Source organism: Capricornis sumatraensis, chromosome X, assembly GCF_032405125.1.
Source record: "Capricornis sumatraensis isolate serow.1 chromosome X, serow.2, whole genome shotgun sequence".
In the NCBI taxonomy this organism is placed as follows: domain Eukaryota; kingdom Metazoa; phylum Chordata; class Mammalia; order Artiodactyla; family Bovidae; genus Capricornis; species Capricornis sumatraensis.
Window position 1 is genome coordinate 107,030,711 of NC_091092.1, and position 1,153,433 is coordinate 108,184,143.

General features: G+C 37.8%; 4 protein-coding genes, 1 non-coding gene and 4 pseudogenes across 5 annotated transcripts; 3 read left to right on the plus strand and 6 right to left on the minus strand.

Annotated features, from left to right (window-relative positions):
- The first annotated feature begins 13,273 nt into the window (after positions 1-13,273).
- On the plus strand, positions 13,274-13,370 carry LOC138072057 (U6 spliceosomal RNA; annotated as a pseudogene).
- A 206,836-nt stretch (positions 13,371-220,206) lies between these two features.
- On the minus strand, positions 220,207-724,442 carry CFAP47 (cilia and flagella associated protein 47). The gene is made up of 66 exons (XM_068963234.1): positions 724,251-724,442; positions 719,924-720,075; positions 716,200-716,315; positions 709,855-709,993; positions 707,433-707,661; positions 706,830-706,990; positions 704,525-704,646; positions 702,081-702,316; positions 688,317-688,506; positions 687,392-687,605; positions 682,022-682,174; positions 681,294-681,480; positions 681,097-681,193; positions 676,555-676,771; positions 676,021-676,262; positions 670,833-670,963; positions 666,470-666,592; positions 665,021-665,152; positions 661,273-661,350; positions 655,737-655,881; positions 649,821-649,915; positions 622,799-622,940; positions 611,314-611,408; positions 606,884-607,043; positions 600,872-601,067; positions 592,801-593,010; positions 557,951-558,051; positions 557,090-557,221; positions 553,954-554,079; positions 551,844-552,072; positions 543,835-544,056; positions 528,608-528,689; positions 525,456-525,584; positions 518,839-519,031; positions 499,975-500,072; positions 499,328-499,444; positions 492,621-492,755; positions 487,790-487,905; positions 476,692-476,842; positions 473,433-473,521; positions 460,675-460,761; positions 448,172-448,242; positions 446,767-446,912; positions 436,842-436,953; positions 435,266-435,492; positions 430,702-430,830; positions 409,383-409,407; positions 392,955-393,151; positions 392,009-392,152; positions 391,252-391,425; positions 384,464-384,575; positions 359,372-359,512; positions 348,252-348,349; positions 339,836-340,011; positions 338,185-338,292; positions 336,288-336,396; positions 332,296-332,400; positions 326,600-326,756; positions 322,725-322,823; positions 280,255-280,414; positions 278,219-278,313; positions 274,595-274,747; positions 261,145-261,316; positions 255,810-255,971; positions 228,575-228,734; positions 220,207-220,419 (listed from the first exon to the last, which is right to left on the minus strand). Exons 1-66 carry the CDS (start codon positions 724,440-724,442, stop codon positions 220,207-220,209), a joined length of 9,606 nt encoding a protein of 3,201 aa, XP_068819335.1.
- TRNAW-CCA (transfer RNA tryptophan (anticodon CCA)) lies at positions 378,382-378,454 on the minus strand. The gene has a single exon. It is a non-coding gene; the product is annotated as a tRNA-Trp (tRNA).
- Positions 536,840-540,213, minus strand: LOC138071028 (ras-related protein Rab-11A pseudogene; annotated as a pseudogene).
- A 43,840-nt stretch (positions 724,443-768,282) lies between the features above and the next one.
- LOC138070716 (histone-lysine N-methyltransferase SETMAR-like) lies at positions 768,283-769,289 on the plus strand (annotated as a pseudogene).
- A 47,002-nt stretch (positions 769,290-816,291) lies between these two features.
- LOC138071842 (melanoma-associated antigen B16-like) lies at positions 816,292-817,254 on the minus strand. Its single transcript, XM_068963235.1, has one exon. The coding sequence runs from the start codon at positions 817,252-817,254 to the stop codon at positions 816,292-816,294; it is 963 nt and encodes a 320-aa protein (XP_068819336.1).
- A 28,166-nt stretch (positions 817,255-845,420) lies between these two features.
- On the plus strand, positions 845,421-846,530 carry LOC138071440 (protein farnesyltransferase/geranylgeranyltransferase type-1 subunit alpha pseudogene; annotated as a pseudogene).
- A 7,012-nt stretch (positions 846,531-853,542) lies between these two features.
- On the minus strand, positions 853,543-854,646 carry LOC138071843 (melanoma-associated antigen B16-like). The gene is made up of 2 exons (XM_068963236.1): positions 854,340-854,646; positions 853,543-854,255 (listed from the first exon to the last, which is right to left on the minus strand). Exons 1-2 carry the CDS (start codon positions 854,644-854,646, stop codon positions 853,543-853,545), a joined length of 1,020 nt encoding a protein of 339 aa, XP_068819337.1.
- Positions 854,647-990,452: 135,806 nt separating this feature from the next.
- LOC138071844 (melanoma-associated antigen B16-like) lies at positions 990,453-991,520 on the minus strand. Its single transcript, XM_068963237.1, has one exon. The coding sequence runs from the start codon at positions 991,518-991,520 to the stop codon at positions 990,453-990,455; it is 1,068 nt and encodes a 355-aa protein (XP_068819338.1).
- Between the last annotated feature and the right edge of the window lie 161,913 nt (positions 991,521-1,153,433).

The window sequence follows — 1,153,433 nt, forward strand, 5'->3', positions numbered from 1 at the left end:
CAGCTCTATGAAATCCAAGGAAAGTTGGCACAGGAGTAGCGGCTGCTGCAGGAACTTCACCTGGCCTTGAATCGGGCATTAAGGCGCCCTCTGGCCCTGGTGGAGCACTGTGGGGCAGGCACGTCATCAACCAGTATGGGGAAGGGGGTAGGTCACCCCCATCCAAATCCTGCAGAATTTCTTTTTTATCATTAGTCGATTTTTGTGCCATTAATATTGTTCCTTTCTCTTTCTTGATACAGAATCTCGTCCAAGGAGGGGGTTCTTGAGCCAACTCTAGCCATGAGTCAATATATAGAAATTGATCTGGATGTCCAGACTTTCTGATGACTATGGCATAAACTAATTTTACTGCGTGTAAGTCCACGGTGCCCTCTGGTGGCCATCCTAATCCCATAGAGGGCCATTTGACCTTACAGAGTAAGCAGAGGTGGTTGGTTAGGCATTATCTTTACCCCATCAGTTCAGTTCAGTCGCTCAGTCATGTCCAACTCTGAGACCCCATGAACCGCAGCATGCCAGGCCTCCCTGTCCATCAGCAACTCCTGGAGTCCACCCAAACCCATGTCCATCGAGTTGGTGATGCCATCCAACCATCTCATCCTCTGTCGTCCCCTTCTCCTCCTGCCCTCAATCTTTCCCAGCATCAGGGTCTTTTCAAATGAGTCAGCTCTTCGCATCAGGTGGCCAAAGTATTGGAGTTTCAGCTTTAGCATCAGTCCTTCCAATGAACACCCAGGACTGATCTCCTTTAGGATGGACTGATTGGATCTCCTTGCAGTCCAAGGGACTCTCAAGAGTCTTCTCCAACACCACAGTTCAAAAGCATCAATTCTTTTGGCTCTCAGCCTTCTTTATGGTCCAACTCTCACATCCATATAGGTGAAGGTGAAGTCGCTCAGTCGTGTCCGACTCTTTGCGACCCCGTGGACGGTAACCTACTAGGCTTCTCTGTCCATGGGATTCTCCAGGCAAGAATACTGGAGTGGATTGCCATTTCCTTCTCCAGGGGATCTTCCCAACCCAGGGATCGAACCCAGGTCTCCCGCATTGGAGGCAGACGCTTTAACCTCTGAGCCACCAGGGAAGCCCCACATCCATATATGACCACTGGAAAAACCACAGCCTTGCCTAGATGGACCTTTGTTGGCAAAGTAATGTGGGTCTGCTTCATCCCATAGTCTCCTCCAAATCCTTTCTTAAAAATTTTAGTCATGCACTCCAATACAGTTGCCTTAGATTCACTTCCCCCTATCTTGCTTACCTTCTCGAATCTTCTTCTTTCTTTGCTTTTCGTTCTGTCTACAAAGTTCTCGGTACCCTATGTACTTCTGATATTTCCACCCAATGAAATGCTTTAATTGCCATTCCGTCTCCTTCCTAATTGGGGTGAGAAGAGCCTTACCTGCCAGATCCCAGAGGGAAAAGGGGGATCAGCATGTCTTCATGTACCAATGGGCACAGCTGAACCAGAACACCACATGGTACAGGACTATTTCTCCCTTAACTTTTAAAGTCCATTCTGCCTTGGTGGGCTTGATTGGGTATGGATGAAAACACAGATGGATTAAATATCCCAAGTCCCATGCCGTCTCCAGAAAAGCCAATCCTGAAGAAAATCAGTCCTGAATATGCATGGGAAGGACTGATGCTGAAACTCCAACACTTTGGCCACCTGATGCAGAGAACTGACTCATTTGAAAAGATCCTGATGCTGGGAAAGATGGAAGGCAGGAGGAGAAGGGGATGACAGAGGATGAAATGGTTGGATGGCATCACGACTCAATGAACAAGACTTTGAGTAAACTCCAGGAGTTGGTGATGGACAGGGAGCCTGGCGTGCTGCAGTCCATGAGATTGCAAAGAGTTGGATACAACTGAGCGACTGAACTGAACTTGTCATTGGCTTTTAATTCAGTCTCTAAGAAGCCATTGTAAACTGAGCAAAGACAATTCATTTGTACCTGATTATTACATTGTTTGGGTAAACATTGGTGAACTCCAATAGTGAGAGACAGAACAGTTTCTCTAGGTCTCCTCTCCTAAGACCTCACCACTAAATTGCTATGGTTAAAATCATAAATAATATTCTGTTATACAAACAACATTTATGAGAAAGTAAGCATAACTTGGTCCTTTTAGGTATTCAGTAAACACTTTGCTTCAAGTTTCTACATAAGATAGAAACAACTCCTCTAAAAGCGGCTGCACTCAAGAACCAGACATAATCACAGACCTGGAGGCCAGTCTAAAAGGTATAGGATCCTGGCTTCTCTAGACCTCTTATCCCAATTCATGCAAAGGCAGAAATACAGATATTATTTCTAGCCAATCCACACATATTGAAACCACTCAAGCCAGAAATTATGATCATTCCTTATATTATACTAATTAATAAGCCATCTGGTGCTGATCAGAGATGAAGACAGTTGAAGGGCCCGGCAGAGCCTGAAATTTCTGAATATTGACTCTGAAATGCTAAGTAACAAGGCCCAGTAGTGAATACTCTTGAATTGAGGCCTCAAATGCTCACGAGTGATCTCCAAGGTGTAGACCAAAAACTAACACACACAAATACATGCAGACAAAATACATAATACACAAGACATATTTTAAAATAAATTATAGACCATACAAGAAATTTTCTTATAGCATCTAAGTCCAAACTGCTAAAAGAGAACTAATCTCTACTTTAAGGAATAAGCCCAGGGAGCCTGCTCTTCTTGAAAGATAGAGGGTGTCTGTAGTTGTTCATTTGGCTAATCAGGTCCTAGCCTCTGAGCCCTGGTCATCTCTTGAAAGAATCAAAAGGTGAGAGACAGACAGCAAATTATTATCTGTTAGTACAGCATATTGCTGATCTAGAGCCCCTGGCATTTAATTCTGAAAACAGTGGGAATATTTTCAATATTCATTAGCTCCGCCACAACACTCAGTGGCTTTTACAGAAATTGTTATTTTACTGGCTCTGCAATTGGATGGTAAAGCTCATACAACTGGGAATTGGGCAAGCTAGGGTGGGTCCTGAGACTCAGCTCTATTTCATGTGTCTCATTTAGGTTCCAGGTTGGGGAAAGCTTTCTCATGCTCTAAGTGTGAGAGGGCAAACAGAAACACATGAGGCCTTCTAGGGTCTAGCTTTGGAAATGACTCTCATTCATATTTGTCTACACATGGTAGGACAAAGCAAGTCAGCAGGTCAAGCTGAAAGTCAAGGGCCAGGGAGGGGCACCCTGCCCACAGTGAGGCCACTGTAAGGCGGTAGGCAAGGAGGGCTGTAACATTTCGAGTCTGCCCTTTAGCTGTCATAGTCTCTCCACAAACCCAAACATACTCCTGCCTTTCACTGAATTAATGATTCCCCCTTTATATTTACAACTACTAAAACATCATTGACAAAAAAGTAAAGAGATTTTTTTAAATGTTTGGTACTGTTTTCCATTTTACGTACAAACAAGCCTGCGGCACCTCTCAGAACCTGATTCAGATTTTGTTCTACAAAAATGTTAATTATTCATTCATTTGACAATTAAATACAGAGCACCTAATATATACAGAACATCAATTGAGGCAGTGTGAGAAGTGCAAAGATGGTTCGGATGTACATTCTTTCTCAATGATCTTGAGGGTTTGGGGTTGATGCTGGGAGCTTTGCATGGGAGTAGCGTCAAGTATGGAAATACAATGGAGGTTTTAAAACCATCAGTTTGGGGCTCAAGCAACCCAAGATTTGTGTCTCAGCCCCACCATTTCAGGCAAGCTATTTACCCTCTTCCTGTCTTAGTTTTGTTGTTGCTGTTTAGTCACTTAGTCATGTCTGACTCTGCAACCCCATGGACTGAAGCCCACCAAGCTTCTCTGTTCACAGGACTTCCCAGGCAAGAATACTGGAGTGGGTTGCCATTTCCTTTTAGTTTTAGCCACTGACAAATAAATAAGAATATTTACTTCACAGATAAAGTTTTGAAAATATATAATTTATGCCTGCCACTGATAAGTGCCTATTAATAGCCATAAAAGACAACAAGGTTAGTTGGACCAGACTGGGCATCACTTTCCTGCCAGGGAGCTCTAAATGTATTTCTTCCTCCATTCTGCTGTCCCAGCACTCCTGTGCTAATTTCTGTTCATGTTCAACAGCACGGACAAGCTTTGTAATAACAATCTGTAAAACCCAAACCATAGGAAGACAGATCTTTCTCAGGGTTGTGCCCTGTAATGCAACTAATTATTAAAAATTCTCAATTACTTTTCTGAAGAAATGATGATGCAGATCCTAGCTGGAATAGAACTAGAAAACCTGGGATAGAACATTTATTTCACCATCCAGATCCTGTGCTAGTGATTCATAGCACAGTCCAATTGGTTGGAAAACCACAGAAGCAATGTGGTCCAGAATGACAAGCAATTGAGTTTCTAGAATCTCACTGACTGAGAAAACATATTTTCGATATGCATTAACCAGGAGACAGGGCCACTACAAAATAAAACAAATAAGCAGGCAGCTCATGTGACTTTAGGCTGAGTTTTCACAAGCATTACTCCCTCTTTATGTTGGAGTTTGGTCCCTAGTGAACCCCTTTAGGGGCAATGGTCAGTCTCTGCCTTCCCCACCCTGTGAAGGAAGTAAGAGGCTGGAACAGTTACTAACAAGGACGTTGGTATCATCAGGATTATGAAAGGGATGGGATGGGAAAAAAAGCTGGGGTGGGGGGAAGTCTCAGAGATTGAGCAGGGTGAGCGCAGGAGAGTGGATGATGGGCGCTGTATACAATGTTCAAAAAGAGCATTTTTTTTTAATGTATATAAATTTTTCCTCCAAAACTGGCACCCAAATTATTTTAAAAAATCTGTACTTGAGAAATAGTTTAATAATATCAATTGTGTAAATACACACATAGTACATAATATTCTAAAACTTTAGTCTCTGTCATTTTGAAGGGCTTATCCCCTAGTCCAGCAGATACCATAGAGACATTTCCATTTAGCAGACACTGTACCCTTTAATAAATCAACACATATTTTAAAAAAATTGGCACCTCCCTAACAAGTAGGGTACCATTAATCCACAAACTCTCTCCCTTTCTACCATGAGACCCTAATCCAAGTCACTATAATCTGTTGCCTGAATTGATATAAAAGCCTCCTAACTGGCTTCCCTAGTTCCATTCTTGCCAATTTGTGCAGCAAGCTGGTGTGCTCTTTTTAATGCATGAATCAGACAATACTTAAAGCCATCCAATGGCTTCTTTTCACACTCAGAATAAAATCCAAACACCTGACTAGTTTTGCATGATCTGGCCTCTTAATATCTCTCTTGTTTATTCCCTATCACCTGAGCTGCACCACAAATTTCTACCTGAGATTATTTGCACTTCCATTCCCTTTTAAAAGGACAGATTGTCCCATGATTTCTCCATGGCTCATCCCCTCATTCCTTTCAAATTTCTACTCAAAGACCACTACATGAAGACCACTGTTTCAATAAGAGTTTTCTTGCCTACTCAATGTAGATTATCCTGTCCCATCCCAAGTAGACATTGTTTTTACATGATCCTTTTTTAAAGCATGCCATCATTCTCTGGAATGAGCTTGCCCATTCCTTTGCTTACTTGTTTCTTTTCTACCATTTCCACTAGAATATTAACTCCATGATATAAAGGGCTTTGTCTCTATCACTATTTTATTCTCAGCACATGGCTATCATAGCAACTTGTTGAATATATGAATTATGTAGACTTGAATGGGGAATGATTTCCACTTAAGTCTAAAACTAATTTATGTTTGGTTAAAACAAATCACTTTCCATTATTCTGCTGATCTAATGATTATTTTTCTTACTTCTCATATCTCAAAATGTGTTAGCTAAATCTGAAATCGGGAAAAGGAAGAAAAATGATACATGAGTCTACATTCATAAGAAACAATGAGAAGACCTAGAAAACAGTAAGAACTGGAGAGTACAGAGAAGGGGAAAGAGAGAGAAAACCTGCTGATAACTTTTATGTTTCCATTTGCCATCAATAGGTGCCATGAAGTGAAGTGAAGTGAAAGTAGCTCAGTTGTGTCCGACTCTTCGTGACCCCATGGACTGTAAAATTATAGTCCATGGAATTCTCTAGGCCAGAATACTGAAATGAGTAGCCTTCCCCTTCTCCAGGAGATCTTCCTCACCCAGGAATGGAACCAGGGTCTCCTGCATTGCAGGCAGATTCTTTACCAACTGGGCTATGAGGGAAGCCCCAGCTGCCATGAAAAGGTTTGCCAAATAACAGTGTCATAAGTTAAGATCTTTGAGCTAGAAAGTAATGCAGCCTGCTTGTGAAACTCAGGGTATTTGACTAGAGCAAAAGTATTCTAATTTTGTCTACATCTTTGAAAAATAAATTTGTTAAAGCAAGGTGTGGTATAATAAAGAATATATCTGGTTCATCCTCTACCACTCACCCTTGCCCTTCCTGGCATAGAACTTCAAAAATCCTTGAAATTTCCATAGTTATAGGATTGTCTCTGTTATCTTAATGAGGTGACTCATGGTGGGCCCCTAGGTAGCTTCAGGATGGGGGCTGGTCACCAGAAAGACCAACAATCAGGTGGTTAGACTGTTGGAACTTTGGGCTAATTCAACCTCTGGGGAACGTAGTGGGTTGCAGATTGAGTTCAGTCTTGTAGCTAATGATTTAATCAATCTGGCTGAGGTAATGAAACCCCAATAAAACATTGGGAGGTGAAAGCTAAGAGGAATTTCTTGGCTGGTGAACACACTGATATGCAGGGTATGGGGTGGAGGGTCATGAGCCCTTACTCCATAGTTAGAGGATACGGAAATTCTGCATTCTAGACTCTTCCAAACCATGTCCTATATATGCCCTTTTTAATAAAAATATGACCATTAAAACAGAGCTTTCAGAGAGCTCTGAGTTGTTCTAGTCAATTATTGAACCTGAGCAAGTCAGGGGAATCCTCAAATTTATAGCTCATTTTTCAAAAATGGGGTGGCCCCTGAGAATTGCTTGCTGGTGCCTGAATTAAGGATAATCTTGTGGAGGACTGAACCCTTAAGTCTGTGAAGTCTAATGGTAACTCCAGGTAGCTAGTATTAGAATTGCATTGCAGTACCCCTGCTTAGGGTAGAAATAGAGCACAAAAGCTTCAGTTTTCTCTTAGACATATAAGATGAAAAAAGTATATTATCAGACATAATTTACTTATTAAATAATTCCCATTCAGCTTTAGAGACACCAAAAGTCTAGCAAGTGATGTCTTCGAAGATTCAGAATCAGGGCTACCTTCTTAAATAGTAAAAAGTACCCTGCCAGCTAGACTCTAATCTTGCCCTAAATAGGGACCAAAGGAAATAGCATAAGGGTTTTCACAGCTATGCACACACATGGCACTTCTCTAATTTTTTTTATTCTAATTTTATTTTTTTTTATTTCTCTAATTTTATTTTTTTAATGTACAGAAAACATCATGCAAGTGATTTCTATCTCATAAAACCTTTGGTTGCTGCCATTAAATTGTCTGGTAAATACCCATGAAACAGTTGAGGACTGGAAAACATCCATGCAGAGGGCTCACTCCATCCAAGTTTTGTGCAAGTTGGGCTTTATAAGATATAATCAACTCTTGGCTATTGCTTTGTACCCCAATATTAGTTCCCCAAAGCCACAGAATCTCCCTGAGAGCTACATCTGTAGACTTTTTACTTACCGGCTAGCCTGGACACATTCAGCAGATCAAACAGACAGGCATTTCTTACTTCCCCTTAGTCAGGTCCCAATCAGAGTTAAAGGAGGATTTAGTTCCTTAAGAAATTATTTCTACTGAGAGAGCCACTCACTATTTTTGCTTTAGTTTTTAAACTGAGTAGACTGGGAGCTTCCCTAGTGGCCCAGTGGTAAAAGAACCTACCTGCCAAAGCAGGAGTCACAGGTTCAGTCCCTGGTCCAGGAAGTTCCCACATGCCACAGAGCAACTAAGCCAGGGCATCACAACTGCTGAGCCTGTGCTCTGGAACCTGGGAACAGCAACTACTGAAGCTAACATGCCCTAGAGTCTTTTTTTTTTTTTAATGTACAGAACTCACATTAATGTTGCTCATTAATGTACATTTAATGTTGCTCTGCAACAAGAGAAGCCACGGCAATGAACAGCATGTATATTGCAACTAGAGAAAAGCCCATGAAAAAACGAAGGTCCAGCACATCCATAAATAAATAAAATGAAATTATTTTTAAAAATTAGCAGATTGGATCAATAGAGTAGTTGAACCAACGGGCTGGAATTATCAATTTAAAAAGATAATAGCATTTCAGGAAAACAACTGTCATAGAATTAATTAATCTTGAACAAAATTGGGCAGTGTCAATTTAGAATTCAGTCCTTCCTGTATTCCCTTTTCACTGTTTTCTCAACTCTCAAGTTTTAAGACTTGAGGCTCCAAACACCCTCCCCCCCCAAATAATTTATGCTCTGAACCCATAATTTTTCCCTTTGCCCTCTTCACTTATTCATACCCTGGTGGAATTTGTGGCTATTTCTCACTAACTGAGAGAGAGAGAGAAAAAAAAAAAAAAAAGCAAAAAACACCTTCCTGATGTACTAAAGGGCTTCCCTGGTGGCTCAGCTGGTAAAGAATCCACCTGCAATGCAGGAGACCCGAGTTCAATTCCTGGGTCGGGAAGATCCACTGGAGAAGGGATAGGCTACGCACTCCAGTATTCTTGGGCTTCCCTGGTGGTTCAGCTGGTAAAGAATCCGCCTGCAATGAGGAAGACCTGGGTTTGATCCCTGGGTTGGGAAGATCCCCTGGAGAGGGGAAAGGCTACCCATTCCAGTATTCTGGCCTGGAGAATTCCATGGACTGTATAGTCCATGGGGTCGCAAAGAGTCAGACATGACTGAGCAAGATGTACTAAATGACAAGAAAGTGCTTATTACACATCAGAAAAAGCTTTTAAACTAGAAGCCACATTTTGGGATAAGGAGAGAGAGGGGAGGGACTTTGTGAGGTTATATCCTTTAAGTCAGAATTTATCAAATAGCATGCATCAAAATTGCTTGCTTTACAGCAGATTCCTGGGTTGCACTCCCAGACTCTATGATATAGTAGGTCTGGGTTAAGTTCAGAGAATCCACATTTCCAATAAGCCCTGAGGTGAGGCAGATGTAGCTAATCCAGTGAGCACACGTTGAGAACCACTGCTTTAAATTAACCTGGGGGGTGAGTGGGGCTCAAAAGGGAGGGGATATATGTATACATATAGCTAATTCAGGGTTTCCCTAGTGGATCAGACATAAAGCATCTGCCTGCAATGCAGAAGACTTGGGTTCCATCCCTGGTTGGGAAGATCTCATGGAGGAGGGAATGGCAACCCTCTCCAGCATTCTTGCCTGGAGAATTCCATGGACACAGGACCCTAGCGGGTTACAATCCATGGGGTTCCAAAGAGTAGGACACGACTGAGTGACTGCCACACACATAGCTGATTCACCTTGCTGTACAGCAGAAACTAACACAACATTGTAACACAAATATACTCCAATATTTAAATAATAGAGCAAATAAAATAAATATTTTAAAAGCAAATCTAAAAAAAATTTAATTAACCTGCTGACTGCATAATCTGTCTAAGCATTCTAATGCAAATAGGAACAATAATCTGAAATTTTCTATCCAAACTTTCTAGTCAAAATTTGGGAGTTTGTTATAACAGTTTGAGCTGCTATTGGGAGAAGAGTACTACATTGGGTTAAGATCTGTATTTGATGTCTGCTCAGCTACTCACTGGGAGTAGTGTCATGAAAATGCTCTTTTAAATCTCCAAGGCTCTCTTCTGTATTTGAATAATCAGAAAACAAATCCAGGCATTCAACTTCATTGTGGGGCTCAAAAAACAAAACACATATGAAGCTGCCAGGTAAACTATCAAGTGTCCTACACATGGTATATGGTTGGCCCTCCTCATCTCTGCATGGAGAAACCGTGGGAGAGAGGGCCAGCTAGGCTATACCACTTTACGTATGGGACTTGAGAATGTGTGCATTTCAGGATCTTCAGGGGTCCTGAAAGCAGTTTTAGCAGATACTAAGGGATGATTATGGAGAAGGAAATGGCAACCCACTCCAGTGTTCTTGCCTGGAGAATCCCAGGGACGGGGGAGCCTGGTGGGCTGCCGTTTATGGGGTCGCACAGAGTCGGACATGACTGAAGCGACTTAGCAGCAGCAGCAAGGGATGGTTATAATGGTCCTAAAGTAAGTGGCTGCCCCAAGTAGCTATCAAGAATGAAATGACAGGGACTTCCCAGGTGGTTCTGTGGCTAAGACTCTGCACTCCCAATGCAGGGGGCTGGGGTTTGATCCCTGGTCAAGGACTATCCCACATGCTGCAACTAAGAGTTCATATGCTGCAACAAAAGATTCGAGTGCTGCAACCAAGACCCTGCACAGGCAAAATTAAAAAAAAAAAGAAATTACAAAGGTTCAAGCCCTGTTTTCTGAAAATTAGAGCTACTTGTGCTCCCTGTGTCATTCACACTCTTTTCTTTCTTAAGTGTACAAGAAACACTGTACTAAGCTTTGACAGGAGGCTTTTGATGCCCAGGGGAGCCTCATGCACAGCACAGATCTTTGTAAAACAGAGAGAAACTCTCTGACATCCAAGAGGAGCCCTAGTCCCTGTCATGGAAAATCTGTAAGAACACCTGTACAATCTTTATTAGTGTCAGTGTGTTCAGAAAGAATCAGAACAGAGCTGCATGAAAATAAGTCACTGAACATATGCAATTCCATTTTTTCACCTCATCCCTCCTGTGGCACTTAAAGACTGTTTTGATGGATATTTAAATTCTCATTTTGTTAACTGAGGTCTATACTAATTGCCCAAGACTCATTTCCCAGTAGTACCGTGTTGCTACATTCCATTATCACAAAGTTTAACTGAATTATTAAAAGAACATTCTAAGTTTGTTTCTGAAAAATAAATAAATAATTGGGGAAGAGGGAGAGAATTCCCTGTGATGATAGCACACACTGCTATACATTCCATTCGTTAGACTCCAAATCCCATGCTTACAGTCTCTATACCACCAACTCCTGAAAACAGGCAGCCTTCAAGGGATATAGCTCCAGATCCTGGACCATCTGAGAGGAGCCATCGTATGTCCCCACAATAATTCTCTAATGCTAGAGCTAAGGGCTTCTCAGGTGGCTCAGTGGTAAAGAATCCACCTGCCAATGGAGGAGGCTCAGGTCCAATCCCTGGGTCAGGAAGATCCCCTGGAGGAGGAAATGGCAAACCACTCCAGTAGTCTTGTCTGGAAAATTGCATGAGCAGAGGATCCTGGTGGGCTATAAGTACATGGGGTTGCAAGGAGTTGGACAGTACTCATGCTGCTTAGCTAGAGTTAAGGCAGAAACAAGTGGTGTCTCTGCAAAGGACAATTTCATCCCCTTGGAAGCAGTTCTTGCTGGAAGCAGCCCTTGTAGAAAGTAGAATTGCACATAAAGAGATGTGTGTTTTTTTTTTTTTTCTCTCTCATCCAGTGAGGTCCCTAACACTAAAGATTTTTCTTTCCCTAACATAGGAGTGAGTGAACACTCAGGTGCTGAATAAAGGGATACAAGATTCCATACAGAGCTGAAAAGAACTGAGGTGGGGTAGTGAACTCAGATCATGTGATGCCAGGGCCCCACCCACCTGTTGACACAACAAATGAGATTGTAGGTCCTAAAGGGACAAACTGTGAGACAAACTAAGACAAACTGTGGTGCTGGAGAAGACTCCTGAGAGTCCCTTGGACTGCAAGGAGATCCAACCAGTCCATCCTAAAGGAAATCAACCCTGAATATTCACAGGAAGGACTGATGCTGAAGCTCCAATGCTTTGGCCACCTGATGCAAAGAGCTGACTCATTTGAAAAGACCCTGATGCTGGGAAAGATTGAAGGCAGAAGGGGATGACAGAGGATGAGATGGTTGGATGGCATCACTGACTCAATTGACATGAGTTTGAGCAAGCTCCGGGAGATGGTGAAGGACTGGGAAGCCTAGCATGCTGCAGTCTGTGGGGTCACAAAGAGTCAGACATGACTGAGCGACTGAACAACAACAAAAAGAAAGAAAGAGACAAGAGTAGAGCCATTTTGGAAAAGGACCAGGGAAGGGCCTTGGGCAAAACAGGTCGTGTAAGCTAAAGAACAAAGGCCCTGGGCATCTGAGTCCCAGAAACAACCTGGCTGGCAGGAAGAAAAAAATAATGTTTATCTCTGTTACACTAAGGAGTATACCTTGCTGCCAGAAGACTAGAAGCTCAACTATAAATTTTAACCATATCAGTTTCTGGGTTATCTTGCAGAAAATTATCATGCATTTCTTTCCCCTCACAGAAGCACTCCCTATAGAGTCTCCTATTGCTGATCAAAGAAGCTTGACAATTTCTGGAAATTATCAGTGATCATGAGACAGCCTTCCCTTTTGTCATAAAAGCAAGTTGTCCCTTCTACTCCGGGAGCTGGCTCTTTTCCTTCTCCCTTGTGCACAAGCTGTCTCTTCTAATAAAAAGCTTTGCTTGCCTAAGGGTCATGTAGAAGCGATATTCATTTCCATGGTATTACTGTCCAAGAAGAATCTGGAAAGGGCCTGGTATCTCCAACAGGCATAGGGAAAGCTCAGAAAATACGGGAGGAAGGGGAGGAGAAAGCTACAATTTCACTTACATATTTCCTCATCAGAACTTCATCTTGCCTTCTGGGATTCCCATGCTATAGCTCCAAGAATGTCTCTCATCAGAAAGGGGCAACCCAAAGCCACCAAGGACAATCAATGAAGGCCCTTGAGAATGTGACCATATTTGGAAATAGGGTCTTTGCTGACATTCAATTTAAGGTGGGTCATCAAAGTGGGCCCTAATCCACTATGATTGTGTCCTTAAAAAAAAAAAAAAGAAACACATAATTGAACAGAGATAGACACAGAAAAAGGAAGAACATCATGTAAACATTAAGGGAGAGGTTAGGGTCATGGATCTACCAGCTAAGGAATGCCAAAGACTGTCAGCAAACCAACAGAAGCAAGAAGACAGGCATAAGATGGCTTTGTCCTCGCAGCCCCCAGAAGGAACCTTGCTAACACCTTGATCTTGGGCTTAAAGTTTCCAGAATTGTGAGAAAATAAATATTTGCTGTTTAAGCCACACAGTTAGATACTTTGTTATAGCAGGTATAAGAAAGGAATACAATGATTGCAACTAGGATTGCCCATGCACCCTTGGTCAGCCCATACACTAACACTGGAACGATACAGACATGAATAGCATGGCCCCTGCACAAGGATGACACACAAGTTCAGGGAGTGTTCTATATTTTGGAGAATGAGCTGGAAGATTAGGTTTGATATACATACACTACCATGTGTAAAATAGATAGTAGGAACCTGTGGAATAGCACAGGAAGCTCAGCTCAGTGCTCTGTGATGACCTAGAGGGGAGGGGAGGGAAGGGAGGCTCAAGGAGGGATATATGTATACTTACAGCTGATTCACACTGTCGGTACTGCAGAAACTAACACAGCACTATAAAGCATTATCCTACAGTTAAAAATAAAAGAGACTAGGATTGGTCTAGATATCAGCAGAATTGTCAAGTAACTCTATTCATCCTGGACTTTCTTTATCAGCCCGATTTCCCGTTTGAGGTACCAATGTCCCAGAGCTAACCCCTCTGTTCTCAGTTTGACAGCACCCTTCTGCTGTTTCAAGATTCATTTGCGAACTCTTTCTGGTTATAACACATGTTAGAAGATATTCAGGGAATGCAGTCTTTATACTGTGAGTTCATTCATTAAGTTAACAAATGGGTTGCATGCATCTACTATTTAAAAGTCATTCTTCCAGGTGCTGGGCATGTGTCACTGAACAGGAAAAAAAAAAAAAAAATCCCTGTCCTCACAAGAGTTTATATTCTAGTGGATTTATAATCTGGACTAGAACTCAATCCCCAAATCCTTATTTTACACCAAAAAGTGAAATGTGTTTATTCTCAAAAAGAATAAATTCTAATTAAATCCATTTTCTCAAAGTACCTTACAGGAAACCTCCCTCAGAATCTCTTAACATGCTTGTCCAAATAAAGATTATTGGGCTTAACAGTAGGCCCACTCAGTTAAACTCTAGAGGGTGGGGATGTAGTAATTTTAACATTCTTAGCATGAATGTCCCCTAATCTTAGTCCTTTTTCTAGACTAAGGAGAAGGAGGTAGAGGTCTGAGATCTCAAAGGGAATGAAGCTAATTCACAGGGAGATGGAATGAGTTCACGTTTCATAAACAAATGTTTACTGGGCATCCAAAGACAATGGGACACAGAGAGGACACCAATCAAATGGCTTTACTAGGTCTCTCACTGTCTATCACTTTATTATAGTTTTCTATAACTGTGGGCTTCCCAGGTGGCTCAGTGGCAAATGCAGATTTGATCTCTGAGTTAGGAAGATACCCTGGAGGAGGAAATGGCAACCCACTCCAGTATTCTTGCCTGGGAAATCCCATGGACAGAAGAGCCTGGTGGGCTACAGTCCACGGGGTCACAAAGAGTTGGACACAACTGAGCACATAAGTCTAGGTGATAGCTCCTTCCTAAAATAGCATCAGATTCCTGGGTTATGGGGTCAGTACTACAAGACTGCTACCCTCCCACCCCTAACGCAGAAGCCAGTTCCAAACCCAGGTTATCGCCTGTGCTTCTGACTGACTGGCTATAGATCCGAGATTCCAACGACTCCCTCCTTCCTTGGGCCCAATTAATTTGCTAGAATGGGTCACAGAACTTAGAGAAATAGCTTACTTACTAGATCACTGGTTTATTATATGAGGATGTAACTCAGGAACAGCCAGATGGACCACATGCAGAGAGAAAAGTGTATGGAATGGGACACGAAGCTTCCAGGCTCTTTTCAGGTGCGCTGCTCACTCTCCCCACATCTCCAAGTGTTTACCAAGTTGGAAGCTCTCCTAATGCCGTCCTTTTTGGTTTTGATACAGGCTTCAGTAGAGAGGCAGCAGTGATTAAGTCACGGGCCCCTGGTGATTGATTCAGCCCAGTCAGGAAGTCAAGGGGTGGGACTGAAAGTTCCAACCCTCTATTCATAGTTGGTTCCTCTGGCAACCAGCCCCCATTCTAAAGGTGCTTTCACACCGTTACCATTAACCGAAGAACTCCAGCAGTTGGTGATGGACAGGGAGGCCTGGCGTGCTGCGATTCATGGGGTCCCAAAGAGTCTGACACGACTGAGCAACTGAGCAACTGAACTGAACTGAACTGAGTAGCCTGTGGAAAGAAGCTCATTTTGAATAACAAGGCACCCATTTCACCTTTATGATTCTGAAGTGGTTTCAGTCACTGAGAACAGAAGACCAACTATTATCATGTTGATGTATGGCAAAACCAATACAATATTGTAAAGTAAAAAAAAAAAATAATCAAATAAAATATGGAAAACAACAACAACAACAAAAAGACACTCTCATTACTTTTATTGTTCAGGCAATCCCAAGGGGTTTAGGAGCTCTGAGTCAGGAACCACCATGGAGACCAAATATGCATTTCTCCCAGATCACAGCATTAAAAAAAAAAAAAAAATCTAAAGGTCCTGCTTGCTGTTTAAAATAAAATCTTACAGAAATTAGGCAAATCAGAAATCACCAAGCTTGTGCCTGAAATGTCAGAGCTAATTTAAATGAAAGACTGGCAACATCTGGTGCGACAGTTAACTCTTTTTCAGTTTCAATATCCCTGTCTGCCCTTTATGCTACAAAAAATTTAAGCATGCCCTGGACGAGGACAGTGTCAAAGATTTCAGCTAAACCTTTGTCCACTGAAAGGCAAAAATACAATAAAATATTTTCTTGCTTGTTAATGGTTTATAATGGTAAGTACAGAGTTTTCAGAGGGGACGTCCTTGGTAGTCCAGTGGTTGAGACTTCTCGCTTCCCCTGCAGGGGGCACCAGCTCGATACCTGGGAGGGACTGGCATGCCATGCCACCATCAGGGACTTGGTGGCCTTATTTTCATGCATATTCTCTACAATTAGGGTTTCCCCGCTAGTTCATCCGTAAAGAATTTGCCTGTCAATGCAGGAGACCTGGGTTCAATTCTTGGATGGTGAAGATCTCCTGGAAAAGGAAATGGCAACCTTGCAACTGCCACACCAGTATTCTTGCCTGGGAAATCCCATGGACCCAGGAGTCCATGGGGTTGCAAAGAGTCTGAGCTACTATCACGTTCATTTTCTTTCACTTTTCTCCATGATTAAGTAGAAAAGTGACTAGGTATGGGAAAACAAGAGTTTTAATCCTTCAACCAGAAATCAGGTAATAAGTAGGATTGTTGTTGTGTTAATGTTTCAGTCTTGTCTGATACTTTTGCCACCCCAGGGACTATAGCCCGCCAGGCTCCTCTGTCCATGAGATTTTCCAGACAAGAATACTGAAGTGGGTTAACATTTCCTTCTCCACGGGATCTTACCAACCCAGGGATCCAACCTCCTTTTCCTGCATTGTTAGGTAGATTCCTTACTGTTGAGTCACCAGGGAAGCCCAAACAGGTGGGATCAGTTCAGTTCAGTTGCTCAGTCGTGTCTGACTCTGCGACCCCATGGACTGCAAGTAAACTACAGTCTTAAGGATGGTATATTCATTTCCAACTCTGAATTTCCTCAGCTCCAAATCTGGCTGTTGTTGATGGTGGTGGGGCCGGTTCCCTAGCTACATGGGGAGGCTCTGTGCTCATTATGTTGCTGCCTCTACTTCCTCCTTGCACAGATGATGAACCTGTTAAAGGCACTAACTGGGTAAACCCTAAATTCAATTCAGTAAAAAATGACAGAGTCTAACTCAGTGGTTATCTGGCCTTGTGGTCTCTGACCCTGTCACCCCAGGCCCCTCAGACAGAGAAGTGGGTTTATTTCCCTCCCTCCTCTGGAAAGTGGCTGATGTGTGACTATACGTGGTACACCCCAGCTTTACCTTAGAAGCCAGAAAAATATCCTGGGAGGAAATTCATAAAGCCACTGGACAGTAAAATAATTACATCATAACTTCTTTCCTCTTTTCTTCCTTTCTTGTTCCCATCAGTCAGTGCTGAATGAGGAATTTATAAAAGTGAAGGGCCTGGGCATTCAGAGTGTTATAGCATGTGAGGCAGCATGTAGGAGTCAAGACTTATTGTTTTTATATGGGTGCTCCTGAAGGTAGGTGCCAGCTGTCACCTCCCGTCCTCTGGTCCAGCAAAGTTGAAAAGGTGCCTGATTAGAGGGAAAGCTCATTTGGAGCAATCTGGGCACATTCCTGAGTGACTGATGGCAGGATTCCTGTTGGGAAGCAATTTTCCATGGACCACTCACATTTCTGCATGTGTTTTGAGTAGAGGCACTGAGAGATTTTGCTCTAGACTCTTTTCAAGGATGTTTGTATAAGCAAAAAGCCTTAGATGAGAGAGATAGTGTCTCATTCCTTGGTCAGAAGACAGATTTGTCAACTCTCCAGGACCATAGCGATAATGGGTAGGTCTGTCAGCAAGCTCCTGTAAAGGATTTAGGTTCCTTACACTCAGGGTTCCTCAGTTGTGACACAAACTCTCTATGCACAGTCTCTGTGGGAATGTTCCACACCAAACCTGTGAGACTTGAGGGACAAGGGGAACAGATGCAAATATAAAGCTCATGCTGCCTGCTGTGTTCTGAGTAATAAAGACCTTTGTCTCTGACCTTGGATTACGGTGTCTCCTGCCAGCATCCATTAAATGTGGCAGACTAACTCCTTAGCTTGCGAGCAGGGTAGAATTGCAAACTAGTGATAGCTATTGACAAATATCTCCCCTGTGGTTGCTCTTAAAACTATGGTGCAATCTGTCCTCGAAAAATTATTTGAAGGATATGCAGCCCCAGTGAACGTGCCAGAGCACGTTTCCCAATCTTCCACCTGGAAATAGATCCAGTGATTGAGGGATCTGGCTGTTTAGACAGTCTTTAGTTTGCCTGTATGTGTTTTCCTCCTGCCAGCATCTTTCTCATACTCTCTGATGTAATCATTGAATTTCATATAGACTATTTTACGAAAGTAAGGTACACTGTCTATACATTCTCTCTGATTTGTTAGTCCTTAAAACTAACCATAAGGTTTGGGGGTGATTATATCAATATCCTGTAATCTAATGCAATGTAATCCCATTAGCACTGTCTGCTTTCATAGCTCCATGTGTCCCTGAATTTAATTTGCCCATGGTCGTACACATGCACAGGAATAACTGTAATGTATTGCTTTCAGTAGGTGATTTAAATGATATAGACATGTCTTTGTCCTCCTAGTTCCTTGGTTCCTGATGTGTGAACGTGTGAAACAGGACTTGAGACACTGAAACGGTTTAGGTAGGAAACAAATGCACCAGAGACATGAAATTGTGAAACACGAAGTGGGTTCTCCCTCTAATTTCAAGGTAGGTTGTTTCTCAAACTGAGCAGAATCCTGAGGGGTCATTCCAAGTGGAAAGGACTATCTGTGTCCCCTGCCTCTTATTTGTAGAAAAGTTGAAGTCTTTCAGCTCCCCTGAGGCACAAAAGAGTACATTCAAGCAGTCAGTTATTAGCACAATAGAGTCACAGAATTTTAGGTTCCTTCCTAAAGGACATAGGCAACAGTGTCTGATGCACATTGCTGAGTTGTTTTACAGACATGTATAACTGCCACCAGAGGGAAAAAAGCTAACTGCATGATGACCAGACTGTAGCCATGACATAAGCTGCTCCATCTCGAGCTGCACTAAATCTATGGCTAGCACGATTCCAACAACTGGCCTCAAAGGAATGGGATTAACATTAGTGCTCATAATAATCTATATCTTTGTAGGCATCAAAATAATTGTGGCTTATTCTCTGGGCAACGTATTTTGTCAGCAAGGAGATGCTATGGATCCATGTCGACATCTTCCATTCAAAGTTCTTGATGACCTTTCTCAGCCTAAAGCAGCTACAGATCAGCCTTTGGCCCTGATCCCATAGAAATGGAATGATGTCTGACAGTGGGGATCTGTAAGCAGCTTCTAAAAGCTAACAGTAAATAGACTCCATCAAGCTATATTTTAACTTAACTCTACACCAGGTACCCCCACGCTTCACTGGTCCAGTCCAAGCATACCTCTCAAATCTTTTGATCACACAATGCTTTGTCTAAGCTGTTGTCTCTTTCTTAGACTGAAGAAGTAGGAATGAAGAATACGTTCTTAATGGATGAGCAGATCTTTTCCCCAGCTTCCCCCTCAGTAACTCCATGAGCAGACTATGTGAACAAGATAGCACATAAAGAAAGATAACAAAAAGTCAACAAGTGTGCACACAATGGAAGATGGCAAAGAATATAAACTCCTACTTCAATGACTAACTGCAACTAGCTTCCCTTTAAAAGTGTTTATGGCCAAGTAGAATCTTAAGAGTTGGTTCCAGGACATGAGTCTGCCTTCTCCCCAGGTTGCCCACCTCCTGGATAAAGTAAGTTTTCCTTTTCCAACCAACATTTGTCTCTCAAGTACTGGCTTTCAAGTGGCAGCTGAATCTGAGTTTGGTAACATTTCAATGACCATGGTCAAGTGAATTAATCTTTCAGGGCATATCTGCTTATTTGAAGGAGATGGATTAAACTATTTTAAGAATAACTCTAAAGTTTTATGAAATTAAACCTTTTTTTGTTGCTAAGTACTATCATTAATATATTGACAATTCTTCAGAAAGAGTGTTTTAGATTAAATTCTGATATTCATAATCTTTCCATTGGCAATCAATCTATAATGAAGATAACATAAAACAAAAGATTTTGACAAATGGCCATAAACACAAACTCATATGATAAAAGATATCCCTAGCTTCTTCATGGCTATTAGATTCTGATTTTTAAGTAGTTCCTTGAAGTGCCCTATTACATCTAATAGGTGATGTAAGTTACTTCTTTGATGATGAGATACTTCCTTAAAGAGTTGTTGTTCAGTCACACCGTTGAGTCCGACACTTTGCGACCCTATGGACTACAGCATGCCAGGCCTCCCCGTCCCTTACCATCTCCTGAAGTTTGCCCAGGTTCATGTCCCTTAAAGGGGAGAATACTATTAACTTCTCTATCATTGATTAAAACAGACAATAACTTTACAAAGTTACAATAGAAGTTAAATAATTTTATAGATAGGTCTCATTCAGCTTTTTTAATGATTAATGACAAATTATTCCAGACAGAGTAAAGGCAGATCTGTGTAGGTTTTGCTTCAGAGTCTGTCTCTGGCACTAATTCTGTGATGCTCCAAACTCCCCAGGTATTTGGCTTGTGCCACTAGCCCAGCACCGACAATGCCTCTTACTTTGAATGCATCTGTCCCTTTTCCTACAATTCAAAATGTACTACCTTTCCCAATAGTTCACGTCCTAGATCACTGACAACCAAAATTATTGTCTGTGAAGCTATGCTGCTGGCCCCAAGTCACTGTTTTCTGTTCATGGTCAGCTTTCATTTCCACCACTTTTGGTCAGAGGTTTTCTATTTTCTGATAAGGGGCTAATTTGTACTCCATTGTATATAATCATGCTATCTTGCTTTATTTTGTTCTCCTTCCCTTCCTCTCTTATTAAAAAGAACTTCCAATCTATAAACTATAATCAATACACAGTTACAAAAAGAAGAGTTTCTAAGGGCTGAACCCAAAATGAGTTAGTATGTCAGTGTAATTTCTGATAGAATTCAACCTACTACAATTTGTATACATTTGAATTAATGTTTTGCTTTTGTTACCATTTTAAAGTATTTTAATACTGCATTAAATATAGAATTCAATCACGTTTTTATAGAATTCTCAATACAAAATGCAGAATCCAGGCAGCAAAGCACTGATATTACTCTTTTCCTACCCTTCTAATGTGTTTCAGAGTCAAAATGGTTCCTTCCTAAAACAATGCCTTACAGCCAAGCGAGGGGCATACTGATGTGGTCAACTGAAAATGCAATTTTGCCAAAGAGAATAGCAATCTGATCTAGGTAACATTTATAAATCAGAGTTTGTTGTTTCATTTTTTTGCCCGGCAGCTGTGTTTTGCTTAATGGTAGGGACTGACAGAACCCAGATAATTTTGTAGATGAAATCAAGGGGCAAATGAATTAAAGACCACTCCACTGCAATGTTAAAGAAAAACAAAAAGTGTTGGAAAAACAATGATATGTAAATAGGAAAATGCATAGTAGTTTTATAAGAAATACTTAAAGGTGAAAACTAGCCTCTATATGATAACTTCAGAGCAAATACTGAAAATGACCAATTGCTTTTTTTTTTTTCTTTCATAAACAATTTTCCAGCAGAAAAATTTTAGCTCAACAATGAGTTAGGAAATCTGAAGTCTAGTCTCATTTAATTACTGATTTCTATATTACCCTGTAATGGCTATTAATTTCAGCACTTCGATTTCTGCATTTAAAAAACAAAACAAAGTAGGATGAGACAACATTTATAATGAACCTAGAAAAGGCTGAGTTTTAGATATATTCTCTCATTTAATTCTCACAATAATCTCAATAGGAATACATTGTATCTCTATTTTTCAGATATGAAAACTGAGGTTGCAATATGTTAATTTGTCCATATTAATAGTCATTAAGAGCTCCATCTAGAGACCAAACTGAAGCCTTTCTGACTGTATGATAGATGCTTACTGCATATGTATATAAAGCTCCTTAGAAAACTTCTTGACAGACACATGAACTTTGAATTAATGCATATGAGATTATCATTGCTTGAAATATATTACAAACTGGGGAGAACTCTATCTCAAAAAAGAGAGAATCTAATTATATAGGAAACAATCATCTGGTGGAGAATAAAAGAAAAAAAACAGTCTTTTCATATATTTGATATAAATTAATAAACACTAAATATTTTTTATCATGATAGAAAACAGAGAAGGTAAAATCACCAATATCAGGGAAAAAAAGACAGCAATATATACCTTAAAAGCATTAAAAACATAAAAGAGATATTGATAATAATGTAAATTGGTGTTCAGTTCAGTTCAGTTCAGTTCAGTCGCTCAGTCGTGTCTGACTCTTTGCAACCCCATGAATCGCAGCACGCCAGGCCTCCCTGTCCATCACCAACTCCCGGAGTTCACTCAGACTCACGTCTATCGAGTCAGTGATGCCATCCAGCCATCTCATCCTCTATCGTCCCCTTCTCCTCCTGCCCCCAATCCCTCCCAGCATCAGTCTTTTCCAATGAGTCAACTTAATTGGTGTAGCCACTGTGGAAAACAGTATTGAGGGTTTTCAAGAAAACTAAAAACAGAACCATCACAGGACTTCCTTGGTGGTCCAGTGGATCATGGAGAAAGCAAGGGAATTCAAGAAAAACATCTAATTCTGCTTCATTGACTATAGTAAAGCCTTTGACTGTGTGGATCACAACAAACTGGAAAATTCTTAAAGAGATGGGAGCAGCAGACCACCTTACCTATATGTGGGTCAAGAAGCAACAGAACTGTACATGGAACAATGGGCTAGTTCAAAACTGGGAAAGGAGTATGACAAGGCTGTATACTGTCATCCTGTTTATTTAACTTATATGCAGAGTACATCATGTGAAGTGCTGGCTGGATGAATCCTGGCAAGCTCGAATCAAGATTGCTGGGAGAAATATCAATAACCTCAGATATGTAGATAGTATCACTCAAATGGTAGAAAGTAAAGAGGAACTAGTAAGTCTCTCGATGAGGGTAAAAGAGGAGAGTAAAAAAGCTCTCCTGAAACTCAACATTCAGAAAACTAATACCATGATATCCACTTCCATCATTTCATAGCATATAGAAGGGGAAAAAGGGGCATGGCATATAGAAGGGGAAGTAGTGACAGATTTTCTTTTCTTGGGCTCCAAATCACTGCAGATGGTACTGCAGGCATGAAATTAAAAGACACTTGTTCTTTGGAAGCAAAACTATGAGAAAGCTATAGGAGTATGTGCTCAGTCGTGTCTGACACTTTGCAACTCCATGCACTGTATAGCCAGCCAGGTTCCTCTGTCTATGGAATTTTCCAGGCAAGAACACTAGAGTGGGTTGTCATTTACTACTCCAGGAGATCTTCCTGACCCATGGATAAAACTAACGTCTCCTGCACTGGCAGGCAGGTTCCTTACCACTGCACCACCTGGGAAGCCCATGACAAACTTAGTGTATTAAAAAGCAGAGATGTCACTTTGCTGACAAAAGTCCATATAGTCAAAACTCTGTTTTTTCTAATAGTCATGAACAGATGTGAGAGTCAGACCATAAAGAAGGCTGAATGTTCAAGAATTGATGCTTTTGAATGGTGGTGCTGGAGAATATTGTTGAGAGTCCCTTGGACTGCAAGGAGAGCAAACCAGTCAATCCAATTTCCTAAAGGAAATCAACCCTGAATATTCATTGGAACGACTGATGTTGAAGCTGAAGTTCCAATACTTTGGCCACCTTATGTGAAGAACCAACTCATTGGAAAAGATCCTGATGCTGAGAAAGATTGCAGGCAAAAGGAGAAGGGGGGAACAGAGGATGAGATGGTTAGATATAATCACTGACTCAATGGACATGAATTTGAGCAAACTTCAGGAGATAGTGAAGGACAGATGAGCCTGGTGTGTTACAGTCTATTGGGTCTCAAAACATTGGACATGACTTAGAGATTGAACAACAAATGGTCCCTCAATAAAACTGAAACTCACTGATTTTACATATTGTGTGTGTTTTCTTTCAGTCAACAATTTACTGCCCCAAACAAAACACTTTAGCTGATGAAAAATCAAGTGTTTTCTCTACCATAATATCAACTTTATTTTCCTTCTGTTAGGTAATTAGAATAGGAAAAAGGAGTCCAGAATTAGAGTCCAGGTAATTAGAGTCCAGGTAATTAGAGTCCAGGTAATTAGAGTCCAGGTAATTAGAATAGGAAAAAGGAGTCCAGAATGGCAGTGGCTAAAAGACAAGGAAGGGAAAAGCCCTTGAAAATAGAACAAAGGAAGGTCGGATGACCTGAGTGAGAACCTCAGGTAAAACAAACAGCACTCCTGGCTAGCCCAATTTACATAGGGCAGGCCCGGGGGAGGAGAAAAAACATAAAATGAGGAGCCAAAGGGCTGGGGGCCACTTTCCCACTCTCGCGCTCTCGCTCTCTTCTCTCTCTCTTCTATGCTCTCATGCCTCGAGGATGTATTTTCCTTTATTTTCTAAATAAAACTGAGCTGTACCACTGGTCTATCCGAGAGCTGGTCTGTCACTTCAAATTTTTGTTGTGACGAGACAGAACCGAGGAAATTACACACTCCCCCAACACTTCAACCATCTAAAGCAAATATCAGTGTGCCCTTTTCTAATTAAGTAGAAAAGGAAATCATGTAAGTTCTTGTGACCTTTTCTGCTTAATAAGTATCAGTTTTATCATATTTTGCAAAGAGGTATTTTCTTTCTTCCTGAAACTCCAATTTCTTTTCTATCCTCCTTTTATCCACTGAATATTGTTTAATTTGTAGAAATCAAATAGATGAAATAGCCACATAATACCAGTTCTATATCTATCCTTTTCTTTTCCTTCTGGAGGATGCTGTTTCACTTTCTTCAAATACATACAACATACTGTTTTAGACTTCTCCTGGGCCTCAACCACACACTTCCATAAACACTGTTACTTTTTTTTTAAAAAAATAAGAGCAACACTTTTTTTGTTCAGACTAAAATCTTTGAAATCAGATTTACTTATTACCTAAGCAATTATTTTAATCTACATTCTCACTGTGAATTATAATAATGGAAATTGATAACAAAGGGGGGCAGCATTTGTCACCCCAAAATATGTCTCTTTGTCATAAGAATTATTTTATGTTGATTGTTTTTAAGAAACAGTAGGCATAGGGAAAGCTCTGGAACTGAATGGAAGTTTTCCTTTTTAAGGGACATTTACATTTATAAGGGAAATCTCTGCTTGTAAGGGTGTGTTCTTCTCTGTACCAGGAAGAGAAGGGGGAGTACAAATCTCTATAAACACTTATCAATGGAGAAGGCTACAGATTAAATCTGCAAAAACACCTTACCCTTGTTTACTGTGGCAAATAGATGGGGAAACAGTGGAAACAATGGCTGACTTTATTTGGGGGGGTCCAAAATCACTGTAGATGGTGACTGTAGCCATGAAATTAAAAGATGCTTACTCCTTGAAAGAAAATTTATGAACAACCTAGACAGCATATTAAAAAGCAGAGACATGGCTTTGTGAACAAAGGTCCATCTAGTCAAGGCTATGGTTTTTCCATTGGTCATGTATGGATGTGAGAGTTGGACTATAAAGAAGGCTGAGCACGAAGAATTGATGCTTTTGAATTGTGGTGTGGAGAAGACTCTTGAGAGTCCCTTGGACTGCAAGGAGATCCAGCCAGTCCAGCCTAAAGGAGATCAGTCCTGGGTGTTCACTGGAAGGACTGATGTTGAAGCTGAAACTCCAGTACTTTGGCCACTTGATGTGAAGAGCTGACTCATTGGAAAAGACCCTGATGCTGGGAAAGATTGAGGTCAGGAGAAGAAGGGGACAACAGAGGATGAGATGGTTGGATGGCATCACCGACTCAATGGACATGGGTTTGGGTAGACTCCTGCAGTTGGTGATGGATAGGGAGGCCTGGCGTGCTGTGGTTCATGGGGTCACAAAGAGTCAGACACGACTGAGCAACTGAACTGAACTGAACTGTGCCTTTGTTACTAATCTCCCATAACTTCCCACCTCCCCACCTCCCCAGCTTTTTTTTTCTTTAGCTGGAGATGTTATTGAAGGTGGTTTTATTTAAACAGCTTAGCCTGTATGGGAGAATTACTCCATTTTCCTGTGTATCTCCCATGTATACAGGAGGTATAAGTGAAAGTGAAAGTGTTAGTTGCTCAGTTGTGTTAGTTGGTCAGTCATGTTTGACTCTTGTGATCCCATGGACTGTAGCCCACCCACCAGGCTCCTCTGTCCATGGAATTCTCCAGGCAAGAATACTAGAGTGGGTCGCCATGCCCTTCTCCAGAGGATCTTCCCAACCCAGGGATCAAACCCAGGTCTCCTGCATTAAAGGCAGATTCTTTACCATCTGAACCACCAGGAAAGCCCATATAAGATGTATAAATGTTAATTAAGTTTGTTTGTCCTTCTCCTGTTAATCTTTTATTATTTGGGAGGCAGATCTCAGCCAGGAAGTACGAAGAGTAAAGGGAAAATTATTTTTCTTTCCCCACAAAAATTACACAGTAAAATTCTGAAGCAAGATGCATATAAATGTAGTAAAACAAACCAAAGATGAAACAAACCAGAGATTGTTTCTTTATTGCATTCTATAGTAATCCAGGAGTCAAAGCATTCAAACAGATCCCTATAAAGATATTTAATAAATGCTGCAAAATAAAAATCACATTTTATGGCAAGACAAGAACAATTTAAACATAAAAATTTTTCTCTGCCCTTTGGACTTGTCGAATACAAATTGGCACTTGCCATCTACCTTTACAAGGATTAAGTCATGAGCTGCTGTACCTGCTAACCTTTAACATCCCCAAAAGGAGTTCAGGGCAGAGACCAGGAATGTGGCACTCTGTGCTCTGGGAAAAACTGGCAGAACAGTCTTCAGAGAGTGAAGTTATTTTCAAGAGAAGATTTGATGAACCCAATTCTTGTATCTCCTCTTATCTAGGAAAGCACTAAAATCCTTTATGGTGATAGTTACTCTTCATGACTTGCAGAAACGTTCTAGAAAAGTATGTACTTGATTGCATGTATTCCCCCTTCACTAATATCACATATATACTGACCTTCCCCCTACCTCTTTGGAGCAGTTTCTCAGCACTATCTAAAATGCTGTATCCCAGGGTACAGCCATCATTTTACCCCCAATAAAACTTAACTCATGATTCTCATGTTGTAAATTTCTTTTTCAGTCAAGAGCCTCCTCTCTCCCCTCTACTGTGCATTGTATTCTGCATTATGTGTTGACCAAACTTCTCTCATCGGCAGAAATACTTGCTTAATTATAAAAAGCAATATTCTCCTAGTATCAACAAGACAACTCCTTACAAGATGACATTCATTCCTCTGTGATGTTGTAGGGGCCACAGTGTGGCTTAGATCTGGATTATGTAATCTGTCATTTAATGTACAAGCCTGTATCTCCACAAACAAAAGTATATAACTGTGCCTGGCGTTCTGACAAGTGGAACAGTTCTCAGAGCTTTCTGAGATGCTGTTCCTGCATTATAATCCTCAATTTGGCTAGAAAAAAGTGTCCATTTCTTTCTTAGACTGATCAATTAATTTTTCACCAACACAACTCACCTTTACATTATTGTTAATCTTGTCCACATCATGTCAACAATCCTTTATTAATTTCCTGGGGGTGCTAACCAAAGGACATCACCTAGCATGTAGCCTGCCTCTCAATTCTGCCCTGGCACAGCCCTTTCTCTCCACCTTACTAGCAAAATAACCTTGCAGCCACTTTTGTCCTCTTAACATCAGCCAAAGGTTTTAGATTTTAGCCAGAGAGGAATCGTTAAAAAAAGAAATGACAGGACCCAAAGAGTCACCTCGTGCTAAAATCAAGACTTAATACCTAAGCTAACTGCAATCACAACTGATCCTAAGTGGACAGTCGGGAATTTTCCGATCAGCACCAATGAGGTAACCCACTTAATAAGACTCCTTTTTCCCCAGTGGAAGATGAGCTAATCAGAAATAATTTTATTGTTGTTGTTTATGACTTGCCTTTAAATACCTCTCCCTTTCAGCAGCCCTTTAGAGTTTCCTGCTACCGGCTAGAGGAGATGCTGCCCAATTCACGAATTATTCAGTAAATTCAGTTCAGTTCAGTCGCTCAGTCATGTCTGACTCTTTGCGACCCCATGGACTGCAGCATGCCAGGCTTCCCTGTCCATCATCAATTCCCAGAGCTTACTCAAACTCAAGTCTATAAAGTTGGTGATGCCATCCAACCATCTCATCCTCAGTTCATAAATCTTTTAAATTTATTCAGTTCAATATGTGTGTTTTTTTCCAAACATTTTTGGTGGCAGCATCAGGATCCTAAGTGAACTTCTGATGGCATTCAGGAACAATGAGAAACAGGCATGGTACCTGAGAACCCCTTCTGAGTTCCCTGTTTTTCTTGCTGTTTCTGAGGGCTGTAGGTAAGTTTCTCTTAATTCTAAGCTCCGCTGTCTTTGCATTGAGCACACAATCTAAATTAGCTTCCGGTCCAGGGCTTGGTGAGTCAGCTTGCTGACTCAGGGTTCCACCTGGAAGCCAAGTCCCTTGGCCTTCATTCAGTCTGCAGTTAATTAACCGCTTTCCCCACTGGAATCTCTTTCCCCATTTCCAGTCTATAGCCCCTATTTACTGGTGTCTGCTGGTTTTGTCCATGTTAGGAATTGCTGGTAGCATGTACAGCCTTCTACTGTCCAGAACATGGTAACATTTCCTTAATTACTGCTGGTGTGTTAAGGTGCACATACTTGTTTGTCTTGCTTTGTGTAGATAAAGGGTACCTAAAAGAGATTCCTTGGTGGCTCAAATGGTAAACATATCTGCCTGCAATGTGGGAGATCTAGGTTCAATCCCTGGGTTGGGAAGATCCCCTGGAGGAGAGCATGGCAACCCCCTCCAGTATTCTTGCCTGGAGAATCCCTAGGGACAGAGAAGCCTGGTGGGCTATAGTCCATGGAGTTACAAAGAGTCAGGCACAACTGAGTGACTAAGCAAAAGAGATGAGATCTTTCATTTCTAAAGAGTCAAGTGCACTACCTAGGGCATGCTTGCTTATTTTATATCTAAGAAGTACAGTCTCAGAAGCTGTAAATATCTACAAAATAACAAAATATGATTGACAACAACCTAGAATTACAATGACCATGATGGAGAATGTTCCAATTAGACAAGTTCATTTCACAAGTATATTTGGAAATAAGGGTTCTAAAAGTAAACAAACATGATGAGATATCTATTTTAATTGGCCTGCAGGAACCTCCAGAAGGCTTCAAAATTCCAAAATAGCTTCAGTGAAAGTTTCATTGCCAAAGACTATTCAAAAAAATTAAAGGTAAAGACATTGTTGTTGTTTTAGTCACTAAGTCACGTCTGACTCTTTGAGACCCCCTGGACTGTAGCCCACCAGGCTCCTCTGTCCACGGGATTTTCCAGGCAAGAATACTGGAGTGGGTTGCATTTTCCTCCTCCAAGGGATCTTTCCTACCCAGGGATCAAACCTGAGTATCCTGCATTGGCGGGGGATTCTTTACCACTGAGCCACCAGGGAAGCCTGGAGATAAAGGTACTTAAAAGACTGTGAGATGGACCTAGTCCCTACTAGTCCCCCTCCTCTCCTTTATTTGAGTACTTGTTCTAGTCATCCTCTGTTTTAATCATCTTTCCATTCTGAAGAGACTACAAGATTATAAACAAGAATCTTCCTGGAAGCTGCATCCCCCCTCATCCCACCCAAGTACAAAACCAAGCAGTTGATAATTAGGAAAACAGAATCACGGACCCAGTGTCTGATGCACACTACTGACAAGTGGGGATTTGGAAGCAGCTCTTTACAGGAAACCATTCTCAGCAGGAAGCCCCTTTTTGTAATTTCGCAAAGCAATATTTTAACTTTCAAACCGGCATCCCATGCTCTCCTCATCTTCACTTCTAGCACACTTTTCAAATGTTTTAATCACACAATACCTTGCCTAACTTGTTAGTTCTTTCCATAGATCAATGAAGGAGAAATGAAGAATAGTAATTAACAGATGACTGGATCTTTTCCCTAGACTTCCCCTTCAGTAATCTTGCCAACAAACTGTGTGGAAAAGGTAACATCTAAAGAAAGATCATGAGGAGTTGACAAGCCTGCACACAGTGGGGGATGGAGACGTCTCTGACCCTTGCCCTCAATGATTAACTGAGATTACTCTTCCAATTTCTTTTTAAAAGTTTCATGGCCAAGCAGAATCTTCGGAGGTGGTTTTGGGGGGATGCTGAGTTTACCATCTTCCCAGATTGCTGGCATTCTGATCAGAGGCACTGTTCCTTCTACTATTTGTGAGTATAGATTTTGTAAGTTGAAGGCAGTGGGACCCCCATTTGATAACATGGCAAGTTAATGGCCTTTCCAACACCCGTGTATCTACCTCTCAAGGAATGTCCGTGTATAGGCCCTTCCTCAAGTTTAGCGATGGTTAAATTACAATTAACAAAAACCCTGTATCTGCAGAGGGAATCCTGGGAAACTGGCAGAAACCAGAGAAAGGTGAGAATTTTTACCAGAGTCATCACTGTCTGTAGTGCCTGTTTAGAGAAGAAAATAAAATTTCACAACGTCTCCTCCTTTTCAAATCCAGAGCTGTTGCTTACTGATCCTTTCTTTCACAAGGATGCCTAGTGTCTTCTTGCTTTACATCCTTAGTACCTGGCTTGGCTCTCTGCTCACCAGGGAGATGCATGCAGGCTGCATTCCTCCTTTGGGTTATCTTCAGCAGTGACTGTAGATCTTGGGAAGGTAACAGCTTTTGCACCTGCCTTGGGGACACCACTTAAGTCCAAGAAGATTTTGAATATTGCCAGAAATATTCATTGCTTATCTAGGCTGAAACCTAACAGTATTTAAAAGGATTTAATAACTTTATAATCAGAAATTTAGCCAAACTGGAAGCTGATATTCATGGTCTGATAGCAAAAGACAATTTTTAGGCCAACTCCTCTCAGCTAAATGTAACCAGAGGGAAGCATTTCAACACAGGTGGATGGATGCATCAGTCCTTTAACCTCCAGGCTACAACCCAATTTTTTGATGAATTGAGAGCAACTGCCCTTCTCTTACAAATTTTTGCAAAACTGAAAATATAGCTCTAGAGGATTGCAGGAAAAAGAAAAGGAGGGAGGGGATTTTTAAAAAATACTAACTGCTACAGAAGCACCCTTGTCCCAAAATCTATCTAGTTTAAGCAAAATTTGTAAATGAAAACTGTAAGATCTCTGTTTATGTTTGTCTATATGCTTATGTATATCTGTATATGTGTGTGTGTGCGTGCTGTAGATGTATTTACCTACCCCTGAATGGTACTGGTAAAATTAATTTGTAAAAGAGCTCTATTTAACTGATTTGAAGAAACAAGCATTTTTATAGGCTTATTTTTCAAACTAACCCAAATACTTTTCAAGTTTATATGATCTGGGATAATCTTCAGTAAATAAAAGCTACTTTAAATTTGTTAGTTTCATTAAAATAAGTCTATCTTTAGAATTACCAACATTGAATATCATACAAGTATATAACTTTTTATTTGCCCTGGGATTATTAGTCAAACGAGTTCATATTACCGCTTACAGACTTTGTTGGTCTAAAAAAATACCCTAGGATGATGACTGAATTTGTCTAATGTCTCATGAAGTTTTTGTTAGTGGTCTAAACATAATTGTTGAAAATAAGTTAATTAAATGGATGTGAGATTAAAGTTTCTACGTGAACTTTTAAAATAGCTTTCAAGTATCTTTTTGGAAACTTGAATATTAAAATTTTGCTAAGTTAAATTAAATGATGGATAGTCATTGAATGGGCTTCCCAGGTGCTGGAGTGGTAAAGAATCCACCTACTAAGGCAGAAGATGCAAGAGATGTAGGTTTGATCTCTGGATCAGGTAGACCCTTGGAGAAGGAGATGGCAATCCACTCCAGTATTCTTGCCTGGGAAATCCCATAGACAGCAGAGCCTGGGGAGCTAGTTCATGAGGTTGCAAAGAGTCGGACATGACTTATCAATTAAACAACAACAAAGTCATTGAATAGGTACATCATTTCCAAATGAGATAAAATACTGAAACATTAATCACTGAACATAGGTTTATCTACTTTTTGCTTCCTTTTACAGAAGAATTAAAGATATTTGGGTATATTAACAAGTATATTTATGCCTCATTAAGGCATGTTTCTAGAAAGTATAAAAAAATACTTATAAATCTGCCAATCCATAGAATGCTAATGTAAAAGAGAGTTCATAATTGGTTCCTCTTAGTTTTTGTAAATAATCCAGATCTTCTCCAATATTTTGAATCATCAGGTTTCTTACTTTCACCAATAAAATGGATATGAAATGGCATCTCATTTTAGTACTGATTTGTGATTCCTTGTTCACACTCGTGGCTGACTTCTTTTACACAAATTTCCTCCTATGTGCTTCTTCCTCTGTGAAGTACCTGTTCATGTCTTTAGAAATTCCATTGGGTTATTCATTCTTTTCTTCATATAAGAAAAATTTACACTGAAAAAGTTAAAGACACTTCAAAGAAAGAGGAAAGCTCTTAAGGTCAAATAAAAATCTCAGTTTCAGAGAATAAATAGCTTCTTCACCTTCAGTAGTTGATGGCCAAGTGATGCTATACTGGTCTATGATTTACAGATTAATTCCAAACTAATTTAGAATGAGTTTTTTTCCCCAAAGAATTTATTTTTTGGGGACATTCCTGGAAGAAATATTGATTATTACAACCACTTTGGAAGACAGGTGACAATATCTTGCAAAGATGAATATTCATATATTCTATGGACTAGCAATTTCCCTGCTAATCATATACCCCAAGGAAACTTTTGTACACATACAACACCGCCACCATGAGGTATAAACAGGAATGCCCACTGAAGCTCTCATAGTTGTAAAAATCTGAAAACACCTACCAGTAGGAAAATGGATAAATAGTAACATAGAAATCATTGAATAGCAGCTGCATGCAATAAGGTGAATGTTAGCAGTACAATTTTGAATTAAAAGAAAACTAATGCCATAAATGTCATGTTGCAAGATAATAGTTTGGTATAATAACTGATTTATCTGTCATTTCTGACAATTCCTTTTATTCGAACTGCACCATCCTTCCTCATTAAAACAAGACTAGGAGGCTGAGACATTCCATGTTCCTTGCCCAAGAGGAATGGCAACAGAGCCAAATGCTGAGGCAAGATTTAAATTGTTTCACTACCATCAATTAGGTTTTGAATATCAAAACAAATCTCTACAAGAATCAAAAAGTACATTTACTCTTAAACAATAGTTTGGAAAAAGAAGAAGAAAGTTATCTAAAATATTATCAACCACAACAGAAATTTAACACCTAATGGTGACTAGCTAAAACCATCCTTTTTAAAGCAAGGAATAGAAAACCACGTCCTTGATCATTACTATATTTCAATATCCTATTTTCAGTTCTGGGGAATGCAGAGAGAAAACAGAAGCATAAGGGTGGAAAGGAAGAAAGAAAATTGACTTTTCTGCATAAGATCCGACAGGCAGTACGCTGAGATGAAGCCTCTTATCAGCCTGAAATCCTGAGTGACCTTACTGAGACAGCATCCCTGCCAGTCCATATCGAGCATTATGTGTGAATGAGAAATAAACTTTTGCTACTTTTAGTCTGAGATTCAGGGGTTATTTGTTTCTAATTTCTCCAAATTGATCAGGTGTTTTCAGTTCAACCTTTGCTGCTTTACAGCTAAGCTGGACAGAGGTACATTGGTTGTCTATAATCTTTTATGCCTGAAATAGTTTGCAGCATATATCTGAACATGAATAGAAAGCATGAGAAGACAAATTTTCCTGGACACTAAACAAAGCTAACTCAATCTGCGAAAGAGAGAGAGTCAGAGAAGAGTACAGTAGTGTTAGACCATGTGGATCTCTTAGTTGGGAGGCAGAGGTTGAGATTTTCCTTCTTCCTTTGCAGGAGAGAGATGGTATGGTTAGAAAATAGAGACTGGCTTAAAAGATTCAGAAAGCAGACAGCACTCAGAGGAGAAATGGCAACAGAAAGGATCTGGGCTGATGCCTACCGCACTCAGAATCTTCCTCATGGGATAGCATCTGTGAGTTTCCCAATAAGGGGCTGTAGAAGGACAGAGAAGTGACAATGGTCTGTAATGGACCTTGTGACTGAGACAAAGAGGACGCAGAGTTGGTGGATGAACTTACAGAGCCTAGAGACCATGGCAGGACTGCCAGCGACCAAAGATGAGTCAAGTCCCACTCCTACCTCCACCCCTGGAGGAAATCTACATGTAGATCTTCTGGCAATCCACATGTGGGAGGTTTTGTTTTTTTTTTTTAAATGTCACTACTTTATATAAACCTTTGAATGTATTTGTCACCCCAAGAGAAAGGAAGGCTATGCAAAAACCTTTAGTTGTTTGAGTTAAATTTGACTGGACTAAGAATATTCTATAATGGTCATTACTGAATTAAATTTTTTGCCTTCATGGTGAATGGGTACTCAGAATGAAGGCTGGACATTTGGGAGTTGGATTTCTCAACATGGTCAATTTGAGATGCCTAATAAACCTCAAAGTAGATGAAGCTGGATATCAGTACAGAGGTTTAGGGTAGATATACTTGTTTGGGAGTTTTCAGATATAGATAGGCATTTAAAGTTAGGGACCTGGGGGTTAGATCATATAGAGGGTAAACACAGAAAGTAGAAATCTGAGAGGTGAACTCTGAGTCATCCCAACATTTAGAAATTAAGATGAGGTTGTTTTTCCAATGAGTGAGACAAAAACAGCAGCAAATGAAGTAGTGGGATAAAGCACAACGGTGTGGTGTCCTGGCTACCAAATAAAGTTTCAAGGAGGTGGTGATGAGCAATGTCAAATATTACAAGAGGAAAGATGGCGACTGAATAATGGCCATTGGATTTGGCAATGTGGACATAATAGATGACCTGGCAAGTGTAGTTTTGTGAGCGCTAGAAATGAGAGAACTGTCTCATTTGGTCTTGTTAGGATAAGGTAATTGCTCTCTTTATGTGTTTTTTCTTTGGAAGTTTTGTTGATGACTTGCCAGAGAATATGCTCCTTGATGAGGAAGTTACTCATTCAAATATGTCTGCAAACACTGCATACTGCACGTCACTTGAGAGACTACTGAAAACAAATGAGAAAATTAAAAGACCTAAGAAATAGAGAGAGCCTGTTTATCTCTATTTCACCTAGAAATTTCTAAACTTACATCCCATAAAATTCATACATATGCATGCATGTGTATAAGGCCCACAGTCTCTTACCTGAAACCCTTTTGGTCAGATAAAACTTAAAAATCAAAATATTTCAGATTTCAGAAAAACAAATGGACAGTGCCTATTTTAGGTAGTTCTGCCAGCAAGGAATCAAACACATCGACTGTTTTGCTTTGTGGCAAGTTATGCTCAGAGATAGAGATTGTCTTTACTGACATTTTATTTAATACAGGTTCACTATGGGAATCATAATAATTTCACAAGCCAATGGCATGTACGATAAAGTCTATTAATGAGTCAGTAAAGAAATAAAACTCCAAAAAGGGAACCCTCCTACACTGTTGGTGGCAATGTAAATTGGTGCAGATACTAAGGAAAACAGTATAGAGATTACTCAAAAAACTAAAAATAGAGTTGTTATATGATCCAGCAATCCCACTCCTGGGCATATACCAAGACAAAACTACAATTTGAAAAGATACATACACCCTTATGTTCAAAGCAGCAAAATTCACAAACAACCTAGATGTCCATCAATGATGGATGGATAAAGAAGATGTGGTGCATATATATATAATGGAATAATGAAATAATGCCATTTGCAGGACATGTGTGGACCCAGAGATGATCATATTATATCAGTCAGAAAAAGACAAATACCATATGATATCACTTATATGTGTAAACTAAAATACGACACAAATCAACATATCTACAAAACAAAAAAGACTCACAGAGAATAGACTTGTGGTTGCTAAGGGGGAGAGGGGCAGGGAAGGAAAGACTGGGAGTTGGGGGTTAGCAGATGTGAACTACTATTAGCATGGAGAAACAAGGTCCTATTGTATAGCACAGTGAACTATGTTCAATATCCTGTGACAAATCATAATGGAAAAGAATATGAAAACTAAATAGTACTCTAGTCCAGTGACAGATTAATCACACAATTGTCCCAGGAAAGGAGAGATGAAAGGAATAAAGTTCAAATTTAGTTGGAGGTGTACCTCTATATGAGTTGGTACTTGAGAGAGACAGCTTCACCAACCAAGAGCTGGCTTCCAGCGGCTAGTTGAAAAACAAAAAAACCCTATGATTAGAGCATGTTGCTGGGAAATGGTGGCACTGGTGTTGGCTGTTGGCAGGAAAGATGATTCTTCCCAGGGGCCACTGCATGGCTTTCAGCACTGTCAGTAAAAGAGTCATCTTTACCATCACAGAAGCTAATGTCCCAACACTTTCAGAGAACTAGATGAGCGAAGGGTAGCTTTGCCCAGACTGAAACTGTCTGGTTGTCCTCACAAACACTGATACTTATAGTCTAAATACCCACTCACTACTGTTGCTTCTTGTTTCTACTAATAAGCGAAGGAGATAAAAGCAAAAATAAAGGAGATAAAAGCAAAAATAAACAAATGGGACCTAATTAAACTTCAAAGCTTTTGCACAGCAAAGGAAACCATCAGCAAAATGAAAAGACAATCTACCTAATGGGAGAAAATACTTGCAAATGATATGATCAATAAAGGGTTAACATCCGACATATATAAACAGTTCATCCAGCTCAACATGAAAAAAACAAACAACCTGATTGAAAACAGAAAGAAGAACTGAACAGACATTTTCCACAGAGGAAATGCAGATGGCCAACAGACACATGAAAAGATGCACAATATCATTAATCATCAGGGAAATGCAAATCAAAACCACAATGAAATATTGTCTCACACTTGTCAGAATCGCTATCATCAGAAAGCAAATACAAATGTTGGAGAGAAAAGGAACTCTCTTATACTGTTGGTGGGAATATAAATTGGTGCATTCACTGTGGAAAACAGTATGGAGGTTTCGCAGAAAGCAAAAATAGAACTACCATATGACTCAACAATTCCACTCCTGGGTATACATATAAAAAAAACACACTATTTTGAAAAGATTCATGTACCCAATGTTCACAGCAGCATTATTTACAATTGTCACAATACAGAAGCAACCTAAGAGTCCGTGAACAGATGAAGGGATATAGAATGAAAAAGGAATGAAAATTTGCCGTTTGCAGAAACACGGATGAACTTGAATGGCATTACACTAAGTGAAATAAGTCAGAGAAAGATAAATACTGTATGATATCACTTATATGTGGAATCTAAAAAACTGGTGAATATAACAAAAAAGAAGCAAACTCCTACTCCTAACTAGTGGTTACCAGTGAGGAGAGGGAGGGGGAGGGGCAATATAGAAGTAGGGGATAAAGAGGTACAAATTATTAGATACAAATAGGCTATAGGGATATATTGTACAGCGCAGGGAATATAGCCAATATACCCAATATTATAAATGGAATATAACCTTTAAATTTTGTGAATCACTATATTGTATACCTCTAACTTACACAATATTGTGTAGCAACTATACTTCAACTGAAAAAAATAAAATCTGACATCAACAGTTTCCTCAAAAGAAGAAGGTGCAGAAATACCATATTAAAAAGTAAAATGATGCCAAACCACTTTGAGAAATGTTTTCACCAACCACATGCTGTATAGGTTAATTATGTGTTTCAAAGCTATGCATTGAATTATATCTGGAGGTGGGTATTGACTGATGAGTGAACACCTCTGAAAGGCCATTTGTATGGTTCCATTGTCACTGTTCGTATTGTTCTCTCTTCTCTCTCTCAGGCTGCAGCACATTTTGTCATTCTTTGAAGATGTGGCAGCTTCATGAAGACAATCTACTGAACTGTCTGAATCACATCTTGTCTTTGCTAGAGAATATGAGAAAAGGAGCAGATAGCTAAGAACCATTTGCAAGAGACATGCACTATATACATTAGGTTGATAAAGTGATGAGCAGCTTGAGGGAAGAATAGCACATTTGTCAGCCTCCTTGGTTCTGCAGAATGCCAGCGGTATCCAGAATTGGTGCTGAGCAGGAAGATGAGGGGAGTGGGTGGAGGAAGAGAGAGAGAGTTACTCTCCCTGAAGCCCTCAGGATACACAAGAGGACTTTGGCTTGGCAAGACATCCTCCCAATGAATTCTTTTTTAAATCTTTAGTCTCTTTTAGTCTTTAATCTCTTCACTGGTACATTCATACATTTTTCTTTGAGAGAAATGTTAGTTTGCTTCAACTTTTCTTGCTTAATATTACAAGATGAACATTTTCATCCATGTGATTAAAGAACACAATTTTTAACACCTCTAAAATGTTTTTCATAATTATGTATACAAGTTATTTGATCAATCCTAATTATTAAAAAGTGTAGGTTGTTCCCAAATATTGTGCTCTTAAAAAATACTGCTATCTTGAACTCCTGGCATGTACATATTAGTGAACATTTATTTCCTGAGGACAAATATCTTTGAGGCTTAAGGGTTCAATATTACAAAACATTTTAAGCCTTTTGATTTAAATAGCAAAGTTACCATTCATAAAATTGTTATAATTTGTTTCAGGCTGCCACTGTATGATTGGGTGCTTTCATCTCACCCTCGGGAATGGTATTTTTATTCGATTAAATAAAGGTGTAAAGAATATCTTGTTGAGTAGTAATTTATATTTTTTGGCTATTTGAATTATTTTACATTTACCAGAAACTCCATTTCTTTTTTTTTTTAATTGAGGTATAACTGACATATAACATTATATATTGGTTTCAGGTATAACAACATAATGATTATGTTATCTTAGCAACTTTCAAATATGCAATATATTATTATTAACTATAGTTACCATACTGTAAGGTACATCTTGAGGACTTATTTATAACTGGAAATTTGTACCTTTTTACTTCCTTCACCCATTTTGCCCACCCCCACCCCTCTTTGGCAACCACCCCAACTGATCCTTAACATTATTCTAGGAGATCACCTTCAAGGTTGTATTTTAGTAGGTGTTTACTAGAAAATTTCTATCATTCATTTTGGGTTTGCTTGAGAGTCAAGAATTTTAAACACAGAGGCTAGATCAAAAACCTTCAGACAACAGCTGTTGACAGCTTGTTTCCCCAGCTAGTTGAGCTGGGTTGTGGGAAAACCTTGGTTTCTTGGAGCAGGAGACGTGGTTCAAGAACTCAGTCCCCAGTGTACTAGACCTGGTTAACTGGGACAAAATACCAGCCCTTGCTGAGACAGGCTTCTTGTCTATAAAGTGAGAGTGTTTCCCACACCTATCTCACAGAACTATGGAGAAATCCACAAAATAATATGAAAGAAAAGCATATGTACAAGGTAAAGCACTACATACTCATTAACATTTATTTTAAAGTTTGCTGTAAAGCAGGACAAAGATTTGACCAGGACACAGACCTAAGGTTTCCAGAAAAAATGAGGAATTGTATTTAGACAGTAATAGTGTTTATTTTGGAGAAGGCAATGGCGGCCCACTCCAGTACTCTTGCCTGGAAAATCCCATGGATGGAGGAGCCTGGTGGGCTGCAGTCCATGGGGTCGCTAAGAGTCAGACACGACTGAGCAACTTCACTTTCACTCTTCACTTTCATGCATTGGAGAAGGACATGGCAACCCACTCCAGTGTTCTTGCCTGGAGAATCCCAGGGACGGGGGAGCCTGGTGGGCTGCCATATATGGGGCCGCACAGAGTCAGACACAACTGAAGCGACTTAGCAGCAGCAGTGTTTATCTGGTGCTTCTGTGGTGACTCAGTGTTAAAGTATCCCCTGCAATACAGAACAGCAGAAGATGCGTGTTCAATCCCTAGGTTGGGAAGATCCCCTGGAGGAGGAAACAGTAATCCATTCCAGTATTCTTACCTGGGAAATCCCATGCACAGAGGAGTCTGGTGGGCTACATCCACGGGGTCACAAAGACTCAGGTGGCTAAGCAGGAGCACAAGTGCTTCTCTTGTAACTTTTATATCACCACTTCCCATCCTCAAAGACAAATTAGTAACCTTCTCCATGTACTATATTCATTCTCTTTGCTCATACTCTTCTAGATATTTCCTCCATCCTTGTGGAAACAGTACCTGACTTCTTGTAACTCATTGTCTAGACATCTGAATGACTTTCTTCGGTTCTTGATTTTGTAATACAGTCGGTACAATGTAATTGATAGGATCTCAAAAAAAAAACCAGTCTATTAATTATGATATGTTTTAACCTTAATACTTCTTATCTAGGGATGCATGTCCTCCCTGAGAATGTGACAGATACAAGATTCTAAATACTAGCCAGTGCTCATTTTGGCCAGGCCCAGCTCACCAGGGCTGGTGACACTGTTTCTATCTACATCATAGAACTTAGTTACATCTGTCATATATTTATGTGCTCATATTTATGTAGTCTTGGCCAAGCTCGGAAGTTGTGGAAGCTCAACAGTGTGTCTTATTCTTTCTTTTTCTCCATTATACTAATTCAGCCTTCTGAAGGAAGGATGCACCTGGAAATTTCCTAGAGAAATGGCCCCAAGACTAGACCTATAAGGTAGAGGAATTGGAGTCATCTTAGCAGGAGAAGTGAGAGAGCCCAGAGTGCACAGGGAAGGTGACAGAGAGAGCCACCAGGATGTTAGAGGGGACCAGGCCATTCTCTGGATCTGACCATGAGAAAGAGCAGGAACACAGGGTGTCTCATGACTGGGAATGTTATCCCTGATCCATTACTTCAGGTGGTGTCTGTCAGTCCCTTTACTGTGAAGGTATCTTTTCCCTTTTTATTAATATGTATCTTGCATGGAGATACTTTGAGACTAGGCAAACCACCCATTTCTGGTTGTACTTTTGTCTACTAATTTTAGCATCCTATGATAGATAATTCCCTGGTGTTTGTCTACTTGAGATTTTTAATTTCCATCATTTGATTTATTAACTGAAAATCTACATGAAAGAGCTACCCCTCTCCCCTGTTTATCAGACATGGTTTGTTTTTTAAAAGGGTGAAAAATTGAACTGCATCAAAATATTAGTATTTTTACAAGCTGGTCTTTCTATATTAAGTGTTTTGTAATAACTCACTCTCTTTGATTTCAACACAGTGATAGTATGTGTGTGTGTGTTGGGGGGAGATGTGGTGTATACATGTGCCTTAGACACAAAGGCCCATTTGTTCCCTTGGAAGACAGAAGAAATTCATGCCACAGGTTTGACATATCCAAGGGGAGTATAACACAGCAATGCAGACCTCCTGTTGGGTGACATCACACAACACAGTGAGAGAAACAAGCCCAGCATATCTTATCCCAACACAGTCAGCAGGTAAAACCAAAAAAAAAAAAAGAAAGAAAGAAACAGCTTTTTGGAAAAAAATAACAAAAATAATATAATAAAGAAAATAAATCTATAAAAAAATAAATAAAAAACAAAATAACATGGAATAAAGTAAACTATAGGTTTTCAAAAAAAATTATTCTCTAATATCACTTAAATTTCATCTCCAAAGTAATGAATGACATTTAATCTAGGCTTTTCTTCCAAAAGTACCCATATTCCCAAAGTATGAATTCATTTCACAGAATCATACTCTAATTGTCTAGGCCAAGGAGTCTTAAATGACCTTCAAATTTGAAATGAATTACCTTTGCTTCATTAAAAAGAGTAGCATTATGGGGCTTGATATTTACCCTTGGTTTGTTAAAAAAAAAAAAAAAAAACTACACATTTTCTTTTGGTACAAATTACCTTAATATGAAGAAATTGCAATCTGAGCCAGAAAATTTTATCACCTATCCAAAAGGGCAGCAAAATTATATGAAAATCTTTTCCTTGCCAAGATAACTGAGTACATTAAAAAATTTTGCTACTGTGTTATTTTTCCAAAGGCATTAGCCCTTCTCAAAGTATTTCTCCAGATGTCGAAACAAGTAATTGACTTGATCCATTCAGATAAATCTACTATCAAATGTGAAAACAAACCCAGCAAGTCTGATTAATGGCATCAATTTTTTCAAAGTGCTTTGAACTTGCTCTAATAGGTAAATACTTGGCTGCAGATACTGTAGACTGGCTACTCAAAAGCTTTTTATAATTCCTCTCCCTTGCTGTCCTCTACTAAAGAGACTGGCAAGCTCAATAAGTCACTGGTTCAGACACCTTTGTAGCCAAGGTAGCCAGATGAGACATAGTTCTAGTGGTTAGCAAGACATATGTAAAGTCCTTCAGAAAAGGGAGGAAAGGAGGACTTTTCTGGTGGTCCAGTGGATGAGAGTCCAACTGCCAATGCAGGAGACCTGGGTTCGATCCCTTAGTCGGGAAGATCCCCTCAAGAAGGAAACGGCAATCCACTCCAGTATTTTTGGCTGGAAAATCCCGTGGATGGAGGAGCCTGGCAGGCTACAGTCCATGGGGTCACAGAGTTGAACACGATTAAGCGACTTCACTTTCCTTCCTGTCCTTTTATGTGTTGAAACCACTGTTTCCAGATTTTTTTAAGAGAATTATATTCTTAGAGATACATATGTATAATGAATTTCCCAGAAATAGGATAAAAAATAAATAGATTCCACAGGAAATCTGGCTGTTCATAATAATGCTTTTAGACTTTGGGTTATGAGGGGAAAAGCCCCAATAATTCTTAGTACAGAAAAATGATGCTGATGCTTTTTAGTTCTGATTTAGTTCCTCCAGGAAGAAAAAAAAAAAAAGTCAATACATCTAAATGCAAATTACGGAAATCACATTTTCCCTCAAATGTATCCCATAGGAGATAATGCCCACTCTCAAGTATTTAAATTACCAGAAAACTTTTTCTATTCCCTCTTGGTACTTTCACCTAGGGGAAACTTGAGTGGATGGATGGAAGATAATTAAATTCCCTTACAAGCAGACAAAACCACAATTTAATGCACTGAAAGATATGAAAGGAAGAGGGTGCCCAAGATCAAAGAATAGGAAGACCCTGAGCTCACTTCTTGCCATGGGCATATCAAAATTATACCTCTTTTCACAATTGTTAATGAGAAAGATCAGAAACCTAAAAGATCTTCTACAACTAAAGATACAAAGAAGGAACCACAATGAGATGGGTAGGAGGGGTGGAGACATGATATAGTCAAGATCCATATTTCTGGGTGGGCAAACCACAAACAGGAGGATAATTACAAATACGTAGGTTCTCCCCAAGAAGGAAGGGGTCTGAGCCCCATCTGGGCTCCCTAGTCTGGGGGTCCTGAACCAAGAAGATGAGCCTCCAGGATGTTTGGCTTCAAAGGCCAGTGGGGCTTACTTTTGGGAGAGCCAGAGAGTTGTGGGAAATAGAAACCCCGCTTTTAAATGGCACACACAGAATCTGCTCCAGGATTCAGAGCAGAAACAGTCATTTGAAAGGAGTCTGGGTCAGACCCAACTGCAGACCCTCTTGGAGAGAAGGAGGTGATTGGAGCTTACTACCTAGGGACACAGACACGGGGGGCAGCCATTTGGGGAAGCTTGCTATACCACAAGGACACTGGAAAGTTTCATTTTGGAAATTTCTCTCTAGCTTATTAGTACTGGCACCAGAAGCACCCACCAGCCTTTGGCACCGGTACTGGGATGCGTCAGGCCAAGCAACTAACTAGGGGGACAGAGCCCACCCACCAGCAGGTTGGCTGCATTAAGAACCCCCTGAGCCCTCAGGCACCTGAGGACACGGCCTTGTCAACCAGAGGACCCAGGACTAAGTCCCACATATCAGTGTACCAGCACCAACCTTAGGACCCCCCAGAGCCTTGGCCACACCCACCTGACTGCAGACACACTGACTCTGGGACACCCAGGGTCCTGTGGCTAGAGACCACAGGACCAGGCTGCACCCACTGATGGGCCAGCAGTAGTCCCAGAACTGACCTCACCCACTAGTATGCAGGCACCAGCCCCAAGATCACCACAGCCTCACAGCTGACTGTGTCCGGACCTAGCCCACTCATTAGCAAACCGGCACCAGCCCAGGGGTTCCCTGAACTCTAGCCATGCTTATCTCCAGCTCCTGGCCAGGTCATTCAGGAGCCCTAGTCTTGCAATCACTCAGCCTGGTGATTTGAAATGCTTTCCCAATGTAAATTGGTATGTAATAGGGCTCAATATGAAGTATAATCATACCTATTCTTGAACATTCAAATTTTGATCTATATTTCATCATCTCTATGCTTTTTATTTATAAGAGTTTAGTAGTTCATACCTGCACATAAACCATTTTTAATTTGACCAACTCAAACCAGGATAAATCAGGAATTAAATAAATGCCTGTTTGCTACTGATTTCAGTCAGAATTTTTGGTCTGAAAAAGCTAAAACCAACTTTGAGTCACTTAAGCAGGAAAAGAAGTTTTAGAAAGCATAGACTCAGCAAGAAGGATAAAGAATCAGGTTCAGAAACAGTAGGAACTGGTTGGAATAGGTAAGATCATATCACAGCAATAATAATCTTAAAATGCTGAGGCTGGTACAGACTGTGTTGCTACTAAGTACCCACTGTTACTACCTCAGGAATCACCAGGCCCTTATAAATGGATTTCATCACTCCTGAGTACTCTCATATCTCCTGCCTCTACTTCCTAAACAAGAAAGGTATTCAGACACTGATTATTTTTTAAGTTTAAATAACTGTTCAATTAGTGATTCAATTAATTTTCAAATTTTTCCAACAAATATGATTCAAATTCAGATTGTTAAAGGAAAATATCTGTGTATATATTTATTGCATATAAAATGTTTATTGCATATATTTGAGGAATGAAAGCAATCACAGGAAATAAAGGATTGATTTCATAATCCTTTAATAACTTAGTAACATTTTATCAAGTAAATATTTCAGATTCTACAAAAAACATTTCAGCCACTTTAATATTATAGAGAAACTGAAATGACCTTTGACTCAGACAATTGATTTAGAGAGGAACAGTATCTACCAGATGAATTTCTTAGATGTCTTCCTTTATTCTGTTTTAACTTTAACATTTTTAATTTAAACAAAATATTTTCTTCTAGTTGACTAAACAATAATACCCCTAAGCAGGCAAGAGAGGAACACAGAATGTTTGCATTCTTGCTAGCAACAAGAACCAGTTCAAATTCTGTACACATTTGAAATAGAAATAAAATGGACTACATTGGTTAAGAATATATCAGTGGATGTTTTTGTAAGTATGTAGTAGGGGTAAGGCACTTCCATAATTACTAGAGGAAATGAAAATTTGAGAAAACTCTCAAAATTGCAAATGCACATATCCTTGGAATCAGCAATTTCACATTTAGGAATTTATTCTGAAGATATACTTGCATGCATTCATGGGAAATGGTACATATACAAGATTATTCCTACAGCATAGCTTGTAACAGCAATCTGGTAATGAAAGTGAAAGTGAAAGTTGCTCAGTCGTGCCCTACTCTTTGCAACACCATGGAATTCTCTGGGCCAGAATACTGGAGTGGGTAGCCAATTCTCTTCTCCTGGGGATCTTCCCAACCGAGGGATTGAACCAAGATCTCCCATATTGCAAGCAGATTCTTTATCAGCTGAGCTATCAAGGAAGCCCAAGAATACTGGAGTGGGTATTCTTGTGGAGTGCCTATCCATTCTCCAGGGGATTTTCCCAACCAAGGAAAATAATCGGGGTCTCCTGTATTGCAGGCGGACTCTACCAGCTGAGCTACCAGGGAAGCCCAATCTGGTAATAAAAGTTCATAAATAAGGGACTGACTGTAAATGACTGCACATTAACAGAAGAAAATATTACTGAAAAGAATGAACAAAGTCTGAGAAACTTTGTTTCTCAGAAACCATAATTTAATGCAACTGACTCAACTTCATTCCTTTTTATGGCTGCATTCAGTTCAGTTCAGTTGCTCAGTCATGTCCGACTCTTTGCGACTTCATGGACTGCAGAATGGCAGGCCTCCCTGTCCATCACCAAATCCCAGAGTTTATCCAAACTCATGTCCATTGAGTCGATGATGCCATCCAATCATCTCATCCTCTTTCATCCCCTTCTCCTGCCTTCAATCTTTCCCAGCATCAGGGTCTTCTCAGATGAGTCAGTTCTTCGCATCAGGTGGCCAAAGTATTGGAATTTCAGCTTCAACATCAGTCCTTCCAATGAACACTCAGGATTGATCTCCTTTAGGATGGACTGGTTGGATCTCCTTGCAGTCCAAGGGACCCTCAAAAGTCTTTTCCAACACCACAGTTCAAAAGCATCAATTCTTTGGTGCTCAGCTTTCTTTATAGTCCAACTCTCACATCCATACATGACTACTGGAAAAACCATAGCTTTGACTAGATGGACCTTTGTTGACAAAGCCATCACTCTGCTTTTTAATATGCTGTCTAGGTTGGTCATAACTTTTCTTCCAAGGAGTAAGCGTCTTTTAATTTCATGGCTGCAGTCACCATCTGCAGTGATTTGGAGCCCCCAAAAATAATATTCCATTTTATATATGTACCACATGTTCTTTATCCATTCATCTGTCAATGGACATCTAGGCTGCTTCCATGTCCTGGCTATTGCAAATAGTGGTGCAGTGAACACTGGGATACGTGTATTCCTGGGTTAGGAAGATCCCCTGGAGGAGAGCGTGGCAACCCACTCCAGTATTCTTGCCTGGAGAATAGCAAGGACAGAGGAGCCTGGAGGGCTACAGTCCATGGGGTTGCAAAGAGCGGGACACGACTGAGTGACTCAGCACTGCACAGCACAGTGGGAATCTGCTGTATAGCACAAGGAGCTCAGCTCAGTGCTCTGTGATGACCCTGATGGGGGAATGGGGATGTGGGAGAGAGGCTCAAGAGGGAGTGGATGTATGTATGCATATGTTGACTCACAGTGTTGTACAGCAGAAACTAAGACAACATTGTAAAGCAATTATATTTCAAATAAAAATAATAAAGTTTCAAAAAATAAATAAAGGAAACAATCTCCAACTTGGTTTAGATGAAAAAGGAAATATCCATAAAATGGAGGGGTAATATATGGATACACTATATATGAGTCTATAAAGATACACATGTGTATCATATTGTGTGTGATATTTATTTTTATTTATTTATCCATCCACCCACCCACCCTTCCACCCATTCATCCCCTGGTATAAGTCTAAGAAATGTACAGCATTCACTGCTTTTGATGACAGAGGATAATTTTAGAGTCATGTGACTAGGAACAGGGTAGAAGTAAAAACCTTGGTTATAAACCTATTTTTTAAGTTATAAGTAATTTGTAATCTGCTACCTATCTCACGAGAGAAATTAAAACATCTATAAATTAGTGGAAAACTTCAAGTCTGACACGATGGAACAAGTTACTATTAATATCTCTTCACAAAATCATAATGCACAACACTGCATACTCTACTGGAAGAGGTTAACATCAGCGTTTGCCTCGTGGGTGCAAACAATCCCCTTGGTTCTCTAATAGATCCTATTTTCTATCCACTTGATATCGGCATTGCTGTCCACTGTTGCACTTAAATCTCGCCGACATCATTAACATCAGTAATAACATCAGCAATAGCCGGCAACAAAGCGAACACCTGGGAGTTTGTTTGGAGCAGCCCAGCTCAGGAAAAGAAGGCAGAGGAATTCCTTGTACAGGTCGAACTTTCTATCAAAGGGGGATGCAATATAATGAGGAATGAATGAAACCTGGGGCAACATCATTAATCAGAGGAGTTATCAGATGGCCTCCCCAGCTCCTCATGATCAGCTCCGACAGAAAAACACACATATTGTAGAGGAAACACTGGTAAAAATGCTGCATGACCCTTGTCTCAATGTATTCGGGATATAACATGAAGCCAGAAAATATGAATGTTAACTCAGAAGTCATTGCAAGTGATGTGGGAGAGGACTCCACTTAGGCTATTAAGTAGATGGCAAAGTGACCCATGTGACAATGACACAGAAAGGACTAACTCCAGGGGAGAAGACTGATGAAAGGATTACTTTAAAATATGTCTATCTCTTTTTTTATAAACTAATATGTCAAACTTCATAAAATGATTTACTTGTCCTAAATATACACTTTGTTAAATTACACTTCTTTTTTCTTGCTTTTCTGACCTGTTATCATAATAACATACATTCCATACCAATCCCATGGTCCACTGAATGAACAGAATATTGAAATTCTCTGCAAAGGAATGCTCATCAAAAATATTTGAAATATGAAATTCTGAAATCAAGTAATACCAAATGAAGTCCCCCCCCTTTTTTTTTTCTGTGAATGAGTGACTTAGTTACTACCTTATCTCAGTTCAGTTCAGTTGCTCAGTCATGTCCAACGCTTAGCGACCCCATGGACTGCAGCACGCCAGGTTTCCCTGTCCATCACCAACTCCTAGAACTTACTCAAACTCATGTGCTAGTCAGTGATACTATCCAACCATCTCATCCCGTCATTCCCTTCTCCTCCTGCCCTCAATCTTTCCCAGCATCAAGGTCTTTTCCAATGAGTCAGTTCTTTGCATCAGGTGGCCCAAGTATTGGAGTTTCAGCTTCAGTATCAGTTCTTCCAAAGGATATTCAGGACTGATTGCCTTCAGGATGGACTGGTTGGATCTCCTTGCAGTCCAAGGGACTCTCAAGAGTCTTCTCCAACACCACAGTTCAAAAGCATCAATTCTTTGGCACTCAGCTTTCTTTATAGTCCAACTCTCACATCTATACATGACTACTGGAAAAACCATAGCTTTGACTAGGCGGACCTTTGTTGGCAAAGTAATGCCTCTGCTTTTTAATATGCTGTCTATGTTGGTCATAACCTTCCTTCCAAGGAGTAAGCATCTCTTAATTTCATGGCTGCAGTCACCATCTGCAGTGATTGTGGAGCCCCCAGAAATAAGGCTTGTCACTGTTTCCATTGTTTCCCCATCTATTTGCCATGAAGTGATGGGACCAGATGCCATGACCTCAGTTTTCGGAATATTGAGTTTTAAGCCAACTTTTCACTCTCCTCTTTCACTTTCCACAAGAGGCTCCTTACTTCTTCTTTGCTTTCTGCCATAAGGGTGGTATCATCTGCATATCTGAGGTTATTGATATTTCTCCCGGCAATCTTGATCCAGCTTGTGCTTCTTCCAGCCAAGCATTTGGCATGATGTACTCTTCATATAAGTTAAATAAACAGGGTGACAATATACAGCCTTGAGGTACTCCTTTCCTGATTTGGCAACTGGTCTGTTGTTCCACATCTAGTTCTAACTGTTGCTTCTTGACCTGCATACAGATTTCTCAAGAGGCAGGTCAGATGGTCTGGTATTCCCATCTCTTTAAGAATTTTCCAGTTTGTTGTGATCCACACAGGCAAAGGCTTTGGCGCAGTCAATAAAGCAGAAGTAGAGGCTTTTCTGGAACTCTTGCTTTTTCAAAGATCCAACGAATGTTGGCAATTTGACTACCTTATCTAAAATCTTGCAATATGGTTTTAGATTATTTAGTTTAAAAAAAGAAAAGAAATAAAACTTAAGAATAGAAAGAAAAATGGAGAACTTGAGATCAGAAAATCTATGGTGAATTGAAAAGTATACTGGCAAATAGAAAATATGGACAACAAAGTTTTAAGCATCTTGGGTCAAGAGCTTGTAACTATGTTCATATAATAAAATTTGATCTTCAGTAAATATAATCTGTTCACTATTGCAATGAACTTACTACATCAGGGTTGTAGAAGTGGCATGTGGCTATACCATGAAATCACATCTGAGTGACACCAAATAGAATATCAAAAACTGACAATGGTTTCCCTCCTTTCTTCCTTTTCTCTTTTTTCCTTCTCTTCCTCCTTCATTTTTTCCCCGTTTCTTCTTTTTTACATTTCCACTCTGAAGTACAAGCTAGGCTAGTTTGTACACCATGATTTGTGCAAGTTGTTTCTGGCAAGCCTGAATTAACCACCAGTCCAATTCCAATTCACTTCAGTGGTGTTTTATCAAGCCTGGATACCCTGACACCCTCCAGGAATGTGTCTTGATGGACCAGTCCTTGATCAAACTTTGAATAGAAGAAGTATATACCTATGCAGCACATGAGTGCTCTAATGAGGCCATGTGTAGCATGCTATGGAATGATAAGAAAGGAGGCAATTGATTGCACATGGGGCAATTTGGGAGACTTCCTCTAAAAGGTAATGTTTGATCTTGTAAGTAACAGTAAATAGGAATTTGCCAGACACACAAGATGGTGAGGCAGGGCATTTCATACAGAAGGGAATAAGAAGAAATATGGTCAGTCCAGTCAATAGCAACAGATTACTTGATTTTGAATTTTTTTTTTTCTTTTAGGAAATATTTCTTGATGTGAATTTCTAAAGCCAGAGTCTAATGCTACTTCAGCCCTGCTGGTGTGAAGTGAGTTCATGTTGAGAGCACATTCAAATAATGCCAGCCTTGGCCTGAAAGGACACGAAAGAGCTGTTGATCATCTATCTTATAAAGTGGTCCACAGGGGGCTATTGATGCCAAGGTGGCCTAGACTCCCTCAAAGTGATCAAGGAAGGCTCTGAAAATGTTAGTGGATTATAATGACAAGATGTTGGGGAAGCCTCCTGAAAACAGCCATTCATAAATGTATGTGTTCTAATTTGGGAGATTTCTCAAAAATCTGAAATGGCTTGCTCTCAGAATATCCAAAAGCTTGTGCAGGACACTATTTGAGGCATTCAAATATTTCTCTGCATATCCAACAATATTGATGAAAACTCTTTTAACCATTTCTGGAGTTTTCTTTGGGGATTGAGGAAGAGATAGTGCTTGTATTGGTATTAGATGTTTTCTTTTCCCTAGATTATTGCCATCCCCATGGGAATATAATTCCCAGGGTGCATGTACTTGAGTTTATTTGCTGTATAAATCCATTTTTATATCCTTTTGGTTGTCTAAGCTGTATTTCTCTATAAATACAGGTTGTGATTCTATTCACAGAACAGGTGTAGAGGTATGTACATTGCAAAGGAAATGAATTCCTATATTTTATTTACATTATTGATCTGAAACTTGAAAACTGTAACTTAGAAATGACTTGATCCCAAATCACCTTCATGTGATGAGATTCAAATACACTGAAGCTGTAGAATTTTATAGCTAAAGACATATTAGAGATGGTTTACTTCAGTTTCCTCATATTGAATATAGGAGACTTAAGTCAGATAAGTCCATGGCTTGCTCCTGATTCCTCAGTTAATGCAAATATCCTGGAATTAGAATATCAGTTTCCAGATTTCCAGCACTGCGTTCTTTTCTTTGCTCTACTGTGGATACTCCTATATGCCTACCTTTTCATTAAATATAATCATAAAATTAGAGGCTTTGAGGGACCCTCAAGGATCATTTAGTGCCTTTGTTCTCTGAGTGGATAGAACTATTGTGTTCTGCCCAGATTTTAAACTATTAATTTCTGGAGAAACTGACATATGGTAAATTAGAGTATTCTTCAAATGTCATCCACAAATTCTCATCTTTCTCTTTAAATAAATGAAAGTGAGTTTCATTCCTAAGTGGGATATTATTGTATCTTGGCACAAGCATTCTTTTGTATTACAGAAAAATGCAATGGAAAATGGGATATAATTTGTCAGCAACATATCCATTCTAAAATTTAAAAGAAGAAAGAAAACCCTCATTGCTGTCTTTGAAAGAGCAGTCTCATTAAAAGATGCTTATGAATTGTCTCAGTTGCCAAGGATTCACTTAATCCTACTGAGTCATTACGTGGTATAAGTTTTCTTTTTTTTTTTTTTTCTCCCCCTCCCTGGGATTTTTGCTGTGAAAATCAGCCTAGATATAATTCTGAAAAAAGAAAGAAAGAAAGAAAGAAAAGAAACTGGCTACTCAGTGATCTGGTACCCTGGTGCCATCACTTCCCAATATTCTGTAAGTCAACTAACAAATATCAGGCTTCCCCAGTAGCTCAGCAGTAAAGAATCTGCCTCCCAATGCAGAAGACATGGGTTCGATCACTGGGTCAAGAGGATCCCTTGGAGGAGGATATGGCAACCCACTTCAGTATTCTTGCCTGGGAAATCCCATGGACAGAGGAGCCTGGCGGGCTACAGTCCACAGGGTTGCAAAGAGTTGGACATGAATGAAGCGCACAGCATGTGTAACTGATAAAAGCACCAGAAGCAATTTTACTTATAAAATCAGTCATTCACCAGGTAACCCCAAGGTCCACTGGAATTAAATTTGGTCCGTTGTACACAGGCAGCATTGCTACATTATTCAAGGATCTACAAAGAGTAACTCCATATGGAATACTGTATAACAAATTACTTTTGCAAATTGGGCCTTGCACTCTACTATCATGCTGTCTTGGGCCACCCTACCTTACATATTTGAGGGGTTTTACAAACAGAGTGCCTGGGTCCCAATCCCTGCTCTGTCACATGCTAACTGGGCAACTTCTAATTTTCAGTTTCCTTATCTGTAAGATAGGAATAAGAATCCTTAGTTCATAAAGTTTTAATGAAGGTCAAATAAAATAATACTTGAAAAATACTTAAGAAAACTGTTCAGAGTATATGATGTGGAATTGGAAATGTTTAAGCACCGAATATTGATTTAGTTTGTTAGAATAAAATCATAGACTAATGATTTTGACAATATTTAACAGGAAAATGTTAGAGGAAATAATTGGTTTTGATACAAGTGCTTCTGGGAATGCAGAATACAGGGCCCTCTGTTAATACTTATTGGAAAGATAATAGAGAAGGCTGGCAAACATTTGCAAAACAATTATCATTTAATTATCATTAAGGCACAAGGTATAAACAACATTAGACATGTGCCAATTCAATATACATGTTCTTTATCTTGGCATTATAAAATTGACTTTTGGCTAAGTTTCTTGCAAATGGAAGAATCTCTCTTGTAACATTCTGTTTTCTTTTGCAGAGTTTTATTTTTATCCCTAGTATAATATAAGCTTTAACCTGAAGACTTTAATTACAAGGGGCTTCTCCTATCTGTTTTCTATAGAAAATGTCATCTGTTGAGTATGTATGACAGAAAATTGAATTTACTCAGCAAAATTGTAAAGTACACACTAGCCCTCTGATGTTTAGTTCAGTATCTATGTGTGTCCTTGGTAAATGTGGTAACACATCTGCTACATAGGTGATGTAAATTTATTTGTCCACGGGAAAGCTTTCAAAGGTTAAATTTCTCCTTTGAGGGCCTGTTTGCAGAAAGACATCTATGACACTAACACATTCATCTCAACACAAAATAGAGATTCTTTTTTCTACCACGAATGGTAAGTACAAAGCCAACGTTGACTGTGGCCCAATTATACTGTCTTTACTTGCTCTTTCTCCCACCATTTGACACCTGCTCTACGGCTGACAGAATAACAAGAGCCGAGTCACCAGGGCTCAGAACTGAGTTAACATTCCTGCTGGAACCTGGGTTTTATCTTAATCCTTGTCCTTGCCTTCCTATAGATATTGAGTCTCCCACTCCCCTTAGATTTGGGGGCCATATATACTCTTGCTACTCCCTTACTAAGTGCTGGTGTCCTGACCAGAAACCCAAGCTCACGGCTGGTGTCCATCACCTGCTGAGAGTTCTCCGAGTTCCACTGTCTGCTAGGCTGTCTGCATCTCTAAAGAAGATTTTCCCCAAGACTCCCTGGGCACTTGCCAATCGAAGAAATGACAACCAAACACCAGCTATTGTTAGATTGTGCCTTGATCACATCCCACAGTGAATAATAGTAAATGTAAAATCCTGCAGTTTGAATTAGGGTTCTGGTGTGGCTTTTCCCTTTGAGTGTAAGGCTTATCCTAGGTAATGGCATCAAGACAGAGGCTGTCGGGTTAGTAACTGGTTAGCCCTGGGAACAGAAAGGTAAAGAGAATTTCAAGTGGAGAGGAAATTTCTACACTCTCTGTTTTTAACAATGTTGAACTTTATCTGAACCTTGTGCTCCTGATGGTTAAAGAAATCTCTCCCATTTATATTCAAGGAAATGCTTCACAACAGAGAAATACACATCCCCAAATGACTTAGAAAAGACTCACAACATTCCCTGAGATTCCCTTTATTTTTCTAAGACAAGTACAGACTCAGACTTTCCAAATTCTTATTCTTCATCTCATAAAAGATGAACTAAACTAGGACTTCCCTCGTGGTTCAGTGGCTAAGACTCTGCACTCCCAATGCAGGGGGCCTGGGTTTGATCCCTGATCAGGGAACTAGATCCCATATGCTGCAGCTAAGACCCAGTGCAGCCAAATATATAAACATTAAAGAAAGAAAAAGAAAAAGATGAGCTAAACTGATTTTTCCTACTAATTAGAATAAAATGCTTGTTAACGAGACTTGGGTTAAGCTTCTCTACTTCCCCAGGTCCCTGAACTTTAACCCATCCTCAGCTTGAGCTAACATACAACCCCCTCCTGTGTACAGAATAGCTTCAAGGTAAAATATTCTCTGGTCCAATGCCCAATTTCCTTTTTCATGAAACTTCCCCACTCCTCTTTATTTCTGGCCTTGTTTGTGTGCGTGCTAAGTTCCTTCATTTGTGTCTGACTCTTTGTGACCCTATGAACTGTAGTCTGCTAGGCTCCTCTGTCCATGGAATTTCCCAGGCAAGAATACTGGAGTAGATTGCCATTTCCTCCTGCAGGGGATCTTCCTGACCCAGGGATCGAACTTGAGTCTCTTACATCTCCTGCACTGGCAGGCGGGTTCTTTACCAATAATGCCACCTGGGAAGCCCTTGGTTATTCATCATCATAAAAGAAAAACCCTGTGTGCTTAAGCCTTGAGCGGCTTCTAGAGCTCACGATGAACACATTCTCCCTATTGCAATAGTCTATTCCCTCTTGCATGATCCCTTTCTTTATTTGAGTGTATTCCAGATCAAGAAATTACCTTAGTATAGGTTTTTCATTTGACTCTTTATTGGTTTGCCTTTTGGATGGGGAGGTGGGCATGAAGGGTGCATAGGGCGTGGTTGGAAAAATAATGGAAGACAGAAGCAATGGAGGAAATTCGCAGGTCTGGTGTGTATGTTTTCATAGACAATCCTCCACTTATGGGAATGACAGGTGAAGAGAGAGCAGAGTCAAAAGAAGGTGTTCCAGAGATTGAGGTAGAAGCTGGCTGTGGATCTCTTAGTTACAGATGGGGTTCTGCACTCAGATATGTGACTGTCAGGCCAAGTGCACCCCTGGAGGTAGGGGCTGCCTGCAAACACATCCCCTTCTCATCATTCCTTCCCTGTAGAGCTCACGTGTAAATCTTCTCCAGGCTGACTTGCTGGGCAAAAATATTTCCTATCAAATCAGCAGTAGCCAGAGGAGAGAAAAGGCAATGAATTTTAGAAGAAGCTGATGAAGGAAATTTCAGCAAAGGTCAGAGGTGTACCTAAGGACTGTTTTTAAAAAAATTCCAGTGACTCCTGGAATTTATAGTAGTATTTTGAAATTTAGTTTTATCTGTTCCTTTTCACCTATTGGGGAGAATCTTATCTGAATAGACCATTTTCTATGAACACTATAATCACATTCTATTCTCATCATTCCTTTGACTATGTTCACATTGTAAAGACTTGACTTTGACAGTGCACTGACAGTGCCCCAGGCACTGCCCGTGTGTCCTATTCAATCTCCACAGTAAATGAAGCATCAGGGAGACATGATTATTTCCTTTTACAGATGAGGAAACTGAGACTCAGAAAAGTTAATTGCAGGAGATTCTGGAGCTAGAAGGCAATGGAGCAGAAACTTAATCTTCTAGGTAATTATACCTGACTCAAAATATCCTTCTCTTTCTGTTATACCATAATGCTTCACCATATATCTAAATATATTCTCATCTTCAGTTTACACAAAAGATCTAATTTTTGTTTTTTTTTTCTCCTTCTCCATATCTACATAAATACCAGTAGTTTAAAGCCATGTGTTACTTAACCATTTTAGGAAGACTATTCACATACTTTGTTTCACTAGTATTTCTTACCAGCTCAGTGAAATAGACCAAATCATATTATTTTCTCCATTATAGGTTAATTATTTGAAATTCAAACTGAATAAGGAACTTTTCTAAAGTGAAAGAGCACCTAAAATGGCAGCATCTAGACCTGTATTATCTGGGAAGATGGTAAAACTATTGTCATTTTTTAAAATTTACTCTTTAATTTTTTTTTTTAACTGGAGGATAACTGATTTACAATATTGTGGTTTCTGCCATACATCAACATGAATCATCCACAGGTATACATATATTCCCTCCCTCCTGAACCCCACTCCCATCTCCCACCCCATCCCACCATTCTAGGTCATCACCGAACACTGGGTTGAGCTCCCTGTGTCACACAGCAAATTTCCTCTTAGTATCTACTTTACATATGGTAATGATGCCAAAGAATGCTCAAACTACCACATAACTGCACTCATCTCACACACTAGCAAAGTATTGCTCAAAATTCTCCACGCCAGACTTCAGCAATACATGAACCGTGAACTTCCAGATGTTCAAGCTGGTTTTAGAAAAGGCAAAGGAACCAGAGATCAAATTGGCAACATCTGCTGGATCATCGAAAAAGCAAGAGTTTCAGAAAAACATATATTTCTGCTTTGTTGAATATGCTAAAGCCTTTAAATTCTGAAAGAGATGGGAATATCAGACCACCTGACCTGCCTTTTGAGAAATGTGTATGCAGGTCAGGAAGCAACAGTTAGAACTGGACATGGAACAACAGACTGGTTCCAAATAGGAAAAGGAGTACATCAAGGCTGTATATTGTCACCCTGCTTATTGAACTTATATGCACAGTACATCATGAGAAAGGTTGGGCTGGATAAGCACAAGCTGGAATCAAGATTGCTGGGAGAAATATCAATAACCTCAGATATGCAGATGACACCACCCTTATGATAGAAAGTGAAGAAGAACTAAAGAGCCTCTTGATGAAAGTGAAAGTGAAGTCATTCAGTTGTGTCCGACTCTTTGTGACCCCATGGACTATAGCCTACCAAGCTCCTCTGTCCATGGGATTTTCTAGGCAATAGTACTGGAGTGGATTGCCATTTCCTTCTCCAGGGGATCTTCCCGACCCAGGGATCGAACCCAGGTCTCCCGCATTGTAGTCAGACGCTTTACTGTCTGAGCCACCAGGGAAGTCAAAGAGGAGAGTGAAAATGTTGGCTTAAAGCTCAACATTCAGAAAACTAAGATCATGGCATCCGGTCCCATCACTTCATGGCAAATAGATGAGGAAAGTGGCTGACTTTCTTTTTTGGGGCTTCAAAATTACTACAGATGGTGACTATAGCCATGAAATTAAGACACTTGCTCCTTGGAAGAAAAGTTATGATCAACCTAGACAGCATATTAAAAAGCAGAGACATTACTTTGCCAACAAAGGTCCATCTAGTCAAGGCTATGGTTTTTCCAGTAGTCATGTATGGATGTGAGAGTTGGGCTATAAAGAAGGCTGAGCACTGAAGAATTGATGCTTTTGAACTGTGGTGTTGGAGAAGACTCTTGAGAGTCCCTTGGACTGCAAGGAGATCCAACTAGTCCATCCTATTGGCTATCAGTCCTGGGTGTTCATTGGAGGGACTGATGTTGAAGCTGAAACTCCAATACTTTGGCCACCTGATGTGAAGATCTGACTCATTGAAAAAGACCCTGATGCTGGGAAAGATTGAAGGCAGGAAGAGAAGGGGACGACAGAGGATGAGATGGCTGGACAGCATCACCAACTCAATGGACATGAGTTTGGGTAGACTGTGGGAGTTGGTGATGGACAGGGAGGCCTGGCGTGCTGCAGTCCATGGGTCCGCAAAGAGTCGGACATGACTGAGTGACTAAACTGAATTGAACTGAATGATGCATATCTTTCCATGCTTTACTCTCAATTCGTCCCCCCCTCTCCTTCCCCCACTGTGTCCACAAGTCTGTTCTCTATGTCTGCGTCTCCCTTGCTGCCCTGCAATTAGGTTCATCAGTACCATCTTTCTAGATCCCATACACATGTGTTAACATACAATAGTTGTCCTTCTTTTTCTAACTTACTTGACTCTTTATAATAGGCTGTAGTTTGAGTTTGTCTTCATTTTTAAATAAACTTTATTGTGAAATGTAACAAATACATATGAAATACATAAAACATCAAAGTATAGTTTCATGGAACACTGGAAGTGGACATCTGTATAATTATTCCATTTACCTATTCATCACGACCCCTCCCTCATGCTCCCAAATTCCCTACTGGAATAAAGCCTTTCCTGACTTTTATGGCAATAAATTGCTTTGTTTGTTGCTATAAAAATGAAGCTTGTCAAACTTTGTGGTCAATATTTGAAGTATTCTATGTGTGAGTGAAAATTATGTTCATCATGTTATTGGGTGAAGGAATGCACATGTGTGCACACACACACACAACCATTAAGCTATGTTTGTTAATGGTATTCCAATCTTCTATACTCTGATTTTTTGTGTGATAATTACCAAAAGAGGTGTATATTAAAATATCCCACAGTGATTGCTGAGTTTATCCATTTCTCATTATAATTTTGCATCTTTTACATCTATCTGCCCATATATCTAATTTTTAAAATTTTCTCAGTGAATCAGGTTTTCATCTTTATGAACTGACTCTGTTTATCTCCTGTAAATTTTTTTGGCCTTAGCTAATTTACAGTAGGGTCAGTTCATAACCATGTGTTCTTGATTTTTTAAAAATTTCCCTTTTATTCCCACTCTGCTCAGAATCAAGATGACTTTTCTGCACTCTCTGGGTATGAACTTAATTCTGGTTTACTTTAACACTAAGGTTGCAACCCTCTGGAATCCTGGACTTTCCTGCTTGGTCAGGTCCTGGGTCCTTATTTCTGTATCCCTCCATTCTCCCTTCCCTTGAGGGGAAGCAGAGTACATTATCCCAAAATGTCCCACTTTGGAAGGGGTACTGTTTGGCGCTGAAGACAATTGAGATCCAGCAAACTCATGCAAAATTGTTTATTTTTCCCTTAATTGCCAAAAAGAATAACCTCAGATATGCAGATGACACCACCCTTATGGCAGAAAGCAAAGAGGACTAAAGAGTCTCTTGATGAAAGTGAAAAAGGAGAGAGAAACAGCCGGCTTAAAACTCAACATTTAAAAAACTAAGATCATGGCATCTGGTCCCATTATTTTTCTGGGCTCCAAAATCACTGCAGCCATGAAATTAAGAGACACTTGCTCCTTGAAAGAAAAGCTATAACAAACCTAGACAGCATATTAAAAAGAAGAGACATTACTTTGCCAACAAAGGTCTGCATAGTCAAACCTATGGGTTTTCCAATAGTCACATATGGATGCAAGAGTTGGACCATAAAGAAGGCTAAGCACCGAAGAATTGATGCTTTTGAACTGTAGTGTTGGAGAAGACTTGAGAGTCCCTTGGACTGCGAGGAGATCCAACCAGTCAATCCTAAAGAAAATCAATCCTGAATATTCATTGGAAGGACTGATGCTTAAGCTCCAATATTTTTGGTCATCTGATGTGAAGAGCTGACTCATTAGAAAAGACCATGATGCTGAAAAAGATTGAAGGCAAGAGGAGAAGGGGACAACAGAGGATACCATCACTAACCGGTTGGATGTTTGGATGGCATCACCGACTTGATGCACATGAGTTGGAACAAGTTCCAGGAGATGGTGATGGACAGGGAAGCCTGGCGTTCTGCAGTCCATGGGGTCACAAAGAGCTGGACAGGATTGAGCAACTGAACAACTGGGAAGAGAGCCATTACCAGCAACAAATTTTTACATAAGAAAGGCTTTTCTACAAGGCAAGGCAAACATTTGTTTAACAAATACTCACTCTTCCCACCTTCCTATGAAGTGTCTTCCTCCCCTTTGAAGCTCTGGACCCCTACCCTCCTCTCCTAAGCTTGAAAAGAATCGAAAGTGAAAATTGCACAGTCATGTCCGACTCTTTGGGACCCCACAGACTACACAGTCCATGGAATTCTCCAGGCCAGAATACTGGAGTGGATATAGTGTTTCCCTTCTCTAGGGGATCTTCCCAACCTAGTGATCGAACCCAGGTTTCCCACATTGCAGGTAGATTCTTTACCAGCTGAGCCACAAGGGAAGCCCCCATCCTAAGTTTAGGATGGCATATAGGCCTCAATGGTCTGACTGCGGTTTGAGTGTTCATGTCTTTGTGAGGCTCCTGCGTGCATGCAATTAAGTTTGGTTTTCTCTCCTGTTTAACTAGTTTAAGGGAAAAACAATCAAGTTGTAATCCCTCATCCCTACTCAAGCCAGAGAATCTAACTCTCCAAACAAAGGAAGCTCAAAGTCTTTGGACGTGAGGGAGAGGGAGGTGAGATTGTGTGTTCTTTTTTCTGTTAAGCTACTTGGGTTCTCATTTCAGCGTAAAACTTTGACCTGGGCTTCTTCCATAGTCTTGCTCTTTGATGCTATTAAAGTGTTATTTTAAGACTTTTATACAAAGTTTTGAGCTGTTTCCAGTGGAAGAATTCATCTAAATAATTTAGCCTACCATTACCAGAAACTAAAATTCAACAGATATAGTATTTCAGCATGCAACAAACAAACAAAAATGCCTGCTTTTCCATGGAAGTTTAAGAACTCAGAAAAAATGTTCTAGACATTCAAAGATTTTGATTGTAAGAGGTGGGCTCTTTGTATCGAGGAAATAATTAGAAACAAAATTTCATGTCAACTCAGATAACCTCTCCACAAAACTACAAGAGAAAGAGAACAGTTTTATTATTAAATAAGCAATAAGTCAGACGGCACTGTGCATCCCAGAGATAAGCTCAAGTGATTATAAAGACAGAAATCTCACCATCTTATATAGCCCATCAGATATAGGCATTACATAAATGTCGTTAGGGTAAATGATAACTAATCCCCAAGAAATAGGACATGTAGTGCCAGTTTATACATAAAATTTATCCTTAATTTACTTGGTAATTGAGGTGGCCATCTGTATTAGCTGATTGCTTTTATCCAAATAAATAATAGAACTCGTATCTATGTAACAGGTAAGTATCATAAGTTGGCATCAAATGCCTAGGCCAAACTCTCAGCGAGACTAGAAGACGGGGTGATATCTTTCTTAATGTTTCTATTTCAATGAAATGTCTGTAGGCCTTTAAAAAATATCTTTCTGGGTTGTAAAATTGGCAGGAGGATTATTGAGCTTTTCAAAAGCCTTATATACATCTTGAAGAGCAGAAAAAAATATATATATATAAGTTTTCTAAAGGATATATTTTAAGAAAAGGCATTGGAAAGTTTCTTTCCTTTTTTATACCACGGAAAATTAATTTTTTCCTTATTTTGGGTGTGTCTACTGTAACATTTGAAAAAAAGAATTTTTTCCTGGTTTCTAAAATATCTGCTTTGAATACAGACAGGTAAGCCCCAAAGCACTGAACAGTAGGTTCAGAAGAATCCATAATGTTGAAAGAGTTGGTCTTTCCTATCCTAGGAATATAACTCCTTGGAACAGAAGACCACTGGGAAAGGAGTGTCACTGCTGTAGGTCCAAAAGATGCCACTAGATGGAGCCAGAGTTCCCAATTTGAGATGAAATAGGATCTCAGACATGATTGATTCCTTTTGGTACTTAGAACTCCAAGAGTGCAACATGCCAGCATCTACAGCCTCAGAGTAGAAATGGCCATAGGGCATGTGTAATTGTGGAGAAATTCTGAGACTGTCCCAAGTTGCACTCCCAAGCTTCTTGCAGTCTAGGATGGTTATCTGAGAATATTGAAGGTTTTAAACCACAAAAGATTTCTGGTAAACCTAAAAGGTATATGGAGATAGTCTGAGGAACACTCAGTGGATGTGAAGGGACTCAGTGTTTTAGATGAGGAACACGATGTATGCTCCTTGTAGCTCTGGTATCGGACAGCATGTCTTCAGGGACTTATGACAAATTCAAAAGCATCTTGGCAGAGGCCATAGAGTGCAGGAAGTGATGGGGACAAAATATAAAACCTAATATGATGATATAAAGGATCCTATTGTAGGAGAGAAAAAAAAATGCTTTCCCTCTATTCTAGGTTCTTGGCTGAGACTCCCCTATAATAAAGGACAGATTAACAGGAGAAAAACAAATATAAGTTTAATAACGTGTATACCTTCTTTACATGGGAGATGCACAGGAAAACTGGATGCTATTGCAGTGAAAAGGAAAAAAAAAGAGGAATGAGTTCCTCTCTTTCCCTTTCCTGAGAATGAAGAAGACAAAGAGAACAGTGAGCAGGCTGAACATTCCTAGTTTTTTACTTTAACTGCTCCCAACTTTACATGTCTGAAACTAAGTTTGCTTTTCTGCCCCCTAACTCTGCAGGAGCTACAATTCACATTCTTTCCTTGACTCTATGCTAAATACATCCCTTATCTGCCATTTCCCCTTACAACCACCCTTTCCCTTGTAGTTACATATCAGAAAGAAGGCCGAAGAGACACCCAACTGCCAGACTCAATCATTGCATCAGGGACGCCAGTTTATGACTGTATTTGAAACAATGCAAGAGGAAGAAATCAAGATTCTGTCAACTTGGCTCCTCATCACCGACTCCTGACTGCAAGCCTTTGCCTTATATAAGCCCCTAGATGGCTCATGGCACCGTTCTTGGGGCTTGAGCCTACTGTGTTCCCCTCTCTGCTGGCTGAGAATTAAAGACACCTTTCTATTTCCTCCATACTCTGTCTCTGTATTCTTTGATTCAGCTCTGGTGGGCAGAGAAGGCCAAGATTTTGGCCAGCAGTAGTATCTCCCTCAAAAGGTTCAAGCTAGCACCTTAAATATCATCTCCAGCAAAAGGCAAAGAAAGACACTGTGGAGGAGGGGTGGGGGAGCCATTTATGAGAGGTTTTCAGGAAAAGCACAAAGAACAAGGGTAAAGTTGTTCTGCAGATGGAAGTCATTGTCTTCTCCACTGATAAAGAGTTTCTAGGAATTTAGAGTCATTTATATGGTGCAGAGTGAGATATCTTTACAAATGGAGACTTTCTTTATAAATGTCAATGTTTCTCACAGAAGTGACAACTTACACTTAAATTTCACAACTTTTCCAGTGTCTGCTTTCTTGAAAATAACCAGCTTAAAATGTCCTTATACCAAAGAGACATCTGTTGGGGGCGGCAAGTTCTGCTCTGCTATACCATCATCCACAGCATAAGTATACCAGAGGAAAAAAGATGATGAGGGTTAAAATCCATAATTTCCTCTCTAAATACTATAGACAGAAAGAAGTAGCCGAGTTTATCATAAATGTTCAGGCTTGTTTTCCTTCCTTTGCAAATCGGGAAATGGAAAATAAAGTGTGCCAAAATACAATCCAAATTATCTAAGTGTACACCAGACTTGATGATTTTAGTATTTGTAGTACCTAAGGGAGGCCTCGTTTGCATTTCCAAAGAATTTTTGTGCAATATACGCCTGCCTTAAGGACTAATACTAATGGATGGGAAGGGGTGTGAGTTAGCTTGAGACCAAACTTGGACCTTCTGAGAGACAAGGAGACCCCCAGAAGTCTTTCCTGATTTGCAAACAATGAGTTGTAATGAGACTGAGTGGAAGAGCATTGCTTAATCCATCACATCCCCAGGGCTGACACAGGAACTCAGCATAAGGAAAAACACTACGGATGGCTATGGGAAAATATCCAGAATGCCTCTATGTGACCTCTGAGTTGCTCCTGCAAGTACTAAACGACTTCTGAGAAAGGAAAAGACAGTTCCAGCTTAAGGGATAAGTGTGTTACCTGAAAGTCTGGGTTTTCCGGGAAGAAGTAAGAGTTCACATCTGAGCTAAAAAGCCCAGTAGATCCCTGGGTGAAGAGTTAAAGGTTCTGGTCACTAATTCGTCACACCAATAAGCAACTCTCCAACACCAGCTGGGTGCCCTATAGTTTAACTCAACTCTGACACTAAGTGGAGATAGTGTCAGAACCCACAGGTTAAGGGATCAGTCCTAGAAAACTAGCCCCCATTCCTGCAGATGCTGTACACAGATAGGGTTGGGAGTCCCCAGAGAAAGAGAAGCAGGCATGGCTTTCCTGACATAAGAGAAGTCACTTTTGGTCTAAGTCTTCTCTGGTGGCTCAGACAGTAAATAATCTGCCTGTAGTATAGGAGACCCAGGTTCAAACCTTGGGTCAGGAAGATCCTCTGGAGAAGGAAATGGCTACCCACTCCAGTATTCTTGCATGGGGTATTCCATGGACAGTACAGTCCATGGGATCACAGAGTTGGACACGACTGAGGGACTAACACACTTTGGTCTAAGTCATTTTGTGATCTAAGCTTGGGCACCCTTGAACAGGTCTTGTAATTAAAGATCTTAAGGGAAAAAAGGAATGTGGGAACAAAGAAAAGCAATCAAGAATCATAGTTCAGTGATAAAACAGAATTCTAGTATCTCCTCAAGGGATACACATAACAATCTGATACATATTTTTGAATTCTGCAGGAAGGAAGGCCCCCATCCAGGTGGTTGTTGTTCAGTCACTAAGTCGTGTCGGACTCTTTTCAACCTCATGAATTGTAGCACACCAGGTTATCCTGTCCTTCATTATCTCCCGGAGTTTGTTCAAAATCATGTTCATTGAGTCGGTGATGTCATCCAACCATCTCGCCCTGTGTTGTCCCTTTCTCTTGCCTTCAGTCTTTCCCAGCATCAGGGTCTTTTCCAGAGTTGGCTCTTTGCATGAGGTGGCCAAAGTATTGGAGCTTCAACTTTAGCACCACTCCTTTCAATGAATATTCAGGGTTGATTTATTTTAGGATAGACTGGTTTGATTTCCTTGCTGTCCAAGGGACTCTCAAGAGTCTTTTCCAGCATCACAGTTAGAAAGCACTAATTTTTCGGTGCTCAGCCTTCTTTATGGCCCAACTCTCACATCCGTACATGGCTACTGGAAAAACCACAGCTTTGAATACCTGGACCTTTGTCAGCAAAGTGATGTCTCTGGTTTTTAACACACTGTCTAGCTTTGTCATAGCTTTCCTTCCAAGGAGCAAGCTTCTTTTAATTTCATGGCTGCAGTCACTGTCCACAGTGATTTTGGAGGATGTTAACTACATACTGAGAGTCTGGATTAGGCAGAACTTGAAGACTGATAATGTTGACCTTTACTGACCCTTGTGACTTCAATCACCTAAAAGCCTGGGCTCTGTCAACCTTTGCCCTGGTTCTATGCTGAATTCTTCTCTGCTCAAGCCTCTGCATGAATATGTATGCACCATTCAAACCCCTTCATGAATATGCATGTAACCTTACCTTAAAAATTCCCCAATTTTGCTGGTTGGGGAGGAGACACTGCTTTGGGAAAGATCCACAGTATTCTCTTTACTTGCTGTAAGAAATCAGTCCTTCCTTTTCCTGCTCTTTGACTGGGTTTTGTCTTTTGGACTGACACCCACTAGGAAGTGAACCAGTTCTCTGGTAATCATGCCAGTGCTAAGTCTAGGTTAGCACCTGTGGTTCTGACTGACCAGCTATACATTGAAGGTTCCAATGATCTCCTCCTTGGGCTCCATTAACTTACTAGAGCAGGTCACAGAACTCAGAGAAACATTTTATTTACTGTATCACTAGTTTATTATAAAAGGATGTAACTCAGGACAGCCAGATGGAAGTGATGCACAGGGCAAAGTATGCGGAAAGGGTGGGGAGATTCCATGCTGCTCCAGAAGCAGCACTCTCCATGTCTTCATCAACCCAGAAGCTCTCTGAACTCCATCCTTTTGGAGTTTTTATGGAGGCTTTATTGCACAGGCAGGATTAATGAAATACTTAGCCATTGGTGATTGATTCAACCTCTGGTCCCTCTTCCCACAGCAGATGTCAGGGTGGTGAGACTAGAAGTTCCAATGTTTTAATCACATGATTGGTTCCCCTGGCAATCAGACTCCATTTTTAGGTGTAGTTCAAAATGAAAGTGAAAGTTGCTCAGTTGTGTCCGACTCTGTGACCCTATGGACTATGCTGTCTGTGGAATTCTCCAGGCCAGAATACTGGAGTGGATATAGCGTTTCCCTTCTCCAGGGGATCTTCCCAAGCCAGGGATTGAACCCAGGTCTCCCGTGTTGAAGGCGAAATCTTTACCAGCTGAGCCACAAGTGAAGTAGTTCAAGGGTTACCTTATTAATGTAACAGAAGACACCTTTATTGCTTTCGTCACTTAGGACATTCTAAGGGTTTTAGGAGCTTGTACCAAACAGAGACAACAACCACACATGTATTTTTTATTATAAATCACAATAGCACAGAAATGGTAGAGCATTTTTCCATGACAGCTGAAGCTCTCATTTTATCAATACTGTAGCAGCCTACTCTCTGTATTCCCTTAAAAAAGACAAAACCAAAAATATTGTAATAACCTATAACCATTAAGAAAACATGGTCAGTGATATGAAAGGTGAGGATTAGGAGGTCACTGTGGCCCTAAGAGACCTCAGGAATAGGGTCAACATAATATTGAGACAGCCTGAGTGTTGTCCTTATCTATGTTTCTTTTGAGTCAGACAGTTAACACCAAAAGAGACCACAACTCTCGCATAGAGGAGAGCATGATCAGAGATTTGTGTTTTGAAATCAGACTATTGTAAGTGCACTTTCCAAAGACAACACTCTATGCAGGCTTTCTCAAGCCTATTTAAGATTGAACACTACTGTAGAAATAAAATCTTTCAACAGAAAAAGAAAGACTGAACATTACTATTATCAGAATTAAAATTTGTTTGTGGAGGTGAGAGAAAGATGAAGCAAGTGCTGAAAGATGCAGTCTTCTGGGAGAAACAAAATGTTGACTTACAATGGAAGGAGTTGAGAATATTCCCTCTGAGTACAAGGAGTTGTAAATGGTATCCAGGATCTAGGTGACCTAGATGATTACAGTGGCCAGGGGTGTTATACTATCTCAGTCAGTCAGTTCAGTCACTCAGTTGTGTCCAACTCTTTGTGACCTCATGGACTGCAGAACGCCAGGCCTCCCTATCCATCACCAACTCCTGAAGTTTACTCAAACTCATGTCCATAGAGTCAGTGATGCCATCCAACCATTTCATCCTCTGTCGTCCCCTTCTCCTCTCGCCTTCAATCTTTCCCAGCATCAGGGTCTTTTCAAATGAGTCAGCTCTTTGCATAAGGTGGACAAAGTATTGGAGTTTCAGCTTCAGCATCAGTCCTTCCAATTAACATTCAGGACTGATTTCCTTTAGGATGGACTGGTTGGATCTCCTTGCAGTCCAAGGGACTCTCAAGAGTCTTCTCCAACACCACAGTTCAAAAACGTCAATTCTTCAATGCTCAGCTGTCTTTACAGTCCAACTCTCACATCCATACATGACCACTGCAAAAACTATAGCTTTGACTAGATGGACCTTTGTTGGCAAAGTAATATCTCTGCTTTTTAATATGCTGTCTAGGTTGATCATAACTTTTCTTCCAAGGAGTAAGTGTCTTTTAATTTCATGGCTAAAGTCACCATCTGCAGTGATTTTGGAGCTCCCAAAAATAAAGTCAGCCACTGTTTCCCCATCTATTTGCCATGAAGTGATGGGACCAGATGCCATGATCTTAGTTGTCTGAATGTTGAGCTTTAAGCCAACTTTTTCACTCTCCTCTTTTACTTTCATCAAGAGGCTCTTTAGTTCTTCTTCACTTTGTATCATAAGGGTGGTATCATCTGCATATCTGAGGTTACTGATTTTTCTCCCGGCAATCTTGATTCCAGCTTGTGCTTATCCAGCCCAACCTTTCTCATGATGTACTGTGCATATAAGTTCAATAAGCAGGGTAACAATATACAGCCTTGACATACTCCTTTTCCTATTTGGAACCAGTCTGTTGTTCCATGTCCAGTTCTAACTGTTGCTTCCTGACCTGCATACACATTTCTCAGGAGGCAGGTCAGGTGGTCTGGTATTCCCGTCTCTTTCAGAATTTTCCACAGTTTATTGTGATCCACACAGTCAAAGGCTTTAGCATAGTCAATAAAGCAGAAATAGATGTTTTTCTGTAACTCTCTTGCTTTTTTGATGATCCAGCGGATGTTGGCAATTTGATCTCTGGTTCCCGTGTCTTTTCTAAAATCAGCTTGAACATCTGGAAATTCACGGATCACGTATTGTTGAAGCCTGGCTTGGAGAATTTTGAGCATTACTTTGCTAGCGTGTGAGATGAGTGCAATTGTGCGGTAGTTTGAGCATTCTTTGGCATTGCCTTTCTTTGGGATTGGAATGAAACTGACCTTTTCCAGTCCTGTGGCCACTGCTGAGTTTTCCAAATATGCTGGCATAATGAGCACAGCAATTTCACAACATCATCTTTTAGGATTTAAAATAGCTCACCTGGAATTCCATCACCTCCACTAGCTTTGTTTGTAGTGATGCTTCCTAAGGTCCACTTGACTTCACATTCCAGGATGTCTCGCTCTAGTTGAGTTATACTATCCACAGGTTATTTAAAATTTTATACAAGAAAATGAAGAAGATACAAAAAAAAGGGAAAGATATTCCATGCTTATGGATTGAAAGAATTAATATCACTGAAATGTTCATACTATCCAAAGTAATCTATAAATTCTCCACAATCCCTATCAAAATTCCAATGGCATTATTCCCAGAACTAGAATAATTCTAACATTTGTATGGCATCACAAAAGATCCTGAATAGCCAAAGCAATCTTGAGAAAGAACAAAGCTGGAGGTTATCACACTCCTAATTTCAAACTTTAATACAAAGTGACAGCAATTAAAAAGTACAGTATTGGCATAAAAACAGACACAGAGATCAGTGTAACAGACTGGAAAGCCCAGAAATAAGTTCACACATATGTGGACAATTAATTTATGACAAAGGAGACAAGAATATACAGTAGAGAAAGGACAGCCTCTTTAATAATAAGTAGTGTTAGGAAAATTGGAGAGCTCCACGAAGAAGAATGAAACTAGATCACTACCTTACATCATACACAAAGAAATAACTTGAATGTAACATTTGAAACCATAAAATTTGGAGATGAAAACAGAGGCAGTGAATGTCATGACAATTGTCTTACCAATGTTTTTGTGGATCTGACTCCAAAGACAAGGGATATAAAGCAAAAATAAAGAAGTGAGACTATAAGTTAATATTCAACATATATAAAGAACTAATATAACTCAACAACAAAAAGACAAACAACCTGAGTAAAAAATGGGCTGAGGATCTAAGTAGACATTTTTTCCAAAAAAACACATCCAAATGGCCAACAGACACATGAAAGGATGCTCAACATCACTACTAGGGAAATGCAAATCAAAGCCACAATGAGATAACAGCACATTCCTGTTAGACTGGTAATCATAAAAAAAAAAAAAAGACAAGAAATAACAAGGGTTGGAAAGGATGTGGAAAAAGGAACTCTAGTACATTGTTGTGGGAATGGAAATTAGTATAGCCATTGTGCAAAACAGTATGGAGAATCTTCAAAAAATTAAGACTAGAACTACCACTTGATCCAGCTATTTCACTTCTGGGTATGTACATGAAGAATAAGAAAATACTAATTCAAATAGATATAGATATATGCACCATTGCCCATGTTCACTGCAGTTTTATTTACAATAGCCAAGATATGGAAACAGCCTAAATGTCCATCATTGTATGAATGGATAAAGAAGATCTGCTATATATAGAGAGAATGGAATACTACTCAGCCATAGAAAAGAATGAAATCTTGCTTGCCATTTGCGACAACATGGATGAACCTTATGGATATTGTGTTAAGTGACTAAGTAAAGTCAAATGCAGAGAGATACCATATGATTCCATTCATATGTGGAATGTAAAAAAAAAATACAAAATAAATTGTTTTTTTTGTGTTAAGTGATATAACTCACTTATACTCATAGATACAGAGAACAAACTCAGATACGGAGAACAGAGTGGTTACTAGTAGGACAGGGAGCTGGGAAGTGGCAAAATGGATAAAGTGTGTCAAATGTATGGTGATGGATGGTAATTAGACCTTTGGTGTCCATCACCTTAATAGAGTATACAGATGCCTAATTATAATGTATACCTGAAAATTATATAATATACTAATTTCACTTAAAAGAATTCTATATACATATACAGATGAATACACATACATATTTTACATGTATTATTTAAAATGTTAGTTCCACCACTAACTCAGGTTCAGATATCAATGCACAGTCTGAGCGTGGTCAGCTGGCACTCAAGGAAGAAAGTCAGACACAAGAGGCAGCTACTAAAAGTACCTTTGTTCTTTGTTTTTCACTCAACAAACTAGACTTTGCAAAGTAACATATTAAATGCCAGAAATGGAATTTTATTGGTGAAATCAGCACACTGTCTAGAATGATGTGTTTTCGTAAATGGACTCGCATAGGTGAAATAAAAAGTAATTAAGGTTTATGGATTGGCTGAATCTAGTGTTGAAGACACTGTACACCTCTGCACAGAGAGTTTTGAAGAATCTAATGAGGTTGGTAGACTTATGCTTTGGAATCGAGCCCAAGAACATTCCTCTTGCTACTCGTTTAAGAACATAAACTTGGCTGCACATTAGATGTACTTGGAATGCTTTTTAAAATCTGCAAATGCTCAAGCCACACCTCAGAATAATTAAATCAGAATCCTTGGGAAAGCAGTCTAGGCATTCAGGGTTTTTAAAGCGTCCTAGGTGATTGCCATGTACACCCAAGTTTGAGAACCACAAGTCTGAGAGGATATATAGTGATGATTACTATAATGTTTATAGATCACAGCCTCTGTAATGGTTTTGGATCTGCCTAGGGTGACACTTTCATTCTAGGAGGTAGCTGAAGTACCTAGAGGAACAGAATTCTGGACTTAATGGAACCTATATAATAGGCTGTATGAACTGTTTTATGTCTGCTTGATAATGAAGGTTTGATTACTCTATGTCTGTTATATGGAAGCATTTGTTCTAAGACTTAAGTTATCCTGACAGAAAAGTTTAAGAGGAAGCAATTATTCTTATCCAACTTTTGGGCAGCACTCTCTGTCAAAAATAAACTAAGGGTTGGGCAAAAACCAAATTGGTCTAAGTCAGATTGCAGTGGGTGCTGGGGATGTAATCTGTTACCCATCCAACCACAAGCTGTTTTGTTGCTATTCATACAGATAGTCACTATTTTAGGATATAAATTCTGGACAAAGACTTAATTACCATATTCATCAAAGGGTAGATACATTAGATAAATAACTTATCTCTAATCAGGAAAGCAATACTGTCCTAGGGTAGAGAAATATTTATTGGATATAGTCACCAACCACAGGAGGGCAAACAGGTCCCTATCTTTTTGCCTCTGTAACTGAACAAAATTTTGAACTTGATCTTTCATTTCAACTCAGTGGTAGAAAATTTAATCTTTCAAATTCAAGGTACATTCAGTTAATTTCTTGTTTTCCCTTTCCTTCTACTTGTTCTGAAGTGATCCGTGTTCCAGGGGGATTTATTAAAAAAATGGCATTTGGGATGGATGAATAGATGGATGGATAGATAGGTAGATAGATAATGTATAACTTAATATTAGAACTAAGAACCCATGCTGGCTTTGGCTGAGATTTATAATCTTAATCAATTTTAATGACTGACATCTATCAACTACCTCTGTGGCTCAAATGCCTGTATTCTCAAATGCCCACTTTACAGCAAGCTAATATGTGCTTTCATTTTCCTGTCATTTTGAGGGTTCAAAGTCTCCAGGCTACTCTTACTTGTTTTTATATCCCTCTGAAGGGAAGATACCATTTCAGATGCTCTCTGATCTACTACATTGAGGGACATGCTCTTCAACTTGCTACTCTAGATTTCAGATGATGGAGTGGCTTTGTGACTTCTCCAGGGGCCTTTTACTAACCTCTCTTTATGTTTGGGTCCCATTAACTCTGTCTAGATTTCTCACATGCACCAAACCCTGATACATAACCCTGGAATATTTAATCCACAATTTAACTCCCTTGATCAGCTCTGACAAATGCATGGGTTCTTTATCTGCCCATAGGCAGGAAACTGTTCTCACATCCTCATACAGTCTTTTGAGTTAAATGCATATAGCATAAACTCTAGGTCTGTTTACTTCAAGGCTGAGTTTCCTGGCATTCCAAAATGTCAAGTTTCCACAACTTGTGTGTTCTATGAGTTTATAATATCTACTCAGAAACTTACTCAACTTCTTCAATTCCCAGAAGAGCTAACCTTTTCCTGACTCTTGGAATGCTGGCAACCCAACTGGGTGGCATGCTGAAGATTGTTAAAAATAACAGAAAAAAGAGAAACCTTGGCTATTGTCAAAATATTGCTTCCTGCCATACCTGTATGGAGAAGGCAATGGCACCCCACTCCAGTACTCTTGCTTGGAAAATCCCATGGACAGAGGAGCCTGGTGGGCTGCAGCCCATGGGGCCGCTAAGAGTCGGACACGACTGAGTGACTTCACTTTCACTTTTCACTTTCATGCATTGGAGAAGGAAATGGCAACCCACTCCAGTGTTCTTGCCTGGAGAATCCCAGGGATGAGAGAGCCTGGTGGGCTGCCATGTATAGGGTCGCACAGAGTCGGACACGACTGAAGCGACTTAGCAGCAGCAGCAGCCATACCTGTAACAAAGACTTGTACCTTTGAATGGCTGAGATAGAAATCGGTTACAATTTATCAGAATATCTGTATTAGCTTGTGTTTAAAGTGACTTCTAATAAGAAAACCAAAGCTCTGATATATTAAGTGACATGTCTGAGATCACAGTGCTAATTAATAGCAATACTGGGAACAGAAATGTGCAGTGTTTTCCTGTTGCTGGAAGCTCTAAACTTGGACAGGAGAAACAGAAAGTGGCTTCTAGCTGTAAAAAAGCCAAAAAAAAAAAAAACAAAAAACACAACACAGATACTTCAATTAAATAGGAGACCAAAAGGAAATTCTCATGCCCTAAGATAACTATACAGTCTGACAGGTAAAAAGAAAAAGATATGCTTTTTCTTGGCAAGGACTCAGCCAATGAAAGCCCTGGATATTTGTTGACTGTGGCTCTCCCAATTTCCTTTCTCCTTCTATAAAAGCATCACCTTTCCTTGCCGGGTGAGCACTTGAACAAGGCTCACTATGGGTGCAGGCCTCAAACTGCAATTCTGTGCTGATCCTGAATAAATTCATCTTCACTGGAGAAAGATTTGGCAGTCTATTTGCTTTAGGTCAATGCAGGTAGCTCAGTATCAATGATTCACAAACATGGCTTGCACTAGAATCAACCATAGAGCTTTGGCAAAATACATACGACTCTTCTAGAGCAAGCATGCAGGTTTACCAGGCCTGGGTTAGGTCCTATGCCTCTGTATTTAAAAACAAACTCCACAGATAATTTCTATGCTTTGTAAAAGAAACAAAGCTCAAGAGCACGTGTAATACGTATCTAATCAGCCTCAAATGTTACCTTCCCCAGACATTCCTTCCAGGAGCTTCTTCCTGGTCTCTTCTAGCTCCTAAAGCTACATGTAAAAGAATGAAAATGAAATTAGAACACTCTCTAACACCATACATAAAAAGAAACTCAAAATGGATCAAGGACCTAAATCTAAAACCAGATACTGTAAAACTTCCAGAGGAAAACATAGGCAAAACACTTTGACATAAATTGCAGCAATATATTTTTGGATCCATTTCTTAGTGTAATAGAAATAAAAATAAACAAATGGAATCTAATTAAACTTAAAAGCTTTTGCACAGCAAAGGAAACCAAAACAAAAAGACAATCTACAGACTAGGAGAAAATATTTGTAAATGATGCTACCAACAAGGGATTAATTTCTAAAATATGTACACAGCTCATACAGGTTTATATCAAAAAACCAACAAACCAATCAAAAAATAGGCAGAAGACCTAAACAGACATATCTCCAAAGAAGACATACAGATAGCCAACAGGCACATCAAATGATGCTATATATTTCTGATTATTGGAGAAATACAGATGAAAACTACAATGAGGTATCACTTTACACCAGTCAGAGTGGCCATCATTAAAAAGTCTACAAATAATAAATGCTGGACAGGGTATAGAGAAAAGGGAACCCTCCTACAGCTGTTGGTGGGAATGTAAATTGGCGCAGCCACTATGGAGAATAGTAGGGAGGTTTCGTAGAAAAGTAAAAACAGAGTTGCCATATGATCCTGCAATCCCACTCCCAGGCGTATCTCCAGAGGAAACTAATTCAAAAAGATACAGATACTTCAGTGTCTACAGCAGCACTATTTATAATAGCCAAGACATGGAAGCAACCTAAATGTCCACTGTCAGATGAATGGATTAAGCAGATACACACACACACACACACATGCATACATAATGGGATATTACTCAGCCATAAGAATGAAATAATGCCACCTGCATCAACATGGATAAACCTAGAGATTATTATACCAAGTGAAGTAAGCCATACAAAGACAAATACCATATTATATGATGGTATATACCGTATTATATACCACTTATATGTGGAATGTTAATAAATGATACAAATGAACTTTTTTCCCAAAACAGAAGGAGACTCACAGATTTAGAAAACAAACTTATGGTTACCAAAGGGGATGTACAGGGTGAGGTGAGGGAAGGGGCAGGGAGATGCATTAGGAGTTTGGGATTAACATATATACACTACCATACATAAAAGAGGTAAACAACAAGGACCCACTGCATAGCACAGAAAGTGAAAGCTGCTCAGTTGTGTCCAAATCTTTGTGACCCCATGGGCTGTACAGTCCAAGGAATTCTCTGGGCCAGCTGGCATGGGTAGCCTATCCTCTCTCCAGCCGATCTTTCCGACCCAGGAATTGAACCAGGGTCTCCTGCATTGCAGGCGGATTCTTTACCAACTGAGCTATCAAGGAAGCCCCATATAGCACAGAGAACTATACTTAAAATCTTGTAATAGCCTATAATGGAAAACAATCTGAAAAAAATACATGTATGTGAATATTAATACATATATAAATATATATACATATATCCGAATCACTTTGCTGTACACTCGAAATTAACACAACATAGTACATTAACTACACTTCAATTTTAAACAAGAAAAAAAGATTGAACGGGAGGCAACTTAGGTAGACATCAGGTCTGATATAGGCACAGCTTGAGGCAGTGGTTATAACACTGTTGTGTGCTTCAGGATCATCTAAGATGCCTGTTAAAGATGCACTTAGCAGGTGCCACTTCCAAGTTGACTGAATTGCTTTATGGACACTTGATAATAGGTAATTAATAAATGAGTATATGCTAGAATCTGATCTGAAGACTGCTTTTATTATAACCTGGAAGCGAGGCTTTGGGGGCTAGTCAACTCTTACTCGTTTCAAATCTTTTGGCTGCTCTTGTGTATCTATCAAAAAGAATCAACAGATGTGTATGACCAAGTTGGTCAGGTTTAGGTAAGCACTTATTTACCGAAGTATTTGTTTCCAGTACTTGAAACACCCTTCCTTTGGAGGCAGCACACAGTCTGTTTTCTGATCCTGGCTTTGGAATACAGTCTGGCAGTGAGTAGGAAGTGAGCCTTACTCGTCTGTTGGGGTTTTGGCAGGATGGCATGTAAAAACAATGCCCAAAGTATTTCTGAGCCTGCTCAGAGAAATACCAACACTTCCACATCTACAAAATAAGCTGTGATGCATAGTTGCTAAGTGTTGAGTTTGAAAGCACTGAATTTGCTGACTGATAACTGCCTGTTTGGAGAACAGAACATACCTGCCAAGCACAATCTGCCACTCAATAATTTCCAGGGAACGCAGATGGCAAGAGTATTTGGACCTTTACAGCTCTGGTGACTGAGAGAATTTGTTTGTAGTTTAATTACTTTGCAGGTAAAACAGAGGACAGATGTAGCACACTAGGTCCATCCACAGGATGAGTTTGGGTATTGGCCCAAACCATCCTTCCTTGGCTCCTTGCATGAATCCCTGGGAACGTGGAGAAAAGATTCCAGAAACCTGTGTTGGTGAGCTCTGCAGCCTGCATTGCCAGACAAGGCTGGTGAGAACCACTAGGAGAAACACCCGTCAGGATAATTATTAGGGCAGGCTGCCCACCAATAGATTGACATCCAGCCAAAGGAAAACATGAGAGAATGGGCCGGGGTGGGGAATGGGAGAAACAGTCAGAGAAATAAAGCAGAAAAAGAACTGGAAGATGAAACTGCAAAATTAAGGTGATCCTGGCAAGACACTAAGGAAATTCTACTTTGGCCAGGAACAGCCTACCTCCTGATTCACTTTGCTGTCTGCTCGAGATCCAGAGAAGCCTAAAGATAATGGAAAAGTTCAAAAACACAAAAGAAGTGAAAGCTAAAAAGCGTGAAAAGGAAACAAAACAAAACAAAACAAAATATATTTTCTAATGGAAAAAAATGTCATCCCATTTGTGACAGATTTTATTCACAGAAGTGACAGCGACGTAACTGTCTTGTTTACATATTTACCCCTCACTACACTCTGCAAGCTTTGAATGGAGGCAGCATGTGGTATTTATTGTGGAATTTCTGGCACAAGGCATAATGTTTACAAATGGTAGGTGTTTGTTGAATGAATAATCATAGTGAAATGTTTCTGCTTAAGTGGAAGGGTGGAGGACAGCAGGAGATGAGATATGAATTCTATGGGCACATGTAATAACATTCATGTTTTAGAAATTGCATCCCTTTGTTGCCTTATTGTTTCTTTCCTCTGTCCCTTATCATTTATTTCCTTCCCTTTCCACATTTCTTTCTGTCCCTGCTCGTTCATTTCTTTCCTTCCTTTCCTTCCCTCCTGCTCTCCCTTCTGAAATTGAGGGAACTGAGGCTACAAAGGGCTAGCTGACGTTTACAATTTCCTCCATGAAGGTGACGATAGAGCTGGGGCAAAGATAATTCCTCTCATCACCCAAGCCAGGTCGCTTGTCTCCACATCACACACACGCCCTCTAGTTTAGATTTATGTACAATTGAAGAGAGCCAAGCTGTCACCATGACACTGAATGAAGCTCCTAATTACTCTCTCTGCATTGCTCTGAAATTATGACATCTACAGAAATTAGTGGCACTTCACACTCTGCTGTATTTCAGGCATAGGAAATGCTTGGCGGTGATGGCCATTAAGAGGACAGACATGAGTGATAGGAAACAAATTTTGTTAATGAGTATGTGTCAAAAAGTACAATACATGTAGATGATCTACACAATAAATGTTTTCAAAAATTGACTGCTCTGAATTTCAATTACTATCATGAGCTTTGTCACGCTTCAGCTGTATCCTCACAACACTCAAATTAAATGAAAATATGAAAAATCTGCCAGTTCATATTTGTTTGAGTATACCATTCCATAAATGTACGTGTTGTTTCTCTAGCTAAATCCATCTGTTATTTTGGTATTGTGTAGACATAGCCACAATTCTATTTTTGTATTGCCTCTGAATATTTCAGGGGGCAGAAGACTTGAATTCTCTTAGCCTCTCAGTAACCTGGAAACAATAGTAACTTAGCCATAGTTTTACTCATTAATATTAAAACTAGTAATGGACACCCTTCCACTGTTTCATGGAGGATTAAGAGAACACATTAAATGGCATTCAATGCACAGAGGAAGTTTTCCAAGGGCTAGCAAAAAACATCATTCATTTTATTTTTTAAGGGGAGTAAAATGGTGATGTTTGCCAAGAGCATAGGAAGTACTCTGAGGAATCAACCAACTACTTGCCCTCATGCATATTTTTACTTTTGCTCAGAACTAATGAGCCCTGATTCTGCATTGCACCTGAAATTCTACTGAAATTATGCTCTAGCATTGATTTTTTTTTCTCTTGCCTTTGCATCTTCTATTTAAATTTACTTTCTCATCTATGCTTTGCTTATTAGAAATTTTGCTTCAGGGGAACGGCTTTCATTTTTTTATTCTTTTACTTTTAGCAATGATTATTACTTGATGCAGTTTAATTTCAAGGATTGGAAGGGAAGAAGGCATGGACAGGTAGGGTTAATTTGGGGCCACTAGCTCATCAATCAGTTAAGTCCTTGGTGAGTAATAACCAAGAAAGCCATGACTAATAAACAAGAAACATAATACTGTTTTTGTTTGTGTGTATATGACATAGAATTATTTCAATTTTTATTGGCTATTTAAAAATATGAGAGAGACTTCCCTGGTGGTCCAGTGGTTAAGAATCTACCTTCTATGCAGGGGATGTGGATTTGATTCCTGGTCAGGGAAATAAGATCACACATGCTGCAGGGAAGCTAAGCCTGTGTGCTGCAAACTACTGAGCCTGTGTGCCACAACCACACGGAAGCCCATGAGCTGCAATGAAAGACCCTGTGTGCTGTAATGAAGACCCAGTGCAGCCAAAAGTAAATAAATAAATACAGTAAAAAAATGATAAATGAGGTTAACTTTTTTTCTAAGTACTGGAACTTTAGAATAAGTTTTATCAAAGAAAATATCTGCCCAATATCCTTCAGTTTTCTCCCTCATCTGATAGGAAGTGCTAAAACTGCTAAACCCGCCCCCCCCACCAAAAAGAGAGAGAGAGAGAGAAAAAACAAAATGAGTACTATAGAAAAAGTAGGTAGCTGAAGAACATTTACTGACATCATCTGCCTTACAAATTGTTATTACCTGAAATAAAGAGAACAAAGCAAAACTGAATCTTGAGTACTGGAAGAGATAAAAATCCACAAACCACTGTGTACCATGGCAAAGTTGAATGAGACATTGGTGAGAGGGTGGATGGAATCAGCTTGCAAGGTTTTGTTGGGTTTTGCCAGGGCTGAACATAAAGTTGTCCTGAGGGAAGCTAATGTGCCATAAATCCCTGTATCTGATTGGATTTGGAAAATTACCCCTGAGCATACATGGAGGTTTCCTTTGACTAAACAGATTTAGGGCTTGTTAATACATTTCAGTTAACCTTTTCTAATGGACATCTGGGATTACTTCAGAGATTAAACTGTGATTCCATAGATGGAAATCAACTTTTCTTTGAATGGTATACTTATCAGACTTAAATGAATTTTAGGTTAAACATTTTTCCTCTCCCAAAGTCTAAGAACTTCTGAAAATGTTTTTTCTTCTTGTTGTTTTTTCTTTATCTAACATGAGTTTGCAGCTTTTCTTTTTTAAATTAATTTTTATTGGAGTATAGTTGATTTACCATGTTGTCCTACTTTCTGCTGTACAGCAAAGTGATACACACACACACACACACACACACACACACACACACACACACACACATACACACACACATATAGATACATCTTCACTCTTTTTAGATTCTATTCCCATATAGGTTGTTACAGAGAATTGAGTAGAGTTCCCTGTGCTACCTAGGAGTTTCTTACTAGTTATCTATTTTAGATACAGCAGTGTGTGTATGTCACATGCATTGTATGTGCATTTAACACTTTATTAACTTGTGACTTTTTGGGTTTCCTATGATATGAAACAATAAAACTCATCTTAACTAAATAACTTCCTGGTTTTTTTCTTTTTTGTTTGTTTTTGGCTTTTATATAATCCTACAGTTTTAAATATTAAAGACTTTGAAGCAATTTGTTAAACCCATAGACCATGGATTTAGATGACTTTGATGCACACCCCATTTCTACCACTGACTGGAAAGGCACCATTAGGCCACCATCTTTTTCAGTTTTCTTATTTGGTAAATTGGGAGAGGGAAGTAGTATGTGGACTCTTCATTGATAGAGTTGTGAGAATTTTATCATACAAATCTTCCTTGACTCAATGGGGTTATGCTCCTATAAACCCATCAAAAGCAGAAAATATCGTAAGCTGAAAATGCATTGAATATGCCTTATCTACCAAACATCAGAGTTTACCCTAGCCTACCTTAAACATGCCCAGAACACTTACATTAGCCTACAGTTAGTCAAAATCATCTAACAGAAAGCCTATTTCATAAGAAAGTGTTACTAACTCATGTAATTTCTTGAATAATATACTGGAAGTAAAAAGAAAATGGATGTATGGGTACAGAAAGATTATGAGTGCATTGGTGATTCACCTTCATGATGGCATGGCTGACTGGGAGCTCTGGCTTGCTCCCACTGTCTGGCATCACAAGAAAGTATTGTTGGACACATTCCTAGTCTGAGAAATATATAAAAATTCAAATCTCAAGGTACAGTTTCTATCAAATGCATATAGCTTTTGCACCATCATAAAGTTAAAAGATCCTAAGCTGAACCATCATAAACTGGGACTGTCTGTACTCCAGGTGTCAAGCTCATCAGTTCAGTTCAGTTCAGTCACTCAGTCGTGTCTGACTCTTTGTGACCCCATGAATTGCAGCACGCCAGGCCTCCCTGTCCATCACCAACTCCCGGAGTTCACTCAGACTCACGTCCATCGAGTCAGTGATGCCACCCAGCCATCTCATCCTCTGTCGTCCCCTTCTCCTCCTGCCCCCAATCCCTTCTAGCATCAAAGTCTTTTCCAATGAGTCAACTCTTTGCATGAGGTGGCCAAAGTACTGGAGTTTCAGCTTTAGCATCATTCCTTCCAAAGAAATCCCAGGGCTGATCTCCTTCAGAATGGACTGGTTGGATCTCCTTGCAGTCCAAGGGACTCTCAAGAGTCTTCTCCAACACCACAGTTCAAAAGCATCAATTCTTCGGTGCTCAGCCTTCTTCACAGTCCAACTCTCACATCCATACATGACTACTGGAAAAACCATAGCCTTGACTAGACGGACCTTTGTTGGCAAAGTAATAGTAAGCAATAAAAGTCAACTACTATAATTATTATATAATTAGTATATTAAACTAATTTCTCTTCTCTCAATGACTTGATTCTTATCATACAACACAAGTGGGTATTTAGGACTGATGTCAGTGAGATGGCAGGATAGGAACTCTCAGACCTTGTTCCAACTGACTTACCAACAATATATGGCCCAAGAAAGTCTTTATGAGAAATCTGGAGACCAGTGAAGATGACTGAGTACCCCAGCAAAGGGTAAAGCCAAGAAGAGTCACATTGAAATGGGTAAGAAAAACTGTTGCATTTCACCCATGATAGCCCTTCTCCAAAGCCAGCATGGCTTGGGGTTACTGGAAGAAAACACTGAATTCAGTGTTTCTTTGGAGGGTAGAAGAGTGGAACATATACCCAGTGTTCCAGCCACTCAGGGGGCTGCCTGAGGGACTGGCTTCTGTCTCCCTTGACTAGGAGGGCTGATGGCGAGTTAGCTTACTTTTGAAGCCTGGGCACTGCTGAGAAGAAAGTAGAGCCTGGTGGCTTATTGCAGGACTAAAGCACCCAGAGATCCACAACAGACAATGGAGAGAACATGACATTATAAGACCCTAAAAAACAATGGTAAATCTGTATAGCTGGGAAATTGCATGAACAAGCAGAAGAGAAGACACAATGTCAGAAAATGCTGAGGAGGGCCCTAGAATCTAAAGCCAAGTTGACTGGTGAAGGTTTTCTATACAAAGCCAGTCCATAAAGACTAGAAAAGTTGATGTTTCTTTGTTTCCAATACCCAAATTCCAGCAAAAACCAACCAGGCATTTGAAGACACAGGGAAACATGGCTCAACTAAAATAAATAAATAAAATAAGTAAATCAATCTCCAGAAACTAATCCCAAAGAAACAGACATCTATGAATTAATCAACAAAGAATTCAAAGTAATTGTATTTTGGAAGCGCAATGAACTTCTGTCAAAAACAAAAACACAGAAAATAACATGTTGGTGAGGATGTAGAGAAATCAGAGCCCTTGTATACTGTTGATCAGAATGTAAAATGGTGCAGCAGCTATGGAAAACAACATGGCGGTTCCTGAAAAAACTAACAACAGAATTCTCATGTGATCCAGGAATCCCACTTCTAGGTATGCAGGCAGAAGAATTGGAAACAAGTTCTTAAATAGATATCTGCACACTCATATTCATTATAGCATATTCTCAATAGCCAAGAGGTGGATATCCATGAGAGATAGGAAAATGTGTCATATACACACAATGAAACATTATTCTCCCTTAAAAAAGGTGAGGATTGGGCTTCTCGGGTGGCTCAGTAGTAAAGAATCTGCCTACTGATACAGGGCACACAGGTTCATTCCTGATCCTGGAAGATCCCACATGCTGTGGAGCAACTAAGCCCATGTGCCACAACTATTGAGCCCAGGCTCTAGAGCCCGGGAGTCACAACTACTGAAGCCCATGCACTTTAGAGCCTGTGCTCCACAACAAGAGAAGCCAACTCAATGAGAAGCCCGTGCACCACAACCAGATAATAACCCCCGCCCTCCAGAACTAGAGAAAGCCCATGTGTAGCAATGAAGATCCAGCACAGCCAAACAAAAATAATTTTTTTAAGGTGAAAATCCCATCCTACGCCACAATATGGATGAACCTTATGGATACTGTGCTAAGATAAATAAGCCAGTCACAAGAGGACAATTCCTGCATGATTCTACTTACATGTGATATCCAAATTGGTTAAATTCTTAAAAAATAGAATCACAGTGGCCAAGAGCTAAGGGTATGGGGGAAAATGGAGTTGTCTTTCATTAAAATCAAGACGTTGTGCCCCAAATGGAGTTGTTCATCATAAGCCCCATGTTACCAAACCAAGACTTAACTGAATTGCTGTTTCAGCTCTCCCAAAAAAAGAATCTTAAACCAGTCACTCATGAATCACCTAATTAGTACTTGTTATATAATGTGCCTAATAGACCCCTGCCATTGTCTAAAGGAAAGTGACCTTGGAATAATGAGCCCACTTTTTTTTTTTTCCTGGTCTAGTATAACTTCCTTGATCCCACTCCTCTCTGCCTAAAAAGTCTTCCATTCTATACAGCTTCTCAGAGCTCCTTCCTATCTGCTAGACTGAAGGCTGCCTGATTTGCGAATCATTGAATGAAACCAGTAAGATCTTTAAATTTTATTCTATTGAACTTCACTTTTTAATACTTTCCATGGGTGGTTTCAGTTTTACAAAATGAAAATTTTCTACAGATCTGTTGTACAACATGCTTAGAGTTAACACTGCTGTACCTGTACTATACACTTAAAAATGGCTAACATTTTAAATTTAGTTATGTGTCTTAATACAAAAATTTTCACATTAGAGTGAGCTCTAAAAAATTAATACTCCATCTATTACCTTTTCTTCCTATGCCAGTATAGTGTCACAATTTCTCTTATTGTCTCTTCTCCTTGAACTTACCACCATCTTCATTTCCTTTGTTGTTTGAATTTTTCATTCACTGCCAAATGTTTGAGAATAATAGATTTCAAATTTCTTTAAGAAATATTTATAAGAAAAGTACACAACTCTGAAGATTCAATCAACAGATGCTGGTCTAAACCACAACTGTTTTTTCATGCTACACCAACCCAGAGTGATAATTAGCTCTGAGTAATCTACTGTTTGGAAGGAAAAAATAATTTTCTCTATTCCTTTCTAGTTTCTTTTCTGTAATAAAAGATTAATAAGAGAAAAACAAACAGAAATTTAAAAACACATATACCTGCTGTATACATGGGAAAGTGGCTTCCCTGATGGCTCAGCAGTAAAGAATTCGCCAGCAGTGTAGGAGACCAAGAGATGCAGGTTCAATCCCTGGGTCGGGAAGATCCCCTGGCAAAGGAAATGGCAATCCACTCCAGTATTCTTGCCTGAAAAATCCCATGGACTTACAGTACAAATCATTGCAAAGAGTCACAGATGACTGAGTATGGGAAAGATCAAAAAACACATGGGAAAGACAAAAAAACAAAAAACAAAAAACTGAGTCACTTCCTGAAATGGCCCAAGCCACCACCTTAAATATCACTTTCAGCTAAAGGCAAAACATGGTGGGGGTGGGGGAGCCAGTTATAGGAGGTTATCAGGCAAAGTACGTTAACCAGAGTATGTTTGTTCTGCAGATTCAAGTCACCACCTTCTGCATCAATAACAGTGTCTAGAGTTTTTGTCATTCTCCTCTTACTGGTACAGACAGAGAGACAGACACTCTTGCAAATGGAGATTTGCTTTATAAATTTAAGTTTATCTTATAAGAGGGTAACATCTACTCAGATGCCAGAGCTTCTCTTGTGTCTATTTCTCAAAAATAAGCAGCTCAAAATAATCCCCATGCCAAAGAGGCATATTTTGGGGTGGCATACTCGGCCAATAACCTCAGATATGCAGATGACACCACCTTATGGCAGAAAGTGAAAAAGAACTAAAGAGCCTCCTGATGAAAGTGAAAGAGGAGAATGAAGAAGTTAGCTTAAAGCTCAACATTCAGAAAACAAAGATCATGGCATCCAGTCCTATCACTTCATGGCAAATAGATGGGGAAACAATGGAAACAGTGACAGACTTTATTTCTTTGGGCTTCAAAATCACTGCAGATGGTGACTGTAGCCATAAAATTAAAAGACACTTACTCCTTGGAAGAAAAATAATGACCATCCTAGATAGCATATTAAAAAGCAGAGACATTACTTTGCCGACTAAGGTCCATCTAGCCAAAGCTATGGTTTTTCCAATAGTCATGTATGGATGTGAGAGTTGGACTATAAAGAAAGCTGAGCATCGAAGAATTGATGCTTTTGAACTGTGGTGTTGGAGAAGACTCTCGAGAGTCCCTTGGGCTGCAAGGAGATCCAACCAGTCCATCCTAAAGGAAATCAGTCCTGAATATTCATTGGAAGAAAGCTGAAACTCCAGTACTCTGGCCACCTGATGCGAAGAACTGACTCATTTGAAAAGACCCTGATGCAGGCAAAGATTGAAGGCAGGAGGAGAAGGGGATGGCAGAGAATGGATGGTTGGATGGCATCACCAACTCAATGGACATGAGTTTGGGTAGACTGCAGGAGTTGGTGATGGACAGGGAGGCCTGGTGTGCTGCAGTCCATGGGGTCACAAAGAGATGGACATGACTGGCGACTGAACTGATTGATACTCTGCTACCTTTCAGTATAAACCAATTCTAAAACTGTAAATGTAAAATGTAAAATGTACCTCCACAGTTAGTAAATGTAGGGGAAAAAAGTAAAGAAAACCACTAAGCTATTAAGGCATGACCTAAATAAAATTCCTTATGATTATGTAGTGGAGGTGATGGATAGATTCAAGGAGTTAGGTCTGGTAGACAGAGTGCTGAAGAACTATGGGCAGAGGTTTGTTAACACTGTATAGGAGGCAATTATCAAAACCATTTCCAAGAAAAGGAAATGCAAGAAGGCAAAGTAATTGTCTGAGGAGGCCTTACAAATAGCTGAGAAAAGAAAAGTGAAAGGTAAAGGTGAAAAGGAAGATACACCCATGTGAATGCAGAATTCCAGAGAACAGCAAGGAGAGGAAAGCCTTCTTAAGTGCATACTGCAAAGTAATAGAGAAAAACAAAGAATGGAAAAGACTAGCAAGCTTTTCAAGAAAACTGGGAGATACCAAGGGAATATTTCATTCAAAGATGGGCATAATAAAGGAAAGAAATGGAAAGGACCTAATAAAAGTAGAAGGGATTAAGTAGAGGTGGCAAGAATACACAGAAGAACTATAGAATAAAGGTCTTAATGACCCAGATAACCACGATGGTGTGATCACTTACTTAGAGCCAGACATCCTGGAGTGTGAAGTTAAGTGTGCCTTAGGAAGCATACTACGAACAAAAGTAGTAGGGTGTTGAAATTTCAGCTGAGTTATTTAAAATCCTAAAAGATGATGCTGTTAAAGTGCTGCACTCAATATGCCAGCAAATTTGGAAAACTCAGCAGTGGCCACAGGACTGGAAAATGTCAGTTTTCATTCCAATGCCAAGGAATGTTTAAACTACCATACAATTGTGCTCATTTAGCATGCTAGCAAGGTAATGCTCAAAATTCTTCAAGCTATGCTTCAACAGTATCTGAATTGAGAACTTCAAGATGTACAACCTGGATTTAGAAAAGGCAGGCAAATCAGAGATCAAATTGCCAATATCCACTGGATCACAGATAAAACAAGGGAATGTAAAAAAAAAATCTACTAATGCTTCATTGACTACACTAAAGCCTTTGACTGTATGGATCACAGCAAACTGTGGAAAATTCTTCAAGAGACGGGAATATCAGATCACCTTACCCGTCTCCTAAGAAACTTGTATGCAGGACAAGAAGGAACACTTAGAACCAGACATGGAACAATGGACTGGTTCCAAATTGGGAAAGGAGTATGTCAAGGCTGTATACTGTTGCCTGGCTTAATTTCCACACAGAGTATATTATGTGAAATGTTGTGCTGGATGAAGCAAAAGCTGAAATCAAGATTGCCAGGAGAAATACCAATAACCTCAGATATGCAGATGATACCACCCTAATGGCAGAAAGCAAAGAGGAATTAAAGAGCCTATTGATGAAGATGAAAGAGGAGAGTGAAAAGGCTGGCTTAAAATGCAACATTCAAAAAACTAAGATCATGGCATCTGGTCCCATCACTTCATGGCAAATAGATGGGAAAAATGTGGCAACAGTGACAGATTTTATTTTCTTGGGCTCCCAAATCACTGTGGATGGTGACTGCAGCCATGAAATTAAAAGACACTTGCTCCTTGGAAGAAAAGCTATGACCAACCTAGACAGCATATTAAAAAGCAGAGACATTACTTTGCTGGCAAAGGTCTGTATAGTCAAAGCTATGGTTTTTTCCATTTGTCATGTATTGATGCGAGAGTTGGACATTATGGTCCAACCTTATGGTACAACCAACTCTTCTTTATAGAAAGCTGAGCACCAAAGAATTGATGCTTTTGAACTGTGGTATTGGAGAAGACTCTTGAGAGTCCCTTGGACTGCAAGATCAAACCAGTCCATCCTAAAGGCAATCAGTCCTGAATATTCATTGGAAGGACTGATGCTGAAGCTGAAACTCCAATACTTTGGCCACCTGACGCAAAGAGTCAACTTATGGGAAAAGACCCTAATGCTAGAAAAAACTGAGGACAAGAGGATAAGGGGTTTCAGAGGATGAGATGGTTAGATAGCATCACAGACTCAATGGACTTGAGTTTGAACAAACTACGGGAAATAGTGAAGGACAGGGAATCCTGTCCTGCTGCAGGTCATGGGGTTGCAAAAAGTCAGACCTGACTTAGCAACTGATCAACAACATATTTAGTAAAAGCAAAGCTGTATCACACAAACCAAAAACCAAACCAAACCATGAACTGAATGGCCATATCCTAACATCATTTCCCCATCTGGATGGTTTATCTTTTTGCTAATTGTCTCTCCTGTCTTGTTGAAACCTGTCTTATAGATTTCCCTTATCCTTTGTGAAAAGTGGCTAAAATAGCAAAGAATGTAAATCTGACCTCTTTTTTTGTAAAGTGGAATTTCCCATTTCCATTTATAAGTTATTGCTTTGCTGGGATTATCAGTGTATTTAGCATATCACTTTACAATGACTTGTTAAAGAAAGAGCAGGCACAGGTCAATATCTGAGGCCACTTGGCAATTACTTTCATTTTTTATGTTTTAATTCTTGAGTTTCCTCTCCACACCAATTACTATATTAGAAGCAAAAGATTAAAATAAGACAAAAGAAAAAAATATATAGTCCATAGTTTTATCTTAAAGTTCCTCAGTCAATTCAGTTCGGTTCAGTTCAGTCACTCAGTCGTGTCTGACTCTTTGCGACCCCATGAATTGCAGCACGCCAGGCCTCCCTGTCCATCACCAACTCCCGGAGTTCACTCAGACTCACGTCCATCGAGTCAGTGATGCCATCCAGCCATCTCATCCTCTATCGTCCCCTTCTCCTCCTGCCCCCAGTCCCTCCCAGGATCAGAGTCTTTTCCAATGAGTTAACTCTTCGCATGAGGTGGCCAAAGTACTGGAGTGTCAGCTTCAGCAGCATTCCCTCCAAAGAAATCCCAGGGCTGATCTCCTTCAAAATGGACTGGTTGGATCTCCTTGCAGTCCAAGGGACTCTCAAGAGTCTTCTCCAACACCACAGTTCAAAAGCATCAATTCTTCAGCGCTCAGCTTTCTTCACAATTCAACTCTCACATCCATACATGACCACTGGGAAAACCATAGCCTTGACTAGATGGACCTTTGTTGGCAAAGTAATGTCTCTGCTTTTCAATATGCTATCTAGGTTAGTCATAACTTCCTTTCCAAGGAGTAAGCGTCTTTTAATTTCATGGCTAAAGTCACCATCTGCAGTGATTTTGGAACCAAAAAAAATAAAGTCTGACACTGTTTCCACTGTTTCCCCATCTATTTCCCATGAAGTGATGGGACCAGATGCCATGATCTTCATTTCCTGAATGATGAGCTTTAAGCCAACTTTTTCACTCTCCACTTTCACTTTCATCAAGAGGCTTTTTAGTTCCTCTTCACTTTCTGCCATAAGGGTGGTGTCATCTGCATATCTGAGGTTATTGATATTTCTCCTGGCAATCTTGATTCCTGCTTGTGCTTCTTCCAGTCCAGCGTTTCTCATGATGTACTCTGCATAGAAGTTAAATAAGCAGGGTGACAATATACAGCATTGATGTACTCCTTTTCCTATTTGGTAATAAGCAGGGTGACAATATACAGCCTTGATGTACTCCTTTTCCTATTTGGTAATAAGCAGGGTGACAATATACAGCCTTGATGTACTCCTTTTCCTATTTGGAACCAGTCTGTTGTTCCATGCCCAGTTCTAACTGTTGCTTCCTGACCTGCATATAGGTTTCTCAAGAGGCAGGTCAGGTGGTCTGGTATTCCCATCTCTTTCAGAATTTTCCACAGTTTATTGTGATCCACACAGTCAAAGACTTTGGCATAGTCAATAAAGCGGAAATAGATATTTTTCTGCAACTCTCTTGCTTTTTGATGATCCAGTGGATGTTGGCAATTTGATCTCTAGTTCCTGTGTCTTTTCTAAAACCATCTTGAACATCTGGAAGTTCACGGTTCACGTATTGCTGAAGCCTGGCTTGGAGAATTTTGAGCATTACTTTACTAGCATGTGAGATGAGTGCAATTGTGCAGTAGTTTGAGCATTCTTTGGCATTGCCTTTCTTTGGAATTGGAATGAAAACTGAACTTTTCCAGTCCTGTGGCCACTGCTGAGTTTTCCAAATTTGCTGGCACTAAAGTTCCTACTCAGGGATTATCTTCAAACTCCACTTGAGCAAATTTAGGCCCAAAGGGACTTGATCCACTTTGCTAACCAGTGTTACTCTAGTAGCCAGTGGTGCAGCCACGCCTCTGAGACAAGGGGCACCATGGTGTTCTCTCTGCCAGGCTCTGCTTCTCTGTGGTGGTCTCCTTCATCTTCTGTAATCCATCTTCCACAAGTTCTTCAGCCTGGCTCTCACAGCTCTTGTCTTCACAGCTTCACCATCAGAGAGGGGCTGAGCAGAGCCCACATCCCAGAGAAGCACCCTGACTCCCTGGCATATAGTCCGCCTCCACTAGGTTCCTCCACAAGGTTCCTTTGTTGCAGTTAGAGCACAAATGACTAAGCTTTGTGTCTGCTCTGAATGTTAATAAGTATTTTGTGAGATCAAAAATAAATTTGGAAGAGAATCGCCTCCCTCGGCCTAGGTTAGTTGAGCAAGACAAAAAGGTATGGATGGATTCAAATAATATCCTGTGAGGCTATTTCTCACAATTATTATTCACCCACCTATTATTACCTTTCAAAGAGAAAGTTTAAAGCAGCCCTGTTTGGAGTAAATAACTGCTTTTCCATATGGACATAATCATCTGTATATTCTTGGTGTAAAATTACTGTTGGCATCCTGCAGTTTTCTCTTCCCAAATCCACGGCTACAGTTTGCTTGTGATGTTTTATGTCTGGGCATCTCTTTGGGTCAGTTCTGTTAACTAACTTCTTCACAGGAAGAAGAAAACCATGTCCCACCCTAGCATGTGGGAGGGTTTTATCTCATGCTATACACCATTTTATATGGCATTCATTTAAATTTTCCTTCATGTAATGGACTGCGGACCTGTCTCTTCTTGTATAATGTCAGTTTGGTGCTAAAGTGAAATGTGAAGCTTTACAGGCATCTTTTCTTTTTTTTTAATATAAATTTATTTATTTTAATTGGAGGCTAATTACTTTACAATATCATTACAGGCATCTTTTCAAAAGAAATATTATCTTTGAACTCTAAAGCAAAAAAAAAAAAAATCCTTGGAAGATGTAGTAGAATGAGGAACAAATCTAGATGGTGGGAAGAAAAGAACCCTAGAAATAGCATTTTGGTTTACTTGACCAAAGGGGGATAATCCGAAAGGGTAAGCAGCAGTGTGCTGAGGCATTTGGATGATGATACTGCACATGGAAAGAGTGACTCTCCACACGACAGGTGTCTGAACAGGTCATAAAGGGCTGAGTTGGAGGTGAGAGATTGACTTTTGCATCATAGGAGCATCCTCAAGGAGCTTGTGCTGAGGAAACGAGGGCATACAGGCTGAATCTGCAAATGCCTCACAGTTTTCATGTCTTGCTCTCTAAGTATAATCTCCTGTGGCCAGTGAATCCCCATTTTCTCCCTGGTGATCACAAGTGGTTTTAGCAGTGAGGTTTGTTACTTTATTCTTGATTTTTTACAGATGGTTGTGAAAAGATGAATCATTTGTGACTGCAGTGAGGAGAATAAAACTCAAGACTTCAGTGCCTGGTTTACTGATCACTGCCCACCAAGTACAGCAGCCCCCGATGGCAGCAAGTGTCTGTGGGTCCTTACAGGGAAGCAGAGAAAACTCATTGCCTTCTCAGTCTAGTAGATGTGATGCTATCCAGCTGCCAACTACCAGGCTGCTGGTCCCTGGCTAGGGTGGAAACTGCTTGTTCCTAAGAAGCAGTTGATGAATAATAAGTCATAAGAACATCCCTGCAAATAACCTACCAATAAGTATGACCAGCAGATAAGGCTTCCTGTTGCTTTACTTACAATGAAATTTAATACTCTGTTTCTGGGGAATAAAATTGAACCAGGGCCCATCAGTTCTGGCAACTTATGCTTTTACTTGTGTCATCAAGTCTTTTTTTTTTTTTTTTTTTCCTGAAAAGGGTGTAGAACTTGAGTGGACTATCCCAAGCACCCCTGTGTTGTTAGATGACGGTTAAAATTTTTCAACAATAAAGCATTTCTACATTAATGTATGTACTTTTTAAAAAAAAGATATAATGCTATTACACACTTAATGGACTATAGTATAGTGTAAGCATAACTTTTATACGCACTAGGAAATAAAAAGAAGTTAATTTGTGCAACTCACTTTGTGATATTTGCATTATTGCAGTGATCTGGAACCAAACCTGTGATATCTCCAAGGTATGCCTATACTCTTGGATCACTAGTGATGACCTCTCTTCCTTTTCTTATATTGCCAATGTGTGGCTGCTGCTGCTTCTTTTTTCTAAAATCAGCTTCTCCAGGTAAACGAATCTTAGCTCTCTTTCTCCAGATGTGCTTGTCTCTTCAGATTTGGGGGTAGCAAGATGGCCAGTGACCTTAGTTCTTTGATGGGTCCAAGAAAAGGCATTCCAGTCTGTCCAGCTTCTTCTAAGTACAGGGATGATGACTTTCAAGCTCTTCATGTGTTTGTGCTAAAACTAGAAATGCAAATATTTTTATGTATAGATTAGGCTATCTGCATCCACAAAGTCAGATATAAAAAATATAATTTATTCTAGTTTATTCACAAAATTAAAATTCAAAGTTAAAATATTTTTAGGAAGACCGTTTTATATCCAAAGAGAACATACATGGCAGAGCTGAGATAAAACTAAGCTTGCACTAAATTTATGCTAGTATAATTGCATCTGGGTGAATTTGGTTTTCAGCAAACATTTATATACCCCAGAGTGTGTGTGAAATGATGCTGGGCTCCACCAATACAGGAAGCACAAGGATAAAACTATCAAACTCAGGGAGCTGACATTCAGTCGGAGATAGACCAGTGAATAAAGAATGTGACATGTTATGAAAAAAATATGAGCATGGTGCTATGGGAAGAATGAGGTAATCCTCAATATCAAAGTACAATTTCAGAATTAGTTTTCATATAAGTCATTTAGATTTCTGTCTTCAGCACTCCAAAATGCACTGAGTAATGGGGCTTGTCCCCTAGAGACCATGAGACTTGCAGGGTGCCAGGGACATATGTTAAAAGGAGTTCTGCACACAAATTGCATTAGCATCAGTGTTAATCCCCATTTCCCTAATCGGCTTATGGAAAGACATCTCCAATATTGACATTTCTCTACTTTATCTTCTTTTCTAAAAGCCGTATGATCTGGTTTTGACAGGCATACACATATTTAATTCTCAAGAAAACTATATATATTTGAGGTTTCAGAGTGTTAAATGATTTTTTAAAAAGCAGTATTTTTGCATTCTTGAAGAACAAAATGTGATACACAGTCTCAGAAAACAGAGAGACTTCTACAAAGAATAAGAGAATCACCTGACTGCCATCAGGACAGGCATTGCCTAGCAACCGTCTGTGATTTGCATTGATTAAGTCAGCAGGTTCCAAGGTCCCAAGGAAGAAGACCTCTGTATTATTCTTTAAAATATTTTTAATTTACAGTCAAAGTTTATACTCAATTATTTCCTTTTGCTTTTATACTGTCCTCCAGATCTAAGCATGGAATGGTATGTGTGTTTTTGCATTTTGACAACACATATAGTCCACTTGTTTATAAAAAATGCTACAACTCTGAGATAGCTCTCAGGTCATTTAATAAAACTGCCATTTCCTCCTATTATTATTTTTATTTTCCTTTTCTCACACCCTCACCTCACAGACAACATGTGCCTCATTTACAAACCACACCAGGAATACTGACTTTTCTTAGTGACTTAACAGTAGTGCCTCTTGATTTTTATACTCTCTACAAGGCTAAGGAAGACTAGAGCTTAAAAGACCTTACTGAAGTGCTTCCATAATTTAAACTGGAGTCACAACATCTTAGTTTTCATCTTTCAGGGACCACTCTTTGTTTTTTGTTTTATTGCTACATCAAAGACATGGACCAGAGATATGCACCCAAGTGGATGACTGACAAGAGTTCTTTTCAGACTAGCCGTGGTGTTCCGGACTCAATGTTCATGCCAAAGCCTAGTGAGCAGTGTTCCTCTCTTGCCCTCCTTTCTTATGGCTCTCTCATGAAAGCTGTGGAGAATTTGAGAGGACCCAAACTTATAGTTCTCAGCACACTGTATTCGCCTCTGTACATTCACAATCTGAAGTGGCCTTTAAAATGTTTATGTACCTCTGGCTTTTCCCTTTCTAAATACTCCAACATGAAACCTGAATGGCTCCCAAGGTGAGCCCTTGGCTTTGCCTTGCAAGCCCTGGCCAGCCAGCCGGTGTAGTTACAACAGGGCCTGATGCCGGCCTCTGTGAGAGGCTATGTTCAAGGCTGTCAGCTCTGAGTTCAGTCTCTCCATCCATTAGCACACGGGACACAGTTAAAGATGAGAAAACAAATCTTAACCTGTCAAGTTTCAAAGAGATGTATCTCTCTCTTCCTTTATTAAAGGGACTGGCTTAGTAACTCTGAAAATAAAAACCCTGTACTTCTAGTGCTTTATGCCTTGTCACATCACCACGTATAAAATGCATTAACCATATGATCTGTTCCTCCACTAAGGAATGAGGGCCAGTTCCCAGGCAGGGTGGCAGAAACCCTTCATTTTCCCTAGTGGGGTTCAGAATGGACCAAACTCTGCAGTGAACTCACTCCTTTTCCATGGAGATCAGAGTTGCCAATATCTGCATCTACATATGCTCTCTCGATCTTCCAGCACATACCTGAAGTTGATTTGAAGGAAGCTTAGGAATCAACATTAGCTTAAAGCCTTAGAATGTGTGGTCTCTACCTGAGTAATTTCGTTATTAAACAGTTTTTGGAAGAGAGAACACATGAAAAAAACCAGAAGCTGAATCTATCAAATGTTCACTGGGTTGTTCTAATATTTTCCTGTGAGAATAAACTAATGAATTCATGGATCACTGGTATATAAACTGCTCAAAAATCCCTTTGGTCTTCTGGAGGCCACAAAAAATGAGACCACAATGATCCACTTATTTCTTTCATTTAGCATCCACTGATCATCTAAAACATAATACTCAATGCCCTAGATATCAGAAATACAAATAGTATAAACACCTTCTTTTATATATATATAAAAAGGATATGTATGCATATGTATATGCTTAAGAAATGCATAGTCAATCAAAAACTGGCATATATTTGTCACATCAAGTTGTAGATGTCAGCTTTCTATGCAAATTAATTCCCCAGGATGGTTTAATTTCAAGTGCTCTTATTCATAAAATTATGTGTTTGGCTCTTCCCCATCCCATTCCACATTCCTAAGCTTATGTTATCTAAATCTGAAGAAGAAAAATAAGTAAAGACACCACCTTCAGTAAGAAACACACATCGCGGAAACTTAAGGGCTTGATATATTACCACAAGTGAGCTATAAAATGGACCGTTTAAGCAATTCCACACCTATCAAGCTCTGAAACATGCAACAAAAGGAGGCTATGGTGTTTTCTTGGCTTAATTATTCAAAGGATTTCTTTCACTTTCCACCTGATTTTGCATCAACAGACCCAACCAAAAATGCGAGAGAAACCTCTTTGTTCCAAAGCATATCCTCCATGGCCACTGTTTCTATTGTGACTGTTGGAACTTGTGTTAGTGAAGTAGGAGATGGACGAGCCCCAGGCTAAGCAGCTGGAGTTTGTCTCCTGTGGATAGATACTCCAAGATAAAGATAATGGTAGGACCAAGGAGGAGCTGAGTCCAGTTTGGATAAAAGATAAAGAGACCATGTATTTCTTATCCTTGAGGTCAAAGAGACCTCCCTGACTACATAGGCACAGGAAGGCTCCTCAGGGATCAAGAAGGGAGGGATATCACCCTGTAATAGGTGGTGTCAACCTTCCTATAGGCCTCTGTGCTGGACTCCATCTTGGCATGTTGGAAAGGGACCTTAGACAGGTCAGGTGTGGAAAAAGAAGTGAGATCATTGGCCAAAGGTAAAGAAAGACCTGGAAGAACTGCCCTAAATAAGTGATTTGAATTCCTTCTCCGGTGTGCACCTCCTCAGAGGGAGGACACCTACACTCTTTCTCTCCGGGTATGTATCTCTGTGTGGTTCTGTCTTAAAATAAACAGTTTCTCTGTGTGCTATCCCACTTTTTGTGTTGCGTCTCTAATAATAAACTCTGTACTTGTTTTGACAGTATTTGCTTCCTTGAGAAATTCATTTTACAATGGGGGCAAAAGCCAGGGCCACTTTGCTTCTAGCCTCTAGCCCCTGGTGGATTGGTGGCTAGGATTCCTGGTTTTCATCTAGGCTACTCAGGTTCATTTCCTGGGAAGGAAACCGAGATCTCACTTCAAGCCACCACTCACTGCTGTCTACTTCTGATAGCTCAGATTGTTGATCGGGGCCATACTGTTTAAGGCAGATTGGCAAAGAGAGATGTAAAGGGTGGAACAGTCAGTGAGAAGGATGCTGTGCTCCTACAGATGGTTTGAACTCAGAAATAATTGAGAGCTTCAGAAAGGAGGGATGAGCCTCAGAGAACATTAAAGAGAACTGACCAGTCTATCAATGCGATAAGAGGCATAAAAGATCATGTTTTTAAAAAATGACACCATACTTATGTTTCCAGTCAAGATATATTATTAAGGACTAGTTTTCCCCTTTCACATAAAAAAAAAAAAAAGTAGAAAAAAATGGCCAAAATATATGAAGAACTAGTTCTCAATGGATCATTCAATCAAAGACAGTGATTGCTGAGATTTGGAAAACAAACTGGTCAACCTAATTATCAAAGATTTAAGAGTAAATATGATTAAAAAGTGGCAACACATATCAAACGTTGGGAGGTGGGACAGGTTATGTGCCAGAAAAGTAAGGAAGCATTCAAAGACATTAAGACTGTAAAAACAGATGCAGGGTAATGTTTTAGTTTGTGGTTTTATATTACTTTGATATTTTGCTTGTTTTATTTTTGTTCTTTTCTAGACATATGCTCTGGGCTTCCCAGGCAACACAGTGTAAAGAATCCACCTGCCAATGCATGAGACATAAGAGACATGAGTTCAATCCCTGGGGTAGGTAATGGCAACCCTCTACAATATTTTTGCCTGGAAAATTCCATGTGCAGAGGAGCCTGGTAGGCTACAGTCCATGGAGTTGCAAAGAGTCAGACATGACTGAACACAAAACGCAATACAAGACACATGCTCCAAGTTTAAAGGTGAGATGGTGAGGCCCTAAACACTGTGATTTGTGGCCAAAGTTCAGTAAATCAGGACCAAGATAAATGAATTAAAAATCATATGGCTTTTATTTTTCAATTTGTTAATGTGGTGAATTAAACTGATTGATTTGCGGATATTGAAGAATCCTTACATCCCTGGGATAAAGCCCACTTGGTCATGGTGTATGATCTTTTTAATGTGTTGTTGGATTCTGATTGCTAGAATTTTGTTGAGGATTTTTGCATCTATGTTCATCAGTGATATTGGCCTGTAGTTTTGTTTTTTTGTAGTATCTTTGTCAGGTTTTGGTACTAGGGTGATGGTGGCCTCATAGAATGAGTTTGGAAGTTTACCTTCCTCTGCAATTTTTTGGAAGAGTTTGAGTAGGATCGGTGTTAGCTCTTCTCTAAATTTTTGGTAGAATTCAGCTGTGAAGCCGTCTGGACCTGGGCTTTTGTTTGCTGGAAGATTTCTGATTACAGTTTCAATTTCCGTGCTTGTGATGGGTCTGTTAAGATTTTCTATTTCTTCCTGGTTCAGTTCTGGAAAGTTGTACTTTTCTAAGACATTTCTCCAAAGAAGACATATGGATGGCTAACAAACACATGAAAAGATGCTCAACATCACTCATTATCAGATAAATGCAAATCAAAACCACAATGAGGTACCACTTCGCACCAGTCAGAATGTCTGTGATCCAAAAGTCTACAAGCAATAAATGCTGGAGAGGGTGTGGAGAAAAGGGAACCCTCCCACACTGTTGGTGGGATTGCAAACTAGTACAGCCACTATGGAGAACAGTGTGGAGATTCCTTTAAAAATTGCAAATAGATCTGCCTTATGACCCAGCAATCCCACTGCTGGGTATACACACCGAGGAAACCAGAATTGAAAGAGACACATGTACCCCAATGTTCATCGCAGCACTGTTTATAATAGCCAGGACATGGAAACAACCTAGATGTCCATCAGCAGATGAATGGATAAGAAAGCTGTGGTACATATACACAGTGGAGTATTACTCAGCCATTAAAAATAATACATTTGAATCAGTTCTAAGGAGATGGATGAAACTGGAGCCAATTATACAGAGTGAAGTAAGCCAGAAAGAAAAACACCAATACAGTATGCTAACACATATATATGGAATTTAGAAAGATGGTAATGATGACCCTGTATGCAAGACAGCAAAAAAGACACCAGATGTGTAGAGTGGACTTTTGGACTCAGAGGGAGAGGGAGAGGGTGGGATGATTTGGGAGAATGGCATTGAAACATGTATAATATCATGTAAGAAATGAATCGCCAGTCTATGTCTGATGCAGGATACAGCATCCTTGGGGCTGGTGCACGGGGATGACCCAGAGAGATGTTATGGGGAAGGAGGTGGGAGGGGGGTTCATGTTTAGGAACACATGTACACCCGTGGTGGATTCATGTCAATGTATGGCAAAACCAATACAGTATTGTAAAGTAAAATAAAGTAAAAAAAAAAACAAAAAAAAAACATATTGCCTGGTGGCAGCTGTACTTTAAAGGGGATAGTTCTCCTACAAGGGATCAAATCAAATGAGTTCCACAACAGACCAATTTTCCTTACAGAGTTGTTGAGATGTATTTCATTTTTATCTTATACTAGATCTTTAAAACCTAAATTGTTGTGAAGGAGTGACAATTGTCTACCAAGTTGAGATAGTAAATAACTCAGCTTGAATCCTCATACATCTTCAATTTTTATGTAATAGGTGTGAAAAGCATATTTCTAAGAAATAATTCTCATTTTTCTGTGTTTGGAACATTCTCTTATTATTATTAGTGACCTAAGTAAAAATAAATTCACAAGCTATTAATATTATTTCAATATTCACAAAATAAAAAAGAAAACTCCTTTAGTTTTAGCATAAACACACATACACTTCTTCCCACTAAATGTTCTCATTTTTATGACATTCATTTGCTCATATATAGCTGTGATTTCTGCCAAGCTTCTAGTGAAACAAGACATATTTATGACTAAGACTTTCAGTTTCAAAAAATTTCAACTAGATAGTTGAGAAACTTAATATCTTCCCCCTCTAAATTCACTATAATTCATGGATATATCAATGTTGAGCAAATTTGAATTTCTTGTTGTTGGCAAATTTACAATCAGTACTTATTATAGTTAGTGGATTAAAAACATCTTTAATTCTCTCTTGAGTTTGATAGAAGAGTAACTTGATTTCTTTGATCTGCTTTTGTAACTTTCCCCTTATGGTATAAGCTCATGGGGTTTTATATTATTTCTCCCAATGGAAAATATAAGACTTCCATAAATGAGACCTTGATATTTAAAATGTTTATTGCTTATTAGGTATGCAATTTGCAAATATTTTCTCCCATTCTGCAGGCTGACTTTTCATTTCATTGACTGTTCCTTTTGCTGTGCAGAAGCTTTTGAGTTTAACAGTCTCACTTGTTTATTTTCACTCCTGCTGTCTATGCTTTTGGTGTCATAGTCAAAAATTCATTGCTAAGACCAATGTCAAAGACCTTTTCCCATATATTTTCTTCTAGGAGTTTTATGATTTTGAGTCTTAAAGTCTTTTATCCACTTTCAGTTGATTTTTGTGTATCGTGTATGCATGCGTGCTAAGTTGCTTCAGTTGTGCCCAACACTTTGTGACCCCGGGGACCGTAGCCTACCAGCCTCCTCGGTCCATGGGATTCTCTAGGCAAGAGTACTGGAGTGGGTTGCCATGTCCTCCTCCAGAGGATCTTTTCCACCCAGGGATGGAACCCGCTTCTCCTGTGTTTCCAGCATTAGCAGGTGGGTTCTTTACCAGTAGTGCCACCTATGAAGCCTCTGTGGTGTATTTTAAGGGTACAATTTCATTCTTTCTCATTTTGGGTTATCTGATGAGACCTTACAAATAGCTGAGAAAAGAAGAGAAGCAAAAGGCAAAGGAGAAAAGGAAAGATATATCCATCTGAATGCAGAGTTCCAAAGAATAGCAAGGAGAAGTAAGAAAGTTTTCCTCAGTGATCAATGCAAACAAATAGAGGAGAACAACAGAATGGGAAAGACTACAGATCTCTTCAAGAAAATTAGAGATATCATGGGAACATTTCATGAAAAGATGGGCACAATAAAGGACAGAAACGGTATGGACCTAACAGAAGCAGAAAATATTAAGAAGAGGTGGCAGGAATACAAAGAAGAACAATAAAAAAAAGATCTTAATGACCCAGATAACCACACTGGTGTGATCATTCATCTAGAGCCAGACATCTTGGAGTGTGAAGTCAAGTGGGCCTGAGGGAAGCATCACTATGAACAAAGCTAGTGGAGTTGATGGAGTTCCAGCTGAGCTATTTCAAATGCTAAAAGATGCTGCTGCTAAAGTGCTGCACTCAATATGCCAGCAAATTTGGAAAACTCAGCATTGGCCACAGGACTGGAAAAGGTCAGTTTTCCAGTTTTCCAATTCCAAAGAAAGACAATGCCAAAGAAGGTCCAAACTACCATACAATTGTACTCATCTCACATGCTAGCAAAGGAATGCTGAAAATTCTTCAAGCTAGGCCTCAACAGTACATGAACCGACAACTTCCAGATGTTCAAGCTGGATTTCGAAAAGGCAGAGAAACCAGAGATCAAATTGCCAACATCCGTTGGATCATAAAAAAAAAAAAACAAGAAAGTTCCAGAAAAACATCTGGAACTACTTCTGCTTCATTGACTATACTAAAGCCTTTGACTGTGTGGATCACAACAAACTGTGGAAAATTCTTAGAGATGGGAATATCAGACCACCTGACCTGCCTCCTGAGAAATCTGTAAGCAGGTCAAGAAGCAACAGTTAGAACCTAACATGGAAATATGGATTGGTTCCAAATTGGGAAAAGACTATGTCAAGCCTGCATATCATCACCCTGGTTATTTAACTTATATGCAGACCATATCATGCTAAATGCTGGACTGGATGAAGCACAAGTTGGAATCAAGATTGCCAGGAGAAATATCAATAACCTCAGATATGCAGATGACACCACCCTTATGGCAGAAAGCAAAGAGGAACTGAAGAGCCTCTTGATGAAATTGAAAGAGGAGACTGAAAAGCTGGCTTAAAAGTCAACATTCAGAAAATGAATATCCTGGCATCCAGTCCCATCACTTCATAGCAAATAGATGGGGAAACAATGGAAACAGTGACAGACTTTATTTTCTAGGACTCCAAGATCTCTGCACATGTTGACTGTGGCCATAAAATTAAAAGACACTTGCTCCTTTTAAGAAAAGCTATGACAAACTTAGTATATTAAAAAGCAGAGATATTATTTTGCCAACAAAGGTCCATCTAGTTAAAGCTATGGTTTTTCCAGGAGTCATGTATGGATGTGAGAGTTGGACCATAAAGAAAGCTGAGTGCTGAAGAATTGATGCTGTTGACCTGTGGTGTTGAAGAAGACTCTTGAGAGTCCCTTGGGCTGAAAGGAGATCGAACCAGTCAATCCTAAAGGAAATCAGTCCTGAATATTCATTGGAAGGACTGATGCTGAAGCTGAACCTCCAACACTTTGGCCACCTGATGCAAAGAACTGATTCATCGGAAAATACCCTGATGCTGGGAAAGGCTGAAGGCAGGAGAAGAAGGGGACAACAGAGGATGAAATGGTTGGATGGAATCACTGACTTGATGGGCATGAGTTTGAGCAAGTTCCAGGAGTTGGTCATGGACAGGGAAACCTGGTGTGCTGCAGTCCATGAGATCACAAATAGTCAGACATGACTGAGTGACTGAACTTAACTGAAACCATCTTCCATACAACATTTATTAGAGAGACTATCCTTTCCCCATTGCGTATTCTTTCTTAAAACTGAGATATAGCTGACATAATACATCATATTCATTTTAGGTGTACATCAGAATGTGTCAATATTTGTACATATTATGAAATGACCACTACAATAAGTCTATTTAGCATCTGTCACTATGCATAGCTACAAAATTTTTTTTCTTGCAATGAGAATTTTAAAAATTTATTCTCTTAGCAACTTTCAAGCATACTAAACAGTATTTTTAACTACAGTCACTGTGCTGCAGTTACTTCTCCAGGATTTATTTATTATAACTGGGTAAAATGGGTGAAGGCAGAAACGGATAAAGGTGGTCAAATATATACACTTCCAGTTATAAACTTCCCATTGTGTATTCTTGGTGCATATGACAAAGCAAATACTATAATAATCTCACTTATATATGGAATCTGAAAAAAAAGTCAAACTTATAGAAAGAGAGGGCAGAAAAGTGAGTTGCCAGAGGCTAGAGGGTGACAGAAATGGAGAGATGTCAATCAAAGGTATGAACTTTCAGTTGGGAGATAAATGAGTTCTGGGCATCTAACCAACAGCATAATGACTACAGTTAATAACACTATAGTGCATATTTGAAATTCTCTAAAAGAGTGGATCTTAAATTTTCACCACATACAAAAAGTGATAACTATGTGAGGTGATAGATGTGTTAATTACCTTTACTTTGGTAATCATTTCACATGTATATATCTATCAAATTGCAACTGTATACCTTAGATATATACCATTTTAATTTGTCAATTGTATCACAATAAAACTAGAACAAAATAAAACAAAACACAGGTTGATTGCTTCGTAATGTTCCCATTTGGCAATGAGATCCAGGATTGCACTGTCACTAGATATGCAATGTATTTGAATATAAAATTTTTCTTGAATATGCATTGTCAATATACATAGATAATTTGGTTTTATTTTTGAACATGTGATGAACAGGATACTAATTCTTGGATGGTTTAGCTCACAGGTAATTCCAGAAGAGACTCTGGCAACACGCATACACTCCTATAACAGTTTCTATTAAGAAACACAAACATATCACACCTATAACCCCAAGCTTCAATCACTCCTTTGGACCCAGAAGGAAGGATGGTAGTAAAATCAATACTACTGTACTTCCACACAGGTTTTCTACCAGGCCTATAAACTCATCTGACAGCCCTAAGATCCGCCAGTATGTCCTACTTCCTGATATTTATCATGTATTTAAAAATTATTTTTATTATAAAATTAATGATCAGTGTAGAAAATTTGGAAAACCTGAAATTGGAAAGAAGAAAATAAAATAACTACAGTTCTATAATCTAAAGATAACTTTTATCATTTTGGTGTATTTTCTAGAAATATTTTTTATCTTTTTGTTTTCATTATAATATCATGAGCTCTCTTCACATCCTTAAACATTCTGTAAAAGGAATTTTTTGGTTGAATTTTTTTTTTTTTTACTGTATTTGGGTAATACAGAATTTATTTAACCACATCACTATAGTGAATCTATTTTAAACATTGTTTAATATAGTAATTTGGTACATGTGCTGCAATATAATTGTCTAGCTCACAGTAGATACATGCTTTATGCATTTTCTTTTTAAAAAATCATCTAGCCTCCTTGCCTCGACACACTATTCTATCACACTATTTTGAAAACAGTACTTAGTCACAGGGTGTTTTCATGACCTAAGCAGGTCAATCCAAGACATTTTCTGGTTTGATAGAAGATGCTAGGAGGATAGGGGAAGAAATGCTCTTTTATCTCTGGAGTTCCTAAAGCAGACAATGTGGAAATCTGCAGCTGCTTGGGTTTTTGTTTTCCTCTCTGAGGGGTAATCTATTTGAAGAGTGGTCAAGTAAAACGAGCAGAGAGAAATGATAGATGAAGTGCAGGAATGTCCTGGCATATACTGGTTCTTGCTCTCTGAAATTGGGTCCTGGGGATTTCAACTCTTCCTTCAATTTTGTGACCTTCCTTACTAGTCTTCATAGCTTTAGAAACAGCTGGTAGGAATGTTAATTGGTACAGAGATTATGGAATACAGTATGGAGATTCCTCAAAAAGCTAAAAATAGACTTTCCATTTGATCCAACAATCTGGGCATACACCCGAAAAAATGAAATCACTACTAGAAGAGATAGCTGCACTCCCATGATTTACTGCAGCATTACTCACAATATTCCAGATGTGATAATAACCTAAATGACCACTAACTGTCCACTGATGGATGAATGAATAAAGAAAACAAGACACACACATATTTATATATTACATGCAATATTATGCAGCCAAGAAAATGAAGGAAACCCTGGCATTTGTGCTGACATGTATGGGCCTGGAGAGCATTATGCTAAATAAAATAAGTCAAAACAAAAAAGACAAATACTTTATGATCTCGCTTATATGTAGGAATCTAAAATAGCTGAACTCTTAGAAACAGAGTAAAATATAGTTGCCAGGGGGCTGATGGATGCAGGAAATGAGAATATGTTGGTCAAAGGTACAAACATGCAGCTGTAAGATGAATAAGTTCTGGAGATCTAATGTACAGTAGGTTACTACATTATACACTTGAAATGCTGAGCAAATGCATTTTCAACATTCTTACCACAAAATGTGTTAATTATGTGAGGTGATGGAGGTATTAAACAACCTTATTGTGGTAATCATTTCACAATATATACATTTATCAGAGCATCATATTGTACATTTTATACTTACACAATGTTGTATGTCATTGTAGCTCAATAAAGATGGTTTTAAAAAATTCTAAAAAAGAAGATGCATGACCTCTGATGTTCTTCCTTGATATGTTCTGCTGGAAAAAACAAGTGTCAGTAAAGTTGTTGGCAAGTTCATTTTGAATCACATCTCTTGCTATCAGAAATGACTAGCTTGTATACCGTTATGAACCTAAAACTTATCTAGTGGAAAAATGAACAAGACTGTCTGCTGGGGGTTTCAAAAAAAAGTTTTCTGGGAAATTTTCCCCAGCTGAAAGTATCTTTACTGACTTCACAGGTCTGGTCATTTCTTTTTCTTTTTTTTTTTTTTTACTTTATATTATATACCTCACTATTACATTTTATTTAATAGTCATTCTGTGAGTAGTAGGCCTCAGTCTTGAATTTCATTGGTCTGTAATATCTTTCTTTATACTTAATTTTACTAAAGTTCATTGAATTTCTAAATGGATCTCCTCTGTAATATTTCTTTCTTTATCTAGTCACATACAGTCATTTTCCAAAATGGCAGCATGAATTATCATTTACATACAATATTCAATAATTTTTAGATGCTAAACATTTCATCAACCTTCATAAACAGTGTATGACTTTTAAAAGTTAAAAAGAGGATGTTATCAGTAAAATACAAACATTGACCTCTATCAACCAAGTTTTCTGGGCAAGAATCCAAAAAGTCTAGGGACATTATATCTAATAGTGAAAGTGAAAGATGCTCAGTTGTGTCCAACTCTTTGCAACTCCATGGAGTCTACAGTTCATGGAATTCTCCAGGCCAGAATACTGGAGTAGGTAGCCTTTCCCTTCTCCAGGGGATCTTTCCAACCCAGGGATCAAACCCAGGTTTCCCACATTGCAGGGGATTCTTTACCAGCTGAGCTACAAGGGAAGCCCAAGAATAATGGAGTGGGTAGCCAATCCCTTCTCCAGACGATCTTCCCAACCCAGGAATTGAACCATGGTCTCCTGCATTGCAGGCAGACTCTTAACCAACTGAGCTATCAGTAGCACTAGCCTAATCAAAGATACCTGCCTAAGAAAAGGAAATTCTATTTAGTGTCTGGTTAACAGCTAGTCCATTAATGATATTACTTCTGTTTGTGAGAACAAAGAACTTGGCAGGAGAGGAGGTAAGTTAGAGAGGCACACTGGGGCTCTGGAGGGGTCACCTTTCAACAAGGCTGTCACTCCATCTTCCCTCTTATCTGTCTACACTCAAGAGAAAGATAGGAAAGTAGTGAAGAACCTGATATAGAACAGTCACTATAAAGCTGCTGATGGATAAAGGAGTCTATGAAATATTCAGCACCAAAAACACAAGCTGAGAGAGAGAATGGGCTATTACTTCCTTATACTTCTACTCAGAGATTTTCAGACAAGAAACTATTTAAGCCAAATTGACTATAAAATTTTTTACCAGATGAAGAAAAAAATACATACACATTGTCAACTGGTTTTTATACAGTTTTCAAAGATGGAGGCAGAGCTCCCCCAAATGTAGCCCTCAACAAACGGACTCAACTACATGTGTTTTTCGAGAGAATTCCTAATGTTCTGAGCTCTGTGAGCTTGCTTTATTCAGAGCTCATGTCACTCATCTCTGTTACTTCCTTTTCCTGCATTTGAACAGGAGATTAAAACTGAACACTGCAGGCACAGTGAGTAACCAAGCAAAAAAACAACTTGAGTTACTTCAGTTCTGTCATTTAAGCCACTAGTTGGAATTTTCATGAGTATTTCATTATTTTAAACAGTGAAAATAGTGCAAACTGCAAAGTATAATGGTTTTCTTCTGTTAAGTAAATGTTTTGGCTTGCATGGGAACTATTTTGATGAACTTGAATCTTTATTATTCAAATTTAGGCTCCTAAAATGCCTTGTTCTTTACATTTGAAACAACAAAAAATCAATTCCCTAACTGAACTGATTTCATGTTTCTGGATATGATCTGATATATAAAAATTTCAATAATAAACATGTCATCTCTGTTTTTCTATTACATATCTTTTTTGTTTTATAATTATTACTGACAGTGTTTTCTGTTTTGATTACTGGGGTGTTAAAAATATCTTTTCCATGTATAAAATACATTAGACATGCCACCATCTCATCCATATCATAGCTGCTTTACTCCCTTTTATCTTTGTGGATTTTTGCACATTTCTTCCACTTCCACTCCTACCAGTTAATGTCTGCCATCTTGTCTAAACACTGATGAAAGCCAATACTTTATATTATATTGACACTGACTGACACCAGTTGTCTATGATGCCTTTTTCTTTTAATTCACAGAATTTATGTTTTAAGTCTTGTGGTTACTTGTGATAAATACAAACACTCTGATATGTTACAAACAAGTGAATGAAACAATTCCTGGGTGTGCTTATTCATTTAAACAAGTATTTACCCAACTGTACTTTCAATATTCCTCATCTGCCACTCCATCACACACTCCACCCCAAGACGCACTGAACAGGCACCAGCTGTGGTTATGTGCTATCTCCTCTGCTTATCACCTAGATGACAGCAAAGCTTGTTTCTTGTTTCACTCAGATTCTCAAGTGACAGTTTATCAGAAAGACTTTGTCTTTACCACCTATAAAAATAACACCCGTCCCTTTTATTCTTTTACCCTTTAACTCCCTTTTCTCTACGGAAGTTTCTACTATTTGTTCACTCATTTATTATAATCTCCTAATATTCTGTGAGCTCCAAAGCATGAACATTGCCTGGTGTCTTACCACCATATTTGGTAACATTGCTTAAAAAAGTGCCTGGCATTAGGAAGTACTCAATACTTCTTGAACAAGAAATGCTCTGATCTCCAAGAGGTTCTAGAAAGGAAGAAAACATGTAAAATACATTGTTATGAAACCCACCTTCTCTCCATTTTTGAGTTTGATGAGTGAGAAACTGGAACAAATATTTTTAATTAGGAATTACAAAGGTAGACAGAGTATAGGCCTCTGTGTAAGTCTGCTAGGGCTACTGTAACTAAGTACCATAAACCGAGTAGCTTAAACAACAGAGCTGTATTGTCTCGTAGTTCTAGAGACTAGAAGTCCAAGATCAAGGTATCAGCAGGGTTAGTTCCTTCTAGGGGCTGTGAGTGTGTGTCAGTCGTTCAGTTGTGTCCAACTCTGAGACCCCATGGACTGCAGCCCACCAGGCTCCTTTGTGCATGGGATTCTCCAGGCAAGAATACTGGTGTGGGTTGCCATTCCCTTCTCCAGGGGATACTTCTGACTCAGAGTTTGAATGTGGGTCTCCCTGCACTGCAGGCAGGTTCTTTACCATCTGAGCCACCAGGGAAGGGGACCATCTATTCTCAGCCTCTCCTCTAGCTTCAGGTAGTATAGGGGTAATCTGGCAATTATAGCTTATAAAAAAGCATCACCCTGATCTCTGCCTTCATCTTCATATGGCATTCTTACTGTATAGGTGTATGTCTCCAAAACCCCCTTTTTATAAGGATGCCAGTCATATTGGATTACAGCCCATCTTAATGTCTCCATCTTCACTAATCATATCTACAAAGGCCCTATTTCCAAATAAAATCCCTGAGGATTAGGACTTCAGCATATGAATTTTGGGGGAACACAATTCAATGTGTAATAGCCTTCTTGACAAATCAAAGAGAGATGGGAAGTCTACAAGGTCTCCTGGAGGACCATGGAGATACAGTACAAGATTAGAAACGGGAGGTGGCATGTTCTAGGCAGAAGGGATGATGGCCTACAACCTTCCATTTACCCTCCTAAGGGTCCTATGATTTCAAACAAATAGCAGACCATCCAAAAGCTCAAGTGATACCTCAAGAGAATACTAGTTTAGAGAAAAACTGCTGGCAGAGCCATAAATGTCTTAAAGCTAGTTCAAGGGAATGCTGCACTGGCTTTGGGGCTCAGCCAATTTTGTGAATTTCTGCTGATGGCAGGGTGAGCAGAGACAAATCCAAAGGCTGGACTGCATGAGTTATATCACTTTAGATTCCAGCATGGGACGAATATAGAGCAAGATGGAGAAAAACGCTGTCTTCTCACTGGTGACACTGGTGTTTGTGTAAACAAGGAGGATTTAACATCAATTCTAAAATGAAGAAAAAAAAAAAAGAGTCCAAGTACAGAATTTTTCTGAGTTAAAGCTGAAATGACTGAGAAAAAACACCAAAGTAACTTATCTGGAACTGAGAAGATTGTAATAGCAATAATAATAGTAATAGTAGTAATAAAAATAACAGTGTCATTGTTACTGCATCAGAGAGAACCAGATCCTGATACAGAATATGCTGTGACAGAAATTAATTTGTGGAAAGAAAGAAAAGCTATGTTTGGTTACACAAGGTCTAAATTTATGGTCTATTAAGTCTGCACCCAGCAAGTTTTCTTTAACCAAGGAGATTCTAAACGATAGAATATTGGGTGGATAACTTGCTATTGGCATACTATTATGAATAACTGGACAGATATGCAGATTTTATTGGAAAGATAAAAATTATGGTTAAAATTCTTAGTTGTTTTTGTGTGTGTGTGTGTCAATATGATCAACATTCCTTACTAATCTCTATGTGTGCTCAGTTGCTCAGTTGTGTCCAACTTTTTGTGACCCCGTGGACTGCAGACTGTCAAGCTCCTCTGTCCATGGGATTCTCTAGGCAAGAAGACTGAAGTGGGTAGCCATTCCCTTCTTCAGGAGACCGTCCCAATCCAGGGATCGAACCCATGCCTCTTATGTCTCCCGCATTGGCAGGCAGGTTCTTTACCACTGTGCCACCTGGGAAGCCCTGCTAATCTTCATTAAATATCAAATATAAATGGGTTACCTAGAGTAACATAAGAATAGGACATTTTTTTTTTCTTCTGTAGCTTAAACTCCCTCTACAATACATCCTTCTAATGGTTACTATGACCACTTGGTCACAAAGTCACTCTAGGAGATGTGACCACAGCTGCCCCCATTTCCCACCTCCTGGCCCTTGGCCTTGGTCACCATGAGCTGACTCAGGACAGTGTCAACTTGGCCTTCCTCTCCCTTGATGCCCTTTCAGGTTATGCATGGCCATTGTACCTCTCCCCCATTTAGTACTCACTTTTCCCCTTTACTGAAGTGAAAAGTAGGTTTTATTCTAGAAAGACTATGAAGGCCCTGGTTTTATAAGTTTAATGGCTCTTACAGTAACTCTTCATTTGAAGGAAAAAACAAAGGCTTCCTAAACATGTTTTGCACTATATGTATAAACACATATATATATAAACACACACATATATCTATATACATACACATATGTGTGTCTGTATATATATTTTAATATATATATTTAGGAGTATCATTCTCTCATTCTCTTTCATTCTCACTCCTTGCATCCATTCCCTTCTGTAACGATACCGTCTTTTCCTTCGGGAAGCCTAATCTGCCATCTGTGAGGATAAGGCACACAAGGGCAGCAGCAATCTCTCCTGTGGCTCCATGTCGCCTTCCCTGAGTCAATGTACTGCAGATCAGGGTCCTGAATCGTGAGCAAGTTGCCCCTCCTCTGACTGCCGAGTTGGATGCACAATATCAGGGCCACCGGAGTAAGAACCTGCCGGGGTCCAGCCCCGGTGGATCCAGGGTAATTCGGAGCGGGGACGGCATGGTGAGAGAGATATATAGATTTAGAGAGAGATAAGGAAAGAGTTTGCAGTTAAGAGAATAGAGGAGAGAAAGAGGCTGTACTCCTTGGTTTACATAGAAAGCCAATAAAGCCACGAGACAAGGGACTTGAACCGTCTATGTAGGGCCACAGGCACCCGCTTGAATAGCGGAGGGTGCCCCGCCTTGGGCTCCCTCTTGCATGGGTCTTAGAAGCCCAGGCAAATAAGCAGACATGGCTAGCCTCTATGCCCCACATGGGAATCAGCTAGAAAATAGAGTAAGAAAGAAAAAAAGACACGGGGGAACCAGTATTTCCAGGAACTGGCCCATCCTTTATTGTCCAGAAAAGCTTTTTATACTTTTGGTTATACATAAAGATCAATGGATAATACAAAATTATGCAGTATCAGCAGCCCTGACTCTTATCGAGACCAGGCTTTCTCTCTGCATACCTAGCTGTATACACAAGTCTTAGGTGATTTACATCATCTTCTGGCCAGGAGGCCTATTAGCATTTTACGGCCCTTTTCTGATAAGGGTCTGTCAACCAGAAAACTTATTTGCATTAAAAGTGTTGTTTTTGCTAAAGTCTGGTGCCACTCTCAGAAAGTACTAATTAAGGTTACATTCTTATATAGCAAGGACACGACAATTTATAACAAGGAAAGAGGAGTACAGTGATTTATAACAAAGAGAAAGTTCACTAACTCAAAAGTCTAGTGTTGCTAACATCAAAACTACTATATTCCTTTTTCTATATCCCAATTACATTGATTAATATCCTCCAGGTGCCTAAAAGATAAAGAATATGGAGGCCTGGCAGCAGTCATTGACTCAACAGTGAAACCTATCACCAATATAATTCTTAGCTCTTTAGAAAAGGCTCTATATCTTTAAGATGTTTTAAGCTGCGTGCCTCTTGCAGTTGAGGGGCTGTAAACAATCACAAGTTGTAAAAGTCTCTAACTGTCAGGCAAGTTAGAGAGCCATCAGAGGGGTTTGAGCTGAGACACTCCTTTTATATGCAGGAGACTGTTAACTGGAGCTCTAAGTTAACTCTTTCCAGAGAAAGGTGGTCAGGGATAGCCCCCTGTTATGTCAGAAGAGTGGAAAGCACAGTACAATAAAGCAGGCAGACTCTGGTTTTGGGGATAGCTGCTCAGGAAAATCCAGGGGTACCCCTGAGGCCTGATCTCAGCCTTTGCCTTTTGCCACGCCCCTTTCCTCATGACCTTTGCCACAGGCGGGATTCCCTATGCTGGCTCCCAGCAAGAACCCTCTCTGTGATTTGGTTCCTCCCTGACGGCCCCTTCCTTCTAAGCCCTGGGTCCCAGTCATTTGGCTTCTTGGCTTTTCCTAGGCTGTCATGACTACCATGAGGAATGTTTCCTCTCTCTCCTTATTCTCACTACCTTCTTATAGGAATCTGTGGGAATCAACACACTGCATCATCCCACAAAGATGTAAGACCCTCTCTTTTTAGGGTCTTTCATATGTTCTGACATTTCAAAATGAAGATTGGAACTTATGACAGTAGTTAGGATCGCTCTAAAGGAGCAGATTGTGCTTACTGGAATGATGGGCTTACTGAGGAGGTTTTATACCAATTTGTAAGGGACAGAAGATGACTATTTTGATTTTATTTTTTGTTCTTACTAAATAGAGTGAGAATTAACTTGCAAAATATTCACCTTAAGAAGAGAGTAGTCTGTTAGCAATATTTCAATGTATACGTGAATAAACAAGTAAAGGTGATTTATAAAGAAAAATGTGTACTATTCTAATCAACAGTTATTGTTATCATTCACACTGCCCTGCCACATAATTCTTTACTTAGGTATTTTCATACACCCAGACAAAATTTGGATAACATATATAATATGTACATACATATTATATATATCTTTAATATTTGCATATATTACCCACATATAGTAAATCTATCATATGTATCTACTATATACTTACTCTATATCATGCATACATACTTAATATATCATATTTATGTATTTATGTATTTTGTAATATACACCTTACATATATGCATCTTGTGTACCATGTAAAAAATGTATACATATATTATAGTTCATATATCTTAATTATTTTCATACTTGATGTGATTCTTTTTTTAACAGACAATTTTTGCCTTAGGAAATGAAAGCCAAATGAAAACATTTGGAATCTTGAAAAGACCTGTGTTAGACTCTAAAATGTTAAATGACACTATGAATTTCTAAGCTGTGTGCAAACTAAACACATTATTAGAAGTGCTAATATTCAAATGTTGTGAAAATCATGGGTGGGAGCACAAGAGAGGCCTGCGGTGTGCAGTGGAGCCCTCCTGGGGACACAGATGAAATGAGGATGCCAGAGTGGATGGTGATGTAAGTGTGGGAAGTTATCCCTGGGGTAGGATACAGATTTCTCCTCTCACTTGTCTGATGCTGCAAACAGGGCTCATTTCACCCTAACTGGAGCTTTCCTCATTATTCCTTCTCACTTGCAGACACACACAGTTTTCTGTGGTGCTCACCAGTCTAGACAGGTGTGATGTGCTAGGATGTTGAAAGGTGAAGGGGCAGAGCCCCTGAGGCTCCCTCACGAGTGTTGCAGGCAGGTGTCTTTAACTTGGTGGCTTGTTGGACCTGCCAACTGAGAGGGGTGTGTGAAAGGTAAAGTCAGCTGTCCAGCAAGAGGCTTGATGCTGGCTTCATCTTGGCCTTTATCAAGTGTGATTTTTTTTAAAGTGTGGTGGCAGGAATTCCAGAGGGAAAGATGGAGCTATGGCAAGCTGTTAGGATCTAAGATAACGCTACAGGACAAGCCTGGAGAAGCTTGTGCTGGGACCGGCCTTGGAGTCTCTGGCCACAGCTTGTGGAGGCATTGTGCTAGCTGCTATCTGTGCATTTGCACATTCTCAGTTGTGCTTGTCAACTTGTCATCCTGGGCTGCAATTACCTCTTTGCTAGTTTATTCTCTAATTCACATCACCTGTAGTACAAATCCACTTCCCACTGCACATTGTCCAGTGGCCTCTTGGTGACTCCAGCTCCTGGGGCATCACTTTCAACACTGAGAAAATGGCTTTTCTTCATTGCCTTGCCCTTTCCCCCTTCCTTCTCATCTCGATGGCCTTGTCCAGACAAATATGATCTACTTAAGGTGAAAACTGCAATCCACAGCACACCTTCTGGCCCCTTCAATATCAAAAGTGAATTATCTTTGCCTTAATCTTCCCCTATTGGTAAGGGCTAGGAGGATTAGTACAGGGCAGCCAGGCAGGACAATAAACCAAATTCTTCCACATTCCACATTTTCCTAAATGGATTACTAAAGGTATATTGCTAATCACATCATTTTGTTTATGGAAAAGAGAGAGAGAAAGAAAATCAAACTGCTGTTATCCACTACTAATTACAGATGAGAGAGGATTAAATTGGAAAGAATCTCACTGCAGGAAAATGGCAAAGGAGAAAAATAAAGACGCCTAGTATTGTTCATTTTCAACAGAGAGAACACATAAAGGAAACAGTTTAAGCCTTTCTTCAAGGGAATTTTAGAGGTAATTTGAAGGATTTTTACAATGCAATTTTTTTTTTTTTCTGTAAGAATCGAAAGTACATTTTGAGACAAAAAAACTCATGGAATGGCAAAATTTCCCCAGCATGGACAGGAGAGAAAAGGGTCTTGATAATTTCATAGCAATGGTTTCTTTACTGTGAAATCCCTGATTTTTGTCCCATTGTGGCTACCTTCTGCCTAGGATCTTCTATTCCCTTCTATTATCATAAGCTTTACACCCAAGCCATCTAAACAGGCATACTTCCCAGTGTGACTTTGAAACTTTATCGGTCAGGCTAAATGAATCTTAGCCTGCAATGTAGAATACATGTTCTCATGCCTCAGAAATGCACTGTTCATTTTCAGGTATGTCAAGGAATAAATTACTTTCCTGCTTGATGCAACATAACAATTTTGTGCCTCACTGTGATCTTTATGCCAATTGAACTTGTCTGCTAAGAAAGGTTTTGAAAGCTAACAGCCTTAGACCTCCCAATGCAGTGAATTCATATTATCCATCCCACAAACACAGTGTGACCTGCAAAACTGACCTTGGGACAGTTGCCAAGTTTTCAGTAGCACTTCAATTTCTGTAAGTATCCATTATTAAGGAATAAAATGAGCCCTCTTAATTTAAACTGTTTTAAAATGGGATAGTATAATTTTTTTTACAATTTTTTAAATTATTCTGGTACACATACCTAATGCTTGACTTGACTTGTGTCCTATAATGTGCAGTGCAGCTAGACTAAGACTTCAGTGATCCCATAATAAATAGGGAAATATAATTGTGAATATTTATAGAAATGGAAGTGTCATTTCTTTAGAGAAGTTATGGTGATCAACACTAAGGACCTTACATGGAACAACTGACCGGTTCAAAATTGAGAAAGGAGTACTTCAAGGCTGTATATTGTCACCCTGTTTATTTAAACTTATATGCAGAGCAAGCACATCATGCTAGATGAGTTACAAGCTGGAATCAAGATTGCTGGGAGAAATATCAACAGCCTCAGATATGCAGATGGTACCACTCTAACGGCAGAAAATGAAGAAGAACTAAGGGCTTCTTGATAAGGGTGAAAGAGGAGAGTGAAAAGGCCAGCTTAAAACACAACATTAAAAAACTAAGATCATAGCATCCCAGTCCCATCACTTCATGGCAAATAGAAGGGGAAAAGGTGGAAGCAGTGACATATTTCCTCTTCTTGGGCTCTAAAATCACCATGGATGGTGACTGCAGCCAGGAAATTAGATGACGATTGTTTTTTGGAAAGAAAACTATGACAAACCTAGACAGTGTATTTGCTTTTTGCAAAGACATCACAATGCTGACAAAGGTCCATATAGTCAAGGCTATGGTCTTTCCAGTAGTCATGTATGAATGTGAGAATTGGAATATAAAGAAAGCTGAGCGCTAAAGATGCTTTTGAACTGTGGTGTTGGAGGAGACTCTTGAGAGTGGCTTGGACAGCAAGAAGATCCAATCAGTCAAACCTAAAGGAAATAAGTCCTGAATATTCATTGGAAGGACTGAGGCTGAAGCTGAAGCTCCAATACTCTGGCTACCTGCTGAGAATGCAAGGTTGTTGTTGAATGAAAAAAGACAGCTGGGATTCTTGGCCTCCGGAGAAGAAGAATTTAATCTGGGGCCAGAGACAAGGCTTGATCGCTCAGAGTTTTGTGTAATAAAGTTTTATTAAAGTATATAGGGGACAGAGAAAGCTTCTGACATAGGCATCAGAAGGGGGCAGAAAGAGTACCCCCCTGCTAGTCTTCAGCTGGATGTTATATAGTCACTACAAAGTCACTTCAGTCATGTTCGACTCTGTGCGACCCCATAGACGGTAGCCCACCAGGCTCCCCTGTCCCTGGAATTCTCTGGGCAAGAACACTGGAGTGGGTTGCCATTTCCTTCTCCAATGCATGAAAGTGAAAAGTGAAAGTGAAGTCACTCAGTCGCGTCTGACTCTTAGCGACCCCATGGACTGCACCCTACCAGGCTCTTCCATCCATGGGAATTTTCCAGGCAAGAGTACTGGAGTGGGGTGCCATTGCCTTCTCCAATTATATAGTCACTAGCAGTCTGTTAATGAATGAAAGGAATGTCTTAAAACTCAGAATGGCACCAGGCCCCTCACCCATAGGATGCATTTTGGGATAATCTTGGCACCAAATGGTTCATCCTGGGCCATAAAATGATTAACCTGAGTCTTGTAGAAGGACAGATTACCATACAAATAGTTTCGTTTACATAGATTAGGGGAACAATATCTGAGTATAACATACTGGTTTGTCAAGTAGGTTCTGAGCTATTAGGCAGAACCTACTTGAAGACAGAGTTTGGGGTAAATGCATAGTATATTAGCATAGCTTAAGACAAACACTTCCATAAGAAAAATGCATTGGTTATCTCAAGGTTTGAGAATAGTTAATTTAAGGTGAAACCAGGTATCATTATGGCAACACAGTATTCTAAAAAAAACCTCCTTTTAAATTTGTATAGAGAAGGAAAAAAATATCGCTAGTTTATTTCCTCCTGCCGCTTAAGAGAGATAAAAATGTCTGACACTTGCAGGCTATTTCCTCTGTTTGGAGACCCCTGGCCTTCCTGCCTGTTACCCTCTCAAGAACAACTGACTTATTGGAAAAGACCTTGATGCTGGGAGAGATTGAAGGCAGAGGAAGAAGAGCATGACAGAGAATGAGATGGCTGGACAGCATCACCGATTCAAATGGACATGAACTTGGGCAAACTCCGGGAGATGATGGCAGAGACGGAGGCCTATTCTGCAGTCCATGGAGTCACAAAGAGTTGGACGTGACCTGGCCACTGAACAACAATAACATCAAATGGTGAGCTGAATTTTGTAGGAAAACAAGCAGAACAAGCTAAACACTAATGTGATGTTATTTTGTCTGCTAATACAGATCAGCCTGTTCCTAGTGAAACCCAGAGGTTAACTGAAAAAAGCAGTTGCAGAAAAAAAGTTCATTATAATGTAAATGATATGATTTCAGCTTAGAGGGGAAGCATAGGTAACAGAAATCTTTACATCATTTTCATACTTTATTTGAGATATTCATCTCTACTTTTCCCGAAATAAAAATGGTACTGTATCTACAGTATTGTAACTTTTGCACATAAATCTAACGGCAAAATAGCCACTAGGATTTAATTCTTTTGAGTTGGAGATCCATTGGATCATTTATTTCAAGTTAATTATTGAGCATTTACCACCCTCCACACGTGACAGGGGTTACAACTGTGATGGGATATTTACACCCTGAGCCCCAACGGAGATCACCGCTCAACAGTTTTGAGATCACACTATTTCTCCCTCTTCCAAGGCCAATAGTCATCCCAGCCTCCTTGGACTCACAGCTGCCTCCATACCAGAGCTGTGATCTGTGGCTGTGGTGGAGAATCTTCTCTTTGAGAAGAGATCTTCCTGGGGGTGAATGGGCCAGGGCTGTAACATCTCTACCCCAGAAACAAGTGACACTGCAGATCTGCCTGGCAACTTGAAATCCAAACAGCACAGTTTGGGCTTCACTTTCTCCTGAAGTTGGTTTACACGTCTGGAGGAGGTCCTAATATCCTCTTGTTCAGTCAGTCAGTCATGTCCGAGTCTTTGTGACCTCATGGACTGCAGCACGCCAGGCTTCCCTGTCCATCACCAACTCCCAGAGTTTGCTCAAATTCATGTCCATTGAGTCAGTGATGCCATCCAACCATCTCATCCTCTGTCCTCCCCTTTTCCTCCTGCCTTCAACCTTTCCCAGCATCAGGGTCTTTTCTAATGAGTCAGTTTTTCGCATCAGGTGGCCAAAGTATTGGAGTTTCAGCTTCAACATCAGTCCTTCCGATGAATATTCAGGACTGATTTCGTTTAGGATGTACTGGTTGGATCTCCTTGCAGTCCAAGGGACTCTCAAGAGTCTTCTCCAACAACATACTTCAGAAGCATTAATTCTTCGGTGCTCAGCTTTCTTTATAGTCCAAGTCTCACATCCATACATGACTACTGGAAAAACCATAGCTTTGACTTAGACAGACCTTTGCTGGCCAAGTAATGTCTCTGCTTTTTAATATGCTGTCTAGGTTGGTCATAACTTTTCTTCCAAGGAGTAAGTGTCTTTTAATTTCATGGCTATTAGATCCTTACCCCCACTTTGATTTAGGGAATATTCATGAATTGTCAAGTTCTGACTGATTCTACACTTTTGGGCTTCCCATTCTTTCCCTCAGTAAGTCAAATCTTTTCTCATGCTTATAACCAGAAATAGAGATTCCCAAGTGAGCTCTATAAGAGGTCTGCTGAACTACTTGGGGAGAGGAGAGAGCTGAGCATTTTGAACTATCCAGGTAGTGGGTGGTAACTACAGACACAAGCCCTAGTGCCAGTTGACAGCTGAGCACATGTGAGAGGCTGGAAGGGACGAGGCGCATCAAGGACACTGATGTCTCTACCTGAAAAGAGTCTGATCTTAACATCAATATCTGGCACCAGGAACAGGGATTCGCAAAACTCTGCCAGCAAGGAAAGTGCTATTGGGTCGAACAAGATGGAATTGAGAGAGGGCTCCCAGGAGGGAGCTGTGCTTACCTGAATCCATATGGAATCAGTTCTCATTTATTTCCACAGACATTCAAAGTGTCACTCATATGAGGATAGATTGCTTTCCTATACCTGTGTAGGGGGAAAAAAAAAAAAAGGAAGAAATTATCTTACGGAATCCACTTGTATGTTATAAAACGTATAGAGGAGAACATGTCATATTTTACAGAGGTATACGAAATCCATGTCTAACCACTGCCTAGTTTGAAAACTGCCTTTTAGTTAAGTTGTTCTGAATTGATTCTCACTCCTTTTCTAACTATAAAAGTGTACCTGTTTAGATAATATTTGAGCACCACATGACTCAAAGCAATCAAACATTGACCAAGTAGCATTTGGAAAATTTATTTAAAAAGTATCCTGTGTTACTAAATGATCCACACCCCCAACACATGCCTACAAAATGCTTTAATTCATTGGTTTCCAACCTGGAATCTCACATTTCCCACATAGTCCATTTTGATACTTTTTAAAACAGTAAGAGTTTTGAAGAATCTTGAAGACAGTAGGTTGAAAATATTTTAAAAGTTTTTCAGACATATGAAATGCTATTCGATTCATCCATAAGAAAATTTCATTTGCCAAGTCAAAATCATTCAAACATATGTGGTTTTATATGGCTCATCCTAAATAATTGGATTCTCTAAGAGAATCTTAGGATAGAGTCTACTTCTAGAAAGGCACAATTTATACATTTTAGGTTTTTCTGTTAAGTATCTATAAATTATCAAGAAAAACCACATTAGCAAGTCCAGTGGCATTCACACTAATTCAGAGTTTGTGTTAGAGCTCTTATGTATTTTCAAGCTGCTAAAATAATATCTGCTCATGTTTGTTTTTTCTATGATTAAAAAAATTATTATTGTTATTTATGTTTATCTATACTGAGTGATGTGCTAAATTTTTTAAGACTAAAGTTTCCTAGGAATCATGTCCCAGACATACCAAGGGTGGGGGTGTTTTAGTCAGCTCCAGCTGCTATAACAACTTAGCAAAGGCCAGTTGGCTTAAACAATAGTTTATTTTACATAGTTCTGGATGCTGTGAAGTTCAGGGGATCAAGTTCTTGGCCAAGTTGGTATTTGGTGAAAACCTATTTTATAGCTTTTAAACAAATGCCTTCTCTAACTGTGTGCTCACATGGCCTCTCCCTGGCAGGTAAAATAACTTTGAATCTCTCTCGTCCTTTTCTTATAAGGGAACTATTTCCACTGATGAGGATCCCACTCTTATGATGTAATCTAACCCTAATTATCTTTCAAAGACCCCCATCTTTGTGAACTTGTGCAGACACAAACATTCAAACCATAACAGGGTAAGGACAAGGAACTGAAATTTTTAACAGATTTCCTAAGTGAATATTAACACATTATTGACCAGAAACATATCAATATGTCTTTTCTTCCATGAATATTATTGACCAGAGTTTTAAAATATTCACTTACTTAACAAATCTCAGGCTATGGGTGTTAGTTTCTGCAAAAATCCCCCAGTCCATAATGTGTTAAGGAAGTACTTTTTACTTATTTTAATTTAAAATTTATGGCAATTGTATGTGGTGTATTCTACAACTGGAAGTTTTAAAAAAGAGTACTGAAAATTCAGCAAGACAAGAATTTGCCAAGGTCTGACAAAATTATGATTGATTTCCAATATGTGATTTCCCCTACTTGTTTCAAGCCCTTTGTGTACTTGTTAGTTTTCATCTGTCTAGAATATTTTGCATATCAGTCTAAGTCAAATAACAGTCACTTGACTGTATTAAGGCTGAGAAATATATTGGCTACCTGAAAAGAACAGTTGTGTTATTGGAAAAATAGACGTTGTTGGTCATTCTAAGTATAAGCCAAAAGTACAACACTAAGAAGTCACTGGAAAGAGTATAAAGAGAGCCATCTGAACAATCTATTCTTCATCATGATACTTTGTCAGCTAGGCATTGACTCTTGATAGGAATACCACAATTCCTTTGTTTACAAGGGCTGAAGTAACCTGAACCTGAATTTGATGACATGTAACTTAGTAGACTCATATTTATAATATGAAGTATGAATCATATTTACTTCTCTAAGTCAGAGGGTCACGATGTGGCCTTTTGTCATTGAATTCTCCCTTTCCTCAAATGCCAGGGCACTGCTAACCACATCAGTGATGCTCCTTGAAAACATCATGCCATGGTTCACCTAGTGATGCCAGCTCCTGACCTGGGAACATCAAGCTTCCCACTCGAGCTACTGAGCTGAAAAATCCTTGTTGTCTCCCTTTAACTGCACCTCAAATTGAGGCTCACTCTTCCCCCAAGATCTTACACACCATCACAGGAGAGAGAATTTTCATTTCTAGCTTCTTTGAAAGCTTATGTTATCAATGATATGCTCAGATGCTGCAGGTTAAAATCTTTAGGATTTGGGTGCTAAGTAATAAGTAGCATATCAGACACAAATTGACTCAGCCCTAATGAAAATTCTCAATGAAAATGTATGTCTGCTGTGAAGTGGTCCCACAAGATATCATGAAATTGTACAGCACAAATATCATGTTATTAGTTTGGCAATAGCAAATATGCTCTAGTATTGAATTAAGATATTTCCTAAATGTTTAATATAGCTCAGAATAACCATGAAGTAATAATTAGCATAAAGAGGCAGCAGAGGACAGTCCTCAAGAGAAAAATAGAGTTAAAATTTTGAAGTTTGAATGTTTAAAATACTATTTTTGACATATACAGGCCACCTAACAGCAGCAAAATATATATTTTTCTCAAGTACACATGAGACATTCTCTAGTACGCACAATATGTTTGGCCACAAAACTAACATCTTAAAAGGTTGAAATCATACAAAATATCTTTTCTGATTACAATTAAGTTAAACAAGAAACTAGTAACAGAAGGAAAATTGGAAAATTCACTCATAAGTGGAAATTAAACAACACACTCTTAAAAATTAGACAAAAAGAAATAACATGAAAAGCAGGAAAGTACCTGAATACACAAAAACTTATGGAATGCAGTGAAAGCAGTGCTAAAAGTGAAATTTCTAGCTGTAAAAAGAAGAAAGGTCTCAAATCCATAATTAAACTTATATTTAAAGAACTAGAAAAAGTAGAGTAAACTAAACCCAAAAGTAGCAATAGAAATGAAACAATAAATATTAGTAGGATGATAAATAGAATGCATTTTTAAAAACAGAGGAAATTAATGAAAGTAAAAACTAATTCTTTGAAAAGATCAACAAAATTAACAAAATTTTAGCTACACTGAGTAAGAAAAGGGGAGAGAAGACATAAATTACTAAAATAAAAAATGAGACTGCAGATACATTGATTTTACAGAATAAAGTGAAAGTGAAAGTCACTCAGTCCTGTCCGACTCTTTGCAACCCCATGGACTATACAGTCCATGGAATTCTCTAGACCAGAACACTGGAGTGGGTAGCTGTACCCTTCTCCGGGGGATCTTGCCAACCCAGGGATCGAAGTCAGGTCTGCTGCATTGCAGGCAGATTCTTCACCAGCTGAGCCACAAGGGACACCCTTACAGGATAAAAATAATTATAAAACAATACTATAAGAGTTTTTTTACACAGATTGATAATCTAGATTAAATGGAAAAATTCTGAGGACCACACTTACCATGGTTGAAGTATAAAGAATAGAAAAACTTGAACAGACCAATAGCTAGTAACAAAGGATGAATCACTAATGAAAACCTTACAATAAATAAAAGTCATGGAACAGAAGGCTTCAATATGAGTTCTATCAAATATTTAAAGAAGAATCAACACCAATTCTTTTCAAACTCTCCTAAAAACTAGAGAAGAGGGAATACTTCCTAACTCATTCTATTAAGATAACATTACCCTGATAACAAAGCCAATCAAAGATATGATAAGAAAATAAAGCTACAGGACTTCCCTGGTGGTACAGTGGACAAGAATATGCTTGCCAGTGTAAGGGACATAGGTTCGATCCCTGGTCCAAGAAGATTCCACATACCACAGAGCAACTGAAACCTGTGAACTACAACTACTGAGCCCATATGCCACAACTACTGGAGCCTGTGTACCTAGAGCCTGTGCTCTTCAACAAGAGAAGCCACCACAATGAGAAAACCATGCACCATGATGAAGGGTAGCTCCCGGCTCATCACAACTAGAGAAAGCCCACGCACAACAACAAAGACAACCAAATAAATACATTAATTAATTAAAAAAATAAACTACAGACCAATATCCCTTTAAGAATAATGATGCAAAAATAGTTAACCAAGTACTATCAAAAAGATTATAAGCATGAACAATTAGTATTTGTTCTGAGAATGCAAGGATGGCTCACCATACAAAATTCAATCAATGTAATACAGGTAAAAAAAAAATCACATGGTAATCTCAATAGGTTGAGAAAAAAAAAAAAAACACTTGATGCAATTTGACACCATTTCATGATTAAAAAAGAAAAATCACTCAAATAAGCAATAGAAGAAAAAACTTCTTAAGTATGATAAAGGTTATATATGAAACAAAAAAAATGATAGCTAACATTATACTTAATGGTGAGACACTGAAAAACTTTCACTTAAGATTAGGAACAAGACAAATATGTCAACTTTTGCCACTGGTATTCAACATAGAGTTGGAAGTTCTATCAACAGCAGTAGGGCAAGAAATTATAAAAGGCATGTAAGTTGTGAAGAAAGAACCAAAATTATCCCTTTTCAAGTAACATAATCTGACATGTAGAAAATCTTAAATATGTCATAAAAAGGCATGAAAGTTAATAAACAAGTTCAGTAAAGTTGTAAAATACAAAATCAAGAAACAAAAATGAGTAGTGTTTCTATATGCTAACAAACAATTTGAAAAAAATTAGAAAAATAATTCCATTTACAGTAGCATCAAAAATAATGAAATACTTGGGAATAAACAATCTAGTAAACTGAAACTTATTTGCTGAAAACTATAGAATATTTCTAAGCCTTTGACTGTGTGGATCACAATAAACTGTGGAAAATTCTGAGAGAGATGGGAATACCAGACCACCTAACCTGCCTCTTGAGAAATCTGTATGCAGGTCAGGAAGCAACAGTTAGAACTGGACATGGAACAACAGACTGGTTCCAAATAGGAAAAGGAGTACGTCAAGGCTGTATATTGTCTCCCTGCTTATTTAACTTATATGCAGAGTACATCATGAGAAACACTGGGCTGGAAGAAACCCAAGCTGGAATCAAGATTGCTGGGAGAAATATCAATAACCTCAGATATGCAGATGACACCACCCTTATGGCAGAAAGTGAAGAGGAACTAAAAAGCCTCTTGATGAAAGTGAAAGAGGAGAGTGAAAAAGTTGGCTTAAAGCTCAACATTCAGAAAATGAAGATCATGGCATCTTGTCCCATCACTTCATGGGAAATAGATGGGGAAACAGTGGACACAGTGCCAGACTTTATTTTTTTTGGTTCCAAAGTCACTGTGATGGTGACTGCAGCCATGAAATTAAAAGACGCTTACTCCTTGGAAGAAAAGTTATGACCAACCTAGATAGCATATTGAAAAGCAGAGACATTACTTTGCTGACAAAGGTCCATCTAGTCAAGGCTATGGTTTTTCTTGTGGTCATGTATGGATGTGAGAGTTGGACTGTGAAGAAGGCTGAGTGCCGAAGAATTGATGCTTTTGAACTGTGGTGTTGGAGAAGACTCTTGAGAGTCCCTTGGACTACAAGGAGATCCAACCAGTTCATTCTGAAGGAGATCAGCCCTGAGATTTCTTTGGAAGGACTGATGCTAAATCTGAAACTCCAGTACTTTGGCAACCTCATGAGAAGAGTTGACTCATTGGAAAAAACCCTGAGGCTGGGAGGGATTGGGGGTAGGAGGAGAAGGGGACGACAGAGGATGAGATGGCTGGATGGCATCACTGACTCGATGGACGTGAGTCTGAGTGAACTCCGGGTGTTGGTGATGGACAGGGAGGCCTGGCGTGCTGCAATTCATGGGGTCGCAAAGAGTCGGACACGACTGAGCAACTGAACTGAACTGAACTGAACTGATAGAATATTTCTGAAAGAAACTGAGGAAGACATAAATGTATAGAAAGACACTCTGTGTTTATGATTGGAAGACTAAATATTGTTAAGATGGTGATATGACCCAAAGAGATCTACAGATTTAACACAATTATCAAAATACTAATGATTTTTGGTAGAAACAGGAAAATTCATACTAAAATTCATATGAAATTTTAAGAGGCCATAGCTAAAATAATGTTGGTAAAGAACAAACTTGGATAACTCAAAATTTCCTAATTTCAAAACTTACAAAAAGTCTATATATTCCAAATAGCATGGTACTGCCATAAAGACAGACATATGTATTAATAGAATACAAAAGAAATTTGAGAAATAAATCCTCTCACATATCATTAAATGATTTTTGATAAGGCTTTTAAGACCATTAAGTAGGGAAAACCAAACAGTTTTTTAACCAAATGGTGCTGGGAAAATGGGATATTCACATGCAAAAAATAAAAACGAAGTGGGACTCATATGACATGCAGAAATCAACTCAAGATGGATCAAAGTAGTAAATATAAGAGTGAAAGTCATAAAACTCTTAGGAGAAAACAAGAGGAAATCTTTATGACATTGGGTTTGGTAAAGATTAACTTTAATATAACACTCAAAGCAAGCTTAAAATAAAAGTAAATTGGACTCAGTCATGGTTAACAACTATTGTGAAGCAAAGGACAGTATCAAGAGAGTGAAAAGATAACTCACAGAATGGGATAAAATGTTTGCAAGTCATATATACCTGATAAACAACTAATATCCAGAAAATATAAAGAATTTCTACAACTCACCAACAGCAACAAAAAAAGACCAACTAACAACTAGACAAAGGATTTCAACAGTCATTTCTCCAAAGAATATATAAGAAGGTTTATTAAGCACATGAAAAGATGTTAAACATCAATAATCATTAAGGAAATACAAATCAAAACTATAATGAAGTACCACCTCACACCCATTGTGATGCCTATTATCAAAAAATGAAAATTGCAAATAGTGGTAAGGTTGTAGAGAAACTGGAACTCTTAAGTGCTTATGGTAGAAATGTAAAATGATGCAACCACTATAGAAAACAGTTTGGAAGTTCCCCAAGATAATTTAATTTTAAAGTTTTTGTTTATCAAAAAATAATTTGTTAAAAACAGTAATAACAACAATATATGTGATGTGATTATATATGCATATATACACCACTAAATATATGTATATATAGTTATATATGCTCATGTGTAAGTAAAATTGATTGAGTGCAATTATACAAGTGACTGGAGGGAACGGGAATCATACAAAGGAATAGAAATCAAATAAAGTTTACTCTCAGACCACAAAGGAGTAAAACTAGAAAGCAAACAGAAAGACAGCAAGAAAATTTCCAAACACTTCGAGGTTAACCAACACATTTTTAAATAGCACATGGGTCGAACAAGAAATCTCAATAGAAATCAAAGATATTTTGAACTAAAAGAAAAAACAACTTATCAAAATATGTGGGATGCCAGGAAGGAAATTTATAGCACTGACTTCATATATTAGAAAGAAGATAGATAACAAGTCAATCATTATGTTTCCATTTTAAGACACTAGGAAAAGAATAGCAAATTAAACCCAAAGTAAGAAGAAAAGAGAAATTCAATGGTAATTAAAGAAGAAATCAAGAGAATAAAAAATTCACTAAACCAAAATCCGATCATTTAAAGGATTGATAAAATTGATAGTTACTCTGCCAAGAGAGGATACAAATTACTGTAGCAAAGATCAAAGAAAGGACATTACCACAGAACTTATGGCTCTTAAAAGAGTAATGAAAGAGTACAATGAACCACACTATGCTCATGAATTTGATAACATGGATGAACTACACCAATCCACTGAAAGACATACATGTGATGCTGTCATTTTGTGTTCTACTCTTTGCGACCCCATGGGCTGTAGTCCACTAGGCTCCTCTGTCCATGGGATTCTCCAGGCAAGAGTATTGGAGTGGGCTGCCATACCCTCCTCCAGGTGATCTTCCCGACCCAGGGATCAAATCCATGCCTATTCAGTCTCCTGCATTGGCAGGCAGGTTCATTACCACTAATGCCTCCTGGGAAACCCACACAATCTGCCAAAACTTACATAAGATGAATCAACAGTTTGAATAGGCCCACATCAAATTTAAAAATTGAATCAATAGTTAATAATATTAACCACTATTCTTCATCTTCAGGAAGAGATTCCAAAGCACTATTTTTAAATGTCTGTGATACAAACACCACAGTGAAGATGAGTATTTATGTGAGGCCAGTCAGGAACCCAGGGATTCTTCTTTAGCTTTAACAGGATTTGAGTTTGATAACTGCGTACCAACATTCCAGGCTTGATTCTCTTATGGAACTAGTTAGACAGAAAATAATAGAGGTTAAGTGGCAAAACAAACAAACAAAAGACCTTTTAAATGTCAAATAGTTAGGAGAGTGTCACACACAAGTTGAAAGCAACACTTATTATAGTCTCACCATATGAAAGAAGTTGGTAGCTCTTGAGCATCAATTATAAGAGAGTACAATTACTTTTTTTTATTGAGAGAGATTTTATCTTATTAACATTGGAAATTAATGGAGTGAACACTCAATTTATGTACTGTTCTCTATTAGCAAAGCTCCTGGCTCATCGACTCTTGTATGAGGATGGAAGCTGGAATAGAATCCTTAACGTATGGTAAATTTTAGAACCTCAAATGGAAAGAGAATTAGTTTAGCCTGCAGAGTTATATGCCACCAATTTCAACACAGGGGAGACATTTTCAAGATGGATACTTGATTGGTAACAGTATAATTCCACAAGTTAATATCTCAAGCAAGCAGGATTAATAATCCCAATGGCAACAACTGTCTATTTTGTATACTGGGCAAGCATTACAGTTTAAACAAATGCCATTTGAATGTTTTGGATCTCCTGTTTGTTTTGGAGGTCTTTCTCTCTCTCTCTCCCTTTTCTTTTTTTTTTTTTTGGCTGCAATGAGCAACATGCAGGATCTTAGTTCTCTGACCAGGACCCACACTCCCTGCAGTGGAAATAAGGAGTCTTAAGTCTTAAATCAATGGACTGCCAGGTAAGTCCTTGAATCTCCTATTTGTTTTAGAAGGACATGATTGTGACTTTAGAAATGATCATCCCATTTTCTGTTACTGATCACAGCCATTATGCCTCCCAGTTCAAAAAGATATGGCATCAGGGGCTCTCAAAGCCATTGTGAAATAGAGTAATGCCAAATAACGAGGCTTAAAAAATAATTTAAGAAGCTTGTCCTCCTCAACAAGGAGATGAAACCAGTCAATCCTAAAGGAAATCAACCCTGAATATTCATTGGAAAGACTGATGCTGAAGCTGAAGCTTTAATACTTTGGCCTAAACAAACGTTTATTCAAAGACATAAAGATGGCCAAGAGGCACATGGAAAAATGCTCAACATCAGTAATTATTACAGAAATGCAAATCAAAACCACAATCAGATGTTACCTGATACAAGTCAGAATGTCTACCATCAAAAGTCTACAAATAATTAATGCTGGAGATGATGCGCAGAAAAGGGTACATCGTTGTTGACAGGAATGTAAATTTGTCCAGCCACTGTGGTAATCAGTAGGAGGTTCCCAAAAAACCTAAAAACTAGGTGACCTATCATATGATCCTGGCATCCCACCCTGGGCATATATCCAGAAAAGATGAAAACTCTAATTTGAAAAGATAGATGCAATCCAATGTTTGTAGCAGCACTATGAATAATAGCCAAGACGTGGAAATAAGCCAAGTGCCCACCAACAGATTATTGGCTTAAGGAGATATAATGTGTATATATGTGTGTGTGTTGGTGTGTACACACACAATGAAACAGTACTCAGACATGAAAAAAATGAAATAATGCTATGTGCAGCAACATGGATGGACATAGAGAAGTAAGACAGAGAAAGACAAATGTCATATGATGTCACTTATATGTGTAACCTAAAAAAATGATACAACTGAATTTATATACAAAGCAGAAACAGACTCATAGACACAAAAAACAAATTAATAGTTAACAAAGGGGAAAGGTTGGGGAGGAATAAGTCAGGAGTATGTGGTTAATAGATACAAACTACTGTACATAGCATAGATAAACAACAAGGACCTTCTTATAGCACAGGGAATTATTTTTAACACCTCATAATAACCTATAATGGAATATAATCAGAAATAACTGAAGAATCACTATGGTGTACACCTGAAACTATCACAATATTGTAAATTAACTATACTTCAATTAAAAAAAAAAGAACTGGTCAAATATTTCTATTTTCTCCTAAGGCCTGAGGAGCTCATTCCTGGAATAGTCAGTCTGCTGGCTGTGTTGTGGAGTGCTTCAGGTATTAGCTCAATTAATCCTAACAATTATGAACGTACCTCTGTTATCATCTGTATTTTACAGCTAAGGAAACAAGGACATCAAAGTTCACACAGCTAAGAAGGGACAGAACTGTCAGAGCTTTTGAGGAAACTGAACACAGAGTAGAGGACATACATATACATATAAGTAAGTTCTGGGAATGGTGATTCCCGAGTGTAGGGTAGGTGGGGGAGACTGGCTCATGAATTCAGATGGTGTTCTGGCACTGAGACATAGACTCCCTGTGTCAACCCTAACAATGTAGAGAGGCAGAGAGTTTATAATAGATTGTCATTTGGGTTGGTAACCAGTGTTATCTTTCTACTGGTTACGTATTATTTTCTGAAAAGTAAAATTTTATTTTATTTATTTATTTATTTTTTTTCCTCATGTTTCTTTTCTTTATTGAAGTATAGTTGATGTACAATATATGTTACAGGTGTACAACATAGTGAGTGATTAATAATTTTTAAAGGTTATACTGCATTATACTGTTATTATAAAATATTGCCTATATTCCCTGTGTTGAACAACATAACCTTGTAGCTTCTTTCAGTTCAGTTCAGTTATTCTTAGTTGTGTCCGACTCTTTGCAACCCCATGGACTGCAGCACACCAGGCCTCCCTGTTCATCACCAATTCCCGGAGTTTACTCAAACTTATGTTCATTGAGTCTGTGATGCCATCCAACCATCTCATCCTCTGTAGTCCCCTTCTCCTCCTGCCTTCAAACTTTCTAAGCATCAGGATCTTTTTCAATGAGTCAGCTCTTTGCATCAGGTGGCCAAAGTATTGGAGTTTCAGCCTCAGCATCAGTCCTTCCAATGAATATTTAGGACTGATTTCCTTTAGGATGGACTGGTTGTATCTCCTTGAAGTCCAAGGGACTCTCAAGAGTCTTCTCCAACACCACAGTTCGAAAGCATCAGTTCTTCAGTGCTCAGCTTTCTTTATAGTCCAACTCTCACATCCATACATGACCACTGGAAAAACCATAGCTTTGACTATGCTTATTTATTTTATATATAATAGTTTGTACCTCTTCATTACCCACCCCTGTCTTGCCCCTCCCCCATTTCTTCTCTCCACTGGTAATCACCAGTATGTTGAAGAGTAAAATTTTAAATGTACCCCTGTGCTCAGTCATGTCTGACTGACTCTTTGAGTCCCCATGGAATGTAGCCTGCCAGGCTCCTTTGTCCACTGGATTCTCCAGGCAAGAATACTGAGGTGGGTTGCCACTTTCTACTCCAGGGGATCTTCCTGGCCCAGGGACTGAACCTACATCTCTCACATCTCCTGCATTGGCAGGTGGATTCTTTACCACTGGCACCACCTGGGAAGCCCCAAATGAACCTCTCAGAGTGCCTTATTGGAATCAGTGCTACCTTGTGGGAGAGCAGGGCAAGAAACAACATAATAAAAAAATGCAATTTATGGGAAAATACAGATATTCCTAGGAAGCCTCTATGTGCCAGATTATATGCATACTTTATTTCATTTAATCCTCAAAAATAAAAACAAAAAAGAGAAAGTTAAAAAGAAAATCTTATGAAATAAGGATAATTAGCATCACTGGGCACTTAAGAGGTTTATTTTATCCTATAAATATTATGACATTTTCCCAGTGCTAAAGTACTAACAGATGGTGGAGTTAGAATTGCTCTCTGAAAAACAAACATCAGAATGAACGACAGAACCAAAATTTCCACCAACTGATGAATGGATAAAAAATATGTGGTATATCCACATAATGGAATATTACTTGACAATTAAAAGGAATGAAGTACTGACATATGCTAAAATATGAATGAACCTTTAAAATATTATACTAAGTGAAAGAAGCCAGTGCATTCAATCAAATGTCCAGAACAGACAAATCTGTAGATACATCAAGTAGGCTCATGGCTGTCAGGGGCTATGAGAAGTGGAGAATGTGGAGGGGGTGCTAATGACCACAGTTTCTCATTGAGGTGGTAAAGATGTTCTGGAATCAGATAATTTTGATGACTGCAGAACCTTGCAGATATACTTTGAATATACAAAAAATTGCTCAATTGTCTACTTTAAAATGATGAATTTTGATACCCTATGAATTGTATCTCAATAATAAAAATGACAATGAGGTTGTGTTGGGTTGGTGATTCTAAATTTTATCTTTTCCAAATTTTCTCTAATGTGGTTAACTAACTTTCAAAATGAAAAAAAAAATCAGACACAGATCTAAAAAGAATCAGCAGCATTAATAACAGCCATATCATAAATTACCAGATTTGTTTCCAGCAAAGGGATCATTATTAGATAGGAAATGAGTTTGTGAGCAGCTGTTCTCATTATTATGGCAACCTGCAGCTGTTTTCATTATTACAGCAACCCGCAGGTCCTGACCTTCCTGAGATGCAGCACCCAATAAAACTTCCCAAATTCATGCTGAAAAAATGTATTCAGTCCCTCAAATGCCCTTGTAACAGAATCACAGTTGATAGGCCTGCTCTCCCTGAAGACATGTGCCTCATCCTCTGATCAAGCTGAGGGCAATGAGAAGAGTAAGGTGGGATATGCTTTTGACTTAGTGAGTTGAGCAATGGTGGGGCTGCGGACCCTTGAATATCATATGGCCCAGCACTGACTAGCATGGGGAACTTGGACAACTTACCTGACTTCTCTGAACCTCTATTTGCTCACCTGTTGCCTGGAGCTCAGTTGTCACAAGGACTCAGGAATACATTAGCATGCAAAGTGCTTAGCACTGTGCCAGGCCCTGAACCAGTGCTTAATGAATATGACTAGTTCAATTATGGACTTTTTTAAAAGTATGGTTGACTTATATTGCTGTGTTAGTTTCTGGTATATAGCAAAGTGATTCAGTAATAAATGTATATAATGTGCTCTTTTTCAGATTCTTTTCCATTATAGGTTATTATATAGTTCTTTGTGCTATACAGTAGATCCTTTTTACCTACTTTGTATATAGGAGTGTGTATCTGTTAAGCTCAAATTGATCCCTCCCATCTTTTTCCCTTTGGTAACCATAAGTTTGTTTTCTATGTCTGTGAGTTTGTTTCTATTTTATAAACAAACTCATTTGTATCATTTTTGATTCTACATATAAATCATATGATATTTGTCTTATGACTTACTTAGTATGATAATTTCTAGGTCCATCCATGCTGCTGCAAATGTCATTATTTCATTTTTGTGGCTGAGTAATATTCCACTGTGTAATATACATCCCACATCTTCTTTATCCATTCCTCTGTCAATGGACATTTAGGTTGCTTCCATGTCTTGGCTATTGTAAAGGGTGCTTCAGTGAACACCAGGGTGCATATACCCTTTTGAGCCATGTTTTTCTCTGAATATATGCCTAGGAGTGGGGTTGCTGGATCATGTGATAGCTCTATTTTTAACTTTTTAAAGGAACCTCCAAATTGTTTTCCATAGTGGTGGCACTGATTTACATTCTTATCATTGTAGGAGGGTTCCCTTTTCTCCACACCCTTTCCAGTTTTTACTATTTGTAGACTTCTTGATGATGGCCATTATGGTCTTTTATCATTTCTTCCATTCCTTTGACAATCGTGTATTGACTACCAACTCTATGCAGGGTGCTGGGAATACAGTAGAAAACAGAACATAAGAATCACAGCACTTCTTAGTAGGGATACACACAAAAACAAGATTTTAAAATAATATAGGTAGTATGAAAGTGAAAGTGAAAGTAGCTCAGTTGTGTCTGACTCTTTGTGACCCCATAGACTATATAGTCCATGGAATTCTCCAGGCCAGAATACTGGAGTGTGTAGCCTTTCCGTTCTCCAAGGGAATCTTCCCAACCCAGGGATTGAACCCATGTCTCCTGCATTGCAGGCGGATTCTTTACCAACTGAGCTGTCAGGGAAGCCCTAATTGGTAGTAATTAGCACTAAAAAGAAAAAAAAGCAAAGAGGGAGCCATGACATGTTAGTGTGGAGTTGATTTTGTAGTTCAGGTGGCCAGGGAAGGCCTCACGAGATGGGGCTTTGGAATAGAGACAGGATGAAAGGGATCAAGGAGCCAGGCAGGCATCAGGCAGAAGAGCATTTCAGGCAAAGCAAAAGTCAAGGTCCTGAATTTAGGAGCTTGCTTGGAATGTCTGAGGAAAAATGAGGAAGCTGCCTTGTTGACATCAGACTGAAGGGGGTACGGAAGAGTTGGGGGTCTCTTCAGGGACAAGAACTCAGGAGTTCAGACCAGAAATGAGCTTAGGCCAGGTTGGTGACAGTGGAGACGCTGATGAGTGGTCAGGTGCTGGGTGCCTGGTGAAGGCAGAGCTGACAGGGCATCCTGACGGAACAGACTGAGTGAGAGATGGTTAAAGGCCAAGGCTCTACGCTCATCTGAATCCACTACAAGCTTGGAAATAATGACCCACTCATGGCAGGCACTTCAAAAATATTGAACATTCTCAGAGTTGGAAGATTCCTTAAAGCCCTCTAGTTAAGCTGTGTTGTTAGCCCTTGATTTTTCTCATTATCAACCACTAGCTGGCTTTAGCCTAATTATACTCCATCAAATGTGAGAGGAAAGCACTGCTTCTCAAAGCAATCGATTCTACCCTTAAACAGCATGTGTGTAACCACTCAGGCATTACAAATAAATAAATACAAATAGGACTCTATGTAGGTCCATTTCACCTTTCCAGCTTTAAAAGTGTTTTTTTGTTTGTTTGTTTTTGATTTCTGTGCTGCACAGAATCAGACACAACTGAAGCGAGCACACACGCATGCTGCCATGGAATAAAAGCCTGCTTCACATTAAATACTGTCACGTGTACACGAAAATAACAAACCTTTTAAGATTTCATCCAAAGCACTGACATAAATGAAGAGGAAAGTAATGAACGTGGTGGTGGCCTGTGGAAATGCCTCCAGGGTGTTTTTCTGTTTCAGCTGGGCCAAATCGTTTTTTAGCAATTTTTAAGCCACAATAAACCAGCCAGTTATAGAGTTACCTACATATATGATAATTTAGCTATAGTTTTCCTATTCTTTTTTCCCCTAGGAGGAGAAAATATTCTAATACTTTCTTGAAATCCAAATACAGTATATATTCTGCATTTTATTGGCTACTTAGTCTTTCAAAAACTTTTGACTTTTCATAATTTATTCTTAGTAAACCAATGCAAGATACTTGTGATTAGAGTTCACTTTTAAAAGCCCAGTAATTTAAAATCCTATTATTTATCCACAATAATGCTTGTCTGTCTACTGGCATTACTCTAACAGGTCTATAGAAATTTTTAATTTCTTCTCTTTCCTAAAATGAAAATTGGAAATGTATGTATACATATCCAGTCTTCTAGCAAATTTCCACATCTTTCTAATTCTCCAGAGAACTGTAAAACTCTTTTCATAATGTCATTACATATTACTCTATGAAGCAACATTTTTTTATAGACAAATTTGATTTTTGGAGTAATTCTCACACTTAGTTCTTAGGAGCATTTTTAATCTGATAGGTTGGTGGCAGAACACTGGGAGAGGAAAGGGCAGGCTGATCACACAGGCTTTACCATTGGTGGCTCAGTGGTAAAGAATCTGCCTGCCAAAGCAGGAGATTCAGGTTTGATCCCTGATCGGGGAAGATCCCACATGCTGTGGAGCAACTAAGCCCATGCACCACAGCTACTGAGTCAGAGCTCTAGAGCCCAAGAGCCACAACTCCCCAAGTCCATGTGCTCTAGAGCCCGTGCTCCACAGCAAGAGAAGCCACTGCAACGAGAAGCCTGTGTACTGCAACGAAGAGTAGCCCTAGCTCACCACAACTAGACAAAAGCTTGCCCAACAATGAAGAACCAGCACAGCCAAAAATAATAAAACAGTGAAAAAGAAAAAGGAAACTCTATCTGGAAAGAACCAGCAAGTCCTCTAAAATCATAATCCTCCTTAACTGGGAACTATTCTCCTTGAAACACTTTACCAACTCATGGTCTGGAATTTTTCTTTAATTCATATGTTTGTTCATCAATTTTTGTTTTAAAAATCATTCTACATGGTGGACAAAAATAAAGCCTCAAGTAACCTGAGATGAGTTTTTTTTAAATGCTGTGATATATTATCATAACATCAGCCATCTCTTTTCTTATTCTACTTACTGCAGATATAATTCAGAAGTGATTTATTCTTAGCCTTCAGATTTCTTTCTCAAACCTCCATTTCCTATAGATTTAAACTGATGTGATGCTCTTCTTACGGTTTCACTCCTTTTAATTTGCTCTATTATATTTTCTACATATAATCTTGAGGCTATGAATCTTCTTTATATACAACAATAATGTTTCTTTTTAAAAAAATCAACAGATACAACTTCCTAAGTGATGTAGTAAGAAGCATTTGGGAAACGCTTTCTTTCCTCTTAAAATTCATTTATAATGCATTTGGCAGCCAGAATTGCTTTAAAACAGATGAAGCTTTCCTTCTATAATTTTAGGACAGGCATGGAAATGCATATAATCTTTAGAGAGCCAACATTTTGAGATGAAATACCCACTGAGTACAGTAAGCACATACAAACCTTTGAAAGTTGCGAACTTCCTAGGATGAGAAGATGAACAAGAAAAAAAAAAGACCTATTACCTAGACATCACTGGCTCATTTTTGCAAGAGGGTAGATAGAATTGAATCCAGCAAGGAACCAGAACCTGTGCCATCAATGTCAGGCCTATGTAACATTGCAGCTTGCATTCTGTCTCCTATTGCCAATGATCCTTCCAGCTCTACCATCTCCCACCCCTCTCCCTCATCCACTCAGTAACTCTTCTTGTCTGTTTACTTGCTATCAACTCCTGTATGTCAGCAGTTGTACTGTACTACTTTACTTTTCAAGGTACTATACTGTAAGATTAAAAATGTTTTATTTTTTGTGTTCATTTTTATGTATTATATTTGTGTGGGAGAATGCCATAGAATGCTCAAACTACCACACAATTGCACTCATCTTACACGCTAGTAAAGTAATGCTCAAAATTCTCCAAGCCAGGCTTCAACAGTACCCGAACCATGAACTTCCAGATGTTCAAGCTGGATTTAGAAAAGACAGAGGAACCAGAGATCAAATTGCCAACATCTGTTGGATCATCGAAAAAGCAAGAGAGTTCCAGAAAAACATCTACTTCTGCTTTATTGACTATGCCAAAGCCTTTGTGTGGATCACAACAAACTCTGGAAAATTCTTAAAGAGATGGGAATACCAGACCACCTGACCTGCCTCCTGAGAAATCTGTATGCAGGTCAAGAAGCAACAGTTAGACCTGGACATGAAACAACAGACTGGTTCCAAATAGGAAAATGAATACATCAAGGCTGTATATTGTCACCCTGTTTATTTCACTTATATGCAGAGTACATTATGAGAAACACTGGGCTGGATGAAGCACAAGCTGGAATCAAGATTGCTGGGAGAAATATCAATAACCTCAGATATGCAGATGACACCATCCTTATGGCAGAAAGTGAAGAAAAACTAAAAAGCCTCTTGATGAAAGTGAAAGGAGAGTGAAAAAGTTGGTTTAAAACTCAACATTCAGAAAACTAAGATCATGGCATCTGGTCCCATCACTTCATGGCAAATAGATGGGGAAACAGTGAAAACAGTGACAGACTTTATTTTTTGGGGCTCCAAAATCACTGAGATGGTGACTATAGCCATGAAATTAAAAGACATTTGCTCCTTGGAAGAAAAGTTATGACCAACCTAGACAGCATATTCAAATGCAGAGCCATTAGTTTGCCAACAAAGGTCTGTCTAGTCAAAGCTATGGTTTTTCCAGTAGTCAGGTATGGATGTGAGAGTTGGACTATAAAGAAAGCTGAACGCTGAAGAACTGATGCTTTTGAACTGTGGTGCTGCAGAAGACTGTTGAGCATCCCTTGGATTGCAAGGAGATCCAACCAGTCCATCCTAAAGGAAATCAGACCTGAATATTCATTGGAACGACTGATGCTGAAGCTGAAACTCCAATATTTAGGCCACCTGGTTGGAAGAACTGACTCATTGGAAAAGACCCTGATGCTGGGAAAGATTTGAAGGCAGGAGGAGAAGGGGACAACAGAGGATGAGAAGGTTGGATGGCATCACCGACTCAATGCACATGAGTTTGAGTAAACTCTGGGAGTTGGAGATGGACAGGGAGGCCTGGCATGCTGCAGTCCATGGGGTCACAAAGAGTTGGATATGACTGAGTGACTGAACTGAACTGTGTGAGAAATATTATAAACCTATTAAGTACTGTACTTTATAGATGACTGGTTTATCTGGGTACATACGCTAACTCTGTTGGACTTAATGAAAAAATTGGACTTACAAATGCACTTGTGGAACAGGAACTCATTTGTATGTAGGGGCCTACTGTAATAATGACTGAAAAAGTCCTTTATCATACCAGGTTCTACTATGAAGAAAAAGATGGGAGAGCTCAACACTGCCTCAAAAGGTAGGACACCCAGGAAATAGTGTCTTTTATACCTGTAGACATCTTTCTTCTGACACAATATTCCTTTTTGGAAGCCAACCACATCACACCTACCAACCCTGGGGCCACACTGCTCCTTTAGGCAGCCTCACTAGTCACACAGGCTCTAGCCATGTCCTCACCCTGGATCTCCCAGCACTAGTGTTCCCGTTCCCCTTCCATTTTGGGGGCATTGTTTTTGGAGTATAATTTCTGGCTTAAATTAAGATCCTTGATTTTCTATCCTTTCACTCAGGAACTCTCCCCTATGTCATCAACCATTTACGTCAGTGCTTTCTTCTATGGAAGGTAAAGGGGGGACAAAGGGAAAATGAGAATGACTGTGCTTTGATTTTGCCTGATTTCATGATTCTCATGCTGCCCTCATCCATCACAGGTGGCTTGAAGTATAGGTGTGGGGCTCTCTCATCCATCATTACAAGCCCTCAGTTAAGTCAAAGACCTGTTTTCCCTTTCTAGGAAATAGAATCTGAAGTTTTTGATGGGAGCATCCATAGAAAGGATTTTGGATGTGAACCACAAGAAAGCTAAAGGGATGAAGATGCATTACTTTTGTTTGGAGGTCTTCAGGTAAAATGAAAGCTGCTCTGCTGAGTCCTTCTCAGAGGTTCTTGGTGGGCCCCAGAGCCCAGGCAACATAAGGTGCCTTGAAATTAGGGGCTTGACAGTGGGTGCTGATGAATTAATTTCAACAGGGTTCCTGTGCAATGTCCTGGCCATTTGCTGTACTATCATCCACTCCAACTAGACAGTTTGTTTATGGGCCTATCTCTTCCTCCAAAGCTCCTCTCATTTCTTATGAATTTTCTTCCATTACTTCTTGTATCCCTCAATTCCTAGGAACTCCTAAAACCTGAAGCAGGAAGCCTCACCATTTCCCAGTTCTAATCCCTCAAACAGATCATTTTACTAACTATGGGTCATTATGAAAATGAAAATACACTCTCAGCATTTATCAAGTGTCTCAATAAAGTTAATGAAGTTCTTTTTTAATTTAAGAAGATACAAATTGTCTTTTCAGAAAGAGTCAGAGATTGTTTTGCTTCATGTAATGTGGCACTCTGGTGCTGCTAGAGACAGACTGTATAACATTTTCCATGAGAATAACAACCTGCTTTCTTTTTAGACAACTGGTTCTCAACCTGTCTGCTCATAGGAATCACCTGGGAATCTTAGAAAATACTGATGTCTGAGTCTCTTCTCCAGACTGAAATAATTGATCTGGAATAAGGCCAGGGTTTCGGCTTTTAAAAGCTCGAGTGTGCAGCCAAGATATACACCATTGGTCTACTCCATTTTTATCTGACTCCTCTGAATCATGGAAAAACCCTCTGTCTCATATCCTATTTAGCCTGTATTGTAAGACAAATTCTACCCTATGATACAGCTGTTATTGCTTTGATTCGATAATTCCAAACAGCAATTTTTCAATGCCTCTTTGATTTCTTACAACAGATATTCAGAGAAATGCTTGAGGGCATCAGATTTGCCTTAAGAAAAAAAAAATGCTTCAGCATTTTTTCACCTCCATGGAACAGAAGGAAGTCAAAAGATAGATATGTCTATTACCTTGTGGTGATGATTTCACTGTATAACCTGTCTCCAAACTAAAATTGTATACATTAAATATCTGCAGTTTTGTATACCAATTATACTCAAAGCTGTTTTTAAAAAATGTATCTCAGCTTATGCACCAAGAGAGTGGTCCAGAATGATTTACTTTATGCCTATTAGCAAGAAAAAATGGCTGTAGGATGGGCATTTTACATACAGAATTACAATGCTACTATTTATGAAACACCTATTAAAATTTTTTTCAAATGTTCAAAGAAGCTAAGTGGGAAATATTTTTAATATTCCAATGTCAATCTCTCCACCAAGTCTTGATTCTAAACTTCACATGTGTTCTTCTGACAGTCTCACAGATATTAAGGAAGAGAACTCCTTACATTTTTCCCTGAAGTCATGCATCATAAAAATGTCTTAGATCATATTCAAGACTCATATATAATATCACTCCTCTAATATTTGGTCCCCAGTTTGGAAATATCTGTATCTCTTAGAACCTCAGAACTACTGAGTTAGAAACTTGGCATGTGGCACTCAGCCAACTATGTTTTAATAAACCCATGATTCAGATACATACTAAAGTTGAAGCTTCACTGATATACACACTGAAGTTTGAAAATCACTGATATATTTGCACTCCTACTCCAGAGAACTTTTCAACTTGATTTGGCCAAAGAAAACTTTGGGAATTAGTTTCTGATTGTCCCAAACCAGGATCCTACAGACTTATTAAACAAACAAACACATAAACAAGAAACACTCTAAAGGAGCCAAGATCACAAGACCATTGTATGGTAAATATTTTTGACTTCCTTTATACTGTTTACTTCTTACTCACTTTACAAGTAAATAACCAAGACCTCACCCTTGTTTTTGTTTTAGTATCTGCATGGAATTCTTTTTAAAAGCCAAAAGCAAGAAGGAAGACACTCGTGACAGCCTGGTCTCTTCTGGGAGCACATATTTGTTCTCTGTCAACATGCTTAATTTCATATTCCAGATTCATTATCCTTCCTTGCCCATTAAGAAAAGCATCAAGGGATGCTTAATGCTTAAATCTGGTGAGTAATTTTCCTCCTTCCTGATGTTCATGTTGCTGTTTTCTTCTATTTCATGCAATTCCTATCACCCTGATTTCTCTTTGTGATTTTTTAAAATATTTTACCTCCTATTATTGGCACAACAAGAATCTTTCATCTTTCCAGGATTCACTGTTATATATGATCCTCTGCATGCATACACAGATTCATTAAGTATCCATATTACTTAGATTATGGAGCTTTTTATAAAACTCAAAGACTAACATTTCATTAAGGATGAGGTGAGAGGAGAATAAAATCCCAGGGAAGCAAAGGACGAGATGGGGAAGAACTGAGGAAAAAAAAAAAAAGAAAACACATACAAAGAAAGGAAAATGAAAGTAAAAGGTTGTATCACCAAGCTGGCCACAGCTTCATAAGAAAATATAGTTGTTTTCTTGATCTCATGGACCATCCTCTAAGAGGCTACATGAAGAATATGTGGGAAGAAGAAAATGAGTAGAAATTACCTAACAAAATCTTGTTTACTGTATCACACTGGTTCAAGTTTAACAGAATATTATTTTTCCAAGCCCCCAAGTGTGTTACTGAGCTCCTCCTGGTAACCACTAGAAAAGTGAAATTTACTCATCCATGATGCAAGACAGTATATAAACCAAGAAGGGGTGGGAGGCACAATAGCTTTTCTGGGTTGTAGCCTTGGGGTGTTTTAGCTGTGGTAGCTCCTGCTCTGAGACCATGGAGAGGCCTAGTATCACCCTGAGAGGCTGAGACAGCTGGCAGTGTTAGGAGATGTATCCATGAAAGTGATAGATGAGGCTCTCCAGTAAGCAGGTGGGAAAAATCTTTAAGTAGTGGTTGTGGGGTCATATAGGTCCAGGAGAATCTGGCAAAGTACGAAAACTGGTTGCCCAATTGTACTCCTCTAATCTACTGGCACTCTGAGAGTGAAGGTGAAAATCCAATCCTCATCAGCTATAATTTCCTGAAAATGTAAATACTTTTATGACTGCTGCTCCACCTGGCTTTGAAGCTGCAATAGATATTCATCATCTTCTATCCTTACTCCAGATTTCCATCATCATCTGCCAGTTCTCAGTGTCATCTGGGTTGCTTGCCTGGTAGTGTCAGGGGAAGCACACTGACTGAAACCACCCACCCTGGCCAGGCACCATAGTAACCATTTGTATGAGTTGTTTTATGACAGGAGGTCCTGGTAAGGAACACAGAACTCATAAGCCACCACCAACCAGAAGAGTTCAGGAAAGGTCAAAAGGAGATACCACATGTCTGACCACCTCCCGGAATCCTCTCTGGCATCCATCTTGGCTGAACAAGGTGTGCACCACCAGGAAGGACACTGAGTCAGAATGACTGGCTAAAGACAACCTGGAAACTAATCCCATCACCATAAAACCCAAGACTGAGCCATGTGGCAGAGCAGTTCTCCTGGGTTCCCATACCCTACTGCTCTCCACCTGGACACCTCTTCCCGTTAAAATCTCTTGCTTTGTCAGCACGTGTCTCCTCAGACAATTCATTTCCGAGTGTTAGACAAGAGCCCACTTTCAGGCCCTGAAAGGGGTCCCCTTTCCTGCAACAGTAGGGTGAACCAGAGCTTCATTTCCAAGTGGTATGTGCCATTATGGGCTTTTCACTAATTGAGCTGGTGTTGCTAAAATTGCCCCTTTATACTAATTTATTGAGATGGAAGTATCAAGAGATGCCCCTGGATTCAATGTACACTTTCCTGTGCCCCTACAATGCAGTAATATCTTTGCTCTTTACAGTAATCAAGGCATATTCCGTCACCCAGTTAAGGAACCCCTAGCTTGCTTTCCCTCTGATACCTGGAGATCTGAAGTGAAAGGTGGTAATTGCACCTTCCAATTCAGTGGAATTCTTCACGTGTCCCCATCAGTTTATTCTCCTCTGGGACTATGCATTCTTACCTGGCACACCTAAAGACTTCAGAGTAGGTCCATGAGAGTGATGATGAAATGGACCAATACTACATTCTGTATATTATTAGGGACAAAGCACCATACATTGTAGGGATGTTGCTGCTACCCATGTATCTGGTAACTCATAACTGTTCTGAGTGGGGAGTATTTTGAGGTAGAGTTCTTCAGCAAGTCCAGTGTGAGGTACAACTTGCAGTAACACTTGGGTCACATGACTTAGATCTGATGATACTAGAGGTATTCAATGTTGTTAATGATACTTCTGAAATCTATGGCCAGTTCAAAAGATGAGTTGCAGAACAGACCCCTGAAGTTCTGACAATAAGCCATATTCTACATCACAAAGAACTGTTCATCTTTAAAAAACAAAACAAAACAAAACTCAAATCAGCTCCTGCTATGCTACCAGACCCATGTAAAGACTGAGCACTTTGATACCAAGCAGCTAAGAGATCAGAGCTGCTCATCATAAACTGGGTGTTACAAATCCATTGAGTTGAAAATTGAAGCAGAGTAAGAAAATAAGGTACCTTAGGAACTGGATCCAGAATAAATCATGTGAGAAACTGATGGACAGAAACTTTATATCCCCTCAAAATCTCACATGTTGAAGCCCTAATTCAAAATGTAGTGGTAGCTTGAAATGGGGCCTTTGGGAGGTAATTAAGGTAAGATGATAGGGCTCCCATGACCTGATTAGTGCCCTTTTAAGAAGAAACACCAGAGACCTTGCTCTTTCAGTGTGTGAACATAAAGATCATGTGAGCACACAGTGAGATAGTGGCCACCTATAAGCCAAGAGAAGGCTTAAATTGAAAGCTACCTTGCTGGTACCCTGACCTTGGAATTTCCAGCCTCCAGGACCATGAGAAATAAATATCTGCTGTTTAAGCCACCCAGTCTGTGATACTGTTATGGCAACCCAAGATGACTAATAGACCAAAACAAAATACAAAAGCTTACATGTACAAAAACATAGAATGGTAGAAGCAGAAGTGATCTTTGTGAATTTATCATTTCATTTTATAGGAAACTTGCAGATTTACCCAAGATCACTAAGAGAAAGAGAGAATTCCTAACTTCCCATAGCTAACTAATGACTGAATGGGACTCAACCAAGGTAATATTTTAGTATTGTTTCCATTAAAGTGCAATTTAAAGACAGACTATGTGTATGTGTGTGAGGGAATCAACATGCAAAACTGGAGGATGAGGTAGCACATGCACATGAAAATGTGTCTATATGTGGAACAATTATGGAAAACTAGAAACTGGCAAACTTATAAAACCAAAGGTGCAACAAAGATGGTAGGATGAGCGGGGTGGGAAAAGGCATCAGGTCAGGACCTACACTGTTGAGTGGAATGTATAAGGAAGAGAAGGTCCACAGGAGTGGACCCTGGCCCTGAGGAGTAAGCATGTCAAGCCATAGTCTGGACATCCCAATCCTGGGATCCTGCATGGAGGAGTCTACTACCTCTGCCTGCTGGGAAATTGTTGAGACAGACTGGAGGCCTGAAAAAGCCTAGACTTAACTTACAAGGAGTACACGTGTGCTGGCTTGCTAATAATCAGAGTGTAGAGAGCCTTGCATTGGCCACTGTGCCTCACTGCACTTCCCAATGCAAAGGGGTGACTGTCCCAGGCTTGCTCACTGTACTCCATAGCCTGGTGTGAGATCAGGGCAAAGATTTGTTCTAGCTATGGAGAAACAGATCAGGGCACTTCAGGTGTGACCTGAGGCCATTGTAAGCATGTGCACAGGGCAGGACCACAAGAACACACAGTGGCTAAGCACTGAATCTCAGGCAGACAGGCCATGGGCAAGAGTATACTGCTTTCACAGCAATGTGCTCTGGCTCTGTGCACTCTACATTGCAGCTTAGCACTAGCATTGGGGCAGAAAGGTCCTGGGAAAAGTCTGCTACAGAACAAGCCCAGATTTCAGGCAGCAGGATTTCCATCTCAATTCCTGCAGGCACAATGCCTTAACCACCAGCCTACTCCATTTTCCCAGCCTTGCACTATATGTGGGCTGAAGAGATTAGAGAATAGGATGTGACCCTGGGCTGCTTCTGAGAGGAACTGCAAACACCTGTACAGATGGCACATACTTCCTCTCTGAATGCTTAAGCCTCACTTTCTTCAGCAATCAACTCTGTTGGGGCAGGACACCCACTCAAGGGCAATGGAGCCTGATAAAACCTGGTCCTAAGGGTTTCTACTCCAACAACTGGGCAACACTCCCTGTTCTTGACAAGGTGGTGATGGTCACTGAGCAAAGAGGAAGTCCTGCCTAACATCCAGCACAGGCTCTGGATACGACACATCAACAATACCCCTTATAAAAGGGATAACTGCCAGCATACTCTGAGGAAAGACATGGCTGGCATCCATATTAAAACTGCCCTTGCACCAAAAATAATGGACATGCAGTCTACACAAGGATGCCTCTACATAAAAACACCTCTTCAAGACCATGGTAAATAATTATTTCTCCTAAAGTCATAGAGACAGAGCAAGTTAAGTAAAATGAAAAGGAATTATTCCCATTTAAAAGAACAAGAGAAGGAACAGATAATAAAACAGACCTCATCAGTCTAGACAATGGGTTCAAAAAGGAAGTAAAAAAAATGTTAAAAGTATTAGGAAAGATTATCAATAGAAATGTAGATCACTGCAACAAGGAACTCAAAATGATAAAGATGAACCAATCAAAAATGGACAATTTAACTGTCAAGACAAAAACCAGTCTAGAAGCATCTAGAAGCAATGACCATCAGAGTAAATGACACAGAAGAATGAATAAGTGATCTGGAAGATAGAGTAACAGAAATCACCCAATCAGAAAAGCATACAGACATACAAATTTAAAAATATGAAAGCAACATATGAAACCTATGAGATAATACAAAGGCTGAAAACTTCCTAAACTAAAGAAGGAAATGAATCCAGAAACAGGAAGCAGAGAGGGTCCCAAACAAAGTGAAATGAAAGAGACCCACACCAGGACATATAATTAAAATGACAAAGCGAAAGAGAGGATTCTAAAGGCAGCAAGAAAAGGAAAACCAAGAATCAGTTACAAGGGAAACTCCACTAAGGTTATCAAATGATTTCTCTGTAGAATCCTTGCAGTCTAGAAGGGAGTGGTAAGATATATTCAAAGTGTTGAAAAGGAAAACTTTGCAACCTAGGATATCCCATTCAGCCAGTTTATCATTTAGAATAGAAGAGAGATAAATAATTTCTTAGACAAGCAAAAATTAAAAGAATTTATCAATACTAAATCGACTCTAAAAGAAATATTGAAGAATCTTCTAGAAAAGAAGCAAGAGTCTAGAGAAAATGGAAAAAAATCACAATAAGAAAGGTAAATATATAAAAGCACTGAAAATCACTTTCATAAGCCATTACATAGATTAATGTAATTCCAGACATCCTGGAATGTGAAGTCAAGTGGGCCTTAGAAAGCATCACTACGAACAAAGCTAGTGGAGGTGATGGAATTCCAGGTGAGCTATTTCAAATCCTGAAAGATGATGCTGTGAAAGTGCTGCACTCAATATGCCAGCAAATTTGGAAAACTCAGCACTGGCCACAGGACTGGAAAAGGTAACTTTTCATCCCTACCCCAAAGAAAGGCAATGCCAAAGAATGTTCAAACTACCACACAATTGCATTCATCTCACACACTAGTAAAGTGATGCTTAAAATTCTCCAAGTCAGGCTTCAGCAATACGTGAACTGTGAACTTCCAGATGTTCAAGCTGGTTTTAGAAAAGGCAGTGGAACCAGAGGTCAAATTGGCAACATCTGCTGGATCACCAAAAAGCAAGGGAGTTCCAAAAAATCATCTATCTCTGCTTTATTGACTCTGACAAAGCCTTTGACTGTGTGGATGACAATAAACTATGGAAAATTCTGAAAGAGATGGGAATACCAGAGCACCTGACCTGCCTCTGGAGAAACTTATATGCAGGTCAGGAAGCAACAGTTAGAACTGGACATGGAACAACAGACTGGAATGCAACAAAATCAGTCCTAAGAGGAAAGGTTATAGTGATACAGGCCTTCCTCAAGAGACAAGAAAAATCTCTAATAAACAACTTAACATACCACTTAAAAGTATTAGAAAAAGAATAAACAAAACCCAAATCAACAGAATGAGGGAAAGAAAGATCTGATAGGAAGTAGAGATAGAAAAAAGAAAAGATCAATAAAACCAAGAGCTGGTTCTTGAAAAAAAAAAAACAAGAACAACAAAATTAAAAACCTCTAGTCACAGTCACAGATAAGAGGGAGGACCCAAATAAACAAAGTAAAAAATGAAAGGCAAAATACTGACACCACAAAGATACAAGAGCATCATGAGAATATTATAAACAGTTACATATCAACAAACTGCATAACCCAGAAGAAACAGTCAAGTTCCTAGAAACATATAGGCTTCCAAAACCGAGTCAAGAAGCAGCAGATAATTTGAAAAAACCAGTTACTATAAGTGACATAAAGTCTGTAATATAAAATTCCCTGCAAACCAAAGTACAGCACCAGATGGCTTCACTGGGGAATTCTACCAAACATGCAAAGGACTTTGTGACCTTTTCAAACTATTCCAAAAATTGGAGGAGTGAACACTCCAAAATCACTCTATGAAACCACTATCACCCTGACACCAAAAGCAGACAAGGATGCTGTAGAAAAAGAAAATCACAGGCCAAAATCCTTGATATATGGACTTTCCAGGTGGCGCTAGTGGTAAAGAATCTGCCTGCTAGTGCAGGAGACATGAGAGATGCAGGTTCGATCCCTGGGTCGGGAAGATCTCCTGCGGGAGAGTATGGCAAGTCACTCCAGTACTCTTACCTGGAGAATCCCATAGACAGAGGAGCCTGGTGGGCTATATAGTCCATAGGATCACTAAGTCAGATGCTACTGAAGCAACTGAGCATGCACACATGCACACCCTTTGATGTATATACATCCAAGTTCAGTTCAGTTCAGTCATTCATTCATGTCCGACTCTTTGCAACCCCATGGACCGCAGCATGCCAGACCTCCCTGTCTATCATCAACTCCTGGAGTTTACTCAACTCATGTCCATTGAGTTGGTGATGCCATCCAACTTTCTCATCCTCTGTTGTCCGCTTCAGCATCAATACTTCCAATGAATATTCAGGACTGATTTCCTTTAGGATGGACTGGTTGGATCTCCTTGCACTCCAAGGGATGCTCAAGAGTCTTCTCTAACACCACAGTTCAAAAGCATCAATTCTTTGGTGCTCAGCTTTCTTTATAGTCCAACTCTCACATCCATACATGACTACTGGAAAAACCATAGCCTTGACTAGATGGACCTTTGTTGGCAAAGTAATATATCTGCTTTTTAATATACTGTCTAGGTTGGTCATAACTTTCCTTCCAAGGAGTAGGTATCTTTTAATTTCATGGCTGCAGTCACCATCTGCAGTGATTTTGGAGCCCAAAAAGATAGTTTGTCAATGTTTCCACTGTTTCCCTGTCTATTTGCCATGAAGTAATGGGACTGGATGCCATGATCTTGGTTTTCTGAATATTGAGTTGTAAACCAACTTTTTCACTCTCCTCTTTCACTTTCATCAAGAGGCTCTTTAGTTCTTCACTTTCTGCCATAAGGGTGGTGTCATCTGCATATCTGAGGTTATTGATATTTCTCCTGGCAATCTTGATTCCAGCTTGTGCTTCATCCAGCCTGGCATTTTTCATGATGTACTCTGCATATATGTTAAATAAGCAGGGTGACAATATACAGCCTTGACGTACTCCTTTTCCTATTTGGAACCAGTGTGTTGTTCCATGTCCAGTTCTAACTGTTGCTTCCTGGCCTACATCCAAAAACCTTGGTAAACCAAAGTCAACAATACATGAAAAGGATTGTACACCATGACCAAGTTGGAATCATTTCAGAGTCACAAGAATGGCTCAACACAAGCAAAATCAATGTGATATACCACATTAACAAAGGAAAAACAAAACTACATGATCATTTCAACATATTCAGAAAAACATTTTAAAATATTCAATGTCCATTAATGATAAAAAATTCTCACCACAGTGAGTATAGAGGGAACATATCTCAACACAGTGAAAACAATTTACGACAAACCCACAGTCTACGTAACACTTGATGGTGAAAAGCTGAAAGACTTCTCACTAAATTCAGAAGGAAAACAAGGATGCCCACTCACCACACCATTTCTATTTGGTATAACAGTTGAAGTCCTAGCTGTATCAACAAAATAGGAAAAAGTAAATTGTAAGCAAATTGGAAGGGAACAAGAAAAAATGTCACTATTTGCAGATGAAAAGCTATATAGAGAACCCTAAAGTCTCCACACAAAGCCTATTAGAATAAATCAATTCTGCAGGGTAGCAGGATACAAGATTAATATACAGGAATCTGTTGTATTTCTTTACACTAATAATAAAATACTGGAGAAAGCAAAAAAAAAAATCCCATTTAAAATTGCATCAAGGATTAAAATACTTAAAGAATAAACTTAACCAATGAAGTTAAAGACCTATATGCTGAAAATGATCAATATAAAACATTGATAAAGGAAACTGAAGATAAATCATAGAACCTGAAAGATATATCATGCTTTTTGATTGGAAGAATTAATATTGTTAAAATGGTCATAAAATCCAAGCAATCTACAGATTTGATGCAACCCCTATCAAAAAACCATGACATTTTTTCACAGAAGTATTAGAACAATCTTAAAATTTATATGGAACCACAAAAAGACCCAGAATTGCCAAAATAAGCCTAAGGAAAGGAACAGAAAGCTGGACACATACTCTTTCAAACCTAGGACTATACTGCAAAGCTACAGTAATCAAAACAGCATGATATTGGCACAAAAATAGATGTATAGTTCAATGGAACTTAATAGACAGCCCAGAAATAAATCCACACAGCTATGATCAATTAATCTATGACAAAGGAGGCAAGAATATACAAGGGAGAAAAGATAGTCTCTTCAAGAAGTGTTGAGAAAGACGGACAGCTACACATAAATCAATGAAATTAGAACACTCCCTGACATGATGCACAAAAATAAGCTCAAAATGACATAAAGACTTAAATATAAGACTTGACATCATAAAACTCCTAGAAGAGAACACAAGCAAAATATTCTTCAATATAAATTGTAGCAATAGTTTCTTAGATCATTCTCCCAAGGCAAGAGCAAAAAATAACCAAATGGAACCAAATCAAACTTAAAAGCTTTTGCACAGCAAAGGAAACCATCAAAAAAATACAAGAACACAACCTACAGAAAAGGAGAAAATAGTTGCAAATGATAAGACTGATGGAAGTTTAATATCCAAAAATATACAACAGCTCATAAAACTCAATGAAAAACAAACTCAATCAAAAAATGGGCAGAAGATCTAAAAAGACACTTATCCAATGAAGATAAACAGATGGACACAAGCATATGAAAAGACATTCAATATCACCAATTATTAGAGAAATGCAAATTGAAACCACAGTAAGATATCTCCTCACATAGTTCAGAAGGTCTATCAGAAAGAGTTTACAAATAACTGGAAAGGGTGTGCAGAAAAGAGAACCCTCCAACATTGTGGGTGGGAACATCAATTGGTGCAGTCACTATGGAGAACAGGATGGAGGCTCTTTAAAAAACTAAAAAGAGATCTACCATATGATTGTACAGTCCACTCTCAAGCTTATATTGGAAAAAACAAAAACTCCAAGATAGATGCATCCTAATGTTTATAGTAGCACTATTTATAGTAGTCAATACATGGAAACCAGTCAAGTACTGATCAACAGAAGACTGGATTAATAAGATATAGTATATGTATATTTTTGTTGTTGTTCTTCAGTCAAGAAGTTGTGCCTACTCTTTGTGTCCCCATGGACTACAGCAAGCCAGGCTTTCATAATGTAATATTACTCTGCCAAGCAGAATGAAATATCAGCATTTGCAGTAACATGGATGGACCGAGAAAATATTTTACTCTGTTAAGTCAAAGATGAATACTGCATGATATCACTTATATGTGCAATCTAAACAAATGATACAAATGCATCTATATACCAAACAAAAACAGACTCACAGACATAGAAAATAAACTTATGTATCCCAAAGGGAAAGCTCCAGAGGGACAAATGAGGATGGTATTAACAGATAAAAACCACTATAAATAATAGATATGCAACAAGGATTTACTATATAACACAGGAAATTAGTAGCTTGTAATAACCTAAAATGGAATATATAATCTGAGAAAATATACTACCAAATCACTTCACTGTATATACATGAAACACATGTAAATAAACTATACTTCAATGTTAAAAAAAGAAAAAAAAAACAAAGATGGATAATGTGAATCACAATCTGGAACACTCCACAAAACCAGCTATTGAGGTAAGGGCAGTATTCATAAGTCAATTTTAAATACCATCTAGTACCTCAAGACTGGTTCTAACAATGTTGCAAACTGTACAACTTACATAAAAATAAATGTTGCTTAATTCATACATATATCAAAGGTCCTTTTTGCATTAATATTAATGGGAAGTAAAAATAAAAATCAGAAGAAGAAAAAGAAAACTGATTTATTTTTAGTTCTATTATTTTTAGGTTTTGCTCTATATCATTTTAAAAATTTTTAATTGGAGTATAATTACCTTATAATATTGTGTTTGCTTCTGCCATAGATCAACATGAATAAGCCACAGGTGTATATATATGTTCCCTTCCATCTTGAACCTCCCTCCTACCTCCCACACCTCTAGGTTGTCACAGAGCACTGGATTTGAGCTGCCTGTGTCATACAGCAAATTCCCACTGGCTCTCTATTTTAACATATGGTAATATATATGTTTCCACTCTACTCTCTCAAATTGTCCCATGCTCTCCTTCCCTCACTGTGTCCACAAATCTGTTCTTTATGTCTGTGTCTCTTTTGCTGCCCTGCAAAGAGGTTCATCAGTACCATCTTTCTAGATTCCATATATATATTACTACATGATATTTGTTAGAAAACTGATTTATGTATGTTAATTGCAGCATTGTTTACAAAAACTAAGACATGGAAGCAATCTAAAAGTCCATCAACAAATAAATGGATAAAGAAGATGTGGTACATATATATCATGGAATATTACTCAGTCATTAAAAGAATGAAATAATACCATTTGCAGCAACATACATGGAACATAGTATTGCAATTACCATACTATGCAAAGTCAGTCAGACACACAGACAAATACATGATATTGCTAATTTGCAGGATCTAAAAAAGTGATACAAATGAACTCATTTACAAAACAGAAACAGACTCAAAAGACTTACAGAATAAACTTAGAGTTACCTGGGGGGAAGGGTGGGGAAGAGGAATAGAATGGGAGTTTGAGATGGACATGTAGCACACACTGCTATGTTTAAAACAGATAACCAACAAGGACCTACTGTATAGCACAGGGAACTTTGCTCAATATTCTGTAATAACCTAAATGGGAAAACAACTTGAAAAATAGATATATGTATATATATATATAACTGAATCACTCTGCTGCACACTGAAACTAGCACAGCACTATTAATCAACTACTTATTGTTATTCAGTAAGTCAGTCATGTCTGACTCTATGACCCCGTGGACTGCAGCACACCAGGCTTCCCTGTCTCGTGGTGGTTGCTCAAATTCATGCCCACTGAGTTGGTGATGTTATCTAACCATCTCATCCTCTGCCACCCCCTGCTCCTTTTGCCTTCAGTCTTTCCCAGTATCAGTCTTTTCCAATGAGTCGGCTCTTCATATCAGCTGGCCAAAGTATTGGAGCTTAAGCATCAGTCCTTCCAATGAATGTTAAGGACTGATTTCCTTTAGGACTGACTGGTTTGATTTCCTTGTTTTCCAAGGGGCTCTTGAGTGTCTTCTCCAACACCACAATTCAAAAGCATCAACTCTTCAGTGCTCAGCCTTTTTTTTTTTTTTTTTTTTTTTTTTTAGTGTTCAGCCTTCTTTATGGTCCAACTCACACATCTGTACATGACTACTGGAAAAACTATAGTTTTGACTATATGGACCTCTGTTGGCAAAGTGATGTCTCTGATTTTTAATATGCTGTCTAGGTTTGCCATGGGCTTCCCAGATGTTGCAGTGGTAAAGAATCTGCCTACAAATGCAGGAGACGCAGGTTTGATCCATGGGTCAGGAAGCTGCCCTGGAGTAGGAAGTGGCAAACCACTCTAGTATCCTTGCCCAGAAAATTACACAGGCAGAGGAGCCTAGCAGGGTACAATGTACGGAGTCACAAAGAGTCAGACATGATTGAGCACACACGCACTTGAAGGTCTGTCATATCTTTCAAGAAGAAAGTGTCTTTTAATTTCATGACTGCAGTCACCATCCACAGCAATTTTGGAGCCCAAGAAAATAAAATCTCTCACCGTTTCCACTTTTCCCCCTTCTATTTGCCAAGAAGTTATGCAACAGGATGCCATGATCTTAGTTGTTTGAATGTTGAGTTTTAAGCCAGCTTTTTCACTTTCCTCTTTCACCTGCATCAAGAGGTTCTTGAGTTCCTCTTCACTTTCTGCCATTAGATTGGTATCACCTGCATATCTGAGATTGTTGATATTTCTCCCAGCAATGTTGGTTCCAGCTTATGATTCATCAATGGTGGCATTCTGCATGATGTACTCTGCATAGAAGTTAAATAAGCAGGGTGACAGTATACAGCCTTGTCATACTCCTTTCCCAATTTTGAACTAGTCCACTGTTCCATGTCTGATTCTAACTTTCTTCTTTATGTGCATACAGGTTTCACAGGAGGCAGGTAAGTTGGTCTGGCATTCCCACCTCTTGAAGAATTTTCCACAGTTTGTTGTGATCCACACAGTCAAAGGCTTTAGTGTAGTCAACAACCCCTTCATGGATTATAGGCTTGTCAAGGTGAAGGGGCTTATGTAACTCAATGAAGCTATCAGTCATGCCATGCAGGGCCACCCAAGACAGATGGGTCACAGAGAGTTCTGACAAAATGTGGCCCACTGCAAGAGGGAATGGCAAACCACTCCAGTATTCTTGCCACGAGAACCCCATGAACAGTATTAATCAACTACATTCAAATATAAAATAAAAATTAAAAAAATAAAGATTATATAGATCTTACTCTATCAGTTCTTCATAAACATTACCCAACTTAAATTCATAACAAGCTTATAGAGTTCCATTATCCTCTTTTTATAGATTAAACTTTGTGACCTTGAAAACAATTTGTATGTCTCAGCGTTCTTGTATAAAGTTGCTAACTGCTTTATAGTTATAGAATAAAATGTCCTTATTCTTAAGAAATTTAGGCAGGAAGTCAACAGTGGAGATTTTGTTTTCATGAGCCACATAGAGTGTCACAATTCAAAAGTTATGAAATTATCACAAATCAACAAAAATCATAAAAGTTTAGCCTTTCATAAGATTCATGAATAAAGGAAAACCCATGCCACTCCTGTGGTGAAATAAATTAACTCTTCTGCCTTCATATAACAATACTGAAAGAAAACTCATGTTTTTTGCAACTGGAATACTACCAAACCTGTTGTTAATATTCCAAAAAGAATTTTTATGCTGCAGAGAAAATAAGTCTGTCGATATTGCAAATGGCTCATATTTGCAGCAATAAGAACAAAGCATTTTTTTTTAAATCTGAGTGGAATGTATTGATATCACCAGTGAGATTTATTTCAGAGGGAAAGGCTAGATCCTATTTTCCCCCACTGCTTTCATTCTGAGGGAAAATCAACTTACAGAGACAATCACAACAATGTTGGGCAAGTTTCATGTCTGAGAGGTTCATTGGGGGAGAAAATCATCCTTCTGGCTGTTGACAGATTGCATTAAGCAGTGGACTATGATACAGAACAATAACCTTCCACGGTGCACTAAGTGTGCCGCAAAGAACTGTCACGCACTGGCAATTCCCAGTGAGCCCCCGAGATGTCAATGGGATACTTGCTGAGCAGCAGATTTCCTAAATGGGTGTGTCTGTGTCAAAAAGTGTTGAAATGCCAACACTCTCTGCATGAGATTGTATCTGGCCTCCATTTTATGTGATACTTGTCACAGGGAATCATGACTGGCACACTGACTGGCCTTGCAGAAGAGACACTTTCAATGATTTCTGTCATGGCAGTCTGGATTGTTTTGGGTGGTAAATGAAAGTTTTGTGTTCTCAGTTGGGCCCCTCAATGGATGCCGTTAGGTCCCTAATCCTCTACCCTTGGTATTCACCCCAGAGTGCAAAAGGCTGCTTACTGCAAACACTTGCTCCTGGGTACAGGAAGACTCTGTCTGGAGCTTGCCCAGCCTTCATAGTGGGCAGACCAAAATGCCCAGCAGTGTTGGTACCCTCCATGAAGCAGCTTGCAGGAGTGATGGGCAAGCCAGAGGTCACTTGTGGGACTAAGCTCTGACTGTTTCCACCACTGAGTATCTTAACAAGATACCATTCATGGCTTCCTGTCTTTCTTGTCTCATTTCACTATCCCTTAAAGAGTTTCCAAGGAACACTTTTCAAATAAAAAACTTGTCTCAGGTTCTGCTTTGAGGAAACCTTATGGAAATAGTCTTGCACTGGGAAATTTTTAAGCCTGCTAGATGGGAAGATACTTCTAGGACATTAGGCCAGAGTAAATCATAATGGTTAGATACTATCACCAAATCAATGGACATGAATCTGAGCAAACTCTGGAAGATAGTGAAAGACTGGGAAGCCTGGTGTGCTACAGTCCATGAAGTCACAAAGAACTGGACACAACTTAGTGACTGAAGAACAAAATCATAATAATTTTTTTGAGTAAATGTAAATTTTGTCACTTAAGAATAAAAGATCTTACATGATGTATGTGCAGATAAAAAGGAAGAAGTTCCACCTGTTTTGGCCTACTGGCAGTGTGAACTTCACATTGTATTAGATGTAATATATATTTCTATAGTTGAACCTAGGTATTTTCAGTGTCATTTGTAGGAGCAATTTCGCCCCCCGCCCATTTTCTTGGCCTTTGCCTCTGCTTTTCCTGAGTCATGTCTTCACCTGATTCATCAATATAGACTCAGATAAAAGCAAGATCTTTACAAATCAACATTTCTTAAATCTTGAGATAACCTTTGAATAGTTTCCCTTGTTGAGTTGGGAGTAGCATATTCAAGAAAAAAGAAAAAAATGAGCTAAGAGGAAAGGAATGAATACAGATATGTGTTACAGAGGGCAGCATACCCAATGTTTGAATTCCTCAGGCCTTGCTGTCATTTCTCTTCCACCCTACTCAGTATCATTGCCATTGGTGAGTCTCAAGTCTTGTAAATTTGGATTGGTGCTTACTTCACAATGATGCCTTTATAACCCCGAGAAAAATGTCTTCAGTACTTCTTGGTGGCCAGGCAGTTCCAGGCAAAATTGTGAAACAAAAAGTATGTGCTGGAGTTCATGACCTCTCTTCGACAATTCATGATCCTCTCATTCAACTAGTCTGTCCTACTTTACCCTTACTTAGACCCACTGTCAGGAAGCAGTATGACTTCAATTATTAATAAGGCAGTTGCATAAGCTCTCCTAAGAGTATCAGAATTCTCCTTAATCATTTAATAGAAAGTTTTATATCTCATTCATGATATTTTGGACATAAGGAAGTGACTAATGGATATAGGAATGGGGAATCTTAGAAAGGATGAACTCGTAATTGCTGCTTTACCAATCATTCCTAGAATTTTACACAGCAATTTCTCCATAGAATTTATCTTTTTCATAAACCTTAAGTAAAATCATTCAACCTGCAATTTTAGCTCAAACAATTGCTATTATCTGACTACATGAACCCCTGGGTATGAAAAGTGTTGCAGGGATAACAATTTCTTTAATTTTTTTTCCATCTGTTTCTTCATTGTCTTTTAAAACTCATTTTATATTTGAGGGTTCAAATGTTGCTTTTCTGAACAGTAAAAAGCATCACAAGTGTAAAGGCATCCTTACCCCTTGGGGAGAGGACAGAATGGGACCAGTAGGTTTTCAGAGAAAGCATGTAGGAAAACCTGGTAACACATGCCTACCTCACACCATTCTACTGAAAACAGAGAAAACTGCATTGACTCCATTTCTACCTTATGAGGCCTGATGCTAACTTAATTTCAACTCAATAGAAAATAAAAATTTAGAGGTTGAAGTAGAAGGTAGAAATAAGAAAGATTATTATTTTTTTTAATTGTAGCTTGTATGGTTGTTACTTGAAATTCTTTCTTACATATGAGATTATGAGAACACACTATTTTTCAAATAATGCTAGTCATGGGAATATTATTTACTGCACCTTAATACTTAAAGCTTAATACTTGTCTTAATACTTAAAGCTCTTAAAAATGAGAAATAGTGTCAGTATGTCCAGGATTTATTCCTCTTGGAAAAAAACAGATGTAAATCATATTTTTTAAAGGAGTGTTCTTTTCTGTTTCTGTGAAAAATGCCATTGGGATTTTGACAAGGATTGCCTTGACTTCAGTTCACTTTACAAAGTATGGTCATTTTAACAACATTAATTCTTCTAACCCAAGAACATAGACTATCTTTCCATTTGTTTGTGCTTTTCATTTTTTAAATCAGTTTCTTATAGTTTATAGCATACAGATCTTGTACAACTAGGTTAAATTTATTCCTAAATATTTTATTATATTTGATGTTCTTATAAATGGAATTGCTTCCTTAATTTCCCTTTCAGATAGTTTGTTGTTAGAGTATAGAAATACAACTGATTTTTGTTTTCAATCTTTTAAAAACATTTTTGGCCATTCCATGGGCTTCCCTGGTGGCTCAAATGGTAAAGAATCTGCCTGCAATACAGGAGACCTGGGTTCTATTCCTGGGTTAGGAAGATCCCCTGGAGAAGGAAATGGTTACCCACTCCAGTATTTTTATCTGGAAAATTCCATGGGCAGAGGAGCCTGGTGGGTTACAGTCCATGGGGTTGCAAAGAGTCAGACACAACTGAGTGAATAATTCTTTCTCTTTTCTTTCACCTATGGGGAGTATGGGATCTTAGTTCCCTGACCAGGGATCTAACCTGCACCCCCTGCATTGGAAGTGTGGAGTCGTAACCACTGCACCACCAGGGAAATCCCTGCAGCTGATTTTTGCATGTATGTTGATTTGGTACCCTTCAAGTTTATTCAATTTCTTACCAGTTTAAACAATATTTTTGGTGGAGTCTTTAGGGTTTGTTGTATATAATAGATTATATCATCTGCCAGAGACAATTTTACTTCATTTTTTATTTGACTGACATTTATTTTATTTGCTTGACTAATCGCTCTGGCTAGGACTTCTGGTACTATGTTGAACAGAAGTGAGAATGGGAATTCTTGTTTTGTTCCTGACCTTAGAGAAAAAGCTTTTATTTTGTTCATTCTTGAGAATGTTGTTATGTGAGAACTTGTTACACATGGCCTTTATTTTGTTTGGGTACATTCCTTCTAGACCTAACTTGTTGAATGTTTTTAATCATGAAAGAATGTTGTGTTTTGCCAAATCCCTTTTTTGCATCTATTGTGGTGATACAATTTTATCCTGTATTCTGTTACTGTAGTGTATGACATTTATTGATTTTCATTTGTTGAAACAACCTTATACCTTAGTGATAAATCCCACTTGATCATGATGTATGATCCTCTTAGCATACTGTTGAATTATATTTGCCAGTGTATTCTGTTGAGGATTTTGATATCTATGTTTGTCAGGGATTTTGGTCTATAATTTTCTTTTCTTGTAGTGTCTTTGTCTGGTTTTGGTATCGAGGAAATGCTGGCCTTTTAAAATGAGGTTTGAAGAGGTCTTTTTCTTTTTTCTTCAGATTCTTGGACAAGTTTTAGAAGACTGTCGCTAATTCTTCAAATGTTTGGCATAATTCACCTGTGAAATGAATTTTGAATTTTACATTTTGAATTAGTAATCAGAAATCTTCCGACAAAGCGATCTCCTTATTAGTTATCGGTCTACTCCAATTCTCTCTTTCTTCAAGATTCACTGTTAGTAGGTTGTATGTTTCCAGGAATTTCTTCTAGGTTATGTAATTTGTTAGTGTAAAATTCTCCATAGTGCTCCAATGATTCTTTGTACTTTACAGGATCAGTTGTAATGTCTCCTGTTTATGACTGTGACTTAAAAAGGCTCAGTCAAGGTTCTCAGCAAAGGTTCATCAATTTTATTTACTTTTTTCAAAAAACAGCCCTTAGTTGCACTGATCTTTTCTATTATTTTTCTATTCTCTGTTTCTGCTCTAATCTTTATTATTTCTTTCTTTCTAATAAATTTTAGCTTTTTTTTTTCTTCTAGTTCTTTGAGTTTTAGATTTAGGTTATTTGAGATCTTTATTTTTTCTTCATATAAGCATTTATCACTATAAACTTGCCTTAAGAACTGCTTTTATAACATCCCTTAAGTTTTGGTATGCTGTTATTTTCATTTTTGTTTTTCCTCAAGGTATTTTTTTTAATTTCCCTTTTGATTTCTTCTTTGATCCATTGGTCATTCAGGTATATATTATTTAATTTCCACATATCTGTGGAATTTTCCAGATTTCCTCCTATTATTGACATCTAGTTTAGTATACTGTGGTTGGAAAAGATAAGTGGTATGATTTTCAAGCTTCTTGAATTTGTGAAGACTAACATATGTTGTATCCTGGAGAATATTCTATGTGTGTTTAAGAAGACTGGGTATTCTGCTGCTATTGAATGGGATGTTCTTTAATATTTGGCTCCTGGAGGCTGTTTATATTTCCTTCTACAACAAATCTTCAGTTTTAAAGAAAACCTGCTGTGTGTTAATAACCATTTCTCCATAATGTGATCAAAGTAATTTTCAGACCCCTGTGAAAAAAGGTGAAAAGACAGCTCCTCAGAATGGGAGAAAAGAATAGCAAATGAAACAACTGATAAAGGATTAGTCTCCAAAATATACAAGCAGCTCATACAGCTTAATACCAGAAAACGAACAACCCAATCAAAGAGTGGGCAGAAGATCTAAACAGACATTTCTCCAAAGAAGACATACAGATGGCTAATAAACACATGAAAAGATGCTTGACATTGCTCATTATGAGAGAAATGCAAAGCAAAACTACAATGAGGTATCACTTCATACCAGTCAGAATGGCCATCATCAAAAAATCTACAAACAGTAAATGCTCAAGAAGGTGTGGAGAAAAGGGAACACTCTTGCACTGTTGGTGGAAATGTAAACTGATACAGCCACTGTGGAGAACATTATGGAGATTCCTTAAAACATTAGGCATAAAACTCCCAAAGGACCCAATAATCTCACTATTGGTCATATACCCTGAGGAAACCATAATTGAAAAAGCAGCAGTATTTACAATAGATAGTACCTGGAAGCAATCTAGATGTCCATCGACAGATGAATGGATAAAGAAGTTGTGGAATATTATTCAGCCATAAAAAGGAAGGCATTTGAGTCAGTTCTGATAAGGTGGATGAACCTAGAGCCTATTATACAGAGGGAAGTAAGTAAAAAAGAGAAAAACAAATATTGTATATTAACACATATATATGGAATCTAGAAAGATGGTACTGATGAACCTATTTGCAGGGCAGCAGTGGAGATGCAGACATAGAGAACCAACTTGTGGACACAGTGGGAGAAGAGAAGGAGGGATGGATTGGAAGAGTAATATTGAAACATATGCATTACAATATGTAAAACAGATAGCTGGTGGGAATTTGGTGTATGACACAGGGAACCCAAAGCCAGTGTTCTGTGACAACCTAGGGGGTGGGATGGGGTGGGAGGTGGGAGGGAGGTTTAAGAGGAAGGGGACATGCATATACCTATGGCTGATTCATGTTGCTATATGGCTGAAACCAACACAATATTGTAAAGCAATTATCCTTCAATTAAAAAAAATAATAATTAAAGAAAAAGAAAAAGCTAAAAAACAAAACAAAAAAGTATCCTGCAGTGGTAACTTCAGCAAGTGCCCTAGTAACATGCAGGCTCTGATTTAGTGGTTCCAGGGGGAGGCTAAGATTCTGGGTTTGTAACAAGATGATGCTGGACCATGTCCCATACTTTGAGTAGCAACCATTTAGCCATGCTGAAGAGACACCTGTTCTGCCCAAAGCCCTAGTAGGACTCAGCTACCTTCACTTTTATTCCATTTAATTTTCTGTTTTAGCTTGGCATGAGCATGGCATGAGCAAGAGCGATTCACTTGGGGATAAAATTACGAAGCATAACTGTAGTTTTAGATATTCTGAGGCAGACTCAAGTATAATCCTTTTTTGCAAACTTTGCACAAAATTTGGGCTTTCTTCCTGTAGTCTGAATTGCCACATTTAGCTTTCTGCATTTAGCTTACTTTGGATTAATTAATACCAATGCACTCTGCCTCCTTCCTTTCTTGTTCCCTCCCAGACCTGCAAAAACTCAAATATGTGCACGCAGCACTGCACCTATACATTCTTTTGAAAATCCTACAGAGCACACTCACAAGGAGAAGCAAGTTGTAATATGTGATATCCAAACGGGATGCCCAGGTTTTTCTGATAGCTGTAGTCCTAAAGATATTCCACTGGAGAAGTTGGTTAACTGCTTCTACAAATGATCCTTCACTCTGACCTGAGTCTTTCTCCAGCTCACTGCAGTTGGCAGTAATTTGTAGTGGTGACCATGGCAGTCTTTTGATCAGTGTGGCAAAGAGGAAAAAAAAAAGAGAGAGAGAGAGAGAGAGAGATAATAGCTTTCTGCTATAGAAACAGCTCTACCATTTCCCCCACCCACACAAGAAGAGAAGTCATTTCCTTAAAACCAAGCTCATTTGCCTTAGCTTTCTCATTAGAGGCTAAGCTGGTGGCTAACAGATTCTGTGCCTCTAATAGGGTGTGTTTCCTTAAGGGACCGGCAGTACATGTGATTTTAGGAAGAGATGAGGAAGAAGAGAAGAGAGGGATGTTGTTTACAAAGGCGCCTACTACAAAGGCCATAATTAAGCAATGCTATCTGATGGGCCTCCTCTGTGCACTCTGCAAGGGGTGCCGTGAGGAATGGCGCTTTGAGGTGACATAATTGGCAGGACATACACAGCCCATAGCACTCAATTGTTATTAGAAAATGGCATTCTTAATAAACTTGTGTTTAAATGCCAGAGCCTTTTCATTTCCTGGGCATTATTAGTGTGTGCCTTACAATTACTGACAGTTAGTCAGAACACTGTTTGTGTTCTTTGCTCCCTGGGCATTTCCTAATTATGAATAATAATCCCATTAATCATGCACTTGAAATAAGTAAATTCTCCCGCAGAACATCATAATCAGCTGTATCAAAGAGCCTTCCAGGAAGCCCCCATGTGGCTCAGTTTCAGCTTCCCTGTTTGTAGCTCTCCCTGGGTCCTCTCAGGAAGTCAGGACTCAAGGGCTGTCTCCTAGCGTAGAAAGGCATCCATCATAGACAGCTTTGCAGATGAAACCACATCTTCTGAAACTACTGGTTCTTAGTCACTTATTTAGGTTTAATGACAGCCTCATGACTCATCAGATTTACCCTGCAGGTGACGACCAGGGTTTGCTGTAGGCTGACGGTGACGATTTGTTCCTTTTTCCAAAGCCTGTAAAGGACAGGTCCTTCCTTGGCAGCTACTAAGGATTCCTGGCATTTACATTGCATCCCAGCTACCACTTGGCCCTCCCTGTTTTATTTAGATGTCCTGATCTTGTCTGTAAGCATCCCACAGTCATAAAAGTATCCTCGGTCCGCTGACAAAGTGAAAGCTGTCATTAAATTTACTCCGAGGAGCCTCCCAAGCTTCAACTTTCAGTAAACAATTCTTTTCTCTAATCTCCCTCCTTTCTGTTCTTCCCTCCCTAAATTTGTGTTCACAGTTTTGAGTGTCTGACTCCCTCAATCTGTAGCATGTCTTGCTCCCAGCCATTTCTATGTGGTGCTGAAAATAACATTACCTTTCTGGTGATGTCACTGGAGTGGCAGGTCCAGAAAATACCAGTTCAATTTTTTGTAATAATACATTTCTTCTCCTCAGTATTTATTACCCAGTGCTACTGGGGGTTTTATTCCCTCTTTCATAAATAAAAAAACAGAAAAAGCAAATTGATTTCAAAATCAGAGTCAGAAGCACCAGCAGCAGCAAGTGACACAGAGGCGGTTTGCACTCACAATGAAGTGTAAGGGAAGGGAAGAAGATAAAATATTCTCAAAGTGATCATTCTATTAAATACAGTGTTTACCATGACCCTGCAGGTACCCTGCCAGGCTCTGTAATTTTTCTGTGTGGGGTGAGAAGGGAATGGGAACATATGAAGATGAAAAAGATACTGTTTTGTTAGGGAATTCACCCTTTATTTGCTCAAATAGAAGCTGAAATTAAACACAGAAGTGACTCAAGTCACACAAAGCCTCCAGTTCCATGTTTACCAGATCTACTCTTAACATTTGCACATGCTGTGAGTCCAAATGGTACCTGACTGTATAGAAGTGATTGATGAATATTTAATAAGGAATCACAAAGAACTTATTACACTTATGAAATTAATACAAAAGCTGAGGATGCAGACATTTAATGTGGTGACGAGGTGTGGGAGCCAGGGATACGCACCCCTTAGATCTCCTTTCAACAAAGAACTTGCTGTTCAGGTACAAGGGACACACTTGACTGACAGCCTCCAGTGGCAAATTAAGGTGTTAGGGAACAGGAATAGTGCCCTCATATACCATGTTGTACATAATATATAGAGATGATTTCCTCTCTGTTCTCCATCATGTGAGAACACAGTGAGGAAGTGGGCCTTCAACACACAACAGATATGCCAGAACCTTGATCTTGGACTTCAACAGTCTCCAGAGTTGTGAGAAATAAATACCCGTTGTTTAAGCCACTCAGTCTGGGTTATATTTTTTTTATAGCAGCCTGAACTGACTATGACATCTTTTGAGCTGATGCCATGGTCTTCCTGAGCAGCCCCCAGTCAAGGGCTGTACAGAGTGGGATTACTAAAGCCTGATTATTCCCTCCCATTACAAGGGTCTTCTAACAAGTCCAGCTCACCACTGGGTTGGCTGAGATGCTGTCAGATCCCTACGGTGGACTAAGACTCTCTCTACCCAGTCCTGCTCTCTCTCTTTTAAATAGATCTCTCCAGCATTATTCCACAATAGTCTTCGTGTGCTCACAGATGTCTCTCCATGTCTGCTTCCCAAAGGACTCCAATGATCCACTGTATCTGCCTAAATCTGTAACTAATTTAAAGAAAAATATAAAGGACTTAAAAATCAAAGCTAGGGATTCTATTAATAAAATGTCTACAAAATTATCTACCCCTAAATAAATTATCCTCCCTAGGAAAAGAAGGCGTGTTTCTCTGGGCAAATCACCAAGGCCACATAATGTATTTTGGAGGAGTCTCAATTGGCAACTGTGTAACAACAGGAAGGTTTGATAGAGACTGTTTCAAGGGCAGGGAGTACATTGTCACTGGAGTCACTATTACAAAAATTATAAAATCTAAAAGTTTGTTGTTTTTATCATCAGCATATGCCAGGCACTTTTTTTTTTTTTTTTACAATATAAGTGATAAAATAGTTTTCCCTGTCATGGCGGAAGGCTTCCATGCCTCCCACTGCCCACTGTGAACTCCTTAAAAAGTGAAATAGTCTTTCTTTTAATTACCTTCAAGTATGAAATCTCGAATTCTCCTTTTTCAGTCTCTTATTGTAAAACAGACAAATTTGTTCAGTTTAGTTGATCAGTCATGTCCGACTCTTTGCAACCCCATGGACTGCAGCATGCCAGGCTTCCCTGTCCATCACCAACACACTGAGCCTGCTCAAACTCATGCTCATTGAATCGGTGATGCCATCCAACCATCTCATCCTCTGTTGTCCCCTTTTCCTCCTGCTTTCAATCTTGCCCAGCATCAGGGTCTTTTCAAATGAGTCAGTTGTTCGTATCAGGTGGCCAAAGTACTGGAGTTTCAGCTTCAGCATCAGTCCTTTCAATGAACAACATTCAGGACTGATTTCCTTTAGAATTGTCTGGTTTGCTCTCCTTGTACTCCAAAGGACTCTCAAGAGTCTTCTCCAATACCACAGTTCAAAAGCATCAGTTCTTTGGCATTCATCTTTCTTAATAATCCAACTCTCACACCCATACATGACTACTGGAAAAACCATAGCTTTGACTAAACAGACTTTTGTCGGCAAAGTGATGTCTCTGCTTTTTAACATGCTGTCTAGGTTAGTCATAACTTTCCTTTCAAGGAGTAAGCGTCTTTTAATTTCATGGCTGCAGTTACCATCTGCAGTGATTTTGGAGCCCCCCCAAAATAAAATCTGACACTGTTTCCATTGTTTCCCCATCTATTTCCCATGAAGTGATGGGACCAGATGCCATGATCTTAGTTTTCTGAATGTTGAGTTTTAAGCCAACTTTTTCACTCTCCTCTTTCACTTTCAACAAAAGGCTCTTTAGTTCTTCACTTTCTGCCAAAAAGTTGGTCATCTGCATATCTGAGGTCATTGATGTTTCTCCCGGCAATCTTGATTTCAGCTTGTGCTTCATCCAGCCTGGCATTTTGCATGATGTACTCTGCATATAAGTTAAATAAGCAGGGTGACAATATACAGCCTTGACATACTCCTTTCCCTATTTGGAACCAGTCTCTTGTTCCATGTCCAGTTCTAATTGTTGCTTCTTGATCTGCATACAGATTTCCCAAGAGGCAGGTCAGGTGGTCTGGTATTCCCATCTCTTTAAGAATTTTCCACAGTTTGTTGTGGTCCACACAGTCAAAGGCTTTGGCAAAGTCAATAAAGCAGACGTAAGTGTTTTTCTGTAACTCTCTTGCTTTTTCGATGATGCAATTGATGTTGGCGATTGGATTTCTGGTTCCTTTGGCTTTTCTAAATCCAGATTGAACATCTGGAATTTCATGGTTCACATACTGTTGAAGTCTGGCTTGGAGAATTTTGAGCATTATTTTGCTACAGTGTGAGATGAGTAAAATTGTGCGGTAGTTTGAACATTCTTTGGCATTGCCTTTCTTTGGGATTGGAATGAAAACTGACCTTTTCCAGTCCTGGGGGCACTGCTGAGTTTTCCAAATTTGCTCCCATATTGGGTGCAGCACTTTCACAGCATCATCTTTTAGGATTTGAAATAGCTCAACTGGGAATTCCATCACCTCCACTAGCTTTGTTTGAAGTGATGCTTCTTAAGGCCTGCTTGACTTTGCATTCTAGGACGTATGGCCCTAGGTGAGTGATCACACCATAGTGGTTATCCAGGTCATGAAGATCTTTTTTGTATAGTTCTTCTGTGTATTCTTGCCACCTCTTCTTAATATCTTCTGCTTCTATTAGGTCCATACCATTTCTGTCCTTTATTGTGCCCATCTTTTCATGAAATATTCCCTTGTCATCTCTAATGTTCTTGAAGTGATCTCTAGTCTTTCCCATTGTATTGTTTTCTTCTATTTCTTTGCATCACTGAGGAAGGCTTTCTTATCTCTCCTTGCTATTCTTTGGAACTCTGCAATCAGAGGGATATATCTTTTCTTTTCCTCTTTGCCTTTTGTTTATCTTTTTTTCTCAGCTATTTGTAAGGCCTCCTAAGATAACCATTTTGCCTTTTTACATTTGTTTTTCTTGGGGATGGTCTTGATCACTGCCCCCTGTACAATGTCACAAACCTCTGTCCATAGTTCATCATGTACCCTGTCTATCAGATCTAATCCCTTGAATCAATTTGTCACTTCCACTGTATAATAGTAAGGAATTTGATTTAGGTTGTACCTGAATGGTCTAGTGGTTTTTCCTATTTTCTTCAATTTCAGTCTGAATTTGGCAATAAGGAGTTCATGATCTGAGCCACAGTCAGCTCCTGGTCTTGTTTTTGCTGACTGCATAGAGCTTCTCCATCTTTGGCTGCAAGGAATATAGTCAATCTGATTTTGGTATTGACCATCTGGTGATGTCCATGTGTAGAGTCATCTCTTGTGTTGTTGGAAGAGGTTGTTTGCTATGACCAGTGCATTCTCTTGGCAAAACTGTTAGCCTTTGCCCTGCTTCATTTTGTACTCCAAGGCCAAATTTGCCTGTTACTCTAGGTATCTCTTGTCTTCCTACTTTTGCATTCCAGTCTCCTGTGTTTAAAAGGACATCTTTCTTGGGTGTTAGTTATAGAAGGTCTTGTAGGTCTTCATTGAACTGTTCAACTTCAGCTTCTTCAGCATTACTGGATGGGACATAGACTTGGATTACTGTGATATTGAATGGTTTGCCTTGGAAATGAACAGATCATTCTGTCATTTTTGAGACTGCACCCATGTATCTGCATTTCAGATTCTTTTGTTGACTATGAGGGCCACTCCCTCAAAAATCTGTTATTTTTGGATATTAAATTTTTATTCTATATAAAACTCTAATATCGCATTATTTTGAAGCTCTTACAGTTAACACTGGGTTTGTGTATCTAGGGGAATGGGATGAAATAGACTGAGGTCTATTCCCCTTCTCACTCCTCCTTCCATCATTGTAGCACTTTATGCATGTGTCTATGTGTTGTGGGTCCTGGGTCTGGAATATTCCTTCTACCTTCCTCTTACATGTGTAGCTCCTACAGGTCTGGGATCAGGGAGGAAAAATCAAGGGCACAAAAAAGCTCATATGCAGCTATTGCCGGCTGAAGCCACGTGTCTCATTCTAGTTTGGTCTGATTCTGTCTGTGGTTATGGGTATGTAGGTGGTATGATTAATACTCAGGGTGGACATCAGCTTTACCCCGGAAGACTCCAGAACCAAGGACCCCTAGAGAGCAGTAGTCCATTATCTCCTGCTGGCCTCCTGCCCATACACCATACTCTCAATCCCTTCTCTGGGTTGAATATCCCAATGCTTAGCCAGTCAGTGGCTTGGGAAACCCTGGAGCTCTTCTCAGAGCTACAGGAACTGCTACTGCCTCCTTCTCCAAAGACCATGGAGAACTGAGATTGGGTGAAGATACTTTTGTATTTTCCCCCAAGTCCTTCTTATACCATGATCTCTTCAAGTCTTTAAGTCTTGCTGACCACTATAGTGAGACTCCCATCTCCAGAAATCTCTAGATCAGAAAGTGACATCAATCCTTCTCTTCACTAAGCCATAAACCTCTAGAGAACACCCATCTAACTACTCTTCCATAGACTATAATGACTCCCCTTAGGCTGTGACACCAGGACATCTGGATGAGAAAATACGAAGAGAGCACAGTCTCCCCTTCTTGCAGATGCAATCAAAATTCGAGTGAATCTCTTAGAACAGAACTATCACTGTCATCATTTAGACTTAGGAGGAGAGTCAAAAAGGCAAGGAGAAAGAAGGAGCCTTTCTTTGGACACTCTGCAGACTCCAAAAACTGTTCAGCATGATTCTCTTTCCCTTGTCTCTATGTCTTACCCAATTCTGCGATGACAAGATACACAAAACAAGTAGACCTGATTCTGTTGCCTTTAAATCCTTTGAAGAAGATGGTGTTTAGAAAAAGCCTCTCTTGAGGTTAAGCTTATTCAAAGTATTTTTTCTTTAACCAACTACTTTTCTTTGTAGCCAAGCCTAGACTAATAGGCAAAATCCCATTCAACACTTTGTTACTCCAATTTGCTATCTACAAAATGAGTGACCAAATAAAATAATCCCTAAGAGTTTCTTTCACTTCCACGACCAAGTCAGACCTCTCTTGTCAAAATCAGTATTAGGTCACTCCATTTCCTCTGAAACTAAATTTATTGACTCATCACATATATGTTGATATAGCAAATCACTACATAACTTGTTCACATATGTTTCCTCCTATTACACTGTAAATTCCACAATAGCAGCAGAATTGTTTTATTCTTGTTGTGTCTCTATCGCATAATGGATCATCAATAAATCTTGTCTGAAGTAATGCAAATTACAGGTAACTATCAGTAGTGGCTTGCGGATAAAAAAATAGCAGTGAATAAACCAATGTTTGTTATTCCTTTCTTATGAGCCTAGACCATGCCATGATTCTGGAACATTGATGGGAAATGGAAGACATGGTTCCTGACCTCATGAAACACAAAGCAACTAGGAAAAATGAAACTAAGGAATACAGGGCGGTGTCTTGGCACACAAGCTGAAGAAGTTTTCTTAGAAAATATATTAGCAAGAAAACTGTAAGACACTGATGAAAGAAACTGAAGAGTACACAGAAAGATATACCATGTTCTTGAATTGGAAGAATCAATGTTGTCAAAATGATTATACTACCCAAGGGAATCTACAGATTCAATGCAATCCCTATCAAATTACTAATGCCATTTTTACAGAACTATTAAAAAAAACAATTTTAAAATGTCTATGGAGACACAAAAGACCCCAAGTAGCCAAAGCAATCTTGAGAAGAAAACTCAAGCTGCAGGAATCAGGTCCCCTGACTTCAGACTATACTACAAAGCTACAATCATCAAAACAGTATGGAACTGGCACAAAGACAGAAATAAAGATCAATGGAACACAACAGAAAGTCCAGAGATAAACTCATACACCTATGGTCAACTAACCTACAACAAAGGAGGCAAGACTATATGATGGAAAAGGGACGTTTTCTTCAAAAAATGATGCTGGAAAAACTGGACAGCTACATGCAAAAAAAAAAAAAAAACTAGAACATTCTCTAATATCATACACACATACAACTCAAAATGGATTAAATACCTAAGTGTAAGGCTGGATACTAAAAAACTCTTACAGGAAAGAATAAGCAGAGCACTTTGACATAAATCTTAGCAATATCTCAATCTTTCCCAGAGAAATGTAAATAAAAACAAAAATACTCAAATGGTACCCAAATAAACTCAAAAGCTTTTGCACAGTAAAGGAAACCATAAATAAGACAAAAAGACAATCTATAAAATGGGAGAAAATATTTGCAAATGATGGGACCTACAAGGCATTAATCTCCAAAACTTATAAACCGCTCACACAATTAACGGAGAAGGCAATGGCAACCCACTCCAGTGTTCTTGCCTGGAGAATCCCAGGGATGGCAGAGCCTAGTGGGCTGTCGTCTATGGGGTCGCACAGAGTCGGACACAACTGAAGTGACTTAGCAGCAGCAGCAGTATGCAACTCAATAACAACAACCATCCAATCAAAAAATGGGGTGAGGAATCTAAATAAACACTTCTCCAAAGAAAACATACAGATGGCCAACACGCACATGAAAAGGTGCTCAACATGGCTAATTATGAGATAAATGTAAATGAAAACTATAGTGAGATATCATCTCACACCAGTCAGAATGGCAATCAACCAAAAGTCTACAAACAATAAATGCTGGAGACAGTGTGGAGAAAAGGGAACCCTCCTCTACTATTGGTGGGAATGTAAGTTGGTACAGCCACTATGGAGAACACTATGGAGGTTCCTTAAAAAACTACACATAGAGCTACCATATGATCCAGCAATCCCACTCCTGGGCATATATTTGGAGGAAAACATGGTTCAAAAGGATAGACTGGAGCACTATTCATAATAGCCAAGACAAGGAAGCAACCTAAATAGCAAACAACAGATGGATGGATAAAGAATATGTGTATACACCAGATGGATGTATGTTATGCATATGTATATATATATTTATATATCAGTTCAGTTCAGTCACTCAATTGTGTCTGACTCTTTGCGACCCCATGAATTGCAGCACGCCAGGCCTCCCTGTCCATCACCAACTCCCGGAATTCACTCAGACTCACATCCATCGAGTCAGTGATGCCATCCAGCCATCTCATCCTCTGTCGTCCCCTTCTCCTCCTGCTCCCAATCCCTCCCAGCATCAGAGTCTTTTTCAGTGAATCAACTCTTCGCATGAGGTGGCCAAAGTATTGGAGTTTCAGCTTCAGCATCATTCTTTCCAAAGAAATCCCAGGGCTGATCTCCTTCAGAATGGACTGGTTGGATCTCCTTGCAGTCCAAGGGACTCTCAAGAGTCTTCTCCAACACCACAGTTCAAAAGCATCAATTCTTCGGCGCTCAGCTTTCTTCACAGTCCAACTCTCACATTCATACATGACCACTGGAAAAACCATAGCCTTGACTAGATGGACCTTTGTTGGCAAAGTAATGTCTCTGCTTTTGAATATGCTCTCTAGGTTGGTCACAACTTTTCTTCCAAGGAAAAAGCGTCTTTTAATTTCATGGCTGCAGTCACGATCTGCAGTAATTTTGGAGCGCTGCCCCCCTCAAAAAACGTCTGACACTGTTTCCACTGTTTCCCCAAGTCCCTCCTGGCTCCTTTCCCACACCACCCCCCTCCAAGTGGAGACTAGAAACTGCTGGCAGAAATCCAGAGTCTCTGCGACCATGCCAGTGTAAGATGTTAACTTCCTGAATTTCTCTCCACGTTCATTGGAGCTCAGGAGCCACACTGGCAGCCAGATCTGGCTTCAGCAGCTAAGAATGTGAAGGCACCAGCCTTGGAGTCCCTGGCTGAACCCTACCATTGGGCCTGCCCCCAGTGCTAAACTGTCAGCCATGCATTTGCACACCACTGGCCTGACGCTTGTCACCAGCTTCCACTTCTGTGTGTACGCCTGGAGGGAGAGTGTACAAGGATATGGGAACACATTGACAACTAGGGCCCTGGCAGCTGCTTTTCAGTTCAGATCAGCCCCTGTCTTCTTTCATTGACTGGCAGCAATATGCCCACCTGTAGCTAGCTCCTCCAGTGGTACACTTGCATGCCACTGAGCCAAACTTCTACCATGGAACTGTACTGTCATGCACGCCCAGGGTGGTAAAAGATCAGTTGCTCAGTTGTATCTGACCCTTTGCAACCCCATGGACTATAGCCCACCAGGATGTTCTGTCCATCGGATTTCCCAGGCAAGAACACTGGAGTGGGTTGCCATTTCCTTCTCCAGAGGATCTTCCCAACCCAGGTATTGAGCCTCAGTCTCCTGCATCACAGGTAGGTTCTTTACCATCTGAGCTACCAGGGAAGCCCCAGGGTGATGGTGTGCATTCGTAGGAGAGCACGGCAACAGCCAGTGAGCCGATGGTGGACCCAGGCCCTTGCTACCTGCTCTGGCCCCAAAACTATCACTATTAATGTGTCTGCAACTGGCCCCTGTCACAACATAAGTACCTACAAATGACCTCCACAGCTGTGTGTGGACTACAGCAGCCTGAGCTACAGAGACTTCATGCCCTCTTCAGGCCACTGTCACTATACACCTCTGCACTTGGTGCCCTGCATCACTAGACCTCAGGTGACAGCATGAGCCAGCATGCTCTCACCCACAGGTGAAAGTCTTCTCTTACTGAATTCAATCTATAAAGTCTAGAGGAAGTGACTGCTGCTTCAAATGTGCAGACATCTGTACAGACTACAGAGATTACAAAGAATCAGGGAAATGTGTTAAAAATGTGTTCCAAAAGAATACAGTAAACCTCCAGTAATTGGTCCCAAAGAAATGGAGATTTGGGAATAATCCAGCAGAGATTTCAAGGTAATCATTCTACAGATGCTCAGAGAGAGACAAGAGAATATGGATAAACAATTTAATGATATCAGAAAATTATACAATAAAAAATGAGATGTTCCACAAAGAGATACAAAACATAAGAAGAATGAAATAGGAAATTTGGAGCTTAATACAATGACTGAACTGAAAAGGTCAATACAGAGCTTCAGTAGTAGACCTGGATAAGCAACACACAGTATAAGGAGGAATAAGACAGAAATTAAAATTACCCAATCAGAGGTACAAAAAGGAGAAACAATGAGAGGGAATGATGAAAGCTTATACAACTTATGAGATACAATCAAAAGAAACTGCAAGGACTATTGCAGTCCCAAAAGGAGAAGAAGGAGAAAAGGGAGTAGAAAGTTTCCTTTAAAAAAATAATGGCTAGGAAATTCCCAAACCCACAGAGAGATTTGAACAACCAACTTCATGAACCTGTGACCTCAAATTTTTGATCTGAAATGATCTTTTCCAAGACACAATAATAAAACTGTTGAAAGACAAAGAGTTTAAAAAGCAGCCAGAGGGGAAAAAAATCTCATAGAAGGGAACCCCAAATAGGCTATCAGAGGATTTCCCTAACAGAGACCTTGAAGGCCAAAAGAGAATGGGATGATATATTCAAACTTCTGAAAGAAAAAAAATGCCAACCAACGATACTTTATTCAGCAAAGTTGTCCTTCAGGACTTAAGTCCAAATAGAGACTCTTCCAAATAAACAGAAGCTGAGAATTCCTCAACACTAAATCTGCCTTATAAGAAACACTAAAGTAGTTTGAGTTGCAGCAAAAGGATGCTATTTAGTAACATGAAAACATATGAAAATGTACCATACATTGGTAAAATTAAGATACTCAGATAATGAATACCATAATACTGTAATATGGTGAAGTATTAATTAATTGTAATATAAAGGTCATTTATAATACTTTATCCTTTACCTACAGCTACAATAATGTTATCAGAGCTATAGCATAAAATAATGTAAACAGTGACAGTAAAATTTAAAAGGGGGGGGCAAAAGGATAGAGTTTTGTCTGCAAAAGGATAGAGTTTTGAAGTTAAATTGTTATCAGCATAAAACAGATTCTATATAAGTTTTATGTAAGCCTCATAGGAACTATTGACAAATAGCAAAAAGCTAAAATAGATCCCCAAAATGTACAGAGAAGGGAATCAAAGCATACAACTACAGAATAATCATCAATTTAAAAAGGAAGGCAACAGCAAAGGAAGAAAAGAAAATCAGAACTATAAAAACATTCAGGAAACAATAAGATGCATTAGCACGACTTATTAACCAAGACTCTCAATTTTAATTGACTGAATTTTCCAATCAAAAGGCACAGAGTGGCTGGATGGACAAACAAACAATTTAAGACTCATCTCTATGTTGCCTTCATTATACTCATTTCAGCTTTAAGGACACACATAGGCTCAAACTGAAGGGATGGCAAAAGGTATTCCATCAAAGCAGGTACTACAAGAGAGCAGAGGTAGCTCTACTTATATCATTCTATCATGAAAATGGGGTCAATTCAATAAGAAGATACCATAATCACAAAAAGTATGTACTGACACTGAAAACAGCTAAATACATTAAGCAAGTAGTAACAGATTCATGGGGTTGCAAAGAGACAGACGAGCAACAGTGTGTGCATGCGTGCTTGCGCGCATGTGCATGCACGCGCGTGCACACACACACATACACACACCATATCCAAAGGGAGAAATAGACAGCAATCTAACTTTAATGTTTATAGGAGAGAGAGTGATAGAGAGTGACAAAGATTGAGAAAGAGGAGAAGGAGACTAGAAGTTCAAACAACGTTGGCAATCAGTCTACCATTCCAAAAGGTGAGAAGCATGAATATGCTGATACACTGGCTGGTCCTAGTTCAGACCTTCATTTCATAAAGTTTTGAGTGTGATTTTAGTATTTAAAGATGTATAGTTTTCAGGGCTTCCCTGGTGGTCCAGAGGTAAGAATCTGCCCACCAATGCAGGGGAGATGGGTTCGATCCCTGATCCAGGAAGAACCCACATGCTGTGGAGCAACCAAGTCCATGCACCACAATTACTGAGCCCGCTCTCTAGAGCTCATGAGCCACAACTATTGAGCCCACACACTACAACTACTGAAGCCCATGTGCCCTAGGGCCCATGCTCCACAACAACAGAAGGCACCACAATGAGAAACCCACACAGCAATAAAGAGTAACCCCCACTCACTGCAACTAGGGAAAGCCTGTGGGTAGCAACACAGACCCAGAACAACCAAAAACAAATAAATATTTTAAAAGATGTGTATTTTCATACAATATACCATCTAAAAGCTATTCAGCACTTCATTTCGTGCTCAAGAAACAGAAAAAAAATAATGGGTTGGAATTTTTAGGTAGTTTTTAGCCCCTAATGTGTCACCTTCCTAAGGAATGAATGTTCAAGTGTCATTTTGACTTAATATAATGTCTTTTGTTCCTCACTCTTATACACAGAGAATGTCACCTGCTACTTCAGTAAACAAAGGATATCACAGCCATAACATCATCAGCCACTGTACCTGCCCCAATGTTGCACCCTGAAGGGCATTCAGGACAGAGAAAAATTGGATACTGGCTTTAGATAGTCAGGATGCATATCAAAGGAATAATTTTAGTGAGTCTAGACTCATGCCTCTTCTCATACATACAAAAGTACTACAATTTTGTGATTAGCAGTAATCTTTGAATGTTCAACTACACGTTGTATTTATCCCCAACAAAAACTCCTGGTCCTCCCTTATCTCTTTGAAGCAGTTTCTCAGAGCTGTCTGAGAGGCTGAATCCCAAGCTACAGTCCTCAGTAAGATCATTAAATAGAACATAACTCTCAACTTTAGGCTGTGCTTTTTTTTTTCTTTTTCAGTCAACACTATCCAAATTATTTGTTTCTCAACATAAGATATGAATTCATTATTATGTCCATCAGCATCTCAAGTAGAAAGAAATATAGGGAATCTGAGTATTAAGCAACCATTAAAAGTGCTAGATAAGCAACAGCCAGCAAAGTAAGAATGTCAGAAGTAACAGTCAGAGAAGTAAAAATGGCATGTGATGAGAAGGTAGGGGACGTAAGTTGGTTCATGTATATGAATATATGATAAGCAAGCAGAAAAAGTGCTTAGAACCTAATGCCTTGATTTCTACACTTGGTCACAGTGTAGGTGTTCATAACATCTTTCACTACTCAACTCTTATGATGCTCACAGCTGATCATGGTTGTTTACCTTTATTCCTAAAAGATGTGAGTCCGTAAAGATCCTGTCTACATTGGATTGCTATGTATTACCAATTTTGAACACCTTACATGGAAATACAAAGAAGTTCTTCAGAGAATTGCTTGAATTCCATGCTCAACACATAGCTACCTTGAACCCACTGTAAAGTAGCAACCTTACTTTCTCTTAATAATCAGGGTCAATTAGCACAAGAAATAGAGTAATATTTTGCCTGTTAATTAACTGGTATGCTGAATCCTGAACGGGTCATTTGGCAATTTCAGTTTTCACATTACCAGGAGAATTGTGGCTCTGGGGGAACTAATACTCTAAGCCAGCAGAACTCTCAATTATGTAAGGGATTAAACTACTGCCTGGTAGGTCATTGCCCTCTCCCTCCCAATGGCACCATGTTGAGTGCTCAGCATTTGTCTTTGCATTGCTGGTTATTCAGCAATGGAAGTGGAGAATCAATCATAAAACTAAGAAACAGTGATTTACCTAAGGAAAATCAGGGCAAGCCCTTTTTCTCATACTCAGGTATTCTCAAAAATAGATTATTGTTCATATCATTCATATACAGATCTGTCCCCATTGGATTTTTTTAAAAGCTTAATAAGTGTGTGCATTTTCTTTCCTATTTTATACTTCATCGGTGCCCATGGAATTTGAAGAAAAAAATCCTCTTTAAAGTTGTATAGCCAGATTATTCTATACCATCTCAAGTGTCCAGATGACATACTTTCTTCATAAAGAAAACTTAAAACTTGCCTTAAGGTTAAAAAAATAGAAACTTGTTTCAAAATATTTGCAATTTAATGGGTACAATATTGTTATTGACACAATAACTTAATAATAGCAAACAATTCCAAGGCACTTAAATCACCATCAACTCTTTATATGTAATGACTCATTTAATCCTTGTCACACCTTCAGGACGTGGGGCACAATGGGGCATACACCCATTTTACAGATGTGAAAACTAAGGCAAGATGTTTAAGGTACTTGTCAAAAGTCACAAAGCTGTAATCTGGAGAAGTGGGGGTTCAGAAGCAAGCATTTTGTTGTCCAAGTACATTGTTCTATCCTCTTAGTTATGTGTCTCATACTCAGCCCACATTGGCACTTTTCGGTAACCTCATTTTGTATTATTTTCATCATTAATCTACCTTGTAGTTTGGTATTGGATTTCTCTAGGAGAAAAAAATATCAGCACATAGTCTAAAAACTCATGGTTTAAAGATGCTGAAATCATATTTTCTATCTTTATCCTAATTTAAATCTTAACAAAAATTTTGAATTTAGGCATTGATAAGCTTAGTGTTTTGATCATTATTAGAGTTTTTTTAAAAAAATATTTTTTGACTCATATCTGAAACTGGTGAAGATGGAATAAAAGCTTTGCAACCATATCCATCACATGAGCATATGTGATTAATATGTCACTTGATACCAAGTGTTAGGTCAACCTGATATATTAAATTGGAGGGAAAATTAATAGAAGCCAAACACATGTTTGCCAATTACCAGGGGCAGCTACTGGCCTCCTGACTGCTACTCTGGGGTTACTTAGTCTTTCAATGGAATACACAGGACATTGAGCCAGGGAAAACAGATAGGAAATACATCCCCATTTTTATCAGTATTTTCCACCCCTGCCTACAGATACTTACAACATAAAGACCACACTAACAATATTAAGTGAGACCATTAGTGAAAAATTGCTTATAGTATCCTGCATCCATAGATAGTCTGAAGGAAACAGTACTGGGAATGTAGTTGGATCCATATTTTAAGGGCAAAATCTAAACGATACTTTAATTAGGCATGGAACTGAATTCTCCTGGGGTGATATTGTTTTAATCCATAAGCACGACCAAGCCCTTCTCTTCTTCTGTTAGTCAAGCAAGGAGTTTTACCTCTTTGGTGAACACAGCTGCACTAGCTCTTTAAATATCCACGCAATTAGCACAAAGAACTGTAATGGAACTAAATGGTCACAGCCAAGAAGCCACCTACACACACTTAATATTCAAAGGAAGAATACTGGCATTTAATCATGGGGATAGTCACACTTAACAATGACATTTTAAAAATTATTACTAAGAAAGAAGGAAATGTGACCAATGTATAGAAGGAAAAAGTATCATCACTGCAGTCAGAAAACATTCACAAGGACAGACAGTACAAGCTGGAGAGCTGGTATGCAAGCCATCCTCATCATGCGAAATGAAATGTTCACGTGGAATACTTACTTGATCTGGGTTGTTCCCTTTATCTACAGAAAACACAACTACCTCTTCTCTAGTGTGCCTATTTCTTTCTTCATCTTTGCTTTCTGCTCTTCTGTCTAGGAGCAGAAACTTAATTTCCCACTTTCCTTGCACCTACTCTGGATTGAATCACGTCTTCTAAAAAGATATATTCAAATCCTAACTTCCACTACCTGAGAGCTTGATCCTTTTTGGGGAATAAGATCTTCCCAATGGTAATCCAGGGAAGAAGAGTTTATAGTCGGTGAGTTGTTGTTGTTTAATGCGCATTCATATCTGACTCTTTGTGACCCTATGGACTGTAGCCCACCAGGCTCCTTCGTTCATGGGATTTCCCAGGCAAGAATACTGGAGTGGGTTGCCATCTCCTTCTCTAGGGTATCTTTCTGATCAAGGGATCAAACACGTGTCTCCTGCTTAGCAGATGGATTCTTTACCACAAAGCGAATAGGGATACTGGATGAGGGTGGGCCTTAAATCCTTCTTTCCTTATCCTGGTGTCCTTTTAAGAGTCAGAGACACAGGGAGGAGGAAGACCATCTGATGACAGAGGCTGAGATTATAGTCACGCATCCACAAGCCCGAGAACACCAAGGACTGCCGACCAACACCAGAAGGTAGGAAAAGTCAAGAGAAGATTCTTTCCTAGAGCATTGCTGTGCCAATGTCTTGGTTTTGGAATTCTAGGCCCCACAACTATGAGAAGACAAATTTCTATTGCTTTAAGTCATCCAACTTGTGGTATTTCATTACGGCAACTCTTAAGAAAACACAGCATCTATTAAATTATTCCCCTTCCTTTCCTTGTTCACCAAATCTAGTGGTGGTTTAGTTGCTAAGTCATGTCCAACTCTTGTGACCCATGGACTGTAGCCTGCCAGGCTCCTCTGTCTGTGAGATTTTGCAGGCAAGAGTAATGGAGTGGACTGTCATTTCCTTCTCCAGGGGATCTTCCCGACCCAGGAATTGAACCCAGGTCTCCTGCATTGCAGGCAGATTCTTTACAGATTGAGCTATGAGGGAAACCCAAATCCTAGTAAATTACCACAAAAACAAACTTAGACACTGTGTTCATCCATCTCAGTGTGGCTATGACCCAGGAATTCCTCACTCACTAGATTTCTTCTGACAAACCTCTAAATTTATCTCACCTCCATAACATATTTCCTCTACTACTGCTTTCATATCACTCATTGATGAATAAAGTCACAGAAGTGAATTGGCTCCAAATCAAAGCAAGGCCACGAACATAATCAGGCCCTCATTACGACTCTATATATTTTTAAAAACATATTTACCATTTTCTAATTATTGATATTGTGTTCCTTTCATAAGTTATATCAGATTTCTAACTTCAATTTGCAAGCATTCAATTCTATCTCTACCAAATGCTGCTAATTGCCTGATGATAAACATGTTTCTAATACTGACTATTTTTCTCCTGCAGTCTCCCTCATTTTCTTATCACACTAAACATTTTTTATTACTGTATATTTTGTCTGGAGATGCATATGGTCTCCTTTATTTTTTCCCATTCCAAAGGAAAAAGACTTTCTCTTTTGTAAAGGTTTCTCTTTCCTTTTCAATGAGAATGGACATCATTATTATTTTAGTCACTCATCAGAATAATTAATTTTAGAACAGTTTCTTCATCCCAGAAAGAAATCTTATAGCAATCAATACACATACTACCCTTTCCACCCATCATATGGTAATCTCCTATCCCTATGGGTTTGCCTATTCTGGACAGTTCATGTAAATGGGATTATTCAATGTGTGGTTCCTGTGACTGACTTTTGAATTATTCAAAATGTGGTTCCTGATAATGTTCTTCATAAATGGTACCATGGTACTAGAAGAGTTAGAAGGGGAAAATAAATTTTAACTCATTATTCATACCAATGAAAGTAATCAATAAAAGATCAGACCTAAAAATAACTACAACATTAAAAAAAAAAATAAAACCGGGAAAACTGATCTCTGGCAGCTTTGTGACTTTAAGATATCTTACTTACATAGGATACAAAAAGCATAAAATGTAACTGCTTCAAAATTGCAAACTTCTTTCTGCTCATTCATGAAAAGTCTTGAGAAAATTAATGGACAAAGCTGCAACCTAGAGGAAATTATTCCCTAACCACTCACTTGACAAAGGCCTAATATCCTTTGAGAGAAATATGCGTATCATTTATATTTTTCAATAATACAAACATAACAAACATCTGTGTATTTTACAGTTAAACAATAAGACAAGCGACAAACCAAAATTGGAGAAAAATTTTAAGAGACTTCAGAAAAGGACATATAGGACTGATCAGTAAGCCATGTGAAAATACTCAATATCATTAGTCACTCAGTTCAGTTCAGTTCAGTTGCTCAGTCATGTCCGACTCTGCGACCCCATGAATTGCAGCACGCCAGGCCTCCTTGTACATCACCAACTCCCGAGCTTTCATACGTTGCTAGAGACAACCACTTTTCAGTAACAATTTGTTAGTTTCTCATACCATTAAAAATACACTATTACATAACCCAGCCATTCCACTCCTAGTTATTCATCCAAGAAAAATGAAAGCATGTTTCTACATAAAATCTTTAACATAAATATTCTTAGCATTCCTATTCTTAATATCCCCAATCTGGAAACAATCCAAATGTCAATCAACAGATACATACACTACGATATATCCACATAACGAAAAATTACACAACAATAAAAAGGAATGAACTACTGATACACACAGCAACATAGGTTTCTAAAACAGGTTTACTGAAGGAAGGCACATGTGCACATGCACACACATACACTCTGCACACAAAAATGCAGACTATCTAGTTTCTCTTATGCCTTTAGAAAGGGCAAAAATAATCTACAGGTAAAGAAATCAGAGTAGGTATTAACTGAGTCAGGAGATAGGAAGGGTTGAGTATGGAAGATGGGTAAACTTTCTAGTGGAGAAGGCACTCACTCCAGTACTTTTGCCTGGAGAATCCCATGGACGGAGGAGCCTGGTAGGCTATAGTCCATGGGTTTGCTAAGAGTCAGACATGACTGAGCGACCTCACTTTCACTGTTCACTTTTGTGCACTGGAGGAGGAAATGGCAACCCACTCCAGTGTTCTTGCCTGGAGAATCCCAGGGATGGAGGAGCCTGGATGGCTGTCATCTGTGGGGTCGCACAGAGTCAGACACGACTGACACGACTTAGCAGCAGCAGCAGCAGCAGCAAACTTTCTAGGGGAATGGAAAAGTTCTATATTTTGATTAAAGTGCTGGTCAAAATGGTATATAATTTTTTTGAAATTTCATAAATTGTACCCTTAAAACAGGTGCATATACTGTATGTGAACTTTGGTAAGTTTGGTATAATAGTTGGAAGAAAATATCCATTTAGGCACAATATTATTCATTTCAACATCCCTTTCAAAAGCAAAGAAAGTGGGAAAATAGAGATGAGTTGGATTACTTTGCTAGGGCTGCTGTAACAAAGTGTCAAGAATGAAGTCACTTAAATAATAGAAATATCTTGCCTCATGGTTCTGGAAGCTGTAAGTCTGAGATCAAGGTACCAGCAGGGCTATGCTCCCTCTAACCCCGCCCTGGCTTCTAGCACTTCTCAGCTTGTGGCAGGTTAACTCCAATCTTCCCACGATGCACTCTGTGCATGCATGTCTGTGTTCACACGGTTTTCCTTTTATAAAGACACCCGGGCTTCCCAGGTGGCTCAGTGGTAAAGAATCTGCCTGCCAATGCAGGAGACGTGGGTTTGATCCCTGGCTTGGGAAGATCCTCTGGAGGAGGAAATGGCAACCCACTCCAGTATTCTTGCCTGGGAAATCCCTTGGACAGAGGAGCCTGGTGGGTTACAGTCTAAATGGTCACAAAGAGTCAGACACGGCTGAGCATGCTCACTACATTAAATTAGGGACCCATCCTATTTTAATAACAGTCCTCCTTCCAAATAAGGTCACAGTCTGAGGAACTGAGAGTTAGGACTTAAAGGGGACACACTACAACCCAAAATGTGGTTAAAATGATGCTATATCTATAAATCAGAGCAGTGTTGCTCTTTTATAAATCATATTCAGTTTTCATAAATCATATTCCCAATTATAATTCAGAATATTATCAAATACTAAGTTCTGTAGTTAAAAGAATAAACCCAGGTTAATATTTACACACATATCTATATATAGGCATAAATATTCACACATATGATGTATATATGCTTGTTTCTAGAAGTATAATTCTGTGAATAAACAGGTACCACAACACTATTATTTTGTTATTTTTGTGCTGGCACAATGATAAATTTCTTGAATGGTAAGCTAACTGTACCACAGGGATGGATTCAGTTTTCAAGTCCTTTTCTCCATTCACCATGACTTCACACGGGACGATAGATAACTGCTTCAGAGGACAGCTGGAAGTTCTTTTATCGTACAGAGATAGTCTGTATCAATAGGCTTACTGCATGAAAGAAGTTTATCCAAATGTCTCTAGGTGTGAGGAGCACGAAAGAAACATTTGATTTCAGACAGAGCACATCAACTGATGGACAATTTGTTCACTCAGTCTAAAACTTCAGATCCTATAAATGAGGTATCAAATTTCCTTAAAAAATCAATTAAATTAGCTGTCTTTTATTCATAATATTATTTCCACACAGACCAAAGAGTAGCCAAGTTTGACAGGAAAGTAGCAACTGAGACAGAAAACATCAAATAGTAAGGCTCTCTGGGCATAACTGCCATGATTTGATCCTAAAAGTACTTGAGACATCTTACATTCATATTCTGAGATATGGGGAGAAACTAATAAAAAGAAACTAAGATAATCAAACCAATACTGTAAACCAATCGTCAATCAATTAAAAATAAATATTAAAGTAAAACAAAAAAGGAAAAAAAGGTAAATTATATGTGATATAAAGAAGATATTTTTGAATGTTTTGAGAGCTCTGGGTTTATTCTTAGTGGAGAATAGGCAGTAAACTGCTTGAGTCCCCCCACCCTCTGCTAACAAAACTGAGAACAGGCCAGGATAAGATTCCTGCCAGTTCAAGATTTAGATAGGCACCTTCTGAGCTGGGAGAATGTAGATAGCATGGACACCATATTCCGCAATGAGTGAGCATACAGCCCCAGCCCCTAAACCAGTATCACTAAGTATCATTATTCAATTCACCCCAATAGCAAAGACTTGATGACAATTCACATCAAAATTGTAACTATATTTCTCTGTAACAATATAACTGTACAGAGTTTGACTGGACCTAGACCAAGAGAGTAACTGGGAACCCCTATCTGTTACTGTATTAAAGACAAGATTTTCTTGCAGAACTTACTGGGTCATCAGTTTAATTTCATTATCAGTTATACACCCATAAGACAGCGCTGTAGATATGCATGTTGTCTTAGGCAAAGTCAGACATCTAATCATTTTACTGAGAGTATTCGCCAACTCTTTCTACTAGGCCAAATCTCAGGTATGAAGAATTGATTAGCTCATTAGACGTCTCATCATAAAATGCACTTACTTTCCCCATCTGTGAAAGGAATCTCTCCTGTGTATTTAATTTTTACCTTTTCCCCATTTGTGCTCCCATTCTGTTCTCCTCTGTAGCTTGCCCCCTCTAAATACATGTGACCTATTACACAACACATGGACTCTGTTAAAATAATTGGTATGTATTTTTAAGTATTAGTGTGTGTGTACAATGAACAACTATCTTTTTAATTTTGAACATGAGGAATTTCAGGTTTCTGTGTAGATATCTGGGTAGAGGTAAAACTAAAGAACTGGACACAAGAGTTTCAAAATCAGAAGAGAGATATTAGCTACAGGTAACACTGAGGATTCATCAACTTATAAGTGACAGGCGGACATCAGGGGCGAGTGCAGGATGAGAAAAGATACATATGCATGGAACAGTGCAGTGAGTTTAAGATGTTGCTACACAGGCTCTGTGGCGAGGTACACATCCATAGTAAAATATGAAATTGATGAATTCTGCATACTTAAGACCAAAGCAGATATTACAATCTAAGATGATGGCTTATATTAGGTTTAAATAATTTATTTTCTAAGACTGCAACTGCATATTTGAAGGACATAGCATCAGCAAATTTGAAAGTTTACAGCCTAATCAAGCAAATAATTGCTTACAAAATCTATTTTGGAAAACTATTTTTCTGATGGAGAAGCTGTAAATGGATGATCAAGTGATTTTCCTAAGATTTGGGATAAATAGCAATTAAGTTAGCCCTCTGTCTTGCTTCTTCTTGGGTGATCAAAACCATCCCCAAGAAGAAGAAATGCAAAAAGGCAAAATGGTTGTCTGAGGAGGCCTTATAAATAGCTGAGAAAAGTGAAAGGCAAAGGAGAAAAGGAAAGATATATTCATCTGAATGCTAAGTTCGAGAGAATAGCAAGGAGAGATAAAGAAAACCTTCTTAAGTGATCAATGCAAAGAAATAGAGGCAAACAATTGAATGGGAAAGACTAGAGATCTCTTCAAGAAAATTAGATATGCCAAGGGAACATATCACAAAAAGATGGGCACAATAAAGGACAGAAATGGTATGGACCTAACAGAAGCAGAAGATAGTAAGAAGAGGTGGCAAGAATAAACAGAAGAATTGTACAAAAAAGATCTTTATGACCCAGATAATCAAGATGGTGTGACCACTTACCTAGAGACAGACATCCTGGAATGCAAAGTCAAGTGGGCCTTAGGAAGCATCACTATGAACAAAGCTAGTAGAGGTGATGGAATTTCAGGTGAGCTATTCTAAATTCTAAAAGATGATGCTGTGAAAGTACTGTACTCAATATGCCAGCAAATTTGGAAAACTCAGTGGCCACAGGACTGGAAAAGGTCAGTTTTCATTCCAATCCCAAAGAAAGGCAATGCCAAAGAATGTTCAAACTATCGCACAATTGCCCTCATCTCACATGCTAGCAAAGTAATGCTCAAAATTCTCCAAGCTGGGCTTCAACCATATGTGAACCGTGAACTTCCAGATGTTCAAGCTGGTTTTAGAAAAGGCAGAGGAACCAAGGTCAAATTGCCAACATCTGTTGGATCATCAAAAAACATGAGAATTTCAAAAATATCTACTTCTGCTTCACTGACTCTGCTAAAGCCTTTGACCGTGTGGATCACAACAAACTGCAGAAAATTCTTTTTATTTTATTTTCTTACTTTACAATATTGTATTGGTTTTGCCATACTTCAACATGAATCCACCACGAGTGTACATGTGTTCCCCATCTTGAAACCCCCTCCCACCTCCGTCCCCATACCATCCCTCTGGGTCATCCCAGTGCACCAGCCCCAAGCATCCTGCACCCTGCATCAAACCTAGACTGGCGATTTGTTTCTTATATGATGATATATGTGTTTCAATGCCATTCTCCCAAATCATCCCACCCTCTCCCTCTCCCACAGAGTCCAAAAGACTGTTCTATACATCTGTGTCTCTTTTGCTGTCTCGCATACAGGGTTATCATTATCATCTTTCTAAATTTCATATATATGCGTTAATATACTGTATTGGTGTTTTTCTAGGAGAGGGGAATAACAGACCACCTCATCTGCCTCCTGAAAAATCTGTATGCAGGTCAAGAAGCAACAGTTAGAACCAGACATGGAATAGCAGACTGGTTCCAAACTGGGAAAGGAGTACGTCAAGGCCGTATATTGTCACCTTGCTTATTTAACTTATATGCAGAATACATCATGCAAAATGCCAGGCTGGATGAAACACAAGCTGAAATCAAGTTTTCAGGGTGAAATATCAATAACCTTAGATATGCAGATGATACCACCCTTATGGCAGAGAATGAAGAGGAACTAAAGAGCCTCTTGATGAAAGTGAAAGAGGAGGGTGAAAAAGTTGACTTAAAACTCAACATTCAAAAAACTAAGATCATGGCATCTGGTCCGATCACTTCATGGCAAATGGTTGGGGAAACAATGGAAACAGTGATAGACTTTATTTTCTTGGGCTCCAAGATCACTGCAGGTGGTGACTGAAGCTATGAAATTAAGAGATGCTTGCTCCTTGCTAGAGATGCTATGACAAAATTAGCATATTAAAAAGTAGAGACATTACTTTGCCAACAAAGGTTCATCTAGTCAAAGCTATGGTTTTTCCAGTAGTCATATATGGATGTGAGAGTTTGACCATAAAGAAGGCTAAGCACCAAAGAATTGATGCTTGTGAACTGTGGTGTTGGAGAAGACCCTTGAGAGTTCCTTGGACTGCAAGGAGACCCAACCAGTCCATCCTAAAGGAAATCAGTCCTGAATATTCATTGGAAGGGCTGATGCTGAAGCTCCAATGCTTTGGCCACCTGATGTGAAGAACTAACTCACTGGAAAAGGCCCTGATGCTGGGAAAGATCAAAGGCAGGAGGAAAAGGGGATGACAGAGGATGAGATAATTGGATGGCCTCACTGACTCGATGGACATGAGTCTGAGCAAGCTCCAGGTGTTGGTGATGGACAGGGAAGCCTGGAGTGCTGCAGTCCATGTGGTTGCAAAGAGTAAGACAGAACTGTGTGACTGAACTGAACTCTGTCCTGCTTGTGTCTTTCCCAAGACTTGTAACGTGATCTAACTCCCTTAGTTGATTATATCATTGCTTTAAGAGTTGCAGGACTACCAGTCATTCTCTTTAATGTTAGCTCAGATAACAGATTTCATAGAAAACCAATTAATATGTCCAAACAAAAGTGTCCCACTCTTACTGCCAAATGATAAGGGTAGGGCTGGATAACATGGGGTCACGCCACTGCCACACTGACTTATTTCCTTCACTAATACACAGTCCTATCTGTAATGGAAGACTCTAATTCTATACCATGCATTCCTAGTATGCAAAGTAGTGATGTTCCCTGCCTGTTATAGGCTATTTGGCTAAGAAAACAGCACACACACACTTACATCACAACAAAACAAGACAAAAAAACAAAAAACAAACAAACGAAAACAGTGATATCAAATCCACACGGCAAATGGGCATTAAGAGCTTGCTAGCAATTTCCATACAATGAGTGGGGTTCACTCAATGCTTTTCATTAACACACTAGCTGCTGAGGCTCCCAAAAACCCTGTGGAGAACATTCCATAAAGATGACACCCTGACAAGTGTGACTTCAAGTAGATGGAATTAATGCTGGTGTCATATGTTGGCTATGTTTCCTGCTTTTCATCATAATATTAAACATTAAGGCAATATTAAACAGGTGAGTGGCTTAAAGCTGTACAGGGATTACTTGTTTCATTGAGCTTTGCTTTACTGCACTTCACAGACACCATGTTTTCTACATACTGAAGGTTTGTTACAACCCTGCACTATCAGATTAATGGTTAGCATCGGTTAACAATAAAGTACTTTTTAAATTCAGGTATGTACATTTTTAAGACATGGCTCTTTTGCAACTGAATACTGTGTAGGGTAAACATAACTTTTATGTACACTGGGAAACCACTTCCCCCCACCCCCTCAAAAAAGGGGTGTTAGTTGCTTTATTGTTTTGGTCAAACCTGCAGTATCACCAAGGCCTGCCTGTACCAAGGGCCTAGAGAAACAAAACAACTTTAGCAAGTTCCTGGCAACATAGTTAAGTAGGGATTGGGATTTCAATTGGATCCTCAAGCCAGTTTCTATTTTCAGGTTGGCAAGTTTGGACAACAGGTGTTATGTTTATCATTGTGGACAGGAGTGAGACTCCCTCATCATGCCTGGCCTCACTGCATTGTGACAGAGTATATGGAGGCCTGAGAGGGACACCGACCAGAGAGAGGGCAGACCCCTGGAGTTCTCAGTTCAGTCCAGGTCCTGACACTGAAAACTGTGTCCAGAAGAACACCCAGAACTCAACAGTTTCTATGGATACCTTACACTTGTTTCAGCAAAACTGAATCACAGAAGTAAGGAAATTATCAGTGATTCATACTGTTATCATTAGATTTTATCCCCAAGAAGAATCAGGTGTTTAGCTAAGTGAGCAATTAGAATAACTTTCAATTTATCAAAGATTTTTCTGACCAAACTTAGCTTCTTTGTTTTATGTAAAGCTGTTTTAATATTTTTTAGAACACTTTTTTTTCAGGAGTTAGCATGTGCTGTGGATAGAATATGTATCCCCACAAAATCTACCATGTGAAGACAACACGAGAAAATGGTTGTTTATGAACCAGGAAGAGGACGTTACCAGATACCCAATTTGTCAGTGACTTAATCGTGGACTTCCTAGTCTTCGGAACTGTCAGAAATAATTGTTGCTTAAGCTATGTAGTCCATGGTAGTTTTGCTTCAGAAGTCCAAATGGACAAAACAGTATATTATTTTAGCATGTTATTCCAGAGTCAGAGAGATCTTGATTCAAATCTTGGTTCCATCATATTCCACCAGTGTAGCTTTGGGCCTCATCTTTCTTTATCTAAAAGGAGATAAATGGTATCTCCCTATATGCTTCTCCCAACAATTAAAAGGTGGCTATGATCGGGTATTATTTTAACTCTAATTGATATACTCACCTCTCCCACCTCTCTGTATTGCATATAGAATCACTCAGATTATTTTACTTCTTTTAAGGTAAAACAGAAGTAAAATTTCACTAGTACCTAGCCATTGAGGTACCAGTGAAATTCATGAATTCTTCATACAATGTATGTGTTTTCTATCATAAATATCTGTATCAGAATTCTTCCAGCCACCCAGACAGAGCTGACTTTTAATGAATCAGATTAATATAGTTAATGTAAAGTTTTTAAATATATCTGCTGAGTATGGAGGATGATCAGTGACACAGGAGATAAGAGATAAGGACAGATGGGCAATGTTACATTCTGGCTGAGTGATCTTACAATGCACAGAGTGAGACAAGGATGGTTGAGGTTAAATAGGGGCACAGAACAGGACAATCCTTTGGAGAAGGACAATCAGAAAATTTTTCATTGAGAAGGTAAAGTTTGAGTTGACTCTAGAATTGCAACTCATTAGCAGGACAAGGATGAAAGACATTTCTGGCACTGGTAATTGGATTTGCAAAATCATGGTGGTAAATGATAGCATGGAGGTTTGAAAGAATGAAGAGTAGCCTGATACTTAGCAAAAGGGACATGAAGATGGATGAGGGAGTTTAAACAAGAGAGAGGGCTAAATGACACTCTATCTTGAGAACACCCTTAAGGCATTTGCTTTTATCAGTCATCATCTGTGTGAACAATAATTATCCACAGCCTCAGGCCGAGTATTCAATGGCAAAATCTGAACATACATGACAGAGAAGAAAAACACACTGAGCACTCATTATGTGTCAATCTCAAGACTAAGGACTAACACATGGTCATATTTAACTGACATAAAATGTATGAAGAATTCCATCCCCTTTCACACTGTCACAGATTAACTCACATGCAAAGATTCTGGGGTAAACAATACAAGGAGAGCTGTGACTGTTATCCTCTGCTGATGATATCAGAGCTGTTTTCAGAATATCAATTTTGGTGGCTTAAAGACTTAAACACAAGACAAGCACCATAAAACTCCGAGAAGAGAACACAGGCAAAACATTCTGTGATATAAATTATACCAATGTTTTCTTAGGTCTCCCAAGGCAATAGAAATAAAAACAAAAATAAATGAATGGGACCTACCTAATCAAACTTAAAAGCTTTTGCTCAGCAAAGGAAATCATAAACAAAATGAAAAGACAACAGAATGGAAGAAAGTATTAGTAAGTGATGCAATAGGCAAGGGCTTCATCTACAAAATACATGAACAACTCAGGAACAAAAAAATACAAACAACCCAATTGAAAAATGGGCAAAAGACGTTAACAGACATTTTTCCAAATAAGACATACAGACAGCCATAGGCACATGAAAAGATGCTTGACATCACTAATTACCAGAGAAGTGTAAATCAAAATTACATCACAATGGCCATCATATGGATGTGGAGAAAGGGAACCCTCCTACACTGTTGGTGGGAATCTAAGTTGGTAAAGCCACCATGGAAAACAGTATGGAGGTTCCTCAGGAAACTGGAAATAGAGGTATCATGTAATCTAGCAACCGTATACCTGGGCACATACGTGGACAAAACTATAATTCAACAAGATTGAACATGAACCCCTATGTTCATGGAAGCACTGTTCACAATAGCCAAAACATGGAAACAATCTAAATGTCCATTGACAGATGAATGGATAAAGAAGATGAGGTATAATGGAATATTACTTGGTCTTAAAAAAGAATGAAATAATGCCATTTGCCACAACATGAATGCAACTAGAGATTATCATACTAATCTGAAGTCAGAAATAGACAAATGCCACATGATATCATTTATATGTGGAATATAAAATATAGCACAAATGAACCTATCTAAAAAACAGAAATAGGCTCATGCATAGAGAATAGACTTGTGGTTGCCAAGGCGGCGGGGGATGGACTGGGAGTTTGGGGTTGGCAGAGGCAAACTATCATATTTAGAATGGATAAACAACATGGGCCTAATGTATAGCATGGGGAACTATATTAAATATCCTGTGAGAAACCATAATGGAGGAAAATATTAAAAATGTATATATATGTATAACTGAGTCATTTTGTTGTACAGCAGAGACTGGCACAACATTGTAAATCAGCTATACTTCAATTTAAAAAATAAATAATTTGTTGTAGTAGAGCCAGCACCATGTAAAGATATTTAAGTTTATGCCCTGATCTGTTTGGCATCCAATAAGTCATCCTCCCCTGACATATTTCCACTGTAAAACATGAAGGGATGGAACAAGTGATGTCTGCCATCATTTCCTGAAAAAAAAAAAAAAAAACAAAAACTTTTTAGCTAGATAAAGAAAGAAGACTCAAATTAACAAAATTAAAAATTAAAAATTTCCCAACCAAAAAAGTCCAGGACCAGACTGGTTTTATTGGAAAAACTTGCTTTACATTTAAATAGGTATTAATGACTACAGTTAATAAAACTGTATTATATACTTGAAATTTGCTAAGCAAGTAGGTCTTAAGTGTTCTAACTAAACCAAAAAAGAAAAATAATAACTATGTCAGTCTATGCATGTGTTAATTAAATTGATTGTGGTAAGTTTCACAATGTACATACATATAAAATTATTCTGTTGTACACCTTAAATGTATACAATTTATATGATTTGCCAATTATACTTCAATAAAGCTGGAAAAAGAATTAATGCTGATCCTTCTCAAACTTTCCCAAAAACTGAAGAGGGAACATTTCCAAACTCATTTTATGAAACCAGAATTACCCTGACACCAAAACCAGACAAATAAACCGTAAGAAAATAATGATAAGCCAATATCCCTGATGAATACTTATGCAAAATTTATCAACAAAATGCCAGCAAACTGAATTCAACAGCATATTAAAAGGATTACACACCATAACCAACGGGGATTTATCCCTGGCATGAAAATATGATTCAACATATCAAAATCAGTAAATGTGATACGCCACATTAACAAAATGAAGGATGAAATTCACATGATAATCTCAATAGATACAGAAAAAGCATATAATAAAATCCAACATTTTTATGATAAAAATAACAAATTAGGTATAGAAAGATACTACCTCAATATAACAAAGACCTTAAGTGAAAAACCCACAGCCAACATTATTCTCAGTGGTGAAAAACTGAAAGCTTTCCCTCTAAGATCTGAAACAAGGCCAGGATGCCCACTCCAGTCATTTCTATTCAACACAGTGATTCAAGTCCTAGCCAGAGACACTAGGTAAGGAGAGAAATAAATAGCATTCAAATTACAAAGAAAGAAGTAAGATTATTCCTGTTTGCAGATGATATGATAAAGAAAACCCCAAAGAGACGTTAGAACTGAAAAATGAATTCAGCAAAGTTTCAGAATACAAAATTCAAAACACAAAAGCCAATTTTGTTTCAACACACTAATAAACTGTCTGAAAAGGTAGATAGAAAAACAGTCTTATTTATAACAATATCACAATACTTCATAATAAAATTAAGGAAGTGAAGGGCTTGTACACTTAAAAAACACTGATGAAAGAAATTTAAATGACACAAAGGAATACATCCTGTGTTCATGGATTTAAAGACTTAATATTGTTAAAATATCTGTACTACCCAATGTGATTTAGAGATTTAATGCAACTCCTAGCAATATCCTTCGGAGAAGGCAATGGCACCCCACTCCAGTACTCTTGCCTGGGAAATCCCATGGACGGAGAAGCCTGGTAGGCTGCAGTCCATGGGGTCGCTACAAGTCGGACACAACTAAAGTGACTTAGCAGCAGCAGCAGCAGCAATATCCTTAATGGCATTTTTCCCCAGAAACAGAGGGAAAAAAAATTCACATGGAATCATAAAAGATCTCGAATAGCCAAAACAAATCTTGAAAAATATGACTCTACCTGGAGGGATTACATTACTGATTTCTATATATGTTATAGTGCTCTAGGCTTTCCAGGTGGTGCTAGTGGTAAAGAACCCACCTGCCAGTGCAGGAGACAGAAGAGATACAGGTTCGATCCCTGGGTCGGGAAGGACATGGCAACCCACTCCAGTATTTTTGCCTGGAGAATCTCATGCAGAGAGGAGCCGGTGGGCTATAGTCCATAGGGTGGCACAGAGTCGGACACCACTGAAGCAACTTAGCCTGCATGCAATCCTAACAGTACACTACTGAAGACATACCAATGAATGGAGCAGTATAGAGAGCCCAGAAATAAATCCATGCATACATGCTCAACAGATCTTTTGACATCTGTGTCAAAAATACACAGCAGGGAAAGACTAGTCTCTTTAACTAACGATGATGGTAAAAGCGGTTATCTGCATGCAAATGAGGAAAATTGAGACCTTCATTTACACCATATGCAAAAATCTACTCAAAATGGATTAAAGATTTAAATATAATATGTGAAGCTATGAAACTCTTAAAGAAAAACATAGGGGAAAAGATTCATGACATCAATCTAATGATATCATAAATCTAACACTAGAAGCACAGTCAGCAAGAGCAGAAATAGACAAGACAGACTACATCAAACTAAAAGCTTTTGTATAACAAATGAAACAATCAAGAGAATGAATCAAGAAAATGAAAAGCCAACTTAAGGAATGGGAAAAAATTTTTTTGTAAACCATGTATCTGATAAAGGGTTAATTTCCAAAACATATAAAGAACTCCTGTAACTCAGTAGCCAAAAAAAAAAAAAAAATCTATTAACCTAATTTTATAATGGAGCAAGAACATGAATAGACATTTCTCCAAAGAAACATACAAATGGCCAACATGTATATGAAAAGATGCTTGACCTCACTAATAAGGAAAATGCAAATCAAAACCACAATGGATATCACCCCACACCTCTTAGTATGGATGTTATCAAAAGAACAAAACACAATTGTTGGTGAGGTTGTGATCAATTGGAACACTTTCACACTGATAATGAGAATGCAAAATGGTGCAGTGAGTTTTGAAAACAATATGGATGTTCCTCAAAAAGTTCAAATTGGAAAAATCATATTAACCAGTCATCCTACTTCTGAGTATTTATCCATAGTAAATTGAAATCAGGGTCTTAAAGAGGCATTAGCACACCCATGTTTAGCCTATTACAATAGCCAATATGTAAAAATAACCTAAATGTCCATAGAGAGATTAATGAATAAAGCAAGTGTGGTATATACATACAATAGACTACCATTTAGCCTTTGAAAAGGAGGAAATTCTGTAATATGTGACAACATGGATGAACCCAGAGGGCAATTATGCTAAGTAAAATAAGCCAGTCACAGAAGGACAAATACTACATGATTTCACTTATATGAGATATGGAAAATAGCCAAATCCCAAAAAGTAAACCATAGAATTGTGGTTTCCAGGGGTTGAGTAGAGGGGTAAATGGAGTACTGATAATCAAGTTATAAAATATCAGTTTTGCAAGATGGATAATTTGTAGAGATCTGCTGAACAATATTGTACCTATATGATGATACTGTATTTCACACTTACATTTTTAAGTGTTCTTGAATTCTTATGTTAAATGTTAAGTCTTCTAACCACAATAAAACTAGCAATAAAAAGAAACCATCTTGCTGGCACCTTAATCTTGGATGGCTAGCCTTCAAAATTCTGTGAAAATGAACTTGCTGGTTAAGCCGCCCGGTCTGGTCCTCTGTTAGGGCAGCCTGAATAGACTAATACACCAGAGGAATCATTGCCACGTTGTTCCTAAGTCCCAAGGTTCCTAGTCAACTCATCGCCTTTCTGCCTTTCAGAGTGTTCTTACGCTATTTTACTGTGTCAGGTTTAGGACTTTTCATTTGAAGACTGAGGACCTAGAAGAAAGGGGTCATCTCTCTCTTGGCTGAAGCGCAGGTCATCAGGCAGAATTACACGATGATTGTAAACTGTTTCCAATTTGTAAGGGAGCCAATGAAATAGGCCTATGTTAGCTATGTGTCAGGACTAGCTGTTTCTCTTGTGACCCTCCTGTTCATAATGCTATATGCTCAGCATGAATGGGAATAAAATACACATCAGATTCAGTCCCTACATCACTGTCCTCTCTTACTTTACTCTCCAAGAATACCCACCTACAGACCCCGACCAGTTCAAACACCTAGACTTGCTTCTTTGCTAGTTCATGTATCCATGAGGATTTAAGCAGCTTTATGGCCCATCAATACTCACCTGTGCTTTTGTTATAAACTTCCATAGTGGACGCACTACAAGCCTTACATTTGCCCCCTGTGAAGTTTAATTTCAGCCTATAGATATCAGTATCTGCAAGGAGTAATATATATACTTTTTTTTTTTTAAGTTAAGTATCTCCTTCATCCACAAGACACTTTAAATCTATAAAGAACTGACCACGATGGGATGGAAGTTGCTTCCTGTGGATTTTTAAGGAGGAAGATGGATCTTTTTGTCAGGCCTGGATACTGTATTCTCTGAACTGGGAGGTTCCAACACCTTGATGCTCTCCTGATCTCCCATTAAATTGTTCTTTAATATTGACTGAAAGGAGTAGGCAGTAACACTAAGAGCTGCCCTGGTGCCTCAAGGACCCCAGACATGTTACCATCATCTGTGGGGTTGCAGGATGGGATAACAAAAGAAGATTTGGCTTTCTTCCTCTTAGCTCAATGGTATCTGAGAAAATGGACTTCTGGCTTCTCCTGTTTCCCAAGGTGGCCCTCGGTTAGTTACGTAATTTCAAGTCCAATATGCCTTATTCCCCTCATTACTTTGCTATTTTTAAATGCTCAGCTTCAAGAATATACTGGCAATTAATTGTGGCACTTCATAGACATTATTCTTAACCTCTGACCCCACAATTCATGTAATCTCTGCCCTTCCTAAAGATAATTCAGAGTGGCCAAGTTTCATGACTTGGAATTTTTAACATCTTTTTGTGAACCAGAGGAGGGTAGTTGCATTGGATGAACAGGTGAAAAGGTTTGGTGCTTACAAGTCCTTTAACAAAACACTTTTTAGATTCACAATGAGTTCTTATCTATAAACAGTTATAATTAAGAGCATACATGTTAGTTTCTTAAATGTGTTCTAGGAAGTCTAAATCCCTCTTCTGCAAACAGAATGAAAAGCTATAAAGGCACAAGTAAATTACCCCAAGTCATCTATACTTAATAATATCTAAATACCAGTGAATACTACAATGAAAAACATGAAATATTTTCTATTTGTGAAACAATATTTACACTTTCAAACTGTATTTGGAGATGAAAACGAATTCTTCCAGCTACATACAAAGAACCCGTTAATTAAAGACGACCGTTTAATTATTAGCAGTTTGCATAGTTAACCAAGGTTCATAATGTTCCAAGCTCCCCAGAAACCGCATTTTCTCACCTAAGTTGTGTGTTCCAGTCATCCTCAAAAGCCAAACTAGAAAGGACTCAGGATACCATAAAACTCAGACTTCATTGGGAGATAAGGAAACTGATGCTCTAGGTAAGTGGCTTGTCCGCAGTTATAAAACCAGTTGATCCTAGACTCAAATGCCCATTTCTTAACTTCTGGACTGTTGGTTTCAAAGCTTGGGCGTTCCCTGTGTAAAATTTGAAACTGATCTAGATACAGGGAGGGCAAGGAGAAACCAAAGAGAGAAAAAGACCACTGCAGATAGGTAGGTGGCAGGTTTAAAAAACAAAAAAGGGAACTTACATGTAGTTTCTCTCCTGCAGCTGCAAGATGATCTCCTCATCCGCCCGCCATCTTAAGAGGCTTTAACTAGGGGCGGGGTGGGGGTGGGGGGGGCCTTCGCGTATCTGTGCAGGTGGTTTCAATAACACATTAGGCTCTGAGGCTGCGTCCCTGAGGTAGCTCCTGGGAGTCGGGGTAGGGTGTAAAGAGGCTCTGATTGCCCACGTCCAGCCTCCATCAGGGACCAGCCACCAACACTAACCAACATGACATGGATGATTTTCACCTTTTAGTGGTGTATCAGAACACCTGTAGGGCATGCTAAACCACAGGCAGCGGGGTTCCCCTGCCTCAGAGTCGCTGATTTAGATTATCAGAGGTGGGACTGGAGACTATGCATTTCAAATAAGATCCCAGACAGCTGCTGATGCTGCTGGTCCCAGGGGCCATTCTGAGAGCCAAAGCTCTACAGTGGTCTCCTTTTCTATTTACAAAGTATTTTAATTTCAAAGGACTTTTAAAAACTTATTTTGGAGAATTTTAAAAAGACACCAAAATGGACACAAAATGTATAAGGAATTCTCACAAATTTATTGTGTATGGACAATCATCTGATAATGGGCCATCTAAAGGAATTCCTGGGGGCTTCCCAGGTGGCACTAGTGGTTGAGAACTCCCCTGCCAATGCAGGAGACACAAGAGACATGGTTTCGATCCCTGGGTGGGGAAGATCCCTGGAGAAGGACATGGCTACCCACTCCAGTATTCTTACCTGGAGAATTCAGTGGACAGAGGAGCCTGGTGGGCTACACATAGGGCTGCAAAGAGTTGGACATGACTAAAGCAACAGAGCATGCAATTTTTTTTTTTTAAGCAAAGGACTTCTTAACACACCACTTTATTTTTTCCTGCACTTTCTCCTGGGGACAGACATTCTCATAATTACAAAAATGTAACAAAAATTATGTTTTGTATTATTATTCTCCAGACAAGAATACAGGAGTGGGTTGCCATGCCCTCCTCTAGGGGATCTTCCCAACCCAGGGATCGAACCCAGGTCTCCCTTATTGCAGGAGAATTCTTTACCATCTGAGTCACCAGGGAAGCACCAAAATCAGACTGATTATATTCTCTGCAGCCGAAGATGGAGAAGTTCTATACAGTCAGCAAAAACAAGACCAGGAGCTGACTGTAGCTCAGATCATGAACTCCTTATTGACAAATTGAACTCCTTATCAGACTTAAATTGAAGAAAGTAGGGAAAACCACCAGGCCACTCAGGTATGACATATCAAATCCCTTGCAATTATACAGTGGAAGTGACAAATAGATTCAAGGGATTAGATCTGATAGAGTGACTGAAGAACTATGGACAGAGGTTTGTAACACTGTATGGGGGGCGGTGATCAAATCCATCCCCAAGAAGAAGAAATGCAAAAATGCAAAATGGTTGTCTGAGGAGGCCTTACAGATAGCTGAGAAAAGACAAGAAGTGAAAGGCAAAGAAGAAAAGGAAAGATACATTCATCTGAACACCGAGTTCCAAAGAATAGCAAGGAGATATAAGAAAGCCATCTTCAGTGATCAATGCAAAGAAATAGAGGAAAACAATAGAATGGGAAAGACTAGAGATCTCTTCAAGAAAATTAGAGATACCAAGGGAACATTTCATGCAAAGATGGGCACAATAAAGGACAGAAATGGTATGGACCTAATAGAAGCAGAAGATATTAAGAAGAGGTGGCAAGAATACACAGAGGAACTATACAAAAAAGATCTTAATAATCCAGATAACCATGATGGTTGATCACTCACCTAGAGCCAGACATCCTGGAATGCAAAGACAAGTGGGCCTTAGGAAGCATCACTACCAGCAAAGGTAGTGGAAGTGATGGAATTCCAGCTGAGCTATTTCAAATGCTAAAAGATGCTGCTGCTAAAGTGCTGCACTCAATATGCCAGCAAATTTGGAAAACTCAGCAGTGGCCACAGGACTGGATAAGGTCAGTTTCATTCCAATTCCAAAGAAAGGCAATGCCAAAGAACACTCAAACTACTGCACAATGGCACTCATCTCACATGCTAGTAAAGTAATGCTCAAAATTCTCCAAGCCAGGCTTCAACTGTACCTGAACCATGAACTTCCAGATGTTCAAGCTGGCTTTAGAAAGGGCAGAGGAACCAGAGATCAAATTGCCAATATCCGATGGATCATCCATAAAGCAAGAGAATTCCAGAAATACACCTATTTCTGCTTCATTGACTATGCCAAAGCCTTTGACTGTGTGGATCAGAACAAAATGTGGAAAATTATTCAAGAGATGGAAATACCAGACCACTTTACCTGCCTCCTGAGAAATCTGTATGCAGGTCAAGAAGCAACAGTTAGAACCCGAGATGGAACAATGGGCTGGTTCCAAATTGGTTAAGGAATATGTCAAGGCTGTATATTGTCACCCTGTTGTATATTGTTGTATAAAAACAGGAACTTTTTATATGAATGCTTATTTATTGTATTAGTAACATGTGTCTTGAGATAATTCTCTGTATGTTAACTTATATGCACCCTGAATATTTAATTTATATACAGAGTACATCATGGGAAATGCTGGACTGGAAGAAGCACAAGCTGGAATCAAGACTCTCAGGAGAAATATCAATAACCTCAGATATGCAGATGACACCACCCTTATGGCAGAAAGCAAAGAGGAACTAAAGAGCCTCTTGATGAAAGTGAAAGAGGAGAATGACAAAGCTGGCTTAAAACTCAACGTTCAGAAAACTAAGATCATGGCATGCAGTCCCATCACTCATGGCAAATAGATGGTGAAACAATAGAAACAGTGAGAAACTTATTTTCTTGGGCTCTAAAATCACTGCAGATGGTGACTATAGCCATGGAATTAAAACACCTGATCTTTGGAAGAAAAGCTATGACCAACCTAGACAGCATACTAAGAAGCAGAGACATTACCTTGCCAACAAATGTCCATCTAGTCAAAGCTATGGTCTTTCCAGTAGTCATGTATGGATGTGAGAGCTGGACCACAAAGAGTGCTGAGTGTCAGACTGTGGTGTTAGAGAAGACTCTCGAGAGTCCCTTGGACAACAAGGAGATCCAACCAGTGAATTCTAAAGGAAATCAGTCCTGAATATTCACTGGAAGGACTGATGTTGAAGCTGGAACTCCAATACTTTGGCCAAAAATGTGTACTACTGACTCATTGGAAAAGACCTCGATGCTGGAAAAGACTGAAGGCAGGAGGAGAAGGGGACAACAGAGAATGAGATGGTTGGATGGCATGACCGACTCGATGGAGATGAGTTTGAGCAAGCTCTGGGAGTTGGTGATGAACAGGGAAGCCTGGTGTACTGCAGTCCATCCGGTTGCAAAGAGTTGGACATGACTGAACGACTGAACTGAACTGAAGGAACTTTTTATATGAATGTTTATTTATAGTATTAGTAACATGTGTCTTGAGATAATTCTCTGTATGTTAAGATGCATATGCTGCTGCTGCTGCTAAGTCACTTCAGTCATGTCCGACTCTGTGCGACCCCATAGATGCCAGCCCACCAGGCTCCCCCGTCCCTGGGATTCTCCAGGCAAGAGTACTGGAGTGGGGTGCCATTGCCGTATACATTATGTGTTATTATACATATGCATTTATGACTCAATGCTCAGACAAAATTATAAAAACATCTATGTGTTATACAACATAAGCCCCTGATCATGGCTTATGAAGTCTTATCCTAAACTGCTAACCTTTGCAATGTTCTAACACTTATCACCTTTGAGACATAACTGATTTAGGCAGTGTTGTCATATGTGTCTCTGGCTATATGTGATGGACGTGGTGCTCTGGACATTTAGTGATTAGCACAGAACAAAGAGAAAATGTAGAAAAAGCTGTCTGAGATAAAGCTTGGAGTTCCAATACATTCTTAACACTGATTTGTGATTTTTAAAAATGTGATTCCTATTTCTTTTCTTCAAGTTTATTACATTGCAATAGTAAAGAATGGCTTTAGAGAATTTGTGAAATGACAACTATTTTTATCTAAGATCTATGAAAATATTGAATTTATGATACATTTTATTGAGATATAATTTACATATAACATTGTATAAGTTTGAGGTGTATGTGTTGATTTGCTACATTTATATATTGCAATCTGACTACTACAGTTGTGTTAGCTGACAGCTTTATCATGTCACATAATTATCATTTTGTTGTTGTTGTTGAGAACAATTAAGATCTATTCTCTTAGCACCTTTGAAGTTTATAATACTGTATTGTTGACTATAGTTACTATGCTGCATGTTCAATCTCCAGGACTTATACATCTAGTACTTGCAAGCTTGTGCCCTTATACAACATCTCCCCAATTTTCACCCTCCCAAAAACACTTGGCAACTATTATTCTACTCTCTTTTCAGTTTTTTAGATTATTATTTTATAATAAACCAGTAATTCAGTAAATAAAATATTTCTCTGAGTTCTTTGAGCTATTTTAGCAAGTTAATTGAAAGCGAGGAGGGGGTCAAAGGAACCTCTGATTTATAGCCAGGTGGTCAGAAGTACAGATGACAACTTGGACTTCAGATTGGCATTCTCAGTTGGAGGGTTGTTGAGTCCTCCAGTTTTTAGTTGATCTGTCAGAAGTACAGGTAACAAACTTGGGCTTGTGTGTGTGTCTGGAGGGTGGTCTTGTAGGACTGAGTCCTTTACCTATGGAATCTCATTCTATTGCTGGGTAGGTAGTGTCACAATTGAGTTGAATTCTTGGACACCCTACTAGATAGAATATGAGAATTGCTTGTTGGTGTGGAGAAGCATACACACACACACACACACACACACACACACACACACACACACACACTGGAGTTGGGTCTTGGTAGCTTATTTAGCCAGAGAAGGCAACGGCAACCCACTCCAGTACTCTTTCCTGGAAAATCCCATGGATGGAGGAGCCTGGTGGGCTACAGTCCATGGGGTCGCTAAGAGTCGGACATTACTGAGCGACTTCACTTTCACTGTTCACTTTTATGCATTGGAGAAGGAAATGGCAACCCACTCCAGTGTTCTTGCCTGGAGAATCCCAGGGACGGGGGAGCCTGGTGGGCTGCTGTCTATGGGGTTGCACAGAGTTGGACACGACTGAAGCAACTTAGCAGCAGCAGCAGCTTATTTGGCTGAATACACAATAGAAATGTTTACACCTGTGCACCAAATAACATGGACAGGAATGTTCTTGGCAGTTTTGTACATAAACACCAAAACTTGGGAACAACACAAATGTCCAATCACAAGTGAAAGGAAAATAATATATTCATATAATGTGATATATATATATATATATAATATGAGTCATATAATGGGATACAACTCACAAAGGGACAAATAAACTACTGATAGATGCAAAACTGTGGATGAATCTCACAGACAAAATATTATGTGAAAGAAAGCCAAACAGAAAAGTGGACAATCTATATGAGTCTATTTATATGAGGTACAGAAGAGCCACAATTCTTCCATAATAAGGAAGGCATTTGAACCCATAGTGGCCTAGAACAAGCAATGCTAAAATGTAGATTTAGTATCATCTCTTTTCATTGTGAAATGTCACTCAGTCATAGAACTCATTCAGAGAAGGCAATGGCACCCCACTCCAGTACTCTTGCCTGGAAAATCCCATGGATGGAGGAGCCTGGTGGACTGCAGTACATGCAGTCTCGAAGAGTTGGACACGGCTGGGAGACTTCACTTTCACTTTTCACTTTCATGCATTGGAGAAGGAAGTGGCAACCCACTCCAGTGTTTTTGCCTGGAGAATCCCAGGGATGGCGGAGCCTGGTGGGCTGCCGTCTATGGGGTTGCACAGAGTTGGACACGACTGAAGCGACTTAGCAGCAGCAGCAGCATATAACTCATTATCTTTTTTCTTAAACTCAGAGGTAACAACTTGAAAACAATTTATAGCCTATATTTATTTAAGTAGGCTTCCCTGGTGGCTCAGATGGTAAAGAATCTGCCTGTAGTGCACACAGCCTGGGTTCGAGCCCTGGGTAAAGAAGATCCCTTGGAGAAGGGAATGCTACCCACTCCAGTGTTCTTGCCTGAAGAAGCCCACAGACAGAGGAACCTGGCGGGCTACAGTCCATGAGGTTGCAAAGAGTCAGACACAACTGAGAGACTAATACTTTGACTTCATACGTATATGTAGTTAGCACAATTTATACAACTCCTTGTAAGCTACTGTTTAAGTAACTGCAAAGATGTATCTATTCTTGGAAGATCATAGTATAACTCTTGACAGCTTTGCTTAATAATTTTTTTTTGAAATTTACAAAAATAAATGTCATAAATATCTAATTTCATAATTGAAAAAATATATATGCCTTATGTTTAGACACATGATTGTTTCAAAGAATGATAAATAATATGCAGACCTGGAAGAAAGGTACAGCCCTGATTTCCAAACTATACTCTGGATGGGACTATTTTCTACCCAAACTGGACTATTCTACAAAGGCACACAAGGCTGGAAGGTGCTCTGGACACTGAAAAAATTCAGGCCACAAAGACATCTGCTGAGATGTTACATTTTGCTTTTGCTGAAGTTTTGCACCATCCTCTGTTGCCCCAGATACAAAATCAAATGGAATTAAATCCCAGGAATGAAGCTGAAGTCACAGGTTTTGTTTGTCTTTGGAAATCTCAGAATTCTTTTTCAGTACTGCCTTTCTGATCTCTGGACTGGAGCAAACCTTCATACTCTGGAGACAATTTTTACACCAGAGGACATGCTTAAATATCATTTTTCTTTTGGGGAGTGACTGTTTCTTAAACAGTAACCTTGACATATTATTAAATGTGTCACCTCTCCCAATTAAAATATCCTTTTATAAGCCAGGTGCTGCCCTCAGCATTGCAATGGCTGAAATAAAGTGGGATATAGAAGAAGATTTTTCACATCAGTGGAAGTGGTAGAGCCAGAAAATGAATTGAATTCCTTTTAGATGAATTTTTTATGGATCAGCAGATTTATTCAGAGTTACTTAAAAAGCAGTTAACATTCCATTAGCAACAAACTGTGATCTGTGTCAGAAATAAGACACTCTTCAGTCATTATTTTAGCACAAGAAGTCACTTCAGAAAAAAAAAAAGTGCAATTATTGAATCTCTAAAAGGCAAATAAATACTGAAGTAAAACTAGGTCATTTTTCTTATAGAATTACGAATATTATGCTTGATTCTTTGCTTCATTTAATCAAAGCATTTGTTCTATTTTTGTAAGTTTGTGATCGGGAAAGATAAAATGATTTTTTTCTTAAAGAATAGTAAAGTAGACATTTTCACACAGTTCATAGCAATGGTTTCAGGAACAAATGGTTGGAACTACTGCTTGAAGGGGTGAGAGATGCTATTTGGGGTTTCCCAAGCCTGGGTTGTAGGACAGGGGCATTTCCAAACAGGAAAAGATGCCTGGCCTCAAGTGCTGGGGAACTGTGGAGAGGCCAGCATTCAGAGGCTTATTCACGCCTTTCCTTGACAGCACAGGGTCTAAGCTCAAGCCTCTACACTTTAGAATCTCTTTTGGTATTAACCAGATGGAAGCAGACAGTTGAAAAATCCTAAAGGGGTATATGAATCATGCTGAAAGTTGGCTTCTCAGAAAACACTGAACCCCTTTTGAAATAAATGGATGACAACAATGCTGGAGAAAACGAAGTATTCATGTTATTTTTTTCTTTGAGTTATTTACATGAAGTTAGATCTCTTCTGGGAAGATAGTGTAAATGTATTTACCCCTTTTCCTCCAAGTAAGTGAAACTAAAACACATCCATATGTATATATGTATATGTGTATAAATATGTATATTACTCTGAAAGATGGAGAGAAAGCAGACGGGCTAAGAATAACCTTGGAACTCAAGGCACAACATGGCTGTGAGTTCCCAAAGAAAGTTTGCTCTCTTTAGAGAAAGGACTCAGAAAAGTTCAGCTAAGTAGACAGAAAACTTAATAGCTTCTCTACTCCAGCCAAATACTACGGAAAAAATCTGTTGCCTCAAACTCACCCTCACCAGTAAAGTCCAGTTGATTAAAACAGATGAACAACTTGAGAGTTGCGAGTTAAGTTTTATTTGGGGTAAAATGAGGACTGCAGCCCAGGAGGCAGCACCCCAGATAGCTCTGAGAGACTGCTCCAAAGAGGTAGTAGGGGAAGGTCAATATATACAGGCTTTGGTGAAGGGGGAGTTCAGTGCAAACAAATGTTTACGAGAGGTTTTCTCCTAGTCACAAGGATCTGATGTTACCATGCAGGAAGGGATTTAGTGCTTTCCTAGATATGAGGAGATGCAGGGATTGAGATCATAAAATCTATTCCTAAAAAATACGCGACTATCTAAAGACCTGTCCCACCAGATTCCCTGGAGCAGAGTGCCTCATTCCACCCTGAATTCCCTCAGGGGTTATTGAAGGTCAACAGCTATAGCAGCATGGGGTTCAGTCTTCACAGAAGCAGATAGCAAATGCCCGTGTTATTAGGTTGTTGGCAATGCTCTTGGAAAGTGCCAATTTGTAGTTAACAGCCCAAATGGGAGCCTACACATTCAGATTCACATTTGCCAGGCTGTAAGAAAGTGCCACAAACCCCCACTGGACTGGTATCAGAGAAGGCTGAATAGGGGGCAGGACTTTCATGCTCATCTCCGCTTGGTGGTAATAAGGCTCTGTCTTCAACACTGTCAGGGGAGGCCAATGGAAAGTCTGGACATCTAACCACACCTTGCAGCAACAAGGGTGGTAGAGAGATAGGACCTTCATCACCTCTGGCTCATCAGGACACCAGCAGCACAATGGAAGGATTAGTGAACTGAAAGAACAATTCTAATTCTAATCTGCATAACAGAGAAATGGAGAATTTAAAAAAAAAAAAAAAGGAAGAGAGCCTTAGGGATCTGTGAGATTATAACAAAAATCTAATATTCATGTCATCAGTGACCCAGAAAGAGAAGTGAAAAGGGATACATCTGAAAAAGTACCTGAAGAAATAATGGAGGAAAACTTACAAAATTTGGCAAAAGACATACATCAACAGTTTTTAAAAGCTGATAAAATTCTAAATAGGATAAATCCAAAGAAATGCATAACAACACACTTGAGACTCGAACTTCTAAAAAGTGAACACAGTAAAAAATCATGAAAGCAGCTCAGAGAAATGACAAATAAAATATCAACAAATTTCTTATTAGAAAATATGGAGGCAAAAAGGAAGTGACACTTTTTTTTAGTGCTGAGAGAAAAGAAATGTCAACCTAGATTCCTATGTCCAGTGGAAATATTGTTCAGAAAGGAAGCACAGACATTCTTAGACAAAGGAAAATTACTGGAATTTGTCACCTAAAGACCAATTCCAAAGATGAGAGACATTTCTCTAAACAGAAAGAACATTATAAAAACAGAAATATTGGAACATAAGAAAGGAAGAAAGAATACAATGAACAAACATATGGGTAAATGCCACAGACTTTCCTTCTTCTTTTTGGTGTTTTCTAAATTATGACTGATGTTGGAAGAAAAAAATTATAACACTCTTTGATGTGGTTTTAAACACATGTAGAGGAAATGTTTTAAAACTATATAATAAACAAGGGAGGGTAAAGGAAAGTATGGATGCTACACTTCATTTAAACTGATAAAATGATACCAGTAGACTAACAATTTTTGAGTATATAATAAGAAAGCTACCATAAAAATGTTATGCAAAGAGGTACTCTTAAAAACCCTTTAGATGAATCAGAATGGCATCTTAAAAATGTATAAGTAACCATACCAAGACAAGATTACAAACAGAGGAACATAAAATGAATTGAACAAAGATGAACTGGAAAACAATAAAATTGAAAAATAGAAAGATTAGCATTTCTCTTTTGAGAAACATGTATCATTACAGACCGTGTAGGCATCAGAAGGTTAGCAAGGGGATAAAACAAAGATATCTACATACATGCGTTTGTCAACTCAGTTGGCAAGGATGTGCAGAAACTGCAACCTTTGTGAATTCTGTTGCAATTGTAAACTGGTACAGACGCTGTGGAAAATAGTGTAGTGGTTTCTCAAAAAATTAAAAATAGGATTACCATATGTGTCAGCTATTCCACTTCCAGGTATGCACCCATTAACTGAAATCAAGACCTCAAACACATATCTGTACACCCATTTTCTTTTTCTTTTTTTAATTGAAGTATAGCTGATCTACCATGTTGTATTAGTTTCTTGTATACAGCAAAGTGATTCAGTTACACGTGAATTATTTCCATTAAGGTTTATTACAAGATGTTGAATATAGTTTCTTGTGTTACACAGTAGTACCTTGTTGTTAATCTATTTTTATATATAGTAGTGTGTATTTGTTAATCCCAAACTCCTAATTTATCTTTACCTCACCCCTTTTCCCTTGGGTAACCATAGGTATATTCTCTATGTGTATGAGTCTGTTTCTCTTTCATAGGTATGTTCATTTGTGTCGTATTTTAGATTCCACATATGTGATGTCATATGATATTTGTCTTTCTCTGTCAGACTTATTTCACTTAGTATGATAATATCTAGGTCCACCTGTGTTGCTGCAAATGGCATCATTCATTCTTTTTATGGTTGAGTAGCATTCCATTGTATACACCACATATTCTTCATCCATTCCTCTGTTGATGGACAAAGTAAGGTTGCTTTGAATTATAGTTTTATCTGGATATATGCCCAGGAGTGGGATTGCTAGATTATATGGCGACTCTATTTTTAACTTTTCAAGGATCCTCCATACTGTTTCCCATATTGGCTACATGTTGATTATGCATGTGTGCTGATTTATGTCTGACTCTTCGCAACCCCATGGACTGTAGCCCACTAGGCTCCTCTGTCCATAGGATTTCCGTGGTGAGAATACTGGAGTGGGTTGCCATTTCCTTCTCCAGGGGATCTTCCCGATCCAGGGATTGAACCCATGTCTCCTGCATCTCATGCAGTTTCTTTACCAGCTGAGCCACCCAGGAAGCCCAATTTACATTTATATTGGCTACCAATTTACATTCCAACCAACAGTGTAGGAGGGTTCCCTTTTCTCCACACCCTCTCCAACATTTGTTATTTGTAGACATTTTAATGATGGCCATTCTGACTGTGTATACCCATTTTCACAGAAGCATTATTCACAACAGTCAAAAGGTGGAAGCAACCCAAGTGTTCATTAGTGGGTAAAGGGATAAATGAGATGGGGCATATGTATACACACATACACACACAGTGGAATATTATTCAGCTATAAAAAGAAGGAAATTCTGTCATATGCTACAATAAGGATGAACACTGAGGATACTAGGCTAAGTGAAATAAGCTAGCCATAAAAGGACAAATATTGTATGATTCTGCTTATCTCAGGTCTCTAAAGTAGTCAAATTCATAGAGATAGAAAGTATAATGGTTGCCAGGGGCTGAAGAGAGGGGAGAATAGGGAGTTATTGTTTAAGGGGTATGTACTAGGAATCTGATTGAACTTTTTGGGCAACTCAATAGTTTCAGTTTGGAAAGATGAAAAGTGTTCTAGGCTAGATAGAGTTAATAGTTGAACAATGTCAATGTAGTTAATGCCACTAAACTGTAAACTTAATGGTTAAAATAGTAAACCTTGTGTATTTTACCACACAAAAATGTTAAAATGAAAGAAACGTAGTTGACTCAGATAAACAAGTAAGTTATGGTTCAGTTGGTAAAGAATCTGCCTGCAATGCAGGAAACCTAGGTTCGATCCTTGGGCTGGGAAGAGCCCCTGGAGGAGGGAATGGCTGCCCACTCGAGTGTTCTTGTCTGGAGAATTCCATGGACAGAGGACCCTGGCAGGCTATAGTCCACAGGGTCACAAAGAGTCGGACACGACTGAACAACTAACACACTTTCACATAGATTTATTTAATCTCTATATCTGGTTATATACCTCATCTCCCTTATCCCACCTTAGTCTGACCTTGGTAAATTGTGGAGACCATCAACCTTCTATATCCCTTATTCCATATGTCACTGTTACTGTGCTTTTTCTTTTAATAGATCCAGAAGGAAATCCATCTGGCAAACACACTCAGAGTAAAGAATTAGCACCTGAAGTTTAAGTATAAAGGAGAAATCTATCAGGATTTAGGTATGCTGCCAAGTCACTTCAGTCGTGTCCGGAAGCCCACCAGGCCCGTCCCTGGGATTCTCCGGGTAAGAACACTGGAGTGGGTTGCCATTTCCTTCTCCAATGAATGAAAGTGAAAAGAGAAAGTGAAGTCGCTCAGTCGTGTCCAAATCCAAGCGACCCCATGGACTGAGGCCTACCAGGCTCCTTCATCCATGGAACTCTCCAGGCAAGAGAGTACTGGAGTGGGGTGCCATTGCCTTCTCCCATCAGGATTTAGGTATAACCCAAGGAAAAACCTTATAGACAGACTTCCCCAGTGGTATGAACAAGCCAGTGAATGGTATTAGTAAGCAAGATACATCGTAGCAGCTCCAGTTTGTTTCTTTCTGCACATTTATTTTATTTTTCTACCTGAAGTTGGGCCTTACTGATGTTTTGTCTGCTGTAGACATTGCTATACTTGGCTCCGAAATTTACCTAACTGAAAGATCAAGATCAAAAGAGCTTCTCCCGTCCCAATGCCAAATTCCTAGGGAAAGAATCTGATGGCTTTTCCCAGGTGAATTTGATGCTCTTTTTGCAATAGATTGTGGGGTGATATGGGAGGATGAATATGGATACTGAGGACTTAAATCTAGAGACCAGTGATATTTGTCTTTTGAAAGAGATGAAGCTATTGGTAACAGAGAACCAAAGGCATGAGTGAAGCAGATAACTTTGGATGAGCCCCTTCTTGGGTGTGTCTCACAAATACCACTGACTGGACAGCATATGCCTGTAGTGAGGATGCCCCCACCTCTCTGTGATACATATGGCAACAGTTGCTACATAACTATTAGAGGATGGAGGATTCATCAGTTCCTGTAGTACCTCTCCTATATTCTTCCAGCACTCACTGGCTAGTACAACAGCCCTGATCCACTGCAAATTTCTGCCTAAGGGCTTTCTTTCATACACATATGAAGTAATGCCCTTAGTAAATGTCCCTATGGAGCAGCCCTTGTGTGTGCATACTCAGTTGCTCAGTCGTGTCTGACTCTTTGCTACCCCATGGACTGCAGCCCACCAGGTTCATCTATCCATGGGATTTCCCAGGTAAGAGTACTGGAGTGGGTTGCCATTTTCTTCTCTAGGAGATCTTCCCAACCCAGGGATTGAATCAACTGTCCTGTGTTTCTTGAACTGGCAGTAGATTTTTTTTTTTTTTTTTTTTACCACTGAGCCACATGGGAAACCCACAGAGTAGCCCTTAGCAATGACAAATGAGAACTGGAAAGAAAACCATGGACCCAACTACCCTCTGAGAAATAAGGAGGATAACTCTGAGGCATATTCTTCTATCCTGGACTGCAGAGAACCCCATTTGAACACAGAACAAACCTGCTAGTATTTCATCTTTTTTTCTTTGGCTTCCTCTACTTTCATATTTGGTTTCACTCACTTTCTCACTCCTCTAATGGTGCTAACTCCCAAATAGACTGCCTGTCCTAAAATACCATATAATTTTTTTTTCCTTTTGGGGATGCAACATAATACAGAAGCATAGGACATAAATTGCCAAATGCCCGTCTTCAGGGCTGGCATGATGGCAGGGAACAGGAGAGCTCAGTAGTTGGCAAAGGTTGGTAAAAGTAAGAGAGAAAGAGACAAGGAATCATGAGAAAGCTTCAGGTCTGATGTGGACCTGGCTGAGTCAGGGTGTAGAGTGTGAATATGGCTGGAACACTGAGGAAGATCTGATTTATGCAGAGAAAAGAAAAAGCAACATTGGAAAAGATGGTGCAATGTCCTCAGCCAGATCATGGAGGAAGGTCAGTAACAGACAAGCTGACTCAGACTCACCCTCTTGGAATCTAAGCAGATGGAAACACAAAGGGAGCAGGACCCTGCTGGCTGCCTGGAGATTTGGGGTTCATGTGGTCAGTGACCTGAGGTGTGTTAGGGAAACTTCTCAGCTGCAATCCAGAAGAGTGAATTAACAATTCATTAATATAGTCTTGTGTGTATGTGTGTATGTGTGCTCAGTCGCTTTAGGCATATCTGATCCTTTGCCTGCCAGGCTCCCCTGTCTGTGGGGTTCTCCAGGCAAGAACACTGTTGTGGGTTTGCCAAGCCCCCCTCCAGGGGATCTTCCTGAACTAGGGATTGAACCCATGTTTCCTGCAACTCCTGCATTGCAGGCAGATTCTTTACCCACTGAGCCACCTGGGAAGCCCCTTACATAATCTCAGTTCACTTGAATAATTGATTGTTAACCTGTCAATATAGAGAATGCTGCCTGACAAATGAAACCACTGGCTAATGTTTCACTTTAGTAAAGTATTTCTTGTAAGAGGAAAGCATTATTTCCTTGCAGATATAATTTTAGAAAGATAAGACCTTCATTTGAAAACTGGGTAAAACACAGTGTGTTAAAGCTTAACAATAGAGGGTACTTCAGAGTTTTACTCAGGAACATGTTAATTAATAAGTAAAGATATAAAGATCCAACAATCTGATATGTATTCACTGAGAATATGCTAACTCTGGCAGAGAAAAACATAAAAATTACTTATCTAATCCTAAAATGTAGAGACCAAGGCTCTTTTCAATTGACAGCTGATGAGAAAGAACCAGTTCCAATATCCTTCACTAGTTGATTGAATTGCAAAGTTTTACATAACTCTTTATAAGGCTAAGTATTTACTGAAATAGAGGGAAAAAACATAAAACTTTAGTAACTGTTTATAATCTATATAATTAAATCTCTAGAAATTCCATAGCTATTTCTACTTGAAAGTGATTGGATTTTCTTTATTAATTCTATTTCCAACACTCTAATAAAATGTGTAGTTAAAAATAACCCAGAGACACTAGGAAAAAGGTACTCTATGTTCCTTTTTTGATGTATACACTTTGGCTTTAAAAATTTCACAATCACGGATATAAAATACAAATAAGAACCAAAGAGAAGGGAATGGCTACCTACTCTCGTATTATTGCCTGGGAAATTCTATGGACCGAGGAGCCTGCATGGTTACAGTCCACAGGGTAGCAAAGAGTTGGAAACAGCCACTAAACAACAAGACAAGATAGACATTTTCATATACAAAAGACAATATAGAAAGGTGGAGTAGTTATGGAGTTGATGGTCTATATTCCAAATCATGCAGTTTCCCTCTTTGGGATAAGAAGGACTAGAGATTTTTCATGTGAAATCGAGAAAAGGAGTTGGCTTCACTGCTTAAATCCAGGGACTATGATTTCTAAAGATATGGTGAAAAAATACCGGAAAATGCTGCCTGAGGCTGCAATTTATACAGAGCAGCAGCAGGCAGTGTAACCGGAGCTGCCTGAGGCTCACTAATCAGTTCTGTATTTCTTTCATATCCCACCAGGGAGGAGGCCCAAGCCTTCATTATGAGAGCTACTTGTCAACTGAGAGCCCTAGGACATTCCTGGAAGTAGCCTCATAAGGTCTTGTCAGGGAGGAAAGAGCTGAGAGAGTGAAAGAAAGAGAAAATAATGCAAAGTAATTCAAAAAATATATACTCCCTTTAGATAAGTCCGTGATCTACCATTCTAAAATGCATGAAGAGGGACTTCCCTGGTGGTCCAGTGGTTTAGAATCCAATGTAGGGAGAACAGGTTTGATCCCTGGTCAGGGAACTAAGATCCCACATGCCATGCAGCATGGCCTAAAACTTTTTAAAAAATAAAAATTCATGAAGAGACCTAATGGTGAGAAAGACAACTAACAAGATAAACATCAGAACAGGAATTATACTCATGATGTTAATATTATTGACTATGTTGACAAATGCTATATAGTATGCATGGCTAGGATGCTAAGTCGCTTCAGTCGTGTCCGACTCTGTGCGACCCCATAGACGGAAGCCCACCAGGCTCCCCCGTCCCTGGGATTCTCCAGGCAAGAAAACTGGAATGGGTTGCCATTTCCTTCCTCCAAGGCATAAAAGTGAAAAGTGAAAGGGAAGTCGCTTAGTCGTGTCCAACTCTTAGCGACCCTATGGACGACAGCCTACCAGGCTCCTCCATCCATGGGATTTTCCAGGCAAGAGTACTGGAGTGGATGGCTAGGATACTCGGAGATAAAGTCTTATTAAAGACTGAACAAGAAAACATTAAACCAGAAGTTACATATATTTAAAATGTGAATACAAGAAAAACTAAAATATGGGAAATACCAAATATCATCAAAAGAAACAATAAAATCAAAAGACAGGATAAACTCTAAATAGAACACCATTGAAAAGACTATTACTGACTTGGAAGATAGCACTGAACACTTCATCTACCACACAATAAAGAGATATAAAAAAAGGTAAAATCAATGCACAAGCTGTAAATATCCCCACAAGATATACTGAGATCCTTTGAACTCATGCTTCAGGCCCTATGCTCTCAGGATCTCGTTCCAAAATAAAGAATGCAGGCAAGGAAGAGAAGGAATATTTGATATTAGTTGAGAATTTTCTAACATTGAAGAGAGATATAAGTATTCAAAATAAAAGCACACTTTGAGTACCAAGCAGAATAACAAGAATAAAATAACATAATAGACCCGTTGCTAGATATATAATAAAGAAATTTTCAGGAAATAAAGAATGAAAGGGGAAAAAAAACTTAGAAGCTAAATGTCAGTTTATCTTTTAGGTAAACTTGACATACAACAGATTTCTCATCAATAAGAAAGGCCCATAAAAGATGGAGTAATAGCTTCAAAGTGCTGAGGGGAAAATAATTTTGAACTTAGAATTCTATGCCCAGAGAAAGTGTAATTCCAAAGTAAGGGCAAAATGTAGACATTTCTAGAAATAAAAAGACTAAATTAACTTGCCACAAACTAACCAAACTAACCCTTACAGAGGGGTTTCCCTGGTGGCTCAGAGGGTAAAGTTTCTGCTTGCAATGTGGGAGACCTGGGTTCAATTCCTGGGTTGGGAAGATCCCCTGGAGAAGGAAATGGCAACCCACTCCAGTATTCTTGCCTGGAAAATCCCATGGATTTTTACGGTCCATGGGGTCCCAAAGAGTCAGACATGAATGAGTGATTTCACTTTACCCCTTACAATCCTTGATTTTGATTAGAAGAAAGACCCTAAATGAATGATGTGTTTTTTCCCCCTTTGCTTGTATATTTCAATGATGTGGTTTGTTTACAAGACGGTTGGATAGGACTCAAAACTTCCCTAGGTTCCTCACAATGCCTTCTTAAGCCTTTCCTTCCCAGGGTAAATGCCCTATATTGTCCAGTCTGTTCTCCAGGAACTACTCCTTGCTGTATGATTGGTCGGGTCAGTGGGGACAAGATCCATGGCTTGTATACCCCAAAGTCAGAAGTAAGATCTAGACATTTCTCTCTTTAACCAACTTTTCAGTTTATATCACTGCCTCTTCTCTCTGCTTTTTACTCTTTAAATGTTTGGTTTTTAGAGTCATTCCATGGTGCTCTTCTCTTACTGAATATTTTGTCTTAACGTGTGAACATCAGAAATACCTAAGCACACTTAAAGTGTAGAAGCTTGCATTTAGCCTCAAATAATGACCCAGAAAATGAAGGAGAGTGAACCCTGCAACTGCATTTTTAGCAATCAATTGAGACAATTAACTAAGAACCACTGCTTTTATAAGCTTTCTGTAAGCATAATCATGCTTTGCTTTTTACTTATACCAATAAGTCACAAAATTTATATCAGAATCAAACCCATGTTAAACGTTCCATACAAATATATTTACCTGCTAACTGGGCCATTTCAAAATAAATGTCCTTTATTTACCTAAACTAGGTCATTCAGATTTGAACCCATCTTCCTACCCCTTGACTCCATGTAGTCCCTGAGCTGCAATGTGTTCCCACTCACATTTGTTTACACATTTTCTATCAATCCCCAACCCACTAATCCTGAGTTCCAACCAGTGCTCACTCCTAGACATGTTATGTACTGTCACATTTTTTATACTTTGGCACATGTCCCTCCTCCTAGTCTGAGAGGTCACATTCCTCTTCTATATCTGGAGACTCCAACTCTATTAATATCCTGGTCAAATGTAATGTCTTCTGTGAAGTCTTTCCTTACTTCCCAGCCAGGTCCCCACCTCTGTTTCTATGCCAAGGTCTCAATCATAGCATTTTCCATGTGGTCTGGAAACTACCTGCTTACACCTGTCTTCCTCACCAGTCAGGGAGAACTTGCAGAAAGGTCTGATCAGCGCTCATCTATTTTTATATCTCAGAATTCAGTACAGGCCCTGCTGCTGCTGCTGCTGGTAAGTTGCTTCAGTCGTGTCCAACTCTGTGTGACCCCACAGACGGCAGCCCACTAGGTTCCTCTGTCCCTGGGATTCTCCAGGCAAGAACACTGGAGTGGGTTGCCATTTCCTTCTCCAATGCATGAAAGTGAAAAGTGAAAGTGAAGTCGCTCAGTCGTGTCCGACTCTTTGCGACTCCATGAACTGCACCCCACCAGGCTCCTCCATCCACGGGATTTTCCAGGCAAGAGTACTGGAGTGGGGTGCCATCGCCTTCTCTGGAGTACTGGACCTAGCTTGGAGCAATTATTCAGCATGTGTTTCTTAAGCAGGGCATAACCACACAAGGGAATTGGTAGATACTTGGGCTTCCCTGGTGGCTCAGAGGGTAAGGAGTCTGCCTGCAATGCAGGAGACCTGGGTTCAACCCCTGTGTTGGGAAGGTCCGCAGGAGAAGGAAATGGCAACCCACTCCAGTACTCTTGCCTGGAAAATCCCATGGATGGAGGAGCCTGGTAGGGTACAGTCCATGGGGTCGGCCAAGAATTACATGACTGAGTGACTGAGCGACTTGAACAACATTCACAGAACCTACACATTTCAAATCAGCATATGTATATTTTAAAATGTACACTGTCAACTTCATATGGAACTTTCAGGATCTCAGAAAACTTTTATATTCTATTTCTCAGGAAATTCACATATTAATGAGCAAACTGTGATCAAGAAGCTCCAAGTAAAACCTTTTAATTTTTTTTTAAGATATATTTTTAAATATGAAGCTACAAATATCAACAGCATGTTCTGTGTCCTCTAGAGATAAGAAAGAAACGTGTGGACATTGTTAGCTCTATATGTGGTTACTCCCCCTAAACCTCATGTAACTGTTCTAGTCTCTAAATTGATTTGGTGCCCTTTGACTTTTTTTAAATTGAAGTATAGTTGATTTATAATACTGTGATAGTTTTAGGTGTACAGCATAGTGATTCAATTATTTTTTCTGATTATATTCCATCATAGGTAATTATAAGTATTGAATATAGTTCCCTGAGCTATAAGGCAGGCCCTTGTTGCTTATCTATTTTATGTAGTTTGTTTTCTTTGATTCCATACTCCTCCTTTTTCCACCCTCCCTTCCCCCTTTGGTAGGCATAAGTTTGTGTTCTACGTCTGTGAGTTTGTCTTCTATGTCTATGAGTCTGTTTCTGCTTTGTATGTAATATTTTTTTTAGATTCCACATATAAGTGATACCATATAGTATGTCTTTCTCTGACTTATTTCACAAAGTAAAATATTCTCTAGGAATATCTGTGTTGCTGAAAATGGCAATATTTAATTCATTCTTATGGCTGGGTAATATTTCTTTGTGTGTGTGTATATATATACGTGTGTGTGTGTGTGTGTGTGTGTGTGTGTGTATAGCTGCTGTTGTTCAGTCTTTGCAACCCCATGGACTGCAGCACACCAGGCCTCCCTGTCCCTTACCATCTCCTGGAGTTTGCCCAAGTTCACGTCCATTGCATCGGTGATGCCATCCAGTCATCTCATCCTCTGATGTCCACTTCTCCTTTTGTTGATGCTTTGTCTTTTCCTTTTGTTGATGGTTTCCTTTGCTGCATAAAAGCTTTTAAATTTGAATACTTCTCATTTGTTTATTTACTGCATTTGCCTTGGGAGAGTGATCTAGGAAAATACTGCTATAATTTATTTCAGAGAAAATTTTGCTTATGTTTGACCTATGTTCTCCTCTAGAAGTTCTATGGTGTCAAGTCTTACATTTGGGCTTCCCAGGTGGCTCTGTGGTAAAGAATCTGCCTACCAATGCAGGGTATGCAGGAGACATGGGTTCGATTCCTGAGTTGGGAAGATCCCCAGGAGAAGAAAATGGCACTCCACTCCAGTATTCTTGCCTGGAAAATTCCATGGACAGAGAAGCCTGGCAGGCTATAGTCCATGGGAATTGCAAAAGGTTGGACACAACTGAGAATGCACACATGTTTTGTATTTAGGACTTTAAACCATTTTGAGTTTTTGTATATGGTGTGAGAAAGTGTTCTAATTTCAAGGATTTACAAGTAGCTGTCCAGCTTTTCCAACATCACTTGCTGAAGAGACTGTCTTTTCTCCATTGTATATTCTTGTCTCCATTCTCACAGGTTAATTGACCATAGGTGTGTGGGTTTGTTTCTGGGCTCTCTGGTGTATTCCATTGACCTATATATTTGTGCCAATACCATGCTGTTTTGATTACTTTTTGTTTTGTAGTCTTATCTGAAGTCTGGAAGGGTTTTACCTCTAGCTTTTTGTTCTTTTCCTTCAGGTTTGCTTTGGCAACATTGTGTCTTTTATCTTTCCATATAAGTTTTAGGATTACTTTTTCTACTACTTCTGTGAAAAATGTCATGGGTATTTTGATGGGGATTGCATTATATCTATAGTTTGCTTTAGGTAGTATGACCATTTTAACAATATTAATTTTTCCAATCCCAGAACATGGGATATCTTACCATTTCTTTGAATTATCTTCAAGTTCTTTTATCAATGTTTTATAGTTTTCAGCATATAGGTCTTTAAACTTATTGGTTATGTTTATTTTTAGATATTTTATTTTGATGTAATTTTAAACAGGATTTTTTTCAATTTCTTTTTATGGTGCTTCATTATTACTTTAAAGAAATACAACAGATTTCTGTATATCAATCTTGTATCCTACTGTAGAAATACAAAAAACCATAAGGGAATACTATAAACAATTATATGCCAACAAATTTGATAACCTAGAAGAAACAGACAAGTTTCTAGAAACATACCACCCACCAAAATTGAATCAAGAAGAAACATATTTTAAAAAAGAAGAAGAAATAGATCATTTAAATAGACTGATCACTAGATATGAAGTAGAATCTGTAATTTAAAAACTCCCTACAAACAAAAGTCCAGGACCAGATGGTTTCACAGGCAAAATTCTATCAAACATACAAAGAAGAACTTAAACTGATCCTTCTCAAAATCTTCCAAAACAAGTGAAGAGGAGGGGGCACTCCTAAAGACATTCCACAAAGCCGCCATCACCCTGACACCAAAATTAGACAAAGACACCAGCAACAAAGAAAATTACAGTCCAACATCTTTCATTAATATATAGATGTGAAAATTCCCCACAAAATATTAGCAAACTGAACCAACAAGACCAAAAAATCATATACCACAACCAAGTGCGATTCATCCCAAATTCACAAGGATGGGTCACAATATGCAAATCAATCAACGTGATACACAGCATCAACCAAAGAAAAGACAAAAACCACCTGATCAAAAAACTAAGAGGAGAGGACACTCCCAAAGACATTCTATAAAGCCACCATCACCTAAGGTCCTACTGTACAGCACAGAGAACTATTAATATATTCAATATCATGTGATAAACCATAATGGAGAAGGATATATAAAAGAATGTATATATACATATAACTGAATCACTTTGCTGTACAGCAGAAATTAACACAACATTGCAAATCAAGTATACTTCATTAAAAAAATATTGACTACGAAATGAAGAAAAAACAACTAGAGAAGTAGATGGCTAATCTTATATCCTGCTACCTTCTTGAATTCATTTATTAGTTGTAACAGTTTTTGTGTAGAGATTTTAGGATTCTCTATAATCATGCCATTTGCAAACAGTGACAACTTGACCTCTTCTCTTTCAATTTGAATACCTATTTTTTCTTTTTTTGTATGATTGCATGGCAAGAACTTCCAACACCATGTTGAATAGAAATGAGAGTGGGTGATGCCCTTTGAATTTTAAAAGCCACTGGAATTTACAACTGCTGGACTAAGAAATGATCTAAAGTATACAAAGCAACAGTTTCCTCTCCATAAATCCCCCCAACACCTTTGGATTCTTAGAATTTCATTCACTATTCCGTGTTGTCTACTTGAGTTGCTTCTGTCACATTTTCATTTGGACAAATAATAGTCTGCAATAACATTTCTATCTACAGATACCTTTACTGAAGAAGGTAACATCCAGGATTAAATCTGAAACATTTAATGTAGCATCACCATTTTAAGCATTTTTGAAATATTCACAACATGAAATAATAACATGTCTTCCAGGTTCTCATTCACACTCCCTTCTCTGCATTTAAGTATGTAAATAATCCAACAGTACAGCAGAGGTAAGGACAGACAAATAATCTATGACTCTATACTCAAAGAGACATCTTCCAAGGGCTAGAGAACAAGGACTTTTAGAAATTTATCGAATTTTAGTTTTTGTCCTTTCCAGGATGGCAAATCTGGGTATGTGAGCCTCCACTCTCCTCTTACTTCAGTAACTGCAGACAAGACACATCATAGATGTGTCTCCAGAATTCTACTTAACACCATCCAAAGGAATTATGATCAATCCACTGACAGTGGTTCCTAGAGGTCATTCCTGGCCTAGTGCAGAGATTGTCAACATTTTTACAGTATTAGAGAGTAAGTATTTTAAACTTTGCAGCATATGGCTTCTTTCCCCTTAACTTCACTATTATATTACAAAAGCAGTTACAGACAATATATAAAAAACGAGGGACTTTACTAGTTGTCCAATGGCTAAGACTCCACATTCCCAATGCAGGGGGCCCAGGCTCAATCCCTGGTTGGGAGCTAGATCTCACATGCCACAACTAAAGATCTTGCATGCTACAAAGGAGATCCCATGTGTGCAATTCAGACCTAGGGCAGCCAAGAAAAAAAAAAGAATGTGACTCCCCCCAAATTTTATTTATAGACAATGAAATTTAAATTTGATGTAATCTTCTTGTATTATTCAATACTCCTCTATTGATTTTTTCAGCCAATCAAAAATGTAAAAAGAATTATTTGCATAAAACAAGTGTAGACTAGATTTAGCTATACTATGCCAACTCTTGTTCCTAGTACAATTATTTTATTTTGCACAAAAGGAAATAGGACACACAAAGGTGACTTGTCTAAAATCACATGAATCACTTGTGGTAGAGGCAGTCATTTTGTCTCAAATTGTCTTAAAGATAGTCCATGCAAGCATGTGTGTGTGCTAAGTTGCTTCAGTCGTGTCTGACTCCTTGTGACCCTATGAACTGTAGCCCGCCAGACTCCTCTGTCCATGGGATTCTCCAGGCAAGAATACTGGAATGGGCTGCCATGCCCTCCTCCAGGCGATCTTCCCAACTCAGGGATGGAAACCATGTCTCTTATGTCTCCTGCATTGGCAGGCAGGATTTTTTTTTACCACTAGAACTACCTGGGAAGCTCAACAATGGTCCATATTTGATCTTTATTATTATATTTCCCCTCAGTGATAAGAATCAAACAACATATTCTCCTTTAAGAAAATAACCTTTTTTCTGGATCATTTTGAAATATATTTTTATTACTTTAAGACTCAATATAGGATCATATGGAGTATATATGCTTATGTGCATAGATTGATAAGTTGAAATGATTTTTCAATTTTACTACCAATGTACTCCTGTACTTTAAAGTAAACTAATTCCAATATTTGCAACCAGTTCATTTTATAACACATATAACTTCGAAATTAAGTATAAAATATTCAGAGACTAGATTTCAGTTCAGTTCAGTCACTCAGTCATTTCTGACTCTTTGCAACCCCATGGACTACAGCATGCCAGGCTTCCCTGTCCATCACCAACTCCCAGAGCTTGCTAAAACTCATGTATATCGAGTTGGTGAGGCCATCCAACCATCTCATCCTCTGTTGTCTCCTTCTCCTCCTGCCTTCAATCTTGCCCAGCATCAGGGTCTTTTCAAATGAGTCAGTTCTTCACATCAGGTGGCCAAAGTATTGGAGCATCAGTCCTTCCAATGAATATTCAGGACTGATTTCTTTTAGGATTGACTGGTTTGATCTCCTTGCATTCCAAGGGACTCTCAAGAGTCTTCTGCAACACCACAGTTTAAAAGCGTCAAATATTCAGTGCTCAGCTTTCTTTATATTCCAACTCTCACATCCATACATGACTACTGGAAAAACCATAGCTTTGACTAGACGGACCTTTGTTGGCAAAGTAATGGCTCTGCTTTTCAATATGCTATCTAGGTTGGTCATAGCTTTTCTTCCAAGGACTAAGTGTCTTTTAATTTCATAGCTGCAGTCACCATCTGCAGTGATTTTGGAGCCCCTCAAAATAAAATCTGTCATTATTTCCATTGTTTCCCCATCTATTTGCCATGAAGTGATGGGACCAGATGCCACGATCTTAGTTTTCTGAATGTTGAGTTTTAAGTCAACTTTTTCACTTTCCTCTTTCACTTTCAACAAGAGGCTCTTTAGTTCTTCACTTTCTGCCAAAAAGTTGGTCATCTGCATATCTGAGGTTATTGATGTTTCTCCCGGCAATCTTGATTTCAGCTTGTGCTTCATCCAGCCTGGCATTTTGCATGATGTACTCTGCCTATAAGTTAAATAAGCAGGGTGACAATATACAGCCTTGACGTACTCCTTTCCCAATTTAGAATCAGTCTGTTGTTCCATGTCCACTTGTAACTGTTGCTTCTTGATCTGCATACATATTTCTCAAGAGGCAGGTCAGGTGGTCTGGTATTCCTATCTCTTTAAGAATTTTCCACAGTTTGTTGTGATCCACACAGTCAAAGACTTTGGTGTATTCAATTAAGCAGATGTTTTTCCGGAACTCTCTTGCTTTTTTGATGATCCAGTGGATGTTGGCAATTTGATCTCTGGTTCCTCTGGCTTTTCTAAATTCAGCTTGAACATCTGGAAGTTCACAGTTCACTACTGTTGTAGCCTGGCTTGGAGAATTTTAAATATTATTTTACTAGTGTGTGAGATGAGTGCAATTGTGTGATAGTTTGAACATTCTTTGTTCAACAGAATTGAACATTTAGAATAGATTTAGTCAGTTTTAAAATAAAATGTAGAAGCCCTATTATATTGATATTTGAAGTAGTATTTCTTAGAAATATCTGAAAAATGAAATAACCATCATTAAAATATATTCAATTCTACTTAAGACCAAGAAATATTTTGGGAAAAACAATTTTTTTATTTCTTGTTCAACATCAAAGGCGCCCCCTTGATTGTAGAGGATACTCCTGTTCTTGTGAGTTGAGCATTTTCATAGAGAAAATTACGCCGACGAGCTGGCTTTTTGTCAAACATCTTGTTATGAGAGTCAACTTTGGCTTTTACTTTCACCGGCAGTATGGAAACTTGAGGTTTCCCATTGATCTCATACAACCAGTACATATTTGCTGTCTAGAAACAAAAAGAGGAAGAGACTTTATACACAATATCCAGGGACTCAGAAAAATGCGAGAAAATACTTATCAAATTAACAACTTCTCTCTTCTCCATGTAAGGTATGGGAAGGGCACAAAACTGAAACTGCACATGTGCATTAAGGGTACAAATCTGATAATAAATGATTAGTGTGGAAAATAAATTCAGGAATGCATTTGGCTTTATGAATTAAAAAACATTCACTAAAAAGTCACACTTGGAGGTCTGCCCTGTGGGTGAAGCCATCTATTTGGTTTGCATGAGACTATCACCTAGCATGAACTATATGTAATGGAAATAATACATTGCAAAATTTACCTAAGGGAGTTTAAATATGGCTATAGAACTAACTGGTATGATGCCAAGCTTCTGTTTTTAAGATTATGAAAGTACATCATTAATAAAACTACTTGTAATTATTGAGCATGGTGCAAACTCATTAATGAAAATAAAAATCTAAATCCAAGTCAGCACAGCTTACACAGGAATTTACTTAAAATCCTTCATTTCTTCTGTATTTTTGTACAGAATGACAATACTGAATTAGCATTTTCTGCACATTTATGCTCATGCTTAAATCTCATTGCTCTTAGAGTTTCCTGATGCTATCTGTGTTTATCCAGGACTTCTGCCTCACATAAGAATTGTATCATGTATGTTCAGAAAGCTCACTCAAGAGAAGTTCAGGTCAAGAAAATACTGTAGTCATTATCAGGGTTTAATATGTAATGTGATATCTGTCAATGAATGTTAAATTCAGGAATTTCTTGCACATCTGGAATGGTCATGTTTTAATTGAAACTGGCCCTTCTATCCAGGTTCATAGTAATTAAGTATTCAGGATCAATGAGTCTGGCTTTGTTGTTGAGCAGAACAAACCAAGAACCATACTACAACTGGGTCAGATAACATTTTACTTCATATAAGGATGTTCAATTTGAAAAACACAGCTACATTTTGGTGATTATGCATCAGTGGTTATAAATCTTTATAAGTGACTCACTTATAAACACTTATAAATGTTTATAAGTGACTCACTTCTGGGTACAAATGTATGAGCTACATGAAGGAACCTGCATCCATGCCCGAGCTTAGTGGGTACACAGGAGTGAGCTATGTGAAGGGATGTACTCTCCCATTCAGAACCTAGTTATACACATGGTAACTACATGTAAGGATCTGTTCTTTTGCCCAGCATATCTACAAGACTATCTGAAAATAATTACCTATAAATATACTTTTAAATCCTAAATGTTACTGTATACATTTCAATTAAGATTCAAGTAATTTTGCAATAAGTGATACACAGAAATCTCTTGCATTCCTATACACTGACAACCAAAGATCAGAAAGATAAATTAAGGAAAAAATCCCATTTACCATCACATCATAAAGAATAAACTATCTAGGAATAAACCTATCTAAGGAGGCAAAAGACCTATACTCAGAAAACTATATGATACCGATGAAAGAAATCAAAGAGGATACAAACAGATGGAAAGATATACCATGTTATTTGATTGGAAGAGTCAATATTGTGAAAATGACTATACTGTCCAAAGCAGTCTACAGATTCAATGCAATCAGTATCAAACTACCAAGGGCATTTTTCACTGAATTCGAACAAAAAAATTTATAATTTGTATAGACACATAAAAGACTCCAAACAGCAAAAGTAATCTTGAGAAAGAAAAATGGAGCTGGAGGAATCATGCTCTCTGAATTCAGACTATACAACAAAGCTACAGTCATCAAAACAGTATAGTAGTAGCACAAAAAACAGGAATATAGATCAATGGAACAGAATAGGAAGTCCAGAAATAAATCCACACACCTGTGGTCAATTAATTTATGACAAAGGAGGCAAGAATATACATTGGAGATAAGATAGTCTCTTCAATAAGTGGTTCTGGGAAAACTGGATAGCTTGGTGTAAAAGAAGGGAAATAGAACATTTTAACATGATGCACAAAAATACACTCAAAATGAATTACAGACCTAGATGTAAGGTCAGATACTATAAAACTCTTAGAGCAAAACACAGGCAGAACACTTTTACATAAATCAAAACAAGATCTTTTTTGATCTACCTCCTAGAGTAATAAAAATAAAAACAAAAATAAACAAATGGGGCCTGATCAAATTTACAAGCTTTTGCCCAGCAAAAGAAACTGTAAACAAAATGAAAAGACAACCCACAGAATGGGAGAAAATATTTACAAACTAAGCAGTCTACAAGGGATTAACCTCCAAAATACACAAACAGCTCATGCAGCTCATTATCAAAAACCAAACAACCCAATCAAAAAATATGCAGAAGATCTAAATAGCCATTTCTCCAAAGAAGAAAAAAGCACACGAAAAGATGCTCAACATTGCTAATAATTAGAGAAAGGCAAATCAAAACTACAGTGAGGTATCACCTTACACTGATCAGAATGCTAAGTCTTCTGTTGTGTCTGACACTTTGTGGCCCCATGGACTATGGCCTGCCAGGTTCCTCTGTCCACTGAATTTCCCAGGCAGGAACACTGGAGTGGGCTGCCATTTCCTCCTCCAGGGGATCTTTCCGAGACCAGGGATTAAACCCTGCTCTCTTACATCTCCTGCATTGGCAGGCAGGTTCTTTACCACGAGCACCACCTGGGAAGCCTATACACTGGTCAGGATGGCCATTGTCAAAATATCTACAAACATAAATACTGGAGAGGGTGTGGAGGCAAGGGAACCCTTCTATACTGTTGGTGGAAATGTAAATTGGTACATCCACTGTGGAGAACAGTGTGGCGGTTTCTTAAAAAACTAAAAGAAGAGCTAACATATGATCCAGCAATCTCATTCCTGGGCATATGCACAAAAAACACCATAATTTGAAAAGATACATGCATTCCAACATTAATTTCAGCACTATTTACAATAGTCAGAACATGGAAGCAACCTAAATGTCCATCAACAGATGAATAGATAAAGAAGACATAAAAAATGGTAAAACTGAACTTTAGAAAACAGATAGAGTGACAAATGTGCAGAATGAACTTATGGTACCAGGGGGTAAGGCAGGAAGGAGGGATAAATTGGGAGATTGGGATTGACATATACACACTACTATATATAAGATAGATAAGGTATTCCTCTACCTAGGTTTCCCCAAGAGTCATAGTTGGTAAAGAATCCGCCTGTCAATGCAGGTGACTCGGACTTGATTCCAGGGTTGGGAAGATCCCCTGGAGAAGGAAATGACAACCCACTAGAGTATTCTTACCTGGATAATTCCATGGACAGAGGAGCCTGGAGGGCTAAAGTACGTGCGGTCATAAAGAGTTGGACATGACTGAGCACAAGGGCAGTGAAAATAATATGAAAGTAAATGAATACCTTCATGTCACTAATATGTCAAAGAATCACTGTGCTCTTACATAAGAATGCCAAATTGACAATTATACTCAATTATGTTTAAATGAATTTTAAAAAACAAGTATTTTTTAAACATATGAAATTTCCACATTTAAATAATGGTTATCTAGTTTGAAAAGCAATCAACCAAAGCCAATGACCTCATGGAATAAATTCTCAAAGCTATGTTTTAAAGGGTACATTCTCATGAATGGAAACAATGTTAGCAGATGTGCTCTGTACCCACCTACATCCCTCAGAGGTTTCTATTTCATTGCTGTACAACTTTCAGTTGCCAGTATCTTCACCTCTTTGAAGTTTTTTAGAAACTTCAGAAGGCTTCTCTGCTGTCAGGGAGTTAACAATCCTTGGGAACATTCCTCAATCAATGATTGAACAGTGGCAGGTGGTGTATAAACATTCCAAACTTCCCAGCCCCCTCAAGTGTGAATATTCTAAGGTATGGGTTCCACATGATTTCCCAGAGAACTCCCATGATGTTAAATGCCAGGGGCCCTCTCTGCTAACTGCCTTGGTAAACCCACCCTTTATTGATTTCTATTCCTTCTGTGTCTCATATCCTGGCTTCTCTACATCTGTTTCCTGTGATCACATGGTAAATATGCTACATGTACTTGAATCCTTATTTTAGGATCTGCTTATGAGAAAATACAAACCAAGATACATGTATATAATACCATTTCCCACAATTTCATGATAATGGCCGATTCCCTTAAAACTAATATATATAATTTATCCCTATGCCTAGGCCTGTCTACATATAAATATTTCTTTTATACAATCCTTATATGTTTTATCTTGGGTAATTCTGAGAGTTCTCACAAGTTTGTATAAACTATTTAAGACTCATCATGTCCACCATGGAAGCTGAATGGACTGTCCACTCTGTTTGAGTTACAGTGCTTTTTGTAACACTCTGATTAAGTTAACTTAAGTCTCTCAAAGCTAGTGTTATATGCTCTGTATAATAGTGGAGAAAAGACATTTTTTACTCACTCTAAATATGGTTTAATTGAAAGGGAATTTATGAAGCTTGCTAACGTGGTTGTTGAAGTTTATATAGGGTAATATTTAACTAAACTGTTCTTAAAAATACATTTAATTTCCAATTAAAGAAGATGAAAATTATATGTTTCATATGTTACATGTATTAACTGACTTAATGTTTAAAAGTTTTAAAAAGATGATAAAGCAAATAATAATTTTCACTTAGTGAATTAACTTCTAAAATTCTTCACATTTATCATGTGAGACATCATGTTGTTATCATTAAGAGTAGGGTTTTGGAGTCAGACATTATTTGAACCATGATTTCAAAATCATTGATTTGATATATGTAATAAAATTTATGAACACCAAGGGCATTATACTGGACATAAAAAGCCAATATACAATGGGTTAAAGAGAATCTCTTCAACAAATGGTGCTGGGAAAACTGGTCAACCACTTGTAAAAGAATGAATCTAGATCTCTTTCTAACACCACACACAAAAATAACTCAAAATGGATTAAAGATCTAAACGTAAGACCAGAAACTATTAAACTCCTAGAGGAGAACATAGGCAAAACACTCTCTGACATAAATCACAGCAGGATCCTCTATGACCCATCTCCCAGAATACTGGAAATAAAAGCAAAAATAAACAAATGGGACCTAATGAAAATTAAAAGCTTCTGCACAACAAAGGAAACTATAAGCAAGGTGAAAAGACAGCCTTCTGAATGGGAGAAAATAATAGCAAATGAAGCAACTGACAAACAACTAATCTCAAAAATATACAAGCAACTTATGCAGCTCAATTCCAGAGAATTAAATGACGCAATCAAAAAATGGGCCAAAGAACTAAATAGACATTTCTCCAAAGAAGACATACAGATGGCTAACAAACACATGAAAAGATGCTCAACATCACTCATTATCAGAGAAATGCAAATCAAAACCACAATGAGGTACCATTTCACGCCAGTCAGATGTCTGCAATCCGAAAGTCTACAAGCAATAAATGCTGGAAAGGGTGTGGAGAAAAGAGAACCCTCTTACACTGTTGGTGGGAATGCAAACTAGTACAGCCACTATGGAGAACAGTGTGGAGATTTCTTTAAAAACTGGAAATAGAACTGCCTTATGACCCAGCAATCCCACTTCTGGGCATACACACTGAGGAAACCAGAATTGAAAGAGACACATGTACCCCAATGTTCATCGCAGCACTGTTTATAATAGCCAGGACATGGAAACAACCTAGATGTCCATCAGCAGATGAATGGATAAGCAAGCTGTGGTACATATACACAATGGAGAATTACTCAGCCATTAAAAAGAAAACATTTGAATCAGTTCTAATGAGGTGGATGAAACTGGAGCCGATTATACAGAGTGAAGTAAGCCAGAAAGAAAAACACCAGTACAGGATACTAACGCATATATATGGAATTTAGAAAGATGGCAACGATAACCCTGTATGCAAGACAGCAAAAGAGACACAGATATATAGAACAGTCTTTTGGACTCTGTGGGAGAGGGAGAGGGTGGGATGATTTGGGAGAATGGCATTGAAACACGTATACTATCATGTAAGAAACGAATCGCCAGTCTAGGTTCGATACAGGATACAGGATGCTCAGTTGGTAAATAATCCACCTGCAATGCAAGAGACCCTGGTTTGATTCCTGGGTTGGGCAGATCTGCTGGAAAAGGGATAGGTTACCCACTCCAGTATTTTTGGGCTTCCCTTGTGGCTCAGCTGCTAAAGAATCTGCTTGCAGTGTGGGAGACTCTGGTTCGATTCCTGGGTTGGAAAGATCCCCTGGAGAAGGGAAAGGCTACCCACTCCAGTATTCTGGCCTGGAGAATTCCATAGATTGCATAGTCCATGGGATCGCAAAGAGCCAGACATGACTGAGTGATTTTCACTTTCAAATGGATATTTAGTATGCATGGTATTAAGGAATTTTTATTAATTTTTAGATATGATAATGGTGTCATTGTCAAGATTTTTATCTTTTAGAGATCGATAGAGAATATTTGTAGGTAATAGGAAGTCTTGGATTTTCTTCAAAATAATATGGGAAGTGAGGAAGGGGGTGGAAACATACTTGAAACAGAACTGGCCTTGAGTTGATAAGAATTCATGTGGGATGATGAGTGCACAGAGAGTAAGTATTCTCTCCATTTTGGCACATATTTTAAATTCTCCATAATAGAAATAGGATCAACAGTGATTTCTTAAATCAAAATAGTGACTTCTCAATTTTCCCCATATACACTTTATCAAACTATACTACTTCACACTTAATCAAAATGTTATATTCTCAGTTGATCCCATATAAACTTATTATTTCACAGAAACCCTTCAGTTCTGCTGCTAGTGATTTAATTGTCAAGTCTGCACAGGGAAATCAGAAACAGAATTTTGTTGGTAAAACTTCCTAAGTATTAATAGTTAATTTCAGAAATATCCACCATATGTTATAAACTGAATATAATTTTATTCACAAATCTCTCTTTAAAATATCATTTTAAGAAGTAAGCACATTAACATAATAATTGTAATAAAATATTAACTCAGGAAATAGTTATGTGCAGCAAGGCTTCATATGCTTTATATTTTTATTACCTGGGCTGAAAGGGGTCTCAAAAAGATGAAAAATAAATGCTTTTCTCAAGCAATATTCAATATTTTTCTCTATTCATTAAAACAGTAACAACACATTTTTCTGCCAGTGGGGCTGCCTAATTAGTGTCTGATTCAGAAGTCTAGTAGTCACTTTGGCATCAGTGGTTGTGTCTCGAAATATGACTACAATTCCCTTGTGCCTGTGCTACTGAGAAAAGACAGTGGTAATAGCCATCTTTTCCAAAATAACTTGAATGTTACCTTTAGCCAAAAGTTAATAGTAGGACAGATGTGGGGAATTTTATGGAGAAATTCTACTTACTGAATAAATTTTCAGAGTTCTATTTACCTTAACTTTTAACAAAATGATCACTTTAACATTATTTTATATTAATGGCCAATTTCACACTATTTTGTTTCAATTCAAAATAAATTTTATTTTCTGTTTAATTTTCTTCATTTTAGACTGTAACATCTTCCTAACACCTTATCCTTTATCCTTTGAAATCAAAGGTTTCAAAATCTCTATTGGAAATCACCTAAAGTCTTTGAATAAAGAGGTGCTGTGTTCAGTTGTGTCCGACTCTTTGCAACTCCACGGACTGTAGCCTGCCAGGCTTCTTTGTCCAGGGAACTTTCCAGGCAAGAATACTGGAGCAGGTTGCCATTTCCTTTACCAGGGATCTTCCCAACCCAGGGATTTAACCTGCAACTTTTGCATCTCCTGCATTGTAGGCAGATTTTTACCTCTGAGCTACTTGGGAAACCCAAAGCCTTTGAATAGGTTATTATAGGAATTAATATGTCTATACAAATCACTTTTCAGTCATTATTTATCTCTTCCACAATTCCTCAGTGTGGAAAAGAAACGATTTCCTATTTCCATTGATGATAACAACATTTGGGTTATATTTCACATTTAAAATTTCTTTTTTGACTAAAGGGAAATTAAAATAGTAAAACAGTTGAAATATGTTGACTTTTGCAAGATAATGTTGCTGTTCTTTACCTTTGATCATTGAATGAAACGTTTTTCCGGAGGTCATTTAATGACTTTTGTGACATCAAATATCCTTGACTATTACCTTTCTAGAACTCACCTGTATTGCTAATGTTGCTTTGTATTTCCTGCTGTACATCGTGGGTATAAAACCCACAGTGATGAGAGTTCCTTTAGGAAGAAGTTCTCCAATCTGAGGTTTTACAAAAAATTCAGGATCACTGCTAGGTAGGAAGAATGCCATGTATGACTCAGGATATCTGGAACAAAAATATATTATCAACGTTTAAAACTTTATCATTACCCTGTTCTCTGTATGAAAACTGGGGATAGGGCTTGGCTTATATTCCACTACATAGGACTACACTTAAACATTAATGGTGCTATGCAGCCATGAGTCTTATACTTTTAACTTTATGGAATGCTTACAGAATAACAGTGAATGGGCATTTAAAAAATAACTGGAGTGTCATTCTCTCCAGGATGACAAAAATGGAATTTTAAAGATTTTTAAAATCATAACTTATTTCTATAGTGTACAAAGAATACAATGCTATTACTATAAAAACTGGAATAACTCAATGTCCCAAATAAAAATTCAATTATTTGTAAATAGTTCAGTTCGGTTCAGTTGCTCAGTCATGTCCAACTCTTTGCAACCCCATGAATCGCAGCATGCCAGGCCTCCCCGTCCATCACCAACTCCTGGAGTTTACTCAAACTCATGTCCATCGACTCAAACTGATGCCATCCAGCCATTTCATCCTCTGTCGTCCCCTTCTCCTCCGGCCCCCAATCCCTCCCAGCATCAGGGACTTTTCCAATGAGTCAACTCATCGCATGAGGTAGCCAAAGTACTGGAGTTTCAGCCTCAGCATCAGTCCTTCCAATGAACACCCAGGACTGGTCTCCTTTAGAATGGACTGGTTGGATCTCCTTGCAGTCCAAGGGACTCTCAAGAGTCTTCTCCAACACCACAGTTCAAAAGCATCAACTCTTCAGTGCTCAGCTTTCCTCACAGTCCAACTCTCACATCCATATATGACCACTGGAAAAACCATAACCTTGACTAGACAGACCTTTGTTGGCAAAGTAATGTCTCTGCTTTTGAATATGCTGTCTAGGTTGGTCATAACTTTCCTTCCAAGGAGTAAGCATCTTTTAATTTCATGGCTGCAGTCACCATCTGCAGTGATTCTGGAGCCCCCCAAAAATAAAGTCTGACACTGTTTCCACTGTTTCCCCATGTATTTCCCATGAAGTGATGGGACCAGATGCCATGATCTTAGTTTTCTGAATGTTGAGCTTTAAGCCAACATTTTCACTCTCCTCTTTCACTCTCATCAAGAGGCTTTTTAGTTCCTCTTCACTTTCTGCCATAAGGGTGGTGTCATCTGCATATCTGAGGTTATTGGTATTTCTCCGGGCAATCTGGATTCCAGCTTGTGTTTCTTCCAGCCCAGTGTTTCTCATGATGTACTCTGCATAGAAGTTAAATAAGCAGGGTGACAATATACAGCCTTGACTCACTCCTTTTCCTATTTGGAACCAGTCTGTTGTTCCATGTCCAGTTCTAACTGTTGCTTCCTGACTTGCATACAGGTTTCTCAAGAGCCAGGTCAGGTGGTCTGGTATTCCCATCTCTTTCAGAATTTTCCACAGTTTATTGTGATCCACACAGTCAAAGGCTTTGGCATAGTCAATAAAGCAGAAATAGATATTTTTCTGGAACTCTCTTGCTTTTCCATTATCCAGCAGATGTAGGCAATTTGATCTCTAATAACTCAATATCTAAAATGCCTGACCACAATAGCTATCATAAAGTCTTTTTTTTACTATTATTCTAATGTGATATTTGTTTACTTCTCTTCAGTTTTCTACTTGCTAAGTGAGATGCAATTACTTTATAGGTTCATTAAAAATTCTTGGGCCTGGAGATGAGCTGCTATGATCTGAAATGAACTGAGTGACATTTAAGTTACCATGTTGAAGTCAATGTAGATTAAATTTGAGATGAAGATTGTGAAAGAAGTTGAGGAACTTCTTGGCAGAGGAAAGCAGGAGGGAGACTGACTACATGGGAGGCTGTGAGAAATTGAAAATCCAAATTGACAGTAGAGATGCAGGCAGAAGGTAAAGAACAATTTCTTAGAATAGATCCAACAGTGAAACATCAAAGAAGACATGGGAAATTCAGGTTGGGACTCCGGGATCCTTTCAGTAAATATGTATTGAGTTTCACAGCAGGTGGTATGAGAGAGTGGATTATGGACAGAGATGACCTAGACTGAAATCCTAGCTGTATGTGAGAGCATGACTTCAGGCAACTTAGTCTTTTGGAACCTCCATTTTCATTCTATTAAACTGATAATCCCCATAAAGATTATTATCTTTCCTGGCATATGGAAAGTACCTGATAAGGACTAATTAATATTAACATATTGATCAATATGATTGTTACTGTTTTAAAACATTTTATTACCAATGCTAGGCAATGATGTATGATCCAACAAATAAGAAACGTATAAAACAGTCTATGCAGAAGGGTGATGTCAGCAAGATGGCAGAATAGAAAGCCCCAGATCAGTTCCATGGAGACAATGATCCAAAAAGATGCAGACCAAATTCCACTGTGAGAAATTCTGAAACCAGTTAAGAGCGTCTGCCCTCCAGATGAGTGTAAAGTCAGCTACTTGAAGCTATTAGGAAAATTCGTGGCAGGCTCTCACCACAGTCTCTCCCTCCTGAGCACAGTACCACAGGATTAGGAGGAGATTCTCAGGTCCCACTTCTCCCAGGTAAGGAAAAGAGAAGAGTAGACTAGATACCCAACATTTGGATATTGGGAGTATGGAGCTGCTGGGGGACTGACTTCTGTCTTGCCTATCTTGAAGTACTGATGAAACCTCACACACACTAGATGCATGGTAGTTTCTGAGAACACAAAAGTACTGGGCAGGGTACTGATGCTGCAGAAGTCCTTTGGTAGGGCAGACAGAAGCTGATATAACTCAGAAGGCTCTCCCTAAGTGCAGAAAAAGGAGAGTGGAACATGTACTCAAATTTCTAGCTTTTTAGTGGGCTGCTTAAGGTTCTGCTTTTTGTCTTGCTTGTCTCATGGAACTGAGAGAACCTGACAAACTACATGTCTAGAGGCTGCTGGAAAAAAAAAAATCTGGGTAATGTGCTGCTGCTTCAGAATGCTCATAGTGCAGAAGACAGACACGAGAGGGAGCAAGAGATTACAAACTTCTGAAAAAAGAAACTGGCAAGCCCCTCTAATTAGTAATCTTCATACACAAGTTCAGAAAGACACGTGAAATTGAAAGTCACTCAGTCGGGGCCAATTCTGCAAGTCCGTGGACTACACAGTCCATAGAATTCTTCAGGCCAGAATACTGGAATGGGTAACCGTTCCCTTCTCCAGGGGATCTTCCCAACCCAGGGATCGAACCCAGGTCTCCCACACTGATGGCAGATTGTTTACCAGCTGAGCCACAGGGGAAGCCCAAGAATACAGGAGTGGGTAGCCTATTCCTGTTTTAGCAGATATTCCTGACCCAAGAATTGAACCAGGGTCTCCTACATTGCAGGTGGATTCTTTACCAACTGAGCTAAGAAAGACATATTCAACAGAAAAGATTTGAAAGGCTCCCAAAGTCTCTAGTTGCACTGATTGGTAAAAATCTTTCCCTGCATTAAGCCAGTTTGTAAAGAATGGGAGAGGCAGCTATTTTTCCAAATGTGTCGATACCAACACAAAGTTAAAAAGGAAATGAAGAAACAACAAACAAAAAATACACTGTTAAAGAAAGAAAATAGATCTCCAGAAATGTACCATAAAGAAGTGGAGGTATAGAAATTACTTGGCACATTATTCAAAATAATTGTCATGAAGATGTTCAACAACATCAGGAAAACAATGCATGAACAAAAAGAGAATTTCAACAAAAAGACAGAAAATATTAAAAAGACCCAACAAATTTTGGAGCTGAGGAATGCAGAAACTGAACTGAAAAATTTACTAAGGGTTGAGGTCAATTTGATCCAGCAGAAATAATGAGAGAACTGAAAGAAAAGTCATGTGAAGAGGAGCAAAAAGAAAAGTAAATGAAGCAGAGTGAAGAAAATCTAAGGGACTTACACAACAATATCAAGAGGACTAATATACACATTATGACTCTCAGAAGGAATAGAGAGAAATAGAAGCAGAAAGCTTATTTTTAGAAATAATGGTCACAAACTTCCCAAATCTGGAGAAGAAAATGAACATCAGATTAATGAAGTACAAAAGGCTCTAAATAGGACAAAATCAAAGAACTCCACAATGAGACACATAATTAAAATGTCAACAGTTACAGATAAAAATAGAATTGGAAAACAGCAAGAGAAAACAAACTTATTACATACAGGGGAATTATTGTAAGACTTCCTACAGATTTCTCAGCAGAAACCATGCAAGCCTGAAGTGAGAGGAATGATATATTTAAAGTGGTGAAAAACAAACTGCCAACCAAAAACACTAGCAAAAAAAAGTCCTTCAGAAATGAAATAGATACTTTCCCTGACAAAGACAAGCTGAGGGCATTAATTGCCACTAGATCTGCTTTACAAGACATGCTAAAGGGAGTCCTTTAAGTTGAAATGAAAAGGGTAAATAGCAACACAAAAGCATTTGAAACTATAAAGTTCACTAGCAAAAATAAGTATAAAGAAAATACACAAAACTAAATATTGTAACAGTGGTACATAAATCACTTAGTTGTGCCATAAAAGTTAAAAAACAATTTATAAAAAAATTTAAAAGAAACTCAATATAAAATGTGTAACTTGTACATCATTAAAGAAGTGTAGAGATTTTGTATGCAACTAAAGTTGTTATCAGCTTAAAATGGATTGTTAAACTTATAAGATGCTTTATGTAAGTCCCATGGTAACCACAAAGAAAACACCTATAGAAGATACCTGAGAGAAAATGAGAAAAGAACCAAAGCATATCACTATTAAAAAAAGCAATACAACACAAAGGAAGATAGCAAGATAAGAAAAGATGCACAAAAGAGTGATAAGACATACTGAAAAAAACAAAATGGTAAGGTCTTCCGTATCACTAACTACTTTGAATATTAATAAATTAAACTCTCTTCAAAAGAGACAGTGGCTGATAGGATAAAAAAACAAGATCCAAGTATGTGCTGTCTACAAGAGACTAAATTTGGGTTTAAAGATACACATAGGCTGAAAGCTAAAGGGAAGAAAGAATATTCCATGAAAATGGTAAACAAAAGAGCATGCCTAGCCTTACTTCTATGAGGCAAAGTAGACAATAAAAAACTGTCAAGAAGACAAAGAAGGATTTTATATCAAATCAGCTTGCCAGAACAAAAAACAATTATACATATTATAGCTATATATATGCCCATCAATAGAGTATCTAAATATATAGACCAAAGATTGATAGAACTTAAGGGAGGAATAGACAGCAATAGAATGATAATAGGAGATTTCAATACCCCATTTTCAATAATGGAATATTGAATGGAATGAAAACCTAGACAGAAGATCAATAAGAGAAAAGACAGGAGCAAGGAGCAACACTATAGACAAATGATTCTAACGAATATATACAGAACATTTCACTCATTAGCAACAACATTCATATTCCTCTCAGGTACACATGGAACATTCTCAAGGACAGACTTCATGTTAGGTCACAAATCAAGTCTGAACACATTTAAGAAGATTGAAGTTTTACCAGTTGTGTTTTCCCTCCATAGTGGAATGAAACTAGATATCAATAGCAGATGGAAAACTGGAAAATACACAAATACATGGAAATTAAACAATTAAATTTAAATTTTAAAAAAGCAGTGAAATCTTGAACCAATGAACCAAGAAGACATTATAAAATATCTTGAGACAAAATGATAATACAACATTGCTTATGGAATGCAGCAAAAGTACTACTAAGATGGAAATTTATACTGATAAACACCTACATTAAAAAGAAAGAAGTCAAACAATCTAATTCTATTTCTCAAGAAACAAGGAAATGAAGAAAAACCCAACCCGAAGTTAGCAGAAAGAAGGAAATAAAGAGTAGAGCAGAAATTAAAGAGACAAAAGAAAAAAAATAGAAAAAAATAGAAAAAAATCAACTGAGTCAGAGTTTTTTGAAAATAACAAAATAAAATTAGCTACATTAAGAAAAAACATGACTGAAATGTATAAAATCATATATGAACAAGGACACACTACAATTGATGCCCCAGAAATAGAAATGACCAGAAGAGGCTGCTATAAACAATTATACATAAAATCTGTATAACCGAGAAGACACGGATAATCCCCCAGAAAAAAAGGATTTTCCAAGACAAAATCATGAATAAACAGAAAATCTGAACATATGAATATTAAGAACATTGAGTCAGTAGTCAAAATCCTCCCAACAAAGAAATGCCCAGGAACAGATGGTGAATTCTACCAAATATGTAAAGAGGAATTAACATCAATCCATCTCAAACTCTTCCAAAATATTAAAGATGAGGGAATTCTTCCAAATACTTCCAAACTTAATTTATCCTGATGTCAAAGCCTGAAAAAGACACTACAAGAAAAGAAAACTACTGGTAAATATCCCTGATGAATATAGATGCAAAAATCCTCAACAAATGCTATCAAATGGAATTCAGTGGCATGGTAATAGGATCATACACCATGTATAAATAGGATTTAACTATAGGATGTGAAGAAAGTTCCACATAAGAAAATTAATTAATATGATAAACCACTTTAACAGAATGAAGGATAAAAAAACACATGATCATCTCAAGATATGCAAGAAAAAAACTGACAAAATTTAACACCACTTTATTATAAAAACACTCAACAATTTAGGAACAGAAGAAAATTACTTCAACATAAAAAAGGCCACATATGAAAAGTCCACAGCTAATATATTCAACATTGAAAGACTAAAAGCTTTTCCTCTAAGATCATTATCTTTGATTTTATTTGTACAATGATTCCAGAAAAAAAACTTTACATAATAAGTGAATTCAGGAAAGTTGCAGGATATAAAATCAACATACAAAAATGAGTTGTGTTACTATACACTAACAACGAACTATTTGAAAAAGAGATTAAGAAAACAATCCTATTTAAAATAGCATGAAAAAGACTTTTCAAATATGACAGCAAAAGCACTGGAATCAAGAGCGAAAATAAGCAACAGGACTATATCACACTAAAAAATTTCTGCACAGCAAAGGAAAAGAAATCAACCAAATGAAAAGGTGACCTTTGGACAGGGAGAAAATATTTTCAAATCATGTATCTAATGGGGGATGTTATCTAAAATATATAAGGAACTCACAGAACTCACTAGCAAGAAAACCCACAAATAACCCTATTAAAAATGGGCAGAGGACCTCAAGAGATATTTTTTCCAAAGAAGACATACAAATGGCCAACAAGTATATGAAAAGTTCTCAATATCACTATTCATCAGGGAAATGCAAATCAAAATCACTATGGGATATCACCTCATATCTGTTAGGATTGTTACTATCACAGAGTAAAAAAATAAGTGTTAGCATGAATGTGGAATAAAGAAAACCACTTAACACTGCTGGTGGGATTTAAAATTTGGTATAGACATTACGGAAAACTTGATGAAGTTTCCTCAAAAAACTAAAATTGAATTACCATATGATCCAGCAATCCTACTTATAGGCATATATCTAAAGGAAATGAAATTAGTATCTCAAAGATGTATCTGCACCCCCATGTTATTATAGCATTAGTCATTATAGCCAAGATATGGAAATAGCCCAAGTGTCTGCCTACAGATGAATAAAGAAAATGTGGTATATGTACATAGTGAACTAATATTGAGCCATAAAAAAGATGGAACTCTTGCCATTTGGGACAACACAGATGAAGCCTAAGGAGATTACACTAAGTAAAATAAGCCAGATACAGAAAAATAAATTTTGCACGATGTCACTTAAATACAGAATCTAAAAACGTTGAACTCACAGAAGCAGAGAGTAGAACAATGGTTGCCAGGGGCTAGGGGTTAGAGGAAATAGGGAATATTGGTTAAAGGGTACAAATTTTCAGCTATATTAATAAGATAAATAGATTCTAGAGATCAAATGTATAGCATAGAGCCTATAGTTGCTAATAATGCATTGTACAGTTGAAATCTGCTAAGACAGTTATTTAGTGTTCTTACCACACACCCCAAAAGATAAACTATGTGATGTGCTGAACAGGTTAACCTGATTGGAAGAATCATTTCACAGTATATATTGTATTTATTCATCACATTGTTTACCTTAAATATATACAACATTTGTCAATCATACCTTAGTGAAGCTGGGAAAAATTTAAATATACAAAAGGTAAGCCTCTGATCAGAAAATTTCAAATCACGTTGATGACAGATAATTATAGAAATTATTCCTTTTTGTATGTGGCATTTCTTACATTATACTATCCAGTAGGGCACCTATTCTGCTTACATGTGCCAAAGTTAATGCTAGGTTTAACCTTCTAAAAGAACAGAGATTTGTGGGGACTTCCTGGTGGTTCAGTAGTTAAGACTCTGTGCTTCCAATGCAGGAGGCAAGGGTTTGATCCCTGGTTGGGGAACTAAGATCCCACATGCCATGCAGTGTCACAAAATAAATACATAATAAATAAAGTAATAGAAAATTTTAATCAGCTTTCCCAAGGCTATTAATATTGAAAATATAGCTCAGGGGTCTGACATATTCTTTAGCCTATCACCATTCAGAATGGCCTGAATCTGAGGTTTACAGGACTCCAAGCTGGGACAGGTATGTGACCAAAGATTTTCTGTTGAGTTGGGATTGGAGAAGGGGAGACAGGATCTGGGGTATCTTACTAAATGGACACTGTGCCCACTACATACTACCCATTCTTTGATGTGATTGTGTAAAGATGTGTGTGTGTGTGTGTGTGTGTGTGTGTGAGTGTGTGTCTTTGGTAAACTGGAGACACAGTGTGTGTGTCTTTGGTAAATTGGAGACAGTGATATCTAAGTAGTTGTATGAAAATTAAATAGTTACTCTGCTAAATATTTAGTAGGAATGAAGCAAATATTTACTATTGTGTATTTACTATTGTGTTTACTGTGTTGTTCTTTGTCAAGGAAAGCAAATGAATAAGAAAAATATGATGATCATGAATAATCACCATACTGGGCTCGTTACTGTCCCAGACTAAACACAGCTTTTTACTAGAAACACATTATTTTTAGTTTTTAAGATTACAAGATCATTAAGAATAATAGATAAGGTGTTCTGATACTTTGAACTCTATCATGTGTCTATCCTAACTCTTCAGAGGATGCAAAGTATTTAAAATGCAAATTTTAGGTATGAATCATCATACTTAAATTATCCCTAGACAAACTCTGGTCCTTTAAATAAGGAAAACACAAAGTGACATGTACTCCTTAAAATAGTCTTCTTTGAGCCTTTTTCTCTTTCCTCCTCTCCCGCGGGCCTTACATTTTAGAGATCATTTAATTTAGAAGATAGAATAGCCACCATCTCATTGTTTGTCACGCTCTTTGTTCTTCTCTTTTCCCTTCTCCTCATGCCCAGCAAATAAGAAAAATGTGTAGTCACCAGGGCACAGAGTCATTTCTCTTCAGAACTTAATTTACACTTGATGTGAGAGAAAAAGGAGATGTTGAGCATTGAGTTGGTTTGTGGGGAAGCTGGTCAAGTACTAAATATGATTAGGTCAGTCTGTCTCACATCACTCCCCCAAGTTTCAAGGGTCATCTGGATGACCTGAGATTTCTAATACCTACTTAGGTATAGCCCCCCAGGGATGGAACATTGAGTGGATATATTCAGGAGTATAGTACAGCACTGGGACAACTAAAACGAATTTAAAGACAGAACTGGCATGGGCTAGTTTTCAATTGTCCCCCAAAATGCTGGGAAAGATTGAAGGCAGGAGGAGAAGGGGACGACAAAGGATGAGATGGTTGGATGGCATCACTGACTTGATGGACGTGAGTTTCCAAGAGTTGGTGATGGACAGGGAAGCCTGGCATGCTGCAGTCCATGGAGTCACAAAGAGTCGGACACAACTGAGTGACTGAACTGACTGACTGGTAGTCCCTTTCACTATCCAAATCAACACAGTGATTCTCCTGTAGCCAATAGAAAGTAGCTAAATAAAGCTGCATAAATTCTAGGTCTATATCAGAAAATGCTCTGTAGTTCTTTTGGACTACACACTGTGGGAAACCAGTCACTGTGTATAAAATTCAACTACTTGAGACACACATTACATAGAGACTGCATGTAGGCACCATTAGCCAATAACAGCTGCACTAATAGATAATAAGTAGCATTAACTTCTAGTTTTGTTCACCATTTTGATGAGCTAGCTCAATCAAACCTTAAGATGGCTTTGGATATTGCCAACATGTGACTGTAGCCTCCTAAGGGAACCTCAATCATTAAGCTATAACAGAAATGTAACCCAAACCTGTAGAATTTTCTGTTAAATCTCAAAAAAAGAAAACCTCCTGTGTTCATAGTATAAGGTGTTAATTATTATATCCTCAAAACCAAAATTGAACAAAATCAAAAGCTATACATTAAAAAAATATATATATTTTGACATTTTTAGGTTTCTCAGTAACTTTAAGTCATTTACTCAGTATAAGAAGGTTGTCAGACCTCAGAACATAAGAATCAAAATGTATTTCATATTGTGAGTGCTCTTGAAAAATACAATTACTTATGATAAATGCATTCATCTACCAGGAAAATATACTGAAACCTAAAGAAGTAGGTATATTTCACATTTCTGTTGAGACTCTCTTACAACTTAATGCTTGCAGAAATATATCAGAATGAAAGATACTGGATACTTTAATTTTAAAGAAAGTATCTAAGAGAACATTTATAATGTTAATTAGAAATGAATGCAGATAACTGTAATGAAGCAGAATGGTTGTTTCTCTTTTGCTTCCTCTATACAAATACACTGCCATTATTGCCTTTTTTTTCTTGTAGAAAAATACAAGGGCATTAGGGAACAAATTTTATTGTGTTAGGGAGTGAAACATATGTCATATGTTTTCTGGTTGTATTCATAAAAAATTATGTCAAAGACCTTTAGAAATCAAGATACCCCATAAAGACACAAAAATAAACTGAAAAGTAGTCTGAAGAAACTGACTTTGCAGTTATCTTATATTTTTCCAAAGGTCAGGTCAAGGTATAAGGAAATGATCTAAATCCATTGCAAATGGATGGAGAAGAATTAACTAAATGTAGGGGAACCAAGAAAGTAAGGACTAAGCTCATAATTTTTCTTTTGAAAAGGCTAAGTGAGACATAGATATAATCCTGACCTTTTATTGTGGAAAAATATCAGGCTGAGCACATGTGTAAAATATTAACATTATTATGATCATAGTATACACAACCTAGGATGACATTATCCAAGACAGTGGAAGAATGAATCATACTGGTTTCTGAATTAAAGTGGATATTCAATAGGATATAACATGTTCCTGTTCATCCTTCCTTCTGATGGTAAACAAGGGCCTCGGCCTATGTCTCCAACTATCTAAATGAAGGCAAAGCTTACAATTAGATTTAGAGACAAAGTACATTTATGAAAATGATTTACCTTTCAATTTAGATAGTAATAATCCTGATGAAATTCTTCTAGAAAACTCACACATTTCATTTTATATCTTTATTGAGTGTTTTCCTTTATGAGTATCATCCAAAATTTTCTGATTTTTAAATTATAATATCTTATAACTAATGACTAAGTTATATAATTGTATCTGTCCAGAGCAATCACACAAGGCAATGAAGGATGGAATTTATGTTATCTTGAATTCAAATGCTATAGTTCCTGCATTTTCATTAAATTAAATGCAGGATAATATAAAAAATCAACAAGGACAGAATAGAATGGTTCAGATACTATGAACTCTATGGATTATATATTTTCCACAAACAAGAAAGAAGAAACAAAATTTTACTCATTAAAGGCCCCCCAAAAGATGTTCTTTTCATCATAGGGGACTGGAATGCAAAAGTAAGAAGTCAAGAGATACCTGGAGTAACAGGCAAGTTTGGCCTTGGATTACAAAATGAAGCATAGCAAAGCCTAACAGAGTTTTGCCAAGAGAACACACTGGTCATAGCAAACAGCCTCTTCCAATAATACAAGAGAAGACTCTACACATGGACATCACCAGATGGTCCATACAAAAATATGATTATATTCTTTGCAGCCGATGATGGAGAAATTCTATATAGTCAACAAAAACAAGACTGGGAACTGACTGTGGCTCAGATCATGAACTCCTTATTACCAAATTCAGACTTAAATTGAAGAAAGTAGGAAAACCCACTAGACCATTCAGGTATGACCTAAATAAAATCTGATATGATATACAGTAGAAGTGACAAATAGAGTCAAGGGATAAGATCTGACAGACAGAATGCCTGAAGAACTATGGACAGAGTTTAATAACATTGTCTAGGAAGTGGTGAACAAAACCTTCCCCAAGAAAAAGAAATGCAACAAGGAAAAATGGTTGTCTGAGGAGGCCTTACAAATGGCTGGGAAAAGAAGATAAGCAAAACACAAAGGAGAAAAGGAAAGATATACCTATCTGAATGCAGAGTTCCAAAGAATAGCAAGGAGAGATAAGAAAGCCTTCTTAAGTGAACAATGCAAAGAAATAGAGGAAAACAACAGAATGGGAAAGACTAGAGATCTCAAGTAGCAAAGACCTAACAGAAGCAGAAGAGATTAAGAAGAGGTGGCCAGAATCCACAAAAGAACAGTACAAAAAGGTCTTAATGACCCAGATAACCATGATGGTGTGATCAACTCACCTAGAACCAGATATCCAGGAGTGTGAAGTCAACTGAGCCTTAGGAAGCATTACTATAAATACAGCTAGTGGAGGTGATGGAATTCCAGGTGAGCTATTTCAAAGATGATGCTGTTAAAGTGTCACAATCGATATGCCAGCAAATTTGGAAGACTCAGCAGTGGCCACAAGACTGGAAAAGGTCAGTTTTTATTCCAATCCAAAGAAAGGCAATGCCAAAGAATGTTCAAACTACTACACAACTGAACTCATTTCACATGCTAGCAAGGTCATGCTCAAAATCCTTCAAGCTAGGCTTTAACAGTATGTGAACTGAGAACTTCCAGATGTACAAGCTGGATTTAGAAAAGGCAGAGGAACCAGAGATCAAATTACTAACATCCATTGGATCATAGAAAAAGCAAGGTAATTCCAGACAAATATCTACTTCTGCTTCATTGACTACACCAAAGCCTTTGACTGTGTGGATCACAATAAACTTGGAAAATTCTGAAAGAGATGGGAATATCAGACCACCTTACTTGTCTCTTAAGAAACCTGTATTCAGGTCAACAGTTAGAACCAGACATGGAAAAATGGACTGGTTCAAAATTAGGAAAGGAGTATGTCAAGGTGTTACCCTGCTTATTTAACTTATATGCAGAGTAAATCATGCAAATTGCCAGGATGGATGAAGCATAAGCTAGAATCAAGACTGCTGGGAGAAACATCAATAACCTCAGACATGCAGAAGACAACACCCTGATGGCAGAAAGTGAAGAAAAACTAAAGAGCCTCTTGATGAAGGGGAAAGAGGAGAGTGAAAAAGCTGGCTTAAAACTCAATATTCAAAAAATGAAGATCATGGCATCTGGACCCATCACTTCAAGGCAAATAGATAGGGAAAAAATGAAAATACTGATAGACTGTTTTTTCTAGGGCTCTGAAATCACTGCAGATGGTGACTGCAGCAATAGAATTAAAAGAAGCTTGCTCCTTGGAAGAAAAGCTATGACAAACCTGCTGCTGCTGCTGTTGCTAAGTCGCTTCAGTCGTGTCCAACTCTGTGCGACCCCATAGACAGTAGCCCACCAGGCTCCGCCTTCCCTGGGATTCTCCAGGCAAGAACACTGGAGTGGGTGCCATTTCCTTCTCCAGTGCATGAAAGTGAAAAGTGAAAGTGAAGTCGCTCAGTCGTGTCTGACTCTTTGCAACCCCATGGACTGCAGCCTACTAGGCTCCTCTGTCCATGGGATTTTCCAGGCAAGAGTACTGGAGTGGGTTGCTATTGCCTTCTCCGATGACAAACCTAGACTGTCTTTAAAAAGCAGAGACATTACTTTGCCTACAAAGGTCTGTAATAGTCAAAGCTATGGTTTTTTGCAGTAGTCATGTGTGGATATGAGAGTTGGATCAGAAAGAACGCGGAGTGTTGAAGAGCTGACACTTTTGAACTGTGGTGCTGGAGAAGATTCTTGACAGTCCCTTGGACAGCAAGGAGATTAAACCCGTCAGTCCTAAAGGAAATCAACCCTGAATGTTCATTGGAAGGACTGATGCTGAAGGTGAAGCTCCAATACTTTGGACACCTGATGCAAAGAGCTGACTCCATTGGAAAAGACCCTGATGCTGGGAAAGACTGAAGGCAGGAGGAGAAGGGGACAACAGAGGATGAGATGGTTGGATGGTATTATCGACTCAAGGGGCATAAATTTGAGCAAACTCCAGGAGATAGTGAAGGACAGGGAAGTCTGGGGTGCTGCCGTCCATTGAAGTCGCAAAGAAATGGACACATCTGAGCGACTGAACAACAATAACAGTAACAAACAAGAAAGAAGAAAGATAATTTAACTCACTAAAAGCTCATACAGGTTATGAAATCTGTTCACTTTCTCATATTTTTGGTAGCATCTACATTGCATCCCTTTAGTTAATTTTCACCTATTTGGGAAATGTGTTTCAGATTATGTCAAGCAGATTTGTAGTAGCAAACACCATGGACAAAGCCCAAATGTGTAGGCAAATACACAAACAAAACTGAATGAAGGAATTTTAACTTTAAACTTAAAACTTTATCAGAGTCACAGGTACCAAAGACAAATGCCAAGCAAATATCAAAAGAAAAAAAAAATAACTGGATGAATGAATATTGATTTCCTGCTCAAGAGCAGCTTTCTCAAAGTAAACCGGTATTATATTAAAATTTCCTGCCTGCCAATAAACAGATATTAATTTTTGTACTTCTGATTGCACAGGGTATATTTTAAAATTGACCAACTCAGAAAGTTTTATAGGCCAATTAGTTAAGGATAATTAATAAGTTATTAAAAGAGCAGAGCTCCAATGATGCCCATAACTGTGTTTATTTGGAGCTGATCAACTCATTAAAATTGTTTATTACAATGAACAACTTACTATGAAAAGATACCAAATATATTGATATGAGAATTTTATGTAGTACATAAGGGTACAAATAACTTTAAATAACTCTGAATGAATTTTTAAAAATGTTTTTAAAGAGTTTTAAAAGGTAACCCAAAAGAAACAGGATATAACCTATGTGCCATTAAATCCCAGAAACCTAAGAAATACACCAAGCTTCTGTTTTATCTCCAAGTGTACTTTAAAGTAAATTTACATTCAATGATAACCAAAGTGCCTGGGGGTTTTCATTCTTTCAGGGCATTTTATCAAGCATCCCTTATATATCTGGGACTGATTAGGGTAGTCTGAGTTCCTGTCTTCATTTAACTCAGACTAATAATGACAGTAGATATTATATGACAAAACTCATCATAATTAAACTCTCAAGACTAAAATTAAGTAAAACATCCTGAAAGAAACTAGGAAGAAATAAAATGTTACCTATAGGGAAGCAACAGTTCAAATGACAGCACATTTCTCCTTGGAACCAAGCAAGCCATAAGGAAGTGGTATATTTTTTCAAGAGATGAAGGAAAAGAATTCTGAATCATGAATTCTATATCAAGTAAAAGTATTCTTCCATAATAAAGGAATAATCTCAGAGTACTGGAGAAAGAAATGGCAACCCACTCCAGTGTTCTTGCCTGGAGAATCCCAGGGACGGGGGCGCCTGGTGGACTGCCGTCTATGGGGTTGCACAGAGTCGGACACGACTGAAGCAATTTAGCAGCAGTAGCAGGAGCAGCAATCTCAGATTAAGGAAAGCTAAAATAATGTGTCACTAGTGACTTAGCAGCAGCAGCAGAGCTAATTTTAAAAAGAGCTCAAGGAAGTTCCTTAACAAAAAATAAATTAGAACAGGAAGAGGCTGAGGTTTCAGGAGGAAGGAAAAACAAAGGAATGGATAAAAATAGAGGTAGGTATGGGCTTCCCTAATGGCTCAGACAGTAAAGAATCTGCCTGCAGTGCAGGAGACCTGGGTTTGATCCCTGGGTTGGGAAGATCCCCTGGAGGAGAGCATGGCAACCCACTCCAATATTCTTGTCTGGAGAACCCCCATGGACAGAGGAGCCTCAATTCAGTTCAGTTCAGTTCAGTCGCTCAGTCGTGTCCGACTGTTTGTGACCCCAAGAATCGCAGCACGCCAGGCCTACCTGTCCATCACCAACTCCCAGAGTTCACTCAGACTCACATCCATTGAGTCAGTGATGCCATCCAGCCATCTCATCCTCTGTCGTCCCCTTCTCCTCCTGCCTCCAATCCCTCCCAGCATCAGAGTCTTTTCCGATGAGTCAACTCTTCGCATGAGGTAGCCAAAGTACTGGAGTTTCAGCTTTAGCGTTATTCCCTCCAAAGAAATCCCAGGGCTGATCTCTTTCAGAATGGTCTGGTTGGATCTCCTTGCAGTCCAAGGGACTTTCAAGAGTCTTCTCCAACACCACAATTCAAAAGCATCAATTCTTCAGCACTCAGCTTTATTCACAGTCCAACTCTCACATCCATACATGACCACTGAAAGTCTGGGGGACTACAATTCCATGGGGTTGAAAGAGTCAGACACAACTGAGTGACTAAGCACAGCACAGCACATAATGGACTATCGTTCTTTTGATGAGTTTTTACAATATCTTACAACTGAAGCAAAGATTATAACATCATCATTCATGGTACTCAATTTATGTCATGATTTTACATTTAAAAATTGAGAGGAATAAAGGAACCGATATAAATGAAGTTTCTACCCTTACTGTAGCAAAATGTCTATAGCAGTAGACTGTGGTATGTTGCATATGAATATTATAAAAAGGTAATTATTAAACACAAACTATACAGTGATATGTATTTAAAAATACTATAGATAAATAACAATGGATTTTAAAATCAGTTCAATTTACCAATACAAAGGCAAGAAAAGGAAAACAGATAAAAGAAACAAAATGAACAAACAAAATGAACAATGAAATTGTAGAAATAAACCTAATATATCAATCCTTACTTTAGATGTTATTGATGTAAATGTACACCAATGGAAGTCAAGTTAATTTAAAAGGATGATGAAATTCTATGCTGTATGTAAAAACTACACTTCACCTTTAGTGATATAGGTAGACTGAAAATAAAAGTATGAAAAGCATTATACCATGAAAATATTCATTTTTATAAAAAGCAAGAGTAAAGCAGGAGTACCTATATAAATATCAGATTAAGTAGACTTCAAAGCTAATATCAGACAAAAAGAGATATATAATGACAGAGTAAATACGACAAAATGACACAAGAATCCTACATTTTCATGTACTAAATATCAGAACTTCATAAATATATGTAGCAAAAACATAATTTAAAAGAGAAATAAATAAATGCACAATTATGCCCTGGGGTTTAAATACTCCTCTCATCAATTTAGAAAACAATGGGACAGAAAATCAGTGAGGAAACAAAGGAATTAAAAAATATGATCAACCAACAGGCTGTAACAGATATGTGTAGAACACTCCAGCTGACAAAAGAATAATATCTATTCTTTTCAGTAAATATGAAATGAATTTATGGAGTATGTTCTGTGACCAGAATAGAATCAAACTAGAAGCCAATAATGGAAAGACAACAGAAATCCTCTAAAACAGTTGTAAATAAAACAGTACTCTACCAAATAACCCAGAGGTCAAATGAGGACTCTCAAAGGAAATAAAAATATACATTTAGAACCAAATGAATATGAATATACAACCGATCAAAGTTTGTGAAATGCAAGTAGTACCCACAGGGAAATTTATCACAAAAAAATATTTACAACAGAATAAAGAAAAGATCTCCAATTAGTAATCTAAACTCCCACTTCAAGAAACTAGAAAATAAAGATCAAAACAGGAGTGAACTCAGCAAGATGACTGAATAAGATGTTCCTCACCCATATCCTCCACAACAAGAATAATTTCACATCCATCCATGGACAAAAGTACCTAGGTAGGAGATTATGAAACTCTGGTTCAGTCTAAGAACGAGGGCAGCCATTTTGATAATGCAGGCCCACAACCAGGTGGCTGACTTGCTAACTGTGGCTACGGCAAACAGCTCCATACCCCGAAGGACTTAGTCATAGTTCAATTTGGCTTTGGTTATGTCATCAGTGCCATATGCCCAAGGACCTGGGAGGATGCACACATCCCTGTGTAGGGTGACAGGCATATGGAACTCAATTCTGGCTGTAGACCCTAAAGTAGCCTGTGAACCAATTCCAGCCATTCTTGGCCATGGTCCTGGAACTGTCCCTGGAGAGCACTCGTTTAGACAATTACCAGTAGACAGACAGAGAGTCTTTGTAGAAGTCCAGGAGTCCAGGGGAGAGGTCCCAGCACACCACTGGAACAAAACAAACAAAAAAATTCAAACTGGACACATTGCATAGAGTAAGCAAAACAATGTCACTTTAGGAGTGTGAGCCTTCCCCCAGAGTGCCACAGCTCAGTGCCCAGAGAGAACTTCTCAGCTTGTGATTTCTCCTATGGAGGAAAGTGAGACTGTAAATGAGTACTTCGCTGGGGAGTGGCTGGAAGAGCAAAGAATAGGGCTCTTAGAGGTCACTAAATGGACATGGCACCTACTAACTATATCACATACTGTATCCAGAAGGCCCACCAATGAGACAATGGAAACTTCTTTACTGCACTTCCCCCAGCTTGTCTATAAGTATCCCCAACACTCTGGGTACCCTACTCCCACACACCCTCATCCTGTGGCTGGTCTGAGTTCCCAAGAGCAGCAATACTGAGCCTTTGCAGATGGCTAGTGAGCATCTGTAGAAAGCAGGCCCAACTCTGAGGGGTTGTAGGAAACCATAATGTTGAATATTTAGCATTGCTTTAGGAAAAGCAAAAGGGAGGCTTGTCAGCATTAGAACTGGCTTGACAAGATCAAGAGAAGGCATACAAGCTTTAGTATTCTGCCATGAGACAAGAGGAAGAGGTGTGGAACAGGAATACATAGAGAAAAGGTCTGAGAAATCCTTGGAATCTCAAGTAGGATGGAAAGAAGGTATTTAACTCCTGAAGACAGTCAGCAAAAACTGGAGGAGGTGACTACTACTTCAAATGAGAAGACAGCAACACAATAAGTAAGGAGATTGGATCAGTAATCTACTAGCTCCGAACAAAAAAAGCCCAGGACAAGATGGTTTCATCAGTGAACTGTACCAAGTATTTTTAAAAGAATGAATGTTAATCTTTCTTAAACTTTCCAAAACAAATGGAGAGGAGGGGACACTCCTAAGCTCATTTTATGAGGTCAGAAATATCCACATGCCAATGGCAGATGAAGACATTTCAAGGAAAGAAACATTCAAGCCAATATACCTGATGAATGTGTGTGTGTGTGTGTGTGTGTGCATGCTAAGTCGCTTCAGTCATGTCCGACTCTTTGTGACCCTATGGACTGTAGCCCATCAGGCTCCTCTGTCCATGAGATTCTCCAGGCAAGAATACTGGAGAGGGCTGCCATTTCCTCCTCCAGGGACCTAATGAATATAGGTGTGAAAATTCTCGATAAAATACTAGGAAACTTAATTCAATAGTACATTAGAAGTCTCATACACCAAAATGAAGCGGGATTTATCCCTGGGATGCAAAGATAGTTCAACATATACAAATCAGTAAATGTGATACACCACATTAATATAGTGAAAGATAAAAATCATGATACTTTCAACAGCTACAGAAAAACCATTTGACAAAATTTAAAATCCTTTCATGATAAAAACTCTCAACAAAACTGACTTAGAAGGAATGTGACTCAACATAATAAAGGCCATATATGACAAGCCCACAACTAATATTATACTTAATGTTGAAAGGCTGAAAACTTTTCCTCTAAGATCAGGAACAAGACAAGGGTGCTCATTCTCACTACTTCTATTCAACATAGTACTGGAAGTCTGAGCCAGAGTAATTAAGCAAGAAAAATAAATAAAAGATATCCAAATCAGAAAGGAAGAAGTAAAACTGTCTGTTGGCTAATGACACAATTCCAGGTAGCTCTAACAGTATAGAAACTGCCTGCAACACAGGACACCTGGGTTTGACCCCTGGGTTGGGAAGATCTCCTAGAGAAGGAAATGGCAACCCACTCCAGTATTCTTGCCTGGAGAGTCCCATGGACAGAGGAGCCTGATGTGCTACAGTCCATGGGGTCACAAAGAATTGGACATGACTCCACCCAAAAATTGTTAGAATAACTGAATTCAATAAAATTGAAGGACACAAAATCCACATACAAAAATCAGTTGGCTTTCCATACAATAAGAAAACAGTGAACTATCTGAAAAAAGAAATAAAATAATTTCATTATAATAGCATCAAAAAAGTATAAAAAGAGTTATATACCATGATCAAATATGATTTATCCCAGATATGCAGGGTTGGTTCAATATTTGAAAATCAATTAATGAAATTCATCATGTCAACAGACTTAAAAAGAATAAAAAGTACATGATTATATCTATAGATACAGAAAAAGCATTTGATAAAATCCAACACCCATTAATGATAAAAACTATCAGTTAATTAGGAATAGAGGTGTACTTCCTCAACTTGCTAAAAACTGTCTACAAAAATTCTACTGTCAACATCATATTTAATGGTAAGAAACTTCTAACTTTGCCACTAAGATCACATAAGAGCAAACATGTCTCCTCCCATCACTTCTTTTCAATCTCATATGCAAATCCTTATTAATGCAGTAAAGCCAGAAAAGGAAATAAAAGATAGTTAGGTTGGGAAGAAAGACATAAATCTGTCTTTATTTGCAGCTGATAGATCATATATGTAGAAATTACCAAAGACTCTACGATAAAATCCCTGGAACTGACAGGCAATTATAGCAAGGTTGAAGGATATAAGATTAATGTACAAAATACAATTGCTTTCTGTACATTAACAATGAACAAGTGAATTTTGGAATTGAATACCAAGATCATTTATATTAGCATCTCTCAAAATGAAATACTTAGGTATAAATTTGCTAATATGTATATGATATATATGAGAAAAACTATAAAACTCTGATAAATGAAAGTAAGTAACAACTAAATAAATGGGGAAATATGTTATATTCATGAATGATTCATGAATATATTCACTAAGAATATTGTCAAGATGGCAGTCCTTCTCAATTTGACCTGTAGATTCTATGCAATCCCAAACAAAGTCCCAGGAAGTTAACTTATGAATATCAGCAAATGAATTATATAGAGATGCAAAAGACTCAGAATAGCCAGCTCAGTATTGAAGAACAAGAACCAAGTTGGAGTACTAATACTACCTGACTTGAAGACTTACAATAAAGCTATCATAATTAACATAATATGGTATTTATTAAAGAATAGACACACAGATAAATAGATCAAAATAGACAGCCCAGAAAGAAACTCTTATAAATATAGTCAACTGATCTTCGATGAAGGATCAAAGGCAATACAATGAAACAAAGATAGTATTTTCAAGAAATGGTGCTGGAATAACGACATCCACATGCAAAAAATATAATAGTCAAGACACATACTTTATAAGTCTCATAAATATTAACTTAAAATGGACCATAAACCTAAATGTAAAACAAACAAACAAACAAAAAACTATAAAACTCCAAGAAGATAATGTAAGAGAAAACTTATATGACCTGGGTATGGTGGTGTCTTATTGGATACAATAGCAGACACAGTCTCCATGAAATAAATAATAAGCTAGACTTCATTAAAAGAAGAACAATATCAAGAGAATTAGAAGACAAACACTGACTGGGGGAACATACTTGCAAAAGATAAAACTCATAATTATTATACAAAATATACAAAGAACTCTAAGAACTCAGAAGAAAACAAATAACCCAATTAAAAATGGGCAAAATATCTTATCAGATACCTTACCAAAGAAGATATAGAAAGTAAGCATTTGAAAATGTCATCAGGGAAATGCAAACTAAAACTATCTACAGTGAGGTACCACTCTACTTTCGTTAGAATGGCTGAAATCAAGAACACCAATACCACTGAGTGCCAGGAAGAATGTGGAGCAACAGGAACTCTCATTTATTACTGGTGGGGATGCAAAATGGTACAGCTACTTTGGAAGGCAGTTTGGCCATTTCTGATAAAACTAAACACACTCTTTGTGACTCCTATACAGTCCACGGAATTCTCCAGGCCAGAATAATGAAGTGGGTAGCCTTTCCCTTCTCCAGGGGATCTTCCCAAACCCAGGGATTGAACCCAGGTCTCCTGCATTGCAGGCAGATTCTTTAACAACTGAGCTATCAGGGAAGCCCACCCTTACCATAGGATCCAGCAATCATGCTCCTTGGTATTTCCAGTGATCATGTATAGATGTGAGAGTTGGACTATAAAGAAAGCTGAGCACTGAAGAATTGATGCTTTTGAACTGTGGTGTTGGAGAAGATCCTTGAGAGTCGCTTGGACTGCAAGGAGATCCAACCAGTCCATCCTAGAGGAGATCAGTCCTGAGTGTTCATTGGAAGGACTGATGCTGAAGCTGAAACTCTAATACTTCGGCCACCTGATGGGAACAGCTGACTCACTGGAAAAGACCCTGATGCTGAGAAAGATTGAAGGCAGGAGGAGAAGGGGACAACAGAGGAAAAGATGGTTAGATGGCATCACCGACTCAATAGACATGAGTTTAAGCAAGCTCTGGGAGTTGGTGATGGACAGGGAAGCCTGGTGTGCTGCGGTCCATGGGGTTGCAAAGAGTCGGACACAACCAAGTGACTGAACTGAACTGGCATACTATATAATTCCAACAACATGACATTTTGTAAAAGACTATGTAAAAAAGCTACAGAGACAATAGAAAGATCCGTGGTTTCAAAGGGTGGGGTAAGAGAGATAAATAGGGAGAGCAAAGAGGATTTTTAGGGCAGAGAAAATTCTCTGCATGATACTATAATGACATATATATGTATCATCATGTGTGTGCTCCATCACTCAGTCATGTCCAACTCATTGCGACCCCACGAATTGTAACCCATCAGGCTCCTATGCCCATGAAATTATCCAGGCAAGAATACTAGAATGGGGTGCCATGCCCTCCTCCAGGGGATCTTCTTGACCCAGGGATTGACCCTGAGTCTCCTGCATTGGGAGGTGGATTCCTTACCACTGTGCCATCAGAGAAGCCCATATATCATCATACTTTTGACCAAAGGCATAGGATGTACAACACCAAAAGTTAGTCTTATTGGAAACTACAAACTTTGGATGGTTATGATGTGTCAGTGTAGGTCTAGCTTTATTAAAAAATGTACCATTTATGTGAGTGATGTTGATAATGGGGGAGGTTACACACGTGTGGGGGCAGGGGGTGACTGAGAAATCTCTGTGCCTTCCTCTCACTTTTCTTGGAAACCTAAAACTGCATAAAAACTATTCTAAAAATCTAGTACATAATGAATGATTCTATTTATATAAAATATCCAGAAAAGGCAAGGTTACAGAGACAGAAAGCATATCAATGGTTGCCAGAGATGAGGGGTGGGAATAGGGGTTGACTGAAAAGGGGTTTGAGGGAAATTTGCAGGAAGATGGACATACTAGTGGTTAAGAACCCACCTGTCAATGCAGCAGACATAAGAGATGCGGGTTCAATCCTTGGGTCAGGAAGATCCTCTGAAGGAGGGCATAGAAACCCACTATGGTATGCCTGCCTGGAGAATCCCATGGACAGAGGAGACTGGTGGGCTACAATCCATAGGGTCACAAAGAGTTGGACAGTACTGAAGTACTAAGTTGCTTCAGTACTGTCCAACTCTTTGATCATGAACTCCTTATTGCCAGATTCAGACCTCAACCGAACAAAGTAGGGAAAACCACTAGACCATTTAGGTGCAACCTAAATCAAATCCCTTATGATTGTACAGTGGATGTGAGAAATTGATTCAAGGGATTAGATCTGATAGACAGAGTGCCTGATGAACTATGGACAGAGGTTTGTGACATTTCCAGGAGACAGGGAGCAAGACCATCCCCAAGGAAAAGAAATGCAAAAAAGCAAAATGACTGTCTGAGGAGACCTTACAAATAACTGTGAAAAGAAGAGAAGTGAAAAGCAAAGGAGAAAAGGAAAGTTATACCTGTGTGAATGCAGAGTTTCAAAGAATAGCAAAGAGAGATAAGAAAGCCTTCCTCAGTGAACAATGCAAAGAAATAGAGGAAAACAACAGAATGGGAAAGACTAGAGATCTCTTCAAGAAAATTAGAGATGCCAAGGGAACATTTCATGCAAAGATGGGCTCAATAAAGGATAGAAACGGTATAGACCTAACAGAAGCAGAAGAGATTAAGAAGAGGTGGCAAGAATACACAGAAGAACTGTATAAAAAATATCTTTATGACCCAGATAATAATGATGGTGTGATCACTCACCTAGAACCAGACACCCTGGAATGTGAAGTCAAGTGGGCCTTAGAAAGCATCACTACGAACAAAGCTAGTGGAGGTGACGGAATTCCAGTTGAGCTGTTTCAAATCCTGAAAGATGATGCTGTGAAAGTGCTGCACTCAATATGCCAGCACATTTAGAAAACTCAGCAGTGGCCACAGGACTGGAAAAGGTCAGTTTTCATTCCAGTCACTAAAAATGGCAGTCTCTAAGAATGCTCAAACTACTGCACAACAGTATTCATCTCACACACTAGTAAAGTAATGCTCAAAATTATCCAAGCCAGGCTTCAGCAATACATGAACATGAACTTCCAGATGTTCAAGCTGGTTTTAGAAAAGGCAGAGGAACCAGAGATCAAATTGACAACACCCGCTGGATCATCGAAAAAGCAAAAGAGTTCCAGAAAAACATCTATTTCTGCTTTATTGACTATGCCAAAGCCTTTGACTGTGTGGATCACAATAAACTGTGGAAAATTCTGAAAGAGATGGGAATACCAGACCACCTGACCTGCCTCTTGAGGAACCTATATGCAGGTCAGGAAACAGCAGTTAGAACTGGACATGGAACAACAGACTAGTTTCAAATAAGAAAAGGAGTATGTCAAGGCTGTATATTGTCACCCTGCTTATTTAACTTCTATGCAGAGTACATCATGAGAAACGCTGGACTGGAAGAAACACAAGCTGGAATCAAGATTGCTGGGAGACATATCAATAACCTCAGATATGCAGATGACACCACCCTTATGGAAGAAAGTGAAGAGGAACTAAAAAGCCTCTTGATGAAAGTGAAAGAGGAGAGTGAAAAAGTTAGCTTAAAGCTCAACATTCAGAAAATGAAAATCATGGCATCTGGTCCCATCACTTCATGGGAAATACATGGGGAAACAGTGGAAGCATGTCAGGCTTTATTTTTTTGGCTCCAGAATCACTGCAGATGGTGACTGCAGCCATGAAATTAAAAGACGCTTACTACTTGGAAGGAAAGTTATGACCAACCTAGATAGCATATTAAAAATCAGAGACATTACTTTGCCAAGAAAGGTCCATCTAGTCAAGGCTATGGTTTTTCCAGTGGTCATGTATGGATGTGAGAGTTGGACTGTAAGGAAAGTTGAGCACTGAAGAATTGATGCTTTTGAACTGTGGTATTGGAGAAGACTCTTGAGAGTCCCTTGGACTGTAAGGGGATCCAACCAGTCCATCCTAAAGGAGACCAGTCCTGAGTGTTCATTGGAAGGACTGATACTGAGTCTGAAACTCCAATACTTTGGCCTTCTCATGTGAAGAGTTGACTCACTGGAAAAGACCCTGATGCTGGGCGGGATTGGGGGCAGGAGGAGAAGGGGACGATAGAGGATGAGATGGCTGGATGGCATCACCGACTCGATGCACATGAGTTTGGGTGAACTTCGGGAGTTGGTGATGGACAGGCAGGTCTGGCATGCTGTGATTCATGGGGTCACAAAGAGTCGGACACTACTGAGTGACTGAACTGAACTGATGGTTTTTCCAGTAGTCATGTATTGATGTGAGAGTTGGACTATAAAGAAAGCTGAGTGCTGAAGAATTGATGCTTTTGAATCGTGGTGTTGGAGAAGACTCTTGAGGGTCCCTTGGATTGCAAGGAGATCCAACCAGTCCATCCTAAAGGAAATCAGTCCTGAACATTCATTGGAAGGAATGATGTTGAAGCTGAAACTCCAATACTTTGGCCACGTGATGCGAAGAACTGACTCATTTGAAAAGACCTTGATGCTGGAAAAGACTGAAGGTGGGAGGAGAAGGGGATGACAGAGGATGAGCTGCTTGGGTGGCATTACTGACTCAACAGGCATGAATTTGAGTAAACTCTGGGAGTTGGTGATGGACAGGTAGGCCTGGCGTGCTGCAGTCCATGGGGTTGCAAAGAGTTGGACATGACTGAGTGACTGCAGTGAAAACTGAAGGATGAGTTTGAAACCTAGAATGTGGCTATGATTGAAAATTCTGCATATTTTTTAAAAATATTGAAATGTACACTGACAATGGGTAAATTTTATGATAAGTATATCTCAAAAAAAGCTGTAAAAATATTTTTTACTTCTGAGAAAGGTAAATGTATTATTGTCATGCTGCTTATGTTATTACAAGTATAACAAAGATAGCTGTGACTAAGCAGAATAATACAGAAAATGGAATCTCAATGTAGGTTACCTAATCACCTCTACCTAGTTAAATTACTTAACAGCCCCAAACCATTAAAATTTACTGAGAAACCCATCTATCTTTGAAAAAATACATTAAAACACTCTTTGAAAAACAAATAGAAATATTATTCTAAATTTCAATATCTATTTACTTGTTCTTATTGTTCTTTGGTATTCACTTTGTAGATTTTATTTTCTAAGTTTTAAATAACAAATATGAAATATATAAAGCTTTGATTCCTAGAAGCAATACTGCTCTGACTTAACCAGAAAAAGATGACATAATAGAATTTTCCATCTTAAATTGTTTCCCAGTTCAGCATAAATTTCATTCACAAAACCAGTTACACACATATGCTTGATGTATTACCTTGTCTGACTTGTCAGCCTGAAGTCAACAGTAGATTCCTTAAATAAACCAACCCCTTCAATATCAATGACCCCATCCACATCAGGTTCAGTAGCAATCAACATCATGGGAAACGTCCAGATCCCATCTGTCATACACTCTACTTTCAGTAAAACTTGAGACCTTGAATAGAAAAAGAGATTTATAAAGGATATTGAAGGAAAACAAGCAAAGGGGATATAGCATAGCAGGTCAACATCTAAGGTGAAAATGTAAGTAAACCTGTGGTTTCAGTAAAAAAAACTGAAACTTTTAATTCTTTTAAAAAATGTAGATGGAAAAGATGTGGATAGGCTGTTTACATCTCAGGAATAATTCTGTAGGCCAGAATCCCTATTATTACCCTCCCTTTGAGGTAATTATTTCATAGGGTATCTCATTTAATCTCTAGTTACTTACTAAGAATTAGTAACATATGTAGAATTCACTCTACAAATTTTCTGTACCCAGCATAGAATATCATATTACTTAAGAATCTGAGGAGAGGATGGCAAATGGACCCAAGCGTTACACTAAAAGGTATTCCATAAGGGGATTTTCTGTTCAAACTGAAACATCATGAAAGAGTTCTTTGAACTCTTGCTTCACATAGAAAAATTATATTTTCTGTGAAAAGTTACAACGCCCCCAAAACTGACTTAAACTGAAGCTTTAAAAAATTAAATTGCAACTGATAAATATCATAAACACTTTACAATAACATGTAATTGAATGGCAATTGAATTGATGAAGACAGTAAGTATAGCCTTCTAAGCAGTTGGCTCTGAAGAAGAATGGAGACATAGGTCAGTAGCTGACGGTGAAGAATAGTTATGTGTTTGCTTGCTTCAGGTGGAAATAACTCAAACACATAGCTCTATAGTTGTAAGCCATATCATATGTCAGAATGGACCAAGAAATCACAATCTTCTTACATAAATCTTTCAGAACAGTTCTGGGATCTCTTAGCCTCTTTAAATTAGACTGTGAAATTATTCAACAATTTGGGGAACAGTTAGATAATATATTATCAAATTTGAAAGGTACAGACACTAAACCAGTTAATTCACTATTAGTAATTTCCCTCAGATATACTTCAAAGATTTCAAGAAGCAATGTGTATAAGGATGTTCAATGCTGCATTTCTTATACTACATAAAAAAAAAAAAACAAACTGGTACCAAAATTTTAACAATATCCCTTCAATACAGTGCTAGTAACAATAAAATGGAGTAGCCCTCATAAACAACAAAAGAGTCCAAAATGCAGTACTTGGGTGCAATCTCATAAACGACAGAATGATCTTCGTTCGTTTCCAAGGCAAGTCATTCAGCACCACAGTAATTCAAGTCTATGCTCCTACCACTAATGCCAAAGAAGCTAAAGCTGATCAGTTCTAGGAAGACCTAGAAGCCCTCCTAGAACTATCACCAATGAAAGATGTTCTATTCATCATTGGGGATTGAAATACAGAAGTAGCAAGTCAAGAGATACCTGGAGTAACAGGCAAATTTGGCCTTGGAGTTCAAAATGAAGCAGGGCAAAGGCTGACTGAATTCTGCCAAGAGAATCCACTGGTCAGAGCAAATACCTTTTTTCAACAACACAAGAGACAACTTTACACATAGACATCACCAAATGGTCAATACCGAAATCAAATTGATTATATTCTTTGTAGCCAAAGATGGAGAAGCTGTATACAGTCAGCAAAAACAAAACCTGGAGCTGACTGTGGCTCAGATAATCAGTTTCTCATAGCAAAAAGCAGGCTTAAACTAAAGAAAGCGGGGAAAACCACTAGGCCAGCCAGGTAAAACTTAAATCAAATCCCCTATGAACATGCAGTAGGGTGACAGATAGATTCAAGGCATTAGATTTAGTAAACAGTGTGCCTGAAGAACTATGGGTTGAGGTCTGTAATACTATACAGGAGGAAGCAAAACCATCACAAAGAAAAAGAAAAGCAAGAACGCAAAGTGGTTACCTGAGGAGGCTGAAGAAAGAAGAGAAGTAAAAAGCAAGGGAGAAAGGGAAAGGTATACCCAACTAAACACAGAGTTCCAAAGCACAGCAAGGAGAGATAAGAAGGACTTCTTTAATGAATAGTGCATAAAAATAGAGGAAAACAGAAGGGGAAAGGCTAGAGATCTCTTCAGGAAAATTGGAAATATCAAGGGAACATTTCATCCAAAGATGTGCACAATAATGGCAAAAAACACTAGAGACCTAGTAGAAGTGGAAGAGATCAAGAGGAAATGGAAAGAAAACATGGAAGAACTGCACAAAAAAGATCTCAATGAACTAGATAACCACAAAAGTATGGTAAGCTACCCAGAGCCAGAAATTCTGGAGTGTGGAGTCAAGTGGGTCATAGGAAGCACTGCTGTCAGTAAAGCTAGTGGATGTAATGCAATTTCAGCAGAGCTATTCAAAACTCTAAAATTGATGCTATCAAAGTGGTGCACTCAGTATGTCAGCAATTCTGAAAGACTCAGTAGTGGCCGCAGGACTGGAAGAGGTCAATCCTCATCCCAATTCCCAAGAAGGGTAGTACTAAAGAATGCTCAAATCATTGGACAATTGTACTCATCTCCCATGCTAGTAAGGGCATACTTAAAATCTTGCATGCTAGGCTTCAGCATTATGTGAATGAAGAACTTCCAGACATCCAAGCAGGGTTTAGAAAAGGCACAGGAACCAGAGATCAAATTGCCAACATTTGCTGGATCACAGAGAAAGCAAGGGAATTCCAGAAAACCGTCTACCTCTGTTTCATCAACTATGCCAAAGCCTTTGACTATGTGGATCATTAACAAACTGGAAAGCACTTAAAGAGATGAGAATACCAGACTATCTTACCTGTCTCCTGAGAAACCTGTATGGAGGTCAAGAAGCAACAATTAGAACCCTGTATGGAATAACTGATTGGTTCAGGATTGATAAAGGAGTACGATAGAGCTGTCTGTTGTCATCCTGTTTATTTAACTTATACACTGAGCACATTATGAGAAATGCTAGGCTGGAAACAAGATAGGTAGGAGAATCATGAACAACCTCAGATATGTGAATGATACCACTCTAACGGCAGAAGTGAAGAGGAACTAAAGAAAGTCTTGATGAGGGTGAATGAGAAGAGTGAAAAAGCTGATTTAAAACTAAATATTAAAAAAAAAACAACAACCAACTAAGATCGTGGCATCCGGCCCCATTCAGTTCAGTTCAGTAGCTCAGTCGTGTTTGACTCTTTTTGACCCCATGAACTGCAGCAAGCCAGGCCTCCCTGTCCATCACCAACTCCCAGAGTCCACCCACACCCATGTCCATTGACTCGGTGATGCCATCCAGCCATCTCATCCTCTGTTGTCCCCTTCTCCTCCTGCCCTCAATCTTTCCCAGCATCAGGGTCTTTTCCAATGAAAAAAAGAAAAAAAAAGGTCAAGGTCTTAAGGAATAATATTCTTGTTTTTACTATATTTTATTTTTTGTAAAAACACATTTAAGGTTCTGACCATTACTCTTATTATGTCAGCACTATTGTATGAAAGGATAAACATGGAAAATTACCTTGTTTTTACTGTTGTGCAACAGTGTTTTCCTTAACAAACTCATGAAAATTTTGTTGTCTTTTTTTTTTTTTACCGTGTCAATCAGGAAGAGAAGAATTAAATTTGATACTTATTTAAATTATGTAGGAACAGTATGATTTGGGTATAATTATTTTCTTGTCCTTTCTTCAAAATTTAAAGCTATTGGTTTTATTTATTTATTTTTTATCATTTAATGGTATGTCTTGCCATGAACCATCCCAAATACATATGGAAGAAGAAATGACAAAAACAAATGAGTATGTGCACATAAAATAGAATTTTAAACTACATCGGAACACCACAAGACACTCACAAAATTTTATAAATCATGAATATAAGTTGTCCTAAATTAGTTTCTCAAATATTCACCAAGAAGCTCTAAACTCACCAAATGTGGAACAAATATAAATTCACATTGGTTCTGTTGATACTCACTAATGATAACATTTTCCCCTTCTGGTTTTTGCTGGTAATTTCCCTGTCACTGAATCAACATAATACTAAGCTAAATGTGAAAAAAATACTAACAAATAAATGTTTAGTTAATAAGTTGTATCCGACTCTTTGTGATTCCATGGGCTGCAGCCCACCAGGCTCCTCTGTCCATGGAATTCTCCAGGCAAGAATACTAGAGTAGGAAAAAAAAAGAATACTAGAGTAGGTTGTCATTTCCTTCTCCAGGGGATCTTCCTGATGCAGAGATCAAACCAGTGCCTCTTGGACTGGCAGGCAGATTCTTTACCACTGAGCCACCAAGGAATCCCATAGAAAACTATGAAAAATTTTTTAAAAAGACCATAGAAAACTATGAAAATAATGGTTAATATGTACTTTCTTCTTACAAATCTGATTTTATTACTGCTTCCTGAAGGGGACCCTGCTATCTTTTAGTTATTAGACTACATTCTCATACACACATGGGTACATTGAATGCATTGTTAAATTATAGAAATGGTTAAAAGCACAAGTAATACTGTCAATTTTTTTTTTCATGGCCAGGCTGTATTTTGTGCTTATTTGCAGTTCTAATCAGTGTCTCTGCATCAAGACATAAAATCCTGTTTCAGATGTGACTTATCATACAGTATGTGTAGATGCTAAGTATCAGTTGCCTAAAAAGTAAATACAAAGACACTGGATGAGGTTTTCCAAAGGACAGATATTCAAAGCTTACTATAGTTGAAATTACTATAGTATTACTTACTATGACCCTCCTATACTTTACCTTTAGTACAATGCTATGGTTTTGAATGGTAAAACGGTAATGAGAGCAATTGCAAAGGAGGGCACTCAGCAGTTTCATCATTTGAACTGGTTCTGAGAGGTAGTATGGAGAAATACCTTGTTGCCAATGTATAGCACCAAGTCACGGATTCATGATGTGTGGTAAAACCAATACAATATTGTAAAGTAATTAACCTCCAATTAAAATAAATAAATTTATACTAAAAAAAAGTAGACAGCCCTGTTTTGCTAGTAGCATATCCTAATGACCTTGGGAAGGTCACAATTACTGAAGGATATCTCAGATTTCTAATAATTTGGACTATTCTTTTTTATCAGAATACTTTTCACAGCTGAATAGCTAGAAATAATCTATTTACCTCAATGGCAACAAAGAAGTAATGCAACTGACAAATAGAAAGATGGAAAGAAAAAGACCACATTATTTAGTTTAAAAGAGTAATAATATTGTTTAAAGAAATTAGGGTTTGAAAAAGCAGGTTTACCTCACTGGTTTCTTTGGTGTAAATATCAGACTGAAGACCAATGTTATCTGCTCTTTATTGGCATTATAAGATTTTTTGATCAAATATATAGCCACGCAGGATTCCAAACTAGCCTCTTCATCTTCAGATTCAAATTCAATGCCATATTCAAATTCACGTTTCATAGGTAAATCTAAGAAAATCAAGATTTAAATGCATTTTAATTCAACTAAATACATATAGATTGAAAATCAGTTATATGTCAGCACTAATCATGCACAGGTATTTAGAGTGAGGGAGAGGGTATATGTTATTTAGCTTTGTGTTCATAATACCTAGTGTGTTACCAGGTATATAATAGTATTCAGTATGCTCTTAAGAGTTAAATAAATGAATGGATATAAAAAATAAATTCACCCACTATCCTTAATCTCACCCTCCTTAAATTTCGGACTAATAAAATAAGAAATAGACAAGTGGAAACTAAAAATTAACATTTACTATAACATTTACTATAAACACAATATGATATGCTATATATATTAAAAGCTTATAGACATGATTTATAAAGAAAGTCACATTTAATAATTACTCAGTAAATCTTATTAATGTAAAATAATGGACTGACCCATAACCTTACAAGATCATTTTTCTTTTTTTATGTGTAAAAATAAATCTCAGACCTTCTGAATTGCTAGTTTTCATCCTGTTGACCAAATTGGCAATTGTTCCTATTGATAACCATTCTTTGTTGTAGCAAAATCAATATGTCTACATTTAATATATTGATTTGTTCTGGGGATGGGATATGGAAATGTTCCATTGGAAGCCATACTCTATATTGAGAAGCAGCATTTAAGAGTTTTAGAGTGTTTAATGGGAGATGAAATTTCATTGCATTCAAATAACATATTTTTCAAAGCAAATACTATTGAGATCTGCATCTGTTTCTGCTTAATTATTGAAGTTTTTACAGGAATGGCTGTGTCAGAATCAAGATAGGAAATGAGAAGCTAAATTTAGTTTCAGAAGCATTGAACCCCCTGTGGGGAATCTGTTACTATAGATGTCATAATTTCAATTCTAAGAAGATCCATTGGTACAAAACACAGACCTGATTATCTGCAAGGGGACAGGGGTCATGCAAGTAGGAACAATATTAGTACTTTTTACACTTTACATATTTCCCTTGTTTTAACTAGAATATAGTGATATGAACACATAAGAAAGAAAAACAGAATCAGGTGGTACAAAATCCTAACAAACTGACATTCTGCATTGTGTCTTCAAGCTAACAAAGTAGAGTCTCTGCATTTTATTTGAAAAGTCATATTATCAAGTTAAAAGCATACCTTTTGCAATGTTCCCAACTTGGAGAGGATCTGTATAGTACTTTTAAGTGTATTGGGTTGATCAGAGCTAAGTCAGTGAGACCAGTGTAAATTAGTTATCATCTGATTGTTGTATAAAATTAATTACTCATGACAAATATAGCTTGTGACTTTGAGAGAACAAATGCACACTTCTAAAAACATTTAAATAAATGTAGTTTATCTTAATATAGATTACAATTTCAAGATATAAGTCTATAGTCCTTAGGACTACTGTAATAAATTTTTTGACACAGGAGTAAAATTCTGTTTTTTGTTTGTTTTAAACACAAACTCTTAAAAAGACATTTGAACTCACAAAATTAAGGGTCAGGATAAATATACATTTGATTTCAATTGTGTTTTAATAGGTATTGAAATATTTACTAACCTCTTTTTTTCTATCTTATATAATGGTTATCACATGCTTGTTTAGAAGCACTTCCCATTTTCAATGGTTTCCCATTCTGTGAAAGTTTTCAGGAACTGCTCACTAAGAGCTGTAGATTTTGCCCCAGTTAAACTTCCTAGCTATGGAAAAATTCATAACTATGAGGCAGATAATTTTGTTTACTTATCAAATATCTAAACACACTTTAAAAACATTTTTCTTATCATCTATATTTATATTTCTTTTTTCATTTGGTCAATAATAACTGAAAACTTTCCTTGAAATGACAAGTAAGGTTCTTGTCCCCATGGAACTTATAACTGGGAGGAATGAATTGCCAATAAACTACCAGTGATACCGCGTTTTCAATGATGACTGTGAGAACGGCTACTATGGAGAAGCAGAAGAGGCTATGAGAGCTCAGGTCCTGGGAACTTGACTGCCAAGGTCCTGAGGAGGAGACCAATATACCAAAGTTAAAAATAAAGTTGATAAGGGCCTCCTGCATGTAGACAAAGAAATGCCTCTTAGGCATCAGAGCAGCATGAGGGAATTTTCCACAGCCTCTTTGGGAAAGAACTTAAGCAGGTGGAGCAAAAGGGAGTGGGATGAAATTTCCAAGAGATGAAATGGGCATAATGGGCAAGACTATGCAGGCTATGGTGATGATTTGGGACTTCTAAGAATAGTAAGAACCTATGGAATGTTTTAAATATTGAAATGATGTGCTTGTTTAATGGTAAAGTGAGCAAAAGGGGGTTCGTAGAGAAGGTAATGATGTTTCTGCAGTAGTTCAGGCCAGGTGGTGACCTGCACAAGGGTGAGAGGAAGATGGAGATTAAGCTCAAGCAATGTCCTGTGAATGAAGTGGGAACCATGGGAGCAGTCCTGACTGGTAACCAAAATCATGAGCTTCTCATTTTAGTACCATATTCATACCCTTAATATACATGCAAAATATTTAATCAAACATATTTCAGACAATTATAGAGTATGATATATCTATATATATCTATCTACTTATCATGTACTGTCTAATAAACAATAATGGTAATAATCACTTGGGTATGGCAAGTGGTCATTATATTGAATAAGAAGGGTATGCTTCCATCCTTGTGTAATTATGCAACCTAATGCTTATATCATCATGCCAATAAATCATGCAATGGCACCTATGGTCAAGGGTGCCAGATATGTGGATGAATTTTCTCAGGACAATAATTGATTTTTATTCCATGTGGAAGAATATTAGTAATTTTAAAAGACCCTTGACAAAACATAAATAGTCAAAAAGTACTGAATTGTAACCAATTTATTTGGAAAATATATTGTGAAACTGTGTATTTTATATCATTTTAATCTGTAAGAAATACACTTCATAGCAAACCCAACCAAAATGTCTCAATGAGAAGTGAATATCAAAGTATAATGAACACTGTTATTCATATTCTTTCATAAATTTCTATAGTTGTCTCTTCATTAATAATAGGCATCTACATTTGCTTGACAGGGTGTAATAATCATAGAAGGAAGGAATGGAGTACTGAACACAAATTTGAAAGAGGATAATAACAACAAGGTATTCAAAGAAAATAGAGGATATTGGATAAACCACCTAAAGCTATTTTCTTTGAACAGATAATGAAGAATGTGCCATCTGCACACTCTTATTATTTTTACAAAATTGTGTGTCTTTTTGAAGGGTTATTTAATTTACATGTTTTACTTCACTTTCATAAGGTCATTTAATAGATTAACTTAAAATAATTGCATATTCTTTTGCTACAACTGCAAGTACAGTAAACCACAGAACAAAAATTAAAGGAAGAAAGTGGCAACATAGCTAATGCTTGTCTCGCACATTTCATTTTAAACAAGAATCCAGAAATAAAAGATAAAGGAACTTTTTGTAACATAAATATTTTATCCAGCCATTTAGCAATTTAGCACCAAATTTCAGAATCTATTTAAGATTAGGTACCATATTTTTGTACTTTCTGATACAATATTATTTCATGTATTAATGAGAAAACCCAGCAAATGACATTGAAAGAATCATGTTTCCATCTCAAACTGTCATTTGTCAGTGACCGAAGATGGGTCTTCTAGTACATCACTGTCACAAAATGCCCAACCAGAGCTTTAAATGATAATAATGGTAATATCTAACACTTATGAGACACTGACTGAGAACCAGGCACTTTTAAGAATTCTATGCATTTACACTTAATCTTTAAAAAAAATCCTATGAAATAGATACTATCTCCATACTACAGTTGAAGAAACAGAGTTTATAGAGAAGTAAAATAATTTTGTCAAGGCCATATAGAAATTAAATAGAAGAACCCAAGTTGTCTGAGTAAAGATGTCACAGCTGAGGATACCAGGCCCGACAAGTGGCACAACTGCTGAGAAGATGCCATCAGCAGCAGCTTCTGGAAAGTATGCAGGCCATTATCTGTGCAAAGGAGTGTTCTGGCCCTCAGGGTAGAGGCCTGGGTCACTCAAACACTGAGTTTCTGGTCAGAAGAAGAGGAGCCAACAACAGAGATGGAAAAGGGATAACCAGCAAGATATAAGCTCAAATTTGACCACTGGATTAGGCATACTGGATAGGGCTGACAATCTTGTCAAGGGTACTCTCATTAGAGTAGTTAGGACAGAAGACTTAATGGAGTGAGTTGAGCAGAGAAAGCAAAATGAAGAGAAGCAGAGGGAAGGATCAAGTCTAGAGGCCAATGTGGGGTCATGGGAGGGCCAATGACAGGCTTCTCTGGAGCTGGTTGTGATTACAGACCAAATCCAACATAGGCATCGTCATGTAAACAACATGCAACAAGATGACTGGCCTTTGGGTAAAATGAGACCAGTGTGACAAACAAATCAGCAAATCAGGCACGAAAAAGACAGTAGATTAATCAAAGAAAGACAGCCTCAAGCTACAGTACACCTGGGATGTAAAAGGAAGTGGCATGAATTTGTTATGCAATTAAATGGCAAAACTACTCTCATAGAAAAAGTCCCACAGAGAGAAAGTCACTGAACTAATCTCCAGAGAGGCATAGAGAAGGCAGAGACCAGAATTACTTAGGAAGAATAAATACAATTATGGGGGAAATACTGCCCACAGGGTATAATTTGTAGTCTTATAGAAGCCACATTTCAAAATACTGTCTAAAAATAAAAGCAGTGTAATATCCCAGTAGGGCAACACCAATTGATTTAAGTAGTACAGGTGCATAAATCTAACATGTTGGATAGACGATTTCTTGAATTCCTTGACAACAGTCTGTGCTTTGTTAATTTTGGCGTCTCTGGGACTCAGCATAATACCTGGCAACAAAGATGTTCCTGAGATTGTTGTTGAATAAAAAAGATATGAAAGTGATCAATCTGTATTAACTCAATGGTGTTTGTGAGGAGTCAGGGTAGAAAGAGAACAGAGAGGTCCTAGTGTTTTCATTTAAATGAGGTTTGATGGTTTTATTGGACTCTCAGGGAAATAAGATAGTGATAAGTAAGAGAAAACAATAGGAAGGCAGTGGTGGGGATCCTTATTTCCTATTGATCTTGTTTACATAGAGAGGCTTTTTCATTTGCTAGAAGGGAAAGGTATAGGAGGGAAAAATATCTCGGCATCCATCTGTCTCCTTCATCATATTCTGCCCTCTGAGAGAAAACAACGTATCTGATCAGTGAATTTGGGTGAAGAAGTGAAGCCTGAGCAGACCCTTCTCTTTCTTTTCTGATACCATCAATCAGCATGCACACTTTCTCTTCCTTCTTTGTGTGTCAATTGTTTATTCCCGTACAACTGGCTAGTTTGGGGTAAATGCACTCGATTGTGGTGGAAGGTATTGACAAGCCCAAATGAATCCATAGTACCAAGTCATTTTCCAGTTCACCTTTATAATAAAGGTACCTTTTGATCTCCATCTGCCTTACTTCTACATCTACTTTTCAGATGACTAGAAATTTGGATGAAGGAATACAGGTTGTTAATTAATGATCACACCTAAAATCCCATCACAGCTTAAGCCACATAGTAAAATGCTTTAATTTCCACCTTATAATAAGGGATTTAAGAGACTATAAGAAGTACAAAATGGCATGAACAACATGACTTTTGGATTCTACTTAATGTGTTGAGTAAACTATAATCAAATGACACACATAGGTGAAAACAGCTGGTTTGCCTTTATATAAAGGCTAAAATAGTATTCAGCCTTGTGATCAGCCCCATACCTTCATAAATAAATAGGTGAGAAGGGAACAGCAAGCAGGGGGACTTTCAGAGACTTCATACAAGTTGGTTACATCTTTGGAATTGGGCAGTAAAAGGAATCCAGCAATTACCAGATGCTTTTAAGGAACTCAGACCAGAGCGAGGTCAACTGATTTATCAAATATTCAGAGAAAAGACATTAAGACATTAATATTTTTAATGTTTAAAAACATTAAAATTGAGTGTCTGTGCTTAGTTGTTCAGTCGTGTCTGACTCTTTGCGACCCCAGGCACTGTAGCTCGCCAGGCTCCTTTAGCCATGAGATTCTCCAGGCAAGAATACTGGAGTAGGTTGCCATTTCCTCCTCCAGGGGATCTTCCCAACCCAGGGATCGAACCCAGGTCTCCCACATTGCAGGAGAACTCTTTACCGTCTGAGTCACCAGGGAAGTCACTGAAGAAACCTACTTCTGTATAGCAAGACATGCTTCAGAACAGAAACAGATGTTTAAAAATTAAAATGTCTTTTGCAAGGAAAAAAAAAAAAAGATGATCTCCTTGAGTTTGGTGGTATTGAGCAGAGGAAAAGCTACTAGAAAATGATGGGAACAGGTAAGACTGCAAACCTCCCAAATAGTTATTTTCAATAGTAAGCATTATTTTTCATCATGAAAAGTAATGAAGTAGTGAAATATGAGCCACATCAAAAGGTGTATTTTCAAGAGCTATTTAAAAGAGAGACTCTTTTCCTTATATGCCTTTCGAATCTCTCAGAATGATGTTGGCAGCCTCTTTATAGACCATTCTTATCTAGGAGGGAGTGGATTTTTTTCAGGTAATAAGATCTAATCAATTTCTATTATCAGAATTATATATATATATTTAGCTTGCAACCTGACAAGGGTACAATTTAAGCAATTTAGGTGGCAAGAACATATTAAAATGAGTCCTGAATGTAAGCATTTGTTTACCTTCCTTACTTCATGTCATAGAAGCATCAACATTTTGCCTTCAACAGGATAGATTTCAAATAAAAATCAAGCTTGAAGACTAAACTATTAAAATTCACTGAAGCATAACAGGATGTCACACAAAACAATGATTTCACTTCAGAAACTGGACATTCACTGGGGAACACTTATTATAGGTTGCCTGCATGTTAAAATTGTTTTCTATTTTAGTAAGAAAGTACTCACATTTATTTATCACTGGAAATTGGAAACTGTATTACACATTTGGATTCTGTGGTTAATCTACACTAATATTCTTATCCCAACAATCAGAACTTTTTTTTTTTTTTATATTGGCTTCTGGTTGAAGAAAAGAAAGCCAATAGAATTTCATTTACTTAACAATCACTTTTTCTACATTTGTCCAATGCTACTACATGATTCACTAAAGCAAAATCTGTACCCAACTCATAATAATTTTTGGAGATAAATGGAAATGGTTCACATCAGTCTGATTTCATTATTAATACATAGTTCTTTGAAATAGAGATTAACTATACAGGTGTTATAGTGGAAAATTCCCCTGTCCTCATACAAATTTATTTCACTTTTTATAAATTTAAGCAGGCTGTGATTATGTTAGCATTTTTCAATTAAAAAATGAAAATTCAACCAAGGAGAAAAAAGTAGTAAATTAATATAATTAAAAATTAAATATCTCATTGTGCAACCTAGTGACAGTATTACTATCTCTCACTCTCATATAATTCATACTATCAATAACTGTCCAGTAAACCAAAAACAAGTTAATCTGAACTAATTTTTTTGAATCTTTGGAACTACACTGGGTACATATAACATAGACACTCATTTCATAATTCCATCTCCAGCTTTTAAAATAGTGACTGAGAAATTTTATAATGACAGTGTGTGGGGAAGATGATTCTGATATTTTTACAATCCATTCAAGAAATATTTATTATTTCTAGAGCCTCGTCTACATTTACACTTAGAATGCCTATTTGCAAATAACAGAACCCCCGTTTGAATAATCTTTTTCAGAAGATACCAAGTGTTTCATGAAGTAAAGGAAGAGTTAAGCATGACAGAGTCATGTGTTTATTGATGAGCAGACAGAGAAAGGAGACCTACAAAGAGAAGAGAAAGCAGGCCTGCAGAGAAAAGTAGAGAAATAAATACTCCCTAGCACTACATATTACAGCTTCAGCAAATGAAGGTAAACAGACTTTCTGCATTTGACCACAGAAGATTTGGGGGAGCCCAATCTCCCTTATAAGCCCACTCTGGCCAGGAGGACAGCATATGACTGAACTATGATAAGAACTTGTGGCAAGCTTGGGAAGTAGTTTCCATAAAAAAGCAGTGAAAGTTGGCAGGCTGGGCAGAGCAGACTGTCTCATAGATGCTGACCATGCTGGTAAAGTAGATGGTAAATGTAGACAAGTGGCAGGTGATCCCACTCAGGTTAATAACAAGTTAATGTCCTAGAGAAATGAGACTGGAATGACAGTAGGGGACAAATGGTGAATGTAATTCTGGATTATTTTATATAGATTGAATAACATTTTAGTAGATAAAAAACGAGGAAAACAACAGAGTAGAAAAGACTAGAGATCTCTTCAAGAAAAGTAGACATACCAAGGGAATATTTCATGCAAAGATGGGCTCAATAAAGGACAGAAATGGTAGGGACCTAACAGAAGCAGAAGATATTAAGAAGAGGTGGCAAGAATACACAGAAGAATTGTACAAAAAACATCTTCATGACCAAGATAATCACAATAGGGTGATCATTCACCTAGAGCCAGACATCCTGGAATATGAAGTCAAGTGGTTCTTAGAAAGCATCACTACGAACAAAGATAGTGGAGGTGATGGAATTCCAGGTGAGCTATTTCAAATCCTGGAAGACAATGCTGTGAAAGTGCTGTACTCAATATGCCAGCAAATTGGGAAAACTCAGCAGTGGCCATAGGACTGGAAAAGGTCAGTTTTCATTCCAATCCAAAAGAAAGGCAATGCCAAAGAATGCTTAAGCTACCACACCATTGCATTCAACTCACACGCTAGTAAAGTAATGCTCAAAATTCTCAAAGCCAGGCTTCAGCAATATGTGAACCATGAACTTCCAGGTGTTCAAGCTGGTTTTAGAAAAGGCAGAGGAACCAGAGATCAAATGGCCAACATCCACTGTATCATCGAAAAAGTGAGAGAGTTCCAGAAAAACATCTATTTCTGCTTTATTGACTATGCCAAAGCCTTTGACTCTGAGGATCACAATAAACTATGGAAAATTCTGAAAGAGATGGGAATACCAGACCACCTGACCTACCTCTCAAGAAACCTATATGCAGGTCAGGAAGCAACAGTTAGAACTGGACATGGAACAACAGACTGGTTCCAAATAGGAAAAGGAGTACGTCAAGGCTGTATATTGTCACCCTGCTTATTTAGCTTCTATGCAGAGTACATCATGAGAAACGCTGGGCTGGAAGAAACACAAGCTGGAATCAAGATTGCCAGGAGAAATATCAATAACCTCAGATATGCAGATGACACCACCCTTATGGCAGAAAGTGAAGAGGAACTAAAAAGCCTCTTGATGAAAGTGAAAGAGGAGAGTGAAAAAGTTGGCTTAAAGCTCAACATTCAGAAAATGAAGATCATGGCATCCGGTCCCATCACTTCATGGCAAATAGGTAGGGAAAAAATGGAAACAGTGACAAATTTTATTTTCTTGGGCTCCAAAATCACTGCAGATGGTGATTTCGGCCATGAAATAAAAAGACACTCCTTGGAAGAAAAGTTATGACCAACCTAGATAACATATTAAAAAGCAGAGACATTACTTTGTCAACTAAGGTCCGTCTAGTCAAGGCTATGGTTTTTCCAGTGGTCATGTATGGATGTGAGAGTTGGACTGTGAAGAAAGCTGAGTGCTGAAGAACTGATGCTTTTCAACTGTTGTGTTGGAGAAGATTCTAGAGAGTCCCTTGGACTGCAAGGAGATCCAACCAGTCCATCCTAAAGGAGACCATTCCTGGGTGTTCATTGGAAGGACTGATGCTAAAGCTGAAACTCCAGTACTTTGGCCTTCTCATGCGAAGAGTTGACTCATTGGAAAATACCCTGATGCTGGGAGGGATTAGGGGCAGGAGGAGAAGGGGATAACAGATGATGAGATGGCTGGGTGGCGTCCCTGACTCGATGGACATGAGTTTGAGTGAACTCTGGGAGTTGGTGATGGACAGAGAGGCCTGGCGTTCTGAGATTCATGGGGTCGCAAAGAGCTGGACACAACTGAGTGACTGAACTGAACTGAACTGAGATAAAAATGATCAGATACCATTCATATGAAATATGTTTTATGGCTGAAAAATGGATGAATAGTGTTAATTTTCTATGTTGCAAAGTAATATTTTATTCAGCAAGCAGTGGGTAACCACAGGGTAGGAAGTATAACAGAAGAGGGTATGATAATAAAGGGAACGTGGAAACAACTTTTTGTATACTGATTGACCACTTCATACTGCGCATTTTACCTTAAGTTAGGAAAACTCTCAGAAAGCTTTGCCCTTATAAAAGTTTTTGATTTCCTCAGGGCTTTAAAGAAAAAGCAATTAGGTTAGGCCTGAACTCAATGTGAACTGCTCAGAACCTATGATTTCATATCTAGGTTTTAAATCTAAATTATTATTATTTTTTAGAAAGCTTTAAAACATAGTCGAGCTTGGATTCATGTATCATCCCTTCCTCTGCTGCACTGTAGGACCCTGGACAAGTCATTAAACTTCTTTTACTGAGATTTCCTCACTTGTAAAAAATATAGAGATACTATGTGTTTCATAGGGTTTCTTTGACGTTAAGTTCTACAATAATGTAATGAATACAAAACATAAAACAGCATAGTTCTTAGAAGATTAAATGCTCAACTGGCATGGACAGCAATAAGGTTCTAATATGGGTTTGGGGCATGGTAGGAGGTAGAGACAGAATGACAATACTTGATATCACATAGATGGCAGAGGGAACTGGAGAAAGGGAAATGGTACTCAGGCCCCAGCAACAGGGCCAGTGCAGGTCCAGTTAAACTTGAATCCTCATCTCTTTAGGGGATTGGAGATGTTGAGCAGAGATCTAACTGGAATGCTATCCTAAAGAGTGGGGATACCAGTCTGATGGTAGGAGAGGGATGGGATCTAGGTAAATTTCCAGGCCCAGAAAAACACTCCATGTGTAATAGGTTCTCATTAAGTATTTTGGATGGAAAGATGATAGATTTTATCAGTTCACAGGAAATAAAATATGGCAGAAATTGCTAATTGTCTCCCCAATATTTACTTTCTCCCTTTTTGCTTTTCTTTGTTCTAGAATGTCTCCCAATTTAATCTGGGAGTCTGTCAAGAGACATTTCCCAGTCTCAAGGACATCTATGTGTGCCTGTATATAACTGAGACCTCACCGATGGGATACAAGTAGAAATGACATATGCATCTTCAGGTCATGGTTTTAAAAGGAACCAGCTTGTTATTTACTGAGGATGTGACTGTAGAATCGATGATGCAGATGAGGACAACTTGGTGGATGGTGGAGCAACAAGAAAAAAGGACCTGAAAGTGAAAGTCGCTCAGTCGTGTCCGACTCTTTGCAACCCCATGGACTCCAGAATACTGGAGTGGGTAGCCTTTCCCTTCTCCAAGGGATCTTCCCAACCCACGGATTGAACCCAGGTCTCCCACATTGCAGGCAGATTGCTTACCAGCTGAGCCACAAGGGAAGCCCCCAAAGGACCTGAATGCCTGGTAATCACAGGGGGCAGAGGCATTGCACTCCCTAAACCATGCCCAAGTCCACGCTCACATGTGAAAGAAAAAGATGCCTGCCTTGTTTGTCACTATTAATTGGTCTTGGTTAAAATAGCTGGTTACATTCCTAACAAGCTTCCATCACTCAAGTATGGTTGGAGGTATGAGAGGGTATATTTCAAATTTATTATATTCTAACACCATATGACTAACCTAGATAGCATCTTAAAAGGCAGAGACATTAATTTGCCAACAAAGGTCTGTCTAGTCAAGGCTATGGTTTTTCCTGTGGTCATGTATGGATGTGAGAGTTGGACTGGGAAGAAAGCTGAGTGCCGAAGAATTGATGCTTTTGAACTGTGGTGTTGGAGAAGACTCTTGAGAGTCTGTTGGATTGCAAGGAGATCCAACCAGTCCATCCTAAAGGAGACCAGTCCTGGGTGTTCATTGGAAGGACTGATGCTGAGGCTGAAACTCCAATACTTTGGCCACCTCATGTGGAGAGTTGACTCACTGGAAAAGACCCTGATTCTGGGAGGGATTGGGGACAGGAGGAAAAGGGGATGACAGAGGATGAGATGGCTGGATGGCATCACTGACTCAATGGACATGGTTTGCGTAAACTCCAGGAGTTGGTGATGGACAGGGAGGCCTGGCGTGCTGTGATTCATGGGGTCGCAAACAGTCGGACACAACTGAGCGACTGAACTGAACTGAACTGAACACCATCTGAGTGGGACTAAGTTGAGCTGAGGGACTGCTATTCATATTCATCAGAAATGTCTTTAATCATTTAAAATGAGAATTTATTACTTAGTAGAAATATTATAAAGAAGTAAAAATTATTTTACTATTGTATATCCTCTCTATACGCTTGTATACTCTCCCTTTTGTTATACCTCATTTACATTCTCTCATCATTGAAATAATTAGACACAGAGATGATAGTAGTGAGATCAAAGTAAAAAACGATAGACCAAAATAAGAAAACTAGAGAAGATATTTTGATTCTGCAAGGCATTTCATACTTAATTTTGTGGTTACTTTCCTTTATAAATAATACATAAAGATTTCTCCCCTTCATACTAATAAAATGATTGTTAAGGGAATTTCCCTTTCAATGTGAATAGGAACTTTCTACTTTATTTCATGTGGAAGATGGCCGAAAACCAAAGTTTGTATCATTGAGAGTTGATTTTGCCAGACCATCATATAACTTTTTGAAATGTCTTGTTTAAGATGCCAAATGTCAGAGGGATTATTATAAAAAATATATATTTGGGCATTGCATCTAATTTATGCCAATTTTTCTATCTCTTTAAATAAGAAATATTTTATTCAAGGTCATTCTTTCAAATTTAAAGCTACAGCCATGGCTTTAATCACATTCCATAAATCAGAAAAAAAGAATAAAGTAAGAAACTAAAGTTGAAAGAAATGAAAATTACAGTTATTACATTTTTTTCTTTCCTCACTGATGACATAACCTGAATCTATTCTTATAAATCCATTAATAACCATAACTACTGTCATTTGCAGAAAACTACTATGTAAAGAGGACAAAAATAACACTCATTTGGACACTAACTGTAAATGAGAAATAAATGGGCATCGATTTTCATGTAACTGAGTAATCAGCAATCTGAAATTTAAGGAAATTGAGTTTTTATTTATTATAATTTTTTATCCCCATGACTGTGTTCTCTTACCTCCTCTGTCTTCATAATATGCATATGATTTTCTTTTTGCAATCACTGTAAAGTCTGACAGGTCTAAGATAGGATTTTCTCCCCAAAAATCTCCATCCAGTGTGACTTCCACCTCCTCTTCTAGCCTCTTTCTGGCCTGACATTTTATGACAACTACAGGAGAGAAATACTTTCAGTTAATTTGATTAATGGGCTATTTGATTGTTCTTGAGATAGAAAAAAATGAATTATGCTATGAAAAATAGAAGTCCCTTTGGCAGACTTTGGCATGTCATTGCATCTGGTATTAACACACATATCCTCATTCAGTATCTATATACACTGACATTTTGGAAGCAACATGAATATTAAATAATATGTAAAAACAGCATGACAAGAGATAAATCTAGAAGATACACAGCAAAGTACAGAAGATTACATTAAGATGCAGAAATGTGATTCAGGGACTAGATTTTTCAGCTATTTGTAAGCTTATTATGGTAAATACCAAACTTTACTTAAATAAAAATACTACAGCAAATACTTTCAAATAATTTTTTTAAAGTCCTATAATATTTATTTTACAATACTTTTAGAATATGTCTTATTATCTCCTAAATTAAAAATATTAATTTAATTAATATTTAACTAAAAATAATAGTACATGCACCTTGAAATGTACTTAAATTATTTAAGTAAAATATTTTAATTTCCATGTGTGAATTGCTTTTAAATTTACAAAATACACTATTTAGGGGTTAAAAATAAAACTGTAATTATTTATTTTAAAATAATATTAACCATTATTACATATTAATTTAATTTACAGCATTAAACATTAAATTAATGTAACTTTATATATTTCTCTCTATATATTAAACTCCAACATTTTCTTATATAAATTTCAGATGTGTTATTGAGTCTTGTGAGTAACCAAAATATTATATCTATATATAGCTAATAATTTTATAAAGGAATGTTACTATGCTGGCACTATCTCTATAATATTATGAGGCCATGTATACTAGAGTCCATATTTCTCTAAAATATATCAAATGTTATATTTTATCAGTTCAGATGCACACAGGACAAAATGAATATGAGATAAAGAAGTGAATCATAATATTAAAAAACCTTTTGAAATATATTACTCTATGCTTTTATGACATCACTAATAACATATTTTAAAATAATTTTATTAGAATATAGTGCTTTACAATGTTGTACTAGTTCCTGCTGTACAGTAAAGAAAGATAATATGTTCATCGGAACTGCAAAACTGGATAATGTCAGCAGATTTATGTGTTTTTGCAATATGTACCACACCTACAGGAAATAAATAATTAAAATAAATTTTATTTTAGTTCTTAAATTTACAGGTTGATACTGAACATTTTGGACTTAGAATTAATTATGTGAAATGTACAACGGGGTACAAAGTTAGATGTAAATTAAGTGGGTTGAAATGGCTGAAGAAAATGTACAAGCTTTTCTGGTTATAATTAGCTTCAGTTTTAGAGCACTAAATCGGAAATTAGTGTGATCAAAGTTACAATTAGTATCATGTCACTGGTCTTGTCCTATAAGTCCTTAGGTAATTAGTGCCCTAGCAGGACCAGCATTACTAAATCACAATGGATTCACATTCCATTGTCTTTACACTGTGATAGGGAGTGCAGCCCTTTTCCAATTATCTACCTCAATGGACAGGAGCAGATTAGAATGCACAAAGATAAAAGGTGGCTCACAGTGCAACAAAAGTACCCTGGGCTTGAGAATAATCTGGGTTATAGATAAACATAGAAAAAAAGAAAAGAAACAACAAACATTGATGGTGATACAGTTGAGCAGGGAAAGCAATGGGTTATTTCCGATGTGTTCTTAGGAATGAAGAATGGATTGTACAGAGTAAATAATATTTATTTATAAAATCTTACCCATTTGTTTCTCAAGGGCATTTGTAGAGAAAAAGAATTACTAGAATAGGTTTTAGACTTTTGGTAAAATGATTTAATAACTACTATACAATCTGCTCAGAACACAGATGTTCACTTGGTTGTGCTAATATAACACAGGCTATTTACAGAACTCACATTTACTTGAAAAAAAATAATTACCAAGAGAAGTGACTTGATAGAAAATGTCTATGTTTTCGAAGTATATTTAACCTCTATTGAAGACAACGGTGCAAGAAATTTATGTTTTTATTTTCTCATAGGCTTTATTTTAGACTTCTAAAAATCTGCCCTAAATCTTTAATCTGGGGGGAAAAAAAACAGTATCTGGAGTAGACACGAGCAATACTGCTGTTAGAATTCCAACAGAGTAATGTCTAGGCTGTATTACATCACTGATCGGAAGACTATTATAAATTTTAAACTGCTCAGCACTATGGAAAGTATACAAACTACTATGTCCTAGATGGAAATAAAAAAATATTTTGACATGTTTGTGAACCATTCTGAAGATAATTTAGTGTATGTGAAATATTTATGTGTTGATAGTTTTTTTAGCACAAGAATAAAAATACTTCGAGGAAAACAAATGACATTTATTGTCAAAGGAATTGTTAGGTATGTGGATTTTCACTCCACTTAAAATTAAACTCCATAAGGAAATATATAATCTTGTTCTTCCTTTATAACCAGTGTATCTGGGGAAATGCTGTTATTCACAAGCAAAACTTGCTATTTTCTCTTCTAAGTGTGGTGACATAATTTATGCCAGTAAAGACAAGTCCTTTTTCACTAGCAAAGACTGGTATTGGAAGGAGAAGGAAAATTCAAAATTTCAAGACTTCTTACAGCTTATTTCTGTTGTTCAAGGTGGAGATTGAAAACAGATATCCCTTTGCTGTGCAATTCAGTGATTCTTACTTATGAAGAACTATGCCTAGAGCCTGGTAAGAGGTTGGGATACTAAATTTCACCCTATGGTTATCTAAGAGGAATTGTGCTGGTTATTTAAGAGGAATTCTTACACTGACCCTGGGAAGAAAATGGGAACATCAAAGTATGCAGAAGAAGTGAAGAGTGTTAAGGAAAGAGAACATACAGAAACTTGAGACAAGTCTGGAGTATGTGGAGGAAAAAAGGTGTCATTGAGAAAAAGGCATTTTAAGAGTAGAGATTTGATGTTGCATATGTGGTGGCAAAGCAAACCTCCCTGACACCTCAGTAGTATATTCTGACTAGTTTTTGGAGAACAAAATCAAAGATTTGTATTAGGAAAACTAACAGAGGAATCATTGTCCCCATGAGTTACACAGAAGCCAGAATATGGTGATTAAATGTAATCCCAGAAGCCCAGTACCTAGGAATCTTACAAATCTAGTACAGGGCTCAGAGTGCATCAAAGACTGTTAAATAAAGGGGTCTGAAGTTGATGTTATTTCAATCTTAGCTGATTGGTAGGTTTCACCAACAGTAAGAACAACAGGAAATGGTATAGTTTTGTGAAAAGATCATTGAACTTACTGTTAAGAGACTAGATTCAGTCCTTGCGTTCCCACCAACAGAGCTGGGTGACTTTAAACCTACTTTCTCTGAACCTGGATTTTCTTGCTTGTACAAAGAAGAGATGTGATTAGAGGGTCTCTAAGACCCCTGAAAATCCTAGTGTTCTCTGTCTGTAAGATATACTTACTTCGTGGGCTTTCAGGAGGTGATGTCTGTGGGAGTCCAATAATAGGGTATATCCAGCGTATTTCTAAGATTTCTTCACTGTCTAGTCCCAAATCCCTGATTAGAAATTAAATTATTAAGAGTGAATAAAAGCATAAACACTTTCAGTATCAGTATAAAATAACACATTTTTAGTGACCTAATGATACTTTAAACAAAGCTTATAAATTTAAACTTCGGTGGAGAGAAACTAAGTATGAAATAAAAAACATTTTCTGCAAATGCTGATTTTTATAAACATTTCAAACCAAACCTTGGGAAATCATCACAAAGAAAACTAGTACAATCATTGCCAGATCCAAGTTACAACTGAAGAACTCTTTTCCCTACATTCAAAGGTTGGTATAGCAGCTGGCCCTCCATATCTGTGGGTTCTGAATCCACAGATTCAACCAACCATGAACTGAAAGTATTAAAAAAAAAAAAAGAAAAGAAAGAAATTCTGGAAAGTTAAAAAAAAAACAACTTCTATTTACATAGCATTTACATTGTATTAGGCATTATAATAACACAGAGGTGATTTAAGGGCTTCCCAAGTGGTGTTAGTGGTAAAGAATCCACCTGCCCATTTAGGAGATGCAGGAGACACAGCTCCATCCCTGGGTCTGGAAAATCCCCTGGAGGAGGAAATGGCAACCCACTCCAAGATCCTTGCCTGGGAAATCCCATGGACAGAGTAGCCTGGCAAGCTACAGCCCATAGGGTCACAGAAGAGACACGACTGAGCACAATACAGCAGCAGAGGTGATTTAAAGTATATGGGAGGATGTGTATAGGTTATATGCAAATTCTATGCCGTTTTATGTAATGGACTTGAGCAGCAATGGATTTTGGTATCCATGGGGCTCTTGGAATCCATCCCCCAAGGATACTGAAGGACGACTGTATTGGTATTAATATTTACTGATGTGACTAAACCGTGATTAAAAAGAGGTAATACAGTTTCCATGGGTTACACTCTAAATTGGATAGGAAAAGCACAAAACAAAAAGTGCCGTTAAATATGGGACTTCAGAAAGTAATGGGGACGGTACTTTTGGAGGCTACCAGTTAAAACAAAAGGGGCATTTGTAAAATTATTCAAAGTCCATCAGACACCACCAGGAGGACAGCGATACTAGAAAATGATTTTGATTGTTGTTGAAAATAGATTTTTCTTATTAAAGATGGGACATAAGACACAACAGGCAGGACCAGCTTCACCAGCATATGACTTGTTCAACAGCACAAGAACTCCACACTTGGAATTGCTCATGTTTATTTAATGTCTTAAAAGTCTTAATACTTTTTGAACAACGGCCTCCTCATTTTCATTTTACCCAGATCATGTCTGCAGTCTTGACTGCAGGAGTGGTGAAATCCTGGCAGAATGGACATTAATGAGCCTACAGAAAAGAGGGTTTTGAATGTGAAGAAGAAATATGTACACATAAGACAAAGTAAGAATTTCCTTTGAATTAAGGCTTCTAGACCATTGTTTAATTAAATTATAAAAGAAGAGAAAACATTTAAATTTTGCATCAGTACTGGAGTCTGCTTACATTTCAGCTAAGCAGAGAGGGGACAAGTAACATGCTCTCTGGCAATGACACAGCACACCTAGTCGTGGCAATATTTCATCAGGATGTCATATAGCTGGCACGGTGCCATCACTTGGTGTACATCAGCATAAATGCTATACTTTGCCCAGACAGGCTGATCCAGGTTGTTCTGTAGATATAGACTCAAAAAGGAGGCTTTGTATTTGACTGTATCTGACTGTGATTCATTGATACAATACTTAAGATTGACTTGTTCCTCACTCAGAACTTCAAATCAGCAAGATATATACAATCCCCCTATAACAAATATATTTTCCTCCTCTAACCATATACAATTCAATACTTCAGAGAGCATAACCTCATGAACTTTACATTGCATAACATATAAAAGAAACTGGATCAATCAATGCCAGTCAAAATGAAATCATATTCCTTCAATGTCCTATTTAAATGTTACCTTTTCACCTCTGGGTGCAATTCCATAAAATTGTCAACAAACCATTTTTTTCCACTGGCCTTCCTCATTTGAATAAGGACCATTGTGTTTTGTAATCTCATAACCTGGGGCATAAATAACACCTGGATATCCAGAGTTCCTTTAGGAGGCAATGCAATTCCTGTTTAAAAAAAAAAAAAAAGTTCTAATGTGGTAAACATTTTAGAATATAACTTTAACAACGGAAGTAACCTCTCCTTACTGATTATCTAAATTTTTCAAAATCACTCCTGAACAAAAAAATATGATAAATTATAAGTGTACTTTACTGGCTTCACTAAGTTTCCTCAAATGTCATCAATTTTTTAAAAAAAACACATTTTATCCTGAGGCAAGAAGGTTCTCCTGAAGAGGACAGAAGAACTGAAGAACTGTTGATAGTTTTAGCTTAAGTTTCCCAGAGCGATAAAAGAACCATAAAACCTATGAGCCTTTGACCTTTCAATTTTTGTGTGTATTTTTTTTTCTAGACCATAATAGTTCCACATTTCTGCCTGGAGCTCCAAAATGGCTACCAGTAAACTGTTTATTTCTCTAACTGATCCATGAAGGAAGCTAAAGCTTATTCATGAAAGAAAGAGGCATCCACCTCAGGTTGTAAAAATCAGAAGACAGAAAAACTGACAACATTTTCTACATTATAATGAATTAAAAAAAATTAGCCTTTGCTTTGCTTAAGTGCTACATGCAAAAAAAATTGTTAGACATGGAGTTTGCTAAGCCCCAACTAGAGAGATGCTGATTTGTTCAGTCTGAGCTGAGGTCGCAAAGCTGCATATTTAAGTAGCAGCTCAAGAGATCTATAAACAGATGGTCATGAGACTTAGAAAAAACCCCTTTACCAATGGACTAGTATTGAGAGGTTAGAAGACTAGTGAGCTTCTGGCCATTTATAACACTGAAGGTTTCCAAGTGATTGGTGTCTTCTTTCATTTTGAAGAGTAACACTATTTACAAGAAAATGAGGGATTAATGACTATATATTTTTAAAATTCTTTGTTTTAGATTGAAGATATTCAAGGCCATTTTGTGAATACTCTACTAAACTATAAAGAATATCAAAAAAGCAAATAGAAAATGGCCCCTCTACAAAATATTTCAACTCAAAATTCTTATAAATTAAAAATTTTTATTGCTTCAGGAAATAAAAATTTTCTAAGGTGTATAATCACACTTAACAATAACCAATAATCAATATGATTATTAATTAGTATTTATTCACTGTTGACTATATGTCAGGCTCTGTGCTAAGTATTTTTCACATGACATCTCATTTCATTCTCCAAAATCACCATCAGTTGAGTTCAATCGCTCAGTCGTGTCTGACTCTTTGAGACCCCATGAATCGTAGCACGCCAGGCCTCCCTGTCCATCACCAACTCCCAGAGTTCACTCAGACTCACGTCCATTGAGTCCGTGATGCCATCCAGCCATCTCATCCTCTGTCGTCCCGTTCTCCTCCTGCCCCCAATCCTTCCCAGAATCAGAGTCTTTTCTAATGAGTCAACTCTTTGCATGAGGTGGCCAAAGTACTGGAGTTTCAGCTTTAGCATCATTCCTTCTAAAGAAATCCCAGGGCTGACCTCCTTCAGAATGGACTGGTTGGATCCCCTTGCAGTCCAAGGGACTCTCAAGAGTCTTCTCCAACACCACAGTTCAAAAGCATCAACTCTTCGGCGCTCAGCCTTCTTCACAGTCTAACTCAGACATTACTTTGCCGACTAAGGTCCGTCTAGTCAAGGCTATGGTTTTTCCTGTGGTCATGCATGGATGTGAGAGTTGGACTCACGGACTCGATGGACATGAGTCTGAGTGAACTCTGGGAGATGGTGATGGACAGGGAGGCCTGGAGTGCTGCGATTCATGGGGTCACAAAGAGTCAGACACGACTGAGGGACTGAACTGAACTGAACTGAATTTCCTGGCTGCAATCACCATCTGCAGTGATTTTGAAGCCCCCCAAAATAAAGTCTGACACAGTGTATTATGTTTCTCATTTAAGATGGAGATATTGAGACAATTTGGTTAAACAACTTGCCCAAAGTTCCAATGAAAGACAGTGGTGTTTACTAATATATATGAGAAATTTCTATCTTCAACTCTGTCTTTATAAGTTCTATATTTTCAATGAATCATTGCATTCAAATAAATAAAAACAGCAAGAGCCAGAATAGGCTAGGATAAAAAGCTGGAATATGATAAAAACAGCAAAGCTGAGTCAAATAAACCATACATGAGTCTCAGGGCAAGTTTCAAAATGATCATTCACTCTTACAAAAGTATATTACCCACCAGAAATAAATAAAAATAAACTCAGACATTCAGATAGTGTAAGGAGTTAAGACAAAGATACAAAGGATACTTGGTTGCTAACATCATGCTTTCTTATAATATTTGAAATGAAAGATAATCCTATAATAAGCCCATTTAATTAAAAATCTAGTAGGCTATTTGTGGCTGCAACTTTCCACCAGTCTACAAGTAGAACACCAGTCTACAAGAAGAACTAATACCAGTCCATAATTATAGTAAAACCAATACCAGTCTACAAGTAGAATCACAGTTCCTTACTGAATTAACCATATATTTCTTTATTATTACATGTTTGAAGAGTAAGAATTACTATCATGTTAATAAACTTCCAAGAAATGACTGAAACTCAGCATTGATAAGAACTTTGGGAATTTATCAGATTCATTCCATGTCTCATAAATAATTTTTATTTCCTTGGTTTTCCCATTGTCTTTTGCAATACTTTGAGCAGAGACAGGAAAGCCGTCCACATTTCTATCTTATAAAGAATCTGACTCATGTTTACTTCTAAGATCTATATGTTTTCATCCTTATAGTTAAATATTCAATCCATTTGTAATTTATCCATGTGGAAGGGATGAAGAATGCATTCAAGGTTGTTGATTTTCTGTATGAGACTAGTTATCCAAATATTGGATACTATTGCTTATACATGGAATCCAGAAAAACGACATGGATGAACTTGCTTGCAAAGCAGAAATAAAAACACAAATGTAGAGAACAAACTTATGAATATCAAGGAGAACATGGTTGGGGTAAATTGGAAATTGGGAGTGACTTATATACAATAATATGTATAAGATAGATAACTAAGGAGAATTGACTGTATAGTACAGGGAATTCTACTCAATGTTCTGTGGTGACCTAAATAGAAAAGAAATCTAAAAAAGAGGGGATATATGTATATGTAAAGTTGATTCACTTTGCTGTACACCCAAAACTAACACAACATTGTAAAGCCACTATATCTCAATAAAAACTAAAACAAAAAGTTCAGTGATTGGAAATGCCACCTTCATGGCCTTTTCATATATATTTTGGTCTTTTTCTGCAGTCCCTAGATTTCTCATCATGTGTAAGTACCATGTTGTTTTAATTATAGATGCTTTATTTTCTGCTAGGACTAACTGTCTCCTCCTTCAGCTCATTATAACAAAACATTTTTTTTTCCAAATTTCAAAGGAATACTTAACTCCAAGAAGGGGATGGCCTGGCAAGCAGTACTTTTAATGGGATCATCCTACATTAACACTTTAGAGATAATAGCCATTTTTGTCCATTCATGATCAATTCAAGATCAATGATAGGGCCTTTATTTTTTCATTTGAGCATTATATTAGGTGCTTATAGGTTCTTGGAATAGGTTTTTCAGCCAGTCTTAGTTTTCAGTATTGCTAGAAGCTCATTTAAATATCTACACATGTGTTTAGCAGGAAGCTGGGAGAAACCACATCAATTGTTTCTATCATCTGACTAGGAAATCTAGTTAGTATGATGATTACTACATTCATTAGATTACGCAAGCTAATCAAATGTATTCTGCACTCAAAACATTTTCTAAGCTGATCTTTTGGTGTTTTACTTTATTTCCATACAGTAACTACACAAACTAACTACAGATGTATTTTCCTTTTTCTATTACAGTTACCATTCTAGAGGTTCAAAACCCTAATAATCATTTTGGAGAAAATATGCATATTTTATTACACATAAGTGATTTTATGCACTTTATGAGAGAGGTATATATTATTTACAGAATTTTTGAAACCCTGATAATATATTATGCTTAGCATCTGAGAAATATTGAAAAGAGTGGCATTCATTGTATTATCACTATTACTGTTTTGCTTTTGAAATCTGTTATGGCCTAGTTGCAATTAGCATTCAAATTTTATTCAGTGTATTTTAATTCCGCTATTTTGACTGCTCTTTAGATTAAAGGTAATAGAAATATTTATGCACTGATCTCCAATTTGAAATATAGAAGCTGTATAATGCTTTAATGGCTATGAGGTTTCCTGCCTTCTTAGAAGAAAATCTTCTCAAGAGTTTAAAGTGAACATAATCCTCATTTTAGTAATGAAAGTATTTCATCTTGGGAGATTAATTTTTAATCACTTTAGTGGTATTACACTATTACTCTCTACAACATAATTTCTAATATTTAGCATGGAATTAGAAATAGCCCATGTCAGGAAATCAGAGACACTTAAACATGTTGTTGTTTAGTCGCTAAAGTTGTGTCTGACCCCATGGACTGTGTGTAGCCTGCCAGGCTCCTCTGTCCAGGGGATTTCCCAGGCAAGAATACTGAGGGGGTTGACGTTTCCTTCTCCATGGAATCTTCATGACCCAGGGATTGAACCTGGGTCTCCTACACTGGCAGGCAGGTTCTTGACCACTGAGCTACCAAGGAAGTCTATATTTAAACATACTAGCATCCTAAATGATAACTATTACTTTTGTTATAGTGGTTTATTTAATTTATTTATTTATGCTAACTGCTAAGTCACTTCAGTCGTGTCCGACTCTGTGCAACCCCATAGATGGCAGCCCACCAGGCTCCCCTGTCCCTGGGATTCTCCAGACAAGAACACTGGAGTGGGTTGCCATTTCCTTCTCCAATGCATGAAAGTAAAAAGTCAAAGTGAAGTCGCTCAGTCGTGTCCGACCCTCAGCGACCCCATGGACTGCAGCCTACCAGGCTCCTCCATCCATAGGATTTTCCAGGCAAGAGTACTGGAGTGGGGTGCCATTGCCTTCTCCGGTTATTTAGTTATACTTCTGTCAAATGTCTATTTATTTTTTTAAACTGAAGTACAGTTGATTTACAATTTCATGTTAATTTCAAGTATACAGCAAAGTGATTCAATTATACGCATAAATGTGTATCTATCTATCTATCTATGGGGCTTACCAGGTAGAGCTAGTGGTAAAGAATCTGCCTGCCAATGCAGGTGATGTAAGAGATGCAGGTTCCATCCCCAGGCTGTGAAGATCCCCTGGAAGAGGGCATGGCAACCCATTCCGGTATTCTTGCCTAGAGAATCCTATGGACAGAGGAGCCTGGCGGGCTATAGTCATAGGGTCACAAAGAGTCAGACATGACTGAGGTGACTTAGCACACACATATATATCTACATTCTTTTTTTTTAATTCTATTCCATCAGTTTATTATAAGATATTGTATAGAGCCCCCTGTGCTATACAGAAGGATCTTGTTGTTTATTTTATATATGGCAATGTGTGTTTGTTAATTCTATAGTCCTAATTTATCCCTTCTGGAGAAGGGAATGGCAAACCACTTCAGTATTCTTGCCTTGAGAACCCCATGAACAGTATGAAAAGGCAAAAAGACAGGATGGGCAGGGAGGTCTGGCGTGCTGCAGTCCCTGGGGGTGCAGAGAGTCAGACATGACTGAGTGACTTAACTAAGATGAATTTATCCCTTCCCCATCTTCCACTTTCATCTTCCACATCAAGGAAGATGTCACCTTGCTTATTTAACTTGTTTGCAGAGTACATCATGTGAAATGCCAAGCTGGATGAAGCACAAGCTGGAATCAAGATTGCCCGGAGAAATATCAATAACCTCAGATATGCAGATGACACTATCCGTATGGCAGAAAGTGAACAGGAACCGAAGAGCTTCTTGATGAAAGTGAAAGAGAAGACTGAAAAAGCTGGCTTAAAACTCAACATTCAAAAAACTAAGATCATGGCATCTGGTCCCATCACTTCATGGCAAATAGATGGAGAAACAATGGAAACAGTGACAGACTTTATCTTCTCGGGCTCCAAAATCACTGCAGATGGTGACTGTAGTCATGAAATTAAAAGATTCTTGCCCCTTGGAAGAAAAGCTATAACCAACCTAGAAAGCATATTAAAAAGCAGAGACATTTGCCAACAAAGGTCCATCTAGTCAAGGCTATGGTTTTTCCAGTAGTCATGTATGGATATGAGAGCTGGATCATAAAGAAGGCTGAGTGTTGAAGAAATTTGATGCTTTTGAACTGTGGTGTTGGAGAAGACTCTTGAGAATCCCTTGGACTGCAAGGAGATCAAACCAGTCAATCCTAAAGGAAATCAATCCTGAATATTCATTGGAAGGACTAATGCTGAAGCTGAAGCTCCAATACTTTGGCCACCTGATGCAAAGAGTCAACTCATTAGAAAAGACCCTGATACTGGGTAAGACTGAAGGCAGGAAGAGAAGGGGATGACAGAGGATGAGATGGTGAGATAGTATCACTGACTCAATGGACATGAGTTTGAGCAAACTCTGGGAGATGGTGAAGGACAGGGAAGCCTGGCATGCTGCAGTCCATAAGGTTGCAGAGACAGACACAACTTAGGGACTGAACAAGAACAACATCGTCTTCCACTTTGGAAACCATAAGTCTGTGTTCTATGTCTGTGAGTCCATTTTTGTTTTGTAAATAAGTTCATCTGTACTATGTTTTTTTAGATCCCACATGTAAGTGATATCATATGATATTTATCTTTGTCTAATTTACTTCACTCAGTATGAGAATCTCTATGTCCATTCATGTTGCTACTATTAGTGATGTATTTTAAAGAAGAATGTAAGTTTTCATTTTTAAAATATCAAGTCGTCAAGAACATGGCTTTTCATTAACCACTTTCACACATGAGATCTGTGTACTTTTTACTTGAATATATTTTCAATAAGTAGTTTATTAATAATCTTAAAATTATCACTAAAAAAGAGAAGAGAATGACAAATGTGGTAAGAGTTCTTTCATTGATTCTTCAATTAGTATAGGCTGAATTATGTCCTCCTCCTCAACTCATATCTTGAATGCCCAATTGCCAGTATCTCAAATGTGATTGTATTCAAAGATGAGGCCTTTAAAAAGATGGTTAAGTTAAAATAAGACTGTTAAGGTGGGCTCTAATGAAGTCTGACTGGTGCCCTTTAAAAAAAAGGGAATTTTGACAAACAGATGCATAACATGGATGCTCAACACACACAAGAAAGACCACATAAGGACACAATGATAAGGCAACCATCTACAAGCCAAGTAGAGATACCTCAGAAGGAATAAAATATCCTGGTCCCTTGCTTTTGAACTCCCAGACTCCAGAAATGTGAAGAAATGATTTTATTTTGTTTAATCCTCCCAGAATGGGATTTTGTTGTTACAGCCCTAGCGAACTAATTAACACATGAAACTATATTTCCTTCTATGTTATCTCAGAGGCTAAGGTAGGATGACACTGAACTTGCTTAGAGAATTTCTAATTCTAGGCTCTCAAAACATAGGGCAGATAAGAGAAAACTGACTCTGACTGCTATGATCATGGAAAAGCTAGGGACAAAGCATTCTTCCTTTTCTATGTGTACCTCTTTGACTGAGGTGCATGTATTGAATGGGGACATCTATTGAAGAGCAAGAAGGGCATTTCAGCAATGGAACTTTCTTCCTGAAGTATTAGAGAATACTGCAGCTTTGTTGTTGTTTAGTTGTTGTGCCTGACTCTTTGTGACCCCATGAACTGTAACTCACCAGGCTCCTCTGTCCATGGGATTTCCCAGACAAGCATACCGGAGTGGGTTGCCATTTCTCTCTCCAGGGGATCTTTCCAACCCAGAGAACGAGCCCACATCACCTGCATAGGGGGGTGGGTTCTATACCACTGTGTCATCAGGGAAGCCCATATTTTGCAGCTTTACACCTCCATCTTTTATAGAGCTAGCTAATGTCTGAGTTGGACTGTGAAGAAGGCTGAGCACAGAAGAATTGATGCTTTTGAACTGTGGTGTTGGAGAAGACTCTTGAGAGTCCTTTGGACTGCAAGGAGATCCAACTAGTCCATTCTGAAGGAGATCAGCCCTGGGATTTCTTTGGAAGGAATGATGCTAAAGCTGAAACTCCAGTACTTTGGCCACCTCATGCAAAGAGTTGACTCATTGGAAAAGACTCTGATGCTGGGAGGGATTGGGGGCAGGAGGAAAAGTGGACGACAGAGGATGAGATGGCTGGATGGCATCACTGACTTGATGGACGTGAGTCTGAGTGAACTCTGGGAGTTGGTGATGGACAGGGAGGCCTGGTGTGCTGCCATTCATGGGGTTGCAAAGAGTTGGACACGACTGAGCAACTAAACTGAACTGAATGTCTGAGATTTAATAAAGAACTTGTCCAAAGCAGTCACCATTACAAAGGGCTAGTGTACAAAAGTACACTAAGGAGAAGGTCACATTTACATGTATAGGCCATAATAGATACAAACCTGTGTTTCTTAGAAAAATGTTCAATATGAAACATACAATGTTTTTAAAGTAGATTTTTGGGGTTATTCAACACAAATATGACTGCTAAGGTAAGTTTTACACCATGAAGTAAGCACCTATAAGTTAAAATTTTATGTTTTCTTTTTTAAAAATCTAAGAATATATTAGCAAAAAAGAGTTTTCTGTTATTGAAGGCCTTCAACATGCTGAATAACTATTGAAAGTGATGACAGAAGGGTTTTGAGATTTACATTAGTATTTAGAATATCTTAATGCAGCACTTCATGGGAAATAGATGGGGAAACAGTGTCAGACTTTATTTTTTGGGGCTCCAAAATCACTGCAGATGGTGACTGCAGCCATGAAATTAAAAGACGCTTACTCCTTGAAAGGAAAGTTATGACCAACCTAGATAACATATTGAAAAGCAGAGACATTACTTTGCCAACAAAGGTCCATCTAGTCAAGGCTATGGTTTTTCCAGTGGTCATGTATGGATGTGAGAGTTGGACTGGGAAGAAAGCTTAGCACTGAAGAATTGATGCTTTTGAAGTATGGTGCTGGAGAAGACTCTTGAGAGTCCCTTGGACTGCAAGGAGATCCAACCAGTCCATCCTAAAGGAGACCAGTCCTGGGTGTTCATTGGAAGGACTGATGCTGAGGCTGAAACTCCAATACTTTGGCCACTTCATGTGAAGAGTTGATTCATTGGAAAAGACCCTGATTTTGGGAGGGAATGGGGGCAGGAGGAGAAGGGGATGACAGAGGATGAGATGGCTGGATGGCATCACCGACTCGATGGACATGAGTTTGAGTGAACTCTGGGAGTTGCTGATGGACAGGGAGGCCTGGCGTGCTGTGATTCATGGGGTCGCAAAGAGTCGGACACGACTAAGCGATTGAACTGAACTAAACTGAATGCTCCCTCTAGTCTTAATATTCATTTTTCCTTATAAATAGAAAACATAACTAAGGTTTTTGTAAAAAAAATCAGAAACTGAATAGTTTCTTAGAAAGTAATTTCAATTAAAAAAATATCCCTTATTGATCAATTACCATGCCTTTCTTGTTTTCTTTACTGCTAAGTTTTTTTTTGTGTGTGTGTGTGTAAAATCTCTCTCTTCACCTGCAGGAATACTCTATGATATAATGTAAAGCATTTGAGACTTACAAGTTTAAATTTATGATGTGATATTCAATAGTTCTGTGAAACAGGGAAAGTTATTTAAATTTCTAAGTGAGATTTCCCTCATATGAAAAAGGAAGCTAATATATAATATATATACATGTGTATGTGTGTGTGTATATATATAAAACTGAATCACTTTGCTGTCCTATGGGCTGCAGTTCACCAAGCTCCTCTGGCCAAGGTATTCTCTAGGCAAGAATACTGGAGTGGATTGCCATGCCCTCCTCCAGGGGATCTTCCCGACCCAGGAACCGAACCCATGTCTCCTGTGTCTCTTGCATTGGCAGGTGGGATTTTACCACTAGTGCTACCAAGTCAATTATACTTCAATTAAAAAGATAATAAGAAGTGAGGAGCATAAGTACAGAGAAACTTTCAAGCTGTTTTGCCATAAAGAGGGACCAGAGAAATGGGATGGTAGTTGGCAGGGATAAGGGGTAAAGCGAGGCATGTCTTTCAATATTGAGCTATTATTTTATGCATGCTTTTCTTGTTTTTTTTTTTTTAACCTTTTATTTTGTATGGGGGAATAGCTGATAAACAGTATTGTGCAAGTTTCAGGGAAACAGCAAAAGACCTTAGCCATCCATATAGATGTGTCCATTTTCCCTCATGGAGAAGGAAATGGCAACCCACTCCAAATTTCTTGCCTGGAGAATCCCAGGGACAGAGGAGCCTGGTGGGCTGCCATCTATGGGGTTGCACAGAGTCAGACACGACTGAAGCGACTTAGCAGCAGCATTCTCCCTCAAAGGGTTTCCCAGATGGCGCAGTGGTAGAGAATCCACCTGCCAATGCAGGAGCAGCTAGAGACGTGGGTTTGATACCTGGGTTAGGAAGATTCGCTGGAGAAGGAAATGGCAACCCACTCCAGGACTCTTGCCTGGAGAATTCCTTGGACAGAGGAGCCTGGCAGGCTATAGTCCATGGAGTCACAAAGAGTCAGACATGACTGAGCATGCATGCACGCATATTCTCCCGCAAACTCCCTCCCATTCAGGCTACCATATAGTATCGAGCAGAGTCCAGTGGCATGTGAACTATGCTGATAGGCACAATCCCACAAGCACTGTTACAGAGAAGAAAAAGGAAAGAGCTGGAGAGCTCTGCATAATTGACCAGATGTGGGAGTCAGTGAACAAGTAGAAGCTTGGCCATAAGAACCGAAAGAGCTTTTCTAATGTAATGGTGAGAGAGGCAAGGCACATGGATAGAAATAACATCAGGCTAGTCAATGTAATAGAAAAAACAGACAGTTAGATTCTGATTTGACTCTCTATTCTTATTGAAATAGAAAGAGTATCAGATGAGAGAAGGAAAGGAAATGTTGAATATCAGTAGTAGTCACCAGGTTTCAATTCACTGGAGGAAATTTTACTAAAGGAAAAGAATATCTCATCAAAAGTTCATCATTCACTCACAATTAACTGATTTCTCTGTCTCTATTTCTATCTATCCATCTCTATATCATCAAATTCTATAAATCCTAAGAAGAACTTAGTTCTCTCTCTGTTAGAATGTTTATCTTTATTTCTGAAGCAAGAAAATTATATAAAATGACAGAAAGGAATGGTACTGTGTACCTCGGGCTCCATTTTACAAGACCAGACCTTACAAAGTATTTTAATAAGTTCAATTTTCATTCTCTTCATAGAAATATTTTAGTGGTAGAAGAAGGTCTAAATGTCAGGTTATAGAGATTCTTTTTTTTCTGAAGGGCAGGCACCCAGGTATCTTTGCATAACACAATCTATAGCTTTGTGTTTTACAATCAAATCAGGAGCTTCATTAACCAGCTTAGAGATCCACCTGCTTTATGCTAAAAATCACAATGACGATTCTCTGTGATTGGAACCTGAGTTCATCTGTGTGGAAAATTGGTCATTTGACATAATAGGAAAAAATGTAAAATTATTCTCAGCTGCTAACATAATTTAATAAAAACTCATGACAATTATCCAGAGACCTGGCCATGCTTTATGTCAGGCAGTAGCACACATTAAATGCCGTTAAACACTGAGTTCTTAAAGACATTTTCCAATCCATAAATAGCAACATTAATTTCAAATACACATTATTTTTGCAAATAACATTTTTAGTATTGACTGCCAAACTGAGAGAGTTAACTTAGGCAGGTTGATAAGGAGTCCAAGCCTAAGGACCCTTTAAGGAGGAGGTAAACATTCTTTCTTTTAAACATTTTTTTTGCCTTAAGCCAAGTAGGCCTCGTTGGCAGCAGTATCTCTTGTTTGAGGACATGCATTTTTTTTCTTTTTTAGCTTTGGATATATATTATGGGAGAAGGTCTGGGTAAAAACTTTCACAGCCTTGAGCTCTGGGTTAACTTGTTCTCTTTGGCTAATCTCGTGCTGATGTCATCCCAGGATGTATGTTATGGAAAACGATCTGAGCAAAATTCTCAGAGCCTTGAGGTATTTTTGTATCTATTCTCAGCAGCTAGTTGAGAAGTATATAGGGCCCCACTTAAACTAGTGAGGTTGGTACTGTCCTGCCCCCTTCTGATGTCTATGTCAGAGCTTTTTCTGTCACTTTCACTTTAAATAAAATCTACAGAAAGCTCTTGAGTAACTGAGACTGTCTTTGGTCCCAGAGTTTAATCTCCTTTGGAGACCACGAATCTGGTGGCACTGTTCACTGTTAGCTGTCATCTTGGGGGCTTGTCTGGGATCCCAAGACAAAGCGTAAGTTTTCATCTATCAAAACTACATGATATATGTTAACTAAAATCAACACGAGGCCTAGCAATTGTCTCTTGTAAGGAAACAAACATACATGTATTTGTTTCTAAATGCATATTTAGCTCTGATTATTAGCAATCACATAAACATAAATGATCCATATTTTATCTTTTAAAAAGTAGATATTATAGATATCAAGCACAGTAAATATCATTATCTTTCTGATTATTCTCTCATATTATGATATAATCCTTATTCATTACAAAAATATTTGAGATAATTATAAACATGAGGTTGCAAGAAATGAAAGTATCCTTTACTCAGTTATTACCATGGTAACATTTTGTAAAACTGGAACGCAACCCAAAATCTAAAATATTAACATTGAAACAGTGAAGATACAGAAGTTTCATTACCACAAGGATCCTTCTGGTTGGCCTTTTATATACACTCCCCACCTCATCTCCTACTCTAACCCTGAATCATTATAGCACTGTTCTCCATTTTAAAAATTTTGTGACATTGAAAATATTTTATAAATGAAATCATATAGTATATAAATTTAGGGGTTGGCTTTTTCACCCAGAATAATTTCCTGGTTATTCAATCAAGTTGTTGCATTTACCAATGCTTTGTTTCATTCTGGTGCTGAATACTACTTGGTGGTCCCAGGTGGCACAAGTGGTAAAGAACCCACTCACCCATGCAGGAGACATAAGAGACACGGGTTTGATCTCTGAGTTTGGCAGATCCCCTGGAGGAAGGCATGGCAACCCACTCCAGTATTCTTGTCTGGAGAAACCCATGGACAGAGAAGCCTGGCGGGCCACAGTCCATAGGGTAACAAAGAGTCAGACACGATTGAGCAACTGAGCACATAGATAAAGCACCACTTGTTTAACTGTTTACCCGTAGAAGGGCATTTAAGTTATTTTCAGATTTGGGGTATTACAAAGAGATCTGCTATAAACATTCATACCCATATTTTTGTGTGACATAAATTTAGACTTTTCTGGAATAAATACTCATGAGTGTCACTGTTGGATGGTAGGGTAGTTGCATGTTTACTTTGATAAGAAACACCCAAACAATTTTCCAGAGTGGCTTACCCTTTCACATTCCCCTCAGCAATGTATGAGTGATCCAGTTTCTTGATATCTTTCCTAGCCTTTGATGGTGCCCTTATTTTTTATTTTAGCCATTCTGATAAGTCTATAGTGAAATCTCTTTGTGTTTTGATTTGGCATTTCTCTAAAGACTAATGATGTTGAATACCTTTTAATGTGCTTACAACCATTAATATATTTTCTCTGGTGTAATGCCTATTCATATTCTTTATTCATTTTATAAAAGTTATGTTTTTATTAGTGAATTTTCAGTATGTTTTATATATTCTAGATATTAACCTTTTGTCACATATGAAGTTTGTAAACATTTTCTCCCAGTTTATAGCTTTCCACTTTATGATCGTCTCATGGTCTTTTATGAACAAAATATATTAGTTTGGTGTTCAACTTATTAATTTTTCCTCTTATGGAATTTGTTATCGATTAAAACTGAGAGCTATTTACTTAGCACCGTGTAAATTTTTGCATGAAGTGTAAGCATCTTGATAGAAGTTGCATGAAACCTATACATCACATAGGACAGAACTGACATCTTTACCATATTGAGTCTTCCAATTCCTGAACAGAGCATATCTCTCCATTTATTTAAATGTCATTTGATTTTGTAACTTCAAGCATACAAATCCTATATGCACTGTGTTAGATTTACTTCTAAGTAGTTTACTTATTTGGAGAGATTGTAAATAATATTAGATTTAAATTTCAGTTTCTATATTTTCAGTGATTGATTGATTTTTTGTGTTTTTCTTATTTATCATGACCTTGCTGAATTTATTTAATACTTCTAACAAGCTTTTTTTTTTAAAAAAAAGAAGATTCCTTGGGATTTTCTGGTAATCACATGATATGAAAATAAGGACAGTTCAATTTCTTTCTTTCATTCTATTTGTCTTTTATTTTCTTTGCTTGTCTTATTGCACTGGCTGGGACTTCCAACAGCACAATAAATAAGTGCTGAGAGTAACATCTTTGTGTTGCTGCTTGTTCTAGAGAGAAACTATTCAGTGTTTCACAACTGAAGGTGACATTAGCTGCAGTTTTACCATGTAAGCTCTTCATCAGGTAGAGGAAGTTCCCTTTTAATCCTAGGTTGTAAAGAGTTTTATAAGAAATTGATAATATTTTTATTCTAAAGCTTTTTCTGTATTGATAGACTGGAGATTTCTTTTTTCCTTTAGTCTTTTTAGCAGGGAAATTTCAAATGCTGAACCAGTCTTTCAGTTTAGTTCAGTTCAGTTCAGTCACTAAGTTGTGTCTGACTCTTTGTGACCCCATGAACCGCAGCACGCCAAGCCTCCCTGTCCATCACCAACTCCTGCAGTTTACCCAAACTCATGTCCATTGAGTCAGTGATGGCATCCAGCCATCTCATCCTCTGTTGTCCCCTTCTCCTCATGCCCTCAATCTTTCCCAGCATCAGGGCCTTTTCAAATGAGTCAGCTCTTTGCATCAGGTGGCCAAAGTATTGGAGTTTCAGCTTCAACATCAGTCCTACCAATGAACACCCAGGACTGATCTCCTTTAGGATGGACTGGTTGGATCTCTTTGCAGTCCAAGGGACTCTTAAGAGTCTTCTCCAACACCACAGGGCAAAAGCATCAATTCTTCTGCACTCAGCTTTCTTTATAGTCAAACTCTCACATCCATACATGACTACTGGAAAAACCATAGCCTTGACTAGATGGACCTTTGTTGACAAAGTAATGTCTCTGCTTTTTAATATGCTATCTAGGTTGGTCACAACTTTCCTTCCAAGGAGTAAGCGTCTTTTAATTTCATGACTGCAATCGCCATCTGCAGTGATTTTGGAGCCCAGAAAAACAAAGTCAGCCACTGTTTCCACTGTTTCCCCATCTATTTGTCATGAAGTGATAGGATTGGATGCCATGATCTTAGTTTTCTGAATGTTGAGTTTTAAGCCAACTTTTTCACTCTCTTCTTTCACTTCCACTTTCATCAAGAGGCTCTTTAGTCTTTACGTTTGGAATAAATGACATCTGCCCATGGATATATTTTTGTTATATAATGATGAGTTCAATTTATTAATATTTTGTAGAAGATTTTTGTGTTTAATTTCATGAATACTATTCATCTGTAGCTTTATTTAACTGTGACGTGTTTCTGTTTTTTGTATCAGAGTAATGCCGTCCTCATAGAATAAGTTGGAAAGTGGTTTTTTCTTCTTCTCTATCTTAGAAGAATTTGAGGCAGATGGGTGTTAATTCCTCATTAAATGTTTGGTAGAATTTGCCAGTGACGCCACTGGCCTAAAGATTTCATCTTGGAAGCCTCTGAATTATTAATTCAATTTTTTTAATGGAGTACTACTCATACTATCTATTTCATGTTTGGTGTGTGTCCATGCTAAGTCACTTCAGTCATGTCCGACTCTTTGTGACCTCATGGACTGTAGCCCTCCAGGCTCTTCTCTCCATGGGATTCTTCAGGCAAGAATATTGGAGTGGGTTATCATTTCCTTCACCAGGAGATCTTCCTGACCCAGGACTTAAACCTGCATCTCTTATGTCTCCTGCATTGGCAAGCGGGTTCTTTACTACTAGTACCAGCTTGGAAACTGCATTTCATCTTTGATAGGTTTGGTAGTTTGGAATTTACTAGAAATGGATCAATTTCTCCTAAGTTGATGAATTTATGTGTTTATAGTTGTTTACAATGCTGTGTTATTTTTCTAATATCTTAAGTTATCAGTAGTGATGTTGCTATGGGTTACTTGAACATATTTTAGATTCTAATTAATTTATAGTGTTTTTGAGTCTATCACTTCATATAATTTTCTTGGGTATTAAAAATGACAATTCAATACACATATGCAACTTCTTAGTTTCTACAGGTATCAATGTTTAATTTGAATGAAATGTATATAACATATTTAAAATGTACTCAGGATTTGTTTTATTCAGGTATGGTGAAACATACAGGCTTCCAACATGGTGTAGTGGTAAAGAATCCACCTGCAAATACAGGAGATGCAGGTTTGATCCCTGTGTTGGGAAAATCCCCTGGAGGAGGAAATGGCAAACCACTCCAGTATTCTTGCCTGGGAAATCCCCTGGACAGAGGAGCCTGGTGGGTTACAGTCCATGGGGTTGCAAAGAGTCGGACATGACAGTGACTGAACAGCAGCGGCAGCGTGATGAGACATGCAGACACAGAAATGACTGTTATGAAGGAAGAAGTTTTTTTTTTTTCAAAACATGTGAACTTTATTTATAAAACTCACAAACTCTATACTTCTTTTTTTTTTTTACAAATTTATTTGCATTTTATTTTATTTATTTTTTTGTTATATTTCCTAGTTTACTTTATTTTATTTATTTATTTTTTTAATTTTTATTTTTACTTTCTTTTACTTTACAATACTGTATTGGTTTTGCCATACATTGACATGAATCCACCAATAAAGTCGCCTATCCCTAGGAACAGAAAGCATGGCATGCCGTGCAGGGCGACATGGGGAATCATCAGAATAAGTCATGGGTGAGGGAATGACCAAGAGTCTTTATTGTGCTTATCATAGGGAGTAAAGAGCAAGGAGGGTAAACAGGCTAAGCAGGTTTAGTATAGAGAAAATTTTCCTTACGATAGATCACAAATTCTAGAAGATGATGTGGCCAAGTTTTAGGATTTGGAAAGGAGTCACAGTTGTGTTTAAAAAAAAAAGGTAGGGGATGTACACTGCCATTGGAGATATAAATGTTGAGAATGAGGGATGACCTGGAAGAACAGGTGTTCACAGAGTAACAGATATTAAGAAGGATAAATATATATTTATATACTTTCTGATGAAGGAAAGATAGTTGGTGGTGGTAAGATCTCATACTCACACTATGGGGATGAGACTTTAGAGGTAGAAAAGAATGGATAACTTAGCAAATACATGTAAGGATTTCATAATGGCTTGAAAATAATCCACTAATTATTTGACATTCTCTAAATACCTAGACTGAAGTATATAAACATATACTTTGCTATATACATGCTTAGCATTCTCAAAATTCAGCTCTCACAAGGAAACTAATGCCCAATGCTGAGTTTGTTAACGTACTCAGGAATTAAGCACTTGTTTGCAAGACAAATGTCTTAGCATCTGTATTTTCCTCCTATCAGTTTCTTCCTGATAAGAAGTTGTGATAAAGATCCCAGAAACATTTATATTTGATAATAAGATAAATGCCAAAGATGGCATCCTTTGTTGTTATTGAGGGGTTAGGGATTTTAGAACATGCCACTTGCTACAGGAAAGGCAATCCATCAGAGCTATAAGAATTCAGGAAGAATACAAGTGGCAAAAGGTAATGAATAGCTGTGCCAGGTCAAAATGGGGAAATCCTAGAAGGGATGTTTTCCTAAAATGTATTCATCATATCCCTTTTATGAGATAACTGGAAAAACAGAAAGCTAATCCTTTTGTAAAATTAAATTTTGACTTGCCCACAGAGCTGGTGACAGTAGAGATTTGATTGTGTACTTCTTTCCTACTCATGGAGACCATCACAACTTACATCCATTTGATTTTACTTTTAGACTTAAAGATAAATAGGGGTGTCAGCTAAAAGAAGAAGAAGAAAAAATGATAACAATTTCAGTTCATATGTAATTGGATTTTTGACATATCAAGATAGAGCCCTGATTACATTTGACAGATGCATACTGATTTTCATTTTAAACTCTTCTTATCCAACATACTTAGTTACTTCTGGAATTTTTTGCTTTAAATTAAACAAAGGTTTGAAGTGATAGAAAATTTTAATTAACTTCACTGACAATGTAATGCCTACCCTGCAACTGAAGTCTGATATTATCTTTCATATATTTTATATTTCATATAAAACAAACAAATATAATGTATGATTTCATATTTATGGAGCATAAAGCAGGGATTTTATTTTTATAATGGCTTCCCCAGTGGCTCTAGTGATAAAGAATCCACCTGCCAATGCAGGAGACTCAAGAGATGCGAGTTCAATCCCTGGGTTGGGAAGATCCCCTGGAGAAGGGCATGGCAACCCACTCCAGTAGTCTTGCCTGGAGAATCCCATGAACAGAGGAGCCTGGTGGGCTATAGCCCATGGGGTTGCAAAGAGTTGGGCATGGCTGAGCACACATATGACTTAAGACATGTTCTCACATATCAGAGTCTAAGAATTAAAAACAAAAATGCAAAGTCTACAAAACTGCAGAGTTTCTCAAAAGTGACTCAAGTGTGCTGAAGTTGTCACCACTGTGACATCTCTTCACACTTTCTTTATAGTTTCCATCTCTTGAGGCTCTTGCATAGAAGCTAACATATCTATGTTTTTCCATACCCATGGATTCTGTGCCAGTGACCTTCAATATTCTTAGCTTGATTTCTTCTCTATCTCATGCATGTGAATAAATGTCCAATTTTAAGCATGTTTTATTATGTTTCCCCTAAGACAAGCGCTTGATACTTGATTCCAACATAATAAAAACATAAGATTACTAAAACGTGAAAGAGTATATTTCGTTTACAAAACAAAATTTCACTAACTTATATACCATTGTCTTTCAAAAGTAGTAGTAAAGTATATAATTGACCTTTCATTTTACTTTGGAGCACTTTCATTCTAAATTTTTCTTTTTATGCCTTTTCTTGTTTAGTTGCTAAGTCGTGTCCTACTCTTTCAACCCCTTGGACTTGTAGACTGCCAGGCTCCATGTCTATGGGATTCTCCAGGCAAGAATATTGGAGTGGGTTGCCATTCCCTTCTCCAGGGGATCTTTTTGACTCAGGGATCGAACCCAGGTTTCCTGCATTGCAGGCCGATTCTTTACCAACTGAGCTATGAGGGAAGCCCTTATGCCTTTTCTAGCATGTAAGAAAAAGGGTTCCTTTCTTTTAAGAGAAAGTATTTTAAACTTAGCATCGAAATTAGCATAATTGTTTCAAAAGCAAAATTTTATGGATCATTTTTTATTAATGTCACCAACACAGAGTGATAGAATCTTTGAGTTCTAATTTAATGGTTCTCATCTATAACCTCCTAGTGAATGTAGCAACATTATGTGAGAAGTCTATAGGAGATGACCTCTCAGCAATCATTTGGACCCATCATCTGATGCCAGTGAAGTGCCAGTGAATTTACTCAGTCGTGTCTGACTCTTTGCGATCCCATGAACTACCAGGCTGCTCCATCCATGGAATTTTCCAGGCAAGAGTACTGGAGTGGGTTGCCATTTCCTTCTCCAGGGCATCTTCCTGACTTGGGGACCAAACCCAGATCTCCTGCATTGCAGGCAGACGCTTTACCATCTGAGCCACCAGGGAAGCCCATCATCTGATGAGCAGTCCCTATTTGATGAGGAGTTCCCATTTCTTATGGTACTCAGTTCCTTCGTGAAACAAAATTAGATCGTTTTTCCTTGTTTGAACCCCTAGTTCCACTGCTTAGAACTATCAGTCTCTGGTTGAAGCTCTGCTCTAGAGTTGTCTAGTTATTTATCAGATACTTGTTACCCATTTCCTGAGCTATGACAAAAGATCCTTCATCAAGAAATATTCATATAAAGAAGTAATCTATATTCTAACATCTTACTAGGAGCATGTTTAATACACCCAAATTATCCAGGTATGATTTAATTATTGCACAATATTTCACAGCAATTACCTATATTCTTATACTTGAGAAAAGCACTTTATTATTATGGCTGAAAATTATTTTGCATTTGTAGATACCTTGCTACAAAACATGTTATCAAGAATGAAGTAGGCCAAACCCAAAAATGTGCTTCCAAGCCACACAGCACCTTATTCAATTTATGCTGATGCTTTGAACCCCATGTGAGACATTCTAATTTCCTCAATATTGTGTCTTGAAGACCACAGTCAAACATTGTAGAATACTGAGATTAATTATACAGTTGGCATTCTAGCCTGCTGGCTTTCTCTTACTGTTTATCATAATACACAAATTTGTTAAATATTCTATGGTTTTACATAAGAGACAGATGATATGGACTTGACTAGTACTCTATCAGTAATTTTTTATAGCCATCAATGCAGGTTAATTTGTGCATTCACTTTATCCCTTCGGTAAGGACTTTTCCAGTTACCCTATTCAAAATTGCACCTGCAACACTATTACTGTCCTTATTGCCGCCTTCTGCCTATTTTCCCCCGCAGTCCTATTTTATCACTATCTGTCTCTCTCTATGAGCATGTAACATCCAGGAACACAGAGATTTTTGCCAGTTTGGCTCCCTGCAATAGCCACAGAACTTAGAATCTTAGCATATGGTAGTTCTTAATAAATATTAGCAACTAAGTGGCCTGAGCAAGGAACCATTCTGGTTGCTGGGGTTACTGTACGAAATGACACAGAAAATATCCCTCACATCATGGTATTTCACTTCTAGTGGAGAAAAGGAAGAGGAATAAATAGGTAACTGTTACATAATGTATTTCAAGTTAATTTTTTAGGGAGAGAGAATTAGCAGAGAGTGCTTTCAGAGAAAATGTCTCCAAAAAGTGACATTTAATGGAGGCTTCAAGGATTTACAGAAAGTTAAATAAGAATTTGGGTGAGAGTGTTCCAAGCAGAAGTGTAAGCAATGTAAAAGCTTAAATAGGAATTGGCTCAGAACGTTGATGCAGTCATTAGCTCAGTGAAGGGTGGGGGAGAGTAGAGATGGTGAGATCAGAAGGAAAAGCATGGATCGCATAATGGTAGGGGGTGGGGGGCGGTTTCTGACCTCACTTCCTAATGCGGAACTGGAAAACATGGGAAGGATTAAATAGCATAGTGATATGATCTAATTTATGTTTTATAAGAAATCATTCTGATTTCTCTTTGGAGGTCAGTGAATAGGGTATAAGACTGAAATACAGGAAGCAGTTGCAATAGTCCAGGTAATGTAGTCTAGGGTGAAAGTGGTGGAGGTGGTAAAACATGATCGGAAATGGGATATATTTTTATGGCTTTGCTATCAGTATTTACTCATGGGCTGGAAATGTGCAATGAGAAAATAAAAGGAATAAAGTATGACACCTAGCTTGTGAAGCACAAGCTGGAATCAAGATTGCTGGGAGAAGTATTAGTAACCTCAGATACATAGAAGACACCATCCTTATGGCACAGAGTGAAGATTTAAAGAGCCTCATTAAAGTGAAAGAGGAGAGTAAAAAAGTTAGCTTAAAACTAAACATTCAGAAAACTAAGATCATGGTATTCGGTCCCATCACTTCATGGAAAATAGATGGGGAAACAGTGAGAGACTTTATTTTTTGGGGTTCCAAAATCACTGCAGATGGTGAAATTAAAAGACTGCAGCCATGAAATTATAAGACACTTGCTCCTTGGAAGAAAAGCTATAACAAACCTAGATAGCATATTAAAAAGCAGAGACATTACTTTGCTGACAAAGGTCCATGCAGTCAAAGCTATGGTTTTTCCAGTAGTCATGTATGGATGTGAGTTGGACTATAAAGAAAGCTGAGCACCAAAGAATTGATGTTTTGAACTATGGTGTTGGAGAAGACTCTTGAGAGTCCCTTGGAATGCAAGTAGATCCAATCAATCAATCCTAAAGGAAATCAGTCCTGAATATTCATTGGAAGGACTGATGTTGAAGCTGAAGCTCTAATACTTTGGTCACCTGATGCGAAGAACTGACTCACTCGAAAAGACTCTGATGCTAGGGAAGATTGAAGGCAGGAGGAGAAGGGGACAAGAGAGGATGAGATGGTTGGATGTCATCACCGACTCGATGGGCATGAGTTTGAGCAAGCTCCAAGAGTTGGTGAGGGACAGGGACGCCCGGCATGCTGCAGTCTATGGGGTCACAGAGTCAGACACGACTGAGTGACTGAACTGAACTGATGATACCTAGATTTTTGGAAAGATAAACTGGATAAATAATGGTGCCATTGACTAAGCCAAAAAAAAAATTATTGGGGGAATAAATTAGCATAGGTGATGAGACAAGTATTCAAGAATAATATTTCATAAGAGATACTTAAAAGATATCCATATGAAGATGAAAACAGGCAGGTGAAACTCAGGAGGAAGCTTAGAGATATAAATTAAGAGGTCATGTGTAGATGGTACATACAAGCCTGAAAAAAAAATGTCCAGGAAGATACTATAACTGGGGAAGAGACTGGACAAAGCCCTAAATGAAGCCATCATCTAGAATTCTAGGAGGAGACAAGAGACAAAAAAGAAGATTCAGAAAGACTGAGAAATGACATGGAAGGAAAACTAAAGCCAAGTGAATGCAATATTTCAAGGAGAAAAAGTCAACTATGCCAAATGCTACTGAGAGATAAACTAACATAGCACTGACCTACAAAGAAACACGCAAGTCGTGATTTCCGAGATAAAAGCAATTTCAGTCAAATTGTCAAGATTAAATCCTCACTGAAATGAGTTTGAGAATTGGAGAAAGAACAAGTTGAGATATTCTATACAGGAAGGGAAACCATCAACAAAATGAAATGGCAACTTAAGGAATAGGAGAAAATATTTGAAAATCATATATCTGATAAGGGATTAATATCCAAAATACATAAAGAATCCATACACTCAATGGCAAAAAACAAACAAACAAACAAACAAAAAACACAAAAAACAAAACCCAAAACAATCTGATCACAAAATGGACAGAATATCTGAATAGGTATTTTTGCAAAGAATACATACAGAAGCCAAGTACATAGAAAGATGTTCAACATCATTAATTATCAAGGTAATGCAAATCAAAAACACAATAAGATATAACCTCACGCCTGTTAGAATGGTTATTATAAAAATGACAAGAGATAAGAAGTGTTGGTGAGAATGCAGACAAAGGGAACCCTGCTCAATGCCCTAAGTGCCCATTGATGAGTGGATAAAGAAAATGTGGGACATGTAGAGTAGCCTTAATAAGGATTGAATTCTTGCCATTTGAAACAATATGGAGTAATCTCAAGTGCATTACACTAGGTAAAATAAGTTAGACAGAGACAGATAATATCATATGATCTCATGCTGCTGCAGCTAAGTCGCTTCAGTCGTGTCCGATTCTGTGTGACCCCATAGACGGCAGCCCACCAGGCTTCTCCGTCCCATGGATTCTCAAGGTAAGAACACTGGAGTGGGTTGCCATTTCCTTCTCCATGCATGCATGCACGCTAAGTCACTTCAGTAGTGTCCAACTCTGTGCGACCCTATGGACAGCAGCCCACCAGGCTCCACTGTCCACAGGATTCTCTAGGCAAGAATACTGGGGTGGGTTGCCATTTCCTTCTCCATGTGATCTCATATGTGAGGTCAAAAACAAAAACAAGCTCATAGATACAGAGAACAGACTGGTGGCTATCGAAGACACATGGGGGAGCAAACTGAGGATGCCGGTCAAAAGGCACAAACTTCCAGCTAAATATCAATAAGTTATGGGGATGTAATATATATCATGGTGACTATAGTTAAAAATAACTTACAGTATATTTGAAAGTTTTAAGACTTTGGCCACCTGATTCTATCATGTATACTATCATGTAAGAATTGAATCGCCAGTCTATGTCTGACGCAGGATACAGCATGCTTGGGGCTGGTGCATGGGGATCACCCACAGAGATGTTATGGGGAGGGAGGTGGGAGGGGGTTTCATGTTTGGGAACACATGTAAGAATTAAAGATTTTAAAATTTAATAAAAAAAAATAAAAAAAAAGAAATCATAAAAAAAAAATAAATCAGAAGGTAGAGCTCAAAAAAAAAAAAAAAAATCAAAGAGCCAACTCATTGGAAAACACCCCGATGCTGGGAAAGATTGAGAGCAGGAGGAGAAGGGGACAACAGAGGATGAGATGGTTGGACGGCATCACCAACTCAATGGACATGAGTTTGAGCAAACTCTGGGAGCTAGTGAAGGACAGGGAAGCATGGCGTGCTGAAGTTCATGGAGTTGGAAAGAGTCGAATACAACTGAGCGACTGAACAACAACAAACAGTATATCTTAGAGGCCTTCATCACAAGAAAAATATTTATTTGTAATATACTGTGTGATGATAGATGTTAACTAGACTTACTGTGGTGATTTTTTTTTGCAATGTATACAAATATCAACCTATTATGTTGTTACACCTGAAACTTATATAATGTTATATGTCAGTTATATCTCAACTTAAACAAGGAAGTAGAGGCAATGAATATAAATAGCTCTTCCTAGGAATTCTTCTTCAAATGTGAAAAGAGCAATGGGTTGGTAGCCACAGAAGTCAACAGATCAAAGATCACTTGTCCTGATACTTCACTCCTTTTCATTATAATTATATAATCATGGTCACACTATATTTCCTGTATTAAGGTAGGAAAAATATATCTCCTACCTCCACTGATATTAAATATAAGTTAATTTGAACAATGGAGTGTGGGTGTAGGTGAAATATGCAAATGCATTACATTTAGATCTTGTGTTCCCTGAGTCTCCATCAGTTAGTGACTCAGCCTTTGCTTGTCTTTTATGGCCTTGACATTTTGGAGAGTATTGATAAGTTATTTTATAAAATACTCCTCAGCTTGAGTTTCTCTGATATTTTCTAGTGGTAAGACGAAGGAAATATATTTTGGGGAATAATATCAGAGAAATTATTTTTCCCGCTCAGTGTCCAATTATCATGGGATACATGATGTTGATATATTTTATTACTGGTCATATTAATCTTTATTAATTGGTTAAAGTGATATCCTCCAGGTTTTCCAATGTGGAGTTAGTATCTCCTTTTTGTATTTAATAAATACTTTGTGGAATTACTTTGAGAAAGTACAAATACTCCTTTTCTCTATGAATTTTTACCTTCTGTTCATCCATCAGTGGACCTGGCTCATACCATTTATGTATTCAGTAATTCTTCAGACCAGACCCCAAAACATTCACTTGATTATATTTGCTTGAATCTAAATATGAGCTTTATCTTCTGTTCATTTGATTTCTATGCTTATGTTTAGCCAATATAAATTAATTTAGTTTTTAGGTATATCTTAAAATCTGTCAGTTTGTATGTAATTTTGTTCTTCCTTCTAAATGATTTTGGAAATTCTACTTCTTTTATCTTTTCATATACATTTTATAATGAGCTTGTCAATACCTACAGAAAAGTCTGATGAGGAATAAACTGGAAATATACTGGATCTATATATCAAACTGGAGATCAGTGACATTTTAACAATATCTGGTCTTCAATCAGTGAACATGCCTATTTATTTAGCTTTATTAGATTTCTTTTGTCAATTTTTCCCACTATTCAGTGTACAGTTCTTATATATAATTGTTTATATTTTTACCTAATACTTACAGGGCTTTTTGTTATAAATGACATTTTTTATGTCAAATTCCAATTGTCCATTGCTAGTATATAAAAATACAACTGGCTTTTGTATATTGACTTGAAGAAGTCATAATTCTACATTTTAAATAAGTATTTTCCTGGATATGAAATTATAGATTGACAGTATTTTTTTTTTCCTTTAATCACTAAAGATGTCATACCATTATCATCTAGATCGCATGGTTTAAGAACATAAGTCCTTATTCTACTTTACATAATATGTCTTTTTTAAAAAAAGAAATTCTGGGGTTTCTCTTCTAGCTCAGTGGTAAAGGATTTGCCATTCAATGCAGGAGACATGGGTTCGATTCCTCCCTGGTCCGGGAAGATGTCACATGCCATGAAGCAGCTAAGCACGTGAACCACAACTACTGAGTCTGTGCTCTACAGCTAGGGGGCCACAACTACTGAGCCCATGTACTGCAACTATTGAAGCCCTCATGCCTAGAGCCCATGCTCTAGAACAAGAAAAGCCTCTCCAATGAGAAGCTGGTGCATGGCAACTAGAGTAGCCTCCGCTCACTGCAACTAAGATCCAGCATAGCCAAAGATAAATAAACAAATAAATTTATAAAAAAGAAAATCTGGCTACCTTCAAGGTTTTCTTTTTGTTGCTTGTTTTTTAGCAGCTTAAATATGATTTGCCAAGGTTGGAAAAAATGTTATTCTCTTTTCAAATATTTCTTCATTTGTGGTATTCTTACAATCTCTCTGCTTTCTTGAATTGCAATTATGTTAGGCTGTCAGTTATTGTTCTATAACTTTTCAATGTTTTCTTTTTTCCTGTCTTGTTAATATTTTCCCTTTGTCTCTAAGTTACTGTAATTTCTGTTAACTACCGCACAATTGCACTCATCTCACATGCTAGTAAAGTAATGCTCAAAATTCTCAAAGCCAGGCTTCAGCAATATATGAACCTTGAACTCCCTGATGTTCAAGCTGGTTTTAGAAAAGGCAGAGGAACCAGAGATCAAATTGACAACATCCGCTGGATCATGGAAAAAGCAAGAGAGTTCCAGAAAAACATCTATTTCTGCTTTATTGACTATGCCAAAGCCTTTGACTGTGTGGATCACAACAAACTGTGGAAAATTCTGAAAGAGATGGGAATACCAGACCACCTGACCTGCCTCTTGAGAAATCTGTATGCAGGCTAGGAAGCAACAGTTAGAACTGGACATGGAACAACAGACTGGTTCCAAATAGGAAAAGGAGTACGTCAAGGCTGTATATTGTCACCCTGCTTATTTAACTTATATGCAGAGTATATCATGAGAAACGCTGGACTCGAAGAAACACAAGCTGGAATCAAGATTGCCAGGAGAAATATCAATAACCTCAGATATGCAGATGATACCACCCTTATGGCAGAAAGTGAAGAGGAGCTAAAGAGCCTCTTGATGAAAGTGAAAGAGGAGAGGGAAAAAGTTGGCTTAAAGCTCAACATTCAGAAAACAAAGATCATGGCATCTGGTCCATCACTTCATGGGAAATAGATGGGGAAACAGTGGAAACAGTGTCAGACTTTATTATTTTGGGCTCCAAAATCACTGCAGATGGTGACTGCAGCCACGAAATTAAAAGACGCTTACTCCTTGGAAGAAAAATTATGACCAACCTAGATAGTATATTCAAAAGCAGAGACATTACTTTGCCGACTAAGGTCTGTCTAGTCAAGGCTATGGTTTTTCCTGTGGTCATGTGTGGATGTGAGAGTTGGACTGTGAAGAAGGCTGAGCACAGAAGAATTGATGTTTTTGAACTGTGGTGTTGGAGAAGACTCTTGAGAGTCCCTTGGACTGCAAGGAGATCCAACCAGTCCATTCTGAAGGAGATCAACCCTGGGATTTCTTTGGAAGGAATGATGCTAAAGCTGAAGCTCCAGTACTTTGGCCACCTCATGTGAAGAGTTGACTCATTGGAAAAGACTGATGCTGGGAGGGATTGGGGGCATGAGAAGAAGGGGACTACCGAGGATGAGATGGCTGGATGGCATCATAGACTCGATGGACGTGAGTCTGAGTGAACTCCGGGAGATGGTGATGGACAGGGAGGCCTGGTGTGCTGCGATTCATGGGGTCGCAAAGAGTCGGACACGACTGAGCGACTGAACTGAACTGAACTGGACTAACTTGAAAATCATAGATTCTCTCTTTGGATGTGTCAAATCTGCCGATGAATCCATCAAGGCATTGTTTATGTATTTTCATTTCTAGCATTTTTGTTATTTTTTAAAATAACTTCCATTCTGCTGCTGAAATTAATTCAATCTGTCATCCTGTCCATCTTTTCCATTCAAAGCTTAAAGCCATAGTAATTTGAATGTCTTCTTAGGTAGTTTGAACATCCGTATGATGTCACAGTTTGGGTCTAATAGTTGATTTGTTTCTTGAGACATGTGTTATTTTCCCCTTGTCATTTGACAAGGGGATATATATCTGTCTCATATATTTTTTAGCTGAGAGTGATACACTTTTGTTCATGTGGGGATAGTTTGCCAAAGAGTTTTTCTTAATGCCTGTTCCACCCTCAGTTTTTGGTCTTCCCTTTGCACTGTACCTCGCATAGGGTCTTCCTCCTGCAACTGTTCAGTGTTACTCGTTTTGCAATTGCTTGTTAACCTTGCGGTAGTAGTGGTGAGGCCAGTGTTCTCTGTGGTTCTAATTAAGCTTGATTGTCATGCAGTCACCATATCCTCTGTTTTGAGGGATGTGATTTTCTTACTTGTACTGTTCTTCTGCTAGCTGTTGCCCTATGTCTTACATAAATCCCTGCTCTCCCCCAAGAGTAGAAGTTTTTTCTTTTTCTTTTTTCCCCTCTGACCTTACTCTAGCTGAAATGGGTTTTTACCTATGCTCTAAGGGCTTACCTATGCTCTAAGAACAATATTTGTTTTTCTTCACCATGAAGGGTAAGGCTTTTGTTTCATAGCAATATAAGAAAGAGAGTCCAGGAATATTTTCATGCCTTTCTCAGAGAAGCTGCAGGCCCCTCCTCTAAGTCTGTACCACAAAGGATAATCTTTCAAAGTTTCTCCAGTTTTTTCTGGAGTGCCAGTGGGATTTTAGGGGGTTAAGCTACTAAGAGGATGTCACTGTCAATCTATCTTTAGCCCTTGGGATAAAAATTATGACCTTCCAGTTTTCTCATCTTTTCATTATTTTTGACTGTGAACAGTGCTTTTTTTCCAAAGCTAAACATTTAAACATCACTGAGCAGAACATGGAAATGCCAAGTGACAGATTTTTAAAATTAGAAAACTTAAAAGGTCGAGAAGAAGTTTCTTGCCTAAGGTTATATTAATTGGTGGCAGAGTTGAGTTTCATTGTAACCGTATCAGCTAAACACTATTTCTACGAACCATTTACTGGGTCATTAAAATATTTTAGTACAAAGAAACTTTCTCTGAAATATATTTCTCTTAATAGAATTTATGATAATGGAATTTTGTTTATACAGTGATACTTAAAGAAGTGCTCATTTTAAATCTATTTTGGTCTATTTCTCTTCTGTAGACCTTTATTTTAATTTCTAAGGTCACATTAGTGAAAATCTGTTTTAAATGTGGCAGTTTTACTTCTAGGTAAAATGGACTTTAACTGGAAAAAAATTAGTTATATATTCTTTTAAGATATCAGTGCTTTATACTTCACTAAATATCCAGGGAGTGATCATTGAGAAAACATGGTTGTTATCTTTACAACTATTATATTCTAAAACACAAATTCTTTGAGTATATAACTTCTATTGATCATAGCAAGGATTTCCAAATTAGAATAACATCAATATTAATAACGAAACTAGTGGCAACAATAATAAGAGCAAAATTATTACCCTATAAATCTGTATATCCCTCTACATGTATAAAATGCTTTGAGATAGAGTTTTGTCTTTACATTTATTATCTAGATTAATGCTGAATTAGAATACTATCTTGTCAAATCAACATTGGTATATAATTCACATTGCTTAAAGATAAACTTTCTCATTTTGAGGATTATGTATAATGCTTTATATAAACCTATAATAATATAAAAAGAAGGAAAACCATATATTTTTATTCTGGAGAAGGATTTTGGCTTTCATTCACTGGCAATAATATAATTGAGTTGGAACTATGAAATTCTCTTGAGAATTTTGTTAAATTAAACCATTTCATGAAAATAAGCATTTAAGGTAAATGATGTGTCAGTATTTAAAGACTATAGACAGGTAATATAAGAAGAAAAATAAAGTACTTATCCATAAGCACATAAAAAACTACAAGAATTACTGTTTTAAGATGGTTTAATGATAGAATTTTGTTCTTACTTCCCAAATACACTGATGATGGGCTATTTTTAAAACAACATCTAAATTTCTGGTTTCTTCTATATCATATTGAGAATAGAGAAAGTGACTAGTCAGATATAAATACACACCATAAATATCACAAATTTTTAAAAAAGTACTGGCTAGTTATAACCAAATTACTGAAACAACATATAGAATGACTATAAAGAAATCTTGAAGTACATATTTATGAATGTTATCTTATTAACATATGCTTTGATTAACTAAAATACTATATAATATTAAATATATTAAAGAATTAATATACTCAAATATGCATCAATATATTATAATCATGATACTATTTCTTCATATAAATTAACTTATACATAATTATTGATTTAAATTTAAATAATTAATATATAATATACAATTTATATATTAATATTGTTCCCATTCATTGGGAAAGCACTGGATTATTTTGTAAATGATACAGTCACAATGGATATCTAGCTAAAGGAAAAACAAATAGGAAAACCTGCACACTAAATATAAAGATAAGTTCTAGATGAATTACATATTTAAATATACATATTTTAAAACTCTACAAGAGGTTAGAAAAAAAAATTAGTAGTCTATTTGCACAATGTTTGAAGGAGAAAATCTTTCTAACCAAGATAGGTGACTCAGGGAATAGAAAAGAAAGGGCTATTCAATGATAAAATTGCAAAACAAAGAAAAAACCTATGGGAAAATTCTATAATCAAACACAACAAACAAATAATAGATTGAAAGAAGCTATCACCCAGGGACGTATCAAAAATGTTTTCTAAATTGAATAGGAGGCAACACTTCCAAATCCATTCTATGAAGCCACCAGTACTCTAATATCAAAACCAGATAAAGATAAAGAAAAAAAAATTATAGGCCAATATCTTTCAAGAATGTAGATGTAAAAATACTCAATAAAACATTAGCAAAATCAGTTCCACAATACATATAAAAGGATCATGATCTAGTTGGATTCATTCAGGGTTGCAAGGATGGGCTGACATATACAAGTCAATCAATGTTATACATCATATCAGCAGAAGAAACAACAAAACTACATGATTATCTCAACAGATGAAGAAATACTGTTTGACAATATACATACTTTTATATTATTAAAATGCCCATACTACCCAAAGCAATCTATAGATTTAATGTAATCCCTATCAAAACACCCATGACATTTTTCACAGAACTAGTAGAACAAATAATTCTAAAATTCATATGGAGCAACAAAAGATCCAGAATTGCCAAAACAATCCTGAGGGAAAGGAACAAAGTTGGAAGCACAGTCCTTCAGACTATACTACAAAGCTACAGTAATCAACACAATGTGGTTTCAACACAAAACAGACACATAGATCAATGTAATAGAGCAGAGAGCCCCAAAATAATTCCAATCCACACATCTGTGATCAATTAATCCACAACAAAGGAGACAAGAAAATACAATGGAGGAAAGACAGTCTCTTCAACAGGTGGTGTTGGGAAAGCTACACATAAATCAATGAAATTAGAATACCTCCTTACATTATATGGGCTTCCCAAGGGGCTCAATGGTAAAGAATCTGCCTGCTATTGCAGGAGACACAAGAGATGCAGGTTCAATCTCTGGGTTGAGAAGATCTGCTAGAGGAGGCTGTAGTGACCCACTTCAGTATTCCTGCCTGGAAAACTCCATAGTCAGGGGAGCCTGGTAGTCCATAGGGTCACAAAGAGTCAGACATGACTGAGCAACTGTGAATGAGCACACACAGTTGCATCACACACACAAATAAACCCCAAATGGCTTAAAAATCTAAATATAAGGCTTGACATCATAAAATTCCTAGAAGAGAACATAGGCAAAACATTCTCTGACATAAATTACAGCAATATTTTCTTAAGTCAGTCTCCCAAGGCAAAAGAAATAAAAGCAAAGTAAGCTAATGAGACATAATCAAACTTAAAAGCACTTGTACTGCAAGGGAAACTATTAACAAAATGAAAAGACAACCTATGAAATGGGAGAAAAGACTTGCAAATGATGTGACTGACAAGGGATTAATCCCTGAAATATACAAACAGCTCAACACTGAAGAAACAAACAACCCAACCAAAAATTAGGCAGAAGATCTAAATATACATTTCTCCAAAGAAGACATACAGATTCCAACAAGCACATGAAAAGATGTTCAGATCACTAATTATTAGAGAAATGCAAATCAAAACCACAATGAGGTATCACCTCACACTGGTCAGAATAGCCATCATCAAAAAACCTACAAATAATAAATGCTGAAGAGAATGTGAAGAAAAGAGAACTCTCCTACACTGCTGGTGGGAAAGTAAACTGGTATGGTCACTATAGAAAACAGTATAGAATTTCCTTAAAAAAAAAAAAAACTAAAAATAGAGTTTCCATATGATCTAGTAATCCCACTGTTGGGCATATATCCAGAAAAGATAGAAACTCTAATTTGAAAAGATATATGCACCCCAGTGTTCATAGAACACTATTTACAATAACCAGGACATGGAAAAAACCCAAGTGTCCAACAACAGATGATTGGCTTAAGAAGATGTGACATATACACACACACACACAATGGAATGCTGCTCAGCCATAAAAAGAACTATTGTCATTTGCAGCAATATAGATAAACATAGAGAATATTACACTTAGTGAAGTAAGTCAGACAGAAAAAAAATATTAAGGACATCACATGTGGAATCTAAAAATAATACAAATGAATCTATATATAGAACAGAAATAAACACATAGACACAGAAAACAAATTTTGGGTTACCAAGGAAAAAAGGGAGGATAGGAGGGATAAATTAGAAGTATGTGATTAATGGATACAAACTAGTATACATAAAATAGATACAACAAGGATTTATTATAGTACATATGGAACTATATTCAATATCTTATGATAAACTATCACTTTCTGGTACAACTGAAACAATATTGTAAATCAACTGTACTTCAATTAAAAAAAGGTTTTGAACTGATGACATGAAAAAGTTTTGCAAATTAATGGCAGATGTAAAACAACCTAATATCATTTAAAATGGGCAAAAGTTATGAAAATACAATTTACATGAAGCCAAATGTAAACACTAATGTTAGGTCTGAAAGTTCTGCTTCCTGGAACCCAATGCGTTTCTTACAATGATTAACTGAATGGCATCATGTTGACAACAGAGACATCAATTTTCAAAGAAAGGAGATGCTACCTAACATTTATCTGTCTACCTATACATCTATATTTAAATAAAGCTAAATTTGAATTTTTTAAGTTACATGAAAATGACTAAAATTATATTTGATTAGTTTCAGTTAGATATAGACAATTATGTGGAAAAAGAAAGGCCTGATGTTTTAAAGAAAAATATAAATAGACCAACATGGTTAAATGTATCTTCTCTATGTGCTTTTCTGCCAGGAATCTTTAACCAGAAGTAGGATTCCCTAACATTGAGATTGCTCTGCAGACAACAATTTAAATTGAGGCTCTAAATCTTTTCTTTTAAATCAAAGATAAAATTTAATTAGCTCTTACAGAAATTATTTACATTGTGTAAAATGTTTTGTATAGTGTGCTAATCTTTTTACCACTGCATCATGGAATATCATGAGTAATAAAGTAATATGATAGTCATTATATGAGCACTTTTAATTATATTCATCTTTCTCCTTAAAATGATTGAAGGTTTTTTATTTTGAGCAAAGTGTTACTTTCAGTAAAGCCTTTTAGTTATCTAGGAAGCAATAAGATAAAATATAATAGTGAGCTTTTATACTTAAAATAAGGAAGAAATTATTAAGTATAAATAATCATAAAGGTATTTTATATTATGTGACAACAAACTATATTTTCTATTGCACTTGTCAAAAAGAATAAGATATATTGCCAATACTATCTCTATTCTTAAAAGGTGATCAAAATTAGTTTTAAGCATGATTTGCCCATTAGAACACTTGTAAAATATTTTAAAAATAAAATTTAAATGTTTTTGAAGGCACAAAGCTGATGAACTAGTGAAAATACATAAAATGACACTAATACAAAGATTTAATATCACAGAAATGTCATTTCTTTCTACATATATAAAGTTGCAATTTAAATTATAACTTTAAAATAATCCCAGTAAATATTTTCTCAGGTTTTCTCTAGAGGTAGTCAAGTTTATTATAAGGTTCATACAGATAAATAAACAGGGATAATAGCCAATAAAATCTTAGAAAGGAAAAGCAATATGACAGCGTTATCTTCAATGCATACTAAAGCACATTATAAAGCCTCTCTAATTGAAACAGTGTAATTTGGACTCTAAAAGACATATCAGTGGAATAGCAGAGATAATTCAGAAAGAACTGAAGTACATATGGCAGTTTAGTCTATGATAATGCTGGCATGTGAAATCAGTAGGGATAAATGAGCTTTTAAATAAATCTTAAAGAAATATAGTAGACAGCGATTTGGATAATTTAGATGAAGAGAAACACCATATTCTTGGATTCAAAAACTCAATAACTTAGTATTTCTAAGATGACAGTTGCTCACAAATTAACATATAGTTTCAATACATTTAAATTAAAGTCCTCACAAGGGAACATGTGTATATCTGTGCTCCTGTGTGTGTTTGGTAATTACTAGCTGATTCTGAAATGATTATGAAAGTCCAAAGCATCTAGAATAACTATGACAATCTTGAAGAAGAGGAAAAATGTGAAGGCTTTATGTTACTACATATTAAGACTTGCCATATGGTAGTTGAGATACATGGTATTGGTGCAAAAACATATGAACAGACAACTAGAACGGAACAGAATCCAGAAAAAAAAAAACAAAACTCATACACATTCTGTCAATGGATTTAAGAGAAAAGTGTAACTGCAATTTCAGTAAGGAAAGGATGACTTTTTCTATAAATGGTGATAGGACAATTATGTATACATAATGAATAATATTGCTTTCAAATTGTAGCACTGGAAAAGACTCTTGAGAATCCCTTGGACTGTAAAGAGATCAAACCAGTCTAAAGGAAATCAAAACTGAATACTCATTGAAAGGACTGATGCTGAAGCTGAAGCTCTAATACTTCGGCCACCTGGTGTGAAGAGCTGACCCACTGAAAAAGACACTGATGCTGGGAAAGATTGATGACAGGAAAGAAGAGGGTAACAGAGGATGAGATGGTTGGACAGTGTCACTGATTAATGGACATGAATTTGAGCAAACTCCAGGAGATAGTGAAGGACAGAGGAGCCTGGCATGCTGCACTCCATGGGGTCACAAAGAGTCAGGGCACGACTTAGTCACTGAATAATAACAAAAAATGAATAAAATGAACCTTGATTCTGACATCTTATCATATTTAAAATTATTGAGATAAGTATCAGGAAAAGTGAACAATAATGCTTCTACTAAAAAGAAGATATATCTTTATGACTTTATGCCCCAAGCTATCAAGATTATTGCCAATATACAGTGCCTAGATATCAACTTTTTGGGAGAATTGCCTTCAGCAGAAGAGAGTCACCTGACCCAGTTAAACTCCTTTCCAGGATTAGACTACATTTCATGATGAATTGATGGGGTTGGGGTGGGAGGGATGGGTGTGAGGAAATGAGATGTAAAATCCTGGCCTCCTCATCTCCAATTGGGGAGACTCTGAAGAGCTCTCCTTGTTTCAGCGCTTGCCAAGGTGTGAGCTGACACTTTTGTCCTCACCTCCCTCTGTTCAGTTTTGTTTCATCCTCTCTCTCCCAGTGCTGCAGATCCTCATATACTGCCCACTAGTACACTTCCTGTACACCAACCTCCTTCTCAGAGACTGCTTTCCAGGAAGACTTGTTTTTTTTTTTTTTTTTTTTACAAGAGTGGCATTTATGATATTCTGAGTGAAACTTGGACATATATTTAAAGTTTTCATTTTATTTTTACTGATATTTTATAGCTATCTTCTGTTTAAAACAGTATTGCATAATTGGGTAAGAGTCCAAGTCCTACATTCTAATGCAAGTTCCAGCACATACTGTGAGTGTGATCCTGGATATAACTTATCAGCATAAGTTACACATCTCAGTATACTCATCTCTAACACAGTGCTATTAATGGAATCTATCTCCTAGGGTTCTTGTGAAGACTAAATGAATTGATATTTATATAAAGTGTTTAGTTCCTGGAACAGAGTACATTGTACAGCTCATGACAAGTGACACTGTCACTTGTAGTTGATGAAAATTAAAATCATTTCTCTCCTGTTTCACCTAAAAAGCAGTTTTCAGAAGAAAAATAACTGCTATTTATTGCTTTATTTGTTTTTCAGAAATATATTTCCTGGCATGTACTGTCAGTGTGCTAGATCCTATTTCATCTAAAACTGAGAAAATCAGGAATTCATCTTTGCATTTACCTATTTTCACCTATGCAAATAATACTAATAACCAATACTTGTATGTAATTTTAATGTTTAGACATTTCATCACATGCACAACTGCATTTGCTCAAAAAATATCTTATCAGGAAAAGAAAATATCTTATTAGGTAAAATTGATTTCTACTTTTTCTGATTTCTAAAACAGGGTCTAGAGAGTACAGAAACCAGCTCAAGCTAACACAACTTTTCCACATTGCAGTAAAAAAAAAAAAAAAAAAAAAAAAAGGATCAAGGGGGAGAAAACAAACAAACAGAACACAGATTCTCACACTGCAAGTCTAATGTCCTATTCCTGCAGTGTGGCTCCCTTCCTAAAGCCCTAGGTCTAACTTTACACATATATAGATTTGTACTTATTCCCTAGTGCTACACTATGATATATAATGCTAATCTATGCCCCCCTCCCTTTTTCTTAACTAACACAGTCAGAGGATCCATGAAAATGTTCCAGCTAAGATTTTGTTTTTCTCAAGAGTTTAATCTTGATTTTCCTTCAGTGACATTTGAATACTTACTAGTAAAAGAGGAAAGAAATACTGCAACTCTTATACATGTCTCAGTGTTATAGAAGGATGTCTTCTGAGATCACAATTCACCTATACTCTTGTCTCATTCTTGGTTACTTGACCTAATTAGATGTGTAGACAAGAATGAGTTTCAAAGTGAAAACCTGGCAGGTTAAGATTCTCCACTGACAGGAAGACCTTTTTTTTCCTCCTCCTGTCTACTTCCTGTCACCAGTTTTGACAAAAAGATAACAAAAGAACAGTGAAACTACTAAAAACAAAATGAAGTATTTAGCTATTGATATCTATAGCTTCCCTTGAGGCTCAGCTGGTGAAGAATCTGCCTGCAATGCAGGAGACCTGGGTTCGATCCCTGCATTGGGAAGATCCCCTGGAGAAGGGAAAGGCTACCCACTTCAGTATTCTAGCCTAGAGAATTCCATGGACTGTATAGTCCATGGAGTTGCAAAGAGTTGGACACGACTGAGTGACTTTTCCTTTTCCTTTCCCTTTCATCTATAGCTTAGTATAGAACTCAGTCTAAGGAAGAAAAATTCTAGAAAAAAAAAATGTTTCCTTTGTGGAATGAAATGGATGTGAACATCTTTTTCCAATGTAAAAAATAGTTTCAATGGCTAGGGTTGTTGCCTTGGTTTCTATTTTTATATCTATCCATCCATCCATCCATCCATCTATCCATCTATCAATCCATTCACCCACCCATTCAATTTTACTAAGGGATTTTATAAATGCAAAGGAACTTACAATTTCAGAAAGAACTAATATGATTTAATATGAGGAGTATTTGCAAAAATTATTTTTATCCATGTCCTTCTGTCATTATATAGACCAAAATGTTGGTAAAGTCAGGTTGTGATTGGGATGATGCATAGACAAGCTTACCATAGACTGAAGCAGCAACATTCAGAACTGAGGAATATATACTAGTCTTACCAGCTGTTACTTGGTTTCCCTTTAATGTCTAGCATTTAACTGAATTGAACTGAATGCACTGTCACATTACATGGCAAACTGGACAATGCAAGTTCAGAACCTCACCACTCAATCAGTTCATCTGAGAGCATGCAGATGTAGAAAGACTTATTTTTAAGGCTACAAATGCTTTATATAGTATATGAGGCAATTTTTGCAATACAGTCAAAGAATTCCAAAGTCTTTAAAAAGCCAATAGCACTGTAAGAAACAGAGATCCCATTTCTGTCGTACTTTTAGTGTTTATGTTATCCAACTCATCCTTAACACTAATATTATATCATATAAGAATATCAGAACAAATAGGAAGTTTCTTGAAAATAAACAATCCTCTTTGGAAATTTTATTTTATAGAGCAGCAGGGAATATATTTTGAAATGTTAACCCATTGCACAGACACGGTGTCCACTGTTAGATGAAAAATCCAGCAGAAGACTGCATTAAATTTAAAAACCATTTGAAGACAGCATTAACAATATAAATTATAACTAAGAAGGTACATTTGTAATTTTTATATTTTTAAAATCTGAAAATTTTTATGGAACACAAAATGTTGGTCTCTGTGTTGCACAGAAATTACATTATATATAATTCTTAATGAATTATTTAGGTTTTAATTTGAAAATGTCTTAAAAATTACTTGCTGCAGAATAAGGACCCAGGAATAAAAAAAAAAGGAAGCATAAAAAAAATGAGCAAAGTCATTTCCATATAAAATAGTTCAAAATTAGTAAAAAAGATGGAAATTTTACAAACTAATTCAATAAGATTGCTGACTCTGGTAAGAGAAACAATTTCCATAATCTCCATATTCAACTCTATGTTTACAGTGAATGATTCCCTGCCATTTTATTAATTTTTTACGTTTTGACCACCATTACACAATATTTATATTATTTAAATAAAAGTACTGCCAATGGAAACTTGTTTTTTTTCAAGCAAAAATAAACTTCATTAATATTTATAAATACTATATGCAAAAATATTAAGGAAATTATTGGTCCTGGATAAGAAGATTAAATATTATAAAGGTGCAGTTCCTCCCAAATTTGTCTATAGGTTTAATGTAATTTCAATCCAGTTGTTTATTGGGACTTTTAAGGACTTGTTTATTAGTTGTTCTAATTTTTTTTTCTATAAGGATAAAGAGATGATAAAAGGAAAGGAATGATTGAAATGACAATGAGAAAATATAAATAAAATAAGAAAACATAAACCTGTAGGATTTAAACTGTATGGCATTGGGAAAAGACCTGAAATACAGATCTGTGTAGCAGAGTATACATGATCTGAATATAGAATATCACATTGCAAAAATAAATCACAACAAAATAATAACTATCATTTAATTAAAAGATAGAAATCTTGCCTCTTAAGGGGAGGATCAAATTAGATTGTAATTTCATAGTATAAAAATAAAAATCTGGATAAATTAAAGGAGAAAATGAAAAAGATGCCTACCTACCTGTAACTCCTTCCCCATTATAAATAAAGGAGAAGAAAAAAGAAAATAGAGGTAAATTTTCAACTTATTTACAATGTACAAAGGCTTTGAAAGTGTAAAATCAATTGAAGAAATGAGAAAAGAAGAAAACGTCTCATATTAATGGGTTAGTAAAATTGAAATATAAGCAGACATATAAATAGTTACTACAAAAACAAAGTTGTTATTTGGCATTAAGGTGGTTTCTAATTTTTTTGTTGTTATAAATAACTCAATATCAAACATCTCTGTGAGTAAATAATTCATCTTCTGCTTATTTCTTGAAAATATCTCATCAGAAATGGAATTACTGTGTCAAAAAAGTGCTAATTTCTAAGCTTCGTTATATATATTACACAAACTGATTTTCAGCAACTGAGAGAGTTAATTCTTAGGTAGGTTGATAAGAAGTCTGGGGAGGAGGAGGAGGAGGAGGAGGAGGAGGGGGAGGAGGAGGGGGAGGAGGAGGGGGAGGAGGAGGGGGAGGAGGAGGGGGAGGAGGAGGGGAGGAGGAGGGGGAGGAGGAGGAGGAGGAGGAGGAGGAGGAGGAGGGGGAGGAGGAGGGGGAGGAGGAGGAGGGGGAGGAGGAGGAGGGGGAGGGGGAGGAGGAGGAGGGGGAGGAGGAGGAGGGGGAGGGGGAGGAGGAGGAGGGGGAGGGGGAGGAGGAGGAGGGGGAGGAGGAGGAGGGGGAGGAGGAGGAGGAGGAGGGGGAGGAGGAGGAGGGGGAGGAGGAGGAGGAGGAGGAGGAGGGGGAGGAGGAGGGGGAGGAGGAGGAGGGGGAGGAGGAGGGGGAGGAGGGGGAGGAGGAGGAGGAGGAGTTCGGTGGGAGGAGGGGGAAGAGGAGGAGAAAAGGACAAACTTTTCTTTTTAACATCCCTTCATCTTAATCATGTAATTTTTTTCTTTTTTTCTTTAAGGCCAGAGCTAATGATTACACAACAAAACAACCCATCTTGCTCAAGGATATGTTTTGCCTTAAACTCTGTACCAATGATTATATAACAACAACATATCTTGTTCAAGAACATGTTTCTTGTCATCTTAAACTGTATGTTGTGAGAGTGGGTCTGGTAAGATCTTTACAACCTTGAAATATTCTTTTGATTTACTGTAATAACTGAAAAAGTATATAGCTCCCTTGCTGAGATTAGAGAGGGGGGTACTCTCTGCCCCAACTCTGATGTCTATGTTAGAAGCTTTCTCTGTCTTTTTTCACCGTAATAAAACTTGTGTCACACAAGAACTCGGAGTGATCAAGCCTGCCCCTGATCCTGAAGCTAAACTCTCTTCTTCAGAGATCATGAATCCAACATCAATCACTGTAAGCTATAACAATTATGTAATGATTTGGTGATCCAGCTCTTTGCATCCAACTCTTTGTGACCCGATGGACTGTAGCCCGTCAGGCTCCTCTGCCCATGGGATTTCCCAGGCAAGAAAAACTGGAGTGGGTTGCCATTTCCTGCTCCAGGGGATCTCCTCAAGCCAGAGATCAAAAACACATCTCTTGTGTCTCTATACTTCCCTAATCAGTATTTGTGGAGAAGGAAATGGTAACCCATTCCAGCATTCTTGCCAGGGGAAATCTCATGGATAGAGGAACCTGGCAGGCTATATAGTCCATGGGTTACAAGAGTCAGACATGACTGAGTGAATAAACACACACACACACACACACACACACACACACACACAAAATCTGTATTTGTTCCTATTTCATTGAAACAGGAAAATTTTTTATAAAAGAAAGGAAAAAGAAAACTTAGATAGTTACAATTTAATTAATATCTATTTGAATATTAGTGACCCTGAACTTATTTTTAGTCATTGTTTGGCCATCTTCACTTTCTCTTTTGTGAGCTGCAGTTCATACTTCTTTCAATATATTGCAAAGAAACAGAAAACAAAGATGCTGAAATTAGATATACAGTAGTCTGGCTTTGTTAGCAAATAACTGTTTTGATGTATAAGTTAATTTTTCTGAACTGCAATCTCCTTGATTCAATAAGAATAACACCTAAAACATGGAGTTGTTGTATCAAATTAAATAAATTAATAAGATTCAGAATGCTGATATAAATGATGAGTAAAAATAAAAGAAAGTCATGAACCCACTTATATTTAAATGTCAGTAGTAGTTACTGATTGTAGCCATTATTTTTAAATTAAGATAATCTGTATATAATCATATTTACAATAATTATGAAGACTTTTTTCAATTAAAAATATTTTAAGCAAAGTCATAGCTTGTGAGCTTTAGATTTTTAAGCAACTTCATTATTTCTTATGCCTTATAATTTTTTTCTATTCATCAATATTCAAATGGGATGACTAATATATACACACCCTATAATACATTTTCACGGAATTGTCAGCTTTGCGAAGACGGAATTATTTTTCATAAGTGTAAGCAACTTTAGCATACTAGGTATTTTTAATTTTCCAAAATCTTTGACTTACACACTTATGTATTAAGTGATGTGACATTCAACTATTCAAAATCTCAGAGGTAACATTTTTTTACAAGTTGTTTCATGCATTATGGAATGAAAAATGAAGATGTGATGACTATACATAAAGATTATATATTCTGTATTTTTCTGTCAACGTACTAAAAAAACTTGTGAAAATTTTTAACTTGTATATTTCATTTTCATTAAATATTTATTAAGACAATAAGACATATATTTATCATCTCTGAAATGTGACAGCATATAGAATGACAGAATATAAAGGCAGAAATCCCATACCTTTTGTGTGAGTCACACCACTAATCTTGAAGGCAGAAGTCTCCTCCATGAAGCTGTCGCAGATTTGAGCCACGACAAGACGTTTGGGCTTTTCCTCACCTAATCAAAGTATAAAGAGATAACAGACTTCAGTGTCACATTCAAGAGGACAAAAACCAGTGGAGACTGAAATAGAATCAAAATTTCCTTTTAATGGGAAATTTTCAGACCATTTTTCAAGGTATATTTAAGATTAGATTTAAATGACATTCCTGAAGCAGATATTCATCACTATTAATAGTTTTCTCTATAATATTAAAAAATCAACTTATAAACTCAACTCATAAATTCTTAGAATTTTCATTTAAACTATTCAAATTAAAAGATACTAAAGAGATCATGTTTGAGTCCACCATCTAAAAATAGATTATAGAAAATAAATAAATAATAAAAACAGATCATAGTAGTTAATAATTATACATGCATAAATACACACTTTTGCAGTGTTAATAATTTAAACTAACCACTACAAAAATCAATCAATTATTCAAAATGTGCTTATGGGTTATATAATAAGTACTTGCTTTTAGTGCTACCATGTATAAAAGTAAAAGTCTCTGTCAGCACTAACATTTATAATCATAAACATATTGAACTAGATGTCAGCTGATAATAAGGGGATTTTTGTAACATAGAGTAAAACTGTATACATATTTACCATTTTGCCCATCAATACTACTTGTAGAAATACATCTTAAATATACAAAGATGTTATTTGTATAGCAAAATGCATGGGGCATATTTGTATAGCAAATTATTTGAAATAATGAAAATATTTATGTACTAGAGACTAGTTGTATATAATCAATAGTGTAGCAAAAAAATTACTGAGTACTAAAAGTCATAAAAATCTATGAGAAAGATGTCTATTAACCATTTTATTAGGATTTCAGACATTGGTAAAGTAGCAAGGTGTAAAAGAAATCATACAGTATTCTACCTTTGTGTAAGAGGATGAAACAGAACCAAATGTGTATATATGCATTTATCCAAATATCTCATTTTTGCAGACATAAACACAGTAGGGATAAATCAGAATCAAATGATGATGGCCATCTATACGGTTGATTGAGAAATTGGTAGATGGCTCAATTACAGGAATGGTATTTCTCTAAGTAGAACATTTTATATAGATGAGTTTTGAATAATATATGTTTCACAAATTCAAAAATAAATTTAGAAAGTTTGAAAAAGCAAACCTAAAATTGAATTAAAATTAGAATTTAAGAAATCCTAATTAGAAATTAAGAAACTCATCTTTACATAAATTGACACCAAAACTATACAGAATAAAGAATTAAATACTGTGGCCATTTTATTGGCATATAGTTGCTTGTAGTAAATCTCTTATGATCTTTGTCATATAAGTTAGCTATTCTTATTCTTCTTGTCAGCCATGTTTCTATATGGCCCTTCAATAATTCAGGCCAAATTATGATGCCAAGTCGCCAAGGAATATGAGTACAAGAAGATATGCACATGGCAGCTAGAAAAAAAGAGTCCACAGAAGAAAGGGTGAGAAGTTAGGACAGAGAGATTCCATCATTAAGAAAAGGAAAGGAAGAATCTTTTCATAAAGTAATGAAGAAAGTGGAAGAGAGGAAGATGTTAGAGGTCAGCATCTTCCTTGGTCTCCAGTCTCTTCAGGTTGAAGGATGAAGTGGGAGAACCTTTAAGTCTAAACATTCTCCCGGGATACGGTGAGTTTGCATTAAAGCCTTTTAAATTAATTTTTAAAGAGAAAATACATTTTTAATTATCTAGCTTACTATTTTTTCTTGTCATATAGGAGAAAAAAATTTAGAACAATGAAATAAAATTAATAAATTTTATTTTAATGCTAAAATTTTGATCCAATATGTTTTTATAATACTCATAGTTATACAACGGCCCTCAAAATTCCATTCCCTGGAAAGTTCCATTAATCAGCCTTGTGTATTCCCACACCAAGAACTGTAAGCCTGACAACTGGTACAAAGTTCACAAACACATATTTTCTTGGTGCTTACCTTAATTTATGGTTTCTAATCCCAGCCATATATAATACCTTTTTTTATTTGAATTTTGTCAGCTCTATCTTCTTTTCCCTCCAGGCATTTATTTCAACCCACTGTGCCACTCTTCAGATCTCTTACTATATCTCTTTTCCTCAGCAGATGAAAATATAAACCTAACTGCTCTTAACCCCAAAGTGCCTCTACTACCTACATTTTTATCTACATTCACATTTGTTTTAAGGTACCATCATCTGTTCAAAGGTGGAAACATACTTCCTGTTCAAGGCTCTTCCTTCTACCTCAACCCTGATCCCAGTTCTCTCTGAGCTTTGGCCCATCAGTTAAACCCCACTGGCTTTACATCTTTTTAACATTTGCTCAACCCTGGCTTCTTCCTTCTACTTATACATATGCTTAAGTCTCTTCCGCATTAAAATGCTGACTTCCTTGAGCCTGCAATCAAGTTTTATTAAACAGCATGTCTCTTCTCATTATAGTTGAAGTATCAATAAGGGCATTTTACATGAAATGACATTATGTTCTTAATTTTTCTTAATTACTTCATACTAAGAGCAAGAAGAGATGATCAGGAAAGATGAGAATTCTAACAGGTAAATGACAGTGTTCAGTTTCCACATGAATTAAAAAAAAAAAAAAGTAAATTTGTAAAAAGAAAAAAAAAATAGCAAATATACAATGAGGATAAGATTCAATTTCCCACAATCAGATTGACAGAAGTTAAGGAGAATGAGGATACTCAGGGCTTCCAAGGTTCAAGAAAATATACTGTAATATACTCGTGAAGACAGCATGAATTCCAAGTGTAACCATTCTGTAGAGTAAACTGGTTATTTATATCATAAGCCCTAACATTTGTGTTCCTATTAGCTGTGAAATTGAACTTTATAAAAACGGATCATAGTAGTAGTAGTAGTTTTAGCAGACATGGCAATAATAGTTGCAAAGTTAAAATTATGAATGTCCATTATTAGATTTAAAATGTGTTTCATAAAACGTATAGTATAATGAAAGTGAAAGTAAAGTCGCTCAGTCGTGTCCGACTCTTTGCGACCCCATGGACTGTAGCCTTCCAGACTCCTTTGTCCATGGGATTTTCCAGGCAATAGTACTGGAGTGGATTGCCATTTCCTTCTCCAGGGGATCTTCCCAGCCCAGGGATTGAACCCAGGTCTCTCGAATTGTAGACAGACACTTTACCATCTGAGCTACCAGGCATAATAGTTGATCTTTATTTCAGACTCATATTATTTGGTCATTTAACAAAGTGATCAAGCACTTCACAAAACTGAATTAAAAAAATACATCTTCAAAATGAAATAAAAAGAGGAACAAGCTTGGTAGGAGCCAAAATTTAATCTGATTATGCTATTTATATGGAAAAAAGGCAAAGGAAACAAAATTATAACACTAGAATTTTTTTTTCTGGAACTCTTGCTTTTTTTTGACTTTATTATTATTATTTTTTTATAAAGTTTTGAAGAAGAAGCATTGATATATTTGAGTACTATCATAAAAATTATAAAAATTTACTATTAATAATTTACATGTTTGGGTTTCCAGATAAAATTAGGAGAATTTGACTTGGTACACAGATTCCTAATTTCTGATTCTGGCTCCATCATTTTAGAGCTGTGATTTTGGCCATGATATTGCATTTCTTACACCTTATGTTTTCTCTTTAAAAAATGATGCTGTTGAGCTAATGGATCTCTACAAAGTGTCTACTACCTATAAAATGCTTGGATTCCATGATAGAATAAGTGTGATAGAACAATAATTACAAAATAACATATGTAAAGTAAAAGGAAAACAACTTACCAGTTAGTAAGATATCGATCAAAACATCTTCTTTGGTGGGATTTTGGAAAGGTATAGGAATAGATGCCTGAAGATGAAGGTATGCAGTTACTTTTTGTATTTCGTGAGGCTGGGGGAACAGTCCTATTCCGGAGATGAGGAATATCCATTCTTTAAACTGTTTAAAGATAGACATACATAACATATAAGTCCTAATTACCTATTTTTTATTTGTAACACTTAATAAATATAGAACACATAAAAATTTTGGCAGAGAAAAAAGTATTTTATTAATATTTAGCAAGCATCATTTTATCTTTCCTTCCTTTTCCAAATTCCTTTTGATTTTACTGAAAAAATCAAAGTTTTTACACTGAAAAAAAGGCCAAAGACCAGTATTCAAGTATTAAACATATTTCAATGCATATAGGTTATTGATAACAATACATAAAAGAAATCTTAATGAAAACCATGCATTTCTGTTCAAGGTTTTTTAAAAAATCCATTTGTCTAACAAAATGGGTAATAAACATTGTATGAAGCTTCCAAAACATTAGAATTTCAAATGAATTTTAGGTAGTTAACACATTAAAGAAAGAAGGTGAGGCATAGACTGAAGTCTCATTAAAAAGAAGTGAGTACAACTTGTGTGTGTGTTTGTGTTCTCAGTTGGTCAGTCGTGTCCAACTCTTTGTAAGCCTGCCAGACTTGTCTGTTCATGGCATTTTCCAGGCAAGAATACTGGAGTGGGTTGCCATTTCCTCCTCCAGGGGATCTTCTCGATGAAGGGACTGAACCTGCATCTCCTGCACTGCCAGGTGGATTCTTTATGACTGCGATTGTCATATTACTTATTCCCATTATCTAGTACAGCCTACATTCTCTTATCACATGAAATGAAAGAATGGCTCAAAAATTATGCGAAGGAGACTGAATGTGGCCACTGTTTTCATCCACATTTCATAAACCTCTGTTTGAAAATGCTACCCTTGTATTCATTTAGAATAAAAGTCCCTTAAGACTCTGTTCTGCACTGAACACTTTACTAATGACGAGTGAAGAGGTCATTAAACAAAAACTGACTAACAAGAAACTAAAGAGCCTCTTGATGAAAGTAAAAGAGGAGAGTGAAAAAGTTGGCTTAAAGCTCAACATTCAGAAAACTAAGATCATGGCATCCAGTCCTATCATTTCATGGCAAATCGATGGGGAAACAATGACTGATGTTATTTTTCTGGGCTCCAAAATCACTGCAGATGGTGATTGCAGCCATGAAATTAAAAGACGCTTACTCCCTGGAAGGAAAGTTATGACCAACCTAGACAGCATATTAAAAATCAGAGACATTACTTTGCCAACAAAGGTCCGTCTAGTCAAGGCTATGGTTTTTCCAGTGGTCATGTATGGATGTGAGAGTTGGACTGTGAAGAAAGCTGAGCGTCGAAGAATTGATGCTTTTGAACTGTGGTGCTGGAGAAGACTCTTGAGAGTCCCTTGGACTGTAAGGAGATCCAACCAATCCATCCTAAAGATCAGTCCTTGGAAGGACCAGTGCTGAAGCTGAAACTCCAATACTTTGGCCACCTGATGCAAAGAGCTGATTCACTGGAAAAGACCCTGATGCTGGGAAAGATTGAGGGCATGAGGAGAAGGAGACAACAGAGGATGAGATGGCTGGATGGCATCACCGACTCCATGGACATGGGTTTGGGTGGACTCTGGGAGTTGGTGATGTACAGGGAGGCCTGGTATGCTGCGGTTCATGGGGTCGCAAAGAGTGGGACATGACTGAGTGACTGAACTGAAACTGACTAACAATGTCCTAGTTTATCACCTCTAAAACTACAGAGACGTTTTCAAGCTTAAGTTCCAATAAAAAGAGGGAAACTTACTTTATGATTCTTTCCAAGTAGGATGGGTGGTGACAGCAAATCCATAAAATGCTGTCTTAGTAGTGAGGATTAAAAGCACGTTTTATCTGCATATGTCTTCAAGTGCCTACATTACTTTTATTCAGAGAATCTATGAGCATAGGTTCACTGTATTTTCACTTATGATGCCTGAGCTTGATCATACACAACTGATTGACTGGAATCAAGTATCAGGGTTCAATTACATTAACAACTGTTTTATGTAAATTATTTCTTGGCTATTTTATAAAACAAATCATGGATGACAGAAATTGGCTTATGTTAAACAACTGGAAATGAGCTAAAATTACAAAAACAGAAGATCATGTTTTCTTGTTTCACCAAGTCGTCTAGAATACTGGAGCTTTTAAGTTAAACCACGTCCCACCATTTTTGGACATTAATCACTAACAATCACCCTAGCATTGGTTAAATTATCAACCTAGGTTCACAGAGAGAAATTAAAAAGTACCCAAGCAAATGTGTGCATTAAAAAATATAACATTTTTAGTTCATCTTTTATCTAAAACTTCATTGAAAGGAGACACAGTAGAACAAAGATTCAATTCCAATGTTTCTGAAAAATGAAACAAATGTAGGTAAAGGACAGTAGATCTGGCTCACACACTGAGTAGAGCTCATGGGCATCTGAGCTTGCTAAGAATCAAGAGAGTTTTCCATAGACACAGGCTGCAAGGACCACAGACTCATACTGGGTAATAATATCACTTTGATTTAATCTTTTTTCCTTCATTTCCACTATTCTGACCTTTAGATGCAGGAAGTCACACAATCAAGTATAAATAAGTAATGGAAACTATTTGAAAATAAAAATGAAATGACTGAAAACCAAGAGAAAAATCTCAGAACATAATGTTTGATATCAAAGAAAAGGCCTGTTTATCATATTTGCTGCTTACTATTGTTCCTCTTATCTTGTCATGCAGTAACACAATCTCTTTGAAACACTCTGGAAGCATATTTTGAGTTTATGATATTCACAGTTGTGATGCCCTAACCAAATTAATCTCAAGATTCAAAATCTACACAAACTACCTTAGCCTAAAGTTAGATTTTTTTTTAATAATGCAGAGTTCTTCACATGGATCCAAACTGGAAACAAATGAAATAAATTATAATCCATGGGCATTTCCTTAAGTTCAGCAAAGAACCATTTTCAGAAATAGTTACAAGCACTAACAGAACAGATTTTTGATTAATCAGCTATTTAGTTGTGTGTGTTAATTCAAATATATTCATCAGTGAAATCAAGAGAGGAACAGAAATCTATGTAAGTTTTTCCCTAGTTGTTAATGTAATTGCAAACTCACAGACTTAGAAAAGTAAGCCTAAAATTTTATTTTTAAAACATTTTATTTTTATGCCTACACATTCATCATATATATTGCATTTTCAGAAAGTTCGTTCAATCAATACTTTAGGATGAAACAGTTTTGCCTGAAAAAATTGTCAATGAGTGTTAGTTGCTCAGTCGTGTCTGACTCTGCAACCCCACGGACTGTAGTCTGCCAGGCCCCTCTGTTCATGGAATTCTCCAGACAAGAATACTGGAGTGGGTTGTCATTTCCTCCTCCAGGGGATCTTCCTGACTCAAGCATTGAACCTGGGTCTCCTGTATTACAGGCAGATTCTTTACCATCTGAGCTAACAGGGAAGCCTCAAAATGTCAACTAGATGAATTAAGAGGAAGCCCTCAGTGATTCAGAGATGAAAAAGGACAAAAAAAGTAAATAAATAAAGGCAAAAAAAATTAAAAGAAAAGGCAGGAAAAATCACAAGGGTTAGGGTAATACATTGAAAAGGTTGACGTGGTCTGGACTTTAGGTAAAAGGATGACATTGATTTAAGTCTCAGTTCAGTGCAGTCGCTCAGTTGTGTCAGACTCTTTGCGACCCCATGGACTGCAGCACGCCAGGCCTCCTTGCACATCATCAACAAGTTTGGGTTTACTCAAACTCATGTCCATTGAGTCAGTGATGCCATCCAACCATGTCATCCTCTGTTGTCTCCTTCTCCTTCCACCTTCAATCTCTCCCAGCATCAGGGTCTTTTCAAATCAGTCAGTTAGATTTAAGTCTAACCAGAGATGAAACCTTGGAGATTTGCTACAGCTTGGAAGGAGAGGCTGAGAATAACTGAAAGCAAGGCCCTGTGTTAAAGTGATTGACAAAAAGATTTGAGTTGATTACTTACTTGTTTGAGTTCTTTTCTGTCTGATAAAGAATTGTGAGTTTGACCTCTAGGCTAGGATTTTCTAAAGCTATCAAGATGAATAACTCATCATTGCCCTGCTGATGTGCCAGACTACCTTGAGTAGATATAAGTTCCACCAGAAATGCAAGCAACTAAGTTATCTCCAAGAATGAAGATGAAAGGGCTGACGCTGCTATGAAGCAATGAGCTAAAAGATAAGCCATGTTAAGATTATTTCTGTGAAAGAAAACATCTCTACTACACCTTCCATTCTGTATAAGAAAGATTACTGTTTATTTTCTTTAATATTTTTGACTCAACGGGACTTCCCTGGCAGTCCAGTGGTTAAGACTCCATGCTCCCAATGCAGAGGGCATGGGTTTGATCCCTGGTTGGGTAACTAAGATCCTGTATGGTGCCCAGAAAAAAAAAAATTATGAAAAAAAAATATATATTTACATGTATATATATATTTTTGAGAGTCAAGCATAATCCATTGTATTGCTTCAGGTCATGTAGTAGTCAGTAATCGTATAAACAATTTAATAGCCTCAAAAACTTTTTTCTAAATTACACATTTTTGGGGGAAAAGAAGGCGCTTGGGCTTCCCTTGTGGCTCAGCTGGTAAAGAATTCACCTGTAATGCGGGAGACCTGGATTTCCCTGGAGAAGGGAAAGGCTACCCACTCCAGTATTCTGGCCTGGAGAATTCCATGGACTGTATAGTCCATGGGGTCACAAAGAGTCGGACATGACTGAGTGACTTTCCCTTTCACTTTCTTTTGAGTTACATATTAGCCTTTCACTGACATGGGGACCTCTGTATTATATCTGATTTCACTCCCTCCCAGATTACAGGATTTTCTAAGCTCCTTGGATATAAAGCAAACCCTTCCACTTACTTTACTCCCCCATCAACACTTGAAGAAGTAAAAAATAATAATAAACATACAAATAATGTAAAATTCTTACTGGCAGTAACAGTTATGACTTGGCAGTGTGCCTGTAGCTATAAAAATAGTTATGAAGATGGGCTGAAGCAAGAAGTCCTAGGTTCAACCACCTACTGATCCATAAAATGGGGTTGACCATATTTTTACCATAAGGACTCTGGTGACAATTAATTGAAATAATTCTTAGAATGGTATGTAACAAGTTAAGAAATGATTAAAAAATAAACTACTATTTTTAAAAATTATTATTATTCAGATGAAAATAGAGTGGGAAAAAACATACTACTTGCAAGATTAGATTTCATACAATTTTATATTTAAGTTCATGAAAACTTGAGTAATAAAATCCAAGTCAGAAAATTAACATAAATGCTAGCAATTTGGCATTTACATTAAAGTACCTACATTTTAAATCTGGGTTTATATTCTCTTTCATTCAAGTGATCTAAAAATTTAAAGATGCCTTCTTAAATGCCTGTGCATACATAATGTATACTATATTTTCAAAAGTTCATTTAAATAATAATTTACAGTAAAGTTGTTTTGCTTGCAAAGATGTCAAATGGATAAATTAGATTTACATATTTATTAACTTTAAAATTTAATTAACCTGTCTTGGTCTAAGAATAATCTATCATACCTGAGCACAGTGAAAGATGACAGAAGTCTGATGACTAGCTCTTCCAAGAGCAGAAGGACGAAAGTGAATAGGTATGTCTCTGGCTGAGTTAGGAGGTATGATCAGCTGTGTGAATTAAGAAACAAGAAAGGAAACAAAAATCAATACTTTTGCTTGAGTTGGCATCTTTGTGTGCTAGATATATGCCAGGTAGATGCTTGTGTGATTAACATGTTGCCTTGAACACATTAACCATTTTCAGCATGGTTCCTTGGCAAATATTAGTAAAATATCCCAAGATACTAAACAGTGTTCAGTAATGCATACACCATGTTCTTCCCCAAGATAATAACTACATTGATCTGTAAAAGGAAATCAGGATTAAGCTTTTAAGCTGAGTTGGAATCCCCAATAATGGAAATGTGCATTTTATTTAAAAACCCATAGCTTATTGTCCATTTCAAGAACCATGTCGAACCACTGGGAATCTAACTTGTAGCCTTGGCGAGGTCAAAAGAAATGAACTCAGTCTAAATACAGAGGTAAGATATTCTTCTCTAGTGCACAATGAAGTATCTTCTTTGTCCTATCACATAGACCCTCAAGTGTGACCTACTGGAATAACTTGAGTCTGAATTGTATTAGTATGAGTTACTGCTTCAGAGATTGTAAAAGAAGTTAAAAATTCTATCATAAGAGAATAAGGACTTGAAGATCTTAAGTAATCAAAAAACTACACTGTGAATAATGTAACAAACATTTACTATCAACACTTATAGAATGGCTGAATGAATGTTATATGTTAGAAAAGTAAGTAAATTATTTTTTCACTAATATAGTTTGCCAGATAACTTTTGAAAAAGGAAACATGCAGGTTATCAATGTCTTTCAATTCTCATAGGATATAGCATTCACTGTTCAATGAACTCTGAGAATAACCATGAACAAACATACAAACTTACTTTTAGAACAGAGTTAATTTATTGCTGTCGTTCAGTTGTTAAGTCATGTCGGATTCTTTGCGACTGCATGAACTGCAGCATGCCAGACTTCCCTGTTCTTCACTTCTCCCAGAGTTTGCTCAGATTCATGCACACTGAGTTGGTGCTGCTATCTAACCATCTCATTCTCTGCCACCCTCTTCTCCTTTTGCCCTCAATCAGGGTCTTTTGCCCAGCATCAGGGTCTTTCCCAATGAGTTGGCTCTTCACATCAAGTGGCCAAAGTACTGCAGATTCAGCATCAGTCCTTCCAATGAATATTCAGGGTTGATTTCCTTTAGGATGGACTGGTTTGATCTCCTTAGTGTCTCAAGAGTCTTCTCCAGCATCATAATTCAAAAGCATCAATTCTTTGGCACTCAGCCTTCTTTATGGGCCAACTCTCACATCCACACATGACTACTGGAAAAACCACGGCATTGACTAGACAGACCTTTGTCAGAAAAGTGATGTCTTTGTGTTTTAATACACTATTAAGGGCTACCCTGGTAGCTCAGTTGGTAAAGAATCTGCCTGCAATGCAGGAAACCCTGGTTCGACTCCTAGGTGGGGAAGATCCGCTGGAGAAGGGATAGGCTATTCATTCCAGTATTCTTGGTCTTCAATGTGGCTCAGCTGCTAAAGAATCTACCTGCAATGAGGGAGACCTGGGTTTGATTCCTGGGTTGGGAGGATCCCCTGGAGAAGGGAACAGCTACCCACTCCAGTATTCTGGCCTGGAGAATTCTGGAGAATTCCATGGGGTTGCAAACAGTCGGACATGACTGAGTGACTTTCACTTTCACTTTTCTGATTTGTCATAGCTCTCCTTCCAAGGAGCAAGCATCTTTTAATTTCATGGCTGCATGAATTAACAGAGCTAATTACTTCCTTATTATATATATGTGTGGTTTATCTACAGCAATTTTTATTTTAAATTTCAGGCTGGATCTTCCTCTGATATTTCAAATGTGTTGATGCTATCAGTTAATGCACATTTAAGGAGTTTAATTTCAGAATCAAATTGAGTAAAAAAAATTAGAAAAGTTGCATTTTACATGTTCTTTCAATTTAGCAAATGTGACAAAAGGATTTCTCTCCCTCCTCCCTATATATACATAAAAGAAATCATCAATTTCATTGTAAAAGTATATAATACTACATTAATTGAGATTTTAAACTCTAGTTCTACCACTTACTAATCATGTAGTTTAAATACTTTGACCTCTCTGGCCTCAAATTCCATTTGTATATGTCAGAGGCAAGTGGTGAAAATTGAGGTTGTGTATACAACAAACCAATAACTCAATTCCTTTATTTCCACAGAAAATTTATTGAAAAATTCATCTCCCCTGGTTTCAAGGAAAAGATAAACACTATTGGATAGAATTTAACTGTAGCAAACCCACTTGTTTAGTGTAATGGGATACATATATACATAATATGCTAAATATAGCAGCTTTCTGACGCTTAAAAACATTTCATTATAAGCAAAAACATTTTATTACAAGTGTCACTAGGAAAACCAATTCCAATCTTTGAGTTTACACTAGATTCTAGTTCAAGAGGGAAAGATATTCTTCCAACAGTTAGGTAAAATGAAATTTGGACCAGATACTAGATGATGGAGACTAAAATGCTCTTAAGAAATATAATCTGAAGTATTTACTGTTAAAATAGTAGCTACAATTTACTTTTAAATTGAATAGCAAGAAATGTGAGAGAGAAAAGAGAGGGAAAAATTAAATTGTTAATATAAGAACTAAGATAGAAGGTGTAAGTCTGTGCACTGTATTATTCTACTGCATCTTTTTGATATTTTTCATAATATATAGATGGAAGAAAGTAAGTTTTTAATGTAATCATTTCACTTGATAATCTGTTTAAATAGTGAAGCATTTATGGATAATCATCAATATTTAAAAATCCTCACCTATGTAAACGTGAATATTATACAACAATAACAGGAATAAAATCATACATATATATCTATATATGTATATAAAGTTATATATATATTATAAGGACTTCCCTGGTGGCTCAGATGGTAAAGCATCTGTCTACAATGCGGGAGACCCGGGTTCAATCCCTGGGTTGGGAAGATCCCCTGGAGAAGGAAATGGCAATCCACTCCAGTACTATTGCCTGGAAAACCCCATGGACAGAGGAGCCTTGTAGGCTACAGTCCATGGGGTCGCAAAGAGTCGGACACGACTGCGTAACTTCACTCACTCACTCACTCATACAGATATATAATATACTTTCTATTTATTATCATTACCATTAATCTGTGCTATTGATTCTATAACATATAATACTTTAATCATCTGTAGATTTATTTTTGAGTTATTTCCTAATATTAAGAGTCTTATCAGGAACCAAGGATGAGAAAATGAAGCAGAGAAAGGAGAGGGAAGGAAAGCTGTCAGCACTGTCTGTGGGGAGGGAGCGGTGGGTAGGAACTAAGGAAAAGCTAAAAAGAACTGCCCCCCTAGGATTTATATAGACTAATCATAGTCAAAATCATATCAGTAAAATTCTGGTGGGGACCCTAATAGCTGGGGAGACTGTGCATGAGTGCCATAAGTGGAGGCAGGATGTGTATGGGAAATCTCTGTACCTTCTGTCTAATTTTGCTGTGGACCTAACCTTCTCCAAAAAATCAAGTTTCTTTAAAAAGAAGAAAGAAAAAAGAGGAAAAAAAAAAGAGCACTCTAATTAAAATCAAGGGAAAAGAAAGTCATATTACTAGGTAACTATCGATAAAACTGGTTACCAAAATGGTCAGAAATAAAGCACAACCAATTTATTTAGAGATCAGTGAAAATGAGCATGAATCTAGCTTATACATTATAATTTCAAAAATTTATATGAACATGATACTGATTTTCTTGATAAATTAAAATTGGTGATATGTTATATTAAAAAAAACAGCATCTGAAATTCAATTACTAATGCCCCATGGTATGCAAAAATCAGAACTGCAAAATGTTCTAGTAGTCACAGATCACTCAGCTTTCTGAATATACTTACTGGTAATCTCTTAATCTCCAGGACAAAATTTTCAGTATTACTGTTTGTTGCATGCAACTCTAAGGTTTCATGTGTAGGATTATCTAAAGAAATCATCTCAGTGGCAACCCTGGAAGGAAAAACAAAGCTAGTGAACTTGTTCATAAAATGTTCAATGATAATTTCACACACTCAATGACTATTATGGGTTGAAATGCATCCCTCTAAAAGATCAAATTCTAACACCCAAATTCTGAGATGTGATTTATGCTCCAAAGTTCTCCAAAGAATCAGACAGTGTCTGGGATTTCACCTGCAATCACTGCCTTGCTTAGCTTCTTCCCTTTGCTTATTCTGTTTTCCCCATCCTCTTAGTAATATTTCTTACTGGGAACACACCTCCTTAATAAGTCACTTGCAGTGATGTTTTGGCTCAACATGTGGCACTGAGAGAATTTTGGTATGCTTACAGAGAGACATTAACTAGAAGGTACTGATTTGCCCACAGGTACACACACTCTTTAAAAGCAGGAATTGTGACTTGAAAACTAAGATCATGGCATCTGGTCCCATCACTTCATGGGAAATAGATGGGGAAACAGTGGAAACAGTGTCAGACTTTATTTTTGGGGGCTCCAAAATCACTGCAGATGGTGACTGCAGCCATGAAATTAAAAGACGCTTACTCCTTGGAAGGAAAGTTATGACCAACCTAGATAGCACGTTAAAAAGCAGAGATATTACTTTGCCAACAAAGGTCCATCTAGTCAAGGCTATGGTTTTTCCAGTGGTCATGTATGGATGTGAGAGTTGGACTGGGAAGAAAGCTGAGTACCAAAGAATTGATGCTTTTGAACTGTGGTGCTGGAGAAGACTCTTGAGAGTCCCTTGGACTGCAAGGAGATCCAACCAGTCCATCCTAAAGGAGACCAGTCCTGGGTGTTCATTGGAAGGACTGATGCTGAAGCTGAAACTCCAATACTTTGGCCACCTCACGCGAAGAGTTGACTCATTGGAAAAGACTCTGATGCTGGGAGGGATTAGGGGCAGGAGGAGAAGGGGACGACAGAGGATGAGATGGCTGGATGACATCACCGACTCGATGCACATGAGTTTGAGTGAACTCCGGGAGTTGGTGATGGGACAGGGAGGCCTGGCGTGCTGAGATTCATGGGGTCACAAAGAGTCAGAAATAACTGAGACTGAACTGAACTGAACTACCCTTAAGTATCAGCACTAAACTTGACGTCAGACATGTAATAGGAACTCAGTCCCCTAAATATAAATGGTCATATTTCTAGGGCGTATGGTATTAACCAAATGATCGAGTATTCTCAGTTGCCCATTGTTTACCCTCTTACTTTGCCTTGAGCAAAACTCGAGTCAGCCTTCTATCTTTTCGATAGGCCACTGAACTCTGCTTGTCTCCAAGTCTGAGCAAGCACCAAAGAGGTGGAATCTGTCTCCCTTCTGAGATTCTCCTGGGAATTAACTGACCACAGAAAAACCCTTTTTCCCATCAGTCCCTACCAGTCATTTCCCCTTCCTTGTCTAGCTTTCCCTCCAAAGATTCTGGTTATCTTTGCTTGTTCCTCCTTTAGCCTGTAAAAGAAAAAAGCTTGTTCTGTTTGATACTGAGTAGCTTGTAGATTTCTGAGAGGGAAGTATTCTCTGAACTGCAACAGTCCCCTGACAACTATTTTAACAGTTCCTTTTCCTCCCTTGCAATAATCACTTTGAACAAAAGCGTCTCCTTCCTAAGTCCTGACATGTTTTTCTTTTCACATAAGTTTTCCACAGGATAGTTTAAGTAGCAAACTTCCCTAGAGAAGAAAAACAATTACTAAAACAAAATATGTGTTTGTCCTATTTAAAAAAAGTAACTGCAGTATAACAATATCTATTAAAAAGAACTTACTTTCCAAGGTCACAATATATTTCTTTCATTATGGTTGGTTCTGGAATGTCGGTAGTTATTTTCAGTGAATACCAAAACTCTAGACCCAAATCAGGCTGAAAAACAATGCTGGTGGAAAGAAAAATAAAAAAAAAATCTTGTCAGCAGATCTAGTTTGTATGCAAAATAAATTTGGCAGAGAAAATAAATCGCAAATAGGTGGTTCCAAATATAACATTTGACAATCATTCTGTGACACATTCTACTCTTGTTTTAGGTTTTTTTTTTTTTTTTCATTTTTGGTGAGAAAATCACTTCTTATTCAAGAAAAAGTATTATCATGAATATCTGTCTAATAAATGCCTGTTGAATCAATGTAAAATGCTTAAACATAGGTAATTCGATTATCTTACAGTAGCTAGAACAAGTAGAGTCCTGTGTTTGAACTGTGATTAAATCAGATGTAGTTGATTTTCACGTGAAGACTATCAAGTGACATGCAGCTCTGGAAAGCTGCCTTTATCATCAGCATGTGCTTTCCTTTGGGGAGACAAAGAGCATGTGACAGTCTAAAAATAAAACTGGGCTGGTATTCCAGCTCTATCATCTTTTATCTGTACAGCCTTGAACAAGTCACCTAACTTGCTGAACTTCAATTTCACCATTTATAAAATGAGAACATTCATTCCTACCTCTTATGGTTACTCTGGGAATTTTAGGTGTGTATGTATGTAAAATATATGCTCTAGCAATGATAACAGAGAGAGCAAGCAGTAATTATCAGACCAAAGTATGCCTTTTAAATGACAGTTTAGCTGACTAACTCCAAGATTCAGTCTGTGCTCACAAAGCCTCTACAGTCACACTGGGGAGAGGAGACGGGCCCACATTTCTAATGATAATCTAGCAAAATAGAGTCTTCTATATACATTATGACCTTAATTTACATGCTTTACATTATAAAAATGTTCATCCTTTACAATTTTACAAATATATTTATTTCTTCATCATTCATTAAAATAAGAATTATTCTAACTCTGAAAGAGTATATAAACTAGCAAAGACCTAGTAATGGAATGCATTGTACACACCAATAATAAGTTAAGTACAATCTTTAAAACTGTAACAATTGGAAGTCACTGTTGAAACAAAGAAATTTTACCATAAGGTAAGTTAATTATGAGTATAGACGCTATGTGTTTCTGTGTGTGTGAAAACAGTGCAAAGAAAGTTTCTCATAATTATGCCATAAGAACGCTTGCCATTGCACTGGTAATATGTGTATGTTTGTGACTTGCATTTAATTGAGAATATAAGATATAAATAAATTTTTATTAAGAATCTGAAAGTTTAACCCCTAGGCCTTATGGAATCATGTTCATTTGGCTCAATTTTTATACCTAGAAAAATATGGTTAACAAAAAGTGAGTTGAAAGAGAGTACATACGGGGCAATTTAGGCATTATTAAACTTGATATTCCAATAAATAATATCTTTGCACTAAAGAAAACAATGGTCACTCTAAATTAGTATGTTTTACCAATGAATGATATTAAACAAAATTAAAACTATGAGCAAGTGTAATCTGAATGATTATACTATGCAAAGAAATAATTTGAAAGATTAATTTCAAGGGATAAACAATAAGTATAACGCCACATTCAAACCATACCTTTCTTCTATAAAGCCTGCACGTGCTGGAGAATACTGTATGATATAGCTGACAGAATCTAGTGGAAATAGTTCAAGTTCATTGAGTCCACGAAAGGCAGCACTTGAGAATAGCACATCAAAGTGAATAATTTTCTCTTTTGGATTAAAGAGAGGTACTTCAATACAAAAACTCTCCTAGAATTACAAAAGAAATATGTAATTAGCTCTAACCTTCAGCATAGAGTCTTTGTCCTATGGAAAACCAAGAAATTTTTATACATTAGGCCATTGTTTTATTTTTTTCTCCTTAGTCCACTAATGAATGTACCTCACTCTCTTTTAATCTCTTATGTATTTTCTTTGCTTAGCCTTGGAAAATTATAAAATTATTGTTTTCAAAAACAAATAGTCGAAGAGATCCACCTAGCTAAATACTCAGGAAACTTCAAAATTGTATATATTTAAAATATATTTTTCATCAGTACAATTATTATTATGAAGTCTGTATGTCAATGTTTCCTCTAGCTGTGGTACCAGGCTTTAGCGTGCATAAGAATCATCTGTAGACGTTGCTGAAATATGGATTACTGGCCCTCTTCCTCAAAGATCCTGATTCAGTAGATCTGGGATGGGGCTAAAAAAGTCAAATGATGCTGATGACATGACTACCTTCCCATTTAGAACCCTTCCTTTTATCTAGTTTTTCTGGATCTGGCTCCCAGGTGTGCCTGGAAGGCACACTTTACATTCCAAGACATTTCCTGATTCTCATTCTGATCCATTTTGGCTAATGACATATCTTTGTCTAAAAATTTTATTTAAGTGTAGTTGATTTACAATGCTGTGTTAATTTTTGCTATATGGCAAAGTGAGTCAGTTATACATATATTCTTCTTCATATTCTTTTCCATATAGTTTAACACAAGATATTGAATATAGTTCCCTGTGCTATACAGTAGGACTTCGTTGTTTATCCATCCTATATATAATAGTTTGTACCTGCTAACCCCAGTTGCCAAGTCTCCCCTCCCCCCAACTTGGCAACCACAAGTCTGCTCTCTATGTAATGACTTTTATCTTACCCCATTACAGCTGTGATCTCCACTACAGTAAAAGCCATTAATCGAAGCAAATGTGTCAAAGGTGATTAAACAGGCAGGGCATATCTCAATGTTAACAAAAAGCCAATTGTCTATAATGATTTAACCTAATTAAATGGAGAATGTTGGACATTTTAGCCATAATTTAGAACTCAATAATGGCTGTTCTTTGGGACATGGAGCTATTTTGAAATTTATCAAATCACATTATAGGACCTGGTGGGGACAGATGGTGATGGGAAGAGAGTTATTCACACAACGTATCTTCAAGATAGACATTACTGCTTTGTCCATGGAACAGCATTTGCTTGATTACCTCTGTATAAATAAATGAGTGGATAAATATTATATTTTAGGGGAATAGAAATAGCATTTAGTGTGGTAAACATAATCTGTCGAGGAAAGATGGAAATCAAGGATATATATATATATAAGTTTATAATTACTAGATGAGAGTAGATATCATTTACTACAAATCTGACTTAATCATAAATGCAATGGAAAATGGTCATCTACAATAGTTTCTGGAGGTATTAGAATCATGGATTCCTAAAATAAATGGCCATTAAACTCCTACAGTAAAATATCCATGCTCATAATTATAAACAAGGAAGAAATAAAGTATAACATGCAAAAAACTCAACAATGGCATTATGTCACAAATTATACTATTTCCTAGGCAACATGACTTGCTGGGAGAAATACCAATAACCTCAGATATGCAGATGATACCACCCTTATGGCAGAAAGTGAAGAGGAACTAAAAAGCCTCTTGATGAAAGTGAAAGAGAAGAGTGAAAAGGTTGGCTTAAAGCTCAGCATTCAGAAAATGAAGATCATGGCATCTGGTCCCATCACTTCATGGGAAATAGATGGGGAAACAGTGGAAACAGTGTCAGACTTTATTTTTGGGGGCTCCAAAATCACTGCAGATGGTGACCGCAGCCATGAAATTAAAAGACACTTACTCCTTGGAAGGAAAGTTATGACCAACCTAGATAGCATATTGAAAAGCAGAGACATTACTTTGCCAACTAAGGTCCGTCTAGTCAAGGCTATGGTTTTTCCAGTGGTCATGTATGGATGTGAGAGTTGGACTGTGAGGAAAGCTGAGCACCAAAGAATTGATGCTTTTGAACTGTGGTGTTGGAGAAGACTCTTGAGAGTCCCTTGGACTGCAAGGAGATCCAACCAGTCCATTCTGAAGGAGATCAGTCCTGGGTGTTCTTTGGAAGGAATGATGCTAAAGCTGAAACTCCAATACTTTGGCCACCTCATGCGAAGTGTTGACTCATTTGAAAAGACCCTGATGCTGGGAGGGATTGGGGTCAGAAGGAAAAGGGGACGACAGAGGATGAGATGGCTGGATGGTATCACCGACTCGATGGATGTAAGTTTGAGTAAACTCCGGGAGTTGGTGATGGACAGGGAGGCCTGGCGTGCTGCGATTCATGGGGTTGCAAAGAGTCAGACACGACTGAGTGACTGAACTGAACTGAACTGAACTGAACTGAGGCAACCTGACATACTTGTAACACTGTTACAAAACACAGCCTCCTAGAAAGTTCTGAGGGTCAAGAAAATCAACAACTAACCCAAAGTAATATGTCATGATAACAAATCCCAACCACCATATAACAGCCTAGACACTCTGCTTAGGTCTTTAGACAGAAAATTGAAATAAGGCATTTTGGACTAGATATTTATTCTGGTCTATCACTCAGATATTTTTCAGAGAAAGTGTCACTGTAAGACAATGATACAGCTTCTTCAAAGAAGTAAAAATACTAAGATCTAACTCCATTTTATATTACTATTGGCTCATATACACATGCCACTGGGATAAAAAAGTTTCACAAAATAGTCCCTACTCTTACCACTTGTGACTTCTACGATATATTCTTTCCTATCCTACTTTATCCTATCCTATCCTAGTCATATCTATTTAAAATAACAATAATAATAATGCTCATTTAAACCGAGTCACATTTCAAGACCTGTACATTGAAAAACTCCAGTCTAAAGAGGAAAAAAAATAGTACTGGGATGTGTGATTGCTTTATGTCTTATCACATGTAAACTATGAACACAAAATAAAGCAAAATCAGTTTAAATCTACTGTTGTCTCATACATCCAACCTAAATTTATATTTTAAAAAAATAAAATAAATCTACTGTTGTCTCTCTGAATTGCAAGCCATATAACAGAAACTTTGTGTTAGAAATCTGTTATGACATTCTACACAGTTGGTCAAACTTCTTAGGAAATGTGAAATGAAAGTCGCTTAGCTGTTTCCAACCTTTTGTGATCCTATGGACTATCAGTCCATGGAATTCTCCAGGTCAGAATAATGGAATGGGTAGCCTTTCCCTTCTCCAGGGGATCTTCCCAACTAGGGATAGAACCTGGGTCTCCAGCATTGTAGGCAGATTCTTTATCAGCTGTGCCACAATGGAAGCCCAAGAATATTGGAGTGGGTAGCCTATCCATTCTCCAGGGGATCCTCCCAACCCAGGAATTGAACTGGAGTCTCCTGCATTGCGGGCAGATTCTTTACCAACTGAGCTATGGATGGCAGTTAAGCGGCACCTCTGTCACAGTTCCCCCTTCACACATTCATGGCAAGTATCACCACTTGAGCATTTCACTCTTATCCAGTAGGTCTGGATACCCCTCAAAATCCTTCACAGAGGAGCCTTGCAGAAAGCAATCACCAATTGCTTAGAGCTACCAGCACTGAGTAGCACTGCAATCTCTGGAGAACCCTACAACCAAACTCTTTGTTGTCTTGAAAACAGCCACAAACACAATAGAAAAAGGTAGCTCATTATAGTAAAAAAAAAAAAAAAAAAGAAGAAGAAGACAACAGAAGTTTCCAATTAATTGTTATGTACTCCAAGTATGGTAAAATAGGTCAAATTTAACAATACTATAAAAAACTTTCCTAATTTTCATTATGGTTTGAATATTATTTTCTTCAAAGTTTAAATAGATAAAGAGCCATAAATGATACGTTTCATATATGGTATCATATAAATAATTTCTATTAAATATCCATCTGCCAAAATACTGTCAACATTAATCTGGAAGGTGAAAGACGAGAGTGAAAAGGCTGGTTTAAAATTCAACATTCAAAAAACTAAGATCATGGCATGTGGTCCCATCACTTCATGGCAAATAGATGAGGAAAAAGTGGAAACAGTGTCAGAGTTTATTTTCTTGGGCCTCAAAATCACTGTGGATGGTGACTGCAGCCATGAAATTCAAAGATGCTTGCTCCTTAGAAGAAAAGCTATGATAAACCTAGACAGCATATTCAAAAGCAGAGACATCACTTTGCTCACAAAAGTCTATCTAGTCAAAGCTATGGTTTTTCCAGTAGTCATGTATGGATGTGAGAGTTGGACCATAAAGAAGGTTGAACACTAAAGCCTTGAAGCTTTCAAACTGTGGTGCTGGAAAAGACTCTTGAGCGTCCCTTGAACATCAAGGAGATAAAACCAGTCAATCCTAAAGGGAAACAAACCTGAATATTCATTGGAAAGACTGATGCTGAAGATGAAGCTCTAATACTTTGGCCACCTGGTGTGAAGGGTCAACTCATTGGAAAAGACCCTGATGCTGGGAAAGACTGAGGGCAGGAGAAGAAAGGGGTGACAGGAGATGAGATGGTTAGATGGCATCACTGACTCAGTGGACATGGGTTTGAGCAGACTCTGGGAGATGGTGAAGGACAGGGAAGCCTGCCATGCTGCAGTTGGGTCGCAAAGAGTCAGACCCGACTTAGTGACTGAACAACAACAAATTTCCCAACAACATTTCTTAAGATGCTTCTAATCACAAATCATCCCTTTACCATTTCTGTCCAAGCTCCAGCCTCATAAGCCTCTTTCCTGTTCTTGGAGTGCCTGAGCTCCTCCTTGGTAGGTCCCTTTCCACCAAGCTCATTCTGTCCCAAGGGCTTATACATTTGTTAATCTCTCTACCTGGTTGCACTGCTTCAGTCTTCATGCCATCCTCAATGAAACCCTGGGGTATTTTTGTTTGGAGAATTATCACTGTCTAAATTCATCTTGTCCATCTAAGTTCATCTTGTTCATTTATTGTCATGGTAATGGGTTCATCTGATGAACTAAACTTAGTGGAGTATAATCTGAAAACAGTTTCTCTCTCCCATCTTTTCCCGATCCTTGTTGTTATCTTAGGATGGTCCCCAATGCTGGAGAGTTTCATTGTTAGATATGTAAAGAAGTACAAAATCAGTCAACACTTACATCCCATATCCAATGAATATTTTCCCTGATTTCTCTACCTGGCACCTCGTCCCTACTCCTGGAGCTTTCTGGTGATTTTTCACACTGCTTGTGAAGAAAAAGGTACACATGATGTGTTCTTTTCAACTGCCTACTCTGACTTCCTCTCCTCCTGTAATCGCTGTCCTAATATGACTCCATCAGGTCACAGCATATAGATGGGATGAGAGGTAAAAGAACAAATTAACTGATGCTGGTTGTGCTTCTCCAGTTGACTTTCTAGGTCCTTTTCTTTCACTCTTTCTAACATTACCACCATGTACACTCTTTTGGGTTCTTCTCACTCTAGCAGAATATACCTTGAATCTTTTAAAACAGCCCAAGCCTAATCTCCTTCCACAGAGGAAAATCCATTTAGACGCACAAGGTCTTAGCATGTATCAGTGGAAATGTAGCTGCTTTCACTCCAGCCATTTTCCCTTTTTATATGGTCCAATCTGTGGACAGGAACTCACCAAAATCCAATGGGCATTAAACTGCCAGTTTCCACTCCTTAAAGAAAACACTCCCACTCCCTTTGTGTTCTGGCCATGGCATACAAAGTCTAGAATGTGGGCTATAGGCTAAATATTTCTCATCTACTTAGACATGGCAGAAATATCATTTCTCCAGCAAAATTCTGTGCTGGAGAGTATAAAGTGTAAAGTATTAAGTGCTGTGCTTCACAGTATAAATATATCATTGGGAGTGGCTGTCCAACCAGAGGTTGCATTTCTTAGATCCTCTTGTACCCAGGCATAGCTGTATGACTAGTTCACTCCAATAGTATGTGAGTGGAAGTGATGCATGTGACTTCAATGCCACTAGTGGAAATTCCCTCCTCTCTTTTCTCTTTCTCCACCTATATACAGAAATCTTTGAGTCCCTAAAGGATGATCAACTTGCCATACGGGGGGAACCTGACTCTGACTCTTGGGATATCAACATGGAGGATGCTAGACACTGACCAGCAGCAAAAGCACCAGACTGTCAAAATTATTAAAAACTTTGCTTGTATTAAACCACTGAAATTATGGAATTTGTTATATCAGCTAGAGATGCCCTCATATACATACATTTAGTGAGTAATAAATGGCACAGCAAAATTGTTTATAGCATGGAAAAGTATCTATAATTTTCAGGTTTGTATTTCACTTGAAAATCTAAGACAACAGAAAAATTTCACGTAGAATATCCCCTTTCAATTCTATTTTGTTTCCTATCTAACTCCACTAACATGTTAGTGCCATGTAAACAGGGACTTTGTTTGTATTGTTCATCACTTTTCCTAGGATCACAGAAAAAGAGATCAGATTTGTGTTTACCAGAGTCAGAAAGTAGTGGGAAGGGAAATTGGATGGAGGTGGTCAAAAGGTTCAAACTTCCAGTTTTAAGACAAATAAGCATTAGGGTTGTAATGTACTACCTGACAAAGATAATTAACACTACTGTACATTATATATAAAAACTGTTAAAGAAAGTACATCCTAAGAGTTCTCAGCACAGGGGAAAAAAGCTTTCTTTTTCTTTTATAGCTATATAAGATGATAAATTTTCACTATGCATGTAAGTCAAACCAATATGTATTAATACTACACCTTAAATGTATCAGTGCTGTGTGCCAATTATATCTCAGCAAAACTAGAAGAAAAAAAAATTCAAAAAGAAAGAAATCCAAAATACTTTATACAAAAGAGAATGGACTACTAACAACCAATTTTTGTTTATTGAAAATATAACCTGATTTTTGGAACTTGCTATAAGAAGTAACCAAATTTATGTGCCTTAAGGCTGTAAATATTTCTTACAAAAACCCTATTTAAAGAAATTCTAACCATTCACTCATCTCTAAGGAAGGTGTTAAGATTGGCTTGAATGTAACAAAAGATGAAATGCAGATGGAAAATCAGAGGCAGCTGAGTGTCTTGAAAACTGCATTGCCACAACTGATGCTCTAAGGATTAAGTAAAGTATTTCTCAAAAGTTTAGCAAAAACAGCAAATGCAGTAAAAAATGTTAGGAAACTCTATAGGCATGGATAGTCATTTTAGTATACTTTGAAAGTATTCAGAAAGCATGTTCTTCAAGAAGTTCACAAAGGTTTGTTTGATGGGATTATTTAAAAGAATTCATATGGTCTCTGCTGACTAAATCTTCATGTTCAAAAGTTATACAGCTAGCAAGTTTTTACCTTAGGGGCTTTCCTGGTGGCTCAGAGGTAAAGAATCTGCCTGTAAATGCAGGAGATGCGGGTTCAGTCCCTGGGTAGGGAAGATCCCCTGGTGAAGGAAATGGCAACCCACTCCAGTATTCTTGCCTGGTAAATCCCATGGACAGAGAAGTCTGGCAGGCTACAGTCCACGGGGTCACAATAGAGTCAGACATGACTTAGTGACTAGACAACAACAACAAATTACTATTATTAGAAATGAGAGAAAACTTAGTAACTTGGCCACATCACTGTCATTGATAGCCTATTTGGGTAGAGTTACTCAAAAGTGACTCCCCTCCTTCACCAACTTCAGCTGAAAGTGAACATTTAAGGAGGACAGCACATCTACCTATAGGGGCAAAGAGAACACTCTAGCACATCAAATACTTTTCCCCAAAGCTTTTGCAAGTGATACTTGAGTGAGTTTCAATAGTCTAACTATTTGTTTTCTATGCCTCCATGGAGATTTACCCAGAGATCAGGTGAACAAATAACTGATTTATAGACCAAGTATTTTATGTATTTTCTTATTTTCTATGTTGGAGCAAAAGTTGAAGATCCTAAATAATCATTTTATAAAGAAATTCATCTGCATATTTCAAATAACCATTATTTATCAAAAGCCTAAATACTTGATTTAAATAAATCTTTCTATAAGCATTTAAGTTGCATCTTAGTCGATCTAAAATAAAATTGATATTATTTGAATAATTTATCCCAATATGCTCATTTAATATGACTATTTTTTAGGAATAGCAATTTAGGTATACAACAAAAGCTCCAACTGTTTACAAAAAGGAAGAATCTATGAGCAGTTAATGGGCTCTTACCAGAGCAACACATTTCATGTCAATAATCTCTAAGGGTGGTCCAGGAGCACTATGGATCTCAAGGTGATACCAGATTCGCAAATTGTTAATAGCGTTACCTGAAAAAAAGAAAAAACATGGCACATTTTAATATGTGCATTTTAGAACATCATATTTTACATAAATTTTGAGAAACATAAATAGATACCATTTTCAAATTCTTTCTGATGGACTCACTTGTCAAGAGCTGAGGGGAAGGTGAAAAGTCGATTTCAACACAGTTTGTGAGCAGTAAGAGAAGCCCCAGGCTGCATGGCCATGAGAATGAGCTGTGAAAGCTTCCTGCCTCATGTGTGTGCCTGTAAACTCACTAAGTTCTTCACAAAAATAAGAATATTTTACTTTTAAGGGTTAATATTTCAAAAGAAATAACTAACCCTTTGCCCCCTAATTCCCAAAGCATTCACATAATATACATAGACATATCTAAATATGGTATTATAATAGACAAAGGTACATTTCTAGTATCATACAAATCTAGCCTAAGGGAAAAAAATGAGGAAGAATTCATGAAGTGTCTCCTTTCTTGGGAGTGTTAAACAGGATCCTAGCAATTTAGCTCAAAGAAAGCTGAAATGGGGTATGGATGGTTTTAAAAAAATTAACAAAAGAGAGGAGGAGGAAGAGAAGGGGGAAAAGAAAGGGGAGGGGAAGTAGTCGGGGAAGGGAAAAGGAAAAAGAAGAACTAGAAGAAGAAAGAAATAACAGGCCCAAGGTGGAGCCACTTGCCTCCGGGAGAGGAAACTAAGACTTAATTACAGGTTCAACCTCTCCCAGGAATGGATTTTTTACAATTTTCTGGTCAGCACTAGTGAGCCAGCCAGGCTCGTCTGTCCACCGGGATTTTCCAGGCAAGAATACTGGAGTGGGTTGCATGCCCTCCTCCAGGGGATCTTCCCAACCTAGGGATCAAACCCAGGTCTCCCACACTGCTGGCGGTTTCCTTACCATCTGAGCTACCAGGGAAGCACACTAGCAAAGCAATCTTGCCTGAAACAATCTTTTCATTTCTTCTGCTAATAACTCCCCTGGTCCATCCCCTCTCCCTTCACATTTCTATAAAACTTGAGAGCAGCTTTCTATTTGCTACATGGATGTCATCTTATTAATTAATAAGTGAATAAAACCAATCATATCCTCAAATTTACTCCACTGAATTTTTCTCCCCCCCCACTGGATCATTGAAAAAAACAAGAGAGTTCCAGAAAAATATCTATTCCTCCTTCATTAACTATGCCAAAGCCTTTGACTGTGCGGATCACAATAAACTGTCGAAAATACCAGACCACCTGACCTGCCTCTTGAGAAACCTGTATGCAGGTCAGGAAGCAACAGTTAGAACTGGACATGGAACAACAGACTGGTTCCGAATAGGAAAAGGGGTATGTCAAGGCTGTATATTGTCACCCTGCTTATTTAACTTATATGCACAGTACATCATGAGAAACGCTAGGCTGGAGGAAGCACAAGCTGGAATCAAGATTGCCGGGAGACATATCAATAACCTCAGATATGCAGATGACACCACCCTTATTGCAGAAAGTGAAGAGGAATTAAAAAGCCTCTTGATGAAAGTGAAAGAGGAGAGTGAAAAAGTTGGCTTAAAGAAAACGAAGATCATGGCATCTGGTCCCATCACTTCATGGGAAATAGATGGGGAAACAGTGTCAGACTGTTTTTTGGGGGGGCTCCAGAATCACTGCAGATGGTGATTGCAGCCATGAAATTAAAAGACACTTACTCCTTGGAAGGAAAGTTATGACCAACCTAGATAGCATATTGAAAAGCAGAGACATTACTTTGCCAACAAATGTCCGTCTAGTCAAGGCTATGGTTTTTCCAGTGGTCATGTATGGATATGACAGTTGGACTGTGAAGAAAGCTGAGTGCCGAAGAATTGATGCTTTTGAACTGTGGTGTTGGAGAAGACTATTGAGAGTCCCTTGGACTGCAAGGAGATCCAACCAGTCTATTCTAAAGGAGATCAGTCCTGGGTGTTCTTTGGAAGGACTGATGCTAAAGCTGAAACTCCAGTGCTTTGGCCACCTCATGTGAAGAGTTGACTCATTGGAAAAGACTCTGATGCTGGGAGGGATTGAGGGCAGGAGGAGAAGGGGACGACAGAGGATGAGATGACTGGATGGCATCCCTGACTCGATGGACGTGAATTGAGTAAACTCTGGGAGTTGGTGATGGACAGGGAAGCCTGGCATGCTGCAATTCATGGAGTCGCAGTGTCGGACATGACTGAGCAACTGAACTGAACTGAACTGGTGAGAAAGTAATGGTTACATCTGGGTTCCCTATATATATTAATACAGATCTTTCTGCTGCCAGTGATGTCCAAAGTCACACCTCCAAATCCTGAAACCAAAAACCCTGTTCCGCCATAAGAGCCCTGTGTAGCAGGGTTGGTACTGGCATCAAACCCAGGTTCTTTCTATTAGTTCTCAACTGTTCAGCTTCTCACTTTGATATTCTTTATGCTTCAATGCTGAGCTAGATTACAGTTTAAGATAACCTCCAGTTTCAGTTAACTGTTTAACTATCATTGTCAAGTTGTAAATATTCCAAGAACTGCAATGTTTGATTAACTTAGGTAAATCACTAAGCCTCTTTGGGTTTCAATTTCCTCATCTATGAAATAAGGGGCCAAGATTTGTGCAGTTCTCAGTCTCTTTCTTCTGAAAAACTGTTTCATTTTGCACTGCATTGCAATGCGTTGCACTGTATTATATTGATGTATTGAACAGTATTGCATGGCTCAAATAAATGGCTCAGTAAATCCAAAATCTGCAGGTTAGGCCAGCTGACTGTTGACTCAAGGAAGAGTTGGAGTTCAAGTCCAAAGGTAGAATTCCTTTTTTACTCTGCGGAAGTCAGTCTTTGTGCTATGAAGACCTTCAACTGGTTAGGTAAGACACACCCACATTATGGAGGGAAATCTTTTTTAAAAGTATAAAGATGTAAATACAATTCTCATCCAAAATCACCATTATACAAACATCCAGAATACTGTTTAACCTAATATCTGGGCACCATGACCCAGCCAAGTTGACACATACAATTAACTATCATGGGGATGAGAACACCTATTTGTAATTACTTTGACTATCATATAAGGTAGTATTGTGATGAAGCTACTTTAACTTCTACAGAGCTAAAAACATACAATGAATATGAATTTGTTAGTGACAATGAGATTAGGGGTAATTTATTAATGAACTGAACAACAAAAATAATAATTATTAAACATTGTTTACAGGCTTTAAACCAGAGAAGGCAATGGCACCCCACTCCAGTACTCCTGCCTGGGAAATCCCATGGGCAGAGAAGCCTGGTAGGCTGCAGTCCATGGGGTCGCGAAGAGTCAGACACAACTGAGTGACTTCACTTTCACTTTTCACTTTCATGCATTGGAGAAGGAAATGGCAACCCACTCCAGTGTTCTTGCCTGGAGAATCCCATGGACGGGGAAGCCTGGTGGGCTACCGTCTATGGGGTTGCACAGAGTCGGACAGGACTGAAGTGACTTAGCAGCAGTAGTAGCACAGGCTTTAAACATATTAAAATGTTTCTAATTATAAAATTAATAACATTCACTATAGTAATTTAAGAAATTACTGAAAAACTTTAGAAAATAAAAATTATTCATAATCCCATGACCAAGAGTATTTATTTTTTATATAAAATTTCAAGTTTAATATATCAATAAAGACATATGTAGGCATATATACACATTATATATAATTGATAAATCCATACATGTGTGTACCTTTGTATATACGCATTTGATAGCATTCAGAGAATACTCACTATTAAATTTAAGTTTAATACTAGTCATTAGGGAAATGCAAATTAAAACTACAATGAGCTATCACACCTGTTAGAATGACCATAATCAGAGACAAGAGATAACAAATGCTTTTGTGGATGTGGAGAAAAGGGAACATTTTTGCACTGCTGATGGGATTGTAAATTGGTATAGCCACTATGCAAAATAGGAGAGAGGATCCTCATAAGATTAAAAACAGAACTGCCATATGATCCAGCAATCTCACTTCTGGGAATATATCCAAAGAAAATGAAAATATGAACTTAAAAAGGTATCTACACCTTCATGTTCACAGCAATATTATTCATAATAGCCAACACATGGAACCAACCTAAGTATCACTGATGAATGAATGGATAAAGAAGTTGTAATACTGAAACCATACTTACAGAAAACTAGTCATTCTAATCACACTAGGACCACAGCCTTGTCTAACTCAATAAAATCAAGCCATGCCTGTGGGGCAACCCAAGACGGGCAGGTCATGGTGGAGAGGTCTGACAGAGCATGGTCCACTGGAGAAGGGAATGGCAAGCCACTTCAGTATTCTTGCCTTGAGAACCCCATGAACAGTATGAAAAGGCAAAATGATAGGATACCTAAAGAGGAACTCTCCAGGTCATTAGGTGCCCAATATGCTACTGGAGATCAGTGGAGAAATAACTCCAGAAAGAATGAAGGGATGGAACCAACGCAAAAACAATACCCAGCTGTGGATGTGACTGGTGATAGAAGCAAGATCCGATGCTGTAAAGAGCAATATTGCATAGGAACCTGGAATGTCAGGTCCATGAATCAAGGCAAATTGGAAGTGGTCAAACAGGAGATGGCAAGGGTGAACGTCGACATTCTAGGAATCAGCAAACTAAAATGGACTGGAATGGGTGAATTTAACTCAGATGACCATTATATCTACTACTGCGGGCAGGAATCCCTCAGAAGAAATGGAGTAGCCATCATGGTCAACAAAAGAGTTCGAAATGCAGTACTTGGATGCAATCTCAAAAATGACAGAATGATCTCTGTTCGTCTCCAAGGCAAACCATTCAATATCACAGTTATTCAAGTCTATGCCCCAACCGGTAACACTGAAGAAGCTGAAGCTGAACGGTTTTATGAAGACCTACAAGACTTTTAGAACTAACACCCCCAAAAGATGTCCTTTTCATTATAGGGGACTGGAATGCAAAAGTAGGGAGTCAAGAAACACATGGACTAACAGGCAAATTTGGCCTTGGAATGCGGAAAGAAGCAGGGCAAAGACTAATAGAGTTTTGCCAAGAAAATGCACTGGTCATAGCAAACACCCTCTTCCAACAACACAAGAGAAGACTCTACACATGGACATTACCAGATGGTCAACACCGAAATCAGATTGATTATATTCTATGCAGCCAAAGATGGAGATGCTCTATACAGTCAACATAAACAAGACCAGGAGCTGACTGTGGCTCAGACCATGAACTCCTTATTACCAAATTCAGACTCAAATTGAAGAAAGTAGGGAAAACCGCTAGACCATTCAGGTATGACCTAAATCAAATCCCTTATGATTATACAGTGGAAGTGAGAAATAGATTTAAGGGCCTAGATCTGATAGATAGAGTGCCTGATGAACTATGGAATGAGGTGCGTGACATTGTACAGGAGACTGGGATCAAGACCATCCCCATGGAAAAGAAATGCAAAAAAGCAAAATGGCTGTCTGGGGAGGCCTTACAAATAGCTGTGAAAAGAAGAGAGGCTAAAAGCAAAGGAGAAAAGGAAAGATATAAGCATCTGAATGCAGAGTTCCAATGATAGCAAGAAGAGATAAGAAAGCCTTCTTCAGCGATCAATGCAAAGAAATAGAGGAAAACAATAGACTGGGAAAGACTAGAGATCTCTTCAAGAAAATTAGAGATACCAAGGGAACATTTCATGCAAAGATGGGCTCGATAAAGGAGAGAAATGGTATGGACCTAACAGAAGCAGAAGATATTAAGAAGAGGTGGCAGGAATACACAGAAGAACTGTACAAAAAAGATCTTCACAATCCAGATAATCATGATGATGTGATTACTAATCTAGAGCCAGACATCTTGGAGTGTGAAGTCAAGTGGGCCTTAGAAAGTATCACTACGAACAAAGCTAGTGGAGGTGATGGAATTCCAGTTGAGCTGTTTCAAATCCTGAAAGATGGTGCTGTGAAAGTGCTACACTCAATATGCCAGCAAATTTGGAAAACTCAGCACTGGCCACAGGACTGGAAAAGGTCCATTTTCATTCCAATTCCAAAGAAAGGCAATGCCAAAGAATGCTCAAACTACCACACAATTGCACTCATCTCACATGCTAGTAAAGTAATGCTCAAAATTCTCCAAGCCAGGCTTCAACAATATGTGAACCGTGAACTCCCTGATGTTCAAGTTGGATTTAGAAAAGGCAGAGGAACCAGAGATCAAATTGCCAACATCCGCTGGATCATTGAAAAAGCAAGAGAGTTCCAGAAAAACATCTATTTCTGCTTTATTGACTATGCCAAAGCCTTTCACTGTGTGGATCACAATAAACTATGGAAAATTCTGAAAGAGATGGGAATACCAGACCACCTAACCTGCCTCTTGAGAAATCTGTATGCAGGTCAGGAAGCAACAGTTAGAACTGGACATGAAACAACAGACTGGTTCCAAATAGGAAAAGGAGTACGTCCAGGCTGTATATTGTCACCCTGCTTATTTAACTTTTATGCAGAGTACATCATGAGAAACACTGGACTGGAAGAAACACAAGCTGGAATTAAGATTGCCAGGAGAAATATCAATAACCTCAGATATGCAGATGACACCACCCTTATGGCAGAAAGTGAAGAGGACCTAAAAAGCCTCTTGATGAAAGTGAAAGAGGAGAGCGAAAAAGTTGGCTTAAAGCTCAACATTCAGAAAACGAAGATCATGGCATCCGGTCCCATCACTTCATGGGAAATAGATGGGCAAATAGTGGAAACAGTGTCAGACTTTATTTTGGGGGGCTCCAGAATCACTGCAGATGGTGATTGCAGGCATGAAATTCAATGATGCTTACTCCTTGGAAGAAAAGTTATGACCAACCTAGAGAGCATATTCACAAGCAGAGCCATTACTTTGCCAACTAAGGTCCGTCTAGTCAAGGCTATGGTTTTTCCTGTGGTCATGTATATATGTGAGAGTTGGACTGTGAAGAAGGCTGAGCTCTGAAGAACTGATGCTTTTGAACTGTGGTGTTGGAGAAGACTCTTGAGAGTCCCTTGGACTGCAAGGAGATCCAACCAGTCCATTATGAAGGAGATCAACCCCGGGATTTCTTTGGAAGGAATGATGCTGAAGCTGAAACTCCAGTACTTTGGCCACCTCATGTGAAGAGTTGACTCATTGGAAAAGACTCTGATGATGGGAGAGATTGGGGGCAGGAGGAGAAGGGGATGACAGAGGATGAGATGGCTGGATGGCATCACGGACTCGATGGACCTGAGTCTGAGTGAACTCCAGGAGATGGTGATGAACAGGGAGGCCTGGCGTGCTGTGATTCATGGGGTTGCAAAGAGTGGGACACGACTGAGCGACTGAACTGAACTACTGAACTGAATATAGATGTTCAGTGGAATCTTACTCAGCCATAAAAAACACGGAAACCCTACCATTTGTGACAACATGGACAGACTATGAAGGCGTTATTATAAGTGAAATAAGTCAGGTAAAGAAGAAAAAATATTCATGATTTCAGTTATATGTGTAGTCTAAAATAAACAACCAAAACAATAACGAAAAACCCAAAGTCATAGAAAAAGAAATCAAACTTGTGGTTACCAGAGGAAGAAGACAAAAATAGGGAGAAATGAAGGATGGTGGTCAAAAGATATAAACTTGCAGTTACAAAATAATTAAGTACTAGGGAGGTAATGTACAGCATGATGACTACAGTTAACAATGCTGTATGATATACAGAAAAGCTAAGAGAGTAAATTCTAAGAGCTTTCTTCGAAAGGAGAAAATTGTTTTTCCTTTTATCTTTCTTTTCTCTTTATTGTATCTATATGAGAAGATAGATGTTAGCTGAACATACTGTGGTAATCATTTCACAATACGTGTAAACAAACCATCAAGCTGTATGGCCTTAAACTTATACAGTGATGTATGACAATTATATTTCAACAAAAATGGGAAAAAATTATATGCTGATAATATCTATTCAAAAACACTTTAAATCAAATTTAAAAATTAAGTTTTAATTATTTAACATAATAAATGATATGGGAAACATTCTTATATTAAAATATCTGTGTATATCATTGATTATTTTATTTAAAAAATCTAAGCTGTGTGATGACAGGTTGCAAAACAGATTAAGAACCAGGAAAAATATATGTACAGTTATCCCCAATTCTTCAGACAGGCCTTTCCATATTCCTACTGAAACAGAATTAACCTTTCCATCCCTTGTAATAACTTTGGTCTTTTTCTTACTGATTGCTCAGCAGTACATTTCTTTTCAGTTAGAGAAGTTTCAGTTATGCAAAATGAGTAAGTTCTGGAGATATAATGTACAACAAGGTAATTATAGTTAACAGGGTAGAGTGTATACTCTAAATTTGCTAGAAGGTAGATTGTGTGTGTGTGTGTGTGTGTGTGTGTGTGTGTGTATACAGGCTTATTAACTGTGACACATGTACTACTTTGGTGGGGGATGTTAATGATGGGGGAGACAATCCATGTGTGAGGGCAGGATGTATATGGGAAAACTTTGAATCTTCTTCAGTTTTGCTGTGAACCTAAAATTTATCTAAATATTAGATATTTTTAAAATATGCCACTCAGATTTGATAGGTCATTATACTGAATATAGATCACTTTAAATTGTATGCATATTTTGACAGTATTCACGTAGAAGGTAGATTTTATCTTTACCTTCTTCTGCAAAAAAGTGGTAACTATGTGAGATGATAAATATGTTAATTAGGTTGATTCTGGTGATTATTTCACAATGTATATGTAAATCAAATCAATTTGTCCACTTTAAATATGTACAATTTTTAATAGCCAGCTGTACTTCAATAAAGCTGGGACAAAGAAGAAATGAAAACAATTATAAGAATTTTTTTGGCTTCCAAATAGGGAAATACGAAAAATAATGGTAATATCCAGTTTTAACGAGGGTCAGGTTGAAAGAGACAATCTTATATATTATAATGGAAATTTGAATTGATAAAATTTGGAAGAGTGCTTTAACATGTTTAAAATGTTTAAGAATTGCTTTTCCCTTTGATCCAATGATTTCATTTTAAGATTTTTTTGGAATAAAATAATTGATGATATGTACAAATACTTTAATATAAGAATGTTTCTTATATAATTTATGTTGAATAATTGAAACTTAATTTTAAAAATTTTAAATAGCCCACACAGTCACAAGTAAATGTAATTTCCTAACATGACTCCCCCAGGATCCCCCACAATAGACTTTGATAAACTCTCCCTTGGGCATCTCTTAGATAGGACCCCCAAGATACAAACAAGATACAAGAAAACCTTGTTATATTTTGGAATCAATTCTCACTTCCTATCTGCTCTCTTCTTGCCTGGAGAATTCCTTGGACAGAGGAGCCTGGTGTGCTGCAGACCACGGGATCACAAAGAGTCAGACACAACTGAGTGACTAACACTATCTACTCTCTCAAGAGAAGCATGTAATGCTAGTCTCTGAAATGTTTTCCATCTTTAGGGGTATTTCTCTATTCCCATCACCACCCTAAAAAACACTGTTCTCTTCACTTCAAACCCAGTTAGCTGTTGCAGTGCCCTAGCTATTCTCTTTCTAAACTGTTTTGAATAAATGCCTGGATATCCCTTTTAATCCATGTATTCTGTGATGGTTAATTTTATATAACAACTAGGCTGGACTATGGTGTCCAGTTTGATTACACACCAGTCTAAATGTTGGTAGGAAGATACATGAACACTTTAATCAGTAGACTTTGAGTAAAGCACAATACTCTGTTTATGTGAATGTGCCAACTCCAATCAGTTGGAGGCCGTAAAAGCAAAGACTGAAGTGACCTGAAAGAGAAGCAATTCTTAGCCAAGCCTGAAACATGGAAACCCTCTCAGAGCTTGTAGCCTGCCTGGTCTTTCCTGGGCAATCTGGACTCAAGACTGCAACAGCAACTTTTACTAATTTTCCACTCTGCTTCCCTGGTGGCTCAGTGGTAAAAAATTTGCTTACAGTGTAGGAGATGTAAGAGACATGGGTTCAATCCCTGGGTCAGGAAGATCCCCTGGAGGAGGGCATGGTCACGCATTCCAGTATTCTTGCCAGGAAAATCCCATGGACAGAGGAGCCTGGCAGGCTATAGTCCATAGGGTCACAAAGAGTCGGACATGACTAAAGCAACTTAGCATGCAAGGATGTGCTTGCCCTATAGATTTTGGACTTGCCAGTCTCCCTAGTTATATTAGCCAATTCCTTAAAATGTCTCTTTCTATAAAGATATAGATTATTATATTATATTTAACTATACTATATTGGATTGTATGTTGTATTATATTATAGTTGTGTCTCTTTCTTTGAAGAATCCTGATTAAACACAAACTCATTTAATAAAGATTTCTATTTTGGTATGCCTCTGGTTGAACTTTGCCCTTGTCGACCCACTTTTCTTTATTTCTCTCTTCCGTCCCTGCTACTCACCCATTAGAGAACTCATTCACCCACTCTCTCAGAAACCTGCCCTGTCTATTCCAACTCTCCATAAACCCATTTTCCTTCAAATTTCTACTGAAAAGATATGATGTTTAACAACATTCAAAGGAAGCTTTATAATATGGGAAGGGGAAACAATAGCATTTACTTTCTTTTGCATATGAGGCAGACTGCTATCATTTCCCATATTTAAAAAAGGAACACATTAAATTGTTAAAATAATATATTCATTAACATTTTATCAGAATTTGACTGAAATTTTGTGTTCAGTAACAGAAATATGTGTAAAGTTCTTCACTTATGAAAGAGTAGGCAGCCTTCAAGCTGAAGTATTATAATCTACTCATTTTAATGGTAGTACAAATCTAGAAATTAACAACATGTAGTTAATCCTGAAATAATACAATTCTTACAGATATATGAAATACACATTTGTATATGTATTTTGAGTATAAAATAGCTACTGACTTACAAAAGAATGATGAGGGTTTACGAATGTTGATCATGAAACTCTCCATAATAATAAATTTACCTGCTTTTTCCTCATCAAACCTGTCAGATAGTTCTGATAATGATTTCTTATAGGAGGGTATTTGATCTCTATCTTGATCTTCATCTGAGTCATTCTGAGAATCACCATCATGTTTGCTTTTAACAGAAAATGAAATTGTACCTATAACACATAGATGCAAGATGTCAGATTAACCAGGGTTTAGTTTTCAAAACTAACAATTAGACAGAACTTAATAGAAATTTCAAGGAAATAATTTAAATATCCATTAAAATTGTAATTTTTAAACAGCTTTCTCATAGTAATTAAGAAAATGTAGTAAATAATACAACTGCATCAGCCTTCAGAAAACATATTGGTCTTGAGTGAGTGTTCTTACATATTTTCTAGAGTCATTTGTAACACTCATTTATTATCTCATTAAAACGTTTATTTTGCTTAATACAATATCCTAAGCATGAACTTTCCTTTAAGCATTTCATATGCAAAGTACTAAATTTTGTTCAAAAACAATAGTGTCAAAAATTTGCACTCTACCTGAAAATTTTCTTATAATAAAATTGACTTATAAAAGACTGGTATTAACTTTTAAACTGAAGCTAATATAGAAGGAAGTAATTCACAAATGGACCCTCATATCTCAACACCAGCTTGCTATATTCATATTTTTTTAATTCATCTTTAGAGGATGATTCAAATATTCTTTTCCCTTCAAAGTCCCACAATTCCATCTCCCTTCCTCATTCCTTGCCGATCATCTTCTTTCTATTTCACTAAGAAAATGGACACTTTCTGGAAAGAATTTCTTCACAATCCCACCACCACACTGACAAACCCTTCCACAATGGAGACCTTATTCTCTGGCTTTCCTCTTGTAAGTATGACTGATACATTCCTATCTGGACAGCTCCTGGATATGTGCACTAGATTCCATCTACTCTGGTCCACCCCAGGATCTGGCTGCTGTAATTATCCCTACTCTCCTCTGTATCTTCAATTCTCCCTCTTTGAAACATTCTGTAATAACATCCAATTTCCAAAAAGCCTTCTCTCCATCTAATGTGTATGTGTGTGTGTAAATGTATGTACTTTTAAATATTTATTTTTATACACACTCCCTGGAGGAGGGCATGGCAACCCACTTCAGTATTCTTGCCTGGAGAATCCCATGGACAGAGGAGCCTGGCAGGCTACAGTACATGGGGTCTCAAAGAGTTGGACATGATTGAAGTGACTTAACACACATGCATGTGTACATACACACACACACATACATACATACATACATACAAGTGCTAATATCATGTTAGGCTTAGCACTAGAATCTGGATGAAATGCACTATATAAATCACAAAAATGATTCAAGGCATAAAATAAACACATTTTTCAAAGAAAAAAATCAAAGCAATATCTTGGCACTGCTCTAAGCAAGTGTAGTTAAGTGTCTTCTTTCAAACTGGCAAACAATAAAATATTGTCATGGTATTTAAATCTTTAGAAAGAATTAAAGATAAAGCAAATAGGAGATAAAGCTATAATTCAATATTTAAAGCTAAAATAACATGTATCAAAATTAGAGATAATCCATAGGAATATAGATTCAAAAACTGTATGTCCCCCAAAGCAAGTCCAATAATTAAAAATAAAAAATGCTTTACACTTTCAGATTGGTAATTTTAAAAACTTTTGAAAATATTAATTATTGATAAATGTTGAATAACAACCCCTGTCTCAGATACTGGTTGGTAAGAATAAAAATTGGTACTACATATTTTGAGGGTAATTTTGCAACATTCACCAAACCGTTCTACATTCCCTTTGATATATAAGTTTAGTTTTTATCCTCTAAATAGCTTATATCTTAAATATTATCCCCATTGAAAAACTAGCAGAGTTATTTACAAAGATGCTGTTGCAATATTATCTGTAACTACAAAAAATGAGGAACTCAATTTCCATCTATGCATGACTAGTTACATGAATTAAGATAAACATTTATTTGGATTATTGTTCATCTAATCAAAAGAAAAAATCTATGAAATCTGAATTGAAAACACATCCATGATACTCTGAGTGAAAGCAGCCATTTACAGAGCTTCATGTCTCATATGACCTGCTATGTGGTAGGTCTGTGTGTATATATTTGTGTTTAAAAGATATATATGGATATGAATTGGTATTTGGACAGATATTTATTTTCTCACAGATCTAGAGGCTACATGTTTGCCAGGTGCCGGCAGGGTTGGTTCCTTCTGGAGATTCTGAGTTGGATCTGTTCCATGTCCCTCTCCTAGTTTCTGCTGTTTACCAGCAATTCTTGGCATTCCTTGGTTTCTAGATGTATCATTCCAGTCTGCCTTCATCTTTGCATGGTGTTCTCTCCTGTACCTACTTGTGTCTATTTTCCTCTTCTTATAAGGACAACAGTCATATTGGGTCAGGGCTCACCCTAATTCAGCATGACTTCATTTTAATTTGATTATATCTGCAAAGACCCTATTCTAAACAGGATCACTTTAACAAGTATTGAGAGAGTCATTTCCTAGGCAGGTTGATAAGAAGTCTAGGGGTTCCCAAGGAGAGAGGGGTCTGGAATTCTCAAAGAGGAAGAAAGGACAAACTTTTTCCCTCTACATTCCTTAGGATTATATAACAATAATGTATCCTGCCTGAGGACAGTCTCTGGATTAAACCTTCTGGCTAATCCTGTTATCTTAAAATGCAAATTATGGGAGTAGGTCTGATGAGGTCTTTACAACCTCCAGACATTCTTTTGATTCATTGGAGAATATATAACTCCACTGCTAGCACTAGCAAGGGGGTACTCTTTCTTCCCCCTTCTGATGTCTATGTCAGAAGCTTTCTCTGTCTCCTTTATACTTTAATAAAACTTTATTACACAAAAGCTCTGAGCAATCAAGCCTCATCTCTGGCCCCGGATTAAATTCTTCTCCTCCAGAGGCTAATAATTCCAGTGTCTTTTCCTGGTTCAGCAACAACCTTTCATTATCTGCAGTTAAAACACTAGGTCCTTGGGCAAGCAGTTCTGACAGTACAGACAGAACATAATATGGGGACATACCTCTGAATATAGATAAGCATGTCTTCTCGTACGAGTGTTCCCAGATCATGGCTATGAGTAGTTGGAGCTGAGTCACAGGGTCATTTCAGGACCTGCAGTTGAACCAAAGTTGGAGGGCCTACCACAGGGGCACAGACAGGCATGTCTCCCAGATGGTCCCCAGGTAGGTAGAAGTGGTGGCTAAGAGGGACTGAAGCTGTGTCATGGACCACTTCGGGGTCCACACATGGGACTGAATTCTGTGGGCCTGTTATACAGGGCATGGGCAGGTATGACTCCTGCTAAATTCCTTGGCAGATAATGCTAATGGCAGGACCAAAGTCAAATGGAACTGTAACAATCCATAGGGGTGTTTTCTGGTCTGTAGCCATGATCACAGGTGGCAAGACTGTCATCTGAACATAAGCCTGCCTTTTCAAAATGGTCCTCCTTGGTTTTGGACTCCACCAGGGTTTCGTGGTCTCCTACCTGGATCCCATAATGGCACTTTTGTCCTTGGAAGGCTTTCAAATGATTGTGCTGAAGAGGGATACAATTGGTGGATCTTCTACTCTGCCATCTTGCTGATATCATTCCTATCTTATTATTTTCAATTCCCTTGTTTTTAAATATCACAAAGGCACCTAAGTTACAAGTTAAACTTCATGTCATATTATAAACATGGCTTTCTTATTTTACATAGGAGCTTGGTATATGCTCACAAACAGATTGTGGAAAGACAGGATATATAGTGGAAAGAATATCAGGCTTTTGATAGAATGTGGATTCAAATTCTTGACTCTACTACTGCAAATTTAGCCTTGAACATGTCACTTACCTCATTTGTAAAATGGTGCTAGTTGCTTTGGGAATTAAATGACTACATAGTTTATGCTTATGTAGGACTTACTATATGCCAGGCATTGTTCCAGGGATTTACAAAAGCTGACAACTTTTTCCAAAACATATCTATGAGATAACTCCTATTACTATCCCCATTTTAAAGAAGTGAAACTGTGACACAAGAAAGTTCAGTAGCTTGCTCAAGGTCAATCAGCATTTAATAACACAGCTGGAATTTGAACATGAGCATTGTGATTTAAAGTCCACATTTTCTTAAATTAATAGATTTTACTTTTTTAAGAGTTTAATGCTTACAAAAAATGAGTGTAAAGTACAGAGAGTTCCCATATACCTCCCATAGTTTCCCCTATTATAAACATCCTGCATTAGATGGTACATTACTTATAGGTGATGAGCTGATAATAATATATAATTAATAACTAAAGTCCATAGCTGACATTCTGGTTCACTCTTTGTGTTGTACATCCTACGACTTTGACAAATGTATAATATCATCTATCTGAAAGTGAAAGTGAAAGTCGCTCAGTCATGTCCAACTCTTTGCGATTCCATGGACTATACAATCCATGGAATTCTCCAGGCCAGAATAATGGAGTGCATAGCCTTTTCCTTCTCCAAGGGATCTAGCCAGACATTACAGGCCAATTCTTTACCAGCTAAACCACAAGGTAAGCCCTTCATCTATCTACCATTATAGTATCAGAGAATAGTTTCATATCCCCCCCTCAAATACCCTGTATCCCACTCATTCATCCCTCCCCCACAAACTCTCCTTCCCAGAACTGGCAACCACTGGTCTTTGCAGCATGTTGTATAGATGGCCTTTTCAGATTGGCTTCTTTCACTAAGCAACATACATTTAAGCTTTGTCCAGTCTTTTTGTCATTTGTTTTTATTACTAAAAAATATCCAATTGTATGGATATACCACTATGTATCCATTCACCTACTGTAGGACATCAGGGCTGCCTCCACATTTTGGTGATCATGAATAAAGTTGTTATAAACATCCATGTGTAAATTTTTGTATGGACATAAAGTATGAACTCATTTGGGTAAATACAAAACGAGCTGATGATTGCTGGATCATGTTATGAGTATGTTTTGTTTTGTAATGGACTGTTAAATTGTCTTCTAAAGCACCTGTACCACTGTACCATTTTGTATTCTCACCATTAATGAGTGAGAGTTCCAACTGTTCTACATCTTTACCAGCATTTGGTATTGTCAGGGCTTCTGGATTTAGCCATCCTAATAGGTATGTAGCGTTATCTCATTGTTGTTTTAATTTGCAGTTCCCTAAAAAGACATATGATTTTGGAAACCTTTCTATATGCTTATTTCCTATCAGAATATTTTCTTCAGTGAGGTGTCTCTCCAGATTTTTTGACAGTTTTTAAAATTGGGTTATTTTCCTGTTCTTATTAGTATTTTAAACTGTATTTTGGAAACCATTCATTTATTAGATATCAAAAAATGTACAAGAAACCAAAAGGCACTATACATTAATAAACATTCAGTTAACTAAAAAAACAGTAAACAAACAAAAATGAGCTTATATATACAGAGTACAGATTGGTGGTTGTCAGAGGCAAAGTGTGGGGGTGGGGTTAGTGAAAAGGGTGAAGGGAGTCAAAAGGTACAAATTTCTTGTTATAAAATAATTCATGGGAATGTAATGTACAGCATGATGACTACAGCTAATAATACTGTATTGCATAGTAGAAAGTTGCTAAGAGAGTAAATCTTAAAAGTTCTCAATACAAGAAAAGAATTCTAAGTGTGCACTGATTGATGTTTAGATTTAACATGATCATTTTGCAATAGTAACAATTATTAAATAAAAAAGATTCAATATAGCAATATTAGATTAAAACCTATAGACCTATACACGCCTAAAAACAGAGGCCCAAAATATATGAAGAAAAAAATTGATAAAACCAGGAGAAATAGATAATCCTACAATAATAGCTGGAGACCTCAATATCCCACATTCATTAATGGATAGAACAACTAGACAGAAGACAAATATGGAAATAGAGGATGTGAACAATACTATAAAACAACTAGACCTAACTGACTTACATAGAACTTCCCACAAAACAGCAGCAGAAGACACATTATTTTCAAATGAATAAGGAACAATGTTTAGAGTAGATCACATGTAAAACCATGAAGTAAATCTTAATAATAAATTTTAAAATATTGAAATTGCACAAAGCATTTTTCCTCATCACAATGGAATGAAATTATAAATAACAGAAGAATGAAATGTATAAATTTGAAAATTAAACAACATACTCAAACAATATTTCAAAGAATAAATCACAATAAAAATTAGAAAATATCTTGAAAAAATTGAAAATGAAAACATAGCATATAAAACAAAGGATGCAATAAGAGCAGTGCTGAGGGAAATGTATAGCAGTAAACAATTTCATTAAAAGAATGAATAATCTCAAATCAACAACCTAACTGTACACTATATGAACTACAAAAAGAAGAGCAAATTAAACCCAAAACTAGCAGTAAGAAAAAAAAAATTTAGAATGGAGGGAAATAATATACAGAACTGTCAGGAGCAGCATTAGGCATTACTGACAAAATGGAGGCACAGCCCCCAACCCCCTCTTCCTTGTCCCACAGGCATGGACCCAGGATGAAGGAGTTAGGCCTTCTGATTCTGACTTGTACTTTCCTTTCTTCCATTGAGTTGGCTGGAAAGAATGTTAAGGTGCTTATTGTTCTTGAGAGAAACATGAGAAAGCACAAAGCCTTCTGCAGTTGTGCCCAGAAAATAATCTATAAAGTAACTATTGACATTTGTTCAAGGATCTTTATAAAGAATGTTCCAGGATGAGCATGTAGGCTGCAGCTTGAGACCATGGGAAGGATTGTTATCTGAGACCTGTTTGTGAGGGAAATATTTATGGCAAAAGAATTTTGCTGAGTTTAGGGTTTAGGAATAATTAAGAATAGCTAGAAGCCTTTTTAGGAGATAGTGATCTTAAGATGCTAGGGGCAAACAGGATTTAGAAAGATAAGAAATAAACTGTGGAATGTGGCATGAGTTACAATACAATCACAAGTTAAGTATAGGACACATAAGAGAAAGTAGATAATAGATAGTAAAGCCCATTCTGAGAGAATCCCTGAAGCAGGAACTCTGTTTGAAGGACAACAATGATTTCTGGAGACTGTAAATCTGGGTGGGGGAAACTGAAAATGTCAAACCTCTGGCCTAATGCTTTCGTCAAAGTATAAAAGAGAACCTGAAGCTCAAAATAAACATGTAGTTCTGTACTATGAGTCAGAGGCTACATCATCATCCGCCGCAGACACCACTCACCCCTTCAGGCTGATTCCCTGGCTGCTGGAGCTGGACTCCAGCACAGAACAGAAAAATAAAGGAAACAAACAAAAAAAAAGTTTGTTCTTTGAAAAAAACAACAGAAGTGGTAGATCATTAGCTAGATGGACTAGGAAAAAAAGAGAGAAGACTCAAATGAATAAAATCAGAAATAAAGTAGGGCATTACTATTATTTTTACCAAAATAAAAAGCATTATATATGCATATATATGAGAATATTATAAACAATTATGTGCCAAAAATTGTATAAACTTAAATGAAATGGATAATTTCCTAAAACACTCACTGAGGTATGAATAATAGAAAACTTGAATAGACACAAAATTAGGAAGAAAATTAAATAATTAATCAAAATCTCCCTGCAGAGAAAGCCCAGCACAAGATGGAAATTAAAACACTCACTGTTTAATTCTACCAAACATTTAAAGAAGAATTAACATTTTCAAAATACTGAGGAGGAGGGAAAAATTTCTAACTCATTCTAGGAGGCGAGCATTGCCATGATACAAAAACTAGACAAAGACAGTATAAGAAAACTAAAATCTAATATCCCAATAAACACTGATTCAAAAATTTCAATAAAATACTAGAAAATCAGCAGCATATCAAAAGAATTATATACCAAAATCAAATGAGACTCATTTCAGGAATGAATGAATGAAGGGTAAATTTATGTACACCAGCAATGAACAATTAGAAAAGAAAACTAATAAAACAATTCAGTTAGATAAAACCATTATTTGGATAAACTTACATATGTTAATATGTGTACTAAATAATAAGGGAACCTAATCACTACTTTAAATACTATGAAATAATTTCAAGAATTAAAAGGACACTTCCTCTATTCTTTCTCATTTCAGTTATTTATATACTTGACACATTTTTCTTCCTCCAACATGCCCATTTAAACATTATTGTATTTTTATTACCCTATTATGGCAGAGAGAAATTTGACAACTGTTTGAAAAACAGCTCAAAAGTCCTATATGAGTGTAAGACCATATGTTATATACCAAAATGATAAATTACATATTCATCTAAAAACACAGAAATGGATGAAGAGAATTATAAGAGAAATTAAAGGTCTATTTAGTAGCTTACATTTTAATTGAAATAACATTTTAAAAATGTATCTTGGAATTACACCACTGATTTAAAAAGTGAAAAACTTTTTCATTGGTGATATAAGTTTTATTTCTGAACAATCACATTTTTAAATGCATTTTATTTTCAGTTATTAATTAACTATGGTAGAAGAGATATGTGGTCAACTTCTTATAAACTTTTATTATGAAGAATAACTGTAGACTCAGCAACATGACTGGTAGTAATGAACCTTCAAACAAAATGCAGTAAATAATTATGAGAAGAATATGTATTTCAAATGATGATGATATTTTGCCACAATATATATGTACATGTGATTAATTCATTCCCTGTATTCCTCTTTTCTGGCCAAAGCCAAGTAACTCAAAATGGAAAAAAAAAAATAAAACCTTGATTATCGGTGCTTGAGTTTATCAGAGTTGTAGGAAAATTATTAGACTACTTTGGAAAAACTGTAAGTGTCACAGAATTATAGTAGTGAACAAAAGCAACTCTCTAAAATACAACATTGTTCATTTAGTGGAGATTTTCAGTTTGAATGAGTGTTACAAAATTTCTAATAGGAATCATAATTATAGCTGTTATGTTTTTTAATAGCACAAACTTGTATTTTGAGAAATGGATTATGTTTCCTTTGTAAATAGTCTAAATGTTTGAATAGTAAATAAAACAAACCCCTAGTATATAAGTCATTTTTAAAAATTAGGAATTATTTTCTCTAATTTCATACTCTCTTGTAAAATGTAAATATCAAACTCAAATTTATAGACTGAGTAATGTAATTTCACATTAATTTCTTTTGAAAATAATGAAAAAATATTTACTGAATGATTATTCTGTGTTAGGCAAATGCAAAATGCTTCACATTCATTACCTACTTAACCACTTTCATAAATATATCAGTTAATTACTCACTGAATTTATTTTAAAGCTGAGCAACTGAGGGTATAGAGAAGATTGGGTAACTTACTCCAGGTCATACAGTTAGTAAGTGACAAAGGCACATATATTTACCTGACATAGAATATGGGAAATGGCACATTAAACCATGTGTAAATATCACGGAATAAATGGGCATTTAATCAGAAAAACAGAAATATCACTCACATACCTCAAAAATACTTATTTTGACCTAACGTGATAACTCTCAGATACTGCTCACTGATCACCTAAAATATATCATCCCTTACAAAACCTGCAAAAGGAAGATTCCATGGCAACAGTTAAACTTGGCAAGGTCTTTGACTCTTTGTTCTTGGTTCCCTCACATCCTTCCTGCTCCTTCCAATGGATCTTCACCACTCCCTCTTGCTAATGAGGAGAACTGTTTTGGAAAAATCACTGTATAGCTAGAATTTTATCCACTTAAGAATTTCTTGGAGGCACATTAACTGTCAAGAAGTTTTTTCTATAAGTATTTGTTCTATGCACATTATATTACACATGATCAAATTAATCTTAATTGCTGTTTCTCAAATATCACTGTTATTTAGTTGCTATGTTGTATCCAACTCTTGCAACCTCATGGACTGTAGCCCACCAGGCTCCTCTGTCCATGGGATTTCCCAGGCGAGAATACTGGAGTGGGTCTCTAACATCATACTACCCTTTAAAATTTGAATAACGAGACTAAAAATGAAAGTCTAAGGAATTCTCGCCCTCTTCCTCCTTCTCTGTCATTTTTTCCTTTCTTTGTTTTATCCTTATTTCTGATTCACTTTCTTTTGTTTTATTTCTCCTTAGGGAACCAAGAGGCAAGGTGGAAAAACAAAATCATGTGGCTGATAAAGAACAGAGATAAAGAAACTGAGGGCTGCAGCTGCACTGCCATAAGAACTCATCTCCCACTTTTTAAACTCTTAATTTAAACCTATGACAGTTAAGCTCCTGATGGTAGTCTTATAGGCTCCACTTCTTTGTGCATGGAATTATACTGTTTGCTCTTTCTATAATACATTCTGACACGAGTACATCAAGAAACTAAAGACAACAGGAAAGGATTATAAAGGATTATCAAAATCTACAGGATTCAGATTTCTGTTGTAGAGAATGGTGGATTATAATTTAACTTTAGCAAGAACCTATGATTTCATTACAGAAGCAAGCAGTGATAGTCTAGATTGCAGTTAAAAACACATGCTTCTTCCTGAATGTAAAAGAAAAAAAAAACTGATAAATTATATTTCATTACAATTGAAAACTTCTATAATCACTTCATATAATATATGTATATCAAATTGTCACATTTTGCATCTTAAGAACATACAAATTTAATTTGTCTATTAAACCTCAATAAAGCTGGGTAAAATACACACTTTTGCTATTCTATAGATACTATTAATCAAATTAAGACAAAAACTACATATTGGGAGAAAAATTTGTAAAGCATGTATATAATAAAGGGAATATATCTAGAATATAGTTTTAAAAAGTCTAAAGATTCAACAATAAGAAAACAGACAATTCAATGGGGGCATGAACAAAAGACTTGAAAAAGCATTTCAATGAAGAAGGCATATAGATAACAAGGTGGCTCAGATGGTAAGGAATTTGCCTGCAATGCGGAAGATCTGGGTTCAATCCCTGGGTCATGAAGAAACCCTGGAGAAGGGAATGGCAATCCAGTACAGTATTCTTGCCTGGAAAATTCCATAGACAGAGGAGCCTGGCAGGCTACAGTCCATGGGGTCACAAAGAGTTGGACACAACTGAATGACTAACATGTTTGCTTTTATTTTTACTTTTCACATGGAAGACAAAACAAGAACAGAAGATATGCTCAAAATTATTTATTATTCATTATGGAAATATAAATTAAAACCACACTGCAATAGCATTACACACAAGTTAAAATGAAAAATATTGAAATCACTATCCTTATTTTAGTATGTAGACAAAACGGAACATTTATACACTGCTGGTGGGAATGGAAAAAGAAATAATCTTTTTGAAAAACTGTCTAGCAGTTTCTTTAAATGTTATAAATTCAATAACTGTGTTATCCAGTCATTCTATACATAAGTGATTTACCCAAGAGGAATGAAAGTATATGCCCATAGAAAGACACATATATGAATGCTCATAATAGCTTTTCATGTAATTAGCACAACATGCCAAAACCCAAATGTCCATCCATAGGTAAACAGACGAACAAACTACGATATATCCATTCTAGGGACTATTACTCAGCAATGAAAGGAATAAATTATTGAAACATACACTGTACAGATGGATCTCAAAATAATTATGATACACAAAATGAAACATCAAAAAAAGGGTGCATAATGTGTGATTTTACACACACACACACATACACACACAGTGCTGTAAGATGCATATAAAGTGACAGAAAACAGATAAATGGTTGTCCAGGGCAAGGGTGGCATTGGGCAGAAGGAGAGCAGAGGCAAAAAGATTAAAAATGGACACAAAGAAACTTTAAGGGGTGAAACATATTCATTATTTGAATTAAATCAATGGATTCATGGGTATATATGTTGCTGTGCTGTGCTTAGTCACTCAGCTGTGTCCACCTCTTTGTAACCCCATGGACTGTAGCCCACCAGGCTTCTCTGTCCATGGGGATTCTCCAGGCAAGAATACTGGAATGGGTTGCCATGACTTCCTCCAGGGGATCTTCCCAATCCAGGGATCAAACCCAGGTCTCCCACATTGCAGGCAGATTCTTTACCATCTGAGCCACCAGAGCAGCCCATATACATATGTTCAGTTCAGTTCAGTTCAGTCACTCAGTTGTGTCCGACTCTTTGCGACCCCATGAATCGCAGCATGCCAAGCCTCCCTGTCCATCACCAACTCCTGGAGTTCACTCAGACTCACGTCCATCGAGTCAGGGATGCCATCCAGCCATCTCATCCTCTGTCAGCCCCTTCTCCTCCTGCCCCCAATCCCTCCCAGTATCAGAGTCTTTTCCAATGAGTCAACTCTTCACATGAGGTGGCCAAAGCACTGGAGTTTCAGCTTTAGCATCATTCCTTCCAAAGAAATCCCAGGGCTGATCTCCTTCAGAATGGACCAGTTGGATCTCCTTGTAGTCCAAGGGACTCTCAAGAGTCTTCTCCAACACCACAGTTCAAAAGCATCAATTCTTCGGCGCTCAGCTTTCTTCACAGTCCAACTGTCACATCCATACACGACCACTGGAAAAACCATAGCCTTGACTAGATGGACCTTAGTCGGCAAAGTAATGTCTCTGCTTTTCAATATGCTATCTAGGTTGGTCATAACTTTTCTTCCAAGGAGTAAGCGTCTTTTAATACATACGTTAAGTCTTCTCAAATTGTATTTTGAATATCTACAACTTATTGTATATCAATCATTCTGCAACAAAGGTGTTAAAAAATATACTGTGTGTTTCAGATATTATACACACCACTTCTAACCAGGACATTGACAGAAACTGAGAACTGTCACCCCAAATTGGAAGTATTGCATAAGCAGGATGTGTTAAATTCACAGCCCCAATGAGTATCTTTCTAGCACTAGGCAATGTCATGTGCAAGGTAATTAATACAGGGTAATTAATGAAGGCATCCTATTTAAATAGCGAGAAGACTTTTATATATCTATCTAACTAAAATCTCTATGTACATCTCCTCTTCTTCTATAAAGTCATGTATATTTCACTGATATCAAATATAAATGATTGCTCATTTGTTTGGATTCACTGCATTGTGAAGGTGGCTTCTTAAGCCTCCATGAAAAGTCCTCATTTATATTTTATTTTATTTTCACTTTATTTTTATGATTAATTCCTGTATGAGATAAAAATGAATTATAGCATTAAAAAACATCCTTAGGCCCCATCCACAGGGTAAAAAGAGAGCAGTCACATTTTATAAAACTGCAGAATGTCAATAAGCAAGCGTTCAACACAATTTGCAAAACTTTTTGAAGTAGTTTCATGTTAAGAAAAAAATATTTAAATACAGATAGCCAACAGGCACATGAAAAAAAATGTTCAACATCACTAATTATTAGAGAAATACAAATCAAAACTACAGTGAGGTACCACCTCACACCGATTAAAATGGCCACCATTAAAAAGTCTACAAATAATAAATGCTGGAAAGGGTGTGGAAAAAAGGGAATCCTCCTACTCTGTTGGTGGGAATAAAAGTTGGTACAGTCACTATGAAAAACAGTATGGAGGCTCCTCAAATAACTAAAAATAGAGTTGCCATATGATCTAGCCATCCCACTCCTGGGCATATATCTAGATAAAACTATAATTCAACAAGATACATGCACCCCAATATTTGTTGCAGCACTATTCACAATAGCCAAAGCATGAAAACAACCTAAAAGTCCACTGACAGATGAATGGATAAAAAAAGTTGTGGTATATATATATACAATAGAATACTACTCAGTCATAAAAAGAAGAGAACAATGCCATTTGCAGCAACATGGATAGAACTAGAGACTATCATATTAAGTGAAGTAAGTCAGGAAGAGAAAGATAAATCCCATATCATATCACTTATATGTGGAATCCAAAGTATGGCACAAATGAACCTATCTATGAAACAGAAACAAACTCACATACATAGAGAACAGACTCATGGCTGCCAGTGGGGGGGGGGGGAAGAATAGAATGGGAGTTTGTGGTTAGTAGATGTAAGCTCTTATATAGGGAATGGATAAACAAGGTCCTATTGCATAGCACAGGGAACTACAGTCAATATTCTATGATAAATCATAATGGAAAATAATATTAAAAAAGAATATGTGTGTGTGTGTGTGTGTGTGTATCAAGTATACTTCAATAAAAGAGAGAAAAAATTAAAAGACAAAAAATGGTTTTCGATTTCAATAGGTTATGTTTAATTTCACGTATACTAGAAAGCCTCTTTGAAGGATGCTTTGAATTTGAAAATTTTCATTTAAATGTATGAAAAATTATTTACAGAAACCCCCCTCTATGAGATTCTTCAGTAAAAGTTTTACATGAGAAAAGCCCATGACTTGCTAATTTTACTGCAAATAACTCCTTACAAAACACACAAATTCTTTTGACTAGTAAAGCAGGACACACACACACACATAACATATATACACATAGGAGAAAGGGTAAGAGGGAGAGAGGTGGGGAAAGAGGGAGAAAGTTTTATCTTCTTAATAATAATGATATATATGTGTGTATGTATATGCATATATACTATATATAGGTATATTTTATATATATCAGTAGTTCAAAATTCAAATATGAAGTTTTTAACCAGAATATCATAGGGTAAATTCAATAGCCACTAGAGCCTTCTTCCAAGAGCAACCTGAACTTATATTCAAGAAAGCATCTACAGTCTGCCTTGCATTCCTAGGGAGAACTACGTCTCTGATACATGATCATCAATTATGAGTGAATGTTGTACCAATTAAATGTGGGTTCCAAGGCAAACACTGGAATCTCAGGAATATCTTAGTTTGACAGAATAGATGCAGTTTCTGAATTTATACTTTTCTCTAAGTTTGTAAATCTTCCTTGTACTCATATTTTACTGCACTCCTCTACTGTACTACTAAGCAATTTAAAAAATATTTTAGAAATAATTTTTGAACGGTATTACTTCTTCCCTTTGATACTAACTGGATACCTGCTGCTACGTGTCAGGTGTTGGTCTGCAGGCCAGTGTTAGTCTGAAACTCAGAGGACAGAACATCCTGCACAAAGGCAGAAAATGCAAAATTTGCCTCCTTCTTTGATCTATTAACATGTATGAATTTATCTCGAGCCAAGTATATGAGCAGACCTTGAGACTAGAGTTAATGCTGATTTTGACTTTGGGGTTGGGGCAGAAGACATATCTAGTGTTCACAAGCTTCACCCAGGTTAATCCCACTCAGGCAGGTAGAGCTTTTATCCACTATCAGAGCAGAGGCTGTCTGGGAAAGCAGAGACAGGGAAAACTAAGAGGAGAGCCCAGAGGACCATGAGAGGATCCAAACAAACTCAATTCATTCTCTCTGCACTGCCTCAAGGCCCTGTTTCTGCAAACCATTTCCTTCATCTAAAAGAGCATGAAAATGCTTTATGGCATTTATAGCAGCCAGCATTTGTTTTGAAATACCAGTGGCATCTAACTGGTTTTTATGCTCCTATAACTATATACAGTCTACAACACTGGTGGGAATAAGCCAGCAAGATCCAAATTCTATTTCAGCCAAGCTTTTGATAGAACCGCCTCTGCCATTTTCAATATCAACTAGGAGAGAGTGGAAACAAAAGAAGCCCTAAATCCTCCCATATACCCATATCATGTCAGAGAATTTTCAAAAATGGAGTTAGCATATTAAATAAGGGTGCTAAATATTAGTTTAAGACCTACCAGATGAGCACTTTTCATATATCTCCATTTTATGCCCATAACTACCCTGAAAGTTAAAGTATTATCTATATTTTACATGTAAAAAAAATCTGATAATCAGAGACACTAAGTATACTGCCAAGGTTGCCCAACCAGAGAACGACGTAATTGGAGATTGAAGTCACATGCACATTTTGAACATGTTCCTTTGTGACCCAGTAAGATAAGAGATAGCAAAGTAAAAGATGTGCAATTCTGCCATTGCAATGTGGCAGTTAGCAAGAATACACTACCCAGACTTTAAATTAAAAAATGCATATTTAAATAGCACTGCTCTTGCTCGGAATCACATTCTGAATATACACATGACAAGCAGGCTTCTCATCACACACAATATTAGAAATCAAATTTTGAACTGAATTTGTATTTCAAACTGGTAATACATTTCTTTCTAGATAGTGTATTATGTCAGAGAGTAGTGGGGTGCCAGCTATAAAAACTAATCCTATCTTGTTTAAACATAGGCCTAACATAAGAACTTTGTTATGCACACATTAAACACTTTGTTTTGACATTAAGCAGAAGTTCACTGAACAGAAATTTTTAAAAGTCTTTAGCAAAGCTGACTAAAACCTCTTTGCAATCGTTTGGAGGAGGCTTTCTTGTGCCAATGTCATAATAGATCTCATTCCAGCATAAGAACTTTCGAATTGCAAATTTGTAGAAATAAATCTTAGTTATAATTCACAGTTGTGTTGAACTGAATAAATACAATCACTTTTCAGCAAGTGAAAAAGCACCTTCCGCTGCCATTGAAAAAAAATACAGGGTAATTGTGGGTTACCTCAAAATTATCATCATTACCTACTTTCTGGAGCTCTCAGCCTGTCAAGGGTCACAAATATGAGAGACTAAGACTGCTTTATCTTGAATGCTCAGGGTAGAGATTAAATTTACTAACATGACTGGAAACCATCTTAAAATGTGGATTCTCAGCATTTATTTTTCTACTGTGAAATAAAAAAAGAATAGTATTGAACTGTGTTCAAGTAATATGCTAAACAATTAAATACTTGACACTGTAAGTGAATGGTTTATGAAATGTCTTTTTTTAATATGTATTTTTAATTGAGATAAAATCTACACATAACATTAAATTAGTTTTAAGTGTAAAAATCCTATTCAATGTTTAGAGATCATTTTAGGCCACCATGCTATGATTCACGTACCAAATTATTTCAGCCTATTTGTTCATAAATTTAAATGACTCCTAGTTCAATAAATAATCCTGGTGAATTTCTACAACTCTGTAGACAGAGATAAGATATTCAATATCCAAATTTTTCCCTCATCTCACCCTTTTCTATTTTGGTCACAAACAAATGGTTTTCCCTGGTGGCTCAGTGGGTAAAGAATCCTCCTGCAAGGCAGGAGACACAGGTTCTATCCTTGGGTTGGGAAGATACCCTGGAGAAGGAAATGACAACCCTGAAATTTATTGACACAAAAAGATAACCTCAAATTAAGATAGAAATGGGCTTTCCCTCCTTAACTAGGAAATCCATCCTACTAATGGCTTCTCTCTCACAGTTAATGTTATCACCTTCCTTGGAGTTGCTTACTATCACAAATACACTTGACTCTCTTTTCTCCCTTCTCTCTCCATTATCATTCTTCATCAAATGCAACTGTGGTAAATGCTATGCTGCATCAACCATAGTCCTGTTCAGGAATGAAGGATCTATTTCTGTGGCTACTAGGAATGATGCTGGTAAATGGCGATCTGGTCAAACCCTCTTCAGACATTGACTTAAGTGGAAAAAGTAAGCCTCCTCCAAGGTCAAACCTCCTTCCACACGTAGTCCGCTTTTCAATGACTAATCAACACAGCATGAATCAAGGCAAATTGCAAGTGGTCAAACAGGAGATGACAAGAGTGAACACTGACATTGTAGGAATCAGCGAACTAAGATGGACTGCAGTGTATGAATTTAACTTAGATGACCATTATATCTACTAGTGTGGGCAGGAATCCCTTAGAAGAAATGGAGTAGCCATCATAGTCAACAAAAGAGTCCGAAATGCAGTACTTGGATGCAATCTCAAAAACAACAGAATGATCTCTGTTCGTTTCCAAGGCAAACCATTCACTGTCATGGTAATCCAAGTCTATGCCCCGACCAGTAATGCTGAAGAAGCTGAAGATGAACAGTACTATGAAGACCTACAAGACCTTCTAGAACTAACACCCAAAAAAGATGTCCTTTTCATTATAAAGGACTGGAATGCAAAAGTAGGAAGTCAAGAAACACCTGGGGTAACAGGCAAATTTGGTCTTGGAATACAGAATGAAGCAGGGCAAAGGCTAATAGAGTTTTGCCAAGAGAACGCACTGGTCATAGTAAACACCCTCTTCCAACAACACAAGAGAAGACTCTATGCATGGACATCACCAGATGGTCAACACCGAAATCAGATTGATTATATTCTTTGCAGCCAAAGATGGAGAAGCTCTATACAGTCTGCAAGAACAAGACTGGGAACTAACTGTGGCTCAGATCATGAACTCCTTATTGCCAAATCCAGACTGAAATTGAAGAAAGTGGAGAAAACCACTAGACCATTCAGGTATGACCTAAATCAAATCCCTTATGACTATACAGTGGAAGTGAGAAATAGATTTAAGGGACTGGATCTGATAGAGTGCCTGACGAACTATGGACAGAGGTTCATGACATTGTACAGGAGACAGGAATCAAGACTATCCCCAAGAAAAAGAAATGCAAAAAAGCAAGATGGCTGTTTGAGGAGGCCTTACAAATAGCTGTGAAGAGAAGGGAAGTGAAAAGCTAAGGAGAAAAGGAAAGATATACCATTTGAAAGGTCAGTTTTCATTCCAATCCCAAAGAAAGGCAATGCCAAAGAATGTTCAAACTACTGCACAATTGTACTCATCTCAAATGCTAATAAAGTAATGTTCAAAATTCTCCAAGCCAGGCTTCAGCAATACATGAACCATGAACTTCCAGACGTTCAAGCTGGATTTAGAAAAGGCAGAGGAACCAGAGATCAAACTGCCAAGATCCGCTGGATCATCAAAAAGGCAAGAGAGTTCCAGAAAAACATCTATTTCTGCTTTATTGACTATGCCAAAGCCTTTGAAGTGAAGTGAAGTGATGCTCTCAGTCGTGTCCAACTCTTTGTGACCCCATAGATTGTAGCCCACCCAGCTCCTCGGTCCATGGGATTTTCCAGGCATGAACACTTGAGTGAGTTGCTGTTTCCTTTTCCAGGGTATCTTCCTGACCCAGGGATCGAACCCGGGCCTCCTGCATTGGAGGCAGACGCTTTACCGTCTGAGCTACCAGGGAAGCCCAAAGACTTTGACTGTGTGGATCACAATAAACTGTGGAAAATTCTGAAAGAGATAGGAATACCAGACCACCTGACCTGCCTCTTGAGAAATCTGTATACAGGGCAGGAAGCAACAGTTAGAACTGGACATGGAACAACAGACTGGTTCCAAATAGGAAAAGGAGTATGTCAAGCCTGTAAATCATCCTGCTTATTTAACTTATATGCAGAGTACATCATGAGAAACAGTGGGCTGGATGAAGCATAAGCTGGAATCAAGATTTCTGGGAGAAATATCAATAACCTCAGATATGCAGATGACACCACCCTTATGGTAGAAAATGAAGAACTAAAGAGCCTCTTGATGAAAGTGAAAGAGGACAGAGAATAAGTTGGCTTAAAGCTAAACATTCACAAAACTAAGATCATGGCATCCAATAGCATCACTTCATGGCAAATAGATGGGGAAACAGTGGAAACAGTGGCTGACTTTATTTGTTTGGGCTCCAAAATCACTGCTGATGGTGACTGAGGCCATGAAATTAAAAGACCTTTATTCCTTGGAAGGAAAGTTATGACCAACCTAGACAGCATATTAAAAAGCAGAGACATTACTTTGCCAACAAAGGTCCATCTAGTAAAGGCTATGGTTTTTCCAGTAGTCATGTATGGATGTGAAAGGTGGACTATAAAGAAAGCTGAGCACCGAAGAATTGATGCTTTTGAACTGTGGTGTTGGAGAAGACTCTTGAGAGTCCCTTGGACTGCAAGGAGATCCAACCAGTCCATCCTAAAGGAGATAAGTCCTGGGTGTTCACTGGAGGGACTGATGTTGAAGCTGAAACTCCAATACTTTGGCCACCTGATGTGAAGAGCTGACTCACTGGAAAAGACCCTGATGCTGGGAAAGATTGAGGGCAGGAGGAGAAGGCAATGACAGAGGATGAGATGGTTGGATGGCATATCCAACTCAATGGACATGGGTTTGGGTAGACTCTGGGTGCTGGTGATGGACAGGGTGGCCTGGCGTGCTGCAGTTCATGGGATCACAAAGAGTCGGACATGACTGAGAGACTGAACTGAACTGAACTGAACTGAACTGTATCAACACAGCAGCATAAAGGCCCAGTCCCTTTCTCCTGCTGCTTCTGCTAAGTTGCTTCAGTTGTGTCCAACTCTGTGTGACCCCATAGATGGCAGCCCACCAGGCTCCCCCGTCCCTGGGATTCTCCAGGCAAGAATGGTGGAGTGGATTGCGGTTTTCTTCTCCAATGCATGAAAGTGAAAATTGAAAGTGAAGTCACTCAGTCGTGTCCGACTCTTTGCGACCCCATGGACTGCAGCCAACCAGGCTCCTCCACCCATGGGATTTTCCAGGCAAGAGTACTGGAGTGGGTTGCCATTGCCTTCTCTTCCCCTCTCCTAACTTGGGACAATTCCAAAGGACCTTCCTAGCTTCAGAAACCCTAATGAGTTGAAAGTGAAAGTGAAGTCACTCAGTCGTGTCTGACTCTTTGCGACCTGTGGACTGTAGCCCACCAAGCTCCCCCGTCCATGGGATTCTCCAGGCAAGAATACTGGAGGGGGTTGCCATTTCCTTCTCCAGGGGATCTTCCTGACTCAGGGATCGAACCCAGGTCTCCCACATTGCAGGCAGACGCTTTAACCTCTGCACCACCAGGTAAGCCCTAATGAGTTGACTAAACCCTAATGAGTAGACTAAACTCATTAGTCAACCCTAATAAGTTGACTTTACTATTTTCTGTCCGGAAACCCAACTTTTTCCTCTGCTCAGTATTATACTTTGTTACCTTTTTCTTTATAAGTGTTAATGACAACACAGTTCCTATTACATGTCTGATACGCTAATCTCCCAACCTAGAATCTGATTCCCTTGAAACTTAAGCTGCTATAGCATCATTTTCGACTGTCACTTTTCCTGAAATTTTCCTTCTGTTTTTTAACTCACTATCATTGGACTTGTTTGGTCTGCCTTCAATCCTCATTTAAATGGTCAATATTATCTTTTTGTTCCATGGCAAAAGAGGCATTTGAATTAAAACCTCCACGTGGGCACATATGAAACATGATTGTACCTCACTTCAGGCTGCTGTGATAATTCCAAATCCATCCATTTTTTCAAAATTCTTACCTATCAGTCAATATGCCATGACACCCAGTATAGTATATACTACATATAACTCTGTGCCCCATGAAAATCCCCTCTGCAGACAGCTTCCGTACACACCAATGGTTTCCTATGCCTTTTTTCCAGTAGGGATTCACTGCCATGTAATCTTCCCTAAGAAAAAACATTAATGATTGATGGAGAGGAGTTAGAGGATGTTTACCTCAATTTGCTTACCCTTCAGCCTAACAATTCTCTCAGAAAGTTACCAATAAGTTTCCCCAGGTCTCAGCAGTAATTTGATGTATATCTTACTTTTTACTGACTTTTTCCCTTCAGCATCTTACTTCTCCATTCAGTCAGTGTGCTTTCTGTGATCACCTCTCAAATAAACTGCTTGCAATTAAACTCTTCTCTCAGGGTCTGCTTTCAGTATAAGAAAGAGGCACAAACTAATATTGAGAACCGATCAACCAGAATATTACTAAAGTCCACTAAATGATCTCTCAGATCCATCCACCCTATCTTGTACTCCCTATCTGTTTTGTGTATTATCTCTAGACTTTTCTTCCTAAAACTCAGTTGACTCACACCCCTCAGAAATCTTCAATAGCTGCAACTTCAGTAAGAAGTAAAACAAAAATTCCATATAACAAAGTCTGCCTATATTTCTATAGGCAGTGACAGTTGTATGTCACTGCATTGGCTGCCACAGATGCACACTCCAGACATATCCCTGCTATTCATTACTTACAGAAAATATCTTTTCTGTGTTTTCAATAAGGTTGTTTCCTTTGCTCTGCTTACTATACTGGCTGATAAGTCCCAGCTCAAAGGTCCAGCTTTAAGGTCCAGATCAAAACCATTATCCCCTAAGAAACCCTCTCTGACTCCCACTGTTAGGGTTAATGTTTTCCATTATCATTGCCATGTTTAAACTTGTGGTATATCAAAGTGTACCTTGTACTAGATGATTTATGGATATGTATTTCCACCACCAGATACGAAATCCCAGGAGGCAGGAGCCACACAATATTTATTTTTGTATCCAGTAGTAATATTTGAAATAATTAACAAACCTATTTTCCAGCCCGGATCAATCAGAAAGGACGCTGGATCCAAATTCTGAGGCTTGTGATAACCCTTTATGTCTAGCTGAATTATTGGGGAGGTGTGGGGCCAAAGGGATAGACTGTGGTGGCTAGAGTTTAAAAGTTGCATTACAGTAGAGTTCAAACAATTAAGGATTGCCAACATATGAGGAAAAGCATCTGTGAAAATATTTTAACGAACAGAGTGTAACTGTTTGAAGGTCAGCTTTGTTTATAACTACTATACTCATCAAGACTTTCCAAATTATAGGCCTTTTGTAAATAACTGTTTATATAATTAAGTATAGAACTAAAAACATGCACAAAGTTATCAAGACCAGTGATACACACAAACACATATAGAACTGACATACTTCTTTAACCAGTACAAATAGGAGCATTCTCATATATGTATGAAAATTTTAGTCCAGTTTTATTTATATTACAACAGATTAACAACTGTTCGGAAGCAATTACATCTCCACTACTTAAAACGTTGCAGAAGCCTTCCAACAGTGATATCAATAAAAATGGAGTTTGCCATCCTTACAGTCTCAGCCTGTCCAAATAATAATGGTAACATTAATTCAAATCTAAGAGAGCGCCCTGGGAAGCACAACCGTGAAAATGTCTTGCAAATATTTTTCAAAATTATGAAGCCTGCAAGGGCTCTTGTGTAGCCAGCAATATTTACTAATTCATCTCACCTAATGGACGTGAGTCTGAGTGAACTCCGGGAGTTGGTGATGGACAGGGAGGCCTGGTATGCTGTGATCATGGGGTCGCAAAGAGTCAGACACGACTGAGCGACTGAACTGAACTGAACTGAACTCAACAATATGCCATGAGTTGTCATTAATGTTTCAAAATTTCTTCTGAAGTCCTTCAAATCAGCATGCTGAGTCCTTATCTGATGAGTGAAAATGTTTTGAAATTTGAAAATATGTTTTGAAATTTTTAGCATTTCTATTTTTTTTTTTGCTTTCATTTTTATTTTTATTTTTATTTTTATTATTTTTTTTTATTTATTTATTTTTTTTATTAAATTTTAAAATCTTTAATTCTTACATGTGTTCCCAAACATGAAACCCCCTCCCACCTCCCTCCCCATAACATCTCTGTGGGTGATCCCCATGCACCAGCTGCCAAAATCAACAAAAATGACTAAGACATATTAAATCTGATTATTTAACTTCTCTTAGCTCCATTTCTATAACTTTGAGTCTGATTCATGGATCAGTGGCTCTATTTTGCTTAATGGAGTCATAAACACTCCTAATTCAACAACATTCTACCATTTAAAGTTCCTCTTATGTTTCTTCTCACACATAGCAGACCTTACTGCCTTTTATAGGACAGAAAACTAAAATGTCTTACCTATATCAAAAATAATAATGGCAATTCTGAATGACTTGTTATCCTTTAAGAAAGATTAATCAAAATTCTAAAACTAAGGAAAAGCTATCATTAGGACTGTCATTTGATGATGAGAATAAAAACTGAAATTTATGTTCTTACAATCAATTAAAATCTTCTGAATTATCATAAAAATGGCCAAAAAATGCTACTTTATTGAAATGCTTGAAATAGGCTCACTCTAGCTCAAAATTTACCTATTACATAGAGAATAATAATGGGCTTTGCAAAGTCAAGTGTCTGAAAAGTGATGGGAAGATTTCATAAGATGCTAACAGCTATGACTATGGTGACATGTAGGGTCAAGCCAATTAGAAGTAGAGAGTGAGGGGTGGGTGAGTTGGCTCTTCACTCACAGAATATTCTATGACAGCAGTAGTAACTGGATCACAGTGGTTGCCATTCTGAAATTTCCCTTATGCTTGTTAATAGCACTGGCATTCAGCCTACTCTCTATGTGCTTTCTACACTTTTAAACTGTATCCATTTACTAACATTTTAATAATTTCCTCAACAGGATTAAATGACCATGGAACATTGAATTGTCTTCAAATACAACAATTATTCCTTTGATGAATTACAGTTCCTCAGTTATTCCCTGTTACTCTTCTTTACCTCCAACCCCTCTTCCATCAAAAGGTTTGTAGGAATATCCCTCACTCCTATTCCCAAGCAAGCAACTCTTTTCAGGGACCATCAGGCAATTTGTATAAATGGATGCTTTGTTACAAAAAAAGGAAGAAAACTTCACATGTACCAAAGCCTTTAACCTATTTTTCATGTATCATTTAAGTATATTATATGTACATGTTTTAAAAATACCTAGTCTTATAAAGAAATATTCTCATAGGACGGTGGCTGGCTCATAAATTGGTATAACTATTTGAAAGTATTTATTCCAATTTTGGGGCTTCTCTGGTGGCTCAGATGGTACAGAATCTGCCTGCAATGAAGGAGACACGGGTTCGATCCCTGGGTTGAGAAGATCCACTGGAGAAGGGAATAGCTACCCACTTCAGCATTCTTGCCTGGAGAATTCCATGGACAGAGAAGCCTGGCGGGCTACAGTCCATGGGGTTGCAAAGAGTCAGACACAACTGAGTAACTAACACACACTCTAATTTTAAATCTTAATGCCTTAACTAAATATTTCTACTTCCAGGAATTTGCCCTACAAATTCAAATAAATGGACAAGAAAGTATAGCACTATAGATGAAATGTATGCCCCAAAGCACTGATTATTTAGAAAGCTAATGACTTAAATAGAAAACTAAATTTCCCTCTGGATCATTTATTAGAAACAAGAAATATAAATAAATTTTAATTTTCTTCTCATCATGCAAGTTTTCCAGTATGGTAGTTAATAATATTTTATTAACAATTTTCTTACCTTTGAATATACCACGCTTCCAAGAGCACACATGTAGAATATACGGAACTGTGTTATCAGGGTCTATGGTGATGTCTGGGTTTCCCCACACTATCGGAAGATCTGAAGATACCTAGAAGAGAGAATTCAAAAATAGGAATCACATGATGTCAACATTTCCATGAAATTAGTATAACAAGCTAAAGCATAGAAAAAGCTGAAATTTAACTTAAATATTTTCATTGAAACTGTACACTTTTAAGTGAAAAGCAAGCCATAAAATATAGACATATAGTAGAAGAAAAATCGGAGACTTAAGGGAAAATATAACACAATAAAAATATTCTCTTTTGCTACTGGTAGCAAGATCACTGATGTTTATACAATCAGAGTAGCTTTTATAGGCCATGCAGAAGTTTCTTTATGCAATTTGATATATAAAAGATAAACCACTTCAATGAATTTCTACATCAATATTAATACAGTATATAAATATTAATAGAATCAATATTAATATAGCATATAAGCAGCATCTGACTATAACTGTTGTTGGCTAGATTCAACTTTCACCTTAGTGAGTACCTTCATCTTGCCCCCCTCCACCATTCTGTACAGGCAAACACTAATCTACCTTGTCCCTCTATAGATTTGCCTAACCTGAAAAATTCATAAAGAAATTACACAGTATATGATCTTTTGTGACTAGCTCTTTTACACTTAGCATAATGTTTTCAAGTTTCACCTATGTTGTGGCATTTATCAGCACATCATTTCCTTTTTACTGATGAATGGCATTAAATCATATAAAAAACACATTTTGTGTCTCCATTCATTAGTTGATGAAAACGTGGGGTGATTCTGTTCTTGTCTATTATGAATAATGCAGCTATGAAACCATGTAGAAGTGTTTGAGTACAGATAGATTTTAATTTCTTATGGACATATATCTTAGAGTGGAACTGCTGGGACATAGGATGCTCAATCTTTTAAATTACTGCTTTCCAAAAGTCTTCTCTAAAATGGCTGAACCATTTTTCTTTCCCTCCAACAATGCATGATGGTTCCTATTTTCTCTACAGCTTCTCTCAAAGTTTTTTGTATTTCATTTTTATAATAGCCATCCTAGTGAGTGTGAAGTGGTATCTCATTGTGATTAAGGAGGATGTCAAGGTTGTATATTGTAACCCTGCTTATTTAACTTATACGCAGAGTACATCATGAGAAACGCTGGGCTGGATGAAGCACAAGCTGGAATCAAGATTGCCGGGAGAAATATCAATAACCTCAGATATGCAGATGACATCACCTTTATGGCAGAAAGTGAAGAAGAACTAAAGAGCCTCTTGATGAAAGTGAAAGAGGAGAGTGAAAACATTGGCTTAAAGCTAAACATTCAGAAAACTAAGATCATGGCATCCGGTCCCATCACTTCAAGGCAAGTAAATGGGGAAACAGTGGAAACAGTGGCAGACTTTATTTTGGGGGGCTCCAAAATCACTGCAGATAGTGATTGCAGCCATGAAATCAAAAGACGCTTACTACTTGGAAGGAAAGTTATGACCAACCTAGACAGCATATTGAAAAGCACAGACATTACTTTGTCAACAAAGGTCCATCTAGTTGAGGCTATGGTTTTTCCAGTAGTCAGTACAGGTGTGAGAGTTGGATTATAAAGAAAGCTGAGCACCGAAGAATTGATGCTTTTGACCTGTGTTGTTGGAGAAGACTCTTGAGAGTCCCTTGGACTGCAAGGAGATCCAACCAGTCCATCCTAAAGGACTGGTTGGACTGAATATTCATTGGAAGGACTGATGTTGAAGCTGAAACTCCAATACTTTGGCCACCTGATGTGAAGAACTGACTCATTGGAAAAGATCCTGATGCTGGGAAAGATTGAAGGCGGGAGGAGAAGGGGACAGAAGAGGATGAGATGGTTGGATGGCATCACCGACTCAATGGACATGAATTTGAGTAAACTCCAGGAGTTGGTGATGGACAGGGAGGCCTGGCGTGCTGCAGTCTACAAGGTAGCAAAGAGTCAGACACGACTGAGCCACTGAACTGAAGGACTGATGATGTTCAATATCTTTTCATGTGTTTATTGTTCATTTGCATGTACTTTGGGGGGAACTGTTAAGACTCTTTACACATTTAAAAAATTGTGTTACGTGTTTCATTATTAAATTGTAAAAGATGTTTACATATTCTAGAAACAAGGCTCTCATCAGATATTGGTCATGTGGATATTTTCTCTCATTCTGTGGATTGTTTTTTTCACTTTCTTCAAGATATCACTTGAAGCACAATGGCAACTCTGCATTGAGCAAGTCTGTAAGTGCCATTTTTTCAATAGTATTTGCTTACTTTGTCACACTTTGATAATTTTTGGAATATTTCATACATTTTCATTGTTTTTATAGTTATTATAGTTATTAATTATCTTGGATGTTACTAATCTAATTGTCTTGGCATTTTTTAGCAATAAAGTATTTTTTAATGAAGGTATGTACATCCTTTAAAAACCATTCTATTGCATACTTAAGCTGCAGTGCAACATAAAGCATAACTTTTATATGCAGTGGGAAAGAAAAGTCTGTATGACTTACTTCATTGTTATTTTGCTTTATTGTGGTGGTGGTCTGGAATCCAAACCAAATATCTCCAAGGTATGCATATAGTTTGTCACAAGTTTTTTACATGCCTGAAATAATAAATCTTTTACCCTTTGTCAAGGAGCATTGCATACGTGTTGTGGCACACCTTCAGCACTTAGGTAGTTTACAGCTCTACCTTAGCCTTAACTTCCAGCTCACACAGCATCTCTCCATCAGCCAGAGATGAAAAAACTGGCACCCTCTCAGGCCTTCCCTGGGCAATCACACCACTCTGTATATGCATGTGGCCTGCATGTTACCCAGGGACATGTCAGAATTGTGAAATTCGCTGCAGATATCTTAATCCTCACATCTTCAAGTTTTTAGTCAAAGTCTAGTTGGTCACAACTGGTTTTGTAGCCTCAGGCAGCTGTAATGCCAAACTACTGAATATTTTTGGCAAGTGTCCTAAAGATAAGTCCTTTCCATCAGAGCAAGATATGACACAAGTAAAAGATGACAACCCCTCACTCATGGGGAGGGGTGTTGCAAGAGACCTATGAGAAAGGTCAAATTGTGAGAATGTACTGGTGTGGGAATTGTGAGCAGAGTCATACTCAGTCTGCCTCTTCCTTTGTTTGCAAGGTTGCAGTTTTCATAGCCATTGTGGTTGTAAGACTGCAGAGCAGCGGAGAGGGGGACAGAAATAGGTCAAGTCAAAATGCGACAAATTACTCCACTGTTACCATGATTCAGTTTTTCTTGAGTAAATACTGCTCAGATTGTTTGAAATCTTTGTTTAATTTTGATTTAAAATTTCATTTTGACAGTTTTTGTCAGTGTTTGTATTGCTTTTAAGGAGGAACAGATTTATGAAACTCCACTACTCTGGAAGTCCCAGGTCTCCTGTTTTCCTTAGTGCACAACTATCTCCTACTACCTGGTCACTTTGATAAAATGCCATAGCATTTTACCTGTATTGCTTATTATATTTCATTATTTTTTATATTATTTTTCCTATTAGGGAAGTCTCAACATTCTATTGCAAACTATTCTTGTAGCAATGAGATTGAATATAGTAAAAAGGCTTTTAAAAAATTCAAAACATCATAAAAATGAATACTAGCAGTAATGAAAAATAGAAAAAGGAAAAGATATTAAAAGAACATACTGAGTTTGAGTTGTTAGCAGACTGTCAAAGTGGAGGTATAAAGTAAGCAGTCAAAAATGAGAAGCTGAAGCTAATACATCTAGACTAAAAGTATAAATTTGCCACTTGTACCTAAATGATAGTCTGAAACCAAGAAACTGCCAAGTGTGATGTGGTACAGATATGAGGATACTTTAGAAGGTAGAACTTTAAAAAGAAATGAGAAGGTTAGAGGAATAAAAGGACCAGATAAGTAACAATCAAGAAATGGCATCGACATGAGGAATATAGAAAGATATAAAATACAGGGTGAAGAGTGTTAAGACAGTGTGCTGCATGCTTGCTAAGTTGCTTCAGTTGTGTCTGACTCTGTGACCCTATGGACTGCAGCCTGCCAGGCTCCTCTGTCCAGGGGATACTCGAGGCAAGAATACTGGAGTGAGTTGCCACACTCTCCTCCAGGGATCTTCTTGACCCAGGGATTGAACCCCCACCTCTGAAGTCTCCTGCATTGGCAGGCGGGTCCTTTACCACTAGCACCACCTGGGAAATTAAGAAGGCAGATAGTGCCAAACATTAAAGGAGTTTCAGGGCAGATAATTTGGGCAAATAACTGACTTTTCTTGAACAAAAATTACAGGTGATCTTTGCGGCTGCAGTTTCAAAAGAGTAGAGGAGCTACAAATGGACCACCATGAAGTAAGAAGTCATCATGTAAATAATGCTTTTTCAAGAAGTTTACCAATCACAAAAAAATACAGAAGGTAATAGTTGAAAGGGTATTGTTAGAGGCAAGTTTTATCTTGTAATGGAAAACCTTTGAGAATACTTACAGATTAAGAAAATAGTCTAACAATGAGAAAGGTATTGAAGGAGTGGGGGGAGAGTGCGAATCAACCCTGAGTGCACAGAGAATCAGAAGCATTTCACTGGTTTCAAAGCAAGTGCAAGATGAAACCTGACACTATAGATCAAAGTTTCCAGTCTAGCCTTTCTCCTTAGCAGCATCTCAGTTGTTTCTCAATAGAATTTCCACTGAAATACCAGCAATGATTCAAATATAATAAATGAATGAATAGAAATGGCAAATTGATAATGCTCATTATTACATGCTGATTAAAAATAATGGTGATTTTCAAATTAAGAAAGGTGATATTTTATTCTAATATCTCTAAGAATATGTGTCTTAGGTTTTAAATATGTTTCTGTTCTTTTATAATTCTTGGTGTTATTTAAAGGTAGAAATATAAAAGAACTAGAATACATGTTCAGTATTACTAGTACTTGAATGAAATTATATTTTAAAATTTAATATGTAACATCTTTAATTACAGAAAAAGGCCTCAGGGAAAATTTACATTCTAAAGGTAAAAGTAACTAGATTCTTCAGTTTTATTGTTATATTGAAACAACAGAAATATAGACTTTAACTATTATTCTTATGAGAATAATTTTGTTATATAAAATTCCACTTCTACATGTAATTAGAAAAATACATTCACTTTTCATAGTTAACATAGCATACTTATTATTTATAAAAGCCTACAGTTAAAAAAATGCATTAATTCTGAAGGATGATATTTTAAAAACCTACAGACATCACCTCTGCCATAACAACAAAATGAAATAACCAATGTTAAGATCTACCACAAAGGAGAGGTGGGTTCAGTCTCTGGGTGGGAAAGATCCCCTGGAAGAGGGCATGGCAACTCACTCCAATATTCTTGTGGAGAAAATTCCATGGAGAGAGAGCCTGGCAGGCTACAGTCCACGGGGTCAAAAAGAATCAGACATGAATAAGTGACTGAGCACCTATGCACTATGATTTATGCTAGGTATAAAGTGTGGATATGAGGGGGTATGTTCCTTTCCTCACAGTAAATAATCTGGTGGAGAACAATAAATAGGTAATAGCAATAAGATATAATATACATGATTGTGGGAAAGGTAAAAGAAAGGTAAAAAAAAATGTTGTGGAAGCACATGAAAGGCATCTATAATCCAGGTTTATGGGGATCTAGAAAGATTCTCAGAAAAGTGGCATCTAATAAATACTTGCCCTAAAGAATGAAATGGAGTTAAGCACAGAGAAGTGGAAGATAGGGAGTTGGATAAAGATTTCTAGATAGTAGCAAAAGGAAATACTGTATATACTGTAAATACTGTATACGGTGGCCTAAGTGTGGCTGGAGGCAAGAGTGGTAAGAGATAAAGCTGAGCAAACATACTTTTGAAGCACATGAGCCACTTCAGGGAGCATGGACTAGATCTGATGGCAAGAGATGACAGTGAAGAGTTGTAGCAGGGGAGTAAGAAAATAAAATTTTCATTCATAAGATTCACTCCATTTGTAATCCAGTAAGGAAAGAAGAAGAAAATCAAAGCACATAATTTTCAAGATTACCAAAAATAGCAGAGAACAAACCCAGTGAATTTCTAAACTTCTGAAGCACCCTCTAAAACTAGATACAGGCATCTATGATGGATAGATATTTGAAGCTTCTTTGAGGATTTTATTGAAAACACAATTTGTAGATAAATATGGGAGTAGGGAGTAGAAAATTTTATTTTCAGATTTGCTTAAATATATCAAATGAGGAAGGTCAAGAATAAAACCTCTTAATAAAGATATAAATAATTATGTATTTCTTCATATTCCCACTATTATTCATACTGATAAGTGACAGGATAAACTTTTGAAATTTCATGCCTGCAGATATCACATTACCATTTCAAAAGCTGTTTAAAAGTTTTTTTTGAAAAGATCTTTCTTTATCATGCACAATATCTTCAAGTAAAAATACACATGACTCAAATAAGTAAATCTTAATGTGTTTTATGATTATATACTAATACTTAGATATAAAACTTGTTTGGTGCTAATTCAACTTTCTATGAAATGGCAGTTTAAAACCTGTTGGACTAATAAAAGGAATTCTAACCATCTCCTTGTATCACACTGCTTTACCTAGTTAAGTAAAATCAGATGTTTTTAAATTTCATACAATTCAATGTACTCTTTCTGAAAACACTTTCATATTTAAAAAATCAAAAAACAAACTGACCTTAAATGTTAGGAGCCTTGGTGTATAATTGGGCACTATTATGGGTTTATTTGTTACTTCCCCCACTTGACAGTCTACAATGATGTGTTCCAAGGCCAGGGGTCTTTTTCCAGTTCCTTTTATGTCAAAGATATGCTCCATACCATCTACTTCATTTTGTAGAATAAGCTTGCCCTGTGACAAATCAGTCAAATTTAAGCTCTATAGGAGTAACAGTTAGAAGTCAGTAATTTCTTCTGTCTTAGGAATTTTGAATCTTATTAATGAAATGAGCTTTCAAGAAGGTGTTAGTCAGTGACTTATCCAGTTTACATATAAATACTTCTACTGAATGAATGAAGATGGATTTCCTGTGAAAAGCTCTTTATTTCTTTTCACTTTCACTAAGTGACAGAGTTTAATAGGCATTCTCATGCTGTTTACATACTTGTCAAAGAAATATGACAAGAAAATATTTTCTGAAGTATAAACTTCCTTACTGAATAAAAACAAAGCAATGATTTTACTTTGTTAAACATATTACATAAAATTAACCTAGATATACATATTGAAGCCTATGACAATGTGACTTTCAGAATATTTATACCTCAAATTAAAACATTTATTAAAGTTTCAAGCAGAGTGAACACCAATGATCAAATTCATGGAAAATATAACTTTTCTGCAAGAAAATTTATCATAAATTGTAGTGGTAAACATCACATTGGTTTATCGACATATTATTGCTAGGGAAAAAAAAAAATCAATGAGTTCATACCATAATCTCACATTCCAAAATAGGTTTGAATGTGAGAGGATAATCCACAGTTTCACCTGGTCCGACATATAAAATAGGAGGTCCATGAAACCATTCTCCTTCTATAGTAACTTTAAATTTCCATTCATTCTTTGTTTCATTATTCTAAAGCATGAAAATAAAGATAGAAACATATCAGTGTAAAACAAAAATCCTTAAAAATTACCTTTGTCTACTCTATCATCACTCACTTATAACCAAGTAATAGCCAGTCTCCTGGACTTCAAGGAGATCAAACCAGTCAACCTAAAGGAAATCAACTCTGAATATTCATTGAAGGACTGATGGCTGAAGCTGAAGCTCCAGTACTTTGGTCACCTGATGAGAAGAGCCAACTCATTAGAAAAGGCCCTGATGCTGGAAAAGATTGAAGGCAGGAGGAGAAGGCGACAACAGGATGAGATAGTTGGATAGCATCACCAACTCAATGGACATGAATTTGAGCAAGCTCCAGGAGATGGTGAAGGACAGGGAAGCCTGGTGTGCTGCAGTCTATGGTGTCACAAAGCGTCGGAGAGGACTGAGCGACTGAACAGCAACAACAATAGCCAATCACTGGTCTTAGTGCCTATGAGCCCATCTTAATCATATGTTAAGGTCACAGCTGAATTTGGCGCAGAGTGATCTGAGAAACCATGAGTCTGCTTAGTCTGATGATAGGTTAAGGATATTGGAGTTAACTTTTTAAACAAAGAGATGCAGCAGAAGTGATTAATCAGGTGAATAATATGATAACATTTATATTCAGGAATAAAACCGTGACATCAAATTGGAGTAACAAATGGCCACACATAATGCAATTAGGAATCAGTACTAGTTTAGATGAGAGGTTTGAAGAAAACTTTGAGACAGTGGCAGTGGGAATAAAGAAAGTACCAAAAAAAGAAAAAAGAAAATTTGTACTTACAATTGGAATATTCTGGGTAAGGGGTTCAAATGCTGGTGTTTCAAAATCAAATCTGGCCTCTGGACATTCTTCATTCACCACACCTTCAATGCAATAGAGACGCACATCGTACTTTGATGTCAACAAAATTTTGCAAGGGTAGCGTCCAGGACTGGGAGGAACAAATCGCAAAGGGACTGGAACAGATCCATCTGCAGCTATCAAAATAATTTAAAAATGGTTTAATCATTTTGATGGTATAAATCCTAAAATTGATTTTAGGATAAAGGAATATTTTATTGCATTGTATTTAATTGAATTATATAATCCAGATGAGACTAGGTTCTAACAAGGTAGTAAACTACTCCTCAATCTCCTGGGCATTACAAGCAAGTTTGTTTATTTATTTATTTATTTATTTATTTATTTTTATTAATGAGAGAATATATCCAGCATGGGTCAAAGGAAAGTCTGCTCCATAAAGCTACTGAGGGACCCAGGTACACTGCTCCTCCTTTGTGTACAGGTCAGGGGAAGAGGAGCTGAAAATTTGCTCAAGGGCTTTTTAGTGTTCAGCCCAAAGTTAACACACATTATAGTTAACTGGTCAGAACCAAACACATGATTCTATCTCAGTCAACAGGGGCTGAGACTTGAGAGATATATGGGATATTTGGTAAGCATTATTATCTGCTACATTTCTATGACACAGGAGTGCTCTATCCCACAGCAATCAAAATCAGTTACAACTTGACCAGCAGATAGAAATAATTTTTAATAACCAAGAGAAGCCAAAAGAGGCATAACCAATGAATACTTCTCACATTACCTTGTTATACCATGTACCAGAATAGCTAATATAATTTCTTATGGTGGGCAGGCTATCAATGATGGTTCTTTCCTTCTAAGCAACACTATTTCTCCAAAAGTCACCATTTTCTTATTCTCTATTAAGTTAGAAAATAGTTATAAAAATCTCTCAACCCTAAAGTAGGATGCACTATAAGAATATAATATAAGTTTCACTGCTAAAGTCAAATTATTTAAGTTATAGATAAGAAACAAGTGATAAAAGATGCTTAGAAGCCTAATTCTGTGAAGGAAATTCTCTGAAATCAAGAAAACAAATCAAACTTATTAATCAATGGACTGGACACATATTATATTAATTGGCTATGTTAATTTACTCATATTTAACACCTCTAATGTTAAAAATGGCAAACTGGTTTTCAAATACACTGAAGTCTATATGCCAAGAAAACCAGTTATTGCTATAAGAACATTAGTTGCTTTAAATCATTTTAAAACATATTGAGGATGTGTATGCATGTGTTACACATATTATAAAATATATTCATCATATTGGAGTAGGAAATGGCAACCCACTCCAGTATTCTTGCCTGGAAACCCCCCTGGACAGAGGAGCCTGGTAGGCTACAGTTCATGGGGTCACAAAGAGTCGAACACAACTGAGTGACTGAGCATGAGCAATCACATATTATATAGAATACATTGTGTGTTGTATATTGTATATTATTTGTTATATATAGCAAGATACAATATACGCCTGGTGGCTCAGACAGTCAAGAATCTACCTGCAATGCAGGAGACCCAGGTTCAATACCTGGGTTGGGAAGATCCCCAGGAGAAAGGAATGGCTACCCACTCCAGTATTCTTGCCTAGAGAATTCCATGGACAGAGTAGACTGGTGGTATATATTATGTTATGTATAAATGTCATAGTTTTATGTTGTATATTAAGAAACACTGATAGTGGATTACTCTTGAAATATATATTATATCTAAGCAAAGTTCAAGAGACTCAGCAGGTCTAAGGAGGATACAAAGGCTGTCAGAATGTTGTTATTTTTATTCCGTCCTATTCAAAGAGTCGGACACGACTGAGTGACTGAACTGAACTGAACTGATTCAAGTACAAATATAGTTTTAGAATATTTTTTTTCTTATCAAAAAGGACTCCAGGCACATCTTATCATCTGTTGTTCATTGATTACTTTCATTCTGAGAGAAATATTTGAATTGTGGCAACATCATTAGAATAAACTAGGTGAGATAATTATTTGATTAAAATTTGTTGCTTTATTATCAGAAAGGAAGAAGCCATACTTTTATCTTGCATGAACAGATTGAAATGAAAATATTTAGCTTAGGTAATTTAAATAAAATTAAACTGCTTAGAATATGAAATTTAATCAGTAGTAATTATTATTTTCATCAAAGATAAAGAATAACTAGCCATTTCATGGTAAACGACAATTGAAATGCACAAGTTCAAGTATAAAGGTGCTATCAAAAGCTTTATGCTATACACTATTTCCTTTTCCCTAAAAATATGCATTTTCTATTGATACTGAGTCTGAAAGTAAAAGTCAAGGACATCCTTAAGTATGCATTTCCCAACTCATGAAATGTTCATAAGCAAAGACCCTAAAGAATATGCCATGCAACCCCCTCTCCCTTACAAGTCAAAAAAGAAATTCATAATAGAATTTATGGAAATGATGGTTTTAATGTTGAAGATATATTGATAAAATAATATTTATTTTCCTTAAACATCTGAAATAATTTAATTCATACTAGAAAAAGAGTAGAAATATTATCATATATTATCAAAAAGAAGCTACTTGTGGATTAAGGTATTCATCAGACAGTATCCACATCTCCTCAGATGTGAAATAGCAGAGGTAGAGACTTCTCATATTTAGAAATTTGGAAATTTTACTGGCTACACTGTGCCATCTCAACATCATTCTCTTTTAGGGACATGTTTTCTCAAAGTCCTTTCCAATTCTTCTCTGTAGCAGATGTTATCCATGTCCTGCCATGTCTCCTTGGCATTTAAATTGTTGCTGCAGGCCAATGGTTTTATGGAAAACAGATCTTTCTCCCTGAGGGCTTTCGCTAGTCATAGGAAGGTGCTTAATCCTTGCATCCATCAGGCCAGAAGTGACTGTTAAGGACTGCAGTTGTGGTCCTCAACAAATAATGTATCAAACTGGTGGCAAAATAACCCAGCTTCTTTATCCTTTGGTTGGAATAACTGTGAGGTGAATTCTACACAAACTCATAGACAGCCCCAGGACAACCAAACCCAAATTGCTCTTAGTGGCAACTGCTCATGAACACTCCCTGAACTGGCTCCTTCTCTTTGCTGTCTCTCACTCTCTCACACTCCTACCTATGGTTCCTGAGATCACTTCTCAAACTACTGCTCTCAAGACCTGGTCTTGGTGTCTGCTATTAGGGATCTCCAACCTAACACATACCCTTAGACCAAGGAAAGAGAGCTTGCTGTCAATGGCCTCATGCTTTCTAGGGCCTTACATTGACTATCCTCTGGCACTGTCTCTCTGGATGTGCATGGAGTACATGGGCCTGCTGTGACAGGCCCACATGCAGCCCAGACCCATTCATGTTCTGGGTTTCGGGCATGTCACAATTCACAGTTCAAAGTGCTTTGATCCCATTTCCAGTGCCTGCACAGGACTCCTCCCTATGTTGATCCTCCTGTTGGAAGACTCCTAGAATTAAAGAATAACTAACAGGCGGCCACTAAGGGGAAGATATTGACCAAGATTAATTATGTGGGTTAAAGTACCCACAGATTTGTACACAAGGCCTCTTACAATACATGTTAGAGTTGAAGAAAAAGAATGGGGTGGGCACATGCCCAGGGCCCAGCTATCCTGTCTTGTCATGTCTAGCTCAAAATTCTAAGGAGATCAAGAATTCTAAAATCAAACTTGGTCTTCTAGTTTGGTAAAAAGCTTAATTTCTCAAGGTGGAATAATAGATTATATTCTACTTAAAACTTTGTTAGCCTGATTTAACAATTTTAAAATTTTGATATCTGGTACATGGGATCCCATTTGAACTTTTGACCTGGGCATACAAATGTCAGGGACAATCTAGACCTGTCCCTTCCATCCTTAGTCTACTAAATGTAGCTCACTTGGGGCCTTTTCTTTACAGGTGATCCCAGTAACTACGGGAGTTGTCAGGGTTCTGTAATTAAAGATAACCAAATGTATATAAATTTATCAGATTATTATTAAAATAAAGGAACATAAAGAGTGAATCTCTCTAATTAAAAAATATCTAATTTTATATAACTTGAGCTACTGAGGAAGTCATTGTAATCTACAGTTTTTAAAATAACCCATAAAAATGGGCATCTAGCACATATGATCTAGCAATCCCCCTCTTGGGCATGTATCTGGAGAAAACTCTAATTTTAAAAGATACATGCACCCCAGTGTTCACAGCCATGCTACTTATAATAGCCAAGATAGGGAAGCAACCTAAGTGCCCATCAACAGTTGAATGGATAAAGAAGATGTGGTGTATACACACACACACACACACACAAACACACACACACACAATGGAACACTATTCAGCCATAAAAATGAATGAAATAATGCCATTTGCAGCAACATGGATGGATCTAGAAATTATCATACCAAGTGAAGTAAGTCAGACAGAGAAATACAAATATCATGCGATACTACATATATATATATATATATATATATATATATATATATATATAGTTTTTTTTTGAAGTCAAGTTCTTAATCTAATTTAAATTAAGGAGTAAGATTTGATTAGTAGCTTTCAAACATTTCATTTCTTGGCTTGGGGCTGTGTGGGGTAGAGGGGAGTGCGTCTGAACATTACCTAAAACAGAATCTCAATATATAAGACAAATTAACCTAGAGTCAATCTGGTTGAAATAAGATGCTAGAAACTCCCATTCACTTCCGCAAACTCCAAACAGACAAAACAAAGCACTTTAGAAGAATGTTAAGGCTCTAAGAATATAATTTGATTAGCTGATCTCTTGGGTTTCTTTCCGCTTTAACATTCCATGATTATTTGAAAGTACATCAGAAAAGTGGAAGAGACTAAAAATATAATAAATTGGTCATTATTTTCCACAGCTAATTATATAGGTATATTATTAGCAAACAATAGTCAGAAATTCTTAATTCAGAAAATGAGGTATCAAGAGACTGAATAAATTTATGATAGGAATTCATTAGTAAGATGAACTTATAATAAACAGATATTTTATTTGTTGCAAATTAATATATGAGTAATTATGTGTGCTTAGTCACTCAGTCATTTCGAACTCTTTGAGACCCCATGGACTATAGGCAGCCAGGCTCCTCTGTTCATGGGGATTCTCCAGGCAAGAATACTGGAGTGGGTTGCCATGCCTTCCTCCAGGGGATCTTCCCAACTCAGGGATTGAACCCAGTCCTCCCACATTGCAGGAGGATTCTTGGGCAAAAACACTCAAAATGATAAAGATCCACACTCAGTTCAGTTCAGTCACAGAGTCATGTTCGACTCTTTGCGACCCCATGGACTACAGCACACAAGGCTTCCCTGTCCATCACCAACTCTCGGAGTTTACTCAAACTCGTGTCCATTGAGTCGGTGATGCCATCCAACCATCTCATCCTCTGTCGTCCCCTTCTCCTCCTGCCTTCAATCTTTCCCAGCATCAGGGTCTTTTTCAATGAGTAAGTTCTTTGCATCAGGTGGCCAAAGTATTGGAGTTTCAGCTTTAGCATCAATCCTTCCAATGAACATTCAGGACTGATTTCCTTTAGGATGGACTGATTGGATCTCCTTGCAGTCCAAGGGACTCTCAAGAGTCTTCTCCAACACCACAGTTCAAAAGCATCAATTCTTCGGTGCTCGGCTTTCTTTGTAGTCCAACTCTCAGATCCATACCTGACTACTGGAAAACCCATAGCCTTGACTACACGGACCTTTGTTGAGAAAGTAATGTCTCTGCTTTTTAATATGCTGTCTAGGTTGGTCATAACTTTTCTTCCAAGGAGTGTCTTTTTATTTCATGGCTGCAATCACCATCTGCAGTGATTTTGGAGCCCAAGAAAATAAAATTTGTCACTGTTTTCATTTTTTCCCTACCTATTTGCCATGAAGTGATGGGACCGGATGCCATGATCTTAGTTTTCTGAATGTTGAGCTTGAAGCCAACTTTTTCACACTCTTCTTTCACTTTCATCAAGAGGCTTTTAAGTTCTTCTTCACTTTCTGCCATAAGGGTGGTGTCATCTGCATATCTGAGGTTATTGATATTTCTCCCGGCAATCTTGATTCCAGCTTGTGCTTCTTCCAGCCCAGTGTTTCTCATGATGTACTCTGCATATAAGTTAAACAAGCAGGGTGACAATATACAGCCTTGACGTACTCCTTTTCCTATTTGGAACCAGTCTGTTGTTCCATGTCCAGTTCTAACTGTTGCTTCCTGACCTGCATACACATTTCTCAGGAGGCAGGTCAGGTGGTCTGGTATTCCCATCTCTTTCAGAATTTCCCACAGTTTATTGTGATCCACACAGTCAAAGGCTTTGGCATAGTCAATAAAGCAGAAATAGATATTTTTTCTGGAACTCTCTTGCTTTTTCCATGATCCAGCAGATGCTGGCAATTTCATCTCTCGTTCCTCTGCCTTTTCTAAAACCAGCTTAAACATCTGGAAGTTCATGGTTCATGTATTGTTGAAGCCTTTCTTGGAGAATTTTGAGCATTACTTTGCCAGCGTGTGAGATGAGTGCAATTGTACAGTAGTTTGAGCATTCTTTGGCATTGCCTTTCTTTGGGATTGGAATAAAAACTGACCTTTGCCAGTCCTGTAGTCACTGCTCAGTTTTCCTAATTTGCTGGCATAATGAGTGCAGCACTTTAGCAGCATCATCTTTTAGGATTTGAAATAGCTCAACTGGAATGCCATCACCTCCACTAGATGTGTTGGTAGTGATGCTTCCTAAGGCCAACTTGACTTCACATTCCAGGATGTCTAGCTATAGGTGAGTGATCACACTATCATGATTATCTTGGTCATGAAGATCTTTTTTGTACAGTTCTTCTGTGTATTCTTGCCACTTCTTCTTAATATCTTCTGCTTTTTTTAGGTCCATACCATTTCTGCCCTTTATTGAGCCTATCTTTGCATGAAATGTTCCCTTGGTATCTCTAATTTTCTTGAGGAGATCTCTAGTCTTTTCCATTCTATTGGTTTCTTCTATTTCTTGGCACTGATCACTGAGGAAGGCTTTCTTATCTCTCTTTGCTATTCTTTGGAACTCTGCATTCAAATGGGTATATCTTTCCTTTTGGCTTCTCTTGTTTTCACAGCTATTTGTAAAGCCTCCTGAGACAGCCATTTTGCTTTTTTGCATTTTTTTCCTTGGGGATGGTCTTGATCCCCGTCTCCTGTACAATGTCACGAACCTCCATCCATAGTCCATCAGGAACTCTATCTATCAGATCCAGTCCATTAAAATCTATTTCTCACTCCCACTGTATAGTCGTAAGGGATTTGATTTAGGTCATACCTGAATGGTCTAGTGGTTTTCCCTACTTTCTTCAATTTAAGTCTGAATTTGGCAATAAGGAGTTCATGATCTGAGCCACAGTCAGCTCCTGGTCGTGTTTTTGCTGACTGTATAGGGCTTCTCCATCTTTGGCTGCAAAGAATATAATCAATCTGATTTCAGTGTCGGCCATCTGGTGATGTCCATGTGTAGAGTCTTCTCTTGTGTTGTTGGAAGAGGGTGTTTGCTATGACCAGTGCGTTCTCTTAGCAAAACTCTATTAGCCTTTGTCCTGCTTCATTCTGTTACTTTAAGGCCAAATTTGCCTGTTACTCCAGGTGTTTCTTGACTTCCTACTTTTGCATTCCAGTCCCCTATAATGAAAAGGACATTTCTGGAGGGTATTAGTTCTAGAATGTCTTGTAGGTCTTCATAGATCCGTTCAACTTCAGCTTCTTCAGCATTACTCATTGGGGAATAGACTTGGATTACTGTGATAGTGAATGGTTTGCCTTGGAAATGAACAAGCAATGGTGAATGGTGGGTCTTGGAAAATGATACAGACCCACACCTATTACTGACAAATTCAATGTTTGAAATATTGGTTAAAATGGATTTTATAACTTCAAAAGAGTCTAGCTGAATTACTTTTGCTTTTTCATCACAAGGAAGATCTAAAATAATATAATATTTAAGTGTGAAAGAAAAGAGTTAGGAAGAAAGCAGGAAAGGGAAAAAGGGAATAAAGAAAGGACAGTGGATAGAAAGTTGGAATTGAGGAAGGAAAATTTGGGGGGATGCTAAGAGAATGACATGTGATCTTCCTTCCTAGCCAACTCCAAATGGCTGAGACGATCGCACTTGCCTCCCCTCCACTTGAAGTTTCTAAGTATCTATTAGCAGAAAAGACTGGTATGGATTTCTCTGTCAAATTTTACTGAAAGGCAGTATGTACACATTTCCCCCGGTGCCCTAAAGCACAGGTATAAGACCAGAGAGGGATATCAAACTGCTATAATAAGTAAATGGCAAGAACTGCCATTATTTCCAGTATAGCCAAGGTATTAATAGGTTTAATAGGTAGAGGAATACCTAATCTTATTGTGTTGGTCAAGTTGAGAAGAGTCTTACTAATGTCAGTTGGCTTGATCTATCAATTATTGACAGATGTACAATAAAATCTTCTACTCTAAATGTGGATTTGTTCATTTTTTCTTCCATATTTGCTAATTTTTGCTTTGTAAAATTTCAGATTATGTGATCAGGTGGAAATAACTTCAATTTTTTTTTTTCAACATGGGAGTATTCCCTTTTAAATTAATGATTTGTCTTAAAGTCAACTTATTCCTTTTTTTTTTTTTTTTTGGCTGCACCATGTGGTTTGTGGGCTCTTAATTCCCTACCAAGGATGGAACCTGGATCTCCAGAGGGAAAGCCCTGAGTCCTAACCACTGGACCACCACAGAATTCCCTAAAGTCTACTTATTTTATATTTATGCCAGCTACTTTTTGATTAGTAAATACCTGGCATAAGTTTTTAGATATTTTATAAGGCAATTTTATAAACAGCATAAAGCTGTATTTTGTTTTCCACTGTGAAAATATCAACTTTTACATTTATCATGATTAATGACATATTTAATATCTTATTTTGTGATTATTTTATTAATCACTGCTCTTTGATTCCAAGTTTTTCTTCTGCATTCAATTTCTTTTATTCATAAGTAGATCCTCCTTTGTTCTTTTAGCAACTATCTGTGAGTTTTAAATTGTCCCAGTTTTACTATTGAATTGAAAATATTTTTCATTCTTACTCTTGAGTGATATTTTACTGGGATTTAAAATCCTAGGCTGACAGTTAATTTGCTTTAGTACTACAATACCATTGTCTTCTGGCTTCTCTTGTTTCTGTTGGTAATTCTGCCTTCCATATAATTTTTGTTCCTTTGAAAATAATATGTCTTTTCTCTTCACTTTTCAGAATTTCTCTTGTCTTTGCCATTCTACTGTTTCACAACAACCTATTTAAGTGTGAATTTAGGTGTCACTCTTTTACCTTCTAGCATTTAAAAAACAAGTGTGTTTTTTCTTCTTTCATTTGCTTCTATAAATAGGAGAAGGTTATCTTTCCTAAGTAGTCACTCTTACAGGTCTCACTCCCCTTTCATTTTATAGCAGTCTCTTAGATCTAAATGTGGAGGTAGCTCAATCCATACCCTTGGGACAATTTTCTGTATTAAACAAGCATCAGTGTGTTAGATGTAGGGGGGAACATTTTGTTATATCCACTGGCAATTTTCAAATCACTTAGGAGAAAATTTACATCTTAGAAAAGTTTACAAATGTTCCTATTATTGAATAAACTCTAATCCCACCAACAACATGCACCAAAAATCACTTGGACTTTCCCATCTCTGTCACCACCACCATATCTACATGCTGAAGTCTATACATGCTTATGATAGAATGATGTTCTACATTTTCCTTTACAGTTACAGTCATTTTAAGTTCAGAGGGTTTGTTTTCTTAAGACAGGTGGAAACAAAGAAGTATTAATAGAGGATCACCCTGGAAAGCATTTCACATGTATTCATTCATTAGAAAGATATTTTAAAACACCTACTATGTACCAGGAGGAATGCAATTAGGAGGCAGCTTCCTAGTTTTCTGATAGGTTGCAGACAATAAACTTCTGAGGAAAAGGGAGATCATGGGACTAAAATGTTTCCTCTTTATACCTAATTCATGTTTTAATTGAGCATGAGCCTATGGAAGGTATTAAATGTGTTTTTCAATCAGGCCACATCAGTTCAGTAATTACTGGGAATTCCTCATATGATTTATGCAAATGGGTGGCTCTTATCTTTCCCTTCCCTTGATATTGAATTTCTGAATTTCTGGATGTCTTTACGGATCATTTAATGGAAAATTAGGAGAGAGCCTATCATGGAATTGTAGCTTGCCAGGAAGTCTTTTTCATATAACTTTTTTCAGAAGACAAATTTCCAAAAGAAAAGAACTAAAATAAGATTTCACTTTCTAATTAACCCCTCCATGGGGAAAGAAGCAAGGGATTGCAGAGAGCAAATTAACTGTGTGTTTTGCATTTTCAACTCTGAATACCCTAAACTTTCTTTGTCTTGTACTAAAACAAAATGTTTTGAACAGAGTTGAGTTTTAAATTCTCACAGATTGATTTACTAAGTGTATAAATTAGTCTCAATGAACTTTTAGCAAGCCAATACAAAGTACATTCTCTAGGACTTAGATCAGGGGAAAAGCTTTATACTATTTTTTATTAAATGCTTTCCTAAGTGTACTGCTGCACAGCATATAGCATATGTCCACTATTGAACAGCTAATAGGAAGAATATGAAATGGCTTAAAGTTCACATTTTTCATTATTGCAGGCTTTATGTCCTACAAAGCTAAAAAACAGTAAAAGGCAAAATTGTAAGATATTTATCCAACTGAAAATATCTTATGTTAAAACTATAAGAATAAAAAAGTACACACAGTTGTGGATATTATAATTATTTTGAACTGGTTATGCAAATTATTTAACTTAGACTATATTTTCTTGGATAATATAGGATACAATCACATCTCATTACTGCATGGTGCATAGTAGAAAGAAAGCTGCTAGAGCTGGCAAAAATTCAAGTATTAGGACAGGACATATACTGATAACTGAACAAGCTGTAAAGTCTGACTATCAAAGACAAGTATGGGAAGGCAGCCAGATAAGAAAGGCATTTTAGTCAAATAATAGTTATGACTGGGATTTTCAAAAGTGGGAAGTTAAATTATAATCAGGTAAGCAGTCCAGTGAACTTCCAGATGTTCAAGATGGTTTTAGAAAAGGCAGAGGACCCAGAGATGAAATTGCAAACATCTGCTGGATCACTGAAAAAGCAAGTGAGTTCCAGAAAAACATCTGCTTTATTCAGGCTTCCCTTGTGGCTCAGTGGGTAAAGCGTCTGCCTACAATGCAGGAGACCCGGGTTCGATCCCTGGGTCGGGAAGATCCCCCGGAGAAGGAAATGGCAACCCACTTCAGTACTCTTGCCTGGAAAATCCCATGGACTGAGAAGCCTGGTAGGCTACAGTCCATGGGGTCACAAAGAGTCGGACACGACTGAGCGACTTTCCCTTTCCCTTTCCCTGCTTTATTCACTATGCCAAAGCCTTTGACTGTGTGGATCACAATAAACTGTGGGAAATTCTGAAAGAGATGGGAATACCAGACCACCTGACCTGCCTCCTGAGAAACCTGTATGCAGGTCAGGAAGCAACAGTTAGGACTGGACATGGAACAACAGACTGGTTCCAAATAGGAAAAGGAGTACGTCAAGGCTGTATATTGTCACCCTGCTTATTTAACTTATATGCAGACTACATCATGAGAAACACTGGGCTGGAGGAAGCACAAGCTGGAATCAAGATTGCCAGGAGAAATATCAATAACCTCAGATACGCAGATGACACCACCCTTATGGCAGAAAGTGAAGAAGAACTTAAAAGCCTCTTGACGAAAGTGAAAGAGAAGAGTGAAAAGGTTGGCTTAAAGCTCAACATTCAGAAAACGAAGATCATGGCATCTGGTCCCATCACTTCATGGCAAATAGATGGGGAAACAGTGGAAACAGTGGCTGACTTTATTTTTCTGGGCTCCCAAATCACTGTGGATGGTGACTGCAGACATGAAATTAAAAGACGCTTACTCCTTGGAAGGAAAGTTATGACCAACTTAGACAGCATATTAAAAAGCAGAGACATTATTTTGTCAACAAAGTTCTGTCTAGTCAAGGCTATGATTTTTCCAGTAGTCAGGTATGGATATGAGAGTTGGACTATAAAGAAAGCTGAGCACCAAAGAATTGATCCTCTCAAACTATGGTGTTGGAGAAGATCCTTGAGGGCCCCTTGGACTGCAAGGAGATCCAACCAGTCCATCCTAAAGGAGATCAATCCTGGGTGTTCATTGGAGGGACTGATGCTAAAGCTGAAACTCCAATACTTTGGTCACCTGATGCGGAGAGCTGACTCATTTGAAAAGACCCTGATGCTGGGAAAGATTGAAGGTGGAGGAGAAGGAGACAACAGAGGATGAGATGGTTGGATGGCATCACCGACACAATGGACATGGGTTTTGATGGACTCTGGGAGTTGGTGATAGAAAGAGAGGCCTGGTGTGCTGTGGTTCATGGGGTCGCAAAGAGTCAGACACGACTGAGCAACTGAACTGAGTTGAACTGAAGTGGTCCAGAGAAAACGGGAACTAGCACAGGATGATGTCAGAAGCCAGTCTGCAGTCAAGAAAGACCCCGGATCTCAAGTTCAGGGGCAAGATTCTGGTTTGAGGGGCCTTGGGCAGTCAGAACAAGGATGGATGACACGAAGAGTATACCAGTGCCCAGGGAAGGGGTCTGGCAATGACATACCTGGGTGTTAAGAAATAGAATAGAAACCTATGCCTGAGTAGCAGAACAGGTGTGAAAGAGCGAGATGTATCACAACAATGAGGAGCCAGGGAGGCCAGAACTAATGTCAGAACAGAACGGAGCAGACCATATGGGGCCGTCCCAGGACAGACCTCCACACCCCCATCACGTCCTCCACCTGCCTCTTGTTTATACAAAAGGTGTATTCCCAGCCTGCCCCAAGTCACAAAAGGCTAGCTCAAGAATTAGTGATTGAAAGTATGTGAACATATATCAACACCAATAAAAAGAGCAGTTAGTCTAGGAGAACTAGTAATGATTTAAACAAAAAATCAGTCAGAGAGCAGTCACAAAATCTTTAGTTCCTCCCTAAAGGACAAAGGTAACAGTCTGATGCACATCCCTGAGTGGTTTTGCAGATACTAAAACCTCTAGCAGAAGTTAACTGCATGATGACCATGAGCACAGAGGCCCCAGACCAGCTAGAGCCTGAGGAGTGAAGATGTTAACCCCTGTGACTGCCCTGTTACCTCACCATCAACCAATTACGGCGTTGTGCATGAACTGATCATCCACCATGTGACCCTCTCCTTCCTTTGCCTTTAAAACTCTTTCCCTGAAACCCATTGGGGAGCTTGAGTCTTTTGAGCAGGAGCTCCGTGGACTCCTTGCTTGGCACCTGCAATAAAAGCTGTACTTTCCTTCACCACAACCCGGTGTGGGTAGATTGGCTTTACTGCCACAGGTGAGTAAACTCAAGTTCAGTTCAGTAATAGGAATAGTGTTCACGAGACAGCATCGATGGAGTGTGGAAGCTGGAGGGGAGAAGTTCAGCATAGATGGGTCCTGTAATGCTGGGTCAGAGGATTTGGCTCTGGGCCTGCAACTAAAGCATGTCTACAGAGATGGTAGGGGAAAGGGAAGGAAATTGGACAGTGTCTTCCTTGAAAGCTGGAGACAGTGTAACTAGTAGAATTATCTAAAATATGTAAAATAAGACAGCATTGCTGTAAGGGATACATTTTATGTGCTTCCTGAGATTCCCTTGGTTCTACCACCTCCAGCAACTTGAACCACTTGTCCTATCTCCATGTTCCTTTGCCTGAGGATGACCTGTAACTACCTCTAGAACTAACGGAGTCAACTCCTTAGCTGCTGCTCTACACACAGGTAGATCAGTCCCAATTTTGGAACTTGGGGCTCCTCTAGCCATGCTAGGGCTTAGAAGCTGGCATTCCATGAGGCCAGGGAATGCCAGCTTGAAGCCTAGGACCATTACTGCCCAAGGAGTAAAATGTGGCAAACAGAAGCAATATACAGGATGTATTCCTTCCCTTCCTTTCTCACAGTGACAGCTCAAAGGCACTTTCTTTTTACATAGCTCTTCAAAAGTGACACCTGTTGAGTGACCTGTTGCATCCTGTCCTAGAGATGTTAGTAGACATTAAGGTAGCAGCTCATGTATCATTCATTGATTTGTTTTCCATTTTTCCCTTCCTTCTCTTTTTTCTTACACTCACTGTCTTCAGTCTGCACTATAGGGGAGCAGAATTTTGCCACCTTAAAATATTAATATGTCTTTTTAGCATGTTAATTGTTTGCAGCCACTATTTTTCTACTGACTTTTATTTTTAAAGAATTTAAAAAAAGTATACTCTGTTCACCAAAAAATAATATAATATAGTATTAACAAGAAAAAATCAGATTTTATAAACTATTAATATGGTTAACTTACTTAACTACTTTTCTGATTTCACTATACTAAAGCCTTATGTATGAAATTTAATATATCTTAATTAAAATCCCTTTTTAAAAATTAATTTATTTATTTTAATTGGAGACTAACTACTTTACAATATTGTAGTGGTTTTTGCCATACATTGACATGAATCAGGCATGGATGTACATGTGTCCAATCATCATTTATGAAAATATAAAATGAGTTCCAGCATGCCAGGCTTCTCTGTCTTCCACTATCTCCTAGAGTTTGCTCAAATTCATGTTGACTGAGTCAGTGATGCCATTCAACCATCTCACCCTCTGTCACCTCCTTCTGCTGCTTTCAATCCTTCTGAGCATCAGTGTCTTTTCCAATGAGTCAGCTCTTCACATCAGGTATCCAAAGAAAAATCTAAAATCTAACCCTAATCATTTACCTTAGGATACTAGAAAAGGAAGAGCAACCTAAGCTTTAAACAAGTAGAATGAAAAAGTAAAAATTAATGGAGAACTTAATGAAATAGAGAAGATAAAACAATCACTGAAAACATATGCTAGTTCTTTGAAAATATAAAGAAAATTGACAAACCTTTACTTATATGGATCAAGGAAAAAAGAAAATATTCAAATTATTAGAATCAGAAATGAAAGTGGGACATTACTTTTGCTTTATAAAAAAAAAACAACAACAACAAGAAATGGAATGTGAGAGAATGCTATAAATAGCTGCATGCCAAAAATTAGATAACGTAAATGACATAAATTAGGAATTGATGGGAACTTCCTCTGTCTCATAAAGGGCACCTATGAAAAACCTATCACTATCGTGAGACTTTAAAGACTAGATTATTTCTCCCTAAGCTCAAATAAGACAAAGATGTCCCATCTTATCACTTACATTTAACACTCTAGATGTATTAACCAGACTAATTGGGCAGGGAAAAGAAATAAAAAGAATTCATTTTAGAAGGGGAGATGTAAGACAATCTCTGTATGCATATGACATTATCTTAACAACATATAGAAAATCCTAAGGAATCCAGTAAAACATTAGAATAAAAATTGAGTTCAACAAGGTCACATGACATAATTTCAATATCTAAAAACCAATTGTATTTCTATACTTCTGCAATGAATAATCCAAAAATGAAATTAAGAAAACAATTTACAATTTCATCAAATAGAATTAAATACATAGGAATATGTTTAACAAAAGAAGTACAAAACTTCCATTCTTAAAACTAAGGAATATCTAAAGAAATGGAAACACTCTACATGGCCATGGATCAGGAGACTTAATATTATTAAGATGACAGTCCTTCCTAAATGGATCTAAGGAGTCAATGCAATACCTATCATAATGGCAGCAGCTTGTTTCTAGAAACTGACAAGCTGATTCTAAAATCCGTATGGAATTGTGAGGATCCCAGAAAAACCAAAACAGTATGGTTTTTTTTTTTAAAAAAAAAAACAATACAGCAGGACTCAAAGTTTCTGATTTCAAAACTTACTGCAAAGTAAATGATATTAAGAAAAGTGCTGTACTGGCATAAAGAAAAATGTATAGAACTATGGGACAAAACAGAGAATTTAGGAATAAAACAATATATCTATGGTCAACTAGTTTTCAACAAAACGCTGTTCAAAACTGTTTTCAACAAATGGTTACAAGCCCACTGGACAGCCACACATAAAAGAATGAAGTTAGATCCTTCAGTTCCGTTCATTTCAGTCTCTCAGTTGTGTCTGACTCTTTGCAACGCCATGGACTGCAGCACACCAGGTTTCCCTGTCCATCACCAACTCCTGCCTGTCCATCACCAACTCCTGGAGTTTACTCAAGCTCATGTCCATTGAATTGGTGATGCCATCCAACCATCTCATCCTCTTTCATCCTCCTTTCCTCCCACCTTTAACCTTTCCCAGCATCAGGATCTTTTCAAATGAGTCAGTTCTTTGCATGAGGTGGCAAAAGTACTGGAGTTTCAGCTTCAGCATCAGTCCTTCTGATGAATATTCAGGACTGATTTCCTTTAGGATGGACTGGTTGGATCTCCCTGCATCCAAGGGACTCTCAAGAGTCTTCTCCAACACCACAGTTCAAAAGCATCAATTCTTCAGTGCTCAGTTTTCTTTATAGTCCAACTCTCACATCCATACATGACTACTGGAAAAACCACAGCTTTGACTAGACAAGACCTTTGTTGGCAAAGATCCTTACCTCAAATAATATATAAATATTAACTCAAAGTAGATCAAAGAACTAAATCAAGAACTAAACCTATAAAATTCTTAGCAGACAACAGAGGACTAAATATTCATGATCCTGAATTTGGCAATGGATTCTTAGATATGACATCAAAAGCAAGAAAAATAAGAACAGTTAAACAAGATAAACTGGAATTCATCAAAACTAAAAACTTTGTGCTTCAGAGAATACTATCAAGAGAATAAAAAGACAACAGGATAAAATATTTGAAAATTATATATCTGATAAGGTATTGTATTTCAAATACATGGATGGAACATTAGAAACTCAATAATAAAAAGGCAACTCCACTTAAAAGACTGGCAAAGAATCTGACTAGACATTTATGTAAATAAAATATGTAAGTGGCTAATATGCACATAGAAAGATGGTCAACATCAATAGACATCAGGGGAATGCAAAACAAAATCACATGAGATATCATCTCCACCCACTAGGATGGCAATAATAAAGAAGTCAGTTGATCATAAGTGTTGCTGTTGATATGGAGGTATTTGAACCCTCACACACTGTTGGTTGGATTTAAAATGGCAAAAACACTTTGGAAAAGAGTCTGGCAGTTCCTCAGATGTTTAAACATAGAGTTACCATGCTAAGCTAAGTTGCTTCAGTCATGCCTGACTCTGTGCGACCCCATAGATGGCAGCCCACCAGGCTCCCCCGTCCCTGGGATTCTCCAGGCAAGAACACTGGAGTGGGTTGCCATTTCCTTCTCCAGTGCATGAAAGTGAAAAGTGAAAGTGAACTCGCTCAGTCGCATCCAACTCTTAGCAACCCCATGGACTGCAGCCTACCCGGCTTCTCCATCCATGGGATTTTCCAGGCAAGAGTACTGGAGTGGAGTGCCATTGCCTTCTCCGGAGTTACCATATGGCTGGATAATTCTACTCCCAGGTATGAATGTGTGCATACATGCATATGTGCAAGTGTGTATATGTTTATGTATTATACCCAAGAGAATTTAAAATACTGGCACACAAAAACATGTACACTAATGTATATGGCAATATTATTCATGATAGCTAAAAGGTAGAAATAACCCAAATGTCTGTCAAATGATGAATGGATAAACAAATTAGGGTATAGTCATAAATGAAACATTGTTTGGTCATTAAAAGGAATGAAGTTCTGATACCTGATAAAACATGGACGAACTATAGAAACATTATCCTAACTGAAAGAAGACAGTCACAAAATACCTCATATGATATCTTTTATATGAAATTTCCAGAAAAACAATTCTATATATATTAATACATAAAGTGAATTTATGATTGTTTATGGTTGGAGGGAGGGGTGAATGATAAGAGGGTGGTAACTAAAAGTTACTTCATTTCTTGTTGAGGGTGACATAAACATTCTAAACTTGAATGCGGTGATGGTAATGTATCAATGAATATACTAAAAACCATTGAACTATATACTTTAGGTTGGTAAGCTGCATCATATTTGAATGATATCTCAGTAAAGCTGTTAGAAATAGAAGAATAAGGTTTTGAGAATAAATATAAGTGAATATCCTTTTATTTTTCACCTCATATAAATTCAAATGACAAGTATTATATAACTATACTTAGAAGACTTCTAGAAGCTAGACTATAAATGAAGCTATTATATTTGTAACTAAACATAATGCCGAGCTGGATGAAGCACAGCTGGAATCAAGATTGCTGGGAGAAATATCAAGAACCTCAGATATGCAGATGACACCACCCTTATGGCAGAAAGTGAAAAAGAACTAAAGAGCCTCTTGATGAAAGTGAAAGAGGAGAGTGAAAAACTTGGCTTAAAGCTCAACATTCAGAAAACGAAGATCATGGCATCTGGTCCTATCACTTCATGGCAAATAGAATGGGAAACAGTGGAAACAGTGACAGACTTTATTTTGGGGGGCTCCAAAATCACTGCAGATGGTGACTGCAGCCATGAAATTAAAAGACGCTTACTCCTTGGAAGAAAAGTTATGACGAATTTAGATAGCATATTAAAAAGCAGAGACATTACTTTGCCAACAAAAGTCCATCTAGTCAAGGCTATGTTTTTTCCAGTAGTCATGTATGGATGTGAGAATTGGACTACGAAGAAAGCTGAGCACCGAAGAATCAATGCTTTTGAACTGTGGTGTTGGAGAAGACTCTTGAGAGTCCGTTGGACTGCAAGGAGATCCAAACTGTCCATCCTAAAGGAGATCAGTCCTGAATATTCATTGGAAGGACTGATGTTGAAACTAAAACTCTAATATTTTGGCCACCTGATGCAAAGAAGTGACTCATTGGAAAAGATTCTGATGCTGGGAAAGATTGAGGGCAGGAGAAAAAGGGGACAACAGAGGATGAGATGGTTGGATGGCATCACCAACTCAATGAACATGAGTTTGAGTAAACTCCGGGAGTTGGTGATGGACAAGGAGGCCTGGCGTGCTGCAGTCCATGGGGTCACAAAGAGTCGGACATGACTGAGTCACTGAACCGAACTGATATGTTTAAAGGTCAAACAGGGCTGTGTGTCTCTCACCTTTTCTGAGAGATTTTGATGTAGTATATGGATTACTAATCTCCTTCCAAAATATATTCCCATTCTTTTATAGACTCTGATTGCACTTGATGGCTTACAACTGTGGTAATCCTATGTGAAATATGCATAGGATTTGAATTATATTTCTAAGTGAATTAAATAATTAATTCAAAAACTTGTAAATTTCAGAAAGCTTATAAAAAACAAATATTCTATAATAATAGTACAAGTTTAACTTAAAACAGTTTGATAAAAATTAATAAAAATTAATTAAAGCACACATTTAATGTTAGGTGACCACTGGCATCGTTGACAATACAGTAGATTGTTTCAATTAAGCTTAATCACTAAAACTAACATTTTAAACACCACTGTTAAATGCAATTTATCATTTTTTAATTTTTTGGAAGGATTATTGCTTTACAGAATTTTGTTGTTTTCTGTCAAACCTCAACATGAATCAGCCATAAGTATACATATATGCCCTCCCTTTTGAAACTCCCTCCCATCTCCCAACTTATCCCATCCCACCCTTCTAGATTGATACAGAGCCCCTGTTTGAGTTTCCTGAGCCGTATAGCAAATACCCATTGACTATCTATTTTACATATGGTAATATATGTTTCCATGTTACTTTTTCCATACATCTCACCCTCTCCTCCCCTATCCTCATGTTCATAAGCCTATTCTCTTTGTTTGTTTCTCCACTGTTGTCCTGTAAATAAATTCTTCAGTACCATTTTTTTTTAGATTTCATATATATGCATTAGAATATGATATTTCTCTTTCTCTTTCTGACTCACTTCACTCTATATAATAGGTTCATCCACCTCATTATTATTGACTCAAATGTGTTCTTCTTTATGGCAGAGTAATATACCATTATGTATATGTATATGTACCACAACTTCTTTATCCATTCACCTGTCGATGGACATCTAGGTTGCTTTCATGTTCTAGCTATTGTAAATAGCAATGAACAGTGGGTACATGTGTCTTTTCAATTTTGGTTTCCTCAGGGCATATGTCTAGAAGTGGGATTGCTGGGTCATATGGTGGTTTTATTCCTAGTTTTTTAAGGAATCTCCATACCGTCTTCCATGGTGGCTGTATCAATTTACATTCCCACCAGCAGTGCAAGAGCATTCCCTTTTCTCCACATCTGCTCCAGTATTTATTGTTTGTAGACTTTTTAATGATGACCATTCCGACTACTGTGAAGTGATATCTCATTGTAGTTTTGATTTACATTTCTCTCATAATGAGCAGTGTTAAGCATCTTTTCATGTGTTCATTAGCCATCTGTATGTTTTTGGAGAAATGTCTGTTTAAGTCTTTTTCCCACTTTTTGATTGGGTTGTTTGTTTTTCTGGCATTGAATTGTATGAGCTGCTTGTATATTTTGGAAATTAATCCTTTGTTAGTTGTTTCATTTGCTATTATTTTCTCCCATTCTGAGGGTTGTCTTTTCACCTTGCTTATAGTTTCCTTTGCTGTGCAGAAGCCTTTATGTTTCATCAGGTCCCACTTGTTTACTTTTGTTTTTATTTCCATTACTCTAGGAGGTGGGTCATAGAGGATCTGGCTTTAATTTATGTCATCGAGTGTTCTGTCTATGTTTTCTTCTAAGAGTTTTATAGTTTCTGGTCTTACATTTAGGTCTTTAATTCATTTTGAGTTTATCTTTGTGTATGGTGTTAGGAAGTGTTCTAATTTCATTCTTTTACATGTAGCTGTCCAGTTTTCCCAGTGCCATTTATTGAAGAGGCTCTCTTTGCCCCATTATATACTCTTTCTTCCTTTATCAAAAATAAGGTATCCATAGGTGCATGGGTTTATTTCCGGGCTTTCTATCTTGTTCCATTGGTCTATATTTCTGTTTTTGTGCCAGTACCATACTGTCTTGATAACTGTAGCTTTGTAGTATAATCTGAAGTCAGGAATGTTGATTCCACCAGCTCCATTCTTCTTTCTCAAGACTGCTTTGGCTATTTGGGGTCTTCTGTGTTTCCATATGAATTGTGAAATTTTTTGTTCTAGTTCTGTGAAAAATGCCATTGGTAATTTGATAGGGATTGCATTGAATCTGCAGATTGCATTTGGTAGTATAGTCATTTTTACAATATTGATTCTTCCTATCCAGGAACATGGAATATCTCTCCATCTGTTTATGTTGTCTTTGATTTTTTTTTTTTTTTCATCAGTGTCTTATAACTTTCTGAGTATAGTTCTTTTGTCTCCTTAGGTAAGTTTATTCCTAGATATTTAATTCTTTTTGTTGCAATGATGAATGTAATTGATTCTTTAATTTCTCTTTTTGATTTTTCATTGTTAGTACATAGAAATACAAGTGATTTCTGTGTATTAATTTTGTATCCTGCAATTTTGCTTAATTCACTGATTAGCTCTAGTAATTTTCTGATACTATCTTTAGGGTTTTCTATGTACAGTATCATGCCATCTGCAGTGAGAGCTTTACTTTTTCTTTTCCAATCTGGATTCCTTTTATATCTTTTTCTTCTCTGATTGCTTTAGCTAGGACTTCCAGAACTATGTTGAAAAGCAGTGGTAAAAGTGGACATCCTTGTCTTGTTCCTGATCTTAAGGGGAATGCTTTCAGTTTTTCACCACTGAGACTAATGTATGCTGTAGGCTTATCATATATAGCCTTTATTATGTTGAGGTAGGTTCCTTCTATGCCCATTTTTTGAACTGTTTTAATCATAAATGGGTGCCAAATTTTGTCAAAGGCTTTTCCTGCATCTATTGTGATGATCATATGGTTTTGATCTTTCAATTTGTTAATATGGTATATCACATTGATTGATTTGGGTATATTGAAGAATCCTTGCATTCCTGGAATAAACGCAACTTGATGATGGTGTATGAACTTTTTGATGTGTTGCTGATTTCTGCTAAAATTTTGCTGAGGATTTTTGCATCTATGTTCATCAGTGATATCAGCCTGTAGTTTTCTTTTCTTGTGTTCTCTTTGTCTTATTTTGGTATCAGGGTGATGGTGGCCTTGTAGAATGAGTTTGGAAGTGTTCCTTTCTCTGCAATTTTTTGAAAGAGTTTTAGAAGGATAGGCATTAGCTCTTCTCTCACTTTCACTTTTCACTGTCATGCAGTGGAGAAGGAAATGGCAACCCACTCCAGTGTTCTTGCCTAGAGAATCCCAGGGATGGGGGAGCCTGGTGGGCTGCTGTCTATGGGGTTGCACAGAGTCGGACACGACTGAAGTGACTTAGCAAATGTTTGACAGAATTCTCCTGTGAAGCCATCTGGTCCTGGGCTTTTGTTTTTTGGGAGATTTTTGATCACAGCTTCAATTTCAGTACTTGTAATTGAGTTGTTCATAATTGCTATTTCTTCCTGGCTCAGTCTTGGAAGACTGAACTTTTCTAAGAATCTGTCCATTTTTTCCAGGTTATCCAATTTATTACCTTAGAGTTGTTTATAATACTCTCTTATAATGCTTTGTATTTCTGCATTGTTTGTTGAAACCTCTCCTTTTTCATTTCTAATTTTGTTGATTCGATTCTTCTTTTTTTCTTGATGAGTCTGGCTAAAGGTTTGTCAATTTTATTTATCTTTTCAAAGAACCAGATTAGTTTTATTACTCATTACTATTATTTCTTTCATTTCTTTTTCATTTATTTCTGCTTGGATCTTTATGATTTCTTTCCTTCACTAATTTTGGGGTGTTCTTTTTCCAGTTTTAGGTGTAAAGTTGGGTTGTCTATTTGACGTTTTTCTTGATTCCTTAAAACTGCTTTTGCTGCATCCCATGTTTCGAGCTGTCATGTTTTCATTGTCATTTGTTTCTGGTAATTTTTTGATTTCCCTTCTGATTTCTTCAGTGACCTGTTGGTTATTTAGAAATGTGTTGTTTAATCTCCATGTGTTTGTGCTTCTTAGTTTTTTTTTTTTTTCTCTTGTAATTGATATCTAGTCTCATAGCATTGTGGTCAGAGAAGATGCTTGATACGATTTCAATTTTCTTAAATTTACTGAGGTTTGATTTGTGACCCAAGATGTGGTCTATCCTGGAGAATGTTCCATGTGCACTTGAAAAGAAGGTGTATTCTGAATTTGGATGGAATGTCCTGAAGATATCAAGGTGATTCATCTCATCTAATGTATCATTTTAAGACTTGGGTTTCCTTATTAATTTTTTGTTTTGTTGATCTGTCCATTGGTGCAGATGGGATGTTAAAGTCTCCTACTATTATTGTGTTACTGTCAATTTCTCCATTTATGCCTGTTAGTCTTTGTCTTATGTACTGAGGTGCCCCTATGTTGGGTGCATGATGCTGCTGCTGCTGCTAACTTGCTTCAGTCATGTCTGACTCTGTGCGACCCCATAGATGGCAGTCCACCAGGCTCCCCTGTCCCTGGGATTCTCCAGGCAAGAACACTGGAGTGGGTTGCCATTTCCTTCTCCAGTGCATGCAAGTGAAAAGTGAAAAGTGAAAGTGAAGTTGCTCAGTTGTGTCCGACTCTTTGCGACCCCATGGAGTGCAACCTTCCAGGTTTCTCCGTCCATGGTATTTTCCAGGCAAGAGTACCAGAGTTGGGTGCCATTGCCTTCTCCATGTTGGGTGCATAGATATTTACAATTATTATGTCTTCCTCTTGGATTGATCCCTTGATCATTATGTAATGTCCTTCCTTATCTCTTGTAATCTTCTTTAAGTTATATTTTATCTGATATGAGGATTGCTATTTCAGCTTTCTTTTGCTTCCCATTTGCATGGAATATATTTTTCCATCCTCTCACTTTCAGTCTATATGTGTCTTTAGGTCTGAAGTGGGTTTCTTGTAGACTGCATATATCTGGGTCTTGTGTTTGTATCCATTCAGCCAGTCTGTGTCTTTTGGTTGGAGCATTTAATCCATTTACATTTAAAGTAATTATTGATATATATATATGTTCCTATAGACATTTTCTTAATTGTTTGGGGTTGATTTTGTAGATCCTTTTTCCTCTCTTGTATTTCTTGACTATATAAGTCCATTTAACATTTGTTGTAAAGCTGGTTTGGTGGTACTGAATTCTTTTAACTTTTGCTTGTCTGAAAAGCTCTTTATTTCTCCATGAATTTTGAATGAGATCTTTGCTGGATACAGTAAACTTGGTTGTAGGTTTTTCCCTTTCAGTACATTAAATATATCCTGCCACTTCCTTCTGGCCTGCAGTTTCTGCTGAAAGATCAGCTATTAAGCGTATGGGGTTTCCCTTTTATGTTACTTCCTGTTTCTCCCTTGCTGCTTTTAAAATTCTTTCTTTGTGTTTAGTCTTTAGTAGTTTGATTAGTATGTGTCTTGGCATGTTTCTCCTTGGGTTTATCCTTAATGGGACTCTTTCTGCCTCTTGGACTTGGTTGACTATTTCCTTTTCCACATTGGAAAAATCTTCAAGTTATTCTTTTCAAAAATTTTCTCATACCCTTTCCTTTTCTCTTCTTCTTCTGACGTGACGTGACTCAGTCGTGTCCAACTCTTCGTGACCCCATGGACTGTAGTCTACCAGGCTCCTCTGTCCATGGGATTTTCCAGGCAAGAGTACTGGAGTGGATTGCCATTTCCTTCTCCAAGGGATCTTCCCAACCCAGGGATCGAACCCAGGTCTCCCACATTGTAGACAGACGCTTTACCGTCTGAGCCATGTTGGTGCATTTGAAATGGTCCCAGATGTCTCAGACTATTTTCAGAGACCTGAGCTCTTTTCATTCTTTTTACTTTATTCTGCTCTTCAGAAGTTATTTCTACCATTTTATCTTCCAGATCACTGATTCGTTCCTCTGTTTCAGATATTCTGCTCTTGATTCCTTCTGGAGTATTTTTAATTTCAGTAATTGTGTTGCTTGTCTCTGTATGTTTATTCTTTAATTCTTCTATGCTTTTGATAATTGATTCTTGCATTTTCTCCATTTTGTTTTCAAGGTTTTTGATCAGTTTTACTATTGTTATTCTGAATTCTTTTTCAGGTAGTTTGTCTATTTCCTCATTTATTTGGACTTCTGTGTTTCTAGTTTGTTCCTTCATTTGTGTAGTATTTCTCTGCCTTTGCATTTTTTTTTAAAACTTATTGTGTTTGAGGTCTCTTTTTCCCAGGCTTCAAGGTTGAATTCCTTCTTCCTTCTGGCTTCTGCCCTCCTAAGGTTGGTCCAGCAGTTTATGTAAGCTTTCTATAGGGTGAGATTTGTGCTGAGTGTTTGTTTGTTTGTTTTTCCTCTGATGGGCAAGGCTGAGTGAGGTGGAACTCCTGTCTGCTGATGATTGGGTTTGTATTTTTGTTTTGTTTCTTGTTTAGATGAGGCATCCTGCACAGTGTGCTACTGGTGGTTGGGTGATGCAGGGTCTTGTATTCAAGTGGTTTCCTTTGTGTTAGTTCTCACTATTTGCTACTCCCTAGGGTTAGTTCTCTGGTAGGCTTGGGTGTTGGAGTCAGCGTTCCCACTCCAAAGGCTCAGGGCTTGATCTCTAGTTAGGAGGGAAGATTCCACAAGTCATTTGTTATGGAATTAAGTGAGATTAAAACAAATATCCAAAAATGAGAAATCAAAGATAAGTTCCAAACAAATTGCAGTTACAAAAACAGGCAAATAACAATTAAAATAATAGAATATACACATACACATATACACCCATGAACAAAGTGAAAAGAGTCCAACAAAATAAAGTAGAGTAGGTTGACCCAGCAAACAAAGTAAATAAAAAATTACATTTACTAGTTAAGAACAAAACTAACTAAAGCACAAACTAAAAAACAAAACTAAACCAATGTGCCAAGTGGTGAATAAAGCAATGAAAACAAAACTAACAAATATGTTGAGCGAAGGAAAAGAAAGAAAAAATAGATATGCAAAGTTAAATAGAAGTAGATGAAGAAGATTTATATACATTAAGATTAACTGCAAGAGGAAAAGAACAGTAGGAAAGGCAAACAAAGGAGTAAATGTAGAAAAAATATAGTAGGCTTAACAAAATTAAAAATTAAAATTATAAAAAAGAGAAAAGAAAAGAATGGAAGAAGAAAGAAAATGGGGGCAGGGGGAGGAAAACTCCACAGAACTGCAGAAGCCCAAAGTAGAGGCAGAGGTTCATAAGAACAATAAAAAGTGTGACTGAATATACACATATACATATACACCCATAAGCGAAATCAAAACAGTCCAACAAAAATAAAGTACAACAGACTGACCTGGCAAACAAAGGAAACCAAAAATTATATCTACCAGAACAAAATTAACTAAAGAACAAACTGGAAAACAGAACTAGAGTAAGGTGCCAATTGGGGAATAAAGCAATGAAAATAAAACTAACAAATATGTTGACAAGAAAGGAAAGAACAAGAAGAAAGAAAGAATAGATACACAAAGTTAAACAGAGGTAGATAAAGAAGATTTATATACATTAAAGATTAACTGCAAGGGGGAAAGAATAGTGGGAAAAGCAAACAAAGGAATAAATATAGAAAAAATAATAATAGGTTTAAAAAGTTAAAAAGAGAGAGAGAGAGAAAAAAAGGAAAACTGCACAGACCTGCCAAAGCCCAACACAGAGGCAGAGGTTTGTAACAGCAATAAAAAATGTGACTGAGGGGGAAAAAAAAAAGCTCAAAAGCTTCATTAGATTTCATAGTGCCAATAAAATCGACAACTACAATGGGGGTCGAGGGGGGAATCCAAAAAAATCTACAGAGCAAGTCAAAACATAAGAATAATAAATGTTTTTCTTGAGTCACTGCTCTCAAAGTCCTTTCCCTTACTGGGAGTCACAGTCCACCTCACCTTCCTAGGATACCCTCCAACACTGTGCTTCCTCTGTAGAGGAAGCTCAGATTCTAATCTAGTCCTACTCCTATGTGTTCTTGCCTCCAATGTCCATAGCTATCCGGACTAGTGTGTTTTCTTTTGTGGGAGCTCTCAATGATCTTTTATATATTCCATAGACACAGTCTGCCTAGTTGATCATGTGGATTGAATCTGTAGCCTGTACAGCTGGTGGGAAGGTTTTGGGTCTTCTTCCTTATCCACACTGCTCCTAGATTTCAACTGTGATTTTAGTTCCACCACTGTATGTGGGTTGTCCACTGGGGTTTGCTCCTGAGGCTGCCCTGGAGGATTTGGGTTTGCCCCTGTGAGGGCCAGGTGTGGAGGTGGTGTAGCTGCTTGGGCCACAGGGGTTCTGGCACCACCAGGTACTCAAGGGAGTTGGTGGCTAGGGCAGCAGGAAATATAGTGCTCTAGAAGGATTGGTCAACCAGTAATGGCCAATACACTGCAGTATTCTTGCCTGGAGAATCTTCCTTCAGGGGGGTCGCAAAGAGTAGAACTCAACTGAAGCAACCCTTCATGCATAGACGCAAGACTTTTTTTGCCTGTGGCAACTCTACCCCAGTGAGGTTGAGCATGAAGGTGGCATAGCTGCTTGGCTTGCGGGGACCCTGGTGGCACCACGTGTGCAGGGACATGGACTGCCTCTGCCGCAGAAGTTATAGCCCTATCAGAGTCTTTTTTTCAGTTTCTTATAGCTGGTGATCAGAAGGCCTCTTTGGCCAGTCTTTCTCTATAGTTCTGCCTATTCGGGCATTTAGAAGGTTCCCTTGCCTGGGGTCCTTCTCTGTTGTTCAGTGTGTCAGGCACATAGAGGGCCGCCCCCGCCCCCCTCCACCCCCCTCCCCCGGCTGGGGTCCTACTCTGTAGATCAGTGCATCAGGCATTTAAAGGAGCACCCTGGGTAGGGTCCTGCTCTGTAGTTCAGTGCATGAGGCATTTGATGGGCCAGCCTCCCTATTGTTCAGCTGTGGATGCTGGCCCTGTGGGGAGAGAGAGGCTATGGTGATGGCTCCATGGACTACGCGTGACTCAGCAGTATCACCTTGCTTCCATGGCTGCCCAGCTTTCCTCCACTGTTCCCACCATGGCCTCCTCCCTCACATCCCCTCCATCCATCTCTCCACAGTCAATAGAACCCCTTGCCCTGGGATCACTCCACACTCCCCAAACTCCAGCTCCCAGCCACTGCGCCTTCCAGGGGCCCCTCATCCCTATCCAGGGTATGTATGGCTTCAGCAAGGACTGTCTGATTCTCGTTTCATATCAGCTGTTTCACTTTCAGCCTTAAATGTTTCTCCTCTGATTCAGACAATAGCCCCAATGTGGGGATCAGACCCCTGCTTCAGTTCTCCCATCCGACGAGGGGAGATCCAGTCCTACTAACACTCCTGCTTTTCCCCCAAGTTCCTTCATCCTACTGAGTTTTGTGGTTATATATATTCTTTTCCTCTGGTCAGGTACTCCTGTCGGCTCTCAACTGGTGTTCTGCATGCACTTCTGTCTGAAGGTGTATTCCTGATGTATCCATGGAGAGAGATGTACTCCACATCTACCTACTCCTCCGCCATCTTGTTCTTCCCTGAAATTTATTTTTTATTCTATCTGAAATATATTTGTGGTTATTTGATATAATGCAGGGATATAGGGTTTATTTTTCAAAGTATATTTAATAAATTTCAAGAAGGATTTTAGGTCCATTTTTATTGCAACGATGTTATAGTTTTTCTCATGCTGAAGGATAATTTAGGCATTATAATAATGCACTTAATTTTTGTAAAAATGGGTAGAACTACATAGTATAGTGTTAGTTACTACTAGGAAATGTTTCCTATATGTTTACAATCACTTTATATGATCACTGTCATGGAAGTATTTAGTGGATGCTTGTCAACTGCTGCTGCTGCTGCTAAGTCACTTCGTCGTGTCCGACTCTGTGTGATCCCATAGATGGCAGCCCACCAGGCTCCCCCATCCCTGGGATTCTCCGGGCAAGAACACTGGAGTGGGTTGCCATTTCCTTCTCTAATGCATGAAAGTGAAAAGTGAAAGTGAAGTCGCTCAGTCATGTCTGACTCTTTGCGACCCCATGGTCTGCAGCCTACCAGGCTCCTCCATCCATGGGATTTGCCAGGCAAGAGTACTGGAGTGGGGTGCCATTGCTTTCTCCATGCTTGTCAACTACTTGACTGCTAATGGGTAAATCTTATAAAATTAGGAAAACTGGAATTAGATGGGGGAAGGAGAGAAGTAAAACAGTGTTCCTATAATATGCACTTCCAACATGTCTGCCATGTACCCCTTGGGAAAGAAGAAGAAATTGGGTCAATACAAAGTGCTAGAAACTGAAGTGATCACCTTTAGGAATGAGGGTTGTGTTCCGTTTAAGTCAATCAGCAAAACCAGTTGAGAGCACTTTGTTTGAGTGCCCTTGCACGTAGTTTTTACGGGTGGCACAAAACATATAGGACCTTCATCATTGTGGAGGCGACTTAAATAAGTGCTCCTGGATCCACTGGTGCCTTCCTGCTTGCTGTCATTGCTTAGTTGCTAAGTCATGTCTGACTCTTTTGCAACATCATGGACTTAGCCCACCAGGCTCCTCCATCCATTGGATTTCCCAGGCAAGAATACTGGGGGGGGGGGGTTGTCATTTCCTTCTCCAGGAGATCTTCCTGACCCAGCAATCGAACTTGCATCTCCTTCACTGGCAAGTAAATTCTTTACCACTGAGCCACCAGGGAAGCCCCTTCCTTATGTCTATTTATGATCCATTTTTATTCTTTGTGTTCATAAATTTCAATATCCACAGAACCACAAGTAGATGAGATTTTAAGTCAATATATACAACAAAGGAAAAGTCCAGGTTTTTTGCAGCCTGAGGTTTTCACAATTCAGGGGGGTTTCTTCAAGAGAAATAATGCAAAATTACAAAGATGAAAGTAGGTACAGGGTCTGGGAGGGTGAAAAAGTAAAGACTCATAAAGTTTATGCTCTTTTAGTGTCAGGGTAAGTCTGACCATCTAACATCACTAAATGTTTCAGTAATATTTTATGGTCAGATTTAATAATTTGTATGCCGAGAGGTGAAGTGCTTTAAGGGTGATGAGCTTAGAATATTATATTACTAATAGCCAGTATTTATTAGGTATATCATAAAACATATAAATTCTTAACATATGTTATTTCACTAAATTTGAACCAAAGAGAGAAGAGAGACATGTGATTATATCTCCATTTGTGAAGTGATGATGAACACCTGCATGTTAAGTGGGAGTAAAGAAAAAGAAATAACAGAAACTTAAGGACTACAAGATGAATTTAATATATGGGCTCAGAAGAAAGAAGCTTCAAGTAGTGTGCCCAGATTTCTAATATAAGAAACACATCAAGTCCCACCATCTGACACAAAAAAGATTATATAATGAGGAAAAATAAATAGAGAATAATAATGCACTCATTTTGAATTTGGGGGATATACCTCTAGATTTATCTATCTATCTACTTGGATATATATTTGCATATATATCTAGGTATGCATGTCTAGTCTGCCTCTGAATATATAAGTTGAACAATACTATAAAGCAATTATCCTTCAATTTAAAATAAATTAAAAATGGAAAAAATATGTAAGTTGAAAACAGAAGGAAAAAGGTAGGAATAGATAAATATTGGTGATGTTAATGGTAATTATAACCATTGGTGTATATGAAATCCCCTAGGGGAGGGGTAAAAAGTAGTAATAGCTCCATTAGGGTAAGAAGAGTCTTGAAGAGTCCCATATTGATGAGGTAAACAGAAGAATCTACAGACACTAAGAAGAAATCTTGTCAAGGGGATGGAGAAGAAATGCAAGAAACAAGGATAAAACCTTGATCTCAAGTGTCTAGAATTCTAACAGCAGATGCTTAATCATCCAAGTTAAACGCTATAGATATCCTGTAAGATGTAGACTGAGAATGGTCCACTGAAAGCAACCAGCTGTTTTGCTCCAGTGGTAGCACAAGCCAGATTTGAGAAGCTGAGAATGTTACACACGAAAAGAAATTGCAAATGCATATCCCTCTACTGGGAAGTATGTTTACCAAGGGAAAGGCATGCATTTCTTTAGGTTTTGAAGTTTGAGAACACTTGAGAGACAAAAGCGAAGGAACTACTACTCTCAGAGAAGACAGAGCTATGATAAATGATGGAGAAGAAAGAGCCCAAGAACAGGTTCTGTGATAATAGATACCCGTAGCAAGGTTGATAGAATAGATTCCTATTGTTCAGAGGCTGGGGTGAAAACAGTAAGAGGGTTAAGGAAGAGTAAGTAGCTCCTACTCCTCCACAAGAGAGGAGATGCAGTCATTTGTCCAGTGGAGGCTGGAGATGGGGAAAAGACTGGAGTGAAGAGGGTGTTTATAAAGACTAATAACAGTGTGTTAAGGTTGCTGTGAGAAATGCAAGAGTATAGAGATTAGCAAATAAAAGAATTAATGCCGAAAAAGGCTCTGAGACATAAATATATACCAGTAGGATTAAATGAGAAAATGTACACAAACCGGTTCTCACAATGCTTTACATATTGTCAGTGCTCACTAAACATTTAGATCTACCCCAGTCCACTATCATAAAGGAGTCACAGGATCTCTGAGATCTGTGAAATGGGACAAGTGATGTTTCTTTTCAAGGGGAAATTACTGTCATATATGCATATCTATTACATCCATAGAGATTGATGCACCTACTATATGCACACACACTTTCCTACAGCTTCATTTCTTTGTGATGAAAGTATTACAATGTTAAATGGTAGAGTGGAAAAACAATTCTTCTCTAAATGATGGGGCTGAAAAAATATGGATTTATGTAGATTATTTTTTAATAATTTTGGTGATAGCTATGTAATCAGAACTGTGGAATTTTCATTACAAATTTCAAAAAGGTAAAGACTGATAGGCAACATTAATATGAGAGGGTATAAGGCAGACATTTTTAATACATCAAAAGTAAAACTTCAAGAGATTACTTTCACCCCTTTCCTGAAATTAGGAGGAACACTAGGCTATTTCCACTCTTCACATAAACGCTTCTCATTAATTTCTTTCTCTAATCCATTCACAAAAAACTTTTGTTTTTGAATTTATTTATTCCTAGGAATTCTCTGGTGTGTTCTCTTCAAATTCAAATGAAGAGAAATGGAAAAAAACAAAACAAAACAAAACAGAATTATCTGGTTTGTTCTATTCAAAAAATAAGTTTTCTAAACCCTTAAATCTAATATTCTTTGTTTCAAATTCCAATAGAAACTTATTTATTAATGTAAAAATACATTCTTTTCCTTTTCATTAATCAAGTCCACTGCTTCAAAACAGAATGTACATTGTTAAGGGTATATATGCTACTTGACCTGCCGCTATTCTGAGCTAGAATACTGTGTTTTTATAAACATATATTACTTAAATGTGTGCTGAAGTAAATGAAAACAGAAATTAGGGTTGAAAGCTTCTCTAAAAACTCAATCACATAGACAAGTTATACATGAACCATCATTGGTTAATTACATTGTAAAAGTTTTATGCACAATTATTTAAAATTGTTTGCAGTTCTATTTTTTCTTAATTTTCACAATAATCTTCTTACTAAAATGGACAGTTAACAGTTTATATGAAAGATAAGTATTAGTCTTAGAAAAATATGTGAGCGAAAGACTTTTAAATATAAATCATACTTATTTATAATTAGATAGCATCTTAATATGCCAAAGTATTCATAAGACCATACTGTGAGTTTCATGCAAGTCTATACTATGTATCCTAGTTATCTGTTTTCTCAAAATGAATTCCTTTTTAAAATTTTAATTATCTTCTATAATCAACTATATTAATTCTGGTTATATTTGTGAGCATACTCTATGTAAGTACTTCTCTATCAATACTTATCCCATTGTATTACAAGGGTTGCTCATCTGTTAGTTCTTCAAAGAGATGAAAATGGCAATTTTCATTATTTTGCCCAAAGAAATTCATGCTCAATAGTGTTGTTAAATAAATAGCTGAATAAATGAATGGCCTGGACAGACAATACTAGCTAAGTTCATAATGCACACAGCTTTATCCAGTTATCTCAAAAGGGAATAAAATGTTTATGAAAATAAATTCTTCAGTTAAAAATGTAATAGCACATAGAAAAGCTGAATGTATTAAAGATTAAGAAAAAAGACAACAACTTAACATGAAAGGTCTCAAACTGAGAGCTGGCCAGTCAAGCTCACATTTCTTGGTCTAGCTCAGAATCTTATCTTTACTTTTGAAATTTAAGTATGTAAACAGGGCATCTATTCTTCAGTTTGTCATACATCTCATCATCCCTACTGCCACAGACCAGACCCAATTCATAAATACTTGTTACCTGCCTGACCATTTGGCATTTGAAACTGGGATCTCAGATCTCCTAGGATGGCAAAGTGAACAGATTACTCTGGTCCTTGTCATTTGTAATCATCCTTTCAGATTTAGAAAAAATGTTAGAGTTAAAGCCATAGGAAAATAACAAATAAAAAGCCCAAGTAAAGAAATTATATTTCTATTATTATCCACCAACTTGGAAAAAAAGTGGGAAAAAATGTAAATTAATTTTGAATACCTTAGGCCAACAAAATTGAATCAAGAATTAGATCATTTGAACAGACCAATCACTAAAAGTGAAAAAGAATTTGTAATTGAAAAACTCCCTACAAACCAAAGTCCATGACAAAATGGCTTCACAGGCAAATTCTACTAAACATACAAAGAAAAACTTACACTGATCCTTCTCAAACGCTTCCAAATAACTGAAGAGGAGGGAACACTCCCAAAAGCATTCTATGAAGCCACCATCACCCTGATACTAAAATCAGTCAAAGACACAATCAAAAAAGAAAATCATAGGTCAATATCTTTCATGGATATAGATGTGAAAACTCTCAACAAAATATTAGCAAACCAAATCCAACAACACATTAAAAAGTATCATACTCCACGACCAAATGGTATGCATCCCAAGTACATAAGAATGGTTCAACATACACAAATTACAATGTAATATACCACATCAAAAAAGAAAGAAGAAGAAAAAAAAAAAACCAAACACGTGATCATCTCAACTGGAAAAAAAAAAAATTGACAAAATTCAATACCCATTCATGATAAAAAAAAAAAACAAAAACAAAAAACTCTTACCAAAGTGGGTATAGAGGGAACATATATCATTATAATAAAGGCTATTTATAACAAACCCACAGCCAATATAATACTCAGTGATGAAAAGATGAAAGTGTTCCTACTATACTCTGAAAGAAGACAAGCCTGCCCACTCTGACCACTTCTCTTCAAAATAGTATTGCAAGTCCTAGCCACAGCAATCAGAAAAGAAAAAAAAAAAAAAGAAATAAAAGGTATCCAAATTGGAGGTGAAAGGTAAAATCATCATTACATACAGATGATATGATACTAAATATAAAAAACCTGAAGACTCCACACCATAAACTGATAAACAAATTCAGCAAGGTAGCAGGATACAAAGATTAACATACAAAAATAGGTTGCATTTCTTTACCCCAACAATGAATTTCCAGAAATGCAATGTTTAAAAAAAAATACCTTTTAAAATCACACCACCAAAAATAAAATATTTGGGAATAAACCAGATCAAGCAGGTGAAAGATTTATATTTTGAGAACTATAAAATATTAATAAAGGAAATGAAAATGACTCAAAAAAAATGGGAAAATAACCCACACTCTTGGGTTGGAAGAATTAAATACTCTTTAAATGGCCATACTACCCAAAACAATAAACATTTAATGTGATCCCTGTCAACTTCTCATGACCCTTTCCACAAAACTAGAACACATCATCTTAAAATTCACATGGAACCACAAAAGACCCAGAATTGCCAAAGGAATCTTGAAGATAAAGAACAAAGCAGGAGGCATAACCCTTTCAGACTTCAGACAAAGGTAGCATGATATGGGCACAAAAACAGATATGGGGTCAATGGAAGAGAATAGAGAGCCCAGAAATAAACCCACACATCTACATTCAATTAATTTTTGACAAAGTAGGCAAGAATATACAATAGGAAAAGACAGTCTCTTCAGCAAGTAGTGTTGGGAAAGCTGGACAGCTGCATGTAAATCAATGAGGTTAGAACACACCCTTTCTGTATACACAAAAATAAAGTCAAAATGGTTTAAAGATTTAAGTAGAAGAAATGACACAATCAAATTCCTAGAAAATAACAGGTAAAATATTCTCTGACATAAACTGCTCCAGTTTGCCTACATCAGTCTCCCAAGACAACAGAAATAAAAAGAAAATTAAACACATGGGACCTAATCAAACTTACGAACTTTTGCACAGCAAAGAAACTATAAAATGAAACTATAAAGTGAAAAGACAACAGACTGAAAGAAATAATTTATAAATGATGTGACAGGCAAGGGCTTAATCTCCAAAATATATAAACAACTCAAACAACTCAGTAACAAAAAGAAACTAACAACCCAATTGAAAAATGGGCAAGAGATCTTAACAGACATTTCTCCAAAGAAGATGTACAGTCAATAGACACATGAAAAGAAGCTCAACATCACTAATTATTAGAGAAATGCAAATCAAAACTTCAATGAGGTACCACCTAAAACTGGTCAGAATGGCCACCATCAAAACATCTACAAACAGTAAATGCTGGATAGAGTGTGGAGAAAAGGAACTCTCCTACACTGCTGGTAGGAATGTAAGTTGGTATAGCCACTATGAAAAGCAGTGTGCAGGTTCTTCAAAAAAACTAAAATTAGAATTACCATATGATCCAGTGATCCTACTACTGGGCAAAATTATAATTCAAAAAGATACATGCCCTGCTATGTTCATAGTAGCATTGCTCACAATAGCCAAGACATGGGAACATCCTAAATGTCCATTGACAGAGGAATGTGATAAAGAAGATTTATATATATATATAATGAAATACTACTCAGCCATAAAAAATAATGACATAATGCCATTTGCAGCAACATGGATGCAACCAGAATTATTATTCTAAGTGAAGTCAGAAAGAGAAAGATGAATATCAAACCATATCACATATGTGTGTTAGTCACTCAGTCATATCCGACTCTTTGCAACCCAATGGACTGAATTCTCCAGGCAAGAATACTGGAGTGGGTTGCCATTCCCTTCTCCAGGGGATTTTCCTAACCCAGCAATCAAAACCAGTCTCATGCATTGCAGGCGAATTCCTTACCATCTGAGCCACCAGGGAAGCCCATATCATGTATATGTGGAATACAAAATATGATACAAATGAACCTATCTATGAAACAGAAACAGAATCAGGGAATCAGGGACATTGAGAACAGACTGGTGGTTGCCAAGGTTGGGGGGAAGGAGTGAGAGGTTGGGGTTGGCAGATGTAACCCCCATTCTTTTATATATAGAATGGATAAACAACAAGATCCTACTATATAGTACAGGGAACTATATTCAGTATCCTACAATAAATCATAATGGAAAATAATGTATATATATATATGTATAATTTATTTTCTTTGCTGTATTGCTGTAATACAATATTGTAAATCAAAAATACATCAATTAAAATTTTTTAAAAAATTAAAAAATGAATACTTTAAATTATTCTATCACTGTGTTTACATCTTATCACTTGCATTTAATAATATAAATGTTTGTATTTTGTTAAATCTCACTTAGTCCTGTGTGAGTGCTAAGTCACTTATTCGTGTCTGACTCTTTGCAAGACCCTATGGACTATAGCCCGCCAGGCTCCTCTGTTCATGAAATTCTCCAGGCAAAAATACTGGAGTGGGTTGCTATGTCTTCCCTCTCAGGGGATCTTCCTGACCCAGGGATTGAACTCGAACCCAAGGCTCTTAAGTCTACTGCATTGGCAGGCAAATTCTTTACCACTAGTGCCACCTGGGAAGACCCAGGCATAGTCCTGCTTGATCACAAATACTCAGAATAAAGGAGACAAAAAATAGGTGCTGAACTAAAATAGGACCTTATCCAGATGAAAGATAAATTACCCATAAATGGCACTTTTGTCCTCTGAAATGTTCTTGCTACCAATATCCTTCCTATCCTTTAGAGCCAATCTAAGCCTCAACTCCAGTGCAATTTCTGTACCCAAGTTCACTGCGACAGCAAGAAATTACCTTCCTCAAAAAGAACTTATGGTCTTAATCAGACAACCACTCTTTAACAAAGACAGGCTGGCAAATTTCAGTAAATTTCAGTACCAGTATTTGGCACATGAATTCAGTACATAATTTAAATTACTGTGATGTAGTATATCAGTTATTTACAATGTAAAGTATCATTCAACAATTTGTATTTATATAGCTGCACCTTCTCTTCAATTACATTATGAAAAACCTATTAAGATAATCTTTTCTTTGTATTTTAAAATTGCACAATCGCACAGAGTCGGACACAACTGAAGTGACTTAGCAGCAGCAGCAGAAAGCCAGTGCTAGATATTTCAGTCTACACATTAACATTACTGGTTACCTGTTTTTTCCGCAGATTCATTTCCTTGATATTGAGCCAATTCAACTTGAGTTTCTGGAATCTGAGGAATGAAGACTGTCTTGGGGATATCAAAAAGTTCCGGAAGGCTCAATTCTGCTTTGTATAAAATGGACTTTGGCTTCTTCAACTTTGAAACATTAAAGAGCATACACATCTGCAAATAAACAGAGAGTAAAATTAGACTGTAATTCTTTTTCCCATTGCCTCCAAAATGAGAAAACAGTGTTAGACTTAGACTCCAAATATGGGGGAAAAAAATCCCTCAAGATATTGAATTTGTTCATTTCTTTAGACATACTATTGTTTAATTGGCATGAGACAACAGTAACATGTTTCATAGACTCAAGAGAGTTACCCTTTATTGAGAGATATGTCCCCTGCTCTAATCTTTTCAGTGCTGAGGATTTCACTGTCTCAGGAAGAGATCAATCCATTAGTGAACAGTCCACTAGAGAAAGTACTTCCCTCCGTGAGTTGAACCTTGTGTTATTTAACATCTACCTGTCAGCTCTAGTTCTTATTAGCAGTACACTTAGTCCCCTCTCTTTTGCTAATGACAATTTGGAGGGAAAAAAAAAATATATATGCTTATATAAAACTAGGTCCTACCCCTCCACAAACCTCCCAGTATCCCTTTCAAATAGGTTTGATATCTTTAGTCCATTCAAATATTACTTATACAATGTGGGTTAGAACTTACCCCCATGAATATGCTCTTCTAGATACAATTTCCTTCAATATTGTCCTTACTGAAATAGGACAAAGAAAAACCCAGCTCCCCGAGTATGAACCAAGCAATATTTATTTTTATCTGGTCCCTCTACTGCTAAACACGTAGTACAGTCTAATGGTTAGACCAACTCTTCTTGAAGCCAGACTGTCTGCATTTATAACCTGACTCTAAGTAAGCTTGGCTAGGTTATTAATCAAAGCCATAAAGTGTTTATTTGTAAAACAGGGGCAATAATATTACATATTGCCTATCCCTGGTATTTTTAAAGTATAAACAAATGCCAGGTCCTTGGAACATATTGTAAGTATTCAATAAATATTGCCTGTCATTATCATTGCCATTGTTGTCCTTGCCATCATCATGATTGTGATCATGCTACCACTACTCAACAAAAATTAGTTTTAGTTCCTCTGGCAGTTATCTCATTCACTGGGTTTGTTATCTATAAAATTCACAAATACTTTTTTCTCACAAAGCCACATTTTATACTTACTTTATTTTGACAATTAAAATAATGTATATGCAGAAAGGTAAATTAATTCATTTATATTTTTATTGTTTTGATTTGGCTTTTTTTCTAGTTATTATGAACAAATTTTCTATTCATATCAGTAACTAGTTCTTTACCCCAAAGTATGCCATCTGCCTTCTATATCTGCAAGTCATTCAAAATAATATGTATGGATACAGATTCTCTTCTTGATCAGACTCTAGTTAGGTTCCTCCAAGCCCTCTTCTCAATTAGGCCTCAGCTTTAGCCTATAGAAAATGCAGATTCTGAGCACAAAAAATGATTTTGTCCACCCCTCTCCCTCATACACACACACAAAGCGACTAGAACAAGTGCTAACGTTTCTAACAGCTCCAGTCATATGCCAAGGATGACTCCAGTCCCCCTTAAAGTGCCTGTCTGGGAAAGTTCAGTGCTGCCATGCTGCCAGGATGATTTACTGTTTGTTCTAGCCAAAATCTGATATAGGCACATAGGCTCCCCCTTCACCTCAGAACACTTACTTTTAAAAGCTGGCAATTATAAATCCCGTCTTTAGAGATGTAAATCTACCACCCAGAACTGTCTTCTCTAGGACCTCAGAACTCTCTCTTTGAAATACAAAAGTTCAAGGAGCTAATGCACCCAGCCAGGTGGGTACTTAGTTCTAACTTGAATCACTACCTATCTCTGGTCATAAAGATTCCAGAAGTTTGTTTCTCTTTATAAGCATCAATTAACAAGTCCAGATCACTGTGACCAGCTCCCTCCTGCTTCTTGTAAACTTCTGTATATCCCTGACACTCCTCAGGCTCCAGCACACTCTCTCTCCTGAGTTCAGTTCATGCTGGGTCCTTCTCCCTGATGCAACAGTTACTGAATAAATTCATCCTTGCTTTACCTAGTATCTGCCTTTGTTTCTCTTTGATAGTATCAACAGGTACTTACTTCGTGATTTGAAGATTTGAAGTACACTTACATTTGACAAATACAAAAACCTTTTCTTTACCCTACTGAATCCTCACCAAAGGGATCTTTCAGATTTCCTTTTTAAAAATGTCAAATTTCAAAATTTCAATGAATTTCTTTGCCATTTATCCCAGAGTACAAAGTATGAGTTTTAAAATGTGAAATTGAGGAAGGTAATAGAAAACATTAGGTAACTCCCTTGTCAGCTCTGAATCTTTCTAGTACCACTGAGTATATCATTAGAGTTGGTTTATTAATGGCCAGGAGGATATGAATCCAATATGAGTTCTATGTGTAAAGTGCCAGATATATTCAAGTTCCTGACAAAAGATCCTGTCTCCTGCAGTATATAAAGTAGATACATCATAATGCTATTACTTTATAAATATTTCAACGATTCAAATTGCATATGGCTGTATAATAAAAAATTAGACATGTCATTTTCTTTGGCAGAAAAGTAATTACTTTTATTCAATTAGATTTAGTTCTAAACAGATTTATTTCAAGGATAATTTTAGATTTTGTTATATAGTTATTTTATGTTATAACAGAGGACTGTAGACTTTCATTTATTCCATTATACATTTTCATGGCAGTAAACTAAGAAATGAACATATGATCTGGAGGCTATACAGGGCAACAAAATAAGCCATGGATTGGGAGGTAAAAACCTAGGCCTATTTCTAATCTGTCACAAATCAGTGGTGTCACCTTGGGCTACTATCTTACTATTTTGGAGTCTTGGTTTACAGGTCTGTAAAAGTAAGAGGTTTACTATGTACTATGTGTCTCTGAGTGTTTAGCTTTATTTATTTTCCAGCTTTAGAATTTATCTCTGCCTCGATCTAGGCTGTAATCTCTGTCCTGTCAGTTAGAGCAACTTAGATCTTTTTATCCCTCAGTCATTTCCTGTTTTTTTGTATTACAAGTGTAACTCTATCTTCTCTCCATTTCTCCATGGATTCAATGAAATAATTTGAAGAGTGCACATAAAAGCATTTGGGAAAAAATGTGTCAAATACTACATAAGGAGAGGGTACTTTTAAAATCAATCTTGTTTATCATTCTACTGCAAAAAGCATTAGCATTATCATATTTAAAGAGTACAATGATAATTATGCTTGAAAAGAAAACTATGACTACCTGTATAATGGCAGAGAAAGATGTGTCTATATGTTCTGATGTGATGTAGCTGATTTTCTTAAACTTGCACATTCAACCCTTCTCTAGTTATTTTCTGCATTTAGATAGTTTTTGCTAAGAGAAAAGTGAAGGGAGTTTAGGGTTTGGAGAGTAGCTGGTGGAAGTAAGGGATTCTATTAGAAATGCAAGTCGGTAAAGCAGAACCTCAGGGTAGCATTCCAGCAGACCTGAAGAGGGACATAGTCTCTCAGGTCCAGGGAAAAGCTACAAAGGACGGACGTGCACAGGCCACAGGAAGCAGGCCTTCCTTGGGCACACGAAGAACAGCAGGGAGGCCTGTGCACAGGGTGGGATGGGAGTGAATGGGCTCCAGTGCAGACACTGAGGTTAGGGAAGAGGATGGTTCAGTGGAGATGCTGGGGCTGACCAGGATGACCAGGAGGGTCATGAAAACTATTGTAAGCATGGTGGTTTTCATTCTGACACAAGTTGGAAAAGCCAGGGGAGAAAAGGAGCAAAGTGCAGAGGTTTATATTTCAGAAGACTTGCTTTGGTGGCTCTGTGGACATTTGACTGTACCTTATTTTAATTATAAGAAAGAGGTCAAGCTATGATAATAAGAATCTACAGTAATAGTAACAAATAACAACAAAGACATATATCTAGAAAGCACTATATACCAGGCACTATACTAAGCATTTTACATAATTATCTCAGTTTTTATTAATGACCATTATTTCCTTACTACAAATATAAAAAATCAAAGCTAGAATTTTGTTTCCCAGAATCAAAACTGGGAATTTTAAGTTACCAGCTCACAGTCACACAGCTGGACAGTGCTAGAGTCTGGTATCTGACCCCAGAATTGATCCTCTCTGGATGAACAACAGAATGACCTAGGCAACTTTTAGAACATGTTCCCACTCACCCCCTTCTCTAGAACAATTCAATGTTCTAGAATGGGGTCTGGGCACTGGCATTAATTCTCCAGGGCCCGCTAATGTATAGCCGGAACTGAAAATTCCTGTGAAATAACCACCACAGTGTAATGCCTAAAATTACCTAGTACAACAGTTTGTTTCAGATTTATTATTTAATGAGGTAAAAACGAAAAAAGCTACAGAGCTGTCTTTGTGGGGAAAATCAACTTTCATCATTTTTATATGTAGAAACATTGTTATGATTGAGTGTAACATCTCTGTACATTTTTAAAGATAGACTAATTTCAGTACGTCCTCTTTCTTCCATTCCTACCTCGATCTTGGTCAGTCCCAGGAGGGCAATGGCCACTCGGATGCTACTGCTCTCCAGAGTGCCTGTGATCAACCTTCTCTCATACTCTATCTTCGACATCTGTTGCTGTGCTGCAAAAGTCAAGGCCTTTTCCTTGGCTTCGTTAGTTAGTGGCAATTTAAGGTCCACATCCAAGATTTGGTGGAGCTTACATTTCAAATACAGAACTGGATCATCTTTAGTAAGCACTAGGGGAAGCAAAAACAATCATGATTGCAATGATCATGTATGCCCTTGATATTGTTATCCAGGGTGGACTTGGGAGGTCTGAAATATAACACTGCAGTTGTGGCCTTTATTAACCGGAGTAAAAATAAACAGTAACACATTTCTGGACTGCAAGGAGATCAAACAAGCCAACACTAAAGGAAATCAGTCCTGAATATTCATTGGAAGGACTGATGCTGAAGCTCCAATACTTTGGCCACCTGATATGAAGCACTGATTCATTAGAAAAGACCCTGATGCTGGGAAAGGTTGAAGGAAGGAGGAGAAGGGGACAACAGAGGATGAGATGGTTGGATGGCATCACTGACTCAATGGACATGAGTTTGAGCAAGCTCCAGGAGATGGTGAAGGACAGAGAAGCCTGGCGTGCTGCAGTCCATGGGGTCGCAGAGTCGGACACGACTGAGTGACTAAACAACAACAGCAACACATTTTGAGTAGTTCTAAATCAGTAATTTAAGGGTAAGTTTTCAGGAATTAAAGATAATTTTCTCTTTAAAGAGTTCTAGTCATTGGCCATTGTTCTCCTATCAGTGATTAGAAGTAAGAGGAGCAGAAAAAAAATGTAAAGAAAGATATCTCTCAAGGACTGGGAAGAACTGCAATTTTCTTTCAGTAACAACTTTAAACTAGAACACTGCGTGAAAGTACAGGTTATATCATTAATATCATATAGGGCTTCCCAGGTGGCTCAGTGGTAAAGAACCCACCTGTCAATGCAGGAGACACAGGTTTGATCCTTGGAGAGCTCTAACTCTTTGTGATCCCAGAGACTGCAGCCTGCCAGGATCCTCTGTCCATGTGATTTCCCATGCAAGAATACTGCAGTTGAGTTGCCATGTCCTACTCCAGGGAATCTTCCCAACCCAGGGATCGAACCCTCATCCTTTGCATCTCCTGCATTGGCAGGTAGATTTTTTACACTATAATCCATGAGGTCTCTAGAGTCAAACATGACTTAGCAACTAAAACAACAACAAACAAATTATAATATATAGAATTTGGCACTGTAGCTATTTCCAAAATACTTGGAAAATGGAAAACTTTGCTGAGTAAATATCTGAATGCCAAATTTCAATATTTATCTGAAGACTAAAATAAAGATTTAAAAAGAAGCACCCTTGACATTTTCTTAAGTGTTAAAATGGTGCTCTATTCCATGGATGCAGACATATTCAAGTTAAAAGGGAGCTTTTGAAACTGTAATTATATATTGGAAAAATGTGCTGTGAGAGTGCTTAGGCGACTCTATGAAGAACAATACCATCCTTCAACATTAGAAATTATATAAAATGCATGAATACTTTACCTTCTTCTGGAGAACAGCTATACTCAAGCGGAGATGAAGAATCCACTGGAAAGAATCTGGAAGGCAAAGGAATAATGCCTCTTCCTTCCAAAATATATATTAATTCTCCAATCTATAACACAACCACACAATAATATTAAATTGTAAAAGATCATGAAAAAATTAGGATAAATCTTTAAAAACATGCATGGTGTATTACTAAGCAACATACACCCTAAATGGGTGGAGAAAGTAAGGATTAAATACAGCCCTGCCATAGTATGAGAGAAATTTTGCATGTAACCAGAACACAGAGATGGATTAAGAAAGTCCCAAGGTGGCATTGACAGCAGTTGATCCTTACAGTTATAAATATTCTTGGAAGACTGCTAGCTTAAAACAATTAAAAAATTCAAGCAAATGAGAATGAGAACAATTCAAGCAAATGAGAATGAAAGTAAAGAATGTGGTGAGGATTACATGAGGTAACAACAATTTTTGTCATTTTACTTGTTATCTAAGATATTATAATTTTTGGTATATTTTTATTATGTGATCAATATACTTGTATACCATTTATATATATGTTGTTTGCTCAAACACATCTTTAGAATAATCTCTAACCCTTTGCCTGGCACTTAGCAAGCACTTAAGAGATACATTTAAATGGAGTGAGAGCAGGCTTGCCAAATTTCATTTGCATGTAAATAACCTGAAAGTGAAAGTGAAGTCGCTCAGTTGTGTCCAACTCTTTGGGACCCCATGGACTGTAGCCCACCAGGCTCCTCTGTCCATAAGATTTTCCCGGCAATAGTACTGGAGTGGATTGCCATTTCCTTCTCCAGGGGATCTTCCCAACCCAGGGATAGAACCTGGGTCTCCGGATTGTAGACAGGTGCTTTACCGTCTGAGCCACCAGAGAGGTCCTGAAGATCTTAGTAAATGTGGAAGATCTAGTAATTTTTACTAAGTAGACGTGTACTTTTCAAACATAAACCCAAGCTAGCAATTTGAATTTTTTTTGTATGTGTGTTACTATATACAGCTGAGTGATCAATACTAATGATATAAAGTTTTGAGATCCCACAAAGCCACAGGGTACAGTCAAATATTTTTTTTTTTCAGTAACTGGAGTGCAAACGCATCAGTTCACCAAAGAAAACAAAATATTAATATTTTACTTTTAACTTTTTTCTGTTTATTTTTATCTAAAAATCAGTTACTTTACCTAAAATGTAGTTAATAGAAGAAATTTTCATGTGTTGAGTTATGGGGAAGTCATTTGGGCTTGTATACGATTTGGCTCAAACTTTATGCTAACTAGAATAGCCTGTCTTATAGCCTGTGAAACATGAATTTTATATCTGCTTTAATAATTAAAGAATAAAAATCAAAATGGAGTAATTGTGGTTCAGGCATTCAAAATGCAAGTGGGTGGCTATTGTGGATATAGTTTGAGACAGTCCTGCATCACTGAGAACTTGAATCTTCTGAACCTTTTCAAACTCAAGAACACCACTGATGCTGCTGCTGCTGTGGATAAGTCACTTCAGTTGTGTCTGACTCTGTGTGACCCCATATATGGCAGCCCACCAGGCTCCCCCATCCCTGGGATTCTCCAGGCAAGAACACTGGAGTGGGTTGCCATTTCCTTCTCCAATGCAAGAAAGCCATTCTCAATACAGCTGCAACCTTATGGCTTAAAGGTCTTCTCTTATAGAGTTTATAAGTGTGCAAACACTTGGGGCCCCAAACCAACCCTTGCTTAACAAGATCCTTACTTCTTGCCAGATTCAATACTAATTCTTGACAAACACCTTACATACCTTTTTGATTTTTGCCTATTTTAGCCTCCTACATTTTATAGTCTGGGGGAACACTGTTCAAGTGCCTCTTGAATCTGTGTTCCAGGCTACAGTCCTCAGTTAGATTCAAGCAAAATTTTTTTCTATTCCTATTATAGACTGTTTATTGATGATTTGTGTCAACATAGTCTTCATAATAAATCAGACTTGGTGAATATAGAATTATAATAATTGTATGTTTTTTTCAATGTGTACCTGAATTAAACCAGATCTATATAGCTTTTCTACTTCTGAAAATGAATACCAACTCACAAGATTTAATACAAAAGGAGTAAACTGCTATTTCTCAAAATACAGAATATTTTTCTAAAATATAAATGATAAACATCTTCCTAGCCATTTATTAGTCACTTGAAATATCAATAACTATGACTCCATTCAATTTCACTTAACTCTACGTCTTAGACAATATATCACTTCTCAAAAAATTATTTCATCTAACTTGTTCACTTTCAAAGTTCTTTTTTTATTAAAAAGAAACAATGTAATCGAAAATGATGCCTATTCCAGCAAATTATTCATAAAAATCACTTATAGTATCATTTAATTATTTTCCTCCATTTTTCTAGAAATAAAATCAGACCAGCAAATAATACAAATGCAATAAAGAACTGTTTAAGGGAGAGAAGCCCTTTACATTCTAAGTCTAAAGGTAGTGACAAGGGAGATGAAATTATCTAACACTCAATAGGCACTTGTCAATGTAAGCTATATTAATAGTCACCTGTTAAACTTCCTTTCTGCTCTTATTACATATTTTCCAGTCAGCATATTTACTTGAATTTGCATTTTCCAGAAAGATGGCAATGCCTATTGTCAATTGTAAGAAACCCTCACCAAAAATATTTTGTTCTTTCTGTGTATCTAGTTAAACGGAGTTCTCAAACAATGCAGTTCATGCAATTTTACAAGAAGACCAGCTGTTAATGACCCAGAAGGAAAGAACACAACACTAAATTGGCAGGAAAGTTTTAATTCCAGCTCTGCCACTAATTAGCTGGGTAACCCTGGCCAAGTCATGGATGCCCTCCAGATACAAACAACCTCAACCTTAAAAAAAAAATCAAAAAAGAAAAGAAAAAACACACTTCTAGACAGAAAATCAAATCCCTACGTTGTTTCATAGGTCTTAAATTCTACTTACGCTCTCATACTGGACCCAGATCTTACTATTTTTCTAATTTGTGTGTTTGCATTGGCTGTACAGTACTATATTATTTTGATAACTCAACAGGCAAGTGAGACATAAGCTAAAATTTTAAAATGTTAAATTCCATACACTAGAGAAAGATCATCAATCATTGGCTGTGACTATTTATTTGACTTTGTAATAATTATAACATGAAGCTGACCAGTAAGAATAACTGCCATTCTTTTAAAGTACTATTTTTCATAGAATGACTGAGCTAAGAGATTCAGTGAAGGTGAGAAGAAGGCATATAAAAAGATTAAATGCTTACACTAAAAAGTTCAGCTTTTTAAACATAATTTTAACACAACATTAATTACATGCCTGAGAGATTATTCCACAGACATTTTGAGAAGGCAACATATATTTAAATGGCATAACATATGAATTGATTGTTTAATAAAAAAACATGATACATTGTATGAAAACATCTCTCAAATAAACATTAGGCTGGGCCGAGACTCCAGAAGCTACTGTGGCAATGAGCTTAACAATCTCTTTTTGCCTTTATCACCATATTTTTCAGAAGTTTCTATTCACATTTTTTCCCACCAATTTGCTCTGCAAGTAAATTAAAATTTGCTTTCTCTGCAGGTGTGAACATCACTGAAATTGCCAGCAAGACTGATCTTCATATACAGTGCTCTCATCCCGTTCTTTTCCCCAGATTAAACTTCATCTCCTCTTCTTTCACCATTGCTCCCCACATTTTTCTGTTTGACTGCTATTAATAGAAAGGGAAAGTAGAGGGCTGTAGAGGATGGATGTGTATGGAGTAGTGTAATAGACTGCAAGTCTTCCAGCCAGTTTCTTGGTCCCCTAGTTTGCCTTTAACTCTTAGTCTACTTCCTGTTTTGGCTCCAGAGATGCTTTCCAAAGTAAAATAAAATCAGATCATGCCTACGCTCAATATCTTTTATTGGACTCCTGCTTTCAATAATAAAAATAAATTGAGTTCAGTTCAGTTGCTCAGTTATGTCCCGACTCTTTGCGACCCCATGGACTGCAGCACACCAGACCTCACTTCCCTGTCCATCACCAACTCCTGGAGCTTGCTCAAACTCATATCCATTGAGTCGGTGATGTCATCCAACCATCTCATTTTCTGTTGTCCACTTCTCTTCCTGCCTTCAATCTTTCCCAGCATCAGGGTCTTTTCTAATGAGTCAGCTCTTCACATCAGGTGGCCAAAGTATCAGAGCTTCAGCATCAGTCCTTCCAGTGAATATTCAGGACTAATTTCCTTGAGGACGGACTGGTTTGATCTCCTTGCAGTCCAAGGGACTCTCAAGAGTTTTCTCCAACACCCCAGTTCAAAAGCATCAATTCTTCAGCACTCAGCTTTCTTATTCAAGTTAAAATTCAGGGCCCTCTTCATTTTTAGTCTGACTTATCCATTCAAGCCATTTTCTGTCATTTCCAACATTCTATTCTCAGAACTGGCAATTCAAGTATTCATGAAGTTTCATGCTTAGTTCAACCTCACGTTCTTAGAATCTTCTCCTGAGCATACTTCTCTGCTTACTAGCAAATTTCTACTCATCCTTCTTAACCAAACTCCTCTATCAATCAATTAACCCAGACTCTGCTCTGCATTCTTCCCACTATTCCAGAAATGGTCACAATCTGTGTTATAGAAATGAGTGGATATGTCTAGGACACCATGCATACAAGCAAAGAGTATGTCTTGCAAGGGGCATCTTACTGAGGGCAAGGTCATCCCAGCATAAGGCTGCATCCATTGAAGGAAGAAACACATTTTTCTAATTCTCATGACTGTGCCATATGTTCAGCAAGCATTTTTCATAAACCAGGAGGGAGCACCTACTTCAAACTAACACTAAGTTTCTGTGTGAGCTGGACCAGACTTATGCAAGTTGTCTTCTCCACTGAAATGTGATTCCCTTGTGTTCAGTATTCCTACCCTTTCTCTGTGTTTACTCTCTCCATGCCTAGAAAACTGGTTTTATATAGTTGGTGAATTAAACTCTGTTGGGAGGAGTGAACTGACTAATAAAATGAGATTAATTAGAATACGGCTTGAGGGTGTCAGAATTTTAAACTTACAATAAGTCATACTCCATATTCTATAGTTTTCTTCAAGAAGGAGAGGGTTTGAAACTTGTAACTAGCAGATAAATACATTCTGGAGATCTAAGGCACAGCAGAGTGATTATAGTCAACAATAGTATATGATAAACTTCCAAGTTGCTAAGATAATAGATCTTAATTGTTCTCAACAAAAAAAGAAACAAAATGATGTGATAAATGCATTAGCAAACATGACTGTAACAGGGCTTTCCTGGTGGTTCAGATGGTAAGAAGTCTGCTTGCAATGCAGGAGACCTGGGTTCAACCCCTGGGTCAGGAAGATCCCCTGGAGAAGGAAATGGCAACCCACTCCAGTACTCTTTCCTGGAGAATTTCATGGACAGAGGAGCCTGGGAGGCTACAGTCCATGAGGTCACAAAGAATCGGACAATTGGTCCTTCACCAGAACATGACAGCAGTAATCATATTGCCACATATAAGTGTATCAAACCAACACAGTACACATCTCAAAATTATACAGTGTTATCTATTAATTCTATCTCAATAAAAAAAAGGATGAGAGGGTCCATAAAATTAACATGGATTTGGGAAAACAGGAATTACTGTTTCCTCATATTCTACATGTCACTTGAAGTGCAGTCCCCTGGAGCTAACATTTTGGTACCCCAGAGGTATGTGGAATCTTTACAGAATAACTGGTTATATCATTGATAAGGAACCTAGAGGATATCCCCCTAAATAAATAACTACCATTGGGCACAAAATTCTCATTTTCAGATTTTCTTATTTTTTTTTTTCTAAAAAGGCTGTAGTGCTTAATGTATGCTGATGGTTCCACAGTAACAGGGGAAGTAGGGTAGGTGAGGTCAGAGGGAGTCTTGTAGTATGGAGGGGCTCAAGCTCTGTCCATCTTCGTGAACATTTACCACTTTGGTGGGCTCCCCTGGTAGCTCAGTTGGGAAAGAATCGCCTGCAATGCAGGAGACCCAGTTCGATTCCTGGGTCGGGAAGATGCCCTGGCAAAGGGATAGGCTACCCATTCCAGTATTCTTGTGCTTCCGTGGTAGCTCAGCTGGTAAATAATCTACCTGGAATGCGGGAGACCTGGGTTCAATCCCTGGGTTGGAAAGATCTTCTGGAGAAGGGAAAGGCTACCCACTCCAGTATTATGGCCTGGAGAATTCCATGGAATGTATAGTCCATGGGGTCGCAAAGAGTCAGACATGACTGAATGACTTTCACTTTCACCACTTTGTTGGAGACTTCAAAGTTCATCTAACCTGCCCCTAAATGGCCAGCAGAAATCCTGTGGTTCATAAATGTTCCGAAGTGTTTACGGGCCAATTGGGATTTCACTTTCTCTCTGTTTCCCAGGGAACAAGTCAGGGGGTTGGCCTGTGGGGAGGGGTGTAGTTACCTAAAGAAAGAACTAAAATGCAGTTGTAACAAATCAAATGAAAAATCAAAGGGCAAATAAATTGTAGCTTGCTGTTAAAAATCATAGAAAATAGAAAAAAACATTAGCAAATTATACTCAGTCCCTCCAGCTATAAAAATAACTTTCATAAAACTGAAGTTAGTTTGCCTAAATGTAAAATTACATAAAGATTTTAGCATAATATAATGTTTTTACCTTGCTAGCAAAGGCAAAATAAGCAAAATCAATATTGTTATCAGTATTATTTAAGTCTATACATTAATTATGATTGAAAAAGTTGTACACTGATTGGATTAATTACATATACATAATAGAGACTGCCAGCTTAATTTCTGCATTAGCAGAGACAGAGAGGCTGAGGGAAATGAAACAAGTGACAGTGCAAAAAGTCATGTGAGGGGTTCCACTTATTTATGCAAATCTAAGGGAGATGGCCAGAGTGACATGCAATGCATTTAACAACTGGATGGCACAGCCTGAGAGTAAGCTGATATAAACCACACATCAACAAGAAGGCCTTGTGGGGTCTTCTACCTGGCAGGAGGCAACCTTGCCCTCTCAACTTCTGATCTGATGTGGCAGGGCTGATGCTCTCTTTGGTGTGGGGCCCCTGGTGTAGGACAGGACCAACTTGCATTGCATAAGCTGTTCAGGGATGTTGACTCCTATTTCCTCAAGTCAGCAAGGCAAGGATTTTGGTTTCGATTGTTTTGACCAAATTTTATAGACAGAAAAAGGACAGTGAAAGATTAGAAGATAAATACCCAGAGGGAGGAGAATTCTGGCTTGGTTCAACAAAAAAGGCTCATGTGTTGGTAGAAAAGGGCTGGTCAGGTCACCGAAAGTAGATACAAATGGAATGCACTTTTAACCCAGGCACTGTGTCAAGGATCCCTGGCTGATTCCCCTGCCTCTCTCATAAGGATGATCCCAGCAATGCTGGGTGGTTTCCAACTAAGGAACCCAGTTCCACTGCTGAAACCCAGCAGCTGTTCACACAGGCACCACTGTGAAGACAGAGTGCCATGGGTGTAGCAGCACATGGCTTTATTCTGTGCAGTGTCTGTGTGCTCTGTGTGAGGGTCTGTCTACCTCTCCTCTCAGAAAGTGCACTTCCTCAGGGACTGGGTCATGATTCTGCTCCAGTTTCCTCATTCATCTGTCCCTGTCCACACATGAGAGAAATCTCTTTGGATTTCTAGCAGTTAAGAGCATGAATTTTTAGGCTTCTGTAGGTTTTCTCCTAATTGAGGAATTTCTATGAACACTGATGGAAGTTTTGCAAAACTGTTTTTCTGTTCAAACAACTATTAACAAGTCATTTCATTTTATTTGAAAGTTTGAAAGGAACAGCCAAAATGAAACAAATGGCTGACCCTTGGTAGCAGTTTTAGTAGAAACATTTCTGTTTTACACACAGAAAGCTATCACACTGGGGCCTAATTACATCATAGTTTTCAACATAGTTCTTAATGGCAAGGCAGTTATCACACATTTAATAAGAAAAGCAGCTAACTAGGTGGACTTGGGTGTTTGATTATCTATTTAAGTATATAATTACATTTTTCAATATAATTAGCAATAAAATTGAACATGTAAATTAATAGATGTATTTCTCCACTTAAGCGATTGCAATTCAATGCAATACTTTAGATTAGGGGCATTATTACTCAACTGATAGCAATATACGTTTATTATTGTTTTTCTTAATATTCTTTCTGATTAGAACAAAATATATGTAATAAAAGGACTGTTTTAAACAGATGTCAAATTCAGTATACTTATATTTTGATTAATTTAGATAAAATTTATGGAAGTAAATATTAATATTCAAATAGTCCAATTCAAAGAATAATGGGAGCTCCCCAGCAGTCCAGAGAAACAGGCCCAGGTTCAATTCCCGATCAGGGAACTAAGATCCCGCAAGCTGCACAGTATGGTCAAAAAAGCTAAAAACTGATAGCAAAAAATAAAACAAAACAAAATCAAACTCTTACCAGGCTATTGAGAATTAAACCTAGCATTTTTCTAGGGCTATATTATCAAGTGATATTGAAAAGGGATTGTGAAATATTTTATTGAACTACTGGCCACATCAGTTATTATTTTTTTAATAAATTTTTATATAGATGAATTCAGTTAAATCAAAGTTTAAAGGAAATGAAAAACAAAATTTAGCATTAATATTAAATAGCATTTTTTCTTCCTAAATGGTAATTTAGGAAAATTAAACTATTCTTTACATCTTTAAGAGGTTATACTATTTTTCAGGTATAAATGATACTACAAGCAACAGGCCAATATAACACCTCTTTCCAGTTACCATTATTTCATTGCTTATGAATTCAATATAGTACATATGTGTGTGTTTGTATTAGTCGCTCAGTTGTGTCTGACTCTTTGTGACCCCATGGACTATAGCCTGCCAGACTCCTCTGTCCATGGAATTCTCCAGGCAAGAACTGAAGTGGGGTGCCATTCCCATCTCCAGGGCATCTTCTGGATCCAGGGATGGAACCCAGGTCTCCCGCATTGCAGACAGATTCTTTACCATCCACATTTGGGGCTATCTCCTGGGAGTTATCAATTCCCTTCTCAGATCAACACATGGTAGGGGATAATGCCATAAAACTTTTCCTCTAAAGCCTGTCTTCTTTCTTTCTCTCTGTCTCTCTTTCCTTTCTCCCACCCTTCTCTCCCTCTCTCTGTCTCTCTCCTTCCCTGGCTTTAGAGAAGCAAGATGCATGGTTCCTAGAACCATGAAATTAACTCTGCCAAAAATTTGAGAGAGCTTAGAAGCAGCTCCTTCCTCAATTGAGCTTTCAAGGAGAACACAGCACTGGCTGATCCCTTGATTGAAGACTTGACAGACCTAAAACAGAGGACCCATCCAGGTTACATCTGGATCTCTGACCCCTGGAAAACGTGATATAACAAACACAGGCTGTTTTAAGCCTAGCAGTGTTTGGTCACTTGTTATGCAACTATACATAGCTGATAGAGAAGGCCCAGAAGGTTAGGTGGGCCTCCACTCTCTTCTCATGAGACTTCCTTATCCAGCCCTTACAAAATTTACAGACAACTAGTATAACTCTTTTTACTTTCATGCATTGGAGAAGGAAATGGCAACCCACTCCAGTGTTCTTGCCTAGAGAATCCCAGGGACGGGGGAGCCTGGTGGGCTGCCGTCTAAGGGGTCGCACAGTCGGACACGACTGAAGCAACTTAGCAGCAGCAGCAGTATAACTCTTTGCTTATTCTTGAGGATAAGCTCTTTGTTTAGCAACCAGGGGGTTAACATTGTTATCTGCATTCCTAGAGTCTTCAGCTGCCCTCAAGTTGCCTGTATCCCATTAAAGCGCCAGCCCTTAATGAAAGCACCCACCCCATTTCCATCCTCACCTTTCTGTTACTGAGGATGATGACACAGTAGCGTGTGTGCATGCCAAACGGGAGGAAGAAGAGCTCCAGGCTTGAAGTCCCTTTTGCTGCCAGGTGAAGAGTATGTGCCGAGCAAAAGAACTCTTTGATGAAATTGGACTTAATTGCTGCCAAAACATGAAATAGGGCTTGTTTACATATTTTGCAAGTGCTGTTCAAATAAAGCAGCTGTTTCAATAAGTGATTAGAGTTTGGGGATGAATTTTAAAAATGTTCAAAGCATTAGCACACAAAAGTAGATGACATATTTGTTAATATAAGTATGGGGGACCCCAGTTCAAGCTTAACATAATAAAAATGTGTAATAATGACCTTCTATTAAAGATCCTTAAAAAACAAAGGGAACTTGACTAGTATTTAAAATTAGCCTGGATATACACAGAAACATAAACAGCAAAGAGGACATTCCAGAATCTGGACTATGTAATGATTCAAATTATAGGATGTAACAAACAAACTGGAAATAAAGGCCTGTATGTATATATTTATATCTATTTGTTGTTGTTATTAGTTTTTAAAACATATCCACAAAGCCCTCAATATTGCTTTGAATGTGGAGACATAGTGGCCCAGTCTTGGTGACTTGATCCTAACGGAGAGTATACTAGATTGCAGCAGAATCAAGCCATGTGACTTCTGACACTAGGTCAGAAAATGTAATACAACTTCTTCTTAATCATCTATCTTTCCTGGTTCACTTGCTTTCAGAACCAAGCTGTCATTCTATGAAGAAACTTAGGCCACATAGAGAGGTCACATCAGAACAGCATCCAGATCAAATAGTCCCACTCTCAATCTGACTACAACTGCCTGAGAGACCCCCGAGCAAGAGTCACCTAGATGAGGCCAGTGACCTCCGAAGTGTGAGAGATAATAATATAATGCATTCTTGTTTAATATCAGTACATTTGGGGTGGTTTGTTCTGTAGCTAGAGAGCACCACAACAGCCCCGTATCCATTTTTCTATCCACATTATCTAAATTTATAGTTAGTCGTTTCATAAAACACAGTAAATCTGTCATCTCCTTAACATTTTAAACATGGTGATACCTGTCACTCCAATTGGTTTAAACAGTTCAGAATAAGCCAAAAGAAACATAAAGGTCATTTATTGAAATACATTTAAAGTACAGGTGAGGAAACTAAGACTCAGCAGTAAAAAGCAAGATGTGAACAGTTTTCCAAAGGGTCATGAGCAGAAAAGGCTAAGGACCAACACCTTGGGCTCCCATGTGGCCAGCAAGCCTCAGGGCTTGCTTCTCTGTCTATAGTTGTGACCACTATTTATTGTATATTTCATTTCATATTATGCTCAGTATATAAAAATAAGACATGAAAACAAATATTTGTAATTGTAGCACTCACAGGTTTTTAAGGCATTTGGGTCCTGGGGATGGCCCTCAGCAAAATCACATCCACTGCTTTTCACAGCAGCACTGTCATAAGGAAATAGGAAAACAACATCAATGACACTCAAAAGTAATACTCCATATTTTAATTCAATCTTAAACTTCCTTAAAAATCATGGCGACCTACAACATGATATGTGAAAACCACAAATGTATTTCATGGATCATTTTTATGTTTATAAAGTTTTATAAATTTTAAAAATAAGAAAAATGTGAAAAGGAAACTATCATTCATATTTTACCACTGCTTTTTAAAAATTAATTATTTATTTTAATTGGAGGCTAATTACTTTACAATACTGTAGCTCACCACTGGTTTTTTTTTTTTTAATGGTAAAAACAATCTCTTTTTGCTTACAAATACTGTAGAGAAGTAAACATATAATAATAATAAAAACTCAAATCCTAATATTTCAAAGTAGGTGGTCTCAACTAAGGACTACATAGGTAGTCTCTCCAAAAATGGTTCTAGAACTTGAAAAAATTATCTTCTCTAAGCTAACTGCACATTGCTTCTTTCTCATACAGGTAGGAGGAGACTTGGACAGCTGTTTAATCTTGTGTTGTATTTCTACAAATTAATTAGCAAATCACAGCCTGAAGCAAGTGCCTCCCTTGCAAGTTTCCATGTCTTCCATAACCCATCAATTTCCTCCAATCTGCTCCTCTTAGTATCCACGATTATTTTGCTGTCAATTAGTGTCTGGGCTCTAAGATATTGTTTGCTTGATTTTTTTCTGAGAATACAAATAACTCATATTTTCTCACCTTACCAGGTGATTTGTATTAATTTTAAGCTGTAAAAAAATAAAAATAAAAAATTATATACTATTTCTAAGGAATGTTCTTCCAACCATATCCATTCCTTTTTACTCTCCTCTTTCACTTTCATCAAGAGGCTCTTTAGTTCCTCTTCACTTTCTGCCATAAGGGTGGTATCATCTGCATATCTGAGGTTATTGATATTTCTCCCAGCAATCTTGATTCCAGCTTGTGCTTCTTCCAGACCAGCATTTCTCATGATGTACTCTGCATAGAAGTTAAATAAGCAGGGTGACAATATACAGCCTTGACGTACTCCTTTTCCTATTTGGAACCAGTCTGTTGTTCCATGTCCAGTTCTAACTGTTGCTTCCTGACCTGCATATAGGTTTCTCAAGAGGCAGGTCAGGTGGTCTGGTATTCCCATCTCTTTCAAAATTTTCCACAGTTTGTTGTGATCCACACAGTCAAAGGCTTTGGCATAGTCAGTAAAGCAGAAATAGATGTTTTTCTAGAACTCTCTTGCTTTTCCATGATCCAGCAGATGTTGGCAATTTGATCTCTGGTTCCTCTGCCTTTTCTAAAACCAGCTTGAACATCTGGAAGTTCACGGTTCACATATTGCTGAAGCCTGGCTTGGAGAATTTTAAGCATTACTTTACAAGTGTGTGAGATGAGTGCAATTGTGCGGTAGTTTGAGCATTCTTTTGCATTACCTTTCTTTGGGATTGGAGTGAAAACTGACCTTTTCCAGCCCTGTGGCTACTGCTGAGTTTTCCACATTTGCTGGCATATTGAGTGCAGCACGTTCACAGCATCATCTTTCAGGATTTGAAATAGCTCCACTGGAATTACATCACCTCCACTAGCTTTGTTCGTAGTGATGCTTCCTAAGGCCCACTCAACTTCACATTCCAGGATGTCTGGCTCTAGGTGAGTGATCACACCATCATGATCATCTGGGTTGTGAAGATCTTTTCTGTACAGTTCTTCTGTGTATTCTTGTCACCTCTTAATATCTTCTGTTTCTGTTAGGTCCATACCATTTTTGTCCTTTATTGAGCCCATCTTTGCATGAAATGTTCCCTTGGTATCTCTAATTTTCTTGAAGAGATCTCTAGTCTTTCCCATTCTACTGTTTCCCTCTATTTCTTTGCACTGATTGCTGAGGAAGGCTTTCTTATTTCTCCTTGCTATTCTTTGGAACTCTGCATTCAAATAGGTATATCTTTCCTTTTTTCCTTTGCTTTTCACTTCCCTTCATTTCACAGCTGTTTGTAAGGCCTCCTCAGACAGCCATTTTGCTTTTTTGCATTTCTTTTTCTTGGGGATGTGCCGGGAGCCAGTGTGAGGAATCCCGCCCATGGCAAAGGTCATGAGGAAGGAAGCCCGAAAAAAATGCAAAGCCGTGATCTGGCTTCAGGGGTTCCCCCTGAGTTTTCCTGAACATCTACCCCACAAAACCAGAGTCGGCCTGATTTTATTGTACTATGCTTTTCCACTCTTTTGACACTCTCTGGAAAAAGTTAACTTAGGGCTACAGTCTTCTGCATTTGAAAGGAATGTTTCAGCTCAAACCCCCTCTGATGGCTCTCTAACTTGCCTAACAGGTTCCCCAGGACTTTTTGCAGTTTGTGAATTGCTTACAGCCCCCCAACCATGAGAGGCACAAAGCTTAAAGCATCTTAAAGATACAGAGCCTTTTCTAAAGAGCTAAAAATCATATTGGTGATGAGTTTTCACAGTTGACTCAGTGACTGCTGCCAGGCCTCCATATTCTTTATTGTTTAGGCACCTGAAGGATATTAATCAATGTAATCAGGATATAGAAAAAGGTATATAGTAGTTCTGATGTTAGCAACACTAGACTTTTGAGTTAATTACTTTTCTCTTTATAAATCACTGTACTCCTTTTACTTGTTACAATTGTTGTATCCTTGCTATGTAAGAATGTAACTTTATTTAGTGCTTTCTGAGAGTGGCACCAGACTTTGGGAAGAACAACATTTTTAAGACAAATAAGTCTTCTGGTTGACAAACCCTTATCAGAAAAGGGCCATAAAATGTTAACTGATGGCCTTCTGGCCAGAAGATGATGTAAATCACCTAAGACTTGTGTATACAACTAAGTATGCAGAGAAAAAGCCTGGCCTCGATAAGAGTCAAGGGTGCTGATGCTACATAATTTTATATTATCCATTGATCTCTATGTACAAAAAAAGGTATAAAAGGCCTTTCTGGACAATAGAGGATGGGCCAGTCGCTGGACTGGTTTCCCCCGTGTCTTACTCTATTTTCTGGATGAATTCCCATCTGGAGCGAGGCGGCTCGCCAAGTCTACTTACTTGCCCTGGCTTCTAAGTTCTGTGAGAGAAAGAGAGCCCAAGGCATGGCACTCTCCGATATTCAAACGGGCACCAGTGGCCCAACATAGATGGTGCAAATCTCTTGTCCTGAGATTTTATTGGCTTTCCTCATAAACCAAGTTATTCAGCCTCTTTTCTCCACTAAATTTTCCTACTACACTATTTCTTCCTAATTTAATCTTATATTTCTAAATAAATAAGCTTTCCTTGCCTACGCCGTTCACCCTTCGAATTTCCCTGGATCCACTGGGGCTGGACCCTGGCAGGGATGGTCTTGATTCCTGTTTCCTTCATAATGTCATGAGCATTTAATACTTTTATGTAATTTGAGCACTTGATAGATACCTGAAGGCTGATAGACATAGTGGATAGATATTTTAGCATTTATAACAGAGACTATACAAAGAGTGGAAAGAACTATTAAAAAAATGCTTATTTCTCAATGTACCACTAAAACACCATCTCTTTGCTAATGGAGTTCTGGGTAGAATGTCTGATTAAAATCCTTAGATAATCTACAAACCTCATTTTGTTCAATAATTGCAATCACTAGCCCTTCAGTCATGTGTGTGTGTGTTTCCCATAGTGAATAGAAAAGCAGAGCAATTTGGGCTTTTTCTTTTCTTTACCTATTTTGTTGGAGAACAGCTAATGATAGTGCCTTTTGAACAAATCAAAGAGCTGCCTTATCCACAATGAAGAGTCTCAAAACCAGAAAAATTGAGTTACCTGTATTATTTACAATAAAAATAGATAAAATATTTTACAGACCTAAGAATTTGATGGACTTGCTTGTAAAGCTGATAATTATCATGATTAATTGAGACATAAGAAAATAATTTAACAAAATAATCTGGCTAAGGAAAATTCTATCTTACCTGATCAATGATAGTGTGGATGACAATAAACTGTGGAAAATTCTGAGAGAGATGGGAATACCAGACCACCTGACCTGCCTCTTGAGAAATTTGTATGTGGGTCACGAAGCAACACTTAGAACTGGACATGGAACAACAGACTGGTTCCAAATAGAAAAAGGAGTACATCAAGGCTGTATATTGTCACCCTGCTTATTAAATGGAGAGTACATCATGAGAAACACTGGGCTGGAGGAAGCACAAGCTGGAATCAAGATTGCCAGGAGAAATATCAATAACCTGATATGCAGATAACACCACTCTTATGGCAGAAAGTAAAGAAGAACTAAAGAGCCTCTTGATGAAAGTGAAAGAGGAGAGTGAAAAAGTTGGCTTAAAGCTCAACATTCAGAAAACGAAGATCATGGCATCTGGTCCCATCATCTCATGGCAAATAGATGGGGAAACAGTGGAAACAGTGGCAGACTTTATTTTGGGTGGCTCCAAATCAGTGCAGGTGGTGATTGCAGCCATGAAATTAAAAGACACTTACTCCTTGGAAGAAAAGTTATGACCAACCTAGATAGCATATTAAAAAGCAGAGACATTACTTTGCCAACAAAGGTCCATCTAGTCAAGGCTATGGTTTTTCCAGTAGTCATGTATGGATGTGAGAGTTGGACTGTGAAGAAGGCTGAGCACCTAAGAATTGATGCTTTTGACCTGTGTTGTTGGAGAAGACTCTTGAGAGTTCCTTGGACTTCAAGGAGATCCAACCAGTCCATCCTAAAGGAGATCAGTCCTGAAGGACAGATGTTGAAGCTGAAATTCCAAAACTTTGGCCACCTGATGCGAAGAGCTGACTCATTTGAAAAGACCCTGATGCTGGGAAAGATTGAGGGCAGGAGGAGGAGGGGATGACAGGATGAGATGGTTGGACGGCATCACCAAATCAATGGACATGAGTTTGGGTGAACTCCAGGAGTTGGTGATGGACAGGGAAGCCTGGCATGCTGCAATTCATGGGGTCACAAAGAGCTGGACACAACTGAGTGACTGAACTGAAGTGCATTTTCTTGACCCTAGAAATGTGGTGATAAACCCACTTTTTAATAGAACGAGTATCTTTCACACTTCGAAACAGAAGAGAAACCACTCAGTTACACTTTTGTTAATCCGTATACCTTAATCCACACTATAATTTTCCTAGATACTCGTTGATTATGTAGTTATGGAAGAGGAAGCCTTGGTCTTCAGGAAAAAAAGCATCAAAAGAGGCTAAAATTATACAAAACATTGTAGATCAAGTAATGGAATATTTTCTGCTAATTTAGTAATGGGTCAAAATCAGGGTGTGGAACCTATTAATACTTATGAGGTGGAAAGGGATGACACACTATTTTCCTCTGCAATAGTGGTATATAGCTCTTTTCAAGCTCAAATAATCAAAATGATATTGAACTGCTTCTAGTCAGTGAAAGTCACTCAGTCGTGTCTGACTCTTTGGGACCCCATGGACTATACAGTCCATGGAATTCTCTAGGCCAGAATACTGGAGTGAGTAGCCTTTCTTTTCTCCAGGGGATCTTCCCAACCCAGGGATTGAACCCAGGTCTCCCACATTGCAAGCAGATTCATTACCACCTGAGCTACAAGGGAGTCAAAGCATGAATAAATCAGCTCCAAGAATGACTTCCTTCTCAAGTTTCTCCAGCAGGGAAGGAAGATCTTTGTTATAATTGTTCATACTTCTGGGCTGGCATTCAGGGCTACATCCAAATCAAGCAGCAAATTCTCTGGTTCAAGTCTAGTTTTTATGAATCACATGAAGGAATATAAGAGAATCAATTTTTAGATTCATTCCATCCTCCATGTGTCCAGGAGTTGATAAAAATCAGGTCCCATGGCCATCTGGGGGGGCAGTTAAAATAGAATGTTTGATGTTTTTTGTACAACTTTGGCTCCTGAACAGCTGAGAAGTCTCTAAAATGAGGGGTGCTAATGTGTCATACAAAGAGAGTGATCTGTGAATTAAAATGGGGAAAAAATTCCACCATTATGTCCACTGACTCTTAATAGCAATTGAAATCAAATCATGTAGTATTAGCTGTACACAAGTATCTTCACATCACATTTCACTTCTTGTGCATATATTTAGCTATTATTTATTTTTACTGCTGCTTTCAAAGTGTGGTAGTTATCTCTACCAGTAGATGTTACTATGCATTGTGTTAATGAAGTATATATTTTAATATACTACAAGTTTAAACATTTTGATACAGTACTCTACTAGACTATTACTTTCCTCTGTGCTATGGACTGAACTGTGTCACCCTTAAATTCTATGTTGAAGTCTTAATTCTCAAAATGATTGTATTTGGAGATAGGGCATGTGGGCCTGCTCAGTCACCTCAGGAGTGTTCAATTCTTTGCGACCCTATGGACTGTAGCCCACCAGGCTCCTCTGTCCATGGGATTCTCCAGGCAAGAAGAGTAGAGTGGGTTGCCATGCCCTTCTCCAGGGGATATTCCTGACCCAGGGATCGAACCCATGTTTCCTGTGTCTCCTGCATTTCAGGTGGATTCTTAACTACTGAGCCACCAGGGAAGCCCCAGATAGGGCATATTGTAAGGTAAATTAAGGTTAAATGAGGCCATAAGGATAAGACTCTAATAAAAAATTAGCATCCTTATTATAGAGAGACCAGTTAGCTGGTCTCTCCATGTGTGCACAAAGAAGAGGACATGTGAGCACCCAGTGAGATGGCTGCTGCCAATAAGCCAAAAGAAGAAGCCTCAGAGTGAAACTTAACTTGCTGGCACCTTGGACTTTCCAGTCTCCAGGACTGTGAGAAATAAATTTCTGTTGTTTAAGCCACCCATTCTGTGGTATTTTGTTATGGTAGCCCAAGGAGATTAAGACATTCTATAATCCTTGTTATTTATGTGTTTGTAAAAACACTATTTTTTGAAATAGAATAGGCTTCATCAGACTGCCAAAGAACATTAAAACATTAAAACCAAGTATGAATCACTAATCTAGAGCAAGAGGATCATGGCAGGTTGTCACTCTTAGTATATACATCTGGCTTTTGATTCACTCTACTTTCCTTACAGACTCGGTGAAGTCTGTTACTAATTATTCAGTGTAGTAGAATGAAATATTTTAAAATCATGGTTCTCCAAAACCCAGCTTTTGGGGGGATGGTCGGGTTTGGGCAAGAATCAGGACTCAGAAAGATATCTCTACCAGCACCTACTTTCATTTGGGTGGCTATTCTGGGCCTAACTCTTCTAGGAACAAGGATGAATGATGAAATCCCTAAGTTCACAGAGTATGCAGTCTGCCATGCAAAGTAACTCTATAAGAAATAAGTACAAAGTAGAATGGTAAACACTTCAACACCTCTTCAACTTGAACTCACACTTTCCTATGCTAAATCTGTCATCCATATTTATAACCATATGCCTTGTAATTCTGGGATTTCCTGGTGGCTTCGCCTCACCTGACTGTCCCCTACTCCCCCAAAGCTTCTGCTATTCCCTCTTCCCATGATCCTTCTACACTTGTAGGAGAGTTCTCCCCTTGTTCCAGATCCTGGCCATCAGATTGTACTATTATTTCAGATCCCAGTCTGTACATGATAAAGGAGAACATGGTGTATGCATGGAAAAAAAGTTACTAGGACCTCATTTTTCTTCAACAGTGTCTTCTCTTCCACATAAACCACAAAAATATCTACACAGTGATATTCCTTGCCAATCAGCTCATAGAACATATGCACACACACTACTGAATGCATTCTGCCCTATACAACTGTCTCCATTTGGGTGGATTTTTTTTTTTTCTTCTTTTCTGCTTGATGGCTGGCAACTTTACGGCCAGATCTGTGACTTATTTATCCCAATATTTCTCCAGTACTAAGAAAAATGCTTGAGGTGCCACTTAGTAAAAATCTATTGAGTGATAAATAATTCAACACTGCTGGAAAAAATAGCAAGTCATATCACTGAAGGAAATTATTTACAAAGTGCTCCTTTCTGAGCACTGCTGATCTATCTATCACTCAATTTTTAAGTATGACTAAAATCAGTCTCCTGTCCTGATTCTTTCTGATAATCCTTGGGATTTAATTAGAATAAAAACTTCTTAACTGCTCTTACTTGTGCTCATGGATCATGTTCCCATAAAGCAAAATATGTGATGAATATAGTTTCCTCGTGCATGTGGTTTCCAATGTGTTGTTTTATATATATCCATTGCTTAAGAAGGGCTTCCCTGGTGGCTTAGATGGTAAAGTGTCTGCCTGCAATGCAGGAGACCTGGGTTCAATCCCAGGGTTGGAAAGATCCCCTGGAGAAGGACATGGCAACCCACTCTAGTACTCTTGCCTGGAAAATCCCATGGATGGAGGAGCCTGGTAGGCTAAAGAAGAGCAGTTTACAGAAACTTTTTTTTTTTTAAATTTTTAATAGGAAATTTTTTTAATACCACCTGAAAGATAATTTCAGTACTTTATGTCTCATTTCAGAAGAGATTATTTATCATGTGTGGAGACATTAACTGAAGTGACTCTGAAGAGGAGCATCCATTAGTATGTGCTAGGTCATGCTATAGTTAACAACCCCATATCTCACTGGATTAACACAAGAGTTTACTTCTTGCTCACAATACGTATCTATTCTAGGTGGAGAGGATACACTCAGAGTTCCTTGGTGAAGGAGGCCTCCATTCCTAAATGTGCCTTTCTAATAAATGTAGCAGGGAATGGGGACAGGAAAAATTATTCACTGGGTCTTAAAGCTACCACTTGGAAAAACAGTCAGCACTTCTCCTCATATGCCATTGGCCAATTATGTGTTCATGCAGAATTTTAACATTAGTGGGGAAATGCAGTGTGTGCACTAAAAGAGGAAAAACAAGGATATTTGTAAGGAGCTCCAAGAAAAAAATCTAGTTAGCTTATGGAGATTTTTAAATACTTTGTTTGTTCTCTTAATGTATATAACATATATAACATAAGAGTTAAACAATAAAAGTGTATTTAAAAATCCCCATAAGCTAATTGGATGATAAGACCTAGAGACCAGGCCACAGAACAAGCCATCAGGACCCCAGAAGGAGCTACAGCAATGTTTCTAATACATCTGTTCTGAATTGTCAGAAAAGCAGCCTCTTTGGTGAACTTGAGGTGATTTGATCACAACTCAATGTATGAATTAGGAGCTCAGTTGTCCATATCAGTGCTGAAATGACATACCAAAGACCAGCCCTTTTCCTTGAGAAACTGTGTGACTTTAGCCTTTGTAAGTCTCGTCCTTGCTTTTGGTTTGGGAGACAGTCTTTACAGAGATGCACAGGAGTAAATATGCAGTCCTTTAAACTAGCAGCTCGAATTTCTTCTTTGAGAGCTAATATGCCGAAGCCTGACTATGCTTTCCCTGACCCAGTGCTCAATGTCACTGCATCTTTATGCTTCTTTTCTCACAGGAAGATTTGAAAGATGAATTAAGACAGTAGAGTGTTATAAAAACAAATGGAAGAGCCTATATGGGAAACAATGATCAATAAAGTTTGAGACTGTGGTAGACACACTTCTTAAGTGATACTTCAGGCTGAGCTGGGAATTGTTTTGGATGAGTATTTCCAAAGCGTCCTTCCTTTTCAAAATTAACTTATAAATGCTTTCATACTTGTTCAATTTTGCTTTTGATTTGAGAAGCATAACATAAAAAAGATATCTTTACCTGTAGCTTGAGAATCGATAGCTTCAATAATTCTGGAATGTTAGGTCTAACTAAAACCATTTCAGAACATTATATGAAAAAATCATGGTAAAATTTTGATACAGAATTTCCAAACTGTGTTTCAAATTGTGAAGGTGGACTCACTTTTTCTCTTCATTAAAAGGATCTAACTTTGAGTTACTTCTGCTCACAGATATCTATAGCATTTCTTTGAGAACTGGCTACAGTTTAATTAGAATGCTATAGATACTTCAAAAAACGAAGATCACGGCATCTGGTCCCATCACTTCATGGCAAATAGATGGGGAAACAATGGAAACAGTGAGATAATTTAGTGTCTTGGGCTCCAAAATCACTGCAGATGGTGACTGCAGTGATGAAATTAAAAGACACTTGCTCCTCGGAGGAAAAGTTATGATCAACCTAGACAGCATATTAAAAAGCAGAGACATTACTTTGCAACAAAGGTCCATCTAGCCAAAGCGGTTTTTCCAGTAGTCATGTATGGATGTGAGAGTTGGACCATAAAGAAAGCTGAGTGCCAAAGAATTGATGCTTTCAAACTGTGGCATTGGAGAAGACTCTTGAAACTCCTTTGGACTGCAAGGGGATCAAACCAGTCCATCATAAAGGAAATCTGTCCTGAGTATTCATTGGAAGGACTGATGCTGAAGCTGAAGCTTCAATAGTTTGGCCACTGATGCAAAGAAATGACTCATTTGAAAAGACCCTGATGCTGGGAAAGATTGAAGGCAGGAGGAGAAGGGGACGACAGAGGATGAGATGGTTGGATGGCATCATCAACTCTACAGACATGAGTTTGAGCAAGCTCCGGGAGCTGGTGATGTATAGGGAAGCCTGGAGTGCTGCAGTCCATGGGGTCACAAAGAGTTGGACATGACTGAGTGACTGAAATGAACGGAACTGATATTATTCACAACTAACGTGAAGAAACTGTTTCAAAGCCATTCAGGCAAAATCTGTGACCACAAAGCAACTTCTTGATCAAGAAACAAGGGACTGAAAAAAATTTCGGGAAAATTGTTTACTGAAGTTTTTTAAGCATTTAAAAGTAGCATTCCATCTACAAAGAAATTAACATAAATGCCGACAATAATCTATTCCTACGACATTTATAGTGCTGCCTTAGAGATCAATGGATTAATTCATATTTTATTGTTCACTAAAGCAAAATGTCCCCTGGAGAAGGAAATGACAACCCATTCCAATGTTCTTGCCTGGGAAATCCCATAGACAGAGAAGTCTGGCAGGCTACAGTACATGGGGTCACAAAGAGTTGTATACAACTGAGCAACTAAAACAACAAAGCAAAATGATAAAGGAAGACTTTGAATGCCTTAGTTACGCATGAAATTAGCATCCAATGAAACAAATTGTCAAACAAAAATGTTTTCTACTTATCTATTTTTCTCACAGAATATAAATCAATGGGAAAAAATCAAATATCTTATAATAAATGCAATATTTATGATCTTCCAAAACGATTGGCTGTAATAGAATTCACTTTGGAAAAGAAACTATTCATTTTAATCTTAGTAAGATCTGTACAATCATTTTAATGATTCTGATGACTTTAACACTGGAATTCCTATGATATCAACATTGCCAAATCCTTGCCACTGGGAATGTTTTTGCATCTAAAAGGATGACACTGATGCTGCCAAGCACTACACAGAGACAATGGTATAAAATAAACTAACAACACCATAGTAAAGATCAACATACAAATGCACTTCTATAATAGAAACCTACATTTTTTTTTTCTCCCTGGCTTTCTTCAACCTTTATAACATTGTTTTATTCTACTTCACTTTAAATAGTTATTCTAGAGTTTAAAGCCAATGAGACATATAAGGCAATCTAACTTTAAAAAATGTCTGCTTCTCTACTGAGAAGTCAAAGTTCCTTTCTAAACTAAATACAGACTTTATAACATGAATCAAAGAAGCTTAAATACAGTCAATCTTCACGATCCACCAGTCCCAAATTTGCAAATTCATCTTCTCACTAAAACTGATTAGGAACCCCAAAGTCAATACCCTTGGTACTTTACCAACTGTTCGTGGGCATGTGCAGAGTGCTGGAAAATTCCAGCAGCTGATCACACAAGTTCCCAGCTGAGGTCAAACAAGGTGACACTGGGCTTTTTTGTTTCTGCTCTCCAGCTTAGATGAGCAGAGGATGGAGACATTGAGGGGGCAGTACAGAAGTGCAAGCTGCTCTAGCTCTGAGGTAGGAGGACAGGGTTTAAAACCCTCTCTGGCACCTGTCAGTGGGACTGCCTCAGGCAAGTCATTTAACACTTCTGAACTTTATTTTCTCCTTGTAAAATAAAGAAAGTAGAATCTGCCAGGTTGGGTTGTTTTTAAGATTTATAATTACAGTATATATGGTTATAGAGATTTCTCCTCAGAGGAATGATGCAATGCTCACTAACTGTTTGTGGCAATTTTATATACCATAAGTACCATGAATAATGGGGATCCATTGCATTTTATAAAGTGCATATGTATTCAATTTTTATGTCCATAAACCTAGTAATACATAAAGAGAATAACAGTGTGAATAATATAAATATTATATATAATATAATATAAATATTTCAAATAAATGAAAACTACTGTATAATTATGTAACAAATTTACTTGAATGCTAATTTCTCAAATTTTTTCCTGAGATAATAAAGAGCATATACAGAAATTTACCGGTGGTTCAAGAAGTCAACAGATTCTTCATATTCAGTTAATTGGGATGGCAAAGAGATAAATGTTGAGGATTCCACCAGAATGACACTAAAATACATGAAAAAAGGATTATTTTTAATTCTACTGTAACAAAACTCAGATGACCACAAAATATTCTTCCTTTAAATCATTTCCATTTATCATAAAATATAATTAGAATCAGAATAAATTACAGTTCAAACAGTCCATGTGCTCTCATTCAGTAACTCAAAACATGTTAGAAATAAAAGATGTTGAATGGAAACAGGTAAAAAATTGATATTTTTATATGTAAAGTCAACACTGAATTCTCATAACAAGGAAACGTAGAGCAAAAATGACCAACCAAATTATATTCCAAAAAGAAAGAGGAAATTATACATTGACCTTAATACACTGTCAGAGTTATACACATTTAATAATTTCTAATCTGGACTTTGATGAGATGGCTGGATGGCATCACGGACTCGATGGATGTGAGTCTGAGTGAACTCTGGGAGATGGTGATGGACAGGGAGGCCTAGTGTGCTGCGATTCATGGGGTCGCAAACAGTCGGACATGACTGAGCGACTGAACTGAACTGAACTGAATCTGGACTTCCCAGATGGCTCAGTGGTAAAGAATCTGCCTGCCAATGCAGGAGATGCAGGTTTGATCCCAGGTCAGGAAAATGCCCTGAAGTAGGGAATGGCAACCCACTCTGGTATTCTTCGCTGGAAAATCCCTTGGACAGAGTAGCCTGGTGGGCTACAGTCCATGGTCACAAAAGAGTTGAACACAACTTAGCAACTAAACAAAAACAAAAATCTTATGTCTAGAAGAGAGAAATATTTCTCTCAGGAGTGGACACGAAATTTGGGTACCTAGTAAAATTGATGTGTTGATAATTATGCCATCATCTGGAATCAAACAGAAATTCAGTCCTTCCTCTATAAAAAAGGTCATTCCTTCAAGAAACAGTTATGGAGACCCAATTACATGTTAGGTGTAGGTCTAAGTACTGGAAAGTACAAACATGAATATGCTGTCTTCCAAGTCTAGGTTAAATAGATGGGGGAACAATGGAAACAGTGAGAGACGTTATCTTTGGGGGCTCCAAAATCACTGCAGATGGTGACTGCAGCCATGAAATTAAAAGACTCTTGCTCCTTGGAAGAAAAGCTATGACCAACCTACACAGCATATTAGAAAGCAGAGACATTACTTTGCCAACAAAGGTCGGTTTAGTCCAGGATATGGTTTTTCCAGTAGTCATGTATGCATGTGAGAGTTGGACTATAAAGAAAGCTAAGAGCAGAAGAATTGATGCTTTTGAACTGTGGTGTTGGAGAAGACTCTTGAGAGTCCTTTGGACTGCAAGGAGATCCAACCAGTCCATCCTAAGGGAAATCAGTCCTGAATATTCACTGGAAGGACTGATGCTGAAGCTGAAACTCCAATACTTTGGCCACCTGATGTGAAGAACTGACTCAACTGAAAAGACCCTGATGCTGGGAAAGATTGAGGGCAGGAGGAGAAGGGGATGACAGAGGATGAGATGGTTGGATGACATCACGAATGCAATAGACATGAGTTTGAGTAGGCTCTGGGAGTTGGTGATGGACAGGGAGACCTGGCATGCTGCAGTCCATGGGGTTGCAGAGAGTCAGACACGACTGAGTGACTGAACTGACTGAAGCCTTAGGTTGCCCACAATGTAGTGGAGAATAGTGCGGAAATGATACCCTAGTGGTAGGGTAAAGATTTCATGAAGAGTCATGTCAGAAATGCCTAATTCTTCTTGCAGAGTTGAACTGAATCTGTACAATATTGTTAAGAACAGATTTATCTAAACTTAATTTGTTAACAGAAATCTTCTTTATTATTTAACAGTTATTAAGATCTCACAATATTAGCTTGATAGTGGAAAATAGATCAGTAATAAAATCAATCAAATATTTTAGTCTAAAAATACACACACGTTCATGAACACGCATATACAAACTAAAATGCAATACATTTATATATCTTAATGTTTGAATGTTGGTATCAGTTTTTGTCTTTTTGGTTTAACTTGTTATTTCTGATGCCTTCATATAAGGGTTGTAAAGGATTTTATAAATATTAAATACTAAAAAGTTTTAAATAAGACAAAATTAACTGTAAAAAATGTAAACTATGAATAATGAAAGTTATGTATCAAACTGGCAGAATTGCTTATATAAATTTACAGTTAAGCAAATGTAGGAATAAATCCTCTCCAGAGAGCAATTTATATTTAAAGTTATGCACTAAATTCTCATTTAAATTTCATAAAATTATGAGGCAGAAAACATTTATAACATTTCTTTATATTTCTATAAATCCATGGTGAATCATTGGGCAATTTATTTTGGTAATAATTTGTTCTGGCTAAAAATTAATCACAGGCATAATAGTATTTGACACACAAATAAAAAAGACTAAACCAACATAATAAATACTAGATTTTTCACATACTATACATGTTCCATTTTGAGATAAACCAGCATTCTGTATGCTTCTGTTTAAAAAGTCCCTGCTTAATTACAATGAACATACTTCCCTCAAAATACATATATTAACTTTAAAAATGAAATATAAACTGCCATTAACACAGAAATAGATCCTGTTTGATTACTGCAGTTTCTAAATCAGTGGTCCTAACATTTCAATGTGCATTATTATCATCTGGAGTGCTTGTTCAAAATGCAGATTCCCAAGCTTCTATTTGTATGAATTCTGAGTTAGTAAGTCTGGCATGGGCTCCATTGAACTCTTCAGATATTTTTTAAGTAGCCCGTCTATGAGTTAAACTCTGATCACTCTTGAATTATACCAGTACTGCTTTAAATATTAATGTACAAATAAATATTCTGGAGATGTTGTTCAATGTAGATTCTGATTCAACTGCATTAGAGTGGGCCTGAGATTCTGGTTTTCTAATAAGCTCCCAGGTGATGGTGATTTTGCTGACTCAGAGATCACATTGTGAGAGGCATGAGTCCAATCTAAAACAAAACAAAACAAAACAAAAAACCCCCCATATTTTAAATAATAAAACCAGGCCATTAGGAAAACAAAAGCAGGGAATGGTTTAGAATAACCATTTTCACACCTATATAAAACCACTAAAAACACTGGAAAAATTTGTCCAAATTAACTTTCTCAGAATTGCAGCTAACTAAATAAAAGCTTGCAGCAATCTGAATGGTGTTTGCACAAGAAAAGTTTCCAGGGACTTCCCTGGTACTCCAGTGCTTAAGAATCCACCTGCTAATGCAAAGGACACAGGTTCAATCCCTGGTCCTCAAAGATTCCACATTCCAGGGAACAACTAAGCCTGAGAGCCACAACTACTGAGCCTACATTCTTCAACTACTGAAGCCTGTGTGCCTAGAGCCTGTGCTCCTCAACAAGAGAAGCCACCACAATGAGCAGCCTGTGCACCGCAACTAGAGAGTAGTCTCCACTTGCTGCAAGTAGAGAACACACGCATGCAGTAATGAAGACAAAGCAAAAAGAAAAAAATAAAAAGCTTCCAAACCTTGGTAAGAACAGTAGGGTTTGCAGCCTTGTAATTTTTATGTTGTAACGCCCCTCCTCCTCTCCATAGCTCTGCAGTAGCCTTGAAATCGAACTGCCTTGCAACCAAGGTAGCTGTAAAAAATGCTCAGTCTTGCTGCCACAGGAAGGAATAGACTGAGGCTGGAGCTCTTCAAAAAGAAGTCCCATCCCTCATCATTGTTACCGTGCAATCTGTCTCAAAGCTCCCAAGAAGAACTCAATATGCACTGTGTTGCTTTAATTCAAGCAACTGACTCAAAGGAAAACAACTATTCCTAGGATGTTCGTTGAAAAAAATCAGTACCAATTATGCCTGAGGCTGCCACAGCAATTGGATCAAGTAAGAGCCTGAGAAAACATAAAAGGAAGATCTGGAGACAAGATGCCCATAGGAGAAATTGCAATAGCTCAGTAGAGTCCCAAAACATGTCTAGGACCTTCAGTTCAGTCACCTGTTGTTCAGTCACAAGGACCTGTTGTTCAGTCACCAAGTCATGTCAAACTCTTCATGGTTCCACGGACTACAACATGTCAGGCTTCCCTGTCCTTCACCTTCACTGTCTCTGGGAGTTTGCTCAAAATCATATCCACTGAGTTGGTGATGCCATCTCAACTTCTGTTACCCCCTTGTCCTCTTGCCCTCAATCTTTCCTAGCATCGTGGTCTTTTCCAATGAGTCAGCTCTTCTCATCAGGTGGCCAAAGCTCTGGAGCTTCAGCTTCAGCATTAGACCTTCCAATGAATATTCAGGGTTGATTTCATTTAGGATGTACTGGTTTGATCTCCTTGCTGTCCAAGGGACTGTCAAGAGTCTTCTCCAGCACCACAATTCAAAAGCATCAGTCCTTCGGTGCTCAGCCTTCTTTATGGTACAACTCTCACTTCTATACATGACTATTGGAAAAACTGTAACTCTGACTAGTCAGACCTTTGTTGGCAAAGTGATGTCTCTGCTTTTTACTATGCTGTCTAGTTTTGTCATAGCATTCCTTCTAAGGAGCAAGCATCTTTTAATTTTGTGGCTGCAGTCACTCTCTACAGTGATTTTGGAGCCCAAGAAAATAAAAGCTGTCACTGTTTTCAATTTTCCCCCATCTATTTGCCATGAAGTTCTGGGACTGGATGCCATGATCTTAGTTTTTTTAATGTTGAGTTTTAAGCCAGCTTTTTGACTTTCCATTGTCACACTCATCAAGAGGCTCTTTAGTTCCTCTTCACTTTTTGCCCTCAGAGAGGTATCATCTGCATATCTGAAGTTGGTGATGTTACTCCCAGCAATCTTGATTGCAGCTGATTTATCTAGCCTGGCATATAAGTAAAATAAACAAGGTGAGACTATACAGCCTTGACGTACTCCTTTCCCAATTTGGAACCAGTCCTTTGTTCCATGTCCAGTTCTAACTGTTGCTTCTTGACCTGCATACATATTTCTCAGGAGTCAGGTAAGGTGGTCTGGTATTCCCATCTCTTTAAGAATTCTACCCAGTTTGTTGTTTTGCCATTCTCTTCTCTAGTGACAGAGACAATTACGTCTCACCAAGTAAAGAATATCAGTACAGAGAAACTATACGAAAGAACTAATTATAAATTCTGGACTTAGAAAGTACAATACCTGAAGTAAAAAAAAGCAGTAGAGGGACTCAACTGCAGGTTTGAAGTGACAAAAGAACCAGTACACTTGAAGATAGGTCAAATAAAATGATTACTTCTAAACAATGGAAAGAAAAAAGAATGAAGACAAATTAACAGAGCCTCAGAGAACCACGGGACACAATCAGACAGCCAAACTTAAGCCTAATCAGAATCCCAAAAGACAAGAGAAAAAAAAAAAAAAAAGAGGCAGACAGAAAATGTGAAGAAACAAATGAGGAAAACTTTCAAAATTTGATAAAAATATTAATTTACACATCTAAGAAGTACAAAATATTCTGTGAAGGATAAATTCAAGGTGGTCCATAACTAGACAATAAAAGTCAAGTCATTGAGAGGCCAAGACACAGTAAGAAGCAGAAGACAACTGACTCAACACCTATGTTGCTCCTCAATAAGATTAAGAATTAAATTCCCATTTAAAACCTAAAGAACAAAATGCAATGGGATGATGTATACAGCATGCTGAACAATTATCAATAAAGTATACTATATACAGCAAAACTATCCTTCAGAAATTAAGGAGAAATTAAAATATTACCAAATAAAAAAAAATGAAAGAATTCATTGTTAACAGACCTATCCTACAAAAAATACTATAAGAATTCCCTTAGGCTAAAGTAAAAGGACACTCGAAATGAACTGTAAACCACATGATGAAATAAAAAGCATACATACAGTTAACTACACAGGCAACTCTATAAAACAAATTATAAATGTACTTTATTTGCAATGTACCCTTTTTGTTGTCCTTTCTGATTTAAAATAAACAGTGTCAGACAATAAATATAAAACTATTTTATGGGCTTATAACTTATAAAGATGTAATGAGTATAACAATAATAGCACTAACAAGAGGCTAGGAAAAGGAGATACACTGAAGCGAAATTTCTAACTTTACAGTAAAATTAAGTTAGTGTCAATATGAACTAGACTGTTTAAATTAACATGCTAATTATAATCTTCAGGATGACTATGGAGAAAAAATTTAGAAAACATATAGTAAAAGAAATGAAATTTTTAAAGGCACACTAAACTGTACTGTATCAGAGATTATATTAAGTGTAATGGGATTAACACTCTAATCAAAAGGCAGAGATGGACTAAATGGAAAAAAAAATAGACTAGAAAAAAGACAAACATTGGTTCAAAGTCACAACCAGATTGGGAACAAAAGAAGAATAATAAATACCATGTAATCAGTAACAAAAAGAGAACTGGATTGGCTATACTAATAACAGACAAAATAGAACTTAGATCAAACACTGCTCTCAGCATAACAGCATGAGAGCTCCATGGATGACTTTCCAGAAAAATGAGTTCAAATATAGAAACCAACTATTTAAACTCTCTGGAAATGATCTTAAAGGGATACAGCCAATTAAAAAAAAAAAAAAAACTATTCAATAGTAATTACTAAATTCAGTAAGCAAAGATGTAGGACTTCCCTCCATAGTAAGGAAGTCCAGTGGTCCAGTGGTAAAGAATCTACCTGCTAATGCAGGGGACACGAGTTCAATCCCTTGTCCAGGAAGATTCCACATGCCGCTGGGCAACTAAGCCCCTGCATCACAACTACTGAAGCTGACATGCCCTAGAGCCCATGCTCTGCAACAAGAGAAGCCACTGCAATAAGAAGCCCACACACCACAACAAGAGAGCAGCCCCCACTCACTGCAACTAGAGAAAGCCCACATAACAAAGCAACGAAGACCCAGCACAGGCAAAAATAATAAATCAATCAATAAAAAAGAGAAGATGTAGTCTGTGGCATTTGAACCAAGACTACTCACTCCCTCCTTCTTCCCCACCCAATTAAGAAAGAAACTCTACTCCAGACTAGTACAGCTACGGACAGAGGACACAGTTTCCTAGCTCCCAGGTGGAGAACCATCTTTCTGAGAGATGTATGACATTAACATTTCTCATCCTGCCCCAAGTACATGTTGCTGAGGCTATGTTCAGGCAAATGCAGCTGAGAGGAGCCAAGAGGCTTCCTTCTTCTGCCCAGTACCCAATCATGGACCATAAGCTCTGCATGGATGTGAAATCACCACTGCCCTAGCTTACAAAGTGTGGTTCTATGCTGGGAGAAGCAAACCAGGAAGACCTGAAACTACTTCCCCCCACCCCATCTAGCATTCAGGTCCTAATATCGGGGTGTTACTTCAAGAAAAGTTTGCCACTGTCCCACTTTCTACCAACACAGTCATGGCTCAGAAATTTTACCTAGAGGGAGAAGCTGACCTTAAGACATATAGCTTTTAATCTCTTCACAAAGGACCTGATTTCATTTTCGAAAACAAGTGAAGATAAACCCAAGGGTGTTCTTAAAACTAGTGCAGTTGTGGTGAAAGGCAATTAGGAGGAACCCTGCTAGTTTGTTGGAGAAAACTGGGGAAAGAGACAAGTGAGAGGAGCCCTTGTGGAGAAAGAATACAACTCAAACATTGACCTAAGGGACTATTATTTCAAAGGAGCTGGCTTTGATTGAATTAGTCTGAGGAGCAATTTATGCCTTCCACAGAATTCAAATCAGGGAAATTTAATAGCTAAGTGTGGACACAGAAAGGCATGGTCAAAGAAAGCTATGCCAAAATCATAATTATCCAAGAGTGATTGTGGGCATAGTTAAGACTGTATCCCCTAGAAGCAATATTAGAAGGTTCACACTATGTATGTGGGGCATTTTTTTGAGGGGAAGGGGGAGTAAACATCTTTAAAATAAGCCAGCCAGGTAGTAAAAAATTAAACAAGCAAACAACACTAAAAATCATGTGGGACATGAGACCAGAATTCAATGTATTTTCAAAAATGTCCAGTTTCCAACATAAAAATTATGAAACAAGCAAAGAAACAATAAAAGAGGTATGCAAGAAAAGTTGCTTGATAGAGTGATCAGCTATCATATTTAACAGAAAACCAACTCAAAATAGCCATTGTAAATGTCTTTAAAAACTAAGGAAACTATGACTAAAGAAGTAAAGGAAAGCATGATGATGAAATTAATAAAAAAGAACCAAATGGAAATTCTGGATTTGTAAACTACAATAACAGATTTAAAAAAATCACTAGAGGGGCTCAGGAGATTTGAATTGGTAGCAAAAAGAAGAATTAACAAACTTCAAGACTGATAGAAATTATGCAGTCTGAAGAGCAGAGAGAAAAATGAATAAAGAAAAATGAACAATCACATACATATATGGTACACAATTAAATGCATCAACAAATGTTTAATGAAATAAGCCAAAAGAGAGGAAAAAAGAAAAGAAAAAACATTGGAAAAATGAGATGAGTGAACATAGCTGGAAGTGTCACACTCTCCGATCTCAAATAATATCAAGCTATAGCAATTAAAACAGTATGATATTTGCGCAAAAACAGACACTTAGATCAATGGAACAGAATAGAGAGCTGAGAAATAAATCCACACATATATGATAAATTAATTTACAACAAAGGAGCCAAAAATATACAAGAGGGTAAGGACAGTTTCTTCAGTAAGTGGTGCTGGGAAAACAAATCAGCCACATGTAAAAGAATGAAACTAGACCACTATTTTATACCATACACAAAAATTACTCAAAAATAGATTAAAGATCAGAGCATAAGACCTAAAACTATAAAACTCCTAGAAGAAAACACATGCTTATGTAAACTCCTTGATATAGGTCTTAGTGGTATTTTGAGTCTTGACACCAGAAGTAAAAGCAACAAAAGCAAAAATAAAGTGGGACTGCATCAAAATATAAAGCTTCTGCACAGCAAAGGAAATCATCAACAAAATATAAAAGGCAACCTTCTGAATGGGAGAAAATATTTGCGAATCAATTATCAGATAAGGAGCTAATATCCAAAATATAACAATCTCACACAACTCTGTAGCAAAGAAACAAACAATCTGATTAAAAACTCGCAAAAGACCTGAATACACACTTTCCAAAGAAGACATACAGATGGCCAAAGGCACATGAAAAGATGGTTAACATCATTAATCACGCATGCCTGTGTGCTAAGTCACTTCAGTCATGTCCAACTCTTTGTGACCCTATGGACTGTAGCCCACCAGGCTACTCTGTCCAGCAGGATTTTCCAGGCAAGAATACTAGAGCGGATAGTCATTTCCTCCTCCAGGGGATCTTCCCAAACCTGTATCTGCTACACTGGCAGGTGGATTCTTTACTGCTGAGCCAACAGGGAAGACCTAACAACGTGGTATTGTGCTCTATCTAAAACATTTGTTAAGACTGCAATTCTCATGTAAAGAATTCTTAACATAAAAAAGAAAAAAGGAATACAAGGAAACTTTTGGAAGTGATAAGTATGCTTATTGCTTTAATTGTTGTGGTAGCATCATGGTACATGTATACATACAAACTCATCAAATTATATACTTTAAATGTACAGTTTTTTGCATATCAATTATACCACAAATGTTTTTAAATAAAGAAAAATAATAGAAAATATCAAAGAAACTAGAAGGGTCTTTGAAAATATCAAGAAAATTAACAAATCTTTACCTATACTGATCAAGAATAAAGCAGAGAAAAATCAAATTACTAAAATAAGGGATGGAAGAAGGGCTATCACAACTGCTTTTGCATAAAAAAAAAAGAAAAAAACAAGGATTATAAGGGAATGCTATGTAAAATTCCATGCCAACAACTTAGATAATTTAGAAGAAATGTACAAATTCCTAGAGTGGCACAAACGACCAAACCGATTCAAGAAGAAACAGAAAATCTGATTAAGCCATAACAAGTAAAGAGATGGAATCAGTAATAAACTAAAGTTCCCACAAAACAAAGCTCAGAGACAGATGGCTTCAGCTGTGAATTCTAGCAAACATTAAAAGAATTAATACCAATCCTTCACAAATTCTCCCCAAAAATAGAATGGAAAGGACCACTTCCCAAATCTTTCTCTAAAGCTATTATTGGTGATATAAAAAACAGATAAATACATCACAAGAAAAGAAAGTAAATCCTGTGGTTATAAATGCAAAATCTTCAACCAAATATTAGTAAACCAAACTTTACAACATGTAAAAAAAGCATTATACAGCATGAAATACTTGTATTCTGCCAAAGAGGAATTTCAGATCTGGTACACAGAGGTGTGAGAGCTAATTCTATCTCTGTTAAATCTACACTGGATAGGGGATTAAGAAATGTAAACTACCATGTGTAAGTAACCTATAAGTATATGTTTTACAGCACAGAGAATAGAGCCAATATTTTATAATAACTATATATGGAGCATTACCTTTAAAAATTGTGAATCACTATATTGTATTTCTGAATATATAATATTGTATATCAAGCATATCTCAATAAAAAATAAATGTTTAAATTTAGACTGGGTCACCTTTTTTGTTAAAAGTGTTGTTAAATTTTGATAAAGTAGGATCAAATCTGGTCACTGTGCTGCATACAATTTTTTGGAAACTTTTCTGAAATTTTAAATTTTATTTGAAAATACATTTAATATAAGATTATTCATAATAAAATTCTGATCATTTTTGTAAGCAATATGAAAAACTTGGTCACTTGTTTTATTGTTTATAACATTAAAATAGTCTATGTGAATTATTTGGCATTAAATTTCCTCTCATTCTCTTTTATTGCATTTTATCTTTAAAAGTAATGTATGTTTACCATAAAATATTGATTTTACAGATTTTGTGAGTGGCCTTAAATTTTCATGATTTATATGACTATTACCTAAGTTTGAGGGCCACATTCATGTAAGAGATGAAGGAGTCAAAAGACTCCAACAAATAATCTTGTCCTCTACCAAACCATGTATTCCTCACAAGAAGTAACAATTTTAATTACATCTGAGATAAATCATAAAATTGGCTTCTCTGATGGCTCAGCGGTAAACATTCTACCTGCAATGTAGGAGCCACAGGTTTGATTCCTGGGACAGGAAAATTCCTTGGAGGAGGGCATGGCTACCCACTCTAGTAGTTCTGCCTAGAGAATCACACAGACAGAGGAGCCTGGCAGGCTACAGTCCATAGGGTCCTAAAGAGTAGGACATGACTGAAGTGACTTAGCACGCATGCACGCACACAAACCATAAAATAACAATGACATTTTATTTTTTTGAGAAACATACAATTATAATATTCTACCAATGCTAGGAAATTTGGGATTTTCTTTCAATTCTACCACTAGAATAAGAGATAACATATTTGATCTTAATTTTCTCTGAGGAACTGCAGTCAGTCATTTGGTTCATTAAGGGTATATTTTAATACTGGATTAATGCCATATATTCTGATATTTTTTTTGTTCCTTACATTCTGATAAACATTTTAATAAAATTACAGTAAATAAAATTCTCCCTCACTGAATGTGGGAACCATAAATTCACCAATAACTTTTAACAAAAGCATTTTTGTTTTCTCAATAATAAATGATACTGTTAATAAGAAATTACCAAAATCCTAGACATATAGTAATTTAAAAACTGAAAATTATCAAATACTAATATAATAAGCATACATACAATTTCCAAGCAACACAAATATTGTAAGAATTTGACTTTTAAAGTTGGTAGAAACAGCGTTCATAATTTAAGGAGTATGTAAGGTATGGAGGAGGGCATGGCAAGCCACTCCAGTACTCTTGCCTGAAGAATCCCCATGGACAGAGAAACCTGGCAGGCTACATTCCACAGGGTCGCAAAGAGTCGGACACGACTGAGCGACTAAGCACAGCACAAGGTATCATTAAGGGCTTTCCAGATAACTCAGTGATAAAGAATCCACCTGCCAATGCATGAAACACTGATTTAATCCCTGGGACAGGAAGATTCCCTGGTAAAGGAAATGGCAACCCACTCCAGTATTCTTGCCTGGGAAATCCCATGGTCAGGGGAGCCTGGCTGGCTACAGTCTATGGGGTCGCAGAAGAGTGGGACACGAGTTAGCAGCTAAACAACAACAATAAGGTACAATTTTCCATCTTCTCCCTCAACATGTAAATATATAGAAAGATATTTTCTATTTGGGACCTTGAATAAAACTTAAGCATTTTATTGTCTTTTTATTCCAAATATATTTTGTTGTTGTTGTTAAATCTAAAGATGTACAAATGAACATGTGATGTGCAGTTTTAATTAATCATGATGCTTTAGGTGAAAATAAATTTTCTGCTTGAATCAACATTTCACTTTTGGAAATTAACAGGAAGAAATTATAAGTTTAAAAGTCTATTACTTATAAATTTTAAGAAATTGAAAGAACTATACATTTCAATAAAGATAAAGCTTATTGGCAAAATTAATAAGTTTGACACAATCAGCATTAGCTTTGTAGAGATGAAACAGCATTTCAAGGAAAACTGATTTACCTTCATTATTTGTTCTATTTTATCTGCTGATGCTGATACATTTATAGTAATATAAATATGCAAAATTTCTCCTCAAAACAGTTCACATTTAAGAAAACTACATAACTTCTCTTAAGACTGGATATGGCTAATTGCAATGAATTTATACCAAAACAATAACTTACTTGAAGTCCCCAGAAGCTTGGAAGGGATTTTTAACTTTCACAGTAACTTCTTTCCATTTATAACATGGGGATTTGCATTTTATAGTTTCCTAAGGTAAAAAAGAAATAAAACATAATATATGATAATAACAAAAAAGAATATCCTCAACTATAAAATATAGGCTTAAAGTATCTAAAAACCTGTCCATTTAAACATTTCAGAAATTAATTTATATAAACATTATACTGCCAAATCTGAGTGGGAAAAAATAGAAATAGATTTACCTCATCACTGATCCATAGCACTATGCTAACAACTGAATGATTTGTCACAATACTGTCTCCTAAATTTATTTCCTTAAAAATCATTTTGTTCATGACTGAGCATGATTTTATATTTGCAAATTAATCCATCATATATATATATATATATGTGTGTGTGTGTGTGTGTGTGTGTGTGTGTACCCCGAATACACATGACATAAAGAAGAGGCAGGTGTGTGTGCACATGTGCACACTGGTGTGTGAGTGCAAGAATATCTGTGATATCTGTGTTGGAACATGTGTGACTGTGGCATGCCTGTGTTTCTAATGCAGTGGCTGTATTGATATATTTTTACTGTAATAAAAGCACAAATATAAAACTTAAATTACTCAAGACTTCCATGAAAGAAAAGATTTTAGGAATTCCACACCTCTAGACTAATCAGGATCTTACCTTATTTCTCCATTATTATCCAATTATTTCCTGATGTCTAAGACCATGAGTGGCCAAATGGAGAAGTAAACAGAGATCATATAAGGTCCAAGTGTCAGCTTTTCTGCCCCAGAGCCATGATAATGACAGGCTAACACCATCCATCCATGTCTCTTAAACACACGTGGCAAAGCAATGTTTTTTACAGAGAATTTGTGTGAGAGTGTTGGGAAATGTAAGAATTCAGGAGGAAATCAGAAGATCACAATAGTATCTCAGTGACAATCAAACATGTGCTTTCTGTTCCGGGTGTCCTTATTGAATAAGCCATTCTGTCCAGGTGAGTGTCTTAATGCTCTCCTCACACAAAGTGGCCTTCTAGAGTCATTCTCTTTACCTCCCACTCAAGCCACTGCACACCTATGATTTTTCATAATCCATATGAAAATCTGGCAACATAAATATACTTCTTTGCCATACAGCCAAGGTAGAAAATAATATGTAGACAAACTAATGACTACACAAAGTCAATCATAACAATATCACAACTATTTTACAGAGATTTAAAAATCCTTCTCCCCCATCCTTTGAGGTAGTAACACTTTCGAACTCTGACTGGAACATGATTACCTCTCACTAAATGCTGGTCTTAGCATTATCTTTGTAATGGATTTGCTCCAGAGTACCCTAAAGATAAATGGATAACTGTTCCTATCAGAAACAGAAACATTTTCTTTGCTATGTCAATCACCAAACCTTAATTCAAACAAAAAACAGACATAGGCCCAGGGAGTGCTTTAACTTAAATCACAAGTCTCCATGGCAGAAGGTCATGTAAGTTGCTATACACATAGTGAATGACTCCTTGATATAAAGCACAAATATGATTCTAAAAAGACAACCTTAAAACAGTACTCAATACAAGTCTTTTCAAAATGCAGATGGCCAACAGGCACATGAGAAGATGCTAATCATAAGAGAAATGTATATCAAAACCACAATGAGATATCATCTAGCATCTGTCAGAATGGCCATTATCAAAAAGAACACAAATAACAAATGCTGGCGAGGATGTGGAGGAAAGGGTACCCTTTTACGATTGGTGGGAAGGTAAATCACCACAGTCACTGTGGAAAGCAGTATGGAGGTTTCTCAAAAGTCCAAAAATAGAACTACCACATGATCCAGCTATTCCACTCTGGGTATATATCCAAAGAAAATGAAGATACTAATTTGAATAAATACATGCACCCCAACATTCAAGCAGCATTATTTACAATTGCCAAGATATGGAAGCAACCTAAGTGTCCATCAACAGATGAATGGATAATGAAGATGTGGGATGTATGTGTGTGATAATGAAGATGTGGGGTGTATGTGTTTATGTGTGTGTGTGTGTGTGTGTATATGTGTGTGTGTATAATACACATATATTATATTTATTTGTTTATATGTGTGTCAGTGTATGTGTGCTCAGTTGCTTAGTCGTGTCCAAGTCTTTGCGACTCCATGGACTGTAGCACACCAGGCTCCTCTGTCCATGGGATTTTCAAAGCAAAAATACTGGACTGGCTGGCTACTTCCTTCTCCAGAGGATTTTCCCAACCCAGAGACTGAACTCACATCTTTTGTGTCTCCTGCACTGGCAGGTAGATTCTTTATTACTAGCGCCACCTGTGAAGCCATATATATATATGTATTATCTTTTTTTTTTTTTTTTTGACATTTGCAGCAACATGGATGTACCTGGGCTTTGCAGGTGGTGCTAGTGGTAATGAACCCAATTGCAAATGCAGAAGATACAAGAGATGCAAATCTGATCCTTGGGTAGGGAAGATCCCCTGGAGGAGGGCATGGCAACTGCTCGAATATTCTTGCCTAGAGAATCCCATGGAAAGAGGACCTGGCAGGCTATGGTCCAAGTGTTTGCAAAGAGTTGGACACAACTGAAGCAACTTAGAAGCGGCAGGATGTATTATGGTAAGGCATTAGGGGCATTATGCTAAGTGAAATAAGTCAGAAAGAGACAAATACTGCATAATATCACTTATATGTGAGATCTAAAAAATGCAACAAACTAGTGAATATAATATAAAAAAAAAGGAAACAGCCTCACAGATACAGAGAACAAATTAATGGTTACCAGTGATGACAGTGGGGAGGGGCCATGTAGGGGTGGAAGGTACAATCTCTTGGGTGTAAGATAGGTCCAGGGATGCATTGTACAACAAAGGGAATATAACCAATATTTTGTAATAACTGTAAATTGAAAGTAATGTTTAAACATTGCATATAAAATTAATAAACAAAACCAAAAATTTAAAGCACAAGTCCTTTCAATTTCTGTTATAAAATTGAGACTTATTTCCAAAGAAAGAGTATCAAAGCAAAAATATCAGAGATACAGAAACCAAAAACTGCACAAATGTAAGTAAGTACACATCTGTGTCTGCATATGCATATGATCTCAAAGAACAAGAGCTGCCAGGGGATAAAACTTGGAAGAACAGCTGTACTTGGAACACTCCATGGCTTGAGAAGAGAAGCAAAAAATATATCATAAAAGAGGTAAGATTTACTTACGATGGTTTTAAAATTGAGGACTTCACCCTTGAGAGCAAAAGTCATCATAGTACCTCCTATTCCATTCTTAGGTCTTGAAATTAATAGCAGTGAAGCTTCAGCAGGATGGAGGAAGCGACTGGTAAATTTCAGAGTGATAGTAATTTGGTTTCTATTTAACAAAAGGTAAAAAACAAAAACAAAAACAAAAACTACTGTAATGAAAAAAGACAACAAGCATCTATCCAGTGAAGATCATATACCTAGTACACACACCCTGTAAAATACTCACTTCTACAGTAAAATTAAAGATTGTTGCAGATTTTAGAAAGCCTATAATCTAGTTATTGCTGTTAGTCAAAACATATTGATCCAGTCTGTAAAACCTAAAGTTAACTTCCAAATGCATATATAATCTACCGAGTATTTGATTTTCTAGGAGTTAGCCACAGGAAATCATGTATGCATTTTTATGTGAATTTTATAGGACATTCTGGGTTACTGGCTAGGCACATTCTTAGTTACATCAATGACTTTTGATTACTTGGAGGAAAAATGAGAAAGACAAGTTCAAAAAAAATACTTCAAACTGTGGTTGAAAATAAAATTCAAACCTCAAATCAAAATAACTGCATATAAGTAGCATGACTTTTATTTGAAAGACAAAATTAAAGGAAAGAATAAAGAAAACATGTATCTCCTTTAATCTTCAACTTTCTAGTTTAAACCATTGTAAAACAGTTAAAGAATCTACGTACAGACTTGGAAACTTTATTTCTCAGTTTTTAGGGGAATGACTAAGCCATGGCACCCTGGCAATCTTGCATAATCACACAGGCCACAAATATGCAAAGTTTAACTGCAGTGGCTGTAAGTGTTGCCAGAAAGTTCTGTGATCCTCCCATAACATGAGAGCATGGAGTTTCAGGAAAAACTGCAACAAGAACATTTCTCATTTGCCTCTCTATCTTCCCTGAGAGTCTGTCAGCAGACAGTTTGCCACTGACTCCGCGTAGCCCCCTCCAGCATAGAGTTACAGGCTAGAAAACTGCTTAACTGCAGCATGAAACTGACTGTCAGCAACAGGTGTCCTCCCACGCATGGTGCAGTCTTCTGGCCCCTTTTGTTTTGGCACCACTCTGCATAAGGGGCATGGAGATCTGCCCCTCTGGTAACTTTTGCTTTCACTGTTCATGTAAGTAATGAGCTCTCCGAATGAAAAATGGGCTCAATGTTTCTTTACCGGCTGAATCTTTCCGCCTTACTTTTCCATAGCTGTAGGTGGTAAACCTTGGAGACTTTTATCTTTGCTTTTTCTCTGACTTTTAGCATAGTTAGCACTATACATGGAGAAGGCAATGGCACCCAACTCCAGTACTCTTGCCTGGAAAAACCCATGGTTGGAGGAGCCTCATGGGCTGCAGTCCATGGGGTCGCTAAGTCGGACATGACTGAGCGACTTCACTTTCACTTTTCACTTTCATGCACTGGAGAAGCAAATGGCAAGCCACTCCATGTTCTTGCCTGGAGAATCCCAGGGACGGGGGAGCCTGGTGGGCTGCCATCTATGGGGTGACACAGTCAGACATGACTGAAGTGACTTAGCAGCAGCAGCAGCAACAGCAGCACTATCCATCATATCACAGTTATTCTTTGCACAAACCATGATCTGTCATTTTTCCTTAGGATACACACAGTTGGGAACAGAAATGGCAATAGCTTCTCTCAGCATTACACTATGGCTTAACTTCCCCAGAATCTTTGAAGAATCTCTTTTGAATATGCAAGCTCAGGGTGCAGCATAGAGTAATGTGAATGGAGGACTTTCAAAATCAATTAAAATATTCTCAAAATTGATTTTTAGGGAAAATTACAACTCAGAACTAGCAGGAATGGGAGAAATTTATTCAGATATAATATCACTAATCTCAACTACTGCAAAAGGACATTTTCATGACATATTCATGACATTTTCATGACTACTAAAAAGCTCATGTACTTAAATTTAACTGAAAAGAGAATATTTGATCTTGACATCTTCTTCTGGGTGTTTTTCAAACTCTGTGTTAGGATACCTGTGGTTTAGGATTTTTGTAGATATTCAAAAATTCATTACTAGGTAAAGCCATATGTTCAATTAAAATTTATAATGTTCCAGACTTTGTTTTAGGTTTGGCGGATAATTAGAAAAAAAAAAAAAAAAAACACACACACACACACACACACACACAGAGTATTCCTGAACTCCTGGATCTTTCATTTTATATGACATGGCAGACATTAATTACATCATCATAAAATAAATGTGAAAACAAACTATGTATGTGCTATGAAGTGATATAAGGGCATGTAATAGAGTGTGATATAGTCTGAAGGGTCAGAGGAAGTGATATGTTAGGTAAGATATGGAGAATGACAATGAGTTAGGTAGGATTTGCATGGGATGAAAGAAGGCATCCAAGCACTCTAGTATGAGGAATTCTGATGATTTTAAATAATCTATCAAAGGCCAGTGGTGTTGAAGCTTAGAGAGCAAAGGTGTTAGTGATACAAGATGTGGTTAAGAGCCAGCCATGAAAGGCCACATGGCCTATGTTGAGATATTCGGTCAATATCATAATGGTGAGGGAAGCTATTAGAATATTTTAAGCCAAAGAGTAGCATGACCAAATTTACATTAAAAACATTATTGCTAGTCTAATATAAAGGATGGACTGCAGAGAACCCTTTTAGGAATCAATTGTAGCAGGCTAGTTTAAAGGTGATCATTTCAATTCAATTGCTCAGTTGTGTCTGATTCTTGTGACCCCATGAACCACAGCACACCAGGCCTCCCTGTCCATCACCAACTCCTAGAGTTTACCCAAACTCATGTCCATTGAATTGGTGATGCCGCCATCCAACCATCTCATCCTCTGTCATCCCCTTCTCCTCCTGCCCTCAATATTTCCCAGCATCAGGGTCTTTTCAAATGAGTCAGCTCTTCGCATCAGGTGGCCAAAGTATTGGAGTTTCAGCTTGAACATCAGTCCTTCCAATGAACACCCAGAACTGATCTCCTTAGGGATGGATTTGTGGGATCTCCTCACAGTCCAAGGGACTCTCAAGAGTCTTCTTCAACACCACAGTCCAAAAGCATCAATTCTTCCGTGCTCAGCTTTCTTTATAGTCCAACTCTCACATCCATAAATGACCTCTGGAAAAACCATAGCCTTGACTAGACAAACCTTTGTTGGCAAAGTAATGTCTCTGCTTTTTAATATGTTGTCTAGGTTGGTCATAACTTTCATTCCAAGGAGTAAGTGTCTTTTAATTTCATGGCTGCAATCACCATCTGCAGTGATTTTGGAGCCTCCAAAAATAAAGTCTGACACTGTTTCCACTGTTTCCCCATTTATTTGCCATGAAGTGATGGGACCGGATGCCATGATTTTAGGTTTCTGAAAGTTGAGCTTTAAGTCAACTTTTTCACCCTCCTCTTTCACTTTCATCAAGAAGCTCTTTAGTTCTTCTTCACTTTCTGCCGTAAGGGTGGTGTCATCTGCATATCTGAAGTTATTGATATTTCTCCCAGCAATCTTGATTCCAGCTTGAGCTTCTTCCAGCCCAGCGTTTCTCATGATGTACTCTGCATAGAAGTTAAATAAACAGGGTGACAATATACAGCCTTGACATAATCCTTTTCCTATTTGGAACCACTCTGTTCTTCCATGTCCTGTTCTAACTGTTGCTTCTTGACCTGCATACAGGTTTCTCAAGAGGCAGGTCAGGTGGTCTGGTATTCCCATCTCTTTCAGAATTTTCCAGTTTATTGTGATCCACAGAGTCAAAGGCTTTGACATAGTCAATAAAGCAGAAATAGATGTTTTTCTGGAACTCGCTTGCATTTTCGATGATCCAGCAGATGTTGGCAATTTCATCTCTGGTTCCTCTGCCTTTTCTAAAACCAGCTTGAACAGCTGGAAGTTCAAGTTCACGTATTGCTGAAGCCTGGCTTGCAGAATTTTGAGCATTACTTTACTAGTGTGTGAGATGAGTGCAACTGTGCAATAGATTGAGCATTCTTTGGCACTGCCTTTCTTAGGGATTGGAGTGAAAACTGACCTTTTCCAGTCCTCTGACCACTGCTGAGTTTTCCAAATTTGCTAACGTATTGAGTGCAGCACTTTCATAGCATCATCTTTTAGGATTTGAAATAGCTCAACTGGAATTCCATCACCTCCACTAGCTTTGTTCATAGTAATGCTTTCTAAGGCCCACTTGACTTCACATTCCAGGACGTCTGGCTCTAGGTGAGTGATCACACCATCGTGATCATCTGGGTTGTGAAGATCTTTTTTGTACAGTTCTTCTGTGTATTCTTGCCACCTCTTCTTAATATCTTCTGCTTCTGTTAGGTCCATACCCTTTCTGTCCTTTATCGAGCCCATCTTTGCATGAAATGTTCCCTTGGTATCTCTAATTTTCTTGAAGAGATCTCTAGCCTTTCCCATTCTGTTGTTTTCCTCTATTTCTTTGCATTGATCACTGAGGAAGGCTTTCTTATCTCTCCTTGTTATTCTTTGGAACTCTGCATTCAAATGGGTATATCTTCCCTTTTCTCCTTTGCTTTTTGCTTCTCTTCCTTTCAATGTTATTTGTAGGCCTCCTCAGACAGCCATTTTTCTTCTTTGCATTTCTTTCTCTTGGGGATGGTCTTGATCCCTGTCTCCTGTACAATGTCACGAACCTCCGTCCATAGTTCATCAGGCACTCTATCAGATCCAGTCCCTTAAATCTATCTCTCACTTCTACTGTATAATCATAAGGGATTTGATTTAGGTCATTCCTTAATGGTCTAGTGGTTTTCCCTACTTTCTTCAATTTAAGTCTGAATTTGGCAATAAGGAGTTCATGATCTGAGCCACAGTCAGCTCCCTATCTTGTTTTTGCTAACTGTATAGAGATTCTCCATCTTTGGCTTCAAAGAATATAATCAATCTGATTTCAGTGTTAGCCATCTGGTGATGTCTATGTATAGAGTCTTCTCTTGTGTTGTTGGAAGACGGTGTTGCTATGACCAGTGCGTTCATTCTCTTGGCAAAACTCTATTAGCCTTTGCCCTGCTGCATTCTGTACTCCAAAGCTAAATTTACCTGTTATTACAGGTGTTTCTTGACTTCCTATTTTTGCATTCCAGTCCCCTCTAATGAAAAGGACATCTTTTTTGGGTGTTAGTTCTAACAGGTCTGGTAGGTCTTCATGGAACCATTCAACCTTTCAACTTTTTAAAGGTACATTAGATTAGCTTGAAAGAGGTAGATAAAGGGAAGGATGCCAAATTTAAGATAAACTGTGCAAAATCAGTAAGGCTAGGTAATGGATTGGCTCTCTGTGGAAGATGATGAAAAAAGGAGTTCAAGAATGACCATAATCTATGGGACTTCCATGGTGGTCCAGTGGATAAGAATCCGCCTTGCAATGCAGGGAATGCAGGCTCAATCCCCAGTCAGGGAACTAAGACTGTACATGTCATGGAGCAACTCTGTGCATGCTGCAACTACTAAGCCCATGTGCCCTAGAGCCTGTGCTCCTCGATAAAAGAGGCCACCCGAATGAGAAGCCTGTGCACCACAACTTAGATAGTAGCTCCTGCTGGCCGCAAGTAGAGACAGCTCAGGCACCACAACAAAGACTCAGCATAGTCAAAAATAAATAAATAAATAGAAAGAATCTAAAGAACATGCACTTAGTAAATAAATTTATGGAACTATACTTAACTTTTATGAAACATTTAAAAGTATAGTATCCTGTTTGTGAAGCCCACGGCTGGTTTTAGGACCATCAAGATTTTGAGCTTCTCTTGAGTATAGATATTCCTTTTATAAAGTTTGTAGACAGATTTAAGCATGTAAATGACCAGGGCCTTTCTATGTGTGTTAGAAAGTTCAGAATCAAGTTGGTTGTCCACTTCAGGTGTACGTCTTAGGTCTCCAGACATGTGGATCATAATTATGGACTTTATCTTAATTGTCTTACCATTTATTTTCTTTTTCTTCCAATGGCCTACCCCTCATTTAAAAAAAAAAAAGTCCCCTTGATATTACATGTACCTCATCAACTACTTCAACTTGGCTTTTGGAAGAGATGGGGAATAACTATATGACACATCAATGTCAGTGCCCAGATGGCTCAATGAGAATAATGAGGAAAAAAGAAACAGAATGGTTTTCTAAAAGTATACTTTCACTTTTATGACAGTCACTCTATGATTATAGCTAAATAAAGTCATCAAGTCAGATGCAGAAATGTTTGCTTATAAGCTGGTACAGCCATTTAATCTTTTCTATATAAATCATATCTCAGGGAATTTAAATTCACAACTGGCAGAAAAAAACTATTATTAATCATGATTTAGACAGATTCTAAGATAGGATGTGGTGCAACATAGATAATTATATAATATATGATAAGATAAACCTACAGATTTTTTAAATAAAATATTTTCTGAATCCTCTGTGTAAAAACCAAAGCTTTGAAATTAGTCTAGCTAAAAAGTTATTTTTAAAAACACTTAAAAATGGCATTGAAACCTACAAACTGAAATGCACCTGTAGAAGTGAATATCTGGTTTTCATATACATTGAGAATTAAGCATTACATTTTCTGGGAATCCTTCCTAAGAACACAGAGGTGCTTCATTTTTCCCCATTTTCCTCTCACTTTATACACACAGGATAAATAAAACAACTATCAAATTACATCCTTATTATGTATTTGCTTGTGTGACACTCTGCCAGATTATAAACCTTTGTGAGTAGTTTTGATATATTTTCATCTATGAATCATAGTACTTCAAATTTAGAAGAGGGATGCAAATACTTACTGACTGCTTCCTCTAAGTTCCAGTTACAGTACTAGGTGCTGTCCCTATATAACTACATTTATTACTGAACACTATAGGCAAATATTCTGATCTCCATTTTCCAAATTAGAAAAATGAAGCTTGATATAAAATCTATATGTTTCACTATTTAAGCCCAGTATTTAATTGTCAAATGACATGATAAAAAGGTTCTAGGCCACACTGGCATCTGAAACTCAGATTCACTGTCTCTCTCTCTAAGATAAATCTCATTAAGATTATAATAAAAATTTGTTTTTTAAGCTACTAGTTGAAGGAAACCATCGATGAGAATCTGTATAGAGGCTAATAATAACAGAAACAAAGCTGCCTATAGACTCCTGGAGAAGCCATTTCCAGAAATACCTATGTAAATGGAGGGCAAAATGAGTTTCAGACAACCCTACTCTTCCGAAGGTCAGTGTATGATGTCAGGCAACTGGACATAAAAGCAAAATTGTTTTTACCCTAAAATGAAGTTGGCCAATTTACAAACCTGTCCATATACAGAATCACAATTTACTTTTATATTGCCATATTATTACAAATAAATGAATAAACAAATATCACAAGTCATTTTAATAAATCCTTCAACATGAAACACTGAGACCAAGATGAAAAATCATACCAAATGACCTCAAAGAAAATAAAAATAATATAGGTAATAGATGAGAACATGAAAGTCAGAATATAAAAGTCAGAGACATTTATGAAGATATTGTAACTCCAATTTAACAATGGGATGCTATGAAATAGATACCCAATAAAAAACAAAGTATTCTTACATATATATATATATATATATATATATATATATATATATATGGAATTATCTATCTACCTACCTATTTGTCTGTCTCCTAAAGGAAACAGTTAGAAATGAGGGCATGTTGATCAAGAGAGAAAAAACACTGAGCTGAAAAATGAGTAATGAGATAGGATACATAGAGAATCCAGTTAACAGCATCCAACAACCAAAGGCTGGAAAATGAAAACAGAGAAAATGGAGAAGAGAAAATGATGAAAAGTAATTTAAGAGCATTTTCCAAAACTTATTAAAAAAAAAAAACCCTCATAATGAAAGGACTCACTGTGCTCCCAGTCAGTGAATAAAAGATCCTTTTTGATTCATTCTGGAACAATATCAGAACACAGTGGAAGATCCTAAAAATATCCAGGGGTGTGGGAAAGCAGAATTATAGTAGAAATTACAGTATCACAAAAACTGAATACTATGAGGCAAGTGGAACAATGATCTCAACCTATAAGGAAAAACTCAGAAAAATACATGATGCAAAATTTAAATCAAGTGTAAGGGTAGTCAAAAAACATGCTTAAAAATAAAAATTTTGGCAAATTTACCTCTCCTATACTTTTTATTAGATGGTTTAATAAAGGAAGTTTTTTTTTTTTTAGTAAAGAAGTGAGTACACTAAGAAAGAGAAATACATTAGTTTCTATCCAAAGAGAAATACAGAGTGTCCAATACTGACAGCTTTTTAGTAGGTCTAGAAAGCAATCAGCCCAAATAAGAACAAAAGGAAGCGATACACTTGAAGGAAAGGTTTTACATATTTTTTTAGAATTTGTTAATTTTTCTCAACTAAAACGGAGTCAAAAGATACTTTGTATCTACTGATAGTATACAAAGAAAATATTTACAAAACACATTTTTACTCTTGGAACAGTAATGAATAAAAGATAAAAATAGTGATGTTTAGTGGGAGGGTGATACATCTAGAGGGGTAAGTAAGCAACATCATCAAATATTATGTCAATATTATGCCATATGTCAAGACACTATTTCTGAGGTTGATAAAATAAAAATATTGGCAGGATATACAGATTATTTATATTTATGGAGATAATCATTGGAAGAATTAAAATTAGACATAGCTGAAAGAGTTAAAAGTATGCACTCAAGAAGTGCATCTCTAGAGATGGGAATATCAGGCAAGAAGGACTTCTTTGCACGTTAAACTTCCCCACATAGCTGAATTGTTAAAGCAGGTGCAAGTTAAATTTTGACTTAAAAAGATAAAGAAATTGACAACAAGAATATATGTACATGTCAAATATGGTCAAAATATTGATGCGATTATATGTTATGGATCTGTAGGATTTCTTACAAACAGTTAATGCTATATTTTCTTTGAATGCCAAGGGCTTTGTATGAATATGATATACATAAACACACACACAGTATGTACAGGTGTCAGTTAAAAAGAGTCTTAACTCTGGGTTTAGACTGGCTGGTTTTTAATCCCTATTTCACAATTTAAGAACAGGGAAAATTGGGTAAGTAATTTAATGTCTCTATGCCCAGTGTCTTCTTTTGTAAAAGGGGGACACTAATACGGTTGCCAGGATGGTTAGACATGAAAAGGTACTAAAAGTGTATATTTTATAGGTTTTGTTGTGACCTAAGTTTGATCCCTTGTCAGGGAATGAGGATACTGTAAGCTGTAGAGCACAGCCAAAAAAAATGGTTTTAACCTAAAACATCATAGGTCTAGTGTGGTTGTTAGAAAGAATTTTCACATAATGAGAACTTTGAAACACTGGAACAGGCTATTAGGTTTATGAAAGAACAAAGGGTGGGGTAGGGTGGGGACCTTAATTCTTTTCACTTATTATTACTTATTATCCACTTATTTGAAGAAGGGAATCACAACCCACTCCATTATTCTTGCCTGGAGAATCCCATGGACAGAGGAGCCTGGCGGGCTACAGTCAATGGGGTTGCAAGAGTCGAATATGACTAAGCGACTAAACCACCACCACCACTCACTTATTAGCATCCTATTTGAAGGGCAGAGAATAGATCTCAATGATCAAAGTACTGAGGGAAGACAATGGTACTCTGACAACGTCCAAAAGAACTACTATTACTAACATTGTGTTTTATAACAGATATATAAGAAGTATAATTTGGAAGATGACTGGGATGTTTTTACAAGGAGCTTTATTCTGGGATTTGATTTATAATATAGATACAGATAAGTGAATAAATGTTTTTCTCATATTTAATTCAATTTGGATGTAGTCCCAATGATTAATAGTCATATTTTATAAATTATATACTCCTTAGCATGGAGCAGCAACTGAAGAAAACCAACAGTGGCTAATGACATCAGCCAAGGGCAGTATAGCAACTGGATTTCTTTGCATATTAATACAATTAAAACTGGCTGCCCCTTCCAATTATTTCTGTGTTTAACACACTAGAATAAAGACTATAATATGAAAAGTAATTCAGGTTAATATATAGTTCAAAAATCAGAAAGATAACCAAAAGGATAATTAGTAGTTATGATCTATTGTTTTGCACAAGGAAAAAAATAATTGAATACAAAGGCAATGACTAAAATTCAAGACTGGCTTAAGTCCATTAGTGGTTATTATATTTGTCAACCCTTGTGATACTGACATAGCTATTCTCACATCATCCTAGTATTATATGAATATAATAAGAGTATCTGTCATCATTAACACTTATTGGCATATGAATTAGGATTTGTTGATCCAAGAGGAGTCACATATTATGCTCATTTAATTTCTTAAGACTATTCTCTGAGGGTTTCATTTGTTCCTTATTTTGGGGAATGGACTAGTAGTAGAAACATTAAACAAGTATCATGTGAATAGAATCAAGTAAAAATTAGACTTTTCAGACTATCACCACAATGTGGGAGAGTGTATGCATGTATGTATACAACAAACACTGATATACAATGATTATAAAGGGATAGAGAAAAATGACAACACTGGGGGTATCTTTGAGGTAAAATTACTAGCTTTTACTTTTATTTTTCTTCATATTTTCATAGCTTCTAATTTTTTTACAATGAGCATATAGTGCTTCTATAATTAGAAACAACTAAATATATATATATAGCACACACTGGTTCCAGTTTCCTACAGGAAACAGAATTGTAGTACATAAAGAACTTAAAAGAGTTATTTTCTATGGACCATATGGATGCAAAATAAACTAAAATAAACACATACATGAAAAGCAGCTCCTTTATATTGTTAGAATTGTTTTCATAAAATTGTTGAGAAATCTCACTAACATATAAATAATTTATCTATATCAGCAATGGTTATCTTTTCATTACATATACATAGCTATTAAAAATAAATCCAGCCCATTCTTATGTAATTAAATCTCTAGGGTTGATGTATTCAATGAAACAAAATTAAAAGAAAAAAAAAAAAAAACAACACACTTACTTTGCAGAAATTGTCACAGTGTTCCCTGCTTGGGAGAGGGAGAAGTCACTGGCATCTCTTCCGACAATTGTGGCACTATAAACTAAGCTTTTCAAGCTTGGATTTTTCAGCTGAATCTATGTTGAAGAAGAGAGTATAAATGAGATCATGAATTTTAAAGATATACAACTTAACATTTTTTATTTTTATCAAAGAGAATCATATATTTTTATCATGAAAATACTTACCCAAGTATAGTAGCTGGAAGAAAGCAGTTTATATTTAAAGACTCTGTGTGTGTGTGTGTCTGTGTCTTCTTCAGAAGTAGGCAAAGAGAAGACGCTATCAGACAAGGAAATGACAGATGTAAAAACACCTGATCATCAAAGATTTGAAATCTAAAGTTAGCAACTTGGATTTTAATCTCACTGCAAAGGGAAACCTTTAAAGAATTTTAAACAGATTCCAATTTACAAAAAGGTTACTCTGGCTGCTCAGTGTAGAAAGTGTTATAAGGAGTGGAATCAGAAGTCCAGGCTGAAAACAATGGTGGCCTCATCTAGAAGTGGTAGTAGAGTTAGGGGTTGGCTTCCCCTTCCTTCCTGATGTCAAGATATGGAGAATATTTGAGAATGAGCTACTTCATTTTTAGAGAGCATTTCATAAGAAATGTGAGTATATAAGTATGCAAAATACAATGGGGATTTTAAAATATACACATTAGAAAGACACAAAGTTATGGAAAGTATAGACCCAGAGGAAAGAAAATATCTGAGAGAGGTGGATGGTTGGCCAAATTAGAGTAAGGAAAGGGCAATGGAACTTAGGCAGGAACTATAGTAAGGAGCTATAGTCATAGTTCAGGAACATAGAGATAGAATATAGCAGACATCTGTTGAAAGATAAAATTAACTACTTTTATATTTCAATATGAACTTTCACAACCAGCAGGAAAAACATGTTGAGTTTCTACCCTCAGTTTACCCCTAAATTTGGGGCTTTCATGTTGATAACCTGCTTATGGATCTCAGTAACAATGGAGGCAAGACTACTCTAGTGTCCTATTTTTGTACATATATATGTGTGCATTTAAAATATTAATTAACAGATCTAGTGATTTTAAGTCACAGGGAGCTAATTTCCATTTTCTGGAAGGAAATGTTGAAAATAATAGTAGATTCACTATGAACTATTATTGGTTTATAGTCCTGGAACTTAGATAATCAGCCCTGAGATCTTAAGGTAGCTACTAATTCTCATTATGTCACCCTGCTTATTGAACTTATATGCAGAGTACGTCATGAGAAATGCTGGGCTGGAAGAAGCACAAGTTGGAATCAAGATTGCCGGGAAAAATACCAATAACCTCAGATATGCAGATGATACCACCCTTATGGCAGAAAGTGGAGAGGAACTAAAAATCCTCTTGATGAAAGAAAAAAGTAGAGAGTGAAAAGTTGGCTTAAGACCTAACATTCAGAAAACTAAGATCATGGCATCTGGTCCCATCACTTCATGGCAAATAGATGGGGAAACAATGGAAACAGTGACAGACTTTATTATTTTGGGGCTCCAAAATCACTGCAGATGGTGACTGCAACCATGAAATTAAAAGACACTAGCTCCCTGGAAGAAAAGTTATGACCAACCTAGACAACATATTAAAAAGCAGAGACATTACTTTGTCAACAAAGGTCCATCTAGTCAAAGCTTTAGTTTTTCCAGTAGTCCTGTATGGATGTGAGAGTTGGACTATAAAGATGCTTTTGAACTGTGGTGTTGGAGAAGACCCTTGAGAGTCTCTTGTACTGCACGAGATCTAACCAGTCCATCCTAAAGGGAATCAGTCCTGAATATTCATTAGAAGGACTGATGCTGAAGCTGAAACTCCAATATTTTGGCCACCTGATGTGGAGAGCTGACTCATTTGAAAAGACCCTGATGCTGGGAAAGATTGAAGGCGGGAGGAGAAGGGGACGACAGAGGATGGAGATGGTTGGATGGCATCACCGACTCAATGGACATGTTTGTGATGGACAGGGAGGCCTGGTGTGCTGCAGTCCACAGGTTGCAAAGAGTTGGACATGGCTGAGCAACTGAACTGAACTGATACCACATATATATAATATAATAATCACATGTATATATCACATATATGACACGCACACATGTACACACATATAAACATGTGTATATAAATACATTTATAGAAAAATAAGTAAGTAAATAAATGAGGCAAAAACACTGGGCTCATCCGTGGTCAGATTATTCCACCCAAGAAGAAAAAGCTGGTCAAAGAAAGAAACCAAGCTTTGGACCCTCAATTCTCCTTTTGCAATGATAGCCATTATTTAACTATTGTGTTCCTGTGTAAATTTTGTTTCAGAAAGAAAAAAGAAATAGTTCAATTACTTTTAAAAGTATCTCAGAAAATCACTGAACTTGACATTTTTTCACTGATCATTGTATTGTTTCATGGTCCCAATATTCTATTTGTGACACATAGCTACAAAATATACTTTTTCAATTATAGTAGCCATTTCTTGAGATTTTTCTTTATATTGGGAGGTCAAAAAAGTTGACAACAGTGACATGTCACTACTTAGGCACTGACATTTATAGTGTTGATGCATCTGGGCAAACTACACCATAGATTCTCAGAAATTTCCAAATCAGTGATTTTCTTGAATGAAATTTAGAATCAAAGCTTGTTGTAATTGATGTTCTATTTTGCATTTTTATTCATTTTTTATTGTTTCCTTCAAAAGATGTTCCTTACATTTCTGAAAAATAAAAGCTCTATGTGCAATCTCACCTATAAGCTTAAAGTGAGAATATTATTCCCAATAAGGAGTTAAATATGAAAAGAAATTGTTTCCATTCTAATGATTTAATCTGATTTTTAACATCACAAATAAAATCTATGTTTAAAAATTAGCTTTTTCAACATAATCAAATGACATAAAGAAATTCAAACATGTGTATAGAATTAGAAAACCAGTAATAATACTCAAATGAATTAAATCACTGTTTAAATCTAATTCAGACCCCTCCTAACTTCTGCAGGCTTAAGCAAAGCATTTCTAACTTTTTAGAAATTTGAATCTGAAATCAAAAGTCCACCCCACTGTAATTACAGCTCTAGGCCAGTTAGTACCCAAGGCCCTTAAATATCATTGCACTTAATGAATTACTGTAGTGAATAGTGTTGAAAAAGTTCTCTGAAGAGTTTTCTATTTCTTTTTCCAACAAAAACAGGAATAATTCTTTTTTAAAGAAGATCATATATCAATGTTTGCTAACAGAAAATCAGGAGGAATGGCTTTCCTTTCCCTAAATTGAGCTCTTTACACTGAGACAAGTATCTGAGTTTTTTCTGCTTTTTAACTGAATCCTTATTAATCATCACTCATACAGTCAGAGGGTACACTGTTATTTTCTCAAAAAGGATACATCTACAAATCACCAGGATATAACTTTTGAAGACCACATATGGACATGTTTTGCATTGAAAGTATAAAATTAACACACCCCACACCCCACCCCCATATTAGGAGGATCTCCTAGGGAACGAAATGGAAATCTATTCCAGTATTCTTGCCTGCAAAATCCTATGGAGAGAGGAGCCTGGAGGGCTACAGTCCATGGGGTTGCAAGAATCAGACATGACTGAGTGACTAAACAACAACAACAAAAACTTAATATGAAGAGGAATACATAAAACAGCCTGAGGAAAAGGAATAAAAATGATCTGGCCAAAGAGATAAATTAACTTTTGTACACAGTAAGATTCTAACAGCCTATACTGTGCAGAGAAAGAAAAAAGATTTCATAAAATGTTCAACCATAAAACTAGTAGAAGGAAAAGTCTTGGACAAATATAAGAAATAAAACTATATGCTAGAAAATATTTCACAAGTATTCATATGAAACATATTGTTTGAAAACCAAAGTTAGGTTGATGATCCCTGGCAATATATTTCTCAATCAAAGAAAACACTTGCAAAACATGGACACATTTATATAGATTCATTATGGTCACAGGACTTAAAATTTCATTTTCAAGTTTTCCTACATATTAAAAAAAAAAATCCCTGTTATGCAATTAGCAGCTCCAGCATATATACAATCTTTTAGTGGGCATTAATGGAGACCCTGATCAGGAGTGCTTTCATTATTACTTCCCTTTCCATATCCTTATTTTGAACACAATCCATCTGGATACGTGCATGCTGTTCTCAGTTGCTCAGCTGTATTAGACTCTTTGTGACCCCATGGACTGCAGTCTGCCAGGCTCATCTGTCCATGGGATTTTCCAAGCAAGAATGCTGGACTGGGTTGCCATTACCTCCTTCAGGGGATCTTCAAGATCCAGACAGACCTGTGTCTCTTATGTCTCCTGCATTGGTAGGTGGATTCGTTACTACTATGCCACCTAGGAAACCCATCCTAGCTTGAACAAAATCCATCTGGATGTGTAAGGTTCCCTAAAGGAATGCCAAGCATACTCTAATCACGTTTCTACTTATAGCATCAAGTTCTCTTGTACATGAAATGGATCTCAACTTTCCTAAAAGATTTGCCCTTCAAAGTGCTTAACTTTCATTTTCCATCTCCTCATTCCATTCTTCAGATGAATAAAAGAACCATTATTTCATTGCAAGTAGTGATTACTATGAAGGAAAAATCCTCCCTTTCACTCTGCTATACCTTTGGTTTAGAAGGAAAAACATTTGTTAAGGCTTATTTTATCATACTGATATATTTGTTCATTTTGGGTTGGGAGAGAAATATCTAAAACCCACATAAGTGTGTAATTCCACATATATTTTGATCTCAAAGATATGCTTACCTCTCTAAATACTGTGTCATGTAGAGTACAATGAAAGGGCACCACTTTCTTGGGGAGACATGTAGGAAGTCTTTCATACATGTAGACACAAAACATGAGCATCTGGATTGGATTGGGATCACAGATGTCAGTAGCCTAGTTCCAAAGAAGAGAATTATAAATTACAAGATACACAAATAAAGTATATTAAAAGAGCTAAAGCCCAGTACATCAACCGCTTATTACTTAAAACATCTTAAAATGCTATTGATTGACACTGACACTGAAATGGTGCTATGAGCAAACAAAATATTGCTGTGAATCAGAATAGCTTGACCTATGTGTTAGAGGATGAATCAGATGTATCATAAATATATGAATGACCTCACAGCCTCAAAGACGCCATAAAAGCTAGTCAGAGGTCAGAAGAATACTATGCACTAGAAATATGGACAAATGTGATTACAATATCATCCATGACTTAAAGTGTATAATGCAGTAAAAGATAATAGAAGTAGACAAACTACTGAAGTAAAAGACGGCTCGAGGTGTTTTAAACAAAAGCCCAAAGGAAGAGGTGACACATGAGATGGCCTTGAAGAATACTTGAAGGGTTTTAAATAGGTTGGTGTCTGGAGTGAGGAAAAGGTATATCCTATCAGAAAAGTAAAGAAATCTCGGGCAAGGATATAGGAAGTATAGTATTCAATTGGGAAAGAAAAAGTACAATTTGAATCACACATAAGATCAGAAGGGACAAGTGGTAGAAGAAAAGACAAAGGAGGGCAACAGTCACATAGAGGAGGGTGTGAATACCAGGAAGAGGGACTTGATTTCGGAACAAGAAATAACACAAGAGCAACAATTCATGCACATCAGGTGGGTCAGGGGGAGGTGGCTGGAGAAGTACTTATCCTAGAACAAATCACAGTATGGCAGAAAACATAATGACACTGATAAACGAGATAAATTAGTGATGGTTGTTGGCAGATATCTGAGATAAAATCCAGAATTATACAGGAATAACAGCAGGGACAATCAACATAGCCAAAATGGGCATTGAGCCCAAAATGTCAAGTCAGGAGCAGAGGAGGAAGGACTATTTCTATGAGTCTATGTTGTGCCTATGATCTCCTAGCAAAAGGCAGAGGTAGTGGGGAAGAATTATTCATAGCAATAAAGTACTGGGATTGGTCTGAGGCAAAGACTCAAAGACATATAAAACACCACTGACACACAAGCATCTCTGTCAGTGTCGGTCAACAGGGACCTCTCTGCACTTTCACTGGAGATCTACTGTGATTTAATAGTGCACATTCAAGTTAGCAATTGAAAACGGTCTGGGCCTGGCCTGGAAATGCAAACAGTGCCAGAACTCAGGATACCAATGGTTATCTGGAACTAAAGCACCCGACTGCAATCTGGCAGCAGTTGTAAGAAACTACTGAGACCCCCGTTGATCATCTGCTAGTACACATTCCCAAATATAGTCTTTCCTTTCTTTGGAAGAACAGAAAGGTTTATTCTTTCTTGTTTTGTCAATAAGCAGTAAGGCTAACCAATACAGGTACCTGGGAAGGGGATTATTAGGGGAAAAAAGTGGAAGAAGTTGCCAGTCTTGGCAGAGTAGAAAGCTGCTAGTGAGGAAAACTGAGACATATACCAGGACCCCAAAGTTTCTCATCAGCATTGTGACATCTCACATGTCTTCACTGAAGACAATGTTAGTCAACATATACAATAGGATCATCATTCAACATAAGAACAAACTAAAAAATGGAATACAGAGTTTAATTTCCACAAAGTGAAGGATATAGCCCTGCATGATGGGCCAGCCTCTGGGTGTAAAGAGAGCTCTCTATGGTGATGGGAAATGTATTCATTGGGGAAAGGGTAGAACTAGTGGCAGGATACTCTGGGCCCCAAGTCTGAGGTCTGTAAAACTCCTTTGAACACTATTTTAGTTACTACAGCATAAAATATACAGGTAGCAATATAAAACTATTCCAAAAGTCCATCTTTGAAAAATATGTAATAAGGCAGTATTTTGGAAATGAAAAAAAATGTTTATCTTAATTGAAAAAATTTGATAATTAGAGTATTAGAGCGAAAAACTAGAGAAAAGATCACTCTTAGCTTTATGATAAAGTTCAATGAAAATAATCTAAAGAAATTGCATTTTAGTCAATTTTAGGCTTAAAAAGCCAAATGTCAAAATAAGTTATGTTTGTTTAAAACAAGATTTTCATGTGAAATATATTTCAAAGATACAATCATTACTTTCTCTACACAGTACTAACCTAAAGAGAACTTTACTTATATTTATCCATTTTTCTCCTGATAATATTTTCCTACTAAACTAACAAAATACAGGGAATTTTTGTAATGCCATTACAGAGGAAAATGGTGTAGTAAAAATCTAGTAAGCTAAACTCACATCCTGCTACCACGAAGTACCATGATCTTTACCAAATCAATTTGTTTCCCTAGGTCTCAGTGTCTGCATCAGTAACAAGAAGAGATGAGATGGTCCTGGAGCTTCAGGGTGGGTTTAATTTGCTATGACGTCAAGATATTCCAGCTTCCAAACTAGATACCAATCAAAACTAGCAGTACCCAAAGACATACCATAATCTGACACAGAACACTACTGACTGCCTTCCCAACAGCATTTTTTTCCCTTCCTACCAAGAATCTCAATTTTTGTGGCTCTTCCATTACTTTCATCAAACACTGGTTTAACTATAAGCATGAGATGCAGTTATGGTCAATAATATGCAATAGGATGTATACTGTGGGACCATTGGGAAAGTTTACCTAAAGGAAAATGAGAAGCACAAGAAGTGGTACTATTCAACCAGACCCAAGAATAGCTGTATAATGGTGTTATGTAAGAATTTCAGTAGGAACTTTGTAGTTTTTAGTGCACATGCTTAAAACAAAGCCAATAGGCTAAGAAGAACTGAGCAAAAGTGAATCTTTGATAATTTTGTTGATGAAATGAATAAATATCCCTATAATATTTTACTGCCTGATTCATCTTATATAAAATATAGAATATATTTTTAAAATTCTTTTATTCATGAATTGTTATTAAGACTGAAAGCATCCAAGTTGACATAAAGAAAAAAAAAATTAGAGACGTTAGATACCTATTCACCCTTAGCTTCCATCATTACTCAGTGAATTATATGTAGTAGAATCTAAGTATAGCTATACCTATCTATCTATCTATATATAAATATCTCCATGTCTCTACATGAGGGAATAAAAATACATTCTATGCTGAGTTCAAATAAATTGCACAATAGCTTTGCTTTAAAAGGGAGGATATGTAATAATAGTTACATTCCAGATGCTAGGATTCCACATGATATAACATTGGCACAAACTTATTGAACTGACTCAACAGTTGCAAAGAATGACATAATAAATAGAAAACTCAAACACTAATAAATAAGTCCAGTGGTAAGTTTCACAGTATTCAAATGTGGACCAGTGCTAATCATTAGTATTAATTCACAATGGTTAAATTAATTTAAGGGTGATATATTTTTGAACTTTGACATTTGATGCAGTGGGTAAATTCGGGCTGATAAAAAGTTAGGGAATTGGAACTGACTGGCAAAATCTTGGTAATTATCAGCTAAGTTAATTGTTAATTTCTTCGTTCAGCAAATCTTAGACATCTTCTCTACATTTTTATGTAGCAGATACTCAAATCTTAGGATCTATTTTTTGCTACACAATAAAATAAACATTTTGAGTCAATTTATCTGAGGAAGTCAAAGAGCAAAGGAGAGAATCACAATGCAAGATGAATTATATTTTCTAAACAAAGATATTTTAAGTTTCCTATAAACCCTTATCAAATTCTCAAAGGTCACCTTAAACACCAAATGCCCCATGCAACTCTTGCTGGTTCCCTTTTCAGAACGATTTCTTTCCCCTTTGATTCCTATAGTACACAGTTCTATGTTTTCCTGGCATACACTGGCTGCTTTGTACTGGATCTTTTCATATACAAGTCACTATTAGTCATTAACATATTTGAAGGCATGAGTGTGGTTTTACCACATCTGTATCACTTGCAGGGTCTATCCAGCATATTTTATGGAGGAGATTCAATCAGTCAAACTGACAGGAACGGTAATATTTTTATTTTTTCACACTAAATCATTTAATTAGAGTTTATCCTTAAAAGTCTTATAAAAGAACTCTCTGACCAAAATGCCTGATTGCAGTATCTCCTTATAGCTCTACCAATATAAAAGATAAATGTCAGACCTGGTACAAAGGGATTTTAACATGTAAATGACTTTAATACAAAGAAAAAGCAAGCCATTATGAAGCATCATTTCTTTGGCAGGTGCGAGGAAGCACTTTGTACCAAGCCACGTGTGAGCGCTGGTATCATCAATCTCTCTGAGTCACAGAATGGAAAACTCAGAGTTTGTTGTAATGGTCCTTTTGTGTCCTTTTGTGGATGGTCACCAGGTCTGGCAAATGTCATAATGTCTCCTCTATCAGTTTATTATTTTAAGCCCCCATTAAAATGAACTGAGTAGAGAAAATATTTTTCTACTTGACCAAGTTAAATGGCATTTTTTTGGTACTGTATTCCCTGTCTCCAGTCCCTCTCCTTTCAGTTCATCCTCACCATTGTTGTAAGAGTAATCACATTTATTCCCATGACACCATCACAGTAAAGTCCTAAATTGTTATGCTGATATCCAAGATCCCAATATATGCCTATATCTATTTTTTCAATCCCAAACTTCAACTAAGTCAGACTATTCACATAATTTCCTTAATGTATGCCATTTGTCTACATTCTATAGTCTGCTTATGCCTCTGAATAAACACCTTTCTCTCTTACCACTACCAACCCAAATCCATTCAAGACCCAAAATAAGTCTTGCCTTCTTCACAGTCTTTGGTGGATTAATCTGGATCACACTGATCTCTTCTTTTATCTGAATTCTTATTCTATTATTTTTCTACATTGTCAATTAAATTAGTGGAATATAATTTATTATTGAGCTTGCATATATCTTGTCAATTCAATGAGTTTGTATATTCTTAGAAGTCATGAATCATTTATTAAACTGCTTCATTACTCTGAAGTAACAAAGGGCTCAGAAAATGATAAGCAGATAATGTTTTTTATTGTCGCTATAGAGAACAATGAGAAAGGCCAGATGGAATTACAAGTTGGAGGTCTAAACATAATAAAAAGCTACACTGACACTGTGACTTCTACATTAATATTTATTTTAAGACTAAGGTGAAAATTTTTCTTTTTGCTACTAAATAGGAAAACAATATAACATCTATATTCATATTCAAATAATCTGTTCTTTAATTCTTAGGGCTCAGATAATATTAAGAAAGTACTGCTGTGACTTGAAAACTAGAACTATAAATAAATAAAAAGAAAACTAGAACTACTTACTTATTATGCAGTTAGATATACATAATTATACCCATTAAAAAATATCCAGTAGATTTCTATGAAGTCATAGTTCAATTTTCACATTTTAGCAATATTCCATGAAAAGACTGCTTCAGTTTAGGTTTAAAATATATGAACAAAGGAATATTATAAAGGAGTCAATTAACATTTTTCCAAAGAGATGTAAAATGGCCAACAGGTATGCAAAAACCTGTTTAACATCACTAACTACTAGGGAAATGTAAATCAAAATCACAAGGACACATCACCTCACACCTGTTAGAATGGCTATTATTGAAAAGACAAGAGATGTCAAAGGTTGGTAAGCGTGTGGAGAAAATGGATCACATGCACACTGTTGGTGGGAATGTGAACTGGTGCAGCCACTATGGAAAACAGTATGTTGGTTCCCCCCAAAAAATTAAAAATAGAACTACTACATGGTCTGGAAATCCCACTTCTGGGTATATATCCAAAGGAAATAAAATCAGTTACATCACAACTATCTCTAATTCTACATTCAACTGCACTATTATTCACAAAAGCCAAAAAATAGGATCAACATAAGTATCTGTTGACGGATGAATGGATAAAGAAAGTGTGGTATATTCTTACAATGGAATAGTATTTACTCATAAAAGAGAAGGAAATCCTGCCACTTGTGACAATATGAATGAACCTGGAGGACATTATGATACCTGAAGCAAGCCAGACACAGAAAGATAAATATTGTATGATTTCAACTATATGTGGAATTAAAAAAGGCATACTCAAAGAACCAGAGAGTTAAATGGTAGTAGCCAGGGGATGGAGACAGGGGAAACGGGGAGATGCTACTCAAAGGGTACAAATCATTATTTAAAGGATGACTGAGTTCTGGGGATGTAATGTAAAGCATGGTCATTATAGTTAGTGATACACTGGACTATGTACTTGAAATTTGCTAAAAGAGTAGATCTTAAGCATTCTCATCACAAAAAACAGGTAACTATGCCTTGTGGGCTACAGTCTATAGGGTTGCAAAGAGTTGGACACGACTGAAGCAATTTAGCACACAACACGTGTAAGGTGGGTGATATTGATGTGTTAACTTGATCATGATAATCATTTCACATTGTAAACATATATTAAATTATCACCTTGTACAACCTAAAAAAATCACATTGTACAAGCTAAATATACACAGGTTTTATTTGCCAATAATACCTTAAAAATTGGAAAAAATAAGGAATTAATAAAATATTTATAGAATATGTGATTTTAAGGCACCCACCTGTATGTCCATGTCAAAGCCAATTTCACGAAGAACATTCACAACAATCAGGCAATTGTGCAGATACTGTTCAGAACTTTTTGGCTGTGTGTACATGTTTATGAAATGAGACTCAATCTGGAAAAGAAAACAATCAAATCTTTAAGTAATAGAATAAAAATAATGACTTTTTAACTGTTCTCTGTAGTTCAGTAAACAATCATTTCAATACTAACATTTATCAATAGATTAGTATAATCAAAATAAAAGAATAAATAAAAAGAGAATGCTAGCCATTCAGATGTAGGTTCAGTTCAGTTCAGTTCAGTCACTCAGTCGTGTCCAACTCTTTGTGACCCCATGGACTGCAGCATGCCAGGCCTCCCTGTCCATCACCAACTCCTGGAGTTTACTCAAACTCATGTCCATTGAGTCGGTGATGCCATTCAACCATCTCATCCTCTGTTGTTCCCTTCTCCTCCCACCTTCAATCTTTCCCAGCATCAGGGTCTTTTCAAATGAGCCAGTTCTTCACATCAGGTGGCCAAAGTATTGCATGATTTAAAATTAAAACATTTAACAGAATCAGTTTGCAGAAAATATTTCAAATTTTAATTTCTAAGTTCTTTAAGTAAAAGAAGACCACTCTGCATAAAAAGGACTCTTACCAAAAATGGGCAATAGGCTCCCAACACTGTTGCAAAAACAAGGCCGTCTAAAAGGTCTTTGTCAAAATTTACTATCCATCTCTCAGGGGGAATAACACCTGTTCCAAAAAAGAGAGAGAGTAAATATAATGACAGTTTTACTTTTTAAAAAATACCTCTTATGGAAATTTGAGCCAGAGTCAAAGAAAGATTTGCCTTTGCTTAGGAAAGAAAAAGCATCATATTTCGGAAAAAGAAAAAAAAAAGCAACAACTAAACCTCAGAAGCTTAGTAATATGAAATTTATCTATAAGGTATTACAGGCAACTGCAGACTGTCCTTTATTTCCACTGGAATCACTTTGAATAATGTACTACTATGAAGTAATGGAAGAAAAATCTGACATTTCAAAATTACCCATTCTGTTGAGTACTGTGCAGTTCAAATGTTTGATCGTCAACTTGGGTAAGGAGGCTCAGAAGGCATGAGATTTCCAGTAACTCTAAAGTTAGTGCCCGTTTCACTATTTGTTGCAGAAATTCCTTCATATGTAGGGTAAGTATGTGAAACTGTTTGGGAATTGATGGCTTAAAGAAACTAGAAATAACCTATAAAAGATAATACAAGATGGAGGAATAATAAAAGGAATTTTCAGTTACAGAGATGACTACTACGCTGACACAAGGGAAAAAAAAGCGAAAGTATCTGGATATTTAGTAAGAAAAAACAAGCAACAACAAACAAACCTGTCTTGTACTAGGAAGGAATGAAAGGTGATTTAAACATCAGAAATTACTGATATGATGAATGTGACATTTACTTTTTCAAAATGTTTTCCAAAAGGGCCTAGTAAAACCATCTCTTAATGGTTTGAGATGATTTATTAACTGAAAACAAGAGGAAAAATTAGTGATCTTCATAAATCCCCTCTAACCCCTTGATTCTCATTTTCTGTGAAGAATAAACCATGATGGGATATGTTCATGACATGTATATAACTTCACAAAGTAGGACTGTTTTACATCTGGAAGACTTAGTTTTCTCGGGAAGGAACCACAGATGTCCTGCATACTTCACGGAAACAGTGCCCAGTACTTTTTCATCTGAGATGATACAACACTGAACATTTCCTTAGGATTTCTACAGCATATTATTGCAAAATCAGTCTAGCAAACAAAAGTCACTAGGAATTTTCAACTAACATACAGCAAACAATATTTTGCACTATATTTTTCAAATGATTTTTTTTCCTGACAGAAAGCTATAAATAGTTGTATGTCTGATATAAGATGTGATACAACCAAAGTAATTATTTGTAAATGTACTTTTCTAGTTGGCTGAGTAATTATAACCTAAATGTACTTCTCCATTTCTATCTGCCACTCACAGCTTTTAACAAAAAAAAAGGGTCTCACCTTTGTAGCCAAAATTCATTTTTCTACAAACTAGAAACAACAATTCTAACTTTAATCAGAAAAACACAATTTATTAGCTTATAGTGAAACAGTCAGTTGGCAATGGATATAGACTGTGTCCTCCAAACATCCCATCCTTATCAGAGAAGGTATAGAAATTTCCCTGAGAGAGATTAACATTTTATCATGAAAGATTACACTCACAAGAGGAAAACAACTAATTAAAAATTTCCTAACTAGAAGTTAATGAACAGAACCTAAGCATTATAGTGTTACTTCCAATTCCACCAACTACAATCCAGCACCACAGGATTCATTATGACCATCCTCCTTTGCTTATTTCTAACTTCTTTTTTCAACAGTGAAAAACCCATCTCTCACTATTTAAAAGAAATTCACTTATTCGTTCAGTCACAGTAAACATAAAAAACTACTTTCAGAATTGCAAACCTGTCCCCCTGTAAGAAACCAGAGTTACATGCATATGTATAGGTCTATTGGTCTTTTAGTTCTACACTATGCAATCATGGTATGGTAAGTCAGCTCCTTTCTCCTCCATTACATTCAGTGAGGTTGTCAAACATCTGTAAGGCAGTTAGATTCATTTCTCACAGTCTGCATTCCATCCTGGATTACTAATTTATCTCTTGGTTGATTAAAATATATATATATATATATGTACACACACACACTTGGTTAATATATATATATATGTATATATATGTATGTATACACACACACACACACACACACAAACATTCACTCTTTGTGGATTTTGACAGATAGACTTTTAGGATTTCGAAAGACACATTATCATGTACTCACCACCACATTTCCATACAGAAAAGTTTTATCACTCCCAAAATTCATATGAGCATATTAGAGTCAACTTATTGATAAGTGAAGCGAAGTCGCTCAGTCGTGTCCGACTCTTTGCGACCCCGTGGACTGTAGCCCACCAGGCTCCTCCATCCATGGGATTCTCCAGGCAAGAATACTAAGTGTGGCAGGATTTTCACTGGGGTTACACTGAATCTATAGATCATTTTGACCTCTCAACAATATGATATTCACAAATTATAAGATCAGTTGCATATAATAATTATCAGACCAGCCACTTGAGGTTGAGATAATACATACAATACTTGGGAGAACCTCCATATAAGTGCATCATTAAACTAGAAAGAAAGTGAAGGCTCTTTACTATGGAGAAGACTGATTAAAAATAAAAGAAGGCCTAAGAAAACAATATCAACTGTAAGAAAAAGTAATTATAGCAGTTACATATAAGGGAAAAGACACAAATAATAATATTATGTTAATATATTTAAAAATTTTAGATGATATTAATTTCATTAAATGAGTTAAAAAATTTCAGTGGAAGATAGAAAATAAGAATAATCTTATTACAATTAAAGAACTGATTAAGTTCTTTAATCATTTATTTTAGAATTAATAGGCCTAGATGGTTTTACCAGTAAATTCTGCAAAATGTAGGAACTAAGCAATTTCACTAATATAGAAACTCTTAAATAAGTGGGACTCCTCAAGTAATCACTGAAATTTGTATAAAATTATAACCAAAAAATCCTAAAAAGTACAGAGAATATTTATAAATTATCACTCATGTAAACTGAAGCAAAAATTAAAATTTTAGTAAGCTAATTCTAGAAAGGTATTAAAAAAAGATTAGCTATAATTACAAAATTGAATTTGTGCCAGGACTGCAAGTGTAGTTTACAGTTAACAATCAATTTAACTTAACATATTAAAATACACAGATATCTATCTATCTACATATCTAAATAGTTCTGTAGTAGTCATAAAAATTCTATAAAACTAAGGAGAGAATATAAATTCCAGAACACAATGAACATAATCTGAAAAATAATCCTACAGTAAATATCACAGTTAATGAAGAAATGTGGAATACACTCTAAGATTAAATATGAAAAAGATCAGGTATAATATAAGATTATCTATACTAATAGAAGGCTAGAAAAAGTCACTTCATGTCTCAGTTTCAACCAATATCTTACACTTCAAAAGAAGTACAAAAAATACATCATATGCCAAATTTACTAAGGAAATGTTGTAGAACAGGTTTCACTCTTGAATATCTCACTCACTTTGAGAATATTAAAAAAATAATAATAATAATAAAGCCAAAGAAAGCAATTCACTTATAGGGGAGGAGTTGCAAGCTGATCTTAGTTTTTCCAAAGCTATTTTGCTGGCAAAACACAATGGAGTTAGAGTTCAGAGAAACACAGTGATTCCCAAGTTTGATTCTCAGTCAAGATGCAATCCATACATAAAGAAAATGAAAATGTTTACAAAGAGAACTCAGAGATCAGAGTCCCTGAAATGATAACTAGAAAAAACACAATAATTATGAAATCCAACCATCCAACAGCTGAGTCAAAAATAATTAAAAATGGAGAACCCAGTTAAAATGACACACAGTCTAACAGTGACAGAATGGATATGAGTGTTATAAGCTAGGCATAATAAGTCTAACAAAATGATGATACTAAGGCAGGAAGGTGAGAGGAAATGAGAGTAATAATTACCTCTCTTGTCAGAGCAATGACTATTAATGTTATGTAAAATCAAAACAGGTAGCAACCAAACAAAACCGAGAAACCTCAGAACTCATTTATAAATTTCTTCTTTTAAAGTGGAGATATATATTGGGAAATATTATTTCTTGTGGTGGACAAGTATTTTATATGGTACTTCTGTATTATTTAATCTTATTTCCTGTTTCTGTATTTGTACACATTAGAGTTTTTAATCTTCACTGTGCAATAGAACCACTATGCAAAGCTACACATGTGCAGGCAACAATCTAAAAATTCCACATCAACTGGCCAGAGGTGGGGACATCAGGTTTTTTTTAAGTTTATTTTATTTTCAGTTCCCTAGGTGATTCCAATGGGTATCCAGATTTGAAAATCCACTACTGTGGATGAAAAAGAAAACAAGATTTCTCTCTGAATAGCTGAAAAGAATTAGCAAGAACTACACAGATCTATGGAAAAGGCAATGGCAACTCACTCCAGTACTCTTGCCTGGAAAATCCCATTGATGGAGGAGCCTGGTGGGCTACAGTCCATGGGGTCGCTAAGAGTCGGACATGACTGAGCAACTTCACTTTCATGCATTGGAGAAGGAAATGGCAACCCACTCCAGTGTTCTTGCCTGGAGAATCCCGGGGACAGCAGAGCCTGGTGGGCTGCTGTCTATGGAGTCGCACAAAGCCTGACATGACTGATGCAACTTAGCAGCAGCAGCAGCACACAGATCTAAGTTACTAATCTAAGAATTAATATTTTGAAGAAACAGCATTATCCAATGCTACTTAACTTGAGCCTTGGAGTCAAACCACTTAGATTCAAATCCCAACCACACCCTCTTCTAGGAAAACATGCTAATCTCTCTGCTTTGTTTTTTAATAATGTTAATAAGAGTGACCTGATCAAGGTGTTTGAAGTTTAAATGAACAAATAAATGTAGGCCTTTAACTGGCATACCACAAATGTTGGCTATTATTGTTATTAATCATGGTTTTGTCAAATATCCAATTAGAACTGCGGTTCACTACAATGAAGAGAAGATGGTAGCTGAATTTTTCATTTTGTCCTATTTTAAACATGTTTTCCTTCCACAAGGCTGAAAATCCCTTACTAGCTATTTTATAAATAGTCTTGAGTCTTGAGTCCCCCTTCCTTCAAAGAGATGAATAATAATTGTGAAACTTTTTAGAGCATTTTGAAAAAAGTTAAACATTAGAAGAATTCATATCAGATACCTAATGTCTGGGACTATCTGAAGTCCCCTATAATGTTACAGCCAAAATTATGAAATATAGAAAAAAGATTAAGAACTTCCCCCAAAAGAATTATCTACACAATAACTCTGAGCATTATAGAAAAGGATGGATGGCTGTCTGCCTCATTCCTTAACTTCCTGTTACAGTGATATCACAAGCACTAATTCTTCTTGGACCATCAGATATGGTAACTGACAGTTTGTCCTGATCACGGGGCTAGGAACAAAAGATGACTGAATGGGAAATCACTGAAGTAGAATTACTGATAAAAAATGGTAAATTGATGTATATCTATTTACAAACTTGTTCTGCATTTTAAAAATGCTAAATTATATGTATATTATATACGTATATACACACAAATATATATATATATATATATATATATATATACTGCTTATGATTCTATTTCTTAAACTATTTTTTTAATTCAGTGAGCAACCAAGAGCTCCAACCACAAAGACAATAGGGTTTTAATTAATCAACTTGTGAAGTTGTTGGGAATGACAAAAAATTCTCACCTGCCACCTAAGAGACTAGATTTATTTTCAAGGCCCAGGCAGTTGACTTCTTTTTACTAGAATATAACTTACATGTTAGAAGGGATTTGGGCTTTTTTGTTCTCTGTTGCATCTTTAATCCTCATAACAGTCCTGGGCATATAAATTTATGCTTATTAAATATGTGCTAAACAAATAATATATTTAGATGCTTCTGTTCTTGTTACAGTTTTTAAAAATGATTATATCAAACTCAGATAAATTTCTTTCAAGTTATTTTATAATCTTTGATTTTATACTTAATACTTTATAATACATTTGGAATTCATTTATGTTATATAGCATATAGTACAAAGTTAATTTTACCTTAATTACAAAACATCAGCCAACTGATCCAGCACTGAATTTTGGAATGTCACATCTATATTAAATTCTATTATATACTCTCATTGTTCTGAGTCCCCTATTATGCTATATAATTATGAATATTCCTGATTCTTTAAAAATATTTTAACATTAATATTAATATTAATCACTGAAAATTTATTTTTGTCACATGTTTTGTCAAATGTTTTCCTTAATTTTTTCCTCTGTATTATTCTTTCCAAATTTTATTATTACAATGCCAATACTGGAAAGCTAGCAAGCAAATAAACAATCGAATTTTAGTAGAAGATAGTTGTTGGGCTAGGGGTAAGAGGATCTTATCACATATTAAAGTAAAATAAAAAGTTACAGAAAAAAGATTACAAATTGAAAATACTGACTTCACAACACCATTAATCACTAAGAAATGCAATTCACACCCCAAATAAAATACCACTTCACACATACCTAATGACTATAGTCCAAAAGACAATCACAAGTGTTGGTGAGGATGTGTATAAACTAGAGCCTTCACATATTGATAGTGGGAAAGTAAAATGGTACCAGCATTTTAGAAATTTCTCAAATGGCAAACTTTCAGTTATCATATCATCCAGAGATCCACTCCTATGTCATACTCAAGTAAAATAAAAATGTATGTTCATAAAAATCTTTCCATGAATGTTCATGGGAGCATTATTAATAACAGCCCCCAAAATGGAGATAATCCAACTAGTCATCAAATGAAAACTGGATAAACAAAATGTGGTATAGGCATACAATGGAATATTATCTGTAAATGTCTGAACCTGGAATAAGTTAAAAAAAAATCAGCTTCAAAGATATTTGTCATATGATTCCATTTACAGGGACTATCCAGAATAGGTAAATCCATAGAGAAAAGAGGTAGCCTGGTGTTTTCCCGGTGCTGGGGGAGTGAGAAGTGACTGCTAACAGGAACATTCCATATGCACTGGGGGATGATGAAGATATCCTATAATTAGACTGTGACAACAGCTGCACATATCTATCAACATATTGAAAACCACTGAATCATACACTGTAAATGGATTAATTTTATGGTATTAGAATTATATCTCAATAAATTATTAAAAATACACTTAACATATGATTCAGAAACTCCAATTCTGATATTTACCTCAGAGAAATGGAAACATATATCTATAAAAGACTAGTATATGAATGTCCATAGAGGCTTTATTCATAATAGCCAAAAATGGAAATAATTCATGTCTATCATTCAGCTAAGGAATAAAGAAATTATTTTATATATATATATAATAAATTAGAGAACACTCACTGAAGTAAACAAATTCAAGACTAACAACTCTCCTCTCTCCAAAAAGAAAAAAAGTTCTATCTCCATGCTGTCATTTATCAATCCTTTCTCATATTTAAGGGACTTGACACTGATTTCATAGTTCTTGACATTTAAGACCTCAGTCAATACTATACTGACTCAATACTGAGTCAGTCAAGTCAGTACTTGGTTACAGGATTACAGTTTCTACTGCCACAATAAAGAGTTAAGCTGCAAATTATTAGCAGATACATTTTAATATTGATTATTTAAACTAAGTAAATGTTAGGGAGGGCTTCCCTGGTGGCTCAGATGGTAAAGAATCTGCTTGCAATCCAGGAGACCCAGGTTTGATCCCTGGGTCAGGAAGATCCCTTGGAGAAGGGAATGGCTACCCACTCCAATATTCTTGGGGCTTCCCTGGTGGATGCTTGTTAAGTACTGCTCTTAAAAATATATGCTCTCGCTATTTACAACTGTAAAATGGTTCTGAGATCAATTCCAACATGAATGTGTATTTCTGTTGGGAAGGAGGGTTCCCACACCAGCAAGCAATGCTCAGGAGTCCAGCTAGGTGTTCTATAATTCAACTCAATTCCTACACTATCTACTCAGAGATGGATAAAATGCTCAGACTCACAGGGCTGCCCTTCACTTTAGATGCCAGTCACATGTCCAGGTTGCTACCTGTACTTCTATCTAACTAGCTATAAATCAGAGGTTCCCATGACCATTTCCCCCTTCGGATTCAATTTATTAGCTAGAGCAATCACAGATATCAGGGAAACATTTACTCATGTTTATCAGTTTATTACAAAAGGATATGATAAGGAAGATGTATGAACATCCAGATGGAAGAGATGCACAGGGCCAGGTATGTGGGAAGAGGGGTAGAGTTTCCACGCCCTCTCCAAGTGGACTACTTTCTCCATATCTCAATGTATGTATTCACCAACCCAGAAACTCTCTGATCCCTGTCCTTTTGAGTTTTTATGGTGGCTTCATTACATACGAATGCTTAATTAAATCCTTAGCCTCTGGTGATCAATTCAATCTCCAGGTCCTCTCCCCTCCCCAGAAGACAGGGGGTGGGACTGAAGGTTCCAACCCTCCAATCACAAGGTTGGTTCCCCAAGCAACCAGCACCACCCTTAGAGATCTAGGGGGACATTCCAGAAGTTACTTCACTAAAATAACAAAAGATACCCTTTGGTGTCCCTCCACTTAGGAAATTCCAAGCATTTTAGAAGCTCTGTGCTAGAAACCAGAAGGAAGACCAAACATAATTCTTACTATAATTCACAATATCACAAAATATTAGTAGCAGTTTTTGCAATAATTTATAATTTCTTACAACTCCTAATGGTTCATTTCAAATGAAGTCATGTTTCAAGCATAATTCTTAATCTATTTCATTTGGTGACTTTGATGAAAAACAGCCCCTGAAATGTGAGACCTTGCCTAGTATCAGCTGCGCTTTGATACTGGTAGGAGTAGAGCTGACACTCACAGCTGGGTCACGTTATCCTCTTATTGGACACAAACAATCTAACAGAACACCACTGACATACAAGGTCACTCTGCTTCTGTGATGAAGGGAGACAAAACAAGAGCATTTCATAATCCTGCCTAAGCCCAGAACAAAAACAAGCTCATGGTGTAAACCATGAAACATCAATATCCCCCTCTCCTGGTTAATATGAGCGAACACTGCTTCTTTACCAATTAAAGAATTACCCTCACTGTAGTCTTCTTCCATTGGATGAGATTTACTGTAACTCATTTATAAGATTTCCACTGTCCCTGAAAACATACAGTCAAAACAAATTCTTGTTTCCTTTGTTGGAGAGGTAGAAATTTCTGTCTATTCTTATAGATTATCCTGGCTCAGTTAAGAATTAATTTGACATGACAGATTAATAGCAGAAAATCAAACAAAAGTTAAACTACATATATACATGGGAAAGACCCCCCAAAAAACTCACCAAAATGCCTGAAGCCCTCATCTTAAGCTAAAGACAAAAGAGGATGGTGAGAGAGTCAGTTATGGGAGGTGACCTGGAAAACCACAGTAAACAAGGGTAAGGTTTTAATGCAGAGCTATGGTTTTCCAAGTAGTCATGTACAGATGTGAGAGTTGGACCATAAAGAAGGCTGAGAGCCAAAAGAATTGATGCTTTTGAACTGTGGTGTTGGAGAAGACTCTTGAGAGTCCGTAGACAGCAAGGAGATCAAACCAGTCAATCTTAAAGGAAATCAATCCTGAATATTCATTGGAAGGACTGTTCCTGAAGCTGAAGCTCTAATACTTTGGCCACTTGATGTGAAGAGCTGACTCACTGGAAAAGATTCTGATGCTGGGAAAAACTGAAGGCAGGAGGACAAGGGGGCGACAGAGGATGAGATGGTTGGATGGCATCATCAATTCGATGGAGGCGAGTTTGAGGAAATTCAGGGAAACAGTGCAGGACAGGGAAACCTGGCATGCTGCAGTCCATGGGGTTGCAAAGAGTTGGACACGACTGAGTGACTGAACAACAAGTCTTTTTCACTGATAAGTTTCCAGATATTTGGTCACCTTCCTCCTCCTGGTACAGAAATGGAGACAATCTTACAAAGGCAGAGTTCCCTTACAAAGGTAAATGTTTCTCACAAATGGATAACTCTTTTAAAATAATATTACAAAGAGACACATTTTGGCTTTCCAGGTAGTGCAGTAGTAAAGAATATACCTGCCAATGCAGGAGATACAGGCCACGCAGGTTCAATCCCTGGGTCGGGAAGATCCCCTTAGGAACAAAATGGCAACCCACTCCGGTATTCTTGCCTGGAAAATTCCTTGGACAGAGGAACATGACGGCCAACAGTCCATGGGGTAGCAGAGTCAGACACGACTGAGCAACTGAGCGCATATGCATCCCTCGAACCTTTCCCAGTTTACCTAGCTAATGCACAAATCCTGCAATGTCTTTCATACTATCCTTTACCCTGAGACAGCCCGTGATTCTCCATAATGTGTGGTCTCCCTGGTTGCAATGAGCATTACCAGGAATTTGTTCAACTAGTGGTCTCTGACTGAAAGGAAACCACTCTGAGTAGGTATGAATATGAAAAAGAAAGGAAGAATGTGGTCTAGGTATTGGGCAATTTTTATACCCTCCATTTTCCTAGACACATGGTTATTGTCTTAGTTTTCACTGATTTATTGAATCACACTGTTAATCCATTGGAAATGGTTTAACTATTTGTTCTCACATTTGTTTAACTGCTTGACATTTCTCTGAATTTAGTGCTGAGCTTTACACTAATCATGGCTTGTATATACTGACTGTCACATTCCCGAAATAAAACATTCAAGATTAAACATTAACATGTCATATGATACAATTTCTATTGTCTGTGTGCATTTTAGCAACACTCATGATAAATCAGTTCAGTTCAGTTGCTCAGTCATGTCTGACTCTTTGCGACCCCATGAACTGCAGCATGCCAGGCTTCCCTGTCCATCATCAATTCTGGAGTTCACCCAAACCCATGTCTGTCTATCGAGTCAGTGATGCCATCCAACCATCTCATCCTCTGTCGTCCCCTTCTCCTCATGCCCTCAAATCTTTCCCAGCATCAGAGTCTTTTCCAATGAGTCAGTTTTTCGCATCAGGTGGCCAAACTATTGGAGTTTCAGCTTCAACATCAGTCCTTCCAATGAACACACAGGACTGATCTCCTTTAGGATGGACTGGTTGGATCTCCTTGCAGTCCAAGGGACTCTCAAGAGTCTTCGCCAACACCACAGTTCAACAGCATCAATTCTTTGGTGCTCAGCTTTCTTCACAGTCCAACTCTCACATCCATACATGACCACAGGAAAAACCATAGCCTTGACTAGACGGACCTTTGTTGGCAAAGTAACGTCTCTCCTTTTTAATATGCTGTCTAGGTTGGTCATAACTTTCATTCCAAAGAGTAAACATCTTTTAATTTCATGGCTGCAATCACCGGCTGCAGTAATTTTGGAGCCCAAAAAAATAAAGTCAGCCACTGTTTCCACTATTTCTCCATCTATTTGCCATGAAGTGATGGGACCAGATGCCATGATCATAGTTTTCTGAATGTTGAGCTTTAAGCCAACTTTTTCACTCTCCTCTTTCACTTTTCATCAAGAGGCTCTTTAGTTCTTTTTCACTTTCTGCCATAAGAGTGGTGTCATCTGCATATCTGAGGTTACTGATATTTCTCATGGCAATTTTAATTCCACCATGTGCTTCCTGCAGCCCAGCGCTTCTCATGATGAACTCTGCATAGAAGTTAAATAAGCAGGGTGATAATATACAGCCTTGACTCACTCCTTTCCCTATTTGGAACCAGTTTGTTGTTCCATATCCAGTTCTAACTGTTGCTTCCTGACCTGCATACAGGTTTCTCAAGAGGCAGGTCAGGTGGTCTGGTATTCCCATCTCTTCCAGAATTTCCCACAGTTTATTGTGATCCACACAGTCAAAGGCCTTGGCATAGTCAATAAAGCAGAAATAGATGTTTTTCTGGAATTTTCTTACTTTTTCAATGATCCAGTGGATGTTGGCAATTTGATCTCTGGTTCCTCTGCCTTTTCTAAAACCAGCTTGAACATGTGGAAGTTCACAGTTCACGTATTGCTGAAGCCTGGCTTGGAGAATTTGAAGCATTACTTTACTAGCATGTGAGATGAGTACAATTGTGTGGTAGTTTGAGCATTCTTTGGCATTGCCTTTCTTTGGGATTGGAATGAAAACTGACCTTTTCCAGTCCTGTGGCCACTGCTGAGTTTTCCAAATTTGCTGGCATATTGAGTGCAGCACATTCACGGCATCATCTTTCAGGATTTGAAATAGCTCAACTGGAATTCCATCACCTATACTAGCTTTGATAGTAGCGATGCTTCCTAAGGCCCACTTGACTTCACATTCCAGGATGTCTGGCTCTAGGTGAGTGATCACACCATTGTGATGATAAATATTTAATGCTAAATATTAAAGGGCTAATTTGAAATGTCTGGGAAAAATGTAAACTTCTTCGTAAAGAACAATTGTTTTCTGGTTTGATGAAGTTGAACATTCGGCATATTTGAAACAATCAATACTTACAAATTTAAGATGTCAAGACCACATTAGTTTTAAGAATAGGGAGCATTATTATTAAACCAATACAATCTCTCAAATATGTACTGAATATTGTTTACTTTGGGCTTCCCAGGTGGTGCTAGTGGTAAAGAACCCGCCTGCCAGTGCAGGAGACCTCCTGGAGTAGGAAATGGAAACTCACTCCCGTTTTCTTTTCTGGAAAATCCCATGGGCAGAGGAGCCTTGTAGGCTCTAGTCCAAAGGGTCACACAGAGTTGGACACAACTGAAGCAACTTAGCATACACGCACACGTTGTTTAGAAATCAGGGGCACCTTTAGATGATACATAAAATACAATTATTGCCAAACATAGTTATAACACTGTTCCACCAAAGTAAATAGAATAAAAAAACTGTATTTTTCATTCACAAGAACTACAATTGTTACTTCATCAAAAAATGTTGAAATAAGCATGGCTTAAATAATAAGACATCATTCTATAGAACAAAGCTCCTTTGAACAGACAATTAAAAATGCTCCAATTTGTGGATTTTGTTGAAAGTGTAGCAAAATGAAAGTACTTAGTCCTGTTAGAAATTACACTTTATGCTAGAAAATGGTCCATTGCTGCTCTCAAAATCACCAGGTGATTACAGGATGATAAAATTCTCATTAGCAATCAAATGTAGCAGTTGAAGCAAAGGGTCCAAAGGGATGACATAGGGGATACTTGATCATAGGCATGATCTATTGAAGAAGATACTATCATTAAGGTGTAAAAAACAGTTCATCCATGAAAGAACCTCAACTAAAGTGTTAATGATAAAAGTGCTTAAGTACATATAATACAAAGCATTACTGGGAACAGAAGGCAGAAGGAGGAGTGTATAAAAGCAAATTCACTACCTCCTGGCAAGCACTAAAAAGGTCCCTGATATACATGAGACAGGTGTCCACCTATCACTTGAAAAACGCTTTTTGACTTTCACAACACTTAGAACAAATCCTCATGTGTTAGGGATTTTCAAACACAGAATGGGCACGTCTCTTTTTATTCCTTTTTAAAAATAGTGGCTCCCAGAAACCATCTATAATTAGAGAATGAACGGACTGCCTGGTAGCATGTGCTCTTGGACAAATTCATAGCAAGTCCAGGGTTAAGATATGTCAGTGTGCCCTCGGTGCTGAATTCAGGTGCACTGCTCAAAAGCATGTGACGATGGTGCACTTCAATCCACGGACTTGCTGCTGCCAGACCAGATGCCTATTTTATCATAGGAGTCACCAGCTCAGCCATCTCGCATGACTCTCCAAGGCTAAAAGAATGAAATCCTAAAGCACTGTTCTGATATTCATAGCTTATCAGGTGGCTGAGGCTCTAGGTCATCTGATTCCAACTTTACTACTCACTACTCTCCAACATGCCTTCCTGTAGCAAGAGGAAGATTCCCTATTTGTCTTGTCTCTCTCCATTCCATCATAGCAAAGAAATTCTAATAAGAGAGTGCAGCAAAGGAAATCATCAACAAAATGAAAAGACTGAATGGGAGACCTACTGGATGGGAGAAAATAATTGCAAATCATATATCTGATAAGGGGCTTATATCCAAAATATATATATATATATATATTAAAAATCCATACAAGTCATTGGCAAACAAACAAACAAACAATTCTATTGCAAAATGGGCAGAAGACCTAAACAGATATTTTTCCAAAGAAGGCATACAGATGACCAACAGGTACATGTGCTCAGCATCACTAACCATCAATGAAATGCAAACCAAAAATTACAATGAGATATGGCCTCACACCTGTTGGAATGGCTACTATCAAAAAGACAGGAAATAATAAGTGTTGGTGAGGATGTAGAGAAAAGGGAAGGTGCACTGTTAGTAGGAATGTACATTGATGCAACCACTATGTAAAACAATATAGAGGGTCCTCAAAAAAAAGCTAAAAATAGGACTATCATACAGTCCAGCAAGTTCACTTCTGAGTATTTATCTAAAAAAATGAAAACACTACTTTGAAAAGATATATGCACTCCTCTGTTCATTGCAGCATTATTTATCATATCTAAAACATGGAAACAACCTAGATGTCCATTAATGGATAAATGAATAAAGAAATTGTGGCATACACACACACACACACACACACACACATACAATGGAATGTTATTCAGCCATTTAAAAAAAAAAGAAAGTTTTCCATTTGTCACAACACAGATGGGCTTTGAAGATATTATGATAAATAATGTAAGTCAGACAGAGTAAGACAAATACCATATGATCTCCCTTGTATATAGAATCTAAAACAACAAGAACAACAACAACAACAAAAACAAACTCATGGACACAGAAAACAGATGTGATTACAAGAGAGGGATAAAGAAGTAAAATAAATGGCTGGTTTTTGTTTTGTTTAAATAAACTGATTAAAAAAAAATACTAATGACAGAAATGTAGCAGACCTGTCCTGAGGTGAAGATACTGAAAGAAAAACCACAGCAGATATCTAATAAGCATACAACCTGTCATGTCAGTTCCAATGCTAAACTCTCAAGAGTTTCTGAGAAATCCATAATCAACTAAAATAGTCTTTATTTGTTGCCCCCTCAGGTTGATCAAGGACACACTGTCCTCAAGTTTGACTCTACAAGCTGCCAACTGATTAGTTTATCCAAAAAGTGTGTAAGCAAGGCCCACTATCTATTCTCTGCAAGGTTTCTCCTTTTCAGTTTAAATATTTCACTCCACATTCTTCCTGAATGCATGATTTCCGAGAAGCTGGATATAATTCTTATCTTTGTCTGTCTACAGGTTAGGTGTTTTTCCTTTGGCTTTTTTTCAAGATGTTTTCTTTAATTTTTCTGCAATTGCAATATAATATGCCTAGGTATAAAGGTTTTGGGACATTTACCCTGAGCTTCCCAGATCTGTGGTGTGATGTCTGACATTAATATGGGGAAGTTTTCAGTCATTATTTTGGGGCCTCCGTGGTGACTCAGAAAGTAAAGAATCTGCTTACAATGCAGGAGACCTGGATTTGTTCCCTGGGTTGGAAAGATTCCCTGGAGAAGGAAATGGCAACCCACTCCAGTATTCTTGCCTGGAAAATTCCATGGACAGAAGATCCTGGCAAGCTACAGGCCACAGGGTCACAAAGAGTCGGAGATGGACATGACTGAGAGACTTTCACTTTTTTTTCCTTTCAGTCATTATTTCAGTTCAGTTTAGTCTCTCAGTCATGCCCGACTCTGCGACCCCACAGACTGCAGCATGCCAGGCTTCCCTATCCATCACCAACGCCTGGAGCCTATTCAAACTCATGTCCAGTGCATCAGTGATGCCATCCAATCATCCCATCCTCTGTCGTCTCCTTCTCCTCCCGTCTTCAATCATTCCCAGCATCAGGGTCTTTTCCAGTGAGTCATTATTTACTTCAAAGGAATTGCTGTTTATAGAAGGGATTTCTTTTTCAAATATAATTGGTAAATAAAAACCGTTCTATGAACAATTTAAAAGCACCGATTGCTTTTTGTGTTACTATGGCCTAAATGCTTCATCCCTTAGAGTGCATCAGAATCACATGGCAGGTTTTTTAAAACACAGATTGCTAGGCCCCACCCTCATAGTTTCTTAATCATAAGGTGTGAGGTAGAGTCTATCCATCTACCCTCCACAATACCACTGCACCAAGTTGCAACCATGGTGAGAATTTATCAATGGAGTGGGGATGAGTGGAGCGTCAATGTTGAAAATTTAAAATCTGGGATACTGAGTATGACTTTTTCTCAGTCCAAGTTAACTTAAGTAGAGTCCTTCACAGAGCTCCTTCTCGTGGACCTCCACAGTTATTAACCAGGCCGAGCTGTACTTAGATGGCAACCCACTCCAGCCTTCTTGCCTCAAAAATCCTGCAGACGGAGGAGCCTAATAGTCTACAGTCCATGGGGTCGCAAAGAGTCGGACACGACTGAGCGACTTCACTTCTTCACTCACTGAACATGGAAAGTGTTCCCTTCTAACTCAACCATTCAATCTGATACTCGCATTGGTTCTAGAAGGTACACACTAGTAGCTTAATATACACTCAGTTGTCTGGAATAGGATAGAGAAATATATAAAACCTGAGTGTGTCCCTTCATGCTCTCATTCTTTCATTCATTTATTTAATTTCCCAAACAGTATTTGATATCTTTTGTTTTCCATGCAATTTTCAGAGAAAGCAGCAGTGAACAACAAAACAGAAGAGATTGTTTCTGTTAAGAAGGTCACATTCTCCAGGAGGAGGCAGGGTATAAATATTACTGGGGATCAACACCATTGAGAAGAATGAAGCAAGAAAGGGAAGGACTGAAGGAGGTGCTAATTTAGAGAGGGTACTGGGAAAGCTTCTCAGATAATATGATATTTGAGCAGGATCTTGAGTGAAGTGGGCTAAGGAATCTTGAAGATATCCAAGAAAATAAAGCTCCAAGCAGAGGGAACAGGAAGTGCAAGGGCTTTGCAAAGGCATGAGACTCAGTGTTTTAAAAAGCAGGAACTAGGCCAGTGCCCATAATGCATTATTCTAAAAAATGCAGCAAACTCCTTGAAAACAACTTGTGTATACCATTCTGTTGGTAAAAATAGAACCATAATAATTTTATGATAAAAGAACATATTAATTTCTAATGTATGTATATATTTTATAACACTAGGTTAAAGTGTTACTCCTTAGTATTCAAACTATTTATTTACACCTTGTTTTTTTTTTTTTTTACATTTTTGAACAGGTCAAATACATGTTTATAAGATGTGAATCTTATTAAACTGCAGTTTCAAGGGAAATTGCTTGATATTATCAGCATGTCAATTGGAAGGTAATAAAATATTAATGGTTACTGTTCTCCAATACTAATGTATCAATATATCTTTTTCTATCTTGATGTCATTATGTTTACAAAGTAATGCCTTTAAGTTCGGAGCAACTGTAATTCAAAGTCTCATTTTAAATCACACTTTTAATCTTTCCTAGCTAAAGTTTAGATTAAACTCTGAGGATTCTGTATAAAAAATAAAACAAAACCCATTCTGAATATGACAGGTTTGTATGTACTTGGAAGAGGGGAGCTGAATGGAAGTCAAAGAAACAACCAAAGTGCACATATCATTTTCTCAAGACAAGCAATGCTTATGATGAAGAAAAGAATGTACAGCTATACTAGCCAATTGGAAATTTTTCAAAGAATGTAAGGCTCTCGGGTTAGAAATGTATAAAGTCTTACTACTCAAGAGTAGAACCAGGGAGTGTCCACCTGAACACTGAAATAGGTCTATCTATGATCACCTACTTGCCTTGGTCTTGGTATATGGACCTAATATGACCTACCTCCCCAAAATTCACACTTAGTGATTTCCAACATGACCATCACAATGAGATAGATGTAAGACACTGTCTAGTCAGGTTTCACTTGATCTCAACTAATAACATACAAAGTTTCAGTAGTGCCAACTAAATTTAATACCTTATAGAGCTGAAAATACCATCAGCATTATTAAGACGATCTTTCATTTCTAGAGCATTTTTACATAATTTTTACCATTTATTCTTCTAAATAAATTAAAGATGCATCTTTTATTATTTCCATTTTAAATTTGTTGGGGCCCAGGGCAGGCTGTTCCAAAATGTGCCTCAATGCATACTGATTACTCTGAATTTAAATTACTTAAGAAACAGCCAATGAAAGAGGGACACTTTGATCCTCCCATCGCTTGTCTCCCTGAAAGCAGAAGGTAAATCTTTCATGTGTAAGATGCTCTCCCTGCCTCTGGAGGCAGAAGGACACCCTTACCACCAGAGACAGGGAATCTGGGTAGGGAAGCCTGTTTGGACAAACCTCGTTACTTTTTTTAACTGACTACCTCAAACCCACACTCTGTTCAGATTCCTCACTAATAAAGGACCCAAAGCCTAAGTTTCTTTGTCCTGTCAATTCCTCACAAATTTATTGCTTCTTTGTCTAAAAAGTATAAAAGGTTTGTGCTTCGACCACTTTTTAGGTCCCATTTCTATGAGACCTTCATGCACATGATTAAATTTTGTTATTCTCCTGTTAAATCTGTTTTGTGTTAATTTTATTATTAGTCCAGCCACCAGAATTCAAGACAAGTAGAGAAGAACTTTCCCCTCCCTGACACATGTAAGGAAACTGGTCTTGAAAATGTTATAGGACATCCTACTTGTAGAACAGAATACATGCTGCACTTGGGTCTAGAATCCATGGATTCTGCATTCAGTTCTATGGCTCCTTGCATATTCTCAGACTACAATCTGTGATAATTAAAGCAAAAAAATTCTCACCTTTTTGACAGTTTTTCCAAATAACATGTCGGGTGTTCTCATAATTTGTGTTCATCCAGCTAAGCAGAATCCTTTCAGGATCAGAATATATGTTGCTGGATGCAAAATAAGCATTGACTTTTGGTGAATTTTGCATATATACAGGGGGCAGATTACTGATGCTATATGGTACAATTCGGGATAGTACCAGAACCTGAAATTTGGGTAAAAGAGAGAGAGATAATTTTTACTACTGGAATGGCAAAGTAAAAATTAGTATTTAGAGAATAAATACTACCAAGCAGAGAGTAAACAGATACCACCAAGCAATTCTCTGGCATCAACTGGATGTCCTACAGTTCAACTCGAGTCTGACACCATGTATGCAAAGGGTGCATCAGAGCCCACAGGTTAACAGAGCTGTCTCATAAGACTGTCCTCCACTTCAGATGTCAATCACAAGCCCGGGTCACTACCTGTGCTTCTGACTAATGGGTTATCTGTTGGAGGTTCCAACAACCCCTTCTTTGGGTTCAATTAATTTGTGAGAGCAGCTCAAAGAACTCAGAACTGGTTTATTACAAAGGATATTAAGAGATAGGAATTAACAGTCAGATGAGGAGATACATAAATAAATCTTTGGAAACAAATTCTTAATGCCTAGTAATTTGTACCACATTAAAAACCATCTCAAATCCTATAGATATATGTACAGCATATCCAGGACATGGAATGCATAACTTGATGTGTCATTTGAGCCAGTCATTTAAAATGGAAATGGATATACAGAAAAACATCAGTGCTATATTATTTTTCATGTCACTCTTATTGGAATAATGCATGAGAGTGACCCTCCCTGCAAAACTAGTACATCTCAACATTGGAAAGAAGGCTGTTAAATTCACAGAGGTCACGATAAAAATATTTAACTCAGTAGTGCTATTTTGACAGTGTTCATAACTTTTTTTCTATTTCCTTTTACACTGTATTCATGACAGAGGCATATTTTTAATCCCACATTTCCCTATGAATAAGAGTTCATTTGCAACACCTTTTCTTCTTGTGACCAATGACTCATTCTCTATTAATATTCACCACTGATGGATTTTCTCTAGGAATCTTACAAATTAATCTTTAAATAACAAAGGATCACTCTACATAAAGCATGGACTTTCTCTGATAAAGAGAAGAAAATGTCATCATATACTTCTTGCACATACAGTCGACCCTTCATATCCACTGGTTCCCCATTGTGGGTTCCACATCCTTAAATTCAACCAACCACAGATAGAAAATATTCAAAATTATTAATACAAAAAGCAAAAAATTCAATTTGTCCCATGCTGACAACTATTTATATAACATTTAAACTGTATTCACAACAATTTACAGAGCATTTATATTGCATTAGGTATGATAAGTAATCTAGAGATAATTTTAAGTATATGGGAGATTTAAAGTATATAGGAGAACGTGCCTGGGTTTTATGCAAATATCATACCATTGTATATAAAAGACTTGAGCATGCTCACATTTTGGTTTCTGTGGGGGATCCTAAAATCAATCACCCTTCAATATCCAGGGGTGACTATATACTTATTCCAGATGTGGAGAGTTATTCATATATTCCCTATACATTGCTATATCCAAATAAACTGCAATATCTGTTACTGCATGTGAGAATAATTGTGTTTCCACATTGCATTCCAGTGACATTATGGACCATCCTGCAAATTTATTTAATAAAAGAATTTCACCAATTTTGCTTTCATGCCAATCATATTTTATTGAAGCTCATTTAAAATATTCTTCAGCAATATGATCCCTTGTACCATTTTTGTTTGTTTTCTACAGAGGTATATAATTCTGAATAATGTTTCGGTATAATTGGTATCTTGCCTCCTTTACTAACAAGTATTCCTATTTTATTATAGGGAGATTTTAAATTGGTTTGGGGAAAATGTGTTTAATTAACCGGAAAGATCATTGCTCTTAGTTTAAAAATATCAATATATTTGACAGAACTGTGTACTATTTAAAAAAAAAAAAACTTTCTGACAGATAATACACTGGGAACAAATGAATAAACAGTATAATTAAACTTATTATTCAGTTATACATCTGATCACCTTTTTATTTTCCAGGTTCTTTTGTAGAAATATGACATTCAATTCTTATAGCACATACAGATTCATCCTTTATATTACATGAAAGCCCTCTCTATGTAATAGAGTTTATATTTAGAAGATCATTCTGAGTTTAAGTGTTTCTCTTATTGTTTTCACTTCTCTTATGCTTCAGTGACCCATTTTTAAGTTATCAACACATTTTTGTGAATTGGGAATATAATGCAAGGAAATGGCAACAACTAAACATGCAAATTTAACAAGCAAAAATAACCAAATGACGTAAAATCAAATTGGTTAAGACAAGCTATATCCTCTTATCTAAACTATTAGCAAAGAAGAAATGACAAAGGCATTCTTAAGGTGCATGTATGACCTATAGGAAACAGACAATTAAAAACTAAAGGGATTTGTGTGAAAACCACAGTCTTCTATTTCTAACTTGTGAAACATCTCAACAATGCTGCTTGCTTTTTTAAAGTGAAACTGTCAATCCACTACTGATTTAATAGAGTGCTGAGAGCTACATGCTTCAGATACAATCTGTGGAGAAACACTGCTCTACAGATGGTCTATAGGGCAACCATCCATGCCTATGAGTCTATCACTGAATCAGTGAAGAATCTCAACTACATGCTGCCAATTCAGATCAGTTTCCAGACAAAAGGATCAACCCATCTGGTAATTACACATAGCACCATGATACAGCAGGACGAAAATTAATTTATCATGCTCTCTGGCTATGTCCCTCTGTCTGCCCTGAACAAAATCCTATTAACATCCCTTGTCTTGTCTTTCAGTGACTGGGAACAAATTCCACTCAGTCACCCAAGCCAAAAGCTCACTGTGGTCTTTGACTCCTCTGTCTCCTTCACTTCCATAAGTTATTGTCATTCACCAATTCCTCATTTCTATGCCTATTATTTATGAAAGCTGCTCTTTTCTCATCTTTCCTACTACCACAAGTATTCTCAGTATCAGCACAAGTCACAATAGTCAAAACATGGAAACATATATGTCCATCAACAGATGAATAGATAAAGAAGACATGGAATATTATATGGAATATAATGGAATATTATTCAGCAACGAAAAAGAACAAAATAATGCTATTTGCAGCAACATGGATGGACCTAGAGAGTATAATGCTAAATGAAGTTAGGCAGAGAAAGATTAATATTAGATCATATTATTTATATGTGAAATCTAAGAAACAAATAATATAAATGAACTTATATTCAGAACAGAAATAGAGCCACAGACATAGAAAACAAGCTTATGGTTACCAAGGGGGAAAGGGCGGGGGGAAGGATAAATTAGGATAGGATTAACATATACACACAACTATACATCAGGTAGATAACCAACAAGGACCTACCGTATAGCACAGGAAACTATACCCAATAGTTTATACTAACCTATAAGGGGAAAGAATCTGAAAAAGAAATTATGTGTGTGTGCGTGTGTATGTATGCATGTATGTGTGTGTGTATGTATGTATGTATGTCTGTGTGTATATATATGTGTGTGTATATATATATATAGAGAGAGAGATCTCACTTTGCTGTACACCTGCAACTAACATAACATTGTTAATCAACTGTACTTCAGTAATTTTAAAAAAATCCCAGTTTCCATACTGTACCAGAGTGATTTCTATAGAATGCAAAACTGCTTATGTCAATCTTGTGTTTAAAATCCTTCAGGATTTCTGTACTGACCTTGTGCTAAAATCCATGAAGTTCAGATGCCTTAGTTTGACTTATGAAGTCAACCACGATCTATTTTCTGACTGTGCTCATAGTCTACTCCTCTTAGTCCCAGCCATACTGTGTTTATTCCTCAGAATATACAATTCTCTATCAAACCCCAGGCATTTCCACTTTGAATTTCCGTTATCTTGAAAAATGTTATTGCCTCATTCTCCAATAAAACTCATCTATTACCTCTGTCACACAAATTGTATTATCTTTCTCTCTAAAGTATGTCTCACCTTGCCTGCCAAATCCTCCTCATTGTTCAGGGCTCAGTTTAAATTCATCTTTTTCCTAGAAACCTTCTCCAAGGCACAGGCAAGTTAGGTTCCTCTCTATGTGTACTCATCCTTAGTTCTTTGGGTTTACATTGTCATAACATTTGTCATAGTTTCTTGTAATTTTATTTATTTAATTGCTTACACACTCCAAGACACAAAATCCTTGAAAAGACAGGCTATATCAAGTTTACTTTTATACCCCCAGGGTCTAGTATAGTACCTGGATCATAATAGCTGTTGAATAAATTCATTCAACAAATATTTGTTGAGCATCTACTATGTAGCAGGCACACTACTAAGTTTTGAGTTCACAAGTGATACATGGTATCTAAATTGATAGACTTTTACTTGGGGAAGATGGGTTAAATCAACTAGACATATACATGAATGCATGCGGGAGTGAATAAATGAATGGGTGGTGAACGAAGCCTACAACCAAGAGTAGGACTAGTTTGTCCATAAACTATATGGAGCTCTTCTGTTTTGGAGTTGCTCCTTTTTATCAGTAGACAAAATTATATATGATGCAGGCTGGAGTTAAGAAAGTAAAGAAGATAGCTTCCCCCCCACCCTTCCAAATCTATCTTTGGGTGAGAGTCACTAATACCCCCATCATTCTTGTGGGAATTACTAAAAAAAAATACAGGATTTCTCCTCTTGACATCCAGCAAGATAGACGGGGCAGGTTGCCGGGGGAAGAAAAGGTAGAGATGGGGGAATAACTGGGAATCAAAGAGCACAGCAAACTCTGTAGAGGGTAGGCCTAGGGGGCTAGCTGCAGTGGAGGGATTCAGAGTGCCAGAGGGCAACAAGAGGGGCCCTGGGCTATTGCTCCCCAGTAGAGAACAATAAGGAAGAAAGCAGAAACCTACATCAGATAATCTTGGAAGAAAGTATATATGCATGCTAACCTTTCCTTATTTCTAAACTGGGGATTACTGGTTATAAAGAGTAAACAAGATCATAACATTTAAAAAGCATTTGTGACAAGAGTCTTACATATACTACTCATTATTGGGATCTTAATTGCATCTTTTCCTTTGAGTGACTGACTGCTGCTTCTATTTGATTTCTTCCTCATTTTAACTTCCTACCCTACAGTACACCCTATCTGTGGTTGCAATCTATGAGGACAGAGCAAAAGCCGTCATTGTTTTTAGTGGGCAAGATTCACAGAACCATATCTGAAAACCTAGGAAATCATTCCAGAAGACTGAAAACAGTACTTGTTGAAGTAATAAAGACATAGGGTGTGAAGGTGCGATATTTATGCTATGTTTTTATGAAGGTGCAATATTTATGCTATGCTATGTTAATCTACCCACTTGAACTGTAGTGATGAAGAAAACTCTTGAAAGTTCCTTGGACTGCAAGGAAATCCAACCTGTCCATCATAGAGGAAATCAATCCTGAATATTCACTGGGAGGACTGATGCTGAAGCTGAAATTGCAATACTTTGGCCACCTGATGCAAAGAACTGACTCATTTGATGATGCTGGGAAAGACTGAAGGCAGGAGGAGAAGGAAACAGCAGAGGATGAGACGGTTGGATGGCATCATCGACTCAATGGACATGAGTTTGAGTAAACTCCAGGACTTGGTGATGGACAGGGAAGCCTGGTGTGCTATAGTCCATGGGGTTGCAGAGTAGGACACGACTGAGAGACTGAAGTGAACTGAACTGAACTAAGCATTAGAGGCAGATACCATAATTTTCATCAACATCTATTCTTTAATCTTTCCTTTTTTAGGTACTAGAAAATGCCTGTACTTATCAAATTTAGGGGGTTTCCCTGATAGCTCAGTTGGTAAAGAATCCACCCGCAATGCAAGAGACCCTGGTTCGATTCCTGGGTCAGGAATCCACTGAGGAGGGATAGGCTACCCACTCCAGTATTCCTGGGCCTCCCTTGTGGCTCAGCTGGTAAAGAGTCCACTTGCAATGCAGGAGACCTGGGTTCGATCCCTGGGCTCGGAAGATCCCCTGGAGAAGGGAAAGACTACCCACTCCAGTGTTCAGTCCCAGAGAATTCCATGGACTGTATAGTCCATGGGGTCAAAAAGAGTCAGATATGACTGAGCAACTTTCACTTCACTTCACATCAAATTTGAGACTATGTTTTTCAACTTCCCTTGAAGTTAGGTGCAGCCATATGACCAAATTTTGCCCAGTGGAACATGAAATGGAAATGATGCCCTTTTCAGATGATATCCTTAAAAGGTATTTACTTGTTTTCTACTCTTTTATCTGCACTTCCCTGTTCTGAGAAATGGGTCCAGAAATGAAAGTCCAGTACTGAGGATGGAAGAGTCATCTACTGTTTCTAAACCACTTCTCCACAATTTCATGAGAAAGAAAAATAATTATTCGATCTTATTTGGGCCACTGTGTTTTTTTACAGCAGCATTACCTGACCCTTAACTAATACACTATTCATATAAATCAACAACAACAAAAAAACCCCAAAACAGTTACCTTGTATATCTGAAGGAATACATCAGTCCATGATCGTTTACTCCAGGCTTCAAAGTCTGTCATATCTATAACAACAGAAGGCTTTCCCTTAGGTATATGGGAAAACTTGGCTGAGATACTAGTGGAAGACTACAAAAAATAATATATTAAAATATTAATTACAATGCAAGAGAAATGTAAATCCAAAGTTTTAATTACTTAGCATATATATATATACATTTTCTTTACATGTCCTTTATACTCATTCATCCAGATTTCCAACTCTCCATGTACCAGTAACAGAAACTATCAACATAGATAGCTTTCTAGAACTCACAGCCTCTATTTGAGGTCATAGAGTTATTTATTGTACCTGATAGGTCACTCTGTGGCAAAAGTGGCAGTTCAGTCAGTTCAGTTGCTCAGTATTTGTCTGATTCTTTGCAATCCCATGGACTGCAGCATGCCAGGCTTCCCTGTCCATCACCAGCTCCCAAAGCTTGCTCAAACTCATGTCCATCAAGTCGGTGATGTCAAATGAGATGCAAAATTATTCTGAATTCTGAACCTCCCCCAAAGAGCCATACCCTTTGGAGGAAGCCACTGGAACTCAGCAGAGTGCTGAAGAACAGGCCTCTGGATCTTGTGCTAACATCATGTGGTGACTATAGTAACATTGTTACAACTAACAGAGAGTTTCCTCAAAGCCTACAGACTTCTCAAGACAATTCCTCTTCTCAACAGGTCTCCATAAAATGAATTGCATAATTCGAAAAAAATGAGTATCTTGCTAAATTTCTCCCTATTCTCCACTAAAACTGAAGAAGGGAAGTGGCAATTGTCAGGGAAAATAAACCAATATTTTCTTTGAAAGATATATATTCTAAACAACCATTTAAAAAAAATTTACATAAGTACAGACCATTCTTCATTTCTAAGTCCCTTAAAAGAAGCAATCACCTGTATATTTAAGAAAGCCATGTAATCTATTTTGCATGGGAACTCCACAGAAATTTTTAGACAAATAAAAAATGGCTGTCTGGGGAGGCCTTACAAATAGCTGTGAAAAGAAGAGAAGCGAAAAGCAAAGGAGAAAAACAAAGATATAAGCATCTGAATTCAGAATTCCAAAGAATAGCAGAGAGATAAGAAAGCCTTCCTCAGTGATCAGTGCAAAGAAATAGAGGAAAACAACAGAATGGGAAAGACTACAGATCTCTTCAAGAAAATGAGAGATACCAAGGGAACATTTCATGCAGAGATGGGCTCGATAAAGGACAGAAATGGTATGGACCTAACAGAACCAGAAGATATTAAGAAGAGGTGGCAAGAATACACGGAAGAACTGTACAAAAAAGATCTTCACGACCCGGATAATCACGATGGTGTGATCACTCACCTAGAGCCAGACACCCTGGAATGTGAAGTCAAGTGGGCCTTAGAAAGCATCACTACGAACAAAGCTAGTGGAGGTGATGGAATTCCAGTTGAGCTATTTCAAATCTTAAAAGATGATGCTGCTAAAGTGCTGCACTCAATATGCCAGCAAATTTGGAAAACTCAGCAGTGGCTACAGGACTGGAAAAGGTCAGTTTTCATCCAAATTCCAAAGAAAGCTAATGCAAAAGAATCCTCAAACTACTGCACAACTGCACTCATCTCACACACTAGTAAAGTAATGCTCAAAATCCTGCAAGCCAGGCTTCAGCAGTATGTGAACCGTGAACTTCCAGATGTTCAAGCTAGTTTTAGAAAAGGCAGTGGAACCAGAGATCAAATTGCCTACATCTGCTGGATCATGGAAAAGCAAGAGAGTTCCAGGAAAACATCTATTTCTGCTTTATGGACTATGCCAAAGCCTTTGACTGTGTGGATCACAACAAACTGTGGAAAATTCTGAGAGAGATGGGAATACCAGACCACCTGACCTGCCTCTTAAGAAACCTATATGCAGGTCAGGAAGCAACAGTTAGAACTGGACATGGAACAACAGACTGGTTCCAAATAGGAAAAGGAGTACGTCAAGGCTGTATATTGTCACCCTGCTTATTTAACTTCTATGCAGGGTACATCATGGGAAATGCTGGGCTGGAAGAAGCACAAGCTGGAATCAAGATCACCGGGAGAAATATCAATAACCTCAGATATGCAGATGACACCACCCTTATGGTAGAAAGTGAAGAGGAACTAAAGACCCTCTTGATGAAAGTGAAAGTGGAGAGTGAAAAAGTTGGCTTAAAGCTCAACATTCAGAAAACGAAGATCATGGCATCTAGTCCCATCACTTCATGGCAAATAGATGGGGAGACAGTGGAAACAGTGTCAGACCTTATTTTTGGGGGCTCCAAAATCACTGCAGATGGTGGCTACAGTCATGAAATTAAAAGATGCTTACTCCTTAGAAGGAAAGTTATGACCAACCTAGATAGCATATTGAAAAGCAGAGACATTACTTTGTCCACAATGGTCCGTCTAGTCAAGGCTATGGTTTTTCCAGTGGTCATGCATGGATGTGAGAGTTGGACTGTAAAGAAAGCTGAGTGCCAAAGAATTGATGCTTTTGAACTGTGGTGTTGGCGAAGACTCTTGAGAGTCCCTTGGACTGCAAGGAGATCCAACCAGTCCATTCTAAAGGAGATCAGTCATGGGATTTCTTTGGAAGTAATGATGCTAAAGCTGAAACTCCAGTACTTTGGCCACCTCATGAGAAGAGTTGACTCATTGGAAAAGACTCTGATGCTGGGAGGGATTGGGGACACGAGGAGAAGGGGATGACAGAGGATGAGATGGCTGGATGGCATCACTGACTCAATGGATGTGAGTTTGAGTGAACTCCGGGAGTTGATGATGGACAGGGAGGCCTTGCGTACTTCAATTCACGGGGTCGCAAAGAGTCGGACATGACTAACTGACTGAACTGAACTGAAATATATATATATCTCAGCATATATGTATGCTGAGCATATATATATATGAGTATCATAGATCATAGATCATGCTGATATATGCATATATATATGCCTAAACACACACACACATACTGTCTGGAGAGGCGTAATCCTTGGGATATTTCATATATTTCATAAATAAAAAAAATCAAGGATTCTAAGCCAAAAACCAGTAAATTCAATAATAGTGAATTCAATAATTTCTCAGAAATTAAATTCCCTTACCGTAATTTCAATCCACTTCTTGTAATCTTCTGGTTCAAGTAGAAATTCTGGCAGTACATGAGAAATACAAGCTCCTTGAGCTCTAAAATAAAAAAAAAAGAAAAAACAAATTATTATAGAATACTCACATTCCATCTATCACTTGCATGTGAACTTTAATGAAATTATTTCAATGTCATATAATTTATATATGTACTGAATTTATTTTTTAAATTTAAAACTTATATAATTTTAAAACTTCCCTTACCAATAAAATGTGCATATAATGTCTCCTTCATAGAATTAATAATGAGAAATAACTTACTAATGTCTATAACCATACACATACACATTTACATGCTAATGGGACATAGAGAGTTATATGACCTGGACCCTACTGTCAAGACCATTTTATTGTTTTATAATATTATAAAACTGAAAAATACTTGCAAAAAGTTTGAACACAATAAAACATTAATTAGATAGATCATTAGTTACCCTATGTTCACTGAATGCTTATCACCACATATGCCTTAATATATTAGAATAACATAAACCATCGCCTATTTTTCCAGAGTATATCCAAAAATTGCAGACTCTTTGATTATATAAACTTGTAGTACCTGAAATGGCAAATATCTACTTATATTATTTTATACATTTAAAAGAATATATATGTATATACTTTATCATATTTTATAGTATTTTTCCACTGTCACATTTCTTGAAATACTTTTATCAAAAGTCTTCATATACATGTACAGTATTACAAGAACCACTTTATAGACCTCTAATATAATTATAGCAGGAGTGTTTCTCAGTGGGATTTTGGGTGTCACTAACTCATTTAGTGAGCAGCGAACACTGCTTACTATAAGCATTTAACAGAGAATTTACCATTAGCATTTTACAGAGAATGCCAGATCTAGTATTTAACTCTATAAACACCCTCAGCAGCTTGCAGTCCTGTAACTAGTGACAAGTGGGAAAAAGAAAAAGCAGAAAGATTATGCTGAAAGCTCAAACCTTGAAGATAACACAGATGAATGAAAAGAGGTAGGGCCTGTTTGTGGGAGGTGAGGCAGACAGCATGGTTCCAGAGTTGTCAAGTTTGCTGTGGCCCAGGGCCAGAAAAAGCTACTGGAAGAAATCACGCTACAAACATAAAGCTCCTTTGTTTGGAAAATAAATGTCATTTCTTCTCTTCTCATTTCCCGTCTGCATTTACATTATCCCTATGAATCTTCATTACACTGGAATTACCATAGGTTTAAATAAAATCTAATTATAATGGTACACCACTACCTAGAAGTAGCCACACTAAAGCCTATGTAAGAACTCAGTGAGATGATGCCCCAATAACTTGAAATCCTAGAGGTAAAACAAAGACAACAACTCAGAGACTTATGAAGAAACTGTAATACTTCCTTGCATGCAAAGCCAAGACAGGATTTGAGGAGAAAATAGTCACTTCTATCAAATGCAACTGAAAGCCTAAGGAAAACTATCAGGGAACCACAGAACTGAGAGTTGCTTGAAGAGGGAGACCACAGGGTATTCATTTGAATATTCCCCAGTGCTCACCAGAGAGTAGGCCCTCAGTAACAAATTGAGGCTGAAGAATGCATTTTTGCATTGTTAAAGGCAAGGCAACAAGTCCCCAATGGAGCTGCCTATACTAAACCCCATGCCACCAAATCAAGACTGAATTAGTTTTGGCTCCCCCAGAAATGGAACTGTAAACCAGTCCATCAGGAATCACCTGATCAGCACTAGTTAGGTCACTTGCCTGACAGACCTGCCATCCCCTAAAGGAAAGTAAACTTGGAATAACTAATCTTTTTTTTTTTTTTTTTTTTTGCTATAAGGGCAGAAAATTTTTTCTTTCTTCCCTTCTAAATTTGTCAGCTTGTCTAACAATCAAATTGACATAGGACAGATTAACAGGGAACAAAACAAATTTAACTACATAACTGTGAAGTGAAGTGAAAGTCGCTCAGTTGTGTCTGACTCTTTGCAGCATCTCTTGCCCTGTATACCTCTTCAGAGCTCCTTTCTCTGTGCTAGACTTAATGCTGACTAGCTGATGAATTGCTGAAAGCCAGTAAGATCTTCCCAGGTGGCACTAGCGGTAAAGAACACACCTGCCAATTCAGGAGACACAGGTTTCATCCCTGGGTTGGGATGACTATAGAGTCTGTGGAATTCTCCACGCCAGAATACTGGAGTGGGTAGCCTTTCCCTTCTCCAGGGGATCTTCCCAACCCAGGGACTGAACCCAGGTCTCCAGCATTGCAGGCAGATTCTTTACCATCTGAGCCACAAGGGAAACCCTTATGGGAGCCGCACAAAGACATGAAGACTCAAAGGTAGTCAGGCAGTTAAGGCTTACATATCATCCTGAGCTAAGGAGAAGGAGGTAGGAATCTGGGGCTTCAAGGAGGAGGAAAAAAATTCACAGGAAGATAGGACGTATAAATGTTGGTAAACAAGCCTGTGCCATGCCATGCCATGCAAATCAGTCTTTCTGATGTAAAAAGTGGTTGCTAGTAATAGCTCCCTTCCTGGTACAGGCCCCCCACCTAAATTCTTTTAGGTAGTTAAGGGAGAGGTAGAAAGCTTTTCATGAGTCTGCTGGTTCTCAACTGCCATCTGCTCAAAACAATTCCCATACCAAAGTGGGACATTTGGGGATGACTTATTATGTTCCCTCTCACTGCCTCAGTTTAACTTCCTGTTCTTGCCCCCTTCTGCCTATAAACATCTCTTGCCCTGTATACCTCTTCAGAGCTCCTTTATCTGTGCTAAACTGAATGCTGACTAGCTGATAAATTGCTGAAAGCCAGTAAGATCTTCCCAGGTGGCACTAGTGGTAAAAAACACACCTGCCAATGCAGGAGACACAGCTTTGATTCCTGGGTTGGGATGATACCCTGGAGGAGGGCATGGCAACCCACTCCAATATTCTTGCCTGGAGAAGCCCATGGACAAAGGAGCCTGGTAGGCTATGGTTCATAGGGTCACAAAGAGTCAGACAAGATTGACGTGACTTAGCATAGCAGTAAGGACTTTAAAATTTACTCAGCTGAATTGTGTTGTTGCTTTATTTTTTAAATATAGAAATATTTATTTAGTAAAGTATGATCCATACATTGTTCTTCTTTTTAAATTTTACTTTATTTTTAATTGGAGGATAATTACTTTACAATATTGTGATGGTTTTTGCCATACATCAACAGGAGTCAGCCATGCCCCCTCTCTCTTAAACCTCCCTGCCACCTCCCTCCCCATCCCACCCCTCTAGGTTGTGACAGGGCACTGATTTTGGGTTCCCTGTGCCATACAGCAAATTCCCACTGGCTACTCTGTTCTTTAACGGCACTTTATAGAGGCTGTTATGAAGTGAGGGGTAATAGAATAAGCCACGCTAAAATATGCCTCTTTTGCATAGTGATTATTTGGAAAAACTGCAGACAGGAGAAAATCTGAAAACAGAAAAAAAAGTTCTCCATTTGTAAGGGAAATCTACATTTATAAACAAAATTTACATTAGAAAGAGGGACTGTACCAGGAAGAGAGCTATTACCAGGGATAACCTTCTCACCCATGAGACCTATATGCATGGCAGAGTAAGCTTTCTTTATCAAACATTGCCTCCTCTCATCTTCCAGTAAATCCCACCCACCCCCACCTCTCTGCCTTACCCTTTGAAGCCCTAGACCCTTAAACACCTTAGGTCAGGACTGCATACAAATTTCAATATTCTGGCTGCCTTCTGAGTTATATCTTTGTGAGGCTACCATACTACTTACATACATAATTAAACCTGGGTTTTTTTCCTCATGTTAATCTTTTATTCTTGAAGTTCAGCCAAAAACTTAGAGGGGTAAAGGGATAATTAGTTTTCCTCCTCTGTATGAGTCTCATTTCATTCTTTGCATTTTTAACATATCTCAAGGCCTAATTTCATCAATTGATAAGACAATATTTACAATTATCTTTTGCCAACAGATTTTATGTGTGGTCAGTAGTTTTATAGGATTGACGCTCCACTGATTTGATTACATTTTACATTTGATTACATTTATGCAAAGTTTTCTATGTGAATCTTCTGGGTTTACACTGAGTAGAACAAAACAAAATTAATTGAAATGACTTATTAAAATTTAAATGTAATCTGTAAAATTATACTTTCTCATTTACCACATAAAACATATAATTTTACTTGTACAAAAGTTCTTACTTGCTGACATCAAATTTACATGGGGAAGCTAATAACATTTATGATTATTCTGAACTTCAATACATTTATTTCCATAATGAAAGATATACACATATCTTGGATTAATGGCCCAATTTTCTTATCCATACTGTCATTCTCTAAATGTTGAAGAATTTTATCACAGCCAACATATACTGACAGGCATGCATTTGCTGATAAAAGAGCAATAAATTTGAATACCTTGGCTTTAATGCCAAAATTATTCTTCCATACCTGCATCTTCATACCATAAAATGTCAAAACAGAAACTACTCATGTTAATGTTAACCCTACTGGGAGCTGTGCCAAAAACAATGCTCCAAGAATAACATGATGATCACAAGGGCATAGAGTTTAATGATGCTATCAGAAAACTTTGATTTTTATAATGCACAAGCAATAAGGATTTATTTAAATATCCAGACTTCTGTTTTTGTTCACATTTAACATTCCATTAGATTTTAAAAGCAAAACTAAACTTCTAAAATAATGCATTATGATTTATTGCCTTATTGAATTAGAGCATTTTTATTGAATGAGTCATCAAGGACCAAGTGTAGGAAGTGGTAAAATTTAAAGACAAGTCATGTGTTTTCTGTTTTAAACTCATAAAAATTTAAATAAAGTTCCCATTTTACCTAATAAAGACACACTTGAACAACCTTACAGACTGGAAGAAAATATTTGCAAATGATGTGACAAACAAAAACTTAATTTCAAAATATACAAATAACTCCTACAACTCAATAAAACAACACTAAAAAATAAAAAATAAAAAAACCTCAATTTAAAAATGGGCAGAAGACCTAAATAGACAATTCTTCAGAGAAGACATCCAGATGGCCAATAGACACCTGAAAAGATGCTCATCATTGCTAATTATTAGAGAATTAGAGAAATGCAAATCAAAACTACAATGAGATATCACCCCATACCAGTCAGAATGGACATCATTTAAAAGTCTATAAATAATAAATGCTGGAGAGGGAATGGGGAATAGGGAACCCTCCTACATTCATGGTGGAAATGTAAATTGGTGATCCCACTATGGAAAACAGCTCTTTAAAAAAGTAAAACTAAAGTTGCCATATGATCCAGCAATCCTAGTCCTGGGTCTATTCCTGAAAGTGAAAGTGAAAGTCACTCAGTCATGTCAGACTCTTTGTGACCCCATGAACTGTAGTCCATGGAATTCTCCAGGCCAGGATACTGGAGTGGGTAGCCTTTCCCTTCTCCAGGGGATCTTCCCAACCCAGGGATCGAACCCAGGTCTCCCACATTGCCACAAGAGAAGCCCAAGAATACTGGAGTGGTAGTCTATCCTTTCCCCAGGGGATCTTCCTGACCCAGGAATCGAATCCAGGTCTTTTGCATTATAGGCGGATTCTTTACCAACTGAGCTATGAGGGAAGCCTAAACCTAGACAAAACTAAATTTAAAAAAGTACAAGGGCCCCAGTGTTCATTGTAGCACTACTTACAATAGCCAAAACATGGGAACAACCTAAATGTTCATTAAAAGATGAATAAACAAAACATGGAATATATATATATATATATATATATATTTACACAATGGAATATTAGTCAGGCATAAAAAGAATGAAAGTGAAAGTTGTTCAGTCATGCCTGGCTCTTTGTGACCCCATGGACTTAATCCATGGAATTCTCCAGGCCAGAATACTGGAGTGGGTAGTGTTTCCCTTTTCCAGATCTTTCCCTTTCCAGGTTGGGATCTTCCCAACCCAGGGATTGAACCCAGGTCTCTCACATTGCAAGCAGATTCTTTACCAGCTGAGCCACAAAGGAAGCCCAAGAATATTGGAGTAGGTAGCCTATCCCTTCTCCAGCAGATCATCTAGACCCAGGAATCGAACCAGGGTCTCTTTCATTGCAGGCAGATTCTCTACCAACTGAGCAATGAGGGAAGCCCTAAAAAGAATGAAATAATGTCCTTTGCAGCATACATGAGTGGAAATAGAGATAATCATCCTATTATCATTACTAGTGAAGTAAGTGAGAAAGAGAAAGACAAATACAATGAACATATTTATGAAACAGAAACAGACTCATAGACATAGAGAATAAACTTGTGTTTTCCAAAGCAGGGATAGGGAGGGAAGGATTGGGAGTTTGAGATTAGTAGATAAAAACTATTATATACACAATGGATAAGCAACAAGGTTCTACTATACATTACAGGGAACTATGTTCAATATCCTGTGATAAACCATAATGGAAAAGAATATGGAATATACATATATATGCATATATATATATATATATATATATATATGAGTCACTTTGCTGTATAGGAGAAATTAACGTAGCACTGTAAATCAACTATACTTCAATAACATTTTTAAAAATTTTAAAAAACACAGACATCTTTGACAAATACTTGTTTTCTAACATTCTTTTTTTAAAGATGTTTTAAATAGTCCCCCTATAACTGTTTATTAGAATGTGAATATATTCCAAATCAATAACTTAAAAAAAAATCAAGTTACAGAGCATGCATAAAATACAGAGTAGTGATTTACAAGGAGATAGTAGTATCTTCATAACCAATACACCAAAATAATAAAATGGCTACAGAGGAAAACTAAATCGACAGCAATGCCTTTCGTGCGCCCCTCACGTCATGAGCACCGCAAAAGACAGAAGATTAACTATGAAACATAGCAATCTAGGCAAGCCCACACACATGTATATTTTGGGGATATTCCACCATCCTGAATAGTATCAATTTAGTTGACACAACTTTCAGACACTTCAGAGTTAAGTGCTTAATATTATCCACAAAAAATGAAACTAAATATTAGTGTGCACATTTCAGAATGAAAAATGAGCTGCTCCATTGATTTCAATAATGTAGTGGAAGAAAACTTTCAGGTTTGTACAATGCCTAAATGCACTCTATTTAAACTCAAGGTACTATTTCATCTTACATACTAAAAGAATACATGCCTTTAAGCGGTACCACTTGAGCAGAAATTAACCTCTCTTGTATTCTTTAGACATACTGAAACCAGATATTTAACTGGACTACATTCCATAATATACTACAAAACTCAAGAATCAGCATTGTTAAAATAATTGTCCATGCCTGCTGGTGGCTATTGTGGTAAAACTAGGTTGCATTTACTGGAAGGTTTTAAGACAAAATTAACACTTTGCCTTCGGATACTAGGAGCATTAAACTAGTTATTGCCTGAGCAATAAAATGCCACATTATATACTGCTGGGAAATTAGATAAGTTAAATGACTTGGGCTGCCTGATTACTGTAACAGAGGCACCTCAGATGGAATTCCACCAGTCTCTCCAGTTCCCAGCTACTACTGAAATCATCACAGTCTTTTGTGTTGATTAAGATAATTCTTCTCCAGAAAAAAGTGTTTGCCCCTCTATAATCACTTTGATGTTTACAAAAATTAAAAAACAAAATTTACTAAACTACATAAACCTATTAAGGCATTTTAGAAATTGAGTTCCAGAATTATGGGAAATTTATACGCTCTCAAAATTCTGCTCTGTTTATAGGGCAATTCTTAGATTTATGGAAATATACTCTGCACTGAGAGGAGAGTATGTTAATTATAAGCTGCTCTGTGGCAAAATGATAGCTTATTTCTACAGTCTTCTTAATTTGATTTAATCAAGACCAATAGGTCTGAACTTCAAGGGATCAAGTTCTATTATGTCCTACAGTGACAGCTTCCATGAAGAAAAGTAAACAATAATTGAGGAATTCAAACATTCAGCTTATTAAACTAAGGCTAGTGAAGCCATAGCATGAAAAAAAGCTGCAGTCATTTGGAACAAATGGGTGTTTTTATAAAGCTAAAATCAAAAGACTTAAGACATGGAAAAATTCATAAGTATGAGGAAGTAATAAACAGGAAAATGACCACAAGAAGTACAAATATATTTAAATCTCAGACCTGGCAATTGGAATATACACAGCCTTCTAGGGGAGAAGAGAAACGCCTTATGTGTTCTGACAGCACTGCACCTTTGGCTTGTTTTCAGTGGTTGGTGGAACATGAATAGGAACCACATTGTTGCCTGGAGACATGTCATTTTCACGTCTGTCTGACATTTGCTTCTGAGAAACAGTGCAGTATATCTCTGTCAAGATTGTCTGAAAACCAGCTTCCACGTTTGTAGGGTCTAGAGCAGATGTCTCAATGAATGACAAACCATTTTCTTCCACAAAAGCTCTTGCTTCATCTGCAGGAACTGCCCTGAGATGGTGCAAATCACTCTTATTGCCCACAAGCATGATAATATCAGCGTGATCTCTCAGTTCTTTTAGCCATCAGTCTACATTTTCATATGTGAGGTGTTTAGCAATGTCATAAACCAATAAGGCACCTACAGCTCCACAACAGTATGCTGATGCTGTACCGTGGTATCGTTCTTGCCCTGGCAAGTCCCGTATCTGTACCTTTATTGTTTTCCCATCAACCTGGATGCTTCTTGTTGCAAACTCTACTCCAATGGTGCTCTTGCTTTCAAGATTAAACTCATTTTGAGCAAATTGAGACAGGAGATTACTCTTTCCAACACCAGAATCTCCAATAAGGACAGCTTTGAAGAGGTAGTTGTAGTCGTCATCGTGGGTACCCACTGTGCAGCCTAGAAGTGAAGGGATGGAAGCAGCAGTGGTGCCAGTGGGACCACTGGGGGGCGTCACTGCAGGGGCAACCCGAGCACTGAGTTTCAGCTGCCAGACCCAGTAAAGAACCCCTCAAAGATTTTTTTTTTGGATGTGCACCATTTTTTTGATGTGCACTTGTGTACCAAGTCCTTACTGAATTTGTTACAATATTACTTCTGCTTTATGTCTTTTGGTTCTTAGGTCCCCAATCAGGGATTGAGCCCGCACACCCTTGTACTGGAAAGCAAAGTCTTAACCACCGGACTGCCAGGGAAGTCCCTTCTAGCATTCTTATATCAATAAAACATTTATTTCTAATAGATGAAGAGATTCTTAAAATATTCTATTTCCTGAAATATCACAAGAGTCAGTTTTTGGTATGTCATGAATGGTTACCATACTGGAATAATTTAAGAAAACATTTCGGCATATCAAAGCCATAGATCATAATTTATTTAAATTAATAATAAAAATCTACTATGGGTCATCTAATATATATTTTATTATTTCTAATACTTTAAAAAATTATTTATTTGGCTCTACCAGGTTTAAGTTCTGGCATGTGAACTCTTAGTTGCCATATGTAGGATCTAGTTTCATGACCAGGAATCGAACCCTGGCCCCCTGCATTGGGAGCGTGGAGTCTTAGCACTGAACCACCAGGGAAGTCTCTATTTCTAATACTTTTCATCAACCAAAGAAATTTAGTAATTATCATCATCAATTTTATAGATACTGAAATTGGGTCTTAAACACATTAAGTATTAATAACTTATGCAAAGCCACAGAAGTACAAAAAATTTACAATTTAAGCTTTCATCTGTCTGATTCAAAAGTCATATGCTTTTAATCTTGCTGGGAGCCAGCGTGAGGAATCCCACCCGTGACAAGGTCATGCGGCAGAGATCTGATGTGCAAGGTCGAGTCAGATCTCAGGTTTTCCCCCTGGTATTTCCTGAGCATGTACCCCCCCAAAAAATAAGAATATGCCTGCCTTATTGTATTGTACTTTTCCACTCTCCTGACACACTCTGGAAAAAGTCATCTCAAGGCTTTAGTCTTCTGCATTTGAAAGGGTGTTTCAATCCAAAAGCCCCTCTGATGGCTTTCTAGCCTGCCTGCAGGACTCATACAGCTGCGCATGTGATTGTTTGAGGCCTCCTGACCGCAGGAGGCACAGGAAGCTTAAAACATCCTAGGAATGTAGGGGCTTCCAAGGAGTCAAAATCATTAGAATAGGACTGATTAAAGGTTTCATTTGTTGAGCCAATACTTGCTGCCAAATTTTCATATCCTTTATTTTTAGATATAGTTGGTATATATAAAAACAAATAGTAGACCTGGTATTAGCAACATTAGATCTTTGAGTTAAGTACCTTCTTTGTTATAACCCACTGCGCCTTTGTTCTGTAGAGATGTAACTTTAGTGCTTTAAGGAGATGCAGATTAAAGAAAACACTTCATGTCAATGTATGGCAAAACCAATACAGTAAAGTAAAATAAAGTAAAAATAAAAATTTTTAAAAATTAAAAATTAAAAAAAAAAAAAAAGAAAAACACTTCAGGGGAAACGAGATTAACATTCATTAAGAAAGAGAGCCAAAAAGTGTTAGCAAGCCTCTGGGCCAGAAGATAATGTAAATCACCTGAGACCTTTTGTATACAAAAAGATATACAGAAAGGGTCAGGACTACAGCTGCCCCTGCGTGACTCTGTATCTTCCATTATGTAAAATTTAGGGTATATAAACACCTTTTGAACAATAAAGTTGGAGGGGGTTTTTGCACAAACCTGGCCTCCCCTTGTCAATTTATTCTCTTGCTCCCTCCCTCTCCTTTTCAGGCTGATCCCTTGGAACGTGGAGGCTCATCGAGTCTACTTACTTGCCCAGGCTTCTGAGACCCACGCGAGGGAGCCCAAGGCGGGGCACCCTCCGATATTCAAGTGGGTGCCTGTGGCCCAACGTAGACGGTGCAAGTTCCTTGTCTGGAACTTTATTGGTTTTCCACGTAAGCCAAATTAATCAGCCTCTTTTCTCCACTTAATTTTCCTACTATACTATTTCTTCCTAATCTAATCTTATGTTAATAAATAAATCAGTTTTTCCCTCGCCAACACCGTCCCCACTTAGAATTCCCTGGATCCACCCGGGCTGGACCCCGGCATAATCTACTTCAGTGTACTGTTCCAGAATTGCTTCTTTATGCTGTTGCTCAGAAATACTGATATAAATTTTTAAAGAGAAAAGAAGTGAAATAACAAATGAAATTAAATTTACTTATGAAGGGTAAAGTGTTAGTTTTTCTAAGTATTTTTTTTAGTATATGAACAATTTATTTTAAAAATCAATGAGTCCAACAGACTGGGAATGATTCTGAAAATAATGGTATCTCATTGCAAGTGAGGTATATGAAGAGTTTTTAACAGCATGGGGAAAAGTTTAAGTTTAAAAAAAAGCAGGATTACAATATGTTTGGAAGATGGGGCAGAGCACGGGGGCTTCCTTGGTGGCTCAGTGGTAACAAATCCACCTGCCAATGCAGGAGACACAGGTTCGATCCCTGGTCTGGGAATATTCCACATACCTCAGAGCAACTAAGCCCATGTTTCACAACTATTGAGTCTATACTCCAGAGCTTGGGAACCACAACTACCCAGCTCATGCACTGCAGCAACTGAAGCCCATAAGCTCTAGAGCTCATACTCTGCAACAAAAGAAGCCACATCAGTGAGAAGTCCACACACTGCAACTAGAGAAAAGCCCTCTGCAGAGAAGCCCATGCAGCAATGAAGACCCAATATAGCCAAAAATAAATAAATAAAAATTTAAAAAAAATACATTTGGAAGGAAATTTCAACTAAGAAATAAATCCCATAAACTTGACTTGCAGGAAATACAGTAAAATGTTAACCAAAGTTAAAAAATAGTCAATGAAATTAGAAAGTAACAATTATAGTAGTTTTATTTTATGTGATATCCTACTTCACAGTTTCAATGTAGGATACCTGATGTTTATATTCTGCTTTTATATTTTTATATTATAGAAATTATAAATAAAAAAGCTTATTTTTCAATGAAAATCACACTATAAAAATGATTACTGAATATAAACAAATGAAAGTATATCAAAGGATATTAGGCACTGTATTAGTCAACTCAGGCTATCATAACAGAATACCACAGGCTGGGTCTCTTGTATAACAGAAATCCATTTTCTCACAATTCTAGAGGCAAGAATTTCAAGAATAAGCAAGGTGCCAACCAATTCTGTTTCTGGTGAGACACTTCTTCCTTAGGAGACAGCTTCGGGTCCCACCTTTATGACACCATTAACTATAATTACATCAAAAAGGCCCTATCTCCAAACACAGTCACATTGAGGGTTAGGGTTTCAACAAGTGTGAACTTTGGGGAGACCTAATTCATTCCATAACAGACACAAAAGACCTTGAGCATATTATTTCAAATATAGAAATATAAATTTATTATAAAACATAACACTCACTTACATGATTTTTAAAAAAAAATAGAAGACATACTATATTATTGTGGTCTGAAGTATGTGCTTCCAAAAGTCATATGTTAAAACCCTAACCCTCAGTGTTTCAGAATGTTGACTGCATTGGGAGTTAAGGCCTTTAAAGAGGTAATTAAGGTAAAAGGAAGCCCTCAGACTGGGCCCTAATACGATCTGACTGGTGTCCTGGAGTTAGACACACAAAGAGACACCAGGGACTTATGCACACAGAGAAAAGACCATGTGGATATGGAGAGGAGTCTGTCTGAAAGCCAAGCCAGAGGCCTCAGAAGAGAATCAATTTGCAGACACCTTGATCTTGTACTTCAAGGTTCCAAAACAGTGAGAAAACAAACTTCTATTGTTAAAGGCTTCTAGTCTGTGGTATTTTGTTATGGCTTCTCTAGCAGACTAACAGATATTATGGAATAAAAGCCTTAAAAGTTATTTTTAAGACTTTATGGTTTAACATTGTACACAGTGTTCAATATACAGCAGTCATAGTATTATATATCCTACCTTTCTCCAACTTGACCCTTTCTTACTGGTTATAGTTCTTTTAGAATGCGAACTCATTACCTTTTCTCCTTTTGGTCCTAATTTTTATATTTCACAAAAGTTTTCATACCATTTTATGACTGTCCTGAGATCCAATTTCAAGGTTTTATTCCTTTCACTACATAAGTTCAAAAAGCAAATCTCTGTGAGAGACAATATTAATAAATAAATATTTAAGGAACTTTGGATCCATTCCATGTTATCAATGACCCTGGGTGTTAGAGATGCCAGATGAATCAGAGATGCTTCCTGTCCTCAGCATGCTTACATATTAATGGGATACACAGATTCATGAGTAAGTCAGTGGTGTTCAAAGTAATTTATACAGTTACACACAAATGTGCTGTTTTCCTTAACTGACAACATCTTTCTCATTCTGCCACCCAGACTGGTTGTAGAGGCACAGGGTGGAATGCAGTCTTGGATCTTCATATATCTTAGTCTCTTCTACCCTGAACAGTCTCTTTATAGCAACTCTGTTCTTTGGGATAAACAGTCAAAATTTCAGACCTTCTCATCCCCTCAACAAGATGGCATCTTGGAAGAGCAAATAAAGCTTCATTTCAGGTTGCCTCACTTTCGTGAGTTTCTTCTAAAGCTATGTATATAATTTTTGTAATTTGAATTTGATATTATTTTATAAAGGAAGGATCTCCACACTGTGTAAGGCCTCTCAGAATGTGGCTCAGCCCTGAAGTGCACTTCCATGAAGTAGGGGAGAGGGATTCTTATACCTGCATGCATGTGGCATTATTTTTCTGGATCCTCAGTCTCTTTGGCAATGACCTCTCCCTCTCCACCTGGAACCTAGTTGACATGTGGCCATCTGCTGCTGAGGTCTGAGATGGGGATCTTGAACCTCTCCTCTTAGTCCCACCCAGAACCAACAGGGTCTCTCATAACTGCCCCAGTCACTTCCCAGTCGTCACATGTTTTTCATTAATACTGTGGCTGCAGAAACAGCCATCTCCTGCTCTTCTGCCTGTTCAGTGGAGTCCCTCTGATTCAGTTAGCCTCCATAACAGATTGCCTGGGTTTTAACTCAGTCACCTTCAGTGACTTTGAAATTCCTATATCCCTTTCAAGCGACAAGAAACTTCAGCCAGTTTTGGTTACTGACATGATAGTGAGAGCCTAAGACACAAAGAAAAAATATTTTGTCCAGTACCATCTAATTTTTAATACTATAGTATTGCTAGGGACTGAAAAATTCTGATCTGGAAATTAAAAAAAAAATGAACACCAAATCTTTCATTTGCATTCCTATTGTAAGTCTTCGCTTCTTACCCTCCACCCCCATCTCTGCCAAAGAAGGTGAATGAACATCTCTGGCCAACTATGGAGTAGATTCCATATACAAAGTAGAAACATATAGAAATACAATATTATATTTCAAAATATATTATTTACTTCATAAAGCCCATAAACAGTTACAAGTAACAAATGGTAACTTAGTGGTAGTTAGTAATTTAGTGGTTACAGGGGCATAGAGATTTGAGTAGTAACACTGCCTATGGGTGGGGAGAGTTCCAGTGGACCAAGATACTGCAAATATAGGCAGAGGAAGTGTTACAAATTCACCAACATTCCCCTGAGACTTTTAATGAAAGCCACTTGCCATTTAATCTTTGGAGAGGAACATAGACATTATGCTGACAAGTATTTTTCTGGTATTTTCTATTAGTCATTTATGGAACCTTTCATATGCTTACCTTTTTAAATATTAAAACACTTTAATATGCAGACTAAAAGTTTACAGTATCCAGAATATGAGATTATACTAACAGTAATCTGAGGAATACATTTATTGATTTCATTCTTTTTTTAGTTCAACAGATTTCTATAGTTGCCTTACATGAAGATTCTCAAGATAAAGTCATAGATCAGAAGTATCAGTATCATTTGGAAACTTGTTATAAATGCAAATTAGTATCATAAACTCTGTGAGAAAGAGTCAGTAACCTGCTTAACACACTATGTCAATGATTTGGATGCATGATAAAGTTTGAGAATGATTGCCTTAGATTATAAATTCAATAGTCTATGACTTATCTAAGGTATATATTACAGGGTTTCATATAAATATATATATATATATATATATATATATATTATAGAAACAAGAAATATTTTACAAAAGGACAAATAATATCAAAGTCTGTTTATCTATCTACCCACCCATCTACTTACTTATCTATCTATCCACGCCATAATTACATTTTTAAATTAGTGTACCCATTCTCTTACCTGAGAAAGTCAAGAAGTAAAGAATGTTGCCAATGAAGCTGAATCACCCTTTCAGGGTAATCCACAGGTAAAGACTGACTTGAATGAATTCCAGGTGGCATTTTTCCACATAGGTGGATCAGCACATCATAAATGGTCTTATTATATTTGGAAAAGTCATTCTGTCTGGAAAAATTTTTGGCTGATTGGGCTGATGAGTACACTTGTATTTTATATATATCCCTATGGGAAAATAATATTAAAATTAAAAACATCTTAAAATGTTATAAAAAACCATTCTCAATGACTAAATACAGTTCTATTTAAAATCAAATGAGAAATTATACAATTCACTTCATTTACCTATTTTTTGTGAGTAAAAATTAGATTTTATTAATAACCCCAGAGCTTTCCAGTAACTTGCTTTAAGCACACATCATTATCTAATGGTGATGCTGTCAAATGTTAAGGGCTTTGGAAAAACAGAATAAAGGTTAAATTCTAGACCCACTACCTAAATTGTGTGAGTATAATCCACTCCAGTACTCTTGCCTGGAAATTCCCATGGACGGAGGAGCCTGGTAGGCTGCAAGTCCATGGGCTCGCTAGGAGCTAGACATGACTGAGCAACCTCTCTTTCACTTTTCACTTTCATGCACTGGAGAAGGAAATGGCAACCCACTCCAGTATTCTTGCCCAGAGAATCCCTGGGACAGGGGAGACTGGTTGGCTGCTGTCTATGGGGTTGCACAGAGTTGGACATGACTGAAGTGACTTAGCAGCAGCAGCAGCAGCAGCAATGAGTTATTTAAACTTATTTAACTCAATTTTGTGGGCTTTCCTCATAGCTCAGTTGGTAAAGAATCCACCTGCAATGCAGGAGACCCTGGTTCGATTCCTGGGTCAAGAAGATTCCCTGGAGAAGGGATAGGCTACCCACTCTAGTATTCTTGGGCTTCCCTTGTGGCTCAGCTGGTAAAGAATCCACCTGCAATGAGGGTGACCTGGGTTCAATCCCTGGGTTGGAAAGATCCCCTGGAGAGGGGAAAGGCTATCACTCCAGTATTTTGGCCTGGAGAATTCCATGGATATGGTCCATGGGGTCACAAAGAATCGGCCACAACTGAGTGACTTTCACTTTCAACTCAATTTTGTACAGTATAAATTGAAGACAGTAATGCCTATAAAAATTTGTAAGACATTTCAAACATTCATCAAACACACACACACACACATATATACACACACACAAAGACACATTTATATATATTTGCTCAATATTGATACTTTAATACTTAGAAGGGCACATCCTGTACACTGGCCACATGAGTGGGGATCCTCATCTTAAAGATAAAGTCCAGAGAGCTATTGTTTCCATATATTTTTCTGCTCTTTAAGTAAGACAATACAATCTCTATTTCCTGATACCTCCCATACCAAGTTGTGGTTTTTCTGCTCTTTATGTAAGATAATACAATCTCTATTTCCTGATACCTCACATACCAAGTTGTGATGCATGTTAATTTTCAAATGGAGTAAAAAAAAAATCCAACCAGCTCTTGCTACCTACAGTTTATGAAATATCTAATACTATTCTGTGTATTTGGTTACTCGCAATGAGACTCATAAATGAATCACTAGCTTAGACTGACAAAAGAAAGTCCCCAAGGGGCCATTTTGAATGGCAGTTCTCTAGTTTAGTAGCTAGTAGGACTATACAGCAAATTCAAAAGAAACTACAAGTTTTAAGAGTTTCAGTATCTTTCCTCAAAGCCTTGCTCTGACACTTATTCTGTGACTTCAGGAAAGTTATTTGACCTTTCTCTCCTCAACCTTCTGAAAAGTAAGGTACATAATAAACCTAGTATATCCTGAAATCACCAACAAATCAAATACTTTATGGAGAAAATTAGCACCATCATAGGCCTTAAAATATTTCTATGAAAAAGATGAATGATAGACCAAAATAGAATTAAAACAAATCAATGAACAAATAAAAAAGGGGGAAAAACAACAAAGTCAAATGGAAAGAAATAATAAATAATAAGTAGGCACACAGAGGTCCCATTTATAATAGTTGTAAGACACAGATTTTAAATTCAGTGCATGTACTAAGTTTAAAAATGAGAATCTTGTCACTGAACTATAAATTATATTAAAAAATGACTAAATGGAAAATTTACAGATAAGCAAATCCAGTAAGTAAAATTAAGAGAGCAATGGATGAGTTTAACAGTAGGTTAAGTCAAGTGAAAAGCAAACTAATGAACTGAAATACAGGCCATAGGAAAGTACCATACTGCAATACAGAATAACAAAAGGATGGGAAATATAGGAGACTGAGCAAAGAAGAGGAGCCCAAGAGAATGCAGCAGTCACATAACGTGAAAGGATATAGGATGAGAACTTTCAAAATCGACAAAAAAAAAAAAAAATCAAACTACAGATGAAAGAATCACTATGAATTCCAATAAGAATAACTACAAAGAAAACTTTCCTAGGCACTTCAGAGTAAAGCTGTTGAAACCAAATATAAAAAGAAACTCTTAAAAGTGCTCCCCTTACCCACAAGAAGAAAATATCTTCAAAGCAATAAAAATTAAAATTTCAGATGACTTAACAGAAATAGATTACAGAAGAAAATAACATATTTTAAATAATCTTAAAGAAAATAGTTGCCAACCTTAAATCCTATTCCAAACAAATTATACAATTAGAATAAAGGTGAAAAAATACAGCTATTTTCAGAAACAAAATACAGAATTTGTTACCAAATGACTTTAATGCAAAGATCTAAAGATAATTATTTGAGAGGAAGAAAATCATCTTGTGTGAGAAATTAAAGATATAAAGAGAATGAAGAAAAATTAAAAGTAAATATATGAGCAAATGTTGACTGATTAAATAATAGCAGCATCAATATCTGGGGTATACATATACTCCAGATGTTTTACATACATATATATAAAGTATATAATTATACAACAACAGTGTATGTTGGAAGAAAGAAAATAAAGTCAACATACAAGTTCTTGTAATATCAGGGAAGAGAATAAAATTATTAATTATGATAAGACTTCAATAACTTATATATATATGCCATAATGTATAAAGTAATCATTAAAAGAATTATAGAAGTATACTTCTAAGCTTGTAGAGGATAAATCATGAAATAAGAAGAGATCATTTAATCAATCCAAAAGAAGGCAAAAAAGGAGAGAGAGGGTAAAGAGAAAAACAGAAGAACTTAAAAACATCACAGATCTAAATCTAAATTCATAGTATTTGCATTAAATTTATACAAACCATAAACTTGAATTAAAAGAAAAAGGATAATATGAAACAAGCTAAATATAAGGTATACAAAGAGATATAACCAAAATCCTAAGAAATAAAGATCTATGTAAAAGATTTAAAATATTATATAAATATTAACCAGAAATAAAATGCCTATATTAATAAAATACAACTTAGAATTTAAGGCACAAAGCATTACTAAATATAAAGAAAGACATTCCACTGGCAATGCACCACAAATGTGTATTACAGTTGCATATTTGAATTAGTCATGGAAGTTCACCAACATTCTAAGAGGAGATTAAAAAAGAGAGAATGGAGAAAATAGAGACAACAAAGGGGAGGAAACAGCAGAAAATGAACCAGAGAAAAACAGTTAAAAATGAATTTTCTAAGTGAGAGGGCCTACTGAAAGCCATTGGCCACCTGATGCGAAGAGCCAACTCATTGGAAAAGACCCTGATGCTGGGAAAGATTGAAGGCAGGAGGAAAAGGGGATGACAGAAAATGGGATGGTTGGGTGGCATGACTGACTCAATGGATATGAGTTTGAGCAAGCTCCAGGAGGTGGTAACGGACAGGGAAGCCTGGCGTGCTGCAATCCATGGGGGTGTAAAGAGTCAGACACGACTGAGTGATTGAACATACACACTCACAAAATATGACATCAGACTTCTCATCAGAAATACTGAACGATTCTAGGATAATGTAGGAGGAGGGGGTCAACTATTGGCAACATTACATGTGTAACCTTGAAAAAGTATCTTCTTAGCCTGAGAGTCCATGATCCAAAAATTCCAAACAAAGAATTACTACTCAATAACACTGTTACTTGGACAATGTAACAATTCAACGTCTTTTGGTTGTGAATAGCTTCTTTCCCAGAGCTAGAGGCCCTCCTACTCCTCTAGAACTGCCTTTGCTCAGGCTGTATGCATGAACTATTTCTCATTTATCAAAAAAAATCAAAGTTTTCAGTTCCATCAAGAAACAAGGAGACCCACAAAGTCACCAGTAGGGATAAAAAACAGAACAGTTACTAGGAAATCATCCAAAAATGTAAGAGCTTTTTAAACCTTGTATTATTTGATCAAGTGATCCCGCCTCTGAGAACCTTCCTATATAACATCTAGAAATGATGACCACAATATTGGAAGCTACAAGAAGAAAAATGTAAAAGATGACTCCTACATTTCAACATTTTCTTTTGCTTTTTTTGTGCTGATTTCTTTACATCATAACTTATCTCCCTTTAATCTTAATTACTTGAGAGTAAAAAAATGGTGCCAATTTCTTATCATTGGTTAATAACTCTAACCACACTGATTAGAATAAAACACTGCCTTGCTGTTTTATTCAAGCAAATAAAACAATGGCTGTCCCAGCAGCATACACTCCTCCATATGGGTTCTGCCTTTGAATTTTATGGTCCCAATGATTCTCTGGTTCTAAGAGAGGTCATCTCCTATCTGGTGGCTTTATTCCAGCTTATGGATATTTTATTAAAAGCTGCATCCAGTAGGCCTTCCAAAATAACCAGCAAAAATTTCTTCTGCTAAAGGTAAGGAAATGAGTAACAGGATTCAAGTCTCAGAGGGGTTATTACATGCAGAGTAGAGGCCAGCTGTTCTCCATCTTTTCAGAAGATATTTCAAGGGAAAAAAAAAAGCCACTAAAATCACAGTGAGCAAGATATAAGCAGCACAGGTAGAAAAGCATGCTTAAGATAAAGGATTGTAAAGTCAGGGAAAAAGAAAAGTTGAAGGTTTTCTTCTGGATAATTTGAAATTGAAGGAGGCTGTCTACTGGTCTGGGTTGATTTCGCCATAGATCACTGGGGAACAGAATGTATACTAGAATGTGTGATCTAAATCTCCCAAAGTGACTTTGGACACCGGAGGATTTTCATCAAAACTTAAGGATCACTTTGCATGTAAAGATCAACTTCATCTTTTTTATAATAAATTATACATTTTACTTCATGAAGAGGAGTCAAGGATAGATAGAGGGTGACACTCAACGGTTATGGCAATTTAGAATATAACATTTGAAAGCTGGTTTTCTCATACTAATTATACCTATAAGCAAATGATGAAAGACTTGAGGGAAAAGCCTTAGACTTCTGCTAAAATTTAATTTTCCAAATATTAAATATATTTTATAGCTGTCATTATAAATAGTCAAATAGCTTAGCAACCTAAATGCACAAAGAAAGAAATGGAGCTTTTAAGGAATAATCCTTTTAGTCAAATTTGTAGCAACAGCAGACAGATCCACATGATGTGGGAAAACAAATATTGGTCTTAGACTCAAAAGATCCATGTTGACTCTCAGCACTGGCAAGTCACTTCACTTTTCTGAGCCTAAATTTTTTTTTGTATCAGACACATCTCTTACCCTTTCTGTCTCTGTTTCTTCCCCTATAACTGCAAGATCTTGAGGTTGCTATTAATATCTCCCCCTACATGTGTTACAAGGGTTAGATGGAATAGTACAGTCAATGTCCTGATACATAGTAAGTTTTCAATATCAGTATCATTTTCCAAAGGAAACAGTCAAAAAATCCATTTTTCTTCCTTCCTAGCTGTGTAAAACTACCCAGTTTCTTAGTATTTCTTCCATTACTGACTTATACAAAAGATAAAATAAACTGACTCTTAGTTTCACCTCCAAACAAAGCTTAAACTAAACAGATTGTGCAAGCTCCCACTGTGAATAAGGCCCATGCCCCACTTCTTGATAGCATCATTTGGGGAGATGGTGCAAAATCTCAGAAAGGAGAGCTTTGTGCACGCCAAAAGGACTTAGTGCATGTGCACCAAGTGTCCAGCCTCCACACACACCCCCGTGTTCTCCGTGTGACACATATAAGCAGACCCACTGGACTTGAAGGAACACAGTGAAGGGACAGTCAGCAGCCCGAACCAGAGTGGATCACCGTCCATAACCAAAAGAGCCTTCTTAAAGTTCTAGTGCTTATAAGACCCTGGAACCCTGGGGTCTGAGAAGATCCAAGATGTCATATTTGGTTTCCCAACAACCTGAAGAGTTGTATTTACAATGATTTAAAGAAAATAAATGCAGTGTTTCTTGCACACCTGAGTTAGAGGGCTAAGAGTCATGTATGTACATGAATAACATACCCAGGAGCACGCTGGTCAGCCCTACAGACAAAAGGCCTAGGAATTTCCTGAGGTGATGTGAAGAGGTAAAGTTATGTCTCTAAGTCTGGGAAGGCTACAGGGAGACAGACTTCTGAGACTTCTTTGGCCAAAGAGGGAAGAATCCAGAAAAGAACAGAGGGAATGGTGCATAAAAGAAGTTTCAGGCAGAGGAAACCAGTCAAGGGAAACTGAGCTAGTCTCCATATCCATATGCTTGACCGCTTTGGATGAAGCCATGAAACAGTGACTTACAAGAAGATCTTAACCAAAGCCTCACACTTTATCTCTCAACTGAGCCCTGGAAATGGAGTCTTTGCCTTTCCCCACTATTCATGGCCTTCACTTTGTGTGTTATACTGCCTTCATTCCTCCTGTCAAGGATCAATGCACTTGATAATGTAATTTACATTAAAGTGTTAAATGTCAGTGATATTGGAAAAATCAAGAAATGGATAAAGAAATCCACCTTGTAATGACATCAGAATATCAGTAAGAAATAAATGTGGCCACACTGGACCCCAGACAGAATCATCTATTCAACCTAGGAGTCTTACCTCCTCCTAGACCACTGTTTATCAATCCAATTAGTTTCTCTCCTTTAGAATAGCTTAGAATATTTGTTAAAATGCAAATCCCTGTTTCCTACCCTAGATATACTGAATAAGAATCTCTAAGGTGGAAGTCCAGAAATCAAAATCTTGAACAAGCTTTCCAAGTAATCCTTATGCACAATAAACTCAGAGGTTCTCTACCTGCCTCTCTTTTCTCACCCTCAGCACCTTGACCATATCTCTATGCAGCACATTTCACTGCATGATATTTGATTCTCCATCTGTGTCATCCACGTGACACATGTGGACTTCATTATGGAATAGATAACAAGAAAGGGATCAGGTGGAAGGAGTAGAGGGTCTCGAGAAGGCAATATAAAAGAATCAGTATGAGGAAATCAAAACTGAAAAAATACATGTACCCCGATGTTCATTGCATCACTGTTTATTACAGCTAGGACATGGAAGCAACCTAGATGTCCGTCAACAGATGAATGGATAAAGAAGCTCTGGTACCTATAAACAACATATGAGCCATTAAAAGGAATGCATTTGGCATCACCGACTCAATGGACTTGAGTTTGAGTAAACTCTGGGAGTCGGTGATGGACAGGGAGGCCTGGCATGTCGCAGTCCATGAGGTAGCAAAGGGTCAGACAAAACTGAGCAACTGAACTGAACTAAACTAATTCAGTTTTAATGAGGTGGATGAGCCTACAGCCTATCATACAGAGTGAAGTAAGTCAGAAAGAGAAATATATCGTATATTAATGCATATATAGGGAATCTAAAAAGATGGCATTGGTGAGCTTATTTGCAGGGCAGCAAAGGAGACACAGACACAGAGAACAGATTTATGGACATGGGGGAGTGGTGGAGGAAGGAGAGGGTGGGGCGAATGGAACACTATTCGTAACGTATGCTATTATGAATGTTGAACAGGCAAAACAATCTCAATAAATAGATATAAGATACAAGGCAAACATAGAGAAATGTTAGAGAAACATATAGCTGTTACCTTCTTACAGTCTCTGGAATATGAAGAAAATGGGGTCCTTCAGGCCAACCGAAGAGACTGAACCAGGTCTGAGCTGCATTTACAGTCTTCAGAAAGAAGTCATATGTTCTGGTTCCTTCTTTAGGAGAAAATAATCCCTTGTCTTTTGCCTCCTTTTTCATAGATCTGATGCCTTTCTTTGGCATCTCATATTTGCTTGATTTCAATGTTTCAGGTATTATTTCCATTCCTAAAATTCACATTTGTTTATATAAAAAGGATTACTTGACAATAAGGTAAAATAATCTGTCAGCTAGTCCTATCTGTATGTAGACAAATGGAACTCATTCTACAAATTATTCTATGTTCTCAAAGAAACTCAGATCAATTTACTGTAGCTTAAAATTAAACATTATTTTCAAATGGCCAACAGAAATACTTTAAGAAGATATGTTTCAATAAAGAAAACTATTAAATTTTCTTCATGTCATAACAGTGTATTAAACATTCCTCAAAATGGAACCTTTCATTTTATATTACATATGTAAAACATTTAGACAATTCTTCAGTTTTACTTATTAGACAGAATTAAACCTTAGCTGAATAACTTATAAAAACAAAAAATTGGTTTCAGATTCAAAATGACTTTCTGTCCAAGGGAAGCACTTTGATAAAACAAAACATGTTCGAGCTAAAGAAATTTTCAAGAATATAAAATGATTTTATCATGTTTTGTTTTTTAAAAATATCTGCCAATGTAATCGTACAAGCACACACTCATTTCAAAACCTCTCAATATTTAATTTGGCTTGGTCCATTCAATTAAGGGAAATTTTTCAATATTATCCACATCCAGAGAAAGGAATATTTGAAAAGTTAATTTCAAATAACAATATCAAGTTCACATATTTATCTGTGTGCAACGTGTTCTTCCCAGGTGGCTCAGTGGTAAAGAACCTATCTGCAATGCAGGAGCCACAGAAGCTGCAGGTTCAATCCTTGGGTCGGGAAGATCCCCTGGAGGAGGGCATGGCAACCCACTCCAGTATTCTGATCTGGAAAATCCCATGGACAGGGGAGCCTAGTGGACTACAGTCATAGGGTCATAAAGAGTCAGACACGACTGAAGCGACTTAGCACACACATCTATTTCTAAGATAAGCAACATTGCTGCTGCTGCTAAGTCGCTTCAGTCATGTCTGACTCTGTGCGACCCCATAGACAGCAGCCCACCAGGCTCCCCTGTCCCTGGGATTCTCCAGGCAAGAACACTGGCGTGGGTTGCCATTTCCTTCTCCAATGCATGAAAGTGAAAAGTGAAAGTGAAGCCGCTCAGTCATGGCTGACTCTTAGTGATCCCATGGACTGCAGCCTACCAGGCTCCTCAGTTCATGGGATTTCCCTGCCAAGAGCACTGGAGTGGGGTGCCATTGCCGTCTCCTAAGCAACATTGGACCCAGCCAATTAGGCAACAACCCCCTAGTTCACCATTTTGCGAATTATGTACAAAGGGTACCTGTACAGACAGTCTCAGCAAATTCACAGGGGCTCTACCAGATATTTAACATTTTAAATACCACTATAACATCTGCTTCATATCATATAAACTACTACCCTAGGTTTTTCTACCAAACAATCTAATAAATGGAACTGCTTGGTATAGCTTTTGGCTTAAGAGAAAAATCTTAAGATATTAAGTATATCATGAGCCAAAAACAGAGAATTTCTACTCTAAATCATTGGAAAGAGCGCCCAAAGCAGAAAGTGAAAGTGTTAGTCACTTAGTCGTGTCTGACTCTTTGCTATCCCATGAACTGTAGCCTGCCAGGCTCCTCTGTCCATGGAATTCTCCTGGCAAGAATACTGGAGTGAGTAGCCATTTCCTCCTCCAGAGGATCTTCCCAACTCAGGCATCGAACCCAGGTTTCCTGCACTGCAGGAAGATTCTTTACTGTCTGGGCCACCAGGGAAGCCCTTCAAAGCAGATGATCCTCTCAAAACTAGTGACAAATTCAGCTTTCTTCATGGATTTCTCATTACTTGAACAAAGTCTAAGTTTTGAATCAAATAATGTTAAACAGATAATGTTTCAGATTGGGCTAGAGAGGTACACTATGTATTTGCCACATACCGACAAACAATCTTCTCTTTGCAGGCTCAGGATCACTAAATTTACTAAGAGCAGTAGAGGGTAAGCCAGTTTCTCGACTGGCAAGCAGACTCTTGGTTTCAGCTTTCACAGAACTGGCATCCTTTTCTACAAATGACACATTGGATCAGAGTAGGTCAAACAAGCATTTGTGAATTCACTATCAAATTACTGAACCTGAATTTCATAATTATATATATATAAACATTATAGTAAATATATATATATATATATATACACACACATACATACAGTACAAAATAAAAAATATAAGTTCCCATTACTCATGAATAAGATGTAAAATAAGAAAAGAGTGATATGAACTGAACTGAATAAGCTTTATTAATAAGGCAATTATTATGATACATCAAAGTTATTGGAGAATGAACAATGTTCATCTCTAGCATAAACAAGTATATATAGTCTTTTAAATGTTTCTACACCCAAATTTTTAGAATTATTATATATAGTGCTCAAAATCATATATAAAAAGACTGTCACTAAGGAAAGTAATTTCTTTCTAGTTAATTTTCTAAAATGAAAGCATTGCTTGGTTATGATTCCATTTTGTACAGCTTTTGATCCCTATTCCAGTTAGAGCTGCTGTGCATACAGTAGACTTGGCCACCATGGTAATTCAAACAACCACAGGCAATGCTGAACAAGAAAAGGAAGCAGATATAACCTACCACCAGATATCTACCTACCTACATATCTACTTATCTATCTACATATGCACGTACATATATATGTGTATGTATATTATATAAGAATACAATATATATTATATAACAATAAAATATTTAATACAACACATATATTCAGAATGTTATTCCCTCAGAGAAGCACGGCCTCTGCAATTAAAAAGATCTAACATGAAAGCTTGGCACCACAGCTCCCGAGCTAGTAAATCATAGGTACATTATACAAGTTCTCTGAAACATCTGTTTTTTATTCATAAAATGAAATAAAGGGCTCTGAATTCATGTGTTTGTTTTGAGGATTACTTTATAGGCAACAACACATAGAAATAATCTGGTATATACTAAGTTTCTTCCACCCTTTCAGTACAAAGCCATTCAGAATTTGCCAGAGAACCTTTGCCCAGTAGGTATGCACATATCCACAATGCTAAGCCACTGCAGACTCCATAGAAGGAAGTCTTAGGAAATTCAATGGCAGAATGATTCATTTTGACAGAATGATACTGCATTAGACAGTACCTTTTCAAGTCAACATCAAATGACAAAATGTTCCTAGTGGGGTACAAACCCACATCTGGACACTTCAACTAAACTCAGTGATTCATATGATACTTTTTTATTTGGCACATTAAGTATAACAACTTAATAATTTTTATTACATATAAGTCATACTTCTTTACTTTTGGGTATACTTAGTATGTTTTAAGATTTCACCTTTACTGAACATATCATTCTCTAGAGCACAGTAGCTACATATGGAGGCTCTGAGTTCTCATAAATTTGGTTAGAATTCCCTGAGCAATGTGCTCTTCCTCCCTATGACTCATTTTTTTAATTAAGAAAACAAATTTATTGGATATGAACATTATCAAATTTTGGTCATCTATGACTCAGTTTCTCAATCTGCAAAGTGAGATTAATAAGAGTACTGAACCACGGTTGCTGGGAAGACTAAATGCAATAACAAATATAAGGCACTTAGCACAGAATGTCATATGCCTGGAAGGCACTAATATATGTTATAAATTACTACATGCATATTTCTGAAGATATTTTAGATTATTTAAGAATCATGATATCTTTCTATAGTAATGTTTACCCAAATGGATATATTATTTAAAAAAATTATCATACAAATACAAAGACTCTATTTTCTTTCCTTCTAAAGAGATAGCAGTATTGATGAGTACAGTAATTCTCATCATTTGGGGAGGGGGCATTATGAAAAATACAAAAAAGTGGTAAAGTAATAATAATAAGTTATAATGCCAATAATAATAAAATGACAACAACAATAATACATTCCAGTTATTTATAGTCTAGGAATCTTCACAAAAGCCTTTTTTTTTTTTTTTAATAAACACACTGCTAGTATCATGCTACTCCCCCATAAAGCACATTTTGTTTAATAACAGATGTTTAAGGATCTGGGTACTAAAGACAAAAGCATATGATAAAATGGTGAGGTGAGAACACAAAATAGAATTTCCACCCAGGTTCTGCAACTTTTCATCCTCTGCTCTTTCTACTACATTGTCTTATTTGATATCTCACACCCCATCCATCCAGTATAACAGAAGAATATAACATCAAAATTTGTCATAAAAATCTTTAAAATTCTGAAAATGTGTGCAAAATTTGTAATGCATATGTGCTGAGAAGGAACAATGAGAGCAGTAAGGAGAGACCCCAGGGTATGTGGAAGCCTGGAGAGAGTCTGATGAGGGGAGTGGGCTGGGTCAACAGTATAAACTGCTCTCCAGTAGTGCAGTGACAACAGTTTAATGGACCTAACTGCCTACTTTCCTCTGCTATTTGTCTCCCTCTCTGTGGAAAATAGAGTGGTTTATTGGATTGGTACATAGGCAAGCATAGCTTGAATTCACTCTTCTTCCTCTTTGGGAACAAGCCTGTTCAATGAAGGGATACAATCTCCTCTTTACTCCCTATTGTCATCCTGCACACTCACCCAAAGTAGCTAAGAGAGGGAAGCAGAAGTTGAAGGGCAAGAGTGAGCAAAGTTAGTTAAGTAAGGTCCCTGGACAATGAGATTAAGATAAAGGAACAGCCTAAGGCAGGAAAGAGTCTTCTTTCCTTGGCTTTGTGATGGGAGAGATGGTGGGTAAGGCATGTTTGGAATTTGAAAAGTCAGTGTGTTCCTGCCAGATGGTCTCCAGTTCTTCCGAAAAGTCTCAGTTCCCCGAGAATGAGGCAGAACAGGATTGAATAGGTTTCACAGGAGTGGTAAACATCTGAAGCAAGTGGAGAAGATGAGAAAACTTGAAAACATAAAGAACTGCAATTCAGCGCTGAAACTTAAGCCTTTAATAATCTACACAGAAAAAAATTTTCTCACTATCCATTGTTCTCAATTTAACAGTTGAAAATGCTGGAGAGGGTGTGTAGAAAGAGACCTTCTACACTGTCAGTAGGAGTGTAAGTTGGTACAATCACTATGGAAAACAGTGTGGAGGTTCCTCGAAAATCTAAAATAGGATTACCATGTGATCTAGCAATTCTACTTCTGGGCATATATACAGATGAAACTGTAATTCAAAAAGATATATGCACCCCTATGTTCATAGGGGCATTACTCACAATAGCCAAGACGTGGAAACAACCTAAATGTCCATCAACAGATGAGTGATAAAGGAGATATGGCATATATATAAAAAAAATATATATATATTCACTCACATATATATATATATATATATATACACACACACATATACAATAGAGTGCTACTCAGCTATCAAAAATGAAATATCATTTCCAGCAACATGGATGGACCTAGAGATTATCATACTAAGTGAAGTAAGTGAGACAGAGAAAGACAAATACCATATGGTATCACTTATATGTGGAGCCTAAAATATGGCACAAATGAACATATCTATAAAAAAGAAACAGATTCATAGACATGGAGAACAGACTTGTATTTGTCAGAGAGGAAGCAGGGAGGGAGAGGGTCAAACTGGGAGTTTGAGGTTGTAAATGCAAACTATTACATTCAGAATGGAGAAACAACAGGGTCCTATGTACAGCATATGGAACTATATTCAATATCCTCTGACAAACCTGAGTCATGAGTGTCTTAGTAGAAAAGAATATAAAAAATATATATGTATATGAGTTACTTTGCTATACAGCAGATATTGGCACAACACTGTAAATAAAATAACACTGTAAATCAACTATACTTCAATAAAAAAAGAAATAATAGTCATTCTATTATGAAATTGGAATGAAAAATCCAATTTATAACAACCTACCATTTTTTACAATAATTTTTTGCTCATCAAGATGAATTGCCATATATGAATAAATAGTAAGCATGCAGTTTTCTGCTGTTGCAGTAACTGGAAGTGAAAACCTAAAAGTGAAAATATCGCATTTCAGTAAATTAAAATCTTCAGATGCAGTAAACACAATGAAAAAAAATTTAAACTATCCTGGATGTCTATAATAATCAAGACATGAATTAGTCATCATTTTTCTTTCCTTTTATCAATACTTTGGTTTTCTTAACTACCTATTGTATCTAGCTTAATGGTATAAGAATATTTACTTTTAAAGCTTTTAGCAGAGATGGTAAATTTCACTGTCAATGTGCTCTAAAACACAGCTTGTAATTACGCAGGTTCGCAAACAGATTCAGGAAATTTTAGAGTTGAAGGAGCCTCAGAGTTAATCCACTCACCTTCTTTCATAGAATCTGTGACAAATGGTATCCAGCTTCAGAGGACCAGCATGACACTCATGACTCAGAAACAACCCATTTCATATCTAGAGAACTGTAACCTCACAAATTCTATTTCAGGGCAACACAAAATCATATCTACAACCTACAATCTCTATTACATTCCTTCAAATATTTAAATACAGTTCACTATATCTTCTTTAATCTCTCTTTTCCATATTAAAACATTTAGAACGTTCAAGGGTTCTTTCAACTCCAAGGCCTTTAAATATTTCACATACCACCTAACCTCTTTAGACACTCTTTTGTTTTGTGTTTATCCTTTAAATGTGTCTGAGAATTGAAAGTAATATTGTAAAAGCTGTTCAACCAGTACAAAGTAATATAACCTTCCACAATCTGCATACTCTATTTTATGAAAGCATTGTGAAATTGTCATTTTCACCAGTCACAAAACACTCTTAGATGATACTGGGCCTAACTTAGGTGACAACTCTATCCTTGTGCAACTGATTTTTTAATATAAATACTATATTTTATATCTATATCATTGTAATACCACCTTATTGGTTTCACTCTGTGTTATAGCATATCAAGATAATTTTACTCTTGAATCAGCTATCAAACTAGCTCTTCTATCTAGCTTATTATGGTCACTGGCCAAAGCAAAACAATAAAATCTCATTTTATAATCTAAGTTAAATATAGAATGCAAGTAAAATACAGAATAGAATGAGACTAATAAAAATCTGTAGCTGAGATATAATGAGTTGTCAAGGGACATTAAAATAAACATGTTATATGTAATTAAATTGATTTTTGCCTCAGCTCTGCATAAGATATCTTCCCATAAGAAATGCATTGTTTTTACCTTTACTAATTAGTGTGTATTAAAATATTATGCAGAATATACAGATTCAACATTGTCTTGTTTAACCAACCCTAGTCATTCCCTTGCCTCATCCTAAACACATGCATTAGGTTGTCCTCTTCAGGATTAGGTTATATTTTTATATGTAACTTTTTCCACATGATTTCCCTCTTAAAATGAAACTTTAAATTCCTTGATAGCATGAATCATTACTTCTACATACTATGCATTTATGCCAAGTATAGCAACCAATCAAAACTCCACTAACTGACCAATTATGTTTAAGGATATTTTTCAGATTAAATAATATAGTTTATCAACAGACACCATCATCATTGCTATCTTAGAACCAAAAATGTTAATTTTGTTTTAACAGTGATTATAGAAGGAGAAAAAAAAAAAAAAGGAAAGAAAAAAAGACGACTCTAGCAAATCCTGTGGGTGCTCTGTCCTTAAGTTCTTATCCCCCAGGAAGTAGTTCTTTGTGCTGGACTCCCATCCTCTGGGTGGGCATGGTGGGGTAACGGTTACCTTCTTCAGAGAATTACAACTGGAGCTACTGCAGCTACTGAAAGTTACAACTGCCTTAGGAGCTTATGGTCCTCAGAGTAATCCTGCAGCCCATGCCTGTATGGTGTGGGAGTTTGATAGTCCAACAATCTTGCTTCAAATAGCACAAAAACTGTACAGTGGTAACCTCATCTGCAAAGAACTCCAGGGATCAAAGTGAGGTTGGGACTTAATTTTCATATTTATTTTGGATGACTGATTCCTGGTTCTGCTTCTCTTACCTCCTTACTCTTTTTTTTCTGGGATTTCTTCCCTAATAAATAACATATCCATGAGGCCTCATCTAAAAGCTTGTGGACAACATTACCCAAAACAATTAACCAAACGAACAAACAAAAGAAGCACTATCACTTGAAATATTTATGAAATGGTACAAAACTAAGGAAAATATATTTTGAAATAAAATTTCACTATGAGAATGAAGTGTGAATAAATATCAATTGTTTTTCTCTTATAAAACTAGTTTGTCAGAGATAATAAGATATGATTTCAGATGCTCCTTAAAGAATAATCAACATATACAAAATTCATTTGACCACATTCTTCTTGGAGCATGCAATACAGAAACTGGACAAGTTATACAGTATGGGAATATGGACACTTTATACATTGATATTATTAAAAATTCATTTAAGCAGAGAAAAGGACTTTCAGTTGGTAATACTAACACATTATATTAAAAATATTTCTGAGAAAATTGGGTACTTCATGGCAATTTATCAAAGAAGAATGGTGTTATTTATGGATTCTCTATGCCAATCCACACAGACAGGAACTATGTGTAGTAAAGGATTTACTCTAAAAATACTCAATATTATAGTAACAGTGAAATGAAAAGGGACTCTGACATTATGGATTTCAATTCTATTCTGGGATTTAAATTGAAAATTTCAGGCATGAGTGAAATAGAATAGTCCTACTAGACCAAAACTGGGAGGGACATTCCTGGTAACAACAAAGCTGATACGATGCAGATGTTGACGAACATTGTGGAAATGTGGCAGCTACTGTGCTGAACATCTAACATGCATTGTTTAATTTACCTAAATCCTCTCAACAGTCCCAGAGGATATGTACTATTAATTTTCTCAGCCTTTGGTTAAAATAGCAAAGTCCAGAAAAAGTCAATAATTGTTTAAGTTCACCCTATGAGAAAAGAGAGGGTCCAAGTTCAAATTCGATCTGCCTGAAGCAAAGCTCTGATATCAGCCACTGCATAGGAATGGTTAGCTTCCAGACCTGTCTTGCACAGATGCTCAAAGCTGGGAAGTCTGCATAAAATCACATCATCACAAATGTTTTTCAATAGTTTTTATCAATTATGTCATTAAAAACCACACACTATAATACTTCTAGCTATTCTAATAATGTTAAATTACATAAGTCCTTATTAAAAAACTGGTTTTAATAAGAGTCTTTTTAAAAAGCTATAAATATTTTCCTGGGTTCTCAGGAAGAAATATTTGAATTCACATGCACTTCTAAGTAAACCATAACCAGCATTTACAAAACGGATGTAAACAAATTCTCCTGTTGGACACATGCGAATTCTAGAGTTGGAAATTCTGTAGCTGTATACAGAAACAAAAGGTACTTCTGTACCCTAAGGGACAATGCAAAATATGTTAAGAAAAACTTAAGTCACTCTTTTAAACAGAATTTTTATGGACAAACTACTGATATTTTACTGTGATAAATCAAACAGTAAATACCATAATGTATAGAAAGTCATGTATGGAGTGCACATTTTTTTTCTCTGTTATTTCAGGTTCATCTGATAATTCTCATTAATGATTTATTTCCTCTGTTTCCAATTAAAAATTCTTCTAAACTTACAAAAGAACTTACACGTGTATATACCCTGTACCTAGTTCATCAATTACCGTTTTGCTACATTTATCTCTCTCTTTCCTTTTTATTTGCAATCAATTTTCTTAAAAAGTATGTGTATACAAATTTACCTTTAAATATCGGCATATAACCCCTAAGAACAAGAGCATTCTTTCATATAATCACAATTCTGTCATTATTGCCATTAACTTTGACATTAGTACAAGAATATTATCTACTTTATAGTCCTTATTCAAGAGTCCCAATAATGCCAGGGTCCAAAATGGGATCAGTCATTGAAATTTGTCTCTTTTATTCCAGGACAATCCCCGAGCCTTGTTTGATCCTTCCTTCACGGCACTGACATTTTAAAGAGTCAAGCTGTCTGAATTGCTCTGACTTTCCTCTCGTGACTGGAAAAGATTTAAACATTTGTAGCAAGAAATCCTTATGTGTTGTGGCATGCTTCCAGTTTAATTGCATCAGGAAGCACAGAAGATTAGTATTCCTCATTATTTGTGATGCTGAATATGGTCATTTAATACGGTGTTGCCCATCAGATGTCATTATTTTTTATAGCAGTATTTCTAAAAATATAATTTACATATAATTATATATGGAAGAAGCACAAGCTGGAATCAAGATTGCTGGGAGAAATATCAATAACCTCAGATATGCAGATGACACCACCCTTATGGCAGAAAGTGAAGAGGAACTAAAAAGCCTCTTGATGAAAGTGAAAGAGGAGAGTGAAAAAGTTGGCTTAAAGCTCAACACTCAGAAAACTAAGATCATGGCATCTGGTCCCAATACTTCATGGGAAATAGATGGGGAAACAGTGGAAACAGTGTCAGACTTAATTTTTTCACTACAAATGGTTATTGCAGCCATGAAATTAAAAGACACTTACTCCTTGGAAGGAAAGTTATGACCAACCTAGATAGCGTATTCAAAAGCAGAGACATTACTTTGCCACTAGTCAAGGCTATGGTTTTTCCAGTGGTCATGTATGGACGTGAGAGTTGGACTGTGAAGAAAGCTGAGCACCAAAGAATTGATGCTTTTGAACTGTAATGTTGGAGAAGAGTCTTGAGAGTCCCTTGGACTGCAAGGAGATCCAACCAGTCCATTCTGAAGGAGATCAGCCCTGGGATTTCTTTGGAAGGAATGATGCTAAAGCTGAAACTCCAGTACTTTGACCACCTCATGCAAAGAGTTGACTCATTGGAAAAGACTCTGATGCTGGGAGGGACTGGGGGCAGGAGGAGAAGGGGACGACAGAGGATGAGATGGCTGGATGGCATCATGGACTCGATGGACGTGAGTCTGAGTGAACTCTGGGAGTTGGTGATGGACAGGGAGGCCTGGCGTGCTGCGATTCATGGGGTCGCAAAGAGTCGGACACCATTGAGTGACTGAAGTGAACTGAACTGATATATATATATAATTTACATATAATAAAATCCATAGTTTTAAGATGTGTAGTGCAGTAGTTTTTAATATATTTAGAGAGTTGTATAATATCACCACTACATAATTTTAAAATATTTTCATCATCCATGAATAAAACTCATATACATTAGCATTCATTCCCCATTTGCCCCTTCTCTTAGATCCTAGAAGTCACTAATCTACTTTCTGTCTCCATGGATTTGCCCATCCTGAATGTTAAATAAATAATTACAATAATTACTTGTAATTAAAAGTAGTAATTGGTGGATGAGATGTTGAGACCATGTGGACATCTTATCCTCATCAACCTTTCATCCAAAATATATATACTCTCTCTGGGTTGTGTAAAGCCTTCTGGAAGGGCTCCTCCAAGGAGATAGGTCAGTGGCTCAAAAGGCTGACAACCACTGAGCCAGGTCTCAAAACTGCACTGTGCATGAGAGTTTGTGAAGAATTAGTCTTGATTTTTCAAATGTTCAGTAGAATTTTGCAATGAAACCATCTGGGACTGGACTTTTCTTTGTGGGAAGATTTTTAAATAACTATTCAACTTTTGATAAGAATCCGCAGAGGTTAAAGCGTCTGCCTGCAATGTGGGAGACCTGGGTTCGATCCCTGGGTCGGGAAGATCCCCTGGAGAAGGAAATGGCAACCCACTCCAGTATTCTTGCCTGGAGAATCCCATGGACAGAGGAGCTTGGTGGTCTACAGTCCACGGGGCGCAAAGAGTCGGACACGATTGAGCGACTTTACTTCACTTCATAAAATGTTCTGATTTTCTATTTCTTCTACAGTATGGATAGTCTTCGTCTTTCTAGGAAATTGTCAGTTTCATCTAAATCATCTAATTTGTTAGAATACAGATTAAGTATTCCTTTCTTTCTACTTTATTTGAGTTTAAGTTGCTCCTCTTTTTATAGTTTCTTTCAGTTGTGCAAGGTGGAAGGTTAGACTATTATATGAAATCTTTCACAGTATTTAATATAGGTATTTAAAACTATAAATTTCCCTCTAAGTATTGCTTTAGCTGTATCCCATAAATTTTGATATATGTTTTCATTTTCTCTTATCTCAGAATACTTCTTAGCTTTCCTTTTGATTTGTTCTTTGACTCTGGTTTATTTAGGAGTATGTAGTTTAATTCTCTCACATTTGTGAAATTCCCACATCTCCTTCTGCTGTGTTTTAAATTTCATTTCATTGTGATGGAGTTCATATTTTGTATGATTTCAATCATGTTTAAAAATATTGAGACCATGGACTTCCCTGGTGGTCTAGTGTTTAAGAATCTGCCTGCCAGTGCAGAGGACATGGGTTTGATCTCTGGTCCAGGAAGATCCCACATGCCGCAGGACAATTAAGCCAGTGTACTATAACCACTGAGCCCACATTCTAGAAACCTCGAGCTGCAACTACAGAGCCCATGAGCTGGAATTACTGAAGGCCAAACATCTTAGAGCCTGTGCTCTGCAACAAAAGAAGCCACCACAATAAGAAGCCCTGTGCTCCACAACTAGAGATTAGCCCCTGCTTGCTGCAACTAGAGAAAGCCCATGCAAAATCAACAAAAACCCAGTGCAGTCAAAATCAAATAAAACAAAATTTAAAAAAAAAAAACAAAAAACCTTGAGACTTGTTTTATAGTCTAGCATTTAACCTATCCTAGAGAATATTACATATGCACTTGAAATAAAGTGTTTTCTGCTGCTGTTAAGTGGTGATACTCCAAAGATGTCTATTAAGACCACTTGTTGATAGTGCTTTTCAAGTCCTTAATATCCTCACAGATTTTTTGTCTAGATGTTTTCTCCGTTATTGACACTGGGGTCTTGAAATCTCCAACAATTATTTCCAAATTATTTATTTCTCCTTTCAAATCTATTTGTTTCATAGACTTCAAGGATCACTTGTTAGGTATTTATATGTTTATAATTTTTATATGGTCCTGATGGATTAAGAATATATAATTATCATTATAAAATGCTCATCTTTTTCTTTAGCAATCATTTTCAGTCTATTTTTAAAAATATTAGTATAACCATTCCAATTCTCTAATAGTTGTGAATTGCAGGGTATAACTTTTTCCATTCTTTTAATTTCAACCTTATCATATCTTTAAATCTATATAGTTGTAGTTTTTTTTTTTTTTTTCTAAATTAAGCCTGACAATTTATGTCTTTGGATTAGATTGCTTAATACATTCACATGTAGAGTTATTATCAATATTTTGGGGTTTATATCTATTTTGTTTTCTGTATGATTTATACATGTTTTCTTTTGTGTCTTCTTTATTGCCTTATTCTACATTAAGTGGATTCTTTCTAGTATACCATGTTAATTCCTCAAAGATATTTAACTGCATTTTAAGTTATTTTCTTATTGATTGCTTTCAGGATTATAATATCCATCTTAACTTAGCATCTACTCCAGATCTAAACTAATTCAATTCCACTATATTATGAAATGTTGCTGTAATATAGCTCTATTCCTTTTCTTTATTGTCACATAGAATTACATCTTAATGTGTTACAAATCCAAGAATCTAGTGCTATAATTGTTGTTTTTTAATAATCTTATGTCTTCTAAAGATGTTGAGAAGAAAGGAAAAATTGATTTATATAGTTTTTTTATGTTAGATTTCATTAACATTAGATTTCTTGTTCTCATCTTTTCTTCTTGTGGACTCAATTTACTATACAGTGTCATATCCTTTTTCCAATATAGCTTTATTTCTACTGCCCTGCTTTGTAATGTTACTTACAAAATATCTCTATATTGCTATTAGTTCAACTATATCACATTATATTGTTTTGTACAAGTGTTTTTAAGAATCAATTAAGAGAATAAATATATTGCAGTATAGTCATAAAGTTCCAGAGTTGTGATTGATATATTTTTTTGGAATATCAACTGACTCAAGTTTCAGGATCATAAAGGAATTCTCATTTACTTTCATTTCAATATTCCTATGATGCTGTTTTGGACTTATCTTTATTTTCTGTTACTAAAAAAGGATGCCTCCGGATACTATAAGTTTAAGAACAAGACATTCCTATAGTGTCACTGGATTCATTTGATTTTTACTACATCTATAAGTATTATAAAAATGTCTCTAAATATTACACTGAAATGAAACTGCCACTATTCATAATTTTTCATCTATGATACTGGCATCTTTATAAAATCAGCCTAATACATCAGTCTCCTTTAATCTAATCTACATATATAGTGCATGTGTCCATGTATACACACAGGCATACACACATACCACATACTATATACCTTTCCTCATACCCAAACAGCCATTATTGTCTTAGTCCCATTTGATTATTTTCAACACCTCTGGATTCTAGGAGGGAAGTCACTGCAAGCTGAAACATGTAAAACCAACAACAACAACAAAAGTAAGATGCAGATTATATTTTTACAAATTACAATTTTTATATTGAATTGCATGGTGACCACATCAATTCATTATATAAGGTGTGGGAAGTATGATCATTCATCTATCGAGTTGTTAGCTGGTGGATAATTAAAACTCTAATTACACATCTCTAAATCTGTCCCAATCAATAGTGAAGATAAGAGACTCTTATGCTTGTCATCCCAAATCATTCTAGAAATGAAACACTGAAGTTCCATGTTAAATCTCTGTGATAAATTTCCTAGTAATTATAGTACTTTATCACTTTCCAGTAGCATATGAAGTACTGTGATGGTCTGTCAACAATATGTCAAACACCATGAGAAATATTATGATATAATTTATATACTTCTCATCTTAACTAAGGATCTGCTCCTATATACACACTATTTACAGGCAGATCTTACACTCTAAAAACAGCCCTACTGAACATGTTTTTAATTCACAAAGAGATGAGCAGAGCAAGAAGGGACAGGGTGTGGGTTTTGGAAGCATATGTTTTCAGTCTTGGTTGTCTGTCCAAATCTTTCTCTACACGGCAGCTGCTGCTGCTGCTGCTAAGTTGCTTCAGTCGTGTCCAACTCTGTGCAACCCCATAGACGGCAGCCTACCAGGCTCCCCTGTACCTGGGATTCTCCAGGCAAGAACACTGGAGTGGGTTGCCATTTCCTTCTCCAATGCATGAAAGTGAAAAGTGAAAGGGAAGTCTCTCAGTCGTGTCTGACTCTTTGAGACCCCATAGACTGCAGCCTACCAGGCTCCTCCATCCATGGGATTTTCCAGGCATGAGACAAGGCAGCGAGAAAACTACAAAATACAGTACTGTAAAGTAATTAGCCTCCAACTAAAATAAATAAATTTATATTTGAAAAAAAAAATAACATGTTGGAAAAACTAGCAGTGGCTATGAAGGGTTAAAGGAGAGTTTACAGTTAATGCTGCTTTGGGTCAATGATCTAGATTCCTATTTATAGAACTGAATAAACTGAGAAGGAAAAGAAAATATCTGGGTCAGCCCTTTGAAAATTCTTGTCATTTTTAAAACTCACTACTGCCAACATCATCATCAAAATGCATGCTTATTGCTATTCATACAGTATTTAAATGAAGACTTCTAAAGGATGGACTCACTTTGGATGATCATATTTGCTTTAGCAGAATTGGTTACACAAAAGAAAGATCCTTGAACAACCTTTCCAAACTGGCTTATCCATACCTATTCACAATGTTTCTCAATTCCATAATTGCTAGCAAAATAATTCACATGTAACCTCCCTTACACACAAAGAAAAGGTTGATATGTTATTTAAATATCTAATGCTTACTACAGGCAGCACTTTTATGTTAGGTTAACTGGACTTCATCTGTTGCTGTAATGTATATTTATAACTGTCTAGGTCATTCATGATGTTGGCAGACAGAAGAATCTACCATACCTGATGACATGATATGTCATTTTGTTAATCAGTGATAAATTTACAGAATTATGAATAACTTATTTTTAATCAATCCAAATATACTGAAAAGATTCCTGATGATCATGTGATGTGATTCTCAATTATTTGTTTTTCCATATCCTTTCTTAATGGAAGGAGAAAAAAGTAAAGTTATAGCTACTCTTCTGGGTATTGCAATAATCCACAATATATGTTATCTGTAGTCCATCAAGTCACTGCTATTTATAAGCATTAATGATTCTAGCAAATATGTGCTATAAACCAATTTAGTGAACTAAAAGAGATTTTAGGTTTGACCTAAATGTGCATAAATCCACAGAGGTATGTTTCACATATGACTGTATTCCATTGATTTGTATCACAGTAGACTGAGTGACTTCACTTTCACTTTTCACTTTCATGCATTGGAGAAGGAATGGCAACCCACTCCAGTGTTCTTGCCTGGAGAATCCCAGGGACGGGGGAGCCCAGTGGGCTGCCATCTATGGGGTCACAAAGAGTTGGACATGACTGAAGTGACTTAGCAGCAGCAGCAGAATGAGATAAGGGCAGAGAATTCTCCTTTAGATATGTAAGAGCTCTACAAATATTTATCAAGTCTATAAATATATGTCCATTCAGCAAAATTTTATATATATATCAATTCTTTTTACAAGAGTCATCTCATTTTCAGTCTGTCCAATAATGTGGAAATAATCTCATAATTGATATAAACCATTTTGGAAATCTTAAATCTCTCTTTAGGGCCTATTTTTACAATTCAAGATCATTAACTTTGGTATATATATATATATATATATATATATAATGTTTAATTTTTAATCCAGGGTTCTTATGGGAAAATACTATAGATGTTAATACAATTTAAAATAGGGTTTCCAGGAAAGAATTATGGCAAAAAGAAAATGTGTCAGCAGTGAAATATGTTTGAAAAAATTAAACACATATATTTACATTGGACATATTTCAGTTATACATATATACTATTAATGTATAAACCATGTCTACATTCACAAAAGTATGTAAATTTATTACATTCCAAAAATACACAGGAAAAATTTCAAACTTTAACCAGAAAGAAATACAGATTACTTTAACCTAGTAATGTAACCCCTTAATAACAGAACTGCTAAAAAGGTGGCTGCTCTATAATGTGAGTATTGCAATAATACCTAATAAAACTGAGTTGAGAAATTATTTCTAAGTTGGGTGAACCATCAGATATTTTGCTACTTACATGCATATATAATTAACGGTTAATTCCAAAACACTTAGAGCTGAAGCTCCAGCTGTTAGATATGTTATGTAGGTCAACATTTGCAACCTGATGGAACCAAACTCCCTCCATGATGACATGAACTCATATAAAACTATAAGCTCATTTTCATTAAGCAATTCCTAAACTACCATAGTGCACTTTCTTTAGAAGATAGTCATGACCTGGCTAAAAAATAGAGTAGGTAATTTTTCAGGATATTTTCACTGTAGCTCTTAGAATATTTCGGGATATATAAATACATATATATAGATAGATAGATAGATATAGATATATATGTACACACACATATATACACACACACATATGCACATATTGTATACACACATATACAGTTTTTTTTAAATGAACCTAACAGAAAAGATATCAGTGCAAAGATATCACTGATCAGTGATCAGTACAAAGAAATACAGGAAAACAATAGAACGGGAAAGACTAGAGACCAAGAAAATTAGAGATACCAAGGGAACATTTCATGCAAAGATGGGCTCAGTAAAGGACAGAAATGGTATGGACTCAACAGAAGAAGAAGATATTAAGAAGAGCTGGCAAGAATACACAGAAGAAATGTACAAAAATGACCTTCACAACCCAGATAATCACAAAGGTGTGATTACTCACCTAGAGCCAGAAATCCTGGAATGTGAAGTCAAGTGGGCCTTGGGAAGCATCACAATGAACAAAGCTAGCGGAGGTGATGGAATTCCAGTTGAACTATCTCAAATGCTAAAAGATGGTGCTGTGAAAGTGCTGCACTCAATATGCCAGCAAATTTGGAAAAGTCAGCAGTGGCCAAAGGACTGGAAAAGGTCAGTTTTCATTCTAATCCCAAAGAAAGGCAATGCCAAAGAATGCTCAAACTACCTCACAATTGCACTCATCTCACACGCTAGCAAAGTAATGCTCAAAATTCTCCAAGCCAGGCTTCAGCAATACGTGAACTGTGAACTTCCTGATGTTCAAGCTGGTTTTAGAAAAGGCAGAGCAACCAGAGATCAAATGGCCAACATCCGCTGGATCATTGAAAAAGCAAGAGAGTACCAGAAAAACAACTATTTCTGCTTTATTGACTATGGCAAAGCTTTTAACTGTGTGGATCACAAAAAACTGTGGAAAATTCTGAAAGAGATGGGAATGCCAGACCACCTGACCTGCCTCTTGAGAAACCTGTATATAGGTCAGGAAGCAACAGTTAGAACTGGACATGGAACAACAGACTGGTTCCAAATAGGAAAAGGAGTACATCAAGGCTGTATATTGTCACCCTGCTTATTTAACTTCTATGCAGAGTTCATCATGAGAAACACTGGGCTGGAGGAAGCACGAGCTAGAATCAAGATTGCCAGGAGAAATATCAATAACCTCAGATATGCAGATGATACCACCCTTATGACAGAAAGTGAAGAAGAACTAAAGAGCCTCTTGATGAATGTGAAAGAGGAGAGTGAAAAAGTTGGCTTAAAGCTCAACATTCAGAAAACTAAGATCATGGCATCTAGTCCCATCACTTCATGGCAAATAGATGGGGAAACAGTGGAAACAGTGACAGACTTTATTTTTGGGTTTCCAAAGTCACTGCAGATGCTGATTGCAGCCATGAAATTAAAAGATTCTTACTCTTTGAAAGAAAAGTTATGACCAACCTACTACTGCTGCTAAGTCACTTCCGTAGTGTCCAACTCTTAGTGACCGCATGTGCCGGGAGCCAGCATGAGGAACTCCACCCATGGCAAAGGTCATGAGGAAGGAGGCTTCGGCATATGCAAAGGCAGGATCGAGCCTCAGGAAACCTCCTGTTCCCAAGCATCTACCCCCAAAACCAGAGTCTTCCTACTTTACTGCTTTATGCTCTCACTTATACCTCTGACTTTACGGGGGGGGCTGTCTCCCAACACCTCTCTCAGAGAAGGAGTTAACCTACAGCTCCAGTTAATAAAAATTTCTGGTCGTGACATGGGTGTCTCAGGTCCAACCTCTAGGCTGGAGGACTAGCTTGTGTGACAGGATTATCCACACTCTTGCCACATGATTGTTTACAACCTCTCAACCATAAACAGCACAGAGAGTCTGGAGTATTTTGAAAGTCTTAGTTAGCATTGGGTTTTTGTAAAAGATAAAAATCATGTTGGTGTTTAATCCATTTTGAGTTTATTTTTGTGTGTGGTGTTAGAAAGTGATCTAGTTTCATTCTTTTACAAGTGGTTGACCAGTTTTCCCAGCACCACTTGTTTAAGAGATTGTCTTTACTCCATTGTATATTCTTGCCTCCTTTGTCAAAGATAAGGTGTCCATATGTGTGTGGATTTATCTCTGGGCTCTCTATTTTGTTCCATTGATCTATATGTCTGTCTTTGTGCCAGTACCATACTGTTTTGATGACTGTGGCTTTGTAGTAGAGCCTGAAGTCAGGCAAGTTGATTCCTCCAGTTCCATTCTTCTTTCTCAAGATTGCTTTGGCTATTGGAGGTTTTTTGTATTTCCATACAAATCTTGAAATTATTTGTTTTAGTTCTGTGAAAAATATTGCTGGTAGCTTGACAGGAATTGCATTGAATCTGTAGATTGCTTTGGGTAGTATACTCATTTTCACTATATTGATTCTTCTGATACATGAAATGTAAGAACAGAAACTATAAAACTCCTAGAGGAGAATATAGGCAAAACATTCTCCTACATAAATCACAGCAGGATCCTCTATGATCCACCTCCCAGAATTCTGGAAATAAAAGCAAAAATAAACAAATGGGATCTAATTAAAATTAAAAGCTTCTGCACAACAAAGGAAAATATAAACAAGGTGAAGAGACAGCCTTCTGAATGGGAGAAAATAATAGCAAATGAAGCAACTGACAAACAACTAATCTCAAAAATATACCAGCAACTTATGCAGCTCAACTCCAGAAAAATAAATGACCCAATCAAAAAATGAGCCAAAGAACTAAATAGACATTTCTCCAAAGAAGACATACGGATGGCTAACAAACACATGAAAAGATGCTCAACATCACTCATTATTAGAGAAATGCAAATCAAAACCACAATGAGGTACCACTTCACACCAGTCAGAATGGCTGCGATCCAAAAGTGTGCAAGCAATAAATGCTGGAGAGGGTGTGGAGAAAAGGGAACCCTCCTACACTGTTGGTGGGAATGCAAACTAGTACAGCCACTATGGAGAACAGTGTGGAGATTCCTTTAAAAATTGCAAATAGAACTGCCTTGTGACCCAGCAATCCCACTGCTGGGCATACACACCGAGGAAACCAGAATTGAAAGAGACACATGTACCCCAATATTCATCGCAGCACTGTTTATAATAGCCAGGACATGGAAACAACCTAGATGTCCATCAGCAGATGAATGGATAAGAAAGCTGTGGTACATATACACAATGGAGTATTACTCAGCCATTAAAAAGAATACATTTGAATCAGTTCTAATGAGATGGATGAAACTGGAGCCGATTATACAGAGTGAAGTAAGCCAGAAAGAAAAACACCAATACAGTATACTAACACATATATATGGAATTTAGAAATATGGCAATGATGACCCTGTATGCAAGACAGGAAAAGAGACACAGATGTGCAGAGCGTACTTTTGGACTCAGAGGGAGAGGGAGAGGGTGGGATGATTTGGGAAAATGGCATTAAAATGTGTATACTATCATGTAAGAAACGAATCGCCAGTCTATGTCTGATGCAGGATACAGGATGCTTGGGGCTGGTGCATGGGGATGACCCAGAGAGATGTTATGGGGAGGGAGGTGGGAGGGGGGCTCATGTTTGGGAACATATGAACACTCATGGTGGATTCATGTCAATGTATGGCAAAACCAACACAGTATTGTAAAGTAAAATAAAGTAAAAATAAAAATTAAATAAAAAATCATGTTGGTGAAGGGTTTTTCATTTATTGGGCCAATGTTTTATGCTAAAAACCCTGCCCTTATACGTGTTTATGAATATATAACCAGCATATAGAAGAAATAAGTATTAACCTTTAAGATTAATCATGTTAAACCTTAGGCTAAGTAAATTCCTTTCTTGATTGTAACCCACTACACCCTCACCCTATAGGAATGCAACTTTATCTGGTACCTTCGGAGGGTGGCGCCTGGTTTAAGAAAAATCACCCCTGGAAAATAAGTTTCTGGTTGACTGACCGTGTTATCAGAAAAGAAAGGATCATAAAATGTCAGCAGGCCTCATGGCCAGAAGATGATGTTAAACCCCTAAGACTTTTTTGTATACATTTATATGAAGCACCTGATTTTGATAAAGGTCAGGACTGCTGACCCCCGCGTGACTTTAAAACTTCCATTTGTCTCTATGTGTAACAAAAGGTATATAAGCAAACCTGAAAATAAAGAAATTGGATCAGTTTCTGGAAAGACTGATTCCCCCGTGTTGCTCTTTCTTGTTCTCCGTTTTCTGGCTGAATTCCCATCTGGAGCGTGGGTACTCGCCAAGCCTGCTAATTTTGCCCTGGCTTCTAAGATCCACACGAGAGGGAGCCCAAGGTGGGGCACCCTTCGCTATTCAAGGGGGCGCCGGTGGCCTACATAGGTGGTGCAAATCTCGTCTTGAGATTTTATTGGTACCCCACATAAACAAAGTTATTCAGCCTCTTTTTCTCCACTAATTTTCCTACTACACTATTCTTTTCTAATCTCTCTTTATACTTCTAATTAAATAGCTTTTTCCTAGGATGCTGACTCCATCCCCGCTTCGAATTACCCAGGATCCACCGGGGCTGGACCCCGGCACCCATGGATTGCAGCCTACCAGGCTCCTCCACCCATGGGATTTCCCAGGCAAGAGTACTGGAGTGGGGTGCCATTGCCTTCTCTGATGACCAACCTATATAGCATATTAAAAAGCAGAGACATTAGTTTGCCAACAAAGGTCCATCTAGTCAAAGCTATGGTTTTTCCAGTAGTCGTGTATGCATGTGAAAGTTGTACCATAAAGAAAGCCGAGCACAGAAAAATTGATGCTTTTGAACTGTTGTGTTGGAAAAGATTCTTGAGAGTCCCTTGGAGTGCAAGGAGATCCAACCAGTCCATCCTAAAGGAGATCCAGTTCTGAGTGTTCATTGAAGGGACTGATGTTGAAGCTGAAACTCCAATACTTGGGCCACCTGATCCAAAGAACTGACTCATTAGAAAAGACCCTGATGCTGGGAAAGATTGAAGGCAGGAGGAGAAGGGGATGACAGAGGATGAGATGGTTGGATGGCATTACTGACTCAATGGACATGGGTTTGGATGAACTCCAGAAGTTGGTGATGGACAGGGAGGCCTGGCATGCTGCAGTCCAATCGGTCACAAAGAGTCAGATATGCCTGAGTGACTGAATTGTACTGAACAGAAAAGAATGGATATTTGTGATTTGAAACATCTGGAATTAATTTATTCTAAGGAAGGGATTTTTATAAACAAATAGTAACACAGACTAAGATCAGAGTTGGTCAGAATTGAAGGCCAACTCTGTCATGATAGAAATTTCTCTAATAGAATTCCTTGTGAAAAATCCTTCAACCAACCATCTGGCCAAAGGTTTGAATTCTCACCATGAGATATGTGTTTTTCATTGGTTAGATAAACATAATGCAGAAGAATATTTTTGATTATAAATTAGTAGCTTGGAAGTTAAATATTAACAGCTAGGCAAGGGAACACTCATTAGTGATTAACTAGGGTATGATGAAAGATCACAAGGGCCTGGGAAACCAGGAGATAGCCTGATATTGCTTTCAAAGTAAACGTGGTTACAGACAGTAGTATCAGCTAAGGACTCCTGGCATTAGAGAAATGATCCAGAGGGAAGGGAAAAAGTAAACTAATCAGGAACTACAATCCACCAAGTACTGCATAAAACACTCTTCTCTCATTAATATTCTAAAGTTGTATCATCTCTTTCAGAATACTCCCACTGAATGCAATTCCAACAACAGGAAAACAGAAAACATATATTAATTGCACTGATTTACTCCTTTCAAAAATGTAAATAAAATTCATCCAAAGATTATCTCAATTTCATTAACAGGCTTGGAACACTAAAACTATTAAGAAGTGTCCATCATCTATGAAAATAGTTCCCAACTTTTATGCTGCAAATGCTCACATCTGTTTTTAAAAAATGAACTAAGGGATTTCTGTATGTGCTCTAGGAGTAAATCAAAATAAATTTTACTTCAAAATGTTACTGAATGTAGACTAACTTTTGGCATTATGCTTTCTCAAAAATGGAGTAAAATATAAGTACTCTCATGTAGAGGGTTCAGTAAATGGTTTAAATGTGTTTCATAGTCACCTAACACTTATCTCTTTCATCTAACTAAAGCTCCTTAAAGGCAAAGACCACCACACAGCACGTAAATACTCGGGAGTTTTGCCTGCATACATGGGCAGATGGATGGATGGAGTGACTGACATCTGTGTTCAAGATCTAGCTGAACTAAAAGACCCCCACAAGCATAATTTCCAATCTCTAATTATCATAGGTTGGGGTTACTGGAGAAGACAGTTTGGGGTTTAAGAGGTTTATTAGGATAAGCATCTGTATAAGTAAGGGGAAGGAAGCAGGCTGGAGAGGAGAATAAGAAGTTCCAGGGCTGCAGGGTGTGGAGAACAGGATGATGTAGAACAGCTATGCAAGCCTGATGAGGCTTTGGCCAACTGGGCAGGGAGTTCTGGACTGCCCTTCACAGTTTCTAGTTTTAGGCTGAAATGCCTGGCACTCTAAACCTGTCTCAATCAATCAGTAATTAGACACCAGCTGGTGGGGTGCAACCCAGGCCAAGTAGTACCAAGAAGTTAAGACAGATCCTGTAGATGCTGACATATGGAGGCTGTCAGCTAATCTCACTTCACTCCTTAAAGGGGCACTAGGAGGTGTAGTTCCATGTTTTCCTGGTTTTTTTTTTTCCTTTCTTTTTTTGGCCATGCAGCTTGCAGGATCTTAGTTCCTAAACTAGGCATTGAACCCATGCCCCTGGCATTGGAAGCTCAGTGTCCTAACCACTGAACCACCAGGGAATTTCCAATGCATTTTGATTTCTATATCAGAAAACTCCAACATGTGAGACAATCACCTAGTATAGCAAGCTGTACAAATTGCTAACCTAAAACTCTTGGTGTATTTATGACAGAACAGATACACATAGGTCAACACATAATTTAAGCAGCCCTGTTTAAGTAAGGAAAGACTGAGTGATCAGTCAAGGACTTCATATCCCCTAAATCTATAAAGCCCTCTGGAGAGCACAGAACTTTGAGGTTTTCATTGGAATTCTATTGACTATAAATGGGAAATGCACTTCTCATTCAATTTTCCTCATGCCTAGCATTTATTTGCTAGTATGAAGTCTGTATATATCATATATCACAAACCTTCAGCAATAGCTATTATTCAAATATCTAATAAGCAAGGGGATACAGAATGGTATTTAAAGTTATGGTTTTCCCTGGTGGGTCAGATGGTGAAAAGTCTGTCTGCAATGCCGGAGACCCAAGTTTGAACCCTGGGTCAGAAAGATCCCCTGGAGAAGGGAATGGCAAGCCACTCTGGTATTCTCGCCTGGAGAATTCCATGGACTGAGGAGCCTGGCATGTTACATACAGCCCATGCGGTCAGAGAGTCAGACACAGCAAGTAACATTTGTTAGTTGCTGAGCAACAGCAACTAAACTAACATTTGCCTTGCCATGACCTGGAAGGATACAGATACAAGAGATCTCTGAGGCATCAGTGATGTTGTGTTTTCTGACCAGAGTGGTAAATACAAGAAGGTCTACTTTGCAATGATTTTTTAAAATATTAGTTTTACATACTTTGATCTGTATTATTTCAGTAAGAAAAAAAAAAAACACTTCAAAACAGGAGAATTAATTGAAAAAGCAATTTGTAAACCAAATGCCTTCAAACTGATACTGCTGGGGTAGTTGAAAGTTATCACCATGGAATTATCACCTCCACTGAGTACAAATTTTGAAGAGATTGGAAATTTCCTTGCAAATGTGGAATCAGTGCTGGCAGTTAAGAATTGGGAATGTTAGCACAAATATCTCCCCACGCTATCCCCAAGCTATGATTATAAAGGGCAAAGACAGTAAGAAGCAACCTTTAGCTGTCAAGAGACAAAACCCTCAACTGCCATACCATGAAGTATCTGAACAAACTGCTTTTTATTAGTAACAGATCAGTATACAATTATCGGTATACTTCTTTGAAACAATCTGAAGTGTTGAATGGACCAACCTAGAAGTTAGGGTATGTTTAAAAATAAATCCAAGGATTTAATACCAACAAAAAGGATGGACATATCTGGGCAGCGAAAGGAAAATTCAGGAAAGTTGGGGCCAACATGCATTCCTGCCACCCTCTTCCACACAGACCCTACTAAAACAAGTACCCAGACTGCAGGGCACCAGAGTCAGAGCCCTGTGGGTCTTGTGAAACTTCTGGTAAGGAAGGCCAAATATGCAATTGCCTGAAGGGCCTGACTGTATGAAATGCAATTAGAACACCAAGAAGGGTTTATAAAACATAAAAAGTTAAAATTTAATAAAATAGTCAAAGTACTGAAAAGGAGAAAGTGTCATTATGACTTTGAGTAGAGTCTGCTATTATCCAGAGGCCATCTTCTTCTTCAAAGAAATGGAGTCCCCTTCCCAAGTATCAGCAGGACGCACTGCCACACAGGAACCTGCACGTACACCTACCTAAGCCCATGGGACTAAGCTCATGTCAGTGACAGATTAGCAAAGGTAAGGAGCTCTGGTTCATCTCCTTAAAAGTTTTTGTGTTATACTCTCTTCATTCTATTCCATTAGCCTTGAAATGACTACAGCAGGAAGCCACCTCAGAAACCAGGAGTCAAAAATGATAGAGTTGGCCCATAAGCCCCAGATCGCCTTCTGACTCCATTCCTTTGTGTGACGTATACAAGGGAAAACCCCACAATTAATATGTATAATATTATGTTATCTTAAAAGAAATCTATCTATATATGTATATTTGTGCATACACATATACATACATAGATAAGAGTTGCATATATTTGTATAGCCAAAGGTAATACATGAAGAGATATCAAAATTTTAACACATGATGTGACTGTGTAAAATTGAAAGGTGAAGAAATTAAGCTATTAATGGTATTTTTAACTTTTTTATTGTGAATTGTTATAATGAGCAGGCATTCCATTTTGTTATTTAAATGCCTGATATTCTATGAATAAAGTAAATGTTGTAATCAAACATTATATTCCTGTTAAGGTAGTTCCATGATAAATCAATTCATATTTACAAATAATTGAAGAACTGAGTAGTCAGACAGGGTATGAGGAAGGAAAGATGGAGAGGACTCTGTCAACTGCATCCAACTTCCAGAAGTCCTGAAAAGATCAGCAACTGGGCAAGTGCTCACACTCACTAAGGCAGAGATAAAGGGCAAACACTGGAACTTCTTCCAAAATTAAAAATCTCTAAGTAGGGCAGAGGCTCTCCAACCATCACTGACTTCAAAGAGAAGGGAGGAGGGGGGTGGAGAAGAAAAAGGAAGAAAAGAGTGAAATCACAACATCTATGGTTAACTTTTATTCTGAAACCCAGTGTTAAAAGCAGTATGATTTTAATAATCTGAGATGACATGGTAAGTATTACCTTGGAAGTTTGGGGCTTTTGCACTTTCTATACAAATTTAAAATACCACCATTTGCCACAAGTGGATGACAAACAAATCATAATGAAGAATATTTTCCTGTTTATCAGTTCAGTTGCTCAGTTGTGTACGACTCTTTGCAACCCCACGGACCACAACACGCCGGGCCTCCCTGTCCATCACCAACTCCTGGAGTTTACCCAAACTAATGTCCATCGAGTTGGTAATGCCATCCAAACATCTCATCCTCTGTCATCCCCTTCTCCTCCTGCCTTCAATCTTTCCGAGCCTGTTTATAGTTTATTATAATACCCTGGCTTATTTCATAATACCTTGGTTTATTTATCAGTCAATTCAGTCGCTCAGTCGTGTCCAACCCTTTGCGACCCTATGTACTGTGGCACGCCATGCCTCCCTGTCCATCACCAACTCCTGGAGTCCACCCAAACCCATGTCCATTGAGTCGGTGATGCCATCCAACCATCTCATCCTCTGTCATCCTCTTCTCCTCCTGCCTTCAAACTTTCCCAGCATCAGGGTCTTTTCCAATGAGTCAGCTCTTCACATCAGGTGGCCAAAGTATTGGAGTTTCAGCTTCAACATCAATCTTTCCAATGAACACCCAGGACTGATCTCCTTTAGGATGGACTGGTTGGATCTCTTTGCAGTCCAAGGGACTCTCAAGAGTCTTCTCCAACACCACAGTTCAAAAGCATCAATTCTTCAGTGCTAAGTTTTCTTTATAGTCCAACTCTCACATCCATACATGACCACTGGAAAAATCATAACCTTGACTAGATGGACCTTTGTTGACAAAGTAATGTCTCTGCTTTTTAATATGTTGTCTAGGTTGCTCATAACTTTCCTTCCAAGGAGTAAGCGTCTTTTAATTTCATGGCTGCAATCACCATCTGCAGTGATTTTGGAGCCCAGAAAAATAACGTCAGCCACTGTTTCCCCATCTATTGATACCTATGTTTTGGCTAAATATAAGCAAACATTCTACTTTAACACTGAGACTGTTATAATCCTATGATATGTTTTAATAGATCTATCATGAAAATAACATTCTTCATAGAATTTAGGTGCCATTACAAACAGCCTTCTTTAAGACTAGGTCAAGCAATAAGGAACAGACGATTAATAGATCTATCATGAAAATAACATTCTTCATAGAATTATGTGCCATTAAAAACAGCCTTCTTTAAGACTAGGTCAAGCAGTAAGGAACAGACGATTATCTCAGGAAAAGCATGGCTCCTTATAAATTTTTACTCCCCCAACCCTGTTTCCTATCTATTCTATTTACACACACATCATGAAGAAAGGTGGACAAATATATGGAGTCATGCATAACCTAGCCCCCAAAACACAACAAATAAAGTTTAGGGCAATATTTCAACACTGCCTTCAGCTTCATCTATTAGATGATTACTGAAATCCTCTTGAAATTTCCAGCTACCAACTCTAGGTGGTTCCCTGACCATGGGCAGCAGGTTTATGCTAAGAATGCAGTCTCCAAAAGGTGAACACACACATTCTAAATACTGCTCTTGTTAATCCATAAGGGGAGCTCTGAATACCTCAAAAGCTGCTTCTACTTAACTGGTAGTATCTCTTAAAGGTTTGTGAATCACTTTCTATATGTATTTTAAATATGCATCTACATCTTTATTTTAAATATCCAAATATCCCAGAAAAGCACAGAAAGAGTAGATATGAATTTACACTATGGTTACTAAGGTGGCCTTGCCAAACTGAATGCATTAATGCTTCACAAGCCTCTAGGCCTGACTCATTCTCTGTTGGTCTCCTCTATGTAATGCAGATTCCTACTCTTTTGAAAAGAGCAATGTCTCTGGAAGAGGTATGATAGTAATACTTTTTAAAATACTAGCAACCAACCCAAAGATGCTAAATACATCTTACACAAAGATCAAATTATTCACTGAGTAAACAATAATTAGAATCAGCTCTCATTATTCCTCATTTCCTTTCTATTATACTGAATGCTTTCAAAAATACGTAATTTCAATTTATGTTACTGTCAGTGCCCTATTACTTTAATGAGGTAAGCATATCTAGTTTTATTATGCATCAAAAAATATTTTTTACCCCATAATAAGATTGATGAAATTCTACTGTACATAGAGAGTTGATATAATTAAGAGCTGTATGTTCTCGGTTTTAAACAACAGGTCTGCACATTTTAAAATATATTTCTTCACCAGCAAAATGTTAACTACATTTGGAATTAACACTACGTGGTTCATCTCTAAAGTTAGACTGAAATGACTAACATATATCAATGAATAAGGGAGAAATTACAGTTTAGCATTTAAACTCTTATTAATGCATTAATTTATCAATATATGCAAATCGTTATTACACTTGTTTTAATGTCAAAGATACATATAACCCAGTACCTTAAAATCTGTATCATGAAACAAATGATTGTGACTAATTTTTCTTTTAAGAAAAGGCCAAGAATTTTGCTAAATCATATCTTGTTCGTGATTAAGAAAAAACAAATTTGTGTTGGTTTCAAGTGAGCAACTAAATCAGGCACTACTCAGAAGTTTGTCTGCCAAGAAATACATAGAGCAGACACTTCTGTGGCAGCTTTAGAGCTAAGGCCACTGAACCTTCTGAACGCCAGCCACCAGGGAATGTGCTGGAACCCACCTCCTGTTGTCATTAGAACCACATTACCTATGTTCTCTGGAAAGACAATCACGTTTCATATGAAAATAGGGATGATATTCAAAATATTCATTTTTAAATATCAATGAACCATACAATCTAAAAAAGAGGTGTAAAAAATAAATAAATAAAAAGAAGCTGTATGTTAATATGTTGTTTAAGGGACTGACTGACAATGAGCTTGCTTGATTGTGATGTAAATGCCTCACATTAAATTGTTGACTGTTGAGGTATTCCCTTTGAAGACATCCATTTGGAATAAACTGCCAGCTTCCCAAGAGATGCAGAGCCAGACTGCTGCAACCATGAAATTCTCCTTCTTAGAAAGTTCTGGTTGACTTAGATAACCGACCAGACAGACCACTAGTTTTTCCTCTCCTGAGCTTTAATTCCCGCACTTATGTTTTAAATTCACCAATGAAGAGTGAGTGTGCAAAACCCTAGGTGTCCCACCCGAGATCTTAATAAAGGCAGAACTCAGGCCTTTGCTCAATTGTTCCCCATCTCCACCCACCCCCCACCTCAATGCATGGCCCTAGGCAAGTCAGGTACACTTTATGAGTAAAAGACTTGTTTGTTCAAAGTTCCCTGATGGTTGTTGCTAAGGTATATCTTATGACCACAATAGGAACCAAAAAGGCATGTCCACTAACAATATTGGTTCTGAAAGAGGAAATGTCTGTGGGGGCTACCATAAGTACTAAGGGACCAGGTGAGTGCCTCCAGCATTCCTAGCCAATAGTATCATTGACATGCTGAGACGAACCCAAAACAAAATACTACCAGATGTTTAGAACTCTATGACAGCATTTAGTTCTTTAGTTACTAGGTCTTGACTGGCTCCAAGGTCCAGTAGGAGTTGTCAGGGCAGGCCAGGTATAGATAGGGCATGAGTACTCAGGACAGTGCAAAAAATTGTTTCAATATTTTATACACTGGTGAGGATATACAAGCTGACTAGTAGTCTTACTTTCAGTTCAACCTCATCTACCAAATATCCCTGTGTCATTCTTATTGTATATTCCTAAATGGTCTCTAAAACAAAACCTGTGGTTTAACTTGTATTAAAACATCAAAATCTTCCTATTCATGTAATCAATTATACAGCACTGTATGATGTATCATAACTCAATTTTATTCAGTTTTCTTACTAAACTGAACAAAACCTGTGGTTTAACTTGTATTAAAACATCAAAATCTTCCTATTCATGTAATCAATTATACAGCACTGTATGATGTATCATAACTCAATTTTATTCAGTTTTCTTACTAAACTGACCATGTTACAGCAATAAAATCCTAGAACTTGAAACGTTAAAGGGAAGCAAAGTTGTGTGATACTGATAACAAGACTTGATCTCAAAATGTTGCTTCTCTTACTCTACAAATGGGTGAAGGTCTAAAAGATAAACATAGTAGTACTTCAATTTCCTCCGCTATGAATTTGGCTTTATACTTTACAATATAGGTATCTTAAACAGATTAAGTTAAATAATGTATTAGTAAACTAAACCAAAGTGAAAGAAAGTGAAGTCACTCAGTCGTGTCCGACTCTTTGTGACCCCATGAACTGCAGCCGACCAGGCTCCTCTGTCCGTGGGATTTTCCAGGCAAGAGTACTGGAGTGGGTTGCCATTTCCTTCTCCGGGGGATCTTCCCAACCCAGGGACCGAACCCGGGTCTCCCGCATTGTAGGCAGACGCTTTTACCATCTGAGCCACCAGGGAAGTTCTTACTCTAAAAGAAAAATGGGTATTTTTCTAAAGACCTCAAAACAATACCATTTTCTAGTGGTAATTTTCTTTCCTGATAAATGTTGAAGGGTTCCACTGTTTAATCTTTCTAAATAGGATTTTCCTTTATTCAACCTCAGTTTCTTCTCAGCATCAAATAGGAAACTGGTACACATGCCACTTACAAGCCCCATTCAAGACTGAAATAAATCAGTAACTCTGGGGATGAGATTCAGAAACTGTTTTAACAAATCCTCCAAGTGAGTCAAATGCAGGGTAATGTTTGACAACCTAGAGCAAGGGTTCTCAATTTTGGCTTCCAATTAGAACCACATGGGGGTGAGAGAGTTAATTCTTAGGTAAAGCTGATAAGAAGTCCAGGGTCCCTGAGGAGGAGAAAGGGGTCTGGGGCTCTCAAGGAGGAGAAAAGGACAAACTTTTTTTTTCCTGCATTGCTTTGTCCTAGTCACATAAGACCTTATTTTCTTTAAGCCCAGAGCTAATGATTACACAACAAAACTCATTTTGCTCAAGGGTATGTTTTTCCTTAAGCTCTGTACTAATGATTATATAACAATACTGTATCTTGCTAAAGGACATATTTCTCCTTATTAATAAGAACCTTCTGACTAATCTTGTTATCTTATGTTGTAGGAGTGGGTCTGGTAAGAGCTTTCTATTGTTAGTTCTAATCTTGTTAATCTAAGATGTATGTTGTGGGAGTGGGTCTGGTAAAAGTATATAATGCCTTGATTAGACCAGCAAGGGGGGCACTCTTCTTCCTCAGAAGCTTTCTCTGCCATTTTTCACTATAATAAAACTTCTGCCACATGAAAGCTCTGAGTAATCAAGCCTGGTCCCTTGTCACAAAGCTAAATCTTCTTCTTCAGAGATCACAAATCCAACACAGTTAACCATAAGCTATCAGGAAGCTTTTAAAACTTGCAATACTTAGGCCACCTTCCAGAAAAATTATATTATAATCTCTGAGTTAAAAGGAGGCTAAAGGCCCAGCAGCAAAGAATCTGCCTGCAATGCAGAAGACACAGGTTCCATCCCTGGGTGGGGAAGATCCCTTGGAGAAGGAAATGACAACCCACTTCAGTATTCCTGCCTGGAGAGTCCCACGGACAGAAGAGCCTGGCAGGCTACACTCCATGGGGTCAAGAAGAGTTGAACACAACTGAGAATACATACATATGCAGTTTTTTAAAACTCCTGAGGTGATTCTAGTGTTCAGACAAAAGGACCACTTTCTAGAAGAAAACAGCTGATATCTGAATAGCACATTCACATATCTTTTTGATAAATAAGCCATTAAGATTTCTTTTATTCATTTTCAATGACTCATGTTAGCTCTCTTACAGAAGAGCTGAAATGTTTTCCTTTGCTCTAAAGCTATTCAATTTAAATTTGGGTACTAAAAACCGATGGAAGATACAATTAGTTTTGAGTATGATGAATATGTTAAATATTCAAGAGATTAAAAATGTATGGAGGACCTTTGGCCACCTGATGCAAAGAGCAGACTCATTGGGAAAGACCCAGGTGCTGGGAAAGATTGAGAACAGGGGGAGAAGGGGGCGACAGAGGAAAAGATGGTTGGATGGCAGCACTGACTCAATGGACATAAGTCTGAGCAAACTCCAGGAGGTAGTGAAGGACAGGGAAGCCTGGCGTGCTGCAGTCCGTGGGGTTGCAGTCAGACACAACTGATAAACTGAACAATAACAACAACTAATGTCTGCCATTTTAGTAATGAGGCACTGCTAACTCAAGTTAACTTCCTGGTTATCGGAAACATGCAGATGAAATTAATTATTGATTTTACAAAAGTAAACATCCTATATTTGGGGTTAATCATAAGAAAATATTAAATTGTTTTGGAATTCTTAGTATTTCTATAAAATTAATCACCCAAAGCCATACCTTTCATTTTATGTTTAGTGTGAAGTATCAATTAGTGGACTTATAAAGCAAGAGCAAGTGGTTATACTTCATTCTCATAATTACAAATTCCTTCAGTGTATAATGTTTCCTTCTCCTCAATCTGGAGTGGAAACCACAGTGCAAAATAGGGGATTACACCATTCTGGCACTTCTTAATCCATTCGATCTCTGTGTGAATTCCCAGATACATTTTTAAACATAGGAACAAATAATTCTGAAATACAATATAAATCATTTGGAGATTATCCAAAGACTCCCTCATCCTCATGAGAGCTGAACTCCTGTCTCTCTACTACTACCTCCACCCACCCATCCACCCACACACACACACTCTTCTTCCCCTCTTGTTGTATGTCTGCTGAGGATTTCTCTGTTATCCCAGGGTGAATCCAATCACTCTCTTAATAGAAGAAATGCAATCACTCTCAAGCAGCTTCCCTGATAGCTCAGCTGGTGAAGAACCCACCTGCAATGCAGGAGACACCAGTTCAATTCCTGGGTCCAGAAGATCTGCTGGAGAAGGGATAGGTTACCCACTCCAGTATTATTGGGCTTCCCTGGTGACTTGGACAGTAAAGAATCTCCCCACAATTCAAGAGACCTGGGTTCGATTCCTGGGTTGGGAAGATCCCCTGGAGAAGGGAACGGCTACCCACTCCAGTATTTTGGCCTGGAAAATTCCATGGATTGTATAGTACATGGGGTTGCAAAGAGTCAGACACGACTGAGCAACTTTCACTCACTCACGCAATCACTCTCATATCTCTGAAGCAGGCACTGAGATCATTCTGGAAATCTAAACTACTGATTTTATAATGTATGGCAAAACCAATACAGTATTGTAAAGTAAAAAAAAAAAAAAAAAGAAGCTGTGAAAAAAATAATAAAGTACAATGGATACAAAAAAAAAAAATGCCAAGTCTTTACTTAGTTACATACTACCAACAGGAACTGTTCTGAGTGCCTTATCAGTATTTTTTCATTAAATTTTCATATCACCATCTGGTCAAATATCATATCCTCAGAGATGCCTTATCTGTCTAATACATGAAGGTATCCTTTACTCTCTCTCTCATTAAACTCATGTGATTTCTTTATTAAACTGTGATATTATTTATCAATTGTCTTCTCCATTAAAATAGAAGCTCCATGAATGCTGGAGCATTGTTCTGACCCCATCAGCAGAAGAAAGATAGGTGTACTTTTGTCACTTTATAAATACTGCATGAATGAATGAAAAAAAAAATCTACTTGAGAAGCAAGAAGCCTTTTCATGAACAAAGGGAATAAAATAAATACATAGGAAGCCCCAGTTTTCCATGGTAGGGAATGACTGACTGACCTCATCACTGTTCGAAAGTATGGCTATTGCATTCTTTCCTTGGCTGCTGTGCAATGGCTCCTCATTTCATTCAGGGTAAAGGTCCAAATCCTTACCATTCACCTCAAAGGCCCTACAGGATCCAGTACTGCTGTGTTACTTCTCCAGTCCTTTCTCCTAAACTCCTCATCCTTTGCTCATTCTACTCAGGTTGCCTCCTTGTAAGCACCCACCTTAAAGATCTTGCACCAGCCATTCCCTTGATCTGAAAGGATATTCCCAGGTATCTTTCTAATCCCACTCAGTCCTTCAAATCTCTCCTTAGATCCTATCCTCTTAGGGGAAGCTCTCCTTATCATCTTATTTATCACAATGAGACTCATTCCCTCTCTGGCCTTCCCTGTGAACTTACCCTGCACTTATTCTTTTTCCTATGGCCTCCATCAATTATCACACACTTACCCTTTATCACAGACTTACCCTTTAGTAGGATTACTGTTTACTGTCTCTTTTCCCCCTGCCAAATGCTAAGCTCCACAAGGCAGGGATCATGCTGTGATTTCTGACATAACCCCTATTGCTTAAATGGTGCCTGGTAGGTATCTGGTACATAGTACACATTCAATAAATATTTAAATAAAGGAGTGAATGACTCAATCTTTACTCACAATGTCAGACTGCTAATTGCTAATACTGTTAAAGATATCTGGGTGACTGAATTTCACTTTGATTGTTCAAGACCACCCTTGACACTGGGTTGTGCAAACTGAACACCTGGACTTTATTTTCCAGTTCCAAATTAAATGTTTATCACTTAGCCAAAGTAGGTGTTATTATACACTTATTATGATTTCTAAAAGTGTATCTCCCCCTTAGTTATTTTATATTGATGAATTCATTTTAAAGAGATTTAGGGGCCACCTGCAGACATTTTAGAAGTTCACTGACCTTACAACACAACAAACACCCCCCATTCAAGGCAGATTATTTCTCAGAATGCTTTCCACAACTCTTATCTACATAAGGAAATTTCTGTTTTTTAATTCAGGGGATATGTGCTGATTAATCTCCTAATTCTAGAGAGTATAGCTTATTTGAGACTTTTAGCTCAAAATGTACTTAACATAATTATAAACTAAATTCCTCAGTGTACAAAGGCAATACAGAAACTAAATTGTTAAGTTCAGAAAGAAAAAAAAAAACAACGGAAAACATAATCTAAATACTCAAGAAGCCATTTTACTTACATAATTAATAGAATTATATATATTTCTTCGTTCTCTCTCACAAACATATGCACACACCCCCTACATTGTTACTTCATATGTCAAAAGTAAAAATAAGGAAAGTCAGGAAGTAAAAACCATTGAAGAGCACATGAGAAAGATATTAACCTAAAATAGACATTAATTCAAATAGTGGCAAGAAAAGGAACTGTATTTTACTACTGGGTTCCCTGACTTCCTCAAAAAACATTCTTTATAACATATAAGTAACTAAAGTAACTAAAAATGGACACAAAAATCCAACATAAAACTATAAACTTCTAAATAACACATATATTTGTTCAATAATAAGCACATGCTTTTTTTGTAGGAAAAGAAAATATTTCAATTTTTACAAGGAATGTGCTTTCATTTTGAAATTTCATTGATGTGAAATGTACAGTTTCAAAAGAACATACTTTAGCTGTTGTTTTGATACTGGGTTTCAATTTCACATACTGATTTGAAGTCTTTTGCAAACACTATTAATTTAAAGTATCTAAAATAGTTAATGAAATCCTATCAGTACCCATATATAATAAATTTATTTTTATGTAAATATCTTCTGTAGAGTTGTTTACTGATAGTAGTTGTAAAACAGGCCTCTTAAGTGAAACTATAAACTTTCACTTTACTCATGCTATAACTATGGAGACAATTTATAGACTTTTGCCTCATCAATAAATTAACACATCAATAGAAATAAATGAATGATATCCTAAATTTCATTAAGCAGACTTGAATTGCTATCATTACTAACCATCAAACATGGAATATTCATTAACATATTCTATTCAATGGATATTTCTTTATCAATTCCCTAATTCAGGAGCATATAGACTTTTTAAGACCTGTAACTCAAAATGCACTTTTAATTATAAACTAAATTTCTTGGTATTTAAGGGCAAAATAGAAACTAAAATGCTATTTACTTAAAAACATAATTATATATAGGTAGTTATAAGACAGGTGTGTCCATGTGCCTGCATTTGTGTGTGTGTGTGTGTGTTTATGAGAGAGTGAGAGAATGATGCAAAGGAATAGAATAAGAGGAAAATGCAAAGTTTCAAATTCTTATTCTTTGTAAAGTTTATATATGACAAATAACAGTGCTACTCTCAAAAAAGAATACCTACCATAAAAACTTCTATACGATTCTATACAGTCTAAGTGGTGTTAAAACAAGGTGACTGAGTACATGATCATTGGTAACAGAAATCTGCTTCAAATTCCTGCCTCTTCCACCTCACATATGAGTGAGCTTTAGCAAGTTATATCACTCTATAGGCAAAAAGAGATGAAGATCTAAAAACATCCACATCTCAGGGCTGTTGTGTGAATTCCATGACATCTAGCCTATGACCTGGGATCTGACCCATGTTAAATGATGGCTGCTGAAAGATGGGCTCAATAAAGGACAGAAATGGTAGGGACCTAACAGAGGCAAAAGATATTAAGAAGAGGTGTCAAGAATACACGAAACTGTACAAAAAAAGATCTTCATGACCCAGATAATCACCGATGGTGTGATCACTCACCTAGAGCCAGACATCCTGGAATGCAAAGTCAAGAGGGCCTTAGGAAGCATCACTACGAACAAAGCTAGTGGAGGTGATGGATTTCCAGTTGAGCTATTTCAAATCTTGAAAGATGACACTGTGAAAGTGCTGCACTCAATATGCCAGCAAATTTGGAAAACTCAGTAGTGGCCACAGGACTAGAAAAGGTCAGTTTTCATTCCAATCCCCAAGAAAAACAATGCCAAAGAATGCTCAAACTACCACATAATTGCACTCATCTCACACGCTAGCAAAGTAATGCTCAAAATTCTCCAAGCCAGGCTTCAGCAATACAGGAACCGTGAACTTCCAGATGTTCAAGCTGGTTTTAGAAAAGGCAGAGGAACCAGAGATCAAATTGCCAACATCTACTGGACCATCAAAAAAGCAAGAGAGTTCCAGAAAAACATCTATTTCTGCTTCATTGACTATGCCAAAGACTTTGAATGCATGGATCACAATAAATTGTGGAAAATTCTGAGAGAGATGGGAATACCAGACCACCTGACCTGCCTCTTGAGAAATCTGTATGCAGGTCAGGAAGCAACAGTTAGAACTGGACATGGAACAACAGACTGGTTCCAAATAGGAAAAGGAGTACGTCAAGGCTGTATATTGTCACCCTGCTTATTGAACTTCTATGCAGAGTACATCATGAGAAATGCTGGGCTGGAAGAAGCACAAGCTGGAATCAAGATTGCTGGGAGAAATATCAATAAACTCAGATATGAAAATGACACCACTCTTATTGCAGAAACTGAAGAAGATCTAAAGAGCCTCCTGATGAAAGTGAAAGAGGAGAGTGAAAAAGTTGGCTTAAAGCTCAACATTCAGAAAACGAAGATCATGGCATCTGGTCCCATCACTTTATGGCAAATAGATGGGGAAACAGTGGAAACAGTGTCAGACTTTATTTTTCTGGGCTCCAAAATCACTGCAGATGGTGACTGCAGCCATGAAATTAAAAGACGCTTACTCCTTGGAAGGAAAATTATGACCAACCTAGACAGCATATTAATAATCAGAGACATTACTTTGCCAACAAAGGTCTATCTAGTCAAGGCTATGGTTTTTCCAGTGGTCATGTATGGATGTGAGAGTTGGACTATAAAGAAAGCTGAGCACCAAAGAATTGATGCTTTTGAACTGTGGTGTTGGAGAAGACTCTTGAGAGTCCCTTGGACTGCAAGGAGATCCAACCAGTCCATCCTAAAGGAAATCAGTCCTGAATATTCATTGGAAGGATTGATATTAAAGCTGAAACTCCAATACTTTGGCCACCTGATGTGAAGAGCTGACTCATTGGAAAAGACCCTGATGCTGGGAAAGATTGAAGGCAGGAGGAGAAGGGGATAACAGAGGATAAGAAGGTTGGATGGCACCACCGGCTCGATGGACATCAGTTTGGGTAAACTCAGAGTTGGTGATGGACAGGGAGGCCTGGCTTGCTGCAGTCCATGAGATTGCAAAGAATTGGACACTACTGAGTGACTGAACTGAACTGAACTGAATGATGAAAAGCAATAAAAGAATCAAAAAAATCAACTTTATTCCAAACAGTCTGAGGTGAAAGGGAGGCTCTTGAGGAAGTTCTTAATGGAAGACATAATTTATCTGAATAGAATCAAAAATAGATAGTGAGAGAAAGGCAAAGACAGCTTTAAAGAGTTAAGAAAAGAATGAAGAGCTGATCATATGCACTATGGGAAACCAGATAAGGAGTTAACAAGGCATTAATAAAAGGATTTGCCAGTATAAGGTTTCAGGGAATGTTTCTTTGTATATGGAAAACGCTTTTATAGCCCATTTATGATTTGCGAAGTTTCTAAATTAGTTTCAAAAGCTCTACCTTATCTCAAACCCACTGAAGGTTGAAATGTGGTTTAAGGTGAGGCAAGAAGGGTGGGGAAATCTAGTGGAGAGTAAATGAGTCTCAAGGCTGAAAGGAAACATACAACACCAAAAAGACAAGAAAATCATCATCTTCAAATATATGACTCTCCTCTTTCTAGCGGCTGTTTTCAGGTCTCCTAACATCTTGTTTGTGGACTGGAAATCAACACACTGTAACAACAAAACCTATTCATACCTCTCTTAGAGGCAATTGTACCACCGTCCAAGAAGCTATCTAGTTCACACAGCATTTACTGAAACTCTTTCCTTCCTCACCCTGTGAATGTGGTCTGAGCCTTCAATATCTTTAAGGCATTCATGGAGAAGTTATTCATGATTTTTATTAGTGAGTTCAAAGGTACACCTTACTTAACACTTTTTGCAAAGTGCAAATTTGTGGACTAGAGCAAAGTAAAGTTAAACTTCTATGAACAAGGTCAGTAACATACGAAAAGACAGAAGTATCCCAGGATGGAGGCATACAGTTCAGTTCTTGATAGAAGTCTAAAGCAATGCCATTAAAAGAGGCTGTTGTTGTTGTTTTTTAAATGTCAAGAAAAGATGGACCGCTAACATTAAAAGAGAAAAATAGTCTGAGAGGTATATTTTAGGTAATTTTATCCATCAACATATGTGAGAAAGGGACATAGAAGCTGGAGCTCAGAACTCCATGAGCCTGGTTCTGGATCTGGCCACGCTTTTCCTTGGATGCAACATTTCAGTACATCTGTATCTCACCCTTCTAATTCTTAATGCATGAATCAATCCTTTGACTATGAATATACTATATAATGATGTCACTAAAAGTTAATAAATTATCACATGGAGTACATACTCATTTTTAGTATACAATTCACTCTACATCATGAACTTTTTTTTTTTTAACACATGTCATTCAAGGTATAATGTAAAAGTGAAATTTCTGGTCCTACATCTTAAGAAATCTAGAAACATGGCTTAACCAAGGTGTATTTTAATTTCCTTGAACCTGTCAAAGGAACATGTAACAAAATCATATTGTCTGGAAACTTGCTATGCTGATGTTTCTCATTTTCATTAAATACTAACCCAGCATTTCCTTTGTGCCAGTTCCTGTACAATAACACAATAATAATTAACTCAACGAGTTTCTCATTATTAGAGAACGGACAGGTTCTGCTATGACCCCCATTTTACAGATGAGAGAACCGAGAGGCTGAGAAGATTACCTAACTTCACCAAAGTTAACAGAGCCAGGACTCAAATCCAGGCAGCCGAACCCCAAAGTATATGCTGGCAGCCACTATCATGCTGTTTCTCATGAAAGAAACACTGCATTTGGAACTTAAAATGTTATGTCCAAAGTCATTATTTTAGATGTCTTTCTTTTTTAACATTTTATAATAGTGTAGAGTATAAACCTATTATTCTTCACTGTCAGATACAAAGGAATCTACATTTAAATATCTTACCAGTTATCTTTGCTATCGCAGAAAAGAACATTGGTGAAAAATGACACAGGTTTAGATGACTTGAAGCTGAGACAGCAGGTGAGTGCAGCATTAATTCCAATGGAAGAGCCCACAATGACTCCGCCTTTTGGAAAATTCACAGAAAGTGGTTGAATCTCATTACCATTAAGAAGCTTTACTGGGGATAAGTGGACACTTAAAGTTGAATCCCTGTTTAAAATTAAAAAAAATAATTAGCTCAAAGTATGTGCAGGTAATTGGGTTTAAATGTGCTTTCCTCTGTTTTTTGAATCATTAGAAAAATTAAAACAAATATTTATAATAACATGCCCAATTCCTAAATATATTTTTATATCATCTCTCATTTTCTGGTCACAATATAAGTAAAATTGATAATATGCTAATCTGCATGAGATGATGAAAAATTCATTTTGTCCTCTCAGGATTAAAAAACAGGGTTTAAATGCCTGATCAAGTACAATGTGTTTTTAGTCACAGCCATGATAAAAAGAGTATTGTTTTAAATGTCTTAACAAAAATTTATTAAAAATCATCCCTTTAAAAGCTAAAGCTTTATTGGATGTAGACTAAGTATTATTAACAAATACATATACACATACCTATTTTTAATCTGTATACAATTAAGCACTATACATATATGACATGAATATTTTTCAATCATTACTATTAAAATAGTCTATTAATACTTAATGTTCACATATTTCATTAGATATTATACACTATACATTTTATTTAGTATATATACATTTCATTTAGTATATACTATACATTTCATTTCATATAGTATATAGTACGTATACTAATTATACTATACTAATATGTACTATACTATATATACTAATATACTACATAGTATACTATAGACTGTATTTCATTATATACTATAATTTAGCAAGTTTTAAAGTGTTTGTGATTTTTAATACCATAGTATATAGTACCCACTTCTTTTTTTAAGGTTTATTTATTTACTTATTTAGTTTTAGCTATGCTTGGTCTTGGTTGCTGTGTGGGCTTTCTCTAGGTGTGAAGAGTGGAAGCCACTCTCTAGTTGAGGTGTGTGAGCTTCTCATTGTGGTGGTTTCTCTTGTTGCAGAGCATGTGCTCTGGGTAAACAGGCTTCAACAGCTGCAGCCTGTGGGTTCTAGTGCACTGGCTCAGTAGTTTGTGGCACATGGGCTTAACTGCTCTGCAGCATGTGGGATCTTCCAGCACCAGGGATCAAACCAGTATCCTGTATATTGCAAGGTGAATTCTTTACCACTGGACCACCAGTTCAGTTCAGTTCAGTCACTCAGTCGTGTCCAACTCTTTGCAACCCCATGAACCGCAGCATACCAGGCTTCCCTGTCCATCACCAACTCCCAGAGTCCACCCAAACCCATGTCCATTGAGTCGGTGATGCCATCCAACCATCTTATCCTCTGACATCTCCTCCTCCTGCCTTCATTCCTTCCTGGCATCAGGGTCTTTTCAAATGAGTCAGTTCTTCACATCAGGTGGCCGAAGCATTGGAGTTTCAGCTTCAGCATCAGTCCTTCCAATGAATATTCAGGACTGATTTCCCTTAGGATGGACTGGTTGGATCTCCTTGCAGTCCAAGGGACTCTCAAGGATCTTCTCCAACACCACAGTTCAAAAGCATCAGTTCTTTGGTGCTCAGCTTTCTTCACAGTCCAACTCTCACATCCATACATGACCACTGGAAAAACCATAGCCTTGACTAGACAGACCTTTGTTGACAAAGTAATGTCTCTGCTTTTTAATATGCTGTCTAGGCTGGTCATAATTTTCCTTCCAAGGAGTAAGCGTCTTTTCATTTCATGGCTGTAATCATCATCTGTATATTGCAAGGTGAATTCTTAACCAATGGACCACCAGGGAAGCCCTGTGGTCCCTTCCCCTTCTAATTTTAATTCGTACTTGATAACTTTTAGCTGTCAATAAATATTTCACTGTATTACTTTGCTATATTATATATGCGGGTTCCTATAGCAAATACGACATGCTATCAAATATGAATCCTATTTCCCTAGTATTTTAATTAGAATGATTATTCAGCTAATTAACTAGAAAAAGTAAAGCTCTCAACTTGAACTAGTTTGAACTGATGGTTCACTGGATAAAACATGAAAAAGCAGTTTATAAATCAAGTTTGAGTCCAATTCTGTTGCTAATTAAGTATTGTCTTTGGATAAGTCATTAACAACTATTAGTTTTATTGCATATATAATAAAAGGCTACAGTCGCTTTTACATGTTCATTTCATTATATCATGTTAAGACTCTGATTTTAACTTGAAGTACTTTTAAAATTGATACCATTATACATTGATTCAAAAGCTGAAAGAGTAAAGATTAATTCATATATGAGACAATGTTCGTTGACAAAAAAGTAATTTATAGCACAATATAATTCAAGTCATTTCTATTTCCTATTCAAGCAACAGAGTTTAATATCTACTTATAAGATTGGATCTTAAAAAAAATTGTGAATCCCAGAGTTGCCAAGTTAATGTTGAAGAACTACACTCTCTCACAAAATGGCATTTAGAGCAGTTCCCTGAGGCACAAGTAAGCACTCATCATATCTTGTAAGCCAAATGTTAGAAGCCAATGGCCATTCTGCGCTTTTCAACTTTGATGATTTTCATTGATTTCTGTCACACTCGGAACTTGTTTTCTCTGGATCTCAGAATGATTAACTGCAAAAAAATGTATTGAACCAGAGAAACTCTGAAGTGGGTCTAAGATTTGGTAGTTTACGAAAATAATGGTACACAAATCCCCACAATTTATAAATTTTTAACATGCCAATTGACCACTCTTTACATCTATTTCTTTGTATCTATAGAGAGGCATATATTTTTAAATATAAATTTGTTTCATTGTCTTTTTTTGTGATTTTATATATAGGATATCAATATATGCAGCCTTCTTTGAATTTCTTTTAATTAATCTCAGTATTTTGTTTTCTAAGATTCCTAATACAGTTGTCTTATTAAAATTCCTCCACATCACAGATATGGAGTATTTATTCATGTGCATATATATCACAAATTAATTATACCCTCACATGTCACTGGAAATTTGTGTAGTTCCCAGATTTCACTATTCTGAATAATACAACTATGAATAATTTCAAACATACCTTGTAGTACACATGTGAAAGAGTTCTTAAGTATAGTTGATTTGCAATGTTATTTTCAGATATATAGCATACTGATTCAACACTTATGTTATTATAAAATATTATAGTCCCTGTGTTGTAAAATATATCTTTGTAGATTGTTTATTTTATACATAGTGGTTTGTAGCTTTTAATCCACTTCCCTTATCTTGACCCTTCCCCATCACTATTTTTTCCTCTGTATCTATAAATCTGTTTCTCTTTTGTTATACTTGTTTTATTTTTTAGATTCTACATATAAGTGGAAAGATACAGTATCTGTCTTTGTCTGACTTACTTCACTAAGCATAATACCTTCCAGGCCCATCCATGTTTGCTGTGAGTGGTGAAATTCAATTCTTTTTTATGGCCAAATAATATTCTATTGAATATGTAGAATATACACACATCTTCTTTATCCATTAGTCTATCGATGGGCACTCAGGTTGCTCCCATACCTTGGCTATTATAAATAATGTTGCTATGAACACCGGGGTGCATGTATCTTTTCGAATTAGCATTTTTGTTTTCTTTGGATATATACCCAGATGTGGAATTACTGTGTCATATGATAATTCTATTTTTAATTTTTTGAGGACCCATCATGCTGTGTGCCACAGTGGCTGTAGCAATGCCCACTCCCACCAAAAGTAAACTAGAGTTCCCTTTTCTCCATATCCTCGGCAACATTTATTATTCGTTGCCTTTTTGACAACAGCCATTCTGATAAGTATGAGGTGATACCTCATTTTGGTTTTGATTTGCATTTCCTTGATGCATTTTTCTTTTATATACTGTGAAGTGGAAATTTTGCGCTGTGAAATATGCAGATATTACACCTTACATAGTATTATCTATTGTGTTCTTACTCACTGATAATCTAACTGGTAGCCTGACTTCCTAACGATTGCCTACCTAGGACAAGCAAAATGATATTTTGCTGTAGTCACTAATTCTTACTTTCAAGTTTACAAAGAGGTCCATTACTGTATATTTTTTTCATGTTTTATATTTTATCTGTGAAATATCTATTGAAACTTTTTGTCAACATTTCTGTTATTTGATATTTTTCTGGTTAATTCTTATCATTTATTTTACTGTTAGCATAATTTTAAGTCATGTTTAAGAAATCTTTCTCTACCCACAGACATTAAAATTGTTTTCTTTTTTTACATTTTGCCTTTTAATCGATATGTAATAAATTTTCATGTATTAAGTAGACAGGAATCCAGTTTGAACTATTTCATACAGTTAATTATCTCAGCACCATTTATTGAATAGTACTCTTTTACTCCAAAGATCTATACTGCCTTTGTCATATATTCAGTATCTGTCCATGTGTGGGCCGTTTTCAAGTCTACTGGATTCCTTTGCTCATTTAATCTATCTCTGCATCACTGTGACATTGATTCACTCTTGGTATTTGGGGAGGCAAGCCTTTCTCACCTTCTTCTTCTTCAGGGGTGGTGTGGCTATTCTTGACCCTTGATTTTTCCTTATAAGATTTAGAATTTTACTCGTCAACCTTGATAAAAATTTTTATTTGAATTTTTATTGCAGTTGCATGAAAAATCTAAGTTGATTTGTGGAAAACTGTGCTTTTTACAATCCTGAATATCACAATTCATGAATATGGTATAAATCTTCATTTATTTATGAGTTCTTCAATTTAAGATTTAAAATTTTCTCCATATAGCCACATACAATTCTTCCGATTACCTTCAATTGTTAATGTTTTTAAGGATAATAGTTTTACAGTTGGATGTTCAAAAGTTGTGTGCTGAAATACTATTGAACTTTAAATACTGGACTTACATTTTTTTTATCTTGATAAATGATCTTCATAGCTTTAAATATCTATATATACATTCTTTTCATTTCCTATATGGAAAATCTCCTAATCAACAGATAATGGTGGTTCTGAAACTTATTTTCCTATCCTTACATATTTTATTTCTCTTAACTTCCAGCATGGACTAGGTTCTCTAGTAAAACATGTTTGAGAGACAGTGATAATAGGCATCCTTGCCTCTTCTATTTTATTTAAAGGTAATTTATATTTCAGTATCCATAATAATGTCTCCTCTAGGTTTATGACAGAAAACTTTGCCAACTTAAATAACTTCTCTTTTATTACTGTTTAAGAGTTTTATAATAAATTATTTTTGAATTTTGTCAAATGCTTTTTTTTTTCCTGCATCTATGGAAATGATCATAATCACTATTTTAATGTAATGTAAATCAATATTTTAACTTGGTGGTTCTTAACTAGGAATGGTTTTGCTCCCAAGAAGAAATGTAGCAATGTGTGGAGACTTTTTATTAGTACTTTTTTTCTTTCACAACCGCTGGGTTCGGGGGGAGGCTGCTTAATATCCTACAAAGTATAGGAGAGACTTTAATAAAAAAGGAATTATTATCCTCAAAATATCAAGAGTTCTGAAGTTTAGAAACCCCACTATATTTTAATCTTTTTGTCCTTACATTTGTCCATAAATACTTTTAAAAATAGGAAGTTGGAATTTTTTCTTATTCACTCTAAGAGCCTCTGTCTTTTAACTGGTCAATTTATTTATATTCCATTGCATCACTCAACTATTTTGAGTTTTTGCCATCATTTTTGTTTCAGTTTCCCCTTCATTTAAAAAGCGTGCTTCTCTTGTAAAGTTAACAGAAGGTTTGTTTGTTTTTATGTTTAGGTTTAATGGATGCCCTTAAAGTTTAACCTTACATGCTTTATTTTAAAATTTCTAAAAGTTATATTTGGTTCATTTTACAATCTATATTATACAATCCCATGTTAATTACTAATTTTTATAATGGCATCTTTTATTTTAACAAATTATTTATACTTTATATCTGATAAATCCAATATCTGAATTACTTAAGAGTCTAAATCTTAAGACTCTTTGTGCTGACTCTAAGTTATGGTGTCTTCCCTCCTGGTGAGTTTTGTAATGCTTGACACTGCCCCGTCTGGTTGTTAGCAATCTGTGAAAACTGAAATATAGGCCAAAATTGAGGATGGCTTCGTTTTGAGTAGAAATTTCTGTTCACTTCATGAACAGGAGTATCAATATCATTTGGAAACTTATTAGAAATACAAATTACTATATCCCATTCCAGGCTTACTGAATCATAAATTCTAGATATAATATGTAATAACCTCTGCTTCTGAAAAATCCATCGGAAAATTCTGATATATATATATATATATAAGCTTAAGAACCACTGATCTAGAGAAGATTTGCTTGTTTCTACTGAAAGATAGAAGGACTTACTGACATGGAATCATTTTAGCCTCTTCCAGTGTCCCTGGATTAATCCAGGAATCTGAGATTAAGTTTTCCTATCTTGAAATTGTCTTAAGATTTAAAAACAAGCCTATATTTGGTATGTTAATCCAGTTCACCACTCCTACTCTGGTTTCAGTTTATAAGTATGTATTGTTTTGGTTTGCTCTCAGTCCTTTAGAAACCTCCCACACTTCTCAGTACTCCAACAGTTTTATACACACACACACACACACACACACACACACGCACACACACACACACACACACACACACACACACACACACGCTCTATCTGTTTTGTAATGTGAGGACTCATAATGTATCTAGTCCAATAGAGTACTGGGACTTGAACTGTTTATCAATTTTTAAAAAATGCAAACAGATGACATTTCTCTATAGCATGTGCACTATGATAGAATTCAAGAGTCCTGTTCCTTGGTGTATAAACTGCATAATTCTCATTCCTTGGATGGCAGAACCTATAAATATGATGAGACACTACTTTGATGATTAAGTTATGCTATATGGCAATAGCAAAGGGACCTTCCATATGTAATGAAGATCCCTAGCTAATGGAATTTGAGTAAGCAAAAGAGAGACAATCATGGGTGAATCAAATTTAATCAGGTGAGAGAGAAAAGTCAAAGAGATGGTATGTATACTTCTGGCTTTGAATGAATTAAATACCACGTTGTAAGAAGGGAACCACATGTTTAGGACCTGAGGGTGGCCCATAAGAGCTGAGAGTTGCCCAAGCAGCCAGCCAAAAAATGACGTCTGAGTCCTACAACTACAAGGATTAATTCTGCCAACTTGGAGGAGGACTGAGCCACAGATGGTGTGCTGCTGTAGTCCAAGCCTGATTGCTGCCTACTGAGATCTTAAGCGGCAAACACTAAACCAACCCGGACTACTGACCACTGATGAAACTTTAGAACAAATTCATGTTTTAAAACGGAGTTTTGGACTCTGAGGGAGAGGGAGAGGGTGGGATGATGTGGAAGAATGGCACTGAAACATGTATACTATCATGTAAGAAATGAATCGCCAGTCTATGTTCGATGCAGGATACAGGATGCTTGGGGCTGGTGCACGGGGATGATCCAGAGAAATGATATGGGGTGGGAGGTGGGAGGGGGGTTCAGGATTGGGAACTCATGTACACCTGTGGCGGATTCATGTCAATGTATGGCAAACCAATACAGTATTGCAAAGTAAAATAAAGTAAAAATAAAATTTTTAAAAATAAATAAATAAATAAAGAGAGTCACCATTTAAAAAAATAAATAAATAAAAGGCACTAGATCTGTGGTAACTGATCATAGAGTAGAAGAAAAGTAATACACTGAAGTTTTAAGCTTGCTTTTTAAATCACAAAATTAGACATATCAAAAATTTCTATAAGAAAATTTAAAAACTGAGATAACTAAATGAGCTCTTGGGGTTTTTTTAATTTAAATGTACAGTAACTATTTTAAAAGTTCACTCCATCTATAGAAACAGTCAGACATTGCTCATGACTCGTATAATACATACAGAAACAAAAAAGTACTTGAAGAAGATGTGGTGAATTCACATTAGGTGTTTACCTGAAATAGTTCTGAGGTAAAATGTTGACATCCATCACGGCTGGTACATCCAAAGGAACAGGAGTAAAAAATACGAAAGGAGGAACAAATAATAACCTGGGTGATTTTATCTCTCCAACCAGATGTAACATTCGATAGCAAACTGGATTATCGTTTAAATGAATAGGGATATCAGCTGTGTATTCTCTAGGCTGTTCTAATGAAAGAAAAACATTTTAAAAGTATTTTAGATTAGTGCACACACAGCAAAAAAATTATATAATTTAAACCTTACTAAATATTAAGATGTACTATGAAGTTACAGTTTAGTGGAGCAGAATAGATTACCTGGAAACTGAATTTATCCTGCTAAGGAACTTAAGACATGTAATGAGGTGTCACGGAAATAAAACTCTTTTAAAGAACACTCTGTGTAGAAATAGAGCATGTTCCCTTAAAACAGATTTTCATTATTATGGGAAAATACATATACCTTGGGGACACAGTACAACAGGTCTTCTATTTTTTAATTGCTTTCTGTGCCTTAACAGGAGCTACCCATCTCTTTAGTACAGGCAGTATGAAGATGAGGTCAGATAACTGCCATAAGGATCTTAGGGGACTACTGAGAAAAGGATTTACTGAGAGGAAATGAACATACTTTCTCTCAGATTTTTAGGTTTATGAAAGGCTGTTAGGGTTGACTGGTTAATCTCACTTCGTAGGAAAAGATAGGAAATTACCACATGGCAACTCACAGGAGGAAAGGCAGTTTGTGCTGGAGAAAAGGGCTCAGCACAGAGGCAGCAGGCTGGTCTCAGACAACAGGTGCCATCACTGCAAGGTGCCAATGTCTTTTAAGACTCAAATCTCCAAGCATAAATCTCAAAGGCAGAAAAATATGATCTTGTGAGTATGAACTCAATGTTGTATTTTAGAATTAAAAAACTTACTGAATTCTGAATTTTGAATGGCCTGCTTTGAGATTATTTCTGGGTTTCAGAAAATGTAAAGGTTTCTGAGGTAATGGAGAATGAGGCTCCTAAGACCACTGTGGCTTCAATAATGTATGTTTTTAAGCCCAGGTATACCTTCTCTCTCATCTAAGAGGTAATTTATTTAAAACTGTTATAGGAATGCTTAATTTTTTTTAAGAGTTAGGATTGTATTTTATGGAGGGAACCAACAGGTTTGACTGCATGGGCTGAGTCTCACACTGAAAAAAAAGTCAAATGGAAATTTTTCTTATTTCCATCTAAAAGATCCAGACCACTTCATTTGGATATAAATGTTCATTAGGGACATAAAAGAAAAGCTCTGAATAGAAATACAGATGGTAGCTTTGGCTGGACTAGTTTTTATGCTATTTCTTTTAGTACCAGACACATTAGAAACTAAGAAGAAATTCACAGAAATAGACAATGAGATCTAATAAGTTTTACAAAGTAAACTTTAGGTTGCAGGGAATATTTGATGTTTTCTATCATATTTTCAGAGTTCTAAATTGAGGGAATAAAAAATAAAAATATTTTTAAAGTCTACTAATCACAGTATCTGATGTCTTCTCTCTCACCTATAAATCTACACTGAATATACCAGGCCAGGATAAAAGGTATGCTGGATGTAGATTTACTGCAACACTGTCTCACAGAATATTACTGAGAGCAAACACACAGCTTAATGAATGCTCAGGACCTTAAAAGTGGTAACAGGTTCTTATATTGCCTTTTCCATTGTTAACAGAGCTAATAACGGGTATTAGTAGTGTAAAACATGGTAGGGTCCAAGAGATCCAGGTGCAAGTGATTTACTGAGGGCGTGCTCTCAGAGGAACCTGTGGGTAAAGGAGGGAAGCAGAATAGGGAAGGGCAAGAAGCTGTGAGAAGGTGTCATTTTAGAATACAGACTCAACCTGATCTCATGGGGTCAGATGGGGTGTGGGGGAGTGGGTTGGGTTAAGTGATAAGACTAGTATTGGTTAGACTTAATTTCCTAGGTTATCTGTGCACAAGGCATCTTTCTGTTCAGTTCAGTCGCTCAGTCGTGTCCGACTGTGACCCCATGAACTGCAGCATGCCAGGCCTCCCTGTCCATCACCAACTCCCGGAGTCCACCCAAACCCATGTCCATTGAATTGGTGATGCCATCTAACCATCTCATCCTCTATCGTCCCCTTCTCCTCCTGCTCTCAATCTTTCTCAGCATCAGTGTCTTTTCAAATGAGTCAGCTCTCCGCATCAGGTGGCCAAAGTATTGTAGTTTCAGTTTCAGCATCAGTCCCTCCAATGAACACCCAGGACTGATCTCCTTTAGGATGGACTGGTTGGATCTCCTTGCAGTCCAAGGGACTCTCAAGGGTCTTCTCCAACAACACAGTTCAAAAGCATCAATTCTTCTGCTCTCAGCTTTCTTCACCGTCCAACTCTCATCCACACATGACCACTGGAAAAACCATAGCCTTGACTAGACGGTCCTTTGTTTGGCAAAGTAATGTCTCTGCTTTTTAATATGCTGTCTAGGTTGGTCATACTTCCTTCCAAGGAGTAAGCGTCTTTTAATTTCATGGCTGCAATCACCATCTGCAGTGATTTTGGAGCCCCGATAAATAAAGTCAGCCACTGTTTCCACTGTTTCCCCATCTATTTCCCATGAAGTGATGGGACCAGATGCCATGATCTTCATTTTCTGAATGTTGAGTTTTAAGCGGGGATGCTATATTGGAGCAAAGTTTTTGCATACTATCGACAAAAACTTGGTATTAATCTCAATTATATTTTAAAAACTAAGGTGTTAGTTGTATTTTTCAGGAAAAATCACCATGAAAATACCTCAAAATTTATGAAAGAAACAAGAGAAGTTAAATGTTAAACTAAAAGACATATAGAAAACAAATAACAAAAAGAAGTAAATCTTTCCTTTGCTTCATTAGTAATTAATCAGTAAAAGTAAAGTAATTCAATACAGCAACAAAAAGGCTGAGATAAGTAAAATTTAGATTAAAAAAAAAAAAAATCCAGGGCTTCCCTGACAACTATTTAGCTTATGCTCTAGAGCCCAGGAACCACAACTACTGAGCCCTCACACCTCAGCTACTGAAGCCACCTCAATGAGAAGCCCATGTAACTGCAACTAGAGAGTATCTCTCACTCTAAACTACAGAAAGCTCACAGAGCAACAAAGACCCAGCATAGCCAATAAATAAATAAATTATAAAAATAAAAACAATCCAAATCCATGTCATCTACAGGAGACACTTTTAGATTCAAAAAACAATTCAGTTGAAAGTAAAAGGACAGAAAAATAATATACATGCAAGTAGTAACTAAAAAGAGAACTGGAGTGACTGTAACAACAACAGAAAATAAATATTAAGAAAAGAATTGCTGCTGCTACTGCTAAGTCGCTTCAGTCGTGTCCGACTTGGTGCGAACCCATAGACGGCAGCCCACTAGGCTCTGCCGTCTCTGGGATTCTCCAGGCAAGAGCGCTGGAGTGGGTTGTCATTGCCTTCTCCAATGCACGAAAGTGAAAAAAGAAAGTGAAGTCGCTCAGTCTTGTCCGACTCTTAGCAACCCCACGGACCGCAGCCTACCAGGCTCCTCCGTCCATGGGATTTTCCAGGCAAGAGTACTGGAGTGGGTTGCCATTGCTACTATAGATAAATAAGGGTGCTGCTATATGTACTAATAACAGGATAAGCTACCAAGAAGAAATGTGAAGTAGTGAAGTGAAAGTTGCTCAGTTGTGTCCAACTCTTTGTGACCCCATGGGCTATACAGTTCATGGAATTCTCCAGGCCAGAATACTGGAGTGGGTAGCCTTTCCCTTCTCCAGGGGATCTTCCCAACTCAGGGATCGAACCCAGGTCTCCCACATTGCAGGCAGATTCTTTACCAGCTGAGCCACAAGGGAAGCCCAAGAATACTGGAGTGGGTAGCCTATCCCTTCTCCAGCAGATCTTCCCAATCTAGGAATTGAACCGGGGTCTCCTGCATTGCAGGCGGATTATTTATCAACTGAGCTATCAGGGAAGCCCATCAAGAATACAAAACAATTATAAACATATACATACTTAACAAAGCCACAAAGTACTTGAGAAAAATCTGATAGAATTGAAAGGAGAAATAAATAATTAAATAACAACCCTATAAAACTTCAACACACCACTCTCAATTGTGGGAAAGTCAAGTAGGTAGATCACTAAAGAAATAAAAAAACTTAAACATTATAAATGAAGTAGACCTAACACACATCTATGGAACATTTCCCCTAACAAAAGCAAAATACATTAACTTCTCAAGTGTATGTGGAACATTCTCTTGGGTAGATCATATTTTAGGGTATAAGGTGATCTGGTAAAGAATCCACCTGCAATGCAGGAGACCCCTGTTTGATTCCTGGGTCAGGAAGATCCTGTGGAGAAGGGAACAGCTACCCACTCCAGTATTCTGCCCTGGAGAATTCCATGGACTGTATAGTCCATGGAGTCACAAAGACTCAGAGATGACTGAGCAACTTTAACTCCATTAAAAAAAGACTAAAACCATATAAAGTATGCTCTGCAACAACAATGTAATAAAAATACAACTCAATAGTAAAGTGAAATATGGGAAATTCTCAAATACATGAAAATTAAACACCACACTCCACAAAAAAACTAATTGTTAAGAAATGGTAAGGTAAATTTAAAAAAAAATACTTTGAGATTCAAAGGAAAACAAAACATGCCAAAATTTATGTGATATACCTAAATCAGTGCTCAGAGTGAAATTTATAGCTATAAATGTCTATATATAAAAAGATGTTTCAAATCAATACCTAACACCTTGCACCCTAAGAGATAAGAAAAAAATTACAGCCAAACAAAGCAGAATAGAGAATATAGTAAATATTAGAACAGAAATTAATTGAATTTAAGCAAAGGAAAAAAATTAGGCAATCAAAATTTGGTCTTTGAAAATAACAAATTTTAAAAATCATTAGCAAGAATGACCAAGAAAAAAGAAAGAAAAGATTCAAAAATCATGAATAAAAAAGGGAAAATGCTAACTTTACAGAAATGTAATAAATGAATTATAAGAGAACACAATGTACAACTATATACAAACAGATAACCTAGAAGAAATGGATAAATTTCTAGAAAGATACAAACTACTTCAATTGATGAAAGAAGAAATATAAAATATGAATATACTTTAAGGGATCAAAGTAGGAATCAAAACATTTCCCACATGGAACAGCCAAAGCCGAAACAACTTCATTGGTGGAATTTACCAAACATTTCATGAATAATAAATATCAATCTTCATAAAAATAGAAATGAAGGGAATAAAATACTTCACAAGCCATTCTCTAAGACTAAGAGAAATAAAGAATCATGTTTATGGTTAGTTGATTTTCAACAAAGTACCAAGATAATTCGGGGGGGGGGGAGATATTTTTGTTCTTTCTTTAGTGATGCATATAAAAAAACACCATGATTGCTGGAAAAGCATATTATTCTTGAAGGGAAAAATTCAATTATATGCCTTTTTCTAGAAACTAGAAAAAATAATCTGTAATTCATTAGAAAATTAAAATGTGTAAAGCTTCCAAATTTTTTCAAATAGATATTTAATGAAAGAAAGGTACAGTTATATTTTTGCAATTAAAAAAACCAGGAAAGTAGAAATATAGATAAACAAACATTCTGGCCAGCTTTCCCCAAAGCAAGCAATCCATGTAAGTCAGAGGTTGCAATGCCTTTTCTGATACACCCTTAGAGGTCAGACACCATCACATCCATAATATCCCACAAGTCATATATTAACCTTATTTGATGTAAGAGGGGAGTATATAACAGCATGAACACCAGGAGGAAAGGATCAAAGGGAGACATTTATAATGATAGTTACTACAAAATTTTAGTAAGAAATTTCTTAAAACTATTTTAAGTACATATAATAATATAAAGTTTCATATACATAGTAAAAAAAATATGTGAATGATAAACTGATATAGAAATAACAAAAAATACAGGAAAAAAGTACCTACTTGGACAGAAATTTACAGCAACATTACATTCTTCATTTGGTTGCAGAGTTCCACTGAGTGTGCTAAATTTGAATATACCATCTTTGAAAAGTTTGCCAGTATTTCTAATATCCAAATTCCACTCCACATCTTTTCTTGAAGTATTATGTAAGACCAGATTCTGTTCACACATAAAAAAATAAAAGAAGGAATTTATAAAGATTACAATACGCAATCTAAAATTTAGTTTGTATTGCCATAGCAACTTGATGGTCCTATGCACAAAGTAAGCAATTAAAAGTGGTAATCACAGATAAAATGTTTTAAAAGTGAATGTTAGGCAAATAAAGAGGTACATGAATATGTTCATAGCCTGTTAACAACTATGAAAGTACTCAAAGGAGCTATGCTAGCTAGAAAGGATGCAGAGTAACAAGAACCTTCATTCATGATGCTAGAGTGCAAATCGGTACAGTCATGTTGGAAGACAGTTTGACAGCTTCTTATAATGCTAAACATACATTTACCAAATGACCCAGTAAATCTGGTCTTAATTATTTTCCTAAGCAAATTGAAAATTTATGTTTATACAAAAATCTGTATGTGAATGTTTACAATAGCTTTGTTCATAATCACCAACCACTGGAAGTCAAAACAAACGTGGTTTCTATCAACAAATGAATGCATAAACAAACTGTAGTACAGCCATAAAATAGGATAAAATTCAGTGATAAAACAAGTAAAATATTAATTCAAGTAAAAACATAAGTGAATATTACATATTTACTTAATTTTAAGTGAAAGATGCTGAGTCCAAATCTCTACATATTATATAATTAAATTACCTGTCAGTCTGGAAATGCAAAATTTTGTGGATGGAAAATAAAATCAATTGCTGCCAAATGTTGGTGGAAGGAGAAGTAGTTAATTGCCAAGGGGTTATAGAGAGATTTTTCAGTGTAATAAAACTCTTCTATATGGCATTGAAGTGGTAAACCCTTCTATACAATTTCCAAAAACCCAAACAATTATATACTGCAAGGAGTGGTCTTAAAGATATGAAAATTAAAGGAATCAACCAAGATGTCAGGGATCCCAGGATGGATTGAAGACTGTGACAAATTATATCACAAAAGAATGAAATAACCTCACTGAAGGTACTGGGTAAAGAATGGCCTATGTAATTCTGGAAAACTGTGTTTCGACTGGAAACTATATAAAGCTAAAGACAAAAGGATACTCTTTATAAACACTGTACTCTAGTTGGAAAATATGTTAATAATTCTAACAGAGTACAGGTTAAAAATCCTGAAACTTCTTTACTAAGTTCACCAGGGTTAAAAAATAAGTAAATACATTATAAATAAGAGAGTCAGACTTCTCATTGTCAGAGAAGAGTTAAAAATGAACAAGAGAGAAAGATGGAATGAACCTTGTGGTGCAGGATTAGAGTAAGAGCTATCAGTTAAAACTCATGTTTAGATAGACAGGTAGACAGGAAATAGTAGATATAAATAGATGATAGGCAGGTAGATAGATAGAAAAATTACCAACATATTTGTATTCATGGATTTTTACACATACAAATATTTCCTGGCACTATCTGCCAAAAGAACCTAGAACATGTGACACCACAGAAACAGCTAGCACACCTTGTATATAGACCTTGTTTTCTAAATACCATCCTCCCATAAAAGATACTGAGGTTTCTTTGAGAAAATGTTGACTCAAGAGCTAGAACAACTAAAATAAAAGTGACCCTGGACCATTTTGTAGTCATAGAAAGTAAGAGAAATGTTTAAAAATCATAAGGACAAGAGAAGGTCAAAGGGTCAATCTAAACGATGTTCTAATAGCCAAAGTTGGAACAATGTTAGCAGCATACGCAAAAATGAACATCGGATTAAAACTGACAGTAGGAAAGAAATATATGTGGGTTCATACTGACAAATAAATAGATAAAGGGAGGGAAGAAGGGAATAACCTTTCTTACAGAAAAATTCCAAATAATATACATAAATGTCCCCTCCAGAAGGTGGAGCTTGACCTCTACCCCTTGAGTTTGGGCTGAAATTGATGACTCACTTCCACAGTATAGGGAGTGCAAAGGGGGAAAATAGCCTCTCCAGCTTTACAGTAGAGAAACACGGTGTGTTTATTGATAACATGTACTCCTTTCACATGATGTGACAAAATGAACATTTCACCTATGTGGCATTCTTCCCCAAAGTCGATAGAAAATACGAATGGAGACCAGTCAGGTGAAAAATATAAGACAAACCAAAATTAAAGAACATTCTGAAAAAAACCACCAGACAGTATTCTTTAAAATTAACAAGGTCATAAAATATTAGCAAGTTTGAGAACCTATCATGTAATAGAAGAGACTAAATGCCATATGGTATGCTGGATTGGACCCTGGGCAGTAAAAGACCCTTAGTGAATAACTGGTGAAATCTGAATACAGTCTGTTGTTTAGCTAATAATATTTTACTAATGCTAATTTGTTAGTGTTAAAAAAATGTTTTCTGGTTGTATAAGGTGTTAACACTAGGGAAAGTTGTGTAAAGTGTATGCCAAATCTCTCTACACTGTCTTTGTGAAGTTCCTGTGAATCTGGGAGCTATGTACATGACTTGTATGCAGACTCATCTTTCCAGTGCTAATCATTATGAAAATAAAACCTTCAACCAGGTTTTTAAAAACCCTGTTCTTCAAAATTTGAAGAGTATAGAATGATCTATGTAATCATCACCACAATAAAATAGCATACTTTGTTTCTTTCAAGGCATGATTGATTTAAAATAATCAGGATTTTAAAAATGAGTCAATTTTATTTCCAGATGTCTGTATGTACTGAGACATCTATTTAGTCGTAATATTTGTGTACTCTGTAAGGAAGTTCCTTTGCACCTTGTAAAGAAAACATCTGTTTTTTTTTTCTTAACACAGAAGGTGGGCATGGTATCATACTAGTTATGTGAATGCCTCATTTTTCTCATTCTGAATTTGAGGAAATGGTAGCTCCAAAATACAATCCACTTCTTTCTATATCCTATCCTAATAATAGGATAGCACTCATCAAGGGAGAAACATTGGTTAATTAATTTAGTACATGTGGTGGTTTAGTCGCTAAGTCATGTCCGACTCTCATGACCCCATGGACTGCAGGCCCCCAGGCTCCTCTGTCCATGGGACATATCAGGCAAGAACACCGGAGTAGGTTGCCATTTCCTTCTCCAAGTATATGTAGTATTGTGTTATTTTTCTTTATCAATTCATCATAATGATACATGTACATAGTTCATACAAATAGTGAAAATATACTTATCAAAAAGTTGGCCCACTCAACTCTTCCTCATCAACAGTCCTGTTTCCCAGAAGCAACCAATTTTAACCAATTCTTATTTCAATTTTCTCTAAAATAGTTATAGCTAATTCTGTGTGATGCTAATATAGCTTACTTTAGGTTTTTTATTGCTTCCACAACAAATTACCACACAGTGGTTTAAAACAACACAAATGTGTCACATTAGAGTCTTATTGATTAGAAGGTCAATGCAAATATCACTGGACTAAAATCAAGAAGAATAAAACCACAAGACTAAAATCATAGAGGAACTATGATACTTTCCAGAGACTCTAGAGAAGAATCTGTCTTCCTGACATTTTCAGTTCTGATATATTCTTTGGCTGGTGGCCTCCTTGCACCAGCAACATCACATCTCTCTGACCTCTCTTCTGTCATCACAACTTCTGACCACAGTCAAGAAAAGTTCTCTGTTTATAACTTCTCATGTGATAAAACTGGGGTCACCTGCATAATCTCAGACAATCCCTCTTGCTCAGGATCATTAATCTTAATTACATTACACATCGGCAAAATGTCTTTTACAATATAAAGGATTCTATTCACAAATGCAGGAAAAGTGATGTAGAAGACAAAAAAGGAGCACTACAAATACAAATTTCTACAGTGTATGCCTGAGCTTCTTGCTTTTGTATGTCTTTGCCTTTTCAGATGGATTCATAATTAGAAGAAAGGCAGAAATATCTAATAAGAAAAACAGAGCAGATTATTATAGAAGTGACTATATCATATATCTGGACTTTTTCAATTTATATTATTGCCTCTTAGTTAATTTCCTCACCTGTATGAAACATATTTCATGTGAATTTTAACCATAGCTTCTATTTGTATAAAACAGATAACCATTCAATTTATTTTATATTTTAGTTTTATATTAAAAGATAAATATCTAAATGACTTTATATGTGTTTATATACTTTGATTATTACTTATGAGAAATATGCTCTCTCTCTCTCTCTACATATATATATACACACACACATATTCTTACAACACAGGGTTCAGAATAATCATCTTAATAAGGTAAAAACCACAATCAGAAAAAAAAAAATTGTAAACTGCATCAATTCTCTATACATACCTGAGTTTTTGTGACCCTGTTATTAGGATCCAGACTATGTAATGGGATTTCAAAGAAAAAATGAGTGCTGGATAATGTCAGTGGTGCTTGCAACACTGCAAAAGGAAAGAAAAAGTAAAGTGAAAGTGTCAGTTGCTCAGTCTGTCTGACTCTTTGCGACCTCAAGGACTGGATCCTGCCAGGATCCTCTGTCCATGGAATTCTCCAGGAAGAATAATGGGGTAGGTAGCCATTCCCTTCTCCAAGGGATCTTTCCGACTCAGGGATCAAACCCACACCTCCTGCATTGGCAGGCATATTCTTTACCATCTGAGTCACCAGGAAACATACTATTAAAATATTAATGACATAAGCTCACAGATAATTCTTACTTTACCTTAAGTTTTCTACCTATTGCTATATTTCCAGCCAGGGAACAAAATTATTTTTAAAAATATTTCAGGAATAACTTGGATTATCATATCTCTAAGTTCCAATTTTGTAATGGTAGTTAATTATAAGTAAATATAAAATGTACCCTTGAGACAATAAAAGAACATAAAATATACTAAATATTGATCTCAGGAAAAAAAGTAGACAAAATTAAAATGATCTCCATAGTAAACTTTGACTAATGCAGAAGTAGAGAAGGGAAAATAAATATAGAAATAAAAATTATTGTAATAAAGGGAAAATATATATATGGCATATCATGAAGCATACATGAAACAAAAAGCTCTAGGAAGAAAATGGTTATTCTATGGAAGATCAGGAACACAATTATCTATAAAAATACATTAGAGAAGGAATTATTATCTGCTGGAAAATCTTTATTTTTAAATAGATTGTTAGAGTAATTTTAGTTCACAGAATTGTGCAGAAAATACAGAGATATCTCTTATATTCCCCTCCCCACTGCCACACACACAGCCTCTTCCATTATCAACATCCTCTACCACAGATACATTATTACAATCTAATGTTCACTGTTTACATTAGGGGTCATTCATAGTGTTGTACATTCTATAGGTTTGAACAAATGTATAATGACATCCAGCATTACTGTTTCATACAGAGGAGATTCACTGCCACCCAAATCCTCTGTGGTCAACCTATTTGTCTCTTTCTAATCATAAACCTTGGAAGCCACTGATCTTTTTATTGCCTCCATGGTATTGCATTTTCCAAAATGTCATATAGTTGGAATGATACAGCATATAGTCTTGTGAGATTAGTTTATTTCACTCACTGCTATACATTTAAGGTTCATCCATGTCTTTTCATGACCTGATAGCTCATTTCTTTTTAGTGCTAAATAATATTCCACTGTCTGCAAAAATTATAACAACTTTTTGGCCAACTCAATACTGCAGTTTACCCATTCAGCTACTAAAGAACACCTTGGTTGCTTCCAAGTTTTGGAAATGATAAAGTTGCCATAAAAACTTAAACGCACATTTTTGTATAAATATGAGTTTTCAACTCATTTGGGTAAATACAAAGGACAGCAATCTGCCGCATTGTACGGTAAGAATATGTTTAGCATTGGGGAAAAAACCGCCAAATGACCGACTGTTTTCCAAAGTAGTAGTACCATCTTTCAATTCCATCAGCAATGCAATCTCACTAGCAACTGCATTCACACCAGTTCCTATTGTCCACATCCTCATCAGCATTTAGCATTGTCAATGCTCTGGATTTTGGCCATTCTAATAGATGCATAGTGCTATCTTACTGTTGTTTTAATTTTAATTTCCTTGATAACATATGACATGGAGCATTTTTTCACATGCTTATCTACCTTTGGTGTTTTGCCATTGGTAAGCTGTATGCTCATATCATTGGCCCAGGTTTCAAATGGTTTGTTTTTCTTACTGTTGAATTTAAAGAGTTCTTTATTTTGGATAATAGTTCTTTATTAGATATGTCTTTTGCAAATATTTTCTTCCAGTCAGTGGCTTTTCATTTTGGTATCTTGACAGCATATTTTGCAGAGCAGAAATTTTTATTATTATGAAGTCTAGCTTATTAATTCTTTCTTTCACAGATCATATCTTTTTTCTTGTAACTAAAAGGTCACTGCCAAACCCAAGGTAATTTTAGGGATGTTTTCCTATGTTATCTTCTATGAGTTTTATACTTTTGCCTTTTACATTTAGGTCTGTAATCATTTTGAGTTAATTTTTGTGAAGTATATAAAATCTGTATCTAGATTCATTTTTTTAAACTTGTGGATGTCTAGTTTTTCAGTTACATTCTTTTAAAAAACACTATTCTGAGTTGTATTGCCTCTGTTCCTTTGTCAAAGATGAGCTTACTATATTTATGTGGGGCTCTTTCTGGGCTCTCTTTCCTATTCCATTGATCTATTTGTCTAGCTTTGTCAATAAACTCTCTGGATTATGCACCATTGTAGTAAGTCTTGAAGTCAGGCAGTGTCTGTCTTCTTTGTTCTGTTCCTTCAATACCACACTGGTCATTGTGGGTCTTTTCTCTTTTCATATAAACTTTGAATCAATATGTCTGTCAATATCCACAAAATAACTTGCTGAGATTTTGACTGGGAATGCATTGAATCTCTAGATCAAGTTGGGAAGGACAGCCAGCATGACAATATTGAGTCTTCCCATGCATTAACACAGAATCATTGCTCCATTTAATTCTTCTTTGATATATTTCACCAGAGTTTTGCAGTTCTCATATAGATCTGTAACTATATTGTTCAATTTATACCTAAGTACTTCATTTTTGTTGGGTGCTAATATAAATGGTATTTTGTACTTAACTTTAAATTTCATTTTTCACTACTTGTATTCCCAGGTGGCTCAGTGGTAAAGAATCCGCCTGCCATGCAGGAGACCCAAGAGATGTCAGTTTGATCCCTGGGTCAGGAAGATCCCTTGGAGGAGGAAATGACAACCCACTTGAGTATTCTTGCCTGAAAAATCAAATGAAGAGAGGACTCTGGCGGGCTACAGTCCATGGGGTTGCAAAGAGTTGGGCATGACTGAGTGACTGGGCTTGCATACAGAAAAGCAACTGACTTTTGTTTAGTAACCTGTATCCTGAAACCTTACTATAATAGATTACTAGTTCCATGAGGTGTTTTTTTTTTTAATTGACTCAGATTTTCAACAATCATGTCATCTGTGAAGTAAAAGGCAGTTTTAGTTCTTCCTTCCCAATCTGTATACATTTCAACTCCTTTTTCTGTTTTACTACATTACCTAGGTCTTCTTATACAATGTTGAGAAAGAGGGGTGAGAGGGGATAGCCTAGCCTGGTTTCTGACCTTAACAAGAAAGCTTCAAGCTACATTTAAAATGGATAACCAACAAGGCCCTACTGTATAGGCAACTCTGCCCAATATTCTGTAACGACTTAATTGGAAAAAGAATTTGAAAAAGAATAGATACATGTCTATGTATAACTGAATCATTTTGCTGTACATATGCAACTAAAACACCACTGTTAATCAACTATACTTCAATATTAAAAAAAAAGAATTTTATTTGTGAGGTTTTTATGCAGATATTTTTTATCAACTAGAGAAAATTCCCTTCCATCACTCATTTACTGTTGTGTGTTTTTTTTTAATGGGTAATGGATTTTGTAAAATGCTTTTTTTCCTACATCTATTGATATGAACATATGGTATTTTTATATTTAGGTTATTAATGTGATACATGCATGCATGCTTAGTCACTTCAGTTATATTAGATTCTTTGTGACTCCATGGACTGTATCCCGCCACGTTCCTCTGTCCATAGAATTATCCAGGCAAAAATACTGAAGTGGATTACCATGCTCTCCTCTAGGGGATATTCCTGACGCAGGGGTCAAAGCTGCATCTCCTGTGTCTCCAGCATTGCAGGTGGATTCTTTACCACTGAGCAACTGGGAAACCCATTAATGTCATGGATTACATTGAGTTCTTTTCTAATAACTTAGTTGTATGTTTTTTTTAATAAAGAAAGCTGTTCACTTAAGTCGCTCAGTCGTGTCCAACTCTTTACAACCCAATGAACCGCAGCACGCCAGGCCTCCCTGTCCATCACCAAACCTCGGAGTTCACCCAAACCCATGTCCATTGAGTAGGTGATGTCATCCAACCATCTCATCCTCTGTAGTCCCCTTCTCCTCCTGCCCTCAATCTTTCCCACCATCAGAGTCTTTTCCAATCAGTCAGTTTTTCACATCAGGTGGCCAAAATATTGGAGTTTCAGCTTCAGCATCAGTCCTTCCAATGAATATTCAGGACTGATTTCCCTTAGGATGGACTGGTTGGATCTCCTTGCAGTCCAAGGGACTCTCAAGAGTCTTCTCCAACACCATAGTTCAAAAGCATCAATTCTTCAGCGCTCAGCTTTCTTTATAGTCCAACTCCCACATCTATACATGACCACTGGAAAAATCATAGCCTTGACTAGACAGACCTTTGTTGACAAAGTAATGTCTCTCCTTTTCAGTATGCTGTCTAGGTTGGTCATAACTTTCCTTCCAAGGAGTAAGTGTCTTTTAATTAATTCACTGCAGTCACCATCCGCAGTGATTTTGAAGCCCAGAAAAATAAAGTCAGCCACTGTCTCCATTGTTTCCCCATCTATTTCCCATGAAGTGATGGGACCAGATGCCATACCTTTGTTTTCTGTATGTTGAGCTTTAAGCCAACTTTTTCACTCTCCTCTTTCACTTTCATCAAGAGGCTCTTTAGTTCTTCTTCACTTTCTGCTATAAGAGTGGTGTCATCTGCATATCTGAGGTTATTGATATTTCTCTGGCAACCTTGATTCCAGCTTGTGCTTCTTCCAGCCCAGCGTTTCTCACGATGTACTCTGCATATAAGTTAAATCAGCAGGGTGACAATATACAGCCTTGATGTACTCCTTTTCCTATTTGGAACCAGTTTCTTGTTCCATGTCCAGTTCTAACTGTTGTTTCCTGACATGCACATAGGTTTCTCAAGAGGCAGGTCAGGTGGTCTGGTATCCCCATCTCTTTCAGAATTTTCCACAGCTTATTGTAATCCACACAGTTAATGGCTCTGGCATAGTCAATAAAGCAGAAATAGATGTTTTTCTGGAACTCTCTTCCTTTTTCCATGTTCCAGAGGATGTTGGCAATTTCATCTTTGGTTCCTCTGCCTTTTCTAAAACCAGCTTGAACATCTGGAAGTTCATGGTTCATGTACTGCTGAAGCCTGGCTTGCAGAATTTTAAGCATTATTTTACTAGCATGGGGGATGAGTGCAATTGTGCGGTAGTTTGAGCATTCTTTGGCACTGCCTTTCTTTGGGATTGGAATGAAAACTGACCTTTTCTGGTCCTGTGGCCACTGCTGAGTTTTCCAAATTTGCTGACATATTGAGTGCAGTACTTTCACAGCATCATCTTTCAGGATTTGAAACAGCTCAACTGGAATTCCGTCAGTTCCACTGGCTTTGTGCATAGTGATGCTTCCTAAGACCCATTTGACTTCACATTCCAGGATGTCTGGCTCTAACTGAGTGATCACACCATCGTGATTATCTGGGTCGTGAAGATCTTTTTTGTACAGTTCTTCTGTGTATTCTTGCCACCTCTTAATATCTTCTGCTTCTGTTATGTCCCTACCACTTCTGTCCTGTATTCGGCCCATCTTTGCATGAAATGTTCCCTTGGTATCTCTAATTTTCTTGAAGAGATCTCTAGTCTTTCCTATTCCATTGTTTTACTCTATTTCTTTGCATTGATCGCTGAGGAAGGCTTTCTTATCTCTCCTTGCTATTCTTTGGAACTCTGCATTCAAATGGGTATGTCTTTCCTTTTCTCCTTTGCTTTTTGCTTCCCATCTTTTCTCAGCTATTTGTAAGGCCTCCTCAGACAGCCATTTTGCTTTTTTGCATTTCTTTTTCTTGGGGATGGTCTTGATTCCTGTCTCCGGTACAATGTCACGAACCTCCATCCATAGTTAATCAGGCACTCTGTCTATCAGATGTAGTCCCTTAAATCTATTTCTCACTTCCACTGTATAGTCATAAGGGATTTGACTTCATAGGGATTTTACTTCATAGAATTGTTCTTTACCACTGAGCAACTGGGGAAATCCACTAATATCATGGATTACAGTGAGGTTTTTTTTTTTTTTCTAATAATTTAGTTGTATGTTCTTTATAAAGAAAACTGTAAGAACATAAAAAATCACCCCTCAAAATTACCTATACTATATCCACTCAGTAACCATTACTGTTCATGTTTTGTCTACATATAATTTTTATTATATATATTTTGACATAACCCAAAAGTACGGCCATACAACCATAGGTTTTGTAATCTGCACTTTTTCTTACTTAACAAGATACCATGAATTTTCATAGAGGTATAACATTCCTTAACATAGTCAAAGAATAACCTGATTAGCCAATCCCCTATTGCTGGACATTTAGGCTACTCCCAGTATTTCACCATCATTGGTAATGCTCTGATGAATATCTTTATATATTCCTTTGTTTCCTTTCTTAGAATAAATTCCTAGGGAATATTCTTAATAGAGAAAACTGATATTTGGGGGCTATATGTATAGTATTTATAATTTCCTTGGTTTAGGTTACAGTTTGCTAATTTAAAATATACCTTCTACTTCACTAGTGCTTTCCATGGTGCTTTCCACTTTGCCAAGTACATAAGGAAGCTATCAATTGTCCTTTTTTTACTGAAAAGAAAACTGGTTAATTGAGTTTTGAATGTGAACCAGACTTACATACATGAGACACCCGTATATCTCTACCTCACCCCTCCCCACTGGTAATCACTAGTACGTTCTCTATATATGTGAGTCTGTTTCTATTTTTTTTAAATATATATATTTATTTATTTTTATATTCCATATGCAAGTGATATCAGAGCATTTGTCTTTATCTGCAAGGACCTTTTAATAACAAAATAATTTTAATCTCTCTCCACCACTGCTTATGTCATTATTGTCATTAATTTCCCTTATGTATAAGTATGCATAAGCATATATAGAAATAATACACTGCTGCTATTATTATACTGAATAAACTTAAATGTTAGATTAAGAATATGAAAAATAAAAACTCTTATTTTACCTTTATTTTGTTTCCAGTGCTCTTTTCTTTATAGATCCAAGTTTTTCACCTATATCATTTTTCTTCTCACTAAAGAACTTTTTAACACCTGTGGCTGATTCATGTCAATGTATGGCAAAAACCACAATATTGCTCCTTTTATGGCTGAATAATATTCCATTGTGTATATATACATAGCACATTTTTTATATCCATTCCCCTGTTGATGAATATTTAGGTTGCTTCCATGTCCTGGGTGTTGTAAACAGTGCTGCAATGAACACTGGGGTGCATACATCCTGAGGATTTTTTCAATCTTTCACTTTTTTGCAGTTTGAAAATAATATTCCTAAGTGTTATTTTTTTGCCACTCATCCTGTGTGGTATTCTCTGAGCTTCCTGAATTATGGCTTGGTGTCTGACATTAATTTGGAGGAAATTCTCAGTCATTATGTTTCAAATATTTCTTGTTACTTTTTCTTCTCCCTCTGGTATTTCAAGTATGCACATATTAATATTTTGTAGTTGTCCCACAGTACTCAGTCTGTTCTTTTTTCTCTTTTTTTCCAGTCTTTTTTTAAAAATATTTGCTTTCCTTTGGAGATATCTATTGAGATATCCTCAAGCTCAGAGATTCTTTCCCCAGCCACATCCAGTCCACTAATAATCCTACTCATGAGATTCTTCATTTTTGTTCCACTGTTTTTGCTCCACAGCATTCCTTTTGGATCTTTCTCAGAATTTTAATCTCTTTGCTTATATTGCCCATCTGTTCCTGCATGGTGTCTACTTGATCCATTAGAGTTATAAGCATATTAATCAGTTATTTTACATTCTCAATATGATAATTCCAACATCTATGCCATAACTGCATCTGGTTTTCAACTCTTGTTCTGTCTCTGAAAACCGTGTTTTTCACTTTTTAGTATGTCTTATACATTTTTCCTTGATTCTTAGATATGATGAACTGGGTAAAAGGAACTGCTGTAAACAGACCTTTAGTAATATAGTGGTAAGTTGTGGGGGGGCAGAAACATTCTATAATCTTATGATCAGATCTGTCTTTTGGTGAGTCCATGTCTCTAGAATATGAACTTTACATGTCTTTCTCAATCTGCACACCACCACTACCAATTTAGGACTAAATGGTTAGAGTGGGCTGAGTTGAGTATTAATATTTCTTTTCTTACACAGAGTAGGTTAGAGGAGACTGGAGTTGGATATTTCCCTTCCCTGAGATCAGGGAGTTTCTGATAAAACCCCAGCAAGATCTGGTCAATGAGTTTCTCCAGAGGGCAGACCTTATTAAGTAGAACAGAATGCTTTGGCATATTTCAAAATTCCTTTTCCTCACCCTTGCCAGAAACATAAGGGTATTTTTCTCTCATAATCACTTAAGAGAATCAAGTCAAGCTCCTAGAGGTAAAATTCACAAAAGTATGAAAGAGGCCCCATGGAGTATGACTGGGGCCCCATAGAGACTGTTGCTCTCAGACTTGTCCATGCTGAACTTCCAGCAATTCCTCAGTTACAGTACAGGCTTCCTTACCCAGGCATTGATTCCCAAAGGAAGTTCTACGTTGGAGTTTCTGTTCCATTCAATAAGTTGTGATTCTCTGTATTTGCCCATGGCTCTCTCCATTTTCAGAGGCATGAGTTTGCCCTGTGACCTCACTTTTCTTATAGATCTAAGAAGATCTGTTGATTTTTCAGTTTGCTTAGCTTTTTAACTTGCTGTAAGGATGGAGTGGTGACTTCTAAGCTTCTTCTATGCTGAACCATAAACCAGAGCTGAAAAATCTATACTTTTTGAAACTTACCTTGAGGATGTTTATAATCCTTAATGAAAACTAAAGAATCTTACATGTTTATGGCAATATAATTCCCTGGAAAGAAACCAATTTCTGATGCAACAACTCATATATCTTACAAGCAATTTTATTTTACCAGTGGAATTAATAGATACCTCGGCAGGAAGTTAGGATATGTAGAATAAGAGAAAGGCACAGATAATTTCCATCACTGTGTTACCCCTAACTCTTGTCATGAGAAATCTTAGGAAAAGACAATGTTATGGCCCATATACAAGAAATGGCTAAGATATTCTGCCTATTTTCAAATTGGCAATTGGCGATTAACAGTGAAAATAATAGACTGGTTGTATCTTTTAAAACAAATCACTCTTTTGCCATATTATGGCACCATTTAGTGATCTCTATTTTACTTATCAAGTAGATAAATTGATATAAGAGAATTTTATCTTTATTTTATCAATTAGATAAAGAATTGATGCTTTTGAACTGTGGTATAGGAGAAGGCTCTTGAGAGTCCCTTGGAATGCAAGCACATCAAGCCAGTCCATCCTAAAGGAAATCAGTCCTGAATATTCATTGGAAGGACTGATGCTGAAGCGGAAACTTCAATACTTTGGCCACCTGATGCAAAGAGCTAACTCATTAGAAAAGGCCCTGATGCTGGGAAAGATTGAAGGCAGAAAGAGAAGGGGACTATAGAGGAACGAGATGGTTGGATGGCATCACCGACTTAACGAACATGAGTTTGAGCAAGCTCCAGGAGATGGTGGAGGACAGGGAAGCCTCGCATGCTGCAGTCCATGGGGTTGCAAAATGTTGGACATGACTGAGTGACTGAACAACACATTTTGCTTATACAAAGCTACATTCTACCCAATACAGATTATTAGAGAAACATTTTATGGAGAAACTGTTCCTCAAGATTAAGGTCTCACATACTAATATTTTGGTTCCCCCCTAAATTAAAACATTCACTGGCATCCAGTTTGTCATGAAAAGACATAATAATTGGTGCTGAAACCAACACTGTGAGACTCACTAAGGAACAAGAGAACAGGCAAGACTCAACTGACATTTAAGGAACTCCTCAACATGAGGGAGACAGATATAAAGGAAAAATATCTCAGCAAAAATTGAGACAATGTACTCAACTGAAGAAAAGCTCAAATATTTATAATATAATTACAGACAAAAAGTGTTGCTTTCATTTTAAAAAACTCCATAAGTAAAGAAACAATAAGAAAAAATCTTTGAAAATCTTGTTAGTTTACAATCACCAAGATAATTTTTTAAGAGATAAAATAGTTCAGAAAAAAATTCTGGGAAATAACATAAAAAATGAGGAAAAGGACACTAAGGGAGAATATATAAAATAATTAAAATATACAATATAATCAAAGAGGTACAAAATCTAACCAATAGGAGTCAGAAAAAGAAATATGGAAAATAATGGCAAAGTGTTTTTTGAGGAAGCAATTTAGGAAAACATTATAAAACTCAAGAGCATTAACTTCCAGAGTGAAAAAACCCACAAGAACTTAGGACAATGGTAAAGTTTCTATTGGGTGATCAGATTTTAACTTAACATAGGCAGTAAGATCTCCACTATGCTATAAATAACTAATAAAAGCTAAATATGGAACAAAGGAAGAGTGAGACACCAAATTATTAATAATGGTATATTATAAATAGTCACATTCCAGATGATGTTTTCTGTGTTTCTACATTTTCCAATTTTCCTTAATGATGATACATTAATTTTTATTTATAAAATAAGTGAATTATATTTTCTTTTTCATTAAAGTAATTTTCCTAATCTAAAAAGATATCTTAAAACAAGGAATACCTTTTTAATTTCATGGAATTTCTCTACCAGTTGTAGAATTACCAATTCTGTATTTTAAATGGGAGTGAAATAAATCCCTATAGTGTATATGCTACTTTAAAGAGGCTTCTCTAACTCGGTGCCAAGTACAAATATTAACTGATCACTATTTTATTATTAAAGACAACTAACATCAGAACAATAAAAACAAAATACAGTATAATATAAACTAGACTTAAATTTTCAAGAAAAATACTTAAGCACATAATACAATGCAAGCCTAAGCCAGTCAAAAGTATAGTCTGCAGAGGGCATCAGTTTTATACTTGAATACTTGAAGAAAATGAATAAATAAATATTCAATAAATAATTCAAAATTTTAAAATAATTATCCTTCTTTACTTGTACTTAGTTCTTTAGTAACTCATCCCTTTGGGGGGAAAACATTAAATAAAATTTTCATCATTTTATTTTATAACAAATGTATTTTATTTTAACAATTTCTATTTTGAAATAATCATTTAAATTGCCCACACACACAAAAAAAGTACTAACCTGACCTCTGTTTTTAATTACATCCTATTTTTTAAGCAAAGGTAAATCATGTGACAGTATATCCATGCTATTTATCAAAATTCAGTCTCACAGACTCACAAACATACACAAGAACCATATACTAAATTTACTTTCTAGCATTTCTATTTTTAAAAAATGAATATCATGCTATAATTTTTTAAACTTCTAGCTATATAAGAATAAATAGTTGATACGCACATCAGTTGAATGTTTCATATTACATACCAGTAGCTTGAATATGACATGATCGAATAACTGGTGGTCTATTTGGAATCACATGAGAGTCTGACAAACAACATTGAGAGTCAAGTTCTGAAGCTGCAAAGAAATTAACTCGAACTTGAATGCTAAAGTTGTACGTTGCCACCTGTTAGACAAAAAATACATTATAACTGGCTATTTTTGGTATAAAAATTGTGATATTTTAGAATTTAAAAACAGGGTACATTATTACGTTGTTTCAGGTGTATTACATAGTGATTTGATATTTGTATATATTATGAGATGATCACCATGATATGTCTAGTAATCAGCTGTCCCCATACAAAGTTATTACAATGTCACTGACCATTTTCCTTATGCAGAATATTACATTCCTGTGGTTTATTTATAATTGGAGGTGTGTATCTCTTTATTCCCTTCACCTACTTCATTTTATACTATTTTTTATTGTACATATTTAAAGTTTCCAACTTGATAATTTGATATACATAATGAAATAACACAATCAGGCTATTAATATATCCATCGTGGCTCAGACAGTAAAGCGTCTGCCTGCAATGCAGGAGACCCGGGTTCGATTCCTGGGTTGGGAAGATCCCCTGGAGAAGGAAATGGCAATCCACTCCAGCGCACTTGCCTGGAATATCCCATGGACAGAGGAGCCTGGTAGGCTACAGTCCATGGGGTCGCAAAGAGTCGGACACGATTGAGCGACTTCACTTCACTTCACCTCACGTAGTTACTGTGTGTGTATGTGTGTGTGTTTCTATGTATGTATGAGAGAGAGAGAAAGAACACTTAGGATCCACCCTCTAAGCAAATTTCAAGTATAAAGTACAATACTGTTACCAGAACTAACATATTATCCAGCAATATCACTTTTGAGTTTTACCCAAAGGAACTGGAATCAGGATCTCAGAGTATTACCTGCACTCCTATCATCACTGCAACATTATTCACAATAGTCATGACGTGGAAATAGCCCACATATTCATGAAAGGATGAATGGATAAATAAATGGATAAAAAATAAAGGTGATACACACATACAATGGAATATTTCTCATCTTTAAAAGCAGCAGGCTTTTGCATTTGCCATTTGCAACAACATGGATGGGGCTGAAGGACATTATACTAAATGAAACAAACCATACACAGAAACACAAATAATATATGATCTCACTTACACGTGGAATCTAAAACAGTCAAATCTGAAAAAAATCAATTTGCATCCTAAATATATAAATAACGCACGAAGATTAAGAGAAAAAACAAGTACCCAATGGAAAACTATGTAAAAGATTTGAAAAGAGAGTTCAGGAAAGAAAATGTACATATGACATGTTACCATATAAAAAGATGTTTAACATCATCAGACATGAGAAAAATGCAATTTAAAATCACAGAAGATTAACACTTCACACCTATCAAAATGCTTAAATAAAAATGATAACTACCAAGTGCTGATACAGATGCAAGCACCTAATACATTTATGAATTGCTGATAGGAATGTAAAATTTTCTCATCATTTAGGGAACATTTTCCAGATTCTTAGAAAATTAAAAACATACTTAACATAAGACTCAGAGATGCCCAACCCTAGATGCTTACCAAAAAAAAAAAATTTTTTTTCATACAAAAGACTGCATGGAAATGTTTCAGTAGCCTTATTCATAATTGTGAAAGCCTGAAACCAAGTCAAATCCCTTCCAAATACTGAATAGGTAACAAATTTTGGTAAACACATATAATAAAATACATTTCAACAATAAACCGGAATGAACTACTCTTAAACAGAAAAATATGAATGGATTTCAAATGTATTATTCTAAGTGAGAGAAGCCAGAATGATAAGGCAACATACTTTATAATTTCATTCATACGAGTGGAAAGACAAAATTACACAAACAAAATGAGATCAGTGTTTGCTCTAACCTGAAAGTAAAGGAGAAAGTGACTACAAATAAACACAAGAAAAATTTAGGAAATTTTGGAAAGGTGATTTTCCATGAAATATCCAGAAGAGATAAATCCATAGAGACTGGATGCAAATTGGTGGCTGTGAGTGGCTGGTGGGAAGACAGATGGGGAGAAACCACTTAATGGGTAAAGGGTTTTACTTTGGAGTGATGGAAATGCTTTGAAATGAGATAAAGGGCATGGTTATACCATATTGTGAAGGCACTGCATTAATTCCAAATGGTTGATTTTATGTTACAGAAATTGCCACTCAATAAATTATTATTTTTAAAACTATATGAAGGACAAATCAATCAGTGGTTTTCAGGAATTCCCCACTCATCATGTGATAATCTCAAGAACCTAGAGAAGCAAAAAAATAAGTTTTTAATATAAGAACTAAATATTAATAATGAAAAGGGTATACTTACAGCTTGCCATGCATATTACCCAACTAGGCAAACTCTTGGGCTTTCATTTTGTTTTTATTTAACACTAGCTGGCTGCTATGGTCTGAAAATGTTTCCCCCAAATTTATATGTTGAAATCCTAAGCCCCAAAAATGATAAAATGAGGAGGTGGGGCTTTGGGATGTGCTTAAGCCATGAGGCCTCATGACTGGGGAAAAGAGTTGTGTAACTGTAATTGGTGCCTTATAAAAGACACTCCAGAGAGATTCCTAGCCTCTTCCATCTCGTGAGGGCACATCAAGAAGTTTGCGACTCAGAAGGGAGCCCTCACCCTAACAGGCTGGTGCCATATAATCTTATATATCCAGCCTCCCGAACTGTAAGAAATAAGTTTTTGTCACTTATAAATCACCCAGTCTGTGGTACTGTGTTACAGCAGTCTGAACAGACTAAGACACTGACCATTTCACATCACACAATCTTTTGTAAATAATCTGTTCTTATAACAGAATTATAAAAGCATAAAAATACTGTAAAATATATTATTCTCATGGATGTTTCATTTATTTTGAGCAAGCAACTCATCTGTAGTGATACCAGCACACAGATGTCAAGTGTTAAACTGAATAAAGATAGAGATCATGTATAAATACTACCCTACCATATTTCAGCTCTTAAAACTTCGTTTGATCTTATTTCTCTTGGAATTTCTCATTATTAGTTATCAACAACCAGTTATATTTTGTCTCATTTATCTTTTACCTCGTCTGGTTGTTTTTTTTTTTTTCTTCATTTTTTGCTTATTGTATTAACAGAAACCAATATTTTGCTTACACATATTTTAATAGTATTTATATTACTTTTAGGTACTATCATGGAGAAGGAAATGGTAACTCACTCCACTGTTCTTGCCTGGAGAATTCCATGGACAGAGGAGTCTGGTGGGCTACAGTCCACGGGGTAGCAAAGAGTCAGACACAACTGAGCAACTAACACTAGGTACTATCTTATTCTTTTTTTTTTTAATTAACATAATATGAACTCATTTTAAAGTCAAGTAATATCTAAAAGTATGTTTCCTAAACCATCATCCTCATCTGATTATGATTGATGGACATGGGTCCATCAATAGAAGAGCTGAGGGGAATAAAGAAAATCAATGGAAACATGAAGACAAGGAACTGAGAGACAGGGTTCTGGATGGACCTCCATATGGACACTGAAATCACTCAGAAAATGAGAAGAGTAGGGAGCAGAATGTACAATGCACCTAGCTGGCAGCAATGTCCAGAGAGTGGTAAACTCACATAATGCAAAATTCAAAGAGGCAGCCATTTGTAACAAAGACCATCTAGAAAAATCAACCCAGGGAACAAGGCTTCCAGAACACATCACTTCTAGAGCCACACCCTGATCCACAGAAAAGGCTATATAAGAAGTAAAGCCCTAGAGATAGCCATGGTCATAGCATGAACAAATAGTGAAGGGAAAGGAATTCCCCAAAACATCAAGGACTTATATAAATGTAGATATCCTAGAGGGCAGAGGGGAAGAGAGAAAAAACAGGTGGGAGGGATCACAGAGCTAGCAGGAATGGCAGGGTATACACAGAGGGCTCCATTTGGGGGGATGATCAAGGTAAAGAGTGATCATGATGGATTAAATCCCAACAGTTGCTGGATATTGAGTCTTAACTGTCATTGAATCTGTGTTGTGTCCCCAAATCAGGGATGGTAGGAGTGGAAGACTGCATTGATGGGAGAGGTTTAACACAACATGACAGTAGGCTTCATTTAAGATGTTTGATACTATCACTGATGATGATGATGTTAGTGATTATCAAGATAATTCAATGTACTGATCTTATCCTTTAACTTTCTCTTTTATTTTAAGCATGAGGCCTTTCTCCCTTCCTGTAACATGTTTTCTAAAATACTGTGTGATGAATTTACAGAGCTAAGAACCAATCCCCACCTTCTTTGTCAACTGTGTGTAGGTGGGAAGTCATACTGGTCTTGCCCTCTCTTAACTCAAATCTTTACAAAGAATTTACCCCCAAAAATGTGTTTTTACCCAAGTAGCCCTGTAATTACAAAATTGAGAGGTCCATGATTTTTTTTCACTCATGTAAGTTTTATCACATCAACAGAACTATGAGTCTACAACACTTTTTAACACTAAAACTAATGAAGAGGGAAAACTGAAAGTTTTGTGATATGTGCCATTCTATATACTTTCCTAGAAGCTGTCATTCAAACAGACACATACCTCCAAGAGAAGAATGATATTCTGATATAGAAAAGATTTCAGTCCCTATTCAATACTGGTAGAAAAAATGTTTATGAATAGAAAAGGGGCAAGTGTCATTCAAAAGTCTTCTCTTTTAATACTTGAAGGATTTTTCTTACCTTCCTGTAAAAATGGCTGTAAATCCAGAATAACTACTATGAAATATTTACCTGAAGGTTGCATATCCTTGAAAGGCAGAAAAAGGATGGTGGATTAAAAAAAAAAAATTTGGTGGAAATAGTGAACAATGTTCACTCATTTTCAAGAGCTTTAGGGAAAATATAAAGCAAGAAAATATAGAGCAGGAACAGGAAAGATAAAAAAGAAGGAAAGATCTATACTAGCACAGTCAAATACAACTTTCTGTGATGATGGAAATATTCTGTACTATCCAGCAGTCACATATGGATACTGAGAACTTGAAATGTGGCTATGTTAACTGAGAAAATAATTAATCTTAATTAACTTCAGCTTTCATGTAAATATATATGACTAGTGACTACCATGTAAGGAACCACAACTCTGTACACTGGCCGAGAAGACATATAAGTGGCCCATAAGGAAAAGAAGGGCTTGAGTGACTTAGTGTAAACAAACAAGTCCAGTCAAGGATGCCAAATAAAATAGAAATTGTCCATCAGCAGTTTAGACTGTATCCAAACCTGGTGCAATGTAGGAAAGGAAGGGTTACAACTAGAAATAAATCAAGTCCTTTACTGCTGATTTCACATTTTCCTGCTGCCATACGTCAACCAAGAAAGCACCACTGGCTATTTATACCTACACACACACACACATGAAGACAGATAACTTACAAGTAGCTATAAATATAGTGAAGGACATCTGAAATGCTGGGAAACCACACAATCAATCTGCCTCACTGGCACAAATTTAGTGAGCAAAATCTCACAGGGTGTGCTGTCTCTGCAGCATTTTTTATGTTTTTCTTATTGGACTGAATTACACTGTGATACACTAGGTAAATCTCCTTTAAACTACCTAGTAAACACAGAACAATTAAAAATGGCAAGCAATGTGTGGCACTACAGAAAACTATAAGTATGTATAATTTAATTTCATACTGAATTTAGGAATCCGTGAAGAGTCATGGTCCAAACATTAAGAAATGGATTTCTGAGTTTTTAATTGTTGAAAGTGTTAAATAGTAAATTGGACTAAAAAAATGACAAATTGAATATTTTATTGTTGCTGTTTAGTCACTAAGTCATGCCTGACTCTTTTGTGACTCCCATGGATGGTAGCCCACCAGGCTCCTCTGTTCATGGGATTTCCCAGGCAAGAATACTGGAGTGGGCTGCCATTTCCTTCTCTAGGGGATCTTGTTGACCCAAGGATCAAACCCACGTCTCCTGCATTGGCAAGCAGATTCTTTACCAATGAGCCACTTGACAAGCATATGCATCTTCCCAAAAAGTCATGTAACAGATTTAAATCGGATTATGTATTTTTTCTAATCTTTAGTAACCATTAAGCTACATGCTTTTGTGGCTGAAGGATGTCATTAAAAGCATAGTACATACACTCACTGTATAAAAATATAAAATCACAACACTGACTTATTAAGAAAGATGTAACTCGATCTCAGTATACTTTAAAACCTATAAATTACTGTCAAACTTACATTTATTTTCTTTACTGAACAATGTGTGTGTGTGTGTGTGTCTGTATGTCTGTATACATTGGTACACATGAAAGATACAGATACAAGAAATGGGTAAGAGAATGATATAATTGAATGCTTTAAAATAATAACTTGTCACAAAAGGGTTATTTTCTTTTAATTTTGAATTTTTGTTTTTATTGAAATTATAAGGGTAAATACTTGCAAAAATAAAACAAAAATAATCATACAAAGCTTATTTTGAAAATCAGCAGTCCCTTCTCTCCACCATTGTATACTCACAACACACAGACACATACACACACACACAGATGTATTCATTTTCAACTCTTACGAGTTATTTCTTTTGGATTTACCTCAACATAGCTAAATAACCTACATAGAGTGTCATGAGACAATAAATAAAGCTTTAGTAAATTTACATCTAATTAAATAATACAAACGATATTCTCTAATCACATGGAATTATATTAAAAATCAATAACACAATGAAGTTTGGCGAATGCACAAATATGTAGAAATTTAATAGCATCCAAAATAACCACAGGTCCAAGAAGAAATTATATGAGAAAATGCAAACTCTGATGAATGGAAAACACAAAATACCAAACCTTTTAAGGTACAGGTAAAGGAATACGAACAAAGCTAGTGAAGGTGATGGAATTTCAGTTGAGCTGTTTCAAATCCTGAAAGATGATGCTGTGAAAGTGCTGCACTCAATATGCCAGCAAATTTGGAAAACTCAGCAGTGGCCACAGGACTGGAAAAGGTCAGTATTCATTCCAATTCCAAAGAAAGGCAATGCCAAAGAATGCTCAAACTACCGCACAATTGCACTCATCTCACATGCTAGTAAAGTAATGCTCAAAATTCTCCAAGCCAGGCTTCAGCAATATGTGAACTGTGAACTTCCTGATGTTCAAGCTGGTTTTAGAAAAGGCAGAAGAACCAGAGATCAACTTGCCAACATCTGCTGGATCATGGAAAAAGCAAGAGAGTTCCAGAAAAACATCTATTTCTGCTTTATTGACTATGCCAAAGCCTTTGACTGTGTGGATCACAATAAACTATGGAAAATTCTGAAAGAGATGGGAATACCAGACCACCTGACCTGCCTCTTAAGAAATCTGTATGCGGGTCAGGAAGCAACAGTTAGAACTGGACATGGAACAACAGACTGGTTCCAAATAGGAAAAGGAGTGCGTCAAGGCTGTATATTGTCACCCTGCTTATTGAACTTCTATGCAGAGTACATCATGAGAAACGCTGGGCTGGAAGAAACACAAGCTGGAATCAATATTGCCGGGAGAAATATGAATAACCTCAGATATGCAGACGACACCACCCTTATGGCAGAAAGTGAAGAGGAACTAAAAAGCTTCTTGATGAAAGTGAGAGGAGAGTGAAAAAGTTGGCTTAAAGCTCAACATTCAGAAAATGAAGATCATGGCATCTGGTCCCATCACTTCATGGGAAATAGATGGGGAAACAGGGGAAACAGTGTCAGACTTTATTTTTGGGGGGCTCCAAAATCACTGCAGATGGTGACTGCAGCCATAAAATTAAAGATGCTTACTCCTTGGAAGGAAAGTTATGACCAATCTAGATAGCATATTCAAAAGCAGAGACATTACTTTGCCGACTAAGGTCTGTCTAGTCAAGGCTATGGTTTTTCCTGTGGTCATGTATGGATGCGAGAGTTGGACTGTGAAGAAGGCTGAGTGCTGAAGAATTGATGCTTTTGAACTGTGGTGTTGGAGAAGACTCTTGAGAGTCCCTTGGACTGCAAGGAGATCCATCCCCTCCATTCTGAAGGAGATCAGCCCTGGGATTTCTTTGGAAGGAATGATGCTAAAGCTGAAACTCCAGTACTTTGGCCACCACATGTGAAGAGTTGACTAATTGGAAAAGACTCTGATGCTGGGAGGGATTGGGGGCAGGAGGAGAAGGAGACGACCGAGGATGAGATGGCTGGATGGCATCACGGACTCGATGGACGTGAGTCTGAGTGAACTCCGGGAGATGGTGCTGGACAGGGAGGCCTGGCTTGCTGCGATTCATGGGGTTGCAAAGAGTTGGACACAACTGAGCGACTGAACTGAACTGAAAGCAATGCTTAGAGGGAAATCTAAAGGCTGTAAAACCCATATAAAAATTTAAAATCTCAAATCAATACCCTGACCTTCTACCTTGAAAAACAAGAATAAGACTCTTATACTGTGTAAAGCAAGTCAGAGAAAAACAAATATCGTATGATATTGCTTATATGTGGAATCTAAAAAAAGGCAACAGATAAACTTATGTACAAAAACAGAAATAGAGTTACAAACATAGAAAATAATCTTGTGGTTACTTGAGGGTAAGGGATTAATTGGAAGATTGGAATTAACACATACACACTACTATACATAAAATACATAGCAGATCACTAGCAAGCACAGGGAACTCTACTCAATACTCTGTAATAGCCTATATGGGAAAAGAATCTGAAAAAGAGAGGATATATGTATATGTATAACAGATTCACTTTGCTGTACAATTAACAACATTGTAAATCAACTACACTACAATAAAAATTTAAAAGAAAAAAACAAGAAAAAAGAAAACTAAACTCAAAGCAGAAGGAAGTGAATAATAAAAGCTAAAGTGAAAATAAAACAAACAATAAAAAAGTATAGAAAATCAACCTGAAAAGCTGAATCTTAAAAATATAGACAAAATGGACAAACCTTTACATAGGCTAAGACAAAAGGTGAGACAATTTATTAAAATCAGAAATGAAATAGGGGAAATTACTACTTGCCTTACTGAAATAAAATACCAAGAGAACACCATGAATAATTGCATGCTGCCAAATTAGGTGACTTAAGCAAAATTCCTCAGGAAGAAACAGAAAATTTGATCACCTTCATCCCTGAAGAGGGTGAAGATGGTCAAAAGGTACAAACTTTCAGTTACAAGATAAATGAGTCCTGGGGATATAACATATAGCACATGACTATAGTTAATGATACTATATTGTATACTTGAAAGTAGCTAAGAAAGAACATCTTAAAGAGTTCTTATCACTAAAGATCTAAATGTAAGACCAGAAACTATACAACTCCTAGAGGAAAACATAGGCAAAACACTCTCTAACATAAATCACAGTGGGATCCTCTATGACCCACCTCCCAGAGTAATGGAAATAAAAGCAAAAATAAACAAATGGGACCTAATTAAACTTAAAAGCTTTTGAACAACAAAGGAAACCATAAGCAAGGTGAAAAGACAGCCTTCAGAATGGGAGAAACTAATAGCAAACAAAGCAACTGACAAAGAATTAATCTCAAAAATATACTAGCAACTCCTGCAGCTCAATTACAGAAAAATAAGTGACCCAATCAAAAACTGGGCCAAAGAACTACACAGACATTTCTCCAAAGAAGACATACAGATGGCTAACAAACACATGAAAAGATGCTCAACATCACTCATTATCACAGAAATGCAAATCAAAACCACAATGAGGTACCATCTCAAGCTGATCAGAATGGCTGCTATCAAAAAGTCTATAAACAATAAATGCTGGAGAGGGTGCAGAGAAAAGAGAACCCTCCTTACACTGTTGGTGGGAATGCAAACTAGTACAGCCACTATGGAGAACAGTGTGGAGATTACTTAAAAAACTGGAAGTAGAACTGCCTTATGACCCAGCAATCCCACTGCTGGGCATACACACCGAGGAAACCAGAAGTGAAAGAGACACGTGTACCCCAATGTTCATCGCAGCACTGTTTACAACAGCCAGGACATGGAAGCAACCTAGATGTCCATCAGCAGATGAATGGATAAGAAAGCTGTGGTTCATATATACACAATGGAATATTACTCAGCTATTAAAAAGAATGCATTTGAATCAGTTCTAATGAGGTGGATGAAACTGGAGCCTATTATACAGACTGAAGTAAGTCAGAAAGAAAAACACCAATACAGTATATTAATGCATATATATGGAATTTAGAAAGATGGTAACGAAGATCCTATAGGTGAGAGAGCAAAAGAGACACATATGTAAAGAATATGTGGCAGAAGGCTAGGGTGGGATGATTTGAGAAAATAGCATTGAAACATGTATATTACCATATGTGAAATAGATCGCCAGTCTAGGTTCTATGCATGAGACAGGGTGCTCAGGGCCGGTGCACTGGGATGAATCTGAGGGATGGGATGGGTGGGAGGTAGGAGGGGGGTTCAGGATGAGGGACACATATACACCCATGGCAGATTCATGTAAATGTATGGCAAAAACCACTAAAATATTGTAAAGTAATTAGTCTTCAATTAAAATAATTAATTTTTAAAAAAGTTCTCATCACAAGGAAAAAAATTATAACTACTTGTGGTGATGGATGTTAGCTAAACTTATTGTGGTAATCATTCCGTAATATATACATATATCAAAATACCATGCCATACCCTGAAAACTAATGCACATTGTATGTTAATTATATCTCAATAAATAAACATGGAAACTCACCTAGAAGAAGAAAAGAGAAAACTATTAAAATAAAGATGAAGCTGGGGGCAGAGGAAAGTAGGGACAAACTACTGGCCTTAGTTTATCAAGGGAAGTCAGAGTACTTTCAGCAAAACAGAAAGTTCTCAGAAGAGAAAATATAAATACTAAAGGAACATCCATTCATACCAGAATGAGTGATAGCAAATTATGGACTCCATCCTAAGCAGGGCATTAGACAGAGAAAAATCATGTAAAACCTATCTAAAATCTAAGAGGCAGTACCGACAAAGAAAGAATTGAAAAATGAGAAAGAACTCTCTTTTTGTTGTGGATGCTATAAATTTTTACTAAGAGAAATATATGCTAAAGTTAAAAACAAAAGATTATCTATGATTTGATCTGACACAGAAATGCTATTCATATTTATGGCCTGGGATGGCAAATACACTGTATTGACTAATAAAATCATGACATGTTCAATGACATAGATTTGGTTTTCTGAGTTGTCTTGTTCAGATTTGTATCTTTTAAATTCACAATAGTATTTCCCAATATTCTACAAAATCCTGAGAATTTCTATCATTACTTTTCTTTCTTTCCACTGCATTATAGGTTTTATTAATTCCTACAAATACTCTTGTATATTCAATTAAAGGCTTAAGCATCAGATAATTATCAGCCAACCAAACCGGAAGAAACAAAGTGAAGTCCCTCAGCCATGTCCGACTCTTTGAGACCCCATGGACTGTAGCCAACCAGACTCCTCAGTCCATGGAAATTTTCCAGGCAACAGTACTGGAGTGAGTTGCCATTTCCTTCTCCAGGGGATCTTCCCGACCCAGGGATCAAACCCAGGTCTCCTGCATTGCAGGCAGACACTTTACTGTCTGAGCCACCACGGAAGCTGAAGAAACAAATTATGGCTGCAAATTTCTCCCGATGAATATGCAAAATGGAACAGAAATAAGATTATATAAAAGGGTCACTGACATTTTGATGATGGCAACTTTATGAAATTGAAGATTCTGAATGCTAATGACTAGGAGGAAAGTAATAAACCTCAAAAAAGTATATGAAATTTTTTACTCTATAGGCTACAGAAATATATAGTATTCTTCATCATATTTGGATTCCTAACATGGTATCATGACAGGCCAGGAGGCTGAGAATATAACATTTACATCTAAGCTCTATACCTCACCAACACCTAGTCTTGACAAGTCCCTTAGCCTCACTGTGCATCAGCTTCTACAACCGGAAAAAGGGAAAAACTCTAAGGTCTCAATGCTTGTCTTATTGGAATCAAATGGAAATTGATATCAGATAGGAGGGTACTTTATAAACTCTAGCTAGTATATAATTATCAATTAAAGGACTATTATAATTAAAAAAAATAAAACCTTAATATAGCTAATAGATTGAATTACTTAGTAAACATATGACAAAACATGGTTTTTCCAGTAGTCATGCATGGATGTGAGAGTTGGACCATAAAGAAAGGTGAGAGCCAAAGAATTGATGCTTTTGAACTGTGGTATTGGAGAAGACTTGAGAATCCCTTGGACTGCAAGGAGATCCAACCAGTCCATCCTAAAGGAAATCAGTCCTGAACATTCATTGGAAGGACTGATGCTGAAGCTGAGGCTCCAATATTCCAGCCACCTGATGTGAAAAACTGACTCATTGGAAAAGACCCTGATGCTAGGAAAAATTGAAGGCAGGAGGAGAAGGGGACAAAAGAGGATAAGATGGTTGGATGGCATCACCAACTCAATGGACATGAGTTTGAGTAAGCTCCAGGAGATGGTGATGGACAGGGAAGCCTGACACGCTGCAGTCCATGGCCTTGCAAAGAATCAGATATGACTGAGCTACTGGACAGAACTGAACTGATGACAGATAAAGCCCAATATTAGATGACTTCAATGATGAAATATCTCACTAAAGAAGAATACAATCCTTCAGCCTTTGACTGTGTGGATCACAGTAAAATGTGGAAAATTTTGAAGGAGATGGGAATACCAGACCACCTGACCTGCCTCTTGAGAAACCTGTATGCAGGTCAGGAAGCAACAGTTAAGAACTGGACATGGTATAACAGACTGGGGTTCCAAATAGGAAAAGGAGTACATCAAGGCCGTATATTGTCACCCTGCTTATTTAACTTATATGCAGAGTACATCATGAGAAATGCTGGGCTGGAAGAAGCACAAGGTAGAATCAAGATTTCTGGGAGAAATATCAATAACCTCAGATATGCAGATGACACCACCCTTATGGCAGAAAGTGAAGAACTAAAGAGCCTCTTGATGAAAGTGAAAGAGGAGTGTGAAAAAGTTGGCTCAACATTCAGGAAACTGAGATCATGGCATCTGGTCCCATCACTTCAGGGCAAGAAACAGTGGAAACAGTGGCTGACTTTATTTTTTGGGGCTCCAAAATCACTGTAGATGGTGATTGCAGCCATGAAATTAAAAGACGCTTACTCCTTGGAAGGAGAGTTATGACCAACCTAGATAGCATATTAAAAAGCAGAGGCATTACTTTGTCAACAAAGGTCCGTCCAGTCTAGTCAAGGCTATGGTTTTTCCCATAGTCATGTATGGATGTGAGAGTTGGACTATAAAGAAACCTAAGCGCCAAAGAACTGATACTTTTGAACTGTGGTGTTGGAGAAGACTCTTGAGAGTCCCTTGGACTGCAAGGAGATCCAACCTGTCCATCCTAAAGGAGATCAGTCCTGGGTTCATTTGAAGGACTGATGTTGAAGCTGAAACTCCAATACTTTGGCCACCTGATGCAAAGAGCTGACTCATTGGAAAAGACCCTAATGCTGGAAAAGATTGAGGGCAGGAGGAGAAGGGGACAACAGAGGATGAGATGGTTGGATGGCATCACTGACTCAGTGGGCATGGGTCTGGGTAGACCCCGGCAGTTGGTGATGGACAGGGAGGCCTGGCATGCTGCGGTTCATGGGGTCCAAAAGAGTCGGACACTACTGAGCGACTGAACTGAGCTGAACAATCCTTCATAACTGTTTCAAAAATAGAACAGAAGAAAACTCTTCTCAACTCATTCTAAGAAGTCACTATTACCCTGAGACTAAAACCAGACAAAGACAGCTGAAGGAAAGAAAACTATAGACCAATATTCCTTATGAATAGGGATGCAAAATTCATCAAGATAATACTAGGAAGCTATTCAGAAATATATAAAAAGGATTATACTCCATAACATACAAAAATCAATCAATATAATGTTACCATTGTTAATAGTAGCAAGCAGGTCAAATTGTTAGCAAATAAATCATTACTATTGTATGGTGTCTTATGCAAGAAGAATCAAAGAATATTAATGCAAGAAGAATCTAAGAATATTAAATGCAATTAAAAAATTCACCTTTCATCTATGGGGCTGGCAGAATACTATATACACTAATGATGTATATACTATACTACATATATACTGTATATATATACTGTACACCAATTATATATATAATTGATGCATCCTAGTTGCACACTGAAAGAAGAAAGTAAGCAACATTTACTGTTACTAGTGGTTAATACTATTGGTATAATGTTTTTGAAGAGCAATTTGAGAACATATATCAACAGTCTAAAATATGTACATAGAAGTTTGATCCAATTTTTTTACTTCTAGGAAAATATAATGAAAGCATATAATATGAAAACAGTTATCTACAAGGACATTTCTTACAGACTCATTTATAAAGTCAAACAATGGAAAAATCTTAAGTATAATAATTAGTTTGCAAAAAAAATCTTAGTTTAATAATGCTAACATAGTATAGCCATAAAATATCATCCTCAAAATTAAATTGCATTTAGAATATTTGATAATACAAAAAGCAATGCATGACATTTAAATTAATACAATCACTAAAAACAGTACAGGTTAAAAATGTTCATAAAGTATTATTTCATTATAATTACAGAGATAGAAGAAACAAAGATACTCCAAAATGCAAGCAGCAGTTATTGTTATTTATCAGGATTTATTAACTGTTTATGTTTTCTTTCTGCCTTCTAAAATTCCCATTTAATTTTGACAAAAGACTTAAATAATCAGGAGAACATTATCGATATCCAAGATTGAAATATAAGTTGATGCTGAGAAAATTTGCAAATGGTTAGGAAATGTGAGAGTTGAGCAGACTTTGAAAGATATTAAAATACTGCAAAAATTAAGAAGATAAACATCCTCTGAATCTCTTCAAATAACTTGTTAATTATGCTTCTGTCTAAAATAAGAAAGTCACAGATTATGTTATTCAACAAATAATTGTAACACTTTGACAATATTCCATTCACTTCAAAATCCCTGCTGAAAAGATAAAAGGAAAATCTAAATAACATTAGCATTCTGATATTATCTGACAGCCTAAATTAGGCCAAAGGAAATTATTCCTAAAATGATTTTCAAAAAAAGCAAAGATGTTCTCTTTCTTCTGGTTAACCTTGCTAAACAGTATCTATCTAAATGTCATTGGTCCATGGATGTATTGAATAGATGAATATTATATACTGAACCTGTGGAAATAAAACATAGTATGGTATACATCATAATGTTGTATAGTGCAACAATGTATATAAAATTAAAATTTTTCATCTTCTTTAATATCAGAAAAGTAGCCTATACTAGTCAAAACTAGAACAGGACTGCTAGCTGACACTGGAGCTCCACAGCATAACCGAGGGTCTGACTGTCCTCTGTCTTCATGATAGGAGTTCCTCTGGCTTTTCCAGAGCTGGAAGCTGCCTCACACCTAGTCTTGGGAGAGTAGGTGTTGTCAGGACCATCTGGACAGTATATTTGACTGAATCCAGTTAAGTCCTCTACAGAAACTTCTAAGATTTTGGCAGGAAGGAATGGAGAGCTACTCATCTCATGGCTACCCAGAACCAACCTTGTGATGAAACATGAAGAAGGGACAGGCTAATTAATTCTTCCTCTTAAGAATGTCAGTGACACCTTGAGAAGCTAGAATGGAAGCTGGGAACACAGAGCAGTGATGCGGCATCATGTTCTAGAATAAAACACATACTTGGAACTAGAAGGAGGAAGGAAGCAAGTGATGACCGTACCTGAGTACCTACTCCATGTGAGCTGCTGCTGCTTTTTTCCCATGCTTTAGCACCTTAAATCCCATTGAGAGAGTCAATTCCTATGCAGGTTGATAAGAAGTCTGGGGGTCCCCAAGGAGAGAGGGATCTGGAATTCTCAAGGAGGAGGAAAGGACAAACTTTTTTCCCTCTACATTCCTTAGGATTATATAACAATAATGTAACCTGCTTGAGGACAGTTTCTGGAAAAAACCTTCTGGCTAATTCTGTTAGCTTAAAATGTAAATTATGGGAGTGGGTCTAGTAAGGTCTTTACAACCTTCAGACATTCTTTTGATTCACTGTAACAACTAATTAAAAGTATATAACTCCATTGCTAACACTACTGAGAGGGCACTCTTTCTGCCCCCTTCTGATGTCTATGTCAGAAGCTTTCTCTAGCTCTTTTATACTTTAATAAAATTTTATTACACAAAAGCTCTTGAGTGATCAAGCCTCGTCTCTGGCCCTGGATTGAATTCTTTTCCTCCAGAGGCCAAGAATCCTGGCGTCTTTCGTGGTTCAGCAACAACCTTTCACCATCATCAGGATACTCTTCTTCAGGATCAGGTACCTGATGCTTCCTGCCTGGGGTGAGTTCTGCTGTCAAATCAGGTGGCTTTCCTGCCAGTCCAGTGACTTGGAGTCAGAAACATACATATTCACAATACAAGAGATCCAGCCGTGATCCTTTGGAGTGGGAGCACTGACTCTATGACTACCAGAGAACTAAACCTAGGGAGTATCAAATAGTGAGAACTCACACAAAGGAAACCACTTGAATACAACACTTGGCATCACCCAACCACCAGAGGTACCCTGTGCAGGACACCTCATCTAAACAACAAACAAAACAAAAATCAGCAGACAGGATAACCACCTCACTCAGCCTTGCTCATCAGAGGAAAAACAAACAAAAACTCAGCACAAATCTCACCCTATAGGAAGCATACACAAACCCCTGGACTAACCTTAGGAGGGAAGAAACCAAAAGGAAGAAGGAATTCAACCCTGCAGCCTGAGAAAAGGAGATTTCAAACACAATAAGTTAAAAAAAAAATAAAGGAAAGGCAGAGAAATACTACATATTTGAAGGAACAAACTAGAAATACATAAGTCCAAATAACTGAAGAGGAAATACGCAAACTACAGGAAAAATAATTCAGAATAATTATAGTAAAAATGATCAAAAACCTTGAAAACAAAATGGAGAAAATGCAAGAATCAATTAACAAAGACCTAGAAGAATTAAAGAATAAACAAACAGAGACAAACAACACAATTATTGAAATTAAAAATACTCTAGAGGGAATCAATCGCAGAATATCTGAAACAGAAGAGTGAATCAGTGAGCTGGAAGATAAAATGGTGGAAATAACTTCTGAAGGGCGGAACAAAGTAAAAAGAATAAAAACCACTGAGGATAATCACAAAGACCTCTGGGACAATATCAAATGCACCAACATTCAAATTATAGGGGTCCCAGAAGAAGAAGAGAAAAATAAGGGTATGACAAAATTTTTGAAGAGATTATAGTTGAAAATTTCCCCAACATGGAAAAGAAAATAGTCAATCAAGTCCAAGAGGCGCAAATAGTCCCATACAGGTTAAACCCAAGGAGAAACATGCCAAGACACATACTAATCAAACTAACAAAGACTAAACACAAAGAAAGAATATCAAAAGCAGCAAGGAAAAAGCAACAAGTAACATACAAGGGAAACCCCACACATTTAACAGCTGATCTTTCAGCAGAAACTGCAGGCCAGAAGGGAATGGTAGGATATATTTAAAGAACTAAAAAGGGAAAATCTACAACCAAGATTACTATACCCAGCAAGGTTCTCATTCAAAATTGATGGATAAATAAAAAGCTTTTCAGTCATGCAAAAGTTAAAAGAATTCAGTTCCACCAAACCAGCTTTACAACAAATGTTAAAGGGTTTTATGACAGACTATATTTTTGGGATCCAAAGTCATTGCAGATGGTGACTGCAGCCATGAAATTAAAAGATGCTTGCTCCTTGGAAGAAAAGTTATGACCAACCTAGACAGCATATTAAAAAGCAGGGACATTACTTTGCCAACAAAGGTCCGTCTAGTCAAAGCTATGGTTTTTCCAGTAGTCATGTATGGATGTGAGAGTTGGACTATAAAGAAAGCTGAGTGCCGAAGAATTGATGCTTTTGAACTGTGGTGTTGGAGAAGACTCTTGAGAGTCCTTTGGACTGCAAGAAGAATGAACCAGTCCATCCTAAAGGAGATCAGTCCTGGGTGTTCATTGGAAGGACTGATGTTGAAGCTGAAACTCCAATACTTTGGCCACCTGATGCAAAGAGCTGACTCATTTGACAAGACCCTGATGCTGAGAAAGATTGAGGGGAGGAGGAGAAGGGGACAACAGAGGATGAGATGATTAAATGGCATCGCTGACTCCATGGACACGAGTTTGAGTAAACTCTGGGAGTTGGTGATGGTCAGGGAAGCCTGGCGTGCTGCACTCCGTGGTGTTGCAAAGTCAGACACGACTGAGCAACTGAACTGAACTGATGGTCAAGAAATGGAAGAGATGGGAAAGATCTACACAATTAACCAAAAACAATTAAGAAAATGGCAATAGGAACATATATATCAATAATTACTTTAAATGTAATCAGATTAAATGCTCCAACCAAAAGACACAGACTGGCTGAATGGATACAAAAATAAGACCCATATACATGCTGTCTACAAGAAACCAACTTCAAACCTAAAGACACATATAGGCTGAAAGTGAGAGGATGGAAAAATAGATTCTATGTAAATGGGAAGCAAAAGAAAGCTGGAGGAGCAATCTTCATCAGACAAAATAGACCTTAAAATAAAGAAGATTACAAGAGATAAGGAAGGACTCTACATAATGGTCAAGGGATCAATCCAAGAGGAAGACATAACAATTGTAAATATCTATGCAGCAAACATAAAAGCACCTCAATACTTAAGGGGAGAAGGCAATGGCACCCCACTCCAGTACTCCTGCCTGGAAAATCCCATGGATGGAAGAGCCTGGTAGGCTGCAGTCCATGTGGCTGCTGAGGGTCGGACACGACTGAGTGACTTCACTTTCACTTTTCACTTTCATGCATTGGAGAAGGAAATGGCAACCCACTCCAGTTTCTTGCCTGGAGAATCCCAGGGATGGGGGAGCCTGGTGGGTTGCCGTCTATGGGGTCACACAGAGTTGGACATGACTGAAGTGACTTAGCAGCAGCAGCAGCAATACAAAAGACAAACACTAACAGACATAAAAGGAGAAATTGACAGTAACACAATAATAGCAGGAGACTTTAACACCCCACTCACACCAACGGACAGATCAACGAAACAGAAAATTAATAAGGAAACACAAGTCTTAAATGATACATTAGATGAGATGGATCTCCTTGAAATCTTCAGGACCTTCCATCCAAATGCAGAAGAATACACCTCTCAAGTGCATATGGAACATTCTCCAGGATAGACCACTTCCTGGGTCACAAAATAAACCTCAGTAAATTTAAGAAAATTGAAATCATATCAAGAATCTTCTCTGACCAAAATGCTATGAGACTAGATATTAATTACAAGAAAAAAACACAAACACATGGAGATTAAACAATACATTTCCAAATAACCAACAGGTTACTGAAGAAATCAAAAGGGAAATCAAAAGATTTCTAGAAACAAATGATAATGAAAACATGACAACTCAAAACCTATGGGTTGCAGCAAAAGCAGTTCTAAGAGGGAATTTTATAGCAATACAATCCTACCTCAAGCAACAAGAAATACATTGAATAGACAACCTAACTTTATACCTAAAGCAACTGGAAAAAGAACAAATACACCCCAGAATTAATAGAAGGAAAGAAATCATAATGATCTGAGCAGAAATAAATGAAAAAAAATGAAAGAAACAATAGTAAAGATTAATAAAACTAAAAGCTAGTTCTTTGAGAAGATTAATTGACAAACCTTTAGCCAGACTCATCAAGAAGAAAAAAAAAGAGAGAAGAGTCAAATCAACAAAATTAGAAATGGAAAAGGAGAAGTTACAACAACAATGCAGAAATACAAAGCATTATAAGAGACTGTAATGAACAACTATATGGCAATAAAATGGATAACATGGAAGAAATGGACAGATTCTTTAAAAAGTTCAATCTTCCAAGACTGAACCAGGAAGAAATAGAAATTATGAACAACCCAATTACAAGCACTGAAATTGAAGCTGTAATCAAAAATCTCCCAGAAAACAAATGCTCAGGACCAGATGGCTTCTCAGGATAATTTTATTAAATATTTAGAGAAGAGGTAATACCTATCCTTCTAAAACTCTTCCAAAAAATTGCAGAGGAAGGAACACTTCCAAATTCATTCTATGCAGCCATCATCACCCTGATGCCAAAACCAGACAAACACAAGAAAAGAAAACTGCAGGCCAATATCACTGATGAACATAGATGCAAAAGTCCTCAACAAAATTTTAGCAACTGGAATTCAGGAACACATCAAAAAGCTCATACACCACAATCAAGTTGGGTTTATTCCAAGGATGCAAGGATTCTTCAATATATGCAAATCATCAATGTTATACACCATATTGACAAACTGAAAGATAAAAACCATATGATGATCTCAATAAATGCAGAAAAAGCCTTTGACAAAATTCGGCACCCATTTACAATTAAAACTCTTCAAAGATTGGGCATAGAAGGAACCTATCTCAACATAGTAAAGGCCATATATATAAGCCTACAGCAAAGATTATTCTCAATGGTGAAAAACTAAAAGCATTCTCCCTAAAATCAGAAAGAAGACAAGGGTGTCCACTTTCACCATAGCTATTCAACATAGTTCTGGAAGTCCTAGCTATAGCAATCAGAAAAGAAAAATGATAAAAAAGAATCAAGATCAGAAAAGAAGAAGCAAAGCTCTCACTGTCTGCAGATGACATGATACTGTACTTAGAAAACCCTAAAGATAGTATCAGAAAATTACTTGAGCTAATCAGTGAATTTAGCAAAGTTGCAGGATACAAAATCAATACACAGAAATCATTCACGTTTCTATATACTCACAATGAAAAATCAGAAAGAGAAATTAAGGAATCAATCCCATTCATCACTGCAACAAAAAGAAATAAATATCTAGAAATAAACTTACCTAAGGAGACAAATGGATGTGACTGGTGATAGAAAGAAAGTTCGACGCTATAAAGAGTAATATTGCATAGGAACCTGGAATGTCAGGTCCATGAATCAAGGCAAATTGGAAGTGGTCAAACAAGAGATGGCAAGAGTGAACATCGACATTCTAGGAATCAGTGAACTAAAATGGACTGGAATGGGTGAATTTAACTCAGATGACCATTATATCTACTACTGTGGGCAGGAATCCCTCAGAAGAAATGGAGTAGCCATCATGGCCAGTAAAAGAATCCGAAACGCAGTACTTGGATGCAATCTCAAAACTGACAGAATGATCTCTGTTCGTTTCCAAGGCAAACCATTCAATATCACCATAATCCAAGTCTATGCCCCAACCAGTAACACTGAAGAAGCTGAAGTTGAACAGTTCTATGAAGACCTATAAGACCTTGTAGGACTAACACCCCAAAAAATTGTCCTTTTCATTGTAGGGGACTGGAATGCAAAAGTAGGAAGTCAAGAAACACCTGGAGTAACAGGCAAATTTGGCCTTGGAATGCAGAATGAAGCAGGGCAAAGATTAATAGAGTTTTGTCGAGAAAATGCACTGGTCATAGCAAACACCCTCTTCCAACCACACAAGAGAAGACTCTACACATGGACATCACCAGATGGTCAACACCAAAATCAGATTGATTATATTCTTTGCAGCCAAAGATGGAGAAGCTCTATACAGTCAACAAAAACAAGACTCGGAGCTGACTGTGGCTCAGATCATGAACTCCTTATTGCCAAATTCAGACTGAAATTGAAGAAAGTAGGGAAAACTGCTAGACCATTCAGGTATGACCTAAATCAAATCCCTTATGATTATACAGTGGAAGTGAGAAATAGATTTAAGGGCCTAGATCTGATAGATAGAGTGCCTGATGAACTACAGAATGAGGTTTGTGACCTTGTACAGGAGACAGGGATCAAGACCATCCCCGTGGAAAAGAAATGCAGAAAAGAAAAATGGCTGTCTGGGGAGGCCTTACAAATAGCTGTGAAAAGAAGAGAAGTGAAAAGCAAAGCAGAAAAGGGAAGATATAAGCATCTGAATGCAGAGTTCCAAAGAACAGCAAGAAGAGATAAGAAAGCCTTCTTCAGCTATCAATGCAAAGAAATAGAGGAAAACAACAGAATGGGAAAGACTACAGATCTCTTCAAGAAGATGAGAGATACCAAGGGAACATTTCATGCAAAATGGGCTCGATAAAGGACAGAAATGGTATGGACCTAACAGGAGCAGGAGATATTAAGAAGAGGTGGCAAGAATACACAGAAGAACTGTACAAAAAAGAACTTCACAACCCGGATAATCACGATGGTGTGATCAACTCATCTAGAGCCAGACATCCTGGAATGTGAAGTCAAGTGGGCCTTAGAAAGCATCACTACGAACAAAGCTAGTCGAAGTGATGGAATTCCAGTTGAGCTGTTTCAAATCCTGAAAGATGATGCTGTGAAAGTGCTGCACTCAATATGCCAGCAAATTGGGAAAACTCAGCAGTGGCCACAGGACTGGAAAAGGTCAGTATTCATTCCAATCCCAAAGAAAGGCAATGCCAAAGAATGCTCAAACTACTGCACAATTGCACTCATCTCACACACTAGTAAAGTAATGCTCAAAATTCTCTAAGCCAGGCTTCAGCAATATGTGAACCGTGAAATTCCTGATGTTCAAGCTGGTTTCAAAAAAGGCAGAGGAACCAGGGATCAAACTGCCAACATCCGCTGGATCATGGAAAAAGCAAGAGAGTTCCAGAAAAACATCTATTTCTGCTTCATTGACTATTCCAAAGCCTTTCACTGTGTGGATCACAATAAACTGTGGAAAATTCTGAGAGAGATGGGAATACCAGACCACCAGACTTGCCTCTTGAGAAATCTATATGTAGATCAGGAAGCAACAATTAGAACTCGACATGGAACAACAGACTGGTTCCAAATAGGAAAAGGAGTGCGTCAAGGCTGTATATTGTCACCCTGCTTATTGAACTTCTATGCAAAGTACATCATGAGAAATGCTGGTCTGGAAGAAGCACAAGATGGAATCAAGATTGTCAGGAGAAATATCAATAACCTCAGATATGCAGATGACACCACCCTTATGGCAGAAAGTGAAGAGGAACTAAAAAGTCTCTTGATGAAAGTGAAAGAGGAGAGAGAAAAAGTTGGCTTAAAGCTCAACATTCAGGAAACGAAGATCATGGCATCCGGTCCGATCACTTCATGGGAAATAGATGGGGAAACAGGGGAAACAGTGTCAGACTTTATTTTTCTGGGCTCCAAAATCACTGCAGATGGTGACTGCAGCCATGAAATTGAAAGACGCTTACTCCTTGGAAGAAAAGTTATGACCAACTTAGATAGCATATACAAAAGCAGAGACATTACTTTGCCGACTAAGGTCCGTCTAGTCAAGGCTATGGTTTTTCCTGTGGTCATGTATGGATGCGAGAGTTGGACTGTGAAGAAGGCTGAGTGCTGAAGAATTGATGCTTTTGAACTGTGGTGTTGGAGAAGACTCTTGAGAGTCCCTTGGACTGCAAGGAGATCCAACAAGTCCATTCTGAAGCAGATCAGCCTTGGGATTTCTTTGCAAGGAATGATGCTAAAGCTGAAACTCCAGTACTTTGGCCACCACATGCGAAGAGTTGACTAATTGGAAAAGACTCTGATGCTGGGAGGGATTGGGGGCAGCAGGAGAAGGGGACGACAGAGGATGAGATGGCTGGATGGCATCACTGACTCGATGGACGTGAGTCTGAGTGAACTCCGGGCGTTGGTGATGGACAGGGAGGCCTGTCATGCTACAATTCATGGGGTCGCAAAGAGTCGGACACGAGTGAGCGAGTGAACTGAACTGAACTGAAGGAGACAAAAGAACTGTACACAGAAAATTATAAGACACTGATGAAAGAAATCAAAGATGACATATACAGATGGAGAACTATTCCATGTTCCTGGGTAGGAAGAATCAATATTGTGCAAATGACTATACTACCAACTGCAATCTACAGATTCAGTGTGACCCCTATCAAATTACCAATGGCATTTTTCACAGAACTAGAACAAAATGTTTCACAATTCATATGGAAACACAAAAGATCCCAAATAGCAAAGCAGTCTTGAGAAAGAAGAATGGAGCTGGCGGAATCACCTTCCTGACTTCAGATTATACTACAAAGCTAAAGTCATCAAGACAGTATGGTACTGGCACAAAAATAGAAATATAGACCAATGGAACAAGATAGAAAGGCCAGAAATAAACCCATGCTCCTATGGATACCTTATTTTTGCCAAAGGAGGCAAGAATATACAATGAGGCAAAGACAGCCTCTTCAATAAATGGCACTGGGAAAACTGGACAGCTACATGTAAAAGAATGAAATTAGAAAACTTCCTAACACCATACACAAAGATAAACTCAAAATGGATTAAAGACCTAAATGTAAGACCAGAAACTATAAAACTCTTAGAGGAAAACAGGCAGAATTCTCAATGACATAAATTAAAGTAAGATCCTCTATGACCCACCTCCTAGAGTAATTGAAATAAAAACAAAAGTAAACAAGTGGGACCTGATTAAACTTAAAAGCTTTTGCACAGCAAAGGAAACCATAAGCAAGGTAAAAAGACAACCCCCAGAATGGGAGAAAATAACAGCAAATGAAACAACTGATAAAGGATTAATTTCTAAAATATACAAGCAGCTCATACAACTCAATGCCAAAAAATAAACAATCCAATCAAAAAGTGGGAAAAAGACCTAAACAGACATTTATCCAAAGAAGACATACAGCTGGCTAACAAACATATGAAAAGATGCTCAATACTGTTCATTATGAGAGAAATATAAATCAAAACTATAATGAGATATCACCTCACCCCAGTCAGAATGGTCATCACCAAAAAGTCTACAAACAATAAATACTGGAGAGGATGTGGAGAAAAGGGAATGCTCTTGCACTGTTGGTGGCAAGGTAAATTGATGCAGCCACTATGGAAGACGGTATGGAGATTCCTTAAAAAACTAGAAATAAAACCACCATATGACCCAGCAATCCCACTCCTAGAAATATACCCTGAGGAAACCAAAATTGAAAGAGACACATGTATCCCATTGCTCACTGTAGCACTATTTACAATAGCTAGAACATGGAAGCAACCTAGATGTCCATTGACAAATGAATGGAGAAAGAATCTGTGGTACATATGCACAATGGAATACTACTCAGCCATAAAAAGGAATGCATTTGAGTCAGTTCTGATGAGGTGAATGAACCTAGAACCTATTATACAGAGTGAAGTGAGTCAGAAGGAGAAAGATAAATATTGTGTTCTAACGCATATATACAGAATCTAGAAAAATGGTACTGAAGAATTTATTTACAGGGCAGTGATGGAGAAACAGACATAGAGAATAGACTTATGGACATGGGGCGAGGGGAGGAGGGGGTAAAATGTGTGGAAAGAGTAACATGGAAACTTACATTACCGTATGTAAAATAGATAGCCAATGGGAATTTACTGTATGGCTCAGGAAACTCAAACAGGGGCTCTGTATCAATCTAGCGGTGTGGGATGGGGCAGGAGATGGGAGGGAGGTTCAAAAGGGAGGGGAGATATATATATATATATATACACATATATACATATATACCTATGGCTGATACATGTTGAGCTTTGACAGAAAACAACAAAATTCTATAAAGCAATTATCCTTTAATAAGAAAATATATTGATAAAAAAAAATAGGACAGATCATAGTGAACTCTGTAGACAGTATAATTCCATGTGACCCCTATGTGCACCCACAGCATATATCCCAATTAATGTATTGCAACTAAGAGGGCAAAATTAATCTTTAGCATTTTCTCAAATCTTAATGTATTGTTAAATTTTCTTAACTTTTTCCTTCTGAAAGCTAAATAACAGCTATTATTGCTTAAAAATAAGATTTTAATCTCAGTAAACTCTGTAGTTTAGTAACATTACTTAGAAATGTGTCATTAAAGATATACTTTGTTAGCATTCACTACATCTTCTTATTGTGTTATTAATTCTTTTCACTTATTCTATCTATACCAACTGGGTACAAGGCATCATGCCAGCTATGCTGGAACATAAAAAAATGTTTTGACATAAGAGTCTTGTACTCTAATTACCATATAAGCAGTTTGATTCTTGTTTGGAAGGATACAGCAACATGCCTTTCCATATAATGGTAGCAAGAAGTTCTCTCTTTGGCACTTCTATTGCCTTCAAAGAAAAAGCATATCACAGATTGTCCCTGAAATGTTTCCAGTGGTATCCTTTCCTCATGGGCACATTCTAGGAAAGGTTTTTTTTTTTTTTTTTTTTGCTTTGATTTTCTTCCTCTATTATTTTTGTTGACGTTTTTAAATCACCAGACATCAAGGAATGCTATCCAATAACCAGTGTCATAGCAACCCCTCTTAAATCTTCACTGCATGTCTTTGGTGATTTCAGGTGATGGTTCCAACAGCCTCAAGCACACGCTACTCAAAAAGATAAGCACAAAGCACATGCTTGCTCGAATATCAGTGATTTGGGGGTTAGCCTCAATTTTGCTCTCCTTCACAACATGTCATATCTTAAATTTTCCAGAAAGCATAATTGAGACCAAAAACCCATATAGAATCCTTGTGTATGTCCTCTGTACTTCCTGAGATACACTGCAAGCATGAAGTCAGACTCCACTAGCAACCATTTTACTGAATAAAAGGATATACGCAGGCATGCTCATAAGTAGAAAATGATCCACTACAAAAAGAGCTTAGCCACCTTCGATAGCCTCTTAGTTAAGATTATTTTAACTCCACTGCTCTCCAGTAATATGAGTAATAGAATGCTGAACTTACTTCTTTGGGAGAAAATGCTATGCCACACTCCATAGATGTCTGTTTCTCTAACTCCAAGAAAAATATGTCAGGAAATGCAGGGTCTGTGAATTTCCCTATAAGACCAGAAAAAAAGACACTTTTTAAAAATGTCAGATAAGTATCTATAGTATTACTGCTAAACGTGGAGATGAAACTTTGAGAAACCTCAGCAAAACATTCATAACAATTAAAAAGTAGTTGCTGAATCATCTGTGTAGGGCTGCATAAGGCCACTTCATTAAGCTATCTCAACAGTTAGAACCACATATGGACCAATTGACTGGTTCAAAATTGAGAAAGGAGTACAAGGCTGTTTATTGCCATTCTGTTTATTTAACAGATCACATATAAGCAGAACACATCATGCAAAATGCCAGGCTGGATGAGTTATAAGCTGGAATCAAGATTTCTGGGAGAAAAATCAACAACCTCAGATACGCAAGTGATACCACTTTAATGGCAGAAAACAAAGAGGAATAAAAGACTTTTTTGATAAGGGTGAAAGAGGAGAGTGAAAACGATGACTTAAAACTCAATATTAAAAAAAAAAAAACCAAAAAACTAAGATCATAGCATCTGGTTCCATCACTTTACAGCAAATAGAAGGGGAAAAGGTAGAAGCAGTGACAGATTTCCTCTTCTTAGGCTCTAAAATCACTGTAGATGGTGATTGCAGCCATGAAATTAGAAGATGATTGCTTCTTGGCAGGAAAGCTATGGCAAACCTAGACAGTGTATTAAAAAGCAAAGACATCACTTTGCCAACAAAGGTCCATATAGTCAAGGCTATGGTCTTTCCAGTAGTCATGTACAGATGTGAGAGCTGAACCATAAAGAAGGCTGAGTGCCAAAGAATTGATGATTCCAAACTGTGGTGCTGAAGAAGACTCTTGAGAGTCCCTTGGAGTGCAACGAGATCAAACCAGTCAATCTTAAAGGAAATCAACCCTGAATACTCATTGGAAGGACTGATGCTGAAGCTGAAGCTCCAATACTTTAGCCATCTGATGAGAACAGCTGATTCATTGGAAAAGACAGTGATGCTGGGAAAGATTGAAGGCATGAGAAGGGGATGACAGAAGATGAGATGGTTGGATGGCATCACTGACTCAACGGACATAAACTTGGGCAAACTCCGGGAAGCAGTGATGGCCAGGGAAGCCTGGCGTGCTGCAGTCCATGGAGTCACAAAGAGTCAGACATATATTCAATCAGCAAAAAGAGATGGTAAACCTATTTTTAAAATTTCCAAAGCTTAAGAAGGTTATCATGGTCTTATTCAGATGAGTATAAAAAGGTGTAAAGGTCAAGGTCAAATAACTGACTGAGTCTTAGATCTGAGAGAATTGAGACTCCCTCTCCAGCAAAGACGGACAGGGGAAGAGCTGGACCTCCTCTGATGCCTTACAGAATTCACAAAGAAGATAAACACAATTTTGTACAAGGAAACATTTCAATATAACGGCATAACTTGAAAAACAAAGGCATTGGGTGAAAATACAGACAATTGTCAAAAAGCAACACAAACTTCAGGGTAAAAAATTATAACCATTTAAATAAACCTCTAAAATAAGTTATTAAAGACTGAATGTTAGCTACAATGGAACATCTATCTTCATCTAAACAATTCTAAAGTCCCTTTTTCTCCCTGAAGTTTTCAGATTAATCCAAGGAACGATAATTTAAATTATTCCTGTCTGGAAATAAACTTAAATAATTCATTCCACCCTTCTCCATTCAGGTAAAATCTCACTCAACTTGATGTATGATATAAAAACCATTAGACAAATGAACCAAAAAAATCCATTAAGTGTTAATTAACACAAACATATTTGTGGTGTGGGAAAAAATACATATTATACAGCAAAGAATATCCACCTAGAATGACTATATATCTCAAATATATAAAATATAATAAAACAGATATTCTTAAATATATCTGTCATATATATAAACATATAGACTGCGAAATACAATAATCCAACATAGCACCAATAAATACTTCTTGAGTGTCTACAATGTGTAGAGTTACATGAGACAACTCTAGCAGAAAGCAAAATTTGGAACTGTAGTCATTGAGCTCATGAGCTCACAGTAGAGTAAAGAAGACAAACAGGTACAAGGCTCTTTTTAATACAAGCTGCAATTTTTGTCACAGAAGGACGTTTATGTGTTAATATACTCATATTAATAAAATGTATTTTCTGGACATTTTAAGTATAAACTTTATTGCAAATTATTAATAATTATCAAGATCAACTTATGTACATCCTAAGACTGTGTCAGCAGTCTGCTGTGAGACCCAATGCTACTGGAAATAGAAAATCAACAAAGCTTTTTAGATGGGATAAGATCTTTATTTGAAGGAGATCACTCTCTGGTATAGGTGTGAGGGAAAAAGGCTTGGAGGCTGGGAAAGCACTTTAAAAGAAGACGCAGTGGCCTAAAAGGGAAGTTTGGGCTAGGGCTAAGGCAGAACTGTGGAAAGAAATGCACCTTGCTGAGTAGCTCTACAGAATAAACAGGAAGAGTCTGTGAACCATTAACAAGGTGCATGAAACCATATGAGGCAATCAGAGCAAAAGTGTTAAGGCAATTAAAGTTTCAACATCCACATTTTTCAAAAATGAATATAAAATTCACATGGATTTCCTAGTGTCTACTGTTATCATTCCTGGGCTATTCCACAGTCCCTGCAAAAACAGCATGCTCACCTAGACCTATTCCTTTTCCCACATTATTCAGTTCGGTCGCTTGGTCGTGTCTGACTCTGCGACCCCATGGACTGCAGCACGCCAGGCTTCCCTGTCCATCACTAAATCCCAGAGCTTGCTCAAGCTCATGACCATTGAATCAGTAACAACATACAACCATCTAATCCTCTGCCGTCCCTTTCTCCTCCCTGTTCTCAATCTTTTCCAGCATCAGGGTCTTTTCCAATGAGTCAGTTCTTCGCATCAGGTGGCCAAACTATTGGAGCCTCAGCTTCAGCATCAGTCCTTCCCATGAATATTCAGGACTGATTTTCTTTAGGACTGGCTGGTTTGATCTCCCTGCAGTCCAAGGGACTCTCAAGAGTCTTCTCCAACACCACAGTTTGAAAGCATCTATTCTTTGGTGCTCAGCTTTCTTTATGGTCCAACTCTCACATCCATGCATGACTAATAGAAAAACCATAGCCTTGACTATATGGACAAGCCTTGACTATATGGACAAGCCTTGACTATATGGACATTACCTTGCCTTTGTTGGCAAAGTAATGTCTCTTGCTTTTTAATGCTCCTGCATTATATCAACTATGAATTGTTCATCCAGACATCTGTCTCTTACAGTCAAAAACTGGGAATGCTCCAAAATTTCTTCCTCTTCCCTAATACACATGTCCACTTGATAACCACATTGGAGCATTTCTAAGTACCTTTGGAAATCTCTTCCTTTCCTTCCCAACATCAAAGTCTGAGCTCAGGCTCTCATCATTTCTCACCTGTATGGCCACCACACCTAACTGATCTCCCTGTCTCTGGTCTTGCCTTTTACATACCCACATTTTTCCCCAGGCCATTTTCAACTTAAGTCAAAGGAAAATTAGTGAAGGGCAAGCCAACTCACACCATTGCCTAGGTATCAATCCTTTAACCAAACTGCCTAACCTCTAGAATGGATTCCCTGGTGGCTCAGTGGTAAAGAATCTGCCTGCCAATGCAGGATATGTGGGTTTGATCCCTGGGTCAGGAAGATTCCCCTGAAGAAGTAAAGAGCAACCCATTCCAGTATTCTTGCCTGGGAAATCCCATGGACAGAGGAGCCTGGCCAGCTATAGTCCATGGGTCACAAAAGAGTTGGAAAAAACTTCGGGACTAAACAACAACAACCCCTAGAATAAATGTCCAGAAAAGAACGTTAGTTACCTGGGTCTCACTTGCCCCTCTAGTCCTGTACTCCTATACTCTAGATATCCCTAACTACTTGCCATATTGACTCATTTCTACACCTTTCAGTTCAGTTCAGTCACCCAGTTGTATCTGACTCTTTGCGACCCCATGAATCACAGCACGCCAGGCCTCCTTGTCCATCACCAACTCCTGGAGTTTCCCCAAACTCATATCCATCGAGTCGGTGATGCCATCCAGCCATCTCATCCTCTGTTGCCCTCTTTTTCTCCTGCCCTCAATCCCTCCAACCATCAGGGTCTTTTTCAGTGAGTCAGCTCTTCGCATCAGGTGGCCAAAGTATTGGAGTTTCAGCTTCAGGATCAGTCCTTCCAATGAACACCCAGAACTGATCTCCTTTGGGATGGACTGATTGGATCTCCTTGCAGTCCAAGGGACTCTCAAGAGTCTTCTCCAACACCACAGATCAAAAGCATCAGTTCTTCGGCACTCATCTTTTCTATCCCCTTCTCTGTATTCGAAATCCAGATGAGGCATCAATTTCTCCAAGAAATTTTTCCCAGTGCTGATTCTCAGCTAGTTCCCCTTAACATATGTTTCTTAGCACCATGTACTGACTTGTCTTGAAGCATCTACCATACTATATGGTAATAACCCAATATTTCATTTCTCTTTCTCCTAGTGTTATATAGGTGGTATCCATTTGTCACTTGGATCCAATAGCCATCTTTCTCTGCTCTTCTCTGTCCTAACCTCTACAGACTGATTTCTTGAGGCTCCTTGCTCTTCTGCCTCTGATTTGGTTCAACCACAGAGAGATGCCAGCAAGGTATCAGAGGATAGGAGGTATTTATGCCCTCACATTTTCCCTGCCTCACCTACAATTCTGGCAAGGATTTTTTTTTTTAAATAATTATAGCTTTTATCAGATGGCCTCTCTTTTAGTTTCACCACTCATAGGGCTCTGATATCTTGCCTCATCTTGCTCCTTTAGGTAGAGGTAGAAGCAGCTTCTATTCTTGTCAGTTCCTTTAAACCTGGCTCCTAGGTCCATACATAATTCCTTCATTAAATAATCTTCAGTTAAATGCTTGAAGTGAGTCATTTATTTATTTATTTATTTATTTTTCCTAAGGCTATTTATATTCTGTTTATTTATTTATTTATTTATTTTTTTAAATTTATTTTTTTTTAAATTTTTTTATTTTTTTAAAAATTTTAAAATCTAAGACCTTGACTGATAAACTTACTGTTCACTTTTGGAGAATAACTAAGATGTCTTATTGTCTTTATAGACTCATAAGCTAGTATCTGACCTATAATTGGTATTCAACAAATATGTGATGAATAAAAAATGACTAAAGCAATGGTTGACAAACAGTTTTCTGTAAGGGTTTTGACAGTAAATATTTTTGGTTTTGCAAGCCATATGGTTTCTGTCACAACTATTCAACTCTGCCATTATAAAAGTATCTATAAACAATATACAAACAAATGAGTATGCCTGTGTTCTAATAAAACTTTATTTATAAAAAGAGGGGCCAGGCCAGATTTAGCCCATAGATCTTAGTTTGACAACACCTGAGGTAAACAATTGAAATATATTTATAAAAGTATATTTTTTCAAACAATTTAACATAAAGATACCTAATATATAATTAAACAGAGAGAGCTCTCTAAAATATTTAGCTAACATTCTTAAGCAATTAAAACTAGCAATTAATAACTTTATTTTCATTTATAGTATATACTTATATATAGCATACTTAGCCTATTATATCTATTAGTAAGCATAGTTAATTGCCATGTATTACCAGTCTTCTGATATTAATACAGGTGTATTTATAAAAATAGAACCAAGATTTGCTATAGGATATAAGAAAAACATGCACTGAGTCATTAAAAATATTAAGAACAACTGCCCTTCACAGTACTCAACATTTCTTTGAGCAACTTAAACTTATTTTACTTTTATAATAATATCATCATGGTATAAAATATGTACCTGATTTGCCTTTAAAATCCAGTGAAAAACTATCAGCATCTTCCAGATTAAATTCTACTCTGGCACGTGTTATACCTTTGTTTTTTAGTAAAAATGGCATAATCTGAGTAAAACCAACATAGGTGCCAGTGAAGTTAAATGTATTCTAAAAAACAAACAAACAAAAAAGAAATAATAAATAGAAGGCAGAGTAACAGTTAATAAAGACAATGTAAACTAAAAATTATACTGTAAGACAGGAGATCTTAAAAGCCCTTGTCATTAGAAAAAAAAAAAAAAGATTATGCTTGGTAACAGATGATAACTAGACTTACCATGGTGAACACTTCACAATATATACAAATATTGAATCATATTGTACACCTGAAACTAACATAATGTTATATGTCAATTATACCTCAATAAAAAATTACACTCTTATGTTTTTCAAGGACATTATTAATGGTGGCACACTCTACAAACTGGGCTTCCCAGGAGGCTCAGTGGTAAAGAAACTACCTCCCAATGCAGGAGACACAGGTTTGATTCCTGGATTGGGAAGATCCCCTGGAGCAGGAAATGGCAACCCATTCCAGTATTCTAGCCTGGGAAATTCCAAGGACAGAGGAGCCTGGCAGACTACAGTCTGCTGCTAAGTCACTTCAGTTGTGTCCGACTCTGTGCGACCCCATAGACGGCAGCCCACCAGGCTCCCCCGTCCCTGGGATTCTCCAGGCAAGAGTCTATGGGGTTGCAATAGAATCTGACATGATTTATCAACTAAATGAGAACTCTATACAAATTCATTATATTTTTCTTCTTCCTCTCTCCTGCATGTAATCAGTTATCAAGTCCCATTAATTCTGCCTCCTTCACCTCTTATCTTTATTGCAATTGTATAAAGTTAGCAACTGGTCACTTTTCATTTCATTTCTAGATTTTGACTTTCTCCAATTCTCCGTTCCACAACTAAGTCACAAGTAAACTAATTGAAAATCTGACCACATGACTTCTTGTCTTAAAATGTGAAGATTCTCTTCCATCTACAGGACAATGTCAAGTTCATTAGGAGGGCTCATAAAGTTCACCATGACCTTCCCCCACCTCATGTTCCAGCCTCACCTAGCTCTACTCTCACCCCTACCACTTTGTATTTCAGCAAGCTGTATACCTGTCATTTCCAACCTACTGACACTGCTACCCTCTGTGTCTTTATCGACATATCTCTTCTGTCAGGAAGACCCTTCTCTAACTTGCAATTGCCTGATAAAATACTATGCATCCTTCAAACACCAGCTGGATAAGCCAGTTAATTACAGTCTACTCAAGACTACTTCTGTTCCTTATGTTTACTTACATTATGACATCACAAATCCATTGATTTGTATATTTATCTGTGTCTCCTAGTGAATCTTACGTCTCATTTATTTTTGCCTTGTATCTATCTGACATCTAGCTTAAATATATAAGGAATGTTAACTGAATGTATCTTAACTTTAACTTACATGACAGGGATGTGCCTATACCAAAAAACTCTGTAGGATTCCTCTTCTGGTGGAGTAACTATAGATACCCTATAGTTCCTTAGTAAAAGAATCATATACAGCATTAAAAGAGAAAAAGACAACAGTATCCTGATGTCGAGAAAAACATGGCATTAAAGTCAACTGTCCACTATTTGCTTCAATTGTTGGTGCTAGTGGTAAAGAACCTGTCTGCCAATGCGGGAGATGTAAGAGACACAGTTTCGATCCCTGGGTCAGGAAGATCCTCTGGAGGAGGGCACAGCAACCCACTCCAGTGTTTTTGCCTGGGAAATCCCATGGACAGAGGAGTCTGGCAGGTTACAGTTCATAGGGTCACAAAGAGTCGGACACGACTGAAACAACTTAGCACACAAAATATCAACTCAGTTCTACAAGTGAAACTTGTAAAATCCAAAACTCCTAGAAGAGAACATAGGCAAAACACTCTCAGACATAAATCACAGCAGGATCCTCTATGATCCACCTCCCAGAATTCTGGAAATAAAAGCAAAAATAAACAAATGGGATCTAATTAAAATTAAAAGCTTCTGCACAACAAAGGAAACTATAAGCAAGGTGAAAAGACAGCCTTCTGAATGGGAGAAAATAATAGCAAATGAAGCAACTGACAAACAACTAATTTCAAAAATATACAAGCAACTTATGCAGCTCAACTCCAGAAAAATAAATGACCCAATCAAAAAATGGGCCAAAGAACTAAATAGACATTTCTCCAAAGAAGACATACGGATGGCTAACAAACACATGAAAAGATGCTCAACATCACTCATTATCAGAGAAATGCAAATCAAAACCACAATGCGGTACCACTTCACACCAGTTAGAATGGCTGCGATCCAAAAATCTGCAAGCAATAAATGCTGGAGAGGGTGTGGAGAAAAGGGAACCCTCCTACACTGTTGGTGGGAATGCAAACTAGTTCAGCCACTATGGAGAACAGTGTGGAGATTCCTTTAAAAATTGCAAATAGAACTACCTTATGACCCAGCAATCCCACTGCTGGGCATACACACCAAGGAAACCAGAATTGAAAGAGACACGTGTACCCCAATGTTCATCGCAGCACTGTTTATAATAGCCAGGACATGGAAACAACCTAGATGTCCATCAGCAGATGAATGGATAAGAAAGCTGTGGTACATATACACAATGGAGTATTACTCAGCCGTTAAAAAGAATTCATTTGAATCAGTTCTGATGAGATGGATGAAACTGGAGCCGATTATACAGAGTGAAGTAAGCCAGAAAGAAAAACACCAATACAGTATACTAACACATATATATGGAATTTAGAAAGATGGCAATGACGACCCTGTATGCAAGACAGGAAAAAAGACACAGCTGTGTATAACGGACTTTTGGACTCAGAGGGAGAGGGAGAGGGTGGGATGATTTGGGAGAATGGCATTCTATCATGTATACTATCATGTAAGAATTGATTCTCCAGTCTATGTCTGACGCAGGATACAGCATGCTTGGGGTTGGTGCATGGGGATGACCCACTGAGATGTTATGGGGAGGGAGGTGGGAGGGGGGTTCATGTTTGGGAACACATGTAAGAATTAAAGATTTTAAAATTTAAAAAAAAAATAAAAATTAAAAAAAAAACAGGTAGTAAAAGTTTGATGCCTCATATATGCAACAAATCATTCGTCTTATCCCACTCTGGTCTTTCCCATAGGCTCATTTGGATAAAATTCCCTAATTGTTATTAAGACACACATTCTCTCTCTCTCTCTCCAGTTGCTCAGTCGTGTCTGACTCTTTGCGACCCCGTGGACTATAGCCTGCCAGGCTCTTCCGTCCATGGGATCCTCCAGGCAAGAATACTGGAGTGGGTTGCCATTTCCTTCTCCTCATAATTATTAGATATATTGCTAACAATGTCTGGAAACACTAGAATACTGTTTTAAAATGGTAACTAGGCAGCAATGTTTAAAAATCCAAAATAATTAGGGAATATTGACAAATATACATTAATGCAAAGTCCTATGAATTACTCAGTTGTAATATAATATGCAAAGCCTGCCACAAAGAAATACAGTACTAAAACTCTCCATATTTGTCTAATGTTGTACAAAGGAGGACACCATAGCAATGGAGAAAAAGCAATCTGGATACTCCAGAAATCACCTAAAATTATCATAGCCAAGCTAGCTTAGTATCTGGCGGTCTGTCTGGACTTACCATGCCTTCAACGCTGAATAAAAGAAAGGTTAGAAAATTGTATCTTAAAGCCTAAAATTGTGGTGATGCTATTAAAGTCCAGACTGGTGGTAAGGCCCTATCTGAGACAACCAGCAGTTCAGAACCTGAATGGTACCAGTCATGGGGGAGAGAAAAACAAAAGGGCAAATAAGCTGAAAATAATATGACTACGGCTACAATGGACATGTTCCCAGAATTTAAGATGTTTGTAACATAAATGTCACAAAGGAGGGACATATGGGTTTTTTAAAGGATCAGGGAAAGTTTCTTTGGATAGATAAGAACAAATCTGAAGGCCTGGCCTGAAAGAAAAATAGTATGCATGTGCACTCTACCAATTGTAGAACAAAATTTTATCGGGGTACAGAACAATAGTTCAAAAAATTAATTTGATTATAGTTCAGAAAATACAGGACTTTCTAGGGCACAGTGAATAAGAATCTACCTGCCAATGCAGGAGACATGGGTTTGATCTGATCCCTGCTCTGGGAAGATTCCACATGTCACAGAGCAACTAAGCCCATGTGTCACAACTACTGAGTCTCCGAGTCACAACTGTTGAGTCCATGAGCTTTAAATACTGAAGCCTGAATGCCCTAGAGCCCATGCTTCACAAGAAAAGCCACTGCAACAAGAATCCCAAGCACCGTAACTAGAGCGCCCCCCCCCCATTTGCAGCAACTAGAGAAAGCCTGCACAAAGAAACAAGGACCCAGAGCAACCAAAAATTTTTAAATAAATAAATTTTTAAAAATGCAAATCAAGACCACAGTGAGGTGCCATTTTATGCTCAATAGACTGGCAAACATTAAGTTTTACAAAGAAATTATGGAGCAATGGAACATGGAGCAATGGAAACTTGAGAAAAAACATGGAAATTATCTTGTGAAGTCAAATATATATAATCTCAGCAACTCTACCTCTAGAGAAACTCTTACATAAGTACCTTGAAGATATGTACATGAATGTTCATAGCTATGGTGGTGGTGGTGATTTAGTCACTAAGTTTTGTCCAACTCTTGTGACCCCATGGATCATAGCCTGCCAGGCTCCTTGCCCCATGGAATTTTCCAGGCAAGAATACTGGAGTGGGTTAGCATTTTCTTCTCCAGGGGGGTTTCCCAACACAGGAATTGAACCTGGGTCTCCTGCATTGCAGACACATTCTTTACCGACTGAGCTATGAGGGAAGTTCATAGCTATAGTATTTGTAATAATAATAATAAAAAAAAAACAGATACACTAACTGAATGGACAATGAAATGAGTCTACAAATTACAGTATGTCTACATAATGGATTATTAAGCAGCAGGGATAATGAATTACAGACAGCTACACATAATCAAGATGAAGTTTAAAAACATAGCATTCAATTAAAAGTAATGCACCAAAGATAATATATCTTTGTTATAAAGCTGAGAAATCAACAAACTAAACTAAAAAATAAACAGTTAAGGAATTCATACATATGTGGCAACCCAATTAGAAAAAATAAAGAGATAATAATGACAAAATTCAGGAAAGTAGTTATCTCTTAAGAGGGGTAGGATCAGGATGAAGTCTACAGATAATTTAATGATTTTGGTACCGTTCTGATACTTAAATTCAGTGGTGAATTCTTAAACCTTCATTTAATCTGCTCAATACTCTGCTTCATTACTTATATTTATATTACATATATTAATTTCTATATCACATTACTATATAATAAAAATTTTTTAACCTACATGGGCTGACTAGGGACACATCAATAAAAATCACTACACTCATAAACTGATTCTACAAATAGGTAACATACTTACCGGATGGATTTCAACATCAGCAACTTCAACAGATCCACCAATCCTAAGGTCTATGTCATTTGCACAGCGAATAGCAACCTATTTAGGAGAAACATAAAATTTTGCAGAAACCGCACTAAAATATACTCATATACTTCTCAGGTACAATATTACCTGACATTTATATAACATTTTAGGATTTAAATAATCATAACATACTATAAATGTCACAAGATTTATTCTGGCAGTTGTCATCCTATTTCTTGTGATGTAGAATTGAAATTAAGAGAAGTGAATTTTCAAATCTTAAAAACTTCCACCACAAATGGGACTAACTGACAGCTTGTGAATTTGATTGAAGAGTTCTACCCATTTGCCTTGACATTACTGCCTCAAACTCCATGTAAGCTTTTTGTACTGACCTAATTTCAACAGGATATTCAAAATTAAAACAAGTAAGAAACTAAGTACAACATGTTTCTTTCCATAGAAAGATACTACCATCCGAAACAACAATAATTCTAATGAGAGCAGATAAAAATTGCTGAGTATACAGTCCAAGCACATTGCTAAATACATTATCTTTTTTTTAATCTTCAGTATTTTCTTAATACCCTAATTTCCAAGTGAGGAAAACTGAGGCTTGAGGTCACAAAAGTTGAAAGTAGCAGTGGCTAACCGTGGACCAAGAACTGCCTGAACAATCTCTTTCAAGAAAATTAAGATAGTGAAATAAGAATTTAGGTGTATAACTCCTAAAAAACAAAGCCTGAAGATTATATGAACACATAATTGTCTAATCAAAATCTCAGAAGCATGAAAATATCATTCCTTGAAAGCCCTACCTACATGAGATTGGTAGCAGTCAACTTCAAGATTTAAATCTAAATGTATACTATAATTAAGAAAGAGTTATGGAATTTAGAAAGATGGTAATGATGACCCTGCATGCGAGACAGCAAAAGAGACACAGATGTGTAGAGTGGACTTTTGGACTCTGAGGGAGAGGGAGAGGGTGGGATGATTTGGGAGAATGGCATTGAAACATGTATACTATCATGTAAGAAACGAATTGCCAGTCTATGTTCAATGCAGAATACAGGATGCTTGGGGCTGGTGCACAGGGATGACCCAGAGAGATGATATGGGGTGGGAGGTGGGAGGGGGGTTCATGTTTGGGAACTCATGTACACCCATGGTGGATTCATGTCAATGTATGGCAAAACCAATACAGTATTGTCAAGTAAAATCAAGTAAGAATAAAAATTAAGTAAAAAAATAAAAAAAGGAAAGAGTTATGGACAAACCATAAAATACCATTGTTTCAGTATGCCATCTAGACAGTCTTATTAAAGGAACTGCTTAATTCATACTTCATGATTTCTATATTTTATTTATAGAATATATAGTACATGAACAAAATACTTGACTAAAATCATAAGAAGCATAAGTCAATGCTTCAGAAGTAATTACAAATCAGTATGTGCTTCACTGATGAATGATGCATATAAGTCTCAACCCCCCATGGCTCCCTTTTACTTACCTCTACATTCGTGGGTCATGAAAAATTCCAGGCTACCATAACACATTTACAACCCTCACTCATTGCTCGCTTGACCTTTCTATCTCCCAAGACTTCATCTGTACCCTAACCGATATCACTCCTCACAAATTCATGGCCCCAGAAATCATATACTCATCTGTGCCTCTATTTCTCACAACCCTCTATCATCCCTGCTTTCTTGCCCATTTTCAGAGACATGAATTCTAGGATGTCACATGTCATAGGGACATCTAAGTCTGTGATATGTAATTTCTTTCCATATCAGCCCCAATTTACCTGTCTCTATTTCCTTTTTTATTTAACTTCTTACAAAGTTTATCATTTCAACTTCTCATCAACATATTCAGCCCACTTACACTCATTCTTGGTCTTTATATGGGTTAACAGAAATAATCTCTATCATCTCTAAAATTAATCCTTAGCCTTCAGACCAATATGCATAAGCAATGGCCTCTTTATTAGACATATTAGACACCTCTACATAGGGATGCAAAAGGTGCTTCAAACTCATGATTTCCCTCTAAAATCTGCTACTTATCCTCTAATCTCTTTCTCATTGAATGTAGTTCATCTGTCTAACTCTTGACTTACTATTTTACTTATATGTGACCCCTTCTAATCATCAAACCCTAAATGTTCATCTCTTAAATTTGACATGAATTTGTCTAGAACCCTGTCTCCTAACAAAGAACACAATCTTCTCCTGCCTGGACATCATTACCAGACTAATAATTGCACTGGTCCCAGTTGAATGCTACTCTATAACCCAAGTGATGTCTGAAACATGAAAATCTGATTGTGAAACTCTCCACGCTTAAAGACTCCTAGTCCTTAAGACAAAATTTTGAGTTCCTAAATTGTTGATAAGGACCTGTATGACCTAAAATTTATACAGGTCTCTAAATATTTATATCTTTCTCCACTATCATTCATTCAATCTATAAAGCCATGTTAAACTAAGTTTTTTCATATCTACCTCATAGCTCACTCTCTCCTCCTATATCTGACCATGGTCCCTTAAGTACTTTTTCTTCTCCTCCTCCTTCACCCCGCTACTACCCGTTTCCTCTGGATGATTTTTAACTTTGGTGTCTTTTAGATGCATCTTCCCCAGGGAAACTGCCCCTGACCATGTTAAGCCTGGGCTGCAAACCTCTCCTGTGTACTCCCTTAGCCTACTGCATTTCTCCACCATTATACTTACCATACTATCTTTTAATTTTGAGTTGCTTGCATCCCCCATCAGATTGTACACTCTCAGAGAACAAGGACTCTAGCTATCTTGTTCAATTTTACATTCCTAGCATGTACAGAAGAGCCTAACACATAATGTATGCCCAATAAATACCCAGGGAATAGATGAATAAATGAATCTCATTATATTATAATGTTAAAAAGATAAACTTTGTAAAAGCAGTATAGTTCTCTGAAACACAGTGCCAATTAATCTCTCAGTAAAACCTATATTTTAGTGGCTATATTTTTTACTTTTTCCAGAATAGCATATAAAAAATTCTGTCCAAATATCAGATCATATATCATAATATGTAATTTATAAACATCTTTCAGTACATAATTCTTTATAAAGGTAGGATATAATTATTAGGTTATTTATTTCAGGGCCAAGCAAATTGATATTTATTATATTAAGCTGCTGCTGCTGCTACTGCTGCTGCTAAGTCATGTCAGTCGTGTCCGACTCTGTGCGACCCCATAGAAAGCAGCCCACCAGGCTCCCCCGTCCCTGGGATTCTCCAGGCAAGAACACTGGAGTGGGTTGCCATTTCCTTCTCCAGTGCAGGAAAGTGAAAAGTGAAAGTGAGGTTGCTCAGTCGCGTCTGACTCTTCACAACTCCATGGACTGTAGCCTATCAGGCTCCTCCATCCATGGGATTTTCCAGGCAAGAGTGCTCGAGTGGGTTGTCATTTCCTTCTCCAGGGGATCTTCCCGACCCAGGAATCGAACCCGGGTCTCCCACATTGCGGGCAGATGCTTTACCGTCTGAGCCACCAGGGAAGCCCCAAACTACTCTTTAGTATCATAATATTAAAACCCATCCCCATTAGAAGAAACCATTAAAACAAGCTTTCTAAGAATCAACAAGTACACAACATTTTATAGCATTATACCTATTACAAATATCATAACCAAACAAATCCATAGAGACATATATAAGAAGTGAGAACACATATGCATAAACATACCTTTGCTCTTGTGTCAAATTTTTCTTTAACGGTAGGAGTACAGGAGATATTGAGAACAGTTAGTCCCCCCAGTGGAATGATTCCTTGTGATGGAACAATATTAATCATAGACAAAAGACTCTGGTCACAAACCTATAATCAAAAAATTTGTAGAAATGTGACATTATCCTTTAAAGTTATCATTCCAAAATTTTCATAGTTTGCTTCTACACCACTACATAGAGAGATGACCTATAGGTACAGGGCATGAGATGATCTGAATAGATTTTCAAACAGCAGACAAACATTTTGAATTTCAACAAGGATTTGCACCCTTAACCCACAAACAGAACTTTCAGCAGTGACATCTTCCAATTCAAATAGGATAATGAAGTCATTTTGAGACTTTGAAAAACTTATAAAAGAATGAGATATATCTATTGGAGAGATGCCAAAATTCTAGATACTATTTTGATAGCTTGCCTTTACCCTGATCCTAAAAAACTGAAATCAAAGTTAGTGGGAAGGCAAGGTGATGAAGTAACCTCCTCTTCTTTATTATTTACTTATAGCCTAGTGTCTAAGATATCATTTCAACATTCAAAAAAGTAACTTACCAAAAGAGTTAAAGTATGGTTTGTCAGAAGCCAATTTAGGTTTATCTATCATTCCTTAAGTCAGAATAATTTGAAGGGAAATTGGTTAAGATATTTTTAGGATGATGGAACACCTCCTAAGATCTAAGAACTAATTCTGAACAACAGAGTAGAAAAGGGTATTCTCCTTTGCTTGTCTGGGTAGAAGACATGTAAATATAAAGCTTGAAAGAAAGCTCTCAAATACTAACCTCTACTGTCACTATTAGGAGATTTTAATGTTGGTTTAAACAACAACAACAACCACCGCCCAGGGATCGAACCTGGGTCTCCTGCATTGCAGTCAGATTCTTAACTACCTGAGCCACCAGGGAAGCCCAATTTAAATATCACGCACCACACAAATTAAATCAGGAGTAATAACTATAAACAGAGTATCTTTAGAATGGTCTTTATCTAGGTCCCACTTGCTACCATAACAGTCTTAATGACAGAGTGAAAATGAGGGAAAAAAAGGAAAAGCATATACTGAATATAAAAAAAAAATGTACTTTTTTTAAAAATTTTTTTCTACATCATCTTTTTTTTCAATAAAACAAAATAACAGAAAGAAAGAAAAAGAGGGGTAAGAGCAGAAAAAAAGGAGAGACTAAGGAAGAGAGAGACAGAAAGAGGCAAATTTTATGGGAAATTAAAAGGACGAAGTATTACAATAGATGAAATGTATTCAGATAAATCTCGTATGAAAAATCAAAATATTAACATTAGCTGATGTATAAAGGCTAAAGTATTAATGGCACAGAACTCATAGCAAACACATATTTCAAGTTATAGTATGATCTGATTCAAGTAAGATTCCAAGATTCTACATTACCTTGAAATAAGCATGGTTTTGTCCTACATTGTGAAGAATGGCTTTCCTCCAAGTTGTTAGCCCTTGAGGAATATTGCTAAAGAGTATCCGTGGCTCTAAAAATGTTACCTTGGAGTGTCCAAGCTAATAATAAGAAGAAAGAGAACATGAAATTGAAATAATTGTAAACATGTTTTTTTTAATCCCCCATCAGATAACTCAAGCTTTTTTCAGCTTCACAGAAATTTCTAAAATGTGAAGTGTTATCAGATTTTATGGTGTGTTGAAGAGAAAAGAATTGAATATTTATAATGTAATCCTAAACTGAAGAAGGCAGGGAGAGCAAGAAAACTCTAAGGAGGAGGTAAATCCATGACAGAGAATCGTGTAGAATGGTCACTGTAGGGGATATTAGAGATCACCTACCCCACTATGTACAGGGTGGGAAATAATGTGTGTGTCAAAATACTATCCAGGCAAGTTTCTACTAGAAGTCTTCTCAAAGAGCTTAACATACTGATAACGCATACTTTGCTTATCTGAGAGTGGGGAAGTAGTTCACTGTGATGTACAGAATTATTTAAGCACAGGAGTCCCTCATGCAGTCCTACACAAACCACTTCACAGAACTACTGGAACTTAAAATGTTTTTTTGGAAATGCTGATACTATCCACCTCTCCCATTTTAAAGGAAAACAAACAATAACCAACATAAACTAAAACTCAAAATTTCTAATTCCTCTAGAAAGTGAAAATTCAAAGTGTTACTCAGTCATGTCTGACTCTTTTGTGACCCCCAGGTTCCTCTGTCCTTGGGATTTTTCATGCAAGAATACGGGAATGGGTTGCCATTTCCTTCTGCAGGGGATCTTCCCAACCCAGGGATCGACCTCTGGTCTCCTGCATTGCAGGAAGATACTTTACTATCTGAGCCACCAGGGAAACCCAATTCCTCTAGATGCTAATGTAAGTAATACATATTATTTCTTATTGTATAAGGAGATTTTAATATATTCTTAAAGAACATGATTTGGATAACCAGAACAATAACCTTTTAAACAAAGCTAACAAAAGATCAAATGATCAAGTAAGTCCTTCACAGTTAATGACAAACCTTAAATGAACATTTTAATCATTTTGTGTTCCTCCATCTTTATTTTCTTAGAGTAACACTTCACAGTTCACTTAACTTCAAGAGCTTCAAAAATTTGCCAAAAATAATTTAATTCAGTATTCTGATATCTCAGAGTTTAATTCTTAATCAACCCAGTGTAGGGAAAGTGGAAATCAAATTTTATGAGAGGGTAAAGGCAAACGCTGTGTAGGCAGATCACTTTGGATATAAATTCAAGTAGGGCATTTACTGCACATGTGAACTTGTACTAGACAGTTAACCATTCTAAAGCTCCATTTCTATACCCAGCAACTGAGTAATTAATATATACCTTATACAGTTGTTACAGGATTAAATTAGATAATACATAAATATCATTGTGCATCATATCTGAGATACAATAATTAATAAATGATACCTTATGGCTACCGGTGGTATGGGGAAAGGAGAGGGATAAATTATGAGATTGAGATTGACATACAAACATCGTATGTGAGTGTCTGTGCCACTCAGTCATGTCCAACTCTTTGCAATCCCATGGACTGTAGCCCACCAGGCTTGTCCATCCATGGAATTTCACAGGCAAGAATACTTGAGGGGGTAGCCATTCCTTTCTCCAGGGGATCTTCCCAACCCAGCAATCAAACCTGAGTCTCCCACATTGTGGGCAGATTCTTCACCATCTGAGCCACCAGGGAAGCCCCATATACACATTAGTATATATAATATAGATAACTAATAAGGGCCTACTGTATAGCACAGGGAACTCTACTCAGTACTCTGCAATGACCAAAATGGGTGTGTGCATGCTAAGTCGCTTCAGTCACGTCTGACTCTTCACAAAGCTATGGATTATAGCTCGCCAGGCTCCTCTGACAATGGTTTTCTCCAGGCAAGAATACAGGAGTGGGTTGCCATGCTCTCCTCCAGGGGATCTTTCCAACTCAGGGATGGAACTCACGTCTCTTATACAGCCTGCATTGGTGGGCAGGTTCTTTACCACTAGTGTCACCTGGCATCGGGAACTCTACACAAAACTCTGTAATGATCTATCTGGGAAAAGAATCTAAAACAAACAAAGAAAGAGTAGATATATGTATAGTTCTAACTGATTCACATTGCTGTGACCCAAGTAATCACGATGGTGTGATCACTCACCTTGAGCCAGACATGCTGGAACATGAAGTGAACTGGGCCTTAGGAAGCATCACTACAAACAAAGCTAGTAGAGGTGATGAAATTCCAGCTAAGCTATTTCAAATCCTAAAAGATGCTGCTGCTTAAGTGCTGCACTCAATATGCCAGCAAATTTGGAAAACTCAGTAGTGGCCACAGGACTAGAAAAGGTCAGTTTTTATTCCAATGGCAAAGAAAGGCAATGCCAAAGAATGTTCACACTACTGCACATTGCCCTCATATCACACTAGAAAACTAATGCTCAAAATTCTCCAAGGCAGGCTTCAACAGTACATGAACCAAGAACATCCAGATGCTCAAGCTGGATTTAGAAAAGGCAGAGGAACCAGAGATCAAATTGTCAACATCCACTCAATAATAGAAAAAGCAAAAGAATTCCAGAAAAACATCTACTTCTGCTTTACTGACTATCCCAAAGCCTTTGACTGTGTGGATCACAATAAACTGTGAAAAATTATTAGAGAGATGGGAATACCAGACCACCTGACCTGCCTCCTGAGAAATCTATATGCAGGTTAAGAAGCAACAGTTAGAACTGGAAATGGAACAATAGAATGGTTCCAAATTGGGAAACGAGTATGTCAAGGCTGCATATTGTCACCCTGCTTATTTAACTTATATGCAGAGTACATCACACGAAATGGTGGGCTGGATGAAGCACAAACTGGAATCAAGACTGCCGGGAGAATTATCAATAACCTCAGATGACATCACCCTTATGGTAGAAAGTGAAGAGGAACGAAAGAGCCTCTTAATGAAAGTGAAAGAGGAGAGTGAAAAAGCTGAGTTAAAACTCAACATTCAGAAAACTAAGATCATGGCATCGGTCCCATCACTTCATGGCAAACAGATGGGGAAACAATGGAAACAATGACAGACTTTATTTTTCTGGGCTCCAAAATCACTGCAGATGGTGACTGCAGCCATGAAATTAAAAGACACTTGTTCCTTGGAAGAAAAGCAATGACAAACCTAGACAACATATTAAAAAGCAGAGACATTACTTTGCTGACAAAGGTCTGTATAGTCAAAGCTATGGTTTTTCCAGAAGTCATGTATGGATGTGAGAGTTGGACTATAAAGAAAGCTGAGGGCCAAAGAATTGGTGCTTTTGAACTGTGGTGCTGGAGAAGACTCTTGAGAGTCCCTTGGATTGCAAGGAGATCAAACCAGTCAATTCTAAAGGAAATCAGTCCTGAATATTCGTTGGAGGACTAATACTGAAGCTGAAGCTCCAACACTTTGGCCACCTGATGTGAAGGAGTGACTCATTTGAAAAGACCCTGATGCTGGGAAAGAATGAAGGCAGGAGGAGAAGTGAACGACAGAGGATGAGATGGTTTGATGGCATCACTGACTTGATGGACATGAGTTTGAGCAAGTTCCGGGAGCTGGTGATGGACAGGGATGGACAGGGTCACAAACAGTTGGACATGACTAAGCGACTGAATTGAACTGAGAATAGCAAAAATGCAATACAATAGGGCAAAAAAATAATTTTCTCTATTTTTGGCATTTATTAATGAAACAATTTAATTTTAAGCAGCTCCCGTGGTGTTATGGTATATTTACAGACTCTCTAATACATATCAAGTCTCTAATAAGAATCTAGTATTACTGGTATACAGCCATGGATTTCTGAGTTAATTCTAGATAAGACACTTTTTTTTTTTTAGCAAAGTCTTCATTTATGGTAGAGAAGTGGCTCCAAGAAGATACTAAGACAATTTAGTTAACTAAGTATTTCAAACAAAATCAGATTTTACTAACATAGTATATATACCCAACCTTATATACACAGTTGTTTGGCTTCCCGGGTAGCTCAAACAGTAAAGAATCTGCCTACAATGCAGGAGACCTGGGTTCGATCCCTGGAGAAGGACATGGCAACCCACTCCATTATTCTTGCCTGGAGAATTCCACGGACAGTGGAGCCTGGTGGGCTACAGTCCATGGAGACACACACAGTCAGATACGACTGAGTGACTAACACTTTCACTTTCATATACACATATGCATACCAACCAATTTAGAACCTGCAAAATAAAAATCATATTCAAAGGAAGTCATTACATGTGCAAGACATTTCAGTTTCAGTGTGTTTCCTTCACTGACATGAAGAATAAATTCTCCCCTTTCTGGAGAATCAAAACCCGGCTGCCATGTTACTTCACATTCCAATGAGGAGTATGGTTCAACAGTGCCTACAGAGAATTTAGAGAGAATAAGAAGGTTATACTACATTTTCACTATATTTATTTTTTAATATCTAAAATAAGAACTGGCATATAAATATCAGTTCAGTTCAGTCGCTCAGTCATGTCCGACTCTTTGCGACCCCATGAATTGCAGCACGCCAGGCCTCCCTGTCCATCACCAACTCCCGGAGTTCACTTAGACTCACGTCCATCGAGTCAGTGATGCCATCCAGACATCTCATCCTCTGTCATCCCCTTCTCCTCCCGCCCCCAATCCCTCCCAGCATCGGAGTTTTTGTCATATAAATATAATGACATTTTAAAACTTTTTGAGTTAAACAAAATACAGGGAACACCTTATACTCTAATAGACATATTGCAATATTTGATAAAAATATGCTAATATTTAGAAAAAATAAACTTTATCAATGAAGTGACACTCTAGGATTAGAAATTACTTTATATTTAAATGGTAGAAAATTATTTGTGATCCCTGTTCACATTTCCACATCTTCCACATTTCTCAACACTCTGAAATACACCATTCATCCAGTTTTTTCGAGGAAGGAATTATCATTAACAAGAGGCTTCTTTTGTTCATTTGTTTCAATGTTCATATACCTAGAGATGCAACTTCTGATGTAGTTTTTACTAACACATTTCTGTAATTCAAATAGATTTAGAACCCAGGAGGGATCAGGCACATTTGCTGTGAGTTGCTTTATCTGTTCAAATTAATATCTCCTTTGGACTAAGAATATAATACTTGATGGAAAGAATGAGTTAGAAGCTATTCCTTCAGAAAGGTAGGATCATCTGAGATTCAAAGGCACAGGACACTGAACAGAGAGATGAGTGACAATCACAGCAAACTGCCTTGAGTCAGGTTGACTCACATATGATGGTAGTTTCCTCAATTCTGGTCTTTGCATAACCCAGCAAATATTTGTTTCCCAAACATTTGCTATCCCATCTCCATGTGAATTTGTTTTCTCTCCTTTGAAGCCCCAAGCCACTATCTCAAATATCCACTTTTGCTTTTAGTTGAAGGTGATATTTAAGGTGAGGATTTTGGCCACTCTGTCAAGTAATTGGGTTTTCCTGGGTCTCTCTCATCAATATATGTTATTAAACTTTTGCTTTTCTCCCGTTAATCTGTCCATTTAATTCTTAATTGCACTCATCTCATATGCTAGTAATGCTTAAAATTCTCCAAGCCAGGCTTTAACAGTACATTAACTGTGAACTTCCCGATGTTCATGCTGGTTTTAGAAAAGGCAGAGGAACCAGAGATCAAATTGCCAGCATCTGCTGGATCATGGAAAAAGCAAAAGAGTTCCAGAAAAACATCTATTTCTGCTTTATTGACTATGCCAAAGCCTTTGACTGTGTGGATCACAATAAACTATGGAAAATTCTGAAAAAGATGGGAATACCAGACCACCTGACCTGCCTCTTGAGAAATCTGTATGCAGGTCAGGAAGCAACAGTTAGAACTGGACATGGAACAACAGACTGGTTCCAAGTTGGGAAAGGAGTACGTCAAGGCTGTATATTGTCACCCTGCTTATTGAACTTCTATGCAGAGTACATCATGAGAAATGCTGGACTGGAAGAAGCACAAGCTGGAATCAAGATTGCCAGGAGAAATATGAATAACCTCAGATATGCAGATGACACCACCCTTATGGCAGAAAGCGAAGAAGAACTAAAGAGCCTCTTGAGGAAAGTGAAAGAGGAGAGTGAAAAAGTTGGCTTAAAGCTCAAAATTTGGAAAACTAAGATCATGGCATCTGGTCCCATCAATTCATGGGAAATAGATGGGGAAACAGTGGAAACAGTGTCAGACTTTATTTTTCTGGGCTCCAAAATCACTGCAGATGGTGATTACAGCCATGAAATTAAAAGATGCTTACTCCTTAGAAGGAAAGCTATGACCAACCTAGACAGCATATTAAAAAGCAGAGACATTACCAACAAAGGTCCACCTCGTCGAGGCTATGGTTTTTCCAGTAGTCATGTATGGATGTGAGAGTTGGACTATAAAGAAAGCTGAGCACTGAAGAATTGATGGTTTTGAACTGTGGTGTTGGAGAAGATCCTTGAGAGTCCCTTGGACTGCAAGGAGATCCAACCAGTCTATCCTAAAGGAGATCAGTCCTAAGTGTTCACTGGAAGGACTGACGTTGAAGCCCAAACTCCAATACTTTGGCCACCTGATGCAAAGAGCTGACTCATTGGAAAAGACCCTGATGCTGTGAAAGTTTGAAGGCATGAGAAGAAGGGGATGACAGAGGATGCGATGGTTGGATGTCACCACCGACTCAATGGTGATAAGTGTGAGTAGACTCCAGGAGTTGGTGGTGGTCAGGGAGGCCATGGGGTCGCCAAGAGTCAGACACGACTGAAGGGTAGAAGAATATGTCTTCTTCCCCAACACAATATATCAAAAGGGACATAAGAAAAATGTGACTCAATAAAATGATCTATACAAAGAGGCAAAAATAAAATTGAGTAATTATTTTATGAAAATTCTGAGCATCAAACAGAAAATGATATAAGAGAAATCTTTGTGTGTAAATCATGCATGCTATGCTAAGTCACTTCAGTCGTGTCCGACTCTGTGCGACCCCATAGACAGCAGCCCACCAGGCTCCCCCGTCCCTGGGATTCTCCAGGCAAGAATACTGGAGTGGGTTGCCGTTTCCTTCTCCAATGCATGAAAGTGAAAAGTGAAAAGTGAAGTCGCTCAGTGGTATCCGACTCTTAGCGACCCCAGGGACTGCAGCCTACCAGGCTCCTCCATCATTAGGATTTTCCAGGCAAGAGTACTGGAGTGGGGTGCCATCGCCTTCTCTGAAATCATGCATACTTTCCTCAATAATATATGAAATACATTTCAGTATTGTAGCATTTGTATTCTAAAAAAAACTAAAAGTACTTAAAGGCTAACCATATCATTCACAGAAACACTGTTATTTTTGTTCACTGCATGCTCAGTCGTGGCCTACTCATACTGTATTTGGAATTAAATGTCTGTTTTTGCTTTGATTTTAAAAAAAGTAAGACATGTTATGAGCAACCCAAAGAAAAGCAAATATTAAATTTTTTTCTGTAAAACATAGTACTAAAAACCATGAGAAGTTTGTGTATGTGTGTGCTCAGTCATGTCTGATTCTCTGTGACCCCATAGACTACAGCCCACCAGGCTCCAGGCAAGAATACTGGAATGGGTTGCCATTTCCTCCTTTACGGAATCTTCCTGACTCAGTGATCAAACTTGCATCTCTTGCATTGGCAGGTGGAATTTTTACCCCTGAGCCTCTAAGTTAAAAACTTGTTAATTCTTTTTTTTTTTTTTTTCATGTTGGAAAATTTTTAATAAAAATAATGTTGCCAAAACTGGAACAAAGACTCCTTTGTGGTTTTGAATGGAAGAGCTAAAAAACAAGAATCTAAAACAATAATTATTATCCCTCTGAACTCAGAAACACTGCAAATGAAACATAAATCTAAAAATGCAGGAGTTACAATGATAATCAAACTTAACACTCAAAAACACATCATTAGCAGATTCAAGTAAAGGTACAAAATATTTATATTTGATATACCTATCTGATGAGACACAAAATTCTATAACAGTGTCTCTTGCATCCAGTGCATTGACAAGCAGATTCTTTTACCACTGCACTGTAATTCCACTTTTGACTAACGAATCTTTATCACAGCATTTTCATGGAAGCCATAAGGGGGAAGCCCAACCACTCAACCCTGGCTAGGATGGAGAAATACAAGGAAAAGTGCCGATGCACAGTGCTTTTCAGATACCTTTAGTGCCGTATCACATGCTTGATCAGAACCTATATCTGGAATGCAGATAATATAACTACATCTGACACCTGTAGAAGAAGACTGAAGAAGGTTTATCTAGAATCTCTGAAATCTACAGAAATAATTTCTTTTTCTTCTCTGATCATTTACTCAGCTTTTCTCTAGATTGGGGCAGGACCCAATATTTCCAGCATTAGTAACAACAACAACAAAAAGAGCTTGGTCAAATGAATCTGCTGAATATTCAGAGGAAGTATATCTCAAATCCTTAATAAATTATAATCTGGGATTGTGCTAAATCTATCCAGATTAACAAAAAGATTAAATACGGTTATATCAATGATCTCCAGTCATAATAAAAGAACAGTCCTCCTCCTCCACTTGTTAAATTTGTTACCATCTCTGCATATATCTGCACTAAAATTAAGTGAAGTATTAAAGTGTTCAGTTGCTCAGTGTCCAACTCTTTGCGATCCCATGGACTGTAGCCTGCCAGGCTTCTCTGTCCATGGAATTCTACAGGCAAGAATACTGGAGTAGGTTGCCATTTCTTTCTCCAGGGGATCTTCCCAACCCAGGGATCGAGCCTGGGTCTCCTGCATTACTGGCAGATTCTTTACCATCTGAGCCACCAATGAAGCCCCTTAAATTAATACCCAAGCTTGTTTATAACACTCCCCATTAACAGCACTGGTGCATGCTCAGTCATGTCTGAATCTTTGCAACCCTACAGACTGTAGCCTGCTAGCCTCCTCTGTCCATGGGATTTTTCAGGCAAGAATACTGGAGTAGGATGCCATTTCCTCCTCCAGGGGATCTTCCCAATCCAGGGATCAAATCCACATCTCCTGCATCTCCTGTATTGTAGGCAAATTCTTTAGCACTGTGCCAGTAGAGTTATACAAAAGTCATGATTTGGAAATGATTTTCCCAGGAAAATCACCTAAGACAAGAATTCTACATGCCAGGACTCCTTTGTTATCTGAAGTATAGTCTACTTAGATCTCAAATGAAGACTATTCCTAACTTAGATATGAAGAGGGAGGGAGAGGGAGGGGGAGGAAAGGACACAGGGAAGCCAAGAGGGCAGGAATGTCCCATTGTCACAAGATCATATGTGATATACTTATACATTCTTAGCACCTTTATACAGTATACACTTAAGATATGACTAAGGCCTGAACACACAAATAAATGAATGTCTAAATCAAACAAACAGAATAAACTGTTACCTTTAGCTGGACGAATGGAAAATGCCATCTCCTTTCCTGTATTTATCGATTGCCATTCAAATTTGACAAAGTAATTCTGATGATTATACATCCTAACCGTCCCCCTAAAACATGTTTTCACCAAGAAGCCTTGTGGTCTCAGTATCAGCTCATTAGAAGATAGCTGAAGTCTTACTGGCAGGACAACTGCCATCACTAGGATGTGTCCACCAGGCATATTGTTCACTGTGAAGGTGAAAGACCTGTAACACAGCAAATGCATCCAAACTGAATGGATAACAGCTCTTAACTGAATGACAGACTTCAGGTACATGTAAAAATGCATATATTATGGATTGATATCCACAATTCTTAGTAAAAAATAAATCAAAATAATTATGAAAGGTAATTACACTGAAATATGAATCCACAAATTGCTGCACATATAGCTTCTACCTTTTAGAACCAAATATGACATATACAAAAATAATTGGGGCAAATACACAAATGGACATTTTTGATTCTAGCAAATAGAAATTTGAAAATAAATCCTACTTCCAAAATTTTCCAATGGTGGGAGATTCAAATATCATTGAAATATAGGTACTAGTTGTAGGTGGAATCACATATGAAAATTGGCTGGTTTTCTGAAGTTCTTTCAAATTGACATTTAATTGGATCAGAATGTGAATTGGTAGCATATTAATAATATGTAGTAGATGAGTATTTGTTGAGTTCACACAAACATCACCAAAGTTAAGGACAGAGGGCCCTGAAAAAACAAAAAGTTACTAAGTTTAATTGCTGGCAAATGTATTCATTGACTTATTTTTGCAAGTATTCACACAATATTTTGATCAATTAATTCATTAAAAATAGCACTTAAAATACTATAATATCAGAAATTATTAACAGTATTTTATAAAGACATTCATAACTTGATGGTTAGAGGTTATTGGCCAAAATTCAAATAGATTCTGATGTGGAAAATTACATGACAAAATTACTAGCACTAATTATAACTCATTTCAGTACACAAATTTGGATATTCCAACACCCTCTCCCCTCTCATGAATGCATCTATGTTCACTTATCCAGAATTTACAGTAACTGGCAACTTTTTCATGACTCATTATTTAAATTTTATTTGTTTTTCTCTTTAAATGCCCAAAGTTTTTATATAACTCCAAAAAGTATTCTTGTACCCTTTCATAGTTTCTCCTTACCACCATCCTCTGTATTCCCCCTTTCCAGACAATCACTCATTTGCTTTATGTCACTATAGATCAGGTTGCATTTTCCAGACTTTAATATGAGTGGAATAATACAGAAAGTGCATTTTTTTCTCTGATTTCTTTGATTCAGCAAGTTTTCTGGAGATCCATTTAAGATGTTTCATGTGTCAATAGTCTATTTCTTTATATTACTAAGTAGCAGGTGAATGTTTACACATCACCTGTTACCACTTGGATTCTTCCCAGGTATGGCCTATTACAATTAAGGATGCTAAAGTATTTGCAAACAAGTATTTTATTTAAAATATACCTTCATTTCCTTTAGATAATTAGGAGTATAATAAATGGATAATATGGTAGATGTGTGCTTAAATGTATAAGAAACTGCCAAACTTCTTCAAAATGGTTGTATTGAGTTGGCCAAAAAGTTTGTTCTGACTTTTCTATAATATCTTATGGAAAAACCCAAAAGAACTTTTTGGCCAACCCAATTTAATTTCACAATCCCACTAGCAGTATACAAGAGTCTCAGTTTCCCCAAATTTTCAACAACAATTGAACTGGTAAGTTTTTTAGCCATTCTAATAGATTTATATAGCAGTATCTCATTTTGGTTTTATTTTGTGTTTCCCTAATAATAAATGTTGGAGAAGGCACTGGCACCCCACTCCAGTACTTTTGCCTGAAAAATCCCATGGACGAGGAGCCTGGTGGGCTGCAGTCCATGGGGTCGCTGAGTCAGACACGACTGAGTGACTGAACTGAACTGAACTGAACTGACTGAAGAAAATGAGAAAAAAAAGCCACAGATTTAGGGAAAATATTTGGAAATCATATCTGAAAAAAGATGTGTATTCAAAATACATAAACAATTCTTAAACTCTATACTGAGGAGGCAAACATTCAAATTAAAAATTGGGGAAAGACATTTCTCCCAATAAGATATACAATTTAAATAGTTGTATCTCTAAGTAAATACATCAATATATATTCAACACTTAGTCAAAAAGAAAATGCAATTCAAAAGCACAATGAGAGAACATTTTGCACCCACTAGCATGGCTGTAATCAAAAAGACAGAAAATAACAATTGTTGGTGAAAACCTGGAGAAACCGCAACCCTCATGTACATATCAAAAAACTCTAGTATGCTGATGATACCACTCTAATGGCAGAAAGTGAAGAGCCTCTTGATGAGGGTGAAAGAAGAGAGTGAAAAAGCTGGCCTGAAACTGAACATTCAAAAAACTAAGATCATGGATGACATCCAGTCCCATTACTTCATGGAAAATAGATGGGGAAACAATGGAAACAGTGACAGACTTTATTTTCTTGGGCTCCAAAACACTGCATCCATGAAATTAAAAGACACTTGCTCCTTGAAAGAAAAGTTATGACAAACCTAGACAGTGTATTAAAAATCAGAGATTTCACTTTGCTGACACAGGTCCGTGTAGTCAAAGCTATGGTGCATCCAATAGTCATGTACGGATGTGAGAGTTGGACCATATAGAAGGCTGAGAGGTGAAGAATTGATGCTTTTGAATTGTGGTTATGGAGAACACTCTTGAGAGTCCCTTGCATTGCAAGGAGATCAAACCAGTCAATCCTAAAGGAAATCAATCCTGCACATTCATTAGAAAGATGGTAACTGAAGCTCCAATACTTTGGCTACCTGATAGGAAGAACCGACTCATTGGAAAAGACCCTGATGCTGGGAAAGACTGAAGCAGGAGGAGAAGGGGACAGCTGAGGATGAGATGGTTAGATAGCATCACCAACTCAACAGACATGAATCTGAGCAAACTGTGAGATAGTGGACAACAGAAGAGTCTAGTATGTTGCAGTCCAGGAGGTTGCAAAGAGTATGACACAACTTAGTGACTGAACAACTGTTGGAGTGATTGCAACCTAGTGCAGTTACTACAGAAAATTTTTGGCAATTTCATTAAAAGTTACACACAAAGTTACCATCAGTTCAGTTTAGTCTCTCAGTAGTGTTCGACTTTTTGCGACCCCATGAACCACAGCACTCCAGACTTCCCTGTCCATCACCAACTGCCGGAGTTTACTCAAACTCATGTCCATCAAGTTGGTGATGCCATCCAACCATCTCATCCTCTGTCATCCCCTTCTCCTCCTGCCTTCAATCTTTCCCAGCATCAGGCTCTTTTCCAATGAGTCCATTCTTTGCATGAGGTGACTAAAGTATTGGAGTTTCAGCTTTAGCATCAGTCCTTCCAATGAATATTCCGGACTGATTTCCTTTAGGATGGACTGGTTTGATCTCCTTGCAGTCCAAGGGACTCTCAAGGATCTTCTCCAACACCACAGTTCAAAAGCATCAATTCTTTGATCTCTTTGCACTCCAAGGGACTCTCAAGAATCTTCTCCAACACTACAGTTCAAAAGCATCAGTTCTTCGGCACTCAGCTTTATTTCTAGTCCAACTCTTACATTCCATACATGACTACTGGAAAAACCATAACTTTGACTAGATGGACCTTAGTTAGCAAAGTATTGTCTCTGCTTTTTAATGTGTGGTCTAGGTTGATCATAGCTTTTCTTCCAAGTAGCAAGCATCTTTTAATTTCATGGCTACAGTCACCATCTGCAGTGATTTTGGAGCCCCCCAAAGTAAAGTCTCTCACTATTTCCCCATCTCTTTGCCATGAAGTAATGAGCCTGGATGTCATGATCTTACTTTTCTGAATGTTGAGCTTTAAGCCAATTTTTTCACTCTCCTCCTTCACTTTCATCAAGAGGCTCTTTAGTTGTTCTTCACTTTCTGCCATAAGGGTGGTATCACCTGCATATCAGATATTATTGATATTTCTCCCAGCAATCTGGATTCCAGCTTGTGCTTCATCCAGCCCAGCATTTCTCATGATGTACTCTGCATATAAGTTAAATAAGCAGGGTGACAATGTACAGCCTTGATGTACTGCTTGCCCAATTTGGAACCAGTTACCATACCACTCAGCAATTCTACTCATAGGAATCTAACCAAAAGAAATAAAAACATATGTTCACTCAAAGAATTATATACGACTATTTATAGCAGCATTATTCACAATAGCTTCAAACTGGAAACAGCTCAGTGTCCATCAACTGTAAAGGGGCAAACAAAATGTGTGTGTGCTTAGTCGCTCAGTCGTATCCATCTCTTTGGACTGTAGGCTCCTCTGTCCATGGGGATTGTCCAGGCAAGAATACTGGAGTGGGTTGTCATGCCCTCCTCCAGGAAATATTCCCAACCCAGGGATCAAACCCAAGTCTTCTACATTGCAGGCCAATTCTTTACCAGCTGAGCCACCAGGGAAGCCCAAGAATACTGGAGAGGGTAGCCTCTCCCTTCGTCAGTATATCTTCCTGACCCAGGAATCAAACTGGGGTCTCCTGCATTGCAGGCCGATTCTTTACCAGCTGAGCCACCAGGGAAGCCCATTCCTAATAAAATGAGATACTATTTAAGCACAACAACAAACAAAATATTTATACCTAACACCACAGGGATGGACCTTACGAACATTATGCTAAGTAAAAGAAGTAATGCAAGAGAGACCACATATTATGTGATTTCTTTTACATGAAATGTTCAGAAGAGGCAAATCTATAGTGACAGAAAGCTAATTAATGGTTGCCTGGGGCTAGGGGTGGGAACTGGAGGTAACAGCATAACAGTGATGAGGGTGATGGCATCATTGTAAAAACTGAATTGTGATGATGGCTGAATAAACCTGTAAATTCACTGAAATTCACTGATTTGCATGCTTTGACGTGGTGCATTTTATGAAATATGAATTATACTTAAATAAATCTATTTTTTAAAAGACTTCAGTAAGTTTTTATAGATTCTTACCAACAATTACTTGATAAGTTTGCTTTGGTGTCAAAGTTAAGCTGCAATCATGTTTTTCATGGGGTGTGGATGGGTCTGATTTAAGTCCTTTAAGAATCTGTGAGAAATCACATTATTCCAAAATTAACTCTTCAATACTAGCAAAAAATATTTTAAGAATTATCACGGTATAATCAAATGTGAAATATTGCACATGCCTTTCTTCTCAGAGACTTTGTCTCCTTGAATGCTATATTTCTGGTTCTTAGCAATTGGTTGTGTTTGATCCAACACTGTGTTGAAGGTAACTCCTCTTCCCTTTCCACTTCTGAGACAGTGGGTGATTTTAGACCAGATGCAGGATGCAATCCTATGTCTATGTCATTATATGAGTATATGTGCTTCCTAGAGAAATCATAATAACAACTAATTGAGGCTGTCTTTTAGAAAATATATACATCAGTAAATTCAAATATTCCCCATATTAGATACTGTTACTGACCCACTGAGATCCACTGAAGCAGGCAAAAGCACTTTCCACATAAAATTGCCCTCTGTTAAGGGGACCCAATTCTCAAATACCACCCCAAGAAAGTTACACCCACCCTACCATACCCAATGACAGTGCACAGGCAATGACTGATATGGAGCACAAAAGTTCCTTTGACTCAAGGCAGGAACAATGACAATTGCTGTTGTTGATCCTCCAAAAATCACATGTGCTGGAATTCCTGTCTCATAATATGCTTCTAGGGAAGTCCATCTAAGACATTCCCAAATCAAAAGTAAAAAAGGAAATAAATGCAGTTTAAGTAGTTCAATGTTTTGTTATTTTCATACATGAAAACATCCTTTAAATCACAAAATAGAATGTAAAGAAAAAAATTCTGGCTTTACAGGTACCATGATCTGTTTGTTTCATATTGTTTGAGAAAGTGAACTTTACCTGTGTGCTTCTTTCTGCAGGCGCACATTTCTTAAAAATTTAATGTATCCTGCATAATAGTTTTCATGAGATTTCTTTACTAGTTTTTCAAATTTAGTATATGCAAAATCAGGATCCACATAGTTATATCTTGGAATCTTTGTGAAAATCGTCCTACAATATGAAAAGTCATGTTAATACTTATGTATATTGATACATGTGCAGTTATTCAATCAGTATTTTTTTAGTGCCTCCTATACCAGGAGTTGGGCACAGATTGGTGAACAGGTCCTGTCCTGATATTGTCCTCATATCCTATTATATATGGAGACATTATTACATGTAGGATTAAAATTATGTCTAATTTTCTTCGTAAACTAATGACAGAAAATCTCTAAGGTCATTGGGATGTAATACCACCTATTCTTGGGGTATTAGTCAAGGAGGTATTAATTTGGGCAGCTCCAGGTTATGACATCTACTGGATCATTGAAAAAGCAAGCAAGTTCTAGAAACACATCTATTTCTGCTTTATTGACTATGTCAAAGCCTTTGACTATGTAGATCACCACAAACTGTGGAAAATTCTGAAAGAGATGGGAATACCAGACCATTTGACCTGTCTCTTGAGAAACCTGTATGCAGGTCAGGAAGCAATAGTTAGAACTGGACATGGAACAACAGACTGGTTCCAAATTGGAAAAGGAATATGTCAAGGCTGTATATTGTCACCCTGCTTATTTAACTTCTATGCAGAGTACATCATGAGAAATGCTGGGCTGGAAGAAGCACAAGCTGGAATCAAGATTGCCAGGAGAAATATCAGTAACCTCAGATATGCAGATGAGACCACCGTTATGGCAGAAAGTGAAGAGGAACTAAAAAACCTCTTGATGAAAGTGAAGGAGGAAAGTAAAAAAAATTGGCTTAAAGCTCAACATTCAGAAAACTAAGATCATGGCATCTGGTCCCATCACTTCATGGGAAATAGATTGGGAAACAGTGGAAACAGTGTCAGACTTTATTTTTGGGGCTCCAAAATAACGGCAGATGGTGACTGCAGCCATGAAATTAAAAGATGCTTACTCCTTGGAAGAAAAGTTATGACCAACCTAGACAACATATTTAAAAGCAGAGACATTACCTTGCCAACAAAGGTCCATCTAGTCAAGGCTATGGTTTTTCCATTGGTCATGTATGGATGTGAGAGTTGGACTGTGAAGAAAGCTGAGCGCTGAAGAATTGATGCTTTTGAACTGTGGTTTTGGAGAAGATCCTTGAGAGTCCCTTGGACTGCAAGAAGATCCAACCAGTTCATTCTAAAGGAAATCAGTCCTGTTCATTGGAGGGACTGATGTTGAAGCTGAAACTGCAATACTTCGGCCACCTCATGCAAAGAGTTGACTCATTGGAAAAGACCCTAATGCTGGGAGGGATTGGGGTCAGGAAGAGAAGGAGACGACAGAGGATGAGATGGCTGGATGGCATCACTGATTTGATGGACATGGGTTTGGGTAGGCTCTAGCAGTTGGTGATGGACAGGGAGCCCTGGCATGCTGCGATTCATGGGGTCACAAAGAGTCGGACATGACTGAGTGACTGAACTGAACTGAACTGAGATTACAGATGGAATTAGATCTGAATCTTATTAGTGTTTCCTAATAGTTAATTACTTTTAGATCACTGTATTCAAAACCAGAAAAAAATTATATAGAAAGAATAAGAAATACTTTTTTAAAATTATGCTGCTTTCTTAATATCTCAGAGTTTATAAAGTAACCATCAGCAACAAACCTATACAAAGAAAAAAAACAAAAAAGAACTACAAACTACTCAATATCTCATATTCACTCAATTGTGTTCATGCTTTTACTTTGGCCTACCACATATTTTCCATGAAAACAAGAAGTACAATTATTCATATCCTTCAGCCATAGGCTACCTCAGTCTTCAGCCAATATTATTAATTATTGAGATTATCACTCTCAATAATTAAATCATAAGTATAAACCTAGTAGTCTTACACAGTCAAATGAAATTTAATCTAATATTTCTTCCTGTTTTCAATAATTCCTCATTGGTTACAGTAAGACTTTTTTAACTGAGTTAAACTCTTTAAGAGAGTGAAGCAATAAGGAGAAACAAATGCTTTGCTACTCAAGGACTGTTGCTGTTCAGTCACTAAGTCCTGTCTGACTCTTTGCAACATGCCAAGCTTCCCTCCCTTCACTATCTCCTGGAAAGTGAAAGTGAAAGTTGCTCAGTGGTGTCCGACTCTGTGACCCAGACTATACAGTCCATGGAATTCTTCAAGCCAGAATACTAGAGTGGGTAGCTGTTCCCTTCTCCAGGGGATCTTTCCCACCCATGATTGAACCCAGGTCTCCTGAATTGTGGGCAGATTCTTTACTGTCTGAGTCACCAGGGAAGCCCAATAATACTGGAGTTGTAGCCTATGCCTTATCCAGTAGATCTTCCCAACCCAGGGATCAAATCCAGGTCTCCCACTTTGCAGGTGGATTATTTACCAGCTGAGCTACCAGGGAAGCTCACTATGTCCTGGAGTTTGGTCAAATTCATGCTCACTGAACTGGTGATGACATCCAGCCATCTCATTCTCTGCTGCCCCCTTCTCCTCCTGCCCTCAATTTTTCCCAGCATCAGGGTTTTTTCAAATGAGTTGGCTCTTCGAATTAGGTGGCTAAAGTATATTGGAGCTTCAGCTTCAGCATCAGTCCTCCCAATGAATACTCAGTGTTGATTTCTTTTAGGATTGACTGGTTTGATCTCCTTGCAGTCCAAGGGACTCTCAAGAGCCTTCTCCAACACTACAATTCCAAAGCATCAATTCTTTGATGCTCAGCTTTCTTTATGATCCAGCTCTCACATTCATACATGACTACTGGAAAAACCATAGATTTGACTATATGGACCTTTGTTGGCAAAGTGATATCTCTGATTTTTAATACACTGTCTAGGTTTGTCATAGCTTTCCTTCCAAGGAGCAAATATCTAAATTTCATGGCTGCAGTCATCATCTTTAGTGACGCTGGAGCCCAAGAAAATAAAATCTGTCTATATTTCCACATTTTCCCCATCTATTTGCCATGAAGTGATGGAACTGGATGTCATGATCTTTGTGTTTTGAATGTTGAGTTTCAAGCCAGCTTTTTGACTCTCCTGCTTCACCCTCATCAAGAGGCTCTTTAGTTCCTCTTTGTTTTCTGCCATTAGAGTGGTACCATCTTCATATCTGAGGTTGTTGATATTTCTCCAAGGATAGTTGTTGATATATTTAAATCTCTCTTCAGGCTCTGGGATCTTGAACTACCTTTGCATGTGCTAGTTGCTTAGTCATGTCCAACTCTTTGCGACCCCACAGACTATATTGTTCTTTATTATGTTGGGTAATGGGAAGCTCTTTCACTTAATATAGTTGATAATCACCAACAACATTTCCTAGATTCTTAACAAAATTCTTTACACCATGAAGAGACTGAAGTGAAGTATGACGTGAAGTTGCTCAGTCATGTCCGACTCTTTGTGACCCCATGGACTGTACCCTACCAGGCTCCTCTGTCCATGGAATTTTCTAGGCAAGAATACTGGAGTGGGTTGCCATGCCCTGCTCCAGGGGTTCTTCCTAACCCAGGGATTGAACCCAGGTCTCCTGCATTGCAGGTAGATTCTTTACCTTTAGAATCTAGAAATAATTCCTATATCTGAAGTCCCTCTGTCTGTAGCAAGAAGAAAAGGCAGGACTTAGAAGTAAGTAGTAGAGTAGGTGCCTGAAGTGACAAATGCTGGTGACTAACATATCTAAATGCTTATGAGATCCTTAAAGAATAAACTTTAAGAAATACCCTGAATCTTTGAGTAGGTGATTTTTTAAAGCGTGCAAAGTACAGGCAAAAAAAAATTACTATGTAAATAAGACATTTTCCCTCATTCATTAAATAAATATTTACTGAGTGCCTATTATAACACACTATTCTAAACACAAGATATATACTGCATTAAATAAAACTAGACAAAATTCTTACCTTATTTTCTTCTCAAAAGTTGAGAAGGTAAAATAAATTAAAAAATAAAACAGCAATTATAATTACCAAGTTAATACACTGTAAAATGTCATTACTTGAATTTTCACTACTAATTGCTAGCCAGAAAATAACTAAATTTTGTATTTCTGTTAGTATGGAAAAGAGTAAATTGAGAGAAAAAATATAATTATGGCCATGGGATAAATATAAAATGCTTAGGTTATCCTTCCTCAAAAAAAAAAAAAAATCCTGGCAGTTTAGATCATCTGATTAATACTGCCTTACCAATAAAATATTAATGTTAAATTAACACACTATATCTGTATATAGATATATTTATATAAACATTGGAAATAATTGAATATAATACATTTAAAAATTATTTCCATAGCTATCTTTGCAGTGTTTTCCTTTTCTTATACTGTATAATTATTTAAAGTGGAGTCTGCATAATCTTCATGCTTGTGTGTTTTATAGCACTTGTCAACTACAAAAAGAGAGAAAAAGACTGATATGAATGGAATTTGTAAAAATAATCATAAATAGACTATATATTAATAAAAACTTAGAATTTTCCAATTGTGGATAATAAAACAATCATGGCATAAAATATCAAATTGTATTTTAAGAAAATAATTGTAAAAGTAAGTGAGCTTAAAGATTCACCAAAGGTAAAGAGACAAGTAAAGAATGTTATGGGACATGATCAAGTTTAGACAGTTGTTTAGTAACATACAAACATGTAAAAAAGAAATCTAGTTCATCCTCAAATGTATAAAAACCATTCCTGAGCTAATGGCTAAAATAAAGATGTCAGGATGACTGAGTTTATTCTCACTAAGCATTAATTTATAATTCTTATAACCGGGGAGATTTTAGCTCATTTTGGGAAAAGTTGTTGGAAATGTGACTTTGAGGAGACTGAGCAAAGATGATGCTAAGGATGAAGACGATAATGACAATGAAGATGAGAACGACTAATTTATCACAGTTTAAAATTTTTCATCTTAGATAAATTCAAGGTCTCAGCCATATTTAATGAACATGACTATTCTGAGGGCTGTATACATTTCCAAATGTGATTATTTCTATTATTTTTCTCTGCTTGTCAACAGCCTATTTTAAGAATCATTGGGTAAACCATTCACATTAGAGATGAAAGGTTAGATGAAGGAAATAGAGTAGCATTCCACAACAACTCCTCCAATTAAAAAAAATTGAAAACAAAATTTTACTACTATTATTATTACCATCACTAATTTATTACAGCAGGATCTGATAAGATCTCTGCATATCATGCTGGTTATTGTGTCTTACGAAATTTCAGGTTTTTAATATAGCACATTACCTGAAATTTTCATGGTCTTCTCCAGACCGGATACTTGCAGCTCGGTCATTGGGAAAGGCTATCAGTGCACCCTTTATTAACTCTTTATTTATCTTATGATTGTGAATGTGTGTCATGGTTGACTGAAGCATCGCAACAGGTGCATGGTCCTTGTACTGCACCAAGTCTTTCACCACAAACTGTCCCGTAGGATTACTGACCAAAGGGGATATACCTGTTAGAGAATTGAATATTAAGTTTAAACATGTTTTTTTTTGAACTTCCATGAATTAACAATTACATTAGAGTGCTGCTTCCAACTTAATCCTAAATCCCTAAGCAAATTCAGAAAATGAAAATAATTAATAAATGGATCTACATAAAACAATTTAGTAAAATAATGTATGCATAAGTGATAAAAATGCATGCAAAAAACTAAAACCTGATAACTTGAAGGATTAGGTTGTCCCACATGAAACTGAAATTTTTATAAAGAGAATTGAATATCAGCATTTTCATATAGTTCAATGTATAAGAGATAACTGAGAATTAGTTGAAACAGTAGGAATCAGAAAATCTATGGAATAGTCAAAATGGTTTATATTATAGACTCAAAAAGTGGAAGAATAAAATATTAAAATTTTCAATAAATTTTATATACCACCAAACCAGTGCTAGTCAAAGTGAGATCTTCAAAATGGCAGCATCAGCATCTATTGGAAACATGCTGGAAATTCAAATATTTGGGCTCCAACAAAGATCTGCTTAATAATCAATGATGGGATGTAAGACAATGACATATTTCTACAGGCCCAGATGTGTGCAAAAGTTTTGAAGCATTACATTAGATCACGTTTGATATACACAGTTAAACATTAATGTGTTAAGATAATCCTAGAGTAACCAAAAATAAACTAATAATTGATAAGTACCCCTGATAGCATACCAGGATTAACTTTCATCACAACTTCCTTGGTAGAAGGCTTGCAGACACTATTAAAATATAAATATATATAATGGAAAGGCTTCAGTGATGAAGACTGCAAATTTTCATCTGCCACTGAGCCAATAATCTCTATAAATTGCTTCACTTTAAAGACTCCAACTTGATGTGGAATGAATGAACATGTCACATTCTGAAAACAGAAGAAAAGCAATCAATTGCTATAGGCTGAATATTTGGGGCTTCCCTTGTGACTCAGCAGGTAAAGAACCTGCCTGCAATGCAGGAGACTTGGGTTTGATCCCTGGGTAATACTTGCGAACCCCTAAAACTCATGTTTTGGGTTGTTCTTTTTTTTTTTTTTTTTGCCATGTCACACAACATACATGATCTTAGTTCCACAACCAGGGACTGAACTCATGTCCCTGAAGTGGAAGTAAGGAGTCGTAACCACTGAACCACCAGGGAAGTTCTGAAACTCTTATGTTAAATTCCAATGCTCTATAAGATAGAATTAGGCAATTAAAGCCTGAGTGGGATTAGTGTCCTTATAAAAGAGGGTCCACAGAGCTCCTTAAGCCTTCCACCGTGTGAGGATACCAGAAGAAGTCTGTGCCCAGGAAGAGGGCCCACATCTGACCATGCGAGCACTCCGATCTGGGATTTCCAGCCTCCAGAATGATCAGAAATAAATTTCAGTTGCTTATAAACTGTGCAGTCTATGGTATACTCTTATAGCAGCTGAAATGGATTAAGAAAACAGAAAACTGTTGGGATAAAATAAAAGGCAAATAAAAAATGTTGCTTACAAAATTTTAAGGCAAGCTAGTTTATTGATGGTGAAATGAAAGTCTTTAGAAACATCATATACAGCTCTGACAAATCTTTAAGATACACATTATTAGAAAACTATCTAAGAAAAAAAAAATTAAGATTAATGGCACTGAAATACTTCCAGAATGGCAGAATAAAGGCCTCCAAAAAGTTACTCCTTCACAAACAGAAAGAGAACACTGGGAAAATTGTCAAAATTAACTTCTCAGCTATTTGAAAATTACCTAAAATACTGCACAATGAACACTTCAAAAGCTGAATTAATCATGCTACAAAGTTTAGCCTCATTCGGCACATTCACTTTATCTCTTGCCAACCAACTTACCACTTCTTCAAGCATCTTGAAAACTTTTTGCAGGGAAAACACTTCCACAACCAGCAGGAGGCAGAAAATGCTTTCCAAGAGTTCGTCAAATTTCATAGCATGAATTTTTATGCTACAAGAATAAACAAACTTATTTCTCATTGGCAAAATGTGTTGATCACAGTGGTTTCTATTTTGATTAATAAAGATGTATTTCAGCCTAGTTATAATGATTTAAAATTCATGGTCTGAAACCACAGTGACTTTTGTACCAACCTAAACCTAGATAGCATATTCAAAAGCAGAGACATTACTTTGCCAACTAAGGTCCGTCTAGTCAAGGCTATGGTTTTTCCAGTGGTCATGTATGGACGTGAGAGTTGGACTGTGAAGAAAGCTGAGCGCCGATGAATTGATGCTTTTGAACTGTGGTGCTGGAGAAGACTCTTGAGAGTCCCTTGGACTGCAAGGAGATCCAACCAGTCCATTCTAAAGGAAATCAGTCCTGGGTGTTCTTTGGAAGGACTGATGCTAAAGCTGAAACTCCAGTACTTTGGCCACCTCATGTGAAATGTTGATTCATTGGAAAAGACCCTGATGCTGGGAGGGATTGGGGGCAGGAGGAGGAGGGGACGACAGAGGATGAGATGGCTGGATGGCATCACTGACTCAATGGACGTGAGTCTGAGTGAACTCCAGGAGCTGGTGATGGACAGGGAGGCCTGGCATGCTGCAGTTCATGGGGTTGCAAAGAGTTGGGCATGACTGATCGACTGAACTGAACTGAATAAATAGCAACTGTCCCAGAGGAAACACAACTGTTAGAGTTATGAAACAAAGACAGTAAGTCAACTATTATAAATATGTTCAAAAAACTGAAGAAAAACATGTCTAAAAACTTAAAGGCAGTATGAGAACATCTCACAAACTAGAGCATATCAATATAGAAATTGTTTAAAAGAACAAATAAAGACAAGAGAATGCAGGAAACTCACAAATATGTGGAAATTAAATAATACACTTCTAAGTAACCAATAGGTCAAAGAAGAAATTTCAAGAGAAATTAGAGAAAACTTTGAAATGAAGAAAAACTAAAACTCAACATACCAAAACTTATGGGATGCAGCAAAAGAAATGATTAGAAGTAAACTTATAGCAGTAAGCATCAATATTAAAAAAAGATAAAGGCCTTTCATCAATAACCTAACCTCCATCTTCGAAATAGAAAAAAGAAGAGCAAAAGGAAGTAAACAAAGCAAACAAAAGGAAAGGATTAACCATGAAACAGAGAACAGAAAGCAATGGAGAAAATCAACAAACCTGAAACTATGTCTTTGTAATGATTAACGATATTGAAAAAAACTTGAGCTAGACTCATCAAGCCAAAATCAACAACAGCAAAAACTCAATTTCTTAAAATCAGAAATAAAAGAAAGGATATCACTACCACTCTACATCAATAAAAAGGAGTATGACAGAATAATAAAACAATAAATAATCATGTGCCAACCAATTAGATAACCTAGATGACATGGACAAATCCTAAGACACAAACTTCTGAACATGGTTCTAGAAGAAACAGAAAATCTGAATAGCCATAAGATAACTAGAGGTTGAAACAGAAATCTGAAAATTTCTGACAAAGAGAAGTCCAGAATCAGATGGATTTGATGGTGACTTTTACTGGACATTTAAAGAATGAGAACCAATTCTTCACAAAGTATTCCAAAAATTAAAGATAACATTTTCTAACTCCTTCCATGATACCAGTTTCACTCTAATGTAAAAAGGCATTCAAGAAAACTACAGACCAATGTCCTTTATGAATGTATGTGCAAAACTCTACCAAATACTATCAAATTGAATTCAGTAACACACACAAGGAGAAGGTGATGGCACCCCACTCCAGTACTCTTGCCTGGAAAATCCCATGGACGGAGGAGCCTGGTGGGCTACAGTCCATGGGGTCGCAAACAGTCGGACACGACTGAGCCACTTCCCTTTCACTTTTCACTTTCATGCATTGGAGAAGGAAATGGCGACCCACTCCAGTGTTCTTGCCTGGAGAATCCCAGGGACGGGGGAGCCTGGTGGGCTGCCGTCTATGGGGCTGCAGAGAGTCAGACACGACTGAAGTGACTTAGCAGCAGCAGCAGCAACACACACAAAGGATCAGTCACCATGTCCAACTATGCACAACTTCTTTGCCATGAGACATCAGATATTTGGTCTTGAGAACCATTTTTTGGATAAGACTTCCAAAGCACAGGCAACAAAACTGAAAAATAGACAAGACTACATCAAACTAAAAAGCTTCTCCACAGCAAAAGAAGCAGTCCACATACTGAAGAAACATTCTACAGAATGGGAAAAAAATACTTGTGAACCATATATGTGATAAAGGGTTCATATGGAGAATATATAAGGAACACTTACAAATCAAAAGCAAACTAATAACCCAGTTAAAAAACGGGCAGAATGATATAGGATGCTTGGGGCTGGTGCACTGGGATGACCCAGAGGGATGGTACGGGGAGGGAGGTGGGAAGGGGGTTCAGGATGGGGAACACATGTACACCTGCAGCAGATTCATGTTGATGTATGGCAAAACCAATACACTATTGTAAAGTAATTAGCCTACAATTAAAATAAATAAATGTATATTAAAAAATAAATTTAAGAAAAAGGAAAAAATGGGATCTAGAAAAGAATGTCTTAATATATTACTAGCAAAAATGTGAAAAGATGTATGTTTAGAGCTCTGGTTATATCAAAATGCTGAAAGCCACACAAATATCCAAAGAGATTAAATGAATAAAATATGGAACACTTTATAATGAAAAAAAAAAAAGGGCAGAACACTTGAATACACATTTCTCCAAAGAAGACATATGAGTGGCAAAAGCTATATGAGAAGGTGCTCAACATCACTAATCATCAGGGAAATGCAAATCAAAACCTCAATGAGCTATTACATCCCACCTGTTGAAATGGTCATTTATAAAAAAAATCAGACAACTAGGGTTGCTGAGGTTATGAAGAAAAAGGAACCATTTTGGAGTTTGCTGTTGGTGGGGATGTAAACTGATAGAGCAATTAGACAGCAATTAGGAAAAATAGTATGAGGACATCTCAAAAAGATTAGAAATAGAACTACCATATGATCCAGGAATCCCCCTTCTAAGCATATATCCAAAGGAAATGATATCCGAATCTCCAAGAAATATCTGCTTTCCCATGTTCATTGCAGCATTATTTGCAATAGCCAAGAATCAAAAACAACCTCAAGTTCATCAATGAATGAATAAAGAAGATATAGTACACACACAGTGGAATGTCATTCGGCCTTAAAAAAGAAGGAAATACTGCCATTGCTGACAACATGGATGAACTCGAAGGACATTATTCTGAATGAAACAAGCCAGACACAGAAAGACAAATATTACATGAATTTTACATGTGAAATATATGTGAGTTTAAAATAGTCAAACTCTTGAGAGGACAGAGTAGAATGGTGGCTGCCTGGGTCCGGCGGCAGTGGGGAGTGGGGGGTGGGCAGTGGTGGAAATAGGGAGATGTTGGTCAAAAGAGTACAAAGTTTCAGTTGCTCAAGATGAGTAAATTCTGGAGATCTAATGTACAGCATGATGACTATAGTGAACAATACTATATTGTTGACTACTATATTGATGACTATAGGGAACAATACTATACCTGCAGTTTACAAAGAGGGTAAATCTTACATGTTCTCACCATAAAACAAGATTTAAAATTTGAGGTGATGAATATATTAATTAGATTAACTGTGCTGATCATTTCACAATGTACACATTTATCAGAACAATTGTGCACCTTGCATGTATGCATGCTAAGTCACTCCAGTTGTCTCTGCGACTCTATGGACTGCAGCCCACCAGGCTTCTGCGTCCACGGGGTTTCTGTAGGCAAGAATACCGGAGCAGGTTGCCATGCCCTCTTCCAGCGGAGCTTCCCAACCCATGTGCATCATATTCCTATTTGTCAATTATACCTCAATAAAGCTGAGGACAAATAACATTGAGCATAAAACTAGGAATGTGTGGGGCAATTATAAACTGTATATTTACCGCTACATCCCTCAGAGCACCTTGATCTGTATTCAAAGTTTTAAAGTTCCCCCTTTGATTTATTACACTTTGTTTCTATAGTAAAAACTACATACATAAGAAAACTTATCCATATAAAAACTTCCATATGAATGTTTATAACAGCATTCTTCACCCCAGCCAAAAGGTAGAAACAATTCAAATGGCCATCAACTGATGAATGGATAAACAAAAGGTAGTATAGCCATACCATGGGATATGATTTGGCCATAAAAAGCAATGGGGTACTGATACTTAAACATTGATGAATCTTGAAGATATTATGCTAAATCAAAGAAACCAGAAACAAGTCTACATATTATATGACTATATTTATATGACATGTCAAGAACAGGAAAAATTTATAGGGATAGATGAGATTAGTGGTTACCAGGGGCTGAGGAATGGGGAGCAGGGGGAGTGACCACTAAAGGACACTGTGTTTCTCTTTGGGGTGATGCGAACATTGTGAAATTACACAGTGCTAATAGTCATGCAATTCTGTGAATACACTAATTACCACTGAATTGTATACTTTAAGTGTGTAAATTTTATGGTATGTGAATGATGCTTCAATAAAGTTGGTATTAAAGGAAAATAATAATTTTACCATACTTCCAAATACTTAGAGGCTAGTTGACCAGCCTGTGGAAGTCATAGTTCTCCAGTGTCCCCTACATTCCTTACATTCATTTTTCATTAATTTGAAACTTATAACTGCTCAAGAAATCTAGAAATGTAGAGGGCTGACCCAGGGATCAAACCCAGGTCTCCCACATTGCAGGCAGACGCTTTAACCTCTGAGCCACCAGGGAAGCCCCAAAAATTATGTTAGGAAATAACTATCAGCTATGGGATTTTTTGAGTTTGAAAATTTTATATAGCATAGGGAGTTCCCAGGAGTCCCACTCAATGTGAAATTTCTAAATTGGTTTCAGAGATGTTCACAAGTATATATTCCTTTTTATGCCCAGAAGATTATATGCTGACCAAAATTTAAGTGGCAAATATACTTCAGGTCTGTCTTGCATTACAGAAATTAAAAACCTATGTGAACAGAAAAAAATTCACATAATATGAAAGGAAAGATCCTTTACTACACCCTCTTTAAATGCTCCTTTCTCAACAGTGATTCATTATCTCTTCACCCACATATTTATCAACTCTCACCCATGTATCTTCTCTAAACACTCAGATATGCCCTCTACACTCAAACTGAATTAACATATTCATATGGCGTCCACTTAAATTGTTGGCCATCCTATATATTTTCTCAATATAACCCCTAGGGACAGCCCATCCCTAATCAACTGTAACTAATTTTATTCCTACCATAAATTAAAAGCCTTCCCAGGTGGCTACGCTTCGCTGGAGCAGCTGTGAGGAGATACCCCATGCACAAGGGCAAAGGAGAAGCCCCAGCAAGATGGTAGGAGGGGTGAATTTGCATTTGGAATCAAACCCCATTCCTGCCAGAGACACTCAGAGGGCTCAAAACAAACCTTGTGTGCACCAGGACCCAGGGACCCCACAGAGACTGAGACAGAACTGTGTCTGAGCATCTCCTGTAGAAGTACGGGTCAGCAGTAGACTGCCACAGGGGCAGGAGCTCTGGGTGCAGCAGACTTGGGTATGGCATAAGCCTTCTTCAAGGAGGCTGCCATTAACCCCACCATAGAGCTACCAGAACTTACACAGGACTGGGAAATAAACTGGGAGGGCACAAAGAGAACCTTATGTGCACCAGGACCCAGGGATAGGACCAGTGACCCAAAAAGAGACTGACCTAGACTTGCCTGTGAGTGTCCAGGAGTCTCTAGTGCAGGCATGGGTTGGCAGGGGCCTGCTGCAGGGATGGGGGCACTGAGTGTAGCAGTGTGTGCAGGGGACCTTTTGAAGGAGGTCACCATTATCTTCATTACCTCCCACCATAGTTTGAAACTGAAACTGAAACTGAAGTCGCTCAGTCATATCCGACTTTTTGTGACCCCATGGACTGTAGCCCACCAGGCTTCTCCATCCATGGGATTCTCCAGGCAAGAACACTGGAGTGAGTTGCCATTTCCTTCTCCAGAGGATCTTCCTGACCCAGGGATCGAACCCAGGTCTCCCACATTGCGGGCAGACCCAGGGATCGAACCCAGGTCTCCCCCCAGGTAAATAGCAGGGAGGAAACATAGCTCCACCCATCAACAGAAAATTGGATTAAAAATTTGCTAAGCATGGCCCTGCCCATCAGAACAAGACTCAGTTTCCACCTCAGTCAGTCTCTCCCATTAGGAAGCTTCCATAAGCCTCTTATCCTTCTCCATCAGAGGGCAGATAGACTGAAAACCACAATCACAGAAAACTAACCAATATAATCACATGGACCACAGCCTTGTCTAACTCAATGAAACTATGAGCCATGCCATGTAGGGCCACCCAAGATGGACGGGTCATGGTAGAAAGTTCTGAAAAAATGTGGTCCACTGGAGAAGGGAATGGCAAACCACTTCAGTATTCTTCCCTTGAGAACTCCATGAGCAGTATGAAAATGCAAAAAAATAGGAAACTGATAGATGAACTCCCCAGGTTGCTAGGTACCCAATATGCTACTGGATATCAGTGGAGAAATAACTCCAGAAAGAATAAAGCTGCTGCTGCTGTTAAATCGCTTCAGTCGTGTCCGACTCTGTGCGACCACATAGACAACAGCCCACCAGGCTCTGCTGTCCATGGGATTTTCCAGGCAAGAGTACTGGAGTGGGGTGCCATTGCCTTCTCTGAGAAAGAATGAAGAGACCAAGCCAAAGCAAACAACACCAGTTGTGGATGTGACTGGTGATGGAAGCAAGGTCCGAAGCTGTAAAGAGCAATATTGCATAGGAACCTGGAATGTCAGGTCCATGTATCAAAGCAAATTGAAAGTGGTCAAATAGGAGACGGCAACAGTGAACGTCAACATTTTAGGAATCAGCGAACTAAAATGGACTGGAATGGGTGAATTTAACTCAGATGACCATTATATCTACTACTATGTGCAAGAATCCCTTAGAAGAAATGGAGTAGCCATCATAGTAAACAAGAGTCTGAACTCAGTACTTGGATGCAATCCCAAAAATGACATAATGATCTCTGTTGGTCTCCAAGGCAAACCATTCAATATCAAGGTAATCCAAGTCTATACCCCAACCACTAATGCTGAAAAAGCTGAAGTTGAATGGTTCTACGAAGACCAACAAGACCTTCTAGAACTAACACCCCAAAAAGATGTCCTTTTCATTATAGGGGACTGGAATGCAAAAGTAGGAAGTCAAGAAACACCTGGAGTAACAGGCGAATCTGGCCTTGGAGTACAGAATGAAGCAGAGCGAAAGCTAATAGAATTTTGCCAAGAGAACGCACTGGTCATAGCAAACACCCTCTTCAAACAACACAAGAGAAGACTCTACATATGGACATCACCAGATGGTCAACACCAAAATCAGACTGATTATATTCTTTGCAGCCAAAGGTGGAGAAGCTCTATACAGTCAGCAAAAAGAAGACCAGGAGCTGACTGTGGCTTAGATCATGAACTCCTTATTGCCACATTCAGACTTAAATTGAAGAAACTAGGGAAAACCACTAGACCATTCAGGTATGACCTAATTCAAATCCCTTACAATTATACAGTAGAAGTCAGAAATCAGGAGACACGGATCAAGACCATCCCAAGAAGAAGAAATGCAAAAAAGAAAAAGGGCTGTCTGAGGAGGCCTTACAAATAGCTGTGAAAAGATGAGAAGCCAAAAGCAAAGGAGAAAAGACAAGATATACCCATTTGAATGCAGAGTTCCAAAGAATAGCAAGGAGAGGTAAGAAAGCCTTCCTCAGTGATCAATGCAAAGAAATAGAGGAAAACAATAGAATGGGAAAGACTAGAGATCTCTTCAAGAAAATTAGAGATACCAAGGGAACATTTCATGCAAAGATGAGTTCGATAATGGACAGAAATGGTATGGACCTAACAGAAGCAGAAGATATTAAGAAGAGGTGGCAAGAATACAGAGTAACTATCCAAAAAAGATCTTCATAAGCCAGATAAGCACAATGGCTTAATCATTTACCTAGAGCCAGACATCCTGGAATGAGAAGACAAGTGGGCCTTAGGAAGTATCACTATGAACAAAGCTAGTGGAGATGATGGAATTCCAGTTGAGCTGTTTCAAATCCTGAAAGATGATGCTATGAAAGTGCTGCACTCAATATGACAACAAATTTGGAAAATGTAGCAATGGCCACAGGACTGAAAAAGGTCAGTTTTCATTCCAATTCCAAAGAAAGGAAATGCCAAAGAATGCTCAAGCTACTGTACAACTGCACTCATCTCACATGTTAGTAAAGTAATGCTCAAAATTCTCCAAGCCAGGCTTCAGCAATATGTGAACTGTGAATTTCCAGAAGTTTAAGCTGGTTTTAGAAATGGCAGAGGAACCAGAGATCAAATTGCCAACATCTGTTGGATCATCAAAAAAGCAAGAGAGTTCCAGAAAATCATCTATTTCTGCTTTATTGACTATGCCAAAGCCCTGGACTGTGTGGATCACCACAAACTGTGGGAAATTCTTCAAGAGATGGGAATACCAGACCACCTGACCTGCCTCTTGAGAAATATGTATGCAGGTCAGGAAGCAACAGTTAGAACTGGACATGGAACAGACTGGTCCAAATAGGAAAAGGAGTACGTCAAGGCTATATATTGTCACCCTCCTTATTTAACTTATATGCAGAGTACATCATGAGAAATGCTCGGCTAGATGAAGCACAAGCTGGAATCAAGATTGCTGGGAGAGATATCAACATAACCTCAGATATGCAGATGACACCACCCTTATGGCAGAAAGTGAAGAAGAACTAAAGAGCCTCTTGATGAAAGTTAAAGAGGAGAGTAAAAAAGTTGGCTTAAAACTCAACATTCAGAAAACTAAGATCATGGCATCCGGTCCCATCACTTCATGGCAAGTCGATGGGGAAACAGCGGAAACAGTGGCAGCCATTTTGGGGGGGGCTCCAAAATCACTGCAGATGGTAACTGTAGCCATGAAATTAAAATACGTTTACTCCTTGGAAGAAAAGTGATGACCAAACTAGACAGCATATTAAAAAGCAAAGACATTACTTTGCCAACTAAGGTCCGTCTAGTCAAGGCTATGGTTTTTCCAGTAGTCATGTATAGATGTGAGAGCTGGACTATAAAGCATACTGAGTGTGGAAAAATTGATGTTTTTGAACTGTGGTATTGGAGAAGACTCTTGAGAGTCCCTTGTACTGCAAGGAGATCCAACCAGTCCATCCTAAAGGAAATCAATCCTGAATATTCATTAGAAGGGATGATGTTGAAGCTGAAACTCCAATACTTTGGCCACCTGATGCAAAGAGCTAACTCATTTGAAAAGACCCTGATGCTGTGAAAGATTGAGGGCAGGAGAAGGGGATAGCAGAGGATGAGATGGTTGGATGGCATCACCGACTTGATGGACATGAGTTTGAGAAAACTCCAGGTGTTGGTGATGGACAGAGAAGCCTGGCATCCTGCAGTCCTTGAGGTTGCAGAGAGTCAGACACGACTGAAGCAACTTACACACACACACATACACACAAATTTAAAAATAGCCAATTACTACCATTTCCCTCTATATATTTCATGCTGTAATATTTCTCTTGTTTCCTGGGTACTCGGCCCATTTGTAAGATAATGCTAATCAAAATTGAAGTTGGATGCCATGATAAGTTCTGAAACATCTTATTTCAACTAGCAAAAGTAAAGTATCAAAAGGATGTAGGACATATTCTTCCACATTATATATTCACCAGAGCCTTTATTTTCTTTGGGCTATTATTTTCTATCTTTTCTAAAACACTGCTATTTTAAAATCTTTTACTCATTTTGTTCCTCTCACTACAGTCTTTCTCAACTTCTATCTCCATTCTCTCTTCCTCATGTAAAGCACTTCTGTAGGAAAGTGATAATCGGTCTTTCAGCTTCAAACTCTTTAACACTTGGAGCTGGCTGCTAAGAGAAATTGACCAGATTCCTGTGATCCTTGCCAATTTCTCTGATCAGAGAAAATCAGCTATGTTTTGAAAGATATGCAGGTTACTGGAGAAAATGAATTATACTGGTAAGGTCAAGAGACAGACTAAAGGAAGTCTATGTGCTGTGCTGTGCTTAGTCTAAGAACCCATTAAAAAGAAAATGTTAAAAAAAGAAAGAAAGAAAATGTTTTGCATAAGGTGGTTAGCACGTGTTATTCTCTGAAGACTAATTAGCTCTATTGAAAATGGGGGGAGGGAGTGCCATTCTAATGAAGCAGGAAGAGTTACACATATGAACTGCATGCATTTAAACATGTATACAATAGCTCTTGATTGCCACTGGGAGAAAGCTTCCATCAATAACTTTATGAACCATATCACTATGCATCGGAGGAAAGATGATAAGGTAAGAACCCGAGGTGAAACAAACCACTCCTGTCTAATGGTGTTTAGAACAAGACTCAGCAAACTTTTTCTGTTAATTACCAGACAGTAACTATTTAGGCTTTATGAACCATACAACTCACAACCATTTAATCTGCCCTTGTAGCATGAAAGAAGCTATAGACAACAGGCAACAAATAAGAGCGACTACATTCCAATAACAGTTTACTTAAAACAAAACAAACAAAAAAACAAGTGGCAGAGGATTTGGGAAAAGAACTGTCTGAGTAGTGAGAAAAAGCAAACCCGACATCCACAAGCTGTCCTTAGTGCTCACAGGTACGTCTTGGCGTTCAACTTCTGTGCTCTGCACCGATACCTCTACAAGGCCTCCGCCAATTAAGCATTTTGTTTTCAATTTTAAAATTCAACTCAACCTTCACGGTCTGGCTCATACGTTGCCATCTTGGCAGACCTTTCTATCTGGCTGGAGGTTCTATATCACCTTGTTACAGATCTGTTTGAAGACATTTGGCATTCTTCTTGAACCCTACTTGTTTGTGTGTATGTCTTAAGCTTCCATAATGCATTAAAAAATTTCTTACCCAGCAGAGCGCTGGAGGGAAGAAGGCGGCATCCCAGGTTCAATCCCCCGGGCTGTTCCAGGCCAGGCATTGAGCGGTGCGGGCTGGGTCCGCGCAGGGCTCCCGCCACTACCGTGCGACCCTGTGGGTCCGCTCATCGCCAAGGGCTCATGGCCAGAGCTGGGGCGCATCTACTGCCCACGCAGCCGCAGCCAGCTGGACCCAAACCGCTGACGTCAGGGAGCAGCCCCGATACACCGCCCACCTGGATGGGCCGCAGGTGGCGACCTGGCAGCGGGCAGCCGGATGCATCCCTGCCGTGCCACCGGGAGGTACTCTAGGACTCAATCCTGAACTACCAGCACCAGTGCCAAGACTTCTCCCTGCACTCAGCTGATGACTGCGAGCCTCCTGACACCAGCCTCGACCCCCCACCCCTCACTGTGCCCCTGATGCACGTGCCCATGACCGGCAGTTGCAGGGCGCTTTCCACACCAGCCTCTTAAGAGCTGGCCTGGGAGGATGCATCCCTCAGCAAGTCCTCAGACTCTAGTGCCTGCTTTCCCCCTACCGCCTCGCCTCACAGGAGTGCATAGACCTGGGCCTCTTGGTGGCAAAACTGCTGCCACCACCTCTCTCCTGGCACTGGGGCCAGAAACCAGGCTGCAGCCTCTGCACATGGCACTAGACTTCCACTTCCCGCACATGTGTGCACCCAAGCTTGGCCAACCATCCTCAGCTCTTGGGATGGGGAAGAGGGCCTGGTTCCCATCGCCGTTTCACCATTTGCTGCTATCAGCAGCTGCTGGCTCAGAGGCTTCCCGCCTCTGGTCCCTGGGTTCCACTGCCCTAGACACAGGTTCCAGGACCATGCCTGGATCCACCCTCGTGAGACAGGGTCAAAGCTCCGTGCTGGATATTTAAGTTTAGGGGTCAACATCCTGGGCACATAAATAAATACTCTCTCAGGAAAAAAAAAAAAAAAAATCCATAGAAGAAGTAACTATGTTTTGCACTTCTTTGCTTTCTCTACAGTGTTTTTTTTTTTTTTTTTGGCACATGAAAGGCACGTAAGAAATAATTACGAATATTGTACAGGTACCGATACAAACCGATACAGGCTTCTCTGGTGGCTCAGACGGTAAAGCGTCTGCCTGCAATGCGGGAGACCTGGGTTCGATCCCTGGGTTGGGAAGATCCCCTGGAGAAGGAAATGGCAATCCACTCCTGCACTCTTGCCTGGAAAATCCCATGGATGGAGGAGCCTGATAGACTACAGTCCATGGGGTCACAAAGAGTCGGACACGACTGAGTGACTTCACTTTCACTTTCACTGATACAAAAGTATTCATAACTAGGCCACAAAAGAGATTAAATTTCTAAACACTGGTATAACAGATGTAGGTTTAATCCTCTGCCTGGCTTTTTAGTCAACCTTAAACTATTTAAAGCATATGAAACAGAATGATAATCTTACCTGCATACATCCTTTATCAATCTTGCCCTTTTGAGGATCAATTTTAAAATGTGCAATTTTTTTAAAGTGGTACATCAGAGGAAGGGATTTGGATCGATTTTGCATAACACAATGAATTTCTGAATGTCCACCCATGAAACAAGGTGCAAAATTAAGAATCCTTCCAGGATCAAACTGTAGTAAGACTGGAAGTCCTGAGCCTGTCAGGGCTAATTCCACTTTGTGAAATGAGTCACCTGTAAAAGCAATAATAGTTTGTTAATATTAAAAGTGTTTTGGGAACCCAGAATATATTTGCTCAGTCCAAACAGTGTCATCTGAAAGACTTGATGAGATATGGGTATCTAATTCAATCTTTCATTCAACAAAGCTACTGAATGCCTTCTCAGTGTTGGTATTTTTCTTGACCTTGGGAGTACAGTAGTGAATAAAACAGGTGATGTCCTTGCTCTCATGGATTTTACATTCTAGTGAAGTGACACTGACAATAAAATAAATAGGTAAAGTAAGGTGAGACAGAGTACAATGTCTTGGGGCTGCTCATTTATATGGGGAACTCCAAAAACAATTGATAGGGAGACATGAGCAAAGATATAAAGGACCCTGGAAAAGAATCATGGGAAAAAACATTTTTTTAAGTGTATTCTAAATACAGAAAACAGCAAATACAAAGACTCTAACATAGGAATGACTTGGCATGCTAAAAAAAAGGGGGGGGAAACCCCTCAGGAATGAAGTATGGCTGCAGAAGAGTAGTAGAAGAATGGTAAGAAAAGATCCGACATAAGATATACTTTTGACAGTAGAGATAACAAAATTTGCAGACTGATTGCAGTAGAATTGGAGGTTGAACACAATAAATGATGATGCTAAGGTTTTTGACATAAGCAACTGAAGTGATGGAATGAAATGGAATGAAGTGATGGAAGAAATGAAGTCATTTCTTGAGGCAGGAAAGACTTCAGGAGGGACAGGCTATGGGGAACCAATAGTTCTTTTTGGACATGTTAATTTTGAGACATCTGGCAGAAATCCAAGTGGAAATGTCTTATTAGGTCACTTATTGTATTTGTCAGCTTAGAGTGAAGATGAAGGAGGAACGACTGGGGTTTTCAGGGAAGAAGAGAAGCTGGGTGAATACTAATCTCAGATCAGGAGAAAGTGAAGGAGTGGAGGAATGTAGTAGTAATGGCAAATACCAGGACTCAGTTGGGATTAATGGTTTTGTGCTTTTCACTGGCCCAATTAGCTTCTGAGGTACAGCCCTGGAGTAGGCTGAGAGTTGAATTGAATCAGATTAGAGGTTTTCCACTCAGCCACAGTGGAAGTTGAGCCAAGAGGTTGACATACACTTGGGAGAAAGTGATTAAAATTATGAACAATGGAATATAAGCTGAGCAACAATGTAAATATGAAGTTTTGGAGATACAGTACTAGAAAAGAAGGTAGTCACTATGAAATGAGGGCTCTGACTGAGTGAAAGAATAGTTTTGCAGAGAAAGTATTACAACTAGAATCCCCAAAGTAGGGTTTATATTTCTTCACTCATGCTCTTACTAGCCAATCCAAGATTCTAAGGCAAACCTAGCATCTCTATCTCTAGCCATTAAAAACTAGATTAACTTGAAAGCCTAGAATAAATGTTCTGTCTATGATCAGCAGACAGAGCTCAGTATCACCAACTATGGCATAAATAGTAACAGAGCAATCAATTTCTGCCCTAGGAACACTGTTCAACTCTGCTCAATGACAGCACTCATACCAACATGCAAATCTTCTAGACTCTTATCTTGCCTTGGTCATCTTTCTGGATTTCATCTCTCATCTGCCTATATTTTTACTTTCTCTTTGATCTTTCTTGCTAAACTGAACTTTAGCTCCATTTTCCTCACTGCAACTCATCCAACATTACCTGAAATGTACAGAGTCCACTGCATTTTTACATGTGACCTACGAAGCACATGCACTTATGCATATTCTATAACAAGATACTGCATCCTATCTTTTGATACTAGAACTTTAGGTCTTATTCTTTGACTGTTACTTTATGTAGATTCTAAGAGAGCTAAAGGTTTGGTAAAGATGAAATAGATCATTTTTTCCCATATTAAACTCTAAGAGAAAATCTAGGCTTACGAAGAAAAGAAACAAGGTTGCTTTGTTTTTATTTTATTTAACTCTACATCACCATGTTTATCTACTGTCATCTTAAAATAACTAAGTCATTTAACTTTTAAATTGGAAAATTATTATATAAATGATTCTGAGGATGACTTTTATCAATGTTCCACAGAAGACATGTTAAGGTCTCTCGAATGTTTGCATTTTCATTCTAATCAATAATTTATACATTTCATTAAATTGCCTCTACATATATTGCTGTCTAAACTTTTAAAGAATTTAAACAGCTATATATTTGATGATAATGTTCATTTCACACTTACTTTTGATGATTTGATTATCATCTCTCAAAAACCCATCTTTGCTTCCTACAGACTCAAATCTCAAATAAACAGCATAGTCTTGCCTATGTGAAGGATCATTCTTTTGACCATCAATGATTAGCCTGTGAAAAAATTACAATCAATTATTTCTAAAGCAAAGATGACACATTTTATTAATCTCTCAAAAGGGAATATCAACCCAATACCTAAATCTACACAGATGGAATTCAGCAATAAAAAGATAACTGTGATCCATTTCCCAAAATTATCACACAACATACTGAGACTTGCAAAAGAAGGCCACACTCATATACGTGAAGTCAAAAAGACTGAGTTCATGATGATATTTGCAAGATAAGTGGGATTCAAATATACTAAGTTGTCAAACTCTTGCCTCCAATGTCACTTTCTGTGTAAAGGATTTTCTTTCCAGGCAAACTTCATTGCTAACTAAGGTCTCTGTTCAAGTCTCTATAGTGGTCCTTCCTACCCCCAGGTGTAACTGCAAATCTCTGGTACATATCTGTGTCCTCCCATGAACTAAGCATATATTTCTAACCACATTCTTGTTAGAGGAGAAAAGGCAATTTGGAGAATAGGATTTGGTAACAGCCAAATATTGGCAGAGGAGAAGAGCAAAGGAAAGATGAGAAGAAAGGAAGTAGGACCAAAGACACAGATGGGTTATATCACAGGCTTATGCCCTGACAAACTTTACTTGCCTTACCTGCTGCTTCTGCTGCTGCTAAGTCGCTTCAGTCGTGTCCGACTCTGTGCAACCCCACAGACGGCAGCCCATCAGGCTCCCCCGTCCCTGGGATTCTCCAGGCAAGACCACTGGAGTGGGATGCCATTTCCTTCTCCAATGCATGAAAGTGAAAAGTGAAAGTGAAGTCGCTCAGTCATGTCGAACTCTTCGTGACCCCATGGACTGCAGCCTACCAGGCTCCTCCATCCATGGCATTTTCCAGGCAAGAGTACTGGAGTGGGGTGCCATTGCCTTCTCCATTGCCTTACTTAGAGCTCAGCTTTTTAGCACTGGATACACAAATATATACACAAAAGGTTGATGTGAAATATTACATAGGAATTCAAACAGCATATCGAGAATACCTTTAAGACTACAAATCATATTTATTTCTGAGTTTATGCTAGACTCTCAAATAAAATGAATATATTGCCATGAAAAGAACATTTAGAATTTCAAAGATCGTGTATTAAACAGAATCTCACAGACTCACCAAAGAAATTTCCTGCATGAAGGGATGATTAATAAGGCAATTATAGATTGTACAAATAGAACAATTACTTGATTTATTACCCTCCTTAAATTAAACCACAACTCAGTCTTCATCAGACAATTGGTATCACCAAGTGACCCAGCTGCCACAGAGAGAAATACATTAAACATTGCCTTCTTACAAAGGTCAACATACTGACAACTGGATCAGTTATTATCATACATTACAACCTCTCAAGTGTACCTGAAATTGCTACTGTATATTTAAAACAGTATTGCCAATTATATTTTCAAACTAAATAACCAAACCAAGCACAGGGAAAACTACACATTGGCAAAAGTCCTAAATTTTGTATAAATTTCTGCAACCAAGTGTGGTTGATCCCAGCAGTACTAAAGGCTTAATATTTCTGATAATCAGTCTAAGTATTTGGCCCTGGCAGGAGCACTGCATCCTCTTTGAAGGCATCTACAACAAATTCCATGCTCCTAGCCACTGCGTGACTATTTCTGGAAGGACAATAAGGTCTTGGTCGAACAGACTAGTCTGTGGCCACAATTCAAAGCAACCCCAAACTTTCACCATCTCATTTCCACAAGGTCTGGAGAGATTTTTAATTTAAAATAAAGTGTTTACTTTGGCCACCTCATGCGAAGAGTTGACTCATTGAAAAAGACCCTGATGCTGGGAGGGATTGGGGGCAGGAGGAGAAGGGGACGACAGAGGATGAGATGGCTGGATGGCATCACTGACTCGATGGACGTGAATCTGGGTGAACTCCGGGAGTTGGTGATGGACAGGGAGGCCTGGCGTGCTGCAATTCATGGGGTTGCAAAGAGTCAGACACAACTGAGAGACTGAACTGAACTGAACTGAAAGTCTTTACAAACATTTTTAAATATTGGAAATAATGTTAACCGTGTTAGAAATATTTAAAACCATAATAAGAAAAATCCAATTTGTGCCTTCTGCCAAGTTTTACTATTAAAATAAATCTGATGAATGTACCATTAATATACTTTCCATTAATCAATAACACCATAATGAAATTAATTTTTGCTTACTTTGGGCTGAAACAAAATGTAATTAAACTCTTTTGATAAGGTAGTAACCTCCCTTCATTAGGAACACAGGAGATAATTGTGGTAATATCTATGCTCTTTATTTTCCTTAAGTAGGAGAGATTATTTAAAGCAACATCTGTTGTTTGTTTAATATTTGTACCCTGTAATATAAAATCAGAAATAAAAGAGTATTAAGGCAAATATACAAAAAGTATTTTAAAATGTGGTCATAAAATAATTATTGAAATTCCAGAGGCTAGATATAGAGAAAATGTATGTCTTTAAATTAACATACATAAATTTGATCAAGGCACCTCATAAAACTTAAAGAACTATTGAAAAATTGATGAGAACATACACCCCCACAATTAGCCACTAAGATATATTAATACCCATCAGTTTATTTCAGATATAGATTACTTCAAGGTCAGCTTGATTTACTAAACTTTTTGAGGTCACCCTTGGAAACACATGAAATGAAATCATATCTTCAAGTTAAAACATTTTTAGAGTAATTAAACAGCTTGTTGGTTATTAGTAAGTTCAAAACAATCTGTTTCAAAACATAATACCTGATCTTCCTCCGTCCCATTATTTACTTACCAATTCTTCTCCAATGGAATCATCTTGCATTATGGCTACCCAGTTTACAGGTTCTGGGCTATTATTGTACAGAAGTGCACGTTCAATCTTTGACGTTCCAAAGAAAACAGAACCAAAACTTATGCATTCCAACTTTTTATCATTATTTATGTTTAACAATTCAATAATCTGCTCAACCACATGAGCTCTGATATTCAAGAATACGTCTGGACGATCTTGCAAACTCACTCTACAAGATAATGAATAATACGTATATATTTTAACTAGAATTCTATACACTTTCTCCTAAATGTTTATATAAACAGAAATTTTATAAAATCACATTATAATTAAAATTCGAAGACCTAAGAGAAGTTCCTTTCATGTATGTGACAGAGACTGTCATCTCCTTCTGTTTGAACCTGCAGAGTAGAATGGCATATGTGCAACCTAATTTATTGTCTCCAGGAAACAACAAAGATAGAAAATAACTGCGTGAATTGACCTAAAAAATTTTATGGATATTTCCATTTCTCCAATTATTCTGTAAATACTAGAGTTAGATAGGAAGATTTATATGGCCACCTCTAGTTCTAGAATTCTGAGATTCTTTTCTAATCATCCCATTTCCACAAGGCCACTCACCAACTTCATCTTTATCCTAATAACCCAATTCTCTATGAAGCAAAGTATCTTGGCAAAACTCCACTTATTTGCTGAAATGAATATCTCCCCTCATAAAACTTCATTTTTCAGACTAATCTGAATTTACTGTTGAAACTTCCTTTACCTTACATTTATCCCTCTCTGGCATAAATGCAATCCTTCTGAATCTTGCCCCATCAGCTAGCACAAATCAATGACCAAACCACAACCATCACCAAAGTCCTTAACTTACACTCTATCTCTGTCACATTGGGCATGGTTAATATCATCTCTTTACACATCTCCCCTCACTTAGCTTTCTTGACACCATACTTCATGGTTTTCCTTCAACTTATTTACACTCTACCTTTTTATTCTCCTAAGACTTGGGTATTTTGTAAATTCCATGAATAATGCTGTTTCTCTCCTACTCTTTTATACTCTACTCTCTTTCTCAAAGTTATTTTTAACACTTCATGCTCCATCTACAACTTATGAACTGACAACTCTCAAAGCAATATACCTAAACCACATTTTTTTATGGGACTCAATATAAATAAATCTAATAGGCTCCAAAGGATTCTGCAAAGCAAATCAATTCCAACATTACAACTGGAATCAAGATTGTCTACCACAGACCTGAACTTCCTCTTACTTTGTCTTTCTATAAATATAGTCAAATCTACCTCCGTAACATACCTCCATTCTGCACACTTCTCTCCATATTCCCAATGTGTACCTTAGCTGAGGCCTTCATTATTTCTCTTCTGCCTTACTATTATAGTTGCTAGTCAGACTATCCACTCCACATCTGTGCTCCTTGATTTTGTACACTGCTATTAATGTGAGCTTTCTAAAATGAAAACTAATTAAGGCACCCCATCCTAAAACTTTCTTGAGATTCCACGGCCTTTACAATAACACCTAAGTTTGTATCAGGGCTCACAACTATTTCTCAAACATTTTTTTTGAACTGTGGCCTTCAGTGAGAAATGCATTTTACATTGCAATGCAAAATACACACACACACACAGACACGCAGACACATGAAACAAATTTTACAAAATGCCATTTGAACTTAGTATGTGAGATGCATTCTGATGTTTTCTATTTTATTGTTTTAATACTAGTGGTGACTCATTATACTGACTGTATATCCTGCTAATGAACTGAGAAGTATAGCGAAAAAAAAAAAAAAAAAAGCTTTCCTATAAGGTCCTTAACTGGACCCTGCACCATTCTGTTTTTCTGGTTTCATCACTCCTCACCTCCATCTCTTTGCCTCAGATCTCAAGATGTGTAACACTGTCTATTAACCTCTAGGAAGTCATCTTCTACTTGCTCTGCCTGAAATCATTCCTCTAACCTACTCCCATCACCAATATCCACCTTTCCTACACACACACACACACACACACACACACACACACACGCACACACGCACACACACACACATACTCAGCCCAAATCACACCACTGCTCTTTGCTGGCCAATTTCTACTCAACAACAGGTGTTTCGTTCAACTACTATCTCCTTAGTGGAGCTCTTTCTTCATCCATTCCCTCACGCCCACAAAATTCAAGCTGAGCTCCTACTAGGTGTACCCATATGCCATTCTCCAGTTCTTCACATTTTTTTCAGTCTCTAGTACTTGGCAAACAGCAGATACTCAATGAATGAATGCTGACTCAAAGAACAAAGAAGCTAACATACATTCAGAGACAACAGGCATATATGAAAAGAGAAACAGGAAACTATCAAGCACTACTAGAATTAAGAACCATAGTATACACTCACTTTGCCAATTCATTTACAACCATGGGCTGGTCTGCACAGAAATCCACTTTAATAACCATTGATGACTTGGGCTGCACAACACCACTGGCTGGAAAAATGACAATCAGTAGTTGGCCCTGGTATTCTATTTTAAAGATACCTAAGGAGAATGAGAGCAGATGGTTTACATTTGGATCCTTTTAATGTTAACATTCACTCACTTAGTAGGGGACAGACACACATTACAGAGTATGTGGTCTACTGTGGACCAAGAATCACAGCTTTGATTGTAAGTCCAGTCTCTAGGGTCATCCAATAAATTTGAGCCTAGTGTTAAGACTCAACCCTCACCAACAGCTAAAATATACTGTCTGCTTACTTTGCTCAGACACTCATGCTAAGAGCTATGCATATGTTATTCTACTTAGTCCTCAAAATGAAATCTATGATACAGGCTCAAGCATTACCTCCATTTTATAAATAAGGAAATAGATACTTAGATAGGTCAAGTTACTTGTCCAAAAATACACAATTATTATGATAGATTAGATGATCAACTCCAATTCTTCAATCTTCTCTGCATGCTTACAGTCACACTCCCATGGATTAAGTATGTTTTCCTACCCCTTGACTGGGCCTGATCATGTGATTCACTTTGGCCAATAGCATGGAGCTAGAAGTGACATGTCACCTCCAACCCCAAATGTTCTCCTGCTTTCCTACCACTGAAAGTGTTTCTTTTGAGAAACTGCTGTCCCTTTGGCCTATGCCCCATAAAGAGCAAATGTGGAGCAGAGAGAGCCACCCAACTGACTCACAGACCTGCAGTGAGTAACAGATCAGCCTGGCTGCCTCAACCTGAAGCAGAGTCACCCAGTTTAGTCAAGTTCCTGTTAATCTGCATAAAAGCATTAGTCCAACTGTTTGCAACCCCATGGCATGTAGACTGCCAGGGTCTTCTGTCCATGGAGTTCTCCAGGCAAGAATATTGCTTTTTTAAGCTACAGAATTATGGTATGGCTCCTTCCACATCAATAGTTGACTACTACAGCTAATAACTAATAGAGCTGGGATTTTCACCTGGATGTTTCTGACCACAGGGCTTATACTTATAGCCACCACTACTACTCATTATTTTTTCTGTCATTATGTAGTTAATGTAGTTCATAGAGGAAAAGGGTGAAAGCAATGAATTTCTAGAATAAAAAAGCATATGAGAAGAAGGGCACAAATATTTTTTATTCTGAAAGCAGAAATGGTCCATAGTTTACGGTAATGTCTGGTGCCTATATTAGAGCATGCAGTCTATATCAGATACTATCTCCTTTTCATCTCTGTAGTCCTGGCACCCCACACAGTGCCTAGCACCAAGCAGTGGTCAAAATGTCCAACAGATGGGAAGCAGCCAGTCATGAGTGTCTTTGATATCACTATACAATATTAACACAAATAAGCATGCTGCCCACATAAACAACTTTGAAGATTCCTAACTTACCAGTTTTAAATCACATTTGATGACATTTTCCAAAATTATTCATTTAACTTAGGAGAATGAAAATATTAGCATAATAAAAGTACTGAAAATGTAAAAAGATAATAAAACTTTTAGTCCAGAAATGACCTGATGAAAAAAGGTAAACAAACTCACAGTAACAAAATGTGTTAATCCAATCATTTTTAGAGACATGGTAAGGACATAAATATTTATTTTTTCTGTCATAATATAAAGCAAAAATCTGTAAAATTAAATCCACTACAAATAAACTAGTATCATTGACTCAGTTCTCCAAGAAAATAAAACTATATGAGTTCAGTTAAGGCTGAGTCTAAAGTCAATGGTCCAAAAGCTTATCCAGGAACAGCCCCTAACAAAAGAACAGTGTTGAATATTTTAAATATATTAAAATAGTGAGTACACAAACATTACTGTGTCTTATGTAACTTTAATGCCATCAGTAATAATGAAATATTTGACTGTTTTATTTTTTAATGTTAACAGCAAGAGCAAGGACATCATCCTAGGAGAAGGGTGTCATTGAAGGAAAGATGTTACCGATAGAATTTTTGTCATCAAATTTTCATTTTTTTAAAGATATGAAATTGGTCAATGTGTGGAGAATGAACTACAACCAGATAAGAAGAGACTCCAGAGAGGTAATTTAGGTTGATATAACTATAAGGCAAAAAAAGATGATGACTTGTTGTAAGAAAAAAAAAGTGACAATGGGACAAAGAAAAATAAGATTACTGACATAAGGATGTGGAAAGACATGATTTAATAATTGACTCAGTAAGGGGGTAGAGGGTGGAAAGGAGGAAGGTGTCAAGGATTTTGCCAAATGTTTGACTTGGCCATCTACATGGTGGTGACATTCAATGAAAAATAGAAAAGGAGAACTTTGGGGGAGAAGTTGAGTAGTTTAGTTTTAGACGTGTTAAGTCTGAAAAACCTGAAATAAATGCAAAGTCTTGTATAGATGCCAGTTAAGTAACAGGAATGGAAGCAATTGCCCAGGGAGAGCAGAGTGGCTGAGAAAACGTGAAGGTTCATGACAAATGCTAAGGAACACTCACTTCTAATGTACTGAGAAAAGGAACAGCGGTCCACAAGAGAACTAAAGAAGATAGAGAAAAAGAATAATTCTAACATCAACTGTATTTATTGAACATTTAATATACGTCGGAGAGTGTGTTAAGCATTTTATTAATCATCATCACAATTATACAAGGAAGGTATTATGTTTATCCCTAATGTATAAGTGAGGTAATGAATATTCAGGAAGTATAAATTATTTGACCAGGGCCTCCCAGCCAGTTAATACTGTAACCAAGATTTGGACTCTGGAAAACCTCACTCAGGGTCAAATCAATTAAATGAATGCTCACTGAATGCCTAGTATATGCCCAATGCTGTGTCACACATGAAAAGTATGTTGAGATTTCATGGCATTGATTTCCAAGAAAACAGACAAAAAATACACTGAGAATAAGTAGTGCGTGCTTCTCTGGGTAAGAGAGGATTCTTAGGACCACTTCTGGGTCTGATCCAATTTGGCAAATTTCCTGTTTTAGAGATGATGCTAGGCTTTTCTAGACAGTGATGTAGAGAGAGGATGCTGATGATCAGGGGAAGAGGCAGTGGGCATTAAGAGCAAGAGAAAGGTCATATATTCGGGGTAAAATAAACCTAAAGGAGTCCTAAGGTAGCCGCTGAAATCCAGGAACGGTGTAAAGATCACTCTATGGACTTTTAAGACTATTCCACATAATAACATGGTAGTAGAAAAAGTACCCAAAGATTCAAGAGAGGAAGAGGGAAATGTTTTCAATTCAAAAAATGCTAAGATTTTTTTTCAATCTTCAATGATTAAAAACTAAGAAACAATAAAAACATAAACGAGGAAATGGAGTTTACCAGAGCACAAAACACTAATATTAGAAACATCTTAAAGACTAAACCATGTTTTTTTCAAAGTGAAAAGATAAGCACTACTTGGTAAGTTATGCAAACATTCTTACAAGGGGCAATACAACAAAATGTATTTGACAACATGTAGCTAAATTCATGGATAGTTACTCCATAATAGATTATTAAAGAGAAAGCAATGGCACCCCACTCCAGTACTCCTGCCTGGAAAGTCCCATGGACGGAGAAGCCTGGTAGGCTGTAGTCCATGGGGTCATTAAGAGTCGGACACAACTGAGCAACTTCCCTTTCACTTTTCACTTTCATGCACTGGAGAAGGAAATGGCAACCCACTCCAGTGTTCTTGCCTGGAGAATCCCAGGGACGGGGGAGCCTGGTGGGCTGCCGTCTATGGGGTTGCACAGAGTCGGACACGACTGAAGCAACTTAGCAGCAGCAGCAGCAATAGATTATTAATATAAGACATCATGAAGTTGTTACATAGATAAACTCTAGTATCTATCTCAGTGAGAGTACCACAGAGAGAAAACACAGCTATATAAATCATGAACTTGCCGAGTGTGGCTTTTTGATGTTCTCTTAAGTATATATAAGGGTTTCATCGGTGGTTTGAATGGTAAAGAATCTGCCTGCAATGCAGGACTCCCAGGTTCAATCCCTGGGACAGGAAGATCCTCTGGAGAAGGGAATGACAACCCACTTCAGTATTCTTAGCTGAAGAATTCCATGGACAGAGGAGCTTGGCTGGCTACAGTCAAAGGGGTCGCAAAGAGCAGGACACGACTGAGCAACTAACACTTTCACTGAGTATTTGTAAACACTTATTCTTTGACTCTAAAACTATAAAATATTTGTCACATAAAATCCTTTTGGAAAATTTTATTAAAATCATCTTTGGTTGCTGAATCTATTTTCTGCTTAAGTATTTTTCTTCATGAAAATACATAATTCTCATGAATATTTATATACTGTGCTTATGGGTAATGAGGACTTTATGACACTTTATGGGCACTTGCTACTGTGAATATAAAACATACTATCAATTTTGGTAAGGGTAGAAAAAAATATTCATCTCCAAAAATGAGGGACAAAGGCAGCAGAAAGAAAATGTGTTTCACTGATAACAATTTGTTTCAGTTTGTAAGGTAATGGCAATTAATACTTCATAATACTCAATTATAATTTACCCAGAATAGTATTAACGACAATACCATGCACACATAGTAAAACTTAATGTGAATTATTCTTCCTAAAATGTATGGACTCAGGTCCATATGTGTACTTTTATTAAGTAATATTAAATAGTCAATTAAAATTCAAACATATATTTTTTACTTATACAGAGTTTTTATATGTAATAAAAATGTACAATTTGGTAAGATTTTAGAATAAAATCTAGAATTTAGAATCAACTTAGAATAAATTTAAAATAAAGAGAGGATATGATCAAAGCGTTAAAGAATTTGTAATGGACAACAGTTATGAAAAATTTTGGAAAGTAAAATAATACAAATAAAATTCTATCAATTACATATCACTGCTCCATAATCAGATCTAAAGGACTATTTAGACCAGAGTAACTCACCATAAGAGAGTCATCCTTAACACTGGAGTCAGGCACAAATGAGCCTAATATTTCACAATCTCACAGAATTCAGAAATTCAATAATTTAAAAAAGTATGGAAAGTGAAATAAGTAACATTCAGTGAGGAACAATTATCAGTTTTATTTGTTTATATCCCAGGAAGAAATCATAAAGTATCAGACTTCCTTTGTCTTAATAATTTCCACTGTTCATTCAAGCAGCCCCAGAGAATGCCCTCACTTAGTATAAGACAGGTTTAGATATAAGACCTGTTTCATGTACGCAACAAGCAATCTCAAGAGAGAAATGTCCTGCCTGTCTAGAGCTTGTCCTCATCTCAGCTTGAGAAAAATGTTAGTGTTATCCCAGATGCTGAGAGAATGAATCAAGAGAATGAAAGGATAAGTGGTTGTATGCCTACTATATATCAATGACGAGTGTGTGGTCATGCAGACACAAGCACATGTGTGCACACGCAGACACAAGCACATGTGTGCACGTGCACACACACACACACACCCCTATGCCTTTATGCAAACTGTTAGTGTTATGCAAACAGTAAGAATCTCTAGAAATAACCTCATGGAGAAGAGAGAAGCACTTTTTCTTTCAATAAAATGTTAGTAAGAGCCTGCTAGGGATCAGTATGTGAATTCAAAGTTGAATATGATAGGAAAAAAACAAATCTTTCCTGAGTACTTGTGATAAGTCAAGTACCATATTACAGCCTTCGGTACACACATAATTAACCACAGTATATTTTATTAGTCAGTTTATAAATGAGGAATCTGAAGTTCAATGTTCTTAAAGATACTCATTCCAGATCACACAGCTTGGAAGGCACTGGGCCCTGATTCTATTTCTGGAAAGCTCTAAGGACTGTGTCACTTCTATGACACCATTCTATGTCTGTCCTCAAGGAGGTCATCAGTCATCTGAGTCAAGTTATATTAATAAGAATCGTAAGGATGTAGATTCATTTTTCCTGATATTACCTATCAGTTTCTAAAATAGTAATCCTACTTAAGGACCTTCAGTTTTGAGCTTTTCCAAATGACAGACCTAATTTTTGAGGGGCAGGGTAAATCAGAGAATACATTAATTGCACAAGAAAGATTGAAGGCACAGGGAGAAGGGGACGACAGAGCATGAGATGGTTGGATGGCATCACCAACTCAATGGACATGAGTTGAGCAAGCTCCAGGAGATAGTGGACAGGGAAGCCTGGCGTGCTGCAGTCCCTGGGGTTACAAAGAGTCGGACATTACTGAGTGAGACAACAACAGTATATTTCAAACATTACCAATTTTCTTCCAAATGTGTAAGTTAATTTATAGAATAGAAAGCACTTACCTGGCACACTGCCATGGTTAATGATACTAATCTCTTTACAATACACTTTACTACTGGCAACCAATGTCCCAAAATTAACTTCTGGCTCAATTGCCAATTGACATGATGGAATCAACCTAGAAGAGGAGAAAAGAGGACCATATGATGAATTTTAACAACTATAACCTCATGGTTAAATCCACAGGGAATTTTATCTTAACTCCTTAAAAGAGATTTCAGTTTCCTTACAGGTCTGCTGGTGGGACACTTGTCAGTAAACAAAATTGTGAAATGAAGACACAAAAAAAGATAATGAGAGACATTTTAAATTTAAAAATCAGATTTTGTGCATAAATACATGGCATACCCTGCCAAGTACTCACGTTGAAAGGTTACCCATGTATCGCTATTTTTTTTTTTTTTTTGCAGCTCAAAACATACTTGGAACTCTGTCTTGAAATCTCCACCTAAACCATACATTATTTTGCCCACCCACCTCAGAACGGGAGGGGGCATACATACACCATACGTTCTTTTGCCCCCTGCTTCAAAAGGGTACCAGTTATCTTAACAAAGTAAGTCGTTTGGATATATGCCATATCTGATGAAATAAAAGAAGGTGGGATACTATAAAATATCACTTGGAGACTAAGAAAAGGTCTAAGAACAAAAGGATACAATTGATTTTCCGTGTGTATATCTGTAGCACATGTTTTCATTAGCATTTAAAAAATCCATTCTAATCCTATATACATGTTTCATAAGGATATATACGGACATATATGTTTTTAATCTGGATACTAATTTAGTTTATAAGGCATCATTAAGAATATTATCCTGTTTGATATTAACAATTTTTCTGAAAGATAGGTAAATACTATGGCTCCTATGTTACAGATGCAAAACAAGAGACTTAAAAAGCCTAAATTATTTATCCAAGGAATTATCTAGATATAACACTGAGGAACTTAACGTTGAATCCATTTTGTTAGATTTCATGTACATTACCTTAGAAACCTAACAATGATGATAACAACATCAATAATAGATGTAGAAATGACAGATCTTTACTGAATCTTTAGGTTATATGCCAGACACATGAATTAATTCACTCCACTTAGGATACAACCTCCAAAATATAAATATATACATGCATGCATACAATCATATATGCATACAGACATACCAAAATTCACAAATAAAAATACATGAAGAAAACATTCACAAATACTGTCTTACTCATTGATGGTCTGGGCCTTCTTTCTGGGATCTGTGTTTATACGTGTTTTTGTATTATTGGATAGGTACAGACATTCCAGAGATCAGCTAGGACTGTCCTGTTTATGCTGCATATTCTAAGAAACACCCATGTTCTTCTCATAAAGAGATTGTAATTTTGTGACAGAAAAAGATCAATGACCTTGTACATCTCTTTACAATATACTTATATGTATATATATAATTGTGTTCATAAAGAGTTTATAAGATCTAAAAGAAGAATAATAATGCAAACAATATAAAATGAAAAGCTGAACACTTTTTCAAGCTTTTTCTCTAGCTAGGTGTGGAAAAGAATCTTAATAATTTCTTGAAAATCTTTCACACATACATATAAATGTACATACATGCATACACATATATATGGTTTAAGGAGTAAGGGTGTGGTGATATGGTAATATTTAATAGTTTCTCTGGCTTTCCTACTGGTTTGTCTTCCTCTTGTATAAAAAAAATTCTCTGGCCCATATGTACCACAACATGTCAAGACATTTGACCTCTGAGGACGAAAAGAATCAAGCCACCTATCAGGAGAAGTGCCTCTTAACTCCAAATGCTCTCTACAAAATGAGTTACCAGTTGAATCCTATCTAAGGGTCACAACTGAAGGAAATTCTGGAGAAGGGAATGAATGACCAATACACTAATACCAAGTACCAGATATCTCCAAACTTGGAAATGCTCTCAAAGCTAAATAAATACCTTCCAATGGTACAAAGGAATAGCTTATTCCTTGCCTAAAATGTGTCAACTGTTTGATTCCTATGCAAAATGGGATGCTGTGCTAAAGCAGAATTTCTCAACATGGAGAACCCAAATAATTGCACATCTAAATTTAGTTCATGAAAAAAAAAAAAACACAAGGAAAACTATTAAAAGGCTTATATCTAATACTAATATTAATATTTCAATATTGATTATGCTAGTGGTGGACAAATAGAAACAAAAAAATACTTATAGAATCATATTTTGCTGTAAAAAGGATTGTGCATATATATATATTAAAAATACCAAAAAATTCTACAATAGCTTTAACAGGTAATTTTATAATAAACAGAACTTTTTTTCAGTGTAAAATGAAAAGCACAATGTCTTGGTCAAATAAATTATTTGTATTAAAGTTAATCTCCAAATCAGTTATTTAATTCTATATTATATTCATTATAGTAATCCATATTCTTTAGCCAATCTCAGAAGAGCACGATTTTGACTTTCTTTTTTTTTCAGATTTTATTTTATTATTATTATTTTTTTTTACTTTACAGTATTGTATTGGTTTTGCCATACATCAACATGAATCCACCACGGGTATACACGTGTTCTCAATCCTGAACCCCCCTCCCACCTCCCTCCCCATGCCATCCCTCTGGGTCATCCCAGCACACCAGCCCCAAGCATCCTGTATCCTGCATTGAACCTAGACTGGCCAAACGTCTGCATTATTTAAAATTCTGTGAAGCAAATACAGCAATAATTTAAAATTAAAATGTGACTATGGGGTAACAATAATCCATTTAGGAATACATACAACATAAGAATAGAAAGTAGAATGTTGGTTACCAGAGACTGGAAAGTAGGAGAATTAGGGAGATTTTGTTTAAGAGTACAATTTGGGAACTAGTAGATAAATATGTTCCAGAGAGCTAACATAAAACATAGTGATCACAGGCAACAATAATACATTATAAACTTCAACGTTGCTAACAGACAAGATCTTAATTGTTGCCACCACAGGAAAGAAATGATGACCAAGTAAATGTGATACAAATGTCAGCGAACCCTATGATGGTAATATGTTACAATGTACAAATGTATCATATCAACATGTACACTGTCAACTTATACAATGGTATATTACTATGTCAGTTGCATTTCAATTTTTTAGAAAAAGTAAAATAGAATTAGAAGGAATAATCAATTAAGAAGTATAGTAGCAAGTAAGTCAAGAGAATAAAGTGGCCCACAGAAGCAGTAATGATTAACTGTGTCGATGCTGCTGAGAAATCAAGTAAAAGACAAAGGAGGCACCAACAGACTGGCAATATGCAAGAGCTACTTCACTGGAAAGCTGGGGAAGATAGTCGGATGGATTTTATTGGAGTGAGAATGAAAAGTATGATTGTGGAGAGAGTAAAAATAGCATTTTAAAAATAAATCTTGCCATCAAAAGGTACAGAAAATATGACAGAAATAAAATAGGATGTGAATTCAAGGGAAATAAAACAATACAAGCAATTGTTGAATGTTTCTAAGTTATTTTAATAAAAAACAGAAAACTAGTCTCTCATTTGTTTTGAACACTACAATTTGCTAAAAGAAATTGTTCTTGAAGTTCAGTTTATCTTTTTTTTTTTTAAAGATACTATAGATACAAAAAGCCCTATTAGAGAAAATAGAAAATATTACTATGACTCTTATTTTCATCTGAAAGATACTCAAAATGTTAGCCTCAATTATGAATACATACCCAATTAGAGGGATCTCTATTGTTTTATTTCCTATTGAAATAAGAAGTTGGTCACACATGTCTTCATTCTTATCAGGATGATATTCCACCATAGCTGTTGTCTGAAGGCCAGAAGCAAGTGATTTATCCAGATTGGTCAAAATCAGTTTGAACTTCAGTGGAAGAAAAAAATAATAATAATTACACATCTTAACTCATAATAAGAAAATAATATGAGCAACTGTAGTAAGGAGTGTACATTATTTCAAGAGATATATTAAGATACAGGCAATATTCCTGCCCTAATGATTCTATATGCTTCAGATATACTTTTAATGGTAAATGAACTGAAACTGAAAATGCAGTCAGTCGAGAAATATGTAAATGCTCAAGGGCTCCTTTAGAAGTATGAGGTACTAAAAAAACAGAAAGAAAAAAAAAAAAAAGAGGGAAGAAAGTTGTGCTGAGTCACTCAGTCATGTCCGACTCTTTGAGACCCCATGCACTGTAGCCTGCCAGGCTCCTCTGTTCATGGGGATTCTCCAGGCAAGAATACTGGAGTGGTTTGCCATGCCTTCCTCCAGGGTATCTTTGCAACCCAGGGATCGAACCCAGTTCTCCCACATTGCAGGCAGATTCTTTACCGTCTGAGTCACTCAACATACACCTTTAGAAGTATGAGGTACTAAAATACAGGAAAAGGGAATACTAATCTAATAAAAATATTATTCAATCCAAATACATATATAACATACATGTATAAGCACACATACATTCATAAATACATATAGCATTTTATATACTTTCTGCATGAGGACTTGGACTTCAGAACGTGGAGGAAATATAAAAAGCAATAGACCGAGGAAAAAGAACTTTTATTCTTGAAAAACATTTGCTAGACTCCAGGAAGAACTGAAGAGGGAAAGAGAAGAACTTCTATGTATTAAGTACTTCTGGTAGGTAAAGCATTTGACAACTATTAGCTCACTTAATATACTTCTACAGCCCTGTAAGGCTGATATGAAGGCTCCCAGTGTAGAGATGAGAAACTAGGGCCTGTAGGTTCAAGAGTGTCAGTGAGGACTTAAAACATACATCTATCTGACTCTAAAACTTAAGCTCTTTCCCCACAACTAGAAACTCCTGAATATATAATCTCTTGTATTATATATCCCTTGAAAAGTACATAATGTTTAAGCCAGGGACTAATCAGGTGTCATATGAGTGATGCAGACCTAAATATCATGAAAATCCAAGAGAAAACATGATAACTGTGGGCTAGGAATGAGTACATTCAATGCAGGTTTAGAGGATGGATGTTTAGGGTAGAGAAGAAGCAAGAAAGATGCTCCCTATGGAGGCAGGAATATCTCAGGCACATGCAGAGAAAAGAATAAGCAAAATAATCTTTCAGCAGGCAGCTAATAAGCTAGCCTAGCTGGGCAAAGAGCTTCAATGAGTAACAATGGAGGTCAAGTTGAAATTAACTATTCAGGGCTTTTAATGCCAGACTGAGTACAAGCAGTGCTTTCCAGCAATGAGGGTAATAGAGTACTGGAAAGATGTGTTGATACAATTGGTCTGCAAGTGTCATCCTTCCAGCAAACAATGACTCTGAGACCTCATAACTACCACAGCCCAAATTTCAACCCTCATCAATTACTAAAAAAAAAAGAAAAAAAAGGGATAAATATAGGTCTTAGGTGCTGAAAGTCCACATAGCAGGTTTGATCATCTTCCTTTAAAAAAGGACAAGGAGTGGTTCAGTAGCATATACCCAAACTACAAGTTTCTGAACACTCTGGGTGGTCTGCAAAGGTGTCAAAGGCACCAACCCTACTCTTAGGCACTTATGATGTGACCAATGAGGTGAAAGTAACACTTACCAGACACAAGTCCAAACTCTAATGAATGTCTGTATATGCAATTAGTATCCAGTAGGGGAGAAAGAGACACGACTGAAGCGACTTAGCATGCATGCATGCATTGGAGAAGGAAATGGCAACCCACTCCAGTATTCTTGCTTGGAGAATCCCAGGGATGGAAGAGCCTGGTGGGCTGCCGTCTATGGGGTCACACAGCAGTAAGACATGACTGAAGCAACTTAGCAGCAGCAGCAGCGGGGAGAAAGATTTTGGAGATAAGAGAAGATTTGTTTGAGAAAAATGAAAACTCACTTTTGACGCTCGGAGATGGACAGGATTTGGAAGGTGGTGATTCTTACACGAGGGAAGAATAAAAACACGGGCCAAAAGAAAAGGAAGTCTGAGCCAACATGGGTGAGAGGACAATGACAAGAAAGACTGGCCTGACAGAACCAGAGGCCACACGAGTCAGCAGAACACTGAAGATTAGGACTGGGTCTTAGTTTTCTAACAGCAACCCACAGTAGGTGGCATACACCACCGCATATGGCAAACAATAGGTAATGCGGGACCGTGGAAAACAAGCACTGATGTGTGTTAAGCGAATTGTTTCCTAAGTAACTACAATAGTGATGACAGCAATGCTCTTTACATAGCACCCTGTTTTTTGTTTCCTCCAAGACAGCGAATATATTTTTTACTAATCTATCCCTTCCTTAATTCCCTTTACACCTAGGAAGGACCAGGAATACACATCATGATCTAGCAACAAATATAAGTTCACACTGATATCGAGATCATGGCTTTGGCCTCTAACTAGTAAACCTGTCTGGCCATTCTCTTGCTAATGTCAAGACCTGTGTTCTAAATAAAAATCACACTAAAATGAAATATATTATTTTTCTTCTGACTGCACAAAAACCGCTCATACAAGTGTATCCTAGACATCCATAAAATAGTGTTTGCCCACATCTGGGATTTACTGCCAACTTGACTTTTAAAAGAAAATATATTCAGATGAACATTCAACTGTTTAATAAATATGTAGTGAATTAGTGGAATAATAAATGCTTTCTCTAATCTTACAGTGTTTGTAGCAATCAGGTACTTCCTGATTTACAGCGTTAGGCTCTGTATGATTTTATTACAAAATAAACACATTACTACTGTCAAAACATGTAAATAAAAAAATCCATAAAGAATGATACCATTTATATGAAACTCAAGAACTGACTATTAATCTGGTTCATTACAAGTCAGTATAGTGGTCATCTACCTCCATAGGGTGATTACTCCAGGTACTACAGAGAAACTTCTGTAGTGTTGGAAATATTCTATGATTTGATCTAAGTGGTAGCTACATGGAAATAAATACATATAAAAATTCATCAAGCTTTACTTTCAGTTTCTGTGCACTTTAGGGTAGGTAAATAGTACATCAGTTTTTTAAGTGTAAAAAGTAGAGCAAACGACTGGCCTGACTGAACCATAGGCCACACGAGTCAAAAAAACACTGAAGACAGGACTGTGTATTCATTTTCTAACAGCAACCCACAATAGTTAGAAACATATGTAATTTTAAGTGAACCTTTCCATATCTGCATATAGAAGTCCAGCTGCATTCAGTACCATTATTAGGACTATTTCAGGAGAAAATGCAGTTATGCATCACTTACATATCAAAAATTATTTTCACCTGTCCTATATCAAGTCTCCCTGAGAACATGTGATCACAATAAATTAATATCCATTTATCCACACAGATAGTCTAAAATAACAGTGACAGAGATGAAGTTCTGTCAACTTTTAAATCAAAAGAAAGGTGAAAAGATAGGGATAGCCTCTTAGAATATTAATTTTGCTGATTATTCAACTTGTACTAACTCCCTCATTAGTTTTGTTTTGTTTTGTTTTTGGTTGCTGCCATCTCACCAGGGATCAGACTTGTGACCCCTGTAGTAGAAGCATGGAGTCTTAACTACTGGACCACCAGGGAAGTCCCCTCCCTCATTAATTTCTAAGTTTTTTGAGGGCAGAACTGTCTCCACTTTACATGCCTCACACCTACTTTCTATTTTGTAGCAGGTGCTAAACAAATGTTTGTTACAGTATGAATTAATAAACCTTCCCGCTATCCTACAGTAGCTGGAGTAATCAGACACTTTATGACCCAAAGGGGAGTTAATAGAGAATAAGTTGTCATAATTCTACAACATCATGAAGCATAGATTCTTGGCTGTTAAAGAGGAAAGACACATAAAATCCTCTTCCCTTTTTTCCCCAAACTCCAAATGAACGGCGAGATTCAAGATCGACTTTTCTCCCCTGACTCCCAGCCCCAAGCAAAAAGGGGGAAAAAAAAGAAAAAGAAACAAACAAAAAGGCCAGCCCAGCAAATCACCGCTTCACAGGAAGCTCAATTCTGCCCGCACCCTCCCCAGGTCCTCCTGAGGCCCTGCTCTGAACACCCCTGGGTGTGTTACCTGTGGCTTGACAGGCTCCTGAAAACGGATTTTCTGGTTGCTTCGGCCGAGATTGTGTACGGTAAGTGGGAGGCGGTAAACCCTCCCTGCCAGCGCGTCCAGAAATTTCATTTCCGACGGGGTCACCCGCAGCTGCATGTCCTTTGCGGTCTCCAAGTCCCGGGCCAAGAGGGAGCTCCTCTCGGTCTCCATGACCGTGCTCTATGTAGCCGGCAAACCGTCGCGGACTTGAACACGGACTAGCGTGGACGCCGTCGCTAGGCAACCGCCCGACGCCACGCGATCTCCTCCAGCCCAGCGGGTTTTGGCGCCACCCAAGCTGCCGAATTGGCAACCTCACAGAGGCTGCAAGCTTCTGGTGAAAGTACCCAGTATCCCAGGTGTCATCACTGTAACTGTAAAACGTGCCTTGGTTACCCAAATCCCAGCCTGGCAGGATTTTAAGAGGCCACTGGCGGGGTGGGCATTTTCCTAGACCTCTCTTAAGATTAAGCTTAAAGAGCAGTGAAAGTATGTACCCAAGTAAGAAACAAGATGTAACAGTAACGGAGGAATGCAATGGAAACACAGCCAGATCCCCCTGACTCCGGCTCAGTTGCCTTTAGGCTAGTGTCTCTAAAAATCTACTAGCAATCCTCTGGGTTTTTGTTAAAGTTCATAATCTGTTTTCAGTAGATCTGGGGCAGGGCCTAACACAGTCCCAGGTGATTCCAATGGTGCAGGTTCAAGGACCACACACTGAAGAGAGGCTATAAAAATTTTAAGTCGTCTAGGTGTAAGTTTCTTCATTTGTGAAAGAAGGTGCTGCTCAGAAGATTCAGATCAAACATCTCCATGATGAGCACCTTTCCAACAGGTCTAAATTCACACTGCCCAATCCATAATCTCTCCTCATCTTTCATCTGCTGTGGTAGTCCTTGGTTTCAAAACATTAGGTGAATGCTATTTCCCTGCCTTAATTGCCTCTGATAACTTCACAACAGTTTCTTCCACAGACCTTTATTAATTTGCAGCCAAGCAGTGCAGAAATGGCTGCCCCCGCCACCTCTTGTTTTAAAAACCATATAGAATTTCCCACTCACATAAAAATTTATTTATAATTAGGTGCTTTCATTTCCTCACTGCCATGGCACATAACCTTCACTCTGAATGGACTAGCCTTTCCATCTCCTGGTCAAACAGTTACTCATCCTTCAAGACCTAAATATCTTTGTAGAAAACTTTCCCACAATTGTTTTACAAGATTCTCACAGTTCTAAGATGATCAGTAAGTTATTACTTCACTATAAACTATAAAGACAATTTTTAAAATTTCTTGGAATTGTCAGTAGTTGAAAATAGTGGAAGTAGAGGTTGTGGACATTGTGATTTACAGATTCTTATGAACTGAATAAAAGCACCTGCATAATTTTTCAGATTTTTCTATATTATGACGTTACAAGTGGGAGATGTGAGTCACACCTGGATTTTTGTGCTAACCACTACTATGATATCACAGTACAAATCCAGTGTGTATCTTGTAGCCCCTATGCAGGACACCTTTACAGCACAGAGAGGACAACAGTGGCCCAAGGAACTTGACTGAATCAAGACCACAGTCCATACAAAGCCCTCTCATCAACTTATGCCAAAACTGGAAATTCCAAAGAGGTCTCAAAATTGCCTACTGCCCATTCTCAAGCAGACTGTCTCGTCTAGACTTCTGTATAGATCCTAAAGATACAGTGATGTAAATCAAATGCAGAACAGTTTCCCTGTTCTGTTCAAACTCTCATCAACAATGTCACATAGCTCTCTCCAACTTCCCCAAGCATAGAGCTCAATCTGTTGCCCTTAGTAACTATAATTAAGCCTTCTCGATTTTTTACCTTTTTTTTAACCTACCCTAAATGTAAACTTTAGATAAAGTACTCTAAACACTTCCATCATGTGTTTAACTCCAAAGTTTCTTCTCCAAATTCTATTATCAAATAATGGACATATGAAGGCATAGTTGGGTGAATTGTAGGCTGTTTTTAGTCAAAATTTTAAACTATTCATGATTATACAGTTACTTTAAGGCTGGACAAATAACATAACAAGAGATTTTTATATAACAGTGATAAAAAAATATAAACAGTACCTTTTCTGTGTGTGTGTGTGTGTGTGTATAATTTTCTAATATGGAGGCTGCGTGGAGAATAATTTTCATTGTATATCATGGATGAAATGTGTGTGTTCATCTTTACCAGATTTCCAAGGCAGCATGGTTGGCAGGACTTTTATATAAAAATAAAAGTAGGCACTCTGACTGGAATACTTTATATATTATAAATAAGGTTTAATTTTATTCCTCATTATACTAAGGATGAACTAGCTAAAATGAGGACTTGAAGATTAAGTGGACATGCTAAATGTCCACTGCAGACTTGCCATTCTACTCTGAATTAGTTTAAGAGAAAAAAATGTAACTCCTATCAATTAACTATAAATTTTGCCATGTAAAACAGATATCAGAAGTCCTACTTCATACTTAACTAGTGGAAACTCTAATGGTGAGTATGCGTGTTAGTTTCTCAGTCGTGTCCATCTCTTTGTGACCCCGTGGACTGTAGCCCTCCAGACTCCTCTGTCCATGGGATTCTCCAGGCAAGAATACTGAAGTGGGTTGTCATGCCTTCCTCCAGGGGATTTTCCTGACCCAGTGATCAAACTAGGGTCTCCTGCATTGCAGATGGATTCTTTACCATTGAGCCACCAGGGAAGCCCCTAATGGTGGGTAGAATCTCTGAACACCAAGGAAGGGATACAAGAGGAAGTAAGTGAAATGATCTCTAGTAAAATTTTTGTATGTTTGTTTCTATACATTTTTAAGGGACTGAAAAAGTTGATGACAAAGGGAAAAAGGGAAAACACTGGATATTATTTTGATAATTTAAAATCTTCAAAAGTTCCATAACATTTTTTGAAAAGAGTTTGAATGAAATCCAGGAAAATATATTACAGTGGTTAGAATACTAAGAAATGGGATTTATTGAGAGAGGGCAAACAGAACTCTCTAAGTACAAGAGTATTCAGTTCAGTCGCTCAGTCGTGTCTGACTATTTGCGACCCCATGAATCACAGCACGCCAGACCAACCTGTCACCATCACCCAGAGTTCACTCAGACTCACGTCCATCGAGTCCATGATGCCATCCAGCCATCTCATCCTCTGTTGTCCCCTTCTCCTCCTGCCCCTAATCCCTCCCAGCATCAGGATCTTTTCCAATGAGTCAACTCTTTGCATGAGGTGGCCAAAGTACTGGAGTTTCAGCTTTAGCATCTTTCCTTCCAAAGAAATCCCAGGGCTGATCTCCTTCAGAATGGACTGGTTGGATCTCCTTGCAGTCCAAGGGACTCTCAAGAGTCTTCTCCAACACCACAGTTCAAAAGCATCAATTCTTCGGCGCTCAGCCTTCTTCACACTCCAACTCTCACATCCATACATGACCACAGGAAAAACCATAGCCTTGACTAGACGGACCTTAGTCGGCAAAGTAATGTCTCTGCTCTTGAATATGCTATCTAGGTTGGTCATAACTTTTCTTCCAAGGAGTAAGTGTCTTTTAATTTCATGGCTGCAGTCACCATCTGCAGTGATTTTGGAGCCCCCAAAAATAAAGTCTGACACTGTTTCTACTGTCTCCCCATCTATTTCCCATGAAGTGATGGGACTGGATGCTATGATCTTCGTTTTCTGAATGTTGAGCTTTAAGCCAACTTTTTCACTCTCCTCTTTCACTTTCATCAAGAGGCTTTTTAGTTCCTCTTCACTTTCTACCATAAGGGTGGTGTCATCTGCATATCTGAGGTTATTGATATTTCTCCCGGCAATATTGATTCCAGCTTGTGTTTCTTCCAGCCCAGCGTTTCTCATGATGTACTCTGCATAGAAGTTCAATAAGCAGGGTGACAATATACAGCCTTGACGCACTCCTTTTCCTATTTGGAACCAGTCTGTTGTTCCATGTCCAGTTCTAACTGTTGCTTCCTGACCTGCATACAGATTTCTCAAGAGGCAGGTTAGGTGGTCTGGTATCCCATCTCTCTCAGAATTTTTCATAGTTTGTGGTGATCCACACAGTCAAAGGCTTTGGCATAGTCAATAAAGCAGAGATAGATGTTTTTCTGGAACTCTCTTGCTTTTTCCATGATCCAGCGGATGTTGGCAATTTGATCTCTGGTTCCTCTGCCTTTTCTAAAACTAGCTTGAACATCAGGGAGTTCACGGTTCACATATTGCTGAAGCCTGGCTTGGAGAATTTTGAGCATTACTTTACTAGCATGTGAGATGAGTGCAATTGTACAGTAGTTTGAGCATTCTTTTGCATTGCCTTTCTTTGGAATTGGAATGAAAACTGACCTTTTCCAGTCCTATGGCCACTGCTAAGTTTTCCAAATTTGCTGGCATATTGAGTGCAGCACTTTCACAGCATCATCTTTCAGGATTTGAAACAGCTCAACTGGAATTACATCACCTCCACTAGCTTTGTTCGTAGTGATGCTTTCTAAGGCCCACTTGACTTCACATTCCAAGATGTCTGGCTCTAGATTAGTGATCATATCATCATGATTATCTGGGTCGTGAAGAATTTTTTTGTACAGTTCTTCCATGTATTCTTGCCACCTCTTCTTAATATCTTTTGCTTCTGTTAGGTCCATACCATTTCTGTCCTTTATCGAGCCCATCTTTGCATGAAATGTTCCCTTGGCATCTCTAATTTTCTTGAAGAGATCTCTAGTCTTTCCCATTCTGTTCTCTTCCTCTATTTCTTTGCATTGATTGCTGAAGAAGGTTTTCTTATCTCTTCTTGCTATTCTTTGGAACTCTGCATTCAGATGCTTATATCTTTTCTTTTCTCCTTTGCTTTTTGCCTCTCTTCTTTTCACAGCTATTTGTAAGGCTTCCCCAGACAGCCATTTTTCTTTTTTTGCATTTCTTTTCCATGGGGATGGTCTTAATCCATGTCTCCTGTACAATGTCACGAACCTCATTCCATAGTTCATCAGGCACTCAATCTATCAGATCTAGTCCCTTAAATCTATTTCTCACTTCCACTGTATAATCATAAGGGATTTGATTTAGGTCATACCTGAATGGTCTAGTCGTTTTCCCTACTTTCTTCAATTTAAGTCTGAATTTGGCAATAAGGATCTCATTATTTGAGCCACAGTCAGTTCCCGGTCTTGTTTTTGCTGACTATATAGAGCTTCTCCATCTTTGGCTGCAAAGAATATAATCAATCTGATTTCAGTGTTGACCATCCGGTAATGTCCATGTGTAGAGTCTTCTCTTGTGTTGTTGGAAGAGGGTGTTTGCTATGACCAGTGCATTTTCTTGGCGAGACTCTATTAGTCGTTGCCTGCTTCATTCCTCATTCCAAGGCCAAATTCGCCTGTTACTCCAGGTGTTTCTTGACTTCCTACTTTTGCGTTCCAGTCCCCTATAATGAAAAGGACATCTTTTTTGGGTGTTAGTTCTACAAGGTCTTATAGGTCTTCATAGAACCATTCAACTTCAGTTTCTTCAGCGTTACTGGTTGGGGCATAGACTTGGATAACTGTGATATTGAATGGTTTGCCTTGGAAAAGAACAGAGATCATTCTGTCGTTTTTGAGATTGCATCCAAGTACTGCATTTCTGGCTCTTTTGTTGACCGTGATGGCTACTCCATTTCTTCTGAGGGATTCCTGCCCGCAGTAGTAGATATAATGGTCATCTGAGTTAAATTCACCCATTCCAGTCCATTTTAGTTCACTGATTCCTAGAATGTCGACATTCACCCTTGCCATCTCTTGTTTGACCACTTCCAATTTGCCTTGATTCATGGACCTGACATTCCAGGTTCCTATGCAATATTGCTCTTTACAGCATCAGACCTTGCTTCTATCAGCAGTCACATCCACAACTGGGTATTGTTTTTGCTTTGGCTCCATCCCTTCATTCTTTCTGGAGTTATTTCTCCACTGATCTCCAGTAGCATATTGGGCACCTAATGACCTGGGGAGTTCCTCTTTAGGTATCCTATCATTTTGCCTTTTCATACTGTTCATGGGGTTCTCAAGGCAAGAATACTGAAGTGGCTTGCCATTCCCTTCTCCAGTGGACCACATTCTGTCAGACCTCTCCACGCCATGACCCGTCTTGGGTTGCGCCACGGGCATGGCTTGGTTTCATTGAGTTAGACAAGGCTGTGGTCCTAGTGTGATTAGATTGACTAGTTTTCTGTGAGTATGGTTTCAGTGTGTCTGCCCTCAAGTGTGGTAATCATCATGTTTATAAAATGATTTAAAAGTCGATAGTATACAATGAGATTCACTAAAGTTACATATAAAAAGTTCTTCAAGATAATCGAAAAGCCATGCCAGTAAGAATAGATTGACCAGACTAATGTCTGAATAGAGTAGAAGAGCATATTAATTACTTGGCAGAAACGAACAGAAAAATTACCATTTTCACAAAGTATATAGTGAATGACAGAAAGCAACTAACCAACCCAGGTCAAAGGATACAAGTTTCTCTGTCACTAAAAGCAAGTGTGTCTTACTATACCCAGATGTCATTGCAGAGATTGCTAATTGTGCCTCAGTATTCATTTATATATATTTTCCATTTGCTTAAATTTTCCATTTACTGTGGGAAATTCTTAAAGAGATGGGAATGCCAGACCAGCTTACCTGTCTCCTGAGAAACCTGTATGCAGGTCAAGAAGCAATAGTTACAACTAGACATGAAACAATGGACTGGTTCCAAATTGGGAAAAGAATATGACAAGGCTATATATTGTCACCCTGTTTATTTAACTTATATGCAGAATACATCATGCAAAATGCCAGGCCGGATGAATCACAATGCCAGGCCAGATGAATTACAAACTGGAATCAATACAGCTGGGAGAAATATCAACAACCTCAGATATGCAGATGATACCACTCTAATGACAGAAAGTGAAGAGGAACTAAAGAGCCTCTTAATGAGGGTGAAAGAGGAAAGTGAAAAGGCTGGCGTAAAACTCAACATTAAAAAATTAAGATCATGGCATCTGGTCCCATAACTTCACGGCAAATAGATGGGGAAAATGTGGAGACAGTGACAGTATTTCCTTAGGTTCCAAAATCACTGCAGATGGTGACAGCAGCCTGAAATTAAAAGATGCTTGCTCCTTGGAAAGAAAGCTACATATCTGAGGTTGTTGATATTTCTCCCAGCCTGGCATTTTGCATGATGTATTCTGCATAAACCTGGACAGTGTATTAAAAAGCAGAGACACCACTTTCCTGACAAATGTCTGTGAAATCGAAGATCTGTACGGTTTTTCCAGTAGTCATGTACAGATGTGAGTTGGACCATAAAGAAGGCTGAGGGCTGAAGAATCAATGCTTTAAAACTGTGGTGCTGGAGAAGGCTCTTGAGAGTCCCTTGGACTGCAAGGAGACCAAAGCAGTCAAACCTTATATAATCAACCCTGAATATTCATTGGAAGGACTAATGCTGAAGCTCCAATACTTTGGCCACCTGATGCAAAGAGCTGATTCATTGGAAAAGACTCTGATGCTGGGAAAGATGGAAGGCAGGAGGAGAAAACAGATAGCAGAGGATGAGAGGATGAGATGCTCCACTGACTCAATGGACATGAATTTGAGCAAACTCCAGAAGATAGTGAAGGACAGGGAAGCCTGACAACTGAACAACAAGTAGTGTGCTCCCTTCGTTATAGAAGATATAATGACAAATACACACACTGAAAGATATACAACACTGTTCATTGTTATTGTTGTTGTTCAGTTGCTAAGTTGTATCCGACTCATTGCAACCCCATGGACTGTAGCACACCATGCCTCCCTGTCCCTCACCATCTCCCAGAGTTCACCCAAGTTCATGTCCATTGAATCAGTGATGCTATCCAACCATCTCACTCTGCTGCCCTCTTCTCCTTTTGCCCTCTATCTTTCCCAGCATCAGAGTCTTTTCCAATGAGTCAACTGTTCATATCAGGCGTCCAAAGTATTGGATCTTCAGCTTCAGCATCAGTCCTGATGCTGAAATGTACCCTGGTATAAAAGTGATATATTGATCCAGAAAACCTCTACATCATTTAATGAACAATTACCAATAATAATTACAAAATACAGTCCCTCAGAAGTTTTATTTAGTGCTGCGTTAGCTGCACTTAGCAATTGCACATAAATTCTCTCGATAGCACTTTCCCTTATTTTTTCCCTGGGAATTTCTTGTTGGGATTCAATATTTCTGTCAAAGACATTATCAGTTTGATACACTGACTTACCTAATTTTTCTCTTCCATTTGTATTCATAATTGCATTTCTCTGTTATTGTTTAATACATCTAGGAAACTGCTTGAAATTTTTTATTAATAATAATTATTTTAATTATCTTTCACTCTTTTTCACAGTTTCAACATACCCTGCATTTTTGCCCTTTCCCTTTGTCCGACATATTCAATTCCATTTTCCACATTTCTTCCTTTAAGTTTATGCTTTTGCTGAAGTAAAAATTGCCATTTCTTTCTCTCCTTTCATTTGAGTTCAGTATTTGATTGGTGAACCACATAACACCAGGGCTTTTGACAGGTCTAGTCTCATAGTATAGGCTTTGAATCAAATTTTATTGGGCAATAAGAAACTGATGTTTATTGAACTATAAAATGCAACCACCATCCAATCAGGACTTGATAAATGTAACTAGTTGATGACTGAAATCAATGTAAAAAAAGTCTCCAAGTGGTGATTATGAAAGGTATTGTTCATCAAATGATTTAAGATACCTTCATTCCTCAACTCATTTATATCTTTATATATACGTTATTTCCTGTTTGACCCCAGTGAACCCCAAAACCCCTTTGGTGTTACTTATTTCAAATACAATTTAAAAATCTGTTACCAAAGGGCTTGTGAGACTGGTGAAATGAATGAGACAATTTAAAAATCCATTCTGTAACCAAAGGGGAGGAAAAACCTGTAAAACAGGTGATGAAAAAAATCATTTCAATTACTGGTTCAACAAGAAATATGTGTCAATGTATATATAATTTGATATATTCATTTTAGGTATGCTTTCCTTATCTATAAATCAGAGAGCATATTCTTAGGTAAGTTGAAAACGAGCCTGGGGCTCTTGAGGAGGAGAAAGGGAGGAACCTTTTTGTTCTTTCTACACTCCTTCATCTTAGTTAAGACATTTTGTCTTAAACTCTGAGATGGTAAGACAACAATCTTTAAGAAAAATTTTCTTTAGGCTCAGAGCTAATAACTACAGACAAAACAACTCATCTTGCTGAATGGTATGTTTTTCTTTAAGCTCTGTCAGTTCAGTTCAGTTCAGTCACTAAGTCATGTCCGACTCTTTGTGACCCCATGAATCAAGCACGCCAGGCCTCCTTGTCCATCACCAACACCTGGAGTTGACCCAAACTCATGTGCATCAAGTCGGTGATGCCATCCAGCCATCTCATCCTCTGTTGTCCCCTTCTCCTCCTGCCCCCAATCCCTCCCAGCATCAGGGTCTTTTCCAATGAGTCAACTCTTCACATGAGGTGGCCAAAATATTGGAGCATCAGCCTCAGCATCATTCCTTCCAATTAACACCCAGGATTGATCTCCTTTAGAATGGACTGGCTGGATCTCCTTGCAGTCCAAGGGACTCTCAAGAGTCTTCTCAAACACCACAGTTCAAAAGCATTCATTCTTTGGTGCTCAGCTTTCCTCACAGTCCAACTCTCACATCCATACGTGACCACTGGAAAAACCATAGCCTTGACTAGACAGACCTTAGTCGGCAAAGTAATGTCTCTGCTTTTCAATATGCTATCTAGGTTGGTCATAACTTTTCTTCCAAGGAGTAAGTGTCTTTTAATTTCATGGCTGCAATCACCATTTGCAGTGATTTTGGAGCCCCCAAAATTGTTTCCCCATCTATTTCCCATGAAGTGATGGGACCAGATGCCATGATCTTCGTTTCCTGAATGTTGAGCTTTAAGCCAACTTTTTCACTCTCCTCTTTCACTTTCATCAAGAGGCTCTTTAGTTCTTCTTCACTTTCTGCCATAAGGGTGGGGTCATCTGCATATCTGAGATTATTGATATTTCTCCCAGCAATCTTGATTCCAGCTTGTGCTTCTTCCAGCCCAGCGTTCCTCATGATGTACTCTGCACAGAAGTTCAATAAGCAGGGTGACAATATACAGCCTTGATGTACTCCTTTTCCTATTTGGAACCAGTCTGTTGTTCCATGTCCAGTACTAACTGTTGCTTCCTGACGTGCATATAGGCTTCTCAAGAGGCAGGTTAGGTGGTCTGGTATTCCCATCTCTTTCAGAATTTTTCACAGCTTATTGTGATCCACACAGTTAAAGGCTTTGGCATAGTCAATGAAGCAGAAATAGATGTTTTTCTGGAACTCTCTTGCTTTTTCCATGATCCAGCGGATGTTGGCAATTTGATCTCTGGTTCCTCTGCCTTTTCTAACACCAGCTTAAACATCTGGAAGTTCACAGTTCACATATTGCTGAAGCCTGGCTTGGAGAATTTTGAGCATTACTTTACTAGCATGTGCGATGAGTGCAATTGTACAGTAGTTTGAGCATTCTTTGGCATTGCCTTTCTTTGGGATTGGAATGAAAACAGACCTTTTCCAGTCCTGTGGCCACTGCTGTTTTTCAAATTTGCTGGCATATTGAGTGCAGCACTTTCACAGCATCATCTTTCAGGATTTGAAATAGCTCAACTGGAATTACATCACCTCCACTAGCTTTGTTCATAGTGATGCTTCCTAAGGCCCACTTGACTTCACATTCCAGGATGTCTGGCTCTAGGTGAGTGATCACACCATCGTGATTATCTAGGTCATGAAAATCTTTTTTGTACAGTGCTTATGTGTATTCTTGCCACCTCTTCTTAATATCTTCTGCTTCTGTTAGGTCCATACCATTTCTGTCCTTTTTCGAGCCCATCTTTGCATGAAATGTTCCCTTGGTATCTCTAATTTTCTTGAAGAGATCTCTCGTCTTTCCCATTCTGTTCTCTTCCTCTATTTCTTTGCATTGATAGCTGAGGAAGGCATTCTTATCTCTTCTTGCTATTCTTTGGAACTCTGCATTCAGATGCTTATATCTTCCCTTTTCTCCTTTGCTTTTCACTTCTCTACTTTTCACAGCTATTTGTAAGGCCTCCCCAGACAGCCATTTTCCTTCTTTGCATTTCTTTTCCATGGGGATGGTCTTAATCCATGTCTCCTGTACAATGTCACGAACCTCATTCCATAGTTCATCAGGCACTCTATCTATTAGATCTAGTCCCTTAAATCTATTCTCACTTCCACTGTATAATCATAAGGGATTTGATTTAGGTCATACCTGAATGGTCTAGTGGTTTTCCCTACTTTCTTCAATTTAAGTCTGAATTTGGCAATAAGGATCTCATTATTTGAGCCACAGTCAGCTCCTGGTCTTGCTTTTGTTGACTGTATAGAGCTTCTCCATCTTTGGCTGCAAAGAATATAATCAATCTGATTTTGGTGTTGACCATCTGCTGATGTCCATGTGTAGAGTCTTCTCTTGTGTTGTTGGAAGAGGGTGTTTGCTATGACCAGTGCGTTTTCTTGGTGAAACTCTATTAGTCTTTGCTCTGCTTCATTCTGCATTCCAAGGCCAAATTTGCCTGTTACTCCAGGTGTTTCTTGACTTCCTACTTTTGCATTCCAGTCCCCTATGATGAAAAGGACATCTTTTTTGGGTGTTAGTTCTAAAAGGTCTTATAGGTCTTCATAGAACCATTCAACTTCAGCTTCTTCAGTGTTACTGGTTGGGGAATAGACTGGATTACTGTGATATTGAATGGTTTGCCTTGGAGATGAACAGAAATCATTCTGTCATTTTTGAGATTGCATCCAAGTACTGCATTTCTGGCTCTTTTGTTGACCGTGATGGCTACTCCATTTCTTCTGAGGGATTCCTGCCCGCAGTAGTAGATATAATGGTCATCTGAGTTAAATTCACCCATTCCAGTCCATTTTAGTTCGCTGATTCCTAGAATGTCAACGTTCACCCTTGCCATCTCTTGTTTGACCACTTCCAATTTGCCTTGATTCATGGACCTGACATTCCAGGTTCCTATGCAATATTGCTCTTTACAGCATCGGACCTTGCTTCTATCAGCAGTCACATCCACAACTGGGTATTGTTTTTGCTTTGGCTCCATCCCTTCATTCTTTCTGGAGTTATTTCTCCACTGATCTCCAGTAGCATATTGGGCACCTAATGACCTGGGAAGTTCCTCTTTCAGTATTCTATCATTTTGCCTTTTCATACTGTTCATGGGGTTCTCAAGGCAAGAATACCGAAGTGGTTTGCCATTCCCTTCTCCAGTGGACATAAGTAAGCTCTGTACTAATGATTATATAATAACATTGTATCTTGCTCCAGGACATGTTTTTCCTTCCTAACCGGAAGAACTAATCTTCTCATCTAGTTAGAACTAATCTGCTGCTGCCTAGTCACTTCAGTCATTTCCAACTCTGTGTGACCCCAGAGATGGCAGCCCACCAGGCTCCCCGGTCCCTGGTATTCTCCAGGCAAGAACACTCGAGTGGGTTGCCATTTCCTTCTCCAATGCATGAAAGTGAAAAGTGAAAGTGAAGTCGCTCAGTTGTGCCGGACTCCTAGCGACCCCATGGACTCCAGCCTACCAGGCTCCTTTGTCCATGGGATTTTCCAGGCAAGAGTACTAGAGTGGGTTGCCATTGTTAGAACTAATCTTATAACTAATCTTGTTATCTTGTTATGTTATGGGAGTGAGTGTGGTAAGACCTTTCTCTTGTTAGTAACCAGCTGAAAAAGTATATAAGCCCTTCATAAGACTAACCAGTGGGTCACTCTCTGCCCCCTTCTGATGTCTGACATAAGCCTTCTCTGTCCCTTTTTATACTTTATTTTTATACAGAGTTTTATAAAACTCTGCTACACAAAAGCTCTGAGTGATCAAGCCTCATCTTTGGTCCTGAAGCTAAATTCTCTTCTTCAGAGATCACAAATCTGACACCGTTCACCATAAGCTGTCATAAATTTATAAACAGCTGATTTTTCATAATAAGAGTGAGTCTTTAAAAGGACACTTTTGAGACTAAAGTATACCAGGAGTTCCAGCAATTACAACTTTGGGACAGGCATGGGATGATGGGGATGAGAAAAGGAAGTTTTGTTCCTGTTAAATAGTTGGAAGAAATATAACTTGTAGTGTATCCAATTCCATAATATGGATAAATGTTGGATAAACTATCTTTTTGAACCTTATAAGCATATAGCAGAAACTCTCCTTTGCCCTCCTCCATGAAGGAGCTTTTCTAAATTTTCCTACTTTGTGTCTTCTTCCCCATCTCCCCAACCATCCCACTCTCCCTTCTCCTCCTTATTCTTCTTTGTTTTCAAGCTTAACCTTCAATAATCTCTCTTGCAACCAAATTTGCATGCAATTTTCACACATGACAGACATTTCTTTTATATTAATACAATAAAAAAGAAAATTAGGATATCAAGACTTTCTTGATGTAATATGGAGGGATGCTATGATACATGTTAAGTAGAATAATTTAAAAATTTCTGATAAGAAAGAAAAAAGTTGCTGGAAAAAGTCTCTGAGTTCAGAAACTTTAAAATCTAGTTCTCACTCAATCTCCAGTGCTCAACACAAATATATATGTATCACATCTTCAAGTAACTTACAGATAGTATTTTCTATGTGTGCCACAATATGAAAACAGATTAGAGAGCCTCTTTTCAGGGAATTTCTGAACCAGTGAAATAGTCCTTTTTCAAGATGAGATGTTAATTTATGTACTTAGTGATGGGAATTAGATGGATCTGCCTCTTCCTAAAATGGAATTTTTCACCTATAATCAGTCCTTTACCTAAAATACTGTGCTCATTCTTGGGAAGTGTGTGTGTGTGTGTGTGCTCTTAGCTAAGTGTCTGATTAAAGATATTTGAGTAGTGCATTTTAAAGCATGGTCCATGGAAGGGCCTCAGTCAATGAACATTTTGTTTCTGGTCCATGATGAGTACAGAAATTGAAAGGGAGAGTTTAGACACATTAATAGCAATTTGATATTGTCAGACCTTATGTTCTCTCTCTTATGATGAAGGAAATCTTCTGACAAGTTATTTCACTGCATTTGCCATAGGACATTATGTTCTGAACTGCTGATATTCCACACATGGTTTCATTTAAAACTGAATAAGCCAGATTTTTGGAAATGAGTTTTTGATCATTGTGACTAAACTGGTCAACTCATAAATGGGCCAAGCCGTATCCCGTGGAAGAGTGCGATGTCCTTAAACATTTATAATCCTAATACAGAGGAAGAGGTAAGTTCTGACAGCAAAGAGGGAGGTTTACACCTTTCTGTAGGGCCAAAGAACAGATAGACTTCTACTCCCACATGGGTAAGGCTGACTAGAGAATTCCATGTGTGAAAACTGAGCCAGCACCCTATGTGAAAGCCTGATGGAATCAGTATACACCAATATCGTTTTTTTCATAAAAAGTGGCTCCATTCTTATGCTCAGAATTTCTTGGGAATAAAATTAATAAAGTACCAGAACAACATGTGAGGGGGGAAAAAAGAACAGGTCAGACTCCAGGGGCCCTTCGTGTGTGTGTGTGTCTGTATGCATGCACATGCACTAAAATAATTTAGGTATAAATTTTCATTGATTTCATTGGTTCCATTATTCTTTAAAAACAGTATGTATGTCATCTCATATGTCTTTGGCTTATGATTCTCTTGAGATTCCCAGATCTCCCTCCCTTCACCTCCTCTATCTCATTATGGAATTTTTCAGCCATAGACATAAACTTAAAGGTCTACACAAGTGGGGTCTTCTCAGACCCTAAATTCACATCTAAGGAATACGTAGGATGATTATCCACAACATTTAGTAAGTTTGATTTCAGTGGACTGAAAGAGTTATTCCACTTAAATGTCCATTGTACTGGGAGGGCATAGACAACAGTTCACTACATTCTTTTAATTCTTATTTAATGAGATGCTGCAGATGGATGCAATCAGTTCAGGAAATTAGTGTTCTTGAGAAGTCACTTATAAATATATTCCAGATGCAGTCTACATAAATGGGAAAGAAATAATATCTCTTTCTAAAGCTAGCACCCTATGAAAGCCAGCTCTTTCAACTGGAATTTGACCCCAATTTGTAGGTAATGGAATAAGCACTCAACCAAGAGGTCCAAATAACTGACAGTATACCTTAATAATTGCCATCATTTATTTAACGATATTTTAAATTTTATTCAAGAAATACTTATTTGGTACTGGGTATCAGACATTTATTTAAGGGCTTTATGAAAAATAATTATTTTATTCTCCCATAAAACCCCATGGAAGTACTGTTATTTTCCCTACATTACAGTAGAAGAAACTGAGGCACGAAATGGTTAAACACATTGTTCCAGGTCACAATGCTAGTAAGTAGCAAAGCCAGGATTTGTAGCTGGATAGTATGGCTCTAGAGTTTGTTCTCCATAATCATTATATTATGCTGCTTGCTATAGGATAACCACTATGCCAGAGTAGAAAAGGAGCATTCTATTAAAATCTCATAAATCATGCTATGTAGGTAGCTAGCCACTTAGCCTATGAATAAAACCAGTTGGAGAGATCAATATATTCTTATACATTGTAAAGAGATACACTATAATATGCATGTATTATATGTTCTTAAGTGAAGTGAAGTGTAAGTCACTCAGTTGTGTCCGACTCTTTGACCCCATGTACTATACAGTCTATGGAATTCTCAAGGCCAGAATACTGGAGGGGGTAGCCCTTCCCTTCTCTAGGGGACCTTCCCAACCCAGGGATCGAACTCAGGTCTCCCACATTACAGGTGGATTCTTTACCAGCTGAGCCACCAGGAAAGAAAGTGAAGTTGCTCAGTTGTGTCCGACTCTTTGCGACCCCATGGACTGTAGCTCACCAGGCTCCTCCATCCATTGAATTTTCTAGGCAAGAGTACTGGAGTGGGTTGCCATTTCCTTCTCCAGGGGATCTTCCTGACCTGGGGATCAAACCCGGGTCTCCCATGTTGCAGGCAGATGCTTTTACCGTCTGAGCCACCAGGAAAGTATATTATTAATACATATATCAACATATGGTCTTAATACATATTCTTATGCATTAAAATATATATTATACTATTCAATCACTTAACACAATGGCTCAGCAGGTAAAGAATCTACCTGCAGTGCAGGAGATATAGGAAATGTGGGTTCGACCCCTGGGTTGGGAAGATTCCCTAGAGTAGGGAATGGCAACCCATTCCAGTATTCTTGCCTGGAGAATCCTATGGACAGAGGAGCCTGGTAGGCTAGGGTCCATGAGGTCGCAAAGAGTTGGACATGACTGAGTGCACTCACACACAATATGATTGTAATAGCCTTTGTTCCTAAGATATTTTAAGGTCAGATAGTTTAGCTCAGGCCCACCAAACTATGGTCAGAAATAGTGCTCAAATCTTATTGACCTTTTTCTACATTTTCCTGTCTTGAATTACATGTTACATATGTCATGTCTTATTGTGTCAGATAGAGGTCATAAAATGTAATACAAGCAATTTTTGACCAGTGTTTATGATGTACAATAGGCTTACTTGATGCTGGCTAAGACAATATATTATAGTAAAGGTATGCATATACCGTATACTTGCTAAATGATTTTTTAACATGAGTAACCTAAGCCATTTATTTTATACACACAAATCCAGTTAAGAATTCATCTTCCCTTTTCTCACCACTTTTGAATAAAATATTTGTCTGCCCTTACCATGACCCAACCATGTGAAAGTCATGAAACCTTTTGGAATGTAACCCCACTCAGTACCTGAGCAAAAGTAGCTAACATTGTTATTTGCTTACCCAATAGTTATTAATTGATAACAAACTTCTTCATTGCTAAATTTTTGCTGAAAGAAAAAAAAATTAGATGAAGAGGTGCTTGGATAAAGTTCCCTAATAAATAAAAGATGACTGGTCATAGACTATGCAACTATGACAAGCATACTCTTTAGATCATCCATTTTCCAGTCTACCTTGTATTTAGGCTTCATTAATGAGACCACTTTGTGTTAATACCATTTAAGAAAAATTCTGGAAGAAGAATAGAGGCCTCTGAGAAAGTTTTGCTTATGATAAGGCCAAATTTGAGTGGTGCCACCCTTCCTTATCCTACTGCCTTAAGATGAGGTACAGTGATTGAAGATGGAATAGTTATCTTTCAGCCATGAATCAACAAGTATTGAAAAAAAAGATTAATGCACTAAGTATGGAGAACAGAAAGAAATTGCATGAATAGAAATAGCAGAAGAACTACCTCCAGAGTTCATGCTATATGAGAAAACTCACACTTGTTTAAGTCCCTGTTTGTATGGATTTCTGTTACTTGTAACAGAAAACATATCCAATCAATATCACCAAAGAGATCCCAGGCACTTAATATACTGAATTTAATTACCCAACTAATAAAACGGTAACCAACCAGCTATGCCCCTAGTTAATTCACTACCTTCATCCCATTCTACACACAGCCCAAGATCACCACTATGCATAACAGAGTGTGACAGTATCTCATTAACAACGTGTCATTCATTACTTAAGAAAAATGAATATTTAATGTTACTGAACACTTTCTCTGTGCCTGATATTCTGCTAAACAGTTGTGAAAAAAAATGTTCAAAGGCAGGCTAGGAACATTCTCATCCTAACAAAATTTTATAGTCTAGTGTGGAAGAAAGATTCTAATTACATGTTATCATAAAATAAATATATTTGATATAAGTCTAATGAAGAAGAGATATATTTTGCTACAAGACTATAAATTGAGATTTAACTAGTCAAAGAAATCACAAAGGCTGCCCTGAAGAGATAATTAATGTTTTCCTGAAAGCTAAAGAATGAATAAGTAAGTTCATAAGAGATACTGGCCTATAAATTTCTTTCTTATGGTGCCTTTCTCTAATTTTTGGTATCAGATTAATGCTGACCATGTACAATGAATTGAGAAGTATTCCCTCCTCTTCAATTTGTAGAAAGAGATTTTGCATAATTGGTATTATTGATATTGGTTTTATTTCTTCTTTAAATGTCTGAGAATTCACCAGGAAAGTAAAGTTAGCCTGTGGTTTTCATTGTGGAAAACTATAAATTCCATTAATTTACTAGATATAGGGTTATTAAGGCGATGTTTTTCTTATGTGAACTTTGGTAGTTTCTGTCTTTCAGCAACATACATACTTATATAAGTTATTGAGTTTATTAACATAAAGTTATTTATCATAACTCCTTATCAATTTAATATCTGAAAAGATTATAGTGGTGCCACCTCTCTCATTCTTGACACTGGAAATTTGTGTCTTTTCTATTTTTGTGATCAGCCTGAATACAAATTTATTATTTTTATTGAGCATCTCAAATAACCAGCTTTTAGTTCCACTGATTTTCTTTTTTTTGTTTGTTTTAAATATCATTGATTTCTGTTCTGACATTATTTCCTTTCTTCTGCTTTCTTTATGATTATTAGCTTTTGTTTATCTAGTTTCTTAAAAAGGAAACTGAAAGACAATGCTTTGAGACATTTTCTAATATAGGAATTTAATATTTTATATAATTTTCTCACTAAACATGGCTTTAACTGCATCACACAAGTATAATGCATTTTTTTAATTTCCATAAAGATCAAAATACTTTCTAATTTCTTTTTTGATACATGGATTATGTATATTAGTTTTCAAATATTTTGAGATTTTTCATGCTTTTGTTTTTGGTTTCTAATTTAATTTCATTGTGATCAGAGAACATACTTTATATGAAGAGAATCCTTTAAATTGAATAAAACTTGTTTTATAACTCATGCTATGACCTATCTTGGTAAACATATCATGTGCACATGAAAAAAAATGAGCAGTTTGCCATTGTTGGGTAGAGAGTTCTATAAATGTCAATTAGTACAAATTGGCTGATAGCATTCCTCAGGGCTTCTTTATTCCTACCAACTTTCTAACTACTTAGCCTATCAATTATTGACTGAGAGGTATTAAAATGTTCATCTACAATTGTTGATTTGGAGAAAGATGGGGAGGGAAGTGAATACTGTAATTTCTCCCAAATCCACATTTCCTTCTACCCCACTGTGCCATGGTGTAAAAATCACATGGTTTGGAAGGGATTGAACATATCCAAAGCTCTAGGAGCAAGCAATGATGGGAGAAAGTTGGTCAGGATTATCCCGCTTCCTTGCCAAAGTGACTGATTCAGGTATCCCAAGGAAAGACAATTAATCTGTGATACTCTCCTAGTTGACAAGATTGGTTCAGCACTCTATTTGAGTCATTGTTTCAGTCAGTGGTTTGCTGAAGGCCTCTTAAAATAAAATGTCTGTGCTATTTTTGAAAGGATTACCAGAAGGGGTCACCACTCGTCCCTTTTGGATGGTGTGGTGGATGGATGTGATGACTGCTCTAGCTATTTTGCCACTAAGAAGAAAGACATTTTAAAGATGCATTTGGCATCATAAAGTTGGGACTGAAATAAGTTACACATATTTATTGCAATCTATGATCTACTGAATCAAGTAAAAATTAGGTCTATGTTATAGCTGGACTTTTAGTTACTTTAGTCAATAATGTCATTTGTTTAATTTTGCTTGCATTGAATTTTCTGATACTTAGAATTGAATGTGTCCTGGTTTAAAAGGGTAATGGTAGTAGCATCACTCAGATTTAACAAACTATAATTTTAAAACCTGGATAACATACTTTGAAAAATGTTAACATTGTAGAAAAATTATTTAACAAAAAGTTTGGTAAAATAAAACAGGCCAACAAAATATTATCTATGAACTTGTCTAAATCTAGGGATTTACAAGTCTTAGATCCATTGACCCTGACCCCTATTTAGGCATAAGATTGCATATTTATTTCCAGAGGAGTATAAAACAGAGACTTTCCAACTGAGAGACACCAGACACTGCTGAGGGCAGAGTACTATACTAAAAAGACAGTTATAATCTCTCAGCCCTCTTACTTCATTTGGATATAGTATCAGCAAGCTTATAAAAGATGGAACGAATCTGACTACTCCAAAGGAAAATACTGCCATTGTGCATTACCTTTGCATACAGCATTTCCCTAAGAAAATGATCTTACTAGCTTGTGGTTCTGGAAAGCCCACAATTTACAAAATTCATCTATGTGTATAGAAATTGCATTTTAATGTCTCACTCTTAAATATGAGCAAGTGGTCAAGACTGTCCTATCATAATTTTAAAAATGCTGACATTACAAACACCAAAGACATAAGACATAAACAACTTAAAGGAAAGAGAGGCCATACTGGATGATAAAATCTTAAGAACAGAGAAAAGAATATTAATATCTTTAGAAAGATAACAGAAAACATTATAGCCATGGATTAAGGACAGGATGTTATAAATAGAATTAATGGAAGTTGAAAATATGAACATATATATGAGAAATTCAATAGAAAATTTGGAAGACAAAATTGAAAAAATTAATCTCTTATAAAAGATGTCAATAAACTTTGCATTAAATGATCAGATATTACATATTTTAAGCCTGTGAGGTATATTGTCTCTGTTGCAACTCAACTATGCAGTTATAACAGAATGGATTTGGCTGGTGGTTTAGTCACTAAGTTGTATCCAACTCTTTGCGACTCTATGGACTGTAGCCCACCAGACTCCCCTGTCCATGGGATTTCCCAGGCAAGAATACTGGAGTGGGTTGCTATTTCCTTCTCCAGGGGATCTTCCCAACCCAGGAACTGAACCCAGGTCTACCTACATTGCAGGCAAATTCTTTACCGACTGAGCTACGAGGGAATCCCATGGATGTGTGTGGGTTCCCATAAAACTTTAGAGTTTGCTAATCTTTAATTATTTAATCTTAATCTAGAACATACTTTTAGAAGCCTAAGGGATGGAAAAAAAGGGAGAAAAAAAAACCACACATAAAAGATTAGAAGACATCCTTGATAGCTCAGTTGGTAAAGAATCCACCTGCAATGCAGGAGACCCTGGTTTGATTCCTGGGTCAGGAAGATCCCCTGGAGAAGGGATAGGCTACCCACTCCAGTATTCTGGCCTGGAGAATTCCATGGACCGTATAGGTCATCAGGTCACAAAGAGTCGGACACAACTGAGTGACTTTCACTTTCACTTTTAATATGTCCAATAGCCACATAATAGGTATTCCAAAAAGAGGAAAAGCAAAATTTTAAAAAAAGTCCATAATCAAAAGCATATTCAACAGTTTTCTGGAATTTAAGGATATAATCATATTGAAAATCAATTGAAAGGTCTCATTATTTCTCACTACCATGGATCCAACACATCTATGACAAGGTAAAAATGTGGAATTTTCAAAGAAAAGGAGTAAGGAGAATATTCCAACAGTTTCCAAAGGGGTGGATGAAGGATACCCATGCAAAGAACAAGAAATCAAAATGGCTTTGGTCTTCTTCAGCAGAATACTGGCTACTAGAAAATGCTGCTTCAAGATATAAGGGGTATTATATCTGAAATTAAACTACTGATTAAATGCATGGGTAAACTGATAGTATTTTCTGACAATTGAGGCCTTAAAACTTTACCTCACAGGCCATTTCCCCAGGAAACTAAGAAATGTTGTATTCAAATGAGGCCAAGGGAAAAAATAAAAAACAGTGTTCAGGAAACAGAGCTTCCAATTTAAGAGAGTGGTGATGGAACACCTCAGGGAGATGATAGCTATGCAACAGACCTAGTAAGCAACCAATGAAGATTGAAGGCCAGAAGGCAACAGATGTCTCCAAGAAGACTGAATAAATGGAGTGTTTGACGAATTTGAATGTGTTGAGAAATTATTTAAACAACTGAAGGAAGTGTGGGGGGATACATTATTAGTGAAGAACAAATAGAAGCAAAATAAAAACATTAAAAGTTCAATTACTTGCAAAAATGTAAAGCTTTGCATGAAAATCAAAATGTTACTTGGCTTAAATGTGATTGCTATTTATTGAGATATAATAATAATAAAAGCAGAATACTGATCCAAATAAAATTATAATATAACTGTATCAGGAAGAAGGTATATGTATATGCTGGTGGGCTGGTTGATAAGAGATTATCTTCTAAAATAAAAATAACAGCAACACAAAAATGCTGGTGAAAATGTAGAGCATAGTAATCATTTCATCATTTGAATCAAATGAATCATTCAAATGAATCATCTGAATTATAGATTTCTGGTGGGAATGCAAAATAGTACAGTTACTCTGGAGAGCAGTTTGGCATTTTCTTACTAACTCAACATGTAACTACCATGCATGCAGGCATGCTAAGTCACTTCAGTCATGACTGAATATGACCAACCAATTGTATTCATAGGCATTCATCCTGCTGCTGCTACTGCTGCTAAGTCACTTCAGTCGTGTCCAACTCTGTACGACCCCATAGACGGCAGCCCACCAGGCTCCCCTGTCCCTGGGATTCTCCAGACAAGAGTACTGGAGTAGGTTGCCTTTTCCTTCTCCGATGATGATAGTGAAAGTGAAAGCAAAGCTGCTCAGTCGTGTCCAACTCGCAGCGACCCCAGGGACTGCAGCACCAGGCTCCTCCATCCATGGGATTTTCCAGGCAAGAGTACTGGAGTGGGGTGCCATTGCCTTCTCCGAGGCATTCATCCTAGAGAAATGCAAACTATGCTCACACAATAACTGAGTATTCATACTAGCATTATTCATAATAATTAAAAACTAAAACCAGTCTATATGCCTTCAACAGACAAATAAACTCTGATATATCCATATACTGGGATGCTACTCAGCAGTGGGAGGGGGGGGAACCTATTGATATACCAACAAACTTGGGAAAAATCTTCAGAAGCCTGCAGTGAGTGAAATAAGTCCATCCCAAATGGTTACATAGCATATGATTCCTTTTTATAATATGTTTTAAAGTGACGAGTCACAGGCAGTAATCAAGATTGCCAGGAGAAATATCAACAACCTCAGATACACAGATGATACTACTCTAATGGCAGAAAGCGAAGAACTAAAGATAAAGAACATCTTGATAAGGGTGAAAGAGGAGAGTGAAAAAGCAGGCTTGAAACTCAACAGTCAAAAAACTAAGATCATGGCATCCAGTCCCATCACTTCATGGCAAATAGAAGGGGGAAAAGAGGAAGCAGTGACAGATGGTGACTGCAGCCATGAAATTAGAAGACGATTGTTTCTTGGAAGGAAAGCTATGGCAAACCTAGACAGCAAACTAAAAAGCAAAGACATCACTTTGCTGACAAAGGTCCATATAGGCAAAACTATGGTCTTTCCAGTAGTCATGTACAGATGTGAGAGCTGGACCATAAGGAAGTCTGAGTGCCAAAGAATTGATGCTTTCGAATCGTGTTGCTGGAGGAGTCTTGAGAGTCCCTTGAACAGCAAGATCAAACCAGTCAATCCTAAAGGAGATCAACCCTGAATACTCATTGGAAGGACTGATGCTGAAGCTGAAGCTACAATACTTTGGTCACCTGATGCAAAGAGCCCACTCCCTGGAAAAGACCCTACGGCTGGGAAAGATTGAAGACAAAAGGAGAAGAGGGAGACAGAGGATGAGATGGTTGGATAGCATAACCAACTCAATGGACATGAGTTTGAGTAAGCTCCAGGAGCTAGTGATGGACAGGGAAGCCTGGCGTGCTTGGGGTGCCTGCGTCCGTGGGGTCACAAAGAAGTGGACATGACTTAGCGACTGAACAACAAAGTGATAACATTTTAGAAATGGAGGGCATATCAGTGGTTAGATATGAGGTAAAGCACAAGAGAGCTGAAGGTGGTTCTAAAAAAGCAAGAGGAGGGATCCTTGTGATGTTGGAAAAGTTCAATATCTTGACTGTAGTGGTAGATACGTGAACCTAAACAGGTAATAGAATTATATAGAACTGAATACACATGCACATGAATATGGAAAAAACTGGCAATCTGAATAATATCAATGCATTATATCAATGTCAAAATCCTGGTTATAGTTTTACAAAATGTTACCACTGATGAAAACTAGGACAATATTACAGGAACCTCTGTATAATTTCTCACAATTGCATGTGACTCTACAATTATCTTAATACAAAATTTAAATTTTAAAGAAAATTTAAATAAAACAGAATTTTAAATAAATGCAGATAAGTAAGTTTTATGGAATTCCCTAACCCACATCAAAATGTTACCACTGGGCTATCTGGATATAGTATATATGAAATCTAAAAACAAAATAAACTCAATGTGTTTGTTCACAATACTTTGTATGGCAAGTGTCACACTTTTACTCAAAATTCTAAATCATTTGATTTTTGTTGTGCATTTAAAGGGAGATTTACTTCTTGTATAGGAGTGTAATTCAGCCAGACAGGGAGAAGAACATATAAAATCCTGCAGAGACAGCACACCTTGTGAGAATTTGCTCACTAAATTTGTGCCAGTGAGGCAGATTGATTACCTGGTTTCTAGTCATTTCAGATGTCCTTCACTATATTTATAGATAGCTGTAAGTTGTCTGTTGTTTTCTTGTGGAAATGTAAATAGCCAGTAGGTGCTCTCTCCATTGACCTGAATAGCAGAAAAATGTGAAATCAGCAATAAAGGACTTGATTTATTTCTTGTTGTAACCCTTCCTTTCCTACGCTGCATCAGGTTTGGGTACAATCAAAACGAGCAGTGGACAACTGCAATTGTATTTGGTATCTTGCCTGGACTGGCTTGTTTAAGTCACTCAAGCCCCTCCTTTCCTTATGGGCCATTCACATGTCTTCTGGGCCAGTGTATAGAGTTGTGTTTCCTTATATGGTAGCCACTAGTCATATGTGATGATGTAAATGAACGCTTAATTACAACTGAGTGAAATAAAAATGTAGTTCCTCCATTGCAACAGTCATATTTTAAGAGCTGTGTAACTAGTAATAAATGTTCTGATATTTTGTTTCTATAGCTGTTAGAACAAGCTATTTCCAAAAAATTATATGACAAGAGAAGGAATTGACCAGTTCATGTTAAATAAAAACAAAAATGAAAACTCAAGTGTTTTGCCCAGTAGGCAATACATTTGACTGGAGCTGAAAGTATTTCCTTTATATTACTTAGCTCTTCATTTTATTAGGGAAAAAAAAAAAAAAAACTTTTCAGGCTGTTAGCATGGGATGTATGAGTATAGCACAACACTAGGTATATGTATCTCTGAAACCATAAAAGCTTGTTATGAACTTTAAGGCTTAGGTGTGTCAGCTGTATTCTTCTTTTCCCACTTTTGAAACATGTGTCATTCTTTCTCATTTTCCTCCTCCTACTTTTAGACTTTGCCCAAGAAACCATGAAGGAAGAGTTATAGAGTTGATTTTTTAAAACTTAATTTTAACATAATCTGTGTTAGGTTTAAATAAAATTAGCACATGCATAAGAAAATTAAGTCAGTCACTAGAACACTTGGTCTAGTAAATGATAATAACTTTCCAAAGCTGAGATTTGGGAATGAAATTCCTCTCTAGCCCTCACACAGAAAAACAGAAAGAGAAAGAATAATCACCTTCTTGCTTCCCCCAGAGTCAAGGCAGACTAATAGTTCTTTGTTCTTCTGACTGCCTAATTCCTCAACTATTAATTCTCCTCTAAGGAGTCTTGAGTGAGGGAAGAAATTTCCAGCTAGAATTTTGGGATTGAGACCAACTCATATTTTAAATAGCTATTAGTCTGTTAGAAATGAATCCTTAAATTTTGTAGAAGCATATTCAATATTTTTTTTAATATGTATCATTCATTCGGTTATGTTTGCTCTTTGATGTTTGTAAGATTTTTTTGTAAACTATATATGTCATTGATTTCTAGGATTTTGCATTTTAAAATATTTTAATGTATTTTTTAAATTACTAATTTATTACTTCAACTATAGAGTAACAGAATTAATTTTCAATGACTTAAACTCTTATGTAATACTAATTTTCTTTGTTTTAAATATGTCTTACTAAAAAACATAGTGCACCATTAAAAAAAATAGAAAAATTTTCATCTACCCATAATTCTACCCTCAGGTAGAGAAACCACAGATCAAATAGCCATCATTCATTGGATTATAGAGAAAACAAGGGAATTCCAGAAAAACATCTACCTCTGTTTCACTGACTATGCTAAAGTCTTTGACTGTGTAGATCATAATAAAATGTGGAAAGCTCTTAAAGAGATGGGAATCCCAGACCATCTTACCTCTCTCCTGAAAAAGCTGTATGTGGGAGAAGTAACAAGTAGAACCCTGTATGGAATAACTGATTGGTTCAGGATTGAGAAAGGAATATGATGGGGCTGTCTGTTGTTCTGGGCTGGATGAGTTACAAGCTGGAATCAAGATAGGAGGGAGAAACATCAACAACCTCAGATATGCAGATGATGCCACTCTTATGGCATAAAGTGAAGAGGAACTAAAGAGCCTCTTGATGAGGGTGAAGGAGGAAAGTGAAAAAGCTGGCTTAAAACTAAATATTAAAAAAACTAAGATCATGGTATCCAGCCCCTTTACTTCATGGCAAATAGAAGGGGAAAAGGTGGAAATAGTGACAGAGTTCCTCTTCTTGGGCTCTAAAATCACTGCGGATGGTGACAGCAGCCATGAAATCAGAAGACATTTGCTTCTTGGCAGGAAAGCTATGACAAACCTAGACAGTACGTTGAAAAGCAGAGACATTACTCTTGCGACAAAGCTCTGTATAGTCAAAGCTATGGTCTTCCCAGTGGTCACGTACAGTTGTGAAAGCTGGACCATTAGGAAGGCAAAGCACCAAAAACTTGATGTCTTTGAACTGTGGCGCTGGAGAATACTCCTGAGAGTCCCTTGTATTGCAAGGAGATCAAACCAGTCAATCTCGAAGGAAAGCAACCTTAAATACTCATTGGAAGGACTGATGATGAGGCTGAAGCTCCAGCATTTTGGTCACCGGATGCAAACAACTGACTCAATGGAAAAGTCCCTGATGCTGGGAAAGATTGAGGGCAGAAGGAGAAGAGGGCATCAGAAGATGGCTGGATGGCATCACTGATGTAATGGACATGAACTTGGGCAAACTTGGGGAGATGGTGAGGGACAGAGAGGCTTGGAGTGCTGCAGTCCATGGGGTCGCAAAGAGTTGGACACAAATGGGTGACTGAACAACAACAATCCTATCCTCTGCTATAATCATTTGAATTTCTTCATATTACCTAATCTTTGCCAACAGATCACTTGAAATAGTAGTTAATAGCCTATGTATTTATTTGTGAGTATGTTTATTTACCTAATACTAATTTTTCAAAATTTTCTCTATAATTATCACTTTTAATATTTCAGTTGATACACAAGGTCCATCAGTTTGCTATGCTAGTAAAACATAAATATTCTATATCTCATGATTTTTAAAAATGTATTTTATTTTTATTAATATAATTATGTTAGCTTCCAAGATGGCCCCCAATGATCCTCATTTCCTAATATTCATACCTTTATGTAATCCCCTCCAATACTGACTAGGGCAAACCTGTGACCTAGGGGATACTATGGATACAATGCTGTAATTTCCAAGCTAGATCATACAAGTCATTGCATCTTCTTCCTTGTGCTCTTGTATCACTCATTGTGGGAAAAGCTGGCACGTATATACTGAGGACACGCAAGCAGCCCTGTGGAAAACCCCATGAGAAGAGAAACTAAAGTCTTTTTCCAGGAGCCAGCACCTTCTTCCCAGCCATGTGAATGAGTCACCTTGGAATCTGGTCTTTCAGTTCAGGTCAAGCCTTCACATGATTGAAGCTCTGCAATCTGAGTCCTGATAGAGACCACATAGGGGACCCAAACCCATAACTGATGTTCTAAGCTGCTCCCAAATCTCTGATTCATAGTAATTATGATTGATAGAATTGTCTGTTTTGGTATAATTTGTTATGCAGCAGTATCTAACTAATACAAATATTTTAATTACAGATAATCTGAAATCCAGCTTCTGTTAATGGACAAAAATGGTTTCTACATAAATATTACTGTCATTTATAAAATAAATTTGTTACTTCATATAAATGAAAGTGAACAAGTGAAGTTGCTCAGTTGTGTCCGACTCTTTGTGACCCCATGAACTGTAGCCCACCAGGATTCTCCATCCATGGAATTTTCTAGGCAAGAGTACTGGAATGGGTTGCCATTTCCTTCTCCAGGGGTTCTTCCCGACCCAGGGATCGAACCTGGGTCTCCCACATTGCAGGCAGATGCTTTACCCTCTGAGCTACCAGGGAATCTATGTCAAAAAATATAAGGGAGAAATCACACAAATATCACAGGTACTATATATCATACCTAAGTGTAATCACTCTCAGCATTCTGAATTTTTTCCAAACATACACTTGTATGTTTGTATATATGTATAAAAATATATACATTTTTATAAAAATATGTATATACTCTAATACTGTTTTAATTTTTTTCTTTACCTATATAGAGGTTATCTGTGGATTACATATACATAACTAACTAATTGCTTTGATGGCTCTATAGTACTCAATTTTATAGATATACCCTAATATATTTTACCAATTCTTTCTTTGGACATTTAAGCTGTTTCCATCTATTTAGTGTTATACTATTACTACAATCTATTGCTTTTTATTGACACTTGTTTTCATACTTCTCCATATGTTTTTCTTATGATTAATTCCTTAGAGGAAACTCATATGCATACACATTTATAATGGTGAGAAATACTAAAATCTATTCTTACAGAGGCTGTGAGGGTGGATATCTAGTAATATTTGTTCCTTTATTTTTTTCTGATATCCCAGCACTATTTATTAAATGACATTCAGTGTTTACAGTGATTTAAAATGACTCCTTTATGATATACTAAATTATTTTATATACTTAGATCTGTTTATAGAATATGAATTAATTATATGCTTTTGATCTATCAGTCCATTTAAATTCTGGCATTTTATTTGTTTTTGTTTTTTTGTTTTTTGTCTTGAATTACAGCAATTATAGACTTTTCTTTCTCCTTGGTACAAAAATTCTTACCTCAAAGAAATCCATTATACAGATTTATTGACTGTTCTCACCCATTTACTTGTCTGGATGAAACATAAACAATAGAATTTTTTTTTTTTATTTCAAGGAAAAAAAGGCTCTTTAAGGTACTGAATTGGGATGACCTTATGTATGTGTAAGTTTGGGAAAACATACATTTAAAATAGTGAGTTTTCCATTCAAGAAAGCATGTTCATCCATTAAATTTATCTTTATGGCTCAGAGGGTAAAGAATCCACCCACAATGCAGGAGACATAGGAGACACAGGTTCAATTCCTGTGTTGGAAAGATTCCCCTGGAGGGGAAAATGGCAACCCACGCCAGTATTCTTGCCTGAAAAATCCCATGGACAGAGGAGACTGGCAGGCTAGAGTCCAAAGGGTCGCAAAAAGCTGGACACAACTGAGCGATTAAGCATGCACATTATATCCATAAGTGTTATGAAAATAATTTTCCATTATTCTTCTTAATAAGCTTCCAAAGGCAGCTTGATTTATTTCTATTTCATCTTGCATCTGGTTCTCTTACTGAATTTCAGTGATTAGTTCTAGCATATTTTCAGTTATTCTTCAAGATTTTCTAAGTAAACAGTTTACTGATCTCATATAATGGAAACTTATGTTTCTTCTTCTCATTCTGCCTCTTCTGTTTCTTCTTCCTCTTTTTTCCCCTCTTCTTCTTTATGGTTAGAATATTTAGAATTATGTCAAATTTTTGTGTTAATGTTAGGCATCCTGACCTTGTTCCCTCCTGGAAGGGAATACTTCATAGTGTTTCAGAATTACTATGCCAGTTTGGAAAAGGAGTACGTCAAGGCTGTATATTGTCACCCTGCTTATTGAACTTATATGCAGAGTACATCATGAGAAACGCTGGACTGGAAGAAACACTAGCTGGAATCAAGATTCCCGGGAGAAATATCAATAACCTCAGATATGCAGATGATACTACCCTTACAGCAGAAAGTGAAAAAGAACTCAAAAGCCTCTTGATGAAAGTGAAAGAGGAGAGCGAAAAAGTTGGCTTAAAGCTCGACATTCAGAAAACTAAGATCATGGCATCTGGTCCCATCACTTCATGGCAAATCGATTGGGAAACAGGGGAAACAGTGGCAGCCTTTTTTTTTGGTGGGGGGGCTCCAAAATCACTGCAGATGGTAACTGTAGCCATGAAATTAAAAGGCGCTTAATCCTTGGAAGAAAAGTGATGACCAACCTAGATAGTTTATTCAAAAGCAGAGACATTACTTTGCCGACTAAGGTCCGTCTAGTCAAGGCTATGGTTTTTCCTGTGGTCATGTATGGATGTGAGAATTGGACTGTGAAGAAGGCTGAGCACCGAAGAATTGATGCTTTTGAAGTGTGGTATTGGAGAAGACTCTTGAGAGTCCCTTGGACTGCAAGGAGATCCAACCAGTCCATTCTGAAGGAGATCAACCCTGGGATTTCTTTGGAAGGAATGATGCTAAAGCTGAAGCTCCAGTACTTTGGCCACCTCATGCGAAGAGTTGACTCATTGGAAAAGACTCTGATGCTGGGAGGGATTGGGGGCAGGAGGAGAAGGGGACGACTGAGGATGAGATGGCTGGATGGCATCATGGACTCGATGGACGTGAGTCTGAGTGAACTCCGGGAGATGGTGATGGACAGGGAGGCCTGGCGTGCTGCGATTCATGGGGTCGCAAAGAGTCAGACACAACTGAGCGACTGAACTGAACTGATGCCAGTTTAAGAAACATGTGGCAAACTCAAAGGGAGTAATTTATCACAGCGGGTTAATTCACTACAGTCTGGATCCCTATCTCCTCATCTTTCATTCTACCTTCTACTCTACTCTTCTCAAACTACTCTTGCAAAAGTCACCAAGGGCAAATCCACGGGATCATTTTCAGTCTGCTTTGCTAATGAATATACTGTGGTATTTGATACCACTGATCTCTTCTGTGGTTTTTAAATACCCTCCTATCTGGGCTTCCTCAAGACCCCTTTTTCCTTATTAACTCTGTTTCTCTGCTCACCTCAGGGCCCTCCTCCAAATGTCCTATAGAGGACAGATCTCTTTTCTCTTCATGAGAGATGCTCTCAGAGTTTTCCAGTCCAGGGACAAATTTCTGGAATTGACCCTGTAAGATTGATACCTTCCATTTTTGAAAATGTTCAGGAGCACTACAGGTAAAGTCTGAGCCTGTGGTCCCTTTTATCATACACACCCCCAAGCCTGGCCTGTTGGCTCTTGCCCATCAGTTCAGTTTGTCACTCAGTCATGTCTGACTCTCTGTGACCCCATGAAATATAGCACGCCAGGCTTCCCTGTCCATAACCAACTCCCAGAGCTTGCTCAAACTCATGTCCATCGAGTCGGTGATGCCATCCAACCATCTCATCTTCTGTCGTCCCCTTCACCTCCTGCCTTCAATCTTTCCCATCTTCAGGGTCTTTTCCAATGAGTCTATTCTTCGCATCAGGTGGCCAAAATAATGGAACTTCAGCATCAGTCCTTCCAATGAATATTCAGGACTGATCTCCTTTAGGATGGACTGGTTTGATCTCCTTGCAGTTCAAGGACCTCTCAAGAGTCTTCTCCAACACCACAGTTCAAAAGCATCAATACTTCAGTGCTCAGCTTTCTATATGGTCTAACTCTCACATCCGTACAAGACTACTAGAAAAACCATAGCCTTGACTAGATGGACCTTTGTTGGCAAAGTAATGTCTCTGCTTTTTAATATGCTGTCTAGGTTTGTCATAGCTTTTCTTCCAAGGTTTTGTGATGAATGCTTTAGAAAAAGTCCAAGGCTGGGTCAGTTTCAAGTAGATGCAGCCAACTGTTCTCACTCCAAGTTTCAGAATCTCAGTTTTTGTCAATCAGTGCCCAAACTTTCACATGAGAAACTTTGTAAGCCTCTGACTTTAATGGTCAGTGTGATTCAGCAAACCACACAGTGAAATTGTGTACTTGATTTTCAGCAGTATCAGCCCTGTGATCACAGAAGTTAAAGCTCCTCTAAGACTAACAAGGAAACTCTGATCATTTTCTCTTTGTGAGCACTCAAGTGAACTCAAAAGAATCTCATATCATTGCCCCTTCAGTTGTCATTACTGCCATTATAATCAAATACAGCAGCCACCTGGACCCTGAAAGCACAAGTTTCATTTGGCATTTCATCACAATCAAACACAAGTGAAAGCTGGACAAACTGTGAAGTCAGCACTTGCTGTTTTACTAGTATCCTGTTTCCCACTGGCAAGGAGCTCAGCATTGTACCCAAGGCCAAAGGCATGATCAAACTAAACTATCTTTGAGGATCTGTCTCCTGGGATCACTGTGTGTGTTAGTCACTCAGTCATGTCCGACCCTTTGTATCCCTATGGACTGTAGCCCTCCATGCTCCTCTGTGCGTGGAATTCTCCAGGCAAGAATCAGTCAGTTCAGTCGCTCAGTCGTGTCTGACTCTTTGCAACCCCATGGACTGTAGCACACCAGGCTTCCCTGTCCATCACCAACTCCTGGAGCTTACTCAAACTCATGTCCATCAAGTCGGTGATGCCATCCAACCATCTCATCCTCTGTCATCCCTTTCTCCTCTCACCTTCAATCTTTCCCAGCATCAGGGTCTTTTCAAATGAGTCAGTTCTTCACATCAGGTGGCCAAAGTATCGGAGTTTCAGCTTCACCATCAGTCCTTCCAATGAATATTCAGGGCTGATCTCCTTTAGGATGGACTGGTTATACCTCCTTGCAGTGCAAGGGACCCTCAAGAGTCTTCTCCAACACCACAGTTCAAAAGGATCAATTCTTTGGCACTCAGGCAAGAATACTGGACTGTGTTGCCATTTCCTTCTTCAGGGATCTTCCTGACCCAGGGATCAAACCTGGGTCTCCCACATTGCAAGCAGACTCTTTACCATCTGAGCCACAAGGGAAACCCTACCAAGCACCAAATGCATATCAATCTAGATTCAACCCAGAGAAGGAAACAAGAGACTAATTTAAACAGGGAAAGATTAATATGAAGAATCATTTACTATAGTGGGATTGGTATGTTGATACATTGGCAAGAAGGAAAGATAACTAAAAAATATTGAAATAGTAGGTACAAGGAGCAGCCACAATGCTAAGACTAAGATACAGCACACCAGGTAGTTGCCACTCCTTGTAGGGCTGGGAATCAGAGGGTGCAGGCATGGGTCACTGAATGGCAGAGAATTTGCTGTGGTAGGACACTAGCAGAAACTTGTTGGAAATCTTCCCTCTTGAGGAGAAAAGTAGTTCAGAGTTAAGTGTCTCATGAGAAACACTTGGTACAAAACTGCTTTAAGGAGGGTGCTGGGGAAGTTACTGGTGGCTGCTGCTGCTGCCCACCTCCTACTGCAAGAGCTGGGTGCTGGAGAAAGTGTTTGTGCTATAGGAGCCTGATGATGGAGAACACCATGTCAGTTGTAGGAGCCAGAGGATTCAGCACACTAGAACCCAGAAGTAAAACGTTCCTCGGCAATGTATCTCTAGCGCCCTCTGTTGACAAAGATTCTGTATCAGCAAAGGAAAAATATCTGAAGAGCCCACAATCATTTTCCAAACATGGTGCGTTTGGAATAATAAATTGATAATCAGCACCAGAACATATAACATGAAAAGGATTAGATTTAATCCCAGAAATCTAGTGAACCTCCTGGAATTTCAATTTTCTCATCTCCAATACGGAGATGATAATACCTAATAGGGTTGTTATGGGGATTAGATACATTGTGCATAAATAACATACAATTTTTAAATATATTGCTGAGTTTTAGTAATAGTCAACATTATTATTATTAGCATTGAGTTTATAACATATGCATAAAATTTTGCATCTTATATTTTTAACTGAAGACCATGTTATTATTTTAAAAATTTCCTAAATGTAATCATGTTTCATTTAGTTGTTTTAAAAGTAATTTTAAAAAATAATAAATTTCACAGATTACATAATATACTGCATTAACTAATTTTGATAAAAAGATAGCTAAGATAATATTACTGATTACAAAGAAAATTTTGCAGGCACTTTTCACAGTATCATTTTCCAGTTTTGTTTTTTTTTTAAATCTCAAAACCAGAACATGCTATCCCAGAATTCAATTTCTGCTCCATCTTGTACACTCATAATGATTAAATAACATTCTTCATTTTAAACTAACATTTTCAACTTGATCTATTCTCTGATATAGTTTTGACACTTGGCTTTGAAATATTTGAAATAAAATATTTATTAGCAAATTTTGTATTAGATTATTTTAGTGTGTTGTCTTTTGGATGCATCAAGTTGGCTAGGCTAATGTCCCCATTTATCTAAACATTAATCTAGGTATTGTTATAAAGGTACTTTGTAGACATGATTTAAGTCCATAATCAGGTGATTTGTAAATAAGGTAGATTATCAAAGATAATTGGGATGACACTCATTCAATCATCTGAACGCAGAGCTGGTGCTTCCTTGAAGAAGAATAGATTCTGCCCGCATCAACAGCTTCAGTTCAGGCTCCAGGAGTTTCAGTCTTCCTTTTCTAACATCAGCCCTTTAGATCTCAAACTTGCCAAGCCAACTTCCATAACTGTGTAAGCAAATTCCTTGCAATAAATCTCTTAACATTAATTACTATTGGTCCTGCCTCTCTGATATGACCTTGACTGATACATTCCAGAAAAGATGGAATATTTTACTTCTTTAAATATAACTACATTCTCAAAAGAAAAATCAGCTATGAGCTGCTAAATAGGGAAGTTGACACAGGTAGTAAGGACAGTAAGCAAAACTGAATCTAACTAAACAGTATCAATCATAAAACACATTTTTGAAACATATTATAAACATTCCAAACTCGTCAAACTACATACACTAAAATACGTGCAGTTTTCTATACATCAATTATACTTCAATAAAGTGGTTTTAAAAAAAGGAACTTAATTCTGTCTTCTTTGAAGTAATATAAGTGCCATAGTAAAATATTGGTAAAAGAGAGGAATAATCCTAGTACTCTGATACAACCACTGTTAACAGCTCTCCTTTCATGCATTCTGTGTGTGTGTGAGCTATAATCAAACAGCATATAATTTTGTTTTTAAAAGCATGCTTGGACTTCAAATTCTGGACTTACTTCTCTCTGTTCTTCCTATAGCCATAACCCCTATGCATAATACATAAAACAAACACAGAAAGACCTTCCAAAATGTTGGGGAAACTGAGGCAAATTTGTTAGAGTCCTTGGGACTTGAAGAACAGTACAGAAGTGAGCTCCTGGGTTTTCATTTTCCTTTTGCCTCCTGTATGCCCCAGACAGCATACTGGAGAAGTTCACAGCCCAGGAAAGCTGACAGGTATAGAGAAAAAGTTAAATACTGCTTGTGATTATAGTTATATAACATTCTTCAAATGATAAAATTTTACAGATGAAGACTTGATTAGTGGTTGCCAGAGGATAGTGATGTAGGCAAGAATATGACTATAATGGGGTGGTAAAAGGGAATTTCTTTGTCATGATGGGTTTTTCTGTACCGTGAATATAATAGTAGTTACATGAATCTACACATTTGAAAATATACATACACACATGCATATACACACCACAAATCTACTCATGGAAAAATTAGTGAAATCTGAACAAACCTGTAATGTCATTAATTGCATTGTACAAATGTCAATTTTGTGGTTTTGATACTGTTTTATAATTATGTAAGATAGTATCATTGTGGGAAGCTGGAGGGAGGAAGGGTACAGAGGCCTCTGTAGTACTCTTGCAACTTCTTATGTGTCTATAATTATTTCCAAATAAAAATTTTAAAAATGAAAGTGTATTGCTTGTTCATGTATTCAGGCCATAGCAACTCACTTGAACATCACTGTATGTTCAAAAGTAAACACTACCATGTATCTTAAGATACTCAAACAAATGCCTAAATCACAGAGATATTACAAATAACCTAAGGATATATATGGAAATGCAATGAAGAAACATTAAGTCTGAAAAGTCAAGTATAAAGTACATGTACTTAGTCTTAGGAAATGAGATGTTGTGGTAGCTGTATATCTGAATAATTTTGGAACTTATTAGCAACTCAGTCTGTTAGATTCTAAAACAAAATTTTGTCAGACATGAATATAGAATAAAATTAATTTGTAATTATTGTGAATGATAAATTATCCAAGATTTAGTCACTTATACCATATATTGTTTAGTGATTAGTTTGTTGTGCGCATGTGTATGAGTACCTAAGTATGGGGTCTCTGTGTTTGGAGAGAGAGAAAAAGAATTTTATTGGAGCTTTATTAATGTTCATAATTTAATTCTGTTGCTAAGCAGAGTAAATGCAAGTCAAGCTAAGTGTCTATTGATGAGTGACTGAATAAAGAAAATGTGATATATGATGGAATATTATTCAGCCATAAAAAGAAATCCTGTCATTGTGACAACATGAATGAACCTGGAAGACATTATGGTAACTGAAATAAGCCAGTTCAGTTCAGTATTCCATGTAGAATCTAAAGAAGTTAAACTCAGAACCAGAGACGAGAATGGTGGCTGCTGGTGGAGTGGGGAAAATGGAGAGATGTTGGTCAAAGGTACAAACTTTCAGTGATAAGATGAATGAGTTCTGGGGTTCTATGATGACTATACCTAACTGTATACTTGAACTGTATACTTGTATACCTATTGCATACTTGACATTTGCTAAGAGAATTTATCTTAAGTGTTCTTACTAAATTCACACAGAGACAAAAATGGTAACTATGTGAGGTGATGGATGTGTCAAATAGCTTGATTGTGGTAGTACTTCACAATACAAAACATGTATTTTAAAATATCATGTTGGTATATTTTTGAGATTAGTTGTTTGTCAGTTGCTTCATTTGCTATTATTTTCTCCCATTCTGAAGGCTGTCTTTTCACCTTGCTTATAGTTTCCTTTGTTGTGCAGAAGCTTTTAATTTTAATTAGATCCCATTTGTTTATTTTTGCTTTTATTTCCAGAATTCTGGGAGGTGGATCATAGAGGAACCTGCTGTGATTTATGTCGGAGAGTGTTTTGCCTATGTTCTCCTCTACGAGTTTTATAGTTTCTGGTCTTACGTTTAGATCTTTAATCCATTTTGAGTTTATTTTTGTGTATGGTGTTAGAAAGTGTTCTAGTTTCATTCTTTTACAAGTGGTTGACCAGCCAGAATTGAAAGAGACACATGTACCCAAATGTTCATCGCAGCACTGTTTATAATAGTCAGGACATGGAAGCAACCTAGATGTCCATCAGCAGATGAATGGATAAGAAAGCTGTGGTACATATACACAATGGAGTATTACTTAGCCATTAAAAAGAATACATTTGAATCAGTCTAATGAGGTGGATGAAACTGGAGCCAATTATACAGAGTGAAGTAAGCCAGAAAGAAAAACACCAGTACAGTATACTAACACATATATATGGAATATAGAAAGATGGTAACGATAACCCTGTATGCGAGACAGCAAAAGAGACACAGATGCATAGAATGGACTTTTGGACTCTGTGGGAGAGGGCGAGGGTGGGATGATTTGGGAGAATGGCATTGAAACATGTATACTATCATGTAAGAAATGAATCACCAGTCTATGTTCGATACAGGATACAGGATGCTTGGGGCTGGTGCACTGGGATGACCCAGAGAGATGATATTGGGAGGGTGGTGGGAGGGGGGTTCAGGATTGGGAACTCATGTACACCTGTGGCGGATTCATGTCAATGTATGGCAAAACCAATACAGTATAGTAAAGTAAAAAAATAAAAAATAAAGAGCACACAAAAAGATATCATGTTGTATATGTTAAATATATACAATTTTAATTGTCAATTATATCTCAATAAAGCTAATGAAAAAAACTGCAATTTAAACCTCAAATTGCAGGTGCTGGAGAACTTGGCAGGTTACCTAATGTAATAGATGAATGAGAGAATCAAGATTCAAATCTTGATAGATTGGAATAATGGACTGAAATTAAGGCAAAATTCAATTTTTAAAACTAGAAAAAAATAAAATAAAATACTGGTAAGATAATTTTTTTGGTCCTATGTATTAGAGTACAGGTTTAGTGATGGTCTGACAGGGTTTGAATCCTAGGGCCACCACTATCTGACCATGAGTCCTTAACAATGACAGGAACTACTGGAACAGGCTTTTAAAAACTATGCTTTCAATTGTGTATTTATAGGCTACTAATAGCACATTTATTGACCACTCCTTATCAGGCATACAGTGTCACATTATGTACTCAGATGAGAATAGCTCTTATGCTCATTTTAATTATGAGGAAGCTATACCTTGGAGACACAACACCACTAAGACAGAAGAAGCTAAAAGTCAAGTGCCAGACCTGTGAGGACTAAAGCCCAGAAAAATGATTACGTGTATCTTGTACCAGAGGAGAAAATAATTTTCCCTCTACCCTTCTAGGGTTTTGGCTGAGAGCACCTTGCAATAAAAGACAAATTAAAAGAAGAAAAGTAAACAACTTGAATAACATGTATATCTGCTTTTCGTAGGAGAGACCCAGGAAAACTGAATAACTACAAAACAGCTAAAATCCTCACCTTTAATATCATCGTTAACTAGGAGGCTGTTGGAGAGTAGTGGTTTGGGGATTCAAAGAGGAGAAAGGCAATTCACATGGAGATGGAAAAGCAAATATTTGGTAAACAAATCTCTGCTGGGCCATGAAGAGACCACGGGACACAGAGTGGACCCTGATCTCTAGGCTCTGTTGACTTTCCCCACCACACCTAACTCACGTTCTTTGCAGATACTCCGAAGATAGCTCTTTTCTGGGAACAGGCCCATTATATAAATTATTTTAGGCAAGTAGGGGGATGGTCAAAGGTTCTTCCTGCAACTTTTGGGCCTTGATTTCTTTTCAGCTCAAAATAATCTGTATTTGGAGATAGCAAACTTTACTTCCCTACATTATCAAGAGCACAGCTTATCAGAGATGGCTTGATGAAAACAGGAGGTATGGACAAGATTTGGAAGGTGGAGGGAAAAGTTTGGGCAAGTTTTTAAACAGTCCTAAAAGTGGAATAGGTGGAAGCAACTTTGCAATGGATTTGGTGGAAATAAAGATAAGGAAGGGGCTAGGAAATGAGGAATACAATTAATTAGGAATTATTGAGTCATTTATTTGCCAAAATTGGTTAGTAAGCACTAAGGAACCGTTTCAAGTTCTTGAGCAAGAGACGGAAAGATTTATGGTATGTTTCCAGAAAAGTAGTCTGGTAGCTGAAGTCCTAGAGAAATAGGACAAAGGATAGGAGAGCAGAGACACTGGGAGAAGCTGTTATAATGAACTATCTTGGTTACCATGGTGATGGCAAGGCAAGGATATATACTAGATTCAGGATAGAGTGACCCGTATGTTGCCTTTTCTCACCAAACTCTGTTCTGTTGCCATAGATGAACATCCTGAACATTATTTCTTTCTTATTTAACATATAACTATTACTCACTTTAGGAGTTTGGAACAATGGATCCTTATCTTTCATGTTACAAACTGCAGCATTCATTTCCTTCTAAAAAGCATAGAAACCAGAAATATTTCTGTGTATCTGTACACTTTAGATGAAGCATAATTCTTTCAAATGTTTGTTTTGGGAAATAGAACCAAAGCTCTTATACTAGAACAATTCTCTACCTAACAACATTCAGTAGCAACATTTTGCTTCTGAAAATTAAAATTCAGTTTTCTAGTTTCTCTAAATCATATCCATTCCCAATCCTTTTACATGACATCCCGCCTGTGTTCAAACCATGATTTCAACAATATTATGAATAGAACTTTGTCTTTTCACTCCCAGATCATAAGAGCCTGGGGGTAAAAATAATGTCATAAATAGCACAGCAAAGAGTTTGTTTTCTCCTTTTCCCTTGTGACTGAGAACTGTGGATCTCTAACTGATTCAAAATTCCTTCCAATTACACATGGTGGATGGAGTCTTATCCTTGTTCTTCAAGCTATCACATAGCATATGCCATTTCCCTCTGGCATGCATTGATGACTGATTACACTTCTGTTCTGGCATTATCTCCTCTCCTAATCTGGCTGTGATGTGAACCTCCTGTCTCATGCCATGATCAAAGCCTTGATGTCCCTTTAAACAGAAATGCTCCATTTTCTTTTCATTGTATTAATAGATGCAAATTTTTCTATTAATACTACCTTAAAAGGGATCTGATATATTTCATCTCCACTTTGACTAAACTATTATACTGGCCACCAAGCAGGGCTTTTAAGAGTTTGACTATGGTAGGTTTTATTTTTCATTACTTCTTTCTTGCCCCTTCATTGGATTCCCACAGGGGCTAGAATGCTATGACTGTCAGGAAGGAAAAAAACTTTCCTCTCCCCTTCTATGTTCTTCTGGCTGGTCAAAGAATCAAGTTGACATGACAACAAGTAACAAGGGAAAGTCAAATTTAATCTTGCAGTATGGGAATACATACACAAGAAGTTCAGAGACAGAAAGCTAAAACAAGGTATACACCACTCTGAGCTAAGAAAAGGGATAGGGGCCTGGGTGGGGCTTCCAAGGACAGGAGGGTCATTCACAGGGTGATAAGCAGACCAGATGTTTGGTAATTAGACATCTGTCTGGCCATATAGATGAGGTCACTTAGATGAAATTAATCTCAGGTAAAAACTATTTTCTGGAAGATATTCGCAATTTAAATTCTAGGTAGTTAAGGGAGGGGTAGTAGTTTCTCATGAACCCACAAGGTCTCAATTGCCTTTAGCTCAAAATGTGTCTACATTAGTCGCTCAGTCATGTCTGTCTCTTTGCGACCCCAGGGACTGTAGCCTGCCAGGCTCCTCTGTCCATGGGATTCTCCAGACAAGAATACTGGAGTGGGTTGCCATTCCTTTCTCCAGGGGATCTTCCTGACCCAGGGATCTAACTTGGGTCTCCTGCATTGGAGGCAGATTCTTTACTGTCTTGGCTACCAGGGAAGCCCTTAGCTCAAAATAGCCCCCATGCAAAAGTAGCACATTTGGGGGAGACTTGTTATGAGCCCCCACATGACCCATCTCGAGTTTTTTCCAAAACGCCAACCTCTTCCATTGCTGAGATACTGTTCTTGAATCACATTTGTGTGGATAGACTTTCACTCCCCTTGGAAAGCTTGTTTGCAGAGCTTCTTATTTCTTTTTTAAATAGCTCCAATGTTTCAGAAGCCAAACACCTAGGGTGTATATAGCTTGGAAAATTCTCAAGCTAAGAAACCCTGCTACATAAAGAAACAAAATGTCTCCTGTAATAAGCCTCAGACACTGAGAACATTGACAACTAGCTACTTTTTTGTTGTTACTGTTTAGTAACTCAGTGGTGTCTAACTCTTACAACCTCATGGACTATAGCCCTCCAGGCTCCTAAAAAAACTCTCCTCAATGCTTTTCCCAGCTATTTTCTCCTGCTCTTTTGCTCTGGTAAGACAGCAGGAAATAGCTGAGAAAAGCACTACTTTTTTTTTTTTTCTTTCTTTCTTTCTCTTTTTGAGGAAGGGAGATCAGCCCTGGGATTTCTTTGGAGGGAATGATGCTAAAGCTGAAACTCCAGTACTTTGGCCACCTCATGCGAAGAGTTGACTCATTGGGAAAAACTCTGATGCTGGGAGGGATTGGGGGCAGGAGGAGAAGGGGACGACCGAGGATGAGATGGCTGGATGGCATCACAGACTCGATGGACGTGAGTCTGAGTGAACTCCGGGAGTTGGTGATGGACAGGGAGGCCTGGCATGCTGTGATTCATGGGGTCTCAAAGAGTTGGGCACAACTGAGTGACTGAACTGAACTGATACTGATATGTATCTTTTATTTAAAGAATCTTCCTTAGTCCCTTAACAGTTTATAGCCTATATCAGAATAAGGATATTAAAAGCCCTTTTCACACTATTTTTTCTATATGAAAGAGTCATAAAATAACTTGTTATTCTTCATAGTTGGGCTTACTTATGATGTAATATTTGGAACACTATTATATCTTGCATATGCTCTTTGAAGCCATCATGCTTCAATTATTGGTCTTTTAAAATCTGAAGGATGGTAGACTATCCCACCCCAAATATGTCTCTTTGGCATAGGATTATCTTGAGCTGATTGTTTTGAGAAACAGCAGATAAAGGAGGAGCTCTGAAAACCAAGTAGGAGCTACCCTTTTGTAAGGGACATTTACATTTACAAGGCAAATCTTCTTTTGTAAGAGTGACTCCTGTTCTACACCAGGAAGAGGGTAAGTTTATCTCTAGAAAGTCTTACCAGTGGAAAAAGTACCAACTTAGATCTGCTCAACAAACTTACCCTAGTTTACTGTGCATTGCTTGGTAACCTCCCATAATTGGTCTCCCTATCTCCTTCCATTTTCCTTTGTCTTTAGCTGGAAATGGTATTTAAGGTGGTGAATTGGGCTGTTGGGGGAGTTACTCAGCTTGTCTGGATATCTCCCATGCCTACAGGAGGTAGACATGTTATTAAAATCTGTTTGTCTTTCTCTTGTTAATATGTCTTGGGGGTGGGGGGGTTGCTCAGCCAAGAACCTAGAAGTGTATAGGAAAAATTATCCCTCCTAAAGTTTTATGCTTATTAAAAAAAAAAAAAACAGTTTGAAGACAAATATAAGACAGGACAGCATAAGACTTCTAGAAAACATAGGCAAAACATTCTTAAATGTAAATCACAGCAATATTTTCTTAGGTGAGTTCTGCAATGCAAAAGAAATAAAAGCAAAAATAAACAAATGTGATTTAATCAAACATATAAGCTTTTGCAAGGAAAAGGAAACTATAAACAAAACAAAAAGACAACTTACAGACTGGGAGAAAATATTTGCAAATAATGCTACCAAGAAGGGGTTAATTTCTAAAATATACAAACAACTCATACAACTCAATACCAAAAAACAAAACAACCCAATCAAGAAATGGACAGAAGACCTCAACAGACATTTCTCCAGAAAAGACATACAGACGGTCAAGAGGCACAAGAAATATGCTCATCATTAATTATTAGAGAAATGCAAATAAAAACTATAAAGAGGTATCATTTCACACCCATCAGAATGGCCATCATCAAAAAGTCTGCAAATAATAAATGCTGGAAAGGATGTGTAAAGAAAGGAATTGATGGGAATGTAAACTGGAGCAGAAACTATGGAAAAGAAATATGACCCAGCACTCCCACCCCTGGACATATATCTGGAAAATACAAAAATCCTAATTAAAAAATACATATGCACCTCAATTTTCACAGTAGCACTACTTTCAATAGCCAAGGCATGGAAGCAACCTAAGTGTCTGTCAACAGATAAAGAGATAAAGAAGACATGAAATATATGTGTGTACACACACACAATAAAACATCACTTGGTCATAAAGAAAATGAAATAATATCATTTGAAGCAACATGGATAGACCTAAAGATTATCATACTGAGTGAAATAAGACAAATATATGATATCACTTATATGTGGAATCTAAAAAATAAGACAAATGAATATATTTACAAAACAGGAACAGACTCACACTGCTATATATAAAATAGATAACCACCAAGGACCTGCTATATAGCACAGGGAACTATATTCAATATTTTGCAATAATCTGTAATGGAAAAGAAACTGAAAAAATATATTTTAGGTTGGTGCAAAAGTAACTGTGGTTTTTACATTGTTTAAATTCGCCATTTGATATTGGAATACATTCTTAAATAAATGTGGCTATGTTAAACATCATTTTAAAGTACATCTCTTACTTTACATCTTTTGCTAATGACTTTTTTTTTACATGTATTTTAGACCATGGAAAAGCTGTTAGACAAAAAGCAAATTTGAGCAATTTTCTTGTTTGAGTTCAAAATGCGTTGTAAAACAGCAGAGACCACTCACAATATCAGCAACACATTTGGCCCAGGAACTGCTAATGAACATACAGTGCAGTGGTGGTTCAAGTTTTACAAAGGAGATGAGAGCCTTGAAGATGAGTATAGTGGCTGGCCATCAGAAGGTGACAACAACCAATGGAGAGCAATCATTGAAGCTGATCTTCTTACAACTACACAAGAAGTTGCCCAAGAATTCAATGTCAATTCTCCTGTGGTTGTTTGGCATTTGAAGCAAATTGGAAAGGTGAAAAAACTTGATAAGTGGGTGCCTCATGAGCTGACTGGAAATTTTAAAAAAATTGGCATTTTGAAGAGTCATCTTTTCTTATTCTATGCAACAGTGAACCATTTCTCAATTGGATTGTGATGTGTGACAAAAAGTGTATTATATATGACAACTAGTGATGACCAGCTCAGTGGCTGGACCAAGAAGAAACTCCAAAGCACTTTACAAAGCCAAATTTGCACCAAAAAAGACCATGATCACTGCTTGGTTGTCTGCTGCCCATGTGATCCACTACAGCTTTCTGAAGCCCAGTAAAACCATCACATCTGAGAAGTATGCTCAGCAAATCGATGAGATCCACTAAAAACTGCAACATTTGCAGCCAGTATTAGTCAACAGAAAGGGCCCAATTCTTTTCCTAGAGCGTACATCACATAACCAGTGCTCCAAATGTTGAGCAAAGTGGGCTGTGAAGTTTTGCCTCATCTGCCAAATTCATCTGACCTCTCACCAACCAATTTCCACTTCTTCAAGCATCTCAACAACTTTTTGCAGGGAAAACACTTCTACAACCAGCAGGAGGCAGAAAATGCTTTCCAAGAATTCATGGAATCCCAAAGCACAGATATTTTACACTATAGGAATTAACTTCTCATTGGCAAAAATGTGCTCATTGTAATGGTTTCTATTTTGATTAACAAAGATGTGTCTGAGCCTAATTATAATGATTTAAAATTCATGGTCTGAAACCTCAATTACTTTTGCACCAACCTAACTGAATCATTTTGAAGTACAGGAAAGTAACACAATACTGTAAATCAACAACACTTCAGTTTTGTTTTTTTTAAAGGTTGTATTATAGAAAATAAAAATTTTTCTACTTCTCTCAGATTAAAAATAAAAATAGAATATGATATAACTGAAAGAAATATTTGGCTCTATTTTAAGTATTTAATATAAACCTAAATGTATTTTTCATTTAATTACTTTTATTAAGGATATTGAACTATCTTATTTTAATATCTTTAATTTTATTTAATACCAATATTTTACTTTAGTTTGACATTTACCTATAGTGTGAACATTTTCAGCATTCCAATCGAAGAGAAATCAATACAAAAATGCTTCAATAAGTGTTTCAGAATTCCATCAGACTACTTAAATTTCATTATTTAAATTCTTGGATTTTACTCAAAGATGAATGTCAATTTGAAGAAACTCGGAGGACTTATTCATGCCCTCACTTTCAGAATAAAAGTATTATCTATTTCCTTTTTTTTTTTCTCCCTCCTCTTAAACTCTGCGTTTAAAATACCATGCTACACCATCTCAATCACTAAGAATTCAAGTAATACTGTAGTAGCTGAGTGATAGGGCTCCCTGGGTAGCTCAGATGGTCATGAAGTTCCTCTGGAGAAGGGAGAGGCTACTCACTCCAGTATTCTTGGGCTTCCCTTGTAACTTAGATGGTAAAGAATCTGCCTGCAATGAAGGAGACATGGGTTTGATCCCTGGGTTGGGAAGATCCCTTGGAGGAGGGCATGGCAACCCACTCCTGTATTCTTGCCTGGAGAATCCCCATTGACAGAGGAGCCTGGCACAGAGGAGCCTGGCAGACTACAGTCCATGGGGTCACAAAGAGTGGGACATGACTGAGTGACTAAGCACAGCACAGCTGAGTGATATGTGACCTAATCACTGGGGTTGACTTATGTAGAGGAAAAATAATACAGTCGATGATCATCTCACCTGTTAAATTTTTCTGATTTGGAAATCAAGATAAAAATCGGTTTATTAGTATGGAAGACATGGAGCTATACCTTCTAGTGCTCCTTCAAGGTAGGACATGCTGCCCATGTGGGATGTCTTCAGGTCACTGCCTCCATTTGTCAAGAGTGGGTGTCTCAGCCACCTGGCCCTCGGTTACACCCTACCACACAAGCCTGCTTCCTCTGCCTGACTGAGTCAGAGTTTAGAAGCTCAGACAGTTCAGATCAGTGCCAAATATTCTGCATGGCAATCCAGAGCTCCCTGTCATATTGGTCAAGGCCTTATGAGGTCTGTGTAACTCTATTACTTCATCTGCCCCAATCTCCTTCCTCTCCATTCCTTACACAGAAATTGATCTCTAGTAAACCTCTTATACCCCAGACTCTCTCTGCTTATACTAAACTCAATTAGTGACAATTAGGGATTAAATGTTATACTTTTGGGGTCCTTACTGATGGTTACAGAGCCTCTCAGTTGGCACTGTGGTAAAGAATTTGCCTGCCAATGCAAGAGACGTAAGGGACGCAGGTTCAATCCCTGGGCTAGGAAGATCCCTGGAGTAAGAAATGACAATTGATTCCAGGTATTTCAAAACTTAACTATCCCTTCTTTTGTGCTCATTGAAAACATTCTGAAATTTTCTAAGAGATAAGATGAAAATAACCTATTAAAAGTATCTAGTCTATGTTTTAGCTAGTTCAAGGCTGTCTTCTGAAATAAGTGCATTACATATTTCTAAAAAATAGCTTAATGAAAATGAGCTTGCTGTGCTTATGTGGATATATGCCATAAGAGTGGAAGTTTCAGCTTTTGGTTATCAGCAGGGTATGGATGTTGATTCACATAATATGTTTAAAGGCTGTTGCCTCTGCTCAGAATTCTTTGGAAATAACCATTAAAGATATAAACAGGAGAACAGCTAATGGTTCTTATGGTTTACAAATAACTTTTCAACTCAGCTTTATTGGGTATTATAAGGTTGATTGCATTATCAGAGCAATCTACCATATACAGAAGTTCTACTCTTTGGGAGCTAAGGCAATGCTATTTACTGTTTGAAGTAATCTGTGTTTCTTTCTGAATATTTATGTTTTGCCCTTGTATATTTTTTGCAATCATATTTGTTTATATATATTAACCCCAAAACATTATAAATTTAGAGTATACATATACATACACACATGTACAAGATTTGGCTCAAACTTAAGTATGTTTAAGAAATGATAAATTTTTACATTATTTTTGCCACAACTCATTCCTAGAAACAACATTTTAAATTGTGTTAACACTAGATTACAAAGTTTTTCCATAGATATAGTCCCTCGGAAAGAAAATATATACTGATAGGTATTAATCGTAGGTAATTAGTTTGAAATAGTGAAAGTAGGCCCTAACAGAGAGTTTTCCAATTTCTCAAATGTTTTGAAGAAATTGTAGTCTTTTCTTACTTACCAGATTATTGGGTATCGAACCTCTGGTGGCTCAGCTGGTAAAAAATGCACTTACAATGCGGGAAACCTGGGTTTGATCCCTGGGTTGGGAAGATCCCCTGAAGAAGGGAAAGGCTACCCACTCCAGATTTAGATCTCCTAAATCTCCTACATTGGCAGGTGGGTTCTTTACCACTAGTGCCACCTGGGAAGCCCCAAAGTGAAAGTGAAAGTCTCTCACTCATGTCCTACTTCTTGTGACCCCATGGACTATACAGTCCATGGAATTCTCGTCACCAGGGAAGCCCTTTATCATATACACTCTCTTGTAAACCAAAATCTTCCCCTGTGGCTCAGCTGGTAAAGAATCTGCCTCCAATGTGGGAAACCTGGGTTTGATCCCTGGGTTGGGAAGATCCCCTGGGGAAGGGAAAGGCTACACACTCCAGCATTCTGGCCTGGAGAATTCCATGGACTGTATAGTTCATGGGGTCACAGAGTCGGATGTGACTGAGCAACTTTCACTTTCACTCTTATAAACCACAGCTGAATCAAATACTTCTGATTTACTTAGAATGAAGGTAAAGTAACCAGTCCTGTTCATGATATCACTGCTGCTACTGCTAAGTCACTTCAGTTGTGTCCGATTCTGTGCGACCCCAGAGATGGCAGCCCACCAGGCTCCCCCGTCCCTGGGCTTCTCCAGGCAAGAACACTGGAGTGGGCTGAAATTTCCTTCTCCAATGTATGAAAGTGAAAAGTGAAAGTGAAGTCGCTCAGTTGTGTCCGACTCTTTGTGACTCCATGGACTGCAGCCTACCAGGCTCCTCCGCCCATGGGATTTTCCAGGCAAGAGTACTGGAGTGGGGTGCCATTGCCTTTTCCGCATGATATCACTATAGAAACTCAAAAAAATATATAAACTAGAAAAATAAAAAATTGGCATTTCTTTCTGGGTATAAAAGTAGTATATACTCTGTAAACAATTTGGAAGTTACAGAAAATTATAGAGGTAAAGTTACCATAACACTACCTTTCTAAGATACCCATGGTTAATACTTTAGTATTTTGGATTATCTCTGCCTATCTGTACACACTTACCTATCTATACAGTACCTATGGGCACACACAGCTATTCAACTTAGAAATACACATGTGTGTGCAAACCATCTCATTCCTCAAATTTTTACAGAAAGCCCCTTTCACCTCCCTTCCCTAGCTCCTCAGACACATGCCATCTCCTCATGAGGTGAGCATTTTTTCTCCCAAACTTCAGATACCTTATATCATGAAGTTATAGCTTCCCCTTTAAACCCCATTGCCACTTTCAGACTATCACACCTCTACTGTTATCTAAAGTCTCCTATTACATTTTCTCTTAAGCCATCTGACTCTACTGGCCTCTACAAATTTCATTCATGGATTCAATTCAGTCTCTTCACTCCATTCATCGAAGGACTAACTGCACATTTGTTCTCTGTGTCTTTATGCTGATTTCTGCCGTGCTCTGGATGACTGCAACTTTCAGGACTCTAAACACATTGCCTCATTTTTTTAACTGTCAATGTCTTTTATATATGTTCTACTTCACCACCAACTCCATGGCTATATCATAGACCACATCTCCCCCTAGAACTGCTCTACTTCTGACATCATACATTGATACTTCATACCTGTAACTCCAGCTCTGGTTCTCTCACTCTCATTGAGCAATTCCTATTTTTCCAGCTCTCTTACCTATGAGTCCCTTGTTTCTAACCCTGTTCATCTCAAGTTAGATGCCACTATCACTTTACTATTTCTTTGGATGGACCTGAATCTCCTTGATTCAGTTTGTATTCACAATTTTCTGGCAAAACTCCACCCACGGAGAATGTAGATTGTCTAGGCCTTAATGTTCAGTGTTGATTAGAAGGTCTCTGTATTCTTTCCAGTTTTCTCTGATTGTCTAGACTTGTTTCTTCAAATGCTTACCACTCTTATGAAATTTATTTCACCCTTCTGCCTCAATCTCAGGATACCTTTTTCTCTAAATTTTAGAACAAATAAAGACCACTGAAGGAAATGGCAACTCACTCCAGTGTTCTCACCCGGAAAATCCCATGGACAGAGGAGCCTGGTAGGCTACAGTCCATGGGGTAGCAAAGAGTCAGACATGACTGAGTGACTTTACTTTCACTTTAAAGACCACTAAGGTAGGAATACTCTGAATTTCTAACTACCAAATACTAATACAAGCCCAACATCTGTCCTTTGGCTCCTGTCACAAACCAGGGAGCTGAACTGTCTGTTGCCTTAGGCCAATCCTTCCCTTAATAGAATGAATCACTTTACCCAAAAGCCTCATTTCAATAATCCTTGCTTACTCTTAACCTTCAACTTCTGCCTCTGTCTAGGCTTTTTTGGGAAAGTGTCCAGATATGGCAGCAGGAAGGAGAGAAGTGCCTTTAAATTCTTTCAGTAGACAGACTCATTCCCAGACAGGAAAGAGGGACGATTCAGGCCATACATGCCCAATTTACTCTTTCCAAATTTATCAATCAAACAAACCACTCTATTTCCTAGGAAGAAAGAGGAAACTAGCAGAGGAAAGAGGCAGTTAGAGTATATGCTTTAGTAATAGGACTTCTAAGCAGCATTTGATACTGTGACTATTCTTGCTTCAAAAGCTCTCCAGGCTTCCACGTATCTTACTGCCTTGGGTCTCCTCTCATCCCTCTGACTGGTCTTTCTGAGCATCCCTCATGGGATGCACATCCTCTACCTGTCCTGTTAAATTCTTTGTGTCAATGTGTATTGTCTCCTAGCTCCTTTTCTCTTCTCCCTGCCATGATTTCAGCTATAATTTCTGGGCTATATCTCCAACCTAGATCCCAGTCCAGAGATTCAGGAATCTATAGTCAACTGCCTCTGGATATCTTTCCTTGGATTCCCATAGGCATTTCAAGAACATGGTGCAAACTGAACTCCCCATTCCAAAATCATCTTCTCCTTTCAAACACTCCAACTCTGTGTTTCTATGTACTATCCATCCTGGTATTCAGTCCAGAAGCCTGAGTGCCATCCTAAACAGTGTCTTCTCGCTCACACTCTACTTCTAGTCCACAATTCCCATCCCTTTTGTCTCCTAAATCTCTATCAAATGCATTCATTTCTCTCCCTCTCCATTGCAACTCCCCATATTCAGGCAGCCATGATATCTTTCCAGGATTACTGCTAAATCTCCAAACTGGTTTTTTTTTTTTTTTTTTGCCATCTACAATGTTCCCCACGTTTCCCACACCATCCTTCACACTCTGGACACAGTGGCATTTCTAAAATGAAATCCAGTCTTGTCATTACCAGGCTTAAACTCTGTCTGCAGAACCCCACTGCTAAGAGGATGAAGTTTACAAGGCCCCAGTGTCATGGCCGCAGCCAATGGCTTCATTCTCGTTTCTGGTTCTCTTTCCCTCTGTGCTGAGGCCACATTATACTTCACTGAGTTCTTCTAGCATCTATATTTTTGCTGATGGTCTTTCTTATAACTGAGGTATTTTCCCCTACCACAATCTATACATATACAGAAGATTCATGCCTTTGCATGTAGGGATTTTATGTTTCCCTGCTGTAGCTCTGCAATACCAGGGAAACAGCTCTGTAGTTATTCTGTCATGGCCCTTGACCACCCTGTGACTTAACTATCCTATTATCCATATCCATTCTAAATAATGAGAACAGAAACCATATCTCCCCCTTTCATCCTTGCATCCATAGTACTTAGCACAGTGTTCAGCATATAAAAAGTATTCAATCAATACTATAGAATGGATAGTCTGAATTATGGACTACTAGGAAGACACATATTAGCAATGCAGTTTCATAAGGGAGTGGATTTTATGTGGAATAGTGTGTTATGAGTGATAAGAAATTGATTTTGAAGTAATTTATTCATAATCCTGCTAGCAGGTTGGGACCTTTATCTATATCTATATATCTATACATATCATAATTTTATAAACATTGTCAAAATTAAAAGGATTTTCTGACTAATCCTAATGTTGTATTCTAATATATTAGAAGGAAGATTTCAGATAACAGTGAAAGAGCACTGTTACAGAATCTGGAGGGAAATTCTATTTTATGTGCTAACCTTATCAATTTGCCATGTAATTTCATTTTTATCTCTTAGAGCCTCACATTTCTCATCTGTTATTAAAACAAAATGTGTGCATTGGTAGGAAGGGTAACAGGATATTTGTAATGTTTGTTTTATATATTTGAAGGCTTTTGTGAGGAATCATAGACTGTAAAATGTTGGAAAGTGTTATTACTATAATTTTATTATTGTTGCTGTTATAACTGTTATTATTAATATTATTGTTTTTATTGTTTTATTTCTTTATAAAATTCCTCAACAAAAACCAATGAGGAATTGCTATACAATAAATAACATTCTTATATAAATAAAATCTTTGTTTTCCTTTGATTAATGGGGAAAAATTCTCCAAATAATGCATCTGTTGGAGAAATACTTCTGAAGATGGACATCATGAGTCTTAAATATTTTAGAAGAACTTTAGAAATACATGTAATAATAATCACTAATATATTAATATATTTAGTGTTTTCCTGGCATGAGGTGCTCTGCTATACGCCTTACATTCATTGATTCACTTAGCCATCCCAACAACTTTAAATTAGATAACCTTATTGATCCCATTTTACAGACTAAGAAACTGCATCCTAGAGAGATTGAGAAGCTTATGTTTATAGTGACTATGATATAGCTAGCTAGGCGATTGCTTGTCTTATGAAGAGATGGACATATGTGTGTGTCTGTGTATGCATGTACATTGTGATTAAATCATATTTTGGCTAGAAAATGTTAACTGAGGAATATTCTGTTTCAATTATTTTATTTGGATATAAAGGAGGTGCTAGTGGTAAAGATGGAGAAGGCAATGGCACCCCTCTCCAGTATTCTTGCCTGGAAACTCCCATGGAAGGAGGAGCCCTGGTAGGCTGCAGTCCATGGGGTCATGAAGAGTCAGACAAGACTGAGCAACTTCACTTTCACTTTTCATTTTCATGCATTGGAGAAGGAAATGGCAACCCACTCCAGCGTTCTTGCCTGGAGAATCCCAAGGACAGGGGAGCCTGGTGGGCTGCCATCTACAGGGTCGCACAGAGTCAGACACGACTGAAGCGACTTAGCAGCAGCAGCAGCAGCAGCAGTGGTAAAGAACCCACTGCCAATGCAGGACACGTAAGAGACCCAGGTTTGATCCCTGGGTCGGGAAGATCCCCTGGAGAAGGAAATGGCAACCCACTCCAGTATTCTTGCCTGGAGAATCCCATGGACCAAGGAGCCTGGAGGGCTACAGTCCATAGGATCGTAAAGAGTCGGACATGACTGAACTGACTTAGCACTTATGCACAAAGTTATTTTGAAACTGAAGCTGCTTTTTCCTCTATTATGTCTGCAGCCAAAGTCTTATTTGGGCTAATTAGGAATGGTAGGAAGTTTCAAGATATTTTGAAAGTAGCTGAATATACAAGAACATTTTGAAGGAGATGTTTGTATATACTATTTTGATGATAAGAAAAAATAAATGGTTTGTTAAAATTAACCTGTTTACTGGACATTTCTGTTAGATCTTTGAAAAGAGACACATTCTTTTTAACAGACAATTAATTGAATTAGAATTTCTTCTTAGAGAAAATAAAATAAGTATAATGGGGTTTATTTCTCACATTCAAGTAGTAACAACTCAGAATATTTTACAATATTCAAGAAACCTTATTTTGTGTCATATAATAAAATATAGTGTATCATTTGGAATCATCTTTTACATATATTATTTTTTTAATTTGTATTATTCTACTCCATATTTATTCTGTGCTGAACTATAAATTATCAAGGAGTTGTTAAGAAAAGCAAAAATTTGCAAATGTAAATTGTTTAATACTCATGTACTTTTCATTTATTCTGAACATCTTGTGACTTAGGCAAGCAATGAAAAACTGAGTTTCAGTTTTCTCATTTGTAAAAAAGAAAGTTGAACTAGAGCAAGTAAAGTACATTTAGACCTATAAATTTTAGAAGCTATACATTTCTATATAAGTAAAATACCAATCTTAAATCTATCATATGGTCAAAATAGATGCATAGTAGTATCAATGAATAGGGACCAGTCATTTTGTGGGATATTATCTCCTTTTTGACACTATATTTAGCTCAGCTGTATGCAGGTCAGGAAGCAACAATTAGAACTGGACATGGGACAACAGACTGGTTCCAAATAGGAAAAGGAGTACATCAAGGCTGTATATTGTCACCCTGCTTATCTAACTTATATGCAGAGTACATCATGAGAAATGCTGGGCTGGAAGAAACACAAGCTGGAATCAAGATTGCCGGGAGAAATATAAATAACCTCAGATATGCAGATGATACCACCCTTATGGCAGAAAGTGAAGAGGAACTAAAAAGCCTCTTGATGAAAGTGAAAGAGGAGAGTGAAAAAGCTAACTTAAAGCTCAACATTCAGAAAACTAAGATCATGGCATCTGGTGCCATCACTTCATGGCAAATAGATGAGGAAACAGTGGCTGACTTTATTTTCTGGGGTGCAAAATCACTGCAGATGGTGACTGCAGCCATGAAATTAAAAGACACTTACTCCTTGGAAGGAAAGTTATGACCAACCTAGATAGCATATTGAAAAGCAGAGACATTACTTTGTCAACAAAGGTCCATCTAGTCAAGGCTATGGTTTTCCCAGTGGTCACGTATGGATGTGAAAGTTGGACGATGAAGAAAGCTGAGCACCGAAGAATTGATGCTTTTAAATTGTGTTGTTGGAGAAGACTCTTGAGAGTCCCTTGGACTGCAAGGAGATCCAACCCATCCATCCTAAAGGAGATCAGTCCTGGGTGTTCATTGGAAGGACTGATGTTGAAGCTGAAACTCCAATACTTTGGCCACCTGATGCAAAGAGCTGACTCAATGGAAAAGACCCTGATGCTGGGAAAGATTGAGGGCAAGAGGAGAAGGGGACGACAGAGGATGAGATGACTGGATGGCATCACTGACTTGATGGATGCGAGTCTGGGTGAACTCCGGGAGATGGTGATGGACAAGGAGCCCTGGCGTGCTGCGATTCATGGGGTCGCAAAGAGTCAGACACAACTGAGTGACTGAACTGAACTGAACTGATTGTTAATTCAAGGCAAACAGTAAAAAAGTTAAAGAAAAAAAGTTTAGCTGATATATTAAGAAAGGAGGGAAAAAAGTGAATCATATAAAATACTCAATTAGAATCATAAGACATCACCTCACACCTGTTAAAATGAGTATTATCAAAAAGATAAGAGACATTAAGTGTTGGTAAAAATGTGGAGAAAAAGGAACTCTTAGGCACTGTTGGTGGGAATGTGAAGTAGTACAGTCATTATGGAAAACAGTATGTTGGTTTCTCAAAAATCTAAAAATTGAACTACCATATGATCAAACAATCTCACTTACAGGTAGTTATCCAAGGGAAATGAAATCACTATTTTGAAAAGATATCTGCAACCCATGTTCTTTGTAGCACTATTTACAATAGCCAAGACACAGAAACAACCTAGTGTCCATCAGCAGACAAATGGATAGAGGATGTACTACACACACACAAGAACACTATTCAGTCATTAAAAAGGATATCCTGACATTTGTGGCAACATGGATGAATCTTAAAAACATTATACTAAACAAAATAAGCCAGATACAGAAGGACAAATAAATACAACATGAGGAACTTATAGGAGGAATCTAAAAGAGTCAAACTCATAGAAGCAGAGAGTATGGTGGTTGCTAGAGCCTGGGAGAAAGGGGAAATGGGGAGGTATCAGTCAAAGAGTACAAAATTTGCTACACAAGAGGAATAAATTCTACCAAACTTATTCTGTGTACAAAATAGTGCCTGTAGTTAACTATATTGTACTGCATACTTAAAATTTTGCTAGAGGTTAGAACTTACATTTTCTTATCACACACAAAAATAATTACAAATAAAGAGGATGGGAGAAAACTCTTAGAGATGTTGGATATGTTTATGGCATAGACTGCACTGACAATTTCATGGATCAAGCTGTAAACCTTAAATATATCCAAGTTTTTGCATAATTTTAAGAAGAAGCTATGCAATACTGTGATTTTCACACAAATCATTTTAGCTTCTAATTGTCTCTTTCCTAGCGGTCATGCATGCCCTTTAGGACTGCCTTTGCAGTTCTCTTTGACTAATAGTTTAGATAACAGGATATAGCTTGTCTCACCCAATTTGACTTTGTGTTATTTGGCTGGTTTTGCTTATTAAATTTGCTTGTTCAATTGCAGCTATTGTCTTACATTATATTCTAAAATTCACCAAAAAACAACAACATCAACAACAACACACACACACTGATAACTGAAAAATTGTTCACTGAAGCAAAAGAGAGATGAAAAAAGGATAATAGAAACACTCTAATTCAGAATATAAATGTAAATAGACCTTCAACATGAATAGAAAGGAACATCTGCACATGATTAAAGAAAAGCATCTGTACATACAGTGATTTTACAGGAGTTAGAAAAGAAAAATATGACAGGGAATATAGCAATAAATATCTGAAAGGCAGGTTTAAGTAGATTGTTGACTGACTGTTTCCAAGTATTGTCTGTTACAGTTTTGTCAAATAGTGGCACAGTTCCATCATAAAGTTAGATACTTTCAAACAAATGAAAGGGATTCCTCTGGTAAATCAATGAGATTTCCTCAGAACCTGTATTAAATTATGCCTTATAGAATTCAACTGAAGTGTTCTGTTGCTGAATATAGGGAGATGAGACAAAAACTACAGAGCCATAATGAGGTTTATAAAAATGCAGCAAAAATAAAATAAAGATGATAACATATGGACCTCATATTGCAATATCAATTCCAAAATATGATTCTGGAGAAGATGAAATTGGTTAAAGCATTTTCTTAAATGTCTTTGTAAGATGTCTCACAATATTATTAACATACAATGTAGAAGAACAACTACTCACATATGCTACCAGTCATATTTTCACTGGATGAAACCAGTAGAAATATATTGACACCTGTTTGTATGTGTGTGGTACACATATGTGAGAGAATTATTTGATGACATTTTATTTCTCATTGAAAGTCCATGATATAGGAGGAGGAATTTTTGTCATTAAGTTAAAAATGAACTCACAATACAGAAAAGAGACTTTGGGATAAGTACGCTAGAGCATGAGCCATGAGCATAGAAAGGAAAAGGGTGTTTATGTGAATAAGGAAGGCTGCAATTGAAACCTTATTCACAGGGAAAAGTTGGCAACCAGTTTTATTCTCTCTATTTAGTGTTAATGAAACAGTGAAGTTGTGAATAGAGTTACATATTTTCATCTGCTCTGTGAAAACATAGGTTATAAACTCTAAATACTTAATGGGCGTAACTTATTGATCAGTACGTCATTCAGTCACAACTGAGGTTATAAATGTTGATATCTAACCTACATACTACTTGCTAAGTCAATAAACATATTTAAAAATGTGCCTGACTTAGAACAGATGAATCTTTCCACAAAGATCAGTTCAGCTCAGTTCAGTCACTCAGTTGTGTCTGATTCTTTGTGACCCCATGGACTGCAGCATGCCAGGCTTTCCTGTCCATCACCAATTCCCAGAGCCTACTCAAACTCATGTCCATCAATTTGGTGATGCCATCCAACCATCTCATCCTCTGTCATCCCCTTCTCCTCCCATCTGCAATCTTTCCCAGCATCAGGGTCTTTTCCAATGAGTCAGTTCTTCGCATCAGGTGGCCAAAGTATTGGCGCTTCAGCATCAGTCCTTCCAACGAATATTCAGGACTGATCTCCTTTAGGATTGACTGGTTTGATCTCCTTGCAGTCCAAGGGACTCTCAAGAGTCTTCTCCAACACCACAGTTCAAAAGCATCCACAAAAATACCATTAGGTCAAACTATGCATAACAGACCCTTGAGCAACACTGTCCCTCTGCACAATGGAAAATCTGCACATTACTTTACCATTGGCCCTTTATATATTCCTGGTTCCACATCTGCAGATTCAACCAACAGTGAATCCTGTAGTAACCACAGTATGTATTCACTGAAAAATATCCACATATAAATGGAACCATCAGTTCAAACTTGTGTTATTCAAGCTTCAACTGTAAATACAGGACTATGTCCTTTCTGAGAGGACTGGGCCACATTTAAAACTTTTATACAAAGGTTTTGTACAGATTAATAAAGTTCTGGTAACAGAATCTGAATAAACGTTGAATAACACTGAAAATTATTCTTATCTTTACCACTCTGTTTTATCTATCCTGATCTATTTTACCTTCTGTTATTGAGCTTATCATCACAGCTCAGCATCTAATGGAATCTGGATAGTAGATTTCCATGAGATACTTCTATAGAATGCCTCACTTCAGGTTTCATTTGACTATCTAGAACTATCTTCCAGAACCACCGTTCTTATTAATCCATAATTGTGAGACAATGTTTTTCCATACTTAGCAAAAATAGAGCATGGAAAAGCAAACACAGACTATGTAGAATGATCTACAAGCTCAAGGCATCCACCACTGAGGTGCGTTTTATTTTTTTGGAGACTCTAACAATATTACTCCTCTCACTGATATGAAACCATTATTATTGTTAATACTACTTTTGTAATAATGCTTTTTCCTACTATCTAAAATTATATTGAATCTTGTTTTACCAAAATCCAACAATCTTTGTGGTTGATGAATACATATTATGTGACCTGTCCTATGCTGTGCTAAGTCGCTTCAGTTGTGTCTGATTCTTTGCAAAACCATGCACTGTAGCCTGCCAGGCTCCTCTGCCCATGGGAATCTCCAGGCTAGAATACTGGAGTGGGTTGCCACACCCTCCTCTAGGGGATCTTCCCAACCTGGGGATCAAACCCACATCTCTAAGGTCTGCTGCTTTGGCAAGCAGGTTCTTTACCACTAGTGCCAACTGGGAAGCTCTATTAAGTGACCTATGGTGATACTATTTGGAAATCACACAAAATGCACAACTGAAAAGTGGAGTGTGCTTGACTCAAGGCATAGCTTCCAGTGTCTTATTCACTCTACTCTCAAGTAACAAATGATCACAAGAGATGGGGCATGGGGCATTTCAACTCAGGAATGCCTTCAAGTCTGTGATCCTTTCAGTTTTTATTATTTATAGTCAAGCATCACCCTTGGAGTGAAAAATAATTATCCATTACTCAATAAACAATCTTGACAATGAGGTATGGGTGGTTGGCCCAGTACACAATCCTCAACTGAGTTCTCAATAACTTAGATCTGGCATACTCCTCTAAGTTCCTGGAGTTAATGGTATAAAGAGATGCCAACTAAAGGTCAAGCCCTCAGGCATTCCCAAATCTAAAAGAAAGGTCGCAAACTGGCTATTAGTCATTTCCTTCTGGTCAGAATAAGACTATTCAAGATAAAGTCAAGTCAACTATTTAAATAATCTAAGTAAAAGTAGAGGTTTTTATTGACAATTCAAAGATTTAAATCATCATATTTTTTCTTTGGGTAGGGGAGGAAAACTTTCCCCTTCTTTCCTTCTAGGATTTTTGTCTGGCCTAATAATTAAATCAACATAAGACAGATTAAAAGGAGAGAAAGAAAATAAATTTTGTATGTAAAGGAGCCCCCAAAATATAAAACTCTCTGACAGGCACTTGAGGCGTATATACCATCCTGAGCTAAGGAGAGGTGGGTAATGATCTGGAACTTCAAAGGGGAGGAATGCAATTTACAGAAAGATCAGAAGAACAGATGCAGATAAGTCTTTGTAAAGTAAAAAGTTACCTCTGGTTATAGATTTTTTCCTGGTATTAGCTCCTTTTCTGAATTCTTTTTAGGCAGTCAATGGAAAGGTTAAAAAGGTTTTCTTAAGTCTATTGGGCCCTGATAGTCTTCAGCTCGAAATAATCTACATACCAAAGTAGCATATTCTAGGGCAGACTGCCCTGAACCCCATCAGTTGCCCATTCACAAAACAGATATAAATTAACTGAACATAAGTAAACCTATAACAAGTAAAGAGATTAAATCAGCATTCAAATAATTTCCAACAAGGAAAATCCCAGGACAAAATAGATGAACTAACATTAATGCTTCTCAAATTCTCCCCCAAAATAGTGGAGTGATTACTTTTAACTCATTTTATGAGATCAGCACTACTCTGGTACAAAAATCAGACCAAGATATTATTAGAAGCAAACAATTACAAACCAATGTCCCCTAAGTATACGATACAAAAATCCTCAACATAATACTAGTAAACTGAATCTAACAGCATATTGAAAGGATTATACACCATGATCAAGTAAAATTTATCCCTGGAATACAAGGGTGGATTTAATAAGAAAATCAATTTAATATACCTTATTAATAAAAATGAAAGAGAAAAAAGTCATTTCAATTGCTGCAGAAGAAACATCTGACAAAGTCCAACACCCTTTATTGATAATCCAATAAAACAGGAACAGGATGCAATGTCCTCAATTGGTAAAAGGCATCTCTGAAGAATCCACAGCTAACAATATATTAAATGGAGAAAGATGGAAAGTTCCATTCCCCCCACCCTCCCATATCACAATGAAAATAAGGATGCTCATCTGGTTATTTCTATTCCACACTGGACTGGAAATTTCAGACAGGTAAATGAGGCAATCAAAAGGAAGTCATTAGCAAACTGGAAAGTAGTAAGTGAAACTATTTCTATACACAAATGACTTGATGTAGCCCACTAGGCTCCTCTGTTCATGGAATTCTTCAGGCAAGAATATTGGAATGGGTAGTCATTCCCTTCTCCAGGAGATATTCCCAAGCAAGCCAGGGATCGAACCCAGGTCTCCTTCATTGCAGGCAGATTCTTTACTGTCTGAGTCACCAGGGAAGCCCATAATATCATATAGAGGAATCGTAAAGAGTTTACCAAAAAACTGTCAAAGATGATAGATGAATTCAACATAGTTGCAGTATGTAAGATCAACATACAAAAATAAATTTTATTTCTATAATAATTAACAATCTGAAAGGAAACAGAAGAAAATTATTCTATTTATAAGAAAAATCACAATATACTTGAGAATAAATTTACAATGAATGTGCAAGACTGGTACACCCAGTCTTGGTGTACAGATTCTACACTTTGGTTGTACTGGTACAACCAAGCAGTGTTGAAAAAAATGAAAGAACTAAATGAACAGAAAGACATCTCATATTCATCAATTAATATTGTTAAAATGGTAAATGCTCCAAAACTGATCTGTAGATTATATATAATCTGTGCCAAAAATCCAACTGCCTCTTTATCAGAAATGGACAAGCTGATCTTAAAATTTATGTGAAATTATCAGGGACCCCAAATAGCTAAAATAATCTTGAAAAGAAGATGACATTAGGTGACATATATTTCTCATTTCAAAACTATGTATTATTGGCATAGAGTAAACATGTAGATCAATGGAACAGAATTAGGAGTCCACAAATAAAGCCATACGTCTATGGCTGGTTGTTCTTCCACAAGAGTGACAAGACAATTCAATGGGGAAAGAATAGTCTTTTTAACCAATGTTGTTGAGATAGATAACTGATATTCACATGGAAAAGTATGAACCTGGATTCTTCATTCATTACACATATAAAAATTAACTCAAAAGAGATAAAAATCTAAGGTAATAGCTATAATTATAAAATTCTTCGAAAAAAAAGTTAACATTTAAGCCAATGGATTTGACAATGGATTCTTAGATATGACACTAAAAGCTCAAGCTACTTGGAGAAGGAAATGGCAACCCATTCCAGTATTCTTGCCTGGAAAAGTCCATGGGCAGAGGAGCCTGGGGGGCTGCAGTCCATGGGGTTACATGACTGAGCATGCGTGCATGAGGGTGAAGGGAAAAGAGTTGGTAGCAATAAACTAGTAGAACTAAAAACAAACAAACAAACAAAAAACACAAGCTGCTTAAAGAAAACTACATAAAGATGGATCTACTGATTTAATCGAAATAACACATTTTTGTGCATTAAGGGATACTATCAAGAGAGTGAAAAAACAACCCATGGGATGGGAGAAAATATTTGCGAATCATATATTTGATAATGATCTAGCATCCAGGATATATTAAAGAAAAACACTCCAAATTCAACAAAATCCAGTCACAGAAAGACAAGTATTGCTATATTGCTTGGTTCCACTTCTATGAGGTATCTAAAATTGTTAAGAGGGAAATGGGGAGCTGTTTTTCAATTTGTATAAAATTTCAGTTAAGTTAAATTTGTTCTAGAAATCTTCTCTATGGCATAGTGCTATAGTCAACAGTACTGTATTGTGCACTTAACATTTTGTCAAAAGGGTAGATTTCATGTTAAATATTCTTACGATAAAAAAAATTCAAAGAGACACAAGGAAACTTTTGGAGGTGATATGTATGTCTATTACCTTGATTGTGGTGGTGGTTTCACAAGTGTATGCATATATCCAAACTCATAAAATTGTATACATTAAATATGTGCAGTTTTTTGTATATTAGTTATACCTCAAATTTTAAAATGACAAAAATATCAATTAAATTTTATTTATTTTTTAAAAAGACAGAGTTACAGATGTAGAAAACAATCTTATGGTTACCAGGGGATAAGACAAGTGAGTGAGTGAGTGAAGTCACTCAGTCGTGTCTGACTCTTTACGACCCCATGGACTGTAGCCTAACAGGCTCCTCTGTCGATGGGATTTTCCAGGCAAGAGTACTGGAGTGGGGTGCCATTTAAGACAAGGAGAGGGATAAATTGGGAGACTGGGATTGACATATACACAGTACTATATATAAAATAGATAACTAATAAGGACCTACTGTCTAGCACATAAAACTCTTCTCAATACTCTGTAATGACCTATATGGGAAAACAATCTAAAAAAAGAGTGGGTATATGTATATGTATAACTGATTCACGTTGCTGTACAATGTGAATGTTACATTAGCAGAAACTAACATTGTAAATCAACCATACTCCAATAAAATATTTTTGATTTTAAAAGACAAAAATGCTAATTAAACATGAACAAAGGACTTGAGATATTTCTCCAAAGAAGATGAACAAATTGCCCCCCAAAATACAAAAAAATGCTCAAAGTACTTGTCATTGAGGAGAAAGCACAATGAGATCCCACTCCACACCCATCTGAGTGGCTACAATAATTAAAAACACAGAAGGAAAATAATGGGTGTTGGTGAAGATGCAGATAAACTGCAAAACTAATACACTGCTGATGGGAATGTAAAATGGTTAAGTGCTTGGCAAATTTTGGGATTTCCTCAAAAAAGTTAACTGGAGAATTTCCATATGACTCAGAAAGTCCACTCCTAGGTATATACCCAAGAGAATTGAGAACAGAAGCTCAAATAAAAATGTTCATAGCAGCATTATGTATAACAGTCAAAAAGTAAAAACAACTCAACTGGTAAATGAATAAACAAATGTAGTATATTCCCACAGTGGAATATTATTCAATCGTAACAAGGAAAGAAGTACAGATACATGTTATAGCATGAGTCAACTTTGCAAATAGTGTGCTAAGTAAAATAATCCAGAACATCAAATGACACATAATTTATGTTTCTGTTTATATGAAATTTCTCTAAGGGGCAAATTCACAGATGTAGAATACAGATTACTGGTCACAAGTAGCTGAGGGGAGGGGAAGAATAGTGAGTGACCATATATTGAGTATGAAAGTGAAAGTGTGAATCACTCAGTCGTGTCCAACTCTTTGTGATCCCATGGACTGCAGCCCTCCAGGTTCCTCTGTCCAAGGAATTCTCCAGGCAAGAATACTGGAGCAGGTTGCCATTTCCTTCTGCAGGAGTCTTCCTGACCCAGGGATCGAACCCAGGTCTCTTGCATTGCAGGCAGATTCTTTACTGGCTGAGCTGGTTATCTTTTCAGGCTGATGAAAATATTCTTGAATTGGATGGTGATGATAGTTACACAATATTTTGAATGTACCCAAAGCCACTGGACTGTATACTTTAAAATAGTTAAAATAGTGAACTGTAGGTGAGGTGAATTTTAGCTCAGTTAAATGATCAAAAATGTCAAAGAATAATATATCTTCTGGGTGTCTCTCCTTTTAAAAAAAATACTATGAGGATAATAAACATTAAATAAGTCAATCTTATTTGGTGAAGTATGGCAACAGCATAGTATCTTTGATGAGGGGGTACTGGGGTAAAATTTGACATGTTATATACAGACAGGCAAATTTGGAAGGTAGCATTGTCATGGTCAAATTATGGCTTATCATTGTCAAGAATATCTACAAATGGCAGGAAATAGAGAATAAAGTTACAAACAAGTTTAGCTGTAAAAAAAAAAGTTTATGGTTAAAATGTGGATTAATATATAAAAGGGCTAACAGATATAAAATTAATATAATTATTATCTTTACTGAAGCCATTGATAGCATTCTTATGCACTTAAAATGTGACTGCCCACACAAAGATTCATTCATCACAGATTCTGCAGAAAAATAAGTACAAGTAATAAGATATAAATCTGCAGTTTCCCATCTGGAGACCAAGATCAAATAATTCTCTGACTTCTCTAGAATCAGAACAAATCTCAGTCAACCTCTCTCTTTCTTCTCTCTTTTCTCTTCTCCATTGTCACTTTATTTTGACATAGGCCATGCAGTATATATTAGGGAATATTTGTTTACAAACAGAACTATTGCAGTTATATTTTATAATAACAGTTTCAATATATATGCCATTAAAATATATTTAACTATGTACTAATTAAAGAGCCCAGGTGTGTTGGATAGAGGACAGTGTAGATACCATGGACTGCATTACAAAATAAAATATTAGATGGTTCAGAATTTTTGTTCACTGGCTATTTTAAAATGTTATGGAATGATATTAAAATTGGTTCTTTCTGAATGTTTCTCCATGGCCAAAAACCAAATATAGTTCCTATGTCATAAAGTGAAAAGTCCCAAATCAGGTCTGTGGACAATACCAGCTGTACCTCTTGCTCATTTTAGAGTAAAATTACTGAAGGAGATTTAGAGCACACAAATAGAGGAACTTTTTAAATAAATTTGTCAGTATATTCAGTGGAGTCCAGGTTAAAAAATGAAACCTATGATATATCTTCATGTAAAGGAAATGGTTTCTGTTATTGAACTATGCCTCTAGAACTTAGGAGGTACTGATGTGAGGATTAGTGCAGGACCAGAACCTGAAGTAATTTAACAATTTAACTTAAAATATACACCACGGATTTCAGGCATAGAATTATTTGAGAATGCTTATTAAGATGCAATACTGAGGCTTTACCCAAGATGGCCTAAATTAGAAATTCAGAGTTTATCATCTGATAACTTCCTTTTGGGGGCTTCCCTGGTGGCTCCCTGATAGCTCAGACAGTAAAGACTCTGCAGTGTGGGAGACCTGGGTTCAATCCTTTGGTTGGGAAGATCCTCCTGAAAGGCTACCCACTTCAGTACTCTTGCTTGGAAAATTCCGTAGACAGAGGAGCCTGGCGGGCTACAGTCCATGGAATCTGAGTCAGACATGACTGAGTGACTAGACAGCAACAACAATCTCCTTTTTAACAAACTTACCGTTGTGTTCCTATGTCAAAAGAATAACTCATAGACCTACAGTTAGTTTAAGCAGACCATTTACTTGTAAATAAAGAAAACCAATTCTCAAAATACCAGCAGTGAAAAGTCATAGAAGATGAATGAGCTGGTGACTGTGATAAAACCAGAGTTCAAGCTGGCAGCAGAACTGAAAATCAACCAAAATGTCTTAGGCCTGAGCCTTCTGTGGACTTGCCCCAAAACACAAGGTACCAGATAGTCAATTATTGTTTGGAGAAATTTCCGTTCCTAACAAAGATGGTTGTTGGAAGCCACATTAAAAATAACAATAAGAAAAAACACCAGAGATCTAGTCTGTGTTTGAAAATTTATAACGTGGTGATTTAACTGTGGCAAAATAAAAAAATACATATGTTCTTTTTAATAAAGAGACCCCTTCTCATGTGAATAAGGGGCCTTTGGAATGCTTGCCAGTCCTTGCTTACATCCTAATACTTCTGTTTCCAATAGATCATTTTTGTGTATATGCATAAAGCTTTTTAAAACTATAATTAACATTTTTCACTGATTAACATTTTATCACATCTTAATAACAGAGTCTTCTTCAATAGATCATGGCTATGATAATGTCCTCTTGGGACCCTTTGCTTCAGTTACTACATTGAATTGCTAATGGAAATTTTGTCACCCTGTAACCTTGTTCAGTTCAGTTCAGTTCAGTCGCTCAGTCGTGTCTGACTCTTTGCAACCCCATGAATCGCAGCACACCAGGCCTCCCTGTCCATCATTGTCTCCCGGAGTTCACCCAGACTCATGTCCATCGAGTCAGTGATGCCATCCAGCCATCTCATCCTCGGTCGTCGCATTCTCCTCCTGCCCTCAATCCCTCCCAGCATCAGAGTCTTTTCCAATGAGTCAACTCTTCACATGAGGTGGCCAAAGTACTGGAGCTTCAGCTTTAGCATCATTCCTTCCAAAGAAATCCCAGGGCTGATCTCCTTCAGAATGGACTGGTTGGATCTCCTTGCAGTCCAAGGGACTCTCAAGAGTCTTCTCCAACAACACAGTTCAAACGCATCAATTATTCGGCGCTCAGCCTTCTTCACAGTCCAACTCTCACATCCATACATGACCACAGGAAAAACCATAGCCTTGACTAGACAGACCTTAGTCAGCAAAGTAATGTCTCTGCTTTTGAATATACAGTCTAGGTTGGTCATAACTTTCCTTCCAAGGAGTAAGCGTTTTTTAATTTCATGGCTGCAGTCACCATCTGCAGTGATTTTGGAGACCCAAAAAATAAAGTCTGACACTGTTTCCACTGTTTCCCCATCTATTTCCCATGAAGTGATGGGACCACATGCCATGATCTTCGTTTTCTAAATGTTGAGCTTTAAGCCAACTTTTTCACTCTCCTCTTTCACTTTCATCAAGAGGCTTTTTAGTTCCTCTTCACTTTCTGCCATAAGGGTGGTGTCATCTGCATATCTGAGGTTATTGACATTTCTTCTGGCAATCTTGATTCCAGCTTGTGTTTCTTCCAGTCCAGCGTTTCCTATGATGTACTCTGCATAGAAGTTAAATAAGCAGGGTGACAATATACAGCCTTGACGTACTCCGTTTCCTATTTGGAACCAGTCTGTTGTTCCATGTCCAGTTCTAACTCTTGCTTCCTGACCTGCATACAGATTTCTCAAGAGGCAGGTCAGGTGGTCTGGTATTCCCATCTCTCTCAGAATTTTCCACAGTTTATTGTGATCCACACAGTGAAAGGCTTTGGCATAGTCAATAAAGCAGAAATAGATGTTTTTCTGGAACTCTCTTGTTTTTTCCATGATCCAGCGGATGTTGGCAATTTGATTTCTGGTTGCTCTGCCTTTTCTAAAACCAGCTTGAACATCAGGGAGTTCACGGTTCACATATTGCTGAAGACTGGCTTGGAGAATTTTGAGCATTACTTTACTAGCATGTGAGATGAGTGCAATTGTGCGGTAGTTTGAGCATTCTTTGGCATTGCCTTTCTTTGGAATTTGAATGAAAACTGACCTTTTCCTGTCCTGTGGCCACTGCTGAGTTTTCCAAATTTGCTGGCATATTGAGTGCAGCACTTTCACAGCATCATCTTTCAGGATTTGAAACAGCTCAACTGGAATTACATCACCTCCACTAGCTTTGTTCATACTGATGCTTTCTAAGGCCCACTTGACTTCACATCCCAAGATGTCTGGCTCTAGATTAGTGATCACATCATCATGATTATCTGGGTCATGAAGAATTTTTTGTACAGTTCTTCCATGTATTCTTGCCACCTCTTCTTAATATCTTCTGCTTCTGTTAGGTCCATACCATTTCTGTCCTTTATCGAGCCCATCTTTGCATGAAATGTTCCCTTGGTATCTCTAATTTTCTTGAAGAGATCTCTAGTCTTTCCCATTCTGTTCTCTTCCTCTATTTCTTTGCATTGATCACTGAAGAAGGCTTTCTTATCTCTTCTTGCTATTCTTTGGAACTCTGCATTCAGATGCTTATATCTTTCCTTTTCTCCTTTGCTTTTTGCTTCTCTTCTTTTCACAGCTATTTGTAAGGCCTCCCCAGACAGCCATTTTGCTTTTTTGCATTTCTTTTCCATGGGGATGGTCTTGATCCCTGTCTCCTGTACAATGTCACGAACCTCATTCCATAGTTCATCAGGCACTGTATCTATCAGATCTAGGCCCTTAAATCTATTTCTCACTTCCACTGTATAATCATAAGGGATTTGATTTAGGTCATACCTGAATGGTCTAGCGGTTTTCCCTATTTTCTTCAATTTGAGTCTGAATTTGGTAATAAGGAGTTCATGGTCTAAGCCACAGTCAGCTCCTGGTCTTGTTTTTGCTGACTGTATAGAGTTCTCCATCTTAGGCTGCATAGAATATAATCAATCTGATTTCAGTGTTGACCATCTGGTGATGTCCATGTGTAGTCTTCTCTTGTGTTGTTGGAAGAGGGTGTTTGCTATGACCAGTGCATTTTCTTGGCAAAACTCTATTAGTCTTTGCCCTGCTTCATTCCACATTCCAAGGCCAAATTTGCCTGTTACTCTGGGTGTTTCTTGACTTCCTACTTTTGTATTCCAGTCCCCTATAATGAAAAGGACATCTTTTTTGGGTGTTAGTTCTAAAAGGTCTTGTAGGTCTTCATAAAACCGTTCAACTTCAGTTTCTTCAGTGTTAGTGTTTGGGGCATAGACTTGGATAACTGTGATATTGAATGGTTTGCCTTGGAGATGAACATAATCTTTTAGTGGTTCTGAAAGCAACAATGGACCATTTTGTAACATTAAGTGGAATTTCTAACAAGACTAAGTACATTCATTTGACTACAGTCTTAGCAAAATCTGGCATTTGGGGCATTTTGAACTGTTTTTTCAAAGAACTACTGTTCCAAAAGAAAGTATTACTATTTACCTTATGCTGCTGCTGCTGCTGCTGCTAAGTTGCTTCAGTCATGTTCGACTCTGTGCGACCCCATAAATGGCAGCCTACCAGGCTCCGCCCCTGGGATTCTCCAGGCAAAAACACTGGAGTGGGTTGCCACTTCCTTCTCCAATGTATGAAAGTGAAAAGTGAAAGTGAAGTCGCTCAGTCATGTCTGACTCTTCGTGACCCCATGGACTGCAGCCCAACAGGCTCCTCTGTCCATGGGATTTTCCAGGCAAGAGTACTGGAGTAGGGTGCCATTCCCTTCTCCGACCTTATGCTACTTCAATATTTTTAATGAAATAATATTAGGTTAGTGCAAAAGTAACTGTAGTTTTGCATAGTTGAAATTAGCCATTTGATATTGGAGTACATTCATAAATAAATGTGGTTATATTATGCATCACTTTAATGTACATTTCTCACTTTGTTTTTTCTGCTAATGACATTACTTGCTGTTTAGTTTATATTTATTTTGGATTAGGGAAATGATGTTAGATGAAAAGCAAATTCAATTGATTTTCTTTCTCCACTTCAAAATGGGTTGTAAAGAAGCAGAGACAACTCAGAACAGCAACAACTGATAATGAACGTACAGTGCAGTGGTGGTTCAAGAAGTTTTGCAAAGGAGATGAGACCCTTGAAGATGAGAAGCAGAGTGGCTGGCCATCAGAAGTTGACAATGACCAACTGAGAGGATCATTGAAGTGGATCCCTTACAACTACATGAGACGTTGCCGAAGAACTCAGTGTCTACCGTCATCCGACACTTGAAGCAAATCGAATAGGTAAAAAAGCTCAATAAGCAGGTGCCTCATGAGCTGACCGAAAATCAAAAGAAAAATTGTCATTTTGAAGAGTCATCTTCTCTTATTCTATGCAACAATGAACTGTTTCTTGATCAGATTGTGATGTGCAACAAAAAGTGCGTTTTATACAACAACCAACATTGACCAACTCAGTGGCTGGACCAAGAAGAAGCTCCAAAGAACTTCCCAAAGCCAAAACTGCACCAAAAAGCAATCATGGTCACTGTTTGGTGGTCCACTGCCCATCCTCTGTAGATCCTCTACAGATTTCTGAATTTCAGCGAAACCATTACATCTGAGAAGTAGGCTCCGCAAATCGATGGGATGCACCAAAAACTGCAACACCCGCAGCCAGCAGTGGTAACAGAAAGGGCCCAATTTTTCTCCACAACATCACGTGACCACATGTCATACAACCAATGCTTCAAAAGTTGAATGAATTGGGCTATGAAGTTTTGTCTCATCCACTATATTCACTTGACCTCTCGCCAATTGACTACCACTTCTTCAAGCATCTGACAACTTTCTGCAGGGAAAACACTTCCACAACCAGGAGGGGGCAGAAAATTCTTTTCCAAGAGTTCGTTGAATCCTAAAGCCCAGAGTTTTACACTATAGAAATAAACAAACTTAATTCTCATTGACAAAAATGTGTTAGTTGCAATGGTTCCTATTTTGATTAATAAAGATGTGTTTGAGCCTAGTTATAATGATTTAAAATTCACAGTCTGAAGCCAAAATTACATTTGCACCAACCTAATAGCTGTAGTTCTTATGAATGAACAATACTGCTGCTTTGCTATTTTCTTTAGAGGAGCAAAGTTAGGTATATTTGGTAATAACTCATTGGAAAGACCCTGATGCTGGGAAAGACTGAGGGCAGGAGGAGAAGCGGGTGACAGAGTATGAGATGGTTGGATGGCATCATTGACTCGATGGACAAGAGTTTGAGCAAACTCTGGGAGGTAGTGAAGGACAGGGAAGTGTGCAGCAGTCCACAGGGTCACAAAGACTCAGACATGACTTAGCTACTGAACAGCAAAAAACAATGTTTAATTTTATGTACCATCTGAAGATGCCCCCACACTTTCTGAATGAAATATGTTTTCATTTTTAAACAGTTTGCTCAAGCAAAGAATATTCAATCAATGTTTGTGACACTAGTCTTTCAGTTATTTTATATATTCTTAAAATTAAGGTGGTGCTGAAGTCTTAAATCTGTATGCATCGTCTTCTTTCAATGTGTCTAATTTCAATTTCATTGAACCAAAAAGTAATCATTACTTACAAAGAAGTTTGTAATTCTTCCAGACATTATAAATTACTTCTTTAAATTTCAGCATTCAATATTTATCATTGATGTTGCAAGATTTGAAGGCACATAGACAATAGAAAGAGGTTAATCTGACATTGTTACATTATGTTTATACTTTTATTTCAGTAGTGTGACCATTAGTCAATAGCTGGATGGTGTGATTAGTAGAAAGCTCAACACTAAATTCAGAGACGTGCCAAGGAGACAAAATGAATGTGAGAACAAAAGGGCCAAATACCTCCAGTGGACTAGTAGCATGGTTCAATAAGCCTTGATTAATAAGGCAATAATCATGGGTCTTGGAAAATGGAGGATGTAAAAGTAGACCAACTATCAGACTCCATTATCTAATATTCACACTGCCTATAATCACCAAATAGAATGAATCAAAGACTCTATCTGAACTATGACTATATCTGTCTGAATCATTGGGATGTGTAAATAATAACAAGGAACTGCATCAATAAATACTAAAATGTTTTAAATAAATGAGATGGCAAGATATTTATGGGAAATCTCTGTATCTTCCTCTTAATTTTTCTGTGAACCTTGAACTGTCTGGAAAAAAATGAAATAGATGAGAGCTTCTGTTACTATTAAAAACCATTATGAGCATTATTTATTAAGATTAAATGAGCCACATTACATTTTGCCAATAATTATACTTGTATCTTAACTCTTTATCCATGGACAGTGTGGGGGATAGGAATAGTAAAATAATGATAACATAGCCAGGCATTGAAATGGGATGCTCTCTGACTCAGTTTTGTTTAAGGGCTCAAAAGTCAAGAACTAAACAACTGTACCATATAATTCAAAGGTATACAAAGGTAGTAGCTGAAGAGGGGAGGAGACTGTTTCCTTTAGAGAGTTATTTGTGTGCTGTTGTTTGTGCCCATCTCTCATGAAGCCAAGTGAGAGAAGGGGCTTTAATAAACTATTTAGGGAACTTTACATATGACATTCCCCAGAATCTGGGGGTCATAAATCCCGATATTAGAAACAACAGCTAGAAGGTCTGAAAGTGAAAGTCATTCAGTCATCTCTGACTCTTTGTGATCTCATGGACTATAGAGTCCATGGAATTCTCCAAGCCAGAATACTAGAGTGGGTTGCCATGCCCTTCTCCAGGGGATCTTCCCAACCCAGGGATTGAACCCAGGTCTCCCACATTGCAGGTGGATTCTTTACCAGCTGAGCCACAAGGGAAGCCCAAGAATACTGGAGTGGGTAGTCTATCCCTTCTCCAGTGGATCTTCCCGACCCAGGAATCAAACAAGGGTCTCCTGCATTGCAGGTAGATTCTTTACCAACTGAGCTATCAGGGTCTGAAAGGATATAATAAACAGAGAGAAAAAGGGTTACTTGGAGAGCCAACAACATTTCACTAATGATAAGGCCAGGATGCCTGAGTATTCATTAGATATGGGAAATGTAGAAGGAAGCTAGTGTGATACTGTTTGGATCCCTCCCAAGAGAACTGCCTGAAAAAGTATTAGTTCAGTTCAGTTCATTAGGGGAGGAACAAATGTCCCTCTACCTTTTCTAGGTTATTTTGGTTGTTTGTGTTAGTTGCTCAGTCATGTCCGACTATTTGCAAACATGGACTGTGGCCTGCCAGGCTCCTCTGTCTATAGAATTCTCCCAGCAAGGATACTAGAGTGGGTTGTCATGCCCTTCTCCAGGGGATTTTCCTGACCCAGGGATCAAACTTGGGTCTCCCAAATTGCAGGCAGATTCTTTACCATCTGAGCCACCAGGGAAGTCCATTAGCTCTTTTGGCTAGTCTAAGAATTAAATTGACATGAGACAGATTAACAGGAAAAAATAAAATTGAATCACATATATATAGGGACCGCATCAGAAAAATGAGACACAAGTTAGGCAATTGCGGTTTTATGTGCTATCTGATGGAAGGAGAAGTAGGGGTCCCTGCAAAAGGGTAGCAGGAAATTCACATGGAGATGGAAAAATAAATCTTTGCTAAACAAATGCTTGCAAAACTACTAGGAAATTCAGGTATGACCTCCTTATGATTACACAGTAGAAGTGACAAATAGATTCAAGGGATTAGATCTGATAGACAGAGTGCCTGAAGAATTACAGACGGAGGTTTGTGACATTGTATAGGAGGCAGTGATCAAGATCATCCCCAAGAAAAAGAAATCCAAAAAAGGCAAAATGGTTGTCTGAGGAGGCCTTACAAATGCCTGAGATGAGAAGAGAAGTGGAAGGCAAAGGAGAAAAGGAAAAGATGTACCCATTGGAATTCAGAGTTCTAAAGAATAGCAGGGAGAGATAAGAAAGCCTTCCTTAGTGATCAATGCAAAAAATAGAGGGAAACAACAGAATGGGAAAGAATAGAGATCTCTTCAAGGAAATTAGAGATACCAAGGGAACACTTCATGCAAACATGGGCAAAATAAAGGAAAGAAACAGTATGGACCTAATAGAAGCAGAAGATAATAAGAAGAGGTGGCAAGCATACACAGAGGAACTATACAAAAAAGATCTTAATGACCCGGATAACCACGATGGTGTGATCACTCACTTAAGAGCCAGAAATCCTGGGGTGTAAAGTCAAATGGGCCTTAGGGAGCATTAGTACGAACAAAGCTAGTGGAAGTGATGGAATTCCAGCTGAGCTATTTCAAATCCTAAAAGACAATGCTGCTAAAGTGTTGCTCTCAATAGATGGCCAAATTTGAAAAACTCAGCAATGGCCACAGGACTGGAGAAGTCAGTTTTCATTCCAATACCAAAGAAAAGCAATGCCAAAGAATGTTCAAACTACTTCACAACTGCACTCATTGCACATGCTAGCAAGGTAATGCTCAAAATCCTTCAAGCTAGGCTTCAATAGTACATGAACTGAGAACTTCCAGATGCACAAGCTGGATTTAGAAAAGGCAAAGGAACCAGAGATCAAATTGCCAACATCAGTTGGATCATAGAAAAAGCAAGAAAATTCTGGAAAAACATCTACTTCTGCTTTGCTGACAATGCTAAAGCCTTTGACAATGGAGACAAGAGAATCTCTTCAATCAGCAGTGCTGGAAAAACTGGATAGGTATGTGTAAAAAGAATGAAATTATAACATTCTCTAATACTATACACAAAAAATAAACTCAAAATGGATTAAAGACCTAAATGTAAGGCTGGAAATTATAAAATTATTAGAGGAAAAGAGGCAGAACATTCTTTGACATAAATTACAGCAATATCTTTTTGGATCCACCTTCTAGAGTAGTGAAAATTTAAAAAAATTAAAATTGAACCTAATTAAACATGAAAGTTTTTATACAGCAAAGGAAACCATAAACAACATGAAAAGACAGCCCACAGAATGGAAGGACATATTTGCAAATGAAATGACCAACAAGGGATTAATCTCCAAAATACAGAAATAGTTCATGCAGCTCCATATCAAGAAAGAAAAAACCCAATCAAAAAATGAGAAGATCTAAATAGACATTTCTCTCAAGAAGTATACAGATGGCCAAAAAGCATACAAAAGCATGTTCAACATCACTAATTATTCAATTCAGTTCAGTCGCTCAGTCGTGTCCGACTCTTTGTGACCCCATGAATAGCAGCACGTCAGGCCTCCCTGTCCATCACCAACTTCTGGAGTTTACCCAAACTCATGTCCATCGAGTCCGTGATGCCATCCAGCCATCTCATCCTCTGTCATCCGCTTCTCCTCCTGCCCTCAATCCCTCCCAGCATCAGGGTCTTTTCCAATGAGTCAACTCTTCGCATGAGGTGGCCAAAGTATTGGAGTTTCAGCTTTAGCATCAGTCCTTCCAAAGAACACCCAGGGCTGATCTCCTTTAGCATGGACTGGTTGGATCTCCTTGAAGTCCAAGGGACTCTCAAGAATCTTCTCCAACATGCAAATCAAAACTACAGTGACGTATCATATCACACTGGTCAGAATGGCCATCATCAAAATGTCTACAAACAGTAAGTGCCAGAGAGAGTATGGAGAAAAGGGAACCCTCTTACACTATTGGTAGGAATATAAATTGGTACAGCTGCTATAGAGAACAGTATGGAGGTTACTTAAAAAAACTAAAAATAGAGCTACCATATGATCTAGCAATCTGATTTCTAGTTAGGCATCTATCTGAAGAAAACCATAATTTGAAAAGATACATGTACCTTAATGTTCACTGCAGCACTATTTACAGGGCTTCCCTGATAGCTCAGTTGGTAAAGAATCCATCTGCAATGCAGGAGACCTTGGTTCAATTTCTGGGTCAGGAAGATCCACTGGAGAAGGGATAGGCTACCCACTTCAGTATTCTTGGGCTTCGCTTGTGGACCATTGCATCCCTTAGTTTCAGCACCTACTTCTTGTCTCCTCTATTCCTATGCATGACCCAATTGGAACTTCTTTCCTGAACAAACACTATGCTTACCTCTCACCTTATACCACCTTTCCATTCTGAAAGAATGTATCTTCTGCCTTGCCCCAAACACAATATATTCAAAATTTTAGCATTCTCCATTGCCCATCTCAAATGCCACTTCCTCCTCTGGGCTTCTGCTTGAATACTTTGTCATTTTTTACTCAGTAATACAATAGTCTGTCTACTTGCCATTGCTCTTTTTTTTTTTTTTTTAATTACAGATTTCTTTAAAGCAGGGGGTGGTGTCTGAGTCACTCTGATATCTGACTGGCTTTTATGAGGTCTTGGAGACTCTGAGGTCAGTGTTATTTTAGAATACTCTAATTCATGTTTTAACTCTTCTAATTTACTCTGTAACACTTAAGCTTAGATCTTGTGATTCATCTCAATATACTGTTTGCTATGTCTATATTTCAGTCACGGTCAATTAGTGACATTTTAAAAGTAATACAGGGATCACTATATTATGTTTAACTCTTGAAATATATTTTAATTCATTTGTCTATCCTTTTAGTTTATATTTTTCATCTTTGAAACTAAGATATTGATATCTGTGACCCAAATCCAATCCTGATGTTCATGCTTTTCTCTCCATATAAACAAGTTTGCCCACATATTTCTCTAAGAAGGGGAAGGGTTTTAGATTTTTAAGTAGGGTTTTAGATTTTTTCATAAGCCCAAGTTCACTACAAGTACTTATATGTTGCTACTTCTAGGTGAAAAGTTTAGAAGAGTGAAAGAAACTTTGATGAGTTTTGAAACATATGGAAACATCTGTTTAAGAGAAGAAAGCAAACATTTGATTTTTTGCTAGCAAATATTAAGATGTGTTTCTTATCCTGAGTTTTTTCATTTTAATTAGAATAAAACATGTAAACTTTACTAGAAATTTTTTTCAGCAGCATTTCCTAGGATAATTCTTTAAATTCAATCCCATTTAAAGACTTCACATCCTTAGGGTAGGTAACTGGCCTAAAGCTGCAGTTACATTGCAGAGAGCTTTGACTTCAAGATAATTCTTCAGAAGAGTTAAAAGTATTCTGTTCAAGTTTATGGGTGACTAGAGAAGACTGTTAAGTATTATTACAGTTAAGTTATATATTATAACTTCTCTATTGCTATCTATACATTTGTATTTCTTAATATTTAATTTTAATCATTTAAAAAGTAATATTAATGCTAATGTTTAAACATCAACTGTGATATTAAAATAAAATTAAAGCATATTTAAATGGAAACATGCTTTCTTTTCCCATTTACCTTTTTACTAGAAATAATGTTTAGACTTTAAGACTATAGATAAAATTAGATATGGCTTTTATTTTTCACAAATATAGGGTGAGTTTCTTTGAAAGAAAAATTAAAATTTTTAAATAAATTTAATAGATAGACATTTGTCCAAAGAATACAGATAGAGATATGAAGATCAAAACTACAATGAGGTTTTATCTCATACCAGTCAGAATGGCTATCATCAAAAAATCTGCTGCTGCTGCTGCTAAGTTGCTTCAGTCATGTCTGACTCTGTGCAACCCCATAGACGGCAGCCCACTAGGCTCCCCCGTCCCTGGGATTCTCCAGGCAAGAACACTGGAGTGGGTTGCCATTTTCTTCTCCAACGCATGAAAGTGAAAAGTGAAAGTGAAGTCATTCAGTCAGTGTCCGACTCTTAGCAACCCCATGGACTGCAGCCCAACAGGCTCCTCCATCCATGGGATTTTCCAGGCAAGAGTACTGGAGTGGGGTGCCATTGCCTTCTCCGGATTTCACTTACACATGGAACTAAAATGTGACACAAATCAACATATCTACAAAACAGACTCACAGATATAGAGAACAGACTGCTGATGCCAAGGAGTGGGGGTGGAGGGGTAAGGGAAGAAAGGACTGGGACTTTGGGATTAGCAGAGGCCAACTATTATACATAGGATGCATAAATAACAAGGTTCTACTGTATAGAACAAGGAACTATATTGTGACAACCCATATTGGAAAAAAAATATATCTTATATATAAATATAAAACTGAATCACTTTGATATACAGAAGACAGTAGTACAACATTGTAAACCAACTACAATAAATTTTTTAAAAAATTAAATAAAAATAAATGTGATATAAAACATCAATTTATTTCAAATTCTATTAAAAATAACTTAATTGGAAATTGCCAACTGAAACATTTGGCACAGTTTGCCCCTGTGAACCAACACCATGAAATGATAGTGCCTAAGTCACAGCATGTCATTCTTACCAACTCATTCAACCCTCTAGAATATAGAAACACATCAAAAAATAGTTATTATAAATGAGAAAATATTTCAGTAAGTATTTGCCACTAATGGAAATACAAAATGCTGCCCCCTAAAAAAATAGTGATTGTGTTGTTCAGTGGTTTTCTGATATTGTTTTTTGAAACACTGAACAATTATAATTTTTTTCTCTTTAAATCAAAATTTACATAGAAGCCCAGTTGTTAAAAATGTCTTTCATTGTCAAAGAGAAATTGAGGCTCCAAATTTTTTTCTCCTTCTCATGAAAAGTTTTCCTTTCTTTCATCCACCTCTATGACTGCATGAAATATTAAATTTGATGGAACAGATGGATTTAATGTCTTCATGCCATTGTGCCATTAGACATACTTAGACTGGGTGACTTCCTTAAGTTCTTAGGACTGGTTATGGTTTTTCCAAGGCTATCAACTAATAATAGTTCACTCTGAGTCTACTATGATTTTTAAAATTTTCTTCCTAAACATGGAAATTAGCAACTTAAATCATGTTGCAGATAAATATTATCTGCTATCTAAAATGAACACTAGAAATAAACTAACTAAAAAAAATTTTCCCATTATAAATGATACTTATAGTTATTTGAACAGTCTATTATGGCTGTAGGTTCAAATGTTGTCTTGGAGTTGGGAATGCTTACAACAGTATGTATGATGCTTCTTGTATGAGGCTCTTCACATTCCCATCACCCACAGTCAGTTCAAAATAGAAGAGTACAATTTCCACAGGTGAAGGGTTAATAGGGTCGCAGAGATGTGCCTGCAAACAGGTCTCTCTGCTCAGGCTGAGTGTCCTTGCAAATGAGGCGTTCTGCCAAAGATTCTGGACACAGCCTTGAATTTAATGGTCCCTTGCAAATGAGGGAGCATTCCCTTCTTGAGATAAGAAGGAGATGAGGGCTTTGGGCAGACTCTGCAGTAGACAGGGATTTCACTCCCCTTTGCTATACGATAACATGTATGCACCTGTGCTGTGCTGAAAAGGCTTATTCATGCAGTCTGGAATTCTGCCTAGGGGGCTTTTATAATAAACGGCAATTAGTTTTTTGCCCAGTTCTGTTCCTCCGGCCGGAGTGTGTGTGTGTGTGTGGTCTGTCTTGTGTGTCTTGTTCTGTGTCATTTCACTTGTAATCTCCAACATCTGGCGCCCAATGTGGGGCTCGAGTGAAACCGAAAGGGTGAGTAACCCAGGGGGATTTTAAATCCATAGCAGGGGAACTTTTGGGAAAATTATGGGGAATTCCTCACCCTAGCAGAGGGGAGCTTTTAAAAAAATCATGGGGAATTCCTCATCATCATTACAGGCACAATACATGGAGTTAGTCCAAGGACTTCTTCACTCCATAGGCGTTAAAGCCTCGACTCGTCGGTTGAGTGAGCTCTTTTGCTTGGTGCAGCAATATTGTCATTGGTTTCAATATCACACTAAGTTACAGTTAAACTTGAAGGAATGGAAAATAATTCAAAAGGAATTGAGAAAGCAACATCAGAAGGGTAATGTGATCCCTTTGAAGTTATGGACTTTGTGTAGTGCTATAACACAGGCTTTGACCTTGCTCTCTACTGATAATGAAACTAAATCTAATGCTTCAAAGAGGGGAGAAATAATTTATGAGGATGAGTCAGACGTTGGTGGGGCTTCTGCATCACCTGAAGGCAAGGATACAAATGAGCCTCCTCCTGTAAATGGTGAAACATCTGATAGTTCAGAATCAGATTCGGAGGCTTCTTCGGTTTTGTCAGAGGAGGGCAAAGAGATTAAAGAAATGACCCATCTATTCCAGGAGTGGTGGAAATCCCGTAAGGAGGAGAAAAAATCTCCACCCTCTGCTCCTCCTTGTGCTTCTCTTTTCCCCACTGCGGTTAATCGGCCCGATGTGGGCAGGGAACATTGTCGGTTCTCCTTCCCTTTGTCTATGCTTCATGATGATGACTTGCCTGCTCCCCCTGGTGGGTTTATCGATCCTCCCCAATTGTTTCCCATCCAGAGACAGCAGGATGGCAATGTGATAAATGTTCAATATGCTCCTTTGGAATATAAATTTTTTAAAGATCTTAAAGCTGCAGTAGCGCAGTACGGTCATCAATCTCCCTTTGTTTTGGCTATGCTGGAATCATTGGGAAAAGGCAAATTAATCATTCCGTTAGATTGGGAATCTATTGCCCAAGCTGTCTTGGAGGGCTCTCAATGGTTGCAACTTCGTAGCTGGTGGGAAGAAGAAGCTAGAAAGCAGGCTCGGATTAACGAGGGACAGAATCCCCCTGGTCCTCTCGAGGACAAGCTAATGGGAGAGGGCAAATATCAGGCTTTAAGAGAACAGGCTCAATACTCTGATCAGGACTTACAACAATTCTGCCAGGTCTTTTTACAAGCATGGCTCCATGTGGTGCCTACTGGCCACGCCCAGCCCTCCTTTGTTAAAACAATGCAAGGCCCCAATGAGCCTTATACTGATTTTCTAGCAAGATTGAGGGTAGCTGTGGAACGGGCTGTAGGGAGGGATGAGATTTCAGAGATATTATTACAAACTTTAGCATTTGAAAATGCAAATCCTGAATGCAAGTGTATACTGGGACCTTTAAAGGAACAGGGTGCATCTATAGCTGAATATATCAGAGCCTGCTCGGGAATAGGAGGGACTGAGCATCAGGCTAATGTCTTTGCTACAGCCTTGGCCAAAGTTATGAGACCACCAAAGGGAGGTAACTGCTTTCATTGTGGAAAACCTGGTCATATGAAAAGAGAGTGTCGGAAATTAAAAGCTGATCAAGGTGCAATTCCTAAAGACAGATCTCTTGCTGGGAAGAATAAGACTCCTCCTGGACTTTGCCGTCGGTGTGGGAAGGGGTTTCATTGGACTAATTAATGCAGATCTAAAACAGACAAAATGGGCAACCCGATACCGGGAAACTATCCTGCGGGCCTAAGTCCTTGGGGCCCAGGAACAATACCGGGGACTTCTCCTCCTTGCCCTCCTCCCATCCCATCTGCCCCAACCCTACTCCCTCCCAACAACCGTTACGAGTTGATGCCCCGTTAAAAGGACCTCAGATGATGATTTCAGACTTACGGTCTGCTACTTCAGGGAGTGCTGCTGCTGATTTGCCACTAGCTGATAATGTTCTTTTGTCACCAGGGGGAGGTATTTATAAATTAAAAACAAATGTATTTGGACCACTGCCTAAAGGCACTTTTGGCTCGATATTAGGCCGTAGCAGCGCGGCTTTGAGAGGTTTAACCATAATTCCTGGGGTAATAGACTCTGACTATGTTGGGGAAATTTTAATTATGGTCTCTACTTCTACCACACTTTCATTGTTAGCTGGGGAACGTATTGCTCAAATACTTCTCTTACCTTATCACCCCTTTTTGGCTCTTCCTAATGAACAAACAGGAGGATTTGGAAGTACTGGGCGACATATATTTTGGGAAATGCTTATCAAAGATTCCCGCCCTGTTCTCTCCTTGATTATACAGGGAAACAACTTTGAGGGACTAGTAGACACAGGGGCGGATGTTTCAGTCATTTCTTCTCAACAATGGCCCCAAGATTGGGAAAAAGAAAAAAGCCCTTTAATGCTGATGGGATTGGGCTCCATTGCAGATGTCTGGAAGAGTACCCATCCCTTACAATGTCAATTCCATAATGGAAGATCAGTGTTTGTTACCTTTTATATTGTAAATATACCTATTAATATATGGGGAAGAGACCTTCTCTCTCCTTTGGGGGCTTCTGTAACCATTCCATCGGAAAACTAGTAGCCACTGCTCAAATTCCTTGAGCACTCCCATTAAAATGGTTAACTAATACTCCAAAATGGGTTGAGCAGTGGCCATTACCACAAATGAAGCTTGAGGCATTAGAACAATTAATACAAGAACAACTCCAACTTGGTCATATGGAGCCCTCTACCTCTCCCTGGAATTCTTCTGTTTTTGTTATAAAAAAGAAATCTGGAAAATGGAGAATGTTAACTGATTTATGAGAAGTTAATAAATGTATTGAATCTATGGGAGCCTTGCAATTGGGACTCCCCTCTCCAGCTCTTATTCCTCAGAATTGGTCCTTAATAGTGGTAGATCTTAAAGACTGTTTTTTTTTTTTTTTACCATTCCCCTACAATTGCAAGATAGAGATATATTTGCTTTTACAGTTCCTGTTCTTAATCATGCTCAGCCTCTTAAGCATTATCAATGGACAGTCTTACCACAAGGAATGATAAATAGTCCTACCTTATGCCAAGAATTTGCTCTTTACAATCCCTCCGTCAAGAATACCCCAATTATATTCTATATCATTATATGGATGATCTCCTATTGGCAGCTCCTAGTATTGCTAAACGTGATGAATTCTTTTTAAAAGTACAGGAGGCTTTAAGACTATGCAATTTGCAAATAGCCCCAGAAAAAATTCAAAAGGACTTTCCTATTTCATATTTAGGGACAATATTGGAACAACATAGAATTAGGCCCCAAAAGTTGCAAATTAGAAGAGACCATCTCAAAACCTTAAGTGATTTTCAAAAGTTATTGGGAGATATTAATTGGCTACGCCCGGTACTTGGGATTCCTACTTATCAATTATGACATTTGTTTTCTACTTTAGAAGGAGATACAGCTCTGGATAGCCTCCGGACCTTAACCCCATTGGCTTTACAGGAACTTCAATTTGTTGAGCAACGACTAAATGATGGCTTTTTGACTTACTTACATGTATCTCAACCTATTTCTTTTATAATACTTCATACCCTTTATTCCCCATCTGGTGTAATTGCTCAAGAAAAAGGATTAATAGAATGGGTTTTCTTAACTAACAGTTTTTCAAAAAAATTGACTATATATATGGATAAATTAGCCTTCCTTATACAGAAGGGTCGCCATCGTATTTTACAATTATCAGGATGTGAAACACACCAGATTGTTATTCAGTTAACTGCTCAAATATCTCGATGTTTTCAATTTAATGAAAACTGGCAAATTTCTCTTGCCTCATATCCTGGTTCGTTTTCTAATCATTATCCATCATCTAAATTGATTTTCTCCGGGCTAACACTATGATATCTCATTCCCCAATTTCAGATGTTCCAGTTAAGGGACCCACTATTTTTACAGATGCAAATAAAAATACTGCTGGATATTGGACCCCAGAAAATTCCAAGGTTCTCCCCCACTCATTTTCTTCTGTACAGCCTGCTGAATTGTGGGCTATCTATTTAGTTTTGCAAGATTTCCCCCAACTTCCTATTAACATTGTTTCAGATTCTCAATATGCTGTTCTCTCTTGCCTACAGCTTCCCCATGTCTCCCTTCCATTGACTCTTAAAATAGTTATTGATAAATTGTTTTACCAAGTACAACAATTGCTCTTGCAGCGTTCAGAGTTAATTTTCTTTACTCACATCCATGCACATTCTGCCCTTCCTGGACCCTTATCATTCGGAAATGCTACAATTGATGCCTTACTTTATCCTATAGAAGCAGCAAAGCAAGAACATCTCTTACAACATACCAACTCCAAAGGGTTACAAAAACCTCATGCTATTACTCGAAAACAAGCTCAAAATATTGTTCATTCTTGTTCCATATGTGCACCGTTTGCTTTGCCATTTACCCCACCAGGTGTCAACGTAAGAGGACTACAAGCAAATCAGATATGGCAAATGGATGCAATTTACATTTCTTCCTTCAGACAACAAAAATGTGTGCATCATACTATAGACACTTGCACACATTTTCAGTGGGCCACTGCATTACATTCTGAAAAGGCTGACGCTGTTATTACTCATTTGTTATCTTGTTTGGCAGTTATGGGATTACCAATTGAATTGAAAACTGATAATGCACCGGCTTACCAATCCGCAAAATTAGCTCACTTTTTATCTCAATACCATATAACTCATACTTTTGGTATTCCTTATAATAGTCAAGGGCAAGCTATCATTGAAAGAGCTAATCGTACCTTGCGTGATTATCTTGAAAAAATAAAAAAGGGGGAACAAGCGAGATTTATGAAACCTAAAGACATTCTGAATAAAACCTTACTTACCCTAAATTTTTTGAATGTTTGGAGCAAGGGAAATCTATCAGCAGCAGAGTTGCATTTTCAAGGGAAAGAAGAGGATAAGAAGATCTTGAATATGCTTATTTGGTATAAAGAGAAAGGTTGGATCCCAGCATCATTAATATATTTGGGATGAGGGTATGCTTTCATTTCTGTTGATAATTACAGGTTTTGGACCCCAGCAAGACTGATCAAAATCAACAATGGCTGATCCCTTTGTTAAAAAATTCGAAGAGCTTACTATACAGAGAAGCCTTACTTCCCGTACAAGGGAAGCAACACCTCCTACATGGGGTCAAATGAAGAGGTTAACCCAGGAAGCAGAGAAGACGTTAATGAAGGTGGGGCAACCTCTGAATCCTACCAATCTTTTGCTTGCCATGATGGTGGTGGTGACATGTCAGGTAATTGGTGTATCGGCAAGTAATCATACGTATTGGGCATATATACCTAATTCCCCATTAGTAAGAGCAGTTTCCTGGGGGGAACCAGAAGTGCAGGTATGTACTAATGAGACTGCCTTTTTTTCCCCGCCAGCTTGCGGGGGAATAGAACAACTATCTCATCATAAACAGCAATATAATATTAGTAATTTGACCGTTGCAGTGGAAGGTATTCCTTTATGTATAGGGGGACACCCCTTTTGTCTGTCCACCAAGGAACATCCTCATCATTCCTATAATACATGGGGGGTAAAATGTAATAATCACCATTTTGCTACTTTTACTGTGCTTGTTTCCATCAGGGGATTTAGCACCTTGACAGAACCGACAGACATTCATAATGGAAAACACATGTCACTATGTCCTGTTAACTTTTTTGTTCCTTCTCTAGAATCTCTGGAGTGGGAACGTTGCCAAGGTCATCGACCCTTTAAAGTCATGAATTATTCTGGGGCCATCATTGTAGATTGGAGTCCAGATCATGGGCAATTCTTAGAAAAATGGTCAGATAAATCTCTTAGGTGGCATCGTGCAAATAGCACTTTGATGGGCAATGGTAATGAAACAGTTAAATGGCAGCGATTTGCACTTGTCCTTCCTCAATTACAATTGCAAGGATATCCGCACATTCAAGGGGATATTTGGAAACTATGGGCAGTTTCTGATAATCTCACTATCTGGTCAGGAAACTATACTTTGGACAGTGGTGACTCTTCGGGTCCATTCCATGTTAATTTACATGTTAATAAATCTTATTCTGCAATGGCATGTGTAAAATATCCTTTTGCATTGTTATATGGGAATTGGACCTGGAATGATACTGTGGGGTCTGTGTCACATGACTATTGTAATCTAACTCAATGTGTAAATCAGTCTTGGTGGGAAGAATTTGAAAGACGAGCCTATAACTCCAATTTCTCGCTAGTAATTGTTAAGGCTCGGACAGAAGTATGGTTACCTATAAATCTGACTTGGCCGTGGTCAGATTCTTTTGCTGTTTCTCATCTAGTAACCGCTGTACAGACTTTGCTACACCAATCTTGACATATGCTTGGTGTGGTCATTGCTTTGATTCTAGCAGTCATGTCAGTAACTGCAACAGCAGCGGTGGCAGGTCTTGCGTTACACCAAGGAATTCGAACAGCTGATTTTATTCCGGACTGGCATAAAGACTGTCATTTGTTATGGAAACAACAGCGAGATTTGGATGCCCAACTTGCTACCGACGTGCTCAATCTTCAACACACCGTTTCCTGGCTTGGGGATCAATTGGCTGTTTTATCTACATGAAGTGTGTTGAAATATGATTGGAATTCTTCTCAGTTTTGTATAACACCTGCACCATTTAACATGAGTGAAGGATGGGATAAAGTAAAATGATCCTTGACTGGGCATCAAAATCTCACTACGGAGATTATGGATCTGGAACGACAAATTTTGTCTACTTTTAGCAGGACTTTACCTGACATTACGGGGTCTGATTTGCTGAAAAGTCTTCAAGAGGGAATGAATGACTTAAATCCATTAGGGCATGTATCCTCACTAATTGGGACTACTTTTGGGAACACTGTGTTTATATTACTTTTATGTTGTGTTGCTTTTCTAGTTTTCCAGCGATGGCGGAAAGGGAAACAACTAAAGCACGAAGCAGAGAAGATCCAGACCATGCTACAATTTATAAAAGCAAATAAAAAAGGGGGAGATGAAGGGTTAAGAGGGTAGCAGAGATGTGCCTGCAAACGGGTCTCTCTGCTCAGGCTGAGCATCCTTGCAAACGAGGCGTTCTGCCAGAGTCTGGACACAGCCTTGAGTTTAATGGTCCCTTGCAAACAAGGGAGCATTCCCTTCTTGAGATAAGAAGGAGATGAGGGCTTTGGGCAGACTCTGCAGTAGACAGGGATTTCACTCCCCTTTGCTATACGATAACATGTATGCACCTGTGCTGTGCTGAAAAGGCTTATTCATGCAGTCTGGAATTCTGCCTAGGGGACTTTTATAATAAATGGTAATTAGTTTTTTGCCCAGTTCTGTTCCTCCGGCCGGAGTGTGTGTGTGTGTGGTCTGTCTCGTTTGTCTTGTTCTGTGTCATTTCACTCGTAATCCCCAACACACAGGCTCTGAATCCAATCTGCAAATCTCTGAACCTCAGGTTAACCCTGTCCCCTAGGCAGTACCTGTTGGTAATATAACCACTGACTATAGTCAGAAGATACCCACTCTCTGGTGTGCCACAAACTCAGAAAAATAAGAAGCACTCTGTGTTAGGGACACCATCTGGATTATTTCAGGAGACATGTCCACACCTGTGCTTTATCTGAAGCGAAACTGAGGAAACAAGTATTAGCATGTCTCCCTTCAAATTTCCTCCTCCTTGCAGTTGCATGGTGCCTTCCACTGCTCACTGGTACTTCTGGCCTATCTCAACTGTCCGTCATCACTCATTAACATTTATGTAGCCCCAACCTCAGCAGAGAGGGTTCACTGTACACAGAAAACAAAATACCTATTGCCAGCAGGAATCAAGACAGATCTCAGCTTGATACACTGGCAAAGGTGCAGTGGATCACCAAAGTAGTCAAGGCAGGGAGCTTTCCCAGAATCCACCAGTAACCCTGTTAGATGATGCAGGAAAGACAGCTATGTTTGACATAACAGAAGGTGGGGGAATTCCACAGCATGGTAGATAATTCTGATACTTTTATCAGTAGAACTCCCCATTCAGTCATATAATTTCCAGCCGCTAGTGGTGATTCAGAGATTTTTTCCCAGTCTATTCATGTGAGTTCTCTTGGACTCTCCACCCAGATTCACAACTTCCTCTCCTGGTTCTTTCTCCAGTCTACACCTGTATTCAGAACTTTGACTATCGGCCTGCTCTGGGCTCTCTGGACTTGGATCTATATGTTGTCTCTTTCATTGCTCTTTCCCTGAATCATCCTTCACTAAGTGTAAATGTCCTGTCTGTCCCTATCCCCTGTCAACTGGTTATTTTGATCAAATCTTTGCTTTTCAAATTAAGCACTTTTGACTTATAAAGTAATTTAAGTATAGTGTTTATGGTAATCACATACATTAGTCTGTTGCTAGATTATTGGGAGGAAGAAATTTCTGCAATATTTATAAAAATTTACAATCTCCACACACTATCCACTGTAACCCAATTTCTACCTTGCTATCAGAACAGTAGACTTTAGCTCAAGAAGTCATGTTCCAAATCTTCCAGTTCCATAAGTCACAGTAACAAATGGGAAACAAATAATATGTCTGTCTGGGGAGATGGTAAAATATGCCAGTACATGCTATGGTGCTTGTGTTTAGTCGCTCAGTCGTGTCTGACTCTGTGCAACCCTATGGATTGTAACCCACCAGGATCCTCTGTCCATGGAATTCTCCACACAAGAATACTGAAGTGGGTTGCCATGGCCTCCTCAATACATGCTATGGGGACAGTTATAAAAGTTAAGACAATCTATATGTGTTGTCATGAAGAAATCCTGTATTCATGTTAAGTGGGAAAGATATATAGCAGAATATTATGTGTATCACTATCCATTATGTTTTAAAATAGCAAAATATTTTTATAATACATTTATATATGAGAAAGCTTAGAATTAGCTTTGAAATAATATATTAGATTATTAATTGTAGCTACCTCTAAGAATGTGGCTGCATTATGAAGGAATATTATAAAGATAGAGATTATGATTTGCCTATATCTAGAATTTTTGCACCAAGAATACATGATTAGTTTTATTATTAAAATATTTAAGTCTAACAACAGAAATAGTAGTTGTGCATGATCAGATAAAATTTCTGCTAGCTGATGGAATAGGCAACCGCTGAAATCTGAATATCTTAATATAATGAGTTTATTTCTTGTGCATATAAAACCTGATTGATTTGGTAAGGAATTTTCGCTACCAGGTAACCCAGAGATTTAGGCTGCCTCCATCTCGTACTTCCACATCTTAACATAAGGTCCCCATGTTTACTAGCGGATGGAAGAGGAATCATTTTAGTGGTATACTGGTTCTCAAATGTTTTGTCCTGTAAGTGACAAACATTGCTTCTGCTCATATCTCAGCTAGAGGGGCTAGTCACGTGATCCTTTCCAAGAACAAGCAAACTGGGCAATGTAGCCTTCACATGAAGCCAGGAAGGAAGTCAAGTTATGGATGAGCACTTGTAGTCTATTTCATATGCTGTTACATAGTAGGTGCCCAGTAGCAGTAGTAGTGGAGAAGGCAATGGCACCCCACTCCAGTACTCATGCCTGGAGAATCCCAGGGATGGGGGAGTCTGGTGGGCTGCTGTCCATGGGGTCACACAGAGTCAGACACGACTGAAGCAACTTAGCAGCAGCAGCAGCAGTAGAGAGCAACTACTAGAATTTATGTCAACGATCCTCTTCATTTGCTGATGAAGTTTCTGAGGAAGCCAAATGTCCATTGCAGTTCTCCAATTATATGTGATCTTTTTATGTAACAGGTGCTTTCCAATAAAGGGTCACATACACGTTTCAAAAAGACTTTGTAAATCTCTGCAGGAAGGGCTTCCTATATTTCACTCAAAAGTATTGTTCTGCACTGTTTTTTTCAATAACCACTATGATCCTTCCCTGGTGGCTCAGACAGTAAAGCGTCTGTCTACAATGCGGGAGACCAGGGTTCAATCCCTGGGTTGGGAAGATCCCCTGGAGAAGGAAATGGCAATCCACTCCCGTACTATTGCCTGGAAAATCCCATGGACAGAAGAGCCTGGTAGGATACAGTCCATGGGGTTGCAAAGAGTCTGACACGACTGAGCGACTTCACTTTCACTTTCTTTCACCATGATCATAGTATACTGAGAATTTTCTCCTTCCTACTGATGCACTGACAAAACTTTAACTTGTGATTCTCTACAATTTGCTATGTGACTGAAAATACCTGGACAGCTGCACAGGTGCGGTTATACATATTGAAAACCAAGACTCTCTCCCGCTATCTATATTATCTATTCATCTTCTATATAATAGAAATATATAATATATGTATTTATCTATCATCCAAATGTAATACTAAGGAACCATATTCTACCTCCCAGGAGGAGTCCAGAGTTTACAGAAATTTAGATACTGTAGATGTTTGCTTACTTATTTCTGAGTCTTTCCCCATTTATCACTTATAGGAAAGGTTTTGGTTTTTAACCACCAAGGTAAGCTCATATATCAATTTATATGTCCAACAGCCTTATAACCCTCTTACTCCCTTAGCCCCATTTTGTCTTACATCCACATTTAACTTAAAATTAACTCTCATCAAAGAAATGGGGGTTTTCCCCTATTCTCAAATAAGAGATACCATTAAAATTCTACTGAAAGTACCAAAATCTCATCTCTTAGAGATATAATACCAAAACTAGTGGATTCTTTGCCAAATTAGACTTTGTCGTTTGTTTAATCACTAAGTCGTGTCCGAACCTTTGCGACCCCATGAAATGTAGCCCACCAGGCTTCTCTGTCCATGGGACTCCCCAGGCAAGAATACTGGAGTGGGTTGCCATTTCGCTCTCCAGGGGATCTTCCTGACACAGGAATACAAGCTTGTGTCTCCTGCATTGGCAGGCAGATTTTTGGACATTGAGCCACCAGGGAAGCCCACAAATCAGTCTTTACTCACCAGACTATCTGGAAACCATTTTGAAAATGTGATGAAGATGCCCAGTGGTGATGATCAGGTCTAAATTTCACTGTCAAAATGACCTTACACATGGAATAGTATACTGCTAACAGGGATTCCATGGTGAGGAATGGGACTGCCAGGGAATTGGAATACTCTTAAGTCAAAGGAAGGGCAGGTGATTCTGGGCTGTTGTACTAGGAGAAGGTGCAGGCTGCAGAGGAGGATACAGAGAAGAGCTGGTGAGCAGGTTAAGGCTCTAATTTGGACATGAGGGCACACTACAGTAGACCCAGGGGAAGGGTGCTATAATGCACATGTAGGGGAATAAAAATAATCTTCCGTCTACCCTTCTAGGTTCTTGGCTGAGAATCCTTTGTACTAAAAAGACAGATTAATAGGGAGAAAACAAATTTAATTACATATATATGTAGTTACAGGGGCCCCACAAAGACTTGAGACTCAAAGGAGTGATCAAATCAGGAAACTTTGGTTAAATTTTACACAAACAATAAATTTGTAAAGAATTGACAAGGCAGAAGGGTTTGGGCTAGAGGCAATAAATGGTGAAGGAGTAACAAGATTTTTTTACATCATCTCCTTGGCTCTCAATTCCTTTTTTCTTCTTATAAAAATGCCTTCTACCTTCCTGGTACAGGGAGAGTACCTCTCACAGTGGAGACCTATCTCCTACTTTCAGAGGGACAAAGGAGGGTCACAGTGTCCCTCTTGCATGGTTTCTCAAGTACCTTTAATTTAAAATAATCCATATTCCAAAGTGGCATATTCTGGGGTGATATATTCTGAACCCCTACACACAAAAGATGGAAATGCTATCCCCTGGGCAAAGTCAGCTCTCAAGGAACCCCAGGGTTAATGGTAACAATATTCTAGGTAAATGACACCCTTAGACAATCTCCAAATTGTATTTCATTATCATTTTCACCTTTCTTCTTTACATGTGCTTTTAGTACTTTGGATTCCAGGCCCTTTTTATCCCAAGAGGCATTAGGAAGCAGTGAGAACAGAAATGAATCAAGAGACAGAGGGTGGATCTCCTTAGTTTTTTTTTTTTTCCCCCATTCAAATCACCCTTATCTTCATTAATTTCACATTTATCAAAACATAAGCATTTTTCAGACTATGCAAACTTACACTGAAAATAATCTATTTAAATATCCCTTAAACAGAGTAGTCTCTGGCTCTCCCAGTCCAGGGCAACATTTGCCAACCCAGTGGTTTCTCACCTAGAGAAAGCTTCATTGTTATCTCTTAAAAATCCCTTAAAGACAATATGTGTAAGACTTACTTTGTGAATTATGTTAACTGGCACAGGGACAAGATTAGAAAAAACTTCCATTCCTACCCCAGTGAAGATTTCTCTTTCTACCATGACCCCACAGTAACTGCAAGGAACAGTTTTCCACTCCTGCCTTTTGAGTCTCAACCCTGAGACACACCATCTGGAGGTCTGATCACTGATTACAACTCTATCAGTCCATCTTCCTATATATCCAATTTTAACTTAAAATGAACTCTCATAGAATGAATTCCATCTTCCCCAAACCCTAAATTTCCTTGTCCCAGAGCATTTACACTTGACAGCCTCACATGGAATACTTCAAACTCCTGCTAACTCCTTTTGCTCGCCTGTTAGATATTATGAGACATTCCACCATTATTATTATTGGACTGTCAATCTTAGAAGTAAAAATTATAAGAGCAAGTTTTAGATCTTATTTATCCTACTATCTCCAGTACTAACATGGTGATTTCCAAAGAGCAAACGTTCAATAAAAGTTAAGAAATAAAAACAAACAATGAGAATGGGATCTAATTGATTGAACTTTATTTCTTATAATTTCATAAGCATGTTAGCAAATTCAAGCATTTTTCATTTAATAAAAGATATGAGGGCCATGGACTGAAATTCTTTTACATGTTCTGTTTCTTGAACTCAACTATTTTAATACTGCTTTCCTTTACATTTCCAGTAAATGCCTATAGTAATGCCATGTTATATTGTTCCAGATGACAGATGGTTTTACAATGTTTTATAAAATTCTTACTATTACATCTCATTGTAAGATTAAGTCTGTAACCAACATTATTCACAAACTTGAAGATTTTAAAGGCAACTAAATATATATTAAGAGAAACAATATTTGAATAATACACAGAAAAAATTCTTGAGTTACATATACAAAATGGTGACACATAGGCATGCATACTATCTTCTTTTCAGTCCCACCTCAGACCTAAATTCTATGAACACTAACTGCCTCTTTGAACAATGCATGAAGAAACTATCCCTGACTCCCCTAGTTGAGGAAGAAGGTGCCAGTCTCAATACAAGAATCTGTAGCGGCAGAGACAATTGGCTGAAATTCTGGCCTGAGCTTTCTCTTTTTCATCTTGCAAAGCTTCCTCATACTGAGATGGGAAAGAACTTGGGTCAGTCCCATTAACCTTGGCCAGAAACTCCAGGATCTTCATCTTCGTGGTTTCAGCATAAGCTCTGGGGCCCCACAGGAACTCAAATTGCCAATGATCAGCGTTGATCACCTTCTGGAACTCTAGGTATCCTTCCCTCACGAAATCTTTGATGAGCTGCTTGAGCTCCCCAAAGAAGAAGTACTTCCTTCCAGAACATATCCTGGTCACATTCAGAACCTCCAAGACTTCTTCTTCGGTGGCACAGTTGCCCTTCATGAAGATCACACCCAGGATAAGTATCAGGATGCCGGTCTTGGGCACGCCTGCTTCACCGTGCATCATGCCATCATAGGTGAGGCCCAATTTAATGAAAAGGACATAGCAGTGGTTGAAGGGATCCACTTCCTTCAGATCAAGGCCAAAGAGCATTTCTATGCACTCAGAGGCTCTCTGGAGGATCTCAGGGAAATGGACTTCACACTTGTAGATGGAAACCTTCATCATATCAGCTTTTGTTACTGGCTGTTTCATTTGATACTTGAGCAACAAGAAATTCACCAACAAAGCCACTTCTTCATTTAGAGGATGTCTGGGCATACTCACAGGGTATGACATAGCCTGTGAGGTGCTTAGACTATAATCTACATTTTGCCTAGTAAAAAACTCATCTGATTTGATCAATAAGGTGGAGGTGGTGGCAAAAGATGAGTAGAAATTCTGACAACTCTCAGGAGTACTGGGAAAATCACCAGGCATTAGAAATTGGGAGGGTATATTGGTCTCCTTCAGTGCCCTGGAGACCTGTGCAACCTCCCAACCGAGGGACTTATTGAAGGTGTTACAGTGTTGACCACGCATCTGATGCCAAGCCATGACGACTCTTGTGGATGGCAGTAAGTAGACAGGAGGATGGACAATGAAATTCACCACCTAAGATAAACAGGGCGTAAATGAGTGGCCTCAGATGCTAAACTTAACTATGGTGGCTTTTTACTTCCCGAGACACGGGCTGGGAGCGGGAAGAGGGGCTGCCTGCCTAGTTCCTGGGCCTCTCAGGGCTGACAACAGGGCAAGGGCTCTAGGAAGCCCCACGGCCTTGGCTTGATTAGCCCAACAATCCTCACATCTGTTTCTCAAACTGAATTCTGGTTGGTTATATGCCCACTTTATTTACTGCTTGAGGCCTCCAATCAAGGCTTCATCTCTGTGAGACTCCAAAATGGAAGCGAGGGGAACTTCATGACAGGACATGGAGAGCTGACAAGAGGAGTAGACGCTGTGCACACCCTCTGTCTTGGGGTCAGAGGGATCCCTAAGAACTCACTTGGGGTCCTCATCAGAATTCTTGTGTGGCCTGAGATGCCTTCCTGTGGCGATATTACACTGCCTGCCCCAGACTAAGGCTTCCACTCCCTCAGACTACAATGGCCAAGCAAATCAGCAGCACTTCTGGCCGCCCCTGTCAGGGGTCTCACAAGGCTGATCGCCCGGCTGAGGTTCAGTTAGTCGCTGCTGTTCTGTGAGGGGTGGATCTCCTCAACATTCACTCAGAAGCCTTTGCTTTTGGACCCCGAGCCCCACACATACAAGCGGCCACCTCAATCAGACTGCTAAACAGGAAGTGTGTGGTAACTCAGCCTGAACTTGCCTGTGCTTACTGTGGTTGGGATGGATCTCTCAACAGGTGGCTGCCCTCCTTTCTGGGACAGGGGGTCCCCTAAATCCTCACTTAGAGGCTTACCTGATACTGGACGGCACCTGTGGCTCCTCCGGCTGCGGACTGGAGTCCGCACCTCACATAGAAACGCTCACAGCATCGCTCTCTGGAGGCGGAATCCAGGGGGCGTGGCTTCCAGTGACCCCTGCCCTGCAGTAACCCAGGGCAACCAGCAAGGGGCGGGCACACGCCCAGCGCTCAGTTTCTGATTGGAGGTGGCTGCGAGTCTTGTATGTAGTCCTCACAGTGGGTTCTGCCAAGCCCCGGATGTCTCCCTCTGTTGAGCTGACGTCACCCTCATACCAAGGTCGTCCTACCCAAGAACCCTTTAGAGTAACTGAGGGCGTGTCTCAGCCAGACAGCCTTGCCTGGAGCTTTTAGTATGAAAACCAGCCACTAGCCTGTTTGCCTGTGATCCCGCTTCATTCTCTGTCGTTCTTCTCCTGTGTTCCCATTCATGCGGTTCTCTTTTTTGCCTTGTTTTTCATGACTTAAGGCCTACTGGGAAATGCCAGCAAAATCTTGATGAGTTCGCTTACCACAATTCTGCACTGCTTGGAATGAGTCATGTTCCAACATCAATGGGAAACGGGGAAGTTGGAGCATGAGGCAGTCAGGGACCAGGTCAGGTGTTGGGCTGTCAGAGACAAATCACAGTCTTCCTTCTCTTCACCAGGCTGCCATAGCCTCCCATACACATTCTGTTCTACAAAGTTTACTTTCTTACAAAGGGACTGAAATGAATGATTTGGAAAGTGCCTGATTTTTTGAGGTTATTGGACATTGCATATCAGAAATCATATGCAGATGATGAATATTTTCTTTCTTTTTGAATTTTTCTTACTTCTTATTTTGCTATTGCTCTGCTTATGTTTTCCAGTGCACTCTGGAACAATGGAGTGGACTTGGGTCAAATGCTCTTTCGGGGGGGTTTCCTTATATAATTTGTTTTTGTATCAAAGAGCACCTGTTTGCTATAATATGTGGAGTAATTTCAGTTTTTCTCGTGATTAAAAAAAGTTTACATAACATGCTGATTAGGTTTTCTCTGATTATATGGTAGTGTGTGTGTCTGTGTTACTCATTCACTCGTGTCTGACTCTTTGCAACCTCATATACTGTGGCCCACCAGGCTCTTCTGTGCATGGGATTCTCCAGGCAAGAATACTGCAATGGATTGCCATTTCCTTCTCCAGGGGATCTTCCCCACCCAGGGATCTAACCCAAGTCTCCCGCATTGTAGGCAGATGCTTTACTGTCTGAGCCACCAGGGAAGCCCTGATTATATGGTATCAGTTCAGTTCAGTCACTCAGTCGTGTCTGACTCTCTGCGACCCCATGAATCACAGCACACCAGGCCTCCCTGTCCATCACCAACTCCCGGAGTTTACCCAAACTCATGTCCACTGAGTCGGTGATGCCATCCAGCCATCTCATCCTCTGTCGTCCCCTTCTCCTCCTGCCCTCAATCCCTCCCAGCATCAGGATCTTTTCCAATGAGTCAACTCTTCGCATGAGGTAGCCAAAGTACTGGAGTTTCAGCTTTAGCATCATTCCTTCCAAAGAAATCCCAGGGCTGATCTCCTTCAGAATGGACTGGTTGGATCTCCTTGCAGTCCAAGGGACTCTCAAGAGTCTTCTCCAACCCCACAGTTCAAAAGCATCAATTCTTCGGTGCTCAGCTTTCTTCATAGTCCAGCTCTCACATCCATACATGACCACTGGAAAAACCATAGCCTTGACTAGACGGACCTTTGTTGGCAAAGTAATATATATGACTTACATGACTTAGATGCAGTGCCATGCCAGGGTGTCTACATGTGATGGGAACAGTGGGCAGGCAGATTTAGTGAATCAAGAAAAAGGGCCTCTTCAGAAGATAATTTATCACCATACTCTGCAGGAAGCAGACATTTTGTAGTGTGAAGTCAAGTGGGCCTTTGGGAAAAGTACTGCAAACAAAGCTAGTGGAGGCGATGGAATTCCAACGAAGCTATTTCAAATATTAAAAGATGATGCAGTTAAAGTGCTGCACTAAATATGCTGCCCAATTTGAAAAAGTCAGCAGTGGCCACAAGAATGGAAAAGGTCAGTTTTCATCCCAATCCCAAAGAAGGGCAATGCCAAAGAATGCTCAGACTACTGCATAATCGCACTCATTTCACATGCTAACAAGGTAATGCTCAAAATCCTTCAAGCTAGGCTTCAGCAGTATGTGAATCGAGAACTTGTAGATATACAAGCTAGATTTAGAAAAGGCAGAGGAACCAAGAAGGATCAAATTGCCAACATTCAGCAGATATAGAAAAGGCAAGAAAGTCCAGAAAAAAAAAAAAAAAACCTACTTCTGCTTCATTGACTATGCTAAAGCCTTTGACTATGTGGATCACAACAAACTGTAGAACATTTCTAAAAAGATCGGAATATCAGACCACCATATCTGCCTCCTGAGAAACCTATATGCAGGTCAAGAAGCAACAATTAAAACTGGACATGGAACAACAGACTGGTTCAAAATTGGAAAAGGAGTATGTCAAGGCTGTATACTGTCACCCTGCTTATTTAACTTCTATGCAGAGTATATCATGCAAAATTCCAGGCTGGATGAAGTACAAGCTGCAATCAAGCCAGGAGAAATATCAACAACCTCATATAACACCACCCTCATGGCAGAAAGCAAAGAGAAACTAAAGGACCTCTTGCTGAAAATGAAAGAGAGTGGAAAAGCTGGCTTAAAACTTAACATTCAGAAAACTGAGATCATGGCATCCAGTCCCATCACTTCATGGCAAACAGATGGAGAAACAATGGAAACAGTGACAGACTTTATTTTTCTTGGGCTCCAAAGGCACTGTGACTGCAGGTGACTGCATCCACGAAATTAAAAGATGCTTGCTCCTTGGAAGAAAAGCTATGACAATCCTAGACAGCATATTAAAAACACATATATCACTCTGCTGACAAAGGCCCATATTGTCAAATATATGGGTTTTTCCAGTAGTCATGTATGGATGTGAGAGTTGGGCCATAAAAAAGGCTGAGCACTGAAGAATCAATGCTTTCGAACTGTGGTGCTAGAGAAGACTCTTGAGAGTCCTTTGGGCTGCAAGGAGATCAAACCAGTCAATCCTAAAAGAAATCAATCCAAATATTCATTGGAAGGACTGATGCTGAAGCTGAAGCTCTACTACTTTGATCCCCTGATATCAAAGAGCTGACTCACTGGAAAAGACCTTGATGCTGGGAAAGATTGAAGGCAGGGGAGAAGTGGGCGACAGAGGATGAGATGGTTTGACAGCATCATTGACTCAAAGGACATGAGTTTGAGCAAACTCCAGGAGATAGTGAAGGACAAGGATGCCTGTTGTGATATAGTCCATGGGGTCGCAAGGAATCAGACCAGACTGAGGGACTGAACAATAATAACTGCAGGAAGACGACCAAGAAATAGGTCCACACAGCCCTAAACTGAGGAAGAACTTGAAGAGAATCAGTACAATGTTGGTCACCATGTCAGTCACGGATATTTACTAGCCCAGAGCAAGTCATGCAACCATCCTTGTCTGCTTCACATACTTCATTCCAGCTGCACTCATCCTTTACAGTCAAGGAACAGCAACTACTTACTCAAAAGTTATATGAACCTGGGACTTCCCTGGTGGTCCAGTGGGTAAGACTCTAACTTCCAGTGCAAGGGACACAGGTTTGATCCTGGTCTGGGAAGATTTCCCATCCTGCGGGACAACTAAGACAGCACTCTGCAACTACTGAGTATGCACTCTAGAGCTGGCTTGCCGTAATAAAAAAGAGCCTGCATGCAGCAACTAAGACCCAACCAAGCCAAATAAATACAGAAATTTTGTTTTAAAAGTTACATGAACCTATTACTGCTTGTCATAAGGTAACCACTTTAGATTAGAAACATATGAAAAAAGAGAAAAATGAAGAGTTTATTTCTGGGAATATACTGTAAACTATTTATCATGCTTTAGTTTTGTTATGTGATAAATTACTGCAAACATAACAGTAAAAAAACAATGCAAATTTATTATCTCATAGTATCAGTAATCCAAGCATAGCTCAACTGCCCTTTCTGCTTCAGGTTGTTTCCTGGCTGAAATTATGATGTTTACAGAGCTGTGTTCTAATAGGAAGGCTTGACTGGAGAAAAATCAACTGTCAAACTCATTCAGTTTGGTGTCACAGTTCACGTCTTTTTACCTGTACAACTAAGAGCTTATTTTTTTTTTCTAATTCTATAAATCAGTTTTAATGGTTTCTATTCCAAAATCACTGCAGTTGGTGACTGCAGCCATGAAATTAAAAGACGCTTACTCCTTGGAAGAAAAGTTATGACCAACCTAGATAGCATATTGAAAAGCAGAGACATTACTTTGCCAACAAAGGTCCGTCTAGTCAAGGCTATGGTTTTTCCAGTGGTCATGCATGGATGTGAGAGTTGGACTGTGAAGAAGGCTGAGCACCGAAGAATTGATGCTTTTGAACTGTGGGGTTGGAGAAGACTCTTGAGAGTCCCTTGGACTGCAAGGAGATCCAACCAGTCCATTCTGAAGGAGATCAGCCCTGGGATTTCTCTGGAAGGAATGATGCTAAAGCTGAAACTCCAGTACTTTGGCTACCTCATGCGAAGAGTTGACTCATTGGAAAAGACTCTGATGCTGGGAGGGATTGGGGGCAGGAGGAGAAGGGGATGACCGAGGATGAGATGGCTGGATGGCATCACAGACTCGATGGACGTGAGTCTGAGTGAACTCCGGGAATTGGTGATGGACAGGGAGGCCTGGCCTGCTGCGATTCATGGGGTTGCAAAGAGTCAGACACAACTGAGCGACTGAACTGAACTGAACTGAAAGGTAACCTGCATTTCCAGGTCATGTGACCCTTTTCACAGCTTTATTTTTGACATAGCATATTTCTTCTTCAGTGCCAGCAGGAGAGTGTAAGCAAGTCTTTCAGCAAAATGGAGTCAGGTTGTCTGCAATCAAATGAATAACATTCCAGCTTCTTGGACATCCAGTGTAATCATGGGCGTGATGTATCTATTAATGCCATATTCTATCAGTTAGAAGCAAGTCACAGGCCTTGCCCACACTCAAGAGAAGTAATATACAGAGGTATGAACACCAAAAAATTAGGATTGTTGTGACTCCTTTACACTCTGTCTACCACAACTTATACTCTGAACTCAAACACCCAAATCTCTTTTTCATGTCAAATGCATTCACCCTTTCCCAATATCCCCCCAAATCTGAATCTACTATAACAGTAATTAAAAATCTAAATCTTATCATCAAAATAAGACTCATGTGCAGATAAGTCTCTTAGAAAGTACATAGTTACGTATACCAAATGAGGCAAATACTTCTCTCTTTGTGGACCCCTGATATAAAAGGAACAAATTATGTGACCCTAAGACACCCAATATATAATACTGGGAAAGGCGTAAGACAATAGCTATAAGCATTTCTGTTCAAAAATAGGAAAAATGGCAAGTGTAAAACATTTCCTGTCCCATAATATTGTGAAATCCTATTTGACAAATATGAATTACTTGATTAGATTTTAAGGCATTGTAGGGGAGCAAAATTTGCCACCCTAAAATGTTTCTTTTGGGCATGAGAATTAATCTAGGTAGATTATTTTTAAGAGGCAGAAGAGTCAGGAAGTGTTCCTTTTTGTCTCCCCCTTAGCCACCTAAAATTCAGCTAAAGGACTTGCTCCCAGAATACAGCTATCACTAGAGTATTTGTAAAGACTATGGGCTAGATGTGATGGGTTAAACCCAGCAGACCCTAGAGATCAGAGTCAACTCCGTGTCTAAATGCCTCTTCATGGACCAGCAAATATTTGCTTAACAAATATTTGCTATTGCATATCCATATGAATTGCCTTCTTCCTTTTTAGAGACTAACTGTTACCTCTAACATCCTTTTTTGTCTTTAGTTGAAGATGGAATTTAAGGTATTTGTTTCAGCCATATTGGGGAGCTACTTAATTCTCTTGTGTCTATTTTGGAACATGTTAATAAACGTTCCTCTTTTTAATCTGTCTTACACCAGTTTCATTCTTAAGACCAGCCAGAGAACCTAGAAAGGCAGAAGAAAGTTTCTCCCTCTCTGACAGTCTTCCTATAATTTTTCAAAGGCCACTCTAGGGGTTCTTGGTTCTCTTTTGGAGTCACCTTTCCTTTATTATGAAAGATAACATGTGTTTACAACTGAGTATGCAAAACAATACCTTTGCAAACTGCAATCAAATGCAACAAGACAAGGGTCCAAAACATCTACTTTATTTCTGTCAGTTAACAGGTCCTCTCTAGTTTATTTAGGATTCAAAAGTAAATGCCAGGTCCCATTCTGCACCTCAGGCTTTAGTCTCACAACTGTGAGACAATATCTGAGGGATCTGTTCTCTGTTGAACACTTAAACACATATGATTTGTCCATCCCAAGCTAAATTCAAACTTCATTCTCACTGAAGAACAAGGAACTTACTGAATCCACAAAACATCATGGCTTGAGACATTTATAGGTGACTGTTCTCCCTTGAACTATTGCCTTATGTTAGGGAGAAGAAAAAAAAATTCCTCTACTCTTAAAAGTTTTTCAGTCTGGTCTAAGAATTAAATAGACATGAGACAGATTAATAAAATTAATAGTGATTTTTGTCAACATTCAATAATATGTATACATGGGATAGACACAGGAAAATAGAATCACTTCCTAAAATGATTGAAACTCTCACATTAAGTGCCATCTTCAGCTTCTTGAGAATTTTCAGGGCAGTGGTTTGGAACTTCACAGTAAAGGAATGCAAGTCACATGGAAATGGAAAACATATATTTGATAAGTAAATGTTTGATGGACCATGCAGAGACAATGCAACACAGAGTCAACTCTGATCTCTAGGCCCTGTTGAGTTTCTCCCTTTACATCTAGCCCATGGTCTTTGCAGATACTTCCAGCAATAGCTCTATTCCAGAAACAGGCCCTTTATCTAAATTCTTTAGGCAGTAAAGAGGGAGACAAAAAGAAATATTTTGTGAGTTTTTTGTGTCTTAAAAATAATCAGCCTGAATTTATCCTGCTGACAAGAACCCTATAAAGCAGCCCTGCTGATGATCTTTCAGGAGAGCATGCACCCTGGAGCAAGAGCTCACACCTCTCCATTCTTGGATCACAATATAAGGCTTTCCTTTGCTTCTCAATCAGATGCAGATTCCTTCTATTGGAATGAGTAACACTGGGCAGGAGGACCCTTTCTGGGGCCTGACTCAAAAGCGTTGCTAACAAATTTTGGCAACCAAGATGTGATGGACCATGACCTTTTTGCCTGCACCTATTCACTAGGCTCTGGGCTCACCTTGGCTCCAGTGGGAGGATGATGGAGGCTTTGGGAGGTTCACATGAGGATGACTGATTCTAATCTTTGCCTACCCTCGGATGGGGTAGGATGTCAGCAACCTTTGGTTGAATTCAGAGCAACTGTGCCCAGCAACTCCATACCCAGGTGTGGGGTGCACATAGTGTAGTCCCAGGTTAATGTGGACTGTGACCCATTTGAAGAAGTCATACCATGGCATCATTGGGGGTCAGAAACTAAAACTCATACATATCTGCCTGGCTGGCCTTCCTGAGGTACTGGACACCCAGGGATGGTGGAGACCGGTCGACAAGAAGCTACAGCAGTCTTGCCTGCTGTCTGCTGGTAACTCTGTCCTCTTGAGCCCAGTAGAAGGCAGTAGGGACCACACTTAGGCTTTTCGTCCTCCTTGCCAACCCCCAGGGGTCAAAAGTAGCACTCTGTATAGTCACACTCAGTTTGGTAAAGGCAAGTGGCCACTCTCATAAGCCAAGGGGTGAAACTGGGAAAAGGCCCATGTAATAAAAAATATTTGACTAAAGGGAATGAGGATGCTTAATCTGAGTTTAGGAAAAGGCACCAGGGATGCCCAAATGTGAATAGTCCCAAGGTAGATATGCAACCAGGGACTTGACTTCTTCCAGTCAGTGCTAGTTTCGCTGAACTGGGCTACAGAGCCCTGTGAGCTGCTGGCAAGAGCGGGAAACACCCTACACCTGACTTCTCCCTTCCCCCTCTGCTTGTGAGGTGAACCTAGAGTGATTCTTTACTGACTGAGGTTCTCTAGGCTGTCCTGCTGGGTATTAGCACAGAATACCAGCTACTCCAATGATCTGGTGAGTACCCCATGGGAATCTCTCATGCTTTTAGATCCCAACTGGTGGGAATTTAGAAAACTCTTCCTTTTTAGCTGAAAGGAAAGAGAAGACATTTGCTTTCAACAGCTGTGCAACTCCCTAACGGCCAAGTTGGTCAGGAACTAAGGTGGCTAAGCTGCTCTAGCCTGGAGGCACCCCCTGTCCAAACTCCTCTGGGATATTCTGACCAAGGAAGACTATCTCAAGCACAGTCCATTACAGATTTAAGTGGAACCCTCAGTTATTAATACATCATAGTCTATGGCATTTGGATGCCTCCTATTTTGGTCTTTTGAGGAATCCACTAACAGTTTGATACTAGTTCCATATTTCCTGAATATGAAATCTTATTTGGGTCAAATCTTGTGGTATTTACATGCCAACAAATCATTCCAAACTGCTGCACAATTGCACTCATCTCACTGGAGAATCCCAGAGACAGAGGAGCCTAGTGGGCTGCCGTCTATGGGGTCGCAGAGAATCGGACACAGCTGAAGTGACTTAGCAGCGGCAGCAGCAGCAGCAGCAGCACACGCTAGTGAAATAATGCTCAAAATTCTCCAAGCCAGGCTTTAGCAATATGTGAACCGTGAGCTTCCAGATGTTCAAGCTGGTTTTAGAAAAGGCAGAGGAACCAGAGATCAAATTGCCAACATCCACTGGATCATCGAAAAAGCATGAGAGTTCCAGAAAAAACATCTATTTCTGCTTTATTGACTATGCCAAAGCCTTTCACTGTGTGGATCACAATAAACTGTGGAAAATTCTGAAAGAGATGGGAATACCAGACCACCTGACCTGCCTCTTGAGAAATCTGTATGCAGGTCAGGAAGCAACAGTTAGAACTGGACATGGAACAACAGACTGGTTCCAAATAGGAAAAGGAGTATGTCAAGGCTGTATATTGTTACCCTGCTTATTGAACTTCTATGCAGAGTACATCATGAGAAACGCTGCGCTGGAAGAAGCACAAGCTGGAATCAAGATTGCCGGAAGAAATATGAATAACCTCAGATATGCAGATGACACCACCCTTATGGCAGAAAGTGAAGAGGAACTAAAAAGCCTCTTGATGAAAGTGGAAGAGGAGAGTGAAAAAGTTGGCCTAAAGCTCAACATTCAGAAAACGAAGAGCATGGCATCTGGTCCCATCACTTCATGGCAAACAGATGGGGAAACAGTGGATGACTTTATTTTTCTGGGGTCCAAAATCACTGCAGATGGTGACTGCAGCTATGAAATTAAAAGATGCTTGCTCCTTGGAAGGAGAGTTATGACCAACCTAGATAGCATATTGAAAAGCAGAGGCATTACTTGACCAACAAAGGTCCGTCTAGTCAAAGCTATGGTTTTTCCAGTGGTCACGTATGGATATGAGAGTTGGACCATAAAGAAGGCTGAATGCTGAAGAATTGATGCTTTTGAACTGTGTTGTTGGAGAAGACTCTTGAGAGTCCCTTGGACTGCAAGGAGATCCAAGCAGTTCATCCTAAAGGAGATCAGTCCTGGGTGTTCATTGGAAGGACTGATGTTGAAGCTGAAACTCCAATACTTTGGCCACCTGATGTGAAGAGCTGACTCATTTGAAAAGACCCTGATGCTGGGGAAGATTGAGGGCAGGAGGAGAAGGGGACGACAGAGGATGAGATGGTTAGATGGTATCACCCAACTCGATGGACATGGGTTTGGGTGGACTCCGGGAGTTGGTGATGGACCGGGAGGCCTGGCGTGCTGCAGTTCATGGGGTCGCAAAGAGTCGGACACAACTGAGCGATTGAACTGAACTGAACTGAACTGAAATCATTCCAACTGTCCCCTCGGTAGTTAGAAACAAATCCAAACAGAATGTCTAAGGTATAGGGAACCAAATGTCCATCATAAGGATAGCCTGCTAAGGTGTATCCCATAGAATTGGAAGTTTTTTGGGTAGCACTCCCTGACTCAAAAACACTTTATCTTACTATGATATACAATCTGACCCCAATACTACCTGGGAAATAGGGAAAGTTGGCCTGTCAATGGGTCTTTTAATTAGAACACCATTTTACAATTGAATCTGCTATGCCGGAGAAAAAAAGAAATGAGATGAATTTCCCAATGTCCAGGTTTTTATGACCTTTTATCAGAATGAAGGCCTTTGAAAGGGATGTTCAGCTAGTCCACTGAAGTAATACAGGTCCTTGACCCTCCCCCTGAGGACCATTTTATCTCTTCCCCAGCCCTCCTCCTACTGCTCCCTCCCTACTCCTTTCCCTCATAAATCCCAATTTAGGCCACAGGCCTGAGGGGCCCCCTTCATAACAGCCCCATTCCTCAGAACCCAATCCAGCAATTACACAGAGACTAATTACAAGCCAGGGCCCAACAACCTGCCAGGAAAAGTACTCCCTTTGAGGCAGCTCTCCAGTAGAGGAGGACTCATCCAGGTATACATTCCATTTAGCACTTTTTTTTTAAAAAAAAGAAATGAAATATAGTTGATGTTTCACGTTTCACAGCAAAGTGATTAAGTCATGCAGATATTCTTTTTCGGACTCTTTTTCATCATGGGTTATTATAAGATATTGAATACAGTTCCCTGTGGTAGACAGCAGGTCCTTATTTATTTTAATCTTTTATATATAGCAGGGACAGAGGAGCCTAGTGGGCTGCTGTCTATGGGGTTGCACAGAGTCGGACATGACTGAAGCAACTTAGCAGTAGCAGTAGCAGTATATATAGCAGGAATTCCCAGGTGGCGCTAGTGGTAAAGAAGGCACCTGCCAATGCAGAAGATGCAAGTTCGATCCCTGGGTCAGGAAGATCCTCTGGAGAAGGAAATGGCAACCCACTCCAGTATTCTTGGCTAGGCAATCCCATGGACAAGAGGAGCTTGGTGGGCAACAGTCCATGGGGGTCACAAAAGAGTTGGACTTCTCTGGTAACTCAGATGGTAAAGCATCTGCCTACAATGTGGAAGACCCGGCTTCGATCCCTGGGTCTGGAAGATCCCCTGGAGAAGGAAATGGCAACCCACTCCAGTATTCTTGCCTGGAAAATCCCATGGACGGAGGAGCCTGGTAGGCCCCAGTTCATGGGGTCGCAAAGAGTCGGACACGACTGAGCGACTACCCTTTATATATAGCAGTGTTTATCTGTTAAACACATATTCCCAATTATCCCCTTTCCCCATCCCCTTTGGTAACCACAAAAGTGAAAGTGTTAGTCACTCAGTCGTGTCCAACTCTATACAACCCCATGAACTGTAGCCCACCAGGCTCCTGTGTCCATGGAATTCTCTAGACAAGAATACTAGAGTGGGTTGCCATTCCCTTCTCCAGGGGATCTTCTGGCCCAGGGATAGAACCCGGGTCTCCTGCATTGCAGGCGAACTCTTTACCATTTGAGCCACCAATGAAGTTTGTTTTTTATGTCTGTGTGTCTATTTCTGTTTTGTAAATTAGTTCACTTGTATAATTTCTTTAGATTCTACATATAAGTGGTATCATATGACATTTTATTTCTTGGAAACTTCACTTAGCCTGGTTGAGGTTGCCTACTGGGTATTCAATAACTGAGATATAAAGGATAAAAAGTTAGAGGATAAAAAGGCCTGGAGATAAGCCCACCTACTGGCTGTTGCCCTCCAATGTCAATTGGTCAGCATGGGAATCTGGACTAACCACCTGCAGAGACTCTTGACTTTGGTGAGTAACCCCAGAACCCCACTGAAAGATAGCAAAAGCCAAGGAAACTAGGACTGATCAGTGCACCATATGTCAACAAGGGACACTGGAAGACAGACCACCCTCACTGCCCCTGAGAGGAGACAGAAATGGCAGATCTTGGCCACTACCATCAAAGGTAGATGACTAAACAGATGAAAAATGATGGGCCAGGAGGCTCCTAAGCTGACACTCCAACTGATCCTTTAAGACTCCCAGCTGACAGTGGACATGGGGAGGAAGTCTGTCAAATTCTTAGTTGAGATCCATGCCACTTACTCAGTTCTAAACACCACATCAGGCATACTAGGTCACAAGAGTTGTAAAATTATGGGGGTATTAGGGAAGGCCCAAGAACAGGCATTCATAGAGCCATTAGAATGTAAATTTGATGAACACACACTTACCCATTCCTTCCTGTATATCTCTGAATGCCCTATACCTCTGCTAGGAAGAGAGATCTTACATAAACTGGGGACTACTATCCACCTAATAGAAGACAAACTGGAGATTGTTGTCCCCTTAGACAAAGGGTACAAGATGATAATGTTGACAGCAAGTTGACTTACCTGGAGTAAATCCCAAGGTCTAGGCCCAGGGACCAGGGGATAAACTGTAGCAGCCAGTTCTGTGATAGTCTATCTAAAATCCCAACACACGTGGCCCAATTAAAAACCAGTATCTTCTCTGTCGGTAAGTCTTATTGGGCATTGCCCCTGTTATACAGGTCTAATTGACCAAGGCCTTATTAGAGTGTGTCAATCAGCCTGTAATACCCCATTCTTCCCATAAAGAAATTCAAAGGAGAACATAAGATGGTATAGGACCTCAGAGCAGTCAATAAAGTCACTGAGATTATGCATCCAGTAGTCCCTAATCCCTGCACCCTGCTGGCCACTCTTTTACCCACCAGGTCCTGGTATTTTGTATTAGATTTAAAAGATGCCTTCTTCTGTATTCCATTAGCCTCAAACTCACAAGAAATGTTTGCTTTTAAGTGGCAGGATTCAAATAGGCAACGAAAATAATACTTCTGGACAGCCCTGCTCCAGGGGCTCAGAAATCCCCCACCATCTTTGGGGAAAATTGAGCTAAACATCTAAAAGACTTACATCTAGAGAAAAGAACCCTTCTCCAGTATGTCAACAACATTATGACCACCAGCCCTACTTAGCAGTCCTTTGACAAAAATACTGTAACCACCCTGAATCACCCAGCTGATAAAGAATATAAGGTATTCAAGATAAAGACTCAAATATCACAAACTAGGGTGAAGTACCTAGATTTCATTCTCATAGAAAGTCAGAGAAGCCCACCCCAGGAAAGGAAGGGAGACATTTGTAGCCTCACTTCTAAAATTACAAGACAGCTTAGGGATTTCCTGGAGATGGCTGGGTTTTGGTACATCTGATATGGTCTAATAGCTGGGACTCTATGTGAAAAGTTGAAAGGAAAGAATGATGATCCTTTTGAGTGGAAGTTATAATATGAAGGGGCCTTTTAAGAACTGAAAAAGTATTTACTTCAGGCCCTGCCCCAGCCCTCCCAGATTTAGCTAAAGCCTTTGACCTTCACATGAGAGAAGAGGACTCACCCTCAGGGCATTAGCTCAAAATCCAGGACCCATTACTTGGTGGTTGCTTTTTTCTCTAAATAATTAAATCGAACCACTAAAGGATGGCCTCCTTGCCTACCAGCAGCTACTACAACCCTCTTGAAGCTGACAAGTTAACATTCAGTCAGCCAATCACTATATGGATTCCACATCAGGTTCAGGCTTTAGTAAGTTATTAGGGAACAGAACGGCTATCCCCTGGAAGGTTGATTAGAATTCAGACTCTGCTTTTAGACAAATAAGTGGCTACCACAGAAACCTGTTACATGCTGAATCCTTCCACTGTGCTACCCACAGAAACGGGGCCCCTGGAACATGGCTGTACAGAAACCACAGATGTGATCTACTCCAGTCACCCAGACCTAGGAAGTGAGCCTCTCCTGAATGCTGAAGAAGAATGATTCACAGAAGGGAGTAGTTTCATGAGAGAGTCCTCATCGGAGCCTTAGAGCTCAGGACAAGGAAGATCGTAAATGTTTACGCAGATTTCCAGTATGCACATGCCTACGGGCACATGGGGCTATTTGGAAGGAAAGAAGTTTGCTTACTGCAGAGAATAAACAGGTTAAACATGGCTTAAGCATACTGAAGTTCTGAGAAGTAGTACAGCTTTCAAAAAATATGGCAGTGATTCATTGTAGAGCTCACCAAAAGGGGGCTGCAGAGGTAGAGAGTACCAGGCAATTTCAGCTGTCTCTTGGTGCTAGTATGAGTAGATACATTTTCTGGGTGGAGGGAAGCATTCCCTGCTAGAACTGAAATGATGGCTGCAATGGCTAAGATACTACCACAAGAAATAATCCCCACGTTTGGACTCCCAGGATCCCTACAAAGCAATAATGGTCCAGTATTTGTGTCTCAAGTGACAAAGGGGATAATGAGTGCCCTTGGCATAAAATAGACTTTGCACTCAGCCTTGCTCACATGGTGCCTCATGGAGAGTCCTTGCACCTGGCATTTTAGGCCAGAGTTCCAGCTGCAAAAAGTCTGAACCTGATGCCTCGATTCAAGATGGTGGCAGAGGGCCATGTGCAGAGACGCTGCACCTACACCATGATCTAGAGCATGAGGAACACATTTGCCCACCGCACAAGAACTCTGCCCGTCCCAGCAAGAAATCTGACCCCTCCCTGCTGATCTCTATAGACCAGCCCTGCTCATGGCCTGGACTGCCAGCTTTGCTTCTGAACCAATTATTTTTTTTCCTTCTATTGGCTCAAGTGACACCAGGCTGAAGGACCCTTTGTGGGGGCGCAACTTGAAAGGGTCAGTAACATCTCTGAACAATCAATCAGAAGTTTCTTAGAAAGTTAACTTGCACTTATGTTGAACAGGCTCCTGCTGTGTATTTTAAATGAGAAATGAAAACTTACACTTGTGCTTCTACACATGCTAAGTTGTTTCAGTCATGCCTGACTCTTTGTGACTCTATGGACTTCAGCCTGCCAGGCCCTTCTATCTGTGGATTCTCCAGGCAGGAATACTGGAGTGTGTAGCTGTTCCCTTCTCCAGGGGATCTTGCCAACTCAGATCGAATCTGCATCTCATGTCTTCTGCATTGGCAGGTGGGTTCTTCACCACTAGTGCCACCCGCACTCAAGCGCACACAAAAATGCATCCAAATGTTTGTAGAAGCTTTATGTGTAATAGCCAAAAACCTGAAACAAACTAAATGTCCTTCAGTGAGGAATAAAAGACAGTTATCCACACCATGGGATACAACATCACAATAATAGAGAGACAAGTGTACATATTACAACTGGGATCAATCTCACGAAATAATGCTGAGTGGAAAAAAAAAAAAAGCCAGTGTTAAAAGTCAGCCTTATCTACTGTATAATTTCATTTGTATAAACTTCTCCAAAGGACAAAATTATATAGGCATATGTGTTTGTGGGTTTGCCTCACTCTCTCAATCCTGTTATTTTAATGCATTTGAAATGTTGTTTTGTTATTTTAAAGTATTTGCATTGTCCAAAAATCTAGATATTACTTATGACTCATGAAATTTCTGATTCTGCTGAAGATGTAGTAGCTGAGACCACATTTATCCACGTAACTGAAACATTTTAAAAATCAGATAAATTATGATAATAATATTCAACATGTTGAACATTAGACCATAAAAACAAGTGATCACTGAAAGACAGAAACAAATGGTGTGAGCCTGTAAGTTCTCCAACTTACTGCATGGACCTAGGTGGAGCATGGAGACTCTGTGAGCTGATGGGATGAAGCTGAGGATCTGGGGAAGACTGAGCAGTTAGAGTTCCTAAGAGAGAGTACTGGACAAAAGAGAATTGCACAAAGAACTGTGGAGCCCATGCAGGACTGGGAGTACTTCCTGTCAGTGATAAACCATATAATTCATTGGGTATCAGCAAGGATACTCAGAAGTGTTTTGTCTAAGTGAAAGTGAAAGCTGCTCAGTTGTGTCCGACTCTTTGTGACCCCATGGACTATACACGTCCATGGAATTCTCCAGGCCAGAATACTGGAATGGGAAACCTTTCCCTTTTCCAGGCGATCTTCCCAAACCAGGGATTGAATCCAGGTCTTCCCTTTTGCAGGCAGATTCTTTACCAACTGAGCTACAAGGGAAGCTTTGTCTAAGTAGTGTGGTAAAATAAGCTATAGTTCATGCTGTTCTGGTTCCAACTAATAAAGCTTAAAAGCAAGAACTGAAAAGATTATTTTGTTTCTAAGTTAACTTAATAGCATTACAGAACAGAGCTTGAGAATATACTGATTTACTGAAATGAAAAGATGTATTTTTGCTCTGCACAGGTGTGAAGAAGGTAAAATCACAATTTCACAATGTCTGACATCCAATCTAATATTACCAAGCATGGAAAGAAATAGAAATATATAACCAATAACTAGGAGAAATTTCATCAGTCAAAATTGACCTGGAAATGATATAGATGACAGAAAGAGTAGATAAGGACATCACAAAATTTATTATATCTGTATTTTAAGAAAGAAGAAGACAGATTAAACTCGTTAGTGACACAGAAGATATAAAAAGATTCAAAATGCAACTGAAGAGATGAAAAATACAATATCTGCAATAAAAATATACATTGGTTAGGAATAACAAAAGAGTAAAAACTTCAGTGAACCCATGCATTAAAAAATATCTGAACACATTTTTATAGTACATTATGGGAGAAAAAAACTACAATCAGCTTTACAATTTTATATAACAGATATTTCTTGTATTCACCTTTGAGGAAGTGGAAGAACTTTTGAGTTTTAAAGGAAGATAATTATAATTTATCAGTACTGTTAGCCTGTGTGTGTGCTCAAGTCAGTCAGTCATGTCTGACTCTTCGTGACCCCATGGACTGTAGCTCGCTAGACTCCTCTGTCCATGGAATTCTTCAGGGAAGAATACTGGAGTGGGTCACCATTCCCTTCTCCAGTGGATTTTCCTGACCAAGGAATTGAACCCATGTCTCTTGCATCTCCTGCATTGGCAGGCGGATTCTTTATCACTGCACCACTTGGGATTCCCCAGTACTGTTAGAATTTCTTGCAAAAAGAATATATGCACAATTACCTTAAAATATTTAAATGATTAAAATATTTAAATAAGCCTAATAAAAGAATAGCTATGTTTTAGCCAGAAAAAGTGACTGCTAAATGATATAACAGACACAACCTGAAATATGAATAGCATGATATAACAAAAGCTTATGTCTCCATGTGGACTGGTAGACATTCTGTGCTAACACGTGATACTGGAGTCCAAGTTGTTTGCTGCCTCTAGGTCCACAAATAAACACACAACTTCCATGTTTACAGATGAATGCAAAAACAACAGATTATACATGGTAAACTGGATAGCAAATGCTTTGGCCTCAAAATGATAAATATTGCCTCTGTTCATAGATCAATGGCAAGGGCTAGTCATGATCTTTCTAACTATAAGTGCTCTTGGTCATAAAGTTTCCCCTGAGCCTAGGAAGGTGAGGAAAATAAGAAATGGATGAACACTCTTTCTCCCCTATGGCCTGTTACACAGTAGGTCCTCAACAGACTGCAACTAGTAGAATTTATGATCACCACCTTCTTTATTTCCTGGCAGAGTTTCTGAAGGGGACACATTTCCTTGTAATTCCTCAATTTTTTGAGGTCCTACTATGTGACAGTTGTTTCCAACCATGGGCTTACATCAAATTTTCAAAAGGATCCTGCAAAATATCAGATGGAAGATTTTGTCTTCTTCACTCAGTAGTACCTTCCTGCACTGACCTAAACCATAACTTTTAAAAATCTTAATAGGATGTGAATTTTCTTCTTGTTGTTGGTGCCTGATCAAATTCTGAAGACTTGAACTGGTGTCCTGAAGCACAAAGAAAAACCAGGATTTTTTTATTTCTGCTAACCAAAGACAGTGTGTCTGTCAATAAACAATTTTTTACCTCCTTGAAGGACCTGAGGAGTTTAAGGAAGTTAACCCTCAGTAGATGCTTGCTTGCAATGATTTCCATTGTTGTTGATCTCTTCCAGGAAGGGGAAATTACCACTCCATCTACCACCCCCCACCTGCCCCCTGCCCCTATGACTCTTGAGTTCTTATGGCTGGCCCACACAAAGCAGATTAACAGAAGGAAAAGAAACAAGTTTAATTCATGTGTGTGGAGACCTAAGTAGTGGCCAGGCAGCTTTTATACTTTTTAGACACAAAACAATACACATGTGGGGAACTGTCCCGACCAAGAATTTTAGGCTTTGGGTGCTTCATTAGGGAAGAAACTTACAAGAACTGTGGCTTTGGGTTGTAAATTAAAGAAGTAACAAGGGACACATGTACCCCAATGTTCATCGCAGCACTGTTTATAATAGCCAGGACATGGAAACAACCTAGATGTCCATCAGCAGATGGATGGATAAGAAAGCTGTGGTACATATACACAATGGAGTATTACTCAGCCGTTAAAAAGAATTCATTTGAATCAGTTCTGATGAGATGGATGAAACTGGAGCCGATTATACAGAGTGAAGTAAGCCAGAAAGAAAAACACCAATACAGTATACTAACACATATATGGAATTTAGAAAGATGGCAATGACGACCCTGTATGCAAGACAGGAAAAAAGACACAGCTGTGTATAATGGACTTTTGGACTCAGAGGGAGAGGGAGAGGGTGGGATGATTTTGGAGAATGGCATTCTATCATGTATACTATCATGTAAGAATTGAATCGCCAGTCTATGTCTGACGCAGGATACAGCATGCTTGGGGTTGGTGCATGGGGATGACCCACTGAGATGTTATGGGGAGGGAGGTGGGAGGGGGGTTCATGTTTGAGAACACATGTAAGAATTAAAGATTTTAAAATTAAAAAAAAAAATTGTTGGCAGAAAAAAAAAATTGCATAGAACTATACTGTAGTTTTTCTCCTTTTCCAGTCTTTTAATTATGTATATGCCTGATTCTAAAATCAATGTATGTTCTTTATAACAATGTTGAAAGTATGAAAAAGAAAGAACAATAAAAGATGACCTTTCTTCCCATCAAAAAAAAAAAAAAAAAGAAGTAACAAGGGTTGTTTACACAGGCCTCTGCCTAGAATTCCCTGTCTCTGGCAATGAGGATGCTCTTTTATCTTTAAATAAAAGATAAAAGGAGTGTATCTTTCACATGAGAGATTTATTTCCTGCTTTCAGAGAGGAGGGTCAAAATGTCCCTCAGGTTCGATCATTTCTTAAGTAATTTTAATTCAAAATAATCAATATGCCATTGAGGTATATTTGGGGGCAGCCTACTCTGTCCCAGAACAATCTGTTTTCAACTATCACATATGAGGGAAGTTTTTCTTATGGACCACATGGGTAAGCTCATATGTGTGTGTGTGTGTGCAGTGGCCAGTGTCAAAAACAAATAAAAAATTAAAATTCTATTCTATCTTGCAAATATCAAGGGGATTTCAAAATCTCCTCTGCAACTTCAAGGTTTTATGCACTAAATTGATAAATTCTATGACAAATTCGACTATATCCACCAGCTCTTTGGGAAAACATTTTGAGAATGTGGAGGAGATGCCCAATGGGTGGTCAGGTCTAAATTTCAATGTCAAAGCTACCTTTTATGTGATACAGGATGTTACTGTCATAGAGGTACAGGTGAGGGAGGGGACCACCAGGGAGCTGGAATGCTCCAAGTCAGGGGGAGGTAGGTGAATTTTGCCCTTTGTTCCACTGGGAGCAGGTGAAACTTTCAAGAGAAGTACTGAAGAGCTGGCCAATAGGGCAGGTTTCAGTTTGGACAAGAGGGTGCGATGGAGAAGACCCAGGGGAAGGACACTGTATTGCAGAGAGAACAGGAGGTGATAAAAATGCCATTCTCTAGGCAGGCTCAGCTGTCAAGAAGCCCTGGGGCAGAGGTAGAAGACCCTAGAACAATAAAACCCATAATCTCCCAATTCTGTTTCTTGTTTTGACGTTTATTCTTTAAACCTGTTTTAAGACATTGGCTGCTACATTCTTTCTATAATATATCCTGAGAGGCATTATGGAGTAGTGAGAAGACAGGTAAGAGGCAGAGGTCTGCCTCAGGCCGGAAAGAGTGGAACCTAGTGGATTCCAGATGAGTTCAGAGAAGAGGTCTAGCGGCAGCTCTGTCACAAACTAGACATATGAAATCAGAAAAAAAAAAAATCACAAGCTCTTTGAGCCTGAGGCTCTTCTTTTATATAAATTTGGTTTTATAAGTCCTGTCTTCTAGGACTGTTAGAATGTGCATGTAGTATATAAAGCCCATGGCACAGTGCCTTGCATTTCTTAAAGCTTTAATGAATAAGAGTTACTATGGGGATGTCCCTGATGGTCCAGTGGCTAAGACTCCACACCCCCAACGCAGGGGCCTGGGTTCCATCCCTGGTCAGGGAACTAGATCCCTCATGCCACAACTAAGAGTTCACAAGCCATCATTAAAGATCCCACATGCTGCAATGAAGATTGAAAATCCTGCATGTCACAACTAAAACCTGGCGCAGCCAAATAAATAAAAAAATTTCAAGAGTTACTGCTATGATTATGTGAATTCCAAATTCTATCTCAAGGGATTATCATCTATATTTTCAAAAACTCTTTAGAAATGATAACATATATATATATATATATATATATATATATATATATATATATATATATATATATAAAAGACTTAGTTTGTGCATGTGTTCAAGTGCACTGGATAAGAGTGCAGATCATTTTCCATTCCTGTTCCAGCTGAAAATCTCTTCTTAACTATGATTCAAAAGTAACTGCTAACAGAAGTTCACCACTTTAGAAATCTGGATTTCAAGCTGGAGACATATCACTGCTCATGATGCCCTCAGCCTCATCTGGCCCTTCATGCAGTTTAGTGCGAAATTAACTCCTGAAGGACCTGAAGTTTCCTCAAGATCCAAACTGCCACGCCTAACTGCATCAACACTTTGGCAGTCTCATAGGACTGTCCACCTGGACCTACTCACTCCTTCATTTTACTTGTCCTTCCGGCATTAGAAGACCCTGCCATCCTCCTTAATGGATTATCGCTCTTATATATCAAAACTCTGTGGGCAGGTCCTGAGTCATTAATCCTAAAATTCTCACTACCAGGGCCATTCTGTCCAAAAAGTAGCTATTCAATAAAGCTTTGGGAAATGAATGACCCAGTGAGCTTAAGGTATAATTTCTTAATATTTGTTTTTTTTTTACATTCTTGAAAGAGCCAAGCAAATTCATATACATGTCATTTAATTTTAGAAACAAGAGCTAAAAGGAATAAGAAAGCCAAGATTTCAATATCTTTTAGATTTTCTTCTCTATTTTTCTCTATTCATCTCAACTATCTTAGACTTCTTTCACATTTACAAGGAAATGCCTATAGCAGTGCCATGTTATCTTACTCCAGATGACAAAATAAGAGGGATGGTTTCACAGTCTGTTTTACAAAACAATAAATCTCTTATTTGTAAACGTCATTATAGCATGAAATGTGTAACCAATGTAATTTATAAACTTGAAGATGCTGATGGTAATATATATTTAAGAAACAATATTTGAATAATATATACATCAAAAAAAGAATAAATTCTGAAGTAACACATATAATATAGGAAGACACAGGCTTATATACTGTTTTCCTTTCACTCTCACCTCAGACTTAAATTCTATTAAAGCTGTGATTTCTGTTGCCACCTCATATTCCTGCAGTGAAAAAACAGAAATTCACTGTACCAAGATACAGTCGCAATAGCTGAAGAGGAACTTTAAAATGTATGCTCCAAACTATCTTATCATCTGTCTTGTACTGTAGACTTCAGTCTCACCACAGCTTCATGGCATGCCCCTCCTCTCCACTGTGAAGAGTACTCATTCTTGACTTCAACACATCAAATCAAGTATTTCTGTATTAGACTTAATGAACCCTGAAATATTTTTGCTCTGTGAACAGCATTAAGAAAAGAAAACTGCAATACACAGAGTGGGAGATAATATTTGCAAATCACATATCTGAAAAAGGGCTTGTTCCCTAAATAAAAAAAGAACTCTCTAAATCCAACGGTAATAAACAGAGTCTAATTTAAAAATTGGCATAAGACATGCTTTACCAAAGAGGACATGTGGATACCAGATAAGCAGATGAAAACCTGAAAACACATTACATATCCTTGGGGCTTCCCTGGTGGCTCAGACGGTAAAGCATCTGCCTGCAATGCAGGAGACCCGGGCTCAATCCCTGGGTCGGGAAGATCCCCTGGAGAAGGAAATGGCAATCCACTCCAGCACTCTTGCCTGGAAAATCCCATGGACGGAGGAGCCTGATAGGCTACCGTCCATGGGGTCACAAAGAGTCGGACACGACTGAGCGACTTCACTTCAAACTTAGTTCAGTTGCTCAGTCATGTCCGACTCTTTGCGACCCCATGAATCGCAGCACGCCAGGCCTCTCTGTCCATCACCAACTCCCGCAGTTCACTCAGACTCACGTCCATCGAGTCAGTGATGCCATCCAGCCATCTCATCCTCTGTCGTCCCCTTCTCCTCCTGCCCCCAACCCCTCCCAGCATCAGGGTCTTTTCCAATGAGTCAATTCTTTGCATGAGGTGCCCAAAGTACTGGAATTTCAGCTTCAGCATCATTCCCTCCAAAGAAATCCCAGGGCTGATCTCCTTCAGAATGGACTGGTTGGATCTCCTTGCAGTCCAAGGGACTCTCAAGAGTCTTCTCCAACACCACAGTTCAAAAGCATCAATTCTTCGGCACTCAGCTTTCTTCACAGTCCAACTCTCACATCCACACATGACCACAGGAAAAACCATAGCCTTGACTAGATGGACCTTTGTTGGCAAAGTAATGTCTCTGCTTTTCAATATGCTATCTAGGTTGGTCATAACTTTCCTTCCAAGGAGTAAACATCTTTTAATTTCATGGCTGCAGTCACCATCTGCAGTGATTTTTGAGCCCAAAAAAATAAAGTCTGACACTGTTTCCACTATTTCCCCATCTATTTCCCATGAAGTGATGGGACCAGATGACATGATCTTTGTTTTCTGAATGTTGAGCTTTAAGCCAACCTTTTCACTCTTCCCTTTTACTTTCATCAAGAAGCTTTTTAGTTCCTCTTCACTTTTTGCCATAAGAGTGGTGTCATCTGCATATCTGAGGTTATTGATATTTCTCCAAGCAATCTTGATTCCAGCTTGTGCTTCTTCCAGCCCAGCGTTTCTCTTGATGTATTCTGCATATAAGTGGTGAGTTAAGCCATAGCTAATTTTGCTCTGGTCCCAAATAACAAAACTTGAAAGCAAGAACAGAAAGGGGACTTCCTTGGTGGTATAGAAGGTAAGAATCAGCCTGCCAATGCAGAGGACACAGGTTCAATCCCTGGTCTAGGAAGATTCCACATGCCACAGAGCAACTAAGCTTGTGGGACACAATGACTGAGGCCACATGCTGCAACTCCTGAAGCCCGTGAGCCTAGAACCTGTGCTCTGCAACAAGAGAAGCCACCACAATGAAAGCTGTACACCATAACAAAGAATAGTCCCCACTTACTGCAACTAGAGAAAGCCTGTGTAACTAAAATAAATAAAATAAAAAGAAAAGGTTATTTTGTTTCTAAGTAGCTTCATAGCATTATAAAACAAATCTTGAGTATACTGATGCATTGAAATTTAAAGTAAATGTATACTTCACTGAATAGTTAAAATCATCTTCAAAAATAAGGACAATGCTGGAATATCATGCTGCCCTATTTCAAACTATACTACAAAGCTACAGTAATCTAAATAGAATAGCATTGCAAAAAAACAAGATACATAGTTCACTACAACAAAATAGAGCCCAGCAATAAACCTGCACTTTTAATCTATGACAAAGGAAGAAAGAGTATACAATGGAGAAAAGACAGCATCTTCAATGAATGCTGTTGGAAAAAATGAATAGCTACATGCAAAAGGATGAAACTAGATCACTTTCTCATACCATATACAAAAGCAAAAAATGGACCAAAAACTTAAACATAAGACCTGAAACCATAAAACTCCTAGAAGGAAACAGTATATTATTTAACATCAGTCTTACCAATATTTTTAGGACCTGTCTCTTAAATCAAGGGGGAAAAAAAAGAAAAAGAAAAAAACAAAAACAAATGGGACTCAGTTCAGTTGCTCAATCATGTCTGATTCTTTGCAACCCCATGGACTGCAGCATGCCAGGCTTTCCTGTCCATCACCAACTCCCAGAGTTTACTCAAACTCATGTCCATTGAGTTGTTGATGCCATCCAACCATCTCATCCTCTGTCATCCCCTTCTCCTCCTCCTCTCCATCTCTCCAAGCATCAGGGTCTTTTCAAATAAGTCAGCTTTTCGCATCAGGTGGCCAAAGCATTGGAGTTTCAGCTTCAACATCAGTTCTTCCAATGAATATTCAGGATTGATTTCCTTTAGATGGACTGGCTGGATCTCCTTGCAGTCCAAGGGACTCTCAAGAGTCTTCTCCAACACCACATTTCAAAAGCATCAATTATTCAGTGCTCAGCTTTCTTAATAGTACAACTCTCATATCCATATATGACTACTGGAAAAACCATAGCTTTGAGTAGATGGATCTTTGTTGGCAAAATAATGTCTCTGCTTTTCAATATGCTATCTAGGTTGGTCATAGCTTTTCATTCAAGGAGTAAGCATCTTTTAATTTCATGGCTGCAATCACCATCTGCAGTGATTTGGGAGCTCAAAAAATATAGTCTCTCAGTTTCCATTATTTCTTCATCTATTTGCCAGGAAGTGATGGGACCAGATGCCATGATCTTAGTTTTCTGAATATTGAGTTTTAAGCCATCTTTTTCACTCTCCTCTTTCACTTTCATCAAGAGGCTCTTTAGTTCTTTTTCGCTTTCTGCCATAAGGGTGGTGTCATCTGCATATCTGAGGTTATTCATATTTCTCCCAGCAATCATGAGTCCAGCTTGTGCTTCACCCAACTTGGCATTTCACACGATGTACTCTGCATATAAGTTAAATAAGCAGGGTGACAATATACAGCTTTGACGTATTCCTTTCCTGATTTGGAACCAGTCTGTTGTTCCATGTCCATTTCTAACTGTTGCTTCTTGATCTGCATATGGATTTCTCAGGAGGCAGGTCAGGTGGTCTGGTATTCCCATCTCTTTCAGAATTTTCCATAGTTTGCTGTGATCCACACAATCAAAGGCTTTGGCATAGTCAGTAAAGCAGAAATAGATGTTTTTCTGGAACTCTCTTGCTTTTTTGATGATCCAGTAGATGTTGGCAATTTGATCTCTGGTTGCTCTGCCTTTTCTAAATCCAGCTTGAACATCTGGAAGTTCACGGTTCATGTACTGTTGAAGCAGGGCTTGAAGAATTTTGAGCATTACTTTGTTAGCATGTGAGATGAGTTTAATTCTGTGGTATTTTGAACATTCTTTGGCATTGCCTTTCTTTGCCAATGAAAACTGACCTTTTCCAGTCCTGTGGCCACTGCCAAGTTTTCCAAATTTGCTGGCATATTGAGTGAACCAATTTCACAGCATCATCTTTTAGGATTTGAAATAGTTCACCTGCAATTCCATCACCTCCACTAGCTTTGTTCATAGTGATGCTTCCTAAGGCCCACTTGCCTTAGCATTCCAGGATTTCTTGCTCTATGTGAGTGATCACACCATCTTGGTTATCTGGGTCATGAAGATCTTTTTTGTATAGTTCTTCTGTGTAGTCTTGCTACCTCTTCTCAATATCTTCTGCTTCTGTTAGGTCCATACCTTTTCTGTCCTTTATTGTGTCCATCTTTACATGAAATGTTCCCTTGGTATCTCTAATTTTCTTTTTTTTTAATTTTTATTTTTACTTTATTTTGCTTTACAATACTGTATTGGTTTTGCCATACATTGACATGAATCAGCCATGGGTGTACATGAGTTCTCAATTCTGTATCCCCCTCCTACCTCCCACCCCATATAAGAGATCTCTAGTCTTTCCCATTCTATTCGTTTCCTCTATTAAACTAAAAATCATCTGCATAGAGAAGGAAACCATCAACAAAATGAAAAGGCAACCTACTAAATGGTAGAAGATATTTGCAAATAATATATCTGATAAGGAGTTATTATCCAAGAAAGAACTCATGCAACTCAACATCCAAGTAAAAGATGGGCAGTGGACCCAAATAGACATTTTTCCAAAGAAGACATGCAGATTGCTAACAGGCACATGAAAAGATGCTCAATATTGCTATTCATCAGAGAAATGCAACTAAAAACCACAATAAGAAACCACCTCCCATCTGTCAGAATGGCTATCATCAAAAAGACAACAAACAACAAATCTTGCTGAGTATGTGAAAGAAAGGAAAACTTCAGACATTTGTTGGAACTGTAAATTGGTACAACCACTATGGGAAAAATTATGAAGATTTCTCCCAAAATTGAAAATAGAACTATTGTATCATTCAACAATTTCACTTCTGGTTATCTACTTGAAGAAAACACAACCAGTAATTCTAAAACATACAGTCACATCAATGTTTACTGCAGCATTATCTTCAATAGCCAAGATATGGGAGCAACCTAAGCACTCATTAATTGATAAAGGGATAAAAATGACGTGGCATACACAAGAGAATATTATTCAACCATTAAAAAATGAAATCTTGCCATTTAGGACAACATGGATGGATCTAAAGAGTATTATGCTAAGTGAAATTGTGAGACAGAGAAAGACAAATACAGGATTCCACTTATATGTGTAACCTAAAAAAAAAAAACAAAATAAAAATAGACTCATAAATACCGAGAACAAAAGGGTGGCTGCCAAAGTGGAGGTGGTGGGGTGTTAGGCAAAAGAAGTGAAGAGAATTAAGAGATACAAACTCCCAGTTATAAAATAAGTAAGCCCTGGTGATGTATTATGCAGCATAAGGAATTTGGTCCACACTATTATAGTAACATTTTATGGGACGAGAGAGTTACTAGACTTACTGCGGTGATCATTTTATAATGCATGTAAAGGCTGAATCAGTATATAGTTAACCTGAAACGAATAGTACACCATACATCAATAGAAAATAAATTTTTAAAAGTTTTACTTCTTACAGGAAAGTATAAATTAGGTAAAATTGCAATTTCATAACATTTGGCATTAAATCAAATATTACCAGGACTGGGGAGAAGGAAGAATATATTATTAAGAGAAAATTAATTCATCAAAACTGACCTGGATTCCGCTCGGGGCAGAGCAAAGATGGCGTCTGCCCACGGGGTCAGGGAGGCCGCGCAGGGCGGGGAGCCGGGTCAGCCGGAGCTGCCGCGGCCCCAGCCACATCCTCCGCCTCCCAGCCGCTGCAGGAAGAGGCAGCAGCGTCCACTATGGACAATGGGTTTCTGAGCCTGGACTCGCCCACCTATGTCCTGTACAGGGGCAGGGCAGAATGGGCTGATATAGATCCAGTGCTGCAGAATGATGGCCCTAATCCAGTGGCCCATATCATTTATAGTGAGACATTTCAGGACGTCTATGATTATTTCCGCGCTGTTCTGAAGCGCGACGAGAGAAGGGATACGGGCTTTTAAATTAACCAGAGATGCTATTGAGTTAAATTCAGCCAATTACACAGTGTGGCATTTCTGGAGAGTTCTCTTAAAGTCATTCCAGAAGGATCTACATGAGGAAATGAACTACATCTCGGCAATACCTGAGAAGCAGCCCCAAAACTGTGAAGTTTGGCATCGTAGGTGAGTGCTGGTGGAATGGCCGAGAGACCCATCACAGGAGCTTGAATTTATTGCTGATATTCTTACTAGGATGAAAAGAATTACCACGCCTGGCAACACCAGACAGTGGGTTATTCAGGAATTTAAACTTTGGGATAATGAGCTGCCCTATGTAGACCAACTTCTCAAAGAGCACATGAGAAATAACTCTGTCTGGAATCAAAGATATTTTGTAATTTTTAACACCACGGGCTACAATGATCATGCTATATTGGAGAGAGAAGTCCAGTATACTTTGGAAATGATCAAACTAGTCCCACATAATGAAAGTCCGTGGAATTAATTGAAAAGGATTTTGCAGGATTGTGATCTTTCCAAATATCCCAATCTGTTAAATCAACTACTTGACTTACAACCAAGTCACAGCTCCCCCTACCTAATTGCCTTTCTTGTGGATATCTATGAAGACATGCTAGAAAACCAATGTGACAACAAGGAGGACATTCTTAATAAAGCATTAGGGTTATGTGTAATCCTAGCTAAAGAAAAGGACACTGTAAGAAAGGAATATTGGAAATACATTGGAAGATCCATTCAAAGCAAACGCAGCACAGAAAGTGACCCACCTACAAATGTATAGCAATAACACCATCTTGACGAACTTGATGGGATGCTTTTATTTTTTAAGAGACTCTAATGAAGGAGTTAAAAACTAGAGCAATCATTTCTTTTGCCTGTGGTGTAAAACATACAGCACACAGGTACTGCTTTTTAACATGAACTAAGTGTGTGCTCCTTGGGTGCTGCTGCTATTCAGACTAGTTCCAAGTAACTTCATTTTTTTTTTTTTTTAAGCAGAGAATTTGGGGGAGGAAGAGGAAGCAGAAAGTCCCATAAGGGAACTTTTGTAGTCTTATCAACATTCACTCGAATGGCTTAGCATTAACTCCTCCCTAAATGGTTTGTGTGTCAGGATGTGCAGTGTTAATGTTTGCAGGTATGTAAAGGATATAAGCAATCTCAAAAACGAAAGAATGATCCCTGTTCGTTTCCAAGGCAAACCATTCAATATCATGGTAATCCAAGACTATGCCCCAACCAGTAATGCTGAAGATGCTGAGGTTGAATGGTTCTATGAAGACCTACAAGACCTTTTAGAACTAACACCCAAAAAAAGATGTCCTTTTCATTACAGGGGACAGGAATGCAAAAGTAGGAAGTCAAGAAAAACCTGGAGTAACAGGCAAATTTGGCCTTGGAGTACGGAATGAAACAGGGCAAAAACTAATAGAGTTTTGCCAAGAGAACACACTGGTCATAGCAAACACCCTCTTCCAACAACAGAAAGAGAAGACTCTACACATGGACATTACCAGATGGTCAACACTGAAATTGATTATTTTTGTGCAGTCAAAATATATATTATAATCAATATAATTATATTATAAACAATATAATAGTGATTATATTCTTTGCAGCCAAAGATGGAGAAGCTCTACACAGTTAGCAAAAACAAGACCAGGAGCTGACTGTGGCTCAGATCATGAGATCCTTATTGCCAAATTCAGACTTAAATTGAAGAAGTAGTGAAAACCACTAGACCATTCAGGTATGACCTAAATCAAATCCCTTATGATTATACACTGGAAGTGAGAAATAGATTTAAGGGCCTAGATCTGATAGACAGAGTGCCTGATGAACTATAGACGGAGGTTCGTGGCATTGTACAGGAGACAGGGATCAAGACCATCCCCATGGAAAAGAATTGCAAAAAAGCAAAATGGCTGTCTGGGGAGGCCTTACAAATAGCTGTGAAAAGAAGAGAAGTTAAAAGCAAAGGAGAAAAGGAAAGATATAAGCATCTGAATGCAGAGTTCCAAAGAATAGCAAGGAGAGATAAGAAAGCCTTCCTCAGCAATCAATGCAAAGAAATAAAGGACAACAACAGAATGGGAAAGACTAGAGATCTCTTCAAGAAAATTAGAGATACCAAGGGAACATTTCATGCAAAGATGGACTCAATAAAGGACAGAAATGGTATGGACCTCACAGAAGCAGAAGATATTAAGAAGAGGTGGCAAGAATACACAGAACAACTGTATAAAAAAAGATCTTCACGACCCAGAGAATCACGATGGTGTGATCACTCACCTAGAGCCAGACATCCTGGAATGTGAAGTCAAGTGGGCCTTAGAAAGCATCACTATGAACTAAGCTAGTGGAGGTGATGGAATTCCAGTTGAGCCATTTCAAATCCTAAAAGACGATGCTGTGAAAGTGCTGCACTCAATATGTCAGCAAATGTGGAAAACTCAGCAGTGGCCACAGGACTGGAAACGGTCAGTTTTCATTCCAATCCCAAAGAAAGGCAATGCCAAAGAACGCTCAAACTACCGCACAATTGCACTCATCTCACATGCTAGTAAAGTAGTGCTCAAAATTCTCCAAGCCAGGCTTCAGCAATATGTGAACTGTGAATTTCCAGATGTTCAAGCTGGTTTTAGAAAAGGCAGAGCAACCAGAGATCAAATTGCCAACATCCGCTGGATCATGGAAAAAGCAAGAGAGTTCCAGAAAACATCTATTTCTGCTTTACTGACTATGCCAAAGCCTTTGCCTGTGTGGACCACAATAAACTGTGGAAAATTCTGAAAGAGATGGGAATACCAGACCACCTCTTGAGAAACCTATATGCAGGTCAGGAAGCAACAGTGAGACCTGGACATGGAACAACAGACTGGTTCCAAATAGGAAAAGGAGTATGTCAAGGCTGCATACTGTCACCTTGCTTATTGAACTTCTATGAAGAGTATATCATGAGAAACGCTGGGCTGGAAGAAACACAAGCTGAAATCAAGATTGCCAGGAGAAATATCAATAACCTCAGATATGTAGATGACACCACCCTTATGGCAGAAAGTGAAGAGGAACTTAAAAGCCTCTTGATGAAAGTGAAAGAGGAGAGTGAAAAAGTTGGCTTAAAGCTCAACATTCAGAAAACTAAGATCGTGGCATCTGGTCCCATTGCTTTATGGCAGATAGATGGGGAAACAATGGAAACAGCATCAGACTTTATTTTGGGGGGCTCCAAAATCACTGCAAATGGTGACTGCAGCCATGATATTAAAAGACACTTACTCCTTGGAAGGAAAGTTATGACTAACCTAGATAGCATATTGAAAAGCAGAGACATTACTTTGCCAACAAAGGTCCATCTAGTCAAGGCTATGGTTTTTCCTGTGGTCATGTATGGATGTGAGAGTTGGACTGTGAAGAAAGCTGAGTGCCAAAGAATTGATGCTTTTGAACTGTGGTGTTGGAGAAGACTCTTGGGAGTCCCTTAGACTTCAAGATCCAACCAGTCCATCCTAAAGGAGATCAGTTCTGGGTGTTCATTGGAGGGACTGATGCTGAAGCTGAATCTCCAATATTTTGGCCACCTCATGCGAACAGTTGACTAACTGGAAAAGACCCTGATGCTGGGAAGGATTGGGGGCAGGAGGAGAAGGGGACGACAGAGGATGAGATGGCTGGATGGCATCACCGACTCGATGGATATGAGTTTGCATGAACTCCGGGAGTTGGTGATGGACAGGGAGGCCTGTTGTGCTGTGATTCATAGGGTCGCAAAGAGTTGGACATGACTGAGTGACTGAACTGAACTGGACTGAAAGGATGTAAGTAACTTACCTTCCAGTTCAGAAAGCAGGGAATGCACTTGGTACACTAGATCTGCTCTGCCACACTCACAGCATCTTGCTCTCACTCTAACCAAGTAATGCCAAAAGAATGGTTTTGTAATCAAATTATAGATGTATTCTAAAACAAACAGAAATACTGACCTAGAAATGGTATCGGTGATACAATGAGTAGAGAACAGAGCAGTCAGTGTAAGTATATTTCATTTGTTCTGGTGAATTCTGCCGTTTGTTCCACTGGAAACAGGTATAGCTTACAGAGGAGGACTGAAAAACTGGCCAGCAGGTCAGGTTTCAGTTTGGACCACAAAGTGCACTGGAGAAGACTCAGGGGATGGACACTGTATTGCAGAGAGAACAGGAGCTGATAAAATGCTAGCCTCTGGGCAGAATGGGCTCTCAAGGAACCCTCTGAGGGGCTGGGATAGAAGACCTTAGGTAGATGAAGCCAAGACAATCCTCAAATTGTGTTTCTTGTTTCAATCTTTATTCTTTAAATTTGCTTTAAGTTCCTGGCTACTACATTCTTCTTTCTTTATCCTGAGAGGCACTAAGGGGTAGTGAGAAGAGAGGTAAGAGGCAGAAGGTCTGCCTCAGGCTGGGGAGAGTGGAGTAGAGTCGGCTCTGGATGAATTCAGATAAGAGGTCTAGTGGCAGCTCTGTCACAGACTAGACATATGAAATCAGAAAAAATCACAGGCTCTTTGAGCCTGAGAATTTTCATATGTGAATTTGGTTTTATAAGACTTTTGTAATGTGTATGAAGTATACAAAACACATGGCACAGTGCCTGGCATATTATAGGGCTGTGATGAATGAGAGTTATTGCTGTGACCAAGTTGTCTGCAAATCCTAACCCCCCACCTGTCTTTGTGCATGTGTGTATATGAGTGTGCATTGTCTAGGTATAGGCTTTTTCAGAAAACATAAAGTGCTATGGGATATAGTATGTCAAATCAGACCAAATCAGACAGTGGGACTGTCTTCCCAGCTAGATGTAATTGAAATTTCCTAGAATTTGTGTCAAGGATGAACCTCTTCCTTCTCTCCCAGTCACCATTTGTAGGGCTTCATAATATATTAGTCCTTCCTTCTCTGTGTGTTACCTACAGTGAATGACTGAAACCATATATATATATATGTTTTTTCCCATTCATGCCCATAATAAAGTTCAACTCACAAACCAGGCACAAACCAGCCAGCATCACTAATCTTATACTTTGGGCTACTAAGTAAAATAAGTGTTATTTGAACACGAGCACTGTGAAACTTCAGTAGTCAATGTGGTAACAGAGTCTAGGAGTCTGCTAAGTGACTAACAGAAGTAATATGCTGCGAATCCTGTCCCAGGAGGGATGGAGCAGGACAGAATGAGATTTAATCACAATACTCAGAACTGCAAGCAATTTAAATTTTTGTGCATCATGTATTTCTGAAATTTTTCATTTATATTTTAATATTTAGGACCACAGTTGACTGTGTTTAAGTGAAATATTAAAAAGCACAACCAGAGGCCTACCCTGGTGGTCCAGTGGATAAGACTCCACGATCCCAGGGCAGACAGAGGATCTGCATCCAATCCCTGGTCAGAAAATTAAATTGTGCATGCTGCAGTTAAATTGTGCATGTTGCAATTAAAGATCCCGTATGCCACAATCAAAGGATCCATCATGCCACAACTAAGATCTGACACAAATAAATAAAATTTTAAAAAAACACCAGGATAAGGGGGCACTACCATATTTCACCCTCAAAATTCCACTTTGGTATACTGGTTATTTTGAATTGAAGGTAATTGAGAAATAGTTGGCCTTCCTTTGTCCCCCTGAAAGCAGGAGATAAATCTCCAGTATGAAATGTACTCTCCCTGTACCAAGAGGGTAGAAGACATCTGTATCAGTAGAGACAGAGAACTGAGAGCCAAAAGACTGTATAAACAAACAGTATTACTACTTGGCCATTTACTACACTTAGTCCAAATGCTTTGTCATGTCAATACTTCACAAATTTGTCTAAAAGCTTCCTGCTCGAGTCACTTCTTTGAGTCTCATTTTTTGTGGTGCTCCCATATATACAAAATTAATTTGTTTTGCCTCTATTAATCTCTCCTTTTATTACAAAGAAGTTTCAGCCAAGAACTTAAAAGGGGACAGGGAAAATTATTTTTTTTTCTCCTCTATACCTCCCATGCAACCCTTCCCCTACTTTAACATTAATTTCAACCTGACCAAAACTTTAGCTCTCAAATCCCTTGCCAAATTACACTGAAGACAGCTTGATTAAATTCTCCTTTGAATGGAGTGAGCGCTGGCTCTCTTAGGTGATGGCCAACTGTTAGTCCTGTGGCTTCTGTGTCTAATCTCAAGGGAGTATCTTCTATATTTCTCAGAAACTCCTTAGAGGTGACATATACAAAAGAAACAAATAACAACAACAAAAATCTTAAGTTTGTGCATGAGTTCAGATGCACTGGGACAAGAATGCAGGTCACATTCCATTCCTGCTCCACGTGAGAATTTCTCTCTGGTTTACCTGAGATCAAAAAGTAACAGCTAACAGCACTTTACATCTCTTGACATTGTCATTTTAACACTTGAAACATCATCTGAGGGTTTTGTTTCTGCTCATGACGCCATCAGCCTCATCTGACCCACCATTCAGTTTCATGTAAAATTAATTACCACGGAAGGACTTAAAAGTTTTTTTCCCCCCCTGTCCTTCAATATTATTTATTTTGTATTTATATATTTTTTAGAATTATACTCTATTATTTTTAAAAATTTTAGGAAGATTGTATTTCAATTAAAAAAACTCTATACAATTTTAAAGGTTACTTTCCATTTTCAGTTATTACAAAGTATTGGCTATATTCCCTATGTTGTACAATGCATTCTTGATCCTATCTTACAGCCAACACTTTGTGTCTCCTAATTCTCCATGCCTAATTGCGCCCCCCCCCACACACACACACTGGTAACTGGGCTTCCCCAGTGGTTCAGCAATAAAAAAAATCCATCTTTAACACAGGAGAAATAGGTTCAATCCCTGGGTCAGGAAGATTCCCTGGAGAAAGAAACGGCAACCCACTCCAGTACTCTTGCCTGGGAAATTCCACAGACAGAGTTAGCCTGGCGGGTTACTATTCATAGGGTTGCAAAAGGGTCAGACATAAGTTAGCAACTAAACAAGAACATTTCATACACATTCTTGAAAGAATGAGGCAAATTCATTGTACTTATTTAATTTTATAAAATAAGCATTGAAAAGATAAGAGAACTAAAATTTTAGTAACTTTTTTTCTTTGGAGTTCATCTATCTTAAAGTCGATTTCTTTCACATTTGCAAGGAAATGTCTATAGCAGTGGGCTTCCCTGGTGGCTCAGCAGATAAAGAATCTTCCTGAAATGCAGGAGATGCAGGAGACTTGTGCTTGATCTCTGGTCTGGAAGATCCCCTGAAGGAGGGCACAGCAACCCATTCCAGTAATCTTATCTGGAAATTCCCACGGACAAAGAAGCCTAGTGGGCTACAGCCCATAGGGTTGCAAACAGTCAGACACAAATGAAGTGACTTAGCACATATACACGCACGCCTACAACAGTATCATGTTATCTTGTTTCAGATGACAAAATAAAATGGATGGATTCACAATTTCTAAAACAACAGAGCTCTTACAATTAAATCTTATTACAACATGAAATGCATCATTAATAATCACTCAAAGTTTTGAAACCAATTAAACCTATACTAAGAATCATTTGAATAATGCATATATCAAAAAACAATACATTTTCAAGTTACACATACAAAATAGGGACACACGGTCATATATACTGTACTCCTTTCAGCCCCACCTCAGACCTAAATTCTACGAATACTAACTGCCTCTTTGAACAATGCATGAAGAACTATCCCTGACTCCCCTAGCTGAGGAAGAAGCTGCTAGTCTCGACACTAGAACTTGAAGTGGTAGAGACACTTGGCTGAAATTCTGGCCTGAGCTTTCTCTTTTTCATCTTGCAAAGCCTCCTCATACTGAGATGGGAAAGAACTTGGGTCAGTCCCGTGAACCTTGGCGATGAACTCCAGGACCTTCATCTTGGTGGTTTCGGCATGAGCTTTGGGGCCCCACAGGAACTCAGACTGTGCACGATCAGCGCTGGCCACCTGACGTAACTCTAGGTATCCTTCCCTCACGAAATCTTCGGTGATGAGCTGCTTGGGCTCCCCAAAGATGAAGTGCTTCTCCCCAGAATATAGCCCGGTCACATTCAGAACTTCCCAAATTTCTTCTTCAGTGGCATGGTTGCCCTTCATGAAGATCACACCCAGGATAAGTATCAGGATGCCGGTCTTAGGCACACCTGCTTCACCGTGCATCATGCCATCATAGGTGAGGCCTGATTTAATGAAAATGCCATAGCAGTGGTTGGTGGGATCCACTTCCTTCAGATCAAGGCCAAAGAGCATCTCTACACGCTCAGAAGCTCTCAGGAGGATCTCAGGGAAGTGGACTTCGCAATCGTTGATAACCTGGAGCATATCTGCTTTTGTTACTGGCTCTTTCATTTGATACTTGAGCAGCAGGAAATTCACCAACACAGCTACTTTACTATCTACAGAATGCACAGGCACATTCATGAAATCTGGCACAGCCTCTGAGGTGCCTGGCACAGCCTCTGAGGTGCCTGGCACAGCCTCTGAAGTGCCTGGCACAGCCTCTGAAGTGCCTGGCACAGCCTCTGAGGTGCCTGGACTATTCTCCTCACCTTGATTCATGGAGACCTCACTTGATTTGCTGGATGCAGAGGCTGTGATGCCAATGGAAGATGCAGAGAAACTCTGAGGACCCTGAGGAGAACTGGGTTTATCACCACCAGGAGCTGCCTTCAAATTTCCAGGCATTTGAGGACACAAGAAGAGATGGGTCTCCTCCAGAGCTCTGGAGAGCTGCGCAATCTCCAGGTCCTGGGACTGAGTGGAGGCTCGACGGGATTGATACTGTGCACGTCGCAAACTCTTAAAACGCTTAGACAGTTTGATTCTTATGGGCGGCATTTGGCAGCAGTGGGCAATGGGAAATCACCACCTAAGGGAAAGAAGGCAGATATGAGTGGCCTCAGCTGGTATACTCAACTGTGCTGGCTCAGATAAAAGTTGCCTTCAATGGACTTTTGCTAACAGTGCTGTAGAGTCTCACAGGTCTCTTGGCTGCTGTGTCCCTCATGAAGGAGAAATCTTAAAGTTCCTCAGGGACCAGGCAGTCAACCCAGGCTAAAAATTCTCAGGGATCACACAGGCAGGTGTATTGTGTCTCTGTAGCACCATTACCCTTCTGAAAAGGGTGGTTCCATCAGTCCTCACTCAGTTTCATAACCTTGGCCCATGCCAGGATCTCTTCTCCCATGCTTAAATATGAGGCTATTCTCCTAAGACCAAGTAATGTCACATCCCCTAAAATGACTGAGGAGGATGTGCTGAGGTACCTTCTCCAGAATCTCTACCTGTGACTTCCCAGGGATGACAACGAAGTTAAAATTGTAGATGCTATCTCTGTTGGTGTTGTGGTCCCCCTAGTTTCACTTGGTTATGTTACTTTGAATCTACATAAGTCTGAGGATTTCTGCTTGCTGCCATAACACTGCCACTTAGAACAAAGCCCTGACCTACTGAGATCTAACTGGGATAATTAGAGGACACAGCCACTCGACATCTTTGCCCATAGACTCAACACTGACAACAGTGCAGGGCTGAACTCTTTGTTATCCCTCTTCTACTGGGGTCAGTGTTCTCTCAGTATTCAGTGTCTTTGCTGTGACTACTTACAGGGCCTCAGACTTGATCACTCTGCAAACTGGTGCCAATCTGTCTGCATACAAGAGTTCCCTATCTTTCAGTCAGCCCAGGATGAACTGAGGAAGTACACTTTCTAACTACCTCTACTAGGTCTTCCTTAGGCCAATAAAAAGAACTAGACAACGTGGAGCTCCCTCTTTTCTTGGGTGAATTGACTCCTCAGACCTTATTCTTCATCCCTACTGTGACAGACCCTGGCCCCCTTCCTTTGCTGACCTAATATGATATAGGACGTAGACCAAGGACATCAGCTGTCTGTAACATCCAAGAAGGAAGAAAGCAAGGAAGTTGTCCTGAGATCTTTGACCAGGTTCCCTAAGCTGGTAAAGTTCTGGGGCTCTTTAACAACCCTATGTTCTGGGCTGGATTCCATTGTGTCTGTCTCTGTGTCTCCACACAGACTGTTGTACTGCCTCCTGATTTGTGCCACCTCCTTCAGACCATGACTGCCATCTCCCTAGAAGTGAGCTGATGAGACTTCCAGCTAGCCTTGTCTAGGACATCCCAAGGAATGACTATAGAGTCACGACAGGTATATGAGAGTGTCCCATCTATGTTCAAGTAGATAGTCAGCTTTTGCTCAAAAAAATCTTTACTTTGAATCCTGACAGTGTATGAGAATCCTTCCCTCTGATGACAAGTTGTTCCTCACACTAGAGAGTCATGCCCCTGCAACCTCTGAGGAAGTATTAAGAGGATCTGACATACAGAGTTCCCAAACATGAGACCAATACAGCTTTGTTGAGATCATAAGGTTCTAGAGTTGATATCCCCATAAGCCTCAATTAGGATACTTTCCTTGACTTATAACAAGTAGTGGGATCCCACATTATGTTCACAAACCAATCTTCATAACCCTGAATTCACCAAGCAGTAAATGTGGCGATGCTTCAGTCTGATAGCTCTGCATGGGGCCTCGCAAAGCTGACAGCAGATCTAAAATGACTTATGTTTCGCTCCTATCTTCTGGGACAGGAAATTCTCTCAGTCCTTTCTCAGGGGGCTTTACTTTGGCAACTAGTAGGGCCTTAGTCATCACCTTCTGATACCAAAGGCCATCCCTGCCCACCCTCCCAAAAATGTGAGATCTATTCACTGAGACAACTGAGAAAGAAAGGATGGGGAATCTTACCCAATCACCATAGCAGGCTTACCAGTGTTGAGAGTATGGGTAAGATAATCTGGACCCCTCTGTTCTGAGGTTGGCAGGCCCCTCAAACCTCGTTTAGGGACCTTACCTTGGTCTTAACAGGCCTTGGAACAGGCCTTTGGCTCACTTCATGTGCTAAGCCCTGTATATCCCAACACTCTCCTCACTGAAAGCCCAATAAGGAAGAGGAGCAGCATATCATCCTGTCTGCTTCCCTGGACTGATGGTTAAGAGTGTATCCTTGTTGCCACCCGCCCTCCACCCCATCCCAGGGTAACTTAGGCTCTCCATCCTAATTCTGTGTCTTAAATTTCTGGAACCCCTTCTACTCTGTCCTTGGTAATCCCAAAGACCCCACTCAGATAAACACAAATCACTTCCCTGAGCCTTTTGAAGACTAAAGTAGAATGTAGAAATTCTGACCACTCTTTCCTCAGGCTTACAAGGGCTAAATGCAGAGGCAGAGTGAAGTTCATGGAGATCACACCTGCACTGGAATGGTGTGCCCCACTAGCCCTCATTCAATTCCTACATTGCTCCTGGCATTGTATAAGACTCCTCTTCTCTTCTGACCTGATGCCCATTCTTTCATGACTTCCAAAGAAGAAGCAAGGAAATATTTTCTCTGGATATCCCTCTCCACAACCTCCTAGGGTGACAATATCTATGGAGACTGTGGGATCACATGTATCTGGGAGAAACTCTGGGCTCTTACTGTGTATACTTTAAGCACTTGGGAATCCTCCTTCTGATAACCAACTTCACTTTTTTAGACCAAGGCTCACAAATTCCTACAACTAAAAATGAAGAAATGAAGTTATCTGATACATGGTCAACCTTAGAGATCTCACATGCTTAGCCACAGGGGAATAGACAAGCTTGACGTTAATGGGCTGTTCTGGAATTGTTGCTGCACTCAGTTGTGTCCAACTCTTTGCAACCCCATGAACTGCAGCATGCCAGGCTACCCTCTTCTTCACTATCTCTCGTAGTTTGCTCAAACTCATATCCCTTGAGTCAGTGATGCCATCCAACCATCTCATCCTCTGCATACCCCTTCTCCCCCTGCCCTCAATCTTTCCCAGCATCAGGGTCTTTCCCAAGGAGATGGCTCTTCACATCAGGTGGTCAAAGTATTGCACTTCAGCTTCAGCATCAGTCCTTCCAATGAATATTCAGGGTTGATTTCCCTTAGGACTGGCTGGTTTGATCTCCTTGCAGTCCAAAGGACTCTCAAGAGTCTTCCCCAGCACCACAGTTCTAAAGCATCAATTCTTCAGCACTCAACCTTCTTTATGGTACAACTCTCATATCTCTACATGACTACTGGGAAAACCATAGCTTTGATTATACGTGTGCTCCAAGATCACTGTGGACAGTGACTGTAGCCATGAAATTAAAAGATGCTTGCTCCTTGGAAGGAAAGCTGTAACAAACATAGATGGCATATTAAAAAGCAGAGACATCAGTTTGCTGACAAAGGTCCATATAATCAGAGTTACGCTTTTTCCAGTATTCATGTACAGATGTGAAAGATGGAGCACAAAGAAGGCTGAGAGCTAAAGAATTGATGCTTTTGAAGTGCAGTGCTGGAGATGACTCTTGAGAGTCCCTTGGACTGCAAGATGATCAAGCCAGTCAATCCTAAAAAAAAGTCAACCCTGAATATTCATTGGAAGGACTGATGCTGAAGCTGAAGTGCAATACTTTGACCACCTGATGCGAAGAGCAGACTCCTTGGAAAAGACCCTGATGCTGGGAAAGATTGAGGGCAAGGGGAGAATGGGGCTACAGGGGACAAAATGGTTGGACAGCATCACTGACCCAAGGGATGAGTTTGAGCAATCTGTAGGAGATAGTAAAAGGACCGGGAAGCCTAGCATGTGGGGGTAGGGCGGGTGGGGTGTGGGGGTGGGGGTAGGGCGGGTGGGGTGTGGGGGTGGGGGTAGGGCGGGTGGGGTGTCAGGGGTGGGGTGTCGGCGTTGGGGGTTGTCGGGGTGGGGGTAGGGCGGGTGGGGTGTCCGGGGTGGGGGTAGGCCGGGTGGGGTGTCCGGGGTGGGGGTAGGGTGGGTTGGGTGTCTGGGGTGGGGGGGTGTCAGGGTGAGGGTAGGGCGGGTGAGGTGTCCAGGGTTGGGGTAGGGCGGGTGGGGTGTGGGTGTGGGGGTAGGGCAGGTGGGGTGTCGGGGTGAGGGTAGGGCAGGTGGGGTGTTGGGGGTTGGGGTAGGGCGGGTGGAGTGTCGGGGGTGTCGGGGTGGGGGTGGGGTGTCGGGGTGAGGGTGGGGTGTCAGGGTGGGTGTGGGGTGTTGGGGTGGGGATAGGGCAGGGTAAGGGGTTAGAGGCTCCCCAGGCCGTTGCCCTGCTGAGAATCATTGAGTCACTGCTATTCTGTGGGGGGCGGGTCACCTCTAGACTTACTGAGGGGCGTTTGCTTTTGGACCCGTAGATTGGGGACTCTGAGCCTCACACACAAAAGACACCACCTCAGACGGCCAAACAGGAAGCGCGTGATAGGTCAGCCCTGAACCTGCCTGTGTAGGAACCTTACCAGGGTTCGGTTGGTGTTCTCATTAGGTGGGCGCCTTCCTTTCTGGGGAAGGGGGTCCCCTTGGTACTTATTTAGGGGCTCACCTGACAGTTAACGGCAGCTGCGGCTCCTCTGTGGGACTTCGCGGGGACTTCGCAGAGACTTCGTGCTGACTTCGCGCTTCCGATCCAAGCTCTCACAGCCTTGCGGTTATAACGGAAAATCAGGGGGATAACATCCGGTGACCTCAGCCTATAGCCTCTGGGGTCACCCAGCAAGCTGGGTGGGCATTGTGCGCATGCGCTCAGTTTCAGAGGACGTGGCTGCTGGTCTTGCTCGAAGTTTTTACAGAGGCTTTTGCCAGGCTGTGGGAACCTTGAAATCTTTTAATATTGAGTAGGCAAAAATGTCTATCATTTTTATTCTGAAAGTGAAAGTCACTCAGTGGTGTCGGACTGTTTGCGACCCCATGGACTATACAGTCCATGAAATTTTCCAGACCAGAATACTGGAGTAGGTAGCCGTTCCTTTCTCCAGGGGATCTTCCCAACCCAGGGATCGAACCTAGGTCTCCCAGATTGCAGGCGGATTCTTTACCAGCTGAGCCACAAGGGAAGCCCAAGAATATAAGCGTGGGTGAAGTGAAGTGAAGTCGCTCAGTCATATCCGACTCTCTGTGACCCCATGGACTATAGCCTACTAGGCTCCTCTGTCCATGGGATTTTTCAGGCAATAGTACTGGAGTGGATTGCCATTTCCTTCTCCAGGGGATTTTCCTGACCCAGGGATCGAACCCAGGTCTCTCAGACTGTAGACAGACGCTTAACCGTCTGAGCCACCAGTCTACTCTTTAACAAAGATACTTATAGGAAAGTAATGTGAAACAGAGCTACCAAAGAGATAAGCATCAGAAAACAAAAACAATGCTAATATAATTAAACATCAATAGAGCATGTAGGAGGTAAATATACTGATGAAAAACTGTTAAAGTAATAATTAAATGGTTTTAAACAAAATTGCTAGGTATAAGATAAATATATAAAAATGCAACTTTTTCTGTAGCAACAAACAGTATTAAGGTGAATTCAAATAAAAATAACTTTTAAACTATAATGATAAATACCTCATTCCTAAAAATAAATATAATAAAAAGTATAAGAACTCCATAGAAAAATTATACAGATATTTCTTGAAATTGCTTACATCCTAACTAAATGGAGAAATATTATATGCATTTCTATGGAAGATTCAGTATTATAAGCATGTTATTTAGTGTTAGTCACTCAGTTGTGTCCAACTCTTTGTGACCCCATAGACTATAACCCACCAGGCTCCTCTGTCCATGGAATTCTCCAGGCAAGAATACTAGAATAGGTAGCCATTCCCCTCTCCAGGGGATTTTCCCAACCCAGGGATCAAAGCCAGGTCTCCTACAGTGCAGGCAGGTTCTTTACCATCTGAGCCACAGGTAAGCATAAACATGTTCATCTTCCCCAAATTTAATCTACTAGTAACTATAATGTCTCTTTCTCAATGAAGCCACATAATTTGTGTGTGAACGTTTATGTATGTGTATATGTGTGTGAACCTTGACAAGGTAATTCTAAAATTTAAATTGACTTGCAAAAGTCTATGAATAGCCAATATACTCTTGAAAACAAAGATATGATATTAAGAATTGTGAAAACATCACAGTAATGAGAGTTTGTGGTATAGATATAGGCATGTTCCAAAACAGACTCTAATTGTATATATCCTGGTTTATTGAAAGTTAGCTACTATTGAGAAGCGGGGGAAAAGAATAGTGTTTTAAATAAAAAATTATAACACAATAGTTTGATATTCACAGTAAATACAAAATGTGACTAAAACTGTCCCTCACACAACACAGATTTCATTTCCAAATGGATTAACACAAATTCCAATTCCAAGTGGATTAGAAACTTAACTTTTTAATACTTTAGAGTTTATGGAATAAGCACAGGCATAGGCAAATAGACCAAAGTAACCAAATAGAGTGTCTCCAAACAGACCACTTGTATATGTTGCTTGATTTATTAAAAAAAAAAAAAAAGCCTTTGCAGAGAAGTGGGGAGAAAGCATTATTTTTATGAAGAAATGACAGCAGAACAGTTGGTTCTAGAAGAATTCAGCTCACCTTTCTAGTCCCAGCTCTCTTATATTCTAGCCCTGTCAACATGCGCATATTACTAAACTCTATGAGCCTCAGGCTGTTCATCTGTTCAATGGGTTTGATAAGCCCTGTATTCTAGAACTGCTAGAATATAGGTAATATATATAAAGGATATATCATAGTGCCTGGCATATCTGAGACGATTAACAGTTTGTGAATGCATTTCTAAGCACATGAAGTGCTACAGGACATGGAATAGTAAATCAACCAAAATGCTGATTTGCAAGTAAAACGTCATCAGCTTCCCCCACTTGAAGACATAATGTAGTAGGGAAGAACAAATCTCATTCCATATTAGATGTGTTCCTTTACCTTACTGTAACCTTTGTGCTCTGGTGCCTGTGCTTAGTCATGCTGGCTCTGTACCTTCTTTAAAAGAATATTGCCTATAGCTTGAAATATACAGGATAACCTGACCATGACCTGACCAGAAAACAACATTTGTGCTGTTGGAGTTTACAGGAAGATTGTGTGATCTGACAGACCATGAGTTCTGGATTTTTAAGGCATGGGCCACCACCCATTTCCTTGAAAGGCCCTGCAATAAGCCTTTCTCTGCTCCAGACTCCAGCCTTTTGGTGTTATTTTGCCTCACTGTGTGTTGGGCACATGGACTTTCATTCAGTAAAATATTATTTGAGTGCTGAAGAGTCTTCTCCATTTGGATACAATTCACAGCTCCTAAAACTTGTGTGAAGGGCCGCCTTCTTCTACTCCTCCCAGCTGCCATTCCATCCAAACCACACCTATTTTCATTCATTCCACCACAAGCAGAAATCTAGCCATTTGTAGACTTACAAAAGATAACAACTCAAATGCCCTTTTTAATGGAGTAGGCTCTAGTTCTGTACAATGTCATGAACCTCAGTCCATAGTTCATCAGGCACTCTATCAGATCTAGGCCCTTAAATCTATTTCTCACTTCCATTGTATAATCATAAGGGATTTGATTTAGGTCATACCTGAATGGTCTAGTGGTTTTCCCTACTTTCTTCAATTTGAGTCTGAATTTGGTAATAAGGAGTTCATGATCTGAGCCACAGTCAGCTCCTGGTCTTGTTTTTGTTGACTGTATAGAGCTTCTCCATCTTTGGCTGCAAAGAATATAATCAATCTGATTTCAGTGTTGACCATCTGGTAATGTCCATGTGTAGAGTCTTTTCTTGTGTTGTTGGAAGAGGGTGTTTGCTATGACCAGTGCATTTTCTTGGCAAAACTCTATTAGTCTTTGCCCTGCTTCATTCTGCATTCCAAGGCCATACTTGCCTGTTACTCAAGGTGTTTCTTGACTTCCTACTTTTGCATTCCAGTCCCCTATAATGAAAAGGACATCTTTTTTGGGTCAAGACCATCCCCATGGAAAAGAAATGCAAAAAAGCAAAATGGTTGTCTGAGGAGACCTTACAAATAGCTATGAAAAGGAGAGAGGCGAAAAGCAAAGGAGAAAAGAAAAGATATAAGCATCTGAATGCAGAGTTCCAAAGAATAGCAAGGAGAGATAAGAAAGCCTTCCTCAGCAATCAATGCAAAGAAATAAAGGACAACAACAGAATGGGAAAGACTAGAGATCTCTTCAAGAAAATTAGAGATCACAAGGGAACATTTCATGCAAAGATGGGCTCGATAAAGGACAGAAATGGTATGGACCTAACAGGAGCAGGAGCTATTAAGAAGATGTGGCAAGAATACACAGAAGAACTGTACAAAAAAGATCTTCATGACCCAGGTAATCATGATGATGTGATCACTAATCTAGAGACAGACATCTTGGAATGTGAAGTCAAGTGGGCCTTAGAAAGCATCACTATGAACAAAGCTAGTGGGGGTGATGGAATTCCAGTTGAGCTGTTTCAAATCCTGACAGATGATGCTGTGAAAGTGCTACACTCAATATGCCAGCAAATGTGGAAAACTCAGCAGTGGCCACAGGACTGGAAAAGGTCAGTTTTCATTCCAATCCCAAAGAAAGGCAATGCCAAAGAATGCTCAAACTACCACACAATTGCACTCATCTCACATGCTAGTAAAGTCATGCTCAAAATTCTCCAAGCCAGGCTTCAGCAATACGTGAACCATGAACTTTCTGAAGTTCAAGCTGGTTTTAGAAAAGGCAGAGGAACCAGAGATGAAATTGCCAACATCCGCCGGATCATGGAAAAAGCAAGAGAGTTCCAGAAAAAACATCTATTTCTGCTTTATTGACTATGTCAAAGCCTTTCACTGTGTGGATCACAATAAACTGTGGAAAATTCTGAAAGAGATGGGAATACCAGACCACCTGACCTGCCTCTTGAGAAATCTGTATGCAGGTCAGGAAGCAACAGTTAGAACTGGACATGGAACAATAGACTGGTTTCAAATAGGAAAAGGAGTAGGTCAAGGCTGTATATTGTCACCCTGCTTATTTAACTTCTATGCAGAGTACGTCATGAGAAAAGCTGGGCTGGAAGAAACACAAGCTGGAATCAAGATTGCCAGGAGAAATATCAATAACCTCAGATATGCAGATGCTACCACCCTTATGGCAGAAAGTGAAGAGGAACTAAAAAGCCTCTTGATGAAAGTGAAAGAGGAGAGTGAAAAAGTTGGCTTAAAGCTCAACATTCAGAAAACGAAAATCATGGCATCCAGTCCCATCACTTCATGGGAAATAGATGGGGAAACAGTGGGAACAGTGTCAGACTTTATTTTTGGGGGCTCCAAAATCACTGCAGATGGTGACTGCAGCCATGAAATTAAAAGACACTTACTCCTTGGAAGAAAAGTTATGACCAACCTAGACAGTATATTCAAAAGCAGAGACATTACTTTGCCGACTAAGGTCCGTCTAGTCAAGGCTATGGTTTTTCCTGGGGTCATGTATGGATGTGAGAGTTGGACTGTGAAGAAGGCTGAGCGCCGAAGAATTGATGCTTTTGAACTGTGTTGTTGGAGAAGACTCTTGAGAGTCCCTTGGACTGCAAGGAGATCCAACCAGTCCATACTGAAGGAGATCAACCCTGGCATTTCTTTGGAAGGAATGATGCTAAAGCTGAAGCTCCAGTACTTTGGCCACCTCATACGAAGAGTTGACTCATTGGAAAAGACCCTGATGCTGGGAGGGATTGGGGGCAGGAGGAGAAGGGGACGACTGAGGATGAATTGGCTTGATGGCATCATGGACTCGATGGACGTGAGTCTGAGTGAACTCCAGGAGTTGGTGATGGACAGGGAGGCCTGGCATGCTGTGATTCATGGGGTCGCAAAGAGTTGGACACGACTGAGCGACTGAACTGAACTGAACTGAACTGAACTTAGGCGCTAGTTCTCAGCCCAAAGAAAAAGACTGTAGGCTCAGCATCTTTTTCACATCATACCTCAATCAAGTCATAGACTTTTTCCCACAGAAACTCTCTGTACACAATATACATAAAACACCTAGCTTTTGTACTAGATTCAACTGCACTGGGACAAAGTACAGGACATCTTCTGTTACTGTCACAGGTAGAAGTTCTCTCTGGCTTACCTAAAATATCAAAATAACTGTTATGAACCGTTTTTCACTTCAGGCTTAGTCTCTTAACTCTAAGATACATATGAGTGTCTGGCTTCTGCTCACAACACTGACAGCCTCATCTAGCCCACTATCCAACTTAAGTTAAAAAATACCTCCCACTGAAGAAACAGGTTCAAAACCTCAAACATTCTTCCTTTCTGAGATTTATATTTGACTGTTCTCATCTACAGCTCATCCTGCTTAACTCCTTCCTTTTGTTTGTTCTATTTGATTCGTGCAGTGTTTCACCATCTTCATCATGTGAAAGCTGTTCCTAGACTCTAAAGTTTCATGGGCAAGGGTTGGACCATCTTTATTTTAGCATTCCTTGTACTAATAAGGAGGCTTTTAAAGAACAGATGCCTAATAATGTCTGAAGGATGAAAGGGCTTATGACCTAAAGGTTAATTAACTATGGTTTTATTTCTCCTATATTCTTGAATAAGCTAAGCACATCTGTGTCTTTACTTTTACTAAAAGAAATACTAAAATATAAAAAAACAATAATTATTTTATTTCCCTTCTATTCTGTGATCCTAATTATTTCACTATGTGATTTTTTTTGTATTATTTCCAAGAAAATACCAAGACTATTAAGCCTGATAAACAGCAACAAACCTGTGATCCATGTCATTCATAAACTTGGATTCTGATGCTAAATAAACTTTCTGTTAAAAAAGACAATATTTAAAAAAAAAAAAAGAAAGAAAGAAAAAAGGTAAATCACAAAGTTCTCCGCACAGAAGAGGAACGCAGAAAAACCTATAGCCCCACTTTGGCCCTCCATTACTAAGACGATTCATTCTTCATCTACAACATGAAGAATCTGCCTCAGACTTCACCAGAGGCAGGAAAAGCTACTGACATAGCCCTGGAATTTGAACTGACCATGGCAGTAGTGCCAGTCCTGGCTGCAACTCTTGCTCAAGCTCTCTCTTTCTCATCTCTCCTAGCCTCTTCATACCAGGACTGGAAGGCACTGGGACAGCAATGTTGACCTTGGCCAAAACTTCCAGGATTTTCATCTTGCAGGTTTCAACCAGGCTCTTGGACCCCAAAGATCACAGCATAGAAGATCACTGCTGGTCATCTCCTCCTATTCCAGGTATTTTCCCTGCATCAAATCTCTGGTGGGGAGTTTCTTGGGCTCCCCCCAAATTAAATGCCTCCTCCCAACACATTCCCCTACACTATTCAGGAATCCTAAGATCTCCTCCTCAGTGGCATAACTGCCATCCATGGAGACCGAACCCAGGAGAGGCACCAGGAGTCCAGTCTTTGCATTCCCCTGCCACTAGTCAAACTCCCTTTGTGGGTTATGTCCAACTTGCTGACAAAGGCATAGGAATAACTTCTGGGATTGGTTTTTCTACATTCATGCCAAAAATCAGCTTGAAGTGCTCGCGAAGATTTCAGGGGAGTAGTGCTTGTGCTTTTTGTTGACAATCTTTAAAACATCTGCTTTTGTAGTGGGTCTCTTATTTTTATACTTGTGCAGCAGGAACTGTACTGTCAACTGTACTATGCTTCCTCATTAGAAGGTCTCTGGGTCAGCTCTTAAATGAGAGGTGTTTATCCTTTTCTCATCTTGGCTCCTGGCACCTTCATCTGATCTCATGCTGAAGCACTTGCAGAAACAATGGTAGTGCGTGTGGCTCTCTGAAGTTCCTAAGAATGCCAGCAGCAGGGGGCCCCTGGAAAATATCCCCCCAAATAGGAGGGGAGGTGTCTGACTTTGGAACTTCTTACTCCTCTGCTCCCAAGGTATGGTGACACTGGCCAGGGACATGAGGCAGAATTGTGGGCAGGAGAACAGGTAATACCAGTCCACCAGGAAGAAGATAGAGGGTGTGCTCATCTTCAACAGGGAGATACTTCCTTAGTTGTAATAAAGACAATCTTTGCAGGTTTCCTTGAGGGCACTATTCTAGGTACTCACAGGGCTGTTCTTCCTCCTGCCCCCTAAGACCTCTGGTATAGTGGACTGAATTGTGTGCCCCCAAAAGATGTGTTCAAGTCTTACTCTCCACCAGCTGTGAATGTGACCATAACTGGAAACAGGATCCTTGCAAATGTTATCAAATTAAGGTGAGGTCATCCTGGAATAGGGTGAGCCTTAAATGTAATGACTGGTATCTTTCTAACAGAAAAGAGAAAGAGATTTGGATATAGAGACACAGAAGAGACACAGAGGGGAAAAAGGCCATCTGATGTCAGAGGCAGGCAAAGATTGCTGGCAAACCACCAGAAGCCAGGAGAAAAGCATAGAATAAGTTCTGCCTCGGAGCTTCCAGTACTCTTGTCTGGAAAATCCCATGGATGGAGGGGCCTGGTAAGCTGCAGTCCATGGGGTCGCTAAGAGTCAGACACGACTGAGCGACTTCACTATCACTTTTCAGTTTCATGCATTGGAGAAGGAAATGGCAACCCAATTCAGAGTTCTTGCTTGGAGAATCCCAGGGACGGGGGAGCCTGGTGGGCTGTCTTCTATGGGGTCGCACAGAGTCGGACACGACTGAAGCGACTTAGCAGCAGCAGAGCTTCCAGAAGGAACCAACACTGCTAACAACTTGATTTCAAACCTCTGGCCTCCAGAACTGTGATTGAATAAATTTATGGCTATTGTAGCCCCCAAAGTTGTGGTACTTGTTATGGAAATCCTAGAAGCTAACATACCTAGGGCGGAAGTCACAGGGAGTTTTGGGATGAAGCCTTTTATCCCTGTCTGAGGTATACTGGACTGACAGAAGGGGCTGGCATTCAGGCTCCCTGTGCTCTGGAGTGGGTCTTAGGACACATTCAAGATCATCATTTTAACTATTAACTAGGTTTTGGTCCCTTACCTTGCTGTGAAGTTGCGACTTCAAACCAAGGCACTTGCTTCCCTGGAACACCAGGAAAAAAAAAAAGTGAAGGGGTGTGTCAGCCACAACCCCTACAATGGGATATCTACTATTGACTAATCTGTTGGTCTTTCTTAGTCCTGGCATGCCTGGTTCCCAATTATGGAAGAAGTGTCCACACCTTGGCTCCTCGTAGGGCCTGCAGCTGCTCCCTTTAGTAACCAATGGCTACACCATCATCCCCTTAGACCTGATGTAAAGAAGTGATAGTCTGGCCCAGGGTCTTCAAGGGCTGACCACAGAAATTATAAAAACACAATAATCCTAATATGTAGGCCCTCAAAGAAGAGTTTCAAAAACAAAACAAAAACTCAGGGAACCGAACAGACTGGTAGATAAATTTACACGGTAGGTTTTTAAACACCTTTCTCTAAGGAATCAACAGCAACCACAGAAAAGAACTCATCAAGGATTTAGAAGATATAAATACAGTATCCCCTTCATGGATCATAACCTTGCTCTGGCAAAGGGGCTTGCATAACTTAATGAAGCTATGAGCCATGACATGTAGAACCACCCAAGACAGATGGGTGATAGTAAAGAGTTTTGACAAAACGTGGTGCACTGAAGAAGGGAATGGCAAGCCACTCCAGTATTCTTGACACGGGAACCCCATGAACAGTATGAAAGGCAGAAAAGTATGACACTGGAAGATGAGCCCTCCCAGGTCGGCAGGTGTCCAATATGCTAATGGGGAAAAGTCGATGGCAATTACTAATGGCTCCAGAAAGAATGAAGCTAATGGGCCAAAGTGGAAACAACACTCAGTTGTGGATGTGGCTAGTTGTGAAAGTAAGGTCCCATGCTGTAAAGAACATTATTGCTTAAGAACCTGGATGTTAGGTCCATGAATCAAGGTAAACTGGACATGGTTAAGCAGCAGATGGCGAGAATCAACATCAACATCTTGGGCATTAGTGAACTTAAATGGACGGGAATGAGCGAATTTAATTCACGTGATCATTGTATCTACTACTGTGGGAAAGAAATTCTTTAGAGGAAATGGAGTAGCCCTCAGAGTCAACAAGAGTGTCTGAAATGCAGTACTTGGGTGCAATCTCAAAAATGAAGACTGTCTAGGTTCGTTCCAGGGCAAACCATTCAAGATCACAGTAATTCAAGTCTATGCCCCAACCACTGATGCTGAAGAAGCTGAAGCTGACCAGTTCTGTGAAGATCTACAAGACCTTCTAGAACTAACACCAAAAAAGATGTCCTTTTCATCATAGGGGATTGGAATGCAAAAGTAGGAAGTCCAGAGATACCTGGAATAACTGGTAAGTTTGGCCTTGGAGCACAGAATGAAGCAGGGCAAAAGCTAACAGAGTTTTGTCAAGACAACAAATTGGTCAAAGCAAACACCCTTTTCCAACAACACAAGAGACAACTCTACACATGGATATCGCCAAATGGTCAATTATATTCTTTGCAACCAAAGATGGAGAAGCTCTATAAGGTCAGCAATAACAAGACCTGGAGCTGACTGTAGCTCAGATCATGAACTCCTTGTTGCAAAATTCAGGGTTAAATTGAAGAAAGTATGGAAAACCACTAGGCTATTCAGGTATGACCTAAATCAAATCCCTTATGATTATACAGTGGAGGTAATTAATAATTCAAGGGATGAGATCTAGTAGACAAGAGTGCCAGTAGAACTATGGATGGAGGTTCGTAACATTGCACAGGAGACAGTGCCCGATAACATCCCAAAGAAAAAGAAACGCAAGAAGGCAAAGTAGTTGTCTGAGTAGGCTTTACAAATAGCTGAAGAAAAAAAAGAAGTGAAAGGCAAAGGAGAAAGGGAAAGATATACCTGACTGAATGCAGAGTTCCAAAGAACAGCAAGGAGAGATAAGAAAGCCTTCTTAAATGAATAATGCAAAGAAATAGAGGAAAAGAATAGAATGGGAAAGACTAGAGATCTCTTCAAGAAAATTGGAGATACCAAGGTGACATTTCATGCAGGCATGGGCACAATAAAGGACAGAAATGCTAAGGACCTAACAGAAACAGAAGATATTAAGAAGTGAGGTGGCAAGAATATACAGAATTATACAAGAAAAGTCTTAGTGACCTGGGTAACCACAATGGTGTGGTCACTCACCTAGAGCTAGACATCCTGGAGTGTGAAGTCAAGTGGGCCTTAGGAACCATTACCATAAAGAAAGCTGGTGGACATGATGGAATTCCAGCTGAGCTATTTCAAATTCTAAAAGATGATGCTGTTAATAGCTGCACTCAATATGCCAGCAAATTTGGAAACTCAGCAGTGGCCACAGGACTGGAAAAGGTCAGTTTTCATTTCAATTCCAAAGAAGGGCTATGCCAAAGAATGTTCAAACTACCAGACATTTGCACCTATTTCACGTGCTAGTAAAGTTATGCTCAAAATCCTTCAAGTTATGCTTCAGCAGTATGTGAATTGAGAACTTCCATATGTACAAGCTGGGTTTAGAAAAGGCAGAGGAACCAGAGATCAAATTGCCAACATTCGCTGGATCATAGAGGAAAGCAAGGGAATTACAGAAAAATATCTACTTCTGCTTCAATGACTACACTAAAGCCTTTGACTATGTGGATCAGAACACACTGTGGAAAATTCTTAAAGAGATGGGAATACCAGACTACCTTACCTGTCTCCTGAGAAACCTGTATGTGGGTCAAGAAGCAACAATTAGATGCAGACGTGGGACAACTGACTGGGTCAAAATTGGGAAAGGAGTTACAAGGCTGTGTACTTTCACCATGCTTATTAAACTTATATGCAGAGTACATCACATGAAATGCCTGGCTCGATGATTCACAAGCTGGAATCAAGATTGGCAAGAAAAATATCAATAACCTTAGATAGGCAGATGATACCACTGTAATGGTTTTGGGTTCCAAAATCATTGCAGATGGTGACTGCAGCCATGAAATTAAAAGATGCTTGCTCCTTGGAAGAAAAGCTATAACAAACCTAGGCAGTATATTAAAAAGCAGAGACATCACTTTACTGACAAAGGTCTGTATAATCAAAGCTGTGGTTTTTCCAGTAGCCACGTACAGATGTGAGAGTTGGACTGTAGAGAAGGCTGAGTGCTGAAGAATTGATGCTTTCATACTGTGGTGCTGGAGAAGACTCTTGCAAGTCCCTTGTACAGCAAGGAGATCAAACCAGTCAGTCCTAAAGGAATTCAACCCTGAATATTCATTGGAAGGACTGATGCTGAAGCTGAAGCTCCAATTTTTTGGCCACCTATTGCAAAGAATCAACTCAGTGGAAAAGACCCTGATGCCTAGAAAGATTGGAGGCAAAAGGAGAAGGGGTTGGGGGAGCACAGAGGATGAGAGGATTAGATAGTATCACAGACTCAATGGACATGAATGAGTTTGAGCAAACTCCGGGAGACTGTGGAGGACAGAGGAGCCTGGCATGCTGCAGTCCATGGGGTTGCAAACAGTCAGACATGACTTAGTGACTGAACAATAACAAATATAGTATAAAGGATACAGAACTAAACAGCATTATAATCTAACGGGATCCAATTAATCTTTATAGAACATGATCCAACACAACAGAACACACCTTGCTTTCAAACACATAGAATATTTACAAGCTAAACCATACCCGTGTAAAAAAAAAAAAAAAAAGAAACGTTAAAAAGGTAAAAGAATGAAATCACACAGAGTGTGTTCTCTGTATGTAATGGAATGAAACTATTATATAAATCAATAACAAACTCATCAGGAAAATCTTCAAATTATTGGAAATTAAACAACATACTCATAAAGAATATATAGGTCAAACAGGATTTCTTAAGGTTATTTTTTTAAGGATGTTCAAATGAATCAATGAAAACTAAAATGTAATGTATCAGAACCTATGGGATTCAGGTAAGGCAGTGATTAGAAGAATTTATAGCACTAATTGCTTATACTAGCATATTAGTTTGACTTTACTGCTTTAACAAATATCCACAAATTTAGCAGTTAAAAACAATGCAAGTGTATTATTTTATGGTTCTGTAGTTCTAAAGTCTGACATATGTCTTATGAGGCAAAAAACTATGTGTTGACAGGACCACATTACTTTCTGCAAATTTTAGGGTCAATCTACCAATAAGCTACTGCAATGCTCATTGTGGATTCACCAAAGTGCATAACTGAAAAGTATGTGAAACAGAACCAACAGAATTGAAAAAAAAAAAAAAGTAGACAAATCTATAATTATGTTCGGAGTTGTTAAAGGTTAGCTAAGCTACTCCATGGTATTATTGCCTCAGCATCCATTTTGTTCAGCCAAGCAGCCTGCAGAGACCTTAAACTGATTCTAGCCCCTCAGACAAGTGCATGTTCTAGACAGCATCCCACAGAGCCACAAGCAAATTAAGTTCCTGATATGACTTCTGCAATAAATAGATTCTGTCATCAACAGTCTCCTCTGCCTCCCAGGGCCACCCCCTTCTATACCCCTTAGATGAGACTCCACATAACTTTACTCTTTTGTTTTGAATTGACCGATCCAGCCTTAGCCTGAAAACCCAAAGCACTCTACCCCCAGTCCCTAATAAAGGTATGTGCCCCAGGTTCTGACTCTGTCTGCACTCTGCCTTGATCTCCCCATGTGGTCTCTGAAGGCTTGGATGTACTTTCCCCAGGACCTGTGAGTAATAAACTTCTCTATTTCAATTTCTCTTGTCTGTTGTTGCACCACTGCTCACTATTTAGCACCCTTAACTTATGCTCCTTTTAAATGTTAATTTAACAAAGACATACCAGGAGTATTGAACACTATTGTCTCTCAAAAAATGATAGAACAACCAGATACAAAATCAGCAAGGATATAGAAGAGCCATCAACTAATATTAATAGAATCTAACAAACATTTATAGAGCATCCTACACAAAAACAAGAGAATGCATATTCTTTTCAGGACCTCATACAACAGCAACGAAGATAGATCGTATTCTAGTTAATAAAACAAACCTTAACAAGTTGAAAATAACTATAGTCATATACATTATACTCTCTAATGATCATGGAGTCAATATTGACATCAATAACAAGGATAACAGAAAAACTCTAAATATTTGGAAACTAAAAACACACTTTTAAAACGTTCATGGGTCAGAGAAGAAGTCTCAAAAGAAATTTAAAAATATGCTGAACCAAATAAAAATGAAAATGTAACACTTCAATATTTGTGAGGCACAGTTAAAGCAATGCAGAGACTAAAATATAGTACAAGATAGTAAATTAAATAGACAGTAGTCTCAAATCAGTAATTTAAATTCATACCACAAGAACCTAAAGAAGAGCAAAATAAACCCAAAGCAAAAAAAAAAAAAGAAAAGAAAAGAAAATGATGAAGAGCAGAACTTAAACTGTAAACAAAAAAACAAAAACTGCAGATAATTAATGAAACTAAAACCCACTGTTCTTTTGTGTTTTTTGGTTGCTTTTTTTTTTTTTTTTGGAAGTACCAGTAAAGTTGACACATCTCTAGTAAGAATGACAAAGAAAAACAGAACAGACAGAATTTACCAAAGTCTGAAATGAATAGTAGAATATCATACAGACAGAAAATAATGATGATGACAATTATTACTACTGACAAAATTCTGCACTTATTTATAATAGAACTCTTAAGATATAAAAAAACTCTCTCAATTCTCTCAACTGGATAAAGAACATGTAAAAAATACTTAAATGTAACATTATATTTAATGGTGAAAGACTGAATGACTTTTCTGTAAGATCAGGAATAAGGCGAGAATGTTCACTCTCACCAGTACTAGGATGTCTAGCCAGCACAATAAGGTAATAAAAGAAATAAAAGTCATAAGGATCATATATGAATAGATAAAACTGTCTCTCTTTGAAGAAGTCATGACTGTGTATATTAAAAAAACCCAAGAAACCTACAAACAACTCTTAGATCTAGCAAGTGAACACAGCAAGGTTGCAGACTTTAAGATCAATATGCAAAAATCAGTTGTATTTCTATATAGTAGTAATGAACACATGGAAACTATAAATGCAATACCACTAACACTCAGAAAAAAAAAAGAAAAGCTATGAAATGCCTAAGTATAAATCTAACAAAACATGTACAAGCATTGTATGCAGAAAAGTACTAAACACTAATGAATGAAAGAATATCTAAATAAGTGGAGTGATATAAAATATGTTCATGGATTAAAAGACCTAATATAGTAATAATCTCAATTTTTGTTAAATTGACAAACTAACGTAATTCCTATAACTATTTCAGCAAGATTTTGTTCCATGTATAGTGAATTTCATCTAAAAATTTATATGGAAAGACAAAAGAACTAGAAGAGCTAAAACAATGTTTAAAAAGAGTAAAAATGGGAGGAATCTCTTTTATCAGATTTCAAGACATTAATTAGCTGTGATAATCAAGACTCTGTGACATTAGTAGCTAGATGGACATATAGATAAAGAAATCAGAAAAGAGACCATAGAAATATAGCCATATAAGTAGGGAAATTGATTTCCAATAAAGTTGCAAAAGCAATTAAATGCAGGAAGGATAGGTTTTTAAAAGCTGGTGCTGGAGCAACTGAATATCCACTAGGAAAAAATGCATTTTGACCTAAACCGCAGACCTTATACAAAAATAAATTCAATGTTGTGTGTGAAATTTGCTCAGTCGTGTTGACTCTTTGCAAGCCCATGGACTGTAGCCCTCTAGGCTCCTCTGTTCATAGGATTACCCAGACAAAAGTACTGGAGTAGATTGCCATTCCCTTCTCCAGGGAATCTTCCCCACCCAGGGATCTATCCTGGGTCTTCTGCATTGCAGGCAGATTCTTGACCATCTGAGGCAATAGGGAATATAAAATGTAAAGCTATAAAACTTCTAGAAGAAAAAACCGGGGCAAGCTTTGGGGGTCTACCAAAGAATTTAGACATTATACCAAAAACACAATCCATAAAAGATTGATAAATAGGACTTCATCAAATTTAAAAAAAATCCATAAAAAATCTTCTCAAGAGAATGAAAATAGAAACCAAAGGAAATATTTGCCTAACCAAATATGTACAAAGGATTCATATGGAGAATATCTAAAGACATCTAAAACCATTTTTAAAAGGAAACAATTATAAAATGGGCAAAAGGCATTATCAAGTGATAAATATATATACTGGCTTCTTCCCCCAGTTCCTGGCATTTTAGAGTTCCTAAAATGGATATAATTTTCTAAGTGGTAAGTATATTAGAAACATTTCTTGTTATTTTTGTCTTTGACTCCATCCCTGACACAGGACTGCTAAAACTCTTGTAAATTTCAAAGTAATTGTTCTATTGGGGTGAGTCTGGGTGGGCTCCTGGATGGTGGCTGGTCACCAGAAAGACCAAACCATGATTAGAAGCTTGGAAGTTTCAGTCTCACCCCTTATCCTCCAGAGAGGGGAGGAGGGCTGTAAATAGAGTTAATAATCCTTATTCCATGAGTAAGAATTCATAAATTCCCAACAGTACAGGGTTCAGGGAGCTTCCAGATTGGAGAGCACATCCACACTGGTCCCAACTCCATGGGAACAGAAGCACCTACACTCAGGTACTTCCAGACCTTGCCCTATGTATCTTTTCATCTGGCTATTTATCTGCACCCTCTATATCCTTTAATATACCAGTAAGTGTAAATAAGTGGTTCCTTGAATTCTGTGAGCCCTTTTAGCAAATTAATCAAATCCAAGGAAGGGATCTTGGGAACCTCTGAACTACAGCCAGTCAGTCAGAAGCACAAGTGACAGCCTGGGCTTGCCACTGGCATCTGAAGTTGAGGGGCAGGCACTCTTGTGGGACTGAGACTTTAATCTGTGGGATATGATGCTCTATCCAGGTAGTATCCTAGTTAAGTTGTAGGACACCCAGCTGATGTCACAGAGAATTGTTTTTTGAGGGGAAAAAAAAAAAACCTCCAAACATTTGGTGACCAGAGATGTCAGAAGTGCAAATATTCTATGTGATTAGTAAAGGACACAGTAAAGAAACACACAGTAGGACAAACTGAGGTTTTCCTTACACAAGAATATGAAAAATTTTGAGTTTTTTCTTATGTAGACCTAAAGAATGATTTCACTGAAAAATACATACAGATAGTAAATAAGCACATTAAAAGAAGTTCAACTCCACTAGGTTTCAGGTAAATGTGAATTAAGGATGATGATGAGATATCACTACATACTTATTAGAACAGCTATCAATAAAAAGAGAAGTAACAGTATCAAATGTTGGCAATAAGGCAGAGAAACTGATCATTCAACACTGCTGGTGGGAATTAATGGAAGACATTTTCACATATTGAGGTATGGGGAACTTGTTCTAGTTTATACATGATTTTAACTTAAACTTAAGCTAATTAGAATAGCCAATTTTGAAGAATGCATTTAAAAATCAAAATGGAGCAACTGTGGTTCAGGCATCCAAAATGGAGCTGAGTGGCCATCTGGAATGTGCTTTCAGACACATTCCTGCATCACTAAAAACTTGAACTTTCTGCATTGTATTAGACTCAACAACACCACCAGTTAGTCTCAAAATACTACCCGTTTGCGGCTGCTAGCTTCAACTTTATGGTCTCAAGACTTCCTCGTGTAACTCTAAAACCATGTTACTACTCTACAACAATTCCATACCCCAAACAATTCTTGCTTAACAAGCACTCTTACTGCTTGGCAGCTCCAACTATAACTCATGAGAAACTGTAATTTTGTGGGTTTTGCCTTTATAAACCTCCCCAATTTTGTAGTCCACTGGAACACAATTTAAGTGCTTCTTGAATCCATGTCTCATGGGCTATACAGGCTTCAGTTTGGCTCAGATAAAACTCTTTAATTCCATGATCGATTGGTTCATTGATTATTTCTGTCAACAGGTACAGTGACTTTGAAAAATAGTTGGAAAGTTAAAAGAAAATAACTAAACATACACTTACTATGTGAACCAGAAACAGCACAATTGGATATTTATCCTAGAAAGTGAAATCTTATGTTCACAAACAAACCTGCACACAATTGTTCACAGGAGCTTTGTTTGTTAATAGCTGAAAACTGGAAACAACCAAAATGTCCTGTAGCAGGTAAATGTTCTAAAATAAAAGTGTGTGTGTGTGTGTGTGTGGTGTGTTAATTCATGTAATCCCTACCACATTCAAAATACAGAACTGGTCCACTGGTTTAAGAAAAAAATAAAAAAGCTGCCTTGTATTATCACTTTATAGTCACACACTCCTTCCTACTTTACTAAAAATTTCCCTGGTATCCCACAGCTACTCATTTATAATGTGTTGGAGTAGAGATTCAGATTGGCACTGTTGTTAGCCTGTTTGCCATACAATAGACAATATAACAACTATATAAATACACACACGTACAGATATACACACAAATAGATCAGAAAAACCTTGGCACTAATTAATTTAACAAATTGTTGATTTGACTATCTGTAGGAGATCGTCTAGTCAAGGCTATGGTTTTTCTAGTGGTCATGTATGGATGTGAGAGTTGGACTGTGAAGAAGGCTGAGCACCGAAGAATTGATGCTTTTGAACTGTGGTGTTGGAGAAGACTCTTGAGAGTCCCTTGGGCTGCAAGGAGATCCAACTAGTCCATTCTGAAGGAGATCAGCCCTGAGATTTCTTTGGAAGGAATGATGCTAAAGCTGAAACTCCAGTACTTTGGCCACCTCATGTGAAGAGTTGACTCATTGGAAAAGACTCTGATGCTGGGAGGGATTGAGGGCAGGAGAAGGGGACGACAGAGGATGAGATGGCTGGATGGCATCACTGACTCGATGGACGTGAGTTTGAGTGAACTCCGGGATATGGTGATGGACAGGGAGGCCTGGCGTGCTGCGATTCATGGGGTTGCAAAGAGTCGGACACGACTGAGTGACTGAACTGAGGAGGTCCTAAGGCTTTCCCTGGTGGCTCAGTGGTAAAGAATCTGCCTGTGAATGCAGGAGATGCGGGTTCGATCCTTAGGTTGGGAAGATCCCCTGAAGAAGGAAATGGTAACCCACTCCAGTATTCTTGCCTGGAAAATCCAATGGACAGAGGGAAGCTTGGTGGGCTACAGTCCTAGGGGATCACAAAGAGTTGGACACGACTGAGTGAATAAACAATGAGGAAGTCCAAAAGGTCCATGGTCCCTGACAAGTAATTTATGGAAACAAAACTTACATTCTTTGCAGAGCTGTTTTTTGAGAATAAATCACGTACATGAACCAAACAGGCTGATTCCCACCAAATGTGTCATGGATGTAGAGGGAAAGGTATCCACAGCTGAGAATGAAGCCATGAGCCGGGGACATGCAACGGGGACTTGTAACAAAAGGAATCCATGAACATAACAAATGTTAGCCATGCAGAGTTATATGATAAATGTCATCCAAGCGGAAAATGTCTATATGAGCTTTTAAATTATACAGGGAATGGATTGCATTTTGTATTCATAATTGCAAAATAAATCATAAGCTATCTGAATCTTTTGGTTAACCTAATTGATTTTTCTTTGCACACTTCCAGTTTCCAAAGACTCGGATGACTTAAATATTCTAAGTAATCCATCATATAATAAACATGACCAGTCAACTCAGGTACTTCATAAAAACATTTTTCTTTCTTAATGATCATTGGGATGGATATGGGGACAGCATAATCATTGAAAACTACTCATTTAAACTCAATCTCAGTGTTTTAATAATCTTCAGGATATTGAGTGCTTGTCAACATTACTTATTACAGAATTAGCCAAGAAATTGAAAACTTGTTATTCCTGACCTTTGCTGTCATAACATCTGCATGCAACTGCATCACACAGTGTCTATTTGTTTTTTGTTTTTGTTTTTTATGTCTGACTTCTATTTTTTTTTTGTTTTTAGTTGACAAAATTTATTTGTTCTTGCTTTACCTTTACTTCAGATTTCTTAAGGAAGCTACAATGTATGAGTACTTTATGAGATAATATGATTTGTTTAGAAAAATGTAACTAATATGATGGTCACAGAAACAGAGACTTATTACAACAATAAAATCAGTCATTTCTTTCCTGGGATCTTCTTTTTAACAACCAATTCTAAGTCTCTTCTATGGCTTTACTGACTTCTAACAGTTTTTCTGACATCCTGAAACCAAGCAGGACACTGCACAGCTCTTTTGGGTAAGGAAACCTTTCTGTGTTTCTCCATTTGTTGTTTGTAGAAATAGGCTTTAGTCTCCTAGACCTTCGCAGAGTTTCAAAGAGCAGATTTAAGCAGTTACTAATTAGGGGAAGTGAGGGAATGCAGACACAAAGGAAAAGCAATCCAGAAACAATAATTCAGAGATAAAACATAATCCTAGTGCCTTCTCCAGAGAAGGCGATGGCACCCCACTCCAGTACTCTTGCCTGGGAAATCCCATGGATGGAGGAGCCTCATAGGCTGCAGTCCATGGGGTCACTAAGAGTCGGGCACGAGTAAGCGACTTCACTTTCACTTTTCACTTTCATGCATTGGAGAAGGAAATGACAACCCACTCCGGTGTTCTTGCCTGGAGAATCCCAGGGATGGGGGAGCCTGGTGGGCTGCTGTCTGTGGGGTCACACAGAGTCGGACACAACTGAAGTGACTTAGCAGCAGCAGCAGTGCCTTCTCAAGGGATATACATAACAGATGGCTCTGTATCTTTGAGTTCTGCAGGAACTAAAGCCCCCACCCAGGTGGAGAATGTTAACTACATGATGAGACCCCAGAACCGGAAGACCAATGATTGAGATTTCTGGACTATCACCCTGTTACCTCACAATCAACCAGTCAGAAAAAAAGTCATATACCCTGTAGCAGCCACCCTGTAACTGAGCAGGACTCTATGGGGTCTTCCCTAAACAGACAGACTCTACCTACATCCTCTGCTCTAGCTCCTCACTGAAGTACCCAGATAGTATTTTATGCATATTTCCTGAGTTTTTCAGATGCTAAAAATCACCACCTATTTAACTACTTGATGATCATATGGACAAAGCTCCCCAGACCTTCTGGAGCCTAAGGACTGATAATGTTAACCCCTGTGACACCATCCTGTGTACTCACTATCAATTAATAAGAGAATTATGCATGAGTTGATCACATACCTGGGAATGCCCCTCTCTCACATTGCATTTAAAAGCACTTTCCTGAAACCCTTGAAGGAGTTTTGGGCATGGTTGGGGGGCATGAGCCACCCATTCTCCTTGCATGGCCCTGCAGTAAACCTTTCTCTGCTCCAAACTCTTGACGTTTCAGTTTGTTTGGCTTCAACATGCATCAGGCACACACAAACTTATGTTTGGTGACAACTCCAAATACTGCCTTTAAAAACTCTTCCCTGAAAACCTTCAGGGAGTTTGCGTCTTTTGAGAACAAGCTGCCCATTCTACTTGCTTGGCCCCGTGGAATAAAACGTTTGTTAGTTGAACCACTGACCAAAAGTGCCGATCCTGGCCAGATGTGATAATAATCACTTGCATGAGTTATCTTACAACAGGAGATCCTGGTAAGGAATGCAGAACAAACCAGCTACCACCAACCAGAAGAATTAAGGAAAGCAAAAACAGAGAGGTGATACCAGGCCACGTGTCCTCCCATCCTCCCAGAATCCTTATGTCTGGAATCCATCTTGGCTGAGTGATACATGTGCCACCAGGAAGGACCCTGAGTTAGAATGACTGGTCAAAGACAACCCAGAAACTAATCCCATTACCGTAAAACCCAAGACTGTGAGCCACATGGCAGAGTAGTTCTTCTGCATTTTGTTATCCTCCTGCCCTCCTCCCAGAAGCCTCTTCCCAATAAAGTCTCTTGCTTTGTTAGCATGTGTGTCTCCTTGAATAATTCACTTTCAAGTGTTAGACAAGAGCCTTCTTCTGGGCCCTGGAAGGGATCTGTCTTCCTGCAACACTTTCTTTGCTCAAACCTCTGATGTTTATATCTTTCTGGCCTCACTGTGTGTCAGGCACAGGGATCTGGATGCAAAAACAATCCTTGATTCACCATTGTCCTCCAATAGCCTCAAGTCAGTCCACTGAACTTTACAGTAATTGGTCTATTAACTAATTTACACTAAGACCTAAGATACATTAGCCAGACTGAAACACTTTGAAACTCTGCAACCCAAATTGAAACTCCAACCCATGGTCTTTTAATTGAAAACACACATCTGGTCTCAGGACTTAAAGAAACTCAGGTTCTTGATGTCTCAAAGAATTCAATGTATAAAGAATTCAGTGAGAAACAACATGATAGGTAAGAAGATTTATTTCGAGAGAAACATACTCCACAGAGTGTGGCCATCTCAGCAGGCAAGAGGCCCCAGGGTTTGAGGGTTATCAGTTTTTATAGGAGTGACCAATTTCATAGGCTAATGAGTGAGGGAAGGGGTGGGGATTTCTAGGAATTGGGCCACTGCCCACTTTTTGATCTTTTATGGTCATCCATGAAACTGAAGTGTCACCTGAGGGTATGCCAATGTAAAACAATGAGGATATAATGAAACTCAAGGTCCATTAGAAGTCGATTTTTCCACCATCTTGGATCTAAGTAAGTGTTAGTCACTCCGTTGTGCCCGACTCTTTGCGACCCCATGGACTGCAGCCCACCAGTCTCTCCTGTCCATGAGATTTTCCAGGCAAGGATACTAGAGTGGGTCACCATTTCCTTCTCCAGGGGATCTTCCCAATCCAGGGATCGAACTTGGGTCTCCTGCACTGCAGGTGACTGAGCTGCAAGGGAAGCCCATCTTGGATCTAGTTGGTTCTAACCAGTTTTTGTCATATCTTATGGCTATGTTATTCTTTTAACAGTTGTGCCCTGGCCCCTTCCCTCCTGTTTCAAATTCACTGAGATTTTAGTGATTTCATTGCCCTCTTGCAATTAACCAATGGTTGCTTCCCCTGACATTCTCTTATCCTTAATTTGGAGCCAGACTTTATTCCAGTCCTCATAATCCTTGGATGATAACTAATAAGTTCTTTGCTGAATGAAGCATATGCTGAATCGTTTTCTCCCTATCCTTCTGAATTCTTGGCTACGACTCCCTGTAATAAAACATGGATTAACAAGATAAAAAAGTTTATTAATCTGTATACCTCTTGTATACCTAGAAGATATCAGGAAAACTGAGTTGCTACCTCTAATTGCCCAAGGTACCACCTTAAATCCCATTTTCAACTAAAGACAAAAGAAAAATATCGTTGGGAGTTGCTGCTGCTGCTGCTGCTAAGTCGCTTTAGTCATGTCCGATTCTGTGCGACTCCATAGACGGCAGCCCACCAGGCTCCCCCGTCCCTGGGCTTCTCCAGGCAAGAACACTGGAGTGGGTTGCCATTTCCTTCTCCAATGCATGAAAGTGAAAAGTGAAAGTGAAGTCACTCAGTAGTATCCGACTCTCAGCAACCCCATGGACTGCAGCCCACCAGGCTCCTCCATCCATGGGATTTTCCAGGCAAGAGTACTGGAGTGGGGTGCCACTGCCTTCTCTGTGTTGGGGGTTTGGGATAGGCAATTCATGAAAAGGTAAAAGAAGAAAATGTGTGGTTAACAAAAGATGCCCTGTGCTGCAGGTGAAAAAGTTATCTCAGGTGAAAAAGTTATCTCTGATAAGAACTGTCTTTCCACTAAGGCCTCATTTTTAATGCAAATTTCTTTATAAATGTAGATTCCCATTACAGAGTAAATTCTACTCTGTTTTCAGGGTTTTTCCTGTGTCTGCAGTTTCTCAAAGCAATCAGCTCAAAACAATTCTTACTTCAAAGAGGTGTATTTTGCAGTGGCATATTCTGGTAACTTTCAGAAACTTAATTCAACTTTCAAATATTTCCAGTGTTGTTGCTGCCATGATAAAAATTTCAAATTCTGTTTACATTACTCCTTTAGAACAGTCCTTTGATTCCTATCATTCTTCTTTTTCCTCACAAGAGCATAATCTATTTTTTCAGTTTTGGATTAGTCCAGCCACTGAGTGAGAAATTTTCTAACTGAGCAGAGAGTCAATTTATTTATTGGAATAGTTTACTGAATGACTGTGCAACTGGATGTGTTGTGATGGATGTATAATCAGTGAACTAAGAAACTTCTTTTTGGGTTTGGAAGATACCCTGGAGGAGGAAATGGCAACCCACTCCAGTATTCTTGCCTGGAGAATCCTATGGACAGAGGAGCCTGGCGGGCTACAGTCCACGGGGTTTCAAAGAGTCAGACACAACTAAGCATGCACTATACTATACTGCACCAGTGAATGTGTATGTGTGTGCAGATGTATGCATCTGTCCACATTTGTGTGCACATGCACATATGATTGTTACATGTGGGAAAGAAAAGTCAGTATACATATTGCAGAAACAGTGATGTAAACTTATTTTATCAATTAATTTAAAGACTGAATTTATCTCACCAACTTCCTACCACTACTTTAACTCACTCTTGACAAAACTAAGACAAATATCTTATCTCTAATACAAGTGAAGGAGGAAACAGAGAGTACCTAGGCTTAAGGCATATGAATCACGGGTTAACTTTTATTGTATCTTTCTTTTCCTTTGTTTGGACTAGTTTCAGGGAATTTGGGGAGGTGGGTTTGGGCATGTACACTTAGGGTATATAAGGTTTTCAGAAAAACTGGTCAGGGTCCTTGGCTAAGAGGAGACTCTGCCTTGGGCCCACCGGTGTAATACACTGCACTCCACTATCTGCATTGTCCTTCTGAGTGACTTTGTTTCCCAGAATGCATGGCTACAACACAAGGAGTTATCAGGGATATTAAACCTACACATTTGTTACATATAACTACACTGTTATTTATTTAATGCTCCTATATATGCTACCTCCTCCTTACAGAGTGCATTATTTATTTCACATTTAACATTCTTCAAAATTTTGTGCAAAATTCACTACACTGAAAAAAGTTTTTAAAACCCTTTATCAAACCAGTCATTCTATTCTCTGTATCCTAAGCACATACATCAAATTTCCATGAGTGTTAATTTGTATCTGTATACTGTGACAGGGAGTATTCTAAAGATGGTCCCCTAAGATTTCAGCCCCTTGGTTGTTCAATCAAAGAGTAATTTATGTTCTCCGAGGGAAAGATTTTTACAGAAGTAATTCAAGTCACAAGTCAGTTTATCTTAAGATATGGAGATTATCTATGTGGGCCTAACTCAATCAGGTGAGAAGCTAAACAGTAGAGTTTCTCTGGATGTGTGGCAGTCAGAGACAGATGTGCTCCTCCTAACCTGAAGGAAGAAGGTATAAAATGCCATCTTGTAAGATGGCTTGTGAATAGGAGGCCTTTAACAACAGCCACCCACCCCTGCCTGACTGCCAACAAGAAAATAGGCCTAAGTTCCACAAACAAAATGTTATGTAGTTAGAATAGGAAACAGGAGTCCAGAATGGCAGTGGCTAAAAGACAAGGAAGGGAAAAGCCTGCTAAAATAGAACAAAGAGAGGTCTGAGGACCAGAGTGAGGACATCAGGTGGGACAAACAGCACTCCTGGCTAGCCCAATTTACGTAGGGCAGGCCCAGGGGGAGGAAAAAACATATAAAAAGAGGAGCCAAAGGGCCGGGGGTCTCTCTCTCCCCCACATGCACGTGCTCTTTCTCTCTCTCTTCTCTTTGTATCTTTTGGGTCAGCACGCCCTCACACCTCGAGGATGTATTTTCCTTTATTTTCCAAATAAAAATGATCTGTTCAAGAACTATAACATGGACTGTCCAAGAGCTGTGACGCACCAAGGGCTTTAATGTCCCTCGCTTCAAATCTTTGTTGTGATGAGACAGAACCGAGGAGATTACACTCCCCTGACAAAAAGAAAACAAATTCTAACAACAACCATTGTGTTTAGAAAAGGACCTACCCATGCCTCAGATAAGCACTGTAGTTTTGGTTAATTCCTTGACTTCAGTTGTGAGACCTGAGTAGAAAACCCAGTCATGCTATATTGGACTTCTGACATACATAACTGTGAGACAGTAAGTGGATATTGTTTTAAGCCATTGAGCTTATGCTTAATTGGTATGGCAGCAATAGAAAATAAATATGTGTGACTATTTTCTGTGTTGTTCTCCTTACAAATAAAGCTTAAAATTCCTTGACATCACAAATTAGTACTATTGCTTACAGTATATTTATGCTAAACATAATGACCAAATATTCCACTACCTAAGCATCTATTTTTAACCAATAATTATCTAGATCAAATAAAATATTTTATTTATGGTGTCATCACCAATGCTGTCACTGAATCAAAAAACAAAATAAAACTTTTTTTGTTCTAACAACTTCAGAAAGAAAAAAGACCACTCTAGCAAATGTTATCAATATTCATCCCAGATCACCTGTGACATGCTCCTATCCTCCAGCTTCCACAAGCTTAGTTCCATGAAATAAAATTAATATTTTATGGCAAGACAAGAAAAATTTAAACACAAAAAAATTTCACTGCCCTCTGGCCTCTCTCTCCCCTCTACTGTGCACTGTGTACTGCATTATGCATTGAGCAAACCTCCCTCATCAGCAAAAAGACCTGCTCAACCATAAAAAACAACATTCTCCTAACATCAACAAGACAACTCCTCAAAAGCAAGCATTCCTTCTGAATCTTGAAAGGGGCCAGGATGATAGATGATCCACTACTCCCTAGATTGTGTAAAAACTGTCAATAGTAAGTAATTTAATGTGAAGCTCCTGTCTCAAAAACTAATATTAAGAATGCTTTGACTTTTAACCAATGGAACAGTTCTTGGGGCTTTCTGAGAGACTGTTCTTGGGTTATAATCTTCAATTTGGCTGGAATAAAATTTTCATTTCTTTCTCAGGTTGACTAGTTAATTTTTGTCGACAGTCCTAAGCTGATGCCTGTAAACTTCTTCAGAGAACCTCCCTGTTCTCCTGTAGCTGTTCAAAGCCTGAAGTGCCTGGGAGTTTTTGTGACCTTCAGTCAAAGCCGATGTTCATGTAGTATGGAGTTTAAAAGTCCAGCTCCCTTGCCTCAGGTAGTCTAAAAACTCAATTGTGCAATTTCAGTTCCTGAGAATCCACAGTAAAAGGGTGAGGCTTGAACTTTGAAATGTCGCTTTTATTTAAGGTGACTGATTCTCTGTTTGTTTCCCCTACTCCATTGTTCATTGTTTTTCCCTTGGGACAGTCATGTCTGACTCTGCGACCCCATGGACTGCAGCCTGCTAGGCTTCTCTGTCCATGGGATTCTCGAGGCAAGAATACTGGAGTGGGTTGCTATTTCCTCCTCCAGAGGATCTTCCTGATCCAGGAATTGAACCCACAGCTCTTATATCTACTGTACTAGCAGGCAGATTCTTTATGCTAGTGCCACCTGGGAAGCCCCCTTAATAAACCACATACCCATGAATCTGCCAACACTTAGGAACGATCCATAAGCAGCTACCCAGGACAACTACCAAATGAATGAATGGAAGAAGCACTGCTGAATGGATGTAAAATGGTAAAGGACTAAAGGAAAAAATGGAAATAAAAAATCAGTTTAAGATAGCATTTGATTTCAAATGTTCCTCAAAGTAATAACAACTGATGCCAAAAATTCAGCCTCTGTGAGCTAGTGCCAAATCAAATTTCAGAGACTAAATTTTGGGTGGAGCAGAAAATAATAGTTTCATTGCTTTGCCAGGCAAAGGAGGACACAACAGGCTCAGCCCTGAAAAAATGTGTCCCAACTGAGGAGGATTTGGTGAGGACTTTTATAGCAATGGTACAAGGATATGGTTGCTGATAAGGATCAGGGTGTGAGAAGGACCTGCACTCCTTTAATCTGGCCTCAGGGGTCTCCTCCCTTGTTTCAGCATCACTTCCATTCCCTGATTAGCTGTTATTAAAATCTGCCTTTTGGAACTCTGGGAAGGTCACAGGGACTGGAGTCTGTTCCCTACAAACAAGGAATGAAGAACACAGAAAGGTTTCTGTGCCCAGGAGCCCCACAGGGTCCTACATAACCAACATAGACAAAACTGACTTGACACATTCTTCCATGGAGCACATGATACAGAAATCTAACAAGTTATATTGCATGGTCATATGGGCACTTTATACATTGGTAAGATTATTACTTAAAAAATGTTATAAAAGAAAAGGGACATGCAGGTGGTAATACTAATACTCTATGTCTTAATATTATATTTTAATTTTTAAATGTGTTTTAATTTATATTAAAACTAAAGACAAGGGAGAAAAGGAAAGATATATCCATCTGAATGCAGAGTTCCAAAGAATATCAAGGAGAGAAAAGAAAGCCTTCCTCAGTGATCAATGCAAAGAAATAGAGGAAAACAATAGAATGGAAAGACTAGATATCTTTTCAAGAAAATCAGAGATAATAAGGGAATGTTTCATGAAAAGACAGGCACAATAAAGGACATAAATAGTATGGACCTAATAAGCAGAAGATATTAAGAGGAGGTGGCAAGAATACACAGAACTGGACTGTCAGGAAGCATTAAACAGGAGGCTTCCTGTGTGCTGTTTTGGATCTGTCAGGAATCCTCTGTTCCTTATTAATTCCTGAATATTCAGGAATTAAGAGGAGAGGCAAGCCTCTTCGGGGCTTCGTTAGCTTTTCTATACGGTGATAAGTACCCTCTTCCTTCTTGTGAACCATATGGTAAAAGTGATTATTTACAACTCTCTCTTAATATGGATCACCTATGTTTTGTAAGTCTGGAATTTTAATCTTTATCTTCGCTGAGAGTAACTACAGTATATATGCCCACACCATGTTGATTAAAACACCTTTGCTCCATCAGAGCTCTGGTCCCCATGTCTTTCTTTTTCTTTCTTTCTCTCTCTCTCTCTCAGGCTATTTCTTTGGAGTGCAGAGGCCTTCTGAGTTAACTTTCCTGCCTGGCTTCTAAGACCCTCTCGAGAAGGCAATCTGCGCCTTCACGTCATCGAGAGGGCACCTGAGGCCTCCATGAACAGAGCAAGCCCCGTGCCAGGGGCTTTATTGACTTTCTGCATAAACCAAGGAATATCAGCCTCTTACTCTTTCCTTTACTTTCTTATCAGTTGACTCCAGACTACCAGGTTCTGGTCCATTAAAGGACCTCAACACTGGACAAAAAAAGATGTTCACTCAGTCGTGTCTGACTCCTTGCAACCCCATGGACTACAGCATGCCAGGCTTCCCTGTCCATCACCAACTCCCAGAGCTTACTCAAACTCATGTCCATTGAGTCAGTGATGCCATCCAACCATCTTATCCTCTGTCATCCCCTTCTCCTCTCGCCTTCAAACTTTCCCAGCATCAGGGTCTTTTCCAATGAGTCAGCTCTCCGCATCAGGTGGCCAAAGTATTGGAGTTTCAGCTTCAGCATCAGTTCTTCAAATGAATATTCAGGACTGATTTCCTTTAGGATAGACTGGTTTGATCTCCTTGTAGTCCAAGGAACCCTCAAGAGTCTTCTCTAACACCACAGTTCAAAAGCATCAATTTTTCAGCACACAGCTTTGGTGTGATCACTCACCTAGAGCCAGACATCCTAGAATGCCAAGTCAAGAGGGCCTTTGAAGCATCATTACAAACAAAGCTAGTGGAGGTGATGGAAATCTAGCTGACTATTTCAAATCCTAAAAGATGATGCTGTGAAAGTGCTGCACTCAATATGCCAGCAAATTTGGAAAACTCAGCAGTGGCCACAGGACTGGAAAAGGTCAGTTTTCATTCCAACCACAAAGTCAATACCAAAGAATGTTCAAAACTACCATACAATTGCACTCATCTCACACGCTAGCAAAGTAATGCTCAAAATTCGCCAAGCAGGGCTTCAACAGTCTGTGAACCAAAAACTTCCAGATGTTCAAGCTGGATTTAGAAAAGGCAGAGGAACCAAAGGTCAAATTGCCAACATCATAGAAAAAGCAAGAGAATTCCAGAAGAAATCTATTCTGCTTTATTGACTACGCTAAAGCCTTTGACTATGTGGATCATAACAGACTGGAAAATTCTTAAGGAATGGGAATACCAGATCACCTTACCTGCCTCCTGAGAAATATGTATGCAGGTCAAGAAGTAACAGTTAGAACTGGACATGGAACAATGGACTGGTTCCAAATTGGGAAAGGAGTACGTCAAGGCTGTATACTGTCACCCTGCTTATTTAACTTATATGCAGAGTACATCATATGAAATGCCAGGCTGGACTGGATGAAGCACAAGCTGGAATCAAGACTGCCGGGAGAAATATCAAGAACTTCAGATATACAGATGACACCATCCTTATGGCAGAAAGCGAAGAGGAATTAAAGAGCCTCTTGATGAAAGTGAAAGAGGAGAGTGGAAAAAACTGGCTTAAAACTTGACACTCAAAAAACGAAGATCATGGCATCCGGCCCCATCACTTCATGGAAAATAGATGAGGAAACAATGGAAATAGTGACAGACTTTATTTTCTTGGGCTCCAAAATCACTGCAGATGGTGACTGCAGCCATGAAATTTTTAGACAATTGCCCTTTGGAAGAAAAGCTATCACAAACCTAGACAGCATATTAAAAAGCAGAGACATTACTTCGCCAACAAAAGTCCATCTAGTCAAAGCTCTGATTTTTCCAGTAGTCATGTATGGATGTGAGAATTGAACCATAAAGAAGGCTGAGGCACCAAAAAATTGATGCTTTTGAACTATGGTGTTGGAGAAGACTCTTGAGGGTCCCTTGGATTGCAAGGAGATCAAACCAGTCCATCCTAAAGGAAATCAATCCTGAATATTTATTGGAAGGACAGATGCTGAAGCTGAAACTCCAATACTTTGGCCACCTGATGTGAAGAACTGACTCATCAGAAAAGACCCTGATGCTGGGAAAGACTGAAGGCGAGAGGAGAAGGGGACAATAGAGGATGAGATGGTTGGATGGCATCACTATCTTGATGGACATAAGTTTGAATAAGCCCTGGGAGCTGATGATGGACAGGGAAGCCTGGCATGCTGCAGTCCATGAGGTTGCAAAGAGTCAGACACAACTAAGTTATTGAACTGACTGACTGAAAGAAAAGTAAATTTATATTTTATTTATATTTTACATATTATACCATAGTAATGCCATTATAAATTATAATAAATATTATTAAATTAAAAACACTCTAAATTTAAGCAAAATATTTAAATAAAAATAGTTTCTGGTATGTTGGACAATTTATGGTACCTCACTAGGAACAAACAGTACTATTTATGGATTCATTATGCCATGTAGAAGAAAAAAAGGACAATTAGTAGGAAGAAATCTATTTAAAATTACTAAATATTAGAGTGACAGTAAAATGAAAATGTACATGACACCATGAATTTTAAAGCCATTCTGGGATTTAAATAAGACACTTCTAGCATGAATGATTCAGAATGTTTCCCCTGGGCATAAATCAAGATAGACAATCCTGGAGAAAATGAGGGGGCAAGCTGGTGTGGATATAGATAAAAGTGGTGATAATGGGCTTGTGCTATTTGTGCCAGATATTGAGTACCTACTGTACATTATCTCATTTCTATCAATCCTTTTAACAGTCTTAGAGGGCAGATGTTAATATCTTCCATGGACTTTGTTTATGATAATATGGCTTTGAAAAGGTCATTGTTTAAAATTCCACAATTAGAAAAACAGTGGGGCCAGGTTGCGCTGAACCTGCCTGAAACAAAAGTATGTTCTTAATCATTGCAGGGGAATGGTTAGTTTTCAGACCTGTGGCTGCACAGATGTTTAAATTTAGGAAGTCTGAATAAAACCTTACAGACAATGATGAATGTAAACATTTATAACCTTTTTTGACTAATTTATTTTCTCAGTTTTACCATTAACTAACATGCAGTTTAGTTATTTGTTGATGTTCAGTCACTCAGTCATGTCTGACTCTTTGCGACCTTATGGACGCCAGGCTTCTCTGTCCATCACCAATTCCCAGAGCTTGCTCAAATTCATGTCCATTGAGTTAGTGATGCCATCCAACCATCTTGTCTTCTGTCGTTCCCTTCTCCTCCCACCCTCAATCTTCCCCGGCATCAGGATCTTTTTTAATGAGTCAGCTCTTTGAATCAGCTGGCCAAAGTATTGGAGCTTCAGCTTCAGCATCAGTCTTTCCAATGAATATTCAGGACTGATTTCCTTTAGGATGGACTGGTTTGATCTCCTTGCAGTCCAAGGGACTCTCAAGAGTCTTCTTCAACATCACAGTTCAAAAGCATCAATTTTTCGGTGCTCAGCTTTCTTTATGGTCCAACTCTCACATCTGTATGTGACTACTGGAAAAATCAGAGCTTTGACTAGATGGACTTTTGTCGGCAAAGTAATGTCTCTGCTTTTTAATATGCTGTCTAGGTTTGTCTTAGCTTTCCTTCCAAGGGGCAATTGTCTAAAAATTTCATGGCTGCAGTCACCATCTGCAGTGATTTTGGAGCCCAAGAAAATAATTTCTAGCTGTTCTAATACATGTGCAATTCTATATGTTCATAGTAAAAAGTAGTTTAAATAGCAGCCTTTTTGGAAGCTATAAATATTCCTCTGGTTCCCAGCAAGAAACACATTTTATTAAATGTTCCCCAGAGGAAAGGAAAACTAATACTTTCAAACTTGACTTGACTAAGTACTTATATGGAGCACATGATAAATTCTTACAAAGACAGAAAGTCTGAAGTTTCATATAGAAAAAAGGTACTCTTGAATCCTAACAAATGTTATATACAATATATGACAATAGAAAAGATATTCTGGCTAATTTATGTCTAATGCTGATTCACATATGATTCTCACATAAACTTGGTATTTCAGTCTAATAAATCAAATGACAAATATCAAAATATATGGAAAGACATATCTGTAATATACTATTTAGCTTTTATTGTTTTTGTGTTCAGACCCATCCAATCTTATCAATGATTTCTTCTCCCTATCCCACTCCAACTTTGTACTTTAAAATATTCCATATTTGTGTAAGAGTTGAAGACTAGAACAGGAAACACATACACATCCTCCATTAGCTCACCAATTGACATGTTGGCATATCTGCTTTCTCCTTTCCTCTCTTTTGTCTTCTTTCATTTACAATTTATTTTATTCAGGTATTTGCCTGTGTGCATGTGCATGTGCTCACATACATATAGGCATATACATCCCTAATTATTTAGCATGCATCTTTTAAGAAAAAATAAGTCTCCTATATGATAGCAATTACATCATTTCAACCAACACATTAACAATTACATAACATTATCTAAATTGCAGTTCATGTTCGAGAATCCCAGTAATGTCAGTGTTCCAGCTTGGACCACCCACTGAATTTAGGCTCCTTTAATCTAGGACATTCCCCTAGCCTTGTTTGGTCCTTCATGGCAATGACATTTTTAAAGAACTGATGCCAGTTGTCTGAAATCTCTGGTTGTCTCTTTATGATTAGATGAGTTTAAATTTTTTTGCAAGAAAACTGAATAGTTCTAGTGTGTACCAGGAGCACAGCAGATCAGAGTGCCACATTATCTGTGATGCTAAATTTGGTCACCTGTTATGGTGGTGTCCACCAGATGTCTCCATGTTAAAACTAGCTTTCTCCCTTGGTAGTTAATAACTAACCTGTAGAGTAGACTTTGAGATTGTGTGAATATCCATTTCCTTATCAACCTTGGTCTGCATATGAAGTATACACTCTGTGTTTGGGTTGTATAAAGCCCTTTGGAAGGGCTCCTTCAAACAGTTAGTTCAGTGGTTCTCAGGACTAAAAACTATTGAACCATATCCTCAAACTGAAAAGTGCAGTGCAGGACAGTAGCATCAGAAGATGGAAAAGAACCCAGGTGCTTTTTGTAACAGTATGAGGAATGAGTGTATAAATTTGCTCCATATCTTATAAATACAAATTTATAGAACCAGTATATCTGATTTTAAGTAACACAGCCAGAAATTGCCTTTTTCTACATATTTCAAGTCATGTACATAATCCTCTGGTTGAGAACTATTGGAAATCAACTTCTCCAAGGGACTTACCAGGTGGTGCTAGTGGTTAAGAACCTGCTTGCCAATGCAGGAGACATAAGAGATGCAGGTTCGATCCCTGGATTGGGAAGATTCCCTGGAGGAGGGCATGGCAACCCATTCCAGTATTCTTGCCTAGAGAACCCCATGGACAGAGGAACCTGGTGGGCTAGTCCACAGAGTTGCAAAGAGTTGGACACATCTGAAGTGATTTAGTACATACACACACAAGGGATTAAGAACAGCAGTCTTTCAGAGCCCCATGAAACTGAGAATTATGAAGACAACTCATCTTTATTCAGTACAAATTAATTACTCTTATGTTAATATTTTTAATATGATGTATCCTTTTCGTATAACTTCATTTCTAAATAATTGTATTAATCTGTTGATTCTCATTTTATAGGAGTCAAGTTAGTTTGTCCAACAAAATCATGAGGCTACTTCTGCTAAAGATTCTATGGTAAAAATCATGTTTATAAATCAGTACACAATAGATGTCTTTGATTTATAGTTGGAATGACAGTTCAAATGTCATGATAGGGTTTCATGTTTGGGAACACATGTAAGAATTAAAGATTTTAAAATTTAATTAAAAAAAAATAAAATTAATGATGGACAAGAAAAAAAAATAAACAAAAAATAAAATCAACGTAAAAAAAAAAAAAAAACAAATGTCATGATAGTAAAATATACACTTACAATGACTATGCTTTCACAGCATAGATGCTTTCAATCTCCTATTAAACAAAGAAAACTAGGATTATGGGACACTGACTTCGTAATTCCCATGTCTTAGAGCAGCAGTTTCCAATCTTTTTGACACCAGGAACCAATTTCGTGGAGGATGATTTTTCCATGGACCAGGGGTAGGGGGGATGGTTTGGGGATGATTCAAGTAAATTACATTTACTGTGCACTTTATTTCTAATCTAATGTCACTGCTGATCTGACAGGAGGTACTGGTCTGCAACCTGGAGGTTAGTGACCCCTACCTTAGAATGTTTTGTTGTTTTTTTTTATATAAGTAATCAAGGAAGCAATAGATCTGTTTCAGATCAGAACACTTTCATTAGAACAATTTCTGAATGAAATTTAAGAGCTATATAAATTAGTAAATATTTTAAAATGCTATTATGGAAATGATTACTTCAATTTTATTTGTAAAGACTTCAGTTATTATATTGTTCCAATGTCTGTATAATTTTTAAACAAAATATATAAAGATATTAAATTTTTCTTTCAATGAGTTTATCAGTTTAATACCAAATAAGTAGTTTCTGATTGTTATAATATTCAAGCACATCTCAAACTCTTCATGATGGTGTAACAATTCTTTTTAGTCAATAATAAAGTATCAGAGGTTTTGAAATATGTATTTCATTTTATTGAACTGAAGCATACTCAAAAGTTTCCTGACAATAGTGTAACTCTCATTCACTTGTATTTTAATATCCTCATGATGTTATTTGGGGCTTCTATTTCCTCATATTAAAAAATGATACTTCTGAACTCTACAATTATGAAATATCCCTGAAGCTGCAGTGGCACTGTTACATCAGTGCTAAGGTTGCTTGCATCAAATGAATGTTTAAATATTGTGTTGAAGCATACGAAATTGCCAATTACATAAATGGCAGTTTAATTTGATTCAACTAATACATTTGTTTTCCCATTATAATGCACACACACATAGACTTGCATGCATACATAAATACCACATCCCTCTCCCCAGGCCCAGGCAGACATTACTGTCTTAATTCTACTTTCCATTTCTCCTCATTAACAAATTATAGAAAAGAAGGCCCTATCTTTTCTATGAAAACAAAGCAAACAAACAAAAACATCTTTTACAGGCAAAAAAAAAAAAAAACAAATCACACAAAAAAATTAAGTTCAAAGTAGAGAATAACCAATAGAATGCAAATAATGATTTGAAGCATCATGATTTCAAAGCTGAATGATATGATGAGTATATGTAACACATTAGAGAAGGTATGTAAAGTCTCACCATTCATCATCTCAGTCATTAACTGGGAAATAGAAACACTCAAATTTTACATCTGTAAGTCTTCCCCCATCATTAATGAAGAAAACCTACCTTATCCTTGTCTTTCCAAATTATGTTCAGTAAAGTTCAGTTGCTCAGTCATGTCTGACTCTTTGCAACCCCTGGACTGCAGAATGTCAGGCTTCCCTGTTCATCACCAACTCCCAGAGCTCAAACTCATGTCCATCGAGTCAGTGATGCCATCCAAACATCTCATGCTCTGTTGTCCCCTTCTCCTCCTGCCTTCAATCTTTCCCAGCATCAGCGTCTTTTCAAATGAGTCAGTTATTCGCATCAGGTGGCCAAAGTATTAGAGTTTCGGCTTCAGCATCAGTCCTTTCAATGAATAATCAGGACTGATTTCCTTTAGGATGGACTGGTTGGATTTCCTTGCAGTCTAAGGGACTCTCAAGAGTCTTCTCCAACACCATAGTTCAAAAGCATCAATTCTTTCACACTCAGCTTTCTTCATGGTCCAACTTTCACATCCATACCTGACTACTGGAAAAGCTTTGACTAGATGGACTTTTGTTGGCAAAGTAATGTCTCTGCTTTTTAATATGCTGTCTAGGTTGGTCATAGCCTTTCTTCCAAAGAGCAAGCGTCTTTTAATTTCATGGCTGCAGTCACCATCTGTAGTGATTTTGGAGCCCAAGAAAATAAAGTCTCTCACTGTTTCCATTATTTTTCCTTCTATTTGCCATGAAGTGATGGGAAGCAGATGCCATGATCTTAGTTTTCTGAATGTTGAGTTTTAGGTCAACTTTTTCACTCTCCTCTTTCACTTTCATCAAGAGGCTCTTTAGTTCTTCCTCGCTTTCTGCCATAAGGGTGGTGTCATCTGCATATCTGAGGTTATTTATATTTCTCCCAGCAATCTTGATTCCAGCTTGTGCTTCATCCAGCCTGGCATTTTGCATGATGTAACCTGCATATAAGTTAAAGAAGCAAGGTGACAATGTATAGCCTTGACGTACTCCTTTCCTGATTTGGAACCAGTCTGTTGTTCCATGTCCAGTTCTAACTGTGCTTCCTGACCTGCATACAGATTTCTCAGGAGGCAGGTCAGGTGGTCTGGTATTCCCATCTCTTTCAGAATTTTCCACAGTTTATTGTGATCCACACAGTCAAAGGCTTTGGCATAGTCAATAAAGCAGAAATAGATGTTTTTCTGGAGCTCTCATGCTTTTTTGATGATTCAACAGATGTTGGCAATTTGATCTTTGGTTCCTCTGCCTTTTCTAAATCCAGCTTGAACATCTGAAAGTTCATGGTTCATATACTATTGAAGCCTGGTTTGGAGAATTTTGAGCATTACTTTACTAGCGTGTGAGATGAGTGCAATTATGTGGCAGTTTGAACATTTTTCGCATTGCCTTTCTTTGGGCTTGGAATGAAAACTGACCTTTTCCAGTCCTATGGCCACTGCCGAGTTTTCCAAATTTGATGGCACATTGAGTGCAGCACTTTCACAGCATCATCTTTCAGGATTTGAAATAGCTCAACTGGAATTCCATCACCTCCACTAGCTTTGTTCATAGTGTCTTTGCATTCCAGGATGGTGAGTGATCACACCATCGTGGTTATCTGGGTCGTGAAGATCTTTTTTGTACAGTTCTTCTGTGTATTCTTGTCAGCTCTTCTTAATATCTTCTGCTTCTGTTAGGTCCATACCATTTCTGTCATTTATTGTGCCCATCTTTGCATGAAATATTCCCTTAGTGAAAGTGAAGTCACTCAGTTGTGTCCGACTCTTTGCGACCCCATGGACTGTAGCCCACCAGGCTCCTCCATCCATGGAATTTTCTAGGCAAGAGTACTGGAGTGGGTTGCCATTTCCTTCTCCAGGGGATCTTCCCGACTCAGGGATCGAACCTGGGCTTCCCACATTGCGGGCAGACGCTTTACCGTCTGAGCCACCAAGGAATCCCATAATATTCCCTTGGTATCTCTAATTTTCTTGAAGAGATCTGTAGTCTTTCCCATTCTATTGTTTTCCTCTAGTTCTTTGCACTGATCACTGAGGAAGGCTTTCTTATCTCTCCTTGGTATTCTTCGGAATTCTGCATTCAAATGGGCATATCTTTCGTTTTTTCCTTTGCCTTTAGCTTCTCTTCTTTTCTCTGTGATTTGAAAAGCCTCCTCAGACTACCATTTTGCATTTTGTTTTCTTGTGGATCTTCAACATTGCCTTCTGTACTATGTCACAAACCTCTGTTCATAGTTCTTTAGACAGTCTATCAGATCTAATCCCTTGAATCTTTTTGTCACTTCCACTGTATAATCATAAGGGATTTCATTTAGATCGTATCTGAATGGTCTAGTGGTTTTCCCTACTTTCTTCAATTTCAGTCTGAATTTGGCAATAAGGAGTTCATGATCTGAGCCACAGTCAGCTCCTGGCCTTGTTTTTGCTGACTGTATAGAGCTTCTCCATCTTTGGCTACAGAGAATATAATCAATCTGATTTAGGTATTAATCTGTGATGTCCATGTGTAGAGTCTTCTCTTGTGTTGTTGCAAGAGGGTGTTTGCTATGTTTGAAATTTTGAAGCTTTATAGTAAATATTTGTGTTAAAGTGTTGTGCAGTTACAGTATTTTATTGCTTTCTAGTAGCATAGAAAGTACTGTGATATCCTACCAACAATATGTGTGTAAGATTGTGATATTCTTTATATCTTTCTGCTCTTAACTAATGCTCTGTTCCCATATATATTAATGTGACAAAAAGGAGACATTCCCCATCCCTAAACATATTTATGTTTGTGTTCAAAAAGAAATTCAACTAAACATGGCTTTAATTCACAGAAATATTGTCAGAGTGAGAGGAAGGGGCAAGGCTCCAGGATGTGGTTTTGAGACACAAATCTCTAGTCTCAAAATGATTATGTGTCTAAACTTTCTCTGCAAGGCAACTCAACCAAAATTATAGGGCCAAAAATCTGGCAGTGGCAATGAATGGTTAGCAGAACGTTTACTGCTAACACTGCTTCATTGATAGATAAATCATTTTATAGGGCTAAATAAAATATACATAGGAGAAGGAAAAGAAAATATGCTGGGTCAATCCTTTGAAAATGCTTTATATTATGAAATTTACTACCACCAGCATCACCATCCAAAACAAATGCTTATTACTATCTGTTTAGTACATAGGTAAAAAACGTAAAATTAGTGGAATGATTTTGACTGACTGTCCATGCTTCAAAGAAAGTTATTACAGAAAACAATTTTGTTCAGAAACCTTTTTTTTTTGGCTGTCCTGGGTCTGCTGTGTGTAGGCTTTCTCTAGTTTTGGTGAGCGAGAGCTACTCTTTTTTGCACTGCATGGGATTCTCACTGTGGTGGCTTCTCTTATTGTGGAGCAAGGTCTCAGTAGTTGTGGCACACAGGCTTAGTTGCTCCTCAGCATGTGGAATCTTCCTGGACCAGGGATGGTACCCATGTCCCCTGCATTGGCAGGTGGATTCTTATCCACTGCTCCACCAGGGAAGTTCCAGAAAGCTTTCTAAAGCAGACTGCACTATTCACACTTATGTAAAATATTTTTCAATTTAATAACTAGGGCTTCCCTGATAGCTCAGCTGGTAAAGAATCCTCCTGCAATGCAGAAGACCTGGGTTCAATCCCTAGGTTGGGAAGATCCCTGGAGAAGGGAAAGGCTACCCACTCCAGTATTCTGGCCTGGAGAATTCCATGGACTATACAGTCCATGGGGTCACAAAGAGTCAGACACAACTGAGCAACTTTCACTTTACAGAAAATATTCAATGCAAAATTCCTTTCACACAAAAGTGTTAATTAATCCTTATTTAAATGTACGTGTGTGTGTGTTTAGTCACTCAGTCGTGCCCATCTCTTTGTGACCCCATGGACTGTAGCCCATTAGTCTCCTCTGTTCATGGGGATTTTCCAGGCAAGAGTACTGGAGGGGGTTGCTATGTCCTCCTCCAGGGAATCTTCCCAACCCAGGGATAGAATCCAGGTCTCTGCATTGCATATGAATTATTTACCAACTGAGCCACCAGGGAAGCCCAAGAATACTGGAGTGGGTAGCCTATCCCTTCTCCAGCGGATCTTTCCAACCCAGGAATTGAACCAGGGTCTCCTGTATTGCAGGTGGATTCTTTACCAGCTGAGCTACCAGGGAAGTCTGCTTATTCAAATATGTAATGCTTACTGTAGATAGAATATTTAAGTTGGGACAATTGATGGGATAAGTAAATTTTATTTCTGCTGCAATAATGTATATTTATAATGACATTCATCCACGGTGTTGTAAAACAAGAATGTCTAAATCACAAGTCATGTTATTAATGAGGAATGAAGTTTCATAGTTTTAATTTATTTCATTTATTTTCAATAATAAAAATTCCTGATGAGAATGTGACTTTCACTTTATCTTTCAATATACCTACTTTGGTGGAGGGTAGGGGGAAAGAGTATAGTTACTCTTCTAGGCACTGCAATAGCTCAGAATATATGTTATTAATATTTACAGGCCATAAAGTCACCATTATTTATGAAAAATACTACTTCTAGCTAACACATTAACTAACATAGTGCCCCAACGCAGACTTTTCGGTTTACCCTAAAATTTCCTAAATCCATGGAAGTATGTTGCATATGTGAGAGTCTTCCATTGATTTGTATCACAGCAGAATAAGGGCAAATAATTATTTTTTTAGACAACGTAAGAGATCCATAGATATTCATCAAGTATAGAAATATATACCCATTTAGCAATAACTTAAATTTATATGCTATTCTTCACATGAATCAGGTAAGTTGCTGGTTACTCAATAATCTAGTAAAATAAACATAAACTGCAATTTTATAAAATATTTGAGAAACCTGGATATCTTAGAGCTTATTTTAAGTATTTAGAAATATTACCTTTGATTAATATCTACCACTACTTTTTTTTTCAAGAGAGTGTTCCTGGAGAAAAATACTATATACATTATATATTATATAATAGTATTATAAACACTATTATATATAGTATAAGGTTCAAAATGGTGTTTCTAGGACAGAAATATGACAAAAAGGAGAAATTGCCAATCTTTTGATCCCTGGGTCAGGACGATCCCCTAGGAGGGCATGACAACGCATTCCAGTATTCTTGCCTAGAGAATCCCACAGACAGAGGAGCCTGGCAAGCTACGGTCGATAGGGTTGGAAACAGTCAGACACAACTGAAGTGACTTAGCATGCACACATGCACGCAAACATATTTAAGTTTGGGCAAAACCCCATATGCATGTGTATGTATTTTATGTAAGTTTATGTGTATTCTTTAAATTTACAATTTTTTTGTCTCTAAATAATTATCATTACAAAGAGATATAAAGGCAAAATTTAAACTTTAAGTATTCAGAAAGCTATACAGAGTACTTCAACACAGAACTAAATAGTATTGCCTTCATGCCCAAAGAATAGAAATGTGATATATGATAGATTGCTCTGATAACATGATCAGCCTTATGATACCTAATAAAGCTGTCTGAAAATTATTTGTAAATTATATGATCCAATAGCTTTTCTTCTGTTTGCATCCTTACATCTTTAATGGTTAATCCCAAAGAATTCTGAGCAGAGGCAAAAGCCATTAAATATATTATGTGAATCTATCAGTATCCTGCTGGTAACCAAAAGCTAAAACTCCCACTGTGATGACATAAACTCATGAACACAGTAAGCTCATTTTCATTATACCATCCTTCATATATTTAAATGTATTTTATTTTAAGGCAGCTATGATCTAGCTAAAACACAGACTAGGTAATATTTATTGTATGTGTGTGTGTGTGTTCAGTCATATCCAACTCTTTGTGACCCCATGGATGGTAGCCTGCCAGGCCTCTCTGTTCATGGAATGTTCCAGGCAAGAATACTGGAGTGGGTTACCGTTTCCTACTCCAGAGGATCTTCCCTACCCAGAGATCGAACTCACGTCTGTTGCATCTCCTACAATGGCAGGTGGATTCTTTACCACTATGATACCCAGGAAGCCCAATATTTATAGAATATCCCCATTATATCTGTTGGATTTTAGGATTTTTTTAATGAACATAACAAAAGAAATCATAGTTACATTTAAAATACCTGGAATCAAGCTATTCTATTGAAGAAGCTTTTAGAAGCAAATAGTGGCACAGGCTAAGCTCAGCACTGGCCTTACAAGTTATTGTGTAGGCTTAATCACTCAGTTGTGTCTGACTCTTTGTGACCCCATGAACTGTAGCCCACCAGGCTCCTCTGTCCATGGAGTTCTCCAGGCAAGAATACTGGAGTGGGTTGCTATGCCCTCCTCCAGGGGATTTTCCCAAACCAGGGATTGAACCCAGGTCTCCCACATTGCAGATGGATTCTTTACCATCTGAGCCACTAGGGAAGCCCACGAGTTATTACAGGAGGTCACTGATCCTGTGTCATAATAGAGCTTCCCCAGATAGAAACATTTATTCAAAATATATTTCCCATTCAGTCAAATGCCTCTGAAATCGCACCATGAAATGTGTGTTCTCATTGACTAGAGTGACGCTAAAGAAGATTTTTTGATTATAAATTTGTAGCTTCGAGGTTAAATATTGATGTCTAACCAAGGAAAGGGTTATTAAAGATCAATTAAGTTGTAACAAATAACTCCAGCAGCTTGGGAAGCCAGGAGATGGTCTGGCATCAGTTTCAGAGGGATTATGATTGTAGATGGAATGATTACTCAGGGATTCCTAACCACATAGGAGTGGCTTAGAAGGGACATTAAAAAAAAATAACAGGAACTATCATGTGCCAAGTATAGAATAAGGCAACCTTATCTCATTTTTTCAAGATAAATAATCTTTCCCAGACTATTCCCATTGGTTTTAAGTCCAATGATAGGAAAATAGACAAATTATGTTTGTATTGCACTGTTTTGTTGCTTTCCAATCAGAGGTCAGTGAAATGGATCCAAAATATCTCAGCTCAATATCAATTATAGACTTGCAGTGGCAAAATTATTAGCAGATTTCTATCATCTTTGAAAACAGTTTCTGATCCCTCGGCTGCACAAACCTGAGGGGCAGTAGAATCACAGCAAACAGCTTTGCTTCTGTATTGCCTTATGTACAAACAGTCTGACAATTTGCCTAACACGTTTTTAAATATGATCTTATACATGTCAATGTATACTTTCATAGTTATTAATAATCAAGTGAAATTTTTACTTTAAAGAGTTGCTGAATTTAGAGTAACTTGGGCTTTCCTGGTGGCTCAGCTGGTAAAGAATCCACCTGCACTGTGGGAGACCTGGGTTCCATCCCTGGGTTGGGAAGATCCCCCAGAGAAGGGAACAGCTACCCACGCCAGTACTCTGACCTGGAAAATTCCATGGACTATACAGTCCATGTCACAAGGAGTCAGACACAACTGAGTGACTTTCACTTGGTCATTATGTTTTTGCAAAAAACCCCAGTAAAATGCAAGTAATGTCACGTATGAAAGTGAAAGTGAAGTCGCTCAGTCGTGTCTGACTCTCTGTGACCACATGGACTGTAGTCTACCAGGCTTCTCTGTCCATGGGATTTTCCAGGCAAGAGTAGTGGAGTGGGTTACCATTTCCTTCTCCAGGGGATCTTCCCGACCCAGGGATCAAACCCAGGTCTCCTGCATTGCAGGCAGACACTTGACCCTCTGAGCCACAAGGGAAGCCCATGTCATGGATAGGATCTGGTAAATGGTTTCAGGTTAAAAGTGTCTGAAATACTTGAAAAGCATGAAACCAGTGCTCTTTAGCTGGAATATAGTCTAGGATAGAACACACTAGGATCCCGTTAGTTTATGCAAGACTGAGATAAGGATCATTTAAAGTGCATGGAAGACAACTATACCTTCAAGCTCAAAATTGTAATTCTGAACTACCTTTTGCATTTCAGCAGAGGCAAAATGAATTTAATTCCTGTGATTGATACCTTTTTTTTTAATAAACTCTCCTGATGATTGCAAAAAAGTACTAAGTCTAGCACTAAGACTGAAAAAGGTTGGATGTGAATGTTTACAAACTCCCAAGTGATCAATGGCTACAAAATACAGTTGAAGACTGACGCTCACAGTTACAGGGAATAGGTTATTAAAATCATCGAGCTAAGATTTACTGCTGAACTTGGAAATTGGAAAATAATCCCTTAAATAAACACTGAGGTTAACAATTACCAAGAGAATAACAGAGGTATCAAAAAGAATATCAAATCAAATCAATTTGTATACCTGTTTCAGTAAATTGAATGATAAGTTTTGAAGTTTTGCTAACCACTGCAAGGGTTTTAATTAGGAGTTTAGTTAGATTTATGGTATGCTATTAACAAAAAATAAAAGAAATACTCCATTAATCACAACAAACCAACAAGAAAAAAATCCTGCCATTTTTGAAACCATGTACTGATTAGAAGCAGAACATGATGCATTATCAAGACTTGAAGGTCTTTTTTTATGATTAAGTTTTTGAGATGTTTAGAGCCAGCTACAGAGATTGGTCTATGAATGCCTAGGCACATGTATATATGATTATTTTAGTTGTTTCCCTTCAAAGGATTTTAGATGTTCTACATTGCCACCAATCCTATTATTTATTCTATAAAACACACACACACACTCTTTTTTTCCCCATCCATTCCATTTCTATTCATTTCACTTTTTAGATCTGTACCTCTTCATGGCATCAATCTGATAGAGTTGCATTCTCTGCCTTCAGAGTCACTTTGTTCATCAATATCTTATCACTTTCATCTGGTTGGAAGTTCCTTAAGGGCAGAGACCAGCACACAGCACCTAAAAGTTACTTGGAAGTTTTGAATGCAACATGAAATTGGATGGAAGGATGCATGGAAGAATGGATGGACAGATGAAGAGATCACAACACCCTTTTTTAAGGAAAATTTTAAATACCAGAAAAAACTGCATTGCACTTACTAGCAAGAACACCCTCAAAGTGTAAAATTCTGTGCTAATTGTCACAGGAGGCTGCATGAGTAGGATATAACTTCAGGCTAGGCAGCTGAGATAGACTTTGTAGGAGGTGGAAAATAGAAGCAGTCAGTTGACAACATTCCACATAGTTGGACAACATATTCTGCCTTGAAGAGGCACTAGGAGGTGCAGCTCATGACTTACAGACTAACTTCTTTTTAATTGTGGCCAAAGTATTGGAGCTTCAGCATCTGCATCAGACCTCCCAATGAATACTCAGGGTTGATTTCCTTTAGGATTGACTAGTTTGATCTCCTTGCAATCCAAGGGACTGTCAAGAGTCTTCTCCAACATCACAGTTCAAAAGCATTGATTCTTTGGTGCTCAGCCTTCTTTACGGTCCAGCTCTCACATCCATACATGATTACTGGAAAAACCATACTTTGACTATACGGATCTTTGCTGGCAAAGTAATGTCTCTGCTTTATAATATGCTGTCTAGGTTTGTCACAGTGTTCCTTCCAAGGAGCAAGTGTCTTTTAATTTCATGGCTGCAGTTACCATCCACAGTGATTCTGGAGCCCAAGAAAATAAAATCTGTCATTGTTTCCACTTTTCTCCATCTATTTGCCATAAAATAGATGGGACCATATGCTATGATCTTAGTTTTCTGAATGTCGATTTGAAGCCATCCTTTTCACTCTCTTCTTTTACCCTCATCAAGAGGTTCTTTGGAGAAGGCAATGGCAACCCACTCCAGTACTCTTGCCTGGAAAATCCCATGGACGGAGGAGCTTGGTAGGCTGCAGTCCGTGGGGTCGCTAGGAGTCAGACACGACTGAGCGATTTCACTTTCACCTTTCACTTTCATGCACTGGAGAAGGAAATGGCAACCCACTCCAGTGTTCTTGCCTGGAGAATCCCAGGGACGGAGGAGCTTGGTGGGCTGCTGTCTCTGGGGTCGCACAGAGTCGGACGTGACTGAAGCGACTTAGCAGCAGCAGAGGTTCTTCAGTTCCTCTTAGCTTTCTGCCATTAGAGTAGTATCATCTGCATATCTGAGGTTGTTGATATTTCTCCTGGCAATCTTGTTTCCAGCTTGTGATTTATCCAGCCCGGCATTTTGCATGATGTACTCTGCATATAAGTTAAATAAGCAGGGTGACAATATACACAGCCTTGTAGGACTCCTTTCCCAATTTTGAACAAGTCCATTGTTCAATGTCCAGTTTTAACTGTTGCTTCTTTTCCTGCATACAGGTTTCTTAGGAGACAGGTATTTCTTAAGGTTAAATATAACCTTACCTTAGGAGACAGGTAAGGTGGTCTGGTATTCCCATCTCTTAAAGAATTTTCCACAGTTTGTTGTGACCTACACAGTCAAAGGCTTTAGTGTAGTTAATGAAGCAGATTTTTTTAAATTCCCTTGCTTTACCTACATTACAGTTACCCTGCTGTTGCAAACATGCCATTCCAAGTAGATTAACTCTTGGTCAAATTCATTTTCTGCTGGTCTCCTCTATGTGATGTAGGCGCCTCCTCTTTCAAAAACTGTAAAATATCTAGAAGAGGAATGCTTAACACATTATTGACCAGGCAATTTTTGCAGAAACTAATGCCTGTGGCCAGTGATTTGTATGTAAGTATATACTGAAACATTTCCAGTCAATAACATTTGGGTAACAAAAGATGTATGAATATGTCTCTGGTCAATAATATGTTAAAATAATTTAATAAGTACTAGAATCCAACGCAGTATGCCCAGATGCACCCATCACAAGTATCATAGTATGCATTGATAGTTTTTAAATAATATAACTACCATTTGAATGGCAAAGACTTAACATATTAATGAGACAAGCATAAGAAGGCTTATTATGTGCCCAAAAGTTTTATGACTCTATAACAAGGTTGACAAAATATGTCTGCCATATAAAAAAACAGTAAATATAACAGCTTTCCATTCTCAGATTTAACATCATAGTTACGTATTTTAAAATACATTTCTCATCAATATAATATTCTATACTTTTATGATAAAGACTTTTAAGTACTTTAACTCTAAAGCCAGAATGGAATACGTAATTATCATATCAATAAATGAAGTCCAAATTACATTTTATTATTTAAGATCCCTATTAACTAACATATTAAAGTATATGTGCAAAATTCTATTTACATTTTTTTTTTAATTTTGGTGACAGGATCACTTTATCTTTTTAAGTTTTTGTTATTGTGGTAAAAGTCACATAATATAAAACATACTATTTTAACCATATTTAACTGTACAGTTCAGTTACACTCAGCACATTTACATTGTTGTGCAACCCCTCTCAGCATTATCTATCTCCTGAATTTTTCACTTTCTTAAATTGAAACCTTCTCCCCATTAAACACTAACTCCCCATCCCCGCTTACCACCTTGAAAGTCCCCAGCCCCTGGCATCTATCATTGTACTTTTCTGACTTTGACTATTCTAGGTACCTCATATCTGAGAAGGCAATGGCACCCCACTCCAGTACTCTTGCCTGGGAAATCCCATGGATGCAGGAGCCTGGTGGGCTGCAGTCCATGGGGTCGCGAAGAGTCAGACACGACTGAGCAAGTTAACTTTCACTTTTCACTTTCATGAATTGGAGAAGGAAATAGCAACCCACTCCAGTGTTCTTGCCTCAAGAATCCCAAGGACGGCAGAGCCTGGGGGCTGCCGTCTATGGGTCACATAGAGTCGGACACGACTGAAGCGACGCAGCAGCAGCAGCAGCAGCAGCAGGTACCTCATATAGTTGGAATCAAATAGTATTTGTCTGCAGCTAATGTATATTGAAATGCATTTTTAAGGTTAACTTAATATATGTCCTATAAACAGTCTATACTTTCCTTCCCCCAGCCCTGTGCTATATATAGCTTAGTATCAAAAAGACAAACAACCCAAACAAAAAAATGGGCAGAAGACCTAAATAGACTTTTATCCTAAGAGAACACAGCCAAGAGTCATGAAAAGAAGCTCAACATCATTATTAGAGAAATGCAAATCAAACCTACAATGAAGTATCACCTCACACTGTCAGAATGGCCACCATTAAAAAAATCTACAAACAATAAATGCTGGAGAGGGTGTGAGAAAAGGGAACCCTCTTATACTGTTGGTGGGAATGTAAATTGATACAATTACTATAGGGAACAGTATAGAGGTTTCTTACATGTGTTTTAAACAGAAAAAAAAAAAAAATTATATAATGCATTACGTGAACTCCAGAACTCCAAAATAAATAAGATTGAGTCAAATTATTTTTAAGAAAAGTCCAAGAATTCTGTTAAATCTCACTTATTATTAGGAAAAGCAATAATTGATATTAGTTTAGAGTGGGTAACCAAACCAGGCACAATGCAAGAGTTTGTATGCCAAAATATTCATAGAGGAGACATTAGAGTGACAGCTTTGCTGTGAGTGACACTGAAGCTACTGCCCACCAGCCATCTGCAAATGTGCAGGACCACTGCTCCTTGGAGTATAACTTGGAATATAAGCCTTAGAAATATAACTACTATGTCTTTGCAATCACGATTATGTTTTATATGGAAAAGGAGTGATAGTCAGTGTCAACTACAAATGGCACTTGTCATTTACCTCTACAAGAATTAAAACCTGTGCTCCTGCAGCTGCTGAATTTCAACACCCCCTGAAAGGAGTTCAGGGAGAAGAGCAGACATGAGGCATTCTGTGCTTGGGGAAAAACTGGCAAGACAGGTCTTCAGACAGATACTTTCAGGAGCTGATTTTATGAGCCCAATTCTTGTATCTCTCTGTATCTCGAAAAGCACTAACATCCTTCACAGTAATGACTGTTCCTCATGACCAGCAAAAGCTTCTCAAGACCAGTAGAAATCTTCAGGAAAAATATGTGCCCAATTGCATGTACTCCCCCTTCAGCAAAATCTCATATATACTGACCTTACCCCCTGCCTCATTTGAGCAGTTTCTCAAAGCTATCTGAAGAGCTGTCTCCTGGGTTGCAGTCCTCATTTTGCCCCAAATGAAACTTAACTCACAACTCTCATATTATGCAATCAAAATAGTTAGCTTTTAATGCTAATAAGTCCTACAAGGTAAAAGGGACACAGATAAATAGATAATAGCATAGGATCCTGAAGAATCCTGACTATGTCAGACATTAACCCTTCAGTTACGAGGCCTTCAGTAGGTATGAAGTCTAGATGGAGTGGGTATGCAGCCCAGGTATCAGGTATGGGCAGTGAGGACAGTGGTTAGTTATCACCTAACGAAGAAGATTTTATCCAGTGGCAAATATGTATTAATTTTGTGTCAATTCAAAAGCATCCCTTAGTCTAGTTCACTTTAATCTACCAAACATTGCCTATTTAATTCTTACTGTGCCTCTCTAACTGGTCCCTCATGTAGAACATAATCCATTAAAACCCCAAAGTCTTACTACGTAAGTAACAGATTTTCACAACTTAAAACAATTTTACACGTTTCTTAGTAAACTGATCCTGTAACAGCAGTAAAAACATTGGTTGATAAAGTTGGTTTTCATGGTGGTAGAGGTTACCAACATTGGAGATAACTATACATGTAAGCCAAATTTAACTATTAAATAGATAGAAAATGATAGATACAGGTCTCTTATTGTTGGATTGGGAGGCTACAGAAAAGCAATGGGGAAAAGTTAGAATAACTCATGTGGTACTGGGTTAGAATTGGAGATAGTAGAAACAATTCATGTTTTAGCTTAAAATAGACATGTACAGATATCAATAGAAGTATTTATAGAGGTATGTGTGTGTAGGGGTTAGTATATACACATATATTTCCTTGCTCTGTCAGCTGAGAGCGCCCAGAAGCACTGACAGCCCAGTTGCAATAAGCCGACTTGGCACCCATTCTCTAATAAAGGAAAACATTCGCCTATAAAAGGAACCAGAATTCCCTGAAGAAATGGCTAACTCTAGGGTTGGGACAAGAAATATACCTGATGACTGTGGACCATCTTGTAGTGATAGATATTATGGAAGTTCTCAAAAATAAGCACAGATAAGGATGTGTCAAAGCAACAAAGAAGTTACAAGAAAGAACTGTCAATAGTTAAAGCTGGAACAATTTGAGCAACAAAATACAGAAGGTAGTATAAGATCATAATCCAATGTTTAAAATAAATATCCAAGAGTCTACAGTGATATAAATAAATAAATGACCAGATAAATAAAAATAAGTAAACTGAAGAAAACAGACAAATCTCCTTTGCAGAACAATTTCAAATAATTTATGTGGATAGTCAGGCCCTTCAAAGAGGCAGCACATAAATCCTGTTCCTTAAGTGAAGCTGAGTATTGAGAGGGTTAATAGCCTCAGTAGGGAGGCCAGAGGTCCCCAAGCAGCAGGAAGAAATAAAATTGCAAGTGACAGACATTTTTTTTCTTTTCTGTTCTAATCCTGTGTTGTCATGGTGACACCTGGTTCTGCCCGAACTTAACTTTATCTCAAACCTTTAGCTAACCAATGCATTTTTCTCATGGAAATGTCTTCCTTAAGCTATGTTAATGAACTCTGTATTTGCTTGGAAATCTGCCTTTCTTTAATTCTTGTCAATTGTTTTATGGCAGGGATGACTCACCTTGTGCCAATGCTATCTCAAAACGCATGTTGTGGGTGAGGGGCCTGGTGCAACTCTCTCAGTTTTTAGGTGCTTTCTTTCTCTAATTCAGTTCAGTTCAGTTGCTCAGTCGTGTCAGACTCTTTGCGACCCCATGAATTGCAGCACACCAGGTCTCCCTGTCCATCACCAGCTCTCGGAGTTCACTCAGACTCACGTCCATCGAGTCAGTGATGCAGGAGATGCAGGTTTGACACCTAGGTTGGGAAGATCCCCTGGGGAAGAAAACGGCAACACATTCCAGTATTCTTGTTTGCAAAATCCCATGGACAGAGAAGCCTTCAGTCCATGAGGTAGCAAAGAGTCAGACGTGACTGAGCACACAGATGCGTGGATAACCTAACAGCTCAAAATACACAATATTAAGTTGAGGTTAAGGATTTGGTAGCTAAGTGTAGGCTGCCTGCTGGGAAGCTTAGATTGCAGAAACCATGAATTGGATCAGCAATGAAAAAGATGTCCAGCAGTATTTTGAAGCTGTTATCTCTAAAATGACCACAGAGTTTGAAACTGAAAATGTCTCATTTGGGTTGAATCAACTTTGGAAAGGTCATCATAGTGAGAAGCTAAGCATACCTGCAGGGCTTTCAGTCTGCTTTTAAGGTGAGCAACCAGATCAGGCAACTTGTTCAAAACTGACTGACAAAAGTCAAAATACAAACTTCTTTTTTGGAAGTAAGCTAAAGGAGTCTGCAGCAATGAAAGGAGAATGGAAATTCTGAAAACAGTAACAGATACTCAGAATTCTAGGGTTTTGTGCTTCTGTTTGTATTTCAACTCTGCACCTCCTGCACATGATCTGAAACTTAGAACTAGCTGAGCTAGTAAGAAACACCAACTGCAAACCCAGAACTGTCCCCATTAACTTTTACGTCCATAAGCCCAGAACAGCAAGATGTGTCTCAGCTGCAGCAAAGGCCAGCCAGTGTGCCATTATCACCACACAGACCCTCTTATTGGCTGAAGTAAAGCCAAAAGTTCATTGATTTAGCATACAGTTTTGTTTCCAGTCTTACTCAATGTAGCCATTGCACCCCACTTATAGTTGGACTAATTTAACAAGCCTATGACCTGGAGGTGTGCTCATTCACATGCCATGTATCCTGCAAAGACAGTGTTCCCAAGGTCTGTACAACCTCTACGCAGTCCCAGAGGCTTCTTGAAGTAGATGGGCAGAAAGGCCTAGGAACATCCTACAAAATTTACTTTAGGGTGCAAAAATACACTAGTGTGGAGAAAGGATGACAGGTTTGAAAGAAGTGTTAGTTGGTCAGTCGTGTCCAACTCTTTGCGACTCTATGGATGGTAGCTTCCCAGGCTCCTCTTTCCATGGAATTATTCAAGCAAGAATACTGGAGTGGGTAAGCCATTTCCTACTCCAGGGGATCTTCTCAATCCAGGGATTGAACCCATGTCTCCTGCACTGCAGGCAGGTTCTTTACCATCTGAGCCACCAAGGATGGCTGTATATATCTGTATACTCTTTTTGTATGATTTGCCTAAAGGAAAATCTACCCAGCCTGGAGTTATTTTGAGTCAATCTTGTATCTTAGAGATGAGGATTTTTTGATGAGCTTTATCCTAGCTTTGGGGCTTCCCTGGTAGCTCAGAGGTTAAAGCATCTGCCTCCAATGTGGGAGACCTGGGTTCGATCCCTGGGTTGGGAAGATCCCCTAGAGAAGGAAATGGTAACCCACTCCAGTATTCTTGCCTGGAGAATCCCATGGACGGAGAAGCCTGGTAGTCTGCAGTCCATGGGGTCGCAAAGAGTCAGACACGACTGAGTGACTTCAATATACTATACTATACTATCCTAGCTTTAGCCATTATATGTCATCTGAGCTGAAATATCCCTTGCAAATTCAGGGTGACAGCTTCTCTCTTAGATATAACTTGAAGACTAGTTCTTTACTAATTCTAACAGAAAATGAGAAAGAAATGAGGAAACTGAGTAGGTTTCTGCTGCTGCTGCTGCTGCTAAGTCACTTCAGTCGTGTCCGGTTCTGTGCGACCCCATAGACAGCAGGCCACCAGGCTCCCCTGTCCCTGGGATTCTCCAGGCAAGAACACTGGAGTGGGCTGCCATTTCCTTTTCCAATTCATGAAAGTGAAAGTGAAGTCGCTCAGTCGTGTCCGACCCTCAGCGATCCCATGGACTGCAGCCTTCCAGGCTCCTCCATCCATGGGATTTTCCAGGCAAGAGTACTGGAGTGGGGTGCCACTGCCTTCTCTGGAGTAGGTTTCTAGATGGACTGTAATCTATCCAACAGAAAAAACAGAGTGAATAATCAAGTTGTACATATTCTACTAGAAGCTTACAATAGGATATTGCCTCTTATTAAAGCAGTTCTGACACCTGTTATGGAAGATCATCTAAGACTGCAGCTGGTTTAAAGGAAGATGTGTACATAACAGAGATTACTTGTGATATGATCATTCAAGCTACAGTTTGGAAGAAAGTATATAATACTGAACTTACTCGTCCACAAAAGGGAATTATAGCTCTTTTCTGTTACTGGAATAGCTGTGTTGCTGGGACCATGCTCTGCTGTATCCATACTCTTCCTTTGAGGCAGTGAATGGAAGGGAGAGTTCACATCAAGTTTCCAGAAATAAAGGGAATCTGCTCATCCTAAGTTCAACTCATATGGAGAGTTCTTTGACCTGTCTTGTTTGTAACAGTGAAATGCCTGATCTTTTGCTATGAAATCCATAGAACTAAACCTTCTCACAGACATTTCAATGAAACCGTGGCTCCAGGAAGTATGTGGTGCATGACAATGTTCAAAGAAAAGCTCTGTGTTGGCTACCCTTCTGGGTTCTCTCTGTTGACCATCCATGAAGATGAGCAATCTCTAAGCCTGGTAAATTCCAGAAGGCCTTCAGTTAGTTACAGCCCCTCACTGTAATCTTTTGATGCTATTTGTTCTGTGGAGCTCTATGATGAGAAATACCAGCTTTGTTTCAGTCAGACAGGATTGCACATAAGACTCACATCAAAGGTCATGCATGCAGGAGCTAATATGTCCCTCAAATAACTGGCCTGAGAAGGATAAAACCACTAAACTCTTAACAGACTGTCAAACCTCCTCAAATGTGAGCATCCATGCTTATTCTATTTTAAGAACAAGTCCACTGGAGAAGTTCTAAGGGTGTCAGACACTTGCAAAGTTTCCAGAGTGAGAGACTACAATGTGGGTGAGCAATGCCTAGAGACCCAGAATGAGCTCCAAAACCATATCAACCTAACCAGTTTCAACTATGTGACTCACATGGGGCCTGGGTAAGGAATGCAAGTCCTCATGGCTCTCATGCCAACTGTTTTGCTTCCCTCACTGGAGGAAAGGCTAGATTTTGCTCCAGCCAATCTTTCTCAGTAGGCTTAGTCCAGAAAAAGGTGTACGATTCAAGGCTCTCATTGAATGGATCAGAGACAAAGAGCCAGCTTCCACTAGAAGATGTGGAGCAACTGTCCTGTGAAACCGGAACCTCCTTGTTCTATGGTTCCTCATGGTCAGGTCAGTGCCAAAGTTGAGACTGAACCTTTACTGTTGTTTAAGGAAACGTAGAACTAATTTGTAAATATGAACAGGAAGAAAACATTTATTATAATAATCATTTTTAGGTCACAGCATTCCACAGTGGAAGATAAGATCCACTCTTCTGCACAGATATGAAGCAACACTGTCATGTTTGCCTGTGAAAGGCCACCTTGCTGTACATCTTCTATTCAGCACAAACTGAGTGGCCTATTAGGTCAACTCTGGGGCCAACTGTGTTCAACTCTGCCTCTAGATGACTGCATGTCTCATTTGGAATGAGACATGTGGACTCTCTGTATGCCTCAGACAATAGACTTTTTTCCTATTTCTGAGGCTGTTTTCCTGAAGTCTTAGAATAAGAAGGTGTTTTTTGTTCTCATCCACACTAGAATTTTGAAGACAGAGCGAAATACAGATTGGTTTGTGGTCTTTTTATTCACTTAGCTATTGCATATTAAGCTCTAGAAGTCTTTCTAACAACTCTTTCATTATGGGTAGAGGACCACCAACAGTAGGCTTCATAGTCATCCCTACCTCCTAACCCACTATTCTGGGTCCCTTGCATGTGTCTGTCCATCCTTCATCACCATCAGGAAGTTTCACTACTACTTGGTATTGGAAAGTCTGGCTGTATTCTGTTTCTCAGTCACTCCCATAGCTTCTGATTTCTTTCATAAAAATTAGCCAATGAGTATCCCAGGGTTCCTAGAAGACTCCTGGGGCTAGGGGGCGGCCAGAGCCCAAGAGAGCCATAGAGCAGATGATGGGACATTTCACTGCCCACACGGCTGTGAGTGAAGATGCCATGATTGGTAACCCGATACTGATCATGTAAAATTATCCAACATACTCGTCTATATTGCCCCACAGCCCTCCCTCAGCAGTGATATTTTCTATACATACATTAATATCACCCCTCCATGTATTATATGTTTAGTAATTTTTTTTTTTTTACTGTATTTCATTAAAAGCTGGTAGTTTACTGTGGCCAGGAGACACAGCTTGTTATCTATGGCCTCAGGTGGATCCTTGAGCAAGCAGGAGGACAGTGGAGTGTTACTTTCTTGAATTTGGTTTCCTTGGGATTTTCCCTTTTCTCCAAATGGCTGACATATTTCTGGCAACACTGTAGAGAATGAGCACTTAAATACCTTGACTGGGCACTGACTGATGTGGGCACCAGCAATTCTGTGCCAGAGAGTGCTCCACATCTGGCACCTGCCTGTCCCATCCTGCTCTACTTGATCTTCAGTCAGTTTGGAATGTGTTTAGGATTACAGTGTTTATTTTTTAAATATTAATTGTGTTTCTTCAATCATTATATCATTAAATAAGTTTTAAACAATTTAATCACTTTTATTTTGTTGTATAGTTGTTAGATTGTGCCCAACTCTTTTGAGATCCCATGGACTGTAGCCCAACAGGCTCCTCTGTCTATGGGATTTCCCAGGCAAGAATACTAGAGCGGGCTGCCATTTCCTGCTCTAGGGGATCTTCCCGACCCAGGGACCAAATCCACATCTCCTGCATTGGCAGGGCTGGTTGTTTACCATTGAGCCACCAGGGAAGCCCATATAGATAGACAGATAGATAGATAGAGCCCATCCAGGCTGGATAAGTTACAAGCTGGAATCAAGATAGGCAGGAGAAACATCAACAACCTCAGATATGCAGATGAGACCACTCTTACGGCAAAAAGCAAAGAGGAACTAAAGAGCCTCTTGATGAGTGTGAAGGAGGAAAGTGAAAGAGCTGGCTTAAAATTAAATATTAAAAAAACTAAGTTCATGGCATCCAGCCCCATTACTTAATGGCAAATAGAGGATGAAAAGGTGAAAGTAGTGACAGTTTCTCTTCTTGGACTCTAAAATCACTGCAGATGGTGACTGCAGTCATGAAATCAGAAGACCCAATGCTTGGTTATATTTCTCACCATTTCTCCTATTTTCCTCCCTCTTTGTTCATTCCACTGATGCCACACTGGCCTCCTTATAACATTCTCTTTGATAATCTCACAACTGTTCCCTCTTTCTAGAAGATTCTATCATCAGATAACTAACTCCCTCCTTTTTTTAATATACCTCATCCTCATCCTCTTAAAGGATTTCTCTTTACCACTCTACATCATATTGCCAACTATACTCACTCCCTCACTCACTCTCCATTACCTTACCCTGCTCCTTTTTTTTTTTCCACCTGGCCTCTATCACTTACCACATACAAGAAAATTTATCTTTTATTATGCATACTGTTTATTGTCTGTATCCCCCTTATTAACGACTCTAAGCTCTACAGGGCACAGATTTTTGTTTTGATCTCTGATGTAATCTGAGTGCTAACACAGTCTGGCACACAGTAGAGAACATTTGCTGAATGAATAAATCACTCAAATGTTCACAACTTCTGTAACCAAGTTCACTGTCAGATCAAGAGCTCATCTCTCTATGGTCTTTATCAAATAACTATTCTTTAAGATAAATCTGCAAATTTTAGTACCAGAATTGAGCACTTAAATTCAGTATATAATTTAGGTTAATGTGATGTCACATGTTGCTTTTTTATAATGTAAAGTATCATTCAATAACTGGCATTCAGGTAGTAGAACATCTCCTCAATTATATTACAAACCCCTTGTTTAAAAGATAATCTGTTTTCTTTGAAGTTTGCCTCCTTGATATTTAGTCAATGTGGCTTGAATTTCCAAAATATGAGGGATGTAGATTTTCTGATATGTCCTAGAAGGCTCACCTCTATCATGTATAAAATAAACTTAGGCTTCCTCAACTTTGAGATCTTCAAAAGAATTTTTGTTGTTCAGTCACTAAGTCATGTCTGACTCTTTGCAACCCCATGGATTGCAGCACACTAGGCCTCCCTGTCCTTCACCATCTCCTGAAATTTGCTCAAACTTATGTCCACTGAGTCAGTGGTGCCATCCAACCATCTCATCCTCTGTCACCCTCTTCTCCTCCTGCTCTCATCTTTCCCAGCACCAGGCTCTTTTCCAATGAGTCGGCTCATTGAATACAGAGAGATAAAGGACCACAAATAAATACAGTAAAATCAGAATGGAATTATCTTCTACATCCCCCACAAAAAGAATTCTATATTCAGGCTTCATATATAGGGAAGAGATCCACCAAGAGACTGAATTGATTCTTAAGCCAACATTTTATTTAATTACTGGAATGTAACGCAAACACATTTCACAGAACTAATGGAGTCACCCTTATCAAGAGGTGTGTAATGTTCCCTGCTCTAATGTTTTCAGTGTGGAGGAATCCAATGACCTGGAAGGAAACTGTTTTACTGATGAATGGCATTGATAAAGTGCTTTCTTTCCTAAGTTTAAACTTGTGCTCCTTAACATCTACCTAACAGATATATTCTTATTAGCAGTATAGAGTGAGACCTCTCTTTCACTAATGGCAATTTTATAAATATATAAAAGCAACTAATTCCCACCCTTTCACAGCTGTCCAAAATTCTTCATATCTGGATCAGACATTTTTACTTCCATTCACCATTACTTACATAATGTCCCCATGCATAATACTTCTTTAGACATAATCTATTTCAATAAAGTTCTATCTAAAATGGGGCACTGTAGATAAATTCAGCCCAAAGAATGTGAGTCAACTAGGTTAAAAAAGTCATTTTTTTATTCAGGCATATGTTCAATTCAGTTAAAAAATGACAGAGCAGATATCATGCACAAAACATTGTGAGAGAGACAAAATGTACATAAAAAAAGCTCTTTAGATTTCTAGGAATCCATAACCTGGTGGGCAGTACAGGTAAGTATAAAAGTAAATCAATATAAAACATAATTTGAGCAATGCAATAACAAAGTAATTAATACAGTAAGTATACTTCCCTCATAGCTCAGTTGGTAAAGAATCCGCCTGGAATGCAGGAGACCCTGGGTTGATTCCTGGGTCAAGAAGATCTGCTAGAGAAGGGACAGGCTACCCACTCCAGTATTCTTGGGCTTCCCTTATGACTCAGCTGGTAAAGAATCCACCTGCAATGTGGGAGACCTGGGTTCGATCCCTGGGTTGGGAAGATCCCCTGGAGAAGGGAAAGGCTACTCACTCCAGTGTTCTGGCCTGAAGAATTCCATGGACTGTATAGTCCATGGGGTTGCAAAGAGTCAGACACGCCTGAGCGACTTTCACTTCACTTCAGTTCATACTGGGTTCCAGGGAAAGGGTCAAAGAGAGAGGGAGAAAATTCACAGTGTAAGTACATTCATCACAGAAAGTTGGTCCTTGTACAAAATCATCTCCTTCAACCATTTTCTAGTTCAATAAAATCTCTTGAAAAGAGATAAGAATGAAGAAAATTAATTTAAAAGGAGAGTGAGAGAGCACTCTTAAGATAGGCTTGAAGTTTTAAACGGCCACTCATTGAACATTTTTACTACAAAAGTTCGCTAAAAATTGAACATAAACCTTCCCAAATGCACTGTTCTATGACAGAAGTAGTCTTTTAGATATGAGCTGAAGAGAGCCATCAGCTTCTCAGTAGCACAGAATGGATGAATCAATTAAGTGGGCCTCAGAACCCAAGGCCTCGACGTTTTGGGACATTCTTAAAAGCCATCATTAATGGTTGAGAAGCTTTTTTTCTCCCCTGTATTTATTCTAGAATTCTCACAAGTGCAAAAGAAACTATCCCTACAATGCCAACGGTTTTGTTGTAACTTATGTAAATTAAAGCTAACATTAAATTAGCAGGATTTTTAGAATTACTATTTATTTTATCAGTAAACAAAGATTTATTGACTATCTTTGGCACAGTGTACATTTTTCTCAGTGCTGGTAATATGAGAGTTGACTAAACACATTATCTTCTCACCAATTCCCTTGCTGCAGATAAAAAGTAAATATATAAATATACTTCTCCCAGATGGTGAATGCTTACAGAGAAAACAGAGAAGTTTAGGGTTTGGAGGGTGGCTGGTAGAAGTAGGGTTGTTTTTTTTTTTAAAAAATGTAAGTTGGTACTGAAATTGAAACTGGGATTTAAAAACTCCCCCAAAAAAACAAATTTCAGGACCAGATGGCTTCACAGGCAAATTCTATCAAACCCATAGAGAAGACTTAACACCTATTCTTCTGAAACTATTCCAAAAAATTGCAGAGGAAAGAACATTCCTGAATTCATTCTATGAGGCCACCATCACCATGATATCAAAACTAGACAAAGATACCACACAAAAAAAGAAAGAAAGAAAATTAAAGGCCTTCAAAAGGATCATATACCATGATCAAGTGGGATTTATCCCAAGGATGCAAGGATTCTTCAATTGCCACAAGTCAATCAATGTGATATATCACATTAACAAACTGAAGAATAAAAACCAAATGATAATCTCAACAGGTGCAGAAAAAGCTTTTGACAAAATCCAACACTCATTTATGATAACAACTCTTCAAACTCTCCAGAAAGTGGGCATAGAGGGCATCTACCTCAACAAAATAAAGGCTGTATATGGCAAATCTGCAGCCAACATTGTGCTCAATGGTGAAAAGCTGAAAACATTTCCCCTAAGATCAGGAATAAGACAAGGATGTCCACTCTTATCACTTTTATTCAATATAGTTTTGGAAGTCCTAGCTATAGCAATCAATGAAGAAAAAGAAATAAAAGGAACCCAAATTATAAAAGAAGAACTAAAATAGTCACTGTTCGCAGACAACATACTATACATAGAAAATCTCTAAAGATGCTACCAGAAAAGTGCTAGAGTTCATCAACAAATTCAGTAAAGTTGCAGAATACAAAATTAATACACAGAACTCTTTCATTTCAAGACACTAACAATGAAAGATAAGAAAGAAAGATTAAATAAACAATCTCATTTATCATTGCATCAAAAAGAATAAAATACCTAGGAATAAACCCACCTAAGTAGGCAAAAGACCTGTACTCCAAAAACTGCAAGACACTGATGAAACAAAGTGAAGACAGTACAAACCGATGGAAAGATAGACAACATTCTTGGATTAGAAGAATCAGTATTGTTAAAATGATCACACTGCCCAAGGAAATCTACAGATTCAATGGAATTCCTACTAAATTACCAATGGCATTTTTCACAGAACTGGAGCAAAAAATTTTTAAATTTGTATGGAGACACAGAAGACCCTGAAGAACAAAAGCAATACTGAGAAAGAAAAACAGAGCTAGAGGAATCAGGGTCCCTGACTTCAGACTATACTACATAGCTACAGTCATCAAAACAGCATGGTGTTGGCATAAAACCAGAAATATAGATCAATGGAACAGCCTAGAAAGTCCAGAAATAAACCCACACACTATCATCAGTTAATCTATGATAAATATAGACAGAACACTAAGACATAAATTGCAGCAATATCTTTTTGAGTCCACCTCCTACAGTAATGAAAATAAAAGCAAAAATAAACAAATGAGACCTAGTTAAACCTAAGAGCTTTTGCACACCAAAGGAAACCATAAGCAAAATGAAAAGACAACCCACAGGATGGGAGAAAATATTTGCAAATGATGTGACCAACAAGGGATTAATCTTCAAAATATACTAACAGCTCATGTAGCTCAATTCCAAAAACAAATAATCCAATCAAAAAATGGGCTGAAGAGGATGTCCCTGATGGTTCAGTGGTTAAAAATCTGCCTGCCAATACAGGGGACACAGGTTCAATCCTTGTTCCAGGAAGGTTCCACATGCTTTGGGGCAACTAAGCCCATGTACCACAACTACTGAGCCCATGCACCATAATTACTGAAGCTCATACACCCTAGAGTCCATGCTCTTCAACAAGAGAAACCATAGCAATGAGAAGCCCACACACCACAACTAGAGTAGTCCCTGCTTACTGCAACTAAAGAAAGCCCATGTGCAGTGATGAAGACCCAGCATAGCCGAAGATGAATAAATTAATTAACTTAAAAAAAAAAAAAAACGAGAGAAGATCTAAATACACATTTCTCCCAAAAAGACATACAGATGACCAAGAGGTGCATGAAAAGATGCCCAACATCAATAGTTATTAAAGAAATGCAAATGAAAACTCCATGAGGTATCACCTCACATCTGTCAGAGTAGTTATCATCAAAAAGTCTACAAACAATGAATGCTAGAGAGGATGTGGAGAAAAGGGAACCCTCTTACACTGTTGGTGGGAATGTAAACTTGTAAAACCACTATGGAGAACAGTATGGAAGTTCCTTAAAAAACTGAAAAGTAGGACTACGATCATTCAGAAATTCCACTCCTAGGGAGGCATATATCCAGAGAAAATCATAATTAAAAAAAAAAAATACAGAGACCCCAATGTTCACTGAAGCACTATTTAAAATAGCTGAGACATGGAAGCAACCTAAAGGTCCATTGACAGAGGAATGGATAAAGAAGATGTGCCATGTATACACAATGGCTGCTGCTGCTGCTAAGTTGCTTCAGTTGTGTCCAACTCTATGCGACCCCACAGACGGCAGCCCACCAGGCTCCTCTGTCCCTGGGATTCTCCAGGCAAGAACACTGGAGTGGGCTGCCATTTCCTTCTCCAATGCATGAAAGTGCAAAGTGAAAGTGAAGTCGCTCAGTCGTGTCCGACTCTTCGTGACCCCATGGACTGCAGCCCACCAGTCTCCTTCATCCATGGGATTCTCCAGACAAGAATACTGGAGTGGGGTGCCATCACCTTCTCCGACACAATGGAGTATTACTCAAACATAAAAAAGAATTAAATAATGTCATTTGCAGCAACATAGATGAACTAGGAGATTATCATACTAAATAAGTCAGAAGGACATAAACCATATGATATCACTTATATGCAGAATCTAAAAAGATGATACAAATGAACTTATTTAGAAAATAGAGACAGACTCACAGAACTTGAAAATAAACTTATGGTTACCAAAGGGGAAAAGTGGGGAAGGGGGGATAAATTAGGAGATTGGAATTGACAAATACACACTACTATACATAAAACAGATAACTAACAAGGACCTACGGTATAGCACAGGGAACTCTGTTCAATACTCTGTAATAACCTATGCAGGAAAAGAATCTGAAATAGAATGGATACATGTACAACTTAAACTAACACAACATTGTAAACCAATTATACTCCAATAAGTCAGTAAAGCAGAACCTCAGGGTAGCATTCCAGCAGACCTGAAGTACCTGAGGGACATAGCCTCTCATATCCAGGGACAAGAAGCAAAGAACAGACACACACAGACCACAGGGAGCAGGCCTTCCTTGGGCACATGAAGAACATCAGGGAGGCCTGTGCACAGGGAGGGACGGGAGTAAATGGGCTCCAGTGCAGACGCTAAGGTCAGGGAAGGGGATGAGATTGACCAGGAGGGTCATAAAGACTATCTAAGGATGCTGGTTTTCATTCTGACACAAGTTGGAAAATTCAGGGAAGAAAAGAAGCAAAGGGCAGAGGTTTACATTTCAGAAGAATTGCTTTGGTGGCTCTGTGGAGATTCAACTGTACCTCATTTCAGTTATGAGACAGAGATCAAGCTATAATAATAGAATCTACAATGACAGTAATAACAACAAAGTCATACATCTAGAGAGTACTTAATACATGCCAGGTACTATGCTAAACATTTTACATAATTATCTCACTTAGTTTTCATTAATGATAATTAATTCCTTATTACAAATATAAAAATCAAGGTTGGAGGAGTTTTAAGTTATCAGCTCACAGTCACACAGCTGAACAGTGTTAGAGAATGGATTCTCAGCCTGGTAATCTGACCCCAGAATTTATCCTCTCTGGATGAACAACAGAATATCCTAGGCAACTTTTAGAACATGTCCCCACTCACCCCTTTCCAGAGATTATACTGAATTTTTCTGGTGGGTAATTGAACTGGTATTAGTTCTCTAGGGCACCCTAATACACAGCCAGAATTGAGAACTACTGTGAAATATGAACCATACTCTATCACACTATAATGTCTAATTCCCAGCTGGCTCAGAAGGTAAAGAATCTGCCTGCAAGGCAGGAGACCTGGGTTCGATCCCTAGGTTGGGAAGATGCCCTGGAGAAGGGCATGGCAATCCACTCCAGTATTCTTGCCTGGAGAATCCCCTGGACAGAGGAGACTGGTGGGCTACAGTCCATGAGATCACAAACAGTCAAACATGACTGAGCAACCTAGTAAAACAATTTGTTTCAACCATATTAATCAGTGAGGTTAAAAACAAAAGGGCTTTCTGAAGAAAAAAGCCTTCAATGTAAACTCAAAAATTTCTATCAAAAATATTGGTATTGATGAAGTGGTAACAGCTGTGTACACATTTTTGATGAGTGAGTAATTTAAGTGCACCATTTATTCTTCAGCCCATCAGGACCTGGGTCAACCTCAGAAAGGCAATGACCACTTGGATACTATCGCTCTCCACAGTGCCTATCATTAACCTTTGCTCATACTTCATATCTGACATCTGTTGCTGTGCTGCAAAAGCCAAAGCCTTTCCCTTGGCTTTATTAGTCAGCAGCAATTTGAGCTCCACATCCAAGATTTGAAGGAATTCACATCCCAAATACAGAAACAGGTCTTCCTTATTAAACGCTATTGCTGCTGCTACTGCTAAGTCACTTCAGTTGTGTCCGACTCTGTGTGACCCCAAAGACGGCAGCCCAGCAGGCACCCCCTTCTCTGGGATTCTCCAGGCAAGAACACTGGAGTGGGTTGCCATTTCCTTCTTCAATGCAGGAAAGTGAAACGTGAAAGTGAAGTTGCTCAATTGTGTCCGACCCTTAGCGACCCCATGGACTGCAGCCTACCAGGCTCCTCCATCCATGGGATTTTCCAGGCAAGAGTACTGGAGTGGGGTGCCATTGCCTTCTCTGTATTAAACACTAGGAGAAGCAAAAACATTGGTGACTGCAGTGAACATTTATATCCTCATTATTATTATTCAGGATGGACTTGGGAGATATAAAACATAAAAGCACAGTCATGAACTTCACTAACAGGGATAACTGGATAACCCTTTTCTAGTAGTTCTAATTTAGTGATTCAAGAAGAATTAGGGAAGAGGTATTTTATTGACCATATCAAATATGCATTCTAGTCAAACGGTTCTCTCAAAGAAACATCAATGTACTCAAAATTTAGTGACTATTATGCTTTTATTAGGCATTTAGAAGGCAGGGAGAGTAAAAGTAAATGTATAGAAATATAACAAGTTGTAGATGCTAATAATTGTAAAATAAAAATAAATCTGGGCTTCCCTGCTGGCTCAGACAGTAAAGTGTCTGCCTTCAACACAGGAGACTCGGGTTCGATCCCTGGGTCAGGAAGATCCTCTGGAGAAGCAAATGGCAACCAGCTCCAGTACTCTTGCCTAGAAAATCCCATGGATAGAGGAGCCCAGTAAGCTACAGTCCGTCCATGGGGTCACAGAGTCGGACACAACTGAGCAACTTTACTTTCACTTTTTTTCTTTCTTTACTCAAAAACAGTTTTGCAATAGGGAGAATGCTCCAATTTAGGATCTGAACATGACTCAAAATCAAACTTAAAAGTGCTTTTCTCTTAATGAGAGGAGGGTAAGCAGGGCTAGCTGGAACTTTTGAAGGGAAAATGGGGGAATGAGTGGGAGTTACCAGGGCTGTCTTTTTCAATGTGCTCAGTTAGTTCTCACCATGAGATGTTAAGGGGAAATGTTTTGCACTTTAATGATTAATTAAATTTGAGGGCAAGCCAAAGTTCAGGGGCTTTTAGGGTGGAGAAAACTTTGACTAAATGTTAATTAAGGTAAGGTAGAGGGTATGAAGGAAATGGCAACCCAGTCCAGTGTTCTTGCCTTGAGAATCACAGGGACGGGGAGCCTGGAGGGCTGCCATCTATGGGGTCGTACAGAGTCAGACACGACTGAAGTGACTTAGCAGCAGCAGCAGCAGCAGCAGAGGGTATGAAATGGGCAATATTATACATCTGGTCACAACTTTACCATTTAATACTTAATTATTTATTGGTTAATAATTAAGCAAATAAAACACAGGATAGAATTCAAATCTTGGAATACACAAATTTTGAGAATATAGTGGTTTCCTAATCATTTGATAAAACGAAGTTTTGCAGATTAAATAATTTATATACCAAATTTTGATGTCAATCTTAAGAACAAAGATTAAAGTTTTACAAGAACACTGTAATTAATACTTTTTAAACTGGTGAAATGTTGTTCTATTACATATATGCTGGTATAATAAAGTCAAAAGGATGCCTTCCAAAAAAACAAATCACATACTGGAAACGTTTGCTATGAAGCTGGTTTGGTGACTATATGAAGACTACTCCCTTCCCTCAGCATTATAAATGAAATATAATGTATATGTACTCTAGCTTATTCAGCTACAGTGACGTACTTAAGTAGACTAAAACATTTACTGGAAGGAAGGTAGAAGGCAAGGGGATCATACTTGTTCCTTGCACAATATATACGAATTCTGCAATATATAATGCAACTAGACAATCTTTTTTTAAAGTTCAGCAAAATTATGGTAAGTCATAAAACTATATTTCTATACTAAAGGCAGAACTAAGTAGTTGCTGAGAATGACTCAGCATATGACAGTAACATCCATACATTATGTAATATACACCCTAAATAGGTGGAGAAAAGATAAGGCATTAATATAGCCATAGTGTGGAAGAAACTCTGCATGCAACCAGAACATGGGAATGGATTTAAAAGGTCCCAGGATGGCACCAACAATAACTGAATCTTTACCGACACATATAATTGAAAGAATACAGGCTTAAAATTAATGAACACTCAAGAAAGCAAGCAAAACACACACACACATACATGTACACAACCCCTTTCCTTCATTCTGTAACCTTTGGTTGGAGGGTACTGACATCATTCCAGGGTATATCTGATTTCCCAGGAAACTAGACTTTAAACTCCTGGTTCCCTAAATGGACATGTGGAGATATGAAAAATCCACACAAAAATCTGTGGATGAACAAAAGAAAGAACAAAAACTTAACAAAAAGGCAAGAAGTCAGAGAGCTAAATGAAAGTGAAATAAAACTGGGGACAATGTAAGGGCAGTAACATGATATAGAGAAGATTTAATGGCAGTGGACAGGCTCGAATTCAATTCTGGCACTGCCATTTACCAGCTACTTAATCTCAGGCAATGTACTTCATTTCTGAGTTCTAGATTTGTCCTTTGTAAATTGGAATAAGAAATACCTTCATTTGCAGTAACCTAGAGATTAAATGAGAGTTTAAGGAGTTTTTCGATTCTACACACCCAATTCTAATATGTGGAGCAGGTGTTCTCCCCAACACCACCAAGCAAATACTGGGACACCAGTTGGGTATCCTAAAATTTAACTCAATTCTGACACTATCTTCTGGGAGACAGTGTCAGATTCCATAGGCTGAGGGTCCCACAAGTTTCCCCCCAACACACACATATTGCAGATGCTAGTTAAAAGCCCAAGTCGTCAGCTATGCTTCTGTGACCTGGGACTATAGATCAAAGCTTCCACCAGCTCCCTCCTAGGGTTGGATTAATTTGCTAGAGTGACTCACAGAACTCTGAGAAACATTTTACTTGCTAGATTACCAGTTTATTATAAAAAGATACAACTCAGGAACAGCCAATGAAAGAGATGTCTAGAGAGCAGAGTATGGGAAAATTGCTTGGATCTTCCAAGCTCTCTCCAGGAACTTCCCTTGCCTCAAATCACCACGTGTTCACCAACCCAGAAGCTCATCAACCTCTGTCCTTTGGAGGTTTTGTGGAGGCTTCATTACACTGGCATGACTAATTAAGTTACTAACCACTGGCAACAGATTCAACCTCCAGCCTCTCTCCCCACTCAGGAGTTAGGACTGAAAGTTTCATCCCTCTATTCATGACTGGTTCTCCTGGGAACCAGCCCCCAACGTTAGGTGCTTTTCAAAAGTCACCTCATTAACATTAACCTGGCTGTGGTGAAGGGGTGTGTTATTTATAGAGCTCAGGGCAGGCCATCCCCAAATATACCAATTTGGTATATTGATTATTTTGAATTAAAGTTACTCAAGAAACACCCAATGTAAGAAGGGCGCTCTGACCCTCCTTAGTCCCACCCACTGAAAGCAGGAAATAAAGACAGTGCCCCATAAAAGGACATGACTGAGCACAAGTGCACACGTAGACACACACACGAAAGATACTTTCTTTGCACCTAGAGGTAAAAGGCATCCTTATCCAGAGATAGGGAATTAAAGGCCTTGAAGGCTATACAAACACTTACTTTTTTCATTAATTTGCTATGGAAGCCCAAAACCCTTTGCCAGTTCTTCACACACATACCAAAAAAAAAAAAAAAAAAGCGTTTCTTTGTTTAAAAGGTATAAAAGCCACTTGCCTTAGTCACTATTTTAGCTCATACTTCTATGAGCTCCTGTACATACAAAATTAAACTTTGTTTTACCTGTTAATCTGTCTTATGTCAATTTAATTATTAGATCAGCCAAAGAACCCAGAAGGGGAAAAGGGAAAAAGTTTTCCTTCCCTATATTGCGAATAACAAGATATCCACTTCACCTTTATGACTCTGAAGCATTTTGAGAAATGGAGAACAAAACCAAATATTTTAACAAAAGATGTCCCCTTCTGTCTTATCTTTCAGGAAATTACAAGGGTTTGGGGAGCTCTAAGCCAGGAACTGTCGATGAAGACCAAATACATATGAGAAACAGATTTTGATCATCTGAATGACCAAATGTATATTGCAGAGAAAGAGACAGTCAAAAGACAAAACATACAATCACTATGTATGGACTTTATTTAGATGCTAATTGAAACAGTTACTTAAAAATAAATGGCAACAATAATACAAACACAATTATGAGACAATTATGAAAATATGAACAATGCCTGGATGTTTGAGAATACTAAGGAATAACTTAAATATTTTTTAGTAGTAATGGCATAATGGCTGCATCAAAACTAGTGTTTTAGAAACAGCACTATTTAAGGATAAAATGGTGTAATGACTAGGATTTGCTTCAAAATAATCATAAAAAATGCACTGGAATCTGGGTAAAGGCTATGAGAGGTTAGTTGCTATTTTATTTCAACAATTATATATATATATATTATTTTTTTTTAATCCTTACATCTTAAGAAGTGGAATGATAGAAAGGACATGGTGAGGACTACCTGAAGTAATGCATATTAGAAACCTAGCCCCTTTCTAGGCATGCACTAGGTCCTTAAGGGATCCATTTAAATAGAAGGGAACCATTTATTGAGAGCAGTGCTTCATAAACTTTCATGAGCATACACATCACCAGGGGATCTGGTGCAATACAGATTCTGACACAAAAGGTCTAGAGGGACCAAGACTAGAAAGGATCAATGAAAACAAAGGCTAGAAAAATTTAGGTTTGGGCCTACAATGGAGAATCTTGCAACTACATGGGCTTGTGACAGGCATACAAATAACTACTAGAGAACCAACAGAGTATCAAATCCAGCTCTGAAGAGGGCTTGAAACTCATCTGAAGTGCATCCCAGTCTTCCATGGATATCTTTATACAATCTGTTTTTAAATATCCCAAAATAGTGTATCTTAGATAAGAAGTGAAACAGTGGAAATTGAAAATCAGGTAGGAAGACAATGTAGAGATAAATAATTTCTAAGTTCACATTCCTACCTTCCTCATGCTCTTCCCAAATTGGTATCTGTTTATAATTCATTTAGTGGTCTGCATCCATAGGATAATTTCATTAAGTTCAGTTACTTCAAGAAATCCATAGTATGGTTTATAAAATCTGTATATAGAATATTTCCTAAGCAGCCATGTATTTTGCAGGGAACAAAAAAAAAGCATTTTTTTAAAGTATAAATAAAAACAGCTGAGTAATCAATGCTAATGATGATGACTTTCAACAGTAATTACAATAGAGGACAAAATCATCAGCTCAAAAAATCAGAGGCTTGAGAAAACAAGAAACTGTTCTATTAGTTTCATTTGAGTTGTCATAGCATCCTTATTCTGAGAAGGCAATGGCACCCCACTCCAGTACTCTTGCCTGGAAACTCCCATGGACAGAGGAGCCTGGTGCGCTGCAATCCATGGTGTCGCCAAGAGTCACACACGACTGAGCGACTTCACTTTCACTTTTCACTTTCATGCATTGGAGAAGGAAATGGCAACCCACTCCAGTGTTCTTGCCTGGAGAATCCCAGGGACGGGGGAGCCTGGTGGGCTGCCGTCTATGAGGTTGCACAGAGTCGGACATGACTGAAGCGACTTAGCAGCAGCAGCATCTTTATTTTAATTTAAAATTCAGCTTTTTCCAAAATATAGTATTATTAAGCAATTAGACTCAGTGATTAAAATATTATCATAATTTTCAGTGGTTTTGTGTATGGCTGAATAAAACCTGAGCTGAAATTTCTCAACCTCATGCAAATGAGTATCAGACCATGACTGTCTATATAAAGGGAGCATTCAATTCCATTTCTTACACAGATGGTGTGTTACCATTTCTCTAACAATTTTATCTAACTTGTTCATTTTGAATATGCTCTCTTATTTTATAAAAACAACACAAATAAAAATAATTCTTGTTCTGCTTATGTCACAGAAGAGAAGTTATTCAGGTGACTATAACCTGTAGCCTGATATAATTATTTTCCTCCACTTTTCTGAAAGAGAATGCATATGTAATAAAAGTATTATAAGTCATAAGATTAATAAGTTCTGAAGATGTAATTACAATATGGTGACTAAAGTTAAAAATACTGTGTTTCATGAAAAGATGCTCAACATCACTCATTATCAGAGAAATGAAAATCAAAACCACAATGAGGTACCATTTCACGCCAGTCAGAATGTCTGTGATCCAAAAGTCTACAAGCAATACATGCTGGAGAGGGTGTGGAGAAACGGGAACCCTCTTACACTGTTGGTGGGAATGCAAACTAGTACAGCCACTATGGAGAACAGTGTGGAGATTCCTTTAAAAATTGCAAATAGAACTGCCTTATGACCCAGCAATCCCACTGCTGGGCATACACACCGAGGAAACCAGAATTGAAAGAGACACGTGTACCCCAATGTTCATCACAACACTGTTTACAATAGCTAGGACATGGAAGCAACCTAGATGTCCATCAGCAGACGAATGGATAAGAAAGCTGTGGTACATATATGTAATGGAATATTACTCAGCCATTAAAAAGAATACATTTGAATCAGTTCTAATGAGGTGGATGAAACTGGAGCCTATTATACTGAGTGAAGTAAGCCAGAAAGAAAAACACCAATACAGTATACTAATGCATATATATGGAATTTAGAAAGATGGTAATGATAACCCTGTATGCGAGACAGCAAAAGAGACACAGATGTAGAGAACAGTCTTTTGGACTCTGTGGGAGAGGGAGAGGGTGGGATGATTTGGGAGAATGGCACTGAAGCATGTATAATATCATATAAGAAACGAATCGCCAGTCTAGGTTTGATACAGGATACAGGATGCTTGGGGCTGGTGCACTGGGATGACCCAGAGGGATGGTATGGGGAGGGAGGTGGGAGGGGGGTTCAGGATTGGGAACACGTGTACACCCGTGGCAGATTCATGTTGAAGTACGGCAAAACCAATACAAAATATTGATTACAATAGCAAAGTAAAAAAAAAAAATACTGTTATATTAAAAAATGGTCAGAAGATCTAAATAACGTTTCTCTTAAGAAGACATACAGATAGCCATGTAAAAGAATAAAATAATGCCATTTAAAGCAACACAGACAGACCTAGGGCTTCCAAGGTGGTGCCAATGCAAGAGACATAAGAGATGTGAGTTTAGTCTCTCACTCAGGAAGATCCCCTGGAGGAGGGCATAGCAACCCGCTCCAGAATTCTTGCCTGGAGAACCCCACAGACAGAGGAGCCTGGCTAGCTACAGTCCATAGGGTCACAAAGAGTCAGACAAGACTGAAACGACTTAACACAGCGGCTAGTCCTAGAGATTATCATCCTAGGTAAAATAAGTCATACAGAGGAAGACAAACACATGATATCATTTACATATGGAATCTAAAAATATATATACAAATTGATTTATTTACAAAACAGAAACAGATTCACACAGAAAACAAACTTATGGTTACCAAAGGGGGAAGAGGAAGGGGAGGTATAAATTAGGAATTTGGGATCAACAGATATGCATTGCTGTATATAAAATAGATAAACAACAAGGATTTACTGTATAGCACAGAGAACTACATTCAATAGTTTGTAATAACTTACAATTGAAAATAATCTGAAGCTGTACACCTGAAACTAACACAATATTGTAAATCAACTATAGTTCAATATCTTAAAAGTTTTCAACACACACACACAATTACAACTATGTGAGGTGACAGATGTGTAAACTAATCTTAGTGTAATAATCATTTTAAAATATTTAAATTTATCAAATCACCACACCATACACCTTAAATGAACTCAATGTTATATGTCAATTATATCTCAATAATGCTGAGGAAAAAAGTTTCCTAAGTTCTAAGTCTAGAGGTCATGGCCAGAGAAATGAAATTCTCTAAAATATAACAGACACTTGTCACGTGAGCTATTTTTAGAATCATCTGTGCAAGTTCCTTCCTGCTCTTAATTTCATATTCTTACTGTACATGCTTATTTTAATTATGTTATCCTGGGAAAAACTAAGAAACACTCAGAAAATATTTTGTTCATTCTATATATCTAGGTAATTCTCAGATAGCACAGCTGCATGTAATTTTGCAAGACAACCTATTAATAACCCAGAAAGGAAGGACACGAAACAGAATGGGCAGGAAAGGTCTAATCCCAGGTCGGTAACTAATTATCTGGGTAACCTTGGACATGTCATGGATGTCCTCTAGACACAAATAACTTCAATCCTATAAAAAGATACTGTCCTAGATAGATACCCATATTGTCTTACAGGTCTTAAATTCTACTTATTCTTTTACCTTGAGCCTAGATCATGCCAGGTTTTGTAATTTGTTTGAATTATGTAGGCAAATTGTATGAGTTTGAAGGCTAGATAGGCAAATGAGAGAGCTAAACTGAAATTATAAAATGGTAAACTGCATACCCTAGAAAGAAGCCATTAATCATTCAAGATGACTATTTGACTTTAAAAAATTATACAATAACATGACCATGGCAGAATAATTGCTGTTATTTTGAAAAGAATAATTTAAATTGAATAATTAATAATAATTAACTCAGAGGAATGTGTCAGAAAACTCAGTGAGGGTAAAAAAATTTCTGAGTGCAGTGAGAAATTCAGCCATTTGAACATAACACAATCTTAACTGCATGTCTCAGAGATCATTCCACAGACATTTTGTGAAGGTAATATATACTTAAATGGAAAAACATACAGATCGATTTCTTAATAAAAATGTAGTGTGCTGTATGACATTATCTCAACAAATACCAGGAAACTGTGCTTAGACTCCAGCAGTCACTGTGGAGATAACATTAGTACTTCTGCTCCTCACTATTGCCACATTTCTTGGGGAAAAATTTTTTTTCTACTTTTAAAATGCCAACAATTTGCTCTGCAAGTAAATTAAAATTTTCTTTCCTTTAAGTGTGAATATCAACCAAATCATCATTGGAATTCACCTTTATATCCAGATTCATCTTTACAGTTGTTCCTGTTCCTCTGTCCTTCCTATTCCTATTGTCACTTCTTTTTTCACTATTGCTTCTCACATCCTTGTTTCTGCTGCTAGTAATCAAATTATGGCCCTTGCCAGAATCACAGAAGGAAGACCAAAGGGCAATAGAAATAGATTGCCAGAGCTTCTTAGCCAGTATGCCTGACTCTGATTTCTGTCTCCAATCTTTTAATGTACTTTCACCACTGGCTCCAGAGACTCTTTCTAAAACACAGATGAAATCAGAATTTCCCTGTGATCAATATCTTTCACTGCATTCCTACTTTCAGTAAAACAAAACAGTGGAGGGGGGAGGGTGTGGCGGCCGGGGCTTTGGAAGCCTGTGTGGTCCTCTTGTTATTTGCCTTATAATTTACTGGTCTCCTCAATTTCATTTTGTCTTATCTATGCAACCAATTTATTGACACTGCTTACAGATGACTCTCAGAATTATCCACTCAAGTGTCCATGAGATTTCAGGCTTAGCTGCTCTTTTTACAGTCTTCTCCCAAGCGCATCTATCCCTTTCTATCGCATTATTTTATTGGCAAATTTCTAGTCATCTTCCTTGATCAAATTCCTTTATTCATAAAGTATCCCTATTTCTACCATTATATATAAATGAATTTTTATCTCTATTCCAGAAACTTGTCAGTCTGGCTGACTGTATTACAGAAATTAGTAGCCATGTTCTGGGATACCATGTATACTAGCAAAGATCATACCTTACAAGGGGCATCTTGTGGACAGAAAAGTTGTCCCAGCACAAGGCTCCATCCACCAAAACAAGAGAGGCATTTTTCTTATTCTTGTGAATGTGATACATGCTCAGCAAACTTTTCTCATCCATGAGGAAGCGGCATCTACCCCATGGCGAATCACTAGACAAGCTTGCTTTCTTCACTTGATTGTGACAACCTTCAGTGTAGGGTTCACGCTCTTTCTCTTTCATTTATTTTCCCAATTTAATTAAATTATGTTGGGAGTAGTGAACACAATAATAAATTAAACTTACTGAGAATTCAATTTGAAATGGCAAACTTAAAAATTTGCAACAGTCTTTCCCCATATGCTATAGTTTTCTTCAAGAGTACATGGGTCTATAAAACCAGTATTTTGGGAAAATATGAACTACTGTTCTTTCATCAAGTATAACGTATCTGAGGTATAGCCATTATGGAAAGCAGGAGAAGGAAATGGCAACCTACTCCAGTATTCTTGCCTGGAGAATCCCATGAACAGGGGAGCCTGCTGGGCTGCTGTCCATAGGGTCTCACAAAGTTGGACACAACTGAAGTGACTTAGCAGCGGCAGCATTATGAAAAGCAGTTTGGAGGTTTCTCAAAAAAAATTGAAAACGGAACTTCCACTGATTCTACAATCCCACTTCTAGGTACATATCTAAAAGAACTGAAACCAAGATCTCAAAGAGGTATCTATATGCCCATGTTTACTGGAATATTCATGATAGCCAAGAAGTGAAAACAAGCCTAATGTCCACTGATGGATAAATGGATAATGAACATGGTGTATATTCATATAATGGAATATTGTTCCTTAAATAAGAACAAAACCATAAAAGTAAATATTAAACCTTAAAAAGTAAGGAAATGCTGGAATATAAGACAACATGGATAAACCGTGAGGACATTATGATAAGTGAAAGAAGCCAGTCACAAAAAGACAAATCTTATATAGTTCCACTAATATGAAGTATTTGAGTCAAATTCACAGAAGCAAAGAACATAATGGAATTGTTTCTGATCAACATTTGTAGATAGAAAAGATCTGGAAGAGAAATCTACAGGGGAAAGAGGATTCTAGTTTTACCTCAAACATAGGCCCAAGGATTGGTGGGAAAGAGCTGGTTAGGCCACAGCAAATGACTCAAACAGGAACCCTCTCTTAACCTAGACGAAGCTCAAGAATCCCTTGCCTCTCCTGCATAGAGATAATAACTGATGCCCATACTTGAAGGCAGATACCTTTCCCATAGAGATAAGCCCAGCAATGCTGGCTGATTTCCTACTTTGGAACTCAGGACTACACAGATGTTCACACTGGCACCACAAGAGAGGACAGAGTACCAGGGTTTTGTCAATACATGGCTTTGTGCTGTGCAGTGTTTTTATGCTTTGTGTGGGGGGACATCTGTCAATCCCTCCTCCCAGAGAATGCGGTTTCTCAGGGACTGGGTCATGGTTCTGCTCCAGGTTCCTTCATTCAATCTGTCCCTGGGATTAAAGCATGAGCAAAAATTTCTTTGAATTTCTAGCATTTGAGAGCATGGATTTTCAGGGCTTTTGTATGTTTTCCCCTAATTTTAGAGTTTCTATGAATCTCAGTCAGAGTTTTATAGAACCATTTCTACTTGCAAAGAGCTTTTAAATAAATTACTTGATTATTACTTGAAAGTTCAAATAGAAGAGCTAAAATGAACCCAATGGTCTTTCCTTGTTAAGTAGAAATGCTTCGGTTGTACATACGTAAAACCATGAAACAGAGGCCTAATTACTTTACCGGTTTCGATATGTAGTTCTTAAGAGCAAAGAAGTTACTGCACATTTAATTAGCATAAAAGTTGACTAAGCAGGCTTAGACATTGATTTGATTATATATTTAAGTGCATTACTGCTTTTTAAAATATGCTTACCAATATAATTGAGTACATAAATTAGTACATATATTTCCTACATAAGTATTTATAATTCAATATAACCCATTAGATTGAGAGCAGTATTTCTTGACAGCAATATAATTTTATAATTGTCACTTTTTCCTAATTTTTCTACCAAAATAAAGTATATGTGATTAGGACACGTTTAAATACATTTAGATGTCAAAATAAGTGTAATTGTATTTTGACTGATGCAAAATTAGGGAGTAAAATATTAATATTCCAATTGTCTAGTTGAAAGAATAAAACTGACTTCATTACTATGCTACTATAAATTAACATTAGTATTTTTCTAAGGCTATATTATGAATTAACACCAGAGGATTCAGAACCATCTGATTAAATCACTGATCACACTGCAGTTTGGATGAAGATCAGTTGTCTCACGCATGACCTGTAACCAAGACTGGAAAAACACATAATTTAAGAAACTGTCTCCCACCTGGATGGAAGGACCTTTCTACCAGGTACTCTTAACTTGCTCATGCCCAGCGAAATTGAAGGGATATTGACTCTTGGATTAACTGCCACTTCCAAAGCCCCCTAAGCTGGACTGGTCTATAAAGAGGCCTGCTGACCTCAAACTCAATTTAAAACAATGCTCAAACAGAGGAAACTGCACTACAATAGGACAAGACGACGACATCAGAATTAGACATCTTGCCCAAGATGCTGATCTGACTCGTATGATCATTTATAATGTTTTCTTGATTCCTTGGACCTATGACTATCAATCAAATATTTTCTATCATGGACACAACTCTATGCTAGTTTAAAACTCAATCAAATTGTTGGGTTGTGGCAATTACCTGTGTCTAGTAGTTTTGGGTTACCTCGGTGGATTTCTGTTCTCCAGGGCTCTGATTGGATACCCCCTAAGAAATTTATTTTAGATGAGAGTTCAGTCCTATTCTGTCTATTCATGATGTTAATAGATGGGATCCTCTCACCTGGCCAATTAATAATACCTGTTCTTATGCTGGCCATAAGTTTTCTCTTAGGGTCATTCAAACTCAGTCAGAGTGACAAGCTAAGTTTCAATTAAAAAAAAACAACACTAACCTCTCATCTATTAAAAGGAAAACTCCCACAATTATGGGATGGATCTATATGGCTGGACTTTCCTTGTGGCTCAGTTGTTAAAGAATCCATCTGCAATGCAGGAGACCTGGGTTCAATCCCTGGGTTGGGAAGATCCCCTGGAGAAGGGAAAGGCTACCCATTCCAGTATTCTGGCCTGGAGAATCCCATGGGCTGTATAGTCCATGGGGTCGCAAAGAGTTGGACACAACTAGACAACTTTCACTTTCACACTGCAGTTTATTTTTTTCACAAAGTTCTATACAGGAGAATTCAGTTAAGTCAAATGTTACTAAGGACAAGATAAACAAGATTTACTAATACTGCTGCTGCTGCTAAGTCACTTCAGTCATGTCTGAGCCCACCAGTCTCTTCCATCCACTGAATTCTCTAGGCAAGAATACTGGAGTGGGTTGCTATTTCCTAATACTATACAATATATGTGCAACTGTATGTGTAAAATTAAACTTTATTTTACATATTTAATATTCTATATTATTTTTCAGGTTTAAATGATCCTCTATATATTAGGTAAATTTGTCTGATGCTTTGACTGAAAATGTGTGAGAATGTAAGCAGATGACTCTTAATCCAAGGAGGAAACTATAAGATAATAAAGGGCATTGCTAAATTTCTGTTAATCTGTTACATACCTATAAATAACTAACATAGATAAAATCAAAGTAAGCTCAGGCATGCTGCCACTCTGCTCCCACAGGACTTTGCACATAGTCAGTCATTTAGAATTTACACACAACTAGTATAACTCTTTGCTTATCTGCCTTCCTTATTATTCTATTGGCAACCTGATGACAGAGATTGTTACCTATAATTCTATAGCCTCAAAGATTGCCTGATACATAGTAGACACTCAAAGAATATTTGTTTTCAGATAAACTAGGATTAATAATGAGGCCATCACGACAGTGAGGTGATGCAAAAGTGCTTGGAAAAACTGTTTACAAAAAAGATAGGATTTGGTTCTTACAAGAATGGTTAAACTACTATATGCTATCTTTGAATTTTCAGCTTCTCAGGCTGAAAAAAAATCATTAATACACTATATATGACTTCAAAACAATAATAATCATATAAACCACAAATGAAAATTAGCTTCATTGATTTATAGTCAAGTTTTCAACTCACACAACTGAATAACAAAAAACCCAAACAATCCAACTGAAAAATGGGCAGAAGATCTAAATAGACAGTTCTCCAAAGAGGACATGTAAATGCCCAACAGGCACATGAAAAGATGCTCATCATCACTAATTATTAGAGAAATGCAAATCAAAACGACAATGAGGTACCACCTCACACTAGTCAGAATGGCCATCATTAAAATGTCTACAAATGATAAAATGCTGGAGACGGTGTAGAGAAAATGAAACCCTCCTACACTGTTGGTGGGAATGTGAACTGGTGAAGCCACTATGGAAAACAGTATGGATGTTGCTTAGAAAACTAAAAACAGAGTTCCCATATGATCCAGGAATCCCACTCCTGGGTATGGATGTATGTATATGTATGTGTGTGTATAAAATTCAAAAGGATGCTCATATCCCTATGTTTACAGCAGCACTATTCACAATCGTCAAGACATGGAAACAACCTAAATGTCCATTGACAGATGAATGGATAAAAAAAGATATGGTACATATATACAATGGAATACTACTTAGCCATAAAAAATGGAATGCCATTTGCAGCAATGGATGGACCTAGAGATTATCACACTAAATGGAGTAAGTCAGAAAGAGAAAGATACACCATATGATATCACTTATTGTGGAATCTAAAATAGGACACAAATCAACTTTTCTCTGAAACAGAACATCTCACAGACACAGTAGAATAAACCAAGGGTGGTGGGGGGTGGGAATAACTGGGAGTTTGGGATTAGCAGAGGAAAACTATTATATATACAATGGATAAATTACAAGATCCTACTGTATAGCACAGGGGACTATGTTCAATATCCTGTGGTAAGCCATAATAAAAGCCACATAAAAAGTATGTGTGTGTGTATATATATATATATATAACTGAATCACTTTACCATATAGCAGAAATTAACACAACATTGTAAATCAATTACACTTGGATACAATAAATTAGAAAAATTAAAAAGTTGCAACAACAAAAAAGATCAATGAAACTAAGAAGTGATTATTGGAAAAGATATAAATTTCACTTTTTTTTCACTTTCAGAAAAAATAGACCAACTCTTAGAAATGCACAGTCTCCCAAGACTGAATCAGAAAGAAATAGAAAATATGAACAGACCAATTACCAGTAATGAAAAGTAATCAGTAATTCTAAAAAACCCAACAAAAGAAAGTGCAGGCCCAGATGGCTTCACAGGTGAATTCTACCCAACTCTTAGAGAAGAATTAACACCCATTCTTCTCAAACTGTGCTATGGATGTTTTAATTTATTCTTGGATTTTGCATTTAATGTAAAAGGCCTAAGTGTTAACCTTCAAATACCTTGAACTACAAAGAAAGCTAATGAAGTGGCCACTTGCTTCTGTTACTAGAAGATGGAATATTGTTTCCCAGACCCTCATTTGGTAAATATAGGTAGAGACAGAATAGTCCTAAACAGTATCTGCCCAATTGCTTTATTATTGTGTGGGGAGCAGAATTTATCCCAAAATATGCCTCTTTGGTGCAAGGATTATTTTAAGTTGATTATTTTTTTAAAAAAAAAAGCAGAAATGAGAAAGGCTCTGAAAACCAAACAGAAGTTACTCTTTAGTAAGAGACATTCATAAAGGAAATCTCTTTCCCCAGTAGCCATGTAGCAAAGTTTCCCTTGTCTCTCTCGTCCAGAATTGTGTACTACATCTGTGGAAAAACCAGTCTTTGACAAAGGAAATGATACACGCACAAGAAGTGGGATTAGTGAAGCAGAAAGGAATGGTCGTTAAGAAGGCATCAACAGAGTCCTCTCTAGAATTACAGCATATCAATGGGTACTGCTAGTTATAGTTCAAATAGAGTGTGAAAGCTGGTGATATCATTATGAAATCACAGCATATTAAATCCACCATGAAGCTCATGATCATCCTTCTCTTCTAGTTATTGATGAGGAAACTGAAGCCTAAGAAATCCAATTCAATACCATCCAATTCAAGGTCATGGTACTGTGTAGTAATAGAACTTAAATCTAGTTTATCAGATTTTGTTTCCAGGATCTTTTCTATGAGGTTCCCCCCTCCCCCATCATGTGTTGCTGTAATTCTGTCTTTCATGAGGCCGATAGCAAAACACTAGGAGAAAAAAAAAATAAAGATCTAAACAACTACATTCTTTTTGGATAAAGAAAGACTTGGAAATTTTATGTTCTGAAAGATATTTCACATGTGAATAATGTTTAGGAGAAACTTGATCTAACATTTTTCAAACGTGGGAGTGACAAAAATGTCAATTTTTTGGCTTTTGTCACTGAAAAAAGAAAATATATGAACGTTCTTTCACTTAAAGAGTTTAACGAGATTACTCACTTTATTGTCTTAATTATCAAGTACATTTTCTCTTTGACATAAACTTTTTTTCTTTTACCAAATAACTGCATCTATTCATATATTTTTAAAGATTGGTTTTTGAAATAATTTTTATATTGTTATCTATTTTAAGTCATGTATACTAAGGCAGGTTTCAAAAGAATTTTATTAGCCCCAGGCTTGAGCCCAGAGTGTTTTGCTACTAGTTTTCCCATTTCCCCAATAAACACATTTCCCACTACCCCAAAGAGCACTCTTTAGATCAGACCTATAGGCTGGTCCATCATAAAGGGCTAAGCAGGGACATATATTTTAATTTTGAAATTTACATTCTTAGGCTACAAAAGTATAGCCTAAAGAATCAAATTCTTTTATTCTGTTCATCTCTGAAATCTTTTACCTATGTCTGTTGCCTAACAGTGTCTCTAATGAAAACTGTGGAATCACAGAATACTAGTGAGAAACTTTGTGGTCCTGGTATATTTGCTAGTTTTCCTTAAACTAGAATCATAAGCAGCTTTCTACTCTGCTGAGGCAGTTGGACTATAAAGAAAGCTGAGTGCCAAAGAATTGGAGTTATTTTTTACCAACAATCCCTTCTCCAGGCACTTAGAAGTGTCTTGGTAAACCTTACTGCTTATTGACCACCGACCCCCCAAAAAAAAATAAATAAATAAAAGGAAAGAACAGGCCCTTCTCTTCTTTACAAGGAGAGGAGTTTATAAGGATGTGTGAAATACTGAATTATCAGAGGGAATAGTGTTATTCTCCAATAACTACTACCAAACATCATCAAGTGCATTTCTTCCACAAGACCCTTTAGGTCTCCTCTAACATTTTACTATTTGCATTCCCAGGCCAAACCCAGATCATTTTCAGTTGCTAATTCGAATGTCTGTTTTTGTTTAGTTACTAAGTCATGTCTGATTCTGTGACTCCATGACTGGCAGCATGCCAGGCTTTCTTGTCCTTCACTATCTCCTGGAGTTTGCTCAAATTCATGTCCATTGGGTCAGTGATGCTATCCAACCACCTCATCCTCTGTTGCCCCTTCTCCTGCCTTCAACCTTTCTCAGCATCAAGTCTTTTCCAATGAGTTGGCTCTTCGCATCAGGTGGCCAAAGTACTGGAGATTTCCTTTATGACTGACTGGTGTGATCTCCTTGCAGTCCAAGGGGTTCTCAGGAGTCTTCTCCAACACCACAATTCAAAAGCATCAATTCTTGGCACTCAGCCTTCTTTATGGTCCAACTCTCACATCTATACATAACTACTGGAAAAACCATAGCTTTGACTATATATGTGCTTTTAATTTATAGAAAATCTTCGTTTCGTGGAAGTGCAGAGAGATGATGGTTCATTCAGTGTCTATGTGTGTCTTAATCTTTACTTCTCAGCAACCTCTCTCTCTATATATAATATATATATATATATATATATTTTGGTATGAATAAGCCTCCCCCAGTACCTCTACCCTTTTCCAGGAGATCTTAGTCACTACATAGACTGATAGAAAGAACCCTTCCTTTTCCTGACCCTCATTATATTTTTGGCTCCAACTTACATGTGGCTATATTTATGTGTGGTCCTATTGTTTGTTATTCCCATACACTTTTGGATTTTTTTCTCAAATTTATTACTACTCAGATTTGTTTTTAATATAATTATCATGTCTACCTTGTTAAAGTGTGTCTTTTCTGGCAAAGTACTTTCTTTCCGCAATGGCTTCCTGATCTGCCTGAACTGTTACGTTGTTATTCTTGTTCACACACCAAGTCCTTCCCTCTGCCATCCAGCCCTCCATAATAAGGTCCTGCTACACTTTTGTGTACACTTTTTCCATGAAATTAAAAGATGCTTACTCCTTGGAAGGAAAGTTATGACCAATCTAGACAGCATATTAAAAAGCAAAGAGATTACCTTGCCAACAAAGGTCCATCTAGTCAAGGCCATGGTTTTTCCAGTAGTCATGTATGGATGTGAGAGCTGGACTATAAAGAAAGCTGAGTGCTGAAGAATTGGAGTTTTTCAACTGTGGTGTTAGAGAAGATTCTTGAGAGTCCCTCGGACTGCAAGGAGATCCAACCAGTCCATCCTAAAGGAGATCAGTCCTGGGTGTTCACTGGAGAGACTGATGCTGAAGCTGAAACTCCAATACTTCAGCCACCTGATGTGAAAAGCTGACTCAATGGAAAAGACCCTGATGCTGGGAAAGATTGAGGGCAGAAGGAGAAGGGGACGGCAGAGGATGAGATGGTTGCATGGCATCACCGACTCAATGGACATGGGTTTGGGTGAACTCCAGGAGTTGGTGACGGACAGGGAGGCCTGGCTTGCTGTGGTTCATGGGGTCACAGTCAGACACGACTGAGCGACTGAACTGAACAGACATTTTGTTTTTTCACCCATGACTTGTCCCCTCTTATCTTATGCATGATTCAAATTGTATTCTTTTTCTTTCCTAAACAAACATCATGCTTACCTATTTCCCTGCCTTACAGTGCTTTATACAGCTTACACAATCTTTACATCTTTATGTATTATATTACACAGCCTTTCCTTTCTGTTAGAATTCACAATTTTCCTTGCTCCAAACTTAACCTATTCAATAGCCAAGCATTCTTCAAGGCACATCTCAAACACAGCCTCCCCAGATGGGCTTTTCCTTGAAAATCTCTTGCCATCCTTTCTTCACTGCACAACAGTTTATCTACTTACCATTTGTATTTTATTGCATTATATGATTCTATAAGGCAGGGATAGTGTCTTTGTCACTTTAGTTGTTTCTGGAGTCTGTAATAGTATTCTTCTGCCTTCTGACTAGCTATTATAGAGTCCTTGAGGCTGTCAGATCAGTGTTCTCCTTAGAATACAACTAATTTATCTTTTAGTGATTCTAATCTTTCAATACATAGTGCAACATCTTCTGATTTACTTCAATGTGCAGTTTGCTGTTTTATAGGCCAGCACTATTGACCATAACTGATTTAAAAATAGTGCAATATTTGCTATACTATGCTTTAACTCATTTTTATACATTTAACTTATTTGTATACCCTCTAAATTTATATTTTTCTTTTATAAAAGTGGGGCACTGACATTTGTGACCTGAATCCAATCCCAATGCTCATGCTTTCTGCCTACATGTGTGAACTGTTACTAATATTGGGTTGGCCAAAAAGTTTGTTTGGATTTTTTGTAAGATGTTAAGGAAAATCTGAATGAACTTTTTGGCCTGCCCAATACATCTGCCAAAGAAGGTGACATTCTTTAACTGTACTCTACACAACAGTGTGATGAGACAGGCGTGGATACCTTTGGGAACAAAATACATGTTACTTAAGCATGCAAGCTGTGTTTTAGATATTTCCTTCATATGTAATTCCTAACCACAATTATTAATACAAAACAGTTTTATTCAAGTTGAATGACTTAGCAAATATGCTTCTTTTACACACAAGATTTATAAGAGTAAAAGAAACATTTACACTTAAATTCAATAACCACTAACAATGAATCATGGTCCATTGTTATTCATAAAATTAAAGGAGTCTGGTGACATAGGAAATGACAGTTTAGTACTTTTGAAGGTCCAATCCCTCCGGGCTTGTTGAGATCTATTTCATGTTTGAAAGGACTGGCACTTAAAGGGGAATCTAGTGATCTGAGTGTGTTCAGTTTTTCTTTAGACATTCACACACTAGAAGAAATTGTTTTTTAAATGAGGATTTTAAAAAGGGATGTATCCTGACCAGGGCCACCTAATTTCTAAAGGTTTTTGTATACGTTGAAACTAGTGGAAGGGTAGTATACATTTATCAACTTGCAGAAGAAATTGAAAATGAAATTTCTGAGTCTGGTGTACTGGTAACATTTCTAAATAACTATGTCAATGCTTCTAAGTGTCGTCCATGATGGGACAATATCTTGTACAATGAACTCGTTTTTTCCCAAATTATTTGTTCCATATTAGGACTTAAGAAATATTTTCTAGCACATGGTTTTAAATTGCTTATATTTATCTAACACTTTCCCACTACTAGTTTTTATAATATCTTCAACCATATTTTTTTTCCTCAGCATATTATGGGAAAATATAATCTTATTTCATATTATAAATATTTTACCATTTTGATCTGATTCATGTTCATTACTTCAGGCTGTTCTGTGTATTCTTATTCATATTTTTATTAGGATAACATAATTTTATTGTCATGTTGAAAACTTGTTCATACTAGCCTTTGGAAGTATGTTCTGGTGAACTTTAAGTTGTAACTGTAATGTCCTTGAGAAAAATTAAGAATGTGTAGGCTGCAAGAGGGTGCAAGCAATGCTTGAAAAGGATTCAGTTATAAATTGGAAAAAAAAAAATTCTTGTCTCAAAAGGTAAAGGGCTCAGATTAGAGAAGAAAAGCATCTCCCTCCCCATTTTCTGCTAAGAAATATTAAAATGTGTTCTCTTGTACTTGATTTTAGTTTTCTGTTTTTGTCAGAAGAAGACATATAAAGCTCATAAGAAAATTTCTTTAGCACTATTTACTAATACCCTAACTGCTATCACATTCAAGGTTTGAGGATGCTAATAGGCTTAGCGCTGTAATTACATTGCAGTGACTTTTGACTTCAAGATAAGTTTCATAAGCATAAGAATTTATGCTAGTTAACATTTAAACACAAATTTTAAGTATGATATAAAAATCAAATGAAAGTGTATTTGACTAGATGAATAATTTATTTAGCCTTTTACTAGAAATAACGTTTAGACCTAAAGAATATAGATATATTATAGAGACAATAATCTTTATGAAGACATAAATGTAAGGTAAGATTCTTTAAAGGAAGAAAATTAGAGATGAATGAAAATGGGAAACATGAATTATTTTGTTACTACATTTGTTATCAAATTTCACTTAAGAAAATCACTAATTTGAAATTATAGAGATTCTTTGGCAAAATTTACCCTTGTGAACCAATACCATGAGATGGCAGTGTCTAAGTTGCAGAATGTCATTCTTACCAACACTTTCAAACTCCTTACACAGATTAAAAAGAAATATCAAGAAATTGCTATTGTAATTGACAAAACAGTTTGAAATCAGATGAGTACAACATCTTTGTGTCACAGACACAATGAGACAGAGTGGCTTCCCTAAGGTTTTAGGAATGGTTATGGACTATCAAACAGTAGTAGTGAACTGCTGTTGGGTCTAGTACGGTTATCATAGAAGCAGCCTAAATAATGCTTCAAATAAATGTCTGAGGTTTAAAATACCTGGTCTCTTAATGAACACCAGAGAAAAATAACTAGCTAATTAATTGAAAGAAAAAAAAAAAACCTGCTGGGGTAGCCTTGTCCTCTTTTAAACTGATGTGCACAAGTAAGTGAGCAGGCAAAAATGCCCAAATACTCAAGAAAAAGAAGGTAGGAATTTTAGTAACACATTTTTTTTTAGAAGTTGCCAGAGTTCTTGTGAAACTGTCGAAGTAGTTAATTTCCTTTTTCTACACATGCTGATCCCATTGTCTATGTTTCACAATCAGCATATAATCAGTGTTTTCTGAGTGAAGGAAGCTGTCAATCAATTAAAGTACTAAAGCTCAAATTCCCTAATTCAAAATGTAGAGACTCACCTCTGCCTCCACTGAAGAAACATGAAGTACTCTAGATGAGACAGGAGCGAAAGGGACAGGACACAAACGCTGGATAAGTGAGGAAGGGACACAGCTATTGGGATGCAATAAAAACCTGGAACCAGCTGAAACAAAGGTGGCTTTGAGAGGAGTCCAGTCATTGACTTTTATCTCATTACACCTTCATTACTATACTAAAAGATCACTCCTCCTTATGCCATGGCAATTCCAAGATGAACCATAAACGGCAAAAAAAGTGGGCAGTGACCCAATTCCTGGGAAATCCTTGCCCTTCCCTGAAATAGCAAGCATATTCCTTCCATTCATTGGCATATAAAATTATTCAGCCCATGAAAACCAGTGACCCCCATGCCCCAGGGCCCCTCTCATTTTCTGAGATGACCCCCATGCCCTGGGGTTGCTCTTACCTTCTAAGGTCTGTATTCTGCCTATGAAATGTGTATTCTTCTATTTTATCAAGTAAACTCTTTTTTGCCTTTCTTTGGCTCCCTCTTGAATTCTTTCCTGTGCAAAGCCACTTGGCAGTCTGTCCTAAGGACTCCTGCGGGTCCCAGGATGTGACATTTCCCTCTCCTACAACAAAGCTGCTCATCTAACTTGAAAATTCCTATGTGAAACTACCACCCTGAATGTCATAATGAACATCTCATCTCATTCTCAGGCCCTAAGCTCTTCATTTTAGAGGTAAGAGTGTGTACAACAGGACAATGTATTATGCTTTTTACATTGCACTACACACATCCTTATTATTCCAGTCAATTTAAGAACATGTGCCATCTTCATGGGTTCAGCATCCAATCTGCAAACAGTTATACCTTGAGCCAACTTCCTACTCCAGGAAGTAACTAGTGCCTTTGGAAGCTAGCAATCAAAGCCACAGAACACCCACTCTCTAGTGTGCCAAGGGCTCAGAAACCATGGAAAGAAGTCTGAGTTGAAGACACCATCTGGATTGATTCAGAAGACACATCATCCACACTCACTCTCTCATCTGTTGAGTTACTGAGGTACTTAGCATCCATGTATCCCTCTAATTTCCAAGTGGAAAAACAAGACATACTTGAAGCTACACACCCACATTCACTACCCGTGGGACTTCTGGCCTGTCTTCCCTATTGCTTATCAATATCAACTATTACATAGACCCAGCATCAAGGAAGAAGGGCCACTGTTCACAGAGAAAGAAATACTCATCTCTAGCAAGCAATAAGACAACACTCAGCAACAACAGAAACATCCATGGGTGGATGAATGAATAGAGACTATGTCACCAGTAATGCCCACTGGGTCCCTGGAAAAATAAGATGGAATCTAGGTGATAAGATAAAGTTTAACTTCTTTTGTGCTTAGTCTAGTTTCACTTGCCTACAGGAAGCCCTGTGCAGAGGCCTTGATCCTAATCTATCACATTAGAGCTCAATCCAGAACCTCCGTGCCTGCTACCCCAATTGGCATGCTCTGTGCAGAAGTACCTCAAAGGACACCTCAATTCAAGACGGCAATGGCATACCATGTGCAGAGATGCAGCACCCAGCACTTCAGTTTGAAATGTCCTGAGGGAAATAGCTGTGCCTGACCCTCAAGGACTCGGCCCTTCCTCTGCAGGTAAGAACCCTATAGAGCAGCCCTTTCGGGACAGCATTCACTTTGGAGCAAGAGCTCACATCTCTGCATTCTTTAATCAACGAATAAAGCTTTCTTTTGCTTCTGAACCAAACTTGGTCTCCTTCTGTTGGAGCAAGTGACACAGGGCAGGGAAGATCCTTATTGGAGCCTAACTTGAAAGGGTAACAAATTTTGGTGACCCAGGTGTGATGGACCAGGGCCTTTTTGTCTGCAGCTATCCACTAGGCTCTGGGCTCACCCCAGTTCCAGAAGGAGGATGGCAGAGGCTTTGGGAGGTTTGAGTGAGGATGACTGACTGTGACCTTTGACTACACTCTGATGGGGTAAAATGGTGGCAGAATTCAGAGCAACTCTGCTCAACAACTCAACAGTCAGGTGTGGTGTGCACGCAGCATAGTTCCCAGAGTAATCTGGACTATGATCCCTTGAGAGAATCATATTGGGTCATTATTGGGGATCAGAGATCGAAACTCATGTGTATCTGCCCAGTCTACTGCCTCTGACTGGCCTTCCCACAGTGCCAGACAACCAGGGAAAGTGAGGATCTGTGGACTAAAGGGAATTGTGGCCATTTTGCCCACTGTCTCACCAGTAGTATTGCCCTCTTAATCCAAGTACAAAAGGCAGCGGCAACCACACCAAGGCTTGCCAACCTCCAGGGGTCAATAGTAACATTCTCCATAGTCACTTTTGGTTTGGTAAAGGAAAGTGGCCAGCCCCGTGAGCCAAGAGGTGAGACCAGGACAAGGACCAGGTAATAAGGACCACATGACAAAATGGAATAAAAATGCTTCATTTGAGTGTAGGAAAAAGGCACTGGGGACACCAGAGTGTGAAAGGTTCCCAAGGAAGGTGACCAGTGACTTGACCTCTTCTGGTCAGTGCTAGTTTCTCTGAAGTGGGCTGGGGAGCCCTGTGAGCTGCTGCCAAAACCAGGAACCCCGTTATTGGGAAGCCCAGTAAGCTGCTGGCAAGAACAGGAAACACGCACTGCCCAACCTCTCCTCCCCCTGCCCTTAGCTTGTGAGACAAGGTGATTCTTTATTGACCCCTAAGTTTCCATAGGCTATCCTCAAAATATCTGCACAAAATATCAGCTGCTCCAGTGAGCTAGTGTCCCATGGGAATCATTCATGCTTTTAGTGGTCCTTCTCACTGAGTGAGAAGTCTGAAAATTCATTCTCTTTGGCCAAAAGGAGGAAAGAGAAGAGCCCTGTCTCAGACAGCTGTGCCACTCCCTAAAAGACCAAGGTAGTCTGAAATGAACATGGCTAAGCTACTCTGGCCTGGAAGCAGTCCCATCTATCCTCCTGTGGGACATTCTGACTGAGGAAGAACAGACTATTTCAAGCACAGGCCACCATGAATTCAAAGAGGACCCCCAACTGTATCATATCTCATGTCTATTTCGGTCTCTTGAGGAACCCATTAATAGTTTTGCTTGCTGGTTCCAAATTTCCTGAATTCGAAATCTTATTTGGGTCAAATATCGTGGCATTTGTGTGCCAACAAATCACTCCAGCTTCCCCCTTGGTAACTGGTAACGAATCCAAAACAGAACATCTAAGGTATGGGGAAGCAAACGTCCACCATACCTAAGCACATCCAATTAGGGTGCATCGTATAGAACTGGAAGTTTTTTGTGTATGAAAATGTTTAATTTTCCTATGTAATACAGCCTGCCTCCAACGCCTGCTAGGAGATGTCAGAAGTTGGCCTGTCACTGGGTCTTCTAATTACCAGCCAGGGCCCAACAACCCACAAGAAAAAGTACTTCCTTTGAGGCAGTTCCCTCATGGAGAAGGACTCATCCAGGTATATACATCTCATTTACCACTTCTGATCTGTATAACCACACAAGTCATAGTAAGGGTGGAGGTAAGATCAGAAGGGTTTCTGAATCTGATTAGGGGAATCTTTTGGATCCATGACCCCAACTGGCCTCCTCAATGTACTCCTAACGGGAAAGAAAAGGCCATGGTCTTTTTAAAAGTCCCAGAGGAAGAGACAAAGGGAATAGAAACAATGTAGTTTGTGTCATTTTCAGACCTGGGAATTAAGTGCCCCCAGATAATGAACTGGGACCACCAATGAAAAAGAGGGTGGAAGAAAGATGGACTCATTTTAAAAACATGATCCTAAAGGGAATCTAGGCAACAGGAAAGAAACCTGTCAACTGGAATAGATGAAAGAAATCAGCAACTAACAGAAAACCCTTTGGCATTCCTAGAGCTTCAGGAAATGCCTCCAAATCCACATAACAGCTGACTCGGAGTCTCTGGAAAGGGACACAATCCTGAGGTCATATTTCATTTCTCAAAGTGTCCCTGACATCAGGCATAAACTTCAGAAACTGGAAATAGAACCAGATACCTCTACTTCTTGCCCCGTTAAGGTTGCCCACAGAGTGTTTAATAACTGAGACACAGAGGAGGAAAAGTCAGCATAAAATGGCCTGGGCACAAGCCCATCTAGTGGCTGTTGCCCTCCAATGTCAACTGGTCAGCCAGGAAATCAGGACAAACCACACAAGGAGACTCTCTCCTACATAAAACTCCTTTCCCCAAAAAACAGCAAATGATAAGTAACCTTATATGCTACCCCCAGGAGTAGAGATTTTAGCTGCCAAGAGAGGGGTCTGTGCACTGATCAATATGCCATGTTGCTTTTACTTCAATGTGAGTGGCCCGACTGAAGAAAGTGTGCAGGAACCACTGGTAACAGCAACTTGGCAAACAGAAGGCAGCTAGCCTCACATGAAGGGTCAAAGAGGCCCTCCCCAGCCTTGCTTGTTTCTGCCTTTTTCCTGGGCCCCTTAATAACCATCCTTCTCTTGCTGACATTTGCGCGTGTATCTTAAACTGTCGAGTGTCCTTTGTCTCCAAAAGGTTAGAATCTATAAAACTTCCAAGGGTGGTTGGTCAGACATGCAAACAGGGCTAAGACCTAAGGAAAATCAAACATAACTGAAGGCAGCTGGGGAGAAGCTCCGCTCCTCTCCCTGGGCTATGAAATCAGTAAAAAGCAGTTAAAGAAGGCAAACCACCGCCCCTCAGTGCCCCCTCGACAATAAGGAGCCCACCAAAGGCCAGAGGAGGGATGTGTCACCAACAAAGCTCATTAACAATTCCTGGGAAACACAATCTAGACAATACAATAGGGTCTAACCTTTTTTTTTCCCCCGTCTGTGTTTTGTCTTCTTTCTCTTGCTCATAGGGTGCCATGTGAAGAGCCCACGCAGCCTGCACTTGGCTCTTCAGACCAGAGTTTTCTAGTGCAAGGTGGCTGCATCCGACCCCTCAGTTCTGTGGGTTGTGGGCAGAAACACTGTGCTCCGTACTAGGACCTGGAGCGTGAGCAACACCACTACCCTGCGATAACTCCACCTAGTGAGAGCTCCACCTCGCGAGATCTCCGGCAATAGAGAACTCCGCCACCTGAGAAATCTGACGCTTCCTCGCTGATTCCAGTAAAGCAGCCCCGCCCATGGCCTGGCCTGTCAGGGAGAGCATGCTCAAGAGCAGGGGCTCACACCTCTCCACCTTTTGATTAAAGAATACAGCTTTCCATTGCTTCTGAACTGAATTTCACCTCCTTCTATTGGCTTGAAGGACATTAGACAGGAGGACCCTTGTAGGGGCCCAACTCTAAAGGGTCAGTAATGTATATGGTATATACATACAGTAGAATACTAGTGAAAGTGAAAGTGAAGTCGCTCAGTCGTGTCCGACTCTTTGCGACCCGTGGACTGTAGCCCACCAAGCTCCTCCGTCCATGGGATTCTCCAGGCAAGAATACTGGAGTGGGTTGCCATTTCCTTTTCCACAGTAGAATAATATTCCGCCTTAAAAACAGAAGAAAATCCTGTCAAAGGCAACAATATGGATGAGCATCATGGATATTCTGCTGCTGCTGCTGCTGTTGCTAAGTCGCTTCAGTCGTGTCCGACTCTGTGCGACCCCATAGACGGCAGCCCACTAGGCTCCCCCGTCCCTGGGATTCTCCAGGCAAGAACACTGGAGTGGGTTGCCATTTCCTTCTCCAATGCATGGAAGTGAACAGTGAAAATGAAGTCGCTCAGTCGTGTTCCACTCTTAGCGACCCCATGGACTGCAGCCTACCAGGCTCCTCGGTCCATGGGATTTTCCAGGCAAGAGTACTGGAGTGAGGTGCCATTGCCTTCTCTGGGATATTATGCTAAATGAAATAAACCAGTTACAGAAACGTTTCATGAATCCATGTGCATGAGGCATTTAAAATAGTCATATTCACAGAATTAAAGAGTGGAATGATGGTTGCCAGGGACTGGGGAAAAGAGTAAATGAGGAGTTACTAATCAACAAAGTTTCAGTTAAGCAAGGTAAGATCTAGGACCTACTGTACAACATTGTACCTATAGTCAATAAATAATGTACATGCACATACACGAACAGCCCCCAGCTCTGGAATACTGACACTTGCCTCCCAGTATGGAGGGAGTATTCTAAGGTGAGGTGGCTGTCATTCTCTCTCTATTCCTTTTGTCCAGTGGACTCTCCACACTGAGATGTCCCTACTGCTCAGCTGGCAATGGTGATCAGAGATCTCTCAAACTTACTAATGCAATTTGTGCTGGACCCTCCCTTCTTGCCCCCCATCCCCAGATTCCCCATCTTCTCTACTTCCAGTGCCTTCTCTACATAATGCTGAACTCTGGATTCAGAATCCTGACAGCTATCTTACCCTGGGGTCTCTGGACTTGCTTTGCATGTGATTTCTCTCATAGACTCTGGATAATGCTGTCCTTTTGGATCCTCACTAATTAATATTTTCCTGTCTGGCCCTCTTCCTTGACACCTGGTCAGTCTGATCGAATCCTTGTTTCTCAAATGAAGGAGAAATACCATGTTGACACATCAGAATTTTAAAGCATACCAAGAAATATTCTGTTATTCAGCAAATCACTGTATAAATTCAGTTTCGTATAAGTGAGGTTGTAATATAATTTTCTGCTAAACCTAATTAGAAAAAAGGCAATATAAAATAATAGTTAGACATTATTTTCTCACTCTTAAGTTTGACTACTGGAGAAGGCAATGGCACCCCACTCCAGTACTCTTGCCTGGAAAATCCCATGGAAGGAGGAGCCTGGTGGGCTGCAGTCCATGGGGTCACTAAGAGTCGGACAGGACTGAGTGGCTTCACTTTCACTTTTCACTTTTATGCACTGGAGAAGGAAATGGCAACCCACTCCAGTGTTCTTGCCTGGAGAATCCCAGGGACGGGGGAGCCTGGTTGGCTGCCGTCTACGGGGTCACACAGAGTCGGACACGACTGAAGTGACTTAGCAGCAGTAGTAGTAAGTTTGACTACAATTTAAAGGATGGGTAAAACACATTAATTAGTGAGACTAAGAACTAGAAGAAAAGTTTTATAAATAAATTTGGGCAATATTTATAAAAATATACAATCTTAATCCAATTTGCATTTTGCAATATATTTCCTTTGAGGAAGCATGCACATGTACCCTTGTAATGCATTTCCAAAATATTGATTTCAGTTCTATAAACCATATTAAATGGGAAACAACTTAGTTTCTAATTAGTAGAATGGCTAATTCATTATGATATACACTTGCTTTGGGTAGCTACATAAGTGAGGCTATGTATATGCGTTGTCATGAAAAGATCCTGCATTAATTTTATTAAGTGGCAAAGCCAAATAAAAAAACAACACATTATTTTTATCCATTAAATTAAAAACATATTTATAGTAATTTCTATATTGGAAATCCTAGAGTCATCTTTTAAATAACACATACTAGACTCTGACTTGTGGTTAACTCTCAGTGAGGGCATAAATTTTAGAGAAACAGTGTAAAGCAGAGAACTTTGATTTATGTATATTGTTAAAACTCTTTTGCCACAAAAATATATGCACCAGTAGTTTTCTTATTAAGATATTAAAAATAAATGAAATAAAGTAGCCAATAAGACAGAATGTGTTAATAATGTAGAGTGATTGCTGCATGATATAACATACACAACCTGAATTTTGAATGGCTTAACACAGAGATATTTCTTTTTTATGAACAAAGAAATCTAATGTAGGTTGTCCTGACCACAAGGTTATCGTGACCCATGGACCCAGGCTGTTCAGCCTTCTAGTTCCACCATCACAACACAAACTCTCTGGGGTTGCTGCTAAATAAAAGAGAAAGCACAGAGGTGGCATATTGACTCATATTCTTTCACTTGAAAGAGGCAAACTGCATTTTCTGATATGTCAGCAGCAAGGGACACATGATGGGAGAAAAAAAACATATACCATTAAATCATACTTTATTCTTATTTTCATCTTCCTAAGCCTGCATAAAGTATTCTGGTGACAGAGTCCTTCTTTTTATCATCTGGGAGACATTAGGGAATAATGAGAAGAGAAATGAATTATATACAGCAAAGAAGGCTTACCTCTGGCTGGGAGGAGTGGGATAGTGTGGGCTCTAGACCAGTTCAGATCACAGGTTTAGTCCTGGCACAGTCACAAACCATTCTATTAATTCAGGCACATCCCAAGCTCTATGAACCACAGTTTCTTCATCTGTGCAGTGAGGTCTAATAAACACTATATCAAAAGTCTATTGAAATGCATGTAATGTATATAAAACGCCTGGCACAGTGCTTGGTATATCTTAAATCTCTATGAATGGCCATTATTACTCTGATTGTTTTGATCACAAATGTAATCACCCTTATCTATTTTTTTAATTAAAAATTAATCAAGGATATATCAGAGGACACAAATTGCTATAGGATATGAAATATAAAATCAGGTAAAAATTTACTTGGCAAAAGTAAAAAATCAAATAAAAATTTCCCCTCGAATAGTCTGTTACATAATTTAGGTGCAGAGGTGTCACCCCAACTGGATGAAACTCAAAGATCCAAGAATCTGTGGGACTTCCCTGGCAGTCCAGTGGTTAAGACTCCACGCTTCCAGTGCAGGGGCCATGAGTTTGATCCCTGGTCAGGGAACTAAGATCCCACATGCCACATGGCATGGATGGAAAAAAAAAAAAAAATCCTAGAACTTGTGTCAAGGACTAACTCCTTCCCTGCATGACATGCAAATCACCACTGTTTTCATTCATTTTACTCTTACCAAAAACTGAGCCCCTGATTAGATTTGCCAACATACATTCAAGATCACCTAATTAAAATGCTCTATGAATGTAGTGGACTCTGGACCTCTAAGTCCTACATATACAGTGCCAGCCCAATGTCTTTTGCATGTATCATCTTAAGGGACTATCAAATTTATTTTTCAAAGACTCCTTGGAGATACTGTGCATAAAACACTTAGGTTGTTCAACTGTGCTGGGACAAAAGCACAGAACACCTTCCATTCCTGCCTTTATTTATGATATCAAAGTAACTGCTAGAAATTCCCACTCCAAGCCTTTATCTATCAATACTGAGTTACACCATCTGAGAATATGGCTCCTGCTCACCTCTCTCATAATTGTATCTTCTCCATCACCCACCTGAACTACACATTACCTCAATAGCAAACAAACACTTCAATTAAAAAATTAGCAGAGGACCTGAATAGGCTGAACACATATACACACCAACATGCATAAAAAGATGTTGACTATCACTAATTATCAGGGAAATACAAATCAAAATTGCAATCAGTTATCACCTCATACCTGTTAAAATGGCTAACATCAAAAAGACAAGGCATACAGACTTCCTTGGCAGTCCAGTGGCTAAGACTCCATGCTCCCAATGCAGAGGGCCTGGGTTCGATTCTTGGTCAGAGAACTGGATCCTACATGCTGCAACTAAAGATCCTGCATACTGCAGCTAAGACCCAGCACAGCCAATATATATATATATATATATATATATATATATATATATATATATATATATATATATATATTAAAAAAGACAAGGCATAACAAGTGTTGGCAAAGATGTGGAGAAAAAGGAATGAAAGTGAACGTGTTAGTCACTCAGTTGTGTCTCACTTTTTGTGACCTCATGGACTATAGCCGCTAGGCTCCTCTGTCCATAGAATTCTCCAGGGAAAAATACTGAAGTGGGTTGCCATAACCTTCTCCAGGGCATTTTCCTGACCCAGGGATCAAACCTTGGTTTCCTGTGTGCAGGCAGATTCTTTACTGTCTGAACCACCAGGGAAGCCAAACACTTGTGTACTATTGATGGAAATATATTTTGGTGCAGACACTATGGAAAACAGTATGAAGATTCTTGAGAAAAAGATGGGAATATCAGACCACCTGACCTGCCTCCTCAGAAATCTGTATGCAGGTCAAGAAGCAACAGTGAGGACTGGACATGGAACAACAGACTGGTTCCAAATCGGGAAAGGAGTACGCCAAGGCTATATATTGTCACCCTGCTTATTTAACTTATATGCAGAGCACATCATGCAAAATGCTGGGCTGGATGAAGCACAAGCTGGAATCAAGATTGCTGGGCAAAATATCAAGAAACCTCAGATATGCAGATGACATCACCCTTATGGCAGAAAGTGAAGAACTAAAGAGCCTCTTGATGAAAGTGAAAGAGGAGGGTGAAAAAGTTGGCCTAAAACTCAACATTCAGAAAACTAAGACCATGGCATCTGGTCTCATCACTTCACAGCAAATAGATGGGGAAACAATGGAAACAGTAACAGACTTTATTTTTTTGGCTCCAAAATCACTGCAGATGGTGATTGCAGCCATGAAATTAAAAGACGCTTCTTCCTTGGAAAAGTTATGACCAACCTAGACAGCATATTTAAAAGCAGAGATATTACTTTGCCGACAAACGTCCTTGCAGTCAAAGCTATGGTTTTTCCAGTAGTCACGTATGGATGTGGGAGTTGGACTATAAAGAAAGCTGAGCACTGAAGAACTGATGCTTTTGAACTGTGGTGTTGGAGAAGACTCTTGAGAGTCCCTTGGACTGGAAGGAGATCCAACCAGTCCATCATAAAGGAAATCAGTCCTGAATATTCATTGGAAGGACTGATGCTGAAGCTGAAACTCCAATAATTTGGCCCCCTTACGTGAAGAACTGAATCTTTGGAAAAGACCCTGATGCTGGGGAAGATTGAAGGCAGGAGGAGAAGGACACAAGAGAGGATGAGAGATTTGGATGGCATCACTGACTTGGTGGACGTGACTTTGAGTAAGCTCTGGGAGTTGGTAATGGACAGGGAAGCCTGCATCCATGGGGTCACAGAGTCGGACATGACTGAGTGATTGAACTGAACTGAACTGAACCATGTTATCCAGCAATTCAGCTTCTGGGTACATATATAAAGAGATGGAATGAAGAGATGTCTGCATTCCCTCATTCATAGCATCATTATTCACAACAGCCAAATATGGAAATGACCTAAGTGTCTGTCTACAGGTGAATGGATAAATAAGTTGTGTGTGTGTGTGTGTGTGTGTGTGTGTGTGTGTGTGTGTGTGTGTAGACATACAGATGAGCAAATACTTACATCTGCACTATTCTGGATTTTTGTGACTCTGATACTCCTTCTGTGGACATAAGTCTCCAGTTTTATAAAATAAGTTGAAAGAACCTGCATTGAGTGTTAGTTAAGGATTATATTTGTGCTTTTTCATGAAGAAGTCATTCATTCACTATATACATAGCAATTTATATTTCCTTTTGTCATGGAGCCTTGTGATATAAGTTAAAGCAGTCCCTGAGTCTGTGTTCTTGTTTGGATTATGGGTTGGAGGTTTATGCAGAAAAGAGGACAGCTATCTTCTTTGACAGGAACATTCATCAGTTCATCTTGAGTCTCCTGTGGAGCAAATCCATTATAAAGATAATGATAATGCTGGCATTTAATAAGAGGTGATGATGTTCTAAACATAGTTCTAAGTGTTTATAGCTCAAGGAGGGGTAGATTTTTAAATTCTAAGAAAATTATTGAGACATTATCATGATTTAATTTTGAAGACATTATCTTGTCTAAATATTATTTTCTGCCACAGATGTGTGTGATTTAAAAAAAGGAAATTCATTATGTTGCTGAATTCTCATATGGATTTATAAAGAATTTTAGGTGGGCAGAGGCAGGAACGGGAAACAGAGAGGATGACATCAGGAGGGTTGAGTAGCGGCCAAATGTGTAAGAAAAGTGTCAAAATGCTCATGTGAGCCGACTATCTGATTAGATAATGACAGCCAGAACCAGAAGTGGTATTTGATTGTTATTGAGGTATGTGTGGTGATCTGATTTCTTCCTGAAAAATGAACACATACTTCTCAACTTTCTCAAAGAAATTCTCTGGAACATGACATTGCTTTGAAATGTGCCTAAGAGACAGCACTGATTTTAGCCTGTCATCAACATGATTCTAGGCAGAAAAGCTGACACCTGAAGATGATGTGGTCTGTTTACTTTCTCATGTGCTCACTCATGGTCTTAAGTTACCAGGAGGCAAACTGGATAATAATGGAGAAATAAATAAGGAAAGGACATGACCAGTCTAAAAATACAGAATTTCTGAAAGGTTCCACTCCATGGAAGTCATTTGGGAATCGAAGTGTTAGTTTTATATATATGCTTTTATTACAGTGCAAATATGCCAACATAGCCACAGCATTATAAACAGAGTCATGTCACACTCATGAAAGTGAAAGTCGCTCAGTTGTGTCCGACTCTTTGCAACCCCGTGGACTGTACACCACCAGGCTCTTCTGTCTATGGGGATTCTCCAGGCAACAATACTGGAGTGGCTTGCCATGGCCTTCTCCAGGGGATCTTCCCAACCCAGGAATCGAACTGGGATCTCCTTCATTGCAGGTGGATTCTTTACCAGCTGAGCTACCAGGGAAGCCCAACCTAGACTTTGGTAGCATGCTATTTGCAGGAAAACAGGAATTACATAATTTAATATCAGTGTAATATTTACAATGATATTTTTTAAGTTTAAAGTTTCTAATTTAAGATACTCCTTTTTATTATTATCAATTCAGATATTTTGATTTATTTCTTTGTTATTTGGGAAGTTATAAAATCCAAAAACACCACAAAGGAAAGAAATCACTGTGAATGTCAAAACCTCTTCCAAACTGGGGAGGGCTTAAGTAAGTTGTCTTGGTATAAATTCACTGTGATTAGCATTCTTCCCTTCTAAGAGAAATATATAATTTTCTTTATCTCTTGAACATGAATTGTTTTGAAAAGAAATTATATGTATTTATAGCTCTATAACTTATAAGCATCATCAGATAAAAATGAATAAATAATCATGGCAAATCAATTTTCCTTGAAGTGTTCTTTGATCTGTACAAAACAAAGATTACTTCAAATTTATTAATCTTGCCTTTCAGCTTACTGAGATCCAGTGTTCTGTCAATATATTAAATTTTATAACTAATAGAGTTTTTTATAATTGTACTTCATCTATTAAATATTAATACTGAAAAATTGATTTAAACAGAAAATGAATTTTTACTTAAGGTATCATGATTAATTAGTACAGAACATTAGTACAGCAATGTACATGTGCTTATGTTGAGATTAGAGACAAAAATAGATTTGAGATAAAAAACAATAAAATGCTTGAATATTATTTATGGACACAATGGAAAAAAAGTTCTCTGTTCTTAATGACTTGTCAAAATTCCTACAATTTTACATACTGAGGGAAAAGATGGATTGTAAGTGAAAATATCAAATGTTTATGCCATGAACTCTGCTTCATATGAACTCAGCTTCAGAAATCAGTCCCTCAGGTCAATACCTGTGTTGATATCTGGATGTTATACATATATCTAAACTTGGTATTTGGTATTTTCTAGTTCTTTAAATCACTGAAGATCTAGACTTTGATAGTGCCTGTTAACAAACTCATTGTTTACAAAACAGAAACTCTTGTTGAAATGGTTCCTGGTAAATTTTATGGTTCCCTATGCGAGGGAGAGCTGTAATTTTATTAAAGATTACATTAGAGTGTAAGGACCAGGAAAACGTCATGATATGTGACACTGATTCAGTATTAAAATTTTCTCTTGAGTTTGGGGGAGAATAAATACTTGTATATGTATGGCTAAGTCCCTTTGCTTTTTACCTGAAACTATCACAACATTGTTAATTGGCTATACTCCAATACAAAATAAGTTTTTTTCAAAATTAAAATTTTTTTTCCATTAAATGAACCAAATGTCTGGCTACAGCCCTTTAGAAAAAAAAACAAAACGAAACAGGCTCAAAATTCTTACTTCTTCATTCTAAGGTTAACATTGAAGGAAGTTTCAAGGTTTCAGAAGTTAGAAGATTATTATATTCAGTAATTATATATTTCTCAAAAAAATAGCAATAGCTTATTGGGTCTTTACAGTTTAGCTCAGACTGAGTTAAAATGATTACTTTTTGTGAGGGGTTAGTGGTTTGGCAGAGAGCAAGATTAATTAGGATTCTTCAACTCTGTTCTCCCTTGTAAGAATATGATCCATAAATGTTGACAATGAGAATGTAAATTAAAAACTTTAAATAAATACAAACATTTGAAAAATCAGTATTTTATGATGTGCATGTATTACTTTGTACCTTAAAAAGTACAAAATAAATTAGAAAAGAATTTGAATGACAATTAGTTACTATATAGATTACACTTAATATAACCAATATAGTAACCAGTTTTTTAAAAAATTATTTTTAAGTGTTGCATTAAAATAGGATAGAAATTTATTATTAATAATCTGACATTAAATTATGTGAAAGTAAGATTAAAATGTCCACATATATTCCCTATAATTGTGTGCAGCACAAGGACCAGGTTTGATCACTTTATCAAATTTCAAATATTACTGTCATAAATGACGGAACCCAGGCCAGATTTAACAGAGACAGAATGAACTCACTGGTTTGCTGACTCCCAAGCCTCTCTATGCAAATGTGCCCAGATTGACTGTTCTCAAATTCTTTTCCAGGAAGTCAATGTTCCCTGAGTTGTCAGAATGTTCTCTTGCTAACAGAAGCCAATAGCTGTCTTCCATGGCCGTGGAGACAAAGTCTTAATGTTATTTTATCTTTTTCTCCCATATATATTTTTCTAAAACTGCGATTTGTTCTGGAAATTGTATGGTCACAAGTTCAGCATTTCCCTCCTACCTTCCACAAGCTGTAGCATTCTTTCACATGTTCTTCTTCCTTGGCTGTTACTTTTTGGGAGTGTTCCTTCATGTGGTTGTACTCCTCAGATTCCTAGTTATTTTAGCCTGTGAACTCATGTGAGGCAGATAAGGGGAATCAGTCATCCTGTCTGGTCTGGTGTACTGCAGAAGGGCAGAAGGCCCAGCTTGGTCTGTGTCAGTCCCAGGGAATTTAAGTATTAAAACTGAAACCAAATGGAGACCAACCTTGAAAATCCTCTGAGCAGACAAAACCAGTTTAGTCATGTCAATACAAACAAAGCTTGAAAGTGAAAGTCACTCAATCCTGTCCAACTCTTTGGACCCCATGGACTACGCAGTCCGTGGAATTCTCCAGGCCAAAATATTGGATTGGGTAGCCTTTCCCTTCTCCAGGGGATCTTCCCAACCCAGGGATCAAACCCAGCTCTCCCGCATTGCAGGTGGATTCTTTACCAGCTGAGGCACCAGGGAGGCCCAAGAATAGTGGAGTGGGTAGCCTACACCTTCTCCAGCAGATCTTCTCAACCCAGGAATCAAACTGAGGTCTCCTGCACTGCAGGCAGATTCTTTACCAACTGAGCTATCAGGGAAGCCCAGCTGTTCTCTTCTCCAGGGGATCTTCCCAACCCAGGGATTGAACCCAGGTCTCCCACATTGCAGACAGATTCTTTACCAGCTGAGGAATGAAGGAAGCTTAATTTAGCTAATTTTGCAGGACTTGACCTGGGTTATTTCTCATTTATGCCTCTTGGAAATTGTAAGTAAAACTTAAATTCTTTTCTAAGGTTGATATGCAGTAACCATTAACTAATTCCTATCATTCAAGAAAATGCTAATATTATAACCAATCACCTTGAAGAATAAACAGTCACAGCTTCCTCACTATGTGCTTTTGTGCTTAGTCACTCAGCCATGTCTGACTCTTTGTGACCCCATGGATTGCAGCCTGCCAGGCTCCTCTGTCCATGGGGATTCTTCAGGCAAGAATACTGGAGTGGGTGGCCTCCCTCTTCACTATATAAACTGTTTTATATTGTTAGGTAGTTAGAATAGGAAAAAGGAGTCCAAAATGGTGGTGGCTAAAAGACGAAGGGAAAAGCCCGTGAAAATAGAACAAAGGAAGGTCTGAGGACAAACAGTCCTCCTGGCTAGCCCAGTTTACACAGGGCAAGGTCGGGGGGAGGAGACAAATGTGGAAAAGGAGGAAGCCTACAAGGATTGAGGCTTCTCTTCTCTTCGTTTTTTTGGGTCAGCCCTCCCTCACTCCTCAAGGGTGTACTATCCTTTGTTTTTCCTAACAAAACAGAGCTGTAACACTGATTTGTCTGTCGCTTCAAATTTTTGCTGTGGCAAGAGAGAACTGAGGAAATTACAAACTCCCCCAACAATATCAACACACTCCTGAGCCTCATTCCATGTTTTGGTTTGAGTGCTCCTGGTTCACAAACTGTCTTTTTGGTGTGTGCAGCAGTAAACTTTTACCAGTTATGACTTTGATTATTCATTGGTTTTAACTTCTCTGTTATTTCTGAACTTTTGACAAAAGTTCGGAAAGAGGTCACATACCAGGGTGCAAAGCCCCAGACGTGACATGAACTGCTGTTGGTCACTCTATTTTGCTGCCCACTTATCAGCCAACTCCTTTGTCCAGAGCTTTTCTTCAAATCCTTAGGAATTAGGTCTAGGGTGAGGACCTAAAGTTACAATCCATCAGCCCTGCAGACCTGGAAGGAGTGAAGGAGGAGTGATTGAGGATCCATCTGCTCCTTTCTGTATCATCTGCACATCCCAATTTGTAGATGCAGGCATCCAGGGAGCTAGCCTGTTGATGCTTTTTTTCTTTAATGGAGGGAGGCTGGTGGTCATGTTACAGCAGGCATGTAGCAAGATATGAGCAGAGAAAGGGGGGCACAGGCCCGGTGGCAAAAAACCATACACCTTGTAAACAGAGGGAGGTCCATGGGTAGACAAAGAAAAGCAGGGGCCTCCAGACTGACAGGAAACCACAAATTTGCAGGTGGTAAGTGTCTTGGAGGCAGACAAAGAAAGGTGGGGAAAGGCATGAATCTCCTGCAACTGAATGTAACCTGTTGCTTATTATGTCCTCATCACAACAAAATTAGCCTTGCAGATAAGAAGTACCCATACTGCACCAATGGCATCCCACTCCAGTACTCTTGCCTGGAAAATCCTATGGATGGAGGAGCCTGGTAGGCTGCAGTCCATGGGGTCGCTAAGAGTCGGATACGACTAAGCAACTTCACTTTCACTTTTCACTTTCGTGTATTGGAGAAGGAAATGGCAACCCACTCCAGTGTTCTTGCCTGGAGAACCCCAGGGATGGGGGAGCCTGGTGGGCTGCCGTCTATGGGGTCGCACAGAGTCAGACATGACTGAAGTGACTTAGCAGTGGCATACTGCACCAATGCCATGATCAAAGCTAAATAAGGATGAAAATCCCTCCTCCCCTGGGAAGGTGAAGCTGGGATGAAATTCAGGGAATGGGATCCCCAAACTTCTCCTTCCTCCATGAATGTTCTGCCCCTTCATTTGTATGCCCCACATAACAGGCCTGCTAAAGAAATCGAGGGCAGCTACTCACCTGTGTGTCCGCTCTCCCTCTGAGAAGATATTCCTGCGTAAATAAATCCTCACTTGACTTTCTTGACCTCCCTCCCTGTCTTATTTCTGAATTCTTTCTGTGAAAGAACCGTATATTCACCAGTAACAGTCATGTCTAGACAACTCAGGGGAGAGACAGAGAACAGAACTTCACATGATTCTTCAGCCTCTCCTCTCATGGCCTCCTCCTGTCCACATGCAACCTCTCACCTGAACCTCCATCCCCAAACAGTCCTCAAAAACCTGCCCTCTCTCTGGGTTTACTGTGATGGTTAAGTTCCTAAAATACATGTTTCCCCCCTTTACAGTTTTTCTAGGATTGATACTAAGAAAGTCAAGCAGAACAATCTGCTTACAAAATATCACTATTCCACAAAACTTATCTTTATTATTATTTGCTAAAAGTCCTTGGCATTGCATAAAATTACATACTTGGTTAAACTTAGTATCTATATTTCATGGACTTCCAGAGGAACCATGGATTTTACGTGTTCAGCCAACTGAGGATGTTTGAAAGCCTTATGTCTGCCTGGTGCAATTTAAGGAATTAAACAGTAAACCTAAGAGTTTCTTCTCTATCCTACACATAATACTCAGCATTAAGTCTGTTTGTTGTTTAAATCAAGTAACTGACATTGAGTTCTAGTAATTGTTGAATCTATTAGTTAATGTAAGGTAAAAAACAACTAATAAAGCTGAGGAAAAGGCACTTGAGAAAATAAGTCTGCAAACCACACTTTTATGACTTCATAATCATCTATCTGCCCTGTTTTGCTGGGTAAATTCTCCACTAGTAGTGTGAAAAGGAAAGATACCCACCTGGAGCACCATTTGTCTAATGGTTGTCAACGACGCATTGGCACTTACCATGGGCACTTACCATCTCCCTCTACAAGGATTAAATCCTGTGCTGATGCAGCTGCTGATTTTCAACATCCTCTGAAAACAGGTCAGGGTGAAGAGCAGAAATGAGGCACAGTGCACTCAGGGTAAAACTGACAAGACAGGTCTTCAGATAGATATTTTAAAGAGAAGATTTTATGAGCCCAATTCTTGTATATCTGCATGTCTAGACAAGCACTAAAATCCTTCATGGTGACAACTGTTCATCATGACTAGAAGAAACCTTTTGGAAAAATATATGCTTGATTGCATGTACTTCCCCTTCACCAAAATCTCATACATACTGGCCTTCCCCACTGCCTCTTTGGAGGAGTTTCTCAGAGCTCTCTGAGGTGCTGTCTCTTGGGCTGCAGTCCTCATTTTGTCCCAAACAACATTTAACTCACAGCTCTCAAGTTGTGCATTTTTTTAAAGTCAACATGGTATAAAACTGAACATCGTGCTTCATCAAAAATGCTTTAACCAGCTGAATCTTAAAAAAAATAAATAGCATTATCTTTGAATGATTCTTACTGTACCTAACTGAAGGGGGTTGTCTGTCCAACAAATAGCAGGATTTGTTTTTACCCCAAAACACATACAAATGTATGGATAATTCAAGTTCTCTATAAACTGCTAGTTTTCAATCCTTAATTACATAAACACTAAGTAACCCCCTTTCTAGCTAAAAACCTCCAAACCATCTCCACCATCAGCACAAGTACTTTATTAATTTCAGTTCAGTTGAGTTCAGTTCAGTCACTCAGTCGTGACTCTTTGTGACCCCATGAACCACAGCACGCCAGACCTCCCTGTCCATCACCAACTTACTGGTAAGTATTATAATTTTGTTGTAACTCATATCTCTGAGAGTCTTGGTTTACATTTAACGAAGCTTTAGTTTTAAAACCTTGCTTCTCAAAGTGTGGTGGTCCATGGACCATAAGCATTGATTTCACCTCAGTTCAGTTCAGTCACTCAGTCATGTCCAACTCTTTGCGACCCCATGAATCGCAGCATGCCAGGCCTCCCTGTCCATCACCAACTCCCAGAGTTCACTCAAACTCACGTCCATCGAGTCAGTGATGCCATCCAGCCATCTCATCCTCTGTCGTCCCCTTTTCCTCCTGCCCCCAATCCCTCCCAGCATCAGACTCTTTTCCAATGAGTCAACTCTTCGCATGAGGTGGCCAAAGTTCTGGATATGCTAATATGCTTCCCAGACCCCCCCCCCACCCCAATTTTATTGAATTAGAACATGCAACATCCCCAGAGGCTTCTTATGCAGAATATAGTTTAGAACTGGACAGGTCTAGGACAGGATTCATCAGGAGAGAATCCATGGACACGTAACATCAAAAGCATCTGGAGAGATTCTTTTACATGCAGGGTCCTGGGACCCATATCAGATTTATCTGATTAGAATCTCAGCAGGTAAAACTTTGGTAATTTGATTTTTAAATATGTACCCTAGGCGATTATTCAGTTCAGTTCAGTTCAGTTCAGTTTAGCGATCCCATGGACTGCAGCACGCCAGGCCTCCCTGTCCATCACCAATGCCCAGAGTTTACTCAAACTCATGTCCATTGAGTCAGTAATGCCATCCAAACATCTTATCCTCTGTGGTCCCCTTCTTCTCCTGCCTTCAGTCTTTCCAAGCATCAGGGTCTTTTCCATTGAGTCAGCTCTTTGCATCAGGTGGCCAAAGGAGTTTCAGCTTCAGCATCAGTTCATCCAGTGAATATTCAGGACTGATTTCCTTTAGGACTGACTGGTTTGATCTCCTTGCAGTCCAAGGGACTCTCGAGAGTGTTCTCCAACACCACAGTTCAAAAGCATCAATTCTTTGGCACTCAGCTTTCTTTATAATAAGTTCAACTCTCACATCCATACATGACCACTGGAAAAACCATAGCCTTGACTAGACGGACCTTTGTTGGCAAAGTAATGTCTCTGCTTTTGAATATGCTTTCTAGGTGGGTCATAACTTTCCTTCCAAGGAGGAAGCATCTTTTAATTTCATGGCTGCAGTCACCATCTGCAGTGATTTTGGAGTCCCCAAGAATAAAGTCTGCCACTGTTTCCACTGTTGCTCCATCTATTTGCCGTGAAGTGATGGGACCGGATGCCATGATCTTAGTTTTCTGAATGTTGAGCTTTAAGCCAACTTTTTCACTCTCCACTTTCACTTTCATCAAGAGGTTCTTTAGTTCTTCTTCACTTTCTGCCATAAGGGTGGTGTCATCTGCATATCTGAGGTTATTGATATTTCTCCCAGCAATCTTGATTCCAGCTTGTGCTTCATCCAGGCTAGCATTTCTCATGATGTACTCTACATATAAGTTAAATAAGGAGGGTGCCTATATACAGCCTTGACGTACTCCTTTCCCAGTTGGAAACCAGTCTGTTGTTCCATGTCCAGTTCTAACTGTTGCTTCTTGACCTGCATACAGATTTCTCAGGAGGCAGGTCAGGTGGTCTGGTATTTCCATCGCTTTAAGAATTTTCCACAATTTATTGTGATCCACACAGTCAAAGTCTTTGGCATAGTCAATAAAGCAGAAATAGATGTTTTTCTGGAAATCTCTTGCTTTTTTCGATGATCCAGTGGATGCTGGCAATTTGATTTCTGGTTCCTCTGCCTTTTCTAAATCCATCTTGAACATCTGGAAGTTCACGGTTCACGTATTGTTGAAGTCTGGCTTGGAGAATTTTGAGCATTACTTTGCTAGTGTGTGAGATGATTGCAATTGTGTGGTAGTCTGAGCATTCTTTGGCATTGCCTTTTTTGGGATTGCAATGAAAACTGACCTTTTCCAGTCCTGTGGCCACTGCTGAATTTTCCACATTTGCTGGCATATTAAGTGCAGCACTTTCACAGCATCATCTTTCAGGATTTGAAATAGCTCCACTGGAATTCCATCACCTCCACTAGCTTTGTTCATAGTGATGTTTCCTAAGGCCCACTTGACTTCACATTCCAGGATGTCTGGCTCTAGGTGAGTGATCACACCATTGTGATTACCTAGGTCATGAAGATCTTTTTGTACAGTTCTTCTGTGTATTCTTGCTACCTCTTCTTAATATCTTCTGCTTCTGTTAGGTCCATACCATTTCTGTCCTTTATTGTGCCCATCTTTGCATGAAATGTTCCCTTGGTATCTCTAATTTTCTTGAGGAGATCTCTAGTCTTTCCCATTCTATTGTTTTCCCCTATTTCTTTGCACTGACCATTGAGGAAGGCTCTCCTTGCTATTATTTGGAACTCTACATTCAAATGTTCAGATTGTAAAAGTGAGATACAAACTGTCTGATATTAAAAAAAAGAGCAGTTTTTTTTTAATCAGGCAGTTTGTATCTCAGTTTTACAGTTAATTTTTCCATCTATTTTAAGGAAAATGTATTTATTATAATTAAGCAGGGATTCAGCAAACAGAATCAACAGGAATGATATTTTATCTCAAAGTAGTACATGTACAGTACATAAGAGATGAAATATTTATATTTATTACATTGGCTTAATCTTTTGACCTGTGTGTCAAAATGTCTTACCCTTGTGGCTACGCCACAATAGATTATCACCAAAATAAATTGCCCCAACGATTCACCTTAGATTCACAGAAATACAAAAGCATTGTAGACTCTTTTTTCTTTTGCCTCATAATTGTATGAGATTTAGATGAGAATTCAGTGCCTGGTTTTAAATTTAAATTACTCTCCAGAGAGGAACACTTGCTTGTATATTTGCCTAATTGTAACTTTACAGGAATATAGGTACATCTGAAAGTCTGTCATGTGTCTTGCATAATTCATAGATTACCTTTTACTATGATTAATTTTATATACGGAACATTTTCTGTGACATGCTTATTGGTACATCTTACAAGTCAAATAGGAAAGCATTAGACATATTAAGTTATAACAAAAGGAAAGAATCTGATGTCGGTTTTCAAGTGTCAGGATATATAAAAATATTGCAGTTGTACTAAGTTGGCTAAGAAGTGCAAAAAAAACACACTTTAACCTTATTACTGGCTTGGGTTTTGATTTATGCAATTTTTGTACATTCAGGTGTCATCATATTACTTATTCTAAATGTTCACTAGCATAGTTATTAAAGAAGAATACTAAGTATAAACTGTGATATGAGTAATTCAATATTTAAATGTTTTGGCATAAAATGATCAAAGAGAAGATGTGTAGCGCAGCATCATGTGTATCCTATGTTATTGCCTCTCCCTCCGTTTCTTTTTCTGGAATATTGGTTTGAGAAATAGTGAAATGACTATGAAAAACTCAGCTGGAGAAAGAAACTTTGGGCAATTACCCTTAGATCTTTCTTCCAGCAGGAGTGGACAAGGTGATCATCAGAGGCGTGATCATCGGAAGCACAGAGGTGGCTTTTGGCATCCTAAGCACAGGAACAGCTTGCTTTTTGGAATCCTATGTCAGACAGATTACAGGTTTTCCCCAAACCACCTGTTCAGACTAACTCATTTTTTTCTCAACTTTCTCTGGCTATGACTATTTTATGATATTTATTCTTTTAAAAAAGATCATGGCCCCATTTTACACCAATTGAATCAGACTTTCCAGGAGAGAGGCCTGGGAATCCATACTTTCTTGTCTTCTGACGTTAAGTTTTGAGTGGTAGATGGGAAGACTTATACCTCTTAAACTGAAATTTATTCTGACTGTAATTATTTTTCATGAATGGTGGGAAAAAACAAAGAATGTTCCTGTGGTTGTGTGGATTTCTATGAAGGAGAATTCTAAATGATTCTTGTTTCATCTATTTCAGGGTCATTTTGGTGGCGTCCTCAATGTTAGTATCTTAACTATAAAATTTAACTAAACCTGGCCAATTAGTTAACCACATGAACTACTGGTAAATATTTGTATTTCATGAATTCTTGATTATCAGAGGGAAATCAGTATAATTTGCACTGAATGAATTTACTAAAAATTTGCATATTGGTTTTAATTTATTCAAAATGATTATATTATTCATATTTTTATTCAAATACATCTTTCTGTGTTACAAGGTTCATGTGAATGGTAATTGAATAAATATGCACTTGACAACATTAATATTTAAATTTCTTCCGTCAGTGTTTATAAAGAGTCTTTGAATTCAGGATATAGAAGCAGAGTTTTTAAAACTTAGACTGCTTTATAATCTAGTATCTTTTAAGCTGCAGAAAACTATTGATAGTGAAGAGATAAAAACTAGTGTTATAACAGTTAAGAGACATCAGGACAAAAGAAAATGATGCAGATTTCTATGAATAAAATGGATTCATATATTGACCTTTACTGCTATACTGACAGTTTATATCACATTTTTGTATATTTCTGTCTGTGTGATCCTTTTAGGAGTAAAAAAAGTTCATCAGGTAATAATTGGGGAAGTTTTGGTAAGATGGGTTGTTAAAATCATCTAAAATCATTACAGTGCTTGCACCAATCTTGCTAAGATTAAAATAAATGTATTTTTATTTCCAAAAGTGAATTGTACTCAAGCTGGTATTTTTTAAAGAAAGTATATGTTATGTTTGCTTTCCCTATTGGTTGTTCTATGAGAAAAGTTGTTAAAGAAGATGCCATTTGGTCTCACTGCACTTGTTTTATTAATGGCCAGGTTGTGCTTAACTTGGGCATTCAAATCCTTGCTTTCTTACTCACCTTTAGTAATCGGTATGACATGAATTGATGAGCTAAGCTTTAATACTATGCCACACTGTCAGGCAGGAGGAAATTTCTCCCTCTACTTCCTCTTGAGTCCTTGTGATTGGATTAACTAATAATAAAATTAACAGGAGAGATTGCGTGTGTGCTAAATCTCTTCAGTTGTGTCCCACATGGTGATAAGAGAGGTTAACAGGAGAAAAAAGAAACAAATTTTAATTTTGCACATGGAGGTATCATAGAAACAGGACCTAAGAAGTGGCCAAAGTAGGCAACTTGTATACTTTTTAGAAAAAGCAACAATAAATTTGTGAAGAATTTAAAGGACAAAGAAACCCACAGGACAAAGAAAACTAAAGGCTTTGGGTGCTTAATTAGTGAAGAATCTAAGCAGGGTCTGGGCTTGGGATAGTGAATTATGGAAGTAACAAGGCTTGTGGATACTGGCTTCCCTGCCCAAACTCCCTGTCTCTGGTGATAAGGGTGTCCTTCTGCCTTCAGATGCAGGGAGAACACCTTTCACATGAGAGATTCATCTCTGCTTTCAGAGACAAAGAGTAGGGTCAAAGTGTCCCTCATGCATTGACTGTTTCTTAAGTAACTTTAATTAAAAATGATTACCACATCACCGAGGTGACATGGGGGGAAGCCTGCCTTAGGCCCCAATAATACCACACTATGCCTTAACAAACAGCACCTGGAGATTTTAGGCGTCTTATGTTAACTTATTTGTAGACATCAAATATTACTGCCAAACACTAGTTCTTCCAGAAATCTAACTTTTTAGCTCCTTGCATCTTCTTGATTAAACAGTTACTGTCATGTACTAATAGATTTCACCTCAGTTGTCTTAAAAGCCCTTCTTTACTTTTCATTTTGAATAATCTATGATATCACTTATTTAACTTGAGTCAAACTTCAAAGCAATTCTATAGACATCTGTGAGCACAAGTAACAAAAAAATTTTGACTTAGTTTAATGAATAGCAAAATTGACTTTACTTTCAAAATTTGGAATGCAATATAAGAATTCTGTGTCACAGATTTTAGCATTTTTTTTTCTTTATATAATGTTCTGGAATGTGTTTAACTAGATGCAAAGTCAAAAGTTATTGAAACCATAGACATTAAAGTTACAGGTAGAGGTATGTTTCTTTTTATGACATATGTGCCAAGTCAAAACAAAAATGGAATTCACAAGTATAAAAACATAATGCAATTTTAGCAGGAAAAGAAAACTTGGAAGTATTTATCTAAAATAATTACCAACTCAGTTTAAAGCACAGCTTAAGAAGAGTGTCACCGCTTGTGTCTCTCAAGATTTATTGGCTATTTTTTCTCATACAGTCTCTTCCATCTACAGTAATACTACTGAATGCCTCGGTTCTTCTCTCAACTCTCGTTGTGACAAAACATAAAGTTGCTGAAACACTGAGTGAGGGAGTCATGACCTAACCGAAGTCAGGACGAACGTGATCCAACATAGAGAAGTCAGTATTCTGCAAACTAACCCTCAAAGAATAACTCAGAGCCATTAGTTTAAAGGATTGAGGTTTTACTCCATATATCTCTGTGAAGACTGTCTCCCAGATCAAAGGCAGGGGTGGGACTTACAAAGGCAAAAGCCACCAGATTTCTCAAGGAAAAGGCACTGGCCCATTTATACAAGTCCTTGATTTCTAATATGGGAACTGGCATAGACTGCTTAAGCCCCAACCCATATGATGAATTAAGTAGAGTGGTCACAATTTCACTGAAAAGCCTGATTTTCTGAAATGCTAAATAGTTTCTTATATTTTCTGGGGTCCTGACAGCAGGACCCCAGGCTTTATGGAACCTCCAGGCTCTGGGTCATGTTACAAAAAAAAAAAAATCTTTGCATTTGCTAAAGGCTCAGTGAAAATTTTCAGAACTCCAACCATAATACCCACCTTCTGGACAGCAGAAAAACAGGAAGGGCAGTGAAAAAGTACCTTCTGTTTTTACAATACAGCACTTCTGCTTGTAGCCCATGGTCTAAATCTTAATCAGATGACCAGATCTATGCTCACATGCCTAAATAAAATCAAAGGTACAATGGTTAATGGGGTAACAGGAAAAGAACTTTTATCCCTAACAACACAGTTATCTAATATTTCATCAACCTGGTTATGTAGGCAATGAGACCTTTTGATATGTAAATATTTCTCAATAAAATTAACACTTAGTAATGTTACAAATCAGAGAAGGAGATGGCACCCCACTCCAGTACTCTTGCCTGGAAAATCCCATGGATGAAGAAGCCTGGTGGGCTGCAGTCCATGGGGTCGTGAAGAGTAGGACACGACTGAAGTGACTTAGCAGCAGCAGCAGCAGCAATGTTACAAATTAACACTTAGTAATGTTCACTCTTGCCATCTGCTGTTTGACCACTTCCACTCTGCCTTGATTCATGGACCTAATATTCCAGGTTCCTATGCAATATTGGTCTTTATAGCATCAGACTTCACTTCCATCTTCAGTCACATCCAGTACTGGGCGCTGTTTTTTTTTTTTTTTTTTTTTTTGGCTCCATCTCTTCAATATTTCTGAAGTTATTTATTCACTGATCTCTAGTAGCGTATAGGGCACCTACTGACGTGAGCAGTTCATCTTTCAGTGTCCTATCTTTTTGCCTTTTCATACTGTTCATGGGGTTCTCAAAGCAAGAATACTGAAGTGTTTTGCCATTCCCTTCTCCAGTGGACCACATTTTGTCAGAACTCTCCACCATGACCTGTCTGTCTTAGGTGGCCCTACAAGGCATGGCTCATACTTTCATGGAGTTACACAAGGCTGTGATCCATGTGATCAGGTTGGTTAGTTTTCTGTGACTGTGGTTTTCAGTCTGTCTGCCCTATGATGGAGAAGGATAAGAGGTTTATGGAAGCTTCCTAATGGGAGTGAACTGACTGGGGTGCGGGGGGAACTGGGTCTTGTTCTGATGGGCAGGGCCATCTTCGGTAAATCTTTAATCCAATTTTCTCTGTTCCCTTCCTGTTATTTGACCTGAGGCCAAACTACCCTGGAGGTATGAACATAATGGTCATAGCAAACACCCTTTTCCAACAATACAAGAGAAAACTCTATACATGGACATCACCAGATGGTCAATACTAAAATCAAAATAATTATATTCTTTGCAGTCAAAGATGGAGAAGCTCTATACAGTCAGCAAAAAGAAGACCAGGAGCTGACTGTGGCTCAGATCATGAACTCCTTATTGCAAAATTCAGACTTAAATTGAAGAAAGTAGGGAAGACCACTAGACCATTCAGGTATGACCTAAATCAAATCCCTTACAATTATACAGTGGAAGTGACAAATAGATTCAAGGGATTAGATATGATTGATATGATAGAATGCCTGGAGAACTATGGACAGGTTCATGACATGGTACAGGAGGCAGTGAACAAGACCATCCCAAGAAAGAGAAATGCAAAAAAGCAAAATGGCTGTCTGAGGAGGCCTTACAAATAGCTGTGAAAAGAAGAGAAGTGAAAAGCAAAGGATAAAAGGAAAGATATACCCACTTGAATGCAGAGTTCCAAAGAATAGCAAGGAGAGATAAGAAAGCCTTACTCAGTGATCAATGTAAAGAAATAGGGGAAAATAATAAAATTGGAAAGACAAAGAGATCTCCTCAAGAGAATTAGAGATATCAAGGGAACATTTCATGCAAAGATGGGCACAATAAAGGACAGAAATGGTATGGACCTAACAGAAGCAGAAGATATTGAGAAGAGGTGGCAAGAAAACACAGAAGAACTGTACAAAAAGATCTTCATGATCCAGATAACCACGATGGTGTGATCACTCACATAGAGCCAAACATCCTGGAATGCGATGTCAAGTGGGACTTAGGAAGCATCACTATGAACAAAGCTAGTGGAGGTGATGGAATTCCAGTTAAGCTGTTTCAAATCCTATAAGATGATGCTCTGAAAGTGCTTCACTAAATATGCCAGCAAATATGGAAAACTCAGCAGTGGCCACAGGACTGGAAAAAGTCAGTTTTCATTCTAATCCCAAAGAAAGGCAATAACAAAGAATGTTCAAACTACTGCACAATTGCACTCATCTCACACACTAGCTAAGTAATGCTCAAAAATTATCCAAGCTAGGCTTCAACAGCATGTGAACTGTGAACTTCCAGATGTTCAAGATGGATTTAGAAAAGGCAGAGGAACCAGAAATCAAATTGCCAACATCCATTGGATCATCAAAAAGCAGGAGAGTTCCAGAAAAACATCTATTTCTGCTTTATTGACTATGCCAAAGTCTTTGACTGCTTGGATCATCACATGTGGAAAATTCATAAAGCGGTGGGAATACCAGACCACCAGACCTGCCTCCTGAGAAATCTGTATGCAGGTCAAGAAGCAACAGTTAGAACTGGACATGGAACAATGGACTAGTTTCAAATCAGGAAAGGAGTACATTAAGGCTGTATATTGTCACCCTGCTTATTTAACTTATATACAGACTATATCATGAGAAATGCTTGCCTGGCTCAATCAGAAGCTGGGATCAAGATTGCCAGGAAAAAATGTCAATAACCTCAGACATGTAGATGACACCACCCTTATGGCAGAAAGTGAAGAAGAACTAAAGAGCCTCTTGATGAAAGTGAAAGAGGAGAGTGAAAAAGTTGGCTTAAAACTCAACATTCAGAAAACTAAGATCACGGCATCCGGTCCCATCACTTCATGGCAAATAGGTGGGGAAATAGTGAAAACAGTAATAGACTTTATTTTTCTGGGCTCCAAAATCACTGCAGATGGTGACTGAAGCCATGAAACTAAAAGAAGCTTCCTCCTTGGAAGGAAAGTCATGACCAACCTAGATAGCATATTAAAAAGCAGAGACATTACTTTGCCAAGAAAGGTCCATCTAATGGAAGCTATGGTTTTCCAGTAGTCATGTATGGTTGTGACAGTTGGACTCTAAAGAAAGCTGAGTGCCAAAGAATTGATGCTTTTGAATTGTGGTGTTGGAGAAGACTCTTGAGATTCCCATGGACAGCAGCGAGGTCCAGCCAGTCCATCCTGAAGGAAATCAGTCCTGAATATTCATTGGAAGGACTGATGCTGAAGCTGGAACAGCAATACTTTGGCCACCTGATGCGAAGAACTGACTCATTTGAAACGACCCTGATACTGGGAAAGTTTGAAGGTCGGAGGAGAAGGGGACGACAGAGGATGAGATGGCATCACCGACTCAATAGACATGAGTCTGAGTAAACTCAGGGAGTTAGTTATGGACCGGGAGGCTGGCGTGCTGCAATCCGTGGGGTCGCAGAGAGTCAGAAATGTCTGAGCGACCAAACTGAACTGAATGTTACAAGATCACATTTTTTTCAGAGCTCTCATTATTTTGTTTTTTGAAGAGAATTCCAGGCACAACTAAAATATAAGAATGCATATTTAAAATCACATTTTGAATAGAAGTTCTACATGGTAACTCTATGGTTAATCTTCTTATGTAATAAAAAATGTAATAGCACGACACTGTCTCAATAAAAAACCCCAGGTCTGGTCTCGAGATTGAACCAGTAAAGTAACACTAGGAAATAAGAAAAGCTTAAAAAAAAAATTGCCCATAAACTGACTAGATTGCTTTTACTGCTTTTAAAAAATATTCATGTTCTTCTCTTTTTACGTACATGGTAATAGTTCACTTCCTCACTGATACTTAAGTTATGGGTGAACATATAATTTATTTGGCCAAAAACATATGAGAAGTGCTATACAGTATTTTGCAAGTTTAAGTGCCACTGGGTAATTTTTTTCAGATTCCTTTCCTCAGCTGTAATGAATTTTGAAGTAAATGCAGAAATTGATTCACCCTCAGTATGGGTCTCTGACTGTAACTTCTCCGTGTATAATAAACATGTCATAGGAGCAAGAAATCAACTACTATGCAAATCCACTGATTTTGGAGGTTGTTTGCTACTGCACCATAATGTATCTCAAAAGAATATATTTTCTCTTCTCAAATGAGCTTTATGGTATTAAAAGTATCTTTCAGGTGTTGCTAAACATATAAGCCCCTATTTTAGAGTTTCTTTCTATAACCTATTCTTTGTAATCAATGGATACACAGAAAAAAAATTAAATGGCATGGGTGGTAGACTTTATATTCATCACACATTTCATTTTGTGAGAATATGAAGCAGTAGCATAAGCAAGAACAGTTAACAAATTCTTATTTTAATTAATCCCAAAAGAACTGGCTGGCAAAGATCTGTATAAAAGACTGGTTTTAGCCACAGTTTTAAAATTGATCAATGGATCAACTGTGCTCAGAAATGAACCATTTGAAAATTACTTCTTCCACTGATAGGATTTGTTGTTCTTACCAGCAATATTGAGTTATGTACTCAATCACAGATATATACTAGATGGCACTCCAGGCATTCTTTGTAGTCCTGGAAAATATAGTGATTAACAGGTCAGATCTGTTTCTCAAATAGCCCACCATCAAGTAGAAAAATAATTTACACTAATGTTTGCAGTTGTACAAAGCAGCACGCACTTGGTATCGTATTTGAAAACACTGCTCTATGAGTTGATAGAAGACTATCACTATTTAGATCTGATAGAGTAGCTGTCCTCAACATTTTTGGCACCAGTGACCGGTTTCATGGAAGACAATTTTTCCACAGACATGGAGGTGGGGCTGTGAGGGTTAGTTTGGGGATAATTCAAGCACATTACATTTACTGTGCACTTTATGTCTATTACTGTTACACCAGCTCCAGCTCAGATCATCAGGCATTAGATCCCAGAGGTTGGGGACCCTTGTGATGAGAGAATTTCATGGAAGAAGAGAGGACATTTAAGGAGAATTATGTGGTACTAAGCCTTTTTCTCACAGATATACTGTACTACTCTGTGGCTTTTATTTATCTCATACAAATGGGGCCCTGAGAAATGAATAAGCTCTTGATAGTGTGAGTCTAGAGAAGGGAAAGAAGTACCCTATAAGGAAAGAAAGCATGGAAAGAGGGGATGGCAGAAGCACTGGGGGCAGCCAAAGGGAAGCATGAGCCTTATGAATGTGCATATGGACCACAGGGTCAACATAAAGGAGTGTTAATGAAGGTTGAAAAGGTATTAAAGTATTCATCATTCTGCACTGTAACTACTTTTTTGCAAGCCTACATTTTATGGCAGACTGTGTGGTACAAAAACTTAGGGGCTTCAGGATTTAGGCTTATATCCCAGAGTAATTTGATCCAGAATACATATCCAAGTGAAAGAATTTTCCTCATGGAAATATGTTTGTGGGTTCTGATCCTCACTAAAAGCTCACTAAAAGCTGGATTCTGGAGAGTCACAATTTAAAAATATTTCATTCTACTGCACTGAGTTAGTAATGTGAATGGGGCAAGTCTCTAAATTAACCAGAGCAAATCACAAGCAAGTGTATATACTCAATGGTAAGCTGCCTTGATCTTGTTGCTCTAGATCAGAGTTACTTTTTTTTTTTTTTTAAGCCATCAGCCTCTTTGGCAGTTTGATGAAGCCTCTGCTTCTTCATAGAATAGGATGTTTAAAATACAAAAAATAAGATGCAAAAACTGTGGAAGAAACTAATATTTGAATACATTTTTCAAAAAGTAAAAAAAAAACATTATGTTTTTAAATGTAGACTTCATTAACACAATGAATAATAACATCTAATGGTGGATCTAATGACTGTCATACTTTCAAAGTAGTGATAAATAGAAAATATTTATATATTAAAATATTAAATACAGAAATATAGATCAATGGAACAAATTAGAAAGCCCAGAGATAAATCCACGCACCTATGAACATCTTATCTTCGACAAAGGAAGCAAGAATATACAATGGAGAAAAGACAATCTCTTTAACAACTGGTGCTGGGAAAACTGGTCAACCATTTGTAAAAGAATGAAACTAGAACACTTTCTAACACCATACACAAAAATAAACTCAAAATGGATTAAAGATCTAAACATAAGACCAGAAACTATAAAACTCCTAGAGGAAAACACAGGCAAAAAACTCTCTGACATAAATCACAGCAGGATCCTCTATGACCCACCTCCCAGAGTATTGGAAATAAAAGCAAAAATAAACAAATGGGACCTAATTAAACTTAAAAGCTTTTGCACAACAAAGGAAACTAAAAGCAAGGTGAAAAGACAGCCTTCAGAATGGGAGAAAATAATAGCAAATGAAGCAACTGACAAAGAATTAATCTCAAAAATATACAAGCAACTCCTGTAGCTCAATTCCAGAAAAATAAATGACCCAATCAAAAAATGGGCCAAAGAACCAAACAGACATTTCTCCAAAGAAGACATACAGATGGCTAGCAAACACATGAAAAGATGCTCTACATCATTCATTATCAGAGAAATGGAAATCAAAACCACAATGAGGTACCATTTCATGCCAGTCAGAATGGCTGCTATCCAAAAGTCTATAAGCAACAAACGCTGGTAAGGGTGCCGAGAAAAGGGAACCCTCTTACACTGTTGGTAGGAATGCAAACTAGTACAGCCACTATGGAGAACAGTGTGGAGATTCCTTAAAAAATTGCAAATAGAACTACCTTATGACCCAGCAATCCCACTGCTGGGCATACACACCAAGGAAACCAGAATTGAAAGAGACACATGTACCCCAATGTTCATCACAGCACTGTTTATAATAGCCAGGACATGGAAGCAACCTGGATGTCCATCGGCAGACGAATGGATAAGAAAGCTGTGGAACATATACACAATGGAATATTACTCAGCCATTAAAAAGAATACATTTGAATCAGTTCTAATGAGGTGGATGAAACTGGAGCCTATTATACTGAGTGAAGTAAGCCAGAAAGAAAAACACCAATACAGTATACTAATGCATATATATGGATTTAGAAAGATGGTAATGATAACCCTGTATGCGAGACAGCAAAAGAGACACAGATGTATAGAACAGTCTTTTGGACTCTGTGGGAGAGGGAGAGGGTGAGATGATTTGGGAGAATGGCATTGAAACATGTATATTATCATATGTGAAACAAATCGCCAGTTCAGGTTTGATGCATGACACAGGGTGATTGGGGCTGGTACACTGGGATGACCCAGAGGGATGGGATGGGGAGGGAGGTGGGAGGAGGGTTCAGGATGGGGAACATGTGTACACCCGTGGCAGATTCATGTCAACGTATGGCAAAACCACTACAATATTGTAATTAGCTTCAAATTAAAATAAGTAAATTCATATTAAAATTAATTTAAAAATTAAATTTAAATTTAATCATTTAAAATATTTAAATATTTAAAATTAAAATATTTATATATTAAATATATAAAATTATATATATAAATATATAAAACTATAAAATATTTATCACAATATTTCTATAATAGAAATGTGATGTAAGCATTTGTAATTCTTTGGTGGCTAAGTGATAGGGACAACTAGTAATAATGTGGTTTGGGAATGTTATAATGCAATTAAAAGCCGATAAAAAATAAAGTTGGAATTTCACATATTCACTCTATTCTTAGACCCCAGGTTAGGGCCTCTTGCTTAAGGTACTCCTCAATTTCCCAGAGGTAAAGAAGTAAAAAATGCAGCAGATATCTCATTTTTATTGCCTTCTAGATGGCCACTTGTCTCTTTTTTGAACTCCTCGACACATAAAAGTGGGAGAATCTAAAACTTGATCTCGTATCACTTTACGCAGGTGTTTTCATTTTCATCCTCTGAGTACATATGACACTTGTTTTATAAACAAAACAGGTTCATTACTGACATTCTAGTCTCAGGAACATTAATCAGGTAAAAACAGAATGTGGCCAAGACAAACTATTTTATTAATTTTTTTTTCTGGCATCTCTAAAGTAACGCTAATGATAATAATTAGCTCTATAAACATGTAAATACAAATTCTTTGGTTCTCAAAGATTTTCTAAGCTGTTTTTGCTATGAAGAGTACACTTAACTCTGTTTCCTGGGTTTGAGAGGCTCCTTTGGAGATGAAGCAATTTGTTGACTTATTCAAAAAAGGACTTTCATTAGCTGCTTGCCAAAAAAAAAAAAAATAGGTAAGGAAAAGTAATGGTGATAAAGCTTAAGTTAGTCTGTTTTTCTAATCACCAGGATAAAAAGATAGAAGGAAGGGAGATTGCAAGTGCTGAACATATGGAGGTTTGGAGATTTCATTAGTTTCCTGTAGCCACTTAGCAAATTATCTGCAGCAGGGATTGTTGGCCAGGACCCTTACAGGTAGCCTCTCCATGTAGCCCAGGCTATTTCACAGGATGGCAATTTGGTTCTAAAGTCAAGTAAGCTAAAAAGATAAAAGATTAGGCAGAAGTTCTATAATGAAAATGTTTGTAATAAAATTTCCTGATCTTGTATCAGAAATCACAGTGCTTCATTTCTGCTGCAGTCTAGCATACTATTTGTCGCTAAAGCTGGCCCAGCATATCACCACATTCAACGGAGTATTAAAGAAATTGTGGCTATATTTTCAAACCACTACAAAGATGTGTATGTTGAGACATACAACAGCCCTTTATTTCCAATTCCAATTTCCCATTACATCATGTACTATGAATTATTATAGTCCATAAAAATTTTTGAAGATTCATAGGTGACTCCTTTGCTATGTATTTAACTGGCTAATTTTAAATCACAGTCAAATTCTTCTTGTAATAAAATTCCTTAATAGAGGGTACCCATTATGAATTTTTAAAAAAGGCTGAGCTGCGGGTCACCCATACTTTCATTAACAAATGTACGTATCATCTTTTAATCTTGTGTGCTAATGCTCTGAGCAATTTTATTGATCTCCAGATGTTCATCTCTAATTGAAACAGCTGCTTTATTTAAATAACACTTACAAAATGATATTTGGACAAGCTCTGCTTCATGTTTTAGCAGAAGTGAAGTCTGATTTCATGAGAGAGTTCATCCACTCCATACATATTCTTTACCTGGAAGTGGAAGAGATTTCAAGCCAGAAGCTCCACTTTCTTCCCTTTGACATCCACAGGTGCCCCTGTGGTGAGAGCAATGAAGAGGTGAGAACAGAATTGTGGTCAGTACTTTCAGCATGTGCTGCCACGTTAATGGAGTAACCAACAGGTAACTTGAGGCAGCAGGAAGTCTTGGGAAGTGTGGGATGATACCTTGAGGCCAACAGTATGCTCAAGGAGAAGTTGCTCCAGAAGTCTGCAGGCAAAAGCCAAAATTCAGTTAGTATGTCTGCATTTTCATTTCCAGGACTCTCAAGAGACAAGAAGTCAGTAGACGATTGTCCCTCCTTGGTTCAGTTATAGTATTTTAAGACAGCTAACAAGAGAGTTGAGGGTGATACAGAGATACCAATGATTGAAAAGCTCAATCTCCTCCATCAGTTCAGCTCAGTTCAGTTCAGTTCAGTTGCTCAGTCGTGTCTGACTCTTTGCGACCCCATGAATTGCAGCACGCCAGACCTCCCTGTCCATCACCAACTCCCGGAGTTCACTCAGACTCACATTCATCGAGTCAGTGAGGCCATCCAGCCATCTTATCCTCTGTCATCCCCTTCTCCTCCTGCCCACAATCCCTCCCAGCATCAGAGTCTTTTCCAATGAGTCAACTCTTCGCATGAGGTGGCCAAAGTACTGGAGTTTCAGCTTTAGATCATTCCTTCCAAAGAAATCCCAGGGTTGATCTCCTTCAGAATGGACTGGTTGGATCTCCTTGCAGTCCAAGTAACTCTCAAGAGTCTTCAACACCACAGTTCAAAAGCATCAGTTCTTTGGCGCTCAGCCTTCTTCACAGTCCAACTCTCACATCCATACATGAAAAAAACATAGCCTTGACTAGACAGACCTTTGTTGGCAAAGTAATGTCTCTGCTTTTGAATATACTATCTAGGTTGGTCATAACTTTCCTTCCAAGGAGTAAGTGTCTTTTAATTTCATGGCTGTAATCACCATCTACAGTGATTTTAGAGCCCAAAAAAATATAGTCTGACACTGTTTCCACTGTTTCCCCATCTACTTCCCATGAAGTGATGGGACCAGATGCCATGATCTTCATTTTCTGAATGTTGAGCTTTAAGCCAACTTTTTCACTCTCCTCTTTCACTTTCATCAAGAGGCTTTTTAGTTCCTCTTCACTTTCTGCCATAAGGGTGGTGTCATCTGCATATCTGAGGTTATTGATATTTCTCCCTGCAATCTTGATTCCAGCTTGTGCTTCTTCCATCCCAGCATTTCTCATGATGTACTCTGCATAGTTCAATAAGCAGGGTGACAATATACAGACTTGACGTACTCCTTTTCCTATTTGGAACCAGTCTGTTGTTCCATGACCAGTTCTAACTGTTGCTTCCTGACCTGCATATAAGTTTCTCAAGAGGCAAGTCAGGACAGAAATGGGATGGAACTAACAGAAGGAGAAGATATTAAGAAGAGGTGGCAAGAATATGCAGAAGTGTACAAAAAAGCTCTTCATAACCAAAATAATCACCATGGTGTGATCACTCACCTAGAGCCAAACATCCTGGAATGTGAAGTCAAGTGGGCCTTAGGAAGCATCACTAGGAACAAAGCTAGTGGAGGTGATGGAATTCCAGTTGAGCTATTTCAAATCCTAAAAGACGATGCTGTGAAAGTGTTGCACTCAATATGCCAGCAAATGTGGAAAACTCAGCAGTGGCCACAGAACTGGAAAAGGTCAGTTTTCATTCCAATCCCAAAGAAAGGCAATGCCAAAGAATGCTCAAACTACCACACAATTGCACTCATCTCACATGCTAGTAAAGTAATGCTCAAAATTCTCCAAGCCAGGCTTCAGCAATACGTGAACCGTGAACTTCCAGATGTTCAAGATGGATTTAGAAAAGGCAGAGGAACCAGAGATCAAATTGCCAACATCTGCTGGATTATCGAGAAAGCAAGAGAGTTCCAGAAAAACATCTATTTCTGCTTTATTGAGTATGCCAAAGCCTTTGTGTGGATCACAATATACTGTGGAAATCTCATCCATACCTCATTGCAACCTCTATTTCTGATGGATCTTGCCTCCTTTTACATTATTTTTTGAGATTTATTGAGATATTATTGGTACAATATGTAAGTTAAAGGTCTATAATGTGATAATTAGTTAAGGACATCAAAACAGTTATTACAACAATATTTCATATGTTCCAAAAACAAGAAGGATTAACTGGTTCGTGAGAGAGAAGACATAAAAAGACCCAAAATGAACCTGGAGAGGTAAAAACTAGAATGTCTGAGATAAAAATATACACTGGATTGGAATAATGAAATAATAAACATCAGTGAACTCATGTATGTGAAAAAAAATCACAATGTATTTTTACAGTATATCTATGTATAAAAAATAATTAGCTTTAAAATATTATATTTTCTGGAGAAGTGGATGGCTACTCCAGTATTCTTGCCTGGTGAAGTCCAGGGATAATAGATGTTAAATGAGTTTACCTTTGAGGAAGAAGTAGAATTTTTTAGTTATAAAGAGGGACAATTCTGATTTCTTACTATTGTTAGAATTTCCTGCAACAAAATATGCACAGTTACTGTAGTAATTAAAATATTTGATTAAACCTAATGCCAGAAAGAGTAGCTGTGCTTTAGCCACAAAAAGTGACTGATAAATCATATAACAGACCACACCTGAAGCTTAATACAAAAGCTTAATACGATAAAAATTTATTTCTCCCTATGAATTGGTAGACATTCTATGCTAACAGGCAACAAAGGGGTTCAGGCTGTTCCCTTCTTGTAGGTCTGTGAATCAATACATGATTTCCACATTTACTGATGAATGCAAGAAAAAACATGCAAGTGGTAAACTGAAGAGCAAATGCTTTGGCCTTAAAATGACAAATACTGCTTTTGATCACAGATCAATGGCAAGGGTTAGTCAAATGCCCTTTCTAACTACATGCGCACATGGGAACACAGTCTCTCCATAAGCCCAGAAAGGAGAGGAAGATAAGATGTGGATGGCCACTTGTAGTTTTCCCCATAAACTGTTACAAAGTTAGTGCTCAATATACTGTGACTAGTAGAATTTTTTCCACAGTTTGTTGTGATCCACACAGTCAGAGGCTTTGGTGTAGTCAATAATGCAGAAGTAGATGTTTTTCTGAAACTCTCTTGCTTTTATGATGATCCAATGAACAAAGCTAGGGGAGGTGATGGAAGTCCAGTTGAGCTATTCCAAAGCCTAAAAGATGATGCTGTAAAAGTGCTGCACTCAATATGCCAGCAAATTCGGAAAACTCAGCAGTGGCCACAGGACTGGAAAAGGTCAGTTTTCATTCCAATCCCAAAGAAAGGCAATGACAAAGAATGTTCAAACTACCACACAATTGTACTCATCTCACATGCTAGCAAAGTAATGCTCAAAATTTTCCAAGCCTGGCTTCAACAGTACATGAACCGTGAACTTCCAGATGTTCAAGATGGATTTAGAAAAGGCAGAGGAACCAGAGATCAAATTGTCAACATCCAAAACCACAGATACTACTTTGCCAACAAAAATCCATCTAGTCAAAGCTATGGTTTTCTCAGTAGTCATGTACGGATGTGAGACATGGACTATAAAGCAGGACTATAAAGCTGAGTGCCAAAGAATTGATGCTTTTGAACTGTGGTGTTGGAGACGATTCTTGAGGGTCTCTTGGACTGCAAGGAGATCCAACCAGTCCATCCTAAAGGAAATCAGTCCTGAACATTCATTGGAAGGACTGATGCTGAAGCTGAAACACCAATACTTTGGCCATCTGATGCAAAGAATTGACTCACTAGAAAAAACCCTGATGCGGGGAAAGATTGAAGGCAGGAAGAGAAGGGGATGACAGAGGATGAGATGGCTAGATGGCATCACCGACTCAATGGACATGAGTTTGAGTAAGCTCCAGGAGTTGGTGATAGACAGGGAAGCCTGGCGTGCTGCAGTCCATGGGGTCGGAAAGAGTCGGACACAACTGAGCAACTGAAGTGAGTAGAATTTTTATGACAAACCATCCTGTCTATTTCCTGTTAGTGTGTGAGAAGGTCAGATTTACCTGAAATTCTTTAACTTCTGAGGTCTTTAACTACCTATGTGATACTTACTCCCAAATATAGGCTCACATCAAATTTTCTAAAGGATCCTATAATATATCAACAAGAAGATTTTGCCTTCTTCACTCAGTAGTACTTTCCTGCATTGACCTAAACCTCAACTGGAAAAATCTTAATGGGATGAGAATTTTCTTCTTTCTGTTGGCTTCTGGTCAAAAATCTGTGAATTTCTGTCACCTTCAAGATGTAGGAGCATGGCTAAACACTTTTATATGAAGAAAGGAAGGAAAAGGCACAAGGATAAAATGAGGATTTTCTTTTGGTCACATAGACAAGAGGCAGTAGAACTGTATTGAAACATTTTTATTTCTGCTAACCAAAGACTTTGATGCTGGGAGGGATTGGGGGCAGGAGAAGAAGGGGACGACCGAGGATGAGATGGCTGGATGGCATCACCAACTCGATGGACGCAAGTCTGAGTGAACTCCGGCAGTTGGTGATGGACAGGGAGGCCTGGCGTGCTGCGATTCATGGGGTCGCAAAGAGTCAGACACGACTGAGCGACTGAACTGAAACTGAACTGAACCAAAGACAGAGTGTTTGTCAATAAACCATTTTTCATCTCCTGGAAGGTCTCCAGGGAATTTAAGAAATTAATCCTCACTAGATGTTTGCCGTGCTGTGATTTCTAAGGTCTTTTACCTCTCCGCAGCTGTCACTTATGAGGGAAGTTTTGGTTATTAACCACATAGGTATGCTCATAAATGTATATGTCCAGTGGGCATGCTAAAAAAACTCATTACAATTATATTACAAATCTTTAGGTGCTTTCAAAATCCCCCCTCCAACTTCAGGGTTATTTCCCCAAAATTAGTAGATTATTTGACAGATAAAACTATACTTACCAACTGTTTGGGAAAATATTTTGAGAACCTGGAGGAAATGCCCACTGGGTGGCCAGATCTAAATTTCAATGCCAAAGTCACCTTTTGTATGGAACATGATGTTGGTATCACAGGGGTACAGGTGAGGGAGGGGACCACCAGGGAGCTGGAATGCTCCAAGTCAGGGGGAGGCAGGTGAATTTTGCCCTGTTTGTTCCACTGGGAGCAGGTGCAGCTTTCAGAGGAGGACAGAAGAGCTGGCCAACAGGTCAGGTTCCAGTTTGAACAACAGTGTGCACTGGAGAAGACTCAGGGGAAGGACAGTGAATTGCCGAGAGAGTAGGAGATGATAAAAATGCCAGCCCCTAGGCAGGCTCAGCTCTCAAGACATTCATAAAAGAAGCTCACAGATAATCCCCAAGCTGTGTGTCTTACTTCAACCTATGTCTTTAAACCCATGGTAAGCTCCTGGCTCCAACATCCTTCTTTCTATATCCTGAGAGGCATTAAGGAGTAGTGAGAAGAGAAATAAGGGACAGAAGGTCTGATTCAGGCTAGGAGAATGAAAGAGTGAGTTCTAGATGAATTCACAGAAGATATGATATGTCCCAAGAACAGCAATGGGTGTCTGGAACCACCGACAGTACTGAATCCTACTTTTACTGGGTTTATTCCTTCCTACATATACATACCTATGTGTGTGTGCTCCGTCACTTAGTCATGTCCGACTCTTTGTGACCCCATGGACTGCAGACCACTATGCTCCTCTGTCCACGGGATTTTCCAAGCAAGAATACTGGAGTGATTTGCCATTTACTTCTCCAGGGGATCTTTCCGACCCAGGGATTGAACCCATGTCTCTTGAGTCTCCTGCATTGGCAGGAGGATGGTTTACCACTGCTCCATTTGGGAAGCCTACATACATATACATAAGACATAGTTCAATTTATAAATTGTGTGTAGTAAAACAATATCCAATGCGGCAGCACCACTACACTTCTGTTTTGGGCCATTATTAGTTACTTGAACACAATCATTGTGAAACCATGACACCTGATCTAATAATTGACAAGGCTACTAAGGGAATAAGGCAGGATATACTCACTTCAGTTCAGTCACTCAATCCTGTCTAACTCTTTGCGACCCCATGAACCGCAGCATGCCAGGCCTCCCTGTCTATCACCAACTCCTGGAGTCCACCCAGACCCATATCCATCGAGTCAGTGATGCCATTCCAAGCAACTCATCCTCTGTTGTCCCCTTGTCCTCCTGCCCTCAATCTTTCCCAGCATCAGGGTCTTTTCAAGTGAGTCAGTTCTTCAAATCAGGTGACCAAAGTATTGGAGTTTCAGCTTTAACATCAGTCCTTCCAATGAACACCCAGGACTGATCTCCTTTAGGATGGACTGGTTGGATCTCCTTGCAGTCCAAGGGACTCTCAAGAGTCTTCTCTAGCACCACAGTTCAAAAGCATCAATTCTTTGGCACTCAGCTTTCTTTATAGTCCAACTCTCACATCCATACATGACCACTGGAAAAACCATAGCCTTGACTAGTGCCAAAGCAATGTCTCTGCTTTTGAATATGCTATCTAGGTTGGTCATAACTTTCCTTCCAAGGAGTAAGTGTCTTTTAATATCATGGCTGCAATAACCATTTGTAGTGATTTTGCAGCCCAGAAAAATAAAGTCTGACATTGTTTCCACTCTTTCCCATCTATTTCCCATGAAGTATTGGGACCGGATGCCATGATCTTAGTTTTCTGAATGTTGAGCTTTAAGCCAACTTTTTCACTCTCCTCTTTCACTTTCATCAAGAGGCTCTTTAGTTCTTCTTTACTTTCTGCCATAAGGGTGGTGTCATCTGCATATCTGAGGTTATTGATATTTCTCCTGGCAATCTTGATTCCAGCTTGTGTTTCTTCCAGTCCAGTGTTTCTCATGATGTACTCTGCATATAAGTTAAATAAGCAGGGTGACAATATACAGCCTTGACATACTCTTTTCCCAATTTGGAACCAGTTGTTGTTCCATGTCCAGTTCTAACTATTGCTTCCTGACCTAAATACAGGCTCCTCAAGAGGCAGATCAGGTGGTCTGGTATTCCCATCTCTTTCAGAATTTTCCACAGTTTATTGTGATCCACACAGTCAAAGGCTTTGGCATAGTCAATAAAGCAGAAATAGATGTTTTCTGGAACTCTATTGCTTTTTCGAAGACCCAACCAATGTTGGCAATTTGATCTCTAGTTTCTCTGCCTTTTCTGAATCAAGCTTGAACATTTAGAAGTTCACGGTTCACGTACTGTTCAAGCCTGGCTTGGAGAATTTTGAGCATTATTTTGCTAGCGTGTGAGATGAGTGCAATTGTGTGGTAGTTTGAGCATTCTTTGGCATTGCTTTTCTTTGGGATTCCAATGAAAACTGACCTTTTCCAGTCCTGTGGCCACTGCTGAGTATTCCAAATTTGTTGGCATATTGAGTGCAGCACTTTCACAGTATCATCTTTCAGGATTTGAAATAGCTCAACTGGAATTCCATTACCTCCATTCACTTGGTTCATAGTGATATTTCCTAAGGCCCACATGACTTCACATTCTAGGATGTCTGGCTCTAGGTGAGTGATCACACCATTGTGATTATCTGGGTCATGAAGATCTTTTTTATGTAGTTCTTCTGTGTATTCTTGCCATCTCTTCTTAATATCTTCTTCTGTTAGGTCTATACCATCTCTGTCCTTTATTGTGCCCATCTTTGCATGAAATGTTCCCTTGGTAACTCTAATTTTCTGGAAGAGATCTCTAGTCTTTCCCATTCCATTGTTTGCCTCTATTTCTTTGCATTGGTCACTGAGGAAGGCTTTCTTATCTCTCCTTGCTATTCTTTGGAACTCTGCATTCAAATGGGTATATCTTTCCTTTTCTCCTTTGCTTTTCACTTCCCTTCTTTTCACAGCTATTTGGAAGGCCTCCTCAGACAGCCATTTTGCTTTTTTGCATTTCTTTTTCTTGGGGATGGTCTTGATTCCTGTCTCCTGTACAATGTCACAGATCTCCATCCATAGTTCATCAGGCACTCTGTCTATCAGATCAGGATATACTGGTGTTGACTAAAAAATTTAGTCACAACATGAAAGTACAAAGTTATTTTACTTAATGGAAAATGTTAGGACTTCAAGCCCAGGAGACAGCATCTCAGGTAGCCTTGAGAGACTGCTCCGAGGAGGCAGAGGAAGGAGTCAGGATATACATAAGTTTGCAACAAAGGAGGCAGGCAGTCTGAACACTAAAAATTACTGGTAATTAGGGAAAACCAAGTATCTCAAGGAATTTAGCACTCTTCTATGTATGGGAAGATACAAGAGTCCCGAAATTATTCATAGTTGTTACATCCTTGTTTATTGAGGTGGTAGGAGATATTCCATTTCACACTGGACAAAGGGGTGATTCATATCCCAGTCAGGATGAAGCAGGATAGCATAAGATTACATCACAGTACTCAGAATGGAGTGCAATTTAAAACTAATGAATTGGGACTTCCCTGGTCATTCAGTGGCTAAGACTCTGAGTTCCCAATGCAGAGGGCCTGGGTTTGACCTCTGGTCAGGCAACTAGATCCCACATGCTGTAACTACGAATTTGCATGCTGCAACTAAAGTGTGCAGCAAAAGGAAAAGATCCTGAGTAAAGCAACTAAGACCCAGCACAGCCACATAAATAAATAAATATGTTAAAAACACACACAAAAACCAAGTGTTTGCTTTAAAAGAAAAAAAAAAAAAACTAATGAATTACTTCTAAATGACCTAATATTGGATAGAGAGTCCCCGAAATCTATTGCTTCCTTTGTCTGCCTCATAGTGTACAGTTAGGTCAATGTCCCACTGAACTTCACACTGGTGTGAAACCATCTGATGTATTTAGTCCATTTGGGTGTAACATTTTAAAAACAAGTAGTCAATTATGTTTATCAGTTTATGTTACCCCAAGCATTTCTTATATATTCATGATATATAATAGTTGATCAATAAATATTTAATATCCAGGAAAAAAAAAAACTAATGAATTACTTACTTTGAGCATTTTCTACTTAATCTTTTTTTTTTTTTAGACCATGATTGACCACAAATAACTGAAACCATAAATAAGGAGAGATTACTGTCTGTCACCTCAAAAATGCCACTCTGCACATAGGTTACTTTAAATTGAAGGTACCTGAAAAACAGTTGATGAAAGAAGGACTCTGACTCTCATTTGTTCCCCTGAAAGCAGGAGATAAATCTCCCTCAGAAAGGCATGCTTCCTGTACCAAGAGAGTAGAAGACATTTTACCATGAGACACAAAAAGTTTAGGGCCAAGAAGGATGTATAAACAAACCCTGTTTCTTCTTCAAGACTTACTACCCCTAGTCCAAATCCCATTATTATGTCAATTCAACCAGAAACACAAATTTATAGTTTCTTTGTGTGAAAGATACAAAAGCTTCCTGCTCTCGTCATTTCTTTGAGTCTCATATATTTGTGATGCTCCAATACAAACACTGAATTTGTTTTTCTGATGTTTATCTTTTTTTTTTTTTACAAGGGGAACTCAGGGAAGGACCAAGAGGGAAAACTACTTTTTCTCTCCTGCTCCTTCCATGCCACTTTGTTACACATTTTCATTCTTTTTATCCCTAACGAAACTTTAATTCTTATTTATTTTCCAAATTACACTGAACACAGCTTAATTGAAATTCCCTTTGAATGAAGTGAGCACTGGCTCTCCCAGGTGATGGCCAATTGTTAACCCGGTGACTTTTGGGTAGCCCATCATCTAGTTTCATGTAAAATTAACTCCTACTAAAGGACCTGAAGTATCCCAATGTCCCAAGTTGCCACATCTAATTGCATTAACACTTTGACAATCTCATAGGATTGCCCACCTCTACCCACTGACTCCTTCATTTTACTAATTGTTTAGAATATAAGATTCCACCACTGTCCTTAAAGGATTACTGTTTTTATATGTTAAACTCCATGGGCAGGTCCTGAGTACTTCACATTCCCAGTATTAAAGCTAAGCTTTACGAAGAGTAGGTAGTCACTGAAGGCTGGGGTAATAAATGGTTCAGTGAGTGTGAGATCCAATTTATTAACATTTATTTCTTACACACTGTTGAAAGAACTAGAAAATTCATGTACATTTCATTTACTTTTACAAAACAAGAACTAAAAGGGATAAGAATGCCTTAATAGCTTTAGACTTTCTTCTCTTTCCTTATTGATCCAAACTATCTTAATACTGATCCATCACATTTCTAAGAGAGTGTGTATAGCAATGCCATATTCTTATTACAGGTGACAAAATAAGACGGTTTCACAATTTGTTCTATGAAACAACAAAACTCTTACTTTAAACCTCATTATAACATTAAATGTGTGACCAGTATCATTCAAAAACTTGAAGATTTTGAAGGCAATTAAATCTATATTGAAAGAAACAACAGGGACTTTCCTGGTAGCCTGGTGGTTAAGACTCCATGCTTCCATCACAAGGACATGAGTTCGATTTCTAGTAAGAGAAAGAAGATCCTTCATGCTATGCAATGTGGCCAAAGAAATAATAAAAATTCATTTAAAAAATAAACAAAATAAACAATATTTGAATAGTACATACATCAAAAAATAGATAACTAATAAGACCAAAATAACTAAATAAAAAGTTAAAAAAATAAACATACAAAATAGGGAGACATAGGCACAAATACTGTCTTCCTTTCAGCCCCACCTCAGAGATAAATTCTACAAACACTAACTGCCTTTTTTCAACAATGCATGAAGAAACTATCCCTGACTCATTTAGCTGTTGGAGAAGCTGCTAGCCTTGGCACTAGAACTTGTAGTGGCAACTTCTGACTCAGGCTCTCTCTTCTTCATCTTGCAGAGCATCCTCATACTGAGATGTGAAAGAACTTGGGTCAGTCCCATTAACTTTGGCCAGAAACTCCAGGACCTTAATCTTGGTGGTTTCAGCATGAGCTCTGGGGATCAACAGGAACTCAAATCCTGCAGGATCAGTGTTGAACACCTGCCAGTATTCCAGATATTTTTCCTTCACAAGATCTTCAGTGATGAGCTTCCTGGGCTCCCCAAAGATGCAGTGATTCATCCCAGAATATATTCCAGTCACATTAAGAACTTCCCAGGCTTTGTCCTCTGTGGCACAGTTGCCCTTCATGAAGATCACATTCAGGATAAATATCAGGATGTCGGTCTTGGGCAGGCTCCCTTCACTGTGCTTTATCCCATCATAGATGAGGCCCAATTTAATGAGGAGGCGATAGCAGTGATTGGTACGATCCACTTCCATCAGATCAAGGCCAAAGAGCATCTTCATGCGTTCAGAGGCTCTCAGAAAGATCTCAGGGAAGTGGACTTCACACTTGTTGATGATAATCTTCAACGTATCTGCCTTTGTTATCAACTCTTTCATTTGATACTTAAGCAGCAGGAAATTCACCAGTAAATTCACCAGCAAATTCACTTCCTCATCTAGAGCATATATAGGCACACTCCTGGGGTCTAGCAGAGCCAGTGAAGTGCCTGGACTACTCTCTTCTTCCTGGATCATGTAGCCCTCTTCTGATTTGATGGATGAGGTGGCTGTAATGGCAGTGGAAGATGCACAGAAACTCTGACAACCTTCAGGAGTACTGGGAATACCAGCACCGGGATACTCCTTCAAATGGCCAGGCATTAGAAGATGGGAGGGGAGATGGGTCTCCTCCAGTGCGTTGGAGACCTGTGCAACCTCCAGGGACTGATACTGGATGCAGGTCCGAAGGCATTGATCATGGGAGCATCGTGACTCTCTGGATGCTGAGGCATGATGACTCTTGCTGGTAACAGACAAGAGTATTGTCAAGAAGGAGAACAAAGGGGAAGCACCACTTAAGCGAAAGAAAGCAGATGTGAGTGGCCTCATCTGGTAAGCTCCACTGTGCTGGCTCAGATAAAAGCTGCCTCCAGTGGACTTCTAACAACAGCACTAAATGGCTTCATGGGTCTCTTGACCTGGTGGCGAATAAGTCTCCAAAAACATGAAGGAGGAAGTGTGAATATTCCTCAGGGTGCAGTCAGCCAACTCGAGTGGATAATTCTCAGGGATCACACACAATAGGAAATTGTGAGTGGGCTCTGTAGAGCCACTTCTGTTTGGAAGAGTGTGGTTCTATTAGTCCTTCCTCAGGTCACACTTTGTCATTGGACAAGGCTTTGGTCACCTCCTCTATACTAACAAAAGGCTGTCCCTTTAAGACCAAAATCACATCCCCTAAGACAATTGAGAGGCAAGTGTGGTGTTACCTCCTTGAGAAACCCAACCTGGGTTTTCCCAGAGTAGACATCAGAGCTAGATTCTGTGCACATTATCAGTATGGTTTCAGTGTCCTCCACGTTCTCACTCATTTGCCTTGCTTTAAATCCAGGCAATTCCTGGAATGTCTTTTTATGCTAGTATGGGAATCTTCCTCAGAACAAAACCTCCACCTACTGAGATCTGGAGAAGGGCATTAGGGCACCTGAAAGCCCTGTCTGTAGCCTCTCAGCAGTGACAATGGAGCAAGGTTGCACTTTTTGTGATCCTGACTTTCCTTCAGTTATCATTAAGGGTCCTTCTCTTGACTATTGGTGGGGCTTTAGGTCTGACCATTCTGCAAACTGATGTCAATCCCTCTGCATACAAGAATGCCTTATCATTCTGAGTTACTCTAGGGTAAACTGTGGAAAGACACTCCATCAACCTTCACAAGGGCTTCCCTGTGCCAGTAGCAAAAGCTAGACACTGAGGAGGAAAAAAGGGGTGGCCTCTGCCTATATAAATCCCTGAGCTTCTTAGGGCTGATAACAGGGGAAGGACTCTTTGAAGTCCCCTCCATCTTGGGTTGATTAGTCCCACAATTCTCACATCCGCTTCTCAAACTGGATTCTGGTTGGTAATGTGCCCACTCTATCTACTGCTTGTGGCCCCCTTCCAATCAAGGCTTCATCTTGGTGAAACCCCAAAATGGAAGTAAGGAGAACCTCATGACAGGACATGGAGAGCTGACAAGAGGAGCAGACACTGTGCACATCCTCTTTCTTGGGGTCAGAAGATTCCCTAAGAAATCACTTGGGGTCCTCATAGGGATTCCTGCATGGTCTGAGATGCTTTCCTGTGGTGACATGACACCACCTGCCCCAGACTAAGGCTTCCACTCCCTCAGACTACAATGGCCAAGCAAATCAGCAGCACTTCCAGCTACCCCCAGCCAGGAGCCTCCCAGGGCCAATAGTCCTGCAAAGGCTCAGTGATTCACTGCTATTCTGGGGAGTGGGGGGTGGGGTGGAGGGGCTGGGTGTGTGGGTCCCCACAAGACTCACTCAGGGAACTCTGCTTTTGGACCTGTAGGTCAGGGACCCTGAGCCCTGTGCACAAAGGCCGCCACCTCAATCAGACTGCCAAACAGGAAGCATGTGGTAGCTCAGCCTGAACCTGCTTGTGTCTCCCAGGGTTGGGGTGGAGCTCTCATCAGGTGAGTGCACTCTTTTCTGGGGTAGGGGATCCCCTCAGTCCTCATTTAGAGGCTCACCTGACACCTGACAGCACCTGGGGTTCCTCCGGTTGCTGACTGGAGTCCGCACCTCGGATTCAAGCTCTCATAGCCTCGCTCTCTGCAGGTGCAAGTCAGGGGCTGTGACTTCCTGTGACCCCTGCCCTGGCATCACCAGAGCCACCAGCAGGGGTGGGCACTGCACACCCGGCACTCAGTTTTGGAGCAAAGGTGGCTGTAGCTCTTGTATGCAGTCCTCACATTGGGTTCTGCCAAGCCCCTGATGCCTCCTTCTGTTGAGCTGATGTCTTGACCGTCATTGCCAAGGTTGTCTTGCCCCTGAGAACCCTGAAGCGTAACTGAGGGTGTGTCTCAGCCTGACAGCCTTGACTGGGGCTTTTAGGATGAAAAGCAGCCACTAGCCCGTCTGCGTGTGATCCCCCTTTATTCTCTGTTGTTGTTCTCTTGTGTTCTCATTCATGGAGTTCTCTTTTTTGGCTTGTTTTTCATGATTTAAGATCCCCTGGAGAAGAAAATGGCAATCCACTCCAGTATTCTTGCCTGGAGAATCCCATGGACAGAGAAGCCTAGTAGGTTACAGTCCACGGGGTCGCAAAGAGTCAGACACGACTGAGCGACTTCACTATCACTAAGGCCTTCTGGGAAGTGTCTGATTCCAGCAAAGCCTTGATGAGTTCACTTACTGCAGTCCTTGCAGTGCTTGGAAGGAGTCATGTTCCAGCTTCAATGGAAAAAGGGGAAGTTGGAGCACAAGGCAGGCAGGGGCCAGGTCGGGGGCTGGGCTGTCAGAGAAAAGTGATGGCCATCTATTTCTGTTTTCACCAGTAAGACAGCCTCTTTCATACTTTATCCACTAAAAAGTGTGCTTTGTACATGGAGGGACTGAGATTAATGATTTTGAAAACCCCTGTTTTGTGAAGTTGTTCACATCCCTATATACAGAAACCATATGCAGATGATAAATATTCTGTCTTTATTTGCATTTTTATACTCTTGCTTTATTTTTCTATTCTTATTCTTGTAGCTTTGTTTTCTAGTCCACTTTAAAACAATGGCTTAAATATTTTCTTGAATCTCCTCATCTACTTTGTTTTTGTATCAAGGGGAGCCTGCTTGTTAGAATGTGTGGAGTAATTTGAAATATTTTTGTGTGATTTGGAAAAGTTTACATAACATGCTGATTAGTTTTTCCTGATTATATGGTGCAAGTAGCCTCTAGATCTGATGCAAACTATGTGGCTTTGGTTTAGTATTTCAGATTGTGATTGCTGATTTCAATTTTATATTTATAATGGGCCTACTCTTCACTTTATGTTTTGCTGAAAAATAGCCTTTCCCTTGGGTGTTCAAAGTTAAAGGCATAATCTTTATAATAAATCATTTCACATATAAATTCTCTGCCATTTAGTATAGTACACAAAACAGTACTATGAACCCTATTTCCCTGACACTCATCATAACCATCATCAATAGTTATATGTATGAGTCTGATTAGATCAGTATTTTTTTGGCCAATATGTTTGTTTTTCTGGCAAGAACATGCCCCAAATGGTATTATATTTCCACTGGGAGTTGTTGTTCAGTTGCTAAGTCGTGTTGAACTCTTCATAACCTGATGGACTGCATCACACCAGGCTTCCCTGTCTTTCACTATGTCCCAGAGTTTGAGCTATCTAGCCATCTTATCCTCTGTTGCCCTCTTCTCCTTTTGCCTTCATTGTTTCCCAGCATCAGGGTCTTTTCCAGCAAGTTGGCTCTTTGCATCAGGCAGCCAAAGTATTGGAGCTTCAACTTCAGCATGGGTCCTTCCAATGAATATTCAGGGTTGATTTACTTCAGGACTGACTTGTTTTATCCCCTTGTGGTCCAAGGGACACTCAAGAGTCTTCTCTAGCACCACAATTTGAAGGCATCAATTCTTCAGTGTTCAGCCTTCTTTATGGTCCAATTCTCACATCTGTACATGACTATGGGAAAAATAATATCTTTCATTATACTGGCCTTTTGTTAGCAAACTGATGTCTTTGCCTTTTAATATGTTATCTAGGTTTGTCACAGCTTTCCTTCCAAGGAGCAAGCATCTTTTAATTTAATGGCTGGAGTCACAATCTTCAGTGATTTTGGAAGGCAAGAAGATAAAATCTGTCACTGTTTCCATGTTTTCCCCATCTATTTGCCATGAAGTGATGGGGCTGGATGCCACGATTTTAGTTTTCTGAACGCTGAGTTTCAAGTCAGCTTTTTTAGTCTCCTCTTTCACGCTCATCAAGAGGCTTTATAGTTCCTCTTCAACTTCTGCCATTAGAGTGGTATCATCTGCATATCTGAGGTTGTTGATATTTCTCCCATCAGTCTTGATTCCAGCTTGTGATTCATCCAGCCAAGCATTTCACATGATGTACCCTGCATATAAGTTAAATAAACAGGGTGACAATATACAACCTTGATATATTCCTTTACCAATTTTGAACCAGTCTGTTGTTCCATGTAAGGTTCTAACTGTTGCTTCTTGACCTGCACACAGGTTTCTCAGGCGACAAGTAAGGTGGTCTGGTATTCTCATCTCTTTAAGAATTTTCCACAGTTTATTGTGATCCACACAGTCAAAGGCTTTAGCGTAGTCAATAAAGCAGAAGTAGATATTTTCCTGAAACTCCCTTGCTTTCTCTATGATCCAACGGATGTTGGCAATTTTATCTCTAGTTCCTCTGCCTTTCCTAAACCCAGCTTGTACATCTGGAAGTTCTCATGTACTTGAAGCCTAGCCTGAAGGATTTTCAGCATAACCCTACTAGCATGTGAAATGAGCACAACTGTGTGGTAGTTTGAACATTCTTTGGCATTGCCCTTTCTTTGGGATTGGAATGAAAACTCACCTTTTCCAGTTCTGTGGCCACTGCTGAGTTTTCCAAATTTGCTAACATATTGAGTGCAGCATTTTAACACCATCATTTTAGGATTTGAAATAGCTCAACTGGAATTCCATCACCTCCAGTAGCTTTGTTTGTAGTGATACTTCCTAAGGTCCACTTGACTTCACACTCTAGGATGTCTAGCTCTAGATGAGTAATCACACCACTGTGGTTATCCTGGTCATTAAGACCTTTTTAATATAGTTCTTCTGTGTGTTCTTGCCACCTCTTCTTAATCTCTTTTGCCTCTATTAGGTCCTTATTATTTCTGTCTTTTATTGTGCCTATCCTTACACAAAATGTTCTTTTGATATCTCCAACTTTCTTGAAGAGATCTCTAGTCTTTCCCATTTAATTATTTTCCTCTACATCTTTGTATTGTTCATTGAAGAAGGCCTTTTTATCTCTCCTTGCCATTCTTTGGAACTCTGCATTCAGTTGGGTATATTTTTCGCTTTCTCCCTTGCTTTTTGCTTCTCATCTTTCCTCAGCTATTTGTAAAGCCTCCTCAGACAACCACTTTGCCTTCTTTCATTTCTTTTTCTTTGGGATGGTTTTGGTTACTGCCTCCTGTACAATGTTATGAACCTCTGTTCATAGTTCTCCAGGCACTCTGTCTTCTAAAACTAACCCTTGAATCTATTTGTCACCTCTACTGTATAATCATAGGAGATTGGTTCAGGTCATACATGAATGGCCTAGTGGTTTCCCCTAATTTCTTCAATTTAAGCCTTAATTTTGCAATAAGCAGCTGATTATCTGAGCTATAGTCAGCTCCTGGTCTTGTTTTTGCTGACTGTATAGAGCTTCTCCATCTTTGGCTGCAAAGAATATAATCAATCTGATTTCAGTATTGACCAGTTGGTGATGTCCATGTGTAGAGTTGTCTCTTGTGTTGTTGGAAGAGGGTGTTTGCTATGACCAGTGAGTTCTCTTGGCAAACTCTGTTAGCTTTTTCCCTGCTTCATTTTGTACTCCAAGGTCAAACTTGCCTGTTACTCCACGTATCTCTGGATTTCCTACATTTGCTTTCCAATCTCCTGTGATGAAAAAGGATGCCATTTTTGGTTTTAGTTCTAGAAGGTCTTATAGGTCTTCATATAATTGGTCAACTGCAGCTTCTTCAGCATCAGTGGTTGGGGCATAACCTTGGATTAGTGTGATATTGAATAGCTTGCCTTGGAAACAAATCGAGATCATTCTGTTGTTTTTGAGATTGCACCCAAGTACTGCATTTTGGACTCTTGTTGACTATGAAGACTACTACATTTCTTCTAAGAGATTCTTGGCCATAGTAGTAGATATAATGGTTATCTGAATTAAGTTTGCCCATTTCCTCCATTTTAGTTCATTGATTGCTAAGATGTTGATGTTCACTTTTGCCATATCCTGTTTGACCACCTTCAATTTACCTCAATTTATAGACCTAACATTCCAGGTTCTTATGTAGTATTGTTATTTATAGCATCGGACTTTACTTTCAACACCAGACACATCCACAACTAAGTGTCATTTCCAATTTGGCCCAGCCACTTCATTCTTTCTGGAACTATTAATAATTGCCTTCAACTCTTTCCCAGTAGCATAGTGGACACCTTCTGACCTGGGGGGGCTCATCTTCCAGTGTCATATCTTTCTGCCTTTTCATACTGCTCATGTTCATGGGGTTCTTCATACAGAAATACTAGAGTGGTCTGCCATTCCCTCTAGGAGTTATATAATATCTGTGTCTTCCTTTTTTATGATCTTCACACTCTGATAATTATGACCATTCTCCATTCTCCACTACCGGCTACAGAATGGAAATTTTCTCATTCTGTCAATATCATATCTTTAAATCATTGAGAAGTTTTCTATAGGCCAAAACCTTTCCTTGTGGCCACTTTTTGCTGAGGTATTGTTATAAAAATACTTTTAGCTTTCTCTTAAAAGACTTTAATATCTGCACCTATATTTTACAGACTACTTTAAACTATTATCACTTATTTCTGTTTCTTTTGTGATTGAGAATATATTGAGATGAACAATATAAAACTATTGGTCATATAGATCTTATATAACAGAAGGAACAAACAAAATCTTTGTATGTTCTATCAAGAAGTGATCTGGCAGCAATGGCCACGGAGTGTATCAAGTCTGGAGGAGAAAGAATAAGTCTGGGGATATCTATCAGGTCAGTAATAGAAGTACATGAGATGATATGAGCTGGATAGAAAAAAGGCCAGCTCTTCTTCCCCATGTTCCACATGCAGTTTTTTTCTTCTGGGGCCTTCACTTTCAAAATGTGACAACTGGGACTTGGTGTTGTATTGGGAGAATGCTATCTAAGTCAATGATCTGTTCATTTCACCTTGCACTACATCATCACTCATGCTGACTTGCATTGCTCTACACCTCCTGAAATTATATTCTCTGGACTATATTGTTCCAGAGAAGAGCCACCAGGGAATAGCTTTTTGATTACAGACACACTGAAAACCAAGAGGTCATTATTGACCTACATGCAGTGCCATGCCAGAGTATCCAGATGTGATGGGAATAGAATCCCATTTATTCTTCCAGCGCTCCTTAATCAACTTGGATGTGGGCTTTGTGGTGATGATCCTGCAGTGCTCAACTGAAATGCCAAACATTAGTTATGCTTGGAAAGAATTTAAAGAGCAACTGAGTGAGGATATCGATTTCAAAGTGAAGGGAATGGTCTTTCTCTAAGGAAAGCAGTGTGCTTGCCTTGATATCCCTACTGCATCAGCAAAAGTAGTACAAGGAAAATGGCATGATTCACTGAAAAGTGCTGGCAGCTTTCTGTGGCCACAGAGCAACCAGAGCTAGAAGGACCACGGGAAGGATATTGCAACTTCTGGGGACAGTGGGAAGGTAGTCGAGGCTTCAATGGACAGCGTGAGGGCAACCGAAGTGTCAGGGGACAGTGAAAAAGAACTAGAAGCTTCAGAGGATAGTGAACAAGAGGTGGCAACAAAAGTAACAGATTCCAAACAAAGGTCAGAAGTGGAGTTTTAATACAGCATTCAGACAGGAATTTGAAGTAGAGGGTTTATGTGGCAAAAACAGAACTATGGTGAGCAGTATGGAACTGAACATTATTTTTCATGCTAAGTTAAAAACACATTGTATTTCCTTCCTGACCACTTGCCCAGACCCATCTCTTCAAGAGAGAAAAGCTTCACCTGAATTATTTCGTCTGATTGATGATTGTCATTTATAAATTTATTGCTACTTCTATCTTGGGCATTCCTTTGGAAAAGATGTATGGATTCGTTACATATTCTAATTCATTGCCTATAGATTATAAGATAAAGTCAAGCAGGTATCTGCTGATACTTTTTTAAGTTGACCTGTCTTTATACTTAGAAATATCTCTTAATAGTAGGCTTCCCTGGTGACTCAAATGGTAAAGAATCTGCCTGCAATAAAGGAGACCCATGTTCAATCCCCAGGTTGGGAAGATCCCCTGGAGAAGGAAATGGCAACTCACTCCAGTATTCTTGCCTGGAGAATTACATGGACAGAGGTCCATGGGATCACAAAGAGTCAGACATGACTGAGCATGCACACACATGCCTCCTAACTCCTGTTTTAAAATTGTCCCTCTTTGTTTAACCTGCTATCTCACTTTTTACAATGTCTACACACAAAAATATCTGAGCAACTCAAGCAATGGCACAGTGTCTCCCAAAGAGTAGACTGTGAATGTTTTGGAGATAAATGAACCAATGAACTTGGTATCTAATTATTAAGATTAAATTTCTCCAATATTCTTTATAACTAAATACAAATAGATATCTTTGGTTTTACAAAATGACATTAAAAAGCATTAGGAAAGGTAAGAATTGACCAGTATTTAATTTATTTATACAAATTTCTTGGGGGAAATGACTTTACTACTGAGTTCTTTCAGATTTCCTAAGAAACATGGATTCCTAAGAAACAGGATCCAGGTTATCCTGTTCTGGACTGCAAATATTGTTTTATAGAGTCACAAAATTCCTACTCAATCATGACAGAAAGCATAAACATGTAACCAAAATCATACATAAATATAGATTCTAAAGGTCTATTTAAACCTTGTGTAAAAAGAACAGCACTGGAAAAATAAATGAAAGAAGAAAGTAAGGCTATAAGGGAAGTAGGGATGGAGAGATGAGAAAAGGAAGAAAAAGAGGAAGTGTGGAAAAGAAAGGAAGGAGGGAGGGAGGGAAAACTCCAAATTACCACACAAATCAGGAATACAAAGATGATGTAAAAATTTCCCTCCAGCCCTTACTGGACCTCAACTGCTTAGAACATTGACTTTAGTATTTTAAAACCAAATGAAACAACTGTGTCAGGAGAAGCTGTTGAACTTGGCCCTGTAATGTACACTTGCTATGGCAGTGGGGCCATCCCTGGCTGCAATTTTGGCTTGGGATATCCATCCCTCATTGCTTAGAGCCTCTTCACAGCAGGAAGGGAGGGCAATGGGAACTATAACATGGGCCCTCTTGAAAAATCCCAAGGCTTTAATTGTGTTGATTTCAGCATGGGTTGTTGGAATCCACATGTATTCATAGCATGTAGATCGCTGTTGAGAATCTTCTAAAACATTAGATATTTTCTTCTATCATGTCTTTGTTGATTAGATTCATGGGCTCTTAGTAGAAAAAAGTGATTCCTCTCAGCATACACACTCATTACATTAATCTCTTCCCAGATTTCCTCCTCAGTGGCCCAGCTGTCCTTCCTGAAGATCATGAGGGGGATAGTAAACGAGCAGTCAGCCTTGGGCATGTCCTTGTCACTACTCAGTTTCCCAGCAAAGGTTAGGTCCATTTTGCTGATAAGGGCATAGAAGGGCTCCATGGAGTCAACTTTCTTCAAATCACTGAAAACACCCAGCTCCATCTACTCAAAAGCTACCCTGATATCAGGGAAGTGGTCCTGTTGTTCACATTTGTTAGCATGTGTGTCTTTGTGCTCTTTCATTTTATAAAGATCAACAGGGACTTCCCTGGTAATCCAGTGGCTAAGACTCCACACTCCCAATGCAGAGGGCTCAGGTTTGATCCATGGTCAGGGAACTAGATCCCACATGCAGCAACTAAGAGTTTCCATGCTGCAACTAAAGATCCTGTATGCCACAAAAAAGACCTGGTGCAGCCAAATAAATAAAATGATCAACAGAAATAACACCCAGAGAGTAACCTTGTTATATACAGGATCTGCACACAAGTATTACTGTCAGGAAGGGCTTATGAGGTGCTTGAATTTTCCCTTCCTTAACTTTGTTAGCTCATTTATTGCTTTCTGTTTAGGATGCAGCTACAGCAGTAGTGATGGTATATGGGGATATTTGGAGAGCTCTGGAGAATCCCAAGTGCCCCCTGCACTGGAAGCATGGAACCTTAACCACTGGACTACCAGGAAAGTCCCCCTCGATTCTATTTCTAGTCCATTCTTTATAATTAACTAACATGATAATAGGCCAGTTCTCACCCACCAAAGAGGCTTTATGTGGTTATTATACACCCTGTAATCATACTGCCTCAAGCAAGTCAAGTTTTTATGGTTTATTGAAATGACCCTATTGATGGTCGATGGCAGCTGTGGTTTCAGGAGCCACCTCAGATTCCTGCAGGGAAGCATCAGAAATCCACTGAAGCAAGTCACACTTGGAATAACTAAGGGGTGGATTTTAAAATGTTCCCTCTAATCTATCTAGTCATCTTCCTCCTACTGTAGATTATAGACTCACCACAAGTGCATAGCATGTCCACTTTCTCCAACGTGAAAAGTTCTCACACTTGACTTCAATCCATAAAATAAAATATGCTGGACTTAGTCAAGTGTAAAACATTTTTTGTTCTGTGAATAACACTGCTAAGAAAAAGAAATTACAATATGAAGACTGGGAAAAATATTTGCAAATCTGATATCTGGAAAAAAGGGCTTCTTCCCTAAATAAGAAGACCTCTCTAAACTCAACAGTAATAGAGCTCAATTAGAAAACTGGCACAAAACTTGAATACATGCTTAACAAAGAGGACTATTGATGCCAAATAAGGAGATGAGACTACTTTAAACATCATTACACTTTAAGAAAATGTAAATTTAATGCTATGAGATGCCACTACATATCGATTAGAATAGCTAAAAAAAGACTACTAAAAATACCAAGTCCTGAGTGAGGATGTGAAGCTATCAGATCTCTCATACATTGCTTTGGGAATGCAAAATGAGCCAGGTTCTCCGGGAAACCATCTAGATGGTTCTAATAAAACTAACTTATTACTTAACTTTGAAAAGGCCCTTTCAGTATATTTTCATAGAGAAATGAAAACTTCTACTCACACACACAAAAACAGCATCTGAATGTTTATAGAGACTTAATTTCCAATGGCCAAAAAGTAGAAGCAAATAAACATCCCACAATGAGGAACTGATAAGACTGTGATTCATACTGTACCACAATAAAAAAGAAGGGGACAAGTATACATGTTACAATGGACCCAATCTCAAGAAATAATGCTGAATCAAAGGAGCCAAACTTAAAGGTTAACCTTATCTACTCTATAATTTCATTCACATAAAATTCTCAAAAGGCTAAAATTATATCAGTATATGTGTTTGTGTGTTTGCCACAGTTTTTCATATTCTAATTTCAATTTTTAACGTGTTTTGGAATGCTGGTTTATTCTTTCATGATCTGTGTGCTGCAATAATCTAGATTTTACTGATGACTTCTAAAACTTATACCATGCTGAAGATGGAGTAACTAGGACAGGATTTACCCACTCATCTGGAAACGACTAAAAAAGTAGGTAAAATATAAGACAACATTATTCAATATATTGGACATCAGCCCATGAAAAACAGGGATCACTGAGAAATGGGAAGGAATGGTTCTGAGTCTATAATTGCCCCAGCTTGCTTCCTAGAGCTCCAGTGGAGCCTGTGGTATCTCTAAGTTGATAAGATAAAGCTGGGAGTCAGGAAAGGCCAATGCAGTTAGAGTTCCTAAGAGAGAGTACCAGAGAGGAGAGAGCTGCACACAGAGAAAACTGTGGTGCCCATACAGGGCAGGGAGCACTTCTTGTCAGAGTGATAAACCATTATCATTCATAGGGCATCAGGGAGAGAACTCAGAGGTAAAGTGAGGTAAGCCATGGTTCATGCTGTTCTAGTCCCAACTGATGAAGCTTGAAACAAAAACTGATAAGATTTTGTTTCTAAGCAACTAAATATTCATTACAAAATGGGGCTTGAGAATACTGATATATTGGAGAAAAAAACAAACTGTGCATTGGTTCTGGACAAGTGTGAGCAAGGCAAAAATCACAATATCATGATGTCTGGCATCCAATCACATATCACCAGGTACACAAAGAAGTAGGGATATATAACCAATAGTTAGGAAAAAAAAAAAAAAAACAAGCAAACAAAACTGACCTGGAAATGACACAGGTGATAAAATGCATAGTCGAGGACAATGAAACAGTTATTATAAATATATGTCATATATCATAAAATTAAATGGGTTGGAGACATAGAAGATATGAGAAGATTCAAAATGAGCATGACGGCGCTTCCCTAGTGGCTCAGTGGTAAAGAATGTGCCTGCCAAAGCAGAAGACACAGGTTCAATCCCTGATCCAGGAAGATCCCACATGCTGAGGAACAACTAAGCCCGTGTGCCACAACTACTGAGCCTGAGCTCTAGAGCCCAGGAGCTGCAACTAGTCAAGCCTGCATGCTCTACAGCCTGTTGCTCCACAACATGAGAAGCCACTGCAATGAGAAGCCCATGCACCGCATCGGAGAGTAGCCCCTAGTCACTGCAGTTAGAGAAAGCCTGCACACAGCAACAAAGACCCAGCACAGCCAAGACTAAATTATTTAAAGACCCAGCACAGCCAAGACTAAATTATTTAAATAATTAAAAACAGAATGAATGTGAAGGGACTTCCCTGGTGATGCAGTGGCTAAAACTCTGTGCTCCCAATGCAGGGGGCCCAGGTTGGATCCCTGGTCAGGGAACTAGCCCCCACATTCACAATTAAAAAGTCCCACATGCCACGACTCAGATCTGGTGAAGCCAAATAAATAAATAAATATGTTTTTAAAAATTGAAGAGGTAAAACTGCTTGAGGTAAAAGTACACATTGGTTTGGATATTGAAAAGATAAAAAGGATCAGTGAACCCATGTATGTGAAAAATAGCACCACATATTTTTAGGGTGTATCTGTGTATGAAAAAATGATTACCTATAATCAGCTTTAAATTAATATACTTCAGATGTTAAATGCATTCACCTTTGAGGAAGGAGCAGAATTTTGGAATAGCAAGTGGGGACAATTGTTAGGATTTCTTGCAACAGGAATATATGTACAATTGCCTTAGTAATGAAAAATTTTAATAAGCCTAACACTAGGAGGAGTAGCTGTGTTTTAGCCAGAAAAAAAAAATGACTGCTAAATGATAAAATAGACAAAAATTGAAATATAAAGAACTTACAATATAAGTTTACAATATAATAAAAGTGTATTCTTCCATAAAAGTGTATTCTTCCATGTAGGTTGGTAGACATTCTGCACTAAGAGTGAAAAGCAGTGACTAATTGGGTGGGTGTGAATGAGCAGGTTACCACTGTGGGTAATTGGGGCTCATGCCCACTGTGGATCTCTGCAATAAAATTCACCTCAGAGTTATTCCAACCTAAGGGCAAGGAAGATGTGCTAATTTTTCACCAAGTTCCATCCATCACTGGTTGAGGACTGGGCCTGCAGGTTTTAACTGCTACTTCTGGCCTGAGGCATTTGAGGGCTGAGCACCCTCCATGAACAGAGAAAGCCCTCAAGGAGAAAGGAACAATTTTTCAGGAAGCTACTGACCCGCAGGGAAGATTTAAATGTGAAGGGACATGGCAAGGCATGGACGCTATCTGCTACAGAGCAGTACTGGAAAGAACTTCGAGAAAACACGTCCCTAAAAGACAATGATGGTATGGTGGCACAACGTGGCCAGGGAAATTTCCAAGCTTCTAAGGATGATAATAGTTTCTACCTTTGCTATTTTACATCTAAGGGAATGTGGATATTATTGACGAATCTCTTAACCCAGAACTGGCTTCTGATTTATAGTATATAACACACCTACTTATGCTTATTATATGAATCAATGAAATTATTTTGAATTTTTAAAAAACAAACATTAAAAAAAGAAACATTATTTTATCAATACATCTTCAAAAACAGAATCACTTTTTCCATAAATTCCACTATTATGACAGATTTCTTTATGGACTCTTAAAGGAGGCGACTGTCACTGTGGGTCTTTGCTCATGAACATCTCATGAGTTCAAAAATACACACTTAAGAATGTCCTTGGATTTCACTTTCACAGTCTATATCATTAGGAAATGAATATTTTAGGGAAAAGGAAATGATGCTTTTGAGAGAAAGTTTCTACCTGAACCTGCACATTTTTATTTTTGTGAACTGTGAAGAAGCCAGTGACTCTTTGACTTTGACAACATTAATAATTATTGTTGAGCTGCTTAAATTTCCTACTCGAAACATTTCATTTTATGTAAATTTCCTATTCTAAAGTTTTTTTTAAACACGTGTATACCTGTGGCATATTCATGTTGATGTATGGCAAAACCAATACAAAATTCTAAAGTAATTAACTTCCAATTAAAATAAATAAATTTATATTAAAAAATAAATAAAAATTTCAATCTGTTCATGCACGAGAAAAATCAGGCATTTTACCCTGGATTTCTGCTAATAAAATAACACATTTTGACCAAACAGTTCTTTCTCCTGTTTTCCTCTAATGAGATTGCCACAAGCCAAATACTTCTCTGAGAATGAAAATAATCAATGAACAAAGATGATAAAAGGTGCCTGGAGTCCTTTTTTGACAAGAGAAAATTATATTCTAAAATTATATTTGTATCTGAGTAGGATGGAATAAAATTAGCAATATTCTAACAGTCTTTGAGAATAACTGTGTTTGCCTAACAGACCATCTGAGAGTCTTGGGGCTTTGATTAGACACTGTATGGATTTCAACTGTGATCCACTGACAATGTGTTTTAAGACATAATATAAAATTATAATATGTATATAAAGCAGCACATAACATATAATATGTGCTACATAATGTATAATTAATGTGATAATGCAATTAATCTGTAATAAAATATAGTATGCACATAAAACATAACCACATTCAAACTCTCAGTTTGTTTTACAATGGATTTAAAGCAAATAATATTCTTGCAGGAGTGACTGATTTTATTGACACACAAATTTCAGTGCATTTGAAAACAAAGTTGCTATCTTTAAAATTTGATATTTATGTTTTTGACACTAGTGAATTCAAATCATATCCATTTAGTTTCATTAACATGATACCTGTTTGATTGATAAGCTTTTTCTTGTTTTCTGGAGAATTTCCTTACATGGAATTAGACCTTAGGACACTTTTTCTCATTTGTTATTTATTGATTACTTATATATATATTGGCAATAAGTGGAAAAAAACCCATAATACAAAAATTTGTATTATTCTTTTACACTGTATCCTACCCTTTGGGTTGAGGAGGTTCTTATAACTGTGCTCTGATTTCATTAAGATTAGAAAAATGGAAACCTTCAGACAAAAGTGACATTGCTTGAAAATAAAAGACCAGCATAGATAATTGAAACAAAGGATAGCCGGCCTGATCAGCTCCAGGACCTTGAAGAAACAGGGAAACTCTCCATGGATAAACAGCAGGGCAACAAGAAAGTTTTCAGTAGAGGAAGATAATTTTTTATAGTTATGTTGTCCAGCTGTTACACCGTCTATGCATTTTAGCAATGTGCCCTGCTTCCCCTGGCTACTCCCATGTTCTTTAAAGGAAAGGGATCCTTATTCAGTAATCTGAGACATGCAGGTCGTCATTTGTAGATTTAGACTTGAAGAAAACTGGAAAGTGCATAAAGCACTTTTGACAGCAAAACTTATCTGTTTCATTCTCTATTATACAAGACAACATATTTCAACTCAGTAGCTTACTTAGCTGGGCTTAACAAATTATGTGTGTTTCAGGAGTGCTTCAGGATGGTGAATAACAGTTACTTAAGTGGAGGAGGCTTATTGGCTTCTTGCCATAAATTCTTTGACAGTTTCCTTGCTTGGTATGGAATTAGATTATACAAGATACAAAAAAAAAAAAAAAACTATCAAGGAGGAAGCAACTTCATTTGAGTATCTCTGGATACATACTGAATATAAATTATGTATTAGTTAAGATCTATTTGTAGGAAAGAATACATACACTCATGTCGGCAGAGATTGGATATCCTGTGAATGGTCTAGAAATGAGATTTGAAAACAGAGTTTCTCCTTAAAAAAATAATAGCACACTTTAATAAAAATAGATCATTGAATTGTTCTTGTCTCCTGTTCTCAGGTAGATTAAACTAGTATTTTAAATTATTTATGTGCTATTTTCAAAAATATAGTTTCCACAGATATGAGGGAAAATAAGAGTCTGGAGTGGAGGAAAAGTAAAATCTCCTAAGGTATTGTGGTTAGTAAAATATGATAGTGGCAGGCTGGGAGATCAACGCCAAAGTCACTGGGAAATTGTAGAAAGGGTTTATCTTATAGGGATGGGAGGATCTTTTGGGGCCATAGTCCAATTTGAAAACTGTATAACAAAGACCAGATCAGGGAGAAAAAATTTCTGAATGTAGTGCTAAAATGCTGAAAATCAACTATTCATTCGTTTATTCATCCATTCAACGAATGTTGGTGAGTCCTTATACATGCCAGAGTCTGTGTTTGGCATGAGACATGCCAAAATGAACCATGGGGATAAATGGTGGGAGTCAGAAGTTTTGTCTGAGAAAATAGAAGTTGCCAACATTTTGCCGCACAGATGAGAGATTTAAAACTTTAGACATATTGAACCTTGAGCACTCTCAAGAAACTATATAATTATGATAGGTTAATCCAGGGGCAATAAAGGTAAGAAATGATTCTTGATATCATAAGAAGAAATATTCTCTCCAGGGAAAGATGGAACTAAGGATTTAAGATGGCAAACTGAGAGATGTGCATACTGAAATTAAGAAAAATATGAAGAAACTCAAAAGCGTGACTATGAAAAGAAAAGATCATATTCGTCAAGGAAGGAAATTTTATTTGGAGTTTTCAAAAACCCCTTTTAGCATACCTACTTAATAAAAGTTTCTATTTCTCCTCTTTGACAGAAAAATGTTTTATCCTATGTGACTACAATCAACTGTATGCTTATTTTTAAACACAGGTCAATATCACTGCATGGTGAATTTCATAACATTGTAAATTTTTCTTTAAAATGAAACACACACACTGAAACAAGATTTGTATATGGCAGTCAAGTTCAGTATCACCTTCTAGTTGGATGAACCTGCATACAAGCAAATACACTCACAAATTTTGGTTAAAGGTAAAATGTTTAATTAAGAGTATGTGTAAAAAACAGCATACTTAAAAAATAACATTCTTCAGTACACATAACATGTTGCTCTATGAAAGCAGGTAAAAATTATTTTCAAATTAACATATCATTAATCTTGACCTTATGTGAGAACAAAATAATTTATTTCAAAGACTTTAAACCTAATATGTAAAACCTAATAAAGTTACAATACTAGTAATGTAATTCTTCTCATTTTAAATTTGGGTCAAGTTTATAATGTAAAAAGACAGCAAAGAGAATATTAGCTTCATTAAAGCTAACAGGCCCCTTCATTGGTCACCAGCCTTGTCGTGGTAAAGTGGCTTGTGTAACTCAATGAAGCCATAAGACATACCATGCAAGGCTACCCAAGACAGACAGGTCACAGTGGAGAGTTCTGACAAAACATGGTCCACTGCAGAAGGGAATGGCAAGCCACTACAGTATTCTTGCTGTAAGAACCTCATAAACAGTATGAAAAGGCAAAAAGATATGACATTGGAAGATGAGCCCCCAGGTTGGAAGGTGCCCAATATGCTACTGGGGAAAAGTAGACGGTAATTACTAATAGTTCTAGAAAGTATGAGGAGGCTGAGCCAAAGCAGAAACAATGCCCAGTTGTGGATGTTTCTGGTGGTGAAAGCAAAGTCCAATTCTATAAAGAAAAATATTGCACAGGAATTTGGAATGTTAGGTCCATGAATCAAGGTAAACTGGATGTGGTCAGGCAGGAGACGGCAAGAGTGAACATGAACATCTTAAGAATCAGTGAACTAAAGTGGATGGGAATGGACAAATTTAATCCAGATGACTGTTATATTTATTACTGTGGGCAATAATCCCTTAGAAGAAATAGAGTAGCCCACATAGTAAACAAGAGTCCTAAATGCAGTTCTTGGGTGCAATCACTAAAACAACAAAATGAGCAAGGTAAACCATTCAATATTACAGTAATTCAAGTATATGCCCCAACTACTGAGGCCAAAGAAGCTGAAGTTGACCAGTTCTATGAAGACCTACAAGAATTTCTAGAACACCAAAAAAAGACAGCCTTTTTAGTGTCATTTCTTTGAAGAGGATTCAAAGAAATGGAAAGATATCCTATGCTCTTGGACTGGAATAATTAATATAGTTAAAATGGCCATACTACCCAAAGTAATCCACAGTTTTAACACAATCCCTATAAAATTACCTGTGGCATTTTTCACAGAATTAGAATAAATAATCCTAAAATTTATGTGGAACCACAAAATACCCAGAATTAACAAAACACTCTTGAGGAAAAAGAATAAAGCTGGAGGCATAATCATCCCAGATGAAAAGATGAAAACTCTAATTCAAAAAGATACAACTACCTCAATGTACATAGCAGTGCTATTTACAATAGTCATGACATAGAAGCAATCTATGTTTCCATCAGCAGTCCAAACATACAATGGACTAGCAGTCAGCCATAAAAAGAAAATGAAATCGTGCTATTTTCAGCAACATGGATGGACACAGAGATTATCATACTAGGTGAAGGAAGTGATACAGAGAAGGATAAAATATGATATTGAGAGGGTAGCAGGCAGGAAGGCCAGGAGAAATGGAGAAAATAGGCTGCAAGTGTCAGACATTTTTATCTCTCTTAAGCGGCAGGAGGAAACAAACTAGTGATTTTTTTTTTCTTTTCTATACAAATTTAAAAGGAGGTTTCTCTTAAAATACTGTGTTGCCATAATGACACCTGGTTTCACCTGAAGTTAACTATTCTCAAACCTTGAGTTAACCAATGCATTTTTCTTATGGAAATGTTTGTCTTAAGCTCTGTTAATGTACTATGCATTTACCCCAAACTCTGTCTTCAAGTCGGTTCCACCTCTTGGCTCAGAACCTACTTGTTCCCCTAATCTATATAAATGAAACTATTTGTATGGTAATCTGCCCTTCTACAAGATTCAAGTCAGTTGTTTTATGGTCTAGGATGAATTATCTGGTGCCCAAGATGATCTCAAAATGCATCTTATGGATGAGTGGCCTGGTGCCATTCTGAGTTTTAAGACATTCCTTTCTTTCATTAACAGACTGCTGGTGACTAACAACCAGCTGAAGCCTAGCAGGGGGGTACTCTTTCTGCCCCCTTCTGATGACTATGTCAGAAGCTTTCTCTATCTCCTTCATACTTTAATAAAACTTTATTACACAAAAGCTCTGAGCAATCAAGACTCGTCTCTGGCCCCGGATTGTATTCTTCTCCTCTGGAGGTCAAGAATCCCAGCATCTTTTCGTTCAGCAACAACCTTTCAATATCATTTATGAAAGTGAAAGTTGCTCAGTTGTGACTGACTCTTTGTGACCCCATGGGCTATACAGCCCATGGAATTCTCCAGGCCAGAATAATGGAGTGGGTAGTCTTGCCCTTCTCCAGAGGATCTTTCCAACCCAGGGATCAAACCCAGGTCTCTCAGATTGCAGATAGATTCTTTACCAGCTGAGTCAAAAGAGAAGCCCAAGAATACTGGATTGGGTAGCCTATCCTTTCTTCAGCAGATCTTCCCTACCCAGGAATCAAACTGGGATCTCCTGAATTGCACGTGGATTCTTTACCAATTGAGCTATCAGGGAAGCCTCAGTATTATTTATGTGGCATCTAAAAAATAAAATAAATGTACTTATTTACAATCAGAAGCAGACTCAAAGATACAGAAAACAAACTTATGGTTACCAAAGGGGATAAGGAGAGAGGAATAAATTAGGAGTATGGACATAATAGATAAACACCAGTATATGTGAAATAGATAAACAATATTTACTGTATAGCACAGGTAACAATATAACTATATTTAATATTTTATAATAATCTATAATAGTAAAGAATTTAAAAAACTGTATATATAAAACTGAATTACTGTGTGGTATACCTGAAATTAACGCAATATTGTAAATCAACTATACTTCAATAATTTTTTTTTTCTAAAAAGAAAAAGTCAATGTTCATTAAGGGACTCCAAGGAAACTTTTGTCTCTTCCATTTGGTTTTCTGCCTCCAAAGATTTTTCACTTAGTAAATAGCAAAATGTATTTTTTAAATTTCAAATAAATGTTATCCAATATTTTAATTAAAAATAAAATAAAATGAAGAAATATTTTAAAAGCAAAAAATAATTAACATATATTTCAATTTTAATTTTAATCATGAAGTTGTGCAATTTAACTACTTGAATGAGCAAAATGTCTTTTAAAATTGGCATGATTATTTTTAGACAAAACATAATTAATGAACCTCAGTACTTTATTGTATATAAGGCAGAAAGGTCTGTTACTAGAAGAAACATAACAAGGCCTTGTAAACTGTGGAACATTATTGAATTAGGAATGTTTTTATCCACTGGAGAAGGGAATGGCAAACCACTTCAGTATTCTTACCTCGAGAACCCCATTAACAGTATGAAAATGCAAAAAGACAGGATACTGGAAGATGAACTCCCCAGGTCGGTAGGTGCCAAATATGCTACTGGAGATCAGTGGAGAAATAACTCCAGAAAGAATGAAGAGACCAGGCCAAAGCAAAAACAACACCCAGTTGTAGATATGGCTGGTGATAGAAGCAAAGTCCTGGTGCTGTAAAGAGCAATATTGCATAGGAACCTGGAATGTTAGGTCCATGAATCAAGGCAAACTGGAAATCGTTAAACAGGAGATGGCAAGTGCCGGGAGCCAGAACGAGAGATCCCACACATGACAAGGTCATGCGGAGAGGCCTGATGGGCAAGGTGAGTCAGGCTTCAGGGGTTCCCCCTGGGTTTTCCTGAGCATCTACCCCAAAACCAAAATCTGTCTGTTTACTGTCTGCTATACTATACTCTTCTGACATTACCACCTTTTCTCTGGAAAGAGTTAATTCAGAGCTCCAGTTAACAGTCTCCTGCATATAAAAAGGGGCTTAAAACCCCTTTGATGGCTTTCTAACTTATCTGACCGGTCTGCTGTTTACAGCCCCCAATCATGAGAGGCACGAAGCTCAAAACATCTTAAAGACATAGAGCCTTTTAGAGCTAAGAATTAATTTGGTGAAGAGTTTGTTGAGTTAATGTTTGCTGCCAGGCCTCCATATCCTTTATCTTTTAGGCAGCTGGGAGGATATTAATCAATGTAATTGGGATACAGAAATAGGAATATAGTAGTTTTGATGTTAGCAATACTAGACTTTTGAGTTAATGAATTTTCTCTTTGTTATAAATCACTGTACTCCACTTTCTTGTTATAAAATGTTGTATCCTTGCTATGTAAGAATGTAACTTTATTTAGTGCTTTCTGAGAGTGGCACCAGACTTTGGGAAGAACAACACTGTTAAGGCAAATAAGTCTTCTGGCTGACAAACCCTTATCAGAAAAGGGCCATAAAATGTTAATTGGCCTTCTGTCCAGAAGATGATGTAAATCACCTAAGACTTATGTTTACAACTATGTATGTAGAGAGAAAGCCTGGTCTCGATAAGAGTCAGGGCTGCTGATGCTACGTAATTTTGTATTATCCATTGATCTCTATGTAAAATCAAGAGTATATAAGGCCTTTCCAGACAATAGAGGTGGGGCCAGTCACTGGACTGGTTTCCCCCGTGTCTTCTTTACTCTATTTTCAGGGTGAATTCCCATCTGGAGCGGGGAGGGTTGCCATGTCTACTTACTTGCTCTGGCTTCTAAGATCCATGAGAAAGGGAGCCCAAAGTGGGGCACCCTCCGCTATTCAAACAGGCACCGGTGGCCCAATGTAGATGGTGCAAATCTCTTGTCCTGAGGTTTTATTAGCTTTCCCTGTAAACCAAGTTATTCAGCCTCTTTTCTCCACTAACTTTTCCTACTACACTATTCTTTCCTAATCTCTCTTTTATATTTCTAAATAAATAAGTTTTTCCTCGCCACACCATCCCCGCTTCGAATTACCCTGGATCCACTGGGGCCGGACCCCGGCAGGCAAAAGTGAACATTGACATTTTAGGAATCAGCAAACTAAAATGGACTGGAATGGGTGAATTTAACTCAGATGACCATTGTATCTACTACTGTGGGCAAGAATCTCTTAGAAGAAATGGAATAGCCATTACAGTCAACAAGAGTCCAAAACGCAGGACTTGGATGCAATCTCAAAAATGACAGAATGATCTCTATTCATTTCCAATACAAGCCATTCAATATCACAGTAATCCAAGTCTATGCCCTGACCAGTAATGCTGAAGCAGAAGTTGAATGGTTCTATGAAGACTTACAAGACCTTCTAGAGCCAATACCCCCAAAAGATGTCTTTTTCATTATAGGGGACTGGAAAGCAAAAGTAGGAAGTCAAGAAACACCTGGAGTAACAGGCAAATTTGGCCTTGGAGTAAAGAATGAAGTATGGCAAAGGCTAATAGAATTCTGCCAAGAGAATGCACTGGTCATAGTAAACACCCTCTTCCAACAACACAAAAGAAGACTCTACACATGGACATCACCAGATGGTCGACACTGAAATCAGATTAATTATATTCTTTTCAGCCAAAGATGGAGACGCTCTATACAGTCAGCAAAAACAAGACTGGGAGCTGACTGTGGCTCAGATCATGACTCCTTATTGCCAAATTCAGACTTAAATTGAAGAAACCTAAATCAAATCCCTTAAGATTATACAGTGGAAGGGAAAAATAGATTCAGGGGATTATATCTGATGGACAGAGTGTCTGAAGAACTATGGACAGAGGTTCGTGACACTGTACAGGAGACAGGGAACAAGACCATCCCCAACAAAAGAAATGCAAAAAAGCAAAATGGCTGTCTGAGGAGACCTTAAAATATCTGTGAAAAGAAGAGAAGTGAAAAGAAAAGGAGAAAAGGAGATATACCCATTTGAAAGCAGAGTTCCAAAGAATAGCAAGGAGAGATAAGAAATCCTTCCTCAGTGATCAGTGCAAAGAAACAGAGGAAAATAATGGAATGGGAAAGACTAGAGATATCTTCAAGAAACTTAGAGATACCAAGGGAACATTTCATGCAAAGATGGGCTCAATAAGGACAGAAAATGTATGGACCTAACAGAAGCAGAAGATATTAAGAAGAAGTGGCAAGAATACACAGAAGAACTATACAAGAAAGATCTTCATGACCCAGATAATCATGATGCTGTGATCACCCACTTAGAGCCAGACATCCTGGATTGTGAAGTCAAGTGAGCCTTAGGAAGCATCACTATGAACAAAGTTAGTGGAGGTGATGGCATTCCAGTTGAGCTATTTCAAATCCTGAAAGATGATGCTGTGAAAGTGCTGCACTCAATATGCCAGCAAATTTGGAAAACTCAGCAGTGGCCACGGGACTGGAAAAGGTCAGTTTTCATTCCAATCCCAAAGAAAGGCAATACCAAAGATTGCTCAAACTACCTCACAATTGCACTCATCTCACACACTAGCAAAATAATGCTCAAAATTCTCCAAGCCAGGCTTCAACAGTACATGAACTGTGAACTTCTGTATGTTCAAGCTTAATTAAGAAAAGGCAGAGGAACTAGAGATCAAATTGCCAACATTGGTTGGGTCTTCACAAAAGCAAGAGAGTTCCAGAAAAATATCTATTTCTGCTTTATTGACTATGCCAAAGCCTTTGACTGTGTGGATCACCACAAAGTTTGGAAAATTCTTAAAATGATGGGAATAACAGACCACTTGACCTGCCTCTTGAGAAATCTGTATGCAGGTCAGGAAGCAACAGTTAGAACTGTACATGGAACAACAACTGGTTCCAAATTGGGAAAGGAGTATGTCAAGGCTGTATATTGTCACCTTGCTTACTTAACTTATATGTAGAGTACATCACGAGAAACGCGGGGCTGGAGGAAGCACAAGCTGGATCAAGACTGCCAAGAGAAATTTCAAGAACCTTAGAAATGCAGATGACACCACCGTTATGGCAGAAAACAAAGAAGCATTAAAGAACCTCTTGATGAAAGTAAAATAGGAGAGTGAAAAAGTTGGGTTAAACTCAACATTCAGAAAACTAAGATCTTGGCATCTGGTCCCATCACTTCATGGCAAATAGATAGGGAAACAGTGGAAACAGTGGCACACTTTATTTCTTTGGCTCCAGAATCACTGCAGATGGTGATTACAGCCATGAAATTAAAAGACGCTTCTTCCTTGGAAGAAAAGTTATGACCAACCTAGATAGCATATTAAAAAGCAGAGACATTACTTTGCCAATAAAGGTCTGTCTAGTCAAGGCTATGGTTTTTCCAGTAGTCATGTATGGATGTGAGAGTTGGACTATAAAGAAAGCTGCTGCTGTTGCTGCTGCTAAGTCGCTTCAGTTATGTCCGACTCTGTGTGACCACATAGACAGCAGCCCACCAGGCTCCCCTGCCTCTGGGATACTGAAGGCAAGAACACTGGAGTGGGTTGCCATTTCCTCCTCCAATGCATGAAAGTGAAAAGTGAAAGTGAAGTCACTCAGTCGTGTCCGAGTCTTCGCGACCCCATAGACTGTAGCTTACCAGGCTCCTCTGTCCATGGGATTTTCCACGCAAGAGTACTAGAGTGGGTTGCCATTTCCTTCTCCATAAAGAAAGCTGGGTGCCAAAGAACCGATGCTTTTGAACTGTGGTGTTGGAGAAGACTCTTGAGAGTCCCTTGGACTGCAAGGAAATCTAACCAGTCCATCCTAAAGAAAATTAGTCCTGCATATTCATTAGAAGGACTGATGCTGAAGCTGAAACTCCAATACTTTGGCCACATGATGTGAAGAACTGACTCATTTGAAAAGAACCTGATGGAAAGATTGAAGGCAGCAGGAGAAGGGGACGACAGAGGATGAGATGGTTCGCTGGCATCACTAACTCAATGGGCATGAGTTTGAGTAAACTCTGGTAGTTGGTGATGGACAGGGGGCTTGGTGTTCTACAGTCCATGGTGTCGCAAAGAGTTGGACAGGACTGATCGATTGAACTGAACTGATGATAACCTTTAAGGAAAGTCTGGGCGAGTGGCTACTGAAATGAATAGAGGAATTAATGAAGTGGATTTGATATGCTTTTTCTTTGTATAGCCTTGTTTGTATTGGTCTTACCAATGATTGTGAGGCTATACATTTCAAGACATATTTACAGTGAACCAATAAGTACTCTTTTAACATAACTGTATGGAGAAAGAATAGGGAACTAAAAGTGAATCAGGGTTCAAAGCAAAGTAAGGGTGGATTAAGGTAAATGCTGGTGGTTACATAAGAGGTTTTGCAGGCCTCATTATTTTGAAAAATATTTGTAAAACATGTTTATGATAGCTGTGCTCTGAGTTTTCTCTTAGAATTGAATTAATGTTGCCATTATGCTCTGGAAAAATAGAGCTAGTCAAGGAAGAGCTAATTCCATTTTTATTGATATTACTACTAGATGACTTGTACATGTTTTTAAACACAGTAAATGTAATTGTTTTCAAACAGCTGTTAACTAATCTGAAATAATATAAGGAAAATTACACTATTATTTTTTTCAAACATATGTGAAAATTTCCCTATTCATCCTGGTGAAAGATGTACATCAGTGTGTGTGTGTGTGTGTGTGTGTGTGTGTGTGTGTGTGTGTGTGTGCACGCGCATGTGCATGCATGCATGCATAGTCTTTTTGAAAAGTGTTCATTTTCAGTTCTGCCTTAAGTATATAACAGTTATTTACTGATGACCTATAATTAGAAAATCTTTGATAAGTATAGTAGCTATCACAATGTTGGCATTCAACCAGTTATGCTCTAAGTGTTAAGATATCATAACATTGCTATAATGTAACCCTTGCCCCTCTAACTACTATGTCCTCTCCCATAAAGCCTCCTCGGTCTCTCCAACAGTTTAGTGACATGCAGTAAGTACATCAGGGAGTTTCAGGACTTTGGTCAGGCATCCTTTCAGATTCCTAAGAACTCTAATCTATGTTCATTAATCATTTCATATATTAGCAGTGGATATAAAGATAAATATGATATGCCTCCTGCCTTCCAGGAATTCATATCTGGTGGTGGAAATAGACATATATAAATCTCAATACAAAGTACACTCCGATATATCAAAATGTCAGCATGATATTGGAGAGTTTGGTGGAAAGACATTAATCACAACCGTTGTGGCAGTGCTGAGGTGGGGGGTTCCTGAGAGGGCTTCTTAGGAGTAATTGGATTTTATCAGGGCCTTGACTTTTCAGCCAGTATGGGTGGGGCAGGGAATTTTAGCGGATGAAACAACTGTATTGTAGAATAAGACAATTTCTGTTGCAATTACAGAGAAGAAAATTTCTGTAAATAATGAATAGAAGGGTGTGTCTGGAGTGTGTGTGTGTGTGTGTGTGTGTGTGTGTGTGTGTGGTAGTGAATGCTGAGTAACATACAGGTAGGAATACAGGCAGCATTTGTAGGACAGGTTTGTTTTATTTTTTGTACTTCTTAATTGCACTGGAAACCACTGAAGATTTTGGAGGAGGCAAAAGACATTAGTCAATAGTTTTAGAAAGAGAAATCTAGAGGTAACATATGAAACAAATGGACTGGAGAGATAGGGAAGTTAGATCTGCAGAATCATTTAAGGGCCTTTGGCAATGATTTGGACCATTCAGGTATGACCTAAATCAAATACTTTATGATTATACAGTGGAAGTGAAAAATAGATTTAAGGGCCTAGATCTGATAGATAGAGTGCCTGATGAACTATGGAATAAGGTTTGTGACATTGTATAGGAGACAGGGATCAAGACCATCCCCATGGAAAAGAAATGCAAAAAAGCAAAATGGCTGTCTGGGGAGGCTTTATAAACAGCTGTGAAAAGAAGAGAAGTGAGAAGCAAGGAGGAAAGGAAAGATATAAGCATCTGAATGCAGAGTTCCAAAGAATAGCAAGAAGAGATAAGAAAGCCTTCCTCAGTGATCAATGCAAAGAAATAGAGGAAAACAACAGAATGGGAAAGACTAGAGATCTCTTCAAGAAAATTAGAGATACCAAGGGAACATTTCACGCAAAGATGGGCTCAATAAAGGACAGAAATGGTATGGACCTCACAGAAGCAGAAAATATTTAGAAGAGGTGGCAAGAATACACGGAAGAACTGTACAAAAAAGAGCTTCACGACCGAGATAATCATGATGGTGTGATCAGTCACCTAGAGCCAGACATCCTGGAATGTGAAGTCAAGTGGGCCTTAGAAAGCATCACTATGAACAAAGCTAGTGGAGGTGATAGAATTCCAGTTGAGCTATTTCAAATCCTGAAAGATGATGTGAAAGTGCTGCACTCAATGTGCCAGCAAATTGGGAAACTCAGCAGTGGCCACAGAAAAGGTCCGTTTTCATCCCAATCCCAAAGAAAGGCAATGCCAAAGAATGCTCAAACTACCACACAATTGCACTCATCTCACAGGCTAGTAAAGTAATGCTCAAAATTCTCCAAGCCAGGCTTCAGCAATATGTGAACTGTGAACTTCCAGATGCTCAAGCTGGTTTTACAAAAGACAGAGGAACCAGAGATCAAATTGCCAACATCCACTGGATCATTGAAAAAGCAAGAGAGTTCCATAAAAACATCTATTTCTGCTTTATTGACTATGCCAAAGCCTTGGACTGTGTGGATCACAATAAACTGTGGAAAATTCTGAAAGAGATGGGAATACCAGACCACCTGACCTGCCTCTTGAGAAACCTGTATGCAGGTCAGGAAGCAACAGTTAGAACTGGACATGGAACAACAGACTGGTTCCAAATAGGAAAAGGAGTACGTCAAGGCTGTATATTGTCACCCTGCTTATTTAATTTATATGCTGAGCACATCACATTATATGCTGAGAAACTCTGGGCTGGAAGAAGCACAAGCTGAAATCAAGATTGCCAGGAGAAATATCAATAACTTCAGATATGCAGATGACACCACCCTTATAGCAGAAAGTGAAGAAGAACTAAAGAGCCTCCTTATGAAAGTGAAAGAGGAGAGTGAAAATGTTGGCTTAAAGCTCAACATTAAGAAAACTAAGATCATGGCTTCCGGTCCCATCACTTCATGGCAGATAGATGGGGAAACATTAGAAACAGTGGCTGACTTTATTTTTCTGGTCTCCAAGATCAGCGTAGATGGTGCTTGAAGCCATGAAATTAAAAGACGCTTACTCCTTGGAAGGAAGGTTATAACCAACATAGACAGCATATTAAAAAGCAGAGACATTACTTTGCCAACAAAGGTCCATCTACTCGAGGCTATGGTTTTTCCAGTGGTCATGTATGGATGTGAGAGTTGGAGTATAAACAAAGCTGAGTGCCAAAGAATTGATGCTTTTGAACTGTGGTATTAGAGAAGACTCTTGAGAGTCCCTTGGACTGCAAGGAGATTCAACCAGTCCATCCTAAAAGAGATCAGTCTTGGGTGTTCATTGGAAGGACTGATGTTGAAGCTGAAACTCCAATACTTTGGCCAACTGATGCGAAGAGCTGACTCATTTGAAAAGACCCTGATGCTGGGAAAGATTGAGGACAGGAGGAGAAGGGGACAACAGAGGATGAGATGGTTGGATGGCATCACCAACTCGATGGACATGGGTTTGAGTGGACTCCGTGATTTGGTGATGGACAGGGAGGCCTGGCGTGTTGTGGTTCATGGGGTCGCAAAGAGTTGGACACGACTGAGCAGCTGAACTGAACTGAAACCTGGGGTTCCTCACTGGGGACCATGTTAGAGACCCCTGGTAGCTCAGCAGTAAAGAATGTGCCTACTAATACAGGAGACACAGGTTGGATCCCTGGGTTGGGAAGATTCCCTGGAAAAGGAAACAGCAACCCACTCCAGTATTCTTGTCTGTGAGAATTTCATGGACAGAGGAGCCTGGCGGGCCACAGTCCATGGGGTCATAAAGAGTTGGACATGATTTACTGACCAAATGACAGCAACAACAGAGAATATCCCTATGCCGAACTGTCCTATTGTAGCGTGGGGAAGCTGGCTTTGTATTTACTATAACCCATGACTCATTATTCGAGAAACACTCTTAAGATATCATCATCTCCCAGATAGCTCTGACATAAACAAAGTGTTTCCATGATAAAACAATGCCTTCAAGCAGAAAGATGCAGGGAGACATGAACATGTATGGGAACCATTATGCAGGATATATGGCCTCAGAACAGTACAGTCATTTGTGGTATCTGCAAGGGGTTTGTTCCAGGAGCCCCACAGATATCAAAATCCTGGATGCTCAAGTGTTTTACATAAAATGACAGAGTACTTGCATCTAACCCACACACTTCTTCCCATACACTTTAAGTCACATCTGGATTACTTATAATACCTAGTACAATGTAAACAATATGCAAATGGTAAACACAATATAATTGCTATGTAAGTAGTTGTGGCCCATGGCAAAAAGTTTTTCCGTCTGGAACTTTCTGGATTAAAAAAGAAAAAAAAAATGTTTGGATCCACAGTCTGTTGAATTTGCAGATGCAGAAGCCACAGGTATAGAACACATGGATACAGAGGGCCAACTGCACATGCTTTGATGGATACAATGCCATAAGGGTGAGTAGGGAAATGTTTTTTTAAGAAAAGGATGAAGTTGAAATGCATGGCTTCAGTGAGCTCCAATCAAAATCCATGTGTCTGCAGGAGCAATATTTATTTTAAAGCCCACTTGGCATGGAATAAAAGTAAAGAATGATCATTCAAAATGAGAGTTTAATGGTAGACTGAACTAGATCAGTGAGAAAACAGAAGATAGTTTCAAGAAAAAAAAAAAAAAGGTAGAATGGTTTTGTCACAGACTGGGTTCCATGAGAGGCAATCCTGAAGATGGAATTTAGCATGAAGGATGTTTATTAGGACACCCTAAGGAAGGTGACACAATTTAAAGAGGAGAACAAAATCAGAGGGATTACAAACCTAGTTAAATGTTGAAATCAAAGCTAGCTTTTTTTGAAAACACATTTCAGAAAAAAAATAAGTTGATCTAGACAAGAAAATATGGAAACTAATTTTATAAACATAGCATTATATCAATGAGAAAAAGAAGCAAAAGCAAGCAAGCAAATACACTATGTGTGGAATCTGTTTTTCTTAAAGTCATGATAGAAACAATGTTAATGATATGCTTTAAGATATGATGAAAGTTAAAATTCTTTCCTGAATAACCACATATAAAACTCTCTGGTCTGGATAAAAATTATAATTTTACTGTCCCTTATTACTAGATTGATATATAACAAACTATACAAATAAAATAACTGTGGCAAGTTTGGTTGAAGTAGTGAAATATGCAAGTACACATCTACTTTTCTTCAGAAAGAAGTTTGTTTTGCACAAGACTGAAATTTAGATAAAGATAATTTGTCCTAAGTGGTTACCTTATACTTCAGTGACAGGAACTCTTAAATTTATTTTTATTGCAATAATATAATATGATTCATCAATGTAATTTAGAGATGGCTATAAAACCTGCATGTTCATAAGGCAGAGAAAAAACTCTCTTCTAATGCAGTAGTATGAAAATTAACTTGTACCAATTAAAGGTTGTATAATATGGTATAACTTGCACATCATTCTTCTAATAATTTTTTCCAGGTGCTCTTTAATAACCTATATAAAAGTACTATGTCATAGATGTGTCTCTAATATAATGGTTCTAAACTTCTTATGAGAATGTCACTCCAATCAGCTCAGGGCCCTCCAGCTTCTGAATGTCACAGACTAGGTTCCACGAGAGGCAATCCTGAAGATGGAATGTCAGGGTCATCATATATCCTTAAAAATAACAGTCTAATAACAACAAGCAGATAAATGTAATGGGTTTAAATTTATAGGACTACCCCCAGGACCACTCTTCTGTGCTGTAAGTTACCTACTTCCAGACCATGACATATACACCATAGCAGTTTTGAACCTATTCTCTGACACAGACACCTTTGGAAGTCTAAAAAAAATATACTCAGAATATTGTTTGTATATAAAAAAAGGTATATAAGATAAGAAAAACATACACAGAAAACAAAACCAAAACAAAACTCCCAAAATAGAGCTACCACATGATCCAGAAATTCCACAAGAAAACCACACTTTGAAGATACATGCACCTCAATGTTCATTGCAACACTATTTACAATAGCCAAGACATGGAAACAACCTAAATGTCCGTCAGCAGAAGAATTAATAAAGGGACATGGTACATACTTACAGTGGAATATTACTCAGCTACAAAAAAGAATGAAATAATGCTATTTGCAGCAACATGGATGGATGTAGACATCATCATACTGAGTGAAGTAAGTCAGAAAGAGAAAGACAAAATCATATGATATCCCTTATATACTGAATCTAAAAAGATGATACAAATGAACTTATTTATGAAACAGAAAAAAAAGCATAGATTTAGAAAATAAACTTATGGTTACCAAAAGGGAAAGGAGGAGGGGGATAAATTAGGAGGTTTGGATTCACATATACACACTACTATATAAAAAATAATCAACAAGGACTACTATATAGCACAGGGAAATCTACTCAGTACTCTGTAGTAACCTACATGGGAAAAGAATCTGAAAAAGAATATATATATATATATAGTTGTGTAGTTGCTAAGTTGTGTCTGACTCTTTGTGGCCCCATGGACTATAGCCCGCCATGATTCTCTGTCCGTGGGATTTTCCAGGCAGGAATAACGAGTGGGTTCCCATTTCCTTCTTCAGGGGATCTTCTTGACCCAGGCATCAAACTGTCATCTCGTCCCTCTCCTACATTGGCAGGTGGGTTCTTTACCACTACCACCACCTGGGAGGCCCATGGGATTCTCCAGGCAAGAATACTGATGTGGATTTCCATTTCCTTCTCGTGTGTGTGTGTGTGTGTGTATAAAACAATCACTTTGCTGTACACCTGAAACTAACACATTGTAAATCAATTGTAGTCCAACATAAAATTTGATTTTCTTAAAAAAGATAGTAAAGAAAGCCAATAATTTTAAAATATTGCTGTCAAAATAAAAATGAAATGCTTCTGTGATATAGGAATATATATCCTTAATGTACTGAGCAACAAGATATAGTGGATGTTTTCATAATTTTCATAACCTCGAGATGCGTGACATGACTGTTACCTGATTTAAAAATACCTGGGATGCTTACTAGTGACCTGGTCATAGGTACTTCCTACTCATTAGGTTGGTTGCCCATATTCATACTTGAAGGAACTAATACATTTAGTGAGACATCCATAAAAACATAAATGTCATTTTTTCCCATCCAATTCTTCTGTCCTCTCCATCCCCTGAATTTTACATATGGGAACCTCTGGCAGACCATGGATGCTAGGTGAGAAATCCATGGAAGGCCCCACTCTATTGCCTTCTGCCAGGGCCACATGTGCAGTGAGTTTGGTGTTGGCAAGTCAGTCCAGTGGTTCTTCTGCATAGTCTATTTTGATGAAACCCTTTCCCTGAGGGTATTTCTTTGATGTGAGGCCAGATGATGAAGGAATGTAAATTCAAGAACAAGAAACTTAGAACTCAATCCACAGGCATTTTCCAGCCTTTGATACTTTTCTGATAGCATGCTAGTATGATCTAAGCAGTGGTTTAGCCTTACAACTCTGTTAGTGTTAAACAGGATGGCTTGAAGCTGAGTGGGGTGAGGGGGTTAAATAAAGCATGAGAACAAAGTGTGAGTTGAGTTGAGATATCACTGTCAGAGACCTGTCTTAAAAAGGAGGAGTATGAATACCAGGTAGCATGATGAACTACTAAGACTTGATGAATGTGGAATTTGGATAAAGAATAAAAGCTCCCACTGATAATGTTTTCTGGAAATTAATAAGCAAATTGTTGCAATACAAACAGAAGCAGAGAAATAAGAAGTTAAAATATGTTGGGGGAGGACACGTTATGTCTTTGATTTTAAATGTTCACAATTTGCTATCATGGCTAAGGAAATGTCCAACAGGTACCTGTAAGTCTTGAAATTCTGGGTGGGAGGATGGGAGTTATACAGAACAAGATGATATTTGGATTTGTGAATGTGGTAAGATGTCTGAAGGACAATGTGTAGAGTGAGGGAAGAGCAGAGAGGTTAAAACAAACCTTTGCAGGAGTGCTGCATTGAGAAAGAACATAGATGAAGGGAAAGATCAGGAAACACAGGAGACAAAGTAACAGTATAGTTTCACATATGGTAAGCAGCTATCAGATGACTAAGTTCTAAGGTCTAATGCATAATGTGGTGACTATAATTAACAGTATTGTATTGTATACATGAAAGTTCAGTTCAGTTCAGTTCAGTTCAGTTCAGTTGCTCAGTCGTGTCCGACTATTTGCCACCCCATGAATTGCAGCACGCCAGGCCTCCCTGTCCATCACCAACTCCCGGAGTTCACTCAGACTCATGTCCATCGAGTTACTAGAGAGTAAATCTTAAAAGTTCTCACTATGAAAATAAATAATGGAAACTATGTGAAGTGATAAATGTATTAACTAACCTTATTGTGGTAATCATTTTGCAGTATACACATATATCAAACCATCATGTTTTACATCTTATACTGAAAGTGAAACTGTTAGTTGCTCAGTCTTGTCTGACTCTTAGCAACCCCATGGACTGTAGCCCACCAGGCTCCTCTGTCTGAGATTCTCCAAGCAAGAATACTGGAGTGGGTTGCAGCCCCTTCTCCAGGGGATCTTGCCAATCCAGGGATAAAACCTGGGTTTCCTGCATTACAGGCAGATTCTTTACTGTCTGAGTTACCAGGGACATATTGTTATATGTCTATTATATCTCAACAAAACTGGGGAAAAAAGAGAAAGAATTTGCCAAACTGTCTTCCTAAGTGACTATACCATTTTGCATTCCCACCAATACTGAATGAGAGTTCCTGTCACTCCACAAATTTGCTAATGTTTTAGTGTTGTCAGTGTCCTGATTTTTGGCCATTCTAGCAGGTGCGTAGTGATATCTCATTACTGTTTTAATATGAATTTTCCAGATGACATTTGATGTAGAGTATCTTTTTGTATGCTTATTTGCCATCTGCATTTCTGTTTCAGTGGGGTGTCTATTATGGTCTTTGGTCCGTTTTTCAAGTTAGTTGTTTTCCTATTGTAAATTTTCTTTTTCTTTTTTCCTATTGTAAAGTTTTAAGAATTCTTTTTATATTTTTGGTAATAGTCCTTTATGTGATGTGACTTTTGCAAATATATTTTCCCAGTCAGTGGCTTGTCTTACTCTGTTGACACTGTCTTTCACAGAGGAGAAGTTTTTAATTTTAATGAAGTCCAGTTTATCATACATTTGGTATTTATCTAAAAAATTCATTGCCATAACTTAAGATCATTTAGGTTTTTAATCGATGTTATTTTTTAACATTTATAGTTTGTGTTTTACATTTTGGTTTGTGATCTATTTTGAGTTCATTTTTGTGAAAGGTGTAAGGTCTGTGTCTAGATTCGTGTGTGTGTGTGTGTGTGTGTGTGTGTGTGTGTAGTGGTTCCCAGACCATTTTTTGAAAAGATTGTCTTTGCTCCCCGACATTACCTTTACTCTTTTGTCAGAAATCAGTTGACAATACTTACATGAGTCTATTTCTGGGTTCTATACTCTGTTCCAACAAACTATTTTTCTCTTATCAATATCATACTGTCTTAATTACTATAGTTTTATAGTTAAGTCTTGAGATTATACAGTGCCAGTCTTTGAACTTTGTTCTTCTGCTTCTATATTGTGTTGGCTATTCTGGATTTTTCCCTCTCCATATAAATTTTAGAATCTGTCAATATCCAAAAAAATAAAGCTTGTCTGCAATTATATTGAATTTGTAGATTATTTTGGAAAGAAAAGACTGCAAGAATTTAATATGCTGATCTTAGCTTATGGCCTAAAATAATTTCCAAACACTGAACAACCAGAATGATTTTATATGGCATTAGTTACAGGGGCAAATCTTTAGATGTTACAGAACATAACAGGAACATAGTTCAATGCAGTTATCAAGGTGCTTTAACTCTATTTACTCCACATCAGCAAACTGAATATTCAGAACTTACAGTTAAAGTGGTTTTTACCATATTAGTAAATTTAATCTCTACCCTGAACATTTGCCCAATTCTTAATATATTAGTCTGAAATTCAATCCTTTTATTCATGACCTTGATAGTAACAAAGTCAGCTAAGCTTGTAGTTCCAGAAAATAAGCAACAATGATCAATTTTAACACCATCAACAAATACCTTGTACTTCTGCTCAATAGAAGGTAGTCCTTTTTTACTTGCTGAAAAGTGATTTTATTCATTTGGTTCTTACAAGTGTAAATTATAGCTAAGACATACTTCTAAAAATTTGCAATTCAGAAGTTAGCACACTGGAAAAAAATCCATTATGAAAATGGCATATGAAAGTCTCATCCAAACAACTGCAAATAAGCGTTTATTTAGCTTTGGTAAAGGCTCAACATCAGAAAACTTCTGTTTAATGTCTAAGTAAAATGTTTAATGTGAGCACAATAAAGTTGTTCTTATGGTAGGCCTATAATAAAGCAAGACAGAAATAGTTTTTATAGTAAACATTCTTCCACTCTCTGAAATTCTATACTTTCCAGAAACACATTTATTACCAGTTGCCATCTTTAAAATGAGAAATTCAGTTCAAAATTTGATTTTTAATATTATGTGTGACAAGAAGCATTGCTTGCCCTGGACATTTTAAAAAAGTGATGCCAAACAAAAGTATTACCATTTAATTTTGCATTTTCATTTAACTTTGGTAAGGATATTTATTCTATCCACCACCTTATAATGGCAAAACGGCACATCTCTAATTTTGCAATTTCCTATTTAACTGTTATTGCAAAAAGAACTTATTCAGAAGTCAAATAATTCAGTTTTCAATGCTTTCTTAAAATATCCCTTTGAAAACATTTCAAGGTAGAGCCAAGGTTACATATTTCAATAGATTTTTAAGGCTTATCCTTTTTCTTAAGATAATATTCCATAACCAAAATAGTTGACCTGAAAAGGGCTTTTTTTTTTTTTTAACTTGAAGCATATATAACAGGCTTACTCCATTTTTACAAACTATATTTTAAATATTGTTTTCTAAAATATCAATAAATCAATAAATTATTTTCTTTTAATGAGATATTTCTCTCTTGAACATATACGACACTAATTTTTATATCTTGAGCAAGCCATCCTTTGATTTTTGTCATTTAACTTGATATACAGCTATTTCAAGGTTTCCAACAATATTGTAACAAAGAATCACTTTGCATAAAATCTTATCTTTTTTTATGTACTGTAAGAATATATAATATTGTCTCAAAAATGGACGTTTTGAAAAATCAAAAGCCATCATTAAAATATGATTATTTTTTGTAATTCCATGTTATGTAAAGAACAGACTCTAAATCTCCTACCTACCACTTCCTGTCACTGGGACCTGGGCCAGGTTATTCAATCTCTCTAAACCCCAATTTTCTCATTTAGGGAATGATAAAATAAATACAACCAACATCATCAGCTGTTATACCATCAATGGATGATAAAGCTATGAAACCTCTAATACAGGCAATGCAGAAAGCACTAAATAAATGCTAAGTCTCCTCATTATTTTATACCACTGAATAAACATGACTTCAACTCTCAATTATATCATTCTCTGGTTGCTGTGATCTTGGGTTACTAATTAATCTCATTAAATATCAGGTTTCTCATCTGTCAAATAAGATACTATTTGACCTTTCAGGGTGAGTGTGGACAGTAAATGCTGCTGCTGCTGCTAAGTCGCTTCAGTCACGTCTGACTCTGTGCGACCCCATAGACGGCAGCCCACCAGACTGCCCCGTCCCTGGGATTCTCCATGCAAAAACATTGGAGTGGGTTGCCATTTCCTTCTCCAATGCATGAAAGTGAAAAGTGAAAGTGAAGTCACTCAGTCGTGTCCGACTCTTAGCAACCCCATGGACTGAAGCCCACCAGGCTCCTCGGTCCATGGGATTTTCCAGGCAAGAGTACTGGAGTGGGGTGGACAGTAAATGAGAATAAATGAAATGCACCCAACTATTAGGGATCAATTAATGTTCATCACTCTTATTTAAGATGCTAACTCCCATCTCCACCCCATCTCTGGCCCTCACACTTGATAAAATAGTCTCTTTCAACATGAAAAAAAAAATCATGTAGGGGGCAACCTTTGTAAGCTAACACTGTGTTAACTGAAATTTATTTTTATTTTTAAATGAAGTAAGCCATAGAGAAAACCTGTTTGGAAGCTGGCTTAGAAGATGCATGATACAAATGTAAATTTACCAATTACTTGTACCTCTGAAAAAACTCTGTGTACTAGTTAGAGCTCATGAGAAATCTGCTTATGATGACCAGTTTCACTTTTGCATGTGTTCTAATAACTATTAGAACAACACATGGCTCCTTCATTAGGAATAACTACTAACATTACATCTGTATCTTATCTACTGAATCCCACAAACATTTGATATAGGTAAAATTATTTCTGCTGTTTTATAGAGGAGGAAACTGAGGCACAAAAGAGCTTAAGTGAGTTACTGACATTCACATAACTCGTCAGTGTCAGAAATGATACTTGAACCATGGTGGTTTGTCTCCACAGTCTTTGCTCTGCATCTGTGTGCCATATTGTCTCTCTTTGATGGTGAAAGAAAGCTAGTGACTGCAGACCACAGAAATTGATAAGATATTATCTAATGTAAACTTTTGCTTCTCTACCTTCTCTTTCTCCTCACTATTCTTTTCTTAGTTTGGCAAACAAATAATACTAAAATTTATATGGAACCACAAAAGGTATCAAATTGCCAAAGCAATCTCAAGCAAAAAGGATAAGGCTGGAGGCATAATCCTCTCAGACTTCAGACAATACTACAAAGCTACAGTAATCAAAAGAGCATGGTATTGTTACAAAAGCAGACACTGGAGTAGAATAGAAAGAGCAGAAAGAAACCCATACACCTATAGTCAATTAGTCTACAACAACAGAGGCAAGAATATACAATGGAGAAAAGGCAGTCTCTTCAGCAAGTGGTGCTGGGAAAGCTGGACAACCTCATATAAACCAATGAAGTTAGAACACTCCTTCACACCATATACAATAATAAACTCAAAATGGTTAAAAAATCTGAATATAGGACATGATGCCATAAAATTCCTAGAAGAGCACACAAGCCAAATGTTCTCTGACATAAATCATAGCAACATTTTCTTAGGTCAGTCTCCCCAGGAAATAGAAATAAAAGCAAAAATAAACAAATGGGACCTAATTAAACTTACAAGCTATTGTACAGCAAAGGAAATCATCAACAAAATGAAAAGACAATGCAAACACTGGGAGGAAATATTTGCAAATGATGCAACAAACAAGGTGTTAATTTCCAAAATATATTAACAGCTTATACAACTCAATATAAAAACAAAAAACAAAAACAAATAACCCAATCAAAAAATGGGCAGAAGACCTACAAAGATATTTCTCTAAACAAGATATACAGTTGGCCATCAAGCACATGAAAAGATGCTCAACATTGCTAAGTATTCAGTTTATTTCAGTTCAGTCACTCAGTCGTGTCCGACTCTTTGCGACCCCATGAATTGCAGCACGCCAGGCCTCCCTGTCCATCACCACCTCCCAGAGTTCACTCAAACTCATGTCCATCGAGTCAGTGATGCCATCCAGCCATCTCATCCTCGGTCGTCCCCTTCTCCTCCTGCCCCCAATCCCTCCCACCATCAGAGTCTTTTCCAATGAGTCAACACTTCGCATGAGGTGGCCAAAGTACTGGAGCTTCAGCTTTAGCATCATTGCTTCCAAAGAAATCCCAGGGCTGATCTCCTTCAGAATGGACTGGTTGGATCTCCTTGAAGTCCAAGGGACTCCCAAGAGTCTTCTCCAACACCACAGTTCAAAAGCATCAATTCTTCGGCGCTCAGCCTTCTTCACAGTCCAACTCTCACATCCATACATGACCACAGGAAAAACCATAGCCTTGACTAGACAGACCTTAGTCGGCAAAGTAATGTCTCTGCTTTTGAATATGCTTTCTAGGTTGTTCATAACTTTTCTCTCCAAGGAGTAAGCATCTTTTAATTTCATGGCTGCAATCACCATCTGCAGTGATTTTGGAGCCCCTCAAAATGAAGTCTGACACTGTTTCCACTGTTTCCCCATCTATTTCCCATGAAGTGATGGGACTGGATGCCATGATCTTCGTTTTCTGAATGTTGAGCTTTAAGCCAACTTTGAGAAACACAAATCAAAACCACAATGAGGTATCATCTCACACTAGTTACAATGACCATCATCAGCAACTCTACAAATAATATGTGCTGGAAAGGTTGTAGAGAAAAGGAAATCCCCACACACTGCTGGAATAATTGTCAAGTGGTACAGCCACTGTGGAAAATGGTATGGAAGTGTTTTAAAAAAACTAAAAATAGAGCTACCATATGATGTAGCAATCCCACTCCTGGGTATGTACCCAGAAAATAAAACAAAATCTCTAATTTGAAAAGATACACATATCCCCAATGTTCATAGCAGCATTGTTTATAATAGCTAAGACATGAAAACAACCCAAGTATCTATCAAGAGATAATTGGTTTACAAAGAGTATACATACACACACACACACACACACACACACACACATACACACACACGAACAATAGAATATTATTCAGCCATAAATATGAAATATCATTTGCAGTAATATGAGTAGATTTATATTACATGAAGGAAGTCAGAGAAAGACAAATACTTCATGAAAGTGATTAAATGTGTAATCTAAAAAATAATACAAATGAATCTCTATGAAAAACAGAAACTGACTCACAGACATAGAAAACAAATTTGTTACCAAAGGGGAAGGGAGGGAAGAAAAATTGGAAATATGGGATTAACAGATACAAACTATAAAAAAAAGATAAGCATCAAGAATTTACTGTATAGCACAGGGAACTATATTTAATCTGGAAAAATTTTATATGTTGTGACCATTTACAGTTAAATGAAAATGTGGTATAATAAACTTTTCTCATATATAGCATTTACTTAAGAATCTCAGATATAGGGGTTTATTATAAACTGATTCTGTTAATATGTCCTTCTTTTTTCAGAAACTCTTTCAAATTCAAAGCACTCTTCAAAATACTTTCCTAATACGTGAGAAATTAAACATAGTCTATTGGAGTTAGTAGCAATGAAAAATTCTTTAACAATTTTGAAACTTTACAACTACTTGTAAGTTTAGTAAGCCACCACCACAGTGCAGTATGACCCCAAACAGATGAGCACAATGACATCTGATACTCATAAAATGTACCTAACTAAAACATATTTGACAAGTTAGTCTTGCTAGTATAATGACTGGTGTATTTGTCAGGATCCTCTAGAGAAACAAAATGGGATATATACAGATACAGAATACAGAAAGAAATTTATTATGAGGGACTGGCTCATACATTTATGAAGGTGGGGAAGTCCCACAATTTGCTATCTGCAAAATGCAGACTCAGAAAAGCTGGTGATGTAATTCCAGTCCAAACCTGAAGACCTGAGAAGCAGAGGAGCCAATGGTGTGTGCCCCAGTTCCAGGAATGCCAGAGAACAATGGACACCAATTTCTGAGGGCAGAAAAGATGGGCATTTCAGCTCAAGCAGGGAGCAAAATCACCTTTCCTCAAATTTTAATTCTATTAAGGCCTTCAGTGGATTGGATGATGCCCACATACAAAGGCAAAAGATATCTCCTTCACTCAGGTTACCAATTCAAATGCTAATCTCTTCTAGAAACACAGACACAACTATCTGGGCATCTTGTAGTCCATTCAAGTTGACATATAAAATTAACCAGCTCAAGCAGAATGCATTTAGAAAATGATACCACAAAACCATTGCCATGGGATTGAAAAAGTACACAGACAAATAAATATAAAGGCATTTCACAGATATCACAAGTAGCTGATCTACTTATTTTTCTGGATTTTGTGGTGCTTGCAGTATTTATCAGCTTTCAAAATTTATAACTGTTGTGGTTTCTTTCCCCATTTTCAATACAGTCCTTTTAATACCTAATATTTTAGTTTCAATTCTATATTCTCTTCTCCTAAAAAGGCTGTGCAAATCATACAAGTTTCAAGCCCCCAAAACCTGACTGCACCTGATCACAAGTGTGAGAACAGTTTTACTTACCTTTATTACAACATCTACTGCATAGTTAGGCTCATGAACAGAACTGCCAATCTTCCAGATACATACTTTGCTTTTCATCTCATAGCCATTTCATTGCCACTGCTGGGGCGAGGATGTGCTAGGCTGAAAGCAAAGAGAGATGGTGTAGTCAAGTCTGTAATTTAAGTAAGTGACTTGTGAGCAATGTAAATATACCATAGTAAATGTTGGAAAAATGTTGATATTGATTTCACTTTTTCTTCAGTCCATTTTGTAATATGTTTATAGTATCACTGAATGACAGTTTTCACATTTTAAGCTGTGCATAGTTTTTTTATAACCAAGAAGGAGAATCTATCATGCTTGCATCACTACAGTGACAAACATTAATATAGGGGATAGAATATTAGCTTTGAATCAGGAAGATTTGGTTCAAAACTGGGTTCTACCTAATTTTGCTCTGAGTAAGTTGTCTAGTTCCTGAGATTTTTACTATCTATAAAATGTGAATTAAAAATAGCTATCTGGTAGAATGGCTCAGAATGTTAAAAGATATTTTATAAATGATTTCAATACTTTGTTCCCTACTTTCTTCAATTTAAGTCTGAATTTTGCAATAAGGCGTTCATGATCTGATCCACAGTCAGCTCCCGGTCTTGTTTTTGCTGACTGTATAGAGCTTCTCCATCTTTGGCTATAAAGAATATAATCAGTCTAATTTTGGTATTGACCATCTGGTGATGTCCATGTGTAGAGTCTTCTCATGTTGTTGGAAGAGGGTGTTTGCTATGACCAGTGTGTTTTCTTGGCAAAACTCTGTTAGCCTTTGCCCTGCTTTATTTTGTACTCCAAGGCCAAATTTGCCTGTTACTCCAGGTGTTTCTTGACTTCCTGCTTTTGCATTCCAGTCCCCTATAATGAAGAGGACATCTTTTATGAGTGCTAGTTCTAGAAGTTCTTGTAGGTCTTCATAGAACCATTCAGCTTCTTCAGCATTAATGGTTGGGGAATAGACTTGGATTACTGTGATATTGAATGGTTTGCCTTGGAAACAAATAGAGATCATTCTGTCATTTTTGAGATTGTACCCAAGTACTGCATTTCAAATACTTTTGTTGATGGTGACTGCAGCCATGAAATTAAAAGATGCTTGCTCAAAGGAGAACAAGATGGTGGAGGAGTAGGTGAATGTGGAATACATCTCTCCCAACAGATACATCAGGAATACACCTTCAGACAGAGAAGTGCATGCAGAACAACAGCTGAGAGTGGACAGGAGTACCTGACCAGCAGAAAAGAATACATGCTGCTGCTGCTAAGTCGCTTCAGTCATGTCCGACTCCGTGTGACCCCATAGATGTCAGCCCACCAGGCTCCCCTGTCCCTGGAATTCTCTAGGCAAGAACACTGGAGTGGGTTGCCATTTCCTTCTCCAATGCATGAAAGTGAAAAGTGAAAGTGAATTTGCTCAGTCATGTCCAACTCTTTGCAACCCCATGGACTGCAGCCTACCAGGCTCCTCTGTCCATGGGATTTTCCAGGCAAGAGCACTGGAGTAGGGTGCCATTGCCTTCTCTGAAAAGAATACATAGACCTACGCAAAACTCAAGATCAAGCCCTGAGCCTTTGGAGTGACAGCACTGAATCCAAGACTCTGGACTACCAGAGAACTAACCCTAGCAGGTATCAAATAGTGAGAACTCACACAAAGGAAACCACTGTAATACAAGACCCAGCATCACCCAACCACCAATAGTACCCTGTGTAGGATGCCTCATCTAAACAACAAACAAAACAAAAATACAAACCCAATCATCAGCAGACAGGATTACCACCTCACTCAGCCTTGCTCATCAGAGGAAAAACAAACAAACAAACAAAACCTCAGCACAAATCTCACCATATAAGAAGCTTACACAAACCACTGAACCAAACTTAGAGGGCAGAAACCAAAAGGAAGAAAGAATTCAAACTTCAAGACTGGGAGAAGGAGACCTCAAACACAATAACTTAAAACAAATAATAATGAAAAGGCAGAGAAATACTACACAAAGGAAGGAACAAACTTGAAATACAGACGTCCAAATAAATGAAGAGGAAATAGGCAAACTACCTGAAAAAGAATTCAGAATAATGATAGTAAGGATGACCAAAAACCTTGAAAGCAAAATGGAGAAAATGCAAGAATCAATTAACAAAGACCTAGAAGAATTAAAGAATAAGCATGCAGAGACAAACAACACAATTATTGAAATTAAAAATACTATAGAAGGAATCAATAGTAGAATATCTGAAGCAGAAGAACGAATCAATGAGCTGAAAGATAAAATGGTGGAAATAACTTCTGAAGAGCAGAATAAAGTAAAAAAGAATGAAAAGAACTAAGTATAGTCTCAGAGGCCTCTGGGGCCATATCAAATGCGCCAACATTCAAATAATAGGGGTCCCAGAAGAAGAGAAAAAAGAAAGGGTATGAGAAAATTTTTGAAGAAATTATAGTTGAAAATTTCCCCAGTATGGAAAAGGAAATAGTCCTTTTCAAGAACTAGAGGCACAAAGAGTCACAGACAGGATAAACCCAAGGAGAAACATGCCAAGACACATACTAATTAAACTAAGGAAGACTAAACACAAATAAAGAATATTAAAAGTAGCAAGGGAGAAGCAACAAGTAAGATACAAGGGAAACCCCATATGCTTAACAGCTGATCTTTCAGCAGAAACTCGCAGGCCAGAAGAGAATGGCAGGATATATTTAAAGTCCTGAAAAGAAAGTATCTACAACCTAGATTACTGTACCTGGCAAGGATCTCATTCAAAATTGATGGAGAAATCAAAAGCTTTTCACACAAGCAAAAGTTAAGAGAATTCAGTACCACCAACCCAGCTTTACAACAATGTTAAGCAGACTTATATAGTCAAGAAATACAAGACAAGAAAAAAGATTTACAAAATCAACCCCAAACAATTAAGAAAATGGCAATAGCGACATATATATCAATAATTACTTTAAATTTAAATGGATTAAATGCTCCAACCAAAAGACACAGACTAGCTGAATGGATAAAAAAACAAGACCCATACATATGCTGTTTACAAGAAACCCACTTTAGACCTAAAGACAAAGATAGACTGAAAGTGAGAGGATGGAAAAATAGATTCCATGTAAATGGGAAGCAAAAGAAAGCTGGAGGAACAACCCTCATATCAGACAAAAATAGACCTTAAAATAAAGAAGATTACAAGAGATAAGGAAGGACACTACATACTGATCAAGGGATCAGTCCAAGAGGAAGACATAACAATTGTAAATATCTATGCACCCAACATAGGAGCACCTCAATACATAAAACAAACACTAACAGACATAAAAGGAGAATTTGACAGTAACACAATAATAGTAAGAGATGTTAACACCCCAATGTCACACTCACACCAATGGACAGATCATCAAAATAGAAAATTAATAAGGAAACACAAGTCTTAAATGATACATTAGATGAGATGGATCTCATTGATATCTTCAGGACATTCCATCCAAATGCAGAGGAATACACCTTCTTCTCAAGGGCACACGGAATATTCTCCAGGATAGACCACATCTTGGGTCACAAATCAAACCTCAGTAAATTTAAGAAAATTGAAATCATATCAAGCATCTTCTTTGACCACAACTCTATGAGACTAGATATCAATTACAAGAAAAAAAACTGTAAGAAACACAAACACAAGAAGATTAAACAACACATTTCTAAATAACCAACAGGTTATTGAAGAAATCAAAAGGGAAATCAAAAAATTTCTAGAAACAAATGACAATGAAAACAAAACTCAAAACTGATGGGATGCAGCAAAAGCAGTTCTAAGAGGGAAGTTTATAGCAATACAATCCTACCTCAAGAAACAAGAAAAATATAGAATAGAAACCCTAAAGTTACACCTAAAACAACAGGAAAAAGAACAAAACCCCCCAAAATTAGGAGAGGGAAAGAAATCATAAAGATCTCAGTGGAAATAAATGAAATGAAAGAAACAATAGTAATAATTAATAAAACTAAAAGCTGGTTCTTTAAGAAGATAAACAAAATTGACAAACCTTTAGCCAGACTCATCAAGAAAAAAAACAAAGAATCAAATAAAAAAAATTAGAAATGAAAAAGGAGAGGTTACAACAGACAATGCAGAAATACAAAGGATTATAAGAGAGTATTATGAACAACTATATAGCAATAAATTGGATAACCTGGAAGAAATGGACAGATTCTTAGAAAAGTTCAATCTTCTAAGACTGAACCAGGAAGAAATAGAAATTATGAACAACCAATTATAAGCACTGAAGTTGAAGCTGTGATCAAAAATCTCCCAGACAACGAAAGCTCAGGAGCAGATGGCTTCACAGGAGAATTCTATCAAACTTTTAGGGAAAAGCTAAAAGCAGAGACATTACTTTGCCGACTAAGGTCCATCTAGTCAAGGCTATGGTTTTTCCTGTGGTCATGTATGGATGTGAGAGTTGGACTGTGAAGAAGGCTGAGCGCCGAAGAATTGATGCTTTTGAACTGTGGTGTTGGAGAAGACTCTTGAGAGTCCCTTGGACTGCAAGGAGATCCAACCAGTCCATTCTGAAGGAGATCAGCCCTGGGATTTCTTTGGAAGCAATGATGCTAAAGCTGAAGCTCCAGTACTTTGGCCACCTCATGCGAAGTGTTGACTCATTGGAAAAGACTCTGATGGTGGGAGGGATTGGGGGCAGGAGGAGAAGGGGACGACTGAGGATGAGATGGCTGGATGGCATCACAGACTCTATGGACGTGAGTCTGAGTGAATTCCGGGAGTTGGTGATGGACAGGGAGGCCTGGCATGCTGCAATTCATGGGGTCGCAAAGAGTCAGACACGACTGAGCGACTGAACTGAACTGAACTGAACTGAATGCCTATACTTCTAAAAAATCTTTCAAAAAAATTGCAGAGGAAGGAATACTTCCAAATTCATTCTACGAGGCCACCATTTCCCTGATACCAAAACCATACAAAGATAACATGCAAAAAGAAAACTATAGGCCAATATCACTGATGAATACAGATGTAAAAATCCTCAACAAAATTTTAGCAAACAAAATTCAGCAACATATCAAAAACCTCATACACCATGATCAAGTTGGGTTTATTCCAACTTGAATGCAAGGATTCTTCAATATACGCAAATCCATCAATGTGATACACCATAGTAACAAACTGAAAGATAAAAACCATATGATAATCTCAATAGATACAGAAAAAGCCTTTGACAAAATTCAGCACTCATTTATGATTAACACTCTTTAAAAATGGGCATAGAAGGAACCTACCTCAACATAGTAAAGGCCATATATGATAAGCCTACAGCAACTGTTATTCTAAATGGTGAGAAACTGAAAGCATTCCCCCTAAGATCAGGAACAAAACAAGGCTGTCCACTTTCACCACTATTATTCAACATAGTTCTGAAAGTCCTAGCTAAAGAAATCAGAGAAGAAAAATAAAGGAATCCAGATCGGAAAAGAAGAAGTAAATCTCTCACTGTTTGCAGATGACATGATACTGTACGTCAAAAACCCCAAAGATAATATAAGAAAATTACTAGAGCTAATCAGTGAATTTAGCAAAGTTGCAAGATATAAAATCAATACACAAAAATCACTTGAATTCCTATATACTAACAATGAAAAATCAGAAAGTAAAATTAAGGAATCAATCCCATTAACCATTGCAACAAAAAGAATTAAATATCTAGGAATAAACTTACCTAAGGAGAAAAAAGAACTGTGCACAAAAAATTATAAGACACTGATGAAAGAAATCAAAGATGACATAAACAGATGGAGAGATATTCCATGTTCCTGGGTAGGAAGAATCAATATTTTGAAAATGACTATACTACCAAATGCAATCTCCAGATTCAACGTGATCCCTATCAAATTACCAGTGACATTTTTCACAGAACTAGAACAAAAAATTTCACAATTCATATGGAAACACAAAAGACCCCAAATAGCGAAAGCAGTCTTGAGAAAGAAGAATGGAGTTGGAAGAATCAACCTTCCTGACTTCAGATTATACTACAAAGCTACAGTCATCAAGACAGTATGGTACTGGCACAAAAACAGAAATCTAGACCAATGGAACAAGATAGAAAGGCCATAAATAAACCCATGCACCTATGGGTACCTTATTTTTTATGAAGGAGGCAAGAATATACAATGCGGCTGGGAAAACTGGACAGCTATATGTAAAAGAATGAAATTAGAACACTTCCTAACACCATACACAAAGATAAACTCAAAATGGATTAAAGACATAAATGTAAGGCCAGAAACTATAAAACTCTTAGAGGAAAACATAGACAGAACACTCGATGACATAAATCAAAGCAAGATCCTCTATGACCCACCTCCTAGAGTAATGGAAATAAAAACAAAAGTAAACAAGTGGGACCTGATTAAACTTAAAAGGTTTTGCACAGAAAAGGAAAGTATAAGCAAGGTGAAAAGACAACTCTTGGAATGGGAGAAAATAATAGCAAATGAAACAACTGACAAAGGATTAATTTTCAAAATATACAAACAGCTCATACAACTCAATACCAGGACAACAAATAACCCAATCAAAAAGTGGGGAAAAGATCTAAACATACATTTCTCCAAAGAAGACATACAGATGGCTAACAAACACATGAAAAGATGCTCAACATCGCTCATTATTAGAGAAATGCAAATCAAAACCAGAATGAGCTATCACCTCACACCAATTGGAATGGTTATCATCAAAAAGTCTACAAACAATAAATACTGGAGAGGGTGTGGAGAAAAGGGAACACTCTTGCATTGTTGGTGGGAATGTAAATTGATACAGCCACTATGGAAGACGGTATGGAGTTTCCTTAGAAAACTAGGAATAAAACCACCATATGACCCAGCAATCCCAATCCTAGGCATATACCCTGAGGAAACCAGGGTTGAAAATGACACATGTATCCCATTGTTCATTGCAGCACTATTTACAATAGCCAGGAAATGGAAGCAACCTAGATGCCACTGACAGATGAATAGATAAAGAAATTGTTATTATACAGGGTGAAGTAAGTCAGAAAGAGAAAGATAAATACCATATTCTAATGCACATATACGGAATCTAGAAAAATGGTTCTGGAGAATTTATTTACAGGGCAGCAATGGAGAAACAGACATAGAGAACAGAATTATGGACATGGGGAGAGGGGAGGAGAGGGTGAGATGTATGGAAAGAGTAACATGGAAACTTACATTACCATATGTAAAACAGATAGCCAATGGGAATTTCCTGCATGGCTCAGGAAACTCAAACAGGGGCTCTGTATCAACCTAGAGGGGTGGGATAGGGAGAGATATGGGAGGGAGGTTCAAAAGAGAGAGGATAAATGTATACCCATGGCTTATTCATGTTGATGTTTGACAGGAAACAACAAAATTCTGTAAATCAATTATCCTTCAATTTAAAAATAAATATTAAAAAAAAGATGTTTGCTCCTTGGAAGAAAAGCTATGACCAACCTAGACAGCATATTAAAAAGCAGAGACATTACTTTGCCAACAAAGGTCCATCTAGTCAGTGCTATGGTATTTCCAGTAGTCATGTGTGGTTGTGAGAGTTGGACTGTGAAGAAGGCTGAGCGCTGAGGAATTGATGCTTTTGAACTGTGGTGTCAGAGAAGACTCTTGAGAGTCCCTTGGACTGCAAGGAGATCAAACCAGTCAATCCTAAAGGAAATCAGTCCTGAACATTCATTCAAAGGACTGATGCTGAAGCTGAAACTGCAATACTTTGGTCACCTGATATGAAGAACTGACTCATTGGAGAAGACCCTGATGCTGGGAGAGATTGAAGGCAGGAGAAGAAGGGGACGACAGAGGATGAGGTGGTTGGATGGCATCACCAACTCAATGGACATGAGTTTGTACAAGCTCTGGGAGTTGGTGGTGGACAGAGAGGCCTGGTGTGCTACAGTCCATGGAGTTGCAAAGAGTTGGACATGACTGAGCGACTGAACTGAACTGAATACTTGGCTCTGACCCCTGATAGGCACTGATGTAATACATTCTGGTTATTATTATCAAAAATTCTTTCCATCATGGAAGATAATTATTGAGTCATCTTATTATCACCCTGTATCTGCAGAGCAGGGATGTCCCTACTATATAGGCGGAAGCAAAGATTTACTTATTACAGGTTACCACATAATTCTTTTACCTCTTTCCTGGAAAATAGTTTTATGTTAAGTTACCAGTGAAGAAGACATTTTGACAAGATCATCTAACTAGAATAACTTCTACCGTGATAAGCAATTAAAGTTGCTCTGCTGTTTTGATGCCTAGCTTCTATTTTTAGCATAGAAGTAAGTGACTTGTGAGTAATGTAAATATAACTTTTATAACTTCTGTGATTTCTTTTCCCATTTTCAATATAGTCCTTTTAATATCTAATCTTTTAGTTTCAATTTTATATTCTCTTCTCTTAAAAAGGCTGTGCAAATCATACAAGTTTTAAGCCCCAGAAAACCCGACTGCACCTGATCACAAGTCTGGTATTATCAAAATTTATAGTATGTAGTACTGTCTTATTCTTGGCAGGCCAGTGGTTGGTGCTCTTCAAAATGGCTAAACATCAATTCACATGATTAAGACTCAATGAATTAGCTGTAGCTAAGTAACACAATATAGACTGTACCTATAACAATATAGCCACCAGGTAAATATGTTTATACAATATCTGTAGGTCAATCAAAACTTATGCCATTGGCTCAAGTTTCATTCCTTCTTATAAAAGATTTTATCTTAGGCCCAGGTAGCCATATTCGGGGCAAATAATTATGTGGCTACAGCTGACTGGATCAAGAGTAGACAGCTGACAACCCGAATACCTTTCTGGGGCATTTGCAGTAAGAATATTTTAGGCTGCATCTGCAGATATCAGACCTGCCATAATGAATCAAGACTAGACTTGGCAGTATAGATGTTTAAAGCTCTATGCAGATCAAAGTAATAGGGTAGCATTTTCAGGGCAAGTAGGTTAGAAAGGAGCCTGGGGTAGGCTTGCAGAATAAAAACAAAAGTATGGTACACTGTGAATGAGAGAAAAGGAGGATGATAAGGAAGTGAGAACTAGAAAAAGAGCCAGAGAATGAAAGAGTAAGTGTGAGACTATATGCCTGATGATATGTTAGTTTCTGTAACATTCAGCTATACTTCCAAATACTGGTCCTTGTAAGAAATAAATTTCCTGTTTATTTTAACTAGTTTGAATTAGTGTTTCTTATAACCATGTGATTTCTAATTAGAATTCTAACAATGATATATTTCATTTCTGTACAGGATCTGAATCCAGCTAAGCAAGATATCTTTAGAAATAAATTTTATAATTTTTATTTTTACTTTATTTTATTTTACAATACTGTATTGGTTTTGCCACACATTGACATGAATCCACCACAGGTGTACATGCCAGTCTATGTCCGATGTAGAAATATATTTTAAAAGTCGCTACTGTAATATGGAAGCTTTAATTCATCTATCTATTGTAGTTTCCTAGTGTTGCTGTAACAAATCATCACAAATTTTGTAACTTAAAACAACAGAAATTTATTATCTTACAATTCAGGAGGTCAGAAGTCAAAATAGGTCTCATGGCCCTAAGATTAAAGTGTCAGCAAGGCCACATTCCCTCTGGAGAATCCATCCCTTGCCTCCTCCAGTTTTAAGAGACTGTCCACATTCAATGGTATGGGCAACATCATTTCAGTCTCTACTTTTACTTTCATCATCACATCTCTTTCTCTACTTCTGACTCTTCTGCTTCTCTAGTATAAGAAAACCTTGTGATCAAACTAGGCCCAATCAGATAAATTCAAGATAATCTTCCCATCTCAGAATCTTTTATTTAAAAATACCTGAAAACTCCCTTTGCCATGTAAAGGAACATATTCACAGGTTTGGGGGATTAAGTCAAAAGCATTTTTGGGGAAATAGTATTCCATGTGTCATACCATACATAATATTAGTATTTTAATAGTTTTATAATCCATTTTTACACTCATGTTCATATGCTTAAAATTATTAAAGTTATGGCAAGGTAAGAGTCATAAATGTCAACTTTATGCTATTTATAAACTACCTGTTGGAAGGTATACAAAAAATAGGTGCTCTACCTTTAAGTATATGTTAATAATGAAACATTTTATTGACTAGATGCAACTAACATTGTGATCTTAATCATTACTTATATATCTTGAAGATACTTTTAACATATAACATTTGATATTTAAAAAAAATTAATATTTGATTTCCAGGTAAGTGTTTACAATTTTGATTCTAAAGTATTTCACTTCTCTGTGATATGTTGAAATACACAACATGAATATTGAAATTAGACCAAGAAGACATTGGTCATCTGTAATTCACCTCAATTTACTTAGTCACCATCCAGGCCTCTTTTGATTTTTATGAATACACTAATTTAGTATCCCCACTTTTTATGTAGATGTCCACTGATAATTTCAACTAATGGCTGCATTTTATTTAGTGATTTTCCAAATTTTATTTCTAACCACACTTATATCATGAGTTTTATAACTTCAGAATATATGTTTGAATATCATGCCTTTTTAACAGTATACTGTGCTATGAAAACATTGAAAGAAGAAAAATATTCTCCATCTTCCTGCTAAAGATCCCAGACAAAGACAAATGCATGTGTGCATGCTCAGTTCTGTCCTCTTTGTGATCCCTTCGACTGTGGCCCACCAAGCTCCTCTGTTCATGGAATTCTCCAGGCAAGAATAGTACAGTGGGTTGCCATTTCCTCCTCCAGGGGATCTTCCTGACCCAGGGATTGAACCTGGGTCTCCTGTGTCTCCTGCACTGGCAGGCAGATTCTTTACCACTGAACCACCTAGGAAGCAAAGATCCCAGAGGTATTTGTTTAAAGAAATGAAGTTGTTGGCTGGGAAATTTACACAATATATAAGAGAAGCTCTAACACTCATTTATTTTGAATGGGCTATTTTGTAAAAAAGAACATAAAATCAAAGAGTATTTAGGATATATGTATATATATATACATATATATATATATATATAAATATATATATATATATTTCCCCTTTGGCTTAAGAGTCCCATAGGTATTTTTCACAAAATAAAACCAGAATCATAGAAAATCATAGATCAGTGAAAAATTTATTAAATCTTACTGGAAATTAAAATAGACTGCATTTGATAGGGTTCTCCAGAGGAACAGAACTAACAGAATGTGTGTGTGTGTGTGTGTGTGTGTGTATAATTTTTATTTTAAAGATATTATCTAACTTGATCATGGAAGCAGAGAAGTCCAGATACAGGAGAGCTGAAAGTAGAAATTCTAATCTGAGTTCAAAACTGAATCCCAAGGCAAGAGAAGACCGATCTTACAGATTGAAAACAGTCAGGCAGAGGGAGAGAATTCTTTCTTACTTAGCCTTTTATTCTATTCAGGCCTTAAACAGATTGCATGAGGCTCACCCATACTGGGGAGGGCAATCTTGCTTTGCTCAGTCTACTGATTTGAATGTTGATCCCATGGAGAAACTCCCTCACAGACACACAGAGAAATGTTTAATCTACTATGTGAGCATCCTGTGGCCCTGTTGATAGCTTAAATTAACCACCACATAGACTTTTAAAATATTCTGAAGACTGCAAAAAATTGAGTTGTTTGCACTTAAAATTGATTGATACTGCCTTCTAATAGTTCACAGTCTAATATGGATCAAAATTGAGGAAGAAAAAGTAGAAATCCAAATATCTTTCTATAGTAAAATATGATAAATATCATGAAAACAGAAGAAAGTTAGGTAAATGCATAATGCCGAATCCCAGTTTAAATAATGATGGCCAGGGCAAGGCAGATGCTAGTGGATGTGAATTTGTTAAATCCAGTGTCCCACATGTGAGGGAAGAATCTGTCTTGGGAAATTAGAGGCATTAAAGGATCATAGAGAACTGATGAGAGAAGCCTGGCCTTGCTCTGAAAAAACAGAGTAGATAAGCACCTTGTTGCGGTACAACCCAACAAACAAAAAGGCATTGACAAACCAGAGTGAATCATTATTCCCTATGTAATACCTCAAATTTAATTCTGCTGACAAGGACACAGTAATACACACTGTAGTGGATACTGTTACTGCCTGGATCATTTCTCCTCTGCCCACCTTGGACCTCACTTAAAGCTACAGTGGCCTGTGCCTTTCACACTCCCAGGATGCCAATTTAAGGGCATCACTGCCTCTCTGCTTGTCTGCCTTAAGGCTTCCTCCTGCCTGCTGATAAGTCCAATCAGAGTTTTAGTGCTGTCAAGGAAAAACATCAACCAAAGGAGGATGGGAATCTCTAATGAAATGCTCCAGCCTCCTGTCCATTGGGGAAAGCCAGTTCCACAGGGAATTCTATATAATTCCTCATAAGGTCACAGGGAGACTGAGCATAGTTGTTCATAGGGAAAACAGTCACCTTACTGGGTTTCCAGTCTGATATTCCCTGTTCTCTCCTGTACCCTTTCATGGATAATCTGTCAAATAAATGCCCTATTCCCTCAAACTGATGCATGCTCTGTTGTTAGGAAGACCTAAGCCAAGACACACGCTCAATTTACTGCATAAAACTCTACTGTAAACAGAAGTGTGTTATGCTCCTAATTGCTCTCTGAAGGTACTTCCCTGGTGGGGCTAAGGCCTACCTGCAATGCGGGAGACCTGGGTTCACTCCCTGGCTTAGGAAGCTCCCCTGGAGAAGGGCATAGCAACCCACTCCAGTATTATTGCCTGGAGAATCCCCACGGACAAAAAGAGACTTCCAGGCTACAGTCCATGGGGTTGTAAAGAGTCGGACACGACTAAGCGACTAAGCACAGAACACAGTGCCCTCTGAAAGAAGTGGGATGTGGTGGGGATTGGGAGACAAGTTTTAGAGTTGTTGTCAACTCCATTTTACTGACAAAGAAAAGACTTTAGATAATCTGAGTAATTCTCCCAAAGTCACACAGTTAATAATTGGCAAAGTCTTCTTTGATGTACTAAACAGAAACTTGGCAACATAAAAAAAGAATGAATCATTTCCCAAATGAGTTCTGCGTGCTTTAATTTTATGTATAATTTCAATTTAATGTGTCAGATCTTGCTAGCTTAAAACATTTCAGTTAAACCTCATTAATTTGGACTCCATTAATTTATGCTTTGTCATAACTTGTAAATGTAGGAGTGAAATTTATTTTCTCTGTAAAAATATTATCTAATCTGAGATACAAATTTTTAATAATGCCAAATCATTTCCTCAATCCCCATCTTGCCATCATCATTTAATGTTCTATGATAATCAATTAAAAAAAAGAACATTAGGTACACTGAATTTTGGGATATTTTATTGTTCTCATAATGCTCTCCAGGACCATGAGATCAAGCTCTGTCCCATTTCAAGTTATATTCAGAGAAGGAAACCTTTGTATATTTTTTCCAGTTTTTAGTTTTTATTTAATATGTACTTATACAGCACTAACTATATGCTGAACACTATTCTAAATGTTCCTATAAATAGTAAATCATTTAATTCTTACAATAACCCTTTGAGGTAATACTGTTATCCTCAATTTAATGCTTCCAAGGTGGCACAGTGGTAAAGAATCTGCCTGCCAATGCTGGTGATACAGGAGACGTGGGTTCGATTTCTAGGTCAGGAAGACCCCCTGGAGGAGGAAATGGCAACCCACTCTAGTATTCTTGCCTGGAGAATCCCATGGACAGAGGAGGCTGGTGAGGTACAGTCCACGGGGTAGCAAAGAACTGGACAAGACTGAGCACACACATACACAAACTGGGTACAGGGATAGTAGGCAATTTGATCAGCGTCACACAGCTAGTAAATGGCTACGCCTGGATTCAAACACAAGAAACTTGGCTCTGAAGTCAGAAGTCAGTGTTCTTACCTGCTAACAGTGCCTTGAAAAATCTTAAAATCCTATCTTAGTCACTACAATAACCTACATTCCATAGCCGGCAGTCCTTTGTAAAGAAAGACCTAAGAGGAGGGTTTTAAAATACACATTTCCAGGATGTTCATCAGTCCTAATTTCACATGAATGATTCAGTTATTAAGGTCCCAGTTGCTTCTAGCTGCCTTCATGTGCCTTTAAAGACCTTTCCAGTCCACCTCACAGCCCTTTGTTGAGGAAACACTATGACCAAGAAAGGCTTTTGTAACAACAAAGGAAATGGATACTACAAGGTTTTGAGTGTTCCTCATCTGAAACATGAATGACAAAGAAGGGAAAGCCAGCAGATTCCACAGTCATTTGCCCATGAAAATCATGTGTAAATATCAGGCTGATTCATAAATTAGTCAAATTCTCCACCAGTATAAGAATTTGGTACACCCAGCCAGAGAGAGAGGAATTTTGCAATTATTTCTAGAGCCGAGCTAGGTTAACTGTCATATTGTAATAGGAGTTATTTTCCAGACTAACTCCCCTTGCCCCAAAATGCTTTTATGGATTTTATAATACGTGTTGGGGAGAAAAAAATTTCCCTTCTTTCCTTCTAGGTTCATTGACTGGTCTAATAATTAAATTGACATAAGAAAGACTAACAAAAGAAAAATAAATTTAATTATGAACCTATGGGAACCCCACAAAGACATAAGACCCTCCAGGCAGTCCGGTAACTGAAGCTTATATACCCTCCTGAGCTAAGGAGAAGGGGACAGGACTTTAGAATTTCAAAGGAGTTTAATTCGCAAGAAGCTGAGAAGAGCATATTTTTGATACACAAATCTTTGCCCTGCCATGCAGGTAAGTATGTCTAAAAATAAAAGTTATCTCTGGTAATAGTTCTCTTTCTGATACAGTCCACCTGTCTTAAATACTTTCAGGCAGTTAAGGGAAAGGTAAAAACCCTTTCCTGAACCTGCAGGGTCTCAAATGCCTTCAGTTCAAAACAATCTCCATGCCAAAGTGACACATGAGGGGCTGGCATATTCAGTTTCCCTTTACAGGTCAGTGTTCTTATTTCCAAAAGTTCTTATCAAAAGGCTTAGATTTTCTAAAATAAATTATCCAGCTATTTCATTGTTTTATCAACAGCTTTTCTACATATTTCTTTTTTGAGAGAAGTGGTTTGTAATTTCTTTCTTTTTTTTTTTAACTTGGAATATAATTGCTTTACAATGTTATGTTAGTATCTATTGTACAATGAAGTGAATCAGCTCTATGTATACATATATCCTCTCTCTTGGACCTCCTCCCCTCCCAACCCCCCTTCTCACTTCCCAACCCTCTTGGCCATCACAGAGCACCAAGCTGAGCTTCCTGTGCTTTACAGTAAGTTCCTACTAGCTATCTATAGTGGTATATTATATATATCCATAAGGAAAAAAGATTGCTTTCCTCCTTAAATATTCTTGCTCTCTGATTGTTTTCATAAGTCTCAATGATATTTCTCCACACTGAAGAAATTTGATTGTATAAATTAAGGCCACTAGAATACCATTTATGCTCCTTGAACATTACTTTCCTTAATAAATGATTCTCTAGAGTTCTGAAACAAGACTAACACACTGAACAGAACACCTAGCTCACAAGGGAGTCAGATTATTTACTCATTAGGATTTATTTAGAAGATACTACAAAGACTAAAATCCTCAAGATGGAATAGAATTATATGATGGTACAATAACACTCATTTTATTGATTAGACTTTGATTTGATTTTCTAACCCTGTGTTTTGTGATTGTCTCAGTTTCTTATTAAGGTTATAACATCATAATGTTAGAAGCCGTGACAAGAATAATAAAGCTCAGCTTCCTCATTTTACATCTAATGAAACAAAAGCCCTTGCTTCCAACCCAGTGCTCTGTTCAATAAACATCTCTCATTAATCATGACATGTTTATCTTCAAACATAAACTCCTTGGTGAGAGGAAGTGTGTGTTTCAAAAATATATGCATAAATAAAATATTCACAAATGTTAATTAATTATGGTGTTGATGGAATAAACATCAGTAGTTTTATATTTGACTGATTAAGAAACACTGACTGTTGATCTTAGTATAAATACCAGATTCCAAGGAAATTTTTCAGATGTGTTTATGTTTTAATTTGATATTGATTTTATAAGTACATCCCTCTTTTGGGTAGCACTGACACTTTTATTATACTTTTGACTGCAGAATTTATTTGGACACATGTATGCAGAGCAGAAGTGGAGGAGTTTTATAAGCAACCACACATTTGTTTGTTCTGAGAGGTAGTATAAAGGCAACATAAAATAAAACAAATTGGAGACAGAAAAAGTTCTGCAAAAGAAAGAAAATGTGTTTCTGGTGAAAACCAAAACAGTAACTTACTTACACAGGGGAAGACTACACTATTCAAAAGGCAGATAATTTTGACAATAATCAGATGTTCACAGTGTCTATCAAAGCACAGGGAAATGGTGTCCCTACCCTGGACCCTCCCAGCAAGTGGGTACAGAAACCCAACTGACCTGGCTAAACATGTGTGTATTAATCTATCAGAATCTGATATCATCAAATGCCTGTTATCAAGCCACTGTCTTCTCCTGGACTTGAACCTGTGTTGATCAAGCAACCTTGAGATAATTTGCCTTTTAAAGAAAGAGAATGTGCTAATCTTATCATTCAGTACAAATCTCTGTTTCACTGGACAGTATTTTTTTTTTCCTACTAATACACTGTTGTGCAAGACAAATTTTCTTTTTACCTTTCCAGGTTCTGTGCCTAGTCAAATATTAAAATAGCATAAAGCAGATTAATAAGAAAAACAAATTTAATTTCATACACATAGGCATCCCATAAAAAACAGGAGACCCAACCGATTGAAGCTTATATAACATCCAGAGCTAGGGAAAGGAGTGAGGCCTGGGGATTCAAAGGAAACGAAGGCCTAGCATTTACAAGGAGGGCAAAGGAGATGTTTGGAAAACTAACGTTGTCCTGTTACGCACATAAGTTTCTTGTGTAAATAGGTAGTTTTAAAAATAGCTCTCTTCCTGGCAGAGTCCCCCTTTCCAATGAAAAGTTAGGCAGTACATGAGGGCAATAAAAAGGATTTTTCCTTAATCTGCTGGGTTATCATTGTCTTTACCTCAAAATAATTCTCATGCCAAAGTGGAATATTTTGGAGTGACAAAATTCTGTTCCCCTATCAGACTCTTGTGAGTTGATATAGAAAATTTAGTCTTTGTGATTCTAAATATTTCTGTAGTGATTCTAAATATTTATACACTGTAACACCAAGGGGCATAGGTCATACATATTGTAGTTAATTCACCAAGACAAATACATTTCATGAGGCATTTGGGGAACTGGCCATCTACCTTTCTGCATGGGCAAAGAAAGTTTTTCAACAATTTTACTTTCAGGTTTCCAGAATAGATACTTATTCTATTTTTAGTATACTTTTGTATTTTAGATCCATATTACTAATTCATAAGTGTATCACCAGTATATTTATCACTATAGTTTTAAGCCTATAATTCTATAAAATCATCCAAATTAATGTTTAACACCATGTTACCTAAAGATGGAAACTCTGGACAGTTGAACTTTGCTGAACTTCCAAGTATCCTCAAGGTTCTGGTTACCTGAGATGTTTTCCTTAGTAGGTAGTCACAGGACCTAAAAATGGATATATTCATATAACTTTTTTGAAGTATCACAACTAGTTTCCTAAACTTCCTTTGGAGGAAAGAGAATCAATGTATTTATAACAGTGAATCTATATTGTCAAGACTCCCATATTATTTATAATAAAATCTGATGACTAATTAAGAGCTTGTGTAAAACTTTACTTGTAAAATTAAATTATGTTCCCAAGTTAGGGGAATTTGTATATTCTATACCCTGCAATTGTAATATTTTGACTTATAATATATATTTGGTCATTCAAGATGACCAAATATATCTTTTTATATTTGGTCTTTATCCACAGTTCTTCATTCATAGCTCTCAAAATTCTTGGAATTTCCTGAGCAATAACAGCAATGGAGCATATTTTGTTATAATATTTGGCCTCCTGTCCTTAGTCCCTGAAATTCCTTCAGTGTCATAAAAGTGAAATGGGTGTCTTATTCATAATAAATCCCTTTCTATAATAACTGGGGTTATGCTAACAAAATGACTCCTGCAAAGCACTTAAGGACAGAAGCTGCTTGCCAGGGGAACCAATCATGAATAGAGGGGTGAAGCTTTCAGTCCCACTCCCTGATTTCTGTGGAGGGGAGAGGGGCTGGACGTTGAATCAATTACCGATAGCCAATGATTTAATCATTCATGCCTATATAATAAAGCCTTCAGAAAACCCCAAAAGGACTGAACCCAGAAGGCTTCCAGTTAATGAACACATAGAGATTTGAGAAGAGTGGCACTTAGAGAGAGCATGGAATCTTCATTTCCTTACCCTTACCTTGTTATACTCATCTCTTTCATCTGGCTCTTTGTGAGTTATAGCCTTTCATAATAAACCATAATAAACAGTGATTCAGTAAGTACAATGTTTTTCTGAGTTCTGTGAGGCACTCTGACAAATTAATCAAACCCAGGGAGGAAGTTGCAGGAATCTCTGTTTTATAGCCAGTCAGTGAGAAGTATGGATAACAACTTGGATTTGCAAGTGGTGTCTGAAGTGTGTGTGTGTGTGTGTGTGTGTGTGTGTGTGTGTGTGTGTGTGTGTGTGTGTGTGCAGGAGGTGGGGCAGTCTGGTGGAACTAAGCCCTTTACCTGTGGAATCTGATGCTACCTCTGTGTAAATAGTGTCAGAACTGAGCTTTTTGGTTGTGTGAGGGCAATCCAACCCCCTATACACTGGAATTGAGTGCAGAGTCAAACAGCAGTACAACAGAAAAATCTTACCTTGTTATTAATATCTATAAACATTCATTAAAATGTATTGTGCATATGCCTAGGTTATCATTAAATCAACTCTATAACACCACTTTCTAACAAGTTTCTGCAATGATGAAAATGTTCATATAAAACATAGTATCACAAAGGATGCTACAAGAAAACTATTAGACTTCATTAATGAATTCAGTACCATTGCAGGATGCAAATTTATTTTATTTTATTTTATTATTTTTTTACTTTATTTTAATTTACAATACTGTATTGGTTTTGCCATACATTGACATGAATCCACCACGGGTGTACATGCGTTCCCAAACATGAACCCCCCTCCCACCTCCCTCCCCATAACATCTCTCTGGGTCATCACTGTGCACCAGCCCCAAGCATGCTGTACCCTGCTTCGGACATAGACTGGCGATTCGATTCTTACATGATAGTATACATGTTACAATGCCATTCTCCCAAATCATCCCACCCTCTCCCTCTCCCTCTGAGTCCAAAAGTCTGTTATACACATCTGTGTCTTTTTTGCTGCCTTGCATACAGGGTCATCATTGCCATCTTTCTAAATTCCATATATATGTGTTAGTATACTGTATTGGTGTTTTTCTTTCTGGCTTACTTCACTCTGTATAATCGGCTCCAGTTTCATCCATCTCATTAGAACTGATTCAAATGTATTCTTTTTAACAGCTGAGTAACACTCCATTGTCTATATGTACCACAGCTTGCTTATCCATTCATCTGCTGATGGACATCTAGGTTGTTTCCATGTCCTGGCTATTATAAACAGTGCTGTGATGAACATTGGGGTACATGTGTCTCTTTCAATTCTGGTTTCCTTGGTGTGTATGCCCAGCAGTGGGATTGCTGGGTCATAAGGTAGTTCTATTTGCAATTTTTTAAGGAATCTCCACACTGTTCTCCAAAGTGGCTGTACTAGTTTGCATTCCCACCAACAGTGTAGGAGGGTTCCCTTTTCTCCACACCCTCTCCAGCATTTATTGCTTGCAGATTTTTGGATCGCAGCCATTCTGACTGGTGTGAAGTGGTACCTCATTGTGGTTTTGATTTGCATTTCTCTGATAATGAGTGATGTTGAGCATCTTTTCATGTGTTGTTAGCCATCCGTATGTCTTCTTTGGAGAAATGTCTATTTAGTTCTTTGGCCCGTTTTTTGATTGGGTCGTTTATTTTTCTGGAATTGAGCTGCATAAGTTGCTTGTATATTTTTGAGATTAGTTGTTTGTCAATTGCTTCATTTGCTATTATTTTCTCCCATTCAGAAGGCTGTCTTTTCACTTTGCTTATATTTTCCTTTGTTGTGTAGAAGCTTTTAATTTTAATTAGATCCCATTTGTTTATTTTTGCTTTTATTTCCAGTATTCTGGGAGGTGGATCATAGAGGATCCTGCTGTGATTTATGTCGGAGAGTGTTTTGCCTATATTCTCCTCTAGGAGTTTTATAGTTTCTGGTCTTACATTTAGATCTTTAATCCATTTTGAGTTTATTTTTGTGTATGGTGTTAGAAAGTGATCTAGTTTCACTCTTTTACAAGTGGTTGACCAGTTTCCCCAGCACCACTTGTTAAAGAGATTGTCTTTACTCCATTGTATATTCTTGCCTCCTTTGTCAAAGATAAGGTGTCCATATGTGTGTGGATTTATCTCTGGGCTTTCTATTTTGTTCCATTGATCTATATGTCTGTCTTTGTGCCAGTACCATACTGTCTTGATGACTGTGGCTTTGTAGTAGAGCCTGAAGTCAGGCAAGTTGATTCCTCCAGTTCCATTCTTCTTTCTCAAGATTGCTTTGGCTATTCGAGGCTTTTTGTATTTCCATACAAATCTTGAAATTATTTGTTCTAGTTCCGTGAAAAATATGGCTGGTAGCTTAATAGGGATTTCACCAGTGTTTTATAGTTTTCTATATATAGGTCTTTAGTTTCTTTAGGTAGATATATTCCTAAGTATTTTACTTTTTTTGTTGCAATGGTGAATGGAATTGTTTCCTTAATTTCTTTTTCTACTTTCTCATTATTAGTGTATAGGAATGCAAGGGATTTCTGTGTGTTGATTTTATATCCTGCAACTTTACTATATTCATTGATTAGCTCTAGTAATTTTCTGGTGGAGTCTTTAGGGTTTTCTATGTAGAAGATCATGTCATCTGCAAACAGTGAAAGTTTTACTTCTTCTTTTCCAATTTGGATTTCTTTTATTTCTTTTTCTGCTCTGATTGCTGTGGCCAAAACTTCCAAAACTATGTTGAATAGTAGCGGTAAAAGTGGGCACCCTTGTCTTGTTCCTGACTTTAGGGGAAATGCTTTCAATTTTTCACCATTGAGGATAATGTTTGCTGTGGGTTTGTCATATATAAATTTTATTATGTGGAGGTATGTTCCTTCTATTCCTGCTTGCTGGAGAGTTTTTATCATAAATGGATGTTGAATTTTGTCAAAGGCCTTCTCTGCATCTATTGAGATAATCATATGGTTTTTATTTTTCAATTTGTTAATGTGGTGAATTACATTGATTGATTTGCAGATATTGAAGAATCCTTGCATCCCTGGGATAAAGCCCACTTGGTCATGGTGTATGATCTTTTTAATGTATTGTTGGATTCTGATTGCTAGAATTTTGTTGAGGATTTTTGCATCTATGTTCATCAGTGATATTGGCCTGTAGTTTTCTTTTTTTGTGACATCTTTGTCAGGTTTTGGTATTAGGGTGATGGTGGCCTCATAGAATGAGTTTGGAAGTTTACCTTCCTCTGCAATTTTCTGGAAGAGTTTGAAGAGGATAGGTGTTAGCTCTTCTCGAAATTTTTGGTAGAATTCAGCTGTGAAGCCGTCTGGACCTGGGCTTTTGTTTGCTGGAAGATTTCTGATTACAGTTTCAATTTCCATGCTTGTGATGGGTCTGTTAAGATTTTCTATTTCTTCCTGGTTCAGTTTTGGAAAGTTGTACTTTTCTAAGAATTTGTCCATTTCTTCCACGTTGTCCATTTTATTGGCATACAACTGCTGATAGTAGTCTCTTATGATCCTTTGTATTTCTGTGTTGTCTGTTGTGATCTCTCCATTTTCATTTCTAATTTTATTGATTTGATTTTTCTCTCTTTGCTTCTTGATGAGTCTGGCTAATGGTTTGTCAATTTTATTTATCCTTTCAAAGAACCAGCTTTTGGCTTTGTTGATTTTTGCTATGGTCTCTTTTGTTTCTTTTGCATTTATTTCTGCCCTAATTTTTAAGATTTCTTTCCTTCTACTAACTCTGGAGTTCTCCAATTCTTCCTTTTCTAGTTGCTTTAGGTGTAGAGTTAGGTTATTTATTTGACTTTTTTCTTGTTTCTTGAGGTATGCCTGTATTGCTATGAACTTTCCTCTTAGCACTGCTTTTATAGTGTCCCACAGGTTTTGGGTTGTTGTGTTTTCATTTTCATTAGTTTCTATGCATATTTTGATTTCTTTTTTGATTTCTTCTGTGATTTGTTGGTTATTCAGAAGTGTGTTGTTCAACCTCCATATGTTGGAATTTTTAATAGTTTTTCTCCTGTAATTGAGATCTAATCTTAATGCATTATGGTCAGAAAAGATGCTTGGAATGATTTCGATTTTTTTGAATTTATCAAGTTTAGATTTATGGCCCAGGATGTGATCCATCCTGGAGAATGTTCCATGAGCACTTGAGAAAAAGGTGAAATTCATTGTTTTGGGGTGAAATGTCCCATAGATACCAATTAGGTCTAACTGGTCTAATGTATCATTTAAAGTTCGTGTTTCTTTGTTGATTTTCTGTTTAGTTGATCTGTCCATAGGTGTGAGTGGGGTATTAAAGTCTCCCACTATTATTGTGTTATTGTTGATTTCCCCTTTCATACTTGTTAGCATTTGTCTTACATATTGTGGTGCTCCTATATTGGGTGCATATATATTTATAATTGTTATATCTTCTTCTTGGATTGATCCTTTGATCATTATGTAGTGGCCTTCTTTGTCTCTTTTCACAGCCTTTGTTTTAAAGTCTATTTTATCGGAAATGAGTATTGCCACTCCTACATTCTTTTGGTCTCTATTTGCATGGTATATCTTTTTCCAGCCCTTCACTTTCAGTCTGTATGTGTCCCTTGTTTTGAGGTGGGTCTCTTGTAAGCAGCATATAGAGGGGTCTTGTTTTCATATCCATTTGGCCAGTCTTTGTCTTTCGGTTGGGGCATTCAACCCATTTACGTTTAAGGTAATTATTGATAAGTATGATCCTGTTACCATTTACTTTATTGTTTTGGGTTCGGATTTATACACCCTTTTTGTGTTTCCTGTCTAGAGAATATCCTTTAGAATTTGTTGGAGAGCTGGTTTGGTGGTGCTGAATTCTCTCAGCTTTTGCTTGTCTGTAAAGCTTTTGATTTCTCCTTCGTATTTGAATGAGATCCTTGCTGGGTACAGTAATCTGGGCTGTAGGTTATTGTCTTTCATCACTTTAAGTATGTCTTGCCATTCCCTCCTGGCCTGAAGAGTTTCTATTGAAAGATCAGCTGTTATCCTTATGGGAATCCCCTTGTGTGTTATTTGTTGTTTTTCCCTTGCTGCTTTTAATATTTGTTCCTTGTGTTTGATCTTTGTTAATTTGATTAATATGTGTCTTGGGGTGTTTCGCCTTGGGTTTATCCTATTTGGAACTCTCCGTGTTTCTTGGACTTGGGTGATTATTTCCTTCCCCATTTTAGGGAAGTTTTCAACTATTATCTCCTCAAGGATTTTCTCATGGTCTTTCTTTTTGTCTTCTTCTTCTGGGACTCCTATAATTCGAATGTTGGAGCGTTTCATATCGTCCTGGAGGTTTCTGAGATTGTCCTCATTTCTTTTAATTCGTTTTTCTTGTTTCCTCTCTGATTCATTTATTTCTACCATTCTATCTTCTATTTCACTAATCCTATCTTCTGCCTCCGTTATTCTGCTATTTGTTGCCTCCAGAGTGTTTCTGATCTCATTTATTGCATTATTCATTATATATTGACTCTTTTTTATTTCTTCTAGGTCCTTGTTAAACCTTTCTTGCATCTTCTCAATCCTTGTCTCTAGGCTATTTATCTGTGATTCCATTTTGATTTCAAGATTTTGGATCATTTTCACTATCAATATTCGGAATTCTTTCTCAGGTAGATTCCCTACTTCTTCCTCTTTTTTTTGGTTTGGTGGGCAACCCTCCTGTTCCTTTACCTGCTGAGTATTCCTCTGTCTCTTCATCTTGATTATATTGCTGCGTTTGGGGTGGCCTTTTTATATTCTGGTAATTTGTGGAGTTCTCTTTATTATGGAGCTTCCTCACTGTGGGTGGGGTTGTATCAGTGGCTTGTCTAGGTTTCCTGGTTAGGGAGGCTTGTGTTGGAGTTCTGGTGGGTGGAGCTGGGTTTCTTCTCTCTGAAGTGCAGTGGAGTGATCAGTAATGGGTTATGAGACGTCAAAGGTTTTGGAGTAACTTTGAGCTGCCTGTATATTGAAGCTCAGGAGTGTGTTCCTGTGTTGCTGGAGAATTTGTGTGGTATGTCTTGTTCTGGAACTTGTTGGTCCTTGGGTGGAGCTTGGTTTCAGTGTAGGTATGGAGGCATTTGATGAGCTCCTGTTGCTTAATGTTCCCTGAATTCAGGAGTTCTCTGATGTTTTCAGGCTTTGGACTTAAGCCTCCTGCTTCTGGTTTTCAGTTTTATTTTTACAGTAGCCTCTAGACTTCTCCATCTATATAGCACCGATGATAAAACATCTAGGTTAAAGATGAAAAGTTTCTCCACATTGAGGGACACCCAGAGAGGTTCACTGTTTTTGAAGACAATGGTCTGCTTTTCTGGTTGCCTGATCTCCTCTGCCAGCCTACAGAAGTTGTTTTGTGGAGTTTGCTCAGTGTTGAAATGTTCTTTTGAGGAATTTGTGAGGGAGAAAGTGGTCTTCACGTCCTATTCCTCCGCCATCTTAGGACCGCCTCTGCGTACATAAAAGATCCATCTTGTGCAGGTGGTAATGACAATCTTTTGCCTCCTATAGATGGAACTCCTCCAGAGCCAGCTCTTTCTCCCTTAAGTAAAACTATTCAATCTCTTCCACAGACACACATTCAAAACACCGATGATGACAGCAATCAGAAGCCTACTGAAACCTCTCCTTCTCCTGTGGCCTCTCCGCCGCCTCCACCTCCTCCTCCTCCCGTCTGCAAATTTAATATACAGAAATCTATCGTATTTCTATCATTAAGAATGAAGTATTATAAGGAGAAATTAAAAAACAATCCCATTTACCGTCACATAAAAAAATAACATAATTAGGAACAAACCCACATAAGGAGGCAAAAGAACTATACTCCAAAAAGTTTAAGACACTGATGAAAGAAATTGAAGATTACACAAACACATGGAAAGTATTATGATATTCTTCAACTGGAGGAATCAATATTGTCAAAATGACCATACTACCCAAGGCAATCTACAGACTCAATGCAATCCCTATCAAAATATGAATGTCATTTTTCATAAAACTGAAAAAAAATTTTAATGTATATGGAAACACAAAAGCCCCCAAATAATCAAAATAATCTTGAGAAAGAGGGAAAAAGATAGAGGAATCAGGCTCCCTGTTATCAGACTATACAAAAAATCTACAATCATCAAAATAGTATGATACTGACACAAAAACAGACACATAGATCAGTGCACCAGAATAGAAAGCCCAGATATAAACTCATGCACTTAAGTTCAAATAATCTACAGCAAAGAAGGCAAGAATATACAATGAACATTAGAAAGTCTGTTCAATAAGTGCTGTTGGACAGCTATATGTAAAAGAATGAAATTAGAACATTCTTTAATACCATACACAAAAATAAACTCAAAATGGATTAAAGACCTAAATGTAGGACCAAATATTATAAAACTCCTAAAGGAAAACATAGGCAGAACACTCTTTCACACAAAGCACAGGAATAACTTTTGCATCTATCTCCTAAAATAAAGGAAATAAAAGCAAAAATAAATAGTTCAGTTCAGTTGCTCAGTCGTGTCCGACTCTTTACAACCCCATGAACTGCAGCATGTCAGGCCTCCCTGTCCATCACCAACTCCCAGAGGCCACCCAAACCCATGTCCATTGAGTCGGTGATGCCATCCAACCATCTCATCCTCTGTCATCCCCTTCTCCTCCTGCCTTCAATCTTTCCCGGCATCAGGGTCTTTTCCCACGAGTCAGCTCTCTGCATCAGGTGGCCAAAGTATTGGAGTCTCAGCTTCAACATCAGTCCTTCCAGTGAACACCCAGGACTGATCTCCTTTAGGATGGACTGGTTGGATCTCCTTGCAGTCCAAGGGACTCTCAAGAGTCTTCTCCAACACCACAGTTCAAAAGCATCAATTCTTCGGCACTCAGCCTTCTTTATAGTCCAACTCTCACATCCATACATGACCACTGGAAAAACCATAGCCTTGACTAGATGGACCTTTGTTGACACAGTAATGTCTCTGCTTTTTAATATGCTGTCTGGGTTGGTCATAACTTTCCTTCCAAGGAGTAAGCATCTTTTAATTTCATGGCTGCAATTACCATCTGCAGTGATTTTGGAGCCCAGAGAAATAAAGTCAGACACTGTTTCCATTGTTTCTCCATCTATTTCCCATGAAGTGATGGGACCAGATGCCATGACCTTTGTTTTCTGAATGTTGAGCTTTAAGCCAACTTTTTCACTCTCCTCTCACTTTCATCAAGAGGCTCTTTAGTTCTTCTTCACTTTCTGCCATAAGGGTGGTGCCATCTGCATGTTTGAGGTTATTGATATTTCTCCCTGCAATCTTGATTCCAGCTTGTGCTTCCTCCAGCCCAGCATTTCTCATGATGTACTCTGCATATAAATTAAATAAGCAGCATGACAATATACAGCTTTGACATACTCCTTTTCCTATTTGGAACCGGTCTGTTGTTCCCTATCCAGTTCTAACTGTTGCTTCCTGACTGAATACAGGTTTCTCAAGAGTCAGGTCAGGTGGTCTGGTATTCCCCTGTCTTTCAGAATTTTCCACAGTTTATTGTGGTTCACACAGTCAAATGCTTTGGCATAGTCAATAAAAAAGAAATAGATGTTTTTCTGGAACTCTCTTGCTTTTTGATGATCCAACCGATGTTGGCAATTTGATCTCTGGTTCTTCTGCCTTTTCTAAAACCAGCTTGAACATCTGGAAGTTCACGGTTCACGTATTGCTGAAGCCTGGCTTGGAGAATTTTGAGCATTACTTTACTAACATGTGAGATGAGTGCAATTAAATGGGAACTAATTAAACTTAAAAAGTTTTCCACAGCAAAGGAAAGCATCAATGAAACGAAAAGAAAACCTACATAATGAAAGGAAATATTTGCAAATGATATGACAGATAAGGGATATAAAATACATAAATGGCTCATATAATGCAACATCAAAAAACCAAACAACGTGCTTAACAAATGGGCAGAAGAACTGAACTGGCATTTTTCCAAAGAGGAAATGTGGATTGCCACAGGCACATTAAAAGATAACTCAATATCGCTAATCATAGGGAAATGCAAATCAAAACCACAGTGAGGTATCATCTCACATCTGTCAGAATGGCTACAGTTAAAATACATGAAGAACAAACATTGATGAGGATGTGGAGAAAAGGGAACTCTCCTACACTGTTGGTAGGAATGCATAGCAGGCAGATTCTTTACCATTTGAGCCATCAGGGAAGTCCAAAATGACAGTCTCTATCCATGGAATTCTACAGGCAAGAATACTGGAGTGGGTTGCCATTCCCTTCTCTAGGGGATCTTCCCGACCCGAGGGTTGAACCTGGGTCTCCTACATTGCAGGCGGATTCTTTACCACCTGAGTCACTGAAGTGAAGCAAAGTCACTCAGTCGTGTCTGACTCTTTGCGACCCGTGGACTGTAGCCTACAAGGCTCCTCAGTCCATGGAATTTTCCAGGCAAGAATACAGGAATGGGTTGCCATTTCTTTCTCCAGGGGATCTTCCTGACCCAGGGATCGAACCCAGGTCTCCTGCATTGCAGGCAGACGCTTTACCGTCTGAGCCACCAGGGAAGCCCAAATTGGTGCAGCCACTGTGGAAAACAGTATGGAAGTGCCTAAGAAAAAACAAAAAAACCTAAAATTAGAAATAATCTGTGACCCAGCATTTCCATGCTTGGGCATATAACCAGAAAAAAAAAAAAAAAAAAAAAACAAAAAACCAAGAACACTAATTTAAAAAGATACATGTACCCCAATATTCATAGCAGCATTATTTACAATTGCCAAGATATGAAAGCAATCTAAGTGTCCACTGACAGGTGGACAGATAAAGAAGTGGTATATATACACAATTGAGTATTAGTCATAAAAATGAATGAAAATTTGCCATCTATAGCAACATGAATGGACAGGGAGGGGATGCTGCTAAGTGAAATAAGTCAGATAGAGAAAGACAAATACTGTACGTCACTTATATGCAGAATCCAAAAAATACAACGAACTAGTGAATATAATAAAAAAACGAGTAGACTCACAGATGTAGAGAACAAACTAGCGGTTACCAGTGGGGAGGGGAGGGAAGTAAATATCGTGGTGGAGAAGTGAGAGGCACAAACTACTGGGTATAAGATAGGCTCAAGGATGTATTTTACAACATGGGGCATATAACCAATATTTTGTAATAACTGTAAATGAAAGGCAACCTTTAAAATTGTATAAAAAAGTATAAAATAACAACAAAAATACAGCATCACTAAAATGGTTTCCACATATCATTACTGAGCACCTGAAATATGGCTAAGGGAACAAAAAATCCTAAATTTTATATTTTACTTATTTTTATCAATTTAAATTCATATTGTTATACATGGCTAGGGGCTCCAGTATTAGACAGCACAGCTCCATAGTATAGAGACTAGAATTCTGTGTTATAAATGTACTGATTAAATTAATTTTAAGAAAAATAAATGTGAGCAAATTAGAATATGCATTTGTAAAGAAATGAGTGAAATCCTTACAGATACCAAACTACATGTTTCATCAATTAAAACTGTCTTAGTTTTGGTACTCCTTTATTAAGAAAAGACAGCTTTCATTACTTCTTATATTAAATACTTTTCAATCATTTCTTAATCATTATGTGGATCTCTGTCAATGAAAATTATATTTTAAGACTTACATTCTATTTCCCAGTAGCTTAGATGGTAAAGCGTCTACCTACAATGCAGGAGACCCAGGTTCGATCCCTGGGTCAGAAAGATCCCCTGGAGAAGGAAGTGGCAACCCATTCCAGTACTCTTGCCTGGGAAATCCCATGGACTGAGGAGCCTGGTAGGCTACAGTCCATGGGGTCGCAAAGAGTCGGACACGACTGAGCAAGTTCACTTCATATTTCAATCTCTTCATGGTGTAAAGAATTTTGTTAAGAATCTAGGAAATGTTGTTGATGATTATCAACTATATTAAGTGAAAGAGCTTCCCATTACCCAACATAATAAAGAACAATATATATTTAATATGTATATATATTATAATCTCAATTAAAAAAAAACTATCTTGCACATGTTAAATGTCAATGTATGCATTTTTATATAGTAAATTCTAGCCACTTTGTGCAAATGTTTTGATCCTGCAGGCTTCTAAATAAAAATTTTATCAAAGTAAACAGGGAAAGTAAGGAGACAGTAGGAAACTAGAAAATATATGTGTTTATTTCCCGTTTTGTTTTATTTTTTTTCCCAGTAAGGCAAAGCAGATATTAGAGGAGAGAAAGAAATAGGCTAAACTTGAAAGGTTGGGTTGAATTGGTGTATACTAGATTGAGAGAACTGAGTTGCATTATATTCAAGCTTTCCAGGATATCATTGATTACTTAACCCTGGAATCGACATACCAGCTGCTATATGTGCCTATTACAAAAGTGTAAACCACTAGATGCAAAGCCTAGATAGTACTGTGGTGGCTTCACTCAACCTTGAAATTCATTTTTCCTGTTCTTTCAGGAGTGCCCAGGAGGAGGGCAGGAGATTGTCAGTAAGAAAACCACATTATCTGGCCCCAGAGGAAAATTTTATGATAAATAAAATCCAGTTTCTGAATGTTTATATAAACAATTCATAGCTAAAATTGTTATCCTATAAACCAATTTATGATGCATTTTATGACAGGCTTGAAAAGACTGAGAAAGGAAAGTAAAACAGGCTAATTGGTACCATTCACTGGACAGTATTTAGGGCCTCAATAATCCTTCTTAAGTCAGAAACAGAATTCAAATTATACTTTTTTCCCCACTGTTATTGGCATACATCACTGTAGAAGTTTAAGATCTGATAGCTGTGGTGTGTTAGGTTGTGAAATGATTACTACAATAGGTAAAGCTAACATTCATCTTCTCACACAGATACAATAAAAAGAAAAGAAAGACGAGAAAAAAAGGGAAAATAATTTTCTTTATGTTGAAAACTGTCTCTCTTAACAACCTTCCAATATATTGTATAGCAGTGTTAGCTAGAGTCATCATATTGTACACTGTATCCCTAGTACTTATTTATCTTACAGCTGGAATTCTGTACCTTTTGATCATCTTTCTCCAATTCCCTTTTCTCCCACTCTCTGCCTCTGATAACCACAAGCCTGGTCTCCTTTTCTATGAGTTCATTTGTCTGTTCTTTTTTTAGACTCCATATATGAGGTCATACAATATTTGTCTTTCTCTGACTTACTTCACATAGCAAAATGCCTTCAAGGTCCATCCATGCCATCATAAATGGTACAATTTTCTCAATTGTAAATAAAAAATAAATCTAGAATTATAAATTGCAGTAAGTGTTCTGAAACACTATCCAAAGATGCAATAGAAGAGGATCTATCAGGGAGAAAATTGTTATATTTAGGGGCTAAGAAAAATGTCAATTTGAGAAAGTGACAATAAGCTGAGGTCAGAAAAATGAAAAAGAGTAAATCTGGGGAAGAGTGAAACATATGAGAAACTTTGAGAACAAAAAAAAATTGATAACAAGTGCAATTCAGAGATATTATTTAAACATTTTGTATTACAGAGCATTAGACTTGTTTTAAATAATGAAAATCAGTAGTTTTTCAAGAATTTGTCACCATTTTTTGATTATTAAACTATCATGCTAATTATATAAAGTATTCTTTACAAAATCTTTCAAGACTCAGGCTTTTTTATTGTAATGAATTGATTGCATTATTTGCTCAATTTTGAGTCAGCACTTATATTGAAATATTATCTTCTTCTAATTATATCCTTGCCATTAGATTAATAGGATGTTTTTCTAGCTACTCATTCAAAAAATTTTAGACTTTTATAGTGTTAAGTGACCACTTATTTAAATTGATTTATAGCAGAGAGTTTAATCTGGTAGAAACTTTTAAATTCTATCAGATTACCTAGAAAAAAAGAAAACAGCCTTCCAGGCTGGAACCAAGCTTTTCTTTGTAGAGAATTCTTTAATTTAGTCCCCCCCCCCCCCCGAGAGTTTTTATTCAGCTAAAATTTTCTTAAAATGATTTTTTTTTTCTAGTGTCAGGAAACCAAAGCAAAGTCTACTGTTTGATGTAGAGTGGAGGAGGTGGCATTTGGCTTTGCACAGCACTTTGTTAACCAGCTTCCTTCAAGTGGCAGTTTCTTTTGTTCCGAGGTGGCAGATTTGTAGCAGAGTGGCATCTAGAAATCATTGTAATTGCAGCAGTATTTCATGCAATTGCTGAAGAGTATTCTCTGCTCAAGGATTTCAAAACACTTTTCTAATGGTAAATTACCTTCACAGTATTCTTTTCTCGTAAACTGCAAAAAACTGAAGCACACAGTGAGCGATAGTTTATCAAGGTGCAGATTTTCTTAGGCAACGTATTTGTGGATATCTTCTAAATCCTGAACACTTTGCTGGATGCAGTGAAGGGAAATAAAAGATAAGTTTCTTGAAGTCAGTTGTTCAGCTTAATGAGAGAGATACAAGAACCAAAGAAAATTATGCACGTATAGAAAACATTTATAGAGCCAACTATAGATGTTCCCATTAAAGTGCTTAAGTTTTTAGACTGCTGAAAAGGCTGGATAAAAAGGTTTCATTGTATAATTAGGATCATTGACCTTGAGAAGGTTTTTAACGAGTGAGGCAGATGACTTGACACTGCAAAGTGGGGAAGACATTCTAGGCAGATTAAAAGGCATATTTAGTGATATAGAGGCCAAAGAGAGGACAATTTATGTGGGGGTTGGCTTGCTAAAGGCAGTAAGATCTGGATGGTCCCAAATCAAGTAGGCCCTTACAGTTAAGGGAAGAGTTTCTGGCAACAGGAATACCTGGAGTAATTTTAAGTGAAAAGATAAGAATGACACCGAAGTCAAGTCCTTACTACACTATGTGTCAAAAATTGGACAACAGAAAGGGACGGAGGAATAAAGAGGGAGAGGCATCAGCAAGAATTCTCTGGAGACACTTGATGCACTGGGTAGCAATGGGAATAGAGAATCAATTATTTAGAAAAGATTTTAGAGTCAATTCACTATTTACCAAATTCTAACTGGAGATGAAATACAGATTTCTGTATTGGCGTATTCATTAGTAACTATTTCTAAGAAACATAGATGGAAACAGAAACATAAAAGGTTACTGTAACGGTTCAGCTGATTATATTTTAATACAATCACGTAGAGAATTTCCAGAAGTTTTGCTATGATATAATTCCCTCTGCCCCTGTTCAGCTCACCAAGTCCCTCTCTTTTGTCTCATCATATATTCATGGATCATTTGACTGACATGAAGAGAATTGAAGTAAAAATCCTTAGAATTCCAACAAAAAACAAGAATTGCCATGACAAACTATTTTTATACTTGACATTACTACAGTTTGATCTTATGTACAAATTATTCAGACATTTATTAACTCAAACATAATTCTCATACATACCCTATCAGGGAACATTGGGCATATTAGCAATAGCCTTGGGTAGTAGATGTGAGTAGAAAGAACTACAGGTTATGGATTCTTCTTTAAAAATTGCCTCAGCAATAAGATTATTTTATGTTTAACAGCTCTAGCAATAAGTATTATAATCAACAGTAATGGTGCATGCTATTATCAATGAATGATAATAATTCCTGTCCTTTTTTCATGAAATATATGCAGTTGAGAACTAGTGCTTTAGATAAAGTTCTCTAAGTTTTACTTTCCTGTATCAGGTTACAGTATTGGAGAGCACATCCTTAGAACTGATGATCCTTACCAACAACTTTAAAAAGATAAAACAATCCCTGAATGTGTGTGTGTGTGATTATTTTTTGAGGAGTCAGTTTATTGGCTCTATTTTCTCTACCAATGCCCACATGCAAAAAATCAAAGCAATTTTTCTACTATTCCAACTTGAACTTGTAACTACCTTTCTTGAGGGCTATACAAGTTTCTGGGTAACACTTTGTAGTGGGAACAGTGGTTCTTAGAGAGTTTAGTACTAGCGTCCATAAAGTAAGCATAATTCCTTTCAATCATCTGGAGGGATAATAACAAAAATTAACATTCTGTAAAGATCTGTACAGCTTAATATCCTTAAAGGTACTGCATTCAAATCAGGAAACTGTGGTACACACAGGCTTTCTGACCATGACTTCTATGCCTTGAGGTCTATGCTGTTGTTTTTATTAGAGGGAGATGAAAACAGTGTAAAAACCATATCTGCTTCATTTATTTGTTTGACAAATGTTTACAGGGTACCAAAATGGGTATTTTAGGGATAGTATGAATTTATCTGAACATACACTAGAATTTTTAAAGAAAACAAATGTTTAGTAAGGGAAAGAAAACTTCATGGAACTATAAGTGATATAATATTGGGATATTTTTTAAAAGCAATGTATTTCAAAAATTAACTTCTCTTTGGATCCTGTGCTGTAATTTTTAATTAGAAATGACTTTTCCAGTGACCTCTAAAGTCATTGTTAAACTTAGTGTTAATAGGGTTTCATATAGCTTTGCTTAATTTTATAATAACAACAGACATAATAATTTTAGTGAAAAAATGATTGAGTTCTTTTTTAGGAAAATTATCCCCTCTCAGTTTAATTAGTTGAAGTGAATATTAAGAAAGCAGAAATTTTCAAAAGAAGGCTATCCTTTTAAAAACAAGATTATTATGGAATATGGCTTATTCAGCCTTATGGTGTGCTCCTTGACTTCAGGTGGTCCACACTGATGCTGCCATGATTACTGTTTATTAGCGACATCTATCGGAGAAGGCAGTGGTACCCCACTCCAGTACTCTTGCCTGGAAAATCCCATGGACGGAGGAGCCTGGAAGGCTGCAGTCCATGGAGTTGCTAAGAGTCAGACAACTGAGCGACTTCACTTTCACTTTTCACTTTCATGCATTGGAGAAGGACATGGCAAGCCACTCCAGTGTTCTTGCCTGGAGAATCCCAGGGACAGAGGAGCCTGGTAGAAGGCCATCTATGGGGTCACACAGAGTCGGACACGACTGAAGCAACTTAGCAGCAGCAGCAGCAGTGACATCTATTCTGATTGGTAGTATCCAGTGACCAGTCATTACATATTTTGAATTGGACCCTTGTCCTGACCATCGATCTAATCACCACCTATGGAAGGCATTGGCTTCTCATCAGCTTTGCTGTCATCATCACTTGAATTCAAGTCTTCTCATCATTAAGATCCAGCAATCTGTACTAACTTCTTAGTTATCCGCCCAAATCAATCTTGGCTCCTTCCAACTCATCTTCCATGTAGCATTTACTATACTCCATCAGAATAATCCATTTGATGATGAGGGTGTCCTCCTTAAAACATTAAATTGGCTTTGCAATGTTCTTGAGAAAAACATCAAACTCTTTAATATATTCTAAAAGCTCCTGCCCATCTCAGCAATATAAAAGCTTGTGAGCAATCCCTTTAGTCTCCAAACAAGTAGTCTCTAGCCACAAGCACATTTTTTTGAGCTTCTCCTAGAAACAAATGTTCTTCTCTCTGCTCTACTTTTCCCTGCTCCTTACTACTTTTTTGTCTACTATTCATCCTTTAGAGGATGCTCAAAGAGGCCATTCTTAACTCTCCAGCTTATTCAATGTCCCCTGCTGTATGCCCTCATACCAGCCTGAACTTTTCCTTTGTAATTTATCACTGCTCTAGTTAAATAATTCTGATTACAATTAAGTTAATCATTATGTTACTGTTTCCCTTACTATTACATAAGTGTTACTAACGCTGGGTCATGTCTGTGCCTATTACAATACCCTGCACAGAGTAGACATTCAATAAACATCCACTGAATAAATGAATGAATGAAATATATTTTAAATAACAATTATAATTTCTTATATATCCACACCATGGTTATGCAACATTTATCATCAAGTATCAAAGAGCTATTACATGTAATTAGCAAAGTGATAAAATGGCAGAAGATAAATGTGAAATACCAAAAGTGGTTTTGCCACTGATAAAAATCCCAATCTGTTCTTCTAACATAGAATTCTTTGTTAAAAGTGTTAAACAATGTGGGAATAGGACAAAGATCCCTGGCTTGGGAATACAAGAACCTGGGTTTTAATCTGGCTGTGGTACAACAACGTGTGACATCATGAATTCACATTTACCTCTATTAAAATGAACTAAAAAAAAAATTATCTTAGCATAGTATCTCTTAAACTATGTCCCCTGGAACTGTAGCTGGGTAATTTAATTCAATATGTTTTAGAATCTACTATTTCTCCAATATTTCTTGTCTTATAAGAAAATAATAACATAAAAATTATATTAATTTTAATTGCTATAAATATTTTACATCTATTTTAAAATATATAAGGTATTAAAATTTCTACTGAAAAGGTTTATAACTTGCAAAGTTCAATACATGTCTGTTCATATTTTACAACAGCATCCCAATATTTTCAGATTACTTGAATTTTTTTCAATTTTTCTAAGTTTCAATATCTTTTGAATACCTTATTTTAAAATTTTTAAAATATTGCACTTCTATTCCACACTATTAAATACATATGATTCAGTCCTTCCATAAAAGATTGTGAAAATTGGAGGCAATTTCTTTAAACAAGCAGAACTTTTTTCACATAGAACGTTAAGTCATTATGCCAGTTAATCTATTCTTTAAGTACAAGTGAGAGAAAAATGCTTTATAAAGAAGTTTTTATGATAAGGAGAGGGAAACCTCTGCCCCTCTTGAGTTCTTGTAGCTGGGCTGATAATAAAATTGATATAAAACAGATTATAATAGGAGAAAAAGAAAGATTTTAATTCAAACTCATGGAGGTCTCACAGAAATAGGACCTAAGAAGTGGCCAAAGTAGACAGCTTCTATACGTATCACACACTGAAACAATAAATTTATGAGGAATTGACAGGACAAAGAACTTAGGCTTTGGGTGCTTAGTGAGGAACCTACACAGAGCGTGGGCTTGGGGTAGTCAATTAAAGAAGTAACAGGGTTTGTGTATGCATGTTTCTCAGCCCGAATTCCCTATCTCTGATGATAAGGGTGTCCTTCTGCCTCCAGAGGCAGGGAGAGCACAGAAGAAACTTATCTTCTGCTTTCAGGGAGACAAAGGAGAATCAGAGTACTTCTCTTGCACTGGCTGTTTCTTAAGTAACTTTAACTCAAAATAATCAATATGCCATTGCTGTGCGTATTTTGCAGCAGCTAATCCTTAGCCCTAACATTCTTTATCATTGAACCTAAAAGAGTCCACATGAAGATGAAATACATTTTCTGAAGTCACCATGTAGAGTCAGTATTATTTTACTTGTATTTAGAAAAACAAAAACAAAACCTGGTCAAACAGTCATGAATTTAAATTTACAATAAAAGCTCACCTATCAAAATGAAGGAATAAAATCCCACACATCAACATGAGTCAAGATACTGGTGAAATATTCAAACATAAAGTATTCACAGAAATTCAAAGACTGCACTTGCTGTAGCTCCTGTGTGAGAGCCCACTTCTCTTAAATAGAATAGGGGCAAAACGCCTTAGACAACAAGATAAACTATTTTTGTATATAGAATTTTCTTTACAAATTTTATTTTGCATATTGTTTGCTCTAGATACTTCTGCATTTCTGAAATGATAAAGTTAACACAGGGCTTCCCAGGTGGCTCGCTAGTAAAGAAGTTTAAGGTGGTCTTAGGCCCCCAACAAGTTGCATATTCCTGTCAACACTTAGGTTCAGGTGAGACTGAAACTAGACCCTCAGGCGGCCACTCAAAAAGTAAGAATGTTGAATGTTAGATAAATGTTCCACTCTTTTCTTCCTCTCACCAGTGAGAAGCTGGGAGTTGGGAATTTTTTCCCAATCACATACTGCTGTCCTGCAGCAAGGCACTATGGAGAGTAAATGCCACTTTTCCTACTGGACTCAGTATGGTTCTTCTTGTCTATGTGTCACCTGAAGTGCAGGAACCTCTTAACTGGTTTCTGGATTTTTCTCCTAAAAGTGGTTAGTACTGCTGTTCCCATGGGAGAGAGCTTCCTATCCCGCCATATCACCGACATCACTGTAACTAGAAGCTTAAACTTTCAACTATAATGAAAATTTTCTTTCTAGTGAGTCTCTTTCTTCTTTAGAAACCCTAGAGAATTAGATTCCACGGATTCCCAAGAGAGTGTTGTGCTGGCAGCTGTGTGAAGGATTTTGAAGGGGTAACAGACCTATTGACTAGAATGATCAGTTGGTGATGTTTGCCATGGATGTACTAAGGAAAAGCTGTGACATAAATGTCCCATAGCTACTATCTCCATTTCCTACCCTTATGATTCAGCCAACCATAGAACGCTATAACACCTCTGTAACATGGGGACACACTCCTATTAAACAGGTTGCACCTCACAGAGAAAACAGTAGGTTTAAAGTGGTTTTATTTTGTGTTCAAGACTTATAAATGATGATGAAGACCTAAGTCAATTCTTTATTCCAGTATTTTGCTCCTCCTTGGACCAGGATTTTATAATATGCTGGTATGTCAATCCATGAGTAAATAAAAACAAGCATTATCCTTTAAGAAATAGACTAGAATAAAAGAGAATAGAAAATATCAGAGAACATCACATGTGGTAAGGGTAGGAATTATTTTGTGATACTTTTGTGGTGAAAACATTTTGAAATTCATTGGCATTTTCACTTCCATGAAGAAACTGTAGCATTTTCTTGAACTGACATTGATCTTCTCTAATAAATATCTGAGTATTAGACCAGAACAAATGCCCAGGCCTTCATTTTCTCTCTTAAATCCTAGGCAAAGTTTCTAGAGCAATGTATGGTTGATGGTGTTCGTTATTCTGGCATACGCCTTTGCTTTAGTAGTAGATTTGCTTGACCAATGGAAAGTTCCTTGGAGGCCAAATCCCATACCAATTTTATAAAATATGACATGCTAATGTGGAAATTGGTCATTGTCTAGTGTTTTGTCTTTTATATTTTTATTTTTTTCTTCTTTATAATTACAAGCATTGAGTGTTTTACTGTAGTTCTTTGAGTGTCCATTTATCTTACGAATCCATGATTCTAATATCACCTGAAACTATTGCAGAAAGCAATCTCCCATTGTTGCATTATAAACTTGTGTATATTCTTAATTTCCATCTTTTCTCACCAGATGTTATTCACGGCCCCAAATTTTGTCCCTCATCTCCTAAAATGCATTATTTTCTCACTTTATTTGCAGAGGTAATCAAATATATTTTCTGGGAGTTGTTGGGCCCTCTGAAACACCCTCTGGACCAAGCTGTAATGGTCATTTTGATGATATGCTTTGTGAATAACTCTTCTGTCACTATCTTATTATCAACGTTGTCTTGTCACCTCTGTAACATTATTTGATAGATGTCAAAATATCTTTGTTCTAATGAGGTGGATGAAACTGGAGCCGATTATACAGAGTGAAGTAAGCCAGAAAGAAAAACACCAATACAGTATACTAACACATATATATGGAATTTAGAATGATGGTAAGGATAACCCTGTATGCGAGACAGCAAAAGAGACACAGATGTATAGACCGGACTTTTGGACTCTGAGGGAGAGGAAGAGGGTGGGATGATTTGGGAGAACAGCATTGAAACATGTATACTATCATGTAAGAAACGAATCGCCAGTCTATGTTCGATACAGGATACAGGATGCTTGGGGCTGGTGCACGGGGATGATCCAGAGAGATGATATGAAGTGGGAGCTGGGAGGGGGGTTCAGGATTGGAAACTCGTGTACACCCGTGGTGGATTCATGTCAATGTATGGCAAAACCAATACAGTATTGTAAAGTAAAATAAAGTAAAAATAAAAATTAAAAAAATATATATATCTTTGTTCTAAATTATATCCATTATAGCTTTTTTATATCCAAAAAAAAGCCACTCTTCTTTATTTCTTAGATTAAGATGTTATTCATGTACAACTGGTCTTTCTTAAAATTAAAATGATTTCTGCCTAATAATAGCCTTATGGAATATCGAATTAAATAATTCCTAAATTTTTCTTTATGCCCCCCCCTTCTTTTTACATTTCACTTTCTGAGAACAAAAATTAGAACCAAATGGTATTATATGAGAAGGCTCAAACTATTCAGTTTCCTTAATGAAAATTAATTTCCACTTAAATTCTCCAGCAATCACATAGCACCCATAGACAGAACAAGAAACATTTTTTTCTAAATGCTAGCAGGTGTTCTTCTAGTATTTAATTTGTTTGTGAAAAATTTATTTGTGAAAAGACACACATACATATGCCTATGTGTATATGTGTGCATATATGTGAGTAATTCAATTACTTTAATGAAACAATCAACTTTATGATATATGTTTCAAAATTAATTCTAAATTCTTTATTGGTATTTCAAAGTCCACAAGTGATTTAGGTACGATTTGTACACTGAATTTAATTTTATTCCATGAAAACAACCTTTGCTAGTTTATAAACTCTTTCAGCATAATAATAATTCCTATCTATTCTTCTAGCACTGATCTGTCATACCATCAGAATCAAGTAATTACCACCTAAATGTATGAATAAATGACTTAATTTACAAAGTTTTAAAGGATAAAACTATCCTGTAATTTGAAGCAAAAAAAAAAAAGGATATATCTTATTCTGATGGGCACTCTTTGATAAATTGCTACTAGAAACATAGCCTTGTCTCATCTCCCATATTAGCTAAGAAGAGCTGCCATAACAAATGACCACAAACTGGGTAGCTCAAAACAACTGAAATATTATCTTCCAATGTCAAGTACTCCTGGTGATGGAATTTGGATTGATGGAATGGTCTATATTTTAACTATATCAGTGTCAGTTTTCTGTTTGTGATATAGTACTACAGTTTTACAACATACTACCATTGGGGAAGACTGGGTGAAGGGTACATAGGATCTTTCTGTATTATTTCTTACAACTGCATGTGAATCAACAACTATCTCATAATTAAAAATTTAACTAAAGAAAACTGTTTTCTCCTGGTTCTGGAGGCCAACAGTCTGAAATCAAGGTGTCAGCAGGGTCACACTCCCTCAGAAGGCTCTATGACGAGCTTGCTGCTTTCCAGCTTCTGTTGGCTGCAGGCATTTCTTGGCTTGCATCTCCATCACTTCAATCTATCTCATGGTCACCTTGCCTCAACCCTTTCTCTCTGTTTTCACTTCTGTTTCAAATATCCCTCTGTCTGCCATTCTCTTATAAGGTCTCTTATCATAGTATTAAAGGCCAAGAGGGATAATTCAAGATCTCCTTAAGACTTTAAATTGCATCTGTATATATCCTTTTTCTAAACAAGGTAACAGTCACAGGTTCCAGAAATTGGACATATAAATATCATTTGGAGGTGGTGGGAGGATCTTTCATCTGCATCTCCCCAGTGTGATTTTATAAACTTTGTGAGAAAGCACCAAATCTTGATTTCGCTATATCAGCATACATTAAGGTACACAGCCTTACCTAATACTTGACTGTCTACTCTGTTATCTTCATTGTGGCAAGTATTTTACATACATATACACACAGAAAATCTCCACACACTCATGAGAGGTAGGACGGCATCATCCCATTTTATAGATGATGGAACTAAGGCTTGCAGATCTTGATTTGCTTGTCCAAATTTGCACAAATAAATAGTGATGGAGCTAGCATACTAGCACAGTTAAGATTTTAGTGAGTCACAAACTCTCTCCACTGGAGCTGAATACATGTTGATTATAAATGAAGCCCTCTAGAAATGTATGTCACTTGATAACATTCACATAAAAATATATGCATTCAACAATTTGAATCTGATTTAATTACGTTTCCTATGTTAGTTTAGACAATATATTAAAATCTCTTAAATTTAACAAGTGTTAATGCCAAGTTCACTGTTTTTCTTAAATAAGAAACGATGAAGTAATATCTTCACCATAAAATAAATGTTAAAAGATACAAGACAATGGGCACTGTGTCACAGTGCATTTACCAGCATTGCACCTTAACCCATATAATTCTAATAATTTTGCACACTTTATATCAAAATTATTATGAAAACTAAGTGTAATGACCAGATTATATATATGTGTCTCCTCCAGTTTTGTTTTCAGCCTAATAAAAGTTTAGAGTGAAGATATTTACTGAGACTGACTACTGAAATACCACAACCAATCATAATACCAGAACTTAAGTTGTGACCTTGAAGAATAGTTTCTTTTCATGCCAGTAAAAAAAAAAAAAAAAAGCAATAGAGAAGTCAGCTAAGAGAGGTGAGCCAGCAGTCCAAATCACATTAATCCAATCAGGAATTGAGATGCTTTGAAGTTTATACTGTTAATCTCAGAGGGGATTATTTCATGGTTTCCATGGAAAGTCTGAAGTCTCTTCTAGGACTCATCCTCAATGATTGACCCTGAAATCCATTTCCATTGCCCTCCCCTATTCCGCAGACTTATAAGTTAGCTGAAAGTCCCACTAAACTTCAGCCTTCCAGTTGCTACTTTCAGGATCAGTAAAAAAAATGAAAAGGAAAAATGGCTTAAATGTTGCTTTCTTTTCTTTAATCATGTTTCTTGAAGAAATGCATAAAGGATTCTCCTTTATTAGTCAACGAGACAATCAGTCTTTAAGCAAGTTACTTCTTACTTTCATATTTTTCATTGTGGTAATAACAAAATAAGATCTACCCTCTTCACAAATTTTTAAGTGTACAATTATTGTTAACTATACATTATTGTTAACATACATTATTGTTAACTATAGGCACAATGTACTACAGCAGATGTCTAGAACTTTTACTCATCTTATAGAACCAAAAACTGTATACACTCTGAACAGCAACTGGCCATTTTCCCTTTCCCTCAGCCCCTCGCAACCACCATTCTACTCTAGGCTTCTCTGAATTTGACTTTTAGATAACTTATATAAATGGAGTCATGCAGTATTTGTCCTTCTGTCCCTGGCTTATTTCATGTAGCATAATGATTCAGTAGTTCCACTTCTGGGTTTACAGCCACAAAAGTTGGGGCACCAGAGGCAGGTATAAGCTCTTTTTAGGGAGAAACTGGTGACTTGGACCAGGCTATATAAAATGGGCAGCGGAGGTATCTGCAGGACTGCCCAGTGTCTGGGGAGTGTCGCTGTGAGCCAGTTGATGTGTACTAAATTAGAAGCCAAACCCTCAGGTAGCAGCTTTGGTAGGGATGGAGTAGGATAATTAAATAGTTTAGAAAACCCACTATGGGACTAAAGATAGAAAGGGGATTTTAAGGGAGGTTTGGAGACTGTTGTAAGCTAATGACCACCCAAAAAAAGAATCCAGTAACTTAGCAGCAATTCATACTACCTTGAATGAAGATCAGGGGCATCCAAGTGCAAGACACACTCAAGCCACAAACCCTGATAGTTGAAACACAGACAATAGATATGGGGTCTGACTCTTGTTATAGGAAGTCAGGGAGTCCTTGAAGCATTTCTGAATGTAGCCAAGACATAAATACAGGTGAAAGGGGAAAAAACAAGGCAGAATGAGACATTATACCAAAATCTAAGACAAATTACTATGTTTAAGTATATGTTACCACCCTCTGCTAATATACATATGATTTAAATAATGACATGAGGGTCCCAGTTAAATCATATAGTGTCAAAGGAGGGACTAATGATGTAAGTCTTGATGTTTGCCCAAGGATGAGGAACAAGGTGGTCTTCTCCCCTTCCCATTTTTGATTATAAAGTCCTCTTTCTATACAATGGAGGAAAGACAGTCTCTTCATTAAATGGTGCTGGGAAAACTGGTGGACTACACATTAAAAAATGAAAGTAGAACATTCTTTAACACCATACACAAAATTAAACTGAAAATGGATTGAAGACCTAAATGTAAGACTTGATACAATAAAACCCTTAGATGCAAACATAGGCAAAACACTCTTGGACATAAATTACAGCAATATATTTTTCAAGCCATCTCTTCAGTTCAGTTCAGTTCAGTCGCTCAGTCATGTCTGACTCTTTGCGACCCCATGAACCGCAGCACACCAGGCCTCCCTGTCCATCACCAACTCCCGGCGTTCACTCAAACTCATGTCCATCAAGTCAGTGATGCCATCCAGCCATCACATCCTCTGTCGCCCCCTTCTCCTCCTGCCCCCAATCCCTCCAGCATCAGAGTCTTTTCCGATGAGTCAACTCTTCGCATGAGGTGGCCAAAGTTTTGGAGTTTCAGCTTCAGCATCAGTCCTTCCAAAGAAATCCCAGGGTTGATCTCCTTCAGAATGGACTGGTTGGATCTCCTTGCAGTCCAAGGGACTCTCAAGAGTCTTCTCCAACACCACAGTTCAAAAGCATCAATTCTTCGGTGCTCAGCTTTCTTTACAGTCCAACTCACATCCATACATGACCACTGGAAAAACCATAGCCTTGACTAGACAGACCTTTGTTAACACAGTAATGTCTCTGCTTTTTAATATGCTGTCTAGGTTGGTCATAACTATCCTTCCAAGGAGTAAGCATCTTTTAATTTCATGGTTGCAACCACCATCTGCAGTAATTTTGGAGCTCCCCCAAAATAAAGTCTGACACTGTTTCTACTGTTTCCCCATCTGTTTCCCATCTCTTAGAGCAATGGAAATACAAATAAAAATAAACAAATGGGACCTAATTATATTCAAAATATTGTGCACAGCAAGGGAAACCATAGACAAAACAAAAAGACAATGCACAGAATGAAAGAAAATATTTGCCAATGATGAAACAAGCAAGGGCTTAATATCTAAAACATATAAACAACTCATACAACTAAACAACAAAAAAATAACTCAGTAAAAAATGAGCAGAATATCTAAATAGACATTTATCCAAAGAAGGCATACATATGGCCAGCAAGCATATGAAAAGATGCTCAACATCATTAATTATTAGAGAAATGCAAATCAAAATTACAATGAGATATCACCTTACACCAGTCAGAATAATCATCATCAAAAAATTTGCAAACAATATATGTTGGAGAGGGTGTAGAGAATAGTATGGAGGTCCCCTTAAAAAAAAACAGAAGACTAAAAACAGAGCTACCATATGATCCAACAATCCCACTCCTGGGCATATATCCAGATAAAAGTATTATTCAAAAGGGTACATGCATCCCAATTTTCATTGCAGCACTGATTACAATGACCAAGACATGGAAACAACCTAAATGTTCTTTGATAGAGGAACAGATAAAGAAGATGTGATACATATTAATATACACAATGGAATATTACTCAGCCATTAAAAAGAATGAAATAATACCATTTGCAGCAACATGGCTAAACCTGGAAATTATCATACTAAGTGAAGTAAGACAGAAAAAGAGAAATATTGTATGATATTGCTTATATGCAGAATTTTTAAAAGATGATATAAAAATAAAGTCCTACCAGTCTCTGGGGCAGAGCTGTGTGCTTCTGTCTCTCACAAACACCCTATGCTAATAAACTGACTCTTTGCCTGCCACTTTGCCTTATGCTGAATTCTTTCTGTGATGAGACAAAAAGAACCTGAGTTTCATTAAGTCCTGACACCAGGTGAGCAGTTTTCAATTTAAACACAGCCCCTTACTAAGTTAGGGACCCTAGGTTCAAGTTCCAATCTGAGATGCGGGTCCCAGGCCATGAGTTTGAGTTCCAATCTGAGTTGTGGCTTGATTCAGTTCCACCTGAGAAATGTGGTTTCAGTTTAAGGTATGCAAATAGGCCTCTTTCTGGGAAAGACAAGGGGATGGGCAAGACTGTCTGTTTCCTCTGCAGAGCCCTATGGGGATAGCTGATTAAGAACTGTTTCTTTGTTTGCCAAAGTCCTATGGGACTGGTGAATGCAAGCCCCATTGGCTAACAGAGCCAAGTGACCTAGGGGTCCATCCCGTGGCAGCAGGTGCAAAAGTTGGGGTGACAGATGTGTGCATGCTCCCACCAAGAAGAAATTGGAGACTTACGGTAGGATTCAGAGAAGGCAATGGCACCCCACTCCAGTACTCTTGCCTGGAAAATCCCATGGAAGGAGGAGCCTGGAAGGCTGCAGTCTATGGGGTCGCTGAGGGTCGGACACGACTGAGTGACTTCACTTTCACTTTTCACTTTCATGCATTGGAGAAGGAAATGGCAACCCACTCCAGTGTTCTTGCCTGGAGAATCCCAGGGATGGAGGAGCCTGGTGGGCTGCTGTCTCTGGGGTCGTACAGAGTTGGAAACGACTGAAGCGACTTAGCAGCAACAGCAGCATCAGGGTAGGATTAAGGGAGAAGGCAGAGGTGGAATTCGCTGGCTTTCCTGGTTTCTTGGGAGAATCAAAGTTAGCCTCTAGATGCATATTAAATTAGAAGCCTAAGTCTCAGGCAGTAGCTTTTAAGGTATATAAGTATGCCAAAGGGAGACTGGGAGGCAGACTTTTTTTCCCTGTTTCTTTTACTCCAAGCCTTGGTGGCTCAGGTGGTAAAGAATTTGCCTGCAATATAGGAGACCTGGGCTTGATCCCTGGGTCAGGAAGATCCCCTGGAGAAGGGAATGGCTACCCACTCCAGCATTCCTGCCTGGAGAATTTCATGGACAGAGGAGCCTGGAGGGCTACAGTTCATAGGTCCCAAAGAACTGGAAATAACTGAGCGACTAATGCTTACATTACTTTGCCTATTATACTATTTTTGTCTGGTAGGTTTTCTTTCTTTAAGCACATTTAATATATCACCATCCTCTCTGGTGGTCTACAAGGTTTCTGCTGGAAATTTAGCTCAGTCTTACAGTAGTTCCTTATATATGATGAGCTCCTTTTCTCTTGCTGCTTTCACAATTCAAACTTTGACTTTAGAAAATCTGATTATAATGTGTCATGGTGCGGATTTCTTTAGAGTCATATGATTTTTTTTTTTTTTTTGAGAGTCTTGGATCTGAATGTCCACTTAGCCAGATTTGAGAAGTTTTCAGCCATTACTTCTTTGAGTAACCTTTATGGTCCTTTCTCTCTCTCTCTTCTCTTTCTGGGATTCCATATGTATATATTGGTCTGCTTTATTAGATTTCATAAGTCCTTTAAGTGGTCCTCACTGTTTCATTCTGTTTTGCTTTTGTTTCTCTGAATGATCTCCAAGGATCTGTCTTTGATTTGAATGATAACTTTTTTCTTCTTGATCTAGTCTGCTGTTCAACCCTTTTTAGTATACATTTTTCAGTTCATATTATTGTATTCCACTCCATGATTTCTGTTTAGTACATTTTAATATTTTCCATATCTTTGTTGAAGTTTTTACAGTGTTCAAGCATTGTTATCTTGACCCACATGGGCACCTTTATGACAGTTACTTTGAATTTTCTGTCAGGTCAATCATTGGATTGGTTTCTAGAGATTTATCTTGATCCTTTGTTTGAAACATTTTTGCCTGTTTCTTCCATTTAGATATGGACAGAGAAACAGAGAGACAGAGAAAAACACCTACCTATACTTTTTTTTTGCATATTAACTAAGCTTCAAGGACAAATGGAATGCAATTATATTATTATTTACTTTTTTTTTGGCTAAGACTGACACTAAAATTAACATATTCCTTAAGTGTATACTAACTGATAACCCTGTAATATTTGAGGTGTTAGAGACAACCCAGCACAAGATACAAATAGCTGCTGTAGATAAACCAATCATGTACTTAATGACATTGCTATAAATATAAAATTTAGTTTTCTCTTTATTTCATGATAATTATAAAAGTGTCTTGAGTATCAAGTGCTGTATGTTTACAAAGATTAAATTATACTGCTAAATTGCAATTTTAGTTTTTGAAAGGTTATCTAACAAAACATATTAGTGAAAAATAATTGACTTACTCTTCAAACATATATGGGGCTTCCCTGAGAGCTCTGTTGGTAAAGAATCTGTCTGCAATGCAGGAGACCCCGGTTCGATTTCTGGGTAGGGATGATCCACTGGAGAAGGGATAGGCTACCCACTCTAGTATTCTTGGGCTTCCCTTGTGGCTCAGCTAGTAAAGAATCCTCCTGCAATGTGGGAGACCTGGGTTTGATCCCTGGGTTGGGAAGATCCCCTGGAGAAGGGAAAGGCTGCCCACTTCAGTATTCTGGCCTGGAGAATGCCATTGATTGTATAGTCCATGGGGTTGCAGAGAGTCAGACACCACTGAGCGACTTTCACTTTCACTTTTCAAACATGTATGACTCATTCTGTAAATGTTGATATTAAATATTATATTATGCCCATTGTGGCATTTTGATTACAGAAGATACTCTTGTTCTCATTATGTTGAGATGGAGCTGCTGGCTTCTCTCACAATTTCTGAAGTGGTAATTTAAATTAACACCATACAGTCTCAATTTATTCCAGCTGATCACAGTGGTACCCTGAATGTGTATATGATTGGAGAATAAGAGAAACTTCACTGCACACTAAAAAAGGTCGCATCTATGTGCAGAATTGTTTTACTTCATCAAGCGTATAACTTAGGTTCCCAGTGCTCTGATATATACCATAGGATGAATGATGTACTCATCCCTTGGTATCCACAAAAGATTGGTTCCAGGAGCCCCAAAGATACCAAAATCTGCAGCTACTCAAGTCCCTTATATAATATGCTACAGCATTTGCATATAGCTTATGCTCTTCTTTCTGAATACTTTAAATCATCTCTAGATAATTTAGAATACCTAATAAAATGTAAATGACATGTAAATAGCTGTGAATACAATGTACATGCTACGTAAACAACTGCAAATTCAAGGTTTGCTTTCTTGGGACTTTCTGGATTTTTTTTTTTTTCTTAATACTTTCAACCTACTGGTGGCTGAATCCAAGGGCATAGACCGCATGGAAAGGAAAGGCCAACTGTACACTATGGGCTTCAAAATAAAAGGTACATTTCTACTGGGGCTTCTGAATCAGCTTAAAAAGTTAATTCTGACTTCCTTTTATATATTCAGTAAAACCAGGTGGTCAGTGTGCTTCAAACACCACTAAACACTTTACCAAGGGCTGCATACCAATATCTTGAGCAGGCATGCTGAGAATGAAGAATGTGTGGAAGGCAAGACATTAATCTTATGAACATCAACCTAGTACACAGAGATGCTGACTCAAAAGTATTGATTTTTGTTTCTCTCTTACATCTTTCCATATATGTACAGTTGCTCATACTACTTCATTTCACTATAGAGTTGTCTGTTCAGTTTCATCCTACTGTACTCAGGAAGGTTATTCATCAGGCTCCAATCAACTTCTACTATGCTAAGACAAGATAGAATATTCTTTTTTTAAAATATATATTTATTTTTATTGGAGGCTAATTACTTTAAACCAAGTCAAATTAACTAACTTTTAAAATAAATAAATATACCTGTGGCAGATTCATATTGATGTATGGCAAAACCAATACAATATTGTAAAGTAATTAACCTCCAATTAAAATAAATAAATTTATATTTTAAAAAATAAATAAAATAAATAAATATCTCAATCACTAGATTGCTTGAATCAAGCAGAATCTATACTCAGGTTTAAAAGGTAGGTACTATAATGTAAATGCCATATTGCTGGCATTTATGTTAATTTTCTGGCTTGGGTTTTATTATTCAACTTTCTATGAACACAAATACAAAAATGTAGACAGTGTGATTTTGCCCATAATGTGTAATTTTCACCTCATTCCATCTGCAGAATATGGTTGAATAATAATTTTTAAAAACAATAGCTAATCAGTGTTTGAGCATCTCTAAAGCTGCTACATACCAGTCTAAGAAATTTCTCAATTCATCCTCATTACAATCCTATAGTGGAAGTATTGTTTTCAACCACATTTTATGGATCAGGAAACAGACACAGAGAAATTAAGATCAGGCAGTGAGTAAGAGGCTGCATCAAGATCTGAACCCAGGATATCTGAATTAAGCTTGTCTTCATGACTACTTTTCACAGGTACCTGCTGCTGCTGCTGCTAAGTCGCTTCAGTCGTGTCCAACTCTGTGCAGCCCCAAAGATGGCAGCCCACCAGGCTCCACAATCCCTGGGATTCTCCAGGCAAGAACACTGGAGTGGGTTGCCATTGCCTTCTCTGTCATAGGTACTTACAGTGTGCCAAATAATTATAACTCTCACTGCCAATGAAAATTTTAGATAGTACTTTAAAAATATCATTATTAATTTAAAAAAATCTTGATGGGGAAGAAAGTCAATGGAGGAATATTAAAAAACACCAAAGAACTCTAATAACTCTATCAGAGAAGCAATGGAATCAAATATTATACAGGAGTCCTAAAATCAGTGCTCAGCTGGTGACTGACTGAAATGTTACCTTTTCCAAAAATATGCAATTTTCTTTTAGAAGAATTGTTTTGAGACTAATAGATAACTGACTGACACAGGACCTCAACCAAATATTTTAAAAAATATTTTTACAGTCTTAAAAATAAATAAACAAAATAGCTATCCTCACCCAGAAGGGAAAATATAGAAGAGATTTTTTTCTTTTACACAAATAGATAAAGTAGCAGAGTGATTATAGGTTTTGAATATTAACAGCATTAGAAAATGCTGGTCTAGAAGCTCAAATTCTTTGCCAAACACAAAAGAAATCAAACAAGTAAACAATCAACTCAAACCTTTTGTGGACCAGTTAAGAACTGGTATTTGATTTCATTCTGAGAATCTTCTTCCAAGTTGTAATAAATCTCCAACGATTCATCTAAAGCTGGACTTGAATCAATAACTCATCCTTTCAGCTGCTGGCTCCAGACTCCTTCAACCTTTTCAATGTATTGCTCTAACCTTTGCAATATTTCCTGCCCTTTTCATCCTTGAATCATCTGGTCTTCTTCTATTTAATTCATTTAGTTGGCATCTTTTTCAAACAAAAAGCAGTCACTGAAAAGCATTAATTGAATAAAAGTATAAGTGCAGACATATAGTGGAGCTCTGTAAAATAAAATTTCAAGGTTTATTTTTCTAGATCTATGAGTCTGAAATAACTTTTAGCCATTATGAAAAAAAAAAAACAACTCAGATTGTATATCTCTTGATATCTCTTGATTTCACTGATTAAATGTATTGAACTGACATGACTGAAAAGCTGACTAATCTAAAATCAACAAATGGCAGTGCTTATAAGATAAGCTTTATTTCAGATCATTCCTTATGCCTGAACCAGGGGACATGGTATGGATTACTATTGGCTTCCCTTGTTTCTAACTTGGATTCATAGCAAGATTTCTGCACCATAAAGTCTTTAGGCTAGAGTTGTTTTGTGCAGATTTTGAATCTTGAAAGTAATCTGGTTAAGGTAACACAAGTGCAAATATCATGAACTCCTATTATGCTATCAGAGTCTCTAAATGGGACTACATTACTGCATAACAATAAAAGGAACAGTAATAAAGAGCAAATGTGGTCTCGGATTTCCCTTGTGGCTCAGCTGGTAAAGAATTTACCTGCAATGTCGGAGACTTGGGTTCAATCCCTGGGTTGGGAAGAACCCCTGGAGAAGGGAAAGGGTACCTACTCCAGTATTCCATAGACTATACAGTCTGCAGAGTTGCAGAGAGTCAGACACAACACAGTGAAGAGTCGGACACAACTCAGTGACTTTCACTTTTGGTCTCATATTCCGATATTTTCTTTCTTGGCCTTCAGTTGTTCCATTTTTAATTTTCAGAGAGTTGGCATTATTTCTTTGATTCTTACTTGATTGTTTGACTCTCTTTACCTAAAGGTCAGAATAGCAAAAATGAGGGAAGAAGGTACACAATCAAGTGTTTCGATAACTCAGCTTGAGTCTATGGTCCTCATAGCCTGTGTCTATGCAAAGCTCTGTTGATTTCCAGCATGTTTTGACATCTTGGAGCTCTGCTCAGTGTGCAAGCCAGATTTGATTTCTCTTCCTCTACTTGTATCATCTTTTAGAAACAATGGAATTGAAGCTTTAAAGGTTTTACTGCCTCTCCTTTAGAAGACTGCAATTAAAATAGGCTTAAAAAAAGTTTTTTTAAATGTACATGCTCACTGGATTACTTTAATTTTCCTCTCTACACCCAAGTGGATAATTTAAGCAATGGCTAGGGTATCAGATATTAGTGTTTTACTGTTTACTGTGTTCAACAGCAGAATGTATCTTAGCACAGAAAAACTTCATTATATCAGGACACTTGGGGAAACAAGAAAACATAACTTCTTTTGTAGCTTGTCTCATTGTGATGGTTTCAAGTTATGTGGTTTCTGTTATTCGGGATCTATTTTGTTAAATAGCCAAACAATAAGCAACCATTTGTTAACTAATTAAACCTAAGTCTTTACATAATTATGCAGATACTTGGTGTGCTTCTAAAAATATCTTAACATATTTGTGATTTAAACCCTTTAACAGACACCGCAGAAACAGACTGTTAGTACTGTAAAAAAGTAGAAATATGTGAAATATCTGCAATGACTGATTCCTTTTGCCAGGGCTCAACAAACTTTATCTGTAAAGAGGCAGATAGTAAATATTTTTGGCTTTGCAGCTCATATGGTCTCTGTTGCAAGCACTCTGCTGTTTTGGTCCAAAAGCAGCCGTAGACAATATTTAAACAGATGAGCATGGTTATGTTCCAATAAAACTTTATTTATAAAAACAGGCAGTGGGCTGGATTTGACTCATGGGCACTTGTGTGACAGCTCCTTCCTTATTCTCTTGATGGTAGACATCTCACTCACACATGATACTTTATAAATGTATGCTTAGCGTTATATATATAAATGTGATGGTAAACAAATATGATTTACTACCTTAAATGTTTTAGATGCACTGGGGGAGACTTTTAACAAAGAGAACAAACAATAAACCGGTACGGGGATGTGAAATTTATGAAAATGCAGTTTGATCAATATGTTAACAACAAAAATAAATTAAGAAATAGTTTGGCTTTTTAATTTCCCACAACTATTTTGAACTATTTTATATGACCTCAATAAGGCAGTAAGATTAATTGTACATAGTTGCCACAGGAGACTCTTTGGTTCTATTTCTTATTCCTTTTTGCTGACATTCCACTTTTCACACTTTTACTTTGATCTGGGTACCATGTGTCCACAGGGTGCTCACCGTGAGGTGCTCCTCACCCAGATTTGCAAACTCAATGTGGCACGAAATTGCCTCTGAAGTCTGTTTTTCTACAATGATTATCTTGTTTATCTAATCTACTCATTCTCCTTCTACCTCTGAAATTCAATAAAAGGAATGGGAGCAAAGAAAGACTCTGATCTCTGATATCTTCTCTCTCTTTTCCTTCTACATGAAGAAGATCCTTCTTACCGTTTTTGGTAATGATATCCCCCACTCTCTAATAACTTACTGTTTTTCTGTCTTTTGTTTTTTCTTCAGGCACCATCCACATATCTTGTGTTCAAACTCTCTGGTGACCAAATCTCATAATGCGTCCTGCGTTGTCAAGGGTTATAAGGAAACATGACTGACAGGAAGAATAAAAATGCTGAAAACATATGCCAAATGTACTCATTACAAAAGGTATTAAATGAGCAACTTGACATTTCAATGTTTGGAAATGTTTTAATGTTATTTCAAGATAAGATTATGCTTTCTTTTGCTGTCTCTCAACAGACAATATGAATGTGTGTTTAGATGGTACAGAAATCACAGAATCTCTGCGAGTGGCAGGTTGATAGTAAGATTCATGATACATCAGCAAGAGGGAGATTTGTGGATGTGAGTGATCTCACAGCATTTCAGATACTGCATCTATCATGCCCTACTGCCCTCCCCCCCAACACCAGTATTTTTCCAAGAAAGGAGAATTCTTTGAGTTGCAAACTCATTATCGAATTTTTAGATTCCTTATTTCTCTAAAATTGTTTTTCTTTCTGACATCTTGGCTAATTCCACTTTTATCAGCTGTCCCAGAAATATTTCCCTATGAGAGTTAAGGAATCTTTTTCACTTTATTTCTATTTTGCTAAATCTAAGTACTAGATATCCAGAATACTTTATTCATGGTCCAGTCATCTAGTAGAGAAGCTCTGTCCTATTTGCCATATAAATGCCTAAGACAAAAACTCCACCTTCAAAGATCTCATAATACAGTGGGGAAGACAGACATTAACTATAAAAACTGTGAGAGAATTAATGCAATAAAGGTGTGTACAAGCTGCCACATAGTTCAAAGAAAGGATGCAACCATTCCAGGCTTAGCAGATGCATAGAAGATCTGGCTAGAGATGTCATGCACCTGAAGACAGAATGACTAAAGTTTGGCAGATGAAAAATGTAGGGAAAAGCACTAAAGGCAAAAGAAGAGCATGAGTCGGTATATGGGAAAGATGCATAGGCCATTTGGGGAAGAAAGATTTACCATCCAATGTGGAAAGAGGTTGTCTTTTCAACAAATGGTGTGGGGGAAAAAAAACAAATCCTATCTACATGCAATAGGATTAAGAATTTGGATTCTACCTCACAGTATATATGAAAAATTACTCAAAATAAACCAATAACCTAAGTATCAGAGCTAGCTAACAATACAAAACATATCAAAAGAAATGCTAGTGACTATAGATTTAGTAATGGATTACTAGAGAAGACTTTAAAACAGGAGCAAAATAAGAAAGAGATAAACTGGATCTTAACAATTTTTTTTTAAAGTGTGCCACAAGATAGATTATCAAGAAGGTGAAAAGGCAGCCTAAAGAATGGAAGAAAATATTTGCAAATCAAGATATACAAATGGGCCAGCAAGCACAAGGAAAGATGATTGATGTGAATTGTCATTAAGGAAATGCAAATCAAAACCACATTGATATGCCATTTTGTGAAATTCAAAAAAAAGAAAATAACAAGTATTGGTGAGGATGGGGAGAGACTGGAATCCTTGTCAATAGATGGTGGCAAAGTACAATGGAGCAGCCACTCTGAAACAGTTTAACTGTCCTTATAAAGCTAAAGGCAGAACCCCATATGAACCAAATATTCTAACCTCTAGGTTTAAATACAAAATAACTGAAAAAGGATACACAAATAAATACTTGATACAAATGTTCATTGTAGCACAATCACAACAGTCAAAAGGTGGAAATACTCCAAATGCTCATCAATAGATAAGTATATAAACTGTGACATTACTTTGCAATCATAAAAGGAAAAGAACGACTGATGAACTCAACAATGTAAACGTATCTTGGAAATATTACATGAAAGAAGGCAGACATAAAAGATTAGCTATTGTATGATTCCATGTATATGAATTGTCAAGAAGAGGTAAATCCAAAGCACAGAAAGCATACTGGTAGTTGTCAGAAGCTAGAGGAAAAGATCTTAGGGAGTAACTACTTAATGGGTATAAGATTTCCTTTTGTAGAAATGATAGTTTTGGAGTTAGATAGAGATGGTGGTTGTACTGCATTGTGAATGTGCTAAATATCAACCAGATGTACACCTTAAAAATCATTAATTTTATGTTATGCCGATTTTACCACAATTAACAAAAAACTCCATGTTAAAAATTTTCCTGGCTGTTCTTTTGGAACAGAAAGTGGAGACATTGGTTACACACTGGTCTATCCATTAAAGCAGGCTTACAACTGTGTCCTAAAGAGAATTTTGACCCCATTCATAAGAACTTCCTGAGTGGGGTGGGTTGCCTTTCACTTACATATAAATTCTTATGATGCTCCTCAATTTCCACATGAATATCATTAACCTTTAACTCAACTATTAGTTACGGTATATATTGTTTACTTGTAACTGAACTGCTATAATTTAGGTGATATACAATAGATACTATTTAAACTGTTAATTATGACAGGCACTCTGCGGAACCCTTCATTTTTATCCCAGGACATTTTTGGTTTCCAGGATAGGATTTATCTGGGCCATCTTCCAACTACCAACAACCACAACTCTTTTACTAGGAGCTTTCTCTGGATGTCAAAGCCTGCTCAGCTTACCCAGGGCAGGAACCCTCTGAAAAAGGCAGTATCTGTTTTCAAAGATATGAAAGCTGAAGCATAGTGAGGCTTAGCAATTTGATTGAGATCACAGAGTTACTGAGTGATGTTGCTGGCATAAAAACCCAAGACTGCAAAGCTGGGTCTCTGAATCACTTTGCACATGACCTCTCAGTAAACAGAATGGTATCTCACTAACTGCTTGCCTAGGTACACAAAAAACCTAAAGCATCTTCTGAAGAATACTAGTAAATGATTAGATGAAAGCTTTGCAACCTGTCTATTCCTCTAGGTGCTCTAAAATTTACTTGATAATTAAATCAACTGAGCCAGAAGCCCTGTACCTAAAATCTACTATGTTCTCTTCCAACCACAGTAAGGCTATGATTATTGTGTTGTGATGTCATCTACTAACAATGTCAGATGAAACAAATATTCTAAAGAATTCATCTTGATGTTTAGGTAAGGACATTATCAAAGGCTTTCCAGTCTTTTTAATAAAAAATATAGGGAGAAATGGCTTTCAGATGTTAGCATCAGGAAGAACAGTTGACTCTTTTAAGCAATTAATTGGTTTTTTTATTGCATAGAGCATGACTATGCCACTTTTCATTTTTCCTAGCAGCTAGTATATATGACTCATATACTAGCTGCTAGAAAGACATTTTGCCCTATCCAGAGCAAGTGATGTAACCATACTATATCACATCCCTGACGGCAGGAGATGTCTCTAATCTTGTTTCCTAAAAGAATTACTTGTAATTCATGTTTTCCAGTGTTTTATATCTTTGTGATACCTTTAAAAGGTTTTGCAAAAGATGAGGCATAAATAAATCGATATGGGAGCCAACCAACACCATAGGTTTATTATTTGAAAACTTCTGATTGCTGACTGCAGAAGTATCCTACCCATGGCATGTTAAACCAACAGGAGTAGACTACAGCTCTCAACTTCTTTTGGACTCTTTTTTCTGTCTCACTCAGTGTAGGAACAAAAGACTCCAGACAAGGACATGTATAAACTAAAGCAAAAGAAACACAGCAAGCCCTTGAAAAAACTTTCGGTTTAGCATTATGGAAGGCAATATACAGAAAAGATTATGTTTTGCAGTTCCATACATGTCTTAATGCCTGCTGCTGCTGCTGCTGCTAAGTCGCTTCAGTTGTGTCCTACTCTGTGCGACCCCATAGATGGCAGCCCACCAGGCTCCCCCGTCCCTGGGATTCTCCAGGCAAGAACACTGGAGTGGGTTGCCATTTCCTTCTCCAACGCATGAAAGTGAAAAGTAACAGTGAAGTCACTCATTCGTGTCCGACTCTACGACCCCATGGACTGCAGCCAACCAGGCTCCTCTGTCCATGGGATTTTCCCGGCAAGAGTACTGGAGTGGGGGGTGCCATCGCCTTCTCCGTCTTAATGCCCACCAACTACTAAACGTGAATGGGAGGGGGTAGCTGGATGGAGACTCAAGAATGCACCAAGACACAACCAAATACTTATTTCCCTGATTATCTATTTGGAGAATTTCACTTTCAAGCTAGAAGTAGCACTGAAGCATGACAGAATGCTTGCAAAGCTTCTTGTTCTTGGATGACCATGAAGTGTAATCATTTATGTGCATAAACCTCATTTCATCATAAGCTACTCAAATATGTTCTTAGTGGGGATTATGTGTGTGAGTGTGTGCATGAAGTGTGTGCATACATGAAGCTATAAGGATGTGCATACTTAACAGGCCCCAAAACAGACTGGGCAGACAGCACAGAACTTTGTTTACAATAGCCATATAATAATTATTGATAATATAGCTAACCATGAGTGCTCAAAATATATTATTTATTTATGATAATCACTGATGTGACTACCATAAATATTCTCAGCAATTATCAAATGCCAGGAAGTTACACACTGAGTCATCTGTGTAACTGGTGGACATTAGGCTATGCTGTCAAACCTATTTTCTTACATTTTAATTGCTAGTCTGATTTTAATAGATGTAACATACAGGATGCCAATGTCAATCAGAGTACAAGCTATTACTCTTAAGCTAGCTAACACTGCCATCACAACTACATCACTTTATGTTTCTCTGTAATTGCCTTCCTGGGTTTTTAATTATATCCCCATTTATGAAGTCAGCAGGATATAGAAAAATAGTATAATTTTTTCTGTAAAAGTGAGTGACAGTTATTTGTCATATTTTGTGCTTAATTATGGCATGTCAATCATGCTGATTCACAGTGACATAGGCCCTTAAGGCCCAAAGAAATAATCTGGCACTGGAAAAGTCATGATTTGAACATCAATTAAAAGTATAACAAAGCATTCACTATTAGTTCTGTGCAACTTCAGAATTCCAATAACATTGCTAACTAAAGTTCTGTCATTGTATCTGTTGAAGTATTTTTGAACTTTGCATGATGCACAAGATAAAAAAGTGAAAAATGAACTTCCTTAAATTCAAAAGCTTTTGTCCCTCTAAAGACATTATTAAGAAAATGAAAAAAAAAAAACACAAAATGTGATAAAGTTCTTATAAATCAGGTATTGGCTAAAGTTTTCATATCTAAAACATATGTTTGTGTGTTTGTATGTATATAATCATGTGTGTGTGAGTTGAGTTGCTTAGTCATGTCCGACTCTTTGGGACCCCATGAACCAAGCCTGCCAAGTTCCTCTGTTCATGGAGTTTTCCAGGCAAGAATACTGGAGTGGGTTGTCATTTCCTTCTCCATTTCCTTCCTTCCTGACCCAGGGATCAAACCTGAGTCTCCTGCATTGGCAGGCAGATTCTGTGCCACTGTGCCACCTGGGATGCCCCTATATATAGCCTTATAATATGTATATAATCTTACAACTCAACAACAAAAAGACAAACAACCCAACTAAAAAATGTGCTAAGAGTTTACATACTTAAAAGTTAAACAGAGCATTTATATATGGCCCATAAATTCCACTTTTAGGTATATACACAAAATAACTAAAAATACTCAGATGATATGTGCCATTGTTCATTATACCATCATCCATAACAGGCAAAGATAGAAAAACCCTAAGTGCTCATCCACAGATAAAAGGATAAACAAATGTGATATACACACACAATGAAATATTATTCAGCTCTAATAATAAAAAATGAAGTTCTGATACATGCTATAACATGGACAAATATTGAAAATATTATGCTAAATGATATAAGCCAAGGCATAAATTATTGGGTTGGCCAAAAAGTTTGGTTGGGTTTTTCGTAAGACGTTACAGAAAAACTCAAAGGAACTTTTGGCCAGCCCAATACTATATGATTCCAGTTATATGAAATACCTGAAAAAGAAAAAAAAAATCATACATGAGAATGTAGATTAGAGGTTACCAGGAGCTGAATGGAAGGGGGAATCAGAATTATTGATTAGTGGTTACATAATTTACGTTTGAGGTGAAAACAGTGATAGGTATGTAACACTAATTAATTAATCCAATTAATGCCACTGAATTTTACATTAAAAAGTGAATAAACAGCAAATGTTATGTTATATATACTTTGTGACAGTAAAAATAAAATGTATAAAATAGTATTCACATTTCAGTTGAACAGTTCACAACCCCTTTATCTTGATTTTTCCTGGTGTTCTGAAAGAGGCTGGCTTTCAAAGAAAGCTGTTTACTGAGTATACTCATTCACCTGTTCTGACTCAGATTTGAAATCATTCAATATAGTTTCTGTTAAGAGTAAGGGAGTTATGTTCCTCACTGAGTTTCTGTAATTCCAGCTAACACACTTCAACTTTTCATTTACCTGCATGGCCTTTTTATGGGGAAACAGGTAAGGGATATCTACTTGAGCTTTTAAAACAATGCTCCTATTTCTTCCTTCAAGTATCCCCAGGGTTCCTGGTTTCTAAGAATCCAGGGTCGGAAGCCATTGGTAGAGGTACAAGGAGTACTTGACTAGGCATCAAAAAACTGTTCAAATTCAACTCTGTGAGAAACAACATGGGTTTAACACACCTATTAAATATAATATTGATTTTGACTTACAATCTAAGATACAAGCATATTCTGTATTAAATAAAGTGATTCATAAATGCTAAAATAAAGAAATATGTCAAGGTGCACCAGGCAAAAGGAAACAATAAGGAATAAAAATTTAATCATCAAATTATCAAATAAAGTGAGCTTCCCTGGTGGCTCAGTGGTAAAGAATCCGCCTGCCAATGTTGGAGACCCGGGTTCAATCCCTGGGTTGGGAAGATTCCCCTGGAGAAGGGCGTGGCAACCCCCTCCAGTACTCTTGCCTGGAGAACTCCATGGACAGTGCAACCTGGCGGGCTACAGTCCATGGGGTCAGAAAAGACTAGGACATGACTTAGCGACTAAACCACCAGCCATATCAAGTAAAGTATAATATGAACTAAAAGTATTTTTCATGGGAAAGAAGGGCACTTTGAAATGCTAAAGTCCCAATCAAATTATATATGTAATAGTTACGAATAATCAGGCACTAGAAACACAACCACCACAGGAGATACAAGGAGAAAATGAAAGATAAAAACACACTAATATTATGATACTTTAATACTTCAATACGGCTCTACTAGTGCTGTGCTCAGTCGCTGCAGTCATGTCTGACTCTTTGTGACCCTATGGCCGGTAGCCCACCAGGCTCTGTCCATTGGATTCTCCAGGCAAGAATACTGCAGTGGGCTGCCATGCCCTCCTCCAGGAGATCTGGACAGAGGAGCCTGGCGGACTACAGTTCATGGGGTCCCAAAGAGTGGGACAGGACTGAAGGCTCTGGTAGATGAAACACCAAATCAGTAAAGTAGATCAAAATTTATACTTTATAAGAAAATAAAACTCCAGCCACATGCTATATTCATTTGCAGCATTTGATGGTTTTTAAAACTATTCTGATGTCATTACATTGGTCATATTTTCATATTAAGCTTCAAAATACATGAATTGTATTCTACTAAATTGAATGTTGTAAATACGGTTGTCTTGGTATATAGGCTTTAGTACCTGGATGAGGGCCATAGAGATATTACATAAATGAGCCAAAGATGGCTCATGCACCTTGGTTCTACATTGTTTACTTCTTTATAGTAGGCGAAGATCATTTGCTCAAAAGCCTATCAGCACCAAACTTAATTTTTATACATTATTATTTTAAAAATAGCACAGATAAAGCAGATTGTCACCATTTAGAGTTTTCCAGTTTTGCATCTCTCTACAAAACTGCACCCAACATCTTCTCTGTCTGGACAAGAGAAGATCTGTAGCTCTGAAAGACCCCTCTGCTGCCCTTCCGAGTACTCTGACTGCAAGACTCCCTATCTTGCTGCTGGGCAATCAATATCACCTACACACATAAACCTGATTTCCCATCTACCCCATGCCCTTTTCTCCTTCTGGGGAAGCCCTTGCACTCAGCCTCTGGAAGGTCTCCTGCAGGAAGGAATAGAATGCAACCTATCAAAGTGCTGCCTGAATACAGCTCCTTATATACTACTGCCACCAAGTGATCAGATCCTTTTCCTTGATCCGCCTTGAAATCCCTCCAACTCACTACCCTCCTGTAAAAAGGGTAGTTACAAAATATAGATTGCTCTTGACCTGGTGTGATGTAATGAGTTCTAAAAGATCATGTCTTAGTCCAATGCTACCCAAACTGCATTTCCTATACCTGTGGCGGAGGCTATTATGTACTATACAGATAACTCCTCAAAATTGAAACCCAGCTCATGGAAGTACTGCCCCTTGAGAGAGAGCTTGCAGCTGTTAGAGCTTTTAGAGAATTGCCTTGGATTGAAGACAGCAGCCTAGTGCAAGGTTAGGACATTTTTCTCCAGGCAGACTGTATCCAATGACTGGTTGATGCAAGGATATAAAATCTTGATTTCAATACATCCATTTAGGACTACTTTGAAGAGTCTTTCTGGGTTCAGAGCTTCTTCACATGAGGTCAGCTAAGACTTTTTTGTGTGTGATTGAATCACACCCCACCCTATGCTTAATCCTGTTTCATTCTCTTCCCATAGTGCTTCTGAAAGCAATTCTTAATACACTCTCTGGAAACTAATCTCCTTTTCAGTGTATGCTCCCTGACACTGAAGAGTGTTAATTAAGATAATTCTGAGTGATATACAAATATTTTCAATTTTTATTTTATTAGTTATCCATTTTAACTGTTATATTTTATTTATAACAGTATTATTTATTGGGTAAGAGCCCAGGTCCTGAAGCCAGACTGCCTGCATTTAAATGCAGCTTCACTACTAAATATCTGATTTCTTTAGACAGACTGCTTAAACTTATGAGCCTCAATTTAATTATATTTAAAATAAAAATGATAACACCTAACACAGTTCTATGAGGGTGAAATCAATATTTTTAAGGTCCTTAGAAGAATATCTAACATACAGGCTCAATATAAATGTTTTTTAAATTAAAAAAAAAAAACAAACAAACAAGTTTACCAGTAATATATGTATAAAATTATCAGGTAAAACGGGATAACATTTTCTAACTCAGATATTTATTTAATGGACATGAATAATATTCAATTAAGGAACACTGTACCTGGGATACATTTCAAGGGCATTGTTTATATTAGAAATGTGATTCCTAGAATCACAATTGGTATTAAATGTGAAAGCTAAGTTCTAATTTTTTAATTGTTCATTCATTTAGTTATCAGGCCTCTACTGATGAGCACTGTGTGTGGAATACTGTAGGTATGTCAATAACAAGATCATGTCCAGTGTCTCCTCAGTTAGTGCTACAAATGTGCTGCAAAGAAACCTTTAAAAAATATCATAAAACTCTGTGATTTAGAATGGCAAGACTTTAACTCATATGTGTGGGTAAGCTGGGGTTTATATGATAGAGGTTTGGCTTTTTGTGTCATATCTTAGAATTCACACAAAGAAAAAAACTCTACTGTCACCAGTCCTGTGAGCAAGTTAATTTAATCTTATAGAATGGATTAGTTTCACATTTTTGTAGTTATCTCATACAAGGGAAATAAAGACTACATTTTTTTAAAACATGCATTCTCAAGATTTCCCTCATTTGGGCACAAGCACTCATGATTTTTGTTCCTATGTATTCTTCCAGAATTATGGTATCTAAAATGGATGTCCCTTTCTATAGCAACTGAGCAGGTACTGGGACCCTTATCTCCTTGTTAGAAGTAGACACAGTCATCACTGAGTTATATTTATCTTTTCATTGCATGTTAATGACATGCTGATATTTACCACAAATTCTATCACAAGGAAAACTGATATGAGGAAAAGACCAAATGGTGAGACATTCATTTTATACCAAGCACTAAATTCATGGGTACATTAGCAAAGTTATATACATATAATTTAGAACCATTAATAATTATATAATTAAATATACACATACTTTCTCTATATGTATATATATATATAATTTACATATATAACCTTACATATATAATATATAGTATATATTTGAATGCATTATAGCATATGTGTGTGCTCAGTTGCTCAGTTGTGTCGAACTCTTTTGTGACCCTATGGACTGTAGCTTGCCAGGCTCCTCTGTCTATGGGACTTTTCAGGCAAGAATACTGGAGTGAGTTACCATTTCCTCCTCCAGAGAACATTACTGACTCAGGGATTGAACCTGTTTCTCTTGCATCTCCTACATCGGTAGGCAGGTTCGTTGCCAGTGTGCCACCTGGGAAGACCGCCAAGGAAGCCCAATATCATATATACTGGGTCACAAATGACACATTACAGTCATATCACATTTTCTGAGCTTTCTCCTTCAGACCATTTCACACCTTCTCCTCTTTCCTCATACAGCTAAAACCTCTGCCCACATCCCCAATCTCAAGAGTTGAGAGTTCGAAGTTAACTGAGAATACAGAGGTAATCAAATGAGAACATCTAAAAACCCTCACCAACTCAATTACCCAGACACATGCACCTATGACTATATTGCGTATGGTGTATCTATTTCCTTTTATGATGGAGGAACTGTAGAACTTTTGTTTAGGTCATTCTCTTGACCTGTCCACTAGATACCATCCTGACTGGCTCCAGTGATTCTCCTTTAACACTAGCTTTATTAATTTCTTCTCTTTTAAATCATTCTTATTTGCAGATAAAATGCTATAACTTCTCCTATCTTAAAAAAAAAAAAAAAAAACCTCTTGTATTCACATTGTCTCCTTCAAGATACCTCCCCATTTCCTAATCTCTCATTTATTGCAAAGTTCCTTAAAAGAGTTGAGGAGACTACAAGAGTTGAGAACTCCAATTTTTCATCCCTCATTTCCTATTGAGCCTGGATCCTGTCGGGATTTATTGTTACATTTCACCAAACCAACTACTGTTAAGCTAACTATGATTTCCATGTTAGTAGATTCAACTATTAAATCATATTTCTCATTTTACTTCACAGATGTTCATCTCTTCTACACTGGAGCTATATTAGTGGAATGAAGGGGAAAAAATAACCCATGATGTTCTAGATTGATGCAGAAAACTTATTTGACTAAATTGAACACTCTTTCTTGATTAAAAAATAAAAAGAAAATGTCCACAAGCAAGGAATAGAAGGGAATTTCCTCAAGATGATAAAGTACATTTCTGAAAAGTGTACAGCTAACCCCACAGAGACTGAGCCAGAACTGTGTTTGAGTGTCTCCTGTGGAGGTACAGGTCAGCAGTGGACTGCTGCAGGGGCAGAGGCTTTGGGTGCAGCAGACCTGGGTATGGCATAAACCCTCTTGGAGGAGGTCGCCATTAACCCCACCATAGAGCCACCAGAACTTACAAAGGACTGGGAAACAGACTCTTGGAGGGCACAAACAAAACCTTGTGCATATCAGGACCCAGGAGAAAGGATCAATGACCCCACAAAAGACTGACACAGACTTGCCCGTGAGTGTCCAGGAGTCTCCAGTGCAGGTGTCGGTGGGTGGTGGCCTGCTGCAAGGTTGGGGGCACTGTATGCAGCAGTGCCTGCATGGGACCTTTTGAAGGAGGTTGCCATTATCTTCAATACCTCCACCATAGTTTAGTCTCAGGTCAAATAATAGGGAGGGAACACAGCCCCACCCTTCAACAGAAAATTGGATTAAAGGTTTACTGAGCATGGCCCCGCCCATCAGAACAAGACCGTTTCCCCCTCAGTCAGTCTCTCCCATCAGGAAGCTTCCATAAACCTCTTATCCTTCTCCATCAGAGGGCGGATGGAATGAAAATCACAGTCAAAGAAAACTAACCAATCTGATCACATGGACCACAGCCTTGTCTAACTCAATGAAACTATGAGCCATGTTGTGTAGGGCCACCCAAGATGGACGGGACATGGTGGAGTGTTCTGACAAATCCTGGTCCACTGAAAAAGGGAATGGCAAACCATTTCAGTATTCTTGCCTTGAGAACCCCATGAACAGTATGAACATCATACTTAATGAACAATCATTAATGGTGGAAGCTTTTCCTCTAGGATCAAGAACAAGATGAGGACGTTCACCTTACCACTTCTATTCAGTATTACACTGGAAGTCCTAGAGAGAGCAATTAGGAAAGAAAAAATAATTAGAGGCATCCAAGTTGGAAAGGAAGCAGGAAAACTATTTCTATTCACAGATGATATGGCCATATGCATAGAAAATCCTGAAGAATGTACATTAAAAAAAAAAAAAAAAACCTGTTAGAGCTAATAAGTGAATTCAGTGAAGTTGTAGGATATAAGATCAGTCTGCAGAAGCTCACTTGCATTTCTATATGAAAGGAAGGTAACAAAATTCTTTTGACTACAGCATTCTCCCAAATACAGTACTTAGAAATAAATTTAGTCAAGGAGGTGTAAGACTTATAAACAGAAAACTATAAAATATAGCCGAAAGAAATTAAAGACCTAAGCAAATTGAAAGACATCCCTTGTTCACAGACTGAAAACTTAACATTATTAAGACAGCAATAGTTCCTAAAGTTATCTTCATATTCTTTGCAATTTCTATAAAATCTCAATTACTTTTTCCCAGAAATGGAAATCTTGATCCTAAAATTCATATGGAATTCATAAGGGATCCTAAATATCCAAAACTATTTGGAAAATAAAAAATTTGGAGGACTCACACTCCTGGACTTTAAAACTTACTAAAAAGCTACAATAACAAAGCAGCTTCATACTGTCATAAGAATAGACCTATTGACCAATAGAATAGAATTAATAGTCCAGAAATAAATCCATACATAAGTTGATTTTTGACAATACTGGCAAGATCATTTGGTGAGGGAAGGAATACTTTTTAACAAATAGTACCGAAACAACTGGATAGCCACATGAAAAGGAATGAAGTTGGAACTACAGCTCACACTATGTACAAAAATTAATTTAAAATGGAACAAAGACCTAAACTCACAACTCAAGTTGCAAATGTCTTATCAGAAAATATACCGGTAAATCTTTAAGACCTTAGATTTGGCAATAGATTTTTTAAAGATATCCAGCCTTCCTTTTCTCACATAAAATTGATAAGCTTTAATTCATGATTTAGTTTTATAACACAAAATTTTTACTGTGGTAAAAAATATAAAAGTTATCATCTTAGACATTTTTAAGTTCTTTAATGTTAAATATATTCACATTGTTATGAAAAAGATCCCTAGAACTTTTTCAACTGGCAAATCTGAACTCTATACCCAATTAAAAACAATTCCTCTTTTCACTCTCTCTCTGACCCCTGATAATGACCATATGGAGATTTTTGCCTCTATTTTTGTTATTCATTCTTAACTGATTGAATTAATTGCACTGCAATCAGGAAACTACAATAAGTTCTATCTCTTGAAATTTGTTGAGACTTGCTATATGGAGACATGTATGACAAATTTTTGTTAATACTGCATATGTGCTTATAAAGCATGAATTCAGAAATTGTTGGGTACAGTATTCCATACAGATATATTAGATTATATTTATTATTACCATTATTTATATCTTCTATATCCTTAGTAATTTTCAACTTGCTGGTTGTAAATACATGCTATTGAGAGGGTTTTGTTAATAGATTCCAACCTCACTGTATATGTATCTATGTATCCTGATGGTTTTGTTAAACTTTTCTTTATAAAAAAAGAAAAAATAAATGAATTAACTATTAATAAATTAGAATTGTAACTTCCTCATCAATTTAACCTTTCATGTCAATGTATGGCAAAACCAATACAGTATTGTAAAGTAAAATAAAGTAAAAAAAAATTATAAAATAGTCCTGTTTCTTTACAGTAATCATTTTACCTTATAGACTACTTTGTCTTCCATGCAAACTTCACAAACTCCTTTTGATTCACATTTGCAGAAAATTTTTTAACCTATACATTTACTTTCAACTTTCCTGTAACAATATATTTAGGAGGTCCTCTTGCAAACAGTGTATTGTTGTTCAGTCAGTCAGTTGTGTCTGATTCTATGATCTCATGGACTGCATCATGCCAGGCTTCCCTGTCCTTCACTATCTCCTGGAGTTTGCTCAAACTCGTCCATCGAGTTGAGGATGCCATCCAAACATCTCATCCTCTGTTGCCCCCTAGGTTGTGTTTTTTAAATCCTATCTGACAGTCTTCATTGTGGTTTTTCATTACTTTTTTTTTAAATTTATTTATTTTTAAATTGAAGGATAATTGCTTTACAGAATTTCTTTTTTTGTTTTCTGTCAAACATCAACGTGAATCAGTCATAGGTGTACACATACCCACTCCCTCTCGTTTCTTTTCATTTAATCTCTTCATTTCAATTTCCACAGTCTGCATGCAGCATGTAGACTATGTTCCTATCCAGTAGTATTCCCTCAATTCCCTGAAGTCTCCTTCTCAAGCATGGAATTGGAAAGCCAGGCATATAGTATGATTGTAGGTGGATGAAGTGTTCATTATCTAAAATGTAGGTGAGGCTCCCTTACTTCTTGTTACTGTCTTCTCTATCTAAGGATTCTTTTTTTTGTTGTTGTTTTTTCTTCCAGTTTTATTGAGATGTTCAAGTGAAAGCTTAAATTCATATTTAAAGTAAAAGTTATAGCTCAGTTGGTAAAGAAACCGCCTGCAATGCAGGAGACCCCAGTTTGATTCCTGGGTCAGGAAGATCTCCTGGAGAAGGGATAGGCTACCCACTCTAATATTCTTGGGCTTCCCTTGTGACTCAGCTGGTAAAGAATCCACCTGCAATGCGGGAGACCTGGGTTTGATCCCTGGGTTGGGAAGATCCCCTGAAGAAGGGAAAGGCTACCCACTCCAGTATTCTGGCCTGGAGAATTCCATGGATGCAGTCCATGAGAGTTGGACACGACTGAGCGACTTTCATTAGAAGAGGAAACACTTTTCAGGCACTTTATTCACTCCTGTGATGTTCATTGTGACTCTAGTTTTCTAGAGATAATAACTATGCTCAACAGTAAGTTTATTTCAGTGTGACTTTCAAGCCAGGTAGAATGTAAACATCACTTATTATGAGAATTTTGCCTGTGTGGTGATCTGCATCATCCATTAGCACATTACATTAATATCCATACACACACATAATTTTAGGAAGTTTATTTGCAATTTTACCAGCCCAACGTGGGAGACTGGGGTTTGATCCCTGGGTTGGGAAGATCCCCTGAAGAAGGGAAAAGCTACCCTCTCCAGTATTCCAGCCTGGAGAATTCCATGGACTCTATAGTCCATGGGGTCACAAAGAATCGGACATGACTGAACGACTTTCACTTCACTTAAGTAGTTTTTTGAATCTGTCTGCTTAAGAGTACAATATGAATGATATTCATAATGAAGAAGATGAGGTAAAGAAAGATCTCATAAGCATTCTGAAGTTTCCAAATAGTATCCCAATTTTTTTTTCCTCCAAACTCTACCAGTATCAAGTTGATCTCATATAGGCAGCGCTCTCATGAATTCCTTCATCCACTTATTATTTCAGGGCATATTATGTGCCATGCTCTGAACCAAAAGAAGACTTCAAAATGGCTACAAAGAGACATTTTCTCTTGAAAAAAACATATTTTACTTTGAAAAATAATCATAACACAGCTTAGTGTAATTCTTTCAACTCTTTAGTTTATAATCTCTTTGACTAACAATTTTCAATGTCTTTCAAATAACATTTCAGAATCTCCATGCTGTCCTTTTGCTTTTTTTAAGCCACTGTTAGAACCCATGATGTCTTTCCCCCTAATATTACATCAAAATTACCCCATCTTCATTTTCCTGTTCAGAATGTTGTCAAGAAGAATAGAAAATACACAGATGTTATAGAATGTTTATTAGTGAGGCATTAAATGAATTTGATAAAATCTCAAAGTTATTTTCAATTTTTAAGATGCTATTTCTTAGAAGTTCTGAACATTGAACTACAATTTCACAGCTTAGCAAGAATAGTGAGTCTAACTCTTCAAGAGTATGATAAAACTAATGGAGCCTTATGGTAAATTTAGAGGAAACTATGTTTCTCCTTTGAGATGTGGCAAATAGTTACAGGCACAAACATCACTGAATTTTTACTTAAATGCGCTTATTTGCCTTGACATCATCATATCCTGCTTTCTAATTCATATATTACAAGCAAGCATAGAATAAACAATAGATAACCTTCTTATCTATTCTTTATCTCCTTAGATGATATAAATGTCAAAGCATGTTTTTAGTGAAAAGTAGATCCTGTAAATTTAAATGATATTTTCTAAGCTTGATTATTTAGAGACACATGATTTACTTGAATCAACTCTTGCTGTTTCATGTTCCAAAAAGATTTTAAGAAGAACCCATCTATTACTGTAGTATAATGAAAAAAGAAGAGGTGGATTTTTGCACAAACTATATACTCAACCAGATCTACTTGTGACCTTTGAAATATGAAGTCAACTTCATATTTCTTTTATAACTCTGCAAGGGAATTTATAGACTTTAAATTATTAACATAAGGTCTCTCATTTTGTTATAAATGATGAAGAATAAGTAAAATGCTGATTAAAATGGAAAAAAAGGTTCCAGTCAAATGGGTCTTACAGATCTACATCAAGATTTGAATGCATGAGTAATTTAATGACAGACATAATATTTTATACTGTTTATTTTTTAGAAAAAATGTTCCCTTTTTATTAACTGTATAGTATCTCACAAAACAATGATTCATGAAATATGTAGAGCTTACAAGGACAAAATTCAAGATAAAAAGGCTTACATAGATAGCCTTATGTAGATATGTAGATATCTTAGTTAACCTGTGAGTTTTTATTAATATCTCTGAAAAATATAGAATTATTCTATCTTATAAGATTTGTGATCTTATGCAAATATTTTAATCTTACTATCTCAATTTCCTATTCATTAAATGGGAATAATTATAGCACTTAACTCATACAAGGTTTTCTGATGATTAAATGAGATGATACAAGTCAAATACCTAGACCTGAGGCCAGCATATATTAAGGACTTAATAGTTGCTATTAATGACTATGTGGTATATATAGTAATGATAAACTTGATAAATTCACATTTAGTAAGGAATATAGTTAACATCTTAAGTTGGGTATATTGAAGAAGGGGAAAATTCCTCTTTCTTTTTGTGACTTGATTAATGGTTTAGTAAAGAGTATCACCTTTGGTGAAATATCTCTGAATCCTATATGTCTTATTAGAAAGAATAAGAAAAGAATACAGTCAATAATACTTTAGAAGATGTCATTCTCTTTAATTTCCCATTATTAGCACAGTTAAAACACTACCTTCTGCAACCTCTAAACACCTGTCACAAATATGTTGTTTTTCAAAGTATGCCCCAATGATCATTAGATTCTGAATCTCTTAACATCTAATTAAAGCTGAGCCCTAAAAATGGCAGCTTCCTGGACACCAGCCAGATTGAATGAATCAGAATCTCAGGAGGTGGGACTAACCAGGCTTTCTTTTTAGCAAGCTCCATATGTGATTATTATACATAGTAAAGTTTAAGAAATCCTAATCTAGTTATGACATAAGAAACTGCTATCAATCATTCTGCTTTCTGGCTTTCACAAGAGTGAGGATTTTCCTCTTTTATTAGGTTGGTGCAAAAGTAATTGCTGTTTTACACTGTTGAACTTTGCCATTTGATATTGGAATACATTCTTAAATAAATGCTATATATCAATTTAATGCACGTTTCTCACTTTTTTTTTGCTAATGACTTACTACTTTCTGTTTATTTTATATTTATTTTGGACTATAGAAATGATGTTAGACAAAAAGCAAATTAGAGTGACTTACCTATACAAGTTCAAAATGGGTTGTAAAGCAGCGGAGACAACTTGTAACATCAACAACACATTTGGCCCAGGAACTGCTAATGAACGTACAGTGTGGTGGTGGTTCGAAAAGTTTTGCACAGAAGAGCCTTGGACATGAGGAACATAGTGTCTGGCCATTGGAAGATGACAACGATCAATTGAGAGCAATCACTGAAGCTGATCTCTTACAACTACATGAGAAATTGCAGAAGAACTCAACATTGATCATTCTATGGTTGTTTGGCATTTGAAGCAAATCAGAAAGGTGAAAAAGCTTAGTAAGTGGGTACCTCATGAGCTGATCACAAATAAAAAACTCATTGAAGTGTTGTCTTCTCCTACTCTATGCCACAACAATGAACCATTTCTCGATTGGATTGTGACGTGTGATGAAAAGTGGATTTTATAAGACAATGGTGATGACCACCTCAGTGGTTGGACTGAGAAGAAGCTCCAAAGCACTTCCCAAAGCCAAACTTACATCAAAAAAAGGCTATGGTCATTGTTTGGTGGTCTGCTGCTTGTCTGACCCACTGCAGCTTTCTGAACCCCAGTGAAACCACTACAACTGAGAAGGAGGCTCAGCAAACCAGTGAGATGCACCAAAAACTGCAACGCCTGCAGCTGGTCAACAGAATGGGCCCAAATCTTTTCCATGACAATGCTAAACTGCACATCGCAAAACCAATACTTCAAAAGTTAAACGAACTGGGCTACAAAGTTTTGCCTCATCCACCATATTCACCTGAGCTCTTATCAACCAACTACCTCGACAACTTTTTGCAGGCAAAAATTTTCCACAACCAGCAGGAGGCAGAAAATGCTTTCCAAGAACTGGTTGAATTCTGAAGCATGGATTTTTATGCTACAGGAATAAACAAACTTAATTCTCGTTGGCAAAAATGTGTTGATTATAATGGTTCCTATTTTGATTAATAAAGATGTGTTTGAACCTAGTTATAATGACTTAAAATTCATGGTCCAAATCTGCAATTATGTTTGTACCAACCTAATACAAATAATTTTTGATTTTCATCTTGGATCAGTCAAGGAAATGAACAGTGATTACTGGCAGCAATTCTGAGGCTTCAAATGGAGACCCAAACCTGTTAAAGAGTAGAAAGACATACATCAGAAAGTTTTTTGTTTCTTTAGATAATGCATTTGAATGTAATTTCTCTTTCTCTAAAGTAAGATACACACGTGAATTTTATGTTTCCTTGTCTGAGAAACCCCAGCTGTCTCTTAAGACATCTACCAGAGAAATAAGGATTGACGGTTTTTTAACAGGGTTGATTGATATCTTTTGAGATAAAATGGTAACAGAACACTTGCAATTTATTATACTGTATTAAAACTATTATTATGATAAGGACATGAGATCTACCTTCTTAACATTTTTTTTAAACTTTTTTTAAAATTTAATTTTTTAATTGAAGGATAATTGCTTTACAGAATTTTGTTGTTTTATGTCAAACTACAAGAAACATATTGTTATTGTTGACTATAGCTGCATTATTGTATGCAAAATTTCCAGAGCTTATTCATATTGCTTAACTGAAATTTTATGCCCACTGGTTAATAACTTCCCATTTCCCCCTTCCTCCAGCCCCTTGTGATGACTATTTCATACTTCGACTCTATGAATCTATTCAAATACTTTATGTAAGTGGAACTGTGCAGTATCTGTCTTTCTGTGACTGTCTTATTTTACTTAGCACAACGTCCTCAAGGTTCATTCATATCGATGCACATAGCATAATTTCATACTTTTTTTAAGACAGGATAGTATTCCATTGTTGTATATAGCACATTTCCTGTGTCCAATCATCCATCAATAGACATTTAGGTTGTTTCTACATCTTGACTACTGTGAACAGTGCTGCAATGAACACAGGCATGCTTTTAATATTATCTCTTCAAGATCCTGAATTCTATTCTTTTGGATAAATACCCAGATTAATCTAAAAGTGATTTTGATAAACTGACAATCTCTAAAGGGAACAGATTATTTACTAATGCTGCTAAATTTGTATTCTACAAATATTTACCACATTAAAATTATTCTTACTGTTTTACAGATTATTACCTCCAATAATATAGGTACTCTGGTATTACTTAGTGTCAACTTTATAAAATTATACAAAACACTGGTAGTCATTCAGACAATGAGTGAAAATGGTAAATTTATAATTGTGAGGAACTGGATATAGAGATATTGAAATAAGATTATCAAAGTTAAATTATTTTAACTAACATTGATTTGATTGGTTTCTTTTACACACTATGAGTATGCTATATAAAATTCATGATTTTGTGAAGAATTTATTTCATGATATCTTAAATGATGACAGTTATATATTATATTGAGTATAGTATATTCCACTGCTAGCTTAAAGTGATGAACAAGTTCAATTGTGAGTATCATTAACAATAAATAATAGTCAGAGACATGCAAGGGGATTCCTTTTAAATTGGAATATTAGTGTCTAATAAGGCAATAAATAAATGATCAGTATCCAGAGAATAACCTCAAACAGGTCTGGGGAAAGTACAGGACTTCAGGTGCTAGCATTCACTAGGTCATGGAAATTTAATGAAATACTGCCATGACTAGGGGATATTGTGTCATTTTGTAATATGACTCAGAGAAAGTTTCTTTTTATACTTAGTCCTCTCCTGTTCTATTCCAGTTGTAGTCTGCTGTCACTTCTTATTCAAAATGTCTCACCGTAGCAATGGGGATGGTGGTGTGACTATGAGTCAGAGGCAGGTATGATTTACTCCAGCGCCAGGGACGTAGCTTCTTGGCTATCCTGCCTCTCTCCAAACTGCAGCCATAAGTTGAATCTGTAATCATTCCTCTTCTCCATGAGTAGGGTTTTTACACCTATTCGATTACTGCACATGTCATGACTGTTTGCCAGTTCCTTAAGATTAACAGTGCCCGTTGCCCTTCTCCTCACAGAGGCAGGCTGTTGTTCTGTACAGGAGCTCCAGGAAAAGAGTGTTGGTAGAGTTTCTTGCCCCTCCGACATGGCTGTTGCTTTCCTCCTGGGCCTGCCCTGCAATGGATATTTCCCAGGGCTCTTTCCAATCTTTTCTGCAAGCACCTGGTGGGGTTTGCTGAGAAAGAGCATGCAAAGAGACACTGATTCTTCCAATTTCTGATGCTCTCAGGGGTTTCACACTGTCTCAGCAGGCCACACTTGGTCTTCACCAATTGTCCTTGTAGCTGAACTCTTCTTATAGGTACCTGGGTCATGTCTACTCTGGATGAGTGCATGTGTTCACCTCTTATATCTCCCTAATGCCATGTTCTTTCCTTGGACTTGGGATCAGTGACCTCAGCTTTCTGGTAGTTCAAGAAATGTCATGTAACTTGAAGTTGTTCTGGCTGTTTTATACTATAAGGGCAGAAGCAGCGATCTTTTCAATGGTTTAAATTCATGTTGATGTATGGCAAAACCAATATAATATTGTAAAGTAAAAAAAAAAAAAAGAAGCCAACATGGATGGAAGCCAAAACTATTGCTTATATATATAGTTTTAATTTTAACAAATGGAGTAAAAAAAAAAAACCCCACATTTCTAACAGCACCTTTGACAATAATGTCACTTTTTTTTACTTATAGTACTCTTTTTTCTGGGCTAAAAATTATAGAGCATATAGAAATATTTTATAACTATCAGGTTATTTTCCTTACAAAGGGAAAAAACACATTTTTGTTTCCTTTGTATCACTTACAAGATAACCTATAGTTGCCTTAGAGAAGAAGCTTTAAATGTATAATACCAAATCACCTGATTAAAGTGATGTAATAAAGCCTAGCTATTGCTCTGTTAGAATTTTAACAGTAATGTTGCTTGTGTTTCCTGAAGATACTGATTTCTTTTCCCCAAATTAAAAATGAAAAGCAGAAAATCTCCATCTAAAACAAGAACATGAAAGTATAAATTTCTTGCATATCATTTTACACAAAAGTTGCAGAGCATGGTCCAGAAAGTCATAGGAGATGTAAACATATTACCAGTATTCATTTGGCTTGGTGAAAGTGACAGTGAACTCACTCAGTCATGTCTGACTCTTTGCGACCCCATGGACTGTAGCCTGCCAGGCTTCTCTGTCCATGGGATTCTCCTGGCAAGAGTACTGGAGTGGATTGCCATTTCCTTCTCCAAAACATATTACCAGTATTCATTTGGCTTGGTAATTATTTTTAAATGTGAAGTCTTTATTGAGGCTATGCTGGAATATAGTAGCAAAAACAAACAGTAATGTCAGTGTTGTGAAATAGATTGTGTACTAGATATTATATTATCAAAGAGTTGAAAGATATATTAGTAATGTTTATCTACAAATATCCTTAAGGAACAGGGCTTCCCAGGAGGCTCAGTGGTAAAGAATCTGCCTGCCATTGCAGAAGATGCAAGAAATGCGGGTTCAATCCCTGGGTCAGGGAAGATCCTCTGGAGTAGGAAAAGACAACCTGCTCCAGTATTCTTGCATGGAGAGTTCCATGGACAGAGGAGCCTGGTGGGCTGTAGTCCATAGGGTTGCAAAGAGTTGGACATGATTGAATGATGGAGCATGTGCGCGCGTGCATGCAGACAGACACACACACACATACATGCACACCCTTAAGAAGTACACTGATGAAACTGTATAGATATGTATTATAGACATTCTATAGGGTCCAGTCCCCAGTATCTACTTAGTAGATCATTGGAGATTGGCTGTGTGCTTTTCTTTTGCAACTGGATCATTTGTTGATATTTTACTTTTATTCAAAGATTTATTTCTCTGTATCTATCACCTACATTATCTGCATACATAGGGTCTAAGGTCTCTTTTGCTTTTATTTCGTTTTGTTTTGTGAGCCACCTTTTTGCTTTGTGCATTCTTACCTTCCCCTGCCCACTGGGAGAGATTGATGGAAAAGGACTCCACTCTGCTTCATCGGGGAAATACAATGAAATGTGAATCCACTGTGATTGAGTGCTGCTTCCGTTATCAGGGCACTAATTTCTTAAGGACTTATAGGACAAGATCAGCATCTTGATACTAATAGTAACTTTCATCATACTAATTTTTAAGTTAATACTTTAAGCCAGTGAACCTAATTATAATCAGAAAAGCTTATATATATTCTTCAGCCATTCCAACCCTCTCATATTACATCTAACTATATCTTTATTGTTTATTTCACATATATATTCTAGGTCTAGAATGTTAGATATCAATCTGCAAATTTTAGGATAAATATAATTTATTTTATATATTATTACATTAAAAATGTGCAACAAATACACATAAATTTACAAGTTTACAGTTTAGGTGGATATATGTATTATTTATGTCATGAAATATAGTACTGATATAATAAATTTAAAATATCTTATTTGTATTTGATTCCCCTTTTCACACAGAATGAATTTATATTTGCTGTGTATCCAGCTTAATAAAAGTATAATATATGACATATCTGTGTTCAGTTCAGTTCAGTCCCTCAGCCGTGTCCGACTCTTTGCGACCCCATGAATCGCAGCACACCAGGCCTCCCTGTCCATCACCATCTCCCGGAGTTCACTCAGACTCACGTTCATCGAGTCCGTGATGCCATCCAGCCATCTCATTCTCTGTCGTCCCCTTCTCCTCCTGCCCCCAATCCTTCCCAGCATCAGAGTCTTTTCCAATGAGTCAACTCTTCGCATGAGGTGGCCAAAGTACTGGAGTTTCAGCTTTAGCATCATTCCTTCCAAAGAAATCCCAGGGCTGATCTCCTTCAGAATGGACTGGTTGGATCTCCTTGCAGTCCAAGGGACTCTCAAGAGTCTTCTCCAACACCACAGTTCAAAAGCATCAATTCTTTGGCACTCAGCCTTCCTCACAGTCCAATTCTCACATCCATACATGACCACAGAAAAAACCATAGCCTTGACTAGACGGACCTTACATATCTGTGAGGAACCTAAATATTCCTATCTATTTGGACTCACTTTCCTGGTGGCTCAGATGGTAAAAAAAATCTGCCTGCAATACAGGAGACGTGGGTTCAATCCCTGGGTCAGGAAGATCCCCTAAAGGAGGAAATGGCAACCCACTCCAATATTCTTGCCTGGAGAATCCCAAGGACAGAGGAGCCTGGCGGGCTATAGTCCATAGCGTCACTAAGAGTCAGATATGACTGAGCAACTAACACTTTCACTTTTATGGCTCCAGAATACTTGAAAGCTAAGGTACATGGAAAATATTAATACCATGTCTTTGTGTGGTTACTGTCTGTACAGGTAAATTATACTTTATTTCTCACAAGATCACTAACAATTTCCCCTCCATCTATATAGAAGTATACAAATATGCATGCTATTAAAATATAATCTTACATTTAAGCTTAGTTTTTAGATAATTACAATTATATTGTTTCTTCACAATTAAAAATATAATAGTCTGTTATTTTTATAAATGAAAGAACAATTTAAAAATAAAAATTTTAAATATTTTACTAAATTGGTTTAAATAAACAATAAGGCACATTTTAATAAGTAGTTTGAGTAATGATTATTTGATTAAGAAAAATCTTTAAAGCAAAAACTTATAGCACATTTGTTATCATGTCACAAAAGGAATACAAAATTATTATAAAAATAGGGATTATTATTGCCACAATGACCAATTCATATGTTCACAATTACCAGTTGAATTAGTCATATAATTATATATTTGGAGCAGATTTCCTATGTGCTAATCTGGTCTTCTTTAGTCCATATCCTTCACATATGGGAAACAATAGCATCTTTTTATATATTATTTAGTACTCCTCACCATTAGCTTCTATATTCTTTACCAGTTACCAGTTATCCCCTTTTTAGCAGGCAGCATATGCATGTGTATCTCATATGCATGTGAGGCTTCCCTGGTGGCTCAGTGGGTAAAGAGTCTGCCTGCAATATATGCGGGTTCGATCCCTGGATCGGGAAAATCCCCTGGAGAAAGAAATGGCAACCCACTCCAGTATCCTTGCCTGGAGATTCCCATGGACAGAGGAGCCTGGTGGGCAACAGTCCATAGGGTCTCAAAGAGTTGGACACGACCAAGCGACTTCACTTTACTATATGTATATATATTCATACTTTTATAAGTTATTTATTTATATATAAATGTGACAGGTAATGACAAGATAATACATACCAAGGAAGCTTTACATTTCATGACATAGCTTATTTTCTGATATCTAAAGTTTGATTATATAAACTAAGAGTGAAAGTAACTAGAAATACTTCTCTCTAGGAATGAGGTGGAGAATACTGTAGAAGTCATGTGAAGTGAAGTCGTGTCCGACTCTTTGCAACCCCACTGTAGCCCACCAGGCTCTTCTGTCCATGGGATTCTCCAGGCAAAAATACTGGAGTGGGTTCTTTGAACAATTTTATCTCAGAACTGACAGATTGTGTAGTGTTTTTAAAAGGAGTTCAGGTAACAGTAAAGAAGATGTCTAGGGTAAGAGAATCACAATCATGAATCTTTTTTAAACCATTAAGTAAGTAAGTGTTAGTCACTCAGTCAGGCCTGACTCTTTGTGACCCCATGGACTGCAGCCCACCGGGCTCCTCTGTCCATGAAATTTTCCAGGCAAAGATACTAGAGTGGGTTGCCATTTCCCTCTCCGGGGACCTTCCCAACTCAGGGATCACACCGAGGTCTCCTGCACTGCAGGCAAATTCTTTACCAGCTGAGCTACAAAGGAATAGAAACACACTTTGCTGGAGTTGTAGAGTGGTGATTGTTCATTTACTTGTCTTAAATAGTGCATCATTTGAGTAACCTTTCATGAGTACTAAGTTCTTATATTTGCTCTTTTCACTTAGTGGTTACACTCCCAAATGACAGTAATTAAAATTATTAATAGGTTTATAAGATATAGATTGTGATTCTGTCAACAGTGAAAAGAGGTAAATCTGTAATAACTATAATTCCTACTTTCAGCCTACTTTAATTTATTCCTTTCTCTTTGTGATTTCCTTTAGATTTTAAGAAATATGATTGAGGCCCTGTGTTGCAGCCTTACTTGTAGAAATACAAGCTTGGATAAAATACCTTTTATTTAAAGAAATAGAAAAATGAAACCCCCTCCCACCTCCCTCTTTCATGTTTGGGAACACATGTAAGAATTAAAGATTTTATTTTAAAAAAAGAAAAAAAAAAAAGAAATAGAAAAATGGACATAAATTAGATATAATGCCCAAACATCTTTTATAATCAAGTAAAAGGCATACATTACATTTAAATTATGGCATTTTACTCATAAAGATGGCATCTAATTTTGACTCTAAATAATTGAAAATACTTTACCTAGTTTTCCCTAATATGAGATGTTTTCACTTGAAGTAAAAATATACCACCAACCAAAATGCAAGACATAATATTTTGAACAGCCATTGATTGCTCTTTTAAGTTTTGTACTTTTGAATATATACCAAGATGTTGATACGGGCACTTTATCTTCTCAGGTAAGCATTTTGGTAATCAAATGTTTGACTCTGATACTAGTGAAGTGAGTTTTGTTTATGGTGCTCCTTATTGTTAGATGTATCTCATGCCTGCTAGGAAGCCAAGCTTAATACCACAATGTTTATATTTAGTGTAATACCAGCAAAAAAGATAAACAGAAGTCAAAAGTGCTAAAATACCAGCAAGGCAGTATCTTTCTCCCTCTTGCATCTAAAGAGATGATTCTTCTGAGATTCGTATGCTGCTAAGCAAGTGATATTTGCTTTTAAGCTACAGATGCTGCTGCTGCTGCTGCTAAGTCGCTTCAGTCATGTCCGACTCTGTGCGACCCCATAGATGGCAGCCCAACAGGCTCCCCCGTCCCTGGGATTCTCCAGGCAAGAACACTGGAGTGGGTTGCCATTTCCTTCTCCAATGCATGAAAGTGAAAAGTGAAAGTGAAGTCGCTCAGTTGTATCCGACTCTAGCCACCCCATGGACTGCAGCCTACCAGGCTCCTCCGTCCATGGGATTTTCCAGGCAAAAGTACTGGAGTGAGGTGCCATTGACTTCTCCAAAGCTACTGATAGTTGCTACTAGTAATTAGTGAAAGGTCTGCTTGAAACAAGTTCAACTTTAGGATTCAGGTTTTTTGGCCAAACTTGTCTAAAAGTGAATTTAGTAAGGACTGAAACTGAATGTGGTGTTGGAGAAGACTCTTGAGAGTCCCCTGGACTGCAAGGAGACCCAGCCAGTCTATCCTAAAGGAGATCAGTCCTAGGTGTTCATTGGAAGGACTGATGTTGAAGCTGAAACTCCAATACTTTGGCCACCTGATGTGAAGAGCTGACTCATTGGAAAAGACCCTTATGCTGGGAAAGATTGAGGGCAGGAGAAGAAGTGGACGACAGAGGATGAGATGGTTGGATGGCATCACTGACTCAATGGTCATGAGTTTGGGTAAATTCTGGGAGTTGGTGATGGACAGGGAGGCCTGGTGTGCTGCAGTCCATGGGGTTACAAGAGTCGCTGAGCGACTGAACTGAACTGAACTGAAACTGCATGTAAGTATAGAAGGATAAAACCATCTTGATTTGAATTTCAACAGTAAACTTGGTCTCCATTAACTGCTCTGATATTTAGTCTTCAGTCATTTCAGTTCAGTCGCTCAGTCATGTCCGACTCTTTGCAACCCCATGAATCGCAGCACGCCAGGCCTCCCTGTCCATCACCAACTCCCGGAGTTCACTCAGACTCGCGTCCATCGAGTCAGTAATACCATCCAGCCATCTCATCCACTGTCGTCCCCTTCTCCTCCTGCCCCCAATCCCTCCCAGCATCAGACTCTTTTCCAATGAGTCAACTCTTCACATGAGGTGGCCAAAGTACTGGAGTTTCAGCTTTAGCATCATTCCTTCCAAAGAACACCCAGGACTGATCTCCTTCAGAATGGACTAGTTGGATCTCCTTGCAGTCCAAGGGACTCTCAAGAGTCTTCTCCAACACCACAGTTCAAAAGCATTTAGTCTTAAGACTTCTCAAAAAGTTAATATGATGACCTCACATAATCCCAGTGATGAAAACTTTATTTTTCAACTGACTTCCAGGTGAACTAAACTGGAATGAGCCTAATTCACATCAAAAGGGAAATTCCTATAGCAGTATTTCATTAAATTCAAGGGGGAAAAAAACCCCCAATGTTTATATATTATTTAAAAAGCAAGTTGACCACAAAATTGAACATACAATTCCTTGCAAGAACAAAAATATCTTCTCTAATTTGCTTCACTTACATCTATTTTATTTTACTTTGATCTTAGTTTTATTAACTTTGATCTAAGTATTTCAATGATAAAAGAATATAAATGAGACATAACTGAAGGCGTTATGAGAGGGTAGTTTTAATATTTTATAATAATGTCTATTCCTATCAATTTAATAAAATTGTCATTTTTAACAATTAAAGAAGTTGCTCTCCCCACAAATCAGTCCAGTCCAACACAGATTAATTTTATACCATAAACAGTTAGTCATATGATCTTTCATACTTGAGAGGCAGGAACATTTTTTAAACAAAAAACAAAGAAGACAGGGTACAATTTGGTTAGGAATATACTTCAGCTACATTAACAGTGACCAAAACAGAGTACCAAAAGAGACAGGCTTTTTTTCTCTTCTATGTAAAATACTTTGGCCACCTGATGTGAAGAGCCAACTCACTGGAAAAGACCCTGATGTTGGGAAAGAGTGAAGGCAAAAGGAGAATGGGGCAGCCAAGGATGAGATGTTTAGATAGCATCACTGACTCAATGGACATGAATTAGAAGAACTCTAGAAGATAGTGGAGGACAGAGCAGCCTGGTGTGCTGCAGTCCATGGGGTCTCAGGGAGTCAGACACAACTTAGCGACCGAACATGTAAAAGCCTGGACTTACTCATGGGTTAGGGAGTGTAGTGCCTCTGTCCCTTGAGATTATCAGGGATTCAAGATCCTTTTTTCTTGCTGCTCCACCATCCACTAAGTTGTCCTCATCTCCATGATCTATTGCAAAGCCACACCTGCAGTGGAGAGCAAGCTGTTTCCCTTTAAAGTCATGATCTGAAGAAGCATACATTATTTCTACCCACATCCCATTGGTCAGAACTCAGTCATATGGATACACCTAGCTGCAACTGATGCTGAGATATGTCTTGTGGCATGTTCAGACAGAAATGAGGGACCTTCTATATTTAAAAAGGGAAAGGAATGTGTTTTTGAAAAAAAAATTTTTTTTAATTTTTATTTTTACTTTATTTTACTTTACAATACTATATTGGTTTTGCCATACATTGACATGAATCCACCACGGGTGTACATGCGTTCCCAAACATGAACCACCCTCCCATCTCCCTCCCCATAACATCTCTCCGGGTCATCCCCGTGCACCAGCCCCCAGCATGCTGTACCCTGCATTGGACATAAACTGGTGATTTGGTTCTTACATGATAGTATACATCTTTCAATGCCATTCTCCCAAATCATCCCACCCTCTCCCTCTCCCTCTGAGTCCAAAAGTCCGCTATACACATCTGTGTCTCTTTTGCTGTCTTGCATACAGGGTCATCATTGCCATCTTTCTAAATTCCTTATATATGTGTTAGTATACTGTATTGGTGTTTTTCTTTCTGGCTTACTTCACTCTGTATAATCGGCTCCAGTTTCATCCATCTCCTTAGAACTGATTCAAATGTATTCTTTTCAATGGCTGAGTAATACTCCATTGTGTATATGTACCACAGCTTTCTTATCCATTCATCTGCTGATGGACATCTAGGTTGTTTCCATGTCCTGGCTATTACAAACAGTGCTGCGTTGAACATTGGGGTACATGTGTCTCTTTCAATTCTGGTTTCTTCGGTGTGTATGCCCAGCAGTGGGATTGCTGGGTCATAAGGCAGTTCTATTTGCAATTTTTAAAGGAATCTCCACACTAGATGAATACTCAGGCTAACCTAGTGGATACAATCTTGGAACTTCCATGATTACCCACTTCAAGATCAAAGTATTATATGCTGTGTGCTTTTTAGCTGTTAGTGCTATGAAAGCTAAAATGCTTTCTACCTTGGTGGTCCATTTTACTGGGTGCCAGTGAATGTACGCTGGAAGTGGTCTAAAAGATATCTTTTTCTTAGAGCATGTTTGTGTTTGTGCAGGTTTGCTTAAAACTCTTTCTGTATAAATCAGCTCCTTAGGTTTGGGGTAGGGGCTCTGCATTTCCTTCTTGGCTGTTAAAACAATCCTACCAAGATAGTGTTTCATGGTCTAGCTTAGCACAAGTAGGAGATAGTAAACAGTTTTATTGGTCATCTGCTTAGATTCAGTACATTGTCTTATCATACTGTTTGATAGAACATTACTGGCCAGAAAACATGGGTGAAAGAAAAAATGTGGTAGTTCAATTCCCAATGTGTACTTAGTTTTTTCTTTTCATTTCTAAAGTAAAAATAAGAATCTCTACTAACTTTTCAGTTGGCTCTTTTGCTTTTAAAGGATGAGCTACAGGCTGTGTGTTTTTCTGTACTGACATGGCACTTATTAAATACTTCTGTACCATGAAAAATAAAAAGAGAAAGGAAAGAAATATTGGGGAAACATTTAGCAGTCTCTGTCATACTTTATTTACTATGGATTTATAAAATCTATCTATATATCTATCTAAGAGTACTTCAGTTCAGTTCAGTTCAGTCCCTCAGTCGTGTCCGACTCTGAGACCCCATGAATCACAGCACGCCAGGCCTCCCTGTCCATCACCAACTCCCGGAGTTCACTCAAACTCATGTCCATCGAGTCGGTGATGGCATCCAGCCATCTCATCCTCTGTCGTCCCCTTCTCCTCCTGCCCTCAATCCCTCCCAGCATGAGAGTCTTTTCCAATGAGTCAACTCTTCACATGAGTGGCCAAAGTATTGGAGTTTCAGCTTCAACATCAGTCCTTCCAATGAATACCCAGGACTGATTTCCTTTTAGAATGGCTTGGTTGGATCTCCTTGCAGTCCAAGGGACTCTCAAGAGTCTTCTCCAACACCACAGTTCAAAGGCATCAATTCTTCCACACTCAGCTTTCTTCACAGTCCAACTCTCACATCCATACATGACCACAGGAAAAACCATAGCCTTGATTAGACAGACCTCTGTTGGCAAAGTAATGTCTCTGCTTTTAAATATGCTATCTAGGTTGGTCATAACTTTCCTTCCAAGGAGTAGGCATCTTTTAATTTCATGGCTGCAGTCACCATCTGCAGTGATTTTGGAGACCCCAAAAATAATGTCTGACACTGTTTCCACTGTTTCCCCATCTATTTCCCATGAAGTGATGGGACCAGATGTCATGACCTTCGTTTTCTGAATGTTGAGCTTTAAGCCAACTTTTTCACTCTCCACTTTCCCTTTTGTCAAGAGGCTTTTTAGTTCTTCTTCACTTTCTGCCATAAGGGTGGTGTCATCTGAATATCTGAGGTTATTGATATTTCTCCCAGCAATCTTGATTGCAGCTTGTGCTTCTTCCAGCCCAGCATTTCTCATGATATACTCTGCATGTAAGTTAAATAAGCAGGGTGACAAAATACTGCCTTGACGTACTCCTTTTCCTATTTGGAACCAGTCTGTTGTTCAATGTTCAGTTCTAAATGCTGTTCCTGACCTGCATACAGGTTTCCCAAGAGGCAGGTCAGGTGGTCTGGTATTCCCAACTCTTTCAGAATTGTCCACAGTTTATTGTGATCCACACAGTCCAAGGCTTTGGCATAGTCAATAAAGCAGAAATAGATGTTTTTGTGAAACTGTTTTGCTTTTTCCATGATCCAGCAGATGTTGGCAATTTGATCTCTGGTTCCTCTGCCTTTTCTAAAACCAGCTTGAACATCTGGAAGTTCATGGTCCACGTATTGCTGAAGCCTGGCTTGGAGAATTTTGATCATTACTTTACTAGCCTGTGAGATGAGTGCAACTGTGCAGTAGTTTGAGCATTCTTTGGCATTGCCTTTCTTTGGGATTGGAATGAAAACTGACCATTTCTAGTCCTGTGGCCACTGCTGAGTTTTCCAGATTTGCTGGCATATTGAATGCAGCACTTTCACAGCATCATCCTTCAGGATTTGAAAAAGCTCAACTGGAATTCCATCACCTCCACCAGCTTTTTTCATAGTGATGATTTCTAAGGCCCACTTGACTTCACATTCCAGGATGTCTGGCTCTAGGTGAGTGATCACACCATCATGATTAACTGGGTTGTGAAGATCTTTTTTGTGCAGTTCTTCTGTGTATTGTTGCCACCTCTTAATATCTTTTGCTTCTGTTAGGTCCATTCCATTTCTGTCCTTTTTCGAGCCCATCTTTGCATGAAATGTTCCCTTGGTATCTCTAATTTTCTTGAAGAGATATCTAGTCCTTTCCATTCTGTTGTTTTCCTCTATTTCTTTGCATTGATCTCTGAGGAAGGCTTTCTTATCTCTTCTTGCTATTCTTTGGAACTCTGCATTCAGATGCTTATATCTTTCCTTTTCTCCTTTGCTTTTCACGACTCTTCTTTTCACAGCTATTTGTAAGGCCTCCCCAGACAGCCATTTTGCTTTTTTGCATTTCTTTTCCATGGGGATGGTTGATCCCTGTCTCCTGTACAATGTCACGAACCTCAGTCCATAGTTCACCAGGCACTCTGTCTATCAGATCTAGTTAAATCTGTTTCTCACTTCCACTGTATAATCATAAGGGATTTGATTTAGGCCATTCCTGAATGGTCTAGTGGTTTTCCCTACTTTCTTCAATTTAACTCTGAATTTGGCAATAAGGAGTTCATGATCTGAGCCACAGTCAGCTCCTGGTCTTGTTTTTGCTGACTGCATAGAGCTTCTCCATCTTTGGCTGCAAAGAATATAGTCAATCTGATTTTGGTGTTGACCGTCTGGTGATGTCCATGTGCAGAGTCTTCTCTTGTGTTGTTGGAAGAGGGTGTTTGCTATGACCAGTGCGTTCTCTTGGCAAAACTCTATTAGCTTTTGCCCTGCTTCATTCTGTACTCCAAGGCCAAATTTGCCTGTTATCCCAGGTGTTTCTTGAGTTCCTACTTTTGCATTCCAGTTTTCTATAATGAGAAGGACATCTTTTTTTGGGTGTTAGTTCTAAAAGGTTTTGTAGGTCTTCATAGAACCATTCAACTTCAGCTTCTTCACTTATTAAGAAGCTATGATACATGAAGTATTTTTCTGTATCTGGTGGCACAACAGTGACGGAAGCTTTTGCCTTTACACTCATCTCATTCCAACCATCAGATTGGTGTCCCCACTCTTTAGGACAGAGCCCCAGTCAGTTTCTGGTCATTATGTCAAATTCCCAGCTGAGACAAGAAGTCTTCTCTAAGCTCCGGTGTTCTAGAATAGGAGTAGGGTGACTAGCAATCTCATTTCCCTCTTGACTGAGGCACTTCCCAGGACACAGAACGTACAGTGAGTGTTGCTTCTTGCAAACTATACTCTTCACAATACACGTGGTAGAGTTCAGGAATTACAAATTTTGTTAAGGAAATAAATGAAAAAAAATCAAAGTAATTCTTCTCCCATCTTTATTGAAACAAATGAAAGTAATTATTTTTTCTTAAAAGTGAAAGAATTATAGAATGAATATCTCCTGTTATATGCACCCAACTATAATGATAGATTCTTAGAAATTATACAGTTTGATATTTCACACAAATTACATTCTATTTATTTACCAACTAGACCTTAGTGATACATATTTGCAAAGAAGACAGTATTATCAGATTTTATAATTAAATTTTAATAAGGATATTTTAATAGCATTTTTTCATCTGTTTGAGTAAATATTAATTTTAAAAGTACAACTGGGTCAGATTAATCATATAGGACTTATATTTATAAATAAAATTGGAATATATACACATGGAATGTACATACTATTCTATTGCCAATTTTTCTCAATTACTCTTTAAGGCATTATTTCTTCGAATTAAAATTGGGCAGATGGAAACCAATCCATCCTATCATGGAAATATTATAACCTTGATCCAAAACTTGCTTTACTAAACTAACTAGAGAAATTTTAAAAATATAATATTCAATAAATGGAACCCCATAAGCCTTCCTTTCTTCAACTAATAGCAAAAACTGATTAATTCGAAAATCAGGGAAACAGATATTAGAGTGGTTTGCCTGATAGTTCAAACATGTAACCCTTAACTGCCAATTTTATGGGATAAGACAAATTTCAGTGTTTTGTGATTAAAACGGAATCAAATTTTACTAAGCAGACAGAGGATGTGTATAGTATCCCAGGAATGACCAGTGTCATTCAAATGTGAAAAGATTGTTTTCTGTTATCCTGCTACACTTAAGTGAAGTTTAATGGTTGGTTAACTTTCATTGCAGAATCTTAACCAGGGTTAAGTGTTCTAGGCTTGATTCTATTGGACACCTATCCTGATAAAGAAAAATGGTTCTATATATATGGGAAGATAGAATGAATGTTTGTATGTAGGAACCACTGTAACTCACTACTGCCATGTACACTTTCAGAATTATTAAGTTCTTTTTCTCTTGCTGCTCCACCATCCACTAAGTTGTCCTCATCTCCGTGATCTATTGTAGAGCCTTCTTCTTGTAAACTAAAGAAATATTAAATCTGATAATAGGAATTGATTACAAGTTACTACCTAAACTATTTGACAGTTGCTAAGAGAGTAGTATTCTTGCCTGGAGAATCCCAGGGACAGAGGGGACTGGTGGGCTGCCATCTGTGGGGTCGCACAGAGTCAGACACGACTGAAGCGACTTAGCAGCAGCAGCAACAGCAGCAAGAGAGTAGTAGATTCTGAAAGTTCTCATCAAAAGGAAAAAAAAAATGTAACTGTATAAGATGATGGATGTTAACTAAACTTACTGTGGTAATCATTTTGCAATCTATTTAACTCAAATCATTATGCTGTGCACCTTAAACTTATACAGCGTGTGCATTCTAAATTGCTTCAGTTGTGTCTGACTCTATTGTGATCCCGTGAACTGTAGCCCACCAGACTCCTCTGTCCATGGGATTTTTCCAGGCGAGAATGTTGGAGTGAGTTGCCATTCCCTCCTCCAGGAGACCTTCTTGACCCAGGGATTGAACCCACATCTCTAGGTCGCCTGCACTGGCAGGCAGGTTCTTTATCACTAGTGCCACCTGGGAAGCTCCAAACTTACACCGCATTGTATGTCAATTATATTTTGCTGGGGCTCAGCACAGGCTACCCTGAAATGTATTGCAACAGCATATTTATTATTTTGAATTAAAATTACTAAAGAAATGGTCCATGCTAGAGGGATACTCTGGCACTACTCTCTGGCTCCCAGAAAGTAGGAAACAAAACCTCTCATGTGAAAGATACTGTCCCTGCAGATGGAGGCAGAAGGGCATCCTTAGAACCATAGACACAGAATTCAGACAGAGAAGCCTGTATACAAAAATTGTGTTACTTCTTTGACTACCCCAAACCCAAATCCTGTTTAAATTCTTCACTACTTAAGCACCCAAAGCCTAAGTTCTTTGTGCTGTCAGAAATTTCTTTGTCTAAAATGTATAAAGCTGCCTGCTTTGGCCACTTCTTAGGTCCGGTTTTTATGGAATCTCCATGCATATGAATTAAAATTTGTTTCTCTCTCTCCTGTTCATCTGAGTTGTGTCAATTTTATGATTTGCCCAACCACAAGAACTCAAGAGGGGAAACGGGGAAAATATCCCCTCCTCAGCAATTTCAATAAAACATTTTTTTTTTGTTACTACCAAAATGAAGAGAAAAAAAGTACTTTCTCCTAGATGAACAGAATCTATAAGGAAACTTTCAATATCATTTTTGGAAATTTGAAAGGCAAAACAGAAAAATGTGTGCGTGCGTGCCAAATTGCTTCAGTCATGTCTGACTCTATGAGACTGTAGTCCAACTGGCTCCTATGTCCATGGAATCATTCAGGCAAGGTTCCCATTTCCTTCCCCAGGGGATCTTCCCAACCAGGGATTGAACCCACATCTCTCCTGACTCTTACATTGGGAGGCAGGTTCTTTATCACCAGCACCACCTGAGAAGTCCAAACAGAAGCTTAATCTTTCTCAAGTAGTTCTTGAAAACACAGGTTTCAATATGGTCCTAATTTTTCTGTTTTATTGCTTTTTATAATGAAAAATAATACTAAATGCTAAAAATAGCTATATAGAAAGAGTATAGGCTTATCTTCACCCATCATTTCCTCCAAAATATTTTCTTCTCTGCTTGGTACTACTAAATTCAACAAGCTCATTATTTTAAGGCTAAAGACACTTAAATTTATGAATGTTTTGTTCTCCTGAAGCAAGTCTTGCCATAGGGAAGTAGGTTTGATCAGTTCTAACCTGAATTTAATGTTTTTCTTAGTCTTTATGGTACATGAATATTTGATAAATCAGCTGACCTCTGCCTTGTCTGGGTTCCTTAAAGGCACTTGGCAATAATGTGATTCTTTTCCCTATCCTTATTCTAAGGTTGTGATCAACTTCCCTGCACTCTCTGTAAGTCTTCCTGCTACCCTTCCCTAATGATAGCTTGAACAATGTTGGATTCATGATCTCCAAAGAAGAAGATGACCAGGGACCAGGCTTGATCACTCAAGAACTTTTGTGTGGCAGAGTTTTATTAAAGTATAAAAAGGAACAGAGAAAGCTTCTGACATAGACATCAGAAGGGGGATGAAGAGTGCCTCCCTTGCTAGTCTTAGCAAGGGAGTTATATACTTTTCAATTGGTTATTAACAATAAATCAAAGAATGTCTTAAGGTTGTAAAGATCTTACCAGACCCACTCCCACAATATACATTTTAAGATAACAGTATTAGAACTAACAATAGAAAGATCTTATCAGACCCAATTCCATAACATACATTTTTAAATTTATTTATTTTAAAGCTAGTGGAGGTGATGGAATTCCAGTTGAGCTATTTCAAATCCTGAAAGATGTTGCTGTGAAAGTGCTGCACTCAATATGCCAGCAAATTGGGAAAACTCAGCAGTAGCCACAGGACTGGAAATGGTCAGTTTTCATTCCAATCCCAAAGAAAGGCAATGCCAAAGAACGCTCAAACTACTGCACAGTTGCACTCATCTCACACACTAGTAAAGTAATGCTCAAAATTCTCCAAGCCAGGCTTCAGCAATACATGAACAGTGAACTTCCAGATGTTCAAGCTGGTTTTAGAAAAGGCAGAGGAACCAGAGATCAAATTGCCAACATCTGCTGGATCATGGAAAAAGCAAGAGAGTTCCAGAAAAGCATCTATTTCTGCTTTATCGGCCATGCCAAAGCCTTTGACTGTGAGGACCAAATTAAACTGGAAAATTCTGAAAGAGTTGGGAATACCAGACCACCTGACCTGCCTCTTGAGAAACCTATATGCAGATCAGGAGGCAACAGTCAGAACTGGACATGGAACAACAGACTGGTTCCAAATAGGGAAAGGGGTACATCAAGGCAGTATATTGTCACCCTGCTTATTTAACTTATATGCAGAGTACATCATGAGAAACGCTGGGCTGGAAGAAACACAAGCTGGAATCAAGATTGCCAAGAGAAACATCAATAACCTCAGATATGCAGATGACACCACCCTTATGGCAGAAAGTGAAGAGGAACTAAAAAGCCTCTTGACGAAAGTGAAAATGAAGAGTGAAAAAGTCGGCTTAAAGCTCAACATTCAGAAAATGAAGATCATGGTATCTGGTCCCATCACTTCATGGGAAATAGATGGGCAAACAGTGGAAATAGTGTCAGGTCAGACTTTATTATTTGGGGCTCTAAAATCACTGCAGATGGTGACTGTAGCCATGAAATTAAAAGACGCTTACTCCTTGGAAGAAAATTATGACCAACCTAGATAGCATATTGAATAGCAGAGGCATTACTTTGCCAACAAAGGTCTGTCTAGTCAAGGCTATGGTTTTTCCAGTGGTCATGTATGGATGTGAGAGTTGGACTGTGAAGAAAGTTGAGCACTGAAGAATTGATGCTTTTGAACTGTGGTATTGGAGAAGATCCTTGAGAGTCCCTTGGACTGCAAGGAGATCCAACCAGTCCATTCTGAAGGAGATCAGTCCTGGGTGTTCTTTGGAAGGAATGTTGCTAAAGCTGAAACTCCAGTACTTTGGCCACCTCATGCAAAGAGTCAACTCATTGGAAAAGACTCTGATGCTGGGAGGGATTGGGGGTAGGAGGACAAGGGGACAACCGAGGATGAGATGGCTGGATGGTATTACTGACTCGATGGACGCAAGTCTGAGTGAACTCCGGGAGTTGGTGATGGACAGGGAGGCCTGGCGTGCTGCGATTCATGGGGTTGCAAATAGTCGGACAAGACTGAGCGACTGAACTGAACTGATTGAAGGATAATTGCTTTACAGAATTTTGCTGTTTTCTGTCAAACCTCAACATGAATCAGCTATTGGTATGCATATATCCCTTCCCTTTTGAACCTCCCTCATCTCCCTCCCCATCCCACCCCTGGAGGTTGATACTGAGCCCCTGTTTGAGTTTCCTGAGCCATACAGAAAATTTCTGTTGGCTATCTATTTTACATATGGTAATGTAGGTTTCCATGTTACTCTTTCCACACATCTCACCCTCTCCTCCCCTCTCCCCATGTCCGTAAGTCCGTTCTCTATGCCTCTTTCTCCACTGTTGCCCTGTAAATAAATTCTTCAATATCATTTTTTTAGATTCCATTTTAAGATGACATATTAGGCTTCCCTGGTGGCTCAGAGGGTAAAGCGTCTGCCTGCAATGCAGGAGACCTGGGTTTGATCCCTGGGTGGGGAAGATCCCCTGGAGAAGGAAATGACAACCTTGCCTGGAGAATCCCATGGACAGAGGAGCCTGGTGGGCTATAGTCCATAGGGTTGCAAAGAGTTGGACACACTGAGTATGACAGGATTAGTCAGAAGATTCTCAAGAAGGAGAAACATGTCCTCAAGCAGGATACATTGTTGGTATATAATCATTGGTACAGAGTTTAAGGAAAAATATATCCTTGAGCAAGATGAGTTGCTTTGTTGTGCAATCATCAGCTCTGGGCTTAAAGAAAAAAAAAAAAAAAACTTTGTCTCTTTCTCCTCCTTGAGAACTTTAGACCCCTATCTCCTCTTCCAGAGCCCCAGACCCCTCTTAGCAACCTGCTTAGGAATTGACTCTCTCACTAATCAACTCCACCCCCACCCCCCACTGGTTTACCTTTTTTTCCCCCAACTAAACTATAGTTGACTCACAATGTTATATTAGTGTTAGGTGTGTAATATAGTAATTTGATATTTTTATAGCTTACACTGGATATAAAGTTATTATAAATACTGACAATATTTCTTGTGCTGGGCACTGCATTCTTGTCAATTATTTATTTTATAAGTGGTAGTCTATATCCCTTAATAATTCCCTTACCTATTTTCCCCTGCTCTCACTGCTCTCCCTTTAGTAACCACTAGTTTGATCTAGATCTATGAGTGCATCTGTTTTATCATATTTATTTATTTTTTAGATTTCACATGTAAGTGAAAACATACAGTATTTATCTTTCACTGTCTGCCTTATTTAACTAAGTATAATACCTTCCAGGTCCATTCATGTTAGGGAAATACCTATCAACATACCAATCGCATTTTTCACAGAACTAGAACAAATAATGTAAAAATTTTATGGAAACACGAAAGATCCCAAACGCCCAAAACAATCCTGAGAAAGAAGTAGAGTTGAGGAATCATATGCCCTGAGTATACTACAAAGCTACAGCAATCAAAATGGTATGGTACTGGCACAAAAACTGATACACAGATCAATGGAACAGAATGGAGAGCCCAGATATAAACCCATGCACTTACGGTCAATTAATCTACAACAAAGGAGGCAAGAATATACAATAGAGAAAATACAGTCTCTTCAACAAGTGGTGCTGGGAAAACTAGCACCATGTAAAAGAATGAACTTAGTATACTCCCTAACACTGTATACAAAATTTAACCTAAAATGAATTAAAGACCTAAGTGTAAAACCAAATTCTATAAAACTCCTAGAAAAAAACATAAGCAGAACATAAAGCACAGCAATAACTTTTTGCACCCATCTCCTAAAGTAAAGGAAATGGAAGCGAAAATAAACAAAGGGAACTAATTAAAATTAAAAGCTTTTGCACAGCAAAGGAAACCATCAACAAAATGAAAAGACAACCTATAGAATGGGAGAAAATATTTGCAGATGATCTGACCAATAAGAGGTTGATATCTAAAATATATAAACAGCTCATATAAGTCAATACCAAAAAATCAAACAACCTGATTTTAAAATAGGCAGAAAAACTGAATAGACATTTTTCCAAAGAGTAAATGTGGATGGCCAACAGCACATGAAAACATGCTCAACATTAGTAATCATCAGGGAAATGCAAATAAAAAACCACAGTGAGATAGGACCTCAAACCTGTCAGAATGGCTATAATCAAAAAACAAAAATAACAAACATTGGATATGGAGAAAAGGGAACTCTCCTACAGTGTTAGTAGGAATGTAAGTTGGTACAGTGGACTTTGGAAAACAGCATGGAGGCTTCTCAAACTAAAAATAGAATTATCATTGACCAGCAATTCCACTCTCAGGTATATATCTTGAAAAAAAAAAAAAAAACACCTAAAACACTAATTAGAAAAGATACATGTACTCCAATGGTCATAGTAGCATTATTTACTATAGCTAAGATATGGAAGCAATCTAAGTGTCCATCAACAGATGAATGGAACAAAAAAAATATGGAATACACAAACACACACACACACATACACACACACACAATGGAATACCACTTGACCACAAAATAGAATGAAATTTTGCCATCTGCAACAACACGGATGGACCTGGAGGGTAATAAGCATAAGCTAAGTGAAATAAGTAAGAAAGAGAAAGACTGTATGTTCTTTCTGAGATGTGGAATCTAAATAAAGCTATTTTTTTAAATGAAGGGACAAGTTTGGTCACAACTCTGAAAATGATATTATTCTTTAGTATGCTGCTACTGCTAAGTCACTTCAGTCGTGTCCAACTCTGTGCGACCCCATAGACGGCAGCCCACCAGGCTCCCTCATCTCTGGGATTCTCCAGGCAAGAACACTGGAGTGGGTTGGCATTTCCTTCTCCAATGCATGAAAGTGAAAAATGAAAGTGAAGTTGCTCAGTCGTGTCTGACTCTTAGCGACCCCATGGACTGCAGTCCACCAAGCTCCTCCATCTATGGGATTTTCCAGGCAAGAGTACTAGAGTGGGTTGCCATTGCCTTCTCCATTCTTTAATATATGCAGAGGCAAATCAGCTATATCCCCCCTTGAGTATAACTTAAGTACAGTTTACTCAGCACATTAAACAGTATCCAAAGGGCAATGTTGTCTATGTAATTCTTCACTTTTATGTGTCTTAAATGCCTTATGGTAGAAATTTAAATGTTTCACTCTGTGACTTGGACTGTGATTAGGTGTAAGGACTAACTAAATCACACACTTACCTCATCTGAGTATATAACCAACTGAGACGTAGATGTAGAATGCAGATAAAAAGTAAAATGTCAGCTAATTATTGATAAAGATGAATTGGACAGTGGTTTGGAACTTTGGACACAACTGGCTTATTAATACTTTCCACCAAAATCGAAAGTATTCACACCAAACTGGTCAGTTTACTTCCTACAGGAAGTCCACAACCTGAACAAGAAAGAGGAAAAGGAGAAAAAACAGATTCCTAGATTCAAGTTACTGGGAAAGAAAGAGAAGGCTCTGATTATCTGCTCATGTTTATTCCTTCACCCAAATTCACTGAACTGATACTTTTTTTTTTTTTTTCTCCCATGGGGAATCATGAGGGAGGAGGTAGAAATCTGGGATTTTTTTTCTTCCTATACTTTTCCCACTCCTGAGTGAACAGTCTCCTATTTACTGTAAACATAGTAAGTAGGAGTCAAGAACCCTCACCACTCCCTTTCCATCAACCTTCCTTTATCTTCATCATCCTTGTTCCATCTGTCCAGTAAAACTATCAAGTCTCATAAAATGAAAATGCCAGGATCCTGCCCCTCAATCCCTACTCCTTGCACATGCATGTTTGCACCAACTTGGATTGATCATTTTAATAGTGTTATCATTCAACAACAACTGAGTGTGCATCTTGGCAGCCAGATACTATGCTCTTGGCAGCTCAGACACTAACATGAACAAAACACAGACTCTGCTGTCAAGAGGTTTGATGAACATTTTTCCAATATGTTTTATTTATGGATCCATTCTATTTAAATCAGTTGGCATTTCCTTGTCAGGATATTATTCTTGGTGGACATTTAGACTTTGTTTCGCATTGTCACTTCTTTAAGATCACAAATCATTCTCTGCAGGCAAAATTTCCCCTGTGCTTGTATTTCTTGTTCCTAAGTAACTCTTGGTCCAGGTGTTTTTTGTGCCTCTCTGAGATTAGTTCAGTCACTTTTCTCTGTGGGATGTTCTCTGTGGGAGTGGTTTTACTGTTTAACTGCACATCAGATTCATGACTCTTTTTTTATTTCCCAGATGTTCTATAGCTTGAGGACACTGTTCTTTGACTAATTTGTTGTCTTTTTGTGTGTCTGATTTGCTGATTTATGCGTCATGCTGGTCTCATTTCTCCCAAGGTCAGTCATCTGGCTGTGCTTTGTTTGCAAGCTGAATGTAAACTCCCATGTTGGATTCGGTCTGTAATCATAAACAGCTCCTGAGAAATGTGTCATTGGTCCTCCCATTATCCCACACTGGCCTCCAGATCTTGATCCTATGCTCTACTTCCCCTCACGTTGTTTCCTCTCATCAATTCACTTCGTTAAAGCTCCCATCCTCTTCATAGGCACAGTAGGACTGCCTGTGACAAGACTGGCAAGCTTGTCCATTAATGCCTTTAATCCAATGGTCAGATTTGTGTTCTGAGCTTACTCAACCCATCAGCAAGCTTGTCCATTAATGCCTTTAATCCAATGGTCAGATTTGTGTTCTGAGCTTACTCAACCCATCAGCAGTACGTTTGACCAGTTGAAGTTCCTTCTGCTCTTGGCTTTCATGACTAGCCTTACTAATTTATTATCATCCTGGCTGTCCTTTCTCCATTCTATTCCTCTTCCTCTGATCTCTGACCTGGAGGGCCAACACACTCCATTGCACAGGTTACAGATTACATCCTGCATATGCGATGCTGCTGCTGATGGCATCTTCTCAGCAGTTGTGCTATATGACAGGCCCAGTATCCTAGGCTGGGACATCTGAAGTCAGAGCCTTGGGTTCTTCCATTTGGTCTCTGTAGGACCTTGAGAAAATTTCTTTGCTCTACACTCATTTTCATTAATTGGAATGTGGACATGATGATAGTATCTGTTACAAAGATTATTTTTGAGAATTCAAGGTACAAATGCATGTGGAATCCTTAGAAAGTCCTCATTCCCAGTGAGTGTTCCATAAGTGTTACATATTACCATTATTATCATTTAAACTCTAGTTTGGTATTCTGTGACTGTGATGTACTTAGACTGCCAATCTTCCTTTCTTGGTGAGTTTTCTAAGAATCACACACAAAAATACTCTATGAAAATAAAGTACATGGGACTTCTCTGGTGGTCCAGTGGTTAAGAATCTTCCTGCCAATGCAGAGGACATGGGTTCAATTCCTGGTCCGGGAAGATCCCACTTATGATGAGGCAGCTAAGCCCACATACCCTAGAGCCCATGTACCACAAGAAGATAAGCTAATGCAATGAGAAGCCCAGGCACCACAACTAGAGAATAGCCAATGCATGGCAATAAACAGCCCATGCTCTGCAACGAAGACCCAGTGAAGCCCAAAAAAAGGTGGCGGGGCGGGGGGAGGATATAGTTCAAAATACGAAGCCTAAGTCTTGGATGGAGCCTGAAGTTGGATGCTAATTGCCTAAAACTCAGATAAAATATGCATGTTTCAGAGGTCCCAATATTTTTGCTCTCTAGTAACATTTTTTAGAAGAAAACATGTAAGAGCTTTAGATGCATAGCAACTTTTCTCTCTCAATTTTTATTTTGTTGTTTACTGTTCTTGTAGCCATAGAGAAGAAAATGTAGTTGTTTTAAGTTAATCAAAATGTCTGGTCTCTTAGCTGACCTTATGAGAGTGAGACCTTATGGGGCTTCCCTGATGGCTCAGACAGTAAAGCATCTGCCTACAATGTGGGAGACCCAGGTATGATCCCTGGGTCAGGAAGATCCCCTGGAGAAGAAAATGGCAACCCACTCCAGTACTCTTGCCTGGAAAATCCCACTGATGGAGGATCCTGGTAGGCTACAGTTCATGGGGTTGTAAAGAGCCAGACACGACTGAGCGACTTCACTTTCACCTTCTTTCACTTTATGAGAGTGAAGTAAAAACATGTAAATAAAATAAATACCTCTTGAAAAAGATATACAATTATGTAAAGATAATAAGAGTATGCAGGCAGCATTATTTAATTATCTAGTCAAAGAAAATAGTTTCTTGTAGTTTACCCATCATCCTCTATTTTCTTTGATTACTTTGTAATCTTTATCCTATTTCAGATGTATCTTCAGTGATTCCATTTACTTCTTATATGCCTATTAAGTTCTCCTATTAAACAAATGCATATGCTTGATATTACAGCACAGAAAACTATAGAAATTCAGAGAAATGACATGTATAACAATTTCTATTATATTTTGATATATATTTCTCCATCATTGAAATGTTTTTGTTGTTTGCCAGAAAAGAATATTTCCTACAGATGAAAATGTTTACTGATTTTGTAAATGAATTTTTATAACTCAATGGAGTTTTAAATTAATTATATTTAATCAAGTATTCTGGTTTTTAAAATCACTAATATTCCACCATATTGATTAAAACTCAATAATTTCTTGATTCACCCAGATAACAGGCACCTTTGGCTAATATAGCTCTTGCTGCATGATATGTTGGCACTATGGGTTGAATAGTAATTATGTAGGGACAATATCTGAATGGGAGACTTTCCCCTTTTTGTGCAACATAATGAGCTTGCTGGCATATCCAAATGATTATTGCCATTGTTGCTTTATGACACTATTTTGTCGGACAGACAACTCTGCAATTGTCTGAAATCTGTTTGATTAAATATTTTATACATATATATACATATATAAACATATGGGCTTCCCTGGTAGCTAGATGGTAAAGAATCTGCCCTCAGTGTGGGAGATCCAGGTTCAATCCCTGGGTCTGGAAGATTCCCTGGAGAAGGGAATGGCAACCCACTCCAGTATTCTTGTCCAGAGAATCTCATGGACAGAGAAGGCTAGTGGGCTACAGTTCATGGGGTCACAAAGAGTAAGACACAACTGAGTGACTAATGTGCGTGTTATGGGTGTGAATTCAGTACTGAAGTGATAAGTTAATGATGATTTTGGTTACCAGTCATGACTACTCACATAGCTCTCACTTCATACATATCAGTGCATTACTTGATCTTAACATGTTCCTCTCACCCTTGTGCAAGCCACTACCTGGCCTGAAATACTGTGGAAACTGCATTAACTTCTCTCCTTGAATCTACTTTGCTCAGTTTACCATTAAAAGAACATATTACTTCATGCTTAAAGCATTCAGTGACCCCCACTATTTTTAGAGGTTTCAAATCTTCACTATACTCTGTGTTGTCTTGCCAATTTTGCTTACTTTCTCTCTTGATAAGTTTTCCTGTTCCCTCTGCTCCACCCACAGTAAGTTCTTCCTCAAATGGGTCAAGCTGGGTTCCACCACAGAAAATTCCTGTATACTTCTCTGATGCCTAGAAGGTGACTCATTTTTCTTCCATCTCTTCATCCAGCTAACTCCAATTCAGCCTCCAGGTGTGATGTATTGGTCTTCTCATGGGGGATCTTTAGTACTCAAGGTCCCAGGACCTATGCTCTCATAGCCTCCTTTACTTGTTCAAGGTAACAGTTATCACAGCTATCATTTTATTTATTACCACAGTTCAGTTCAGTTCAGTCGCTCAGTCATGTCCAACTCTTTGTGACCCTATGAATCACAGCACGCCAGGCCTCCCTGTCCATCACCATCTCCCAGAGTTCACTCAAACGCACGTCCATTGAGTTGGTGATGCCATCCAGCCATCTCATCCTCTGTCATCCCCTTCTCCTCCTGCCCCCAATCCCTCCCAGCATCAGACTCTTTTCCAATGTGTCAACTCTTTGCATGAGGTGGCCAAAGTACTGGAGTTTCACCTTTAGCATCATTCCTTCCAAAGAACACCCAGGACTGATCTCCTTTAGAATGGACTGGCTGGAGTCCAAGGGACTCTCCAGAGTCTTCTCCAACACCACAGTTCAAAAGCATCAATTCTTTGGCTCTCAGCCTTCTTCACAGTTCAACTCTCATATCCATACATGACCACTGAAAAAACCATAGCCTTGAGTAGACGGACCTTTGTTGGCAAAGTAATGTCTCTGCTTTTCAATATGCTATCTGGGTTGGTCATAACTTTCCTTCCAAGGAGTAAGCGTCTTTTATTTCATGGCTGCAGTCACCATCTGCAGTGATTTTGGAGCCCAAAAAAATAAAGTCTGACACTGCTTCCACTGTTTCCCCATCTATTTCCCATGAAGTGATGGGACCAGATGCCATGATCTTCATTTTTCAAATTATTCTAAAACAAGTTGTGTCTTTGGCAGTTTACTGTCACTTGTTTTCCACTGATCATAATAAGCTCCACAAAGACAAAAATCATACTTCTCTCAGCAATGAAAGCCCTCAATTACTATTTACTGAATGAATAAAAGAATGAAAATATAAATCATAAGAAATATGTTTGTAAGGTACGCTTAGATATTGGCTGTAGAAACAAAATTGTCTACCCCATATTCATGAATTTAGCCACAGTGAGAAAGTTAAACTGTGGTGGAAGCTTAGTCAGTGGTTCATGAAGCTCTCCAGAGAATGGAAAACATTCTGACAGCAGGAGGTGCTTTGAGGAGAGAAGCTTGTGCTAACTATTAAATATTGTAAGATAGAAAAACAAAGAAGTTATTAAGTATTTACACCCCTGTTCAAACACAGCTGAGGTTAAATATATATACTGAGTACAGATTTCATGAAGTGTCTTCTTAAGGATTTGCTAAAGATGGGCAGACATTTTCTCCAACATTAAAAGGTTTGTTAACAGTAATACTAAAGTCTGTTGACTTGTAACTCTGAATTTTTAAAATACTTATTTTAGAAATCTACGTTTATTCTCTTAAATTTTTCAGCTATGCTTATCATAAAAGATTGATTTTGTCTAATAACCAGATGATAACTCACTGACAGCTGTTCATGTCCACCTAAAAGGACTATATAGATTCTGCCAAATTAGAAATGCAGTGAATAGCATATTTATTAAGAATATGACTGTTCAAACAAAATACTGAGATTCTAATAGATCAACTTCAAAACCTAATATAAAATATTAGTTTATCATAATTGTTGTCAATGGTGATGCTGTTCCTCTTCCTTAGGGGGTTATATACAATATATTTGAGTTATGGACAAGGATGATGTTTGTATCATGAACATACACTCAATCACTTATTACTTGCCTAATCCTCTGCTCATAGATGACAATCACATCTCTACTTCTACCAGTGGATATTCTTGTAATCAGAATTATTACAGCCATAGACACAGATCCTCACAGGAAGTTCAGTACTTCTGAACCTAAAACTAGCTTCTCATTTCTTAGCTTCATTTTAACACTGCCCATAAAAGCTTCAACAATTAAACAGAAATAAAAACAGATATCAGATACGTAGAATATGTCTGTCTCTGGAGTTAGATTAGTATATCCAATAGAAATATTAAGCAGAAGGGAAACGGAAAGATCCAGAAGTAAGAGAGAGGAAGACAATGAGGGAGTGCTTGATTTTGTGTGTGTGTGTGTAGGTTTTCTCAATTCCAAAATATTTTTCTATGGAGACTAAAAGGGAAAGTTAATCTAAAAACAGGATTTGGTACAACCCATTTTTTGAGAAACAGAAAGATAAAGGATCCTAAAGTTTTTTCATGTATAAAAATGTATACACATTCTTTGAGAAGCAGAGAGGTAAAATTTATGTGTTACTAATCATAGCACAGTACTTTCATAAGACAGTTTATATTTTTCTCATGTTTCATTATGAGTTATCTGTTTTTCGTAAACATTTGAAAAGATTTTGGGCTCCAAGTACAGTGATCACATGCACAAATCATACATGTCACGATTTTTTAATGAAGGTACATAACCTCTTTGTCTCAAGCTATTGACACTTTATTTAGGCTGCATTTGTATCAAGGAATTCTCCAGAAACAAATTTTTAAATATTCACAGAACGGAAACTCTGATAGAGTAACAAAGTACCCTTCAGACTTTGTGTATCTGATGAAAATCTAATTGTATTTTGCTGATTTCAAAACTCTATATTTTCAGTGCAGGGATACAAAAAGCTAAGATACAGAAAGTAAATGCTTACAAAGGCTTTTGTTTTGGCACTTATGACTTTTTTCCCCATTGATATGCTGTAATTATTAAAATATTTTAACTTACTAGATATTTCTAATCTAAGTTCATTGTTATCACGGAGGAATCAGAGCGAAAAAACCTAAACCATAAATGCTGAATAAAACTGCAAAAGCTGTCCCTAAAATCTGAAAACAAAAGACAGAAATTATAGAAAGTAGCATAGTTTATCATATAAATAAAACAACTGATCTATATCAGCGTGTTTTAACTTTAGCATCACTGATATTTGGGACAGAGAATTCTTTGCTCAAGGGGCTAGCTTATGTATTGTAGGATGTTTAGCAGCAGCCCTGGCTTCTACCCACTACATACAAGTAGCACCCCCTTCCCTATTTATAACATCCAAAAAAGTCTCCACTCTTTGCCAAATATCCCCTGGGGCAAGGTAAAAAATCACCTCCACCTCCTTTCAGAACTACCCACCTAGCTAAAAGCCTGTTAATTTGTGCACACTATCCTACAGCTATATCTGTAGGATAGATTTTGAGAAGCAGGATTTCTGGATCAAATGGCAATTTTGATAAATATTGCCAGATTTTCTTCCATGGGGATGTAACCACTTTGCACTGATACTAGCAATGTAGGAAGGACAGTGCCTAGTACTTCAAAATGTCACAGAAAGGTGAATGGTCAAACTTCGATTTTTCTTTTTGCCAATCTGATAAGTGAGGGGAAATGTCTCAGTGTTGTTTTGATTTGTATTTTCGAGCTTGTTTTGGCAGAACAAATTTTTATTATTCTGTTCTCAAGGGGACCACTTTAATAGCATTTGTTACTTTCTGAAAGCCATGCTTTTTAAACTTGGTCACTGTTCAGACAATTTAAGGAAAAGAAAAAAAATATTTTGGTCTCCCTCTGTGGGCTTCAATTAGTTGTACTAGCCAATTACTAAAATATGCTCAAACAAATATATTTAAAAAGCATATCTTTAGCTTCCAGCTTTTATGCAGCTATAAAAGTGATCAGTTTATGAATTCAATAAAAACAAAACAGCCAAACCAAAACACTCAAATTAAGAATGCTAATTTAATATAGCCACTGATATACTGTGAACACTTAATCACCACTGACAACATGAATATGGGACTGTTCATTAAGGAAGGTGCTTGTGTATTTTCCCTTGTCTTTCCTACAGAGAGCCACAGGATATGGCAAGCTGCCCTCCATTGCTGAGACATTCCATCACTTTAGGTCTCATGAAAAAAGAGGATCCATGGACACATCTGGTCTTCTTTTGGCACAAAATTATCATTTATGTCCAAGTCCTTTCTTCTCAGAACTCTCCTCCTCCAATTGCAGAAAATTTTCTTTTTCTTTTTTTTTTTCGCAAGGAATACGACTTTATTTGTGGAGCTGACTGACTGAGAAGATGGCAGGCTAGCACCTCAAAATAACCATCTTCTGCAGAAAAATTTCTGATACCACTGTCCCATAGGCCCAGGTATCTGTGACCTGTCCTGGCCTGTTCAATGGAGGGAGCTCATTCTCATCTATGTGTGTGTCTGTTTTCTCTCTAATTGAAATATCATTGACATAAAATATGAAATTATTTTCAAGTGTACAAAATAATTCAATATTTTTTATATATCACACATTACACAGTTAGTATAAAATATTGACTATATTCTGTGTTGTACATTACATCCTTATAACTCACCCATTTTATAACTAGTAATTTGTACTTCCTAATCCCATTCACCTATTTTGCCTCTATCCCTACCCCTCTCTCCTCTGGTAATCCCTAGTTTGTTCTCTTTATGTGTGAGTCTGTTTCTATTTGGTTGTATTTGTTCATTTGTTTCATCTTTTGGATTCTCTGTATCAGTGAAAACGTGCAGTATATGTCTTTCTGTCTGACTTATCTCACTAAGCATAATAACCCCCAAGGTATTTTATTTTGTGATGTAGTTTTTTTTTTTTTTTTCTTTTCTGAAAAGTAAGTGATAGGATGGGTGGTCAGAACTTTCCTATTCCCTAGAACATCCAAATGATCTATTGTGTTTTTCAATTATGACTATATTTTGACAATGAAGTATCTATTACTGTGGTAGATACTTAAAATGGCCTTGAATATATATGCCTAATTACTAAATGATAACAGAATAAAATTAAGAAAGCAGCAATAAAATCAAGCTTCAAGAAGAACATAAGCTATATGAAAATGAAAGCAAAAATAAACAAATGAGTAATTAAACTTAAAATATTTTATAGCAAAGGAAACCATAAACAAAATGGAAGACAACATATAGATATTTGTAAACTATGTGATTGAATGAGATTAATCTCCAAAATATACAAACAACTCATGCAGTTTCAATATGAAAAGAAAAAAAAAACAAAGATCAAAAAATGGGCAGAGGATCTGAATAGATACTACTACAAAGACATACAGATGGCCAAGAGGCACATGAAATGATGCTCAATATGACTAATTGTTAGAGAAATGCAAATCAAAACCACAATGAGGTATCACCTTGCACCAGTCAAAATATGTGTATTATACATGTGTGTTAGTCGCTCAGTCGTGTCCAATTCTTTTGTGAACCCGTGGACTGTAGCCCATCAGGTTCCTCTGTCCATGGAATTCTCCAGGCAAGAGTACTGGAATGGGTTGCCATTCCCTTCTCCAGGGGATCTTCCCAACCCAGGGACTGAATGTGGGTCTCCTGCATTGCAGGCAGATTCTTCTACTGTCTGAGCCACCAGGGAAGCTGACCATCATTAAAAAGTATATAAATAGTAAATGCTGAAAAGGGTGTGGAGAAAAGAGATCCCTCCTACAGTGTTGGTGGAAATGTAAACTGGTGCAGCCACTATGGAAAACAGTCTGGTGGTGGTGGTTTAGTTGCTAAAGTGAAGTCGCTCAGTCGTGTCCGACTCTTTGCTACTCCATGGACTATAGCCCACCAGGCTTCTCCATCCATGGGGTTTTCCAGGCAAGAATACTGGAGTGGGTTGCCATTTCCTTCTCCAGGGGATCTTCCCCACCCAGGGATTGAACCCAGGTCTCCCACATTGCAGGCAGACACTTTACCCTCTGAGTTGTGTCTAACTCTTTTGATCTCATGGACTATAGCTTGCCAGACTCGCCTGTCCATGGGATTTCCCAGGCAAGAATACTGGAGTGGGTTGCTATTCCCTTCTCCAGGCATTTTTCCAGACCCAGGGACTGAACCCAGGTCTACTGTATTGCAGGAGGACTCTTTACCAACAGAGCTACCAGGGAAGCCTATGGAAAAAAAAAAGAGGTTCATTAAAAAGCTAAAAATACAGTTACTATATGAGCAAGCAATCCCACTCCTGGATATATTTCCAGAAAACAAGAAATGACAATTCTAATTCAAAAAGAGATATGTACCCCAATGTTCACAGCAGCGCTATTTATGATACCCGAAGACATAGAAGCAACCTAAGTATCCATTGACAGATGAATGGATAAAGAAGATGTGGTATGTATTGTTGAGACCAGCTAGACAAGCAGGGTTTCCAAAAGTGCGATGAGGTGAGAGAATGAGAAACATGACACAAGATTTCAGAGAAAAGCGAGGATCGGGGACCAACACCGCTCCAAGGTGAAGGTGCCGAAACTGAATCCAAGCCAGCTTTATTATACTTTCAGCCATGAATGAAAGAATATGCAGGGAGTTAAACTATAACTCATGTGGCCTTCAGGGCCAAAGAACAAAATGATCATTAACCATTGAGTAATTAGGAAACAGTAATCAATAGCAAATCAGTAACTAAGACTAATATTCTTATCTATAGATTTTCCATGAGATACGTAAAACGTGACTCTTGAGATGCTGGTTGAGAAACAGTCTGGGGTCGGTTTTCTGACCCCAGGATCATATCTTGTTTTCAAGATTATGAACTGTTCCCTCTGGACTTGTTCCAAGAGTCTCATGCCTTATAGCATCCAGTTTATCAATAATTATAAATTTCTTTTGCCGCCCTTGTTGGGGTCTGCTTTTCTTTTATTCTTCCTGTCTCCTATGTGTATATACAGTGGAATACTCCTCAGCCATTACAAATAATGAAATAATGCCATTTGCAGCAACATGGATGGACCTGGAGATTATCATACTAAGTAAATCAGACAAAGACAAATATTATATGACATCACTTAAATGTTGTATCTAAAAAAGTTATACAAATGAACTTATTTACAAAACAAAGGAGATCTAACCAGTCAATCTTAAAGGAAATCAACCCTGAATAATCATTGGAAGGACTGATGTTGAAGCTCCAATACTTTGGCCACCTTATGTGAAGAGCTGGTTCACAGGAAAAGATCCTGATGCTGGGAAAGAGTGAAGGTAAAAGGAGAAGAGGGTGACAGAGAATGAGATGGTCAGATGGCACCACTGACTCAATGGATATGAGTTTGAGCAAACTCCAGGAGATAGCGAAGGACACAGAAGCCTGGCATGCTGCAGTTCATGGGTTGCAAAGAGTCAGACATGATTTAGTGACTGGACAACATCAACAACAAAACAGAAACAGACTCACAAGTAAAGAAAACCAACTTACAGTTACCAAAGGGGACAAAGGCAGGGGAGGGACAAATCTGGAATTTGGGATTAACAAATATAAATATGCATTACTATATGTGTGTGTGTGTGTATGTATACACGCAAAATAGATAACCAACAAGGACCTAAAGTACAGCACAGAGAACTATACTCAATATCTTGTAATAATTTACAATGGAAAAGAATGTCTTATATATATGTATAACATCACTTTGCAGTACTTCTGAAACATTCTAAATCAACTATACCTCAATAAGAAAGAAAGGAAAGAAAAGAAAGGGTAAGGCAACAAGACATGATAATAAACCTATTACAGTACAAACTGGCTGGTGTTCCCACTGACTTTGGTGTGCCAGGGAACATCTGCCAGGCTTTATCTTTTTCCTCTGAAAGAATAAGGGGATTAACTGCAGAATTTGTAACATGTCATTCTGTTCTAACACTCTGTGACTCATACTTTCAGAAAATAGATAATTCAAACATACACACACACACACACACATACACAGAACTTGTTATAAATATCAACACTGCCTCCATTTTATCTTTCATTTTCATAGTATTCTGTGTTTAACCTTAGTATTTGTTCACTTTTTTATTGTGTTAATTCAGTGATATGAAAAATAGCAGCAAAAGAGGAGGAGATAATATTGGTAAATATGGGCAGAGCCAATGCCCATATTTATACTTAGTCAAATTTTTATATATTTATAGTTTCTTGGTAAGTGTTTGGAAACCAAGTTAGGACAATCTGTGTGCATGAGATTCATAACTTTCTATGAGGGTTGTGTGATGGTTTGATGTATTTTAAGAAATCTACTGTATGCATATATTAACATATTAATTGACTCTGTTATTCCTTGTTGCAAATGTATTCGATTTCCTTCACTGGATGATGCATACATAAATAACATCAGTGAATATAAAAGCAATAGTGCAAATTTTTGAAAAAAATCAGAATAAATGATTATAATAAAACCTGAGCATAAAGCATTAAATTCAACTTGTCTTGAATGGCAAGGTAGAAAATACTATGTGTTACATATTTTCATGGTTTGGTAAAGGGAAATGCACCATTGTGTCAGAACAATGTATCTCTTTGACAAATTATACGTAGCCTTTTAGTTTGAATATTTTAAGATACATTGTGAAAATTAAAGTGAAAGCATTAGTCACTCAGTTGTGTCTGACTCTTCGAGAGCCCATGGACTGTAGCCCACCAGGCTCCTCTGTTCATGGAAACTCCAGGCAAGAATACTGGGGTGGGTTGCCATTTGCTTCTCCAGACAATCTTCCTGACCCAAGGTTCAAGCCTAGGTCTCCTGCATTGCAGGCAGATTCTTTACCATCTGAGCCATCAGAGAAGCCCAAGTACTGCCAAGTACTACATACTAACTGTCCATGATCTAAAATTATGTTTTAAAATAAAAGGTAGAGGAATATTATTTCCATGACCTTTGGTCATTTTATATTGATTTTAAACAAAAACTGAAGACCTAATACTATAACTTAAGTCAATGAAAACATTTTGATTAGATGCAGAGCTCATATAGCATTAATTAGTCTGATAATCATTCCAGAACAGGAATCAGAAAACTTCTTCTGTAAAGAATCAAATAGAAATATTTTAGACGTTGTGGATGCTTACAGAAGTAAGTGTAAAAATAGAGGGAAGTGGATAAACAGCTCTGCTATATTTATGCAATTGAATACCATTCGCCAAAACAAAGCTTAGGAATATGTGGATCAACATCGATGAATCTCAAACATTTCATGTCGTGTGAAAAAAATGGAGAGGAATACAGTTCCATTCATATGAAGCTGTAAAACAGGCAAACCTAACTTATAATTGAAATGTGCCTATGGATGGAGGCACAGATGGCCTGGGAAGGGTCATAAAGAAACTTATTTCAATGGATGCAAAATCTACCTCATTTTTTAAAAGTAAAAGAAAAATAAAGAAAGTAAAGGGTAGCTAAGAAAAACATCTATTTGCCAAAGCCATTCAAATTATAGCAGGGATGTCAATAATCTGGGATTGAGGTTAAACTTGTAATTTGATCATAGATACAGAGATAGTACTCATTCACATATTTCAGAAATGAACTTTCACATTTAGTTACAATTTGATATATTTTGTTTTTCTATCATTAGAATAGATACAAGAAAGAAAAGAAAGCTAACATATGTAGAGAACTCATGATATGCTAAACACTGTGTGTTACATATGCCACTTAATCTCATATATATCTCTGGCACAAATATGAGTAAACCAAGACTTCAAGGAATGGTGTAACTTTTCTAAGGATGCATCCAGTAGGTTACAGAACTATACAATCCATCTTTGTCTAATCTCCAATTCTAGTTCCTCCCAACCTTAATAATGACTGGCAGTTTACCGACAGAAGACACAGAGAAGTTACAAGGTTGATAACAAAACATCACTATAAAAGGGATTCTCGTTTAAGTGTGGCTTAAAATATGTGATGGGAAAGCTTGGCAAACCTTAAATACCTGGCTAGTCTAAGCCAGCACTTGAAGCATTTACTTGACACAAAATCCAATCTGCCACAATGGTGAGAGTTCCTGGGGTAATTTTCCAAGACAGATAGATCAGTAAGGAAATAACTGTTTGCATCTGAGGCCAAATAGGTGGTTTGCAGCTTCCCCTCATGCTGGTTAGGCTTTGATATCACAGATTACTATTCATATTTGGGGATTTGTGTCTTGGTAGTACGTGTATGAAAGTCCACAAAGGAAAATGAATTTAGGAAAAGAACGTTTTCCCTAAAAAGATGTTGCAGAAAGCCACCAGCTCAATAGCTGGTGACTGTCAACAAAGAAATTCTTCTTCATCCTTTTCCATAACTGTCAAATTTAATTAAACAATGTTTTTCCCTCCTGTATAGCGGGCTCCACTCTCAGTTCCCTTAACACACTGAAGTGATATTAACAAAAAGGTGTTATGCCAGTATGTGTCTGTGGTCATTAGTCACTGTAATTTAGTTAAAAAAATAGAAATCTTTTTTTATGTAATATCATGAGACTTTGTAAGTATTCACAGAAAACATGTATTTTCTATGTGAAGAGATGAAAGAGTTAAAATAATTATCTCACAATTAGCCATTTTAAACAAAGAAATCCTCAAGTTACCCTGCCTACTATCCTAAGACTTGGGTTTATTTTCCATTTTTTTCCTTGTATGTTTTATAAAGTAGTTTCTGTTGGTGACATCTATGGTACCCATTGGATAGAAGCTACCAGTTCTCAGTCAACAAGTGGAGCCTAGATAAGATGCCCTGCAAAATTATTACCCTGACTGGAACATAGTAATTTAAACTGTAGCATAAAAATTATTTCTGAATTCAAGTTTACAGCCACCTGCATTTTTTAAAGAATTCAAACCCATGATGGCTTTACCAAAAGCTCAAGGTTTACATTTTCACTGTGGATACTGATTTTACATGCTATGGTTTTGTTTTCCTAACAAGCATATTTCACACATCTCTCATTTTGTGTCTCAAGTTCCACTGATAATAAGAGTGCATGGTAGGATCTGGAAGTTTCCCATAAGGTTGGCCATCACCGAACTTGAAGTGGATGCTGTCATTGACACTCAAAGGCTCAGCTTCTTTAAGTAATCTATTACTGGCTCTAGGCTAACAAGTCAGAGAATGTAATATATCAAGAAAACGTATGTGGCTCAGTTTTGCTAATGCAATTTATGCTCAATGGTGAAACAATATTTAAGATGGAAAATCCTATTATGTCTTTTTTTTTTTTTTGCTGCTTAAGCCAGAGCAGCATGGCTTCTATGCTCAAACTTTGTACATTTAGTATATTTGTTAAAATACAATGTCTGCAAAGTAAAGACCAAAGAAAGTTGGAGGCAAAAATAAATAACTAGATATTGATTCCTTAGGAAATTTCTTCTATTGGTTTTCAATGGGCAACTCAATGCATTTTGTTTTTTAGTATATGTGGATATTTTTTTTCAGTAAGGCTTAAAAGTTCTACCTTTGAAATGCTTTAACTAAGTGGAGATGATTAGATGATACATTAATTCTATTTTCTATCTTATTTTACTATTTCATCATAACTGTCCTTATTGTACTTGTAATATCATACACTACATGACAACAACATTTCAGCCTGTCTCACATGTGCTTGTACAGTATATTTTAAGTACACTTTGATTGACTATAAATGCTCCTTGTAATTTTATGTTTGAAATGCTGACTAGGAACTGGTATTAATTATTTTAGCTTTCTTCAACACATGCTAGAGAAATGGTATTTTTTTGAATAAGGCAGATTCTTCCCTAATGAAGTTTAACTGTATCCACTTAACACAGACTGCTAAACTTAAGCGGGTGGAGAAATAAAGAGATTCATGTCCCCATGTCATAGTGAATACTTCCCACACTAGTGCCAGACAAGGTGGGAGATGTATGAATTTGGGAGGGCAAGACCTGATTTATTGATTTTCTTCATTTTACAACTGCTAGAAGAACAGTTTTGGTATCACTTGCCTGTCTTTGCTTTGTGGTGGCTAAGGATGGTCTATCTACCACAGAAATGAGCTTTACAAAGGCACTAGATATGTATGAATGCATTCTAGGGACTTAGGTTAAAATAATAAGCAGTGAAATATTTGAAAACCTATTGATATCATAATTGGAATTCTCATCTTTGATAGCACAGGCTCTCAGTTAGCCATTTTGAATGTTATGGTATCGTTAAACCATCTACTTCCAATTAACTAAAAATATGGCAAATTATTCATTTTTTAAATCCAAATATATTTATTATCTTCATTTTCAGTTGGTTTTTATCAATAATCATTGTGATTCTCAAAACAAAATCTAGAAACATGTTGCTTACTTTGAAATATTAACAAAGAACAGCTGAAACAGGTCACAAGAAATATTTTTTCCATTATATCCAATGCTTAAACCATTTGTTACTCCAATTAAAAAAAAATAATTCGATCACAAAAATATCATTTTAGCTAGGATGCTTTTCTGTTCATATTTAAGCTAATACAATTAGTCTCTTTCACTTCTAATCCACTTTACAGAGTATCATAAAACTCCCTTATAGGTACATTGTTATGCCACTTCCCTTACCAAAATCATTCCAAGTTTCCCTGTTATTTATGAAGAGTAGTGTTCCACTTACAAATGCTGTCCATAGCACCCAGGCTACTCTGATTCAGTCTGTGCAAAGGGTCACTATTTCCAGAGCTCTCTCACACATCACTACCTTTCAGCTGCCTCCATTTCTTTGGATGCCTCAAATGCCCTTCATACTTCCCTTTCATCTACTTAAATTCTTTTTTTATAAGATAGATGTATGTTTCCTTCCTTTTCTGATTTTTAAATACCTGATTAGGTTCATCCTCAAGAATGGTCTTTTCATTTTAACTTCATAATTTCATTTGTGAATTGACTAATCATTATTCCCCAAATCCTAATATGAGTCATTTACTCTACTAAGTGTTAGGTCTTGTGCTCTAGGAACTCATATTCTTGTCAATGAGAAGAAATAAATATGATAACAGGCAATACTTGCTGTAGCAAAGCTCATATGGACACAGAGAACTCGAACAGGAGTTGGCATAGTAGTTCTTTATTGAACAAATGTGTGTGTGCTCAGTCATTCAGTCATGCCCAACTCTTTGCAACCTCACGGACTGTAGCCTGCCAGGCTCTTCTGTCCATGGAATTTTCCAGTCAACAATACTGGAGTGGGTTGCTATTTCCTCCTCCAGGGGATCTTCCCAACCCAGGAATTGAACTCACATCCCCCGTGGCTCCTGCATTAGCAGGTGGATTCTTTACCACTGCATCACCTGGGAAGCCCTGACTGAATAAATGAATGAAGAATATGGTCCACGTCAGCTGCCTTCACACCAGGCCCCAAAAGTGAAGTAATCATAGACTCTAGGGGCCCATATAGTCATCTTGTTATAACTTTTTTCATATATTTCAATTCTTTCTGCTTTAGAGATTCAGTGTCTAAATACACTAACGTGTTTAACAAGCTACTTTATAAAGTTGCAAATTCAAAATGGCTATTTGAATCTGTGAGAAGACTATAAGTGGGTAAGATTTCTCTGCATCTCAAAAATCTTTGTTGCAAAATGCACATGTGATCAACTTTCAAAATGTGTGTTTTTAGAGAACAACAAAATTGAGGCAATTTCACTGGTGGGATGAAATTTGCTGGTAGAACATTTGATAACTAAAATTCTCCCAAAATGTATAATCAAGTCTAAATCATTGTGATACCTGAGGAAAAAAACAAAAAAGAGACCGTGGTGGAAGACTGTCATCTCTCAGGTTAAAAAAAAAATCATTCATCTACTTGAGAACTTTTCAAACTGATTAATCTCTGTCTTTAACAAAGAACAGGATATAAATATTATTTTATGTTATAGTAGCAGCTATGTTAATTAAAAAAAATACTTTGGATCAATTTATACCTCATGTGGCAAACAGAACCTCAAATCATAAAATTTTTCTCAAAAATAATGGGCAATATTTAGAACAGGCAAATACATGAATATATATAATGCATAACTTTTTTGTGTATGGTAATCTGTCTCAACTTGTTTGGGTTAAGAAATAAGAAAAGTAATTACATTATAGGTCACATGGCAGGACATAACCAATGTGAGGTAACTCCCTTGTGCTGATAAAAAAAAAATGGCAGGAAGTAAGATAGAGCAGTAACAACTATTACCCATATTGCTTAAGTTAACTGTCTCACTGACAGGTTTAAATGCAAAATGATTACTGTGCTCTGCAGTAAGTTCTAACCTATAAGGAATTAACTTAATTATGCAGAAATCACAAGTATTTGGAAAAATAGCCATAACAATAAGGAAGAAAAATCTAGATATTTTGAAGCATGTAGCTTTAACACTGCTGCTCAGAGACATATCAATAATGGAATCATTATGAAATGTGCATTGTAAGAAAGTCACTGAGAACTTCTAAGAGATGTCAAAGGCAGAATAAGGGAGATCCAAAATCAGCTCACCCAGGTTCTGCAGAAGAAAAAATTTCTGAAAATTGTCCCGTGTGAACTGGACATTCAAATCCAAGAAACGTTACCACTTATCCAATAATGGGTCAGTTTGCTTTTAGTCCAAGGAGCAGTGGCTGTGCAGGCCCAGGAGGGCCTAGAGGAGCTACTCCACATTCAAGATCAGGAGGGGCAGCGGTGAGGAGATACCCCTCATCCAATATAAGGAGCAGCAGCTGTGCTTTGCTGGAGCACCCGTGAACAGATACCCCACGTCCAAGGTAAAAGAAACACAAGTGAGACGGTAGGTGTTGCAAGAGGGCATCAGAGGGCAGACACACTGAAACCATAATCACAGAAAACTAGTCAATCTAATCAAACTAGGACCACAGCCTTGTCCAACTCAATGAAACTAAGCCATGCCCGTGGGGCAACCCAAGATGGGCAGGTCATGGTGGAGAGGTCTGACAGAATGTGGTCCACTGGAAAAGGGAATGGCAAACCACTTCAGTATTCTTGCCTTGAGAACCCCATGAACAGTATGAAAAGGCAAAATGATAGGATACTGAAAGAGGAACTCCCCAGGTCAGTAGGTGCTCAATATGCTACTGGAGATCAGTGGAGAAATAACTCCAGAAGAATGAAGGGATGGAGCCAAAGAAAAACAATACCCAGTTGTGGATGTTACTGGTGATAGAAGCAAGGTCCGATGCTATAAAGAGCAATATTGCATAGGAACCTGGAATGTCAGGTCCATGAATCAAGGCAAATTGGAAGTGGTCAAACAGGAGATGGCAAGAGTGAACACTGACATTCTAGGAATCAGTGAACTAAAATGGACTGGAATGGGTGAATTTAATGCAGATGACCATTATATCTACTACTGCGGGCAGGAATCCCTCAGAAGAAATGGAGTAGTCATCATGGTCAAAAAAAGAGTCCAAAATGCAGTACCTAGATGCAATCCCCAAAACGACAGAATGATCTCTGTTCATTTCCAAGGCAAACCATTCAATAATCACAGTAATCCAAGTCTATGCCCCAACCAGTAATGCTGAAGAAGCTGAAGTTGAATGGTTTTATGAAGACCTACAAGGCCTTTTAGAACTAACATCAAAAAAGATGTCCTTTTCATTATAGGGGACTGAAATGCAAACGTAGGAAGTCAAGAAACACCTGGAGTAATAGGCAAAGCTGGCCTTGGAGTACGGAATGAAGCAGGGCAAAGACTAATAGAGTTTTGCCAAGAGAACGTACTGGTCATAGCAAACACCCTCTTCCAACAACACAAGAGAAGACTCTACACATGGACATCACCAGATGGTTAACACCGAAATCAGATTGATTATATTCTTTGCAGCCAAAGATGGAGAAGCTCTATACACTCAGCAAAAACAAGACCAGGAGCTGACTGTGGCTCAGATCATGAGATCCTTATTGCCAAATTCAGACTTAAATTGAAGAAAGTAGGGAAAACCACTAGACCATTCAGGAATGACCTAAATCAAATCGCTTATGATTATACAGTGGAAGTGAGAAATAGATTTAAGGGCCTAGATCTGATAGATAGAGTGCCTGATGAACTATGGAATGAGGTTCGTGACATTGTACAGGAGACAGGGATCAAGACCATCCCCATGGAAAAGAAATGCAAAAAAGCAAAATGGCTGTCTGGGGAGGCCTTACAAATAGGTGTGAAAAGAAGAGTCGTGAAAAGCAAAGGAGAAAAGGAAAGATATAAGCATCTGAATGCAGAGTTCCAAAGAATAGCAAGAAGAGATAAGAAAGCCTTCCTCAGTGATCAGTGCCAAGAAATAGAGGAAAACAACAGAATGGGAAAGACTAGAAATCTCTTCAAGAAAATTAGAGATACCAAGGGAACATTTCATGCAAAGATGGGCTCGATAAAGGACAGAAATGGTATGGACCTAACAGAAGCAGAAGATATTACGAAGAGGTGGCAAGAATACACAGAAGAACTGTACAAAAAAGATCTTCACTACCCGGATAATCACGATGATGCCATCACTCATCTAGAGCCAGACATCCTGGAATGTGAAGTCAAGTGGGCCTTAGAAAGCATCATAACGAACAAAGCAAGTAGAGGTGATGGAATTCCAGTTGAGCTATTTCAAACCCTGAAAGATGATGGTGTGAAAGTGCTGCACTCAATATGCCAGCAAATTTGGAAAACTCAGCAGTGGCCACAGGACTGGAAAAGGTCTGTTTTCATTCCAATCCCAAAGAAAGGCTATGCCAAAGAATGCTCAAACTACCGCACAGTTCACTCATCTCACACGCTCGTAAAGTAATGCTCAAAATTCTCCAAGCCAGCCTTCAGCAATACATGAACCGTGAACTTCCAGATGATCAAGCTGGTTTTAGAAAAGGCAGGGGAACCAGAAATCAAATTGCCAACATCCGGTGGATCATTGAAAAAGCAAGAGAGTTCCAGAAAAACGTCTATTTCTGCTTTATTGACTATGCCAAAGCCTTTGACTGTGTGGATCACAATAAACTGTGGAAAATTCTGAAAGAGATGGGAATACCAGACCACCTGACCTGCCTCTTGAGAAACCCATATGCAGGCCAGGAAGCAACAGTTAGAACTGGACATGGAACAACAGACTGGTTCCAGATAGGAAAAGGAGTACGTCAAGGCTGTATAATGTCACCCTGCTTATTTAACTTCTATGCAGAGTACATCATGAGAAATGCTGGACTGGAAGAAACACAAGCTGGAATCAAGATTGCTGGGAGAAATATCAATAACCTCAGATATGCGGATGACACCACCCTTATGGCAGAAAGTGAAGAGGAACTAAAAAGCCTCTTGATGAAAGTGAAAGAGGAGAGTGAAAAAGTTGGCTTAAAGCTCAACATTCAGAAAACAAAGATCATGGCATCTGGTCCCATCACTTCATGGGAAATAGATGGGGAAACAGTGGAAACAGTGGCAGACTTTATTTCTTTGGGTTCCAAAATCACTGCAGATGGTGACTGCAGCCATGAAATTAAATGACACTTACTCCTTGGAAGAAAAGTATGATCAACCTAGATAGCATATTCAAAAGCAGAGACATTACTTTGCCAACAAAGGTCTGTCTAGTCAAGGCTATGGTTTTTCCAGTGGTCATGTATGGATGCGAGAGTTGGACTGTGAAGAAAGCTGAGCACCGAAGAACTGATGCTTTTGAACTGTGGTGTTGGAGAGGACTCTTGAGAGTCCCTTGCCCTGCAAGGAGATCCAATCTGTCCATTCTAAAGGAGATCAGCTCTGGGAGTTCTTTGGAAGGAATGATGCTAAAGCAGAAACTCCAGTACTTTGTCCACCTCATGTGAAGAGTTGACTCAATGGAAAAGACTCTGATGCTGGGAGGGATTGGGTGCAGGAGGTAAAGGATATGACAGAGGATGAGATGGCTGGATGGCATCACTGACTCGATGGACGTGAGTTTGAGTGAACTCCAGGAGGTCGTGATGGACAGGGAGGCCTGGCGAGCCGCGATTCATGGGGTCACAAAGAGTTGGACACGACTGAGCAAATGAACTGAACTGCACCTGCTTTTAGTCATTAATTATTTTCAGTTCAGTTCAGTCGCTCAGTCATGTCTGACTCTTTGTGACCCCATGGACTGTAGCACACCAGGCTTCCCTGTCCATCACCAACTCCTGGAGCCTACTCAAACTCATGTCCAGTGCATCGGTGATGCCATCCAATCATCTCATCCTCTGTTGTCCCCTTCTCCTCCTGCCTTCAATCTTCCCCAGCATCAGGGTCTTTTCCAATGGGTTGGTTCTTCACATTTACCATATGCTAATGTAGTCAATCAATGTATTAGCTACATATCATACAAAAAATGAAATTTTAAGTGTGATAACTAAGACAAGATGTAAATGAATACATATAATATGGAAATTTGGTTCCCCTATGGAGGTCAGGAAAAGTCTACTGGGAAGAGAGACGTGAAAGCTACAGAGAAGGTGAAGGAAGGGGAGGAGAGGAAGGCTTCAGACAGTAGAAACCACATGGGTAAAGAAAGGTCCTTGGGTGGGGAGAAAGCAGGATGTGGACAAGGGACTACCGAAGGCCAGTGTGGCTAAGAGAAAGAAGTTAAGGAAATTTTGAGGGCAGCAAGTTGCTGGAGAGGCCAGTCAGAACTTGATGGTGTAAAGAGTGCTCTCAGAAATCAATACACATTGAAGAAAGGAAAAAAATGCAGGATTGGGTAGAGGGAGAAATTGTGCTGTGATGCAGACTCAGTCAAGACTGTTTCAAGCTCTTAACTCTTCTAATTTATCCCAGTTTGGAGTAAGAAGGCCTCATTTTTTTTTAAAATCTCTGCCTTGGCTAGACACTAGTAGGCAGCCCCCTGAGGGAAGGAGGGCTGTCTTCAGACAAAGTAGCTCTACTCAGATGAGGGTTCTTCCTGGACTGGCATGTCAGCTTGGTGCTACATGTCTCACCAGCTAGGGAGTAAGTCCTTCATTCATGAACAGTGATCTGGGCAGAACACCAGTGTCCCTGTACCTACTGATTTCTACTCATCCCTCAGGTCTCAAGCTAAATGTTTATTCATGGAAGCATACTGGAGAGCAAGTTTTGATAAGACCACACCACCATTCTCTTCAGTAATGATACATGTTGTTGTCCTTAGATATGCAGTGTCTGCTATTACCATGCCCCTGTGTTCAATGAGGGCAGGAACCCGTGTCACGCTGTTCAACCACCACTGTATCGCCAACAAACAACACAGTGTGAAGCATGTAAAAGATGCTTAATAAGTACACCATGAAAGAATGAAAATCCCCAGGCACTTCAGTTTCCACGATAAGTAACAAATAAGTTGGTGATACCCTCAGTGATTATTGAATAGAAATTTGCCTTGAGGTACTCGTCGGTAAAAAGAGAGCCTTGGTATATTTCTTGGGTTTCTGGGGAATATTGACATATATAATTAATGCCTTTTTGTAATCAGGGATTTTGTAATACTTTAAGAAGTATTTTTAAAAGAGCAGTCATAAGTTAGCTTTATATTGTGGCAACCTTTATCCTTATTTAATGAATAAAGCTATCGCATCTACTTATATATAGAGAGAGATATCTATCTATCTATAGAGAGAGAGGGAGAAAGAGATTTTTTTCAAAGTATATTGTCCATCATAAACAGGATTTTTTAATGGATTAATCAGCTCCAAAGAAACACAGCTATGGGTATGAATGAGAGTTCGGCTTCTCCACTAATTGATGAAATGTTCTGCATAACTTTCCCAGTTTGTTTAGGTTGAAAATATTCCCTTTGCAATCAAGAGTGCAAAAATGAATTTCTACTTATTTGACAGGCAGTAGATTGTACTATCCTACTTGTTTACTCTGAGAAAGCTGCCTCTTGGGTAGGAAATCGATTTTCCTTCATTCAGTTCTGTATGTTCATCTGGCCTACATAACACTGGGGGTTTGCTCACAGCCTTTGCTTCTAGGAGTGCATTTTAGATGTTCTACGTCACAAGTTTCTAGTGTGGGTGAAAATGAACTAAACACCTGCCAGATGTATTCCACCTAAAATATAATAAACTGATTTCATAGTTTTTATGGGCCTTTAATGAGCAAAATTTTCTTTATTCTTTCTTGGTTGTAGAAAACAGTGCATAGAGTTCAGGGAAATTGAGCTATCATATTGTATCTGTGTTAATTAACCATCCTGTAACAGTATCCTGAAGGTAAATTGATGAAAACAGAGCAACCAGATAATTTCTATTAAAATAACACAAGTTCCATCCTCTACTGCCTCACTTATGATTGCTTGTGACAAATTAAGTAATTCAATAATCAGTTTTAAGAGATTACAGTCAACAGTAAAGTCTCAAAATTCTCAATAACACAAAGGCAAGCTTTCAAGAAAGATTTGAAATGGAATGTTTGAGTTTTCTGCAAGAATGCTCATGATTGTGATTATTCTTAATTTGAAAAAAATTCATTAAGTCTAATCTGTCTTTAAATGTGAATGGGAACTCTGCCTGGAGTTAGTTAATTGGAGACAAAGAACACAGACCCATATTTAGGTTCAGAAATGGGGTGAGGAAGAACAGGGGCATATCACATCCTACTGAATATACAAATTCAGCAATAAGACTTGCTTTCAAATTGGGAGGGGCAAAAGAGACTCTTGCTGTTTTAGTTGCTAAATCATATCCAACTCTTTTGCGACCCCATGGACTGGTAGCCTGCCAGGCTCCACTGTCCGTTGGATTTCCCAGGCAAGAATACTGAAGTGGGTAGCCATTTCCATCTCCAGCAGATCTTCCTGTCCCAGGGATCAAACCCACATCTCTAGCATTGGTAGGCAGATTCTTTACCACTGAGCCACCAGGGAAGCCCTTGATAGACTCTACTGTAGTAAGAATAATACTAATGTTAGTATTTTACAGATATGCTGAACATATTATTTTTTACGACTGAAGTGATAATTTTGAATCCACTTCTTGCTCAGAATAATAAATTAGAAGATCAACTTCTCTTTCTTTATTCTCTTACATTTATTCATTTCTTTTCAATTTAATTCCAAGTTGACTTTCGGATTATATTTCTACATTCCCTAAGTCTTTAAGAGAACACTAAGGTAATTACAAATTAATTTTTTCAGCTTGGCATTTGGTTTAATTTCATATTCTCATTGAATATATTGATTCTTTTTTAATGTCCTTGTGGTAGCTTGGTTATGGGTACCACTGGAAAATATATGACACAAGATTCAGTTTCTGATGTAATAAGGTTTGCTTCCTTATGTCCTGGTATTTTTTTAAGGGAATAAAAGAAGCGTATTTGGCAAAATACTGTATGGAAAAAAACAAAAACAAAGTAATAATTCTGTTTCATACTTAATGGCTGAGTTCATTTTTAATTAATATCCTTAATATACTGTTAAGTGTTTGTTTCAAATTAGAAGCAACTTTTATCTTTTATTCTGAGGTATTTATATAAGTGCTAATTTAAAAAATACTCTAAAGGAATAATGAAATAGACTGATTTCATTAATTTTCAATTAACATTTTGGGTTGGGAAAGAATGCATTTATCAGGAATTCTAAGATAGCAAATCATACATGTCAAAGGAATTCAAAATATGAAATAAAATTGATTTTTCTGCCCTGAACTCTGATGATCTTTTCATATTGAATGAATTACTTAGAATTACTAAGTAATCCAAAAGTGCCAGCAGAATATTTTACAAAGACTTTCATTTTGTATAACTTTGGCTCTGAGAATGTTATAATGCAAGCCTTATACATACTGATACTCGAAGAAGTGAAGTTGTTCAGTTGTGTCCGACTCTTTGCAACCCCATGGACTATAGCCTACCAAGCACCTCTGTCCATGGGATTTTCCAGGCAAGAATACTGAAGCAGGTTGCCATTTCCTTCTCCAAGGGATCTTCCTGACCCAGGGATCGACTCGGGTCTCCCGCATTGTAGGCACATGCTTTTACCATCTCAGCCAACAGGGAAGTCCCAACCAGTATACTGATACTGGTTAATTTTAAAAAAACTATTCAGTATCACATGGGATTTTTTTCATTATTCAATATGTAGACTTGAGGTGGGGGGCATTTTTGTGCATTTTAATTACTGAGATTCTCTCATACAGTTGAATCCCTTGTTGGTCATGTCCATAGTTATGTTAAGGTTTGACTGGCTAACTCTCATGAACAGCAGTTTATGCTGGTTGTTGGTGGGCAAA

Coding starts and splice junctions, on each gene's coding strand:
- CFAP47 (XM_068963234.1), bottom strand. CDS start 724,442: ATGGAGACCGAGAGGAGCTCCCTCTTGGCCCGGGACTTGGAGACCGCA. Junction 666,593..670,832: donor AACTGAAATGTCTTGCACAT/GTAATGACTTCC, acceptor TCTTATTATTAG/CTTGGACACTCCAAGGTAAC. Junction 332,401..336,287: donor TGGAGATTAAGAGATTACCA/GTAAGTATATTC, acceptor TAATTCACACAG/CTGATCATACCTCCTAACTC.
- LOC138071842 (XM_068963235.1), bottom strand. CDS start 817,254: ATGGCTTGGCATCAGATGCGTGGTCAACACTGTAACACCTTCAATAAG.
- LOC138071843 (XM_068963236.1), bottom strand. CDS start 854,646: ATGCCGCCCATAAGAATCAAACTGTCTAAGCGTTTTAAGAGTTTGCGA. Junction 854,256..854,339: donor AGGTGAGGAGAATAGTCCAG/GCACCTCAGAGG, acceptor AGGCTGTGCCAG/GCACCTCAGAGGCTGTGCCA.
- LOC138071844 (XM_068963237.1), bottom strand. CDS start 991,520: ATGAGGCCACTCACATCTGCTTTCTTTCGCTTAAGTGGTGCTTCCCCT.